General features: G+C 39.3%; 5 protein-coding genes and 2 long non-coding RNA genes across 26 annotated transcripts; 3 read left to right on the forward strand and 4 right to left on the reverse strand.

Annotated features, from left to right (window-relative positions):
• Positions 1-731: 731 nt before the first annotated feature.
• On the forward strand, positions 732-337,028 carry C17H8orf34 (chromosome 17 C8orf34 homolog). Its single transcript, XM_073794504.1, is given in 16 exon segments — positions 732-881; positions 883-951; positions 953-1,087; positions 51,487-51,634; positions 57,551-57,682; positions 73,237-73,365; positions 87,366-87,394; positions 104,273-104,445; positions 113,052-113,218; positions 188,606-188,732; positions 255,935-256,020; positions 261,395-261,471; positions 307,119-307,166; positions 318,071-318,164; positions 330,708-330,767; positions 336,748-337,028. Coding segments are annotated over 16 exon segments (1,875 nt in total). The 5' UTR covers positions 732-746; the 3' UTR covers positions 337,014-337,028.
• A 93,125-nt stretch (positions 337,029-430,153) lies between these two features.
• On the reverse strand, positions 430,154-819,266 carry LOC109548344 (uncharacterized). Of its 4 annotated transcripts, none has more exons than XR_012327209.1 (13): positions 818,969-819,266; positions 817,920-818,036; positions 659,868-660,047; positions 492,329-492,511; positions 488,778-488,893; positions 478,619-478,695; positions 466,949-469,130; positions 465,639-465,754; positions 464,719-464,782; positions 439,467-439,590; positions 434,744-434,855; positions 434,483-434,665; positions 430,154-430,927 (listed from the first exon to the last, which is right to left on the reverse strand). It is a non-coding gene; the product is annotated as an uncharacterized lncRNA (long non-coding RNA). The 4 variants fall into 4 exon arrangements; XR_012327210.1 differs by having other exon boundaries at positions 438,252-439,590; XR_002174431.3 differs by having other exon boundaries at positions 434,744-439,590.
• LOC141276893 (uncharacterized) lies at positions 449,932-457,027 on the forward strand. The gene is made up of 3 exons (XR_012327212.1): positions 449,932-450,063; positions 451,159-451,236; positions 455,544-457,027. It is a non-coding gene; the product is annotated as an uncharacterized lncRNA (long non-coding RNA).
• On the forward strand, positions 793,703-955,542 carry SULF1 (sulfatase 1). Of its 16 annotated transcripts, none has more exons than XM_073794497.1 (23): positions 819,353-819,692; positions 829,769-829,863; positions 878,050-878,199; positions 880,219-880,291; positions 880,597-880,826; positions 894,914-895,153; positions 903,995-904,146; positions 906,562-906,731; positions 917,980-918,130; positions 919,072-919,247; positions 920,973-921,101; positions 921,355-921,411; positions 922,194-922,323; positions 933,761-933,977; positions 936,204-936,456; positions 937,985-938,081; positions 938,514-938,608; positions 938,921-938,986; positions 939,942-940,114; positions 941,754-941,896; positions 941,991-942,114; positions 943,952-943,985; positions 946,231-953,217. In XM_073794497.1, the coding sequence occupies exons 5-23, from the start codon at positions 880,655-880,657 to the stop codon at positions 946,307-946,309; spliced, it is 2,658 nt and encodes an 885-aa protein (XP_073650598.1). In that variant the 5' UTR covers positions 819,353-819,692; positions 829,769-829,863; positions 878,050-878,199; positions 880,219-880,291; positions 880,597-880,654; the 3' UTR covers positions 946,310-953,217. The 16 variants fall into 16 exon arrangements, 15 of the variants coding, with proteins under 15 accessions (XP_073650590.1, XP_073650595.1, XP_073650600.1 ...); XM_073794498.1 differs by lacking the exon at positions 946,231-953,217 and adding an exon at positions 945,914-946,181 and having other exon boundaries at positions 819,354-819,692; XM_019925205.3 differs by lacking the exon at positions 946,231-953,217 and adding an exon at positions 953,224-953,390 and having other exon boundaries at positions 819,366-819,692.
• On the reverse strand, positions 803,539-804,350 carry LOC117308638 (small ribosomal subunit protein eS6). The gene has a single exon (XM_033842828.2). It carries the CDS (start codon positions 804,320-804,322, stop codon positions 803,573-803,575), a length of 750 nt encoding a protein of 249 aa, XP_033698719.1. The 5' UTR covers positions 804,323-804,350; the 3' UTR covers positions 803,539-803,572.
• Positions 955,543-959,449: 3,907 nt separating the features above from the next.
• Positions 959,450-1,089,808, reverse strand: SLCO5A1 (solute carrier organic anion transporter family member 5A1). 2 transcript variants are annotated; one of them, XM_033842945.2, is made up of 10 exons: positions 1,089,621-1,089,807; positions 1,086,570-1,087,974; positions 1,042,665-1,042,797; positions 1,037,678-1,037,895; positions 1,020,784-1,020,948; positions 991,911-992,109; positions 976,711-976,870; positions 974,129-974,370; positions 971,994-972,058; positions 959,450-968,673 (listed from the first exon to the last, which is right to left on the reverse strand). In XM_033842945.2, exons 2-10 carry the CDS (start codon positions 1,087,465-1,087,467, stop codon positions 968,216-968,218), a joined length of 2,538 nt encoding a protein of 845 aa, XP_033698836.1. In that variant the 5' UTR covers positions 1,087,468-1,087,974; positions 1,089,621-1,089,807; the 3' UTR covers positions 959,450-968,215. The 2 variants fall into 2 exon arrangements, with proteins under 2 accessions (XP_033698836.1, XP_033698837.1); XM_033842946.2 differs by lacking the exons at positions 959,450-968,673; positions 971,994-972,058 and adding an exon at positions 972,067-973,885 and having other exon boundaries at positions 1,089,621-1,089,808.
• Positions 1,009,483-1,010,047, reverse strand: LOC117308674 (glycine cleavage system H protein, mitochondrial). The gene has a single exon (XM_033842947.2). It carries the CDS (start codon positions 1,010,037-1,010,039, stop codon positions 1,009,518-1,009,520), a length of 522 nt encoding a protein of 173 aa, XP_033698838.1. The 5' UTR covers positions 1,010,040-1,010,047; the 3' UTR covers positions 1,009,483-1,009,517.
• Positions 1,089,809-1,153,433: the final 63,625 nt, after the last annotated feature.

The raw sequence follows: 1,153,433 nt of genomic DNA on the forward strand, positions 1-1,153,433 counted from the left end.
CACATAATTATACGAGGATTAGGAAGGCAAACTGGGAGGGAGGGCTGGCTCGCTTCCATCTCTTCTTCCTGTCAAAAGCTAAAGGTTTGCCCCAGCCTCTGGGCGTCTGCACCTTGGGAGTTTCCAGCTGAATTCTCCTCCCGTCGACTTGCTCCAAGCCAAGCCAGACCACCTGAAGGAAGGCAACTTCATGTTCGTGGCAGACCCTCAGACTCAAGCACCTTCTCACAACTCTCCCCATCTCGGCCCCTGAGCTAGCGGGGGCAGCGCAGCAGGTGCGAGGAGAGGCTCAGAAGGGGCGGTGGGGACGACCCCCTTTCGAACTGCCTTTGTAGCTGCCAAGGAGTAGCCAACAAGCGCCAGATTTATGTGCACTTTGAAAGAAGCACCTTCACCATTGGCTTTCGGAGCGGCGCTGTCGCTAGGGAGCAGCGGGCAGGGCGAGCAGAGACTGGGGAGAAGCCCGGGCGGGTGTTCCCGTAACCTGGGAGAGCGGGCACCCACCGTCGGCGCGGACACGCACGCACACGCACGCTCCCCGCGAGTTCGAGCCCCGCGGCCCCGGCCCGCCCGAGGGCGCCCCCCTGCGCCGTTCTAGGCAGAGCCGCGCCTCCCGGCTCGCCTCCCGCCCCCTGATTCCCGCCGCTGCTGCCCAGAGAGACAGGAACCTGGAACCTCTGCTCCAGGTGCCCCCGCGCGGGCGCGGCGGAGAGCCGTGGGGCTCGGGGAGGAGGAGAGCGCGATGAATGAGTGCTCCCTTCGCCTCCGAGTTGTCTGAGTTGGCGGCGCCGCGCCCCGGCTTCCGGCTCTCGGCGCCCCACGCGCTCGCGGCTCCAGCGGCTGCAGCCCACGTCCGCGCCGGGAGCCGAGCTCGCCGCGCCGCGCCGCGCCGCGCCGGGGGAGCCCGGGCTCCCGAGCTCCTGTCCCGGCCCCGGTCCAGGGGAAACCAGGGGTGTCCCCGGGCAGAGGCGCACGGCCGCGCGGTCTCCCGCACTCTCCGCGGCCCATCGGTCTCTCCATGGCCTCTCATCAGCAATCCCGGATCCAGGCTTACCTGGAGAAGAACAAGATCGGTCCCCTGTTTGAGGTAAGGCGCTGCAGGTGCGGGCGGTCCCGTTTGTCTTTGGGGGGTTCAGGACACCCCGGAGGGAAGGAGGGAGACAGAAGAGATGCGCGGGAGGGACGCCCCTGTGGCCCCAGTTCTCTCTCTCTGTCCGGGCCAGGTGTCCTGGAACGCGGCCGCGCGGGCGGTTCTTCGGTTACTTGGGCGCGGACAGGTAAGCTCTGGAGGGACAAGCCTTATCCTGGCATGGCAAGTTTGAGGTGTCTGACTGTCTTGCACCTTGCAACCACATGCACGGGGCCCGGACAGGCTGAGACAGACGGATGCACACACTCAGCCTTACACACGCTCACTTTCTTCCTGGAATTCACACTGTCTTGCGCGTTTTTCCCCAAACGTAGGCAGTAGTAGAACCCGTAAAAGGTGGAGGAAGTGCTTAGCAATGGGATGGAATAAGGTTACCTGGGAGAAAACTGAACTGGTAGGAAGTAGGCTTCTGTAGGTGCGGGCGTGTGGAATGAAATTGCCAAGCTGAGGCGCTGACATGGGTCTCTGGATGAAAGGAGAATCCTTTGCCTTGCGGCCCCCCTACCTGTGTTAGGGGGAGAGAGGGGGCAGAGAAAGGTTCGGGAAAAGCACACGCGTATTTATGGGAAGGAGACAGCTCTGAGCTGTTTTCTCTCGCCATCAAAGAATTGATGACAAAAATACAGTAGGAGAATGGAAAAGTGGGAGAACAGGAGAAAATGAGAACGGGGGACTGAAACCAGGCACCGGCAAAGCGTCCCTCCGGTTGCCAGGGCGCTGGGTAGCTGCAGAGGCCAGCGGGGAGGGACGCCCACGGTCCCCTCCTTTCCCGTCCAACCGTCCAGCTGGGCACGGACCCGCTGCGAGAGGACGTGGGAGGGTCGAGATCCCCGCCCCCCCGCCAAAAAAATCCGTTGTGGTCATACTTGGGCGTTTACATGACCGCGGTGTCTTAAGGCTGAAACGAGGCAGGAGGAAAGAGATAGCAGAGGATGGAACACTTCTCCAGGACTGAAGAGAGGAGAATGATAACTGCAGAGAAAATAAGACTGCGAATTAATGTCCCAGCACAAAAAAGGAGCGGACAAGGGTGTGATCATAACGGGTTTCACATAACCAAGATTTGCAAAATCCCTTGTTTTTCTGACCAACTTTTAAGTTAACCATGTACTGTCTTGGGAGATATGACCATTATCTCAACTGAGAATCACTGTTGTATAGTCATAAAGTCCTACAATATATGTCTTGATTCTTGTTTTTGCGAAAAGTGTTAGCAAAGGAAGTGCATATACAAAAGCGGAGTAGAATTGCTGGAGCTACTAGAATTCCTTTCTTTGCCTTTAGTGTAAAGATTAGAGACTATACACTGTATTTAAAGGAGAAATATAATAACCCTCTGTGGCACAGTGTGTTAATTGTATCAAAAGAAACATAAAATAAATACATTTAGAGGGTTTCTTCTCTAGAATATAAGTACATTTTCCTAGGGAGAATAAATGAATTGTTTTTAATAGATGCTATTCTCATTTGCTGACTTTTATAATTCCCAAGATTCTCTCCAAGTGACAGTAATAGAGTTTGGAATGTATGTAAACTTTCTATATACATAATTAGGAAATAAATCCAACTTGGTTTTAAATGCTCACTTTTTCAGTTCCACTGCTGAATCTTAAGGGATGGCAGAATTGTTTCGTAAAATCATTAGACCTCCTCACTAAAAAACAAACAAGGACAAAAGTATATGCTTTGTATTTTATTCATTTTTTTGGTAACATATTACATACATGCCCATTAGCTTGGATTGCAGTGATGAGTAGTTAATTTTTAAGGGTTGATGTGCACTTTAAATAATTAAAGGGAGAAAATGGATAAGTTCTCTTCTACTGAAATCAAGTCCTTATGCAACAGTTTTGATCATGAGAGAGCATCGTTTTGAGAGTAGAATTACATGTACTTTACAAAACTGGAAAGTTTCCTCATACTTGAAAACCAGTGGAACTAGTGTAAAATGGACATATTGATCTATCATTCTCCTCAAAGCTCCCAGGCCTTTGGTTAATAGTTCTCATAAAAATTGCTTCAAGAGATCAGAAGAGGAGCCTAGGAACCTGAATTTAGTAAGAAGTAGCACAAATGATGGTCACATATTTAATTCCTGGGCCACATTGTAAGAAACAGTGACATAAGCTAAAATCTCCATTTACCAGTTACAAATTGAAATAGGTGGTACCAAGTTTTATTATCTGTGCTTTGTGGTGATTTTTTTTTCGTGCTGAGGCACTGGCATTAGTGACATAGCTTTACTTTAGTTTTGAAAATATATAAGACCTGACAATATGTTCCCTTTACAGATTTTGTTAGCTAGGTCTGTTTTAAGAAAACTCACTGAAGCGAGGCACTTTAAAGAGAGCACGTGAATGTTATTTAAAACAGTAGCAAAGGGCTTCCCTGGTGGCGCAGTGGTTGAGAGTCCACCTGCCGATGCAGGGGACATGGGTTCGTGCCCCGGTCCAAACAGTAGCAAAGGTAACATATACTGGTATTGAGGATACTTACATCTCATTTGTTTTTAAACCTGTACAGTTTACTTAGTTTAGTTTATTTCTTACTTAGTTTATTTATTTCTAACATTTTATCATTTGAGAAGCTTATCAAAATGCTGCACACAATATGGTGTTTCAAAAACTACTTTAGAGTGAAATTAATCTTGTTTCCAGGTGATTTAGAAGTATACATTTATACTACCTTTAACTATGTTTGAAGATATTTTGAGGCATTACAAAACCATGCCTAGAAATCGTTGCATTAGAGTCTTGGGTAATGATATTTTAATTAAATAGTATGAAGCTATAAGGTGAAAATGGCAATAATGACTTAGATTCCACAAACTCTTCGAAATGTTTGTAAGATATAATACTTTTAGTGCTCTCATTGGCTTGCTCAGGGCAGGCAAGTAGTTAGCAGTCTGGCATCAATCTATAACGAATGCTTGATGTTGCTACAATAAGTTAGAACTATAATCTTAATATAGATTTCACACATAGCTCCTCACTTAACTGGCAAGATGTGAAATGGTTTGGCTGCCACCAAAGTAGAATATTTTTGCAACATACGTAGGTAAGATACATGGGGCAAACGTAAGACTGATCTCAAAGCCTAGGGCTAGGCACCTAACAGTCAAACAACTTGGTGATCAGAAATTCTGTTGCTTATTAGGATCAAGCCATCTACTTTGTTTATATTGTAAGCAGTTTAACTTAATTCTCAAGAGGTTATATGATGTGAAACGTTGCAATAAATTCATTATTTTTAATACCAAGAAGTATACAATTTTCAGTTTCTCTCATCTTGTTAAATAGGATAATTATTTGAAAATTATGGGTTAGAATGGTGCTCAGGGCGGCCATATGTCTTGGTTCCGGCCTAGTCACACTCACAAGAGTGGGAAATCCTGCACCATATGATGTCACTTATATGTGGAATCTAAAAACTGATACAAATGAACTTATTTACAAAACAGAAACAGACCCACAGACATAGAAAACAAATTTATGGTTACCAAAGGGGAAAGGGGGAGAGGGAGGAATAAGTTAGGAGTTTGGGATTAACAGATACACACCACTATATAGAAAATAGATAAACAACAAGTTATACCACAGGGAACTATACTTAATATCTTATAATAACCCATAATGGAAAAGAATCTGAAAAAGATTATATCTTGATAAATATATATGAATCACTTTGCTATATACCTGAAACTAATACAACATTATAAATCAACTATACTACAATTTTTAAAAAGCAGAATAATGCGGTCTTCATACAATCTCCATGGAATTTTTAAATCTCTGTCTATTGAAGATGTGGCAAACTAAGTTCACTGCATTTTCCCAAATGTGGTCTGACCCACTCCAAGTAGAATGGAATCACTCTACAACCTTCTGTGTTTAGTACCTCTACTCACATAGTCTAAATTTGTGTTAACTGATTTGGCATATATGTTATGAGGTGGACTCATCAACTGGTCAACCGTAGCAACCAGATTTGTGTTCTAAATGATATTCCCCATTAAGTGGAACCAGGTATCCTTGGAGAAATGGTTAATTAACGGCTTGGCACTGGGAAATACAAGATGAACCTGGAACATCTTATTACGCTAAAAAGTAAGGAAGTGGTCAAAGAATGATAGGAACATGTCCAAAGGACGTAGAAGCCAGCTTGAAGAGGCTCCTATTAACTAAATCTGGGACAATTTAAGAAGCAAAATAAAGAATGATAGTAACATTATCTTACTGTATAAAATAGGAATATTTTATTCCACACATTCATGGGATACATGAATGTGTTCAATTTATGGGGAGAAGAGAAAGCTTTACCTTATCATAAGTACAATGCCAATTAATAAAACTGGAAGGGATGATGGAATTAGAAAATCACTACTTGGCAACCATCTTAATAATAATTCGGGCAAGAAACATTAATCAATGCTAAAACTAATGGGTGAAAGTTGGATGAGGAATGAGATGTTACATAATCTCTAGTATCTTTCCACAAAATAGACGTTAATTATAAAAGGGAAAAAAGTAACTCTGTAGTGAAGAAACCTGGCAGACGCTACTTTACTCAAGTGTTGTGCCCCCTCTTAGGATGCATTTAAAACAACATGGCATCGCTTCTGTAATATTCCTGCCCATCATGCATGACTTGAATTGAATAATGGGAAAATATCTGATAAGCTTGATGGGGAAATTCTGCTTATCTGGAGTCTTAAAAAATGTTAAGATCATGAAAGTCAAGGGAGGTCTCAGACTGAAGAGATGTGACAAGTAAGTGCAAAATATGTTTCTAGAGTTGATAATTTTGCTATGAAGGACATTTTTGGAAAAGTTAGCGAAACTTGAATGGGGTCTCTAGGTGAAGGGTATATGGAGTCCTTTGTGTTGTTCACATACTTTTTCTGTAAGTTTAAAATTATTTCAAAATTTTTAAAAATATTAAAAATAGAAAAGGACATCTAGGAAATGAGCATTTACAAAATAATTCATCCATTGGGTTTCTTTAAACATTAAATTATGTGAGTGTAGTTAAGAATTGTTATCAATGATTTATACATGGCAACCAATGAATAATAAACTAAAATTCTGAGTAAAGAAAATTTACAATTCTGGTTAATTAAGCATATGCATTTTCCTCTACTCCCTCTCAAAATTTTATTGAAATATCAGCAAAAATATTAAAAAAATAAATGCATAAGAGTGCTGGAACACAAGAAAGGGTGCTGAGGCGGAGATACTGTTTCTGTTTGTTTATGAGTGGTGGCATCTCCTTTGCACCTACATAAGATCGAGTGTCATAGAGTCAATGATATGTAGTGAAAATGTTTGCAATTTCCTGGAAGGTACCTAAAATACATGGACTCAGCTGGGACATCTCATATGCCTGTCCTCCTTCCTGCTGTCTGGAATACCTCTTTGTAATACCTCCCTCCTACCTTTCTTTACTTCTTCCACATCCCCAGGCAACCACTGATCTCCTTTTTGTCACTAAGGTTGTTTTTCCATTTCTAGAGTTTTGTATAAATAGAATCATACTCTATGCTCCTTTTTTGGGGGAAGGTGTATATCATTTTGTACTTGACATCATTATTTTGCAATTCGCCCATGTTGCATCCTGTATCAGTAGTTTACTTCTTTTTATTGCTGAATTAGTATTTTGTATGGATTTATACTTTTGTTTCTCTTGGGGACCTGGAATAGGTTGGATGGATCATATTGTAGGTGTATGTTTAACTTTTTAAGACATTAGCCACTAGTTTTGAATCTTGTACAGTTTTACGTTCCTACCAACTGTGTGTGAGAGTTTCAGTTCACTATTCTCACCCAAACTTGATATCATCTGTCTTTTTAATAACAGCCATTCTAACTGGTTTGTGTGGTATCTCATTGTGGTTTTAATTTGATTTTACATTGTTGCCTCACTCTTACCCCCGATCTGAGGCCAATGTCAGTGGAGACCATGTAGGGAGGCTGGCCTCCTCCCACTCCTGACAGTAATAAGGCATTCCTCTCCCTCCCCATTGGGGTTGTGTCAGAAGAGGCCTAGAGAAGACTCAGGACTTGTGGTCCAGTGGTAACAAGGCCACCCCTGCCATGAAATCCGTGCCAAGACACATCGAAATTAAATTTCTGGGGAAGAAAGACAAGAAAAATCTTGAAAGCAGCCAGAGAAACGCAACATTCTACCTATAGAGGAAAAAGCAATTAGAATGACACCAGATTTCTCATCAGCCCATGGAGGTCCAAGGGAAGTGGCACAATATTTTTCAAGTGCTGAAAAAAAAGAACCTAGGATTCCATTAGAGAAAATATCCTTCACAAATGAAAGGGGAATCAAGAGAATTTGTCACCAGCAGGCCTTCCCTAAAAGTATGGCTAAAGGAAGTTCTCTAAACAGAAAGGAAATGATGAAAGAATAAGGAAGTTTAGAACATCAGGAAGGAAGAAAGAACATGGAGAGTGCAAAAATATGAGTAAATATAATACGTTTTCCTTCTCCTCTTGAATTTTCTAAATTATGTCATGATTGAAGCACAATTATAACAATGTCAGGTGAGGTTCTAAAAGTATGTAGAGGAAGTACTTAAGAAAATTGTATTATAATCAAGGAAGGGTTAAGAGGTGCAAAGAAGGTAAGGTTTCTCTACTTCACTTGAACTGATAAAATGACAATACCTGTTGACTAATTGTATATGTATAATGTAATACCTAGAGCAAGCACTAAAAAACTATAAAAAAGATGCCCTCAAAAACGGTAGATAAATAAAAATGGAATTTAAAAAAATGTTCAAGTAACCTCCAGGAATAGGAAAAAGAAAAAAATAAAGCAGAGAGAACAAACAGAAAAAAAATAAATAACATGACAGACTTTAGCCCTAATATGTCGCTAATTCAATTAAATGCAATGGTCTAAGTATACCAGTTAAAAGAGATTGTCAGAGTGGATTAAAAAACATGACCCGACTAAGAAACTCACTTCAAATACAAAGATACAGGCAGGATAAAAGTAAAAGAATGGAAAAAATATTATGCAAACATCAAAGGAAAGCAGGAGTGGTTATGTAAATGTCAGATAAAGTAGACTTTAGAGGATAGAAAATTATCAGAGACAGGAATTGTCATTTTGTAATAATAGAAGGGTCAACCCACCAAGAAAAAGAGCAATCCTGAGTGTGTATACACTGAGCAGCAGAGCTGCAGACTGTGTGAAGCAGAAACTGATAGAACTAAGAAGAGAAATAGACAAATCTGTAATTATAGTTCAAGACTTCAAAACCCCTCTCTTGACAATTGAGAGAACAACTAGGCAGAAATTCAGAAACACCATAGAAGAACTCAACAGCACATCAGACAACAGGGTCTAGTTGACATTTGTAGACCACTCCATGCAACAGTATCAGAATGCACATTCCTTTCAAGTGGCATGGAATGCATACAGAGATAGACCATTCCCTGAACCACGAAACAATCCTCAATAGAAAACATACAAGGTGTTTTCTCCATCACAGTGGGATGAAACTAGAAATCAGTAATAGAAGGAACACAGGAAGATTCCCAAAACACTGGGAAACGGTGCAACACGCTTCTACATAATCTACTTGCCAAAGAAGAAATCGCAAGGAAATAAAAACCCATCTAACAATGAAAAGGAAGGTATGTCAAAATTTATGAGACACAGCTCAAGCAGTGCGGAGAGGGAATTTTAGAGCACTAAAATGCATAGGTTAAAAAAGTGGACTGGGACTTCCCTGGTGATCCAGTAGTTAAGTCTCTGTGCTTCCAATGCAGGAGACACAGGTTCGATCCCTGGTCGGGGAAATAAGATGCCACATGCCGTGCAGTCAAAAAAAAAAAAAAAAAAAAAACTTAAAAACGTGGACTGATGTGTGTGACTGGTCTGAATAGGGCCTCTGCTTTCTATACCATTTTTGTGTGCACTCCCAGTAGTACAGGACAGTCTATCCAGAGGGAGAGAGGACCGTTCCACAGTGAAGGATGTGTGTGCATCAGTAATCTGCAGACAATAGGTGTCAGTTCATATATTATGTCATGTCTTGTATCTAGAAGTAGATATTAAATTTTTATTTATTTATTTATTTAGGCTGCATTGGGTCTTCTCCACTGCGCATGTTTCTCTAGTTGCGGTGAGGGGGGGCTACTCTTTGTTGCAGTGGGAGGGCTTCTCAGTGTGGCGGCTTCTCTTACTGTAGAGCACGGGCTCTAGGCCCACAGGCTTCAGTATTTGTGGCTCACGGGCTCTAGAGCGCAGGCTCAGTAGTTGTGACACACGGGCTTAGTTGCACCGAGGCATGTGGGATCCTCCCGGACCAGGGCTTGAACCTGTGTCCCCTGCATTGGCAGGCGGATTCTTAACCACTGAACCACCAGGGAAGTCCCCAGCATTACTTTAGCTGTCAATCCCAAACCCAGTCCATTCCTGGTGGCAAGAATCAGACTGTCTATTATTTATTTATTTATTTATGGCTACGTTGGGTCTTCGTTGCTGCACGCGGGCTTTCTCTAGTTGCAGGGAGCCGGGGCTACTCTTTGTTGCAGTGCGCCGGCTTCCATTGCAGTGGCTTCTCTTGTTGCAGAGCACGGGCTCTAGGTGCGTGGGCTTCCAGGCTTCCGTAGTTGTGGCTCGTGGGTTCTAGAGTGCAGATGCAGTAGTTGTGGCACACTGGCTTATTTGCTCCGCGGCATGTGGGATCTTCCTGGACCAGGGCTCAAACCCGTGTCCCCCACATTGGCAGGTGGATTCTTAACCACTGTGCCACCAGGGAAGCCCCTGACCATTTTTTGATTGGATTGTTTGTTTTTTAGTATTGAGCTGCATAAGCTGTTTATATATATTGGAGACTAATCCTTTGTCCGTTGATTCATTTGCAAATATTTTCTCCCAGTCTGAGGGTTGTCTTTTCATCTTGTTTATAGTTTCCTTTGCTTTGCAAAAGCTTTTAAGTTTCATTAGGTCCCATTTGTTTATTTTTGTTTTTGTTTCCATTACTCTAGGAGGTGGATCAAAAAAGATCTTGCTGTGATTTATGTCAAAGAGTGTTCTTCCTATGTTTTCCTCTAAGAGTTTTATAGTGTCCAGTCTTACATTTAGGTCTCTAATCCACTTTGAGTTTATTTTTCGTGAATGATGTTAGGGATTGTTCTAATTTCATTCTTTTACATGTAGCTGTCCAGTTTTCCCAGCACCACTTATTGAAGAGGCTGTCTTTTCTCCATTGTATATTCTTGCCTCCTTTATCAAAAATAAGGTGACCATATGTGCATGGGTTTATCTCTGGGCTTTCTATCCTGTTCCATTGATCTATATTTCTGTTTTTGTGCCAGTACCATACTGTCTTGATTACTGTAGCTTTGTAGTATAATCTGAAATCTGGGAGCCTGATTTGTCCAGCTCCGTTTTTCTTTCTCAAGATTGCTTTGGCTATTCGGGGTCTTTTGTGTTTCCATACAAACTGTGAAATTTTTTGTTCTAGTTCTGTGAAAAATGCCATTAGTGGTTTGATAGGGATTGCATTGAATCTGTAGATTGCTTTAGGTAGTATAGTCATTTTCACAATGTTGATTCTTCCAATCCAAGAACATGTTATATCTCTCCATCTGTTTGTATCATCTTTAATTTCTTTCATCATTGTCTTATAGTTTTCTGCATACAGGTCTTTTGTCTCCTTAAGTAGGTTTATTCCTAGGTATTTTATTCTTTTTGTTGCAATGGTAAATGGGAGTGTTTCCTTAATTTCTCTTTCAGATTTTTCATCATTAGTGTATAGGAATGCAAGAGATTTCTGTGCATTAATTTTGTATCCTGCTACTTTATCAAATTCATTGATTAGCTCTAGTAGTTTTCTGGTGGCATTTTTAGGAGTCTCTATGTATAATATCATGTAATCTGCAAACAGTGACAGTTTTACTTCTTCTTTTCCAATTTGTATTCCTTTTATTTCTTTTTCTTCTCTGATTTCCATGGCCAGGACTTCCAAAACTATGTTGAATAATAGTGGTGAGAGTGGACATCCTTGTCTTCTTCCTGATCTTAGAGGAAATGCTTTCAGCTTTTCACCATTGAGAATGATATTTGCTGTGGGTTTGTCATATATGGCCTTTATTATGTTGAGGTAGGTTCCCTCTATGCCCACTTTCTGGAGAGTTTTTATCATAAATTGGTGTTGAATTTTGTGAAAAGCTTCTTTTGCATCTAATCAGATGATCATATTGTTTTTATTCTTCAATTTCTTAATATGGTGTATCACATTGATTGGTTTGTGTATATTGAAGAATCCTTGCATCCCTGGGATAAGTCCCACTTGATCATGGTGTATGATCCTTTTAATGTGTTGTTGGATTCTGTTTGCTAGTATTTTGTTGAGGATTTTTGCATCTATATTCATCAGTGATAATGGTCTGTAACTTTCTTTTTTTGTGACATCTTTGCCTGGTTTTGGTGTCAGGGTGGTAGTGGCCTCGTAGAATGAGTTTGGGAGTGTTCCTTCCTCTGCAGTTTTTTGGAAGAGTTTGAGAAGGATGGATGTTAGCTCTTCTCTAAATGTTTGATAGAATTCACCTGTGAAACCATCTGGTCCTGGACTTTTGTTTGTTGGAAGATTATTTTTTATTTTTATTTTTATTTGTGGTACGCAGGGCTCTCACTGTTCTGGCCTCTCCCATTGTGGAGCACAGGCTCCAGACGTGCAGGCTCCGTGGCCATGGCTTACGGGCCCAGCTGCTCTGCGGCACGTGGGATCTTCCCAGTCCGGGGCATGAACCCATGTCCCCTGCATTGGCAGGCGGACTCTCAACCACTGTGCCACCAGGGAAGCCCTGTTGGAAGATTTTTAATCACAGTTTCAATTTCATTACTTGTGATTGGTCTGTTCATATTTTCTATTTCTTCCTGGTTCAGTCTTGGAAGGTTACACCTTTCTAAGAATTTGTCCATTTCTTCCAGGTTGTCCATTTTATTGGCATAGTGTTGCCTATAGTAGTCTCCTAGGATGCTTTGTATTTCTGCAGTGTCTGTTGTAACTTATCCTTTTTCATTTCTAATTTTATTGATTTGAGTCCTCTCCCTCTTTTTCTTGATGAGTCTGGCTAATGGTTTATCAATTTTGTTTATCTTCTCAAAGAAATAGCTTTTAGTTTTATTAATCTTTGCTATCATTTTCTTTGTTTCTATTTCATTTATTTCTGCTCTGATCTTTATGATTTCTTTCCTTCTACTAACTTTGGGTTTTGTTTGTTCTTCTTTCTCTAGTTCCTTTAGGTGTAAGGTTAGATTGTTTATTTGAGATTTTTCTTGTTTCTTGAGGTAGGATTGTATTGCTATAAACTTCCCTCTTAGAACTGCTTTTGCTGCATCCCATAGGTTTTGGATTGTCGTGTTTTCATTGTCATTTGTCTCTAGGTATATTTTGATTTCTTCTTTGATTTCTTCAGTGATCTCTTGGTTATTTAGTAACGTATTGTTTAGCCTCCATATTTTTGTGTTTTTTACATTTTTTTCCCTGTAATTGATTTCTAATCTCATAGCATTGTGGTCAGAAAAGATGCTTGATATGATTTCAGTTTTCCTAAATTTACTGAGGCTTGATTTGTGACCAAAGATGTGATCTATCCTGGAGAATTTCTGTTTGCACTTGAGAAGAAAGTGTAATCTGCTGTTTTTGGATGGAATATCCTATAAATATCAATTAAATCTTTCTGGCCTATAGTGTTTTTTAAAGCTTGTGTTTCCTTATTAATTTTCTGTTTAGATGATCTGTCCCTTTGTGTAAGTGAGGTGTTAAAGTCCCCTGCTATTACTGTGTTACTGTTGATTTCCTCTTTTATAAGTGTTAGCAGTTGCCTTATGTATTGAGGTGCTCCTATGTTGGGTGCCTATATATTGATAATTGTTATATCTTCTTCTTGTACTGATCCTTTGATCATTATGTAGTGTCCTTCCTTGTCTCTTGTACCATTCTTTATTTTATAGTCTATTTTATCTGACATGAGTATTGCTACTCCAGCTTTCTTTTGATTTCCATTTGCATGGAATATATTTTTCCATCCCCTCACTTCCAGTCTGTACGTGTCCCTAGGTCTGAAGTGGGTCTCTTGTAGACAGCATATATATGGGTCATGTTTTTGTATCCATTCTGCGAGCCTGTGTCTTTTGGTTGGAGCATTTAATCCATTCACATTTAAGGTAATTATTGATATGTATGTTCCTATTACCATTTTCTTAATTGTTTTGGGTTTGTTTTTGTAGGTCCTTTTCTTCTCTTGTGTTTCCTACTTAGAGAAGTTCCTCTAGCATTTGTTGTAGAGCTGGTTTGGTGGTGCTGAATTCTCTTAGCTTTTGCTTGTCTGTAAAGCTTTTGATTTCTCTGTTGAATCTGAATCAGATCCATGCTGGGTAGTGTAATATTGGTTGTAGGTTCTTCCCTGTCATCACTTTAAATATATCATGCCACTCCCTTCTGACTTATAGAGTTTCTGCCGAGAAATCAGCTGTTAACCTTACGGGAGTTCCCTTGTATGTTATTGTTGTTTTTCCCTTGTTGCTTTCAGTAGTTTTTCTTTGTCTTTAATTTTCGTCAATTTGATTACTATGTGTTTTGGTGTGTTTGTCCTTGGTTTTATCCTGCCTGGGACTCTGCGTGCTTCCTGGACTTGGATGGCTATTTCCTTTCCCATGTTAGGGAAGTTTTCGACTATAATCCCTTCAACTATTCTCTCGGATTCTTTCTCTCTCTCTTCTCCTTCTGGGACCCCTATGATGCGAATGTTGTTGCATTTAATGTTGTTCCAGAGGTCTCTTAGGCTGTTTTCATTTCTTTTCATTCTTTTTTCTTTATTCTGTTCCATGGCAGTGAATTCCACCATTTTGTCTTCCAGGTCACTTATCCGTTCTTCTGCCTCAGTTATTCTGCTATTGATTCCTTCTAGTGTAGTTTTTTTTTGTTTTTTGTTTTTTTTTTTGCGGTGTGCGGGCCTCTCACTGCAGTGGCCTCTCCCGTTGCAGAGCACAGGCTCTGGACACGCAGGCTCAGTGGCCATGGCTCACGGGCCCAGCTGTTCCACGGCATTTGGGATCTGCCCAGACCAGGGCACGAACCTGTGTCTCCTGCATCGGCAGGCAGACTCCCAACCACTGCGCCACCAGGGAAGCCTGATTTCTTCTCGTGTAGTTTTCATTTCAGTTATTGTATTGTTTATCTCTGTTTGTTTGTTCTTTAATTCTTCTAGGTCTTTGTTGAACATTTCTTGCATCTTCTCGATTTTTGCCTCCATTCTTTTCCCAAGGTTCTAGATCATCTTCACTATCATTATTCTGAAATCTTTTTCTGGAAGATTGCCTATCTCCACTTCATTTAGTTGTTTTTCTGGGGTTTTATCTTGTTCCCTCATCTGGTACATAGACGTCTGCCTTTTCATCTTGTCTATCTTTCTGTGAATGTGGTTTTTGTTCCACAGGCTGCAGGATTGTAGTTCTTCTTGCTTCTGCTGTCTGCCCTCTGGTGGATGAGACTCTCCAAGTTCATCTATTTTCTTTCCTTCCATTGCTTCCATGGCTTGGACCTTCCCTTCATTTCTCTTTGCAGCATTATCTGATTCTCTCCACATGTCACTGGTTCCTGTTTAAACAAAGAAACACATATTAAAAATCCAAAAAAAAAAAAAAAACTGACCAGTGTAGGCCACTTTCTAGAAACTAAGAAAAAGCAAATTACTGTCTTAGATACAGCTGTGCCAGGGTACCTTCTGATCCTCATGGGTGCATATGTCTACACCTCACCCTTTGTCTTGTTGTATATTAATCCGAGGCTCTATGGTTAGAGAAAATACCTTCAGGGCCTTTGAGATTTTAAAATATGGTCCAATATGCCTTTAAATTTACTTGATAAATTTAAAAAATATTAGCTGCATTTTTCCCTGACAGGAACAAGATGTACTTGAAAGAGAAATTGAGTTTCAGTTCAGAAAAATAAGTTGTAGAGAATGAAAGAAACATGAAGAGAAATCTAGCATTTAATTATGTTTAATTGTCACTGTGGAAATTTCTGTTTACAGTATTGGCATTTAAAAAAGATATTTTCAGAAGTGACATTTTGATTAGGATAATCTTCTGCTTCCAACATAGTGTGTTTTTATCTTTATTTGGCTCCGTGGCTGTCAAGGCAGCAAAACTGTTAATAAGCTTTTTTAGATTGGATGAATGCAGGTCCCAGATGTCTTGGTTCTAACTGGGGCTTGTTGTATGCATTGCTATTTCATTGACATAAAAAACCACTTTATGCCACACTAACTGAATTTAGTTGTACAACTTGGTGGATAGATATACTTAAGACATTGGTGAGCTCAGCAAATATTTTATATGTGTGACAATTTGGAAGGAAACTCAGGATTGAAACCCAGGCTCAGAAGAATTCAATTCAAAGCAATCAAAATTTACAACACATGCACTTGCTTCAGCAGATGTTTTTGGGAAAAATCTTTGACTCCTTTTTGAGTGTCAAATTATGCCTTGAGGCTAAATTCCACCTGAGGGTCAATATTAATAAATTAGGTCAAAAGTGTACGCAAAAAGATGGAAGCTAGTAAGATAAGTTATCCTAGCGAAAAGAAGGCTTTGAGGTGATGGAATTACAGTTAAGAATGGTAGAAGAAACTATCATGAACTAAAGTATGAAGGATTTCAGTTATTTAGTACAAGTATAGGTTAATGAAAGAATACTTCAGCATTTTTTCAGCATAATAAGAAATGCAACAAAAAGCTTGACTACCTTGGCTAGTTTAATTGTCGCATTATCTGAAGGAGGAAGATTAGGCTATGATTCTCTCCAAAGGAAAAACAATAAACTTCATGAATCTGTATTCAAAAGTCCCGCTCTAAGTTTAAATCTTCCAGAGGGCCTTTGTGGGTTAACTAACCAGGCTCTAATTAACCCACCAAATCCCTGCATTTCATGTGTAGTCAGTACTGTATTATGTTGTTTTATGCTTTTAACAACGCTATTGTTTTATCATGCCTGTTTCCCATGTGAAGAATCTTAGCTCTCTAGAGTTGACATAACTTTCCCCAAATATACAGAGCATAAGTGGGGGAGATGACGTGAACCTGGGATATGTCTGAGTCCAAAGCTTAGACTTTTACATTTTTTAATTTTTAGAATATTTTCAGCTTTTTTGAGATATAACTGACATATAATACTGTGTAAGTTTAAGGTACACAAAGTGTTGGTTTTCCCTTCTGGTAGCCACCATTCTACTCTCTGTTTCTATGAGTTTGGCTTTTTTAGATGCCACATATAAGTGATATCATACAGTATTTGTCTTTCTCTGACTTATTTCACTTAGCATCATGCCTTCAGGGTGCATCCACGTTGTTGCAAATGGCATGATTTCCTTTTCTCATGGCTGAATAATGTCCTTGTGTGTGTGTCTATGTGTGTGTATGTGTGTGTACATGTGTGTGTACACCGCATCTTCTTTATCCATTCATCCATTGACAGATATTTAGGTTGTTTCCATATCTCGGCTATTGTGAATGATGCTGCAGTGAACAGGGGAGTGCAGATATCTCTTTGAGATCCTGTTTTCATTTCTTTGGGATATATACTCAGAAGTGGGATTACTGGATTGTATGGTAGTTCTACTTTTAATATTTTGAGGAATGTCCATACTGTTTCCATACTGGCTGTACCAGTTTACATTCCCACCGACAGTGTACAAGCGTTCCCTTTTCACATCCTCACCAACACTTGTGATCTCGTCTTTTTGATGATCAAAGCTCATACTTTTAGCTACTAGGCTAGTTTGCCCGCTATCTGCTTAGACTCTCCACACTGTCCAATACAGCAGCCACTAGCCACATGTGACTGTTTAAACTAAATGAAATGAAATTAAAGATTCAGTCCTCATTCTCACTAGCCATATTTTAAGAGCTCAGTAGTAACATGTGGCTGCTGAATTGACCACAGCAGACATAGATTATTGCCATTATTGCAGAATATGTAATTGGACAGCATTGCCTTAGCTTCAGAGGTATCTCCTTTTCCCATTCTCCCTGGCCTTCCAACTATTCCACGCAGTGAGATGCTGTTTTCCCTGGGCTCCTGTAACACCATCCTCTCCTAGTTCTCCTTCTTCCTCTTTAAGCCATTTCTTCTCTGTCTCCTTTGGGAACTCTTCCACCTCCACCTCCTCTTTAAATGTTGAATATTCTCAGGGCTTAGTCCTAGAGCTCATCCACTTCTATGGATTCAAATTTCGATTTGCTGACAATTCTGAATTTTCGACTTTCACTTCATATCATGTCTTCTGATATGTCTCCATCCTTGCCATTTGGATTTGTTTCCAGTTCCACCTTCCTGGGAAAGAAGGCCTCATTAGACAAGAATTAGAAAATGAGAGGATGACTCTAGTGATTAGAAGAAGAGTATTATCTTTCCCTTTGGACCAGACATTGGGTCTGGATATCTATGAAGCTATTCAGTGCAGCAGAGGTTAAGGACGGCATTGGGCCAAGAACTAGGAAATGCAAAAGACAGGCAAGATGTAGCTGTCATCCTTGGTCCAGTGCACACTTGAAAGTAAAATTATCTGAGATCATTATCATGACTGTATTCATGGTTTTCTTACTTCATAATCTTTAGTAAAAATGTTACTGAACATTCTGAACCTATTTCAACAGTACTGTATGGAACATATTAAGGAGAGAAACTTTTGCCTAAATTTGGGTAAGAGTTAACCATGAAATTATGTCTTCCATCCCTCCATCCTTTCATTCCCTACTTCACACCCATGTGGCAGTGACTGTGATTATCATGAGTTGCTCCAGAGGTCTATGTCTTGCTTTTGTGGTTCAGACCTTTCCCCATCATGAAACTTTCCTTCCAGTGTTAATATTGAAGTTTATAGTTTTCAATATTACTAAAAATGCACATTCCTCTTAAGCTGCATACTGAGAGGAAATATATTTGTGTCTGGAAGATTTCTTCACGGTTTTAGATCTAATATATACATCTACACCTGCGATATGAGGATGATGAAGATTCTAAGTTATCACATTAAATTTGTGCTTCAAGTTGTAGAGTGTGCAGCAGAGCACCTTTCTGGGAAGAAATTAGGAAAAAACTCCCTCACCTCTCCTCCCCTTGCCTCCACCGAGCCTATCCTGATTCTTTCTATGGTCATATCCTTTCTATGGCCACCGGCATCTCCATAAATACTTTGCAGCAGTGTGCCCAAGAGAATTTTCTGGCAGTAACTATATGCTGGAAGACTACTGAATGAAGGAATCCAGGTTTATATCATTAGGCAGTCTAAATGAAGCCGTGTAGCTTTTCCAGTAGGGTGGCCGGTGTATTTCTGTTTTACTAAAAGCAACATACTAGACTTTGGGATCGATATGGGTGTATTTTAAGCAGTCTGCCATTCGGATGTGTGTCCTACTTATAAGGAGACACTTAACCACAGTGCCCTTTCTCAGCAGATACAATAGGATGGGAGGTTTTACCCATTTTTATAACTTGAACTAAAGCTAAATCTTTACAGACAGAAATTGTTCAAATTCTGCTTTCTGAAACTATTAATTTAAAATTTTGTTTGCATCTCAAGTCAACATCAATTTAGACTTCTCAGCCCACTTCTTTGAAGTTTTAATGGGTTCCTTAATTCCAGAGGGAACAGATATCAGCAAAAGCAATGGATCAGAAGAACGTGTATTCAATGACTTTTGCCAGTTTAGTATTCTGCATCCAAATGTATTGCTGTTTGTGTCAATTCTAGGAGATTTGCTGAGTGGCCCCAACATCATGTTTGGAATGAATGTGTACTATGTGGAGCTGGCCTCTGCTTCTGGCTCTGTGCTTTTGTTGCCAGTGTATCACTTTACTTGTTAAATGAAAGAAGAGAAGATTAATTGGTTAATATTAAAATTCTAAGATTTATGGTTAAGCGTGGTATAATAAACAACACTGAGTACTAAGGAAGAGAAACAATGCTCAGTGGACGCCAGTATGAGTTTACTGTGTGCAATTTACCCTTTGCTGTTGCTGGTCACTATTAGATTAATTGGCTAAAATTGGTTGCTGAAATACAGAAAAATACTTCGACAAGGAAATTGATTCAGTTACTATGTGTAGACATCACTGTTATTTCCACCTAGCCAAAGGTGTTGTTCTCTCTCTCTCTGCATATATTTTGAAAGATTGGAAGCATAGGTTCTAATAATGTCATGATGGAACAGAGCTCATGGTGGGAGCAGATGGTGAGATTTTAGCAGATGACATGGAAAAAGTGGAATAATTCTACCTTTATTTTGCTGATATATTTTCTATCAAAAATGATTATCTTTAAAAAACTACAAAATAGGATGTTCTTGATTAAGAGGAAGCTGAAGATCTAGAAATGAGAAAAAATAATGCACTATACTTTTAATCAGTTAAAGGTTTCTTGTTCCAGAGCACTTATATCCTTCTGAATTTAAAGAACTTGGATTGAGGTCATAATAAGCTGACATCTAACCACAATTACTATGTGTCAGTCACTATTCTAAGCACCAGGATATATCTTATTTGATTCTCACAACAATCCTATGTGGAAATTTTGTTAGCTCCATTTTAATGATAAGGGTATTGAAGCAAAGAGAGGTTAACTTGCTTAAGGTCATACATCGATCACATAGAGGAGCTAGGATGCAAACCCAGGTATTTTTATATCAATATCCCTGCTCTTCATCCCCATGCCAGACTTGCCAAGCTGGAACATAAGAGTGCCAAAGTATGGGAGGCAGGAAAAGGATTTTTAATTTTCAAGGTAGTAGGCTAGGTATATTCAGCAGAAGACAAGAATAATTGTTCTATAGTAAAATCAGAGAATTTATGATGAAATGTTGATGAATAAAATCTGTGTGCTTAGAGTGGGAAATCTGTGCCACTGAAGCCACTATGAGTTTATTGAAAACAAATCATTTCACTCTAGCTCAATCTTCCTTTCTGATATAGGATAACTAGGCTCACTGATACGATCCATTTAGGAGACATAGCCTGAGATTTTTTTCCCAGGCAATTGGAAAAGTCTTCCATATGCGTAAGATGGTTATATATAAGGTAGAGAAATGTGGATTGAGTGATAGTACAGTCACTTGGAGCTTGTTGGACCACCCTATCCAGGAGGATGCACTGGTGACTGATGTGAGGCCTGGAGGGCAGTACTCAGTGACTTGCTGGTGCCAGAAATGTCCTGGTCAATATTTTTACCAATGACTTAGGTGATGAAAGGCAAGCTATATTTTAAAAATTCATGGATGATATAATCAGAATTTTGAAAAACAGAGCCTGGAACTTAAGATGAACAATATGACCCTTCATAGGAATAAAGATGAAGTTCAACATTTAATTGGAAATAATCTAAATGCAATTGTCATTGCCATAATGGCTAGGATAATGAGAAATGTTTGAAATATTTAGAAATACTAAATTTAAGAAATAAAACTTAAGGGGAACATGACCTATGTCTTCAAATACATGAAAGATTATTGTATGGAACATATATTTTTGTCTGTATATGTTCAGGAGACAAAACTGGAATCAATGGGTAAAAACAGCATGACAACTTCCTGATGATATTAACTGTTTAAACATTGAACGGTTTATTTTTTCCTTCTATAAGCTCCTAAGGGTTTATGACATAAGAGATTGGTTTTAGGTAACTGCCATTTCTACTTGGATCTCTGTTATGATTTGAGAAGTGTTAAGGGATTCCCTTCACCTCTTTCCAGAATGCCTTTTACCGCTCGAACTTCCGTAAACCTTTAAGCTTCCATCTTATTTATGGCATTAGGGCACGGTTTCTCAGCCTCAGCACTGTTGACATTTTGGACCAGATAATTCTTTGCTGTGGGGGAATGTGTTGTAGGACATTTAGCAACTCTACCCACTAGATGCTAGTAACACTTCTCCCAGTCGTGGCAATCAAAAATGACTGTTGACATTACCAAATATGCCCTGAGGGACAAAATCACCACAGATTGATAACCGTTGCTTGAGGGAAAGGCATTAAACGTCTTTGCAAAATGCAAATGTTCGTAGGAGGTATATAAACCAATTACCAGTCAAGAATACAAGATGAATGGGACTTCCCTGGTGGTCCAGTGGTTAATACTTCACCTTCCAACACGGGGGTGTGGGTTCGATCCCTGGTCGGGGAGCTAAGATCCCACATGCCTCACGGCCAAAAAACCAAAACATATAACAGAAGCAATATTGTAACAAATTCAATAAAGACTTTAAAAATGGTCCACATCAAAAATCTTAAAAAAAAAAAGAATACAAGATGAAGGAAACATGATTTTTGGTTTTTTTCTCTAGCAGAATAAGCTGCCTCTTTCTCTAGCCTGAAGGCTCTTGCTTTGTACTTTCAATAGGTCTTCGGAAAGTGTTCTTTGTATTACTGCTAATTAAGTTTTCTCTTACCCTCTAATTCAATTAGAAGTTTATTGAGGGCAGAAGTTGTTCACTTGGTCACACTGCCCTCCCCTTCCTGCTCTACCTCAGCATCTCCCTGTGTCTTGTCCAGTAGATGCTCGAAAAAAAGTAGCTGTTGAGTGAGCACAGGAATGAATAAGTGAATGAAGTTACATTTGGGATGAATCTTGAGTTAGAAGAAGAGTTTTCAGCACAGTAAGAGATTTGGGAGGTGACGGAGGCATTCCAGGTCAAAGGATGGCATGATCCAAAGATGGGCTGCTGAGACTGGAATGTTTTCTTGGAGGAGCAGTTCAGTGTAGTTGGCTCACAGTACACGTGTATAAGGATGGTGGACGATGGTGATGGGACAATAGACTGGTCCCAGACATGGATCAACTTTAATGTCAGGCAGGAAGTAAGTACTTAAGTAAGTTACCAACTATTTAAGTTGGTATTAAGACTAGCTAATATTTGGACTAAGTATTAAGTTAGTTAATATTTAAGTTGGTATTAAGACCAGCTAATATTTGGACTAACTATTAAGACTAGCTAATATTTGGACATGGTCGTGCGCATCAAATTGCTGCTTTAGGAAGATACATCTTATAGTGGTGTGTGGGGTGACTGGGATGTAGAGAGCACTAGTTGGTGTCAATTACCAAGGGAAAGATGACGATGACCCAAACTAGGGTGATGGTAGGTGCAACTGGAAAGAGAGGCAGCAGGTGGGGGCTATTAAACAGGACATGCAATTGAATAGTTGTAGAGTATGTGAGGGTTGGGTAGGAAGTTATGGAGTATGTGAGGGTTGATCAGGATCAAATGTGAATTAATGTGGATTAAAAAGGTAATGTTAGTAATACAAATAGAGAACCTGGGCGGGGGGTGGGTGGGGGGTGGGGGTGGTGGTGACGCTCAGTGCTGGTGGTGGAGAGGATGATGAAAAAGGTCCTGAAGAGAAACACAGTTCCTACAGAAGAAGACACTGAATTAGATGGAGATTTTCCACAGACTAAGAGAATTCGATTTGTGGTACTGTGTGTCTATACTCCATGTGATTTTTTCTAAAGAAAAAAATCATATAGAAAGCCACTCTTAATGATTGGGCAGAAATAAAAACAATAAAAAGTAGCTCTTTCTTTGAGATACATACTTCATTGTTTACTGAAGTCTAAAATAAACGCAAAACAGGCAATGGAGCATGAGTGTGACATTTCTAGTGAGTGTTTCCTTTTTCTTTTTAGCTCTAGTGTGTGTATTATATGTTATTTCCCCTCACTCAGTGTTTGGGTATTTAGCTTCAGTTAGTAAAAGCCGCTTCATTGCCCACAAACTTGAACTTTCTATGATAGTTGTAGGACTTCTTTGACATTTAGGGAGCTACTTTCTGACTTGCACCAACTACATATCCTGGTAGCGAGTTCATGGAATACTTAATTGCTTTCTACTGTTGATGGTTATTTTCCACTGATCATTTCCAATAATGAGTTCCATGAAGATTGCCTCTAGTTTTTATCCCCAAGACCAATTTTGAGGGTTTTTTTTTTCAGATAAAACAGACAATTTATGTTTCTCCCCCCCCTTTACTTATTATTCCATGGAGAAAATTCTTCACAAAGCTTGTAACAAGAGTTTGGGGATAAAATGCAATTGCATATGTATTTTATTTAGCAGCTCCATCCTTTAAGCTTGCTTAACCTCATTGTATTTTGCTCCAGAGCCTCAGTGGAGTTGAACACAGTTGTCCTTCCTTATAGCGGTCATAAGAAGTCTCATCTGATCTCCTCAGCTGTTCAGCCAGCTGGAAACAACTCCTCCTCTGAGGTATAAAGTGTCTGTAACCACTTACCACCCATGTCACTATCGTATGCATTTTGATATAAGTATTTTTTTTCTCTTCTATCAAATTTTAAGTTCCTTGGGAGTAGAGACCTGTTTTCCTCCTCCCCCACCATTCCCCACCTGCCCCCCCAACACATCGTTTAGCAGACTGAGGCAATATGGTGTTGTGATACTGAATCTACGAAGAAATGAACAAATGGGTATACATACAGTTATTTTTAAAGTTATTCTTTCTGGATACAGGTCAATGCCTTGATGCCAAAACACAGTGCAGGCAAAGGGATGCTACAGAGGACCAGTAACGTGGCCTGTGCTTTAGACTATTTTGAGGAGTAGAAGGACGTCATAGCCTTCAAACCATCTTCCGTGGATATTGTCTTGCTAAACTGGCAGTTCTCAAAACTTGAGCGTGTATCAAAGTCATCTGGAGGGTTTGTTAAAGCACAGATTCTCGGTCCCGTTCTCAGAGCTTTTGGTTTAGTGGCTGTGAAGTGGGACCTGCTTGGGAACCACGTCTGGTTCCCAAGCATGTGGGTGCTGCTGGTCCAGGGATCCCACTTTGAGAACCACTGTTCTAAACTGAGCTTGAATGAGTGTCATCAGTTTCATGTTAGCCATTTCTGATGAGGAACTGTACCGTAACCCTTCTGCATAGTCTATTGAGAAAGTGTGCATGTAAATGAGCAATTACAGAGTGTGCTGCCCACCAGAAATTCAGTGAATTGAAGCTTTATCACTGCTAATAATATCTGGCATCCAGATTTTAGTATGCATTCATTATATAGGGGTTTATTAAATCCTCTCTCTCTGCTAGAAAATGCAGATAGGCTAGTGAGCAAAATATTGTCTTCAGGGAACCTGTAATGTATCAAGGTAAAAGAATAGTAGGTAGGCAGTTATCAAATTTGAAGATACAATTTCCATCTCAGTGACCCAGCATGATCTATGATCTAGGATCACAGTTTCCACATCTGTGATGGTGATGATACTTGCATAACGTCCATGAATTAAATAAGGTATCATAAGGTGCTTGTATACTGTCAAGTGCTACGTAGAGGTGAGGCACAAACTGTAAAAAATAAGAATACTCCTAGTACAGGTAGGAGAGACCATGGTAGATAGAAGGAAAGATGACTGGACAGCATTGTGGTGGTGACTTATAGGCAAATTTTGAGCACATCCAACACCTAAGTCTACGTGTGATCCACGTTGCTGTTCATGGCACACAGGCCTCCCTCTTTAAAGGTATGAACTTATTTTGTAATTATTATATTGTAAAAGGCATGGGTGACAATATCTTTTTAAATTGTTGCTTAGGAACTCAGAACTTATCAGGCACTTGGAGATTTATTTATCCAAAGGGTTATATATTAAAAATCGAAGGTGAGACCAAATTAAAGAAATACAGTAATCTTTTGATACATAGAAGAGATGATCTGACAATTTCTCTTCTATTTTTTAAAAGTCTTGGTGAACTTATGTGGATAGAAATATATTTACTTTTCACATAAGAAGAATATCTGGTTCAAGGACGGTGTCTTTAGATGGAAATTATTTTTAGGCTTACGCAATCCTAATGATGACCACTTGTCCTTGAACCTCTGTCCTAAGGTGCTTATGTATTAAGGCATGTGAGTAAGCATTTTGGTGACCTAGTTACTCTTGAAGTTATCCCCACAGCTATTAGTGAAAAGGTGATTCCACCATTACCCCAGATTTGTGCAACTTGTTTCAAAGTTGAATGTGTTTTCCCTTTTCCCTTGCTGTTGTATCTTTCCTTTTGCCATGAAAGGAATGAGGAGGAAGCAAGATTCAAGGAGAATATACTCGATTGGAGGTGAGTCATGGGTTCTGCTTCTGAGTCTGCTAGTCTGTCTCCTGGACCAGTGTCCTAAAATTTTAATACCTTGGATTCCATGTCCATGAGTTAAGGACCATGAACTGAGTTTCTTCTCCTTGGAAAAGAAAAGGCTGAGAGGTAGCCAGATTTCACTGATTACGTCTATGAAGTTTTTTGACCTAAAAGCTGGTGTCTGTTGCTTTCTACGTAAACCACAAATGGGTCAAGAAGAAATAGCTAGCATTAAGATAATGTGTACAAAGCAAATGCCCTGGTTGTGGAAGTTAGTACAAATCAGAAGGGATCATGAACGGAGGCTGTATCACATAGAATTCTTTAAAAGTGGGACAGATTCTTGCTTTTCATCCCTGTCTATTTCTTTTTTTCCTTTTTGTCTTGCGCTATGGGAATTTTAGCCAGTGTTAAAAACCCAGCTTGGGTATCTCCCCCAGGCCACGGGCTTTGGAATCATGGCGTCCGAATTGAATTAAATTCTACTGCTTATCAGTTTAGTTGTTGTTGTTCGTCTTTTATCTGTAAAATGGAGAGAAAGGTTACCTGTGAATGTGGTTGTAGTCTGTATCAGTCAGGGTGCTCCAGAGAAAACAGATCGTTTAGAGATTTATTTTGAGGAATTGACTCATGCAGTTGTAGAGGCTGGCAAGTCTGAGATCTGTGGGGCAGGCTGGCAACTCAGGCAGGAGTTGGCGCTGCAGTCTAGAGACAGATTTCTCCTTCAGGAAACCTCAGTTTTTGTTCTTAAGGCTTCAGCTCATTAGATTAGATTGTACGCGTTAACCACGTATGCAAAGCATCTTTACATGATACAGCCACTGTGGAGAACGGTATGGAGGTTCCTCAAAAAACCAAAAACAGAACTACCATACGACCCAGCATTCCCCCTACTGGGCATATACCCTGAGAGAACCATAATTCAGAAAGACACATGCACCCCAATGTTCATTGCAGCTCTAGTTACAATAGCCAGGACATGGAAGCAACCTAAGTGTCCATCGACAGAGGACTGGATAAAAAGATGTGGTACATATATACAATGGAATATTACTCAGCCATAAAAAGGAATGAAATTGGGTCATTTGTAGAGATGTGGATGGACTTGGAGGCTGTCATACAGAGTGAAGTGAGTCAGAAAGAGAAAAACAAATATCGTATATTAACGTATGTATGTGGAATCTAGAAAAATGGTACAGATGAGCCTAGTTCCAGGGCAGAAATAGAGACATAGATGTAGAGAACAGATGTGTGGACACAGTGGGGGAAGGGGAGGGTGGGATGGACTGGGAGATTAGGTTTGACATAAATACACTATCATGTCTAAGATAGCCAGTGGGAGCCTGCTCTATAGCACAGGGAGCTCAGCTCGGTGCTCTGTGATGACCTAGATGGGTGGGATGGGGTGGGGTGGGAGGGAGGTCCAAGAGGGAGGGGATGTATGTATACATAGAGCTGATTCACTTCGTTGTGCAGCAGAAACTAACACAACTTGTAAAGCAATTATACTCCCACTAAAAAAAAATATTGGTAACTGACAGTAAAAAAAAAAGTACCTTTACAGCAACACCTAGATTAGTGTTAGATTAAATAATTGAGTACTGCGGACTAGCCAGGTTGACACATAAAACTAACCATCACACAGTTGTCATGTTAATGATAGTTAGCATATGGTTACTATGTGAGCTACGTGTTCACATGGATTAGTTCATTTAGTTCTGATAAAAACCACAGGAGGAGCTATTATTATGATCTTAGGATAAAACTTGTCATTTTCCCACAGTAACTTACACAAGCATGGGAGCCAGGCCATGCATGGATCAACCAGAGTCCTGTCCCCCAAATTTTCAAATTTAAACTGGAAAAGATAATGTTTTCCTTTACCATCTCAAAGCTCAAAGCTGAACCGATGTGCTGATGGCCATGAAAGAGGCTGGTTTAAGAGCGTGAGGCCAGCATGCTTAGAGAAGATGACAAGAGTCAGAGAAAAGTAACCATGAATGTTTCAAGAGGTCATTCCTGTTCTACGACGTGACCTGGTTAACTAGTTGTTGCTTTTCTTCCCTTAAACAACTTTGAGTTGGGTTTCTGTCACTTGCTATCAGAGTCCAGCATGATCTGGCCATATTGCTATCCAAGTGATGGATAACAAACAACCATAAGATCTCAGTAGCTTAAAGCACAAAAGTTTATTTCTTACAGTCAGTGACCATCTTGGGTCAGTGGTGAGTTCTGGTTTTTACCATCTTCACTCGAGAGCCTCCACTTTCTGAAATATGACTGGCCTCCGCGGCAGAGGGATGAGAGCATTGAAGATCGTGCACTGGCTCTTAAGGCTTCTGCCCAGAGTGACATAATCACCTCTCACATTTCATTGTCCAAAGTAAATCACATGGCCACCCAGAACTGGGAAAGTGTAATCCTACCACATGCCCAGAAGGGAAAAACCAGAAACATTGATGACTATCGCTAATACATACTGAATAGTTCATACAACTTGTCACTCATGTAAAACACATTGGATAGTTTTGTTGGTAAAGGGTAACTGATTTGAAGAGAATATAAATTCTGATTTCAAAATTATTAATTTCTTCATTTTTTTGCCATGATTTTTGTTTCTTATCTATAAAATATTTTCCTTTTCTGAGGTTATAAAGATTTTTTTCTTATATTTTCTTCTAATAGTTTTTTTTGCCCCATTTAAGCTTTTAATAAATCTGGAGTTTATTTTTATATGGGATTTGAATTAGGAATCTGATTTTATTTTTTTATGTATAGAAAGCAAATTGTCCCAATACCCTTTTTTAAATTGTCCATTTTTCTCCTCTGATATATAAGGCCATCTCTAAAATATATTAAGTTCCCATCTTTACTTGGGTGCATAGGAGATTTTGATTTTTCTTTGCAATGTTCTACTTATTTTATAGTAAAAAGAAAAAACTGGAAACAAAAATAATGAATGTTACTTTGGTTTTGAGTACAGATGTTTGCTGGATTAATCTTTGTAAATTTTTGTATATTTTCCCCAAATATAAAAAGTCATTTTCTGCCAAAACTGTTATTTTGCTTTTTAAAGTCAAAGATATTATAGATAAACTTCCATTACAGGGAATTCCCTGGTGGCTCAGTGGTTAAGAATCCACCTGCCAATGCAGGGGACCTGGGTTCCAGCCCTGGTCCGGGAAGATCCCACATGCCCCAGAGCAGCTGAGCCCGTGCGCCACAACTACTGAGCCTGCGCTCTAGAGCCCGTGCGCCACAACTACTGAAGCCTGCACACCTAGAGCCCATCTCTACAACAAGAGAAGCCACCTCAATGAGAAGCCCGCACACTGCAACAAAGAGTAGCCCCTGCTCGCCACAACTAGAGGAAACCCACGCACAGCAACGAAGACCCAATGCAGCCAAAAATAAATAAATTAGGGCTTCCCTGGTGGCGCAGTGGTTGAGAGTCCGCCTGCCGATTCAAGGGACACGGGTTCATGCCCCGGTCTGGGAAGATCCCACATGTCGCGGAGCGACTGGGCCCGTGAGCCATGGCCGCTGGGCCTGCGTGTCCGGAGCCTGTGCTCCGCAATGGGAGAGGCCACAACAGTGAGAGGCCCGCGTACCGCAAAAAAATAAATAAATAAAAATTAATTAATTAATGAATTAATCAAAAAAGAAGATCCCAAATGCCAGCGAAGATCTCACACTCAGCAATGAAAATCCTGCGTGCTGCAACTAAGCCCCGGTGCAGGCAAATAAATAAATAAATAAATATTTAAAAAAATTTCCATTACAAATAATTTTGCTTACCAAGTACTTTTTATCCCCAATTGTACATTACTTTAAAAAATAATACAAGTATTCCAATTAAATATATAAAAAATGGGTAGCCTCTGAGAATCCATTTTAAAGGAGATTGACCCTAGTTCATCCTCAGTCCATTCTTGGTTTGAAGAATATGCCTGTTAGGGACTACGGTCCTATTTTCTTTCATAGGTTATTATGATTTTGAAAAGAGATAACATCATGTTCTTGGCTTCAGGAAATAAAGACTAAGCTTTGGAAAAAGCCCGAGGATTGACTGTCGACCTTGGAAATGTTTCCTAAGGGAATATATTAGAGAAACACATTACTTTCTTAATTTTGTTCAATCCACTAGCCAAAATTTCATTTCATTTGTAAAACAATGCTGTAGTTCTCACTTATGCTTTAACCTAATTATTTGGGGCTGATGAAAGATGGAAATGCTGAAAACAGAAATGGTATATATCCATGTACTGATATTTAGTGAATTTCCTACAACTTAACAGCCTTTTTGTGAGTAACATGAGTTGAATTCAGGTATTAGTGACGGTTGCTCAAGTCTAGTCCTTCTGAAACCCAGGGAGAGTTTCAATCTCGTTCTGTATATTACAAGGAATGTTGGCTATATTAATAGGATCTGATTAAATATAAAAATGTGGAGAATTGACACATTCCTCTAGGCAGAGTTGTTCATTGTTGATGAAATAAATGGAGGATATCCTGAGGCAAAATAAAATTCACTAATAATCTCACATTTTTTGTAGAACAAGGTGTGTGAGCAGATCAGTGAAAAGTGAGGCATTTTGCAGTGAACCTTCCTTCCCACCATTATGCAACAGTACTAGGTTGCAGTGACAAATCAGAAGTTATATCACAGCCTAAAAGTCAAGTTTCAGCATGACCTTTTCCCTCCCTTGGCATCCTAAGAATGGTGTAGGGAAGGAAAATGAACATTGTGGCAAAAAATAGAGAAAGGACGCCTTTAGAAGATTTACCAAAGGAAAGAAAATATTTCAGTGCAGAGTTTGAGAAAGAAGTGGCAGGAGATGAAATTAGAGAATTCAGCAGGAATCAGTTCACGCAGGTCCCCACAACAATCTGTGGGAGATTTCACTTGATTCTGAAAGTGATAGCAAGCCATTGAAGGGCTTTGAATAGGAGAGTGAAATAATTAGATGAGAGCAGTACAAACATGCCCTTGCTTCAGTTTGAAAAAATGGATTAGAGGGGAACAAGGCTGAAGGTGGCGATACCTGTTAGGAGAGCATTACAGTGACCTAGGGGAGAGATGATGGTGGCCAGGACTAGGGGGTGGCATCTGGATTGGAGAAGATTGATTAGATTCGAGATCTAATTATGAGGTTCTATCAGTCAGACTTAGCATTTGACTACCTGGGGGTGCAGGTAAAGGAGAAATCAAGAATAATGCCATAGTTGAGAAATCAAGTGGGTAGTCATGCTATTTCTGAGAGAGGAAACATGCGTCCCTTAGCAATTATTCCATGGATTTAAGTGCCAACTATTGTACAAAGTAATTTTGTTTCTAAATTTATAACATTTCCTACAATTTTAATGAGGAATTCCATCTTGTTTTGGACTTACATGCTTTACAGTAAACTCATAATTTCTCGTTTTAAGTAAAGGCAGTTATCGCAATAATTTAGTTCTGAAAATAATGGCATGTCTGCTGTTACCATCTAGTGGCCACCGTTAGTTATGGTACCTTTCATTTAATTTTGTGCTCAAGAGATCATTTTTCCTCTGAGGGAGAAGTAAATATTAACTATTAGAGGACCAGCATCTTTGAAAATGCAGTAGGTCTCCCTGTAGTTGAATGAATTATACCATGTATGATGTTGAGTGTTAGTGATATGAAGATACTGTTAAATTTTTTAGCTTAAATTCTACAGTTTTTCTAGAGTAGGACTTGAAACAACTTATTTTAACAGCTTTAGGGAGAATTTAGCAAAACATTCAGCAATAATTTGAATTCTTCCATATCATGTCAAGTAAGAGGATATACCTCAATGGCAAATATGTGGAAAAGGTACAAAGGGATTTTTATAACTATCAGTGTACAAATACCTAGTGAACAACTTTTGTGTGCCCAGGGATTAACACTGTCGTACTCTGAGGGACAAAAAGAGCAGAGCCTGGGATTTTCCCTGGACATATAACTTTACAGGGGGAAGGTATTAAAATATATTATGTTTGTTCCACTCCTCTCTGAATCTAACTACTACACGCACACCTTCATATTCTCTCCTTCTCTCTGTCTCTCTCCCTCCCTCCAGCCAATAATTCAAGATTCTGAACATCTGGAACGGGACCTCCTGTTCCTGTTTAGATTCATTGGTCAAATACTAATTGTAAACTCCTCGATGTCAAGGAATGTGTTCTCTTTTATACTTCTTATGTTTGCCTCACCGTGTCAAACAAACAAACAAAAAATTAAAATAAAAATTAACAGTCCTACTTAATCAATACAAATCACGGCTATGTACTAGGAGAAATTTAGAAATATATATGAGCCCAAATCCTTGTGGTTTAGGAATTTATGGTGTATTAAGGGACAGCCCTGTGGACAACTATTATATTAGAACTATATTATTAGGACAATTACATGATAGAGGGGTATTGGAAGGGCCAATTAGGAAACAAGTCATCTTCAAGTATCTATGCTGGAGGTTGATGCTGTGGGGTAGAAAACTAACATCCACATTTTGTCCAACGTGTTCAGTGCTATGAAAACTTACAGATTCTGAAGGCAGAGAAATAGAAAGTGTGCTGGGTACTTTTCATGGTACATGTTATAAAGCCACACACTTTTTCAATATCTGTTCCTAAGTAGACAGTTCATATTTAAAGATTTCTTTCAACGTGGACCATTTTTAAAGTCTTTATTGAATTTGTTACAATATTGCTTCTGTTTTATGTTTTGATTTTTTGGCCATGAGGCATGTGGGATCTTAACTCCCTGACCAGGGATTGAACCTACATCCCTTGCATTGGAGAGTGAAGTCTTAACCACTGGACCACCAGGGAAGTCCTGGCAGTTCACATCTAACTGCAGCAACTTTGTTTTTGTTTTTGTTTTTTTTGTGGTACGCGGGCCTCTCACCGTTGTGGCCTCTCCCGTTGCGGAGCACAGGCTCCGGACGCGCAGGCTCAGCGGCCATGGCTCACGGGCCCAGCCGCTCCGCGGCATGTGGGATCCTCCCGGACCGGGGCATGAACCCGTGTCCCCTGCATCGGCAGGCGGACTCTCAACCACTGCGCCACCAGGGAAGCCCCCAGTTCACTGGATTCTTATCTTAAAACCCATAAACGAACACTGAGTGGTGTTTTCATTTAGCAATTTAACCTGTAGAAAGATCCATATGAGTACATATAAACTGCCTTATTTTGCTTAATAATTGTAAAATATTCCAAAGTATAGTGTATAATTATTTCTTTAGCCAAAATCTTATCAAAAGACTTATAGTAGTGCTCAGTAAATATCCATGTGTATTTCTGATTTTTGAATTGCTAGATTGGGATTCACATTTTTACTTTTGAAATGCTCTGCTAAATTGTGTTGCAGTGTGTAAGAGCCATTCCTTTTGTCCTGTGAATTGTCTCTGCATATTTTTTATTGGATGTTTTTAGTCAATTTTTTTCTTTTATTCCTGGTGTATCTTCTAAAGAAAAGCAAAATAGGGCTTCCCTGGTGGCGCAGTGGTTGAGAGTCCGCCTGCCGATGCAGGGGACACGGGTTCGTGCCCCGGTCCGGGAAGATCCCACATGCTGCGGAGCGGCTGGGCCCGTGAGTCATGACCGCTGAACCTGCGCGTCCGCAGCCTGTGCTCCGCAACGGGAGAGGCCACAACAGTGAGAGGCCCGCGTACCGCAAAAAAAAAAAAAAAAAAAAGAATAGCAAAATAAAGAAATTTACAGCCCTGAAACATAGATTATAGAAATAAAGGTACTAAAATATAGCCTATGATTTTTTTGCAGCTACTTTAACTATTAGAAGGCTACAGGGCCTCTTAATTAATTTAAAAGCCCAATGGGTATGCTTAAACAAAGCTAATTAAAATTCCCTTGCAAATGAACGAGTGATTAATATCTCTGACCACTATCCTATTTATTTTAAATATATGCTCACAGGTTCATTAGCATAGCCTGAAAGGAATGTGTAATCAAACACTTATCAGGAGCAAAGCACAGTATACTGAAATAATATTTTGAAAATCCAGTGGTGTTATCACAAAATAGAGTTATTGTTTTGGCACAGGAGAATTTACTTACATGCTCTAACATCCCTATCAAAGAAATGATTTTTTAGCAGTTTGAAAAAGTTTCAAGTACTTGAGATGTTCATGCTGTATTTGAATTGTTTTGCTGAATATGCACTTTTAGCATTGGGGAAATTTACTGAAAAAGCAGTTTATAGCACAGCAGCGTCTGACTCAGCAACTCTTTACATTCCTGTAGCCAGGGCTGGCTTCATGGGCATGTGCCCTGTGCAGTCACACAGGGCCCTACATTCAGAGGTCCTCACTCTTGGTTTAATGCTCTGCTCTCACTGACTTGAAATTCTTAATAATTTTTGAATAAAGGGCTCCACATTTTTGTTTTGTACTGGACCCCACAAATGTTACAGCCAGTCCTATCCTTAGTATATTTTTCAGGACGAAACTGTTTATTCGCATGTATCCTTGAATCAGTATTCATCCTAATTACAGTGAAAACTTTAGAACGAAATCTGTATGACTGCATCTGTTCTATTGGAAACCAATGGCCAACGCATGATGATGGCAAATGAAGTCCTCATCTCTACAGGGTCTGTGGGAGTAACCCCTGCCACCCCAGCCCTGTCTGTCTCCCCTTCCTGGTTACTGAGAAGCATCAGGCATTGGAAACACCTTGATGAGGTTCCCTGCTACTCCAGGAGTTTCAAATCTATGCAGTTCAGTGTCTCCAAGTGCCAAATTACTTCTTGAAGACCCTCACTCAACCGGGAGCAGACATCAGTAAGGAGCTTTGTGATGTTATCTTTGCAGAAGAGGAGGTCACACCTCTTCTGTGATGTACTTTTATGCCCCCGCGGGAAGCTGTAGGGAGACAGGAGTGCCTGAATCACAGGGTGTGGTTCCCGGGGCCACCTGGTCATGTTCCATCCCTTGCTGGCTTGCTCGTTCTCACCACTGGCTGCTCTTGCGCTTAACTTTCTGGGGTTTCCTTTTTCTCCCCCTTTTTTGGAAGCCTCAGAGTTACTACATATTGAGTGAGTCAATTTCTCTTTTGACTCTGCACATTCTTTTTTTTTTTTTTTTTTTTTTTGCCGTATGCAGGCCTCTCACTGCTGTGGCCTCTCCTGTTGCGGAGCACAGGCTCCGGACGCACAGACTCAGCGGCCATGGCTCACGGGCCCAGCCGCTCCGCGGCACGTGGGATCTTCCCGGACCGGGGCACGAACCCGCGTCCCCTGCATCGGCAGGCGGACTCTCAACCACTGCGCCACCAGGGAAGCCCTCTTCACATTCTTAAGGTGATTTGAGGATCATCTGTCATTTGGGGCCTGTCATCAAAGTTAGCTTAGACTGGGCTGATTTTGACATAGAGATCTTATGTTGGATCTTCACAAGGAGCAAAGAAATACGGGTCTCTTAGGACACTTCAATCTTGAGAGCTTGGGAATACTTTCAACCTAAGAATATGGTTTATTCTAGGATCACTGGGTCCACCCAGGTCCTAAAATAAAATATTGTAAGTCTGTTACCTAACCTGATTTCCCTAAGATATTGTAAGTTCAAAGGTGTAGGCAGTCTGAGTCATGGCTTTTAAGGACAGTTCTCATAGACTTGCCGTGAGAACTTGACGGTGGATTCAGCTCTGGACTGGCAGAGAACATACAGCTGGCTGATTGGTTATGTGATGGGTTACAGTTCATACATCATCTAAGGTGTTTTCCAGAGAGGGTCATTCACCTCTGACAGTATTCCAGTCTATAACCACCTGCGTCACATACACAGAGGAACAGCAAGACAAACACATAGGACAAAATCTGGTTATTTACCACTACTGAAAACTAACCCAGAAGAAAATAAACATTCAATTTTTGTTTCCAGTTTAACTTCTTCCCGTAATTCCTTGAAAAATTAAAATAAAGGCAAATCAACTACTTTTAAAAAATCACAAAGCAAATAAAATAAACTCTCTCTTGCTTTCCTGCTATAATGAAACCATTAGAGAATTCTTATTGTTGGATTTCCACTTTCAGATTTCCTGAATTTGTCTGACTTCTTTGGCCATGAAAAATACCAAAAAGGGCACAAAAATGTTGGCTTTTGGAGCAAGGAATCAAAAGTATGGGGACAGAAAAACCATGTTACCAAGGAACAGGCACAGAATAAGATTGACAGAAAGTATTTCATTTACAGGCTGGAGAGTTGAGTGTTAAGAGGAAGGGAGTGAGGTTCTGAAACGTAAAGCAGGAGTTGGTGCTGGGGACCCAACCATGAGCTAAACGCCTGCGTGGACACAGAGAGGAAACAAGTGGGAGGAATAACATGGACTATTTGATCTGCTGGTCTGCTGGTGGCTTTAGTTTCAGTAAATTTAAACATGGTTTCCATCCTTCTTTCAGTGTACCGTCATAGAACGTGGTGGAAGGGTCTGGAATCATAGAGAGGGGGTGAAGATAGGTTAGATTTGTGAATTTACAGAAGACTATGGGTATGACAGTCTGGGTGCTAAACTGGGAGGCTTGTGTTTCTGTTGATGACACAGTTGGGAGAGGTGAGGCATGATGGTACCTCCTGAGAGCCTTGTGGGTGAAGGAAGGTCATCCAGTTACACTGGACCTTCTTGGGCAACATTGTTCTTTCTGCAGATCCCAGTGGTGATGTCTTGGAAGACGGCTTCTTTGGGTGGACTGGAGTGTAAGGGGCTGTGGGAGCATCTTCTTTGGGTGGAGCTGTGGTGTGGGCCCCTCAGGGAGAGGAAAGCCAACCGGCCCCAGAAGTAGGACACCGTGGAGGCTAAGCACGAGGTGTGGGGCTGCAGAGTCATGTAGAGTGACTATACCCATAAAAACGGAAAAGTAATCACTTTTACTAAAATATTATTACCTGAAGAACTTACTAAAGGTCAAATTCTACATTAAAAAATTCTTTCTATCATTTCACCATATTTCTGAATACCTGGCTGCCTTTGGTTTTTATATTCATGTTATACTTTTACTTAGATTCCTTTTCTATCATTGTAGAGCATCTCTTTAACTTTTTTTTTTCATGGAGGGAGGAAATAAACTCTCTGAATTTCATGTCTGAAAATATCCTTATTCTTTCCCACACATTTGATTTATATCCTGACCCGTTCATACAATTCTAAGGTCATGTCCCCCACTCACCCCAGGTGAGCATCTTAAAGTTTACAGCCCTTTTGTTTTTTAACATTGAGTTTTACTGATGAGAAGTTTCATATCACTCAGATTCTTTTTCTTTTATAAGGCAGCACTTCTCCCCTCTGACATCTTTTATTATTTTATTTTTGTCTGTGAACTCATAACATGTCATCAGGGTATTTTTAGTTAAGGGTCTTTTGATTAATTCTGAGCTCTTTCAGTCTGATGCTTTGGGTATATCTCTTTAGCTTAGGGAATTTTATTGTATTTTTCTTTGTTTTCTTATCTGCATTGTCAGTGTATTCTTCTGAAATGTTTCTTAACAGAGTGGTGGGCCTTCCATATCTTGACTTCCATACCTCTTAATGTATATTTCCCGATTTTTGTATTTTTATTTCATTTCTCATTAGATTTATTCAACTTTAGTTTTTAGATCACTACATTGCCTTGAACTTATTTAGTCCTTCCATTTATATTTTGATTTTCGCAATTCCATTTTAATCCTCATCGACGCTATATAATATTTTCCTTAGATTTCTTATTTTTCATGGCAGCAAGTTCTTGTTTTATAAATGTAACACTCTTTCCAGTAGTTTCCTGAAATTGCTCTATTTCTTCTTGTCTCTGTTGTCTTGCTTATACACTTGCACAATTTTTCCTAAAATTTCTGGTGATTTCTGGTTGTCGATTCATCTGTATGAATGAAAGATAAGATTTCTTATTATAGGTAGCTTGTGTGGGTTCCTCTGTACTTGAGTAGATTCCCCATCTGACCTCTTCCTTGACTGGGAAAGCTGGGTGAATGGGCTTAGAGAGCTTAACAATCAGACTTCCTTGTACAATATGCGAGTGGAAATCCAGCGTCCCCAAGAAAGAAGGGCCCTGCTCTGGGGGTAGAAAGCTTTCCTGTAGTTCACTCACCGGACTCTGTCCTCACCTTCCATGAGATGTGGAGCCCAGGGTTACCTCAAGTTGTACTCTGCTGCTTCTTGGAGTCTACGGCTATTCCTAGAGTCCATTCTTAGACAGATGGCTTTGGCAAAGAGTTCTCTGGGGACTTCCCTGGTTGCACAGTGGTTAAGAACCTGCCTGCCAATGCAGGGGACACGGGTTCGAGCCCTGGTCTGGGAAGATCCCACATGCTGCGGAGCAACTAAGCCAATGCACCACAACTACTGAGCCTGAGCTCTAGAGCCCGCGAGCCACAACTACTGAGCCCACGTGCCACAACTATTGAAGCCTGTGTGCCTAGAGCCTGTGCTCTGCAACAAGAGAAGCCACCGCAATCAGAAGCCCTCACACCACAATGAAGAGTAGCCCCCGCTCTTCACAGCTAGAGAAAGCCCGCGCACAGCAACGAAGACCCAATGCAGCCAAAAATAAATTAATAAATTAAAAAAAAAAAAAGAGTTCTCTGACCTCACTCTGTGTAAAAGCCCCAGCTGCCAACAGCATCCCTTAGAAGAGGGAGATGGGTCTCAACAAGCCCAGCTGCTCCGAATGTAGTTCTTTGATGCGTTACGCTGATGGCTTCTCCTGGCCTATGGTTGGTGCTTTAGCTGGAATGGTCTCTCTGGCTCTCTTGGGAAGAAGAGAACTTCCTTCTGGTGTCTTGGGCTGTAGTGTCTCGGCTGTTCTAATGTAACCATTAGCCTTACCCCATCTGCTTAGTTCTTCATGCTTTAGAGTTTCTCAAAATTTCCAGTCCACTGATGGCACTCTTTCTTGCTTTCCCGTGCTATTGTGCTTTCATTTTTTACATAACATCCTTTCTGTTATTCTAATAGGACCTTGGGGCATGAGGCTAGTCATTGTGTAGCTTTGTAAGGTCATTCCACTGTATTATACAAGAAACCAACTTGTATTTAACCTGTTAAACATTACAGAGCCACTGCTTCCAAATAGTGTTTGTGGTCTAGGTTCAGTGTTGAGGGAAAATGTTTTTGGTCAAATAAAAATATATAAGCATACACCGCATACTTCATATGTAAGACCATCTTGACAACAGCTGGCAGATTATTCATTGCCTCAGCAGAAAATGGATTTTATTGAGTGATTGTGAATCTTTCTAAATCACCTTGTGATTTACCAGCTGCAGTGAGCCTAGTGGAACTCAGTGAGGGTTTATTGAAACTGATTGCTGTTTATTGTTCATTAAGGAATTTAGTCTTAAGCACATGATGTCTGTTTTTATCAAAACATATATAACTCTATAAAGCCTACGCAGAGTGTGTATATATATATATACAATCTCTCTCTCTCTCTCTAGATATCTAGATATAGATATAGATATATATCGAGAGGGAGAGAGAGAGAGATTTTAGCGCATACCTTCTGTGAATGGGGTATTAGGTGTCTGTAAAATAGAAATTTATTACCAGCAATTACTAATGATGTCAATTTGCTCTTTTACTTTCCATAAACAGGAGAGAATATTTGATGCCAGCATGCTGCTAAATTAATTTATGTAAGAATTTCTGTCTATGCTTAATGCCATGACTTTTACTTTAATGTTGGTTTGGGACTAAATGCCTTATCAGTTAACTTTTTTTTTTGTACATTGACTTGGTGTTCTGCATATTAGCTATAATTTTTCTTTGAAAACGAATATATAAATTTGTATATTCACCTAATGTTTTATAATCTTGGATTTTAATAATAAATAGTATGGTTTTTTTCCTAGCTGAAAAAAATTTTTTTAACTTTTTAGTTTATATCAGAGTGTAGCCGATTAACAACGTTGTGATAGTTTCAGGTGCACAGCAAAGCGACTCAGCCATACATATACGTGTATCCATTCTCCCCCCAAATTGTTTTTGCTGATGAAATATTTCTAATAAAGAGGAAACATTTGTACTTAAATGTTCTAGACTTACTAGATTTAAGGAAAAATTTAAAAATAGACCTATCTTTCAACTGTGTCATCAGATTATATTGCCTACCACCTCAGTTGTAACTTTTATAGACCCCTGGGTGGCTCCCCTATATTCCTCAATAGTCTTAACTCTATAGACGTCTGGGTCGTTTCCCTGTATTTCTCAGTAGCTTTAACTCAATATATCGCCATTCTTTCTAATACTACTGTGTTCATTCTTGCAATCTTTGTATACATGTAAATGACCTTTCCGTCACACTGACCTCTTTGTTGAACTCCTCTCACCCAGTGATCTATTTTTCACCTTATTTCCTGTCTTAGCCACTCCTGTTGTTGTTACTCAATAACTGCAGTTCTGCAGAGTCTCACTTTCAAGCATCCTTCTCTCCAGCCATCTTCTCCTCTTTATCTAGCTCACTGCCTCTAGTATCCCAACCCCAACTTTTCCTTGACCCCACCTGGCTGTCCAATCCATTGATCCTACCACATTTTCATTTTCCCTTCCCTCTTTGATGTCCTTGCTCAGCTTAAATTCTGGGGCCAGTGGCCAGTCGTCATAATTGCTCCATTGCATGTACTCCCAAGTATTGCTACCTTGCCCCTCTCTCAGCTCATCCTACTCAATTAGTTACACCATAAACCTGCCTAAATACAAATTTTTGCCTCTTTCGTGCCTACACCTATGCAGCTGAACAGGGCTGGGGGAAAAACACGCTACCACACAAACTTGTCTTACTTTAAATTTGTGACACCAAATCTCAAGTGGCCAGGTAATCCTACACTCCTGGGTCACTATCTTTCATTTGTTTCCCTTTTCTCAAAACTCCCAGTCTTCATCTCCCATTCTGTTTCTGCTGTTGACACTTGTTTCCTACTTCCAGACGATTTGAGGAGGAAACCCACAGACCAACAACTGCAGAGCAGGGATACCATTCTGTTTCGTTCACTGACCATCTGCAATGCACAGTGTCTAGTTTATAGTGAGCGCTCAATAAATATCTGATACACAAATAAAAGAGAATGATTGTCATTCTAAGTAAGCATTTAAAAATATTAATTGAAAAATTGCTGTGAACACTATCTGTCTCTTCTCTCTGGCTAGTTCACAGCTCCTTTCCCATGTTCATGTTGGAATGCTTGGTCTTCCATCACTGAAGCATCCCTTTTTCATTGCTTCGTATTACAGCGAATGGCACTGACATCAGCTCAGTCGTTCAAACCCAACACCTGGGTGATTCATCTTTTTTTTTTTTTTGCGGTACGCGGGCCTCTCACTGTTGTGGCCTCTCCTGTTGCGGAGCACAGGCTCCGGACGCGCAGGCTCAGCGGCCACGGCCCACGGGCCCAGCCGCTCCGCGGCATGTGGGATCTTCCCGGACTGGGGCACGAACCCGTGTCCCCTGCATCGGCAGGCAGACTCTCAACCACTGCGCCACCAGGGAAGCCCTGGCTGATTCATTCTTTAGGCTGATTTGACCCACTCCTCGCCGGGTCAGGTCTACTTTTAGGAATTTATGTATAAAGTCAGGCCATTGCTTTGCACCCTCACTTAAAACACCACTATATAGTTCAGTAGTCTCTGAACAGTTTCGGCACATCTTTTCAAAGGGTAAATCAATTTCATTTCCTTAATTAGCATCATTCACTAGCTTTGCATTCCGTTTAAAGTAATATTCAGTCTGTATGTCAACCGACAAAGCCCTGCAAATTCTGGCGTCTGCCTACCTCTTCAACTCACTATTCCCTGCTGGCGTTTGACAGCTGTTTAGAATACACCAAGCTCCACAATGCCCAGGACTCTTTGCGTTTATTCTTCTCTCTGCCTGAACTGCTAGATTTTTGAAGGTCTGGTTCTAGTTTTACCCTCAGGTCTCAGATCAAATATCATTTCCTCAGAGAGGCTTTCTTGATCACTCCCTGTAATATATCTTACCCCCATTTATCTAATATATTCTCTGCCTTTTTTCCATAGAACTTTCCAGAATCTATATTTATTTTACTTATTGATTTTATTATTTGTTTATTGTCTTACTCTTCCAAAGAATGTAAGCTCCTTAATCCCTGGGCCATGCCAGTCTTGTTTATTCTGAGATGAGAGCCTACTATAAATATGTGATATGAAAATGAAAGATGTATCAAGGGAACGTTTTCTCTCTGTAGAATCTAGAGCATCTTATCATAAGAGATGAAACCACAGGTTGGGGACCATGTTTAGGTAGTTTTGAATGCTATGAATGGAGGTATGTGGGGTTTGTTTGTTTTTTTTGTGGGGATTTTTTTTCAGGTAATAATGCAGCTACAGAAGAGTTTTAGTAAAGTTATTGACATGATTTATTCATTTATTCATTTTTTCTTTTAGCACATGTGCCAGGAACTGTTCTTTGATCTTGGGAAACAAAGATGTCTAAGACATGTTTCCTGACCTCAAGAACTCTTCAGAGAGCTGAACTGGTAAACACATGATTTAATACAGTGGCGTGAGTGTTGTGTACAATTGTATTTGTAATATTATTCAAACACTTACTATGCCTAACTAACTCTGCTTGGAGCTGATCAGAGCCTTTTTTTTTTTTTTTTAATTCCATGTGGTTCCTATTATGCTGGTGACTTCTTTGAAGCTATATTGAGTAGGCATCTGTGTCATCATTTGCCCACAATTCCTTCTTCTTTTAATAAATGCCATTTTTAACATTCAGATGGCAATTAAAAAGGCTATAATTTTCTTCATGTCCTTACGACTCTAGCCTCAGTGGGATAGCTCCAGGTGGGCACCTGATCAATACGTCCACTCTCTCTCTGCTGGCAATATTTGTATTTAAGACCCAGAGACTCAAAGTTCACTTCTGTCTGTTGATCTAAGATGTAGGAGCTAAGTATGTTGGCTGTGTGTGACTGTGTAGCACTGCAGTCCTGGAAGACCAGGAATCATGTTTCCTAGCAGGTGGAGAAAGCCAGATGCAAAGAAAGATAAAGGATGTGGCGAGATGAGAGATGGAGAGAGACACGTGGCAGGTTTCAGGTGCTTGCCTCCACTTGTTCCTGAGACCCAGCATCATCACTGCACTTCCTGTAGATTGGCTGTCCAACCCATTCCGGAATCCATAAGCCAAAATATTCACCTATTCATCCAAGCTAGAGATTTGACTGAGCCATACTCTTTTTCCAATATTATCATTGCTCTCAGTTTTATTGTGATTTAATTGACGTACAGCACTGTGTAAGTTTAAGGTGTACAGCATAGTGCCTTCACGTACATATATTGCAAAATGATTACCACAGTAATTTTAGTTAACATCCATCATCTCATATAGTTACAAAACAAGAGAAAACCTTTTTAAAATCCCTAGAAAAAGCTAGATTTTTAAGAAAGAAATATGGTTGAATTCTCAAAAGGAATAATGGGAAAAAAATGGAAAGTAATCCTAATATATAGATACAGTGAAATTATCTTCAAGTTCAAAAAGCAAAAAACAGACATTTCTGTGCAAACCAAAACACACAGAATTTGTCACCACTAAAAGAAAGGTATTCCTGGGCTTCCCTGGTGGTGTGGTGGTTGAGAGTCTGCCTGCCGATGCAAGAGACACGGGTTCGTGTCCCGGTCCGAGAAGATCCCACATGCCGCGGAGCGGCTGGGCCCGTGAGCCATGGCTGCTGGGCCTGCGCGTCCGGAGCCTGTGCTCCGCAATGGGAGAGGCCACAACAGTGAGAGGCCCGTGTACCAAAAAAAAAAAAAAAAAAAAAAAAAAAAAAGTATTCCTTATGCTGCTGAGAATAATCCCAGATGGATGGTTAGAGATGAATAGATATAAAAACAATAAAAATGGTAACTATGTGGGTACATATAAATGTATGCTAATGGCATAAAATAAAAAATGCCTTGTGGGGTTTATGTGTATATATTTCATATATAATATAATATTATATATGTATATATATTACATATGTAATTATAGTACACAACAATAAAAATAAAAGCCAGGGGTGATAAGTGGTATCAAAGTATTCTAAATTCCTTGCAAAATCTGAGATGAGGGAAAAATACCAATTAATACTTAATGTAGATAAGTATTAATTTTATAATCTCTGGGTAACCACTAAAAGAATCTTAAAAGTGTGTATAACTTTCAGACTAACAGAGGGAAAAGTAGAATAAATTTCAATCAACCCAAAGAAAGTAAGAGAAAAATGAACATAATCTTGGCAGAATAACTAGAAAGGTGATAGAAACAAAATAGGATGATTTTTTCCACAAGACATTAGAGTTATTGTATAGCTCTAGTCATTAAGATATTGCAATGACGGTATAAGATTGACAAATAGATTAATGAAATAAAATGTAGTTCTAGAAATAGGCCCATACGTATATGGTCCCTTTGATTTATGACTCTTTAAGGATGGAATCAGAGTAAGGCTTACTAAGTAGTAGTGTTCACCTAGGAAGGTCCAATGTATCCATAACCAACTTGAAGATATCCTTGCCATAGAGACAGAGATGTGGACATCCTTTCCTTAGATCATCAGTTCCAAAAGGAAGTACCAGGTGTGCACTATGAAATTTCTTCATTATCCTGTCATGCTGAGCACCCTGTTTTAGTTACACATTATTTATAAATGGCAAAAGGCTAAAATAAAGTAATTCTTACTCAACTGAGGGGCAGCCTCCTTACTCAACTTCTACGTACATCTACTACTTCCACCATGGATCGATTTAGTTATTTTCTTTGAGTTATGAAGTGCTTGCCTATTTCTGCTGAGTTTCACCTCTATTGTACTCCTACAGACATATTTTCAAGACCGTGGAAAGTCCTACCTAACGTCAAAATAGTTGCGTTGATAGACTATATATTGAACAATATAAATTCCTTAACTAAAAGTATTTCCATATAGTATGCTAATATTTCTCTGGAGACCTTGATGTTTGTGTGGAAATTTAACTACAAGCTTGTACGTTTATATGAAAACTGTTTCAAAGTGGATACTAAATATTCAATAATTAGATTAAATACTAAATCTACTTTAGCATCTCTAATATAGAGATGTCAGAGGAGGAGGGATTAATAGGTATTAGGCAAAATATTCTGTCACTTGTCATCTGCTGGTTAGATTTATTATTTGTCTATATTATTAAAAGCAGAGAGAATTTAGTATCCAAAATTCAGCTCTAGAACTTAGAATGATTATTTTTTAATTGTGGAATTTTCATTATTCTTAATCTTCATTATAAAACTACTCATTTTTTTTTTTACTTTCCCTAACTGGATTATATTCTATAATATATAACGAGGTAAATTAGTTGCCTTTGACTGTGTATTACAAATGAGTATCATAACCTAATTTTATATTACATGATATTTAAGAAGGGCCAAAGAGTCTTTCAAACCAGGGGTGAGAATTTCTTATTCCCTGGGCCTGTATGGTTGTGTTTGGATGCGTGGCTAAGATTGTTTGCATCGGTGGGTTGTTGGTGAGGGGCAGGTGACCTGAAATAAGCAGGGAGTTAGCACACACCTTTGTAAAAGTGCATATATCCTAGTTGGGTTGTGCATCTTGTATGCAGTCCTTTAATGTATAGTGAGTGGTTAAATCTATGGAATATACTTGACACTTGTGCATATCAAACTCAGTAAATAACTGATACTTTGAATTATTGCTATCTTTCCTGTTGAGCTCAGCCTTCCAGTGAAATCTCAGTTCTGATTGGGAATGAGAGAACGTTTAGGGTGGGCCTGGGCATGGTCCTGAGGTGGAGGAAGGTAACCAGAGGACAGTTTGAGTTCTGTGAATGGAAGAGTCTGACCGGAAAACATCAAACAGATGTCTGTCCCCTTCTCACTTGTGCATGGAAACCTAGATGCTGCATTGGAACCTATTTGTTGCCAAAGCCAAAACTCCTAACAGAGGCTAGAGGTGCAGTGAAGCAGAAAAAAAAATTTCCTCCATTCTACTTCTATTTAGAAAAATGGAATGAATGAAAAGGCAAGGGTTCTGGTGGGGGTGGAAACCAAGTGGGATTCTATCAGTTGGGAATGCTGACATCAATTTAAAATAAGGCTGTTTCAGAAAAATAAGCTACTTTGGAGACAACTGATTTTCAAGTTGATAGTCTCTCATTTGTTGACAATTCAATGCCCATTAACTACCTATTTATGAAAAACAGGTGGTGGTGGAAAGGGTGAGTGATTGGAAGGTTGTGATCTCATGCAAATTTTTAATAAGACCTAGTTAAAAAGAGAAAATTGAAACATGCAGATTTAGAATGAATTAATTCAGCCGTCAGATCTTAATGCCAGCTTTGAACTAAAATATTCTACAGATGGTAATGTGCCACATGCCAATTAATATTTAAGATAATTATGGTGTTGAGTAAAAAATATATCTGATTGACACCACCTCCATTATTACTATAGTGTAATATCCTGTATATTTATTGATTTAACAAAAACACTATATGATGAGAAAGTCCTGAGATTTTGGAAATGGTTTTAATTTTGTTTCCTGATAACTTTCTACTGAGGCTAGTACTTACCTCTCAGGAAATGAAGTAAGAAGTAACTTACTCCCAAGTAAGAAGTTAAGTAAGTAAGTAAATTTTTAGGCAGAATGCCATGCTGTCTGTTTGCTGTGTGACCTGAAGCAAGGATTCTTAACCTGGGGTCAATGAAACCTTAGAGGGTTAGCCCATGGATGGGTAAACACCCAGGAATATTATGTAAGATTTGATGTTTGTGTGTATACATGTACTTTTTGGTTTTTTAACCAAGAGATTCCATAGCTTTCATCAGATGAAAAGAATCTATTAAAATGTTTTCTACTGTTGCCTGATTACTCATTCCCTTAACTACTCACACCTTATTTAATAATAAATGACTGTGATGAGCTACCAACTCACTCATGGTTTCGCTTTTATCTAGTGGACATTAAAATTAAAATGTATTTTGTGACAGTCATTATTGCTATTTAGTTAGCATTCATTCTCCAACTTATTAATTATGGCCATGCTCTATATAGTACAAGGTTATAATAGGCCTAACTTCCATGTATTCACATGATGTATAATACAAATTTGCAGTCAGTAATTAATGCTTTATGTTCCCTAGATTGTTTTTCAAAATTTTAAAAAATAATGTTATCTTCCTATATATTTGTGTTTTAAAAATAAATATATTTGAATTGGTAACAAAATTATAATTAACAAAAAAGGAAACATATCAATGCAGGGGCTGTCTCAATATTCATGAAGTTAAAGACTGCAGTTTATAATAAACTGTATTAAGAGAGCATTAATTAGTTTTATAATCAGAAAAAGTAAAGCCAATAAAAAGATGCAATGTACATAGTCTATCAAAAACATATGCTATAAAAATATCTGATAAAAATGGTAATAACCGTAGTGGTAATAATAAACATATAAATATATAAAAATAATATAGAAATATATAAAAGCAATAATAAACTTGAAAATAGTAGCTAACACCACCTTTGGGTAGATCATTAAGGGGGGTTTAGTCAGGAAAACAGAAGCAACTCCGTATCTGGGTCATATAGGGTTTAATACAAATAAGTTTGCATGATGGAGAGTTAGAAGGTCGGGGCGCAGAGGCCAGAGAAATGCTGTCTGTCACCAAAGGTGGAGGAGCCCACCCTGAAAATCACCACCTGGATATCCAAAGCAAGTGGTTTTCAATTCCTTGCCTGGAAGCTGCTGCAGTTCTCCAGTACTTTTGTACCATTCCCACAGCTATCCCAGTCTGCAGTGGAGGTTTCCACAAATTTGCTGGGAAGCTGATGTGAATCCCTCATCTGCCGTCACATCTGCTTGCAATCAACTCCAGAGAATAATTTCTTCTGCTTCTCTTACTTTCTAAGTCTTCTATGAATTCCTCACATTGGGATACTGTACTCTAACCCAGATCATATAAAGAAGATTCTGGGAAACAGTTCCCAGCCTTAGAAGAAAATGTTAGGCCTCCTATCACAATAGGCTACATATATCCCAAGCACTTTATGAATGCTTTACGATCATTATCTTATTTAATCCTCCTGGCAACCATATCATGTAGGTACTATTATCATCCACATTTAGTAGATGAAGTATTGAATGTTAAAGTGAGTTTTTGAGTTTCTTGCCCAAAGTCATACAGCTACTAAGTAGAAGACGGGTGATTTGAAAAAGTGTCCATAAGATTTCATTCAAAGCTTCTGTGTCTAATCGCTGCCTTATCCTGTTTCTTCTATTGCATCTCGCTTACGTCGGTAATATTATTGATATCAATTAACTATGAGTTAAATCCTCTGTTGAGGACAGCTGCTAACATATTTTGTTTGCAACTTGAATGCCCCATCTTTAACTAGCCGTTGAGTGCAAACAGGGTCACATTAAAATTAATACCTTTATTTTATCAATTCCCAAGCCCTTGGCCTAAAATTTCCACGAAGTTTTTGTTCCAGAACAGGAGAGCTATTGCCATTTCCATGTTTCAAGTTATTCATGCCCACAGCCAAAACCTCCTAGGGCTCCTCCGCTAAAGGAAAGCTTGAAGACCACCGAAGGAGCAAAGGAGGAGGCGGCCCATACTACAGGCCTGATTCCTGGTTGACAGGCAAGGGTATTTGTAGAAGCTGCTCAGGCGGGGACCCTCCAAACCTTCTGGCCAAAGTTCAGGGCAGCCTCTGAGCCTAAGACCTGAGCTCTGGGGAGGGCTCTCGTCAAGGAACCGTCAGGCGGGGACCGGGCTCTGGTCCTCCGAGCTGGGAAGCATCCTCATTGGGTCCGAGGCTTTAGTCTCTGGTGTGGGCAAGGCAGGAGGGTGGGGTTTCTGGCTCCAGACACGATTCAGTACATACAGGGATACCTTGGCACACTGCAGCCAATTCCCGGGGCGCTGGGGTCGCCATCCAGACCGTGGCAGGGTTCCCGGGCTCTGCAGAGGGCGTCCCGGGACAGGCTTGGGGCAGCGGCCCAAAAGCCACGTTGGTGTATCTCCCTCGGGACAGCTGCGGGGGCGACTGCATTCCGGGGCAGGAAGAGGATGACACCCCAGGGACCCTTGCTGGGGAGCCTGCTCTCAGGCGCTCGGGCACCGCTAGGGCTCGGGACTGGCGGGCGAGATTCCCCGGACCCGCCTCTGCGCCCGAGTCCGCGCCCCAGAGTGCGCCTGCGCGGGGCCGCCGTCCGGCAGAGCGGGCGGCGTCGGCCGAGCGCGTCGTTGCCGCGCCGGCTGGCGTCCGCGCGGGCGACTGGTGGCCCAGTAGGGGAAGGCCGGATGCAGCGTCGCTCTGCTGGTCAGGCTCTGACACCCAGGAGTTCCATGGCACAACTCTTACGCTCAGGGTAAGAATAGTAAATGAGCCCCGCTCTCCCTCCCCGGAAGCACGGAACATTCCCTAACGGCGTTCGGCCTCCATCCCCGACACTGGCCCGCGCTTCTGGAATACTCTTTTCCTTATGGTGGCCGGTCCCTGACCACCTTCTGCGGTCGGGTGTCTCTCTTCCACCTGACCTTCAAGATGCGCGGCTCCTTTCTCATCTCCTCAATCTGTCGGCCCCTCGGTTCTATCTCTGTGTGTCTCAGTCCTAGTGGGGAAACCAGTCTTTTTATTGCCGGTAGCATCTTTGCAAATCTAAGGATTTAAAGTGTTCACGTCTGGGAAAGAGTTTAAGTCCTCAGAATCATTAAAGTCCGAATGCCAGTGGATATACATGGATTGAGTGAGAGGCAGGGTAATTCCTCTTATAAATGCAATAATCTAGAACTAGACTCTTGATCAACCAAGATACCCAATACACCTTATTGCAAACATTAGCTCTTTTCATTTTGTTTGCGACGGTTTTTGTCCTGTGTCTTTAGTCTCGTATATTCATTCATGGAATATAAGGGTATCCAAAACTAGCTACTAGACGGATGCTATTTAAAAAAAATTAACAGTGACTACTTGGTCTATTGTGACTGTATGGTCCATCTCCTAAAGACAATGTAGGGACACTTCAGTTTATTTTAAAAGGAAAAAAACCCAGAAACTTTCCATCTAACTTGAAAGTTAAAAAAAAAAAAGTGCATGAGATCTTCAGAGATTTCAGGGTAGAAATTGCTTTAGCTTTAAAGCCTTGTTATCTGACCTAATTTTGCTTTATCGGAGTGCCCAGGCCTTCTGTGACAAGAGTAATCTAGTTGGTCCTTCTATTTATTTTTCTCTCTATTTTCTCATAGCTTTTGTAATGTACAGTTAATTTAAATAGAATATAATGCATCTTTTCTACAGTAGCAAAATCTAAAATGTTTTTAATTATGTTCCACTTCTGTGTAAGTTTTTAATTGAACCTTGCATTGCTCTACCATGTAGAGGAATGACCTCTTAAGTTATAACCATAATAATTGAGACTTTAAATAACAGAAGTAAAGAAGACCTTTTCCAACTGGTTGTTTGCTCACCTATGTTTTAGAATATAAAAACATCTTACGTTTGTCTGACAAATATTTTGCTTCACAGTGTGTTCATAGTAGAAATCGTTTCCTCTTTTTAGTTCCAACTTTATGTTCAGTCTGCACATTTTTGAAATACCTTGAATTACTTTATCCATGTCTCTGAGATCAACTTGGAATCTTGTCATCTATAAAATCCATTTAGCCTGTACTCAGATAAATCCATGTGTTTCTAGACTATTATAAATGTCAACAAATATCCCTGAGATATGACAGCAGTTTCTTGTGTAGGAGTTCAGAAGAGTGTGTTTTGCCGGGCTAAGAAATTTATGGATACTTTAATTATTGTTTATTAGGACAGTAAGGGATTTTAATTTCTAATATTTACCTGGGGTCAGTAAACCAAATGTTCATTCGTTCATTGAACACCACCTATGAACTAGGTAGAATCTAGACCCTTAGGAGAGAGTAGAGATCAAACCAGGCCAGTTCTTGGTCTTAGTGCTGTAGTAGCAGGGGAGAAGAGTCAGGCACAAACTGATGAGCAAATATTAAATGAGATGATTCTGGAGAGTTGCTAAATACTGCGAAGAAGATAAAGAAGTGATAAAAGCTTATGAAGATTCATTAGGGTAAGCTTTTTTCAGAAGATATCATTAGAGACTGAATGATGACAAGCCAGCCATCTGAACATCCCGGAAAAGAGCATTCAAGGCAAAGGAAATAGGCCACCAACAAAGAAAGACAAGGGGATGGGGAATTTCCAGTATCCCTTCCATTAGCAGTCCTAATACCTGATACCCAGTGTATCACTAGAACCACCGCCTCTCACAGAATCTGAACTTAGAATGACAATTGACAGACTAGAATTCTGGGCTAAACCCAACATGATGAATTGTGACTAATATGAATCTAAAGTGGTGCATGCAAGTTCGCAAACCCAGTTGCACAGCACGAAGTGATGTTCAGTCGGCTGGGCAGCCGTGCATCGGAGAACAGTCTGGAGATTCTAATGGACCATAAGTTGGCACTTGCTCTTGCTGTTCCTGACTGGCAAAACCAGTGTGTAGAGATTACCCTTAAGCAGATTTCTCCCCAATTTAAAGCATCCTTAGGGCTGTCTAAAAATGGGACTCTCCATCGCTTCACTCATTAAAAAAAAAGAAAGAAAGAACAAGAACAAGAAAGAATGAATACCCATCAGGGCTTTTGGAAAAAGGAATTTCTGATGGAGAACCAGTTGAAGACATTTTTTTGGTTGCTGTGAAGCTGTGACTTGTTACTTTCATTCCAACAACATTTTCTTCATTTAGGGATATTTATATATAGTTAAGAAAGAACAATGATATTGGTATATAAGGCATATGGTGAGGTTTATTGAAAAGTTAATATATAATGGCATCTCTCAAAATAGTAATCTGAGATTGAAAATTCTTTTTAGAATAAATTCCTAGTACGTTTTTGGACAAATATAATAATAAAAATAAATATATCTTGGCTTTGCCATGTATTAGCTGTGTAACACAGTTTACTTCTCTGCACTTTAGTTTCCTCAAGATTTGGGCAATAACTTGTGCCTGCCTGAAAAGATTATTATGAGGATTAAATTAGTTATAGTGCTTGGCAGTAATAAGTTATATATACGTGTTTGCTATTATTATTAGATGTAAACATATGCTTTACTTTGCCTTCAGGAATTAATGACCAAGTTAATTACTGAGACACCTGACCAGCCAATCCCATTTCTCATTGACCATCTCCAGTCTAAACAAGAAAACCGTGGACACCTTCAGAGAACTTTATCTGGATCTGCAGCTCTCTGGGCAGAAAGTGAAACATTAGGTAAATGAAAAATATATTTTACAGTTAATGTTAATGCATTTAAACTAAAATTTACGGAAGTCTTTCTCTTTATAATGAGTAAATCTAGGTGGTTACCTAGGGTTTCACGTATTCATCGGAGACTTCATCTGTATGCTAAAATTTGTCAAAAAATATTCTTGAATTTGAATATATTGTTATGTATTAGCTTCACAATATGGGCATCTTTGTATTCAGTCTGAATAGAAATAAGATTCAGATTTGCATGAAAAGCTTTCATTTCATATGAATGAAAACTAATTATTTTAAACTTATCTTTTTTTTTTTAAACTTCTTATCTTTTTATGAAGAATTTGAATTAAGTGCTTATGGAGCTCGTCTGTGTAGAAAGGTAAACAGTAGATTTCTACAGAGTTACCTGTTTTGTAGCCCAGATGGATAATTACTCTCTGTTTGGCTTCTCCTGTTGCGGAGCACAGGCTCTGGACGCACAGGCTCAGTGGCCATGGCTCACGGGCCCAGCCGCTCCACGGCATGTGGGGTCTTCCCGGAGCGGGGCACGAACCCGCGTCCCCTGCATCAGCAGGCAGACTCTCAACCACTGCACCACCAGGGAAGCCCCCCTGAGTTCTAATTTTACCTTATATAGTAAGTTCAACCTGAGGAAGCTTTATTCACTCTATTGGGGAACCAGCCTTACCAAGTATGCAATAGGCTTACCTCCCCAATAAGCACTAGTGATATAATTGGGTAGACGTGACTTTGATTTTTATTTATAAAATGTGTGTCCGACAGCTTATTTCTTCTACACCCTGGTCTGTTCGTTTGGTATTAGTATTTACTTCCAAACCCAAATCCCCACTCCCCCCAGACCTGTTGCTTGGGTAGCTGACTCCTCACCTGACTCCCATGGTATCTGACTGACAGGATTCCAGATGCTCCTGGGGATAACACCATCGCTTCTCTTCTCTTCATGCTCTATGGGATCCCGTGAAAGGATTTTGGTTTTCTTTGGCTGTATTCTCACATTGGTGCCTAAAGTGGGTAGGGGATAGGGTATCCTCTGAAGAATGTAGACAACTCTGGTGTTAGTTATCCATACAGAAGTTCTCTGCTGCATACAGGAAACTAGAATATGGGCTTCTGGCGTACAAAACAGGGGACTCTTGGTTTTTCTTGGCCTCACTGTCTTATCGTTAGATTCCTAGTAGGGTAGCTCTTAGGCATAGGCTCTGGTTTGTAGCTGCAAAGAAGGCACCATTCTTCTGAAGGTGGACCAGATAAACATCTATGAGCTCATTGAAGCTGATAGGAGCCCATATTTATAAATTATATCTGGAGAGGCAGTAGTGTATTAAATTCTGTAGCTTTAATCAGCAGACATTTAATATCTCACATTTTTCACAGGTCAGAAGTCTGTGCAGGGTTTAACTAAATCTTCTGTTTAATCAGCAAAGCTGCACATCAAGGTGTTGGAGGCTGGAATAGAATCTGCTTCCAAGCTCATTCAGGTGGTCGGCAGAATTAATTTCCTCGCAACTGTATGACTGAGGTCCCTGTTCTCTTGCTGGATCTCAGCCAGGGGCTGCTTTCAGCAAATAGGTACAACCCACAGTTCTTTGCCACATGACTCTTGCATCATGGCAGCTTATTTCTTTAACAAGTAAGGGAATTTCTTTCATACAAGTTTACTAAAATGGAATCTTATATAATACGATGTAATCACGGCATTGACATCCCATTACCTTTGCCATATTCTGTTGGTTTGATGCAGGTCAAAGGTCCTGTCTACACTCAAAGGGAGGGAATTATTTAGGGCATAACATCAAGGGACAGATATCAGGGGGGATCACTTTAGAATTCTGACTAGCACAAGTACTTCATGACTCATTGCTTGGAGAGGGAAGGAGATTATTATAACTTCCAGTTTACTAGGGTAATGGCATAAGTGCTTGTTTAATAAAGCAAGATGGGAACACAGGACTAAATTTATGAAGACCCATAATAAGTCCAGGTCCTTTGGATGAATTTGAATTTCTTGTGGGGTATCTTAGTAGGTAATTCCAGCAGGCTGTTGGATATGAGTCTAAAACTCTGGGAATGGCTTAAGGCAGGAGTCGCAGGTATGGCATTCAGGATTGTGCACAATAAAACCATGTGAGTGGGAGAATGGGAGACGTTGTGGTCATATTTAGAATAGGAGATGGACTAGGGGAAGGCAAGGGTCTTTTGCCTTAAATTCTGCCTGTTTATTAGGAAGTGAGGTTGTTTGCTGAGGGCAAGAGGTTTGGGGATTGAATAGGGGAGATTGAAGTGAATGATATTAATTGTGAAAAGTCACCATGGGGAAGAAAAGAAGAGTTAGCAAAGGAAAATAAAAAAGACTAAAGCAGTTCTGGGGCTTCTCTGAAGTTCAAGACATGAATTAATCATGGAAACCATGGGCAAGATTGTGATTTTTCCCCACAGTGCCCAGAAGTGCTGGGAGGAGGGACAGAAAAGCCTTATGAGAGACTGATGAGAACTGTAGTCGTGCCCTAGTGAGGACGGAGGGTGGAAGAGCAGTTCTGCAAAGGAGCTGAGGGTATTTGTGGGTGAATTGTGCAAGTGATCAAAGCACATGGTCTGGTATGAGCGGGTAGGGAACAAGGAAACGGTGTAGACATATGAGCGGGTAGGGAACAAGGAAACGGTGTAGACATATGAGCGGGTAGGGAACAAGGAAACGGTGTAGACATAAAAAGCTAGTCAGAGAGCTAAAATCCTTTGAGAGGCCTGTGTAAGGGGAGGTGTGGTGAAAACATGAAAGATTGAGAAGGACAGGGAAATTGTGATATTTGGGATCAAGGCTTTTGAGGTGGAATGATTCCAGATGATGGGAACATCCTGTGGGTGACCTGAGTTTGGGGGTGTCTGATGTCCAGGGAAGGGAAGCTCTTTAGAGTTGAGGAGGACAGTGAAGTATGAGGTTCAGTGCATGGTTTGTTTAAGGATTAAGAGGTCACCAGGGTTTCATTCTCGCTGTTAAAAGGTCAAGGGTGACGGTGCCAGTGTCTCGAGTAGGGCTGCGGCAGGAATGAGGATGCAGTAATGAAGAGGGGTGAGCTGTAGAGACAGGCAGCGCTTACCGCAAGAGAGGAGAGACTTTCAGCTTAACGTGGACGGACCAGAAAAACGCAGTCTGTGGCAGGTGACACGTGGGGGAATGAACACCCTCCATTCCAGGAAACTGCAGAGGAGGGAGTGCCCTTGTGGAAAGAATGAGTGGCTCTCCTGACTTGAAGGAGGGGATTTGAAGGTAGAGGGCTGTTTGTTTACCGTGGAACGTGTGCCCCAGAAGGTGAAGAGGAAAGATTTTAGAGGGAAGGGTATGGCAGGAGGGAGAAGGAAAGCATAGACTAATTCTTGGATGTGAATATTAACTGATGAAGTTATAATTCAGGTGACAGTAAATAATGCCAGTTTAAACTGTAACTGTAATTTTGAATTATTTCTTTTGGTGCTTTTTCTAATTAGTTAGAAAATGTCTCAATCGTCAAAATATATAGGTCAGTACTTTTTGAAAGTATCTGAAGGTGCCCTCTTTTTGCTTTTAAATGTATCCAGTATCTTGGGACATAACATCTTCTCAGAAGTCTGTCATTTAATGTCTAGGAGAAAATTGAAAGCAACCTTGTTTTTACTCATTTTTCGATATTCTGTTATTAAATACTTATGGGATTTGTTTTTTCTTTATTTCTGATATTCCAAAGTTTTACTGGGACTACATCTAGATGTTTTGTCTTTTTTCTTTAATTTTTCATTTTATTCAGTGAATCCTTTCAATTAGCAAACCCAGGTCTTCAGCCTAGAACAGTTTTCTTCTTATGTCCTTAGTTAGTGTTTCTGTGGTGTTTGTTTTGATTTCTTCTTCAAGAAAATCAACTATGTATAAATTGAGTTTTCTTTACTTCATTGGAACTTCTAGGGAGGTTTGTCAAGCATGTTCTCTGTGTCACTGATTCAGTTTTTTGTAGTATTGTTTTTCTCTTTCTGGCTTTGTACACAAATTTAAATGTTGGTACGTATTGCATTTTAGCTTCCTGTCAGTGTTTCCTTATCTTCTTTAATTTCTCTTAGCAATTATATTTTTATAGTTTTATCTCTTTTCTCATTTCTTTTTGCTTCACAGAGTCTATTTTCTTTTTCTTAAGAAGATAAAATAGCCACATTCTAAAATTTGAAGGTTTTTTCATAGTAAATCTTTCCCCAAACTGTGAATTTCCTCTGTATTTTGAATGATGTATTTTTGTTTTTTATATTAAATCTTCCTTCTTAAAATGATATTTATTTTGTTTGTTTGAATTTAAATGAGGAGTGTTCTGTCTAGTTTAAGGTTTGTCAATAAATAATGGAGGTAGACTCTTCTTTTCTGTTCGCTCACCATATAGCTTGGAACCGTTTCATTTTCAAAAATTTGGGGGAGACAGGTGAAATCATGGTTGCTACTAAACTTTCCAGTATCAGTCAAATCCTGTAGGTCTCTGCTAGACTGACAAGTGACTTTCTGTCTCTCATCTCTTTTTAACTGACTAAATAAGAAAAATATCATTGCTGGAATATTTAAATTAATGTGGATTTTTTTTTTCTTTCCAATAGTGGAGAATTTAAAAAGCCACAAAATCCAATATATCATTGTTTCTGGCTCCTTTTAGTTTTTCTTTGTATCATGAGATGCTATGTTTTGTGTCCATGATTCTTTATTCTTTTAGCTATGTTGCACTAGAAGAAAGTACGGTTCTAGTTTGTATGTAAAACGACAAATTCGGATAGATTGTGAAACAATATAAGGCGATGAATCTGAGCTAGGGGCAAGCATTGTGGATGTCTAGAAATTTTTCAGTCTCTTTCTGATATGCCGATCTTTTGTCTTAATTCTATGTATGGAAATACTTCCTGGGTTCTGGCAGAATATAGACCAATATTTCTGTTCCTAGTGTTTTAGAATATTTATGCCTCTTTTGATATTTAATGGGATGTTGGAAGTAAAAAAATTGGATAACAGCTCATTAAGTACAAACTTAACATGAAAATTTGAGGAATCCCTATAATATTTCATGATGTCTACTTGGTATTTATAAGTGGGTAGTCAGAGAAAGATTTATGAGTCATCCATAGAGCTGGGATGATTTGAGGCTGTTTAAATTTAAACAAGAAGGCAGAAGGAAGCTAAGGAATGTCATACAGATGAAAGATAAGGAAGCATGAGTAAGACAGAGAAGGAACAGTTAGATAGGTGATATGGGGATGAGGAGAATGTAATGCCCTGAGAATAAGAGAAGAAAAAATTCCACAATATAAGTCTGTCTAAAAATATGGAATGCAAAGAAGTTAAGAGAGATGAACTCCTGGAAAGATCATTTCATTTGGAAGTTGGTATGACACTGACCACCTTTGAAGGGGAACTACAGCTTTCAGTAAAGGTGGTTGAACTACTCTTTCTTGAACAGAACAGTGGAAAAAAATGAGGGATACTATGGAGGAAGTGTAGGTGAGCACCAGTGGTTTTATGTGCCACAGTGAATACAGGTAAGGTAGCATCAAATGAGTAAAATTTAACATTTAGCTGTTTTTATTTACAACAGAATACAAGGCTTTATTCCATGACACCCATGTATACAGTGTTATTTTAAGTAATCTGTGCCTTAAAAAGACTTTTGAATAATTTCCCAGTTTAGCATGATCTTAACCATATTAATATATAAGCTAATTCATATCAAATTCAAAACTCAAATTTACAGGAGAAATAAAGCAAGTAATACTTTGGGACATTTGCATTATTTTGATATGAGGTGACATAGCTTTTGCCAGGTATATCTAATTACTTCATGGATTTAGTTTTTGGCCAATCATGAAATCACTACTGTTTTTATATGTATTTTTTTTTTGTTTTAACAGAACATAAAGGAACAAGAAAAGAATTCAGAAACTATGATAAACCCTGGCAGTTAAATGCAAAGAAGCCTAAAAAGTCAAAAAGCGACCTTGCCGTGTCTAGTCTTTCTCCACCATCACCAGAATCAAAATCATGTAAGGAAGTTTGTCATTCAGATATTACTTAATGTATGTAAGTGTGTGTTAGTAAAATGAAGAAAAGGTAAGAATTGAAGCCACGTTTTTTATCTGATATTCTGGCTATTCTAATGAATTTGACATTTGTTTCAGCATTAACATGGGGCTTTACTTATATATAGCTACTCATTCTCAAGCATATGTAAGTGATTTAGATCTTTTTGAGTATAATATTCTTTTAAGAATGTAAACTGCGTGGAGCAGGTCCCTTGCCTCATGAATAGTTGCAGTGTTTTATCACATTCAGAGCAATACCAACCCTACATTTAATAAAGGACATAAAAGCACATTAAATATCTTAGAGAGAAAGCAAAGAAGATTTCTGTTCAAAACATTTAACAAAATTAAAAAAAAAATCCTTCACCCAGGATCTCTCTGAAGCCCTATCCATTTATTACTGGAGCTTGTATATTTACTCTCTCCCACGATGATAAGTACCCCTTCTCTCTCAATGCCTCTCCTTCTTTCCCACTGCCTTTCTAGCCACTAAGTTTTTCCAGTGCTCTGTTACCACCACGTATGCCTAAACATGTCATGTAGCTTAGGATCTTGTAGCAAGTCAGTTATTCTTGGAAGACAAGAGAGCTTGAAAGCTGTTCTTACACATCAGTTTCTTGTGGTTGTTACAGAGTGAGATGTTTGATTTTAATTTAAACAGGAAAAGGAATAGGTAGAAAATGTTTATTTTTGTTTGAAAATTTTGAAAAATCATTATGTGCTAACTGGAATCTGAATTTGGGTCATTTGTGAAAATGACTGAAATTAACTCCTTGAGTTTCTTTATTTATATAGTGGTACTCATAAAAAGTATTGTATCAACCACAAAGTTCTTGTGAGAATTATGTGAAGTACTACAAACTACAAATGTTCTTTTAAAATTATGATTGTAGCTAAGTTATCCTGCTTCACCAGTTTGGTTTATAAAATTTGGTCCCAACATTTAAAAAAATATGCAAGTTTAAAATTTAAATGTGTTGTTCACAACCATATTCCCAGTAATGTCCAGTATAGTTCCTGGCTCAATTAATAAGTGTTAAATGAAAAAAATGTAAAGGAATAAATGAAAAATGAAATCAGTCAGTTCTCAGTCTCACATTTCCCTTTCTGTCCTTGGAAATGTCTTTCTGTCTGTCTCTCTCCCCCTCTCCCAGTGATAAATCCATAACCCTGGGGGCTTATTTTAAAGGGCTGAGTCCTGGATCGCATCACCTTGAGGGTAGAATGCTGTAAGGTCTTTCATTTTGTAGAGCCTTTGCTATTTATGGGATGCTATGTAGCCACAAAATGTTACTGGTGGACTGGCATCTGGTATCTTTTTCTGTTCAGGTGACCTGCTCTCAACTTCTGGTTCCATCGGACTGTTAGCTCTTTAAAGGAAATTAATAACAAAGTATCATGAATATTTAATAATATATGTAGAGATATTTATACATGACAATAAGATTATAGGATTCAGAGTTATTGACTGGAAATGTATTGTTGAAACATAAATTATTCCTGAAGTAATAGAATATCTTTTGAACATAGACCATGGTAAGTTAAAGCTGTATATTGTAATATGTAGAGCACCACTAAAAAGCACAAAAAAGCATAAATAAAAAGTTAATAAATTTATTAAAATAGGATGCCCCCAATTTTTTGATTTATTCTCCCAAAACAAAGGCAAGAAAAGAGGAACAGAAATAAATAACAATCTCCTATTGAAATAAGTACAATCCCTATCCAAAATCTAGCAGGTATTTGACCCATAGAAATTGACAGTATTATTTTAAATTGATTTGGAAAGGGAAAGAACCATGATTATCTAAAGCAATCTTGAAAAACATGAAGTAGTTTGGAGAATTTACCCTACCTGACTTCAAGTCTTATAGAACTACAGTTATCAAGACAGTGTGATTTTGGTGAAAGGATGGACAAATAGATCAATTGAATTTAATAAAGAGTCTAAAAATAGACCTACGTATGCGGTCAAATGATTTTCCACAAGGACATCTAAGCAATACAGTAGGAAAAGAAAAATCCCTTCAACATTGAACATTCATACGGAAAATACACACAAGTTGATCCCTACCTTAATTCATACTGAAAATCAATCTGAGATGGGTCATAGACTTAAAGATGGAAACAAAAACAATGAAACTTCTAAAACAAAACATACAAGTATAACTTTGTGACCTTGGAGAGGCAAAAAAGTTTTAGAGATGTTCTAGTTACCATGGCTTCATAACAAATCACTCTAAAATGCTTTTTTTTAGGTTAAATTAGCATAACAAAAATTAACCATTTTAAAATGTACAATTCAGTGGCATTTAGTACATTCAAAATACTGTGCTACCCTAACCTCTTTCTAGTTCCAAAACATTTCATCATCACAAAAGGAAACTCTGTAACAAACAGTCACTCAGCATTTCTACCTCCCACCAGCCCCTGGGAACTTGCTTTCTGTTTCTGTGAATTTACCTGTTTTAGTTATTTCATATTAATAGAATCATATAATGTGTAATCTTTTTCACGGTTCATTCCCATTGCAGCAGGTATCAGAACTTCATTCCTTTTTTGTGGCTGAATAACATTCCATTGTATAGATATACCACATTTTGTTTATCCGTCCATCTATTGTAGGGTATTTTGGTTGTTTCTACATTTTGCTATCATGAATCGTGCTGCTATAAACATTCATGCTCAAGTAACTGTTTGAACACTCATTATGCATTATTTTGAGTATATACCTTGAAGTAGAATTGCTGGGTCATGTTGTATGTTCAAACTTTTGGGAGAACTGCCAGTTGTTTTTTATGAAGGCTGTACTCTTTTACATTCCCACCAGCAATGTAAGAGGTTTTCAGTTTCCTCACATTCTCACCAACATTTGTTTTTTTCTATTTATAACAAAAGTATTATACCATCCAAATGGGTGTGAAGTGGTATCTCACTGTCGTTTTGATTAGCATTTCTGTGATAACTAATGATGTTGAGCATCCTTTCATGTTCTTCTTGGCCATATGTGTATCTTCTTTGGAGAAATATCTATTCAGGTCCTTGGTTTATTTTTTAAAGTAAGTTGTTACTCTTTTTTTCCTTGAGTTTCAAGAGTTCTTTATATATTCTGATCCTACACCCTTATCAGATATATGATTTACAGATATTTTCTCTCATTCTGTAGATTGTCTTTTCACTTTCTTGATAGTATTCTTTGATATGCATGTTATTAATTCTGATGAAGCCCAATTTATCTATTTCTCGCTCTCTTTTTTTTTTTTTCTTGTGCTTTTGGTGTCAACCCTTGCCTAATCCAAGACCATAAAGATTTACCCCTATGTTTTCTTCTAAGAGTTTCATAGTTTTAGTTCTTAAATTTAGGTCTTCGATTCATTTTGAGTTAGTTTCTGTTTATGATGTAAGGTAGGGGGTCTAAATTCATTCTTTTATATGTGGATATTGAGTTGTCCATTTGTTGGACAGCGTCATTTATTGAAAATACTAGTTTTTACTCATTAAATGATGGTCTTGGCACCCTTGTTGAAAAGCAGTTGGCAATGAATGTATTTATTTCTAGACTCTCAGTTCTATTTCACTATTCTATATGCCTATCCTTATATAAGTACCACACTGTTTTTATTACAGAAGCTTTATAATGAGTTTTAAAATTGGAAAGTGTGAGTACTTGACCTTTGCTTTTCTTTCTCAACATTATTTAGGCTATCCAGGGTCCTTTGCAATTCCATATGATTTTTAGGATCAGCTTTTCCATTTCTGCTAAAAAAGGTCATCAAGATTTTAATAGGAAATACATTCTCTTAATAGATCATTTTGGGATTATTGTGATCTCAACATTGTTAAGGATTCCAATTCATGAACATGGGATGCCTTTACATTTATTTGTCTTCTTTAATTTCTTTGAACAGTGTTTTGTACTTCTCAGTACCTTCTTGGTTAAGTTTATACCTAAGTATTTTATTCTTTTGTATGCTATTGTAAATGGAATTGTTTCTTATTTTCTTTTTCCAATTGTTCATTGGTAGTGTTTAGAAATACAACCGATTTTCAAGTATTGATCTTATATCCTGCAACTTTGCTGAGCTTGTTATTAGCTGCAACCATGTTTTTGTGGATTCTTTAGGCTGTTCTACATATAAGTTCATGCCATCTGCAAGTAGAGATAGTTTTCCTTTTCCTTTTCCTTTTCCAATTTGAATGCTGTTTATTTCTTTTTCTTGCCTACTTGGTCTGGATAGAAATTTTAATAGTATTGAATAGATGTGATGAAAACAGGCATCCTTTCTTGCTCCTCATCTTAAGGGGAAATTTTTATTATTTTACTGATCTACATGATATTAGCTGTGAGGTTTTCGTAAATGTCTTCTTTCATATTGAAGACATTCCCTTCTACTCTTAGTTTATTGGGAACTTTTATTATGACAGAATGTTGAATTTTGTCAAAAGCCTTTTTCTCCATCAATCAAAATAATCATTCATTTTAAAATTGATTATATTAACATAATTATTATACCGATTATTTTCTTATGTTAAATAACTTTTGCATTCATGGATAAATCCCACTTGGTCATGATGTTTAATCCTTTTTTTTAATGAGTTCACTTATTAGTTTTAGTTTTTATTGCATGGGAACAGCTTATAAGTACTCTTTTAAATTTGATTTTTATTTTATATAGGGTATAGTTGATTTACAGTGTTGTGTTAGTTTCAGGTGTACAGCAAAGTGATTCAGTTATATATATACATATATCCATTCGTTTTCAGATTCTTTTCCCGTATAGGTTATCAGAAAATATTGAGTAGAGTTCCCTGTGCTATACAGTAGGTCCTTGTTGATTATCTATTTTATATATAGTAGTGTGTATATGTTAATCCCAAACTCCTAATTATCCCTCCCCCCACCTTTCCCCTTTGGTAACCATAAGTTTGTTTTCCAAGTCTGTGAGTCTGTTTCTGTTTTGTAAATAGTTCATTTGTATCATCTTCTTAGATTCCACATATAAGTGATATCATATGATATTTGTCTTTCTCTGTCTGACTTACTCCATTTAGTATGATCATCTCTAGGTCCATCCACGTTACTGCAAATGGCATTATTCCATTCTTTTTTATGGCTGAGTAATATTCCATTGTATATATGTACCACATCTTCTTTATCCTTTTCTCTGTCTATGGACACTTAGGTTGCTTCCATGTCTTGGCTATTGTAAATAGTGCTGCAATGAACATTGGGGTACATGTATCTTTTCGAATTATGGTTTTCTGTGGATATATGCCCAGGAGTGGGAATGCTGGATCATATGGTAGCTCTATTTTTTTTTTTTTTTTTTTTTTTTTTTTCTTATCAATCTTTATTTTTTTTATTTTTTTATTTTTTTTAACATCTTTATTGGGGTATAATTACTTTACAATGGTGTGTTAGTTTCTGCTTTATAACAAAGTGAATCAGTTATACATATACATATGTTCCCATATCTCTTCCCTCTTGCGTCTCCCTCCCTCCCACCCTCCCTATCCCACCCCTCCAGGCTGTCACAGAGCACCGAGCCAATATCCCTGTGCCATGCGGCTGCTTCCCACTAGCTATCTACCTTACTACGTTTGTTAGTGTGTATATGTCCATGACTCTCTCTCGCCCCGTCACAGCTCACCCTTCCCCCTCCCCATAACCTCAAGTCCGTTCTCTAGGAGGTCTGCGTCTCTATTCCTGCCTTACCCCTAGGTTCTTCATGACATTTTTTTTTTTTCTTAAATTCCATATATATGTGTTAGCATACTGTATTTGTCTTTTTCTTTCTGACTTACTTCACTGTGTATGACAGACTCTAGGTCTATCCACCTCATTACAAATAGCTCAATTTCGTTTCTTTTTATGGCTGAGTAATATTCCATTGTATATATGTGCCACATCTTCTTTATCCATTCATCCGATGATGGGCACTTAGGTTGTTTCCATCTCCGGGCTATTGTAAATAGAGCTGCGATGAACATTTTGGTACATGACTCTTTTTGAATTTCGGTTTTCTCAGGGTATATGCCCAGTAGTGGGATTGCTGGGTCATATGGTAGTTCTATTTGTAGTTTTTTAAGGAACCTCCATACTGTTCTCCATAGTGGCTGAACCAATTCACATTCCCACCAGCAGTGCAAGAGGGTTCCCTTTTCTCCACACCCTCTCCAGCATTTATTGTTTCTAGATTTATTGATGATGGCCATTCTGACTGGTGTGAGATGATATCTCATTGTAGTTTTGATTTGCATTTCTCTAATGATTAATGATGTTGAGCATTCTTTCATGTGTTTGTTGGCAGTCTGTATATCTTCTTTGGAGAAATGTCTATTTAGGTCTTCTGCCCATTTTTGGATTGGGTTGTTTGTTTTTTTGTTGTTGAGCTGCATGAGCTGCTTGTAAATTTTGGAGATTAATCCTTTGTCAGTTGCTTCATTTGCAAAAATTTTCTCCCATTCTGAGGGTTGTCTTTTGGTCTTGTTTATGGTTTCCTTTGCTGTGCAAAAGCTTTGAAGTTTCATTAGGTCCCATTTGTTTATTTTTGTTTTTATTTCCATTACTCTAGGGGGTGGGTCAGAAAGAATCTTGCTGTGATTTATGTCATAGAGTGTTCTGCCTATGTTTTCCTCTAAGAGTTTGATAGTTTCTGGCCTTATATTTAGGTCTTTAATCCATTTTGAGCTTATTTTTGTGTATGGTGTTAGGGAGTGTTCTAATTTCATTCTTTTACATGTACCTGTCCAGTTTTCCCAGCACCATTTATTGAAGAGGCTGTCCTTTTTCCACTGTACATTCCTGCCACCTTTATCAAAGATAAGGTGTCCATATGTGCATGGGTTTATCTCTGGGCTTTCTATCCTGTTCCATTGATCTATCTTTCTGTTTTTGTGCCAGTACCATACCGTCTTGATAACTGTAGCTTTGTAGTATAGTCTGAAGTCAGGGAGCCTGATTCCTCCAGTTCCTTTTTTTGTTCTCAAGATTGCTTTGGCTACTCGGGGTCTTTTGTGTTTCCATACAAATTGCGAAATTTTTTGTTCTAGTTCTGTGAAAAATGCCAATGGTAGTTTGATAGGGATTGCATTGAATCTATAGATTGCTTTGGGTAGTAGAGTCATTTTCACAATGTTGATTCTTCCAATCCAAGAACATGGTATATGTCTCCATCTATTTGTATCATCTTTAATTTCTTTCATCAGTGTCTTATAGTTTTCTGCATACAGGTCTTTTGTCTCCTTAGGTAGGTTTATTCCTAGATATTTTATTCTTTTTGTTGCAATGGTAAATGGGAGTGTTTTCTTGATTTCACTTTCAGATTTTTCATCATTAGTATATAGGAATGCCAGAGATTTCTGTGCATTAATTTTGTATCCTGCTACTTTACCAAATTCATTGATTAGCTCTAGTAGTTTTCTGGTAGCATCTTTAGGATTCTCTATGTATAGGATCATGTCATCTGCAAACAGTGACAGCTTTACTTCTTCTTTTCCGATTTGGATTCCTTTTATTTCCTTCTCTTCTCTGATTGCTGTGGCTAAAACTTCCAAAACTATGTTGAATAAGAGTGGTGAGAGTGGGCACCCTTGTCTTGTTCCTGATCTTAGTGGAAATGCTTTCAGTTTTTCACCATTGAGGATGATGTTTGCTGTGGGCTTGTCGTATATGGCCTTTATTATGTTGAGGAAAGTTCCCTCTATGCCTACTTTCTGCAGGGTTTTTATCATAAATGGGTGTTGAATTTTGTCAAAAGATTTTTAGTTTTTTAAGGAACATCCATACTGTTCTGCATAATGGTTGTACCAATTTATGTTCCCACCAACAGCGTAGGAGGGTTCCCTTTTCTCTTCACCTTCTCCAGCATTTATTGTTTGTACACTTTTTGTTGATGGCCATTCTGGCCAGCGTGAGGTGATACCTCATTGTAGTTTTGATTTGCATTTCTCTAATAATTAGTGATGTTGAGCATCTTTTCATGGGCTTTTTGGCCACCTGTATGTCTTCTTTGGTAAAATGTTTATTTAGATCTTCTTCCCATTTTTTGATTGGGTTGTTTGTTTTTTTGATGTTGAACTGCATGAGCTGTTTGTATATTTTGGAGATTAATCCCTCGTCGGTAGCTCTGTTTGCAAATATATTCTCCCATTCTGTGGGTTGTCTTTTTGTTTTCTTTATGGTTTCCTTTGCTGTGCAAAAGCTTTTACGTTTCATTAGGTCCCATTTGTTTATTTTTGTTTTTATTTTCATTACTCTAGGAGGTGGATCCAAAAAGATATTGCTGCGATTTATGTCAAAGAGTATTCTTCCTATGTTTTCCTCTAAGAGTTTTATAGTATCCAGCCTCACATTTAGGTCTTTAATCCATTTTGAGTTTATTTGTGTTTTATAGAATATTCTAATTTCATTCATTTACATGTAGCTTTCCAGTGTTCCCAGCACACTTATTAAAGAGACTGTCTTTCTCCACTGTATGTTCTTGCCTCCTTTGTTGTAGATTAATTGACCATAGGTGCGTGGGTTTATTTCTGGGCTTTCTGTCCTGTTGCATTGATCTATATTTCTGTTTCTGTGCCAGTACCATACTGTGTTGATTACTGTAGCTTTGTAGTATAGTCCGAAGTCCTGGAGCCTGATTCCTCCAGCTCCATTTTCTTCCTCAGGATTGCTTTGCCTATTCAGGTCTTTCGTGTTTCCATAATCCTTTTAATATGCTGCTGAATTTGATTTGCTACTATTTTGTTGAGGATTTTTTCATCTGTATTCAGAAGAGATATTGGTATGTAGTTTTCTTTTCATATCTTTGTCTTTTGTGTCAGGGCAGTGCTGGCTTTATAGAATGAGTTTAGCTGTATTCCCTCCTTTTCTGTTTTTTTGGAAGTGTTTGAGAAGAATTGGTGTCAGTTCTTCTTTAAATGTTTGGTAGAATTCACCAATGAAGCCACCTTGTCCTGTGCTTGACTTTGTTTGTTGTGAGGTTGTTGATCATTGATTCCGTGTCTTTACTTATTATAAATCTTTTGTTTATTCTTGAGTAGCTTTTGGTAGTTTGTTTGTTTCTAGGAATTTTTCCATTTCATCTAGGTTGTCCAGTTTATTGGCATTAAATATTCATAATATTCTCTTATAATCCCTTTTAAAAACATTTCTGTAAAGTTTGTAGGTTACAGACTTGATTACATTTCTGATTTTAGTAATTTGAGTCTTTTCCCTTTTTTCTTAATCTAGCTAAAGGCTTGTTAATTTTTAAAATCTTTCTTAAGAATCAACTTTTGGTTTTGTTGATTTTCTCTGTTACATTTGTATCTTCGATTTCACTTATCTCTGTTCTAATATTTATGATTTACTTCCTTCTGCTGGGTTGAGTTTAGTTTGCTCTTCTTTTTCTACTTCTTTAAGGTATAAAGATCAGTTATTGGTATAAGATGTTTCTTGCTTTTTAATGTGGGCTTTACAATTATAAATTCCCATCTGAGCACCACTTTTGCTGTGTCCTATAAATTTTGGTATGTTGTGTCTTCATTTTCATTTGTCTCAAGATATTTTCTAATTTCCTTTGGGATTTCTCCTTTCACCCATTGGTTGTTTAAGGGTGTGTTGTTTAATTTTCTCATGTTTGTGAATTTTCTGCTTTTTCTTTTTTTTTCTTTCCAATTCATTCCATTGTGGCCAGAGAAGATACTGTTATGATTTAAATATTTTAAAACTTATTGAGACTTATTTTGTGGCCTGACATATGGTCTATACTAGAGATTGTGCCATGTGACTTGGAAGAAGACTATGTATGGCTGTTATTCTGTGTATTTTTCTCTATATGTCTATTAGATCTAATTGGTTTATAGTGTTGTTCAAGTACTCTGTTTTCTTATTGATCTGTTTAGTTGTTCTATCCATTATTGACAGTGAAGTATTAAGAGTCTCCAACTATTGTTGTAGAGCTCTATAACCTCAGTTACGTCAATGTTTGATTCATGTATTTGGAGTCTCTGTTGTTAGGTGTGTATATGTTAAATAATTGTTAAACCTTCTTGACTGATTGACCCTTTTATCAATATATGATATTCTTTGTTTTGTAACAAGTTTTGTCTTAAAGTCTGTTTTGTCTGATACTAGTATAGCCACACCTGCTCTCTTTGGTTTCTGTTTTCATGGAATGTCTTTCAATCATTATTTCTTCAAATATTCTTTCTTCTCCTTTTTGGGACTACCATTAGGTGTATGTTGGTACATTATACAAACTGATAAAGTAAGAAAAGTCATATGACATCTCAAATAATACTTGAATGGTATTTGATAAAGTTTTACATCAATTTCTTATTTTAAAACAAAACTAAATAAAAGGACTTTTAGAATAAAAGGATATCTTCTTAACTGAATTATTGTCTGGCAGAAACATTTATATAATATGTATAAAAAGTTTTCTAAGTGATTGTTCTCAAAAGGAAAAAAAGACAATAATGTTAAGTCATTAACTTTCATATGGGGTAAATATCATTAACATTCATTAAAAACATCTCTACTGCTAAAGCTTACTTAAAAATAGATACTATATATTAATTAGGCCAGTGAAGAACAAAATAACCTGTTAGCCTATCCAATAGATTGTGAGCTCCTGTAGAATGTCATCCCCATGAGGGCAGGGAATTTTGTTACATTTATTCCCACTGGTTTACTCCCAGAACCTAGGACAGTGCTTTGTGCTATATACCAATGAGAGAATAAATGAGTAAATGAGAATTTAAGGATTAATTAGTGCTAAAATGTTTAGAAGCTGTGCATTTTCAGATAACAAAAAAGCACCTTACACCGTGCAAACTGGTATAGGTACAAAGATCTGCAAGATAATATTATGTTTTTAATTTTCAATTTTGATTTGTCATAGAGGAAAAATAATGACACATAGGGTTCGATGAAGCTTTTTCCTTTGTGGTTCAAGCATTTCTACTATTTATCTGGTGGAGTGGTGGTTCTGCTGGAGTGGTTGAGGATGATGAGTAGGGTCTTGGCAGAAAGAACCAGCAGAACATGTGTCTGTCAGGCCCTTGTGCATGATAGTGTGCACGGATTCTTTTAGAGCTATTTCAGATTTGTGATCCAGATGAGAAAATTGAGGTAAGTACGTTAGCTTCAGTTAAAACCAAAAGCTAAAACCAGTCCTCGGGAATTTTATTTATGCACATTTAGAACAGCATATACAAAGAGGAATAGCTGTATATTTGCTAAAATTTTAGGAAAGAAATGAAAAGACCATGCATGTGTATAGAAAACACAAGTTACATAGATACGAGAGAATGAAGATGGAAAAACAATGTCTGAAAAGTCATAATATGGAAATGCAGAAGGCAGGAGACACGAAGTACTACATTCACTGTTATCAATTTTAGGTATATCTGTAGTACTGGGGAACCTCCCGGCATATTTAAATGAAAGAATGGGAGAAACTTTCAGGAAAGACTATTAGCATTTATTAAATTTTAGAAAACAGAGTTGAAAGATCTAAATAATTGAAATTATTTTGGTTCCAAAGAAATAGATAGATAGTATCTCAAAAGTTATTTGGAGGAAATGGTAAATTTATTATTTAACCCACAGATGGAAATTATTGGTGGAGGTATCAGTGAGTCAGCATTTGATTAATATAATAAAGAATTGTTCAAAATAGGCCCTGTTCAATATACAATAGGCTGTTTTGTGAAGTAGTGACCTCTTTATGAATGAATGGAGCATGCCCATCTGCACGGTGCTGTGGATGGGCTCCTGCTTTGGGGGTGAGTTTTGTCTCAGTGATGTTATGGGTTGTACCTAATCTCAGATTCTTTCACCTCTTATGGGTCATATTATGTTGTTTATATTGTTCTGCTGTTTTCCATATCTCCTGAGGATATTTTTTAGAATATGTATTTAAACTGTAGCCCTGAGTTTTAATACTAAGTATGACCTAAGCAAGGTTTTTTGTTTTGTTTAATATTTATTTATTTATATTTATTTTGGCTGTGCTGGGTCTTAGTTGTGGCATGCAGGATCTTCGCTGCGGCGTGCAAACTTCTTAGTTGCGGCATGCGTGTGGGATCTAGTTCCTCGCCCCGGGATCGAGCCCAAGCCCCCTGCGCTGGGAGCGTAGAGTCTTACCCACTGGACTACCAGGGAAGTCCCTCAAGGTTTTTAATCCATCAGAAACCTTTAGAGATTCTCATCTGGAGACTGTATACTGGGCTGATGACTTCCCAAATCACCTTCCATTATTTACTGAAACATCTTTTGAAATTATCCAGTGTAGTTGATTAGACCATGATTATACTGTGGCCTTCCTTGTCCTAGATTTGGATCCTATGATAAATTGGGTATCACATGTGTAGCAAATTGTCACAAGCTACAAAAATATAAAAAAAAATTTGTCTTAGTTTCTCTCAAAAGTTGCTGAGGGAAAGAGCTTGGGTGTCGTTTCATTTCTCTGTAGTGCTGCATATGACCTCCCCTAAACTCAGTAGGTTAAAACAACAATTTATAATTTCTCATGGTTCAGTGAATGGGCTGGGCAGTTCTGCTGGTCTCACCTGGGCTTGCCCACGTGGATACATTCAGGTGGAGTTCTGCAAAGGCTGCTAGGGTGGGCAGCGGGGCATGTCACATGATTATCTGGGGAGGTTGATTGGAACTGATTTTTTTAAAAACCTATGTTCTTATTTTTTTTAATTGATGAGATCTTAATAGGATATGGTAATTTCCAGGAAAATTAGATAATGTAATGATGCAGATTAGAGAAATTATTCAAAAAAAAGTTAACAAAAGTGCCAGTAAATGTTTTGAAGGATCTGGTTCAAATACAGTTTTCTCTGTCTCCTCTTCTGATCTCTTCCCTGTGCCTGGGCTTGTCCCCCCCGGGAACTCCTGGGTAATGACCTGTGGCGTAATAGCAATATGCCTGGAAGTGTTTTCTAAAACCATTGATCACAATCACTGCTTCCACTGTCCACACTTGAACACTGGTGTGTTGATGTTAGCTGACATTTCCTTCCCAGAGTCCCTTAAACAAAGAAACATGGAGGAAGCAGCTGCATGTTTTTAGTATAGATTTATTTAAATTATAGAAGTAATATTTACTTATTTTGACAATGAAAAAAATAGAGACATGTGGAAAGATAGTCTCTCTCCCTTTAGCCCTCTCAAAGTCTACTCCCTCGGAAATAGTTTGCATCCTTTTACATCCTTTTCTTTGTATAAACTAACATAAGATGTGTGAGTTGAATTGCTTTATAAAATTGGCTTTAAACTGTACAGTACACATTCTTAAGCAACTTGTTTCTATTATTTTAAAATGTATTACGGACATATCTCCATGCAAATAAATTCAGATCTATGTTATACTTTTCCGTAAGTGCATACCTGTACCATAGTGTGAATATGCTATAATTTACCTATTCCCCTGTTGAAGTACAGTTACATTATTTCCAGAGTTTTGCCACCACAAACTTTTTGGTGAAATAAACAAATATCATGCACTTTCCGATAAAATAAACAACCTTGTACATATATACATAAGTATGAGCGTTTTCATTTATTTATGATAATTTACCAGACAGAATAAGATTGCTGAGTCAGAGGATCACTATATGTTTTATTATAATAAATATTTCTGAATTACTTTTAAAAAGGTAGCAGAAAAAAAATTTCAGTAGGTTGAGACTGTCTTTCTTATAGCCTTACCATATAAACTTCAAAAAATTATTTTATTTTTATCAAAACAAAAATATATATGGTTTAAAAAGCAAATTAGTACCACAAGGCAACGGTGTCCTTCTTTTTCTCCTGTTCTGCTTTTAATGTGGAACTACTTTTAACTCTTAGATGTTTCCTTTGGTACACAGATCTACATATGTAAATATACAAGATACTTATATAGTTCTCTTTCAGTTTTTAAATTTGAGGTATTATCTCTTGACTTCCTTTTAAGACATTGTGCTTTACACCCAGGGCCCATCACATTCTCATAGTACAGGCAGGCAACTATTTCAGATGTTGGTTAATGTATACTTTGCATTGATTTTTTTCATGATTATGTTAATTAGCCTTTTTCACAGTAGAGCCATAAAATAGCCAACTGTTAATTTGTTTCCAGAATTAATAATTGGCTTGTTTTTCTGTTTGCTTTGCTCTCTCTGTACCCATCACTAATGCTTCACCAAACTCTGCCTTAAAGTATATATTAAACACTCTCAATATGCTTAAATACATCGTGGTCTTCTGTCTTAGTTTTTATTTTATACTTTATTTCATTTAAGAGGTTTTAGAGACTTCTCTCCTGTAGTCCTTTGTCCTCTTGCTCCAGTCTTTACTCCTTAGTTTCCAGACTTTTTCTCAGCTCTCTGCTGAGACCATCCTTTCTTTACTGTCATCCCAAGACTTACCTTTGCCTTTTTCTTATGGAGGATTATCTGTTTCCTGAATCTCAGGTCTTTCCAGTTTTGGGTTTACTTATTTATTTTGGTGGAGCACCTCCATTAGGAGCTTTCTGTAAAAGAGCGCTTGCCAGATATAGTTCTGAGTCCTTACAAGTATCTTGATTGATTCTTTCATTGGATATAAAACTCAAAGTTAGAAGTGATCTTCAGTTGGAATTTTGAAGGAATTTCTCCTGTGTCTTCTGGGGCCAAGCATTGCTATGGAGAAGTCGGATGACAATTTGATTTGCTGTTTTTGTCCCTGAAAGCTTTTAAAGATGTTCTCTTTATTACCACTGTTGTAAAATGTTGTGATGATATGCCTTACATTATGCTGTGGGCATTTTATGGATCCTTCCATAAAGGAAGGCAATTATGTTTTTATATCCTTATTATTTTGGCATTGGTCCTCCTTGATTGATGCTTTCATGTTTAAATGGCATGAAATGTCCACTTTTTGGGGCATCTCTCTTCAGGGACTAGGTTTCAGTATTCTCTACCTTGCTAAATCCAGTTACCACTCAGTTCATTTTGCATCTTCCAAAAACAATTGTGTAGCTATTTCTTGCCTAGTGATGTCTTCTCTCTTTATTCAACCAGTTCTTTGATAAAAGAAAAATACCATAATGTAATTTTAGTGGGAATTTGAGGCAAAGTGAAGGTAAATAGAAGTATTCAGTCTTCTTTGTTTTATCAGAAGACAGCAAGAATGTCTTAAAAACATTTAACTAATTGCTCATGAAGAAGGTAGCAATTATTTTTTAAGCTGCTAAAACATAATAGAAAATATACTTTGCTTGTGTTTTTCCATGATTTATATAAATTATTAGTTTTACATCAGCACCTGCATTTTCTTTGTTCTATAAACACTGTCACACTTCCTTACTTGTTCAGTCAAAACATGTCTTAAAACCCAGCTTCATAACTTCCCCTCTGTTTGCTCACAAGAAAACCATTTCCAAACATTTTTATTCTGTACACTGATCTTGATACAGTCTTTCACGTAATGATGAATAGTAAGTTTTTATCATTATGTAGCATGCTTATGAAGTAATCATTTTTTTTAAACATAGTGCCAAGGTCAGTAGATCATCCTAAGTGGAACTGGAGGACTAAACCAGAAAGCCGTGATTTTGATGAATTGAACCACATCCTTCAAGAGAGCAAGAAACTGGGAAAAGCCCTTGAGAATCTCTCTCGAAGTAAGTTTATTTACTTCATTATAATTGGAATTCCTAACCAATATTAAAGTAGAAACATTCATTACTATTACCAGTAACATATTTCCAACATCCTCATTATAACTCCATGAGGGATTGAGGAGTTCTAAGAGCGTGAGATGGGAAATGAGGACTGATCTTGCATGTTACAGGGATTCGTGGGAAGACTAGTTTATATAGAGTAGGAGGGGCTATAGACCCCCTCCCCACAATGGCTATTTGATTCCAGTCTCTCTACAGTGTCTTTGTGCATTACCCAGGTGAGCTGGACACCTAATGGTACCTTACTCATTCTTCTCTTTTGAACCCTGTTGTTTTGTGTCATCCCAGTTAATGCATGTACCTGTTTCTTCCATGACTTTCTGATGTCTCTAAACTTCTTAAGGATAGTGACTGGGCCAGATTCTTCTTCGAATCCTCTCAGAACCTAGCAACATACCTTTTTGTAAAAGCAATGATCTGTAATCCTAGGGCCTGGGTCAGAAGTTTTGCTCTGCCACCTGTGAGGTGAATAACATTACGTAAATCATTAAACCTGTACGAGTCTTGGTCCTCTCATCTCCAGATCAGGAAGACATGATTCTGTGTCCCTCTTCTGATAGGTGAGAAGGTTTGAAATGATACGTTTCAAGTAAAAACTTTTAAACGTTATTGTTGTGAGCGTAGACAAACAAATATTTTGATTTGATAAATGCATTGTGTATGTAGAAATACATATGTACTTTATGGTTTTAGTAGTGAGTTCAAGGTACTTCTATCTTTCTCTGGTTCTAAGTAGCTCTTAGTTTTAAAAATTAGGCACCTTTAGATGCGTATTAATGCTATAGCCTCACTAAAATTTTCTTCTGGTATTGTGGAATATTAAAGATTCTTAAATGGAAAACAGAACACTAGCAAATTGTAGTAGATTATATTTGAGGATCAGTATGTTTTGTAAAATAGCATTGTGTTACTAGTTTCATGATACTTTTTTTTTAAATTAATTAATTAATTAATTTATGGCTGTGTTGGGTCTTCGTTTCTGTGCGAGGGTTTTCTCTAGTTGTGGCAAAGCGGGGGCCACTCTTCATCGCGGTGCGCGGGCCTCTCACTATCATGGCCTCTCTTGTTGCAGAGCACTGGCTCCAGACGCGCAGGCTCAGTAATTGTGGGTCACGGGCCCAGTTGCTCCGCGGCATGTGGGATCTTCCTAGACCAGGCCTCAAACCCGTGTCCCCTGCATTGGCAGGCAGATTCTCAACCACTGAGCCACCAGGGAAGCCCCCATGATATTTTTTAAAGTTAGAAATTTCCCTTGGTATATATTTTGGGAGAAGTTTCTATATATATGTATATATATGTGTGTGTGTGTGTGTGTGTTTATATATTGTATTATACTGTAATTATATATTTATATACTATATTTTATTGTATTACAATTTTATGTAGAGAGAGAGATTTCGTTTTTTCATACTTCTTAATTTATAATTTACTAGAGCCTTTTTTATTAGACTTTTGTGCAGTGAACCTGTCTCAGAAGTTAACTTGACTTACGATAGGGTCTCGTAATTTTGCCATTAGTAGAAACTCTTTGGTTGGGGTACGAGAAAATCCTGCTTTTGTCTAGATTTACTATTGGAGCAAATAATGATAAAGTGAGTTTTCAGCTAATTATTACGTTCATGAAAAGAACCTTACCTATTAACACGTCAAAGGCTGTATGTGTGCATATGTATGTATGTCTTACCCCTTCGGTCAGAGTCTGTGGCTCTTTATAGACTCTCAATTTATCTATAAACGTGAGTTTAAAAAAAGATTGAAGAAAAAGCCCAATTATTACACATCTTCACTTATAGTATTAGTCAAGTTTTGTCCTTTAAAACATGACAACTACCTTTTAAACACTTGTTATATCATTGTTAATTTGTAAGAAAGCATTTGACCACTAACTAAAACTTTTAAATAAAGGAGTTTGACGCAGTTGCCCAGATCTGTAGCAGACGTGTCAAGGTTCACGCTGCGGTCCGTCCCAGGAAAACCTAGCCTTAGATGGGGGCTCGCAACTGAATCGTCTGAGCAGAAGCGAGTGGGAGCTATGACAGGGGTTCATTTAACGCAGGCAGGGAAGTCTGGAGAAATAAAACGGCTGGGGTAGCGGTTGATTAGGAGAGTAGAAGAGATGCAGGTTCGGGACATTACTCTTGGGACAGAGTCAGGGCCGGAGAAGTTGTTGGGTGAGTCCGTAGCTTGGCCAGGATACAGTGTCACATTCAGCGTCTGTGTATGTGATGTGTATGACGGAGAGTTGTTTTCGGCTTCACTGATCGTTTTAAGGGGGCTCTTTTTTTTGTGGCAGTAGTGGTGGTGTTTATGTGGCATAAGGGAGCAGTTGGTCACACAGGGAGGGGTTGCTCATTTCTCTGTATATGTTTTTTGAGTCTCTTTTAGAACAAGATGCTACTTTCTTGGATGACTTGAGTTTCTGTGACTTTCGCTGAGATTTAATATTAACGTCTTGTCTTAGGCCCAGCATGTATCTAACTACTCAGTTATCAGTTCACCTGAGATGGTGATGTTTATGTACTGATCTCACTGCCCAGAATTGAGCTATTTAATCTCAAACTGTTCTTCCATCTTCCTGAAGGAGGATGCTGTTCATTCTTGTTTGATCTTGTTTGACTCTTACGATGTGGCTTGGTAACTCTTTCTCTAATCTAATGATAACTTTATTAACCATTGTTTTATTTACTAGGAAGACTTAGGGAATGGAGTCTTTTCTCCAGTTATAGTCAAAAGGAATGTTCATTGTCTTGTTATTGTGGACCTTCGTCTCCTGTGTCACAGGAAAGGTTGAAAGTTTTTAGTGATCTCCTAAGTTTCATACAGTCTCTGATAGAATTCTCTCTGGCAAGGTTGGTCTTTGCTTTATCTTAGTTTTACTTTCTGAAAGATGTTACATGCTTTTAAAGTATTTGTTATTTAGTTGGGATTGACAGCAAAAAATCGTTTATATCCCTCAAAATGGTAGAATTATCTCATCTCTACAGCTGTCAGCTTATGCAGACTGTACCATGCTGTCTTTCTGGCTTTTTGCAAACCTCTCGATGTAACGCTTTATCTTAACAAAGTCAGTCATGAACTGTGACACTCCTCATGCTGTGATTCTCTCCTCAAGGTATACGTGTTAGAATAACTTCGGTGGCTTGGAATAATGCCAGTTATTAGTTTTGTGACCTTGGGAATCTTTCTTAACCTCTCTGTGTTTGTGTCACCTTTACTGTAAAATTGCAATAATCATGGTACTATTTCTAAAGGTTTTGTGACTGTCACATGAGATGCTGTATCTAAAGTGCTTGGTATGGTACCTGGTATGAAATAGTTGCTAATTAAATGTTAGATATAATATTCAGTTTCTATTATTGTGTAACAAATTACCACAAACTTAGCAGCTTTAAAGAGTACAGATTTATTATTTTACGATTTCTGTGCCTCAGGAGTACGGGTGCAGGTTAGCTGCGTCCTCTGCTCAGGGTCTGGGCAGGCTGAAATTAAGGTACCGGTTGGGGCTGTGATCTCACCTGGGCTTGGGGTCTTCTAAGCTCATTCTTGTCGTTGGTCAAATTCAGTGCTTGCTCTTGCAGCACTACGATCCCTGTTTTCTCACTGGCTGTTGGCCAGGGGCTGTTCTGAGACCATTCTCAGGTCCTTGCCTCGTGGCCTCCTCCTCTCGAAACAACAGTGCACTGTTTCTTCTTTGAAGCCACTGGGGCGCATCTCTCTGAAGCTTTGCCTTCTTTTAAAGGGCTCATCTGATTAGGTCAGGGCCACCAGGATCATCTTCCTTCTGGTTGACTTAGTCAGCTGTTTAGTAACTAAATCAAGAGAGTGATACCCTTTCATCTTCAGTGGTCCCACCATGCAGACTCAAAGGGAAAGGACGGCACAGGTATGTGTCTTGGGAGTCGTCCTAGAATTCTGCCCGCCACAGATATTATTAGCGTTATTACTGTTTATCCCTAACAGCCTGTAACATGCCTCAGCTGAGTGCTGCCCAACAGAAATGTAATATGAGCCACGTGTGTGCTTTTATATGTTCAAATAGGCACATTTCAAAAAAGGAAAAAGAATTTAAAATTAATTTTAATAAAATATGAACCCAGTGTGTCTAAATTATTTTCAGTTTAATTTGTATTCCATGTAAAAATTATTATTGAGGTATTTGATGTTCTTTTCCTGTCATACCGAGGCTTCAACAATCCGGTGTGAATTTTATTCTACAGCACACCTCAGCATGGACGAGCCATGCTTCAGATGTTCCTTAGCCACGTGCGGCTCCCACATTGAGCACCAGAGCTCTACCTAATGTTAAAACAAACACACGCAAAAGCCCTTCTCAGGGCTTCCCTGGTGGCGCAGTGGTTGAGAGTCCGCCTGCCGATGCAGGGGACACGGGTTCGTGCCCTGGTCCGGGAAGATCCCACATGCCGCGGAGCGGCTGGGCCCGTGAGCCATGGCCGCTGAGCCTGTGCGTCCGCAGTCTGTGCTCCACAACGGGAGAGGCCGCAACAGGGAGAGGCCCGCGTACCGCGAGAAAAAAAAAAAAAAGGCCCTTCTCTTGAGGTTGAGTTACCTCACACAGAGGTACGACAGAATTCCTTCTTCCTCTTCCATCCAAAGTTTCAAAAAGAACAGTTAACACGCATGGTCTCCACCTGCTCATCTTGCCCTCACTCCTCAGTGCGGTTACATACTGCAGCCATCATTCTACTCAGACCTTTCTCACTGTGGTCACCAATTGAATCCAAGTTGTCAAACTGAATGAACACTCTTCCTCACCTTACAGAATTGCTCTGGTAGTTTTAACACTGTTGATTACTTTGTCTGCCTTCAAACTCTCCGATCTCTGAGTTTCTGGGACTTGGCCCTCATTTGATCGTTTCTGGATCTCTCCACATCATATCTTGTAGGTTTCATTCTGACACTTCTCTTTCTTTCCTGCCGCTATGAATGCTCTTCCCACAGTTCATTCTCTGCCTCTGTTCTTTCAAATGCTCTCTGTGTCCAGCCTTATCCTCCCTCAGAGATTTAATTATCACCCCTACACAACTAACTCCGATAAGTGTATTTCCCATCCAGACTGTGTATGCTTTTATACAAGATGGTGGATATCCCACTGCCATGCTAAATTCAGTATATCTAAGTAGATCATACCTCCTTCTTTACTGTGACCTTTCTTCTTCATGCGTTGTCTCAGCTGTTGGCATCATCAGTTACTGGTTCAGCCAGCCTGGAGCCCTTCTAGACTCGTCTTTCTCCCTAACTGTTAATAATTAATTTCCAAGTCTTGATATTTTCCCACTATCTTGGGTATGATTTTCTTCTCTGCCGCATTAGCACCCTCTAATTCACACTCAGCACCACTGACCAGACCATTGGTTTATCCATTTAACATGTTCCATTTTGTTTCATGTCATTCCTGCCCCGTGACAGAGAAAACAGGTGCAGTCCCTGCTCATACTGAGCTTGTGGCTGGAGGGATTACCATGACCCTAAGTTAGGGGAGTCTTATGGCCAAAATCTCTGTGGCTTAATACAGTGTAAGTATTTAGTCACTCCATGTAGTGTTCCAGGGTTGCAGACAGTTCTATCCTGTTATTCTCCTATCTTTAGCACCTGATCCAAGGGTCCTGAAAGCAGAAGGAGACAATAGAGGATTATGGGGGTGGTTTCTCATGCCTAGAGGTGGAAGTGCTCACATTACATCACCCACCTTCTACAACTGACTGCAAGGGAGGCTGGGGAATGTAGTCTAGCTTGTGAGCCCAGGAGAAATACGGAAATAGTTTGAAGCATGAATAACCATTCCCGTCCACACTCTTGTTTCTCTGTATCTCCAAACAGCCCTCACTGCAATCAGTGGGATGGATCTAGAGTGAAGACTTGGCACCACTTGTTGCAGACGTTCAAGGGCTCCTTAAAACCTCATAGAAGGTGCTCCATGCTCTGACCCTCAGTCATGTGTCCAGTATCATCTCTCATGACTCATCATCAGGCCACTTGTGCACCGGTAGCAGGGAAGTTTTTCACACTCAGTGATGTTTCTGCATTTCATGTATTTGCTTACGCTGAAATCACACCCCCACTTGCCCCAAGCTCATTTCTGCTCCTCTCTTTAGCCTCAGCTCAGATGCCACTTGATGGTTTAGTGCTGCTGTCTTCCTGTGGAATGGATCTGGTACCCCTCTTTCTGTGCTTCCGTACTTTGCTCTGTACACGCTGAAATGCTGTGATCTGCTTTCACAGCTCTCTGAGCTCTGAGCTGCGGGGAGTCCAGGGGCACCTGGACTCCCCAGCATGCAGCACAGTGATCAGTGCATAATTCAGTCCCAATTCGCTGGGCGAGTGCCACCTCTGCTTCCGTTTCTTCCTGGTCCATCTTCTCCGTGACCCCTCCCTTACTCTTTCTTCACTGCACATCTACCTTCTGCTTCTCTAAGTGTGGGCCTTTGATGTCATATCACATAGGTTTTGGTTTTGATATATTTGATTTGTTTGCTGAGACCTTTGGCTTTAACTGTGGGCTGTCTATTAAATTAAACAGATAGGTAAGCAGGTGGGAGCCCAAGGCTTTTCTGAGCCTAAGGCCTTTGCTGCCTTTGGCAGTTTTCTGCGAAGGAAGGCTATGATAGGATGAGTATCTTTAGCCCATTTAGACATTGGTCTACAGATTGTAGTTCATGTGAAACACTGGCTGGAGCTTTTCCAAGGAAAAAAGCCCAGCTGTTGGGAGAACAGAGGACAGATATTTATGCTCTGTGACTGATAATAGCCATCTGGACTCAGCCAGGAAAAAAATAACAGAGGACTTTTTTAGTTCAGCAATCGTGAACATCCCCCAAAAGTCTCTTCTGACAAACAGCCTGAGGAGTTAGGGAATAATAGCCTGTGAGTGAAAATGGAAGCAGATGATGTGGTCATTGTTTGTTCATTGCATGCAGACCTCAAGTTTACCTTTTAGTAGGAGAGACAGTTGTGAAAAGCAGAATTTCAAAGCCTTGTAAGGAGACGTGTGGGAGCCTTCAACAGGGAGGTGTAGGGCCAACGTGGTGAAGAATATATCTGAGTAGAGTCCGTAAGGATAAAAAGGTAAAGCTAAGGTAAAAGGAGAGTGAAGATGTGTCATGAAGTGGGAGGTTCCTGACAGAAAAGCATGTGTGTAAAAAGAAGGAAGAAAATTCACAGAAAACTTTCAGAGAAAGAAGAAAATTTTGTACTGTTGATGCGTTAAGGGTGAAGTGAGTAATAAAGTCAACGAAGGTGGAGGTCTAGGTGGCAGGGGCGTCGGGGGTGAAGATGATCCTGTGTTTCCGAACGATCACTCTGGTGCCACGTGGAAGATGGAATTGATATGGTTCATGTCTCAGGGCGAAAACCAGATGAAGAGAGCCTGAAATAGAGCGGTAGCTGCGGGATAGAAAAGAGGGAATGGTTTAAGACAGGTATTGGTACTGGTCAGCTGCGTGTTAGCAGCCAGGCCGCACGGCAGGAGGTGAGCGGTGGGCAAGCGAGCAAAACCTCATCACCTGCTCCCCGTCACTCGCATCACCGCCTGGACCATCCCCGCCCTCCCCCCGCATCCGTGGACAAATTCTTCCATGCGACCAGTCCCTGGTGCAAAAAGATTGGGGACCGCTGGTTTAAGAAGTGTAGAAGATTATATGGTTAAGACTCACTGATATGAAAGAGGTGTGAGGATAAAGAGAGAATGATGTGCTTAGATTGTTTTATTTTTTTGGTTTTGTTTATAATCAAGGTGACTGGGTGCTGCCTCTGCCTCAGATGGGAATTCAAGAGGGTCTGAGGGTGGAGGAGGAATGTTGTTTCGAACACCTTTGGTACATCCAACTGGTGTGGATAGCCCTCCTCTGTTCCCAGCAGTCAAGTGTGTGTGTGTGTGTGTGTGTGTGTGTGCGCGCGCGCGTGCACGTGTGTGTAAATTGCTATTTGGAGAATAAATTTGATTAGGGATATAGGTACAGGAATCTTTAGCATATAGGGAAAAAGAGCCCTCCCCCAAACACATACCATCAGCATTTGAGATACAGGTAGAAAAGTGATCTAGTTGACACTGAAAAGGAATTTTCGGACAGGTAGGTTGAAAACCAAGGTAGAATGCTTTCAAAAAATCAGGGAGAGAAAATATTTCAGAAAATCTAGCTGTCCGAAGTGGCAGATAACTTGGTAAAAAAAAAAAGATGGCAAACACATTCATCGTGTGTGCAGCCGTCGCCAAGCTGTGCTTCCACTGTTTCCTGCAATAACAGGAAAAGCTGGAAATTAAGTATCTTTTATTAGAGAAAGAAAAATGGATAAAGAAATCATGGTACATTCACACAATGGTATACTTTATAGTCATTAAAAATGATACTGTAGAAAATAGTTACTAATATAAAAATAGAGTTTTATACAAAAAGCAGATAACAAAATAGTATGTTTGCCTTTAATTTTGTTTTATATATGCATATAGAGGCATACCGCATTTGTATGTATGCCTTTATATGCTCAAAAAATTCTTTGGAAGAATTCACAAGAAACTGTTATCCTTATTTATGAGTGGAGACTTGTTTTCCTTTTCCCTTTATTATATTTTTTATTTTGTTCTGTGATAAATATGTATCGGTTTGACCAAATGAAATCAAATAGGCTTTTTGCAAAAGGCAGAATCGGGGTAATCTGTCTTTACAATTCTGATATCATTGGGATTTTTTCCAATAGGGAGTCAGACTTTGGAAAATAGCTACTTCCAGTTTATACCATATGAATTTTCTGATCTACTCTCATGAAATGAATTACATTGACTAAGCTGTAAAGAATCGTGAAAATTTGCTGCTTTCATTTGTCTTAGCTGCCACCTGATTCTAACTCTAGGGCTAACCTGATGCCTGGGAAAATGGAAACCTTGGTGGAGCAGGTGGCCCCTGTTTACTTGATCTAGCGCAGCTTGGAATGTGAGAACTGTTTTGGAAGAAATTCCTGATACCACTGAGACCTCTCTGAGGGTTGGAATAAATGGAAAGGCCCATAAGTTGAAGGACACAAATGAAAGTATCCAGATAGGTTTGCAGTACAGCAGAATCAGGAACCAACCTCCGATATGCCTGTGGGAGCCCTTGCCTCTTTATCTAGAAGAGAAGCTTAGTTTCTGAAGGAACTCGTTTCCCCCCATTCATTTCCAAGAAGCCCACTTCTATCTGGGACACCATTGCTGCCCTAAGCCTCTTTGGCTACTCTGAAAGGACAGTGTCTCCTGTAAGATCTCACTTGGGCTTTTAGGAAGACCATGTGATCCAGTATGCATCAAGAGTCCCATAATCAAATCCTGGGCCTTCTTTCCTTACAACATATTGTGGCAACCCACTGTATTTTCTCTCGCAAATTCTGTTCCCCACTGCCCCTCAGTTTCTATAAAATTTAAAAATATACCTTAAAATATGATGGATTTTGAGAGTTAATGAAGTGCCTAAAAGTTGTGAATCTCATCTCAGGGAACAGCTGTGAATGTTCTGCTTGGCACTGGGAGAACTATCCTGGCTACTCAGTATGAATGGTTCTCATTAGAGCTTCCTGCTTCTGTAAAGAAGCGTGTCTTTAATATTCTTTCAATGGCTTTTAGTCAGGTTAAGCTTTGATTAAAATTGAAATACAAAATGAATAATATCCTAGGCAATTTGACATGGATAATAGAGAGCCTAAAGAATTATACAATGTATAGTATTTATTTAGATAAATTCTTAGGTAAAAATCATCAAAATATTTAAATGTTAAGAAAATATAATAATAGGTATCTGAAAAAATATGTAAGACCAGACATTTAGAACGATTAGAGGCATCATTTCTTCCCCAAACCAAGTTCCCCATTTAGTTAGTTTGAGCTTTATTCTGGGACTCATCACTGCTTATACTTTAATATGTCTTCATAGCAACCTTTGTCTTCATCTTAATTTTCCATTGGTAAAATTTCTTGGCCCTGCAAAACAGCTTCTGATACTTGCTAAAATGGACAGTGAACAGAGGATGTAGGGAGCTAGTTCACAAGTGAGGTGCAAGTTCTGTGTGACATGCATTTTGACCGTTCAAGGTCGTTAAGGCCTTTTGACTAACTTACCTGCAAGTTCTTGGCTACACTCTAGATAGGTGAAGTATTGCTGCTATCTTTATGAATAATGGATTCATAAGTCTGAGGTGTAAAAGAAATTTAAAGACCAACTGATAACTTTCTAAAAACTGAGTGAGGAAACTCTTTTTGCAGGGCCAAGGGCATTAATGCAGAAAGTTAAAAATAATCAAGGGAGTTTCAGAAATCTCAGACAATTGGGTAATGGGTTATTTAATTCCAGATATCTAATTTTTATGATTTTGGATGAGAAAGAAAATTTTGTTTTATGTATCTACTCTCCCTTTCTGTCTTTTAAAATAGATTAAGTCTTTTAAACATTTATTTTTAAACAATATATTCAGTTCTAATCTTGAAATCATACTGGAAAGGAACATTTTTGTAATAATTGTATCAATGTAAATATAAGCATTTGAAATATATATTTGGCTTCTATAAACTGGACTAATATGTTTACATAAACCATTTGGTACTGTATAAAATTCCTACATTATCTTGAAATCTGAGTTATTCCAGGTGAGCCTGAATAATTTCATATATTTTTTAAACCCAAATATTCATAAGTGTGTGATATGCTAGACCTCTAGACATGTTTATCATTGCTCAGAAAGCTGTGGGATCTGCCTGTCTCACAGGTCCTCCCTACTGTACACTCATTAGAATATCTGTAGACTCATTAGAATATCTACTGTAGACTCATTAGAATATCTCAGAGTTCTTCCCCACATTCACTCAGTAGTGATGCTGCCCCGCTGCAATGCTCCCTTCATGAAGCGTTCTCTCCCTGAATTGTTGAAGCAGGTACCTTCATAATACAGCAAGTTCCTGAATAATTGTTAAGCTTAGGTCACCCCGAACCCCCAAAGTCATGGCCGGACTCTGTTTTAGTGTAGTGACACGTAAAAATTCTTAATTACCAACAGTTTTTGCCAAAGAAGAATTTTATAGAATACTGTTATGAAGAATTCATCTTGAATACACCTGTGTTTCTGGTTTTATCTACAAGGGGAAGAATGATGCCATTTGTTGAGATGAAGTAGGGCATAGTATTTTTTCTGCTTTGTGTGTGATTAATTTACTAGTTTAGTGGACTGAGATGATAGAGCAACTGGTAAAGTGTCCTCCACAGACACTCCGTACCTAAGCAGAGAGGGGATCTTTACTCAGGTTCATTTTCTTGAGACTACTTTCAGATTTTCTCTTCCAACCCAGTTCATTCTTTCTTGTGCTTTGGAGTCTGCTGAACGCTGGCTTCAGTCTGTTCTTATTTTCTGTGTTTCCTTGGACTTCAGAATTTTCCTTGTCTCTTGGCCCAGGAAGGTGACTGTCATCATGACAGCAGAGCTAGAGACTGACACCTTGGTAAAGAAAAACAGACAGAGACAGGAGAGAGCAAAAGAGCTGCTGAGAATGAAAGATAGATGCAGACAAAGATTGAAGTGGAAAAGAATCTTTTCAGTCCTACTTTCTGTTCAATTTACATTGATTTTATGAACATCCAGGAGCCTGAGGTTTGGAATTATTATGTGGAGGTCCATAGAAAAGCCAACCCCCAAATAAGGGCTAGGACTAGATTTGTCTGCAAAGGTTTAAATGAACCAGAAATCAGAAAGTATGCTAACCGCTGCCATCTCAGGGTTTCTCATCACTAGTCACTCCTAGTCACTCCTTTAGGAATAATAAAAATCATTTCAGTTAGAGGTGGAATTGTGCCATCAGTCTGTTGTTATTACTCTACAAGGAAGTAACAGAAACTGTTGAAGCATATCCTAAGGAATGAGGCTTGGTTTGAATATTCAGCAAACATTTACTGGGTTATGATCATGTGCTTGGATATGAACTGTAATGGGAGCAACGGAGATAAAAAAACGATAGCTGCCTTCAAATAACTTGATGGTCATAACTCTAAATCCTTAAGTCCTGTATTATGTCTTCTGGCATATAAACCAGGCTTATACTGGAAGAAACTCCATGATGAAACCAAATTATGAAAGAAACCCATAACCCTTTCCTTCCAAATCCCCTCACAAACTTCATTTCCCTGTATTTCAAGAGCTCATTAAACAAAACAGAAATCAAGAAAAGCCTCATGCACTCCCTTCAACTAAGTTGAAGGAATTTAGTAATGATTAACTATAGATGGAGAAAACTAGCTTGGACCACCAGAAGATCCCACTACAGTTCTTTGGTGAATTGGACAAAAGACAAAGTAGCTCAAATTCCTTCCCTCTTCACCCCGCCAACCCACATTCTCACTGTCTTCATTACGGTCAATAGGAAATGGTTTCTCTACAGGGTGTTCAACCATGTGAATTGTGAAGTAGAGGGAACACTCTTTTGGACACATTTTCTTTCTAATAACTTCTTCAACACCATCTCAGAGACAAGAAAACAAACTTTTGCCATTAAAAAAACCTTTATTTCATTTATTTATTTTTTACAAAGAATACCTCCCACCTGGGGTGAAAAATATATCTGGTAAGTACAAAATATAGTTTTTGTCATACAAAAAGATATACAATTAAAAAGCAACAAAAAAATGAAACCACCTTCAGCCCACATACTTTCTCAGGAAAGGGAAGATAGAGCTCAGTGCTCTGACACAGGACCGTGAACAAAGTGCTGAAGCTGAGAGAGACTGAGCCAGTGCTAGAGGCTGCAGTGAGAGAAGGGCTGTCAACATCCCTGTCTCCTAACACTGGGCAGGAAGGGAGCCTTCACGGCTTTTGTGAAGACCTGCCCTCTAGTTTCTCATGGCAACATAAAAAAAAAACCAAAAAACAACAACACTAGGGTTTGACACCAGCTTCCCTCTGTCCCATGTCCTAAACCTGAGGGCTGGCCACACCTGCTCCAGTGCCTGGCCACAGTGCCTGTGTGCAACCATAGGCACAGCATCCTTCAAACAGAAGGGGAAGTGAGACAATGGGAGGAGGATGTCTTTAGCCTGACGCGTTACGACTGAAATGCCCACGGGGATTCAGCAACTGGCTCGGAAGAAAGACTGTGCTGGTGATAAAGATTTGCTGGTCATCACCATATAGAGGAATAAAAATGTCAGTGGTATGGGTTAGGTTACCAAGGGAAGTGTACCCTTGGCATTTCAGGCAAGGACTCCCTACCCCCAGAGAAGAGTATTCCTGTGAAGGAGACAAAGGAGAATAGAAAAGGTAGGGTAGCATTTCAAGAAAGAGAGTGGGGTTAACAGAGTCTCTCTCATCACAGAGAAATAAATTAAGGACTAAAACTTTTTACATTACTAACTTAGAACAATTTTGGAAGAATGGTAAAGACAGAAATTGGACTGATGTACATTGAGGAGTGTGTAGATGGGAGAAGGGGAGCTTGTGAGGATAGGGGAATTAAAATACATGACCTACAACCACCTTTCTGCCTTAATGTTTTATCACTCTAGGAATCTGAATCAGTTCTTAAAAGAGAACAAAATTGTAACAGGCTAAGTTGCACTTGATTGTCATTATCACATAAAGACAACATCTCTACAGTTGTCTTTGCAAGTTAGCTCTGCATTTAATAGCCTACAAACTGGTAGGCTTGTAGGTGCCTGTTTTGTTTGGTATTTGTTTTGTTTTTGTTGCATCATTTGCATTGTTCCAGCAGTTCACGCTGTTATAGTGACTTAAATTTCTAATTTGTTTTCATCAGTAGAAAGGATGGTACCACATTATTTTGAAGCACTCTTAAAAAGAAAAAATAGCATGGAAAATGCACTAGTTCTACAAATTGGAACTTTCGTTTTTGTTTTTAAGATTGGGTTATTAAGGATTGCTTCTAAAACTTTTTTATTTCTCTCTCTCTTGAATCCCAGGTATTGCAATTTCAGAGGAACTCGATAAGGTACGTTGAAGCATCTAATGAAAATAAAATATAGAACTTACATTTTAATCCATTGTCTAAATGAAAGAGTTTCTGAAACATAAAGTGTTCAAATGTAATTTATTTGGTGCTAACATTTTAAAACTTTCAAAGTTATATGCTTTAAGAAAGTTATTGCATGAAATATATAATATCACCTGTTCTTTTGAGTTGAGAGTTTTAGAATTTGGTTAGAGAAAGCTGAATCACTGTAATCACTGAATCACTATATTAAAAATGAAAACTAATATGAACTATTTGGATTCTGCCTGTATCTAGATGATGATGATGATCATGGTGATATGGAAGACACTTGTACTTTTCTATAGCTACCCATTAGAAACCTTACTCAGTCAGATTTTTTTTTTTAATTCCAAGATGCCAAGGGAATATCATGGTGCCTTGGACTGGGGTGATAGTTGTGAAGGTGGTGAGAAGTGATATGATTAGGAATATATTTTAACAGTAATGTCAGTGGAACTTGCTAATAGATCAGTTGTAGAAGAAATCAGTCAGTGATGATTCCTAGGTTTGGGAGATGAGCAAGTAGGTGAATTGTGGTGCCACTTGACAGCATTGGAGAACCTGGGGAAACAGCACATTTGGCAGGTTGGGGTGGCGTCAAGATTTCTCTTTTGAATTGTTTAGTTTGAGTTGTCTATGAAACATATTTATATGAGTTCTTGCTCATGAGTGAGATTTGATTTAGAGTTATACATCTAGGAGTCATTGAAATAGAAGTTCTCATTTTTTTTGGTCTTAGGACCCCTTTATACTCCTAAAAATTATGTAGAGGACCCCAAAAGCTTTAATTTATATATAGGTTTTATATAGGTTTCATTTATCAATATTTGCCATGTTAGAATTTAAAACTGATAAAAATTTTACATGTTTATTCATTTTAAAAATAGCACTGATAAAACCATTTCACAAAAATAACATTTTTATGAAAAATACTTTATTTTCCAAAACAAGATATTTGTGAGAAAGTGGCATTGTTTATACATTTTTGAAAATAATCTTTTTACTGTCTGGTTTAATTGAAAATTTTAGATTTTCATATCTGCTTCTGCATTCAGTCTGTTGTGGCTGAAAAAAAATCTGACATCGTATTGGAAAAAAGAGAAGCACCTAGAAATAGCCATCAGTATTTGGTGAACATTGGTCCAGATGTCTCTCTAAAGAGAAAACATATTGAAATTTGGCTTGGTGCCTAGATATATAGGTAGAAAGAAAGTGATATATAGGTAGAAAGAAAGTGCAAAAAATGGGATTATATAAGTCATGACATTTTAAAATAATAAACTATAAGGTAATAATTATAATTTACAAAAGCAATAAAGTTAGTATCCTTCTATTCCAAATAGGACTATACCTTTTGAGTTTCATACCCAAAAATACATTTCTGATTCACTAAATAAATGAAATTTATGAATGTACTTTTAAATATGAATTGATAGGGCTTCCCTGGTGGCACAGTGGTTGAGAGTCCGCCTGCTGATGCAGGGGACACGGGTTCGTGCCCTGATCCGGGGAGATCCCACATGCCGCGGAGCGGCTGGGCCCGTGAGCCATGGCTGCTGAGCCTGTGCGTCCGGAGCCTGTGCTCCGCAACGGGAGAGGCCATGACAGTGAGAGGCCTGCGTACCGAAAAAAAAAAAAAAAAAAAAAGAATTGATAAACCATCCTAATATTTTAAAATTATTTAAATTTCAATCTGTACTATGTGCAAAACCAGATTCTGACTATATACCATAGCAAGTAGAATAAGTGGCAGGTGAGGTCTTCCAGCTTTGTCCTGCTCTTCTAGTCCTCTGCTGTCCATCACTGTCTTTGCCCCAGCTCGTCTCCTCCTTGTACCGTGACTTTCCTTATAATTTGCAGAAATTTAATAATCCCTGTCTTGTATTTATTTTTTGTGTTCATTCTAAGTGCAAAGACATAATTATCACTATTTCTGGGTTCATTTTTTTGCTCCTTCCAGTATATTCTGCAAAGCCCTGCCTGCCTGAGCCATAAATTAGCTTGTGAGACTGCTTGGCCCTTGTCCTTCCCTTTTTTTCCTGGGCTCTGACTTGCAGCCTGGTTAGTATCTACGTCAGCCTTTTTTTTTTGGTGAGCTAAAGGACATACTAATTGTTCTTTGAACTGAAAATGGATTTCACCTTCATTGGATAAAAATGTGGAAGCCTTGACACTTGGTTAAATATCATCCTTAGGATACGTCCTCCCCCTTCTCACCTCCTCTCTTCTAAGCACTAGCTCAGGGGAGTTTCCATTTAACTAAGTTGCATAAACTGCAGATTTTCACTACTTACCTAATGTTCCCATTTTTGAAGACTCTGTGGAAATTGCTGAAATTTATTACATATTTATTATTTTTCAATAGGAAGATGCCAACTATTGTCATAAATAAGCTTTTATTGAAAAAAATTATGTCAGTGCAAAAAGATTGTTCCCACTCTCACATCTGATATTCAGGAGTGCAAAGTTATACAGAGGACACACAGGCTTCCAGAGCCAAAGCACCATCCTTTGCCTGCCCCTTGGGGGAGAGGGAGAGCCTGCCCCATGGCGCCCTCTGCTGACCATGAAGCTCACAGTCTTGCATTTTTCTCGCTAAGAAAATGTGAATCTCAGGCTGGTACTAAAACTGTAGTCAAAAAGAATGATTTAAAAACTCTTAGAGGAAAACATAGGAAGATCACTCTCTGACATAAATCACAGCAAGAACTTTTTTGACCCACCTCCTAGAGTAATGGAAATAAAAACAAAATTAAACAAATGGGACCTAAGGAAACTTCAGAGCTTTTGCACAGCAAAGGAAACTATAAACAAGATGAAAAGACAACCCTCAGAATGGGAGAAAAAATTTGCAAACGAATCAGCGGATAAAGGATTAATCTCCAAAATATATAAACAGCTCATGCAACTCAATATTAAAAAAACAAACAGCCCAATCAAAAAATGGGCAGAAGACCTAAATAGACATTTCTCCAAAGAAGACATACAGATGGCCAAGAAGCACATGAAAAGCTGCTCAGCAGCACTAATCATTAGAGAAATGCAAATCAAAACTACAGTGAGGTATCACCTTGCCCCAGTTAGAATGGGCATCATCAGAAAATCTACAAACAACAAATGCTGGAGAGGATGTGGAGAGAAGGGAACCCTCTCGCACTGTTGGTGGGCATGTAAATTGATACAGCCACTATGGAGAACAATATGGAGGTTCCTTAAAAAACTAAAAATAGAATTACCATATGACCCAGCAATTCCACTACTGGGCATATACTCAGAGAAAACCATAATTTAAAAAGACAGATGCACCCCAATGTTCACTGCAGCACTATTGACAATAGTCAGGTCATGGAAGCAAACTAAATGCCCATCGACAGATGAATGGATAAAGAAGATGTGGTACATATATACAATGGAATATTACTCAGCCATAAAAAGGAACGGAATTGGGTCATTTGTAGAGACGTGGATGGACCTAGGGACTGTCATACAGAGTGAAGTAAGTCAGAAAGAGAAAATCAAATATCGTATATTAACACATATATGTGGAACCTAGAAAAATGGTACGGATGAACCAGTTTGCAGAGCAGAAATAGAGACACAGATGTAGGGAACAAACGTATGGACACAAAGCGGGGAAAGCGGCAGGGGGTGGGACTGGGAGTGTGATGAACTGTGTGATTGGGATTGACATGTATACACTGATGTGTATAAAATGGATGAGTAATAAGAACCTGCTGTATAAAAAAATTAAATTTATTTTAAAAAAAATGATTTAAATGGGTGTTGAGCTGACGCCTGTGTCTTTAATATAGTAATAAAAATCAATGCAGCTTCTTCCTTTTAATCTTCCATTAACAATTTTGGGGGCTCACTAAAGATCTACTTTTCTTAACCTTTATAAAATACTGATCTTTAACTGTCATATTCTAATTCACTTATTATTTCACTGAAGTTATTTTTTCTGTGACTTTTAAAGTTAGTTTATGAATTCTGATAAAGGTAATAAGAATTATTAATTCTACTTAAGATGGAAAAATAAAACAGAAGCTAATGTTATTTTTAAGGCTCTTTTAAAAATTGTGAGACTTCAATAAATGTCTTATTCATTAGTCTTTTCCTTTCCCTTTTCTTAGCCATCGTATTGTTTTCTACTGCTGTTGTAACAAATTGAAACAGCACCAATTTATTATCATACAGTTCTGTAGTTTAGAAGTTAAACCATGCGCCTTCCTGGGTTAAAATCAGGTGTAATAGGGCTTCATTCCTTCCTGAAGTTCTAGGAGAAAGGTGTTACCTTGCCTTTTCCACTTTCTAAAGGCTGCTGCATTCCTGGTGCATGGTCCCTTTTCTGCATCTTCAAAACTAGCAGCAGTGTCTCATTTCTCTCTAAGTGCATCCCGGAAAAGCTGTCCACTTGTATGAAATCCCGTGATTAGTTTGGGGCCACCCAGCTAATCTGGATAATCTCATCTTAGCATCTTTAACCTTAATCATGCAAAGCCCCTTTTGCCATGTAATGTAACATATTTAGAGGTTTGGGGATTGGGATGTGGACATCTTTGGGAAGAGCCATTATTTTACCTACACAGCCACTATCCAAGCTCAGATGGGATTACCTTTCATATCTTTATCTAATTCTTCAGGCTCCTGCCATTCTGATTCACCCTTCAAAATGCCATATAGTAAGCCTGGCTGGTTCCTGCTCGGTTACCCTTCAGTAGGGCAGTGCGACCCATCCTTCAACTCCTGTGAATATTGGGTGCTTATAGACTCACCCTTCTCCAGAGGATGGTTTCAACTCAGTGGGAGCCATCCTGCCCAGAGATGCCTGGGTTCCCCATCAACCAATGACTGACTAAAATAAGACTGAGTTGTAGTTTACGTTACAGAGCTCCTTATGGGATAGGCTGAGAGTAGACTTTAGCTGAACCCATATCTTTGCCTAGCTTCTTCCCGTCTTCTCCTGCTTCCTTTAGTCTCTTGCAGGTTTCACTTAAAGAGACCCCCATCAGTAAACCACTTGGTTAGCCTTGGGTTTTAGGGAACCCTACCTAGGGAATTCTGCTAAAAAATTTTCCATGACTCCCTGTTACTTCACAAATTAAGTCCAAATTTCTAAGACTAGAATTAACAGTTTCCATTTTGTCTTTCAAATCTATATCTTATGCTTCATTTTCCTCTTTTTCTCTACTCAGAGTCTGTGCTGTCCTGACAAAAGGAGTACTGTAAGGCAGCCAGACTACAGTACTTCCAAGTCATATTTTTAATTTATTTCCACATTTTTGCTCATTGTCAGTCCCTCCCCTTTCTCCAACTCTTTTCCATCCTTCAAGCTCCAGGCTTTCAATGTCTTCATATATAAAAAATTATATGTGCAGTTATTCTTTGATCAGATGATCCTACTTCTATGAGTCTATTCCAAGGACACACTGGCAAAACTATAAAAAGACCAATGTGGGTGACTATACATTGTTGTGCTACTTTAATAGGAAAAGAGTTGAAATAACTACATGTTCATTGAAAGAAGAATAACAGATTAATTATAGTACTTCCACTATAGAGTACCATACAGCTATAAAAATGAAAGAATATCTCTGATATCTCTGTAGATACTATAGAGCGATCCCCAGGATATATTGTTGAATAAAAAAGGCAAAGAAAAGAAGTGTGTTTATAGTGTGCTATCATTTATCTAAGTAAGTGTAATGAAAATATAGATGCGTATTTGCTTATATTAAAGCCAAAACAACAATGGCAGAACCTGCCATACTGTAAAACACACACACAATTACTTTTTAAACGTTACCTATGGGAGAAGGGAAGGAATAGAGAGTAGGAGTGAGGAAGGTGTAGAGAGGATAGGAATATAGAATCTTGACTTCCTAGAATTTTATGTGAGACTTTGGAATCATTTAAATATTTTATATAATTTTTAAAAAACAAGGTTAAATCTTAAAACAGTGATTTCTAAGAAGCAAAAGCAAATGAAACAAATGAGAACAACGGTATTTCAGGTTGATGGCAAAACACACTGAGGTGAATTACTCCAAGTCATTATAAACACAGTTATTTGATTGTTCTCTAGTGGGATATACCCAAAGGCCCAAGGGAACAGCATCAGCTCTTAAACTGTTTTTAGTAATTGTATCGTTAATGATAGTGTTGATATTATTATAAAGAGACTTTTGTGTATGCTTTGTGTGATATAGCAAAGAAGTAATTATATTGATATCCTAAGAACCAGAATTTTTGGCATAGGGGAAAGGAAATACAGATATAAGATTATAAGTTTAAGTAACAATCCTATATCCTGTTTTGAATTGAAAGTATCATTCAGAACTCATAATATTTTTTTATTTTAAAAACAAAAATATACTATCTACAGGCAGTAAACTCAACTAGAGCCCAGATATTGTTTTCTGAATATTTTTCTCTATTAAAAGGAACCAGGTCTCTTTGGAAAAATGTCTGAATCTAGATTCAGCAGCTGAGAAAGTACAACTTGAGTCTGGATATCATTTAGCACCAGCAGGTAAAGATGAAATCAAAGAATGATGGAACATGTCAGAAGGACACAGGAACCTCCTTGCAGGAGCTCCTACCAGGAACATTAAAGCCTGAAAATAATGATAGTAATGTGTTATAGTCTATTGAATGAAGTAAAATCCATAAGTCCATAGTGATATACCTATGTACATACATATACCTACCTACATACCTACATAAGCGGAGGTGAGGGAGAAGCTCTTTCTCATAGTAGAGTACCAACAAATACATTCAGACCGAATGGTGAAATTAGAAAATCACAAATTGGCAACGTTCATAGTAATTGATGAAGACAAAGGTCAGCAAAGAATGTTAAAATTAGCTGATGAAATTTTGATGAATTACAGGATATCTACATAGTCTCACAGTTACTACTTAGAAGATACTTAATAATTGACAAGAGAAAAGTAGCAACTTTACAATGGAGAAACATGGAAGACACCCCCTTCACCAAGCGATCAGGGTTGTCGTCATTAGTCCTGGGACAAATCAGCATCATGTGCCGTTTGATATGAAAGGAATACATCACTTCTGTGTTATTCGTGCCAAAAATGTATAACTTGAATATAATCATGTGGAAAAATTTGAAAAACAAATTGAAGGACCGACTAAAAAATAACTGGTCCTTGTTTTTAAAAACCATGAAGGTCATAAATGTCAGAGAAAGACTGAAAACTGTTCCACATTAAAGGAGATAAACACATGACAATTGAATGCCATACATGATCCAGGATTTCTTTTGTGGTGTGCAACGTTATTTGAATAATTGGGGAAATTTAAACAACGTTAGTCTGTTAGTATTATATCACTATTAATTACTGGTTTTGGTAATTATACTGTGGCCATATAGGAAAATGCCCTTCTTTGTAGGAAGTACACCCTGAAGTATTTATGGGTAAAAGAGTATTCATATCTACAAATTACCTTCAGATGGTTCTGGGGAAATTATGAGTGTGTGTGTGTATAAATATGTATGATAAAGCAAAATGTCAACTAACAACGTTGACCTTACCCCATTAACAATATTTTGGCAGTCTGAGTGAAGGGTATATAGGAATTCTTTTTTTTTTTCTCAACTTTTCTGTAAGCCTGAATTATTTCAGTTTAAAACATAAGTATTTCTTAGACCTGTCCACTATTACCAACCCCAAAACAGTGAGTACCCCGAGTGTTCAGATTCTAGTCTTAAAATATATTTCCAACTAAAAAGAATCATAATCCCTTGAAATAATGGTTGCTTCCAGGTCAGGAGCAGACAGTGTACAAAATGAGCCTAAAATACCTTCTCATGCCAGAGGTAAGAACTACGGGAGACCACTAGGATTGTGTCAGGAGAGCTCGGGAGCCGGCTCGAGTAGTTCTGCTGGAGAGAGTTAAGAAAATTTGAACATGAATAAGAACAATAACTGCAATGCAGTGAATTAAACCTAATATGTTAAAATCCATATGTTCATCCAAAGAATTATTAATCTTCAGCAGGTGCTAGGGGACCAAAGTTACCATTTTAAAAAACTGGTAAAAGTAAAGGGAAAGAATGAAACTTTTAATCTTCCTTTCCCATATAAATCGTACTTCAGAGTAACCAAATATTTGATGACAGGAAGTTTCTCTTTCCAGAAGTATTCCAGCAAATAAGTGAATATGGAATTATAAAATTAGACAATTACCATTTATCAATTCCTAGTGAATTAATGGATCTAAGCAGTAATATCAATGCTGCCAAAATCACTAAAGAAGAGTCAAGGGGATGGTCTGTGCCTCCAGATGAAACTCACCATTCTCTCTGAAGCAGTATTGGCAAAAAACAAAAACTACAACAAAAAAACTTTATCCTGGGGCTTCCCTGATGGCGCAGTGGCTGAGAGTCCGCCTGCCGATGCAGGGGACGTGGGTTCGTGCCCCGGTCCGGGAAGATCCCACATGCCGCGGAGCGGCTGGGCCCGTGAGCCATGGCCGCTGAGCCTGCGCGTCCGGAGCCTGTGCTCCGCAACGGGAGAGGCCACAACAGTGAGAGGCCCGCGTACTGCAAAACAAACAAACAAACAAAACTTTATCCTAACTAACTACTAATTTACAGAAAGTACAAAGAGCAGAGGAACATTTTAAGCCACATCACAGGGATGCAAAGGGAAAAACCAGACTCTGGAAAACTCACAGGACAAACAACTCGAGTTTTCTGAACAACAGCAACAGCAAAATTACAAGACAGGAAATGAGACAGAGGAAGAGAATACATAGCTTAAAAGAGGCATAAAAGACTGTTGATCAGTCATAACCTACCAAGTCTTGCTTAGAGTCTGATGTGTGCCAACTGAGATAATTCCCTGATATAATCAGGTAAATTTGATAACTAGTTAGATATTTGATATCAGAAGTATTCTTACTTTATATTTAGGTATGGTAATGGTGCTGTATGTGTTTACAAAAAAAGCACTCTTACCTTTTAGAGATTACAAACTGGATTATTTACAAATGGTACGATATATAGTGAATGGGATTTACTTCAGAATGATCTGAGCAGAGAGAGGGGTGATGTGGGTGGAGATAAGGGTGAAGTGAGTCTATCCATGAGTTGTTAATTGAGGAAAATGTGTGTGGGTACAGAGGGGCTTGCTTTACTCTTCCTTCTACTTTTGTATTAGTGTGAAAATTTCCATAATAAAGAGTAAAAATTTTAGATCATGGGTAGGAGGGTGCATAAGATAGTGAAGGAAAGGAGGAGAGATAGTATTGAACACCTATTAGGGTTAGCAGATATGCTAGGTGTTTTTTAATTTTTATTTATTTATTTTTTTGCGGCACGAGGGCCTCTCACTGTTGTGGCCCCTCCCGTGGCGGAGCACAGGCTCCGGACGCGCAGGCTCAAGGGCCATGGCTCACGGGCCCAGCTGCTACGCGGCATGCAGGATCTTCCCGGACCGGGGCACGAAACCGTGTCCCCTGCATCGGCAGGCAGAATCCCAACCACTGCGCCACCAGGGAAGCCCTATGCTAGGTGTTTTTGATATGTTATTGAATTTAGTTCTTGTACCAGTCCAATGAAGTGGTTATGCTTTTCCTGTTTTACAAATAAGAAAACTGAAGCTAGAATGATTAAGTGATTTGCTGAAAGTCTCAGAATTAGTGGAGATGGAATAAATAAATACTCCCCTGCTAGCTTCTGATTCTTTATCTGCCTGATTCCAAATCCATGCTTTTCCCTAGCACTGTGTACTGTGTACTCCACCATAAAAGGGGAAAATCTGAAAATGAGTTGTTAAAATATATTATTTTAACAACTTTATTGAGATAAAATTCACATAATAAAATCTACCCTTTTATACAGTTTAGTGGGTTTTAGTATATTCAGAGAGTTGTGTAACCACTACTTCAACCTAAATTTAGAACATTCTCATCATCCCCAAAAGAAACCTCATGTCTACCCCCAATTCCTCCTAACCCCTTAGCCTAAGACAACCACTAATTTACTTTCTGTCTCTTTAGATTTGCCTATACTGGAAATTTCATATAAATGCAGTCATAAAGATATGTGGTCTTTTGTGACTGTCTTCTTTCACTTAGCATAATGTTTTCAAGGTTCATTAACGTTGTAGCATATATCAGTACGTCATTTCCTTTTATTGCTGAATAATATTCTATTGTATGGATATACCACACTTTGTTTATTCATTCATCAATTTGTGGACATTGGAGTTGTTTCCACTTTTCAGCTATTAAGAATAATGTTTCTATGAACATTCATGTATAAGTTTTTGTGTGAACATGTTTTTTAAATTTCTCTTGGGCATATATGTAGGGAATGAAAATGCTAGAACATATGCTAACTCTATATTTAACTTTTTGAGGAACTGTCAAACTATTTTGCACGGTGACAGCACCATTATACATTCCAACCAGCAAGTATGAGGGTTCAAATATGTCCATATCCTTGTTAACACTTGTTGTTGTCTGTCTTAAATTATAGCCATCCTCCTGGGTGTAAAGTAGTATTTTACTGCGGTTTTGGTTTACATTGCCCTAATGACTAGTAATGTTGGTAATACATATTGAAACATTGAATCATACATTATCTTAATTTTGTCATTCTTTTATTCACTCTACAAATGTTTATAAAGTACTTTCTATATGTCAGACCTTGGAAAAGAAATGACAGTTCAACTTTTGTAAGTGTAGGCAACAGTGCTAGTAGCTGGTGGGTTTGGTGGTGAGAAAAGGAACAAATTCTCGGCCAATTGCTTTCATTTCTCACTGAGATAAGCACCATGATCAGCTGAGAATCAGGAGGAGACAGGAGCTGTTGTAACTAACTAAGGAGGGAAAATATATCTGAACTAAAAGAGAAAAACACAACTAATTGAACTTCAGTTAATCTAGCAATATGGCATATGCATTTTTAACTTTTACTAGATACCGCAGAATTTCTCTCAAAGGAAGTTGTGTTAATTTATACTCCCAGCAGCAGTTTATAATAATATATATCACTCCTGGTCCTTGCTAACACTCACTGTCATCAGGTATTTTAATCAAAACTGGTTTCTCGGGCTTCCCTGGTGGCGCAGTGGTTGAGAGTCCGCCTGCCGATGCAGGGGACGCAGGTTCGTGCCCCGGTCCGGGAAGATCCCACATGCCACGGAGTGGCTAGGCCCATGAGCCATGGCCGCTGAGCCTGCACGTCCGGAGCCTGTGCTCCGCAACGGGAGAGGCCACAACAGTGAGAGGCCCGCGTACCGAAAAAAAAAAAAAAAAAAGGTTTCTCATGGATTCAATTAACAATTGTATAATTTTTTAATAGGATTGAATGCCCACTTGTCTCTTTTGCTCATGTTTATTGCCCAGTTCTTTTTCTTTTCTTTAGATTTGTGTGAGTTTATTATACATTCTGGATGTCAGCTCTTGTTGTGCGTCTCAAATCTATTCTTAAATATTGAGGCTTGTCATCACTTTTTAAATAGTGCCTTCTATTAACAGAACATTTTAACATTAACTTGTAATGTTTTAAGAAATTCTTTTCTACTTGATATCCTGAAAACATTACTGTTTATTTTCTATGAAAAATTCTGTTTTTTATCTTTAATCTACTTGAAAATTTTTTTTAATATGGCAAAAAGTTGGAACATATGCATTTCCTATAACTATTTATTGAAAAGTTCATCATTTGTCCATAAATGTGCATGCTTCTGTCACTTATCTTGTTTCTAGGCCTTCTGTTTTCTTCTTTTGGTCCGTTTGCTTGTTTCTGTTACTCCATTGGGTTTGGAATTGCTTTGTATTTTAGATTTATAGGAGAGAATTGACATCTTTACATTTCTGAGTCATTCTATCAATGAACGAAGAATGTTTCCATTTAATTAAATATTATAGTGTTTTATGATAACGTCATATAGTTACATTCAAAAAGAGCATGCAGATTTTTATTAAATTGATTCCTAGGTACATTTTCTTTTGGGCTATTATTGTCAATGGTATCTGTTTTATAAGTTACATTTTAAAACTTATTGGCATATAGGAATGAATGTTATTTTTCTAATTTTATCTTAAATTCAGTAAGCTTGCTGAACTCATATTAATTTGTAACTTGTTTCTGAGTTCTCTTGGTTTGTCTATATAAAAAATATATGTGAATGATGATAGTTTTGTTTCATCTTTTCCGTTAAGTGATGAGACTGATGTGGGATAACCACATTAAATATTCCTGTTAGAGAAGGGAAATAATGAGAGGTTTATAGAAATTACTGGTTCATAGCAGTTCTTAAATCTTGCTGGGCAAATGTCATCAGGTCTTCCTGTCCAAGGGGTTGGGAGGTGTTCCTTAATTAAGCCCCAGTTCTGTTCCCTGGGAGTCCCCATCTATTGTTTTCCACAGCTTCTGGTTTCTTTCTTTTTTGTTAACCTTTTGGCCACTTCTGAAGAAGGCATTGGAAAAGATGCCTCTGGGCAACTTCCTCAGTTCTCTTCCTTTGTGTAGAAAAATGGGTCCCCGAGAGCTGTTCACTTCTTGAATAGTCTCAGTCCCTTTTACTTCAGGCTGTTGCCTTTGCCAATTCAACTATCCCAAATGATGTTTGGGTTTCCTGTGTATATGATTCCTGTCTTCTTCTGGTGCCAAAAACCACATCCACAGTTCTTTTCAAGACATGCCTCTCTCTCTAGATTTAACTGCTGGTCTTTTAGATGTTGCGAAACAACATTCTTAATAGACCCCATCTTAGTTTTTTTCAGAGGTCTTAATGAAGGGTCTTATGGCAGCATCCTTGATTTTTTCTTTACCCTGCTGTATAGCACAGGGAACTATACTCAATATCTTGTAATAACCTATAATGGAAGAGAATGTAAAAAAAGAATATACATATATATATATATATATATATATATCTGAATCAGTTTGCTGTACCCCTGAAACTAACACAATGTTGTAAATCAACTATATATCAATAAAATTTTTAAAAAAAATTTTTAAAAAGAGAGTTAAAAAAATTGTTAATCAGCGTTGTCCATCAATTTTTATATGATTTTTAGACATAAAGATACTTCATAATTCACCGTTTTTTATTCTTTGAATTATGTTTAATTCAATCAGGACAGATTTTTGTGCTTACTTTATTAAATCATTGTGCTAGTTATTATGGAGGAGAAAGGAATTTAAGACATGATTCCAGCCTTCCATGAACAGCTCGTTTTATTAAGACGAGAAAACATTCGAATAACGTGGAGTATAATCAAATGTTGTGCTGACAACCAGTGGTCAGAGCTGTTGAACTCACTGTGAGTTAGCCAGAGGGAGTAGGCTGCTTGGAGAGAGTAGGCTTCCTCTAAGGTAACTACTTCTTGGATAGGATAGCTTCCTATTAATAGGAAATATTAAGCAAATCTGTGACCTTTGGAGAATGTTTGACTACTAATGCTTTTCTTATGATTTAAGCATACTTGTTTAAGAATCTGAACATTTAGGGACCTCTAGCCTTAGGAGGGCAAAGGAATATGTATTTATACATTTCTAAGGAATCATTAGCATTTACATTGTTTAGCACTAAAATTTTAAATATTTTATTTATCCACGTACGTCAAATATTTTCCAGAACTTGTATTCAGTGTGAAGTTTTAAAATTTCTTTTGCCATGTACTGATATTTGTGGAACCGCTTTCTCCACTGAAATCCTTTCATAATGATTTATGGAGAGATTTTTACTTAGCTTAATCAAATATAAGTAATAGAACCAAAGAAAAATCTGCTGTTTTGCTCTGTTACAAGTAAATGGACTATATTCAAGAATTTTTAGAGATATAACATTCTCATAAAGCAGTAAATATAAGAATAGCTTTGTGCATTCTGAAAAATAAAAATAGTAGAGTCCCACTTTTCACCTGTAAAATATTCGCTCCCTAACTCCTCTGACCCTCTTTGCAGCTCTTTGTATTGCTTTGCTCATCAGCTATTTCTCACTAAATTTCTGCTGCCAGCTGGAGTTAAACAGGCTGCATATCAAACTATTTATCCTTCTCTCTGTGCTCTACTTTCCAATAGCAGTGGCATCTATCATTTAATTTCCCAGTAATCAACCAAAAAGTTATTTCTGATTCTCTGCAGTTCTCAACTTTAAGATCATTCTCAACTCTATGATCATTCTCAACTCTAAATCCTGTTTCATTTTTTTCATTTATAATGCCTAAACTCACCCATTTCTGTTGTGGTCAGTGGTCAGTTTCTTTGTCCCAATTCTTATTAAGCCCAGTTCTGTCCCATTATGTAGAGATTGATAATGCTAAATTAATTATCCAATCTTTTTAATATACTCTCTGTAAAATAAAACTTTATAGAATGAAAACCTGTATTATCAATTCCCTGTTCTGTTACTCTGCCCATATTGACAACCAAGCATCTGTTCTCACCTAACTCACCCATTCCTGCTGTTCTGTACCATTTTTTCCCAGTTACGTCATATATTTAGAAGTAGTTTAAATACAGCCCACATCCTTAAGTAATTGTGTCTAGCATATGTACAGAATTCTGTGGTTTAACTATGCTTCTTACTATTTCATTTGATACAGTAGGTTTTATAATTTCTATCATGACCATTTTATAGTTGGAGAAAACAAAATTCAGAGAATAAGTAACATTTCAAAGTCACACAGGCCAAAACTGATTCTGAAGCTGTAAATATGTTTATAGATTTTTTTCTCTAGAACAGGTCTTTTCCTTAATCTGCTCTTAAATGCAAATATACGTTTAAAATTTAACAGTATTGCTGTTAATTTTAATTCTTGTGCTTCAAATGATATTAAATTGTGGCAGATGAATATGCCTTTCCAGCAATTGCAAAACATTAATTTGATTGCATGATTTCACAGCTGCAAGCTTTGGGAATATAAATACAGAAGGATTTCATATTAGTTGCTACATTATACAAACACGAAAATTTATCTACTACATTTTCCTGTAGGCTGGGGAATCAATATTGAGATATCCAGCTACTTTCTATCACTTATAATCACTTGGATAAATGTTCATCAGATATGTCTTAGTCATATTTCACATGTTGCTTTTGGTGTGTATTTGTATATTAATTAATGCTACATTGTATATATTATAATATAGTATTTGTATAATATTGACTTTTTATTTTTTTGCGGTACGCGGGCCTCTCACTGTTGTGGCCTCTCCCGTTGCGGAGCACAGGCTCCGGACGTGCAGGCTCAGCGGCCATGGCTCACGGGCCCAGCCGCTCCGCGGCATGTGGGATCTTCCCGGACCGGGGCACGAACCTGTGTCCCCTGCATCGGCAGGCGGACTTTCAACCACTGTGCCACCAGGGAAGCCCCGTATTTGTATAATATTGAGGAGAATTGTACAGATTCAGAAAATCAGATCTAAATTTTTAAGGAATTGTTCAAGACTCTTGTAATATTACAAATTAAAAGCCTGTGTTTCTCAGATCAAGATATTTTAAAAATACGTTTTTTCTCATTTTAAGACAAGTACATATTTCTCATAGAATATTGAAAAGACATGGAAATGCCAAAAGAAGAATTAAAATTACCTGTAGTCCCTCCATTCAGATAAAACCATTACATTTTGGTGTTACCGTTGTTTTCCCAATAAATCAAGCAGTATCTGGCATATAGTAGGTCATAATAAGTATAAAAGAATGAATAAATGAATGGATTAGTCTATGAATGCTGGATTGATAGATTGTAGTATAAACCCTGACAGTTTTTGTTTGTTTGTTATTTTTATAATGCAAGTGCCTGACTTAAGCTTTGATTGCTGAGGCATCCACTTCAAAGATGACTATCTCGGATAAACTACTGCAGAGATCCAGGTCACTTCCCCATACTGCGTGCGGCACCTTTGTTTTAGAGTTCTTAATTGATTATTTTATTTTATTTTTCACGGGCCTCTCACTGCTGTGGCCTCTCCCGTTGCGGAGCAGGATGCGCAGGCTCAGCGGCCATGGCTCACGGGCCCAGCCGCTCCATGGCATGCGGGATCTTCCCAGACCAGGACACGAACCCGTGTCCCCTGCATCGGCAGGCGGACTCTCAACCACTGCGCCACCAGGGAAGCCCATATGAATTTTTTAAACAAAAATTAGATCATACAATACGTATTGCTTTTTAATCTGCTTTTTTCCCATGTACCGAGATACCCGTAGCAGTTGCACGTGTTCAGTATTCGTTTTAAATTATTAAATGATTTAAATATTTAAAATACCGTTTTAAGAGCCACATCACATCCAAGTCTATGAAAAGAGTTTAGCATTGTTTTGAATTGTCATAGCATGCCCATCATCGATAGTGCTCTGCTTCCAACCTCTACTGGATTTCTAGAAGTCCAGAGTGCTTTGCAATTGGAGGCAATGCATCCTTCCAGCCCTGTCTCTTCTTGACTTTGTTCCCTGACTCCACCTCAGTTTCCTCCGTATTTGAGAGCTTATGTATCATTTTCTAGCAGCACCAAGCTCTTCCGCTGTGTGGGCCTTCGCACACACTCCTCCCTCTGGCACAAATGCTAATCCTGCCCCGCCATCCTGAGAACAAACATGCAGCTGTCCAAACCAGAGATTTCACTTCTGGATCCTTTCTCACGGTGGCCTTCACGAGTCAGCACAAATCATAGAGAGTAAGCCATCTAGTAGAGACGGAGAGAACTGAAATTTTAAGTCAATTCAGAAAGAAAAAAAGGAACATTTTGATTTGAGGGAGCAGTTTAAAATCTGCACAAGATTATTTCCCTGTTGTCCTATTAATGGGAATATGTAATCTAAGGCACAGAAATTCTTCTTTTCTCCTCAGGAAACAGTGGCGTTTAATTCTTCTCTTCTGAGACCCCGTGTAATTGGAGAGTGGATTGGTCGAGAAGAGAATGACGCTGATCCACTGGCTGCTGAAATGCTACAGCCCCCAATTCCAAGAAGTAAAAATGAACAATGGGAAAATGAAGATAATAGCTCTAGCCCTGCAGGAAGGTGAGATGAGATGTCGTCTAAGATTCTGAATATTTTAATCATTTAAGGCAAAGGGGAAATCAAGTGCACGATTTTGATGAAATAACTTGGCAATTTTATATAGAAAATTATGTTACATATAAGATAAGAATTAATTTATCTGTTTTAAAATTAGAGTTTTATTAGATTTGCTTTTATTATGGATTTGGTTTTGATTTTTTTTTTCTTTACATCTAAGAAGAGTATCATCTCTTTGTTACTAAAACCAAACAGAAAAATAATTTCAGGACATAAACTGTCAGTTGAGACCTACTATAATATTGGACGGGACCTACTATATTATTGGGCTGACTGTTAAGATTGGAGAGGGAGGAATTCTGATGTACCATAAAGATCTAGTTGTTCAACAAGAAGAAAACTATTAAATGTATGATAGACTACACAAGGTGGAGTTAGATGGAATATAGAGAGAAACCTTTAGTTTAGAGTTGATAACTATGATTGAATGTAATTATTACATTCTCTATGTTTAATTTTTGAAATTATTCTTGAAACTATTGTGAGTTGTGAATTTGAAAGTCCCTAATTCATTTTACTCAGCCCTATGATGCTCAAAATGGTGTCAGAAGATTTGCCTCAAGTTTCCATATGCTGGTAGAAGTGGGGTAATTTTGAAAAGTCTAGATCATATTTTTTAGAAAAAGTATCAGTATATTCAGTGTAGCCATTTCTTGTAATACTAACTGAAGTGAGTAAAATTCGAAACAAAAATGAAAACTTCTACAAGGAAGTTGGAGTGAAAAAGCATTATCGAGGCATGGCTCACACGATATTGAGAAAAAATACTCATGAATTAAAATGTGACAGGAGCTTAAACTTTCTGTGAGTGTTACTAGCTGACCACCACAGAAGAGTTTTTCCCATATACAGCATAGCCACAGTAACTTTGTATTTCCTACATTAAATTTAGCAGCAACCAATAATTATTCTTTCTCAAGAAGAAAATTGTATTTTCTACAACGTAATATGGCTTTCAGGGTTTTTTTTACTTTGACTTATCACTTGGCTGGAGGGAAGGAAATTCAGAATACTCGTTAATGCGCTTCAGGCATATAGAAAATTGATTCTATTTCCATGAGAAATAACCTTTAAATTATTTAAATAGTTGAAGTGTACTGTATAAGGAGAAGAAAAGCATTTCTAAAAATCCATTTACCTTCTTTTGTGAAATGTCAGATCAATTTCACCTGTCAATGAGGGTAATTTTATTTCTAACACTAGACTAATGAAACCCACTAGACCTTTATCTTTATTCATTGCTAGATCTTTAGTTCTTAAATATAAAATAGAGAAATGTTGACTTTCATTTTGCTTTCATTTAGTCATAATAATAAATAGGAGCTGTTTATTGCAAACGTTAGTGCTTCTGTTTCCTTCCTAGCTTCAGTGAGCTCTTATTCCCTCTTGAATATCCAATAAAGGAGAATCTTTCCTGCAATCCTGGTCAGATCCGTTACCCAGAAAACTTAATCTATGAAGATCTCACTCAAATATCTGTTTTGAAAAGGTGTTTTCAGTTTTATTTTTCTCTATCTTTAAATTATGAGTTGATATATTACCTATGAAATGAAGAAAGTGGTGAAATCCTGCCCAGATGCCCCATTAGAGGAAAAAAAAAAGAATGCATGCTTTCTGAACTAACTGTAAAGAGTAGCAATTAAGTACAGGTTAGGAACTATATCCCATCCTCTAATATAAAGCCAGGATTTCTGAATTTATACCAGGAACTCACATAGCATTAGATTTGATTTGAATGAATAAAAACAGATTGGGGAACAATTTTTTAATGACTCTAGTGTCTATAACTAGAGATTAGCTTTTGCCCTTAAATAGTAATGATCTTGTCATTTATAATTTAACAGTCTTAAACATTAACAGACTAAATGATATTCTAGACTCTTGAAAGAGAAGACTTAATTTTCAAGGATGACTTCTTCCGTTTTTCTCTCCCCTACTGGGCCTGGCACATTGCCATTGTCAGTAGGCATCTGTTATGTGAGTGAAGGAGGCACATAGAAGGCCGTGAGTAGACGTCTGATTAATAAAACTTATTTATAAGAAGGGTTGTTTATAGTCTATCTTAACTTTTTATCCCTTTTCCTATTATGGATTTCCCTCTCGTTAACTGCTCAAGTCTTATTTGAATGGCTGTTATTACAACACTCCATCTTTAGTACATAACCAACTTTCCCGTTCATTCAGAACAATACATACATGATTGGCTGGACTTTCACCATTAGATTAGAGAAGATTAAATAAACGGTGTAGTGAACTTTGAGATTCTTATGGGTAGACTTTGAGCCACGATTTTTTCAAGGAACTTTTTTTTTTTAATGATATACCTTACCTGAACTTTTTCCTTAGGTCCTACAAATACAACATTGTGTGAAGAGGGTCAGCAACTTTAGTATACATAGCTGTCACCTGAAAGGTTAAGTGCTGGTTAAGACGAAGGCAATTATGAGGGCAATATGGAGAAACTAATAAAATAAGACAAGAGCTACTAACATGGGGTTCATGACCCCTACATGATCTCTGGAAGGACTCAAGAGATCTACGAGTCTCTTGAAATTATGTGCAAAATGCCCCGTGTGTGCAAATGGACATTTTCCTGCCACATCTTTCTTAGATTCTCCAAGAGCTTCTAGATTAAGAGAGTTTAAGAAAAAAATTAAAGCATCTGAGCAAGAAAAGGAAGAAGGATTCATAAGGGAGAGGTGAATGCGTTAGGGAATGATTGCTGGCTTCCTGTGACCATCACGCACTACCAGTTGGCAACGGTTGCCATGGTTTGTCCAGCCATCTAGTGGGAAAGCATATATATTCCTTGTACATTTATGGTTACTGAAATAATCACACATTGATAATATAAATGTAAATAAAAATTGAGTTAATAAACCTATATACTTCTATTTGGAGCCATCTTAATTCGACTTTGCAATAGCTGATAATAGATTTCCTAAAATTACTTGCTAAATTATAATGTGAATTTTTAAATAGGCGTACCAAGCCTTGAAAGCCTTAAGCTGAACCACTTTATTAAAATAAGAAAGATATCAATAAATATTATAGATCTTGTGAATTGGCTTTGTTCATTAAGTGAGCATTGTTATTAGCTGGTAGATATGCCATGAAATGAATAGAAAATCTTACAACTTAGAAATATATATTAAATATTAGAAGCTAAATTCACTTCCCATTAAGAAGTGTTCCTTTTCATTAAAGCTCATAATTGCTTCTGATATATCTGTTAACAAACCCTAGAAATGTTCCCCTCCTCTTAGAGCTCCTCTCTTGGCAGCAAGAGACAAACAATAAACAAGCAAATATACAAATTTATGACATAAATTCAAGTAGTGATAAGTGGTATGATGGGAAATAAACCAGAACAAGAAGGAAGAAAATGGATGGAGGGCACTCTTTAACGTAAGAAGTCAAGAATAAAGAAGTAACCTTAATATTGTCTAAGTTTGGCTATTGTGGACATGTTAGAAAATATACAACACATGTGGCAGAGACTAAAACAGGCTTGGTAATTTAGGAATATTCTCACATGCAAATTTTAAGCACACAGAATATTAATTAATCAAACATGATTTTGCTAAAGTAATCAAAGAACAGAAACCTTAAGAATATCTAAAACATACAGAAATTGTATCTTACGACTCACAAATTTATCTTTAAAACCAAAAGAAGTATTGATATGTAGCTAAATCATGTGTTTCAGAATATTGATGAGGTCATTTTAATATATTCAAAATTTGTTCTCATTTATTTAGGAATTCATTTATTTAGGAAATACATATAGTAATTCAAATAATTATTTTATGAAACACATTGCTAGTCATCTTTGGACTCATAGACTCATAGATGGACTCTTACTATTAGACAGGCAACATTTTGGATTCAGTCAGTGTCTAGTTCTTATAGCCCAGCACTATCATCATGACCAAACCATGTATTTTGTTTTATTTTATTTATTTTTTATTTTTTTTATTTTTTTGCGGTACGCGGGCCTCTCACTGCTGTGGCCTCCCCCGTTGCGGAGCACAGGCTCCGGACGCGCAGGCTCAGCGGCCATGGCTCACGGGCCCAGCCGCTCTGCGGCACATGGGATCCCCCCAAACCGGGGCACGAACCCACATCCCCTGCATTGGCAGGCGGACTCCCAGCCACTGTGCCACCAGGGAAGCCCTCCAAACTGTGTATTTTAATAAAAACACTTGCTTCAACCTTCATGAAATGGTCTTGGTCATTGTCAGCTGGTGACTGGGAGTTACAAATTTATTATCTACCATTTGTTCCTCATTATTCACATTCCAATCTGTTTTTCCTTCTTTTATTTCACTACCAACCTTTCCATTTCCCTGGATTTTCACATCTCTCAAGTTGGAGGACTCAGATTACATCTACTTAAATTAATTCTTATTTTATTTAGTGTGTTAGAAAAAATGAGGTTCAAAAAGAAAGAGTGAATTTGTTAAATACTTATTGAGCATTAACACAAGGTGATGTGCTTGGTACTGGGTGAGACCAATATGAAAACAAAAATCCTAGATTCAAAGTACTTGCTTTAAAGTGAGGAGAATGACAAGGACATGTGTCTTATTTCTGCAGCTCAGTGCCCACAATGCCTGGTATGTAGCAAACACTTAATAAATGTCTGCTAAATAAATTATAAAACATCACATTTAGACGTGAAGAAAAAAAGACAGAGCTCTTTTGCATAAATCAAAATGAAGCTATTAAGTGTGAAACTTTTTGTTATCTCTTCAACAGCCTGGGCCTTAATAAAAGAGAACCCTTTAATTTCTGATTAGAGTCAAGAGAAAGGGCACAGATTTCTCTATTAGACTGCAATGGTGAACTAAACAAGCTTAGGAGATAGTTCAAGAGGGGAATCATCCAGTTTTCCACCAAAGAGAGCACATGTGGCCAGATAAAATTAATCCTTACCAACCTGTGTTCAGAGTCAGAGTGTGAAACAAAATGGAGCGAGGTCAGGCCCCCTGGAAGAGTGCGGCCAGGAGGAAGAGAGCAGATGGTAGGAGGCAGGCCATCCAGTGGGAAGAAGTGGAGGGCGTGGCCACTTTAAACTGTCCTTTTCCAGCTGATCCTGGTTTAGAACTTAACCTTTTAGACCAAAGCAAAATGGAGTCCTAGAGTGTATTGACACCACATTGAAATGTAGCTGCTATTCTTTTTCATAAAGACACTTTTTTTTTTTTAAGAATTGGCTTTTTATTCTTTTTTATTTTATTTATTTAGTTTTGGCTGTGTTGGGTCTTCGTTGCTGTGAGCGGGGGCTACTCTTCGTTGCAGTGCGCAGGCTTCTCATTGCAGTGGCTTCTCTTGTTGCGGAGCACAGGCTCTAGGGGCGCGGGCTTCAGTAGTTGTGGCACAGGGGCTCAGTAGTTGTGGCTCGTGGGCTCTAGGGCACAGGCTCAGTAGTTGTCGCACATGGGCCTAGTTGCTCTGTGACATGTGGGATCCTCCTGGACCAGGGGTGGAACCCATGTCCCCTGCACCTGCAGGTGGATTCTTAACCAGTGCATCACCAGGGAAGTCCCAAGATATTTTTTTATTTCCTTTCTCTGTTTGTTGGGATGTGGGATGTTATGGCTCAAGAAAAGACATGTAAATATCTAGGATGCTGCCCATTGTGTTCTTTGAATATATAGTGATATTAATTACCAATTAGTAGACTGCTGTATGTGCTCTACATATCTTAACCCATTTCATCCTCTTGAGAACATTACTATAACCCCTATTTTAGGAACAAGGAAACTATGTCCCAGCATGGTTACATCACTGTCCCAAGATTGGATAGTTATTAAGTGACTGAGCCAGGCTATCTTGCTCCAAATTCCATATGCTTAAATGCTTTGCTATACAGCCTTTCTTCAGGAAGGTATTCTAAGAATCCTGTTATTAAGATTCACGTCCAAAGTATAAATAAGGGGACCCAGAAATCTGAGTGCTTTGAGAAAGACTCCAAACCCCACCTCTTCCCACTTACTCACCACTTGTGTGCATTAAGACCCCTACTTCCCAGTAGCAGGACTCTCTTTTCTCTCTAATGATGCAGTTTTCACTTGTGCAATCCACAGGAGAAGAGGGAGGTGTGAACCTTGCATCTCATTCCTGCTTACAGACCTCACTGTCTGTCTTCCCCCTGAAATTATCACCAGTTCTGAGTCTCATGTTTTCACACTGTGGTAATCTTCCACCTCTTCTTGTATCAATAATTTACCAAATCCTATGTCATCTCCTTTTCCATGAATATTCAAGCATCTGTCTATAGCTATTTAGTGGGAAGGCATATATATTCATGACACATTTAGAGATATTAAAATAATCACACATTGATAATGTAAATGTAAAAAAAAAAAACCTAAGCTAAACATGAAACTACCATATAACCTAGCATTTGTACTCTTGGGCATTTATCTCAGAGAAATGGAAACTTTCACACAAAAACATGTACATGAATGTTCATAGCAGCTCCATCTTAATAGCCAAGAAGCTTAAAACAGCCAGATGTCCTTCAATGGGTGAATGGTTAGATAAACAGGAGTATATCCATGCCATGGAATACTACACACAAAGAATAGGAATGGACTTCTGATATACACAACTACATGAATGAATCTCCAGGGAATTAATTGTACTGCATGAAAAAAGCCAATCCTAAAAGATTACGTACTGTATGATTTCACTTACATAACGTTTCTTAAAATCGCAGTATTATAGGAATGGGGAACAGACAGGTGGTTGCCAGGAATGAGGGAAGGGGAAGGAGAGTTATAGAGGGAGGTGGGAATGGTTAGGAAAGGACAACACAAGGAAATCTTGTAGTGTTTGACCTGGTCTGTACCTTGACTGTGGGGGTGGATACATGATGCACAAACCCACAAAAATACTAAAATAGTCTAGAACTAAATACATAGAGAGGCACACACAAAAGTGAGTCCAATTAAAATGGGAACATGAATAAGATTGGAGAATTGTATCATTGTTAGTGTCCTGGCCGTGATATTGTGCTATAATTTTACAAGATGTTACCATTGAGGGACGCTGTATCAATGGTGCACAGGATCTCTCTGTATTATTTCTTACAACTTCATGTAAATCTATAATTGTTTCAAAGCAAAAAAATTCAAGTAGAAACATAAATAATCTGTTGGAAACCACCTTGAGATTTTTGGCAGTCCTTCTCCCCCAACAATCTGTCAGCAAAGGGCATTAGCATCCCTTGATGATCCTTGCCTGAGCAGTTACTGTGTTGGTGGTTAAAATGGTGGTTTTCTGATTCCATCATTCCTTGTGCATTTATTAAATGGCCTTAACTTGGGGGAGAGAACAAGCCTTCTCTCCACCCGTTTCCCTTGGTCTTCTCTGTTGTGTTCCGCCTGACTTTGAAGTGAACAGTGAGGTGGAGCTGACTGGTCTTTGCCCACTGATGACATACGATGCCATTTTGCCGTTTCCAGCCTTCTCTTAGACAGTGTGGAACCTGGCCCTTCTCTTAAGACCGCTTGAAATGTTTTGATCCATGCCCTGAAACTTACCTGGTTGGTTTTTTTTTTTTTTTTTTTTTAAGCAAGTGCATGTAGCCTCCTTTGCTCATTTGCCTTCTCTCCTGGACCTTCTCTCTGAGCACCTGTAGAAAGGGTTCTCTCTCCTTCCTGCTTAAGAGAGACCTCCTCCTTTTCATCATGTCTTTTTCCTTCATGAGGTGACATTTGCCGTTTTCTTCCTTTGGGCAATTATATGGAAAGAAATCAGATTATAGGAAAGAGGAGAACCTTGGGACAATTTTTAAAACTATAAATGGTTGCCACGTGGACATGTAAGTTTTCCCATCAGACACTGTCTTGGGAAGTTGGGGGAGAGAGCCATGAAACACTGGCTCCTTTACCCAAAGGAGTCTGGCTTTATCACAGGAAGCTCTTCCAAATTTGCAAAGACTCCTTTAGACTGGAGGGCACTGAGAGTCATTTAAATGCCAATTCTGGTTCCATCCCTCCTTCTACACTGTCCTACCCCCAGACCTAGGCAACATGAGAGGACTAGTGAAGACATTTATTTTAATGATGTAAATTAAAGTTTGCATTAAAAAAATGTTATTATAGTGTGTTAAAATAGTTATCCCATTACATGTGTTTTGCTTGACATGCATTTGTTTTGTAAATCAGGGAATTTTATATAATGATCTGAACTTCCTACCTCCTCTAAAAAATTAGAAATCCATTAATAGTGGGCTTTAATTCCCACATGGCAACAATTGTTAGGAGCCAATTAGCACCTCCTCCCTTAAATGGGGCAGGGGTTGTCGTATTCTTCATGTATTCCAATCTAGGAAATTGTTAATGAGGTACCGAAGGATGTCTTAGAAAGAAGACAGTGTATATTTCCATTATCCTTGGGGAAAATTTTACTAATATGTGCATAGATTTGCAAAGCAAAATAATTGAGTGAAAATTTGTTTGTAGATTTTCTTTAGTTACCACAGCTAATTGATGATGTTATCATCATTGAAAATTAACATTTAACTGTTTCTTCAGCTTAAAGGTGGAGCCCAAGACTAAAGGATTAAAACAGCAGCAACAGCAGCATAAGAAACTTCTGGCAGCAATGCTCTCTCAAGATTCTTTTGAGTCTGTCCATAGCCCCACCCCATCGGTAACAGAAGAAGATATTGATAATGAAGATGATGCAATGGAATTGCTGGGTAATTTTAAAAATTAATAATTTCTCTTTTTCTTCTCTGGCATTGTAAAAGTGCGTAGTGGTTAAGAGATTTTCAAAGTTTTGAGTAGTTTTGTCTTAGGGGAAAGAAACCATTTAGCACACACTTGCGTTAGACTTTCATGGAGTTGCATGCAAGAGTTAAGCTGAAATCACCTGAGCATGTGAAGTATTTATTAGACTGTATTTTGTGCTTTGTATATGCAGCACTTGCCTTCTGACTACTTAATCAAGATTCATTGTCTGTGCACTTGTGATACTAATTCAAGTTTGTCTGCTTTATCCTCCTATTGTGATTGCCTTGATCACATCTTTTGTCTAAAATGTATCCAGAGTACATATTTCAACCCGCATTCCAAGATGTCTCCTTGTTGTTTCAAGGATGTTTTAGAAAAAGCAAGTTAAATTTAAAAGGGCAGATAGTAAATTAATGTTTTATGTCTTTCATAAATGACAGGAAAGTTGGCAGAGATTGCAGTGTTTTTACAGGCTCATACTTTCATGAAAGTTTTATACACAGGAAATCTTTTATATCTTTTAATGAAGTAAGTGTATATTTTTGTTTCATCAGAAATCTATGCATAATAGTTTTTTTAAATTGAACTTCCTTTTGTAAAACCATTTTTTCAAAAGAAGGAAATTAAATTTTATTTCAGAGCGAATTATCCACATATAAAACATTGAGTTTTTAATTCAGTGATATTAGCTATTCTATTCTAAATAATTAGAACAATTTTCAAATACTTTGTAACAATATACTAGAAAGTGAGTAAATAATAAAATCATTTGAATGCTTCAGATAAATTTAACATATAGAAAAAGGAGCTCCAGAAGTATACAGATTTTTTTTTAATTATTTTTTTCTAAACTAGCTTCCTTGGTTTTAAGTGTTTATGGTACTAAAATACTATCATTATAATAAATGATATAGGTCTCCATGCATAGGCCTACAAGGTGTTATTAATTAGTGGTGGCAGGTTCACTGATACTTTCTGATGTTATAATAACTACATTCATTCCAGCATTGAGGAGGCTATGTCATGGCATTTTCACTTCATGCTGTCCATCTTTTTTTTAAGAACTGTTAAATCTGGGTGTTTTTTAAGGAATCTCATCTCCCTGCCTCCAAATCGGTAATGTGGCAGATGTGGCAGATGTGGCAGATGTGGTAGATGTGGTGGTGCCGCCTTCATTCAGCTTCCATTCAGCGAGCGTTTACTGAATGCTAGGCCCTAGACTCGGTCCTGGGGACGTAAAAATAAAATAATCATGGTTTCTGTTTGCAGGAACTTCACATTCTAGTGTTCAAGATGAAGATGTAAATATCACTCTAATATTTTTTGCTACAGTTGCTAACGTGATTAAGCGCAGTGTTGTACATAGGAATAACATCTAATGCAAAAGTAGCGGCCGGTTATCAGGGAATGTTTCCTAGAGAGTCTGATTCCTCTGGTAAGTCCCAGAGGACAAGTAGATGTCGTTCAGCAGGCAGTGTGGTCATTACCCCTGCAGGTTTGCTGTTGTAAGGATGGATTCTTGCAGTTGTGCTCCATGACTGTGCCTGTACATTGTTCCTCTGCTTCAGTCAGTAACAGTGAAGGGGGCAAGTCTGGAACCGTTAATGGGTGTTGCCTATGTAACATCAGTGTTGGTGTGTTGGTACATTGACATTGGGTTTGCAGGTATCCTTCTGTCCCCCTCATTTCCTACAACAGCTCATGGTCAGTTGATACCCACATGAAGGCGGTTATGCTCTATGTTGCAAAGAGAACCTTTTGAAGAAATCCAAGCATTCTCCAAATCACTTTGGGATTCCTGATAGCCTCAGGAATGTCTAGTCAGAGTGGAGGAACTCATATAACCTCAGTAATATCAAGAGATTCTTTAAGGAGACTGAGGTGTCCAGTCAGTGCTGGTATCCCTAGATCTCAGCTCCTCTGTTCTGAGGTTTCTAGTCTCCCGAGATGAAGACCAAAGGATTGGGTTTTGGAGATTACCTAATGTGAGCAATTAACAGCTGGTCCTCACTAATTTTGTTTCATTTGACATTTTAGCCTCTGGTCTGAGCAAATTTAAGAATGAGAGATAGCTGGAGGTTTGGACTTTCGCCATGTCGGTCCACATGTCAGCACAGGCAGCTGATGGTGTAGTAATTCTGGTCTATAGGTTATGAGATTTCCCTGCAATAATATGGAATGTTCCAAGTCCACTGGGCTGTCCCCTAAAATAATGCCATATTTAACCCTCTTGCCTAGTTGTCTCAGTGAACAAAGGTCATATAACAGAAAATTCTATCCACAAATTGTTTTGCCCATAAAGTTCATCAATTAAAGTAAAATGTTATTTAGCTATGAAATATATTTGTCTTTAAGGCCCTAATACTCCTACCCATGAATATTATTCTATTATTTTAGAAATATATGTTTAAAATATAGACTCAGAGTTTTCTTCAGAAGTAGAGTATATAAGTTCATGACTTATAATGTTATGTATGCCTTTAACTAAGGTAATGAATGGCTCATGTCTTACATGAAATCAGACAGATGTACATGAATATTTTCAGTTAATGCAGGAGCTGAGAATTTTTCAGTCATGATAATAGTAATGGATAAATATGTGAAGTATAGGTATGAAATAAAATGGTTGTTAAGTTATTCAGTTTTAAAACCTTCATCTTCAATAGGCATGTATATCTCTATTAATATTCCATTGGATATCAAGTCCTACACTAATAATTGAAGCAATACTCCTAAATCAATATAGAAACTATATAATATCTGTCTTCCCAGTCCTTTTAATATTAGATTTACGTCATTTTGTTTATTATTAAAGAATTTTAAGATAATAGTTTTGAAACTCTGATTCCAGAGAAACGTAAGTGATTGTACATATGTGAGGGAAAATACAAATGCTAAGTTCTTGAAAACATATTTGAAATAAAATTTTAGTGCATGAAATAATTGTAAAATGCAAGAGACATCTGGTATATAAAATATCCTTTTGAATCCACAACATTGTTTAGAATGAATTTGCAATAGCTTATATGTTTTAAGGGTTTAACTTGTCATTGTTACCTATACCAGGTATAACTGACTGAAAATTTTATTTATTATGCATGGGAAGCAGTCTATATGCTTTGTGCACTGTTAAATAAGTAAAAAGTATAATTATTAGTTAACGTTAATATAACAAAGGATTATTCCTAAATAAAACTGGTTGATTTGAAGGGGAAAAAAACTTTTAGTTTAGTAGTAAAACTATTGACCCTTGTTTTGTTTGTTAAGGAATCTAGCATTGTTAATACATACTGATTAACATTTAATTTTTCGCAGTTGTTTAATTGTATATTTGTGAATTTCTTTTCTAAGTGTACTGGGCATGTGAAAATACTATAATACAACATCTATGACTTTTAAGTAGATTAAATATTTTCTGTAATTGCTTTAAATACTACTTATAAATTCATAGTACAAAAGTAGCTTAGTATGGAATTAATATATACCAGAGAATAAAATTTCCAAATTTGTGGAATTTTAAGATATAACAATTTTAAGCACCTCTGAAATTGGTGCTTTAATTACAGAAGTTGAATAAGATATCTGCCAATTCATCTCAAACTAAGTAGGTCTCAACTTCAAATATAAGATATTCTCAAATATTTTGGTAATTATGCTGGAAATTGATCACAATGAATAAAACTATGAAGAATCTGCATATTATTTTTAAAAGTTATTAAAGTCAGTAATCTTTCAAAAGCAGAAAAACAAGTTACAATGGAGCAGTAAGAGATTTAAAAAAAATCTCTATATATTTTACTCCATTAACTTTCACAGAAGATTTGAGGAACTTCATTAGTTTAAGAGATATTTCAGCTTGTAAATGTGAGTCCATTTTCATTATATTACATGGACTTTTCATTTTATTTTTGATGAAATGCTGATTGCAATTATGTGTTTGATTTTTCTCCATATATTTTACACTCATTAAAAAATGTCATCAGGATTATTTAAAAACTACTTTTCTTACACATTTTAGTATATTACTTTAAAAAGTTGTTTTTAGATTTTCTCAGAATTGATGATGAGACAAATATCTAAAAATCACATTCCAGAGATGCTAAAAAAGAAAAATAGCATTAGTCATGCTTTATACTACCTGGTCTTAGCTTTTTTCTAATCATATAAAAATTAAAACTGTGTTGGCAAAAATAAACAAGGTGATTGCAGATACATTTTATTTATTTTAAATTTAATAATCAGGAGCAAGTATAATCATACTGGTATTCTTTGAAGAATACAGTAATTGAGTTTCTAAAACCCCAGTATCTTGCCAAATTATGTAAAATATAAACTTAATTTTCTAGAGGGACTCATTACATTAAGGTGATCCTTCGGCAAATTCTTTTTTTTTTTTTTTTTAAGTTGCATGCTTCTTAAAGCAGAAATCACTCATGTTTGCAAAATAAGAACATGCATTTCACCTAGTGAGAAATGGATTCTGTCACTCGATGTTAAAAAAAAAAGAAAGGGAGAGGGCCTTTAAATGTTTAAAAGAAAAAAATCTACCTACCTATCTCTACACCTGTATTTTAGTGATCTAAAGTATGTGAAATGGTCTAAAGCACAGGGGAACATTCATACAAACTTTATTTCTTTTGAGTATTGATTATTGGGAGCATCAGGATGACAGGTAACTTGTCACTTTAAAATATTCTTTGTAAAATGATTCTTTTAAAAAGTCTGAGGACTTCCAAAAATTAAATTTATGGATCCTTTAATATTATCTGTAAGATTGCTTTAAATACTGCTTAGAAATTCCTTCAGCATATACCAATGTAATTTAATATGGAATTAGTACATATTTGAGATTAAAATATCCAAATTTGTGGGTGTTAAGAGAACAATTTTGAGTACCAATGAAGTTAGTACTCTAAATCTAGAACATACTGAATAAAATATCTTCCAAATCACCTCAGTGTAAGTAGCTCTCATTTTTAAATATTAGATATTCTCAAAAATTAGTTATTAAACTGACAATTGATGACCACAGTTAACCAAAATAGAAAATCTGCACATACATTTTTAAACGTTCACTAAATTAATTAGCATAATTGAAAAGCTAGGATATATGTACACAGATGTGCGAAAATATTTTTCACACGCTAAATAATAAATATTTCCTCCTGTTAAGCCACGTGATATATTGTTAAAGAAATTCTGTGAAATACTTCTGCTATAGAGTTTGTCCTATATTTCTGAATTCTGACTTTCTTGCTTTAGTGCCATCATTGCCTGCACAAATGCCAAGTGAGCTTGGGTTGAAGTGTAGCCTGAGTGGAGTTGAATAGCACAGTGCTTGTCTCTCTGAATTACAGTAAAAACATTTGAGAAAATCCACTGAAACACATTTTCATTCAGCAAGTATCATGCACCTGCCATGTGGATAGTACTAGTACATGTTAATATATAGCACTAAGAATATTGTGCCCTTTGTTTTTCTAATTATCTTGACCTCTTTAGGCTCTGAGAGAACAATGAATCTAGTGAGTGTTGGCATCTATGTAGAACTAAACATTTTGTAGGTCTTTAGTTCAGCTCTCAATTAGTCCATTAATTCATTCATAGATTTATTAATTTCTCCACTTACAAAGTGACTCTGCATATTCCTGGGAGTTCAAATTTGCACAAATACAGACATGTTTCACGAACTGTTAACTATTCAGGGATGATTCTCAGGATTTGGTTTGCTTAAGAATCATTTGAGAAGCTTATTTAAATGCCAATTCCAGTGGCCTTTACCCCCAATTTTTGTTTCATTAGATTTGGATACAGCCCATGAATCAACATTTTTCAACACGACTGCCCTTCCTCCTGTCCTCCAAGAGATTCTGTTGCAGGTGTTGTGTAGAACATACAGTGAGGAATTCTAATCTTAGTCTGGGTATGGTCAGTGCACTTTATGTTTGATGTGATATATCCTGAAGCAAGAGGAATAAAATATTAGAAAGTCTAATTTTTACAACAGAGAGAGCATGGAATAGAGGTTTCTGAGTTAACCAGGCTCTATTGAATTGTCTCCTGGAAATAAGGAAAAGTCTTGCTAAGAAGCTGTGGGTAATGCAATTTGTATTACCTTATTGTCTCTGTCTTCCTTCCTGATATCATATTTACAGGTGTGCTTGAAAAATGAACTGCTTAGAGTAGGAAAATTACATATTAGGAAATGATTCTAGCATAGACCTGAGGACATGGTTCCGATGAGCTTCTGTTTTACATTAAATCTTTATTTAGGATTCTTACTTTGCTTTCATTAGATGTGACTCATAGCCTCCTTCATTGCTTTCTGGACGCACTCGTTTCATGTTTGGAATTGTATTTATGCTTCATTCTCTTCATTCTTTTTTTGTGTTTCTTTTCAAAAAATATCAGAACATTTGCAGATGATAACTAGGGTTTGTGTGTAGAGATTGCATTTTAAATAAATATAAACTTGCATGCCACCAAAAATAGATATCATGCTACATGATTTACTTCTATGGTATTTGATAAGAAATGTTGCTTTTTTCCTTTAAAAAATTTTCTACACTGCTATATTTAAAACAGATAACCAACAAGGACATACTGCATAGCACAGGGAATGCTACTCAATATTCTGTAATAACCTAAATGGGAAAAGAAGTTGAAAAATAATAGATACATGTATACATATAAATGAAAATAAAAAGCTGAGCAATAAAAACAAAACAAGAAATGATCTACTTTCCACGCATAAGCAGCTTAGAGGAAAATGGCAGCTCACCAAGGAACAAAAAATAATAGTGAATTGTTGAGATTTTTTTATATGTATAAAGGGATGAATAAACTATTTGAAATAATGAGTAAAAAAATTTTTTTTCCAATGGTAAAAGCAGATCAGCATAACAGAGTGAAGTCAGCAGTTTGAAAATAAAATCTAAATCCATAAACAAATTATTGACAATTGTCCTTCATCTCATTTGTATACCTGTGTGACAATTCCTTTATTTGAGAGAGAGCTGTTCTTAGTATATTCGTGGGTAGGTTGTTTAATACATATTTCTCGCTTTGAAGTAAGTTAGAAATTTTTGACATGTAACAATGTAAGTTAATGTGCTTTTTCATACTTAGGCCATAGCTTTTCACTGATTATTTTGCAAAGGTATGAGCCACACTGTGAGATGTTTTGTGTGGTCTGTGGTCAAAGCACTGGGCTAGAACTCTAAGACCGGCTCCAGCCCTCATGCTGCCTCTTGTTAGTTTTGTCACCTGAGCTACAAGTAATTCCTTGTAAAATGCAGATAAAAATATTCCTATCACATAGAGATGCTGTGGGAATAAAAATGAAGTATTCTCTGAAAGTGCTATAATTTTTTTTTTTTTGCCTTGCCTAACAAGAATATCTGAAAAAAGACACTGGAATTTATATACAAAACTTTCCTTCCAAGTAAATTCATATCTTCTAACTTACATACATGTTGTCTAGTTATAAGCAATGAAAACAAAAAGCTTTCTTTAGCATTGAGAAATTGCCTATTAACAGTAAAAATAGAAGTTTCCCACAAGACAGTAAAATCAAAAGGTTGAAGACAAAGAATGTAAAACTACAAATGTATTTGCAAGCCAAAGCATTTGCTGTATCACTACAAAATATTACATTTATTTTTAACATGGATATTTAAGCAACAGCAAACATTAATGTTATTTGGTTAAAGATATAGAGCGAATTATTCTACTGTCTTCAATTTTCTTCCATATAAATGGTTTTTAGGAAGAAAAGAAAAATGATTTGTGCATACACATGAATGTCCACTAGCGAAAGTTGGGCTGGGAACAGGAATAGGAGGGAGAGAGACAAGGAGGAGAAATATTAAGAACTAGAAATCTGTACTTATGTTTACATACTTCTGTGTAAGTAAAGTCATAAATGTATTGAGAAATCTATGAGCTTTAAAAACTCTTAATTATATTGATAAGTATGAAAATATTTGAAACAGCACAATTTTGATGGTTTTACATTAATTCATTGTATAAACGAATCACAACCAAATTGAAAATCACTGTTAAATATTTTTAGGGTTTTGTTGCTTTTGAAATAAACTTGTCCATTTCAAATACTTAATAAAATGGTGATGTTATACTTCAAGATGAATTGTTTAGCTGTGGTAATGATTTTCATATAATTTGACTGAATTTGAATTAATTTTGCACTCCATGTAAGAGCCATTTGAAAGTGGTACAAAATCATGGCTTTATTGTGGTTTTTTTTTCTTGGTTGAAAATGTGCAAAGAGATGCAATTAATTCAGCAGTTATTTGCATTTTAACATCAAAAACAATAGATATTAAAGAGGCATTAAAACTCTTCTCTGAATTCCTTAAAACTTCTTATATAACTATAGTAATCTGTTTAGATTTTCATATGTTATAATACCACTGATACCTTATTTAATCATCTCTAAATAGAAACCTTAAAATTATTGAAGTTGAACACTGAATATACATTAACAGAAGAGTGCTCACAAAATTTCCCAGTTTTCAATATCTGAAAACAGTAGTTTTGTGAAATAAAGTTTCATTCAAAATTTTTAAAGTTATTTAATAAACATGTTTTTCAAAATTTGAAATATTTAAACTGGTCCTGTATATGAATTTCTTTTGGAATGGAAATATAATTTTCTTTTTTAATAGTCTCATGTTCAGTAATTTCAGAAAGGAAATATTCTTAAGAATAATGAATGTATTTTTTGAAAATTATTCTAAAGCTTTTAAATAGAAGAGTGCTAAAGTACATAATGGAAAAAAATATGACAGTGTTCTAATGGAGGTTAATTAGATTTAGTGACTTAGATTTTACTTTTCACTTTTTTAGTTGCTTTCTGCAAGAGATGAATGAGTGCCTTATATTGGTATAGGATGAATTTGCTTGTGTCAGAATATAAACTTAAAATTCCGTATAAAGTTTTAATTTCTTTAAAACTCAGTTTTTCAAGAATTGTCAGAAGGGGGTTCATGAGGCCAGCTATTTTTCATCTCTTAAGTGCTGTCATATTTACTTATTAATTACTGACATTTGTTTTGGGATTCTGTAGTTCAAGAATTTAATGTAGAGTGTTGCTAATATCATAAAACAAAATTGAAATTAACCTTCTGAAACTGATTTTTGGAAGGTAATTTAGCATAGTGTTAGGAATAACAGCGGCATGCATGAGCTTTGTATTCAGATAGCCCTATTTGCAGGTTTCCCCATTGCCCGTTACTAATTCTATGATTTGAGAACAGTAACGTCCTTCTCCCAAATATCAGATTCGTCATCAGAAAAATGGGAATTATAACAATACTTATATCACACGGTTTTGTGAAGATTAAGTAAAATAATTTCCGTAAAGTGCTCAGTGTAGCTGATAAAGGATTAGACCTAGAAAAAAAGGGTATGTTATTGTAATTCATATCATTTTTATATCAGTTTCTTTCCTGTCTTCAACTAGCCCAAGAGGTTTAGTACATGTGAAAAAGAAAGTGAGACCATAGGATTTTGGCCTTAGAGGTTTATTGTCTTTTGTAATAAATGTTTCATCTAAATATGCTCCACATGTTTAGATATCATTTCAACAAGTACTCTCTACTTGATATTTAAGTCCTACGAATTATTTTATCTTCTCACAATTTTAGAGAATTCATATCCAATAATAAAAGCAAAAATATCAAGAAAGAAACAGGTGGGGGGATTTTTTTCTTCCTTATTTTTCCCCAGGCTAAAATCTGATGTTCTTATCTTCTTTTTTATGGACTTCGCACATTTACGATCTGAAATTCTCAAATAACATTGTTAATATCTGATACCATCGGATTTCTAACATCTCGGTGGCTGAGTTAAGGACATCTTTTGTAGAAAGCAGTTTAAGATAGGAAACATCTCTGTTCATAGACAGTTTAAACACAAAAGGGACAAACAAGCTCCAAGTAGCTCCATTTTGTTAAGGAAAATTATGAATGTGAAAGAAGTTATTCTCTGATATAAAAGCTTTTAACTGAAAGAAAGAAAATCCTAAGAACACACATTTTAAAAAAAATCACAGACACAGCATTCCTTTTACAATAGAGTTCAGATTCTTTGCTCATAAAGCGATTCCTTTTTCCACAAAGCAACAATCATAGTTGTTTCCTTAGAAATCCTATGTTTGTTTAAAACACACTTTCCAACCATAATGCTGTCATAATATACACATTTATAAATTTACTTTTTAAATTGTATCATTGCTTTCCCTAGTAATCAGGAGTTTAAATAATTCTCAGTTAAAAAAAAATAGCAAGAAAAGTGATATGTGCTCATTACTGGCCTTTTAATGGCTTCAAGATCTTAGCATCTCTGTGCTACTGACTGTTTAAATGTGTATACTGTCAACGTGATTACATTGCTTATTATCTTCCTGACAAGCAAAAAATTTTAGAAATTTGAACAAAGAACGATTCTTTTGGGGAAAACTATTGCCACTTATAAGTCACCATAGGCTAATTTTAGGGACTTGTTATATCAGATCTTCTAGGAGTCAAATTTTCTTTAAAATAATATTTTTTTGATTATTAAAAGACAGATACTCAATTTAAAGAGCATGGCATTACGGAGGTCAAAATAAGTAAATAAAAAGTGTTACCCAGAAATAATTACTTTTAATGTTCAGTGATGTACTTTCTAGGTATTTTTATACATAACAAACATAGAATAGTATTAACATTTATGTGCATTACAATATGCAATGCACTGCACCTAAATGCTTTGTGTACATTACTTAATTACAAAAATACCATGGGATAGACAATATAATTATTCTTACACCATAGAAAAGGACACAGATCCTTGTGAAACAAAATTTTCTTAGATTACATGGTTGGTACTCAAGAGTTAGATTCCTAAGCTTTAAGAATCAAACGCTAAACTGTGGAATACATACACATTAAAATACGCATTTTTGTTAATATTGTATAGACTTACTTGCCTATATATGCAGTTTCCACACAGGCAACAAAGTTTTAAAATTTAATGTCAGGGGCTTCTGCTTCTGCTCATGATGGAGTAGCTGGTATTAGCCTTACTCCTTCATATTAAGTAATTATAAAACTAGACAAAGTATATGCCAACCTTACAGGCACAGGACAAAAAAGGTAGCATGGGACTGCGGTTCTTGAGAGGAGGGAAACGAGAGGTGAGCCATGTGTTTCATGCTGGCTTTCTTCATGGTGACACTTTCCCTGGCCAACTTGTATGGAGGTGGAGTTCAAGTGGAGTGAAGAGTGGCGATCTCACTGATCTGAGGAGGAAATGGCTAGAATTTGTGGGACAGTGTGCCAAGAAAAGGCAGCAGAGGGAGAGGACAGAAGTCTATACGTGTATTTTCTTGGATTCTTTACTGAGGACTGTGCTGTTCTTGCACAGGGCAAGACTACTTTAGACCTGAGAGAGTGATTATTATGAGTCTGGGAACTGAATAGAGAAAGAGAGGTCAGGCAGAGCTGGGACACTTCAGAGTTACAGCCCAGCCAAAGAGAATAAACCTTCCTGAGTTCCTTGAGCATTCAGAAGAGACCTTGGAAAAATCAAACATTAAGAGTTATAACCACACACTGAATTGAGAGCCACTTATAAGAAAGAGGGAAAAATTGAAATAGACCCAGCCTAACAAAGCATACTTTGTTAATGCTTATGAAGGTGAGGTAGATCTGCCAATAATTTAATTCCTGACATAGAACTCAGTATCCTTTAGAGAAGACAACATAAACCAGCCTTCCTACAAAGAATCAACTATAGTATCCACCATATTATAAAAAATTACTAGTCATGTAAAAAAGCAGGAAAATTGTGACCCCAAATCAAGACAAAAGAGCATTCAACAGAAACAGACCTTATTATACTCAGATACTGGAATTAGCTGACTTAAAACAATTATACATATTTTGTGGACTTAAAGGAAAGGAACACAAGGAATAAACAGATGAGACATCTCGGTTGAAATACTGAAACTAGAAAAAGAACCAAAGGACAGCCTAGAACTGAAAATACAATATGTGAAGTTTTAAAACTCACCAGATAGAAATAACAGCTGATTTGAACAGTGCAGAAAGAAAGGTCAGTGAACTTGAACACAGGTCAACAGAAATAATCCACACTGGAGATCAGAGATTTTTAAAATGAAGAATAAAATGAAAAGGGCTTCAGTGACCAGTGGGACAATAGAAAATGATAAAACATTTAATCAGAATTCTAGAAAGGGGAGAAAGAATGGGAAAGAAAAAAAGATTTTAAGAAATAATGTCCAACTTTTTTTTAAATTTGGTGAAAAATATGAGCCTACAATACAAGTTCATAGAATGTCAGGCTGATAAGATAAAACAGTTTCAGGTAAACAGAAGCTGATAGAATATGTTATCAGCAGACCTGCACTATAAGAAGTGTTAGAGTCTCTGAGGCTGAAGGGAAATTGTATCAGATAGAAAATTAGATTTGTAGGAAGGAATGAGAACACCAGAAGTATTTAATACATGAGTAAATATATAAGGCTATCTTCCTTTTGTTAATTTTTAGAAAGACAGCTGACTGTTTGAAGCAAAAATACAAACAATGTAGTGTAGGGTTTATAACATACAAAGAATTAAAATCATAGGAAAAATAGCACAAAGGATGAGAGTAAATGGAATCACTTTTTATAAGAAGTGATACAATACTAATTGTAAATAGACTATAATAAGCTAGGGAGGCATGGCTTTAATCCCAAAGGCAATCACTAAAAATAAATAAATAGAGAGCTTTAGCTAAAAAGCTAACAGAAAACATAACATCAAATACTAAAATACGTTTGACTAAGGAGGAACAATGGACTCCAAGGCAGTTGGGGCAAATAGAATACAAATAGTGTGATGTTCAACTTAAACCTAAACATATTAATAATTACATTAAGTATAAATGGACTACACTCACCAATTAAAAGGCAGAGATTGTTAGCCTGGATAAATAAGCAAGACTCATATGCTGACTATAAGATTCATAGTTTAAAGATCAGGTAGGTGAAATTAAAAGGATAGAAAAGACATTACATGCCAAAAGCAGGCAAAAGAATGTCGCTGTAGCACAGTGATGAAAAGTACATTCATCAGGAAGACATAGCAGTTGTAAATGTGTATGCACTTAAAAATATTTTCAAAATATGTGAAGTAAAATTAGAAAAATTAGAGAGATGGCTAGTCACAGTAGGATATTTAATACATTTCTCTCAATAATTGATAGAAAATGTAGACAAAAATCCCTAGGGATATGGAAGACTTGAACAATACTATCAACATTTATTGTAGGTTGAAATTTACAGTATACCCAACAATGCAGAAAACACATTATTTTCAAGTGCAGATGGAATATTCATCAAAATAGACTGTATGGGGACTTCCCTGGTGGTGCAGTGGTTAAGAATCCGCCTGCCAATGCAGGGGAACACGGGTTCGAGCCCTGGTGCGGGAAGATCTCACATGCTGCGGAGCAACTAAGCCCATGCGCCACAGCTGAGCCTGTGCTCTAGAGCCCGTGAGCCACAACTACTGAGCCCACATGCCTAGAGCCTGTGCTCTGCAACAAGAGAGACCACCGCAATGAGAAAAGCCTGCACACGGCAACGAAGAGTAGCCCCCGCTCACCACAACTAGAGAAAGTCCTCACACAGCAACCAAGACCCAACGCAGCCAAAAATAAAAAAATAAATTTAAAATTAAAAAAAAAAAGACTGTATGCTGAGCCAACTTTCTGTACTCTGATCACAACAGGATTAAATTAGATATCAACATAAGACAAGTAGGAAGATTCCAAAATATGGAAATTAATTCTTCATAACACATAGATGAAAGAAAAACCAAAAGGGAACTTAGAAAATAATTCAAACTAAGAGAATGAAAATACAGCATACAATATTTGGGGGGATGTAGCCAAAGCACTGCTTAAAGGAAACTCAGAACCTTAAACAAAAGAATTTTAAATTATTGATATAAATTTCTCCCTCGAAAATCCAGAAAATAAATACAGATTGAATCCAGATAAGTTGAAAGAAGGAAATAATACAGATAAGGATAGGAATCGATGAAATAGAAAAAAAGGCTAACACAATATTAGCAATGTTGAAACTAATAAATTCCTAGTAATACTGACAAAAAGGTAGAGAAACACAAATTACCAATATTACAAAGGAGAGACATGGCCAAATTTCACTACTAGATTTTATATAGACACAAAAGATAACAAAAGAATATTGCAAGTAACTTTATGCCAACATAGTTGACAACTTAGATACAATGGGAAAAAATCCCAGCAAAACACATCATACCAGAGATAAAACAAGAAGAAGCAGTGCATCTGAATAGTTCTACATATGTTAAAGGAATTGAATTTGCAAGCAAAATCCTTCCCCAAAAGAAAACTTCAGGTTCAAGTTTTCAGTGGTGAACTCTATCAACAATTTAGGGAAGAAATAATGCCAAATGTAACAAACTCTTTCACAAAATAGAGAAGAGGGAAAATTTCTCAGATTGTTTTGAGACAAGCATTATTCTGATATCAAAACCTAACAAAGACTTTAAAACAAAAAAAATTACAGATGCATCTCCCTTATGAACATAGATACATGTGTTCTTAACAAAATATTATTAAATTAGATCTGTATGATCCAGTACAATTGAATTAAACTCCTAATGGGCTTTAAAAAAAAGAAATTGATGAACTGATTCTAAAATTTATATGGAAATCATGACCTTGAGTGGCCAAAGTCATCTGGGAAAAGAACAGTATCTGTGGAATTACAGTATCTGATTTCAAGATTTACCATAAGGCTATAGTAAGATAGTGCGGTATTGACATGACTAGACAAACAGATCAATGGAATGGATTAAAGTCCAGAAATATATCTGGTCAGTTAGTTTTCAACAAAAGCTTCAGGGCAATTTGATATAGAAAGGAAAATATTTTCAAGTATTAGTGCTGGAACAATTGGATATATATACAGAAAAAGAATGAACTTTGACCTTCTACTTCATACCATGACAGAAATTATTTTGAAATGAATTACAAGCACAAACATAAGAGCATAGATTCTGAAACTTCTAGAAGGAAATGTAGAATATATTCACAACCTTGGGGCAGGCAAAGATTTTTCTAGAGATAAAAAAAAATCACTAAGGGTAAACGAAAAATTTGATAAACTGGACCTCATTAAAATTACAAATTTCTTCATAGAAAATGAAAGTAAGAGGAAAATAAACAAAATGTAAAGGCATGCCACTGACCGGGAGAAAATATATGCAGTATATCTGACAAAGGACTCTTATCTACAATGTATACAGAGCCCCTGCGAATCAGTTTTTCAACAGCACAAATAACCTAATAAAGATAGGCAAAAGATTTCAATATACAGTTCACAAAAGGAGGTAAACAAATGGTAAATAAGCACATGAAAAGCTTTTAACATTGTTAGCCATCAAAGAAATGTAAATTAAAACAACATTGAAATATCTCTTCCCACCAACTAGAATGACTAAAATGAAAGACTTTAAACACCAAATGTTGTCAAGAATGTGGAGTAGCTGGAATTCTCAAACAGTTGCTCTTGGGAATAAAATTTTATAATCACTCTGGAGAAAATGTCTGGCAGTTTCTTATAAAGTTTAATATGTACCTATCCTGTGGTCTAGCAGTTCCTAGATGTTTTCCCAAGGGAAATAAAACATGTATTCACAAATATTTGTACATGAAAGCAGTTTTATTCAAAGTAACCCACACAGAAAACAATCAAAATTACATTCACTGCAAATTGTATATTCACACAATGGAATACTATTCAATAAAAATGAACTAAGTACTGATACATGTAACAATATGATGAATCTCACTGCTATGGACTGAATCGTTTCCCCCTCTCCCACCAAAGTCATATGTTGATACTATAACTCCCAATGTGATAGATTGTATTTGGAGATAGGGCTTTTATGAGGTACTTAAGGCTACATGACATAAGGGTGGGTTCCTAATCCAGTAGGACTGGTGGCCTTGTATGAAGAGGAAGAGCTCTCTCTGCCCCCCTCTCCCTCTCCCCACATGCATGAACTGAAGAAAGGCCATGTGAGGACACAGTGAGAAGGTGGCCATCTGCAACCCAAGGAGAGAGCTCTCACCTGTCAGACCTGCTGGCATCTTGATCTTGGACTTTCCAGCCTCCATGACTGTGAAAGAGTAAATTTCTGTTGTTGAAGTTACCCAGGCTAACATACTTTATTATGGCAGCCTAAGCTGAATAAGAAACTCATAAACATCGTATTGAACAAACGAAACGAGACAGAAATGATTACATACCATACTAATTTAATCACAAGAAATTGAACAACAGGCAAAACTAATTTATGGTGATAGAAATCAGAACGTAGCAGGGGCAGTGAGGGATTGGCATGAGGAAACTTCCTAGGGTGATAGAAATATTTTATACCTTCACTGGGGTGTTCATTATATAGGTGTATACATTTATCAGAACTCACTACATTTATCAAAACTCATTTGCATTTCATTGTAAATTTGAATTAAAAAATAAAACAACAATTTTAATATATAAAAATCATGGCTACATAATGTTGCATCATAGAATACTCAAGGAGTCAAAATTAAACTTGACATTTGTTATTGTTTCTGAAATGAAATGATTAAATTTATGTAAAAGACACATGAGGTATGAAAAGTAATTCAAGACACTCATGGGCACTTGCTATGGAAATATCTCATAACCGTGACCTCTGATAAGTTTTCAAAAAGTCTGTGCTTATTGTAAGCGTGATGTTTGAATAATCCTGAGCAGAAACAGAAATTGTCATTTTGATTTCATGGTAGCACATCGAAAAGCAGAATTTGATCTTTGTTGATGAATTTCCTAGTTTTGAATATATATACTCTTCCAATATGGTCACACTATCTTTTATTTGATATACTAACAGTTCCTTTCTCATCAATTTGTCTGTGATATAAGGAGCTAAATATGTGGAAATTTGACCTGAAAATGTCCTTACTATTAACTGCAAATGTGTAGTATTAAAACGGGAATCTGCTCATATTCTTTTTTTAAACATCTTTACTGACATATACACATGACATGAAACTCACCCATTTAAAGTGTACGGTTCAGTGGGCTTTTACTATATTCACAGAGTTGTGCAACCATCCCAGAATCTAATTCAGAGCAGTCTCATCACTCCAAAGAAACCCAATTAGCAGTCACTTCTTGTCCCTAGCACCACCCACTCCCACACCTCTAGGCAATCAGTAATTTTTTTCAGGCTTACAGTTTTGCCTGTTTTGAGCATTCTACGTAAATTAAATCATACATGTAATATATGTGGTCTTTGGTGAAGGGCTTCTTTTGCTTAGCATGATGTTTACAAGGTTTATCAATGTTATAGCATGTATTCATTCTTTATTCCTTTTCTAAAAAATATAGACTTTAGGTTTTACAGCATTTTTAGGTTCACCGGAAAACTGAGCTGAAGGTACAGTTGTTTCCCACATACCATCCTGTCCCACATTGGTACAACCTTTCCTACTGTCAACGCTGTACACCAGAGTGAAATGGTATAATAAATGAACATACATTGACACCTTATTATCACCCAAAGTTCATACTTTAACCATTGTTCATTTTCGGTGTTGTTCATTCTTTTGGAAATGAAAAATGTTTAATGACTTGTATCCATCATTATAGTTTCATACAGAGTAGTTTCACTGCCCATAAATCCTCTGTGCTGTATCCATTCATGCCTCTAACAGCCCCTAACTGTCATTGACCCTTTTTAACTGTCTCCATAGTTCTTTCTTCTCCAGAGTATTGAAAAGTTGGGATCATACTGTATGTAGACTTTTGAGACTGGCTTCTTTCACTTAGTAATGTGCGTTTAAGTTTCCTCGAGGTCTTCTTATGGTTTGATAGCTCATTTCTGTTTAACACCAAATAATATTTCATTGTCTCCATGTACCACAGTTTCTTTTCCATTCTTCTACTGAAGAATTACATCTTGGTTGCTTCCAAGTTTTGGCAGTCATGAATAATGCTGCTAAAAACATCTGTGTGCAGGTGTTTCTGTGGACTTAAGTTTTCAATTCATTTGGATAAATACCATGGAACCTGATTGCTGGGTTGTTTAGTAAGAATATATTTAGTTTTGTAAGAAACTGACAAACTCTTTTCCAAAGTGGCTGTACTATTTTGCATTCCCACCACCAAGGAATGAGAGTTTCTGTTATTCCACATCCTTACACAGCATTTGGTGTTGCAAGGTTTTAGGATTTTAGCAGTTCTAATAGGTGTGCAGTGGTATCTCATTTTATTTGCAATTTCCTAATATGATGTTGATGTTGAGCAACCTTTTCATATGCTTATTTACCATCTATATATCTTCTTTGGTGAGGTGCCTGCTCATATCTTTGGCCCATTTTTTAATTGGCTTGTTTGTTTTCTTATTGTTAAATATTAAGAGCTGTTTTTTTTTCTTTTGACCACTTCACCCTGTTTGTATATGTTCCATGTATTTTGGAAAATAGTTCTATATTGGGTGTATCATTTGGAAATATTTTCTCCCAGTCTGTGGTTGTCTTCTCATTCTCTTGACATTGTTTTTCACAGAGCAAGTTTTTAATTTTAGTGAAGTCCAGCTTGTCAATTACTTCTTCATGGATTGTGACTTTGTGTCATATCCAAAAAGACATCTCCTTACCCAACGACATCTAGGTTTTCTTCTTATCTTCTAGGAGTTTTATACTTTTGCAATTTATACTTAAGTCTTTGATCCATTCTGAGTTAATTTTTGTGGAGGGTGTAAGGTGTGTGTCTAGATTCATTTCTTCTGCATGTGGATGTCTAGTTGTTCCAGTACCGAACTGTCTTTTCTTCATTGTATTGCCTTTGATCACTTGTCAAATCAGTTAACTATATTTATGTGGGTCTATTTCTAGGCTTCCTATTCTGTTCATTGATCTGTTTGTCTGTTTCACCAGTGACACCATCTTGATTACTTTAGATTTATGGGAAGACTTGAAGTCAGGTATGTCAGTCCTCCACCTTGGCTCTTCTGCTTCAGTACTGTGTGAGCTACTCTGGATTTTTTGCCTCTCCATATAAACTTTAAAATCAGTTTGTTGATATCCACAAAATAGCTTGCTGGGATTTTTATTGGAACTGTGCTCAATCCATAGATCAAGATGGGAGGAACTACATCTTGATGATATTGAGTCTTTCTATCCATGAACATAGAATATCTCTCCACTTATTTAGTTCTTTTTTATTTCATCAGAGTTTTATAGTTTTTGTCTTGTAGATCTTGTACATATTTTGTTAGATTTATACCTAAGTATTTCATTTTGGGAGGTGCTAATACAAATGGTACTATGTTTTAAATTTCAAATTTCACTTGTTCATTGTTGGTATTTAGGAAAGCAATTGACATTTGTATACTAACCTCTATCCTGCAACCTTGCAACAATTGCTTATTAGTTCCAGGAGTTTTTTTCAGTTGTTTTGAATATTGTACGTGGACAATCACGTCATCTGCAAACACAATTTATTTCTTCTTTCTTAATCTATATACCTTTTACCTCTTTTTCTTGTCTTACTACAACAAAGTAAGAAGTTGAAATGCAGTGTTGAAAAGGACTGATGATAGAAAAAACATCCTTGCCTTGTACTTGACCTTAGTGGAAAAGCTTTGAATTTCTCACTTTTAAATATGATTTTAGCTGTAGGTTTTTGTAGGTATTTTTTCTCAATTTGAGTATGTTCCCCTCATTCTTAGTTTATCATGAGAGTTTTTATCATGAATGGGTGTTAGATTTTGTCATATGCTTTTCTGAATCCATTGATACGATCATGTGATTTTTTTTTTAGTCTGTTGGTGTGATGAATTACATTAATTGATTTTTTTTTTTGTGGTACACGGGCCTCTCACTGTTGTGGCCTCTCCCGTTGCGGAGCACAGGCTCCGGCCTTCAGGCTCAGCGGCCATGGCTCACGGCCCCAGCCACTCCGTGGCATGTGGGATCTTCCTGGACCGGGACACGAACCCGTGTCCCCTGCATCGGCAGGCAGACTCTCAACCACTGCGCCACCAGGGAAGCCCACATTAATTGATTTTTAAATGTTGAACCAACCTTGCATGCCTGAGATAAATCTCCCCTGGTTATGGTTTATAATTTTTTATACAGTGTTGGATTCGATATACTAATATTTTGTTGAGGATTTTTGCATCTGTGGTCATGAGAGCTGTTGGTCTGTAGTTTTCTTTTCTTGTATTGTCTTTGTCTTTTTATTAGGGTAATACTGGCCTTTAAAAATGAGTTAGGAAATATTCTCTCTGCTTCTATCTTCTGGAAGAGATTGTAGAGAACTGGTATAATTTTTGCCTTAAATGTTTGGTAGAGTTCACAGGTGGACTCAGGTGGGCCTGGTGCTTGTTTTTAGAAGATTATTAATTATTGATTCAATTTCTTTAATAGATACAGGCTTATTCGGATTGTCTATTTCTTATTTTTTCTTATGTGGGTTTTGGAAATACGCATATTTCAAGGAATTGATGTCCCCTCTTTTCTGATTTTAGCAATTTGTGTCTTCTCTGTTTTTTATTTAGATTGGTTAGAGGCTTATCAATTTTATTCAGCTTTTCAAATATCCAGCTTTTCTTTTTATTTTCTTTATTAATTTCCTGAATCAACTTCATTGATTTCTGCTCTGATTATTATTTCTTTTCTGCTTCTTACTTTGAATTTAATTTGCTCTTCTTTTTCTAGTTTCTTAAGGTGGAAGCTTAGATTATTGATTTTAGATCTTTCTTCTTTTCTAATGTACATAGTCAGTGCTATACATTTTCCTCTAAGTACTGTTTTACTGTATCCACAGATTTTGGTAAGATTTGGTTTGCTTTCATTTTCATTTAGTTCAACATATTTTTTAAAATTTTCTTGAGATTTCTTCTTTGACTCATTTTGAAATGTGTTGTTTAATCTCCAATTATTTTGTGGTTTTCCATTTTCTTTCTGTTACTGATTTAGTCTTATTGTGGTCTGAAAGTAGACATTTCATGATTTTTATTCTTTTAAATTTATTAAGTTGTGTTTTATGGCTCTGAATATTGTATATCTTGAAGCCTGTTCCATATGAGCTTGATAAGAATGTGTATTCTGCTGTTGTTGGATATAGTAGTCAGTAGATGTCAATTATATACAGCTCACGGATGGTGCTGTTGAGTTCAACTATGTCCTTACTGATTTTTTGTCTGCTGGATCTGTCCATTTCTGATGGAGGGGTGGTGAAGTCTCCAACTATAACAATGAATCCATCTATTTCTCCTTGCAGTTCTTTCTGGTTTTGCCTCATGTGTTTTGAGGCATACCTGTATATGTACATTAGGCATATACATATTAGGAATTACTATGTCCTAGGAGAATTGACCCTTTTATCATGCTGTAATGCTCTTCTTTATCCCTGATAACTTTCCTTGCTCTGAAGTCTACTCTATCAAAAATGAATTTAGCTACTCCCAGTTTCTTTTGATTATTGTTATCCTGGTATATTTCTCCATCCATTTACTTTTGGTCTATATGTATCTTTGTATTTAAAGTATGTTTCTTATAGACAAATATATCTAAATCTTGTTTTTTAGTTCACTCTGACAATATTTGTCTTCTAATTGGTGTATTTAGACCATTGATGTTTAAAGTGTGATTGATATAGTCAGATTAATATCTACCATATTTGTTATTGTTTTTTATTCATTGCCTGTTCTTTGTTTCTGTATTTGTCTTCCACTTTTTTTCTGCCCTTTTCAGTTTTAATTGAGCATTTCATGTTGTTCTATATTCTCTCCTTAGCATGTCAGTTAATATATATAATATATTTTAACATCTTTATTAGAGTATAATTGCTTTACAATGGTGTGTTAGTTTCTGCTTTATAGTCAGTTATATATTTTTTTTAAATCTTTTTGGTGGTTGCCATGGAATCAGCAGTATACATTTATGACTTATCTAAGTCCACTTTCAAATAACAGTTCACCTTTTCACAGGTAGTACAAGTACATTATAATAACAAAATAATCATAATTCCTCTGTTCCCTCCCTTGTATCATTGCTGTCATTCATTTTACTTATACATAGGCATACATAAGCCTATATATATAATACTATGTATTTGTATATACATAATCAAGTGCATTGTTGCTATTATTACTTTGAACAAACTGTTACCTGTTAGGTCAATTAAGAGAAAAGAAAATAAAATGTTTTATTTACCTTCACTTATTCCTTCTCTGATGCTCTTCCTTTATGCAGATCCAGGTTTCTTAACTACATAATTTTCTTTCTCTCTGAAGAACTTCTTTTAATCTTTCTTACAAAACAGATCTAGTGGCCATAAATTCCAGTTTTTGTTTGTTCAAGAAAGTCTTCATTTTTACTTTACTTTTGAAGGATAACTTCACAGGGTTCAGTATTCTAGGTCTGTGAGATTTTTCTCTTGATGCTGAATGTTTCACTTTTTTCTTGCTTGTGTGGTCTCTGAGAAGTCAGAGGTAATTTATACCTTTGCTCTTCTATGTAGGTTAGGCTTTTTTTCTTTAATCTTTGATTTTGTGCAGTTTGTATATGATATGCTTAAGTGTAGGGTTTTTTGGTTATTTATCCTGCTTCCTGGATGTTCTCTGAGCTTCCTGGATCCATGGTTTGTTGGCTGACATTTATTCGGCGGAAATTCTCAGTTACTACTGCTTCAGATATTTCTTCTGTTTCTTCCTCTCTTTCTTCTCCTTCTTTTATGTATACGTTATACCTTTTGTGGTTGTCCCACAGTTCTTGGGTATTCTGTTCTGGAGTTTTTTTCCTCTTTGCTTTTCTGTTTTGGAAGTGTCTATTGACGTATTCTCAAGCTCAGAGATTGTTTCCTCAGCCATGTCTAGTCTACTAATGAGCCCATCAGACACTGTTCGTTTTTGTTACAGTTTTTGATCTCTAGCACTTCTTTTGGATTCTTTCTTAGAATTTCATCTCTGCTTAAATTGCCCCTCTGCTCTTGCTTGCTGTCTTCTTTATCCTTTAGAGCCCTTAGCATATTAATCATGGTTGCTTTAATTTTCCAGTGTGATAGTTCCAACATCCTAACCATATCTGTCTTTATCTTATTTTGTTATACTTTATCCAGCATTACTGTATTTGGAATGGCAGAGAGCCTTTTGTGACATTCAGTTAGTCATATTGGTGGAAACTTACATTGTCTAATTTGAATGAAATCCAAATAATAGTAAAAAAAAAAGAAACAAATATATAGGGAAATACACAAGAAATAATTAGCTTTTAAAAACAAGTAGCAAATATGTATTTCATCTAGTTATTGAAAAAAATGTGGTCAAAAACTGTATAAATTTATATGAGCTATAAATATGTAAATATTTAAGTATCTATTTTTATCTCTCTCTATATTAAACCAAACTACTATCCATGGTTAGCTTAGGGGAGTAGAATTAATGTGCTAGAGATCTTTAATTTTTCTAGCTTATATATTTCCTTATTGTTTGATTTTGTACATAGGCATTTTAAATAAGAAAAAGATGCTAAAACAGCTAATTATTTTAAGGTGAAGTGATCTGTAATTTCCCTGATTAATATTTTGATAGTTACTAACAGTGAAAACCCTATACACCTAAAAGGCAGATTGGGAATTTGTTTCATAGGCTGAGGTGTTAATGGCTAAGTTGGGAGGTGCAGTCAGCCTCACAGTGGACCCCAGGATCCGAGTGCTGGAGCAGGTGGGGGAAATGACCGAGAGTAGACCCAGTCTTGGACACCTGCTGGAGAGAAGGATGGTGCGAATCAGACCATGACAGTTACCACCCACAGTGGAAGTCAGTAATCGGCCTGTGTCCTTCCTGTTGTGTCAGCCTTATGGCATTTTGAGTTTGTTAGAGAGGGCCACAAAGTTCTTGTGGATTTTAAAACATTTCTGGTAATGTAGGTTGTAGGCATGATAGATACTATCCACAAATGGCATTTAAAGGTCAATTGAATTTCCCTGTCAGGTCCCACACTGACTTCAATTCTGATAGCCATATACCACCTTTTAAAATGTTTCATTCTTATTCAACCTTCCACAAAGCCACATTTGATTCATCATAAGACAAGAATGCTTACAATAAATTTTCTCGAACCCAAGTTTCTTAATTTTGATTCGACTTATAGATCCCTTCTACCATACATACAACCTATGTTATTCATATCAACAAAGACAAAATGTGTGTTTTATTGCATTTCAGTACATTAGTAGAACCAGGGAAAAACCGCTGCTCTCTCTACATACTGATCGAACAGTACTTCAGGCTACATTGTGTCCCTGCAGGGCAAAATAAAGTTTGTTAGCTTCTGTGTTTTGTAATTAACTCATTACACATTTATATTTGGCATCTTCCTCTGCACTTAGTTCTAGGCAAATAATCTTACACTGAAAAATCCATTAACCACCTCTGTGGGAGAATCATTTTCTTGTAAATTAAATTTGCCTAATTAGCTGATCCTTTGGAAACTGATTCTAGGCTTGATCCCCAAAAGCTTAACCAAAATGTTTCTCCTTTGAAAATAAGCTACTTACCCACTACTTCATAAAGATAGCAGATTTAAATTACTCTTAGACCAGCAATGAGGCCACTTATCCTAGGAATTAAGTGACTCAGGATAAAACTGTTATTATATTTAGCTGGTATTTATTTGCTGTATGTCCATCTAGATCTTGCAAGTGCATAGAAAACCCTCACCTCGCGTGTGGGCTCTCAGAGTGTGCTTCGCTTTCCTTACAAACTGCCTTGCCATAGAACAGCCTGTAACAAAACGTGTGGCTTTATTAAATCAGCTTCCTACATCAGCCAGCAACAAATATGCTTCCAAAAGAGTGATTGAGAAGCATTGTTATTCAGGGAATATTGTGACTTTCATTATGGCTCCTACTTAATATTCAATTTGTAATAACAGGGATGTTTTCCTATGTGCAGTTTTATTCTAACAGACATGAGTGGTGGAGCCTTTGCACACCAGGTGCGCATAGCATAAACATCAGAACAATGGGCAGCGTGGCTGCTGGCAGTCAGAAACGAGAGGCGAAGGATGAACAGATGTGAGTTAGTAATGAAATGTTTTAGAATGTTCTCTGCCTTGATTTTTTGGCCACTTGAATGAGATGCCCTTATAACTGGAGAAAGGAAAAGTGGACATTTTGCACTTAAAATGTGAACAGATGCTAAAAAGCCTGTTGTTCAGAAGGTGCTTCTTCATGAATCTGGTTCTCATCTACTGGTATTCATTTCTTAATTCTAAAATTTTTATAATGGTGAAAGTTAGACTAGATGAAGATCATACATGATACTCTAAGCATTTGCTTTCTGAATCAACAGCAAAATAAAGCTGTCCATTGTTCAGCAAACATAGCTGTGTAGACACCTAATTTAAGAGGAAAGTTAAAAACTACATTTCTGTCACTTCATTTTGGGCTTTGAGACTAATTTTGATGACTAACCTGAAATACAAGAATTTTTAAAAATTGCCAGTTAAAAACATTTGGAAAGCAAATGTTTGTTGCTGTTAGGTTTTTTAATTAATAAAATGTACCTCTCTTACAATAAATTAAATTGTTTTCAACAAACAGAAGAGAAAATTCCTGACCATGTAGTTTCTTTTTTTCCTCCTCATAGAATGTAATAATATGGAGAATTTAACTCTTTGAAAAATGTTCATAATTTTTAGGAATATGCCGGTAGGAGGAGGAGGAGGGAGAGGGATATATCATAGGGACACAGGAAATCATTTTTTGTCTTCCAGCAAAAAAAAAAGTTAGACATAAAAATAGGCTAATTTTCTTTATGATTGTAGCTGGATAACAAGACCAGTAGAGTTTTATTTTTCTATGTATAATTAGCTGTTTAGGTCACTGATTATGCCGTGCCCTGTGCTAGGTACTGAAAATACAGAGTCAAATGAAGTACAGTCTCTACCCAGATGCAACAGACAAGAAAAATACAAAGCAAAACAAAAGAGTAGCTACAAACCCATGTGATATATATACACTATCAGAGGTATGTACAAGATAAGGTGCGATTCACGGGAGTGGATGATTGACTCTTTTAGTGGGAGAATCAGGGAAATCATTTCAAGAATCCAGGTGAGAGATGATAATTACACTAGGGAGGTTAGGGAGATACAGCAGAGTATAAAGTCATTTCCACGTGTCTGGCCTGGGTACATGTTGGTGTCACCAACCTAGAGAAGGAATGCAGGAAAAGTTGTTAATTTTTAGTCTTAAAGGTGTTTTTGATATATTCTATAAATTATAAGGCGTGTGGGTAAGTCTGTAAGTTGGGAGTGGGGTTGATGAAGGAGATAGGATAGGGAGTTTAGTTTTGCAGATTAAAACTGCTTCGAGAGAATGTTAAAGTAAAGATAGAAGGGACACTAACGGGGACTTGAGAAATGGCAACAGTCATGGCAAAGAGTCATTTTTCTTTGGGTTTTATAAGTGCCTGTCTTAATGCAGAAGAATGAAAAGATCATCTGGATTTGTTTTTATTCATACATGTCCTCAACTACCTCACCTTAAAAGTTAAAACCCAACATGATTTAGGTATAAAATTAAACATATAGCCAAGAACTTCAGATTTAAGAAAGTAGTAGGTTAGGTGAACAGTTAAATACCAAGAGATACATGCTAAGAATAGCAAGAATGTGATACTGTGGGAACATATGGATGGGCTCCACACGAATGGAAGAAGGTGGAGATTGAAGGGAAACTGATGATGGCACTGAATCCCTGAAAGTCAAGTAGGTACAGAGAGGGAAATTAGGTTTTAGATGAGGGCAACAGAGAACATGGAAATACTCATCCTTGGTGGGTCACAGGCAGGAGGCAATCATTGAAAGTGATGAAGCAGACAAATTGGCTGAGGTCAGATAATGGAGGGCTTTGTGTTTCACATTAAATGTTTTGGGTTTTCTCCTGAAGTGAGTGGAAAATTATGGACGGGTATAAGTAATAGAGTCATGTGATTATATATATATATATATACATATACTATACATATATACTATATAAATATAATATATATTATATATATATGTATGTATTTTTCTTCATGAAACATTGCCCTAGTGACAGCCTGGAATACGTATTGGAAAGCATTATGGCCACATGTAGGGAGAAACACGTACGTTTATGTGTACAGAACCGCACATAACAGTTTGGGAAAGAAACAGAAACTTTCATTGCTGCCCTTGTGTTTGCTTATTAGTTTAATATTAAAAATAGTATTAAATTGTATAGTCACACCTTCTGAACATTTTACTTCTAAGGATTTGCCTTTCACTGTCTTACGCTGTTTCCCAGTCTGCCCTGAAACCAGGACCTAAATTAACAACAACAGATGTACCTTCATCTAAGTATTTGGTAGGGTGAGAGCATGATACTAAAATGAATCTGATACTTGGGAAACCCATTTTCTTTTGTGACTTTTCATCATGTTTAGCTGCTCTTTTAAGTCAATAAAGGGATTTATTTTCATTCAACATTCAGTAAATCATTTCTGCATTCTTAGCTCTGTGGCAGATACTGTGCTAGGCACCATTTATCAACCTCTGCCTCTCTGATTATGTGGAAGTTGGAAGGAAAATGTATGCAGTTGCAACACTCATAGTTATTTAAAGCAGTAGTGGGAGAACAGGGGAGACTGTGAGGGAAAAATAGCATGATTTATCCCAAAGCTACTAGGGATACATTGTGTCCAGTGTCTTTTAAAAGGCTTTGTTGCATGGAGGTGGGGGAAGGAGGAGGGAAAGCACAGGCAAACTATTTTGATGCATAACTATATTGTGTAACTTATTTATTCATGTGTATCAGTATGTGTCTCCCATCAGATTGAGAATTAACACTTAGAGTGAATACTTGATCTTTGCTGTTTTTATACCCAGTAATTTAGCATGCCATCTGAAACGTTGTTGGTTTTCCTAATACCTGTCAAAAGTTGACACATTAATATTTCCTTAAGGAAATATTTATATCCTAGGATATAAATTTATATTTATATCCTAACCTTGGTAGTTAGGCATAATTGCTGGACTTGTATCCCAAAACTACATTTTATAGCATATCACTGTAATTTTTAAAAAATAATTTCCTGAATGGCACAGTTCATTTTGGTTTCAGGTTACTATATTAACAAAGTGATGCCTTTCAAAGGTGTGTAAATCTGTTGTTTGGGGGAGCCATTAGCCTATACAACATGTCTCAGTCTACCTGGACTGTCTGACCCATTATAACACCATTAAACCCCCCCCGCCCAATGCTACTAACATTGCCACATCCTCAGTACTGCTACTAATTAACAGGGGTTCAGAGAAATTGTCTAACCTAGTTAGACAGCTAGGAAAATGGTTAAAAAACAGGAAACTTAATTAGAATACTGATTTTCTCTTCAAGGTGAAGAGGTATGTAAACACACATGAACGGAGTTCTAAGGCCGTAGCTTCCTGTATTTTGAAAAGCTGTTCTCTCAGCTTTTACACTTGTGGCATCTCTAAGTATTCCCAGCTCTATTTAGAGACGAGGGGTTGAAATTGAGTCAAGAAAATAAAAGTGTTTTTTTGAAGTGTTTTAAAAATGCTATGTGTACTGGAGCCATAATAAGAAGCAGTCCTATCCGTGACCTTAACAAAAGTCTGGGGAAGTTTAAAATAAAAACACAACTTTTAAAGGGTTCTTATAAAATGTTTTCTTTTTTGTCACATCGGGTGACCTGCAGATCCCAGTGCCACAAAGAGAGAAGGAGATCTCAAATGAAAGCCAACTAGGAGATTTGGGGGGGGGGCTTGTGTTTCCGGTTTGGGATTATCTGCTTGAGAGAGCTACATTTTTTAAAAAAATGGGTGGGGGGCATATTAACTCCATCAACACTCAATACGTGTGTCGTGTTATATTGCATTGATACTTAAGTAAGTATAAAGTTTCTATCCTTAAAACTTTTGCAGATTAGTGAGGAAATGGATATGTAATTGAATAATTTACATTGCCTGGTAAGTGATGTAACAGATTCGTGTGCAAACTTCTAGGGGGAATTCAGAATGGAGCAAATTACATTGTCTAAAACAAAATCAAACAGACATATAGAGGAAAGGGGAATTACTGAACGCGATTTAGCTTCAGAAAACTGCCAGGAGCTATCACATAATATTTAGTAAAGACTAGATAATGTGATAGGATATCTGAAAAGTAAATGCCTGTATCTTATTTAAATTTCAAAATAAAAATTGCTATGATATGTAACTGCAGAGTCTACATTATCCTTAACTAGATGAGTTTGCTGTTTATTTCTTAGTAAGGAAATACCTTGATGCCCTACATTTTGTTAGTGTGATAAAAATGCCAGGCATGTATATTTTTATTTCTGAAGTTTTCTATTTTACAAATGAACAAAACTGCAGTTTTCATGAACTTTGCAAACTGGCACTTGCAGACAATATATTTCTCTTTAAAAAGAGACTATGTTATTTTAAAAGAACAAAAATGAAATAAAGTATAGTTGACCATTGTTACATCATTCTCTTGAAAAGATGATAATTTTGATTACATATTTTGTCATCTTTTCTCTTTGGAATGCTACATTTGAATTAGAAGAGGTTCCAAAAGGAGACTTAGAACCTGCTGACTGAGGATTCCCCCTGGGAAGTGTCACATGGTTATAAAGTAAAAAACCTTCTGCTTTTACGTATTTTGCAGGTTAGTCCCAGTTGTGGAAATGAGCCTAGACTGAAAATAGAGTATTTGGACAGGGATACCTAAGCCTGGAGCCATTGGGCTGATTGACAGCTCTGCCCTTGTCTTGGGTCTCCTTGACCTTGGACTAGTCATCTCATCCTGTGGGCTCTGGTTTCTTACTCTGTAAAGTGAGGGAATGGGAGTAGGGGCCCCTAAGGTTCTTCCATCATAGATGAGGATATTGTTATCTGAGAAAAATTGGTACCAGAAAAAGATCACTTAAAATGGTGTGCACAATTTCATACTTAATACTGGAGAAAAGTATGACTAGAATGTTTCCTAAAAAATAAAGTTATTTTTTTAATTATATTTTACCTACAAAGTTTAGGTTGCTCTTCTACTATGTACTCACTCTTAAAAATAATGAATGTGTTGTGTGGACTTTTTCGGCATGGTCAGTGTAGGATAATAGTCACTGTAGCCTAGTATCACAGCCTTTATCCACATTTAATTTTTCAGCAGTTTCCTAGAAATGGCCAGTTTTGCAAAATTATTTGAAGGCTTCAATAATGTTTCCAGGGTTCTCTCTCAAGCCCTTGATATGCAAATACTCCTCTTCTGAAGCCCCTGTGATCTCCTCATTGCTCTTTTCTTTTTCAGTTGTTAACTGCTCCAAACTCAACCCAGCCCCCATTTCTCAATAGCTAAGCACAGAACTCCAAGTGGTCTCTAGTCTGCTTTCATGTTCATGTTCTCAGCACTTCTTGTTATCCTTTTATCTGTTTCAAGGTTTTCAGTTTGCGTTTTTTCACTGTATTGCCAGGTTCCAGCAAGAATGCCTATGGTTAAAGAGTGGAGAATAAGGCTAAGAGGGGTTTGAGAGTGACGGTTGATTTGTATGCGTAGTTAACTCATTGACAAGTATTTTTAGTGACTTAGTATTTGTTTCTCTCTTCAGCCCTGAGATGGGGGGACTGGTGTAATGAAGAGCTGGAGAGTGCGTCCTTCTTCTCTGGCCTTACTTTGATCCTGGTCTTTGTATGGCTAGAGGTGCAGGAGCCTTATCCTGGACCAGGCTGCTGCTTTTCAGACTATCTTTAAAAGCAGGCACAGGTCCCGGGTGGCAGCTCCTTCCAGCCCCCTCACTTGCCCGTCCTCCTGAGCTCTGTATCTCTCATTGGTCTACACTGCTGGTGTATGATCTGTGGCCACAGGACAAACAGCAGAGAGGGTGGGAGAAAGGCAATATTAGGTGAAGCAAAGCAAAAGAACACAGAGAGCTTTGTAGGTGGAAGTCAGTTCCAGGGCTGCTTTATATGATGTCTAACCCCTTTTTGCCTTGTCCTTGTCAGTCCGTGTTGGCCTCATTGCTTCTATCGTTTTTGGTTACCTTTAGCACTGTAGTTACAGTGTTTTCAGAATTGGATCTTTGCTTTCTTAAAGAATGGGCTTTTTATGATATAGATCTTTCTTAGATCCAACTTGGTTAACTTATTCTCCCTACATTTTAGGAAGCAAATCAATCCCCCCAAATATAAAGCTGTTAGCCAATGGCTTGAGGTCGGGTGAAGCCAAAACAAATTAGTGCCGTCATTCCCCAAATAGCCTCTGAACATCCCCGGCAAAGCAGGACTTTCTTCAACTGTCTTTCCAAGGGTGAGAGGAAAGGAGAAAGCAGAGTGGTGAGGGAAAAGGAGAGAGGGAGTGAGCCTTTAAAGGAATACATAGAAACACAGGGTACATTTCAAAAGCTAAAATAACACTCATTGCAGAATGGGTCTATCTTTTGTATAACAAAGCCGAGGGCTCTGCAACTTCATTGAAGAGCAGTGATAGACTGTACAAAATTTCTCATAACATGCTTAAACTCTTACGTTATGTGGCAGCATAGACTAAGATTTGCTCAGGTTTTATCTTACCTTTAAACAGAATGTTTAAATAGGATTTAGGGAGTTTGTTATGAGATGATTTTTTTTAATGAAACATAGCTATATAGTTTTCAAGGAGTTTTAAAAAATTGTTAGTGTATCCAAATTGAACAATCATGTAAGAAAGAGGAAGAAGGTACATATTATACATGAACAGCTAAGGAGAAATTGGCTAATAAGAGTTTTATTCCAAATGTTGTTGTTAAACATTATAGCATCGTTTTTTAATCTGTATTAATTATATTTTTATTTTATCTGTTAAGCATTTCAAAGACATTTATAATTTCATATCTGTGGTTACTTATTTGTAATTTTTTTAAGTTTGCATATAATTATATCAAAATACTATTTATTTCTGTTTTGTGAAGTAGTAGTTTACTGAACTTTAGCAGTAAGAATCTACTGAATATTTAATATAAATATTGCTAGAGAGACTTAAAGGTCAAGGATTAGAATAGGATTTGAGTTTTAATGTTGACACCGTCACTCTAGTTATGTGATACTAAGAAATTTTATAGGCTCTTTAAGCTATTGATTATTAATCTGTAAAATGTATTACTATACGGAGCAACTGAAACAATGTATTTATATTTCACAGTGTTTACAAAGTAGACGACTAATGTATGGTAATTTACACAATAACTAGATCAGTAGATTTTATGAAGGCCCACATTTTTCATAATCCTTTGTTGGAAGATCTTTAGATGAAAAATTCTAACAGTATAAAGCTTCATAAAATAGAAACTGATAATACTTTAATATGGAACCCGATAAACAGGATTTTGTCTCTAAGGTTGAGAATAAGTATTAGAAAACTTTTTCTGTAAAGGGCCACATAATAAATCTTTTAGGCTTCTTAGGCCAGGAAGTCTCTCTCACACTGTGCAACTCTGCTGTCATATGGCGAAATCAGTCATAAGTAGTCAGTAAACAAATGGGCATGGTTGTGACCCAGTAAAACTTTATTTACAAAAACAGGCATTGGGTCAGATTTGGCCTGTGGCCTTTCATTTGTCCACCCCTGTTGTAGTTTGTCTTCTTTCCCTTCCCTCCACCCACTTATCTTTCCCCCAAGAATAACCACTTGGTTTACTGACTTTTAGAAATAGGGTACAGATTTCTATGCCTAGAATTTCAGTCTTCACCTGCTGTTCCTGACTAAGAAAAGATAATTTGGAACTAACCCTGCATCACTTAGAGTGTGCTCAGAGGAACAAAAATGCTAAGATACAGAGTAAGGGATTTACTTAAGATTTGACCACATGCGTGGTGGGAGTGGGTTACATATCTGTGTGAAGATGTTGCTTCTGTGTCTGGTGTTGGGCTCAAGTCAGCTGAGCAGCATGTGAAAGAGAAAAGATGGGCATGAAGTAGCAGAGAGCAGAGACAAACCAGAACCCACAAGGACCAGCTGGGGCCCACGGCAGCCCCACCCTGCCTCTTGGCTTCCAACTTCACTGATGGAGGTGACTCCCAGCAGAAGTAGCACATGCTTCTGGCCTGGAGGTCACAGACCCCCAAGGTAGACATCCAGCTGGAGCTGGAGTGGCTGCAGGCCCCCTGCTGCACCCCAGACAACCTAGCCAAAGTCTGCCTGACCTTCCTAGCCTCAACATGGCTACTTCTTCACTTCCTCTTTCCACCTCCCCTGCAGAGTTCTTAGCCCTGAGCTCTGCAGGACAGGATACGACAGACCCTGCAACCTAATTTGAGTATCATCTGCCAGGAACTCAGAGGAGGTCAGTCAGTGTCATTAAAGTTTAAACATGCTACCCTTGCCTCTGCTTTTAAAATAGTCTTGCGGGCAAATACTGCTGACTTTGGCATTTTAGAAACTGCCTCAGAAGAGCACCTACGTTCCCTCCATGCTTAGAGCCTATCTATCTGAATAATTTAATAAACTTCAGGTCACCAATTAAGCTACTGGCACCAAAGCTTCTGTACAGGGTGCCCTTGAATTTCAGTCTTCCCTAGACTGAGTCTCTTCTCATTGCTCATTCCCTCCTGTTCTGTTCTCTCATACAGTATTTTCTATTATCCTCAAAATACCTGGCTGGAAGCCCACGTTTTTCTGTATTGAAGACCATTTTGTCTCTTCAAAGTGTGATAACCATTACCAGAGGGCAGACCTGAGCATGTCTTGAGCATAGAGTCACTGTGCAGTTGAATCTGGCTTAAGAACATTTAAACAAATTCTGGAACGATCTTCTTGATTTTCCTTAGTTTTATTTATATTTTTTCTGCATTTACTGTCTCCTGCTCATCTTTAGAAACCTTCCCATCTCATGCGTGTTTCCTGTGTTGTCATGAATCTAGTCAGTGTCCAAACTCATGGGAACAATAATAGGAGACCCATCTCCCACCTGCACAGAGCAACGCAGAGAAGTCAGTATTCGGCAACAGTGTTAATATGCTCCTGTGGTGAGGAGGGCAATCCGCATGCTGATGAAGAAATGCAAGCCAACCTCACTGTGAATGTCTGTGGAGCATCCAATATTGATTGCAGTTCCCCTGCCTAATTTTAAAGCATCCAATATTGATTGCAGTTCCCCTACCTAATTTTAATACACAGCTTGAAATATACCTTTGACTACTGTCAGGGGCCCAGATTTTCACCTGCTGAATATAAGCCCTGTGAAATCAATCATTCACCCCTTGCTACCCAACAGATGCTCTGAACCAGCAGCATAGGCGTCGCCTGAGAATTTGCAAACCTGTGGAATCTCAGTACCAAACTCAGAGCTGCTCTATTGTAATCTACATTTTAACAAGATCCCTTGTCATATACATACAACTTAAGGTATGAGATGCACTGACTTAACTCTTGGAGTCTTCTCATTCAATTAGAAATCATAATATAATACACAAATGGTCAAAAGGATTATATGAGATGCTTTAATGCTGAGTGTCTGGCACAGAAGCCTGGGACAAAAGGAGCTTCCTCTACGGAAGAGAAGGGAATGGGTACTTTTGTTAGTCTCTGACTGATCATGAAAACTGATAGAAGAGGCATTGACTGTAAGGGAATTGTTGGGAAATGGCACTATGCCGCAGAGGAGAGCAGGGCCTTGCAGGAAGGAACTTGCCCACCCTTGGGAATTAAGCACTGAGAATATGTATGTGGTCGAGCTCTGTGATCTCAAGAAAGCCATTCCAGTGAGACCCCTCCTCCCTGCAGAGGGAGTGCTCTGAGCCTCTGGCTAGACCAAGATTCGTTTAGTCACAAGACCACATTAATTTGTTGTTGTGTCTCCTTCCCACATAATGAGGCATTTATTAAAAATTCTGCTTATTTTTTCATAAGTAAATCTCCAGAAGGGAATTACCCTTTGGGACCTTTGTAATTAGGGTAGACAGTAGTCAGTCTTCTAGCCCTGAACTTGAAGACAGTGGATACAGTGGCAGTGGACACAATGGCAGTCCATCAGGAACTATCATCTAAAAAAAGGTATGGAGCGCCCATAGCTTGTAGATACTTTAAAAGTTATTCTTAATCCTACTGTGCTTATTGTGCTGGTGGTCGAGCTTAGTGTAGGCAAATAGTGTGTGCCTGTGAATAGTATAAAAAAGAGATAAGGAAAACCGCTTTCTGTGTGCAGGCTTAATCTCTTATGGCTGATAAATAGCCCTTATATCACAGTAGGGAAAAGCATAGAGAAATTGCAAACTAGCCTTCTTTTCATATTTTAATGCCAAGGAGAGCTAGGTGTTCACTTACATCACTCACATGGATTTCAGTATATGAACATATTGACTGAGTCTTCTATCTGCTATGAAAAGCAAACATGTAGATTTTTTAATACTAACAATAATGGTAAATATAAAATTATATATATATGTACATAGATATATTTGTTAAATAATACTTTTCAATGATTTGGTCATTGGTCTTCCCAAATGAGATTATTTGTCTACTTTACTGTTTTCTACTTGAAGATATCATTAAAACTCTATACTTGCTATGTATCTTGCACTACCCATCTGACGCTTTCCCACTATAAATACATAAAGAATTTTGGAACGGTGTTGCGGTATTATTATAATCACAATTTCAAGAATATGTTTAAATATATTTCCAAAATATATATTTAATATAGTTTATAATATAATTTCTGGTATATATATGATTTTTAAATAGTATATGTGCATATATACGTGTGTATGTGTATATATACGTGTATGTAAATATACGTATGTATGAAACACTGATGATCCAGAAAAAGAAATCCATTTCGTTTATCTACATCTTTAATTGGTATGTATGGTGTTTTTGTTCCTTATCAGGTTATAGAAATATTGCTCTGCTTGAAACTATACTTAGGGGTACTCTTAAATGTATTTTACTCCTATTTTCCCAGATTTGGTTATTACACTTTAGTGCACCATAAACAGCACGTTTGGGTTTTATGGCTGCTGTCTGTTCTTGAAAGTGCTAAGCTTATTAGCAGGATTGTGCTGTGATGATCATTGCTTTGAATCTGACAGATGTTATGTGTTTCAAAACAGCATGGATAATGATAGTGCATGACCTGTTTTTTTATATAGGGCTGGAATTCGCCTTTCTATTATTTCGGTCTCCTGATGCAACCCTGAATAATTCTTTCGTACTCAGCTGTTAGCTGAGTAGAGGCATCATGGATGTGCCAGCTCATCTTTTCTTCTGCTGACCATCTCGTTTTCTTCAGCTTCTCCATAATATACTCGCTTTTAGGGATTTTTCCACTCTAGGCTGCTCTTCATGATCTTCTCTAGTTAAAGGTGGTTTAGTGTTGCATTTGGCTTTTCCTGTTCTCATATTGCAAACCTATTCTTGGCTCATTCTTGGCTATGATAGATCTCCTTGTCTTTTACTCATTTAGTTGACCTTTTTTAATGTAATCTAAATACGTAATTTTATATTGATCCCTCTTAAATTTCAGTTTAGTCATTTGGCCATTTGTATTAGACCATCAAAAGTGCATCTCGTGAAATATTAGTCCTATGCACAGATGTAGAGAACAAACGTATGGACACCAAAGGGGGGAAATTTATTAAATTTAATAATAATATTATTATTGAATTTAATAATTAATAATATTTAATAATGTTAATTTTTATTAAATTTAATAAAATTAGTGATGAACTGGGAGACTGGGATTGACATGTATACACTAATATGTATAAAATAGATAACTAACAAGAACCTGCTGTATAAAAAAATTAAATTAAAAAGAATTCCTTAAGGAAAAAAACCTATGGTCAAGTAAAATTGTAAAAATTATTTATACTATATTCCTGTCTTTCAGATTTTCAATGACCATTAGATAATCAAAAGTTCTGAGAATTTCTACAGTTATATAAATAACTTAAACTTTATTTACCCAGTGTTTTACAAATTTATTTGACCACTGAATTGTTTTTCAAGTAATACTAATGACATACTATAAAGCCAGTTTTTCTGCTTAATATAGTCCATTGTATCTGTTTAATTTTGATTTGTTTTTCCAATAACATTAGCTGCTATTTCAATATCTGTATAAAAATGTAAGCATTTGATAGGTGTGATATTTATCTTCATCCAAGATCCTGAGAAAAATGGTGAAAACTTAATGTTATGACAAGTTAATAGAGATTTTATCTAAGCTTATTATCTGTCCCCTGATTATGTGATACTCTTTGAACATCATTGTTCAAGTAGAAATTATTCATCTACTTGAGATACCATTCTATCCTGCACTACTTCTTCTTGTTCACAAAATTAGAAAAGGAATATTATCCAGTGTCTTAAAATCAGGTTATTTCTCCAGTTTTTTTTAAAAAAAATTAACGTATAGCAAAGGTTATCTCTGTTTTACCTCTTTGTGCTTTAAAGTTTTTGGAACTGCAGAATAGACAGTACTTCTTATAGATCATATAGAATGAATTATGCAGGATCTAACCTAAAATAGAGACCAGAGTAACAGAGAACTGGTTATATTTTTGTCTTACGTGTAATAATGTACTGCACGCATTTGTCTCATTTCATATAAACTCAAAATGCATGCATAAGGAGCTACTATTCTACCTGATGTAAGATCTTATTTGAAATTCTACTAGTTTTATAGTTTATTTGTCAAAAATCTGACAGCAGTGGTAATTTCTTCAGAAGTAGAAGATAGTCCAAATCCGTCCATATTGGAAGATTTTCTGTGCTTGCTAGGACTTCCACAGTGAAATATTTCTTCTTCTTCTACTTAAAAAAAAAAAAAAAGAAATAGATCTTATTTTAATAAGGAATTCCTTATTTTCATATATAAATTTAAATAAATATTAACCTCACAGCTTGAAGCTTTTCTAAGTAAAACAATAAGTTTTAATAAAATTTAAACAGTAAGTGACATTCCTATGTTAATTATACTGTGTCTGCAAAGAAAGAAATACAAACCATTGAAAGTTGGAAATGTCATTAGGAGAAAGGCACAAGAGTATCATAAGTTTATAATTTTTCACTTGTAAATATGCCTTGTACTTAGCTGTGATGCATCACATTCTTGGTGAATTATATTAAAATGCTAATAAAATGGCTGTACATCTAAGTCAGTGTAAATTAAATGTATAAAGCTAAAAGTAATTTATAACAGCTACTTCCTAATCACTTTTGTCTTTCAGTTTATATTGCTACTTTTGCCATTATAAACAGTGCTGTTTCCCAATCCTTCATACTGTCACTTCCTAAAGTCCTTGTATTATATTACTGCTTACTGATATTTTCAATCCCTTGTATGTTACGCTCTGCAGTGGTACACTGGACAAGAGTTTGAACTGGCATTAGAGATCAATACTCCTTTTTCATCTCATGAAATAATTGAAGTATGAAAAAAGATACTTTGTCAGAAGAGAGGTGTATCATCTCTGGAGCTCACACACAGTGAGAACATTCTAAATCTGTCTCGAGACTGAAGTACCCAGCCGCTACCATGGGCACTGACCACCCAACAATGGGTGCTCTTTTAATGGAGGCCTATGTTAAGAGTGAACAGAGGCAATATGATGAGTCTTCCATATACTCTGTGTCCTAAAGGGCCTACATACATTAGAGAGCTGTAGTTACTGTCTTCAGGAGCATATCATTTTTACTGGGACTTAAGTGTTATCAATGGCTCCCAGAGACAAGGTAAGTTATTTACCGTTCTAAACTTTGATTTCCTAATTTGGACAAGTTGGATGATAATATATGCTTATTTACATGCTTATATATGCTTTGAGGGTTTTTCCCCTTTTCTATTTATTTTTTAATAAAATTACGTTATTTGCATATCAAAACTGACTGTCATTCCCAAAGTTTCCTAGGACCTGAACAATAACTTTTTTCCCCTATCCGAAGATTCAAGGTATTAGGTCATTTGCTTATCACCAGTTAAATGTTCTTTTATTACACATGCACACACACACACGTCATTCTGTATGTTATCTATCTGCCTTTCTAGAAATAAAGATGATTAGAATAATATTTTAAGTATATGGAAATATTAAAAAAAATAATAACCTTTCCCTGAGGATTTAAAGCCTCAAATGCTTTGTGGTAAAGGGTAAAACACAAACAGTAAAGTGTTCAGCTAACATTCAAGTAGTATTTTCGATCTTCTAAATACGGCACTAAATTAGGGATGGAAAGTTAGTGAAACCAAGAGTCTTTAAAATAGCTGTTTACTGTTATAGGTGATAGGCAGTGTCCCTTAGCAGAAGGAAGCACAACTAATTAGTTACTTTTTCCTAGCCACAATCTTTTCAATATAATTGTCTACAAAATCATTATTGTAATTGATGGAACGAAATAATAATAGCTAAAATATAAAGAGTTCTTATTATGTGCCAAACAACTGCATTGTTCCTTTGATATTTGGTGCTGATAAAAGTTCGAGGGTCAAATTCATTCTTCTAAGTGAGTTTTGGCTTAAGCAAATATTTCTGTGAAAGTCTGATAGGTAAGAACATTTAAAAGGAAAATATATATCAAAACAGCCTTTTGTTTTGCACATTTGCACATCAAAAAGCATAGAAGAAAACTATAAATGCAACTTGGGAATTTTCTGTGAATTTATTAATATAAGATAGCATATTAAAATGCACACAAATCAATTAGTTCATAAAAGTATTCCTCTTTCTAAAGTGCAGTTATCTCCCAAAGAATTGTATCTTTATTACTTAGCCAGACATGTAAAATATATATAAATATTTTTAAATGGCTTTATACAAAAAGTTTAAATATTTTTCCTGCCTAATTACCACTCAAAGTGTGCGGCTTGGACCAGCAGCCTCAGTGTCTTCAGGGAGCTTGTTAGAAATACAGTTTCCACACAAACCTATGGAATCAAAATTTACGTTTTATCAAAACCTCAGCTGATTCATACACACATTTGATGTTATATCTACTTTCTAAAAATAAATTTAAGTGCTTTAAAAATATTCTGTCATTATCATAAGGTCAGAGAAAAAAATATCACAGAGTATTTATATAAATATGTAACAAAGTATTAAATTTCTCTTTAAGTCAGTAATACTACTTTTAACATTTTTGATTGATTTATGCTGGGCATTTGCACTTTGAAATGACCAGAATGTATTTAAAATTACAAGTTACATGTAAGAGATTGTAAAATATTTTATGCATTATTAAAAACAAGATAAATGAGAGGACAGTTGAAGCAAGTTTGAAGATACCACTCCTTTGCACTTAAAATTTGTTATACCACAAGGGGGCGCTAATGCCTTTGATTTGCAATTTCAAAGATTTACATGTGCTTGAAATTATTTTCACACAAAAAAAGAATGAATATATGTAGTATATAAGTAAAACTCACACAGGACAAAATGTGTAGAAACCATTTGTTTCCATTTTAAATGGAAACCTGCGTTGTAAATTACATGTGTTGTACAAGATTCTTTTATGTAAAAATAATTTTTAAAACTTCCTTTATATTTCTACCTTTTTGAACTTTCTGCAAAGTTTAAAGAAAAATATTTAACATAAAAACATTGAAGAAAATATGCTAAAAGGTGAATAGTGGCTACCTCATGAGACAGGCATTATAGGAGAGTATTTTCCATTTAATTTTCTACATGGTCATGGGAGATTACATTTATAACCAGCAAAAAAAATGAAAAAAAAAAAAATTGAAGGAGAGAAGGTAGGAGATTAAGAGGAAAGAAAGAAAGAGAGAAATTCATTTAGCACTCATTTGCAAAGATATCTGATGGTTAAAACTCAAATTTTGCTTGAGATTTGCAAATTATTTAAACATATTTAGGACACAAAAAACAAAGCAACTGAAATCTTATGAATATGATTCCATAATATGTACGATACCAGGATGGGCCTGAACTTTCTTGTCTTCATGTGGTCCATATGGAGGTTACAGAGGAAAGTAACACAGCTTCATTTTTAGTTCCTGCATAAATTAGTGCAACATTACACAGTCTTTCAATGGAAACTTCTTACTGAGTGAGACTAAGCTTAAACTAGTACTAATGTGTTCCTCTGGCAGGATATACTAATTCTTTTAAATCAGGAGGGTACCACTGATGTGGTTCCTATGAAATCTAGAACGGACTTGGTGGCCAAAAGAGGCACGTTACTTAAGAGGCTTCATTAATGTGCTGATAAGTAATTTAGGCCCAGGAGAAAGAAGAAGTATGGTAAAATATTTAGTGAAAGATATTTGTAGTTCATTGTAGATTAAATATGATATGCAAATATATATATATATTCTCCGATACTGACCTACAGCCTGAAGAAGAATTTAACTGTTTAGCAGGTTTTATCTTGGTTTGCTGTTATTTTGTCATTAGTATATAAAACAATTGATTGTCACTAATGTATTTGCATTTCATGCTGTTGCATTTCTAATCAAAAGTTTATCTATTGCTTTTCTAATTTTGGCAGAAGATCTTACTTAGAAGAAAAAAAATACTATATTGTTTAAAAATTAAAAGCAAACACCTGATCAAAATTACTAAACATGCTACTTTTACTTTCCTGTGTGGAGTATTTGCCAGTTATTTAACTTGTAAAGTAATCAAACCTATTTCTTTGTGAAGCAGTAGAGCTCTTTAGATGCTCATAAAGCATAAGTCTCCCTCATTAAAAGAACACAGCACAAGTCTTCCAAAACTGTGAAGAAAATGTATATTTTTTAATGTCCGAATGAGAATTAAGGAGTAACACCTATATAGATGGTTCACGTTCCAGACTCTGCCCCTCTGAGTTCTTGTCGCCTTCAGGCTCTGAGACTTTACTTCTTATAATCACAACTGTGTACATTGACCCACTGCTCCCATTTACAGAAAACTGCTTTGCCTTGGTTCATCTTGACATGAGTGAGAGAATTCCTAAATCAGTTTTAGCAAATTCTGTGTGAACACAAAATAGAAATAATTGATGAAAACACAATTTAAAATTTTCACTTTTCCAAAGCATCTCTATTCTTAAAAATGTAAATGGAAATATTGAACAGGTATTGATTAATTCTTCGTATCATGATATAAAGACACGTTAGTTCCAAAGGACCTAGTACTTCTTTAAATTCATTCTCCTTCTCAGACAGTACCTACTTCTCAGCCAGGTAAACTCTGACTACTATCTTGTTCTTTATTGCCTTCAAGAACTAGTCTGATGGTTTATCTTACTCTTCTAAAGGAAAATTGTGAAGTAAACTTTCTTTTTTTATTAAATGAAGCTTCTTCTACCTTGCTATTCCAAGTGTCTGTAGGTGAGCAGCATCAGTGTCCCCTGGGAGCTTGTTAGGAAGGCACACCTGTGTCCCCTTACCATTTGTGATCTGAAGGTTATGCCTAGCTGAGAGCTTATCCTAAGGGCAGAGATGACTGAACTAATGAATTTTAGTTGAAGGGTGGCAAATGTGTGGCACCTGTGCTATGACTTTCTTCTACACCAACTGATGGTAATAACAGTCATCACTAAAAGAACATGCCACTCTTTTCCCGTGATCCCAGACTTTGCCTGAGATAAATTCTCAGCCTAGCACTCCAAGTAGCCCCTAGGATAGATTCACATAACCTCTATTCATTATACTTTATCTAAGCCTTCAGGTCTCACTCAGATTGTCAACTTTATTCACCCTTAGAGAAATCTAAGACATAGAATTTACTTTATAAACAGCTGCTTATAAGAGTATTACAATATAAATTCATAGTAAGTAAAGAATCTAGAAAAATATATATTATGAATGAGTAACAAGGGTTGACATAAACATAGTAAGTGAGAGAGGATTATTCATTCCCAGACTGTAAAGAATATCTTGGACAAAAATCTCTGTAAACCAAGACCTTTTTTTTTTTCCTAAATAGAGAAAGAGAATATCAGAGCATTAAGGGATATGAGAAATCACCCAAGCCCTCCCTTTTAAATTTATAAAAAATAAAGAAGAGGAAGAGAAAGAGGAAAAGGAGAGAAAAGGATAGGAGGAAGGAGATCTAAAGTGCTTATTTGACTTGCTAATATATTCATTTATATTATATTACATTAATGTATAATATTTGACTTGAGATTTTTACTTATTTAATTAGAAGTTTAAAAACCCAGGCAATTTTACAGTAAATGCTGTCAATACAAGTATAACAATGTACTTATGGCTCCAATCAGGTTGATTCAAATTCAAGGTGTGTTCTGACTTTAACAATTAGATTGCAGAAGAGGACAGAGGTTATGGGTAGAAAATTTGAGTTACTAACTTACGTCTACCAGTATAATCAGTGCCTAATACTAATAAATCATAAGCAGATAGGCTTAATTACATCTCAGAAAAGGAGAAATTAAAGAATGTGTACCAAAGTTATTAATTTTATATAAAATATAATATTTTCCAGGCATTCTCTTGTGAATAATGAAAAGATATTGATTTTTCTGATGATGGAGTTGCCTCCTCCACAGACTTTGACGTTGTCGAGATTTGAAAGAAAATCTTTTTCCACTCTATATTTCCAGTGTCTAGAACATGCTTAGAACCTGTTGTGGTCCGAACGACACCAAATGTTGTGGTCCGAACGTGGGTTGGAAAAGAATTTCTAGACACCAGGCAGAATGTAAAGAAGGTAGAATTTATTAGAGGGAAGGGTCGCTGCCAGAACAGCGGGCCGACTTCCTAGTAGTTGGGAGAGTAGAGCCCAAACATGTGCTATTGATCAGTTTTTATAGCCAGGAAACAAAGGAATGGTCCGAGGTGAAAATTTCGTTTACTGATTGGTCAAGGCACATATACCTTCCTTCTCTAGGGTGGGAGTGGGACAGGGCGGATGCTTTTCCTTATTTGCGACAGTTCCCTTCGCCCAGGTGGGCTCAGGAATTTCATGACCATAGCAACATGGTGCGGAGGGTGATTACGAGTCCGCCCGGTAGGGGGTGTAACGCTGACACTTTTTCAGGCAAGGTTGTCCTTTGTCCTTGGAGCACCACAGAACCTAGTCAAGGCTCAGTGCAGAAAACCCTCTAGCTGTTTCAAGTGATGAGTGATTTAGTACAGGGGTTAGGTGCTAACAAAATTATTGGGATAGATGGAGAAGCGAAAGGCAGGGTTTCAGGTTTTCAGATTTTCACTTCTGTCACTTCCATTTCAGTTTGCATTCTTGGGAGGTAAAGGTGAAATGGACATCCTGCTCTATAACACATTATTTTTAAATAAATCCCACATTCACTGTAAGTGATTTTATTGATGATGATGAATCTTAAATTATTTTACTTAATCACAAAATTTGTTTTAAAATTGTGTATATCTATAGGAGTATGTCATCTGTGTGAATATGGTCAGTCATGTAAAGGTGATATTTTTATCGTGGAAGAAAAAATAGTTGAAAATTGCTGATGTAGAATATTGAGAATGACTTTTCTCTAGCTGTGGATTCATAGGTAATCACTTGGTGCATTAATTCTTTTTATTATTCAACAAATATTTATCATGTGCCTACTGTTTGTAATGCATTGCATAGGAAGAATTAGAAATCTGCTCCTAATTCTAAAGTGGTACCTTCAGGCAGATAAGATCTCTCCATTTAGCCCCTAAAACCCACTTGAGATTGTTGCAAAAAGCCCTCCATCCTGGTAGAATTCTCTAGAAGAAAAAGAAGTTGGATGGAACCTGATCAAATAATAAATGCAAACAAGAGATTAGCAAAACAGAGTATTCATATGGGTATCCATTTTCCTCAGTAGGGGAACCTTTTTGTCCCACCAACTGAGATGTATATATCTTTCTATGGAAATCTACTTATATGCATATAAATATACATGTCCGTATCTTCAATGTCCGATCTCTTAGGCACCAAATGGACAGAAAGAACACATGCAACACAAAGAGAACAGCTGGGAATCATTAGGCACAAGCATAGCCAGGATCAAGGTAAAAAACCCTGCAGGTGGAGTGTTCCCACTGACAAAGTAGTCATCTCGAGAGAGAAACTTTGTTTAAAACACAGGTTTTAAAATAAATCATAACTGTAACTTCTGTCAGTCTTGATTTTCTTTCTTTTCTTTTTTTTTTTAAACCTGGTTCTTACTGCTTGAAAGTGGAATATTTGACATGATAAAAATAATAAACATGAATTCAGTTGTGATGGGACTTAAAGGATTCCACAAAGAGCAGAGAAGTAGGTAGAACCACTTTTCCTCTGTTTCTGCAGTTTATTAACTGTCATACCAACATCATTTTTTGTTTTAAAGTGGTGATGTGGAAATAGGACTAGATGGAGAAATATCAATAGAATTCCTGAATCTAATGCAGACCTGTCATTATGTACTGTTGAGGAGGTTGTTTATTCTCTCTAGACCTCAAATATTAAGACTTCTGTACTCATTTTAATTATAAAGTTCTGTCTTTGAGCCTGATGCTCAGCATTGGGCTATAGGCAGAAACTTAAAAGCTTAAGATGTAAACTGAGATTACCCTTAGGATGCTTACAATTCAATGTAATGAGCAAAATGGGGAGAAAATAGCAGTGTGGTGAGTAGATCTGTAGAACAGAGAGAAAAAAAAAAAACTAATGTTTAGTGTAGCTTCTTAGAAGTCATGGAACAGTGAAAAAGGCTTAAAAAGGTAGAAAGGAAATCTATGGGGTAATTTATGGATTTAGTTTGATCAAGAATGGGTAAAAGACATTTTCAAACAAAAAAACTGGATTCTCATGTTGGATAAAAGGTATATTAGGTAAAATATTAAGAAATTATATAGTAGTTTGTGTTTCATTTTGCCGTGTTAGAATACTATATTAGTAATCTATCACTGCATAACAAATTATCCTAAAACCTGATGGCTTGAAACAGCAAATATTTATTATCTCACAGTTTCAATGGGTCAAGAACTTGGGATCCGATTTGCTCAGGGTCTCCTACGAGGTTATAGTCAGGATGTCAGCCAGGTTTGATGGAGGCTGCGCTAAGAAGGCTCACTTACATGGCTGTTGGCAGGGGGCCTCAGTTCCTCGCTACATGGACCACTTCATAAAACTGCTGAAGTTTCCTCATGATACGGTAGATAACTACTCCCAGAGAGAGCAGTCTAGGAAGGGAGAGAAAGGAAGATGAGAAAGAGAGGCAGACAGACAGACAGAAGAGAAGACACATGTCTTTTATGAGCTAGCCTCAGAAGGATCACACCATCTCTTCTGCCATATGATATTAGTCACCCAGTTCAACCCTGATGCAGTGTGACAGGGGATGGAGTGTGATACTAGGAGATGGGATCACTGGGGAGCATTTTGGGGACTGGCTGCCACAAATACTAAAACAAAATACCATACTAAGTACTGAAGACAGATGAGATTTTGATTCTAAGTATATAGTATACATAAAAAGGAGAGGAAAGATTTTACAGAGGAAGATTATTTCACACGTCCTTCATTGTGACTTTTATTATTTGCTGAGAAGAATGCAAAATATTACCAAGTCAAGCTGATTGATAATAAACCTTAAACAGATCATTGAAATGGACTACCTACTCAGATATACTATGTATTTTTACTGGTTTGTGCATGGATCTGAAAATTAAGTGCTTTAAACACTGAAAGATATAAAATATTTCTCAAATACCATAGAAGTCTTTCTGACCAAGAAGCCTTAAAGTTTCTGTCTTTCTACTATCTTACATTAATGTTTGCTATCATAGAATCTAGGTTGTTGTAACACATCTGCTACCCTAAGGAACTTGTATATTTTTATTTCCAAAAGCTTTAATGATGATATATAGGGCTTAACTGCAATGTAGTTTAGGTTTCTATATGAACAACAAATGTAAGATGTCCCTATCCACCTTGAAGTCAGTGGACTCCCATGATTTTGCATAGTGGTCTCGATATTCCCAGGAGTAATTTCTTACTATATAAGTAATCCTCTGTTGCTTGTCTCTTTGCCATTCTCTAATTTAGGATTAGAGAATGGAAATTATTGGGCTCAGGTGGTATTGTTGCATTAATTTCAACATTCAGTATACATTATGAAGTGCATACTCTGTTCCAGGCACCGTGCTAGGCACTGGGTGTGTAACTGTGGTCCCTGCCCTGAAGCACCATTAGATTCTAGTAGAGCAATGGTCTCCAGCTGCTTTTGATGATGCCCCTCTCTATATTAAAGGGGGGGGGGGAAAAAGAGCATCAGTGCATGTATATATAATTATTTACAAATTGTCTACAGGTCCTCTATCATCAGTAATATTTCAGTGAAAACTATGCACTTACGTAGAAAATCTGCACTTGTTGTCAGATGTGATTAGATGATTATTTTTTTACCTCCAATGTGTCTGACAAAGATCTTGTACTATATGAAGGAGAAGAGGCAGTGCTACAATTTTCTTGTAAATTGCTTATGTTCTCATTATTGGTGTTATCTTTAATAGGTAGCTTCTCTTCAGAAAGCTTTTAAGCTATCGATTTTGTGAGGGCTAATTAGTTAAAACTGGATAATAAAATCTATTAATAATCAGGCCAGGTATAAATGGTATACCTTTCAAGTCACCAAGAGCAGATAAAATCTAGACTGTGTTTTTTTTTAATTTTGCAGTTTTCTGGGACGATTCTGTAACATAGAAACTCTGTTGGTTCCATTGAAGTTTGGTTGAACCACCTGTGAAATTATCTTTGTTTTCACTTGGGTGAAGAGAGATTTTTTAAATATTATTTTAAAAATTTCTTTAGTCTTTTATAATTTTCTTTAGTATTTCTTATTAGCCTAGTAGAAGTATTTTTCTTCTAACCGTTTTGTTTTTAGAAATGTTTCACTTATAAAATCTCAGTTATTTCTATACTGTCCTGTTTACCTTTTGAATTTTGTTCGTTTGCAACTTTTCTCTCATTTTTTTCTTCTTCCATCTTGCCAAAGATTTCTCTATCTTAATAGTCTTTTCAAAGAAGTATGTTTTAGCTTATTACTCATCTCCTTTTTGTTGTTTATTTGTTTTCTATTTTGTTGATTTCGTATCTAATCTCTATCATTTTATCCTTCTAGTGTCCTCAGGTTTATTATTTTGTAGTGTTATGAGTTTCAATTCTTTCTGTTTTCTAATAAACATGTTCAACTCTCTCATATTCCTTAAGTGCTGATTTAGTTGTGTCTCACAAATTTTGACATATAATGTCTTCATTTTAATTTAGACTTAACTATTGTTTAATTTCCTCAAAATGTTCTTTCTAAGCTAAGGGTTATTTAATGGTGATTCATTTGAATTACAGACAAGAGGTTTTTTTGTTCCTTTAGGTATTCTTTTTGGGGGCATAGTTTCAAAATTCGTTCATTGGTATTTATTGAATGTCATGTGCCATGAAGGACTTTTCAGAATGTTTAAAATGTGCTTATTCTCTGCTTGGGAGTGTGATGTCCTCTGCATCTGTACGTTGATTCTGGTGAATATGCTCTCAAATATTCTGCTTTTTCTGTCCTCTTGATCCTTCTGTATACACATTTGTCTTTTCTTACATTCTGTCAAAGAGTTGCTTTACATCTTTAAAGATAATGTTAGACCAACATATGGAGATGATGATTATGTCTTCTTGATCTATTGTTCTCTTCACTTAAATATGATTTCCCTTTTCCTGTTAAGATGTTTCTCTACGTTAAATTCTCTTTTATCTAAAGGTATCAAAATGGGTACTCTAGAATCCATTGTTTATGTCTTCATGGTTCATTGGTTTTATATCTTTATGTTCTACCTTCCTGCACTTTTTTGTTTTATATTTATAGTTTTTGGCCATTATAATTCTGAATCTTTTAAAAATTCAACCTGAGAGTCTTGGGCTTTTGATCAGAGAACTTAACACATGTACCTTCATGGGAATTATTCTTCTGTCAGGGAATAGTTCTGCCATCTTGTTTTAAATTTATTATTCATCATGATTTTTTTCATCTTTCATAACTTCAACAGGATAGATCGATTTTACTCCTGCTGCTCATTCAGTATCCACAGGTGACATAACAAGGCCAGGTGACACCTATGCATCGTGTACAGGAAATTAACCCCAAACTTAGGCAACTCTTGTCTTCTACAATGGGCTGCAAGCAAACCTGCCTAACTTTTATCCTGGAGGGAGATATCATCTCTAAACAATTCTTTCTTCTGCACCTTAGCGATATATTCTCTGTGTTCCAAGCCTGTTCACTATAAAACATTCTTGAAAAGATAGTACAGAACAAAAGGCAGTCAAGGCATGTAGAAACACAGTTGTTTCTGAACATAGATGGGTAAACTATTCTAATAATCAATTCAAAGAATTTCCCAAATTATGTATAGTAATGGATCCTCAATGTATATATAGTTGCTATGAATAGTACATATAGTTGCTATGAATCATTTAAGCCTTTGAAATACTTTCTACTTTAGAGCTGAGTGTTGAAATCTGATTTATTTATCTTTAATTAAAATAATGTTTTGCCGTCATGTTGCCCCCTGGAAACATGCAAACTTTCAAAACCACATTTCACAAGGAGGTGGAAAGTTTATGGTTTTGCTAAGAATTCTTAACTAGACCACCATCCTCCTCAAAAACAAACTATATGCCTATAGAGTAAAACTCTGAAAAAGTAAGTCGTCGTTTTAAAAGCCAAAGATGAAGGAAATCTGAATCATTTCAAACAGGATTTTGCTTTTCCAAAAGCGCAAAAATACAAATGAAACTCAGAGGGAAGCTCTCAAATTAGAATTCTGATCTCAGAGCATCAGAGATATTAGAAGATTTTCCTGACAGAATCTTCGGTGAACCTACTCTCATGAGCATGCTGCTGAGGTCAGATACCCCCATGGAACAAGGGGTGAGGGAGGGTGACACAAAGAGAAGCATTGTGTCAGCCCAGTGGCAGGCATCCGGTGTCTCAAACGTGAGGGGGTCACATGCACATTCATGTGGCCTACAGATTGGCTTTCTGACTCTATTCTAATGACTAGAGTTTTTTTATTATTTTTATATATGTATGAAATAAGAGGATATTTATTTTAAAATGATTTTACAGGGAATGCCTTTATCTTTTAAACAAAGGATCCATGTGCTTTGGAAGAACGGTTGAATTATAAGGGCATGAACTTTGCATTGAAAACTCCTCTGTCTATTTTTCTAAGTACAAATCTTGGGAAATCAGAGGAACTTTAATAGATTCAACTTGCAGTTCAGAAGTTCAGATAATACATATGTCAAATTAGTGTGTGTGTATGTGCGTATGTGTGTGTACTGGTAAAGGAAATTTAAATGGATTCTTTCCCTCATTATTTTGGCATCCAAGGAAGAACCCCAAAGGGACTCTCTTTGCTAGAAAATTGATATGGTAAGAGCAATTTTTCTCATGTTTCAGATAATACCTTTAAACCCACTTTAAACCTTAAAGTAATATAACTACTAGGAAAGAGTAACTTTATTCCTGTTTCTTGTCACACTCTGACAGCCAGTAGCGCATATGTCTTAGTTCTAACTTTGTTTATACTATCAAAAAACTGAAGGTGGTGAATACTTTATTTTAAAACCAGAAAGTTTTTTTCTTCCCACAACTAGTTAGATTTAAGCCCTTTTGAATTATGACCTTCCCTTTTTTCCTTACCTACATTCAAGAAAATTAACATTTTGACACAATTGTGATAAGGTAATTTACAAATTCAAAATAATGTTATTCATTGTTTTTACAAATTCGAAAGTAATGTTAAGCTAAGGTGACCACTTGAACAAATTTAAGCTACTCCCGCTTTTCTCATTCTCTCCCATATCAATCAAAATAAACAGTGCGTTACTACTGACAACCAAGGAAAAGGGCCACCTATTTCCGTAATCCTTGAAGTGTTTCTCCTAGAAATAATGCAGCAGAGATCAAAATAAAGACTCCACAGAACAGCTTCAATGCCCCTCCCTAGACAGTTAATACACTGTTCCATTAAATCCCCCAAATACCATTTGGGATTACTTTTGCTACAGGAGGTCAGAAACAATGGGTACCAGTGCTTCTTGGGGTCCAAGGTTTATTGGAGTTATCCCTGGTGTGGTGAGGTTAACTCCTTAAATAGCAAAAAAAAAAAAAACCAAAAACAAAAACGGAAGAACCTATGGCACAGCTAAGCATGCTGGCATGGGTATAGAAATCTGGAGCATGGCTTTAGGGTATCAACAAACAAAACAGAAACTAGAAACCAGATGAAGGCATTCCTCTCTTATGACTACCTATGGCTCCCGTTTCCTCCCAATTTTAAGCTTGTTGGTTCATTGACTATATTATAGAAATTTTTATCTGTCAGGTTTTTCTTTTCAGATGTGAAAAGAAGATTCTAATAGTAATTAAGTGGAGAATGAAAGAATCCAATGAGAACCTATAATTCTCATTCAGGGAAAATATCAGATCCGAATAGAAAGCCTCATAAAATTAACTAAAAGAAAAGTGAAAATGTTCTAGATCATAAAATAAATAGAAGAATCTAGTATACAGGTGAAGAGGATTTTCTGTTGATAAGCTGACAAGATTTGCTATATAAGAGAGAGATAGGTAAAATTCAGACATTTGTTTTGTACTCTTAACATTGAGAAAATATGGAGTTTATGAAACAAGAGATAAAAGAATATTAAAAGACAACATGGTGAAATTTAAATGGAGCTGGAGGAGAGAAAGGAAAACTAAAATGAAAATGAAATGAGGTTAGGTCAATACACAAAAATCAACCTTATTTTTACATACTAGCAGCAGAAAAATAAAGATAATCAAAAAACAAAATCCACATAAAAATAGCATTACTAACATAAAATACTTAGAAATAAATTAAACAAAATTGTAAGAGTATACACTAAATGCTAAGCATGCATTTCTGGGAAATATTAAAGAGGACTCAAATAAATGGAAGTTACATTATGTTCGTGGATTTGATGAGTCAGTCTTGTTAAGATGTCATTATAGTTTTAATGAAATCCCAATGAAAATCCCAACAGGCTTTTTTTGTAGAAATTGACAAGTGATTTGTAAAATTTGAATTTGTAAAATTTGAAAAGTCCTAGAGAGTCAGAAAACAATCTTGTAAAAGAAGAACAAAGTGGAGAACTCTTACTACCTGATTTAATATTTACAAACTGCAGCAATAAATACAGTGTGGTACTAGAATAATATAGAGAAATAGGTCAGTGGAAAAGGAAATAGAGTCTGGAAATGGAGCTTTGTGAATATAGTCTGAAAGGAGTTTTTTAAATGAATTATTCTTGGTAAAAATGAAGATTGACTCCTTTTTCACACAATATACAAAAATGAATTCAAGCGTACTATAGCACTAAACATAAAAGCTAAAACTATAAAAATTCTAGGATAATATATTCACGGCCTTGTGGGAAACAAAGATTTCTTAGAGAGGACATGGAACACACCAGTCACTAAAAGAAAAGTGATAGGGGCTTCCCTGGCAGCGCAGTCGTTGAGAGTCCGCCTGCCGATGCAGGGGACACGGGTTCATGCCCCGGTCTGGGAAGATCCCACATGCCGCAGAGCAGCTGGGCCTGTGAGCCATGGCCGCTGAGCCTGCGGGTCCGGAGCCTGTGCTCCACAACGGGAGAGGCCACAACAGTGAGAGGCCCGTGTACCACAAAAAAAAAAATAAAATAAAATAATAAAAAAGTGATAAATTGAACATCATCAAAATTTAAAAGCTCTGTTATCAAAAGTCATCTTTAAGAAAATGAAAAGGCCAAAGGGGAATATATATATATACACACACATACATATATGTCAAAAGAACTTTTATATATCTAAAGAACTTTAATAACAAAAACATAACCCACAAAAATGAGGAAAACGCAGACATTTTACAAGATACATTGATGGCCAGTAAGGACATGAAAATATGGTCGATGTAATTAGGTGGTATTACAATTTTTGTTTCAACTATCAAATATGATTTTTAAAACTCATGGCAAAGATAGCCTATTATATTTAAATATCCTAATGTTCTTCTTTCCTTTCTGAAGTTCGAATTCTTCTTTTATTATCATTTCCTTTCTGTTTAGAGAGCTTCTTGTAACCATTCTTTAAGGATAGCAACACAGTCTCTTAATATTTCTTCATCTGAGAATGACATTATTTCTCATTTATTCCCAAAGTATATTTTGACAGATGAAGATTTTCAGTTGATAGTTTTTTACTTTCATCACTTGAAAATGTTGTGTCACTTTCTTCTGGTGTCCATGGTTTCAGATGAGAAATCCAGTCATAAGGGAAAAAATGAAATAAGATTAGGAAAAAAAAATTTAAACTAAAAAGTAAAACTACAAAATTAAAATTTGCATTGGAAATAAAGGCAGAAAAACACCATGGAAATTCAAATTATTATATGGAAGGCACTGTTTGGGTATTTTGAACCTAAATTTGACTGTTTCTACGTTAAAAAGCTTATTGAAAGCAAAAATTTAAACTAGAAGAGATTAAGATTTATCTCTTAATCTCAAATTTAAGGTTATTATTTGTTTAGTTTTGTTTTGCTTTCCCTATTACTCAAAAGGATGGAAGTTCAGATCACTTATAGAAAATAAAGATGTTCCATTTTTTAGCCATCTTAATTGTAGTTGGTTTTGGAGCCAGTCTGCTTGTGTTTTGGAGGCTATGAATAAACCAAGCCTCCTAAGGTGGAGTGTTTGTGTTAGGAAATAGTGATCCATAGAGTTAGAAAAATATAAGTAGTTATCTGGATGTGGGAACACCAGTATATTGAAGTTGGATCTGAAAATATGTTCAGTATGTTTTATATGAAAAAGTGCTCTAATTTCAGAAGTTCCAGAAGATGAACCCCAGAAGAAATATTGGATGAGTTTTTCTCTGGCTCTTGCTTTATCTAAGCCATGGGTATAGTCCATCTGGGAGATTCTGAGCTAGGACCGTGTGGAACATAATAGGTCATGTGGTGCTTTAGTTACTCCAGCAGTATGTGTGTGTAAGTGTGCCTGTATGCATGTAAGTGTGTGTGTCCATGTGTGCATAAGTGTGTATTTGTGCATGTCTTCTATGGAAAGCTGCTACAGGCTGACTTCCGTTTTTTGGTCAGAATGTGTTCATGAAAACCACATACTGGATCTGAGACTCACAAAGTGGATCATATTTTTCCTACCCAAATGATGTTGTAATTTTGGTCTGAATTTAAGACACAGCATCAAATAAATCATAGCTGTAATCAAAACTATAACTACAAAGGGAAAAATTCAGTTACTACAGCCTTTATAAATTATATCATAAAGTTATGAACTGTGGATATAAGTATTATATAAAATGATTATAGGTGGGACTCCAACATACAATAAACTGTATATAATGTACTCTACAACTTAGCTTTATCATATATTTGGTCAAATGTTAAATTATGATAACTATTAATCTTTAATTCATAATTTTACTTGCCATTTTGAAACTGGGAAAACACTTTAAGGAATAATTTGTATGACCAGGTCTTTTAAAATAAGGTGGTCTGAAATTTTAACTGTCTTTTGTATATTTTGATAAGTCTCAACTGATCTTCAACTAGGGTTATTTAATGTAAAACTACCTACGAAAATAATTCTTTAAGACTTCATTAAGAACTTTATTCTAAATAATTTAGAGAAAAGAAAAATTGTTTGCATGTTGCATTTGTTGTCTATAGCTTTATAACAGGTTACCATGCACTTAACATATTGAAACAATACACGTTTATCACCTCAATTTCTTTGGGTCGGGAATCTAGGCACGGCTCAACTGTGTCCTCTACTTCAGGGTTTCTCATAAGGCTATAATCAAGGTGTCAGTCAGGGCTCCTGGGGTCTCTTCTGAAGCTCAACTGGGGAAGAATCTCCCTCCTACTGCTTGTTGATAGAATTCAGTTCCTCAAGGGTGTTGGACTGAGGGCCTCAGTTCCTAATTGGCAATTGGCCAGAGGCCATCCTGAGTTTTTTGTTGTGTGGGCCTCCAAAACACGGCAACTTGTTTCATCAAAGTGGGCAAGCCAAAAAAGCAATAAAGTGTGCTAACAAGATGGAAGCCACAGTTTTTCATAACCCAACCACGGAAGTGATGTGCAGTCAACTTAGCTGCATTCTACTAGTTAGAAGCTGAGATGCTATGTTTAGCCAATTTTCGATGCGAGAGGATTATATAAGGCCTTGAGTACCAGAAAGCAGGGATCAAGGACCATCTTAGAGTCATCCTGACACGGATGTGTTCAGCATGTTGATCTTTACTTATCTCTTTTTCTTGTTTTCTTTCTCATGTACAGTGCTCTTGAAGGGAAAAAACTCACAGTATCGTGAGTGGAAAAGGGACCAGAACATATGTGCTTTTTGTATTGCTTATAGAGCAAAGTGGTAGGTTGATGGTATGGTTATAACCTTGATGCTTTCATGATACTAAGAGGCATTGTAATAAATGGTCATGGCAGAAAGTATTTCCTAGGGAAGATGAATCTCAAGGCAGTATCTTTGTTTTACTAATCATGGCGTTGAGTGGGGATGCAAACTGAACAGTGAGTTCAGTTGTTACTTCAGAAGGACTGCAGATGAAACTATAGTTAAGAAAGGTGGGGGAATCAAAGAAGAACATATTTTACGTATGGAACAACTGTAGAGAGCAAAAACTGATGAGATGTCTAAGATGTTTAAAGGTGATTTGGGGAGGGTTTTGCTGTGCAAAGTTCAGTTTAACTCTCTCTTCTGTAGACTCATGAAATTCCCAGTAAAAATCTCCATCAGTTAGACATCATTTGAAATGCAGTGAGTGAGCGATGAGATACTGAGATTGGTGTTAAGGCAAAGGCAGAGCAGCCCTTGCTGACTAGAGTTCTGTAACATAGACTTAATTGGGAATATAGTGTGAACAGGGTATTATGCTGTGGTTGTGAAAACACGGCCTTAGTGTTCAAGTCCAGGCTGTACCACATACTAGCTGTGTGACCTAATCCAACTAAACTCTCACTCAAATGTCAGAACCCATAGGCTGAACGTGGCTTACACTGTTTGGCTTATACTTTAAATGCCTTCAAAACTGCCCAATCTCCAGCCAATACTCTATTTTTCATACCTACCTCTTTTATTCCTATATGGCACCTGCCTGTAATGCAGGTAAATAAAATAAGCCTTAGTGCAGCGATTCTCAACCTCAGCACTGTGGACATTTTTTTTTTTTTAAATATCCTTATTGGAGTATAATTGCTTTACAATGGTGTGTTAGTTTCTGCTGTATAACAAAGTGAATCAGCTATACGTATACATATATCCCATATCTCCTCCCTCTTGTGTCTCCCTCCCTCCATCCCTATCCCACCCCCCTAGGTGGTCACAAACCACCAAGCTGATTTCCCTGTGCTATGCGGCTGCTTCCCACTAGCTATCTGTTTTACATTTGGTAGTGTATATATGTCAATGCCACTCTCTCACTTCGTCCCAGCTTATCCTTCCTCCCCGTATCAAGTCCATTCTCTGCATCTGCATCTTTATTCCTGTCCTGCCCCTAGGTTCTTCAGAACCACTTTTGTTTTTTGTTTTAGATTCCATATATAAGTGTTAGCATATGGTATCTGTTTTTCTCTGTCTGACTTACTTCACTCTGTATGACAGTCTCTAGGACCATCCAACTCACTACAAATAACTCAATTTCATTTCTTTTTATGGTGGAGTAATATTCCATTGTATATATGTGCCACATCTTCTTTATCCATTCATCTGTCGATGGACACTTAGGTTGCTTCCCTGTCCTGGCTATTGTAACTAGAGCTGCAATGAACATTGTGGTACATGAGCCTTTGAATTATGGTTTTCTCAGGGTATGTGCCCAGTAATGGGATTGCTGGCTTGTATGGTAGTTCTATTTTTAGTTTTTTAAGGAATCTCCATACTGTTCTCCATAGTGGCTGTATCAATTTACATTGCCACCAACAATGCAAAGACAGTTCCCTTTTCTCCACACCCTCTCCAGCATTTACTGTTTGTAGATTTTTAGATGATGGCCATTCTGACTGGTGTGAGGTGATACCTCATTGTACTTTTGATTTGCATTTCTCTAATGATTAGCGATGTTGAGTATCCTTTCATGTGTTTGTTGGCAATCTGTGTATCTTCTTTGGAGAAATGTCGACTTAGGTCTTCTGCCCTTTTTTAGATTGGGTTGTTTGTTTTTTTTGGTATTGAGCTGCATGAGCTGCTTGTAAATTTTGGAGGTTAATCCTTTGTCAGTTGCTTCGTTTGCAAATATTTTATCCCATTCTGAGGGTTGTCTTTTCGTCTTATTTATGGTGTCCTTTGCGGTGCAAAAGCTTTTAAGTTTCATAAGTCCCATTTGTTTATTTTTGTTTGTATTTCCTTTTCTCTACGAGATGGGTCAAAAGGGATCTTGCTGTATTTATGTCATAGAGCATTCTACCTATGTTTTCCTCTAAGAGTTTTATAGTATCTGGCCTTACATTTAGGCCTTTAATCCATTTTGACTTTATTTTTGTGTACGGTGTTAGAGAGTGTTCTAATTTCATTCTTTTACATGTAGCTGTCCAGTTTTCCCAGCACCACTTATTGAAGAGACTGTCCTCTCTACATTGTATATTCTTGCCTTCTTTATCAATGATAAGATGACCATATGTGCATGGGTTTATCTCTGGGCTTTCTATCCTGTTCCATTGATCTATATTTCTGTTTTTGTGCCAGTACCATACTGTCTTGATTACTATAGCTTTGTAGTATAGTCTGAAGTCAGGGAGCCTGATTCCTCCAGCTCCATTATTTTCCCCTCAAGATTCTTTGATGATTCGGGGTCTTTTGTATTTCCATACAAATTGTGAAATTTTTGGTTCCAGTTCTGTGAAAAATGCCATTGGTAGTTTGATAGGGATTGCATTGAATCTGTAGATTGCTTTGGGTAGTAGAGTCATTTTCACAATGTTGATTCTTCCAATCCAAGAACACGGTATATCTGGCCATCTGTTTGTATCATCTTTAATTTCTTTCATCAGTATCTTATAGCTTTCTGCATATAGGTCTTCTGTTTCCTTAGGTAGGTTTATTCCTAGGTATTTTATTCTTTTTGTTGCAGTGGTAAATGGGAGTGTTTCCTTAATTTCTCTTTCAGATTTTTCATCATTAGTGTATAGGAATGCAAGAGATTTCTGTGCATTAATTCTGTGTCCTACTACTCTACCAAATTCATTGATTAGCTCTAGTAGTTTTCTGGTAGCATCTTTAGGATTCTCTCTGTATAGTATCATGTCATCTGCAAACAGTGTCAGTTTTACTTTTTTGTTCCAATCTGGATTCTTTTTATTTCTTTTTCTACTCTGATTGCTATGGCTAAAACTTCCATGACTATGTTGAATAATAGTGGTGAGAATGGGCAACCTTGTCTTGTTCCTGATCTTAGTGGAAATGGTCTCAGTTTTTCACCATTGAGGATGATGTTGGCTGTGGGTTTGTCACATATGGCCTTTATTATGTTGAGGTAAGTTCCCTCTATGCCTAATTTCTGAAGGGTTTTTATCATAAATGCGTGTTGAATTTTGTTGAAAGCTTTTTCTGCATCTGTTGAGATGATCATATGGTTTTTCTCCTTCAGTTTTTTAATATGGTGTATCACATTGATTGATTTGCATATACTGAAGAATTGTTGCATTCCTGGGATAAACCCCACTAGATCATGGTGTATGATCCTTTTAGTGCTATTGGATTCTGCTTGCTAGTATTATGTTGAGGATTTTTGCATTTATGTTCATTAGTGATATTGGCCTGTAGTTTTCTTTTTTTTGTGACATCTTTGTCTGGTTTTGGTATCAGGGTGATGGTGGCCTCATAGAATGAGTTTGAGAGTTTTCCTCTCTCTGAGTTTGGGAGTGTTCCTCCCTCCTGTAGGAAGAGTTTGAGAAGGATAGGTGTTAGCTCTTCTCTAAATGTTTGATAGAATTCGCCTGTGATGCCATCTGGTCCTGGGCTTTGATTTGTTGGAAGATTTTTGATCAGTTTCAATTGCAGTGCTTGTGATTGGTCTGTTTATATTTTCTATTTCTTCCTGATTCAGTCTCCAAATGTTGTGCTTTTCTAAGGTTTTGTCCATTTCTTCCAGGTTGTCCATTTTATTGGCAAGTAGTTGCTTGTAGTAATCTCTCATGATCCTTTGTATTTCTGCAGTGTCAGTTGTCACTTCACTTTTTGCATTTCTAATTCTATTTATTTGAGTCTTCCCCCTTTTTTTCTTGATGAGTCCGGCTAATGGTTTATCAATTTTGTTTATCTTCTCAAAGAACCAGCTTTTAGTTTTATTGATCTTTGCTATTGTTTCTTTCATTTCTTTTTCATTTATTTCTGATATGATCTTTATGATTTCTTTCCTTCTGCTAACTTTGGATTTTTTTTGTTCTTCTTTCTCTAATTGCTTTAGGTGTAAGGTTAGGTTGTTTATTTGGGATTTTTCTTGTTTCTTGAAGTAAGATTGTATTGCTATAATCTTTCCTCTTAGAACTGCTTTTGCTGCATCCCATAGGTTTTGGGTCATTGTGATTTCATTGTCATTTGTTTCTAGGTATTTTTTGATTTCCTCTTTGATTTCTTCAATGAGTTCTTGGTTATTTAGTAGTGTATTGTTTAGCCTCCATATGTTTGTATTTTTTACAGATTTTTTCCTGTTATTGTTATCGAATCTCATAGCATTGTTGTCAGAAAATATACTTGATATGATTTCAATTTTCTTAAATTTACCAAAGCTTGATTTGTGACCCAAGATATGATCTATCCTGGAGAATGTTCCATGAGCACTTGAGAAGAAAGTGTATTCTGTTGTTTTTGCATGGAATGTCCTGTAAATATCAATTAAGTCCATCTTGTTTAATGTATCGTTTAAGGCTTGTGTTTCCTTATTTATTTACATTTTGGATGGCCTGTCCATTGGTGAAAGTGGGGTGTTAAAGTCCCCTACCATGATTGTGTTACTGTGTATTTCCCCTTTTAGGGCTGTTAGCATTTGCCTTATGAATTGCAGTGCTCCTATGTTGGGTACATAAATATTTACAGTTGTTATATCTTCTTCTTGGATTGATCCCTTGATCATTATGTAGTGTCCTTCTTTGTCTCTTGTAATAGTCTTTATTTTAAAGTCTATTTTGTCTGATATGAGAATTGCTACTCCAGCTTTCTTTTGATTTCCATTTGCATGGACTATCTTTTTCCATCCCCTCACTTTCAGTCTGTATGTGTCCCTAGGTCTGACGTGGGTCTCTTGTAGACAGCATATATACAGGTTTTATTTTTGTGTCCTTTCTGCCAGTCCATGTCTTTTGGTTGGGATATTTAATGTATTTACATTTAAGGTAGTTATTGATATGTATGTTCCTATTATCATTTTTTTAATTGTTTTGGGTTTGTTATTGTAGGTCTTTTCCTTCTCTTGTGTTTCCTGTCTAGAGAAGTTCCTTTAGCATTTGTTGTAAAGCTGGTTTGGTGGTGAGGAATTCTCTTTCCTTTTGCTTGTCTGTATGGTTTTAATTTCTCTGTCAATTCTGAATGTGATCCTTGCTGGGTAGAGTAATCTCGGTTGTAGGTATTTTCCCTTTCATGACTTTAAATATGTCTTGCCACTCCCTTCTGGCTTGCAGAGTTTCTGCTGAAAGATCAGTGGTTAACCTTATGGGGATTCCCTTGTATGTTATTTGTTGCTTTTCCCTTGCTGCTTTTCATATGTTTTCTTTGTATTTAATTTTTGATAGTTTGAATAATATGTGTCTTGGCATGTTTCTCCTTGGATTTATCCTGTATGGGACTCTCTGTGCTTTCTGGACTTGATTGACTATTTCCTCTCCCATATTAGGGAAGTTTCAACTATAATCTCTTCAACTATTATCTCAGTCCCTTTTTTTTTTCTCTTCTTCTGGGACCTCTGTAATTCAAATGTTGGTGCATTTAATGTTGTCCCAGAGGTCTCTGAAACTGTCCTCAATTCCTCTCATTCTTTTTTCTTTATTCTGCTCTGCAATAGTTATTTCCACTATTTTATCTTCCAGGTCACTTATCTGTTCTTCTGCCCCAGTTATTCTGCTACTGATTCTTTCTAGAGAATTTTTAATTTCATTTATTGTGTTGTTCATCATTGTTTGTTCGCTCTTTAGTTCTTCTAGATCCTTGTTAAATGTTTCTTGTATATCCTCCATTCTATTTCCAAGGTTTTGCATCATTTTACTCTCATTACTCTGAATTCTTTTTCAAGTAGACTGCCTATTTCCTCTTCATTTGTTTGGTCTGGTGGATTTTTACCTTGCTCCTTCATCTGTTATGTATTTCTCTGTCTTCTCATTTTGCTTAACTTACTGTGTTTGGGGTCTCCTTTTTGCAGGCTGCAGGTTGATAGTTCCCGTTGTTTTTGGTGTCTGCCCCCAGTGGGTAAGATTGTTTCAGTGGGTAATGTAGGATTCCTGGTGGAGGGGACTGGTGCCTGTTTTCTGGTGGATGAAGCTGGATCTTTTCTTTCTGGTGGGCAGGACCGAGTCCAGTGGTGTGTTTTGGGATGTCTGTAAACTTACTGTGATTTTAGGCAGCCTCTCTGCTAATGCGTGGGCTTGTATTCCTGTCTTACTAGTTGTTTAGCATAGGGTGTCCAGCACTGTAGCTTGCTGGTCGTCGAGTGGAGCTTGGTCTTAGCATTGAGATGGAGATCTCTGGGAGGTCTTTCGCTGTTTGATATTATGTGGGGCTGGGAGGTCTCTGGTGGAGCAACGTCCTGAACTCGGCTCTCCCACCTCAGAGGCTCAGGCCTGACACCTGGCCGGAGCACCAAGACCCTGTCAGCCACATGACTCCGAAGAAATGGGAGAAAAAGAAAGAAAGAAAATAAAGTTATTATAAAAAAATTATTAAAATTAAAAAGTAAAAAAAACAAATGAAAGAAAAAGAGAAGAGAGCAACCAAACCAAAACACAACACCACCACTGATAACAAGTGCTAAAAACTTAAAAAAAAACCCGAAAACTGACAGTCAGAACCCTAGGACAAATGGTAAAAGCAAACCTATACAGACACAATCGCAAAAAGAAGCATACACATACACACTCACAAAAAGAGAAAAAGGAAAAAAATATATATATATACAAAATTAAAAAGACAGCAACCAAATCAATAAACAAATCTACCAATGATAATTAGCTCTAAATACTAAACTAAGATAAACATAAAACCAGAAACAAATTAGATGCAGAAAGCAAACCCCAAGTCTGTAGTTGCTCCCCAAATCCACCACCTGAATTTGGTATGATTCGTTGTCCATTCATGTATTCCACAGATGCAGGTACATCAAGTTGATTGTGGAGATTTAATCTGCTGCTCCTGAGGCTGCTGGGAGAGATTTCCCTTTCTCTTCTTTGTTCGCACAGCTCCCAGGGTTCAGCTTTGGATTTGGCCCCGCCTCTGCATGTAGGTCGCCTGAGGGCGTCTGTTGTTCGCTCAGACAGGACGGGGTTAAAGGAGCCGCTGATTTTGGGGCTCTGGCTCACTCAGGCGGGGGTGGTGGGAGGGGCACGGAGTGCGGGGCGAGCCTGTGGCAGCAGATGCCAACATGACATGGCAACAGCCTGAGGCGCGCCGTGCGTTCTCCCAGGGAAGTTGTCCCTGGGTCACGGGACCCTGGCCGTGGCGGGCTGCACAGGCTCCCAGGAGGGGAGGTGTGGAGAGTGACCTGTGCTCGCACACAGGCCTCTTGGTGGCGGCAGCAGCAGCCTTAGCGTCTCATGCCCGTCTCTGGGGTCCGTGCCGATAGCCACGGCTCACGCCCATCTCTGGAGCTCGTTTAGGCGGTGCTCTGAATCCCCTCTCCTTGTGCACCCCGAAACAATGGTCTCCGGCCTCTTCGGCAGGTCTAGAGTTTTTCCCGGACTCCCTACCGGCTAGCTGTGGCGCACTAGCCCCCTTCAGGCTGTGTTCACACAGCCAACCCCAGTCCTCTCCCTGGGGTCTTCCCTCCAAAGCCCAAGCCTCAGCTCCCAGCCCCTGCCCGCCCCAGCGGGTGAGCAGACAAGCCTCTCGGGCTGGTGAGTGCTGGTCGGCACTGATCCTCTGTGCGGGAATCTCTCCACTTTGCCCTCTGCAGCCCTGTTGCTGCGCTCTCCTCTGTGGCTCCAAAGCCTCCCCCCCTGCCCCCACCCCCCCGTCTCCACCAGAGAAGGGGCTTCCTAGTGTGTGGAAACTTTTCCTCCTTCACAGCTCCCTCCCAGAGGGGCTGGTCCCATCCCTATTCTTTTGTCTCTGTTTTTTCTTTTTTGTTTTGCCCTACCCACGTACATGGGGAGTTTCTTGCCTTTTGGGAAGTCTGAGGTCTTTTGCCAGTGTTGAGTAGGTGTTTTGTAGGAGTTATTCCACATGTAGATGTATTTTTGATGTATTTGTGTGGAAGAAGGTGATCTCCATGTCTTACTCGTCCGCCATCTTGAAGTTCCCCCAGCTCAATTGCCATTTGGGGCTGGATAATTCTTTGTTGTGAAGGACTGTTCTGTACCCACTAGGTTCCAGTGGCGTCAGCCCCCCACCCTCCTTTAAGTTATGACAACCAAAAATGTCTTCAGGTGGTGTCCTGTGTCTGCTTGTACTGGAGGGAGGAATAAATCACCCATGATTGAGAACCACTGCCTTAGAGGGTTGTTTTGTGGAGCAAAATGAAGTGTGACATCTCAAAGCACCTGAAAGGGTACTTAAAGTGTAATAGGGACTCAACAAATGATGGTTTTCCTCTAAAATTTGGCATTGGAGAATAGTATCTTATACATGGAGTTAACTCAGTGTAAGTCTGCTGAAACATGGAAGGCAAATAGTCCTGTGTTAATAATAATTTATGTAGCTACTAATTTGAGAAATCATTTGTTACAGGTATTTGTGTGTATACATAAAAGGTGACCCTCACCTCTAAAGCCAGACCAATCAGACTTCAATTGCTGTCTGTTCCAATTAATACTGTGTGCTCTGGGGAAGTCCTTCACACTTCCTGAGGGACTTTATCTGTAAAATACCTTATTAATAAAATGGAGTAACAGTGACATGGATATCATGGTGTTGGATGATTCAGTCACTCATTCATTCAATGTATACATTGAATGAATGAGTGACTGAATAGTCACTCAGACTATATAGTCTGAATAGTCATTCAGAGATAGTCTCTGCCATGTTGAGAATTCGTTAGTGAGGAATCAAATGATGAACAAATAAATTAAAAATGTAATAATTCCAGGATGTAACAGTTGTTCTGAAGATAAACAGAGATAACAAGGATAAAGAATAATAGAAGATGCTCTCTTAGACAGAGTAGTCAAGGGAATCCCCTCTTATAAGGCAGTATTTGAGCAGAGACTTGAATGAAGGGAGAGAAAGGCAGTATGGTCATATCTGGGGCAAGGGCACCCGAGGGAGAAAACACAGCAAGTGCAGAGACCTGAAGATATTAATGATCTTAGATTGTTCATGGCACAGGAAGAGGCTAGGGTTGCTATAGGGAGTATATTGCATAGTCAGTTCATTCACTTTTAGATTTTTATGTTTTTTTTTTCTTATCACCAAATACTCTTCTTTAGGAAACTCAAAAATTTATATAATGTAGGAAGTGAGATGAGGTTCTTAGGTGGTATCATCCTGCATGACATGCTATTAAAGAACAGTTCCATGGAGGCAACTGTCCAAGAAAATGGAACAAGATGAAAATAATCTTGTAGAATTTAATGTGTGGTGGCAACGTTTTGTGGCTTGAAGTGTAAGGGATGAGAACAGCATGTGAATTCCAAGAAAGCATCACAGAATGGAAAGTGGATTTACAATGTGTCAGACAGGGTGGCAACATCTTGTGGCATGTGGCTCGTATCTCGGTGATGGGAAAGGTATGTCCTGTGACTGCTTCTCGCCTGTGGCACACCACAAGGGAGAAGGAGTTGGCAGCCGTACCCAAAATACATCAGCAGCAAGTTTAGCATATGACCAGCCACGATCTTCTTTTTTTATTTTTCCTAAAATGTGATTCTTTTTTTACTTATCCCAAAGGGCTCTACATAAAACAGAAATGAAGGAAGATTGAAGGAGAGAGGATAGGAGGCAGTTATGAGACTTAACATCTTTTTTAGACTAACCATATTGGATTTAGGGTCCCAACACATGTGACAAGCATACTAAAATACTTTTTTATATTTTAGTTTTACTTTTTAACATGCGTTTAGTTGGTTAAAATTTGCTTCATTGAGAATATTGCATGGTGGGTTGAAACTCTCAGTATCGACAAGCGCAAAGTTCAGAGGAGGGTCGCCAAGTACAAAGGAAATAAAACGGAGGACGGTTGAAGTGAAGGAAGTCTACTCGGCTGAGGCTTTAGTGAAGGAAGGGTACTATCAAAACTGGAGACTTAAGCAAAAAGAACTTCAGAATACAAGAGAAGAAAGAGGAAAGGAGGGTGATGGCGGGAGGTGTTCACCACCAAGACCTGTTACACTTGAAATCCAAGAAAAAGGTAAACTAACAACAAATTCTGAGTTTAATCACTAACCTCGTAGCAATCTAGTTTTATGTGTTTGTGTCAGGTATGTGAGGTCAACTGACTTCAGGCAGAATCACCTTTACCAAAGACAAGTTTAGAGCATGGATACTGAACTGTATAGTATTGGGACTATAGCAATTAGGGTATGAATGGATCATACTCTCTCCAAAGGGCTTATTTCGAGTTAGCAAATTATGTAAATAATGCAGAAACACTTATCAAAATGAACTCAGTTGATACTTGTGGTCTGGATCAAGAATAAAAATATCATCCAGGGCTTCCCTGGTGGTGCAGTGGTTGGGAGTCCGCCTACTGATGCAGGGGACACGGGTTCGTGCCCCGGTCCGGGAAGATCCCACATGCCGCGGAGCGGCTGGGCCCGTGAGCCATGGCCGCTGAGCCTGCGCGTCCGGAGCCTGTGCTCCGCAACGGGAGAGGCCACAACAGTGAGAGGCCCGCGTACTGCAAAAAAAAAAAAAAAAAATGCTTGAAAATATTATCCAGTATGGTATAGGGTGTAATTATTAGGTTTATGGTCAAAAGTTCATTAGCAAGCAACAAATTGATACAGTGCACATAGGAACTTCCCAACATAAGACCTTATTTATTTAATACAGAGCCTGTGGGAACATAAAAATTATATTAAATAGCCTTCATAAGTCGTTTAGAAACAAACAAAAAAATAAGTGTTAGTGTGATGTATCGCCTGTAATGGCTGAAATAATGCTTACTGTAACATAATGGTACCTAATAGGGTAAGTAATCATCCCATAACTAAACCATTGGGATGAGAAATGCTTTCTCACTATTGAGAGAGATAAATGATACGAGTGCTTTAGCCAGAGACATGTCCCAGGGGAATTAAAATTAAATACACTTTTAAATGGTGGTTAAAATGATGAGCTCTGCAAGATTTTGTATGATTCTCATTAAAAAATTAAATATTTTACCCATCATGCTACAAATATTAATAATCTGTCTAATCCCAGCCTTTTAGATTAACCAGCCTTCCTTGCCTTGCTCTTGTCTACACTGTGAACCCTGTGCTTGGTTTGCCTCCTTTCTGTTTCCCAGTTCTATTCCTGAACACCTCTACTTAGCTCTGCCAACCTCCCATCTGTGGCCTCCCCCTCCTACCCCTCAAGTCTGGTCCTTGGTGCACCTCCTCTGGCTGTCTCTAGATTTCTGTGTTGGTCGCGAGGTGTCCTCACTTCAATTAGGGCTGTAACCAAGCTTTCAGTCATACCAGACAGTCTGCTTATCGAACTCCACCTGAAATGAGTCCACATGCCTGGAATTTCAGTTATTTTTAAAATAAAGAGACTTGTTCACAACGTCTGTCTGTCAAACCTTTAGGGGGTGACAAAAGTTTCAGGAGGAAGTCAGTTTTTTTGTGTATACAATATAATCTTTTGAATTTGTGGTAGGTGCAAATTGAGGAAAATATAGATGTACTCTGATGCAGAAATCAGACTTTGAGTAATGTTTGGGTTGAAATTTGTTAGAAGCACTAGTATTTTCTTACGGAATGGAAGGAGAAAACCACTCCCAGATGTCTTAATTTTTCTGACTAACAGAGAAGGCTTCACAATTTATGTAATGATGGGTTCAATGAACACAAGTCTTGGGATTCATTTGCAATCTAAGCAAACAAGTTCCAGCCCATAAGTTTTTACAAATGTTTGTGATCATCATGTATTTGGCTGTTGATGGTCAAAGAAATTAAACAGGAACTGGTAGCTAACAAAAAATATCTCAGGAAGTTTTTTGGTCTTTTCAGTTAACACTAGAAGACAGAGAACGAATGTAAATTTAAGTTTACATAAACATTTTCCCTAACCCACTGGCCAAATCACTTTCTTTGTTTATTGATCTCATGTGGTCAAGGAAAGTAAATATTCTGTAACCTACTCTCTCTCATTAAAAAGGGAAACTTCAACTCAGCTTTTAAATTCCACCAAACTTTTTAAAATGCAATGCTAACTTAAATTTTTTAAACTAAGTTTATTCTAAAAAATTCCAGCCTGTAATTTCTCATGTCTACCATTTTGTTCTTATCAATTATGAATCTAGTTAAGCCATACTACACTGATATACTGAGAAAGAAAACCGAACTCATATTGGAGGCATGATTGTAGAAATAGAGAAGCAATAGAAGCATGGCCTTGACATCCTTCTTCCACCTTTCAACCAGAATTTATCCCAGCAAAGTGAATTATGTTTTGCTCTCAATTCTTTCTTTCCCTTTTTTAAGGAAATAGTTTAGCTGTCTCACATAACAAAAAAGTATTCATAAATATTTTATTAAAACCTGTCTCATTTCTTATATGTTTTCTTAACATTTGTTTTATTTTTTTAATAATTCACTCAGCATATATAACATCTGTTTAAAATATTTGACCAAATCAGCTCTATCGACGTAAATCAACCAAACAGTTGCAATACAGGGAAAAACTGCCGTATAATTCTTGTGTAACCCATCACTGAATCACTGTGAAGGGACTTATGTTTGGAAAGCTTTTAATTTTTGTTCCTAGAAACAGATGTGAAAATTCACTCATATCCCACATTGTCTAGTTCAAGCAGCTGTAAATTATTTCATGGATTACACTTGAATGAAATGAAAGTCCTGGGATTATTTCATCTAGGCAGCAGTTATTTCCTTAAATTAAATGAAAACAATTCTTTGCTTGATTAATTCTTGGTTATTTGGATTGCGTGAAGTGCTCATGTCTTTAGTCATAAATTCGTTCATTTTTCTCTGTAGTAACCCTGTGATTCAAAAGGTGCATCACAAGTTTATCGGCTACCTTTAAAAATAAATTACTGCTTTGGGCTTTCTATTGTGAAAAAGAATAAATATGGTACTCTTCTTTTAAATATAATATTCATATAATGCACACATTTCACTTGTAAAGAAAGTTAGACATAAGAAGTGTCACTGCTTGCTTTTAACTGCTGGGCTGATAATTCTATCAGCTTTTCTCAACCATATGGTCTATAGCTTCATTCCACACTCCATTACTCCAGACTTGCCCTTCTAACTGCCTACCAAATATCCATATGGATATCTTGACGATAGCTCCATCTAAGCATGTGTGAAACCAAAGATGTTATCTCTTCCTATATTCCCTGAAAGTGGTAATATGGAGAAACCTGCAAGGATTTCACATGCAATCATTCACGACAACCTGTTGAATCTTCCTCTGAAATTACCTTCTGATGCATTTCTCTCTCTTGCTACTGTTACTTCCTTACCCCAGGCCCTCAGCAGCTGGTACATCCATTATGGAGGATACAGGCTTCTTCCCGCCTCAACTCCTTGTTTCCGGTTTTCACTTTGCCAAATGGCTGTAGGCAAGTGCAACACATGTATTCCTTCAAAAACCAATTTTCCAAAAGCCAATTCCACATAAAGATCAACTTGTCAAATAGTTAATTAACCAAGTTTATCAAATTATACAAAAATCTTCTCTTGAGACAGGTGTCTGATAAGTGCTCCGAGTGACATCTCAGGGGAGCTCAGGCCTATCATTTGCAGAAAAAAAAGTCTTGTAGTCAGCAAATATCAGTGAATGCCTACCCTGTGCTAGACACACTTCTAAGACAGTGAGATTACAATAGTATAAGTGAGAAAAACTTATTTCCTATCTCTAGTTATCAGAAAAGCAATTTTGTAAATTTAGAAAATTGTTTATTTCAATAAGTACATCTATAATGATCTCTATAAAACACAGATTCAATGACTCTATCTCCCTTCATCATCTGAGACTAAACCCTTTTCCAGTATTACATTCTTCTATCCCTATACATCTCAAGTTATGGTCATATAGCTGTATAACTTTCCCTGATATACTATGTCCCTTCAAATCTCTGCTTTTTCAAGTTCCTACACCCCTCTCAAGAGTCCTTTACCACCTGGTCTGGCTTGTATACTTTTACTCAACTGTTACCTAATTATTCCTTCCTAATAATTCCTTTATCATTTAGGTTTCAGTTAGGAAACTGAAACTAACCTACATGATTAAAATAGAATATTGTCAAGTGCTGACAGATAATACTTGGCCGTTTCATGGGTTTGTTTTTAACTTCAGTTAGTTGATTTTTCATATGTTTTCCATAACATACAAAACATTTATTTTTGTTTTTTTTCTGGGATAGAGCTGATCACATTACCTTATAGTTATATCTAACTTCTTAACTAGACATTAACAGTCACTACAGAGTTTGACCTCAAAGTATCGAAATAGAACAAGTATATTTTAAAAAATTCCCATGAGGTTATTTTTACATAATCTTTCTCTACCACTGTTACCTTAAGAATCGTGAGATTCCTTGATGAAACAAGTATTACTGCTTGCTTCAAAGAAATTTCTAGTTGGCTAGAGTCTCTCCTTAATGTTGCTGACTTTGGGAACTCTGATATCCCTTCCGTGTGACAGACCTTTAGATATTTGAAGTTGGCCATTTGTGGAGATATGCATTTAGCTTGGGGAGCATATTTGGCTTTCTCTGCTTGGTTCTGAGTTGGGCCAAAGGAGGGGACGTGGCCTCTATGAACCAGGTCCTGAGTGCTTTGGGCCAACTGCTGCAGATGTTGTGATTTGGCTTCACTGATCGTTTCCATCAGAGGTTGTGGGTCTCTGTTCTAATGTCATATATGATCTTTCCATTGTCTTTTTGTACGTTCAGTCTCTCACTCTTCTCTTTTAGTCATTCTCTCCCTGGCAGGAAGTTGGCCGAAAGACAAGACTCAAGATTCAGATCTTCACTGCTTCATGATTGTCGACTTGTCTCTATAGTCAGTTTTATCACAAGAGCTTCTTAATCTTTTTGGTGTTGTATTAAAATGGTGATATCTGATGAGAGAGGGGCTGCATAAAAGCATATAAGACTCTGGATAGAGTTCAGTGGACGGGCATCATGACCACTATGACAAAAACAAGAGTAATGAAAAGCGTGTTTAAGATGTTTCAGAACCAAGAACCCAAATTATCCAACCAAGGCTAAGAGAACAATCCCACAAGTCATAAAGATCAGCCTTGGTGAGCCAAGTAGCTTTTTCCTTCAGGTGATAGGTAGCCTTTTCTACCTTACCTGTTTCATTGAGCCAAGTATAGCAAGAACTGTTAGCAATTGCACAGGTACTGTCGTGACTAGTGAACAGGAAATCTAGATTGTCCATCACTGCTCTTGCCAAGGAATTGAGACTGATCTGTATTCCGTCTAAGGTAGAGGTGATATTATTTTTAACTTCTGCCAGAATTAAAATGATCTATGTCTCATAGCCTTTTGTTTGTATGATTCTTATTATTGGAAGCACTGCTTTGATTGTTTGCATAAACAATGAATCAGTAACATCCCCAGGTAAAGTGCCTAAATAATTGAGGGTAACCTCATTTTGGAGCGCACATCTGAATTTCCTGCTTTCATGACTTTAGAATTAAGGTGTCTGTGCGCAGATAAGTTTTGGAATACTGTTTCTAAAGTGCATGCAATATTAATTTGAGACAAGCAAAACTAGCCATCCTGGTTGCAGAGGAAGTAGTATCTGGTAGGAATACATGGATATCCAGGAAAAAAGAAATTATTCATGGCATGAAGTTGAAACCAAGACCTTACATTAGCCTGTTTGCACATTTGTATCTATATTAGTCTCTTCCAGATACTAAGTAATTGGCCCATCATTTTAGGAAATTCTGAATTCAAATTTAGAATTACCTAGGGTCTAATTGATAGATCGTAATAATTTTTTCTTTTTCTGTGAGAGGGCATTGCTAGGAAAGTAGCAAATGACCTTGTTTAAGGTCATTTGTCCACATAAGTGCAAGTGAAATGCCATTGGCTGTAATTCTCTTTGATCTCATTTGTTGAGACTGGAAATAGCCCTAGGTTTTTACCATGGAGGTCTGGTGAGGAATGGCATATCCAGCAATCAGTAAGCTTGAAGGGTACTATTTGGGAAATCTAAGATTGGTGTTAGAATAATTATGCTCTGATCTAACAATTTTAGTAAGAAGGGAATAAAAGGAGAAGGGCCATTATGGGTGAGTGATAACCAAGGGTCTATAGAAATTAGAAGAATGTAAATAAGCAGATAAAAAACAAAATAGTAATTAGGCAAGGGTTTTGGTCCACTATCTTGTGCAGAAGCTGTCCACTATCTGAGGTCATCAGGTTGTTCTGAGGATCTTGGGTCATCTGTCTACTTTGAAGATCAGCTGCTTCTATAGAATCTTCATTTTGAGGTCCCCTATTAGAGCAGGCTTCCAATTTTGTTGGTTCTGGATTGTTTCTTTAGTTATGAAATGTGAGCCCAAGGATTCACTCCAGGGAGCTTTCCTTCTGTATTTGTTGTTAACAATATCTGATAGAATCCCTGCCAGTGAGGTTCAAGAGCAACTTTTCTCTGTTGTATCTCCCAGCAGATGAAATCTTATAGTTGAATGTCATGAAGAGGCTGTTTAAGATGTTTGAATGCAACATTAACCTGTCAGTGATAGGACTGAGTGTAGTCCGTGGGTCTCTTGCAACATTTTGCGATGTCTACATGCATCAGGGCAGAGTATAGTATTGTAGGTAAAATCCTGATGCACTTGGGCCTTCCAGTAACTAGTTCACAGGGAAATAAAGAATGTGTTCTCTAGGAGTGGACCATATTGGCATAAGGATGGGTGGGAGTACCTTTGACCAAGGGAGCTCAAGGACTTCTGAAAGTTTTGTTAATTTCATTTCAAGATGTCATTGATTCTTTTCACCTTTCAGAAGTTTGTAGGTGATAAGAGCAGTGTGGTTTCTGAGTAAAGGGTAATACTTTACAGAGCTTTTTTTTTTTTTTATAATATTTCTTGTGAAGTGTGTGTCTTGGTCACTTGATATGAAAGTTTATATTCCCAAGATTGGAATCACAAAATCGACCAGCTTTTTAGCAACTGTAAAGATTATAGCTTTTTGGCAAAGAGATGTTTAAACTCACTCTGAAATTATATAGACATTCGATAACTAAAATATATTCAAACCTCATGAAAAGTGGAAGCTATATAAAATACATCATGAGGTGTTCAAAGGGCCTTCGAAGCTTTGGTTCCTGGTCATTTCCCACATTCACAGGTTCTCTAGAGTTATGCTGTTGACAAGTCCATGTGACTTAAAATTGACCTCAGCTGTCTTTTTAAAGTTTCCCCAGCCGTGTTGATTTAAGATAGTAACCAATTTATCTGTACCATGATGAGTAGTTTCATGGAGAAATTTAGCTAATATCTATTTGACACCATATAGTGCCACTACGCAGCTGTCTTGGGAGCACCAGAGATGATCTGAGTGAAGCTAGAACCACTTTTTTTTTCCATTTTTCTTTTCAAAATGAGGAGCTAAATATTGATATTTTATAATGGTTTCTTTGAATTCCTTTAAGGATTCATCCTTTAAGAGTTTAGATAGGATCAAAACCGTTGCTAAGGCTGCTTGTTTGGCAAAATGATCTGCTGGAGTATTTCTTTTAGCTTCCATGTTATTTCTTTTTCACAGCAGCTACCTCTTTATGAAGTAAGAGGGCATCTAAAAGTGTGTTAAACATCTTGTCCATTTTTGATGGGGGTTCCAGCAGAGATGACCCTTTCTTTCCAAAGCATCCCAAAGTCATGGTTTTTCTAAAAAAACATGCCTGATATATATTTACTCTGTGGTCTTTGGCTATAGTAGACAAGCTCAAGGAAGTGCAGTGGCTTTGCCCTTTGGGCTGATTTTTCCCTCGGGTAGAGGACTGCATTCTACAGGCAAGCTTAAATTGGTGTTAGCGTGTTCTGCTCCAGTTTCAAGTTTTGAGGTATGATCTGTCAACAAATAACATTAGGTCAGAGTTTTCAATGGGAGTCCTTAAAAACACTGAATGAGGTATAGCAAGTTCCTAACTGAGCTAAGAAAATGTTAAGGTTCCCTTCCCCTGGTGCAGGGAGGAGGGTGGGCAAGTCAAGGTGTCTCAGTGGTGAATAGTAGTGTGATGGGGAGAGTCTAACAGAATCTCATGGGAGGCTAATTAACTAAAGTGTTGTGTGTTCTCAGGCAGTAGTACTGTCTGTGCCGCATGACATGAGGAACCATGAGAAGAGAGGGGCACTTATAACTAGTTAAGCAGAAGCAGCGGGTTTTAAGGGGCTACCCCACAACAAGGGGACTGTACGTTTACAACCAGGTCAAGGTGATGAGTTGTTTTTGACTCTCATAAAGTTTAAGTTGAACCTCTAAGGACACACCCAGATTGCTCATATGCAAGTAGATGAAGGGATTTCATTTGGGGTTGCCTGTGGAGGTAGTGTGTTGACTAATCTTCTTCAGATAACAGAAGGTCTGTTTATGACTTAGACTAGTCACAATCTCAGGAAAATTTGGCACTTGTTTGCCATATTCGGTTGTTAGAAACAAAGTTCAGCTGAGTAGATGATTCATGAATCAGGCAGCCTCCGATCTAGCAGGAAGAAAGGAGCTCCAAGGAGCTGTACAAAACTGAAGACTTTTATAGACAGAAGGCAGTGGATGCAGGATGCTATACTAGCAAACAACAGGTTGGTCGTGGCAAGGTCACTTTCCTTTAGGGGACAGCAGGGGTCTATCAGGCAAGTTAACTCACTAGTGCTGACCAGGTGATGCCTGATTGTTTAGGATTCCGTTGCTGAGAGAGCTTAAACTGTGATTAAATTAAGTATCCGTTTGGTAACGTGGGCTTAGCATAAGCAACTTTGTTATGGGCCTGTTGTCCTATTTCTAACAGTTAGAAATCCTCTCGATCGTTTTGTGAGAGGCCTAAGATGTTTGGATTGTCTACTGCCTTATCAGGAAAGAGCGATTTCCCTTCTTATATAGGTAGTAACCTCAATCGTGGATTATGTCTTGGCAAAATTATAATTGATCTTTTGAAACTTTATGTCCCTCTTTCGCCAAGGCTGAGAGCAAGTAAATAGAATCCTTTTTACAAGACTCCCTATCCTCTGAATAAAGCAGGAGATCATGTACAAGTTGTATCAGGACTAAATTACAAGAGAAATAGACGTTTTAAGTGTTGATTGAGGGCCTGGAAAAAATAGGAGGCTTCAGTGAACACCTGGGGTGTGACTCTCCCGGTATACTACTGTCCTCCCAAGGTGCAGACAAAAAGGAACGGTTTAGAATGGAAAAAGAGAAGGCTTCAGGTATATTCTGATTGGAGGGTGTTGGATGGGGAGGCTCAAGGCAGGCACATTAGAAATGAATGACCTTGTGTAATTGGTTTGGGAGCATAATTTGTCTTCCTCTGGATTGTTCTTAGTTGGAAGGGGGCAGTCACTGACTAACTCCTGACCATTTGGGGCCAATTGCTGTAGAGATTATGTGGGTGGTCACAGCAGAAGTTGTGGATCCACGTCCCACAGTCATGTATGGTCTGCCCATCGTGCAGACAGATTCATCTCTCACCATTTTGCTCCTGTAAATCTTCTCATATAATTTTCTCCAACTACATCTAGAAATAATTGGAAAACGAATTGATGCATGAGGGAAGATTTTTGCAAAGTGGAAATGTAATGTTTTGCTAACGAACTACTGGGAGATATCTGAAAACCTGGACTTTTCTTCTTCATTCTATTAGAGTTAATTTTTTTCTCTGCAATTGTTTATGTTGTTACAGAGGATCTTGATGATTTAAGAATGGAGGGAGTAACTACCCTGGTACCTTCTGGGAACAGATTTAACCAAGGTCGAGCTACTCACTCTGCTGAACCTCAGGCCAAAGTCACACTGAACATCTGTTCAAGGTGTGCCAGGTAAAGCAAATAATAGGTATATCTTTGTATAAACATGATGTTGAATTTTTTAAATCTAAGCTTTTGATGCAATGCGTGTACTCTTCTGTGCTGACATTGACAAGGGAGTTAGTTGTACAGTTTATCCCTGTGCCCAATGCCACTCAGACCGACAATGAATCAAAGAGTTTAGATTGTCTTTACTTCACAGCCGGAGACTATTTTAAGACTTTCTGTCTCTGAATTTCATTTGCTGTCTGCCCTTCTGTTCCTTTTCAAAAGAAGATTCAAGGGGCTCTGAAAGTTCAAAGCCACTCTAAAGCACCTGCATAAAGGCCAGTTTGCCCAGGTACAATTTTAGATCTGATATTATTGGCCTCTTAACATGCCCCACATCCTATTCACGTCCTGGAAAGAATTTAATCAGCTTGATGCCTTTCAGTTTTGGCAGCTGAAAGCAATCCTTGCATACACTGTATGTGGCCAAAGAAGTAGCTTAAGTTACTGCCAAGTCAGCTCCCAGTGCTGGTCTAGCAGAAACTCACCAAATAGCTAGAATTCATTCTTTTGTAGGAACAAAATCTCATTTGCAAAGAGGCTTTTAAGCCTGTTTAAACGATAAAACAAGCCTTCTAACCCTTATGTAAATGGCGCAGATTAGCAAGAACAATGCACTGGCTGGCCAGTTTTATCTCCTTTTCTTTATGTCGCTGCTGTTCTATTGTACAGTTTGAGAGGGGATTAGTGGCTTGGAACTGGGTGGGGGGGAAGTGTAGGAAAATCAAATCAGATTTTTGTAGCTTTTCCTTGCCTTTACCCCTTTGGAATTTTAATTTTAATTGTCATAGGCTTAGAAGAATAAAAAGAAATAGAAATAAAAATAAATAGAAAATCAGGGGATATTATTTGAGACCATTAAGGGAAATGGCATAGCACAGTGAAAACACCAATGGAAACGTTGCTTCAGACAAGTAATATTTGCGTGGATTGATTTTTCGATGAGGGCTGTGACCAAACCGGCTAACATTTATGTGATGATATTTAGGCATCGTGAGTGTGCAAGGTCATCTATGGAAGAGTTGTTTGGCAGTTTAAAGGAACTTTGTAGTATATTTGTACATTTACAGTTTGACTGGAGAGGGGTTGGTGCTTGGTCCTTGGTCCTTCATATTATTGGTAGAAGACTGGGATATGAGGTGTTTTCTTTTTGAAAGGAAATCCTATGCAAACGGTATGTTTTAATGAAGTATTGAGGACTTGAATTGGCAAAGGGCCAAACCCATTCATAGCCCGAAATTATTTACATTTAGTTTCCCAGTGATAAGTTAGATTATAAATTATAGGCCACCTGCATTTAAGGTAAACTCCTACTGAAAGTTTTGAATATTCAACTGAATAATAATCAATTACATTTATTGTATTCTTTCTATGTTACCCAAGTACACAGCTAGTGAGTGGCAAACATAGTTTCAAACCCAAGCAATATAGCTTGACAGTCTGCCTGCTTAGTCGTTTTATTTTTTTGCTAAACACCAAGCTATTGTGTGAAGTTGAAGAAGGAAGCCTAAAATAGATAGAAATGATGAGCTACAAAGAGGTTTAGGTGTCTGAAATGCTTTGAGTTCATGATTGCCTTGATGGAGAATAAAGCAATACTGTACTTTCAAAAGCAAGATTGATTCAGGGAAATCAATGGGAGAAGTATGGTGGAAGACACTAGGCTGTTGCGTTTAGAGTAGCTGCTGTAGCCAGAGTTTAGAGTGGAAGAAAACCTAAGATCAGTTTGTCAAAAACTATGAGGAACCTGAAAATTTACTCTATTTGCAACCTAATACTGTTTTATGATGCTGGCAAAAGACATGAAACTCCTGGGTCAGAGACCAAGGACTTACTACTCATGACAGTAACGACTGTCAGAGTATTAGCATTTTCATTGGTTCCCTGAGCTACAAATCTCATGGGATGACACACAGAGGACAGCAGGTTACAGTATATGAGAGGAACACTGAGTTTAGGAAACCTGAATATTTTATATGAAGTTAGCACTACTCTAGAGAGAGACCCCGTATCTGTCTTCCAAGGCTGTTTGCTATACAAACATCCCCAAACAGATGGTTGGAAAGAAAGGCTGTCAGTGTCTCTGCTCATAAGATATGCAGACACGTGAGAGATTCACGGAGAATTGTCTACCAGTACTGTTTAGAGTGGACTGCCTCTGTGATGCACTGATGTAGTTATCAGAGTTTTCTGCAGTTAGTTGTCAAACATCAATTTGTGTTGCTGGCTCACCTCTTCTAGTTACAAGTAAGGCTTTTAGGACTGTGAGAATTAGACTTTTTAAGCCAGGACTGAGCTGTTATCTGAGGCAGAAGTCAGAAACTGGAGGACTGTGGGTAGTGTCCAGTTTTGTATCCACATAATATTTTAAAAATACCACTGGAGGGAACCTTCAAGATGGCGGAGGAGTAAGACGTGGAGATCACCTTCCTCCCCACAAATACATCAGAAATACATCTACATGTGGAACAACTCCTACAGAACACCTACTGAACGCAGGCAGAAGACCTCAGACTTCCCCAAAGGCAAGAAACTCCCCACATACCTGGGTAGGGCAAAAGACAAAAGAAAAAACAGAGGCAAAAGAATAGGGACGGGACCTGCACCAGTGGGAGGGAGCTGTGAAGGAGGAAAGGTTTCCACACACTAGAAGCCCCTTCGCGGGCGAAGACTGCGGGTGTCAGAGGGGGAAAGCTTCAGAGCCGTGGAGGAGAGCACAGCAACAAGGGTGCAGAGGGCAAAGCGGAGAGATTCCCGCACAGAGGATCGGTGCCGACTGGCACGCACCAGCCCGAGAGGCTTGTCTGCTCACCCGCCGGAGCGGGCGGGGCTGGGAGCTGAGGCTCGGGCTTTGGTCGGAGCGCCAGGAGACGACTGGGGTTGGCGGCGAGAACACAGCCTTTAGGGGGTTAGTGCGCCACGGCTGGTCGGGAGGGAGTCCGGGAAAATGGTGTGGAGCTGCCGAAGAGGCAAGAGACTTTTCCTTCCCTCTTTGTTTCCTGGTGCACGAGGAGAGGGGATTAAGAACGCTGCTTAAAGGAACTCCAGAGACGGGCGCGAGCCGCGGCTAAAATCGCGGACCCCACAGACGGGCGGGAGACGCTAAGGCTGCTGCTGCCGCCACCAAGAAGCCTGTGTGCGAGCACAGGTCACTCTCCACACCTCCCCTCCTGGGAGCCTGTGCAGCCCGCCACTGCCAGGGTCCCGTGATCCAGGGACAACTTCCCCGGGAGAACACACGGCGCGCCTCAGGCTGGTGCAATGTCACGCCAGCCTCTGCCGCCGCAGGCCCGCCCCGCACTCTGTGCCCCTCCCTCCCCACTAATCAGCTGCTCCTTTAACCCCATCTTGTCTGGGCCAAGAACAAACACCAGAAGGTGACCTACATGCAGAGGTGGGGCCAAATCCAAAGCTGAACCCCGGGCGCTGTGCGAATAAAGAGAAAGGGAAATCTCTCCCAGCAGCCTCAGGAGCAGCAGATTAAACCTCCTCAGTCAACTTGATGTACCTGCATCTGTGGAATACCTGAATAGACAACGAATCATACCAAAATTCAGGTGGTGGACTTTGGGAGCAACTGTGGACTTTGGGTTTGCTTTCTGCATCTAATTTGTTTCTGGTTTTATGTTTATCTTAGTTTAGTATTTAGAGCTAATTATCATTGGCAGATTTGTTTATTGATTTGGTTGCTGTCTTCCTTTATATATATATATATTTTTTTTCTTTTTTCCTTTTTCTCTTTTTGTGAGTGTGTATGTGTATGCTTCTTTGTGTGATTTTGTCTGTATAGTTTTGATTTTACCATTTCTCCTAGGGTTCTGTCTGTCCGTTTTTTTGTTTTTTGTTTTTAGTATAGTTTTTAGCGCTTGTATTCATTGGGTGATTTGTTTATTGGTTTGGTGGCTCTCTTCTTTTTTTTATTACTTTTTTATTTTAATTATTTTTATTTTAATAAATTTTATTTTATTTTATTTTTTTGTTTCTTTTTTATCCCTCCCTTTTCTTGTGAGCCATGTGGCTGACATGGTCTTTGTGCTTTGGCCGGGTATCAGGCCTGAGCCTCTGAGGTGGGAGAGCTGAGTTCAGGACATTGCTCCACCAGAGACCTCCCAAGCAATGTAATATCAATCGGTGAGAGCTGTCCCAGAGATCTCCATCTCAACACTAAGACCCAGCTCCACTCAACCACCAGCTAGCTACAGTGCTGGATACCCTATGCCAAACAACTAGCAAGACAGGAACACAACCCCACCCATTAGCAGAAAGCCTGCCTAAAATCATATTAAGTTCACAGACATCCCAAAACACACCACCAGACGCGATCCTACCCACCAGAAAGACAATATCCAAACTCCTCCACCAGAACACAGGTACCGGTCCCTTCCACCAGGAAGCCTACACAACCCACTGAAACAACCTTACCCAATGGGGGCAGACACCCAAAACAACGGGGACTATGAACCTGCAGCCTGCAAAAAGGAGACCCCAAACACAGTTAAGCAAAATGAGAAGATACACAGCAGATGAAGGAGCAAGGTAAAAACCCACCAGACCAAACAAATGAAGAGGAAAGAGGCAGTCTACCTGAAAAAGAATTCAAAGTAATGATAGTAAAGATGATCCAAAATCTTGGAAATAGAATGGAGAAAATACAAGAAATGTTTAACAAGGACCTAGAAGAACTAAAGAGGAAACAAACAATGATGAACAACACCACAATAAATGAAATTAAAAATTCTCAAGAAGGAATCAATAGCAGAATAACTGAGGCAGAAGAACGGATAAGTGACCTGGAAGATAAAATAGTGGAAATAACTACCACAGAGCAGAATAAAGAAAAAAGAATGAAAAGAATTGAGGACAGTCTCAGAGACCTCTGGGACAACATTAAATGCACCAACATTTGAATTATAGGGGTCCCAGAAGAAGAAGAGAAAAAGAAAGGGACTGAGAAAATATTGGAAGAGATTATAGTTGAAAACTTCCCTAATATGGGAAAGGAAACAGTCAATCAAGTCCAGGAAGCACAGAGTCCCATACAGGATAAATCCAAGGAGAAACATGCCAAGACACATATTAATCAAACTATAAAAATTAAATAGAAAGAAAAAATATTAAAAGCAGCAAGGGAAAAGCAACAAATAACATACAAGGGAATCCCCATAAGGTTAAACACTGATCTTTCAGCAGAAGCTCTGCAAGCCAGAAGGGAGTGGCAGGACATATATAAAGTCATGCAAGGGTAAAAACCTACAACCAAGATTACTCTACCCAGCAAGGGTCTCATTCAGACTCGACAGAGAAATTAAAACCTTAACAGACAAGCAAAAGCTGAGAGAATTCAGCATCACCAAACCAGCTTTACAACAAATGCTAAAGGAACTTCTCTAGACAGGAAACACAAGAGAATGAAAAGACCTACAATAACAAACTCAAAACAATTAAGAAAATGGTAGTAGGAACATACATATTGATATACCTTAAATGTAAATAGAGTAAATGCTCCAACCAAAAGACACGGACTGGTTGAATGGATACAAAAACAAGACCTGAATATATACTGTCTACAAGAGACCCACTTCAGACCTATGGACACATACAGACTGAAAGTGAGGGGATTGGAAAAAGATATTCCATGCAAATGGAAATCAAAAGAAAACTGGCATAGCAATTCTCATATCAGACAAAATAGACTTTAAAATAAAGGCTATTACAAGAGACAAAGAAGGACACTACATAATGATCAAGGAATCAGTCCAAGAAGAAGATGTAACAATTGTAAATATTTATGCACCCAACATAGGAGCACCTCAATACATAAGGCAAATACTAACAGCCATAAAAGGGGAAATCGATAGTAACACATTCATAGTAGGGGACTTTAACACCCCACTTTCACCAATGGACAGATCGCCCCAAATGAAAATAAATAAGGAAACACAAGCTTTAAATGATACATTAAACAAGATGGACTTAATTCATATTTATAGGACACTCCTTCCAAAAACAACAGAATACATTTTCTTCTCAAGTGCTCATGGAACATTCTCCAGGATAGATCATATCTTGGGTCACAAATCAAGCCTTGGTAAACTTAAGAAAACTGAAATCGTATCAAGTATCTTTTCTGACTACAACGCTATGAGACTAAATATCAATTACAGGAAAACAACTGTAAAAAATACAAACACACGGAGGTTAAGCAATGCACTACTAAATAACCAAGAAACAGTAGAACTACCATATGATCCAGCAATCCCACTACTGGGCATATACCCTGAGAAAACCATAATTCAAAGAGTTACGTACCACAATGTTCATTGCAGCTCTATTTACAACAGCCCGGAGATGGAAACAATCTAAGTGCCCATCATCGGATGAATGGATAAAGAAGATGTGGCACATATATACAATGGAATATTACTCAGCCATAAAAAGAAACGAAATTGAGTTATTTATAGTGAGGTGGATGGACCTAGAGACTGTCATACAGATTGAAGAAGTCAGCAAAACAAATACCGTTTGTTCACTCATATATATGGAATCTAAAAAAAAAAAAAAAAATGGTTCTGAAAAACTTAGGGGCAGGAGAGGAGTAAAGATGCAGACAAAGAGAATGGACTTAAGGACACGGGGAGGGGGAAGGGTAAACTGGGATGAAGTGAGAGAATGGTATGGACATATATACTCTACCAAATGTAAAATAGATAGCTAGTGGGAAGCAGCCACATAGCACAGGGAGATCAGCTCGGTGCTTTGTGACCACCTAGAGGGGTGGGATAGGGAGGGTGGGAGGGCGACGCAAGAGGGAGGAGATATGGGGATAAAAGTATACGTATAGCTGATTCACTTTGTTATACAGCAGAAACTAACACAACATTGTACAGCAATTATACTTCAATAAAGTTGTTTAAAAATAAATAAAAATACCCCTGGATTAATTACTCATTTACATGAAAGTTGGGGTTTCTGTCTTCTCTTCAGAATGCACACACGTGACAACACTGGGCCCACATTCTCTAATGGTTTTCCAGCTGCAGCTTCCCTCTCGAGTCCCTTAACCCCAGTTGTGCTTTAGTTCACCTCTGGTTATCTTTCCCGCTTCCCTCATTTACTCCACCTATCTGAAGTCTGTAGGTCTTTGTTTGTAACCTCTGATTTGTAGAAACCCTAGAACTCCAAAGATAAGCAGGGAATCAGTACTGGAGGGTGCAGGTTGAGGTACATGGCCAGGCCACTGGGAGAGGAATCTGGAGCCTAGAAGGGGCAGATCGTAGTCTCTCAGGGTTTCAAGTTAAGGGGTAGGGTATCAGGTTATGGGGTAGTCGGGCTGTAGTCTTACAGTGACCAGGTAATCCTTCAGAAGTCAGATGGAGTGAGCTGGTCAGAAGCCTAGCACTGGGGACTAGACCAACATGGAGAAAATGATTGCATCATTTAGAGAACTGTGCCCATTCCCACTGCTCTCTTTGTGGGCACTGGTACCCAGCCTGGAAGATAATGAGAGATTATATGGGATTCATAGAGGGAGCCCAGACATTGGATTTGGGGCCTTGGACCAAGATTTAAGTCCAGATCTCCCTGGATTGGAGACAGTATGGTGCTAATGGATAAACTGGATAATTAATGTTAAGTTATGTCAGATACTTACCAACACCTTTCAAGAATTTACAACAAAGGTAGAATAGAAAGACCACCTACTTTCAAGTCTGACAAAGGGATCTAACATTCATACTCTAAATTGTCTAGTGTGTCATCTTGGGGATAATTATGCAAAGATTAAAAAAATCTGACCCCTTGTCTGTGAAATAGAGTTCGCCTGTTCCCGGAGATAACCTCTAGGGATGACTGAGAGTACTGAGCAGGATAATGTATGCAAAGGCGGCCAGCAAAGTGTTCCAGTGCATGGCTCTCAAGGAACTGGGGGTTTCTCATCTCTTTCTCCCCACGCATTGGGATAATTACCATGTACATACTTAAGCAGTTTAAAATACTTCAAGTTTTTTTCCCATCTTTTAGAAAGGCCCACGTTAAAGTACTCAGGTATTGAAAGAAAAAGCCTCATTTTCCTGACATTCAGGAATTTTCTCCTGTGTTAGGCTTGTGACTGACCCGGGGAGAAAACTGTTGTCCATTGTCGAGGACAATAAGACAGTGTAGGGTGGCAGTGTTTTTGTTGGTTTGTTTCTTAGAGTTTCGTGGTCAAGAAATCATTTTTCCCATAGAACTGGAGGAGTAAAATATAAGTAAGTTTAATAGATGTGTTGTGATCTTGAAATACTACCGTAGCCCCAAGATACCCAGGAGTCACTGAGACTCAAGTGATGTTCAGAGTTTCTGCAAAGAACCCATCAACGATCAAGTTAGTGAAAAGAGGTGCAGTCTACTCTTTAAATTGTCATTTTCCTCAATCTCTTTTTTTCAAATACTGCACCGCTCGTGAGCTACTTACAGGGTCACAGTATGCAGAAGTGAGTTTGCATATATGTCCAGAACATTATTGCTCTTATCCAGCTGAGGGCGTACAGCCAAAGGCCACAGAGCCCTTCTCATTCAGAACCTGACTGGAATACAATGATCTGTAATGAGACTAATACATTCTGCTGGGAACGATTGAGGGATGTAAGATATACATGACCATTGGAAGGACTTCCGCTTTCCAAGAGATCAGAAAAAGAGGAATTCAGCCCACATTAAATTGCTGTGTAAAGTTTTATGTGCAACAAAGTGACTAAAATATCAAGAATGTCAAAAAGTTTATTGATTAGCATGGTTACAAGAAATAAAAAGATTACAATTTTTTTTTTCGTAAATATTTCACACACGGTTAGAAAAGTGCAGATGGAAGAAAGCTTGTTTTCAAGCTGGAAAATTATTCCAGGGTAATATTACTCCCATACCTCTTAGCGACCTTAATCTGATGTGGACATTGCTGCAATCTGTGTGATTTAAACAAAGAGATGACATCATTTGGCAAGTGGAGATACGCATAGTTAATAGATGTCTGACCACCAAGATGTATGAAGATGCTAACCCAGAATATCTCAATTCTCCCTTCAGATCATAAGGGAAAGAAGCCATTACAAAACAACAATTTTAAGTAAACAAAGAATTTTCTCTGTAGGATAGAGTAGTGTCCTTCTAATTGTTGAGTTTTTACATTACAAGGTAGATTTTTAATATATTCAGCAAGTGTCTTGGCTTGACTTTTAGAAGCTTCTATTCCTGTGGCTAAAAATCCTTGAATAGCATGGACAAGATAAGTTTAATTTGTTGCCTAGGGGTCACACTAAGTCATATCAACTGAAAAGTAAAATGTCAGTAGGTCATTAATGCAAATTATCAGTAATTATCAGAAGAACTTTTGTGGTTTTAAAAACTAGTGGTTTGCAAAACTGTGAGTTTCAAATTGAATTTCTCTATTAAATATCCCGAATTTTCTTTTTAAGATAACAGTTAAGATACCAATAACAAGCAGACAAATGCTGATACCAAGGCACGAATTACTATTTCAGTGAAGTTTATAAGCCATTTTTCTGGAAAGACCACCCATTAATTCTGTCCACGCACTGCCATTCTGAGGAGTTAAATCTTGTTTTTGTGGACTCCTGCCAGGGCATTCCGGGTGGTAAGATGCTATTTGTTTTTGATTGTGCAAGTGTTTGCATTCATTCATGCCTAATATCAATAGTGCACAAAAAAGGAACGGAAAGCCATTTTAAAAGAAATTGGATTATAGAGAACATACAGTGATACTGGCTCAGAAACTACAGCAGGAGACTGTTAGGAGAAACTTGTTTCCAGACAGCCTGCTGATTTTTCACCGATTTGCTTCATGTCATTGTACCAAAAATTGTTCGTCATTTCTCCTAAACACCATCTGCTTCTGCTTTATCAAATAAACATAAAACTAAACTCAGTAGAATTGGTGATAGGATGCTGAAGAAAAGAAGAATGTCAGAGCTTGTAAATGTGAACGAATTTCAAACTATACGTTTAGGATTACTAGTTGACTTGAGAAAACCTACGTAATTAATCATACATTATATTTTGTTTCACTTCCCCATGCATTTTTTCTTTTTTTTTCCAACTATTTTTATAAGGTTTATTTTCAGCAAGTTCCCATTGGAAAAAAGGGTGAGCAAAACTGACATAAACGAAAACGGATAAGGACAAAAAGTACTGCTATCATTTGTTTAAGGTTAAAAGTTTTCCATAAAATTGACTTCTACACCTAGAGGATTAAAGGTCCCATTTGAGTGCTGAATACAGTGCACCACCTACTGCCATGTTTTAAGTGACAAAAATGTTTAATTTGAACCGAAATGAATTTATGGAAGACTCGCTCTGTGTCAAGTGCTGTGATAAACTCTGGAAATAAAAATTAGTACCGCTGACCACTAGGAACTTATATTCTAGCTGGAAACAGACTTGGAAAAAATAAGTGCAACCCAAAATGTCAGATGGTGATAGAAAAAATAAATCATGGTAAAATGGCTTAGCTATGCAGCTGTGATTGATTGTTATTTTATAGGGGCTTTTGCTTTGGGAAAATCAATACCCTTGGAGAGATTGATATATGGTTTTCATTGTTCATTCTGTGTGAGAGAAGAAATGAGACCAACACACACCAGCCAGAAACTGGGGACCACTTCATCTCAGTTCTAAACACATTAACGTCACAGTTTTTCTTTGATTTATAAATTGATCCAAGATCCTCCCCACCTTCACTTCTTGTAGTGGTTGCTTTGTGATCCGTAGGGGAGGGAGGGCCTTGGACGCAAGCACTTGGGTGCATATGCACACAAACACACACATAATCTAAAAAGCCATTTTCCTGTTATGTGACAAAGAGCTGCAGCTTTAAAGCAATAGAGGCTAGGGTTGGAATCTCAGCTTGCCCACTGAACAACTTTGGGAAATCACTTAACATCTCTAAACCTCAATTTCTCATTTATAACATGGGGGTAATAATTTCTGCCCGTGGGATCATAGCGGACTAGAGTGGTTAGCTCAGTTTGAAGCATAGAGTCTACTCTGGGAAAAAAGTATTTCAAGATAAAAATAATTATATACATTTCAAAAAAAGTTAAATATGCATTTGAAATTCAGGGAAGTCACATTATGTGCTGAGAAAAACAAAAGGAGCATCAAGTTCAAGGTCTATAAAAATGTTCAACGGTTTAGGGAGTAGAATATTACGGGTAATATTGGCTGATTTTGCACTAAATACATAGAAGTGTTTTGATTATAGAGACTTTTTCTCATCATTTTCCTCATAATTCCTCTCTGTGCCTGTACCAGTCTACATATTTATTTTATCTATCTATTCATCCATCCTATAAACCCTTTCCAAGACCATGATGTAAGAGACACTTGAAGGAAATGGATAGCAGGAGAGGCAGGGAAAGATGATCTTCTAGTCATCTTTGCTAAGCAGCAGCAGCCTTGAATGACAGCCAAAAACTGTGAACCCCACAGTCTGTATTAGTACACTGGTTTTCAAGTTCATACCAGAACACCTGAGGTTATTATTTCGGCATCTCCATTTAGTTTGTCAAGCCTGCTGTGGTCTTCAATCAGGGTAACCTCTTTTTCCTTTATAGACTTTTTGGGCCTTTCATATCATCTGTGCTTTATAGAAGAGTCCTTTTGGGGAAAGCCGCCCAGAGAATAAGCATCTTAGCATTAGGGAATGGGAACAGCATATTGCCTGGAGAAAGTCAATGTTCTCAGTTTGCAGGTGGGAGAAGATTCCTAACTTTCCAATGGGACGTTAAGTAGCACCCATGGACTGGCTTCCCCACATCCTAACAGGTACAGTAGGGCAGCACACACAGTAAGAAGTAACTGTGTTAGAAAATTTAGGAACAAATAAAGTATCAATATTTGTTCTTGTCGATGCACCCTGCCTCCTTTACCCAGTGTGTCCCTGAAAAGGGTGCCTGAACCAGCTGAAGGAGGTGGACCAGCACACTTCATTCCTGTTCTTTTATCAGCAGATGGACATTGGGTTGTTTCCACTCCTGGACTATTATGAACAGTGTTGCTATGAATATTTCAGTACAAGTTTTAATGTGAACATACTTTTTCATTTCTCTTGAGTATATATCTAGGAGTGGAATTATTGTGGCATATGGTAATTCTGTATTTACTTTAAAGGAACTGCCAAACTGATTTCTGAAGTGGTTGCACTGTTTCACAATCCCACCATTAATGTATGAGAGTTCCAATTTTTCAGCATCCTCACCAACCTTTGTTACTGTTTCTTTTCATTTTGTTTTGTTTTGTTTTGTTTTTTTAAATATTAGTGATCCTACTGGGAGTAAAGTATTATTCCATTGTGATTTTGACTTTCGTTTCCCTAATGATGTGATGTGGAGAGACTTTTCATGTGCTTATTGGCCATGTGTATATCTTCTTTGGAGAAATGTTTATTTCAATTCCTTATTCATTTTTAATCGGATTATTTGTCTTTTTATCATTTAGTTGTAGGAGTTATTTATATATTCTGGATACTAGACCCTTATCAGATACATAGTTTGCAAATAATTTCTCCCATTCTGAGGGATGTATTTTCACTTTTTTAATGGTATACTTTGAAGCACAAATGTTTTCAATTTTGATCAAGTCCAACTTATCTATTTTTTCTATTGCCATGTATGCATTTAGTGTCATATCTAAGAAACAATTGCCTAATTTAAGGTTATGAAGATTTATACCTGTTTTCTTCTAAGAGATTTATTTATTTATATAATGTATGGATACTTTATGTATCCATAAAGTACCTTTTTAAAAGAATTTAATTAATTTATTTATTCATTTTGGCCACGCTGGGTCTTAGTTGCTGCACGTGGGATCTTCTTTGCACCATGCGGGATCTTTTTTAGTTGCAGCATGTGAACTTTTAGTTGTGGGATCTAGTTCCCTGACCAGGGATCGAACCCAGGCCCCCTGCATTTTGGGAGCATGGAGTCTTACCCACTGGATCACCAGGGAAGTCCCTCTTCTAAGAGATTTATAATTTTAGCTCCTATAGTTAGATTTATCATGCATTTTGAGTTAATTTTTATATATGGTATGAGGTAGAAATCTAATTTCATTCTTTTGCATGTGGATGTCGTTATCCCAGCACCATTTGTTGAAAAGACTATTTCTTCCACATTGAATTATTGTGACACCCTTTTCAAAGCCAAGTTAACTGTAAAAACTTCCTTGCTTTCGGATGTAATATCTTCAGGTTTATCTTATGCCTTCTAGCATCAGACTTCGGATCAGCCATTTCTCCAAGGATCCTTGTTTCCTTTCAGCAGAACATTTGTAGTAGAGAATAGATTCTGCTCACTAGGGTGCATTATGGGAGTGGCATTGCTTTTTGGCCATTTTACTGAAAAAGATTAGGACAGAAATGTACTTTATTAAATAAAAATGTCTATAAGACAGGAATTCACATTGATATTTCCAATCCAATTATAGCAGTATAGTGTTCCTACTTAAATTCTTGATTCTAAAATTGAAACTTCTTTTATTGAAAAATCTTTACTTACAACAAACTATACAATTATTTATTTGCTGTACTAAAAACTCAAGAAAATAGATCACAGATAAAATATAGGGTGCGCCAAAATTCTTAGTGCAGTTCTAAATTGTTACAGATTAAAACTGCACTAAGACCTTTGGAATAACCTGTACAGAGTTATGCAAACAATAAAACTACTGAATTAGTTTTGGAAATTCTATGTGGTTTCTTTTTCTTTTAGATTATATTGATTACAACCAAAGATTTGCAGTAAAGTTACTTGTTTTAGAGACTACAATGTCACTAATTATGCCTTATTCTGTGTGGCAAGATAATAATCAATAGTCAGTGAATAGTTGGTTCCATTGTTTCAGTTCTAATACCCTAAAAGACTTCTGCTTTTAGCTACTAATCTTTTCTTGATGGAGATTGTCAACCACTGGAGGAAGGGTCCAGCTTTAAATAGAGAATTGGAAAAATACTCTAAAATTATGTAACATGGTTTTATTTGGCCACCATCAGGTCCATCCACAATGTTTTAATACATAACTATACATTCAAGATTCATATATATTATTTTTGCCTGAATAAAACAATTCTGTTTCATATTATTAAACTTCTAGGAATTTAGAAATAATAATTTAATTTTGAGCAATTTAGAATTACTATACCTTCATTCATTCAGTACTTTTTAACTTTACTAAATCCTGATGTATTATACAAAATTTATAATTTTACTTCTTTTTCTGATCCACAAATACATCTTTTATTATAATCAAACATATCAATTTATATATACATATAATATAAAAATCCAAATGATTCTTCCAATTTTTTTTCTCAGTGCACATCAAAGGCTCCTATTTTTCCACAGGAATATGAGGAAATACCATGATTTCTATATGATTTCTGTAGTTTTATATGAGTAGCAAACAACAATACAGATAAATGTGTTGATGCACTTCAAGTTTTGCCTAAAATTCTTTTGATTCACGGGTTAGAAATCACAATTTACTTTGTAAAGTAAATAAAATTTCAAGCATCTTAATGCTAATTAAGAATGTTAGTAATATAAATTTTTTTTTTTTTTTTTTGCGGTATGGGGGCCTCTCACTGTTGTGGCTTCTCCTGTTGCGGAGCACAGGCTCCGAACACGCAGGCTCAGCGGCCATGGCTCACGGGCCCAGCCGCTCCGCGGCATGTGGGATCTTCCCGGACCGGGGCACGAACCCGTGTCCCCTGCATCGGCAGGCGGACTCTCAACCACTGCGCCACCAGGGAAGCCCTGTAATATAAATGTTATGTAGCCAGAGTATATAAACTAGAATCCAACTGATATTTAAAAGATAATTGGAAAATGTGTCAGCTATGATGCCTGTGGAGTCTACCTCAAAAGTTTTCATGGAAAATTTTCTAAATAATCAACTTCCAGGTTATCTGGATTTTCTAGAAGCATTTAGAGGCAAATGGTGTTTGCATTTATTACACATTTCAATTACAGTATGTTTCATTGAAATCTCATATTTTATATTTACATAAAGCTTTAGCTTTATATTCAATTTCAGTGTAGAAATTTAAACTCTTATATGAAATCAAATGACATTCTCCAAATTCCCAGTATTATATTCAGCAATAACCATACCAATTACAACAAAGTAAGACACATAGAGCCATCCCTCAGTATCCCGGAAGGTTTGTACCAGGACCTCAGCAAGATACCAAAATTTGCAGGTGCTTAAGTCCCGTATGTAAAATGGCGTAGTACAGCCGGCCCTCCGTATCTGCAGATTCCGCGTCCATGGATTCAGCCTTTGAAATTAAAGTAAACCCATACATCACCCAGTTTCATTACAAGATAACTTTTTTCCTGTTGCCAATTAAAAGGCATTTTAATACAATTTTCTTGATTTTGACAATATGGAGGAGGGAGGGAACTCTACAGCAACAACAGCAACAAAATTTAAAACTCAGTTTTTATCTGATAAGAGGGAGAACGTTTTTTATCCTACCTCCGTTTTATAGAATCTCTGCTTTGGCAGATTAGACCCCTAAGCTTGAGACCCAAGCCACTTATTAATTCCTTTGCCTGTGACTTTTTCCTTGTTAACCTGAAATTAAATTGGTCTCTTGGAGTTTAAAACTGCTAAGGGAAAAATATAATTATTGCTTGAAAAATTTAACTCAGATAGGATCATCTTCCTCAGATGCCCCAGGCACCGCTGCTCAGGCACTGCAGATCGCGCCTGAGAAACCACAGAACTACACCTGTATTAGATCCTAAAGAGGGCCTCTCACAATCCACATGCATTTCTAGAAATCTGCAAAGACTGGGACCCATTGGTAAGGGCTTCTGGACAACTGTGAGAGCAACTTAGAGAGATCCATGTTGGGCACACTCCACAATGGAGCTCCTTCTCTGCAAACAGCACCCAAGATAAGTGCACAAAAACTAAATACTCTCCTGGACCTACTTCTTCCTACTCTCAACATCCCAATGCCTGAAGTGTGTAGAATTTGACCAGTGGTATCAAGAGCTGATAAGGAGGAGAAGATGGAAAGTGTTGAAGTGACAAAAAATGTCTTGAAGAACTGTGTCTATGATGGCCATTCTGACTGGTGTGAGGTGGTACCTCACTGTAGTTTTGATTTGCGTATATGGAGAGCTGATTCACTTTGTTATACAGCAGAAACTAACACACCATTGTAAAGCAATTCTCCTCCAATAAAGATGGTTAAAAAAAAAGAACTGTGTCTAAAAAATATAAATTTAAGACCGTTAGCCTTTTGGCAAGAACAGTTCCTCAAAATGTTGACACATTGGGATCAACTCCATAGTCAATTAAATAAGTCAAATGATTTCACCCGGTTTTCCCCAGCTCTTGATGCATTTACAGATGTCACTGTGGCTGTTCAGTTGTTTATTCATGGAGTCAATGCCAGGTTTAAAGGAGATATGGGGATGTATGTATACATATAGCTGACTCACTTTGTTATACAGCAGAAACTAACACACCACTGTAAAGCAATTACACCCCAATAAAGATGTTAAAAAAATAAAATAAAATAAAGTGACTGCAGAATTAACCTCTGTGAATACTCTGCTTGGACCAACTACAGGTACTTTAAGGAAAATATGTGAATCTATCACATGTTATTGAACCAGCAGCATCAGCGATGAATTTCACTTGCTTTTTTGGACTTAACCATCATCAATTATGTGAATTTTTGTCAGAAATAAAAGCTGAGTATTCTGACTTTCCCTGCTACGTAGCAGTTTGATGGCTTATCAGTGGTAAAGTTTTCTTGCAATTTTTTGAGCTGAGGGCTGAGATTGAAATTTTTCTGAATGAGAAGCATCATCCTCAACCATTATTATTGAACACTGAGTGGCTTTGGAAATTAGCTTCTGCTTCCGACTTGATAATGTTACCTAATGAATTCAACCTAAAATTAAAAGGCAAAACAGCACTTATACGAAAATCTTATATTGTGTGAAGTCATTTTGATGACAACTAATGTAGTTTGAATCACATCATGCCAAGCTATTTTATATGCTTGTGAATTAATATTAGCATTTGATAGTACCTAGTCGTGTGAAAATACATTTCAAAGATGAACTATGTAAGGTCTCATTACAGAATCAGCATTAACAGATGAAAATTTGCTATCATTTTTGATGAAAGGGAACCTCAATTTTGAGAAATATCTTCTCCCCCCCCAAATTTATTGTCATTACTAGACCTGTATTGTAGATTGTAATCAATTATTATATTTTGAATTTAATCACTAAAAACTTGTGGAAAAAGTGAATTCACATCATTTTATTCACAAACACAGGTACTCACCCTGTCCATGTCCAAAACAAAATCAACATCTGTCTTCAAACACGCTTTTAAAATTCAAACTCATCGGATTTCCTGGTTATTACCATACATATTTTGGATGTTTGAGGTCACCTTTCCAAACAGATAATCCTTGAAACCCTGAGATCCCTGAAGTTGTTTTTAATAAAACAGCCTTATGATTAATCTGTGATGTAGGCATTAGTCCCTCTAAGATATGAGGGGGTGGTCTTCTACTCTGTGGCCTTTTAGTTTTCCTGAGAAGGATTGTACTCAAAGTTTTCTATTGCTTCTCTTTTGAAGTCCTTAATGAGTTTCTGTGACTTCTACTGGGTATTGGTGAGGGAGGCAAGTAAAGAGTTTTGTTTTTCTTTTGAAAGGTTTCTCTTCCTACAGATAGCATGGCTTCATCTGTCTGAGATGGAAGGTGGATATTTCAGGACATCTTGGTCCTGAATTAAACCAATGGAATCTAGTAGATTAGGGATGCATAAAGAAAGAGGAGGGCTGGGATGCTCTCCTGACACGAGAATTGAGAAATGCACTTAGAAACCTGATGTAGTGTAGGGACCAAAAAAAAAGTAGATCCATGGTTTTTTGTTTGCTTGTTTGGTTTTTGTTTTTTTTGGTTGTTTGCTTGTTTTTCCCTGGTAAGAGAAATAGCACAGGTAATAGACAGCCACAGATGCCCACTGGTTCTGTTTATGATGCCTACCTGAAAGAAGGAAGTCTTTTGGATATGAAACCTGCTCAGGTATGAATCATAGGCAACCCTTCCCTGGAAGTGGAGGAAAATAAGGAAGAAAACATAAAAATAAGAACTTGTCCGTGTCCTGTAGGCTGCGTCTGCTATCCTCAGGGTCTGCATTGCTTGAATCCTACCTGGGTATGCCACCTTTGTTGTAGAAAAGAGAGCATGGACTCAGTATCTTGAAATACGGTTTATGTCATTTCTTCAAGATCTGCCCACAGGAAGAATTGAAGTGAGGTATTCACCCAGCTTCTGGTGTGAAGATCTTGAGAAACAACAAAACTTATGTCTAGTCTTAGACCAAGGTGATAACAGTAGAGATGGCGAGAAATTGTCAGATTTAGAAATCTTCGAAGGTAGAGCTGACAGGATTTGCTGATAGACTTCAGTGTCATATATGAGATAAAGAGGATCACAGATGATTTCAAGGTATTGGCCAGAGTAACTAGAATATGGGATAGCATTTGGTGATAGAGAAGATAGGGAGAAACTTGTTGAGGAATCAGGGGTGTTTGCATATTAAATTCGGGTTGCCCGTTAGATGTATGTGGTCAAAATCTCTCCCTCAGCAACAGAACTGACAGTTCATAGAGTGAGAGGTTGTATTCTCTTCTAGCAACAGTGTGAAAGAAGGGAAAAACTTCGTCATGTCTTTCCAGAACAGGCTTTGTGACTGTCACCGGCATTGGGGTTAATAGGCTACATGTATCAGAAGTCACCTCACACCTCGTAACTCTTCACCTCTCCTGGCATGCTTGGCTCACGATCTACCATAATCTGCTTGACTTGAATTTCTTTTATAAATTGTTTATCATTCCTTCACTCTCATTAAAATATTAACTCTATGAGAACTGACACCAAGTCTGTCTTGGATCGCTGATACATCCTCAGTACCTTAAATAACCCGTGACCCACATGAAGTAGTCACTGAATACTTGGATGAATGAAAGATTGGAGGAGTAGCAACTGGAGTTTCTTTCTTCCTCTCTTTCTGTCTCCCTTTCTCTCCATTTGCGTCTCCATCTCTGTCTCCAAACTCAACTTTCTTTCTGTCTATCTACATCTCTATTTTTACCTCCAGATTCTCCTTTCTGTTGGGCTGCTCCATGTAGTAGGAAAGATGGCCCTGGCACCTGGGTACTCCAGCATTATAAGTATCCTTAGAACTTGGGCCCTTTTCTCATCCAGAGTTCATGTGATAATCTTTAAAAGACTCTGCTAACCTCTCCTCAAGTATTTGCTACCAGAGATCAAGCACTGCATAGGGATGATGAGATCTCTAATTTATCTTTAGTCATATAGGCTTACCCCTATGTTAGGGGAAGAGGCACCCATTGGTTGGAAATTTCATCAGAAGTCGAGGAGAAGCATTTATCAAAAGAAAGAGATTCAGTGCAGACAGAATAATAGCATGACCATCCCAACAAAATAAAATTAATAAGATACTCAATTCACAGAGAGCTTAAAATTGTATGAAGTACTTTAACAAATACTAATTCATTTAAAACCAGTCCTCCTAATTTTTACATCAACTGTACGGATGGTAAAACTTGACCCAGGAAGTTGAAATAACTTCTACACACAGCTAATAAGGTCTTTGGTGGGCATAAACCCGGGGCTTCTGAATCAAAACCTAGTATTCCTTCAGCTATAGTACACGGCTTCTGTAAGTCATTCTGAAACTCAGTGCCATTCCTAACCTCCCATTTTCTAACTTGAGATTAAAAGTCCTGTATGATGTCCTTTCCACTAACACTGTGTCACCTTTAAGCCTGGTGACAGGTTCCAGTCTCGCATCCGACAAACGCTTCAGTTGCTCTCCGCAGCTACCTTGGGGACACTTTCCTTCTCCCTCTTTCAATGCCCTGTCTCTCTATTTTACCCCGGTTCCTTTCCTTTCCTAGATCCAGTTTCCTCTCTAAGTAGTTTTCTCATTTTACAATGTAGGAATTCATATAGTGTGATTCTAGATTCTTTTAGTACTAAGTCAGCATGGTAACATGGTTAGGAGTTAAGTCCTGAAAAGTGGTATCTTCTTCTTACTTTTGATGATAAGGGTAAAAAGTGGGTATGGGAGAACAGCTTGAGAACGTGCGTATATTTTTGTCTTTACATCTTTTTATTTTTCATTTTATTGCCTGAGCCCCAACTAAACTGGGCTTCTCTCTTTTCCCCATAAAGATTCTGTGAGTGTCCCCCATCTGCCCCATATTCTCCCTTCCCAGGTGAGCGGACCTCAATCTGCATGGAAGGACTTGTTCCTTCCCTACAACCTATGGACACATTCAAATACTCGTTCTTCTCCAAGCACAGCTCAGATTTGCTTCCTTTCCTCTAAGGTTCTCTCAGTGCTTCTAAACTGAAAGCCATTAAAGGTGTCCCTCAGTATCCGTGGGTGTGGAACACACAGATAAGGAGAGCTGACTGTCTAGGCCATTTCATATCAGGGACTTGGACATCCACAGATTTCGGTGTCCCTGGACTTTGTACGTCTTTTGTCCTCCTGGTTCATTTAAAAAATCTGCCCCCTTGGGAAGTCCCTGGAGGTCCAGTGGTTAGGATTCCTCACTTCCACTGTAGGGGGCACGGGTTCCATCCTGTAAGCCATGTGCCGCAGCAGAAAAAAAAAAAAAATCTGCCCCTCTTGAATTTCTCACTAATTGTTACATACTGACTTTCTCTCCTCTTCTAGAGAAAAAGGAAGCTACATATGTATTGATTCATTTTGTATCCAATTCAGAGCTCCAACAGTTTACAGGGAATATGTTTGAAATCTGACTGGAATGGCTGTCATTCCCATCACATTGCCTACATATTTAATGAAGGGGAGAGGGTTAGTGCCAAGATTAAGAGCCCTTTTTTTTGTTGTTTTTTTTTAAATTTGTGATGAAGTCTGAAAGTTGGACACTTTTCCTTGCTGCGTGGCCTAGGAAGTACACATTTGTAGTCTGATGGTTTGAAATTATCTTTATAGGGTTCCAAGATTTTATTCATTTGTTGATTTTATTCACCTGTTTCCAGCAATTTTCTCCCTCGTGAGCAGTCCTGGCATTTTGACCATGTTTTTTAACTGACCCCATCCTTCCCACCCCACTCATATACATTTTTTTCCATAATAACAGGATCAAAGCACTTTTCATTGGATCTCAGTAAGTTAGGAATTTTACCATTACAAAAAAATCACTACTTAATACCCACGTTTTTCTTAAAATTTACTTTTCTTCTTGCTGTCATAAGCCATTTAACACCTTTTTTTTCAGGTGCTCTCTAGGTAGTAGAGAGTACCAAAACACTTTTAGTTTTTGTGTGTCTGAAAATGTCTGGAATTCTCTCTCCCCTGTGAGTCGCAGGCTCCCCTGTGAGTGATAGTGAATCTAGTCACTACCACTAGACAGTGATTAGTGTTCCAGTGCACTTGTAGATGTTATGCCACTGTTTTTTCTATCAGTGTTGCTGATGAGATCTCTAATGTCTATATAACTGTCATTCCTTTGTAGGTGATCTTTCTTTTCTCTGTGGAAACTCTTAAGTTCCTCTCTTTTTGCATAAAATTCAACTCTTAAACTTCCACTTTGGGTAAGACTAGCAAAATGAGCATTCTCCACCTGAGATTCATGGCTCCCCTACTCTAGTCAGGTTCTCAGACTCTCTCCCTTTGAATAGTTATTCTCCTCTATTCCTTCTTTTCTCTCCTTCAGGCACCCACCTAGTTAAATGTTAGAGCTTCTCAGTCTATTCTCCACACCTTCTCTTTGAAATTTTTCAATTTTCTTTTTTTTTTTTTTAGCATCTTTATTGGAGTATAATTGCTTTACAATGGTGTGTTAGTTTCTGCTTTATAACAAAGTGAATCAGTTATACATATACATATGTTCCCATATCTCTTCCCTCTTTCGTCTCCCTCCCTCCCACCCTCCCTATCCCACCCTTCTAGGTGGTCACAGACCACCGAGCTGATCTCCCTGTGCTATGCGGCTGCTTCCCACTAGCTATCTATTTTACGTTTGGTAGTGTATATATGTCCATGCCTCTCTCTCGCTTTGTCACAGCTTACCCTTCCCCCTCCCCGTATCCTCAAGTCCATTCTCTAGTAGGTCTGTGTCTTTATTCCTGTCTTACCCCTAGGTTCCTAATGACCTTTTTTTTTTTCTTAGATTCCATATATATGTGTTAGCATACAGTATTTGTTTTTCTCTGTCTGACTTACTTCACTCTGTATGACAGACTCTAGGTCCATCCACCTCACTACAAATAACTCAATTTCGTTTCTTTTTATGGCTGAGTAATATCCCATAGTATATATGTGCCACATCTTCTTTATCCATTCATCTGTTGATGGACACTTAGGTTGCTTCCGTGTCCTGGCTATTGTAAATAGAGCTGCAATGAACATTGTAGTACATGACTCTTTTTGAATTATGGTTTTTTCAGGGTATATGCCCAGTAGTGGGATTGCTGGGTCGTATGGTAATTCTATTTTTAGTTTTTTAAGGAACCTCCATACTATTCTCCATAGTGGCTGTATCAATTTTCATTCCCACCAGCAGTGCAAGAGTGTTCCCTTTTCTCCACACCCTCTCCAGCATTTATTGTTTCTAGATTTTTTGATGATGGCCATTCTAACTGGTGTGAGATGATATCTCATTGTAGTTTTGATTTGCATTTCACTAATGACTAATGATGTAGAGCATGCTTTCATGCATGTGTTTGTTGGCAATCTGTATATCTTCTTTGGACAAATGTCTATTTAGGTCTTCTGCCCATTTTTGGATTGGGTTGTTTGTTTTTTTGTTATTGAGTTGCATAAGCTGCTTGTAAATTTTGGAGATTAATCCTTTGTCACTTGCTTCATTTGCAAATATTTTCTTCCATTCTGAGTGTTGTCTTTCGGTCTTGTTTATGGTTTCCTTTGCGGTGCAAAAGCTTTGAAGTTTCATTAGGTCCCATTTGTTTATTTTTGTTTTTATTTCCATTTCTCTAGGAGGTGGGTCAAAAAGGATCTTGCTGTGATTTATGTCATAGAGTGTTCTGCCTATGTTTTCCTCTAAGAGTTTTATAGTGTCTGGCATTGCATTTAGGGCTTTAATCCATTTTGAGTTTATTTTTGTGTATAGTGTTAGTGAGTGTTCTAATTTCATACTTTTACAAGTACTTGTCCAGTTTTCCCAGCACCACTTATTGAAGAGGCTGTCTTTTCTCCACTGTATATTCTTGCCTCCTTTATCAAAGATAAGGTGTCCATATGTGTGGGGGTTTATCTCTGGGCTTTCTATCCTGTTCCATTGATCTGTATTTCTGTTTTTGTGCCAGTACCATACTGTCTTGATTACTATAGCTTTGTAGTATAGTCTGAAGTCAGGGAGCCTTATTCCTCCAGCTCCATTTTTCGTTCTCAAGATTGCTTTGGCTACTCGGGGTCTTTTGTGTTTCCATACAAATTGTGAAATTTTTTCTTCTAGTTCTGTGAAAAATGCCATTAGTAGTTTGATAGGGATTGCATTGAATCTGTAGATTGCTTTGGGTAGTATAGTCATTGTCACAATGTTGATTCTTCCAATCCAAGAACATGGTATATCTCTCCATCTATTTGTATCATCTTTAATGTCTTTCAGCACTGTCATAATTTTCTGCATACAGGTCTTTTGTCTCCTTAGGTAGGTTTATTCCTAAGTATTTTATTCTTTTTGTTGCAATGGTAAATGGGAGTGTTTTCTTGATTTCACTTTCAGATTTTTCATCATTAGTGTATAGGAATGCCAGAGATTTCTGTGCATTAATTTTGTGTCCTGCTACTTTACCAAATTCATTGATTAGCTCTAGTAGGTTTCTGGTAGCATCTTAAGGATTCTCTATGTATAGTATCCTATCATCTGCAAACAGTGACAGCTTTACTTCTTCTTTTCCAATTTGGATTCCTTTTATTTCTTTTTCTTCTCTGATTGCTGTGGCTAAAACTTCCAAAACTATGTTGAATAAGAGTGGTGAGAGTGAGCAACCTTGTCTTGTTCCTGATCCTAGTGGAAATGGTTTCAGTTTTTCACCATTGAGGATGATGTTGGCTGTGGGTTTGTCATATATGGCCTTTATTATGTTGAGGAAATTTCCCTCTATGCCTACTTTCTGCAGGGTTTTATCATAAATGGGTGTTGAATTTTGTCAACAGCTTTCTCTGCATCTATTGAGATGATCATATGGTTTTTCTCCTTCAATTTGTTAATATGGTGTATCACGCTGATTGATTTTCGTATATTGAAGAATCCTTGCATTCCTGGAATAAACCCCACTTGATCATGGTTTATGATCCTTTTAATGTGCTGTTGGATTCTGTTTGCTAGTATTTTGTTGCAGATTTTTGCATTTGTGTTCATCAGTGATATTGGCCTGTAGTTTTCTTTTTTGGTGACATCTTTGTCTGGTTTTGGTATCAGGGTGATGGTGGCTTTGTAGAATGAGTTGGGGAGTGTTCCTCCCTCTGCTATATTTTGGAAGAGCTTGAGAGGGATAGATGTTAGCTGTTCTCTAAATGTTTGATGGAGTTCGCCTGTGATGCCATCAGGTCCTGGGCTTTTGTTTGTTGGAAGATTTTTAATCACAGTTTCAATATCAGTGCTTGTGATTGGTCTGTTCATATTTTCTATTTCTTCCTGGTTCAGTCTTGGCAGGTTGTGCATTTCTAAGAATTTTTCCATTTCTTCCAGATTGTCCATTTTATTGGCATAGAGTTGCTTGTAGTAATCTCTCATGATCCTTTGTATTTCTGCAGTGTCGGTTGTTACTTCTCCTTTTTCTTTTTTTTTTTTTTTTTTTTGTGGTACACGGGCCTCTCACTGTTTTGGCCTCTCCCGTTGCGGAGCACAGGCTCTGGACATGCAGGCTCAGCAGCCGTGGCTTATGGGCCCAGCTGCTCCGCGGCACGTGGGATCCTTCTGGACTGGGGCACGAACCTATGTCCCCTGCATTGGCAGGTGGACTCTCAACCACTGCGCCACCAGGGAAGCCCTACTTTTTCATTTCTAATTCTATTGATTTGAGTCTTTTCCCTTTTTTTCTTGATGAGTCTGGCTAATGGTTTATCAATTTTGTTTATCTTCTCAGAGAACCAGCTTTTAATTTTATTGATCTTTGCTATCATTTCCTTCATTACTCTTTCATTTATTTCTGATCTGATCTTTATGATTTCTTTCCTTCTGCTAACTTTGGGGTTTTTTTGTTCTTCTTTCTCTAATTGCTTTAGGTGCAAGGTTAGGTTGTTTGAGATGTTTCCTGTTTCTTAAGGTAGGATTGTATTGCTATAAACTTTCCCCTTAGAACTGCTTTTGCTGCATCCTATAGGTTTTGGGTCATTGTGTTTTCATTGTCATTTGTTTCTAGGTATTTTTTGATTTCTTCAGTGATCTCTTGGTTATTAATAGTGTATTGTTTAGCCTCCATGTGTTTGTATTTTTTATAGATCTTTTCCTGTAATTGATATCTAGTCTCATAGCGTTGTGGTCAGAAAAGATACTTGATACGATTTCAATTTTCTTAAATTTACCAAGGCTTGATTTGTGACCCAAGATATGATCTATCCTGGAGAGTGTTCCATGAGTACTTGAGAAAAATGTGTATTCTGTTGTTTTTGGATGGAATGTCCTATAAATATCAATTAAGTCCATCTTGTTTAATGTGTCATTTAAAGCTTGTGTTTCCTTATTTATTTTCATTTTGGATGATCTGTCCATTGGTGAAAGTGGGATGTTAAAGTCCCCTACTATGAATGTGTTACTATCGATTTCCCCTTTTATGGCTGTTAGTATTTGCCTTATGTATTGAGGTGCTCCTATGTTGGGTGCATAAATATTTACAATTGTTATATCTTCTTCTTGGATCAATCCCTTGATCATTATGTAGTGTCCTTCTTTGTGTCTTGTAATAGCCTTTATTTTAAAGTCTATTTTGTCTGATATGAGAATTGCTACTCCAGCTTTCTTTTGATTTCCATTTGCATGGAATATCTTTTTCCATCCCCTCACTTTCAGTCTGTATGTGTCCCTACGTCTGAAGTGGGTCTCTTGTAGTGGGTCTCTTGTAGACAGCGTATATACAGGTCTTGTTTTTATATCCATTCAGCCAGTCTGTCTTTTGGTGGGAGCATTTATTCCATTTACATTTAAGGTAATTATTGATATGTATGTTCCTATTACCATTTTCTTAATTGTTTGGGGCTTATTATTGTAGGTCTTTTCCTTCTCTTGTGTTTCTTGCCTAAAGAAGTTCCTTTAGCATTTGTTGTAAAGCTGGTTTGGTGGTGCTGAACTCTCTCAGCTTTTACTTGTCTGTAAAGATTTTAATTTCTCCGTCAAATCTGAATGAGATCCTTGCTGGGTAGAGTAATCTTGGTTGTAGGTTCTTCTCCTTCATCACTTTAAATATGTCCTGCCAGTCCCTTCTGGCTTGCAGAGTTTCTGCTGAAAGATGAGCTGTTAGCCTTATGGGGATTCCCTTGTGTGTTATTTGTTGTTTTTCCCTTGCTGCTTTTAATATGTTTTCTTTGTATTTAATTTTTGATAGTTTGATTAGTATGTGTCTTGGCTTGTTTCTCCTTGGATTTATCCTGTATGGGACTCTCTGTGCTTCCTGGACTTGATTAACTATTTCCTTTCCCATATTAGGGAAGTTTTCAACTATAATCTCTTCAAATATTTTCTCAGTCTCTTTCTTTTTCTCTTCTTCTTCTGGGACCCCTATAATGTTGGTGCGTTTAATATTGTCCCAGAGGTCTCTGAGACTGTCTCAGTTCTTTTCATCCTTTTTTCTTTATTCTGCTATGCAGTAGTTATTTCCACTATTTTATCTTCCAGGTCACTTATCCGTTCTTCTGACTCAGTTATTCTGCTATTGATCCCTTCTAGAGTATACTTAATTTCATTTATCGTGTTGTTCATCATTGCTTGTTTCCTCTTTAGTTCTTCTAGGTCCTTGTTAAATGTTTCTTGCATTTTCTCTATTCTATTTCCAAGGTTTTGTATCATGTTTGCTATCATTACTCTGAATTTTTAAGGTAGGCTGCCTATCTCCTCTTCATTTGTTAGGTCTGGTGGGTTTTTATCTTGCTCCTTCATCTGCTGTGTGTATTTCTGTCTTCTCATTTTGCTTATCTTACTGTGTTTGGGGTCTCATTTTCACAGGCTGCAGGTTCATAGTTCCTGTTGTTTTTGGTGTCTGTCCCCAGTGGCTAAGGTTGGTTCAGTGGGTTGTGTAGGTTTCCTGGTGGAGGGGACTAGTGCCTGTGTTCTTGTGGGTGAGGCTGGATCTTGTCTTTCTGGTGGGCAGGTCCACATCTGGTGGTGTGTTTTGGGGTGTCTTTGGCCTTATTATGATTTTAGGCAGCCTCTCTGCTAATGGGTGGGCTTGTGTTCCTGTCTTGCTAGTTTTTTGGCATAGGTTGTCCAGCACTGTAGCTTGCTGATCGTTGAGTGAAGCTGGGTCTTGGTGTTGAGATGGAGATCTCTGGGAGATTTTCGCCATTTGATATTACGTGGAGCTGGGAGGTCTCTTTTGGACCAGTGTCCTGAAGTTGGCTCTCCCTTTTCAGAGGCACAGCACCGACTCCTGGCTGGAGCACCAAGACTCTGTCAGACACACGGCTCAGAATAAAAGTGAGAAAAAATAGAAAGCAAGCAAGAAAGAGGATAAAGTAGAATAAAATCAAATAAAGTAGGATAAAATATAATAAAGTTATTAAAATAAAAATAATTATTAAGAAATAAAATTCTTTAAAAAGTAAAGAAAAAAATGGACAGAAGAACCCTAGGACAAATGGTGAAAGCAAAGCTTTACAGAGAAAATCTCACACAGAAGCATACACACACACACAAAAAGAAGAAAATTGGAAAAAATAATATATCTTGCTCTCAAAGTCCACCTCCTCAATTTGGGATGATTCGTTGTCTGTTCAGTTATTCCGCAGTTGCAGGTACATCAAGTTGACTGTGTAGATTTAGTCCGCTGCTCCTGAGGCTGTTGGGGGAGGTTTCCCTTTCTCTACTTTGTTTGCACAGCTCCTGGGGTTCAGCTTTGGATTTGGCCCCGCCTCTGCACGTAGGTCGCTGGAGGGCATCTGTTTTTTGCTCAGACAGGACAGGGTAAAAGGAGCAGCTGATGTGGGGGCTCTGGCTCACTCAGGCCGGGGGTTGGGGAGAGGGAGGGGCACGGAGTGTGGGGCGGGCCTGCGGCGGCAGAGGCCAGCATGACGTTGCACCAGCCTGAGGCGTGCCGTGCGTCCTCCCGGGGAAGTTGTCCCTGGATCACGGGACCCTGGCCGTGGCGGGCTGCACAGGCTCCCCGGAAGGGAGGTGTGGAGAGTGACCTGTGCTCACACACAGGCTTCTTGGTGGCGGCAGCAGCAGCCTTAGCGTCCCATGCCCGTCTCTGGGGTCCGCGCTGGTAGCTGTGGATCGCGCCCGTCTCTGGAGCTCCTTTAAGTGATGCTCTTAATCCCCTCTCCTAGCGCACCGGGAAACAAAGAGGCAAGAAGTCTCTTGCCTCTTCGGCAGGTCCAGACTTTTTCCTGGACTCCCTCCTGGCTAGCCGTGGCACACTAACCCCTGCAGGCTGTGTTCACGCCGCCAGTCCTCTCCCTGGGGTCTGACCTCTGAAGCCCGAGCCTCAGCTCCCAGACCCGCCCACCCCGGCGGGTGAGCAGACTAGCCTCTCGGGCTGGTGAGTGCCGGTCGGCATCGATCCCCTGTGCGGGAATCTCTCCGCTTTGCCCTCTGCACCCCTGTGGCTGTGCTCTCTTCCGCGGCTCCGAAGCTTCCCCTCTCCGCCACCCGCAGTCTCTGCCCGAGAAGGGGCTTCCTAATGTGTGGAAACTTTCTTCCTTCACAGCTCCCTCCCACTGGTGCAGGTCCCGTCCCTATTCTTTCGTCTCTGTTTATTCTTTTTTCTTTTACCCTACCCAGGTATGGGGGGAGTTTCTTGCCTTTTGGGAGGTCTGAGGTCTTCTGCCAGCGTTCAGTGGGTTAGGAGCAGTTCCACGTGTAGATGTATTTCTGATGTATCTGTGGGGAGGAAGGTGATCTCCATTTCTTACTCTTCTGCCATCTTCTCCTGGTCCCCCCTCAATTTCCTTATTTGTCTTAACCCAGTTCTTTCAGTTTCTTGATTTACTTTCAAGTAGCCAAATTATCTCCTTATGTCCAATTTAGCTGAAATATCTCTTAAGTTTTTAAATCATGTAAACTCTTTTTTCCCCTTGTAGTAAATGTTTTCAAATATCTTTGTTTTTCTCTTTCTTTGAGATGCTTAAACGTACTCATTTCAAGTCTTGGGTGGTTGTTGTTTTATGCTGAATGTATTCTTACCATTTTATTTTCAGTTGTTTGGCAATTTTTCATGGCATATATTTTTGTCATGCACTTTAAAGTTTTGTAAACCCATCTGGAGGGGGGAATCCTTCTCTCCCTCTCTCTTTCCTTTTCTTAACCCTTGTCTGTCTTCTGGCTTTTCAGTTTCCTTCACCACTCCTCTCTGTGGTGTCCAGTATAATACTGGTCTGATGTAATATTAGATCTTATATTGGAGCCTCAGGGCTCCCAGCCAGCAGATGACTTGGTTGGGTTTCTTACTGATGGCTGTTTCTGCATCCTTGAGCCATCTTTAAGTCTACAGACCTACAGTGGTTTTATGCATTTCCAGCCTTTGCTCATCACTGGGGTATCTCATTCAGCCTCATCTCATACAGCAAACCTGGTTTCAATATAGGGTATTTTGCATCCTTTTGCAGCCTTCTACCTCTTTCTCATGCTGGGAGCACAGTAGGCTATGGTGATTTTAGCCTCCTCTTTGTCAATCTATTTTGCTTCTATTTCAGTCTATTATCGTGTTTTATCTTGTATTGAGCATGGTTCTATCTTTTAAAATATGTTTTAAAATGTATTTTGTCTCTTTCCACTCTGTGTGTGTGTGTATGTGTGTGTGCAGGCAGCAGATTTTTATATAAATTTATTTCATTGATTAAATACTTCAGTATCCATATACACAGGTATGAATATGCTGAGAATTAAAACTAAGGTTTTCTGGGAGGAAGCAGTCATAGGAGTAGGAGGGAAGCAACTCAGGGTATCTTTAATATGACCTCATATATAATTAATTTCCTATTACATTTTTAAGAAAAATATTTTTTGAGCTATGCTAGTCATAGACTTTCATGTTATAAGAATCAGAAACTTTAGTGGAATTTACTTTGGGATTTCCCAGCTTATCTAGAAGTTGAGCAAACAGTGCTTAGGACCCAACAGGCCACCATGGTCCTCTCTTAGCTCCTCCATATCTGCTTCTCTCTCAAGATGCTTTGTCAACAAATAACTGCTTTCAACTTTTTGCAGTCTGCTGGATTTTAATGCCTCATGGAATCTGGTTATGCTCTTTTCTTTGTGCCTCTCTAGTTCTACTGTTATAGATTGAATATTTGTGTCCGTCCCCCCTCCCCCAATTTATATTTTGAAGACTTAAACCTCCAATGTGATGATGTTTGGAGGTGGAGCCTTTGGGAGATAATTAGGTTTAGGTGAGGTCATGTGGGTGGTGTCCTCATGATGGGATTTGTGCCTTTATAAGAAGAGCAGGAAGAGACAGGAGAGCTGTCTGTCTGCATGCACACAAAGAGGTCATGTGAGCACAAATGAGATGGTGGTCATCTGCCAGTCAGGAAGGGAGCCCTCACCAGGAACTGAATCTGCCAGCACCTTGATCTTAGACTTTATAGCCTCCAAAACTGTGAGAAATAGATGTTGTTTAACCCACTCAATCTAAGATATTTTGTTGTAGCAGCCTGAGCTATGACATCTATCTTTACAATCATATTTTTCACTAAATTTTATATACAAATTCCCAGAGAGGGAATCTGATGGAGTCCACCAGTTACTATTCAGTATTGTGTCTGAACTTGAGGAGCAGAGTTCTTATTCTACACCATCTTGATATCAGTGCCTCAACTTTGAGGGATCCCTGGTATAATCTTCTGGAACCATGGGCGTCAAGGCCACTTTGTACAAAACAAGGGTACTTAGGTTTCAGTAGCCTTATGAGTACCTTGCCCAGAGCAGAAATTTAGAGTTTTAAATTTAGTATCCTAGACTGTTTAGACTTTTTTTTTTATTCAACAGAAATAAAGTATCACATTATTGCTAGTTAGTAATCTGCCATTCATTTGTAACAAGATTAATCAGATGCCCCTTCCTTCTTCTTGTGCTTGAATGAGTTAGAGTGCCCTAGTCCATTCTCAGAGAAAGCACCAGGAAATCCACAAGATGGCATATCCTGCTGCATTCAGGAGGGGATGTGCTGGTGGCGCAGTAGCTGCTGCCTGGGAAATTCATATTTCAATATGATTCACAATGCCCATTAGCCATTAAAAGTATTATATGATGGGGTACAATTCACATTTTAAATCATGCAATTAGAGAATTTCTGATATAGATCTTAGAATATCCCATATGTTTTTACAATGGAGAGAATACCTAAAACTTAGAGAGATTTATAAAAACATCATCCAATAAAATAATACTCAGGGAACAGCCTCTACTGCCAGAGTTTCAGCCAAGAAAATATGGGCTCAATTTAGTGATGTCATAAGGTCGGGAGAAAAGTCATTGTCAAGATGAAATTCACATTTGTGTAATGAATAGTCCACTCCTTCACGTGAGTTAATATAGAGATATTTGTGGTATGTCTTAGTAGATCAATTTTGATTTAAAATACAGATGAAAATAAGAAAGGCAACTTTAAATTGTGTATGCAGGCAATGTGCAGCAGTGAGTTTGCCCAATTACTTGGATATTTTAGGAAAGTACCTATTTTGGGGGAGAAGGAGGATTGTCCTTTAGAGCCAATCACCCCATTTTATTACCTTTCCTAAAAGGAATTTATGAGATAACTGCTTGACTCTCTATTCAGAGTTCTTTAGCTTTCACAGAAGCAGGCAGAAAAGGGTAAAACATTCCTCTCCACACAGCTGCCTTTCCCCCAGCTGCAGCTTTCCTTCATTGTTACACAAAGGCAGCTGGGTGATACGTACTGCATCCAGGTTTTTCTTCTTACATTTGCTAGAAGCACTAAATCCTTCTTAACTGTCCACAGAGCACCAGTGCTTCCTGGCTTCTTCTCTCAGAACATTTGCACTATTCTCCACTTGCTCTTGAACAGCAATCATGCTGGCCTTCTGGCTGTTTCTCTAACAGGTCAAGTGCATGCCGAGCTTGCTTTTTTGACACTTCCTATTTCCCCTGATGGATGACTTTTGCATGGCTTACTTCTTCATTTCAAAAGTCACTTAATCAGAGAAGCCTTTCCTGATCCCAACCTCATCCCTCTCTCTCTCTCCTTACCTGACTTTTTTCTCAAAGGTTCATTACTTATTGTTTATTTCACTACATGCTCCCTTTGTCTCTTCCTGCATGAGGTCAGGAACCTTGTCTGTTTTGTTCACTGCTATAATTCCAGCACCAGGAACAATGCTTGGAACACATATAATTATTGAATGGTTGAATAAATTAATGGCAAGTGCATGAGGCACATTACTTATTAAAATTAGGAGTAATAGCTAATTTTTGTTGAATGTGTTTCATGTCAGGTATTTTTCTATGTATTTGTATATGTATTAATTCATTTAATCCTGACAGCATCACAGAGGTTGGGCAATTTACCAAATGTTACACAACCTGTAAGTAACAGAGTAGGGAATTTAAGCAGCAGGTTTGCTCGGAGAAGGCACTCTTTCCCCCTGTGCTGCCAACAATAATAATGGGGGGATGTAGGTTTAGGAGGAGGCCATGGAAAGGAGGGAACGATATGGCTGTGTGGCAAGTAGCTGTCATAATTAGTTGGATTTTTAATAATGAGTTATGTCATCACTTCCTCATCAGCATGATGAACAATCAATAAGAATAAATTTACTGATGTTGTTATGCCTGCCCTTGTGGTATACAATCTAACCAATATTGCTGTTTAAAGTAGAATGAAAGGATACACAGAATTATCAAAAAGTCTGAAATGCTTCCAACCAAGTAACTTCACTGTAATTCATTAGAAAAGAATGTGTATCTATAAAAAATTTTTGGACCTTCAGATTCACTATGATAGACAGTGTGTAGGTGGCATAGATTTATAAGGTACTGAATCTGCCACTCATGGGTTAACCAGAAAATCATAACAAATAGACCTGAATGGCATTTGACATGTAGATTTGCAATAAAATTTGCTTGCACATATTCTTCTTGTTTAGGTGTATCCCAAATTATATTTTGACTTACATACAAATAGAAACAGATTTAGAAACAATAAATTGATTAGTGTTTCTTTTGGCTTTAATATGATTGTTGCCTTGTCAAAGTGACTTAAATTGTGGTCAAGGAAAATGCCATTTTCATTCTCAATGTTATTTTTATCATCTTACCATGATAAAAATAAAATCAGCCTCTAGCCAGGCTAAGAAAAAAGGAAAGTCGACACAAATTACTAATATCAGAAATGAAAGAAGGGACATTATTACAGATCTTATGGACACTGAAAGAATAATAAAGAAATGCTGTGAACAATTCTGTGCCCACACATTTGATAATCTAGATGAAATGGACCAATTCCTTGAAAGATACAATTTGTCAAAACTCATAAGAAGGAATGGATAATATGAATAGGCCTGTCTTTATTAAAGATTGAATCAATAATTAATAAGCTTCCAAAATAGAAAGCACCAGACTCAGAGAGGATCACTGGTGAATTCTACCAAACATTTAAGGAAGAAATTATACCAATTCTCTACAATCTCTTTCAGAGAATAAAAACATAGGGAATACTTTTTAACTTGTTCCATGAGGCCAGCATCACCCTAGTACCAAAACCAGACAAAGATATTACAAGAAAAGAGAAATACAGACCAATATCCCTCATGAATGTAGATACAGAAATCTTCAACAAAATATTAGCATATCGAACCCAACAATATATGAAAAGAATTATAAACCATGACCAGATGAGATTTATCCCAAACATGCAAGGCTGATTCAACATTTAAAAATCAATTAATGGGCTTCCTGGTGATGCAGTGGTTAAGAATACACCTGCCAATGCAGGGGACACAGGTTCGAGCCCTGGGCCAGGAAGATCCCACATGCTGTGGGGCAACTAAGCCAGTGCGCCACAACTACTGAGCCTGCACTCTAGAGCCCGTGAGCCACAGCTACTGAGCCCGCAAGCCAGAACTACTGAAGGCCGCACGCCTAGAGCTCCTGCTCTGCAACAAGAGAAGCCACTGCAATGAGAAGCCCATGCACTGCAACAAAGAGTAGCCCCCACTCTCTGCAACTAGAGAAAGCTGCCCGTGTGCAGCAATGAAGACCCAACACAGCCAAAAAAAAAAAAAAAAAAGAATCAATTAATGTAATTCATCACATCAACAAACTAAAAAAGAAAATTTACATGATTATTTCAGTAAATGAAGAAAAGCATTTGACAGAATCCAACACCCATTCATGATAAAAACTCTTGGTAAACTAGGAATAGAGGGGAACTTCCTCAACCTGAGAAAGAATATCTACAAAAAGTCATACCTAATGGTGAGAAACATGAAGATTTCCCACTTCAAGGTACAAGGCATGGATGTTCTCTATCACCAGTCCTTTTCAACATTGTATCAATACTTCAACTTCTAGCTAATGCAATAAGACAAGGAAAGGAAATAAAAGTGTATAGATTGGGAAAGAAAAACTAAAATATTCTTTGTTCACAGATGACATGATTGTCCATATACAATATTAAAACAATTTACAAAAAACTCCTGGAATGAATAAGAAATTATAGCAAGGTCACAAGATAGAGGTTAGTATACAAATATGAATTGCTTTCCTAAATACCAGCAACGTACAGTTGGAATTTGAAATTAAAACACAGTACCATGTACATTAGCACTACCCCAGAATGAAATACTTAGGTATAAATCTAAACAAAATGTGTACAACATCTATATGAGGAAAACTACAAACTTGATGAATGAAATAAACAAAAGAACTAAATAAATGGAGAGGTATTCCATATTCATGGATAGGAAGACTCAATATTATCAAGATGTCAATTCTTCCCAAGTTAATCTATAGACTGAGTGCAGTCCCAGTCAAAATCCCAGCAAGTTATTTTGTGGATATTGACAAACTGATTCTAGATTTATATGGAAAGGCAAAAAAACCCACAGTAGCCCACAAAATATTGAAGCAGAAGAACAAAGTTGGAGGACTGACAGTACCCAAGGTCAAGACTTACCATGAATCTAAAGTAATCAAGACAGTGTAGTGTTGGTGAAAGAATAGACAAAAAGATCAATGGACAGAATAGAGAGCCTAGAAATAGGCCCACATATAGTTAACTGATTTTTGACAAAGTATCAAAGACAATAAAATGGAGAAAAGTAGTTCTTTCCACAGATGGTACTGGAACAACTGGACATTTCATGCAGAAAAATGAGGCTAGACATAGACCGTATGCCCTTCACAAAATTAACTCAAAATGGATCACAGACCTAAATGTAAAATGCAAAATGATAAGACTCCTAGAAGATAACATAGTAGGAAACCTAGATGACCTTGGGTAAGGTGATGCCTTTTTAGATACAACACCAAAGACATGATCCATGAAAAAAATAATTTATAAGCAGAACTTCATTAAAATTAAAGACTTCTGCTCTGAGAAAGATGTCAAGGAAATGAGAAGACAAACAACAAACTGGGAGAAAATATTTGCCAAGACGTATTTGATAAAGGACTGTTATCCAAAAATACACAAATAACTCTTAAATCTCAACAATAAAAACACTAACAGCTCAGTTAAAAAATGGGGCAAAGACCTGAACAGACACATCACTGGAAGAAGATATACAGATGACAACTAAGCATATGAAAAGATGCTCCACATCATGTGTCATCAGGGAAATGCAAATTAAAACAAAAATGATATGCCACTACACACCTATTAAAATGGCCAAAATCTGGAACTCTGAACACCAAATGCTGATGAGAATGTGGAGCAACAAGAACTCTCGTTCATTGCTGTTGGGAATGCAAAATGGAACAGCCAGTTTAAAGATAGTTTGTTACTTTCTTACAAAACTAAACAGACTCTTACCATAGGATCCAGTAACCACCCAAATGAGTTGAAAATTACACCCATATGTAAACCTGCACATGGGTGTTTATTGTAGCTTTATTCATAATTGCTAAAATTTGGAAGCCACCAATATATTCTTCAGTAGGTGTTGGATAAATAAACTGTGGTACATCCAGACAATGGACTATTATTCGGTGTTAAAAAAGAAGTGAGCTATCAAGCCTTAAAAAGGCACAGATGAAACTTAAATGCTTATTACTAAGGTAAAGAAGCCAATCTGAAAAGGCTAAACACCATATGATTCCAATTATGTGACATTCTGGAAAACACAAAACTATGGAGACAATAAAAAAGATTAATGGTTGCCAGAGGTAGGGTGGGTTGGAAGAGATGAACAGATAAAGCACAGAGGATGTTAATGCACTGCAAATACTCAGTGTGATGCCATATGATAAATACATGTCATTATTCATCTGTCCGAACCCTAAAGAATGAACACCACCAAGAGCGAACCCTAATGCACACTATGGACTTTGGGTGATTGTAATGTATCAATGCTGGTTCATTAGTTGTAACAAATGTACGACTCTGGTGGAGATGTTGACAATGGGGGAGGCTACACATTTGTGGAGGCAACGAGGTCATGGGAAATCTCTGTACCTTCCTTTCAATTTTGCTGTGAACCTTAAACTGTTCTAAAAAATTGTTTTAGTAAGTTTTTAAAACACATTAAAACAAAATGCATCCATTATTTATGGGATGGTTTACTATATCACTTGTAAATTACGTTAACTTATTGCTTATTTGTTTAAAGATTTGTTTTTGCTTGCAGAAAGGATCATTTAACAGCAAAAGAAGAGAACTCACAGAACTCATAGTGATAGTTATCACAGGATAAAAAAAGCCTTTCAGAGCCAACATATGATTGATTTTCTTTGCAAATAATAAAACAAAAGCACACCTCCCTGTTTGTTTAAAGTCTTGTGGGCTTATTTAAGTATATACATAATAAATAACAAACTCAAAAACTTATATCCCTTTGGTCCATCAAAATATAAATATTTCTTAATGATTACCAAATGACTTTATGCCTTAAAAGTAAAAACTTCATGGAAATATTTTACTTTCTCTTTTTAAAATGAATCAAATCAAACAAGAACCAAAGCTGTGCAAATTAGACATTTCTTCCCTGATTTCCAAACCCTTAATTTCAGTTTTAGGAAATGACTTGTTAAACAGAAAATTAATGTCAACAGTTCAGTTTTTAATCTCAGTGGTTAGAGATTTTTTTCTTTTCTATACCAAATTTTCCTGCTGAGTTAAGTCTAGTAGCAGCTGTTGTTGTACAGCAAATTGATCAAATTCAGTCAATATTTTTTGAATGTCTACCTTATGCAAGGAACCATGGAACTAACTACAGGAAAAATAAGACCTTATCTAGGGGTTTTCCTGGTTGTGCAGTGGTTAAGACTCTGTCTTTCCACTGCAAGGGGTATGGGTTCGATCCCTGGTCAGGGAACTAGGATACCACGGGGCTCAGCCCCCCCCAAAACAAACAAACAAACAGAAGACCTTATCTAGCCTGTAGTCTCATAGGCTAGATGTGATAAATACTCCAATGACTATAATTCAGAAATTGACATAATCATCAGTGTTCTGGATCCACTTAACTCATTTTTAGTAATGAAAAACATTTTACACTAATATTTTTGTCAATTATCCTAACAAGTGAATAGGTGCTTATATTTAAGCCAATTTTCTAGTCACTAGAGCATTAATAGATAACTAAAAAGAAAACTGTCCAGGTAAATGTTTCTGCTTAGGATGAAGGAACCTGAATTCTCTGTCAAAACTAACCAGCACACTTTGAAAGAGACTTCACAAAAATATGAAAACAAATCACGTTATGACAGCTTTAATTCAGCTAAATAAAATCAGAGGAGAAAATAAAATGCCCCTCTGACACATTTAGCAATGCAAAGCGGAAATTTTAGGTGGTAGTTACATAGTAATTTAGAAATAATTGAGAGCTCAGAAATTCTAGAAAACAATAATACAGATATTAAATAGATAATCAAGGAAGATCCTTTTAATTTAATCAAGGAAGATCCTTTTAATTTAAAGTATAAAGGTATATAAAAGACATCAATTTTTTCTATATGTCAAAATATAGCTACTATATTTAGTCTTAAAGACACATTTTTTTTTGAAACTCCATTAAAAATTGTCTTTGGGTCTAACTACCAAGTTGTCCAACACAGGAGAAACATAAAATTTTCCTCAGCTCAATGGTTCAAGAAAATAGGAGGATTTAGGGAGTTTATATTGGAAAAGAATAAATGGGGCTATGCATTTTTGAAGGACAATCCCATGGAAGAAAAAATATACTTTTTTTTTTTGCTCCAAAAGGCAGTACTGGCATTAAACTGAAGGACACAGGCTTTCCTTCAACACAAGAAAGGACAGTGGGACACTGGAGTGGGAGAAAATGGACCAATCTGACTCTCAGCAAGTGTGAGTGCTCTATTGCTTGAATTATACAAGCAGATACTATCTGATGGAGGGTCTGTGCAGAGTAAGAAATAGGGCAAGATGACCTAGTAGGCAGACCTTCCAGAACTGGGAGAAATTCCTGTTGTTTGTAAGCCACCCAGTCAGGTATTTCGTCATAGCAGCCTGAATGGACTAAGACAGTGTTGTATCCATCTTTTTGAGCTACGAAGAGCTCTGAACTTGAGCTTGAATTCATACATCTATCACTTGCTGGCCCAGTTCTTCCAGTCCAAACCGTTGGGTTCCTTAGTATATCAGTAGGTCTTGTAGAGTTCCAAGGCAGAGATGCAGGCAGCTCATTGGAATGATGGAGCATTATGTCAGAGTAAATTCTCATCTCAGAGCACTGTCACTTCAGGGCTCCTTTTCTCAACTCTGGGATGGGTTTCTGGTTTTCCAAAGATTGAGAAAGCTGCTTTTCATTGTTGAGGACAGGTAACAAGAGCTTAATAACCTGCCAGACCACTGTTTACTCAGCAGCCATGCCTCCCAGATACAGGGTTAGAGCTGACTGCTTTGGCAACATTCAGGATGATGGAGCTTCTGTATGGAAAGCAGACTGCTGTCCTCCCTGGTCAGCAGCTCTCCCTTCTGTATTGTCTCTACAGTTTCCTGGTGTTAAATAATAAAATTCAACCGAGTAAATTTTAAAGATCTAATCGGCTTTATTGAACAATTTGCGAATTAAACATCCATCAAGTAGAAAAGAGTTTTGAGGAGCAGTACAAAGTGGAAGGCTCTTATAGGTGGGAGGGGGAAGGGAAGAGGAGAGAGCAGATTACCTCTTCTTCCTTTAAGGGACAGGGAGGGCCTATGTGGCAGGTTACCTCATTGGTGCCAACCCGAAAATTCCAGCCTGACTGGTTAAGATTACATTCCTAGGGGAGGTTGAAACTGCAATTAAGTTAGGTATTAAGTTTTGGTTTGGTGTCTTATGCTTTAGCACAAGAGACTCTGTTTGGAGCTTGTTGTTTCCTTTTTAATAATTTCCCTCTTTTGATCAAAATCTCAGCTTAACTAAGAGATGTGATTAAAATTTTAGGGCATTAGTGCCACTCTGAGCTCTGTAGTTCTCTCGACTTTTGTCAAACCTTTGTATGGTATTCATAGGTCATGATGTTTTTTGCTTAGTCCCTGTGTATTCACAAGTTACAGCTTCAGGTTCCCAATGTCTAAGTCTGTCAATCTATTAGTTCCTTTTCTGATGTTCCAGTCTTAGGGAGATCATTTGCGTGATGGTTAGTGGGTGTGAACAAGCATTTAACGCTTTTGAGAGAATACAACACACCAGGGAGATTTCAACGATTATAATACGCAAGATAATTCCCAGTGTTTGGCATGCACTTTGGAGACATGGTTCCCAAGACCCAAACCCATCAGAATCAAGTAAGTCAAAGAAAGACTGCTGAAGGAATCACCAAGCCAAGTGGCTTGCTCAGTGATCTTGTGTAACTGAGGTTCAACTTCTCCAGAAGTGTTGCTCCAGGTCCAGCAGGTGGTGTTGGTTACAGATACCTCCTTGCTCAGCTAAAAGATAATCAAGGGCTATCCTGTTATCAAGAACAACTTTGGTCAGAGAGTCTAGGGGTCTTTGTTGGGCAGCTATTTTCTTAGCAATGGATTCTGCAATATAACCAGGGAAGTAGGGCCCTGTCAAAAAGAAGTGAATCCAGAATCCTGAATGCCTCCTGGTAAATTTGAATCTGTGGCTCAGAAATGGAAAGTGACAGCTATGGAGGCCAGTAAATTCTAAGGGTCTGTGGACCACACAGGCAGTTTTATTCTGGCTAATCTTGCCTCGTGTCCCTTTCTTTGCAAAGAGCATAAATGCAAATTTCCCTAAGTTTGGGATGTTAACTGCAGACAAGGAAATGGACCAAGGGGTCTCTAGCATCATGGACAGATCAGAGATTCTGATGACAAATCCAGCACCCTGAAAGGTTACCCCCATTAGCAATGGCCTGGGAGATACAGATGAGGGCATTATCTTTCCAGGTCAATGCCACAGTAAAGGAAAGAAAAAGGAGAAAGAGTTTCATGTTGAGTATGAAGTCTTGATCTGGCGTCTGAGGCAGAAACAGTCTACTCTGATGACAACTACTTCTCTTCCTAGTCTGTTTGATTTGGAGGTCCCCAGCATTTGCAAAGGACCAGATGTCAAGTGGAGACTTTTTCATCTGTGAGATGTGTATCCAAGGCACAAGACCCTGCAGTTTGGCTACAATCTGGGTAGTGAGCAGGAACTGGTATTGTCTCTTCCAAGGAGATTCAAGGGCAGTCTTTGTTCTTAGAGGCTGAAATGTTAGTTTGAAGATTTGTAGCCAGATATTTGAGGCAACTAGAAAAATTTAGGATCCAGTCCAGTTTACAGATACATAACAAAACCTCAAAAACAACAGGATTAGAATATAATACAGGCGAAGGTGCAAACATAATTTTTTCCTCTACTCTTGCCTCCATTTTCATCAAAGATAATCACACTAAAACTGATTTATTTGCATTAAAACTTGGCCTGCTTATTTACATAAGTGCAGCAAGAATACTGATTGACCACATAAACTCTTTTTAAGACTGCTTTACTGGAACCTTTTATAATGAATCTCAGATTGAGCTCTAAAATCTTTTTTTTTTTTTTTTCTGTACACGGGCCTCTCACTGTTGCAGCCTCTCCCGTTGCGGAGCACAGGCTCCGGACGCGCAGGCTCAGCGGCCATGGCTTACGGGCCCAGCCGCTCCGCGGCATGTGGGATCTTCCCAGACTGGGGCACGAACCCGTGTCCCCTGCATCGGCAGGCGGACTCCCAACCACTGCGCCACCAGGGAAGCCCTCTAAAAGCCTTTTGAGGCCAGGAAGCCAAGCCAAAGTCTGTCTAAGCAGTTTCTTAAAGCTGTCTGGTCATATCTGGGTCTATGCATCTCTGTCTCAAATATGATATTCCAGCCAAAGCCTCAGTAATACAGACAACGTTTCTAATTGTCCTGTTATAAGGAGAACAGATTTTTATTGAACTTATGTAAATAACTAACTATATTGCCTTCCAAATTTTAGAGGGATCAGGTAGGGAGAAAAAGTAAATGTTTCATCTTCGTTCACAAAGGTATATTTTACCAAATTGCTGTAAGTCATAGATAGGTTAAGAGAAAAGGTTTCCTTAAGTCTGGAAACTCAAAACATTAAGGAACTAACAAACATCACCTCCTCATTTCATTCAGTTCTATGTTATAAATTCCTGTTCTTCTTGAATCCAGTTTTTTCATTAGTTCTGGAAATTGTTGCCCATTCAGTTTTATAATCTTAAAGTTGTCAGAAACCTGTATTTATCAAAAGTCCTTTCCATGACTTGAAGATGAAGCACTTTTGTAGGAAAACTTTTACAAAAGTATCTCAGTGAAACAATAACTGTAAATGACAAGAGACTTAAAATAGCCATGGAAGCAACCCAAGTGTCCATTGACAGATGAAGGGATAAAGAAGATGTGGCATATATATACAGTGGAATATTACTCAGCCATAAAAAGAAATGAAACTAAGTTATTTGTAGTGAAGTGGATGGACCTAGAGACTGTCACACAGAGTGAAGTAAGTCAGAAAGAGAAAAACAAATGCTGTATGCTAACACATGTATATGGTATCTAAAAAAAAAAAGTGGTTCTGATGGACCTAGGGGCAAGACAGGAATAAAGACGCAGATGTAGAGAATGGACTTGAGGACATGGGGAGGGGGAAGGGTAAGCTGGGACGAAGTAAGAGAGTGGCACTGACATATATACACTACCCAATGTAAAATAGATAGCTATTGGGAAGCAGCTGCATAGCACAGGGAGATCAGCTCAGCTTTGTGACCACCTAGAGGGGTGGGCTAGGGAGGGTGGGAGGGAGACACAACAGGGAGGGGATATGGGGATCTATGTATACATATAACTGATTCACTTTGTTATACAACAGAAACTAACACAACAGTGTAAAGCAATTATACTCCAATAAAGATGTTAAAAAAAAAAATAGCCATGGTTAAAGATGTGATGAGAGTTCATTATAATGCAATTGACAAGGAAATTTGCTAATTTCTATGACTTACATTTTAAGGTAATAAATAGATTTATGACTGATAATATTATACCGGAACATATATTTCTGGGAAGTTCATAGAATTTTTTTTCATATAACGTATACCTCTATAGGCACAACATAAAGAAGGATTAGTATTCTTATTTGACAATGCTTCCCATGTCAGTTAATATATCAAATAAGTCTAATTAGGTTAATATCTCCCTTTTTAGAAGGAGAGAGAACAAATCTTTTGGTATGTCCTCGGAGCCCTCTGGAAAACTTTAAAGTTAGTTCAAGGTAAAAAAAATTCATTTAGAATTTGATTTTGGGAAGTTTGTCAAACATATCAAAAGGTTATAAAACACTTGGTCAAATAGGATCAGAGGTCACTATGAAACAATAGTTATCTGCTTAACCATGGTGACAATTAGAGACCGCAGATAAATACAGAAAGTGTAATACTTTTACATCAAACTTAGCTCTTTTTAATAGAGGAGACTCAGTTTTCATAAGTAATCAAAGGCCTGATAAAAACAACATGGAGGGCTTCCCTGGTGGCGCAGTGGTTGAGAGTCTGCCTGCCGATGCAGGGGACATGGGTTCGTGCCCCAGTCCGGCAAGATCCCACATGCCGTGGAGCTGCTGGGCCCGTGAGCCATGGCTGCTGAGCCTGTGCGTCCGGAGCCTCTGCTCCGCGATGGGAGAGGCCACGGCAGTGAGAGGCCCGCATACCGCAAAAAAAAAAAAAAACAAAAAAAAAAACCATAAAAACATGGAACATAGGTGATTATTTTGACTAGACACACCCTCTTTGTTTTGTCTAGGCAGATTCATAGTTTATTATGAAGAACAGACCAATAGTTCAAAAGGACTTGTCCTTTAAAAAGATGGAAAACCAAATTCTAATTTTGTACCAGCTTACTTTTGATATTTAAACTTATTTTTTAACTCAAATAAATTTATTTAATCTTAGTTAACTTGAACACACATAAAATTCTTTTCCCAAGACTTCTTTTTTATAGACCTTTTACAACCTTTTTCTGGCATTTGGAGATATTTTCCTTATTATTTCTAGTGGCTTTAATTACATACATTAGAATTTTAGCTCTTTAAAATCTTATGTTTTGGGACTTCCCTGGTGGCTCAGTGGTTAAGAATCCGCCTGCCAATGCAGGAGACACGGGTTCGAGCCCTGGTCCAGGAAGATCCCACATGCCGCGGAGCAACTAAGCCCGTGCGCCACAACTACTGAGCCTGCACTCTAGAGCCCACGAACCACAACTACTGAGCCTCTGTGCCACAGCTACTGAAGCCTACATGCCTAGAGCCCATGCTCCGCAACAAGAGAAGCCACTGCAGTGAGAAGCCCACGTACCACAATGAAGAGTAGCCCCCGCTCACCACAACTACAGAAAGCCTGCGTGCAGCAAGGAAGACCCAATGCAGCCAAAAATAAATATAAAAAAATAAATAAATGAATTTATAAAATCTTACATTTTAATGAAAATAAAGGATTAAACAATTATAAACCATTTTTGATATTAGCATTCTGTGGCTTGGTAAATCTGTAAATACCTTTTATAACTTCTAGAAACATGTGCTTTCTCATAAAAAATTTCTCAACATGGCATAAAAGATGTTTACTAATAGATGCAAGTATTTTTAGTTCTGTAAAAGAAAACCAAAAGTGGATAAACTTGTGTTTAGTAATTAGTGTTTCAGTGTTTTATCTTATTTGGAAATTATTTGGCTATTCAATGAATTTAACTTAACTCATCATTTAACTGAACTTAGTAAAATTTTGAAGTTCCAGGTTACCAAAAGATTTGGGGAAACTATTTTAAAAGGTCACCCAAGAACTTTTTGTCCTACTTACATCTATTCCATTTACTTATGTTTAACAACTCTATTTAGATTACCCACAAAAACTTTGTAAGACATTAAACAAAGTCAGCCGTCATCTCAAGCTAATTTTTCTTGCTGACAAATTTAGTAAGAGATAATGTGAGCTCATTTGATTAATAAACCCAGGTGAAATAAGAGTTATTCGTCTGCATTATGTTCATTGTTGAAAACTCGAAAGACATGTCTATTTTAATTAAATCAACACAGTTAAACTAGCTTTAATACTGAATATTTTCCCAGATCACATGAACCTGAAAAGCATTTGGGTTAATTCTCTATTATATTTCTGGGAATTTTATAAATAATTCATGTAAGTGCTTGATTTTCTTTAAGCCAATTAAATAGAACTCTTTTACAAATTAATATAAGTAATACCATCCAGAGGTAAAAAAAATTTACCACACATCTAACACATAACTAGACACACATACACACACAAACACAGAGACTTTATAGTTTCATTTAAAAATGTCTAACATGAATCAGGCCCAATGATACAAAACTCACTATTATAAAAGGACAGTTGGAATAAGTTAAGTTTATCTGTTCAGATGGCTAAGGCTTTTTGTTTTTCTCTTTTTTTACAAATATTTGTGAAGATACATGATTTTTTTTTTTTTTTTTTTTTTTTGCGGTACACGGGCCTCTCACTGTTGTGGCCTCTCCCGTTGTGGAGCACACGCTCCGGACGCGCAGGCTCAGCGGCCGTGGCTCACGGGCCCAGCCGCTCCGCGGCATGTGGGATCCTCTAGGACCTGGGCATGAACCCGTGTCCCCTGCATTGGCAGGCGGACTCTCAACCACTGCACCACCAGGGAAGCCCGATACATGATTTTTTATTTGGTTAAATTTCAAATGACCTTTTCCCCTTTTATGCCCCTTTTGATAAAAATTATCTCCCTAAACTTGTAGAATATTCACATCTCAAAAGCACAAGGAAGGAATGCAAGTAACAGGCCTTTTAAGATAAATAGGTTTGGTTTGGGGATTGGTAGGATTAGGTGAACTTTGAATCACTTCTAGAGCTGCATTTCTGGCTTTGCAAATACTTGTAAGGTAGAGTCATTTGCTTTTAATTCCTCAAAGAACTGAGTTGTATCCTGGATGGTGAAGGACTGACACATCCATCCACCTATGTTGGAATGTTTTCCTTTCCCTGTGGGTACATTTAGCATAAAGGAGAAGGCCTAAAAGAAAATTTCTATCAGGCTCTGTATGTTAGCTTCTAATTTGGCGAAATTTCTGATTATAGAGTTATTAAATCCTTTCAAATATCTTGTCAGGTTTCAGCCTAGACAAATAGTAAATATTTCTGACAGTATTAAATAACTCCGTGGACTAAGAGGCATCCTCAAAGAGACGCAAAGGTTACTACCTTCCCAAAATCCAGAGTCACTCCCAAAGACAGACACAAGAAGGAACCTACATGTTGCAGGCAGGCAGAAACCCAAACCAAACTCTTAGGACACAGAATGAGACAAATTAGAAGGCAATAGCTATCCCTTGGAGAGGAAGTATCAAAAACCAATGGGTCAGACTTGAAAAGGAAGGGACAGTGTGAAATTTTATTTTCCTCTCTCAATTATTTGCTACAGAGAAAGTTGGGAGAGCTGATTCTGGTCAGAATTTCCACCTTATACTGGCTTCTGCCCAATGCTTCAGGATCCCATCTGCAGGTACGGAGTGGGGTTTAAAGTGGAGAGTGTAGCTCTGATATTACTAGAATTTGTCAAGGTGCTTTGTTAATTTTAATTTTAGTCTCCCCTTGGTTGTTTAAGGGAATAATGTAGCAGTTTGTCATTAACAAGCAATTGTTGAATTAAATCAATTTGCACCAAAGTATTAATTTGGAAATTAAAAAAAATTAAATTCAGAGCATAGACATATTCACAGTATTTTCTAGCTAAAGAAATTTTTTCTTTTTTTGGCCATGCCACATGTGGGATCTCAGTTCCCTGACCAGAGATAGAACTGTTGCCCCCTGCAGTGGAAGCAGAGTGCTAACCATTGGACCACCAGGGAATTCCCAAGAAATTTTATAATAGCTCCATGAAATTCTTTTTTAAATCTTGTTTATTTTTTCCAAATTAAAAAGCAAACCATTATATTTCCATTGAGTTTTCAGAAGGAAAAAATATTTTGTGCAGCTGTACTTGGAAAGACACTCCTAGCAATCCCACATCTTATAGACTCATTGTAGCCAAGTGCCAGCATGGCAGACTGACTGCCAAACATAGCTATTGAGATTTAACACTGATTTTGGACCCAAGGAAGCTTTTCAGTACAATCGTATTGAATGGAAACAAACAAGATGATTTATAGTTGATTTTGACAATAGTGAGAGACTCTGGAGTCTCAGATCCTGGACTACAGGCTCACTTAGTTGATGGTTTTCAAATGTTGCTGCATAAGTCATATGGAATGTTGTTTGGGGAACTCAGATTTTACTTAACAGGATATTCATAAGATTTAAACAAAATTATGGCTTGGAATTAATGTGTGAGTATCAGTTCCGCTCACTGTTGAAGTTTCAGAAATGGAGTATGGCTCCATTAGATGGTCAGGATCTTAAAATTGATTCTTATGAAAAGGAACAAAGATCCCATCATGACCTAGCAGGGAGTACTGATCTGTTTCTCTACTACCTATTGCTCAAGTGCTTAGAGAAAGGGTGATATGAAGGGCTGTAACTCTATTTTGCTTTGCCCCTCTTGATACCAGAAAGAAAGAGAAATAAATAAACAAGAAAAGAACTGTGCTGTGTACAAATTTAAAACATGAGTAGAAATCAAAATGGCAAATTTAATCATCCTGGAAAGAAGTCTCAATTTGAGAAAGAAAGTGTTAGGTTGGAAACCCAAACAAACTTTTTGGCCAACCCAATATATATCCCAACAGCTTTTAAATATTTATTGTAGTGAAAAATCAGAATCTAATTATACGTAGTCTTTCCAACAATTGTAAGAAACAAAATAGGTGGTAGTTAGATAACAATAAAAAAGATGTTACATGGGAATTCCCTGGTGGTCCAGTGGTTAGGACTATACACTTCCACTTCAGGGGGCAAGGGTTCCATCCGTTGGTTGGGGAACTAAGATCCTGCAAGCCGCGTGGTGTGGTCAGGAAAAAAAAAAAAGTTACATTTATTATTTTTGATACCTGGCTTTGGGGAAATTTTTCACATTCAAATTATGGACGTAAACATAAGAATTAGAAGTGGGCAGACCCCGTTGTACAAGCCAGCATCCAGCTGGCTGCATCTGCATTCATTGTAGCCCCAGATGGTAAAGGCAGACAAGGGCTGCACTGTGCTTACCTTCAGAAGTGTTTTAGAGACTGGCTAATGTTTTCAAATTGACTTTTAAAATTAAAAAAACCTATAAAATCAGAAAGCATTATATGTAACATCCAAAGGAGGGTAAGTTTGCCCTTCTGTTTCTTTCATTTTCTTTATTTCATTTGTTCCACTTCCCTTTTCCTTCACCATTTGAATGAAGTCCCATGTGACCAACTGAACCTTGTTTATTTTAAAACATTCAATGAACTTATAAAAACTACAGAGTGTGATGGGGCTTTCTTCTGAGAATCAGTGTGTGACATCGTTGGCCAAGGTTATGTCTGCTTCATGGCAAAAATAAAATACAAGATCATCATTCCAGAAGAGACAGAGAATTGGAAAGGACCTAAATACTTTGTGTGTAAAGTAGCTACACATCACAGAGAGAAAATCTTTAACAGAAATAAAGTATTAGGATTTAGGAGGCGGTTTGCATAGATATTGGGATCGCAAAAAGTTTGAGTTGTAAGAAATATTCATAAATTCTGTAGAGGAGCATATTACTCTGGATAGGAGACAGTTACGCCATTTAGATAACTTAGCAAGCCATTCTCCTTCCTCCAAAGTCATGAATTGTTATTACCTCTTTCTAAACTTGTCTGATTTTAGATTTGAACAGATATAACTGATTCTGACTGATTGTCTAACTTGTCTCTGACATTATGTGTGATTTCTGAGAATGATTTAATAATTAACATAATATTTAGCCTTTAATGTTCAAAACCAATAGTGATAAGAATCATGCTAATAGATGTGTAAATCAAGTTTATTTCTTTAAAATGCTCATCTAATGTTATTTAGCTTTCTAGAAGAATTTTAGAAAAAAAATTATAGCCCATTTGTAAAAAACAAAAAATTAAAAATTTTGTATGGGGCTTCCCTGGTGGCGCAGTGGTTGAGAGTCTGCCTGCCAATGCAGGGGACACGGGTTCGTGCCCCGGTCCGGGAAGATCCCACATGCCGCGGAGCAGCTGCGCCCGTGAGCTACGGCCGCTGAGCCTGCGCGTCCGGAGCCTGTTGCCCCGCAACGGGAGAGGCCACAACAGTGAGAGGCCCGAGTACCGCAAAAAAAAAAAAAAAAAAAAAAAAAAAAAAAAAAATTTTGTATGATGAAAGGAAAATGGCGTTATGTTGAATTTAGTAAAATAAATGATAATAATTTAGAATAATTAGTTTTGTTATATCATGTATTTATTAATATATTAATTATATTTTATTAATATACGATAGATAAAATGAGAATATGGTCATTACGCAAATTTCAATTATCCTGTTTTAGTAAATCTCAAAAAATCAGAAATTTGTACCAGTTGTTTTATCATTATAATAATTATAATTATAATAATTAATTATAATAATTATAATACTTCGAAACTAAGGCACTATATTAGCAACATAGTAGACACTTTTCTGGAAGAAAATGGTCTTTGATAATGGAAGTGATAAGAGAATCCTTAAATGAATATAATGTATGTTTAATGCATGAACTTCCTATTATCACAAACTTTCCTCTTTATCCCTTTTTTTTTGAAAACCAGAGCTCCTCTTCATTATCACTAGTATCAGTTAACACAGAGAGTTCAGACACATAAAGAGTTCAGATTCAATTCTATAGCCTGTTAAATTCTCAAAGCGAAATGGTCAGAAAAAAGTTGGGGAGGGGGAGATAATGGTGATTCCGAGCCAGAATTGACATTTATTGAACAACTAAGGCTCAAAAATCATGTCTGTAAAGTGTTAAAATCAATGATCAATTCATTTAAAATTCTCAGTGAATGAATTCAGCCAAACTGATCAATTTGATGGCCTTATATGTAATATTGAAATTCATATGTACATTGAGGCATGGATTTGGCTATTACTTTCAAAAGTACATTGACAGCGTCCCTTGTTCCGTGGCATTTTGAAGCTATCGTTGTTCAGAAGCACCAGGTGTGTACCAAACTTCACATTAGGTGTTTAGAAACATTATCTCTAATACAGACAACTCTTGCAAGTGGATGCATTTAAGATTCATTTTGCAAGTGAGAAATGAAGTTCAAGGAGACTAAGTAAACTGCTTAAGGGCAAAAGACTAGTAAGTGGCACAGGTAGAATTTGAACCTTGCTCAATCTGACTTGAAAGCTCCAATTCTTGCTTCTATATGATGCTGCTTCCTGGTTTTAAAGCAAATGGTTGCTTCTATTTTGGAATTAGGCACATTTTTCAAATTTATTGCACTGTCTAATCCATTTTAGGATAAAAGGCTGTTGGGGGGGCATCAGGCATGGTATTTAAAAGAAATTTAAAAAAAAACTGTTAGGCAACAAAAATTCAAATAATGAAAGCAGATAAATTTTTGCCTATATTATTGGGATGAAAAAATTACCCTATTTTTATAGGTTATGAACTTTGTAATTTAGATATTACACTAGAAATTTGGAACCAATGTAGTAAAGAATAACTTCAGAGTGAGAATTTGATTATTTAAATATCCTTTTTCCAGCTGTGCTTTAAGATAAAATTATATTGTTGTTATTTGAAATGAAAACACAACACAAGCATTATGAATTTTATAGGTATCTTGATTCTGGTTATTTCTGTGCTTCATATAAGGGGAGGAAAGCCTTGTTTGTAATTCTTAATGGGTTTACTTAAAGTTCAAATTCCATTTAGGTTTCTTCGCATAAACATTAACTTGTCAAAAAATATTTAGTTGCTATGATGGAATGTTCGTGTCTCCCCAGAATTCATGTGTTGGATCCTAAACCCCAGGGTGATGGTATTAGGAGGTGGGGAGGCCTTTAGGAAGTGATTAAATCATGAGGATGGAGCTCTTATTTTCAGACTGAATAGCTATGATTTGTTAGTTGATCCAGTAAGATGATGTTTCCATCTCACCAGCTGAGCACATGAAAACAAGTACAGCATGATGTTTAAATCCTTAAATTTCAGCATCTAACAGTATCCCAGTTTCGCTGAGCATCCTTGGGCAAGATGTTTAATTCCCCAGTGACTGGCACATAAAAGTACTGGACATGTTGCAGCTCCTATGCAAATCAGGAAGGGGCACCACAAGAAGTGGAAGAATGTTACAATGTACATACTGCTGTATTTTTGTTCAAATTAATAATCTCCCTCAGGGATTTCCCTGACAGTCCAGTGGTTAAGACTTTGCCTTCCAATGCAGGGGCTCTGGGTTTGATCCCTGGTTGGGGAGCTAAGATCCCACATGTCTCAGGGCCAAAGAACCAAAACATAAAACAGAAGCAATACTGTAACAAATTCAATAAAAGACTTTAAAAATGGTCCATATCAAAAAATCTTTAAAAAAACATAGAATATCAGTCATTATGTGAAAATAATTTTGAAAATATTCTAGTATTCATTCTTGCTTAAATACCCTTTCTAATAATGTAATAGCAAGAGCACTATTGGACTTTATTTTGTTGTCATAATATATGAAGATTAATTTAAATGTCTCTTCCTATTTTTTTCATTTTTATTTTCATTTCCCTACTGGAATTAAGATGAGGTATCTTATGTGAGAAATAGGAACAAATAGTGAAAACTTGTATTTCACTTTTTTATCCATATCTGGAAACTTATTATTCACTTGCTTGACATGCTGGACCTCCCAGGTACCCTTTGTAGTAAAATTAAAATCGCAATTACTTTCAATTACACGTTATGGTAATTACCCTTATAATTGGATCACAGTTCCTAAATGGTCTGCATAAGCCAAATCCAACATATAATTATATTTATTTTATTTCTATGTATGTTTTCTGTTAACTCTCTTCATAATCACTGAACAGTTATTAGCCTCACTAATATAAAATAAATATTTTAGAATCAAACCAGACTGGATATAGTACTGCTATAAAAGAAAGAATACTAAGTGTCATTAAATTTTGAATTTTTTAATAACGTTTCAGAATAAGAATCAAAATTCACAGAATATGTATTTATTTTCAATTATAAACGTTAGTGCTCAAAACGGAGTATGAAATACCTAAAAAGAAAAGCAAATAACTTTGTATCAGTGCCATCATGCATTATGTTTCAATAAATCTGTGTTTTCAGGAAAGAGCATTTAAGTTTTAAAATTAATAATTTTTCAGAATTTTAAATATAATAATCTATTTTCTCGCTTAAAACCAGAAATTCTATAACAGCTAAATCATGCCATATAAAAGCCAGAAAAATAAATGAAATCTTGGAAAGAATACCTTATGACTTGAAATATGATAATTATATAACAATAAATTAGATTAAGAACTAGTTAAGACCCCTTGGAAAGTCTTATTTACAAGCTAACTCTGGTTACCAATGCAAACTATTTTTCGTTTCCCTAAGCAGAAGGCAGAGAGAAAGAAGTTTCACTATAAACAAATTCTATGATCATTTTAAGAGATCGATTGAGGTATACATCAGAAAAAATAAATTCTAGACTAAGGTAGTTAAACTTTAACAAAGTAGTGTTTATATTCCCTGGTAAGTCACTAAATGTATTTCTTCCCGACTGTTAATTAAGCCAAAAGATGCATCATCCTAACATCTTTACGCCTTATTGGCTTTTCCAGTTGTGCAGACATTTGTATTCAGTGTTGTCCTTCTTAAGGATTTTCAGAGCATTGTTAAAAGAATAAAAGAAGGCCTTTATCTTGTCTATTATAATCTCTTCAAGGACTCCACACACGATATTTTCTAAACCAATCTTGTTTTCCAGGGCATCAAATTGCTTACAGCAAATTTCAGCCTATGCCGTCCAAATCCTAATAAAAAAGGCACTTTAACGTTGAGTCATTCAAAAACCATTTATTATCCAAATTTGTATTTATTACACAAGGTTACGTTAAAAACAAACTTAAACGAACCAAGCTCCTGCCCTAGAACAAACTTAAAACCTAGAAGTATATCAAGCTTACGGGTAGTGCTAATGTAAGATTTATTCAATTAGGAACCGTTTGTCACCTGTTATGGGCGCATAAGTGAAGCATGGAGCAGAGGAGACCAAATTATGTCGGTATGCTTACACGTCTTACGTTCTACTGTGTTCTATTGGAATATAGAGAGTGTTCCTCTTATGGAGAAGTAGGGTCATAAAATCCCCACTTCGGGAGCCTTTCTCTTTGATGTGGAAGCAAGCTGGCTCACCTTGCTGAGGCTGCAACCTCAGAACACAGTGGTTTCGGATTTCTAAGGGAATCGTGTCAGATTTTCCCTGTGCTCTACCTCCCATCCCTCCTAATTAGATGGAACTTGGTGGGGTTTTCTGGGACTCCTCTATTTACTCCTCAGAACAATGTACAACTTTCTCAAGAAGGATTGCTGTGAGGCTGCCCATGGTTCATTCCCTCATGCTAGTTCCATATCAAGTAACAATTTCTCAGAGTTTGTGATAATGCATATATATCATTGGCAACATTCTCTCAATTGCCATCTGTAGACAGATAGAACTCTGCTAAAATCTTACCTCTCTCTGGTACAAAGTAATATTACTTGTAATTTGGGAAATCAGTATGCCTCATAATTCTGCTAGTCATCACAACGTGCTTTCAATTACTTCAGATGTTATGAAATGGAAATCGCAAAGAAAGGAACATAAACCATCTGACTAAGGCAGCACGACATATTGTCACTTCCAGGGCTGTAGCATGGAAAAATCTGACAGTGTTGAGTTTGCCTTCAACTGCTTCAGAGAGGGAGAGGGATTGACTATATACATAAGAACTCAGCAATCTAACAGATGTTTCCAGGGCATATACGAAAGAGGGGGTGGTCTTCCATCAGGTACACAAGTGAGGCAGCTTTCAGTTTCAGTACCATGAGTAAAGGGTCTCTGATTAAAGGAAGGAATGGCTAAGGAAGGAACAAAAGTTTGGGCCGTTTTTCAAAAGGGTGCTTTGGCTCCCCACACAATCCCATTTTTCAGCCTGTTAGAAATCAGGGCTTTAAGAAGACTTCTTACAGCTGCTGCTATGCTAGATGCCTGCTGACCAGGCAGATTGGCTCAGCGATGCTCTGATTTAGGCTACGTATGCAGTATCCTCAGCTCAAGTGCAGTCTGACTCTGAGATTTCTAACTTCAGTAAGATGGAATCGTACATACCTGGGAATAAAATTTAGTGTTCAGCTAAAGTCAACACCCAGCTAGTTGGAGGAAGAGAAATACCAACATCCTCTGGTAGAGTCTTCTCTATTTTTGGCATCCCAGGCATGGTATACTATGACTACACAGTGAGGATGGCTGGGGAACTCCATCCCTTCCAGAGCTATAAAGAGGAGGCAATATGGAGGGCTGTCCCCCAGCCTGCAGTGTGGGCATCACCTGAGAACTTGGTAGAAAGACAATTCCTGGGCCACGCTCCAGACCTGACTCAGGAGCTCTTTGGGTGGAGCCCAGCAAGCTGTGTTTTAAGAAGTCCTCTAGGTGATTCCAATGCACCCTAAAAGTTGAGAACATTGCTCTACACTGTCAAATAAGGACCTTAACTGCCTATTTCTATGTAGATAGATTTTAAAAAGGGTCCTCTCTAGGGATGATGGCAGGCTGAGAGCATACCCACACTTCACCAGATCATTTTATAGATATGAAATCCAGTTTAAAATGTGGATGAATGGTCGTGTTGAAGGAGGCTTGAGGATTCCAATGCCCAGAGCTGCCTCTAGCTCAGCATTCCGTGTTTGGCTGCTTTCTCTAGGAGTTTTCTTAGCTCCGGAGCTGTCTGGCAATTTGAATGTAATCCTTTTTCATGACTGCCTTGGATTTCAGGAAGGTTGGAATGTCCCCAGGGTCATCCTTTGTGCGAGTAATAATCTGACCAAGGTGTGTGTCGGTGGCCCACAGATTGGTCACATCTGCCTGGAAAATCGAGTTTAGTAGTCCCAAGGCGTAAGAATCAGCCCTGCTCCGTGCGGGATCTTCTCTTCCTAACTTTGTGTTGACATTTTTACGTTTGAGTTGAGGTAAAGCAGAAGAGACCGAAAACAAAGGACATCTATTCTCCATGTGTGCTTCCCTTAGATTTGGTTTTAGAATTCTTAAACTTCTGCCAGGAGAGTAATTAGCAGCCCAGATAAGAGGCCACCCAATGGCAGCTACACGTCCGCAATCAGGTATGCCTGAGAGAACTACAAATTTGATTAGAGAGTTACCGATATTTTGTAGGCCCATATCTTACTTTCAGGAGGTAGGAAATTCAAAGGAAAATTTAAGAGGAAAGAGCATGGTTTTTATCTCTATGTCACCATCCATCATTATACTTTAGAGCTTTATGTTCAAAGATTCTTGTGAACAAGGGAGAGAATTTAAAAAGCAGAATATAAAGAAAGCCCTCTGGTGAAAGAGAATGTTATTCTGTTCCATTCCACTGTCAGGAAAAAGGGGCTTCATCTTGATGCGTTGCTCACATGGCATAGCAAGAGAAAAGGAAAGGCAGAGTGCCTACAGATGAATGCTGGAAGGAAGAGTTTTTAAGTGAATATCCTAGAATAAGGAGGGAAGTGTAGGTACTGTTGGAAATTTTCTCTTGGCGGGGGATTCACTGGGGCCAAAGTATTTGTCAGAGGTTCTGGAGTGGGAAGTAGAGCTGCGTCTGGGGCACAGACAGCGCGGCTGAGGGGCTGAGAGATGGTATCAAAGGGCCAGACCGCCCACCAAAGGGTCAACTGGAATGACCAGGGGTAAAGGAGACCCCCGAGGTGGAGTCAGTGGGCTTGGAAAACAGAGTGGGAGGAAGAACATCCAGGTAGTTCTCTGAAGAACTGGGACTTGGTAGGGACTTGGGTGGAGGGCGGCAAAGTTCCAGAAGACAGCAGCGCCATTTTTCTAGAGTAGAGAAGGAACTCTTACAGGTGTTTAGCGACTTCGGATAGATGCCATTTAAATTAGGTAGTTATTCTGGTGAGGGGGCACAAGTGTAAATTACTCTGCTAAGCCCTGATGGTGTGGTGGCTATCAGACTTGGTCTCTGACTTCAGGAAGCTTGCCGAGTAATTAGAGAGATCATGAAAATACACGCAGGTCTCGCGCCAGATTGCAGGCTCGTTGCTCAATGGAGGGCTTTGCCTCTGAAGATCCCCGATAAATGTTTGATGCTGATGACAATATGGCTTTTCTAAGACTTCAAAATGGAGTAAATGGGCTTCCTTGGTGGTGCAGTGGTTAAGAATCTGCCTGCCAATGCAGGGGACACGGGTTCGAGCCCTGGTCCAGGAAGATCCCACATGCCGCAGGGCAACTAACCCCGGGCACCACAACTACTGAGCCTGCGTGTGCTCTAGAGCGTATGAGCCGCAACTACTGAGCCTGCGTGCCACAACTACTGAGCCCACGTGCCACAACTATTGAGCCTGTGCTCTGGAGCCCGTGAGCCACAACTACTGAGCCCACACACCACAACTACTGAAGCCCATGCGCCTAGAGCCCGTGCTCCACTACGAGAAGCCACCGCAATAAGAAGCTGTGCACCGCAATGAAGAGTAGCCCCCGCTCGCCGCAACTAGAGAAAGCCCACACGCAGCAACAAAGACCCAATGTGGCCAAAAATAAATAATAAAATAAAATAAATAAATTTATTTAAAAAAATGAGTGAGAATAAGTTGCTAAAATTTCCATCAAAAATAATTCTGGAGAAACGTACTGGAATCCTAAAATGGAAAATTAACATTTAGAAAGAGACTTAGAAATAACTCTCTGACTGATGTTATGAAAGAGGATTTGTGAATTAAAAGACTTTAGAGGGGGGCTTCCCTGGTGGCACAGTGGTTGAGAGTCCGCCTGCCGATGCAGGGGACACGGGTTCGTGCCCCGGTCCGGGAGGATCCCACGTGCTGCAGAGCGGCTGGGCTCGTGAGCCATGGCCGCTGAGCCTGGAGGCCCGCGTACCGCAAAAAAAAAAAAAGACTTTAGAGGGGAAGGATAAGTTAATTTTCTAACCCTTTGAAGAAAACGGTTCAAAATTTCTTAAAACCTAAACTGTTTATTGTGGTTCCCCTGGTCTAATCGGCACTTATCATGGTATACTATTTACTTTCCAGTGAAACAGAATTACCCATCCTTCAAAATAGCTCAATTAAGCAGTAGTATATCATATTCTGAAGTTCTCTGTAGAGATTTTAGAGCCCAGAGAGGCCAAACCTAGTGCACAACTCATTCTGTTCAGCATCTCCCCACAGATATCCAAATGCCTCTCTGCACCTCTCCACCAGCACGTCTAAAATGCACTTGAAACATACCATGTCCCCAGCTAAAGTCCACTTATCCCCACCAAATTTGCTTTTCCCTCAGTTTTCCTGACCTCAGCAAATGGCAGCATGATCATTTCAGTTGCCTAGGACAGAAAAATGGTGACATTGTTTATTCCTCTTTTTCTCTCACAACCTCCAAGTCTCACATATCAGATGGACTGTGGGCTCCAGCTGCAGAATTTACCCAGAATCAGTCCGCTTCTTATCACCTCCACCACTGCCGCCCTTGGGCAAGCCATGCTCACCGCTCAACAAAGTTGGCGGGATAACCTCCTAAGGAATCTCCCTGCAGCCACGCTTGCTGCCCACAGTGAATTCTCCACACAGCAGGCAGAGTGATCCTTCTTAAAGCAAAGTCTGATCATGTCCCTTCTCTGCGTCAAACCCCCCCACCACCAACAGGCTTCCCATTTTCCTGGGGAAGAAGACTACATATTCTAGCATCGAATTTCTAGATGATGTTGTAGGGGAGCAAAATTTGCCACCCCAGAAGATCTCTTTGGCATGAGGATTAAGCTGGGCAGGTTATTTTTAAGAAACAGAAGTCTCCTGTCAGCTTAATTCTTAGACCAGCCAAAAGAACCTGGAAGGGTGGAGGGAAATTTCTTCCTCCCCAGCACTGTAGAATGTCCTACCTGGTCTAGCCTCAGCTTCCTCTCGGACAGCATATCCTGCTATGTACCCCTCGTTCACTCCACACCAGTCATTGGCTTCAATTTGCTCTTCCCTCTCCTTGTAATGCTCTTTCTCAGGCATCTATTTGTTTAGTCCCTCATTGCTTCAAGTTTTGGCTCAAATATTGTCCACTGATGAAGCTGTCCCTGGACACACTATGTAAAATTGCATACTACCCTTTCTCTGGAGTCTTCCTATATAGGCTCTTCCTTCCTGGCTCTACTTTCCATCCTTGATTTTTTTTTTTTTTTTCGCGGTACACGGGCCTCTCACTGTTGTGGCCTCTCCCGTTGTGGAGCACAGGGTCTGGACATGCAGGCCCAGCGGCCATGGCTCACGGGCCTAGCCGCTCCGCGGCATGTGGGATCCTCCCAGACCAGGGTACGAACCCGTGTCCCCTGCATCGGCAGGCAGACTCTCAACCACTGCGCCACCAGGGAAGCCCTCCTCCATCCTTGATTTTTAACCAGCTTTCTTATTAACACCGATTCTATGTATTTTAGTTGTTCGTTTGTTCGTCATCTTTGGTCGGTAGGATGAAAGCTCCATTGAGGATGGGAATTTGGTTCATCGTGTCCACAGCCCCCAACTGCAACCCCCCAAACTGGAACAATGCTTGGGCCATTGTAGGCACTTGCCTAGACCTGGTCACTCCATGCTTTTGATCTTCTATTTCTGGTTTATTGCGAGAGCTTCCCAAATGGCCTTACAAGATGCCTCAATGAATATTATTTTCTTGGTGCAGCTTTTATTGTATTAGACAATAATTTAAAACTTTCAAAGTTTCCCGCTACATTAAGTCTAATTCTTGTTTAGTTTGCAAGCTCCCTTCTGAATACATCTTATAATCTAGATGTGTTTGTGGCTTTCAATACACTACTTTCACTGAAGCTCTTAGTCAGTTTTTTGTTATACTTGGTGTTCCTTTTTCCTCTCTCTCTCTCTCTTTCTCTCTTTCTCTCTCTTTCTTCTTTTCTTTTTTTACCTTTTTCCCCCGAACGGCTTCTTTTTCCAAAGTAAATGTACTCTATTATTTCACTGCTCTTTCCTTGGAACACCCTTCCTCTTTTTCTTCATCTAATCAAACTTTAGCATTTTCAAAGCTCAGTGCAAGTACCACGTACTCCATTAACATTTGTTGAATTAATCCAGATTCTATTCATCATTTCCTCTGAACTAGATATGTTAGAAATGTTAGCTTGGCATTTAATTTCATGCATGCCATAATGTATTCAATTTGTTTCAAAAAAAACATTTGATGAGTGTCTACTCTTTAGTTAGATACTATTTTCTTCCAGAAAGTGTTCAGGGAAGATTAAAATATGTCATATATAGTGTGATAACATAAAAACAGAAAGATGGCTGCTCGTGAATCTGAATGTCTTCCAGGCCAGTGTGAAAAGTTAAGAATGCACTTATTTGAGTCTTCTCTCATCACATCATGTGTCAACTGAATTGACAATACCAGAGGTTTTTTAAAAAAATGTTTTCTTACTGAATGTCTTGGATTTTTTTTTAAAAAGTATAGAAAAGAAGTAGCGCTCATAACTTTCTCTATCCTCCCACCGCTTACACTATTCAAAACTCCCTCCTCAAAATGTGTACGGCTGGTGGTGATGTGTTTTACTGACCATTTTGGACTAGGACTGGGCTGCTACTTAGCTCTGGTTTTGGTTTCCTTGCATCTTCTTACAGAGCGAGACATTGGAACCAGCTGGATCTCAAAACATTACCAAGCAAGCAAAATTTGAACCACTGCTATGGCCACAAAACTCCTGAATGAGCTTCAACATCTTTTCTCTTTACTGGTCCATCTTCCTGAAGGCTATTTTCTAAGACGTAGGGACTTTTCAGCAGCATTTACTTAACAAATGTCTATTGATCACATACATGTGCCTGGTACTATGATAGGCTGTGATAGGCACTACAGTAGTCTCTGAGGATGCTATCTTTCATTGGCTTATTCACTATTGAGACTGAGTCAATGGAAGGTGACTGTTGACTCACAAACTTGGATGTATAATTTACTGACATTTATAACAGCATTTCCTCTAGCCAGGTCGCACTGGTCAGTATTAAATGAAATCTGATTCGTTTATTTGAAACCCAAACTCATTTGCCATCTTTGTCACCTCTGCTTGCACCTCACTTCAAATACCCCAACTTTAATTAGCAACTATTTTGGCACATGTTTCTAGCTGTGCCAACCAGCTTTGTGCAGGTGCAACCTTTAGCATCTCATTTATAAGCCTAGATATATGTAGGATAATTTTCACCCCTTTTCAAGAGAATGTAATTGTAAATACACTAAAGTATTCTGTAGAAAATTCCTTATACATAGGCTGGGTCTGCTTTTCCTTTCCTTATCTCCAAGGTGAGCTACTCACTAAAAAATACCTTAAGAAATCTCTTTTAGAGCTTACAGTGTACCAAGCTCAACCTAAGCTAGGCTTTAGGGACATAAAAATATGAAAAATAAAATTCTTATCTTTAAGACACTTGGTTTGTGTTGATAGACATGAAAACAAGCAATTAAATATGGTAAAGATTTGCAAAGGTGCAAAGACTTCTGGAAGAAAAGCTTCTGAAAAAAAGGAGAATCTGTAATTAAAACCTAGGATTAAGCTGAATAGTAAAAGAGGGGAACGTAAATTCTGCCAGAGATAATTATATAATGGCACAGAGGCTTAATAAAATATCTGCACAGAAATAAAAGCAGTTTGGAGTTTATGGAGTATAAATTCCATGGGGAAATATCCAAGAAGGTGAAGTTGCAGACACAGGTAGGGGTTGTGCAACAGAGAGACTTGAATGACTTGGTAAGGAAACCGTAACTCATTTTGCAGGTGATGAGAAGCCAGTAAAAATGGCAGCTGTTAAACTCCTTTGAGGCAAGGATTGTTTTGAGAATCTGGTTGAAGTTACTGTCTCCCTGTCCAAGAAAGAGCAATCCACCAAAAATTTTTATTCCATTTATTGTGAATTACAGTGAGTCCCCTGAAACCTGTCTGTGGGCGTGTCTAAGCATACTCATGTTAAAATCTCTTGCACTAAAATATTTAAAGCATGAGAATAATAAAGCATGAGGATTTATTTTGAACTTTCTGGTAGCCATATGGAAAAAATGGATTTTTGAAGGACAAGTTTCTCTGTATGAATATCATCAAGGAAACTAATAATCCAAGCAAGTAAAGATGAACAGCACAATTATAGTAGTAGCATAAAGAAGAAGTGATAGAGTCAGGAAATCTCTTTAGGAAGAATAATTAACGAGGCTGGGATTGATTAGCTATGTGTAATATGAGGCAGGGTATGATGAAGATGAGTTTGCTTTGGACAAGTTCCCTTTGAGATGCTTATGGTTAATCCAATTAAAATGTCCTGCAAGAATCTGGGTACACCAATCTTGAGCTGAGAACTCAAGATTTGAAAAAACTCACTGTAAATGTAGTTAAAATCATAAGAGTGGATGAGCTGATTCAGGGAGATGGTGCAGAGTGGGAAAAGAGTGTTCATACAAAGTACAGCTGAAAGTAAAATAAAAACAATATCAGAAAGTTTTCAACCGTATGTGGCAATTAGAAGGTCAGGTAGTCTTAGTATAACCAGTCATCTCAGAATGGTAGGAGCACAAAGCAAATTAAAATAAGTTGAGGGAATGAAATTAGAACACTCCCTAACACCATATACAAAAATAAACTCAAAATAGATTAAAGACCTAAATGTAAGGCCAGACACTATAAAACTCTTAGAGGAAAACATAAGCAGAACACTCTATGACATAAATCACAGCAAGATCCTTTTTGACCCACCTCCTAGAGTAATGGAAATAAAACCAAAAATAAACAAATGGGACCTAATGAAACTTCAAAGCTTTTGCACAGCAAAGGAAACCATCAACAAGACCAAAAGACAAGCCTCAGAATGGGAGAAAATATTTGCAAATGAAGCAACTGACAAAGGATTAATCTCCAAAATTTACAAGCAACTCATGCAGCTCAATACCAAAAACACAAACAACCCAATCCAAAAATGGGCAGAAGACCTAAATAAACATTTTTTCCAAAGAAGATAAACAGATTGCCAACAAACACATGAAAGGATGCTCAAGATCACTAATCATTAGAGAAATGCAAATCAAAACTACAATGAAGTATCACCTCACACCAGTCAGAATGGCCATCATCAAAAAAATCTAGAAACAATAAATGCTGGAGAGGGTGTGGAGAAAAGGAAGCCCTCCTGCACTGTTGGTGGGAATGTAAATTGATACGGCCACTATGGAGAACAGTATGGAGGTTCCTTAAAAAACTAAAAATAGAACTACCATATGACCCAGCAATCCCACTACTGGACATATACCCTGAGAAAACCATAATTCAAAAAGAGTCATGTACCACAATGTTCATTGCAGCTCTATTTACAATAGCCAGGACATGGAAGCAACTTAAGTGTCCATCGACAGATGAATGGATAAAGAAGATGTGGCACATATATACTATGGGATATTACTCAGCCATAAAAAGAAACAAAATTGAGTTATTTGTAGTGAGGTGGATGGACCTAGAGACTGTCATACAGAGTGAAGTAAGTCAGAAAGAGAAAAACAAATACCATATGCTAACACATATATATGGAATCTAGGGGAAAAAAAAAGGTTCTGAAGAACCTAGGGGCAGGACAGGAATAAAAACGCAGACGTAGAGAATGGTCTTGAGGACATGGGGAGGAGGAAGGGTAAGCTGGGACGAAGTGAGAGAGTGGCATGGACATGTATACACTACCAAATGTAAAATAGATAGCTAGTGGGAAGGAGCCGCATAGCACAGGGAGATCAGCTCAGTGCTTTGTGACTGACTAGAGGGGTGGGATAGGGAGGGTGGGAGGGAGATGCAAGAGGGAGGAGGTATGGGGATATATGTATATGTATAGCTGATTCACTTTATTATAAAGCAGAAACTAACACAGCATTGTAAAGCAATTATACTCAAATAAAGATGTAAAAAATAAAATAAATTAAATAAGTTGAAGGGTGAATTAAAACTGTGGAAGTAAAGGCATTGGTGGAGAGTTAGTATCAAACATATAAAGAGCTTGTACAACTCAAAATCAAAAAAACAAACAACCGGATTTAAAAAGTGGGGAGAGGACCTGAATAGACTTTTTTTTCTTCAAAGAAGGCATGTAGATGGCCAACAGGCACATGAAAAGATGCTGAACATCACTAATTGTCAGGGAAATGCAAATCAAAACCCAATGAGACTTTACTTCACACCTGTCAGAATGGCTATTATCAGAAAGACAAAAAATAACAAGGGTTTGCAAGGATGTGAAGAAAAGGGAATCCTCATGCACTGTTGGTAGGAATTAAGTTGGTGTAGCTACCATGGAAAACAGTATGGGGGTTCCTCAAAAAATTAAAAATAAAGCTACCATATGATCCAGCAATTCCACTTCTGAGTATTTGTCTGAAAACAAAACAAAAACAAAAAGACTAACTCAAAAAACTATATGCAACCATATGTTCATTGCAGCATTATTTACAATAGCCAAGATATGGAAACAACCCAAGTGTCCATATGTGGAATCTAAAACACAAAGCAAAGGAACAAATAAAACAAAACAGAAACAGACTCATAGATACAGAGATCAAACTGGTGGTTGCTAGAGGGGAGGGGGGGTGAGGGGCAGCCGAAATAGGTGAAAGAGATTAAGAGGCACCAACTTCCAGTTATAAAATAAGTAAGTCATGGGGGTGTAATGTGCAGCATAAGGAATATGGTCAATAATATTGTAATAACTTTGCATGGTGACAGATGGTAACTAAACTTCTGGTGACCATTTCAGAATGTATACATAAATCACTGTGATGCACACCTGAAACTAATAGGATATTTTATGTTATACTTCAATTTTTTAAAAAGGCATTCAGGGATTTTTGGAATGTTTAGGGAGTTTGGCTCAAAGAAGAATAGACTAGAAAAAGCAACAGGTAGATCTTTTAGATAATTATGGGAGGCATTTGTTTTGTTTTGTTTTTTTAAGGCTGCAGCAGAAGTGAACTTGTTTCTATGCTGTGGGAAATGAGCAGTAGAGATAAACAGGATGAGTGGTGGTGAGTAAAAGAAATTAGGTCCAAGAGGCAGATGAGATGATGGGACCCAAATCACCAGCCTGATGGATGGTCTAAGCCTTAGTCAGGGGAGAGGTCTCTCATCCTCTGTGAATTGGAAAGGTGGTGAATACACAGGTCAGGGTGAAGATAATTCTGTTGATGCTGTGTGACGGGGAGTGGGAAGTCCTTATTCCTGATTAGATAATTTTTCTGGATGACACAGGAGAGAGGTAATATTTTTGAAAAGACTTTGTAAGGAATGGAAGAAAGAAAAACAACCGAGAAGCCAAAGTTTAAAGTTGGAGACTATTGATTTATACTCATCAGTCCTAGAGTGTCCTGATTTTCACCAGTAGTTTTCAGCTGCACATGTGAATGAAAATGATGAGTTAACACAGGGTTCGGGTCTGGTTGGCAGTAATGACTTAAAGGACATGGGTGCATGGGAATTGAGGGGGCAGTAAGTCCCAGCTGAGGAGGGCAGGAAGGAAATCAGGAAAGGTGTGAAACCGGGAGAAAACCAAGGGAAAATGAAGATCTATGTTTGATTAAAGAGAAAGTGAGTTTGTGAAAGAGCCTACAGGAGGCGAGTTTGTTGTCAGAGAACAGGATATTGGATTTAAAGACTTCTGACAGAGCAATTGAGGTATCTGTCCTTGGGTTAGGGAAGGTGAAATGGAAGGGAAGCTCTCCAGATTTGAGATGGAGGGACTTTGAAATTAGCAGGTAGATACACATGAACACAAAGATCATTCACGATAATAGTGACACTTGAGTTGAAGAAGAAAATATTGAACCTGATGGAAGTCTTCACAGGCAGAAAGAGAACAGGTTAATATTTATAATCCTGTGTTAGCTGAGGTTGAGGGCTTAGACAGCCTCCTTTGGAGAGGAGGTACTATAATATTCTTAGAGGAAAAAGGGATGTCATATTCTTAGACGAGAAACGGGCTTCAGTTATGACAAGGAAGAGCAAAAAACACTGTGTTTAGCAGCTGAGAATATAGAAGAGTGTTTAATATGGAAGGGGAGTTTTAGAAAGCAAAGTGAAAATGTTTGAAAGTATGAGTATAACTCTTGAGGTGTAAAAAAAAAAAAAAGATTTAACTTTTATTCAGACCGTATTTCCCAGACTTGCCCACACAACTCTTGTTTACATAGTACCTATTAACCTCTTACAAAAGTAATGCTATGTGGATTACAGCTTGGGAAACATTGGCAGAGTGCTCAAGGATAGCAGGGCTGAGAAGCATTCCTCAATGGAGTTGCTGCCAAGTCACGGTGAATTCAACTCTTAAGGTATCTGGAGGGCACTGTTCGGACAAAGATGAGCCGGCTTCAGGGCCACCCAATTTGTTGGTTGTTTTCATGGCCATTTGTCTTTTCAACTCAGCTAAATTGAGAACTCTGTGAAATCAAGGGCAGTAGCAATTTCTTCACATCTCCACAACATTTGGGTTATTATTGAGCATATTGATAAATACCAAGTAAGTATCTCTTTTTATTGAAGCTTGCAATGAGCAAAAAAAAAAAATTACAGCTTACTTCTGATTTCTTGTTTCATTCTGCCTTTGTTGGAGATTTATTTTCTGTTTAGGTTTTTAACCTAATGTTAAATACCCAAAGGTGTTGGAGCTCATTGTTAATTTTTAATGATAATTTTTACTTACATGTTTCACTATCTTGTGTACCTACATACTTTCTTTCTTTGATAATTTTGATGAAAAAAGAATATTTCCCAATTATTAGAAGTAAACAAAATAAAAAGAAATAGTTGGGCAGATTTGGGAAGTATGTAGCTAAATCAGTCTCTTAAAAGTGATGCTGTTTTTTTAGAGTAAAAATTTAAAACTTAACTAAAAGTGTAAGATTTTTGACCCAAGAGTTTTATATGACTATCAGCAAGCTACTCTTGAGAATTATTTAATTAGCTTGTATAATACAGTAAATATGGTTTGTGTACAGAAGGTAATATGTAAGTATAAATGTATAATATATACAGAAATGGACAATACTTAATATTGTAGGAATAAAAATATAATGTACAATATTTATAATTATACAAAAGGTAAAGAGAGAGTCATGCGTATATGTTATTGGATTCCACTACAGTGATATAGTTGAAAATTTTGACTGTTGAGCCTGGTACAGTTATGAATTGTATTTGAGTTTGTATTTTTGAAAATATTAATGGCATATGTCATGTTTTTATTAATACTCCCATGAGAGCACTTACCTCATGGGAGTTAAATGCAAGAAAAAAGTAAGGGCACTGGTAGAAATTTCCAGTCTCTGGATTATTTGATATAGTGTCCTCCAACATTAGCAGAGCTTATTCTGCTGCTCTTAGGTCAGAGTTCCAACATTTATTGATGAGCTCTACCTCCTTTGATACAGTGGTTTCACAGTATAATGTAAACCCAGACTAGTCTCTCTCTAGAGGTAAGGATATAGAAACTCAGAAATCTATTGTCCTAAAAGTTCCCATGTAATCTGCCTCTCCTGAAGAAGACGCAGTGTCTATGAGAACCCTGGGCAGCCACACGTATCGAGAATCTTCACACCCCCTGTTGAGACGAATCTTGACCTGCAGGCCTTTAAGCGCAGGTTTGGTTGATTTGGAGAATTGTATTTGATAAACCTCTGTGCAGCCATGGGAACCCTGTCATGCCCCTCAACCCAGAAGTCAGGCAAGCACACTGTGTTGGATGCTTGCTTTTCTTCCAATCACTTCCCCATTGTAGTTTCCGTGAAAACATTTGTCTATAAACCTTCTTCAGTGAGGCTAAGAAGAAAAGTAGATTCTATCTAGACTAATCTTCCCATGTATACAGGAGAAAAGAAGAAGGACTTTTCCTTAAAGGTTAGAAAAGCAAAAACACTGTATTACAAAGGTTTTGGTAAGGCTGTATTTCTACTTGGAAGAAGCATGTCTGATTTTAGAGTTTAGAAGTTCATAGTCATGTTCTCAGTAGTATGTAGTTCACATTTCACTATTCAACCTTATTAGAGTTTCAATGACCACTGTTAATCATTTAGGCTTCAAGGAGACAACCTGGTGGAAAGGACAGAAGAGACCTCGCAAACACTTCATTCTCCAGATGAAATAATCCCAGATTTTTTGGGTAAGTTTTAAATCCAACAATAGATATTGTAATTTTAGCGGCACTTAAAGGTTTTTTACAAAAGAAAACTAAACCAAACATCTTCCCCTGTGCCAAATCACCGTAGCTGCCAATCACACATCCACCACTTCTGCAGGCTGTGTGTCAGGAGGTTAAGGGCAAAGGAGAAGATGAAGCAAGAAGTGTGGGTCCTGAGGAGCAGCCTCTTAACGCCAGTGCCTGTTTAAGGTACAAACATGTCAACGCTACGTTGGCTGCCCCCAAAGTTTGTCACCAATTCCAACTTGGTTTTGGAGCTTACATTGCCTACTCACATTCGCACATCATGGACCCCTTCAGTCTTTGGGGCAGAAATGTCAATATCAAACTTGATTTTCCTTCCTCTCTCTCAGCCCTTTGTTAAATTGGTCTCAAATCATGTCACTGTCACCAAGCCAGTCTCATCTTCATTTTCCCTGAGACTGCCTAGTCTATGCCCTTGTCCTCTTTCTCTAGCTAGTGTAAGAGCTCTGTAAATAGATTCTCCTTGTACTAACTCACCCGTTTGGGTTCATTATCTTTATAAAAATAAAGCTGCTATTTCTTTCCCATTTTCTATAGGACAGAATTCAAACTCCTTGGCGTAGCATATTAAGTTCATGCCAGGGCACTTCAAAATGTTTGCAGAATAAATAAATAAGTACATGTAATGCCACTACAGTGACATCTAAGGTATATCACTGCTTCATCATTCAGTGTTCTAGCAGGGAGCAGTCGGTACATCCAGTTGGAATAATTAGAAGAGAAACCATAGGAAAACATTTTCCTTACATCTGGATAGAAAAGGACATCTTAAACAAGATGCAAACGTTCCTAAACATTAAAAAATATTCAACTATAGAGTGTTGAGAATTCTTGTTCATCAAAAGATGCCAGAAAAAAGTGAGTTGACAAGCTACAAAATAGGAAACTATATTTGAATATATTTGTCACTGATCAAAGATTAATATTCAGAATATATAAACTACATCTATAATTTAATAAAGAAACGATCAGCAAACCAATAGAAAAATAAGCAACAGATATGAATAGACATTTCACGGAAGAGGAAACACAAATGGCCAATGAGCATATGAAAAATGTTTAGTAATCAAGGAAAAGCAAGTTAAGGCTACAGAGAGATGCTCTTTTACAACCTTTTATTTGACATTAATTAAGAAATCTGGCAAAATCAAGTGCTGGTGAAGATAGAGACAAAAAGAAACTCATACTCTACAGATGGGGCATAAACAATTTTGGAACTAGTCTTCCATTATCCTAAAATCTGAGTAAAGCTCAGAATCTCCACTTCTGGATAAATATGTTAGAGAAGCAAGTCTCGTGAACCATGAAATGTATGCAAATTTGTTAGTATGCTGGTGGACACTAAGATGGATAGATTATAAAATTGTTACACTGTAGGAAGCTGAATGCATTTCAGCTGCACACATAGGATGGATGAAATCAGTGATGTGCTGGTAAATGTGAACAACTGTTTCTTTGAAAAAGAAGGCCCTGGTTTGTAGAGATTGACGGCTTCCATAATCTAAATATAACATAATATAAATGCTGATTTCAAGCAACTGATCCGAAATGGCAGTTGGGTCTTCCAATCTGGTATGAGTAGGTTGCAGCTCACAACTGAATGAGTCTCAAAAGCATAATATTTGTAAAAAAAAAAAAGTTGTAAAAATATGTATCTCAATAAAATAAAATGTCTTTATAAAAAAAAGCATAATGTTGATTGAACAAAAGCAAGTCACAGAATGTCATTTTTTTAAAGCTCAAAACTAGCAAATCTAAATAGTATATTCTTTAGGAAAACATACATTAAGTGATACAATTATATTGAAAAAAGGGAATGAAAGACTTGAAATGGTGGTTATTCTCAGGGGGTAGGGGAAGCAAGGAGATGGGATTAGGAAGGAGCTCACAGGTATATGAAGGTTATTGGAAATGTTCTAATTCTTAAGTTAGGTGGTGGGTTTGGGGTGTTTATTTTATCATTGTGCTTTGTAACTTAAATGTGCTATTTTTTTGTTATACGTGTATATTTTATATGTACTTTTTTATATATCAAATATTAAGAACATTATAAATAAAAGTTAAAAAATAAAGTGTTGTGGGAACATAAACCAATGCCAGTGTAGCACAATACTAAACAAAGGTAATAGTTTCAATATACTGAAATCTCTCATAGTACTGATGAGATGAAACACTCTCAGGACAAACCTTTAACCCTGCCAGTGAAAGGTGAGCAGTGTGTCATAATTCCCCGACCGGAGATAGAACCCACTCCCCCTGTATTGGAAGGCAGAGTCTTAACCACTGGACCACTGGGGAAGTCCCCAACCCCTAATTGTTTTTGAATTACTCCTTGTGTGTTTATTCTTCTTACCTCAGTTGGATTATATGCTTCTTGAGGGTTTCTTGTGTTCTCCACCATGCTCAATATAAAACTAGATACAAAAAATAAATAAAATAAAATTCAAAAAAAAAGGAGATACAAAACAGGTATTAACTACTGGCCCATTATATATATACTTCTTAATTCTATCAAAACCACTCCAATCCACCGATCTACAGATAATATATCCTTCAACAATCATGTTTACATAATAACTGAGTATTGTTAGGATTTAAATTTTTAGAAAATTAAACAAGGCATCAGTAATGTGTTGATTATACTTACTTGCATTCACTGGGAGAAAAGGTATTCATTAAGTTTAAGCTCCTTTCTTGAACTTCTTATATCCTGCATTCTTCACATTCAGATATTAGAGACCTAATCAACGAATTCCAAAATACGCTTTCTGATTCAGTACATTCTTTTCTACTGAAGTTAGTCAAATCACTAGATCCAAAGAGTGCTAATGTGATTTTTATGTTAAATATGCATCCACATTGAGCTTGGCTTAATAAACGTAAATATTTCTATGAACAGGTATAATCTTGTGCTTAACAAAAACCTGTTATGACACAAACAGCAAAAGTGCAAATAATGACAGGAAGACATTAAGTGAAGTTAAACAGCGACAAACCCTACAGGTCTCCGGGTTCTCAACAGCACACCCAGTCAACCACAGGGGCTAAGTTTTTAGTCCAAGTGCTGCCAGAAACTTAGATTTTGACAAAAGTACTTTATCTTTCGATGCTTCAGTTTCTTCTCTCAAATGAGGAGATAAACTCTCTAACATTTGACAAATTTAGAGACTCATTTTCCCCTCCATGTTATTAAAGAAAGCTCAAAGAATTCATTGCTTGCATTTTGAAAATCATTTATACTTAGAAGAAATTGCTCTGGAATGGACAGGACAAAATAGTTTATGCATATGCACCCACCAGTAGTTGGTAATAAGCAAAGTACTCAGAACACTTAAAAAAAATGGAGTGTACCCCTCCCAGCCTTAAACACTAAGGTTTTATTTCGTGATGTTTATTGTCCCTACTAACTTGTTAGATTAATATTCTATCACTAGATTTGGGTTATTTAAGGGTCCTTTCAACTTAACTTTTAATACAGTCAGGTATGTAAATTCACAAATATTCTGGTGCACTTCACAGTTGTCCCTTTTCACTGTAGATCTCACTGGATATGGCACCAATAACCAGGAAGACTCCAACCAAAACAAGAACAGAACAAAATGTAAAACCATATAAAGTTACCAATACCTTCCCTTTATAAATGTTAATTTTTATTAAAAAAATCAATACTGTAAAGGTGTTCAAATAAATTCCAAGAGAGAAAGAGTCATAGAAAATTTTCTCACTCAACTTGTTTTGAAAGCACCTAGCTGAGAGCCTGGCATATAGTTTTTTTTAATAAATGAATATACAAATATACAAATAAATGGATGAATGAATTGATTAATGTACATATGCATAAAAAACAAATGCAATGACAATATCTCTTTAAAACCATTAACTGCTCACCGAGAGGAACTTGAAAACTCACTTATTATATAGTATTTCTAACTAAAAAACCTAGCAAATCCACGAGAGTGCGTTTTCTTCTGTAAATGAAATAATTTGCTTTATAATGTAGAATAGAACATTTTAATATTACTTATGTCAATATTCTACACAAATAAAAATTTCAGCACAGAAATAAAATAGAAAAAATACTAAGTGAATGCTGAAATTACAGGAATATTTGCTCACAGTTCTGCAGAATATAATTCAGTCCTGGAGGACTTGAATTATGCTAACTTATACATTCTAATGTAAAGAATCTATCTAGTGTCATATTTACAATGGGGTTTTAATAGATAGGGGTTCAAGCTTCCTTCATTAATAGATTAATATTTTTAACTTGATATAATTCTCATTTATCCTGATTTTATTTTTCTTTTTGAATATAAAATTCTAAATTATCTGAGATAGAGAGAGCTCCATGATTCAAAAGCTATGCTTATGGATTTGTGCTAAGCTTTCCATTGTCTCTCTGGTCTTGAGTGGCCATCAAGGGCTTGGAGGATTTAATGCTCTGATTTTCTTCCCAGAGCACACATTTTATGCAACAGGAAAAAAATCTGTCTCCATATGTATGTGAATCTGAAGAAAGTCTTCTTTAGGGAGGCATATGGCTCTTTAAAATTAATAAATATAAGAAATCAATTCTTAAAGTTTTCAGTGGTTTAGAATACCTTCCTCTTAACTGATGTTTTTATTTGAATGGAAGGTATTAAAATGCAGACTGTTTCTAGATGCTCCATGTATCTGTCTTTATTGAAGAATTCTTTATAGCCTGTAGAAATCTTTGTTATAATTAATTTAATTCAGCAGACATATGGAAAGTGTTGCCATCATTTTATTCACATATTTGAAAGTTGCTACCCACCCACTCATCAATCTAGTCAAGTGAATAATTACAACTTTTTGCTTGATACATTAAATGTAAAAGCCTACCACCATTTAATAATATGTACTTTTCTCCAAACTTTTCAGAATTTTTCATCCCATTTAAAAGAGAGAACACAAATTGATACCTAAATAGTGTAGCAAAAAAAAAGTTGATGGATAAAACAAATACAAAATTACAAGACAGAAAAAGGACATTAACGTTCCAACAATTAGCTAACTAATATGCCAAAAGGAGTGTTGCTCTGAGATGACTGCAGCTCTTGCACCTTCCTCACTGCACTGTGCCCTTTTAAATTAGAAATACAAAACGTTTTTCATACAGTGTCTTTAAGCTAAATAAATAACATTCTACACCCTATTTTAAATCGCAAACACTATGATTTTTCAAAAACTGGTTCAGTCACTTTAATATCCTAATCGTAATAGGTTTGTATATCAGAGAGTTAGTAAGCAACATGTGACTCTAGTTTATTCATTCTTTTTGTGAAAATAGATTCTTTAGCTGGAACTGAAGAAGCACTGATGGAAGAGGGTGAAGAATTTGAGAAAGCATCTAGATTAACAGGACCTGTAAGTATATTCATTTACTTATTTTTATCTCTAGAACTAATGTATATCACTAATAGGAACATCTAAAGGGAATAGGAAACAATATTATTCAAACTAAAGAGTATTTTAAAACATGCATCCAGTATATTCTACAGAGTCATGCAGTTCCTTGTATGAGTAGGTGGCCAGCTTGATTACAGGTACCCAGCAAAACTGGACTGAGCTCTTTCAGCAATTGAGGAATAAGATTTGAAGGAGATGGGAAAATCTAATTTCTGGTATTATTAACTTTTTGCTTGTGCACATGAACATTCTAAAAGATTATGAGCTGCCATCTTAAACTTCACTAAGTGTATATACAGCTTGATAGAAAAATAACTGTCTTGCATATCCTGAAAGTTTACATATAACTTAAGCATGGTATTATTAGTTGTGAAGTCCTTGTGATATTTTGCTTAAACTATATCTCTTCCATAGAGTATGTTGGGAGGAAACCATTAGGTTTAAGATTTTTCAATGCAATTTAATGTTAAAAGGATAAACACAGAAAAAACTGAAATCTACATTTAAATTCTAAATATAAAGTTTGTAAAAGATTCTGAGTTGCTCTAAAAATGGCTATGCAATCATGCATTATCCTAGACTTAATATTTAGACTGGGTTAATATACTACAATATTCTCTGCATTCATTTGTTAGGGCTGCTGTAACACCACACAGACTGGGTGGCTTAGACAGCAGAAATGTATTGTCTCACTGTCCTGGAGGCAAGTGTCAGCAGGGTTGGTTTCTTCTGAGGCCTTTCTCCTTGGCTTACAGACAGCGCCTTCTCTCTGTGTCTCTGTCTTCGCATGTTCTTCCCTCTGTAAAACGTCTGTGTCCTAATCTCCTCTCCTTATAAATACACCAGTCGTTTTGTATTGGGACCCATCCCAATGATCTCATTTAACTTAATTACCTCCTTAAAAATCCTATTTCCTATTAGTACACGTTCTGAAGTGCAGAATGTGTACTAGTCCTATTTAGTACACATTCTGAAGTACTAAAGGTTAGAACTTCAACATGAATTTTGGGGGAACACAATTTAGTCCATGACATTCTCTGATGAGATTACATTATTTGGAACATTATTTGGATCACAGGATTTGGTTGAGGGTACCACATTTTTCAATGGATTTCATAATAAAATTAATTTTACAATTACTGATGAAATTAATGTATCTTTGTTCATTTGTCTGCTTCTCATTGACGCTTCCAGGCCTTATTTAAAATTTCTAATTTCTCTATTTTTCTATGTAGCACTTCTCAGCTTCTACTATACTATATGATTTACTTATTTATTGTCTGTCTCCTCCCACATAATATAAGGTCTATGAGGACAAGCATTTTTTGTGCACTTTTTTCGCTTCAGTATTCGTAGAAGAGTGCCTATATATAGTAGGCACTATATACCTATTATACAACAGAATAGTTATATGTTGAATAAGAGAAATTATTTAGCAATAATTTCTTACCATGAGATGAAAAATATCTTACTTTCACTTATTATAAAATAATAGAAACTTAGAAATAGGAAGAAGCATGGTGGTCATCTAGTTCGGGATTTCTTCTCCCTTACCTCAGTATTCTGGCCTCCTATGCCACTTTCACCCAATGCAAGAACATCCATTTTATAGATAAGGAAATGGAAAGTCAGAGAAGTTTAGTAACTGGACCAAGATCCCAAAGCTAAAAAAAGCAGTGAGGTCAGACTCTACTCAATGCTCTGTGACGAACTAAATGGAAAGGAAATCTAAAAAGAGAAGGGTTATATGTATACAAATAGCTGATTCACTTTGCTGTACAGCAGAAACTAATATAACATTGTAAAGCAGCTATACTCCCATTAAAATTAATTTTTTTTCAAAAAAGCAGTGAGGTCACGGGCTTCCCTGGTGGCGCAGTGGTTGAGAGTCCGCCTGCCGATGCAGGGGACACGGGTTCATGCCCCGGTCCGGGAGGATCCCACGTGCCGCGAGGCGGCTGGGCCCGTGAGCCATGGCCGCTGAGCCTGTGCGTCCGGAGCCTGTGCTCCGCAACGGGAGAGGCCACAACAGTGAGAGGCCCGCATACCGCAAAAAAAAAATTTTTTTTTAATTAAATAAATAAATAAAACAGTGAGGTCAGGAGTTGAGCACTAGTCTCCCTTCTACTGCACATTCTTGACAGTTCTAGTGCCTTCCTGTTTCTTTTATAAACAGATTATTCCTATTTGTTAGACATTTTCTTATATTTCTCACAATCACGTGTAACCATTGGTCTTAGTTCTACTCCTGAGGTAATAGTCCTTCTTCCACTGAACCGACCTCCAGATAGTAGAAGCTGTTAGAATGTCCCATCTGACACTTTTTCTCAGCCAAAACACAATCTGTTCTTTCAACCAATTCTGATATTGTGTAGTTTTCAAAGATTTCATTTTCCTCTGGATGCTTTCTCTGAACAGATTCTTGCTTGCCAAGTCCCCTGTAAAGTGTGGGTTATGCCACAACCAAACGCAGGGTTTCAAATAATGTTCCCACATCATAGAGTGTAACTGAGTGTGCATTGATACGAATATTATATTCGGATTGTAATCTGGGTCTTTGTTCACTTTTTTTGAGGAACTTTCTGACATTTATAAACTTCAGTATGTCTTCATAATCTCATGATGATACAAGCATGTCATCCTTCAGTTTGGGATAATCTGTCATTCATCACTTTTTGCAAAGATTTTTTTCATCATCTGTGAATTCCACCAAAGCCTTATTCATATCTCAAAAGATACCATTAAATTCTTTTTCTAATAATGTTCTAAAATCAAGATTTATCCTGTCCATAGTATTTAGCTTACTTAATAATACCTAGTAACCCAAAGAGAAAATAGTTTTTTTGGTCAAACTCCTGAGTGATTTCAAACTGACCTTTGGAAAGTTGCTTTCTTTTCACAGTGCTCACATAGTGTTTTTCTAATGCAGAAATTTGTCCTAAGCCAATTTAACTTTTCATTTATCACATTCATTAGATTTTGAATTCTTAAAAATTCTGTAATTCCATTTAAAGTCAAATGTAAATTTAAACATTTAATTTAGGGGTAAGTATGTGGAATATAAACAATAAGTGGATAAATAAATTAATATCAGGACCTTGACCATAGTTTCTAGATGGTAGCTGCTTTTATTATGAAGAAAGCATGGATTTAAAAAATTATGTCAGATTGATGATATTTTAGATGGAAATTCCCTAAATAATATTTCTTACAATTGTATTTTTGGTAAATCAAGAAGAAAATTGTGGCTTTATCTAAATATTAATGGAGAATTAGAGCAAAGCAGAACTTTTTTTTTCCTTTATTACCATAAGAAGTACAAAATACTTCAAAGCAAATTTTGAGTCATTTCCTGCAAAAATATAAACATGCCACAAATGTTGAAAACCATTTAGAGTAGTTTCAACACATGCTGTCTCTATTTGCTAACTTTCCATGTTGGGTATTGGATATTAATAAGTGGGTAACAGACTCTTGGAAACGTTTTTTCCCCAGTGGCTTAAGCGGTGTTTAAAATATTTTGTGAATATTTGAGTGAGGTAAAAGCAATATTTAGATTTACATTTTTATCCTCCCCCAAATAAGCAAATCATTCTTTTGGAATTTCCCTCTCTCCCTCCTCCTTTTCTGTTCTGGAATGTCTCAGCATTATCTACACCTTGTGAAGATTAAAGCTGGATTTGTCAGATAAATCTATTCACTAAAAATGAAACAACAAAAAGGAAGTCTTAGGAAGAAAATACAGAGCAGCAGATATTGATTATGACCTTTTAGTTCATAAATAGACTACATAAACTTTTTTAGATCAATGATCCATAAAGACCTACTATCAATGATTCTTAAAATTTCACAGTTCCTCTAGTTTCTTAATCTTGGAAATTCTATTTTGTTTTGAAAGTATTAAACAAGTATGTGAGCATAATGGGAAGATGAAAAGATAATTAAGAAAGATACTTAGCATTCAATATCTTACTGTTTTTCTTTTTCCTTTGTAAGTCTTATTTATTTTATTCATTGGTCAATACTGACCAGCCCATCATAAGCTGACTCCTATAAGACTTTATGTAACTGGCCATCATTTCTTAGTTAAAGCAGAAGGAAAATTAAAAGAAGGACTCTTGTAGGGAAAGATTTCCTAAAATTCCTAGGAGTTACTAAAAGTTATATTTTTAGTACATTTTCCTTCTGAAGAGTCTTATCTGTTTGAGAAGATGGGTAAAACTAACTAGAATGATGGTAGTAGTAATGATAATGATATCACATATGTGTATAGCACTTTTTAATTGTTAAGCATTTTCACATACTCAATATCAGTCGTCTCTGAATTTTGCAAGTCCTATGACTTATCACTTAGATTTGACAACCCTTCTGTGATATATTCATATTTCCCAGTGTGCCCAAACTCTCACAGAACTTGTCAGGGTCCATACAATTATTAAGGCACTGGAGCCACTATTAAACAGCAGATGTAATGTAGAAAGAATAAAGTTAGGCCACTATCAGTAGCCAATATTAAAGATAGGATTATGTGTTAGATTAAGTTGATAGTGAAAAAGTGAAGTTTGAGGGACTAAATCATGAGACAGGTAAATTTTTATGAGAGCAAGTGATCATTAAATCTGGAGCATAAAAGACTACTAATCTTGCTTGTGTCCTTGACAATAGGAGTATGAGAAACCAGAGCAACATGACGAGAAGGGGATCTTAAAATTCAGAGGGTACTCAGAAGGAAAGGAAACAGGAAAATAATACATGTCTCAGAAAAGATTCCTTCGGCAAACTTGATGCAAAAGTTAGACTCAGGTGATTACAGAATCATCTTAGTAAAGTAGACGTCTACTTAGCTGGATTAGGGGTAAACTTTGATTACTTTTAAGCTTGACTTGGCAATATTAATTGTGCTTTCTGAATTAGTAAATAAACAAACCATGTTTTAAATTGATGTTCTAGGGACAAGTGATAGCTTTTTTTTTTTTCCCCACTCTTCAGTGATTCTTTCTATTTCTGCTCACAAATTAGCAAGGTGTGGACCTAATTGTCTGGAGTTGGAATTTCCCACACATACTGGATTTTCTCAAGATCCCATGGATATAAACTTAAAAAAGAGTAAATTTGGGTTAGATATAATATTCTTTTGATAACAACTGTAATTGAAAGACATGAAGATAAAGAAACACTTATGTGCATAATTCCAGTAATATACAACTGATGTAGAAATTCAGGAAAGAGTTTTGATAAGAAAGGCATTGTTTATAAGTGAATTTCTTTTTATTGGGTAGAATTAGGTAAATTGATTTTGCTAATTTAAAAATTTTATTCAGCCAGTGAAATAGGTCAGCAAAGAGTTCCACCTGTATTTCTGTTCCCTGTCGGATTGTTAATTAGTACAGTGGAATCCTCTAATAACAAATCCGGGGTGCTCTTGGGAATTGTGTTAGAAGAAGAATTCCACTACACTCAATGATCACTTATTGCTGAGACTAAAGGAAAATTTTGAAATCTGCTGAAATCATATGACTTTTACAATAGGTAGGTTGCACAAATGCCTTGTATTTCCTTGGAGATTCACTATTTTCTACCACTTCTTCTTTCCCAGATTGTTACCTCTTCTCTCATAAGGCATGCCATAAAAAGATTACATTTAAAAAAATTAAAATTACCTATGTATAAAAAAAATAAGGTACAAGGATATATTGTACAGCACAGGGAATATAGTCAATATTTTATCATAACTTTAAATGGAGTATAACCTGTAAAAATATTAAATCACTGTGTTGTACACTTGAAACTGAGGTAATATTGTAAATCAACTATACTTTAATAAAAATAAGATATAAAAAAATAAGATATAAAATTACAAAATTATCACTTAGACTTGACAAGCATTAAAACAATTGTCCCCATGGCTTTCCAGTATAAAATATGGGTATGAATTTTTAGTGGACTTTTAGACTATTTCTTTAACTATGAATTTTGATACTTCTACTTTCCACCTTGTTTCTTACTGATAGTGTTCCTCCCTACAAAAAACCCCTGCCATGAAAATTATGTCTGTTTCATCATCTTCACAACTTGACATTTTAAATGTTTTCAGTAAAACATCTTCAAAATTCTTTTTCATACTCAAGTATAATTTTATGATGAGTAAATTGTTGTACATATTTTATACAGTTTGTACTTCTATGTAAATTGATTTAAGTAGCTGGCCAGTGGAAGAAATGTTGAATGTACAGGTTAATGAACAAGCTGCAATTTTTTCTTGCATTATATACCTAGCATGGAAAATAGGATCACAGCTAGCATTTATGGAATTAAGACTAAACATATCTCAATTTGTACTCTTGCAAAATAAAAAAAGAAAGAAATTAATGTTCATTATCATCTCACCAAGTAGAAATAATAAATTATGGTGGATTTCATCCCTTGAAATACAATGTTGACAAATTGCTGGCAGCTAATTGTAGTAATGGATTATCTGCTAAAGAATAGCAATTGGTACACATTTTGCTCAACCCTAAAGGTTTTTACTGTTTCATTTTCCTTCTATCCTGTAGAATTTTGCTTGGCTTTTGTCACTCACAGATCTAGGATGCCAATAAATTGCTTAAAACCAAGTACTATAGTCGGCAAGTTATCTAACCAAATTTTGGAATCTACTGGGATTTTTCCGTTTGACATTTCAGGTCTGTTGATTTCTAACACACTGATGGTGGAAATATTTGCCTAAACCTATGCAAATATTATTTTTTAAAACTTCTATGAATTTTAAAAATGTAAGTTCTAAATGTCACATTTGCACCCAAAAAATGGCCTGAGATGATAAAGCATGATGTAATGAGTGGTAAAACATTGACTATGGCTTTTGTAATTAATCAGTCTCTCTACATAATTTCACTGTTTCTCCATTAGTAAAATTATGAAATCATTTCTTGGGATCAGTTAAATTCTGAATTTTATTTTTAAGATAGTTGGGGAAGAAAGAGTGGCCTAATATGCACTAATGTAGATGCAATTGATTTATAAGCCAATAATGCCCAAGAAGATGTATGTCAACATGCTATTTATGTCCTGAGGATTCCAACTCAGGACGAATCCATTAATTCTTATAAACATGATGGGCAAAAAAGAAAATGCATTTTGACATTTTCAGTATTTTCAAGTTATTGCTAATTCTTTATTAAAATGATTGCCCGCTACTGCAAATTTCATTTGTTTGGTATATAAATATACTGAAGCAGATGGAAAGCAATATGGATTTTTGTGTAGTGAGGTAAAAACCTTATTCATACTCTGATTATGAACTGTGCAGCATGCGTGCTGAAATGGTCTCTTTGTGTGTGGAGCACAGGAAGTTAACATTCTGTCCCTTAGTGGGGATGGGAAAACATTAAGATCCTCACAGAAAGGTTTTCTCTTACATGTTCATCTTCTTCAGCTATAAAAACTACATAGATTACATTAAAACGATTGGATACAACGTGCTTTCCTAGAGAAAATTAAACATTGGTGGGCTTCCTTGCCCTCTCAACCACATTAATCTAATCAAGATCATTTTTTTGCCCTGTGATAAGAAGGGGCCCCATATAAAGTCTGAGTCTCAGGAGTGTGCGGACTCAAACTGAAAAAATATGATATATTCCTGCTATTATGTTGACATAATGATGTATATTAGAAGAACATTAGGGAAAAAGATCATTTTAGAAACTGTGCTTGAAAGGGTCATATTGAATGTCCATCCTTTTTTAAGATATTGAACTCTTTTTTCCTCTTTTCTGTGTATTGTACATTTCTAGAGAGATTTCCCAAAGTTAATAAAATATCAATATCAACATTAGATTTGCACAATATTTCAAAAATGAAATTTGGTATAACTTCCTATTATCTATGTTACAGTCTTCTTTATTTCAAATTTGTTTATTTTTTAATTATAAATATAATAGTATATATTATAAAATGTTTGGAAAATTCAGTAAAGAGTGTAGTTTAAAATCCAAAACCACAACATAAAAGATGAATTTTCACATTGTTTTATTTTTCCAGTATTTTTATGCATGTGTATCTGTAAATATCTCATATCATAATTTGAACTTTGGAAAATAGTCCGTTAGCAACTTTGCATCCTGCGTTTCCTTCCTTTACATAATTATAATAGTCTGACATAAAATTCTTTATAAACCTAGTTTTAATACCCACATATTTTTGCAGCCTTATCTGTTTTAGTATCTGTTAGACCAAATATCCTCATACCTTTTTAAAGTTTAAGACTTTTATTTTAGTGTCAAACCATAATACAGAGTTGTTATATTTGAATTAATGCTAGAGTTTTTGGTTGGATATTCCCAGTTAGTTTGTCCAAGGCTAATGGTGGTTGTGAAATGGATGGTCATGAGTTGTTGACAGATGTGTTGGGATCCAGGCATTCCAGCCCTCCTCTTAAATGCTTTGAGTCACATTCTGGTGCAAATAGTCGATTCCAGGTCCTGCTGTGTGTTGTACAAATATTATTTTGTATGTTTGTTTTTATGTGAAAAGGTATGGGAAACACTGAGATTTGGGGCTTAGAAGTAATGCTTGGAGATAACTGTGCACTAAATCATCATTAGTTTTCCTTAGGCTGGATTCCTAAAAGGGTCAAAGAATATGAACCATTTAAAAGTTCTTGACACATACCCCGAAAAAGTCCATTTGCCCCTTTAACCAGGAATCTCCTAAACCCTTCCTAGAATTAAATATTCTCTTAAAATGTATAAGTGAATAACAAAAGATTCACAAAATTAATTTATCATACTGATAAATGTAATATGAAATATTTTTAGCCCATAAAGTTTGGTTTCTTTGTTTACTAGTAAATTTCTTTGATTACAAATTAACAAATTTTATGTATACTTATTAGACTCATGTATTTCTATTTTTTATGAATTGTTTTTTCTTGCCATCAGCCATATTTCTTTTGGGGTGTTTGTTTTCCTGTTGACTTGTATTTGTTATGCATAATGACTTGTTCTATTTTAGAGATGTAGTAAGTATTTTTAGTAATTTTTCTTTTGCTTTTTAATGTTTTTCATGATAGTTTTTCAATTTATTTATTTATTTATTTTTGGCTGCGTTGGGTCTTCATTGCTGCATGCGGGCTTTCTCCAGTTGTGGCGAGCAGGGGATACTCTTTGTTGTGGTGCATGTGCTTCTTATTGCAGTGGCTTCTCTTGTTGCAGAGTATGGGCTCTAGCATGCAGGCTTCAGTAGTTGTTGCACGAGGGCTCAGTAGTTGTGGCTCATGAGCTCTAGAGCACAGGCTCAGTAGTTGTGGCGCATGGGCTTAGCTGCTCCGCAGCATGTGGGATCTTCCTGGACCAGGGCTTGAACCCATATCCCCTGCACTGGCAGGCAGATTCTTAACCACTGTACCACCAGGGAAGTCCATGATAGTTTTTTTTTATTATACTTAAACTATTACTTTTCTCTTTCTGATTTCTTTCATTTTTTTAGACATAGCTTTCCCTCCCCAATATTAGGTATTTACCTAAAAGTTCTTTACATTTTCCCCTTAAATTCTTTAATCAATTTTGAATTTATTTTAGTGTTATTGTGAAGCAAGGATCTAACAATATGTTCTCAAATAACATGTGTAGTGTCATTTGTTTTTGAGAACCCATCCCTTTCTTATTTTGAATTTTTCCTTTTTATCTTAATTTACTAGGTATAACAATATCATAACTAATATTTATTTAATACTAAATTTTTGCCTGTTACTTTACACGTGTTATTCCTTATTGTTTGCCAACAGGTCTTAATTATATACCCAACTTATAGATGGGGAGACTTAGAGTTAGGGAGATATGATAACTTGCCTTGGGTACCTCAGTTGGTAAGCCAAGGAGCCAAGACAGCACCCATGCCAGGTGGCCCAAATCCAGGGTCTGCCCACTTAACCACTCTATCATCTGGACAGTGGAGAGTTAGCTTCTGTTGACATGTGCACTATTTTTGTTTTAGTTATTGTAGCTCTACCTTTTTAGTACAAAGTAGATAAATCCCTCTTTTTCATTCTTCTTTTGCAAAATCAAAGAATTTAACCATCATACAATAACTAGCTGTTCTTTATCACAGTCCTGAAATGTGACTTCTTGTGTGATTTTTTTTTTAATATAGGTTTAGGATTTGGTTTTTCAAGAGAAGTTTGGTGTATCATTTGCCAGAGTACAGGAATCTACTCACCAGCCTCTGCAGATTATTTAGTTTGCTTATATAAAAAGCATTTTATCTAGTGATTTTTGCAGCATTTTTGAAACAAAGCTTAAATAGTTTTCATGAGAATGTTCTAAATTAGAGACGTAATAGCTATCCTCACTTCCAGTTATTTTGTTCAGTACATTGGGACATTTGATTCAGAAATAACACAACCTTCTTGGGAAAAAGGAAGCTGAGTAATTTGTAAGTAAATATCTCTCTATGATGTCACAACTGTAAAAAGTTATTCATATTTCTTAAGAATCATAAATCAGATGCCTGTGTTTATTTTATTTAAATATGAATTTCGGGAACTTGTCATTTCCTTTTTAAGTTTCACTGATTTTTTTTAATGTTTATTAAGAAAGTATTTGCATTCCAATAGTAAGAAAGCAGACATGTTGTAAAAGGCAATTTCTAGAAGAATCACTCAATCAAAGAAGAAACATAAAGAGTTTATTGCTTAAGGAGACAAACCTCAAATGATGTCAAGAAAAAAATAATTAAAAATTAGCAGACATTATACCTGGAGGCCACAAAAGTTGAGAAATATCCATGTAGAGTCTATTCTTCAAGAAGAGACAAAACTATCCCAGCTTGGAGAACCTGCCGCCCTAGGACAATAAAATGAGAGCAGTCAGTACTCAGATCTTGGATGTGCAGATCATTTATCTCTTTCAGGGATACCATTTCCTTACACTTGTCTCTTCCCTGTGGTCCCACCCCTTGAGACCATTAGTGATCAACTTGGGGGAAATCAGTAATGCTTTGGTAGATTAGCCTCACTGCATTGCCTTCCTGGTGGATCACAGAATGAAAGAACGCTCCCTGACTCTAATACTTGTAGTCCTTTCCATGCCCAACGTGTCTTTCACCTCAAAATCTCTTCTCTTTTCATCTCTTTCTTCTGGCCACCACCCCTACCCTCAGCAGAAACTTCTTCCTACAGAATACCACCACTGTTTCTCCCAGTCTACTAATCTAGGAAGCTGGGAACTATCCTAGATCCCTCTGTCTGCTTCAACCCTGGATCAGGGCAGCCACACTCACTATCTTAACATCCCTGCACCACGCTGCTTGAATTTCTTTGCCCGCATGAAAGTCCAACCCAGGAATTCTCATCTGGAGGATAGTGGACTACAAATCCTCAAGGGGTCCAGGCCTTCCTGCTTGAGATTCACTACTATCAATGTTAATAAACATATGGAAGGGGAAATGAGAATGGCTAGCAACTCTCAGACTGTATCCTCTTGAGAGCAGGGACTCTGGCTGTAACCATATGAAATGCTTTAGCTTTACCTACATTAACTTATTTAAAATTGTATGAGCCCTCTGTGAGGTAAGTTTATCTCCATTTTTAGATGGAGAAACTAAGCCTTACTAAAGTAAGTAACTACAACTAATGGTGGAAATGTGATTGGAACATGCTATAGACTGAATGTTTGTGTCGCCTCAAAATTCATATGTTGAAACCTATTCCTCTAACCCCCAAAGTGATGGTATTTGGAGGTGGGGCCTTTGGGAGGTGATTAGGTCATAAGGGTGGGGTCCTCTTGAATGGGATTAGTACCCTTATAAAAGAGACTCTGCAGGCAACTTGATCTTGGACTTACCAGCCTCCCAAACTGTGAGAAATAAATTTCTGTTATATATAAGCCACTCAATCTATGATATTTTGTTAAAGCAACCTGAACAGCCTAAGACAGAACCCAAGTCTGTCATACTTCAAAGCCACAGTCACCCACTCTGTGGCACTACGGGGATTCAAGTAATCACTTTTCCCTCTGTTTTTGGAGGCTGAGGAGCATGTACTGTGCTATAGGGAGCACTGTTCTGGGCTCTGCTCCCCTTCAACTAGAAAAGTTCCAGTGTGACCGCCCTAATAGATAAGGTTTGGGTGTAAGATTGTTTCAGAAATAAGAATTACCCTGCTATAAATGAACTTTGAAAATTACTGTTCAGATTATTCAGAAATTGGAGTATTTACTCTATTTCCTTATAGAGCACTCACATTAACATATAGCTCTCTGTTCCTTTTGCATCATGTTTTGTCTTTTTTCTTAAGTACTTTTAGGGCTCAAGGATTGAAAGAATTATAAAAGCTGTTTTTCTTACAAGGAAATTTATAAGAGATTTTGAATGCCTTTAAGGTCCTAGAAAATCATGTTTTGTTTGGTCAAGTAGCAAACACATTCAGTTATATTAAGCAAAATGCTATTAACCTTTTCAAGACTGATAAAATTAGACAGGAAGCTGCAGTTACAATTTCTTATTCTTTAAATCATTTGCAAGAATATCTGATTAATTCAGTCCATACAGATTTAATTAAATATTTGACTGCATCTTTGAATTGCTCCTCAACTTGAGAGAAAAGAAATAAAACCCCATAATATGTCATTAATAACTTAAAATTGTTGAAAATTCATGAGGAAGTGTTTTATACTCAAGGGCTGACCCAAGCCAATCTTATCACTTTCACTTTTAACAGACATTAAATTTTAACTATATTACTCCTAATCCAAATTTGTAAAACACCAAATTTCCACTTCTCTCTCTTTTTGTGAGACTGCTTAACTATTTAAATTCTGTCCTGGGAGGTGGATTCTACAGAATGAAGTTAGTTCATGAACTTTGATTCAACAACACCTCTTTCACATGTAGGAAAACCTCCTTATTCCACCGTTGACTGTTTTTCTGCTAGACAAGAGAAGACTGATGTTCTCTATTTCTTAGATGAGTGATTTTTTTTCATACAGCTGTTGACATAAAAGGAAAGCAAAGAAACTTAATAAATCATCTTTTGTATATTGGAAATTCAAGTGTAACATACTCATTTTATCTGTGGTTTTTCAGTCTTTGCTCAGCCATCATGTTCAAATGTCAAATAAATAGTCAACTTTTGATGTGTTTTCACACAGTCAGTGAAAGAGACTGTAACAAGGCAAACTTTGTCTTTATACATCTCTGTGGCTGGGTTTCAGAAATCAAGAGCTAACATTCATATGTGCATTTCAGTTTATAAAACACTCTTACATTATTCCAACAATCCTGGAAGTAAGTACTGTTGTTATCCCCATTTTAAAGATGTGAAAAGAAGCTCAGAGAGAATAAGTTGCCCCAAATCACATAGAATTAGAATTTCTTTAGGTATGTTCTGAATGTCCTGTAGAATTTTAGCAAATAGATGGCAGTGTGGCTTGCAAAATCATCAATCAAATTATTTTAACTGTGTTTTGATATCAGTTCGGAGATTTCTATGGTATGGTTTCTGTGATTATCAACATTGAGATATTTTTTACCAATAATATAATAAAGGAGAAAATAGAATTTCTATCATAATGAGTCATATTCATCTCAAGATATTCAGCACCTAGCACAGTGCCAAGAGGAGGAGATGCTCAGTTAATGCTTGTTGGATTGAATTGAAGGAGGAAAAAAATCACTCTGGAATATTTGGGTGTGCTTTCATTCATTAGCCACCTTTTCCAATCGGCTATTATCCTAAATAGAATATCGTGGAGTACTTCAAACATAACATCACAACTCTTTTAACTGCATTTAAAGCTGCAGCTCTTCTGTCTTGGGTACCTCCCAATTTGCTGGAGCCTATGGCCTTGGCTGATGTGGGTCTGAATAATTTCCATTTTGTGACCTTTAATCTCTTTTGAAGTTTCTCCTTTTATCTAATTAAATAATGATACTTCCTAATCAGATGTTTGAGTATGATGTGATATTATTATTACTATTGTTGTAGCTATTATGTCAGTATAAATATAAGTAATGGAGTCATGATCAGGTTGGCAATGGAAACCAGGAGGTCCCAATACCTCCAAGACATGTCCTTTATTCTAAAACAGGCTTGGAAAGCATTCCCTGACACAGAATGCCCTTAAAACTATCTAATTTGGGGGCTTCCCTGGTGGCGCAGTGGTTGAGAGTCCGCCTGCCGATGCAGGGGACACGGGTTCGTGCCCTGGTCCGGGAAGATCCCACATGCCATGGAGCGGCTGGGCCCGTGAGCCATGGCCGCTGAGCCTGCGTGTCCGGAGCCTGTGCTCCACAGCGGGAGAGGTCACAACAGTGAGAGGCCCGTGTACCGCAAAAAAAAAAAAAAAAAAAAACTATCTAATTTTGAATTCTTATGAAAAATAAAATGATCTGTATTTGCAACCCTTTTACCTATTGCTGCCTTCTTTCTGTCCTTAGTGGAAACCTAATACTCTCCCAGACATTTCTTCACCATTTCTTCTCATCCTTTCATGCAAATACTCATTGTTTTCTCATGTCAGTTATAAGAGGCAATACTGTGTTTATCCTGGTTCTCCATTGCAACTTACTGACCATTCATTTTCAACTCCAGATAAAAATTCTTCTTCCTCTGAGGTTCCTATTATTTGATACAATGTCAACTTAGTCATTGAGTACTTTGACACTTGGCATAACCAATCTATCCAATATGCTATCTTCAAAATGTCTTTACATTCTATTCTTCAGTAGCGTCCATCCAATATCTCACACCTATGGTCACACCCGGACCTTACCAGAGCTAGTTCTGTTCTATCTCTGGACTCAAATTCCAGAGTATTAGTCTCTACTGATAATACCTTCCTTTCAGTTTTCTCACTCCGTTAGTCCCACTGCTCCCCTTCTTTGACTTCCTTAAGAACTCCAAGCCCTGGCATTGGCTCCTTATAGCTGCTCTGTTTAGCTGAGACCTCAGTGATGCACAACATAAATCCCTTTCCCATTTAGGCTTCCTTTGCTACTCACGTCCAGCCTTGGGTCCATGCAACCTAGTCACACTATATTTTTACACAGAGGCTGGTGAGCCCTGCACAAAGGAATCACGTGGTTATGGAGATTGTTGCAATGCAGTAGTAACGCCTTCTAGCTTTATTTCTCAGTTCACCTTGGCAGTCCATAATCAGCTGTCCTTAATCAGCTTCCAGTCTCATTTTCCGTATCAGCTATCCCAAACCTATTCCTAGCTCCCTACTTCTCAAGACAACAAAACCAACAACAAACAAAGCTGAACAAATAAACAACACTTAGGTCCATCAAGTGTGAAGTCTCTTAAGATCCCATAAACCTATTCTCTCTTGTATATGAGCAGCCCCTCACCTTTATTTTTCATCCAGTCTCACAAGAAGAGGTTTGGATTATCATCTTTCAGAACTGCTTTTGAGAAAAATCATTCTGTTCCTTCTATCTAAAAACATGTTTTCTCTTTCTTTCATTCTATTTTCAACCCATCCTTTCTTATTTTTTCTTCAAGCTATGGACGTCCTCAAGCATCTCCCAATAGCAAACAAATATGTGAATTATTTCATGTTTCACTGTTAGTTATTACTACCCCTTCCTGTTAGGCCCTTTACATCAAAATCCTGGAGAGACTCAGCTTCTTTTCCATTCATTAGTTCTCTAATTTACTGCCAAAGTGAATGTTTATTTCTTCATATCCTAATCCAATGAATTATCATGAGCCTTCATTTTATTTATCTTTTTGTGGAAATTGGCGTAGTTGACTACCACTTCCTTATTCTTGAAGCTCCTGCTTCTTTTGTTTTCAGGGACAATCATTCTCCTCTGATTATCTAGCTCTCTGTCTACCTTAGTCCTCTTTACTAGGTCTCTTCCTCTGTCTACCCCTAAAATTTTGGTGTTTAGATACTACTTCTTGTCTCTCTTGTTTTTTCTTCTCATCTTGTATACTCCCTCTCGGTAGTGTCATTCACGCTCATGACCTCTGTTGGCTTTAAGTCCAGTTCTCTCTTCTGGATCTCTCCCTGAGGTTCAGAATTTTATATACCAAACCAAACCAAACCAAAAATCACTACTATCACGAAGAAGAAGAAAAATAACAACATAGAACCTAGTCACTGGCTGTCCTATTGGCATTTCAGTTTTGAAATGTCAAAGCTGAAATCCTCAAATGTACCTTGTTTTTGCCTTAATTCAAAATTCTTACCATGTCTGACCCAAGCTATTTTGAAAATTTTATTTATCCCTTCAGTGTTATACTCTATCAATCCATCTACTCAAAACTAAGGACGTTTTTCTAAAATAAAAATCTGATCATGTTACAGTTTCTGGTAGGATAAGATTCAAACTAGTTGTTGGCTTGGCATACATTACTCTCAATAATCTGACCCAACCATCTCTCCACCTTGTAGCCTGCTCCTGTAGCCATTGTGAATGGCTTGCCACCCTTGGAACCACAGATGTCAGTTTCAAGCTTTTGTACTTAGATATTTCACTTCATGGAAAACTCTCCTAACCTCTTTTTCACTTCTTGAATCACCAGGACAGCCCCCATGTTCTATTAATGTGAAGCTTTCCAAATCCTTTCTCTTTATGTCTTTCCTTTTTGCCCCATTTGCTGCTGCATTCCTGTGCCCACCTCAGTCTTATGTGCTATGATACTTTAAGGAATTTCGTTTCTAGTCTATCTCAGCCTATTAGATTCTAACCCCCTGAGGTTAGAAACTGGTCTTATTTATTTTTACGCCAGGGCAAATTATGCAGACAAAGGAATGAACACACGAATGATTCAGCCCAGGGCCTCTGGAAAGTAAAATTGGTTGTTTTTCTGTTTGCTGGTGATGTGACACATTGTGTTGCTTCCTTTTGCAGTTGCTCTTTGACTGTTGTGTCTAAGTAGAGACAAGCTCAAGAGGATAGACATTCAGGCAGAACCAGGAAAAAAACCAACAATTTCATTATACCCATAGATGCAGAAACTATTTGCCCTTCAGTATGTTAATTAATGAATGAATCAATCAAGAGTTCAGTCAATAAATAGTTGGCTAGTCATTGTGCCAAGTGCTGTTGAGAACACAAAGACATATTGGGTATAATTTCTATTTTCAGAATGTATCATCTAGTCATAAGAATAAAGGCATTCACTAGAAATCAATTAGATTAAAATTTAATATAGAAAAATAATAGAAGTTGTGATAAGAACTGACATTTACTGATTCTTTCAATGATCCAGTTGCTGTGCTAAGTGTTCTCATGCATGATATATACTTTTCACAGTGAATCAATGGCAAATTATCTTCATTTTATTAATGAGTAAATTAATTAAAGGTTAATTAGACTTTCTCAAGGACACAATTTATAAATTGTCCAGTGATGATTCCAACCCAGGAAATCTGGTTTCCAAGCTCTCTAGAGCCCAATACCATCTATTTAAGGGTAAAAAGGAAGGATTAAGACAAATATGACGACAGAACACTGAAGTAGGCTTAAAAGCATAATAAACGACTCTTGAAGGAAATGAAATGAAGGAAATCTTAAATGTTGGGAAAGTTTTCTACATCCTATGAGAAGAAGTAAAACACACTAGATGAGAAAGAGACGTGTAAGGAAGTCTTGGAGTTTAGAATAAGTGGTATTATTGCAAGGGCCATAGAAACCTGCAGTGTTGTAGCAGATGATTTGTTATTGAGTTGTAGACATTGTGGTAGATTGTGGATCCTGCATGCTAGGTTGAGGGCCATAGAGATCTCTGGATACCACTGAGCATGTTCTATTAATTTTGGAATATTTGAAGAAATAACCTGATGGCTACTTGATCTGGTTAGCTTTGAATGGAGAACAATTATAGAAATGGCAAGGACACGAATTAGGAGTCTTTGTGATCCTTTAGTAGGGTGATAAATTTATTACGCCAGAGTAGCAATGGATGACAAGGAGGAATAGCAAGTTTTTTACCTTGAATTTTCCTGTATGCGACTGTTTTTACTTTACTGAGACATAATTTATGTATCAGAAAATTCACCTATTTCGAATTCAGTGATTTTTGGTAAATATCATTAGTGTACAACCATCATCATAATCCAGTTTTAAGATATTATTATCATCCCAGTAAGCTACCTCATGTCCTATTTACAGTTAATCTTTATTACTATGCCCAGTCCCAGACAACCACTAATCTACTTTCTGTCTCTATAGATTTGCCTATTGTGGACATTTAATATATATGCAGTTACATAGCATGTGGTCTTTTGGGTTTGGCTTCTTACTTAACATAATGTTTTTCAGGTTCATCCATGTTGTAATATGATCAGTAGTTCATTCTCTTTTGTTGGTAAATATAATATTTCATTGCTGGATACACCACATTTTGTTTATGAGTTCATGAGTTTATGGACAATTTGGTTGTTTCCAATATTGAACTATTATGAAAAATGCTGCCGTGAAGATTCACATGCAGATCTTTCTGCAGATACACGTTTTCATTTCTCATGGGTGATTCTTAGGAGTGGAATTGCTGGGTCGTATGGTAAATCTATATTTAACTTTTAAGATTTCTCTTATCAATTTTTAATGGCATAAAATTAAAGCTGTGAAACATAGAATTACCACGTGGCCCCCAAATTCCACTTCTAGGTATGTACCCAAAATAATTGAAAATAGGTGCTGAGAGAAAAAACTTCTTTATGACTGTTTGTGGTAGCACTGTTCATAGTAGCCAAAAGGTGGAAACGACCCAATGCCCATCAACTAATGAATGGATAAACAAGATGTAGTACAAAATTCTATACAATAGAATATTATTCAGCCATAAAATAGCAAAGTTCTGATACATGCTACGTGGAAGAACATGGAAAATATTATGCCAAGTGTAAGAAGCCAGACACAAAAGGTCACATAATGTATGATTCCGTTTATATGAAATATCCAGAGTAGTCGAATTCATAGAGACAGAAAGCAGATTAGGGATTGCCAAGGGCTGAAGGGAGGGGGAAAGTGAAGTCATTGTCTAAGCATTTGGGCTTTTCCTTTGGAGAGATGAAAACTTTCTGTAATTACATAGCGGTGACGGCTTCAAAACATTGTGAATACACTTAATTTCATTGACTTGTATACTTTGAAATGGTTAATATTGTAAATGTTATGTTTATTTTACCACAATAAAACACTAAAACTTTGTATGATCCACAGACTGAAAATTCTAAAATCCACATGAATAGAGTGGACTGATTTGCTTTGGTCCACTGCTCCTGGAAAGTCAGAGCGTCCAGGGAAATGAGCTCTTCTTAGAATCAATTACCCATCCTCATTATCATCATAGCTCACTAATTCAGTGTCTACTCAATTCTTAACGGTGGTCTAAGGGCTTCACAGACGCTATCTCTATTTTCATAGTATTCCAGCTAGGCAGAAATCATTATGCCCAATTTTCGAGATTAAGAAATAGAAGCTCTAAAATGTTAGTATATCCATAGTTGCAGAGTTAGTATATGTTGGAACGGGAATTCAAGAGACATTCTCTTTTATTCTAAAGCCTATGGATTCCATACTATATTTTGTTCTTCTAAAATTGTTTGAGGACATACTAGCTGGCAGGCACCGTGCACAAAAGAATAGGAGACCAAAGCATTATTATTGGAGAAGGCAGAAGAACCTGGAAAAGGGACTCTTTTATGGGAAACCTCAGTATTTTAGGAAATTCACATTGTGCTTAGTGCTAGTTGACCCCTGGGTAAACTGGAACAATGACCATAATTTATCCCATATTGTAACATGGCAGTTCCTAGCTCAGTATATGCATGCTGTAAGCTGAGTTCAAATACTCTGGCTTAGTTCCAGGAAGAACACAGAGCTTGTAATTTCAATTACATGGCATTTCAAGTAGAACCATGTCCTAGTATTGGTTGCAAGGATTAGAGCTAACTGCCAGGACAGCAACAAGGTTCAGAAGAGGATTATTATTTTTAGTTCACTTTAAGGACCAAGTGGACCAGCTTACTGCTGTGCTTGAAAACATCCCAAAGGCTAAAGGACTTAGCACTTGGTGAGCCTTAATAGAAAAATGTAGGTTTTGTGAAGTGGTGTATACAGGGTCTCAAAAGAGAGTTAAGACTCTTCCACTTTACACTTACTGAAAGGTTAGAAGACTGAATTACAACTAGTCTCCTAAACTGTGGGTTAGGATTTGTGGGATTTAAAGGTTTAACAATAGTTGTTAGAAAAATATGAAATTACTCTGAGAAATATTTGGCTAGACTAAAGGAAACAAACAAAACATCTCCAAGCTTGAAAAGATAAACTATAGGGGTTAGAAGGAATGTATGAATTATTTTATTATGACATTACTTCCAGAAATTATAAGCAAAATTTACATTGGTTGACATTAAAAAATATAAAATATTTATTCTATTTTGTTAATTTAAAATTTAATCATATTACAAACAGTTTCTCAAAATCTCTTGTATAAATTTAGATATAGTCCACAATGTCAAATCACAAGATTCATTCTGTTGGAGTTTAACTGCAGTCTCAGCTTCACAGGCTCAAAGTATATAGAGAACCCTGACAGTAATTCCATTCTCAACCATCTCTTTTGAGATCTTCCAACTTTTCTCAACTTCTCCAGGTTAAAGGAAACTAGGACCTCGAGATGAAGAGCAAATCTCTGTTAAGCTTGTTAGAGAGCTCTTCCTTATTTAAAGTGATCAAAATTTGGTACTTTTACCTTCCACAGATTGTGTTGGTGTCTTATTAAATTCAGTTTACCTCCCTTTGAATTCTATGAATGAACAACTCCTTGAAACCTTTTTAACAATTTCTCTGGCAAGACGGCTAACTGTGAGTTCATTCGTTATCATCTAGGATGTTCTCCTCCTTTGACCAGATTGTCAGAAGTAGCGTTTTGAGCTGTGCTGGAGCTGGCGCACGGTGGCTTCCTGGAGGTGGTGATGCCATCTTTCCCAACTCTGTGTACGGTGACATCACGTTGGTAACTTGAAATCAGTGCTGTGGGACTATTTAAACTACAGAAATCAGCAAATAATAAGAGCCTTAATTTTCCCCCTAGAGAACTGGTTGTTAAACTTTTACCAGCACACCACTGATATTAAGAATCCAGGCTAGAAATACAGAGATGATGCTTTAGAAACTGACAGGTCACTTCTTTTGGGGGATCACTGGCAAACATTATTGTGGATGTACAGCTGGGGCTCCTGAGTCTGCCACCCAGGAACCTGTATCCTTATAAAGAATCCACAGAGTTGTATATGATGTGTGATTAGGATTTTCCAAATTGAAGGTGGAGGAATTTTCTCCCATTCTTACATAAAACATCAGTGAGATGCCGTATTCTGTGGATCAGAGACTGACCGGCTGACGGGAAAATGCTTCTTAATTTTAACATTATGTGGTACGTTTAGGCTAGCATTTCTTTTTCGCTAGCTCTTGAATTGTGGAGTTATTTTTAATATCAGGAAACTCCCCATAAATTTGTAGGTAGATTTTTTTTTTCTGAGAATAGTATGGTTTCAATTGCCTAGCAATCCACCAAGAATGTTGATTTTTAAAACATGATAAGTGGTATCTTATAAAGTTCTGTACTGCTGCACATTATTTTGTTCTTCAAGGAATGCTTAAAAGAAAATGACAGATAGCATATTTTTGGTCATAACACTGGAATATTGAAAACATGTTGTCTTAGATCAAGTGATCGCTATTTTATAAAAACAATGAGCACTCTTGGATCATATAGATGTGCTTGTGAACACCGAATATAAAATTTTGTATGCTATTAGAGCATGAGACTTATTTAGTAAGTTATTAATATGGCCCCTTTCACCACATTCTTTGAATAAAGCCTCGTAGAAGACAAGTGGAAAGTGATATGGTTTTTAGCCCTAAAGACATTCTGGTCTCTTAGGAAGATTAACTGTATACCAAGATGAAAACCGCTGAGTAAATTGTATGATACAGACTGTATACCTAATTTTGGTTTAAAGACAGGAGAGCCTTCCATAGGTTGAAGAGTTCGATAAGGTTTCAAGGGAGAATTGAACTTGATCTTTGTGCCACAGAAGTCATTTTTGATCATTTGTTTTACTACTTGACATAGTATCTCTTTCTATCCCTGCAAAGTAAAAGCATAAAGACGATAGAAAACTAGGAGCCTCAGGTCCATTAGATATGACCCTGCTTTAGAAATTTGAGGATGTAGTTTACATATGACTCAGATAGGCCATGTCTGACAAATTATACTTTCAAAATCTTTTTTGTTTGTTTTTTGGACTGTGGTTTCTAACACGATAAAGAGGATTGTGATGTGTGAATAACATGCTCCGTATTGTTGAAATTGACTAATGGCTTTGATCTGTCGTGCATGGCCCCTACGTGATATTTCTTGGTGTGTATTCTGTTCCTGGTGAGGAACAGAGTCACGGTCAGTGGTGCCAAGCCTTCCTGTGGCTGCTGGAAGGGTCAAGCCATGCTCTAGTCAGGAGCAGGAAGCTCTGACAATAAGCCTTCCACGGTCTGTACAAGTTCTCACGTCTGTGGTTGATTTCTAGCATATGGTTACCATGTTCTTTCAAGCAATTCTGTGCATGTATTAACTTTAAAAAAATTACTTCCAAAAACCAAAAAATGCCAGGAGTAATTTGGTGAAACAAAGTGATTAAAAAATATAGAGCTACCTGGAGCTTATTATGCTATGAGAAAACCCAAACTGATATCATACTGTAAACTAATAACACAGACTGTTGACCTTAGAAAGGGAAAAGTATATCCTGAAAGTGTTACTTTCACTTTTTTTTTTTTTTACTAAAGCTCTGTTAAATTGCTACCTTAGTTCAAAGTGGGGAAAAGAAGCCAAAACTTGCTACCGGGAGTAGAGTTGACAAGTATGTTCTGTCATGATTATTTTGTATTAAGGCAAAAATTCCTGTTAGATGTAAACAGGGCTTTTTAAGAATCTGGAAAGGAATGTTAAACAGCAGGTGAAGGCTGGAACCTTGAGGCCAAAGAAGACGTTAAGTAACCTTAACCCACCCAAACTACCTTGAAACTTGAATAAGTCTAGAGGTTGGGAAAGAATACCTAAGTCTCTCCTGGTCACAGAGAATTAATGTTTGAGTTAACTGAAACTGTACTATTTGCATGGAGAACTTCTGGGAGTTTTAAGAAGACAGAAATGCAAAGACAACTCTAATAGGCTCTATCTTTGAAATTCTTCTTTTGAAACTTTTAAGAAGATATGAATATCATGGCCTACCAATCATGAAAGAAGTATATATTGAAATGTTTACATAAAATGTCTACTTTTACAAGAAAGCCAAGGTAGAACAGATTTCTCAGGGCAACTGTACTACATATGTAACTTGGCTAGCCGTGGGATAGATACATCAAAACACTTTTTAATGGTTACTGAACCTTTAGTTAACAAATAGTACTTAATATTTTTTTGTGTGTTCAAAATCTTCTTGGAGATATTTAAGCTTGTAAGAAATTCCTGAACCTATAAAACGGAAAACCCTATAGCACAACTAGAATGAACTTTTGTTGTTGTTGCTTATTCTGATGAAACAATGCGTGCTATATCATTATAAATATTCACGTTGTCTCGAATGTCTTTCTTCCAACTTGCAGCCAATATTTCTCACCATGCATGTGTAAGGGATATTTCTAGAAAATAACAGGATCAGTCAGGGTCACTGGCTTCATTTGTGGCTTAAAACTAAGAGTGACTGTCCCCAGTGTAAACAGACAGTGCATGTGAGAGCTGCCAGCAGCCCTGAGTTCAACCCTGGAAGAAGGTCATGATTTCACTGTCAAGGGAAATTTGTATCCCAGATTAGTGAGGTCTCCTGTTGAGTCTTCCTGACATTGAAAATATTAAATCTTCCGTAACTCCCTATGGACTGTTGACAAAAGAATCAGCATTAATGGCAGTGTCAGTCATAACAGTAATAGAATAATAAGCCAGTGTCATAATGACGGTTGCCTTTACATATTGAAAATATCATTCTCTAGTCCTATGCTATGTTCTTCACAGATATTATCTTATAAAATCATCATATGCGATAGGCATTGTTATGCCAGTGTCGACTGAAAAAATGCACAACCTAAAAGTTGAGAATTCGGTTTTATTCTGTGGCCTTACTGAGGACTGTAGCCTGGGATGGCAGCCTCTCAGATAGCTCTGAGGGACTGTTCCAAAGAGGTGAGGGAGGAGCCGGGATATATAAGAGTTTTTGCTAAAAACAAACAAACAAACAAACAAAAAACCATGTAGTCAAACATCAAACGATTGCTGCTAATCACAAAAACCCGACATCTCAAGTTAATGATGTTAGTGCTTTTCTGTGTATGGGAAAATGCAAGAGTCTGGGCTTATTGAAATCATGCCTTAGGTATGCATCTTAAGTATCTAAGGCCAGTATCCTGTTTTTCTCCATCCTGAATTCCTCTCAGGGCACACTGTCAGGGACAGCTGCAGTGGCTGATGGCTTTATGACCACAACATCCTTTGTTTACTGAAAAGGCAGGTGACATTCTTTGTCCACACCAGTTTCACGGCTGTAGAAACTGCTATCAGGAGGCTCAGCAGTCTTTCAGGATTACAGTGGAGCAGCAGAGCGGCTTTGACACAGCTCTGCATGGCTGTGCAGCCTGCACTCTTCATTCTAGTACAGTGCTGCCTTTCTCTGTATGTCCAAACACCTGCAATCGCCCAAGCCACCTGGGTACCCAAGGGGGAGTCATATCCTTGGTTTCGTAAGAAGTCACTGCCCGCACAAGTACATTTGTGGCTTAAAACTAAGGGTGACTGTCCCCAGTGTAAACAGACGGTGCATGTGAGAGCTGCCAGCAGCCCTGTATTTTCCATCAGACCATCTGATGTCCCCTGTGTCAGGTACGGTACCCTGACCAGAGAGCGTGCTTGATTGAAGGAATGAGACAAACTGGGAGACTTTATTTTTCCTTCATTTGTGGCCTGAAAGAGATACAAGTACTCAGGTGCTGTAAACCACTTACACAGAATTAATTCCATTAGGAACTACTTTATTCTATTTTGAAAAGTGTAATTCTACTAAATTCCTAGCCTGCTGTTCATGATAAATGTAGAAAATATACTCTTAGTTTTCTTTTTAAAACATTAGAATTGACACTAATTCACACATTATCATTCATAAATCGTTGATATATTCATATCCATATTTATAGCAATATTCCCCAAATATTTGATAAGCACTTTTTCTGGCATTCTTCCAAGTGTGCAGTGCTGAGGTGAGGGCTGTGGATGGAAGGACAATCTTGATTCTAAATTGAGTCTTGAAGTGTGAAGAGAAGTTAACTATGCTTCATACAAAAGAATTTTATAAAGGTAGGAAAATTTAAGTAACATCTCATTTAAGTACCGTGTATTTTGAGGGGTTTTGTTTGTTTTTTAAGTTCACAGATGTGTTAATTGGAAGGATATTAAGGAATGTTCATCTAAACTTGGGAGTGACTCTGCACACCACAGTGCTCCAGACATTCTATCTGTAAATAAATACCCTCATCAAAATCTTGAATAACTCAAATGGTGTTGATGGATATAATTTTGAACAGGACTAGCTTGTTTCTCTGTGAAAATCTGGAGACTTCACCTATGGATATTTCTTCCTATAGATGAAAGAGAACTCTTCGTTAAACACAGTTGACAGAAGGCTTAATAGATGATTTACACATAGGGTGATCAGATGCATACCAAGTATACCGTTCACGAAATGAAACAATTCTTCCACCATAACTTAAAAAGTGGGCCTCTTATCCGTGCGCTGCATTTCACAGTCAAAATGTGATTGATGCCATTTTAGTCTTGCTGTGCAACTGATAAATAGCAAAACTTTTCATTACTTATTTATTATCTATGTTTACAGTTTTCTTACAATCAAGGTCTTTCAAGACAGCTGGTAAAATGAAGATTAAACCCTGTACCACTGATAGGAAAGTTCTGCAACTTCTGTGTCCCTCCCTCCACTCTGTCTACAGTTGAGTTCTGGAGGCAGTGGGGCAGGGCTGCAACTTAACCAGCTCGCGTTAACAAATCTGCTAGGTTAAAAAGAAAAGTGTTGCCTGCGCTCAATATTATGCTGAGTCTGTGCAGAGCGTTCCCAAAATTTAAATTTAGACCAAACCAAATCTTATACCTGTTCTGAGAAGTAAAGACAATGTACAGTGGATAGAACACGGCTTCTGGAGTTCTGCAGACCCAAGGTCGCATCTGGCTTTAGGGGTTTTTAGCGCTAAGATTCTGGGCAAGTAATGTGGTCTCTCTGAACTCAGTATTTTCACTCATAAAGCCAAATTTATACAGATGCAGGAAGGATGAACTGAGATCATTTATATGTCAAGTGCTAAAAATGGTAGCTACTGAACTTGTTCACAGTTGCTCCAGATTGCCCTAGGTTCTTGGACTGAAATAGTCCAACAGAGTACCATTGAGTCAGTCAGCAAATATTTACAAGGTGTCTGCTGGAAGCCAAGCACTGTGATAGCACTAGGGACATCTGGGATGAGTCTCAGCCATTGTCCTTCAGGGGCTTCCGGTCTGTGTGCAGAGATCGCAAAATGATGAGCTCTTAGGCCAGCACGCTGTGATGGCAGTAGGGAAAGTCACAACGGCAAGGGTTTCGTATAAACAACAAAACCGGCTCACTTTTTCCCCCCATGTGGACTTGTCTGGTTTTCTTCTGTTGGCTCAGGAATTTCTGGTAACCCCAACCTTTGTATTAGAGCAGCAAATTCCCGAGCTAACCTAGAGTCAGGACAGTAACGCAGAGTGGGCTCTTTTACGATGTTGAATTCAAGCCATACTCCTTAGTCAGCAGTTGATATGCTGGGACTGTCAGGCTGGAATATCCTCTCCTGAAACAAGGGGTATATGAACATATTTACGATAGTTCTGCAAATTCAGGGAGTATAGCATCATTATTAAGAACTGTCTATCTTTAATTGAGCTTTTCAAGTCTGCTGACTTTATTCCAAGTTATAAGGGATTGTGGCAGCTTGCTGTCTGCGTGGGAACCTGGGGGCCTTTCAGAGCCACACTTCTTTGCACTCCAAGCAGAGATAATGTAGAACATGCAAATTATGCCTAGGCTTATTTTCTTGTACTGCTCTTATAGGCTCACCCACTTAAGTATTGGATTATATCTGATAGGTGCGCTTCGTTAACAAATGGTCATGACTTTGCTCAAAGGTGGAAAGTTGTTCTGAACTCAGCAGTAAAGGCTATCGAACTTATACTTACTTTTCCTGTGATTATTGGCAACACTGGCACAGCTGTCACTTTGCTGTTATTCCATACAATAATGGTAAAAATGAAAAGTAATTATTTTAGCTTTAACTATTTGCATTTCCAAGAAGAATGCCAGAGCTTTTGAAGAAGGCATGATTTTAAAAATTCTATATAGACATACACATATATACATGTACATATTACACAGACTCTTAACCGTTCTCTTAACCATTCTAACCAAATATTTGCATATGTGTAACCAAATTCATATTTTTTTACCCATTATATACACATCCATTTTACTTAAGGGAGGAAAAACATTAAATTATTAGAGTAATTTAAAATTAACATCTACTAACTTTACAGGAAAATACTTCACCCTCACTTAGGTAAATACAACCAAGGAGGGTCTAGCCTTCCTTTGTATGGAAGGAATGAAAAGTAGAAAAACGTAATTTGGAGTTTCCTTGTTCGCCTCACGTGCACCACTACCCCCACTGTCTTGACTTCTCGCAGTGTGGAACTTTAGTAGCTAGTCAGCCAGAAGTGAGAGCTCCCCCAACATTAAACTCTCAAAAGACTCCTCGGTTGTCATAGAATTACAGAGTACGGATGAGCACCTGTTCATATGTATTGTGTCTATTGAATATACATATATATGTGGGAATAAATAAGTGGTATCTTTTTTTTCCTTTTTTTTGCGATACGCGGGCCTCTCACTGCTGTGGCCTCTCCCGTTGTGGAGCACAGGCTTCGGACACGCAGGCTCAGCGGCCATGGCTTATGGGCCCAGCTGCTCCGTGGCATGTGGGATCTTCCCGGACTGGGGCACAAACCCATGTCCACTGCACTGGCAGGCAGACTCTCAACCACTGCGCCACCAGGGTAGCCCCTGAGTGGTATCTTTATTTGACTATTCCTGGAAAATACGGAGAAACTTATCTTTTATTGTTCTGAATCCCATTCAGGTTATCTTGTTGGTATCGTCTGAATATTTGTGTCCCTCCAGAATTCAAATGTTGAAATTTAAATCTAGTACCCAGTGTGATAGTATTAGGAGGTGGGGCCTTTAGGAGTGCTTAGGTTATAAGGGTGGGACCCTCCTGAATGGGATTAATGCCCTTATAAACAGACCCAAGAACTCTGTTGCCCCTTCGACCACATAAGGGTACAATAAGAAGAGGGCCCTCACCTGAACATGCTGGTACCCTAATCTTTAGCCTCCAGAACTGTGAGAAATGAGTATCTGTTATTTATAAGACACCCAATCTATGGCATTTTGTCGTAGCAGCATGAATGAACCAAGATGCTTATAAGTGCACATTTGTTCTAAACTGTTGAATTCTTAAGTAAGATATTGAGAGGATTGACAGATAAAAAAACCGTCAGAAAATGACTTGGTATAGCATTGGAACAATATGCTATACTGACCTTCTAGGATTAGTGCATTCATTCATTCAACACACATTTATTAAGTATCTTCCATTGAAAAGCTCTCCGTGAGGTACTCAGAATCTGGAAATGAAGGATATACCTCTTGCCATTAGAGAGTTTGAAGTATGATGGGAAAGGAAGTTGGATGACCAGATGTTTGTAAGAGCACAGAAATGCTCTGACATATGCATACACAGCATGCACGTGAGAGGGGGAGGTATCTGATGTAGCCTGCAGGGTGAATAGTGATCAATGACAAGCTTCCAGCAGAAGGCGGCCTCTGGGTTGATGGCTAACTGCGCTACAGTAAGTCCCCTACATACGAATGAGTTCCATTCTGAGAGCACGTTGGTAAGTCCAATTTGTTCATAAGCCCAACAAAGTTAGCCTAGGTACCCAACTAGCACAATTGGCTATATAGTACTGTACTGGAATAGGTTTATAATACTTTTCACACAAATAATACATAAAAAACGAGCAAACACAAAAAATAAAAATATTTTAAATCTTACAGTACAATGCCTTGAAAAGTACAGCAGTACAGTACAACAGCTGGCATCCAGGGGCTGGCATCAAGTGAACAGGCAAGAAGAGTTACTGACTGGAGGAGGGAGAGGAGGTGGGAGATGGTAGTGCTGCAGGATCACCAGCAATAGGAGATGGAGGTCAAGCAGCAATTTCACTCACGCCTGACGTTGACGGCACAGGTTCTGGTTCCTTGTTGGATTCAATTCTATCTGCCCTCTTGGAAAAATGATCCAAGGATGTCTGGGTAGTAGTTCTTTTTTTCTCATCATAGATGACTCAGTAGCACTGGATTGCATTCTGCACAGCTGCTGCAACCTTCGTGTACCGTTCTACATTAGGGTCCTGTGCCTCAAAAACTAACAGTGCCTCCTCAAATAAAGAAAATCCCCTTGCCATTTCCTGTGTCATGAATCTCTTCAGTTCTTCAGTTACTTCTTCTTCCCCTTGTCTCTCTTTGCCCTTTCTCTGGGCCTCCAACTCCATCAGGTGTTCATTAGTAAGCTCCTCATGTTGCACAGTAAGGAGTGCAATGAAGTCGTCCTCTTGCAGATCTAGCTTGAAATAAAGATACTGTACTACTGTACTCTATGCAGTACTGTACAGTAAAGTACACAAAAGCACAAGCACTTGCAGAGGATGCACGCATGTGACAATGTATGCCAGACAGCTGAACTAACTTACGTGATTGGACATGTGAATGCATGTTCGCATCTTCGAAAGTTTACGACTTGAAGGTTTGTATGTAGGGGACTTAGCACTAGGAAAAAGGAGAGAGCAGTTGGCTTGGGAGCCCACATGCAGTTCAGCACACCTGGAGAATTAGATGAGGGAAGGGTGTGGGTAGGGTGAAAGCCATGATGTTGGAGTCCCAGGTTGTAATCAAAGTAGGAATGATTTATTGAGTGCCTAGCACTGTACTTTATAGATATTACCCCAATCTTTCAATTGAAAACATTTTTAATTTTTTATTCTCTCTTCACAACTAAAGAAAGAGAAACCTGGGGACTCTAGGTGACTTGACCCAAAGTCCTCGTGCCTGGTGTGTGACTCACACACAAAAAAATAATTCAGATCCAATCTTGTCTCCAAAGCCAATACTCTTTCTACTGATTTGGGGGCTTGGTTCCCAGGAGTGTTGAGTGGCATGTTTATATCCTGAAAGCCTTGAAGAGACACTAAATGATTCCAACACTTGCCCTTGCCTACTTCTCCTGGCAGAAATGAACTAATTTCTCTGGGCATGGAGGTTTTGCAATATTATTTACTTGAATGGGTTCACTGTCCATACTAATAATTACACTCAGGTTTAGTGCAAATAATCTATTGGGCTCGCCCTGGACTAGCAAAACCAAGAAGTAGAAAATATCGGCATAACATAATTGAAAGAGAACTGGATTAGGAATCCAAGTGGGAGCTTAAATCAACCTCTGTCACGTTTAAGCATTTAATTTGACTAAAGCAATGGTTGATTTCATTCTCTGTCTTCTAGCAAGATCATAGGCTTCAAGAATATAGGATTCAAGACCCAGGTCTACTTTGGAATTTTCTTAGTCTGTTTCTTCATCTGTAAAAGAAAGATAATTGTTTCACAGGAATATTGTGAGGATTGAGCACAGACATATATGTGCTTGGTCTATAGCAGCTGTTAGACAAAGGCCATCTTCCTTTTCTTTATTCAGACAACACTGTCAAAAGCAAAACTGACTATTAAAGACTTTACTACCTCATTGTCCTGAATTAAATGCAACATGGTTATAACTGTTGGAAACAAAAGTCGTTCTAATTCTATCTCCTTAGTACCAATCTGCCTCAGTTTAGATGCCCAACTTTGGAACTTTAGGAGGCGATCAAGTTTCCTAAGGGTAGGAAATGCAACAGAAGTTCAATATAAGAAGACTGTAAGGCAACTTTTTCCTCACTGAGGAATTCCTTCTATAGCCCACGGCCTGATCTTGCCCCCAAGATTTCAGGCAACAGCTCTTCCCTGAAACCCCCTGCTCCAGCCCATATTTCATTACTGCTCTAGAAGAAGGTCTCCTCATTTTGAGAGAAAATCTGTCTCCATGAAACTTTCATCTATATGCCCCAATTTTGCTCTCTGAAACAGGAAAGAACTCTAATTTCCTCTCCATCTTTTGAATCTTCAGTGAGTTAAATATCTCAATCAGTCTTTAAGTCTTCCATCCTTCTGATGAAAATTAAACAACTTCTTCAACCATGACTTACGTGACCTTTTTTCTAGACCAATATCCATTCTAATCGCTTTTCCTTCCAACGCAGCAAACTTGATCACAATACTCTCAGTTGATCACAGTGTACAATTCAACTATTAACAGCCTGGAAGAGTTGACTGTGCTTTCATTAATGATGCTTACTATTGAAATAGCTTTTCCAGTAGCTTCCACTGAATTGCTGGTACACGCTAAAGTTGTTGTTACCTCAAATTCTCATCTTTTTTTATATGAACTGCTATCTGGCAATGTTTCTATAATTCTATATTTACATGTTTTTTAAATTGTAGTAGAGTATTTTACCATTATTTTCATTGGGTTAGTTTCAGCTTCTGGAATATTTGAAGATGTATTGCGTGCATTGTTTTAACTCGTTTGCCCTTAAAGCTCTTTCTCCCCTACAAAGGTGGCCAACATTTGCTTCCACTCGCCTCCTTGGCTGGGACACATTCTGCTTGATTGTACGTGGCGGTCAGCCCCGCGTCTGGTGTTCTGCCAGATGGGCGATTAAAGAGTCTCCCAGTATTCTAAGGCAAAACTCTGTGTGGCAGGTGCCTTGATTAGCTTGATTTGTGTCGTCTCTGAGCTTCAAAGGACATTCTACAAGAATCAAGAGAACTGTTCCCCAGGAGACATGTGATCTTTAAAAATACTGAGGCTGCTTTTCCGTGACTTGGCTTTATTAAACTGATATATTTAACTAACTGGCAGGGACCAAAAGATGAGTTACATTTAACTTCTCACCTGCAATATTGCTGTGGGTTTGAGACAGGGCTACATAGTTTGGCTCTGAAGTTCATTGTCAAAGCGTATCCAGGATTTCAAGTGTTTATCTCAATTAACATTGAGAGTGTATAAAATTAGGCTACACATGTTATAAGAATTATGTTTTTCTCTTGAAATTTCTGGCTTTTAGATTCCCAGACCTGGCAGGAAATCTTTCTGGCTCCTCTGCTTCTGATCCTGGCTGTTTTCATAAAATGCAAACACATGCAAAAACATTGTAAAAAACCTCAATGTTCAGTCATGTTCAGTAAGACTTCAAAAGATGTTTGCTTTGAACTTGGTTCTAAAGATGGGCATACCTTCATGAGAATGGAAGATATCTTCTTACTCTCTATGATGTGGTTTGGCCCTTTTCAGGGCCCCAAAGTTAGCTTTGTTCTGTAAGGCACATTAAATTCACTTTTTTGGACTAGGAATGAACATGGATATTTCTTCCTATAGAACATCTTGGGGCTCTAGTTCCCAAAGGGGCAACGGTTTTAGACCGTAAAGGGAAAACTGTACTGCATCAAAGGGACTTGGGACAGCATCACGAGCTCCACACTCTGTGCCTGGTCTTAGATCTAATGAAGCATTTGAATTGTGGTTCCTTAGGGTTTTGGATGTTAGGTGATCCATACAAACTCTGGTACCATTCCGTAGTTTACAGAAATGGGAGACTAGGCTGATGGGGTGTAGTACACCTGTAGTTAGCAGAGTGCGATTGCAGAGATACCTTCTGTAGACAGGTTTTCCACATCTTTTCCTACTTTGTTTTCTTTCCAGGTTTTATCCAACTTCCCTGGTAATCACACTGCAGAACACCCTGTCCTAGAGAGAACCTTTGCCATTGATCTCTCCTCAGATAGATAGTTGTAGCTGATGGGACTGAGGTCTCTTTTTGGTAGGCAATTTCATTGAATCTCACTCCTTTATCATTATTCTTATATTCTATCTTTATTTTTGTTTATTTCTGTTTTGGGGCCATTATCCAACTCAAAACAAACACAGTCAATTTTTTTTTTTTTGCAGTATGCGTGCCTCTCACTGTTGTGGCCTCTCCCGTTGCGGAGCACAGGCTCCAGGCGCACAGGCTCAGTGGCCATGGCTCACGGGCCCAGCCGCTCTGCGGCATGTGGGATCTTCCCGGACCGGGGCACGAACCCGCGTCCCCTGCATCGGCAGGCAGACTCTCAACCACTGTGCCACCAGGGAAGCCCCAACATAGTCAATTTTTAAAATGTCTTTCTCTAGTCCATATTTGTACTTTATTTTCCGTGGATCCTAAATAGATCTAAAATGTGACCTTTCCCCCATCTCTTGCTATGAGAATCTCCCTGATTCTGTCATTTCTGAAATATTCAAAACTTTTACACAAAGTCTTTGTCTGTCTATGCTTCTTACCACATCTTCTACTATCTTTTGATTATTTAGCACTTTGAATTAGAAATGTATGCCTTTTGTAATAATGCTTATTCATTCTATAAATATTTGGGAGTGATTTTGAGATGCCAAACCCTGCACTAAATATTATAGACAGTAAAGAGTTAGGTGTGTTTACTGTCAGACAGTCTCAGTGCTGTCTTAGACAAGCCCAGGGCTGTGCCCCTCTGCATGGAGTAAGGAGCTTATGGGGTCACGGTAACATGTCCACCTGGAGTCTGACCATGTGCTAAGTACCAGGATCCTGGAATCTGCTGCCCAAAGTATCCCAAACCCACTTCCTGGACTCGCATGGTCCCCTTTCCCTAGTTCATCCTTCACGAGAGCTTAGTTCTAGGCCTGAGGAGTGGACGAGAGACAGACATTTTGGGAGGGTGTAAACAAGCTTGGAGATGCAGGCAGGGGTAGCCTCACGTGTGCTCACAAAGACCTTTGTGTTGCAGTGGGGCAAACGGGGAGAAAAGGGGCCAAAGGGTATAGGATCGGGGTCACTGCTGCCTTCCTGCTTTCCCCTTTTTTGCCAAGTTAAGGTGCAGAACTTGAAGGAATACAAGATTTCTGAATTTGAAGCTGGCTTGCCAAGCCTGATTGAAAGTCAGAATATAATTATGAAATAGTTTGTTGGCAGCGTGGACCTGTTTGACCTCTTGCTTCAGGCCCTGAAAATGTGAAGGGTGGGTCTGTGGAGCTGACAACGTAAGAGAGACTACTTCAGGCCAAGGCAGTCAGTGTGGCAAACTGTCTAATTGTAGAGGTCATGGGAACACACAGCAGCCGGGATGGGGGCAACACGAACACGCGGGTCAGGGGAGTCCTCCTGGAACTGTGGCACTGAACTTAGACTTGCCACGAGTAGAATCTTCCTGGGTGGCATCAAGAAGAGGGCACAAAGGGCTGCACACAAGGATGGCAGAGGAGGGAAGGAAGGACAGGAGGAAGGGAGGGAAGGAGCTGGAGAGACAGAGAGAGAGAGACACTGACTGTTGGAGGTCCTGGACGTTTTTCAGGATGACTGCAGTATTGGGAGGTCGGGAGCAAAGTGGTGTTAAGGATGCTGTCTCACTCCCTTTTCTCAACAATTCATTTCTCTTGACTTGTGTTACTTGCTTCTTTCTCCTTCTGGTGTCCAAGGTTTTTTAAAGTCCCTTTTATCTCACCGTCAGTCAACCTTCCATTTACCCTTGAATTGACTGCTGAGAATGTATTTCTACATGAAGCCATTCAGTAATTACCTGTCTTGCACAAAGTGCAAGTGAAAAGAAAGTGCAAGATTCTTTTCATGAAAGTGACACAAAAACAGGAATAGATTAAAAGTAGCATCTGATTTCCTCATAGTCAGGTTCCCTTCTCAGCTATATTCTTAAAGAATTAAGCATATTCCTAATTTTCCTACCTCACATAGTATAAGGTTGGTTTTCTCTGTCTTCCATTTACTAAAAACCTCCTAAAACTAGTACTAATACTTATTATCCTCATTAATAATGATGACAGCCAGAGTTTTATTCTTGTCTTCTATGCCTTACAGACATTAGTTCATTTAAGCCTCACAATCACCCATGAGGTGCCCAGGGTGTTATCACCATTTACAGATGCAGAAATTGGGACCCAGGAGAGTTATGTAACTTGCCCGATGCACATGAGCATAAATGGCAGAACGGAATTATGAACCCTTATTTGCTTGACTCCAAAACCTGCACTCTCGCCTCTTTAGGATGTCGCCACCGTTTGCCACTTCTGACAAACACATGGAATCAAGGCCAAGTCTTAGCCCAGTGACCAGCCCACACTAAGCCCGTATTAAGCAGAAGAAATACTGTAGTACATTAAACACGGGTGGTGAGTTGGGACACACTTGTGAGAATTGCCTTTTCAAATTATCCTAGAGACTATAGGTAAACCTGCAGAATTAGTATTGTGCTACTTTGAATCAGTTAACAGCCTCCTTTATCTTCCCCTCCAAGTCACTCCTCTTATTTATTTGGAGGTCACCTCTTTTTCTTGGAAAATTGATTACGAGTCTACACATTTCCCCCAAGCCTGTCACAACTCTCCTAGTGACACTGTCTATGACATGAGCTGCCAGGGTTTTGACAGGCTAGATAATGTAAACTCGTGCATTTCATTTATTTGGTTTGAACCTTAATGCTGTGGATGTCATTCTCTTTGGACCACTTAAGGAATCCATTAAAAAATTAGCCCTTTTCAAATAAATGTGTTAAGGATTAAAAATACACTTTTAAATGTACTTCTGCATTATTACTACCTGCATTTATTTACAAGTCAGCGAAAAAGACTTTTTCTTACAAAGTTTAAATTATTCTGTAGCCCTTTAATGTGTATTTAAAAATGCAAAGGTGTCTGAAATGTGAAACTGGCCTTCTTTGTTGTTGAATTAAAAAATCAGAGACATATGTTAAAAGAAACCAGCACAAAATTATTTGTGTCCATGCATCTGTTAGAGAAACATGTTTCCCTCAATGTAGAGAAATGCTGAGGATTGTTACTTATCTGAAGCACTGATCATTTTTTTTAAATTAAGGAAACGTGGACGGAGAACAAGAGAGACATAAAAAGTCTTGGTATTTCATGAGCCTTGGGTATCGGTTTTCTTGCAGGCTCCCGTCGGTTTTCCCAACTTTGAGTCACAGTACAGGAAGTTGGTCACCTTAGCCATTTAGGCATTTTGCAAAGACACTGGTTAATTTAATTTTAAAAGAATACATTGTATGTTTAGTTTAAATTATGAGGCTGACATTCATTTTTCACCGACCTTGGAGAATTTATACAGGTACTTTATAGATTCTCAAGTGACATCTATTGATTTTTTAAAAAGCTTAATGGAACAGAATTTAAAGGCTTAATTGTTTCAAACGGTAAAAATCAAAATTGCCAACTGATTTTTATTAGGTCAGTGTTATAATTAGATTAGCTTAAGATTGAATTAGGGGCTTCCCTGGTGGCGCAGTAGTTGACAGTCCGCCTGCCGATGCAGGGGACACGGGTTCGTGCCCCGGTCTGGGAGGATCCCGCATGCCGCGGAGCGGCTGGGCCCGTGAGCCATGGCCGCAAAAAAAAAAAAAAAAAAAAAGATTGAATCAGAATGGTAAGAGTGTCCTTTAACTACTTTTCTAGATATATAACCAAAAATTACCTCTTTACATAGACCAAAAGATTTAGATCGATGGGGGATTGGATATGTGACCATGTAGATATAGCCAACAATAAATAGAGCATTATAACATTTCACTCCAATTTTTTAAAAGTTTCATTTGGATCTTACAGTTATGCCTGTAACACTATAGTTTAATATTAGAAATGGCTATCCGTTTATTTTTAAATGTCTTTTTATTACAAAACACAAATATAGAAAATCACCCAAATCAAATGTATGGCTTACTTTTATAATGAGAGTATTACTCAGGTCAAGAAATAAAACTTTGCCAGACAACGGAGATGGCCTTTCAGTATGCCCTTTCCCAATCACAACCTCTGCCTCTCCCCACAAATAAAAATTATTCTTTTATAATAATCAACTTGCACTTTAAAAATAGCTTTACCACCTAAATATGCATCTCTTGACACTATTGTTAACCTTGCCAACTTTCAAAAATCAGATATGTCTTTAAGTCTCTTTTAAACTCCACTTCTTACATTTTCTTTTAAACTCCACTTCTTGCATTTTCTTACAATTTATCTGTTAAAGAACCCTGGCCATTTGACCTGCCAAGTTTTCTGCAGTCAGAGTTTTGCTAACTTCATATTCTTGATTCAACATGTTCTTCAGTTCTCTGTTTTCTCCTGAAATGTATCCAGAAACTGGATAAAGCTCCTCTTTGGCATGACTATAGGAGACACATAATATATGGTTGTTTCCCATGCTTGTCATCTTAGCATCTTAGCAGCCATAGATGCTCAATGCCAATATTTATGTATACATTGGTAGTTGAAAAGCGGTGATATTTTAATTTCATCATTTCTTTTGTATTTATTTGTTGGAATACTTTTGCTGAGAGACCCTTTCTCTCAGTTACTATTTGATTGGCCAGTAATACAGTTCTCTTAAGAAGGGCAGGATACGTGCTTGATTTCTCTCCTTTATTTGCTAGTTTTCAAGGTAATGTGTAGGATACCTAATATCTTCTGAAGATAAACAATACTTTCTTTAAACTTATTTGGTAAGTTTCAATGCATGGCAATTATTATCATTGCTAAAGCTCAAACTGGTCCATCTTTGGCATGAGGACTTCTTCACGTTTGTTTATGGGTCATTCCGTCATGCCCCCGGTAGTCTCCGATAGCTTGCTTGCTCTTGGGTAGCGCAAGATGTTCCAAGCTAATGTTGTGTGTATCCTGTCCCTAATATGGAATCAGTCCTTTTTTTGTTTTTTTTTTTGAAAAGCCCTAGTTTCTTATAGTGAGAAATGGTCTTTCAAGACCACAGTCTGGACACCACTGATACTCATTACTACTGGATTGATCATTATTTCCAGCCCCTTTGGGTGGACAGTTAGTTCACATTGATACTTTCAATTCAAATTAGAGACTACCAAGACTTAAATTTAACCCATTTTCTTACATCTTTGTCTCCTTTTTTCCATACCGACAATTCTGATTCTCAATGATAAAGGCAACGTTGGAATTAAAATATTCCATAATAACTCATTTGTCTTATTCCATATTCTATACAGGGGTCTCAGGATAAAAATATCAATCCATCTACCAACACAAATTCTGATAAAATGCACATGCTTGCTCTATTCTCATCCAACTTGTTAATAGTTGTGCCAAATCCGCATTGTCAGAGTATACAGCCAACGCATAACATATTCTCTGCTTTTCAACTCTCATGTGGTCTTAGGACAGGTAACTCCATAGTTAATGCTCGCCATCTGTTCTCAGATCTCGGCATTTTAGTTTTCTGAAGTTCGTTCTCCATTAGATTACTGGGCTCACATTTTCTTTCCTTCAGTATTTTAAATATATTACTTCATTTTTCTACTGTTCTAAATCACTGCTGTTAAACTCTACTGATAATATAAATATTTTCCCTGTATAAATCATACAGTATGTTTTTCTAGATGCCCAAAGGACGTTTTTTCTTTAAAATACGATGAATTTGGGTTTCCCTGGTGGCGCAGTGGTTGAGAGTCTGCCTGCCGATGCAGGGGACGCGGGTTCGTGCCCCGGTCCGGGAGGATCCCACATGCCGTGGAGCGGCTGGGCCTGTGAGCCATGGCCGCTGGGCCTGCGCGTCCGGAGCCTGTGCTCCGCAACGGCAGAGGCCACAGCGGTGAGAGGCCTGCATACCGCAAAAAAAAAAAAAAAAAAAATACGATGAATTTGCTAGAGTATATCAGTCTGGCTCACTATTGCCAGGTATGCAGTGCAATATGTAATTTCTTTTATTATTATTTCAGGGAAGTTTTCTTGAATTATAACTTTTTGTATCGATTCTGTTCCCTTTCTTTTGTTTTCTGCCTTAGGGTCTCCTATTTTCTGTGTATTTCGTCTTCTCTGCTTCTCTTCAATATTTATCACTTTCCCTAAAATCCTTAAAAAAAAATCTTTCTGAATTTCTTTTTGATTTAAAAAATTTCTCTTATTCACCTTCTAGTTCTTTTATGACATTATCTGTTGCGTTTGTTTATTCCTTTGTCTGTCCTATTTTAGTCTTTATTTCTGAAAGTTTTTTTAAAGAAAACTCTTTCCTAAACTCTGTATCTCATTAGATTTTTAAAAGACCAATTTTATATATTTCCATTTTTCAGTATTATGAAAATAATTATCCATAGCACTAGTTTAACAAAATAGTAAAAGTATACTTATGAATACATAGTTTTCATATTTCAAGGCGAAAGTTCTATTCAGTAATTACTTACAAATCCTAAGTAATCAGCACTTTCTTCAGTGTCATTTTTTACTTTTTTTTTTTTTTTTTTTGCGGTACGTGGGCCTCTCACTGTTATGGCCTCTCCCGTTGCGGAGCACAGGCTCTGGACACGCAGGCTCAGCAGCCATGGCTCACGGGCCCAGCCGCTCTGCGGCATGTGGGATCCTCCTGGACCGGGACACGAAGCCATGTCCCCTGCATCGGCAGGCGGACTCTCAACCACTGCGCCACCAGGGAAGCTCTCTTCAGTGTCTTTATTGCACATTCAATAATACTATCTACTTAATGATTTTAAAAGTGAGTTCTCTGTTTTATCTTATTATTTATAAGCTTTATGATTTTATAGTCTCTGTGTAGATACAGAGCCAGCTAAGACCTACAAATTGTTTGTTTGCTCATTCATTCTTCAAATATTTAGTTTTCATCTATATTGCCCAGCCCTGTAGCAGGACTTGGGAAGCAAAAATGAATAAAAACAATTTTTGCCCTTCAACAACTTAGAGTTAAATGAGAAAGACAGAGAAAGTAGCCAGTGGTTGTAATGGGGTGTGATATGTGTTTTGGTAAAGATATGCATACAAAGGACCATGTGAAGATTTAAGTGATGGGGCCAGGGGAGAAGACAGGAAAACTAACAGGTGAGTGGATCAGTGAAGATATACACATTTACAGAATAATAACCCTGCACTTTACAGTTGTATAACTCTGAAGCTTTCAGCACTCTTTCACATTCACTATCCAATGTGAAGCAACCCTGTGGTTCCGAAACAACCTTATATATGAGGAAACCCACCTTCAGAAGACACGTTGTGACTTTCCAAGATCTTATGGCTGACAATTTGCTGTTATTGGTACAGTGAATAGTTCAAGGTCATATGGATTTTTTAAAAGTCAATTGACCAATAATATATATCTCAGTCTATTTTATGTCATTGCAATTAAAAATGATTAACACTACCCATCCATCCTACAGCTCTACCCTCTCATCTTGTCCCTTCTCCTATTCAATATCCATTCATAAAAATTACCACTCTCCTAAATAGGGAGCCTGTCATTACTGGCATTGCACTCCCATATTTTTTACGTGGGAAGAAAAGAAAAGAATAAAATGCTTTTTTTTTTTTTTGGCAACTGAATAGCCACTTTTCAGAAAATAACAAGGAACGCTAAAACGCCTTAAAATTTGACATTAATAGTAATAGTCATTAGTTCCATAATTGCTCCTGCCTTTTTAAATTGTTTTAAGGTAAGTCTCTAAGGCAAGGGCATTATCACTAAAGGAACTATTTAGCTTAACATGAAAACATTGGAAGAAAAATGTAGATTGTTCTCATTTTAATTTAAAAGTTGGTTATGTGCATAGAGATTGAGTGTTATTTGTCCCTTCTGAGAGGGCAAATTTGGCTTCTGACCACACCTTAGGTTGCTGATTCCTGGTACAGATGTAACCCACAGCAGCTGTGGAACTTAAAGGTAGAGTAAGATCATAACATCTTCTCTTAAAATGCTACTGTCTTGTAGCCCTTAGCAATGCTAAAGCAGTCTACTGGATAAAGGTGTCATTTTCAGAGAAAGATGGTCTGCACTGGTGCTCTAATTGTTCGTGAGATTGTGAGCAAAATTTCAGAAAAGAGATTTTCAACAGTGTGAAAAGACTTTGAGACCAATTAGAAACAGCATCTGTTTATATATGTAAGTGTGAAAACTCAAGTGTAACTATTAATTTATTGACTACATCAATGATCTAGAAGACCTCTGAACTTTCCAAAACAATTTTGATTTTCTAAACTATAGCACCCAGTTTTTTACTAATTGGAAATAGATCACTGCTTATTCTCTTGGACATCAGTAGTAGTTGCCACCTATAAAGTTTGCTGGAGTTTGGAAAGCTGAACTTCAATCTATCTGTCATCTGTCACAAATTCAGTAACCCTGTGTAATAATGCACTTAGAAAACACAACAGTATTTGTTTTTCTCTTTGGGATATGCGGATATGTGTATGTATACGGCTGATTCACTTTGTTGTACAACAGAAACTAACACAGCATTGTGAAGCAATTATACTCCAATAAAGATGTATATAAATAGATAAATTAATAATAATAGAAAAAAAGAAAATACAACAAGGAATTCCCTGGTGGTCCAGTGGTTAGTACTCTACGCTTCTACTTAAGGGGGCCTGGGTTCTATCCTTGGTCAGGGAACTAAGATCCCACAAGCCTCATGGCATGGCAAAAAACCCCAAAAATGTGTAACCATTATATTAGCAGCTGTATTACAGGAAATTATAGTATAAAATTAGGAAATGACACGATGTTAATATCTCTATATCTCAAAATGCAATACACATTTCAGTGCATAGTATATTGGTGGTTTTCATAGTAATACTTGTGGTTTCATGTATTTGCTCTGTTGGGTCTGGACCCTTGCACAGAATTTTCCTTCTGCCTGGTATGAGTTCTCCTCCTTATTCAGCTCCTTCATCTGGCTAATTGACTGTCTTTAGGACTAAGCTTAAAAATAATTTCTGCAAGTTTTAATCCTTCTACTTTGACTCCTTCATCATCTGTATCCAATGCTTATAACAGTTCCCAGCACATAGAATTTCTCAAAACATGCCTGTTAAATAAATGAAAGAGTAGGTGCCTTTTCCTCCTATTTTTTCCTGTGGCACCTTGGGCTTACCTGTGTCAATTAACTTTTGCTCTGTATTCTAATAACTTGTAGATCTGTTTTCTCAAGGTAAACTTTTTATGGTAGGAATCAGTTCTTATTCACTTCTTTGTTCCCAAGCCTAGTTAATTATGTGGCACACAATAGGTGCTTAATAAATACTTGCGGAATAAATAACGGGATAAAGTGTTATGGGTCCCTTAGGTTCAGAAATGCTCTGGCCATTCATATGGAGCTTCCATTCTTCTGTGGGTTCTAAGTACCACAGTTACTTCTTAAGAGAGTGTTGTCTGTATCAGGATTATTGTTTAGTTTCATTTGAAAAAAAAGTGGGAAGAAAGAAGATTCTGGTGGAAGTAGGGTTCTCATGGAACTTTCTTTGAAGGAAATGAATACCAGAGGTCTTAGACATAAAATGTTAGTGAATAAATGTACCCTATATGCAAGTGCAAGTCTGTACGCATTTTGTCTAAAGATTAGTAAGAGATGAACAGGAAATACTGGTTGAAACAAGAGCAGCCTGGTATGGTGGAAAATGGTGATGGATTCAGGAAAGTGTGGGTCTAGTCCTAGCTCAGTCTCTAGAATATGCCATCTCACTGAGAATGTTTCCTTAACTGGAAAAGAACTAGGGGAGTGACGATAGCCTGCGTCTCTGACAGTTGTGATCCCACGTCATATGTTAAGCAGTAATCATATCAGCCTCTTTTTCTTTCTTTCTCTGAGTTTATATTTTGTAATTCACATTCAAAACATTTTTATCTCAACTGTTGGTTATATTAAGATTCATGATAAGTGAAACCACATTTCAGGAAATTCCTTTTCTTCTTTTTTTTTTTTTTAAGGCATAGTTTCCATGTATTCTGCCCTTTCCCTCCTTCACACGCCCCTGTCTGCCACCCTTCTATCCCCTTTCTTCTCTTTGTTTTTCAAGGGAAATTGCATTTGGGTATTTTTGATTCATTTCCAGATGATTAACAAAATATTATATTGTTAGAATGACTTGATATTTAAAATGCCAGTTCTTTAAAGCTAAGAAAAGGATGACTGAAGTTGATAGCTTTGTGCTTTGGAAGGGATTTTATTTCATTAGCACCACCAGTGGGGGAAGGAGGGAAAATCAGCATTTCAGCAGTGCCATGTTAGAAATGGGGAACCTGGGGCAGCCATGTTGAATCAAGCCTCTTGGCTGGGGCCACCTCTTCTGACCCCAAGGCTCAGAGATCCTGATGTCTTGTTCTTTTCTTTGTTCCCTTGGCTCTGTGCCACATTTGTAATTCTCTCTGCAAAAGGTCCATTTCCTCTGTATTTTCCTCCTGGAGTCGTTTACTTTGTGTTCCTCATTCATCAGTGCCACCCATGTCAGTGATTTATGAAAGGTGGTCACAGCCAGACTCCAAGCTGTGTGGCCTTTGAAACAAATAGCGTTGTGTAGGTTGCTCCTTTTCTATGGTGTAGATATTGAGAAGGACCTGGCACTGTGGGAAAAAGAAAGCCTGTCGAGAAGCCCTGTAGTACACACAGTGCTTCAGTTATATCTGGTCATCAAGAAACCCCTCAGTCATCACCAGGTCTTGGCATAAGACTACAAGTATGCAGACAATTTGGGAAAACCACTGCACTCCGGAGCGAAGGAAACAAATAGGTGTCTTCAGCAAGCACCCAGGGACTAGTCTGCAGCATCTCACCATTGGCCCTCAGATGCTGGCCCTTCCAGAAAGCAGATCTGTTACTCCAAGCAGTTTGCCACTCATTCTCTTGCCCCTAGCAGCCCAGGCGAAGGGGATTATTGGCACAAATGGACTAGTTCTGTCACACCGAAGAGCCAAATTGGAAGAACCCACAGCATTCTTTGTGGACCAGTTGTCCAAATGAGGGCTGATAGCGTCGTTAGTTCAACTATAAAAAGCAGTTTATTTGAAGTAAGTTTCCAGCCCTGTCTGCATGCTTTGAGTTAAATTCCTCATAGTTTGGAGGATTTATATGGATTTGATATTTTCTAATAGTTTATGTTTCAGTTTAAGTAAATATAACTATCCTATCTCTTTCACTATCTTATCCGTTGAAAAAATCCCACAAGATTGGAAGCATTTGGAAACATTTAAACTATAGCATATTAATCTTTTTGCTAGTGGAAACCATGATTTGTGAAAAAATATGACCACATCTGTGATTTCTAAGGAATCCCAGAACTTTATTCCTAGCTTAATTTTTGTTTTGAAGAAAAAGCATGCTTTTTTTTTTTTTTTTAACCCTCTGAAAGTGCTTTGGAGTACACATCACAATTTTTTTTAAAAAAACTAAAGTAAATTTAATTTTTTGTTTTAGAATTTTCATTGCAGCAAGGTAGAAGAGTGTCAGGGTTGAATCCAGTCCCAGCAATGCCTTTTTTGGTTCCTGGGCTTTAAGCACTTCAATCAGCAGCTCTGCCTTCAATTTCTTTATGGATCGAATTGACCTGAGGATGCCTTACCCTCAAATTGTAGTGAAAAACCAATCAAATAAGATCATGTCTATGAGAGCCTTGAGAAGTTAAAAAGGAGGGTCTTTGAAAAGTTATAGAAACAAATGTAAGCTTTATTCACACTTATTTAGTTATCTTTTAAACACATATGGTGTCCTAGAATTTACCATTTCATATCTCAGAATTTATTTCCAAACATTTCTGGCCATGAATTATAAAAATATATCTTTTTCTAACGGAATCACTTTGCTTTTATATATATATAACCTTTCCAAACTGACAAGCTGTTTGACAATTTTGACCACCAATGTTTAGATGAGTTTGCAATATCTGTTTAATTTGATGTTTTAAATTTCAGTGATTTAAAATCTCAGTGATTACTAGTGTTCAATGAAAGGCTGGTAGAAGGCACAAATAACGGAGAATTTACTAATAACACACAAGTAAGGTGAGGAAGACTGGATATAAACATTTGGAAAAGGGCAGGCTAATGAGCTGTACTCTTTTCCATTAGTACTTTTAAGTCCCTGTGCCAGGTCTTCACACAGATTTATCAAAGACAGAATTGTGACTGTTTTCTTAATCTAGTTTTAGGTGCATATTTATAAAGTTAATAACAGAAAACCTTATACTGCACGTTTAGCATTCTGTCCACCTAGCTCCACTAGGTGGTTGTTTGTTTATGTGACCTAAAATCCGCCTAAAAGATACATTGTTGCCTTGAAACAATTATTATCTCCTCCAGAGTAAGAATTTGCCAAGCTGATAATCCCCTAAGTACGAACTGAGATGGTGGAGGGCAGTAAAGATTTGATGTTGCTCCCAGGTTTCACTGCTCTTCATGACTCATCTTCTTTCCTATTTTCTCTTTCCTTCTCTTGACTTTTTCAACCTCTCTTCCTCTTTGCCTCTAGGGAGAAGCCTCCAGTGGAGGACAGTCATTGAAAAACTACATGGAAGAAGTGAGTTTTAAGGTAGTCTTGTAACATGGTCTGAAATCAGTCTATCATATAGGGTGAGACACTCACTTGGGCTTTCTCCATCTGCCTGTAGGGTTTCCAGTCATGCCCTCAAAAACAAGACGGTAAATAATATGTTATCAAAATGGTGTTTTGTTCCTCCTTGGTTGGGAGATCCTATAAATATTAGTTTATCTTGAAAATGAAGGTAAAACTGTATAAACCTAAGGCTATCATATATTTTCACTCATAAACATTTGTTGCTATCCTAATAAATGAGAAACACATGTTTTATATTGGCCATGCACAAAAAAATAAGATATGATCATTGCTCTTATGGAGAGAATAATCTGTACCAAATTGGGATTCATTCATGTGATAAATGCTCATCAAGGATGTTATTCATACAAGCCATTAAGCAAAGTGCTATCTTGACAATAAAAATGTCTGGCAGATTTTTGTTGCAAAACCATTTAGACTCCTGGTTTTATTTTGGAGATATCCAGGGGTGCTCTGTGTCTCAGGATGTGTCTTTGGGCTGTCTGCAAACTGCATTTGGGAACTCTCAGATAAGCCAGTGGACAGACTCCATAAAACTTGGTCTGAAGCCAAACCATAATGGTCACTGAATTAGCCATCTGAATCTGTTTCGGGTGAAGGAAACCGGAAAACAGTTTGGCGATGATATCATAGAAGTAGCAAATATTTGGTTTGACTATTGCTTCTCAGCAAGACAGAATCTGTTTCTCTAAGTATTTTATTCTTTCATGCATGAATCCATTCAAAGACCATTTTGAGTGGCCTACTGAGTGTAGGAGGTAGTCCGTACATTTATTCAAAACAGTGTACCCATACTTAAACTCACTCTTGCTTCCAAATATCACTTGGAGAGGAAAATCAGAGTGCATAGCACCCTCTTGCTTCCAAATATCACTTGGAGAGGAAAATCAGAGTGCATAGCACCCTTTGAGCACCAGAGTCTCAAATCTCTGGTTTGCAGGCTTGTTTGGAGATGGTTGAAGTTTTACCAAAAGCACAATGGAGAAAGGGTAACAAAAGGAAAGAAAGGAAATAACTACGTAGATGGTCTCAGTTCGAGTTAGAAAATCAAAATATATGGGGCAAAAAATTGGAGGGTTGGTGCACCAATTTTAAATTTCAGTGTAATGGATTTGATGCCGAAATTGAGAAAAATACAGTCAAGAAGTTAAAGCTGCCCAAGGAGAGAAAGATACTATTTTCAATATGTACACCAATAGAACCTCCCTTTAGGATTCTGTAGTTGCCCAGGCCCTTGGCTAGCATTTCCCATTAGGGACTAGAGGTGGTAGGTCACCTCCACAAAAAGGGTACCTAATGCCTTTTGTCGTGTGTCCTGTATGGGTCTAGTACTTTGGAAGAAGAGGTGCTGGTACAGGGTATGGGCTGCATACGTGATAGAACTCTAAAAATGAGTCATTCTAATTTGGGTTCTTATCCAAGGAAAAGATCCTTATTTTCTCCATCATTATACATGTGCAGTCTAAACATGCACGTTGTAAGCAATTGTAAATACTCAATGTGACAAGGTTGGGCATTTGTGCCTTTTCACTAGAAGTGCTGGCAGGGCATCTCTCCTCAATGTGGTCCTCTGACTAGGTAAGAAATGGGGGCTTGTAAGAAATGCCAAACCTCAGCATTCACACCAGATCCAAAGAATCAAAACTTGCATTTCTAACAAAATCCCTGTGTTATTCATAAACACCCTAAGGTCTGAGAAGCTCTACCCTGAAGTGTTCTTTCCAATGCTATTTCTAGAAAGTAACTGCATACTTCATGGGAAATCCCCAATTTTATAAATATAACATGGGTAAAAGGGAAATTCTTATTAATAGATTTATGAGTTTTATTTATTCATTTATTCTCAAAAATAATATTTTGGGTTGATTGGGGTATGTAATCTCTCCAGCTTCTGAGATTCATTACTGACTTTCAGTTTGAATTTATGACTATGTTTGAGCTGCCCAAGGTAAGCCTTTCCTTTCTAGGGGTTCAGTATCACATAGTATTTTTTTTTCTAATATTGATTGATATTTAGATTTTAGCTCTTTTTAAAAGCAGTAAACAATTATCCTTTACAGAAAAACTAAGCATGATCTTAATGAATGAACTATTAATTTATCAATAGTTGGTTTCTTTTTGCAGACATTAATACATTTGGTCTTTAGGAAATATGTGTTCTAACTCTTTCCACTGGCAGTCCAAATATGTTAAGAATGTGAGCCATAAAAAGATAGTTTTATTTTTTCTCATTTATACTCTTATTTCACTTTTGCCTTCCTTCTTCTTGTTAATAGAATCAGCAAACAATGGGGAACAGTATTTATAAATGTTAGAAGCATTGAAGTTAGAAGTTAAAAGTGAACTAGCAAACATTTGCTTTTATTTAGTACACACTAAAACTCACATAAACCATAGAGTTTGCATTTTTATTATATTTAACATTTCTTGCTAAAGTTTGAACAGCTCTTTGCACATCAAAGTCCCTGTTTTTTTTTTTTAAATTTAGTCTTATAATTAGACAGAATCATAACCACATGATGTTAGGCAATTCTGTTTAGACCTAAGTCAAAACTAAGGAGATGATATGGTCTCCGCAAAAAGTAAAGCTAAAATGAAATTTCTATTTATATTTTCTATATATTTAATGTATTATTTTTTTCAGATAGGATTTGTATTTTTGACCAAATAAAAATGAGATATTTTATAATAGTTTATTTCGGTTAATCCTCAAAATGGTTCTAACAATTTTTTTTTAAATTATGTGTTCTTTACATGTAAGGCACTTGCTAACTCAAGGTAGGAATAAAAACTTCACATCGCAAAAATTTTAGCTGTTAGAATTATAATATTAATATTCACTCAAAAATATATATATAATTAAAAACAACTTATCAAAATCAAGTACTTACAAAGCTTACTATACATTTTATAGAGAAGCTAATCCATTTAAACTATCACATTTCCCAAAGGAATAACTGGAGAAATAGCATAGCACACTGGTTAAAAATCCAGTAATTAATAGAGAAATGTATTAATTTGCATATGTATTCCACAAGTAAGTATTGTCAGTTTAAATGATTGAGGAACTATAAAGAGCTAAAGACTGAAGTTAATGAGTTTTAAAACTTTTTCAAGAGCAGTTTAGAGCCATTCCTCACAACTTCAGGAAGTTAGCTGAAGGCCAAGGCAACACACAGAGGAGTGTGAACTAACTCAAGGTGTCAAGCGGCAGCTTCACAATCTCTGAGGGTGTCAGACAGGAAAAGAAGCACATTGAGCAGGCAGGCCTTTCCAAATCTGTTGAGGCTGATTTTGCCAGCTGTACCATCTGAACTGGAAAGGGGATCAATTCTATGTAACAAAATATCTTAGAATCGTTCTTCACGCCAGTTTTGGCCTGTCTTTTCCTCCTGTGGTATATTTTGTGATTGTTAGTGTAATGAAGTTCCAACTATACTTTTGAAAGAGAGTGCATGACATTATTCTCCTATAAAAATAAGAGATAATTTGCTTTTTATCATGCACAGGGATTTACTTGTTAAAAGTGGAAATAACTATTATTCAGCATTATAGTTTTATTCCACTTAGGAAACTAGAAAACAAGAGTTTTTGCAGGGAAACCCCATTTGGTCACCGATATTCATTAAGAATTCATACATGTTGTTAAAGGATAGCAATTTTTAAAAAACTTATCATGATGGCTTTCATACAGATGTAAAATGAACACATGTCAAGGTTTGTTTAAGTCATTAATGAATGAGGAAACCAGTAAGATGTTATAGCCAGTTCAAAGGAGAATTCTAACCCTCACGTGTAGTCAAATAAAGAATGCTGAAATGAAGTTATAAACAGATGTAAAAAATGGCCAAACTGATCAACGTCCGTAATAACCAATTACATTAAAATAGATGCAATTTGCATTTATATGGACAAGAATTATTTGCACTACTATACATTTCTATAAGTTACAAAGTTGTAAAATAGCTCAAAGTCAGTGAAAGACTCGGAGCCTTTATAAAATCAGATAAACAGGGCTTCCCTGGTGGCGCAGTGGTTGAGAGTCCGCCTGCCGATTCAGGGGACACGGGTTTGTGCCCCGGTCCGGGAGTATCCCACATGCCGCGGAGCGGCTGGGCCCGTGACCCATGGCCCGTGAGCCATGGCTGTTGAGCCTGCACGTCCAGAGCCTGTGCTCCGCAACGGGAAAGGCCACAACAGTGAGAGGCCCGTGTACCACAAAAAAAAAAAAAAAAAAAAAAAAAAAATCAGATAAACAAAAGGGCTTGCTAGAAAAATGACTTATTTTTCATTGACTACACCCAATAATCTTTTGCTAGTTTCAAAGTCTTTTACAACTTCATCCTACAATTTCCTTGTGTAGAAAAACCACAAAATAGAATGAATTAAGAAAGAAGATGAAAAAAATTTTTTTTAAATTTAAAAAAATAAAAAGAAAGAAGATGAAGGTGTCATGAAAATAATCAATAAACAATCAATAAGAAAGACTAGAAAAGAGTTTTCTTTGAGCCAAACTGAGGACTAGCCCAGAAGACTCTGCTTGTGGGGAGCAGAGTTTTCAGCACAGTTTTATATCTTGTCAGAACAAAGAACCTTAAACAAGTCAGGGTTATATTCTTCAAGGTTTCAAACAAAAGAACAGTCCAGCAAGTACACAGCAAGTCAGCTTGGCCTTGACACCTGGGCGGGGAGTCTTATCATCAAAGGAGGACCAGCATTGGCGTCCCAAGAAGAGACGCATTTAATCTTTATTTTTAACATGGACATTCTTTGCTTTTGGTCAATGCATCCTTTTCTCTAAGAATTAAAGCAGATGTGCAATGTATGTTTAATAGCAAACAGGCTATTTTAGTTAGCATAAAATTCAAGTTAACTCATGTATAAGCCAGAATGACTTTCCTATATCTCAATATGTGAAAATTTCTTTTATCAGAGGGCAAGCCCAATGTGTAAAGTAGTTGTAGTGTAGTGTAGCAAATATGTCAGGTAAAATTTTTTAGCAACTTGTGTTTATTTTGTAATATTTTCCACAATCTACCATATTTTTGTACTGATAACTTGGTTATTGCTCCCTTTCTTTTCTTTTCCCAGATCCTATTCGTTCCAACTTATATTTTCTCAAATGTATTACTTCCCTGTTCTTATGTTTTAATTGCCCTTTGATGTTATGCAAAAGAAATAAACTATAGAAGTATAATTCACTAAAAAGTTACAGAGTTCAGCCTGATAATACTAGCCATTTCATTAACAAAGTTATTTCCAAACTTTATTAATTTAAGAATGTAAATTATATATGGAGAACTTTATTTTAACAGAAGTATAGGCTTAATTCTTTGTCGGTATTGCAGTCTATTAAATGTATGTAAAGTGGGGTGTAATTTTATTTTGCCTTATTTGCAACATGCTTCAGGGATACTTACTGTATATAGATCTCATGGTTATAGAAGGGAAATGAAAATGATTAATCCTTTTTGAAAGATGGAAACTGATGTTTGGTGTGTTATTTTCATTCTTAACCAAAGGGAAAGAAATATTTAGTTGCCTCAGAGTTAAATTATCCAATGGTGAAAGTCTGAGCAAAGGAGCATTTTTTTTTCTCTAAATAACCTGAATAACCTATGGCCACACATGACATAAATCACTGATTGATTGCATTTAGAGAATCCAAAAATAAACTACCCACGTGGAATAACAATACCGCTAAAGTTTATAAAGCACTTACTCTGTTAGCAGATAAAATGATATGTTGATACAGGGCGAGAGACTGTTTTCCATATGATACATGTCACTATTTCCCACCACTCCTGGTCCCTGGACATTTACATACTTATGGGGAAAGTGTTTTAGAAAAAGGATGAATGTCATTTCTTCTGAAAGCAATCCAAAGAACTTGCTCTTGGGAATATGAAACAGTTTGCACTGTGCTCATACAGAGTTTAATATTCCTGTAGAAAATTTTTTGAATAAGTTGGCAAAGAGGAACATGTCAACTCTTGTTTTTAAAAATGTTCACGATTTTAGCTCCTTGACCCCATCAAAAATAATTATAAGAAGTCTGATGGGCTGAACTTTGGACATACATAGTACTGCCTGCTGGTATTGATGAAGCAAACAGGTGCATTATATTACTAACTGTATTCAAGGGAAAACCAAAGTAAAACATTCAAATGATCTATTAATAGCAATATTTGTACTGTCTCTATGATTCTGATTCCAACATCTCAACATTTTAAAGTTTTTCCCAAACTAGATATTTTGCTGAGCTCATGTTTCATTTGTATTTTATATGATTTGCAATAAACAAAGAATGGTTGCAATAAACAAAGAATAACTTGCCTGTTCAGTAGTAAAGCCATTAAGACCAGAAACCAATCAGTAGTATTACTTAATATTCTGAACTATTATGGGAAAAAGGAACACCATTGACTTCTTAGTCATATCTTTTCTTACGAAAACAGATTTTAGGATTTGGGCCAAAAAGCTAAATAATCAAAATACTTTTTCAATTAAAAACATTTTTTCGTGATCACTTTAAACTTTTTTCTGTTTTAAACAAAGAATTTTTGCCATTCGATTTTACCTTATAAAACCAAAAAGATCATTTTTCATATTTCCTCTTTAAACACCAGAGACTCCATGTTCTATTTTTGAAAAACTGCAGGAATGTGATTATCCCTCTCTGTTACATGAAAATTTTTTTAATTTTACTTCTGCTGTTCTTTATACTGTTATGGAATTTTAAAGCTAAGATTTTTCACGTTTCTGCTGCTTCTGTAGTATAGCCCTATAAGACCAAATCCAATACTTGATAAATTAAAAAAAAAAAAAAGTTAAATCCTAAAAATAAACACTGATTTATACCTAAATTGTATATTCCAAGATGGAATATCTTTAACGTTTGCTGACTTTTCCTACAATAGTTCATTTAGTTCCTCTCACATTCTACTGAGAGTCTAAAGGAATCTAGGTATAGAAATTTACTAATTGTAAAGTCCTAGAGATGATCTAACCCAGCACCTTCACAGCTTCATTCTATCCCAAGAGGGGAACTGACATGCCCTAGATTAACCGGGATAAAAAGCTGTGATTCCTGACCCCTGGGGCAAGGACTTTTCATTGCAAAGACCATCTGTCATTTGGTAGGAATTTAAATTTTAATTCGATTAACAGACTATTTTCAAGAGCTGCTGATGCTAAAAGAGTTTTTAATGAATCATTAAATTTTTTTTTATTATTTCAATTTTTTAAATAAACTTTTTTATGTTAAAACAGTTTTAGATTTACAGAATTATTGTGAAGGTAATACAGAGCGTTCCTATATACCTCCCCTGCAGTTTCAACTATTATTATTGCTTTACATTAGTATGGTACATTTGTCACAATTAATGAATATTAATACATTATTAGTTACTAAATCCATGCTTCATTCGAGTTTGTTGTCCCAAGATGCCACGTAAAATGTCACATTACATTTCTTTTTTTTAAATTAATTTTTTATTGAAGTTTAGTTGCTTTACAATGTCACATTTCGTCTCATACTTACATCTCCTTAGGCCATTCTGGGTTGTGACCATTCCTCGGGCTTTCCGTGTGTTTGATGACTATATGTATTTCCTTGTGTTTGAAGAGTACTGGTCACATATTTTGTTGATTGTCCCTCAATTGAGGTTTGTATGATATTTTTCTCATGGTTGGACTTGAATAATGTGTTTTAAGGAGGAATACCATAGAGATAAAATTCCATTTTTATCCCATCCTATCAAGGCTACATACTATCAATAGGAATTATTGCTGTTGATGTTAACCTTAATCACCTGGTTTCAGGTAGTATTTGTCAGTTTTCCCCACTGTAAATTTACTCTTTTTGCTTTCTCTTTCCATATTGTACTCTTTGGAAGAAAGTCGCTATACACAGCCCACCCTAAAGATGTGGGAAGTTATTTTCTGCTTCCTTCCTTAAGTATTTACATAAATTATTTGAAATCCTTCTGCATGGCATATTTGTCTATTCTCACCCACTTGTTGATTTAGTCAATCATTTGTTTTCATCAGAATGGATTGATAGACATTTGTTTTGTATGTTGGGTAGTAACCCAATGCTACTTTATTTCGTTGCTTAAATTGTTCTAGCTTTGGCCACAGAGAGATTTTTCAGTTGGCTCCTTTAGCCCTTTGATATACCCCGGCATTTTGTGTGTGTGTGTGTATGTGTGTATGTGTATGTGTGTTAGCACTTTTTTTGCTTTCTGGCACAAGATGCTCCAGGCTTATCTTGTATCTTGTATATTTCTTGCCTTGGTCTAAGAGTCAGTCCTTTGTCCAAGAGTCTTGATTCTTTCATTGAAAAGGGTATTAGAGGGCATCCCTGGTGGCGCAGTGGTTGAGAGTCCACCTGCCGGTGCAGGGGACGTGGAGCGGGTGGTTGTTGTTTTCATTGCTATTGGGGTGTCATTGTGTCTAAATCCTCTAAGCTGCCATAGCAGCAAGATATATGTATGATTAGTAACCATTTATATATATATATATATATATATACACACACACATATTTATATGTGTAGCCATCTGTATGTATAGTAAGCTAAACATGAGTTCACTGATGTCTCCAACTCTAATATCAATACATTATACATGGAACATTCTATCCTTGCTTATCTGTAAACTCCTCTCCAAGAGTGAAAAACTTGGCTTCCAACATCTGCCATCCATTTACTTTGTTCAATTCCAGAATATATATACACACACACACACACACACACACACACACACACACACATATATTCAGAATTTTTAACCTATAAGCCCGTAACTTTATCCACTATAATGCAGTGCTTATGTACATTTGCTTTTGCTTCTGATCTTACAGGCTCCATGCATTTTCAGAGTTACTTAGGTCAGCACCTTATTCCCCAACCCACTTCAGTGAGGTTCTTTTACATTTGTAATTCATTTAGATTCTTTTTTTTAGTATCTTGCCTTCCATCCTGGGACATCCCACCTTCCTAATTGATTTTTTCATTTGCATACATTAAGGTTTACTCTGTGGCCTGAAGTTCTACAGGTTTTGACAAGTGCTTAATGTCTTGTATTTACCATTAGTACATCACACAGAATAGATCACTTCCCTAAAAGATCCCCTGTGCTTCACCTATTCAACTCCTTAATCCCCTTTGTAACTCCTGGAAAACTGTACTTTTTTGAAACTCTAGATTGGGACTAAACATATCCAGAGGTAATCATCACAGTCAAGGGATAGCTGATATGTTGTTTCTCTTATACAGCACTTATTTTAAACAAAGTGGACATTTAATGTTTGGTGTATCATGTTTCTTAGAGATCGGGGTCGTGAGCCTTTATTTTTATCTTGTTAGTATTTTTCTGAACAAAATAAAGCAAAATATCTCAAGTTGGAGGAAAAGATCTTTCTTTCAAAGAGGGGGAAGATGATGAATGAATTGAGAGGTCAAAAGAGTAAATGGACAGGTAATATTGATTTTATGTTTTTAATTTTCAAAGTTATGTTTGAAAAGATTTTATTGAATGATGACTCAATAAATTTAAAATTGTTATTTATATTTTATTGTCAAAGGGACCCGTCCTTCCTTCCTCCTTCCTTTCTACCCTTCATCCTCTCCTTTTTTTCTCTTTCCTACTTCCTCATATACAAATGTTTACTGTGTACCTGTTAGTGAGTACCTATTTTTCCCCAGACATTATAATGGATACTGGAAATTAATAGGTAAAAAAAGTTATCCATGGCATAAAGGACTTTCCACGTTATTTTTGAGACCAGAAGATATGAAAGGACAATTACTATATAGTGTTTGTTATATTGATACAATAGGCACACAAAGGAGTAAATCTGTCTTGGAGCATCAGGGAAGGCAACAGAGATGATACCTGAGCCTTGGGAAGAGTGTTAATGTCTGAGACAGATAAATATACTGCATTCTAGGCAGGAAGTATAACATATGAAAACATCTAGGTAGATTAGAGAGAGTGACAAAATTAAGGTGCTACCAGTTAATTAAGCTGGAGTGGAAGTGTCAGTCGAGGTGGGATGGAGATGGAAGTGGTGGTAGAACAGAGGCTAGACAAGTATAGCTCATGGAGGGCCTTGAGTTGAGATTTTATGCTGGAAACTATGAGAAGACTACTCAAGGGTTTATGAACAAGGTAATGAATACATCATGTGACATTTTAAAAAGCTCTACTTGGCAAGGAACTGGTGGAGAGAATTAGGAAGGGTATGAATCTTAATCCTAGAAAACTTTGTAGATGATTATAACTACAGTCAGGATCGGAGATGATGAGAGTCTGCTTTAGGGCAATGACAGAGGCATGGAACAACAAGGAAGTATTTGAGAAATATATTAATAAAAATAGGAAGTAATATGAGGAAGGAGGCAATGAAGTAATACTGAAGGGTAAAGTTGAGAATGTTCTCTAAATCCTACTAATCTTTAATCTCATTTAAGGGAATTGGAACCTTGATGGCAAACAGGCACATTTTGTGCAATTTTATATTGAATATTTCATTATTATATTTCCAAGAATGGGTGCTAAGAATTCCATAAAAATATTAATTCAGGAAGGACCATAGTCTAGATATTTCTTCTTATTAAGACATTAAATCTTATTTAAAGGAGAATGTAAAAAAAATGAGTTCAGAGTTTGTGACGTGTCCATGAAATGAAAATGAATTTAAGCTTAAAATTCTTCTCTGTTGTGAGGAAATTCTTGTTATGGTTCTTTGACATGTAATTCATAGAAACTGAAGTGTTCACCCATATTGGTATTCACAGTATCATTCTAGAGGTTAATCCAAATAAACTTTTTCTTTGGCAGGATGACTCTTTAAAGCAATTGCAGGTGGTTCATCAACCGTGGATCCTGCCAAGTGACACAGAAAGTGAAGGAGTGGAAGCAGAACAAGAGAAACGTGAGTAGACACTGCTGTTTATTGACAAATTGCTTTTAACCAAAGGACATCCATGATGATGGTATATGCCTTTCCCAGTATCAAACGATGTCTGCAAAAAATTCAGACTTATTTAGGGAGAACATGTAAAGATAAGCTATACTTTTGGTCTAAAAATCTTGATTCACTGATCTCTTAATTGTGGTGCAGAGGCTCATAGACTTAACTTTCTGAAAAGCAGTGTAGTACGTTAAAAGAAGGAATTATTATTTCTGAAGACCAACATAAAATATCCATTTGGAATGTGAATCGTCTACTAATGCTGTAGATTTATATCATATAAATCTCTATTTATATCATATATCATATCATATATACAGTGATAACTTGTGATTATTAAAAAGTTTCAAAGTATGTTAGGATTGGCTCGTTATTATTTTTGAAAGTATCATTATTGGTTATATGGATACATTTATGTATGTAGAACTGTTCTAAATTCACAAAACAGATTAATTTTATAATAGTAGCTAAGACAAAGAGAATATACAGCTCCTGATTTAAGTCACTGGATTATAATCATAACAAGAATGAATTACTATAATTTGGCATGACTCAGTGCATGCTCTCCAGGGGTTACTGACATTGTCAGACAGATGGGTTCAGCATGAAGGTGAGAAGTTAGTGTCTGGATCATAGAGGAAAAACATCAATTTTTAAAATAATAAGATATCAGAATCTTACTTTTTTTTCTTTACCAGTGGTAGCCTGCAGAGACAAATAAAACTTGTAAGTAGTAATGTAGCACTCATGATAATTGGAGTGAAGCAATTAATTAACTATTCCCCTGAGCTGTAGTCATCAGAGACACCTGATATATTACACAGGTAGCATCATGACTCTGTACCCAGCGAGATCCAGGAAATTACTTTTCCAGGTTAAAAGGCATTTATAAAGATCCTTATCCCACTTCCATAACTGCAGGCTTATGTGGCCAGAGGGAGCACAGCCAGGAGAGGGACCTAAGAGGCAGGTGCTCAGGTGAGAGGAGGAGACAGCCCCAGTGTCACTCAGCCGACACATTCGAAATGCAGTGAATAAATTAGTGACATTGTACAGATTCTAATGGAGGGAAACACCTTCTATAGAAAACAACTGATGAAGACTCAGAAAGTAGACTGTACTTCAAGCATGTATTATAGAGTAGTTTGGAAGATCTTTAATGCAAGTGGTCCTAAGTAAAATAGTCTAGGAAAGGAGCAGCATAGGGTACAAAGAAGAGCATCCCCTAAATCTGAAAGAATTACGAGTGGCCCGGAACTTTTATGAAAACAAACGCAAGCACATTTATACCTCCTACTCCCCACACAATTAAACATACATAAGCTCTCATTCTAGAGTTTGGATTTAATAATTTTCATCAAATTCTTTTGAGGTCTTCATAAATTTTGCATTAAATAAATCCTTCAAGCGAATGTGTGTGTATATGTGTGTGCGTGCGTGCACGCATGTGTGTATTGTATAAAGACAATATATACAATTGGGCTAGCTGTACTCTCTCAGATTCAACATCCAGGATGCACAGTGTATTACTTCTATGAACGTGCTATAACTTTTAATGAACTAAAAACTAAAATCAAGAAAATAATCAATCAGAAGTATATTTAATCCAAGTCCAAATTCAGACTTACTTACTTTCCCTGAAATCCATATGTCTCCATCAGTATTAAGTCTGGAAAACAGCTTACTAATTTAAAGGAGATTGAAAACCCCCAGAACTTTCTTCAACCCTTGTCCTGTAATCATATTGCCTTTCTGCCATATACTTTCACAAGATTTTGTTGATAAGTTGTAATCATCTTCTCTTCTATTAGGGTGCAAATTCTTTGAGGGAAGGAATCTGTTTTCTTCATCTTATTTAGCTACATAATAAGACCTCAATAAATATCTGAAAATTTAACAGATGAATGAATGTATAGGTTTCTTGGGTACTTTCTAACTTGTTTATCAGGACAGTTATAAATATGAAACAGATAAAATGAATAATAATTGTGACTGAATAATTGTCCTGAAAATTATAGTTTTATTAAAATTTTAATATTGGATTTATAGTTTAGCCATAGATTTTGCCATATGGTCTATCAGTCACTCTGAAGAAGGTCATTCTTAAACTCTCCTAACCATAGACCTAGAACCAAAAATATTTGATTTCAGTAATGTCATACTTGGAGGTGACCCTTGACAATGGTAAACTGTTTGAAATAAAATCAGGGTTTAAAAATAATTAGGTGGTAATAGGAGCCATCAGGAAATGGAATGCTGGCTGGCAGTGCAGCCAGACTCATAGTACAGAGATGCAAATACTCTTCAAGAGCGGCATCTAACATTCAAGTACTAGAACAAGTGCAAGATGGAGCCACTGAGGTTCCGATACTTGTATTCAATGTATGAGTTTTGTGGAACAGCTGGCAAGATATGTATAGATCATCTACCTCTTTATTTTCTCAGTGAAAGAAAATAAATGACATAAGTCTATGTGAACCCAGCATCTGATTTATAGTGTAGAGGCTCATATATTAGAAATTTATGAGTGAGGAAAAGGACAAGATTCATCATTCCAATGGTAACACCTGTTTGTTGACTCAGCTTTCTATAAATTATATGTAGGTTTTATGGAATTTTATGGAATTTTCAGATTTCTCCTGAGACAAAATTATCATGGTGGAAAGTTTCCAGATAATGTTAGGATCTTTGTAGTTATGCATATTTCTTATTGTTTCATTTTAAAATAAAACTTAGTACAAGTAAGTTTTATAAAAGCACCATTTAGGAAAAGACGTCTTGAATAATTCAATGGGAAGCTTTAAACAGTTTTATTATAAACAAACTGTTTGTTTAAGATAAACTGTTTAAGATAAACAGAACCCTTAAATAGACTTTTTGTCTACTCTGATTTTAGTATAAAAGTCTACATCACAAATTTTAAAAACTCACGTCAGGAGTGTGGTTTTTGTTTTTGTTTTTGTTTTTTTAACATCTTTATTGGAGTATTAATTGCTTTACAATGGTGCGTTAGTTTCTGCTTTATAACAAAGTGAATCAGTTATACATGTACATATGTTCCCATATCTCTTCCCTCTTGCGTCTCCCTCCCTCCCATCCTCCCTGTCCCACCCCTCCAGGCGGTCACAAAGCACCGAGCTGATCTCCCTGTGCTATGCGGCTGCTTCCCACTAGCTATCTACCTTACGTTTGTTAGTGTGTATATGTCCATGACTCTCTCTCGCTTTGTCACAGCTCACCCTTCCCCCTCCCCATATCCTCAAGTCCGTTCTCTAGTAGGTCTGTGTCTTTATTCCTGTCTTACCCCTAGGTTCTTCATGACATTTTTTTTTCTTAAATTCCATATATATGTGTTAGCATACGGTATTTGTCTTTCTCTTTCTGACTTACTTCACTCTGTATGACAGACTCTAGGTCTATCCACCTCATTACAAATAGCTCAATTTCGTTTCTTTTTATGGCTGAGTAATATTCAGTAACATTGTATTTGGTATGCTTGCTGGTGTCCCACAGGGCCTCTGAGGAACTGTTCATTTTTCTTTCCTGTCTCTCTGTGTGTGTGTGTGTGTGTGTGTGTGTGTGTTCCTCAGGCTGGATTTGGACTGACCTATCTTAATCTCTTTGACTTTTTCTTATGCCAGCTCAAATCTGTTGATGAGCCCCTCTAGGGAATTTTTCATTTTAATTCCAGAATTTCTATTTTTTTCCTTTTATAATTTGTATCTCTTTGTCGTAGTCTTCATTTGGTGAGAGCTTATTCCTATACTTTAATCTATTTTACATGATTTCCTTTAGTTCTTTGACTATATTTCTAGTAGTTGATTAAAAGTCTTTGTCTAGAGATTCCATCGTCTGAGCTTCCTCAGGGAGAATTTCTTTTGACTGCCTTTCCCCCCCCCCCATTTATGGGCCATACTTTCGCGTTTATTGTGATATCATGATTTATACATCATGTCATTTTGTTGTTGTTGTTGCAAACTGTACATTGAATATAATAGAATGTGGCCACTCTGGAGATTGGCCCATCCCCACCCTCCAGGGTTTGTTGTTGCTGCTGTTTTTTCTTATTGTTATTGCTACTTTTTGTTTACTAACTTTCCTAAACTAATTCTGTAAAGTCTATATAATTTGTTGTACACAGATACTGAAGTCTTTGCTCAGTAGCTTAGTTGTTAGCTAATGGCTGGACAAAGTATTGAGGCATGCCATGAGCACTCCAGAAGTTTACAACTCTGCTTAAACAGACCTTCTAAGTCAATCAGAGGTGAGAGGTAGATCCGTATCGGGTCTTTCCTGAGCAGGTGCAAAGCACTGCACGTCTGTGTGGCATTTCTAAATCTACACGCCTATGTCCGAGCTTTTGAAAGCCTCCTATGGACGTATCACTTACTGTATGTTTTTAAAAAATTTTTTGGTAAGCCTTTTGTTTGCCTCAGGAAGCTTCTGTATAAAACTACAGTCCCTGATTGTTTTTGGCAAATGTTATATGGACAGGATGTCTCACTGAGTGAGCTCTAATTCAGGTCAAACCAACAAACAAACAGAAAACATTCAAGGGAGGCATTTCCAGGCAGCTTCCATATAGGTCAAATAGTGACAACTCTCTAGATATTCGGGGAAACTCTAAACCTGTTCTGCCCCCTCTAGTGGATCATAGGCTGTTTGTTTCACAGCTACCATCATTGTGAGAACGCTGATTTTCAAGGCTCCCGCAGAGCAGGAGAGAAGGATATTACTACTGGGTAAAATAAAACCCTACATAGTTATTGTTTCTATTGAGATTCAGCTGCTTTTCTTTACTAAATGTTCTATGGATTGTTGCAAGCCTTCGATCAATTTCCCGAGTTCGGAAAAAGTTGATTTCAGTGATTCTTGCTCATGTTGTATTCTCATTGCATTTATAGAGGAGCACATTTTTCGAGATCTCTATACCTGCATTCCACAAGTGCTTCTCCTCCACTATTTTTCTTGATTTTATCAGCGTAGTTTTCTCTTTGTTTGAGGAACGGGAGTATGCTATCTTCATAATAGGTTATAAAATTGGACAATATCTGCTTCCTAAAGTCCTGTCTCATGAGAAGCTATTAAAAACAAATTTGTGGGGCTTCCCTGGTGGCGCAGTGGTTGAGAGTCCGCCTGCCGATGCAGGGGGCACGGGTTCGTGCCCCAGTCCGGGAAGATCCCACATGCCGCGGAGCGGCTGGGCCCATGAGCCATGGCCGCTGAGCCTGCGCGTCTGGAGCCTGTGCTCCGCAACAGGAGAGGCCACAACAGGGAGAGGCCCGTGTACCGCAAAAAAAAAAAAAAAGACTTTGTGGTAAAATAAGTTTTGAGAAATTCTACATATCATTGTATTTGAGAGGCTCTCAATTGTAAGACATACCATTGACATCCCTTTGCAAGAGGAACAAGGCAGCTCTGTAATTTTAAGTGAACAGATCAAGTGTAATCAGCATCCTGGCTTCAAATGGGGGAAAATATTGTTCATTGTTGACTTGAAAAACCACTATAGAGTCTCTTCCAAAATATTTACATAGTAAAGTCACTGGGTAGCCCGACAGCAACAAGATCTGCTTGACCTGTGTTTATCCCAGGTATTTTTTTCATATTTACTTAAGTCCTTTTCACAGAATGCCCATTAATGCCTATCTTCTACAATGCCTATAATTTGCAGAGTGCCTATTAACTGCTGGAAGGACAAGTATTCTGGGATTTTAGGAAGTGCTAAACTAATCTAATCCTCTCAACCTCAACTCTTTCAATTTAGTGAAGAAGAAATTGATGCTCTAAGAGATGGTGGGCTTGCCATGTCACCCAGTTAGTAGCAGAGGCGGGAGTAGAACCGAGAGCTCTTCTTTGGATCCAGCGGTGTTTACCTCCGTTGCCTCCTCTTTCACTGATACCTCCCTTCATTTCCCTTTCCAGGGGGTGACGCAGTTTATGCTGTGACTCTTGAGAACCAAAGTGCTTAGAGCAGTAAGTGGGGCCGTGGGATTCTGCTGTCCACCTAGGATTTGGCCAGGCTTTTCACCTTGAAGAAAAACCTTTGTTCTCCTTAACCAAACATCAGGTCATTTCTTTCCAGGCAGTCTCCCAATATTTGTATGTGCACAGTGCTTGAGGCAGTGGTGTGAGGGTACCACAGCTGATTATTTACCAGTCCCAAGATAAGGACTAACACCCTATCAAGTGAAGTAGAAGAGGTGGGTAGAGGAGCAGCGGACTGTAGATAACAGAAGGACCAAAGTGAGTTAATAGACGACGATGTCAAAGTGTCAGGCTACATTATACGTGGAATTCCCAAGATTTTAATGGTATTGGGTTGTGGCATCAGAAATACCGACTAGAATGAAACATTTTTAGATTATTGCATTTTGTTTTCATAGAGTGAGAAAATATTAATATTATATTAATACTTATATTAATATAAACATAGTGCCAGATACATAGTATATGCTTGGTAAATATTAGTTAATTCTAAGTCTTTACTTTTAGGCTAAGCATATATCATATGAAATGGTTGCTATCTATTTTTTAAAAATTAATGACAATATTAATGTATCTTCTGTCCCACAATGACTTTTGTCTCTCACTTACTGTTAGATTCTATTTACCATTACTGATGTTATTATTGATGAGGTTGTTCTTACTCCTGCACGGAATTTCTTCCTAGCACTTGCTAGGTTCTCACTTCAATTTACTAATGGACTCATTTTTTTTATTGTGAACACACACTTAATATTCACTTAACATTCTCAGTGGGAGTCTAATTTCCTCTTTTTAGATGCTGTGATGGAGTGGGAAAAAAACTAGGAGTCAGGAGATGCATTTAAGGTCCTATTTCTTCCCTGTGGTCCCCAGGCTAGTAAATTGCAGAGAAAGGGCTGACACTCAGGTGCATCTATAATTGTTCAATTCTCAGATTTTAACTCTCAGAGATACATTAACTACATGGGAATAAAGGAGAATGCTCTCCTCCAAGGTTCTCTGCCAAATACTTTTTGCCTTTTACTTACTAACCAGGAATGATTTATCTTTTCACTTGTGAAGCTACAACTCATTTTTCTGTTTTTCTTAATTATTCTGTGTCTTTTACATTCAACTTGTTGCCTTTAATATGCCTTGACATTGCAGAAGAGAGAAGGATTTTATAACCCTAATTTGGGGCAAAAAGAGTGACCACGCCCTTGGGTGGGCTCATGGGTGGTATGACTGTCTTATGCAATGCTCTTACATATTACCCCAGGCTGTAAGAGGTCATCTCATATCTACTAATTGGGATACCTGCAGCCATGTGATCTTTGATCTCAACCTACCTTAGTATTTCATTCTTCTTTTTCTTGCTACTTCAGACTTGTGCTTACTTTTCTCAAACTAAATTTTAAAAAACCAATGAATGAACTATTCCTTCCAGAAGATGCTATATTTCCATTGTCTCCGCTAGGCTGAAAGTTTACTGGCATAATTTCTGAGGAGGTAGTGAAATATTTGTTGTTAGGATCTGGCAAGAAATCCTAGCCTGAAAATAGACACTGTAGCTTAAGAAACTATTGGGGTAGGCATAATAAGGAGGGTATATGAAGATAGACTAGGAGTTCTAAGCACAGAATTTCAAAAATGGGGCATAATAAATCTTTTTCACTGAGAGACTTAGCATATATTCTAATATATATATATATATAATTTAATAATAAATTGGGAAATTTGACACATAGCCTAACATAAATAAAACTACAAAGTCTATTTGGGGGATATATTTAGAATTACAGCATTCAGTTTCTCCTTAAAGCCTACTATGAATAATTGACATTTTAAGGCTTATATAGAAACATATGTATCTCTAAAAAAGGAGAGAATGGAAGAGGACTGACATTTATTACATTTTTGTTGTTATGTGCTATGTAGTATCTCCTTTAATTCTTGTGTCAACTTGATGTGTAGGTGGTATTACTGATTTTACAAACTCAGATTTGTTAAAAACCTCTTCCCAAGGATATATAATTAGTTAGTGCAATTTAATTCTAGCTTAATCCAAAGCCATATGTTCTACTCTGAAATGTCATTGCATTTCTAAAAGCTTAAAAAAGGAGGGAGGGGGTGGGAATGTGTGTATATATAGTATCAAGAAAGGAATTATTTCACTGAGCACTGAAAGAATTTGTATCATAAAGAAAACACTATAAAACATGAAAATAAGAAAAAGTGACATATAAAGAAACAAGCAGTAATACATTTGGGTAGGAAATCTGCTTTTAATATAAACTTCAATTTGATTTACTTATCTTTACACTGTGCTCCAAATTATTCTCTATAGGCAAAGTCATCCAGAAAATTAAAGGCGGCATATATGATAAACATAAAAATTAAAATTTTGACAGAATAAAATAAATAACATTTAGTAATTACATTAAGCATGTTTTCAATCCCATAGTATGCTATTAAAAATAGAACAACTGTTCAAAGCATGCTGCCAGATTTCTTCAAAATGACTTGTTTTGAAATGTTGACTAAATATCCCGAAACTGTATATCAACTTTAGTATAATTAAACATTCTTCAGACCAAAAACATAGCTTTTTCTATATTCATAAGCATAAATTATACATGACTCCCCTTCATATTAGTACATAAAGATTTATCCACTTGTTAACATTTAAAATGATGTTCTGAAAGTTTCTGCTAGTTATATAAGGCTTTATAATTTATAAATTGCTTCCACATATTTAATTCCCAAAAATTAAGCTGTTAGGGAAAATTTAGTCTTACTATTCTTATTGTACACTGTAAGTGTTCAACACATATTTACTTAACAAATATTTATACATTCAGTATTTACTTAATAAATATTTACTAAATGAATTGAACGAATGAATGAATGAATGAATGTAGTTCAAACTGGGTAAGTGACTCGAAGATTACTTGAGCAGCGGCCAAGCCTCAGTCTCCTCTTCTGATTATTCAGAGCCCATAATGTCTCTCAAACACAGACAAATGTGTGCAACAAATGATTTATTGGTATACACAGCAAAACACGATACATTCAATGACGTTGAATACGTTCAGTGTGTTGTTCCTCTGTAGTAACGATGGTTCCATCAGAGTTAAAGTGAACATGGTGCATTCACACAGCATTTACATCAGTCCCTGCACATGCATGTGTGATGCACTGCCTCAGGCATTTGTGTTGCCGTTTTGCACTGAATAAACCACTCAGGAAGAAAGAAGAGGGTTCTAATCCGTAAACAAAACTCTTATCTTTATTAAGATCTTATTTATCTAGACTTTATGGCTACTCTCTCGTTGCTTGTTCTTTCCCCCACCAAAGCTGCTTCATTTCTTACGTTCCCACAATTATGGGGAATAATGGGCTACCCCCTGTACGGGCAGTCCTGCTTCACTAAGGCTGGACACCTAAGTCAGTTGCCATACAAGAAGGTTATGCCAAAGTTCAGTTCAGAAACTTGAGGTCGGTTACTTCTGTCTCTTATTCCTGTTGTCCTTGGCTACTCTGCCTTGCCGCACTGCCTCTATCAAAATAAAATCTTCTCATGTATTTGTATTCTTAACCGCTGTTGACATATTTCCCAGATCTTTCCACTGTGGCCTATGGAACAGGAATTTGATTTGCAAACTGATCATTCTTCAGTGCTACTCAAAGAACACTCTCCATGCCTTTTTTGCCTTATTTGAAATGGTTCCTAGAAGACATTGCTTCCCTTTTAGCCTTCACCAGGGAAAGCTGCTCTTTTCAGTTGCCACGTGTCAAGCACCATGAGATAACATTAATATTCTACCTGAAATTCTCCTTCTTTTTAGGCTTATGCCATTTGTCCTGTTGTCCTGTGTCTTTCCTTGTCACTATAATCTCATCAGTCACTGCTGTTTTTTCATGTGGGGTGCTGACATTTGGTTCATTGGTTTCCTCTCTACCACACTCTTAGCATTAGGAAATTTTAACTTTCATCTGGGTTATTTATCCAATGTCCTACCATTAAAATTCCTTGGCCCTCTCAAGTCTAGTGCTCTTCTAAGGAAGTGTAATTTTTTTCCTCATCAAATGTGAAGTAGCATCCTACTCTAAGATCTTAGATTACTATAATCTACAATCTACCCAAACCTTCTACCTTTCAGATTCTCTATTTCCCACTAAACTCACACTTCAGTCTTCCTTTGGTACCCAGACACTTCACTACTCCTTTTTCTTCAAGTATGCCAGACCACAGCTGGCTTCATGCTTCAACCTAAAGTCCGTGCTACGTAGAACAGTGATGTTCATCTCTTGGGAACTTGTAAGAAATGCAGTTTCCTTGGCCCCATCCGACATCTACTCAGTCAGAAACTCTAATAGTGGACTCCAGCAATCTGTGCTAATTCTTTTTGTTTTTCATAAATTTATTTATTTTTTGCTGTGTCAGGTCTTCCCTGCTGCACACGGGCTTTCTCTAGTTATGGCGAGCAGGCGCTATTCTTCGATGCGGTGCACGAGCTTCTCATTGTGGTGGCTTCTCTTGTTGCAGAGCACAGGCTCTAGGCGCATGGGCTTCAGTAGCTGTGGCTCATGGGCTCAGTAGTTGCGGCTTACTGGCTTTAGAGCACAGGCTCAGTAGTTGTGTCGCACGGGCTTAGTTACTCCACGGCATGTGGGATCTTCCCGGACCAGGGATCAAACCCGTGTCCCCTGCATAGGCAGGCGGATTCTTAACCACTGTGCCACCAGGGAAGTAACAATTTGTTTTAAAAGCCCTCCAGGTGATTCTGATACCCTTAAAATTTAAGTGAACCACTAATATAGAGCATTAATTCAACTGCTTTCTTGCCAGAACCTCTAATATCTTTGGGTGGTAAAGGACATTCAAATGTGAATACATCATTATTTTACTCAAAGCCCCTCTATGTGAAGATTTCTAAAATTTTACCAAGTTCTCCAACTTCATTCAGCATCTACTTTACATATAAAATCACCACCTTGAATCCAAATGTTTTTGTAGTTCTTATTCATCTAAATTTGAATTTTCTAAAACTGTCAAATACCAAATGCTTAATGATACTTCCAAGGGTGTTTCCCTTTATAACTCTCCTCTGTGGAGGACGCTGAGCGATGCTAACTTGCTCAAGGTCATGTGTATGAGAAGGGGTTGAGCCAGAATTTGAACTCAGGTCAGTTGGAGTACAAAACCCATGCTTTTATCTCCTGCCTCTAAATTTGGTGAAACAGACATTGCATTGCCATGCCTCTTCACTCTAGCTGAAGCAGTGTTTACCATTGTAGAATTTTTTAAAGTGAGTTATATAAAAATCTCTTATCAAATAACTTTGATAAAGATCAGGTAAAGAAGGTCTCTTTATTATAAGACTTCTGAGAGCCCTTAATATGCTGGTGTGTATTTTGATCCTCCAATAGGCCGATGGTATATTGCTGTTGATCAAGGAACCGTTTGTTTGTGGATCATCTATATTAACAGCTTGTAGGACTAGTGTTCCAAGATCTGCTTTGGAAAACTTGGGCTTAATCTATTTCCTTTCTCTTCAAGAAATGTGAAGGTTTAGCTCCCTTGATGCCCTTATTTCACTTTCTTTGATCTTCTGTTTTATTTCCCCGCTCTTTTTAACTAGAATACTCATGTCCCCTTGTCCTACTACGCACTGCTCTTCTGCCTCAGGGATGCATTCAGAGGAATTACATTTAGTGTTTAATATTATGCACCAAGCATTAAAAATATAGGGTAGGGGCTTCCCTGGTGGCGCGGTGGTTGAGAGTCCGCCTGCCGATGCAGGGGACATGGGTTCGTGCCCCGGTCCGGGAAGATCCCACATACCACGGAGCGGCTGGGCCCGTGAGCCATGGCCGCTGAGCCTGCACGTCCGGAACCTGTGCTCCACAACGGGAGGGGCCACAACAGTGAGAGGCCCGCGTACCACACACACACACACACACACACACACACACACAAAAATATGTGTGTATATATATATGTGTGTATATATATATATATATATATATATAGTATACATGTAAATATGCACTACTTCATGCAAATCTCGTAATAATTTTGTGACAATTACGTTAAATTACAAATGTTATAGCATCACAATATGTGACATGTATGTATCCAATCCTGAATATTCTGTGTTGTGGTAGCAGTCTGTAGAGCATGACTTTCCTGCCAAACCCATGCTGGACGTAAAAATTATGACTGTGATTTAGATGGGATCTTCCTGCAATCCACGTATATATTCATAACACTATCTGGAGGGGCATTTTGCCCTAGTTTTTATTTAAGATCAGAAAAAGTTTAAATTGAAATGACTGAATTATGAAATGAGAACATACACACTATTAAACAGTTAACTGGTGTGTCACTGCAGTCACTATATACTCTGAATGTAGCTTCGATATTAATTTCAGTTAATCCTCATTAGAAATTGGTCAAACCGCAAGGGAATTGTGTTTGATGGACTTTTTTTCCTGGTCCAGCACATGACCTCTTTTCCTTTCATTGTGCAGGTTCTGCTGATCTTCTTCTTTGTGTTCCATGCTCTTCTTGTCCTGCACTCGTCTACTCTGGTATGTTTGCTCAGGGCACTTAATGTCAATGTCAGGTAATGACGGACACCACTTGCAACTACTTGAAGTTCAGATTTTTTTTTAAATACATAGTCCTCGTGACCTATAATGAGAAAAGGATTTTCCTCCAGCTGCTCTGCATGATGTTTTCTCTTTGTTTTTGTGATTTTCATGGATCTCAGGCCCCTCACTGAGCCTGTAGTCTTTTGTGCTGAGGAAGTGGGAAGAGGATTTCAATCCCCTTCTTCCTATAGCAGGAAAATTACTTTTAGATACATGTGAGATGAGAACATATACCCCCCTTTGTGCAGACCATGGACTCTAGGACACCATTAAATATATCTTAGAGATACAGCATCTCAAAACAATTCCACATCCGTGGACATGAGGTTACTCTATGGGCTGGATATATAAAGATGAACAGTTCTCAGTATCTTCTCTCAAGCATGTTACAGAGGGAAGTAAAGGGTCGAGTGTGCCCTTAGCACTCATAGACCCATAAGATATCAAAATAAGAAAGAGTTTGAGAACCATCTACGTCTCTTCCCATCTCACGCTCGTCTCACGCCCATCTCACGCTCTGCAATATCCCCACCAAACAGTTCACTAGCTTCTGTACGGGCACCTTGAGTAACGCAGTACACCACCGCCTGTGCTCTGCTCTAGTCGCTCAGTGAGCCAATCGTTTTGTATTAAGAAGTCACCTAAAGAAATAATTTCCTCAATGCTGTGTAGTTATCAGAATATCATTATGCTCACTGCACATGTTTTATAATAAAACTTGGAAACTGATTTATAATAAAACTTGGGAAATGTAAAAAATGGAAACAACCTAATGGCCAACAAAAGAGGACTGATTTTAAAAAATTACAGCAATCTATATAATGGAATAATGTGCACCTGTTATAAAGAATGAGATATATATTAACTCGATATATACATAGATTTGTACTGATATTAACTGAATCCATCTATCTATATTGATATATACTTTGATGTGGAAACAGTTTTTACAATATTGTTACATAAAAAAGTGAGTCACAAGACAGTATACTAGATACAATTCTTTTTGTTATATATAATGCATAGACACATACACAATCATATACAGATGATTCTTGAACAAAGTGGGAGTTAGGGCAACAATTGTCTACGTGAAAATCCGCATATAACTTCACAGTCAACCCTCCGTATCTGAGGTTTCACATGTGTGGAGTCAATCAACCGTGGATCGTGTAATGCTGTAGTGTGTATTTATGGCAAAAAATCTACATGTAAGTGGACCTGCGCAGTTCAAACCCATCTTGTTCAAGGGTCAACTGTATTTACATCTGCAGAATACTGTCTGGATGGCTAAAAAAAATGTCTTGAAAAGCTATCTGCACCCCCATGTTCATTGCAGCATTATTTACAATAGCCAAGATACAGAAAAACCTAAGTGTCCATCAATGGATGAATAAATAAATAAAATGTGGTACACACACACACACACACACACACACACACACACAATGGAATATTATTTAACCATAAAAAATAATGAAATCTTGCCATTTGCAACAATATGGACAGAACTTGAAGGCATTATACCAAGTTAAACTACTCAGACAGAAAAACAAATACCATATGATCTCATTTACACATGGAATCTAAACAAAACACCAAGCTCATAGATACAGAGAACTGATTGGTGGTTTCCAGAGGCAGGAGGTGGGCAAAATGGATGAAGGTGGTCAAAAGGTACAAACTTCCAGTTGTAAAATAAATACGTCCTGGGGACGTAATGTACAGCCTGGTGACCAAAAACAAACAAACAAAAAACACGTGAATTTCTGATGTTGTACAAAATGTTTAAAAGCTACTTTAAAAGAAATTACTCTCCTATTTTGCTCCAAAATCTGAATCCTCATAGCTTCCTTCTTTCTAGTTCTGTTTTTTTTGTATCACAAGCAAAAATTGTATCCCTCTTCTACGTAATAACGGTACCATTGCAGGAGCGCAAAGATCATGCGGTTCTCTTTCTTAGTCCTTCAAATGTTCTTTGCGTGACATACAGGCATATTGCCCTTCAGACTAAGAGATCAAAATGAGTAAATCATTCATGTGGTTTATATTAAATAAAGGCCTCCAGTGAGTCAGGAACTATGCCAGAGAAGGACACATCACTGTCACAGGTGACAGAAGCTACTAGATGATGAAGTCACACTATAAATATTACTTACATGCAATAATGATGATTATCATTATATAAGCATTAGGTTGAGATAAGTGCATGCAGCAGGGGGATCCTAGCTTGACTACTGGGCACAGGGCCCTGAGAAAGTGATATTTAAGACCTGAAGGAGTAAGTGAGAGAGAGGAGTTGGCAGGGTTGGCTGTGCTCTCCTCCGCGGCTCCGAAGCTTCCCCCCCACCTACCCTCCCGTCTCTGCCAGTGAAGTTTCCTAGTGTGTGGAAACCTTCCTCCTTCACAGCTCCCTCCCACTGGTGCAGGTCCCGTCCCTATCCTTTTGTCTCTGTTTTTTCTTTTTTCTCTTGCCCTACCCAGGTACGTGGGGAGTTTCTTGCCTTTTGGGAGTTCTGAGGTCTTCTGCCAGCGTTCAGTAGGTGTTCCGTAGGAGTTGTTCCACGTGTAGATGTATTTCTGATGTATTTGTGGGGAGGAAGGTGATCTCCGCGTCTTACTCCTCCGCCATCTTGAAGCTCCACATAACGTATTCTTGAAGTGTGGACATATCCCCCTGCCATCCTAGTCATATTTTTCTAGGAAAAAAGAAATTCTTTCTAATCAAGCTGTATGGACAAGTAGTTCCAGTGCCGAAGTAGGACACATGCAGCCTGACCCACCTTATGCTGCTCTAGTTTTCTCAATTCAGTTTCATAATTCCTTCCAGGACAGTAATTGTGTACATACCTTGCAGGTATTTCTCATTGGCCATATTTGGAGACAAGCCAATCTATTTTAACAGCCCAAGATATTTTTGTGCATTATATATGCAAAAATTCTTTTATACAGATACCAGAAGTTGATATAATGGCAGTAAAATATGGTATATAGAGGTAATACTCTAAGATCAGTGTCACTGTAAAGGTTCAGATGGAGTATAGGAAAGCATTAAAATTCCAGTCTTTCTTTTGAACATGCTGTGCTATAGATCCATCATTAAGCACATCTTCGTCTGTTTTCTTTCTGCCTTACAGGTCTGTGAAGCAGGCAGGAGAAGTTGCAAGTGGTCCTTAAAGAAATGGCATTATTCAAATCCTTATGTATAGTTCTAATTTTATTTACTACGTGTAATCATTTAGAGAATGGTTATTTTTATAATATCAATAATAAACAAGTACTCTTGTAACCAGGGGTGCCTAAGTGTGTAATCAGAGAACACTAACTCTGGCAAAGCATTCTGGGGAGGTCAGGCTGCCAACTGCCTTTCGACATGGTTAGTGTCCTGGGTTTAGATTACTTTATACCTAGTTATTAAGATTACTATTTGATACTTTAAAAATTGCCTGATTCAAATAACTTTGCTTAAATTTTTTCTGTATTTTAACTTGTCTAGGGTTTTCTACTTCTTATATTTTTATAATATTTTCTCGTTTTTTAGATTAGTAAACATTGTACTTACCCACACGTGCCAAGACAAGCCATTTAGGTCTCTCCAGGAGTTAGCTGTTGGTGTCGTCACCTGCCATATGTGTTTCTGTGCAGCAGCGAGAGGCGTGTTCTCCACCACTGCTGCTTCTTCCTCTGACTATCTTCCCTGTTCTTATCAAAATAAATAATTGATATGTTAATTCAATAAAGCAGATCCTTAAGGAATGAAATGCATGGCCCAAAGCATATGCAATGAAAACTGTTTGACCATTTATCCGATTATTGAACCCAATTAAGGTTATCCATTTTAAATTTGATATATGCTCGCTTTTGGAATGTGTTATGCATTGATGCTAAATGAATGGAACTAAGTAAATTTGTTGAGTATCTTACTGTCTATTTTATCTTATTTGTCTTAATCTAAGTTTACTTTCTGGACCTTTAAGGCATATGGTTAAATTATAAAACTGCGTGTGTAACTGTCAAAGAGACAAACATTAAAGGCCAGAACATGGCTAAAGAATAAACAAAGAAATTCTGATTGTATGAATGAAGTCATAGTCCTAAATGAAGTAATATAATAAATTTTCTTAGTTAACATTTTTGTGTGCATGAGAACTCATGAGACTAATTTTCATCAAAGTTATTGTTTTTTATGGGTAGAAACAAATTAAAGGCTTAGAAAACAGTATATTTTTAAGCAGAAAAGAGAAAAGTCATGAGAATAAGTTAATGAGACCACAACACGCCTGTATTTAAACATCCTTACCACGAAGAATATCTTCAAAAAAGTTCTGAGAATCCAAATGTTCTCCCTGTTGGAATAGTCTTTCTTTAAAACATGTCACCCCAATGCCTTCATCTGAGCGTTACTTTCCTCCATCACATCCAACCATCACTTGGTCAGTTTTTGTCCTCCTCTTGTCCACAGACCATTTCTTGGAGACAGTCACCCTACTAACTGCCACATCGACCTCGGGAATCAGATCCACCAGGATGTCAGAGTGTATATTGCTGAAAATGCTACCACTGGACACGAATTAGGGTGGACAGATTTTAATCAGTGATGAACTGTTGCAATAGAGAAGAGTTCAGCATGAACTGAACTCAACTTCGATTTGTACAGAGGTGACTGGATGTTTTAAAGGGAGTGAGGGAGTAGGTATGAGGGATTGCCACTACTTGAGCCAGGTCCAGGGAATGGAAATTTGTAAAAAGCAGGAAGCGGGGTTGATCCATGTGAAAGTCCTCTGGGTTTGCTAACTGGCACTTATGGAAGTTTGACTTCTATCCTCCCTCAGAGACTGGACAACAGGGACTCTATCTTCAAGTGTCAGCTGGAACAAACAGTAAATTCTTTTGACAACCTTGTGCTTTCCCAGATAGGAATTTAGGAGGTCATTCTCTGGATGCTGCCTTGACTTAGAAACTAGGTTTGTGTTTGTTCAAGTCTTTTAATGTGGGGGTAGGATGAGGTGGATAAAATCAGTTGTACTGAGAGTCTGCAGTTTTTATCGGCCCAGGTTGAGGCCTGGTCAAGAAGAGTGCTCAATAAAAGAGAACGAAATAATGCCATTTGCAACAACATGGATGCAACTAGAGATTATCATACTAAGTGATAAGCACCATGTGATACTAAGACAAGCACCATATGACACCACTTATATGTGGAATCTAAAATACGACACAAATGAACCCATCTATGAAACAGAAACAGAATCACTGACATGGAGAACAGACTGGTGGTTGCCAAGGGGCAGGGATTTGGGGCAGGGATGGACTGGGAGGCTGGGGTGAGCAGATGTGAGCTTTTCTATATGGAATGGATAAACAACAAGGTCCTACTGTCTAGCACAGGGAACCCTATACAATATCCTATGATAAACCATCATGGGAAAGAATATAAAAAAAGAATATATGTATAACTGAATCATTTTGCCGTACAGCAGTAGTTAACACAACATTGTAAATCAACTATTCTTCAATTTAAAAAATTAGAAAAATAAAGAAGAGGTCTCAGGGGAGCCAGGCTAGATATATGCTCACTTTCAGAAGGAGAGACTCTTCATCGATGTCAACCGGCAGGTCTCTCTCTCACGCGCGCGCGCGCACACACACACACACACACACACACCACAATCTTTGCCCTCTTTTTTTTTTGTTTGTTTTTCTGCCCTCTCTTCTTTGTCAACTCCAATAACCATTTTCAGAGGCCAAGGGCCAGTAAACAGCTGGAGCCCAGCACAGGAAATTTCTCCAGGTTGCTTTCCTATCTCCTCTTTCAAATGTCACACATGAAATCTGAATCTCTTGGCACTCATCCTGGCTCCCGTTACTCATTTTGTCTCTTTTGTGTTTCTTTTTTTTTTTTTTTTTTTTTTTGCAGTATGCGGGCCTCTCACCTTGTGGCCTCTCCCGTTGCGGAGCACAGGCTCAGCGGCCATGGCTCACGGGCCCAGCCGCTCCGCGGTATGTGGGATCTTCCCGGACCGGGGCACGAACCCGTGTCCCCTGCATCGGCAGGCGGACTCTCAACCACTGCACCACCAGGGAAGCCCCCTTTTGTGTTTCGTAACAAACTCCAGAGTTATTGGCAGAGGTAGGCTTGAAAACCCCACACAAAAAGGGCTTCTAGAAATATGTTTAGAATGAGGGGAAGATGTTGAGTTCCGTTGGGGACATGTCGAACTCAGACTGGGGACGTAGCCAAGACTTTGAGTGTCATCAACATAAAGATAATCTGAGGTTTCAGAGGTCGGGGCAGTAGATGGTGTCACCCAGTGAGAGTGTGTGCTGCGAGAACAGGGCCTCAGGAACATACACACCCGCACTGAAGGGACTGAAAAAGTGATTTCAAGAGTAAGGATTTTATGTACGCTGGACAGAGTGGGTGGCCCACACACTGCTTCTAGGAAGGAGAAGGTCAAAAGCAATGCACTTTAAGGCCCCGGGTTCCTGTAAGCACAGCTGGATTTCAGGGGAGAGACAAGCATGGGCTCATTTGTGGAACAACCTTTAGTGGTCTCGTTTAAGATTGTAGAAACTTCCTGTGGGTAGCTGGAATAAAAAGCAGCTGTATGGGGGGTGGTGTGTAAGAAACTAGTATCCCTTATTTAGGAAGAAAAACTAAGGCATTACCAATTTGAGGTGTTTTTAGTTAGGGTGTGGAGACATCTACCTTGCAAATTCCTTCTTCTTTGGTTAACAACTAAGGCCTTCGGAAAAGACTTAAGAATGAGCCCTGCTACAACATTTTGATCTTCCTTTTTTTTTTTTTTTTTTTTGGCGGTACGCGGGCCTCTCACTGTTGCGGCCTCTCCCTTTGCGGAGCACAGGCTCCGGACGCGCATGCCCAGCGGCCATGGCTCACGGGCCCAGCCGCTCCACGGCATGTGGGATCTTCCCGGACCGGGGCACGAATCCGTGTCCCCTGCATCGGCAGGCGGACTCTCAACCACTGCGCCACCAGGGAAGGCCTGATCTTCCTTTTTTTCTTCAAAGTAATTAAACGTAAGTTTTTAATTGGTTATAAGGAAAATAACCGTCGCCTGAAGCTGCTGAACCCGGAGTCTTATAAGGCATTCTTATGAGGCATTCTTTGGGGGTGGGGCGGTGGAGGAGAGCCTCAATCATTTTCCTCGGTCCTAGGGACAGAGTTGTTCCTTTGCTATAAATCATGTATAAATATTTGTTGGTTTTTCAACTTGCTTTTGGCTCTCTTACCACTATTTTTTTGTCTGTTTGATGGCTTCTTGTCTCTTTTGAGTCTTTGGTGTTTATAGAACCGATCTCCACAAAGCCAGCCTAAGTGGATTTGGGTGTGGGCAGAAGCTATGATTTGACAACTCTTCTCACCATTTTCATCATTTAAGATGTGTCTGAAGATGCCCGAGTGCTCCGTGCAAAATAACAATAGTAGTGTGCCCCAGTATCTGAAAACTCCAGCCGATACACAGCGATTTTCTCTCCCAAACTGCCTCGCCGTGGCAAGGGCTGTGAATGACTTTGCAGTGTATATTGCTTCTTGGGGAAAATGGCCGCGCGATGGCTTAAAATGGAGGCTCTGAAAGAGCTTGCAGCTGCCCTGGTGGACCTGCAGTTTCCAGCACAGAGCATTACAGCTGTGCCTCGGGGCCCTTTACAAACCACAGGCGTTTGACTGAATGACGGGCCTAAGGTTTTCCACCTGGCTCCGGAGTGAAAGAGGAACTACTGTGCTGGTGGAAATTCTATTACCCTATTTTGCAAAACTTTTTAGGTAAAGAGCGTGGGCATGTACAGGAAAAAGTCCTCAGAGCGTAATCAGGATTGTATTATCAGTGGCTTAAATGGAGCTGTGTGGTTCATTGTGGAAAACAAACATGGATGTATCTGTAGTACATTATGAGCCAGGTTTTAGCATCTTCCGCATACTTGCTGTTTGAACTTGCTGTGAGATATCTTTCTTTGGGTCTGTGATAGAGGTTAGTATTGCTTACCCGGTCTGGCTCTCTCCTTTCCTGCCTGGGCATGTGGGAAGATTTCCCAGCCCCTGCAGTTAGGCAGGGTAGTGTGCCTAATTCTGACCAATGGGCCAGCAGTGAAAGTGAATGCAGCATTTCCAGCCCAAGGCATTTAGTAGAGGTGTGAGTTAGCCACACTCTCTCTCTCTGTCTCTTTTTTTCTGCTTCAGTGAGTCTGGATGTTATAAATTGAAACAGCAGAGAACTAAAGGTGTTTGGGTTCCTGACTATGTGCAGAGTTCCTGCTGACCTGTATGAACAGGTAATATGAGTGAAAACTAAATCTTTATCCAGCCAGGGACGTTAGGGATTTATTTGTTACTACAGCATAGTTTGCCTTATTTTGAATAATGCTAGATCAAATTCTCTCCTTGCAGAAGCTGATGGCTTCAAAATACGCAGTTCTAGGTCATACTAACTTAGGCTCGGTAGACATTCCTGAACTTAGAGCAAGTATGACTGATTATGACCCTTTTAAAGAAACTATACCAGTTAGCTGTACTTTGAGAAAAGTTGATTGTACCTAGATGCATTCATAATCTAGATTGAAATGTCCATCTAGAATAAGCTTACCTTGACATATTCTAATACATTTTTTAATGATCTCAAAGAATTTAGCACTTGTATATATCCGTATTCGCAAGACAATCATGTCGTTTCATTTAGGATTATATCTCATAAACCCTTCTGTGATCTGGGGTTTAAATGACTTTAGAATGTCAAGATAGGATCAGATTTCACATGGAAAATAAGGGAGTTGGCATCCCAAGGCTGTGAGGTTTTTCAAGTAAAGAGGATATTACGTTTCCATAGGTAGATCCAAGCCATAGAACACCGAGTTTGATGGAACTGATCTCGTAATTCCATATGTATTACTGATATGTTTTTAACACCTTACGTTCTATCTTTGGTTTGTTGTATTTGAAAGACAGAATTGTATGCTTTGAAAAATGCTTTTGATACTGACAGATATAATAGTCATCAGAAAATTAAGTTTACGTAGGGGATCTTTGCCAATGATAGCCAGATTTAAACATAGCCTTCATAGTATCATAGAAGGAACATTATTATGCCAAAACAGGTATCTGTTGAAGGGAAAAGGCGAGGATAGTGTATTACAGTAATAAGGTCATGTGGTTTGTTGTTCAGAAATGCGTGTTTGAACAGGTACTGCGCTCTCTGAAGCCACGTAGATTTAGCTGATGGAACTAACCTCTCTGAGTGTCAGCACAATAACAATATTGTTTCTGCTGCTGCTGTGGCTACGATGCTAAGCAGGGTGCTCTGCTGTGCCTTGCGTGCCTCATCTCATTTAATCCTCCCCACAGTTCAGTGAGGCTTAGAGAAGTTTAAGACCACGCCTCTGCTATGGCATCAGTGTGGAACAGAGGATCAGTCCCAGTGTGTCTTATTAATCACTAGATGATGTCCTAATTTAGTGAGAGGTACTGTCTTTGTCAGTTAGGGCTGCCATACAAAATGCCATAGACTGAGTGGCTTAAACAACAGAAATGTATCTTCTCACAGTTCTAGAGGCTGGAAATCCAAGAGCAGTGTGCCAGCCTAGTCTGATTCTGGTGAGGGCTCTTTTCCTGGCTTGTAGATGACCACCTTTTCACTGTCCTGTGAAAGAGAGAGAGAGAGAGTGCTTTCCTCTCTTTGTCTAATTACAACGACACTAAGTCCATCATGGGGACCCCACCCTCATGACCACATCAAAATCTAATAACCTGCCAAAGTCCCCACCTCCAAATACTATCACATTGGAAGGTAAGGCTTCGTTTGACATGTGAATTTGGGGAGCACATAAAATTTCAGTCTACATTTAAGAAAGGGCTAAACAAATAGTAGCTATTACCATTTTTCATAGTAATGGTATTACTATTATTCATCTTCTTAAGAAATGACCGTAGAAATGTAGTCATCAGGTTTCTGGATCTTCAGACCTCTGAGGGTCTAACAGTTGGACATGAGCATTTTAACATATATCAGAAAATTAGAATTCAGTCTCAGTGCCACATTTTTCAAAATAACCTATTTGACTGTGAATCCCCATTGTCATCCGTAGCAGCTAAACTACGGAAACACCCTAAGATGGCAGCCTGGATGTCCAATTGAACTCAGTAAGGGTCAAGTTGTACTTACTCTTCTGACCCAAGTCATTCTCAAAATTAACTGTACTAGCTAATCACTTGGAAAGATTTTTTTTAAAACACTCAGGGTTGGGATCCAATCCCAAAGCTATTAACCAGAATATGTAGGGGTGAAGTCCAGGCACGAGTGTTTGTGAATCTCCTCTGCTGATTCGCCCAGTCTGGAAAAGCACCACTACCAGAAGCGCCGTTAGCAGTGATGTAGCTTATTAAAGAGAGTGGAAGACTCTGTTTGCTTTTCAAGCAAAAGTTAACCATACCTGTAATCTTCATGAAACAGATTTGTAGTTACACATTTTAAGATGATCTCTTGTTAAATTACTACTTTTATTAGGAAGGTGTGTTGAGGGCTTGTCATTCTATCGTTTATCTCGTCTAATCTTCAGAGCATCCCTAAGCTCTTGCACTGTGATTGGCCCCATTTTATAGATAAGACAACTGAGCCACCGGGAAATGTGAGTTAACTCATCTGGGATGACGCGGGAGGTTCCAGGGCAGGTCTATGAGCCTTGGGACTGGGCTCCGCCAGGATGGGAGTGTAAGCCTTCCAGGCTTCGTTACCACTTAATGAAGTTTAGTCATGGAAAGATTGATGGTGGCGATTCTGAAAAATAACCTGAGGATACGCCATGCTGCTCACGGGGGTAACATTTCCAGCACATCCCCCTCCCTTGAATCACGGACAGCCACGAGCAGACACTCTCAGCCATCTTGAAACCGAATCCCCCCGAAACCAAATCCTCCTCTACCGAGTTTGTGATTAACATCTCTATCCAAAACGTTATTCCCTTTCTTGTCCAACACCTGTGCCCTCAAGATTGAGGAGTATCAAAAAGGGGGGATTGAAACCAAGCAAGACTCTGTGGGGCTTTCCCAAGTACAGAAGCCCCGCTGTGTCCCCCGTTTCTTGTTTGTAGGAAAAAGGTTTCCGTCTCCCAGACCTTCCCTGAGTTCCAAAGGGCAGATTCAACCAGTTACGAACTAGGGGAGTGAAGGAAGGCAGGGAGAACGAGTAGTGTAGAGACGGGGCCCAGGCCTGGCTCCTCCTGGGGGATCTGACACACATCTCAGAGTTCTCAGGCCCCCACCCAGGGGGAGGATGGTAACCTCAGGCTGAGCATGAACCTGTGGACCCCAGACGGGCTGGAAGCAGAGGCTGATGATTGAGACTCCTAGAACACCACCCTGTCACGGCACTACCAAACAATCAGAGGAAGGCCACACACCCTGAAGCCCTCCGCCCATACTTTACCTATAAAAACTCTTTCCTGGGAATTCCCTGGCGGTCCAGTGGTTAAGACTCCACTCTTTCATTGCCAAGGGCCCGGGTTCAATCCCCGGTCGGGGAATTAAGATCCCACAGGTTGCACGGCGTGCTCAAAAAAAAGAAAGAAAGAAAAGAAAAGAAAAAAAGGAAAAACTATTTCCTGAACCCATCGGGGAGCTTGGGTCTTTCGAGCGTGAGCCGCCTGTTCTCTCTGCGCGGCCCTGCAATAAACCTTCCTCTGCTCCGAACTCCGACCTTGTGGTTTGTTTGGTCTCACGGTGCACCTGGCACATGAACATGGGTTCGGCAACCATTTGGCTCTGAGAAGCTTCTCTAGGGGTGATTCTAACTCATGATTGTGTCCCCGGGGGTAACCCTGTGTTTGCATGTAGGAGACCCCCTAAAAACTAAATACATGTACAGGAAAAAGAGCCTTGGGTATTTTCCTAAGCTTGGCTCTCCCTTGGGAAAACAATCAAGAAAGAGTTTCACCTCCCTGGAAAGGAAGTCACCTCATCGTCCCACCTTGAAACCCAGCAGCAAGGCTCCTCCAGGCCATACCCTGACTGCTTGTATCGGAAGGACAGATGACAAGAGCAAACAAAAGAATATTCATAATAAGATTAATACTCTGGTTGTTAGTTCAGAATCAACAGCATTAAACCAGAGAGCCATAACTACAAGGTATAAAGCTGTTTGTCAATGGGGTGAGGTCTCAAATGCCGCACCAAGAAGAGAAGCAGGTTGTGATGTTAAGAAAACTGCTCCAATGGCCATGAACAGATCAGGCCAGCCTGGCACCCTGAACCCTGGGCTTCTGGTGACTGTAAATATTGTAGCTGAAGGCATTTTGCTTTGTAACATATGCTGGAGGGGCTTAAGGTTTTTTTTGATGTGTTCAGTAATAAGAAGAGTACCCATATTTAGTACTTACCGTGAGACAAACTTTGTATCGAGTGTCTTCCATGCACTGACCCACTTACTTCCTCAAAGCAAATCAATCAGTTAATATCTTCCTCACTTGATGGATGAGGGATTGGAGACTTAATGCTCTAAGTAATCTCTCAAGCCAAGACGTGGTGGAGCCAGGATTTGAACCCCGATTGTCTGATGTGACGATTATATTATCTCCTCTTCCTGAGCACACGGAAGGGCATCGGCGTGGCTACAAAGAGCAAGTGATTGGATGTATGGCGGACCACGGTGTGCCCCCGGTTTTCCCGTCCCCCCTGGGAAGAGCCTCCTCTCCCACTTTTCCCTTTGTTGGATGAGGCTGAGTAGTATGGGATTCAAAGTAAATATTCACAATTGTTCTCTGGTCTTTAGAGAGAGATTTTCTAATTCTCTTCAGTTCTTTAGTTGAGACTTTTGCACAGACTTCACATTTGTGTACCATTCCAGGCAGGCCGAGGTTGTACAGGTATTCAAAAGCAGGCTGTGGATGGAAGGTGTGGTTGGTACCTCCCTGGAAGCCAGCAGGCCAAACTCTTTGCCGCGCAATGAAAGCAAAGGGTTTCCCGTGTGGAGCCAGAGCCAGGCAGCTTTGAGCTCTGGTCAGTCTAGAGAAAGAGAGGACGGCTAGTGCTGGCACACCTCCCAGCTTGGTACCTCATTCCCTGACAGTCCTGCCTGCCTCTGACCAATCACATCTCATTGTTTTCCCTTGAAAATCATGGTAAAATACTTAAGAGTTTTTGTTTCCGTGTAGACGTTAGTGATGCATTAAAAAGGACGTTTAACTGGGAGAGAGGGGGAATGACTTCCGGAGCGGATACCTGCCATTTCGCTTAGTCCCCTGCTCCGGTTGAGCGTCTTTGGCAAAGGCAGAATGAACTCTTAGAATTGCCCCTTGATTCTTTTCTAAAATTGCATTTCAATAGAGCAGATCATCTTTAGGGAGGAAAAAAAAAAAAAAAAAAACCCTTGTATGTTCTGATCACAGATGCATGGGAAACACACCAAATTTGCTTTCACTACAAGTTGAAGGTCTTCATCTGCCAAGTCGATTGGTTCCAAAAGCAGGTTCACTGTCGCCTGCCAGCGTTCCTCATATGAGCTGGCAGAAGCCAAGCAACACATTTATGGCATCGGCTCCGCATCTCTGCATTGGAATCTCGTTTAGTGGAGTGTGAGGGGATGAAAAGGAACAGGGGAGCTTAAGTTGGTCTGAACTACACGACAACACTCGCCATGAAAATCAAACCAGATCCTCGCTGGGGGTCGCCCGTCAAATTCCCTTCCTGTTTTCCTTTTCATGCTCTTTGTTTTGTTTCCCTGATCCTTTGACCGCGTGGCTCTCATGGAATCGGAAGTCAGGCAACACCACAGAAGAAAGCGAACCGAGCTTGTGGTGTCCCTGACTGAGCCAGACCCCAGAAACGGTGGAAATACACAGACCAGCGAGGTTTCGAGTGATGTGCGGGCCTCCTCGCCAGGAGCCTTTGCAAGGTTTATGTTTATTATTTCACTCATCTGTCAGCGACATTGATTTTGAGGGTTAACCTTTCTTTTTTCAGAGCCATTAAGTAAACACACTTCCAATAATGCACAAGATCTAGCTTTACAGGGTGTGAAATATTAGACTAATACTTTCCCCTCTAACAGACATTAAAGTTCAGTCATAACCAGTCTGCATTTGAGATTCTTCGTTTGTGAAAGACCCTTAGACTGATGAAGGTCATCGTCAGTGGTGTGGAGGTTAATAGTAATCAGCCTGATCTCCCCTAATAAAAGGCTCTGATTTATAGTATATGCCTGTCACGTAGCGTCCTCTCTCTATGGCTCATTTCAAGCACCAGTGTGTCATCACTGACCGCACAGTTGGGAAGAGATGCATGAATAGCTCTCGCCAGGTGCCGTGAGCCACCTTCAGCTCGCCTCTCCGGCTTTGTCTGGAGAGCTGCTGCATGGAGACGCTGGTGCCCTTGGGCCTCTTGATGGGCAAATTGGGAGAAGGGGAAACTGATGACTCCGTGCCACCTACCTACGGAATTGTCTGTGAGATCCCTTACACCTTCTGTGCTTTCTGGGTTAACGCTTGTAGCTGCAGGAAAATTAAAGGAAAATGAAGATGTGTGTCTCTCTTTGCATGACTATTGAAAAAACTAAGAAGAGGTTTCCAATCTGGGGCAGTGAGAGTTGAGCATTTGAAGTTCAACTGGGACTGATTTCACACGTGCTCCCTAGCTCTTAGATGAGGAAGTAATTCTATGGTCACAAGTGTGCTGTGTGCTCCCAATTCAGGCCAAACCATGCCCAGCGAAGCATTTGTCTGTATTATATAAGGTAAACTTATTAAGCTCTGACCTAATATCTCAGTCCTATTAGCCATGAGCCGGCGACCTTTCTCACTACCATCTGAGGTAGCTCCGAGTAGGAGAAAGAATTCCCCAACCCGTCTCTCACTATCAGTTCTGTATCTGACCTCCTAGGCTAGGCAACGTTCCACGCTTTTAATGGACGTTATCTCTCAACCTCTTTCAACCACGTAAGGTAAAGATTCTCTGCATTTTATAAATGAAACTAACTGCACCCAGTGAAATTAAGTTGCCAAAGTTTACACTGATCATTAGAGCAGGGCTGGGATTCAGAGCCCATTCTCTCTGAAGTCAAAGCCTTTCCGTCTCTTTCTAAGAAGGTATTGTCTCTTGTGTATATTGATTTGTATAAAGTGCTTCTTTAAGCCAAATTCTGAGCCAGGAATAGAAATGCCAGTCCTTGCGATGGATCTGCCAGCCTTTTTCAAAATAATCAAGTCCAGAGGAGAGGAATTCCAAGGAGTACAGAGGGAGTGGAGGCTGTTCACTAGGGGCTCTGGCCTACGGATGCTCTGAGCTCCAGGACCTCTCCCCCAGGGCTGGAAGGTGGCTCCTGCGACGGACATTCTCCCTGGCCTGGGGCCCATTGTCACAGTCAGTGGTAGGAGAAGAATACTGCACATTCCATCTGGGGTCAGGTTCTATGTCTGAAAGTGTAGTGATGCAGGCCTCAGAAATGATGAGTGATCATGTATGGGAAGGGAAGGGCAGGCCTCGAGTCCTCAGCTCCAGGGGAACCGCACAGGTTCTTTTTGTGTCTCTGAATCTTGATGAGCTAACACTGCCTCAAGTGGTAACTCAATGGCGTGATCTAAAGGCAAGCGATGATAACTTCGGCCACATCATTTATTCAACTACCATTTACTAGAGATCCGTCCACCTGGAGTGGGGGAAAGGGCTTACTGTTGTAGTTGGCATTATTTGAGGGGTAGCTAGAGAAACCCTGGTTCTACTGAACATAACTTAGTAAATGTGGATGGAAAAATGTCAGAACAAGGAGTCGACTTTAAAGCATAGACTTAATGCTGTTGCTGACTTGTGTTATTTTGGAAAAGTTACATAGTTTCTCTGAGTTTTCATTTCATCTTTAAAATGTGATTAGTATTACCTAACAAGGTACTATAATAAGACTCAAATTAGTTATTATACATGCAAATGCTTGAAAAATTATTGAGAGTTATGAAACAAATGAAAGTTGGCATATATGCATTGAATACATGCTAGGTGCCTGTAGAACGTGAAGAGATATGTCATAGTCTCTGACACCAAGCCCCTTACAATTTAGTTACAAAGAAAGGGTACAAACACTTAAAAAGTTAAACAACACGAGGGATGAATAATATACAAACTCTAGAAATGCCATGCAGCAGTTCATGATTAATTTCCAAATGAATGCCTCTGTCAGTTGTCCTAGGAGCTTAGGGGAAGACAAAACAATTGATGAGTGTGATATGTAAAGTGTGTTGGAAGAGGAATTTTTTTTTTTTTTTTTTTTTTTTTTTTTGCGGTACACGGGCCTCTCACTGTTGTGGCCTCTCCTGCTGTGGAGCGCAGGCTCCTGACGCGCAGGCTCAGTGGCCATGGCTCACGGGCCCAGCCGCTCCGCGGCATGTGGGATCTTCCTGGACCGGGGCATGAACCCATGTCCCCTGCATCGGCAGGCGGACTCTCAACCACTGTGCCACCAGGGAAGCCTGAAGAGGAATAATTTGACAGGGGGAGAGAGAGAGGGAGAGGGGGAGAGAGAGAAATTGATAAGTCAAGGACAACCCAGAATGCATATTGAATATACAGGTGTACAGGACTGATCTTTGTTTCCCCAAAATTTGTAGGTTGAAGCCTTAACCCTACATGTGACTATGTGGGAGATTAGGGCCTTTAAGGAGGTGACTGAGGTTAAATGAGATCATAAAGGTGGCACCCTGATTCAATAAAACTGGTGTCCTTATAAAAGAGGAAGAAATACCAGAGATGGCTTTCTCTTGTCACTCTCTGTCTCCCTCTCTTTGTCAGGAGGACACAGTGAGAAGGCAGCCATCTGCAGGTCAAGAAGAGAGCCCTCACCAACAACCAAACCCTGCCAGAACCTTCATCTTAGACTTTCTATTTTACTGTCCAGAACTACAAGAAAAAAATGTCTGCTGTTTAAGTTATCCAGTCTGTGGTGTTGTGTTACGGCAGCCTGAGTGGATGAAGACAACAGAAACTGTGTAAATAAAAAAGAGAGGAAGGAAGGGATACACAGTACTCTTTAAAAGTTGCTTTTGTGTTGTTTTTTTTTTTTTTTTTTTAAATTAACATTTTGGCCAGTAAGTAGATAACCTTGGAGTTTAATGTTTGGAAAACGATAGACTGAAAAAGACATAGAATAAATCAGGGTCAAGTTGAAAGTGACTTTGAATGCCACTAAGAAGTTCACATTTTATCCTGTAGCAAATGTGAGCACACCTCAAATTTTAAGAGCGGACAATATGCTCGGTAGTAAAGCAGCACTTTAGCAAGAATAATCCTGTGAGAGTAAGAAGGCTGAATTTTGAAGAGCAGATACACAAGGCAAAAGGTTGTTGTAATAATTCTTTTAGAGTTTAATGCTAAGTAAAAGATCATCTTGAATCTATATCAAAAGTGAGCTTGGTAACTCACCACATTCCTGTATTTCTGCCAAGAAACTCAGCAAATGCAGCAGTTAGTTCCATCTTCTCATTTATTTGTTTCTCTTACTTTATTACATGGATTATCTATTTTTTAATACATGTTTCCCCACTATCAGAATAAATATAGAGCGTTCCTATGGAAATTTTTGTAAGCTGAAATGGTGTGAAGTGAATAAGCAATTACCTTAGGACGCACCTTGCAAATCAATGCGCAAAAGAAATGAAGATAGAGCACAGACGCTCACAGACACAGTTCAGTTTCTGGTGGCTGGATGCTGAGATGCTGAGTGTATCCTGGGGAAGGGGCTTGGCGGGGCCCCTCTCACGGCTCGGGGTGCCGCCTCTATAAAGCCTCACTGCAAAGTAAATGCGGAGCGGTTTTCACTTTTCACCTTTTCTCGTAAAAGCAAAGATTCTCTTCAGATTTCTCTTGTTTAGCGAAGACAGGCACTAATGTAGGTCTTTCGTAAAAGTGAAGTGGCTAAAAAGAAGCTTCAAAAAGTGAAAGATACCTGTAGCTCTATTTATTAATTCAACAAATATGTATCAAAACCTACCAAATGTCAAGCTCTGTTCTAGGCGAATGAAGATTCCCTGCTCTTATGAGCACATTTTCTAAGAAAGAGAGACACACAATAAACATAATAAACCGGAAGTCATATATATTAGAAGTCATATAGTATGTAGTATATAACTATTATATACCTCAAGGATATACTGAAGAGCTTTTACATACCCTCTATGAAGACAAAAAGAAAAACTAGAGCAAGAAAAGTGAATTTAGATAGTGTCAGGGGAGAACAGATGGCAGTTTTAAATATGATGGTCAGGGTAAGCCTTACCGAAAAGGTGACCTCTAAGCAAAGACTTGTACCTGCATCTCATATTGTAAGTCAATATGAACATTCTTTTTAAAGAAGGAGGGTTTTAAGTAATACACAAAAAGAAAATTTCAGTAGTTAATCATGCAGTGATAGAGGCTTAGGCCAGTGTTTTAGTGGTGGGGAAAAGAGATCAATGTAAGAGAAATTGTTAAAAATAACTGATAGTTAAATGACTAACTCACCCTTCTCGTCTGTTCTCCATATTTAGAAAGGGGAGTGAGGTTTCAGACTTTAATGAATGGAAGACTTACAGCTTCATTCATGGAGGTAGGGCTTTCAGTGAATGACGGTCATGCACTTGTGAAATCTATGACCCTTGCTGAAACCAAACCAAAAGAACAACAAAAGAAGAAAAAAATATAAAAGGAAATTTTATTTGCAGTGAAAATGGAAAACAGCTACTTCCCTAAACCACAGTCTTTGAAGAATGTCAGCCAAACATTCTGAAATTCAGATGAATCGAGGACGGTTGCTGAAAGCCAAAACAAATGAATATCTTCACATCTTGAATGAGGTATAGAGTTCTCTAAAAGTCCATGAGACTCCTCACGGAGCGTGGGTGGGCTGCAGTAATAAACATCCCTGTGGGATGTAGGTCTCTTTGAAATCTGGGCTCCTAAATGGCAGAAGTCATCTGGATGTGAAGTGAACTCAAGAAGAAACAGAAAATACTAGCTCCTGATTAAAGCCAATGGGACATACATTAAATACATTGAATAACCTATCAAACAATGAACAAGATGCTTAATTTTGAGCTACACAAACCTGTCTGGATCACCTGAGGAGACATGTGCCACAAAGACATAGGATGAAAAATATACACGGATGTTGTGTGTAAGATAACACATCTCATTTCAAATTGCCAGTGGCCCCGGATTACTTCTGCTACTCTGTAAATTATTCTTGAATGAATAGGAGAAACAGAACTATACTCATTCAGAAATGAGTCATAGGACTTGCACTTCTGTCTAATGTGGCTAACAGGGGCCAGACTTCCCCTTCACCAAAATACATGACACATGGGTTTTGAGCTGTTAGATACCAGGCAATGAAAGATAATGTTCATGTAGAGTCAAGAAGCAAACGAGGCCGGCTGTGACCGCCGTGGAGGCACTGCTGAGCTGGGTCGCTTCCCAGAGCAGGAGACTTGGAAGGGTTTCCAGTGCTGGCTGGGGCCGCCTGGCCGGTGGGGCAGGGCAGAAACTGCTTTAGAGGGGCCAGCTGGCTGCGTGGATTGGGCAGGGAAATTCCTCAGTGGAGCCCTGGGGAGGGGCACACGGGGTGAGCTAGGTGGTAGAGAGTGACAGAAATGGTGGCTGCCAGTGCCAGGCCAGCGAGGTCAGAGTATAGTGAAAAAACAAACGGTGCCCACCAGCACCTGCTTCCCCAGAGAAAGATCTACCAGATCCCTGTCCCTCCAGCACATGCCCTAAAATTAGTCACTGTATCTCCATTTCATAAGAGGCACGTGCTTTTCAGGCTGCTGCCTCTGGGCTGGGAATCAGAGTGAGTGAATTTGCACTCAAGCCCCTCGAGACCAGAGTCTCAGTTTCCATAGCCCTAAGGTTCTCCCAGACAGAAGCCCCGCTGGTTTTCAAAGGCAAACGTGATGAGAGCTTATCTTCCCAGTGCAGGATCCTCCAGGCTGAGGGTCCTGACATGGGGCTCAGACTCCCCGCTCCTCGGGAGGACCTCCATTGCTGTGATGTCCCTCCTGCTATGGTCACTGCTCCAGGGGCGTGGGTTCTACCTAGACCGCACCTCTGTCCCCTCCTACCCGTCTCGATGTGGCCTTTACTTTACATCCTTAGTTGTAGAAAATCTGTTCTGTTAGTCTTCGTGTTATTCTCAGAGAGAGTTGTTCTATATGTAGTTGTAGTTCTGGTGTGTCCGTGAGAGGAGGCGAGCTCAGGATCTCCCTACTCCACCATCTTGATTTGATCCCTGGGTAACTGTACATTTTTCTTAGCTACATCTCTTTAAAAGATAATCAATTGTTAAAGGCAAAAACATTTTTTAATGTATTTTGGGGTTTATAATGTACATAGAATTGAATGTATGAAAATGAAAGCACAAATTCCAAATTAAAATAATGACAGACCACTACTTACCCATTATAACAGTTAAAAAATTTTTTTTAAAAAACTGACAATAACAAATGCTGATGAGGATAAAGAGCAAAGGGAACGCTAGTCGTTGCTGGAGGAAATGCAAAATGGTACAACCACTTTGGAAGACAGTTTGGCAGTATCTTAGAAAGCTAGACTGTAGTCTTAGCATATAATTTAGCAATTCTGCTCCTAGATATTACCTAATTGATTTAAAAACTATGTTCACACAAAAACCTTCACACTGTTCATAGCAGCTTTATGTGCAAATCAAAACTACAATGAGCTATCACCTCACACCAGTCAGAATGGCCATCGTTAACAAGTCTACAAACAATAAATGCTGGAGAGGGTGTGGAGAAAAGGGAACCCTCCTACACTGTTGGTGGGAATGTAAATTGGTGAAGCTACTATGGAGAACAGTATGGAGGTTCCTTAAGAAACTAAAAATAGAACTGCCTTATGATCCAGCAATCTCACTCCTGGGCATATATCCGGAGAAAACTCTAATTTGAAAAAATACATGCAACCCAATGTTCACTGCAGCACTGTGTACAATAGCCAAGACATGGAAGCAACATAAATGTCCATCGACAGAAGAATGGATAAAGAAGTGGTACATATATACAGTGGAATATTACTCAGCCATTAAAAGCAATGAGATAATGCCATTTGCAGCAACATGGATGGAACTGGAGATTATCATACTAAGTGAAGTAAGTCAGACAGAGAAAGACGAAAATCATATGCTATCACATACAGAATCTTAAAAATATATATATAAATGAACTTATTTACAAAACAGAAACAGACTCACAGACTTAAAGAATGAACTTATGGTTACCAGAGGGGAAGGGTAGAGGGAAGGGATAGATTTGGAGTTTCAGATTGGCATGTACACACTGCTATATTTAAAATAGATAACCAACAAGGACGAACTGTACAGCACAGGGAACTCTGCTCAATACTCTGTAATAACCTAAATGAGAAAAGAATTTGAAAAAGAATAGATACATGTATAACTGAAGCACTTCGCTGTACACCTGAAACTAACAAAACATTGTTAATTAACTATGCTCCAAAATAAAATAAAGATTTAAAAAAAACAAAAAAGGGCAAAAAATATTTTAAGCTCCGAAGCATTGAATAAAATTTCTGAGATGTGATTTGTGAGGAAAAATAAATAAATAAATGAAAACTGTGGTCACATAAAAATTTTCATGCAAATGTTCATAGCAGCTTTATTCATAATCATCAAAAACGGGAAGCAGTCAAGATGTTCTTCAATTGATGAATGGATACATGAACTGTGGTGCTTTCATACAACAGAATATTATTCAGTAATAAAAAGAAATGAGCTATCAAGCCATGTAAAGATCTGAAGAAAACTTAAATGTATCTTGCTAAGTGAAAGAAGCCAGGATGAAAAGGCTACATATTGTATGATTCCAATTATGTGATATGCTGGAAAACACAAAACTACAGAAACAATAAAGTGATCATTGGCTGCTAGGAGTTTGGGGAGAAGACGGAAGGAAGAATAAGTGAAGCTTAGGAGATTTTTAGGGCTGTAATACTGTTTTATATGATACCATCATGGTGGACACAGTCCATTATTTATTTTTCCAGACCCATAGACGTGTACTAGATTTTTATACATGCCATTTAAAAGTATCTTTTAGGAGGCTGAGGGATTTGAGGAAGGAATGCAGACTACGCCAATGAAATCTGTTTTACAAATGTATGAAACAACCTCGCTGAAGTAGATGCATGGAATAGGTGCTGATCTCAGTATCTCTGGAAGTGTGTAGAGCCTGTAAGACTAAAGGCAAAAGGAACTACAAATAATTACTGCACTCTTGTTGATAAAGTTGTTTCCTATGGGACTATGGTTGACAATTTTGATGCTGTTATACTTGTGTACGGGAATGGGAACATACAATAAATATATGCTAGAAGCCAGGTTTCTCCCAGTTGGAGTGGGAAATTACAGGTTAGGAAAGGAAGAGGTTGAATGATCCATGTGGCAATGGATTAGAATTGGAGACATCAGTATAAATTTACATTTAGCTTAATATAGATACGTTACATATAGAAATATTTATAGATATGTGTATATACACAGATTCATATAAACGCAGAGCATACTTTTTTTCTCTGTCAGCTGAGAAGGGCTAAAAGGGATGACAACAAGCACATCCAGCCCGAGATCTTGTTTTCTAGTACATTCTCTAATAAAAGGAACAAGCGCTTCATGGAGAAATGACTGATTCTAGAACTGGGCAGAAAATATCCATGATGAACGTAGAGCATCTTGTAGTGCCAGAGAGTAAGGAAATGCTTTAAAAAAAACCCACAGACAAAACCCTCACACATTGATGGGGTAGGCCAGAGGAGCTGAGGCGACAATTAAAAGAGCTCCCAGTGGCCCAAACTGGAACAATTTGAGCAAAAAATTAAGTAAAGCAGTGTTGGATTATAGCCCAAAGTATAAAATAAATATCCATCAGTCCATAATAATACAAATAAAATGAATTGGATCAAATGATAAGTGGGGGAGAAGAGACAAATGTCCCATGCAGAAGAATTCCAAATAATTTATGTAGCTGCACTGTCCTCAAGGACATAGCACCCCACGCGTTAGGTGTGGGCCGCACATAGTTTCTTCCATTCAAAGTGTACAGTGTAGAAAGCGGAAAAAACAGGGTAACTTTGTGTAAATAAACCTGACCACCACTACCTCAGCCAGATGATCAAGGCCAACACAATAGTCACAAATGATGTTGATAATACGTACACTTGATATGATGAAAATGGCACTTTACCTCCCAATAACCCATAACCCCAGCCATAAGAAAAGCATTAGACAAATCACAACAGTGGGGCATTCTTCAAAATGCCTGACTGCTACTCCTCAAAACTTCCAAGGTCATCAAAAACAAGGAAAATCTGGGCTTCCCTGCTGGCGCAGTGGTTGAGAGTCCGCCTGCCGATGCAGGGGACGCGGGTTCGTGCCCCGGTCTGGGAAGATCCCACATGCCACGGAGCGGCTGGGCCCGTGAGCCATGGCCGCTGAGCCTGCGCGTCCGGAGCCTGTGCTCCGCAACGGGAGAGGCCACAGCAGTGAGAGGCCCGCGTACTGCAAAAAAAAAAAAAAAACCAACAAGGAAAACCTGAGAAAGCCTAAGAAGACATGACAACTCACTCAGCTCTCTGCCTCCTGCTGGTCCTGGTGAGGAAGGAACGGAAAGGATACCCAATGCCCAAGCTGGGAATTATTGCTCGATCAGCCTGCCCCATGTGAGAAATAGCTGTGGCTATTGCTCAGTTTCTAGGTTACAGCACTTCACACCATGGGCAGCAGGAAAGAGTGGGGCAAGGATCCCAGAGCGTTTAGGGAACACTGACCTCATGGGAACCAAAACTGCCTGGACAGCAATAATAACTGCTGACACTTATTGATAACTTACTATGGGGAAGCCACTCTTCTCTGTGATTTATATAGATTTACCTCTTTGACACTTATTTTTTAAAAACCCATTAGGTACATATATTATGAAATCCATTTTACAGATGGGGAGACATACTAGGAAGTTACAAATGGTTCCTGAACAGAGTTGGAAGTGGAGCTATTGAAGAGAATCCAGGAGTCTGTTTTCATGGCAAATTGAATGTTATGAATTCGCTCACATAGTCATGGAAACCAAATCATCAAAATAAGAGTATCTGATTAAGGGCAAGCAGCAGTTTGAAAGTAGCATAAGATTTTATTTTTGAGAATATCTTATTGTTTTTAATATTTTTTTGCCTTTCTTCTCCAAGAAAAGAATTAACTTATAAGTATAAAATTTCTCTAATTTCGTTTCTGTTGTCAAATCCATGAGTAATTTGTGCAGAAACTGGGAGCCCTTTGGGGGGTGGGCATCTATACTCACTTTTGTGTTCCCAGTGTCTAGAATATACTTAATCATGTTTTTGAAGTGTTAATATTTTCTAAGAAAATAAGAGCATCTTATGGGGTTAATTTTCATAGGAAGCCCCAGAAATAATTGTTTTCACTAATGAGTCTAATCCAAGTACTGTATACTTAAGACTTGAGCTTGAATCAATGCTAAGGCCCTTCTCTTATAGTTAATTGAATAAAATGTCTGAAGCTTCAGACTTGTCTAAACTTCAATTCCCTTTACTGCTCTAGCTTTACTGCTTCTAGAACAACTATCTCTATGTGTTCTCCCACTGGGAGTGCTCTCACATAATTTAGTTCTCCCTTCCCAGAATTACAAATGCTAAAAACTGGAAATGATCTTGTCTGGGGCATGTGAATATATGTGCTCATGAGAAATCAACCCAGCTGGGAATATCCACTCAGGCCATAACTTTAAATCCACTGTGTGCTAAGGCTCCATGGTAGGGTGAAGGCTGCATATGCTAACAGAGCCATTGTTTCCCCAAATTTCTGATTCTTATCCAAGCAAACCCACTGTGTTCTAATCTATTATGTTGTCATAAGAAACGTGCAACATTACAGTCTGGTACATCTCTAAGTGTCTTTAGGGGATTCTTTGTTTCTGTCAGTTTCTTGGCTTTTTCCTATAAGTCAGATGGATATAACTACCTAAAGCAGAACTCCTGGGGAAATCTCTACATGATCAGGCTTGTGGGAAAGTTCAGGACCAGGTGGTATTAAAGAAATTATGATAATTTTCCTCAGATGCCCTTTAAACAAGCCAGCCTCCTGGAATACGAGAGAAATGGGATTTGTGTCCTAGCCCTCTTAAAGCCATGTCTGTAACTCTAGGCAGTGTGTGTGTGTGTGTGTGTTTCTTGTACTTCAGTAAGCAAAATTACTTCAACATAGGGCCTTTCCTCTTAGGTTCTACCTGCTGTCATCCAATGAAACTTTACATATTTACAGTTTTGTCTGTGATTATATAGCTTATCATTACATAGCTTATCATTGTGATTATATAGCTTGTCATTCAGTTATATACTGAACCGAACTTGAGTCCACTCGCTTGCCACACAGCAAAGCCAATTTACTGACATTAGCTTGTGGTGAAGGAAAGTACAGCATTTATTTGCAGGGAACCAAGGAAGGAGAATGGGCAGCTCATGCTTAAAAAACTCAAACTCCCTGATGGCTTTCAGGGAAGGGTTTTTAAAGGCAATATTTGGGGATGAGGGCTGCAGGAGGCATGACTTTCTTCTGATTGGTTGGTGGTGAGGTAACAGGGTGGTGTTTCAGGAATCTTAATCATCAACATTCTGGTTCCAACAGTCTGGCGTCTAGTGCTTGTGGTCAGCACGTAGTCACCATCCTCCTCGTTGGTGGCGGGCAGAGGGAAGGGGGGTGGGTGTCTAGTTTCTGCAGAACAACTCAAAGATATGTGTCAGATTGTATGCATGTCCCTTGAGGAAGAATTAGGACTCTTCTGTCACTGAACTATTGTCATTACTTTTCTTGTTTAACTACTTTTCCTTTGTTTCTGCATTCCCTTACGTCCCTAATTAGTAACTGCTTGTACAGGGGCTCTTTGGAACTCAGGGAAGACATAGGAGGCTAAAGCCTTCTTCTACAAGCAAGAAATGGGGAGAGGGGTAGCATGGAGGGGCTTTTGTACTCAGGAGTGCCCTGCAGAGTCCTGCTCGTTTTTTTAAGGTCTCATGTTGTGTTTCTAAAAGTTCAGTTATGTGGGGATTTAGAAGAAACTTTTATGTGACATCCATTTGCTGCAATGCCGTATCAGAGATTTCTTTTTAGGCAGATAAATTTAAGTATTGCTTGGCTTTGCACCCTCACATTCACTTCTTCCACCACAGCAATAACATTATAAGAAGCTTTATCTCAAGTAGGAAAATGGAAAGTTTTTTTTTTTTTTACAAGAACTTAATCGTGGAAGACTTATTCACAGATGCACATGAATCAGAATATGCCTTCTGATCATGCAAAGAAGTTCATCTCATCTCCCTTGGCATCTTAAAAGCTTATGTGAGTCCCAAGTTAAAAGAAAAGACAAATTCTACTGCTGGCCTGGTCTTTTACAAATCTACCCAAACAGATTAGAAAAAAGATCTATCAGTAATCCAAGAAGCCTGGAATTTGGAAATTCTCAGATGACTGCAACTGTGAGTTTTTGCCAACTCTTGTAGCTTAGCAGCGAACTGATTCCACCAGGGAAACATCTAAGTACCTGACTCTTATCCCCTGCACCCAATTGGTCAGAAAGTTCAAATTAACTCTTTAACGTAGGTTTTACCCTTCCATCCAAACTACCATCACCTCAGTCCATGCCTTCCCATCTCTTTTCTGGGCTTTTCCATGGTCTGCTTCTATCAATGCTGATCCAAGTCTTGTTTTCATGGAGTTGCCAGTAACTTTCCTCAGAAGATAAATACAAATGTTACTGAACACAATCATGTGACTGATGCACAGTGAGGCCAAACAAGCCAAAACGTTGGAGTTTAGAGCAGAGAAAGGTTTACTGTAGGGCCAAGCAAGGAGAACTGGTGGGCCATGCCTCAGATAACCCCAGACTCCCCGAAGGCTTTCAGCAAACCATCTTCAAAGGGCAGGTTCAAAGGGCGGAGTGGGGGGGGGGGGTGTCACAGGGCGTGTAATCAGCTCATACACAAGTCTCTGATTGGTTTATGTTGAGGTCACAGGGCATCATTATTCCTTAGGTGCCAGTAGGTCTGGGGGCTCATGATCATCAAGTAGTTAATTTCTTCCCTTTTGGTGGTGGTTTCAGCATCTGTAAAACAACCCAGGACGTGTGCACCAGATATATTATCTAGGTACTTCAGAGAGGAGGTACAGCAGAGGATAAGGGGGAAGGGTCCATCCCGGAAAGACCCCATAGGGTCCTGCTCAGTTACACAAAAAACAAAAGCTAACCATGTTACTTCTCTAAGAAACACTCTTAGCAACCTGTTATCAATGCCTGTCATGCCTCTCAATTTGAGGATCTTGTGTGTCTCCAGAGACAAAGTGGATGTACTTTGTGACTCAGAGCCTGGGACACTTTTCTGGAATGTCCATTCAGCCAAAATTCAGAACCAACATATTGCCTGCCTCTTGGGCATCAGGCATAGTAAATTGTCCTCAATAAATTATAATTTCACATATTATCAAATTAAAAACCATAACAAAAAATGAAAGCCGATGAAACAGATGGTTGCAGGTAAATTTGACTTTTTCACCGGGAAGCCTTAGGCTACAGTCTCAGGCTCCCTCGAGCATGGAAGTGCCCTTCCTCTACTGTTAGCAGGACTTTGGAAAATTATAAAGACAAATTTCTCCACTGGGACCTCAAAGTTCTTCAAAATCGACTCAGATTACATTTCCATTGTCGTCTATCAGCTTTCCACTGTTTTACAGATATAAAACAGAGCCTTGCACAAAGTTCAGACTCACATTCATTCTTCAATATTCATTTCACGTGTCACTTCCATGGGAACTTATTTTAATTCCCTCAATCCAATTAGTTGCTTGCTTTTTGTCTCACAGAAGAAACTTGATCACAATTTTTTTGCAGTTTTGTGTCAGGAAGAATTGTGACAGACCTGAGGGCAGTTGGGGCAGAGATTTGCTCATATCCTTTATAGTGAACTCTTCTAGGTTGTCTGTGCTTTTCACACCTCTGAGCTGTTTAAGACTTTTAATAGTGCAAATGATTCTTTTCAGGAAATACAAACAAATTGGGTCCTTGTGGAGTGTATTCAATAGTTGACTATGGTCCTGTGGATAGACCAGTGTTACATGGACTTATAGATGTGTTTTTGTTTGTTTGTTTGTTTTTTGCGGTACGCGGGCCTCTCACTGTTGTGGCCTCTCCCGTGGTGGAGCACAGACTCCGGACGCGCAGGCTCAGCGGCCATGGCTCACGGGCCCAGCCGCTTCACGGCATGTGGGATCTTCCCGGACCGGGGCACGAACCCGTGTCCCCTGCATCGGCAAGCGGACTCTCAACCACTGCGCCACCAGGGAAACCCTGAAGATAGTTTTAAGATGATGACTTTGCACACTTGGGCAGGTTACTGTTTTCCTGGGTCTCTCTCATGTTGTATAGGAGATATACATGTTATTAAACTTCGGTTTTCTCCTGCTCATCTGTCTTATGTCAGTTTGATGATGAGACCAGCCAAGGAACTTAGAAGGGAATTTTTTCCTCTCCAACACAGTGCATGTAATTTTAGTGATTTAATGGTATTTCCAAGTTCATTCAGGCCCCACCCGCCTGTTAAAAGCAGCTTTAAACGCTGTGAGTTGTTTAAGCTTTTTGTGAAGTGAGCCACGTCGGAGCTCCGTAGCCTCAGTTTTATCGCTTCAGCTAAGAAAAACAGTTCAGCAAAACAAAACGGCAGATCCTGTCTCACTTTATAATCACTGTGTTATAATAGTCATAACAGCAAACATTCTTGAGTTTATGGCAGAGAAGCTTTTAAATATTCCTGTTCTGAGCCAGTTCCTCCACAATTGCTTAAGAACAAATGACTAACTATAATTCAAATACATGGATAAAGATGATACATGCAGAATATGGATGCCGTAAAAAAATACAAAGAGCTACAGCTTTTGGAAAGAAATCAAATACCCAGTTAGAAAAAGGACCAGGGACATTTGCCTTCTCAAGATGTTTTATTTTTGTGAGAAACATGTTAGGAGTTGATGAAATAAAATTCATATTTGGAGGCAAGACAAGAGAAAATTAAATAAAAATTTGTTCACTGCCTGTTTGGGCCTCCCCTCTCCCCTCGGGTGTACATCGTGCATCTGCTTTACGTCTTAACCAGACCTCCCCAGTGGCAGAAATACCTGCTCAGCCATAAAGACCCATTTTTCTTCTTCTGGCCCCAGCCATGTAACTCCTTAGAAGATGGCGTTACTTACATATGACCTTATGAATAGTACTAGCTTTATTACTTGTACTCTGCCTATTTGATAAGATTATTGTTTCTTGTGTGAGATGAAATTCATATTTTATGGCAAGACAAGAAAAATTGAAACATAAAAATATTTCTCTGCCCTTTGGCCTCCTCTCTCCCCCCACCTCCTATGCACTGTGTGTCTGCACTAGGCATCTACCAAACCTCCCCCACTGGCAGAAATACCTGCTCAACCATAAAGAACAACATTCTCCCAACATCAACAAGGCAGCTCCTTAAAAGATAACATTCCTTCTTGATCTTATAAGGGGCCACAGGAAGCTTAGCTCTGGGCGGTGTCAAATGTCAATAATACGTCATTTAACGTACTGCCCTCTGTCTCCAAAAACTTATATAACTGCGCCTTGACTTCTAACAGGTGGAACAATTCTCGGTGCTTTCTGAGATGCTCTTCCCAGGTTATAATCCTCAAATTTACCTCAAGTAAAGTTTTCCATTTCTTTCTTAGATCGACTGATTAACCTTTTGTTGACACTTGTAGTACCAAATGTGTGACTGAGCTCCAATAAAAGTAGTGACAACTAGGCAACTTGAAGGGACTGATCAAATGTATGGTCCTATAAGATCAATGATGGTAATAGTGTAACTCTGGATATGGGAAGAAGCAACAAGGGGGAACCCTTTCCAGGACCATTACAGGCTAGTAAGACAGGCGGCCCAGAGGCTTTTGCCTACTATTGACATGGCCAAGTCCAATAACAGCACACTGAGTGGCCCATCAATGAAATCCTTGCCTGACCTGGGAATAAGCATTCCTAGCACCATGGGACAAACTGGTCATGAAATACCTCCCAAATCTTGGTAGAAATTAAGACCAAAAGGGAGGGGATTATAAAGTAAAGAATGTTGCCCACCACCCAGTTCTACAAGAATCAAGTCATTAGCCATGGCCGTCGCTGACCTATAGCACACGCTGAAAGGGATTCAGGCTGAAAATCAGGATGAGGCCCTCTGTGCTCTAGGAAAACTGGCAGAACTGGCCCTCGGATAGATGCATATTTTCAGGAGAAAATTTTATGAGCCCAGTTTTTCCTATCTTCCCATACTTAGAAAAGCACTAAAGCCATTAACTAAGATATCTGTTCTTCGAGACTCATAATAACCTTCTATCAAAATGTGTGCCTCATTGCACACACCCCTTCACCAAAATCACATATATACTGGCTTCTCCCTCTAGTCTCTGGAAGCCCTCAGAGCTTTCTGAAAGACTGTTACCTGGGTGAAAATCCTCAGATTGGGGCTTCCCTGGTGGTGTAGTGGTTAAGAATCCGCCTGCCAATGCAGGGGACACAGGTTCGAACCCTGGTCCGGGAAGATCCCACATGCCGTGGAGCAACTAAGCCCGTGCGCCACAACTACTGAGCCTGCGCTCTAGAGGCCCGCGAGCTACAACTACTGAGCCCGTGTGCCGCAGCTACTGAAGCCCGCGTGCCTAGAGCCTGTGCTCCGCAACAAGAGAAGCCACCGCACCGCAACGAAGAGTAGCCCCCTCTCGCCGCAACTAGAGAAAGCCCACGTGCAGCAACAAAGACCCAATGCAGCCAAAAAAATTAAAAAAAAAAAAATCCTCAGATTGGCTTGAATAAAATTTTCCATTTCTTTCTTAGACCTATTGATTAATTTTTTTTTTATGGACAGGATTCTATGTATACTGTTCTGGGAAGTTACATTATCTGGTGAAGAAGAAGATAAAAGCCAAGTCTCCCAGCTAACTTAGAAATATAGGCTCTGCTCACTATTATTACCTCAACATGATATTCTTGTTTGTAAAAATGAATATTTCACATCCTAGGGAGACTCTTAACCAATATAATTGGATAGTAACCCAAAGCTTAGTTAATCATTCTCCTTATTTTCAAAGAGAATGCTTAGTTATAGTGGAATAGATAAGATTCATTCCTTTTTGTTGGAAAGGAATTGTTAACTATTGTTAAATCTATATTGTTATAGATTTAACTATTGTTTAACTATTGTTAACTATTTAACTATTGTTAAATCTATATTGCTATGATTGTTAAATCTATATTGTTAACTTTATGCATTATTTATATGGTGTTCTTACTTTTTACTTCCTTTGACTAAAATAAGATGAATAAATATATACTGAACTTCATTCTGAGCATGGCAATTTGATGTCATTTTCTGTTCTTGAATTAACCTTCGTGGTATCTGTGGAGCTGACTAGCAACAGTTCAAGGGAATGCAGCAGCCCTGCTTGCAGAAAAATCATGCCCAGAAAGCAAACACCATTTTAAGACATTTTGGAAGTAATATCGTCCATTGAAAGTGGTTTCATGTACTCACTGCTATGATCCAATTACAGTTGTCTTTAGAAAAATCTATAGCTTTAGCGCTTATTAAATCATGTATGTTAGTAAAGCCTATTTTGAAATTTTGATGCATTTTTCTTAATCGAGTTAGGATCTGTCAGGTCGCTTATTGAGTTCTGATTTAAATTGCTATGGTCATTTCAAGGACTATATTCAATGACAGAATATAGAATTAGATACTATTTATCCTCAGTGCCTTCTAATACTTGGTGAGCCAATGAAAGGATCCTCCTTCCTAGATAGTTTGCTAAGCATTTATAAGAATAGAAAAAAGTTAGTAGTACTTCTATTTATATACATAATCAGCCTATTAACATTTTATTTCTATTTCCTCCTCTCTCCTGAAGAGTTCAAGGAAAATCAGTGAGAGATTTTTCTCAGCCTGGGGAGAGGGTGAGGAGGGTGTTCCTTTTTTTTTTTTAGATGCCTAGGATAGCAGAGATATTCAGATAGGCAATCGGCTGATCCTCCAAGTGTGGGTCAGAGGACACTTTTCAATAAAAGGCCTCATGAAACAGATATTCTCATGGATATTCATTCTTTGTTCTTTTTCGGCCCAGACCCATTATTCTTTTTCTTCGTCTTCTTCCCCTTTTTGGGGAAGTTGCCTTCCAGATTAGCCTCTTCTCTCAACACTTAGGTAATTGTTGCAATAGTTACAGTGATATGTTCTCGTTAGGTGAGTAACCAACTGACTAATTACATGAACGATTTGTGGTATTCGGATAGTTGAGCATTTTATTGTCCCCTTCTTGCCCCTTTGATTTTCAAGTATTCTTAGATTTCTAATTGCTGGCTGTGTGTAATTTTGTTATGTGAGTTTTCCAAGTTCTATATTAACAGCTCTTATCTATGCTCCCTTTTATACCTCTTCCCTTAAGAACTGCCTCCAAACTCATGTTTTCAATTAATATGTTATATTTAGGTGGTTCTCAAAACTGCAGTGTTATGGACTGAATTGTGTCCGCCCCAAATTTATGTGTTGATTTCCCAAATCCCAGAACCTGAGAATATAACCACATCGAGAGATAAGGTCTTTAAAGAGGTGATTAAGTTAAAATAAGGCTGTGAGGGTCAGGGTCTAATCCAGTAGGACTGGTCCTTATAAGAAGAGGAGGAAACACCAGAGTGTACGGTACAGAAAAAAGGCCACGTGAGGACACAGCTAGAAGGCGACCACCTGCAAGTCAAAGAAAACCCCTTGGAAGAAACCAATGCTATGCTATCATTTGAACATGTACCCCCCCCCCCACAATTCCCACGTGAGATCCTAATCCCCAAGGTGATAATATTAGGAGGCAGGGCATTTGGGAGGTGATTAGGTCATGAAAGGGATGAATGGGATTGGTGTCCTTAAACAAGAGAACTCGGAGAACTTACTTGCCCCTTGCACCATGTGAGGACAGAGGAAGAAGTCAGTCTGCAACCCAGAAGAGGGGGTTCACCAGAACCCAACTGTGCTGGCACCCTGATCTTGGACTTGCAGCCTCCAGAACTGTGTAGTTATAGTGATAGCAGCCTGAAGGGACGAAGACAGCTGCTGATACCTTGATCTAGTACCGCGCATCTCTAGTACTGTGAAAACACAAGTTTCTGTGGTTTAAGCCACACAGTCTGTGGTATTTTGTCCTGGGAACTAATACCAATAGTAAGGTGCAGCTTTACATTTCTAGAAGTCTTCCGAATATCTTCAACACCTCCCAGTTCAATTCCAGATGATTTCAAATATTTGGTATGGTCTTTAACATTATCTTTTTCCCAATGAGGCTTGCAATTCCCGAGCACCTCTTCTGACTGGTATCCTGAAATACAATTCTGACACTAACCACTTGGTTTAACCCGTGTCACATTCCACAGGTTAAAGGGCATGGTCCCCAACAGAGCTATCCTCACTTCAAACACCAGCCACACTTTAGGGTCTCCAGGTTCCCCAAACTTCTGTCCAATTGGATACAACTCAGGGGTTCTTAGGATTCCCTCAGGTTCAGTAATTTGCTAGAAAGACTCAGAGAACTCAGGAAAGTGTTATGATTACAGCATTATTATAAATAATTCAGAACCAGCCAAGTGAAGAGACACATTGGGCAAAGTCTAGAAGGGTTCCTGACGCAGAGCTCTGTGCCCTCTCTCTATGGAGTTAGTGTTCATCACTTTCCAACAGTGGCTTCACCAACCAGGAAGCTCCAGGGAGCTTCGGCATCCAGTTTTTATTGGGATTTCACTGTGCAGGCATGGTCGATTGAATCATTGGCCACATGACTGAGCTCAGTCTACAGTCCCAACTTTCTACTCAGCTGTGCTGTTCTTTCTGGTGATCAGCCCAAAACCTGAGTCACCTCATTTCTTAGCATAAATTCAGGTGTGATCCCACAGGCTCATGAATAGTAAAGATACTCCTATTACTTGGAAAATTCCAAGGATGCAGAGTCTTCCTTCCAGGAAACAGGGATAAATGCCATTCAGGTTCTTTATTTTACAACTGCAATCTTTGACTTTATTCTTATTTTGTGACACAATACTCAATTAGTTACCATATTGAACAGTTTCTTAAATAATCCAGTAATTCTCAGACACTGTTTCTTATTCCCAAGCTACTTCAGACTCTATTATGCCTTGCTTAGACTACTGCAGTGGCTTCCAAAATAGTTATTTCTCTTTCAGTTTGCCACTGTCCCTATTATAAACACCACAGTCAAATTAATTTTCAAGGCAAATTTTCAATTGTTTTGCTACATTTCCAAAAACTCTCTGCTTTTCAAAAATAAATCCTATTTTTTCAATCAAAGTTTTCTATCTGACCTTGCCACACAGTTACAGCCTTAACTTGAAAATGAACTACTACTTAATTTTTACAGACACATTATAATTACCTACAGGCAGCATAGTATAGTGTTTACTGGAGTGAATTTAGAATCAGATAGATCTTGATTCAGTAAGAAAGATTGAATTTATTTACTAGCTGTTTCACCTTACTCAAGTAACTTAACCTCTCTGTGCCTTGGCTCTCTATTTTATTAAATGGATATAATGCTTACGTCGCAGGAATACTTTAGAGATTAAATGATGTGAGATATTTATTGGAGTGTCTGGCACTAAGAAAAATATCAACCACCAGCAGCTACTTTTATTTTTATTTTCTTCCTCTAGAATGCCTTTTCTCCATCCCCACAGGGAGGTTTCCTATCCATCTTGCTATATCCAATTCAGAGATTTCCTCCTTTCTGAAGTTCTTCTTAATTCCCCCTACCCCCACAAACCAACAAGATGTGAGTTCTTCCTTTGAAACTGCATAGCACTCTCAGTTCCTTGCAGGTAATTTTCATGATGTTTTGTTTATAATGTCAATGTTATAGTGTCCTTATTCTGCCCCCTCACAACGTTGGGTTATATGGCCGTTGAAGGCAAGGGTTATCCTATGCATCTTAAATTTCCCATGGCTCTAGGCACAGTCCTCACACTTGATGGTCATTGTTGGATTGAGTCGTCTGTAATTTAAAATTTGTGAAAGACTTTTTCATATGAAATGCATTAACTTAGATGTTAGAACTAAAAAATCCAGGAGTATCTTATTCTCTTATAGTAATAAAGATTTTTTCTTTCCCTTTTTTTCCTGTAATAGTATAATGTCACAATTTTTCTGTGAATTTTTTGCTTTAAATACATACATACCCATAAACAAAAGAGCTATTTATTTTTTAAAATCTACTAGATACATGGCTTTATTTCTAATTTTCAGAATAAATTTTTAATTGTGAGGATAGTATGCACCCTTACAGATGCAAAAATAAGATTTTGAGAAGTTAAGTGAACTTTCCTAGGTGACACAGCCAGATCGCAAATGCAGGTCCATCTGACCCTAAAACCCATCCCATTTCCAACATTGACTATATTGCCTCTTGGCAAAATTCCTGCATACTGCTGTATAACACATGTAAAGGAAACAGCCTCTAGGCTAAAGGCTCAGTTAAACCTTTCAAAATAAACAAGTCAGGGGAGTGAGTGACAAAATAAAAACAGAAATGTGGTAATGCTTCCCAGGGCTCGCAGTGATATTGTGTGGACATGAAGTGATTAAATACCTGCACCCTATAAGAAAGGCTGAATTCACTCTGGGAGCACAGGACTCATGTCTTGGGCATAGCCTTGGCTGAGAGCCAAACTGGAGGAACTCTAACACAATGGAGATATTGATTGAAAACCATCTCTGAGTTGGAAGCACTGAGTTCAGTTAGAACACATAGGAAGGAGACTGGCTTTCTTCGGATGGTAATTTGGTAAATATAATTAATACTGATGACATTTTATGCAAGGTAGCTGAAGCTTGTGAATTGCTGGGCCAGTTACAGCACCTATGTCTATCTCTCTGGTTATAAGCATGTTGAGTCTATGTCCCAAAACATCTAAAATTCTTTTTGAGCAGTGTTAGAGATCCAATGGGATAGGGCATGTCTACTTCCCAGTCAAGTCATTGGGAATCTTATTTATGGCTAGATATGCATGAATGAATACTAGAGCAATGAAGTAAAGATACACTTGTGATTGGCGCACTCAGACAGCGGAAGATAACCCTTGTCTATGAAGGTTATGGACTCCAGGGGGTGCCATGAGGCAGGCTCATCTGCTTAAGTGCATTTAAAAGTCCATCCCAGGAGCTGCCCATTTGGGACTTCCTAGGCGACTGAGACTGAACTCCTGAGATAGCAACAGTCACCCCGTAGACATTTAGGCTTTCCCTGACCAGCAAATAAAACTCATGTCCAATGCTGGAGGTCCTAGTTTCAATCCAAGTAAACCCAAGGGTATTTTCTCCTGGGGTTGCATGAGTGTGAAGAGGTTCTCATGCAAAAGACAAACCCATTAGAAACTGCCTCTTCCACTTAACTCAAAATGAAAAGTTTGCATAGTTAGACAAGTAGTACAGACTCTACCTCTTGACTGGATGTCAAGCTATCCAGTGACTGTGTATTCAACTAATTCTTCCTAGTGAGCAAACAGAAGTGTGTTTGTATAAGGAACGATGCAGGTGAAGCTAAAACAAACCATTCTTATTTCACTTCACAAATATTATCTTTGTCTCGCAATATTTTCTTGCAACATTATTATATACTAATACTACTTGAACGACACGATTTAAATTTATGTCCTAAAAATAGTCTGTAAGTACTGAGTTATTTTATACTACGCTTAGACCACTCAACTTATTCTTTTCTCTCTTGTACAGGCTTTTATTCTATCTAAATTCCTACTTAAAATCCTTGGTTAACTCTATTGACTAGGGGAAAATCTCCTTCTCTTTTAAAATATATTTGTTTTTGGAGGGTCATAAAATTCTTGTTGGACTTCCAGTTTTGACAATGCGACACAGAGACAGTTCTACATTTGAATATCTCTTGAAGATTACTCCCAACACCAAGAGAAACACACATACACACAACATAGACAAAATTAAAGACATTTGTAGAGAGTTGGGGAAATAGTATAAATAAAATTAATTCCTCACTTAACAGCCAAGAGTCAACCCTTTGTTTTAAAAGCCGATAAATCAGGTAATGAAACTGTGTTTTTTTAATGTCGTAAAGCTAAATACTGTGAGAACCAAGAAAGTAACATGATCAACTATTACATACGCAGTGGCCAAAAGAAAGAAAAGGAAGGCGACAGAAAGCAAGTAGGAGATGCTCATTTCTTGTGGCCTCACACTGGATAGTCATTTGATACCTATCAAAATAAATAAAAGATTAAATATATTATATTAAATTATAGTTAGAGAAGTAACTGCTAAGAGTTACTTGGTGATTTATGTTCTGAATTCCTTTTAGGGTGCGTTGTTCGTCAGTGACTACAGTGGCTAATGATTTAATCCTTGTAGAACCAAACAGTGAACAGCATTCTTTGTTTTACATACATATACACACACAGAGTGGGAAGACCTCTAAACATGTGACCTAAAAAGCAGAAGGCATAAGACCAATGAATTTGGTCCTAAAATGAAAAATAAGAACACAAGCAACGGGTTCAGAAAAAAATATCTACTACACATATAATAACAAAATGACCACTTTTCATTGTATAAAAACGCTCCATAAATCCATGTTTTATTTATTTATTTTGGGGGTCGCCCCACACTGCTTGTGGGATCTTAGTTTCCCGACCAGGGATTGAATCCAGGCCACGGCAGTGAAAGCGCTGAGTCCTAACCCCTGGACCACTAGGGAATTCCCACATAAATCCATATTTTAAAATCTAACAGCTGAATCAAGAAAAATGATAAAGAACAAGAGAAGGTAATGGGGAGATGAGTAGATAACATTTACTGCATATTAAATAGCCAATTATATAGTGTATAGTATATGACAGGATATCACGAATATCATGATTTATAGCATAGTGTATAGTAAATGACATGATATCACGAATATCATATAATTTATAGCACTATGAATGAAAGAAAGTCAGGTGAGGGGGATTGAGAGACGTGACTATCTGAGGGGAAGTTGCAGTATTACATAGATAACCAGGGGGGCTTCACCGAAGAGGTAAAGTCTGAGCAAAGACTTGAGGAGGGTGAGGTTAGCCAAGCAGATGGCTGGCTAGGAGAGGCAGAGCTGCCAGGGCAAACTTCCTAAAGCGTGATCTCTCCTGGCATGGGTTCAAGCTGAGAAGGGGCCGGAGGGACAGTGGGGGAGAGAGCAAGGAAAGGAGCAGCTGAAGCTGAGGCCAGAGGTGTAAGGGTGCAGGTGGGCGCCTTTCGGGGGCATCTGGGAGTCACTGCAGGAAGGCAGCTTAACTCAGTGGAAGGGACGATGGATTTAGGTGTTCAGCTCTGGCTGTGGGATTTAAAAGTGACAGTAGGGAAGCGAATGTAGAGACAAAAAATACAAATGACTCTAAAAGTCAAATGAAGAGAAATACAAATTTAAATAATGGTAATAAACCATTGTCCTTCATCAAATTGGCAAAGATTAAAACAAACCCAACACAATAAATGACTATGGCCAAGGAGTAGAGAAGCAGGCACTCTTTCACTTTTCTGGTGCAAGTTAAATTGGTTTGAGAGCAACTAGCAAAATAAAAAATGCACCACCACTTTGATTCTACAATTCCATTTCTATCACACCCTATTGGTTTAGCAAAAAAATGTCCTAATGGTGTGTGTATATAATTATACACACATACACACACACATATAAACAAGGACATTAACTCTGTCAGGAAATGTTGGAATTATTCCAAAAGTGTATGAGATTGGTAAAGTAAGTTACAAAAATATATACAATGGAATATCATACTTTTAAGGAGTTATGATTACTCTGATATACTTGGATTTCTTTTTGCTAGTTTTGTTGTGTGTGTGTGCATGCATCTTATTTCCACACTTTTCCTTTGCTTCTCTTCATCCTCTTTTCCTTTTCTCTATTAAGTTAATATAGTTTTCTTTATTACTCCCCAACCAACCATGAGTTTGGAAATTATCCACTCTATTTCTGTGCTTTTAGTGGTTCCCCTTAAAATCTCCATTAGTCTAAAATGGTCTCTACTCTGCTCCAACGTACAAGTATTTGAGAACACATGACAGTAATCATCACTTCTTTCCCTTCTTCCTTTTAGTCTGTCATACTTATAAACATACTTATGGTATAAATCAGATTGTTCTTACTGCCAGGTTTTGGATCGCCAATTCTACTTTGCTGTATGTGCTGATTCGACCTCATGCTTTCTCACGTGGCTGTGGATTTAAGATTGCGAATTAATCTTCTGCAGGGGCTGTTTGTGTGCTCTGGGCTCTGACTGTGTTCTCAGAAGGCAGTTCTGCTTTGGATTCTGCCAGTACCTCTGGGTTTCACGTGTCTCATACAGATTCTATGTTAATGTTTGGCCTTAGGGTGCTAGCTCCACACAGGCTGAACATATATGAGCCACTCTATCCCATATGGAAACGGCTGGCTTTCCATGCCATGCTGGTGCCCTTTTCTTTTGTCACCGGTGGTCCCAGGTGGATGGCAAGATTCCCTGGTTGCTGTACTGGGCTGATGTATGGACTGGATTTTTTCCTAGCTCTTTTTGAAACAAAACCAAGCATGCCTTTTGAGGAATTCTGCCTATACACAGAATCCCCTGCATCAATTCTCTTTCCCAAATCGGCCAGTCAGTGATGATAAATCACTAACTCCAGGCCGTAACAGGTAACTCCTTCCAAAACTGCTGTAGACTATATCATAATCTCACAAGCACACACACACACACACACACACACACACCCTGGATAGTAGTCCTTTGTCTTGGCTTTTCAGAAGCCTCAAGTACTGATATTTTGTCAGAAGTTCCTTTTTAACAGTTATAACGTGCCAACTGCTCCATTCTTTTTCCCAACTTTGCAGTTCAAATTTTCCTATTTGTTACCTGTGTTGTCTTTTTTCAATGATGGTACATTTCCTTCTATGGTCAATCATTTATTTTATCTTATTTTTTAATTTTTATTGGAGTATAGTTGCTTTACAATGTTGTGTTAGTTTCTACTGTACAGAAAAGTGAATCATATACACATATCGCCTTTTTTTGGATTTCCTTCCCATTTAGGTCAGCGCCAAGCACTGAGTAGAGTTCCCTGTGCTATACAGTAGGTTCTCATTAGTTATCTATTTTATACATAGTATCAATAGTGTATATATGTCAATCCCCATCTCCCAATTCATCCCACCCGCCTCCTTTCGCCCTTAGTATCCATACGTTTGCTCTCTACATTTGTGTCTCTAGTTCTGCTTTGTAAATAAGATAATCTATACCAATTTTTTCAGATTCCACATATATGTGTTAATATATGATGTTTGTTTTTCTCTTCCTGACTTACTTCACTCTGTGTGACTCCTTAACACCATACACAAAGATTAACTCAAAATGGATTAAAGACCTAAATGGAAGGCCAGACACTATAAGACTCTTAGAGGAAGACATAGGCAGAACACTCTTTGACATACATTGCAGCAAAATCTTTTTGACCCGCCTCCTAGAGTAATGAGAATAAAAACAAAAATAAACAAATGGGACCTAATGATACGTAAAAGCTTTTGCACAGCAAAGGAAACCATAAACAAGATGAAAAGGCAACCCTCAGAATGGGAGACAATATTTGCCAACGAAACAACTGATAAAGGATTAACCTCCAAAATATATAAACAGCACATGCAGCTCAATATCAAAAAAACAAACAACACAATCAAAAAATGAGCAGAAGACCTAAATAGACATTTCTCCAAAGAAGACATACAGATGACCAACAAACACATGAAAGGATGCTCAACGTCACTAATCATTAGAGATATGGTCAATCATTTATTTTAAATGTAAGCCCATCTTTGGTGAAATTTACTTATGTGCAACTGCTGTGAATTCTGAGTTGCTGAAGCATTTCTACATACTTCCTGAGCCCAAGATCTACACCAGTTATTATGTTACTTCCTCCGTGTGAGTTTCCCAAACCACAGTATAGTACAAATTCACACCTCGCTCCTGTACATATTAAATAGGCTGGGGTTTTTAATTTCCCCTCTGCGCCTCCCAGCAGTCCCTGAAAATATCAAATTCCTTAGATAGTAGGTAGAATTTTCTAGTTCCAGTTTCACGGAAGGTGCCTTCCCTCAAGACTTCTGGGTTTATTCAGGGCCCTCTGTGATTTATCCTGTCCCCTCTCCCACAATCCCCAGACTGTGTGTCCTGACTCAGCTTAGGTCCTAAAACCCCACTCCTCAAAGGCCTTTATCCAGATGCATAGCTATAGCCTTAGGTTTGCATTCAATATTCGCTTATGCATTGAAGAAATTTTTTTTTCTTTCCTTCTTTTGAACTTGACTACATAGTTAAAATTAATTTCTTAGTCTCTTTTATTCAACATTTCTATTAGTTTGGAAGGGGTGCCAACTGTGTGATTTCTACCTTCCACAGTGCCTAGAAATAAATGAAAGAGATGAGATCTTCCCAGATCTGAAAGTGATAACACCCAATCTTAAGACAAAAATCTTAGTATGTTTACCTGAAATCTAATTTTTAACCTAAAAAACAGAAAAAAATGAAGAGAAAAGAACAAAGTAATAAACATCTTATAAACTGAGGTAACCAATGACTTCTTGCTTAGGTTATTGTACAAGGTGGAATATGAAATCATTTGTGAATCTCGGCTGGGAAAATTTATTTAGCTCTTACTATGTGCCAGGCCCTGTATTAATCCCACTAGGCTCAGAATATTTAAGCAACTTGATAAATATCATACATTCAATTAAATATTTGTGCTGACATTCAACACCAGATATAACTAAAGTGTACTTTTCCCATTTTAATGTTTATTTGCAAGCCTGGGAGTCCACAGACACATTCTGAGAATCCAACAATGTGTAAGTTATAAATATCAACCACAGCAGTAATTCACAATAGAAAGTCATTTTTGTGGAGTACCCTTTTCTTCAGTCCACCGTTCTATAACTAGGTCTGAGGAGCCTTGACAGTAGTGAGACAGGAAGGGGGCAGGGCACAACCTTTAAAAGAATGACAGCCACGGAAGACCCGACATTAAACTGGTTAGAACCAACTAGGTCCAAGATGGCGGGTGAGTCGACTTCCACTAGACCTTAAGCCTCATTATGTGCTCGTTGTACTATATTAGCATATGCTAAACGACACACACACAGGGGCCACGACAGTTACAAGGCTGACCATAAAAGGCCAAAAAGTGAGCGGTGGCTCAATTCCTGGAAATCCCTGCTCCTTCCCCAAAATAGTTGGAATAGTCCTACAAGTCATTAGCCTCTGAAATTACCCACCCTTATAAAAACTGACAACCTCATACCTCGGTGCCTCTACCTTCTGAGATGGCCCACACTCTGTCTGTGGAGCGTATATCTCCCTGAATAAACCTTCTTTCACTTTACTATGACTCGCTTTTGAATTCTTTACTGCACAAAACCAAGAACCCACACTGGTGGCCCATCCCAGGGACTCGCCTGAAACCTGGGACATGACCATCCTCTCTGGCCCCCATTTTCTTTCCTGCAACTGGAGGACAAAATGTCCTAGGGTACTCTGAGGGATGGGAGAGAAATATTGTCCCTGAAAATGAGCCTGTACTTCGTTCAAGTTTTAGAAACACACGCACTGCCTCTCATACTTGTTCCATGATGAGGTGAGTTTGACAAGACTTTACCAGCTTTTCTGTTTTGTTTTCCCTGAGATTTTTTTTTTTTTCTTAAATCGCAATCTTGACGGTGCTGCAGTAGGTTGAAAATGGATTTTCTCACATCTCTTTTGGGGTAGGGAGGGAGATCCGTTTCCCCCGTGGCTGGCTGGCTTGTTTACAAAAGCTCTCAGGGGGAAGGTCCCGCGTGGGAAGCCTCCACGTGCAGGGCTGTGGGGACCGGGAGAGGGGGCGCAGCCCAGAACCTTTCCCCCCTCAGCTACTTCCTCAAAGCTGAGGTTCCGCCTCACACAAAGTTCAACCCTTGGGCGGCCCTGCCTTTCCCACTGCAATCCAGAATACAGATTTCCTGAGGCCCATAGACAAGTTTGTCAATACTGAAGTATTTAATCTAATCTCGTATCTAAACTGATTTTTTTCCTTTCCGGTCTTTCCTTCTGTGTCTGGTTTCCTTTTCATGTCATTGTCATTATCGCTGTAGCCTGCCTCCCTGCCCTCCCTTTCTTGACCATAGAGATATTGATAAGATTGGGAGGAGATGTTTACAAGGAAATAACTCAGATAACTGAGGGCATGGACTTATTTATGTGGGAAAACTGAGACCAGAAGGAGTCCTGTCCTTTAAGACTCTCAAAACCCCTCTACTCTCCAGGGGGATTTAAGAAATTTTAAAAAGCCATTTTATGGCTGTAGCAATTGTTGTTGAGGATTTTTATGGATTTTCAGACAGAGATCAGATGTCCGTGATTTTTGCAATGCTTCTAAAATACATTTGCAGTTCTTTTGTTTCTTTATTAGTTTTTTTTTTTTTTTAAACATGAGCTTTTCTGATCTATGGAAGAAACAGGCTGTTTTGCGACATCTGGGACGCTGTTGTGTCGCAATAAGTTTATGGGAATGAGCATCTCTGTGGACTGCAGCCAGGTACGATGGACACACAGCTTTGAAGACCTCCTAACTGACCATTTTAGTCTGTGGGTCGACCCAACCGCAGCTTCCCCAACCTTTTTGGAGAGAAGACAGAAAACATGGCCCTACACCCAGATCCCACTGGCTTATCCAAAAGACAATCAGAACCACTCTGCCACGTAAAACTTGCAGCTTATAAAAGTCCAAATACAGTTTCATTTAATGAACACAGATTATGTCATGTAGACTTTCCTCTGTCACATCGACTCTCCTCCAAAAAGAGGACACTAAAACATCAAGAGACATTTGCCCTAGGTCACTATCTAAATATGTAACAAAACTGAAACCAAAGTCAGGTCTTCTAAATCCAAGTTCAACTTTTCACAGCAAAGAAAAAGAAAAATGCTGATTTTCCTCTGACTAGAAATTCAGGCTGCTGAATCCAGTTGTACAGTATGTGCACTGCACAAAGCCCCCTGCTGAGGAGAGGAATCTGGCTAAAATTGTGCCCTGTGCTCTCCTGTCCAAGCCTGGTGCCAACGGGCACAGAGGACTGCATCTACCAGAGAAAAGGGTGACTATTTCTTCTTAAAATGTGCCCTCTGCTCTCCCAGCTATGTGCCCAGAGGCTTCTTTTACCTAAAGGGGTTGTATTTTTTCTCGTCAAGGGAGCTTCATAGACTAGAATAAACCCTGGTTAGAACTCTCTAGAGAGGTGTCATTTGAGTGGGAACTTTGAGGGTGGGTGTGGGGCAGCTGGTAGACAGCACAAGTCATTTTCGGTCGGTGATGTAATCATCCTACAGACTGAACTAATGGAACACATTCAATGCATTTGTTTTCTTTTTCAGTATAGGGGTTTTTTTTTTTTTTTTTTAATCTCTTGAGGTTGAAGCTGCTTCTAGACAAATGCTCCCAGATAATGGCTGGCCCACCATCCCGTTTTGCCCTTCTCTGTTCTTTCCCAGTCTTACAAGCCTTCATGGAGCTGCTCGGCTGTTTGAATTTGCCCACTGGTTAGGAATACATAATCTGGATTTTTTGTTTTGTTTTGTTTTGTTTCGTGGTACTCGGGCCTCTCACTGTCGCGGCCTCTCCCATTGCAGAGCACAGGCTCTGGACACGCAGGCTCAGCGGCCATGGCTCAGGGGCCCAGCTGCTCCGCAGCATGTGGGATCTTCCCAGACCGGGGCATGAACCCGTGTCCCCTGCATCGGCAGGCAGACTCTCAACCACTGCGCCACCAGGGAAGCCCCATAATCTGGATTTTCACTCCCTTCTGGGTAAGCCAAGGTCTATATATCCCTATGTACCAAGATCTAGCTTCCCAACAAATAAATCTATGTTAAAAATCTGACAGATAATAATCAAGTAAGATGTAATCATTCCCATAGCGGAATCATTTTGGATAGCGCCAATTTTGAAGTGCCAATTCTTTTTTATTTTAAATAAATAAATTTATTTATTTATTTATTTTTCGCTGCGTTACATCTTCATTGCTGCGCGCGGGCTTTCTCTAGTTGCAGCAAGCCGAGGCTACTCTTCGCTGCGGTGTGCGGGCTTCTCATTGCAGTGGCTACTCTTATTGTGGAGCACGGGCTCTAGGTACGCGGACTTCAGTAGTTGTGACACGCAGGCTCAGTAGTTGTGGCACACGAGCTTAGTTGCTCCGCAACATGTGGGATCTTCCTGGACGAGGGCTCGAACCCGTGTCCCCTGCATTAGCAGGCAGATTCTTAACCACTGCGCCACCAGGGAAGCCCTGAAGTGCCAATTCTTAAAAGTTAAGAGTTAAGCAAAGAAAATGAATCTCTGATGCTGGCAATGTGGGCATTGTCCTATGTGGGTGTGGTAGGCAGCCCTCTATAATGGATCCCAATGAACCCTGCCTTTGGTATTTTCACCATTGTGTAATCTTCTCCCCTTGAGTGTGGACTGGACCTAGAGATTTCCTTCTAATAAATAGAATGCAGCAGAACTGATGGGCTGTCACTTGTGAGTTAGCTTATAAAAACTGTGGCATTGTCTCTCAGCCTCAGCTTGTGTACTTGCCTTGATGGAAGGAACCACGTGGCAAGGAGATGAAGGTTGCCTCTGGCCAACTGTCAGTGAGGAACTCAACCCCTCAGTCCAACATCTTACAAGGAACTGAATCCAACCAACGCCTCATGAGTGAACTTGGAAACTGATCCTTCCCCTGTCAAGCCTTGAGATCAACTACAGACCCGTCCAAGAACTTGACTGCAGCCTCGTGAGGGATCATAAAGCAGAAGACTCAGCTAAGCCTGGATTCCTGTCCTGAGGAATTGTGGGATAATAAATACTTATTGCTGCTAAGTTTCAGGGTAATTTGTTACACAGCAGTAGATAACTAATACAGCAGGTATGTAGGGAATATTTAGGTAAGTGGAGTTCTTTCTGACATCCTATTATTTAGGAAGACGCTACCTGGGGGTGGGGACAGGGGGCAAAGCCTTGGTTCAAATTAGGAAATTTGAGATAGGTATTCTGAGGCACATTAGATATTAGAATCTAAACTAAGGCATATTCTCAGTGATTTTATCAAGATTAGTTGAAATAAGACTGTTAGTTTAGAACTACATGTGAAAGTTCAGATTATTGTTCACGGAAGGAAGATAAAATTTTCAGAAAAAAGCAAAGAACTAATCGGGTGATCATGGAAAAATTACTTAACCTTTTAGAAACTCAATTGTCTTAGTTGCAAAATGGGGCAATCAGACTAGAAGATTCCTAAGGCCCCTCTGCGTTTAAATTTTATGGATGAAACATAGCTTCTTCTAGAGTCACCAAAAAAAAAAAAAGCTTTACACCAAAGATCTAATTTACTGTTCAACATCCCCTGTGTACCATTTATTACCCTTGGGAATTCTGAGGCTCTCCTGGAATTATGAGATGCAAATTTCAAAATCCATAAATTGAACAAATGAGATACTAGATGACCAAAACTAGACCACTCTCAAAAGGTGGTTACTTCTAACAAGACTTAGGAGATAAATAAATGCACACAAGAGAAAATCCTTGTGTCCTTAGAGAGAGCCAAGATGCTTAGGCAGCACAAATGCTTAAGAAGCAGTACGTAAGAAGCATGAATCATAAAACAAAATATTGACAATACATATTTCTGGTAAAGAACTGACAGGTAGAATATATGGACAACTCTTAGAATTCAGTCATAAGAGTAACAACCCAATGAAAACATTAGTAAAAGATTTCAATACCTCTCAAAATGTAACGATTAGTAAAAGACTTCAATACTTCTCAAGATGTGCTAATGGCAAACAAGCACATGGAAACATGAAAAGATGCTGAACTACATATAGTCATTGGGGAAATGTACATTATAACCAGATGAAAACTTACACACCGATAATGGAAGTGTAAGATTACACAGCCATTTTGGGAATGTCTTTGACAGATTTTCCAAAAGAAAAACGTCCATTCATCCTATGAACCAGCAATCCCACTTTATGTATTTAACCAGGAAGAATAAACGTCTGCACAAAACTAGATTTCTAAGAGTCGAAAGCTAGAACCAACTCAAAAGTTCATCAATAAGGGAATGGATAAACAAAATGCAGTATGTTCACACAATAGGCTATTAATTAGCCATATAAAAGAGCAAAGTGTGGACATATGCAAAACATTAAGTGAATCTAAAATCTTTAAGTGAAGGAAGTCAAGAACAAAAATTACATGTTGCATGATTCCATTAATATGAAGTACTGAAAATGCAAACTAATCTAATGTGACAAAAGCTAATCAGTGCTTGCCCAGGGCCAGAGTCAGCAAAAGGAATGGATAGCAAAGGGACAGGGGAAAATAAATATCTTGTATTTCGATTGTGGCATCTGTCAAAGCGCTTTGGATTATACATTTTAAATGGATGTCACTTATTGCTTGTAAATTATACTTCAATAAAGTTAGTTTTAGAAATGACCTAGAGGTACGACAAAAGGGAAACAATCATAAGCAGACAATTCAGTGATTGAGTGGGGTTTCAAATGAAAGACCTTATTTAACAGGAAGTAAGATTGAAATGGATTTGGTTTTGAGCTTTGGAAAATGCTACTCAGCTTCCAGATGTAAGCCAGAGGTCTTTCTTTACCTGTCAAATGTCTTTATGTGTAATTGTATCCCACAGTCCTGTTCTCACACCTAAACAAATCGAGGTTATTTATTCTACCTTTGTTCACTGATTTACTTTCTACGTAACAGCCTACTCCTGAAGGACTTCAGACTGTTCCAGATCTGTAAATGATTGTAGTCTTGGGCTTACTATTTTCAATGTTGACAGTGAGAGACATAAAGTCACCAGGAAAGACAGGTGATTTTCCAAGTACTTATGCTTTATGGTGGAGACAAAGAAGATAAATGACCAACATATCATAAAGGGGAGACTAAGAGAAACAAGATATTAATGTCATGTCCCAGGGGAAGGCTTTTGAAACTTCTCCAGAGGATTGGACTGATAAGTATACAGCACTCACCATTGGCCAAGCAGAGCTGGGCTCTGGAAATCTGGAGATGGTCCAGACTTAGACCATGAGCTAAAAGAAGTCCTGTTTGTATCTTTATTACATGAAAAAACATCAGCTTGCCTCTCAGGAATTCACCTTATACCAAGCACCATAAGAACTGAACATTTTGAACAGACTCAGCCTTTAAACCTTAGCGTGGAGGGGGGTGGGGAGGCACTGTGAATATTTTAGTACCAGTTTCTGCTTCATCATTTCACTGCCCTTCTTCCTTCTAACATGTCTGGCTTCTTGGAAAATCTGACTGATTTAAAACCTAGTTCTATGTGAATGGTATTTAGACAGGAATAGCCAATTTCAAAATAACAGCTTTAGTACAAATAGAGCAATAGGGACAGGTAATATTTTATCACTGCTTCTAGTTCACACTCAGTTCATAAAACTACTTGCTCTGAGAGCCAGCGTCTTAAGTCATTCGGATTCAATAGTGCTACTCACTGGGAGATCTTGAAAGGGTAGGGTTGAATTAATTAGGCAATGGAAAACCTTACTGGGAATAATGGGGTTCTTATGTGCATTTGGATAGCTTTGATAGGCAGCCCTTAGCAGAGAACAGGAGCTCCAATGTAAGCTAAGAGGGCCTGGGAGGCCTGGCTATACAAAGCAAGCAGGGTTGTTGCTTTTCTAACCTGGGACTTTGTAACTTTTAATCAGTTAGTGGTTTAATGAGATCTGAGTATGTTTTTAGTGCTGAGTTAGATGTTGATGCAGATTACAAAAGAATTATATAATATGTTTCCTGCTATTAATGATCGTATGTCACTTGAATAATGTGCAAGAAACATAGTATAATCTAAAATATATTTTAAACCATAAATATAAATATAAGGGCCTTCATAGGTGCCTCGTGAGTGTTATGCATGAGTCTGTTGAAGTATTGTGAGAGCTGAGTGAAGGCTGCAATCATTTAGATCTTCCAATTGATCTGATTCTACTCGAGGTTTGGGGGCCACTAAGAGGTATTTATTTCACCCTCTCGCCTTTAGACAGAAAAAGGTCTCCCTAGACCTTTGGCGTATTTACCTCCAAGTCATAAATGCTCCCTGGTTAGTTATAAAAAGTGTTAGTTATAAAAACTGATTGTTTTTCCAACTAAAAAAGGTAAAATATAGAATACTTGGCACACATAGATGTAGTGTGAGGCTGATCTCTTGGGAAAGAAAATATGTAATGAATAGTTTTTGTGTTTGATAGAAGTGTTCATGTCATTTGTAAATAATTTTGACCCATGATACTTATGGAATTTGAAATTTTGAGGACTTTCATGCTAATATTTTCTTCAATATTCTTGCCATTATGTTATCCCTTGGTTTTAACTCAGAAAATCTGGATTTTGAAATGTGAGAAGCATTTTTTTTCCTTAGGAAATGCCGGTGTCACTTGTAGACCTTTTAGGTGTCACTTGTAGACCTTTTAGATGAGTTTCTCTGTTGCCAAGGTGGGAGGTGGCCCATGGCAAGGACCTGAAAGTGGCCTCTAGAAGCTGAGAGTGGTACCAGGCTGACAGCTAGCAAGACAATGGGCACCTCAGTCCTACAACCACAATGAAATGAATTCTGCTAACAGCCAGTGAGCTTGGAAGCAGGTTCTTCCCGAGAGTTACAGGATAGGAATGCAGTCTAGCCAACACTCTGATCTCACTCAGTGAGGTCCTGAGCAGGGACCTCAGCCACACCATGCCCAGACCTCTGACTTATAGGACAGTGATCTGATAAAAGGGTCTTGTTTAAACCAATAAGCTTGTGGTGATTTGTTATATGGCAATAGGAGACTAATACACATCCTGAGTTGGAGTCTCAGTCACACCACTTACTAGATGTGTGACCTTAAGTGAGCTACTTTCCTCTTCTGAATCATAGTTCCTGTTTCTGTAAAATGAGTGTGGTGCTACCTCAGTTCTCACAGGAATTTTGTGCAGACTCGGTGAGATAACCTATCCTTTCTTTGTATAGTAGTTGACGTGGTAAGCACTAAATTTTATTATGAAACAGCAAATTTGTCTGTGGTCCATAAGCAGATGAAGTCCATTTCTTCATTTGGAGAAAATATATTTATAAGTATATATCGTATTTTTATACTCAGTAGGTATATAAAGTTTCTATAATATAACTAAGTATGAAATCTTTGCCTTCCTGGATTGCCATTAGAACACTATTCAGTGAGTACTTTGAAGCAAAGGGTATCACTTAATATTAATGCCTATGTAAGGACTCTGAAATTATATAATTTGAGGTTATGGTTCAACTGCCTTCAGAAATGGAGTTACAGTGACCAAGTGTCCCTTGTGGTATTTTATATACTCCAGGGCAGTTTTTGTTTTGTCTGTTGCTGTTTTGGGGGAATAGAGTTTTTTTAAGAGAAAGGAGGACTAAAAGTATATAGGGCAAAAGAGAGACTGTGGCAGACTAGAGCTTTGGGAACCATGGAAAGGGCTGGAACTCCTGAGATAATCATGCAGCAGGACCAATATGCTACCAGTATAATAGACTCCTGGGGCATCTGTTTTCTATGAAGATGTTTAGTGGTGTATAAGTTCCTCTAAACTGATGCACAATCTTGGATATTGACACACACCCCGGATGTATCCTAGTGTGGCTAGCACAATGGATCAGTAATTGTTCATATTCTCTGAATGTCATATTCTGTCATGGCACTCTTTGAGAATATTTTAATATCCCCACAATGACAAGCATAGTGCTTTGCTCATTGAACAGTTGTTGAATGGAATGGGCCATCAATAGCGAAAAGAAATCCTCATGAGTCTGTCCCACATGTTTTTCTTTTAAGTGACCCTCTAACTCAGGAAGTTTTACACTTTTATGCCATGGACCCCTTTGCCAGGCTGGTGAAAAACACAAGCTTCTCTTCAGAATAAGTTGCTAAATACCCCAAATAAAATACCTAGGACTACAAAAAAAAAAAATCCCTGGAAATCCATCTCATTATTCAAGATCTTGAAAATAATATAAGTAAAAAGAAATATAGATGACCACTAAACTATAAAAAATCCCTACCATTATAATCACAGGGATTTTTAAAGTAGTTCTCTAATGATAGTTATACTTTCAAGACCCAAGAAACAAGCTAAAAAATTATGTGCTTGGATGTAGAATTTTTCATAAAAGGACTATTTTAAAGTTGTACTAAAAACTGGCTGTGATATTTCAAATAACTGGAGACTATCCAGAGAGACTTTTAGATAATCTTTTAAGTCATAAAAAGATTTTTGAAGTAGAATCATGTTAAGAAATTACTCAGCTGATTGGCAAACAGGTAAAGTACTTCTATACTTACTTCTATCTCAAGAGGGAAAAAAGGAATATTTCAAAGTTTGTATATTTATTTTCATGGAAATCTGAAGTTTACACACTGTTGCTTAATTCCAAAATATACTGGTATGTAAAAATGCTTCTGATATTTTATCTTCCGAAAGGGGACACTCATGTAATGCTGAAGTCATTCGTAATTTCTTTAAAGATAGAGATCATAAACACATTTAATTTGTACATTATAGAGACTGCCTTAATGGGAGTAAATGGGATGGCTTATCAACAACCACTCCCCCTTCTGGTAACAGGACACCAAACACCATTCCCGAGTCTTTGAATCCAAACTCTTTCTTGTGCAATACTTGCCTTTGGTTAAAAAAAATAAAAAGTTGCCCATCCCTTATCATATCATTCCTACATCTATTCACTTATTAAATAATATTTTTCTTACCAACTCCAATAGAAAAACACCCATAGTTACAGCCATTTCTCTTGCCTATTTTCTCCATTAAATCAAGACAATTAGACAAAATTTACCTTCACGAGCAGAGACCTTATTGAGAAGAACAGAGGTGAATAAGAGATAAACAGCAAAGTGGTATTTTGTTATAAAACTTATTCTATTTAGTCACCAGACAAATGATAGTTTCAACAGTAGGAGAAAACACACATTTGTAGATGTAGAGTAACTTGTCACTTTTAATCAAAATAATATTGTTAGTTGTCTACTTTAATAAGAGCTCTATGCCTTAATAATACCCTTCTGTGAAGGGAGGTATCGTCTAAGCTTAATAGCCTGGTGAGAAGTCACCATTTAGGAAACCAAACTACTTATTTCACGGATTAACTGTGACCAGGTGTGTTTTCTTTACAAAGCCTTCCAGACAGGGAGCTGTGTGACCTATGCACAACACATGAATATCTTCTTTGGTTTTTGCTGCATTGTTAGAGGCATTTGTAGGGGATCATTCTGGATGATTCAGAGCAGAATCACACAACGCCCCTCAGTTTTAGTCTCTAGAACTTTCTCATTTTCTGCAATACGACGTTGAGCATTAAAACAGATTTGGCAGTATCAAATTGTTTGTATTTCTTTCTGTAAGTGTGTGAAGCATTACAAAGACAAAGATATGTGCGTCTTATGGGTACAATGGAGAGACATGTATGTACTATGACCACTAATGAGTACAAGTGGAAATCTATGTGTAGTGTGTTTTCAATTATTGTAATTATTGTAAAGGGTGTTAGAATGTTTTCTTTTTTGAATGCGAAGTGGGAAAACATGATGGAATTTCAGTTTGTAGTCTGTCTACAAACACTATAAATCTTAACTGTTAGTGGCAGAAACGTCTGTTTTACTTACAGTATTTGTTTTTCTTTGAAAACATAGTGCGTGCAAAAGTATTCGGATTGGGTTTTACAGAGTGGAAAAACAAATGAAACAAGAAAAAGAGCTGGTGGTGGTGAATGTTGCAGTGTGTAAATTAAATTCCTTATGACATAATTTGGTGAATTTCTTCTTTTGCAACAAGTAAGCTTGCATGGAGTTTTATTCCCGTGGAAACCTGGCACATTCAGCAATCGGCTCATTTTATTTTACCTTCCAATATCTGAGTAAATACAAGCACTTAGACTTCAGTTCCTATTATATGAATGTGTATTTGCAAGTAAATCTAGCTAATAGCAGCTGCTGCTGAAACTTGGCTACAAAGAGGTTTTTTTTTTTTTTTTAAAAAAGAAATATATACTCATTCAGAGTTCTTGATAACAATTTCTCCTTTTTTGTTTTGTACATAACTACACCTCTTAGTTTTGTTTTTTTTTTATAAAGACCTCCAACTCTCCTAATCTTCTTTTGGATCGTGTTCCGAATTATGGCTCTCTGTGCGTCAGGGATACAATGGAATCATCCAGGCTGCCATTTTTCTTGGAAGACAGTGGCATTCTCTACTGATTTATTTAATAGACAATCATATTTCCAGGTCTAAAATAAATCCACATCATCAAAGGTTAAGATGACCAACTGAATGATTTTACTCATATATCTTCTTTGATATGAACGCTTAAGGATTTTAAAGTAGGAAGCTTCAACTGCTCTGTAACTAAAAAGGAAATTTCAAAATTTTTCTCGTTCTTCAAAATCCAGGTTGAGGCATTTCATAAGAACTTTGTAAATGCCAGTGAACTATGTTATCCATGCCTTTTCTGTTTTATTTAGAGAAAAATGAAGTATCCAAAACCTATACTTTCTGGACTGAAGTACAACTATTCTCCCTATTGTCCATCAAACACTCACAGAGCTCCATACCCTTGGTTTGTTGTCAATTAGAACACTGGATAGCAGATTCCATGTTTAAAGTTTGATCACCCATAGACCTTTACGTTTCCTTCATTCTGTTCTGTGGTCTCCAACTGTCCCATAACTCAGGCACGTTACTTGGCAGATGTGTCAAGAGAGAGCGCTAAACATTTTCGATGTTTCAGCTGAGTAGTACCACCACTGCCAGAAGAAATAAATGGAGTATGTGTCTACTGATGGATCAGTGAATAACTTTTGCTTCACTTATAAGGCTGATACAGCCTGCACATATTTATTGATATATCACATTTTGCCATTCAAAAATTATTTGAGGCAGTTATACTAAACTTACAGATTTAATAAACTCTAATATACAGCAAAGATTAATTAACTTTTCCTTCTTCCCACTAATAGAAAAAATTATTAAAAGAACTATGGCAATTATATATAAAACTTAATTGTAGACTTCCTGTGAGCTAAGGTAAAAGATGAAACTCACAATGTTGCAAGGACTTCAGTGTATAACAAAAATTAGAATGAATTTAATTAATGTTTCTTTAACTGGTACCATCAACTCATCAATAGTTTGAAAAAACTGTAGGCAGAAAAACGTAATACATATGAAAATATATTCATAAATAAAATGGCATTCCTTACTTTATTTTTTATGCGAATTTAAAAATCTCATCCCATAAAGCTATTCTTAAGGATATCATGCTGAGGCACACAGGCTCTTCTTGGGTAGAGTATCTACTTTTATGTATATATATATAATATATATATATATTATAGTGTCTACTTTTAGGTAGATATATATATAGTCTACTCTAAGAGTGATCTTTTAGTCTACCACTGAAAACTTTTTACAAAAGCTGTAGAGATTTCAGAGGTCATAGACAATTTAGTTAACTGCCCATTTTGAATACAACATGCTTTGAAAAGTTTTTTTTTATGGTGCCTAATTCTTTATGGTGTCCTTTGAATGCTTCACTTGTCTCTGATATCACTTCAAAAATAGCATAGATTGCTATAATAAATGATTATTTGTGCTTGTATATATATGTATAAAATATATACATATATATATATATATTTCATAAAACTACCTGACACCTTGACTTTATATATATGGAATATTTTATATAGGATATTAGAATAGCTTTGTTGTCATTTAAAATATCACCTACTTCAAAAATATGATGCATTCCTAATTATAAACTTGGAACAAATGATAATTTTAATAAAAATAAAATTGGATATAATAATAAAAGTGCCTGTGATATGCCACTTATATATATTTATCAATTTCACCTTCACAAAATGCTATGCAGTATTACTGTTTCTGATTTATTTTTATTTATTTTAAATTTTTTCTAAATAGGTGAGAAAACCTGAAACTCAGAATGATTCAATAAATTATTCAAGGTCACATAACTAGTGGATCTAGAATTTGAATCCAAGTATGTAGGATTCTAAGACTCAAGTTCTTCCCACTGTGCTTTCCTGTCTCTCACTATTCTTCTAGGGTAGTGGGAGGGAAACAATGCAACCATTCTTTCACACTTGACTCCTTGACCTGCAGTGCAAATTTGCTGACACTCATACACTTTTCCAACCTGTGAATGCATTTGACTTGAATCTGTAAGCTGATAATTTGGCTCTAACTTTGTCAACTCTTTCTGAATTTGTTATGAAAAGAAACATGCATTCTGTACCTGCTAGATGAAAAGAGCTGCTGTCACCATGGAAGTATGATTTTTAAAACTTTCTGAAGTGGAAACTTCAAAGATGCTTTAGTTTTCACTGAAATTTTTATTTTGCCCTAGAATGTCGCTCCCAACTCAACAGAGTGGATGAGCAAGTAAGGCAACTTCACAAACAGTAGATTCTCCCCAGACCCTCTCCTATAATAAGTGGGCTAAAACCACCTACCACCTGAGAGCTGGACCAGGCACTATGGTGACGACATTGTTAAGATGTGTGGCATCTCTTCTCAGAAAGCCTTTCTCTGTAACTAGATGGAGTTCTGACGTCCAATGATGTCTTGCCTAATTCTTATTCTTTGATATCTACTCTCTGGTCACGTAATGTACTATGCTGTATTTCTTTTATAACATGTAGATATCTTAATTTTATGCGAAGTTGCTAAAGCTTAGCCCACGTCAACTATGGGAGCCTTAAGTGGGCATCAAAGAATTAGTGCGTAAGTTATTCTGCATTTGTTGTCCCATTTGAAGGCACAATGGGTGACTCACAGATCCCTTAGTGGCCCATTTACTCTAGACTCCAACTCACAAGTTTTCAAAACTGCACCCAAAGTCAATTCAGCAATGAAATAAAACCCTACAGATTTTATTGAGTTGTGATGAAACGCCACAAGTTAATTTTATTGTATTTCATTATAGAGATTTAGTCTAAATCATACTTGAACTAATGTATTAGGAATAAAATGTTTGATGTTTCTCAAAGAACTTTGTTAATAGTTATTAACTCTTTTTTCTCATTAGGCTATTGCATATTATTATAAAATAATTGATTATGCAGTCATCCTTTTAGTCTTGGCATTTCTAAATATTTTCAATTATCTCTAGAAATAACGTCCACATCTACTTTTCTCAACCGTGGATTCCAGGCAAGATCCCAATTATCTCTTAATGGTCATTCTTATAAAAATACATATAAATACCTAATCTGACAGCTAACTTGAAGAATATTATCTACAGTCCCAAGTAGATTTGGAATATAAAAATACCATTAAATATTTCTGTTTCTACTTAGTCTATATTATATATCCATGGAGCTTAAAAACAGTCACCCTTTCCTGGAGTGCAGACTTTGTTCTTTGTAAGTATTATGACTGAAGTGTTGGAAACATAAACCAGCATTCTCACTGGGTTGCTTTTGCTCAATTGTGACATTATTCTAAGATTTGCCAAAGAAAAAAGTTTAGGAACTCCAGGAAAATTGAGAAAGATTGTCTGGTTCCCAGCTATCTAGGGTAAATCTCAGGATGTCTGTGAGACTGCATCTGTATCAAACCATTTTTCTGCCTGGACCCTCAACTTCTAGCCAGACTGTGCTCCTGATAGGAACAAGAGACCCAATTATCCTGTATGTCCATATGGCTACATTTAGGATTGGTTCCTGCCTCCTGTGCATTTGTTCATCCTATAAGAAAGGTTTGAGAAAGTTCCGTTTGGAAACTGGGATATCATTTGGATGGTAACATAACTCTTACCTCCACCTACATTGGTCACCCTATACTGGCATCTTCATCTCTTCATCACCAACACAACACAATGTTTTCAGTTTTTATACACTCAGCGAACTGTGTGTTGTGTAAATGCGGAAGGTTATCTTGAGCGGAGGAGGAATCCAGTCATTATGTTCAATCTTTCATTTAAAAGCATTTCTTGCGTACTTTCTATGGGACAGGCTCTGCACCAGGCACAGGGCATACTGTAGGGGATAAAAGAAATATGATAATGTCCCTCATGTTGCTTAGAGTGACCAACAATTAATGGCTTTCCCAAAAGGGCCCCGAAGAGTCCTATCAAAATTAGGAGTCCCCCTTTGATTTCCAAGGCCAACCAGAAAGTCATCCTTACTTTCAGTGTGGCTGTGGATTGCCCTCTCCCCATTGCTCAGACTGAAACGTAATCCAGACGTGGTTTGGGTCCCTTGTTGACATTACTAAAATACACAGATAGATCACATAAAAGTAATCCTTGCTGGTGAGAAATCGCTTGTAAGGGCTAGGACTCTGAGGCAATAGTCTCTAGCATGGTGGGACAGGCTACTTGGGGCTCTCGTTTTCCAAAAGTTCTTGCCTTTTCTGACTCACAAGGGTTTTTTTCTTCCCGAACTGGTTTTCCAGCTTACTCTTTCCTAACTTATTGTTATATTTTTCAGTGATGGAGAATTGGGATTAAACAAAGCAGGTAGCTGAGAAAGGAAAAAGAAATGGCATCCTAAGAGAGAAAAAAAATTGCTATAAACGGTGGTAAATAGTAATTTGAAAAGTCTAACTAGTCGCCAGTAATCAATTCACCATGTTTTTGTGTCTGTTCTATTCACAGTGACTTGAGAAAATTCTAATTGAAAGTATCTAAGGTAGCTATGTATGGTGATAGATGTTAACTAGACTTACTGTGGTAATCATTCCTCAATATATGTAAATATTGAATCATTATGTTGTACAGCTGAAACATCTAAATTAAAAACCTTGCTCTTCAAAAGAAACAATTAAGAAAAGGAAAAGTCAAGACATATACTTGGATAAAATATTTGTAAATCACATGTCTGATAAGGGACTTGTATCCAGAATGTAAAAGAACTCTTACAACTCAATGATAAGAAGAAAAACAATTAAAAATTGTCGAAATATTTTAATAGCCATTTCACCAAAGAATATATGTGAAAGGCTAATTACCACCCGAGAAAATGCTTAATATCATTAGTCACTGGAGAAATGCACATTAAAACCACAGTCAGATACCACTTTACACCCAATAGAATGGCTGTATCTCACTTGGTGGTGAGAATGTGGAGAAATTAGAAACTTCATACTCCCTCGGGTGGGAATGCAAAATGGTATAACCACTTTGGAAAACACTTTGACATCTTCATAAACGTTGAACATGTTCTTACCGTGCACTCCAGCAATTCCCTTCCTAGTTGTTTACCTGAGAAGAATGAGAACCCAGGTCAACCCAAAGGCATGTACATGGATATTCCTAACAACGGCATTTATTTAAAGCTGCTGAAACCTGAAACCAAGCTTGATACCTATCAACTAGTAAATGAGTACACAGAATGTGGTATAGTGATACAATGAAATACTATTTACTATTAAAGGGGAACGGACTACTGATACATAGAACAATGTGGATGAACCTAAAAACTTTCTGCTGAGGGAAAGAAACCAGACGGAGAAGAAACCATATTCTATTCATGTGGTATGAAATTTCTAGAAAAGGTACATTTATAAAGACGTAGCAGATCAGCAGTTGACTGGGGCTGGTAGTGGGTACAGGACTGACTACAAATGGGCAGGAGGGAACCCTTTGGCGTGGTGGAAATGTTCTAAAATTGTGTTATGATAGTGGTTGCACATTGTATAAATTTAATAAAAATCACCAACTGTTATACATATAATTGGTGAACTTCATGGTGCATAAATTATACTTAATAAAGATATTAAATTAAAAGTATGTGGAAGGCTGGTCTCTACTAACATAACTATTTTATCATACTCTTAAGAATAAACAAGCATTAAACCTATTAGGAATTTAGTGTTTATAGAAAAGGATGAGTGATTTACTGCTACCTGGAAAAATTATTTCAAAGTCTAAGGTTGTCATTGTTTCCTAACAGATGGCAAGTGAGCCTCAGTGGACTATTTTCACATAAACTGAATCTAAGGAACATTGTCCTTACCTTGGTTTCTCTGTAAATTCACATAGTAAATCCAGCAACTTAAGAAATTAATGAGTTTTCCTTCTCTTCTTAGTATCCTGGACCAAGAATTGTTTGTATCTGTCAAGAACCGTTATTGAAGTGCTCTTTGCAAATTGCCTGTACATCGATTGCTGAAAAATCTTGAATAAAGACTAGAAAGGACCAAGCAACATAAATTCATTTTAGAAATGAAATGAAATAAGATAAAATCTTAATAAAGATTGAACACAGAGATAACTTTTTCTCCTTAGTTTCTGCATTCTCTTTTTGACTCATTCCAATGGAGGAGCTATCAAAGCAGATGCAAAGAAGGGAAGGAGAGAGGTGGAGGGAGGGGAGAGATTTTGGATAATGTTGAATACAAGGAATGCAACTTATTTTAAGATCCTTCATTATTGATTTCTTGATGTGCTGCTTTACCTAGTTGTCTTAATTCAGTAAAACAAACTACATCCATTTTCAAATATCAGGCAATTGTTTTGTCAAACCCATCATCAAATGATCCTTTCTCTGTCTTTTATTTGGTTTTAACTAGCCATGGTCTATTGAAATTCAGTTCAACTCAGTGTTAGTGGAGATTAAAAGAGCGTTTGAGAGGAGAAGACACCATATGTTATTCTATGTTTAATGTATATCCTGCTCTGGTTAAGAAAAAAGTATCCTAGCACCAGGAGGGCTTTTGCCAGCACAGAATCCATAAAAAGAGAAATGACGTAGCTTTCTCATGAAAATGTTTCAGTTTTGAGATACAACCTGCTGGAAAAGATAGGGATGGATTGAACTAAGGGAACTTCAGTCCCAAAGTCTATGGCTAAAAGTTCATAGTAGGGAATGTTCACAATTGAGAGCTATGTTCTAAATTAGCAGCACCATTCAGAGCAATATACAGGACTTTGCCACAGATTCAGTTCCCTGGAAGAAACTGGGTATTGCTTCAGTGGGAATGTGTATACGCTGAGGTTGACAGCTAAGATATGTACGTCTCGGATAAACTTATTGAGTAGTTAAATCCAGTCTCTGTTAATAATGATTTGATCATTTAAATTCCATATTTCTTCAGAGCCTTCTTAGACTCCTTAAATGAGTTCCCTATATTCTAATTTCTCAGGTAGCTAAAAAACACAGAATGTGAACTTAGAGTTTTCCCAGTTTCAAAGACTTATCTGTGCCTCCCCTCTCCATTTTTTTTTCTAAACCAGTAATTGACTTTTATTCTCTTAACGTATGAGGAATTATATTAAGCATAAAGTTTGAGAAAAACTTTGCCTAGTATTCATAATTTAAACTAATCTGTTCTGGAAGTTTTCCTACTGCCTTCTTCTGTCTGCTTCTTGTAAATCAGCCTGCAGAAAGAACATACAACATATTTACTTGCACATTAAAAACTTCAAAGTTACAATTGGGGCAGTCCATGTTTACAGAAGCAATTTGAAACACAGTTAAGAGAACGTTTTCATTCCTGCCCAAACTGCTGCATAACACTCAATATCAGATTCAAACGTGACTTCCAGGCTTAGAAATCAGTGTCTGCCAGTTCACAATGGCAGGAGAAGGGAGGACTCAAGAAGCATGAACACAACTTCAGGAAATTTATTTTTTAGGAAAATATTGTCTCATTTATTTATTTATTTTTATTTTTTTGCGGGACGCGGGCCTCTCACTGCTATGGCCTCTCCCATTGCGGAGCACAGGCTCTGGATGTGCAGCTCAGCGGCCATGGCTCACAGGCCCAGCCGCTCCGCGGCATGTGGGATCCTCCCAGACTGGGGCACGAACCCGTGTCCCCTGCATCGGCAGGCGGACTCTCAACCCCTGCGCCGCCAGGGAAGCCCTGTTCCTTTTATTTTAAAAAAAAAACAGGATATTGTGGTTTATGAGGTGAAGATGCAATAATTGTAATCAAAGTATAGAGTTTGTACTGGAATTACATTTTTAAAGCTGGCTTCTGAACAATAAACATATTCTCACAGGAAACACGGAAGGGAAAATTCTGAAAATTTCGAAGTTGAATTTTACTCCTCAGCAGTTGGGAAGGCATTCAGTGAAAGGGAAAGGCAACAGAATATAGGAGATCATACAGGTTTTCTAAGCTTTCTCTTCGGCTTCTAAAACATTAACCATTATAGATCTGGCTGAGGCTATGCTGGGTGTTCTCCTTAAACGTTTTATTACTTTCTCTAAGCTGACAGCAAAATACTTTGGCAGTTCATTCAACGTTCGACTCTCATGGTCTTAAGTCTGAGGGAAGTTGGTAATTGCTTTGCCAATATCAAAGATAGAAATGGCATTTTTTAAAGTCTAGGTTTTATTCTTTCTTGTTTGTTATGTATTTTTCCCAGAGGTAGACTTTTTAAGAATTATGGGAGTTGTATTTTGTAATTTTGCCAGGAATGTATTTGTGAACATAAATTGAAAGAGATGGGATGATAGGACATTGTTTGTATTTCAGGAGAGAATAAAATGACAGTATATGATGTCTGTTTTCTTCAGGGTACAATGCTTCACCTAGTGAAAAATGTTTAAATATGTTTTGCAATCTATCATCCTCACCCTCCTAGAGTTGCTTATATCCCAGTGACATTTTAAACTCATAAATTCACAAAGGATACTGTCTTCTTGGATGTGAAGCAGGCAGATGTTGTTAATGAAAAGGAATTAGAATAAAAGGATGGGAGAGGCAGGCATTAGAATTGAAAGGAAGGTGTTTTATTTAGGTGTTGTATCTAGTCAGGATGGACTCGATTATGCTTCAGGAATTAAAAAAAACACCCCCAAATTTTAGCGCAACAGAAGTTCGTTTCTCATACACAGTACCCATCTAATGTGGGCCAGCAGGAAGTTCCACTCATCTTGGTCACTCGAAGACCTAGAATGACAAAGGCTTCATCCCGACACAACTCCACTAATCTCACCGAAAGTGAGGTCTGGCTGCTCACCAGTTTGAAAGCAAACTCCCCCATCACAATCAGCGGGCAAGGGTTTTTGAAGGGGAGTTTCATAGGCGGAGGGACAGAGCTGCATGCAGTCAGCTCCGACAGTCATCTTGCAATTGGTCATGCGGTGGTCTGATCCATGTCATCTTGATTGTTTTGAGTACAGTTAATCTTTAGTTCCAGGGTCGATTTTTTCCCATTTCTTTGAGGCCAGTTCTCAGAATTGTGCCAGCTGATGTCATGGCTACAGTCTGGTCATTATGTTAACTTTTTCCACCTGGTGAGAGTTTCAGTATCTGTAAGACAGCTCACAGGATATGGCTCAGAATATTATCTATAGCCTTTGAGGAGGAACTAAGGGTCCTTGACTTTGCTTAATGACTAAACTATTATTATTCTGTCCTGTGTGACTGCCTTCCTTTGCTTCTGCATTTTTCTCTCTTCTCTGATTGAACTGATTCTTTGGCTAAAGTTTTTCTACAGGCAAAAGGCAGGCAGAGGACACGGGAAGTGGGGTTCTGTCCTAGGAAGACCCCATGGGGTCCTGCTCCGTTTTACTACCACGGTGGGATGAGGGATGTGGCAAACCTCAACCTGGCTCTTAAAAAATAAAAAAATTTTAAAAAAAGAGTAACTCCTAAAACTTGAAGAAAAAAAAAGTGGGCTTGGATTTCATTGGCCAAAGCAAGTTACTTGGCCAAGTCCAACTTCACAGACAATAGAGAAGCTCAGTTCTACCCAGTGCTTCAAAAGAGAGAGCCAGAAATATGTGATAAAGAGCACCGATGGATTAAACAGTATATAAATGATATTTGAGGAATGGTTTGTTGGAGACCTAACGGATCACATCTTAGAGAGACAATCAGTTTTACTCCCAAAGATTTATTTCAGTTTCTTCAGTTAGTCTGTTTATTGGAAAAAGAAACTCTATTATGAACTGCAAAGTCCTCTGTGGTATATACCATTTCCATTTAGTCTTATCATCAGGAGTTTCTTTGATTTTGAATTTAAGAGAAGAAACTGATTCGCAATGAGATGGGTCTTGCCCGAAATAATAGCTTCATAAAATTCTCTGAAGTAGCCCTGAGGCACATAGTTTAGTAGGTGTAAGAAGGCTCTCGAGCATTTTTCCTCACGCAGATAACTCTTATGAATTATAAACTAACTATTCTCATTTATGTTAGGAGTGGTGCCTTGTGGCCAGGTCTTGGTCCTGAAAACTAAATTACAACTAAGATAACAATTATACTCTGCCGGTTGTATCTGTTTGTTAAATATCACATCATATCCCAATTATGGGCCATTGAACACTGCCTATAAGGTGTTATTGCTCCACAGTCACACACCCAACTTGAGCTCCAAAATATGGTCACAACAGGTCAAGGTGGTGATGGTACGAATATTTTAACACTTAACTAAAGTTACCACATTTTTCACTCCAATTGTTAGAATACTTGGTTATAAAAAATGCTTTTTGTGCCACTTCTATGCATAAGACATAGCCTACAAAATATAATTTGGATGCTAAGAACACAGTAGGTCCTCGATAGAGATTTGGAAATGAATGTAAGAAGAGTTAATCTTCTGAAATATTTTCTTTACTCAAATAATGCAGTATTTGAAAGTATGTGATGATCTCTGAAAGTACATGACCAATGCATGTTATGACATCCATCTGTAAGCATTCCTTGCAAAGTAAAATGCACTTAATACATCTTTTTGCTAATAGGTCAGTATTCGAAAAATATCTGAGGCCAATTTTTTCCATACCCTCTCTCAGTACTGCCATATCATTGAGATAGAACATCCCAATTGACCACTGGTTACTTTAATGTAGGAAGTACTCTTTAAAAACTTACAGAAATTGAAAAGAAAGAAAATCTGAAAGAAGTTGTTTTTTTTTTTAAATCAGAGTTTTAAAAAAGTCTAGTCATGAATGAATAGAACATCATTTAGTGATGTGGGATGGCAGGGTAATTCAATGTTTTTATAGTAGAGATTTTTTAAAATCCAAAAGCCCCATATATTGAAGCAGAAACTGAACAGGAAACACATTTTCTTTTGATTTGAGGTCAAAGGCGTCCTGAGGCTGAGATTTTAAACTCCCCAATAGGCTTTTGGTTTTACAGTGGTTGGCAAAGTTGTTTGCATACACCCACTGAACTAATGGTGGGATGTTTTACTTGAAAAATAGAGAAAAATAAACATATTAGAAAGTATAAATCACTCATAGCCTTTTAAAATTTATGTAGGCTCTGAAGTGAAAGTCCCCTTGTCTTCTTTAATCCCAATCTTTTTTTCTCTGTGCTTATGCAAACACAGGCACAGAAGTATATATCTTTTAAAAATGGGAAGGCCATGCTATACACATTTGAAAGTTTCTTTTTAAATGTGCTGTATCGTGTACACCTTCTAGCTCCATACACCTAAAGTTATATTGTTGAGATAACTAGTACTTAGTATATCACTGCACAGATGTGCCCTAACTTACTTACTTGTTCTCTAATTGATGGACATTTTTGTGGTTTCTACTTTTATATGATGACAAGTAAAGCTGAAGTAATTATCTTTTTAAATACTGTGAATATTTTTAAATGTCAATTATAAGAATCAAGATAACAACGATAAGAAAATGTATTAATTACAAGAATTATGGGACCAATAAGAAGAAAATAGAGTGGGACAGGAGGTGGATAAGAAGAAATCTCTGTTGGTTAACAAGAAGCTGGAGAAGTCATTGCATATTGCCTCTCTATGGGGTAATTTTCAGAATATTTTATATATGATTCTATTAAGGCATAGGGTAATACATCCTAGCATCTGACCTTTGACCCTTTAAGGGCCTAAATACGTGTCCTCGTACAAGTTTCAGTGGGCACTTTCAAGTATCACGTGGCTTGGGAATGGATATAACAGTGAGAGATGCTAATTAGGTGGACGATACTAACAGCAGACAGTCAGGGGTACTAGTTCTCAATGTAAGATTTCTGTTTGGTTTTAAACCCAATGAAGAAAAATATGTAGTGTCCAAATGTTCCTTGAGAAAATGTAAACTTTAAATTTTAATGTCCAACATGAAAACTCCGATGATTTGCACTTTACTATTGATTCACCAAGGTTTATCTTGAAGAGACTCAGTCTATTTACATGGCATGATTGTTTTCCATGAGGGTTTTTTTCCCCAGTAATTTGCAAAGCAAAACAAAACAAAAGGCACAAAACTCAAAACAAAACTTTACTGCAGAATGGAGATAACTCTTCATAAATTTAGATGAATTTCATGATCAAATCTGAAAAAGATTGGAGGTTATTTTAAAAAATGTTGTGTGGACTTCGGCTTTGCCAAAATTCGCATTTCCTTTTAAATAGGCTCTGGAACATTTTAAATCTACCTCAAGCTCACCTAATGTTATTCAGAGTGACTGTGATGTGTGTGATACCTCTGACTTTTCAATTGATTGTTTAGTTTTACATGTTTCTTCTACTGTTCATTTTTTTGTTTAGATCAGACTTCAGGTGGTTGTGATATTTCCCAAAATACTTAGCGACTTTACATTGGGAAAATGAGAGACTGGTTTATTTTTAGTCTGCTTTCAAGGTCATAGTTGAATCCCTTGTATATTATCCTCATGTAGAAACCATAGGGTAGAGAAAGAATTTATTAGCTTCTTAGCCATCAGCTTCATAGACAAGGAATTCTACAAAAGGTTAACTTCAGAATATTTAATCTTAGTTCATGGAAATATATGCATTTTATTAATCTTTTAATTTTTATAATTTTGGTTTTAATTTTGTGGTTAGAGAATACCATTAAGCGAATCCATAGACTATTTATAGACTTTTAGCAGCTCTACACTCTAGTTATATTTTTGTTTCTTCTGGAGGGAATACAAGTCCATAGGGCCCCATCTGATATAAGATCTCCTAATTTAGGAGCATAAAAAAACTAATGCAAATAGTCATAATAAGTAATGTTGGCCAGTATTCACAACCTTTCAATTTAATAGTGCAGACATGTTAATAAAATTCAAAGTTCTAAGTTACCACAAATCATGTGATTTAATGATTATGCATTACAGACTTATACTTGAAATTCTATCCCTGTTTCAAAGACCTGATTTCTCTGGAGAATATTTCCTAGCCATCTTGCACAAAATAATTGCAATTGTCCGTCTTTAGATTGACCGTATGCCCTCCTGTTTGCCACTGTTTATTTTTTAACCTAGTCTATCTCATTTGTTCTTCTTACCTGTGTGGCCCTTGTAAGTCTTTTGAGTCTGTGATTCACATCTTAAATAATCCTATTTTGTTTCATATAGTATCATCCAAGGAAAACTGTCTGCTAATTAACTTAATGCTATAGTATTTCCAGTCAGTTTCAAGTGGGCATTATAGTTAAAGTTATTAGTTTAGGCCACCCCATGTCTGAAGTCCCTTACGTTTGGGGAATGCCCCACCCTGTGATCTTTGTGGAAGGGAGAAATTGAAAAAGTCAGATACTAATTAATTGTCCAAGAACCCCTTGCAGCTGAGGTTCAAGCACATGAAGTAAGTTTCCTTAGTCAGATCCGCCTGTCTCAGAGACTTTCTGGCCATGGCAGCTGTCATGGTGCCCTGAGTCCTGGGACAGAAGCAGTGAAGTTAGGTTTGGGCTCCAGTGGCCAGTGCTCATGGTATTGGTGGGACATGCCACAGCATTTAATGCTTAGCAGTGGCAATAGCAGTAGTTAGTTCTACAACATGATTTTAGACCTTGTTCCTGGAGTGGGAGTACAGATCAGCTCTCCACCTTCCCTGATGAAACTGTAAGCTACTCAATAGCCATTAACAAATTTTTTTTTCTGTTTAAATCAGCTAGAAACTTGACTAACTGCTCTCAGCTTTTATAAAACATGTGGAGTTACCTTTACTCCAGGGGGTCAGCCAACTTTTCTGTAAAGAGCCCAATGGTAAATATTTTTGGTTTTACAGGCTATATGACTTCTATAACAGCTATTCAACTCTGCCATTGCAGTGGGAAAGCAGTTTACAATAATAAACAAATGAGCGTGGTTATGTTCTAATAAAATTTTATTTACAAAGACGGGCAGTGGACTGGGTTTGGTCTGCAGGTTGTAGTTTGTCCATGCTGGCTCTGCTACTTAATGCCAGAGCTTGGAGGGGATGGGACCCGTTGAATCTGTTGGTTGAAACCATGCCATCCAATGCATCCATCCCTGTCTTTTCCTTATTCAACATTTTCTAACTCTCACAACTTTATGAGTTCTAATATCTTTCTGAGACTTAGTTTCACTTTGACACTATTAACTGCACATAGCCTACTCTTAAGTCTCAAAATAAGTGTTTAGCTAATGAATTTATAAAAATCAATTTATCTTCTATAATAGAAACACAATTTTTAAAATCCTTCTTAAATTGTAATTCATCTTTGTATAGTGAAATATAAGTGCCAATACATTCTTAGTCAAAAAGGCTGTTTTGAATTTGCTTCAGATGAGATTCTTTACTTTGGATATTGCAGACTCTGTTTTAATTTGGAAAGAAGGCAAATTAGGATAACACTGTAGGACATTCTCTTCTGGTGCTCTTTCATATATGTCAGTATCCTTGTCCACCTACCTTAAGTAAAAACATTTAAATGAGTAACAACTAAATCAACAAGAGAAGTTTATTATTGTTAGGAGACAATTCTCCATGAATCTCTCACATTTCTACACTTCTTACAAACACTCTGGCGAACAGTACATGACTGCATTGTTCTCAGTCATGTTTTCAAGGATGTCTACACAGCAAACAGCCTCGGAACACTGAGAAAAGGGCAGGTGTATTTACTGTTCACTATATTATAATAAAGAAAATGTGTCCCTCAAGGCAAAGGTCAGATATGCTTACTGCCCATTATAAAAGATCTGGGCTTCCTAAGCTCAGGGTTCCCCTCCTGTAATGCGACCTACAGTATGCACTGGTATCACCTGGCCTTCTTTGATTATCTTGTGGAATTGTGGCTCAAGGAAAGAGCACAAATGTTTATACTCTGGAAACTGCAATTGCTGTAAGTCAAAAACCCATCTTTTGTATCTGTTCCTGCAGTCTCATGCCTTCTTCCAGCATCCAAGAAACTGTGGCAGGCTATCTTGTTAGCTTGCAAATAGAGTAAAAACATCACAGATTCTACATATCTTATACAGAGATATACTATATATCTATAAGTATATACAGATATATGTATATATATATATATATGGGGGGTAAATTATACTATTTATAATATATAAATTATATATATACCAGAGTACCAAAGCCATATATCCAACTGCTTGCCAGACATCTCCATGGAGATGTCTTACTGGTATCTCAAACTTGAAATGTGCTAAAATAAATTATTGCCTCCAAACCTGCTTCTACATTTCTATCTCAAAGAATGTGTTTGCTGAGGCCGTCATAATCTCACATATGGGGATCTTAATAGCTGCTAATGAGTATCTGTCTTATCTCAAGCTTCTTTGTCTGTAATCCATAGTCCAGTTGGCTCCTATTCATTCATACAAGAAATACTAAAAGAGTACCTACTATGTGTTGAGCACGATTTTAGGCACTGGGCATGCCTCAGTGGCTCAGTGTAAACATTAGAAAGTCATAAGTGAATAGGTGTTAGGTAAAGTCACAGCCAAGATTAAGACTGCCTACAGAGAGGCCAACTGAGAAGAAAATCAGCTGAGAATGCATTCCTTTAAAACAAAAACTAAAAGGCAGGCAGGAAAAGAACCTGAGAATAAGGAAGGAGAGAGGTAGAGAACGAGGAGAAAAAGTAACCAGGATTGATGAGTAATTGTTTCCTTTTCAGGAATGTATACTTTATATAAGGCAGAAGATGTCTGAATAGGTAATCTTTCGATTCCAAGGGAAAACCTTCCAGAAATATTTTTGTGGTTTAGCCTGATTTGGAAGTGAAAAAGAAGGAATGACTTTGTCTTGGATCCTGGGAGAACATGTGATCTGGTCATGCTGCGTTAGAGTCCAGACAACCAAATTCTCACCTGAGAAACTTGACTTCCTCTGAGTCAAATTGACAGTGAAGCAATCGCTTCATGTATCTATTTAAAACTTGAATTATTCTCTTTCAATGTATTTATAAAATTCTATTCTAGTGTTTACTGTGAAATTCTTAAATACCAAAATGTAAAAACCATTCTTTTAGCTTCATATTCAGAATAGCTTGATCTTGAGAGCGTCAGGTCACTCAAGGTAGAAGGACTAAGGAAACGAAAAGAGACACAGTGAAGAGGGAGCAGAAATGTTTCGGGTAAGTTAGTCAGGTTCAGGGACTAGATTAAAGGATCTAAGGTCTGACTATATCCAGAACTCAGGCAAGACTCTTCCTGAAGACCCAGTGGGAATCCACTCCCATCGAGATTGATATTTGGATACTGTCCTTTAGGAAACCTCACGAAAGTTTCCTGGTGAACAGAAAAATGTCTTACTTGTAAAGTCCCTTCTTATCAAAGTTGACCCATCTATTTTCCTGCTGGCTTTGCCTTGTACCTTCACATTTTATTAATATACCATTTACCAATTTGGGGTCTGAATTTTGTTAAAATTCAATTACTTTTGTTCAGGTTTTTTCAGTCTCTCCATCTCCCTCACATTTTTGTCTATAATATCTCTTCATTGGCAGTCATCTAAGATTAGACCTCCATTGAGGTAATTCTGGCGTTTTTCAAAGACAACTCTACATAAAAAGCAGTAGAGAAGTAAAATTATTGTTGGCTGTTTGCCTGAGAAAAATATACAGAGCTGTCCACAAATACCAACTCAGATCTTATAATATTTCTGTCAAGTGAAGTGTGAAGTAGTTACAGATATACATCAACTAACAGAGAGAGACTTTGGCTATTTTATTTTACCAGAAACATTAGATTACTTGTGGTCTAAATCATGAAACTGAACGTTTGAGTCCATGTATTAATGAAGTCCTTTTTACAAATTGCAGGAGACATTTCAGGGTTAAAAAGGGATCTGGGTTACTAATAAAGTACTAACAACACAGTAACATTTTTACAATTAGAATATAATGTTTATAATTTTAAGTGTTTTAGAAAATAGGAATTGAAAATCTTCCCAATCGTCCTATTTTTGAATATACGTATTGTACTAAATCATCTTTTATAAAGCCTACACAAGGCAACGTTTTTCTTTTTTTCTTTTCCCCCCAACTTTATTGCAATATAATTGACAAATAAAATTGCATATATTTAAAGTGTACAACATGATGATTTGATATATGTGTACATATATCAAATGGGAAATGATTACTACGATCAAGTTAATTAATTAACACACCTATCACCTCACATAGTTACTGCGTGTGTGTGTGTGTGTGTGTGTGTGTGTGTGGTGAGAATGCTTAAGATCTACTCTCTTAGTAAATTTCATATATATGATACGGTATTATTAACTATAATCACGATGCTGTACAATAAATCCTCAGAACTTATTCATCTTATAACTAAAGGCTTGTACTTTCTGACCAGCATCTCCCCATTTCCCCCACTCCCCAGCCCTTGGTAACTACCATTCTATTCTGTTTCTATGAGTTTGACTTAAAAATTTTTTTTCTTTTTTAGATTCCACAAATAAGTGAGATCATACAGCATTTGTCTTTGTCTGGCTTATTTCACTGAGCATAATGTACTCCAGCTTCATCCATGTTGTCACAAAGGGCAGGATATCATTTCTTATGGCTGAATATTATTGTATATATATCATATCTTCTTTAGCCATTCATCTGTCGATGGACACTTAGGGGTTTTTCCATATATTAGTTATTGTAAAATACACTATTTTGAATTGGAAAATTTTAAATAACTTCAGAAGTGTGTCATTGAATTTTTTTTAAATTTCTGCTGTACTCTCATTTTCTCTCCCTAATGTTTGTGTACTTGTCTATAGAGGACTTATTATTATTATTATTATCATCATCATCATTATTATTATTATCATTATTGATGGGTATTTGTGTTTGAATGGTTTTCTTTTTTCTGATTGGAGATTCTTCCAAAGTAAAATTTTAGTGTATCCTGGCCCTCTACCATTGATATAATTCATTTTAATTATTGTACCAACATAATACCTTGGCATATAATGCCTTAAAATTGTTTATTTTTATCATCTGATGACTCTAATTTTTAATTATACTCTGGGATGTTGACTCTGAATGCCCTGGAGTTTTCTCTTGTGTTAGTTTAATAAAGAACCGAGCATGAGGATTCTTAGAAGATTCCTAGAGACTGGGGCAGCTCTGGAAATGAGTCATTCTGGGCTGCTGAATGTTTTTTAACAGCTTCTACAAAAAGTTCAGGTAGGTAGGATAAAGCTCTAAACAGCCATCGTGATTCTTCAAGTTCCTGCAGAGGCCCTAAAACCAAGGCAATGGAATAGGGACTTTCAGCCCCCTCAAAGTTTGCCCTCAGGGCTCATGGTAACCGCTGGATGGTCAAAAACTCAGCCTCAGTTGTTAGCTGTAGACTTCCCTTAGGCAGTTTGGATCTCAATGGCCTCCCTCTTCCTTCCAAATTTCTACTTTTAGACCATTTTAAAATCCATTTCAAATGTCATTTTCCTAGAAAACAAGAAGAAAAAATATTTATTAACATTGTCAAGGTTTTAGTTAATTTATACATCAAGTTCACCAAAATTTCAGAATATTATTTGCATAGTTTTTAATGACATCATATTAGATTGGAGAGATCTATCTGAAATATTTAAATAGGTGTTATGAATATAAATTTCCTGTGTGACTTTTAATCCTACTTGATATATTTCCCAATATCTGTCACATATTGGCCCTGATTATATTTGTTGAATGAATGAAACGTTGACTGCTTACCTGAGTAACGCAATGAACAAATTGTTTAACTATGATAGTAGGCAAAACTGTGAACTTTATTTTTTAAATGCAGTTAATTTTATGTTATACATTGGCAATTGAAATTTTGAGGAATATTTCTTAGAACTTCATTGTTTCTGACGAGTCACTGAATCAACTGTGAGAATGACAGTGCTTGCCTCAACACTGAGGAAAATATGATAAATTTTTCAATATTCTATTTTTATTTAGGTGTTGCTTTTTGCCAAAGGCAATAAAGACTGAGATTGAGAAATCACAACATCTAATATGTCATATTGTCTTTTTTTTCATTCAAAATTCCCCAAAACAGTAATTTTAATTTTTTTTACTGTTTTTTTATTTAATAAACAATAACAAAGTTTATCTGGTCAAAGTGAAAACTGAACATGAGAGAGCAATACTAAACAAATGTGAATATAATGATTAACTCCATAAGCACTGACTGAGTGATGAATAGCTTCAGATTATTTTAAGTGCCACAAATTGACGACTATTTTAGGGGCAACATCCAACTAAAGTGCTATTCCTGTACTTCTGCTACATTTTGAAAGGAGAAATGAGTGGAATACAAATATCCAAATACAGAATCTACAGGGTATTTGATACTAAGCCCAGGGACTGCTGAAGTTAGAGTTCAGGCTACTGGCCTTTGAGTAAAGATTATCAAAATTTAGCAAAGAGACTTGAAGTCTGTGGATCTGAAACAAATGACCCTAAAAATTCACACATGGACTAATTTAAGCAAAGGTTTGTTTGTTTTGTGTTTAGAGACAGAAATCTGAGAAGAGAGGAAGTTTTAGGTCAAATGGTAGGAACACTTGGGAGTTTCAGAACTCCAGGATATATTGACAAATATACAGAGCTTCTCAGAGGGGTCCTGTTGGGGCTCAGGAAGTAGAAGTGAGGGTTGACGTGATGGTGATAACAACTGCACAAATGTACAAAGCAATTTTTGAACCTGAGATGGTTGGTTAGGAAGAAATGCAATCTAATGTTGAAATCTAAACTTCAGCCCATTGGGTGTGATTGTCAAGTTACATCTAAAGGTACTTGAAGAATGATCAGTTTTTGTAGAATGAATTAAATCTTTGCAATGAATTTCAGTTTCAGGAGAGACCTAGTATAAACCTAGAGTACAAACTCCATTAAGCTATTTGCAGTGAAGGTAAATACAACTTGCAGTACCGTGTACGTGTATGTACTGATGAAAATCAGGATATACTCCGAGAGAAAGATGGTGAAACTCAGGTGCGTTTGGTCTGAGACACTGAAGTCTTGTGAATTCCTGAAAGGAATAGCCCTGAGTTTTCCACCTCCCTATGATTAGGAGAGGTGTTTGAGACAAGGCAGCTGAGTGTCCTAACTGCCTACACTTGACCCATTTCAGTATCTTCTGAAGAGCTCAAGTGCAGACTCTGCTTCTGGGACTTGACTAGGAGGAAAAAAAAATTAATTCCTTCAAATGGAATTTTTGGCTTTCTTCCTGTTCCTCCAACCAACTTATTTACAGCTAAGAAAATTTTTCTTAAATACATATTATGTGATGGAGGATAAAGGATTGTACCCTTAAAAAATCAGAAGGAAAAGGAATAAATGCTGCATACAAAAGAAATTACTGATGATCACTGAACGTGGGGACAATGGTCTCATTCCAGTTTCAAAAGCTAGAATGGTGCCCTAAAGCCTGACAAATAAGCAATAGTAAGATGCAAAAAAATAATTAGAAAGTGATGAATTTTGTGTGTCTATTACTTTTGTTTTTAGTCTATAATTTATTTACTTGTAAGTTTTTTGATACACAAAAAGTTGTACGTAATTAATGTACAACAGTTTGATGCATTTGTAGATAAGTGTGTATCTGTGAAACCGTCATCTCAGTCTATGCCGTAAACCTATCTCCACAACCTCTAGAAATTTCCTCTTTCCTTCATTTTTTATTACAACACCATTATTATTATTATTATTCTGTGGTAAGAACACAGCATAAGATCTACCCTAAGCAAAATTTTAATATTTGCAAGTTTTTAATTTAATTTTGTAATGGCTGTGTTTAAAAACCAGCTTGCAAAGTTCCTAAAAGTTGAGAAATTAGTTCCCTGGAGCCAGTAAGCACCAGCTCCAGTACCTCCCGACTTCTACTTCCCCCTGATGCAGATAAGAAAGGAAGTGGAGCAGGGAACTATATTCAATTTTTTTAAATAAACTATAAGGGAAAAGAATCTGAAAAAGAATATATATATATATTTTTATATATAATATATATGTTTAACTGAATCACTTTGCTGTACACCTGAAACAAACACAATATTGTAAATCAACTGTACTTCAATTTAAAAATTAATTATTTAAAAAAAAAGAAAGGAGGTGGAGCTTGACAGGTCAAGTTCTGAGATTGTGTAAGAATCAAGATTCTGTCCTGAGCCTCAGTTTTGAAGGAGAACAAAACACCATCATTGCTTCTGATTGTTCTGAGTTTTGTTAGAACTGTAAGCAAGAGGCGGCTCATAAGAACCACGCTGAAGGAGTAATGTTTTTACAACATTATGTGAATTGTGGAAACAATACATATGGTTTCCTAAGTTGGTTTGAATTCACTAGAACAAATTATTGAAATGAAGAAGTGCTTTCATTTGTGGCAGAAATTATGTTTTAAAATGACAAGTCCTTGACAGCTGTCATATGCTGTACTTCAGTCTGAAAGTGAATTCCTATATAGAGCTGAAATCTGAGAGAATAGAGTCAATTTCGGAGTGTTTGCGTTGTATCTGTTATACTTATCTTTGTGTGTTTCCCTATAACCTTTCAGTGTCTAGACATGTTTATTTCAGTAAATTAGAATATAAATTGACCTCTGTTTGTGAAACGTATGAAATGATGGGAACTGGACAAAAAACATGTTATCAATTAAAATTTCATTCATGAAATTCTATACATGTTCATGACATAAATAACTGCTTGTTCTAATTTTCTCAAGCTAACCTAAGTTAAAATGAACCCCAATGAAACTGAAGCTGTAAGACATTTTATCATGTATTTTATGTCGATAGTGGGTTCGTTAAAGTATGAATAGAATAGCACACCTGGTTCTTACTCTAAATATTTCTCGGGCAGCATCTGTTACACAGATATTTATAAAGATTTGGCATTAATTTTGTGTACAGTATAACTTTAGAGGAAGTTCTTTGATGCTCTCAATGTTAACTCTTGTAAGCCCAGTTGCCCTTTTCCGTCTTTGTTTATCTCCAGTTAACAGACTTCTCTCTCCTCTTTTTCCTTCAGTTTACTTACTGTGCTTTCCATAGCATCCAAGATAGACTCAGAGATTTTTTAATAACACCATGTAAGAGTCAGTCTTTTCAGATATCATATGTGATTTGCTTTGCAGTTGATTTCAGTAAAAGTATATTTTCTTTGAGGAAGAAAAAATTTGGTCAATGATCAGCAGTCATTTGGCACAGATCAATAGAGATACAAAGACTCGGTTTCCGGGCAGAAAGTGCTAGCTTCGTGAGGCAGGTGATGTGTGTATTTGAGCCGATATCCCACTTTAAGCTGTGTCCTCACAGAGGGCATTCACAGAGGAAGGTGAAGACTACTTCTGAAGATGAATCGACCTTGAAGGTCCAAATGAGTCAGCTATGATGGTGGAGTGATAGGCAGTGGGCTTCTACCTTGGTAATGGGCCCTCATAGCCAATCAAATGAACAACATTGAGAGTCACCTACTCTTCCTACAAATGAGGTCACATTGGACTGAAAAGCAACTCTTTGACCACTGAACTGAATTTACTAGAACATAGTCAGGGGTGGTGTGAGGGAACGATGTAAGAGCATATTAGCAGAGGTTGCTCTGTCCTTTTGCATAATCTTGTGAAATTGCTCTTTCCGGGTCATGAAATGAGTATTTCCAAATCATTTTTCATTAATTATTTATCTACTTTTTAAATGATCTATGTTGCAATGACTAGGCATAGAGTTGATGTGTGTGTGTGTGTGTGTGTGTGTGTGTGTGTGTGTTCTCATGGCTGGTATTAAAATACAGCTCTGGGAGGTGACCTGGAGAGAGAGCATTGCTGAGATCTGACTGGTTGAATTCACATGCGGTCCGCTTCCTCCAGGTGATAATCAGTGATGCATATGCACAAGAATGTATGTTGTGGTCACTGCTCTTACAGTGAAGTATTTTGCATGTAAATTGTTATATTTTATATAGTACCTAAGTGTTTATTATCTGTCAAGTTCAAAAGATTCTGCAGATATCTTCCAAATAGCATTCCCCATGAAGACCAAGGGTTGTTGCAGAAGGAACATATTAAACTGCAGTAATTAACTATATCTAATGCTCCCATGTAGCTAGGGAGGATTTTTACAGCCATTAATGAGCCTCCTGCATGAATGAGAAGCAGTTCATGCCCCCAGAGCGATGCGTGGATCATTGCTCTTCTGAAACAGGTGATGTTGGGATGTTTGATTGAATTCTAAAAAGTGGAAGAGTGGTTCTCCAAGTGTCACCCCCCAACCAGCGGCAGCATCATCACCTAATAGCAAGTTAGAAATATGAACTCCCTGGGTCCCACCCCAAACCTCTGGGGCCAAGAGCCTGCCATCTGTGGTCTAACAAGGCCTCCGTGTGATTCTAATATACATCAAAGTTTGAGAACGACTGCCCTAGAGTATCTCTTTCTATCAAGAAAATGATAAAAGGCAGTTAATTTGCAGCGGAGTATGTGTGAGGTATGGGGGTGATCAGACAACATCGACTTAATGCACGTTTAGACTTCAGCTTGAAAGACACCTTTGATGGCTCGGACCTGATGTTCCTTCATTCTCTATGGTTGTCTCATAAACTGAGAATTTACTGGAGCTTAGGTTTTACCATGGTTTCGTAGGGTCCAAGCCTTGATTTGACCCCCCAGTTCCTGCCATTTTGTCCAGCTCTGATCCTTGCTTGCAGACATTCTTGCCTTGTACCAATTCTGCTGAAATCTCAGTAAGCTAATCTTTAGACTTGATCCCTTTATATTTTCTCCCTGGTCTATTACCACAAATGCACCATTATCTCTGGATAATGGTAACTAGGCAACACCGGGCTGGAGGATCTAGGAAGGCAAGAACCTTTTCAATTTTACTTATCCCTCTATCCAGTGATATGCCAGTGAACATTTGATAACTGATTGAAAACACAAGCCCTGATATGTAGGGTTGCTGATTGCTGCGCTATAAATACTCCCATTTTAGCCAATTTCAAGTTACCAATGTGACGACACCAAACACAGAGTTGGGAAGAGATGTGCACACTGGGATCTCCCAAGTCTATAGGAGCTTGGTTCCAGGACAATGCAGCCTCTACGTCCAGTTCCCTCCCAGATACCTGGTAAACAGTAGGTGATCAATAAATAAGTATTTAAGAAATGAATGAAGATGGAGAGATCAGTGTTGATCCTTTCAGCACAACTGGAAAAGCAAGTCAATGTGCACGTGCCATTGGTGAGGAAACACGGCATCTATATATGTGGGTAGCACATTTTGGGTTTTATACTCTTATGCAGCCTTGAAGAATGAACAGTTGACATCAAATTGCATAAACATTTGTCGCGTAATCAAAAACAGCTATGTTCTTTTAAATTGGTATAACTCAGCAATTCTTACTCATCCCCAAATAATTCCACACATGCACATTAATAGGAGTATATAATTTCAAAGCAGAAACAGTCCATATTTTAACATGTTTAAGTGAACTTGTCAGTGAAGTGGGATAACTAAATCGGTGAAACTAGCATTTGTAGACATGACTTTTTTTTTCCCTCTTAGCTCTTATTAAGCATACGTAAGGTATGTGAAACTTACTATTTAATAAAGCCCTCGTTTACTTCACTTCACATTAGTAAGTGCTACGTGCAAAGAAGTCATGTTTAACATTTCAGTAATATCTGTGGATAAGGATTTTCCCCTGAACTATTTATTGAAGCGAACAGTATTTGTCAAATGTTTTCAGGATAAACGTCTATTCTCTAGTACAATTTTATAACCCTATTTGGAAAGAAAAGCTATACCCCCCCCCTTTTTTCTTTGTAGGGGCAGAGCTGATTTTTGTGACTTCAAAACATGTATTTTGACTACAAGGCTTTTGTTAACGTCTCCGCAATTAGATAATAGAAATCACCGCTGTTCCTCTCCCTGCTCTGTTCTCCACGTTTTAAATGCTCCCTGTGGGTGTTCATGTTCACTGGTATTTTCTTTCAACAATTCCTGTAAGTTAGCCTTTCTTTGTGGATAAGTAAGAGTTTGCAAAACTTTACACCCTTATTCTTCAATTAAATGCTGACACGGAGCCACAGAGTGGAGCATATGCAAATCAGCGGGACCTCCCTGTGGGAATCGGGCCTGGAAGACTGGTTCACATTGAAAGCAGACAGCGCTGTTGACACTGGCTGTCAAAAAGGCCTCACGTCTTTGAAAGAAAATCTTAATCTTCTTTATTCATGTGTGAACAGGTCCAGGCCCCCATCCCGGGACTCAGATGCATTGGCTGTTTAAACTCCAGGTTGCTAGGTTTTGGGGGAGAGTCTGTTTGCTGTGTCTAGTTCCCCCGAATGGATGAGGACTGAAAATTAAAATCTGTCTGACCCAGACCATGGCTTTTCTGTCTCTGTTTGAAGAGACATGGCAACCTAGGGTGAAATGAAAAGGAATTTTATTGAGCGCAAAACCACTCAATGTTGAAATGCTGGATGGGGAATCGAATGGTGATTTGGGGCAACCGGTAGATTGTTTATAGACAGTGGGATGGATGTCAATCAAGGGACAATGGCAAAATTTGTGTCAGGAAAAAAAAGTGCTTTTCTAGTGGCTGAACTCCCGTTTCCTGTTGAAATGCTCAACTCCACGAATGAAAAGCTTTTTTTTTTTCTTGAAGTTTCCAAGCACAAAAATTTCTGAATTAGAGATGCTGTTACTGTTAAACATTGTTTGATCTCGGTGGCATGGTGCTTATTAACAGTTTAAAGCTGTTATACTCTGAAGATCTTCTATACAGTTTGTCCGTTGCATTTGAAATTTCTTCCTCTTGGTTTTATCTCTTCTTTCCACATTTTTCACTAATAGAAAACAGAAGAAACAAAGATGTAACCACCAATTGGAGATCATCAAAGATATTAGGGAACAATATGTACTGGAACATTTTTAAAGCCTAATACAAAAAAGATCTTAAGCATATGATTGATTTTATTTTGAAAATCCATTTCTTTCTAGGAGTCTGAAACTTTCTTGAGTGCTCTCTTAGATCATTTATAAAACATTTTAATTGCTGGTAGTATTTGAAAAAATATATATCTATATATATAGTAGAAAAAAAACTACCATTTAGCAATACAAACTAGATTTTCAAAATAATTTCTGACTCTATGTCCCCAGCGAAGTCTTAGAGCATGCAAGTAATATATATTACATTAACCTACTTTGTTAGTCAAATGAGTTTCTTATTAAAAAACAAAGATTTGAGATCTTATTAGATAATAATAGACTCCAATAGAGCCTCTAATTCTCTGAGTATTTCTTACACTTCTATGAATCTATAGTAAGTTTCTTCTACATATACGGAGACAGTAGCACTCAATCGTCAGTAAGGAGATACACATCCCTTGGTGTTTTTCTAGGAAGATATTAAATTTGCCCTGCTGGGTCTATGAAAATTCAACCCAGCTCACTTTTGGATTCATGTCATGTATTTGTAAAATGACTAACCGGGGATATGGTTTGGTCCTTGAGAAGGGAAAGGAACAGACCTAAAGCAAAAAGGCCAGCATAAACATTCTATTGTCATTTTTGGTTCGGGAGAATGCTAATTAATCATCCTTCTTATTCCCTACCAGCTCTGAACAGTTTGAGAAATAGTCATAGGACTATTTCTGGGATTAAAAATTTGCAAAACTGAAATGGAAAACGTGGTTTATTCCCAAGCCTGAATCAAACTTTTCACCACTTCCCTTGACAAAAGCTTTTTCCTAGCACTTCCCCTGAGTAGATTTCAATGGTGGTGAAATGTTGTACTTTCCAGCTCTGAGTAGGCGTATCAGGTGAGTAAAATAAGAGTTCTCTAATAACTAGAGGAATTTTATGAGACAAAGCCGAGCACAGGGAGGAAGAGGAGATAGCACGTTCTAGGAATATTCTGATTGTCTTGAGCCGCCATCAAAATTCCTGGAAAAGTAAATGGAGATTTATCCAGTCGGTCATTTTCACCCATCATAAAAATAGCAGTAGGAGAGCTGAAGCTATACGCCTGCAGCATCACAGGCCCCCCTTTGGAGATGATCACAACCCATGTTCCCTGAGTCCTGCCTGCCACCCTTCCCACCGCTTCAAGTGTCTCTGTCTGCTGTCGGGTGGGCAGAGGTGAGAACACGCCCAATCCCACCGTAAAGCAGAGAAGTTGGTTCCACTATTCTAGAAGTTCACTGAGACTCTGGAAGTGAAGGTAGATTTCTGTACATGGTCTTAATGCTGCTAAGAGCTGCAAGATGGGGCCTACAGATATTGCTAGAATTAGAACCACAGAAGACCGAAGCATCCTTGCAATTTTCCATAGCCCCTCCAAACTTCAAGAGGAGAGAAAATTGAAATATGCTTACATAGTCCCTCAGGAACGAGGAACAGCTGGGTTACCATGTCCTCATGTTGCTATTTTAGATTATTAGCTTTGGCTAATTTAAAGTTACTAAATCACCTTGAGCTACATGGAGAGCAAGAAAAAAATATCATGCATGTAAATAATGTTAATGCAGTAATAATAATGTGGACGCCCTGGTGATTAGGAGGAAATATTTGAAATTCCACAAAACAAAAAGTTTTGAAACATACACTTCTCTTTAGGGTGAGGGGCAGGGAGGGGGTGTTGTTTGACCACACTGTCTTGGACCAGTCAATTTCCTTGTTAATAACACTGTCACATGCTTCAGGTGCCTTAGCTGCTACCACTCATTACTCCCCTGAAATTATAATTCACTGCGTTATTACAAAGGACAGACGGGGAGACACTTAAAGTCTTGGACAGGAAAAACACTCATCTCTTGTCTGAAACTGTTATATCTGCCATTTCTGGGCCCATGTTATCTTCCTTCACCCTCAAGGAAATGGAAAATTTTTGAGTGATGTGATGACCCTAACTTCCTGGGCTTCTCCAGATTTCAGCCTTTCCTTATAAATCAACCTTAAAAAAATTAACCCAGCACTTGAAGTTGTCTATGGCATTACTATTGATTCCATCCCATTTACAAAGGTTAGCTTTCCCTGATTCTAGACATTCTAAAGGCCTTCAGGAACTGAAATGAAAATCAAAATAAACTACCCCTAATGGCACACGCTAGAAGAGAGAAAATTATATTAGGTTTTCCATGTTTCAAATCAAATGCAATATTTGTCTTAAAAACAGAAATTAGGCGTAAACTTCTGTATATTTCAAAATTGTAGAACATGAGTCCGATAATTTTTTAAACAGAATGATAATATCATTGAACGAAGCACATGTATCTCTGGGGGAGTAATCCTGACTCCGCTTCTAGGGCATTTTGTCTTTGACCGACCATCACATTGATTTATTTAGTTGGTTGCTTATTTATCTTTGACCCTTGGTACCTGCTGTCACAGTCTCCATCAGTGCTTTCCCCAGTGCCCTAAGGCTGCTTTTTTTCTGGCTTCCAATGTCTCTATTCTCACCAGGGAATTTCCTTAAAGTTTTATCCAATAATACACTGATTTTGATGCAGCCAAACACCAGGTCCTAATACGGCCGGGTTTTGCTTGCTTTGATGAGAAAACACCACCGTGTCTCAGCTTCTGTAGACATCTAGTTGGTTCTTAAAAAAGTCCTGTTGGATACTGGAATGAGGGCAGACTTTCTTGCTCCGTGTTCAACGGAAAAATAAATGAATAAGTAACTCTGCTCTAAGAGCTAACATCCTAGTGGTCACGTTCTCCCATAGGTGAAGTTTCAGAGAGGTCCTTGGCTTTTCTGGTTCCTTTCAGTCACCTGAACAGTCTCATTTCAGTGATTAGAAGAGTCATCTTACTATTAGCATTTCAATTTTGTTCTAAAGGAAAGCAGCTGCTATTGGTTTAGAGTTGATGGGGCAGGTGAGTAAGAGGTTAGTTGAAATTCAGGGTGCTGGCTCTTACCCCCTGGGCCATTCTCCTGGGTGCATTGGCAATTCATGTGGGAAACTCTAGCAGCTCTCTCGTCCGAGCAGTGCCTCCTCAGGCCATTTCCTTGGTCTGTTAGTATCTAGACTTCTAGTCATTCACACTCACTCAGACGCAAGAGTTCATAGCCTCCAAGGTGGGGTCTGGACTTTGAGGTGTTTTATAAGCTCCTTAGGTGTTTCTGACCTGTAGTCATACTTGCGATCTATGGATTTATACCCAGGAAACATTTCTTATCCCCACCCTCTACACTCTACCCCTGCACCCCAGAAAGCAAAATGTTACTCAATGAAATGATTTCCTTTCAACCACATACAATAATTTTTGCTACCAAAGAGAACAGTAAACTACTCATGCTAAAACATCTGCATTTAGGTTAATAGCTATCCCTTCTCCCCTCCAGAAAAGATGTACTTAAAAAAAAATTGTGTATTTAAATATTTAACACGTTGGTTTGGGTAACTTTCTCAAAACAAATGAATGGTTACCTTTAGGGAAAACAAATTGCTGGAAAATTTTAACCCCTCTTCCAGCTTTGATTGTTCTAACACCTGTTAATAAAGTTTTAAAAAATTATGAGGCCTGACCCTCATGAGGGCATCCCAAAACTAAACAACTTGTGGCTGAGTACTGCAAAAACACCATGGCTCTCCTGTCAATTAAGAAAAGATGAAACTGTGTCAGTTTTGGGTTCTGTAAAGCAAACAAGGCCAAAGAGAAATCATCAGTTTAACCATAAGTCACAGAAACTACGTGTTCTATCAAGAAGCAATATCTACATCATTGCCTAATGAAAATGAACATCAGATGAGCTATGATTCATTTAAACCAGATATTTGTATAGATGATCTCCTTAACTGGTAAAGGTAATTAAGATTAATTGACTAAGGATGTCAAGGGAACCTCACAACTGTACAATAACCTTTCTGGAAATGCCAAATGAGCATAAACCTCGTTTCATTTAATAGAGTGCCCTTTGAGATACTTTTACTGTGAGAGTAAGTGCTGTGTCCAAGACAGCATCAATACTGTTTATTTTCCCAAATGTGGGTTTGCAGTGAGCATTTAAAGTACCTTAAACAAAGGCAAAAGATAAAATATTCCCTTATACACACATAGCTCTTTCCATATGGTTCTAGGCTAAACATGATTTTAAAAGCATATAAATTGCTGGCAGGCTTTATAGTAGGTTGATCATAACTTTGTAGACAGCTGAACTGAACTGTTCCAACACTCTCTCTTTGGTCAAAACTTCAAATGCGAATTCATGATTTGTCAAATCGGGGTAATCCTGGAAAAGAAAGTACAATAAGAGATCCACCGAGTTCAAAAACAAAATGGAAACTGTGGTTCCTGGCAGGGACGACTGCAGCCGGATACATTTTATAAAGCAAATCAAGATCTGGCTTCTGGTTAGGATGACATCAACATAAAAAGAATGACTATAGGTCATGGGATGTCTGGGCAGGAGACGTCAAAGGAATGCAGGCCACAGAACCATGGCCATTTGCTGCATTAAAAGCAGTTAAGTAATATTTCATCTCTTTCCCAAACTTCCCTTCCTCTTCTGTCTTCTCATAACACCCCCTTCTTCACCCATAAACATCTGTTTTGGTGCAAGAATAAAACTTGGCTTTTTTTCAGAGGTGATTGGGTTTAAACAGAAAGCCATTCCAAGATTGACCCAGGATGTACTTCCTTAGCTGGAAGAGAAGTTTTTCTTGGGCGGAGCAGATAACCCACTAATACACAAAGAAGACGACCCTCAAACGCTTCACAACATTTTAAAAAAATGCTATACATGACCAGGTACTTTTACAGCAATAAGGACCTAAACACTGAACTAATCCCTCTGAAACCATAACCTTTGGAACCAGCTTAATCCCTGGTGGCAACCTGTACCTTTCAGACAAAGGTTGATTGTTCGTCCTTTGTGATGGGTGTATGTCTTGCCAACTGATACGGTGATATTGTTTGACAGCTATCTGTTTTATTTCTCTAACTGCATACCCTGGAGCTGCATACTTCTGAAAATGAAGAGAGTTGAATTGTCTCTGATGCCCAACCCCAGTTTCAAGAATGAGGAAGAATTGGGTGAATTCCTCTGTACAGGGCTCAGGGTGAATGTGTCTTCCTGAATCTCCTTTTCAGGCTGTTGCATTGTTGAGCCTAATTTTTCGTGGCTTTTCACAAATGCAGCATTCAGTTCTTCCAGCGACACACAAAGCACTGATGAGTAAGAAATCACCTCCCTGTTAAGCAGTCAGAGGAAAAATTACTTTAAGGAAATGAGAAATTATTTTTAATTGAGAACTGCAGATATTAAATAAAGAATAATGCCATGTATTGGCACTTACTTGGGATCCTCCCGGACCGTGGCACGAACCCGTGTCCCCTGCATTGGCAGGAGGACTCTCAACCACTGCGCCACCAGGGAAGCCCCTACATATTATTATTTATTATGGAATCACTAATACAGAGAGTTCTACAGGTACAAGCTTTAGATTATTCTTAGGATTGGGGGGGAAAGTATAGCTGTCACAGAGGTTAGTTTTGAGAATCAAATAAGATAAAGCACAGCTACTGGCTTAATAAAAATGGCTATCAGCATTTTAGAAGAAATAGACAATCATCCCCACAAAGGGTAACAGCGACATTCTCATCTAGGTCAGTGTTCTTGGAAAGCTTCAGTTCTTCATTTATTTGAAGATGCATGGCTCCATGGAGACTGTTAGCTCTGCAAAGACGAATGAGACATACTTTAAGGAGGAGGATGGAGAAGGGAAAACTAACAAAAGCATGCATTTAATTACAAATTATGAAGTGGTAGGAAAGACAGGAATTGGCTGAGGTGAGCTTTCTAGAGCTTCTGTGAGAAGCCTTCTTTCTCAGAGCACAGGGCACCCTCTGCAGGTCCAGCTAGTGTAACCTGGGCCCATTATCTTCACGGGTTCCCTTGCAGTGCTTGCTACAAAAGATAGTGATTACAACAAAGGACAAATCATGTTATTCTATTTTCCTCATTACCTAATGTGGTTAGGGACCTCATCATTTGATCTTTCTGTACAAACTAGAATCAACTTGTGAAACCTGCTTAACGTTCTCCTTCTGACAGTCGTACAATTTAAATTCTTCTCCTCTCTCTAATTGTCATTGATGGTTCAGAGATCTTAATCTGTATCAGAAGAAGTTGGAAATTTGCATTTTGAAGCCAAGGGTTTATTTGGACGTCCATTAAAACTTAAAGGTTTTGAATCCATTTATCCTCCTGATGATTCATGGAGGGTTTCTTTTAGGTTTTCTGATGAATCTTGCCTGAACCGGAAAATTAACCATGTATGGTAACATATACACTGATCTTCAAGGCGTTTATAGTACTTTTATCATTAAACTTAGAAATTAAATGTAGTAATGTAATAGATGGTTCCCAGATTCTAATAAACATAGCAAATACACGTAAAATTCCTGCACCAGACTTTCTAATGAAAAAAAAGAAAAAGAAATGGTAGCTTCTTTTTTGTTTGTTTGTTTCTGTTTTTGTTTTTTTTGCGGTATGTGGGCCTCTCACTGTTGTGGCCTCTCCCGTTGCGGAGCACAGGCTCCGGACGCGCAGGCTCAGCGGCCATGGCTCACGGGCCCAGCCGCTCCGTGGCATGTGGGATCTTCCCGGACCGGGGCACAAACCTGTGTCCCCTGCATTGGCAGGCGGACTCTCAACCACTGCGCCACCAGGGAAGCCCCAAGAAATGGTAGCTTCTGAAAAATTACTTCCTCATTGTTTTGTTTTGTTTTTTTCAAGCACTCCTCGTTGAGATAGAGCAAGTTGATTTGATGCTGTAGGAATAAGTTTTAAATGAGCCAGTAATTGGTATCCAATAGAAGACTTAATTTTATCCTGTATCAAAACGTTTTACTCCCTAAGATACAGGCTCAATGCCAAATCAATGGTTGTTTTACAAATTCTATGACAGTTGAAAGGGGGTTGCACAGGGACAGCAGTTGGATGGCAGGGGATCTTGGGACCTTTCTTGAAGCAGTGTTAACAACCACACCATTTTAAAGTATATATTTGTCAGGGTAGATGGGACAATGGAGACATGATGACAGCATTTACTGTCCAGCCCAAATCACTTCGCAATGCTGTAATTCTCAAAGGTCCAATGTGTGGCTGAAACCATAGATGAGAGGTTGCAAAGGATGTAATCACACCCCTCTGATGCTGTTATGCTAAGTCAATATCTGCTTTTGTATGGAGTAGCGCCAGGGCTATGTGAAGAAAAATGCTGCCAACTCTAGGAAGTTTGTGAAGATAGAATAAAAAAATCTGGACAGAGCTGAAGTCTTGCCAGAAGGATTGAAGCTGATTTTCCTTGACCTTGCCAGGTCCTGCCCAGTATAGTGTATCACCATTGTTCAGTAACAGACGTTTATTTTCCTTTTTTTAGATGAGTTATGAGTTTTCTGTACTTATCCATAGAAAAGCAAAATGTACATTACTACGTATATCCATGATCATACAACTGGGTTTTTGTTGAAAATGATGCTGGTGAGAATAAGACTATGCAAATCCCTTGCACAAAATTGTATGATGTCACAGTCTCTGGCTGAATCTGTGATTTAGCAGAGCTCATCTCTACTGCCAGTTCTGTCTAGTTTCCCATTGGGCTGTCACCTTGGACATTCTGATGCTCTTGGGAAAGTTGTTTAATCTTCTCAAACTTATTTTACTCATCAGTTAAATAGGGTTAATAATATCCAGTGATGGCGCCAATTCACACTGACACTTCAGAGTGTGTGTTCGATTTTCAGGAATTTTGTGATCTGGTTGGTGTCACTATGGCAGCTCTCAGTGGACCATGGGAGGAAGAGTCACACCATAGAAATTGGCAGTGCTCAGATCAGAGCTTCCTTCCCTCTCCTCCCAGCCCCACAAGAGTCGGTTATTACCAGCTGCACAGCACTGGTAATATCAATCCCATGGGACTGTTGAGGGAATTGATCAATAAATGTATGTAAGGCAGTGTCGGATCATAGGAAGTTCTCCAACAATGACAGACCTTCTATTGATATTAACATTATTATTCAACATAAAGGGTATTACGGGCTTTTTTCCCCCTAGTTTCCTTTGTTTGTTATCCATTCCTACAGTTTTAGTTTTCTGGGGCTGCCATAACAAAGTACCACAAATTGGGTGGCTTAAAACAACAGAATTTTATTGTCTAACAGTTACGGAAGCAATCGGTCCAAAGTCAAGGTGTTGGCAGGGACATGCTCCTTCTGAAATGTGTAGAGGCATCTTTCCTTCCGGTGGTTTTGCAGACAGTTGTTGACATTCCTTTGCTTTCAGCTCTATCACTCTCCTCTCTGCCATTATCTTCACCTGGCTTCCTCCATTTGTGTCTCCATCTCTGCCTTCTGATAAGGGCATCAGTCACATTGGACTAGGGCCCCACCCTACTCCCTATGACCTCATCTTAACTAACTGCATCTGCAACAACATTCTTTCTGAATAAGATTACATTCTGAGGCCCTGGGTTTAGGACTTCAACATATCTTTTTTGAGGCGACACTTCCACCCATAACATCTATCTAGAGTGATTTGAAGTTGTCTTTCCATCTGCCTTTATAGCCCTGCTCAGCTCATCTCTGCTTGTAGTCAGTCTGTTTCAACTTGCTCTGAGTGTTTATCTGTCACCCGATAAAGTGAAGTTATAAACAACATTGCTTTAGGTCACTACTACTGGGGTGGTTTACCTGAATAAACAAAATACACTTATAAAGCATTAGACGTTAGCCATTGTCCTATATGTATAAATTATAGAGATACATAGAAGATAGATTAGCCCTCGAGGTGCTGAGTAGGGGAAATGGACTTGCAAACAAACACATCCATTTGCATGCACATGGGGCCTTAGAAGCATATCAGATGTGGGGCCTACGGATACCCGGGATAAGTGGGGTGCGGGGGTGGCCAGAAAAGCTTCACTGAGATGGTTTAATCTGGGCCAGAAGAGGGAGGAGCGAAGTTTAGGATATTCAAGTTCCTTAGCTTCTGGAAGATAAACTGATATTTCATTTTTAATTTTTATTTTAAAAATATTTTCAAAACCATTTTCTACTGCTTGACTATGTAAACCTTTGGCAGTCACGCTACCCGAGAAGTAGGCACAGGTGGCAATTTTCATCTTTTAAACCAGTGAAAATCTTAGATGGTCCAGCTTCTTAATGCAGGCTGTTAGTCTGAGCCATTGGGTTAATTGGGTTGTTCTCTAAGGATTTTTTTTAGGACTTTCCATTTATTTATCCAATGCATAGACTATTATTGTTGGCTCCTTTATACCACTGCAAGATCTTTAGTGATTTTCTTAATGTATCAAGTTAAATTGCTAAGAATGTCATAAGAGTTAACAGCCAGCTTGTAGGAAACCTGTCTCCAAGTCTATGAATGGGAAAAATAAATTGGATAGTAGCACTCACAATAGGCAATCATGAAAGAGTCAGTAATAACATAGTGAAAAGAGAAGACGCTTTGGAGGCAGAGATCAGAGGTTAAATTCTGGCTCTGTGTTTTATGAGCTTTATGACCTTTTAGTAATGTTATGTTTTATATGATTGTTGTAAAAATCAAATTAAACGACAGAGAGAGACAGACTGGGCCTTAGAATAAGAGGAAAGCTCGGATTTCATTGGTTAAGTTAGGTTTCTATTTCAACAAACTGAAGATAAAGTAATCTATATCGTAGAGAAATAGGTATGAATTGATATAATCTATTCTCACACGACAAGCTGTTCTTGGTCATAGGGTTTTTATCACAACTACTCAACCCTGCTGTTGTAGCAAGAAAGCACCACAGAAAATATGTAAATAACACGTGCCTACCTAAAAGTGTCCCTGTTCCACAAAAACTTTATAGCTCTAAAATGTAATATCACATAAATCTCATGTGTCATAAAATATTATTTTTCTTTTCTTTTCAACCATTTAAAAATGTAAAAACCTTTCTTACCCATAGTTTGCCAAGCCATAACCTATACCATTATGGGCCAACCCTAGGATCTATGGATACCACGTTTGATTGGGGCTGATAATGGCTGCTTGCTCTTGGGTCTTTTGTTTGTGTGTAATATTCCAAGTTTTATATCCTGTGATAATACCTACATTGTCTTATTTCACGTTCCCAAGAACACTAGGACATAAGCACTTCTTTCTCTCAGCTGATGAATTAATTAAGGTTGTAATGACTGAGTAAATATTTATTCCCTACTATATTTCAGGAAATTCTCAGTAGAGTGGAAGAGTTGGCCATATAAGTAGGGTTACTGCCCTCAGAAGATGTACATTCTGGGGAAGGTAGAAACATAATGAACAAGTGAAAAAATCAAACCATAAGATCCTTATGGATTATGACAAATTTTTGAAGGAAATAGAAAAGTAGTTAAAATAGAGAAAACTAAATCATCTGAATAAATACTTTAGATGGAGTGTTCAAGAAAGGTCTCTGCAATGGTGACATTAGAACAGAGATCCAAAGTCTAAGAATGATCCAGCCAAAGAAAGAGTCAGGGCGAGTCCCAAAGAATGGCATGGATATGACAACAACAAGTCAGTGTGACAAGAATAAGACACAGAAAGAGAGTGAGGACAGATGAAGTCTGAGAGGTAAGCAGGGCAATTCATGTAGGGCCAATAAGCCACACCAATGGATTTGCTTATTACAAATACAGTGGGAAGTCATTAACGTGGTTTTAGAAGGACAGTGGTGGCTTTGCAGTGAGTGGTCTGCACAGAGTCAAATTTGGGAATCAGGAGTCCAGTGAGGAGGATATTGCAGTGGTCCTGGAGGGAGATAATGGTGGTTGGGACAGCAGGGTAACAGCGGAAGCAGAGAGGAGTAGGTGGACTTAAGATAGAGTTTGGACATAAGACTGATAGGATTTGCTGACAGAGTGAACTTTGGGAAATGGGGAAAAAGAAGGAATCAAGGATGAGCTATGGGCTTCTGGTTTATACACTTGGCTAGATTGTGGTATGATTTATTGATATATCAATGGACCAAATTGGGGTGGAAAGTCAAGACTTTTATTTTGACAGGGTAATAAAGATGCCAATTATATATTCATGTGGATATTCCAAGACAGCTGTTGACTATATAATTCTAAAATTAAAAGAGCAGTTAGAACTAGAGATATAAATTTGGAAGTCATCAGCTGATGGATAGTAGTTGAAGACTTGGGATCACATGATATCATGTAGGGAAAATATAGATGAAAGCCCAGGGAAAAGCCCAGGAAAAGGACATTTCAAATCAAACATTTGATTTGGGTACTGAGGATTAGTCAATGTGGTAGAAGCACGTGGTATCCCAGAATTCATGTGCAGAAAGTGTTTCAAAGAGTTAGTCAGTTAGTTAGTTAGTTAGTTAGTTAGTTCTGGAGAGAAACATATCCAACATAGGTATTAGTAAGAGGAAGAAACAGAGCTTGAAATTACGTTCTCTGCACTCCACATGCTAAGGACTTCATATAGTTTGTTGTTTCTGGATTAACCAACAAATTTCCCAACTCACTCATGTATTCAAGTTCTGTAATTCAAATTCTGGTACTCTTCTTAAAGCCTACAGTTGCCTCTCAATAAAGTTGATAATGTTTTATTTTAATTAGATTCTAAGTTACACAGATATTATTGATTTTAGGTCACCTCACTGCCTTTGAATTTGGGGCCGACTTATTCATGCTCAAATATTAACGGATTATCTGAAATCATTCACACTCAACTATTTCTCTAGTTTTTGTTAAATTTTAAAAGAGAACAAAAATATTTTTATGTACCCTTTCCAACTTCATAGTCTCATTCTACTTGGATATTTAAAACAAGAAATATAGAATTTTCTTATTCTTTTGTTAAAAGGAATAAAATCAAAAGTAAGTATAAATGTTCTAGGAATACAAGAAAAAAAGAATTCTGGTATTGTCCTTTAAGACTAAAGAATGTATTATATAGTACTCACCCGTAATTAAGAATTGTGTATCTTGGTTTTGTAATTAAATTGGCACTGTAAAATATTACTTGTGATTCTGTGAATTATGTGAGTTAAATATTGCCATTCAATATAAAGGTTATATACTCATAAAATCGATTCATAATTGGAAAGTAAAGCTAATGGTATATAAGACAAATGGGAAAGAAGAAAACTGTGAGATTCTGTAATAATGATTTTACAGGCTATTGTAAATCTAGTGGGATAACGACATAACATGATGCTCCAGCTTTAAAATGCCATTAGAGATTCTAGCAATCCAACCAGTGAGCAAAGTAGATTTAAACTACCAGTAAATTACTATTTAGTTCAAAATGATCTAAAACATATATTAAAATGTTTGCAGTTAAGGATTTAGAAAATTCACAATAAATGCATGAAATAACTGGGTTAAAAGCTTAATGTTTTAAAAAAGAATGTGTAAAAATATCACATACAGTCACACATTCACACATAACCACCCCCCGCCAAACACACACCCGCTACTCACAAAAGCCCCCTGTAAAAGTTCCTGGATACAAGTTTAGTATTTGTTTAAATCACTAACATTGATCAACTAGGAAAAAACTTATGAACTCAAACTCCCCTCCCCAGCCCACTGTGTGTGTGGTGTGAGGGTGTATTGTGTATCTTTGCAAGTAGCTCAAGAAAAAATTTTTTCCATTAAAGATTTAAGTTGTACCTTACAAAAAAGAGGTTTCAAGTTAATTGTTTGTACCTCTATTCCTTATACCTCTATTGTTTACACCTCTATTTTCTGCTTTTCTATTTGATGTTCCATATAAGGGCTACTTTTTAAATAGTTAACCAACTTTACTTTCCTAAAGCTGTTTTCAAAAAAATTATTTTCATCCTATGATTTTTCTTTCAGCCTTTCAAAGTATCTCAGACACCGGTAGGGTTTTAAAGGGCTAAATTCCAGTAGTAAATAGGATTTGTATCATTTAATTCCTGCACTTTAAATATATTTGCAAAAGAGGTAAACTTTATTTAAGGGAGAACAAATTTATTGACTTTCAACTGTGTGTATAGCTATCTCATCCTTGGCATAGAGTTTACACAATCCCTGCATACCACTGAGACCCATGAAAGAGCCGAAGGACACATTTACTGAGCAATAAATTAAAAATGTAAGCTAACATTGTAGCTGAGAATCTGAGTCCATATGTGCTGAGAAACATCAAGCAGAAGAATGATGAGAGACAGCTGATGAAGGTATCCAGTGAAACTTTTTGCCCCATATTTCTCTATATATTAAATTACTAATAAACAACACTGGGAATTTTCTGTCTTACATGCATGTGTAACACTGGAATGATATGTCTTTGCTGTTAAATTTGCTACATCTTAATTTATGTAAAATTATTATTAATTAAGTAGCCTGGTTAGCTTTTCCCTCAAAGATTGCTTGTAACTTTATTTATTTTATTTTTTAAATTGCAGCATAGTTGATCTACAAAGTTTCAGGTATACAACAAGGTGATTCAATGTCTGTGAGTCTATTTCTGGTTTGTAAATAAGTTCATTTGTACCATTTTTTTTTTTTAGATTCCACATGTAAGTGATATCATGTGATATCTGTCTTTCTCTGTCATAGTATGATAATCTCTAGGTCCATCCATGTTGCTGCAAATGGCATTATTTCATTGTTTTTTTATGGTTAATAGGTCACCATATATATATATATATATATATATATATATATATATATACCACATCTTCTTTTTTTTTTTTTTTTTTTTTTTTGCGGTATGCGGGCCTCTCACTGCTGCGTTGCAGAGCACAGGCTCGGGACGCACAGGCTTAGCGGCCATGGCTCATGGGCCCAGCCGCTCCGCAGCACATGGGGTCCTCCCGGACCGGGGCACGAACCTGTGTCCCCTGCGTTGGCAGGCGGACTCTCAACCACTGCGCCACCAGGGAAGCCCCACCAAGCCCCACTACATCTTCTTTATTCACTAATCTGTTGATGGACACTTAGGTTGCTTCCATGTCTTGGCGATTATAAATAGTGGTGCTATTGAGGTGCATGTATATTTTTGAATTAGAGTTTTTGTCTTTTCCAGATATATGCCCAGTAGTGGGATTGCTGGATCATATGGTAGCTCTATTTTTAGTTTTTTAAGGACCCTCCATACTGTTCTCCATAGTGGCTGCACCAATTTACATTCCCACCAACAGTGTCTGAGGGTTCCATATTCTCCACACCTTCTCCAGCATTTATTATTTATAGACTTTTTGATGATGACCATTCTGACTGGTGTGAGGTCATACCACATTGTAGTTTTGACTCACGTTTCTCTAATAATTAGTGATGTTGAGCATCTTTTCATGTGCCTTTTGGCCATCTATATGTCTTCTTTGGAGAAGTGCCTGTTTAGATCTTCTGCCCATTTTTTGATTGGGTTGTTTGATTTTTTGGTATTGAGCTGTATAAACTGTTTGTATATTTTGGAAATTAATCCCTTGTCAGTTGCATCATTTGCAAATATTTTCTCCCATTCCATAGGTTGCTTTCTCATTTTGTTTATGGTTTCCTTTGCTGTGCAAAAGCTTTTAAGTTTTAGTTAGGTCCCATTTGTTTATTTTTCCTTTTATTTCTTTTGCCTTGGGAGACTGATCTAAGAAAATATTTCTACAATTTATGTCAAAGAGTGTTTTGCAAAGAGTATGTACTCTTCTAGGAGTTTTATGGTGTCATGGCATACATTTAGGTCATTAAACCATTTTGAGCTTATTTTTGTATATGGTGTGAAGGAATGTTCTAATTTCATTAATTTACATGTAGCTCTCCAGCTTTCCCAATATCACTTGTTGAAGAGACAATATTTTCTCCATTGTATAGTCTTGCCTCCTTTGTTGTACATCAATTAACCATAGGTTCATGGGTTTATTTCTGGGCTCTCTATTCTGTTCCATTGATCTATGTGTCTGTTTTTGTGCCAATACCATGCTGTTTTTATTACTGTAGTTTGGTACTATAGTCTAAAACATGGAAGGGTTATGCCTCTAGCTTTTTTCTTTTTTCTCAGCCTGCTTTGGCAATTCTGGGTCTTTCGTGATTCCATATAAATTTTAGGATTATTTGTTCTAGTTCTGTGTAAAATGTCATGTGTATTTTAATAGGGATTGCATTAAATCTGTAGATTGCTTTGAGTTGTGTGGCCATTTTACCAATAGTAATTCTTCCAATCCAAGAGCCGTGGATATCTTTCCATGTCTTTGAATCATGTTCAACTTCCCTTATTAATAATTTTATAAGGGAAATAGTTTTCAGCATATATTGACCTGCACTTTTTAATGTCTATAGACACAACTTTTCTAGAGCTGTAGCACATTCTCCTTTAGAAATGATAAAATATCCAGGAGTAAATTGACCCATACACACCAAGATGAACAATTGGTAGTAACTCATTATCCCATTTAAGAGTCACTGAGGAAAGAAAGAATAAAAACACATTAAAGGGGCTCTAAATAGAAATATGATTTACATCTGATATGTTTGGAGGACCTCTAAAACCACAATAGGATGTCTCTTCCTCTGATCAACTTCTGGTACTGATCTTCCCAACATTTAATTACTCAGAGACTTAAATTCTCTTGACAAAGGCACAGTGACTTAGAGCCTCTCTGTGTGACTCATTGCCACCATTTTAAGTATTTCTAAAAATGCCAGAATTTAAAGAAGCATTTGCTAGTATAAATTCTGTATATAATATGCATTGAATAAGTGGAGTGCCAGTCCTTAGGGTCCATAGGACAAAACTTGGCATTCACTTAATTAGACTGTAGGAAAATAGATAAGTATAGTGTTTACAGTTAGGCTTTGGATCAGGTAGTCAATAGCTGTACTGTCTCAAATGTGTATCTTAAACTCTTTAAGCCTCAATTTACTTAGCTGTAAAATGGGAAAAATATTACCCAACTCTTAAAGGTTATTGTGAAGCTAAATGAGAATATATTTTTAGGTTGATTAGCACAAAGCCTGAGACAGACTCAGTACTCAATGAAAGTTACTTGTTTTATTATTATTATTAATTTGTAGATATACAACTAGCTATTTCCAGGCTCAAGAATGTATATTGCAAATTAAACAGGAGAAAAATTCCATTTAAAGGAAAAATTTTAATCTGAAAGAGAGGTTCAGAAATGCTTCTATCATTTAGTTTAGCGATGTAACTTCTAGAATTGCATAGTATTCTGAAAGCTCGCAACAAAATGCTTATTTGGGGGATACTGCAGTACAGGCAAGAGAACTCATAAAATGTTCTGAATATGAGAGTATTTTGAGTATAGAATGGCATTGACTATAACATGCAAATAATCGAAAATATGCCTCTGATGATAATTTCTCCACACCTATAGAGTACGTAACACATTCTTCCATATTATAAGGAAAATTTAGTTGGTGTTTCTCCACCTAGTGTTAACTGGACACTTACACATACTTAATTAACTGCCCAAGTGTTCATCCTGGATTCTTAGAAGGAAACATCTCCTCTAAAATCATATTTTCTGGATGGTTCCCAGATTCACAAAGCAGGGGAAGGACGTTTTCTCTATGGAATATTTACTGCCTGATATTTCCACACCACTGAGTGTGGGAGTTTGGAGATGTCTCTCCCACCACCACCTAACCTACTGGATTTCTAACCCAGACTGAGAGAATTTCTCTCTGGTTGGAGGGTGAAAAGAGACAGATGTAACTCAGGTGATCAATATCAACAAGAGAAAGGGTTGCAGTGCTTCATTCTGAGGAGGGAACTGGAGTGTCAGTATTTCTTCATTCCATCCTCCTAGGATCTGAAACCACAAACCCCCCTCTCCATCCTCCCTCTCTCCTCACTTCTACTCTCCCACCAGTTCCCTCCTCCCCAGGTGAAGTCTGGTCAGAATTGGTTAACTGACAGCCAGAACAGGAGTCCCAAAGAAAGAATAGGCAAACAGGACGAGTAGGGGAAGGTAAAGTGATACATGGACTAGCAGGTCTTTAGAGGAGAAGAAAAAAAAGATGGTGATACACTAGGAGGGAAGAACTTTCTGGTACCAACCTGAGATAGACCCAATGTGCCCTGAGAGATGAGTTGAGGGAAAACAAAGAAAATTTTACATTGTTAAGATTTCTTGCATGTTCTTAATTTTCTTTATGAACATCGGTTTCATTTTCTTATCTTTGCAATTATTAAGAACATAACTAAGGACCAATTATTAAGAACATAACTAAGGACTTTCACTTGTGTTATTCAGCTTGGGCTGCTAGAATTGGGTGACTTAAGGACAAACATTAATTTCTACTGGCACCTTGACCTTGGGAAGTCCAAGGTCAAGGTGCCAGTAGGTTCAGTTCTTAGTGAGGGCCCTTTTCCTGGTTTGTGGATGGCCAGTCTTCCCATTATGTTCTCACATAACACAGAGAGAGAGGGAGCTCTGAGTCCTCCAATCCCCTTATATGGGCACCAATCCCATCAGGGGCTCCACTTCCATGATGTCATCTGTACTCAAAAGCTCTACCTCCAAATACCATCCTAATGGGGCTTAGAGATTCAACATATGCCTTTGGGAGGGACACAAAAATTCAGTCCATAGCAGTAAGGCTGTGACTGGCTCAGGAAAAATGAGAACTAAAGGAAGGAGACATGGTTTGCCACTAGGGTGTTGTATATAGACATTAGGAGTGTTGACCTTTCTACTCCCCATCTTTGGTTTCCAGTTTTTCTACTGTTTTTATATAGTGATGTCATTTAGTGTATCCAAGCAATATATTTAATAGTAAAACATTAAACATTATTTCTGCAATAGAGAAGTAACAGGGAGGGATATTTTATTAATGTCTCATCTTTCCTATTTTCCTTACAGAACGTAATACTTGTGTTGTCACATTTATGAAGATCTTTAGTGTACTTTTTCTTTTCTTTCCATTTCAGAAATACAATGACCTCAGATGCATTGTGTATGTTGCATGATGGAGTGTTCAAAAGTATGGACAGACCCAGGTTCAAATACTAGCTCTGTCTCTTACTAAGTTGGTTTGACTGCAGGCCAGTTAAATAAACTTTCTCTGAATCATTTGCTCATTTGTAAAATTGGTAAAATTACAGAGTTGGGAAAATTGAGTAAGAGAATTTAGCACAGTGCTTGACATATATTGTGTATGAATTAAATGGCATACAATAAACTCTGACAGTTTTGTTAGTATTTTCTGTTTTCCCATATCTGGAAAGATCTGGTAAATTAAGATTATGCCATTTTGTTAAGTAGCCAAAATTATAGATTTTCTTTACTGAGATTAAAGTAGTTTAAGTTGAGCAAATTTGCAGACTCCTCTGAAAAAGCACCCAGATTCATATCAACACGTAAGAGCACAACCAGCATGATCTGTAAATGTAAAGGTTACTTCTGCCCAGTTGAGATGCTCTATGGCCATTTCTAGAAGTTCACTTCTGAATTCTTTCTTATCTTGTTGGCTGTGGCCATATTTTCTAGGAATTGTCATTCTTCCTCTCTTTTTCTCATCCTCTCACAATCAGGCATCAAATCTTTTAAATTGTATCCTCGAATTATCTTGGAAACCCATCGTCTCTTCTCTTTACCCACTGCCATCGTGTCATTGCTTATCACAGTGGCCTCTTAACCAATTTTGGTTCGTTTTTCCCCTTACAACTCTCGAATCCATCCTTTGCACCATGGCATTTCCAAAGAACAAATCTGATTGTGTTTCACCCTCCTGAAAGCTGCCTGTTCTGTATGCGTTATGGAATTCATTCTAAGATTCTTTGGTTGGTCTGCCAGACACCACTGGTTGTCTTCAAATTATCCATTCTCTCCTTTTCTTTAATAATAGAGCGCCCCCCGCCCCCGCCTTTTGTAGGAGGCACATGGCTTCCCACACTGAAGGCTAAATTCCAGAGCTTCCTTTGCAGTTCACTGTGACCGTAAGCCTCAGTTGTGGCCAATGGAATGGAAGCAAGAGTGTCAAGTACCACTTCTGCTAAGCATCCTTAAAGGGAGGTAGCATGTCCTTCCTTTATCCCTTTGTGTTTCCTGATAACTGGATTGTAGATATGAGGGTTGGAGCCAGACTAGCTCTTTGAACTTGTGAGGTGAGATTCTACAGACAGTGGAGCAACTGGAGAGAACTCGAATTGATAATGATCAGAGCTTCCAAGCTTGCCTTAGACTGGCTTCCTCAGGGAATAACTTATGTGTGAGAGAAATAAACTTCTTTCCTATATAAGCTAATATTATTTTGAACACCTAAGACATTTAGGCAAGCTAAATCTGATATGTATAACATCTGTTATCTTTCAAAATCCTGTCTACTATTCTATTGTCTTTCCTATTGGACTTTTCTCAACAACAGTTCTGAACTAGATATAGGGCTCAGATCTTCGAATGATTTCAGTCTTACTGCTTTTGTTCATGTTGTTCCCTTTGCCTAATATCGCATACCCCACAGGTCTGGTCTTCTTCATTTGAATTTTAGAATTATTACTTAATTTTAAATACCCTGTTTAAACATCGTCACTTTTAAAATGCAATCACTGACAACATTGGCCAGGATGATCACATGACCACTTGTAGCTGAAAGGGAGGCTAGGAAATTTAATTTTGCACCTGGCTACATACTGCCTCAATCAAAATCAGGTGACATCACCACAGGTGAAGGGGAGAACAGACACTGAGTGGGCAAGCAAAAGTGTCACAGGGAACAGAAGTTTGAGTGAACAATATAAACATTGTTCAACATGATGCAATTTTTTTTTTTTTTACTTTCCCAAGGAACAAACGTATTTGCTCATTATTTGCTGCCAGGGCAAATGTTATGCTTCATTGTTTATATTTAATAGTCAGGTGACTGTATTTGGAAACAGTCTGTACCCTAGATTTGAAACAAAAATAGAAATGCTATGTTTTGACAACAGGTACACCTGGACCAGATCTATCTGCAATATAGATTAGCGTTTTTGCCAAATTATCTCATAGTCAATGTAGTTAGTGAGTATTTTCACAAAAATCAGTTTTGTATACAATATTCCAAATGGCTTGTATTCATTTTAAAAAGCTGCTAAATGGCTCTAGTGTACTTCTATGATGAGGTCTTTCCAAAAGCCCTCATAACTAAAATATAGCACTTATAATTAATCCCTTTAAAATGAATTATACATGTGCATATTTGCATTAAACGTAATTAGCTAACCACAGCCCACAGCATGTGTCTGTACAGCTTGCGTAATCTGTTTATAGAACTGAGCAGATGACATAATGTAGATTTTGGCTAGCAATCACATTCTCCTTCCACAAACAACATCTGGAATGATAAAGACAACATACAGATGAATAGCTCCCAATAGGTAAAATCATTATAACCCACCTTTGCCAACACAACTTTAATCCCATTTTGTTGGTCAAATATTTTGAGAGGGAGGTATATGATTCTAGCACATGGCTCAGTGTCACACTTTGACGGGAGAGTAACTCAGACGTCAAGAATGTGGGACTAGGAAACACTGCAGTGGGAAGGCTGTGCTCTGGGGTGAGCCACACGCCCGGGGTTACAGTTGCTGAAAACTCCAAGGCCATGAGCCTACACACAGCCTTCATGCCTGCTTCCTTATGCTTCCAAGCAGAATTCCAATAACAGGTACTCCCCATGCCCCTGCAGGAAAAAAAACAAAAAAGTTATCATCTAAATATGTCTTTTTCTCCCTTCTGCTTTGCTTAGCACATAACATTATGGAAATCCCTATCATATGTCCAGCACGGAAGGGCAGATCTTTTCCTTAGTTTTATTCAAAATGATGAATCTGTTGCCATTAATTTCTGATTTTTCAATTTCTCCTTCCAGGATCCCAGCTACTCTTAACTGGATTCCCAGTTACCTTGTCATAAATAAAGTTTTCCATTTCCTGAAGCATTTCTTTAAATATACACATGTGTTCCTGATTATAAAATACTTCTTATTCACTGTAAGTTATTTTGAACATTTAGAAAGGTAATGAGAAAGAAATTTAAAATTATCTAAAATTAAGAGACAAGTATTAGCATTTTTATATTTATATCCTTTTAAATATATATATATTTATTTTATTTAACAAGGAGATAAATATAAAAATGTTAACAATTGTCTCTCTCTGTGTATATGTATGTGTATATATATATATACATATATATGTATATATATGTATATATATATATATACACACACACACACACTCAGGCCTTATCCTCTACGTACAACTGAAAATTGTGAAAATATTATAATCTATTTTCCAATTAAATATTCTTTGGAATATTCAGAGTATCTTTAATGTTCGTATCATGTCATAGTTACACTAATTGGATTGCTATTGTTTCCATTTTTGACATGATAGTCAACATGGCAATCTTTATACAAAAATTATATCTGTGTTTCTAATTATTTCCTTAAGTTTGATATATCAGTTGGGATGTTTTCAGTCCATAGTAAAAGAAGACCAAACTCTAAGTAGATGAAAAGAAAGAGATCTACTATCTCACTTAACAAAAAGTCTTAACTATTAAAGGGTAGCATGTAAAACATTTGTTTTAAGTCCTGACTTCAGGCAAGTTTTCTGTGCAGAAAGAATGTGTCTTAAATCTGGTGAATAAATGATTATATAGCTCTTCAACTGTTCCTCACGAGCACCCCAGAAAAAGACTGTAACGCCAGGAGGTCCACTTCTTTCGGTGCCTGCAGGTAATTTTCCACACTCTAATATCCCCTGTCAAAGAGAGGTTGAGATCCCATCTTGAACTATCAGTTGATTGTGCATCGTATTTCATTTTCCTAATCATTTCAAAGTTCCTAGCATGGTCTCTTGAAGAGAAGTTAATGATTTTATGTCTCTCAGGCCTTCCACCATCCTTGAGGTTAAAAAATTTAACCTGATTGAGGTCTTACTATATTTCAGGTGATAACCTAGCTCAGACTCTCAACTCTCAGACTCTCTGAGGTATTTAGAAATAATCCCCCTTTTTAATTAAAAGCAAACTCAGACATCCAAATAGGTTGTATGCGTGAATTGCATATACACTCAACCTTCCCCCTGGACCCACACTTTCGGGTTCATGGTCCCATGTGGTAACATTCTGTGCTTTTATTTTCCTGAGGCTTCAGTGAATTTGGATTGGGGAACCAGGAAATGGACAGTTTCAACAACCTCTAAGATGATTTCTACTTGTGGGCCATCCTTGGAGAAACACAACTTGGAGTGATCTGCCTACTTTACTTCCGGCTGTTTTTATTTCCTTGTGCTGGCTAAGTTTAGATGGAGCAGAAGTATCTTTTTCAAAGCATGTTAATGTCTTCAGTTTCCAAAATGGTCAGTGTATCTAATTAATTCCAGAGCTACTGAAAGAATTCATATTTTCTGGGGTTTCTGTTTGTTTGTTTTTGGGTTGGATCGGGTCTGTCCCTTATTCTACAAAAGAGAGTTTGTGAGAAGTAAGCTGTTATCAATACGGAAGACGGATGATAAACATAAATTGGTGTGTATGCCCAATTGGAAAATAAATTTCAAAGCTTTCCTTTGTATTTGGCAAGAGTAACCAGTCTAATATTTATCACCAAATTTTTGCTCATGTCCAGACCCTAACATTGTTTTTTTAAGATAGGCTATTCATATGGGACCTTTAAAGAAGTGTTTCTTTTCCGTAACATCTTAGAACAAAGCAGTGATTTCCTTAGCATACCATATGTTCTTCAACTGGCCCCTGCTTGATTTTCTGGAAGTGGTTTTTAAATATAATAACTTTGGAACAAGGGTCATCTAAAGAACAAATAGTTGCATTCTTATTACTATATAAAGATTATAACAATGCTTCTTCTTCTATAGTCATTTAGAAAAAGTGAAAAATTTGGATCAAATCTCTAAGACTTGATCCAGATCTTCGAGAAGGACTCTCCAAAGTTTATATTAAGAACTAACACAATTATATAGCCTGCACTACTAGCCAACTTGTATGTTTTCTTCAGATTCTGAAAATCTTACTGTAAGATTAATCATTACAATAAACTGCTACGCTAGAAAGCATCTTTTATTTAGTATTCTTTTTCTGTTATTATTCCTGCCTAATTCTTGGGCTGCAGTCAATATCTGTAAAAAAAAAATTATCTATTATATCCTAATTCCCAACACAGTCTTTTGGATTAGGTACAAGAAAAAATGATGACAGACAAATATCTCCATATACCAAAACATTTCACTCTGTTAACAAGGATGATTCTTTCTAACCTAAGTTTTTATAATATTTTTAGATGATACCTAGTATGAACACTCTCAATACCACTTTATTCAGGTTATCCTGTAAAAACTTTGAAGCAGAATGCTTCTCCACTTTGAAATGAGGCCTGGGGTCAGATGCAGAGCCAGGAAGAAGACCCCTAAATCTTAAACCCACATTTACTATAAGATAACCAATTGCTATATATTACTTCATTATTTAGATGAAGAAAGAGGGGATACCATTAGGATAAGAACCTTGCCTAAAGTTACACTACGGCTAATTAGAGCATGTCAAGAATAAAACAACAACTAAGGTGTGTCCTACTCCTTAATGTACCTTGTCATGATTTCAGAGAACCATAATATGTATATATCTCAAAATAATACCAAATAAGCATTCCTGCCCGTAGAACGCTGTGACTGAGCGTGAGAGCTGTGCTGAGGGCTTACGTGTATTGGCCTTCCTGACTCTGTGTTAGTGATGCTGCTTGAGTAGTGCAGTGGTGAGGGGCTTGGTTCAAACCCCACACCTACCACTTCCTTGTTGCATGACCTTGGACAGGTTGCTTAACTTTTCTAAACCTCAGTTTGCTCGTATGTAAAATGGAGCAAGTATTAGAAGCAACCCATAGAGTATTTGTGAAAATAAAACAACAATAATATAATGTTCTAGACCCAGAGATCTGGCACAGAGTGAGCTTCAATAAAAGTCACTTGGCTACTTTTTCTTGTGACCCGAAATATGAGTGTTATTATGTTTAGTTGACAGAAGACGAAACTCAGGAGCATCAATTAAGGCACCAAACCAGCCCAGCTAAAACCATGTAGCTCAGAAGTGATGAAGCTGGGATTGAAACCCAGACCATATGACTCCAGGTAAATAGGATGCTTAATCCTTAACCACTGCTAGACGGTCAAGAGGCAACTGCATTCAGATTCCTCTATCTGACATGCATTTCCCAGCCCACCTCTCCTTCAGGAAATTCGACTTTCTCTGGGACTCTAAGATGGCATGAAATGGACACGCCAGATGACCTTCCACAGCGAAACGGGAGGATAATCGGAAGGGTTCCTGCCAGCTCCCAAGTGCGGCTGGGCCTTCAGGTGTTGTCGAGCTGAGGGCCATTGCCTCTGCCTGGTTCTTTGAGGTTCTGGAAAACAGATTTATATTAGAAATGATGACACCCATCTTCCCCTACCTCCAGGGCTCTTCCTGTATCTATTCTTACTTCGAACACAAAAACAGGGAAGGTGATACTTCCCAGAACACAGCATTCCACCATCTCCATCAGCCTCCTCCGTTCCTCTTTCCGCCTTGAACCTTTTCTGGGGTTGCAGCCTCTGAGTGGGTAGAGGAGGAAAAGCTTAAGGAAGTAAACAGTGGCACTCTGGCTACTTCCAAAAACAGCTCCTATGCAAAAGTGAAATACCTGCTTGATTTTCTACAGGGCCCTGAGTTGGGGAATCTGATTTGGAGAAAAGCTAGGAGAGAGAAAGGATTTTTGGAACTTCTTTCTGTTGGATAAGGTACTCTTGTTTCAGGAGAGAAAAACATGGGTGGGCCACACATTATTGCCTCCAGACAGGGTCCATGGCTGTAGGCAGGCCGATGGACAAGGCTGGGGAGTAGATTCAGGGGCTCCCTGGCCACTGAGAACACAGAGTTAGGTGTTTGTCTCTAACGAGGGACAGGCAACTGAGTGAACAATGACAGTCCAGCGTGATGAGTGCCGTAATAAAGATAATACGTGAAACTTAGGAGACACATAAGAGAAATAGGTGATAATCCCCTGTGTAGATGGCATTTGCTTGGAGGAAAAAAAAAAAGCAAAACATGTCACTGGAAGGTAGCTGGTATGCCAATATTGCAGGCATTTATACAAGCTCTAAGTTAGGTCATGAATACGATCCCAAGAAGGAAAACAGAACAATGCTCCAGTGTGAAGTCTTTTGTGGAGAGTAAAGAAAAATGAACTTGGGCGATGCATGAAGAAGGAAGATGGGAAAGTAAATTTTAATTCAAAGCACATGGAAATATGAGCACCCAGTTGAGAGTAACATGATTTAGATTTTTTTCCCGGTTATCTCACTATTCAGCGTAAAAGGCGAGTTAAATCCCATCTCTGGACCTCATTCCTCAGCCATAAAGAAGATGGTAGACAAGATGGACTCTGAAGACCATTCCAGCTCTAGCATTCTCTGGCTCTGTCTTAGTCGTGGAGAGAGCAATAACGCTCAGCAGCTCCAGTGAAATAGTTCCAGTTAGAGAAGACGCCAGAAGTAAGGAAGCAGCCTCAGACAATGACAGCGCACCGAGGAAGCATAACCAGGGGGCATGTTACAGACATTGGAGGTTTAGAATGTTGAGTATATTCAGCTGTGAAGTCTCAGCCTCACACCATACCAAAAAAATAAACTTAATTTTTCCTGAATTAAAAAAAAGGCTTAATCCCAGAAAGGAAAAGAATGAATTTGAAAATAAAATGAAACTCAGAAGAATAAAATGAACAGGACTGATAGCTCTGAGCAGTCACATGTTTGCAAGTCCGCTGTTTACAATAACCTTACTTTAGATGGATTATTTTATTGAGCCGGCTAGTCTTTTGAAAATGGTTACATCAAATAGTTTGAAAATGAATCCAGGTATAGTTGCTCCTTTGACATTATTGGGACTGCATGAGCAAATGGAAGATAGATCATTTGACTAAAAATCACTAAAAACTCATTTTCTATTTGAAATATGTGAAACAGTTTTAGTGTTAAAGGCACAATGTGTAAATTTAAAAGACAATGAGCCAATCTGTAAAAGTGGAGGGAATACATTGACATTATCGCTCATTACTGAAGCTTAGTGTATTTATGTGATAACTCATCTTTGCAGAGTTAATTGGTTACTTCTTTCTTCTAAAAGAAAGGGGAAATGGGTGAAACTGTCAGAAGTGGCTCTCTCTCATAAGGATGTTACAGTAGCTCTTTGTTTACAGAAGCAAAAAGATTATGGGACTTTACAGTAATTGGAGAGAGCATTTATTTAATGATAGATATCTTCACTATAATTTTAGAGGAAATACCACACAATTACATAAACACTGAATAGAATATCTTTTAAATTTACATAGTGTGTGGTTAGATCTATACTCTAAAATAAAGCAGAGCCATAATTACGTAGACTTTTGAAGTTAATACCTAATCTACTCACCAAGTACAAGTGTCTATTATTTTATTTGTAAATATGTTAACATATCAGCACTTTTTAGCCCCTAATATATGGTGATTTCTTGAGAATAATTCTTTATATTTTCTTACCCTTTTGAAAATATTTACATAATTTCATCTGGTTAATATTTTCGAAGAATGTAGTTGGCAACATTTTAAAAAACTCCATGTTTTAAAATTGTATTTAAAGGTCTATGTAGGATACACTGCTTACGATTTGCAATCTATAAGGCCTTATTTCAAGAATTTTTCTTTCCACTTTGAACCCTAATTGATATGCTTATGCTATTTGATAATTTTACGCACACTAAAGTGGTTTTCTGGTTCAGTGTAGGTTGCTAATACAATTTTATAGGATTTTCTGTAATGCACAGTTTTTTAACTGCTGGATCAAAGAATTGATTTAACTTGTCTGAATCTTCCACAGTATAGAGTGGATTGTCAGAAAAAAAACGATGTATTTCTTTTTAGCTTAAGTAAAAGAGTTTCTGGGGATTATAGTGCATTTTGTTTTTAAAAACTTAATTCTCTTCATAAATTTTCATTGATCATCTACTACGATCCAGGCATAGGAATTCACAGATGAACTGGCATGAACTCTGCCTCCAGAGAGTTTACAAACTCTGAGGGGAGATAGGACACGTGCACCACCAGGAAAACAAGACGAAAAGTCAAAAGTTTTATAAGAGAGGAATGAAAAAACTCCGAAAAGATGAAACTGCAAAAACATTGAGAGATAGACAAGAAATAAAGTGGTTTAGTCCTCTGACACCTTCTCACTAACCCTCACTCTCAGCAAAGTACAACCTGGCTTCCGTCTTCACTGAGAAAATTGAAGCAATCAGAGGAGAACTCCCATGAAATACCACCACCACTTCTACTTACCTCCCTACACCCCTGCCCTAAATGCCACCTTATTACAGGTTATCACTGGTGACCTCTATATTTAGCCAAGGTCAAGTCCCCATTTTCTCGCTAGATCCCATTCCTTCTTTTTATAAATGGACATTTAGGGGGCAGTTATCCCCTCCACCTCCTGCATCATTAAGTTTTCTCTCTCTCTGGATCATACTGATCCCCATACAAACATTCTCTTATTTCTTTCATTTAAAAAGTAAACCTCTTGACCTCATTTTCCTCTCCAGGTGATGACATATTCCTTTTCTTCACTCTATAAAACTCCTTGAAAGAATTGCCCCTCCTTTTCATAGCCAAAAGAATTCTGAACACACTCTTAGTCAGATTCTTCCCTTCACAGCCCAGCCAAAACTGTTTTTGTCATTAGGATCCCATTCAGGATCTCTTCTTTCATCCATCTCTTCCCAGCTCTCTCCTTCAGCATCCTTCACCTATTAGCAGCAGTAGACAGAGCTGATCACTCCCACCTGAAACGCTTGCTTTATTTTGCCTTCTATTATACCCCATTCACCTGGTTACCCTCCTAACTTTCTGTCTTCTCCTTCTTAGTATCCTTTACTATTTCTTTATCACCTGACCTCTACACCGAGTGCCAAGACTCACTCCTTGGATCAATTTGCATTGCAGTCTGAGCTCACTTCTTCGATGATCTCATCCGATCGCATGGTTTAAAGATGGTGTTTAGGTTGACCTCTCATTATCCAACTGCCCACTTGATGGGACGACCAAATTTGTCAAATAAAAATATAGGACATCCAGTAAAATTAGAATTTCCGACAAACAATGAATAGCTTTTTTTAGTAGAAGTGTGTGCCATGAAGTATTTGCTTTGTATTCATCTGAAATTCCAGGTTACCTGGGTGTCCTGCATTTTATTGGACCCCCTACCATCTAACACCTCCACATCTCCATTTGGATGTGCAAGAGGCATCTCAAGTATAAAATATCAGAGCTCTGGACATTCCTTCCTACACCAGTTCATCTTGAGACGCCCTCACCTCCTTAAAAGGCAACTGCATTCTTCTAATTGCTCAAACCAAAAACATCATGGTCATCTTGATGCACGTCTTTTTCTCACATCACAGCTAATTTATCATTACATTCTGTTGGGTCTAACCTGGAATACTACATATTCAGAATTTGATCCTTTCTCATGGTCCTGCTGCCGCCCCACCTCTTGCCTCCTAATTGGTCTCCCGGCTTCTGCCTATTTCCCCCTTCAGTCTGTTCGCAAAACAATAACCAGAATAAATAAATGGATGGATGAGAATTGTGTCTCTAAAAAGCAGGCAATCGTTTTAAAAGATGGCACGAAACTTGGATGAAAAACTTCTAGGATTAAAGAAATATAAACAGATTTCGTCTAGATAGTTTTAAATAACTACTTTACAAGTAAAGCTATGCTATCCAATAAAGATATTTCCTCCAAGATTGATAAGAGGGTAATCCACTATTTTGTAGCCCATATTTGCATCCTTGAAGTTATGACATATTGCAGGGAAAATACCAAAAAGTCCTGACAACATAGCCAAAGGCTAAACTCTCAAAAAGGTTTGAGAAATTTAAAAGAACAACAATTCAATAGCTATTAAATGGTTAACTGGTTGTTTTGCTTCCTCCTGTTTTCTGCAATATAATAATAGATAACATTCACTGACAATTTACTGACTGCCAGATCCGGTTCTCAGGATTTTGCGTGAGTCATACTACTCTACTCCCATTGACATGTGAAGAACAGAAAGGTTAAGTGACTCGGGCTTCCCTGGTGGCGCAGTGGTTGAGAGTCCGCCTGCCGATGCAGGGGACACGGGTTCATACCCCGGTCCGGGAAGATCCCACATGCCGCGGAGTGGCTGGGCCCGTGAGCCGTGGCCGCTGAGCCTGCGCGTCTGGAGCCTGTGCTCCACAATGGGAGAGTCCACAACAGTGAGAGGCCTGCATACTGCAAAAAAAAAAAAAAAAAGGTTAAGTGACTCTCCTGGGGGCCAGCAGCACTGCTCTGGAGTCCAGTGCACTACATAGAGCTCAGGCAGATCAGGGGCGCCTCACCTGGCTTATTCAGAATCCGTTTTTTCTTCTGGAAACTAGAGGCACAAGTGAATATGTCCATGTTATTATTTTAGTTGCTTGGAGCTCTTATTTCCCTTAAAAATTCTCCCTTGCAAGAGTTTACTTCTGCCCTTACGTCATCAGAGAAAAAGATACCAATAAGCCCGGAAATACAGATGGGTGATTGAAATTCACATACCTATACCCACACAGATGCCCAGAGTTGGAAAAGTCTATTATGCTGACATTGACAGTCCCAGCCTGCTGAGATATGTTTGGAAGATTAGAACTTAGTAATTATGCTTCTCTGTGACTCCTTGAAATTATGTTGGTTAAACAATGCCACTGTATTTTAAAGCCCAACACTTATTACTGATGAGTTAAATACCGTGGTTTAGTATTATTGGCGGGGGGTGGGGGGGTCTCTCATGTGGTGCTTAAGAGGATTATGCAGCTGTCCTGTGTCTCGTTTGGAATCCCACAACCCCAAGAAGGTTGGCAGAAACCCATGATGGAATCCACCCACTGAGGAGCCCCGCATTCCTCACATATTTTACTGGCCACACAGGAAAGACTTTTCCAACCTGAACAAAGGCATTAAGTGAAAATTCGAATCCGCAATGATGAATCAGCAGTTCTGGAGTCTGATCCCCACTGTGTTCCTCATCTGGCCATCAGAAAGGTAAATCTTCACTGAGGGCCCCTGGATTTCTCAGCAAGAGTAGCTCACAGCTATTTATAGATCAAGTCACATGGTGACAACAGAATACAGTAGCAGTGGTCATGTGGGCATTTGGCCTCACTCTCAGGCAGGCTTTGTTTATTTTTAATAAAAGAAACTAGATTAAATAAAGCCAGTTCACTTGGATATCATTTCACTCAAGAGGGCTAAGAGAGAAAGTGTTACATGTTTGATGTCAAAACATCACCTTGGTTCCCGTAAAAGACAGCAATGGCCAAATTAATTTCTTGTTCTTCATATAGCAAAACAACTGATTAGAAGACTGTTTTTTTTAACTTTTCAATTGATCGAGCAACATTCTTTCGGGGGAGAAAGCAGAGGATGACTATCATATTGACTAGACTTAATTGTCTTTTACTTTTTAACTAAACGGAACGCATCCCTTATTTTTTTTTCACCTTTGGGCCAAACCAGTAGTTGGTAAATGAAATCACCAAAAATTGGAGAGTGATTATCAACATTTTTGTTTCTAGTAAAAAACATTTTGGCAGTATCCATGAGGAGATTAAAAACTCAGAATGATCCTAAACAAGTCGGGCTTCCCTGGTGGCGCAGTGGTTGAGAGTCCGCCTGCCGATGCAGGGGACACGGGTTCGTGACCTGGTCCGGGAAGATCCCACATGCCGTGGAGCGGCTGGGCCGGTGAGCCATGGCTGCTGAGCCTGCGCCTCCGGAGCCTGTGCTCCGCAACGGGAGAGGACGCAACAGTGAGAGGCCCGCATACCGCAAAAAAAAAAAAAACACTAAAAACAAGTCAGCGTATTTAGACAGACATCATGGACACATCATAACACTGCCTACGGTTATTGCACTTGTCACTTGCTTACCATTCAGTACTGTTGGTGTTTAGAAAGAAATGTTTGCTGACCTGACTACACTCACTAAAGAACTCATAAGGCAAAATCCTTGCAAAAGTTACATGGAATATTTATTGAATATTTCCTGTAGTAAAAAGAACCCCACTCTAGAACAAAGCAAATATTTCACTCAGTTCAGCATTTATGTTGATAGACACTACTAGAAGAATTTATACTCAGTTATAGCAAAATGTTTATGTGTAATGAGAAGAAAAATGCATTCTAGCATGAGAATTATTATTCAAAAGTATGATTGCAGGGCTTCCCTGGTGGCGCAGTGGTTGAGAGTCCGCCGGCTGATGCAGGGGACACGGGTTCGTGCCCCGGTCCGGGAAGATCCCACATGCTGCGGAGCGGCTGGGCCCGTGAGCCATGGCCGCTGTGCCTGCGCGTCCGGAGCCTGTGCTCCGCAACGGGAGAGGCCACAACAGTGAGAGACCCGCGAACTGCCAAAAGAAAGTATGATTGCATTAAAACATGTCCACAAATTCTTTGATACTTCTCCCTTCAAGCAGTGGAACTCAATCCCCCTTCCCTAGACATAGGGCTGTAAGTATTGACTTGCTCCTGACAAAGAGAATTTTGCAAAAGTGTTGGTGTGGAACTTCCAAGAACAGGGCATAAATGGCACTGAGGCTTCCTCTCTAGAATTACCTACTTCGTGGAAATTGGATGCCATTCTGTGAGACCATTCCAGTTGCCCTACAGAGAAGTCCATGTTGTGAGGACTGAAGCCTCCGGCCACCTGAATCCGAAGAACTGAGGCCTTCTGCCAGCAGCCATGTGAGGGAGCCATCTTGGAAGGACATCCTCCATCCTCAGTCAAGCCTTCAGATGACTGTAGCCTTGGATGCTGTCTTGATAGAAACCTCACGAGCCAGACCCACCCAGGTAACCTGCTCCTCAATTCCTGACCCACAGAAACGATGAGATAATGTTTCTTGTTTTAAGCTGCTAGTTTTGGAGAGTAATTTGTTACATAGTAATAGATAACAGATACAAGTAGGAAATAGTCTTTGTTCAAGAAAATACATGAAAAAACACTTGGAGTGGGAATTCCCTGGTGGTCCAGTGGTTAGGACTCTGAGCTCTCACTGCTGAGGGCCCAGGTTCCATCCCTGGTTGAGTAACTAAGAAAAGTCCTGAAGGCATGGATTGGTGTCAGAGCCCAGGAAGCCCATAGTGATTGTTGATTTACTCTAAATGGAACAAGTAAAGGGAGTATGTATGAGAGAGGAGAAGAGGAGGGAAGAACGGGAGTAGCCAGTCAAGTACCTAGAGGCTGTACAACCTACGGGGAAGGGCCAATGAGAAACCTCCAGAGTTTGGGAGTAGAAAGGACTTTTAAGAACTGGAATGCCTGATATAATTTTTTTTTTTTTTTTTTTTTTTTTTTTTGCGGTACTTGGGCCTCTCACTGTCGTGGCCTCTCCGGTTGTGGAGCACAGGCTCCGTACGCGCAGGCTCAGCGGCCATGGCTCACGGGCCCAGCCGCTCCGCGGCATGTGGGATCTTCCCGGACCGGGGCATGAACCCGTGTCCCCTGCATCGGCAGGCGGACTCTCAACCACTGCGCCACCAGGGAGCCGCTGATATAATTTTAAGCTTTGGTGTGTGTAAGTGTGTGTGTCTGTGTATGTGCATATTTGTGTGTGTACTTGGAAATCAAGGAAATTCAACATTAGGAATGAGCAAAGATAAACGTGGAACTAAATGCCCCCATTTGCTTATTTAAACCTCAGGGAGCTATCTGGGCTTCCACAGCATACTTTGCTTAAATCTCAAGGCCATAGGGGTCTTTAATTATAAAAACATTTGACAAAAGTTAATGACCCTCCTACAAATGATTTTCCCTAGACTGAGACATATCAACTGAAACCAGGGCAATAAGTACGTCATAATATTTCAAAGGTCAATATTTTTCTTATTAATGTCATTCCATGATGCCAGAGGAGTAAAACGTAAATTGACAGGTTAGTGGATTGGACTAAGTCTGTTCTCCTTCTATCTACCTGTCTCTCCTTTCATTCACTCTCTCTCTAACCCTCTTCATCTCCAAATAATTTTCACCAAAAATGTCTATTCTGCATCTCACTGAAACAGAGTGTGTGGTTTTATTCTAGAAATACCATGAACTTGGAGTCAGACACATCTTGGTTCAAATCTTAATTCAAAATTTCACCTGAAAGCTGCTCTAGCATCTTAAACAAAAATTTTTAACTCCCTTTCAGCCTCACTTCTCCTTCATGTAATATGTGATTTATAATTACTTCCTATGGTCCTTGTAAATATTAAGTGAAATAATATATATAAAAACTTTACTCAGGGCTTAGCCACAACTGGGAATTTGTAGACTGAAGAAATGGTTGTTCTTGTTATTATGATTTTAACTTGAGACTTGCTTTTAGCTGTCTGCCCCTACTAAAATGTAAGCTGATAAAGGTATAAGTTACTACCTTTCTATAGTATAACTGAAGAGAGACAAGCAGAATTGTCTGAGGAATTATCCTGGAACCTCAGGTTGCCTGGCAATGAGTCCCCTGAAATTTGGAGTTCTGTTGCTATTAGGTCGGGAGAGAGGGGTTTCCACTCTCTTAACGGGATAGCCTGTCTCTGAACTCAACCACTGAACTCAACTTTGCATGGGAATGACAGAAGCAGGCTTCCTTTCTGCCATTCAGCACGTACCTTCAACACGTAGCCTCTGCTCATGAGATCACCAGGCACTAACACCGGCTGCTATCAGGCAGCTAACTGCCTCTACTCAGGCTTCTTGGTGCCACGGTCCTGACTGTTGACTAATAGACATACACAAGGCTGTTATCACTATAAAAGACATGACCAGGGACCAGGCTTCATCCTGTGGAGTGCAGCCCCGTGGTGTGTCCGATATCTTGAATGTTTCTCTGGGAGATAATGAGAGAATGGGGATCATGTGCCTCCTCTTAATGATTTTTTGGCTTTTGTGTTTCCCCAGTAAAGTCTGACTTTTACATCCAGACCGCGTTACACTGTAATATTTGCCAGTACATATCTTGCCCATATTGAACAAAACAGGTAAAAATCCTTGCCCTTGGAGTGTATATTCCATTGGGAAAAAGAAAAACAAAAAATAAAGGAAATGAATAAGAAAATGCTCTATACGTCTATGTAAAGTATGTAAAAGCTATATGTGTGTGTGAAAATATGTATTAGATGAAGTTAAATGTTGTGAAGAAAAATTAAGCAAACAATGGAGAATGCTGGGAAGACATACGTACTTTATAAGCTGGTAATTTACTTATAGGTATATATACCTATGCTCAGCAAATGCCCTAGATGATATACACAGTGATGCTTGTTACAGTAATGTTTAAAGTAGGGGAAAAAAAAAAAAAAAAGGAAAGCTCTAAATGGCCATCAAAGAGATATCACCTGGTAGTACTCTTTTTTTTTTGGTCACACCACGCGACTTGCGAGATCTTGGTCCCCCAACCAGGGATTGAACCCCAGGTCCTCGGCAGTGAAAGTGTGGAGTCCTCACCACTGGACCACCAGGGAATTCCCTGGTGGTGATCTTCCTAAGGAAAGATCTCTGTAGTCAATTATGGGCGATGGATGGAAGAGAGAGAAGATTGGCCCCAGGGAGATTTGGTGGAAGAACACTGAGGTAGTTTAGAAAAAAATAAGGACAGGTGATACTTTGGGGTGCTTACCATGTGCTGGATGGTGTTCTAAGAATTTAATATAATATTTAATCCTCACAACTCTATATAATAGACATTATTTTCATCTCTTTTACAGGTGAGAAAACAGAGAAAGAAAGAGGTTAAGGGACCTTCCCAAGACCACACCTTAGTGAAGACAGGCCTCAAACCAGACAGTCTGAGTTCAGAATCACTGTTTTAACTATGATTAACTATGCTACATGCCATAGGTTCTCAGTAATCATAAGATCAGACAAAGCATAAAGAATTTTGACTGGAGAATTTTCCTGTGTGAAATTCTATTTTCTTCTATCTAGTTACCCTCATTTATGTTCTGGGATTCCTGAGAAAAGGTGCTGTGGGAAGAATAATTTACATGAAAGGAATTCCAGGAATAATTTTTATGAAGGTAGTGTTTTACCGTCCCGCATTCACTTGACAAAGTTCTATCTTCATTAATAACTGCTTAGAGTAATTTGCTCTTCTAATTAGGTTTAAAAATATTTGGAGAAAAAGTACAAGAGTTTTACATAAATCATAAAAATGTAATTGTCTCCTGTCTGCTCTAAGAGAGACATTTCATTAAGTGCTGAATTATGAAACTTAAAATGACAGCAGAGGCATTTTTTCCTTTATGTTTTCTCATGTACATGTTTTCACATTGTTGTCACTAGTGCTTGATTTAAGGTAGATTATAGTACTTTTTTAGTTATTCCATTATCATCTTGAGTATGTATCGTAAACCTAACATTTTAATGAGATGGCAATAGTTTAAGATCAGGCACTACATGTTCCAAATTATAATGGGTCTGGATTTTTTTTTTTTGCAACCATCCTTTTTCCATCAATTGTGAAATCAAGTGTGTACTATCTAGTAGGGTTATAAGCTCCAAGACACATCAAACGACCATCCCTATACCAAAAATATCAGAAATCATTTTATATAATGTCTACAGCCAGGCCATTGATAATTTTGGACACAGTGAGCCTTCTCTTAGTTTCTCCCTAAAAATGTTATTATCTGCTTTTAATACATTTGTCTTTAGATAGAGTTCATTGCATTGCTTGGCTGTAAAAAGAAAATAAAAGAACCTTTTAGATAGATTATTGGATTTATTGGTCTAAGTAAATCCACTTTGGAATAATAAAAACCTTACTGAGTCATTAAAGACTGAAATATGGTATATTTGTTTTTACAATTTTACCTCGTGTGCTTCACGCTACATGGAAATTTTTAGAACTTCATAAACTTTCTCACCTTGAAATAACTACACTTTCAGCTATAAAACGGTTTGACTTCTAACCAGAATGTCTCAAGCATGTCAACAATCTTAAACTCCTGTGACATTTCTCTTTTTGTAAGCAGGAAGTAATCACAACTCAAATACATTCTCAATCCAACTTAATCATTGGGGGAATTGAGAAACGTATTCTTCTCTGAGAAATAAATGCCAAAATGTCCATGAACTGTGGAAAACCACTAAAACTAGTTTCTATTGCTTCTATGTAGTCATTTGGAAGGAAGACCTGGGTTCAAGTTTCATTTCTGCCCCTTATCCTGTGATCTTATAAAAGTCATGTTTTTCTTTTTTAACTTTTTTAGGTTCAATTTCTTTCCCTGCATTAGTAAATTTGGGGTTAAAGTAGTACCTACCTTGGAGAGTTGTAATGAGGATTAAATAAAGTGTTTAGCGTGGTGCCTAGGATATACTAACAGCCCATCATGGCAGATATCATTAATATTTCTACTCCATTATTTTATCTTACCCTTCATGGTATTCAGTTTTTCATGCATACATAATAAGATGGAGAGGAATATTGTCGCTCCGAATGAAAGCACTTTACTTGAAGGTATCAGAAAGCCAGGCGCTAAGCAAAGAACATGTAAGTTCTTGATTTCTAGGCACTGTCACTCTATAAGACATCAATATAACACACGATTCAATATGCAGACATTGCACCAAGTGGATTTCAGCATATGTCACATTATAAATTAACCCTGCTCACAGAAATAAAAGGGTCATAAGAAAATACTGTGAACATTTATATGCCAACCAATTAGATAATCTAGATGAAATGGACAAATTTCTAGAAACATGAATTATCAAAACTGGCCAAGAAGAAGTAGAAGATCTAAGTAAATCTATAACCAGTAATGAGATTGACTCAGTAATCAAAAACCACCAAACAAAGAAAAGTCCAGGACTAAATTGTTTCACTGGTAAACTCTATCAAGCATTTAAAGAAGAATTAACACCAACCTGTCTCAACCAATCCTAAAAACAGAAGAGAACAATACTCAACTTATTTTTTGAAGCCAGTAGTACCCTGATACAAAAGCCAGAAAAAGATACCACAAGAAAAGAAAACTGAAAGCCAATAACCCTTATGTATATAGATGTAAAAATGCTATAGAAAATACTAGTAAACTGAATCCAGTAGCATATTAAAGGGATTATACACCATATCCAAGTGAAATTTATCCCAGGAATGCAAGGGTGGTTCAAAATTCAAAAATTAATCAGTGTAATACAGCACAGAATACTACATCAATAGAATGAGGGGGAAAACCACATGATCATCTCCACTGATGCAGAAAAGCATTTGACAAAATGCAACACCTTTTCATGATTAAAAACACTTAGCAAACTAGGAATAGAAGGGAGCTTTATCAACATAATACAGGACATTTATGAAAAAAACCTACAGCTAACATCATATTTGTCATGGACTGAACTGTGTCCCCTCAAAATTCATATGTTGAAGCCTTAATTCCCAATGTGAGTGTATTTGGAGCGAGGGCCTATAAAGAAATAATTAAGATTAAATGATATTTTTTGGGAAAAGGAGAACAAAGTTGGAGAGTTCACACTTACCAATTTTGAAACTTACTACCAAGCTATGGTAATCAAATCATTGTAGAACTAGTATCAGAATAAAAATACAGGAATACAGACCAGTGGAATAGACTTGAAAACCCATAAATACACCCATGCTTCCATGGCCAGTTGATTTTAGACAAACATGACCAAACCTATCAATGAGGAAAAAGTAATTTTTTCAGCAAGTAGTGCTGGAGTAACTGGATAGCCACATGCAAAAGTCTGAAGTTGGACATCTACTTCATGCCATATACAAAAATTAGCTCAAAATGGAACAAAATCTAAACATAAGAGCTAAAACGCTGAAACTCTTAGAGGAACCCATAGGAATAAGTCTTCCTGACCTTGGATTTGGCAAAGGATTCTTAGATATGACACTAAAGACATGACTAACATAACAAAAACCAGATACATTGGATTTTATCAAAATTTAAAACTTTTGTGCAGCAAAGGATATTATCAAGAGAGTGAAAAGAGAACCTACATGATGGGAAAAAATATTTGCAAATCTGATAAGGGTCCAGTATAGAGAATATATAATGAACTCTTACAATGTAACAATAAAAAGACAAACAACCCAACTAAAAAATGGGTGAAGGATGTGAATAGGTGTTTCTCCAAAGAGGATATACAAATGGCCAACAAGCACAAGAAAACACGCTCAGCATCATTAGTCATCAGGGAAATGCAAATCAAAACCACAATGAGATTTCACTTCACAGCCATTAGGATAGACATAATTTTTTTAAAAAGAGGAATATAAGTGATGGCGAGGATGTGAAGAAATTGGAACCCTCAGACTCTGCCAGTAGAATGTAGAATGACGCAGCCACTGTAGAAAAGTTTGATGATTTCTCAAAAAGTCTAACACAGAATTAATATATGACCCAGCAAATCCACTCTAGGGTATATAGCCAGCATACTGAAAACAGGTGTTCAGACAAAAATTTGTACACAGATGTTCATAGCAGCACTATTCATAATAGCTAAAGTGTGGAAACCACCCAAATGTCCATCAATGGATGAACAAATAAAAAAACTGTGGTATACACATACGAAGAAATCTTAGCTTTTCTCCTGGGGAGCTCTGCCCACAAAAAAAACAAGTATTCCTCAAAGTCCTGGATGAATTTTGATGAGCGGTGCCAACTTACAAAATACATTATCGAAACCTGACTTACATGCCAGCTGTTTAGAATCCAGAAAGCACTTCCCAGAGAAATAGTGCTTTAATTATTGATATAATCATGGTCCAGCCCTAAAATTCTATTTAAACCATGTAGACACATAATAACTATTAGTTGTCTATTGCGACACAACAAACCACCCCAAGAAACATAGTGAGTAAGAACAAACATTTTATTATTTCTCTCAATTCTATGAGCTTACTGGGTTTTCTGCTTCAAGTGATGTGCTGTTATCTAGAGGCTGGATGGGCGGAAATGGCCAAAATGGGCACTCACATCTTTGGCGGGATGCTGGCTCGTGACATTCAGCTGGCAAACAGCCAAGGCAGTTACACATGGCCTCTCATTACACTTCAGCTTCTCATAGCATGGCTGTTGGTCCCAAGAGGGAGTATCCCAAGAGACAGAAAGGAGACGGTATAAGGCCATTGAGGGCTACACCCAAAAGTGGCAAAACGTCACTTCAGCTGTATACTATTAGGGAAAGCAGTCACAGAGCCCACTAAGATTCAAGGGAGTAGAGAAATAAACTCTATCCGTTGGGAGAATGACAAAGTCACATTTCAAAAGAGAATGTGGGATGGAAGTCCCTTGTGTAGCCATCTTTGGAAAATACAATCTGCCACTCCAACTATCTACTAATACCTCCATAAATTTACCATCGCATAAGCATAGCCACGATGCATTGTACTAAGATCAGGAACCTTAAGGCTTTACACCCAGCTCTGCTTAATCTCTCTAAATTTTAGTAACCTCTGGTAAAACATGGGATGTTATAAAAATATAAAAACTGCTTGTTTAACAACTACCATGTGCCAGATTCTTTTGAAGTGATTTAGGCCCATTTATATATTTAATCCTAATGACAGGTCTATGAGGTAAATTCTTTTATTATTCCTATTTTAGGTATAGGAAACTGAAATTAAAAGGAATCAAAGAACGTTCCCAAGGTTACATAATCAATAAGTGACAAAGCTGGAATTTTTCAGTGTGCTCACAAGGACTAAATCAGGTAATGTATATAACTATAGGATGAAAGGTCAAGTCATCCTCATTATTTATAACTATCTAATTCATAACGCTCTTTCAAAATTAAACACATTTTCATTGTGTGATATTGCCAACATGCAGAAGAGTTAGGAAACCATACGACATAGTTACATAAAGAACTAGCGTATACATCTTGTTTAGTAATTGTCTGACGTGTTAGGAGCTCACTGTTATTATTATAAATAGTCTCCTGTTTATACAAAAATGATAGTCCTTGCTACATCATGACGTTTGAATTAATCATTTTGAGATTACATATAAAAATTCCCTCACAATCTGGACACCTTTCTCTGCCACTTCACAGCCCAGGAGAATGTAAAGTGTAGAAGGAACTGCCCAATTTTAAACTTTGAGAGGTGTGCTTTGCCCATAATCATACTAGTGTCTACCTTTTAAATATTTAGTATTGGAACTAATTTGGGGAGTACGGTGAAGAAAATAATCCCTTAGGCAGTTCTAAGAAAAAAGAAACTAAAGAGAAACCCAGATCTGAGTGGGTACATGGGAGACAAAGAAATTATGTTAAAGAAATAAACTATCCTCACGTCAAGACCAAGTGTTTTTAAAAGGGGTGATTTGCCAAGTTACAGGAGATAAACTTTTACACAACAAGGGGCCTTTTTGTAGTCTCTATATTTAGGAGAAGCTAGTGTACATCCCAGTACATTCCTCGGTCCCTATGACCCAGGAAGAGTCCTAGTTATCCTTGAGTGATTATTAATAGCACCCCTTTTCACTGAAAAGTGCCCCAATTTGGACAATAAATTACATGGTCACTGTACCTAGCTTTAGTTAATGGAATTACCATCCTTTCAGTCATCCAGAAACCTGTTTTACTTTATGATCTCTTTGGCTTTCATTCATTCATTCAGCAAGCATCTACTCACAGCCTAGGATGTATCATTCTTTGTCCTTGGGACTAAGGATACTAAGATAAATGTAACATAGTTTCTGTTCTCAACAAGCTTATACTTGCTGGAGAAACAGTCATGTAAATATATTATTAAAAATAATGTATTGTCAGTGAAACAATAGAAATACATGTATTATATTGTAGGGGAATAAATGAGGACATATCAAGGAAATCTCAGAAGAGGGGAATCTTGAATTGAGCCTTAAAGGATCACCGAACCAGGTGAGCAGAGGAAAGCCTTGGGATATCAGCAACAGAGAGAGTGACACAGGCAAAGACACGGAGATGGTATTAATTTTCTATTGCCTCACAGCAAATTACCACACGCCTAGTCGCCTTAAATGTTGTACATTAATTATATCACAGTTTCTGTAGGTGGCAAGTCTGGGCACAGCTGGTTGGATTCTTTGCCCAGGGGCTGAAATCAAGGTGTCAGTCAAGGCTACAGTTCTGTCTGAGACTTGGGTTCTTCTTCCAAGTTCACTGGTTGTTGGCAGAATTCACCTCCTTACAGCTGTGAGACTGGGTCCACGTTTCCTTCTAGCTATTGGCTGGAGACCACTCTCAGCAACTAGAGGCCACCCTTAATTTCTTGCCACATGGGTACGTCACAGCCAGAATGTTGCTTTCTTCCAGTCTAGAAAGTGTCTCTCTCTAACTTCTTAGTTTGTGATCTACTGGAGAAAATTCCTTGCTTTGAAAGGGCTCATGTGATTAAATCAAACTTACTAGATAACCTTCCTATTTTAAGGGCAACAGATTTGAGACCTTAACTACACCACAAAATCTCTTCATAGCAGGAACTAGATTAGTGTTTGATTAAAGACCTAGGAGAAGGTATGTGTATACCAGGGGGCGGGGATCAGGGTGGAGGTGGAGAGTTAGAATTCTGGGTACCGCAGAGAAGTAGCATGGCCTGTTTGTGAGGAGAAATCCCAAAGAGCTTAGCATTGTGGGACGCATTTCAGACTTTACCAGTGTTTGTCAAACCGTGGACTATAGCCCTCTTGCTTAAGACTCACCTGTTGTGCTTGTTGAAAACACAGATTAGAATCTTAAACATATACTTATCTATATAATAAAGATTCAAGGTCACAGAATTGAGTTGATTATAATCCTCAGTCCCTGGCATGCTATCATTTGTAATCTACAAGGCCCCTCTTTTGTTTTATATTGATTCTTCCTCTTCATCCCCATTCTCATTCCTATTCCCAAGTCCCGCAAATATGGTGACCCTAGTATACTTGATATTGTCCTGCTAATCTGCCTTCTGTGTGGTCCTTAAGTATATGCGCCTCCTTGAAAAATAAACAATGTCGTTGTGTATGTGTGTGTTTTATTAGGTTTTTCATGTATGACATTGTGCTGTAAATCTCCTTCGAGTCCTTTTTATTCCAGTAGTCACGTTTACTTAGTGACTGCCACAAAATGTTCTGTCCTATTCAGAATCACAATTTGCTCATCGACTCCTCGGGATGGAGATCTGGACTGTTTCCAATTTCTTGTCTACACATCTTTCGTCCTCTTAGGGAGCTTTGTGAGAATTTCTCAGGGCTACACATCCAGGAATGCAATTGCTGTATTATTGGGTTAACATATACTTAATTTCCTTAAGTGCTATCAGATATGTCTCCAGAAATCTTGGTCTAATTCAGCCTCCCATCAAAAATGCTTGAAGGGGGCTTCCCGGGGGCTTCCCTGGTGGCGCAGTAGTTGAGAGTCCGCCTGCCGATGCAGGGGACGCGGGTTCGTGCCCCGGTCCGGGAGGATCCCACATGCCGCGGCGCGGCTGGGCCCGTGAGCCATGGCCGCTGAGCCTGCGCGTCCGGAGCCTGTGCTCCGCAACGGGAGAGGCCACAACAGTGAGAGGCCCGCGTACCGGTAAAAAAAAAAAAAAAAAAAAAAAGCTTGAAGCCTTTCGTTTCCCTATATATTTCCCTATAGTAGGTGCTTTCAAAAATCCTTTTTTTTTTTCTTTTTTTTTTTTGCCATTGTAGTGGGATTAAAAAGTTATCTTGTTAGTTGAAGTACATTTATCTGATTCCTACTGAGGCTGAATATTTCTTCATGTTCTTTTTTCAGTATTTTGGGTACTTTTCTTTTCTTGCTCTTTGACAAGAAATGATTGTATATTCTAGCTTTTAAATCATGGCCAGTTTTAGAGATTGCAAATACCTTATTCAGTCACCTATCTGTTAATTCTGGTTTTGATATTCTTTTTTGAATAGCATCTATACTTTTGATATTATCAAATCCCTTATCTTTAACATTATGTTTACTTATGGTCCAAGAATTATAATACACTTAACTTCCTCTGCTCTTATATTTCACATTTAGCCCTACAATTCATTTGAAGTAATATAGGGTATGAGATAGGAATCTGACTTTATCTGTGTCCCATACTGTGAACTAATTATTCCTTATCATTTACTGAATCATTTCTCATTTCTGAAACTTCTATAACATCATCTTTATCACGTTGGCATATATAAAAAGCTTGACTCTGAGCTCTGTTTTGTTCAGTGGGTCTATCTGACAGTTGCTGGGCTAAAACCAGTTTTGTTTTTTTTTTTTAAGTATGATAGTTTCGTAGCACGTCAATAACAGATAAAGAAAGCTTCCTTCTTTGCTGTTTTTTTTTTCAAAAATTGCCTTGGAATTTTATTCATATGCATCTTAGAATTGGTTTGTAAGTTTCAAAAACAAACATACAAATCCTGCTAACATTTGATTGTATTGCTTATATGCAGTAATTAAGGAAATGCTTTATTAGAGATATTTTAATTTTATAATACAGGGCTTGTGAATTTTTAGGTTTATTCCTAGACATTTTTGGTCATTGTTCCTTTAAGTTTTAGTTTCTTGCTCCTGTGACTTGCATCTTGTTTCCTACTGTGAATTTCTGATGTAAATAAATGCTAATGATTTTTCTTTGCTTATCCAGTAACATTGCTGAACTCCTTTATACTCTCGTTGTAAAAATTCATATGTTTAGAAGAGCAATTAAGGGCTATTTCAGAAAATTAACGCCTAAGGAGAGAAAATGTACTGAGCTAGTTACACAATGACCTGGATAACAGATGCCTTTGATAGGAAAAAGAGAAAATGTATCTGATTACAAAACGGTTTGCCAAAACTTGCCACACAAATATCATTTTTTCAATATTATTATTTTAGATGCCATTATAAAATAAAATTAATATGTTGCTATAACACAAGATTCTATAACACATTGTGTATTTACTTTGTATGCTGTTACTTTTTTAGAAAAAATATGTAATACCATATATACTTCTGCTTTTTCATTTATAATGTGAACATTTTCACTTTATTGATTTTTTTAAAAATATGGTTTTTAGGGGTTTAACCATTTTCTTTTTAAAATGAAAACATGCTATTAAAACAATTCTCTCAATTTGGGTTAGGAGAAAAGGATTTTAGGTTAGTAACTGGGTTCCATGTCTTCCTTTGTGTGTAACTCACTTAAGGAAAATGTTTAAGCGTATCATTTCCAATTCAAAAAGGAGTGGTGGACAACCCCTTGTCTATTCCTTATTCTATATTTAATCTAATACTAAGGACAGTTGCTGTCTATTAAAGCTGATGAAACTTAGGTGATTTTTACTGCCTTGAAATCTGAGAATTACTAGAAAGACTGAGCAGTAAGTTATGCGATGCTAGATATCTGTATCATATCATATCATATCTTGTGGTTGGGGTAATTTGACTTTACATCCAAGTCAATATCCAAGTTATATAATTCCACCTTAAAGGACCTTTAAAGAAATATTGTTTTTTGTAAGCAATTTTAGTTAAAAACTATTTATTCTCTGTAAAATAAAATTCAAGTAATATCCAGTAAAGAAGAAAGAAGAAAGTCAAAAATTTCCAAAATACCTCTTTGCATATATGAGAAATAATGACCAGTAATGTGTTGGCTGATGAGCATTCTTCCTCACCTGTCTATTGTCTATGTATTCTCTCATCCATTTATACAGACACACACACACACACACACACACACACACACACACACACAAAGTCAGTTAAAGTTACAATGAAAAAGAAGATGATATTTAAAATAGTAACTCTAAAGGTCTACCTTTATGATTACTATTTTAAATACCACCTTCTTTCTGATTGCATTGTTTAATATCTCCAATGTCATGTGGGTTTTCCTGTTTTTTTATCCCTGTTTTCAGTAGGAATAGGCCTAGTGTTTCCAAATTATATAAAATGCTAGGTTGGGGGATGAAATATATATATTATAAAGTCAAGGAAGGAATATCTTTGAATGCTTTCTCACTATTTAAACATTTGAAGTGTGATTTTCTTCCATAGAACTATTAATATGGTGATCGAACCAATGGATTTCCTAATATTAAATCATACTTACAATCTTGAAGTAAAGGTAACTCTTTTTTTTAATGTGCTGTTGGATTCTGTTTGCTAATTTTTATCTCAGAATTTTTGCATTGCTATTCAGAAAATTAACCCATAGTTGTTCATTTTGTGCACTTTAATTTCAGTTTTAGGACCAACAAATAAGAAGTTATTGGTTTAAATGGAAAATTGCCTAATATGTGAAAATAAATGAGAAAATGGCCAACGATAATGATATTCAATACTGGCATAGATGGCAGAGTGAAACTGAGACGATTTTTCCGAGATTCCTTCAAAAATAAGATATTCATCTATCAAAAATAATGTGTAAACTCTTTCATCAAGATTGGACCCTCACTGAGAATTCTTTCCATGGATTATTTTTTATCTAATGTAAACTTCCATCTTTTGCCTATGACATATTTTATAGTCATAAGCTATTAAGTCAAGTTGTATCCCTGTTTTTTTTTATATAAAAAAAATGCTACATCTACAAGTACATTTGCAGGCCACAGAATTAGTAAAACAACCAGAACACTTAAACCCTTCATGATTCTCCTTGTTACTCCTGAAGCTCGACATAAAAGTTAGCTCTCATTTTGCTTGGCTCTAATATTAACATTATCATTGTATTGAATTCCATTGTGTGTTGCAAAGCTGAACCTCAAGATGTAGGAATAAATGGCCATAAATTAGAATTATTTGACACGTGTCAATAAAATAACGTGGCCAAATACTAAAACACTTTGGCTTCATGCCAAGTCTGAGGTCAGGATTTGTAAGAATGACAGTCCTTTTTCTGGCCTGCTTCTTGCGGTGGCCCTGAGGCTGCAGTAACCAGATGTCTGGTACATTGCATTTAAAGGTCTCAGAGTTTTAGCAGATAAAGCCCCACTTTTTTCTTCTTTAACTCAAAGTCCGACTGTTTCCATTAAAATACACACTTCTTTTTATTAATCGAATTTTTTCTTTTGCCATAATCTATCTTAACAATGAAAAGTAAAAAAATTGTAACTTATTGTATGTTTGAATTAGCCTGTTTAACTAAAGAATCAAAAAATAAATATATTTAATTTTCCCTTATGCTGCTTAGATTGTGTGGTATAAATCAGGAACTGTTTGAAACTTAATTTCCCCATGTAGTATCAGTAATTTGATGGCAAGCTCTTTATCTCCATCATCTCTGAATCTCCAGCCCACTATACACTTAAGGAATGTGCAATAAATATGCTGAAAGAATAAATAAATGGATGAATCTGGAATTAACATCATTTGCAACCGAGACTCTTAAGAGTTCCTCCACGTGGTGATTTAAAAGCAAAACGAAACCCCCCAAAATTGGCCTGCACTAGTTTGTTGAAAGATTGTTGGCTAAATCTCTATAGGGGGATTTACAGTTGGACCCACTGTCATAGCTAAAGAGAACTGAATCTCATAGGTATTCAGCTATACCTTTAATGGTATGTATGGGGAGATGAGGATCCAAAATGTACCCTTAGTACCATAGCAACTTTATCACTAAGTTCCCTTTATTAAATTTTAAAATTAAATTTTATCATGGTTATTATGACTTTATCTGAATAACTGGGCTTTATCTGAATAACTCAAAGACTATAGGGGCTCTGTTGCATCTACAATCATCTTTACTTCAGAGAAAAATAAAACAATGTCCTTTATAAAGTATAGGAAGAAGCTCAAAATACTATCTAAAGGGCAGTTGAATCCCATAATAGTACTATAAAAATGCAGTCAGAAGACAGAAGCCATAAAAGGTCCAGGGCTTCTTAGAGACTTGACTGATTTCGGGTCAGGCACAAGGGATATACAGATGAACCTGGGGCATTGTGTTGTGTCAGATATCAAGAAATCTATTAAACTTTACTGAAGGGTATATCGAAAGGACTCAGGAATCAATTTGAAAAGGCGCCCACTGGCTAAAGATGGGATCATTTGAGCACCCATAACAGGAAGTGCAGTGTATTGAAACACTTAATATGTTTATTACCATGACATCACTCTCTCTCTCACACACACACACACACACACACACACATACACACACACACATCCATCATTACCTTCGCTGGGGTCCTTCAGAAGATATTGAGTAAACCATCTCAGTATTTTGAAAACTGGTAATGAAGGAAAATAAAGATTTATCCTGCCTTCCCCATATAAACTGTACCTCAACGTAACCCAATAGTGGATAAAAAGAAGTTTCTCAATATAGAAATTTCCCAGCTAATAAATGAAGAAGGAATGATAGAATTAGACCATTTTATCTTGCCATCACCTATGAACTAATAAATCTAAGAAATAATGACTAAATGGCAATAAACACCACAAAAGATGAGATAACCAGACACTCATGTCTGCTGGTGGAAGTATACAACACTACCTAGGAAGCCGTCTTGCAAAAAATTAATTCTGAGTCTGATCAAGACATTAGATGGGCTACCAACCTGTCAATTCAAAAAATATATAGACAGGAGGCAAAAGAGCATCTTAACTGACATTTTGGGGATGCAGTGAATAGCACCCTGACAATGGTGCTTCTCAAAATGTGGTCCCTAGAGCCCCTAAAGTTCTGGGAACTGTTTTACTTGTCCATGATGAGATAAGGAGCTTGTGTCAGAATGTAAGTTAATTACATCACTAAGCACACTCTGTAGTTCAGCTGAAGGAAGTTGTACGTAATTGTCATTCTGGGGCAATCTCCTTATTTTATGTAGACCAGTACATTGACTAGGACAGCACTACCATACAAATGACCTTTTGAAATTTGTATAAAATAGAGGAAATGAAAAAGATTAAAAGAGATTTCATAGAAATATCAACTAATTACAATACATTAAGTATATTTTATGCTGATTTAAGTAAACTAATGAAAAGGTGTAAGAAAATTTGGGCATTGAGTATTTAATAATATTAATGGATTGTTAGATTTGTAGACAAGATAAGGGCATTGTGGTTATATTTAATGTTCAGAGACACATTTTGGAATATTATGGATAAAATATATCATTTCATCATGTCTAGGATTTGCTTCAAAATAATATGGAAGGGTGTGGAAAGTGGGTAAGAGGTGTGAAAGTAACAGGATTAGACATATGTTAAAGTTGTTTAAGCTGGAGGATAGAAACATGTACTTTCATTACATCATCTTCTCTACTTTTGTATATGTTAAAATATTCCAAAATTAAAGGTTAAAAACTAAAACAAAAACCAAACCAACACATGAACTTCACCACTGTAAGAATAAATAATAAAGAGAGAAGTCACAGAAAGTGAGAACTAGAATTAGGACCAAAATAACACTGAGTAATTTTTAAATTGGCAGAAATAGTTTGTCCACACACCTTATTCTGGATGCACACTTAAGTTTTCTTTGCCCCAAACTTTGTTTTTCTAACATTGAAATCCAGCTGTTGTATAAGGACATATGCAAATGTTCCTATAAGCCATGATTATGGGTTGAATTGTGACCCTCAAAAACACGATAAAGTCCTTCCCTGGTACCTGTTTAAATGTGACCTTATTTGGAAAAAAGAGTCTTTGAAGATGTATTCAAGTTAAGATCAGGCCATTAGGTTGGGCTCTAATCCAAGATGGCTGGTGTCCTAAGAAGAGGGAAATTTGGACACAGAGAAACACAGGGAGAGTGTCATGTGGAGGATGAAGACAGAGATTGGAGAGACGCTTCTACAAGAAGAGGGACACCAGGAGCTGGGAAGAGACGTGGAACAGATTCTCCCTCCCAGCCCTCCGAAGGAACCAACCCTGTTGACACCTTGATTTCAGACTTCTATCCGCCCAAACTGTGAGATAATGTTTCCATTGTTTTAAGCCACTTAATTTCTAGCACTTTGTTACAGCCAACCTGAGACACTAGTACACTCGCTGAGCTTAATAAGATTGGTGTCTACATATCTGTACGTTGCGAGAAGCAAGCGAGACAGAAGGTGGTTCGTTGTGGTTTTACATAGTCCTTTGTATCAAAAATCATGTTGTCATTTAAAGTTGCCTGAGTTGTTAACTGTTTTGTTTTCCAAATGACAGCTTTGTGTTTCCTTTTTAATCACAGAGCTTCAGAATAGACAGCTACAGTACTTATCACGAAGCAGAAAGAAAAAAACATCCAAAACTTTGACCAAGCAAACGAGCATTTTTCCTGCAAGATAAACCATGACTATCCCCAAAAAACCACCAAAGTCATTTGGATGAAAACCTAGTTACTTGGTGAATTTTTTAAAAATGTTGTTAACTAATTATGTGCGTATCATCTGGGCCACTGTTTCCCAGTCCTATGTTCTACTAGGTACTTCTAAATGGCCAACTTTTGAAACACACTTTATAATGAAATTTGATTTTGTTTGTGCACACAGATCCATGGAACAGGAGACTTTTTAAAACTATATTCTTTACTACAATTGTGAGGACAATGGAAGAAAAAGAGGAGAAAGTGGGAAAAGGCATCCAACCAAAAAAAAAAAAAAGAAAGAAAAATTAAAAGAGAAAAGTTTAGAATGGGTGGCAGATAACTGATTCTCTGCTTGGTCTCATCTACCATTAATACAGGTTTGCTTTTGGGGGAATAGATTTGATGTCTTACTATGCCTGCAGTACATTCTCCAGAATGACTGATGAGTTATTTCTGTGAGCCAGCTAGGACCTAAGTATTGGTCCAATAAAACAGATCTTTTTCTTTTACAAAATGATAGTACAAGAGAAGGAGCATGAAGCCATCAGTCCCGAGGAACTGAAGACTCAAGTTTTCCTAGAAAAGAATGCCAGGGAATTAAACTCAACCCCAAATAAGTTTATCCGCTGTTCACAGTCTTAAGTTTTGTTGGCAGTTCCTAACTCTTGGCACCATTCAAAGTTTCATCAGTGGTGAGACAACTCATTGCTACCCTCTCAACGCCTTCTTCTGAGTGCAATGTATGGTACTTTCCTGCTGCCTTCTAGCAGCTGCTGTCATGTTCCCCATGAAGTCTTCTAAGTTCTTCAGAGCTGCACCAGGGAACTAGACCTAGGTATGGAAAAACATTGTCATCTCCAGGATGCTCCTGAGCGCTTTAATGCCAGAAGCCTGATGTTTAACCGAACAACTTTCTGAAATATCCTAAGGCTATAGAGTATCCACAGTCATTCATTCAAGGACAGGTGGGGAGTGAGAGGTGTGTATACTTAAGAAAACATGTGAATTGGAACATGCTGGTACTTATCTCTTTTTTCTTTCTTTTTTTTGGTGCTATCAACAGTTTTAGTCACCATAAAACTACAGGTCAAGCCATGGTTCAGCATACTCTCTTGGAAATAAAAAACAAGACAACTCTAGTGGCTAATACAATTTTTCAAGTATGTCTATGATCTATAATTTTTTTAACTTTTTATTTTACATTGGAGTATAGCTGATTAACAATGTTGTGTTAGTTTCAGGTGTACAGCAAAGTGATTCAGTCATACATATACACGTCTCTATTCTTTTTCAAATTCTTCTCCCAACTAGGTTGTTATAGAATATTGAGCAGAGTTCCCTGTGCTATACAGTAGGTCCTTGTTGGTTATCTACTTTAAATATAGCAGTGTGTACATGTCAAGCCCATGTGAATTGGAACATGCTGTTATTTCTTAAAGAAATAGAAAATATTTCGGCTCAAACACTCTCCAAAAGAAGATCAGGGATAATAAAGTTTGACTCAAAAATATGATGCGTGTGTCTATCTTCAGTTTCATGTTTTTTTCAAGTTAGTGTTGGAGAAGAGATGAGATGGGATGAGAAGGAAAGGGAAAGCATTGAATGACCAAGAAAGATAAAGGAGAGTGGAGAGAAAGAAATCAAGAGAGGGTACAGAAAAGGGGAGAAATGGAGAACAAAGGAAGAAAGGATCGGCTCAGTACGTTTTGAGGTGCTACTTGATTTATTTGGGTTACAGAGAGTTATCTGATCTTCTGCAATGTTAATTAACTGATTCGTCATTGCCCACAACTTTTACTTCTTAACCTTAAAACCGAGGTTCTCAGTTCTGAGTACACATTGCAACCACATGGAATTTTAAAAAATACCCATGTCTGGATCTCACCCCAGAGATTCTTTTTTATTTGATCCTGGTACAGCCTGCAATTGTGGTTTTTAAAAGCTCCCCCAGACAAATCCAATGTGTAGCCAAGGTTGAAGTTACTGCCACGAAGCTCCCATGACTGACAAAATCAGAGTACTCTCCTCCAAAATAAGGAACAAACAGCACCCAGAACTGTGGGATCCAGTCATACTTTAGATCAGTGATTCTCAAAACAAGATGTGCAGCAACGTCCCTGTGAAACTTTTCATGAATATCGATTTCTGACCCCCATATCAGTGATTCCGATTCAGTAGGTTTGAGGTTTTGCCTGAGTATGTGTGTTTTGAAAAACCTTCACAGGTAACTTTGAGTAAAACAAGTATATGAAATCACTGACTTAAATATGTAAACTTCAATTCATTCAGACGTTGAGATTCAGGAAAGTATTAGAAAAAGAGATGATCAGACAGACAAGTTTGCTAAGGCTGCCTTAATAAAGTACTACAACTTAAACAACAGAGACGTTATTTCACAGTTCTGGAGGCTTGGGCGTCCAAGATCACGGTGTCAGTCTGATTGGTTCCTTTTGAGGGTGGTGAGGGGCAATCTGTCCCGCGCCTCTCTCCTAGATTTTCATGGTTTGCTGGCAACTTTGGGCATTCCTTGGCTTGTAGATGTCTGCCTTTATCATCTCATAGTGTTTTCCTTGTGTACATGTCTTTGTCCAAATTTCCTCTTTTCATAAGAACACCAGTTATATGGGATTAGGGCCTCTCTCAAATCTAATTCCATAAAGTTCCTATCTCTAAATAAGGTCATGTTCTGAGGCACTGTGGGTTAGGATTTCAACATGAATTTTGAAAGGATACAATTCAACCGGTAACGTCAGATGTCTGTTGTTTTTCTCCAAAAATACATTGGCATTGGTCATATCTGCATTGTCAATTCTCAAGGCATTAGGATTCAATAAAATATAAGTAATGTAAATTATCCTGAACCTAACATAAATCCTATTTAAAATCTTAAAGACTTTAGAAATCGGATTCTGTAGTTCATGCATTGACCATTCTAGTCAGATAAAAGTGCATTTAAGACATTTTACAATTGCTTCTCTGTTTGCAAAACATCCATGAGGAATCGATAGCACACTAAATTTTAAGAAAGCACTGGCTTAGGGACATTTTAAAACTAAGATGATGGTGAGAGAATAGTGTCATCTTATGCTAAAAATATCAAGTTTTCCCCAATGAAAAGATTTCTATTGCCCATGACTTCTTGTCCAGCCTTGAGACAAATTTTGTAGAGAAATCCGTCATTCTGAGGGTAAGGTATTCTTTGTGATTCTTCAGTTATCAAGCTCATTGGGGCTCATATTTTCTTTATTGTTTCTCTTTTTTTTGACAGCTGAATGTCAGGTCCTTGGGCATATATGGTCATTTGAGACAGTGAGATTCGACCTCAATATTCAGCAAACCACCTAGTTGACTAAATTGATCCTTTTAAAATAATATAGAACGTTCTCTTTTTCATGCTACAATTTCTAACTAGAATTTTTATCTTTTGCAAAAAAAATTGAGAACCTGTCAACTTGTCTAACTAGCATAAAGTCTGAATAAAGTTATTCAAAACTGTTTCAGCATACCAGTGTTCCATGATTTTTCACTGGAAAATTAGAAAATAACATCACTTTATCAGCACAGAGGAGAATCTAGTTCTAGCATGTTCAAATGTAGACAAATCAGTTGAATCTGAGAATTCAACAAATGAAGAAACACTGAAAGTGCTTCTACTTTATCACGGCTGTGGGAGAGCAGGAGAGCTAAGGGAGAAATAACAGCTGAAATTACGGTAAGAACCAGTTTCATGGAAGTTTCACCAAGAACGGTCATCATTTGCTCATGTGGGAAATGCTGTTAGAACAAAAGGCCTTAGAAAAGAAGAAATGAACACACAAGCCGAAACACTAAACAGTGGGATTTGGTTTTGTTCTGTTTTTTTGTTGTTCGTTTTTTTACAATTTCTCTTTGGGGACTTTGCTTTAAGGTAGAGTTCTGTGTTAAGTATTTTGCCTCCCTAAACTGATTCCATATTTTGTAAGATAGGGAAAAAGGTGTGTGTGTGTGTGTGTGTGTGTGTGTGTGTCTCTGTGTGTGTCTGTGTGTGTGTGTGTGTGATTGTTGGACTGTGTGAATATTGCCTTTCTCTGATCTACAAAGGCAGCATAGTTTATATGCACATATTTTCCACCTAGAGAGAAGCGAAGCCAGAACTGAGGGAAAATTTTGGCTGACAAGCTCAGTAGGAATGTGGCAAGCAAACAGAATAAGGTTAGTTGAAGGTTAAGCTGCGTTGTATTGATGTAGTAATGTTGTCTTTAGAACAAATTAGCTCCCTGGGACTTGGTGACACAGTGGAGTGTTAAACCCTTCTTTACGAAAAGAACATGTGCAGGTTGTTTCTGGCTTGAAAAGTGCCAGTGAAAAATTACACAAAGATCAAGCTTGAAAAATGTTTACTTTGCAGAAAATCGTTTAAAAATGGAATCTCAATTTTGTTGGCAGCTCAGTTTTTTAAAAGGGCTATTTATTCTAGAGTCCTGCTGCACATGGTTTATGGCCATTTATAAGGTGTATTGAAACTGCATGAACTCGAGCACCTTAGGGAATGTTGTTTTTATTTTTTTTAAAGTGGTTGGACTGAGATTCAGTATGAATCACATAAGAGAGATTTAGAAGCACGTGAAGATAAATGTTTCCCGTGTGACACTGAACAGCACATCTGGAAGGTGATCTTATATAAATACCTGAAAAGACCATAGTTTTAACAGATATCAATAAAGAATAGGGTTGCGTTTCCCTCTTAATTTGAGAAGAAAATATGGTTTTTATATTTTAAAAAAATAGTATCTTCTCATGCAAATTTCTGGAAGCTCCATTTGTGTAGAAATAGTCCTACAATTTATTCTTTCACTCAGTAATTCACTTACTCAATTGCCCAACAAACATTACTGAATATCTATCTGTTATAGTTGCTAATCTGCCACTCTATAGATAAAAAAGGAGTAAGACACACTACTGGCCATAAAATATTTCTTACGTTAGTCATTAATAAGCTTTTTTAAACATGTGACTTTCATGCACATCAACTGATTTATATGTATTAAGATCCTACTATAACATAAAGAATTATCTCCAACCCCTACCCTGTCTGGTGAAGAATTTCTCTTTCGCATTATTTACAAAAATTTTACACTTACTTTCTCCCTGTTGCCAGGAGCATTTCAATATCACTTGGTAATCCTTAAAATGTAGTTTTTACTCCTGTTAAAAAAAAGAAAATATCCATCAAGTGAAATATAGTTTCAAGTTTAAACCAAAGAATCTTCCCGTTTGTTCCTTCCTAATTTTTTTCTTTTAAAGATTATTTTTAGAGCAGTCTTAGTTCACGACAAAATTGAGAGGAAGGTATAAAGAATTGCCCATATACCCCCTGCCCTACACATACACAGCCTCCCCCATTGTCAACATCACTCAGCAGAACAGTACATTTGTGACCAAGGATACACCTATATTGACACATCATAATCAACCTGAGTCAATAGTTCACCTTAAAGTTCACTCTTGGCATTGTACCTTCTATGGGCTTGGACAAATGTATAAGGACATATTTCCATCATTATAATATTATGCAGAGTTTTGTTTTGTTTTGTTTTTTGCGGTATGTGGGCCTCTCACTGTTGTGGCCTCTCCCATTGCGGAGCACAGGTTCCGGACGCGCAGGCTCAGCGGCCACGGCTCACGGGCCCAGCCGCTCCGCGGCATGTGGGATCTTCCCGGACCGGGGCACGAACCTGTGTCCCCTGCATCAGCAGGCAGACTCTCAACCACTGCGCCACCAGGGAAGCCCTATGCAGAGTTTTTTCACTGCCCCCCAAATCCTCTGTGTTTCTCCCATTCGTCCCTCCCTGCAATCCCACCCCTGGCAACCACTGATTCTCTTAGTGTCTCTATGTATCAAAGGAAAGGGCTTCTGTGCTGGTGAGTTAAATATTATCTTTATTTACTCTTAACCTCAACCCTTCAAGGTAGTTTTATTAGCCAAGATAGGCTGGATGCAGTTCCTAGCCCACCCAATATCCCAGAGGTTTAATGTAATGCGAGTTTTCTTCTCATTTACCTCACAGTCCAATATAGATCAACCAGGAAACTCTACACTGCTCAGATGTTTAAGGAACCAGGCATTTTCTCGGGCTCTGTACTCTCCTAGGGCTTCAGGGTCTTCACATTGATTCTCTGCTTCCAGGGAGCAAACAGTGAAGAGAGGGTCAGAGTAAAGAAAAGGGTGGGATTCAAATTCAGCATCAAGATTAAAACAGCAACTGTAGGACTCTACAACCTTGCTCTTTCTTAAGCTATGCTATCTATTCCTCTCTGCATCTTACCATTTTACTTAAAGCATTTGTTTATTGAATTATTCATTCAACAAATAGTTCCTTATTGGTTCTCACAATATGTTAGTTGAATGAATTAAATATTAAATTTACTAACATAGGTAGCCACTGCTTACCTATAGATATTACTCAGAAAAATAAGAATCTAAAACAGGTTCTCTGTTTATTGGCAACCTCCTCCATGTCAGTTTTACTCTATTGTTCTATAAATTTAGTGTCACAGCACAATTTAATTATGCTAAGATTTATTTACTACTTGAAATTAACATTACTTTATTTCCAATGAAACTGGAAAAAAAGACCAAAATAATGTGTTATTCTTTATTTTGTGCTTTTCTAATGAAGCAAAGAAGAGAAAGCTGGCCTTCATTTAGATTTAAACTTAAAAAACAAATTATCGCTGATCACATTTCTCTTTCGCCACCTAGAAAAGATTTAAATGGCAAGATTTCTGTTCCATAACAGTAACTATGAAATCCAGAAAACTTATTTTTTAAAAAGAGTGGAGCTGTAGAACAGGACGTTAGATATAAGGTACAGGAGAAGGATTGAACTGAAGATGAAAATTTGAGATTATAAATTTATGTAGTATTTATAAAACTAAGAAATCAGTCTCAGCCTACAAGTAGGTTTAGAATAGAAAGCATAGCCAGAACCCCAAAGAACATTTACTTATGTTTATTGTGTAGATAAATGTCCTCTGGATTAATCCTACTTTAAATGAATTCCAACATGTTATGAATATTTAGAGTTCCTGGTTCTCTTATCTATAGGGCTTAATGTCCTAAAATTTCTAGCTAAAAAATTTGCTTAGACACTGCTTCTGCTGCATTTTTCAATTATCAAAGCAAAGTTGTGAGATCTCCAAAATTTCATTCTTTCTCACTTATTTACAAAAGCTTATTAGAAAACCAAAGGTAGTTTTATGTTTACATGACTAATAGTCTGCTTTTCAAATTCTTAATATTTTATTGATTTTGAATTGTTCTAAATGATCTGCAAAACACCTCCAAAACTTGGGCAGATGTATACCCACCTGGGACAGCGTTGGATAGAAGAATGAATGACCTTCCTGAGGCCAGTTCTGCTTCTGAGAATGAATTCCCATACAGAATGTGTTTCACTGAATTCAACGAACAAAGTAGAGAATTATACAAAGTAGTAGACAGGAGAGTTTACTTACCAAAGTAAACTTGAAAATTCTAAAATCACTGAGCTGAAGAAGAAAACGATAAGCAGAATAGCAAGTTTTATGCATTCAATCATTTAGTTTTTAGTTACAGTTAGTCACGAACATTTCAAATTATGCACATAAATGTACGTACACATTTGCACATTTAATGCTATCTTTTACTTAGGTGCTGTTTTGCAAAACACAAAGCTGGTTCAAAAAGGACTCGGCAGAGTATTTGTCATAGAGGAAGGACAGATAATATTCTTTGTTGTTGTTTGTGAAGCTCTTTGCTTGCATTGTCTCATTTAAACACTCACCAGCCTATGAGTAGATGCTATTACTGCTACTATTTTAGAGGAAGGAAACGAACAATAAAAAAAGCTAAGCAATGTTTTCTTTACCCATACACTTCTTCTAGTGCTGGGAATTCCTTTCAAGTCTTGTGACTCCAGGTGTTTCTTCTTTAACTTATCTCTACCTATCATAATTTTCATGTGACTCTCTTTGCCCATGTACGGACATGGTCCATTTTTCAGCAAAATTGATTCCTGGGCAAAGGATACAATTTAAAGAGCAGGCATGGTTGTTTACGGATCATGGTATGTATCTGTTTCAGACATGATTACGTCTTCACAGAAAATTAGAAAATGTACCGGTAATGTGTGAAATAATTAAAGTACAGGGTTTTTATTAGCATCCAATAAGTAGAAGGCTCAAAATGCAAATAGAGGTTGCTTAGATTCTAACACAGTCTTCTTGAGAGATAACATGTCCCAGGTTTTAACAGTCATTCAGATTAAAGTTAGACCCTCCTATAATCTTATTTCAGGTAATGATATATGAAGTCACTTCCTGTTACAGCAGCCATTTGCATAAATGCCAATATTTATGTTTCCAGTATAAAAAAGCACCCCCTTTTAGTTTCAAATTTAGCACGAGGTTGCCTGATGAAACCCTGAAATAGCACCTGGCCACCTACCTTAATTTGAAGACCACTAAAATCTAGAGCCTTAAAAATGCCATCACCTTGTTTGACTTGGTGAAACCTGGGAGAATGTAGTAACCAGAGCGGGCTGCTAAGATGAAGTCATCTTGCTAAAGGGACAATTTGTAATGGGGCACTGTGCTGACAGGTCTGCAAGCCTATAGTCTACAGTCAGTGTGCACATTTGAGCTCAAAATAGACACTGTGTATGACAAAAACAGCATTATTCTCAACTGTTGAGGGAAACTGATGGATGTTGCTTCTCCAAACTCTGGAAAATTAAAATTGAGGCCCTATGGAAAGGTCTATTCATGTAGCATGTTCTGTTTTCTTAAAGAAATGATGGCGTAGATAGAAAGAATGGTCTACGTATGCTTGCTGAACATGAAGAACTAGCTCTGTCTTTATTTTCCAAATGAAAAAAACCAACTACAGAATATACTAACATAGTTTGGGTGTTTTTTTAAATTATTATTATTATGTTTGCCTCCTGATCGTTAACAAGGTTTATCTCAGTTTAAACTCTAAACCATATTTAATAATATACTGCTTTTGGTAAAAAGATTAAAATTAAATTAAGTAGTATTTTTCCCCACCCCCAAATCTGGGTGGAATTGTTTATCTAGAACCTGATATACTGTTGACAGAAAGAGCAGAGAATATTGAGTATTTGCAGGAGGCATGAAAGTCTCTTCTTTTTGAAATGCATACTTTAGGCTCTTGTGTGTATTCTGTATGATCAACATAAGTTCAGTTTTCACTTTAATTTTCTTAAGTATCAAGCAGAAAAGATGGACACGCGAAAAAAGGAAATCCCTCTTTTTCAAGGATTTGTCTATTCTAGATTTCTAGATGCCTCAAAAATCAGACATGCTTCACGTTCATGTTAATTTATAGATCAGATAATTCTTCCCTCTTAGTAACAGCAGAATTCATTTTCCTCGGGAAGGATTTGCTCTGAGATTCTTCGGGGGCCATCTTGGGTGGCTGAGAATGAGAAAATGAGAACTGTCGTCCTTGCTCTGCCAACTTGGTTCCTCCTCTGGATCAGCTTCCCATCTGGAAGATGAAGAGCTTGAAGTCAATAGTGATAGTTAATATTTTACTGAGAACATGTTATGTGCCAGCCATGATAGCTCTACAAGGTAACTCCTAACATTAGCCCTATTTATGGATGAGGAAAATTAAGACACGTAAGATTAAATAACTTGTCTAAAACCCTCACAGATAATAAGGAGTGATTCAAAATTTTTATAGATTATAGTTCATTTAAGTTATTATAAAATATTGGCTATATTCCCTGTGCTGTACACTATATCCTTGTGGTTTGTATCTCTTAATCCCCTACCCCTGATCTTGCCCCTCCCCCTTTCTCTCTCCCCACTGGTAACCAATATGTTTGGTAAAGAAAACAATTTTCAAAGGAGCAAATTTACTTTCTTTTGGACATCTAACTTCCACATGGCAGAAACCAGGTAGCTTCAAAATCATGTTTGCTTTATTCCAAAGTCAATTACCCTTCAGTAAAATAACTGAGTGTTTTTAGTTATTGTATTAACTGTCATCTTTAGTTAAAGACAAATGAAATGCAAGAAACTTCCATAATTCATATCTTGAAGAATTAGAGAAAGACCTTTCTTGACTCCCTTCTCTTTAAATACCCATGTTCCCCCCACCATTTTATTTCAGTGTCCTTTAGCATGGGCCCCATACACAGTGTTTCTTTTGCAGAATAATGGGCAATGCCATTGTTTTAACAAAAGAAAAATAAATAGTAGTCTTGACTTTCTCGTTCCCAGATAGTCAGCTGCTCCATGGAGGAAGTTAGACTGGAGGGCGTTAGGAATTAATGAACTGTGGAGATGGCATCTTCTTTGTAGACAAAGCAAGACTGAGAGAGAAGAGATTAAGGCCTCTGGTTAAATGGAGTGGTGACCTTATCAGAAATACAGAAAATAACATCACATCATGGAAATCAGAGCACACAGAGTTAATTCTAGGCTCTAAAGAAAGAAGAGATTATTTAATAAGGATAGTGGCATAGCTTGTTAACTATTTTCATAAAACAAAATACTACATGATGGCTTCACCTGTATTACACACACAAACTCCACATGGATTAAAGAATTAAATGTAAAACGTAAACCAAAAGAAACAAATTTAAAATAATAAAATGAAAAAATATTCATAAAAAATTTATTGGATTGCAGAATGGTCAAAAAATACATTAGTTCAAAACAATGGAAGAATTCGTAAAGGATAACTATTACAGACATTTTCCCATAGAATGTTTTAAAATTTATGTGGCTGAAAAAAACAACAGAAATAAAATTAATAGTCAAATAAAAAATTTCAGAAAATATTTGCTCATATAGGACAAAAGAGTTAATAACCTTAATGTATAAGTCTCCTCAAAACAACTTAACCAAGTGTCATTTTGGAAGAAAAAAATACACAAAGCAGTACTTAAATAATAAGAATGAGGCCATACCAGGCCTGGGATGGCTTCTGCTTTGGAGAAGCTGAATTAGACACACATTTCCCTATTCTACCACCTAAGTTCCACAACAAATCCTGGATATTATACATAATTTTTTTTTTTTTTTTTTGGCGGTACGTGGGCCTCTCACTGTTGTGGCCTCTCCCGTTGCAGAGCACAGACTCTGGACGCGCAGGCTCAGCGGCCATGGCTCACGGGTCCAGCCGCTCCGTGGCAGATACACAATTTTTTTAAATGAAGAAGAAGAAGAGGAGGAGGAGGAAGTAGAAGGGGAAGAAGAAGAAGACAGTTGAAATGTGGAGCAAAGGCAGCCCAGAGAATAATATGGTGGTGAGTTTCATGGGCTTTCTTATTCTCTCATACCATCCCAGACTTGGAGCTGAAAAGCCAGCAACTCAGAGATAAAAATGAGGATAGAAAAAGGCCCCCAAAAAGATCACTCTCTCTAACAAAGGACCAGGAAAGGAGCAGACTAACAAGACAGAAAACTTTTAGACCATAATCACCTTATTCCAGCCAAAAGTCAGAGTAAAACCTGTGACCCCATCAGCACCCCTGCCAGCAAAGACCAGGTGTAGAGCGTAAACTTCCTCCCTCACAAGACTAGAAGGTGGTGTTCTCATGCCCCTGCAGGGATGGTATCTGAGGGTGCCAAGTAGGGACCTGGGACTTTTATCCCCTCTAGCCAGTAACAATATCCCTTTGCAGTGTAAATGGAGACCATATGGGGAGCCTGGACTTCCGTGACTTCTCATTCCCCAGTGGAATGGCCTTAGAGAAGGCTTAGTGAAGAGTGAGGACCTTCACCATCTCTCAATAATAATGAGGCCACCCCCACCATGGTGTCAATGACAACACAAACATCCATGCCCGGCAGCGGTGAAGAACCTCCCCTAATCGGGTCAGGTGTCAACGGAGGCGAAGTGGGGAATCTAAACTTCTATCTCCACTTGACAGTATTGAGACAGCTTTTCCTCTTCCAGAGAAGTGTCAAACAAAGCCAGTGAAAAGAGAAGGTTTAAATAAGATCCAAAGACTCAGAACATATAATGAAATTATGCAGGTTTCAATCAGAAATCACTCATCATACCAAGAACAAGGAAGATCTCAAAAGGGAATAAAAAGAATACATTCACTATATGTCAACACTGAGATGCCAGAGATGTGAGAATAATCTGACAAATCCTTTAAAGCAACCATGGTAAAAATGCTTCAATGAGCAATTAAAAACATGCTTGAAGCAAATTTTTTAAAATTAAAAAATAAAACAGAAAGCCTCAGCAAAGAGATAGAAATCTCAGCAAAGATATAGAAGATGTCAGAACCAAGTAGAAATTTTAGAACTGAAATATACAATAACTGAAATCAAAGCTGAGTGGATGAAATCAACTCCAGAATAGAGGGACATAGGAAAGAATCAGTAAACTAAAAGACAGAACAAGAGAAATCATCCAAATGAACCATCACAGAGGAAAGAGAAAAGAACAGGTGTCATCAGAAACTTGGAAGGAGAAGAGAAAAAGAATGGGTCTAAAAATGTACCCCAAGAAATAATGTCCGAAAAATTTTAAATTGATGAGACATAAACCAACAGATTAAAGTAAGTGGAACTCAAGCAGGATAAACATAAAGAAATTCACACTAAGGCACATCAATAGTTAAACATCTGAAAACTAAAGAGAGGAAAAGTCTTAAAAGCACCCATAGAAAAATGACACTACCAATAGGAGAAAAACAACTAAAGAGCAGATTTCTCATCAGAAACTGCAGAAGCCAGGCTGAAAGAAAAAATTGTCAACCCAGATTGAGATGGACACATATATGCTATTGATACTATGTATAAAACAGATAACTAATGAGAACATACTGTATAGCACAGGGAACTCTACTCAATGCTCTGTGGTGACCTAAATGTGAAGGAAATCCAAAAAGAGGGGATATGTGTATACGTATAGCTGATTCACTTTGCTGTACAGTAGGAACTAACACAACATTGTAAAGCAACTATACTCCAATAAAAATTTTAAAATAAAAGAATGAAAGGGAAATCAAGACATTCTCAGTAGAAGGAAAACTAAGATAATTTGTTGCTTGCAGACTTGTCCCAAAAATAGAGCTAAAGGAAGTTCTCTAAACAGAAAAGAAACAATAAAAGAAGGAACTTTGGAACATCAGGAAAGAAGAATACAGTATTTTAAAAAATGAGTAACTAAAATAGACTTTCCTTCTTTTGAGTTTTCTAAAATGTTTGATGGTTTTGAAATTATACCACTAATATGATTCTAAATATATGTAGAGGAGATATTCAAGAATATTATATTATAAACGGGTCAGTAAGGGGGCATAAAGGGAGGTAAGGATTCTATATTTGGTCTTCTTTGTCTTAGTCCTAACCCACCCTCTTCATCTTCCATGAAGACAATCTTCCATAATTAAAACCAGCCATCCTCATGTTTTACAAGACAGTGTGTCCTTTACTTAGGAACAATTCTACCTCTACTTATTAAATCAGCATTTTTTCTTTCTCTCCAGTATGTGTACATATTTTTAAGGGAAATTATCTGGAAGAGTCTACCACAATATTTTAACATTATCCTTTTCTGGGCATCAAGAGTCTTTATTTTATTTTCATATCCATATTTTGTATTCTTTTATACATATTTCCTCCTTTAGTAATAATTTTTAATTGTAAGTTTATAAGGAAAAAACAATTAGGATACTTCAGGTTTAAATGGTGGTATTTCTTTCACTTCTGTTTAAATTATATAACAACATTCAAGAGGACACAAATTAGCAGTAGTTTCAAAAAACAGAAGCAAGGTTATAATTGATCAGAATCTCAAAGGAATTATTCTTTACCATCAGTGCAAATAAATTAAGAAATAAGTTTGTGATCTAAAATAATAAAAGCACCCTGGTCAAGTACAAATTAGTAAGAAAAATTAAAGTATTTTGAATACTTGTCTAGCTCTGAAAAATCAGGAACTGTACCAAGTACAAACCATGCAATACATGCCTCTGTCTACTACCTTGCTTCACATAAACTTCAAGAATTTTTTGAAGATGATGATAAGTCTCTTTCTTCCATCAACACTTCCATATTGTATGTCTCTTTAATCCATTTTGGGACTAAACTTAAATGGAAAAATAATAGAGAACAGGAGATCAAAAATTAAATATAAAAGCAATTCTGTTCATAATGAAGAGAAAATGAAACAAAATAATCAGAAATATGTTTAAAAACTGTTTTTGAGCTTAAAAATGTATTCTACAATGTTTCAGCAAAAAAATAATTATGAGGGTAACAAATGGACTCTTCCTGGAATTATCAATAGATGCCAGACAAAAAGGAAACATTGTTCACAGAGATTTGAAGAGAAACATCTTATAATCCAAGAGTCCTGAATTCAGAGGTTATTACTCATGTGGAAAAATCTCAGTGACACAAGCGCTTAGAAATATAAAACACATTTAAACTTCCTTTTAAAAAAATATATGCAAAGTGTACTCCAGCTAATTAAAAGATTAATCCAAGTAAACACTCAGAAGTAGGGAAAAATAATATGAAATGGCTGATTGCTACAATTGAGAGCAAAGAAACATATAGAGTTATTGGAATAATGAGTAAAGAATTCAGACATAAATTTGAATATAAATTTGAAAATAAAACTATCCACAAAAAATTAATTAGGGAAAAATGTTATCCTTATCACTGTCTTCCTCTTCATCAAAGTGTAAACATCAAGTTAAATTAGCATATATGGGAAGGTAGAAATATAAAAGGATAGAGGAAATAAAGAAAGTTAGGCAAAATTATTTTCCTTACATAGAGCAGATTACAAATACAGGTATTTTAAAAAACAATTTTTAAATTATTACAGTAACATATGTATAGCTAAGGGTCCAGGAAATCTAATTGATTTGTATATATTTTTAATATGGTGTATATATGATACACCATATTAACAAAATGAAAAATAAAATTCATATGATTATCTCAGTAGAAGTAGAAAAAGCATTTGACAAAATTCAACATCTTTTCATGATAAAAACTCAACAAAGTGAGTATAGAGGGAATGTACCTCAACATAATAAAGGCCATATATGACAAGCCCACAGCAAACATTATACTCAGGAACAAGACAAGGATCCCCATTCTAAACACTTTTATTCAACACTGTACTGGAAGTGCTAGCCAGAGCAATTACACAAGAAAAGAAATAAATGGCATCCAAATCAGAAAGAAAGAAGTAAAACTGTTTCTCTCTGCAGATGACATGATATCATATATAGAAAAATCTTTAAAATTCCAGCAAAAACTATTAGAACTAATTAATAAATTCAGTAAGGTTGCAGGATCCAAAATCAACATACAAAAATTCTGTACACCAACAATGAAGTATCAGAAAGAGAAATTTAAAACTAATCCCATTTACAATTACATCAAAAAAGAGTAAAATACTTAGGAATAAATTTAACCAAGGAGGTGAAATATTTGTATACTAAAAACTATAAGATATCAATAAAAGAAAATGAAGAAAACACAAATAACAAATAAATGGAAAGATATTCCATGTTCATGGATTAGAAAAATTAATACTCTTAAAATACCCATACCACTCAAAGCAATCTCAGATTCAATGCAATCCCCATTAAAATTCCAATAGTATTTCTCACAGAAATAGAACAATCCTAAAATTTGTATGAAACCCCAAAAGACCTCAAGTACAATCTTGAGAAAGAAGAACAAAGCTAGAGGCATCATGCGTTCTGATTTTAAACTATATTACAAAGCTATAGTAATCAAAATGGTATTGGCATAAAAACAGACACATAGATCAATGAAAGGAGAGTTTCTTTGATAAATGGTGTTGTGAAAACTGGATAGTCACATTTGAAAGAAGAAACTAGACCCCTTACATCACACACAAAAAACAACATAAAATGGATTAAAGATGAAAATGTAAGACCTGAAACCATAAAACTCCTAGAAAAAAATATAGGGGTTAAACTCCTTGACATTGGTCTTGTCAATGGTTTTTTGGATTTGACACCAAAAGCAAAGACATCAAAAGCAAAAGTACACCAGTAGGACTACTTCAAACAAAAAGCTTCTGCACAGCAAAGGAAACATCAACAAAATGAAAAGACAATCTATGGAATGGGAGAAAATATTTGCAAATTACATGTTGGATAAGGGGATTAATATCCAAAATACATATAGAACTCACACAACTCAATAGCAAAAGACCTCCAAACAAACCAGTTTCAAATGGGCAGAGGAACTGAATAGACAACAGGTACATGAAAATGTGCTCTACATCACTAATCGTCAGGGAAATGTAAATCAAAACCACAGTGAGATATCACCTCACACCTTTTAGAATGAACTGTCATCAAAAAGATGAGTGATAGCAGGAGTTTTCAAGGATGCAGAGAAAAGGGAACCCCTGTGCACTGTTGATGGGAATGTGAATTTGTACAGCCACTATAAAAAACCGTATGGTGGTTCCTCAAAAAATTAAAAATAGAGCTACCATATGATTTGGCAAATCCACTTCTAGGAATATATCCAAAGGAAATGAAATCACTATCTGTAGAGAAATCTGTACCCCCATGTTCACTGCAGCATTATTTACAATATCCAAGATGTGGAAACAACCTAATTGTTCATCAACAGACATATATACACAACACATTTTCTTTATCCATTCGTATATATACACATAAATAATGGAATACTATTTGATCATGAGAAAGAAGGAAATCCTGACTTTTGCTACAACATGGGTAAAGCTTGAGGGCATTATGCTCAGTGAAATAAGACAGAAAAACAAATACTGTAGGATGTTACTTTTATGTGAAATCTAAAAAGGTGGAACTCAAAAACAGAGCACAGATTGGTGGTCACCAGAGGTGGGGAGTAAGGGGTGCGGTAAATGGTGAAGCTGGTCAAAAGGTACAAGCTTCCACTTATAAGTTCTGGATGTAATGTACAGCATGCTGACTACACTTTACAGTGCTGTATTGTTTATTTGAAAGTTGCTAAGAGAGTATACCTTAAAAGTTCTCATCAAAGAAAAAAATGTAACTATGTGGGGCGATGAATGTTAAGTTATGGTGGTGATCAATTCGCAATATATACATGTATCAAATCATTGGGTTGTACAGCTTAAATAATATCATGTTATATATCAATTATATCTCAGAAAAACTGGGGAAAAAATAAAATGCCAAAACCATTAATTAACCTAGGAAAAGAAAGAGTGTGAGTAAACTGAAAACATAGATTACAGTAAATCACTGAGACTAAAGTTCATCAAAGAAAATAAAGGATCAAAGGAAAAGTGCATATGAGAGAAACAGGATATATTATAAAGGATCCAACAATATTTGCAGCTGCAGTTCTAGAAGGAGAGCAGGAATGGAGTACAAGAAACATTTAGTGATGAGGATGAGAATTCCCATTACCAATGGGGAAATCAACTCTGAGCTTAAAATACATATTCTAACAAGACTTTTTTTGTTTAATGAGGAACAATAGCACACCAAATCATAATGGAGTACACAAAAGTGAAAACAGGAGACAAGAAAAAACCTGACAGCAGCCTGAGATGGACAGCACAGTATTCGCAAAGGAGGAACAATAATATAAACAGCTGAAAATCGAAAAAATAGAAATTAGAGGATAAGAAAACAGTATCTTCAAAATGCTGAAAGAAAATAACTTGCAACTGAGAATTTTATAGCCTGTGAAACTGTACCTCAAAAATGAAGGTGAAATAAAAATATTTTTAGACAAACCAAAACAGAGAATTCATTAGCACAAATCCACTGGAAAGGAAATACTGAAGAGTGTTCTTTAGTCAAGAGAAAAATGATTCCATCTGGATTTATCAGTAATGAAGGCATCATTAGAGTTATATTATAAACCACTATACGGTGATTTTATGACTTTCTTCTTCCATCTCACAATTTTTCTTTATAAGTTTTAATGCCACATCATTCAGAGCATAAAGACACATGGCTGCTAGATCTTCTTGACAAATTCCATCTTTTAATACTGTAAGTTATCACACTTAGTCCAATTGAATGCTTTTTCACTTAGAATTATATTTAATTAGTTATTAGTATCACCACTCCAGGTATTAATATAGCTTATTTTTGTCCATTCTTTTTTGGGTAATTTTTCTGTGATGTGTATCTAGTAATAAAAAAATGTAGCTGATTTTTTTACATTGGATTTTTAAAACTGTGCCTTTTTATGTGAAGATTTAACTCATTCAGTTTATTATGTTTACTGATATGTTTGGCTCTTGTCTGCCATTTCTCTGTATGTTTTCTATTTACTATGCACAGCTTTCATTTTCCTTTGGGTAGTGATAGGAACAAATTGATTTGTTAGTACTAGGTAGTGAATCAACATATTGATTGGTCAATTTGTTTTATTCCTTTTGTCTTCTCAAGGATTGAAAAAAACTATATATATATATATATATATATATATGTCTTCAACCATAGACTGCTAGAATTCAGCCCTCCTATTAAATTTTGGCTATCATATTTTAATACCTAAGAAATATTTCACAGTTGACAATTACTCTTTTTCATAGCAGTCTGTTCATATGTTATGTATATACAATCCTTTGTTTTTTTCTGATAGTAAGTATAAACTAGATTTTTTTATTTTTTGCAATGATTTGGAAGCCTGGGCAAATTATTTATTATTTGAGGTCTTGTGCTGTTGATCACTGAGTAACAGGAAGTCTAGATTTAATAGAAAGTACCAGCAAGGAATCACTTGTCAGGGACATCCATCTCGTGACCAACTCATGCACCCTCTTGTTAAGTTACCTAATAGCCATTATAGCTATTAATGGCTATAATAGCCTCCTCTGTGAGCAGAATTAAGTGATGGGAGTGATGCTGCCACAAGCCCAGGCTGGTCAGGAAGGCAACATGGTTCACAGTTTCAATGTGTAGCCTTCTTTGAAGGAAGCAGCGGGACAGAGTTTCAGGTACTAGCGCCTTGCCACGAATTACCAACCATGCAGCAATGGTTCCGCATTCAAGCCTGCAGCATTTCAGCTTCTTATTGTTTGCTCCTACTTAGCGACTTTTCACCTAAAAGAAAGAAAATCATGATTTCTCTTAAAGAAATGTAATGCTACATCCGTGGTTTGAAATGCTGTAAGATTATCAATCATGAATTAACATTTTTTTAAGTACAGTAGTCTCTAAACCCCTGTTGTGATATTTAACTTTATGTGTTATTTCCACCTGAGCATTAGTCATTTGTCCTGAGATTTCCCACAATATTTTCTATGACCTTCCGTTAGCATTTATGTTACACTCTTCTAGCTGTTTAGTTTCTTGTCTTCCCCCCTAGTACTTTGTGTAAGGAAATTTCTCACAGTAGATGATATATACTCTAGCTTTGCAAAGAACCTGTACTTGGTACATGTGTGCTGAAGAACTAAACAAATATTTGCAGGATTTTTTTTTCCTTTTAGTTTGGCTTTTTTTTTTTCTTTTTGGTCTTAAAGAAGAGATAGCATGATTTAAGGATTTATATTTGGAAAGTATATCTGGAACTTTACAGTAAACTAGCAACTATCAAAAATTTCACACCATAGAAAACTTATCTTCATTATTTCAATGTTTCACTGTATTTCACTACTTTATTGTTTAAAGAGAACAGACCAAAAAAAAAAAAAAATGCCACTGCGTTATTTGCTTTTAGCCTTTCTTTGAGCTTAATCAAAAAGCAATCTTTTGCCATACTAACGACTGGCCCTTTTATGCTGGCAAAAATACAAATTAAGATTGAGTGAAAAATAGAACCATAAAAGGCCCTAATGATTTTATTATTCAGTGTCAGTATTGCAAGTGATTAAAAATGAGGGAAAGGGGCTTCCCTGGTGGCGCAGTGGTTGAGAGTCCGCCTGCCGATGCAGGGGACGCGGGTTCGTGCCCCGGTCCGGGAAGATCCCACATGCCACGGAGGGGCTGGGCCCGTGAGCCATGGCCGCTGAGCCTGCGCGTCCGGATCCTGTGCTCCGCAACGGGAGAGGCCACAACAGTGAGAGGCCCGCGTACTGCAAAAAAAAAAACCATAAACAAAAACCAAGGAAGGAGACTGATCGATTCATGGCCTTTTATATTTTTTTCAATAAGTTTACAAAACCTCATCACTGCAACAAAATATTGTTCTCAGGATTTCTGTCCTGTCTTTAATGCTTTTCTTCCTTGCAGTACCTGAAAGGGCTTCATAGGTTATACTTTTCAATTTCATCTGGGGCAGGAAGCTCCTCTCTCTGTATTTCTTGTGCTCTTCATTTCCATTTGCTAAAAAGATCTCTTTGGACAGCAACAGCAAAAAACAAGCACCACCAACAAAACAGCACTTATGTGCTAAAATGCATCTAATTTCATATATATCGAAGTCCAGAGAGCACATCTTGGTTTGCTGTGCCTCCAGTTAAATGAATCAATACCTGGGTTCAACAGAGAGGCAGATGTGTTGTCTGCTTGTACTGCCGTAGGAACACAACTTTTAAAATTATTGGTCAATGATGCTTCATTCAGTACAACATGCAAGACAGTTAGGCTCTGAATAGGAAGAACTTCGCAACAGTTAGTGCTGTACAACAATGAGATGGATTGCCTCGGTGAGTCATAAAATCTATGTCTCCAGGGTGTTCAACAACCTTTTACTGGGAAAATTTTAGCATTAAACAAGATGATCATTAAGTGTCCTCCAACTGTTATTTCTATAACACATTCACCATGCCTGCAGTGGGAGACAGAGAAGATAGGGATATGAAATAAACACTTCACAGTCTCACGTCAGGAACTCAAGGAATTTACTCTCTTGCTTGGTAGACAAGACAAAGAGAACAATAGTTTCAATGCTACTATCAGAGGTGGCCAAACCTGAGAAGTGAAGCAATCTGGTTAGAATTTAAGTAGAAGCTAGAACCTTAGCTGGTGTCACAAAAATGATACCATTTTTGGATTAGTTGGGAAGAACTGAAGAAAACATATTCCAGGTAGAGTAACGCAAAAAAACAAGTAAAAAGAAGAGAATGAACATTGTGTTCAAGAAAATCTTGTTGAGGTATATTGAGAAGACAGATCCTATGAATTATTTTTACTCTTATTCATCCCATTCTAGTACCAGAGGTAGGAAAATTGCCTGAAGCAATTTCTGAAACATCCAAATTTGGGGGCTTTCCAAAAAATTTGCCTTAGGGCTAACATCCCTCTTTAATCTACTTTTACCCTTGCCTCCCCAGGGGTCATGTTGTAAAGGACAGAGCTACTGTTGTTCATAAAAGTTAATTGATCTCTAAGTAGAATTTGTTAAGAAGATTCTTATACCGGTTTGTCTTCTCATTTTTATTTCATAATCACGTACAAAATTGTTGACAACATGATTGCTCACGAATAAAGCAAAAACAATAAATGATTGTTGAATGGGTGAATAAAAGATGTGATTTTATTGTGCTTACGAAAGGACGTCTTTGTTTCCAAAGCTTCAAATCCTCCCAACTAAATATAATCAAAACACAATAGCCATCATCTGCTATGATTCCTTGTTCTTTGAAAGATGAATTAGCTATAAAACGGTACATTTATATTTTAAGTACAGGAAAAATGCTGCACATCCGATTATGGTTTGCGGTGCTCTTTTTCAGCTTAAAAAATAGCTTGTTTTTCTTAAAGGAACTGGCCTTTGAAATCATATTTTGCCGGCCACAAATTGGTGTTAGTTACATAGAAGCCAGATGTCCAGTGCTGACTTCAGAGGTTAACTATTGAGGGGTGAACCAATAGAAGCTTGCGTATAAGAACGCTCTAATAAAAGCAAGTCACAGAGATCAGATTCTCATTAGGAAAACCTCGGTCTCTTTATAATTTCTCTGAAACATTGTTTGGAGTAACCTTTGAAATCCTGTTGGGGAAAAAGCAAATCAGGCTTTGGCAGATATTCACAGAATAATCGGATCCTTAATCACAACTGGAGTGGGTATAATGAGTGGGTGTTTTAGGGTAGACAATGGAGGGGGTTCTTCATGTCTGTTTTACGTCAGCTAATGTTGGCAGGTAATGCCCCTATTGTTGCCACTGTTTTGTTAAGAAGGAAGAATGTGGTGTAAATCCCCGTAAAATTAAAAATGAGGAACGAACCCTCACCCCCCAACATGAGTTCATTCCACTAAAATGATTTCTTTTAGAAGAGTTAAGGAAGGTTTCAGACCTACACCTTTCTCCACCCAATTACTGGAAGTCTTTTCTTTTTTTTTTCCTCTGTGGGCTTCATGGTGACAGCCCTAGAGTGGAATGTGAATGCCTTTTCTATAACCCAAGTAACGAATCATACCAGATTTGTGAATAATGCCTGGGCTCAATATGAGACAGGCAAACAAGTCAGGGAAACCAGTGTGAAGAGAACTTTGATTCTTGACTGAATCAGACAAGTTTATTTACCAACAGCATTTGAATCAAAGGCAGCCAAAAATCCAAGCTGAAAACACACTGTCCCTAAACATTACAGTTAGACACTGAACCCGAAGCAATTCCTTGTATTTCTAAATCAATGTAGTTGTTATGCTCCCTATTTGATTTTTGCAAGTGTTTGGCTAGTCCCAATTAGAAGACCATAAGTTCTCGCTGAAAATGCGAGAGATGATAATCAACAGCTTTTGGAATGAAAAAGTGAAATCCTCTATACAGCAAGCTGCGGTTCTAAAGCCACCTCTGAAGAATTCCAAGGACACAATCAAAAATGTCAATTGCCTTTCAAAACAAATGCAGTAAGTTTCATCCAACTGATTTTAAAGGGCTAAGAAAGCCCAATACAATCTCTGAAGTAACTCAAACTTTACAAACCTTAGGCAAGAATATTTTGATGCTAAAGTAAATGGTTAATTGCCTTTAAAATTTTATACAACAAAACCAGGGATACGTGCATTTTTATCTTCATTTGACATGTAGTCTTAAAAAGGCAACTATGATGTTACCTACTTAGCACACAACTCTCTGTTATGATCATAAAATTAGAACGTAAATGCATGGAGGTCATCGCTAATTTATTTCTGGTTTCCAGTTTTTGTTTTTTCCAGACTTTGATGGATTGATAAATTATCAAGCTTTCATCATTCTATGTACTGTAAAGAACACGCAGAAATTGTCAAAAAGTCAAAGAAAGAATATTAACCATTCCCTCTATGTCTTGCTCTCTGTTTGGGAAGCATTTTTATTATCCTGATGGGGATGTTTGTGGGTTTAGTTTGTCTCACTTAGGCCATCTCACTTATTAGGATAGGAAGTCCTTTAGAACAACCATCAGTAAGAACGACTACCATTTACTGGGTCCTTAATATATTCAAGGCAAAATATGAACAGTTCACATATGTGGTTGCATTTATTTTTCAGATGGGATCCTATTATTACCTGCAGTTGATGATAAGGAAACAGAATTAGAAATCCTAAGTAAATTATCAAAGAAAATAAAACAAGGTGACAAAGTAAAGGATAAAGCAAGATTTCAAACCCAGGCCCATCTGATTTGAGGGTCCACGGTTTTAACTACCACAATGTATTATCTGTATACTGTTACAGTATTTAGTTGCTTGGGGTGAGCAAATAAAGTGACCTACGTGAAGGGAGTATACCCTAGACACAGGATATATCTGAGGAGATAAAGATAATCCAATTTGACTAGAGTGAAAGTAATAGATAGTAATAGACAAATAAAAGAGAAAGGGCTTCCCTGGTGGCGCAGTGGTTGAGAATCTGCCTGCTAATGCAGGGGACACGGGTTCGAGCCCTGGTCTGGGAGGATCCCACATGCCGTGGAGCAACTAGGCCCGTGAGCCACAACTACTGAGACTGCATGTCTGGAGCCTGTGCTCTACAACAAGAGAGGCCCACGCACTGCGATGAAGAGTGGCCCCCGCTTGCCACAAGTAGAGAAAGCCCTTGCACAGAAACGAAGACCCAACACAGCAAAAATAAATAAAATAAATTAATTTTAAAAAAAATTTAAAAATAAAAAAAAATAAAAGAGAAAAAACAAAAACGGTATCTAAACAATGAACTTAATGCATAGGGCTGGTCATAAATCATCTGTCCATTTGTTTCCAACCCCAAATATCTGAGTGTTTATTAACTATTCTAAGTCACCAAAGAGGACATAAGGATGAGACCAACAGGGTCACTGCCTGACCTGCCAGCGCCAGGCTACAGGGGATAATTTGCTAATGCCTTTAGAGGGGAGCAAGAAAACTGACAGCGAGAAACCACTTCTTTTTTTTGGTTTATTTTTGGGTTTTTTTTGTATTTTTTTGCTTTTTTAAAAACATTTATTTATTTATTCATTTATTTATTTTTGGCTGCATTGGGTCTTCGTTGCTGCGCGCGGGCTTTCTCTAGTTGCAGCAAGTGGGGGCTACTCTTTGTTGCGGTGCGCAGGTTTCTCATTGCGGTGGCTTCTCTTGTTGCGCTTGTTGTGGAGCACCGGCTCTACGTGAGTGGGCTTCAGTAGTTGTGGCATGCAGGCTCAGTAGTTGTGGCGCACAGGCTTAGCTGCTCCGTGGCATGTGGAATCTTCCCGGACCAGGGCTCGAACCTATGTCCCCTGCATTGGCAGGCAGATTCTTAACCACTGCGCCACCAGGGAAGTCTGATATAGTACTTTTTTTTTTCTAAAATAATGAGTTTATTGAGATGTAATTCACATACCATAAAATTCACATTTAAAGTGTACAATTTGGTGGTTTATAGTACATTCACAAAGCTGTGCAATCATTACGACTGTCTAATTCCAGAATATTTTCATTGTGCCAAAAAGAAACCCTGTACCCACTAGCAGTCATTCCCCATCTTCCCCTTCCCCTCGCCTCTGGCAACCAGTGATTTACTCTCTGTCTCTGTAGATTTTCCTATTCTGGACTATGTTTAACTTTTTGAAGTGTAAAAAAGAATTTTTTTTACCACCCCACCCCCCCAGCCGCTTACCCTCCTTGGTGTCCATACGTTTGTCCTCTGCATCTGTGTCTCTATTTCTGCCCTGCAAACCAGCTCTTCTGTACCATTTTTCTAGGTTCCACATATATGCGTTCATATTTGTTAATATTTATTTGTTTTTCTCTTTCTGACTTACTTCACTCTGTATGACAGTCTCTAGATTCATCCATGCCTCTACAAATGACCCAGTTATGTTCCTTTATATGGCTGAGTAATATTCCATTGTATGTATGTAGCACAACCTCTTTATCCATCCGTCTGTCAATGGGCATTTAGGTTGCTTCCACGTCCTGGCTATTGTAAATAGTGCTGCAATTAGCATTGTGGTACATGACTCTTTTTGAATTATGGTTTTCTCTGGGTATATGCCCAGTAGTGGGATTGCTGGCTCATATGGTAATTTTATTTTTAGTTTTTTAAGGAACCTCCATACTGTTCTCCATAGTGGCTGTATCAATTTACATTCCCACCGACAGTGCAAGAGGGTTCCCTTTTCTCCACACCCTCTCCAGCATTTGTTGTTTGTAGATTTTCTAATGACGCCCATTCTAACTGGTGTGAGGTGATACCTCATTGTAGTTTTGATTTGCATTTCTCTAATAATTAGTGATGTTGAGCAGCTTTTCATGTGCTTCTTGGCCATCTGTAAGTCTTCTTTGGAGAAATGTCTATTTAGGTCTTCTGCCCATATTTGGATTGGGTTGTTTGTTTTGTTAACATTGAGCTGCATGAACTGTTTATATATTTTGGAGATTAATCCTTTGTCCGTTGATTCACTTACAAATATTTTCTCCCATTCTGAGGGTTGTCTTTTCATCTTGTTTATGGTTTCCCTTGCTGTGCAAAAGCTTTTAAGTTTCATTAGGTCCCATTTGTTTATTTTTGTTTTTATTTCCATTAATCTAGGAGGTGGATCAAAAAAGATCTTGCTGTAATTTATGTCAAAGAGTGTTCTTCCTATGTTTTCCTCTAAGAGTTTTATAGTGTCTGGTCTTATATTTAGGTCTCTAATCCATTTTGAGTTTATTTTTGTGTATGGTGTTAGGGAGTGTCCTAATTTCATTCTTTTACATGTAGCTGTCCAGTTTTCCCAGCACCACTTATTGAAGAGACTGTCTTTTCTCCATTGTATATCCTTGCCTCCTTTGTCATAGATTAGTTGACCATAGGTGTGTGGGTTTACCTCTGGGCTTTCTATCTTGTTCCATTGATCTATGTTTCTGTTTTTGTGCCAGTACCATATTGTCTTGATTACTGTAGCTTTGTAGTATAGTCTGAAGTAAGGGAGTCTGATTCATCCAGCTCCATTTTTTTCCCTCAAGACTGCTTTTGCTATTTGGGGTCTTCTGTGTCTCCATACAAATTTTAAGATTTTTTGTTCTAGTTCTGTAAAAAATGCCATTGGTAATTTGATAGGGATTGCATTGAATCTGTAGATTGCTTTGGATAGTATAGTCATTTTCACAATATTGATTCTTCCAATCCAAGAACATGGTATATCTCTCCATCTGTTGGTGTCATCTTTACTTTCTTTCATCAGTGTCTTATAGTTTTCTGCATACAGGTCTTTTGTCTCCCTAGGTAGGTTTATTCCTAGGTATTTTGTTCTTTTTGTTGCAATGGTAAATGGGAGTGTTTCCTTAATTTCTCTTTCAGATTTTTCATCATTAGTGTATAGGAATGCAAGAAATTTCTGTGCATTAATTTTGTATCCTGCAACTTTACCAAATTCATTGTTTAGCTCCAGTAGTTTTCTGGTGGCATCTTTAGGATTCTCTATGTATAGTATCATGTCATCTGCAAACAGTGACAGTTTCACTTCTTCTTTTCCAATTTGTATTCCTATTATTCCTTTTTCTTCTCTGATTGCCGTGGCTAGGACTTCCAAAACTTTGTTGAATAATAGTGGTGAGAGTGGACATCCTTGTCTTGTTCCTGATCTTAGAGGAAATGCTTTCAGTTTTTCACCATTGAGAATGATGTTCTCTGTGGGTTTGTAGTATATGGCCTTTATTATTATGTTGAGATAGGTTCCCTCTATGCCCACTTTCTGGAGAATTTTTATCATAAATCGGTGTTGAATTTTGTGAAAAGCTTTTTCTGCATCTATTGAGATGATCATATGGTTTTTACTCTTCAATTTGTTAATATGGTTTATCACATTGATTGATTTGCATATATTGAAGAATCCTTGCATCCCTGGGATAAATCCCACTTGATCATGGTGTATGATCCTTTTAATGTGTTGTTGGATTCTGTTTGCTAGTATTTTGTTGAGGATTTTTGCATCTATATTCATTGCTGATATTGGTCTGTAATTTTCTTTTTTTGTAGTATCTTTGTCTGGTTTTGGTATCAGGGTGATGGAGGTCTCATAGAATGAGTTTGGGAGTGTTCCTTCCTCCACAATTTTTTGGAAGAGTTTGAGAAGGATGGGTGTTATCTCTTCTATAAATGTTTGATAGAATTCACCTGTGAAGCCATCTGGTCCTGGACTTTTGTTTGTTGGAAGATTTTTAATCACAGTTTCAATTTCATTACTTGTGATTGGTCTGTTCATATTTTCTATTTCTTCCTGGTTCAGTCTTGGAAGTTTATATCTTTCTAAGAATTTGTCCATTTCTTCCAGGTTGTCCATTTTATTGGCATAGAGTTGCTTTTAGTAGTCTCTTAAGATGCTTTGTATTTCTGTGGTGTCTGTTGTAACTTCTTTTTCATTTCTAATTTTATTGATTTGAGTCCTCTCCCTCTTTTTCGTGATGAGTCTGGCTAATGGTTTATCAATTTTGTTTATCTTCTCAAAGAACCAGCTTTTAGTTTTATTGATCTTTGTTATTGTTTTTTTTGTTTCTATTTCATTTATTTCTGCTCTGATCTTGATGATTTCTTTCCTTCTGCTAACTTTGGGTTTTGTTTGTTCTTCTTTCTCTAGTTCCTTTAGGTGTAAGGTTAGATTGCTTATTTGAGATTTTTCTTGTTTCTTGAGGTAGGCTTGTAGAGCTATAAAATTCCCTCTTAGAACTGCTTTTGCTGCATCCCATAGGTTTTGGATCGTCGTGTTTTCATTGTCATGTGTCTCTAGGTATTTTTTGATTTCCTCTTTGGTTTCTTCAGTGTAAATGTGTGCAATTTTTGTATATCAGTTATATCTCAATAAAGTTTTAAGAAATCAAATCATCTTCTGGATTTTTGTGAAGATTTTAGTGTAACCACAGAAAACATAAAACAATATTCATTGATATCTTGTCTAAATATAAACTAAACTTTGCTCACTTATATGCAATTTGACAATTTTCATTTAGTATATAAAGCTTTTATTCAAGAAAAAGATCTTATCTGCACATTCCTGCATACTTGGTATACAATGTTGCTAAATATGGGTGTGATTTGCTTATTGGTGGTTTTGAAGTTGACATAAAGTTTGGGGTCACTGTTAGTTTCTTCAAAATGTACAATTAATATAATTTTGACTTTCTAGAAATGGAAGAAGATAGCCTCCCTAGACATATGTTTTCAAGAAGGGCATCACTGTTGCTTGACATATAAAGATGTTTAAATGTAAGCCTGCTGTAATATTTATTTTCAGTATATGAGACGAGAAGAATATCATCTAATTTGGAAACATTTTGAGGATGAGGATGCAGAAAAAGGTAATAGTAAAACATAAATTTATATGCTGTATTTCCAAAATTGTTTGCTGACCTGTGAAGAGGGCATAAGAAGCCTAGAAAAAAATGAACAGATTGAACTTGAGTAGTTCATTATTATCTGTATTTTGTTAAGCTCATGCAGTAAAAAATGACTTGTTTTGAGAATAAAGACTGCTTCAGAACTCAAAAAACATCAGCAGCAAAGGGTAGTCAAAATAAACAGGACTTTCTTAATTTCTTTACTAAGACTCCATCTTTAATTTCACAAGTTTAAATTATCTACATAATAATTTAAAAAAAAAACATTTTCCCTGAGAAAGAAAGTTATAACTTAGGATGACATTCAATGTGCCTCCCAGGATTTAAAAATGATGGCCATTTTAGACACAGAGAGCCTGTGTGATATATTTGTAGACCCAAAGGACCTGATTGACAAACAGCTGGTCTATCAAAACAGGATATAGATAACAAGTGCACATTTTTTGAGATCCAAAAATTAATTTTATGTTAGTCTAAACTTACCTTCTGCTGCTATGAAGTCAAATCCTAAGTATTTCATGCTCAGATGCTTTTGTGGAGAGGCTTAATAGCTTGATGTCATCACATTGGAAGGATACCAGGAATCAGTGTAATCTGGGCTTGATAAGAATAGAGATGCAAGTCAACACACATTTTATTTTTGACTGCATTCAATTTACCACCACGTTAAAGAGAAGAAGATTTCCTAAAGGTTTCAGGCAGTTCAGAGAAGTATTTTTGGTGGAGGGAATAGAAATAATAGAAATATCCTACTGTATCACGGGTATAAAAAAATATTAAATTATTGTTATTTGCTCACACATATCATTTTTAATAAGTCCTACTACTAATTAATTACTACTAGTTGCCACTGTTAACTAGTCTTATTGTTGCTTTGCTTCAATAATGGCACTTATAAAAAAACCAATAATAAGAAACATTATATAATTTCAAATAACACCAATTTTAATAACACATATGTGCCTGATTATTAACTATATGTTATATTGTTATGTTCTTTATTGTTTGGTATGGCTGTATCCCAGATTGGCTCTCTAACAAGTTGATTACCCTATATCCAAGGCCGAATTCTGTTTCAGCCTTTTACTAGCAATGTAGCCTTGGGCAAATCACTTAACATTCCTGGGCTAAACACTCCTCATTTTGTAAAATAATTATAAATGATAATAGTTCTTTAGAGGTTGTCAAGATGATTAAAGATGGTGGAATGTCCTATCATAAGTAATCAATAAATATTAGCTCTTCTTTCCATATAATTGTCCCTTCTGAAACTGTAAATCCAGCGTGAGATCTTCCATGGCTGTTTTGTTTTCCGTTACGACGTTCTTGGCTCTGTGGTTTCCTGGCTCTCAGCTTGCTTGTTCAAGTTCTTCTCCTTCAAGGTCCCGTAAGGTCTCTGAGTGTGGAATTTTAGTTTAGGCAAAGTCGTTTCTGATTCATTCTCTGACCTGTTCTGGAGTCTGTTCTCACAGTTAAATTGTCCTAATCAATGTACTTGTACTTCTTTTTTAACATTTCTGAGTGCTTTCCATTCGCATCAGTTCTTTTCAGGAAAAACCCTATCATCTACTTCTGATTCCACCACTTTGGATAGAGTAGGTTTGCTCCATATTCTCAACCAAAGCTGGATGTAAGAAATACTTAAGCATCATGGACAGGAAAGCACTGAAGGCTGGAATTACTGAATGGCTTCTCTTCAGGAAACGTGGTGATTTGAGGGAACAGTTTTTTTAAGCATGGCCTTTTGTTTCTTAACCTAAGTGTGCTAGTAAGAATCAGTTCTAAGTGGAGAAACAGGAAAGCATCAGAAAGGTTGTCAATTTGTTTCCTAAACGGATAATTTTCTGGTGGCATTGTGCCAGAAAGCTGGTCTTTCCCAGAGTCCTTTCCCATCCCTCAAACACAGTTACAGACTGTGTGTAGTGTCAATGCAAACTGTGTCATCAGTCAGAGAAGCCAAACTGGAGAGAAATGTGAGATTTGGTTTGTGGTTAGTGTGACCAAGAGGCCAGACTGCATGGTGGTGCCAGGAGTTCAGTGTGGTGTAATCAGAGGGAGACAAGGATGTGACCAATGTGACCATTTGCTTTATGACTCTCAGGCCAATATGAGGTCTTGAAAGGATGAGGTGGCCTGAAACCTCTCTTAAGGGAGGATGTGGACAAATGTCTTTTTTTTTTTAAGTAAACTTTGGAGAGAGCAGATAGAGTACACTGCACAATAATAGAATCTCATCGAAAGAAGAACAAATAAGTATAATGTGAAAATAGCTAGAAAGAAAAAAGTACCATGTGAATTACTGACCCACGTCCTCTTCCAAAACAAATCTATGGGAAATTCCAAGATACAGGCATGGGAGGTCCTTACAATGTTGTCACTGTCATTAAGAGAAGGCAGGTTCTTCCAGAAGTCTTGGCATAAGGACTCACAGGGTCACTGAGGGTACCCTCCCCCGGGGTGGGAGGCAGCTGTCACTAGTCTCATTGACCAGGGAATGAATATATATTAGATTCTGGTTTTGAGGACTTAAATTCTTAAGCCTTAGAATCTGAATTTTGGGGGATGGAAAACAAGATAGAGAATTTGAGTTTATGAGAGACCAGATGTTACTCTGAGAGCCAGCAGCTGCCTCTGGCATTTGGTTGGTGGTGGTGGAGGAGAGGGTGAGCATAACGAGATATGTATGCAACCTAAAAGAGCTGAGATTTAAGGAATTCAAGCATGGGCTCCTTTGTTTAAATTTAGTCTTGAGAGAGAGGAATTATACTTGATTTTGCAGAGAGAAAGAGAGAGAGAGAGAATGAGATCTTGCCATGGGAGTATCAAACCAGGATGGGCTACTGTTGTCAGACAGTGGAGGGCCAGTTTCTAAAGGTGACGCCACGTGGCAGCAAGAGGTAGATGCAGCAATAGGCAGACTGCAGCGCTGGCTGGAATTGAATGTGGAAGCCAGTTCACAGTCCCATGTTCCATTTTAGGGCTGTATAAGACCCTTGGGTTCATGGAGAATCCAGCCTGAGGAGAAGATGCTAGAATTCTCACTATCAAGGAAGGTACTGAATCAAGCAATTCAATAAAAGTCATAGAGGTTAAGACTAAATTTTTTCACCCCCAAGCAGTAAAGCACATATTCAGTCTGCACCAAGTAAGAATTACGTTAAGAGGAATCTACATCTTTAACAACCTGCGTCTTAAATATATCACTAGAATCTCCTAGTCCTTCATTAGAATATAAGTTCCATGAAGGTAAAGAATTCAGTGCTGTCAATAAGTACTCATAGAAATGAATTTTAAAAATCTATTCAGTATAATATTTTGAGTTTGCAAATACTAATTAAATATATAGGCCATTAAAATAGAGAGAAAACACAGATACATTATTTGCATATCAGGGATAATCAAATATTTTAAATTTATCTAGGCCTAAGAAGAAAATAAAACAGAATTCAATTAAATTTATATGTGGTTATTGGAATGTTTATATTATGCCAGACACTGTACTGAAATTTAAGTAAAAGAGGAAGTCCCTGTTTTTAAGCAATCTAGTGAAGGAGAGACATAAGCCAAAGAGAAGACTGCAGGAATTGATCTAAAGCTGAAACGAAGGAGCTTAAGACAGACTCTATGGAAGTGTCAATTCAACTGACCCTTAAACAATGGGACAAAGGTTAGCCAGCAAGGAGCGGGAAAAAGATCTAGGCACAAAGTGTATGCAAACTGTGGATAAGACAGAACACCGAGTATTTTAGGACAGCTAGAATTAGTTTGATATGACAAAGAAAGTATGCAAGAAAAAAAGTACGGAAGGAAGGGTATGTCAATTACAAGCAGAACATTAGGAGAGAGATAGATACGTAGATAGACAGAGTGATAGATAAAGTTTATTACAGTGATTTGACCTTGTGCAGGAATGGACTGATTAAGCAGTTTCCGTAATACAGTGGTCTTTACAGGCAAAGGTTTCCTACTTCTTCGCCACTGGCATCCCACTGTTCCATCATACTTGCTGGCCTTTGTGACCAGGTGGGTTGTACCTCATTCAGCTATGGCCACTCTTTCCTCTTCCTCTGCTGCTGTCATCATTTGTCCCATCTCTCTTCTTCCCAGACCCTCCTCCTGCTCGTCAACTTTTGCAGCCTAGGATGCCACTTCCTTGAGTTCTCTGCTGTGCTCTTTATTAACAGCCACAGTGGTTCCTAAGGAACTTGGGATGTATTCTGCATGGAACAAAACATGAAGAAAGACTCAAAAGCATTTATCCCCACCGGTAATCACTAGTGCAGTGATAGAGGCATAGGTGTTTCCAGTCTGACAGACAAATAGAGAGAATATCCTTCTTCGTTAGACCAAGTGTCGCCCCATGTAACACCCAACCCCCCCCCTCCTGCCAACTCCACTGATGTCGGAGTGGCCACCTATTCCTTTGCTTGTGAGTCTTAGTTCCACTGTCAAAAGCCTCTGATTTACTCCCCCAAATTCCTTAATCCACATTTACTCCAAAATTCAATGAGTTTTTCTGAAGCAAGTAGGTATGCAGATTACCCATGTCTCATACCACCAGGAGGCATTCAATATACATGTATTTCCAGGAGCCCCCTAAATCTTTATTCCACTAACCAGAGCCCCAATATTAAAATAAAAATTACTCTTTTATATAACATCTAAGTTTCAAAACTTTTGTTTTGTGCTTTTAGAATTTCAATAAAATAGCTCTATTTACCCTCTTCTTCCATTTAGCTTGTTTGTCTTCAAATGTTGGCCATTCAAGATTAACTTTGCCCAGCAACAACCCAGCCAATGAGAGACTGTCCCAACTCAGCCAATGAAAAGCCATTACACTTCAAACTCCCTCTTTCCTCCAATGGACTGTTTGTTTATAACAGCTGCTCCCAACTTCCCCTTTTCCTCAATAAAAGATAGTTTCTCTCCTTTGTTTCTCCAGATTTGCCTATGATTTTGCTATAGCTTGCTTGTCCCAAAGTGAAATTCTCTGCTATTCCCAAATAAACCCATTTTACTGGTTAAAAAAAAAAAAATTAACTTTTAAAAAACAAATTAAATTTCCTACTGTTGCTCAGTTTAGTTGCTGTGGGTTTTTCTTATTATATTATTATATTGTGTTATTGTAATAAATACTACTTTCTGGTATTTTTTGTTACAAATGTAATCTAATCAGGAAACACAGTCAGGTTTGAGAAATGTATTTCAATATCCAGATAATGTTAACAAACTGTTGTACCAATCTTCTTGTGCAGATTCTTCCCATACAGTCTTTTTTTGTACAGGAAATGTAACTATTTCCCATAGTCCTTTAGAAGAGTATATAAACTAACAGTTGAAAAACTCTAAAACTGCTAACACACACTGCAATTTTCTTGTTAGGAGATTTTTAAAAATGGTGTTATTTTGAGGGTAGAATCAAGATGTGAAGACAAACTAAAACAATCACAAAAAGACAGTTTTATAAAAAAAGAGTAATGTCATAAAATTTTAAAATTGAAGGAAATTTCAATCTAGTTCAACAATTTTTGAAGAATTCCCTCCTCAGCATATAAGATGCTCAATTAACATTTTGAATGAAAGGGCTGTGTTGAATATAATCTGAATTAATTGATTTATTTTTATGAAGCCCAGTTGTTTTGTCCCATGTTATTTTATTCCCTGAACAATTCTGCTGGGTCTTATAATAAGTCAATGTGACAAAATACATGCACATACACACACACACAAACACACACACACACACACACACACACTACTAGACCTGTGTGTAATAGATAAAATGTGCCTCTTTTTTAATCCAATAAGTAAGGTTAAATAAAAGCTAGACTGATTTTTCTATAAAAGTAAATATAACCCCTGACTTTAAAAATAGTTCAGATTATAAAAAAATAAAAGATTTATATTGTTTAAAGAGAACTAGAGTCTTTTCATTTCTTCGAGCATAGCATTTCAACTGGATCAAAGCCAGGTTTTTACCACCAAGAAAAAGTATCCAATGTATAAAACAAATAATTTTTATATATTCATAGCCATTTTAACAATTTTCCTTTCAACTTTTCAATATACCACTCTTCTGAAATGTGTAGTCTGAAACTCCAAGCCATTTTGATATAGATCCAGGAGGTATTGTATATTCTAGACTAAAATGGAGTCAAAAGCCTTTGATACATCATCAAAGTATTTCAGAATCTTACACCTCTTCTGTGAACACATTTCAAACTTAAAGTAGTATGAAAATAGCTCTCTTTTTCTCAGTATAACCTCAAAGTCAACTGCCAACAGAAGACGTATTAAAGAAAATTTGAGAAATAATTTTGGTTTTTATATTTGGATTTACCTCATTTCTGTTTCACTTCTCTAAGTGCAGCTCTTATACCCCTGCCAGACATCAGTCTCAGCAGATTGCTGTATCAGAATTGCGAGAACCTTGAGAAATTAAGTATAACTACTTATCATTCTCAGTAATTAATAAGATATTAGGTATACCAAAAGTTTCTCAGAAAGAACTGAAATTATAGGTTTAATTTACTTACTTCCCATTTTTTGACAGCTGGAACCAAAAATATTGGGTGTTTCGCTTCAGCTGCTTTTCAAACCATACAAGCAAAAAAATAAAGGACAAGGAAAGTTTAACCCCATAAGCAGTTTGCATTTCGATTGCTATTTTAAACTTATTTAGTGACAATATACATAGAATTCACACCAACTGGGCCTTCAGGGTTGTGTAATTTATTTTGCGTGCTGGCTTCATTTTTTGATATTTTAATTTCTGATTCTGCCAGAACGTGCCGTGTTATCTGTGTACAAAAGTAAGTTTGGGTCCTCGTATATTACCAGACAGTATTTTGGGAAAGTTTAATTCAATTTTTTTCATTTGGGGCAGCTCATTGGGACAAATATTGTCACAGTGAAAACTTAGGTGAACTTTGATTTTGTGTTGAATCATAATATGGCATAGATCTAATCTTTCCTTAATTTAGCTCCTCTAATCTGCTTAGAGGTAGAGAAAGATGACAATATGTTCTTTAAAGTGTTTTTATTTAACACAATAATTCCACTTCTAAGATTTTATCTTAAGGAAAAGAATACGAATAAGGATGTTTTCAAGTCGTCTATCATAATATTATTAATTATAAAGAAAATTATTCTTAACACAAATATTCAGCAAAAGAGAAATAGTTCCATAACTTAGAGTACTTCCATTAGATAGAATAGACTGCAACCATTAAAAAATCATGTTTTGAAACATATTTTGTGACATTAAAATTATATACATTTAACTATAATCATTAGGCTAAGAAGGTATGACATGCAGCATGGTCCTGAAATGTGCCTGGAATTTGGCCAATAAAGGTTTGTATAATTCAAGTATTTTATCTTAAAGGACTCCTCCCTTGCACACACGCAGATGTAATGGTATTTTAAGGTAATCAGTGGAAACAGTATGAGCAGGAGTTGGCTCAGAACTTGGTAAATGTCAGTGGTTGGCACATATTGGGACACATAACAGGAAATCTTCAGCAACGAGAATCATGGGAAACAGAAGGCAAGTGGACCTCAGAGACAGATGCCCACATATTCACAGTCTATCTGAGTCAGGAGAAAAACCCCAGGAAACCATTGGTGAATAAAGCTACTTTTCTCACTAAAAATTCTCTATTGTTCGTGGGGAGAAAACAACATAAGGAAATAAGGATCTAAGGAGGAGAATCCAAATGAGGCCATAAAGAGATTGTCTGTCTCCCTTTCTCAGGAAGAAATATTTCTAACACCTTCCTCCAACATAAAGAAGAGAAGTTAGGCTTCCCTGGTGGCGCGGTGGTTGAGAGTCTGCCTGCCGATGCAGGGAACACGGGTTCGTGCCCCAGTCTGGGAAGATCCCACATGCCGCAGAGCGGCTGGACCTGTGAGCCATGGCCGCTGAGCCTGCGCGTCCGGAGCTTGTACTCCGCAACGGGAGAGGCCACAACAGTGAGAGGCCCGCGTACCAAGAGAAGTTATTCCCTTAATAGTTTGAATATAAGTGGTATGAATGTTCTCTCCACCTCAGAAAGAAGCCAAACATCATTTTGCTAACCATCTGTGTTAGAGTTCTCAAGAGAAACAGAACCAATAGGATAGATAGGTAGGTAGATAGGTAGGTAGATAGATAGATAGATAGATAGACAGGTAAAGAGGAGATTTATTACAGGAATTGGCTCATGTGTCTATGGAGCCCAAGAAGTCTCACAATCTGCCGTCTATAAGCTGGAGAACCAATGGTGTAATTCCCAACCCCAGGCTGCAGGCTACTAGTGTGAGTCCCAGAGTCCTGAAGACATAAGAATCAGAAGCTCTGATGTCCAGGTGTAGGAGAGGAACAAACAGAAGCTCAAGCAGAGAGAGCAAGTTTGCCTTTCCTCTGCCTTTTCATTCTCTTCAGGCCCTCAACAGATTGGGTGAAACGCCCCAGCCCTACACTGCTGAAGGTGAATCTTCTCCACCCAGTCTGCTGATTCAAATGTTAACCTCGTCAAGAAACACCCTCACAGACAGACCCAGAAATAATGTTTTACCAGCTCTCCGAGCATCCCTTAGCCCAGTCAGGTGGACACACAATTAACCATCACGTCAACCTTCATTATGATTTTATCTGTCCTTCCTCCTACCTCTCAGTTTTTACTTTTCCAACTCATGACAGAATCTATCTACCTCAGACTTAACCTTTCTGTATTTTCTACATCAAGATAGAGGGAAGAAAAAACTTGCTTGCTGGATGTCCGTCGGACTCAACAGCAGAAGGGATTGTTGCTGTTGTTTGTTTGTTCTATCCAAAGTCTTCATGACAACGATTGCAGGCATGACCTCCTTCTGCAACTTTTTGTCCTAGGAACGCTCTGCCGTCATGAAGCCTCTGTTGACGGACCCATTGCTGCATGAACAAGATACGCATTTAAGGCTTTGGAGACACAAACTTTCAGAGTCACAGTTTAAGAATTTCTGATGTGGGTGCTTTTGTTTCTTTGAGAACAGGTGATTTTCCCTAAAATGCTTGCTTTCCTCCTCCCTGTCAATGTCAGGCTGATAAGAGGCATGGCTTGGGGTCATGAAAGGAGAAAAAAAACCTCTGACCACAACTTGTCATCAACCCAAACTTCCAGAATTCAAAAAGACTTACTTGAGATGGTAAGGTTGGCCAAAAGATCAATTTTTAAATAGAATTACGGGAAGAGGGAATTCCGCACATTTTGGTTTTGTACTTAGGCATGAGTGGGTACATTTAAAGATTGTTCATGTTGAAGACACTCAGACCTAAAAAGAGTTGATATAAAGCCGATAAGAACCAGTACTCCTAGCCCAGTTGTGAATGTCAAGCACTGCTTTAATGAGTTGGTGTCTGAGTCACTGTGTGAGGTTTTGAAGGTTACCTTTGCATATAAATAAAATCCAAATCATGTTTAAGGATGCAGTTTAGCTAAGTTTTTTTTATGGGATTTCTCTGAAGCAACGTTATGCCTTTTTTTTGTCTCAAAATATTGTTAGTTAGATTTATTACACATATATTTCACTATTTTCACTTGACAACTTGATAGTTTTAAAGCTATTTGGCTTCGTGCTTCACAATGTAGAAACAGCCTTGCTCAGAAACCCTTATTTTAATTGTGTATTATTTGACAGAGTGGAAGAAATAAGGGTTTAATTACCAATTCACCCTTAATAAGTTTTGCTTTTCTTAAAGGCATTTTAGTTTATTTGCTCCATTCTGAGGTCAGTAGCGATCATTATTTTGAGAAACTATTTGACCTTTTGTACCTCATAATACTGTGGTTGCTATGAAGACATAAATTTGCTGCCTAATCTTATTTTTTAAACGGCTTTTATAAAGTATAATCTACACATATTGTAAAGCAATCTCTCTCTCCTCTCTCTCTCACACACACACAATAATACTTAATTGTATAAAATACAAAGTAAAATCCCCCATTTTTCAGGCCATAATATTCCCTAAAGGAAATCACTGAAGGATACTGAAGTAATATAATGCTTATCAAAAAAATACGCAACTAAGATTGCTTAATTGATGAATACTGCTTAATTACTCATCAAAAAGTTGAACCAATTTATATTCTTACCAACACTAGATATTATCAATATTTTTTACCAGTCTCGTGCATAAGGTATAATATCTTCTAATTTAAAGTGCTTTTTAAAAATTATAAGTCGGATTGGATAGCTTTTAATTTTTCTCTATTAGAGTTTGCTCAGTTTTCAACTGGGTTGTTGTACTTTTCCTTAAAGCTTGAAAACCTCGGAAGAGAATGTGTCAATAATCTCTTCATTTGATGTATTTATTATATTTTTTCCCTCAGTTTAGTGTGTATCTATTGACACTAATGTGCCAATAATTAATGTGCCATTTTTTCCACGTAGAAGATTTAATTTTGATGTAGTCAAAATTTTTGACTACAAAAATCAAAAGTCAAAAAAGTCAAAAGTCAAAAAATCAACAATTTTTTTCTATGGCTTTGGTTTAGAATCATGCGTAGAGTGTGTTCTCTGTTTAGTAAGGACAGCTAACGTTACTGACCACTAAAATACACGCCAGCCGCTTGACCTGAATTTGCAGGGGTGCACTGGTGACTTTACACATATCCACACAGGCCAAAGCTTGAAGCACACTTTATCTTAGTCTGGGCAGGAATCCCTGTAATCCTCTTGGAATACAAGAGGATGCGAGGCTTACGAGAATCTGCTACGGGGCCATCTCCTCCTCACTCCCCTCTCTGCCGTGGGAGGTTGTCATGAAACAATGTCTCATGGCCTCCCAGGTCCTGAAAGTCCGGCTGTTTTTCTCCACCCTCGCCTCCCTCAGAGTGTAGTGTAGACCCTAACACCTCTGAGCTGCCCTGGAGCATCAGCTCAACAACAGAGTATCTCACGACTTGTGTTGCACTCATCTGGCCTGTTTCGTTTTGGTGTCATTCATTTTGGGGTGGGAGACAAGGGCCAGGGAGCTGACACTTTTGGGCACTCTTCCATTTGCTATGTAGGTAATAACCTGTCCATATCTCAAAGTGCCTCATTGAATCTTTACCAGCTGGATCCATCAGGTCTTGGACTAGGCTTTACCTTTATCTTGTGTGCTTGACATGTTAACATTTAATCCACAAAATAACTTTATGAGGTAAGTGCTCTTTATACAGATGAGTAAACTAAGTGCAATGTGCTGAATGTTTGTGTCCCCCCACCTCAAAATTCATCTGTTGAAGCCTAACTGCCAGTGTTAGGAGGTAAGCTTTTTGGGAGGTAATTAGGTTTAGATGAGGTCATTAGGGTGGAGCCCTCACAATGGGATTAGTGTCCTTATAAGAACTAGAAGAGAGGACAGACTGCTCTCACTCTCTCTCTTTCTCTCTTTTTCTCTTTCTCTCTTTCTGTATATGAACAAAGAAAATGTTATATGAGCATACAGTGAGGGACCTTACCAAGAACCATATCTGCCAGTACCTTGATCTTGAACTTCCCAGGCTCCAAAACTATGAGAAATACACGTGTGTCATCTAAGCTACCCAATCTATGGTATTTTGTTATAGCAGCCTAAGCAGACTAAGCCACTTGGAGACAAAGGTAACATAGGTCATCCTGGCAGGTGGCAGAATTCCAATTAAACCAAGATGGTCTTGCCATGGAGACTGTCCTTGTAACCACTGCACTAAGCTGCCTCTTTAAAAAAAGAAAGAAATCCAATCTACTAGAATGGCTGTGGTCAAAGATATGGGTAATAATAACCATTGGTGAGGATATGAAGAACTTAGAAACCTCATGTACTACTGGTAGGAATTTAAAATGGTGCAGCCACTCTGTAAAACAGTCAGGCAGTTATCCAAAAGGACCCAACAATTCCACTCCTATGTAAATATCCAAGAGAAATAAAAACATAAGTTCTTACGAAAATTTTATATAAATATTCATAGCATCATTACTCACAATAGCCTAAAAAGTGGAAATAACCCAAATATTCATCATCTGGTGGATAGATAAATAAATTGTGGCATATCCATACAATAGAATATTATCCAGCCATAAAAAATGAACTACTATACATGCGGCAACATAAATAAACCTTGAAAACATTATGCTAAGTGAAAAAAGCCAGTTGCAAAGGACCAAATATCTTATGATTCCATTAATATGAAATAGGCAAATCTATAGAGACAAAAAACAGAGTTTGCCTAGGACTTGGGGGAGGGGGTGTTGGAGAAAAGGGGAAGTGACTGCTAAAGGTGATGGGATTTCTTCTGAAGTGATGTCAGTGTTCTGAAATTGATTGTGATAATGGTTGCACACTCTAGGAATAAACTAAAAATTATTAAATTTTACACTTTAAATGGGTAAATTGTATGACATGTGAATTATATCTCATAAAGCTATTAGAATAATTTGGTATTTTTATTAAGTTCACACTTAGTTAAGAGAATTAACAGACCATACGAAATTTTTTACACTAATTTTATTAATTCAAGTCTTTATTTATGTCCCTTAGTGGAGTTTTTATATTAAATTTAATACTACATATTTTAATTTAAATAGTTAAAAGAAGTTTCTTACTAAATTTGTTGTTATTGCTGATGCTTTGGTGTATGATATATTTTCTTCCCTTAGTCTGTTTCTGTTTTGTATGAGATAAAGCTATCTGACTGGGTATTTTAATTTTATAAACAATCACTGAACTGAATTTTATACCTGTTTCTGGTTTTAGTTGGTTCTTTTAGCTACATAGTCAAACCCCCTGGAAATAATGGTGTTTCGAGTTATTCCTTTCCAGTATTTGTGCTCACGTTTTTTTTCTTTTGTCTATTTCCATTGGCTAGCAGTTTGGTTTCTTTTTAATGTATTATCCTTGTCTTATCCCTGACATTAATAGAAGTTTTTTAGTGCTATGTTATTCTTACTTCTACTTTTGGCATGAGGCCTACAATTTTTAAATTATACTAAGGAAACATTTATCTTTTCCTATTTTGCTATATCACTATTGGGATAGGTGGGGGGAAAGTTATCTTTAAACTACAGTTGAAACATATTTATATTTGTTTTTTATTTTTGTTAACATTTATAGTGACATTTGTAATTTTCTCTCATTGAGAAAATTTTGTATAGGTCTGACTGTAAAATAATTCTAACTTATTCCTTCCCTTATTCTTTCAGCATGAATAATTTTAGCATCTAATATATACAGAGCTTTATTAAAGGTGCTGAGGATATAAACAGTGCTTAATAAGGTTATGTCCTCTCTAGTGGTCGAAACAGACAACAAATAATCAAACGTATGTGTATACATATGTATGTAGGTGTGTGTGTACGGATGTGTATTTTAAATATATATGTCATATATTAGGTGTGTATATATTTATACATATGTATGTATGAATAGGTATATTAGGTGTATATACCATATATATTTATGATAAATACTATGAACAAAAATAAAATAAGGTTAAAGAAAAGAGTTGTGGGAAAGATATTGTTTGGGTAGGGACATGAAAGTCCTCTATGAAGAGGCAATATTTGAACCACTAAAGAAAAAATTATTCATATATCTAGACAAAAAGCATTCTGGACCTGGAGGGGAGAGGGGACAACAAGTGTAGATTCTGTGACATGAGAATGTTCTTGGTATAGTTCAATAATGAAGTCAGGGTCATTGGAGCTAGGCAAGGAAGGGAATAATAAGGAATCCCTAAATTCAGGGATACAGTCCAAGGCACAGGGTAACCAACTGTCCCAATTTGCCAGGCTACTCCTGGTTTTGGCACTGAAAGTACTGTGTGTCAGGAAACCTCGCTGTCCTGGAGAAACCACGAGGGTTGGTCACCCTAGCATGTGGGGGACCTTGTAAGCCATGGTAAGAAATTTGAATGGTGTCATAAATACAGTAGGAAGCAATTAGGGAGTTTTGAACTGCAGTTTAAATTCTTGAATAATTTAAATTGAAATCGTCCTGTTCATGAGGTTGTTTGAGTGTGGCACTTTTGAAGAACACTGGGTAGAAGCAAAGTATGGATAGGTTTCTTACAGTTTTCTCAATTTCCTACATGAGTATTGATCTGTTTTCGTTTTCTCTGTGTTCTGTAGTCAATTTTAGGATATATTATTAGTACAGATAGCCCAGGTTTTCAAATTTATTTGCATGGATTTTATGAAATACATGCTAATAGTTTTAAATTACTCTGAATTTACATTTTTTCTCCTACTTCACTTTTAAATGTGATATTTCTCCTTGTTCCCTTCTTTATTGATTGTACTAGCAAATATTTTATCAATATTATTAAACTGTTTTTGATGAAATTAACATCTGCTTTAATATTTATTAATTTATTTTTCTACTTCTTTTTGGCTTCTTTTCTTTTTCTAGGTTCTTGAATCAAATTAATTAATTTTCTTTCTTACTTACTAACATAAACATTTAAGACTGAATTGAATGGGCATGATGCTAGCCTTTCCCAGAGAATCTGAGCACAGTGTTTGAAACCTTATTTTCTAGATATTCTGCAATTACATTTTGAGCTCTTGTTTGATCTGAGGGTTGTTTTGACATACGGATTTTAATTTTGAAATGGTTATTTTTTTATTTTGATATATTATTTTTAATTCCAGTTTTATTGTACTATGGTCAGAAAATGCTCTCCAGTTTCATCCATGTTGTCACAAATGACAGGATTTCCTTCCTTTTTTAAGGCTGAATAATATTCCACTGTGTGTGTGTGTGTGTGTGTGTGTGTGTGTGTGTGTGTACGCATATATATTACATCTTCTTTATCTATTCATCCATGGACAGACACTTAGGTTGTTTCCATACTTGGCTATTGTAAATAAGGCTGCCATGAACATGGGGGTGCAGGTATCCTTTTGAGATAATGGTTCATTTTAGTTTTTATTTTGGCCCCCAATCTACTTGTTATTATCTATTTTCAGAGTCTGCAAATAGTTGCTTTACATATTCTGCCCTGGGTTTTTTTGTTTTTTGTTTTTTGTTTTGCGGTACGCAGGCCTCTCACTATTGTGGCCTCTCCCGTTGCGGAGCACAGGCTCCGGACGCACAGGCTCTGGACGTGCAGGCTCAGCGGCCATGGCTCACGGGCCCAGCCACTCCACGGCTTGTGGGATCCTCCCGGACCGGGGCATGAACCTGTGTCCCCTGCATCAGCAGGCGGACTCTCAACCACTGCACCACCAGGCAAGCCCTGCCCTAGGTTTTTTATCATAATTAGAGGTATAGGCCGAGTGGAGTATATTCACTCCATCTTAGCCAGAACTGAAACGGCACTTGGACAGTTCCCACATCCCAAGGTGGGAGGGGAGGTACACATCCCCAGTCTTTATAATATATAAAATAACCTTTATAATAACTCCCTAAAGTTTATTTTATAACAAGAGAGTAGGGCAATGTTTTGCAGTTTTGTTTCCGTTATACCTAGTAGAGGGCCATACGCAAAAGGCCACTTTGTAACGGCATTTTAATAAGAATCAGATAATGATCCTCTATTAGGAAAGATTTCTCACTAGTTTTAGCCTCTTCCCATTTTTTGTGTGACCATGAATGAAATGCTTTCTAGTCTTCTACTTCCTCTATAGGTCAACAAAGAAATAGCAGTGTGGAAAAAGATCGGTAATACCAAATAAAGAAGAAAATAATAATAGTAACTCAATTTAAACACTTTTAAATTCTAAGTTCTAATATATTACCTGTAGGTAAGTTGGACATTTTTAATGGTAGCCAGACTTACAAAGGCAAAGCTAAAATACGTGACTCTCATAGAGAACAGTGAAAAACCATTTCCACTACATCTATGATGTCTTTGTAAACAGGATATCATTTTTGAATACATCTCTTCTGAATGGATCTATTGCAATATGTATGTATTAGTTAATGTGAGAGTTTCAGCTTTTAAGCCTGAGGACAAGAAAAAGATCTCAGATGAACCACAGAAATGAACAACCCTAACTTTGACGTGGAAAGCAAAGAATAATGAATGAATCAGAGGGGAGAGAGAGAAATCATTTTTCTCTAGAGGCTGAAAAATTCAGGAAGACACCAGGAAAATTCGATAAGACTAGCCATGTACAAGAGCCAGAGATGGGAAATGAGAAATCACACTTAGCGACTGCTTCCTTGAGACCCAGTGGAAATGAGTCAAAATTTATCATTGTATCGCAGGCAGAATCAGGTGGTTTTAGGAAACAGAGGCTTCCTGGGAATCTTTGGAAAGAAAGACAGATGGCTGGAAAAGAGTGGATTTAGGAAAATAAGCTGGTAATTTGAGGCAAGTAAACACTTGTCTGTTCCTCTAAAACTCTGCCTGGCTAGCACACAACAATGTTTTCTGCATTAAAATAAGTGACCTAAGATGGTGCTTCTAGTCCAAACATACAGTGGCATGTGTCAGGATGGGTAAGGGCTGGGGAAGGAAGTTGCGTTACAGCTTCCAGCAAGCAAGCATTCAAAGGGTGGTGGCTACGAAGGAACAGGAAATGCAGGGACCCTGGATCTCTTGTACCTGAACACCTTCCTTCACAGTGTTTATGAATAATGAATGAAAGAGTAGTGGGAGATTCTATAAATAAGGTCTACTTTCATCTTGATTTCAATGTGCTGCCTCTTGTTTTCAAATGAAAACTCTTGAGCATTAACTGGGATGATTAAAGCAACTCCGTGCAATTTTGGTTCTGGCTCTGTTCATACCACAATGTTTTCCAAATCATATGTTACAAGAAATGATGGCAAATAGGCTATAGGTAATCTTCTATATATATAACACTTCATTGACCCTTAGAGGAATGCTTTCCACTTTGTAATAACGTCAGTCAATATTAAGAACTTGAGGGCTTCCTAAAAGATTTTTCTAAAAAGAAAGGCTTTTAGAGATAAATCCGTAGCCACAAACTAAAGCAAAGAATGTGATGTAACAGCCACATCATGGGAAATTCGCTATAAATTATCCATATGAAACGGTGCAACTAGGGGGATGCGTTATCTTTTACTATCAAAAATATGCTTTGTTCGGCATTGCAACACAGAGTATCTTATTGGCAGGAAAATAAAAGGCTCTTGGGTTTGTCCCAGCTATGTACTTAACAAGGTCCCACAGCTGCTTTTTTAGCTCTTTTGTGGTAAACCATTTAGAAAGAAAGAGAGAGTGTTTTATCATAAACATCCTCATCCATGTTCGCCTTGATTCTTTCTCCACCTCAGACTTCTTTCAAAGTGCAGATCTTGGCCCATTATCAGAAAGTAAAGAAACCAGTGTTTTGCAACTCTAATTTAAATAAATAGTTGGACTTTTAAATCTATCGGTGAACCAGAAACCAGTGACCAAGGGACCAGAGGAGGGACCTGAACATTCTTCCTCCTGGACCCCAGCCCAGCCCAGTTGGAAGCTTGGCTCCCTCGACAGTAGTGGTAACTCTTAGAGTGGCCACAAGGACCCACCCTCCTAGCAGTGACATCCGCTCTAATCATTGTACATCTGCCCAGATGGGTCAAAAGAGCCTAGTCACAGGTCAGTGGGAATGGACCGAGCAGCTCCTGCCACATTCCTATACTCTTGGCTACCAGCGATATCTCAGCTCTTCAAAATTTTCGACCACGTAATAGCCAAAGAAAAGAACACAATACTCTATTCAAAACTTTGTTGGGGAAATCCACAGAAATTTTGGACAATTCCCTTTTCCCTGAAACTAGCATCACTATATAGCTTTGAGTACAGAGCAAAAACAAGTACTATCCCAGAATATTCAATATGGTCCCAGCAGCATCTTTCTTTTGCTCCCACAAGAGAGACTGCAGGCTTCCTGCAGCTGTTGTCTTTGGTTCCTTGATTAAACTGTGAAATGTGAGCTCTGTGATTTATGGCTCATGCTACTCATTTCATGCTTTTCAATTAACAATAATAATTCCCTGACCCCTTCCTCTTTCATTCTCATTCATTCTTCTCAAACCAGACAGCGGAGTGAGGGTCAGTAAAATGAAGGCTATGGCAATCCTGGATCTTAATCTACCCCCAGAAGACTATAAGCTACCAGCTTTTGTGAAGTATTGCAGGAGTTTGGTTTCTGTTTTTTTACAAACAACTTTGCTGATTATTTCCTGGGTTTCAATCTGTTCTATTGGAAAATGTGATTAAGATAAACTATTGCCTTAAATTCATGGTAGGCGGTACATTCTTCCAAGAATCTAGAAACATAGGTGACCAGATCAGGGAGGTTGCAAGTAAACCGAATTGTTTTTTACTGCATACTGGTAGCTTCCTTCTGGGCTACATAGCACCGTATGCCACCTCTAGTTGCCTATATTCCAGATCATGGAGCGAGGTGTAACAAATCACATCACCTCTCTTTCTACTGAGCAGGCAATTCTGTCAGTGAGAGTGTGGAAAGAAAATGGAAAGTAATAGCTAATAACTTCTGCCCCTCACATCCTTGATGATCAAGATTTGGTCTCACGGTATTTCTCGTTAATCCCCACAGCAAGTGTAGAATGGCTCACAGCAGATTTAAAACCGTTTCTTATATGGAGGAACAGAAATTAACTAACTCAGATATCCTACTCTCAGTACTATCAAAATATTAATACTATTCTAAATACTCAGCATGTGTATATTGGGATCTTATCCATGAAGTGACACCATAGCCAATGACACAGATAAGTGACAAAAATATATGGCTGAACTTTTCAAAAATGAGGTTTATAAAAATACAATATTACTTAATTCTTTATTCAGTTTGATTTTTTTCTGAACATCTGCTTTTATGAGGAAAGTTTAAGTGTGTTGCCTACTTATCTGTGAAGCTATGGAAGCCAAATAAAATTTTCTAAATTATTTACCGATCTGAAATCCATTCTTTATCTTCCTGAATATTTTTGTTTTGAACAGTTTTCTGCTTGCTTTGTAAAACTAACCTTTACATAAATTTTAAATTGTGGATCTACTCTAGTAATATGAGAGGGGACACCAATGACTTATACAACTGATTGACTTTTTTTTTTTTTTCGGTACGCGGGCCTCTCACTGCTGTGGCCCCTCCCGTCGCGGAGCACAGGCTCCAGACGCGCAGGCTCAGCGACCATGGCTCACGGGCCCAGCCGCTCCGCGGCATGTGGGATCTTCCCGGACCAGGGCATGAACCCGTGTCCCCTGCATCGGCAGGCGGACTCTCAACCACTGCGCCACCAGGGAAGCCCGATTATTTTACTCATAATTTATATAACATTATGTATCCAGAATTTCAGGAAATCATGGATAAATCAGGTACACGTTCTTACTTCAAGAAGCTAAGAGGCTGGTAAAGAAGACATTTGTATAAATAACTATGGTACATAGTTGAAGAAATAAATGACTAGAAGAATGGTACACTTACTGTTATATTTATGAAGGGTTTTTGCTATTGGTACAAGTGAGTGATAACTTGTGGAAAAGGCTATTTTAACTTAGAATTATACAATTGGGAAAGGAGAGCTACTTATGTTCACTCTGTAGGGAGGTAACTTGAAAGATTAGGTTTTTTAAAATCATATAAAGAACTTCCATAATGGAATCCATCTAAACATTTTAAAAAACCCACAATTTTTATTTCATAAATCCTTCTAAAATTCATAAATAAAATTCCACAAAAAAGGAGCTCCAATAAAATATATCTTAGCTGTCTGCAAAAGAAATTCTTACTAATTTTGAGAAATAAATATTACAAGAGGGAAGGGTTCTTTGCAAAACTCTGAGTGTAAAGAAAGATTTCATGTAGGAAGTATAATTTGAGTAGGTGGTGACAAACATATAAACTCTAAGCATTAAAAAATAGAGGAAAGATCCTCTGGGGGAGACAGCATAGAGAGCAAAGACTGGAGCAGGGAAGTGTGGGTGTGTGTGGACGCTCGGTAGTCTCGTTAGGACCTGAAGGGGAGCTACAGTAGATTCAACAGGAAGGTAGGGATCACCATGTAAAAGGACTGAATTCTGGGCTGTGTGGTATGGCTATTCCTGGGATGACAGAAGCCATCAAAGTGTCTGAAGAGATGAGTAGATGCTATTCAAGTCATTCGGACTAAACTAACTGCGGTATTTTGAATACCCTAGAGTGAGGAAACTTATCAAAACGTTACTATAATATTCCAGGTGAAGACTGGTGGTTAAATATTGAGCGACAGTGAGTAACTGAATAAAAGTAATAAACATTAAGAATAGAAAGAAGCCCACAATTGCAAAATGTTATCCTAGTGACATAATGAATCATACCTTAGACGATGTGAAAAACTCTATCCCATCCACTTGGTTTCCCTTGCAATATGAAAAGCACCCTTGCTTTGGAAGACTATTGCATAAACCCACTGAACAGCCTCCAATCATGGAACAAGTGAATCTTGAAAACAGCTATACTAGAACACCACATCAGTTTGAATTTCTTCTGTTCTTGCATAAAAAGTTCAAAGCCATATACTCAGAGTACTTTTAACAGGACCTCGCAAGTGTTGAGTTGACTGAAAGCACGTATTTCCATCTGATGTCAAACACACTGCCAAACTTTAACTTTACAACGAAGCTACAGTATATATGCCAAGTAGAAAATCAGAGAACTGCGTTTCCTCTGAATTCCAACATAGCAGCGGACCTGCGGACGCATATTGTCCTAGTTTGGGAACCAAAGAGGTGTCTCACTGAGATCATTTGGCTCACAGGGTGAAGGAGCCCGTGTATGTGATCTGATATTTTTATGTCAGTGATATACTCGACTGTCTCTTCAAATTAACCTTCAACTCCCCTACCTTCCTTTATGTCAGTCGTTCTTGCTGAAGTCTAAATAAAGGAAATTTAATCCAATCAAACTATAGACTGAAAATAAACACCAAAGGGGAAAAGTAAGCAGCCCGTGTTATTGAAATTCCAAGAGCTCTTTTAGTTTGGCCAACACTTCTCCTATTGGGGAGCCTCCGGTGGGACCCTTGGTAAGTGAATAAACAAAAGCCAAGTACTATCAAGTAATTGTCTGGCAATATCAGAAAATTTCCATCTTATTTAAGAAGAAAGCACCCATTGGTGTCAGCAAGCGTAACATAACATCGAGGAAATCCACATTGGCATGCAATCGCTTCTCCCCAGTAAGCCAGAAAGGGCAAGCTGAGTGACGGCCATGCTTTGCCAAACAAGCTTCAGCTGAAGCCAGGGAAGTGGAAAATGCCTGGGTGTTTCATTGTTTAATGGAGAACACAAGATATGTCGAGACACAGCAAGAGGCAGCAATCCATTGACTGACAAACAGGCTCGAGTGGAAATAGGGAACCAGAGCGCCAGCCATAGAATAGTTTTCCTGTAATAGTTTGCAACTGAAAGTTCCTGGAAAAGACCACCCTCCCAGAGAATGGAGAACTACTCATGTGTGCGTGGCACAGGCAATCCAAATGGCCCCAAATTTCAAACCAGACAATTTAGGAAATTACATGGCTGGAATTTTAAAACCTGCATTTCTACTTCGTATATCACAAATCACTGTATTTCTTATCCTGTAATCTTTTAAGCATGAAAATCCACAAGAGAAACTTTTAATGAAAGCTCTTCTTTTCCAACCTTTGAAATCCTTTCTTATTAATTTGAAGAAACTTGGAAAAGTGTGAATTATTGAACAGACTGCATCATAGAATGTTTCTAAAGCATTGTTGTGTTGACGGAGAGATGAAAGGGGATAGAGAGACAGAGTGAGAGAGAGAATCCCTCACTTGAGGAAAGGGAAACGAACTAATTTACCAATCCTTTGCATATGTAATTACTTTACTTCTCAGAGTAGTCCACTGAGGTAGGTCTTTTGAACCCCATTTTGTAGATGAGGAAAGAGAGACTAAGAGAGATTAACTAAGTTGTCCAAGGTCACACAGGAAAAACTCTAAGGTGAGATCTTTTCACTAGAAACCAATGTCTAGAAACCATATGTCCTGTACACCTGGTACTCCCCACTACATGCTCAGCATCCCAAGAGTTGATAAGGACAGATTCTTGAGAATTAGCTTAATGACTAGATGAGATTTTTTTATTATTCCAAAGGCTTGTATTCAAGTGAACGATTTTAAAGTACTTAAAAATAGTATGTTTCACAATTCACCATAGTATTCTGGGATGAAGACATCTTTCCCAGTTCTTCCACAACATTGCTGTGTGACCTTAGGCAACTTACTTAACTTCTCTGAGCCTCACTTTCTTCATGTGTAAAATGGAGACAGTAAAACCAAATGTATAGGTAATTATATTAAATGACATAATTCATGTAAACATTTAGCACAGTGCCTGGCATATAGTGATGATCAGTTAAAGTTAGTGATGATAACCAGATAGATTATGCCACCTTAACAACCAACCACCAAAAAGGTTGGTGGTGTTAAGTGACAAAGTTAACTTGTCTTTCACTTAAATGTCAATCATTGGTCAGCTAAACTCTAAATTAGGCTCACTTAAGTTTCCACAATGAGGAAATCTTCATTTCAATGTGGCACACAACAATAACATGAGTCACTATTTTCACTTCTCACTGAAGTGACCTAAGAAGTTGGCACTCCACTTCCCAACTCTACTGGTGTCATCAGTGAGAGCTGAACTTCTAACCCAACTCTGCAGCAACAAAGTGATGAAGCTAAACATGAACATCTACCAGGCTTTCACACAACACATCAACCCGGTGGCTGCCTAAAAACAAACTAACTAAATTAAATAGAATACAGAGACTCATAATATCTAAAATGTTCCAAAGACAAATTAAAAAATCAACTGGAATGAGAAAAGACATTCAACATGCAACAATACCCGGATGAATCAGATGTTGGAATTAAGAAACAGGGAGTTTAAAGCAGTCAGCATAAACATACTTCACTAAACAATTATGAATTCTCTTAACACAATTAAAAAAGAGAAAAATCTAAGCAGAGAAGTAACAGTTACACAAAGAATGGATGACTCTAGTTGATAGCACTGTATTGAATAATTGAAATTTGCTAACAGAGCAGAACTTAAATGTTCTCATGAAAAAATTAAAAAGAAGGTAGGGCTTCCCTGGTGGCGCAGTGGTTGAGAGTCCGCCTGCCGATGCAGGGGACACGGGTTCGTGCCCCGGTCAGAGAGGATCCCACATGCCACGGAGCGGCTGGGCCTGTGAGCCATGGCCACTGAGCCTGCGCATCCAGAGCCTGTGCTCCGCAGCGGGAGAGGCCACAGCAGTGAGAGGCCCAGGTACTGCAACTGTAACAACAAAAAAATTTACGTCTGAAAAGGTCAAGGGGTGAGGATGGAGGAATAGTAGTTTGGGGTGTGGAGGTGTGATTTAAGGAAAAAAAAAACCTTTTCCATTATTTCTTTGTCTGAATATTCAAAGTCTGGAACACATCAAAAGCAGTTAAAAATAAAGTGGATTGTTTTACTTCTCTGTCATCCCAATGTAGTTTCATATTATTTAAAATAGCAAGCTATCTTTGGGCGATATTAGCCTTAGTGATGTGAACTGCAGTTTTCTTTATGATGTCAGAGCTTAGTTATTTAGTAAGTGGGGGGGAAACTACCTAACAGAATATACCTTAATAGGAAGAAAATCAGCTGAACTGAATAAACTAGAGTTTACCTTCCCTTAGTCTCTATTTTTCATCGAATATTACCCCATGCCAAGTATTGAATTTTATTCTTTCTGGCCCTATGATTTCCCTTCAGTAAGAAATGTTCAGGCTAAGACACATTAATAAATGCAAATAAATTTAGCTAGTATTTGCTTGTCTGATTCTCTAAGAGGATCAAGAAAGGAAATGGAGAACACCAATGATAAACTATTCAAAGTAGCATTTTGAAATTGGCAAAGTTGCAGGAATGGTATTTTATGGTGGTTCAGATATATAATATGTTTTATAGAATGCTCAGACAAGAGAAAATGATAAAACCATAGCCTTTTAGGCATAGATGGTGTGGCAAGGGCTTTATTTGATATATAGTAAATATTTGAAAATGATTTCAATTTATGTCAAGTACTGTGCAGGATAAGATTTATTGAAGAAGAGATCTTTATAAAGCACACAGAGGTATTTGGAGTTAGATTAGATTTCATTTGTGATGTAAGGGAAAAACACTCAATATTTCTTTTATGCGTTATGGAGCTAACTATCAGGAGATAGATGGTAGCTCTAGCCTCTCATAATCACCAAACTAGTATTAAGCATGGCGATTATATGTGTTTTATTAAGTAACTTGTTAGTATTACTCACCCCCCAAAACAGACTTGTGGTGAGAAATGAGTGCCACTAAAAGGAGACTGGATGACACCAGTCCTGAAATCCTGTTGCTCATTAGCTCAGCATGGGATTGCTTTACAATAAAGTCACAAAGAAAAAGGGACACATTCAAACTCAATATTTATCAGTGTGGAAAAAATAAAATACAAGTCTGAATATAAAATGCATTTAGAGGAGGGAGGTTTTAGAATGACAAGTGGTTTTGTTGTCATTTATTAATTTTATACCGCTTTCTCATTTTATTTTGCTTTGAATTACTTCCTTAGTTCTTCTTCCAGTCACAATACTCAGTCTTAAAGAAGCTAACTGACATGATTTCCAGTTTGCCCAAAGAGGAAAAATAATGGGATGCTTACTGAATTTGATTAGTGTAGTTGATTTTCCGTATCAAGTAACTCAGTCACAACTCAAGGAAATTTCACAAACATGAACCACTAGAATTTTAGAGGAAGTGGATGCAGTGAACCACCAAATCTCAAGGGTTTGTTTTAACGTCAGAGGTAATTCTATCTTTATAGTTAATCAGTGACACAGCAAAGAATTCAAGAGAAAATATCCTATTTTGCCAAGATTGTCTGTAGATATTTAAATTCAAATAAACAAGAAAAGCAAATGACCCCAAGATAGTATAGTCTTCAAGAGTTTCTCTGGAATTCATAACAGTCCTTCCTTTAAATAGTGCTGTTTTGAGACAAGCTGTATCACCTTGGAATTTAGGTTAATAAATAAATGCTCATTTTAAGTGTTCTCCTGATTTAGCTGAGGCCTTTGGAGTTGATGAACTAGAGGGAACCAATACGAGGTGATATTGGACCTGAAAGTTTTCTCTTGTCTGGCTGATGTAACACAACAGGCTTTCAGGGAGAATGGCCTTGGGTTTAAATAGTCTATGTGCAGGTCAAGCGTTCCCACCTATTTGCGTCATGACTTTACGAGTTCTTTAACCTCTCTGACCTCATCAACAAAAGGAGGTCTGCAACACTTTCTCTGTTTACTTCACGTGTTTGTCATGAGATTGTGGTGAACGAATAGATAGGAAACTGCTTTATATAAAGTCAATTATTATACAAGGAAAATATATTCTGTTTTCTTTTCAGAACATAAAAGTGAACTAAATTAAAACCATCCTAGTTATCCAAATGGGTTAAACATGGCCAAGCAGTGATATCTGGTCATTGCTCACACCTACAAACGAAAAGCTCCTTCTTCATATATCAATATCACGACGGAATCAATGGCTTTGAGGTCTCAGAAAAAAATTACAGACTCCAGATTGGCTTGCCTTGGGGGTTTAAATAATGCGCTCTGTGGAATTAATAATTGTATAAGAAAAATTTGCTGAATGAAGTAATGAATGAACAAGTCTTGACCACAGATATAAATCCAACCCTATGGATTTCAGAGTTGCAGGAAAGCTACTCACCTAAACAGTCATTCATTGCCTTTTTTACATAAAATGTTATTTAAAAGAGCCTTGAATTTATATTATTAGAGAATTTATAAGTTAAGGCATTATCTCTTTAAGATCCTATGAAAAGACATATTTGAGATAATAGACTTGGTTTAATCCTGATGTACACTTACTGCTTTTAATGTTGCAAACAAACAAAGAAATTTAATAAAATATTGTAAGGGGTCAATCATTTTGATGCCTGGATATTGATAACCGAAACAGATTGTACGTCCAAGTGGATTTCTGAATGTCATACGGGAAGAATGTTACACTGGACTCTCGCTTCTCTTAAAACAACCATTTTTCTCCATAGAAAATAAGCAGTGTAAAATGCTTATTCATATATCAGTCAAGACTTGTGTACAAAGAATTCAAAGTGAAGGTAATTTTGCTCTGATCTTAACGTTCTTACTAATGGAATACTAAGGAAATCTGTTAAGTAAGAAGATTTAGTAGAAGATTCCAAAGTACAATAATTACAGCAAAGTTGCCTTTTTAAATGTGAATAAACTATTCCATGAGATGATGGAAAACAAGTAGAGAAGCCTTAGTACTCTCCTTTCTGCAAGCTTGGCAAAATACCATACCATTCTTGCTTGGAGTCTAAAAGCATCTTGGTCATTCTCAAAGAATATAAACTTGGGAGAAGTTTCTAAATGTAGAAATTTAGTAAAATTCAGTTCAAAATACTAACATACTATATTTATCTATATCTAGCCTCAAAGCTTGGTCTTGAAGCTTATAGTCAATGTGACAGTAATCTGTTTGGAAGAGTCTTGAGAACATTTTTGCTGCTGTCTTACTTTTTTCCTCTATATTACCAACTTTCATTATGTCTCAAAATAGTCTAAGTTCAGGGCTTCCCTGGCGGCGCAGTGGTTGAGAGTCCGCCTGCCGATGCAGGGGACACGGGTTCGTGCCCCGGTCCGGGAAGATCCCACATGCCACGGAGCGGCTGGGCCCGTGAGCCATGGCCGCTGAGCCTGCGCGTCCGGAGCCTGTGCTCCGCAACGGGAGAGGCCACAACAGTGAGGGGCCCGCGTAACGCAAAAAAAAAAAAGACTAAGTTCAGAATATAAAGGCAGTAATCAATTTTGTGATGCCCTTTAATTAGAAATATTTGGGACAGTCCATATCCCTTATAATACAGCTTCAGGATCTGAGGTCACAGTAAGTATCATCCTGGCAATTGTCATGATGCCCTATGAACGAGAACTCTTGGCTGGAAAGAATCCAGGCTTCCAATCTCTTTGTGACATAAGTTTTTACTTTTCTATCTGCCCCTGTGCTATGGGCTTTTTCTTTACCAGTCTCCATTTGAGACCATCTCTATCACTATGAATGGCTTCTACTGCTATGTTGATCTGACTAGCCATCTTGGTTGAGAATAGAACAAACTCTTCTCAACTTGCTTGGAAGTGTCAAGAGGTTCTTTATGAGAAAATAAAAGAAAATATGACACCTCTTCTTATATAATCTCTTGTCTTTGCCCAAAATGTTTTTCTTCTTTTCCTATCAGCAGATCTTGCTGTTCATTTCAAAGTGGACACGTCACCCAAGATAGAAAAGCCATTATTGCAGCCTCAGCAATTGGTGCAGAAAGAGGCACAGAACTCAAGCTAGACTACACAAATATTTCCTAGGATTTTGTATGTAAAGCCTGTGAGAATGAACACTTTCATCTCTGGGGATGGGAATTCTGGGCTGTGAAGCTAGTGCTGCAGCGTGGTCATGGTCTCCACTCGATATGATAAAGCAGGGAGGAAAATCCATCAGTAGAAAAAGAGTACAAAGCCAAACAGCAAAATGTGGAGAGAGAGAGAGAGAGAGGATTCTGATTTTGTTTGAGGCCCAAGGCCAGCTCTTCCACCACCCTTTGGTGAGCCAATAAATTCCTCCTTTAGACTTGTTTGAGATGATTTCACTTGCAACCAAGCGTATTGACCAATAACCATGTACTGCCCAAAGTGACAGAAAACCATTGAAATAGGAAGACTACAGAACACAGTTACTTTATGTCTAAATAAAGATTTGCATACCTATTAGCTTGGAAACTATATTTACCAGATTCACAAGTTATTGGTTTTTTGTTTTTAATCTTTCTAATTTTTTGCAGTACGCAGGCCTCTCACTGTTGTGTCCTCTCCCGTTGTGGAGCACAGGCTCCGGACGCGCAGGCTCAGCGGCCATGGCTCACGGGCCCAGCCGCTCCGCAGCATGTGGGATCTTCCCGGACTGGGGGACGAACCCGTGTCCCCTGCATCGGCAGGCGGACTCTCAACCACTGCACCACCAGGGAAGCCCGTAGACTTGGGTATGTTATCAGACCACTCAGTATTTGGTCCTACACTAATTTAGGTTGCCACTTGCAGTAACTATACAGAAAAATTCCAAGTACTTAGTAGATCTTTTCATTCATTCATCCTTCCACTTATTCAATAAACATTGATTGACAGTTCTACTATATCATGATCAATGTTCTAGACCCTACAGTTGCAAATAAGAGAAGAACCCCCTCTAGAAGCGTACAGTATAGTAAAGGAATTACACCATGAAGGGTCATGAGGAGTCAAAGGAGGACCCTGCTAGTACTCTGGAAGGGTGGGGAAGTCCAGAGAGGCTTTACATAAGGGGTAACATTTGAGCTATGTCACAAGGAAGGAGTGGAAATTTTCCTACAGTGCATTTCCCCTGTTGTCAGTTTCTCACCTTTGTCATATCTGAATTTGAAAATGGAGACACATAGAACATTAAAAGGTGGCTTCGGTGCCAGTAATTGAACTTAAAATTTTGACCTGAAGCATACATGAACAGGTGGGAAAGACTATAATTCTCAAAAACTGATTTTATGCTATAAAAATTGGAAGCAGATAAAACAATATGAAAAGCAAGATGAATAGAAGAGAGGTCTGTTTTGTATTTCTTGAATTTGAATTTTTTTGTTCCAGGACTACTTTTTAAACATTATTAATAATTCTGAAGGCCTTCCATAGGTCCAGGAACATTGCCAGCATTTCAGGGCATGAAACTATGAATCTCTTCACCATGGTTTTCTAATCATTTCAGTTCTGAAATTAACTTTCCACAGACTGTTCATATTAGTGACTAGTAAGTCATATTAGTTGATCAAGAAAGGCAGGTTTTCAGATGATGGTATTGTTCTCAAGTGCTAGCTTTTCCAAAGGAAATAATCACTCACGTGCTATCAAAACTGAACTAGTAATCAAAATAATACACTAATTGTTAGGAGTTTCAGAATTTGTATTTTGATTGTTTCTTTTAAACCCAGAAAAAAATATATACACATTTTAAGTGAATGGTCTTACCTTTAATTTTGTTTATTGAATTCCATTTTATTTAAACTGAATTTCAATAATTTCATTTGAGTACACGTAGTACTTCTTAGGACTGCATCTTTACAAAACAAAGTTTAAAGTGACTTGGGTATATGCTGATTATTAAAATTGTTCATATACTTCAAGATTTTATTAATTGTCAAATATAGAATAGTTACTGTGGCTTGTTGCATGAGCTCCAGGAGAAACTCTTTATGTACAAATTTGTATGACCTCATTCCCATTAAGAACAGGAAGGAAGTGGTTAGAATGGAACTGGATATTTTTCAGACACACCAAAGAGGTGGAGGGAACATGGCAGAAGGGTGGCAGAAAAGAAGTAAGTGGGCAAAATAAATAACAGAAGAATGGGAACACGTTTGTATTTGTGTACAAAAAGCATAAGTAAAACCTAAGCCCTAGTAGTTGGTATGTTTTTATGGAGAAAGGAAGCAACATAAGTCCAGAGATTATAGTCAGCTACTTCTAAAATAGAAACACTTTACAACCGCTAACCGATCAACTTATCTTGTGACACACACCTGTATTTTAGTAAAGCATTCTGATATAGTACAGATTTTGTCTGAAACTCACTGAAGTCATCTTTTCATATACTGTAAATCACAAAAATATAGCAAAGAAACTTGAGGTGGTCAGCGTAGATTCTTTCACAATCATTTCTCACCCAGTCTAACATTATCTCTCTTCTCAATGCTAACCACTTCTTTTCTGGAACACCCAGTTCATTGTTAAGTGTTACATAAGGTCAACAGCTCTGCCAGTAAGTCATTAAGGCCCAAGTGACCTTGCCCTTTATCTTCTATCACAGGATTACATGGCATGTTTGGCAGGTTGTTAAACTAAATAATGTGACATATGCATATTTTTGTCTACTGTCTGCAGACAAATTACTGAAAATTTGATTTATTGGGTAATCTTCCATCAAGATTAAACTGAAACACTCTTAGTAAAATGTTATCGCCAACTGTGGTTCTGGTAAATCTACCAGTGTTTGCCTCTGTCTGACGTTTAATAAAACCATGATTTTTCTTTTTCAGATAATCTTTTTTTTTTTTTTTAAGTTTAACAGCCTCGGGACCTAATCTCTTCATATTTTTCAGGGTAAAAACAACTTCAAATATTTTAACATAGACTATACCTACATATAGTTCTAATATGAATAAAAATAATGATTTGGAATATATTTGAACCTCCACTTTCTACCTTTGCTTATTGTTGAGGTTTGAATATTTAAACGTAGGCACACAAAATTCAGGCTTCATTAAAACTTTTCATAGCGTTAGTAAATGAGGATGTGGTAGCTTAGTATCAATGAACTTTCAATATATTCTTGTGCGAATTAAAAACAAAAAAACTATCCCTCAAGAATACTCACTTTTTCCAGAGAACGTGAAAATATAATTATGCAAGTAAATTAGTCAGAAGATGAAAAGGACAAGAGCAAATGAATTTTTGAAAGTTCTGATTGCTTTGGAGATTCTGAAGATAGCTGAGAATTTTCACTTGGGATTTTTCTACAGGGGTTCCTTAAATTATCACAAGATTATCAGCTCCACATGTATGGCTAGTATTTCTGAAATAATATTTTAAGGTGCTTGAAAGAGACTCATTTATGAAAACAATAGTGATTCTGAGTTAATGAAAGGCTTTAAGGGTCAGACTTCAGGAAATTATCACTCTTCTCTCCAGCTCTGCTGTTGACCTGATATGTAAGTTTCAGGAAGTTAATTTATCCTTTTTCTCTCTTTACTGGTAAAACCAATTGCTTTCAAAGTATTGTAAAACTAAATATTGGTTGGATATTGCTAAATAAAAGCAAAATCAGATTTGCTGTTCAAAACACCATGTTCTTATAAGCAATTCTTTATAATCACTATAGTCCCGTGAAAATAGTTTAGATGTTGCTTCTGGCAGTAGTCACCGGTGAAGTCATCTCCCGTTTTCTTCAGAAGTTTATCTAGAAGTGCTGGAATATCAGTTCTCCAGAAAGTAGACAAGTCGTGCCATCAGGCCAACCAAAACTAACGTTATTGGGAAGCATGGGGATTTCCATACTTCTTTCTTTAAAGTGCTCTTTAGCTACCTTGGTATCCAAGATGTTCTGCACGATGAAAATGAATGTCCCATCATTGGACTTAGCACCTCCTCTCTCAACAGCAGTAATGTTGTTGCTCTTGACTGCCACAAAGTGGCAGTGTGCCCACTAACTTCTTCACTAGTAAACCCAACGTTGGCCTTAAGAATGAGCCACGGCAGGAGAACTACACCTCAGGATGAGGTTTGCCAGATAAAATACAGGAAACCTGATTAAAGTTAAATTTCAGATAAACAACAGCATACGTTTATACTAAAAAATTAGTTGGGGTTTATCTGAAGTTCAAATTTAACTGAATGTCTTGTATTTTTATTTGCTAAATCTGGTAACTCTACTCCATAGACTTGACTCTTGCAATCCTGTAACCATTTTAAGTTGAAATATATGTATACCTATTGGTTTATTTTGTTATCTCTATGTATTGAATTACAGAAATTCTTTAGTTAGAGGAATTTATATTTCCCCCTCCTACTTGACTTCCATTTACCACATAGTACTAGATTCATATTTTTAGTCTCATAAAAATCAATGTGTTCGAAGGTATGTTTGTAGTCTATTTTGAATGCTGGTTGCATCATCGCTAGTAAACTAACAGGTATTTATTGATCAGATAATAAATACTTTGTTACAAGGCCTTATGTGCCAAAGAACTAGAAAAAGCTCTAAAGAAGGGGAAGAAACTGACCTTAATCTTGGGGAAAAAAAGAATTAAATGGTCAGAGTGGAGATACAAGACTTTTTAGATGGGTGGGCAGGTATTTTCTATAGCAAAATAAGTGTTTTATGACAACCTGAAAGGTTTAGTACAAGGAACTAATTAGAATATTAGACCATTAACATGATTTATTCATTCATTCTAGGGCCCCAAAGTCTTGGCGTGTATCATAGGCACTCAGTCATGAATTCATTGAATTATTTCAAAAAATCAGAATGGCACTAGGCTAGATCAAGCTATTTTTTTTCCATTTTTAATTCACTTGAAATTTTCTCCTCAGTGTTTAAAGAAATCACTCCAAGCTTTATCAGATTTCAGCAAAACGCAAGCCCGACTTTTATTACATAAATCTTATGTAATTTTTTTCTATATAAGGTTATGTATATTAGTAGTTTAATATACTGGATTAAAAATAGAATTTCTTCTTTCTCTAATGTATTCAAAAGTCAGTTTAAATGTGAAACTTTCTAATTTAATGCAAAACGTTTCATAACACTTTTCACATCAAAGATATGGTTTCTGAGTTTTCCTTTCCATTTTTCAGAGAGTTAAAATTTATACCCGAGATCTGAACTCCTATAAGATTGCGGTCATCTATGCTTCTAATTCTCATCAAGCATCTTCTCCGTAGAAGGGCTACATATTTTTTATAATCTAGAGGGTAAATAAATCATCTATATATTATTAAAAGGAGAAGATTGTGAGAAAACCTGTAATGGCTGTGTTTTGAATAGTGAATCAGTCATTAAATATGTTTTGAGCTACAGACATTGTCTAACACAACTTAACTAGAAACAAACACTTTATACATCATTTATGTCATAGCTGAAAAGTGTGTACTGTAGCTATTTAATGATTTTATTACTTGTTGGAAAATTATGCCATATTTTACCACTTAACAATCTTCTATATTTAGGTAAGATTTGCTTCCTTGAGAAAAGCATTATAGAGAGGCGTTTAAAGAATTATTGTCAGCATCTCACTTTTTGAGTATTAATGTACAAAAATGTATTTTACATGTCACTTCTTTATAAAAGATTCTGAAGTAGCTTGTAAATATAAAGTTAAAAAGGTTGCGGTTATTCATATAGTTACAGTTATATTCTTATGAGCTGAAGATCTCCAATAGTTGCTGAAGGGAATTATCTCATGGGGTTCAAAACTCTCCAGGGAAGAAAGCAACACAAGAAACCTAGCGGTTATAGAAATGGCAGAGAGTTGGAATTACATTCTCTAGTAGGCAAACAGATTTATAAATATTTCAAGTTGCGAATTGATGGCAAGTTTATATACATATATTTGATGATACACAGAATAAGAGATGGGAATAACCTTTTCTTATGGAAATCAAGTATCCTTACTAGTAACTGAGTAAATGACAAATCCACGTTGGCATGAAGAGGGACCAGGAAAGAAGACATGGGGATGATGATACCTCATCTCACCATGAACACTGTATTAGAAGGACAGGAAGTTTTAATAGTGCAGCAAATGGAGAGAGCTTTCAAGAAGCAAAGAATATTTAAATCCAAATGAGACTGTCTGAGTAATGAAGGGAAGGACTGTGACATGGTGTTGAAGAGCATGTCAGAAAAAAAAAAAAGACCTAATTTCCTTAATATATAAATGTTCCTATAAACCAATGAGAATGAGACCAAAACCTAATTCAAAAGTTGGCAAAGGATATGGACAAACAGTACATGGAAAGAGAAGCACAAATAACTTAGGCATCTAATAAATCGTCTACCTCACAAATTAAAACTACAATGAGGTACCATTTTTCATCATCAAATTGCTAGGAGTACAGCAGTTACTAAGACAATAGAGATAAGAGATACAGAGGAAGCGGGATAAAATGGCAGTGACAGTGGAGCAGGGGATGGCTGTTTTGGATGGCGTGGACCATTCTAGTAGAGTAGTTGAGGGCAGGGCAGTGATGAGAAAGCAGGAAGTGGGTAAAAGGAAACAATAAGGACAGAAGACTTTTTTTTTTTTTTTTTTGCGGTACGCGGCCCTCTCACTGCTGTGGCCTCTACCGTTGCGGAGCACAGGCTCCGGACGCGCAGGCTCAGCGGCCATGGCTCAGGGGCCCAGCCGCTCCGCAGCATGTGGGATCTTCCCGGACCGGGGCACGAACCCACGTCCCCTGCATCGGCAGGCGGACTCTCAACCACTGCGCCACCAGGGAAGCCCCAGAAGACTTTTTTGCTATAAAAGAGACAAGAGAAATAGGACAGTACCTGGAGGAGAGCAAGGAGTAAAAAGAGTTGTTTATTGTGAAATGAAAGAGAAATATATACAATGTCTATAATATGCTACCATTTAAGTGTTTTGATTTTTAATAGATGGATGTGAGAGACAGAGAGAGACAGAGAGAGAGAGAGAGAGAGAGAGATGAATGGATACTTGTATATGCAAGTATGTAAAGAATATTTCTGGAAGGATTCACAAGATACTGATTACAATATTTGCTTCTAAAGAAGGAAATTAGATGATTGGAAGATGAGAGGTAGAATACAAATTCCTTTTTTGTTTTTCAACTTTGTACCATATTCATACCAATCACCCATGCAGAAATAAACTATCGATTATTTAAAGTACCATATAAATTGTGCTCAACCCTGTACAGGATTTAACTGTTCTCCATTCAAGTTATCATATCCTTACAAGTTAACTTAAAAATCATTTGACCTTTAACATTGTATATTTCCTTAAAACTAGTTTAACTACATTAAGAAAACTACAATCAGAAAAAGATTTCATAGTCATGTAACATTTGCATGCATGTTTTTGGATATAAATTCTGCAGTCTTCATGGAACCATGATGCAATGCTGTCACAATGAACAAAGCCTAAAGACTTACATACACAACTATATATACCATCTCTGTTGTGGAGAGGCAAAATATCAATAGAAAGGCAGGCAGACAGATGATTGCTTAGAACGCTTTTTAAAAATGTTATCACACTGTAACAAGAGCAAAGATAACAATGCAAATAAAGCTCTTTCTCAGTGGAAAAAAAAAACAAAAAACAAAAACAAAAAAGGAAAAGATTTCATGAACCTTAGAGTGGTATGTGGACTTTATTAGGTAATAAATATCTTCCTTATCATAAACTATCAGCATGAATCGAAATGTATTTTCACAATTGTCACGGGTTGAATAGTGTCCCGCAAAAAGATATGTTCAAGTCCTAACTCCCTCATAGGGTGAAAATTACTTTACTTGTAAATAATGACTTTGCAGATGTCATCTAGTTAATATGAGGTCATACTGAATTAGGGTGGGTCCGAGTCTATGACTGGTGTCTTTATAACAGAAGGGAATTTTGAAGACAGAGATACACAGAGAGAATGCCATATGACAATGGAAACCAAGGATGGAGGGATGCAGCTGCAAGTCAAAGATGAGAAGGACTGAGAGCAACCACCGGAAGCTGGAAGAGGCAAGGAAGGGTTCTTCCCAAGAGTCTTTATTGGGAGCATGGCTCTGCTGACACCTTGATTTTGGACTTCCAGCCTCAGAACTGTAAGAAAATAAATTTCTGCTGTTTTAAACCATCCAGCTGGAGGTATTTTGCTCCAGCAGTCCCCAAACGAATACAATAGTAAAGTGATATTTCATGAATGATGTAGGAAAATGTTTCTTGGAAAAGTAGTTGAGATTTCAGGAATATGGGATTATATGCATTCATAGAAAACAGAGATTAGAGCAGTACAGAATATCTTTTAAAGGAACGAGATAAATTATGCTGAATCCATCGAAACTCTTTGAATAGGAAAGATAAAGAGAATTGGTATAGGTCAGGTCTCTACATAAAAGTGAAATGGATATAAATGTGAATAATTCATTTCTCACTTGACGAAGATGCTAAATAGATGGAAAAAAAGACTTTTTCATAGACATATGACTTTGTGATTAAGACTGACTATTCTGAGAGTTTGCCAACCAACCTGGCTTTACTCATGTAGAGTGTATTCACAATGGGAAAGGTGTTGCAAACAATATACTGAATACTTCTGAATCTTAAAAAACTTTGCAAGGGTGATTATTCAGGGTTTTACCCAGAGCAGTGAGTAATTGCTGTTCTTGTGTTTATTTTTAGATAAAAGATCTGCAGCTATAGAACCCTTCTCCAAGACATTTCCACAGAACACACTATTTAAGATTTACATTATTTCATCACTCAAGGTAATTTATTTCTTAAGAGTACCATAAAATCTATTTAAGTCATTTCCTGTCTCCCAATGAAATGAAAGGCAACTCTAAAGGGATTTCAATGTATCCTTTTGAGTGTGTGTGTTTTATATTTTTGCATTTTCCCAGGAAGAAATGGAGACAGTGACTCAATTAATACCTTATGTTTATCCTCTCATTATTCCGTTCTCGGTTTTGGTGATCATTTGAAATAAATGGAGGTTGTTTGCTCAACTCTCTCGGGCTGGTGCTCATTAAAACACAGCCCTCATCTGCCCTGTGTTGTTTTTACAGTTCGGTCATGAATAAACGGGATGCCCGTTCTCACCAGTCGAAGTAACCTTTGGAAACTAATTTTGCCTTCTTTCCTATTTATTTCTGCTAACATTTAAAAAGAGAGAGAGACACTTTTGACACTGATAAAAAGTTAAAGTTCATGCAATCTTAATATACTGATAAAGAGAGAGAGGGAAGAGATACGGGAACATATGTATATGTATAACTGATTCACTTTGTTATAAAGCAGAAACGAACACACCATTGTAAAGCAATTATACTCCAATAAAGATGTTAAAAGAAAAAAGATCCTCAAATATTTAAAGATGAAAAACTGTCAACTCATCAGAAACACTGGATATGATGAGTTACGTGACTCCCTGACTGAATCTCATTAAGCATTCTTGACTAAGATACTAAAAAAAATCTAGGTATGAATACTCATGTTTTTCTTTGTTAAGGTAATTGTAGATTTACACCCAGTTGTGAAAAAATAAAACACAGAGATCATTTATATCCTTTCCCCAGTTTCCTCCAATGGTGTCACTGAACAATGCTGTAGTATATCACAACCAGTGTATTTACATTAATACAATCCATTGATCTTATTAACATTTCTCCAGTTTTACTGGTAATTGTGTGTGCACGCATCTCTATGTAAGTAGTTGTATACAATTTTATCACATAAGTTCATGTATCTACCATCACAGTCAAGATGCTGGACAATTCTATCACCAGAAGTGTCCCTCCCTCATGCTGCTCTTTTCAAACAAAACCCACCTCTCTTCTGCACCCCTGCATAGCTACTCCCTGACCCCTGTCCCTAATCCCTGACACCACAGACCTGTTCTCCATTTTGACAGTTTTGTCATTTCAAAATCTTGCATTAATGAAATCATACACTATGTAAACTTTTTTTGAGATTGGAGACTCAGACAAGTTTTTACCTGTAGCAAGAGTTTGTTCCCTTTCTTTGCTATGCTATGGGTGTACCATAGTTTCTTTAACCATCACCTGTTGAAGAGCACCTGCACTGTTTCCAGGTTGGGGCTATGCAAACATGTTTTTGTTTCTCTGGGATAAACATCCAGGAGTGCAATTGCTGGATAATCGATACCAGCCTATTTAATTTTGTAAGAAAATTCTAAACCTTTATCCACTTTAATCTTCCATTTTACATTCCCATCAGCAACATATAAGAGTTCTAATGTCTTATGATTGCCCGCATTTGGTGTTGTCACCGTTTTTTATTTCAGTCACTCTGCTAGGTTTGTAGTGCTATCTATTTGTGGTCTTAATTTGCATGTACTTGATAGTAGTGAGATTGGCATCTTTTCGTGTGCTTATTTGCCATCTGTGTATCCTCTTTAATGAAATGTCTGTTTGTGTCTTGCCAATTTTCTATTTGGATTGTTTGTTTTCCTTACTGTTGACTTTTGAGAGTTCTTTGTATTATCTAGCTACTAGTCCTTAGTTGAATACGTGGTTTTCAAATATTTTCTCCCAGTCTGTAGTTTTGTCTTTTCATCTGATTTATTAGGCTTGATTCATCATTTTTCTTTTTATGAATTCAGTCTAGAAATTCAACCTAGTTTTTATCTCAAATATTTTTTACATTTTTTTCTAAAAATTTTCTAGTTTTACATTTTATATTTCAGCCCATGATCCATTTTGAGTTAATTCTTGTAAAAATGTGAGCTTATTTGATGAAAAGGCTATCCTGCCTCATTGAATTGCTTTTGCATCTTTGTCAAAAATCAGAGGAGCATATATGTGTGTGGGTTGATTGCTGATTCTATTCTGTTCCATGGCTTTATGTGTTTATCTTGTAGTACCATACTGTCTTTACTGCAGCTACATAGTAAGCCTTCATATCAGGTAGAGTGATACTTCAAAATTTATTTGAAGTATCTTTATTTGTTTAGTTTTTTTTTAGCTATTCTAGAGTCTGTGCCTTTTTATATAACTTTTGGAATGAGCATATCTATATCAACAAAAAAACTTGCTGGGATTTTGATAGGAAATGCATTACATCTACACATCAATTTGGGCTGAATTGACATCATTAGTATACAGTGTCTTCCAGTCCATGAACATGGATGTCTCTCCTTTTATTTTGATCTTAATTTATTTCATCAGCATTTAGTAATTTTTGGCTTAGAGATTCCACACACATTTATTATACTTAAACCTAAGTATTTCTTTTTCACTAGAGCAATTATAAGTGGTATAGTGTTTTTAATTTCAGATTCTGCATGTTCATTGTTAGTATTCAGAAAAGCAACTGATTTTGTTGCTTTTGATCTTGTATTATCCTGTGACCTTGCTGAGCTTACTTAATAGTTCTAGGATTTTTTTTTTTTTTTGCGGTACGCGGGCCTCTCACTGTTGTGGCCTCTCCCGTTGCGGAGCACAGACTCCGGACGCACACGGACGCACAGGCTCAGCGGCCATAGCTCACGGGCCTAACCACTCCGTGGCATGTGGGATCTTCCCGGACCGGGGCACGAACGTGTGTCCCCTGAATCGGCAGGCAGACTCTCAACCACTGCGCCACCAGGGAAGCCCTCTAGGAATTTTTGTTTTTGTAGATTCCTGGGCATTTTCTATGCAAACAATCAGGTCACCTACAGAGACAAGTTTACCTCTTCATTTCCAATCTGTATGTCTTTTACTGATTTTCTTGCCTTATTGCTGGAACTTCCAGTGTTATGCTAAGAGTGATGAGAGCTCACATCTTTGCCTTGATCCTAATCATAGGGGAAAACATCCAGTCTTTCACCATTACATTTACTGTTAGTTGTAGGTTTTTTTGTAGATGTACTTTATCAAGTTGAGATAATTCCCCTCTATTTGTGCTTGTTGAGAGTTTTTAGTATGAATAGACATTGGATTTTTCAAGTGATTTTCCTGTGTCAACTGATATGATCAAATGATTTTTCTTCTTGTCCTCATTGATATGGTGATCATACTGATTTATTTTCAAATGTTGAACCAGCCCTTCAAAGGTGCAATAAATCCCACCTGGTCATGATAAAATTACTTTTATACACTGTTGCATTTGATTTGTCTGTATTTTGTTAAGGAAGTTTACATCTAAGTTCATGAGAGTTAGTTACTGTGGTTTTCTTTTTTGTACTGTCTTGTCTGGTATCAGGGTAACACTGACCTCATAAAATTAGTTAGAAAATGTTCCCTCCACTCCTAATTTCTGAAAGAGACTATGTAAAATTGGTGTTAAATGTTTGGGAGTATTCTTCAGTAAAACCATCTGGGCATAGAGATTCGTTTTTTGGGAGATTTTTAAATTCTAAATGCAATTTCTTTAATGCAGGTGTCCCCAACCCGGGCCACGGACCGGTACCAGTCCATGGTTTGTTGGGAACTGGGCCAAATAGCAAGAGGTAAGTGGCGACAAGTAAACAAAGCTACATCTGTATTTACAGCAGCTCCCAATCGCTTGCATTACTGCCTGAGCTCCGCCTCCTGTTAGCATTATGGTGAGTTGTATAATTATTTTGTTATATATTACAATGTAATAATAATAGAAATAAATAATAGAAATAAAGTGCACAATAAATGTAATGTGCTTGAATCATCCCAAACCATCCCCCCTCGCCCCAGTCCGTGGAAAAACTGTCTTCCACAAAACAGGTCCCTAGTGCCAAAAATGTTGGAGACTGCTTTAAAGCTTGTAGGACTATTTATAATATCAATTTCATCTTGGTTGAGTTTGACAGTTTGTGATTTCCAAAGGATTGGTCCATTTTATCTAAGATGTTGAATATATGAATGTAAAGTTGTTCTTAGTATGCTCCTATTATCTTTTTAATGTTTGCAGGATCTGTAATGATATCTTTTATTTTTCTTTTAGCCAATCTTTCTAAAGAAATAAAATCTGTCAGTTTTCTTCACTTTAGAAATAATCAGCTTTTATTTTATTAACTTCCTATTTTTCCTGTTATCAATTATATTTTTCTTTTCTCTTTATTATTTTCTTTCCTCTGCTTGCTCTTCTTTTTCTATTTTCCTGAAATAGAAACTTAGGTTTTTGACTGAGAACTTTACTCAGTCAAAACTTTATTTGTATTGTAAGCATTTTAATGCAATACATTTTCCTCTGAGTACTACTTGAGCTGCATCCCACATATTTTGATAAGTTGTATTTCCATTTTCATTAAATTCTATGTACTTTTAAATTTTCTAGAGACTTCCTTTTTGACCCATAGATTTTTCAGAAGTGTGTTATTTAAGTTCCATGCATATAGAGATGCTGTTCTTGTCTTTCTTCTATCAATTTCTAGTTTGATTCAATTATGGTCAAAGGATTCACTCTGTTTGGTTTTAAGTCTTGTAAATTTGTTGAGGTTTCTTTTATGGCCCAGGATATAACCTATTTTGATAACTTTTCCATGGGATTAGGAAAAGCATGTATTCTGCTATTTTGGGGTACTTTGTTCTAAATATGTCAACTAGATTCATTTGAGTGATTCTCTATCCCAGGTTATTTTCTGATTAGTAGTTCTACCAATCGCTGAGAGTAGAACATTGAAGTCCTCAACTAACTTGTGGATTTGTCTCTTCCTCTGTCAACCCTATCAGTTTCTGCTTCATGTATTTTGAGTCTCCCTTATTTTGTGCATACATTTAAGACCATTATATCTTCCAGTGCATTGATCCTTCTATCATTAGGTAATGCTTCTCTTTGTCGTTAGTAATTTTCTTTACTCTGATGTCTACTTTATCTGATATTAATATTACAACTCCTGCTTTGTTATGCTTGAATGGTATGTCTTCTTCTATCCTTATATTGTACTTTCAACCTACTATGCTGTAAAATTTGAAGTCAATTTCTTGTAAATAGCATATTGTCATCCACTCTACCAATTTCCATCTTTTCATTAGTTTATTTGTATTTTGATTGGTATATATAAGTATGTCATTTTGTTTGTTTTCTCTGTTTCTCATTTCTTTATTACTCTTTTTTTTTCTTTACAATGCATTATTTCAACATTTGAAGGATTCCATCTTGATTTTTTATAGTATTTTTGAGTGTTTTCCTTGTATAATTTTCACAGTGGTTGCACACATGTGTGACTTTTCACTCTTCTGTATCAACATTTTACCACTTCCATTTGAGAATAAATTTAAATTCCATTAAAGTTAGTTAAGAATAATGACTGAATGTGTACATGAATGATGTATTTGAAAGGAAAAAAAAATGTAGAATATACAGCAGATTCTACTAAACCCTCTCACCAAAGAACTGGTGACAAACTTGAGTTCCTGCTGAAAGTTTGGTCTCTTGCACTTTCTCTGTCCTTTACTTTGTTCCAATCATTATTGTTCTTTCATTAGGCATTGTCGGAAGTCCGTGTTCCTTTTCAGAACCCTTATTACTAATCACAAAGGGTATTGACAAATCAATTTGCTGAAAATTTTAAACAATTTATTTCCTCTCCAAATTTTCTTTCCATTCAATACACATAGTTCACTTCTGACTGCCTGCTTGATTTCTTAACACAGAAGGCATTTATTCATTTATTAGACAAATATTATTGAGACTCTATTATGTGCCAGGCAATGTTTTGTGCGTTTCTCTCTCTCTACATTGCATGCTCTATACTGTGCTTCCTGGCAACCGTGTTCACTCCGTGGGGTCAATATTCCCTGAAGGATCAGTATTTTCCACATGCTCTATTGATGGAAGGCCTTTCAAGAGGGGGAAAAGATCATTTCCAGCCCAGAGTATATGATGAAAATAGAATGCCCCATTTTCCAGAAACATTAACAGCCTGACACTTCCTGTGTACGCCATTAAATAAACTCACGGAAACATCGAGTGATGTACATTATTGTTTCTTCATATCCAAGAGACATCTGTTATAGTACTGTTAGGTTTGTTTAAGAAGAAAAATAAAATTAAATACGCCAAACATTAGGAATGACAGGTTTGAAAATAATGAGAATTAAATAGTGGAGAAAACATTGTTTATGTAGAAGTAAATTTGGAAAAGAGACAAAAATTAAAACAGGAGCCTTTACACAAGGGCTGTCTCAATCCTCCATCAGACATCCTAGATCATCTGAGTTCTGTTTTCCTAGTGAGGTATCCTTCAGGCTACCAAGCTGCCACTGGCCTGCTGATACTGTAAAAATTTAACTATGCCTACAAAGCAACTTCTGAAGATAGACATTTTCTCTTAGAGGGTAAACAAGGACTATATTAAATTGTAACTGGTATTCAACTCCACCAACTGGTTGGTTGGTAACCAGTACATTGCAATTAATTTAACTTTATATGATCAAGATGTTGTATTATGCAAGGCTCTCTCTTAGCCTCCTGCAGCAATAAAAGCTTTTCCCTCTGTTGTCCATATGCTTGAGTTCAGGTTTAAGTCTGTGGATGGATGCACTATAGGATGCTGGAGTGGTTCCTTACATCTTCAGCTCAGGGAGCAAGCTATTGGTGTTTATTTTATATGACTTGATTCAGAGCAAATTTACTTCCCACCCCAAGTATAAATGGATTACATGACTTATGAATGAACAGTAACAATAGAATACACCCTAAATTTCATGTAAATAGAGTAAGACTCACAGATAAAATAAATTCATTCATTCATTCATTCATTCATTTATCTAAAATTAAAATATTATTTGAGTGACTGCTCTATACCCGTCTAGAGTCTGGAGGTTCAGCAGAGATGAGATAAAGTCCCCAGCTTCCTAAAGCATACACGCTAGAGTCATCCGATCATAAACAAAGAAATCAGTATATAAGATACTCATAGACTGTGATGAATGCCATAAATAAAATAAGGAAAAGGTGGAGATACAGAGTGATCAGAGGAGGATATTTTTTCTTGAATGACCAGAGACCTCTCCAGTGGCACTTGCACAGCACCTCAACAAATAGTCTTCCAACACCTGTGAGAACAGGTCAAGATCCTGAGCAACCTATCTGTCCCAAAACAACACTTTCTATTTTTAAACAGCTCTGCCATTTAACTTATCTCATCTTTAATTAAATGTGATTGTGCGATAAGTATCAAAGATTATCTTTTCATTGTTAATAGCCAGATTTTTCTGTGCCATTTAAAAATAAAGTATCCCTTCCTTATTGATTTGCAATGCTTTCTTCATCATAACATTACATATTTTAGGTTTTTAAGGGACAATGATATTTAACTCTTTAATTATCTGGGATATATATTGGTGTAAGGTAGAGTATATAATTGTCCCCCTTCGGCTACACACCTCTCAGTACTGTTTGTTGATGCCACCTTTGTCATGTCTCAGACCCTTATGAATAATATTCTCATTTCTATGTCAATAATTCTTATTTGTATACTTATAAATAAAGTTGTCTACTTTACTGTTATGGGTTACCCTTCCCCAGTTTTGGTGTCGGGGTTCTACCAACTTCATAAAATGAATAGAAGCAATTTCTTTATTCTTCTAAATATTGGAACAATTTTCATAATAGAGAAAACTTTTTGATTTCAATCGCTTCCTTGACATTTAAAAAATAAGCTGATAGTAGTCTAATGAGAGGCCTCTTGGAATGAAATTATTTTATACACATTTGCTCTCTTTCTTCTGTGATTATCAGTTAATTCAGACCTCTAACTATTCTGGAGTCAGCTTTGGTAATTTCCCCTGTAAAATGTTCTATTTCTTCAGGATTTCAAATATCTTACCATAGAATTATATGCACTATAATCACATTTTCTCTCTTTTGTTAATCTCATTAAAATGTTTCTCAATTTGTATTGAATTTTTGTCCTCTTTAAAAACATTGCCAGAAGTTTGCCTTATCTGATTGTTTTAAATAAATGACAAGTTTCTGAACATATCTGTAGTAATTTTTTGTTGCTGCTGTAACAGATTATCACGAAGTTGATGACTTAACCATTTTACAGGTTTTCTTGGTTTTGTTTTTGGTTTTACATTTTACAGTTCTGTAAGGTCAGAAATGACACAGATCTTCCTGGACCAAAATCAAGGTGTTGGCAGGACTGCCCTCCTTCCCGAAGCCTCCAGGGGTGATTCCATTTCCTTTCCTTTTCTGTCTTCAAGAGTTGACCTCCATTCTTTGTGGAGGTAAACTTGTGGCTTCCTTTCTCCTCCTTCAAAGCCAGAGCAGTGGGTGGAATTCTTCTCACACTGCATTACTCTGACCTTCTGTACTCACATCTCCCACTGATTCTGTCTCCTCTTCCGTCTTCCTCTGTCACTTTAAGGACCCTCATGATTACATTGGGTCCATCCAGGTTATACACGATAACCTCTTGATTTTAAAATCAGCTAATTAGCAACTTCAATCCTCTCTGCTACCTTAATCCCCCTTTGCTGTGTAACCTATCAATTCACAGTTTTCAGGGATTAGGCTATGGACATCCAGGAGGGATGGGGAAACACATTATTCTGTCTACCAAAACACCAATTAAACTTTTGATGTTTTACCTCATTTTTTTCTGCTTTTATTTTTATTCTTTCTCCCTGCTTCCTTGATGTAATTTTATTGCCATTTAAAAAGTTTTAGTCGAGGACTTACTCAGTTCTCCTGGGTCTGTCCCACGTATACAAGTCGTTAAACTTTGTGTGATTTTCTCCTGTTAATGTCTTAAGCCCATTTAATTCTTACACCAGCCAGAAGAACCTAGAAGGGTAGAGGGAAATTTCTTCCTCGCCGACAGTTGGCAGCAAAGATGGAATACAACTTTACTGGCTAGACACTCCCGGCTCCAAGGCTACTGCAGTTAAGAGATCCTGAGACACCTGACAAAAGTCGCTAGGAGGTACGAATCCTTACCAAGTCAGCCAGCCTCCTGGGTCTCTGCCTGCATGGTCTGTTGGAGGCATGAGTGGTACATTTTCTCTTTTCCTAAAATTAGATTAGCAGGAGAAAACACTTATAGGGCTGGATCCCTGGACTTGGCAACTCTTGGGGAGCTTTGCTAGAGTACTCTTGGTTTGTTGACCCTTTTCCTCCCATAGATGGTCACAGTCTTTTTTTTTTTCTGTCTCTGTGTGTCTTTGGTCATAAGAAGGAAACCATTGGTCTGATAAGGGTTTCCTTTCATCTTGAGAGCTTGGTTTGTTGAGCAGTGAGAAAATCCTCTCTGGTCTCAGCCATCTGAAATTGCACATATTGGTGGACATTCGGCAGACCACTAGTGGACTAGACTGGGATTCCGAGCAGTCCCTTCATCCCGTCACACCAGCTCTCAGGGGAGTTTGTCAATAAGGGGTCTCGGTCCATAAAAGGCCCTTGTCATCTCAACCTTCATTGCCTTATTAGTGATGCAACAAAGGCCTTTACTTTCTTAGACTATGATTGGGAGGGAATTATCTGGATCTTGTGAGGGCTGCATCCCTTGCACCCTCTTGTGGGAATGCCTCGTGTCTTATTGGTTTGAGATGCTATTAAGATCCTACTTGTCAATGGCCAGATGATGGCTCCTTTGAATTGGAAAAACTTCTAAACTGATAAACTTTTAGAGAGCTCTTATCCTAAACAATTATACCTACTTTAATTGGTATGCATAAGCCCCCAAAGTCTTCAAAATTCCAAAAGAGTTTCACTGAAGGATTGGTTGTAAAAGGCTAATGAAAGATTAAAAATATAAAAGATAACTAAATCAAAAGACTATAAAACTGTTATAACTACTGCTCCCCTCTATCCTCCTTTATTTGAAGACTGATTCCAGTACTCCTCTTTAGTATCCTATTTTAGATGCTGGCCAATGCAGAAATGGTCTCATGGAGCTTATATTCCTGTGGAACAAGGCAGAAAATAAACATGAAAATCAATGTAAGTGGGGCTTCCCTGGTGGCGCAGTGGTTGAGAGTCCGCCTGCCGATGCAGGGGACACGGGTTCGTGCTCCGGTCCGGGAAGATCCCACGTGCCGCAGAGCGGCTGGGACCGTGAGCCATGGCCGCTGAGCCTGCGCGTCCGGAGCCTGTGCTCCGCAACGGGAGAGGCCACAACAGTGAGAGGCCCACGTACCGCCAAAAAAAAAAAAAAAAAAATCAATGTAAGTTAGTGATAAGGTCTACGAAGAAAATAAAATAGGGCTATGCCAGTGGTGGGAGAGCCAGGGAGGCTACTGTTGCTGGAATATTCAGGAAAAGACTAAGTAAGTATGTGACACAAAAGGTGAGAGCAAACCAAAGAGAAGAAAATAGCCACATGAAAATCAGGAAAAATGTTACCTAGGCAGCATAAAAAGCAAAAGACTATGTCCTAAGACACAAATAAGCTTTCCTTTTTGAAGACCAGAAAGGACAGGAAAGTTAGTATGTACTCATGAAAGACAAGAGTGGTGAGACAGAAAACTACCAGAGTAGGAAATGAGAATGAGCCTGGGAAGCCCAAGGAGAGAAAGAAAGAGAACTTGACTGAAGCATGGTGATAAAGAGGGAGGCTGGTAGAGGAACTGAGTCTCTTCCGAGTACTGAGTTATTCTACTAATACGTGCTAGATAGTCTACTGAGTATTTTACCTGCATTATCTCATTTAATTCTCACCCATGGGGTTTATCATACAACTGAATGGCTAAGGAATTGGAAATTCCAAGAGTTTAACAATTTGGCGAAGATTCAACAAATCATGTGTGGCAAAGTTAATGTTTGACCATCCTGCCTGACCCCAAAGTCTGTGCCCTTAATCACTGTCCTGTACAAAGTGACACTCAGACAGACAGATTTGTTCACAGTCATTGGAGTAAAATACACATGAGAAGTACTATACGATTTGAATTCTTCTTTGCCTCTTTAGAAATATGTGTTCTTCCTGACGTCACACATTAGTTCTTCAGTCTCTCTAATGGCACACAGTATAAAAATTCTATTTCTATAGTCCTTTCATCCTCCATTCAAGCAAGGCCACTTTCTTTTTTTATATAAATTTATTTATTTTATTTATTTACTTTTGGCTGCGTTGGGTCTTCGTTGCTGTGCGCGGGCTTTCTCTAGTTGCGGCGAGTGGGAGCTACTCTTTGCTGTAGGTGCAGGCGCTTCTCGTTGCTGTGGCTTCTCTTGTTGCAGAGCACGGGCTCTAGGCGTGCGGGCTCAGTAGTTGTGGCATGCGGGCTCAGTAGTTGTGGCTTGCAGGCTCTAGAGTGTAGGCTCAGTAGTTGTGGCATGGGCTTAGTTGCTCCGCAGCATGTGGGATCTTCCCGGACCAGGGCTAGAACCTGTGTCCCCTGCATTGGCAGGCGGATTCTCAACCATTGTGCCACCCAAGCAAGACCACTTTCTACTTAGCTGGTGACTGAATGCCTCCAGCAGGAAGCTGTATATGGCACAACTCCGTAAGTGTAAGCCCAAGCTCTAGCGACTCCCTGTAGAGCGGCCACGGTACATCAGTGTTTGCTGTCTCTGTCCATATCATCTCTTCCAAACATGTGGGAATGCTACTTGGTAGCTTTGCTTATCTTTTTAGGTTTTAGCAAGAAGTATTAATTTGTTCACAGGTACTGGAAAGATCTTCCCAACCAATCAACATAACCACCCAGGATACACGCAAAGAGGACCAATGAGCCATATTTCCCTTTACTTCTTTCCAATTCTTTTGTTCTATGTGTTTGTCGCCAGAATGCCTCCTATTCTATAGCTAACACACAATTTTCTTTGGGGTTGGTTTGCCTAGTGGTGACTAAGTGAGGTGGTTGATCATACTGAGGAGTGAGGAGAGAGAATATCTCCCCTCCTTCAGGCTTCAGCTGTGAAGTAATGTTACTTGTTCATAAAAAATATTCTGAGGAAATAAAGTTAATAACCTCTTATTTAAGTGAAAATAACCTTAAGTATCAGTGTAATTATTTATTATATCCTCATCACTATGTTTTTTTATTGTGCATTGGAATATTATATATTTTGACTTTTGTTATTAAAAAGGAAAGACTAGATTTCTCAAGGCTTGTCATTTGAATGAAACAGATTCCTCATTTTGTTACAGTATATAAGAAAAAAAATCAGTGAATTGATCATGAAAACCCCATCTCCAAAACAAACATAAATCAGTCCAGTTTGTGCTCTGTCCATGAAATAGCATACAAACTAGTTTTGCTTTAATATAACCCCATGGATCAATCTGTAAGTTTCACTTAGGGAATGCTGTCAATATCGCTGACTTTTTTTTTTTTACATCTTTATTGGAGTATAATTGCTTTACAATGGTGTGTTGGTTTCTGCTTTATAACAAAGTGAATCAGTTATACATATACATATGTTCCCATATCTCTTCCCTCTAGCGTCTCCCTCCCTCCCACCCTCTCTATGCCACCCCTCCAGGCGGTCACAAAGCACCGAGCTGATCTCCCTGTGCTATGAATATCGCTGACTTTTTACCAGTGATGTTGTTTCTGCTGAATCCCCCTGAACCTGAAAATAGCCCAAGAATGATGGAATGATGGGAAAGAGGGGACAAGGAGGAAAACAGTTCTCATTAAGGCTCTAAAGACACTCATCTGTAATGTCATTCATACTCATAATCCCTTGTCTTACTATTTACTTTCCACACCGGTATTCTAACAGACCATGTGTTCCCACTTAAAGTGGCATGTTAGCACTTAATTTCCAGTTGCCGCTTGCTCTTCATTTTTAATAGCTTATACATTTCACTCAGTATATCATTTTTGGAAGAATTTGAAAGAAACTATAGGCATGCCTTAATTGGTACCATTAATTTCAATAGACTGATTAGGTATGGGGACCCTATTACTCATATTTCTGATGTGGTTCATGTTTTGATGATACTTTACAGAAAAAAATCTCTTTTTGGCCATGATGACAGTATCAAGGGACACAGAGCCCTGCTCGTTGCAACACAGTCTGACCAATGATTCTACTGTGACGGGAAAATATAAAAGTAGGACATGTTTATGTATTTCCTGGTTATTTTAGATATGTGGAAAATTTTACTTAAACATGAGGTTGTTCTATCTTATTTGTAAGAACCTGAATGAAGAACTTAGTGCAGTGCTTTTCTTCACAATGAAATCATAGAGGTAAGTCCTGATCAAATCAGGATTTTTATGGTTTGAATGGTAGTGGAGACTCTGAAATCCAACTTCCTCAGCCTCTCTCTCACCACTTCATCTCAACTCTAGAATTCAGTAAACTAGAGACAAACATTGATGTAGCAGTACTTCCGTGAGTAGGCCCATTTGAGAACATCAGGTAGAAATAAAAGGTAAGTGGACCTGAATCACCAACTACATCACTCTGGGTGGGGGACTCAGAAGTGTCTCCTCTGCTACTCTCAAGGTCATCATGAGTCTGTGTGGATGACCTCAATGACTTTCTGGTTCATATCACTCTGATGAATTCATGGAGATAACATCAAAATAGGAATCTCCATTTCTTTACCTGGACTAGACTTGCAGTTAGTACTTGGAGACAGTAGTTTCAAAGCAGAAAATCAAGGACAGGAAATAAAACCACTTGTGGCTCTGACGTAGGAACATCTTGGTTGCTTTGTTCTCCCTGGGACTCCCCTCTCCAACTCTTCCCCCATTGCTCTCCAAAAGTGCTGCTTGGAAGGACCAGTGGAACCGCTTCGGTTGTGTTAACGGGTTGGTAAGTATTTATTAACAAGTAATGCCATTTTTCTTACATAAATACTCAGAATTGAAGGGGATGTGGAAATTCTTGAAGACAGAAGCCTGAAGAATTTTATGTGTGGGATAACTGTCAGAATCTCTCTCCAGGATCCCTAGAACCTATCCCATGAATGAGGGTCTATAAAAGTTCTATGGGTTAAGGAGATACGGACTTTGCCTTGGGTTGGTCTTTTGAAATGTACACAGATAATAAGTCATCAGGAATGCCCTCTTCAATTAGGAGAGGCAGCAATGCATGTGTAAGCAAGTGAAAACAGACACCGGCCCAGCCCTCAGGGGATTTTAGATTTCCCTTAGTATATTTATAAGATGGATTCAATGTAATTTTCCCATAAAATGAATATATGGGAAGTGATTTTTTTCAAGAACACACAGTGAGACAGTAGACAAGGAGTCTAAGAACCAGACCAGATGTCATAAAACATGAAATCTGTTCTCAACCCTTTCACTAACTCACTGATGTGGCTTAGATTAATTGACTCAATTTCTAATCCCTTTATAAAAACAATACTTCCTGTTTAATTTTAGAATCATCCACTCAAAGACTTTAGCTGTTTTTCTTGTCCACTGTGAGTTACACCACAAGAAAATTTAGAACTTTATTTCAGACGATCATGATTTCCATTTAACACAGAGGGAAGAATAACCATCAAACTGAGGTTACTATCGTACCAGATCAAACACCAGCACACAGCATGGGTGTCAAATGCATGCTCTCCTACCCGATTTTTAGAGGCACTGACTGGGACACAAGGACAGTAAATCTTCATCTATCAGAGGGCAGCTACCAATAGTAAGTACCTACGTGAACCAGGGCAAATTTCAGGCTGGTGCTTTGTGGATGTCTTTGCTAATGGCTCTGAGTTCACAGTAGCTTAGGTCTGGGTGCACACCCCTGACCATTGTCTATGAAGAAACCAGAACTCTCTGGGTGTAGATACCTACACTGAAGATAGCTTCCGATACATTTATTCTCAGCCGACTTTCAATCTAGTGATAAGGGAAGGCCTTGTCAATTTTAGATCAGTTGCTTTTCTAGGAGATTCTGAGTTGACAAAAGGGAGGAACGTTAGCAGCCCTGGGATTTCTTAGTCATGATTTCCCTAATCATTACCTTGAGGTTATGGTGTCTTCCGATAATGTTGATACTTCACCTAACTGAGCAGTGTCAAGGGTGTCGTGGAGCTAGACACCCAAGGCTGAACTCATCGGCGCTGTCCTGGGGGCAGAGTAATGCCCCAAGATTAAACCAGAGTTAAATTTAAAAGCAGTGAGCTCTAAAACATGGTAGTAAGCAAGACAGGAAGCCTAGAAACATAGGACACTTAATTTTCAGGTCAAAGCCATGTGTCCGTTAAGAAATAGATAAAGATGAAGAAAGGCAGGTCCTACAAACAACTACAGAATCCCCTTCCTGCGGCCACTTGCAGCCTCACCCAAGGCCCAGGGAATGACCCAGAGCGGGGTCATAAAAAATAAGTTGTCTTGATTGTATAACTGTAGTTTTGCTAACATTAGCAAGCACACTACTTATCATAATACTCTTCCCCTGTTTCACATGACCAATATTAACACATTCAGACAACATCATCGATATTATTACTTCCACATGATGTTTATACTCGCTTATCAGCGTCAGATTCAGAGACGCAGTAGGGTCCATTGTGGTCTTTCTGGGGAATTCTCTAGTTTGGGGAAAGAAAATTTAAGATCTAAAATGAGGAAAAGGATGAAAATTGCAGTGGCTGGAAGCAATATTCAAAAGTTGCTCGTAAAGAAGAGAAAACCCGCACACACAGATATAAAGGGGCAAGGGATTTGTAATCACAGGTCATTAAAATAAGAAAAGCATGTTTATGATACAACAAACAGCAATCGCACAAATCCTCTGAATTTTAGTCGGAACAATGTATGATTTTAAAAATCGAAATATTTGAGAACCTGTTACCAGACGTCTATATTTTAGAAACCATTTGGATTTATTTTTATTGTTTCTGCTTTTGGGGGCTGTTCCTCATATTTTGAAACAAAGCAAAACAAAACAAAAATAACCAAAAACCCACCTGAATTGATTAAAAGAAATTGTCCAGATCTGCTAGTTAGAAATTAAACTCATCAGAGAATAGGAATGATTTGTAATGTCCTTTATTTTCACATCATTCTCAGACTGTTAGAACTTAGCATTAATTACTAGCTACCAACTTTTTAGTCACATTTTGTATTCATTATTTGAAATATTTTTCTCACTGAACTGGCACATTTTGGGAGCTAAATAGAATAAACATGTTTACTGGGTTGAGAGTAAATAAAATTGAACATCTGATTAACAGATGGATCATTTTTTTAGGTGCTGGAAGGTTGATATTTTCTCATGGTAGGTCTAGGAAAGATAAAGAGGCAATGTAAGATCTCAATTTCATTTATTATAATAGATATGGTACAGAGATATTTAACATTGTATAATATAAAATATTATTCAGATTAAAATAACCTTTTTCATATACATTTGAAAATAAAATCATGTAGATTTCAAACATAAGAGAACTTGATCTTGAATATATGTGGTTGTCCACAAAATCTTTATTAATTATTCCATTTCCTAAAGATAGAGTGAAGGAAAGATTTCAGAAGGCTACCTGTTTAGTGTAATACAATACTCACTCTGCTAAGTACATTATGAAATAAAAAGCCAAAGAATGTGTTTGTCCAAGTGATCCTCCATTTTTCAATTCTCCATTGTCATTTCAGGATTCAGCAACTCTCAGAAGAATTTCTGGGTTTTTTTTCCGGTATACTTAATGAAACCCTGGTACTTACTCTTTGTTGACTTGGGATGGAATTCTAGCCAAAAGCAAGGTTTTAAATGTATCTAACAATTGAAACCAAATATTGAAATTTTCTCATAGCTCACCCATTATTGATCAAATTCTCGTAAAATTTCATCCACATCACATCACGTCTCAGTCTGGGTTCCTTGAAAATAGGCTCCAATGCACGGACTTGTATGCAAAAGGTTTATTGGGAGAGCGTTCTCAGGAAATTTATTGTTAAGTGAGTGACGAAGCAGAACTGGGAAAGGGCAAAGCCAACTCACAATGTGGTTGCAACTGAAGCCTCCCCCAATCAGTCCTACAGGGAGTCCTGGACCTAAGAAGGTCCACAGAGTTTTCCCTTGTCACTTACTATCAGCAGAACCCTGGGGGATGAGATGACGGGACATAAACTTGGGTGAGGCAGGTCCTAGCAGACAAGGGTGATTCCCAGTGAGGGCAGAGCTGGAAGCTTTTGGGAGTTGGTATTCCTGGATGCTGGAAGACAGTGCATAGGCCCTGAAAAGGACTGGGCCAGGCTCCAAACATTTTTTAGTTAAAAACCTGTTCCATAGACTGAATCATTCAAGTAGGAAGTGGGAAATAGGTTAGCACAATAATAAGAATACTATATTAATCTTTTAAAATCAGGATGATGTCTACATTTGTCTATCTACGAAATAACCCTTTTTGTTTTCTCCATAGGGTGTTCAGGCATCACTCACACCTTTCTAGTAAAGGTAGGGCTCATTAGGACCTGGGACATGCTCAGATTACCTGAGGAAATAGGGTCATTAATCATCCTGTTCTACCCCAAATCTGCTCTTTCTTCTTCCAAGGCATATAGCTGCCCAGCAAGAGACAAAAATTTCCCAGCCTCCCTTGTGAATAGGTGTGGTCATGTGACTAAGTTTTCACCATTGAGATGTGGATAGAATTGATTGAGGGAAACTTCCAGATCTCTGGGGGAAAAATGCTTTTCCAGAACTCGTTCTTTCCTTTCCTTTCTCCTAGCTGGAATGGAAATTACTAGAACAACTCTGGAAGTCTCAAGTTAAAGTCAGCAAAGGTGTCTCTACTCTGTGGAGTAAAGCCCATCTGTCTGCTCTGACCTGTCTGCAACATAGAAAAGTCTATCTCTTGTAAGCTATTTTACCTTTTAATCTATTTGTTAGAAGCATTTAGCTTTTTACCTAATTTAAAAAACAGATTATGTTAAGAAGACACAGAAAATAAGGGATATAGGAATAGCCATGTTTTATGATCAAGAATGGGACGGTCATTCACGATACAAACAGCTCTAGAAACCAGATTTTTTTTTTTTTAATTTATTTTTGGCTCTGTTGGGTCTTCGTTGCTGCGCGTGGGCTTTTCTCTAGTTGCAGTGAGCGGGGGCTATTCTTCGTTGCAGTGCGCGGGCTTCTCATTGCGGTGGCTTCTCTTGTTCTGGAGCACGGGCTCCAGGCACGCGGGCTTCGGTAGTTGTGTCACGTGGGCTCAGTAGTTGTGGCTCGTGGGCTCTAGAGCACAGGCTCAGTAGTTGTGGAACGTGGGCTTATTTGCTCCGTGGCATGTGGGATCTTCCTGGACCAGGGCTTGAACCTGTGTCCCCTGCATTGGCAGGCGGATTCTTAACCACTGCGCCACCAGGGAAGCCCAGAAACCAGATTATCTTGTTTTTCCTCAGTATAAGTTTTCCAATAGTCCTTCCTTTAGTTTTGTGCTCATGGTGATCAAAGGAATCTTTGTCTTCACTGGTACCTACTAACTTCTAAGTCCTATTTCATGCCTTCTGCGTAGGCGCACCTCCTATCTTGTGGTCTTTGTTGATTGCCTTCTCTTGGTGTGCTTTTTGGCTTATAGAACCTCACATAAACTACTGACTCCATATGAATCACGTTTCTACTTTCTAAGAGGAAAGGTCTGATTGGTGTCCATTGTAATTACTATCCCTGTCGGGCAAAGCACTCATCCCAGAAGACCTTATGGGCTTCTGGTGAGCCTGCAGTTGGGTGGCCCTTGGGGCAAGTACCGTAGGGGATTTTATCAATTTCCACTGCCCTGCATCCAACCCCCTTCAATTTGTTTAAAAGTTCTATTGTGTGTGTTTTTAGTAGTAGTTACAGGGAGTCAGAAATTCCGTCTCCTTGTTCCTTGGCTTAAAGAATGGACACATAACCTAGACTCAGAAAACCAGGTGCTTCCCCCTGGGAGTCAAATCAGGAGGAAGCAACATAAATCCCCGGGCCAGTTAGAGATTATTTGCAATGGCGGCAGAATGGCCAAAAGTGCAGTAGCCTGAGCAGTGGTATCTTAAGTAAACTCTACATGACACATCCTCCTGGCAATGTCCCCTGTTGCCCTTGCACGCCTGTTTTCTACAAATGATTTTTCAAACTTCTTATAAGTTCTATGAGCTTCCCAATATCTATCCCCCGCAAAAATCTTTTCTGATAAGTTAGCAATTGATATTGCTTGCACCCAAGAGCCCAGTTGTGGTGGATATTGGCACCCACCTGTGATTCAGTCAGCTGTGGCCAGGTCGGCAGGGCCATGCTCAATTTGTGAGGGCTTTCCTCACACATGGCTCTATGAGTGGTGCAGGTAACCTGAGGATTTTAGGGTACGTTAATTCAAAACAATACAAGGTAATAGAATAAGGGAGAAAAGTGACTTTTTCCATGCACAAGTTTACTCCTTGTAAACAAAAAACAAAGGTGCAATAACTTTGAAAAGATGGTGAATTTACTGAATTACCGAAGGCTTTCTCTTAGTGGAGTCTGAAGTCCGAGATGTGGAAGAAAGGCCCACACCTAGTCTTCTGCCTGTGCTCAGCCACTCTCCCCACTAGTCACTGGTGACTCCACCGAGGCAAGCACAGCTACAGCTGAACTCTAGCCCTGGCTTAGATCCTAAAGCAATCTGGAAAAGCCACATGTATGTACTTCGGTATTATTCTCTGCAATTCTCATAATCTACACCAAGTCTTCTTATATACTGTCTCAGTTAGAAGCACTAAATCTATTCTGTGGAAAATAAACATAGGTATTAAAACAAAATACTCTGGATTTTAAAATAAGCATAATGGCCATTGCAAAACACCCTTCTTCCTGAGATTCCTGAGAATCAGTGCTATAAACCTGCATTGCTCTAATGATGGATGGAGCTCTTTTGAAATGTTTTAGATGAATGACACGGAGTCTATAAGGAATTTTAATGACTGCGTTTTCTGAGTCTTAATATTGTACAAGGTAATTGAACGAATATCACACAGATCAATCAAGATTTTCCTTTTCTTTCCCCTTTATAAGTCCTTTATTTTTCTCTTTTAAGGTTTATACCACTACTTCACTAAGCAATGAAAAATACATACCTATTCATGATAATGCCAGAACTATTGACTTTCAGTTTTCAGAATCAACCTATTCATAAAACACACAGGAGATTTGCTTATTTTTCCAAAACTGAATATAAGAGTCTTTGTATTAAAGTACAACAGGCAGAATTTGAGAAACGGACATGGAGTGAGAGAAGGGATAGAGGTAAAGGTGATGCAATAATAAACCGTATTTACCCAGTGGAAGTGAAAGGATACTGAAGAAAGTGGATGAACAAAATGCAGAGGTTTAAGTTTATCAAAGTTACAGAACTCACCAAAGAAGGGACAAAACAGTAGTGGGGGAAGGGAGAGTAAACCATTACAAGTAAACGAAATTCTCCTATTTTACTGACAGATAAGTAATAGGCGATATCCAGAGTAGGTAAATCTAAATTTGATTGTACCTTTCATTTAACATAGCTTGGTAATAAAGATTAAAATGTAGATATTTTACTAATCGTGCCTATAATATGCTTTTGTGCTCTGCTGCACTACGCCTACGTTGAAATACTACAAGTTGGCATTCTACTGTTTACAGTACTTCCTTTCACAATTTTTTGGTTTTTTTAAAAAAAAAAAATCCTGTTTTACTGCTTCTTGTACCTCCAGTAAGCATACTGATAAGAAATGAATGATACTTCCCTTGGGCCTGAAGATGGCTGAGGGCCTCAGGGGCTACGGAGGTCCTTGCAGGTTGTTTTTGTTTGTTTTTCTTGTCCATCTCATTGCCCTTCCCTTCCCATTCCTATGATGATGACTTCAGGGACAATGAAGCCACTTTTTCACAGCCATCATCACTTCCAAATGCAGAGATTATTTCTATCTTCTACCTTTGTTACTGGCTATCCTCTCTGTGAATACTGTGACTTATTCTCCCATTGCCATCTCTAAAAGTTTTCACTGCTGTACCTTACATTCTTCTATTTGTTATTCCTCTTCTTTCTTTTTTCCCTCCTGACTCTCCTCTTGCTTTTCTCAGTTTCTTGTAGAAAGGCTTATGATATATATGTATGTGTGTACACCTATGTATACACACACATATACGGATACATACATAAACACATGTATCAGTACATATGTACATGTTGCCCATAATCTTTCATATACAGTAAATACAAGGTGTGTCTTTCCATATCGTTCCCAATCTTGTCATTTTCAGCTTTGTAATAGTACTGCTGGATTATTAGTTAGCAGCCTCACAGACAGAGACTTTGGACTGAAGTTTTAGAAATTATTGCCAGTTTTTGAACATCCGTGAATATTTGAGAGTGCTAGGATGCCGGTTCAAAAAAATACATATCCCCAAAGTGAGGCTCACCATTTTCTCTTCCAAAGAAAACACTGAGTATGTTTACCATGTAATGCAAACATTCTTGGGTAATCTACCAATAAAGCCTTTTATACTTGCTAACTAAAGATTGTTATTCTTCAACAAGGATAGAGACATTATAAATATATGTATATATACTTAAGAAAGATAGGGTTGTAGATCTATGATAAAAAGTGAGATCAGTACAGAAATACGTAAGCTGATACATCTGGCAGAGAAAAGCTGTGGATCTAGCTATTTTATGAAAGGGAGAAACTTGGCAAAATATTCAAAATGGGCTTTAATGTAATCATTTGACGAAATGTGTTGAGTGGTTCTGATGTCAGTTTTCAATGAGGTATACAGCTCTGGATACCACATTGCAGAACAGTGCTTTTGCTGGTAATGTGTAATAGTGGAAAATACACGGTAATATCATAGCGAGGAGCTAATGGTCACCTGAATGATTTCGGTGATGGTTTTAAGTTGTATGCTCCTAGAAGGAAGAATTTGTTTAACTCACTCTGGGACGCTTAGCATTGTGACTGTGTGTGGCTTCAGTCCCTTACTGACGTTTTTAAATAACAATCATATCTAATATTAGAAATGCCACCTTTAAGATGGTAGCAGGAAGTCCACCAGAACACTTCTGTGGGAGAAGAATGTCACCTGCCTATCAGTAAACAAAGGATGTTGCGGCCATCAAGCCAACAGCACTGCAGTCACCCCCAACTGTGCACCCTGAGGAGTTTCGGGATGGAGAAACAGGATACTGGCCCCAGATAGTTAAGGTGCATATCAAAGGAATGATTTCCATGAGCCCAGATGCTTACATCTTCCCCATATATAGAAAAGCACTAAATTCCTTAACCTGAGATGTCTGGTTTTCTTTAATTAACAGTAATCTTTTGATGTTCGAACTACCGGGTTTTTGTCGCAAAAACTCCTATATATCGTGGATCCCCCTTTGCCTCTTTGGATCAGTCCCTCAGAGCTATCTGAGAGGCTGCCTCCCAGACTTGAGTCCTTGGAAGGTCTTCCAAATAAAACAGAATTCTCAACTTTTAGGTTGTGCTTTTTTTTTTTTTTTTAATTGACACTTCCTTAGGAAAGGATGCACAGTCATTTCTCACTGTGGCTTTAAGGGTCTTCAAAGCGAGGCAGTGCTGCTGCAATCAACTGAAGAAAACTAACAAGGACAGGCAAAGAAATAACTGGAGGAAATGTTTTGAGAGAAAAAGAGCAAATCTAGCAATTACTAGCAAATACTGAACGCTTAATCAGTGTAAAAAGAGAGCAAAAAAAAAATGGTTTTTTTAATCTTGTCTCTTTTTTAGAATCCAAGGACAGAGTTTTGGCCTATCACGACGGGAGACGGTGGCCAAGCGGTCGCCAGGGCCTCATCAGGCAGTCTCTCTGTGCAAACTTGGCAAATGTGTTTGAAGTTTTCACATCACCACTTCCTCATTTAAACCCAGGGAGACACTTTATCTTCCTCTGCGGGAATTTTGGTTGTTAGTTGATTTCCATAGAATGGCTGTATTCTAGGTCTTCATCTCCCCTCTAACTACTTCCTTAACGCCATCTCTTAATCCTTCCCCCTCATAACAATTATCTGCATTCTCCACTTCTTTCAAGCAATAACTCACCATTTATTTACCTCCTGAAAACTTTCCTACCAAGCTCCATCACAAAGCGAGTCATATCATCAAAATGTGAGAATGATGAATTATACCAGATTAGTCCATGTTTGCTTCCATGTTGTCTTGGAATAGTCTATCATTTTTCATGTAAGTGCATCCTGCTTCCCCAGCTAGACAAGAGGGCTCTTGAATGGAAGCACACTACATTTTATAAATATTCTTGAGCTACTACGGTTCTTTAAATGCTGGGCATTCTACAGGCACTACTGTAGATGCTCAGCAAATTAACATGTTATGTGGCAGCCTGAGTGGGAGGGGAGTCCGGGGGAGAATGGATACGTGTATATGTGTGGCTGAGTCACTTTGCCGTGCGTCTGAAACTATCAAAACGTTGTTAATCGACTATACTCCAATACAAAATAAAAAGTTAAAAAATATGTATATAAAAAAACATGATCTCATAGATTTATTTGGTCCATTTGTATTGTCTGATATGTGTCTTTGAGCATATCCAACGCCTAGAACTGGGCTCAACACCTAGAACGGTTCCTGGCACATTGTAAGTGATCAATACATATTTGTTGAAAGAAGAAATTAATTTGATTTATTATTTTAAGAAAGATTCCATTTTAACAGGACATTCTCTTTTTCTTTTGCCTGCTCACTGTATCTTTTCTAGACAGACTTTAAGGATCTTTCTAAAATATAGCATAGGAAACAAACTTACGGTTACCAAAGGGGAAGTGGGGGGGGAGGGATAAATTAGGAGGATAGGATTACCATATACACACTACTATATATAAAATAAACAAGTATCTGAAAAAAGAATATTTATACATAACTGAATCTCTGTGCTGTACGTCTGAAACTAACACGACATTGTAAATCAACTATACTTCAATTCAAAAAATAAAATAAAATGTAGTTCATTCTACATTTTACCTGTTAGAGCCAGACTTTTTTTTTTTAGCTCTCAATTAAGATTTAATCTTTGTGCTGAAATGTGGACATGATTCTTGTCACTTGCCCTAAGGACTTTAGCCCTCTGGACCAAAGCACATGACAATAATAGGTGAGGTTTCTTTTTTTCCGTTGAAAGTATCTGAAACCATTTCTTTGTGTATGTGGCTCACAAGCCTTTGCTATGAAACACATAGCATTCCTTCTTACACATAAAATTTTTCAGACCCCCCTCATGAGAGCTTAGAAGGGGTATAATAGCAAATCAGAGTTGACACAACCTTGGGGTTTCCCTAGATTTCTAGAATCACTAGAAATCACTAGATTCTAAAACTTTAACAAGCTTAAAAAATATCTGATATCTCAAAACTCCCTCTGACTTGAAGACAGTATCAGTGGGAAAACAATTTATACTAAAAACACGAATAAATTCATTGTCCTTTACTTTGTATTAGAACATCTAACTGGGTTGTATAATTTATAAAGTTGTGGTTTGGTTGGGTGACCCCCTTCCATCTTACTGGTTGTTAGCCTGGGATATCCATTTACCCCTCTGGATCCTACGTAAGTATTTTGGTGGTACACCGGAGACTGTTTACAGTGCATTTAGCCTGGTACCTATCGTGAAGCCATAAAGTTAAACCCACTTTGCAGCAATTATGAAATTTCAGTGATTAATTTCTGCTGTTGGGTTGGAAAGATTTGTTCAAATAAGATGTAAATTGTGCAGAACTAATAGTCTTCAGACAGACCAGGTTTATGTGGCAATCCAATCGTCCAAAGGAGAAAGTGATGAAATAAATCAATAAATCCTGTAGTATTCACTAAGTCTTGGATTCACACACCCAACCAATGCTGGAAAAATGCATCAGAGATTTTAAGGAGATAGAAAACTAGCTAATCCCAACAGCATCCAAGGCCCACAAGAAAAAGTGGTTTGCAAACCAAGGTCACAAGGTAGAGAATGGCCGAGCCCGTGAAGACCAACATTCCCAGTTTCCAGGGCAGTGTTCTTTCACCGCCACAAAGTGCAGCCTCCTAGAGGGAAAGCAAATTGTTCATTTCCATGCTACTGACAGCCTAGGATTCCAAATGTGTCTTCATCCTCATCATCACCTCCATCCCATCAACAGAGTATGCCTTGCCCTCCTCTCTGGCTGTATAGCCAGACATGCTCTCATGAAAATCTACCACACTCCCAGGGCCAGGAGAATTCAGCCACGGCCGTCGGCCTCTTACCCTTTGGTGACCATTAGCAGGATTCCCACACTGAGACTTAAGGTTAATTATATTCAGGAAGCCACTGCTAAAACATTCCCAAATGGGATGAAAGAAAAGTGGGATAACTTTGACATGAGAATTTGCCTGGTCTTCTTTGGAGAAACAATGTTACCTTCGATATATATATATTTTTTTAACATCTTTATCGGGGTATAATTGCTTTACAATGGTGTGTTGGTTTCTGCTTTATAACAAAGTGAATCAGTTATACATATACATATGTTCCCATATCTCTTCCCTCTTGCGTCTCCCTCCCTCCCACCCTCCCTATCCCACCCCTCCAGGCGGTCACAAAGCACCGAGCTGATCTCCCTGTGCTATGCGGCTGCTTCCCACTAGCTATCTACCTTACGTTTGTTAGTGTATATATGTCCATGCCTCTCTCTTGCCCTGTCACAGCTTACCCTTCCCCCTCCCCATATCCTCAAGTCCGTTCTCTAGTAGGTCTGTGTCTTTATTCCTGTCTTACCCCTAGGTTCTTCATGACATTTTTTTTCTTAAATTCCATATATATGTGTTAGCATACGGTATTTGTCTTTCTCTTTCTGACTTACTTCACTCTGTATGACAGACTCTAGGTCTATCCACCTCATTACAAATAGCTCAATTTCGTTTCTTTTTACGGCTGAGTAATATTCCATTGTATATTTTTAATTCAATAAGTACCCACTGAAAATTTAATGTATGACAGATCCTAGCCTGGTGAAACCCAGCTATTCTAGGGCTCTACCAGCCTGTGACCACAACTGAGGACAGGCTTCCGTAGTAGCTCAAACACTGCACTGGGCAGCTGTAGGACGTCTCCTCGATTCCTGATGCCCCAGCCTCTTTACTCTGTGTGGGAATCCCCGGGCGCCAGGCCGTAGCCTCAGTACCATCCACTCTGCTACTCCATGCAGTATTGCCATGTCCCTCCTCTATCAACCACATCACCGTACCACCCCCTTCAGAGACCCTACAGCAACTCCCCGTCGCATTTAGAAGAGGATGCTCAAGTCTTTGGTCTGGCCCCGCCTTCCCACCTGACATCTCCCCCCAGGCCCCCTTGCCTGTTCAGCTCCAACCACGGTGGCCTGCTTGCCTCCGCTCGCAAGGGGTACACCAATCAGTGTCCCAGGCTCCCTGCATTAGTGATGCCATCTTCCCAGTACATTTCCCCCAGGACTTCCTCTATCAGATAAATTCCTCTAATCTCAGCCCACTAGCACAATCTAAATTAGCAGCCTGGTGGTATAGTGGTGGGGCTTCAGCCCTCTCAGTCAGTCTGTGGCCTGGCTTCCATTCCCTGGGTCACGTGTCAGTCACCCGGAAGTGGCCGTATGCTGTCCCCTCTCAGGTTCAGTCTCACTCTGACACACGGGGTAGCATGCGCACTACAAAAAGAAGCGCCACGAAGCCTTTGCCCTCAGTTAGATTCCAGTTGAGAGGTGACAGACACATACATAAATTACGGTAATGCATAAAGGCCCAGGGAGAGAGAGGAAAAAAGTGGCCCCAGAAAACACGCCTACTGGCAGCGTGGTCCAGCGGGAAGCCCACGGAGGTCAGGATTATATAGAACTCGATTCAAATCCTACCCCCAGGGCTGGGTAACTCAGTGACCAAGGGCAAGTTATTCTCTCAACCGCTCTTCATCTGTCAAGATGAAGTTTACTGTTGGGAAAGTTCTCTTCTCTTCTCCTGACTCCCTGGTCATTCTCAGCTCCCCTGAATTAAGAATGTGCAGGCCGGTTCTCAAGAATAAAGCACGGACTATTCTCTCCCTGTGCCCTCAGAAACAGCTCAGAGAAGGATGTTTTTACAGGTGTTGCCTTTAAATACCTCCCCATAAAGGAAAGATATTTTGGTGAGGTTTCTATGGGGGGTTCTTTGTTTATAATCTGGAAGAGTTCTGAAAAACAAACCATCTATGTGGTTTGAAAATGATTTACTCAGCAGCTGATTTAATAGCAGAAAAGGTATATTTGCACTACGCGAGAGAAATTTCACGTTTGTAAGAATATGAAAATGTAAAATAAACAGTTTCTTCATGTTTTATCTTTTGCACTCTTAGCAAAAAAGCAGTTTCAGTCCAAAGAGTTATCTGCCTGGCTAAGCCATGCTATCATTGGGAGGAGTGATAAGTTTGTCCTCTGTCAAGAAAGTGAAGTTATTAGTTTAAAATAAAAACTAAACTAACACAAAAACCAACACGGGAACAATAAAAGAAACACACTTGTGTTTCCAAAGGTACCTAAACTGACAGAGATCTCTTAAACTTTGTGAACACAGCCCTCAAGTGGACCCTTAGAGCCACCAGAAGTACTGCTTTGTGACCCTACTCAATTCACTCCCCTCTTCAAGCCAACTATTTCATATTTTCTTGTTATGGGTTGAATTGTGTCCTAAAAAAGATATGCCGAAGGCCTGACCCCAATATCTCAAAATGTGACTTTATTCAGAAATAGGGTCATTGTAGATGTAATTAACTAAGATGAGCTCATAGTGCTGTACAGTGGGCCCCTAATCCACACAGTGTGACTGGTGTTCTTATAATAAAAAGGGAGAGACACACAAAGGAAAGACGTCATGTGACGTCAGAGGATTGGAGAGAAGAACCTGCCCACTAAAAACTCGCACCTTGCCATCTGCCTCTACAAGGATTAAATCGTGAGCCGCTGCCCTTCAACACCCCCCGAAAGGAGTTCAGGGTGGAGATCAGGAATGCGGCACTCTGTGCCCTGGGAAAAACTGGCAGAACAGGCCTTTAGATAGTTGGATATTTTCAGGAGAAGATTTTATGAGCCCAATTCTTGCATCTCCTCATATCGAGCAAAACACTAAAATCATTAACAGTGACGTCTCTCGTGACTAGCAGCAAGTCTCCACCAACGTGTGTGCTTGACTGCACGTGCCCCCATTCACTAAAATCCTATACAACACTGACCTTCCCCTCTGCCTCTTTGGAGCAGCTCCTCAGAGCTATCTGTAATGCTGTCTCCCGGGTTATAGTCTCCCGTTGCAGAGCACAGGCTCCGGACGCGCAGGCTCAGCAGCCATGGCTCACGCGCCCCGCCGCTCCGCGGCATGTGGGATCTTCCTGGACCGGGGCACGAACCCGTGTCCCCTGCATCGACAGGCGGACTCTCAACCACTGCGCCACCAGGGAAGCCCTACTTTTTTTTTTCAGTCGACAAATCTATTCACCAAAAAACACCAAGCCTTGTCAGCAAACCACCAAAAGCTAGGAAGAGGCAAGGAAGGATTCCCCTACAGGTTTCCAAGGGAGTTTGGTCCTGCCGACACCTTGATTTCAGACTTCTAGCCTCCAGGACTAGGGGACCATAAGTTACTGTTGTTTTAAGCCACCTAGTTTGTGGTACTTGGTTATGGCAGCCCCAGGAAACGAATACACTTCCCTTCGTTCTTCAAACATCCATCATCCCCTCAACTTCTCACCACCCATAAAAATCAGCTGATGCGTTTCAGTGAGAAAATAAAAGTAATCATAAAAGCTATCCACATCACCCCTCCTACCCCAAATTACATGGGTGCTTTCCCTCCTGCTTCAAGAAATGTATTTTCCCTGCAACAGGCTAAGGCTGGCCTCCTCCCACCTGCTCTGCACACTGACCATCACTCTCTCACCTACTCAGGGACTTTGGCAGTTATATCCACCTGCTCCTACATCATCAAAATTTTCCTCCCCAATGCATAATTCTATCAGCAACAGACATGTTTTCAATTACCCAAACGTGAAAGGAAGAAAGAAAGAAAAAAAGAAGGAAAGAAGGAAGAGAGGGAGGGAGGGAGGGAGGAGGGAGGGAGAAAAGAAAGCAGGAAAGATCTTCTCGATCCCACTTTTTCTCCCAATAATCACCCTCACTGTCATTCCTTACTCTCTTTTCTAGAAAAACACTCAGAATGGTTGTGTATCTTCACAGACTCTACCTCCTTAGCACCCATTATCCACTGCTATAATTCCTTACAGGGTTAGAGAAGACCTCCACTTTGGGTCCCCAGACCTCAACCTACTTGATCTCTCAAGTATTTGCCATAGCTGATCACTGGTTTTCTTCAGACATTCTTGTCCCTTGGCTTCTAGGGACACCACATTCTTTTGGTGTCTCTCCTCCCTCACGGGCCATTTCTTCTCAGTGTCCGTTATTGGTTCCTCATTGTTGAGTTCTCAGGCTTCATACCTTACGATATTTCATCTAATACCACGCTTTAAATTCCATATTTAGTACTGAGTAAGAATGGGAGTCAGTGAAAGGTTTTACTTTCACGAAATGCGTAATATCTAGTGTTGAAATCATCAGTGGCTTTCTCAACCTTCCTAGAAATCTCACTGCTGGCAATGGGATTTTGAAGCCACAATGATCATTTTATTAGGCTTACATGACTGTCTCACTCTGCTGGAAGGCGTCCATAGGAATTGCCTGTTCTCAAGCCCAATTCCCTGTAATTGATTATGGTCCAGCCGTTGAAGTTTGGTCCTCAGTGAGGTTTGAAAAACAGCATCATTTAGTAGAAAGTGCTCTGACCTTAGAGCCATACTGAAGTCTCTGCTCGGCCATTTACAGCTAAAGCTCAGTTATTTCATCTAGAAAAAAGACAATGATCCTAACTTAAAGACACATTGAAAATATTTGAAAGACCATATGTAAAGCCTCCAGAATGTACTCAATAAAGGAAAGTCGTTAGCTATTGTTCTCCATCATTTTCCAACTGCACAAGTGAAGGCAAGCGCATTTCTGCTCTATCTGTAGTGGTTCTGGTGTTGTTTCTGAGGCAATTGGAGCAGATAGATGAATTAGGCACTTGAAGCTTGTGGATGTAGTCGTAGCTCCTGAACCATCATGTTTAAAGGCTCCGTCACCATTTTAGTGATGGTGATGATGACACAAAATGTAATAGATTGCCTGGTCAAATGTCAAACCACTGTACCTGGGTACTGTGGCATTTTCTAAACCAGATTTCTCAGAAATATTTTTCCAGAAGCACAATGAGGAAGGACTATGTCACCTTGCCCTCATGGACATATTGACAATAATGCTAAATTCCACAAAAACACCTATGGAACTCCAAATCCTTCTGTCCTACCCAAAAAGGCAGATCACAGTGCCATTGAGACAATGGATCATAGTGTAAGGATAGTGTTTAATTTTTTTAAAAATACGCCATCTGCGAAACTTACTCCCACATTATTCATTAAAAAATCACCTTTGTCTATCACTTATGGTCATTGGATTGTGGCCACATATCTATGGAGAACTGCTGCTATAAACCAGCAGAGAACCTGGTAGCAGAAGAACCAGAACCCTGGAGGTGAATGGATAAGCAATAATGTATGAAATATATCAAGAAAAAAGAGATAGACTACGAGTGTTTAAGCACCAGTAATCTGATCTGAGGGCTATGTGCAGATGTCCTTCATAACACAAATTAATGGCTTCATGAACTGGCATCCAAGAACAGTCTTGATGCAAATAATTTATGCCAAGAGAAAAAAATCACCACTTACTCATAAATTCACCATAACTGTCATCCTGACGAACAGCCATAACCACCACACACACTCACTCACATGCACACACACACACACACACACACACACACACACGCACAGCATTTTGAAGCTGCTGAACCCAGATAACTGGATGGAATCAGACATTTTTCCCTGTTTCTTTCAGATACTACAGTTCATTGGGTGAATTTGGCAACGCAAGAAATGATTAGCACTTTGATTATACAACCTAAATATTGGCTGGCAAAAGAAAACAAAAGTAATAGTATTTATGTGATTGTCAAAGACGTATGCCTTGCTGTTACAGAAAGAAAAGAATTCAAAACAATTTTCTGTGTCTCTATGGTCATTTTCTACATGACATCATCAAGTAAAACTGAGAATCAGAGATATGAACACGCAGAAAATCCTAGCCTTAAGCTATCTGATTTGAATCTTTGCTTGCTTTCAATTTTAACCTAATCCAAACCCTAAGGGATCAGTTCTTATCTCATAAGGATGACTGTTTAGCGTATTATTTGTCACCACCCTCTGTACACATAACGCCCTATTTCATTTAAAGATACCAGGTGCAATGTTACCGTGGATCCAAATTGGAAATCAGACTCCCAAATGGGATATATTTTCCTTAATGCTGGTGCAAGATTCCCATTACGCTAATGGTACCTAGGGTGCACTTTAGGAAAGAATACGACCCTAAATGTTCACTTATGAAAGCTTTCTTTTCTGAATAGGAGAGGTTATTTTAATGATATGCATTTTTTGTACATAGAAAGCATTAAACATTATCATCATCGGTAACTGTTCCATCATTCTGGCAGTCTGGATTAAATAAAACTGTCATTATTGCAATGATACTGCCCTGTTGGCTGCACAGTGTTTGTATGCTCATTCCTTAGGGATTTGTAAAGAATTTCTGATATATTTGAACATTCGAAACATTTGGGATGCATAGTACTTTTTAAAAAATTTGTTTCAACTTCATGTCTTGCCCTTTTCTTGTCTCAACTCACGTCTTTCTAAAATCAGAAATGTATTTATTTGATGAAATGAGCCCTAAACATGTTTTAATAATTTTCGATAACTCCATAAGGGTAACATCTGGCTGTTTACTTCAAACAGCAAAATCTGGTATTCATAAGAGTTTATAAATAATATATATTTTAGATCAGATGAATTCTCTGTCTGTGAAGTTTTCACTCTGCCACCTACAGTGAATATATCAACGTGAAAAGTTATTTAACATTCTCTAACCATGAGTAAGTAAATTCTTACTATTTAATGCCAGAATGTAGGTTTCCAAATTCATTTCCACTTTGCATTGCAATTCTCTGGAATTCCACCTCTATTATACTAATGAGTATATTTTTGTACTAAATGGGGTCCCCTCATAACTAAAATTACATCCCGGGGTTAAGTACGAATATAACCCACAAAAACACGGAATCATTGGTTAGTGGTCTAAAACAATTACTTCATCTTCTAAACATCACTACCTTATTTCTGGGAGTGTTTTACCCCTCTTGGAGAAGAAGTTCAACAGGTGTTAATCAAACTCATTTGGATCAATGCTTTCTATCCTTTTCCCTCTAAGTCTATTTGTGTTGAACATCTTTTATGGACATTCCATTGTGCAGGTATATTCATTAAAGCCAGGTGGTAAATGGGTATGTATTTACATCTTTTCAGTAATTGCAAGAGTGAAAAGTCTGACTCAGACCCTTCTAACTGAAACCACTGAAGGCTTCCTACAATGATGGATGCCACGTGAGTTACACGAAACCCCCCACCATGGCGCTCTGACCAGCCTCGTCCCCACCATTGTCGTCTTCCCTCTCATTCCTGGAACGTGCTTTACCTCCATTTGGCTGCTCTCACTCAGGCAGAAGGAAGAAAATCTATTACACCAATTTCTCTAATGTGAGCACAGCGTATCCCTCCCCCGAAACCTGTTTCCCAGAGATAGAATGCGATCAACAAATATTTGTTGAATGTGCAAACGGGGGTAATACTATCAATCTCACAAGCTGTTGTGTGTATTACACAAGGTACTACGTTTGAAGCATTTAGACTAGTGTCTGGTACACATTGAACACTTTCTACATGATACCGATTATTAGTATCATCATGGTCAGTAGACCTTTGGGGGCTAATGTGCCCAATGAGTGCATGTCTCGCTCCTTAGCAGAGATACAAACTTTGGAAAGGAGTGGATTACACTCTAAAGTGGAACCACTTGCTCTTCTGAAAAGCTGACCATTCTCCATTTGGTCTTTGACAGGTGCAAGCACAGGTGCCCGGAGAACATAGACTCTCCCATGCTGGAGATGGGAGGAGAGAGAAGACTGCAGAGACCCAGGGTAAGAATGGGAGCAACTTAGCAACACGTTCTCACTTGTGCTCTGAACTCCTTGCACTTATTTCTCAATAGTTTTTTTTTTAATGAAATATAATTGATATATAATGTCATGTTAGTTTTAGGTGAATTATATAGTCAGTTGACATTTGCATACATTATGACATGATCATCACAATAAGTCTAGTAACCATCTGTCCCCCTACAAAAGTTATTATGACATTATTGACCATATTCCTTATCCTTATTGACCATATCCTTATCCTTATTCTTTTTAGAACTGGAGATCTGTATCTCTTAATCCCCTTCACTTATTTCCCCTCCCACCCACCTCCCCTCTGGGAACCACCCATTTGTTCTTTCTATGAGTCTGTTGTCACTTCATTTTGTTTGCATGGTTTTTAAGATTCCACACGTAAGTGAGTCATAAGGTATTTGTGGACAACATGGATGGATCTAGAGAGCAATATGCTAAGTGAGATAAGTCAGAAAGAGAGTCAATAGTTCCTAACGCTTTCTTCCTCTCTTCCAGAATCAAATGCTGCAGAACTTCAGAGTTCAGTCTCTTGCCCTCCACTGACCCCCAGATATCGACGGTAACCGTGGATTTAAATGTCATTGTCATGCTTGTGATCCCCAAATGTATGTCTCCAGCACTGATAGCTATTATCTGAGCTCCGAACAAGCATATCCAGCTATCTATTTTGTGTCTGTGCTTGACTTTCTCACAGAAATTTTAAAATTAATGTGTCCAAATGGAGTTTTAAATTTTTCCTCAAGTGTATCTTGCCCTTAAGTCTTTCTCATTACAGGAAATGAAGCTATCACCCATTCAAGTCCTCAAGCCAGAAACCTGGAAGCTATCATGGATGCTTCTGTAATCATTACCCACATCTCATCTTTCAGCAAATCCCGGCAACTCCACCACCAAAACATATCTTGAATCAACTTTCTTCATTCGGTCCTCACTGTAATCATCTGAGTTCCCATCATCGCCTCTCACCAGGGTTACTATATAGGCTTCCTCTCTAGCTCTCTCTAATCCACTCTCCAAACAGTAGCAAAATTCATCTACCTAGTAAATTGCAGAAGTTTGGTCCCAGCATTCAATTTCGTTGACTGAGCGAAAATAAAAACCAGGGAATAAAATTATTCTACAGTCTTCTCCTATTGTTTCTGATAACTGGGACCCATCTTCCCGCTGACGGTCCAGTCTAGCAGTGGTACCAGTTTGGAGTCAGAGTCAAAAAGACCTTGGAGAAGGCTATAGGATGGCTCTGACAAATAGCTCAAATTGTGACCTGCATAGATACCTGCCCATTACACTGTCCAAAGTATAATGACGTATGTCTAGACTATTTACTGAAAGAGGCAGAATTTAATCCCATCCACGTACTAGACTTTCACTGGGGTCAAACGTGCTCAGCCGTCAGGAACACTCTTGTGCTGGATGATCGTGTGCTTTAGGTAACCCAGAGCTGGGAAACATGCTTCAAGTGTCTCTGTGCACAGCCCAGGGGGACAGGATTAAATGAAGAGGTCACACCACAGCCATGCAAACCAAACGTAAAGTATAGACCCTCCCTGAATCTCCCTCACACACACAGCAATGCTTTGCCCGGAGAAATCAAGTGATACCACGGGGCCCGGGGGGCGGTCCTGACATGCTTCTATAACCGCACCTGTGCTTCCGTTCATAGATATGCTTGTTGCAGAATTCACCTTTGAGCCTTTTTATTCCCAGAGGTAATGGGACAGAACTTTAATTGCAATTTTGATGTCAAACCTTCTGGACACGCCCTAAATGAAATGATGCACACGTAAAAGTCATTTTCATCGGCTTCTAAAAGCAGGATGCAAAGTGTCACTAACTTTTGCACTGCAAACTAAACTATCTGTTTTAGGGGAAATTTCTGACCCATTTCTGAATGGCCATCAAACCAATGGGTAGAGTAGTATAGAGGTTGAATACTCAGCTTCCTGCACATCTGGTGACACAGGACAGGGGAGCTCTGCCTGGGATTCAGGCCAATGCCAGAGCAGTAGAATATGCATGTCTTACCTATGAGGCTTTTGCTCAGTTTTGGTTACTCCCCTTCACGGAATAACCCTTCCCTATAGCCTTACTCTTCCTGAAAATGCTTTGTCAGCTCTACCTTTGCTGCACTCCAGAGAAACTCAAGGGACCTCTCATCCATTTCCTAAATCATTAAGAAGGCTGAAGACAAGTCTCAGCTCCTTGCTTGGGGAAGGAACAGGGAATGCTTGAGCACCTAAAGAAGAATCAGAAAGAGAGAGGGATGGCAGGACCATGCAGTCCATCTATTTTACATATTTATTCTGTTTTATTTATTCAGTAAAACACAAATATTTTCCCCCATTATTATTATGAACTAAATGTTTGTGTATCTCCCAAATTCATACGTTGAAGCCCTAACCCCCGGTGTGATGGTATTTGGAGGTAGGGTCTCTGAGAGGTACTTAGGTTTAAATGAAGTCATGAAGGTGGGGTCCTCATGATGGTATTATTGTCCTTATAAGAAGAGGACACCAGAGCCCATTGTCTCTATCTCTCTTACTATCTCTGTCTCTGTCTCTCTCTTTCTGTCTCCATCAGGTGAGGACATAGAAGGATGGAGGCCATCTGCAAAGCAGGAAGAAGGCCCACACCAAGAATCAAATCTGCCAGCCCTGTGATCTTGGACTTCCAGCCTCCAGAACTGTGAGAAATAAGCATCTATCTTTTAAACCACCCAGCTTGTTATAACAGCCCAAGCTTAGACAGTATGTTACAAGATTTATCACGTAGTATGACTGATTCACTTTGTTATAAAGCAGAAACTAACACACCATTGTAAAGCAATTATACCCCAATAAAGATGTTAAAAAAAAAAAGATGTTAAAAAAAAGATTTATCACGTAATTATTAAAAGCATTTTAAAATTCTGCTGAGAATATGACTGCATTGTGCTTTTTACTTAATCATTTTTCTTTGAGGGAATACATATGCCATTTCTAATTTCTCACAAGTATAAGTAACTCGTGATGGTCACTCTTGTTCATAAAGCCCTTCCCATTTTTAGTAATGTTTCCTTTGAATTCATTCCCAGAATCTGAATTTCTAGATCAAGATGTGAGACCTTTAAATCATATTGCCACATATATACAATGGAATATTACTCAGCCATAAAAAGGAATGAAATTGAGTTATTTGTAATGAGGTGGATGGACCTAGAGTCTGTCATACAGAGTGAAGTAAGTCAGAATGAGAAAAATACAGTATGCTAATGCACATATATGGAATCTAAAAAAATGGTACCGATGAACCCAGTGGCAGGGCAGGAATAAAGACGCAGACTTAGAGAACGGACTTGACACAAGTTGGGGAAAGGGAAGCTGGGACAAAGTGAAAGAATAGCATTGACATATATATACTACAAACTGTAAAATGGATGGCTAGTGGGAAGCAGCTGCATAGCACAGGGAGATCAACTCGTGATGCTTTGCAATGACCTAGAGGGGTGGGATAGGGAGGATGGGAGGGAGGCTTAAGAGGGAGGGGATATGGGGATATATGTATACTTATAGCTGATTCACTTTATTGTACAACAGAAATTAACACAACAATGTAAAGCAATTATACTCCAGTGAAGGTATTAAAAAATAAATTAAAAAATAAAAACCATCAATTGATCAACAAATAAATAAATAATAAATCATATGCCAAATTGTTTCCCAAAAGTTGCAAGAATGAATCCTTTCATCAGCAATGTAACAAATGGTCTTTCCATCCACCACCCTTCCAATTATTGCCTTCATATTTTTAAAAGTAATATGATAGATGAAAAGTGTTACTTAACTTTAATGAATATTTCCTTAATTATCAGTAAACATGAACTTTCTTTGGAGTTTAATTTACAATAACCTAAAAGTAAATCCCACAGCTGTATTTTTACGAGCATTTGTTAGGAAAAAAAAAAATCAATGCACAATCTAATCAATACAATAAAAGTGTATTCACTCAGAATTATGGAAACACTACTCCAGGGTACAGGGAAGCCTTCTTGGAAGAGGATACACTTGAGGGGTTAGGAGTTAGGCAGATGAAAAGAGTCAGGGTGTAGCAGGAGGAGTATGGCCATTCTGGTCACAGGGAAAGGAACAGGTTAAGACACAGAAGCTATAAATGGGGTAGCTGTGGGTGAGAAACTGCAAGTGATCAGTATTGCTGGAGCAGAGGGAGAAAAGGCTAGAGAGCCTGGCAAAGGCTGGATCAGGGAAAGACAGGTTAAAAATTTTTAATTTTACATGATTTTCCTCCCAGTGGTGCTTTGCTTTTCCATCTGCCTGGACTGCACTTCCAAGCTTTATTCTCCTAACAAAGTCTTCTTCCTCCCCTCATGCCCAACTCACATCTCCTCCTGGGTGAAGTGCATCCTAACCTTCTGTTCAGCACTTGCCTGATTCTATCAGGCACTTAGTCAACTCCCCTTCTGGGCTCTTGGGACACACATGGCATTATAATACACACTGAAATTATCTGTTTAAATTTCCAAAATATACACCTCATAAAAATTAATTAATATAAGCTTACTGGTTCAAAAGAAATCTGAAATACAGTGCATTGGAAGATATTTTTTACTTTAAAGGCAACGCCTTCAGAAGAAATTAAACCAAGACATTTATTTAAAGAATATAGTAGTCTTTGGCTTCCTCCAAGAAATTATCAATAACTAGTAATGCATCATTTGATTTGGTCATTCTCTGATACACTATGATAACACTAGGTTTTACCTTAGTTTCATTGGCTTAATGTAATATATAAATATTGGAAGACAGAAACTGTATTTGGGTTTAGAACACAGCTGAGGGAAGACTGTCTTTGTATTTATTACATCCTAAATTTTTTGAAAATTAATACTAGTAACTTTAGAGTGGCTCTGTCCAATAGGAATTTCTGCAATGGTAGGAACTGTCTGTATCTGTGCTACCCATCACAGTAGTGATGTGCCTATTGAACACTTGAAATGTGGAACCGAATTTTTTTTTTTTTTTTTTTTTTTTTTGCAGTACATGGACCTCTCACTGTTGTGGCCTCTCCCGTTGCGGAGCACAGGCTCCGGACGCGCAGGCTCAGCGGCCATGGCTCACGGGCCCAGCCGCTCCGCAGCATCTGGGATCCTCCCGGACCGGGGCACGAACCCGTGTCCCCTGCATCGGCAGGCGGACTCTCAACCACTGCGCCTGGAACCAAATTTTTAAACGTGGACACCTGTAATATCCTTTAATTAAATGAATTTTCATCCTTTAAATGAATATTTATTGAGTACCTACTACATATAAAGCTGTATGCTAGGTTGCAAAGATAAATGGATTTGTTAACAAGAGCTTAACAATCTGATCGGAGGTTATTTAGATTATATCTAATAATCACGTGTATGGTTAGCCCATGTAGCATTAGCTGAGAGAGAAGAACGTACAACTCTCCCCAGAGTGATACGCTAAGGCTGCATGGAGGAAGTAGCATCAGGGCTGGGCCTGGAAAGAGAAGCAGGAGTTCAGCCAGCACTGATAAACTCATTACGTTCAGATGCATGAGCGTTACTAGGCCAAAAGTTGACTTGTTCAGAGACCACCTGTGTTCCGGACCAATAGTGGAAGATAAATACTAACAGAAGTTGGGAACAGATTAGAGGCTATTGAAGGACAATTCAGTGTTAGGTCCTCATTTTGGTAGAAAATGAGGAAATCTGATAGCTTTTGATCAGAGTGATGACATTACCACATTTGGTCTTTGGAGAGATTCATGTTGGCAATGTTGTGAGGTTGAACTTGGTGGGTGGGGGAGGGCACTGAAGTGACCAGCATTAAAACATGTACACAGTTGGGCTTCCCTGGTGGCACAGTGGTTGAGAATCTGCCTGCTAATGCAGGGGATATGGGTTCAAACCCTGGTCTGGGAGGATCCCTCATGCCGCGGAGCAACTAGGCCCGTGCGCCACAACTACTGAGCCTGCGCGTCTGGAGCCTGTGCTCCGCAACAAGAGAGGCCACGACAGTGAGATGCCCGTGCACCGCGATGAAGAGTGGCCCCTGCTTGCCACAACTAGAGAAAGCCCTCGCACAGAAACGAAGACCCAACACAGCCAAAGATAAAAATAAATTAATTAAAAGAAGGCTCAACATTAAAAAAAAAAAAAGTACACAGTAATCTAGGCATACAATAATGAGGCTCAAGTGTAACAAAGGGATTGAAAATTAGTTCATAGGTTAAAAAAAAAACCTCTAAGAAAGCCATTAAGGAACTTTGCTATATAACTTGTAAATCACTACTATTATCATTCTTTCCTGTGATACTTTTTCCTCCCTCAGTTCTCTAATCATGTGATCATACAGTCTTAGATTATGCCAGAAGCTTTCAACTAATGCCAGAAAATGACCCATTTCTCATTAGAATCCTAAGAGGAGAACTATGAAGCCATTCAGTTTCCTCCCAATGGGTTTGTTCTCATCCTAAAGTTGTCCCAAGATACCAGTTAAAGAGTAGTCTCAGGAAAAAATAGATCAAAACACATTTGGTTATTTTATTATATTTGCAAGCCATTGCATTTTAAAAGTGTAGGTTAGATTATACTAAGAAGACTTTTGCATCTGCAAAAAAAAAAAGAAGTCTCCACCAGTTCACTGCCTGATGAGAAGAGATCTTTCCAGAAGCTTGTGCTTCCATCTGGAGCCCTTTGAATGAACTTCAATGAAACCAATTTTTTTTCTAACTTACTCCCCAAGGTATACAACAGAGGATTTTTTTAAAGTGAAGTATGATATGCATACATAAAAATGTACGTATCACAACCATACAGCTTGCTGAAGTTTTCTAAGCTGAACACACGTGCGTCACAGCACCCAGATCAAGAAACAGAGCGTGACCATACGGCCAAACCCTCCTCGTGCTTTCATACAGTCCCCACCTTCCCCTCCAAGGAAAACTACCCTCTTGACCATGTTAGTTTTACCCATCTTTGCACAGTCAATGGAATCAAACAATATGGAATTTTAAATAAGACTTCTTTCACTCTATAGTTTGTGAAATTCACCCATTTTGCTACCTAGAGTTATAGGTCACTTATTCTCATTGCTGTATAGTATCTCATTGGGCAAATATGCCATAATTTTATTAGTTCATTGACGTATAGTGGACGTTAGCAAACCATGGCCCTCTGGCCAGCTGCCTATTTTTGTAAATAAAGCTTTATTAGATCACAGCCTTGTCCATTCATGTACATATCGTCTACGGCTGCTTTCGTCCTACAATGGCAGAGTTCAAGGAGTTGCAACAGGAACTCCTAAACTTAAAATACGGCCCATAAACCTAAAATATTTACCATCTGGCTCTTTACAGAAAAAGTCTACCAGCCCCTACTTAGAGTGTTCTATTGTGTGACTATGCCACATTCTTTCAGTATTTCCGGTTTTGAACTATTACAAATACTGCATCTATGAAGATTCTAGCTCGTGGCTTTTGGCGGGCATGTGTAGAGTGGAATTACGGTGTCACAGGGTACGCATGTGTTTGGCTTTAGCAGACACGACACTGCCAAACAGCTTTCCAAAGGCTTTTACCAATTTACCCACTCGCTAGTAATACAGAAGTTCCAGTTTCTCCCATTCTAGGTCCACCCACTGGCAACATATAAGTTCCAGTGTCTTTGCCTATACCTTGCATCTTCCATCTTCTTAATTTTAGCCATCGAGTCGGTGTGCAGTGATATCTCATTGTGTGCTTAATTTACATTTCACTGGTTACTAATGAAGTTCAGCTTCTTTTCTAATGTTTATTGGCTATTAGGATATCCTCCTTTGTGAAATTTATATTTAAATTGTGATCATGTTTTTGACGGCCTGACCACCCTTTTTCTCACTTATTTGGAGGCATTCTTTTTACATCCTAGATATGAATCCTTTGTTGGACACATGCGTTGTGAAGACCTCTCCCACTCTATGGTTTGCCTTTCACTCTCTTAATGGTATATTAGTGTTTCTCATGTTTAAGAAGTATTTTCCTATTCTAAAGGCAAGAAGGTGTTTTCCTCTGCAAAGCCTGATAGTTTATTACCCACATTTGTACTTTTAATCCACCTGGAACTGATTCCATGTGTGTGACATGAGGTAGAGACCCGGATACATTTTTTTCCATATGAATATCCAGTTACTCAGCAAAATAAAATCTACTTGTCAATTTGTATACGCACACACACACATACAAATCTACCAACATTTCAACTAGGAATACATTGAATTACAGATAAATTTGAGGAGGGCAGATATCTTTATAATTACAGAGAGCATGTTAAGCTACTTTGACTAAAACCAAGGAAGCCTGTATTTATTCAATTTTTATTCACTCAGAAAATATTTATACAGTATCTGTTAGTTACATGGCAAGTTGGAAGTTTCAGAGGTTTGAGAAAAACTAAGAAAATTGAGAATAATCACAATAGAACACCTAGGAGAAATTAGTAGGGAAGCTGAGAATTTTCTTGAGACACCAATAGAAGTAGGACACCATGTGACTACAGAGATCAAAACCTAAATAGTGTATCTTTGGTGCTCAGTTACGAAGATAGGCTCATCCTGGGTAGGAGTTTTGCCAGCAAAATGCTACCATACACAATAGAGTAAGGGATTGGAGGATACTGGCTAAAAAGTGGTTGAAATTATAGACCATGAAGTCCAACCTGGATGGGAAATGAAGGCATGAGCGATAGACATAGAGGCAGTAGGGTGCAGGAGGTCTTGAGCCTGAGAACAGGCACCGTGAGTGGGTGCAGCTAAAGGAAATAGCCGGAGTGGCCTGAGAAAGGGATTTTGAAATTGATTTCCATGGTGTGCAGTTCCCGGAAATGGCGCATCCCAAAGTATGGAAATGGAGTTAAAGCAAAGGTAACTGAAGATGAACAGGCCAAGGGTAGGAGAAGCTAGGAGATGGAGGCGGCAGTGACTCAAAACGCTGCAAAGACCCAGGGCAGGGCGCAAGATGGTGAGCCAGATGCCAACACATTAGACAAATAGAGGAAGTGACCTACAGATTGATAGATGGCAGTGGGGCATAAGGAAGGGCGGGGCTCAGAGCAGTGGTTTCCCAGGAGGGTTGAGGAGTGAGAATCTGCTGGAGAATGGGGAGGTGAGGGGCCCCTGGCACCCCCTTGACACTGCCACATGTAGGACAAGCAGCCCTGAGCGGGGGGGGGGGGGGAGGGGGGGGGGGGGGGCGGGGTACTCCCTGCAGGAGTGAACCAAGGCTCAGCTATGGGAAAGAGAAAACAAGAGCATGAAGAGAAAAGTTTGAGGATGTGAGGGACTGTGTTCCCCACTGGAAAAACGTTCCAGGGGACGCGGTAGAAAGACTGTTGAGGAAGACGGGAAGAGGCTAGTGCATGACCAGAACCACCCATGGCCTTGAACAGAAAAAGCCCGAGCTCATCACTTTGCCCTAATATTCCGGTTAGAATTGGTTCTGAAGCTGTTCTGCTGCCATTCACATCTGCTTCACAGTCTGCAACGGGAACCCACTTTATTTTATTTGAACCTCTAAATAAGACATAAGCGTATAACCCAGACAGAACATTTTTGAAATACCATAAATCGCATTTTTCAATATTTGCACCTTGTAAAAAAGAACCAGTTTACAGGCGATGTTTATGATACCCATGTAAACAGAAGTCATTATTACCTTGGGACTCTCTCAATTCTCATGCACCTGCTTTTTTCTGCTATACATAAGCCATTTGTTTTTTCACAGCTATATTTTAAAGAAAATCCATAAATTGGTGTGTCTACTTAAAAGTAGTTTTGCCAGTAATGATCCTAACTGCTGGGTTTCGTTAGACGTCCTTAAGGAGTGCCAAGTCTCTGAGAAGTCATTCAGAGACCTGTTGTTACTTTGAACCACACATTTAAAATAATTGAAGAAGTAGGAATTAGGACTTTTCAGAGTCCTTTATATATTAAGGATTAGATTTTCCCTGAGAAAATTAAAAGAAACTAAAACTATCTTGCATAGAAGAATAAGTTTGACGGTGACTCAGAAAGGAAGTAGAGTTAAACAAATCAAATTTTGTCGACCATGAGAAAGATCTGTAACAGCCTCATGTGTATCTTTGTGCTTGCTTTTTCTTGTTACAGGGCTAACCCTTCCCTTTTCCTTAATATACCGTAAGAATAATAATAGTGTTTAGAAGGCTTTCTTTCTTCCTAAAAATGGAGAGAGAAAACTCAGAGTTCACAATGAGAGATTTCCAGGCTTATCACTACTATCTTCATTAAAAAATCAATCAATCAATACATTTGAAACATACATTCTTTGGTATGGTCCTGGGTTTTCTATATTATGAAACAGAACAAGTGCAAAAAGTTTTTATTTTCTTTTGGTTTTCAACATTGGCTATAAAGTCAGGAAAAGCAACACAAGCATCTATTATGTGAGGCACAATTATCTGTGCCACATATTAGCTTTGTATTTTTTTTCCCTTCACTGAAAAAAATAACAAATTCTGCATGCTGGTGGGTGTGCCCACCACGCTCGAGTGGGAGGAGGGGCCGCGAGGGGGAGAATGAGCTTTCATTAGTCACCCTCTTTTTTGTTTTCCTACAGGCTGGTCTTGACTATTACTTCTTTCTTTGTGCCTTATCTGTGGGCGAAATAATCCTCTGGAAAAAATGAAGGGTAGCTTGACCTCTCATTTGTCTCTGTCCGGAGTCCACTGTCACCAGACTGATGAAATGTACGGAGAAGGGTCCATCAGCACAGCCCCGTTGATTCTAAGTTCGCTGTCTGACTTGTTTCATTTGGGGAGTATAGACTTTCTTTCTGTTAAGTGAACAAATTATTTTCTTTCGGTCCAGCTCAGGCTATGGAATGATTAGTGCCCCTGAAGAGTAAATTAGACTCTGATGACTGTGGTAACACAGAAGTTTGAAAGTCAACGGAGCTGTTAAAATTAGACTTTCTTTCCAAATGTCATTTTGTGTGCCAGAGCAAACTGCTCATGACAGCTCTGAGAAACAGAACTGGATTGATAAGTCTCCAATTAGATCTATCCAGATCGAGGGGAAAAGCTAGCTCTGACACGGACAGACCAGACAGCTAGGGCACGGAGACAATCAAAGCTGGCCTTTTGAATTTTTTCTGACGTCCGCTTTGCTTTTCTCCAAAGGCATTTTGTGTGTTGATAACCTACATCATTTCCCAATATTTTCCTTCCCCTTAGACTGTAAACCATGAACAGCTGTGAGCTCACACAGACAATAGAGGAAATTAAACATGCAAAAGTATTTGTTGTCTCAGAATACGTTCATCAGAACTTTCTTTCTTAGGCGACATTTGATAACAGTGGAGATTGTGCTGAAATGGTTAACGGAAGCATCTAGCAGTTGGTGGTGATCTTACCTTGATAGCTTATGGGGGTAAGAGGTGAGGAAAAAATATAAGTACAGTCCAAAATGACATGAACAAGCTCTAATAATTGAAGTGAGAAAAAACTGAACAATTGAAATGAGAAAAATAATACACACAATATGTTATTCTTTACAAAGGTGAAAGAGTCCATAAAAAGATATGATCTTAATTTGGGTTATACGTATATACTTCTGTTAGGTAAGCATTGACTGAAACTGCCTGCCCTCACCAGGCACAATAATGACTGCTTGCACAAGTTACCTCACAACAGGAGGTCCCGATAAGGAACATGGAACTAACAAGCTGTCGCCAGCTGGAAGAATTCACGAGGGGCCAAAAGGAGGGAGGAGACGCCAGCCCATAATATGTCCTGCCAACCTCCCAGAAACTTTCTCACTTGAATCCGTCTTGGCTAAGAGATGCACACACCACCAGGAAGGACCCTGAGTCAGACCAAATATGGGCACAAGCAAAATGATTGGCCAGAAACAACCCAGAAACTAACCCCATTACCATAAACCCTGAGACTGCGAGCCACGTGGCAGAGCAGTTCTCCTGGGTTCCCTTACCCTGCTGCTCTCTACCTGGGTGCCCTTTCCCAATAAAGCCTTTTGCTTTGTCAGTACATGTGTCTCCTCGGACAATTAATTTCTGAGTGTTAGGCAAGAGTCCGCTCTCGGGCCCTGGAAGGGGTCTCCCTTCCTACAACATGTCCACACCAAATGACAACAGTGGCTAGATAATGGTAGATTTTTAATTTTTATGTATTTTTCAATTTTACAACACAGTTAACAACATAACCAGCACCAATTACTTTGTAGCTTATGATTGGGGAGGGGCCAGTCACCACATACTGAAATTGAACAGGACCCTGTGGGGCTCCCGGGTACAAATCCTTTCTGTGTCCCTGTTTCTTGTTTGTAGGAAATAGGCTTCATTCTGCCTCCTAGACCTTCCTGAATAGCAAAGAGCAGATTCAAACAGTTACTAGTCAGGGAAGGGAGGGAATGCAGAAACAAAGGAGGAGCAGTCATGGAACAATAGTGCAGCAATTAGAGCAGGATCCTGGGTCCTCCTCAAGGGATATACATAACAATATCTTTGAGTTCTTGTGCAGGAACTAAGGCCTCCACCCAGGACTGCAACTTCAGGCTGAGCACAACATTCCAGGAGCACCACCCTGCTACCTCGCCACCAACCTATCAGAAGAAACCCACACACCCTGCAGCACTCACCGCAAATTTTGCCTAAAAAAACTTCTTCCTGAAAACCATCAGGGAGTTCCAGGTTTTGAGCATTAGCTACCTGTTCTCCTTGCTTGGCCCTGCAATAAACCTGGCTCTGCTCTAAACTACAATGCTTCAGTTTGTTTGGCCTCACTGTTGTGTTTGGTTATACCTTTTCACCTGCAAAATAGAGAAAGAAATATTTCATTGAACTGTGAAGACTGAGTGAGGTTAAGTGTGTTCATGAGATAAATAGCTATTCAGCAGTATTTTAGGGAGTCTTGGGGGAGCAGATGGAAGTGGAAAAGGGATGAGCTGAGAGAGAAGGACAAAGTGCCAGAGAAGAGAAGGATATAGCTTGAAATCTGATTAAAGTAAGCGTGGGACATGGGAAAGTTAGATGGGAGAAGGGCTGGAGAGTTTCCTCCAGGTGATGTTGCCATATCTCCTGCTGCCACATTCCCTGAGGACCACAGAACTCCTAATTTCTTACTACAGGGGCCAGTGAATTCAGTGGCTGCCCACAGTCACATCTTTCAGCATGCCCACTGGTCACTAAAGTCCACCCATCCATTACCCATCCAATGACAAGCTCAGGAAAGTCAGAGAGCACCCCAGCCCTTGCCTTGCCCCTCCCCTGTGTCCCTCATTCTTTCATCATCTGTAGATTTCTATATTTGTGCCTTCAACCTCAATCTGCCCATCCATGGACATAGACATGCCTCCCTTCATCTGTCTCCTTTCTTTTTTTTTTGCGGTACGCAGGCCTCTCACTGTTGTGGCCTCTCCCTTTGCGGAGCACAGGCTCCGGACGCGCAGGCCCAGCGGCCATGGTTCACGGGCCCAGCTGCTCTGCGGCATGTGGGATCTTCCCGGACCGGGGCACAAACCCGTGTCCCCTGCATCGGCAGGCGGACTCTCAACCACTGCGCCATCAGGGAAGCCCTCATCTGTCTTCTTGAGTAAGGATTCTCCACATCCTATTCATGGCATGTCACCCTGGGCAGTGCCATCACTCATATCCCCTCCAACAAACCAGAGTGACATCTGGGCAACACTGGCTTAAATGACACTCTAGCACTTGAAACAGATTAAAATTCCCACTTGTCTGTTACTTTAAAATATGAAGGTTTTCTCTACATTGCATCTCCTTGTTTTGATAGAGTACTTAGATACAGCCAGAGTTGTTATTAAAAGTCTTACAGAAGCAGTTTAATAATTACTATTTTGGGTAGCATGTGAAAGAAAAGGAAAATGAGACATGAAAGATAAAATCCATACAAATACATTTGCTCTATAATTTACTTTCCCTGAATTATTACTAGCTAAGATGTCTCTTACCTAAGTTCTTTCACAAACGCATTTATGAATAATAACAGACAATTTTAATATTCTGAATACATGTTTGTTCATGCCCTCATCTTCTTGAAGCTATATTTTTTATTTTGGTTTTAGTATGCATTTATGACAGTATGTATGACAGTGACTCTATTGCCAAGTACAAGATTTACAATAACTCTAAATTTAAAAATATCTTAAAAGTGTACTGATTGTTTTCAAATGTGGAAAGACATTTTTACATTAACTTGAGGAAAATAAATTTAGTTGATTTAAAACTTTAAAATGAGAATAAAAACAAAAATCAGTAGCAGTTTATGTCTTTAAAACACAGTCCTATGAGTCTGCATTTCCAGGAAACAATTTTCTCTTTGGTCACCACTGCGAAAGAATAAAAAATTCTGTCATAAAAATATTGTACTTTGTGTGTTCCTTGGGCAATTAGTTGAGTCATTGCCTAAAAGAGGAGAAGACCAGAATTCTCTTAAAAGTTCAGGGTTGGCTCACTAAATGTTTATGGTTGGGCCATTCTCCTGTGTACTTTTCGTAAGAAAAGAGAAACTCTTATACTCATCTCATTCATTTCTACTTTCTCAAAACTCAGTCATTATGACATCTTCAAAGGTAAAAAAAAATGTATCTCTAAAACCATGGTGATATAATACCCATTTTTAAATATAAGGGTTTTTTTAATAACTTTTTGGGTTTGTCTATGTTTTCCAAGTCCTAGTTCTACATATTTTCTCCAGTCTTCGTGTCCAAAACCATCAATAAGGTCAATTTTCCATCAATGCGTTTGTAAGAATCACCGAATGAATTGTCTTTCTTTTTTCTTTTAATGGTACATTCATCTTCTTACTGTTAAACTAAAAAAGTTAAACTTCAAGGAGAGGATATATTTAGTTGAATTAGACGTGAGACAGCACATATGTGGTTGCAAACAAAGGTAAATATTTCCTTTCTGAAATTTCTTATTAATGGTAATTCAGTATTAATTTTATTTTTAAAGTTCCACACTTATTTATAATAAGAGGATATACTTTGCATCTTTCTGCTCAACCCTGGCTTTATCTTATCTGAGAAAGATCTACCCATCAGCAGCCACCTGAGTGCTGGCTGGCTGTGGGTCCTGCTGTGTGTGTGTGTGTGTGTGTGTGTGTGTGTAAGCACCAGAGAGATGCCATAGAATATTCAACATGGTCTCTGAACCCAAGGAAGTTCAAAACTAACTGGAGGAGGGGGAAGTAATATCCATTAAATTAATTAAAGAACAGCACACTAAACCATATGTAACTTTAGGAGAAAGCACAGTCCATGTAACTTGAAGCTATATTTCTCAAAGCATGTTCTAGCATGGTCAAGTAAGTTCAGAAAATGTCTTTACTTTGATGGTTTACTATGCTAATATGCCTTATGAATCTAAGAAAATGGAATATGGCATCAACCCATCTATTCAAAAAATGTTTATAGGGCGCCCAGCATGTGTCAGGCACTGGGAATTCAGTAGTTAAGAGAAAGAAGACTGTCTTTCATATGGAGCTTTTATGCGGGATCGGCAGGTAAGTCCTCACCAGTAACATTCTGGCAGAGGCCTGAGCAAAGTGAGAGAGCAAGCCGGGTGGTTATGTGGGGGAAGGGTCTTCGGGGCAGAAGAAACAGCAAGAGGCCAAGGCAGGAGCACGCGTGGCAGGTTTCAGGGATGGCAAGGAGGTCCTGGGGCTAGAACAAAGGTCAGGAGAAGCATCACTAACCTACCAAAAGGATGTCAATATTCCACACGTCCTGGACCACTGCACCCTCGCCTCTTTTCTAGAGAGACTCTAGGCAGAGCAGGACAATATGTCCACTATGGCCAAGAAAAATTAGGAGAGCAGAGACTGGAGGTGCTCTAGGCATTGGAACGTGGGCTGGCATTTGTGGTTGACCATGTTGAGAAAGGACATTCCAGGAAGCAGGGACAGTAGGAGCAAAGGCCATTAAGAAGGAGGCAAAGAAGAGCAGGAAGTGGGACAGGAAGGCTGGCCTGAGACCCGAGACAGGTAGTTATTGGGTCTAGTTTATTTATTCAGACTAAATGTCGGGAACATGGAGGGAATTACTTGTATATTTCAAGCTGAAAATAGTTTTTGCCAAATTTAATGTGTGGCTTGAATTGGCCAGAAACTTGTTTCATTTCTCCTTCTGACTTTGAATGAATAAGTGTCATTTTCATTGAATAGGGGCGATTTTGAGTCATGATGTCTGTGTCTTGGGAAAGCCATGCCAGATATTGTTCACAATGATTTATAGGAAATTATTTAACTAATTCCACAAGTCTCTCATTCATTCATTTAATCACTTAGTCAGCGACTGAGTGAAGATTTATTAAACACCTACTGTTGAGGAAACACTTTGTCAAGGGCTGGGTGGGTTACAAAACAGTTGGAGATTCAGCCACTGCCCTCAAAGAGCATAGGATTTTCCACAGAGTATAATAAGGCTGACGTTTGCTTTTCGGGAAAAATCAATGTATCACTACAGAAGCTAATACCAGGCTGGCTATCATTCTAGAATTCTCGAGGAAACCTGTGCAAATGAAAAATCCAGATTTTTAAGCAACTCATAATGCATATTAAATGACTGCCCTGGGATGAATGTAAGATGAACTTGAAGAAACTGAAGACTTGATGGTGAGCTGGGATTTGTCTACTAAGGTCTCGTAATAACATCTGATTTGATGAAAAGAAAAAACGGGGAAATTATGAACATTTGACATTGACAAAAGTTGGAAAATAAACTTGTTTGTGCGCTTGGCAACACATACTCTGCAATTCTGCTGTCAGGTCTTGCTCGTTCAGGATGGCTTGCTTTTAAAAATACAAATTGCTAAAGTCAAAGCCACTGATGAGGCAGCTTCAATTCATTCTTTCCACATTTTCCACAATTAAAAACATAGAAACACGTGAAATTTGCCCATTTCACTGTTGGTGTGGGCTGTTCCTCTTTCCTTTTTAACATCTTCCCTCCATTTCCAGAACTTTCCGTTGCATTGTGCTTTTATAACATTGTCTCTGATATAAGCAATCTTCAATTCCCCTTACCATAACACTCTCTTAAAAAAAAAGATGGAAGGGGGTTTATGGATCTTGTCCAAAAAAAAATTTGCCAGCCCCTTCTCCTTACCACCATAATCTTTTACATTAAGTGCACCAAGAAGGAGAACCTGATAGTAACAAATGGGTTCAATACTTTTTCTGCTCTCCTGACATGTCAGAGTTCTATATTCTTCTAGAGCTGATACATGTAGGAACGTCACAGGGCTAATGTTTTAGGAAGAGAATTTAGTAATATAATAATTTCTATGTAAACTACATCCTTCTACGATCACTATCAATATTGCTCATTTAACATGAAATATTTACTGCTAATGGTTTTAAAAATTTAGTTAGCATTCATAGGTCTCCTCAACTATCTTGTGATAATTTTGAGGGGCTATAGCTACAAACATAAACCTGGGTATGGAGAGAGAGAGAGAGGGAGAGGGAGAGAGGGAGAGCAAAAGAGAGTCTAGCTCAGTGCTTTGAATACATTAGATGCTCGTTTCCTATCTAGGGATTGGTTGCTGATTACAGAGGAGCAACATACTACTTGGGGTGTACCTGTGACATTGGCCAAAGAGGCACAGAACTTAAGCTCTTTCCCCAGCTCTACATTTAATTAAATGACAGCTCTTGGGGAAGTGAATTCACAGCTCTTGCCTTGGTTTGCTCATTTATAAAAATTTTTTTAGAAGACTATATTGACGTTAATATCTCTTCCATAATGGTCGAAATTCTATAATTTTATACTGACTCTATAATTCCACAATAGTTCAAAATAAGAACAATTAGCACATTGATTTGGTTTTCCACTGACAAAGAGAGTGCTTAGCACAGTGACAAATTTCTCTACTTAACTAACTGGGTCTTTTTTGAAATAATTTTAGGCTTACAAAAGAATTATAGAGATAATACAGGAAGTTCCTACCCCTCATCCAGCTTCCCCTAATGTTAATGTCATGCAGGATCACAGTAGCATTATCAAACTCAAGAAATTAACACGGGTACAAAAACTACTAACTAAATTACAGAATTTACTCAGCTTTCACCAGTTTTTCCACTACTGTCCTTTTTCTGTTCCAGGATCCAATCCAGGATTCCACATTACATTTGGTTGTCATTTTCCCCTGGTCCTCTTCCTAATTAGGTCTTTTGGCTGTTTGCAAGGGAGATGTAGATTATGCTAGTTCTGAAACAATTCCATTGCTACACATGAAGAAAGCCCTCATCTGGATGCTTTTCCTCTTAGCAATGCTATTATTTTTACCTTTTAGTTCTTTGTCTTCTCACAAAGGGTCAGTCTTGAATCTCATCTCTCTTTTTCAATATTTTAGAAAGTGAACCTGAATCTGCAAAATGGAATTTTTCATTTTTTTTCTTTTCTCCTTAAAATCATCCCTGCCTAGGAAACCGTCCACGTGGTAACTGAAGGAGGTCTTTGTCGAGAACTGCTACGTGTATTGTGAACCAGTGCCAGGAAAGACTTTCAGTAGGTTTAGTAAGTGAAATGAATGGAAGTGGGTCCTGAGAAAGCAATCCTTATCTGCAGGAAACATGGACCTAAGGCACAATACACTTTTCATTCTTCCATCATCGGTAGAGACATGTTAAGAACTTTGGCTCATTACCCAGCATGGACTCACTTCACAGGGGATTTTTTCACCTTGAACTTTAGCAGGATTATCATCTCAGAAGTTGATGTGCACAAAAGTTATGTCTGGGGTACACTGTTGGTGGGAATGTAAGTTGGTATAGCCATTATGGAAAACAGTATGGAGGTTCCTCAGAAAAGTAAAAACAGAGCTACCATATGATCCAGCAATCCCACTCCTGGGCATATGTCTAGACAAAACTATAATTCAAAAACATACCCCTATGTTCATAGCAGCACTATTCACAATAGCCAAGACATGGAAACAACCTAAAGGTCAATCAACAGATAAATGGATAAAGAAGTGGTATACATATACAACGGAATACTACTCAACCATGAAAAAGACTGAAATAATGCCATTTGCAGCAACATGGATGCAACTGAAGATTATCATACTAAGCGAAGTAAGTCAGAAAGAGAAAGACAAATACCGTATGATATCACTTATATGTGGAATCTAAAATATGGCACAAATGAACCTATCTACGAAATGGAAACAGATTCACAGACATAGAGAACAGACTTGTGGTTGCCAAGAAGGAGAGGGGTAGGGGAGGGATGGACGGGGAGTTTGGGGTTAGTAGATGCAAACTATTACATTTACAATGGATTAACAAACAGGATCCTACTGTATAGCACAGGGAACTGTATTGAATATCCTGGGATAAACCGGAATGGAAAAGAATATGAAAAAATGTATATATGTGTATAACTGAGTCACTTTGCTGTACAGCAGACATTAACACAACACTGTAAATCAACTATACTTCAATAAAAAAATAAATTAAAAAAATTTAGGTCTGGGGACGCATACTGACATACCAGCAAGGGTGGCCAGACTGCACACCTGAAGCTTCGTGGTTGGCTCCTGTTCTAACAATTGGCCACTCCAAGGTCAACAGTAATTGTGAAGCACACCTCTGCTCTCCTGTGTACCAGGTTTCCCTGGCTAACAGCTGAGCAGGTGTCTCGAGCGATGCAGCCTGGATAGTAATTGAGAACTGCTGAAAGCCTCCTCCTTCAGGGGAAATTTTGGAAGACGTGTCTTTCCCTCCTACTGTTTAAGCATTGCAGCTTGTCAAATTATACATGGCAGATGGATTACAGTTTGTCCTTTTAGTGACAGGAAAAGCTGTTTCTCTTCCCTGGCAAAGGCATCCACTTACATCAAGATATGACCCTATTGCTTCTCAGCTATATCTGGGAAAAATTTTTTTTGGTCTGTTTTAACAAGTGACTATAAAAACTTTTTATTATATTATGCTATAATTAAATAACTGGCTTTCATTAATATATTGTACTAGAAACGCGATCGGCAGCCTATAAAATACATGTAAGACTTGGCTAGTGTTAGCTCAACTGTGTTGTCTTTGCAGTGTGTAGGAAAATTTCAAGATACATAAAACGTGTGTTGTGAGTCATCTTGGCATTATTGGGAAAATGTTCTATTTATTTAAGAGCAAGAAGCAAATGTAGCTTTTTTCCCCTTGTTGGAACCATTAGAGAAACTCAGTGCCTATTCTTTTAGTTTCCCATGCCTTGTTTTTTCTTAAGTTTTTATAGCTTCATGTCTCCCTTGCTTTTTTCCCCTTGCCTTTTGTATTTTCTGTATCTTTGATCTTTCTATAAATGCCATTGATTTCTTCTCCAGCAGTAATTCTTCAGGGAGTCTTTTGACCTGGCTTCAGTTTTGACAGATAAATGTTAAAAAAATGATTGCCATTAAACTTTGTCATCTGTTGAATGAATAAATGAAAGAGAATAGAACCAAATAGAAAAGCATGTTTCATAACTTTGAATGAAGCCCTTCAATGTTCTCATCTCCTGCTTAATTTCTCCTTTATAATCTATTCTATCCTAGAAAAAAATATTTCCTGGATGAGAAGGAAAGTCTTAAAATTTCACCTACTCCTCCCTTCCTGGCCCACTGTTTAATCTCCTACTATCCTTCAGGAATTTCCTATTGTATTTCTGCTGTTTTCCTCAAATGCAAAACATCCAAGACAAACCGGTCTTTCGCCCTCATATCTCGATCTATTCATCTTACCTTCTCTTCAGATATGAGTGATGTAGTCATAGCCTCAGGAATCCAAGATCCAAATTTCTGACTAATCCTTTACTCGTCCATCACCTCTGTGTCATGGGAAAAAGCTACTGAATCCTGCCAATCTTCCATTGAATTACGGGGTCCACTCCTTCTTTTCCTTCATTTCTATCATTGCCAAGTCCATGCTCATCTCCAGACATCTAGCCTCTTGTGACAGCTGCTTAATTGTTCTACCTGCTCCTGATCTTCTTTTATGCCTCATTCCTCCACCTGAACTGTCATCTTAAATTCCTGCTTTCGGGGCTTCCCTGGTGGCGCAGTGGTTGAGAGTCCGCCTGCCGAGGCAGGGGACACGGGTTCGTGCCCCGGTTTGGGAGGATCCCACATGCCGCGGAGCGGCTGGGCCCGTGAGCCATGGCCGCTGAGCCTGCGCGTCCGGAGCCTGTGCTCCGCAACGGGAGAGGCCACAATAGTGAGAGGCCCGCGTACCGCCACAACAACAACAACAAAATTCCTGCTTTCATCGTGATACTTGCCTGCTCAAAAGCTTTCATTACTCTCCAAACCTTACTTCAACTTTCATTTGCAGACACAATTGTCATAGAATGCAGGGAATCTCCTGCCACTTAAGAGGCTCATTTCTCTGACCTATACCAGCTCCAGTCTCCCTCCCAAATTCAGCCTGCTTTCCACCACAGATCAGAGCTTCTACTACTTATTCATGTTCCTGTGTCCCATCCCATCATCCACCAGGTATTACCGAGACGTAAGTTGTGATCTCGTCAGAGCTCTTTAAACTTGGCGTCCCACAAAGATGAATCAAAACTATTCTTTTTCAAAGTTGAACCTACTGCCTTCATGGAAAAATAATGAGTAATAAAATTAGAATCAGGTATGAGTATCTAGCATCATTTTAGAGAATTCTTGATGTTTCTCCTCATGTCTCAATCCTCCCAGAGGCAGACACTGTAGCTTTTCCACTATGGTGTAACAGTGGTCACAAACAAGGAGCCTTTAAGAGCTCCCATACTTTAGAGGGTCACATCTCAGGGAAATTCCAGATAAGAGTCTTCAATTTTAATGCCACCCTTTTCCTCCTGGCTATTTTGCATAGGAAAGTCACTTTTGGTCATTCACTAACAATACTTCAAATTAGTTTTTTAGAGCATGCCTACTAATAATCCAAATGCATACTTTCTTTCTAGCTCCGCTAATCCCCTCATAGCCCCAACTACTACGATGCTCACTACCACCTTCATTTTTGCTTCTTTCTAGGAATGCGCTCATGTCTCCTTTCTACCAAGCTAATTTTTTTTTTTTTTTTTTGTGGTATGCGGGCCTCTCACTGTTGTGGCCTCTCCCGTTGCGGAGCACAGGCTCCGGACGCGCAGACTCAGCGGCCATGGCTCACGGGCCCAGCCGCTCCGCGGCATGTGGGATCTTCCCGGACCGGGGCACGAACCCGTGTTCTCTGCATCAGCAGGCGGACTCTCAACCACTGCACCACCAGGGAAGCCCCTCTACCAAGCTAATCTTTATTCATGTTTCAAGCCTCAGTTCCTGTCCCAATCTCGTCTATAAAATCTTCTCATCCAAGCCAGCCCATGACGGCCTCCTTGTAAATCCTACCACCCTTATTGTTTATACCACTTATTTGCTGCCTGAGTCACTATACTATGCCATTTATGTGTATCAATAGATTCCTTTTATCTATATCTTATTGCCCAAATATGCCATAAAATCCTAAAGGGCTGATTATCTAAGCCAATGTTTTTAAACTATTGGTCTTAGTCACAGTCACTTTTGAGGAGGAATGCGATGGGGAATTCCAAATTTTTGCAGAGTCCAAGAATCTGCAAAAATAACAAAAGTTCCCTGAAGACTAAATAGCTTGTATATGGCCTAAAAATATGCGTATTGATATTTTATACACAGATGGATGATATTATTATACATATTTATGGATGGCATGACAATTTAAAGCAATTTATTTGAGGTACTGTTGAATTTATTCCAGTCGTTAGCCATTTTTCAACCATTATATACTAAATATAAAGCTGCCATGAAGGAATCTTCAAACGCTTTTTACATTAAATTATGACTATCATACCTGGAAGTCTGTCATAGGCAATCAACCATATACACACACAAGCCATCATAAAATATACTCTTTCTCCGATTACTTCAACTTCAGCCTAGTTTCTACAACTTAGTGGGGAACTCTCTTTTTGAAGCTAAAATGTTTCGCCAAATTTGGGTATTCCCAACAGTGTCACTCACTTGATGGGTGGGGCCAGTTTGTTGAATAAATTACCCACGAGCTGCTCACAGTAGGAGGCAAACCCCTTAAGATTAGAAAGTAGACGTGCGTATGGGGGAAAGGGAACGTAGCCCCACTACTGTAGAAACACAGAAGAAATGGCAACAGGATCCTTCTCTCTACAACCCTCGTTTCAGCCGTCATCACTTTTTTGAGTATTCCTGAGCTTCTTGGTAATCTATTCTCAGAGAACTGGTATCTCTAAAAACTGGAAACTTAGTTGCATTCACAAAATATCCTAGGCAATGGAGTATTTTTTCTTTTCTTTTCAAATCATTTTATAATTAAATATTTTAAAATAATATTGTCTTGTATTCATGCATCAGTGATCCTTCTAGATAATTTGGTTACCAAATCTAGTTTCATATATCAGGGAATTTGTGAATGAAACTGGACATGATTCTTTTTTTTTTAATATTTCTTTTCTAAATTAATTAATTAATTAATTAATTTATTTTTGGCTGCTTTGGGTCTCCGTTGCTGTGTGCAGGCTTTCTCTAGTTATAGTGAGCGGGGGCTACTCTTCGTTGCAGCACACGGGCTTCTCACTGTGGTGGCTTCTCTTGTTGTGGAGCATGGGCTCTAGGCGTGCGGGCTTCAGTAGTTGTGGCACGCAGGCTCAGTAGTCGTGGCTCGCGGGCTCTAGAGTGCAGGCTCAGTAGTTGTGGAGCAGGGGCTTAGTTGCTCGGCGACATGTGGGATCTTCCCGGGCCAGGGCTCTTAACCACTGTGCCACCAGAGAAGTCCCATGATTCTTGATAAGAAAAAAGTAAATACAATAAAGTAACTTTTTTTTTAACGTCTTTATTGAGTATAATTGCTTTACAATGTTTTGTTAGTTTCTGCTGTATAACAAAGTGAATCAGTTATATGTATACATATATCCCCATATCCCCTCCCTCCTGAGGCTCCCTCCCACCCTCCCTATCCCACCCCTCTAGGAGGTCACAAAGCAGCGAGCTGATCTCCCTGTGCTATGCAGCTGCTTCCCACTAGCTATCTATTTTACATTTGGTAGTGTATATATGTCAATGCTACACTTTCACTTTGTCCCAGCTTACCCTTCCCCCTCCCCATGTCCCCAAGTCCATTCTCTATCTCTGCGTCTTTATTCCTGTCCTATCCCTAGGTTCATCAGAACCTTTTTTTTTTTTTAGATTCCATATATATGTGTTAGCATATGGTATTTGTTTTTCTCTTTCTGAATAAAGTAATTTTGAGTTACATGAATAATACATTCCATGCCACATTCCAACAAAAATGGACTCTTCTTGAATAAGTAGAAAATATGGAATATTTGAAAGTTATCATCCACTGCTTATTCGATGTTAGGAACTATTCTAAATGCACAAGTAGTCTCATTTAATATTCACAAAATTTTGTGAAGAACATTCTGTTATTAAGGCAACGGAGTATAATTGCCCTAACAGTTTATTCAGTTTGCCAAAGGCCCATGGACACTCCATAAGTAACATGATAACACTTTGAAAATTATAAAGTTAGCAAACGAAGAGTGAACCATGCTAAAAATGCAAAACAGGAATATATCAAGTGTTCAAATTTAGAAATGCTCCTTGATCTATGTGTCTGTTAATGAGACCCTTCTTCTGCTCTCCTGCTTGTGTTGGGTAACTCGTGCTCAACATCAGAGTGCCCGTCCATCTTCCTCTAAGAATGATTCTGCACTTGTCATAAAGCAGAGATATTAGCCATTAGAGATCAGTGTTTCTCCATTAAGAATAAAAATGTGTTAGGACTATGACTGCATTAACTATCATTGAATTAACAAAACATTTCCATTGCTAACATCTTAATTAGCTCATTAATTATATTTTAATTACCCATTGTCCATAAACTACAACTGTCAGAATTTTCAGTCATTGACATTAATTAGGAATTCTGGAATGACTCTGAAATCAAAGTTTGGAGCACCGGGTACAAATTAGCCAGTTTAACAAGCCAGTGTCATATTGGTTACAACCAATTCACCTTCATGAAGATGATTGTAGTGGTTCCAACTTACAGGCTTAGGGTAATTTCTCCAGTGGGTAATTTAGAAGGTGGACTTTAGTTAAACTTAGCATTGATTCTTCTTTCACCCAATCTTTAATTATGAGAATCCTACAACTGAAATTTTTTCCATCAGAAACTTTGACTGTAGGTATCTCATCATTAAAAAGAAAAATCTTTTAAAAAGTAACGTATCTCCCACTTTAAGTGGAATCTCTGACAACCAAAATATAATTAAAGATGACACTGCCAAATGCTCACAGAGCTATCCTGGCCCCCCATGTGTGTGATCTGAGAAGGTACAGGAACCCTCCTTCTAAAAATATCTGTAAAAGTGGCAGTCTGTTCCAATTACCTGGACCTTATTTCTAAGCTGATACGTGAGAACCATCTGACAAAGAATTTTTTGATTTGCTTATGTGTATATGACAAGACTTGCAAAAGTAATAAAATTAAATTACACTTGGAAGAGCTTTTAATGAGTCCTTTTTATTGCAAACCCTCCTAATATTTGGGCCAAGCTAGAAAATGTAGGACATGCAGATTTTAGATATGTTTTCAATTTCTGCATTAGAGTCTTATTTCTTAGAGCTTTGAAGGCATTGAAATCCTTAAGAGGTTCCAATAAGATGCAAATCCCCCCAGGATCAATAATACCTTTAGCATTTATCAACGAACACCTTAGTGAAAAATAGCCCATAGCAAGTGAGAATGCATGAGAACTTTCCAGAATGTCAGCATGAGGAAATGCCAAAGCTACCTCACCAATTTCCCTCTTTTCTCTGGAGCTAAGAAATGAAGGGAAGAAATCAGAAAGACAAATAACACCAAATGCTTAAATGGTGCTTTATAAAACTCACACGTATATATGTAAATAAACATATATATGCACAGACATACTCTCTTAATCGAATAAAAACCTACCACCTCTCAATGGTTTCTAACCAGTCTTTACATTTCTAACTTGCCAAGACAACTATATGACTGTTATATAGTAACTATTCAAATCCATTGCCTTCCTCAATTATTTTAAGCCCCATCTTCTGACAGCATGGTTCTAGATCTGAAAATGTTTAGACCAAGTCAGTAAATATGTTCATCTATGAAAGAGTAAAAGAGAAATTCTTAACAATCAGAGCACATGAATTTGATAAAGAGAATGCAACTGATAAAATGCAAGTCGCTGACTTGTCAAAAAAATGAACTGAAGAGAAAATATTATATATAAAAAGATAGGTACAAAATATGTTTGGGATTTATAAATTTCCTTCTCTCCCAACTCCTTTACTAAAGTAGATGCCTTCTGTTTCCCCTTTGATGGAGAATTCTAAAGGCTAGAAGCATATTCCAATATTGATAGTTTCTTCTTTTCTCAAATTTTGTTCTGCTTCTTATAAGCTACTAACCTCTGAGGTTCAATATTCCTTAATTTTTGGTAACTTGCAGTTTTGGTGATGAAGGAGTTAGATGGTAGAATGCCAAAAGTGTGTGATGCACCATTCTCCGGAAAATATTGCACAGCTTGTAGGGCCCTTATCTGAAAAGGCAATATAGACCTGAAACCATCATCAAAACCTCCGCATGTACAGCCCTTTATCTTGTCAGATGATGCACCTGTGACACCTCCCAGGCTGAACCATTTTCCCAATGTTCTGAATATGATAAATATTGGAGCTTGGGCTGAAACAGAAGTCTCTTGCTTCCTAGGGAAACTCTCATGCACTCTGGTTGCCCCCTTTGAATTGTAAAGAATCCTTACTTTTTCAAGTTTTAGAAATTTGTTTTTAGTTTTCTTGTTGTTGTAGTTGTTTTGTTTTACCCACTGAACTTCCTGTGTCAGTACATCCACGATTGATTCATCTTGTAATGAGCCTTATATGGATGCAGAGTTAATTATCAATAAATCAGAGCTTTCAGGTTTTGGGATCAAGTCTTCTTCTAAATGTCTACCTTTTTTTTTTTTTTTCTTTTTTTTTTTTGCGGTACGTGGGCCTCTCACTGTTGTGGCCTCTCCCGTTGCGGAGCACAGGCTCCGGATGCGCAGGCTCAGTGGCCATGGCTCACGGGCCCAGGATCTTCCCGGACCAGGGCACGACCCCGCGTCCCCTGCATCGGCAGGCGGACTCTCAACCACTGCGCCACCAGGGAAGCCCCTGTCTATCTTTTTTTTTGGCTGTAACAAAAATTATGCTCATGACTTCTTGAGTAAATACATAATTACAAGTCATTTTATTTTATTATATTCATCTATAAATGAAGTTAGATTAATTTTGATTATTCGGTGACTGGATAATTGTCCACTGGAAGCAAGAAATTTAAGAAGGAAAAATAGAGCTCAGAGGGCATACTGCGGAGCTACCCCATAGTTTTGTCATGGAGAAAAGTCATTTTATTATAACATTATATGTCCAAAAGCTACAGGGGAGACAATTGTACCTGCAGTCTACCTTTTCCAACAGCCCAAAAGAACGTAGGCAGTTAAACAGACAAACTCAATAATCAGTGCTTGCTGAGAAATCGCTCGCAGATTTGGAGCTCTTATTTCCTGGCACCAAATCTGCACCATCATTATTCAACCACGCATATTAGGCTCTCTTCCTCTCCTCTCACCTTATCAAGTTAGCACAAACAGGATAAGCAGGTGGTACTTGTCAGACTCTGGGACTATTTAAATACACACACTTCAGTCATTCAACCTTGGCTCATAACATTTTCCTGGACTGTACCTAGTAAAACGTAACGACATATGCCAGAGATACTGCTCTCCCCTTGCTCTGTACTACCCCTGAATAACATATGATTCCAGCTGGATTAGATGGTGCTTTGATGCTCAGCCAGTGAAAGCGCTTTTTGCCTTAAGCTGCTCCTCCAAAATTATTTGATGATTATTAGAAAGATATTTGTACCTGATAAATTTAAGTTTTTCAGTTTGGCCAGATATGATCTTGTGATGCAGGCCATTTACATAAGCAAGTAAACCAATTCCAGAACATCCTGATAAAATGTGTCTCAGTTATTATAATCTGCCTATATGAACTTCATCCTGGCATCTTCTTGAATTTAGTAGTTTCACTTTGCCTTCTTCATAGGACAGTGTGATAAGCAATGAAAGCTGCAAATGTAAATAAAATTAATTTTAAGAACAGAGATGGGTTTTGTATTTCCTTATGTCCCCAAGGGATCCTCAAGAATATGATATTTGAAAGAGAAACCAAGCATTATAGTAGCTTTTCAAAATCTGTTAAGCATTAATTATTAATTCCAAACATCAGAAGCCCAATACTAAATTTACTTAGATGGACTTAGTCTGATACATCTTTGCAACACACACAAAATTGTATTACCTCCTAGCTTCACATATGGAAATACTATAACCCCTGCTCTGCTCTGTAATCTTGAATTAGAATTAGACACTTCGTTCTGCTAAATCTTTCCACTAAAGGAATAATTTTTTTAATTGGTTAAAAACTCTTGGTATGTTAGAAGAATTCTGAAACTGAGTGATGATTTGGCCAGAATGCTGTTGCTGAGCTGATGAATGGAAAGTGCTTACTCACCACCTGTTGGAAAATGTTAGTGTTGGTGTTCAATCCTGTGCCTAATTTAGTGTGTAATTGGAAATGTAGCACTCGCAAGGCAGGCAAATCTTTTTGAAGATATAGCTGTTTATACTGAGCGTATTAATTACACTGAAATAGAGGAAAACACAAAGCTATCAGGAGAACAGAGACTACTTTCAAAGCAACTGCTCAACAGGACGCACTGGTTACTTAGAGAGATAAAAGCACTGTGTTGTCTGTTAGTGTGAAATACTTCAGGGCCGCCATATTATCACCATCACAAATGGTCAACAGATGTTCCTTCTCTTCAACTCAAATGGGCACTGGTTTTTACCACTGTTAAAAAAAAACATATACCAATGGCTTTTAAAGTCCTTGTGTCTCTTTTCTTCCCCATGGTAACATTAAAATATTCCTTCTGGGTTTATTTATAGACATGATTTGAAATACTATGATACACAACAGGCACATTGCAACTTTCCCAGTGTTCTTCAATTTTCCACTGAAGCCAAACATTCAACAGGATGGTCCTAAGAACTTTCCTGAGTGAAACTTTTAGTTAGTGCAATCTGTTTGCCCAGCATCATCATGAAGAGGATTAGGGACCGTCTTGCATATGTTTGAAGAATTTTGTCCATGTTAAGGAGAGGATGGGACTTAAAGGTAAGTCACATTTAAGATCCTAAAATGCAGTCAGTCCAGCTCCAATGCAGTGAGGAGAAGAATGCATTAGGGGGAAACTGGGAGCTAAGAGGGTTCCTTAGCAGCTATTCCATGCTGGAGTAAAAGCAGTGTAGGAGAGAATTAGATCGGGAAAGGCAGCAGAAGTGCTCAGTGATCTCCTGAACAATGTGTACGAGAAAGGATAGTTGGTCGGTTATTCTAAAATATTTCCTCATGCTGCAGCAGAAGTGTAGAAACCCATGGTAAACCTGGGCATCCCAAGAAAACCAAGCATTCTTGTCGTCACATTTGCTCATGACACAGACACACTAAAGCAACCGCAAACATGACTCCAAAAGCTTTGAATAGTAATGTCAATCTTTTGTGAGAAAAGATGCCCTTAAGGTGGGGGGGGGGGAAATGGGGAAGAGGCAAAACTTTTTAAAGACTCTTCTTTCCCGATTCTCTTTACTGTCCCAAATTTTTCGTCCCTGACTTTTTAAAACTCCAGCCTATAATGGACCACCCATAGGCCTTTGTCTCATCTGTCTCATGCTTTTAGAATACGCTTTTTGGGGGAGAATAAGCTCTAAGTCCTATCCTATACAAATTTAGCCTCCCTCAGCATCTTCCATTTTTGGTCTCTGCCCAGCATCCTCAGTAAACTCCTAAGACACAAGAAATAAAGTAAGAGAACAGGAAAGATCATGAACATTTACCCCCGACAATTTTGCCTTGTTGTACCTGTATTCGATATAGTTATCTTATTTATATGAACATGTATGCTTTAGTTATCTTTATAATCTCACAGTTTCTTTGAACATAAATAATAGGTTAAAATTTTCTCAAAACAATGAGTTAGAGAAAATATATATAAAGAAGGCTGGTGGGACTCCAGAGAATAATAATGGAAAATGAAAGGAAATATATTGGAAGAGGTTCACCTCATCTTACTACTCTATGTTGGTGATGGTGATGGGCACTTGGGGCTCTGCAGTACCAAATAATTTGATGCAAAGTAGCTAAATGTGAAGAAACCAGGACTTGGAAAGTGACAATGTTATAAAGCTACAGAACTGAGAAAGTTAATGCACGAGGGGTTCCTTCTCCCCAAAAGTATTATTGTGTTTTAAAATTGCTTTTTGAAAATCAATATTATTATAGGGTTATTATATTTAACAGTATTCGCAAATGCCTACTATAGGCCAGAGACTATTTGAAGTGCTAGGGATACATCAGTGAATAGAACAGGTGAAATTATCTCTGTGCTCATAGACTTTACATTTTAGTGGTTTCTAGAATTAAGTGAGATAATACATATAAAGAGTTTAAAAATACTGTTTGGTACAAAATGAGAATTCAATAAATATCATCTATCGTTATTCTTTCATTAGTGCTGTCTCTTAAACCATCTAGTTTATACTAATGTAATATGAACAAAGAATACTTCAGAAAAAAGTATCATAACTTTTTCAACCTACTGGGTCCCATCTCCTAGTTCTTCGTTTTTTATGATAAAATTCACTTCAATCTTAATATTTCTGAATTGCCCTTTAGTTCATGAAAATCTAACAATCATGTTTGTTGTTTTGTTGTTAAATAATATTCCTCTCCTTTGTAAAATTTATCAGTGAATAACACAAAACTGAAATTATTCCCTTTATGTACTAATGAAGTGTGTTAAAAGGTTTTAGACTACTTTTAACTGACTGCTAAAAATTCAAATTTTTAAAAGTTAACTCTCCTATTATTTTATCTTTTTTATATCTATGAAGCCCTTTCACTTTATTCCTGATTGATGTGGATAGGAATATACCACCCAGAAAAGTAGATCAGTCGAAGGGCAGAATTGCTTTTCAGATACAGAAGAGTCCTATCTATAAACGATTGGGCTGAAGGATTTCACTCTGTGGATGTTAGGTGGAATTATCCATTGTTTTAACATTACACGAATTTAATTAGTCACTACCTGCAAAAGATGTTTTGAGCTTTCTTAAGATGCTTTATTTTTTCCTTTTAGATAAACATCTTTCCCCTAATTTATGGTGTCTGAGAGATGCTGTTACTTGTTGGATATAGATGATGTAGAATTGGAAATAACTAAATGTCTTCCCTCTGGCATGTAACAGTTGAGCATGCCAGTGTCAAAATGACTTAGGAGACGTGGGGGCATTTCAGTACACTCTGGAGGAAACTCATTTACCTCCTGCCTCCACTTGTGGAATCCCAGGAGTTTGAGATTGATTAGGTAATTAACACTACCTCAGTAGGTGGTTTCTAGAGCACTAGGTGTATTCCTAAAAATTAGCTTGGTTTTGGAAAATTAATGCGATGAGCCTGTTATGATTACCTCAGGAGACCTCTTCTTTACTGTTCACGTCAAGAAAGAATAAGCAGTCATATACATGGATGCAGAGACAGATGTTAAAGAAACTTAAAAGGTAATATTAGATATACATATGCATTTCTATAGACTCGAAAGATGGAGAATTTTAAGAATCTAAAGTCAGTTTTTGATTACAAACATGAAATTTAAAATTGGTTGGAATAAGAAGGAAAAGAATTCTGCTTCATCATCCACAATTGCAACCTCAAAGATAGATTAATAAGAAAGACCATTTTCTCATTAAAACTCTGGAAACATCAATTTTTTAAATTAATAAAGTATGGTTATTTTTTAACATCTTTACTGGAGAATAATTGCTTTACAATGTTGTGTTAGTTTCTGCTGTACAACAAAGTGAATCAGCTATAATTATATCCCCATATCCCCTCCCTCTTGAGTCTCCCTCCCACCCTCCCTATCGCACCTCTCTAGTTCATCACAAAGCATCGAGTTGATCTCCCTGTGCTGTGCAGCTGCTTCCCACTAGCTATCCATTTTACATTTGGTAGTGTATATATGTCAATGCTACTCTCACTTCCCCTTCCCCTCCTGTGTCCTCAAGTCCATTCTCTACGTCTGCATCTTTATTCCTGCACTGTCACTAGGTTCATCAGTACCGTTTTTTTAGATTCCACATATATGCGTTAGCATACGGTATTTGTTTTTCTCTTTCTGACTTACTTCACTCTGTACGACAGCCTGTAGGTCTATTCACCTCACTACAAATAACTCAATTTCGTTCCTTTTTATGGCTGAGTAATATTCCATTGTGTGTGTGTGTGTGTGTGTGTGTGTGTGTGTGTGTATATAATTTCACATCTTCTTTATCCATTCATCTGTCCATGGACATTTAGGTTGCTTCCATGTCCTGACTATTGTAAATAGTGCTTTGGTGAACATTGTGGTACATGTATCTTTTTGAATAATGGTTTTCTCATGGTATATGCCCAGTAGTGGGATTGCTGGGTCATATGGTAGTTCTATTTTTAGTTTTTTAAGGAACCTCCCTACTGTTCTCCATAGTGGCTGTATCAATTTACATTCCCACTAACAGTGCAAGAGGGTTCCCCTTTCTCCACACCCTCTCCAGCATTTACTGTTTCTAAATTTTTTGATGATGGCCATTCTGATGGGTGTGAGGTGATACCTCATTGTGGTTTTGATTTGCATTTCTCTAATGGTTAGTGATGTTGAGCATCTGAAGTATAGTTGATTTATGACATTGTGTTAATTTCTGCTGTATAGCAAAGTGATTCAGTTATACATCTATGTACATTCTTTTTTTAATATTCTTTGCCATTATGGTTTATCATAGGATACTGTATATAGTTCCCTGTGCTATACAGTAGGACCTTGTTGTTTGTCCATCCTATACATAAAAGTTTACATCTGCTCACCCCAACCTCCCACTCCACCCTCTCCCAACCCCCTCCCCCGGTGGAAACATCAGTCTGTGGAAACATCAACTTCTTTCTATCCTAAATTTTGGCCACCATCAACTCTCCCCATATTATGTCAGTAGCCTTCCAACTGTCCTCCATGCCTTGTCCACGGTCTTGGCCACCTTATATCTGCTCTCTACTATTAAAGAACAAATCAAGTTCATTCAGTTAATTATTACCATATCACAGACCTGATCATAGTACTCTGCTGCCATGGCTTTCCATTACTTAATAAAGTTCGGGTGCCTCGCCAGAGCCCTTCATGAGCAGGCTTTTGCCTACCTTTCCATCCTATCTCTTATCCACTGCTTTAGTCTCCTTTCCTAATCTAGGCTATATGCAATCTCGGGGAACTTATGTCCAGACTCTTATAAATGCTATTCTTTCTCCCTGAAACATCTTTTCCCAAATTTGCCAAGCTAACTCCTATCCTCCCATCAGGAATCAGCTAAAAAAAGAATCTCCAGAAGAAACTCCCCTTACTCGTGGCCCACTTCCCCTACCCTGAGACTTGATTTAAAAGTCTCTTCAATATGCTAAAACTACAACACCTAAATATCCCTATCACGTGTTCATTTGAAATATTTAAAAAATTTTTTATTTTATATTTGAGGATAGTTGATTTACAATGTTGTGTTAGTTTCAGGTGTACAGCAAAGTGATTCAGTTTTACATATAATTATAGAAATCTTTTTTTAATTACCTGTAAAATTTTCTTCCTCACCTATTGGCTTATAAGTTCCCAGGTCAGGATCTGAATCTTGTTCTCCATCCTGTATCATTGAGTGGAACACTGTGATTTCTCAGTACACATTTATTGAAAAAAAAGGTTTGTCAACAGTGCACAAGGCATGCTGCTGGGTCCTGCCAGTACTCATGAACTTTTCTGCCTGTGGTGAAATAGTGTAGTAATGATGTAAGAGAATTGAATTCAGGTTAAAGAGACTGGAGAATTCCTCCTGTGATGGGCTGTCTTAGGCATCAATTTGAGTGGGACATAGTGTGCCCAAATATTTGGTTAAATATTATTCTGGATTTGTCTGTGAGAACGTTTCTGGAAGAGATTAGCATTTGAATCAGTGGACCCAGTAAAGCTGCTGGCCCTCCCCAGTGTGGGTGGGCCTCATCTAATCTGTTGGAGGCCTGATTAGAACAAGAGGCAGATAAAGGAGAATTCACCCCTTCCGCCTGACTGCTTTCAAACTGGGACATTGGTCTTCTCCTGCACTTGGACTAGAACTTATAGCATCCACCTTCCTGGTTCTCAGGTCTTAAGACTCAGAGAGGAACTACGTCACCAGCTCTCAGGGTCCCCAGCTCCCAGCTTGCAGATAGCAGATCCTGAGACTTCTCAGCCTCCATAATCACTAGAGCTAATTCTTTATAATGAAACTCTTTATATATATATATGTATAACAGAATCCTATCGATTCTGTTTCTCTGGAGAACACTAATACACTTCCTCTGCAAAAGTTAAATTTGTTTCTAACCAGAATCAAGCAAGGTAGAACTTTTCTCCCCCCAAATGATGTAATGGTTAAAAAGAGAAAAGGAAGCTCGATATCATTCCCTAAATTCAACGATAAGTGGAATTCTCAGCAAGTTATTTTTTCTTCAGATGCTAAGCCTGGTGAAATACGTAAATTGCTTTAATGGAGATGAAGACCATACAGTGAGGCCAGCAAAATTTTTTCTGTTAAGGTCAGTGAGCAAATAGGTTAGGCTTTGCCGGCCATATGGCCTTTGTCACTACTACTCCACTAGGCATTTATGATGTGATGTGAAAGCAGCCATTGACAATATATACATAAAGAGGCATGATAGTATTCCAGTAAAACTTTATTTGTAAAAATAGGTAGCAGGTCTGTTTTTGCCTATGGTCCATAGCTTGCTGACCCCCGGTATAGGGGTTTAGATAGAGAGGGAATAGTAAGTCAGACAGCCTGGGTTTGAGCTCTAGCTTCACCCACAATCTGCTCTGCAACCACGTGCGGCTCACTTAAACTCTATTAAGGAAGTACCCACTCTTTAGGTTTGCTGTGGGTATTGAATGAACCATGTGCCTCTGGTGCTCAAAGAAGCAGTTGAAATATAGTAAGTGCTCTACTGAAGGTCAGTTATTATTATTCTTTTCAGCTTCTTTTCTTCGGCACTGACGGTTTGGGGTTTTGTATACACCACCAATTTTCAAAAAAGAATGTAAAGTAGCCTGAAACGAAGTTACAGTGAATTTTGTAGAAGAGACCTTTCAGTGCCATTGTGGACGCAATCTGGAGCTTTGGAAAGTGTTCCTGCAAATATTATTTAGTAATCTCACTCTGCTAATGTATCCTCTTTAGCAACAAAGAACATCTTGTTGCAGTGAAGCCAGAGAAGCTGTCCTGAGGAAAAAACAGTTTAGATAAGACTTGGGAGGGAAATGAAATTTTAACCACTTCAACAGTTCAGCTTTCTTGTACAGCTTCTCCAGGTTTTGACATTTAGTTTCCCTCAATGACCCAATTTTGTCTTTTCTAATGCAGAATCTTCCAGTGGTTTAAACTGATAGGAAATAACCCAGTAAAGACATGGCCATATTTACTTCTCGTTAAGGTCAGTCATAAATATCTCACCCCAAATTATCTTTACTATTTACCACTTTGATCATTTTACCCTCATCATGAAAAACCCTGAAGTAGCTTTTAATTCTCCTTTATACATTGTGACCAAACGCTTCCTGTGGAGTTTGCAGCTCCATGCGGGTTTCTCAGGACCCTCCCACACTATCCCTGACTCCCCCAAGCCCCCAGTCCCCTCCAGCCACATAGGGAAGCAACCCTTTCATGTGTGCATTCCCAGGACCTGAGCTATGTCTGGAATGCTTTCTCCCTCCTGTCTTGATGGGGTCCCTCCCTTCTATCATTTATGGAGCTTATCAGATCACACTTGCTTCTCAACCTTCCCCAAATAACTGAAAATGCAGAAGAAAGTCCCTGCCCGCCCCACTCCGCCATTGCCATGCCTTTGGAAGAACAGAAAATTCTGCCTACAAAGGCAAGAGGGCATGTCCCACACATTTTACACTTTTTTGTGTGTGTTGCTCTAATCTTTGCATTTTATATGATTTGAATGCTGTTCCTTAAGGCAGTGCTCTCCGTTACTGATTCCTAATTCCAATAAGATACGTGGGGAATCTTGTGTCCTCTGGGAACCGGGTCTTCTAGACTCACAGAGATACAAGGACAGGAAGCACAGTCCTCCAAGGTTACCAGAAGTGAGAGTAAGTGCCGGTGTGTGGTCAGCGAAACGGTCCCCAGAGATGTCTGTGTCTTAATCCCTGAAACTTTTGAATATGATGTTACACAACAAAAGACACTTAACAGAGGTAATTAAAGTTCTAGTTAAAATAGGGAGATTGCCGTGGATTATTTGGATGGGCTTATTCTGTGATTACATGAACGCTTAAAGACAGAAAACCTGTTCTGACTTGAGTAGACGGATAGAGCAGCGGGAGAAATCAGAGAAGTTCAAACTATGAAAGGGACTCGACCGACCGCTGCTGGAAGAGAGCCACTTGAACAGCTGAGAAGGAACAGAGGCTGCCTCTAGGAGGAAAGATCTGCCCCCAGGTACCAGCTTGCAAAGAAACAGGGGCTTCAGTCCTAGGTCTGAAGACCTGAATTCTCAAGGAACTGAATTCAGCTGACGCTACATGAGCTTGAAAGTGCATTCTCCCCTGGCGCCTCTAGGCAGATGTACGGGCCTGCCAGTACCTTGACTTTGGCTTTGGGACACTCTAAGCAGAGACCAAGCCTACAGAACTGGGAGATAATCAATGGGTCTTGGTTTAAGTTACTTTGTTTTTCATCATTTGTTAGAGCAGTAATAGAAAACTTAGACAAGAGGCCACTCCTACTTTAAACATTTGGTGTCCCAACTTGTGTGTTCTCCCTATTGTAAAGAGTGCATCATAAAATGGTTCATGCTTTAAGGCAGGGGTCCCCAAACCCCGGGCCACAGACCAGTCCCTGTCCGAGGCAGGGCAGGAGGTGCGCGCCGGGCCAGTGAGCGAAGCTTCATCTGCCTCTCCCCATCGCTCACATCACCACCTGGACCATCCCCCACCCCCATCCTCGTCCATGGAAAAATTGTCTTCCACGAAACCGGTCCATGGTGACAAAGAGGTTGGGGACCGCTGCTTTAAGGTGTACACTGTATCCTAGAAGATGGTTCCCAACCCTCCCCAAATTTCATCACCAAACTAGTTCCTCACTGTGCTTCCAGCAGGCCGTCCCAATACTCCATCAGACTGGCAGTGTCTGGGAGTGCAGCATATGACAAAACCAAGGGATCTCATATTCACGCGGCCACTCTCTCACTATAAGCCTTCAGATAGCAGAGCTGGCTAAGATCCTATGAGAAAGAAAGGGAAACACACACCCAGACTATTTATCAATTATAATTAATTAGGATAAATTACAGCCCCTTCCACAGTGGAGGAGGTCCAGTGTAATCAACTTGCCAGCATGTGTGTGGCTGGTGGCTGTTTTTCAAGGGGTGGCGCTGCATTAGGGGCTCAGTGTTTTTTCTGCGTTGCTATGCAGGATATCAGCTTCGTGGGTGGGCCCATGCTGGTGGGCCCATGCATGTATAGTGTTCATCCTTGCCACCTTAGCTATGTTATAGATTAACTCATTGTACCAGCCCTAAAGTGGCTAAGGACAAAAGTTACATATGTCAACTGGCTGGTTATTCTGTCTCCCTGGTTACTTAGTGCTTTTCCTTGGTAGATAATCTTCTGTGAATGTTAACATGTAACACAAAAAAATAGGTAACACATATTCTCGCTTTGCAGAAGGCATGGACCTCCCCACAACCTAGAGGACTAAATCTTAATGATCCTATTAAACTTGCCATAAAGTCCACCTGGCATCTTTTCCCACCACAGATACGTCTAATAGCTTAGAGTCTACTGGTCATCTAGCCCAAGTGGCAGAGCTATCACTGCCTACACCTTGGACAAAGCCTTTTTCTGCTATGGTCCCCACCCAAGGCGCGTGGCCTTTCTTGTCATTTGGAGAATGTATTAAAGTAGTGTTCTCAAGTGTGGAATATGCTGCTTCCAGAACCCCCAAAGGCCCTACAAGGCATTGTACTCCCTTAGTTGTGGGACGGGTGAGATGCAATAATTTGGCCTTTAGTTTGAAGGAAATTTCTTGGCCAAACGATTGAACTCCTAAAAACGTTACTGCTGCAGTTGACCCTGGATATTCACAGACTTTGTCTTCAGTCTTCTGGAGTGTGTACCTCACCAAGGGCTTCAATGTACTTGCTATTCTTGTTCAGCTATTGCCATTAACATAATGTCATCATTGTAGTGGACCATTGTCACGTTCTGCTGAATGTCCAGACAGTGCAGGTCCCTTTGGACTCTATAGTGACAAATGGGAAAGTTAACATAGCCCTGGGGCAAGACGACAAACACCTACTGTGGTAGAGATCTGCTAAACAGGGATTGTAGTTACATTGAAGATTCCAAGCCCTTGGAAACTTCTAGCACCTTTCCTTTCAACTATTTCTGCCCTACGTGAAAACATCAGCCCACAGGGAGAATGTTGCAAAAGATAATTTGAGGCTGTTGTAATTAGTGGGTAAAGCTAAGAAATGATAAGTCCTGGGGGGTTCCCACACCTCAAGGAGATACTACTGTCTTGTATTTGGATCTTGGCCTTTGTAAGTCCAGATTGGTCTCTAGGAAACCAAACTATGCTAAAAGAAACTCCCCACAGACTGGTTTATGCCACTGTACTTAATTCCCAGACCACTTCCTAAGAGCAGGGTATCAGAGAATGCTACTAGAAATCACAAAGATGCTTGGCACCATGAAAAAGTAAAGACAGCATTCTGTTTGGGGGTTCATTTATCTGGGTATAGCAAAGCTGAAAGAATTTTCCAGTAGTACTTGTAGACTTATACCAACCAGTGAGTCCATTTAATGCTTAGTAGTAGTGGCTAACCAACACTGGCAAATCGTTCACTAATCAGCTCCCCTTTCCAATATTCTTTATCAGACATCAAAACCTTCTGCCAAGGGAGATCAGCTCAGTGCTTTGTGACCACCTAGAGGGGTGGGATAGGGAGGGTGGGAGGGAGGGAGACGCAAGAGGGAGGAGATATGGGGATATATGTATGTGTATAGCTGGTTCACTTTGTTACACAGCAGAAACTAACACACCATTGTAAAGCAATTATACTCCAATAAAAATGTTAAAAAATAAAATAATAAATACATCAAAAACCTTCTGCCATTATATTACCTCATGTTATAATTTCCAGTATTACAGTTTATCTTGCAATACATTTGGAATCAGCTTCTTATTGAGATTGTTCAGGAGAGATGGTGTCCATGATTGCAACAACAGCTAAATATTATATCTTATCTTTTTTTTTTTTTTTTTTTTTTTTTTTGCGGTACGCGGGCCTCTCACTGTTGTGGCCTCTCCCGTTGCGGACCACAGGCTCCGGACGCGCAGGCTCAGCGGCCATGGCTCACGGGCCCAGCCGCTCCACGGCATGTGGGATCCTCCCAGACCGGGGCACGAACCCGTGTCCCCTGCATCGGCAGGCGGACTCTCGACCGCTGCGCCACCAGGGAAGCCCTAAATATTATATCTTAAACTGGTTTGCTACTCTTTGCAAGATTTTGCAAAAGATTTCCCAGAAGATTTCTGCAAATGGTGAATTCTTTCTACTTTCTATTGTGAAATAGACACTTGTGGAGATTATCTCTAAATGTATGCGTATAGGATCGGGTTCAGAGGTAGACGTGTATTTTTCTATCTTGAGCTTTATTCTTTGACGTCCTTCTTATCTAATGTGTCATGGGTATGAGGAGTAGGACCCTACTGCCACAACTGTACCCCAAGATCTTCTCTGGGATACGGTCTGCATAAGAAGGATGGGAAGCAAGGAAATGATTTCTTCTTCAAACAGAAGTAGAGGACTTCACCTCAAGGCTGGAAGGAAGCAGCAAAAGAACCTAAATGGGGATGAATACCTACACACACACACACACACACACACACACACACACACACAAATCGTAGTTTACACTTACTGAGTGCTTATTATTTGCCAAGGACTTAAAAAGTGTTTTCCTTGCATCATCTCATTGAATCTTCACAATGCTGTAAGATATGTTCTATAATCACTTCCATTTTAGCAAATGAAGAAACTGAAGCAAAATACCTGACATGTTTGTACTACACAAGGTAACACAGCCAGTAAATATAGGAAAACCTGGATTCTACAGAGGTTGGCTAAGACTATGGTCTGTACGAGGCTAGCACATACATAGCTAAAGCTCCCTCACCCCCCAAAATATTGTTCCTTGTCACCAAATAAGACATAAAAAGGAAAACTTATTACTTTATATATAAAGCAGTGTTGTACGTATTGATAAATTTGAATAGCGTATTCAGGTCTGTCCCTTTTCTACCCCGTTATCTACTTGATTAAATATAAACTGCTCAATCTAAACTTCAAGTCCCTGCACAATGTGTCTCCAACCTGCCTGCATAAACCATGTCTTTTATTTTCTGTATCGTGTTGCTTTGACATCTGAGGCTTGCTGACACTGGAGAGACTGCCCCTCCCTGGATTCCTAGAAAGAGTAAACAACTCAACTTCAAGTGTGATTTTCAAATGCAGATTAACCAGTCCAAAGCCTACACATCCAACCACCTCCTTTATTGAGGTCTCCCACTCCAGGCCACTATCTCCCTCCCCTAATCACCCCAGGATCAGGTGTCAGCTAACTAAGAGCACTGTATGCCCCATAGCCCACTGAATTAGTCAAACCAACCAATCTAAAAGCCTACTTACCTACCTCGCCCATTCTTTCCACAGAAATCACAGCCAAGGCTCTTGTCCACATATTTCTCCTGCTCCTCCTGCCTCCTGATCCACCCTGGTGCTTCTCCCTGTGGTCTTCCTCCTACATCGTGTGCCATGCCTCCTGTTTCTAGGTGCTCTTCCTGACTTACTTCTTTTCCTTGTTTATGGAAACATCCTTCCCGGTTTCCTTCATCTGTATCTTTGTTCATGCTGTTCTTCTGTGCCAATCACACGTGCACTTCCCTTACCACAATTCTACACCTCCTCCCCTAGGCACACTCATCTCTATCTTTTATACCTGTCTTTAGTGAACTGGAAATTAATTAAGATCCTTTCTCCATTGAACGAGGAAGTAAGATTTTATGGTATGTCTTATACTCTGCCTTACAATGTACAATGCCTTCCTATTATTGACAGGGCAGGGAGTATATCTCATTTATTTTGTAATCTACTAAAGCACTTATCCCAGTTTACTCACTTATCCATTCTTCAAGTAACGTTTATTGATGACCTACTATGTGTCGGACAGTATAGAGAATGAGTAAAGAAGACAAGATTCCCTGAAAGGATTTCAGAAAAACCACATAAACTAGAATTCGTAAGGATGAGTGAGAGTACTCCAGAGAAGGAAGTGAGATGGAAATTATGAAGTTAAACAATGTAAACAGCATGAACAAAATATACGGAAGCATGACAGCTCGTGAGGGCGTTTCAGGACTGCAGTAAGTCTGGTGTGCCTGGATCAGTAGTTCATAGTCATGAATGCTCATTAGATGTAGCTATGAAATGTTTTCAAAATATTCACGTCCAGGTCCCAACACTAGGAATCCTACTTTAGTAGGTACATCAATCAGGAGCCCCACAGAAAAGAGCTGGCAGAATAAAAATGGGTAATTTAAAGAGAAATTAATGTAGGTGCGCTTTACCATGGCATGGGCTAAACCAACAAAGAAGGAATAATACAGTACTCCAGCATTTTAGAACTACAAACAAGAGGGGAGTGAGGACCCTAAAAGGGAAAGAGAGGAGTTGTTACCAGAACCAGATTGGTTAGCTTTACAGAGGGACTGCCCAGTAACCCTCAGCAGAGGGCTTTAGCCAACGCAGGGAGAGAGGCTGGAGAATAATGACCTAGTCTCGCTCTCTTCCTGGTCTTTTCCAGCCATCCATTGAGAAAATCTAGCAAAACGCTAGGGGGTCAGGAAGTCTGTTGTTGTAGCTCATAAAGATCAGCTTCCCTGGGCATAGAGCATCGTGGAGAAGATGGACAGTGGATCTGAATGGGCAAAAGGAAGATCTCTAGCACATGTGCCGGAGGGAGCCTGGGCATACGTGTTTTGAGATAAACCTCAGGTGGTTGTCCCTTTTTATGGCTCCAAGGCCAATTGACTCTGTGTCATTCATTTATTCATTCATTTAAGAAATATCATTTGCGCACCCACTATTTGTATGACCCAACGCTGGTTGCTGGGAAAATAGGGTTGAGAAAAACAGAAAAAATTCTTTTTTTCAACCATGTCACAATCCCCTGGGTGAAGCTATAGCGATTGCATAGTCCCAGGACGGCATAGCTTTTTTCCTGTTATTCCACCTGCATAGCTGATATTTGACTCCAGGCTGCCACGACCCACAGTACCATCCTGTTTCGGGCCACATTCTTCTATAGGGGTCACTGTCACCAATGATGCTACTGCTACGGTCCTAACACTGTCCCTGAAACTACCACTGACCCTGTGGCTGAATCTAGCTTTTCATGCCAATCCTTCTTCCTTCAGGTTAGATTTTCTCCCAGGTGCCAAATATTCTTTTTCTTCTTCCTGGAGAGAATCTAAACATAATTTAGTTGATGCAAATAGATGCAGAAAGATGTAGAGAGAGGCCACCCAATTTCCTTGGGCTCAGCAAGGACACCAGGTACACCATACTCACTAAATTAGACTTTAAAGTTTAAATTATGGAAGTAACCATACCTGTTGATTCTCTTCTAGTAAGTACTAAACTGGAGTAGAGTGCCAGGCCTTAATGGGGTCAGTGGGACATTTACGCAGGATTTACCCTGGGAGCACACAAGAGTCTGGTGGTGGGGCGGGGGGCGTTGGGAGGAAATCTTTGAAACAAGCATTATCAAGCAACAGGTTTAAGAAGCAGAAATTAGGTTTAAACAATAGGACAAACAATGGTAGGTTAAAATGATAAAGTCTTTTGAATATTAGGAGATTACTTTGCTTCGGGTTTGCGTTTATGAGTTCTGTGCCACACATCTTGCCAAATCTTGTTATTTCACGCCATTGGCGGGCCTTTGACTTGAACCTAGCATGGCAGTCCTAAGGCATCACTTGCAGTTGTGATCACACAGCCTTCTCCTAACCTTAAAATGCACATCTTCTTCATGTACATCTGATGTTCACACCATATTATTCACTCAAGTCTCAGTTCATCCTTTTAGAATTCTAGGGTCTCTATCCTCTTATGTCCTTTTACATCAAAGACCCCCTCAGAAAGCAGGCGCCATGTGCTATACCTAGTCTACTGACATAGCAATTAGGAATTCAATAAGTGGATTGTGATGGAAGATGAACACGGTGGTCCCAAAGCCATCCAATTACCTATTTTGGAGATCCCTCCATGCCCAAGACCTAAAGCAATGTCAGCTCTTTGTCTATATCAACTCGTTTGTATCTAGTCCATACTGGATGTCTCCACAGTACCATAATCAGTACCTTTTTCTGTTCATTTTCAGATTAGTTTAACACATATTCCAGTCCCCACAATACTCGTATATAAAATTCTAATAAGTATTTTATGATCCTAAGGTTTTTAGAGATCTTTTCTTTCTTTCAATAATATTGATGTAACATTAATGTTTAAAGTCATTAGTTTTTATCTTTTGCAGCTTGGTAATTCTCAGAGTCCATTAACTAAGCCTATGAGATTAGAGTGTTTTTCTAACAAGATAGCAAGGAAATAAATCAAGATTCTTTTTTCTGCTGAGATGACAACCAGCACCATTTTCAAAGAATTTAATCCACGAATGTCTCCTGCCCTTTGGTTTAGATGAGAAGTTAAACGAACAATTATTGATCATCATATCTCAATTTGCAAGGATGATAAACTTTTCACAAACCCTGTTATTTATCAGTGCTTTCATTAGCAGCATTTAAAATATTCTGCAACTGAAATTTTATCAAACAAGTTTAACAACAAAGGCAAAAGATTTAACAACTGAGGTTTAGTTTACTTGAAAACCAAGCACAACGCTGCTCCTAAGTTCGGTTTTCCATTCTTCCCCCACAACTTTCAAAAATTTTTATTTTGTTCCTTGCCCGTGGCTCATAATAACATCTTTGTCTGGCTTCTGAATTCTTCCTTGTCATTTAATGCCAGCTGGAGTCCTAAGGAGCCCTGGCTTCACTTCTAGCTTTTAACTTCTCCAGACTATAGGCCATTAATTGTTTAGTAAAAGAGCTGAAGATCAGATAAAGTTGCTTAACCCCTCCCAGGCCAATGGCCTTTGTAGCCTGAGATCTCTTTGCAAGTCATTCTGCTTCCCTCAGAGCTATTGTGCTATCTGCTCTGCAGGGTTTCAACAGTATCTTTTTGTTGAACTCTGTCTACCTTCTTCTCTAAGGCACTGAAAGGGTTAAGTAACATTAAAATCAAAATTTATTTGACCTTTACCCTTTCCATCAGTTGTGCTCTGGTTTGGATATACATGGTCTTTCTCCTTCCTTGGTTTCCCTCCCAGAGCTTCACATTTACGGTTAATGAAACTATTAAAGAAGAAGGTGTCACATACTTAGGCTGTAATTTAATATAGCTCTTCTGTTTACTTAATTAATTAACCCATAACTGCCTCTACACCCAAATTGTTCATGGTGGCTTATAAGAGTACATGCTACAGAAAATAGGGGTGGGGAGAATGTATACACACGCACACACACATATATATACATCTATATTATATAAATATAGTAGATATGTAATATTCACTACAGAAAAAAGTACAAATATATAATGCAATAGGAGACAGAAATATATACACATATATTTATATATGGAACTATATGTAATTAATTAACATATTGATAATATTAATATATATTATTAATTATATAATATATAACATTACATAAAATATATATTGAATATATATAAGTAAGGACATGTTAAATAGGGATAGAATGTAAGAAAGCATAATAAAACATGTACAAACCAATTCTCACATGAGAAATTGAAAATCAAGAATTTGTTCTATCTAAACTAAATTTTGAAACTTGCATTAGAGTTCTTTTTTTGAACAAAATACTTAGGAAAACCTTACAGGGCAATGCAAAATGACAGACATTCAAAGCTGTCAGATTCTTTGCACCAGCTCCCCCTCACCTACTCATGTTTAATTTCCTTAACAGTTCTACTTTTTTTTTAAGTGAAAGGATTTGGTAAAGATAAGGGTACATTAGAGCCCATTAACACCATTAGGGCAAATGTCTTAAAGAAAATCTGTTGAATATAATAAAAATGCTGAATTTCTACTCTCTTAGGTATTTTTTTTTTTCTTTTGGCTCCTAGGACTACAGCCAGGTGGGATATGTTTCAAAGCACCTTAATAACATTTATATTTTACTTGTGGGATATCATGACCACAGATAAACCTTGGGAAGACAGAACTGTTCAGTTAAACCTTGTATCGGGCCACGTGACATAAACTGCACACAGACAGTTTCCAGCTGGGCAAACACTTCAGTTCCATTTATGGCTCTAAACTGTGATCCTGTCTTTGAAAGGTCTCACCAGACCCTCAGTCCCATGCTTGATGGGTTACCTGGATGAAGACGACAGGAGACTACACCTTCACTTCCCCTTCTAGAAAACTGCATGGAGTCTTGACAAGTTTATTGTAGAGTCACAAGACTACAGTCACAAGGTTTTAAATTTAATACAATTAAAGAAGAAAAATACAGTTACATAAAGAGAACAATTGTAGTTAGACTCTTACTTCTGTTTACTGCCACTTCCCTCCTCGACTTTCTCATGTCTATGAGGATTTGATGTTCAAGAGTAAGAAAGGAAATTTTCAGAAAGACAAAGGAGAATTTCAAAGTCCATTGCCAGAAAAAAAATAGCTCATGTGAGTTTGTTGCTCCCTGAATAAATAAGAACTTGCCCAGATTTATTTCAACCTTCAACACCTAGTATCGTATCTTTTGTTGTTTGGTTATGTGGCTCTTGGATTCTCACTTTTTTTATCTGTTATTCTTTCAGCTATAAACTTCTGATTAACTATCCATAACACTTACAGTTTACAGTAGTTGTTCACAACCATTTCCCAGAGGTCACTAATGAAAGATGAGATATTTTTGCAGGAAAAATTTCCATGTAACCATAATAGACTCCTAAATATAACATGACTCCTTGTGTGCCCCTCAAAAAAAATACCATGTACAAATCATACGAAAGGAAAAAGAGATAACTTTGAAAACAACCTGCTGTTTTTATTGTAAATCATTAATAAAGTTTATTTCTTTCACTTATAAGATATGCCCAAGGGGAGTAAAACAAACCCGCTATATCATGACAGTGCCAATGAAGAGTACAGACTAGTGTCAGGCTGTGCTAGGTGTGAGAGACACCTGTGCCCTTTCCTAGATTTGGGACCTTGGGTAAATTACTTGACTTCTCCTGTTTTTTCAGTCTGTAAATGGGAACCAGAATAGCACATACAAGAAAATATTCGTGAGACAACCAAAGGAGTGCCTGACACATACTCTAAATATGCTGTATTAAGATCCCCTGGTTTAAAACCCACCAGACCAAACAAATGAAGAGGAAATAGGCAGTCTACCTGAAAAAGAATTCAGAGTAATGATAGTGAAGTTGATCCAAAATCTTGGAAATAGAATGGAGAAAATACAAAAAACGTTTAACAAGGACCTAGAAAAACAAAAGAGCAAACAAACAATGATGAACAACACAGTAAACGAAATTAAAAAATTCTCTAGAAGGAATCAATAGCAGAATAACTGAGGCAGAAGAACAGATGAGTGACCTGGAAGATAAAATACTGGAAATAACTACTGCAGAGTAGAATAAAGAAAAAAGAATGAAAAGAATTGAGGACAGTCTCAGAGACTTCTGGGACAACATAAAATGCATCAACATTCGAATTACAGGGGTCCCAGAAGAAGAAGAGAAAAAGAAAGGGTCTGAGAAAATATTTGAAGAGATTATAGTTGAAAACTTCCCTAATATGGGAAAGGAAATAGTCAATCGAGTCCAGGAAGCACACAGAGTCCCATACAGGATAAATCCAAGGAGAAACATGCCAAGACACATACTAATGAAACTATCAAAAATGAAATACAAGGAAAAAATATTAAAAGCAGCAATGGAAAAGCAACAAATAACATACAAGGGACTCCCCATAAGGTTGACAGCTGATCTTTCAGCAGAAACTGAAAACCAGAAGGGAGTGGCGGGACATATTTAAAGTAATGAAAGGGAAATACCTACAACCAAGATTACTCTACCCAGCAAGGATCTCATTCAGACTCGACCGAGAAATTAAAATCTTTACAGACAAGAAAAAGCTAAAAGAATTCAGCACCACCAAACCAGCTTTACAACAAATGCTAAAGGAACTTCTCTAGGCAGGAAACAAAAGAGAAGGAAAATACCTACCATAACAAATGCAAAACAATTAAGAAAATAGTAATAGGAACATCCATATGGATAATTACCTTAAATGTAAATGGATTAAATGCTCCAACCAAAATACATAGACTAGCTGAATGGATACAAACACAAGACCCATATACATGCTTTCCACAAGAGACACACTTCAAACATAGGGACACACACACACTGAAAGTAAGGGGATAGAAAAAGATATTCCATGCAAATGGAAATCAAAAGAAAGCTGGTGTAGCAATTCTCATATCAGACAAAATTGACTTTAAAATAAAGACTATTACAAGAGACAAAGAAGGACATGTCATAATGATCAAGGGATCAATCCAGGAAGATATAACAATTGTAAACATTTATGCACCCAACATAGGAGCACCTCATTATATAAGGCAAGTGCTAAGAGCCATAAAAGGGGAAATCAACAGTAACACAATCATAGTAGGAGACTTTAACACCACACTTTCACCAATGGACAGATCATCCAAAATGAAAATAAAAAAGGAAACACAAGCTTAAATGATACATTAAACAAGGTGGACTTCATTGATATTTATAGGACATTCCATCCAAAAACAACTGAATACACTTTCTTCTCAAGTGCTCATGGAACATTCTCCAGGATAAATCATATCTTGGGTCACATATCAAGCATTAGTAAATTTAAAAAAATTGAAATCATATCAAGTAACTTTTCCAACCACAATGCTATGAGACTAGATTTAAATTACAGGAAAAAAACTGTAAAAAATACAAACACATGGAGGCTAAACAATACACTACTAAATAACCAAGAGATAGCTGAAGAAATCAAAGAGGAAATCAGAAAATACCTAGAAACAAATGGCAATGAACACACGATGACCCCAAACCTGTGGGATGCAACAAAAGCAGTTCTAAGAGGGAAGTTTATATCAATACAATCCTACCTCAAGAACCAAGAAAAATCTCAAATAAAAAAGCTAACCTTACAACTAAAGCAATTAGAGAAAGAAGAACAAAAAACCCCAAAGTTACCAGAAGGAAAGAAATCATAAATTTCAGATCAGAAATAAATGAAAACGACATGAAGGAAACAATAGCAAAAATCAATAAAACGAAAAGCTGGTTCTTTGAGGAGATAAACAAAATTGATAAACCACTAGCCAGACTCATCAAGAAAAAAAAAGGAAAAGACTCAAATCAACAGAATTAGAAATGAAAAAGGAGAAGTAAAAACTGACCCTGCAGAAATACAAAGGATCATGAGAGATTACTACAAGAAACTATATGCCAATAAAATGGACAACCTGGAAGAAATAGACAAATTCTTAGAAAAGTACAACCTTCCGAGATGGAGCTAGAAAAAAATAGAAAATATAAACAGACCAATCACAAGCCCTTAAATTGAAACTATGAAAAAAACTCTTCCAACAAACAAAAGCCCAGGACCAGATGGCTTCATAGGCGAATTCTAGCAAACATTTAGAGAAGAGCTAACACCTATCCTTCTCAAACTCTTCCAAAATATAGCAGAGGGAGGAACACTCCAAAACTCATTCTACAAGGCCACCATCACCCTGATACCAAAACCAGACAAAGATGTCACAAAGAAAGAAAACTACAGGCCAATATCACTGATGAACATAGATGTAAAAATCCTCAACAAAATACTAGCAAACACACATTATAAGGCTCATACAGCATGATCAAGTGGGGTTTATTCCACGAATGCAAGGATTCTTCAATATACGCAAGTCAATCAATGTGATACACCTATTAACAAATTGAAGAATAAAAACCATACAATTACCTCAATAGATGCAGAAAAAGCTTTCGACAAAATTCAACACCATTTATGATAAAAATCCTCCAGAAAGTAGGCATAGAGGGAACTTTCCTCAACATAATAAAGGCCATATATGACAAACCCACAGCCAACATTATTCTCAATGGTGAAAAACTGAAACCATTTCCTCTAAGATCAGGAACAAGACAAGGTTGTCCACTCTCACCACTATTATTCAACATAGTTTTGGAAGTTTTAGTCACAGCAATCAGAGAAGAAAAAGAAATAAAAGGAATACAAATCAGAAAAGAAGAAGTAAAACTGTCACTGTTTGCAGATGACATGATACTATACATAGAGAATCCTAAAGATGCTACCAGAAAACTACTAGAGCTAATCAATGAATTTGGTAAAGTTGCAGGATACAAAATTAATGCACAGAAATCTCTTGCATTCCTATACACTAATGATGAGAAATATGAAAGAGAAATTAAGGAAACACTTCCATTTACCACTGCAACAAAAAGAATAAAATACCTAGGAGTAAACCTACCTAAGGAGACAAAAGACCTGTATGCAGAAAACCATAAGACACTGATGAAAGAAATTAAAGATGATACAAACAGATGGAGAGATATACGATGTTCTTGGATTGGAAGAATCAACATTGTGAAAATGACTATACTACCCAAAGCAATCTACAGATTCAATGCAATCCCTATCAAACTACCACTGGCATTTTTCACAGAGCTAGAACAAAAAAATTCACAATTTGTATGGAAACACAAAAGACCCCGAATAGCCAAAGCAATCTTAAGAAAGGAAAAGGAGCTGGAGGAATCAGGCTCCCTGACTTCAGACTGTACTACAAAGCTACAGTAATCCAGACAGTATGGTACTGACACAAAAACAGAAATACAGATCAATGGAACAAGATAGAAAGCCCAGAGATAAACCCAGGCACATATGGTCACCTTATCTTTGATAAAGGAGGCAAGAATATACAATGGAGAAAAGACAGCCTCTTTAATAAGTGGTGCTGGGAAAACTGGATAGCTAGATGTAAAAGAATGAAATTAGAACACTCCCTAACACCATACACAAAAATAAACTCAAAATGGATTAAAGACCTAAATGTAAGGCCAGACACTAACCAACTCTTAGAGGAAAACATAGGCAAAACACTCTATGACATAAATCACAGCAAGATCCTTTTTGACCCACATCCTAGAGAAATGGAAATAAAACCAAAAATAAACAAATGGGACCTAATAAAACTTAAAAGCTTTTACACAGCAAAGTAAACCATAAACAAGACAAAAAGACAACCCTCAGAATGGGAGAAAATATTTGCAAATGAAGCAACTGACAAAGGATTAATCTCCAAAATTTACAAGCAGGTGATGCAGCTCAATATCAACAAAACAAACAACTCAATCCAAAACTGGGCAGAAGACCTAAATAGACATTTCTCCAAAGAAGATATACAGATTGCGAACAAACACATGAAAGGATGCTCCACATCACTAATCATTAGAGAAATGCAAATCAAAACTACAATAAGGTATCACCTCACACTTGTCAGAATGTCCATCATCAAAAAATCTACAAGCATTAAATGCTGGAGAGGGTGTGGAGAAAAGGGAACCCTGTTGCACTGTTGGTGGGAATGTAAATTGATACAGCCACTATGGAGAACAGTATGGAGGTTCCTTAAAAAGCTAAAAATAGAACTACCATACAACCCAGCAATCCCACTACTGGGCATATACCCTGACAAAACCATAATTCAAAAAGAGTCATGTACCACAATGCTAATTGCAGCACTATTTACAATAGCCAGGACGTGGAAGCTACCTAAGTGTCCGTCGACAGATGAATGGACAAAGAAGATATGGCACATATATACAATGGAATATTCCTCAGCCATAAAAAGAAATGAAATTGAGTTGTTATAGTGAGGTGGATGGACCTAGAATCTGTCATACAGAGTGAAGTAAGTCAGAAAGAGAAAAATAAATACCTAAAATATGCTAACATATATATACGGAATCTAAAAAAAAAAAGTGGTTCTGAAGAACCTAGGAGCAGGACAGGAATAAAGACACAGATGTAGAGAATGGACTTGAGGACACAGGGAGGGGGAAGGATAAGCTGGGATGAAGTGAGAGAGTGACATTGACATATATACACTACCAAATGTAAAATAGATAGCTAGTGGGAAACAGCTGCAGAGCACAGGGAGATCAGCTCGGTGCTTTGCAACCACCTAGAGGGGTGGGATAGGGAGGGTGGGAGGGAGACTCAAGAGGGAAGAGGGAGGGGGTATGGGGATATATGTATATGTATAGCTGACTCACTTTGTTTTACAGCAGAAACTAACACAACATTGTAAAGCAATTATACTCCAATAAAGATGTTAAATATATATATATAATTTTTAAAAAAAGATCCCCTAGTTTAAGGAAATTCTGGCATTAAAAACCTTTGTTCAGAAACGAAGACATTGAAAACCTTCTGTTCCCACTCATGAGGGAGAAACAGATCTGGACACATCTTTCTACCATAACCAAGTTTAAGACTGGACAAATATATTAAACACTTATTCTCACATATTGGACAGTAGGCAGCACAGGACTGTGATCTTTGAGGGAGGGGAAACAAATGAAATGACTCCTATGATTGCCCCAGCTTTTTACCCAGAGAGATTTTCCAAGATTTTAGCACAAGTAGGGAAGCTAAGCAAAGAATGCTGAGTGGAGAAGACAGAGTTTGGAGTTGTGTCAAAGTGGCTGGAATTTATGGGTCATATTACTTGAGAGGAGGGAGCTATTCTAAGAAATAGCCCCAGAATTCTCCATGGTGTTCACTTGACTCCTTGGCTGATTGCCAATCTGTGCATGTTTAGAGCAAAATTCTATCATGCTGGACAAAAAACAACATCTGGTGAAAGAATATTACCAAAAATCTGTAAACCAAACAAATCCCAGAGCTCACACAAGCACAGAAACTGTTCAAGTTTTCACCATCCAGATTGGAGAGACCACATAGAATATGTAAAACCATCTGTAGAGACTCCCAACCAAATCAAACCACAGTAGTGGGACAGGACAAGACCTAGAGTAACATCAACCCTAGACCTGACCTAGCCTCAAAATGATCAAGATGATCTATGAGTAACTTAACTGCCTGCCAAACACATTAAAAAAAAAATTTAAAGCTATTCAAGGAAATCTAGTACTCACAAATGTACAATTATAATGTTCAGCATCCAATCAAAAATAAGTATCTGAAATAGCGAAAAATGTGACTCATAAAGAAGGAGAAAATTAAGAAAATAGAAATAGATGTAGAAATCTTAGAGATTATGGAATTAGGAGACACAGATGTTATAAATGCTATTATAGATATGCTCAAGGATTAAAATAAAAAGATGAGCTTAATGAGAACAGAACCTAGTGGAACAAATGGAACTTTTAAAAATGAAAAATAGAATATCTGCAATAAAAATTTCATTGGCTGAAATTTATAGCAAATTAGGTACTTCAAAAGAAAAGATCACTAACCTTGTAAATACAGCAATAAAACTACCCAAAATAAAGCACAGTGAGGAAAAAAATGACTTAACAACAATAACCAAAAAAGACCCAAACAAATAGAATCCTAGCGACTTTGGGACAATATCAAACAATCTAACATTTGTGCAATTGGAGTCCTAATAGATAAGGAGAGTGGGGAGACAAAAAAAAAAAAGAGGAAGTCATGGTTGAAATGTTCATAATTTGATTAAAGTTACAATCCTACAGTTGAAATAAGCTAAACTGGTTAAAGCAAACAACAAATAAACAAAAACACATCAAAGTATATCATAATCTAATTATTTAAAACCATTCATAAAGAGAAATTCTTAAAGGCAACCATAGTAGGGAAGAGGCATATGACATACAAATATAAGCAATACAGCAGATATCCTATTAGAAACAAAATCCAGAAGATAATGAGACACCTTTAAAGTGTTGAAAGAAAAAAAAATGTGAATCTAGAAATCTTTCAAATATGAAGCCAAAATGAAGTTTCTTTTTCAGAGAAAGAAAAAAGAAATTTTATCACTAGCAGACCCATATTACAAGAAGAATGAAAAGAGGTTTTTTAGACAGAAAGAAAATGATACCAGGAGGATACTTGGATCAACACAAAGGAATGTGGAGTGACAGAAATGATAAATGTTTTAAATTTTTCCTAATTTTTAACTTATTGAAAAGATAACTGCTTAAAAATAAAATCAATATATGGTAGGTTTTATGATCTGTGTAGGAGTAATATATATGATAACCATAGCACAAAAGATGGTAGGGGTGAAATGGAAGTATATTATTGCAAGATTCTTGGGACTTTCCTAGTGGTCCAGTGGTAAAGAATCCACCTTCTAATGCAGGGGACACAGGTTCGATCCCTGGTAGGGGAACTAAGATCCCACATGCCACAGGGCAACTAAGCCCACGTGCCACAACTACAGAGCCCGTGTGCCATAACTACAGATCCCATGCACCCTGGAGCCCGCGCACCACAACTAGAGAGAAAAAGCTTACATGCCACAACAAAGACCCGATGCAGCCAAAAAAAAAATAAATTGATTAAATAAATAAATATTTTTAAAAGATTCTTATGGTATATGTGAAGTAGTATAATGTTATTTTAAAAATCATTGCAATAATTATTGCAATAATAATTTTACCTGTAATGACTTAAAGCACAATTAAAAGAAAAAAATTAGATACGACAAAAGAGCAAATTTCAACACAAACTATCATGAGAAACTCATTTTATATGTAAAGACACAATTAGGCTAAAAATTGAAAAATGGAAAAATATATGCTATGTAGCAAATGCTAATTATTAGAAAGCTAGAATGTCAATATTAATATCTAAAAAAGGAAACTTCAAAACAAGAAAAGTTACCAAAGGTAAAGATGAACATTTCATAAAGATAAAGGGTAATTCATCAAGAAGACAAAAACAATCTTGAATGCGTATGCACCTAATAATGGAACTTCAAAATTGTTACAGTAAAAACTAAAAGAACTGACACAAATACAGTTAGATATTTCAACATTCTTTTCTCAATAACTGAAAGAAAGAAAACATACAGAAAATCAAAATGGCTGTAGACGACTTAACCAACACCATCACCCAATTTGACCTAAATGACATTTGACAGAACAATCTACCCCAAAGCTGAATTATAGAGAATCTAGGTAGAACATTCACTATGATTGAACATAGGCTGGGCCATGACTATAAGATGTTTATATTAGAAAAGAAAAGATTCAATAGCAGTGATCTATATTTCAACTTTAGAAATCTATAAATTTAAGTAGAAAGAAGACAGTAATAAAAAAGTGAAACAAAGAAACAGAAAACAGACAGACAATACAGAAAATTAATAAAAGCAAAAGCTGATTCTTTGAAATAAAAATGACCAGAAATTATCAATATGAGAAATAAAGAGGAGATATCACTACAGACTGTAGCGGTATTAAAGGATAGTAATAGAGTATTATGAACCACTTTATGTCAATATATGACAAATTATATGAAATAGACAAATATCTTGAAAGATACAAATTACTAAAACTTAATTTAAAATCTGAAAAATTCTATATTTGTTAAAGAAAATTAATTTGTATTAAAAACCTTTCCCCCAAATAAAATTCAACACCTAGATGGCTTTACTGGTGAATTATAACAAATTTTAAGGGAAAGATTAAAATGTTACAAGAATTATGATATGAATTATTAAGTTCATAGGATACAAAATCAATTTATAAAAATCAATTGTATTTCTATATACAGGCAATGAATAATGCAATATTTCAACAAAAATACCATTTACAACAATGTCCAAAACCACAAAAATTTAAGGATATATTTAACCAAAAAAGTTGTGCAGGAGCCTATACACTGAAAACTATAAAACATTGCTGACAAAAATTAAAGAAGACCTATATGAATGGACAGTTATACCATATTCATGGATCTGAACACTGAATATTTTTCCCAAATTGATCTAGATTAACATAATCCTAATCAAAATCCAAGCCAGTTTTTTTAACTAAAATTGACAAAATTATTTTAAAATTTTTATTTAAATAAAAAGGATTTTCAAAAATAGCCAATGTATCATGAAAGAGAAACAGAAAGTTGGAGAACTTAAAACACTTGATTTGAAGATTTACTATAGAATTACAGTAACCAAGACATTGGTGTATTGTCATAAGGACACGTAGATTAATGAAACAGTATAAAGAGATCCAGGCATATATGGTCAATTTTTTCCAAGGGAGCCAAGGTAAAATAATAGTCTTATCAAAAAAATATGTTGAAACAACTAGATATTTATATGAAAAAAAATAAAATTTACTCTTACCTTACACCTTATATATAAATTAATTTGAAATTGATTATATACCAAACAAAAAAGACAAATTTATAAATCCTGTAGAAGAAAACTTAGGAGAAATTTTTGAGAGCTTGGGGTAGGTAAAGATTACTTAGATAGAGTGCAAAAAGCACAGAATATAAAAGAAAAAAACAATAAAATAGATCTCAGAATTAAAACCTTCTGCTCTTTGAAAACAACAAAGAAAATGTTCACAGTATATTTTTCTGACATATGGCTTGTATCAAAAATGTTAATGCAAAGAACCCAACAAAAGGAAGGTCCAAAGATTTGAATAGACACTCAAAAAAGGAATATCCGGATGGCCAATAAACACATTAGAAAATGGTCAAAATCATTAACTGTTAAAGAAACGGAAAATAAAAGCAAAAATGAGATACCACTACACATCTACTGAAGGGCTAACAATAAAGCAACTGACATTACCAGATGTTGGTAAGAATGTGGACTAACTGGAAATCCTATACATTTTGGTAGGAATTTAAAATGGTAAAACCACTCTCAAAAATAGCTTGGCAGGTTATTAAAAAATTAAATATGCTCTTACCACTTATCCCAGCATTTCCACTCTTGGTGTTTATCCAAAAGAAACAAAAACGTATGTCCACCCAAAATCTTGTACATAAGCATTCATAGCAAACTGATTCACAATAGCCATGTGGAGGGTGGACTTAAGGGCGGCCGGTGTTCATGCCCTGGAGTAATTCTTTCCTCTTGAGTGTAGGTGGACCTGGAACTTGCTTCTAACCAATGAAACATGGCAAAGTATTGCCATATCACTCCCGTGGTTACATTACATTATATATGATTTCACCTTGACAGCAGACTCTCTATACAGAAAGTGTCACTTTCCATTTCTGGCTTCCAAGGAGCAAGCCATCATGTCTTCTACAGCTGCTAGGAAATGAATTGTGCCCCAAACCTGACTGAGTTTGGAAAACAGTCCTTCCCCAGTCAAGAGTTCAGATGAGAACCCAGTCCTGGCAGATACATTGTTTACAGCCTTGCAGAGAGCCCTGTTGAGCTGTGCCTAGACTCCTGATTCAGGAGTCTGTAAGATAATGAATATGTGCATTGTTTGAAGCTGCTGAGTTTGCAGTAATGTGCCACACAGCAACAGAAAACAAAAGCCCAAACCCGGCAACAACCTAAATATCTGACAAGTACATGGACATGTGATATATCTACACTATATAAAAGAAAACAATACTAATGTACATAACAACAAGGACAAATCTCAAAAACGTTATGCTGAGCGAACGCAGCGAGAAACTAATTGCATGCTGCATCATCCCATTTATATGACATTAATCAAAGAAGACAAATCTTATCTATAGTAACAGAAAGCAGATCAAAGCTCATCAAACTGTACCCATAAATTATACCTCAATAAATGTGATTTTGAAAAACTTTAGGAACTCAAAAATGGTATGTTTATTTCTAAATATTTAAGCTAATAAAAAGGGAAATCGTTTATGTGTTGTAAATATAGTATATCTGGCTACAAATAACATTTTTAAGACTGGAAATCTTGCTCCTGATCTAGAGCAAGTACTGAATAAATAATCATCATAAAGGAATTTTAGGAGCCTAGATAAAACTCTGTATTGACTCTATACAATAGCAAAGGCCTAGCAAACTCAGGCTAAATAAGGGCTTTCACTTAATTTCATTGACTAATAGTGTATAGATACGATTTTTTGCCCCTGATTGTCTATCACGTGCAAGGCACACCAGATCATTTGGACCATGAAAAAGATGTAAACTATGTACTCCAGAAGCAAAATGTATTAAGGAGACAAAAGACAGTACAGCAAGTCACTGTAAGGCCAACTAGAAAATGAGGGTACAGGTAAAATTCTAGATAGATTCACCGGAAGTGATACTTGCTTTGGGAAGGGAGCTCATGCTAGATAAATGTAGAAGTGGAGGTCGGAGCTGGTTTTTGAAGGATGTACAGAATCTGGATGTTTAGAGAAAGAAAGAAATCAAATGGAAGAATGTTTTTGTTTAAATGTAAGAATACTGAGAAAAGGAAAAAGTTTCATTTTAAGGATCATGGTATAAATAGTGGGAAATAATGCGGATTGCACAGGCATTTGAATGATTCCACTCTAAATATCATGACACTAAATAATACAGGTATGCCAACTATTCCAAATCCTATCTGTATTTGTCCTCTTCACTAATCTCCAAATTTGATATCTAATTGCCTCCTTGAAGCTGACTTCAATGGCTAATAGTAATCACAACCTCAATATGGTAAAAAAGAGATTTTGATTCCGTCTACTCCCGAAACCTGTGCTCTCAATCTTTTCCTTCTTAGTAAATGGTATAATTGTCTATCTACACGTCAGGTCCCAAAACCCTGGAGTTCCCTTTGATTCCTTTCTTTCCCTCATCTTTATTTCAATTACACTGAAAATTCCTGCCCACTTGTTTCTGAAAATAAATTCTGAATCTCTCTCTCCAATGCTACCAGCCTAGTCCAAGCAGACCTAATCTCTTGCCTGAAGTACTGCCTTGGAAGCAACTGCTCTCCCAGCTTCCATTCTTCCCCTCTGCAATCTCCTTCCACACAGAAATCAGAATAAGCTTTCTGAAGTTAAATTAGACTGTGGAACACCCATTAAAACCTTCCATCATCTTTACATTGCAGTTGAAATAAAATCTGACTTCCTTATAACGTCTGCAAAGCCCTATGTGTCCGGGCCATTGGCTATCTCCCTACCTCATTTCTCCCCACTCTGCACCTCACTTATTCAGCTTCAGACACACTGGTTCAACCTCAGTTCTGCTCAGGACTTTTGCCTTTGCTATTTCCTCTGCCTGGAAAATTCTGGCTCCATGTCTTCAAATGGCTACTCTATCATGTCACTGTGTTCTCTCTTGGTAAGGCTCTTCCTGATTGACACATCTAATTGGTCCCCTACCTAGGCTTGACTCCAAAATATAAAGAGTATGAGAGGCCCTCTTTAGTGACAGTGGAATGAGACAGCATGTTAACTAACTGGGTAAAACATCTTACTTTGATAAATATGACCATGTGGACACCACGTGGCTCCCCAAGACTTGTGAAAGGGTCTTTGCAATTGAGGGACCCTTTGGCTTTAGCTTTATTAGTTCCACGGTCAACCTGCCTCTAGTTCCGCCTTGCCAATCTCCATTCTACACTGTTTCCTTTTCTTCATAGCACTTATTGCTTTCCAAAATTAACTTGCCATTTATTTGTCTACTTTTTAAAGATCTAGTCCTGCTTTCCCTATTAGAATGTAAACTCCGTGAATATTTGTTGAATGAGTGAATATTAAAGAATCTGAACTTAAATCTGTAGGAAAAGATGTATAAAATAAAGCAGGGAAAACGGAAAATGATATCACTAAGAGGGCTATTGTTATTATTTGCTGTGACTTTTAAGGAGAGAAAATGAGAACATGAATTCAAGTTATGCAAATAGAAATGATGAGGAAAAGAACAATATGAAAGATATGATACCAGTAGAATATGCAGGGTTTGCAGTTTAAATGGGAGTAGCAAGCAGAGGAAGTAAAATACAGCTGTAGTAATTTAACCCTAGACAATGAGAGGATGATGATACCATTAAAAGGAACAATGAAAACAGCAGTTTATTTGAGGAAAATCCAAAGGTTAGTGCCCAAGACTGAATCAGAGATGGACTGAAATATTGCCCATAAATATGTGAATCTTTCTTAAAAATCCTTTTTTTCTTGTTGATTTTCTTTTGCAATATTGGTATTGTTTACTCTTAGAAAATGTTTTGGCCCCCAATCTTAATAAAAATCATATTTATTAGTACTGCAAGTCAAAATTATATCAGTATAGGGAAAGTTTAATTTTCTGAAGTCATCGGTGATATTATGAGTAAGTTAAAATATTATTGTAAAGAAATCTGATGTATTTTCATCTTTGACCTAATTTAACTTTCAAGGAAAGCTTGACCAGACTGAGCAAAATGAAATGAATATGATAGAATCAGTCAATGTCTATTTAATCATCTTGTAAAGCAGGATAACATACGGCTCTCCCTGGCTGCCCAAATGTTAGTTCCTGACACCTCTGTGCTACCTACAGGCTTTTAGAAGCTGAAGAAAGGGCCAGGGTTCAAATATGGAGCTGTGGAGTGGTCTCAACAGGAAACACGTTTAATGAAACACTTAGTTGGGTGGACCTAAAATTTTGTGAGGTAAAAATTCAAATAACATCTTTGCAATCTGTCTCCTGGTTTAAAGTTTATCACTATGCAGTGTGCCAAGTTCTAACTTTTCTCCTTTTCCTGATTGAAACCTCGTCCAACCTACAACCAGAAAGAGGAGGCAGCATTTGCACAAACATAAAACCAATGATTCTGGTTCAATAAAGAAAAATTCTATATTGACAAGAGATAAGAGATTAAAAACCTGAGATGGGATTTCAACAGGTTCTCACACAATTCGTCCTTTACCAGTGAAATTTGAAATGTGTTCCATCTTATCCTCAGCTCGTCATCTCACCCGTACGATTATGAGTATGCAGACTCTAGAAAAGAGTCACTGAAATCTGTCCCTGCCTTACAGACCCCACTTCCACAGCAGAGCTTTCAAACGGAAGCCGTTTCTTTCTCCATTATATCTCACCCCATAGGGCTATGAATCCAGCTGTTTATATTTCCTCATAGGTCTCCCTTTTCCTTTCCAGGCCATGATGCTTCCACCCTGATGCAAGCCCCTCCTCCTTTCAGAGGCATTTCATCTGGGTATAAAGAACCCACCAAACTCCCTCTCCCATCTCTTCCCCCCCCCCACACCCCTAATGAACCCAACTATGACTTTGGCATTTATCTTATGCTCCAGCAAGTTCCAAGTTTCATCATGAATAACCTCTGAATTCTTATATACAACTCACTCAACTCCCTGGTCACAAAACTTCTCGTTCTTCTGGAAGACAATGAATTTCATGTTCATTTCACTTCAGCAACCCATTCCCTTGACCTGGGATTTCAGCCAGAGTTTCAGGTTCTCTGACCATAACTCTCATCCTTTCCACCTTTTCACTCCTTAATTTGCAGGGCAGGCATAGTCACAAGACATATAACAAAGGACTAATACCCCACAAACTAATAAGAAAAAGTCAGGCTACCAGGAGAAAATGGGCAAATGATGAGAGCAGGCAACTTAGAAAAGAGGACCTCAGAAGACCTACGGTTATTTGACTCTTTTTCTTCTAGACTCTCATCCTCACCCTGTAATTTAAATCCTTCCCTTTCTCTTATTTGCATCTTCAAAACGCTCACCTCCATCTACTCTACCAATCACCACATCTCCTATTAAACCATCTGTCATTTTTCCAGTTCACCACTTCTTGCCGATGGCTGCTGGGTACCACTATAAACCCTTGTGGTTTGGTGCCTACAAACTTAAGGCTTATAACCTCAGATGGGGCCTTGGGTCTCACAGAAGCCATTCTAAGCTTTTGTCACCATAAAAATGGTATTTATTTGCAGTCAACAGATTATATTTCTTGTTGTCTCACAGAAAAATATTGCAACTATCAGGTGGAAACGCCCTCCATCTCCTTGTCCTAAATCAGCATTTGATATGCATTCAACAAGACAAAGCAAAGTTTTTCTTAAAGAACCCCACACGTTCATATCCTCTGCCTCAGAGAAAACCACTTTTTCTGGCTTGTGCCTTGAGACCATTTTTTGTGCATTTTCATATATATATATATATATTTGAACTATATTTTATGTGCTAATATTTACATAATTAGTATTTGCCTTAGTCCATTTGGGCTGCTATAACAAAATATTGTACCACAGACTGGTGGCTTACAAACAACCGAAATCTCTCACAGGTCTGGATCTGGAAATCCAAGGGCAGGGTGCAGCACGGTCAGGTTAGAGTGAGGGCCCTCTTCCAGGTTGTAGATTTCTCTCTGTAACCTCCCTTGGCAGAAGGGGGTGAGGACTCTCCCTGGAGCCCTTATCACCTAATCACCTCCCAATGGCCTCACCTCCTAATACCATCTTAGGGGTCAGATTTCAACATATGAATTTGGGGGGACACAAACATTCAGACAAAAGCAGTGTTCTATAGCTGTTGCCCTGATATTTTCCTTTGTTTTACTCACCAATATACTATGAAGATTTCGCCATTTCAGTGTTTTGTAGCTTCTGCCTTCTATTTCAACATATAAATATATCATAGTTAATTTAGCCATCATTCCATCCACGAACACGTAGGTTGTTTCTAATTTCTTACTATTGCAGACGATGCTATTATGAATATTCTTTTATATACCTCTCTATGCCCATTTGAAATAGTTTCTCTCTGGAAAATATCTAGAAGTGAAAATGGTTGGCATAGGTTATGTGCCGTTTTAAAAAATGTATTTGCAATTGCCCACCTGCCCTCTAGGGCGCTGGACTATTTCACCCCTATAATCAAATAAATGAGAGTTATTTTTCCCACACGTTCAACAGCACTTGATACTTTGTACTTTTTTTTTTTTTTTTTTTTTTTTTTGCGTTACGCAGGCCTCTCACTGTTGCGGCCTCTCCCGTTGCGGAGCACAGGCTCCGGACGCGCAGGCCCAGCGGCCATGGCTCACGGGCCCAGCCGCTCCGCGGCATGTGGGATCTTCCCGGACCGGGGCACGAACCCGTGTCCACTGCATCTGCAGGCGGACTCTCAACCACTGTGCCACCAGGAAAGCCCGATAATTTGTCCTTTTGCTAGCCTGATAGGTGAAAAATGATATTTCAGTATTTTAATTTGCATTTTCCTGACGACTAGTGTTCTGACTTCAACTGTTAATTGAACGTTTATATTTCCTCTCCTGTGAAAAGCCAGTTTCTATCCTTTACCCATTTTTCTTTTGGAATGCGTTTTTCTTACTGATTTTTTGTAAATGTATAACGGATACATATCTTTTGAGTGTTTCAAATATTATAAAATCTTTCTTCCAGTTTGTCCATTTTCTTCCACTCTGTCCAGTGACAGATGTTTAACTTTGTTTATTACACTGATGGTTATATGAAGTTTAAAATTTTAAATTTTGATATAGGCTATTATAGCAATCTTTCCCTATAGGGCTCTGTTTACTATTTGAGTAAGAAGCATAAACCTATATATTTTCTTCTAATTCTCTATATGCACACACACACATACATGGGCTACACATACTGGGTAGGTCTTTACCCAAGTTAAAATTTACTTAATTAATAGTATGGGGCAGATATCTGACTTTGTTATTTTTACCAAATTGTCACAACACTACTTATTGAAAAATCCATCCATTCCACAGTGAGTGTATCCTATTCTAAGTTCAATTTTACAAGAGTCTATTGCAAGGCTCTACGCTATTCCTCTGATTTTGTTTTATTTTTACACGACTTCAATAACATTTGAATTACTCTATCTTTATTGCAATTTTTGTAATCTTATTTCTCAAAGTTTTGTTAGATAATTTTGTTCATTTTTTTTCAGATAAATTTTGAAATTTCCTTATCACATTCCTTTAAGAAATCCTGTAGAGTTTTCATCTGGACTACACTGAATTTCTAGATTATTCTAGTGAATTTGGAACTATTTCGGTATTTTGTCTTCCCATCCAGGAACAAAATATCTTTCTCCATTTAGGCTTTCTTTTGATTCCTCAGCTTAATACTTTTCTTGTGCATCGTTTTTTCCCCCAGATATTTTCCAGTTGTGCTGGCTTATGAATGAATTTGCTAGTTCCTGCAGGCTCCTAAGAATCAGAGTATCATCACCACACAGTGTCTGAGCCATTCCCTGGGCACACTGGTTCCCCCAGAGTTTCTCTTCCTCTGGGCGTGGAGGACACATGGCTACTGCTGTGTTGCTGGGCACAGAGTGCTCCAACCCTTCCGTGCAATCTCAGAACTGCAGTGTGACCTTGGAACTCCCCCGCTTGGAATCCTCCAGTGATGTCTCATCATCTACAGGATTATGTCAGAAATAGGGCACACGACAAAACCTTCCACATTCTGGCTGCCGTCTTCTCTCTACCTTTATCCCCACCTTTGTCCTACGTGTCAGGTATGGTGTGAGGCACCGGGCGCAAGAAGCTCCTTGCACACCCCTGATGACGTCATGCTCTTTGACGTTCCTTTATCTTGGCACGTGGTCTTCCTTCTTTTTGAAATGTCCTCCTCAGCTTAGGTCACCTACCTTAATCCTGCTCATCTGAAGTCCATCTCCTCCGAGAAGCTTCTGTTTTTCTAGGGATTTCCCTGGCTTCTCTCCACCTTTCCTGCCCCACTGTACCTGGTCTGTACTGCTATTTAAGCACCTGTCTCCATTCTTGCAAACGTCTGTGTACATATTCCACCCGTACTAGATTATGCCTCTGTGTCTAGCGTGGTGCCTGACAAATAGACAAAGAATTACCTGTTGAATAACGTTATGAGTTTGCCCTTTTTATAGTACATTATTGTTTGTAAAATGCTCCCATATATAAAATTAATATGGTCCAAGCTCTTTCTACTACTAAGTGAAAACAGATCATAGTTATAATAATACCCCTAAATTTTAGCATTTTTATCAAAGTATTGTTGATGTACAATATTATGAAAGTTATAGGTGTACAATATAGTGATTAACAATTTGTAAACGTTATACACCATTTATAGTTATTATAAAATATTGCCTATATTCTCTGTGTTCTACAAAGGAAATAAAAGTAAAAATAAACAACTGGGACCTAATTAAATTTAAAAGCTTTTGCACAGCAAAGGAAACCATGGACAAAACAAAAGACAACCTACTAAATGGGAGAAAATATTTGCAAATAAAATGACTGATAAGGGGTTAATATCCAAAATATATAAACAGCTCCTACAACTCAACACCAAAAACTAATTTTTAAAATTTAATTTATTTAAAAATGGCTCACTCACAAGTTACGTTTTTCTTGAGATATTTTTTTTCTGTCAGTCTGAGAAACTTCCAGGGGTGTGAACATCCCTGGGCCATAACAGGTTATTGGTTCTAGGGAAGGACTCTTCCACAGGCAGAGTTCCTTGGTCGATGGGGAGAAAAGGTACATTGTCTCACATGTTAACAGAGTCCCTGCCTGCAGTTTCCAGATCCTTCCACTCATAGACCGCAGACCACATTGCCCTGCACCAGAGGTGGGTCCACACCATTTCCACTGCAGGAGGCTCTGAACTCCAAACTCTGCTGTTCATCTCGTCACTCACCCAAGAAAAGATTTCTACCTTGCAAACAGCTGTTTCATAGTTTCCTCAAGAGGACTATTTGGACCACCAGTGACATTGTCTTTTTTCTGTAGCACAGACAATTTTCTCCCAAACCACATGTGCATTCCAGGGACGGGGTAGGGTGGAAGAGAGCGATATTGGTGTCATGACTGAACACAGACATCTTCCTATACCTCCCTCCTCACATGCACAGTCTGACCCACTCAATGACGACACTTCTTCCTTCTTGGTGAGTTTCTCTTAGGAGTCTTCTTCCAGGGTACCTTTCCAGTCTATCCTATAGATCTGCATATATGTGAATCTTAGTTAGAGACAAAGCTCAAAGTCTCTGTCACAGAGTTTCTGGGCCCCATGACAGCTATTTTATTTTATTTTATTTTATGGGGGAGTTCTTTTTATTTTTTTAATTTTTAATACAATTTTTTTTTTTTTTTTTTTTTTTTGCCGTACACGGGCCTCTCACTGTTGCAGCCTCTCCCGTTGCAGAGCACAGGCTCCAGACGCGTAGGCTCAGCAGCCATGGCTCATGGGCCCAGCCGCTCCACGGCATGTGGGATCTTCCCGGACCTGGGCACGAACCCGCGTCCCCTGCATCGGCAGGCGGACTCTCAACCACTGCGCCACCAGGGGAGCCCTTTAATACAATTTTTAAAGGTTACTTTTCAGTTACAGTTATTACAAAATATTGGGATACATTTCCCTTGTACAATACATCCTTGAGCCTGTCTTACACCCAATGGTTTGTACCTCCCCTCCCCCATCCCTATACTGCCGCTCCGCCCTACACCCCACTCTGGTAACCACTAGTGTGTTCTCTATATCTGTGAGTCTACTTCATTTTTGTTGTATTCACTAGTTTGCTGTATTTTTTAGATTCCACATATAAGTGATATCATACAGTATTTGTCCTTCTCAGTCTGACTTATTTTACTTAGCATAATGCCCTCCAAGTCCATTCATATTGCTGCAAAGGGCATAATTTTGTTCATTTTTATGAATAAGTAGTATTCCATTGTATATATACCACATCTTCTTTATCCATTCATCTGTTGAGGGACAATTAGGTTGCTTCCATATCTTAGCAATTGTAAATAATGCTGCTATGAACATTGGGATGCATGTATCTTTTCAAACTAGTGTTTTTGGTTTTTTTGGGTATATACCCAGGAGTGGAATAGCTGGGTCATATGGTAGTTCTATTTTTAGTTTTTTGAGAAACCTCCATACTGTTTTCCACAGTGGCTGCACCAATTTACATTCCCACCAACAGTGTAGGAGGGTTCCCTTTTCTTCACAACCTCACCAACATTTGTTATTTGTGTTCTTTTTGATGATAGCCATTCTGACAGGTGTGAGGTGATATCTTTTGTGGTTTTGATTTGCATTTCCCTGATGATTAGCGAAGTTGAGCATCTTTTCATGTGCCTGTTGGCCACCTGAATTTAATCTTTGGAAAAACGCATGACAGCCTTTTTTAAATGCACTGGACTTCCCTGAACAGATCAAATATCCTAAACACAATATAACAGGGAAATAACCTGCACAGAATGTGGGGGACCTCTGAGGCAGAGTGTCCCCCACCTCCACAAACCCACCCAAATGACCCAGCTAAGCTATGCTGCTACAGGTGGACTTTTAAATTTTGACCCTCATGACAATTATGATGGATATAACTGATATTCACAGAGCTTAAACGATTTGCTCCAAGACAAACAGTCAGTGAGAGACAAAGGAGGATTGAGAACCAGACAATTAAGCCTTATAAGCATTATAAGTTTAAAAGAATGGGCTTTGTAAGCAGATTGGCATGTACTCAAGTTCCAGATGCGCCAGTTACTACTGAGGTGATTCTGAGCAGGACTTACTTTCCATATCCACCAAAGGGCGGACCTATATAGGGGAGCTGTTTTCATAAAATAGTAAGCAGAGAATGGAGCCCAAAGTGCGTCACAAAATATGTATCCAACAAATATTAACTATTCATATTCTTCAAATTTTAAAACTCATCCCTTGATTTTACAACATCATGAGCTCTGTTCCTTTAAATTTAAGGAGCCAGTGAATACTTATTGACATATAATTTTAAATGGACTCCTACTGAAAACCTTCAGCATAGTTTTGGGTTCAAGAGATAGAGTGGTAGAAGCACATTTCATAGAGTCAAGTTGTTGACCCACTGGGCAGTGCATTGGTCAAACTGGGTTAATCAACAATAATTATTAAGTATCTGCTGTGACAAGATACTCAGCTGTGTACTATTGCCCTCGAGAAGCTTTCTTTCGCAGGTTATACTTGAATTTACAAATTCTTTACTCCAAAACAAAGAAATCTTTTGGAAAAGATTGGGCTTTGAAAACCCTTAATAATATAATCCGATATCTGAAAATACAAAAATTGTTTTACATATAAATTCCTAAATGTGTAAATAATAATAATAATACATTAATTTGCTCAAATTAGAATTTACTAAGTACCTACATGCCACAAAACACATATCAGTTCTAGTTTAATAAGCAATTAATTCATTGGAAAAATGTTATCGTTCTCTAACTTACCTATTTGAAGTTATGAGCTTTATCATATAGAAAATAATGATTACACTTTAAATCCAATATTTTGGATTTTTTTCTATTTATATAAACTCAGATTGAGGCATTGGGCTTGAATATTGGGTTTCAATTCTAGTTTTGCTAATAACTTGCTCTGTGGTCTCAGGACAAGTATTGCTCCTTCTAAAACCCCACTGCTTCTTTTAATCTACAACACGGAAAAGGCGTGTTAGTGAGACTCAACCTCATCAGGTTTAGTGAGGGTCGGATGAGACGTTGTGTTACACTATGGCTGGTTGATAGCAGATACTCAATAAATGTTAATTTTCTTGTCTGTTTTTATAGTACTGTTGTCCTTAGTGAGACGAGACATTTGGGACAGGCAAGAAAATTCCCTTGAGGTTTAATTTTTAAAGATTCTCTAATGATGTTTTTAAAGACCTCAAATTCCAAAATCACTTGTGTTCTGAACATATTTTCAAGTCAAATATGTGGTAACTTCAAGGAAGCAATGATAGGCCAGACTTTATCTATTGTCTGTATTCTTTGGAGGATATACATCGAATAACCCCTGCACACACACTATCCCACAATCACAAGGACCTCCGCTAATTTATGAAATACGATATTGAATTAGTCAAACCAATATTTTAAAATATGCAAAAAATTTAGTTGTGACTAGAGAAGCAATTCAGTGGTTTGAAATAAATCTTAAAATGAGATTTTATTGAAACATGAGATGACTATCATCAAAAAATTGTATGAATTGAAAATAACAAGCATTTATTTAGTCCCTACTTATGGCAGGCACTTCACATACAATATGTCTTTGGATTTTCATAACTGTCTTATGGGGTATACAGAATCACTACATTGCACAACTCAAAGGCTGCCATTTACACCATGGACCATGTGTGGACACCCATGGAATCATCTGCTGTATAGTGTGTTGGCCATAGATAATGTCTCTGGGTTTGTAAAACAAGAAAATTCCTGGAAGCTTAGTGATAAACAATATTTCAGTGAAACAAATTCGATTTTACTACTATTTTATAAAATAAGAAACCTTTTTATTTTTAGAAAAGTCACTAGCATTAGGAAATAACATCATAGTTACAAGGATGACAAATATTTTTAATTTTCCCAAGCTAAATGTTATACCTTTAATTAAAATTGTATATGTTTGTTATGATAAAAAGAACTAAGACCCTTGGAAATGAAAAATCTGGTCAGTCCTTCTGACCTACCTAAACATTTCTCCTATTCCTTCTCTGTTTAGGATGTAGAAGTTTGCAAAAGGTCATCATTCCCACCTTAATAATGAAAAAATCACAGAATAAACTACAAAATAATATTTTATTTTTCTTTATAGCTATTGAAATGCTTGGATGCAAATGAGTCAAAGTAAACTAAATTCCAAAGAGGGATTAGCCCTTCCTAACTAAGCAGAAACCACTGCTCACTTTTATTTCTAGGGGCACTAGCCTATTCTAGGAGACAGACAAGGAAAGTCATGAGCCTGGTAAAGACTGGGAACTTTGCTGTGACAAGGAAAATTTATTCAAACTCTCAATGGCCTTATCTTTGTTGACAAGGTGGATCGAAGTATAAAAAACAAACACTTAGTATTCCCTGCCATCTATAAATCCTTCCCCATGGGACTTTTTCTGAGTAAGTGGCATCATGGAAAGTGAGGGTGGAGCTGAAAAACAGAGGTGACACAGTCTCGCAGTCCTTAGACTCAAAACCCTGCTGGAGAGAGGAACTAATTTCACCCTGCAAATACTTAAAATTAGAGGTGAACTGAAACAAACTAAAGTAGCGACCCAGATCTACAACAGCTCAGTTCCTCATTATATTGAAGGAAACCATCCATCACGCTAGGTTCCTCACAGAAGAAAGGGAAATTATTTTCTGGGGTGAAATTAGTGTCTTGGTTTCTACCATATTTTATACACAATATCTGGTATACAGTCAAAAATGTGAAGAAGCGAGAAAATGTGATCTCCCTTGCCAGTGAAAAGTAGCCAATCAAAGCATATTTGGTGATCACTCAAAAGTTAAAATTAGCACACAAGGACTTTCACTGTTATGAAAATGAAAATAGTTTAGAAAAAAATAGACAAAATGATTTTTAATGGAGAATCTCTGCAGAAAGAAATTGAAACTCTAAAAAAAGGACATTTAGAATTTAAAAGTACAATAAATGAAATAAAAAATTCAATGGATAATCTCAGTATCAGACTGGATACTGTAGAGAAAATGATCAGTGAAATTAAAGAGAAATCAATAAATATTATCCAAACTGAGCCACAAAGAATAAAAAGAAGAAGAAGAGTTTTAAAAACCAGAAGTGTATCAGACATTTGTAGACCATTATCTGTCTACAGATATCCATAAGTGGAGTCTCGAAAGAAAAGTGAAAATGGATGTGGTAATACTTGAAGAGATAAAGTCTAAGATTTTCCATAACTGAGAAAGAACATCAGCCCACAGATTCAAGAATCTCAGTAAATCCCAAACACGTTGAATACAAAGAAAACCAAATGTAGTCATCTCATATTCAAACTGTTAAGAATCAAAGACGAAGGGAACGACTTAAAAAGCAGGAAGAGGAAAAGTACACATTATATTCAAGGAAACAACATTAATAATGATGGCTAGATTCTTATGAAAAATAATGAAAGCCAAAAAACATCTTTAACATGCTGAAAGAAAAAAAGTCTGTCAACCTAGAATTCTATAACCAATAAAAACATCCTTCACAAATGAAAGTAAAATTGAAACACCTTAGACAAATAAAAGCTAAAGAATTTGTCACCCAAAGAAAACAAATAGCAAGATGATAGATTTAAGCCTAACCATAAAAATAACTGCATTATAAATAAGTAGATCAATTAATCTCTTTTTGAAAGATTAGATAAAAAACAAGACCCAATTATATGATATTATTAGAGATACATTTTAAATATAAGGAATCCAAGATGGAGGAGTAGAAGGACGTGCTCTCACTCCCTCTTGCAAGAACACCAGAATCACTAGCTGCTGGACAATCATCAACAGGAAGACACTGGAACTCACCAAAAAAGATACCCCGCATCCAAAGACAAAGGAGAAGCCACAGTGAGACGGTAGGAGGGGCACAATCACAGTAAAATCAAATCCCATAACTGCTGGGTGGGTGACTCACAGACTGGAGAACACTTATACCACAGAAGTCCACCCACTGGAGTGAAGGTTCTGAGCCCCACGTCAGGTTCCCAACCTGGGGGTCCGGCAATGGGAGGAGGAATTCCTAGAGAATCAGACTTTGAAGGCTAGTGGGATTTGACTGCAGGACTTCGACAGGACTGGGGGAAACAGAGACTCCACTCTTGGAGGGCACACACAAAGTAGTGTGTGCATTGGGACCCAGAAGAAGCAGTGACCCCAGGAGAGACTGAACCAGACCTACCTGCTAGTGTTGGAGGGTCTCCTGCAGAGGCAGGAGGTGACTGTGTCTCACCGTGGGGACAAGGACACTGGCAGCAGAAGTTCTGGGAAGTAATCCTTGGCCTGAGCCCTCGCAGAGTCCGCCATTAGCCCTACCAAAGAGCCCAGGTAGGCTCCAGTGTTGGGTTGCCTCAGGCCACACAACCTACAGGGAGGGAACCCAGCCCCACCCATCAGCAGTCAAGCAGATTAAACTTTTACTGACCTCTCCCCACCAGAGCAACAGTCAGCTCTACCCACCACCAGTCCCTCCCAACAGGAAACTTGCACAAGCCTCTTGAATAGCCTAATCCACCAGAGGGCAGACAGCAGAAGCAAGAAGAACTACAATCCTGCAGCCTGTGGAACAAAAACTACATTCACAGAAAGACAGACAAGATGAAAAGGCAGAGGACTATTTACCAGATGAAGAAACAAGACAAAACCCCAGAAAAACAACTAAATGAAGTGAAGATAGGCAACCTTCCAGAAAAAGAGTTCAGAATAATGATAGTGAAGATGATCCAGGACCTTGGAAAAAAAAAATGGAGGCAAAGATTGAGAAGATGCAAGAAATATTTAACAAAGACCTACAAGAATTAAAGAACAAACAAACAGAAATGAACAATACAATAACTGAAATGAAAAGTACACTAGAAGGAATCAATCACAGAATAACTGAGGCAGAAGAACGGATAAGTGACCTGGAAGACAGAATGGTGGAATTCACTGCCACAAAACAGAGTAAAGAAAAAAATGAAAAGAAATGAAGACAGCCTAAGAGACCTCTGGGACAACATTAAACGCAACAACATTCACATTATTCACAACATTCACATTCACATTAGGGGTCCCAGAAGGAGAAGAGAGAGAGAAAGGACCAGAGAAAATATTTGAAGAGATTATAGTCAAAAAATGCCCCACCATGGGAAAGGAAATAGCCACCCATGTCCAGGAAGCACAGAGGGTCCCATACAGGATAAACCCAAGGAGAAACACACCGAGACACATAGTAATCAAATTGGCAAAAATTAAAGACAAAGAAAAAGTATTGAAAGCAGCAAGGGAAAAATGACAAATAACATACAAGGGAACTCCCATAAGGTTAACAGCTGATTTCTCAGCAGAAACTCTACAAGCCAGAAGGGAGTGGCATGATATACTTAAAGTGATGAAAGGGAAGAACCTACAACCAAGATTACTCTACCCAGCAAGGATCTCATTCAGATTTGATGGAGAAATCAAAAGCTTTACAGACAAGCAAAAACTAAGAGAATTCAGCACCACCCAACCAGCTCTACAACAAATGCTAAAGGAACTTCTCTAAGTGGGAAACACAAGAGAAGAAAAGGACCTACAAAAACAAACCCAAAACACTTAAGAAAATAGTAATAGGAACATACATATCAATAATTACCTTAAACATGAATGGATTAAATGCTCCAACCAAAAGACACAGGCTCGCTGAATGGATGCAAAAACAAGACCCATCTATACACTGTGTACAAGAGACCCACTTCAGACCGAGGGGCGAGGGTGGGTGTGTGATGAAATGGGTGATTGAGATTGACATGTATACACTGATGTGTATAAAATTGATGACTAATAAGGACCTGCTGTATAAAAATATAAATTAAATTCAAAAAAAAAATTGGATTAAGTCAATGTCAAGATAAATTCAACACCTCCGTTAAGTCCACAAAATTAAGAAGAGGTAAAAAAAAAAACAAAAAAACCCCACAAAATACTGAGTATAGTTCCCTGTGCTATACAGTAGGTCCTTGTTGGGTACCTATTTTATATATAGCATTGTTGAACTAGATAATATGGTATCTAATCTTAATGGAATATGTGGTGAATTTACAACAAAAGGTAACATTTAAATTAATGTAATTAAATCCACAACTTATGACAAAAAAATATGTATCAAATCATGTTGTACACCTTAAATATACACAATGTTCTATGCCAATTATATCACAATAAAGCTGGGGGAAAATAAGATATTCAAATTTTTTAAAAGTTAAAAAAAAAACAGATATGTACTGTTTGGCATTAATGATACGCAAATTGATTTATAGTTTATTTCTTAAGTTCGTAAATGTCTTACTATTTATTTTAACAATACCTTATTGTTCTAGAGGTAGATTGCACTTTACGCAGGAAAGTACTGTATTTTTATGTGTTTGTGAAAATGCGAATTATCACCAATCTTTGTCTGCGGAGGGCATGGTTTTATACTTGCGGTGGGATGTAGAGTTCACAAAAATGGAGCTTGCTGAAAGCAGACTTAAAACTAGAACCTTTAGGCTCTGAAAGAAAGTTGAGTGGCTTATACTATAAGTAAACGGAATATGCAGTAGTTGTGTCTGTAACATGGAATATATTCAAGAAAAAATTATCTTCACTGAGGATATTGAATTATACACTTCCTCCATCTTTGAAATCAGAATTTGACTGTAACAGTGAAGTAATATCTATCACGAACAATTAACTTGTTTAAAATAAAACAATGCAAAATAAATAAATAAATAAATACAAGGACTGAGAAAGACTGAAACTAAATGGATGGAAAAGAATATAATCTACCAAAACTAACATAAGAAAGCTAATGTTTATTTTATTATACACTTTATTAACATGAGACAAAGTCAATTGTAAGAAAGACATACTATCACAGATAAATTCAGATATTTAGAATAACAAAATATTCAATATATCAGGAAGAAAAACCAATCATAAACTGGTGTGCACCTCATAAAATAACTTCAAATTGTATAAGGCAAAAATTGATGAACTGAATGAAGGAGCAGAAACATTACAATCATGGAGATTTTAACATACCTGTCTCGGTAATTGATGGAAAAATACACAAATTAATCAGTAAGAACATAGAATATTGGATAACACTATTAACCAATTAAACTAATCAACATTTGTACTACACATCACCCAACAACTAAAGAAAACCCATATTTTCAAAGTAGATATGGAACATTCACTAAAATGTACCACATATTAGTCGTAAAACTAATATAAATTAGTTTTTATATATAAACTCAATAAATTTTTAAAAACTGGAATTATAGAGAATATTTATGACCACAATGGAATTAAGCTAGAAATCAATAACAGAAAGAAATTTTTTTTTTTAATTCTCAATATTGGAAATAAAGCAACACATCTAAATAACTTATATGTCACTTAGGAAATCACAATGGAAATAAAATATTTTAAATTGAATAATAATGAAAATACAACATTAAAATTTGTGGGATACAGCCAAAACAGTGTATAGAGGGAAATATTCAATATATAAATGTTTATATTAAATAAAAGTAAAGGTTTATGATCAATAATCAAAGTTTCCTGCGCATGAAGCTAGAAAAAGAAGAGAAAATTAAATAAAGTCCGCATGCCACAACTACTGAGCCCATGTGCCACAACTGCTAAGGCCCGCACACCTAGAGCCCGTGCTCCGCAACAAGAGAAGCCACTGCAATGAGAAGCCTGCGCACTGCAACGAAGAGTAGCCCACGCTCGCCACAAGTAGAGAAAGCCCACGCCTAGCAATGAAGACCCAAAGCAGCCAAAAATAAATAAAATTAAATCTTTAAAAAAAAGAAGGAAAAGAAACACTACTTTCAGGAAAACCTAATCAAAGTATCTTCACTTCTAGACTGCCAACTCAAGAATCATCTATGCATTCTTTTTTTTTTAACTTTTCCCCCCTTTCATGACCAAATTTATACTTTTCATACACTTAACATTTTCTTTTGAATAATTCTATTGTTTTCCCAAGTTATAATGTTTAATTTGCTACTTACTGTATACCAGCATAACATTAAGCATTTTACATATATTAATCACTTATCCTCATAAATGCGTTTGGGTACTACATTTACAAATGAGGAAGCTAAGATTCAGCGTTCACTAACTTGCCCAAAGTCGCAAGAACTCAAACTCCTCCTGTCTATGGGATTGCAAAGCCCATATTTCATCCAATACACCATCTTCACAATAACAGGCAATGATTAATGAATCATTTTCAATCACCCTGTCAAGGAGGAGTGCCACATAAGTTCTGTATTTGGTAGTGTTTTAATTATTAATTAAACCAGAAAAAAAAAAGAATTTCAGAGGGAATATTTATTCAGCTGCTTTTATTCTTGTGAACCAATCTGCTGTGCTTTAAACTACAGGACTTGTCAGATGGTAAATAAATTCTACTTACTTTATCATTTGTAATCTTTCAGGAGTGTCTGAGTGAGGATATTCTAGTCCTTTCTGTTTTTATGTAAAATATTGGGTTAATTTAAAACAGGAGTGAGAAACTTGCCTCCTAAAATGGTATGACTTCCACCATGGAGCCTCTGCTGACTGCCTACTCCAAACCATCCGTACCACCACTCTGGGCTTAATAGTCTTACTATTATCTCCTCCACCACCTTGTAATTACCCTTTTAGAAGCATTTATAACACCACGGTCAACAGAAAACTCCTTGAAGACAAAGACCAAGGTCTTCTTCGCTACCGTATGTACTCAGTATGCCCAATATCTAGCACATAGGACGTACTCAATAAATATTAGCTGTATGAATAAACAAGTAAGATATTTTAATCTCTAATTATGTTATTAACAACCTGTATCCTGCCTTTAAATTTTCTGTTTTGTCAAATTTGTTTTTATTGTCTATTATTATAATTAAGAAAATTTTGAAATTCTAGGCAAGTTTGGTTTAACAAACAAATATCTTTTGAGTATCTATAGTTTTCTGGATCTTGAAGAAAAAAACAATTTCTATGCTAGAACAGCACCATCCAACAGAAATATAATGCAAGAAATGCATTGCATAATGCAATGCATTGCATTAAATTGCATACAGAAATTTTAAGTTGCATACAGAAATGCAATTTAAAATTTTCTAGTATCCACATTTAAAAAATTGTTAAATTGTAACATAAATTTAGCATTCATAATATACTTTAACCAAATATATACAAAATATCACTTCACCATGTTATTAGTATTAAAAGTTATTGAGATGTTTTACATCGTTTTGTTCACACTAAGTCTTCAAAAGCATATTTTACACTCACAGAGCATGTCAGTTCAGACTAGCCACATTTCATACACTCTGTTTTGAACAACAGAGTTAGAATTTATTAATAAGACAATTTTATGTAGGCAGGAATGAGATTTCCTAAATAAATAAATAAATAAATGGCAGTCAGATGTAGAGAGGCAGAAACTACTTACTTCTTATTGGAAAAAAACATTCGCACTGAAAGGAAAACAAGGAACGTGACTTTTTCTCTCTTCTACCTTGTGCCAGGTAGCATGAGTAAGAAAAACCCTCTAAAGAGATGCGCACAGAAACATCTCTGAAGAATTAATTCCAAAGTTAAAGGAAAATCTGACGTTACAATTTGAGACAGGGTGAATGTTGTGAATATTCTAATTCTCTTAAAGAATTGGTGAGTAATTACCAGGAAGAAAAAAGACAGAGAACTTCATGCCTTTATCAGAAAGGAATGGAGACACCAGTGCCTGTCCCTGTTCAATTACATGAAGTGAAAAATCAACCATACCCCCAAAGTTCATAGTTATGTTGAGACTGTGACTAATTCATGTCAACTGATGTTTTTCTGAACTCTGGAAAATCGATTGCAGATTGTTGGGAATTTGTCACATACATGCCATGAATAAAACTGACAGAATAAAACGTCTTATTACCTGGAAAAGACCTTTAACCCTCAATCCATAGGTAGCTGTCTTTTGAATAAAATGGGGCACATCCTAGCACCTCACAGTGTGTCTTATTTCCTAGCACAGCTCTGATCAAATCCTGGGTTTAGAAATTCATACCATAAAAATCTAAATTACCATAGAGGATTCCACTTTGAGCAAATTACCCACAATTAAAGACAGAAGGCTTTTATGTAGCTGCAGTACAAAGAAGGTAATACTTCAAGATCCACTGATTCTCACAGGCCACCAGCCTATCCAGATCTTCAGGATGAGAGGTTTGTCAGGACATGGGAGCTGAACTGGATCTCCCAGGTTCAGGCAAGCCCTGGTCGAATGTCATCTCACCAAATTACATCTAGATTCCAATCCACCGTATCTGGAGTCCACGCACACGAACAAATCAGCGAAGAAAGATTTCCAAGAACCTTACTATTTGGTCCCTGAATTCTTCTAAATGTCACTATCTGAAGTCAATGGGATGCTTTAATGAACATTTGAGAGCCACATTTCCCCTCCTTCTACTGAATTGAAATAACAAATTGCTGTAGAAATTTAATAATTTTAATGTACAACATGATGACTGTAGTTAACACTGCCATATGATACGTATGAAAGATGTTAAGAGACTAGATTCGAAGAGTTTTCATCACAAGGAAAAAAAAACTGTTTTGCATTTTCTTTTAATTCCACCATATTAGATGGTGGATGATAATTAAAATTATCACAGTAACCATTTCACAATATATGTAAGTCATAGCATTCTGCTGCATACGTTAAACTTATATAGTGACGTACGTCAATTACATCTCAATTAAGTTGGGAAAAAAATCATTAAAAAAGAAGTTAACATTTAGACAAGCAATCTCTTTACTCAGACCAGCAGTCATCGAAGTATCCTTCTGAACCATCTGTCCTGGAACAATTAACTGTCTTTTAAAATGAGGCATATATACCAATATTACATCGAAAGGGATGTCCAAGAAAAACGCTGCCATCTCTGAGAGAAGCATTGCCGTGTGAAACGTTTAAAAGTTAAGCTTCCCTAGTGAGCTTTCAGGCGTTTCAAAACCACCCAATGATTATGAAATGTGTCTCTAATTTAAAAGCCAGCTCCAATTCAAATTTTTAAATTTTCTCAGAACAAATTAATCTACTCTGCTTTTTCTCAGATTTCTTGACTTGGTTTAAAAGTTAGGAGACTCTTTGCTTGGCTTCAGCACACAGACTTCTAGTACTGTGATGTTTTTCAAAAATATGGTTTCCCTTACACTGGTGTCCGTTGCCATAAAGGTCAGTTTGTTAACTGTGGTGACAGCCTGCCCCTCGTGGCACAGGTTCAATAAATGTCAGGAAGTGAACAAAGAGAAGAGATACTAGAACATTCTTAGCCTTAATAGGCTGAGAGGGTAGTAGTGAACTGAAAGTAAAATTCATTCAGAACAAAGAGGCCTTTAGAGTCTTTTCTTCTGGTTGAGAGATCAGAGCAAATGAATCTAAAACTTAAAGTAGAAGTTATTTTATTCTCACGGGTTCTGACATTATAGTGGTGAGCTGCAAGTTATAAAAACCGCTACTAAAATCCAAATTGTTAGCACCATATGGAAAGAGATCCTGCAATATGTCTTTTATCATTATAATATATATGTGTAGAAAGTCATTGCACTTGAAAGATTTCAGAATGTTTTTTTTTAAAATAAGCACAACGGCAGGAGAGTTGAAATACTGAGAGGCCATATACACAATAAAGGGAGGGCTGCAGACCTCAGGCTTGCATTGAATGTTTCAGCAGCTGCATCCCTGATACTTAGTGAAGTTGGTGAGTTTTCATCTCTTAATCAAATATCTCATGGTCGATTTGTGGCAGGTTACTTACAAAGAATTTAAGGAATTTGAGCCTTTATTTAAACCATCATCAGTTGGAACTGGAATTAGATAAACGGCTTCTGCCAAAATGAGCTTAGTATTTTCTCACCAAATATAAATTATTTTGAAAACTGAATATATATTCTCTCTGCCTTCCCTTAGTAACGCAATAAATAAGGAATAGACTTTTGAGACCTGGAAATGCAACTGCGTTTTAAGATGATCAGGAAAATGATGCGCAGAGTAGAACTACAGAAAGCAGATACAGGTAGCAGGAGTAAGTGTGTATGGTCAGAAATCCCACTGGATGCTTCTTCTCTTTCAAAAGTAATAGCATCTCATTCTTGTATAGGTGTAGGTAGGGTACAGGGTCTTAAAACACTCTGGGGATACCTCCTCCTACCTTAGCGTATGCTTTGGGCTAGATTCTAAGCCATCAGTATTTTTTAATGGTAACAATATCTAGAAGTTATTGAGAAGTTGCTAGATGTAGTGGTAGCTGATGAGGGAATAAGTTCAGAGTTTCCAGGGAATCCCTGCCTTGGCCACACGTTGGAATCACTGGGGAGCTTTTAAAATACCGATATCTGAGTGTCAACTCAGAATTATATCAAAAGCTCTGGGAGTGGAACTTAAGCAACAGTATTTTTTAAAAGCTATCCAGTTGATTCCACATTGCAGCTCAGATTGAGACACTTTGGGTTAAACTAAATCATCAAGCTAGTAAGTAATCCAGGAATAAGCCCGAGCTTTGCCCCAAGGATTTCCCACAAAACCTCCTTGGGTACCCTGAAGACTAGAGGCAACATCCTCACACACATGTAGGGCCATCCACGTCGGTCAGCTACCGGCCCTGGGGAAAATTATAATGCCGTGATTCTCCCCCATCAATTTCTTCATCCATAACACAGTAAGACAATTTATGGGCCAATATAGGGCAACATACACCATACTTCCCAGAGCTATTTTCACAAGATATGAGGTCATTGGAAATTGCTTTGTACTCTAAGATTCTACTATCTATCTCATACATGTGATTCCTTCCTACCAAAACATTTGTTTATCATTTTGCAGATATCGCCAGCGGGATTCTGTGGAGTGACTAAGTGCTTCTAACTTAAAAGTTTATTATTCAGGAGTGTCATATAGCTACCGTGGGACAATGCTGAGAATGGAAAAGCTGTGGCGCTTTTATGTAACCAGCATAAAACTTTCCATATGATGGAAATTCAAAATCGGGCAGGCAAATCACTAACGGGTGCAAACAATAAATCTAATTAACTTTTTTAAAGAAACAAGCTATACCATTTCTAGCAACAGTTCACTTTGAAATATTTATCCTAAAGTTATATTTCTGAAGTTAAAGTGTGTTGGGTCCTACAGTGTGCAGATGCTCACGAAATATCCTCGAAAGAGTTTCCTGAGAGTTAGAATTAGAGATGTTTATTTTCTTTCTTATACTTTTCTACAATTTAAAAGTTTTTGCTATGAGCATAAGTCCATTATAAAATATGATACAGATAAAAAACACTTTTAAACCATAGATATATTGATAGATTTTTCTCTTGGTAACACCCTAACTAAGGAGTCAGAACGAAAATGACCAATTACATATTTCACCATTAGTTAAATCATTCCTCGAGAATAACTATTTTTGGCTTCCTTTGCCTCACAATTCATACTTGATGTGAAATTGAAAGGAAATATTTCTTCCCTAAAGAGTCAAAAAGCCTCTACTATTGCACACACTTCCCACCCCACTGTCACGAAACTCAACCGTTGAGAATACCCCTAAAAGACCAACCTAACTGATCTTTGTCTCCAAGGCGTTCGCATCCAACTCACTCCTATCTGTCTGGCAGGACCGAAAAACACTATCAGAATACATATGACCCGAGTCCCCCATATCATCAGAGGGGTCGGGTCACCGTCACTGAGGCCAGCACCCGATGCCAACTGCAGTGGCGCAATCTGACAAGCTCTCCCCCTAAACAAGAGCTCTCTTCATTTGTGGAGAGTTGGAACTTTATCTGGAGACTTGCTGGATATTTTCAAAAATACACAGAAGGATTTCCTAGCGGGAGGAGTTATCCACGTGCTCCCGGGACAGCAGGGCAGGTTCCAGCACCCACTGATGGATTTCCTGGTTGTAAGTCAGACACAGAAAGACAAATATCATATGATATCACTTATATGTGGAATCTAAAAAAAAAGGGTACAAATGAACTTATTTACAAAACAGAAGCAGAGTAGCAGATGTAGAAAACAAACTTATGGTTACCAGGGGATAAAGTGGGGTAGGGATAAATTGGGATATTGGGATTGACATATACACACTACTATTTATAAAATAGATGACTAATAAGAACCTGCTGTATAGCACAGGGAACTCTGCTCATTACTCTGTAATGGCCTATATGGGAAAAGAGTCTAAAAAAAAAAGTGGATATAAGTATATGTATAACTGATTCACTTTGCTGTATACCTGAAACTAGGACAGCATTATAAATAACTATACTCCAATAAAAAAATTGATACAAAAACAATTCACAGAAGGAGAGGTAAAAAACAGACTTTCTACCATCTTTATTTGTTAGTTTACTGACTGATGGATGGATTCATAGATTGAACTCTTGTCTGGCAAGAATTACAACTCTATGCATGTGTAAATTTTAATAACTGATTTCTGAAAAGAAAACATTTGGGATTTGCTCAATAACGGATAAGAAATATGGATTATCTCAGCCTCATCTAAGTGAATTTAAGATAGTTCACCTTTTAAAGAACTATTTTCTGTTTTCAAATGTATTTCATTGAAGTATAGTTGATTTATAATGTTGTGTTAATTTCCACTGTACAACAAAGTGATTCAGTTATATGTATATATACATTCTTTTTCATATTCTTTTCCATTATGGCTTATTACAGGATATCGAATTCAGTTCTCTGTGCTATACAGTAGGATCTTCTTGTTTACCCATCCTATATATAATAGTTTGCATCTGCTAATCTCAAACTCCCAATCCATCCCTCCCTCATTCCTTCCCCCTTGGCAACCACAAGTCTGTAAAGAACTATTTTCTTAATGCTCCTTAAGCATGCATACTAGTAGCCCTGAAATTTAAACTTGTCACCTCTTATTATCCAAGTGTTCAGTGTATTTATACTAACTTCCTAAAGAGATTCCAACTTCTCAAAGGTAAACAGGAATTCTTTGGTGTCCACCATCCTCCCACTTCATGCAGTGTGGTAGCAGCCACAGTGCAGTGTTACCTGCCCCTATATATTTTCCTCAAATGAATGCCACCTGTCAGGAAATTTCCACTACTCTTTATTTGTTCATTTAGCCAGTCATCTGTGAAATATTTATTGAATACCAAGTATGTGTCAGGTACTATTGAACAAACTGGTGATACCAAGATGAATAAGACATGATGAAGCCTTGATCTCTGTCTCCGTCGCATTCACATCCAACTCACTCCTTTCTGTTTGGCAGGACTATCAGAATACATATGCTCATTCATTCAGCATATGTTATTGGACACCATGAGCAAAGTTCAGTATAATCTTCTTTTACGCTCAACCCATCCTAGGTCCGTTCCAATTGTTTTGGACACACACACATCAACATTCACAGACGTTTGTCTCCCTTCCTATAGCCAATTACAGAAATTCTAGCTAGTCCTTCTCCTGAGATTTTTTCAGTGAGTCTAATCTGCCTGGGCTTGAGATCAGTATGAAGGAGTTAAGAGCATACTGTTGATAATGGTGTAAAATTGGGTAAAATACATTGAGTAAGCTGAGTAAGCTAAACTCCACCTTGTGAGGCCTTCTAGACCAGGCATCAGTGGGCCAGGAAAAGCCCACCAACCCAAGTACACATCACCACCTAGGCTGGAAGTTTGAGCCCATCCCGTTTCTTTATCTGTGATCACAACCCTCCAGTTATTTTATGGAACAAGGATTACCCAAAGCACAATCTTAAAACCACTCTACTAATTATCCAGCTATTGTTTTGGAAAGCTAAAAGCAAGATTTCAGAGTAGGTGGATCACTGAAATTCTTTGAAGGGGAGGCACTTAATGGAAAGATAAGTTGACAAAGTTAACCAAAAAATGTATCTACCTCAAAATGTCTCTTGATCCTGGGTTATAAGAGGTTTTAAATAATTTGGAAAGCATTTTTTCCTAACCATGTGCCACTGAATGATTCTAGTGAAATAAAAATATATGGTCTTTCATTTAAAACATACTGAAATACACAGATATACACACATACACACTCACACACGTTAATATTTAATTGCATAAAAATGTATTCACTAAAGTCCAAAACTGGCTAATGTTTATCTATGTTTTCAGAAATCAATACGTTATACCTATACTGACAGTTCCATCATACAACTGATTTGCTGTTCATTTTACTGAAAACTATTATCATTTTCATATGAGTGGTAGATGTTATCCCTCAATATCTGTTCTTTTTTTTCACCCATAGTCTTAAAAATAATTCTAGAGCTAGCAATTATGCAGTGCTTACTATATTCCAGGCTCTGTTCTAAGAACTTGATATATGTTAACTCATTTAGCTAATAGTAGTGGAGGTTTACCATAAGACATTTGGTCTACTACAAAAGGTCCTTGAAATTGATCCTAGCCAAAATGTCCATAAGCATATTTGGTCCATGCCAGATGGTTTTGGACAAGACCAAATACCAAGGATCTTTTGGTGTGGACCAAATGTCTCCATGAACATTTTGGACAGAACCAAATATGACCAAATATCAAGGACCTCTTAACATGGATCAAACATCTTAAGCACTTTTTGGATAGGACCAAATGGTCCTGCAAATATCAAGGACTTTTGGCATGGACAGAGTGTATTATGGATGTTTTAGATATGACCAAATGTCTGTTAATGATCTTAACATATAGATACCAGGCTAAAACTATATTTTCCAGCCTCCCTTGTAGCAAAGTGGGGCAATATGACTAAACTTTGGTCAATAGGATGTGTGCAGAAATGATGTATGCCACGCTTGCAGTATTCTCATTTAATGCATGGGCACACACCTTCCATCTGCACCCTTTACACAAAGGAATGTGGACATGATGGTGAGAGACAACCAACCATTTTAGGCCCCATAGTAGATGCTGCATGTGGAGGATCTCAGAGCAATAAGACCAGTGCAGTGTAGACTTTAGTAGGCACTGTATACAGCACTTCTAGGGGACCATTATAATGTTTTCATTTAAATTTCTTTTAAACCAAAATAAAAATTCAATACAATAACAACGAATATATAATCAGTCCAGCCTGTATTATATTCATCTTTATGTCAATGCAATTGTAAAATATGGTCTTTAATATTTTTTATGGAAGAAGAGACCCACAAAAGCAAAAGTGCCTAGGACCCCCAAAATCATCATGTAGTCCTGAAAAAGATAGATGACCCTGGAACAAAGCCATCCTACCATTCCTAGAACATCTACCTAGGGACAGTTATTCCAGAAAATATATACATTTATGTATTTTCTAGTCTCTTAGCTTACTTTTTATCCTTATAGAAAAGATTCTCATCATTAAAAATATACTAAAATTAACTGAGTCAAAATTGATGTATTACTTCATGTTTTTCAAAGTGCTTTCATAAACATTATCTCACTATATCCTCACGATAATCTTGTGTGACTGGCCGGGCAGCCATCATTTTACCCCAGTTGTATTAGTTTGCTGGGGCTGCCATAACAAAACACCACAGACTGGGTGGCTCAAATAACAAATTTATTTTCTCACAGTTCTGGAGGCTGGAAGTTCAAGATCAAGGGGCCAACCGGACTGGTTTCCTCTGAGGCCTCTTTCCTCGGCTTGCACATGGTCAGCCTCCTGCTGCCTCTTCACACGGTCGTACCTCTGAGCACTAGTGTACCTGGTGTCTCTGTGTGTGTCCTTATCTCCACTTTATGTAAAGGCACTGGTCAGGTTGGATTAAGGCCCACCCTAACAGCCTCATTTTCATTTAATTATCTCTTTAGAGTCCTAGTCTTCAAATACAGTTGCATTCTGAGATCCTGGGGGTTAGAGTTCAACGTATGAATTAGGGAGGGGGGACAATTCGATCTATAGCACCCATTTTACAGATGAGACCATCAAGGTTCAGAAAAGGCAAATTTCTTATGCAAGGTCAAACAGTAAACGAGAGGCAGAATCTTGACGTATGAAAAGGGGACCAAATCAAATTGAATTTTAATCTGAAAGTGTCTGTGTTTGCATCTAAAATATTAACTCAGGATTTCTCAAATTCGGCACTATTAACATTTTGGACCAGATAATTCCTTGTCGTGGGGGCCTTCCAGGTCGTTGTGGGATATTCAGCACATCCTTGGCCTCTACCCACTAGATGCCAGGAGAACTCCCTATACCATTTGACAACCAAAAAAGTCTCTAGATGTTGCCAAATGTCCCTTGGTGGGGGAGGATAAAATCGTCCCCAGTTGAAAACTACTGTAATAGCTACAGAGTAACAGAATATAGAAGGAGAAATTTTAGGGTTGGAGCTATCAGCAACTTTAACAATATAACACAACATCCAAGAAAGGTAGTATGGTATTAGGCTAATGCTAAAAGTATGATGTGTGTTATAATAGGTGAGACTGCTGTTTCTCATTGGTGAAATAATGGGCAGACTATTATGTAAAGTAGTTGATGCTACCTTATAAAGGCATAAAGACTATTTAGTGTGCATTCAGAGAAACACTGAAATAGTAAGGATCTCTAAAAACCCTCCAGAAGATGGCTAAATAAATAAGTTCTTACAAGAAAAGACTCAGAGAGACATGCAAAATCTCTTCAGGGATAAAGATTGGAATTTTTTTGCAATGTCAAGAGGTAGAAAGAGAATCAGTAATTGGGAATTTACAGTCAGATGTGTTTATAAAAGATGCCCAGGGAGAGAATGGGATTCTTCAAAGATACAGCTTGTTACCTGGTTGAAATGACCTGGGGCCAGGGTCATGAAGAAGCCAAATCATTTATTGAAGGCATCTGAGAATTCTCTTTTCTATGAATCAGGACTCAAATCTAAGTCCTCTTAAACAATGGCTACTTATATCTAGTTCCATTACTGCACTAAGAAAAACAGTGCTGCTGCCACAGGGCTAACGAGTATATGTGGCTGATGAGCCAATTCCACCCAACCACGGGTTACAAAACAATTCATTCTGTTAGTACCAGAAGTGACAGCAAAAGCAAAGGATGTCAATTTGCTTTCTGATGATCATCAAAAAGGAATTTAACTGTAATCTTCACAGGTAATGGAGACCCATCAGTGTTTTGAAGTAGACAGCAGTTTTCTCCTATAAAAGGGCTCCAGAAAATAAACTAACTCTAGGATAAGGAGTATATTCTTAAGAAGTATATGAAGTATATTATGAGGTATCACACCTCACACTGGTCAGAATGGCCATCACCAAAAAATCTACAAACAATAAATGCTGGAGAGGGTGTGGAGAAAAGGGAACCCTCTTGCACTGTTGGTGGGAATGTGAATTGGTACAGCCACTATGGAGAACAGTACGGAGGGTCCTTAAAAACCTAAAAATAGAACTACCGTACGATCCAGCAATCCCACTACTGGACATATACCCTGAGAAAACCATAATTCAAAAAGAGTCATGTACCACAGTGTTCATTGCAGCTCTATTTACATTAGCCAGGACATGGAAGCAACCTAAATGTCCATCGATGGAAAAATGGATAAAGAAGATGTGGTGTGTATATATATATATATATATATATATATATATATATACACATACACACACACACAATGGAATATTACTCAGCCTTAAAAAAGAACAAAATAATGCCACTTGAAGCAACATGAATGGACCTAGAGATTATCATACTAAGTGAAGTAAGTCAGACAGAGAAAGACAAATATCACAAGATATCCCTTATATGTGGAATCTAAAAAAATGGTGCAAATGAACCTATTTACAAAACAGAAATAGAGTCACAGATGTAGAAAATAAGCTTATAGTTACCAAGAGGAAAAGGGGGGAGGGATAAACTGGGAGATTGGGATTGACATATACACATTACTATATATGAAACAGATGACTAATAATAACCTGCTGCATACCACAGGGAACTCTACTCAATACTCTGTAATAACCTATATGGAATAGAATCTAAAAAAGAGTGGATATGTGTGTATGCATAACTGATTCACTTTGCTGTACAGCAGAAACTAACACAACATTGTAAATCGACTATACTCCAAGAAAAATTACTTTTAATACAAAGGAAAATAATGCAACTCTAAGTTAAGAAGTATATTCTTATCTTAATTTCTCTTAAAGGAGCCAAATTTTTAAATCACGTCCTACCCATCACTGACTCATCCAACCATTGGTACTTTTGACTTGGTGGTGCACCGCTCCTTCAATATTTTAAGTAAACCTTGCCTCACAGAACACACTGTTCAACCAATTAGTAACTCTAGAATGAGACAGAATGCTGAAAAATCAACATCACTTATTCTATATCTGCTACAGTAATAAGATTCAAAGAAAGCCTCACGTCTTTGGTACTCATGAAATCACAATTAATCACGTAATCATTCTTAAAAATAATTGCTTTTCCTTAATTTCTTTTTCTGTAACTATTTAAATTTCAAATTATCACTCCATCAGGATGGTAAAACATAAATAATTCCTGTCAATCTTCCCCACTTCCTAATCCAGGATTCTGTCTGAATGCTGAATTTTATCTTCGGGTTATCTACGAAAAAAGTTTGCTAAGGAAAACACGGAGCCCATCCTACTTAAAACTTGATACGCTAATCTAAATTCATTTGTTTATCCATGAAGATGATTTTTGAAAGACCATAGTCTTTCTTTAATTCTTTGATAATTCTAATTCTTTGCAATTCTAACAACTACATTTTCTCAGAAGAAAAAAAACAGCTATATTCATTTGTTTAATGTATTAATGTTGTAATCAAGCATTTCAGTAATTTTCAGCTACTGTGTTTTGAACCAGTGGGTTTTATTGTAACAGCTACCATCATGATTATGCCATGCCGCAGCGATAACCCCACAAATGAGCGCGTGTGAAGTGCACTCCCAGATCATAAATGTTATGCTGTTGTTTCAGTAGCCCCACCAAAGTCCTCACAGATTTCAAGCACTTCAAGTACATATAAAGAGAACTTACAAATGAATAAGGAAAAGAAGAATAGCCCCTGTATTTTTTAAAAAATGGGCCAATTCACATAGAAAATAAATGTCCAGCTTCACAAGTAATGAAAGGGATGCAAAGTAAATTAAAATGTAATACTATGTATTTTTTGCATAAGAAAGATGCGTTTTTTCAAACGATTACACACAGTGTTTACAAGGATGCAGGGGAAAGGGAACTCTCTGACATTAGGGGGTTATCAATAGATAGAGACCTACTTAGGAGAATTTAGTAAAAGATTCCAAAAGTTTAATGTCTTTTAGTCTAAAAATTCCACTCCTTGAAATTTATGCCTTAAGACAGACTCTTAAGTGTGGGGAAACAGACTTTAAGGCAAATTTATGGTAGCATTAATTACAGTGTCAACTTGAAAATGAGTTAAGTGCCCAACCAAAGGAAATTTATTAATTTCATCCATTTAATCAACAAATTGTGCCAGTCGCTGCTTTTTGGTCACTTTCTTTGCCACCCCTTCTGTGTTGTTTCTCATGACACAGTGATGGGTTCCCATATGATAGTGATGGTTGGTATAACCTGTGTGAAGTCAATTCAATATCCACCGTACCTCTTACAACCCACAGCTTCTAGGCTGACTCCATTATGAGAGGAGTGGGCTAAATAAACGGTGTAGCTGCAGAACAATTTCTTCATTATAAAACTGTCCTCTTGATGGAGAGCTTGCAACTCAATCATATAAAGATAATCAAGACGTTCAGATGACTCCGCTTCGATTGCTGCAGTTAATTAGGTCGTTCGGCTTTCTTTCTGAAAAACGTCCCCTACTTCTCCTTTCTCCTCCTGGGACTGTCTTGTACATCTTGTGCTTAAAATAGTTTATTGAAGCATTTGTGGCATGTAGCTGGATTGATGGGAAATCAGGGAGCTTTCCCGGGCCCGATCTGTGAACCTTCCTTGCTCTCCGTTCTCCCTTACATAGTCTTTACCGTTTGATTTGTCCCAGGCTTCTGGCTATTACTCTGTTTTTCCATGTGCACTGACAAATTTTACAGGGTACTAGCTACATAATTGCCCTCCACTTTTATGAGCTCAGTCATAGCATTGTTGGGGCCAGGTGCTTTTCCCAGCTAACTTTTTTTTTTTCTGTGGGTTTTAGATGTGGTTTCAATTTCTTCCCTAAGGCTTCAGAGGCAGAGTTTCTTTCGGTTTATTTAACTGCCTCATTATTGATCATTTTCCCTGGAATATTTAATATCCTTTTCTAATGTCAATGGGTTTGAACCATTCTTTAAGGTGTTTTCTTTTTTAAATATGAGCATCCCTTTGCCTTCAGACACAGAATTAAAATTTATAGAGTCTAACACTCTTCATGTCTCAGAAATGACGCCCATCCGTTCCCAGATGTTCTTTCCTGGAGTCTCATCTGTAACCGGAGAAGCAAATCTAATGAGGATATTTGGACGAAACTGGAAATATCTTTTTATTACACCTCAGTGGTTACATTGTTTTATAATTGGTACATATAAGTATACAGACCTTCCACACCGGATGTGACTTGAAAAAAAGAAAAGAAGTTTTGCTTGGATAATGACTCCTATTGAGGATGAAATATTAAAGAACACCTTAATCTCTTTTGAGTCAACCATTTTTTCAATCTTCCTTGCTGGACCATAAAGAAGGACAGAAACTGTGCTGAATACTGGAAATTTGCTGAGTAGATTTCACGTGCTCTGATCACACACACAAAATGGTAACTGTGTAAGAAGATACGTTAATTAGCTTGATTATAGTAATCATTTCACAATGCATATGTGTATAAATCATCATAAACATATACACTTTTTTAAAATAAAATTAAGTAAATAAATAAGAAGGATAGGAAAATGCTTCTGTGGATTTCAGAATTGAGGACTCATTGATGGTTTCAACATGCAATAGTAGGAACAGAAACAGAGTAGTTGCTCAAATTAAAACACAAAATGAATTTCAAAAGTTTAGTCCTGTAGAAATAAAACTTATTATACAACTTTTTGAGAAATAGAAAATTTAAAACGAAAACTTATGACATTATAGATTCTCTCACCTTACCAAATAGCCCTCTGGAATTTTTTTTTTTAACATCTTTATTGGAGTGTAATTGCTTTACAATGGGGTGTTCGTTTCTGCTTTATAACAGAGTGAATCAGCTATTTGTTTTCAACTTGAAACTTTATATCTTAGCATGTATGTAATATTCCTTTACCTTATTCACTTACTGTTTCCTAATTTATAGATTTAATTATTTCTCTGCATCTTTGATTTTGTGTGTGTGAGTGTGAGGATGTTTATGCATGAGGAGAAGATGCCAGTAATATTTTATTTAAAATTTCATAAAGTTACTTACATGTTTCCACAGGAAAGCTTATTTTAAAATAAATACTTTGAAACTGTGGGAAAAAAAATGTTGGTCATGTACAGAGATCTTGTTTAAAGACAATAAGCAATAGATGGTAGAAAAGAGCAGTTCTTTGGGTGAAAAGTGTTCACAACCAGGTCTCCTAAAGACAGATTTGGGGACTTTTCTCAATTATCATGTTTCTAAATGATTTTGAGGAAGAAATGTATAGTGAGATCTACAAGTTTGGGGAATAACACTAGGGTCTCCTAGACCAAAGAAAGCTATCTTGTTAAAATGCAGGTTGGATGCAGTGGGTCTGGGATGGGGTCTAAGATTCTACATTTCTAACCATTTCCCAGTTGATGCAGAGGCCGATTAGCCCCAGACTATACAATGAGGAATAAGACATCTAGAGCAATTGTTCTCAACCCTGCCTGCATATCAGAAGCACTTGGGGAGATTTTTTTAAATTCCAGTGTTCAAGCCACACCCCAGAACAATTGAATCGAATTTTCTGGGGATGGGATCCAGACATAAGTATTTAAAAAAAAATTTAAGGTGATTCCAATGTATAATCACAATAGAGACTCAAAGTTCTAAATAGCGAAGGAGGAAAGGCAACTCAAAAGACCTAGAAAGAGGTACAAATCGTCCAAGGAAATTTCAGTGCAGAAAAGTGTAAAGTAATGCGTTTAGGGATGTATGTTCCCAATCACATTGACAAGATGACAGATTCTAGTCTATCAATTTTGACTTAGGAAAAGGGCGTGTACACCCTGTGCTTGTGTTTACTATAACATTTATACTGCATCATAATTACATGGTCATTTGTCTCTCCCACTAAGCTCTAGCCCTCTGAGAGGGCAGGAACTAGATCTTGGTGACCACTGAATCCTAGCTCTCAACAGAGTACCTGGTACAGGGTAGACAAGTCATTGAAGAATTGTTAAGTTCATGAATGAAGAGTTAATGGGTGCCTATCTGATGCCAGGCACTGTGGTAGGCAGGTTGGCTACAGTAACATGTCAGACAAGATTCCACTCTGGTAGGATAAGGGGGAAAGAGACAGTATACCACTAAGTAAATAAACAAGAAGTTATCAGGTATTAAGAAGCACTGGGTGGAGAATCCAGATCTGATGATGAGATAGAAAGTAACTGTGTGTCTACTTTGAATTGACTGAGATCATACTTGAACTGAGAACCAAATGACAAGAAAGAGCCACACATAGGAAGATGCTGAAGACTTAGTAACAATGCTCATAGGCAGGAAGAAGCTTAGTGTTCAATGAATAAAAATCAATGGCCTAGAGAGTAATAACAAGAGAAATACGGTAGAAAATGAGGTCAAAGATGTAAGCAGAGAGAGATCACATTCTGTAGGGTTTTAGAGGCAAAGGTAAAAGTCTGAATTTTATTGTAAACACAATAGAGAACATTCATTGGAAGATTTTACCCTGGGGAAGAACATCATTGATTTATGGTTTTGAGAGATCTCCTTAGCTGTTGGGGGAGAAATGGACTGAAGAGGAATCATTATTGGAAGTAGGAGACCAGTTAGGAGGCTACAGCTGCTGTCCAGATGAGAACGGGTGTGTCATTTTCTGAGATGGGAAAACTGGAAGGATAAACCATGTGGGAGAAGGTGAAAAATCAAGAATCCTGCTTTAAGTCCAAGAAGCCTGTTAAGCAGAAATACCAAGGAGGGAGTGTCATATACCAGTCTGGTGACCAGGAGAGAGATCAAAGCTAAAGAAAAGTATTTGCGAGAAATTGGCACATATAGGCATTTTATACTGTGGGGCTGGGTGACAGTACATAAGGAAACTATACAAACCAAGAAGAGAAGGGATCCTAGTGTGATTCTGCTATGATTATCTGTTGGGCAGAAACAGGAAAGCCATCAAAGGATGAAGGATAACCAGGAGAGGAGATTTCATTACAAGCAAAAATTAGCTAAATACTGGAGAAGAAATATAGTATACTAGACAACTTGGAGCATTTTGCCAAATTAGAAGTATTTCTTATGTGTTCATCACATAATATTGTTATTTCATCCCTTATTCAAGGTGCCTTTTCATTTATATATAGTTGATACTTTAAATTTTGTGAAAGAAAATAAATTCCTTTTGAAACCCATTCCCTAAAAATTGTGTACGTTTTTAAACAATTCATATAATTAAACGCAAGAAAAAAAGGAAGCATTTCTAAGAAGAAAAGTGAATATTTTCCTCCTCTCTTTTGCATATGAAGTGAGAATTCAATTGTATTCTGCACCAAGCGTAAGGCAAGCATTCTCCCCTGGGTTAGGGGATGAGTGAGGCAGACAGCGTCTCCCCTCTGGAAGCATCTCCAGATCACTTAGGGAGCAAATTTCTCCTTGATATGCTTCCCCTACAGGAGACTCAGACACTTCACATCTCCCTGGCTCACTTGTGAATCGTTGAAGCCACTGTTACTCATTGGAGCATGCCATGTCCATTAAGTGGGTTAAGGTGGAAAATAGTTGATAAACCACTGCCTTTAGGCATTAAAAAATAACGAAGCCTACTTTGGTACCTATTTTTAAATGTACAGAGAAACATTAGGAAAAATGGATTTAATTTTTTTTTATAAGAATAACAAAGTTTGGGCTTCCCGGTGGCGCAGTGGTTGAGAGTCCGCCTGCCGATGCAGGGGACACGGGTTCGTGCCCCGGTCCGGGAAGATCCCACATGCCGCGGAGCGGCTGGGCCCGTGAGCCATGGCCGCTGAGCCTGCGCGTCCGCAGCCTGTGCTCCGCAACGGGAGAGGCCACAGCAGTGGGAGGCCCGCGTACCGCAAAAAAAAAAAAAAAGATTACAGGAGTGAATATACATAAAACAGTTAGAAAAATGTTAGGCCCTTTGTAAAGTTTATATAAACTTTTATTATACTCATTATGAATATGTAAAAGACCTACCATAGAACCTGATCCACAGATGGCATTCAATGAACAGTTGTTTCCTTTCCACAGTTACCGTTTACTAACCATTGTTAATTTTAAGACATGGTAGCCTTTATAAGATAATAGGTGGGTTTTTCTTATATCAGATAAATCTGGTAAAAGACAAAAGTCTTTTGTCTCAGATGAGTCTTTTGCAAATTTTTTAAAAAATTTTCTTTGCAAATGTTGAATCCTGAGTTTATTTGTAGAGACTGCTTCAAGCCCACCCTTTACTCCCCAGTTGCTCAGTACAAGGACATAGAATGTAAGCTTACTCAGCTACTAGAGAAAGAAAGCTTTAATTACACAGATCACTTTTCAGCCCTATAACCACCTCCAAATAATATTCATTTAATCATTTAAATCCGTAGAAGCCCGGAAATCTGTGCTTTGAATTCTGAGTTCCCGATCCTTCAGTGTAGACATCAGAAAGTTGACAGGGTTCTTAATCTGTATGAATGCTGACTTGATGTGACCACGTATTAAGAGCTCTGTGATTTCTTTAAAAATTAAGTACCTTTTGATACATTTCAGAAAGTAATTTCATGTTACACGTAATATCAACTACTAGTACATTAATTTTATTTACGTGCACTATTTCACGTCCCTAAAATTCATTCAACATACATTCATTCAGAAAGCATTTATTGAATTCTTTTGTACAGATCACTGGAGAGGAAAAAGGAAATAGAGAAACGTAAGAAACTAATATACAATACAAGGAAGAATATAACAGGAAAATACATGAGCCATCAATTCCTCTTGGGGCATTCAATGAAGGCTTCACTGTGGATGGAACTCTTGGAGGATATGGAGTTTAAAAACCTAAATTTTCCTTTTAACTCTTCTGGTTTCATAATAATTCCCCTGCCTTCTAAGAACTACACTAAAAATGAAAACATTGATAATCCAAAAGAGATGAAGATTTGCCCGTGGTACATCTAAAACATTTGTTAGAATCCTGTGGAGAGCATTTGACTTCAGAGCACAAAAGCAAAACCTGTTCCTTAAAAGACCAAGTTCCTGAGAATAAAAGATGGTGGGGTAGAGGGCGGTGAAGGAGAGGGGAACATACCTGCATGTGTCTGTGACACTGAGGTGACCACATAATAGTCTTCAGACATGTCTTCCCATACCCCCCGGACAAGTTATAAGATCCAAAGAAATGGGAAAGTTCATCATTCCTTTAATTCTAGCAGTGTTTGAAAACTTGAGGTGAAAGACACCATTTTAGTACAGTCTTCCTTTGAAAGTTTGGCAAAACAAACCCATCAGAGAGATACTGGATTTGTTTTCTTTGGCAAAGAGGCACACTCTAAACTTCTTTCAACTGAAACTTGTTACCATCTTTAGAGGGAGAGCAGCTGAGATCATGGAGGACATGTGCATTTCTCCAAGGGACCCAAAAGGAAGCTGGAACCATCCCTGAAAATATTGATGTGCAGCAGGAAACTCCAAGAGCCATTACCAAAAAGAGAGAGAGAGAAAGGAAAAAGTATACAAAAATATACATTCAGAGGTACTGGTATATTGATAAAGAGGCTTTTTAGTTTGCAACATTAGTCATCTAAAAATACCCAGTGTAGAGTATAAATGGTGCTACCGAGAGCCACTAACCAATACCAACAGGTGCTTAAATTATGAACTCACAGCTAAGCACAATCCCCTCAAGGGAAGCAGATGATGCTTTCACAGACCCTACATTTTACACTGGCACGGCTAAGTAATGACTTAAGATGATAGTACAGATAATCAAACAAAAACCTAGCCAAAGAGTCTTGTAATCTGAAAAGCCCACTTGTCTACCTATATTTATCTAGATACTGACTTTTTTGTTTGATTTTCTATTTCACTTTGAGTTTAGGTTAGATAGGAAGCCTTAGACAAAAAAGGTCCTAGGAGAACACAGGCTCTGGTGTCAAATGCAGGCTCAGCTCCTTACTGACCTTGGAACCCTGGTGGAGGGTCTCTGAGCCTCAATTTTCTTGTCTATAGAATGGAGTAAATGCAAGTGCTGGTGAGGGGGAAAGTGCACTGCCTGGCGTAATATGTGAAAGCCCTTATTAGCACCGCAGGCTCCAGTAGCTTTTCAGCTTCTTGATTTAAGTACCGCTCAATTCAAGTTGAAATTAATGTCATTTTCTTGTGCCTGAGCTGACTTAAATGGGAAACAAAAGAAGGTGTTTCAGCCACTTGTCGAACAACCACCTAAAAACCTTGGAAAAGCCTCTCCGTTTTAGGCTTGAAGAAAGACATTTTTTTTTTTTTTTAATCATAGATATGACATGAAAGGCTATCCCCTTCACACAGTCTCACAGGCTTTTGCAGACGCTTATGATCCCGGGAATGAACACAAACTAACACCAGGACTTTAGCATTTAGATCCAGACACCGTCCATCGCTAGCCACAAAGGCTGGGAAGAAATGTGTAAGGTTACGGTAAGATATACATGAGTGCCTCTCAGCTGCAGTATTTCCTTTGGATGGGACATTAAAAGTTGGTGTTTAGCATTCTACTCATTGGGAGAGGTTGGAATGCTTCCACAGGTGAAGAATTTAAATAACTGTCTATACAAATTTTTGACAAGAAAGTTAGGCACAGATCTTTTTGGACTGGTTTGAATAAAGGTCCCTGAAAAGATCCAGTAAGGACTGGGTTACTACTTAGTGTCCCTTCCAGTACATCACCCCATAAAGGTTATTCGTGACATCTTTCTTGGGCTGATGGTATTGCCTTAGATCCCATCCAAACTGTCCTTTTTCCAGGCCTTTTCTAGGGACGGCTAGGGTGTACATGACTGTCCAATCTTCTGTGGTATCCTTTGATTTAAAAAAAAAACAGTGGGACAGAGACCAACAGAGTGGGCTAGAGTAATGCCAACCACCTCAGAGATCATTATAAATATTAATTTATGACATGTTGGTGTTTAGCATTCTACTCATTGGGAGAGGCTGGAATGCTTCCAATCTTGCAGAAAGTATCAGTGCCTTTAAAATTCCACATCACCCAGTTATAGGGTTATGGAGTAAGTTATAGGATTAGAATCGTTGGGCAAAATATTGGCCAGCAGATACGGCTCATGCACTGAAAGAGCAGTGACCCAACCGTGCCTATCTCTGCAAGACCAGAGCATGCTCTTTGGTGTCACTGGTACAAGGCTTGGCTCTAATGACGCAATTCTTCATGCGCCATTGTGACGAATCGGGGAAAAAAATGTGAAAATGCTAGCTTCCCCACCACTATGAAAGTCAGACCAAATGATTCCGAGTATTCGTGTTGCAATGGAAAAATACTTTTAAAAGTAGGACAATTTCTAATCGGTATGGATTCTGACCTACATAGTTAGACAACTCTAGATTTGGTTAAGAACAGTACTGTTTTCCATTCTACTGTGAAACAAAAGGCACTTTTGCTCACAAAAATAACATTTATCAAGTCTTCTTTAATAAGGTTTTATATTCTTACCTCTAAAACCTCTCAGTAAACAAAACAAATAGAAAACAGAATTAGTGATTCCACTGGCTTTCCTCCCAGGCTTAAGTACTCACAGCAAAAGAGATTTTTATATTTCTAAACATCTGCATTTCATTCACATCTTCTCCCAAGTAGAGAATTTGAGACAGGATAAAGGAGCAGCTCTTCATCTACAGAACAAGGGTACCCTGGCTTCGATGGGCCAAATGTCTTAGAAAGAGTCCATCCACCGAGAGGAAAATTGTACACCACACCTCACACACTTGTATATAGCCCTGTGTTTCCTCCTACTCAACAGATTGTCCAGGGGAACTGCTTAAATTCTTTCAATTTGGTAATAAACAGTTGCCATTTTGACCATTTCCTTTTGCAGACCCACACACACTACTGAATAAATGAGTAGCTCCCCTCCTTTGATAGCCATGCCCAAGGGCTGTTCTAGCACCCCATAAATCCTGTAGTTGTACAGGATCATTTGGCAGTGTGTGGATTTTTCTGCTAAATCACAGTGAGAAGAAGATAAGGAGGAAACTTGAAAAATTAAGCATTATAGGGGCATTAGAAGATTTACAGTGGGAGCAAATAGCACCGGCACCAGCCAGGGCTTCATTACTGGTAAGGAGAAAGCACGGTTAAGCATTAAGCATCTTCCGTATTAGCTGAGAGTAAAACTTAGAGCCACATCCAATTCTGTTTTTCCCCTACACATTGTGGGTGTCAGTGAAGGTGTGATGAAATTCCAAATTAGGCTTAGCTGTCAAGGATATGGACTGAGTAAGTGTATGTTCTTTCCTATGGATGTCCTGTAAACAGACTCATTACATGGTAGTGGGAAAAAAGGCATAGGAAGCAGAGAGCACTTAACCATTTGTGCATATGTTGTTTTTGTTTTGTGTATCTGTGCGTTTTCTCCGGGCGGTCTCTGTCAAATGAACGTGTGTAAAGCATTGTAGCATTCTGCCAACTTTTTATAAACTGCATTGTCGTGTCTCAACAAGAAATCAGTGTGGGATTAAGATGGTTGGGGTCTACTAAGCTGTACCACACCAGTTCTTGGGGGGTACTGACAGTGGTTTGGAAATCCAAGTTATACCTTGTTTAATCAAATGTGTGCTACTCCCTGGATAAGAAACTTCAGTTGCTGTGTTTACAAACGCTTCGAGAACAGGAAAGTGTAAAAAGACATATAAAGCATTTCCCCTAATGGTATCCAATTGAAATGTTTTCTAGCAAGTTGAAACCAGTATAAAGCTTCAGTAATTACCAGATTAAGATCTCTTGAGAGACTCTTCACATCAGAAATTAAAAGGAAAATTACAGGTCTCTTAAGAAGTTAAGGCTTCTCATAAAGCAATGGCAAGGAATAACTGCACATCTTAATGGAATTTTTTTTTGGCGAAATAAGCACTTCTAAATTATATGGAACATATAATTCTTTTGAACTCTCTGAGACTGGGAACCCTATAAAATAGAAGCTTCAGGTTTTGTAAAGAGATCGCTAATACGAAAAGAAACGTATTGGAAATAACTGATAATAAGTGTTGCCCGCATTGGAACTTATCCAGGGCTTAGTCCCAGGACACTCTTCTCTCTGTCTGCACTCTTCCCCAAGGTGATCTCAAACACCCCCAGTCCTCAAAGATCACGTATGTGCTAGTGAATCCCAAACTGAATATCCCACCTCTGAGCCCTTATGAGTTCCAAACGTGGGTGTCCAGTTGCCAACCAACATCTCTAATGCCTAATTTATCACGTAGCTCAAGGTTAACTTGTCCAGAGCAAAACTCTTGATTTTCAACTTCACTACATGCACATGCACACACACAAATAAAATACAATACAATAAAATAAAATACAATAATATAAAATAAAAATAAAGCTATTTCTGTCTTGGTTTTCCCCATCTCACCTTCCTCCCAGTTGCCCAGATCCAAATCTAGGAATGCGCCATACTTATTCTCTTTCTCTCACCTCCCACATACAATCCTTTCAGCAAGTCCTGTTGACCCTCCCTCTATAGCATATACCAAATTTCCCCAGTTCTCTTCCTTCTCACTGTTATGACCCTATTCCAAAGCATTGTTATCTCTCCTTGGCTCCATAGAGGATCTCCTGCTTCTGTTCTTGTACTCAGTGCAAGGAAAAGGACTTGGACAGTATTCTATAAGATGTGGAAAAAAGGGAACCCTCCTACACTGTTGGTGGCAATGTAAGTTGGTGCAGCCACTATAGAAAACAGTATGGAGGTTCCTCAAAAAACTAAAAATAGAGCTGCCATATGATTCAGCAATCCCACTCCTGGGCATATATCCAGACAAAACTATAATTCAAAAAGACACATGCACCCCTATGTTCATAGCAACACTATTCACAATAGCCAAGACATGGAAACAACCTAAGTGTCCACTGACAGAGGAATGGATAAAGATGTGTTACATATATAGAATGGAATACTACTCAGCCATAAAAAAAATGAAACAATGCCATTTGCAGCATTATGGATGGACCTAGAGATCATCATACTAAGTGAAGTAAGTCAGAAAGAGAAAGACAAATACCATATGATATCACTTACATGCGGAATCTATAATATGACACAAATGAACTTATCTACGAAAGAGACTCATAGACATAGGGAACAGACTTGCGGTTGCCAAGGGGCAGGGGGGATGGGGTGGGAGGGATTGGGAGTTTGGGATTAGCAGATGCAAACTATTATATATAGGATGGATAAATAACAATGATAAACCATAATGGAAAAGATTATGAAAAAGAATATATATATATGAAAAACTGAGTCACTTTGCTGTACAGCAGAAATTAACACAACATTGTAAATCAACTGTACTTCAATAAAATAAATTATTTAAAAAAATAAAATTTTTAGATTATCAGTTGGTAAAGTGAATTAGCAGAACGAGAGATCCCACTGTGATACAGGACAATTAAGAAGGCGCAAGGAGAAGATGGGCGATTGGTAATTCAATCACTGCTAACACAGCAGAACGACTTCACTAAAATAAGAGGAGTCAACCAAACGGAGACAGTCACAGACATTAAGGCACCTCCCTAACCCTGATCCAGTCTGTCATGTTGCTACTGATTAATGGGCAGGCATTGCAAACCCCACTGGAATACTGTTCATCAACGCATTCATTGATATAGACAGTTAAACTGTCAGTCAACCAATGCTTACTGAGCAAGCCTACATCCAGGCACCACGGTCTACCCTAGGAGTACAGAGATGGAACTGCAGAGGACCCTTTGGAAGCTCCCAGCCTAGAAGCCAGAAATGCAAGTCAGTAATTACAATTCCTTGTGACAAGCGCCATGATAGTGGTGGGGACAAGAATCAGCAGTGAGAACATCCCAGAAGACTTCATTGCACAAGTGACATTTGACTTGGGACGTGAAGGTTGAAGGGGTGGCCAAGGAGGAGAGGAACACCATAAGCAGAGGGGACAACGTGTGAAAAGGTAAAAGTCAGAGTCTTGCAAAATTGGCCACGACTTAGTGGTCAAAAGAAGAGATTCTTAAAATTTTTTCTTTTTTAGTGGTAAGGGTACTTTCTGCTTTGGGTTTCAGGGAAAAATCAGTCTCTTTTTGAGTGCTCTGAAACTTTTTATATCTCGCAGCCCAGGAGCATTGCAATGTAATAGCTCCACAGCCAATCATATACAGTATTGCATATTGATTGTACCTACCATGTACAAGGCACAGAGCAAGGGGATACAAAGACGCATGACAGAACCACTGTCTTCAGTCAAGTGGCAATTTAAATAAGCCATCCACAGCCATGAGGCAGATTAGAAAGAAATCGCCCTTCTCTATCAGAAGTAAAACTATCACCAAGTTTTACAGTGGACTGGTTAATTTGTTAATTAAAAATGTATAGCATTGGGCTTCCCTGGTGGCGCAGTGGTTGAGAGTTCGCCTGCCGATGGAGGGGATACGGGTTCGTGCCCCGGTCTGGGAAGATCCCACGTGCCGCGGAGCCTGCGCGTCCGGAGCCTGTGCTCCACAACGGGAGAGGCCACGACAGTGAGAAGCCCGCGTACGGCAAAAAAAAAAAAAAAAAAAAATGTTCAGCATCATGAGTTAGTAAGAAAAACTGACAGATATTAACATTTTTGCCCCCAAAAGAAAAGCACTATGTTTTTACAGCGGATAAGGGAACAAGATGTCAATTTTGAAGCTCCAACCCTCTGCTTGCTGTCGTGCATTGCCAGAGGAGACCCCGCCTACTTAGACGCGCAGGGCTGCAGAGAGCACCTAGGGAAGGTTGGTGCAGGGTGATGGGGCCCTGGAGTCCACAGACTACCTTTTCCTCCAGGTTCGCATAGCAGAAGCAGACACTCAAGCCCTCAAAAGTCCAGGTAATCTTACCTGGACTGAAAGTCTGAAAATGAACTTATCAGTGGTGATCAGCACGGACTAATAACACAAGACCAAATGGTTGCGGGGTCTTACCAAGCTGCGGTATTGTTCTAAGCAGTTGACTGGCTTATTTATCCTCATTACCCTACGGGGTAAGCACTAATATCATCCTTGCACTCAACATGAGGAATAAATTGACATAGAGAAGGTAATTGACTTGCCCAGTAACCCCACCGTGTTCGTTTTCCATGCCTGCTGTAACAAATTACCATAAGCTTGGAGGCTTAAAACAACAGAAATCTATTCTCTCAAAGTTCTGAAAATCAGAAGTATGAAATCAAGGTGTTGGCAGGGCCGTACTCCCTCTGAAGGCTCTACCAAAGAATCCTGCTTTGCTTCTTCCAGTTCCTGGGGGCTCCAAAGTTTCCTTGACATATGGCTGCACCGTTCCAGAATCTGCTTTCCAGTATCCAGTATGGCCTTCTCCTCTGTCTGTGTCCTCCCCTCTTTTTCTAAGGAAACTGTCATTGAATTTAGGGACAGGATGTTCTCATCCCAAGATCCTTCACCGAATGATACTTGTAAAGATCCTTTTTTCCAAGTAAGGTCACACTCACAGGGTTGGAGTGTTAGGACACAGACATATCGTTTTGGTGGTCACCATTCAACCCGCTAAGGCTATTATCAAGTAATGGGGTTGAAGTTCAAGGTCTTTGCTCTCCAAACCAGCCCAATACAGGAAGTCCCCTACATATGAACAAGTTCCATTCGGAGTGCACATTCGTAAGTCCAATTTGTTCATAAATCCAACAAAGTTAGCCTAGGTACCCAACTAAAACAATCGGCTATATATAGTACTCTACTATAGGTTTACTATAGGTTTATAATACTTTTCACACAAATAATACATAAAAAAACAAAAAATAATCATGAGTTAGCTACCATCACTTTCTAAATAAAATATGATAAACAGGGGTGGGGGGAAAAGGCCATTAAAATCATGTAGCGAATGGAGAACTGAGTTTAAAAGGCTGGTTTTCTGTATACTTCAAAAATAATAATTTATAGCTTACCTGGTGGCGCAGTGGTTGAGAGTCTGCCTGCCGATGCAGGGGACACGGGTTTGTGCCCCGGTCCGCGAGGATCTTACATGCCGCAGAGCAGCTGGGCCCGTGAGCCACGGCCGCTGGGCCTGTGTGTCCGGAGCCTGTGCTTCGCAGCGGGAGAGACTGCAGCAGTGAGAGGCCCGCGTACTGCCAAAAAAAACACACACACACACACACAAAAATAATAATAATTTATAAAAAAATATATAAATGCCCCCTCTTTTTCCTTGTATTAGACCTAGATTCTCCTTAGAATAATGACACTGTAGGAACATCTATTCCTAATATCATCTGAATATTCTGCAGAAGTTTTATTGTAAGTACAAATTGACCCTTAAACAGTTTGGGAATTCAGGACGCCTACACACACACACACACACACACACACACACAAAACCTAAAAAAAACAAAAAACAAAAAATGAACATTTTTAATCTTACAGTACAGTACCTTGAAAAGTACAGTAGTACAGTACAACAGCTGGCACACAGGGGCTGGCATCGAGTGATGGAGCAAGAAGAATTACTGAGTGGAGGGGGGAGAGGAGGTGGGAGACGGTAGAGCTGAAGGATTGTGAGCAGTAGGAGACAAGGGCAAGCTGCAATTTCACTCACACCTGACGCTGATGGAATGCACGTTCGCATCTTTGCAAGTTCACAATTTGAAGGTTCATATGTAGGGGACTTACTGTATAGGGCTTCTCAAAGACCAAGGAGGGGGAGGGCAAGTGAGGGTGGAGGGTTGCAAATTAAGGGAACTTCCATACGTTCCAAATTAAGGGAACTTTCAGCTTAGGATGGTTGAAACCTTCACTTGACCCTGACTGCTGGGGAAGTATCCCAGTAATGACTGATATTTAATTTCTTGCCAGCCCAAGAGGATGGGGGCTTGTAACAAATTAAATTTGATTTATTTAAAGGTAAGATGACATATCTTTTACCCACTATCATGGAATAAAATTTATACGCACAACTACAGAGGACTAATGTAGAAGGCTAGCTCACTTTTTATTCTTTCCCAGGGAAACCTGGTGTTTAAAGATTAAAGTTCACACCATGTTTCACAGGTGCTCCAAGCAGCTAAATACTTTTGCCAGCCTTAGTAAAAGAGCTACTCTGGGGTGACGGGAAAACAGAGCCTTTCAAGTCGGGAAGAATTCTCAATTTTCTGAGGAACATGGAGGCTTAAATTAATCAACTGAAAGACCTCTAGTCTGGGAATTGAGGTCCCTAGTTATCCAGGAACTTTGCTACATGATCCGGGTTAAATTTCTTAGCCTTGGGACCTCAAAGTTTCTTCATCTGTAAGGTAAGATGATTAGAGTAAATAACTCTAAGAGTTTACAATTTGCTTAAAATTTTTACTCAGAAAAGTTTTTATGGCTTGCCAGTTTCACTAAGCAATAAGATCTTGGTGAAAAACTATTATCTTTAAATATTCATTTTTCATTGCATTATATCATATTCTACTTCATTTTTATGAATAAACTTCAAAAAGAAATTTTCTCTAGAAATGCTCCAAAAACTTGAAAGTGATTTTGGTTACATCAATTTTACTCTGCTACTAAATGAATTAAAAGAATTAAAATTATTTTAATATCTTTTGGGAAGCTTCAATCCTAATTTATCTCCTAAAATCACAGGAAAATTGGTAATGCTACAATTCATCCCAATAAATCATTTTCAGGGATAGGAACTCCCACTTCTGGGAAGTCTGACTACATCATTCATGATTCAGTTGTAACTTACTAAAGTATTTGCATAAGAAATGGCAGAGGATTTCTGAATTTCTATTGTAATGCATTCAAATGCCGTCATGTTTTGCCCAAGTCGCTTATAAATATCTTTTGAGGAGAGAAGATACCTTGAATGGATCAGTATTCATTAATATCAACTTCTCATATTTGAGACTATAAATCATGATTTCACTGAAGCCAGGTCACTAATTTCAGAAACGGTTCCTATTCCTTCTCAACACCACTGGAAAGAAGTACTTAGCTGAGTGGTCATGTTTCACCCATGAACACTACACCCACCATCACACTGTAGGCACTTACAAGATAGGGATTTAATAAAAGTGATCGCTAGGACAGAAAATACATAAACATTTAATCAGCAGGTAACATTTTGTGAATAAAAACTCCACCTCCTCATTTTCTCTGGATGCATTCAGAACTTCAAAACTCAGTCTGAGGGAAGTGAAAAAGAATGGGACAGCAAGAACAGGGAGGGCTTCCCTACAGGGAGGGCTTCCCTGATGGCGCAGTGGTTGAGAGTCTGCCTGTCGTTGCAGGGGACACGGGTTCGTGCCCTGGTCCGGGAAGATCCCACATGCCGCGGAGTGGCTGGGCCCGTGAGCCAGGACCGCTGAGCCTGCGCGTCTGGAGCCTGTGCTCCGCAACGGGAGAGGCCGCAGCAGTGAGAAGCCCGCGTACCGCAAAGAACAGGGAATATTTTTAATCCTAGGAACCACTTCGAACAAGTGCCTTCATTACAAATGTGAGGGGCGTCACCAGCTCAGACTGCAAACACTCGGGGTCCCCAGCAATAAAGAAAATTAACAAGGAAAAATAACTTCTTATTTCCTAGTAACCAATTTTTTCTACTTATCTCACAGGTGACATTTATAATTTTACCACCATCTTTTTAAATCTTAATCTACTACTTTGTTCAGTGTCTACCTTGATTATCCTATGAACTTCCTTCAAATTAACCTCCTACAAACCCCTCACCACCCTTTAGGCTCCACTTCCCCCACAAGAGGAAAGAGGTGAAGTTTTCACTCCCGGTTCATTTCCTTACCAGTTTTGTTGTCTAGCTATACAATTCCTACTTACGTCTGCAAGGCAAAAAAAAAAAAAAAGTTATCATAATCTACGGGTTGGATGCATGATAAAACCTCTGCAGACTGATTCTTCTTTCCTTTACAGAATATACATCCCCTGGGGTAAGATTCACCTTTTTATATCTAAAGCAACATCACAAGGATAGGAAGTTAGAAATCATGCCATAACTCATAGCTTTGTTCAGATATACTTTGAAACGTAATCCTCTGCCTTTGACAACTTACAATCTCCCTGTGGGAGACAGCATGCCTCCATCCAAAGTAGATGTGCAGGAGTGTGTCTGATACAGGAAATGAAGGTGAGGGAGGAAGCAGAGAGTGTTGGCACGGTTAGAGAATGCTTCATGCAGAACACAGGCTCACAGTGACTCAGGAAGAATAAGTGAGACTCAGATATGGTCTTGAGAGATCTCTCTCTCTCTCATGAGACTGGCCAGTAGTAGGATTTAGTAGGAACAATGTAGGCTGTCACCCAGACCTAAATTCTAAGATACCCTCTGCCACTCTCTGTGTGACTTTTGCCAAATCACCATATCATTTTGAGCATCAACTTCATCTGTTAAGTGTAAACTACTACAATGGAATACTATTCAGCCATAAAAAATAATGCCATTTGCTGCAACATGGATGCAACTAGAGATGATCATACTAAGTGAAGTAAGTCAGAAAGAGAAAGACAAATACCATACGATATCACTTATATGTGGAATCTAAAATATGACACAAATGAACCTATCTATAAATCAGAAACAGACTCACAGACACAGAGATCAGACTTGTGGTTGCCAAGGGGGAATGGGGGAGGGAGAGGGATGGAGTGGGAATTTGGAGTTGGTAGATGCAAACTACTACATTTAGAATGGATAAATGATGAGGTCCTATGGTATAGCACAGGGAACTCTATCCAATCTCCTGGGATAAATCATTATGGAAAAGAATATTTTGAAAAGAATGTTTAAAACATAAATAAGTAAAATAAAATCCAGGTGATGCACTTCACTCCCAGTATTACTTGGTCTTTCTGTGACTTTTGACATTGTTATACCAAAAAGACGAATCTCCTGCTTGGAATATTCTTTACTGTTGGTTTTTGAGATACTGCTGATTTCTCAATTTCTTTCTGGTTCTTAGATGGTGTCTTCTCTTTCCCTTAAAGATCAGAGTTTTCCAAAATTCTTCTTGTAACTCCTTTTTTTTTTAAATTCCCAGCGTAATCTCATCCTTACCCACGGATTTAAATAGCATCTCTAGTTATGGTCCCCAGATTCCTAGCCCTGATTTAGTCCTCTCTCCTCCATCCACATTTATATATAATTCTTACTGGGCATTTCCACCTGCATGTTCCTCAAGCACTTTAACTCAACGTATTCAAAATAAAACTCATCTTTTACTCCAAATCTTCTTCTCCTCATGTATTCCCTAGCTCCATAAATGGTGCCACGATTTACTCAATTGATTACTTGTTTTCAGAGGTCCCAAGGACCACCCTCAGCTTCAGTGATTCGAGAGAGAGGCTCATAGAAGTTGGAAAAGCTGTTATGCTCACTGTTTATTGTAGTTTAAAGTAGTGAAAGAATATGGATGAAAATCCTCGAAGGTAAAAGACACACAGAGCAGAGACCAGGAGAGACCAGGCATGAGCTTCCAACTGGTCTTTACCAGGGAAGTGTTAACACACAGCACTTAATTCTCTTGGTGATGTTGTGTGACAACACACATAAGGTATTACCCACCAGGGAGGCTCCCGAGCATTTCTGTCCACGATTTTTGTAGGCTGGTCACATAGGCTGAGTGCCCACATAGCTGATCTTAGTTACTTAGCGTCTGTTCCCTCCAGAGCTCAAGCTGATGTACTACACACCCCAAGGCTCCCACCATAAATCAGGCTGTTACCATAAACTATCTAGCATGGCCCAAAGCTTCAGGTAAACAAAGATGTTCTTAACAGTCAAGATAGTCCGAGGGCTTAGAGGTTATCTCCCAGGGGATAGGCAAGGGCCAAACTTTTCTTTAGAACACGCAGAGTTTGAACAATTCAGATCTGGTGAATTCATCCTTTACTGCACACTATTCCAGCCCAACACTTACTGGGTCAATAATCCCTCCCTGCCCCTCGGCATCCGTATCCAACTGGCCTCTAAGTTCTGCTGATTCTGCCCATATTTACCCATATCTCCACACCTTTATCTTCATCCCCAGTGATTTCTACCCCAAGCCCGAACTAATTAGCTGTCAAAACATATTCATTTTTTGTGTAAAGGTCACCCAATTTCATCATTTTTTGCGTAAAGGTCACCCAATTTCATCATTTTTTTTCTTTCTCTCCTCTTCTGCCTTAGCTTTGAACTTCATCACGTCTTATATTGCCCCTGCTCTGCATCCCCCCAATCATCTTCCATATTACTTTCGGAATGATTCCTATAAAATAGAAATTTGGCTGGGTCGTTCTGCTACTCAAAGCCTATAAAGTGAGTATTCGTAGCTCCATTTTGTCCACATTCCTTAGCACAGCCCTGGATGATATGACTGCCAATCACCTCTCCAGACCCACTGCCTACTGTGTTCTGGACTGACTACTACAATGCTTCTTTCTCTGCATACCTTTGCATATTCTGTTCTCTCGAATCTGAATTTGCTTTTCCTCCTACAGTCGCCTCAACATCCACTCAAATTATTTGCCAGGAGAAATTCCACTTTTCTAGGTGAATCAACTCAGGTGACAGTTGCTTTTTGAATGTCTTACCTGCCTTTAAAGTTGGGTCAGGTATCTTTTCTCTGGGCCTTGGAAGCATTCTGTTCATGCCTCAGTCATTCCACATCTCACCTTGTTTCACTCATCTATCTACTTCTCTATCTCCCTCACTGGACTGGGAGACCTTCAGTGGCATTGACTGATGTGTGTTTCTAATTGGCCTCCCTGAAACTCAGTGGATGGCCCTCACAATGCATGAAGGAGACAGATTTCTGAAGAGTTGGCATAACTCAAAACTACCATAATAACCAAAGTAATCTTAACAAAGAATGACAGGTATCTTTGTTTCCAGACAAGGTGTCAGTAGCATAAATACATTTTACCAACCCCTTAACTTTTGTAAATATACAATATTTTGAAGAATTTTTAATTTGGGAGAACTTGCATCATTTCAATTTTGCATAAAGTGGAAATTTAATATGTATATCATATCATTTCAAATTTACGTCATTTAAATTCACAGTAAATGCAATGCCCACATCCAGCACCTTATTTATAATATGTTCTTGGTGTTTATTTCCTTCCCAACCAGTCCTCCTCCTATCTATCATTATATTTTGTTTACTTTCTTAATCATTTCCTTATTTATCACCATAGTCATCACCAGTATTATTCCCTGAGATTATATGAAAATGAAAGATATATCCAATTTTTCCAAAAAACATAATGGCAGGAATACAGGCAAAAACATTCCATATTTCACACTTTTAAGAAACTGGCTATTCGTCTCTCACTTATTCTGGATGGTTTAGTTTGCAATAATCATCAGAGACTATGCTTTTAAATTCCATAACGAGCCATGTGTATCTGATACCATAGAGAATATGAAATATAATCTCAGTCAGATCCCATGGTTACGTAATCTAATCCAGAAAAAAAGCCATATCTAAAAAGTGGGTTTAAAGAGCTTTGAGATTCCTAGCACTTTTGCATTATTTTTACTGGTTGTGGTGTCTAGAGCTGTTGCAATGTATTGTAGCGATGTTTGTAATTTAAAAAATAACAATAACTTTTTATCATCGAGAACCTAGAAATGTAAAGATCTCTTCCCTGAAGCCTGAAAACTTTCATTTGCATTATAGCCTCTTAAAAAAAGGAAGGATTCTGTTTTATCTTTATTGGCTGTCTGGCAGAGCAGCAGTAATAAAAACTGGAACAAAGAAAAAAGGCTTTTTTTTTTTTTTTTACTTTTTAGCATATAGATTAGTATTAATTACCATGTAATGAGCTGAAAATTCCTGCCAAGAAGCTGAGGTTTGTGGTTCCTTTAATGAGTATTTTCTTCCCACTGGATGAAGTAAAATTTTTTAAGTGTTAGGGATTTGCACTTGGAAAACATCTCTAAGCTATTTATATAAGCAAGTCAATAGGAAAGGCACATTTTCCATTTATAGCCTTTGTAATGCATTCATGGGCCTGACGTTTCTGGCAGTGTGTTGCTTTGAGTGGTGGCTCTGAGTCGTGGCACCCGGCGGACTTCAATGCAGCAAGAGTGAGACCAGCAGCCTCCACCACCCAGACTCAAGCTTCCCCAAGCCAGCCTGGGCTGGCTGTGGCCTCACCGATGTTGAATTCTCAGATCTCATTTATTTTCCAAACTGAGAGAAATCACAAAAGTGTGCTTTGTTACTCTCCCCTCTGAAATGGATTTAGCCTATGACAGGTACCGCAACCATTGAGGGACGCTAGAAAAAAGATGTCACCGATGACATCGTTTTTGGTTTTGTCCTAATTAAAATGCTTTTGGACAGTTTGCCACCATGGCTATCTCTGAGAATATTTTTGAGGCAGAGGAGTCTACACAGAAACAGACATAAACAAAATTTGTTTTTTGGCCAAGAAAATGCACCTCAGCCAGTTCTGCTGTGGGACATGTGATGACGAATGCCCAGTTTCTGTGCTCTGAATCCATCCACAATTGCACTCACTGCTCCAAGCCAAAGACCGGGACACCCTGCAGATCCCTGCCTGGGAGATGCAGGGCACCTCAAATGGGCAGCTTTGTCCTGGCCAAAACCTGCCCTGCAGACTGAGATTCTGGCTGTACCCTACCCTCCACCCCGCTTCTTCCCTCTCTTTCCGGTGCTCTCCTCACCACCCCTGGCTCCCTCCCCTTTTGTTCCTTCACTGACCTTCCGCCCCAATAACTCTCTTACATGTCCAATCCTGTCTTGATGTCTGCTTCTATGAGAGCTCAGATTCGTATAGCTCTTGTTATCAATTGGGACTATATCACCTTAAGTATATTAGAAAACCCAAAAGAGCACTGTCTCAAAGATCATCAGATTTTATTTCTCTCAAGTCCAGTGGTAGAAAGTCCTGGTATAACCAAGGAGTCATCATTTTGCTTCACCATCCTAATTAATGCTGGCTTTCATCCACAAGGTCACCTCATGGAACAAAACGGCTGCTAGAGCTCCAATCATCTCATCTGCTCCAGGCAGCAGGAAAAAGAAATGGCAGAAGGACCAAAATGGTATGCCTCCTAATGATCCAGTTCTCTTTAAGAGCCTTCTTAGAAGTTCCACACACTTCCCTTTTTTATTTCATTGGCTAGAACATAATCATACGTAGCTGCAAGGGAGGCTACAAATACTAAAATGCATTTTACATCCAGAACAGCACTGAATGTTCTATTACATTGGATGTAATAGAACTGGATGTTCTATTACTGGATGTTCTATTACTAAAGAAAAATGAAAGCATGGATATTTGTGGCAATTCTCAGTCTCCTCCACCCTACTCTCCTTCTTCATTTCATGTAGATGTTGAGAGACAGGATGATGTCTGGATCTCTGAGGAGTCCTGACCATGAACCTTATGCATCTTTGCCCAAGAGGTAGGACAATGACCCTGTAATCCCTTTCTTCCTTAATTCTTCACAGACCTAGACTCAGGATTTTAGGGCATAAGTGAGCCTTTAATCATCCTAACTGAAGATAAATATACATTCTATGTGTCTTCAAAATTACAACATAGTGGTTTAAAATGAATGAACTTGGATGTCAGATATAATTAGAACCAAATCCCAGCTCTTTTGTTGACTAATGGTGTGAACTAATGACCAAGAAATTAAGCCTTTCTGACACATACTTAGTGCTCAATAAACGAGAGTGAGCTATTGGCTTGATATTTTCACATGAGGTAAGGACTGAACACTTAAAAAATGGGGTAGGGTGTAAAAAATAATAATAATCTAAATCTCTTTGGTTTTTAACTTAACTCATCCTAAACTTCACACCCTAAAACATCAAACTTGTCTCTCTTTTAAGTTACAGGCACCCTTCCTAACACTTCTGTTTTAAATATTTCCAGTCTTAGTCTCTTCAATAGGTGGTGCTGGGAAAACTGGATAGTTACACGTAAAAGAACGAAATCTAACACCATACACAAAAATAAACCCAAAATGGATTAAAGACCTACTCTAAAACTCTTAGAAGCAAACATAGGCGGAACACTCTTCGACATAAATCGCAGCAATGTCTTTTTGGATCCACCTCCTAGAGTAATGAAAATAAAAACAAAAATAAACAAATGGGACCTAATTAAACTTAAAAGCTTTGGCAGGGCTTCCCTGGTGGCACAGTGGTTGAGAGTCCGCCTGCCGATGCAAGGGACACGGGTTCGTGCCTTGGTCCGGGAGGATCCCACATGTCGTGGAGCGGCTAGGCCCGTGAGCCATGGCCTCTGAGCCTGCGCATCCGGAGCCTGTGCTCCGCAACGGGAGAGGCCACAGCAGTGAGAGGCCCGCGTAACGCAAAAAAAAAAAAAAAAAAGCTTCGGCACAGCAAAGGAAACCATAAACAAAATGAAAAGACAACCCACATAGTGGGAGAAAATATTTGCAACTAAGCGACCGACAAGGGATTAACCACCAAAATACACAAACAGGTCATGTCAAAAAACAACCTATATCAAAAAAACAACCTAATCAAAAAATGGGCAGAAGATCTAAATAGACATTTCTCCAAAGAAGACATACAGATGGCCAAAAAGTACAGGAAAATATGCTCAACATTGCTAATTATTAGAGAACTGTAAATCAAAGCTATAATGAGGTATCACCTCACACCAGTCAGAATGGCCATCATCAAAAAGTCAACAAACATTAAATGCTGGAGAGGGTGTTGAGAAAAGGGAACCGTCTTGCACTGTTGGTGGGAATGTAAATTGATACAGACACAATGTAGAACAGTATGGAGGTTTAGTTTAAAAAACTAAAAATAGAACTACCCTATGATCCAGCAATCCCATTCCTGGGCATATATCCAGAGAAAACCATAATCCGAAAGCATACATGCACCCCAATGTTCACTGCAGCACTATTTACATTAGCCAAGACATGGAAGCAACCTAAATGTCCATCAACAGAAGAATGGATAAAGAAGATGTGGCACATATATACAACGGAATATTACCCAGCCATAAAAAAGAATGAAATAATGCCACTTGCAGCAACATGGATGGACCTAGAAATTATCATACTAAGTGAAGTAAGTCAGACAGAGAAAGACCAATATTATATGATATCACTTATATGTGGAATCTAAAAAAAAATAATACAAATGAACCTATTTACAAAACAGAAACAGACTCACAAACTTCAAAACAAACTTATGGTTGTCAAAGAGGAAATGGCGGGGGAGGCATAAATTGGGAGTTGGGGATTAACATATACACATTACTATATGTAGAATAGATAATCAACAAGGACTACTGTATAGCACAGGGAACTCTATTCAATATTCTGTAGTTACCTATATGGGAAAAGGATCTGAAAAAGAATGGATATATGTAAAATTGAATCACTTTGCTGTACACCTGAAACTAACACAACATTGTAGATCAACTAGACTCCAATATAAAATAAAAATTAAATAAAAAAAATTTCCAGTGTTCTTTTTATCTTTTTTCTAGGTTTGTTCTATCAGTCTCTCCCTGAGTTTTGGTTTTTTCTGAGCCTTTTTTCCTGCCTTTTTTTTTTCTCTTTTTCTAGGTTCCCTGACCTTCTAGGATGTTCACCATGTACCCTTTCGAACCTCCACTAACACTGCCGTGCGTTCTTTTTTTTTTAATTAATTAATGAATTAGTTTTGTCTGCCTTGGGTCTTCGTTGCTGCACACCGGCTTTCTCTGGTTGCAGTGAGCGGGGCTACTCTTCGTTGCGGTGCGCAGGCTTCTCATTGTGGTGGCGTCTCTTGTTGCGGAACACGGGCCCTAGGCACGTGGGCGTCAGTAGTTGCAGCATACGAGCTCAGTAGTTGTGGCGCACAAGCTCTAGGGTGTGCGGGCTTCAGTAGTTGTGGCTCGAGGGCTCTAGAGTGCCATACATTCTTGAATTCCTCCTGGCACCTCACCCCAGTGCCCTAATGTGGTACCACATGTTCACTCAGTTTCCAGACCTTCCTGCAACCTGCAGCTTTAGAACCACCAGCAAATGGCATTTAGTAAGCATCTAATCCCAGCATATTTTTAATCATTTCAACACACTGAGACTAGAAACACAACTTCAGCCAACTAATTCAGATGATGTAAACCCACAGAGTCCTTAGCTAATTTGAACTTAATTATAGATTAGTTAATGAAGAGATTAGAAAATCTCCTCAGTCATCTAAGCAGCAGAAGTTTCTTTCAAAATCATATAAAATAATCTTAATAACGTCTAGGCTTGTAGGTGGAATGTGTACAACATTGCATACGTTAATGAAATAAGATAACTCAAAATACTATGCTAATTTAGACACCTATGGCTAAAATATTTTTTTAATTTCTTATTTATAAGTATGTATTTCCTCTTTTGCTACCGCTAAACCCTGCTGATCATCACTTGCGAACATGTTGGATCAATTCGAAAGGTTTCTCCTAATCTTTTTTCTCCTAATCCCCTCATGAAGAAATTATATCAGAAATAAACAGTACAGTATTATAGTTTTTGCCTCCCTATAAAGTTGAAATAATTTTTCATCCCGAGATAGCTCTCTAGGTTCCTATACTTATTACCTGTGTGGCGTAGGACAAGTTGTTTGACTTTCTAGCACTTAATCACCTCACTTGTCAAGAGGAGTTAACTACCTGTTAGGATTGTGGTAAGGATCAGAGACAATTGATATGAAACACTAAGCCCAGGGCCTCCCACATAACAGGCACTCAATAAAAAACAGCTGTGATGGTGATGGTGATGGTGATGGTGATGGTGATGGTGATGGAGATGATGGCCATTAGGAGACTGAGGAGATGAAGGGAATTGAGAAGAGGATGTACAGTCGAGCCTTGAACAACACGGGGTTGAACTGCTCAGGTCCACTTATACGCAGATTTTTTTCAGTAAATATGTACTACACAATGCAAGGTTGGTTGAATCTCTGGACATGGAACCTCAGATATGGAGGACCAACTATAAGCTATATGTGGACTGCACGGGGGTCCATGCCCCTAACCTCTACATTGCTCAAGGGTCAGCTGTATTCATTTTCTGTTGCTACAGTAGCAAATTGCCACAGACTTAGTGGTCAGAAGTTTGTGGGCTCAGATGTCAGCAGAGCTGTGCTCCTTCTGGAAGTGTTAGGGGAAAATCTGTTTCCTTGCCTTTTCTGGCTTCTCAAGGCCACCTGCATACCTTGGCTCATGGATTCCCCCCAATCTTCAGAGCCACCAACAGTATCCTTCTGGGGCTTCAAATGTCACTTTCCACTTCTTCCATCTCATCTCTGACTTACTGTTCTGCCCTCCTCTTCCACTTTTAAAGGCCCTTCCAATTATATTGGAGGCACCAGGTTATCCCTGTATCTTAAGGTCCTTAACTTTCATTCCATCTGCAAGGTTCCTACTGCCATGTAAGGCAACATACTTACAGATTCTAAGGATTAGGGTGTGGACATCTTTGGGCGGCCATTGTTCTGTCTACACAGGTAAAGAAAAATATCAGTCATAATAGAAATAATTTCTAAATTTAGACACTACATTCCAAAGGATCCAGCCTATCTCAGTGCTTAAAGAGAAATAAAAGTTTACATGACCTAGTCAACTTGATGTAATAGAAAGAGCACTGACATCAGTGTCATCTCTACAACCCTGTATCAGTTATTAAATCATTTTAGATTTCTGGTTGCTCATCAAACAAGAAAGTGAGTTTAATGATATAAAAAGTTGATTTATCCAGTTAGAATAAATTTAGCAGGCAAGAAAGAATCTCCTGAATCTTTCCATAAATTACAATGACACTGTCTCACCAAGACTAAAGATGAATATGGGATTGTACCTGTGGTCTATGGCCCACGTGGAGAATTATAATGAGGATGAAGCCCTGGTTTATTTTTAATGGAACAGAATTCCACTGAAAGACAAGCACGTGTTGTCAGCTTCTTAGCATCAAATTCTCCTGCTGTGAGCAGTCTTCCTTTTGAAAGAGCAGGAAAGCCAAGCAAAGCAGAGTACAGAGCTAAACCTGAGAAGACAAGAGCCATTATCTGCACTAATCTATTACTCCTGGGTATAGGAACACATTAACATCTGTAAAAATATGATTGCAGTCCCTCTTAGGTAATTTCTGAGTATAAAACTATCCTGTGTGGAGGGTGGGTTTTTAGAATTTTGTCCAGTCTCTCCTAATTCTCCATTTCTCTTTTTTGTAGCTTTTCCAAAATTGATGTTTTCTGTAGCCACTGTTTTAGATAGGAGTCACCAATAGTAAATGCAGTACAAAATGTTGGTTTATTTATGACGGGGCAACTACTATTTTTCAATCAGCTAGCTTCTGAATGGTGTTTTTAAACAAGAGTATTTATCATCAACTAATTCAAAGTGATCTCTTCCTATTTATGTGCCCTTTGTAATCATGAGAATTTAATCCATCTTGAAAATTGCCAGGTAATATAAAATAGTCTCATTCACTACCTTAATGAGACATGCCTTTACTTAAGATTTCACCAATATTCATTGATCATCTTATCTATATTCTTCATTAGGTTAAAGATTAGAAATATAAAGATGACTAGTACATAGATTTTGATTTCAAGAATCCTAGAGTCTATTAGGAGAAAAGACAAGTAAAATAATAATAACAATAATCATTATTGTTACTGTTATTATTATGCAAGAGATAGCTGCCATCATAATAACATCTACACAACGCAAAGATAGCTCATGAATAGAGTAGGGAAGTAGAAGGGCGTGAGAGAAGCTTCAAAGAAGTGGTCATATATAAGTGAGTTTTACACAAAATTAACACTGTGTGCACAAAGAAGAGAAAGAACATGCATGTGTTTAAAAATTCCTTCTTTGTAAAATACCAGAGTACATTAATTTACTTCTTCACATTTTTTTGACATTCACCAGAAGTTATGTTCCCATATATGTAAATTGCTAGAATTGCAAGTTACTTCTACTGGTGATAATTCCAAAAAGAGAACTGAAGTTTGGAAAATGATAAATTATATGGTGGAGGAATAGACATTTTACATGAAAACCTTAGGATGCATAAAAGAAAATAAGAAAAAAATCTTGCACTTAAGTCCAATGTTTTATATGGGGTGAGGTGGTAGCTGTGTAGAAGGAAGCTGACAGAGGCAATGCCCATGGAGACTGAAAGTGGTATAAGGAAGGAAAGAAGGATGGGTGATGGGGAGAGATATGAATACTCCGGAATCATAAAGTCTGAAAACTATTCAACATTTAGATAGAGGACTAGACTCAGGGAAAAGAATACATCTTAATATGTACATTATTCACAAAAGAAAAATTTATAAGCAACTCATTAAAGCTGTTAAGACAGGAATTTTGTAAAACACTCACTTCCTATCCAATTTTTAACTATAAAGCATAATTTTATCCAAGCTTATTTTTATAAACAAAAATAGGCGCAGAAAAGCATTCTGAACTAAATTAATTTATAAATGTAAACCCTACAATATATTAAACATATTTAATCAACCAAGTTGAAATCATTCTAAGAGGAAAAGATACAGTATCTGGCTTTGATAGTCAACAGATGGCAGGATATTTTTATGATACTGTTTTCATAAAGCCCAAGTATGAATTACTAATCTATTTGTCTTGGAGGGAAATAGATGAATAGTTGAGTATGTTATAAGAGTTGACAGGGCTCTGGTCTAAGCATACTTATCATGTAAAGACCAAGATGGAAATAATTCTACATTGGAAGATCTGCTTTGTGTTGGGTAGTTACATGAATTCCTTCTCTGCTTTGTATATCAGCTTCTTAATTACCATGCTGAATTCCTGGCAACCCAAGCTATTTTGTCTTTTTTATATTACCTAGAACAAGAATTATATGGTGAACTTTTTCATTTTTAAATTACACCTTAGTGTAATTTAACAAAATTAACCTGACCAGTCCTATTTTTCCTACAATGTTCCATCATTTTATTGACATCCTTCTTTTCACTAATCAAGATTTTTTTTCAAGTTTAAAGTCCATCTTTCTAAGAGGTAAACGATTAAGCCACTTTAGTGACATACATACACACACACACACACACACACACATACACACACACACACACATAAACAAACACGCAACTTCCTTATTTTTTTTATCCAGAAAGATTTCATTTTCTTAATTGGATCAATGCTTATAACATAAAATCTGCTCTAGTAATGAGGAAAAGAAGAAACAGATTAAGAGCATTATATCAATTTAGACTAAGAAAAGAGATACTTATGTCACAATGTGGTGCCCAAACTCAAAACTTCATAGCTTTATTTAGTTATAGGATGAGTATCAAATGGGTAAAACGTACAGTCTCCTCTGAGGGGAAAAAAATCAGGATCTCTCTAAGATTATTTTTTGGTTTAGAAAATTATAGAAAATGACAGCTTCAAGGAGAAGAACAACCTAATAAAATCAGTGTTGCCACTAGACCCAAGCAAGAGAAGTAGGAGTATTTTAGAGGGCTCTGTATATCCCAAACTTACGCACAGAATAAATTTATTAACGGGCACATGCACATCTCTGTCACTCACAAACCAGTGCTCAGAGCACCCATAACCAGTGCTGTATGATGTTTAAGAACCAGCTCACGGTGGTAGGGGGAACCTGATTTGTAGTATGTGCTGATCTTCAAGGTGTAAATACTCCCACCCATCGTGGGTTTCAGACTCCCAATGTGACGTCATTGACCCCAGAACTGGGAAGGATGCCGTTAATGGATTCTCTCAAGCCCATGTGAGCTGGCTCCAGCCCAGCATCGTCTGTGCCTCTGACCATACCCTCCTGTGACTAATACTGCCAAGCTTATCTCTATATCTCTTGCCCTCTGTCTACTAAACAAAAGATGACTCTGTCCAAATGCCATGAAGTTTTCTATGTTGGGTTTCTGATGGTGTCAGAGATAACCTTGACTTAGAGTGTGGGCAAGATTTGAGAGGTAGAAACTTTTAGGTAAGAAAAAGGACAAATTAATTAATTTGTCAAATTCTTCCTCTCTGATAACTCAAATGCAATAGATTCTTGCATAAGGAAATTTCGTAGTTTGAGCAAAAATAACATAAATCAGTGATTTTGCTCAGAAATGAATTATGCATTAAGTTTTAATAATTTTTGAATTGTGTATGTTTTTATTTGATCACTTATCCAACTACCACTAGCCCATCAACAGAACATTTAGTCAAGTACAAGAATAAATTGTCATCATTTTGCCAAATTTCATATTAATCATGTAACATCACACATATATTTTATTTTGTTATATTAAGTCCTATTTGTTAAGGTAGAAAGCTAGAATATACTTTACTTAACAGATTAACAACTTGATTTATAACTTTAAATATTTGGACATTGCTAATTAATTAGCTATGGTATTTATGAAATTGTTTTTCAATATTGTCACATTCAATATTACATTTGCTATACAAAAGGACCACACGTTAATCCTTATCAAGTATTGTGGAAATATGGATTAAAAATTTGGATTTGAATTTTTAAAGCAAGTTTTTCCCCTCACAATAATTAAGCCTAGTTATTGACTATAAATGCAGTCATTTAAGCATTTGCATGGACAATGTTTAGATGTCTGGAACCAGATTAAAGATTTTGAAAGCAGTAAGCAGTATTTTATTTCCTTCAAAGGTTTTCTGAAAGCCCAACTCTTCTCTCTTGAAACATCGTTTTGTCCAAAGATTATGGATTTTCTTAATTGAACCTAAGTCATTCATGAGTGTGCCATAAAACTCAAATTGAATAATTGAACCTCACTCAGTCTTAAATATCTTATTTCAAATAAGAATTAAGGACAGCACATACATATCATACTTATGTTGTAGTTTTTTGGTGTTTTGCAAGACGACACACTGCAGCATATAACACAAGCTGGACCTTCACTAAATGTTTCTTGCCTTCCCCTCTGTAGAATATAGTTTCTACGGCAATCATTTAGAACATTTTTATAGTCTCATGTTACTGTTTAATTAGATTTTGATCCACGGAAGACAGAGACTATGCCTCATTCATTTTTCAATCTCTAACCCTAAACTTGGGGCCAAGTACATTTCCCAGTGTTGGCCAATGTCAACTCCTTAAACGTAAAGGTTACACCATATGTTTTGTGTTGTGAAATGTCAAATCTCAACCTATGTGTAGGCAGAGTAAGTGTTTACCTATGTGATGTGATGTGAAGCAATCCAGTTTTTTAAAAATCCCAATTCCACAATGTCTCACATTCCATCAGTAGAATTTAATCACTTTGAGATTTCCTTGCTTTGGTCTTCTTTTATTACACGGTAATCCTAAGATCTTAAAAAAAAAAAATTTGTTCTCTTTGGGGATCTCAGGGCATAGTGCCAGAGGCTGGTAGAGAACTAAAACTGAGGCAAAGAAGAGATTTTGCTAACATTTTGGGAGAACTAGCTCTAGGGTATTTACACATAATGATTGCAAAGAGTCTGTCCTACAGAACTTGCATAGCTGGTAGTATTGAAATTAAAAAAAAAAAAAAAGATATTACATTTTGGAAGTATTTACCAGTACCTCAAGCCAAAACGACCCTTTCATACTCTTTATTTTTGTTCCCACACTATGACCACTATATGCTACTCCTTCCTTCCAGAGTCATGAAAAGAAGTTAAAGAAAATAACTTCATCCTCACTCATCACACTCACTCTCATCCTGTATCGAGATGCAAATCAAACAGGAAGATGACAAATACAAGCTTTAGAATACCTGCCAGGATCTGGAAAATCACAAAAGTTAAGTGGAAAATGATCAAAATAAATGAAGTTAATGCAAAGCTTCTTTGTCTTGGTGAGGAAGCGGTGGGCGGAGCAGAAAGCTTCGGAAGGGGTGGAGTGGGGGAGGAGATATCCATTAGACACACACGTTACAGGAAAGGCCAACATGTTTAAAATCAGTTAATTTAAGCTCATATATTAAACTGTGCTTGCTTCTTCGTTTTTTAAGTCGTTGATATTGTTTTTCAAGCTATTTAAGGCAGTCATTAAAGACGATCTCTGGTTTACTCTACACAACAAGCCCAAGTTTTAGCAAGGAATTGACACATTAATGTCGTCGAGAGTGGAGTGCCTTCTAACAGGACCACGCTGAGTCCTCTGAATGGAGCTCATCTGGAATGAAAACATGATGCTCGCCATCTAGATTGTGGCTGTCCTGTACACACAGCCTATTTATCAGTTTAGTGTCTGCCCAGGGAACTGTTCTCTTTGTTTTGCTTCCTTGTTAAAGCCTAGTTTTTAGAGATTGTTTCAAGCCCCTAGGCACAGAAAACTTTTAAAAAGCTCCTCTCTGGGGATAACCAGGAGCAGAGATGTAGAACTTGGTGGGATACTTACTCTCAACTTCCTTGCTTGCCTCATAAAAGTAGGTAATCTAGAAGGGCCACTAGGGAATCCTCAGAGGTGGTGGTGTCATTACTTAGTGTAGAATGTTAGATAAAGTGATAAGTATGGATGTAGTGCCTATGTGATTCTCAATGCACTTCCACATACATTGCCTTATTCAGTCCTCACAACAACCCTGTGAGGTATCAAGGCTCTATGTCGCAGAGAAGAAAATAGAGATTTGAAGAAGGGATCTAGCTAAAGCAGTACAACTAATAGGATTCAAGCCTAGCTTCTGCGTTTCCCAGTCTGCACACTTTCTGCCATATTGTGATACCACATGTAGAAAACCCAAGTCATCCTCTAACTTGGGAGCTCCCAGCATCTTTGGCTCCTGGCTTTCTTTTGCATTTTAAAATCAACTTTAAAACCTCTCTTTTATAAATGAACTTATCTACTAAACAGAAACAGACTCACAGACATAGAGAACAGACTTGTGGTTGCCAAGAGGGAATGGAGGTGGGGGAGGGATGGATTGGGAGTTTGGGATTAGCAGATGCAAACTATTATATACAGGATGGATAAACAACAAGGGCCTACTGTATAGCACAGGGAACTATATTCAATATCCTGTGATAAACCATAATGGAAAAGAATATGTAAAAAGAATGTATATATACATGTATAACTGAATCACTTTGCTGTAGAGCAGAAATTAGTATAACATTGAAAATCAACTGTACTTCAATTTAAAAAAAAATTTTTTTTAACCTCTGTTTTGGGTTGGCACAGTGGTTGAGAATCCACCTGCCAACACAGGGGTCACAAGTTCGAGACCTGGTCCAGGAAGATGCCACATGCCGCGGAGCAACGAAGCCTGTGTGCTACAACTACTGAGCCTGCACTCTAGAGCCCACGAGCCACAACTACTGAAGCCCATGCACCTAGAGCCCATGCTCTGCAACAAGAGAAGCCACCACAATGAGAAGCCCGCGCACCGCAACGAAGAGTAGCCACCGCTCACCGCAACTAGAGAAAACCCACGCACAGCAACGAAGACCCAACGCAGCCAAAAGTAAATAAATAAATTTATTTTAAAAATAAAAACCTCTGTTTTATTATTCCATTAGTTGTTCATCTTTTCACTTCCCTGTTTTCATGCCTCTTTCATATTCTTCATCTGAAAAAGTTGTCACCGTATCGAAGAATTCTCTTTGGAAACTAGATTAGTAAACTGAGAAGAGGCATGCAATTATAAATGATCTTTCCATAGTTTATTCTTTGATTTTTCTTTCATTAACAAACTCATGGAACTAAAGAACAGGAGCACTTTTGACCCTTTTCATTGCCTGAGGGGCCCAGAAAGCAGTGGTCCTTCTGTGCAGCCCACAGGTACAGAGAGAAGCGTGGCTGCGCTTTGCACAGGGCAGTCCTGGGTCTGTGCAATTAGTAATAGTGTTCCCTCGCTCTGAAAACTGTGTCAATTTGAACAATAAATTGTTCCCTCAGGACCAAGCATAGCAAACCACCTCGTGGATAGACATTCCTTCTCCTTTACAAAATCCCTCAAAGAACTTGCCGTTGGTAGGGTTCGCTCAGCCTCCTGGTAACACAGATACCTGCTCCTTGGTCTGAAGCTACATTACTATTTCTACTGGAATATGCTTCTTTCAATTTGATTAATTGCAACCATGAAGGGCAGGAGCGCCCATATTATAGAATGGCATGTTTTCCAAAGGTCATTTATATTTGACTTTGGAGGATAGCTATTTTTGCACTGTTTTCTTTAGCAAGAGTATCCAGATTCTATTCCACAAAAGCCCAGAGTCCAATAATATATTAATAGTCTTTGAAAGTTGTTTCTTTATTAAGCTTGGGAAACCCCAAGTTAAACCAGTTTTTTAAATAAATATTTATAAAAGCATTTAATATTTTAATGTGCATTGCACATCTTCGGGGCTGGAGAGGTAGGTTATAGAGGATGTTTACCAGTTGACTTGACCATGGAAGACAGTTGGGAAACCATGGAGTAGGCTTAGGTTAGGACAACGTGAAAATTGTTTTAATAGTGCTTGGCACAGATGTAGAGAACAAATGTATGGACACCAAGGGGGGAAAGTGGCAGGGGAGTGGGTGGTGTGATGAATTGGGAGATTGGGACTGACATGTATACACTGATATGTATAAAATGGATGATTAATAAGAATGTGCTGTATAAAAAATAAATAAAATAAACTTCAAAAAAATAGTGCTTGGCATATTATAATAATTAATAAACAGTTTAATTGATTTTAATTTCCCAACCACACACTAGCTTAGTGATGAGGAATAACAACAAATTAGGTTGAGGAACAGTGTTTTCAACTAAAGTAGAAAACCTGCCCTGTGAATTCCAGCTAGAAAATCTTAGGAAATACTAAGAAATCTTCCCAGAGAGAGAAGTCATCTGTAATCACCACATAAAGAATTAATTGCTTAGCTTTGTATTTAAAAAGATGCTCCTCACAAATTATTCTGCTAATATTAACAGCTATATGTAGGACAGTAATTGACTGAAAGTACTGAGATGTGAAATTCTTTCTTACCTGAAATTCGCAAAGGAAGTCAGAGTCAGAACCTATATAATTTATTGTACGTATATGCACTTGTGTGTCTGTGTGTGTATGTGTGTGTGCATGTGTGTGACAGCTGCCTGTAACTGCTTCAGTTTTGTAGCACTTACCACACTGATTGTTCCTATTTTGCTGTTGTTTCCAACAACTCTAAAATTGATTATTTTTTTTCATCTTGGCATTCCCCAGAACCTCCAACAGTGTCTTCTGCAAAAGCACGTACAGTTGTTTCTCTGTATCCATGAGGAATTGGTTCCAGGATCCCCACAGACACCAAAATCTGAAGATGCGCAAGTCCCTTATATAAAATCGCTAGTATTTCCATATAGCCTAGCACATCGTCCCTTATACTTTAAATCATCTCTAGATTACTTCTAATACCTGATACAATGTAAATGATATGTATATAGTTGTAAATACAATGTATTTTTTTTTTAGTTTTTTAAAAAATTGCTGTGCTGCAAGCCGGATCGTACGTCCCCCACCAGGGATAAGAACCTGTGCCTCCTGCAGTGGAAGCATGGAGTCTTAACCACTGGACCACCAGGGAAGTCCTGTAAGTGCGACGCAAACGCAATGTAAATAGTTGCCAGCATGTGACAAATTCAGATTTTGCTCTTTGGAACTTTCTGGAATTTTTTTCCAATATTTTCCAACTGAGATTGGTTGAATCCACAGATTTGGAACGCTCGGGTACAGAGGGCCAACTGTACCTTAGGTCAGCATGCCAAGAATCTCACAAACATTTTTAAGGCACATAAGGTCCCTCATCCTTGTTGGTCGGTTGTTTTTTAAAAATAGTACCATCTGGTCACAGTTAAAGATGACAAAGAATCTTTACTAAGTGTACAACTAAGTTCTCCTTCTTGTTAGATCTGTTTTTATTCATCTGGTAAGGAAAACTTGTTTATCAGAAATATTTATCACATTGATATCTCAGTTATCTGAGGGTCTTTGCTGTTGTATAGTTTATAGCGAGGTATTTTGCTAAATTTCCTTGGTTCCCAGGAAAATTGTGTCTTGTTCCAAATTAAACTTTACAGCTACAAAGTTAAGAGAACTTTGTTAACATAGATCCTTCTTCAGATTTTAAGTTTTGCTTTTCCATAGAGTAATTCAACATATCATCCTAAGTGAATTAGAACTCTTCGTGTTTAGATATCTAATATATAGTTTCCCTATCCTAGCCTTTTTTTGTCGCAACATCTTATTTCTATTTCCAATGGTTAAGTTTAACTAGCCAAATTTTAATCTTCTAATTACTACCTCACATTATTTTTAGAATGAGGCTAGACATAAATAGGTATATAAATAAACAAAAGAACAGGTAAATATTCTTAAATATTTTTCTTATTAAAACATTCTCCAACCAATTATGCAACTACCCTTGTTTCTCTATCCCAGATATATGATGCATCTTTTCAAATGTTCTCTAGAAATTCACAAAAGTATAATGACAACTATAATAAGGAATCTAAATGTGAAACATTTACTCACGTGTGACCGTTCCAGATATAAGAAAAAACAAAACTATTGTGTCCAGTGTCTGTTCAGTTTAGCTTGAAGAGATTGTTTTGAGCTTTGACTCTCTGGGTTTTATAATGTTCCTAATTAATTTTCTGCTTACTTAAGATCATAACAATAACAGTCATGAGAGTAGCACTAGAGTGGTACTTTTTTATGCCAACTGCATACATGTATTCTCTCAATTCTCAAAACAAGCCAATGAGATAGATGCTATTTTTTTTAATTTTATATACAAGGAAAATGAGGCCATGAGAATTTAAGTACATTCCCCTACGTCACCCACCTTGAAACTTATGGCGCCAGGATTTGAATCTCTGACTCCAAAGCATATAATAATAACCTTAACCAGTAATATTTTTATACAGATTCAAGTACCAACGGTTATACTTTTAAGATAATGTTTTAAAGAAGAATTTGTTAAGTTTAATTTTTATTGTCTCAAAAATAGGATTCTCGTCTCCTAAAAAAATAAATAAAACCATTTAATATCTACAAGTTTGAGGGAAATGTTTGTTTTAATTAGCAAGATTCTTTTACTAAACAGAGAAATCAAAGTCAAATTTCTCTTCCCAAATAAAAAAGTAACTAAATTGAAAAATTATCCTTCCATGAAAAATTAAGACGAAATGGCTCCTAAGAACTTATTAATGCATTGTTAAACTGGCTGCTAACAAAATTTTTTTTCATTTAGCTGAGAACAATTTCATTTTTCCATGAAACACTATTTTAGCTACGTTTGAGTTTCTTTTCTTTGGTAAGGGAATTGGATTAATGTGTTAGAGCCCTAGCGTTTGGAAGTAGGTAGATTCAATATCATGTTTACACACTAGGCCCTTGAATTTCATTTTGAAAAAGGGAAAAAAACCCAAGGCACTTAGATCTGGAAAACTCCCGCATACAGAGATAGTCCAGCAAAATCAAATCCATTCATATGAAAATGAAATCCTCTATAGTCAAAAGAGATATTATTTTAAGTTCTCAAAGGTACTATTATGTCAAAGTGCCTGCCACCTATGACTTTCTGCTATATCTCCAAGTGGACAGTACCCTGTATGTAGAAAACATGGTTTCCTTATTTATTTTTGCATTTGGAATGTTACGTCTGCCCATCTGTGACTTATGCACTTTAAACTTGGGAAGGAGATGAGAGAAGCAAAATTTGCCAGACTATAAAACTTAATTATTTCATTAAATTCTGATGGAGCATCCCATATTATTTGTTATGAAGTTACTTTTAGTGACACGATCATCAGTGTTTCTTTTGTGTACTCGAATTTTGAAGTGGGGTGGCAAAGGCAAGGGTGTGGGGAGGGGATGGATGGAATGTCTGTATATGACAATTTTAACCAATATGTTATTCTTGAAACTCTCCCACACTTTCTAACTGGGAACATCAAATCTTCATGCCCTAAAAGAACTAAAGTTCATCATGTCCAACTCCATGGACTTAGAAGAAAACTTCCTACTGATAGCCTAAGAGAACTGCCCAAAGTCAAGCAATTAGGAAATGGCAGAATCAGGAGTAACTCAAAATCCAATCTTCTTTTCACTATGCTGTTTTCCTCTGATTACTCTGCTTCTTTTTCCACTGTTGGCTTCTCTTCAACTTTCTATCACTTAACTGAGGCTGGCCAGAAAATTCTGTTTCTAAGTCTTCAAAGATGATTAGATAAGTCTGGGTGTTTTCACTCACTCCAAATCTATATTTCTCATGCCTCTTTTGCACCTGTGTCACACTTCAAATGAATGGTATATACCAATATACGGAGCCTAGCATGTGGAAAACTCAGAACATTATTTTACTTCCCTAGTCAGCATTCCTTCCCACCACTTTTTACTGCTATTTTTATCACTTAAATTCATAACTTGGAGATCTTGAAAACTGATGCCTGATGGCCAAGAAGCACATGAAAAGATGTTCAACATCACCAGTCATCAGGAAAATGAAAATCAAAACCACATGAGATATCAATTCAAACCAGTCAGAATGGCTATCATCAAAAGGAGCGCAAAAAAAAAAAAAAAGGAGCGCAAAGAACAAATGTTGGTGAGGACGTACAGAAAAGGGAACTCTCATACACTGTTGGTGGGAATGTAAACTGGTGCAGTCACTGTGGAAAACAGTATGGAGGGGGTCTCAAAAATCTAAAAATAGAACTGTCATATGACCCAGAAATTCCACTCCTGGGTATATATCTGAAAAAAAAAAACGAAAACGCTATTTCAAAAAGATACATGCACCCCAATGTTCACGGCAGCATTATTTACAATTGCCAAGATATGGAAGCAACCTAAGTGTCCATCAACAGATGAATGGATAAAGAAGATGTGGTGTACATACAATGGAACATTACTCAGCTGTAAAAAAGAATGAGATTTCTGCCATTTGCAACAACATGGATGGGCCTGGAGGATATTACGCTAAGTGCAATTAGTCAGGCAGAGAAAGACAAATACTGTATGTTATCACTTATATGTGGAATCTAAAAAAAATACAACAAACTAGTGAATACAACAAAAAAGAAGCAGACTCACGGATATAGAGAACAAACCAGTGGTTACCAGTGGGAAGAGGGGAGGGGGAGGGGCAATATAAGGGTAGTGAGGAAAAAAAGGGTTATTATGGGATTACTGTATATGAAGTCATGTGTGTGAAACTTTCAAAGATTGTAAAGCACTATAAAATTTAAGGAATGTTTCATTCAATTAAAAAAAGAAAAAAGTGGTATTATTTGGGGAATCTTAGTACAATTTAATTGTTAAAGAGCAGCAAAAGTTTAGTCTCTAAAATACTATGTTATAGATAATAGTGTCACAATAAAATTGAAAATGTTTCCCACATACTTCGAAATAATTCTGTAATAAAGTCTTTACAAACGTTTTTCCATAAGGTCTCTCAAATTCAACCAAAGTGTTGAGTTTTCCACTCTCACAGTCATTTCCCTTGCCTTTTCAGATTTTCAGGCCTAGCTTATGAAAAAAAGTTAGCTGTTTTCCTCTCCCTTAGAGCAGTACCTAACTGGTGAGATGATTATCCTTAAAATCTTGCATTTCATCACTTTTTTTTTTTTTTTTTGCCGTATGCAGGACTCTCACTGTTGTGGCCTCTCCCGTTGCGGAGCACAGGCTCCGGACACGCAGGCTCAGCGACCATGGCTCACGGGCCCAGCCGCTCCACGGCACGTGGGCTCTTCCCGGACCGGAACACGAACCCGTGTCCCCTGCAACAGCAGGCGGACTCTCAACCACTGCGCCATCAGGGAAGCCCCACAATTTTTAAAGGTTATGCTCTATTTATAGTTATTATAAAGTATTGGCTATATTCCCCATATTGTACAATATAGCCTTGTAGCTTATTTTATACCTAATAGTTTGTACCTCTTAATCCCCTCAACTGGTTTTTAATGGTTTTAAATTGTCTTTTGCTAGAAGCCAGTAAAAATTTCTAAGGAAACTTTGTTGATTTCAAGAGGCTGAACATTTTCAAAACCCTTCACAATGTGACAAAGTACCGGCTACCCTAGTCATAGTCACAGGCTGGGAGAGTGTCGGGCGTCCTGTTCTATGGCATCCTTGAGCTGTGGCACTGTCACAGAGGTGGCCTGCGGAGTAGGACCACCAGGCAGGAATCAGTCACACCAGGGCGAGGGGGCGATCAAGGCTGCAGAAGGTAGGGCAAATTGATCTCTCCAGAGGGTCAAGACAGAGGATAAAGTTATGTCTAGTGGTCAGCAGGCCTAAGCATGAGAATCAGGCCAGGCAAGGGGGACAGGGGGACCTACACTGGAGGAGCCAAAGCCCCAGTCACAGCAGTGGGAACCTGGGGCCAAGGCCAGGGCTGTTGACTGTGTCATCTTCCACGCTTGCTGCCCGGACAGGCACAGGTATGGGGGAGAAGGTAACCTGGATTCAGGATTCAGCTGGGAAGAAGTTAACACTTATAAGAGTTTGAGGACAGTATCGGTTGGTAAACCCAGATATCTCAGGAGAAGAGAGGAGGCTGAGACTATGGACAGATCAGTTCTAATAGATAATTTGTAGGTTTGAAAGTAGAGGCAATGTACCATTATATACACTATATTGTGCTTGTTTGTAAAAACTTGCAGGTGACCCAAGGGGAAAGGAGGTTGGGGAGAGGGATAAATTAGGAGTTTGGGATTAACAGATACATACTACTGTTTATAAGACAGATAAGCAACAAGGACCTACTGTATGGCACAGGGAACTATATTCAATATCTTGTAATAACCTATAATGGAAAAGAATCTGAAAAAGTTATATATATATAAACTGAATCACTTTGCTGTACACCTGAAACTAACACAACATTGTAAATCAACTATACTTCAATTTTAAAAAATTGCAGGTGAATTATTTTCTCTCTTTTTTTCCAATGGACCACATCTAGTAGCAGTTCTGTGCTACTCTAATTAAGCATGACCTTTCATTGATAGAGGCCCCCTGGGGTGCAATTTATGGTAGCTAGGAGCAATTTAAAATATGTTTACTCACACTTTGCAGCATGAAAGGCACATTAGGATAGAATCCCCTGAGTTACAAGAGGAGCTATGTGATTTTCCTCTTCAAAGAGAGTTCTAGCTGGTCCATGGGTCAGGTGTGGTCCTGGGGGGCAGGGTACCCAGTTTTCCTTCTTGCTCCAAAAATGATACGCACATAATATATTCTCTGGAGACAATTTGCATAATATCTGCTCCGTTCACTTTTTTCTATCCTTCTGGAGACTATCTACCCAAGAAGAGAACATAAAGAATTAAAGCAAGAGTGTTTATGTTGACCATTCAAGCCCCCAAGGAATTACTTTTCTCTCAGTTTTCAAGAGACTCCAGGTGAAAATTGAAACCTACAGATAACTACCTCGATTTAACACTTCCTCTTCACATATGAGAAATCAAAAAGTACAAAAGGAAGCCCTCCGCAAAACCAGGTTTTCTTACAGGAAGGTCACATCAGTATTTGTAAAAGGATGACATGTCTGTAAATGGACGTGAAAACTAAATAGTAGTTTTTATGGTGAAAAGTTAAGCCTTGGGTCTGGAATGTTTCCTAATGAACACGGGCATTCTCTATTTTCTGATTCTAGGCTGTATTCATTTCCTATTACCGCAGTAACAAATTACTACAAACTTAGTGACCTAACACAACACAAATTTATTATTTAACAGTTGTGTGGGTAAGAAGTCAAAAACTGCTTTCACTGGACTAAAATCAACATGTCAGCCAGGCTGCATTCGTTCTGAAGGACCTGGGGGAGAATCCATTTCCTTGCCCTTCCCAGCTTCTAGAGGCATTTGTGGCCCCTTCCTCCATCTTCAAAGCCAGCAACCGTGAGTGCAGTCCTTATGTGGAACCTTATATGGGAACTTCTTCCATTGTCACATCTTCTGACTCTGTTTTCTCTTCTCCTCCATCTTTTACTTTTAGAGACCCTTATGGGGCCCACCCAGATAACCCAGGAACATCTCCCCATTTAAGATCAGCCAAATAGCAACCTTAATTCCATCTGCAACTCTAACTCCCCTGTGCCATGTAACCTACCATATTTACAGGTTCTGGGATGAGGGCATGGATATCTTTGGGGAAGTGGAATAGTGGGCATTATTCTCCTACTACTCTTTCTAAAAGAGCAACTAAAATACCTTCTTTTCCTCTGAGTGTGTCCCCACAAAGGAAACCAGTACAGCGTAAAAGAAAAGCAAGATCAACGACACCTCCTAATCACAGATCTAGTTGTGGAGGAAGACCAGGATCCCTACTTCAAGGAAGAGTAAAGGGTTACAGGTTCCATTTCATTAGTATGGGGTTGAGCGGAAGGCATCACCCCCCTCATTCCTGAAACATTCCTGGGTCCACTTGTTGTTCAAGGGATTGGTAGAAATATTCCCTGTGAGTACAAGCAGGACTGACACACTGCATGGATTAGAGGCCGGTCTTGTTATCAGGCTTTTCATCTGAGCCACAGGCTCGATGTTGATGGCAGGGTCCTCAGAGCTACTTGAGAGTGACCAGGAAAGAGGGATGGGTTGCTGGTTCACCAGCCGCTACTAAGCCTTTGAAATTACACACTTGAAAATCAGTCACACCATTGCATATCAAAAAATGCATTCAAGTATGAATTTATATTTAATATAACCCATTCTTCTTATGGCCTAGTGGCTTCAGATATTTTAGGAAGCAGTTTGATGGCAAATGAAAAATATTTCTGTTATAAAATATTTATTTGGAGAGCATTACTTCAAAGGGGAATTGTTTGGACCTTTTCAAAATGCCTGTCAAGTGAAAAACCTCATAACCTGAATCAAAGGAAGTAATCAGACACATCCTTTAATTTTACGTATATCTCTTATAATCAAATATAACTGAAAAATTTTAAAACACATTCTGAATCTTAGGTAATTTAACCCATTTATGCTCATTGTAATGACTAATTTGTTTAGTTACAAATGTGTCTTATTTTTTATGCTTTTTGTTTTTATTCTCATTTATCCTTACCTTTATTTCCTGTACCTTACTATAACTTGGTTCTTTATTTAATTTTCTTTAGTGAAATAGTATGTTTTAAATTTTGCTTGCTATCAACTTTTGATTTTAGAATCCACATATTAACTATATTTCTCTCTTTTATATGTTAATGCCAGATGGCAGGTACAAGAGAGAATAAGACAAAGTTCTACCCTATGAGACTTGCCTTTGAGGAAGGAATATACATGAACATGTACTAAACAGGTGAAAAAGTGAACAAGATGCTTACTGTGCTAAGTGCTACAGGAAGCAAACAAAGTAATGAGCTAGAAAGGAAGTAAATAGGGGAAGCTACGTTATACGGCACTCATAAGGAAGTCTCTGAGAAGCTGACTTTTGCACTGGGAACTAAAGTATGAGAAGAGCTGGGGGAAGAACATTGCATGCAGAATAAAAAAGACCCAGAAGAGAGAAGTCTCAGCGTCTTCAGGAGAAATTAAGACAGCAAAGGTAAAAGGTAAGGCAAAAGTGGTATAGGATGAGGCTGGAAAGGAAAGCCAGATCAGTAGAGTGACCATATACTTTATCATCCAAACAGGGACACTTCTGAGAATGAAAAGGGGGAGCTGCTGATAATTATGCCGGGTGACTGTAGGATGAACCAGGATTAAATCAGGCCACTAGGATGCAGGTCACCTCACTCACAAACCAACGTAAGTAGTCTGGATCTTCCTAGGTATGATAGAAAGGCACCGAAGTGTTTTAAGTAAAGATAACATCATCGAATTTCTATTTTAAAAGGTTATTCTTATGCAGTGGGAAGAGGCAAGAGTGAAAGAGGAAAACCAGATCTGAGACTTTCAAGTTATCAGTTAAGTGATGATAGTGGCTTTGATTAAAATGGTGACAGTGAAAATGGAAAGAAAGGGGAGGGTTTTCAAAACGACAAATGAGAGGAAAAAGAAAGATGAAAGCAAGGTTTGTGGCCTGGTGCCATTATTTATTGTGGAATCCACTGGAAGAGGGAGAGGTAAAGGCGGGGATGGAATGCAGAGCTCTGCACCGAACATATTACCGTGACACGCCCACGCGACACGCAAGTGTACTTATCCATTGTCAGTCAGATATCAGGGATGAAGCCCACACTGTAGGTATAAAACTTGGGAATCATCAGCCTTTAGATGCCATTCAAAGCCCTCGTACTATCTGAAATCATCCAGAGAGATGAAACTGAAAGGAAAAGAAAGGAGAAGGGAGGAGAGCAGGGGGAAAGGAGGGAACATAAGAGGGATCGAGACCAGATGTCGAGGGGCCTTAAACTTTAAAGGTTGGTGAAGGTGGAAAAGCCATCAAAGGAAACTGATGAGGATGCTGGGTCAAGAGAGCACTTGCTTTGTTTTGATTTTGTGTCTGCTTTCTTTTTCTTCTTCTTTTTTTTTTTTTTTTTGCGGTACGCGGGCCTCTCACTGTTGTGGCCTCTCGCACTGCGGAGCACAGGCTCCGGACGCGCACGCTCAGTGGCCACGGCTCACGGGCCCAGCCGCTCCGTGGCATGTGGGATCTTCCCAGACCGGGGCACGAACCCGTGTCCCCTGCATCGGCAGGAAGACTCTCAACCACTGCGCCACCAGGGAAGCCCTGTGTCTGCTTTCTGAATGGAGGCACTAGAATGCACATGCCTGCTGAGGGAAATTATCCGGTAGAAAGAACACACTTGATAGCTTAGGAGAGAGGGAAATAAAGTAACATACTTAGAAAGGCAAGAAGGTATGGATCTAGAGCGAAAGAGGTAATAAAATTCTCTGTTTATCTGAATCAAGGTTGAAAAAAAAATCTTTGATAGTCCTCATACAAGAAGAAAAGTGTTAGAACCTTTTCTTAACCTACTCCTTCCATTAGCTTCGAAATCTCTGTTAATATGATATATGACTTTAAACTTAATATTGCATCACTTAACATTATCTGTATTTGCTTTTAAGGGAGACTTTTTCTATTTTCATTCATTTTTATCGATTAGACCCAAGCCCAAATTAACATGGTTTAAGTTATCACCAATTTTGTATAGACGCTGAAGGAAGCATTTTACATTTACTGCATCATTGAATGCTTAATATTAACAAAGCAATACGTGCATGTGTGTGTATCTTAATCAGAACAATGGAAGTGCAGGAAAAAATTAACTCAGCTGTTTTTATTTCACTCTTTGATTCATGCACATTCAACTAACACTCTCTCCCTTTGGCTTACCGATGAGTGAAAAAGAACTTAAAGGAAAAGGAACTATGAGTTGCTTTATCTTTCCCTTTCCTCTATATCATCATTTTCAGCATAAGTGACTGGCAAATACAGGGAAGTAACATGGTGAGTATATCTGTTTGCTCAGGCTGCCATAACAAAGTACTGAAGACTGGGTGGCTTAAACAGCTTATACTTTTCTCACAGTTCTGGAGCCAGAAGTCTAAGATCAAGATGTCAGAGTTGGGCTTCCCTGGTGGGGCAGTGGTTGAGAGTCCGCCTGCCGATGCAGGGGACACGGGTTTGTGCCCCAGTCCGGGAGAATCCCACATGCCGCGGAGTGGCTGGGCCCGTGAGCCATGGCCACTGAGCCTGCGCGTCCGGAGCCTCTGCTCCGCAACGGGAGAGGCCACAACAGTGAGAGGCCCGCATAACGCAAAAAAAAAAAAAAAAAAAAAATACACAATCTACAAACTATGTTAAGAGCAGCCCATATTACAGCTTCTGCATAAAATACTATATGTTACATATTATAATTATATCTTCTACACTTATAAGTATCAGACAAAATAAAACAATATGCTGCATGGCAATGAATGTAAATCATATTATGATGAAATGGTCTTAATTTTTTAAACGGGCATTTTGATATCTCATCTTTATTCCATGGGCAGAAAGCGCATATGGACTGTCAGCTTCCAAGCTGGACACCTGGCTACCCTAACCTTTTCCTGTCTCACCCTGCTGTTCTATTTCAGCAATTTCAAAGTATGTGTCAGCCACTAATGGTTTGTCAATTCAGCCCCATCTGTGTTGTGGTTCCTGAAATTCTCCCCAGTGTGTGGCAATTCATTATTTGATATTCCTAGTGTCCAGCGTTGCTGGAACTCTACGTCAGTTTTTATGCTTCCAGGAGTATTCAGTGGGGGTGGCAGGAAGGGCACATCAGCTAGATGCCTTCGGAGCCAATAAATCCACCTGCTGTACTGTCACTTAGAAACAAAGAAAGAGTCATAGATTCTCTGGCATCAAATAAAGCACCTGCTGCATACTACCTTATATATCGGTTTGGAACACACACACACACACAAATTAGCTGTCACTCATGTGGGAGACCTGACTCAAGGATATATCCAGGACTGTACTCAATTCGCCAAACTCACCCACTGCTGTTGTGTGTTGGTTCTGCTTTAGGAGCTAAAGACCCTGATCTAAGGGGACAAGACGTAAATATATAGAAATGTAACATGTCATGAGTTGAAAGTGTTATAAAAAATTAAACAGGGATGGGAGTTAGAGGGGACTCTGGGCGGTGGGGTGCTACGTTAGGCAGAGTCACCATGCACATCCACTCTGATGGGGTGACATTTGAGAAGAGACCAGAAGGAAAAGAAGTAGCCACACAGACATCTAGGGGGGTGAGCTCAGAGGAAACAAGAGCACAGGCTCTGAAGCAGGAGCTTCATGTGTCTGAGGAGGAACGAGGACGCCAGTGGCCCTACAGAACAGATGGAGGAGACGAGGTTTGAGATTTAATTGTGATTAAGGTAAGAATCCAATGGAGTATTCACAGCAAGGAGTGGTATGATCTATCCACCCAGGAGCAATAGCTCTAGGAGGCCAAGGGCTGAGGCAGGGCTGCCCCTAGGAGAAGGCTGCTACAATAGCCCAGGAGAACGATGATGGCGGCCTGCACCATGGTGAGTTGTGGTCAGATTTGGGATGTAATATGATGGATTCTCTAATGAATTAGATTTGAGGTATGGGTGAAAGAGAACTGTCAAGGATGATTCCAAGTTTTTAACCCAAAGAGCTAGAAGAATAGAATCGCCAACTACTGTAATTCTACAACTTTTCCTCCTTTATAAAGAAATGACATTGAGGGCTTCCCTGGTGGCGCAGTGGTTGAGAGTCCACCTGCCGATGCAGGGGACGCGGGTTCGTGTCCCAGTCTGGGAAAATCCCACATGCCGTGGAGCGGCTGGGCCCGTGAGCCATGGCCGCTAAGCCTGCGTGTCCAGAACCTGTGCTCCGCAACAGGAGAGGCCACAACAGCAAGGGGCCCGCGTACGGCACAAAAAAGAAATGACATTGTAAAGCAAGTGAGCATTTTCTAGGATGATAGTGGAGAACCTGTAGTTAATTCTAATTTATAAAATAAAATAATATTTTAAAGTTTTTATTTCTTGACCACTAAACAATAAAGTACATGTAACATTCCTCACAATTGATAGTTGTGATCCCAATGTACATAACACCACATTTAGATTTTTCTGCAAGTACTTTATTTGGAGACCTAAAGAATAAATGAGCCCTCTGTGTTCCCCAAATGCAAGCTTATTTTAAGCTATTGTTTTAACTGGAAACTACTTTGGAGAACTCGGAGTATGTTTTTGTAAAGACGCATAATCAGCCACGATTTATAAACCGAGGGATCATACAATTCATCATCCAAACTAAGACATTTTTGTTCTTTTTGTTGTTTTGTTTTGTTTTGTTTTTGCGGTACGCGGGCCTCTCACTGCTGTGGCCTCTCCCATTGCGGAGCACAGGCCGCGGACGCGCAGGCTCAGCGGCCTTGGCTCACGGGCCCAGCCGCTCCTTGGCAGGTGGGATTTTCCCGGACCCAGGCACGAACCCGTGTCCCCTGCATCGGCAGGCGGACTCTCAACCACTGCGCCACCAGGGAAGCCCCAAACTAAGACATTTTTAAGGGGGTATTCTAATAATGATGCTGTAATAATGGATGGTCCAGGCAGTCTGATTGTGGAGCGTGATAAGAATAGACACAGAAACTAACAAAGTGGTAAGTAGGTTCCAGAAGGGTGATCTGTGGCAGAGGGCTGAGGAGTGTGACAAATCAGGCTTGATCCTGGCTGGTTTTGCAGCACAAGACGGTCTACCTTAAAGGTGGGGCAAAAGAGTTTCTAAGTAGAGTTAGCTATGAAGATGGGATGGCAGGAGAGCCATCTGTGTTGGTGCAATACAGTGCAGAGCAGAGAGAACAGACATTGCAACACCAGGGTCTGGCCAAGAAAGCTGGATTCAGGACAGGCTGCCATCCCAGCAGCAGTCAGGGAACCAGAGAGGAAGTGCAGTCCCAGTCACTGGACACCCAAGTGTCACAGTCCCATGAGGAACCCTCATACAGCTTAAGACAGTCAAACTATCCCAAACCTCAGCTAGTTATGGGAAGCAGTGCGATTCTTAGCGCCCTATTTGCCGGGTCTAAATGAGCCTCGTTCTCGAGCTGAAGGCTCAAAAATGAAGAATGCCTGAAAGAGACTCACAGTCTGTATCATTTTGCACCCACAGAAATAACAAGACGTGGTTACATCCTATACGATGTCAAAGGCTACCAACATAGGGCAGTTAAAATTGGTATTATGAACGATTTTCAAACAAACAACAAATCATAGAGAAAAAATAACACCAATCAGTTTTGCCAAATATACAGAGATATATTTAGCAATATTTGTTTTAAACCTCTTATTTGTTTTTGTGAAGTAAAACACTAGGGAATGCAGCTAAATTCCACTGTTTATCCACCCCTAACCCATCACATTTCTCTTCCTCCCTCCCCAGATGTAACCACTACCCAGAATTGGACGTTTCCATTCCCATGCACATTTTTTATGGTTTTGCTAAATATCGGTTATACGTTAAAATACACTATTGTTATAAATGTTTTAAAACTCTATATAAAGGGTGTCATATTATTTGTAGTACTCTGCAACTTGTTTTTTCTTACCACATTATGTTTTTGAGCTCTATCCATTGTGCTAATGTAACTCTATTATTTCAAAATGTGAAATTTCATTATATGAGTATACCAAAACTACACACACACACACACACACACACACATAGATGAGAGATAGATGATAGATAAAGATAGATGATAGAAAGATAGACGATAGATAGATAGGGAGATAGATAAACTATTGTTATGTCAATCGATGTTTAGATTGTTTCCAATTATTTGCTATTACTAAGAATGCATTAATAGCAACGAAAATGCCTTCACGTTTCTCCCTGCGTCCACATAAGAGGTTTCCTTGAGCAGTAGTTTCCAGTGGGGCAGGATCACCCCTTAGGAAACAATTCAGCATTTTGTCGGGGACAGTTTGGTTGTCACAATGATTGGGTGGCACTCCTGGCATTTCCTGTGCTGAAGTCAAGAGCACAAAGACCTGTCATGTATCCTACAGTAAGAGTTTTGTGTAAATGAAAAACCTGTCTATAAGTAATCCAAGCCTAGAACCTTATTCCTTCTTATACGTATGAACACAAACTATTGTTCATGTATCCTGGATGTTCAATATAACTACTATGTAAATTGAGGCAAGATTATATTTTGTTCAGAGCTTCATTAGTAGTCGTTTGCGGGGCTTCCCTGATGGCGCAGTGGTTGAGAGTCCGCCTGCCGATGCAGGCGACGCGGGTTCGCGCCCCAGTCCGGGAAGATCCCAAATGCTGTGGAGCGACTGGGCCCGTGAGTCATGGCCGCTGAGCCTGAGCGTCCGGAGCCCGTGCTCCGCAACGGGAGAGACCACAACAGTGAGAGGCCCGCGTACCGAAAAAAAAAAAAAAAAAAAAGAAGTCGTTTGCCATTTTGGAAAATTTCATCACCAATAGTAACGGAACTTTTGAGTGGCCAAAACAAACCGGTACTTTAAAAAATCCCATCACGTGATCTATGCAGGCATGTACTTCCTCATTATTCCCAAGCACATACATATTGAAATACATATTTTATGATGTTATTTCTCCTTTATATTTAGGTAATGGCATTATACTGACTTCTGTCCGGAATCAAAAAGACGGTGATGTTGTTATAAAAAGAGAGTGTTGGGCTTCCCTGGTGGCGCAGTGGTTGAGAGTCTGCCTGCCGGTGCAGGGGACGCGGGTTCGTGCCCCGGTCCAGGGAGAACCCACATACCGTGAAGTGGCTGGGCCCGTGGGCCGTGGCCGCTGAGCCTGCGCGTCCGGAGCCTGTGCTCCGCAACGGGAGAGGCCACGGCAGTGAGAGGCTCGCGTACCGCAAAAAAAAAAAAAAAAAAAAGAGAGAGTGTGAGAGTGTTGGATGTGTCAGACAGAGAATCATTACCCTTAGTGTGTGTGTGTGTGTGTGTGTGTGTGTGTGTGTGTGTGTGTACTATATACATATGACAACCAGCAAGTACACCCTTAACATTACTATCTTTACCAATTTTCCTTCTAGAGTAGTTATGCTAGTTTGTTTTTTTTTTTTTTTTTTGCCTCTTTATTCCCCCTGGTTGTATTGAGATACAGCTGACATACAGTACTGCATAAGTTTAATGAATAAGCATGATGAAGTTTAATGAAGATTCATCTTCTCATACAGATACAAAATAGAAGAAAATGCTTTTTCCTTGTGATGAGAACTCTTAGGATTTACTCTCAGCAATTTTCATATATAACATGCAGCAGTGTTCATTGTATTAATCATGTTGTACATTACTTCCCTGTACTTATTTATCTTACAACTGAAAATTTGTACCTTTTGACTACCTTCATCCAATTTCTCTTCCCCCTACACCCTTCCTCTGATGACCGCAAATCTGATCTCTTTTTCTATGAATTTTGTCTGTTGTTTGCTGAGGTATAGTTGACCTACAACCCTATTTTAGTTCCTGTTGCCTAACATAGTGATTCGCCATTTCTATACATTACAAAACAATCACCACCATTAGTTGTGCTCGTTTATAATCCCACCAGCAGTGCTTGAGAACTTTGTCCCACGTGCTTGCCAACTCCTGAATTGTCACTTTTTAAAACCTGACTGCCTATCTAATGGGTATGACATGAACTCTGATTGCTGTTTAATTGCCATTTCCCTGATACTAGCAAGACTGGGAATCAATTTCATATGTTTGTGGGCCTCTCAGGGTCCTTCTTCTGGAGAATTTCTGGTTCACATCATTCACCCACTTTTATCCAATGGTTTTTATAGATTCCAGACCTAACCGTTTTTTCATTCTACGCTTTACTAATGTCCACCACTCCCTGTAATGTCTTTTTACTTTGATTCTGATGTCTTTCATTCTATGAGAGTTTTTCATATTAATGCAAACAGATTCATCAAAGTACTCCTTTTTCTTTCTTATTTTCAAAATCTTTCTTAACTTCAAGTTTCAATTTCTACCACGATCATTAACATTTTGCTTTTTACATATATGTCTTTACGTGACCTGGAGTTGATTTTTGTGATTAGGATAAGGTAGGAATCTAATTTTTTTCTGATGAAATAACTAATTCTCCCCAGCATTATATGGTGAATCCTCCAACCTTTCCCTGTTTGTAATGCTTCCTCTACCAAATAGACACAGATCTGTTCCTGAACGTTCTCTTCTGCTGATGTGTTTGTTTTTCTAGACCAGAAACAATACCACTATCTTAATTCGTTCAGCTTTATAACAAGTATCGACATTTGGTAGGACAAATTCCCCCGTTAATTCTAGTACCCATTTTCAAAACTGTATAGGCTATTCTTAATCCTTTGTTTTTCCATATGAATTTTAAGGTCAGCTGGTCACATTCCATGAGAAATCTGCATGAATTTTAATTGGAAGTGCATGATATTAATGGATAAACTTGCAGAAAAGTGGCATCTTTATAATATTAAGCCCTATGCATTTGTAAATTTCCTTTCAATCAAGTCTTCATTTATGTTGTAGCAGATTCTGCTACTTGCCTTCCCAGCAAACGTCTATCTTTTCTTCCTTGATAACAAAATACAAATATTTTTTAGAGATGGCAACAAGTCTAGCCTCAGGTGATGAACCTGCGGTAGATAGTCAGCAAATGGCATCTACTTACTATCATCACCCCGTGGTCCACCATTCAGCAACCAAAGCAAAATGAAGCTCTATGCGGGAGTTGGCAAATTACAGCCCACAGGCCAGATCTGTCCACTTCCTGTTTATGTAGAGAAGCTTTTCTTGGAACACAGCCACGCCCATTTACTTACATGTTGTCTATATCTACTCGCACACTAGAGCAGCAAACATGACTCGTTGCATCAAGTGTCTGACCAGAGAGATGGCCACTGAATTATACCTAGCTTTTTTACAAAAAATGTCTACCAGCCCCTGGCTTCGGCAGTATTTGTAGCCAGATATCAGCTTGGCTGTTTCTATCCTGTTTTCCAGATGCTGTCTGTCCCATTCATTTTGCAACTTAAAGTATCCATGGGGTCCAGAGTTAGCTGAACTCTTCTGGAAAGACTTTTAACTTCCTGATAAAGGCAATGACTATAATAGAAAAGCTTGCTGTCACCAACTCTTCCATCTTTTTTCTGCCTCAGCTGCAGACTTGATGCCTGGACTTTTGAAAGCAGTCTGGCAATTATGGGACAACTCTTACAGGGGGGAAGATGGAGGGCAAGCACTAAGCTGAGGATGGCAGACAAAGCCAGCTACATAATTTGCAGGGCCCAATACAAAACTGAAAACACAGGGCCCCTTGTCCAAAAAGCAGCGATAAAGCGCTGTTAAAGGTACTACTCTCTCTTGCTTTGCCATGGTATTTTTTTATTTGCAGTTTAATAGAGTTCTCAGTAAAGAAAAATTAAAACCTCAAGTGGTTAGCATGAATTTTACCATTTTCTCTATATCATGCAATGCCAGTTTTAAATGCAAATATAAGAGTATTCAATTCATTTGCAGAAACCCGAAATTACATAATTTGTATTTCATAGCTTGGACATGCATACATATTTCATTCTTACCAGAACAGTAGAAATTCTGCACAAGACTAACTCAGTTGTCTTTATTTCATGTCTCTATTTGCACACATTCAACCAACACTCTCTACCTTGGACTTACTGATAAGTAAGGAAGGACTGAAAGGAAAAGATACAATGGGTTGCCCTATCTTTCGCTTTTCTCCTATGTCATCTTTTTCAGTATAAATGAAATGGCTAATATACAGGGAAGTGACGGAAGTAAGAGAGGATATGATAGAGACCTGTGTCTCTCAGAATGTCACTGCTTCCTTTCTGTATCTGAAGCAAGTTCTGGTTTGAATGGAAAAGTATAGCCTCCCTGGGCTGTAATCTCCCTGCTTCAGTCAGATGGAACACGGCTAACTGGTCCTCACTTCGAGTCTCACCGAATTCCCATGCATTGTGGGTCCACTGGAATTCTGTGCTTGCGGGATATCACAGAGATGATGCAAGGAGTGAGACACGCAAGTTACACATACTCCTCTGCTCACACACTTGTGCCACTGTCCCACTGGATGTCATTTACGAAACACAAATTCAAATATAAAATTATCAAGACTTTCCAAACAGCAGAGCACTAAACCAAGCACAGAGACCTTCTGAGTGTGGACCCCTGTTTGATTTGACAGATCTCATGCCCACAAAGCCAGCCCTGATGGCCGAGCAAAACCAGCGCAAAGGACCCAGAACACGGCCAACGGCGTTGAGCTGCCAGAGCATACGTTCAGACATTTTCTTCACTAAACAATAAATGTCCTCATGATTTAGATACGATTTTCTTTTTCTCGCAGCTGAAACCACTCCATGTCTTTTGTTAGATTTATTCCTAGGCCCATCAGAGTTTTTATTGCTATTATAAAAAAGAACATTATAAATTATATTTTCTGTTTATTTGTGGCTCTGGTATGTTAATATAAATGATTTTTGTATACTGGTGTTTTATTCAGAATCTTTGTCAAATTTGCTTATTAGTTCTAATAAGATTCTCTCTGATCCTCTTGGGTTTTAATCACCAATATGTAAATATAGTGTGTAAATGTTGGAAGTGCTGGTTTGTTTTTTCAACCTTCATGCCTTTTTTTCCTGGTTTTACTACAACTAGCTTATACCTCCAGTACAATGATGAGCGAGGTCGCCGCTCTTCTTACTGACTTCAAAGGAAATTCTTCTGTTCATCATTAAGTATGCTACAGAATTTTGATGAATACTTTTTATCAAGTAAAAGAAATTCACTGCTATTTCTACTTTGCAGAGAGTTTTTATAATGAAAGGAAGCAGAGTTTTATCAGATGATTTTTCTGCATCCACTGAGATAATCCATTGTTTAGTGTCTTTGAGTATTTAACGTAGAAAATTACATCAATAAATTCTTTCATTTTAAGCCTTCTTTATATTCCCAGACTAAACCCAACTTGATTATGAAGCATTATATTATACACACATACTCAGATACACATCCATACACAAACATATATATATGAATCTAATATGAACATCTATTTCATAAATGGTATTAGATCGTAATTTTCCTTTCTTGCTCTGTTCTTGTCTGGTTTTGTTATCGAGATTATATCAGCCTCAAAAAAAGAGATGGGATGCATTCCCTCTTTGCTTATTCTCTTTATTTATCCACTAATGAATATATATAACAAATACTTATAACATGCTGCAAAATATAGGAGTTATCTGTTCCTGAAATGTTTGGGAAAATGTGCCTATAAATGGCCTGGATCTTGCATGGTTGTTTTTCTTTGTTTTTCTTGTTGTTATATTTTTAACTGCTGATACAATATGGTTTGTTTCTTCTTGATTCAATAATAGTATGTTATATTTTTTTCCTAGAAATTTTCCATTCCACTTGGGTTTTTTTTTAATTTAATTTTATTTTTTTAAATACAGCAGGTTCTTATTAGTTATCCATTTTATACACATCAATGTATACATGTCAATCTCAATCTCCCAGTTCATCCCACCACCCCCCCACCGCTTTCCCCCTTTGGTGTCCGTACGTTTGTTCTCTACATCTGTGTCTCTATTTCTGCCTTGCAAACTGGTTCATCTGTACCATTTTTCTAGATTCCACATATATGCGTTAATATACAGCATTGGTTTTTCTCTTTCTGACTTACTTCACTCTGTATGACAGTCTCTAGATCCATCCACATCTCTACAAATGACCCAAGTTCATTCCTTTTTATGGCTGAGAAATATTCCATTGTATATATGTACCACATCTTTATCCATTTGTCTGTCAATGGGCATTTAGGTTGCTTCCATGACCTGGCTATTGTAAATAGTGCTGCAATGAACTTTGGAGTGCGTGTGTCTTTTTGAATTATGGTTTTCTCTGGGTGTATGCCCAGTTCCACTTAAGTTTTCAGCTGTGTAAAATTCCTCGTAACTCCATCACAACAATGGTTATATTTCATACCTTTATCAGTTTATAAATTCATATTCCCACTAGATTATAAACGCTCTCAGGCCTGGCACTAGATCTATTCTCTTCTCTATGCCTGGAATCTAGTACATGAGAGATACTCATGTACCACTTGTTGAGTGAGAAAATGAATGAAGGAATGTCTACTTAAAGAAAACTCCGGGAAGCCTTTTTAATCTCCAATTCACATGCTGTTCTGCTATACTTTTCTATTTCTATTATTAACTATGTTGTATGACAATGCAGGGATTAAAGCACCTTAGTTGAGTAGCAGATTTAGGAAGATTTTGGTGCATTTCAAGAATAATTCAAACTCATGTTAAACAACCATTTTATCGCTTTATGTAATTTTTAATATCTTTAATAACAACTCAATTCTCCCAAACTACATTTCACTGCAACAAGTTCTGAAAGTTTTCTTCCTTTCATGAAAATTAAACCTTTCCAACCAAGTAACAGTTGCTAAGGGATTTGGAATGGAGATTAGCATAGATTTGGGTAGCACAAATGATCTTTTGTGCATGGTAAACAGTCTACTTTTCATTTAAAAAATTAATATCCTTGCCTGTGATGCTCACTAAGATTAGTCTAAAAATAAGCTAAATGTAATCCTCTTCTCTTTAATTTCCATGAGGCCAGCACCACTTGATCTGATTATGTAATGCCCCAAACTCAAGTTTACTGTCTAAGTGCATAGGGCCTCCATGTCCTGATGCTGACAGAGTCTTAGGCAATAATTCAACTTCTATCTCTTTAAGGAGGTTCTGAAAATATGCTTAGGGACAGGCAGCCCAAAAGAGAGAGACATTTTAATTTTGTTACTTCAGAATTTTGGAAATTACTCACATATAGATGGATAGATAGATATCATATATATATATATATATATGTGTGTGTGTTATATATATATTTGGCCTATCATTTTGTTTGATAGATTCCCACACTTCCTACAAATTTCCTTCACTTTATTTTTAACATCTTTATTGGAGTATAACTGCTTTACAATGGTGTGCTCGTTTCTGCTGCATAACAAAGTGAATCAGCTTTAGATCCTTATCACCTTTTCCCAGAGAAGTGTCTTTGCTATCCTTACTCTCACCAGCTACAAGTCTACTGAAACAGGCCCAGGTGCAGGAGCGGGGAGTCCTACCTGGCTGCTTCCACTCTAGGTCTTCCCAACAAAGGGGTCAGCTTCAGGACAAGGTCACCTGTGGTCCATGGCCCATGACCTCTCCCTGGGACAACATTCCTAATGTTCATTGTATACATCTGATTCTCCTCCTCTGCTGGAGATCTCCAAGCTCATCACAAATATCCAAATAAAGAACTAGATTTTACCAATAAGACCTTTAAAAATACTCCTCAAAGATGACTTTACCATGACCACAAAGGACAGGAGGTGAGCCATGGAATGAAGTGTCAATAAGAGATAATATAGCTACTTCAAGATACAGAGTGAGATCTAAGAACGCACAGCAAAAGCAGTAGTCAAGATGAGTTGGTGATCAGATAGCAGTTAGTTTATCACTGGAATGCACAATGTGTGAGAAGAGTAACCTTAAATATTAAAAAACTCGATCTTTGCAAACTTGGTGATTAATGAATTCAGCAATATTTCTGGAGCATCTGCTATATGGTTGGCATGCTAGTAACTCTTGGGAGGGGGACAAAAATCATGCCTTTACAGAGTTTATAATGTATTGAGAGTGATAGGATATCTCCTATAACCATATTAAAAATTATAAACTGAATTACTTTGAATTCTACAATTTATCTTTCTTTCAGAAAAGCAATTATACCCATATGTTTCTAGACCCTTCACAGCTCCTAGATTTCTAGGTGTCTTCTAGGGTGGAAAAATTTACATTCCTGTAAAGTAAACCATAAACAACTGAAGTACAACAAAACACTATAGCACTGGAGACCAAGTAGAAGGGGAAGAGAACTTTATACAGTGTAAGGTAAGGATTAGGTCCTAAATGGATTCTCAGACTTGACTATACATTGGCAGGACTGGCTACATAATTTGTGGAGCCCAATGCAAACTAAAATGTAGGGCTCGTTGTTCAAACATAGGAAAAAGGGCACTAAAGCACTGAGGTTTTTATCCACATTCTCTCTCTTGACCGGTAAAGGTGCTTTTTATTTGGTATTTAACGATGTTCTAAGTAAAGAAAATTTTAAATCTCAAATTACTATACCATTTTGTCATTTTCTTTATATTGTACAATGCTAGGCTTAAAAGCAAATATAAGAGCATTCAGCTCATACGGAGAATCACCAAAAGTACACAATTTGTATTTCATAGCACATATTTGATTTTTATTAGAACAGTGGAAATGCTGCACAAAACTAATCAATTGTCTTTATTTCACTTTTTGATTCACACACATTCTACCAACACTCTCTATCTCCTGATGAATAAGGAAGGTCTAAAAAGAAAAGGTTTGCCTTATCATTCCCTTTCCTTCCAAGTAAGAGAAAGTTGCAGTGTAAATGAGATGGCTAATATAGGGAAGTGATGTAAGTAAGAGATGGTGTGATAGGGTTCCTTGTAGTTCTTAAGAAATCATTATTCTCCTCTGCATTTGAAGCAAGTTCTGGTTCGATTGGAAAGAGAAGCTTCTCTGGGCTGTCATCTCCCCCACTTACTCAGGAGTAGATGTAACACACTTACAGGTTACACGCTTAACCTGTACTCACTTTGTATCTCACACGTCACTGAATTCCCATACCTCGTGGGTCCACCAGAGTTCAGTGCTCATGGAGCATCAGGGAGGTTATACATGAATGGCATGCTCCCTGGTCCCATCAAACTTAACATAAAAAACACAGTGTCAAAGATAAAATTATTATGAATTTCAAGACAGTGACAGCAGAGCCTTGAATCAAGCCTGGGCGCCTTCTGAGCACTGGGCCATGAAGCCAGCTACGCACGTTGGACTCATTTGAGGAGCTCTGAAACATACTGATGCCTGGTAGTTGGCTCTAGAGGTTGTGATTTAATTGTAGCCTTGGCCTGAACATCAGAAATTTTACAAATCCTCTAAGAGATTCAATGTGAAAGGAAGGTTGAGAACCCCTGGGATTAAAAGGTTCCAGCATTCAAATGCAAACTATTGTATGTAGAATGGATAAACAACAAGATCCTACTGTATAGCACAGGGAACTATATTCAATATCCTGTGATAAACCATAATGGAAAAGAAAATAAAAAGGAATGTATATATACATGTAACTGAATCACTTTGCTGAACAGCAGAAATTAACACATTGTAAATCAACTATATTTCAATTTTTTTTAAAGTGGGAAAAAAAAGGGTTCAAAGTGAATCAAAGAACTCACTAATATTCAAAGAAGTATATATTGGGACCATGAGTTACCACTTTTCACCGTACCATTAAAAGGATTTTTTTTTCCATTAAAACCATCCAGTGTATTGTTACGTCAGCGTGTTGAGAATGCACCTTCTTAGAGGTTTTGCTGCAATGAAAACTGGTTCCTGTTTAAAGGACATATTGATAGACTTAACAAACTTCTAAATGTAAATTAAAGCAACATTGTTTGTAAAAAAGAAGAGGAGGTATATAGGAAAAGAATCTAAAAAAGAGTGAATATAGGTATATGTATATCTGATTCACTTTGCTGTGCACTTGAAACTAACACAACATTGTAAATCAACTATACACCAATAAAAATTTTTTAAAAATATATTCTTAGAAAACAAAAAGAAGAGGAGTAGAAGAGAAGGAAAAAAAAAGAGAAAACAACTTAAATGTCCAAAATAAGAAAATGATTAAATAAATAATGGTACAACCGTGTAATGAATTATCAGGCACCCATTAAAAAAAAAAAAAAGGCAAAAAGATGTAGACCTAGATGTGCTGACACAGAAGAAAAAAAAAAAAGTCCATGATATATTGTCAAGATAAAAAGTTTCAGAACTGCATAGGAGCTCATTTTTATAAAATGTAAGGAAATAAACCATCCATATATCTGTGTATATATATATATATATATATATATATATATATATATATATATATAGACTAAGAAAAATATTGGGGAAGATATCAGTTAAAGAGACAACAGTTGCTAACTCTGGGTAGTGGAATTTGTGTAACTTTCACTTTTTACTTTATACATTTTTATTTAATTCAACTGTGTTATAGTTATGTATTAGCAAAGAATAAGAAAAGAAAAAATGTTCATGGGAATGCAAAAAGAAAAGTCATTAAATTTGGATTCCAGAAACATTATATATATCCTCACATTCATTTTCCACAGATTATGAAAAACATCACGTCCGTTGTTTATGTTTTAGTTTCTCCATTTGAAAAAATAGGAATGTTGGTTCATATCTCTTCTCAGATATAACTGAAAGCATTATGTATTGTCCAGAGACTAAATATGAATTCAAGCGATTATCATTACAAATACTGAGTATACATCTCAGCTTTAAAATAATATACTAATATTTGAAATATTATAAATCATACCAAACTCAGATGGATTTCCTGATTTTGTCATGAGACAAAATCAAGTCAGACTACTTGGGCAAAGGCCACCATCCAAGACCTCATGATTTATTATTGAAAGAAGCAGGGGTTTGATATTTTAAGATAGTTAACATGGAACAGTCTCACTCAAGCCTTGCTATTGTTCCCAAAGATGTCCTTATTCCTTCAGAAAAAGATAAATGGTCCCTATTAAGATGGAGAATAATCAAAAGGAAAGCACTCCCTCACTAATTCCCATCTCCATAGAAACCACTTAGCTCCCCAAGCCTCTTGTCTACAGACATCAGTCCACAGTTTTCTGATATTAGGCAGTCTGAACCCAAAGTCTGCGTTCTCTCACATTGTGATAACTTGAAGGGCGAGTTGAAAGAACAGAAAGACTTGGGCCAAATTTTTAAAGACCCCACTGCATCACATTTAAATCCTTCCTGTGATTTTCAAGTTTCTAGGAAACTGTCCTGAACACAAGTTAAAAAGGCCCGTGTAAGAATGTGCCTTTTATCAGAGTACCCTTAATCCTGGATATCCCTTCTGTTATTTACACTCAAATGGTGCATTGATAAGAAGTTCCTCTCTTCCCTGACTTTTTTTTTTTTTAACATGTATATCCTCAGAAGAGGGAGCAGGCTGTGGGAATTTTTACCTGCTGTGTGAATGAGTCACTTCAATGTGGCAGTGATAGATGAGTGGTGTTCACTTCCCAGGGCCCTTTGTTCCTATTCAGATCTCAGGTTGGGGGATGTTATGGTAAATAGCCTAAAGCTGATTGAAAATAATTTAACTCAGTGGCTAATTGGATTTAATAATTACACCAGAGCCTTAAATGCATTGAAGTCCATTGACCTGAAAAAGATTATCAAACTAGAATTCTGGGGTGAGTTCGATTGATAGAATTTTAGAGATCGCTTAAGTCAGGATTCTAACCCTAGCTAATTGCTGGCGTAAACTGCGGGACTTTGAAAAAACAAAAAACATAATCAGAGATCCCCCTCCCTGCATCCCATATCCACTGAGAATCTGCACGTGTTGGGCCCCAACATTTGTACTTTTATCAAGATGTTCCATTATTTCTATCATCAACTAAATTTGGAAACTCCTTTACTAGCATCACTTGTCACCCTCCTCACTGCCCATTTTACAAACAGTAATGTTGATACGTGATGTCTAATTCAGCTATCTCAGTGCCTTTCAAATACAGATAATGAATGAAAGGGATGGGCCAGGATAAGAGTAGAGAGTGGTGAGGACAGTGGCCACCAAGACGGCACAAAGCTCAAAGGGATGGTACTACTCAGCTCTGGTCAAGTGTCACAGAAAATGAGACCCAAGATCAACTGATTATCACCCACACACACACACACACACATTTTTTTTTTCCCAACAGAAACTGGATATCCAGATTTTTAGGAGGAAATGCTGTAGGAAAACCAAAACATGTGTTTGCACTGAATCTTGGCTTTTCACTACCAGTTTACCACCCCTTATAGAAAAAAGTGACTTGTCTGACATCATGCAAACAGAAGTGCGACACAGAGAATAACTGAGGTTTTGGGGTTTCTAAGCAAAATTCTTGCCTTTACCCTGTGCTCTCATTTCTTCAAGTGAGAGCAACTTGTAAAAGTCAGAGGGAGGATGACCTTAAGTTGCCTCCCAACACCAGATCCTATGATTTTATCCTAGTCAACATCTCGAGGTCTTTTTTTTCTTTTCTTTTCTTTTTTTTTGCGGTACGCGGGCCTCTCACTGTTGTGGCCTCTCCCGTTGCGGAGCACAGGCTTCGGACGCACAGGCCCAGCAGCCATGGCTCATGGGCCCAGCCGCTCCGTGGCATGTGGGATCTTCCCGGACCGGGGCGCGAACCCGTGTCGCCTGCATAGGCAGGCGGACTCTCAACCACTGCGCCACCAGGGAAGCCCTCGAGGTCTTTTTACAATGATTTTGCATCCCTCTTTTAAGAGACTTGCTTGGCATTGAAAAAGGCATAGTTTACACTCCAGTTAAAATAAAAACTCATGGCTCACTGAGAACGTATGACCATTCCCCTATGTCTTCTGCTCCACAGCAGTAATCAGAAGCTGACTGTCCAGTGGCTTTGTTTTCATTAAACCTAAAAATTTAGTGAATTTTCATTAAACATAAAAATTTAGTGAATTTTCACTAAAACTTTAACAGTGAATTTTTAAAGTGTGTATTGACAGCCTTAAAAATGGACTTCAGGGTAAGTCATACCAAGAAAGACAAATATCCTATAATATTGCTTGTATGTGGAATCTTAAAAAAAAAAATGATACAAATGAACTTATTTACAAAACAGAAATAGAGTCACAGAGGTAGAAAACAAAGTTATGGTTACCAGGGCTGAAGAGGGTAGGAGGATAAATTGGGAGACTGGGATGGACATATACCCATTACTATATATAAAATAGATAACTAATAAGGACCTACTGTATAGCACAGGGAACTCTACTCAATACCCTGTAATGACCTATATGGGAAAAGAATCTAAAAGAGTGTTTATATGTATATGTATAACCGATGCACTTGGTTGTACGACAGAAACTAACACAACATTGTAAATCAACTATACTCCAATAACCATTTTTAAAAGATGGGCTTCAGGGAATATTATTTATAACTGTAGACGAAATGCTTAGATGCCAACATCGAGCTGATTTAAGCGCTGCATGCCTCACTGTGTGCTACCATTTTTTACCACGTGTCTGTAACCATCTGCTGCCAGGTCTTGCCCCACCAGCTCCAGCAGCACTATTTCCTCCGGTCCCTTCCGTTTCCCCGGATGACAGAAAACCTGGTGGCAACAACCCATGGCTGAGAAGTGCCTGAACTGAGAAGACTTCCAAGGCTAACGTTGCTTCCCTCCAGAGGCATGAAATTTCACACTTCACCTGCTCACACCCCTTGAAATTCTATCCCTCAGAAATGTATTTTGGTTAACTTGCTGACCTCTTTTCAAATGTGAAACCCCCTGGGAGGGCTGCACCCTAGCATGGATTTGCTTAGCAGTTTGCTTTAGATGAGCGCTCCTGGAAAGCCACTGGTCTGTAAAGCTGTAATGCGGAGAAAAGGAGACTTGTGGGCCTGGGTCACTTCAGAGGCTCACAGACCGGTTGAGACCAGGGGAGGATGGCGAGACCAACAGCAAAAATACCTGGACACTGGGATGTGAAGGAAAGGATAAGAAAGGGAACTGGACATAGTCCCAATGCAAACTGAATCTTACCCCTAAACTTAGTTATATCTTGTGAAGGAGTCAGGAAGTCAGACTAGACCCAGCTGACCACCATATTAAGGAAGCTTCAAAGCCTCCAAATCGTGTTTTTTTCTTCTATCTATTTCCCTCCCCTCCTACCATTTCTTTTTTCTGTCTTGGGTTGGTAATTACTTCTTAGTCATTTATGTTGAAATTTTATGACACCTGACTAGGATTTATTTCCAATTCTTATTATGACCAGTTATAATTTTTCTAGGAAGACCCAAACCAAGAAAAATCCTTGCATTGATTACATAGGCACATGTAATTCATTTTAAAATTAGTTAATAATTTTTCCTTAGGAATACCTCTGTATTATTGATATGTACTAGAAGAAAGAAAAGGTTGACCCCTTTGTTGTCTTAATACCAAAAAATATTGAAATTACAATTGTTAAAAGTAGTTGAGAGATTCCTCTTGCCTGGAGGGCCAGCTCAGCTCAGAATGGCACTTTGGAGTAATGTGTTCCAAGTGCCTACGGCCTTTTCCTTTTTTAACTTAAAAAACTATGGGTTTGCCTGTTACGGTAAAAATGAATTAAACAATAATAACTTTAACTCTTTCTTTCTTTCCTCCTTTCCTTTCTTTAAAAATAATTTACCGAATGCCAAAGACATGTCAGGCATTGTCCTAGCCTCTTGGGATGCAAAGATGAATAAAACACTATTCTTATTCTTAAGAAAATGTATATGATGATAAAAACCCAAGGCCATCTGTTTGTTCCAGAATGAAGGCATTGACAAATTGCTAGATCAGAGGAGAGAAGGATGAACTCACTCCCCACTGAGTAGTCAGGAAAGTCGGCAGAAAATACACGAGAGCGTAACCCTAAATGATGAGGGGGGTTTGCTACGTAAAAAAGGAAAAGGACATTTAAGTAGGAGGAATAGTCTGTGCAAAGGCAAAGCGTGCTGGAGGAAATGTGTGTTGGTTCCATGGGATTAGAAATTAGTTAGAATGCACCCAAATGTTCATTGCAGCATTATTTACAATAGCCAGGACATAGAAGCAACCTAAGTGTCCATCCACGGAGGAATGGATAAAGAAGATGTGGTACATATATACAATGGAATATTACTCAGCCATGAAAAAGAATGAAATAATGCCGTTTGCAGTGACATGGATGGACCTAGAGATTATCATACTGCGTGAATTCAGGCAGAGAAAGACAAATATCATATGATATCGCTTATATGTGGAATCTAAAGAAATAGTACAAATGAACCTACTTACAAAACAGAAATTGAATCACAGATGTAGTAAAAAACTTGTGTTACCAGGGAGGAAAGCGGGGGGGGGGGCGGTAAATTGGGAGATTGGGGCTGACATATACACGCTACTATATATAGAATAGATAACTAATAAAAGAAACTGCTGAATAGCACAGGGAACTCTATTCAATACTCTGCAATGACCTATATGGGAACAGAATCTAAAAAAGAGTGGATATATGTGTATGTAAAACTGACTCACTTTGCTGTACAGCAAAAACTAACACAACATTGTAAATGAACTATACTCCAATTTTAAAAATCAATTAAAAAGAAAAAAAAGAAATTAGTTAGAGATAATAGAAAGGTGGGTTGGAATAGCAGTGGTAGCCTAAGCAAGAGACTGGGGTGCACAGCTTAGCACACCATGCTCATAAATACGGACTTAATTCTGGAGGAAGTTGGGAGTCCTGACAAATGTTCAGTGAGACCAAAATTGTGTTGTACAACATTCTTTCTAGATGCTGAGGGATGGGCAGTAGAGGTAGACGAAAGGCAACTGTTTTCACACTCATCTATTTTAATCCACTAGAGGACCCTGAAGTAGGCATGACTCCCTTGTCTTCTCTGTACAGATATGGCCTCAGGCTGAAAAAGTTTAAATTACTTGCCCAAGGCCAAGTGGTAAACCAAGGACTCTAACCAGATCTTCTGATTCTCATTCCAGTGAGAATCCACTGGCCCCTACTGGCTTCTGCTTCTCGTGATGACAGCAACAGCTGCTCTTTGAAGGACACCTACAGTTGGCCTGGTGTTGTACCACACACTTTGCCTTCAGTGGCTCTTCTGAATCCCAGTCAAATCTGTGAAATATAAATTATGATCCCCCTTTTGTAAATGAGGAAACTGAGGCCTGGAGAGAGGAGGCAAATACACAAGGACGCATTAGTCACAAAGCGGGGACTATCTGAGTCCAGAGACCTGCTCATAGCTCGTCAGCTATAGTCCTTTCTGACATGTAAGAAGAAAACCAACCACGCGCCATCAGTCGGCCATGTGAGGCATTCACAAAGGTTGAATAAATGTAGAATGAAAGTATGAGTCCAGTGGCAAGTGAGTGGCAGAGCTAGACTTAGAAAGAAAGCAGGTCTTTCCACCAACATTCTTCCCATGACCACACTTGGCAAAAATCTACTCTGGACCTAATTTAGACAGACGACGTTGTCTAACTCACATGGAGAAAAGTTACAGAATGTCTGACGCTGGGTTGAAATCTCTGGCCTCTGAGATAAATCTTTCAAAACCTCATCCTCTTTCCAGTATGTGACCAGCCCAGTGGGGTGGCTCAGGCAGGAGCTGACCTTTTAAATGGTCTAATGATCAGACCTGGAAAAGTCCAACAGTAGCCTCGGGAAGCTGGATTGAGAATAAGGACCTGTGGCCTTCAAATAAAGATCCTTAACCAATTTTTAATTTTTCACATAAAATGAGCTTAGCTAAATAATAGATGATGAAAACACTTTGCAAATAGAGCTCTCATTTCATGCCAGACTTCGAACGTTACCTAAAACCCACTTTCTCATCCAAACAATCTAGAAAAATGTGATTACACCAGAAAGAAAATGAAGGTAGATACTGCGGAGACATTTGTCTTTTAGTCATTTAACTATGAAATAATTAAATTCAATGGAGTGTGTAATTATACAAAAACGAAACCCGATCTCCCTAGAAATTTCCCCTCTATTACCTCAGGGGAATGAGCTAGACCCTGTTTTTTCTTGTTTGAATTTTCTGTATTAATCTTGTCATGATTAGTTTAAAAAAAAAAAAATCCCGGTATTAACTTGAGGTAGGTTTCACATTTTCTGGAGTTCCCACATAGGGAAAGGGTCTGTCCTGCCATTTCCACATGGAGCTTCTGGGTACCTGGCGGCAAGCAAAAGTGGCTGGAAGCACAGCATCCTTGGCTGTGGCCTGTCTCTGCGCCTGAGACCGTGGGTTTTCGTAGAACAAAGGCCTTTCTCATCACAGGTGCAGAACTGATAAGCGTGGCCTTTTTTTTTTTTAACTATAAAATTCAGATAAATCTCTTTAAAGTGCTCATGGGCTAAACTCTTTAACTGACACAGAATATGTCTTCTGAAAAGTATATTTTGAGATAACCATGTTTTATTAACATTTAGGGGCTTATTAAAACTGTAAGGAGATAAGGGGAGAATGCATTTTTCAGATTCCAGTTGGATTTTTCACCCTTCTGTAAACTATGTGACCCACATATATTTAGTTACTGCTTAAAATTTTTCAAATTGAAATATAGTTGTCGTACAAGATTACGTTAGTTTCAGGTGTACTACCTAGTGATTGATATTTGCAGACATTATGAAATGATCAGTCTAGTAACCATCTGTCTCCACATGAAGTTATTATGATGATCATTGACCATATTCTTTATGCTGTATATTACCTCCCCGTGACATTTATTATATACTGGAGGTTTGTACCTCTTAATCTCCGTCACCTATTTCACTCACCCATCCCCACTCCTCCACATACATTGAAATTCTTTTAAAAGTAAAACTTGGTCTGCTTTTTCCTTCATATTTTCATCAGTACTTTGAGAAAGAGACTTGGTCAGTATATCAACAATTTTCCTGAAGCTAGCTGTTTTGAGTTAGCTTACTACTTAGGACTTAATAATTAGGCTAATTCTTTTTCCAGCTCAGTATTCAGTCATCATGGGAGGAAGTGTGCAGCCTCTGATAAATCAGCATTTCTCTACCAGCCATTCTTGGTTGTACGACAGCAACAGGTTTACAAAGAAGAGACAGCTCCACATACCGTCTTCTCTCTACCAGTATCTTTGCCCATCCTTTTTCCTCGCCTTTTTAGGGAACTTCGAGCAAAGAGAACTACTAATTACAACTCTAGCTGCAATAGATCAAAACACTCAGGTACCACTTTTCTTACCTTGAGTCCTTTGTCAGATTAAAAGACTGTTGATACAGTAAAAGAGACATCACCATAACTTAATGAATCTATTTTTCTGGTTTTCTTGCTGAAAAATATTACTGCACTTTTGGGATTCTAGAGGCTGCTGCTCTCAAACGCTGAGTCCTCACAGAGATTTTTTCCCCTCTTCTCCAGAAATTTCCTCAGCTGTCAGGGCACCATTTGCTTTTCAAGACCCTAACTGGGCCATGACCACCCTGAATCGGATGTTGTAAATTCAGAAAAGCATGAAAAACTCTCCATTTTCTCTCCCTCCCTGAAAGAAACACCATCACAGGGCAATGCTATAGGTCCCAGCCAGCTGCTTCAAGCGTGTATCAATCCCACGAGAAACTGATTTTTTTTTTTAAGTTTTTTGATATACATACTTTAAAGCAAGAACTGGGAGTTCTCTGGAGTGCATTTTCTTGTGGATGTTTTAAACCCACTAGGAACGTTGATTGACGTGTACCATGTGTGAATATATTCCTATAATTAACACCTAAATCAAACTCCTGCCTTTCTCCAGCCTGTGCGGAGTTTACAGATTAATCCCGTTGCAGAGTTAGAACCTCTACTGTGATCCTCTTTAGGGAAATTAAAAAGGCAGGGGCCCTGGCTTAGACTCTCCAAGTGGGAACAATAGGTCTTAATAACGCTCTGCTTTCTTGAATGATTCCTTTTTATTTCAATGCAGGACGGTTTCATGAAGGATAAGGAAAAAGATTCCTTGTCTGTTTTGTGTATAAGCACGTGTATTTAATGATGGTGGGTCAAACTATAGCACAACAGCTTGGTCTTTGAGGAAAGGGCTAGATTTCCATCTAAAGAAGATGGTTAAGAGATTCGGAGGTAGCCCAACTGTGTCATTCTGCTCAGTTTTAGGTCCTTTAATACACAATCTCTCCTCAAGAGGTTGTGCCCACCATCTTTGCAGGCTGAGAGCATGAACTGTCCTCTGAGCTTCTAGCATGGAAAAAAGGGCAATTTGTTTTCTTCTTTTCTTTTCGCTGCTCTTCTTATTTTTGCTTTTTTGGATAAATAGTGAAAACAACAAGTAAAGTTTCAAGTATACAGTAGCTGCTGCACAGATATCAACTGACATTCTTCTGACTACAGGATGTCTGTGGGCTCCAAGCAATTGAAACTTCTCTTACTTACTGCATATTCCCTCCATTACAATGTCTACATTGACCAGACCTGAACAGAGCATTCCTTTTGCTACTTTATGGTTTTCATACCTATAAATGTATATATTAACTATTTTTCATTCATGAGCATCTCTGGCTGGAAACAAAATTTTTGCACAGAGTTCGATGAAGCTACACATGAAATTTAAATGATTTGAAATGAGATGATCAAAATCAGTAATAAGTTAATTTTAAACATTTCTGGACACTCTTCTAAACATAAACATTTTTTTTCTCAATGTTTTCAGATTCCCAAACTACAACATTTTATTTTCTTTTTTCCATGATTACATTTACAAATGGTGAAACTTACGGTCAAAAAATGAGCATCTGATTCTTTTAACCTTAAAAATAAATCAGTTGTAGATTTTCAATAGGAAGTATTCACATAGAAAAGAGTAATAATAACTCTTTTTTTTTTTAATGCTGATAGGTTGAACAGGCTTTTTTTAAAGGCTGATATAAGCCTCATCTGTTTGGTGTAACTTTACAATTTTTTTGATGTTAGGAAGACACTGATTTTAAGGATTAGAAATGTGTCATACGGGCAAGGACTTCCGCTTACCCCCATCGTCCTCCACAGAGCCCTGGGTGTCTGTTTGTTCCTCTCCCTTGCTCCTAACATACGCTATTGTCTTTCCCTCTCCAAGCCTGTGGTCATATCAATGGACGGAAATATAACATTTGTGGAGATTTTGTGTGGACTTCACACTATCTGAGTCACTTTGTACACACCATCCGATTTAACTTTCAGAACAACCCCCAGACGTAGGAATCTCTATTTTACAAATAAAGAAAGTAAGGCTGTCAACAAAATACTAACAAACAGAATCCAACAGCACATTAAAAGGATCATACACTATGATCAAGTGGGGTTTATCCCAGGAATGCAAGGATTCTCCAATATACGCCAATCAATCAATGTGATAAACCATATTAACAAATTGAAGGAGAAAAACCATATGATCATCTCAATAGATGTGGAGAAAGCTTTTGACAAAATTCAACACACATCTATGATAAAAACCCTCCAGAAAGCAGACATAGAGGGAACTTTCCTCAACATAATAAAGGCCATATATGACAAACCCACAGCCAACATTGTCCTCAATGGTGAAAAACTGAAACCATTTCCACTGAGATCAGGAACAAGACAAGGTTGCCCACTCTCACCACTATTATTCAACATAGTTTTGGAAGTTTTACCCACAGCAATCAGAGAAGAAAAAGAAATAAAAGGATTCCAAATTGGAAAAGAAGAAGTAAAGCTGTCACTGTTTGCAGATGACATGATACTATACATAGAGAATCCTAAAGATGCTACCAGAAAACTACTAGAGCTAATCAATGAATCTCGTAAAGTAGCAGGATACAAAATTAATGCACAGAAATCTCTTGCATTCCTACACACTAATGATGAAAAATCTGAAAGAGAAATTAAGAAAACATTCCCATTTACCACTGCAACAAAAAGAATAAAATGCCTAGGAATAAACCTACGTAAGGAGACAAAAGACCTGTATGCAGAAAACCATAAGACACTGATGAAAGAAATTAAAGATGATACAAATAGATGGAGAGATATACCATGTTTTTGGATTGGAAGAATCAACATTGTGAAAATGGACTCTACTACCCAAAGCAATCTACAGATTCAATGCAATCCCTATCAAACTACCAAACTACTTTGGCATTTTTCACAAAACTAGAACAAAAAGTTTCACAATTTGTATGGAAACACAAAAGACCATGAATAGCCAAAGCAATCTTGAGAAAGAAAAACAGAGCTGGAAGAATCAGGCTCCCTGACTTCAGACTATACTACAAAGCTACTGTAATCAAGATAGTACTGGCACAAAAACAGAAATATAGATCAATGGAACAGGATAGAAAGCCCAGAGATAAACCCACGCACATTTGGTCACCTTATCTTTGATAAAGGAGGCAAGAATATACAGTGGAGAAAAGACAGCCTCTTCAATAAGTGGTGCTGGCAAAACTGGACAGCTACATGTAAAAGAATGAAATTAGAACACTCCCTAACACCATACACAAAAATAAACTCAAAATGGATTAAAGACCTAAATGTAAGGCAAGATACCATCAAACTCTTAGAGGAAAACATAGGCAGAACACTCTATGACATAAATCACAGCAAGATCCTTTTTGACCCACCTCCTAGAGAAAGGGAAATAAAAACAAAAATAAACAAATGGGACCTAATGAAACTTAAAAGCTTTTGCACAGCAAAGGCAACCATAAACAAGATGAAAAGACAACCCTCAGAATGGGAGAAAATATTTGCAAATGAAGCAACTGACAAAGGATTAATCTCAAAAACATACAAGCAACTCATGCAGCTCAATATCAAGAAAACAAACAACCCAATCCAAAAATGGGCAGAAGACCTAAATAGACATTTCTCCAAAGAAGATATACAGATTGCCAACAAATACATGAAAGAATGCTCAACATCATTAATCAGTAGAGAAATGCAAATCAAAACTACAATGAGATATCATCTCATACTGGTCAGAATGACATGATCAAAAAATCTACAAACAATAAATGCTGGAGAGGGTGTGGAGAAAAGGGAACCCTGTTGCACTCTTAGTGGGAATGTAAACTGATACAGCCACTATGGAGAACAGTATGGAGGTTCCTTAAAAAACTACAAATAGAACTACCATATGACCCAGCAATCCCACTACTGGGCATATACCCTGAGAAAACCATAATTCAAAAAGAGCCATGTACCAAAATGTTCATTGCAGCTCTATTTACAATAGCCAGGACATGGAAGCAACGTAAGTGTCCATCGACAGATGAATGGATAAAGAAGATGTGGCACATATATACAATGGAATTACTCAGCCATAAAAAGGAACAAAACTGAGTTATCTGTAGTGAGGTGGATGGACCTAGAGACTGTCATACAGAGTGAAGTAAGTCAGAAAGAGAAAAATAAATACCGTATACTAACACATATATATGGAATCTAAAAAAAAAGAAAAAAAAAAGAAAATGGTCAGAAGAACCTAGGGGCAAGATGGGAATAAAGATGCAGACCTACTAGAGTATGGACTTGAGGATACAGGGAGGGGGAAGGGTAAGCTGGGACAAAATGAGGGAGAGGCATGGACATATATACACTACCAAACGTAAAATAGATAGCTAGTGAGAAGCAGCCGCATAGCACAGGGAGATCAGCTCGGTGCTCTGTGACCACCTAGAGGGGTGGGATAGGGAGGGTTGGAGGGAGGGAGATGCAAGAGGGAAGAGATATGGAGACATATATATATGTATAACTGATTCACTTTGTTATAAAGCAGAAACTGACACACCATTGTAAAGCAATTATACTCTAATAAAGTTAAAAAATAAATAAAAAATTTAAAAAGAAACTAAGGCTGAAAGGTATGGTTACTTGCTCAAAGTGACAGAGCAAAGAAGTAACAGAATGACAAGTTTTTGAAATGCTACAAAGTGTTGTAGCTGATGTGCATACACTGCATGGTGAGAATGCAAGGGGGTGGGAAGGAGTCCCTTCTTCCCTGTGGGAGGAAGAGGGAGGGAAGTGTTAATAAAGACTTCATAGAGCAGATCCACAGATACAAGCTAGTGGTTACCAGTAGGGGCGTGGGGGGGAATACAGGGGTGGCAGAGTGAGAGGTACAAACTATCCAGCATAAGATAGGCTACAAAGATGTAACATGGGGAATATAGCCAATATTTTGTAATAACTGTAAATGGAAGGTAACCTTTAAAAATTGTGTAAAAAGCACAACTATGTATAAAACAGATAACTAATGGGAACCTACTATAGAGCACAGGGAACCCTACTCAGTGTTCTGTGGTGGCCTAAATGGGAAGGAAATCCGAAAGAGGGTATATATATATATATATGGCTGATTCCCTTTGCTGTACAGCAGAAACTAATACAACATTGTAAAGCAACTATACGCCAACAAAAATTAATTTTAAAAAATTGTATAAAAACTTTTAAAATTGTTTTTTAAAAATTTTAAAGTCTTCATAAAGAGATGAACTCTGAAAATGAGGAGAAAAACCAGTTTTCTGAATCCAAAGTCAAAGCTGTTTGCACCATTCACTGTCATAAATTCCTCATCCTCTCCGTCTATCCAAAATGTTACCTGTCCTTCAGCACGAAGCTGATTCCTCCACCTTCATAAAAACTTGACATATATACATTTATATGTATAAAATAGATACTAATAAGAACCTGCTGTATAAAAAAAAATTATTTAAAAAAAAAAAACTTGCTGACCACCTCTATCCTCTGAACTCCTGCAGTAATTATTTATTAGGCAATTTAACTGATGAATAATAATGCATTGCCTTATGAGATCCCTTTGTCATTGAAATGTTTATGTTATAAATTCTTAAGCATTTGTCTATATTTGTGGCTTATCACATCAAGTACCCAGCAAGCTTTCTTTATTACACTGTTTACTGTTTTTCCTATATTGCCTTGTACATTGCCTCAAAAGTATTAGGTGCTTAATAGATCTCTCATATAATTCCAAGTCTTTTTTATGGCCTCAATTAAAACTGACAGTTACTGAAGTCCTAACTGCACATCCCCCACTAATATACCAGTATTGTAAAAATATTAACAATTTAAAACAATGGAGGGAGAAGAGAAAGTGAATCTAATAACTAAGACATTTAAATTATAAAATATTTTAGATAAATGAAATCCTTTATACTGTAATTCAGACTAAGCAAGTGTGAACAGCTGTCCACTTGGAAGTCCACATGTGGCTTTCTTGACTCTCCTCATCATTCCCTTCTTTTACCAGAACTGCACCCTCTAGCCCCAGTCTGTAAGCCTTTACTGCATATGCATGTTTGTCTGCATGGTGGGCTTCCTGCATTAGACTCCATTGCTTTGGGAGCAGAGAATCTGACCTATTAGTTTCATGTCTCCAGCACCACACTGAGACCTGTTAGATACATAGTAGATGCTTAATGTTGAGTCAATCAATCAAGGAATGGGACATGCAACTAAATATAATCCCAGGTGGGAGCTGCTCTAAGAAAGGACTTCATATGGGACTCCCTGGTGGTGCAGTGGTTAAGAATCCACCTGCCAATGCAGGCGACACAGCTTCGAGCACTAGTCCAGGAAGATCCCACACGCCACGGAGCAACTAAGCCCGTGCACCACAACTACTGAGCCTGCGCTCTAGAGCCCGCGAGCCACAACTACTGAGCCGGCGTGCCATAACTACTAAAGCCCGCGCGCCTAGAGCCCGTGCTCCGCAACAGGAGAAGCCACCGCAATGAGAAGCCCGCACACCACAACGAAGAGTAGCCCCTGCTCGCTGCAACTAGAGAAAGCCCACACGCAGCAACGGAGAACGAATGCAGCCAAAAATAAATAAATAAATTTATTAAAAAAAAAAAAAGAAAGGGCTTCATAGAGAGCTATGAGGACCCATGGGACGTCATCTGGAACAGAGACGATTCAATTTAATATGATGCTTGAACTTTGTCATAAATGATCAATAATAAATGATTATTGATAATAATAATGATCAATCAATAAATGATTACCTACTTGGAGTTTACCAAGTAGGTAAGGAGGAGAAGACGTTCTAAGTAGAAGGGCCATGTGCAAAGACATAGAAGGTGACAAAGTCAGGTGTATTCAGGGAACATCAAACAGTCAAAATAGCTCCAGGAGCTCTTCAGGAAAGATTCACCCCACCCCTACTGGGGCTTCAGCACTCAGACACCACCCTTAACAACCTTCCTTCCCAGGACTTCAAAAGATTGCAGCTTTTGTTCTTAAGAGAGTTCTAAGATCTTTGTCTCCCTTTTCAGACATAACCTGCTTACCTACTAAAAAGAGGAAGCGTATAGCGTCTACAGGTGCCCTGTGTAGAAGTCCATCTTACTTTACAAAGTGTGCTTATTTATGCTTTTTTTTTGGGGGGGGTGGGGTGGGGTACGCGGGCCTCCCACTGTTGTGGCCTCTCCCGTTGCGGAGCAACAGGCTCCGGACGCGCAGGCTCAGCGGCCATGGCTCACGGCACAGCTGCTCCGCGGCACGTGGGATCTTCCCGGACCGGGGCACGAACCCATGTCCCCTGCATCGGCAGGCGGACTCTCAACCACTGCGCCACCAGGGAAGCCCTATTTACGCTTTTTTTAAAATAGAAGTAGCTGAAACAATTTTGAAAAAGAACAGAGTTGGAGAGTTTACAATACCTGATTCCAAGTTTTACTATAAAATTACAATAATCAAGACAATCTGATAGTGGAAAAAATAAGCAAACAAACAAAATGTATATAAATCAATGGAACAGAATGGAGTACAGATATAGACCCACATATATGGCCAATTGATTTCTTGACAAAAGTGTCATAGTAATTCAATGGAGAAAAGATAGTCATTTCAACAAATGATGTTAGACTCATTAGATACACATATTAAAACAAATAAACTAGCTTGCCTAACATCATATACAAAATTTAATTCAAAATGAATCACAAACCTAACAGTTAAATCTAAAACTATAAAGTTTCTAGAAGAGAACAGGAAAAAATACTTATGACCTGGGCTTAGACAAAGATTTCTTAATAAGACAAAAAAAAAACGCATAAACCTATAAAAGAAAAAAAAAATGACAAATTGGACTTGATCAAAATTTAAAACTTCTGCTCATCAAAATTTACTCTTAAGAAAATGAAAATACATTCCACAAACCAGGATAAAATGTTTGCAATCATAGATATAACACAGGACTTGTGCCCAGAATATATAAAGAACTCTCAAAATCTAAGAGGAGAAAACAAACAACCCAATTGCAAATAAATAAATAAACAAAATGAAAACCATGATTTTGAATGGATACTTTACTATTGAAAATATGCAAATATAAACTATATACATGAAAAGATGCGCAACATCATTAGTCATTAGGAAAATGCAAATCAAAATGACAGTGAGATACCACTAAACACCTACTGGAACGGATAATTTTTTTAAAAAACTCTCTTTATTAAGTACTGGCAAGGAAGCAGAACAATTTCTCGTGAAAATACAAAATGGTATAGTTATTTTGGGAAAAGACTGAGAGTTTCTTAAAAAGTTGAATATCAGTTACCATGCAACTCAGCAATCTCATTTCTATCAATAGATATTTAGCCACAGGGGATATGAAAACACATGCCCAGATAAAGATCTGCAAACCAATGTTTACAGTAGCTTTATTCAGAACTGCCGAAAACTGGGAACAACACAAATGTACATCAATCAGTGAAGGAATAAACAAATTGCACATCCATACAACGGCCTACATCTCAGCAATATAAAGGAGCAAATTACTGATACATATAACATGGACAAATCTCAAAAGTATTATGCTAAGTGAAAGAGGACGGACATAAAAGGCTTTCTACTGTATGATTCTATTTATATGACATTCTAGAAGAAGCGATATATAGGGACAGAAATCGATCCGTGGTTGCCAGGAATGGAGGTCATGGAATTTTCTATATCTTGATTCCGGGGTTGGTTACGTAAAAACTGTATATGTTTGTCAAAACTCATCAAACTGTACACCTAAAACAGGTAAACTGTACTGTATGTAAATTATATCTTTAAAAAAGAGAGAGAAACCTGCCTCAGCATCCCAAAATAAGATGAGAGTAGGGATTAGATTATACTACAGTTACTCAATGGCTGTCTTGGAAAAAGTATAAAAGAGATCTGAGACCCTTCCCTTGGCATTGTTCCTCGGTCATGTTGAGCTAACAGCAACCCTCTGTTGTTCACCGTCATCTCTGAGTCCGAAACAGCTTGAATGACTGAAGACGTCACTCCAAGCAGAGGACATAGTTTTAGATACCTTAACTCTGAAAGACTATAATAACAACAAAAACAAACAGGATCTGATTCAGCCCCCACGTCTTTTGGTTGTAGACACTACACGGATTTAGGGCTGTGATCTATGTAGTATACACAACTGTAACTCAATACTTTGCATTGTTGTTACCAGACTAAATCATTACTACTTGTAAGTTTCCAATGAGACTGCCTTCTTGCCGCTGTGATTGTCCTTTATTATCTGTGCCACTTGTCTATATCGTGTGGATCAGAGAAAATTGTCATGACCAGCAGTCCATCTGCATCCAGGCCAATCGGATCACATTGTTACCACATTGTCAATTGTCCTTTGTTCATTAAAAAGGTATAATCCAAAAGTGGGAAATCATTAAACAATTCTTTTAGACCATTGCTCCTGCTTGGATGCCTCTGGTATTTGGACTCTGGAATAAATTATTTTGTATCATGGGTCACACCAAGAGAGTGAATCAGATTGCCTAAAACAAATACATTGAGAAACAAGAGCAGAATAAAATCCTCCAAAACATCAATAAACATAAATGGTCGCATGCACAAGACTAGAAGTGAATGATCTGAGAGGTAAGCAAAGAACCAGGTAGGGTCGGAGAAGCCAGTGAAGTAGCATTTCAAGGGCTTATTGGCCTGTAGTGTCAAAACCCACCAGTGAGGTAAGGATTAAGAAGTGACCATGTTGTGCGTGGTCAAGGCAACACATACAGAAACCATTCTTTGTTGAATGGTAGAGTCAGATGCAGGACAGCTGGGGTAGGAGAAAGGATTGGAGACAATTCTTGCAAGAAACATGCCTAGGAAGGGAGGAAAAGAGACTGGACTACAGCTAGAGTGGACGCAGAAAAGAGAGTCCATTTTTAGATGATAAAGACAAGCTGACAGACCTGGGGTAAGATGCTAGTAAAGTGTGAGAGGTTAAAGACATAGAAGGGCTGCGGGGGTGTTAATTTATGCAACAAAATCCTTGGAGGAGATAAATGGATTAGTACTGGATCAAAAGCAGAGGTTACAAAGGGAACCCTCCTACACTGTTGGTGGGAATGTAAATTGGTACAGTCACTATAAAGAACAGTATGGAGGTTTCTTGAAAAACTAAAAGTAGAGCTACCATATGATCCAATAATCTCACTCCTGGGCATATATCTGGAGAAAACTCTAATTGGAAAAGATACATGCTCCTCAGTGTTCAGAGCAGCATTGTTTACAGATGCCAAGACATGGAAGCAAAATAATGTCCATTGGCAGACGCATGGATAAAGAAGATGTGGTACATATACACAATGAAATATTACTCAGCCATGAAAAGGAATGAAATAATGCCATTTGCAGCAACATGGATGGACCTAGAAATTATCGTACTAAGTGAAGTAGGTCAGACAGAGAAAGACAAATATCATATGATATCACTTATATGTGGAATCTAAAAAAAAAATACAAATGAACTTATTTACAAAACAGTAACAGACTCACAGACATAGGAAACAAACTTACAGTCACCAAAGAGGAAGGGGGAAGTGGAATTAAGGGTTTGGGATTAGCAGATACAAACTACTCTATATAAAATAGAAAACAACAAGGACCTACTATATAACACAGGGAACTATAGTCAATATCTTGTAATAAGTTAAATGGAAAAGAATCTGAATATATTCAGTTATATATATCAATATATGTACATATATATTTGTGTGTATGTATATATATGTATATATATATATAACTGAATCACTTTGCTGTACACCAGAAACTACCACAACATTGTATATCAATTATACTTTAATTTTTTAAAAAATCGGAGGTTACATGTTTTCACATATACCCCTCCCATTAGATTGTAAACTCCTCTATGTTAGATTCTTACATAAACTATATTTTTGCACTTCCACAGAACTTAACCAAGTAGGAATTTAATGAACAAATGGAGGTTAATTAAATGAATCATTCTTACCTAAGATGATAACATCTTCCATTTCTTTTGGTTTAAAATCAGCGAGTTTGAAATGAATCCAAATCTAAATGGTCTTTATGTCTACCATTTTTTAAATATTTGCTATAAACACTATCAGTTCTGACTTCGTATTAGCCTTAACGATAAACCGAAGGGGATGTCCAACACTTGGACCTGTGGACAGGAAGTCTTACCTTCTGATGCAGTTTTTAAGTGAGCTTTGTATGTGGAGGGTATTTTATTTATTGTGAAAACCTACATCTTGCTTGGATTTTCAAAAGCCTTTATAAAAACCAAGAGTATTTTCTAAGAATCAGAGCAACACCACACAGGCCCAAATTAAGAATTAACAGTGGGGCTTCCCTGGTGGCGCAGTGGTTGAGAGTCCGCCTGCTGATGCAGGGGACACGGGTTCCTGCCCCAGTCCGGGAAGATCCCACATGCCGCGGAGCGGCTGGGCCCGTGAGCCACAGCCGCTGAGCCTGTGCGTCCGGAGCCTGTGCTCCTCAACGGGAGAGGCCACAACGGTGAGAGGCCCGCGTACTGCAAAAAAAAAAAGGAGCCTGAAGAGAAAACCTAGTTCCTCCTGATGTCAAACGAGGGACAGGCAAGGTGTTTCCTGAGCAGCTGCGGAGCACCAGGCACTTTCTGGCGTTCACATATGTGATCTCATTTCATCCTTACCATACTCCCATCCAGCAAGATATTATTACCTCTCACTTACTTAAGAGGAAGCAAACTCAGAGAGGTTAAGTAACAAGTCAAAGTCACCTTGTTAGCATCAGAGCTGATTCTTGAATCTTCATGACCCTTCACTCGGAGCGCTGCACCGTCAACCTGGCTCCAGTTTTTCCCTCCTCAAATCTATCCTCTCTTCAAGCTGGAAGAGAATTGTGTCTAAAACACAAATCTGACTATATCATTTAAGACTCCTTAGCTTCAAGGGGCAAAATCCCAAACCAACCTGGTTTAGACCAAGATGGAGTTTACTGGTTCGCAGAAATCACTCCCCAGAGTTTGGGGCTAGATGCGAGGATTCAAATATCAACAATTATGTTCCTTCTCTCTCTGTCTCTCTCTCTCATCTCCACTTTCCTCTGTGTTGACCTCACTCTCTGTAAATCCTTGTATTCATTTAGCCCACAAATGCTTCTACTGGACACTGGATGTAAGATGATGAGCATGGGTTTTTTCTGGAGTAATGAAAGGGATTGTATACAAAACCATGAGCTGGTTCCTCAATTTGGAGTCAACTTCCAAAAGTAAGGGATGGGTGGATGTGGTTACTATAATGAACACCTGAGTCAAAGCGGCAGTCAGAATTGTCTGACTCCTACAGACCTATGGTGTTCCTAAAAGTGAAATAGACAGGAAGCTTACTAAATTCTTACTTGATCTGTATAAACATAAAATGTCAAGAGTAAGTGAAAAAAATCTAACTTGATTCATAAAAACAAAGAGTCAACAGCTCCTCCGTCAATTCCCAGACGTGAGCCAGTTTACAGACCCAGAACCCGTTGAATCGAGAAGGCTGGGTCCCCTTGAGGAAGGACCCCAGTATACTACCCAGAGTTTACAATGTTAATCTTTCTCCTAGTTTTCCCCAAAGAGACCTGCAGCCTTTTGCCACGGTACTTTGGGAAAATGAAAATAATCAGACCTTTATTGGATTACTGGACACTGGCTCTGAATCGACACTTATTCCAGGAGACTCAAAACATTACGGTAGCTCTTCAGTCGGAGTAGGGGCTTACGGAGGTCAGGTGATCAATGGAGTTCATTCAGGTCCGTCTCACAGTGGGTCCAGTGGTCCCTAAGCCCGTCCTGTGGCTATTTCCCCAGCTCCAGGATGTGTAATTGGAACAGACATACTTAGCTGCTGGCAGAATCCCCACATTGGTTTCCTGACCTGTGTAGTACGGGCTATTAGAGTGGGAAATGCCAAGTGGAAGCCACTGGACCTGCCTTTACCTAGGAAATAGCAAATCAAAAGCAATTCTGCATCCCTGGAGTGATGGCAGACATTTGAAAGATGCAGACCACTTCTCCCCATACTTGTAGAAAAGGCCACCAGAAGCAGTTTGCTCTCAGCTGACAAGGCCAAAAATACCTGTTCACTGTCCCACCTCAGGGACATATCAACTCTCCTGCCCTGCGGCAAAACTGAGATCACAGCGCTCTCGATCGCCTTTCCCTTCCACAAGATGTCACGGTGCTTCATTATACCGATGGCATGGTGCTGATTGGGCCCAGGGAGCGAGAAGCAGCGAGTACTCTAGACTTACTGGTAAAACGTTTGTGTGTCAGAGGGTGAGAAACAAATCAAGCTAAAATTCAGAGGCCTTCTACCTCGGTGAAATTTCTAGGGGTCCAACGGTGTGGGATTTGTCAAGGTGGTCTTTTTACAGTAAACGATCAGCTTTTGCCTCTGGTCCCTCCTACAGCCAAGGAAGAGGAACACCTAGGGGGCCTCTTGGGATTTGCGGAGGGAACATATTCCTCATTCGATGTGTTGCCCTGACCCATTGACCGAGTGACCCCAAAGTTGCTAGTTTTGAGTGGAGTCCAGAGCAAGAGAGGGCTCTGCAACAGGTCCTGGCTGGTGTTCCAGCCACCCTGCCACTCGGGCCACGTGACCCAGCAGACCCAGTGGGGCTTGAAGGGGCAGTGGCAGAGAGGAAAGCTACATGGAGGTGTTGACAAGCCCCTAGTGGTGAACCACAGCGCAGACCTTTAGGATTTCGGAGCAAAGCCCTGACATCTTCTGCAGATAGCTGAACAGGCATACAAGCCCCTGTGCCCTGTCCTTTGAAGTAGAAGGCTTTTGCTTTCATCTCCCAGGCCTCCCTGGAGTCTCCAAAGGCTGGCTCAAGAGTTAATGATTAGGAAATGTGAAGATATAGAAACAACTAGCTGTTGGGCCGGGAGACTGGTAACAATTTAGACTATAAACCACCCAAGCACGCAGCAGAGTCCCCAAACTCCCAGTTCCCTGAAGGATATAGATAAAGGTCTGACCCGCATTCCTAAGTTGTTTTTACAGGAAGCCGACCCACCAGATGAAAACTGCCAACCGCAAGCACGGAGACAAACCAGAAGACTGGTGACACTCAAAACTTCACCTTGATGCCAACCAATCTGGGACTTGTGCACAAGCTGATCACACACCCTGCAGCCCCCTCCCTCCTGCTGCCTTTAACCGTCACATCTCTGTAGCCTCCTAGTCCTACAGCTTCAGGTTCAGGCAAATTTTTTAAAGGAAGACCCTTACATGTGTTTGAGGCAGGCCCACTCCCATGAGTTTGGCTTTGTTTCTTAAACTCCACCAGATTATGGAAGATTTCACTCTATCTTTTGGAAGCCCTTTGCCAAGTTCCTGGCCTCTTGTGTGTATCCCCATGCATTTGGGACTCTAAATTTCCAGTCTGTCGTATCGATGAGATGTAAAAGCTGAAATGCCTCTTCTTACCCTTTGTAGCATTCTCCTACATGAACCTAGAACTAGCAAATGTCTCCAGGAAAGAAAATGCCCGGCCATCTTCAGCCAATTGCAGTGGGACCCCTCCCTCAGGAATGCCAATTCATCCATTACCTGTTGCTTCTTCATCTCTCTGCTGTCTTTGAAACTGTTTTTATATTTGTTTGATTCCTCTAGTTGTAGGAGAAACTGCAGTAAACAACTATCTTCTACCCAAAAGCATTTGAGAGTGATCTTTTTGGTCTACAAATCTGAACATATCATTCTCCTACTTAAATCCTTTAATGATTTTCCATTTGTCTCAAGATAAAATCTAGAATCTTTAAAAGAGCTTATGAGACCTTTGCTGATAAGACCCTTGTTTGAATGTGCCCTGCTCTCTGATACGCCTGGACATTTGCATCACTGGCTGCCCCTACTGGAAGGGACTTCCTTCATGGTCCCTTCTTCATCTAATTCTTATTTGCTCTTCAGAACCCAGGTCAGCCCATCCTTCTAGAGAAAGACTACTTAGAACATCCAGGGCTGATTTAGAGGCTCCTGCCGAAATTCTCTTTCCAGCCACATGGTAGTTATCTGTTTACGTCTCCTCTCCTCTGGTTGTTGGGAATGTGTCATATTCATCATCAGAGGTGCCTCTGAGAGTGGAGTTTTTCATCCTGGGTTCAGCAGCCGAACTGCCTGGGTTCAAATGTTAGCTCTGCCCCTTCTGAGCTGTATGAGCTTGGACAAGGCTTTGCATCCTAGATTCTCCATTTTAAATGGAGATAACAGAAGTGCTTATCTAGTAGGGTTGGGTTGGACAAAAAGAAAGTAAACCCTGTGAAACAGAGTGTCCTACGCAATAGCAGAGTCTCATAGAAAAACAACCATAACAGACAAATACAATGAACACACAAAAAAAGGGGAGCACAGGAATTATTGACCCATGACATCCTCCCACATTTTAGATAGACACAAGTCAGTAGAAAACCCATGAGGCAAGGATGGGAATCCTTGTAATCTCATTCCAAACAGGATTTCATCCCCACCATTCTACCTAAATTGTTCTTGTCATTTCACCACTCCCTCGGCACTGGGAAATCCAGCGGCCAATGCTCAGTATTCACCTTAGAGACATATCAGCAACATCTGACCCAGATCATCACTCCTTCTTTCTCTCTCCACTTGGCTTTCAGGACACCGTATTCTCTAGGCTTTCCTCTGAGGTCACTATTTTCTCTGCTGTGTGTCTCCTTAGCTAGTTTCCCCTCCTCTCCCTGCCTCTAATGTCTAGCTCCCAGGGCTCAGTCCTTGTTTTTCTCTACTGTCTTTATGCTCAATCCCATGATGATCTCATGTGATTTCTTCACTTTAAATACCATCTAAATGTCAAAGACTCTCAAAAATATCCCCGGCCTCGCCCAGACCTCTCTCTTGAACTCCATCCAGGCTTATATATCAAATTGCCTACTTGCTATATCCACCCGGATCTCAATATACATCTCTAACTCAACGTGTCCAAAACTGAACTGATGCTTCTCCAAACCTCCATCCACAGCCTTCAGTTCCTAAGGCATTTCAGCTGATAACATATCTATCCCTGCAGTAGCCCTGACCCAAATCCACACGGTTTTCCTTGGTTCTCTCTTTCTCACACCTGACAACGAATCTGTTAGCACATCCTGTTGGCTCTATTCTTACAGGCAGCTGTAAGAAAGCCATCTTTTAAAAATAATTTCCCAGAGGACACACAAAATAACTTCTATTTACATCTCACTGTATGACACTTAGTCACATGTCCATGCCTAGCTCCAAGGGGAGACCAGGAAATGCAGGCTACATGGTTACCTGAAAACAAGTCAGGCTTTTTCACTCTGGAGGAGAACAAGTCCTTGGAGTCAACCCCATCACAGATTCTAAATGATGAACCTCTATAGAATGATGGGTAGGCTGATATTTTCTAGAAAACTAGCATTAAAATCCATTTTCTGAATACCAGATGTAAGCCTACGTTAATACTATTGTATATCCAGGACACTGTAGGAAGTTGATTTCCCTACGTCAGCCAGCCAAACTTCCCACCTATTTCAGAGAACAGAATCTATTCTAGCTAGTTTATTAAAGGCTTACTGAAAGGTTGATTAATGGTTATTTAATGGTTTATGGAATTTCTGGAAAGGCTAAAGAAACATGGGTCTAGACAGACAGATGTTCCTCAGAATCACACCACAAAGGGAGAAGCTGTTCTCTACGATCAAGAAGGCATGTGAAAGACTGGAAAACTCTAGAATCACGCCACTACTGCCACAATCGTAAAGCTGCCACAGATCAATGTCATTCAAGGTCAACTAAGGGAAAATAGCAGAAGCAGGGGACATATAGGTGTTGCCTTGCTTCTAACTTAAGGGCATCTGATTGATAAACCTAAATGCCATCCAGAATCCTAGCTGAAGAGCATCCGGAAGGCGGTTGGACTATATAAAATGAGAAATCCTATGTAAAAGATATGACTTGCAAATTGACATCGATCACAAAAGAATCTCATTTATTTGTGTGGAGAGCTCAAACAAGGTGGCATGGATAACTGAAGTCTGTAGGTAATTGGGGGAAAATATTGTAACTAGAACTTACCTCCTTTCTTTGATCATTTTAGCGGAGATGGTATTCAATAACTGGCAAAGTGTTTTGAGTTTCATTTTTGTTTCTGCATGCCTCTGCCCATAGTGCCCTAATAAGTAGTAAAAGAGCTGAAAGGAAGACAGCTTTCAGGGAGAAAAACAAAACACTTAGTCACTCATTTATTGGATAACCAGCCAGGGAAAAACTGAGCATTGGCTGACGGTTTCCGTACTGTGATGTTTCCATCAACAATAAAATAGTTAAGAAAATGGAAAAAGACGCCCAAAGCATAAAAAATGTTGAGGCTTTTGAGTAAAATAGTTTAAAATAGATTTCTCAATAGACATTTTAAAGCATAAAGAAAAAAAGAGGGACAAAGGGCCATGAAGGGATATTTGAATCTGAGTCACAACATTGGGTCAAAAATGCTTGCAGTGGAACTAATTGGAGTTCCAGCTCGAAGCATACGCCAACTGGGATCTAGCCTAGCTCTGCTTTTCTGGGAGTCCTGACTGGCTTTGTTTTTTGTGGGGTTTTTCCTGGCCATACCGCATGTGGGATCTTAGTTCCCTGACCAGGGATAGAATCTAAGCCCCCTGCACTGGAAGCGTGAAGTCTTAACCACTGGACCACCAGGGAAGTCCCTTGACTGGTCATTTCGACCAGAGTATAAATATGGCAGGTGTTAGGCCTCCTGCTAGTTGAGCCCCCAGGTTCTTTCCTTAGACGAGTCTTGGCCCTCTCTTCTTATTCCCATTGATCTCCCGATTCAGCTGCTTCCCTTCACCTGTCAGTTTAGGCACTAGCTACACTTTTTCTTTAAGTTCTCTCCTCCCCTGAGACTGGCACATAATGGCACCCAAATGTTTGTTGATGAATGAACGAATGAGTAGAACACTCTCCCCAACCTGACATTTCCTTGCCATCCCCAAAACTAGACAAACTAATCTTTCAAAGATTAGTGCCCCTTATCATTAGAGCAAGAGAAAAATGACAATTTTCTAGGTTCTTAATAAGTTTGCTTCAGCATTGTCTCTATTTGCTAATACCTGAAACTTCATTTATTAGCTGCTACCCAGTAGCCCCTCTCAGCTAGAACCTTCTCTCCATGGAGGCTGGATCTGGGGCTGAGTTGCTTAGACTCATCTCCAGCCCGGAGCATAGAAGGGTAATGTTAAGACCGGCAATGATAACCTGGAAAAAGAAAGTACTCTCTTTCCTCACTCCAAAGATTCTTCCCTTGTGCTTCAGACCTTTCCAGACCAACTTTAGAGACTCCTGTCTCACGCCTCCCTAGCACTTGGAATTATGACCATTGTTATTCTCCAACAACGGCTGCAGCAATACTTCCTATCCTACACGTTCTTCTTACAATACGAGTCTGACTCTTGTGCCAGGAGGGGTCTGTGATCCGTTCCCTTGAATTTGTGATTATGGTAGAAGTAATGTCATGTGACTTCGGGGGCTAGGTCATAAGAGGCGATAGAGCTTTGCTTGGGTGTTTGGGTTCCATGCTCTTAGGAGCCATGCCATAGGGCAGCCCAAAGTGGCCCCCTTGGACAGATCACCTGGAGAGGCCAGATGGAACGTTCCAGTGGACAGCCCCAGGTGAGGTCCCAGCCAACAGCCATTTCTAGATATGTAAGTGAAAACACTTTCAGATGATTCCAGGCTCTTCATCTTGATCTACCCAGCCTTTGATGAGCCATCCCCACTGCGGCCTGTCCAGATTGGTAATCCTCACAACCCAGAAATGTAATAAAATGATTGCTTTATACCCCTGAGTTTTAGGGGCATTCATAAAGTAACAATAGTCACTAAAACAACCATTCATCCATTTTTGTTTTAAACTTATTGATTTCCTATTACGTGCTTAACGTACATTTTCAGTCCCTACCCAGGTCTACTGGACCTTTCCTATGGAAACCTGAAATATTCTCTTCCTGGTCTTCAGAGGGTTTGTAGCTGCCTCCTCTACACCTGCTATAAGCCAACTTGGCTTCAGTCCTCAGAAAGCCTTGGCCCAGTTCTCTCTGTATAACGTGTTGTTTGTCTGCAGCACAATAGCTATGCAGTTCCTAAGGCTGGGTCCACCCTTCAGCAACGCTGGGATTCTTCACCTATTATTCTGAGTTAATGTCTAAGCTTCCTGCTTGCCATTTGGTCCAGATGGGGAAACTCTCTTCCCAGTATTTTATTTGTCCAACATGTTGCCTCCACAGCAGTTCCCATCTTACTGCCCGTCTTTGGCTATATTGGGGGGATAATTACAACTACACTATAGGATTATTTTGTGGGGTCAGTAGGACACATATATCACCTATAATATTCGATCTGAATAATTTTTTTTTTAACCTGGGTGGGAGGGTCTTCAGACATTATTTTCAGGAGCCCAAAGTTTGCCAAAGTTTTAAATATTGCATTTTCAGGGTTATGATAATCTTATAAATAAAATTCTTTTGCAGTGTTAATGCAAAATTCAGAACTATTTTCATAAAGTTGATTTTACTTTCTTCAAATGACATTTCTCCTATAGGGTCTCGAAGGAATTATTGCTGTTGTTTTAAAATGAACCGTAACTATTTAAATATAATTTTAAAACAATAGGTTCAAATCTATATTCACTAACCCCTGAGGAAGTCAAGGAAGGGGAGTTCCTGAATCTACAGGTCCCTCAAATTCTTAGATTGAATAAATGACATATTGCAAACAATATTGCATACTGTTCATATGTATGTATATGCTATTATATGCATATGTATGTACATACAATTATAATTATCAATTTATTTTATACACTACTGAATTCATTCATATTATTTTTAGCAAAATTTACTTTCTCAATCAATGGCTCTTAAAAGTATAATAACTGTAATATGGGAATACAGAAAACATTCTCCATGTTAAAAGGGTCCTTCTGCTTAAAAAAAGTCAAGTGTCACTTCTACCCATCTTCTCCTTCTGGTATTGAGGGTAATGGATTCAGACGACCACCCCAGGGAACTAAAGGAGATTTTAGAATTACAGCTTCTAATATGAAGTTGCTTAACTATACATAATAGTCATAATTTTCACCAAGGGAAAATACAAGTTATTTCATAACCTAGGTCACATTATAAAGCAGCAATCCACCTGGTGTGTGTGTGTGTGTGTGTGTGTGTGTGTGTGTGTGTGCGTCTGCGTGTGTTTCATAGAGGACAATAGCTGTGTCTTTGCACAGATTTTTGACATAACGATATATGATATGATGGTGAAATGACTGGGGCACATCAATCAGTCTGTGAACGCCAACCCAACCCTGAGTGAAGACATTCTTTACAGAAAATATTCATTTCCGAAAGGAAAAGTATTACTGTTAGAACAAGCCCAAGTTTCAAGTAGTTTTTATTTTCCCACACTTACATGACAAAGAATAATTTAGCTCATCTTTTTCTATGATATTTCTGGCTTATTTCTTAAACAGAAGGATTCCTGTTTCAAGAAAATCTATAAATGTTCACTTCTCTTTCGAAAACCTGGGTGACCTCTAATATGATTTCAATTTCACAGGGGGCAGAGGGAGGGGCGGGCGGCGGGAATCCCATAAAAGTTTTTGGTTCACTGCCGTTATAATGAAAACCATGTGTACGGAGAAATTTACAGCCATAAATCTCTCAGTGCACATGACCTCTAATTAAAACCTCATAACAATCTTTTCCAAATAATGAACACAATTTTGAGATCTAGTTTTATTTCATTATCTCAGAAATAGATGTGATAAATGTGTGTCTGGGGATGCATTGCTAGCGTACTCTCACAGAGATACCAGAAGAGAACATCATAGTCACCATCTCTCAAAAAACTGTGGGAGGAGGGAAGTTGTTGACTTTAAAAATAGTATTTACTATGCAGAATTAACATCCAGTGGGTCTCTGTCCTATTCTGTTAGGAAGGCATTGAATTTAGATAAACTAGTCTCTCCAGGAAGTGAACACGTATACCCTAGACAGAATTCATATTATGTTGAATAAGAACGATCTGAGCTATGCCTAGAACATAGCTCACTGTATATGCTGTTTTGTTGGTCCAGGGGCTGGAGTGTATGTGCTGAGGAAACCATGATGCCGTTCTTTAAATCTTTACATTTCACATAGCCCAGTTTGCCTCTTGCCAACTCCTACTGGCCCATCCAAATAAGTGTTAACAAATTCCAGGGAGGACAAGTGTTTTCCCAGAAGAAGACAGATTGCATTGAAGGGCCTACAATAAAAAGTCAATGATTCCAGCTTCAGCCAGATTTCAAAAACATTCCATGAACGATAAAGAAAACATTCCCTTTCAGTTAGAATCCTAAAGAGAACAAAAATTGGGCCCTTAAAATAGTATGTTAACTGTCTTCTTTATTGAGAATTGTTTCTTGTCTCAGCTGGACAATATTGATAATGGTAATAAACACGGTTAATCTATTAGTTTAAATGGAGCACTTATTCTGCCCTAAGGAGCCCTCTTTGAACTCCTTTTCCTTCTCCTGCAAGTTATGGTTAATCGACAACCATAAATCACTATTAAAGTACAGTAAATTTAATGGCTATATTACTTGCCTCTTAACATCAAGATAATTCATCCACTATTCATATACCGTAATGATAGTTGATAGAAATTATAATGGTATTTTATGGAAGCGAAATAGCATTTAACTATAGGTAATACAGGTGATAAACTTCCAGCACCAGCTCCACTAGAAAACATACACAATTGCCTCTGTGCCAACTCAGAGTTTTATTAAATGCACCTGATTTAAAGCTCCCTTCCAGTTTTCCCTTTCAATAGCTTAATAAGAACCAGTGATAGTCTAGCCAGCTTGTGCATATGTGCTTAAAATTCAGAATTCGACATCAGACAAGCTTATCAACTTATAGAAACTATCAGAAGCAGCATAACATGGATTTAATGTTAAAAAAAAAACAAAACAAAACTCTTTTTAAATTAACCTGGCCTTTTGTTGTAAATTATTTGCACAATCTGCTTAGAACATCTAAAGCCCAGCCTACCAAAGGTTTCCCAAGACCATTCAGGCCTGGCCTTTATGTTAAAAGAACTCAAGCTGCTGGCTGCTACAAGGACTGCAGGATTATGACTGAAGGAGGTTACCTAAGAGTGATCATTCTTCACAAACATCTGCAGCCATTGATGGTGACCGGCTCGAAGGACTGGGAAGCAGGCCATTAGGGCCTGGCCTCTGTATCATGTCAGCTGCCTCTGTGCACGAGTGCCAGGTGCAGCAGCCTTGCTCAAGAGGAGAGATTCGAGGGTAATGGTCACAGCGATTACGAACTGATAGTTATTTCCTCCCTATTTTGTTTCAACTAACTGGTTGCTGCGTTGATTATTTTCCCTTTATTACTGAAAATGGTATCCTATGGCGAGGGGCTGATTATATCTTTCTGCCAAGACTCTGATTTCAAAATGATGTAGCCCGTAGTTTGTGAGACTGTACCTATTAGCCACAAAGCTCTAAAAACCACCCTATGGAATATTTCATAGTGGAAAGTTGGAGGGTTAATGCAAAATATTATCCTCTTGATACTTCTTTTTTTTTTAACCATAACTCCATAGGTGGTCCACTTGATTTTTTTTTTCTAGTCTGTATTCATTGAGCAAGTTCTCAATTTCTCTTTGTCGCATTTTCCTCATTTTCACTGACATAGACTTAAGAAGCCATACTAAAGCATGGCACTGGGCTTGCATTCACAAATGTGGCACAAATTTTATATGATACAATAAAATAAGTATTTTTATAGTCATGTGCTATATGGCCAAACACTAATTAAAAACAGGATGGAGCTTTTATTTCCCCCATTAGTGGTATGAGGGCCAAAGAGTTTTAGTTGAACAATGGTTTTCATTGCTATGCAACACAGTTATTAAAGGCTGTCTGAACACAACAGTTTCAAAGGAATATTGTGTAAGCAACAGGGGCTACTCAGTGATGTTAGCCTAAGCGACTACCTGCCAAAACTGAGTGCTGTAAAAGAACGAAATTTGGAGTTAGATGTTTAAAACTTAAATAATTGAAACAATTATAAAATAGGCACAATGCTCTCACACAAGTGAATGTAAATCCTTTCATCCTTACCAGCCTGCCAAGTTTTCATTAGCGTAGGAAAATTCCAACTCTAATAGATAATCGCAACTAACATCAGTGACATCTTAAAGAGAGATATACCATTTCTGGAAAGTTTGAAGCCATGAGGGGAAAAAAATTGTTTTCCATCTTTTTGTTCTTTCCTCAAAAGGTAAAAGAATAAAAGAAGCCTAGTGGGAATATTACAATCATGCAAACAGTCAAGCAGATTTTCTTAGATCTAAGATAACTGTGCTACCTTATGAATATTACCTATATTATGTAAAAATTGGTTTGCTCACAAAATTATCATATTTATTATATTTTAAAATAAACCTTATCAGGTAATGTAAAAGTTATTTCTGGCATTCCTTTTTTTTTTTTCTTTGATAAATAGAAGCTCATGCCATTGAACTTTATGGAATACAACACTTCTTTCTTACTTAACTTTTTCTAGGAAATGAGAAGCAGGCCAAGATTATAAAGGAGAAGAATCAATTTTTGGGGGGGGGGGGCGGCGTACGTGGGCCTCTCACTGTTGTGGCCTCTCCTGTTGCGGAGCACAGGCTCCGGACGCGCAGGCTCAGTGGCCATGGCTCACGGGCCCAGCCGCTCCGCGGCATGTGGGATCCTCCCGGACCGGGGCACGAACCCGTGTCCCCTGCATCAGCAGGCGGACTCTCAACCACTGCGCCACCAGAGAAGCCCCAGAATCAATATTTTTAAATGTAGCCCATAGTGTCAAATGGATTCAGAAAGCACTTTCTTTTTAAGAAATGGATTTGAGAAGAAAAAGGGAAGACATACAAACTTGATTGACTATTACTTTTGCTATATGAAATGTTATCTAGTAACCTCCATAGGAACTGTATATCCCATATGACATTATTCTGAAATCTCATTCTTCCTCTTTTGTGGTGTGGAAATGTTTCCATATGTGAGAAGTTGGTGTCACCATTTCACTGAGGGAAATAATTAAAACAAACAGAATTTTGCGGCCAACTTGAATATAAACGCCAAGAAACCAACATCAGGTTCAGATCCAGCACTGGTGACCCCTCGGACTTAACTGTCCTCAGCTCTCCACCTCTCCGGGCTCTGTCTCGGTTAACACTGGCTTGTGAATTTTCCATACGTCACCAGATTATTAGGGATTCCACTAGGATTTATATGTAACTTGTAAAAATACCTAGTATTGAATCTAACACCTATACTGTGAGTGTCTAATTCAGACATTGTCTCCACTATGATTCTGATATTTAGGTATCTTCACACACCTATCACTCTAAAGTTGAGAGGTATTATGGAATTTGCCAAAAGTTTTCTTCTTTATTCTTTTTTAAATTAAAAACATGGTACATTTCGCAAATACCAGGTTACCGGGCAAGGGTAGCAAGTTCCAACTGATTTTAATACTTGCTTTTATTTTTTTAATTTCTTTGCCCTGGTCATTTTCAGCAAACAAAGCAACATGTTTTTTAAATTCTGATATCTGCAAGAACATATGCTTGTCATATTTCTGGCTCTAGACTCAAGATCACAGCATTTATAAGTGCAATGAATTCTTGCATCTTCCTTTTACAGAGCGATATGAGTGTCACCTCTAAGAAGAAATACTTTGGCTCTGGGAACCCACTGTTGATCTGCTCTAGTTAATATTCACTGCATGTAATATTTAATGACGTGAAGCCATAGGTTATTCTATGAAAGTGGCTTCCTAATGCATGCCTTTTGGACATATTTGTTCTTTTCTTGCACTCTTTTATTCCCTTATTCTCTCATTGGGAACAAAACTGGGGATAATAACATTGAATCTATTCACTTTGTCAAGAGTTGTTTAAAACAGCACAAATAGTTACCCTAGTACATCCAAGCGCCTGGCATGAGATTCTGGAACCAGACAAACTGTAGCAAACCAGGCCAGCTGAATCTTACACTCAACATCATCTACTTAGACTGAGCAATTTTGGCTCCTTCTGCTACCCACAACTCCACTCCCTCATAATTGGACAATTACCCTTAACTACTTTTTGAAAGTAGTATATGCCATCTGTCACATTATGAGGCATGATTTTTGCTTCTTGCTATCATCTGGGGAACGCCAGAGGTAGGGGATGCCAAACACTGTAAAGCATGGAAACGTTTCAGAGGGAAAGTCTATTTTCCCTTGTTTGTTGTGGACATGTTCACTGGTTAAGAATGTTAATAATATGGAAAGAGTTCCCAGAAGTTTTTGGTAAAGTTCCAGGTATATAGGGGTTAAAGATATTCAGTTGTAGAAGTCAAGTACAGTTCAAAAGCAACTATCGCGGCTGTGGATTTGAGTTAGCTGGTCTTTACAGGGACAGTGTTAAGTGGGAACTCTTCAGTTTAACCTCTCTTAACCTCTTTGCTGTGTGTGACCTACAATTTTCTTACTCCTAATGATGTCACAGTCTATTTTTGCTCTGAATTATCAGACCTGGATGCATAATTAAACTACACTGCTTCTCTCTCCACCCTGGAAGCGCCCAAACAATACCTCATTTACGAAAAACAGAATCATTATTTTGCTTACTTTTTATCTTAACTTGATTTTTATATTTTCCCTGGAAATTCTATGAGTTATTCAGATTCTCCAAATTTTTATTTTTCTGAAAAAGGATGTGTTAATAAGGTACTTGTTTTATAAAATCTTGAATTGTATTCTATGTTTCTTGGTGATCAAAATTAGAAATAAACCTTGAGACTCTGGTGTTGCAGACATCCACATCACTGTCTGGCCAGCACTGCACTTCTTCTGGAACTGAGCCTTCCCCGATTCTAAGCATGAGCAAGGTGATTCTTAAAGGATTCTACTCACTCCCCTCAAATACAGGGCCGCAGTTGATTGGTCCAGAAGTGGGCCCCTGACCCAAAATGGCCAATCACATTCCTTCCCTAACTTCCCCAGCTCCAACCATGAGCAGTGGTGATCTTACACAATTCTACCTACTCGCCTCAAACACAGGACCACAGCTGATTGGTCCAGAAGTGGACACCTGACCCAAAATGGCCAATCACATTCCTTCCTCAGGCCTTTTGAATTGAATTCAATGTAGAGAGTTGGTCTATCTCTAGCAGTGGAAGCCACACAATGAGGAACAGTTTTGTTTTTCTGGGGTTTTTTGCAGTACGCAGGCCTCTCACTGTTGTGGCCTCTCCCGTTGCGGAGCACAGGCTCCAGACGCGCAGGCTCAGCGGCCATGGCTCACGGGCCCAGCCACTCCGCGGCACGTGGGATCTTCCCGGACCGGGGCACGAACCCGTGTCCCCTGCATCGGCAGGCGGACTCTCAACCACTGCGCCACCAGGGAAGCCCAGAAACCGTTATTTTTAATGATCATGTTCCCTACCCCAGAGAGGATCAGCCATTAGAGGGGATGAAACTAACAACAGAGAAATCAAAAAGGGAGGAAATGAAAGGCAACTGTCAGCATTCATGCCTCAAGTTCCAGGTGTCCCTGACACCCAGTCATATCTCTACCCTTCTTGTGTTTTATCTCTTCACCCTTCCCTTCAGTAAATCTCTCTGCCTGACTAAGCTCCTTCAAAAGATGGCTTTCTGTCACTTACAACTAAAACAAACATAATTAATACACTTGTGCTAAATCCTAAGTAACAGAGATTTTGAAAATAAGAGAACTCTGCTTAAAGTGGAAACAAATTCTTTGACATTAGTGTTTATTTTCATTTACTCTTAGGCACAATACTAACAAAGGAAAAGGCTGTGAACGAATCCCAGCATTTCCAAGGAGTCCAGCCGTTTTTCCCTTGCCTCCAAAATCCTGGATCACATGTAGTGAGAATCAATGAATCAGCAATTATTTGGTATCTTCTTTTTCTCAACACTGGCAGGAATATAAGAGATTTTATTACATGTGCCTTCTATTACTTGCTTAGTAAGGAGTTACTGCCTTAATAATTTGGCTAAGTTCACATGGGTAGTAAATTTAAATTTGCACCAAGATTTAAATACAGGAATTACTTCAGAGTCTAGTTTTTTTTAATCACTAACTGTGCATTATCTCTTTCTAAACAAGAATATTTCTTTCCTCTCCACCTCCACATTTTATTTTGACAAATTTTCAACCTAAAGAGAAGTTGAAAGAATAGGACAACAAAAAATTGGTACACCCTTCATCTGGATTTACCAATTTTGATATATTTGATCATTTTCATGATAGATAGATAGATAAATGCTAAGCCATTTGAAAGTAAGTTGCAGGAATCCCACTCCTGGGCATATATCCTGAGAAAACTATAATTGAAAAAGATACATGAACCCCAAGGTTCATAACAGCACTATTTACAATAGCCAAGACATGAAAACAACCTACATGTCCATCGACAAATGGATAAAGAAGGTGTGGTACATATATACAGTGGAATATTACTCAGGCATAAAAAAGAATGAAATAATGCCATTTGCAGCAACATGGATGGACCTACAGATTATCATATTAAGTTAAGTAAGTCAGAAAGAGAAAGACAAATGCCATATGATATCACTTATATGTGGAATCTAAAATATGACACAAGTGAATTTATGAAAGAGAAACAGACTCACAGACACAGAGAACAGACTGGTGGTTGCCAAGCGGGGGTGGGAGGGAAGGATTGGGAGTTTGGGATTAGCAGATGCACACTATTATATATAGGATGGATAAACAACAAAGTCCTACTGCATAGCACTGGGAACTATAGTCGATATCCTATGATAAACCACAATGAAAGAGAACATGAAAAAGAATATATATATGTATAACTGAATCACTTTGCTGTACAGGAGAAATTAACACAACATTGTAAATCAACTATACTTCAATAAAATAAATTTTTTTAAAAGATAAGAAAGAAAAAAAAAGAAAGTTGCCAGTGTCATAACGCTTCACCCCCGGATACTTCAGTATCTCTGAAGAATCTAGGCAGAACAGATTCCCTCTATCTGTTTTGCCTTCTTAGCATTAACACCTTTGAAAGTTCCAGGATAGTGGTCTTGGAAAGTGTCTGGATTTGTCTATCATTTCCTCATGATTAGACTCAGAGTAAACTTTTCAGCAAGAATACAGCATAGGTGATATTACATGCTTTCCCCTCTATTACGTCAGGAGGCATATAATTCCACTTGTTCGATAGTGGTGATACTAAATTTGATCACTTGGTTAATGTAGTTTCTGTCAGCGCTCCTACTAAAAGGTACATTTATTGCTTTATAATTAATAAGGAATTTTAGCGTTAATTGCTAATCCTTGCCTGAATCAATTATTATACTGATAATTTGCATAATTATCAGTATAATTGATTGCATAATCAAGCAATTCTTTTACTATTGTAAAATAGTAATTTTTCTAATTTTATTAGCTAGAATTTTTCTGCAGAGAAAAGGTTTTTGTCCCTGCTTCCTCACCTTTTCTTTAATATCATAATGGATTCATGGACGAATGTTTATTGAATGTGTTATGATCCCTTACCACTATTACTCATGCTGATGCTTGAATTATTCCAAATTTGGTCAGTGAAAGCTCTCCATTAAGCCAATTCCTGTGACCTTTGGACATGATTCCCATTTTTTGAGCACTTTCTTTTTAAACCACAAAATGTTCTAGGCACACCTTGCACTTCCTTATCCCAGACCTGGAATCAGCCATCTTTCCTTGAAGCCTTGATCCCCTTGCTGGGGAATGGTATTAGAGACCAAGATGTAAGTGATATCTATGTTCATTGCTTCTTGAATGTCATTGCTTTAGTTTCTTTCAAAGAACGGAGCTGTGAAATACATTTTGTTCAAATGAGTTGATACTTAAACATCTCCAATTCAAATCCTGCACCACAGGATTTTTCCTTTTTCCATTGCTTACCTGTATATCCTTCCAAACCCAGGTTCCCAATAATATCAACATTATTTACTCATTCACTGTTTTCTACAATACATATAAAATGAGTTAATTTCAATGCCAACAACAAACCTGCTTAAGTTCAAGTGTTCTCTGCAGTTCTTGTCTTAGAACACACACTACTAATGGTACGGAACTAGAATACTGCGTATCCTGGGCGGTCATGTTCTCATTTTGAGATGCTACTGGGTTCATGTGTCCATCACAGTTCTTTTACATCGTAACTTATTCTTGAATTCTGAACTTTCATCTTTCTTTGTTTTGGCTAAATTATGTTTGTAAGTAACTTTTTCAGAGTGATACATATTTTCTGAAACCTTGCCATATCTCTGATTTTTCTTCTTCTGTCTTTATGCATGAGTGAAAGTTTGCATCTCCTTGTCCATTTATTAAGTTTATTCCAGTTATAAATTTGATGCTATTGTTAAGTGGAATTTTATCCTGCTGTGTTTCTGATTATAATAATGGATATTGGTGTATCCATTTTGAAAAAGGCCACATTGTTCAAATCATCACATAGCTCAAATAGTTTTAATTGACTTTTTTTTGCTTTCCTGAAAGATAAATGCATCATCTAAAAGTTCAGGAGCTCCTCTACGTGAGAACAGGTTCACTTCCAAATAGTTGTTCACTAGCCCAAATGTTTGCTAGTCCAAAACGACAGCCATGAACAACTGTTAACAGCATCCAATGGTGGCAAGAGGAATTGGTGTACTTTTGCTCAGATGTATTAACTTCATATAACATATACAATGCTAACTTTAAAAACATGTTATACCTGCAGAAATAAAATCAAATGCAAATGCTAGTAATAAACCTTGAAAGGAATGCAAGATAAAATTAGATTAATTATTTAGTAGCGATTGCCTGTGTCTTTAATAAATTAAACATTGCTAAACTACTGGAGGTAGGAAGAGGATAGCAAAGTAAAAGCAAGCTAAATAAGTTTCCAAACATTACAGATATTTTCTTGGCCTTGGTTATTAAAGAAATGCAGGGTTAAGATTCTTTAATTTTCAGATCACTGCCAAATGCCAAGGTAATGTGTGTTTGCTATCCTATTTGAAAATATTCAACTCTGCTATAGAAAACATGCAAAATAAATGGGATGAATAAAACCCTTAGAATGGTTAAGCATAGACATTAAGCAAGCGGTTTCTGAGACATAGATGAAACTCATAGGATGTATTAATTGTTGATAGTGAGTAAGCAGGAAGCTTGAGAGACATGGGTGGCATAGACAAGATTTATTAAATATAGAGTAAGTTAGTAACCTCTAAGACAAGTTAAAGATATATAAAATAAATAGAACATATGATGGAACATACAAGAATGATACTTACATATAGAAAGGGATGGAAAGACCAAGGAATAATTATAGATCATGTCACATCTATGCTGACAGCCATGCTATCTATAAATTGGCCACCCATTGGTAACACCCAACATGGCCTCATTCTGGCTTTGCTTTGCTCAAGAAATTCAGATAAAACGCAGAGTTTGGGAGGCTAACTGGCAAATCACAGCAGGGATCAGGCACATTTACCTGCTTCTCTTGGATACAGCAGGTGAGTGAGTTGGCTCTGGGTATGTTTCAATTGTTGGGCTTATTCAGAACCACACCATCAGCTGGGAGGACTTACGACTCTGGGAGAAAGGGTCAGGAATCAGGCAGTGCGGCCCTTCCACCCTGCTCGTACCCTGTTCTGTGTTAATCTCTCCCTTCTTTTTCTCCTTACTTCTCCTATGTGTTTTTAAATGATTTAATAAACCACGTAATTTGAACATTTTAATTTGGCCTGTGAGCTTCTCTGTTCCGTGACCATTGGGATAGTTTGAATTTGCCTGGTTAATATATTTTGAGGTATTGTCACACAAGGGTAATTTCCCGTGTGACTGTAAAATGAAGAACAAAAATATTAATCCCTGTAATTATTATAAATCATTTAAAAAGCAAAGTCTCAACTAAGTTCTATTTTTAAAAATCTAGTTATTCCCTTTATAAGATAAACAAATTACCATAGAAAATTAGAAAAGACACATGCACCCCAATGTTCATAGCGGCACTGTTTACAATAGCCAAGACATGGAAGCAACCTAAGTGTCCATGGACAGATGAATGGATAAAGAAGATTTTACACAACGAAATACTACTCAGCTATAAAAAAGAATGAAATAATGCCATTAGCAGCAACATGGATGGACCTAGAGATTATCATACTAAGTGAAGTAAGTCAGAAGGAGAAAGACAAATGTCGTGATATCACTTATATGTGGACTCTAAAAAATTATATATATGAACTTATTTACAAAACACAAACAGACTCACAGACATAGAAAACAAACTTATGGTTACCAAAGGGGAAAGGAGATAAATTAAGAGTTTGGGATTAGCCGATACAAACTACTATATATAAAACAGATAAACAACAAGGTCCTACTGTATAGCACAGGAAACTATCTTCAATATCTTGTAATAAACTATAATGGAAAAGAACCTGAAAAAGAATATATAACTGAAATCACTTTGCTCTACACAAGAAACGAACACAACATTGTAAATCAACTATACTTCAATTTAAAAAAAATAAATATTCGGTCAAACAAATCAAGCAAATGTCAACCAAAGAAAGCATGTTTATAACATGGATGATACATCTGGGTACTAGCAAACTGACTTCAAGAGTTTAGCAGTTCCCAAATCCTTTTCCAGATTCTTTTCCCTCATAGATTATTACAAAATATTGAGTATAGTTCCCTGTGCTATACAGTAGGTCCTTGCTGGTTATCTATTTTATTTAGAGTAGTGTGTGTATGTTCATCCCAAGCCCCTGATTTATCCCTCTCCCCTATGTTTCCACTTTGGTAAGCCTAAGTTGTTTTCAATATCTGTAAATACGTTCATTTGTATCTTTTTTTAAACTTAGATTCCACATATAAGCGATATCATATATTTGTCTTTGTCTGGCTTACTTCACTTAGTATGATAATCTCTAGGTCCAACGCAAATGGCATTATTTCATTCTTTTTTATGGCTGAGTAATATTCCATTGTATATGTGTACCACATCTTCTTTATCCATTCATCTGTCGATGGACATTTAAGTTGCTCCCATGTCTTGACTCTTGTAAATAGTGCTGCAATGAACACTGGGGTGCATGTGTGTGTGTGTGTGTGTGTGTGTATATATATATATATATATATATATATACACATTTATATATATATATATAACTGAATCACTTTGCTGTACACCTAAAACTAACACCACACTGTAAACCAATTATACTTCAATTAAAAAAATAAAATAAAATCACACACACAAAAGAAAAGAAGAAAAGTGGCATGAATACCAGCATTTGAACAAGAACCGCTACAACTGAGCTCAGACAAGCCCCACCACTACCACCTTTACTAAAAAGTGGCAAAATCCACCCAACCACAATCAAACATCACAAGCCCATCTCTCCCTACCCCTCCACACCCACCCCAGCCAATCTAAGGCAAGAACTAGGACAGAGAAAAGGATCATTTGGGTCATCAGCCTCATGAAGTTGCAAAGTTCCTAAAATGAGACTGTCTTTCCCCAGAGGGAGGCAGGGCACTGGAGGAAATCTCTGGTACAGGCTGAAATGCCTATAAAAGGGAACACTGGCATCTGCTCCCACCCGGACGCTCACTAAGCCTTAGAACCTGACCCTTTTTTTGCTTCTCACCTTAGCATTTCTGGAAACAAGAGGCTTGCTGGACAACTCACTGCTGCAGGACAAGAAGAGATGGGTAGGGTGTCCGGGAAGAAGGTGGTCTGACCTCCCACCTGCTCTTGGGTCTCTGTGCCCTTGAAAGATGGGTTCCATGGCTTCACAGGAGAAGCACAGGTGGTGGAGAAGATGCAGCACATTAGCTGAGGCCTCTAGCGGCAGGTAGACCTGACCCAGCCGTAGTGAGGCCGGGGAATTCTCCCTTCCACTGAGATGGTACCCTGCTCATAGTGGGTGCCCTCTATTTCTTAATCAGTGAATGACCAAGCTGTCAAATCACTTTTTGATACATCTTTTATGGGACTTATATTCCAAGATACTTTTGAATTTTGTGTCTATTTCATATCTGTCCTCCTACTTTATAATTTTCTTGAGACTGAAGACCAGATTTTAACCTATGACTGTATCCCTGATAAGCATCTTAAATTAGTTCTTTGAACAGAGATAGTAAAGAAGTGTTTCTGAATGAGTAAATGGGTGAATAAATAAACGTATATCAAATAGCCAACACACTTGCCTGAATCAACTTCTACCAAACGCTGGTCCTACATTCCCAACTCAGAACTTGATACTGCAATTACTACTTTTGATTTTACCTGATAATATTAGGATAAATTCCAGATAAAACAACACAATTTCCAATTGGCAATAAAGCCCCTCTCAAACCTCTCGTGGTCCCATAGCTCCACTAAGATACTGCCCTATTTCTCACCATCCTTGTACTGTCAATTTCTCAAAAAGCGTTTTCTACGCTTGGATGAAGTGGTGACATCTACTGTGATAGGAACAAAAAAACAGAGAAAAAGTCAGAGAAAAAGTAAGTTGAAGTGAGAGTAAAGAGAGTAGACAGGGCTTCCCAGGTGGCGCAGTGGTTGAGAGTCCGCCTGCCGATGCAGGGAACATGGGTTCGTGCCCTGGTCCGGGAAGATCCCACATGCTGTGGAGCGGCTGGGCCCGTGAGCCATGGCCGCTGAGCCTGCGCGTCCGGAGCCTGTGCTCCCCAACGGGAGAGGCCGCGACAGTGAGAGGCCTGCGTACCGCAAAAAAAAAAAAAAAAAAAAAAGAGTAGACAGTAGGCACCAGATCATACACTCATTTGAGGGGTGGGCTATGTGATCTTCCTATTCTCCACTTCTTCACTTATTCTTCTCACTACAGCCACCAGTGTGGGTTTATCTCTATCCTACTCCTATTTTCACTTGCCTTTCTACATAATAGACATCAAACAAATGTTTGCTGAATCAGATCAATTAATTTAATTGGCCATATTATCCCCTCTTCTAGTATTATTTTCTTCCTTTTGTTTGTTATTTTCTGCTTTCCTGCCTTCTTTCCTTTTTTTCCCTTTCTTCCTCCTTCAACATATATTTATTTGAGCACCTATTACACACCAGAGACCACGCTGAGCCTCAAGAGTATAGTTTTTAGCAGGTAATTTTCCTCTTCTCTTGGAACTTACAATATAGAGTAGAGACTGGCACTGATTAAATACGCCCATAAATAACATTAATGATGAACAGTGCTGATAAGTGCTGTGGAGCAGAAGCCCACATTGTGTTGTACTGGACATGGATAATGTAACTTAGCCTGGGTGCGGGGTGAAGGGAAAGTTCCCTGATGGCACGGGCTGAGAGATGAAGGAGCATTGACGTGAACTTGGGGCCCAAGGGCAAGAACCAGGAGGAGGCTGGGTGGAGGACCAGGGGTTGGGGGTAAAAGCACATGGTGTTCAGAGCACAGAAGGATGGGTGTGAGGGGGACACAGAGGATGAGGAAAGAGTCTTTGCTGTGCTTTTTCTTTTTTTTTTTTGGCGGTATGCGGGCCTCTCACTGTTGTGGCCTCTCCTGTTCCAGAGCACAGGCTCCGGACGCGCAGGCTCAGCGGCCATGGCTCACGGGCCCAGCTGCTCCGCGGCATGTGGGATCTTCCCGGACCGGGGCACGAACCCGCGACCCCTGCATCGGCAGGCGGACTCTCAACCACTGCGCCACCAGGGAAGCCCAAGGAGAATATGTTTTATTTTATTAAATGTGCTTCTTCTAATGGATGCCAATGAAATAGTCTTCCTGCTCTCATTTTTACTGAGATTTCAGGAAGTCACACTGATTTGGCAATATTTGATCTCATCATATATACATATTTTAAATATTAGCCTTTTTTAGTGGCTTATTCATTTGGCAGGCTATAAAACTCCGCATTTTTTTTTTTTTGGTCAAAATTAAATCTGTGAAATAAGTGTTGTTATCCCATGCAGGGTGTGTGCAGTAAGAGCACTTCTGACCTGTATAAATCTGGTGACTCTGAAGGTAAGTTAAAAGAATGGAAAAGTTGAAAAATATCATATAATCATCGTTTACACTGATTTACCAATAAGTGGCTGTTTTGTATGTAAACACAAGCAGCCACTAATGTGGCAGCTTGAAACACACACACACCATGAATGCTTTGTTGCAGGCTCACATCAATGGAAACCCTGGGTCAGGAAAGTAGTGAAGCACAATGAAAACAATAGCGCTGCCCCCCAGCCAGTACATCCGTATTACCAGACTTCAAAGCTCATTATAGATGCTGGGGTATTTGATCATTCCACCTCTATATGGTAAGGCTATAATTCCCAACCAGAAACTGAGGAAGAGGGATTAAGTGATTTGTTCAGACTTTAGGGAGCCAAGCTAAATCCCGGAGGTTTTGTAGTAAGAAAAGAATTTTCTTTGCATACTTTCCACGAAAGAGATTTAGGACTTAATTAAAATTATACACATCTTGAAATACATGAAATTCTAAATGCCAATCAAGGCTGACCTCGACCTTGGTGGCTTGAATACTTGCAGCATAAATCAATTCTATGGGTTATTGTTGTAAGTTTTTCAAGATTTTCCAGATGCTTCTTCCCTTAAAAAATCTAAGAGGTTATTTTCATTTACTTATGTGTATATGCAATTGATTGAGGAAACCTGTAAATGTCATTTTCACTGATTGCTTGAGTATGGGTGTACATGCATGCATGTATTAAAATATACAAGATAAATTGTGGTAAGAAAATGAGAAGATAAGGTTATGTGCCCAGCAGGTGTGCTTTTTCTTTCAATGATGTCTCCTATGTGTACTTGAACTCTTTGGGAAATAAAGTAGATTAGAATAGTTTCCCAACTTTCTTGATAAATGAATTCCTGTTGTAATACATAATCTCACAGACCTCCTTTATGAATGTTTATAATCATTTTACCATTTTATGAGGTTTATAAAGAAACTATTTCATGTAAAAATTATATCATCACATTATTGAAATTATATGTATAAAATTTATTTAATAGGCTATTTGATACTATTCATAAAATAGAGGTAAATTTCAAAATTTCTCAATTTATCAAGTGACCCATGTTATTTAATTTAAATATGAAAGAAAAAGAATGATTTGTCAATAAACATAATGTGACATAATAAAAATTCTGCACAATCACCCCAGTATACTATCCATCAGACCCATATAATTTTCAAAAATTTAAAAAAAAATTAATATATGCAAGTGTGGTATTTGCAAGCACCTATCCAAAATTATATACTGTGCACAATATCATTTTTATTACAGTAAATGTAAAGTCAATTTAGATATATTAATCACTATATTTGCTCTTTTTATCCTCGTTCTGAAGTACCAGAGGCAACTTGGCATAAAAAAAGTTGCTTAGATGAATGCATTGTAAGGGTCTGATGAATAGTATATTGGGGTGATTGTGCAGAGTTTTTATTATTTTTATGGTCTTCAGTAAGGTTCTATATTTGAACACGTGTTCCTTACAGTTCTTATATTAATTCCCTAGTCCATTATGGATATAAATTGAACTATATATGCCATGAACCAAAACAATAAAAACTTGCATCATCATCAAAACTCCTTGGTAGATAATGGCGCACAGGTGGGTGGTAAATCAAAAGAGAGACTAAAACATAAGCAGGTTTTAAAATTTCCCTTCACTAATTCACTGTGCATTCTCACTCAGTATGTAGTGGATACTCTTAAATCGTTCCTCCTTAAGGTAGAAATTATTTAAATATTTTTAATGTCATTTCAGTTTTTAAGAATATAAGTCCCCTTGAACTCTTTGCCAAGTTCCAATGTTTCTCACATCTTCACTTAGAGTACACATCTAAATCTTGGGAAGGTGATTAAATGCACTGATCTTAGCTTGGTTATTCAATATTTGAGCTATTTAAAAATAAAAGTTAAATTAAATAGCAAAGACAAAAACACACAAGGAAAGGAAAATCAAAAGAGAAAAAGGTAAAGAGAAAGCTAACCAATTAAATAAAAATGCACAGCAGGGCTTCCCTGGGGGCGCAGTGGTTAAGAGTCCGCCTGCCGATGCAGGGGACACGGGTTCGTGCCCCGGTCCGGGAGGATTCCACATGCCGCGGAGCGGCCGGGCCCGTGAGCCATGGCCACTGAGCCTGCGCTTCCGGAGCCTGTGCTCTGCAACGGGAGAGGCCACAGCAGTGAGAGGCCCGCGTACCGCAAAAAAAAAAACCCAACATATTCTTCTTTTCCTTTCTTTCTCAATTTCATTTCAGAATGATGTAAAGGCTTATGTTCCAAACTGAAGCCAAGAAACATCTCCCCATCAAGACCACACTTCTGGCAGAAAGGACAAAAGATACGTCTTACAGATAAATCAACTATCTTATCTTCATTGCCTCATTTAGCAATAAAGGAGGTTGGAAAATGTGTTGTTTTATCTGGATGTTTTGCTGCCTCAAATCAACTCATGATTCTGTTACTAAGAATGAAAAATGAAATGGCTATTAGTACAATAGAAATCTCTGCCTCAGCATAAGAGCCTCAGGGAAGTTAAAAGACTTGAATGAGGTCACACAACTGGTAAGGGGAGTGAGTCGAGATGTGAATATGGTTGTAGAATTCCAAAACTCATGTGGCTAACCACTATAATATATTTCTTCCTCAAACAGACACATGAGCCACAGAGTATAAAGAAATGGCACAAAAAAAATTCACTTCTGGGTTAAAAATAAGACTCTACTGTAGAGTTATACCTTATTGTGTATATAATTTACTGACATCATAAAATAAAATCTATAGCAAAATCAATCTAATTTAATGATAGAATTATTGATAAGTTGTCTTTTGTTAATAAATGCTATGCCTCGTGAGCACTTTCAATTAAACAGTACTACGTTCACAAGTTTTACCATAATCATTTTAAATCCTCAATCTATTTAGCCTCTGCAGAAGTATCTTATTTATTCTATATCCCCAGCTAATAGAGTGGCATGAATTAGCTTCTATAGTCAAATGATATATAAACATTATTAAAATGTATTTCAATTGTAGCAGAGGAGGAAAGGATTGGGGATCAGGCAAACGCTGTCTGGATTAAAAGAACACAGGGTCCAGGTTCTAATCCCGTCTTTACCACTGACTCACTCTCTGATCCTTATCAAGACATCTCATCTTTCTGGGCCTGGATTTCCTCATTTGTTAGAAGACTGGTAAGTTGCTTTCATTATAAAATTCCCAAATCATCATGTTCAGTGACCGTTAAGATCTACATCTTAGATTGTTGGACAGGAAAGGAGCAGGCAGAGAAGACCCAAAGTGGAAAACCAGAGATTAAAATGTTTAATCCAAGGTCCTACACTGTCCTAATTATGTTTTAACAGAATCCCTGGAGAGAGACAATTTGGGTCCTCTGTGTGTTCTAGTATGAATCCTTAACCCGGGCATTTCTTGGTGTGCATAAGGAGAAAAGGGCCCTTCTGCAAAACTCTGTTTCAGAGTTCTGAATTTTACAGTGTTGGTGGTTTTAAACAGAATTTTCTCACCAAATTTTATGTATTTTTTCACCTTTAGCTAGAATTTAAGGAACCAATTCTATCTTACAATTGGATACTAGGCAGTCATAAAAAATAAATAAGGTAGTTCTATAAAACTAATAAAGAGGTCCAACACACATTATTAAGTAAAATGAAATTCAGGTGCAGGGCTTCCCTGGTGGCGCAGTGGTTGAGAGTCTGCCTGCCAATGCATGGGACACGGGTTCGAGCCCTAGTCTGGGAAGATCCCACATGCCGTGGAGCAACTAGGCCCGTGAGCCACAACTACTGAGCCTGCGCATCTGGAGCCTGTGCTCTGCAGCAAGAGAGGCCGCGATGGTGAGAGGCCCGCGCATCGCAATGAAGAGTGGCCCCCACTTGCCACAACTAGGGAAAGCCCTTGCACAGAAACGAGGACCCAACACAGCCAAAAATAAATAATTTTTTAAAAATTCAGGTGCAGAACAGTGCATATAGTCTGATTCCATTGCTGAAAAAAATTATATTTATATATCATCTATATATATATATTACACATAATTTGAGAAAACTCAAAGCAATTATCTTTTCAAATATTGTTTCCGACCCTTCTAGAGTCAGACATTTTCACCATATTTTAATGTTTCTTCTGCTCTTTTCTGTATTTACATTCTTTATTCTTTATAATGTGGATATTTGGATATTTTCTTCTGATCTATCTTATAGTTCATTTATTCTCCATTCATCGTTGTTTAATCTGCTGTGAAATCCATTGATACAGTTCTTTATTTCATTTATTATATTTTTTACTTCTAGACTTTCTGCTTGTTTCTTTTTTATAGTTCCTAAGTCCATGCCAAATTTTCAATTTCAGTATGTAGTTTCTTAAACATAAACATAGATATTTTAAATTTGGTTTCTGATATGTACATTATCTGGATCTCCTGTAAATCTGTTTCTACTATCTGTTCCTTCTCTTGGTTTTCAGTCACATGATCTTATCTCTTCATATGCTTTTTTTTTTAATGCTGGAGGTTATACATGAAAAATTATAGCAATAATATGAGGCTTTGGAGAATGCTGTCTTCTTCCTGAAATGATAATTTGCTTCAGACAGGCAGGTACGCTAGAGTCACTAGCAATCCCAGATCAACTATCCAGTCATGAATTGGGATGATTCAAACCTGGGTCTCCTCCATGTGAGGACTGATTTCCATTTATCATTACTTATGGAACGTAGTCATTCTGAATCCCAGTCCAAAGCTTGAGTGGGTTAATTCTCCTTAGTGGAACCTGACCTTGTTTTCGTCCCTTTAGCCCATGTATCTACTTTCAGAACTGATGGCGCTTCTAGGGACTAAAGTAGCCCCAAATGCCACGTTCAACTCTTCGAAATCCTTCTTCTCCAGAGTCTTGGCTGCGCAATCCCTCACCATTTTGGTAGCTCTCCAGTGCCTTTAAAGAGAGTTTTCAAAATTTGTCCAACTTCTGTAGGTCTTCAGAATGGGAGGGTTTGTCCAAACTACCTAGTTTGCAATTGCCAGAAGCAGAAGCCCCAGGTATATTTTTTATAATGCATAGCAATCTCTAGGAAGATATACAAGAAAATATAAATGCAATTATCTCTTGGATGAGGAATAGAAATTCGGGTATAAAGACTTCACTTTTAGCATACGTCTCTTCATATATTGTTGGAATTTCTTTTCCTACGAGTGTGCATTACTTTCATTTTCAAAGTCTAGTTCATAAAATTATTAAATGAAAGTTTTAAAAAGAAAACTAGAAATCAAATAATGGCAGCTCTGTAATTTATTTAATGTTCAACAAGTCAAAATGCTATCTGACTGCCTACCTAAACTATACATCAGAAATAATGTATGTTAATTTGATGCATGATCCATGTTACATAGCTTAAAAAAATACATTTCTGCAAAGGAAGAAGGTACATGAAAAAAATAGTTGAAGAGGGCAAAAGAAATCAGCAACGTTAATCATTACATTTGAGATCTTAAAGTTCATTACCATTTATGTGGCCTATTACTATTCACAATAAATATAATTATCATCGATTTGTTAGATACTTTGTATAGGCAGTGTAGGCTTTCTAATCACTAAGCTAATATTTATAAAAGAAGAATGACTGTCTCAGAGCAAAGTACAAAGTATGGAGACTTTCTAAAATTGGCAAGTGACTAGGAAAAAATTGCAGTTCTCCCTACCAATAATTATGTTGTTTGTGCCTCAAATATGTACTTAGAATTATTTGGTAGTCCTGGTAGATCTAATCATTTGGTCCTTTGGTAAAACCAACAAAAACTATGGCTTAAATGGTTAGTGATTGTGAGGACCATTGTTCTTTAATTTCCACAATTGTTGAGATCTGAAACACACCATTGGTCAGACCCTCGTGCAACAAATACCTCAGAAGGAAACTCAAAAAAAAAAAAAAGTAGAAACATAACATTTAAACCTGAGCTAAAGGCACACTTTCATTGTGAGCTATGGTTCATATCTCAATCAATGAAAGTATAACTTTGCAAATATTTGTTGTCTGTTAACAAGCTTGGACTTGAAATTGATTTTAAAATGAAGAAACACAGGAGTACAGAAAATGTCTAGTTACACAGTCGTACTCAGGTGCATCTATAAAAGCTATATGAACTATTCACATTTTGCTTCCATGAACTGTATTACTGTATTTTGTTTTTCAAATTTATGGGAGAACAACTAGTTCTTTAAACAAAATTTTAAAAGATTAAAACTGAACATCAGAAGAAATCTTTCTTCCAAATCTCGACTTCCATTCTATTCCTGTTATACTACCCCATCTTGATACCTGGAAACCCTAACTGCCAAATAAACCAGCTCACATTTAACCCCACATAAAGTAGAAAGGAAAGTGAAAGAGGGAAACACACACACACACACACACACACACACACACATATACCAAATCAAGGCAGAAAATGTAACGCTGTAGCTTCACATCTTCAAATAGTCATGAGGATATAGCTGATACTTTATAATTTTATAAATCTTTCCTCCACTGTTCATTCCATGTTCTTTTTCTGTTTCTTGTTCAGAGTCAATGTTAAGTGATTCATCAAAGTGTCTTACTCATTTGGTGTCTTATTCACCAAGACAGTGAATAAGATAAGCAGTGACTTTAAAGTCAGGTATAGCAAGCAGGGAAAACAAGTGTATATCGAAAATAAGCACTTATTCCATTGAATACAGTTCGACCAAACAGAACAGACCTAACATAATCCACCTTCTGCTAGAACATGATGCCCTATTGGGGACTTAGCTTGCATATTTGCAATAGACCAATTGAGCATTAGTTAGCAGTAGTTTGATCCACCTTCAGGAGGAGGAATCCAGATTCTAAGGTTTCTGTCCCTGCTGCCTAAGCCCCCTTGTTCATATGCCCATTGATAGCCTTGAGATGACCAAGAAAGAGGCTACCACCCACAGAGCAGGAAATTTTGTGCACTAGATTTTTCAGAACCTCTTCAACAGGGAACACTTATGATGAATATTCATTTGGGGCACTAATATCCACCCAGTCTAAGAGGTCAATTTACATACCTGTTCCCCAAACTTTCTTTTCACCAGTCTTCCAATTGTGGTCTCCCCAAGTCCCTGACCATTTGATCAAACCACTAATCACTACCCAAGAATCAGTGGAACTTCAAATCAAAAGCAAAATTTCCTTCCAGGAAAGTGGAGAAGTGGATGAAACTCTCTCAGTGTCCTTTACTTGGAGGATTTGGCTTTGACAACATCCCTCAGAGCCAGGATGGGCACTGCAATTCTGCAGCAGCCGTGTTCCAGCTAGCGTTGGCCCATCATGTACCACTAGTCAACTGGCCTTAGGGAAAACCTCATGAGGAATGGGTATAGATTGGAAGATGGCAAAGGAGCCAGTGCCCTGGCACTGTGGCCCACCTGTTTTTAGAATAAATTTGTGTCTTCAGGACCTGCTCTAGCCACTTGATGATGGAATGTTACCATGTAGACTCAAGTGACAACAAGTTTACATTGTATTTTTTACCCAAACCAAAAGACCTCACATGTCCCGTCCTTATTCTTTTGTGTCTCTTTTTTCTTTTGCCCTACCCAGGTATGTGGGGAGTTTCTTGCCTTTTGGGAAGTCTGAGGTCTTCTGCTAGCGTTCAGTAGGTGTTCTGTAGGAGCTGTTCCTCATGTAGATGTATTTTTGGTGTATCTGTGGGGAGGAAGGTGATCTCCACATCTTACTCCTCGGCCATCTTGAAGGTCCCCCCAGAGTTGGTTTTGAGTTAAGTATCTTCATCAATATTGATTTGCTTTTAGCGATTCAGCTTCTTAAACAGCACTTCCAGATTGTGTGAAAAAGCACTGCATCTTTTGAAAAGTACTTTACACACAGATTTCAGTGTAGATTCACAACAAATCTAGGAGGTGAGGTAAGCAGGGAAGGTATTCATTTTTTCTTTCGCTAATTTAAAATTTTTAACTTACTTTATTAATTGATCATTTTTAGAGCAGTTTTGGGTTTACAGAAAAATTAAGCAGCGAGTTCCCATGCCCTCACTCTCCCACATACACAGTGTCCCCTATTATTAACATCTTGCATTAATGTGGTACATGTGTTACGGCTGACGAATCAATATCAATACATTGTTATCAACTAAAGTCTATAGCTTACATCAAGGCTCACTTTACGTGTTGTTCAATTCTATGCATTTTGACAAACTCATAATGTTTTGTGTCTGTCTGCTCAGGCTTTCATAAAAAAATACCATAGAGTGTGTGGTTAAACAACAGAAATTTATTTTCTCATAGTCTGGAGGCTGAAAGTCCAAGATCAGGGTACCAGCAGGTCAGTTTCTACTGACGTTCCCTTCCAGGTTGCAAATAGCTACCTTCCTGCTGTGTCCTCACATGGTGGAGAGAAAGAGAGAGCTTTCAGAACGCTCTGGTGTCTCTTCTTAGAAGGGGACTAATCTTACCAGATCAGGGCCCCAGCTTACAACCCCATTTAACCTTAATTACTTCCTTATAAACTCCATCTCCAAATACAGTCACATTAGGGATTATGATTTCAACATATGAATTTTGGATGGGCACAAATATTCTGTCCATAACATAATGTATCCACTATTACAGTATCAAACAGAATCGTTTCTCCAGTTTAAAATCACCTGTGCCCTAATTATTCATCCCTTCCTCTCTACTAACCCCTGAAAACCACTGATCTTACTACTGTCTCCATAATTTTTCCTTTTCCAGAGTGTCATACATTTGGAATCATACAATATGTAGCCTTTTCAGACTTGTTTCTTTCACTTAGTAAGATGCATTTAAGTTTCCTCCAAGTTTTTCCATGGTTTGGTGGCTCACTTCCTTTTAGCACGGAATAATGCTGCATAGCCTAGACGTACCACAGTTTATTCATACATTCACCTACTGGAGGACAGTATAAAGATACTATAAATACTTGTGTGTCAGTTTTTGTGTGGAAGTAAGTTGTCAATTTATGTGAGTAAATACCTAAAAGCTTAATTGCTGGATCAAATGGTAAGACTATGTTAAGCTTTGTGAAAAATTGGCCATATCATTTTGCATTCTGACCAGCAGTGAATGACAGTCCTGTTGCTAAAAATCTTCATCAACATCTGGTATTGTAAATTAAAAAAAATTTTTTTGCCATTCTATTAGTTGTGTAGTGGTATCTCACTGTTTTAATTTGCAATCCTCTAATGACATATGATGTTGAACACCTTTTCCTATGCTTGACTGACATCTGTATATCTTCTTTAGTGAGGTGTATATTCAGATCTTATGTCCATATTTTAATTTAGATGTTTATCTTCTTATTGTTGAGTTTTAAGAGTTCTTTGGATAAAAGTCTTCTATCAGATATGTGTTTTGCAAATATTTTCTCCTAATCTATGACTTGTCTTTTCATTCTCTTAAATGTCCTTTATTTTTAAAGAGACTATTATGCATCAGGCTTTATAACTAGACACCAATACTACAAAAATAGATAAGATACAGAACCTGCTCTTAAGGGGTCTATGATCAAGTTGGGGAACAGACATTACTAACTATTACCTACATTGAAATCACACGGTGCTTTAAAAACTTGTATACAATGTATTTTTAACATAGAAAACAAATGACTAATGAGGCATCGATAATTCTTCACAGAGAAGGTAAAATTGTTTAAAGAATAAGTCAGCTTATCTTAAGTAGAAAAGGGAAAAGAGCATTTTAGCAAAGAAAAGAGTGTGTGCTAAGGCATGGAAACATGAAAGAGAATGGGGTGTTCAAGGTATCGCAGAGAGTTTTACAGTCCTAGAAGGTAAGGATAACCCATATTGGGAAAGGTCTTGAGAGCATTTAAAAGGATCTCAGAGTTATCTTATATTTGACCAAGAGTCCTAGAAATGTGAACTTGTCATAGAGGAAGAAGGATATGGTCAGATTTGTGATCACGTGAAAGACAGGACCATCAAACTGAACTAACAGAGGGGCCATTTAGTCATGGGGATGGTGAGGAAGAGTATATTTTTAGAATAATTATGAGATAAGATTGATAACATTTAAAAGCCAATTGAATGTGAAGGCAAAGAAGGATGAACATTTGAAGATGACACAAGGTTTTAAGTTGGAATGATTGATGGATAGTGTTGCCTCTAACGAAGGAAAAAAATACTCTTCAGTTGAATTGAGATAATAATCAGAATTTTCCAACTATTGAACTTGGGATGTCTTTGGAGATTTGTCTAGAACTGTTTCAGTCAGGGTCCCAACACAAAATATATGGTGTACTCGAAAAAAGCATTTGAATAGACTTCATGAAGAAACTATTTAAAAAGTTGTGAGTAGTGTAGAAAAAATCAGTAAGAAATGATGAAGCACCCCAGGACTAGCAATCAAAACTAGGCTCTACCACATCCAGGCTTGAAGGGATAAGCAAAGGGAGGAGTTACCAACCCAAGGAGACCTTAAGCTCTAGCTATAATCAAGAGCTATGGCCATCAGTACAGGATCACAGTCACTAACAACCCATTGGCTGAGAGGAAGGGCACCAAGGGATGAATATGCTCACCTCTCTTTCTGCTGCCCCACAATCCTTTGCCATTGGTTTTCATTAACCAAACACAGATGGAAGTCAGAGGGCAAGGGAGCCTGTGTCCACAAAGGTAGACCTCCTGGGGCCTGTGACAGGGTAGGGATAGGGGAAGGTGAATCTGGAGATCCAGAGAGCAAGGGAATATCCTCCAAAGAGAATATTCTAGAATATTCTATGTCAGAAAGAGATCTGATCTAGAGATTAAGTTTGGAGATTCGTCACCATGTAGGTTACAAATGAAACAATGAAACAGAGATGAGGCCCATTTCACAGATTGGAAAACTTAATTCAAAAATAATTAAGCACAATTTAAAAGTTATAAATTATAATCATTCATAATATATAATAATTATAATATATAATTATAAATATAATTCATATAGTTATTTGTCTAAAAACCATCAGCTAATAAACAAAGACTCTGATCTTCTGAATCCTAGTGCACTCTCTGTACTTTTATGCTAGTAATCTTGATCAATGATAAAAGGGACTGACCATCAAACTCACTGATGCAGTCTTCTGTACTATGCATTGGAATTTTTTTTTCTCTTCTATCCCAATCTTCATGGTTCGAAAGGAACTGAGCCTATGTCCTAGCTTCAGAGATGAGCACCTGTTCCAGACTTGGTCAATTAGAATATTCCCTTTCTCTGGACATGGTGATTAATTCAGGGATTGTCCTATGTTCCAAATCATATGAATCAGAATAAATGGCTAGAAATGTTGGCAAAGAGGATTTCTCCTGAGACTGCTAAGGTTTTAAGACATGAGCGCAGAGTGGCTGATGGCCTTTTCTGCCACCACTGGGAAAAGTCTAAGATTAAAACCAATACACATAACAAAAAAAAAGAAGAAAAAGTAGAAGAAAGAAAGTTTCTATAGCTTGCAATATATGAAGCCAATATATGGACCTCTGGACTTCATAGTTCTGAAAAGAAAGAAGTGCACTTCTTTTCCATACTAATGTCAGTTTCAGTTTGTTTCTATCACTTGCAACTGAAAGAATGCAGGCTAATACATCTAAGTTGACTTTCATTAAAATTTACAAAATTGGTTTCAAAATTTTATTTGAACTTGACTTTTGAAGATCTTCTGTCAATGCAAAGGTATGTAAGTTGAAATTTTTAAAGAAATTGTCACTAATTAGGGAGTCCTACAATTATAACCCACAAGGGGAAGTCCACATAAAAGTCTGAACCCGAGTGACCTACCCCTAAACATCTGGGCCCTTTCACTGAGGCAGATTTTGTAATAAAAAAGAAAAAGGGGAAAGAAAAAAAATGATCTTTATAGGAAATATACATTTTTAAATATTTGGATAAATCTCTCTCTTTTATTTTTACACTTTTGTTTTGTTTTGGCAAACTACAACTAAGAACCCCAAAGCCTAAGTAATATAAAGCAAAAATGGGGTAATACAAGTTCAATATCATTAAATATTACTTATAGAATATTTAAAAATTCAAATAAAATGATAGCTCTCTGTTTTCCATGTGCTTTTACGTTGATCAAAATGCAAATGGAACCAAGTCTTTGATACATCATATTTTATAATTTATGAGTTTATATATAGAAATATTGCATGATATCAAAATTGAAATATAATCCTTATATAGCAGTTTGATTCACAGTGCAAGATTATTTGAACATTATAAAAACAGAGTTCAATTGAATTTGGGTAGGATTATTTCCAACATACTTATGAGATGACTTCAAGATTTGGGAGCAAGGGGGTAAAACAAAAGTTCCTTCAAAGATACTTTCCTTCCAGACCTAATAGTGACAACATGAAGCCTGCCCTCTGCGAACTGTGTCATCTGGTCCTCCCCAAAAGAGGCCGCTTACTATGTGGCTGTCATTGGTCCAAGGCAGGGCTGGCCTTCTCCCCTTCAGACCAATTTTCTGGTCTGAACGCCCGTGCTCTGAGGCGTATAAACAGCTTTACTTCCCTTATTAAGACATTGACATAAGTGTCCCTGGAGTAGTAAAGAAAGACTTCCAAATTAAGATTAACCACCCTTGGGGTTTAGTGTTCTTGTCCTGTAGAGTTTCTTCTTTTCTTTCTTTTCTTTCTCCTGTTCTTTTCTCCTTTCTTTTTCTTTTAATAAAGACTATAACAGCGGGGAATATGCAGACCCTGAAATCACTAGAAAATGAAATGTTTCCGCAGCACTGAGATGCATTTAGTGCTAAGACAGATATTTAGGTCCCTCTATTGTTCTTTTGTAAGAAGGAGTTTTTTAAAAAAAAAACACAAATGAAATAGAAATAATTTCAGGGTAATGGGAGAGACCCATGCTTCAAGACCTGCTGCTCTCTTATTTTCAGGGTGTTTGATGATAAAAGTGAAGAAAAAGGGAAAATTTCCTAATCAGAATTCTATCAACAGAGTGGATACACTGGAGAAAATGAAAATGGTTGGTTTTGTACTCATTAAAGTGACTTTTCAAAATGAGAGACTTCAGAATCAGTGACACTGAGCGCTTACTGCTGAATTCATTGTTGATTTTTACTTGGACCTTTTTGTTTTATGCACTTTTCTCTATTTCTTCTTAAGTGGCATGGCTTCATAATATATACTTACATATGTAAACATACATACATACATAGTTGTGCCTTTCTTTTATTTCACTCTTTAAATTCAGACTGCTGATGTTTCATTGTCCTCGAAAACCTCATTCAAAAGAAATTTAGAGGTTTTTAGTTTTTAAAAAGCAATAAATAGGTCAATAAATATATACATTTTTCATTTAAAAATTTAAAAAGAATAAGCTATGCTCTTTATATATATATTGTTTTTATTCTTAAACAGTTCTTTATTTGATAGTTGTCAGATGATAATGGTATTATATAATTGTTGTAACCAATTAAATAATACAATAAATATGTATAAATGCAAAAATAATCATTTCCCATACACTCCTATCCCTCACCTCATCCACCTACCACCATCTTATCCCATTGAGTTAACCAATACAACACTTTTGGATATATCCATTCATGCTGCTAAGTCCATTTATCTTATATGGGCATATATACAGAGATTAGAGAGTGATTTCTTTTAATAAAAAATAATTTTATTTTATTTTTTCTTGCAAATTGTTCTTTTAGTTTTGAAAATTAATCACATAAATTAGAAATGAAAAAGGAGAAGTTACAACAGATACCGCAGAAATACAAAGCATCCTAAGAGACTACTACAAGCAACTCTATGCCAATAAAATGGACAACCTGGAAGAAATAGACAAATTCTTAGAAAGGTATAGTCTTCCAAGACTGAAGCAGGAAAAAAACAGAAAATATGAACAGACAAATCACAAGTAATGAAATTGAAACTGTGATTAAAAATCTTCCAACAAACAAAAGTTCAGGACCAGATGGCTTTACAGGTGAATTCTATCAAACATTTAGAGAAGAGGTAACACCCATCCTTCTCAAACTCTTCCAAAAAATTGCAGAGGAAGGAACACTCCCAAACTCATTCTACAAGGCCACCATCACCCTTATACCAAACCAGACAAAGATGTCACCAAAAAAGAAAGCTACAGGCCAATATCAGTGATGAATATAGATGCAAAATTCCTCAACAAAATACTAGCAAACAGAATCCAACAACACATTAAAAGGATCATAAACCATGAACAAGTGGGATTTATCCGAGGGATGCAAGGATTCTTCAATACATGCAAATCAATCAGTGTGATACAGCATATTAACAAATTAAAGGATAAAAACCATATGATCATCTCAATAGATACAGAAAAAGCTTTCAAGAAAATTCAACACCCACTTATGATAAAAACTCTCCAGAAAGTGGGCAAAGAGGGAAACTACCTCAACGTAATAAAGGCCATGACAGACCCACAGCAAACATCATTCTCAATGGTGAAGAACTGAAAGCATTTCCTCTAAGATCAGGAACAAGACAAGGATGTCCACTCTCACCACTCTTATTCACAAAATCCAAATCAGAAAAGAAGAAGTAAAACTGTCACTATTTGCAGATGACATGATACTACATGATAATACTAAAGATGCCACCAGGAAACTACTAGAGCTAATCAATGAATTTGGTAAAGTTACAGGGCACAAAATTAATGCACAGAAAGCTCTTGCATTCCTATACACTAACAATGAAAGATCAGAAAGAGAAATTAAGGAAACAATCCCATTTGTCACTGCAACAAAATGAATAAAATACCTAGGAATAAACCTACCTAAGGAGGTAAAATACCTGTACTCAGAAAACTATAAGACATCAATGAAAGAAATCAAAGATGACACAAACAGATGGAGAGATATACCATGATCTTGGATTCAAAGAATCAATATTGTGAAAATGACTATACTACCCAAAGCAATCTACAGAGTCAAAGCAATCCCTATCAAATTACCAATGGCATCTTTCACAGAACTAGAACAAAAAATCTTAAAATCTGTAGGGAGACACAAAAGACCCCGAATAGCAAAAGCAATCTTGAGGGAAAAAAATGGAGCTGGAGGAATCAGACTCCCTGACTTCAGACTATACTACAAAGCTACAGTAATCAAGATAATATGGTACTGACACAAAACCAAAAATATAGATCAATGGAACAGGACAGAAAGCCCAGATATAAACCCATGCACATATGGTCAACCAATCTATGATAAAGAGGAAAGGATATACAATAGAGAAAAGACAGTCTCTTCAATAAGTGGTGCTGGGAAAACTGGACAGCTACATGTAAAAGAATGAAATTAGAACACTCCCTAACACCATACACAAAAATAAACTCAAAATGGATTAAAGACCTAAATGTAATGCCAGATACTATAAAACTCTTGGAGGAAAACATAAGCAGAACACTCTATGACATAAATCACAGCAAGATCTTTTTTGACCCAACTCCTAGAGTAATGGAAATAAAAACAAAAATAAACAAATGGGACCTAATGAAACTTAAAAGCTTTTGCATCAAAGGAAACTATAAACAAGAAGAAAAGACAATCCTCAGAATGGGAGAAAATATTGGCAAACAATATTTATGGACAAAGGATTAATCTCCAAAATATATAAACAGCTCATAAAGCTCAATATTAAAAAAAAATCCACCTAATCAAAAAATGGGCAGAAGACCTAAATTGACATTTCTCCAAAGAAGACATATAGATGGCCAAGAGGCACATGAAAAGCAGCTCAACATCACTAACTGTTAGAGAAATGCAAATCAAAACTACAGTGAGGTATCACCTCACACCAGTTAGAATGGGCATCATCAGAAAATCTATAAACAGCAAATGTTGGAGAGGGTGTGGAGAAAAGGGAACCCTCTTGCACTGTTGGTGGGAATGTAAACTGATACAGCCACTATGGAGAACAGTATGGAGCTTCCTTAAAAAACTAAAAATAGAACTACCATATGACCCAGCAATCCCACTACTGGGCATATACGCAGAGAAAACCATAATGCAAAAAGACACTTGCACCCCAATGTTCATCGCAGCACTATTTACAATAGTCAGGTCATGGAAGCAACCTAAATGCCCATCGACAGATGAATGGATAAAGATGTGGTATATATATATAATGGAATATTACTCAGCCATAAAAAGGAACGAAATTGGGTCATTTGTAGAGACATGTATGGACCTAGAAACTGTCATACAGAGTGAAGTCAGTCAGAAAAAGAAACAGAAATATCGTATATTAACGCATATATGTGGAATGTAGATAAATGGTACAGATGAACCGGTTTGCAAGGCAGAAATAGAGACACAGATGTAGAGAACAAACATACGAACACCAAGCGGGGAAAGCGGGGCGGGGGGATGAATTGGGAGACTGGGATTGACATGTATACACTAATATGTATAAAATAGGTAACTAATAAGAACCTGCTGTATTAAAAAAAAAAGAACTTAGGTAAGTTACTTTACTAACGTGTGCCCCAGTTTCTTCATCTATAAAATAGAAATAATAATAGCACTTTTCTCATAGAGCTTTGTAAGGCTTATATACGTTAACAAATGTGCAGGGCTTAGATGAGTATATGGCATATAATAAATATTAAGTAAATGTTACCTGGTGTTGTTAATTTAAACATGCTCTTCACACATTCCTACTACTGGGCTTTCTCTTCCAATGTTAGAATTCTTAATGTTGAAAGTTTCTATTTTTATCACAAACACCTCAGTTCTTTCTCAGTCAACCTTAAATTCATATATATTTGTGCAGGGATTTTTGTCATAGAATGGTCAAGATATGCTTTGATATCAAAGCCAGATAAGGATATTACAAAAAATAAAAAGTATAGGTCAATATCCCTGATGCACATAAATGTAAAAATCTTCAACAACAAATATTAACACTCTGAATTCAATAGTATATTTAAAAGCAAATATGTAGTTAAATTCAGACCACTCTGGTGTTATAATGGTGGTGGGTAAATCACTTATACAACAATACGCTAAAAAGATCGTACGTTATGATCAAGAGGGATTTAATGTATGATCCAGGGATGGAAGCATGGCTCAATAATCATAAATCAATATGATACATCATAATAACAAAATGAAGGATAAAAGTCATATAATTATCTCAATGGATGCAGAAAAAGCATTTAATATTCATTCATGATGAAACTCTCAGCAAACTGGGTATAGAGAGGATGTACTTCAACATAATAAAAGCCATACATGGGAAGCTTAAAGTTAATATCATACTCAGTGGTGAAAGGTTGAAAACTTTTCCTCTAAGGTCTGGCACAAGACAAAGATGCCCACTATTGCCACTTTTATTTGACACAGTACTGGAAGTCCTAGCCAGAGAAACTAGGCAAGAAGAAGAAATAAAAGGCATCCAAATATGAAAGGAAGCAGTAAAATTGCCTCTATTTGCAGATGACATGATTTTATATAGAGAAAACCCTAAAGACTCCACAAAAACTGTACTATTCTGACACCAATTCCAAAGTGTGGTTCTTTCCCCACACCATCAAGCAGTTAATTCTAACACTATCTACCTGGAGATATAGCATCAGATCATAGTTTATGGTCTGTCCTATAAGATGTCCTCCCCCATTCCTCTTCAGATGCCAGTGGCAAGTCCAGGTTGTTAATTATGCTTCTAACCGACCAGCTATAGATCAGAGGTTCCAACAACCCTCTTTTGGGTTTCAATTAATTTGCTAGAGCAGCTCACAGACTCAGAGAAACATGTTACTTACTAGATTACTAGTTTATTATAAAAGAACATAACTAAGGAACACTCAGATGGAACAGATGCATAGGGCAAGGTACATAGAAAGGAGTATGGCGCTTCCGTGCTTTCTGAGAACACAACTCTCCCCAAATCACCAACCAAGAAGCTCTCCAAACCCTGTCTTTGTTTTTTGAATAGAGGCTTCCTTACATAGGTATGATTGACTAAATCATTGACTGTTGGCAATTGATTCTACCTCCAGCCCCTCTCCCCTCCCTGGAGGTGGGGGGTTGGGGGTGGAAGGGGGGAACTGAAAGTTTCAATCCTCCAATCACATGTTTGGTTCCCCAGGCAACCACCTCCATCCTTAGGTGCTGTTCAAAAGACATATTATAATACACTAAGGTGTGGTTGAAAGGGGTTTGTTATGGATATCAAAGACACCTTTACCACTCTCATAACTTAGAAAATTCCAAGGGTTTTAAGAGCTCTGTGTCAGGAATGGGAATGAAGAGCAAATATATATTTTTTATTATGAATCACAAGATATTTTATAATTATTTAATATATTCATTGTAAATCACACAGTTGTGACAACTGTTAGAACTAATAAATGAATTCAGTAAAGTTATAGGATACAAAGTCAATATGCAGAAAACAGTTGTTGTTTTTTGTTGTTGTTGTTGTTTTTGGCCCATGCCCCCTGCAGTGGAAGCGTGGAGTCTTAACCACTGCACCACCAGAGAAGTCCCCCAGTTGCATTTTTATACATTAGCAACAAACTATCAGGAAGAGAAATCAATAAAACAATCCCATTTACAATAGCATCAAAAACAATAAAGTGCTTAGGAATAAATTTAGCCCAGGAAATGGAAAATCTGTACAGCAAAAACTATAAAACATTAATGAAAAAATTTGAAAAAGACACAAATAAATGGAAAGCTATTCCATGCTCATGGACTGGAAGAATTAGTATTGTTAAAATGTTAATACTATCCAAAGCAGTCTACAAATTCAATATAATTCCTATCCAAATTTCAAAGGCATTCTTCACAGAAATAGAAAAAACTATCCTAAAATTTGTATGGAAGCACAGAAGACCCCAAATTGCCAAAGCAATCCTGAGAAAGAGGAACAAAGCTGGAGGCATAACACTTCCTGATTACACAGCTAGAGTAATCAGAACAGTATGGTTTGCATATAAACACACACATGTAGATCAATGGAGCAGAATAGAAAGCCCAGAAATAAACCCATGCATATATGCTTAATTATGCAAAGAACGAAACATGGACCCCTTTTTTACACCATACACAAAAGTTAACTTAAAATGGATTAAAGACTTGAATGTAAGACCTGAAACTATCAAACCTCCAGAAGAAAACAAAGGGAGTAAGCTCCTTGACATTGGTCTTAGCAACGATTTTTTTGGACTTGACACCAAAAGGAAGGGCAACAAAAGAAAAATAAACGTGGGACTACTTCAAACTAAAAATCTTCTGCACTGCAAAGGAAACAATTAACAATGAACAATAAAAAGGCAAGCTACAGAATATAAGAGAATCCTATAGGAGAAAATATTTGCAAACCACATATAAAATAAGGAATTAATATCTGAAATATACAAGGAACACATACAACTCAATAGCAAAAACAAACAAACTGCCCCAAAAACAATAAAACCCAAAAACCCAATTTAAAAATGAGCAAATGACCTGAATAGACATTTTCCAAAGAAGACATACAAATGACCAACAGGTACATGAAAACGTGCTCAACATCGGTAATCATCAGGGAAACGCAAATTGAAAGCACAATGAGACACCACCTCACATCTGCTAGGATGTCTATTATCAAAAAGGCAAGAGATAACAAACGCTGTCAAGGATGTGGAGAAAGGAAAACTCTTGAATATGCTGGCAGGAATGTAAGTTAGTACAGCCACTAAGGAAAACAGTATGGAGGTTTCTCAAAAAATTTAAAATAGAACTACCATACGATTCAGCAATGCCACTTCTGAGTATATTTCCAAAGGAAACAAAATCACTATCTTGAGGACATATCTGTACTCCCCTGTTCATTGCAGCATTATTCCCAATAGTTAAGGTATGGAAACAACCAAAGTGTTCATCAGCGGATAAATGAATAAAGAAAATACGGTGTACATATATGTCCAATAAAATATTCTTCAGCCTTAAAAAAGAAGGAAACTCTGCCATTTGCAACAACATGGATGAAACTGGAGGGCATTATGCTAAGTGAAATAAGCCAGACAGAGAAAGATAAATACTGCATGGTATCATTTATATGTAGCATCTGGAACAAAATGGGCTAACTCATAGAAACAGAGGTAGAATGGCGGTTGCCAGGGGCTGAGGGATGGAGGAAGTAGAGAAAGACCGGTACAAGGCATACATATTTTCAGTTGTCAGATGAATACCGTTTAATGATCTAATGCGTAACACAGTGATTATAGTTGATAATACTTTATTATTTTCTCCAATTTTATTGAGATACAATTGACATATAACATGTATCAGTTTAAGATGTACAACATGATTTGATATACGGGTATATTGCAGAGTCATTTCTACAGTAAGTTTAGTTAACACCCATCACTGCACATAGTTACAGTATTTTTCCTTGTGATGAGAACTTTCAGATCTACCCTCTTAGCGGATTTCAAATCTACAATATAGTATTGTTAACTATAGTCACTATGCTGTACGTTACATCCCAAGAACATATTTATCTTATAACCAGAAGTTTTTTTTTTTTGACCCCTTTCACCCATTTTGCTCACCCCACCCCCACTCACCGCCTCTGGCGACCACCTCTCTGTTCTCTGTAACTGTGAGTTCAGTTTTTTTTAGATTCCACATATAAGTGAGATGATGCAGTATTTGTCTTTCTCAGATAATACTGTATTCTATAATTGAAATTTGCTAAAAGAGTAGAACTTAAGTGTTATTAGAAAAAAAGAAGTAAATATGTCAGGCGATGGATGTATTGATTAACTCAATGGCAACAGTCCTTTCACAACATATACACATATCAAATCATCATGTATGCTTTACTACAATTTCATTTGTCAATTATATATCAATAAAGGAGAAAAATGCATTCCTGTAGGCAGCAAACAAAAAATTACAATGGAGCAGTTCCTTCAAACTTCTGAAGGAAAAGTTTTCCCTACTTGGAACTCGACATTTATGCTGTCATGATAATATAAACTTTGACTATTGACGGCATCAAAACCGTGATACAACAATGTTGAGAGGATGAAGAGCACATGTGTAGGGGGAGGGGAGGAAGCTGAAAGGGAACTAAATACCATCCATAGGGGAAGATGGACCATACCTTAGCTAAAAGTCAGAAAGAGCAAGAAAATGGTAGAATTTAGAGATATGGAGTTCAATATAAAAATCAGCTTAGGGCTTCCCTGGTGGCACAGTGGTTGAGAGTCCGCCTGCCGATGCAGGGGACATGGGATCGTGTCCCGGTCCGGGAAGATCCCACATGCCGCGGAGCAGCTGGGCCCGTGAGCCATGGCCGCTGAGCCTGCGCGTCCGGAGCCTGTGATCCGCAACGGGAGAGGCCACAACAGTGAGAGGCCCGCGTACCGCCAAAAAAAAAAATCAGCTTAAAAGAAAGTGTTTGCCTCTGGGAAGAGAACTCTGGAGCAAGGCAGAGAGAATTGCTATTGTTCATAACATAAATTGTAAAACTATCAAGTTCTTTCAACTATAGGTATACACAGTGGTGCTAAAAGTATGAGAAACTAAAAATCATTTTTATGAAAATAGGATTACTAAACTACATTTTAAAATTATAAATTCCCAAATGACATAATGGACACATCTCCAAAGCTTACTTCCATCATTTACTTCATTATCAAATCCTTTTATTATTGATGGAGCCTGTCCTATTTCATAAAAGAAAAATTAGAATTAGTAGAATTCATCCACTTATTTATGCAATCAGTGAACATCTATTAAGGTGTCTCTGTCTTCAAGGACCTCACAATTCCTCGGGAGAACATTAAACCAAAAATCTTTGGCTGCTGTAGAAAAATTGCATAAACAGGGCTATCAGAGTACAGGACAGGGCTAGATCCACCTAGGACTGTCTCAGAAAACTTCCCAGAGGTATTTTAGCTAGGTCTGAAAGGGTTTCAATTTATTTTGTAGGTTTTCTAAGTAATTCAATATAGTGAGTGTTATGGTATACATCTTTGTGTGAATCACTCTATGGGGGCTATAGGAACTATGAAGGTGAGTAAGGACAATGTCTTTATACCCAGGAGGCACAAAATATAAGAACTAGGGTTACCACTGATAGGAAAGTTCAGAGAGTTGTTCCAGATGATGGATCTGGAGTTTGGGGAAAGTGGCTTTCAGGGGATGGGTCCTGCTTCAATGTCTATCTGTCCCATTGAATTCCAGGAGAAGAATGTTATTCTTTGATTCATTCAACTACCATTTATGGAGCACTGTCTTCTATACACCTGACATCGGGCTAAGTACTGAGCACACAAGGTGTCCCTGAGCATAGGTGAGGGAACAGATCACCAAACAGCTTCAAAGAAAGGAGACAAGCCCAACCAGGTAACTGTATAGGAGGGAGATGGGTAGGGAACCAGCAGGGAACGGAGGAGACGTAACACAGGAAAGTGAGTCCAAAAATTAGGAAAGGAAGGCTAGGCTGTTTGGTAATTCTACCCTTCTTGATTTATTTTCCCGATTCTCTCTAACCCTTAAATTACTCACTGCCAGTTTTAAGGCATTTTTAAAGCACTTCAAAGAAACAATTCAAGTTCTTAAAATGAACCTGTGCAGAAGTAAGGTTGCTTCTCTGTTTTACAGCAGGAGCATCTGACATCCTGAAGGGTGCTGATGACCTCATTGGAGCCCTAGGATAGAGAAACCCTTCCCAGAGCCTGGTCTCTGGACCCTTGTGTGATAGTCTGCCACTCCCCTGCTGAGGCCTTCATTCTTTCTAAGGACAGAAATGGTAAGTTCAGTATTTCAAGTTCATCTGTGTTGTAGCATGTATCGGTCCTCTGTTCCTTTTCATGGCTGAATAATATTCCACTGTGTGGCTATATCACGTTTTGCCAATTCACTCATCTGTTGAGGGATGCTCGGTTTGTTTTTACATTTTAGCTACTGTGGATAGTGCTAGGAACATTCATGTACAAGTTTCCCTAGAGACAGAATCAGATGAGTGGTTGCCAGGGGCTGGAGAGTGGGGAGCCACTGCTTAAGGCATTCCTTTGGGATGATGACAAATATCTGAGACTAACACTGCGATTCTACAACACTGTAAATATACTTAATGCCACTGAATTGTGCACCTAAAACAGTACAAGTTATAGGATGTGTATTTTACAGTAAAGTGAAGGAGCAGGTCACTTTTTCTTGTCTCTGGCAACTTCTCCCTCCCACCACTTCTCACTCGCCCAGGCAACTTCCTCTTCCCACCTTTACTCAGGCAAAGCTTTGACTCTGGGGAGTACTGGGCCTTTGCTTGAAACTGTAGGAAGAAAATGCCCAAAGCAGCGTATTTTATAGCAGAGCTTACCGGGCCTGGATAGTCGAAAGGAAATGGCCTTGGAAAATCCACTCAATCCCATCTCCATCTGATCCTATTCTCCTCTTGTCACTTTGCTGAAATCTTTAATGGTTTCTATTAAAATTGCCCCTCAAGTGTGGACAACGGCAATCCCACTCCAGTTCAGTCTCTGACTTTGAGTCCAAGCGCGTGCACGCGCACACACACACACACACACACACACGCACACCCTGCACTTGGAGCCCCTCGTGCATCTTGCTTTGGGAAGAGGAAATGATCTACATGGGTCTGTGTGCTCCTGGGCTCACACACCTTCATCAGGATGAGCAGCGAGGCAGAAAGTCCAGTGGCAAGACTCCTAAGGATGAGTGATTTCTTATTTGCTGCCAGCAGAAGTGGAAGAAAGAAGAAGCTTTCCTCAATTATTAGGAGTTAATAGTACATCCGAGCTGGCAACCAGGCGTGGAACTCCCCACTGATCCCCACCTCTAGTTTTCTTAAGTAACATGACAGAAAAACTACCCTGTGACTCTCTATTTCTGTTTGCTTTTATATGCGGATTGGGTGAGACCTATTTTGCTTCTGAGGTTTTGTGGGGGGTTTTCTTAACCACCGTGCATAAGATTTTTCACGGTGCCTAATAATGAGAACTAAACTAGTGATAAGAATTACAGAAGGGGGCTTCCCTGGTGGCACAGTGGTTGAGAGTCCGCCTGCCGATGCAGGGGACACGGGTTCGTGCCCCAGTCCGGGAAGATCCCACATGCCGCGGAGCGGCTGGGCCCGTAAGCCATAGCCGCTGAGCCTGCGCGTCCGGAGCCTGTGCTCCACACAGCAGAGGCCACAGCAGTGAGAGGCCCGCGTACCACAAAAAAAAGAAAAAAGAATTACAGAAGGATCTTTAGGAACTTAACATTAATGAACAGAGAGATGATTTGCAGTTACCTGCTACACACAAATAGATAACATCAGGTTAAAATGAGCATCTAGAGCAAGTCTGCAAGACAAAAAATATATTCTAACACAGAAGTCAGATGTCCCAGCATTAGGCAAGGGAGGGAGAAGGTGACTAACCATTGCCTTATGAGCTCATGGATTACTCGATTGGTCCTATTGGTTAGAATTTTATCTTTAGGAATTACAATAAAGTATTCTGAAAATTTAAATCGAGTGAAGAGCAAATGGAAATGATCAGAATCCTCAAACCAGATTTATTTTCATTTATCTCTAGGGAAAACCTAACACAATACAGATTTGTTTGGCTATTCACCTTAATTTTTAGAGTGAGTTTCAATTTGCCACCTACCCTATTACAAAATGCAGATACTGAATCTCTGTTTCAGTTTTGTCTCCATTCCCTCTGAAATGATTCCTTCTGTCCTGAAGAGAAGACACCAAGATGTATTCCTGACTCAATGATGGCTTACCGACATTTTTAGACAAGCTTGTTTTGTATCACAGGAAGCTCCTTAGAAACTACCTGGAAGAGGAAGGAGTCACTATTTTGTCCTCTGTACCTTTTTCAAATACAATATTTTCAAATAACAGCTTTATTGAGATATAATCCGTACACTTTACAATTCACCCATTTAAAATCTATACTTTGGGACATTGAGTGATAGTGATGTGTCACGTAGGCTCACCAACTGTAACAAACATCCCACTCTGCTGGGGGATGTTGATAACGGGGGATCTAGGCATGTGGGGGGAGGGTTATATGGGGTACTGAAGGGGGTACCTTCTGTTCAAGTTGCTAGGAACCTAAAACTGCTTTTAAAAATAAAGTCTGTTAGTTTAAAAATTTTAGTTAGAAAATAAATTAAATGTACACTTTAAAGACCTTTAGTCTATCGGCCGAGTGGGGCAACCATCATCACGATGACTTTAGAACATGATCATCACCCCCAAAAGAAACATCATTCCTATGAGCAGTCACTCCCCACTGCTGGCAACCACTAATGTACTTTCTGTCTCTATAGATTTGCCTATTCTGGACATTTTGTTAAATGGAATCACGCACTATGTGGTCTTTTGTGACTGGCTTCTTTCACTTAGCAAACTGTTTTCAAGGTTCAACCATCTTGTAGCGTGTATCAGTACTGCGTTCCTCTCTATAGCCAAATAATATTGATTACGTGCATATACCATATTTGATTCATCCATTCATTGGTTCATGGACGGTTGGATTGTTTCCACCTTTGGTTATTACACATAAGGCTGCTCTGAACGTTTGTATCCAAGTGTTTGTGTGGACATATGTTTTCATTGCTCTTGGGTTCACATATAAATTTTGACTTGAGGTAGACTGGACTTGCTTTTGAATTACCTGGGTAGGTACTCTGAGTAGGTGGGTGGGTGGGTGCCTGAGAAGTGTGAGGAGAGGGAATCAAAGAAAAACAGTAAAGAGTAAGTGGATGGGACTTAGTTCACAGATTTCCCAATTTCCAAATCCCTCTAAAGTAATACCACCTAATATCATAACATCTTAGAATCATAACATTATGTGGGAAACGGAGAGCCCAGTAAAGTTAAATAACTTGCTCAACGATGGTTAAAGACCAAGCAGGACCCAGGGCCTATGGTTTACAGTTCTTCGGACACTGCTTTTTGTGCCCCCTGCATCATGTCAGCATACTCCATGATCCAGGAGGGGTCTAATTCAAAAAATTTACCAAGGACCCTATTGAAAAAACAGTTTAGAGTTGACTAGGATTGTCTTCATTTTACTGACAAGAGACATTCAATCTCTCTGTTAATCAAAGATAACGCTTATAGAGGGCTTATCAGGTACCAACTTAAGTGCTATGCCTGAGCTACCATATTATATTTTGAAAACAGCTCCATTTTACAAATGAGGGAACTAAAGCTTAAAGATAAGAATTTAAACAATGTGATACATGATGAACAAGAAAGTTGAAGCCAGAAGCATCTCACTCTACAAGACTCGGTCCTTAAGTGCACTGCTGTGCATCTCTCTCTACAACACTTGGTTCTTAAGTGCACTGCTGCGCTGATAGAAATCAGGAAAACACGCTCTGCCTCCCTTCCGAGTCCTCCCACACTCCCAGCTGCTGTTTCATAGGTTATGGGTCTTAAACAACCTACGAACGGAACATTTGTAAATTGGGAACGTCTTGTCCATAAATTTATAACTGCACTTAAGCAAAAATATGAAATCATTCCATTTCTAAATAAAATCACATATACGCTTCTCCAAAATTATCAACAGACGTGAAATGTTCTTCCTCTAAAGCCAGATAGGCAAATGCTTTTTGAACTCAAGTGCAGACTTTAGCTAAATGTTAGTGACGTCTGGAATGTTGTGTTCAGTATTCCACAGATTACTGTGAAGCCTTGATCAGATTCGGAAGAAGACTGCAGCGATCTGTTTACGAACTTCTACTGGTGTGGGAATGGGGCACGAAAGACATGTTTTTGCCTTTCCTGGGTGTTTAAAAAATTCTCACATCAAATTACAGACAGTAGAATGTGTTTGTATGTGTTCCTTCTAAATGTTAGTTTTCCATAGGTATGCCAGCTTGTTTGTTTTTTCACTTTAAAAAATGTCTATTCGTGTTTTATTTAGGGTATATTGTAGTTAAATAAAGAACAAGAAAATCAAGGGTAAATAAATATTATTGTAAGGGTAAATGTTAAATTAAAATGCCTGCATAGAATAGTTGGATAACTTCTATGATGATAAGAGTAACAACATCACTTTAGAGGAACATCTCTTTGGGCAAGTTGGGTAGCCAAAGAGAGTCTATGAACTAGTATAGTGACTATATTTTCTAAACCTAAATCAGAACAAACAATTCCATACTGTTGTTTTAAATGAATGACTACATTTAATGGTATAAAGATATTTTGAAAAGACATTAAAATTAAATTACATTTAAGGATGTGTTCAATAAATCACATTTATATTAAAAGTGATATTTAAAAGATATACAAATACGTTATATTTGGGAATGGCCTTGAAAAGTGCAGGACTGTTGATTTAAACAGAAGGGAAAAAAATTCTGGAGCTGCTGCTCTCTGATTGCTTCAAATAAAAGTCCTTCCACCATGCCAGACACATCACCTCCCTGAAATTCATTCACCTCCTTTAGCTTCTGCCTGAAATCCATAAGTAGGAGATCAACTCTTCTGGTCAGCTAGAAACATACATTTCTCTCCAGAATGAGCTAATATTCTTAACAGCAAACTCAGGTTCTGAGAGTTCAGTTTCTAGAGATATAAGGATGCCACTTCCTATATTAGTTGTAATTTCAGGGTCATTCACATCAAAGTTCGAGGTTCCCACCCTTTCATACTCCTGAAATCTCCCCCTTCTAATCATTTGCTCACTCTCTAGGGGTGGCTTTCTTTTAGCTTTGGTTTTCATTTTCATTTTCGTTTTTCCTGGTGACCAGGCAATCTGTTACTTTCATGAATGGTCTTGGAATTCTTCAGTAGAGTATGAATTCCTCCAAATCCCAGCTCTATTGTCCTTGCTCATGACCTTTAGCCCCAGTTGAAGACTTTTTCCGTAGTCATCTGCATTTAGCTTCAGGACACTGTGCCAAACGCAACAGGACAAAGTCTTTTAACTTCGGCATCACTTGTCAGACCTACCCTGAATGACCATTTTTCTCTTTTTCCCACAATAAATATAAAAAGTGGGTGCTAGTACATTAACTAAGGTGAACCTCAAGGTAAACCAACTACCCTATTGAATGCCCACGAATAATGTTTCATTTTATCATGTTTTCTTGCCTCTTCCTACCCTGTTAGATGTTTGTGCTTAAAGGTTAAATCAAGCTTCTCCACTCCTGGATTTTTTTCCTCCTATTCTTTGATACTACATTGAAATCATAATGCTGGATTTGTGACGTCACTCTCAATCATTTCCAGATGGTTTCTCAGGCTGACCAGAAACAACGTGAGACCAATATATGTTAGTAAAAAAGTAGACCTTCAAACAGGGAGACGGATCAGAAAAAATAAAGAGTATAATAATAATGTTGAGATTGCAAAACAACTATAGGTAAATTGCCTTTTATCTGTATCTTAAAGTCTTTGATCAATTGTGCCAATGTATGAAAATTTGAACTCTAAAGAAGCTGGGCAGCCTTTTTAAACCCAAACATCAAAAGCTTTGCTTTCGTTAGAAAATTTTACATCCATGATACTCTGAATGGATTTGAAATTCTCTAAAATGAGCTCTAATAATAATCTTTACAAGCAGAAAGGAAAAGAACAGTAGGTTATGTGGCTTCATGCTACCATTTTCTCTGGTACATTAGTTTTCCAAAGATGGCATTTTGGCTTGTACCAAATAAAAGGACAAAGGTTACCAAATGCAAGCCTGGGGAAGCCAGAAGAGAGAACAGCTATTACAATGGAGGGGGAAATCCAAGCTGTCAGCTCTGAATGGATAGAAATAGCATGTGTGAAATCGACAAGCAGCAGCAGCATGGCGCCTTATGAAGGGCCAGGAAATGAATTCTACCAGCATTCCTATTTACTATATTAGAGCTGCAGTTCTGTGGTAGTTTATTTAAGATTCGTAAAGAGAAATGTCCGGGTCTTTGATAACTTTGGTAATATTTGGTGGTTGTTTAGAAAGGAATTTAAACAAATAAATATCCGGGTGAGAATGGTAGAAAAATGATACAGAAGAAAAAATAAAGAACAAAAATCACCCATCATCCAACCTCTCAAGAGGCATTGTTTTTGTTTTTTTATCTTTAAAGTCCAGTGTTTATTTTTGTCTTACTGCAGCTCCATGGGGTTCTTTTTCTTTTATAACATCTTTATTGGAGTATAATTGCTTTACAATGATGTGTTAGTATCTGCTTATAACAAAGTGAATCAGCTATACGTATACATGTATCCCCATACCTCCTCCCTCTCGCGTCTCCCTCCAACCCTCCCTACCCCACCCCTCTGGGTGGACACAAAGCACCGAGCTGATCTCCCCGTGTTATGTGGCTACTTCCCACTGCTATTTTACATTTGGTAGTGTGTTTATGTCACTGCTGCTCTCTCACTTCGCCCCAGCTTACCCTTACCCTTCCCTGTGTCCTCAAGTCCATTCTCTGCATCTGTGTCTTTATTCCTGTCCTGCCCCTAGGTTCTTCAGAAACTTTTTTTTTTTAAGATTCCATATATCTGTGTTAGCCTATGGTATTTGTTTTTCTCTTTCTGACTTACTTTCACTCTGTATGACAGTCTCTAGGTCCATCCACCTCACTACAAATAACTCAATTTCATTTATTTTTGTGGCCAAGTAATATTCCATTGTATACATATGTGCCACATCTTCTTTATCCATTCATCTATCGATGGACACTTACGTTGCTTCCATGTCCTGGCTATTGTAACTAGAGCTGCAATGAACATTTTGGTACATGGCTCTTTTTGAATTATGGTTTTCTCAGGGTATATGCCCAGTAGTGGGATTGCTGGGTTGTATGCTGGGTTTTCCTACTCCAATATATTTTCCACTGGACAACTAAGAGTAAGCGTTTAGAAAGTCAAAGTTGATCTTGTTACTCTTTTTTTAAATCATTCAACAATTTATCATTGCTCATAGAAAAGATCACTATCCTTAGCAGGCTCTTGGGGGTACGTTCTTGCTTGTACATCACTCTCACCTGGGGACTTCACAATGTAGAATCTCTACCTCTTCCCAGAACTACTGAATCAGAATCTGCATTTTTACAAGATCTTGAGTGATTCCTATGCATATTAGGATTGGGAAGCGTTGGTCTTCATGATCTGGCTCTCCTGTCACTGCACTAGCCTCAGTGGGACCAGGCTCCCCAGGGCTCCCAGTGATCCAGCAGCAGAGATGTACCCTCAGTGCCTAACTCACCATGCCCTTTCCCCCATAGAGCCTTTGTGGGTGATACAGAGTGAAGGTTTGTGTGCCCCAAGATTTATATGTTGAAGCCCTAAACCCCCCACCTCTGTGTGATGATATTTGGAGACGGGGCCTTTGGGAGATAATTAGGTGTAGATGAAGTCTTGAGGTTGGAACCCTCATGACAGGATTAGTGCTTTTATAAGAAGAGATAACAGAGAGCGTTCTTTCTCTCTCTCTCTCTCTCTCTCTCTCTCTCTCTCTCTCTCTCTCCCTCTCTCTCAGAAAACACAAAGAGAAGGAGGCCTTCTGGAAGCTAGGAAGAGAGCTCTCACCAGCACTTGACCATGCTGGCACTCTGATCTCAAAGTTCCAGCCCTCCAACACTATGAGAAAATATATTTCTGTTGTTTAAGCCACCCAGTCTATGGTATCAGTCTGTGGCAGCCTGAGCAGACTAAGACAACAGGTATACACTGTGCTCTCTGCCCAGAAACATCTTCTCATGACTCTTTACCAAAATAACTCCTTTCAGAGCCCAGTTAAAAGGCAAGGGGGCGAGGGGCAGGTCTAATATCCTGAATATATAAAGAACTCTTATAAATCAACAACAAAAAATAAAACAAATCAATTTTAAAATGAGCAAAGGACATGAACAGACATTTCTCCAAAGAAGATATACAGTTGTCCGACAAATATATGGAAAGATGCTCAATGTCATTAGTTATCGAGAAAATGCAAATCAAAACCACAATGACACACCACTTCACACCCACTAGGGTGGCTAGAATGAATAGATAGATAGATAGATGTCAATATATAAATAGATAGATAGATACCAAGCATTGGTGAGAACGTAGAGAAATTGGAACGCTCATACTTTGCTGGCAAGAATATAAAATGGTGCGGCCACAGCAGAAAACCAGTTTGGTGGTTCTTCAATAAATTAAACACTGAATTGCCATACAACCCACTCCCCAATTCCACTCCTAAGAGAAATAAAGACTTATGTCCACACAAAAACCCGTACACAAAAATTCAGGGCAGCATGATGCATAATAACCTGAAGGTGGAAACAATACAAAGGTCCACCAATATATGAACAGATAACTGTGGTATATCCATACAATGCAATTTTAATTGGCCGTAAAAAGGAATATAGTACTGATACAGACTATCAGTACTATGATGAATCTTGAGAACATCATGTTAAGTAAAATAAGCCAAATATGAAAGACTGCTTACTTTATGATTCCATTTATGTGAAATATCCAGGGTAAGCAAATCCTTAGAGATAAGAAAGCAGATTAGAGATTGCTAGGGGCTGTGGAGAGGGGGCCATGGAGAGCGACTGCTTCATGGTATCTTGCTTCATGGGTGTGGGGTTACCATTTGGGGTGATAAAAATGGTCCAGACCTAGATGGTGATGATGGCTGCAGAACATTATGAATGTAGTTAATGCCACTGAATTGTACAATTTATGATGGTTAAAATGAATTTTGTTATGAATAGTATACCAAAGTAAATTTTTAAAGAAGAAAATAGGGAGAAGCAGAAGGAAAAGAAAAGAAACAAGCTGGGAGATAAATAAAAACAAAGAGCTCAAGAAAAAGAGACCCAGATAAAAGAGGATTCCTTTAAAAAGATTGCTTATTTACTGTGAAAACCAACCATCCTCTTTTTTTTGATGATATTTAATATTTGATACTATTGGTAATCGGGTCTTCTTAAAATTTTCCTGGATTCTCCCATGTCAAACAGAAGTGCTTCTTCCAAACTTAGTCCCTGGGCACAGATCTGCTGTTTATATCCTTTCTCCCTCCCAAGCTTCAACTTTCCAGATGCGATGATCCAGCTGGTATTTTTAGTCCTCACTTCTCTCCTGAGCTCAGGGACGGGTATTTCCAGCTCTCAAACCATCATCTCATACTTAACATATTCATAATTCCACCCTGAATACATCCGCCGTCTCCTGCTTTTCTCCTGTACCATTTTGTACATTTTTCTCCTGTACCCAATCCTCTGAATTTATAGAATCCAAAATCAAAGAGAAGTGAGTGAGTCACGACTCTGAAAGGTTACAGTCTTCTCTCACTCAGAATTTTCCTTCATCCGGGATCTCCCATTAGTCAGGAAGTTGTGTTGACCTTTCCTTCAAATGGTCTTTGTATCCACCTGCACCCTTCCATCCCCACTGCCAATCCCCAGATTCAGCTTTTCAGTACCTCTCGCCTCAATCCTGTGGTGACCTCCCGGTAGGTCTCTGCAAACCCATCCTGCACAGCAGCTTAGGGAGCATGCCTGAATCCACAGAAAGTTTGCACAGAAAGGTTTTTGGAGATCATCAGATCTGTTGCACTAAGCAGGGAGAATGTGTGAGCTAGTATGAACCTCCAGGTCTTGTCTAGGTCCATGAAGAAAGCAATATAGGATGAACTTTAAGATAACCATGTCCCCCCACCCCCCGCCAGACTGTCAGCAGGGCCGGTCTTGTGCATGAAGGGACCAAACAGGGGTAGATGCTCTTACACTCTCTCCACAGGGAGCAGAAGCACAACACTGTGTGGGGTTTGAAGAAATGCACAACCCAGGTGCTGTCCTTCCTCCTCAGACCCGCTAGGTCTGCAACATCAGAACAGAGGAAATATGGGATTTGGCCAAAAGTGAAGGGTCCCAGGATTAATTTTTTTAAAATATATTTTTACTTATTTATCTTTGGCTGCATTGGGTCTTCGTTGCTGCGCGCGGGTTTTCTCTAGTTGCGGCAAGCGGGGGCTACACTTCCTTGCAGTGTGCAGGCTTCTCATTGCGGTGGCTTCTCTTGTTGCGGAGCAACACAGGCTCTAGGCACACGGGCTTCAGTAGTTGTGGCACGTGGGCTCAGTAGTTGTGGCGCATGGGCTTAGTTGTTCCGCGGCATGTGGGATCTTCCCAGACTAGGGCTCGAACCCGTGTCCCCTGCATTAGCAGGTGGATTCTTAACCACTGCGTCACCAGGGAAGTCCTGGGTCCCAGGATTATTTTGAGGGAACTTGGGAGCCACATTTTGATGGTATGTGGCTGCCTAGAGCAGGGTCCTGGAGGGCCACAGGGGTAACAGAAGACTTTAAGGTGGACCTTGGAGCCTTCCAACATCCCCATTTCACGGATGGGAGAACCGAATCCCAAGAGTGCACAGCAACCCATCCATGATGCTCAAACAATGGGGAGCAGAGCCAACGTGGAACCAAGATGATCTGCCTCCCAAATTAGCACTCACTTTCTCTCCTTTATGCCTGACATCAACCTCCCCTAAACAGGGTAGTACTCCTAATAGGGTAACGTTTGAAAACTATCAAAGCAGCAACATTATTCACAGTTTTCTGCCTTCCACAAACTCCGCTCCTGCCAATCCCAAGGGTGAGACAGCTGGGGGCTGCCACACTTTTAATCTTATGATCCTCAGAGGGTGGGTACCATGGGCTTCAACTGCCAACCGCACCGAAATGCCCGGACATGTAAGATCCATCCTGAGCTCACTGTCTTAGTAAAGGAGACCACGATGTCCGGAGATCATTACATTAGTGCCTCCTTAAGCACGACCACAGAGGTACAAATGAAGCGGGAAAGCAGGAAAAAGAAAGGCCTGATTGTCTCTGTCTGTGAGGGTAGAAAATATTTGCAGAAGTGACACCTGAGCAGGACTTTCCAGGATAAACAGAAGCTGTGCAGATAGATGACAGGAAAGTGTGTATGTTCTGGATACACACCAGCATTTTGGCTTTGGACCTCACTCCCAGCTGCTGGAGGCGGGCTTACTGGAGAACAGCGTTTGTTACTCTCGTCACAAGATCCTGTCCAGGAACACTGCTTCAGTCTGTACAAAAATTTCCAACCCTCTTATTCCTGATCTGCTATTTCTAGGTGAGTGTTTCAAATCAGGGAAGAGAGAAGAAAGTCTCTGGCTTGGCAACTATCGCATATTAATTAGGCAAATGTACACACCTCTTCCAGATTCTGCAATGGTTTTCTGTTCTCCTGGTCTGAAACTTTTTTTCTATCCATCGTCACGAACTCCTAAATCCAATCCAAGCCTCTGCACTATGACTGCATTCCCTCTGCCTAGCTCGGACCTCACCTTCTCCAATTAGTGGTACTTCAAACTCTGATCTCTCTCTCTCTCTCCCCTTCCCTTTCCCTTCCTGTTTCTGCATCATGACCCCACTCACTAAGCCTTCCTCCCCATCTTGACTCTTCCCATACGTCCTTTTCCTTGACTGCACGTGGCCTTGGTCTGCACTTAGCATCCACAAAGAGACCCCAAGTCAGACTTTTGATAGTATCTCCAAATTTGATTACATTTATAGACCCAGAAGTACTCTAAAAGGATTGAAGAAAGATGTTTGTCATTCAACTTAAATGCGTGTCCTATTTCCAGCCCATGCTCTCCGTTCTGTACTAGGAATTACTAGTTTTGATATATCTTATAATCACAGTATGAAGGGCACAATTATATTGCATTATATATTTGTGGGTTACAAGCATAAAGTTTCAAATATAAATGTATACCACACTTAATATATACCACAAGGCTGTACTAAGTTATAGCAGAATCACTTTTTTTTTTTAAATATGCTAGAAACTTCCCTCCAGCCTTATACTCTCCTAGACAACATCATCTCTAGCAAGGGTCTGCAGAATTTGGTCCCCCAAAGCCACTGCAGAGGTGAGGGTGAAAGAAGGGAGATGGGAGGGTACATTACTTTCCAAAGGTATATAGGAATTTGGGGGCTGTCTGGATGCTTACAAAATAAGTTTATTGCTAACACTAGCTTTAGATTAATTTTCATTTCTAAACTTCCTATAAATAATACAGAAAACACAGTGTCCAACTCACTTTGGATTCCTGGTGTCTGGAAACCTAAGAAACCATTTTTCCTGATGACACGATGCTATAAATATGGTTATCTTTGAGGCAAGGAGCAGAAGCCTAATTGATCTGCAGTTCGACTAAATCATGCAGTATGGAGGAATCTCACTCCCTGGTTTAGCGAAAGGTCAATCCTAGGCACAGATGTTATTTGACGTCCTCCCACCCCTCTTTCTGTCTTCTCTGCCATCCTTCCCACATCACCCTCCCATGCAAAGTCCAATAACCTCATCATGAGTTGGCAAATTTCTTCTCTGAAGAATGAAGGGCAGATGGTTTTTGTTTTTAAAACTACACCTATTAAACCAGATAAATCCCCATCAGAGGAATTTCAGATATGAGAGAGATCAACAGGGTTAAGAGTTTTCTGTGAGCATCAGTTTCCCTAAACTTCCACTTTGTAGCTCTCAGGATACGTATAATTCCAAGGTTTTTGCAGTGATTCTCGTGGCTATGTGAGTTGGGAGACTTTCAGGGTTAGAAGAAGCATCGGCTCCGTTTTAGACCCCCAATGTTCCTATGTTAAAGATTGTGTAAGCAATCCTCTTCCCATCTCCCAGAAGACTGGGCTTCTGTGTTGAGTTTGATATTATACTGAGTTCGTTTTAATGAGGCTCAAAACAGCCAAGATAGAGCCCTGATGAGTTTCCGTCCTTCCTTCCTTCCTTCCTCCCTTTCTTTCTTTCTTTCTCTCCGTCTTTCTTTCTCCCTTCCTTCCTTCCTTCCTTCGTTTGTTTGTTTGTTTCTTTCTTTCTTTCTCTCTTTCTCTTTCTTTCCCTTGCAACCATTGCAACCATGAGGAAAGTATCCTTACAATTTGGACTTGGTGTCTAACACTCACGATCACATAACACCATGACTATCAGAGAACAGTAGCATTGAAGGCAACAATAAAACACTTTAAATTGGCCCTTTTAAAGGCTTCACTTTCCAGGGTAACAAAATACAAATGCTTGATTGCCACTTCTGTTCTGAAAGATGATCAGAAAACAAGGCTTTGGAACCCTTCCCTCTGCTACTCTCCATGGGTGTGACATATGGAATGTTCTGCCAGTTGATAGGGGCATTTCTCTAAAAACAAATTGCCTTTGAATTCAGGTCTTCCCATTTATTTAACTTTAAATCACCTCCTCAAAAAGTGCCTTGAATTTATTCAAGTGACTCTTTCCAGAAAATGTCTTATTAATGACTTTATCATCAAAGGTTAAGAAGTACCTTCCTAAACCTATTGACATACTTTGAAAATCAAGGCCCTGATATATTTTCTCTAGGAAAAACTTATTTTTTTATTTAGTCAATAAAGGAGCCTGAGATACATGAAGTATTTTACTCAGGAGATCTTTATAACCAATAAGAAAGTTTAATCAATTTCCTAGGCAACTTAGCCAGCAAGGTAATAAAAGTAGAAGATACCATATAATATCAAATTTTCTTTTTTAACGTATTTTGACAAACCATTTAAAAAATATCTCTGGGGGATTAAAAGCCATAGTCTTTTTTAAAAATGCTAGAACCCTTTACGTTTACCCCTTGGCTACTTCAAAATCTAATTTCTAATCCCATAATTGAGCTCACAGTGGTTTAAACTGTTATCAAACATCTTTAGGGGATTAGGACTCACTTCTGGTCCAAACGAAGCATCAGAAAAGCATGCTTGGGGTTCTCCTGAGAAAGTAATGCCTATCAATTAAAATTCCCCTAGGATTAATTAAAAGAATTGGAAATGATGGATTAAGAATGGTATTTAATGACTGCCCTGGGGCAGTCATATTTTTTAAAAAAATCAAATGCATGTGGCTATTAAGCCCTGCAAAAGATGTAGAGGCTTACAAAAATGAAAGGCGACCAAGGATCTGATATAGAGAATGCAGGTGTAAATAGGTGCACGTCCTGCCTCACTGCTACTTAATATCACCTCAAATAGCACCTTCTGCGTCCTAAGTGCCCTGGTGTCCTGGCATTGGCTAGGTGCGCGAATGAGATCCTGCCCATCAAATGTCAGAGACAGATCACGCATTGTAGGAAAACCCTTCCTTAGGTGCTAAAAAACAAAATCCAACTGAGTACATTTTCAAGATCTTATTGGCTCTATTCAAGAATTCATGATTGGGCAGCATCCCATCTAGCAGATAAAAAGGAGCTCCAAGGAGCTGTACAAAATGAAAGACTTATAGGCAAAAGGCAGCAGGAACAAGGAAGTTATATTAGAGAGAAAAAGAAGGCTGTTATTGCGAGGTCACTTTCCTTTAGGGCATGGCAGGGGTCTGTCAGGCAAAGCACCTCACTAGTGCTCATCAGGCGATTCCTGATTGGTTTAAGATTCCATTTCTGGGAGAGTCGAAACTAATTATGTCTTGGTTTGGTGATGTGGGGCTTGGCATAAGTGACTCCATTTTGGGCCTGTTGTCTGGTTTCTAACAGGGTTCACTTGTGTCTCTCATTTCAGAGCAAAAGTGGGGAGTTATTTCTCCAAGTTGTTGAAACCTTTCCTTCTGGAAGGTATTCTTATACTTCCTAAACACATATATAAACGTGAGTACAACTGGGCTTTAGCAAAGTGACAGACATTCTTGAGGAATGACCCTACCACCATCAAAGTCTCATAAATGGAAGTTAGAGAGTTGAAACAAGAACAAATTCATTAGTGACATACACCCTGAAGGTTGGAGTTCAAATCCAGGCTTTGCTTCTTACTGGATGTTTGACCTCAAGTGGAGCACTTTCTATTCCTAAACTTCAATACTCTTGTCTGTAAAATACAGATGATAATACGATCTTCCTCATCGGAGTATTGTGATGGTTAATTAAATAGCCTGGGTGAATATATTAAAAAGCTTCGCTGATAGTGAGTGTCCCAAGACTATTAGGTGTTATGTGATTATGATGATAGAATTTAGAAGAAGAAACAGTCCTTTTCATGGGATAGGTCAGGGGGAAAAAAGGCCGGGCTAAAGAGTAATATCTTTAAATGAAGAGCTTTATCAATGCTGGCAAGGTTTACTTTAGCAGGAGAAAATTAAATAAATTTTAAAAATAAAATTCAGAGAATAGACTTTCAAAAAATTAATTATGTTTGTTTTAAAAATAAATTAAGAATCATGGTAATGAACCTCTAAAAGCGCACTATTTTATAGCTTCTGGCTTGAATATTGTCATTGATGACATTAGAGGCAACTAAACCATTGACTAGAAATCTTCACCAATGCAAAGCATAGAGGAAAGAAACTTACTTCATCTTTAGCTTCGGACATATTCACACTTGAAATCAAAGCTTTTGTTGACTTAGACCAGAAAGAGCTATTTAGCATAAGTAAGAGTTGACACTGGCTTAGGGATGTCCTATTTTTAAAAAAGAGGTCTGTTGGAAAATACTTGATAAATCTGCCTTTAAAATCAGCATAAATATTGTGACTGCTCTTTTGACAGCCTTCCTAGGAAGCAACTGATGCGAAAGAAATTGTGATTGTCAAAATAATAAGCAAACTACAACTAGCAAGAGAAAAAGAAGCAGAGTTTTCTATTTTATACAGTTGCGTTTTTTTGCGTATCCTGGTGTGTGATGACTAAGAAAGACCACCAAAAGGATAGGCTAATAATGTCAATCTGTCAAATATCTTTCTAAAAGAATCTAACAAAATCCAAGATTTTATTTAGCTTGCAGAAATTCCATTGGCCTATTAAGTAAGCAACTGAAGACGGCTGCTCATTTAACAAACTCTATATTTTATGGAAATGAACTTTTTTTTATTAACATCTGTTAGCTTTGGTTTCTTGACAAAGACTGTAACAGTAACAAGTGTGAGTCTGCAGCTGTGACTCAGAAACTTTTACACAGGTACTTACTTCCCAGTACTGTTGAGTACTAGAACCATATTACCTTCCTGAAAATGAGAAAGAAAAATATGTCAAGGGACTATATTCTGCTTTTGAAGAGCTATGTATTCAGCAGGTTGGCTATAGACTCAGAAGTCAGGGCCTTCAAACTAACTACTTAATCTCCCCCCAGAAACTGAGCTAGGTCATTCAAGAAGCAGCATTTGTAAATTCAGCCAAGATAAGCAACCCTCAGCACTGGAAACTTATACTGAAAATCTGTTTTGTAAATGCACTGTACTAAATGCTAAAGAGAAGAGATGCAAAGATAAGACAGTTTTTGCTCTTGAAGAATTTGTGATTTTAAAATGGATTGGCTTGTGAGCCCAAGAGAAGGAAACTCTCCCTCTTTTTTCTTTGTTTACTGACAAGTTATTTATTTATTTTATGGAATACTTCTGCCGTAGGTATCCATTCTTCTGTGGTGTCCTGTTGTGGCATTCAGTGATTATTGTTTTTGTCACTAAATGTTTTATATCTTCCACTTGCCTAAGGCCCAGCCCTATATTTTAAATTTTTCAAATAAATGTCAGAAAAGCAGTGAACTCTGCTTTTAAAAACATGATTCTGGTTGGTATATCGGGCACTATACCTTTGTTAATTTTCCAGGCATTAGGCAAACAACCGGGACATATTCCTGCCCTATTTCCCAATTCTTATGGCCCCAGCAAGGAAAAATTTCAGTTCAGGATCTGATATCCATTTCTCCCTAAATCAATATAGCATTAATCTTATTGAGATATCCTCAAATCTCTAATCCTGTATATTGAAAAAAATACATGAAAGTAAGAAAGGTTGATGATGTGTCCCCTGGGATCTATCCCACTTTTTGCAATAAAGGATAGCCACAAGAAAAATCATTTTACCCAATGATTACTAACGAAAGCTCTGTGGCCTTTAGGATTACACCTGCTACCAAATCCCATGGCTTTCAGCACTCTAATGACTTAAAGAAGAAATACTGCAGAACTAAAGGTATTTCGTGCATCTGAATTCCCTGTAATTTCTCAAATTATTTAACACCAATAATCATACTTATTCCAGTTTAAGAGAATTTTTGCAGTTTTGAATTTTCTTTCTAATAAAAGTGCATGATGCTGTTGAGAGCAAAAGAGGTGAGCTAATAGATTGAACCCTCAGGTTTATTCCACGTCCCACCAATGACTTTGCTGGTTGGCCTCACTTTTCTTATCTCTAAAATACAGGGATTCAATTCTATCTACTAACTCTTTCAAAGGCAAAATTCTGGTCTATTCTCTGGACATGAGTGATGCCCATCCCTGCATCCAGTTTTCTCCCTTCATTCACACTATTTACCTTAACTGGGAAATACACATAATACAAATGAAAGACAATCATGTGACTCTTTAGGTCTCGGATATACACCCCACCTCAAATATCCCAATCCTACCTCCAAGTGAATCCAATAAAACCTCAAGTTCTTACAGCCAAAATTCATATTTTTCTCTTACCTGATATCTATACTTTCTAATATAATGTCTCATAAATTTAACTATCTGCTCAAACGAGGACTACTATCCAATGCCTCAAACACTGATTTCCACAAATATGGATTTCAAATAGGTTTTTAAATTTTTTATTAGCCTATTTGCCATATTCTATTGAATCCAGTGTCTTTTATTAAATTACCCCATTTGTGGGTCACTGTTTTGTCCTAAGTGGTTCAGCACCCTCCCCTTTATCCTCCCCAAATTATTTACAGTGCACAGCTACCTACCCCTTTTCAGGAAACTTAGGCTTGTGCTTCCTGGAGGAAACTTCACTTCAGTGATAAAACCATCCATCTGACATGAAAGTCATCACTGGCTCCAGTGTCACCTCCCCTATAGCTCTGCAGTCATTGACAACACGAACAAACCTAATGCTTGTTGCGTACCATGTGACTTAACATTTAACCGGCAATAATTTCCCCTCTCTTTCTGAGAATGATTTGGTTCAATGCGAATAAAGACAGTAAAGTTTAGCTGAAGGAGTGTAAGTGAATGTCTGTGTAGCCCTGAGTAATTTAGAAGTGCAGGATGTTCCAAATTATAAGATATATTGGGCATATACAGACACTTTACATGATATGAATAGCAATGGGCTAATTATTACACGTATTTCTAGCATCATGGTACTTTAGAAGACATTTGCCATTTGTTTTAAAAGAAAAAACCTAAAGGGATGTTACCATGAAAGAAAAAAATTCACCTGGATAAGGAGCGCCCCAGATTCCCATATCCTATCAGATAAAACATTGGTGATCAGAACTTTTTTCTTTTCTAATACGTAGATTAAGATGACCTCAGAGCCAACCTCAGAAACTTGTTTTGAGTAAAACATTTCAGCAGCAGAATTGGGGGAACCTGGATCTTAGTTATGTCAAAACAGGTATTGGAAAAGCAGTGGTAGCCGAGGTTATACGGAGAGGAGAAATCTAAGGCTACCATTTTGACTTACTCTTATCAAGATTAAACACAGCCCTAATGAAAGCACTGGCTTCCAAGCTGTTGGTATCATCTCAATTCTTATAGGGAATGGTTTACCTCAAAATAACACTAATTTAAAATTGAGTTGTGGGACTTCCCTGGTGGACCAGTAGTTAAGACCCTGTGCTTCCACTGCGTGGGGCAGGGGTTCGATCCCTGGCCAGGAAACTAACATCCCACATGCCGCGCAGCGTGGCCAAAAAAATAACAATAAAATAGAGTTGTGTCCAAAGAAGTAAAGTCAGCACAAATTATTAGAGCCCTTGTCTTGCTAAGTTCTCACAGTTTCAAGCTTTTGCTGACGGTCCTCCCCCACTTTCCATGGGACTCTTCTGTAGTCACACTAACATTCAGGCACCCCAGCAGCATCACCTGCCCGTGGCCCTGGGGCACAGCGCCGCCTGTGACAGCCAGGATGCTGCAGAGCCTTGTTCCCTCCCTCCCCACCAGGAGTCCGGAGCGGCAGGCTCACTCACCCTCCCCGATTATTTGTTTACTGAGCCCAAGTTGGGATTCTTGGCCAACTGGCAGCACAAGGGGCAAAGAACTATGGTGTCTTAAGTGCATTAAATCTTTATATTAGCTCCCTGGCTTGGTAAACCTTTCTGCTGGCTTTGTTCTCTTTTTCCCAAGCATGACAAACAAGTGGTTTTTCTTTTTCACGTTAATGATTCTTTAGACAAAAAGGAGTCGTTCAGGGCTTTCTCTGAGGCTGATAGGTGTTTCTGTTTAATGAGGTTTTTATTATACTGTATTGGCTTCCCTGAAAAGAAATTACAAGCAGCAAACAGCTGATAATAGAACAAGGCTGGAAGAAACAATAACCAAGAGGGGGAAAAATTAGTGTGGCAGCAGATGCACGCGTTGTAGCTCAGGGATGAAATGCCGCTTCCATTCTCCCTTGGCCACCATTGTACTAGTAATAATGTGGATGTGGGCACTTATGTGCCTGTTACATGTGTGCAAAAGATATGGGTATAGATATAGACCCAGCTAAACTGCCATCTGTGGAGGAAGAAGGGTGGTGAGCTCAGTCTAGACAAAGATGAGCCAAGCTCAAGCAGGGGTTTACAAGGGCTGGCCGGTTACCATGGAAACTAATTGGCGCTAATAAGTAAAGGGACATTTTAACTGTGGGAACAGAATAGGAAGGGCTATTTTTCAATATCACCGTTACCTACAATTAATCTTTCATTTTAGGAGTGCCCCTACTTAATTCCTGTGATGAAGCCATACCCTCTGCACACAACCTCACCCTGATCAACATGACATTCAAAAGCTGAATATCATCTTTTAGAACGTGTCATATTTTAGGTTTCGATCTTTCAAGATAGAATCAATTTCACTTTTTTTTTTTTTCCTTAAAAAATAAACTGTTTGCAGATGGCAAGGGGAAGGGAAGAGAGGTAATGGAAAATTCTTAACTTCTAAACTGACACTGCTGAGCACTGGAGCTGGTTACAGAGAGAAGGGGAGCCCGGATCTTATCCTGCAGCACCAGCTTCAGGTCTTTGTTTGAGTTGATTTTCCTTAACAAAAGCATGGCAGAGCATCAACCCCAAAATGTGTCATTGTGGACTCATTTCAGAATACTTGTGAAAGGTAATGTTTACAGGCACTGCACAGGACAAGAATTAAGATCACAGCGAACAGGCAAGATCTGTTGCTCCACTTGTATTTTTAATTTTAGAGCAAGTTTTAGGTAGCATAATAACTGAAGTTATCAATAAAAGAGAAGTAGTGACTGAGATTTTAGGAAAAGATTTACAATTGAGAAGAGAAGAGAAACGTTTCTGCTAAAAAGCTCTTTCCACAATCGTGTGGATCAGAGCCAGGAGCACTGGGGAAATGTCTCACAGAAGGTGTGTTACCAGCACAGGGTTGATAAAACGGGATGCAACACCCTTACAGTTTCTTAGGTTTTACTTTTGTTACTCAATTTACAGTTTAAGAGAAGGCAAACTACCTTAATAACGTCTCCAGGGTCTTCAAAATCTATGCAGTTGAGGTAATCCAGATTTCCCGACATGGGTCTGGTTGGATTAGCCAAAAGAAAAAAAAAATTTTAATGAAAAAATTGCTTTGCAATAATTGGCACTATTAAAAAGTTTATGGTGCCCAAGGGAAGTTTTAGCCCCATGGGACCACTTGCCATTGTTGAATGTTCCAGTGTTGATTATGTATCTGGATTTAGCTGATTAGGAGTAATGGTTTAGGGAATCTACTAGATATTGTGAAACAGAAACCTCATAATCACTTCTGGGAAGAAACTGAGCAAATGATTCAGGACTCCAACTTCCAATACTGTTTTTTATTCCTTCTTCCCTACAGCCCAGTTATAGGAAAAATTAATTGTCTGAAAATAATGGTTCTCTAATCCTGTGCTTCAGAAAATGGTACCAGAAGTCATTTTTAAGTATCTTAATATAATATCACACAAAAATTCCTGAAAAAAAAAGTTAGTCAATTTTGCTAGATATTGAAATAATTCCCTCTGTGATATGGGCATTCTGAGTATTCGATATCTATTTGTAGTCTAGATTTTCATGCTTTAGGCAAGTTTAAAGGGTCCCCCCCCCCAGGTGATCCCCCTCCAAGTCCAAAGAAATTCAAAAAGTGCAATATTTAAAATGTTGGCTTCCCACAGATGGTCAGGGAGTTGTTAATATTTCAAATTCCTGTTTTCTATTTCAGGTTATCAAAATTCCTTAGAAGTCTGATGGAGTTTTTTTTAAGTGGTAAGATTTGAGGCAATTAATTTATTTCCAGATAGCTCTTTAAAAGTACCGTAACAAGTATAGCCATTTTCTCATTCAAATTGCTATCAAAGTAATTACTTCTATAAAACAGTTCAGACAACTCAAAAAAAAAAAAAAAAAAGAAAGAAAGAAATGCACAGAAGAAGGAGGTATTGAAATGGCCCCAAACTGAAAACATTTCAAAGGAAAATTGTTAATGAGCTGTTTGAGCTATATGGACATTATAAGTGCAATTAACTAGAAGCCAATAAAAATAATCAATGACAGAGTGCAGCCCTCTGGTACCCAGTGCTTTTTACAAAGAGATGTCTGTGAAGGCAGCGAGTGATTCAAAAAGCCGCCTTTATCTATGGGAGCGAGTGCTATTTTACACGAGTAGAAACGAAAATGATTTTCATTGACTGTTTCTGAAGTTCAGCCCCTGACAAACCGTGAAGAGCTGTCTGTGAGAAGAGAGAAGTTTCTGCTCTTAACTGCACTCCCCACCCGCTTCCTCCCAGGAATGCTGGAGACAGCCGCAATCTCATCACAGGAAGGTAGGAGTGTAGATTTCAAAATGTAGATGTCACATTTCAGTGCAAACAACTCCCACATGAACACTTTATCAGTATGTCAAGATGAATTTTTTATCTCCCGGGCGGGGCGGGGGGGGGGGAATGGGTGCTCGCTGAGTAGATTGCGCTCCCTAGATTGGCAGGAAAATTTTTTAGTGTTTCTGTGCATCCTACGAAGGGTCCCCACGGTCCCCCGGGGGCGCACAAGGAGTTGTGAAAAGTACCGCACAACTGGCCACCGGCATAATTAATTCCCTCCACCTTCTCTTTAGCACCTCCCACGTCTTCTCTTTTTATAGCAGTTCTTTCTCTCGGAAAATCTCAGGTTACTTGACTGGGAGTTCTCAGACCTCCAGTTTCAGCCCTGCCCTCAGCCTCCAGTCGGTGAGAGACACCCAGCCCCAGCAAATGGATTGGGCAGCCCGTCTTGACACACCACTGTGCTGAGTGCTCGAGGACGTGTTTCACCAGATGGTTGGGGTTAGTGTGTGTCATCACATTGGAGTGGGGATTAGGTTCAGGAAGGCTGCCTCGCTGGAGCTGTGTGGTCTTCTCCAAGCGGGAGCTGCAGGCAAGAGAACTACTTGCTTGGGGAAGAAGAGGAGGAATTCGTTTTCTGCAGCCACAAGAAAAGCAGCTTTTTCAGGTAAAGTGAAAGATATTGAATGCGCCTGTCTCCCTCCCTCCTTCTCTCCCTCTCTCTCTCCCTCTCTCTCTCTCTCTCTCTCTCTCCCTCTCTCTCTCTCTCTCTCTCAACATACTTTTGAATGGAATGCTGGCACAGCACACTTGTCAAACCCAGTTGTTGCTCTCCTATCAATGCTACTATTGTACGGCTGACAGATAACAGTGAACATAGCTTGGTGCTTGGCTGTCTTTATAGAACTAACACTCCTCAAGCCTTGCTCTGGAAGGTGTAGCTCAGAAAATGTCTTTGGAAGCGGTGTTGGTCCCCACCCTTTCATATCCTCATTGCATACTCAAAACAAGAGCTCTAAATTGTTCATAAAGGATGGGTAAGTCCAAGAATGCATGTATCTTAGCTTTCAAAATTAAAAGTCTCTTTCAAACTGTTGCATTTTACTACCCAATTGATCAAGATTCTTTGAAGAGTCTATTACTGAGTTGCTGGCAGAGATGGAAAAGCTTTCTTCCCCGATTTTTGCAATGTAGGTCCTGTCTGATTTGTGATGGACCAAAGTGTTTCGAAAACAATTTGGAGATGGACTCTAACCTTGGAAACTCCTTAAGAGAAGGGGCTGCCTTCGGAGCAGCTGAGAGAGCGTCTTTAAAACAAAAATGCTTAGAGCTAGAAGAAAAGCAGAAAAGGAAGAAGTAGGAAAGTGCTTTTTAACACGGCCCTTTTGCAGCTGCAGGGGAGCAGATGGAGGTAATTCATTTGCAGATCTGTTTGTGAAAGTTTTACAAGTCACTGAAAAGTAAAGGAGCATCTCTGTAATGGATCGTTAAAGTCCCTACATTTATGTGTTTTTAAACAGGCTCTCTGAAGTGTTAATTAAATGTAAATAGATTTTCTGGCTTGGTTCTAAACAAACGTTAAAGAAAAAAAAAGGTTTTAATTACAAATTAGTCACTGGAAATGAATGGTCATCCAGTAACACAAAATGAGTTGTCATCGTATCTGTGAGTAGCCATTAATTTAACCACTCTGACAAAAGCACCATGAAAATTAGATTGAACTGAACGTAGCAATGGGGTTTATATCTGATGCTTAATTTGTGGTATAACAAAGGCCTTTCAAGTTGATGCCCTATTTTTACAGGGATCAAAGACATAAAATTTTCATTTTTCAAGTTTGTGATCCAGCAAGGTGAGTCCATGAGTTACTTCTTTTGCACCCTGACAGACTTGCGCTCCCACGTCAGCGTTCAGATACCTGTGGTGCTTAAAAATTCCTGTTCCTACTGGACTTCCACACTGCATAGAGAAACCCAACACTGTCCTTACCCTTGGCAGGTGAGAGAGTCTGTGAATAATACTGTATATAAGCTATTCTGAAATAGGAGCTGTTTTGTAGGTTGAATAACAAGAATTTATGGCTAATGCCCTGTGATTTTTGTATTCAGCTGCAAAAAGATGCGTGAAAAATTATGTTCCAAGTTGCATTACCTATATTTTTGGCCACAAGAGAGTTGATTTTTTTAATCCTCTTTTTAAAAATGTATTTATTTTTTCTTTTCCATTATTGTTTATTAATCCTCTTTTTAAAAAAGTAAGACTCCAAGAATTTGTTATATAGTATCTAGCTGTTATTCAGAGTGTTCTCTGAAATAGTCTCAGAAGTCTTCTTCAATGAGAAGATATCTTCATAAATGACCAGGCGGTTATTACAACTGAGTAAGATCCGATTCCCAATATTACATAACCCAAACAGGACTAAGTTCATAAGCTGCAGTCTTTTGGAATTCCAGTCATTCCAGTTTAGCTTTACAATGGAACTGGGGTTTAAAAAAATAAAGACAGAAAGGCAAACTAATATCTGGCATCGTGTCAGGATTAGGATTATAAGCACAGGCTGGAAGCAGGTACAGTGCTGGCTACCAATGTCCTTTTTCACCACAGCAGAGATATTACAGGAGAAAGTCAAGTCCCTCCTCACCAATGGGCTCTTCCTCCAGGACATCTGGCGTGATGGCATCTAACAAAGGCAGGTCCCTGTTTAGCCATGGGAGCCCAATCCCAAGCATATGTTGCTAATGTTACAGACTGACCACCGGGCTGCCCGCCCAGGATTTTGGCAATACGGAAGAATCCCCTCCACCCCCACCCCCACCCCCGAAAAGTCAACTGTCCGCAGGATTTAGGCAGGATGAAAACAAGAAAGGAAGTGTTGAGAAATTATAAATTCACACCTTGAGAAGGCAACGTTGTGTGTTACTCGCCCTAACAAGGCTTAGGTGACAGTGAAGTTACTTAACGAACCCAAAGGGTCTGTTTCAAGACACTGCCCGCAGGGCAATCCCAGTTTCTTGTCAAAATCTAAAGCCACTGTTCCAGATGGGAAACATTCAGAGGCATATTTACGGTGACTTCTACATACCTCAGTTTGACATTTGGTTTCTTCCTGACAGCACTTGTGCTGGTAACACACATGAAGTTCCCATCAGTATTCTAACAGCTGTGAAAGTGTTTGAGCGCCCTGGGTATCCCTCCCAGAGAGGTGAAAAAATCACTGGGGGGTGGGGCTGAGGGAGATCTCGACTTGCCCTGTGGCTGCATCCTGTGATCTAGGCACGCAGTAAGGTGACAAATCTCAGAGGCGAAAAGCGATCTGAAAGCTTGATCCATTAACTTACAAAACCCACTTTGACAGTGGCGTGGAAAACTAAAATACATGAATGCAGATAAGATGAACTCGTGGTAGATGACAAGCAGGAACCTTCATCAGAGAACTGAAAGGGCTCTACTCTTTCCTTCTAAGGAAATTTATGTGACTTCAAGCAGATTGCTGTGGTCATTTCCATTGTAATAGCAGAGACGAGTGGCACGTGCGACACTTTGCATTTACTGTCTTAATTATATACCCATGTGGGAAAGGATAGGGGCTTGGTTCTTTTGTGTTTTAGATTTAAATGGTTTATCCTTTAGGAATCCAGAAAGCAGGATTTCTAATACTGAGTACTGTGATTTCACCAACCGTTGCCAGGTGGATGAGGCCAACCAATGGGTCAGGTCAGGACATCTGGTTCTTTTTTCCCTCTGCAATATTTTTTGTGGGGAGAGCATGGAGTAAATTTAAGGGGATTAAAATGTTTAAGGAGCTGACTCTAAATAGATTTTTATTTTTAATCATCATTATTGACTTTGAAGAAAAGGAGGCTCATGTATGACATTAAGTCTATGGTCATATGGTGAATTTACCTTTCCTTTATGTTAGATCCATGGGCGGAAAAAGATATTTGAAGGAAGATATTTTATGAGAAAAGTTTGTCCTGAAATATGTTTCCTATTTAAAATATTTTCAATTCAAACTCAATATGCTGGGGAGGAGGGGTATTAGCCTGTTAGCTTTTTTTTCTCCCTAATATTCCCCTCATCCCCATAGCCAATCTGTCATCAAATTCTGTGAGTCCTCCCTTTAAAGCGTCACCCACATCTGGCCCACAGCTACCGCTCCAGTGCAATGATCCAATCACATGGGGGTCATTACAGCAACCTCCTAACGGGTCCTCTCGCCTCCACTTCCCTCCTGTCCACCAGTTGTGGGCTGAGCTTCCTAAAACACGGCTTCCATCAAAGCATTTCTCAGCTGAGAATTACCACATGGACCCTCACTGTCCACAGGATAAAGTTTGAATTTCTCAGTCCGACATGTTGCCCCTGTGTTATTCAGCCCCAACTTTCCAACTGTATCTCCCACCAAATCCCTACAGCAGCAGAAGTCTACCCTTCCCTGTGGCTCAAGTGGCCAGCTCAATGTCCCCCACTTCTGGTCTCTTCTCTTACCCCTAATCACTCTAGTTTTCCATCTTGTTGTCTGCAAAATGAGAGTTTATCATCATGTGAGATATTCCTCCTAGTTCTACGTTTATAAGCCTGTGTGTAGGACATCCTCATCACCTCTGTATACTCATTCTTCAAAGCTTCTGCTTAAGTTCCACCTCCTCCAGGAAGCCTCCCCTGACTACATCTCCCAGTGATGTTTTCTTTCCATTGAGGTTATTGGTTATCTGTGGGTTGCAGTTAGCACAATTACCTTGTGTTTTTTTTAGCCCTACTTTCTACTTTGCCTTTTTATCACTTGACTCCTCAGGTACAGTGAAGACTCCTAAGACAGGAACTGGCCTGGTCCACTTTTATGCCTTACTAATAAATGGGTGTTGGCTAGCTCACAGGGACATTCAGACATCCAAGGCACTTTCCCCTCTAGTTACCCCACTTTAGAGCCATATACTGGCTCTAATAGTCTCCTCTCCATTCATAAGAGAAACGGAAGAAAAAAAAACCGATAAAACTTGATTGGTTGTATTTGGGGGCAACTTAGGAAAAATGCCACTTGGGCAGAACGTGTGAAATGATTGTCCAAAATTAAGCTTGAGTATTTTCTGAAAACTCCCCTCCTATTTCAGCTTTCTATAACCGTGGTAGGAATTACATCTATTAGCTGCCCCGCTATGGTGTGAAATTTCAAACATGATTTTGAAAGCAGGAGAGTACAGTTTTCGGGTTCAGACAGACTTGTGTTCGAATCCAGGTACCCCCTCTGACTAGCTGCATGGCCTTGGACAGGTGACTTAACCATTCAGCTCCCTCCTCTGTAAAATAAAGATAGGAATACTTTCTTTGGGGATGTTATGAAGAGAGAGAAAACCACAAAGCACCTAGCTCAGCACATGTGCAAGAAATGGGGGAGAGAGAAGGTGGGTAGATGCATATGCAGATATAGATCTAGGATGCATGACTGTGTTCATCTCGGTCATGTCAATCATTCATTCTATCTGTTTATTTAAAGTGTGTCTTCTTTTAGCTGTTTTCTCTGCCACCAAAGGCAGGGGTTGGGGAAGGGAGCAGGGGTAGAGAGAGGTCCAGAGGAGCTGCTTTTGGCATTTAGGGATTTGGAGCAACTGAGTTAATGGACCCGTAGGGACAATGGTGACAGCTGAATACCCTTTGCAGGGAGGAGGGAGTCCTGGGTCCTGCCTTAAAAGATAATAAAGAGCAGTTCCCATAGGGCTGGGGGAACAAAGGGCCCGAACAGTGGACCCCAGCAGGGGGTTGAATTCACCAAAGGGTCATGTGCTTCTCTTCCTTCCTCCTGGCCCACTGTTCAGAAAGAAATCATAACTTGGCGAAACATTGTAGAGAGTCAGGTCAAACTTCCAAAAGTAATTGGTACAGCAAGATACCATTTAGACAAAACAAGGGGCTTGGACCTTTGCTGTCCTTCACCCTTAAACCAAAGTGAACAAAAAGCTGAAAGCAATCAGCGTGAGCTCTGGCCTGTTCCCAGACTCTGCACCCACCATCAAACACTGAGCTGTCTCTCTGTACCCTCTCCCCAGAAGGGCAGCTGACCGAGAAATGATCTCACAAAGCACTAAATGCTACCTAGCAAGTACATCCTTGGACACTGGTCATTCAGCTTCAGTTTTCAGGATCTTGGGACAGATCAAAGCATATTCTTTCCAATCCTGATCATCTGGTCTGCACCTGCCCCAGACCAGGGAGAGGAAAGAGACTGGAACTCCTCTAAACGAAGGGCAAGGCAATATATCTGGAGATGCCTCTCTCTTCCTAGCGAACATGACTATAGAACTTCCAAAGCGAAGCATTAACAGTTACGTGGCTTGACCTCATCTTTAGCTGTAGCAGATAAACTAGCTGCTCAAAATATGGGATACACGTTCAACTGCACCATAGTGTGTTAAACCTTTGTTAATCAAAAAAAAAAATGTAGCTCTCCTCTTGACCTTCAAAGGTAAAACCTTTTCTTATATGCTGATCTCCTTTTTCACTACACAGCTAGAAATCTGTAAGAAACTATTCCTGCATATTTGAAATTGTGACTCTAAGAAACCTGGCCACGCCACTGTTCATTAACTGTCGCGGGTGAGGTTGGTATTGAATGGCCGTGCTGAATAAATGAGCAGACATGTGTTTCTTGGTGAAAAGGTAGAGTCTCCCCAAATTAATCTACACATTTCAGAAAATAATAAACCAATTCTCACACAAGAGAGTTCGATGGCTGACAGTGGGAGCAGTGTTTGGGAACAGGCAAGAGCCCAGATGGCTCTGGCTGAACGTAAAATAAAGATTCGAAAGTTTACGTGGATGATAAACTCATGAGTAAGACAGGACACTTGTGTAAGAGAAGAACCATAGTAAGAAGGGGACTTGTTTTATCCCATATCCAATCATGTTATAAAACTACATTAATTGGGGCTTCCCTGGTGGCCCAGTGGTTGAGAGTCCACCTGCCGATGCAGGGGACACGGGTTCGTGCCCCGGTCTGGGAAGATCCCACATGCCGCGGAGCGGCTGGGCCTGTGAGCCATGGCCGCTGAGCCTGCGCGTCCGGAGCCTGTGCTCCGCAACGGGAGAGGCCACAACAGTGAGAGGCCCATGTACCAGAAAAAAAAAAAAAAAACTACAATAATTGAATTTTCTGTTTCAAAACAATTGACTCTGAAGTAGATGTTCATCTACCTTCACATATTTTTGCTTTTGTTTTATTCTCCTCTGTTTTTTTTTTTTAATTCTCCTCAGTTTTCATCTCTATTCTGTTGTTGGCTTTGTCCAAATCTTCAGCTCAGCCACAAACTGTGGTTGCTAGAAAGAAGGTCTGTTGCTACAATTAACTGAAACCCTGAACTCGTTTTTTTATTACTTTTTCTATGTTTTTTCCCTCATCTGCAAATAAAGCTACTAATATATGCAGCTTTTCCACTTCATGGAATACATAATGGGCCTGAAACAAGTTTATTTCAAGAACTCGGGAAAATCCTCCTGTATTCATTCCCTGGATGGAGGCCCCAAATACACCAATCTAAGCATTTTCCCATCTTTCTGAGCAATAAGACTTTTTTTTTTTTTTTTTTTTTTTTTGCGGTACGCGGGCCTCTCACTGTTGTGGCCTCTCCCATTGCGGAGCAGAGGCTCCGGACGCGCAGGCTCAGCGGCCATGGCTCACGCGCTCAGCCGCTCCGCGGCATGTGGGATCTTCCTGGACCGGGGCACGAACCCACGTCCCCTGCATCGGCGGGCGGACTCTCAACCACTGCGCCACCAGGGAAGCCCGAGCACATTCTTAATAAACAAAATGGAAATCTGAATTACAGGGGGTTCTGTTTATTGTCCAGTTTTGTGGCATGGTGTTATAACTCACGGGCAACACCTGCTGTATTAAAATAAAACTGAAGGTTAGCCTATTTTGAGATATTAGCTATACCAGGGTCATGGGGGGAACAGATGAAATGCATAGAGTGTGCATTTATTGATAAGTTAATTTAGAAGCGTGCACCTGTGGATATTAGCCTCAAACTCCCATCACTAATATGGCTTAGCATCAAAATCACCTTTCTATAACACGTCCTCTGAATAGACTTCCTGCCAGTTTAAAGCCTCCCCCTTAACCTTCACCTGCCAATAATCAATCTTCCCCTGAGTAGAACGTCCTAGTACACAGATGTGCTTGGCGTTGCATCCAGAAATTCTAGAAACTTCAGCTTTTAACTTTCATCTATACGAAGTGCATCCCCCGCAAAAAGAGGCCCCTACAAATCACATGTTCCTTTTTTTTCCTCTTGAGAGCTTCACGCTGGCAAGAAAAAAGAAAATGTTCTGGATATAGCAAATGAATAAAAGCATGGGGTATGTAATATTTTTTTATTTGAGACACCTAGAGGATTCACATGTGTCATCCCATTCTTTTCATATATGACATCTAAATTTAGTAAAAGAGATTTGAGGGATAGGCTCAATATCGAACAGTTTAAATTACTTTTTGGCATTTGATCTGATGTCTAAGGAAGAGCCATAGGCGCCTTCTAAATGGAGTCAAAAGGAAGAGGCTTAAGAAAGCTGTGTCGATGTGCTAATTCATTTAGTCCGTGTGTACTCAAGAACTTCCTGTGTATGTATCTCTATCCTAGTGCTGAGAGGAGTACAAAATAATATAGGACACCATCCTTGCCCTGCAGGAATCTCTAGTTTAGCTGTGAGCGGAAAATGCGCCCCCTACAAAAAAAAATTTCTAGTAGCAATGGAAAAAATTTTGTGGTTAAGTATTAATTATTAATACTAATTAAAAGGGATGTCCACAGAGCCCCTACTGGAGGAGCTGGAACCGGAGCCGGGGAAGACTTTTCTCCATATCGTGAAGCAGATGAATCAGAGCTGTGATTCATCTCCATTCTTGACAAACTCCATGGGGACAATTCATTTACCCTCTTTTACTCAGTTTCCTTCTCTATAAAATGGGGATACGGTGATCACAAAGTGTGGTTTCCAAGGTTCAATGAGATAATAAAGTTAAGCGCCTAGAACTTAGTCAGGATTCAAACAGCTGTATTCTTTTTCCAAGATGGCAGAAGGAACCACTTGAGTTAAGCCCTGGAGTTAAACTGTGTATGTCATTTTCAAGCCAAGACATAGTATTTTTGAGTCAGAGGATTTGTGAATACAGTGAAGAGAGGCACTCGGCAGAGGAGAGGGTGGAAAGGAAGGGGAAGAGGGAGGGAAGAGGGGTTATGGAGGAAGAGAGAGAAGATGAGAAAGGAGAAGGAGAAAGATGGGTTTCCCTAGTGGCGCAGTGGTTGAGAGTCTGCCTGCCGATGCAGGGGACATGGGTTCGTGCCCCGGTCCGGGAAGATCCCACATGCCGCGGAGCGGCTGGGCCCGTGAGCCATGGCCGCTGAGCCTGCGCGTCCGGAGCCTGTGCTCCGCAACGGGAGAGGCCACAACAGTGAGAGACCCGCGTACCGCAAAAAAAAAAAAAAAAAAAAAAAGAGTATGGTCCTTGGTCGCCTCTCCTCTGTACTCTTTTCTATTTTAAGCATGTCATGTCAGCTAAATTAGGCCAGACTCTAGAGTGTGGTGACACATCAGGACATCAGGTAGAGAGGTTGGATTTCATAGTTGAAATAGATGCCTTAGGAAGTTTAAGCAGTAGATTTTTCAGGAATGGGGAGAGAGACAGACAGAGAGAGAGAACACACAACTGGGAGAGTACCAGGAGCCCAAAAAAAGAGAAAAAGAGTTGCCTGTTCTCATCAGAGACATTGGGAATGAGGAAAGGATGGGTGTAAGAAACATTGTGAAGAACTAAATGACCATATAAACAACTTGGTAATTGGTCAAATAGAGGACAAAGGAAAGACAAGTGACAGAGAAGACACTGAGGCTTCAAGCCCAGGTAGCCAGGGAATGGTGACACCACCTAAGGAAAATGGGGATGCTGGAAGTGGAATTTCATTTTGCAACACCATAAATATCCCAAGCTATGGTTGGGATAACTTTATAATGCAAACAGGTACATATATGTGCATATAAATGTTCAGTAATATAATTTTAAACAGATAAAATCTAACTTTCTGATCATCAATGGACATAAGACATACACAACTGATGTTTTTTATGACATATTCCTCCTTAGATAAAAAGAATCTCTTCTCAGATTAAGAAAATAGTTGACCCAATAACTATTCTAGTGTTTTTTTTTTTGGTTTTTTTTTTTTTTTTTTTTTGATGTCTGATCTTATTTATTTGTTACTCTAAAAACATCTCATTTTTGACTGGACTCAGACTTAGAAGTAGAAGCTCTCAGAGAGGACAGCCTCCGTCTCTTGGCAATCTGTTCCTGGCGTTTTTCTTTGGCCTCCTTCATTCTCTTGGCCAAAAGTTTAGCATATTCTGCAGCCTCTTCCTTATTTTTCTTAGTACGCTGTTTCTTCAGAGCAATTCGCCGACGTTTGTGTTGCAGAACACGTGGAGTAACAAGACGCTGAATCTTGGGTGCTTTGGTCCTAGGTTTCTTACCTTCTTTGTTTAGGGGCTTTCTCACAACATACTGGCGGACATCATCTTCTTTAGAGAGATTGAAAAGTTTGCGGATTCTGCTAGCTCTTTTGGGCCCCAGGCGACGAGGCACAGTAGTATCAGTGAGTCCAGGAATATCCTTCTCCCCTTTTTTTACAATGACCAAATTGAGAACGCTCAGATTGGCATCCACAATGCAGCCCCGTACAGATTTGCGCTTTCTTTCTCCAGTCCTCCTTGGTCTGTAACAGGAATGCCCCTTACTCAGTAGCAGGCGGACTCGCCCATGGGTCAAGACACCCTGCTTCATGGGGAAACCCTGTTTGTCGTTCCCACCACTGATTCGGACCACATAACCCTTCCATTCTTCACCCAGAGCGTCAGCAGCAACTTCTGTGGCCATACGCTTCTCATAAAAGGTTCGAAGTTTTCGTTCATCGTCCACTTCAATGAGTTTCTGGCAGCCAGTGGCCGGGAAAGAGATGTTCAGCTTCATTCTGAAGCTGCTGACCGCCTCCGAGGCGCCACGAAAAAGAGCTAGTGTTTTTAAACTTTAGGGTAGTAAGGGACTTTTCAAGTCAAGAACAACAAACTACTTCTGCAAAATACCTATAATTCTCTTCTTTCAACTAAGAAAATGTTGCTGAAGAGGGACATTTAATTTAAAGGGTCTAGAGGCAAGAAGAGATGAAATATTTAAGTTGCTTCTGCTCAGAACTTTCAGCTTCTACCTTGGTTGACATCCTTTTGCAGAATGTATGAATGACATTTTACAAGTGATACTGACACTCCCTTTTTCACTAACTACAAAGACAAATCATTTTTAATTTTAAGGTTTTCCCACCCCACCCCCTGCTTTGCTTTCTATCTCCTCTTGTACCACCCTTTTATTTTGTTTCAGCCACAGTTCGTTTTAAGCTTCTCTCCAAAACAGGAGAGCCATTCTTGATATTAAATCAATGAATAGTTTTCAGGATTAGGTATAATTTTATTAGAGGTAGACGATTATATTTGCCATTTCACACTCTTGCACTAGATGTTGGGAGCAGCACGATTAAAGAATACACAGCTTGAGTCCGCCAGATTTGGAATTTAAAATGTAATCCTCTTGCTAGAAATTTGTGGGAATAAAATGGACCTGTGGAGACCTGACAGCATTTTGGTTCCTCAAAAGAGACTTGGGTTCTGTTCAAGTATCTAATGAAGACTTTGGCCCACTTTATTTTACTCAACTGAGTTTTCTGAACCATGTTCCCTGGTTCCTATGGGAGAAATGCCAGCCTAAGTATTAGCACTTGTAAATCTCGTTCTCATTTAGGGTTGCATGGGGGTTGAATTGGCATGAGTCAGTATACACTCAGAAACTATTAATGGCTAATGACTGAATTGGTCATTCTTGAGACATCCAGTGCAAAGAACCAAGGGATAAAGATAGAATACACAGCGCCATCATTAGAGCAATAAACATCATATGCAGCGAACACAAAAGCTGGATTTAGCTGTCAAGTTTAACACTAGGTCTCTTCAGCCGGTGTCCACGTAGGTCAATGGGCTCAAGTGCGTATTTGGAGATGAAGGTATGGCATGTGGACTGATATTCCTAACCTCCTTCATCTCAGACTGTCTAAATTCAGATTTCAATTCAGGATTCTACTCCTACATGTTAGCTTGTCGACCTGTCTCAGGGGTACAAAGACTTCTTCAATGGGAGAAGCGTGGTCCTTGTAAGAAAAGAAAAATGAATAAATGGAGAGGAAGGGGGAAAAAAATACCAGTCAAAACATGTTCTGTCCTAGAGCCATGTTTTTTGACACAAAAATAAGGACAGAAAACAGAGAGGAAATAAGCTTTATGAAACACTTCATGCATAGCGATTGTTATTCTCAGTTGTTTTGCTCTAAAATCAGAGACCCACTGAGCCACCATTCCGGTCAACCACTACAGTTATCTCAGAAGTGGAATTGGAGACATTTTTCCAATTGCTTCTGCCACTGTTCTAACCCCTTTGGAAGCTTAGAAAACCCCACTGGACTGCCTCATTGGCTTCAGGTAAATCACATTTCATGCTGGGCAAGTAGTAAATTAAAATGTGACTAGCAATGAAATAAAATTTGCTAAATAGTGGCAGTAGTGTTATAGCTGGGAAAAAGAAGCAGGGTGGTAAAGTGGAAAAACATTGGAAACCTGGATTCTAGAACTTGGCTACCATTAATAGTGAGATATTGAGCAAATTAACCTTTCAGGAGCATGCCACCCACTACCTTTTAACCTTTATTCTGCCATTCTCTCCATCTAGATTACATTATTCTCCTTAACTGGAAAACTCTGCTCTTCCCTTAAGACCAGTCTAAATAAATAAAACATTCCCCTTAAAACTAAAAACGATGGTGGGAGAACAGGGAAGGACTTTAATCCAGTTCTGCATCACCTCTTGCTTCTAAACGGAGCTTACACTTTATCTTTCTTCTTCCCATTCATCTTACATATCACTGTTAAACTCATCTTCCTTTAGCACTGTTTTCATCCTGCCCTTCCATTACTCTAAAACAGCCATCTTCCAGTTTCCTACAGCATCCAGCCTAAATGAAACACCAGCCTTTAAGGACCCACATCATCTTTTCCACTACAATCATCCCCTTTCCCCAATGTGCTTTCTGCTCTTCCTAAGCTGGTCCAGCATCTCCTAAATTTACATCGCTTACTTCTGCTACTAAGGATTTGCTCATACTGTTTTCTGGGCTCGGACTGCCCTCCCATTATGGTTGTGAATGTCCACATCTCACCCGTCCTTGAAGAAAAATTACCCCCTTACTTCCACGGAACTTTCTTTTCCTAGCTACACCAACTGTTAATAATTTCCTTCTCATAGGTGATCTCTTACCACTTAAAACGTTGCCGTATAATTTTAGCTCTTAATTAGGTCCAATTTTGCATTTCTTGCTATTCTTCATAGATTTTTAATATTGCTCCCTCTCTTTACTGTTAGAAACAATAAGGTAGAAGTTTTAAACCTCTGCATCTATCAAGCATAGCTTCAAGATGGTATATCTGATATATAGGTCTTCATTATATAGTCAGAGCCAGAATAATCAAGGATAATTGGGATAGAAAATTGCATTTTAGTCGCTGAGAAATTTCAGGAAACTAATCAAAAGTAAATTCACAGCTACACCAGGCAATTCTCTTGACAATGTGGAAAGCACTGTCTCATGCACCAGTTTTCTGGCTTAATTTTTTTCCTTCTTCTGCCCACATCACTGTCCCAGGGCTACATTTGAGCCAGCTGGATTCCATCCAGAAACAGATTCAAATAGACAATAGGCCAACTAGAATTCCCATCTTCCTTGATTAGATGCGAAATTGTAGAGCTGGGTGTCACTCACACGCCAGCCATGCAGGAGTCTATGCTATCAATTAATTTCTCTTGAGAGCTGAACTGAGGTGATTGTGACAATTCCATTTTTAAGGACATGTAAAACTACGGCAAGACCAGAATTTTAAGGACAGTGCTAGATAGACCCGTCCCACCTGAATGGAAGTGTCCACTATCTGCTGCATATCATAAATTAAAATGCCCTGTAAACTCCACAGTAAATCATACTGTTTTTTGGGGTTTTTTTTGTTTGTTTTTTGTCGTGGGATTTGACTGTAAAAATTCATTGGCTCAAAATCACATTCTCATTTGTAGGACAATTTGCCAGTGAGATGAGAGGCTTTAAATCACTTAGAAGAAAGAGGAAATTATCACACATTCTGTCAAAGCTACCAGATATTATGTCGTGTAGTTTTCTTAAATAATCAGAATTAAGGCTAGATTTCCCAGGAAAGGCACGGAAAATATCATAGAAGTACAGAATATTAGAGATATACCTTAGAGATCATCTACGTAAAATCCCTCATTTTACATCTGAGGAAACTGAAGCCTGCCTAAGAATCCTAAAACTCATTCTTACCAGAGATAGTTCTATAGGCCAGGCTTTATCAAAAATACAAGGCAGTAAAATTCTACCAGGATTAACCAGAGTTCATGCGTCAGTTGTACACTAGAACTAAGGAGAACATGGAGCTATGAACCCAGCTCTCCCATGGCCCCTCTTGCTAGTGCCATGATGAAAAATCAGGGACTGCAGAGAATTCTTGGGACTGGAACAAATACCAGCACAAGCATTTACTGTTTAAATGTATTCTTTGCGGAAAATCCATTCTACCAGAAATACCCAAGCACTGATTCAAAAGTTTGTAGCTTTGTTATCAAGAGCCTTGTTTGTAAAGGCACTTTTTAACCTTTGCCGAAAGAATGCTACCCAGGCAATGATGACAGTATTTACCATCACTCCCTCAAAACATTTTCCCTTGAGTTAAATCATTGGAACTTGCAATCTTTGGGTAAGCAAAGCAAATACGGCATTTCTGCACACCAGAAAACTGAATCTGAGATAGGATTCTAGAGAGCTAGTGAGTGGAGTAATCAGTGTTAGAACTCATGGCTTCTAGCTCCTACTTCACTGCTTCACGCTTCAAGTGATTACAAATATATTACATTAGGGAAACCTGTTGCCTTACATCAGTTGGGCTGTCCCTCAGTGATGTCACCTCATTGAGAAATAAACATTTAAATACGTCCCCAGGTACTGGACTTTTCCCAAGAGAAGTATAAGGGCCATATTCTTCACAGCTTTATAAATTATGTGAGTGTATATACCATTATATACCTACATAATTTATGTCTAAAACTGATCTATTTGTAAAGGAAGTAAAATTAATCATTGTTGGATTATAAATGTCCTTCATAACCATTAACTTACATTTTTCATCTTGCACTATTGAGAATAACAATTTAATAATTCAAAATAAAAGATTAACTTAGAATCCTTAAGTGTGGTTTTGATTTTTTTGAAAAAATAGTTTTGTTTTCAAAACATGTCCTAGATTTCTTTTTGTTGTTATAAGTACCTAAAGAAAGCCATTATAATTTTCAGAGCAATGAAAGAAATATGCCACAGGAAAAAGAGTATTTGCATTCATATTGTTAAGTTATTGGCTATATTTCAGTTCACTGGAGGGTGTGACTGGAAACCTGGTTATTATTATAAAGAAATCAGGCTTACCAGTATTACATCTGCTGATGAAAGGGAGAATTCTATTGTCAAGGTAGAGGTAATATGGCAGAATAATTACCTGTTTTTCATATAGCTAAACCTTAATCACAGCGAGTGCTGGAAACGGATTCTATGAAAAATTATGTCTTTGGTCCTTAAGAATACTTTGTTCATACTATTTTCAACTAAGCCTATACATTGACCACTTCTATAAAACATGCTTTCCTATTTCTTATTTGTATCTCAACTGTTGTTTATAATGAAAATAAAGCAGGTCATTTTCACTACTCAAAGGGAGGACCAGTAGAAATAAAGCTGAACTCTTCCCAAACTCTTTACAGCTCTTTTGTTCTGCCTCTGAGCAGCAACTGCCCTTGAGTTTCGATGATTTTTTCTCAAACATGATCACGATCTCCACCAAAGAGACCACATAAAATGGCAAACTGTTAAAAATAAAAAAACAACACAAAAAAAGGACGCAGGTCCTTCCAGAAGTAATATAACTCGAGAGCATCTTTCTCGTTTCCCTCACTCATCACAGAGACTCCTAAGTTTGCTCAATCTTTAGCTTCTTATACACATTGAAAATGGACTTCCTTAGTTTGTCCTTCCTTAGTAATTCCTCTGATGTTTTATGAAATTTGATTTTTCCCAATTTATGAAACTTTTAATTTTATATAACAATTTATACTTTCCAAAGTGCTTTCCAACATTTCATTTGATTTTTACCACCCTGTGGAGCACGTCACCCAACTAAGTACCTCTGTCACTGAAAGATATTTAGGGTTATAAGACCATGAGGTATGCAACTTTCATTGAATTCAAGGAAGAACAAACAAAATATATACATGCAAACATACATAAATACATAGAAAGAGAAAGTGAGTGACCAATTGATAAAAAGACTGGGGCAAACTATTAGCAATATATGGATCTGAGTAAATGGTATACAAGTGTTTTTTCTATTATTTGTGCAACTTTTCTGTAAGTTAGATCAATTCTCCAAACCTTAGATTTTTTCTTTATAATTATTTTCAAATACAGACTTTTTTATAGAAGATATAGAGATACGGGAGTTAAATAATTTGCATATGCTAATAGAGCTGATTAGAATTCAGGTCTCTAGTTCGCCACACTTCCTCCAAACCTATAATCTATTCCTGTATAAACTGAAAAGTAATTTCCACTTAAAATATTTATAAACCACAATTACATTTTTTGCCAGTCAGTCATCAGTACCATAGCTCAGGGGAAACTCATAATTATTATTTAGCTGTAACTTTTATTTATATATCATATTACCCATTTCAAATCATTTTTACAATCCTATTTTATTTGATCCTCATAACTCTTTGGATGAAGTAGATAGCACAGGCATTACTGGACCCATTTTACAGATTAAGAAACAGGCTGTGGAGGTTACTTATATCATTATTGTTCATAGCTATTAACTGGCAGTCATATTCTGCAGAGAGATACTCAGGTCCTAAAATTCCAGAACCAGTACTCTTTCCAATTTATGCCCTTGACATTCCAATGCCTTTTATACTCCTAATGACCATATCTGAAAATTCTAGGGCTCATGCTTTATTTAGTAATAGAAAAAAATAACATTCTCTTAAAGAACAAAACTAAATGACTGAAAAAGATGCCTGTGTTTTATTTACTAATATTATACATAATAACAGCTAAGGTTTATTGAATACGTACCTGCTGTGTGCAAGTAAGTGCTTTATATACATTATCTAATTTAATTTGTTCAACATCTCTATGACATGCAGTTCTCATGGTCCCCATCATACAAACAAGGAAACATGTCTGAGAGTCTGACTAACTTGACTGATGTGTAGAACTACAGGGGTTAAGGCAGGACCTGGACCACTCTGAACTCCTACCATTAATTAAACTGTCCTATTCCACATTTTCCCTTTTTTCCTTTAAGCTCAGTTGATATTTTAGCCAATTTCTTTTCCATATATTCAGTGATCTTTCACTTCTGCAATCGAGAGAATTCTTTCCAGGAACACAGTTTGTATGGAAAAGCATATGTTTGAAAAAGCAGGTACCACATCCTATTTGTATCAGCAGCAACCCCTGGCACACATTAAGCATTCAGTAAATGTTTGTTAAATGAATAAATGATGTTTGGAGTTCTCTATTAAAAAGCTTCTAAGACGTCATGATCTAAATACTTAAATACAAGACCTAAAAATTGAGTTGGTTCAATTTGCCAAACCTCAGCTTTAAAGCAAAACACAGTTTCAAAGCCAGGAAAAAAAAAATGTAAAGAAGAAACCAAATTTCACTTTAAAAAACTTTTAAGCCAGCTTTTGGAAACTTGAACTGCTCTGTCAATAATCTGACAGATTTCGACTGTCTGGATAACCTTTTTTGGATAACCTCCTGTCTCTGTGACAAAAGTCATACTCAGTCTTACTGCTGGGAGTCCATGATTTTTCCCTTTGCTATAACCAGTCAGGATAAAAGGTGAACACAGCTGACTTACTATGTAAGGTGCCCTCGCAGGTACCGGCTGACGATGCAGGAAGGGACCAGTCAGGGAAGACGGTGAGGTCAAGGGAAGTGGCAGGATACAAGGGATATACTTTTCCACCTCCTTTCTTCCAGCCCACGATTCCAGCTGTCCCTTTTGTGGTTTCTTCCCACACCAGTTTCCAATAATATTCACTTGTATCCATTTTTCTTCAAACAAGAGTTAGGTGAGCCAAGAGGACAACATTCTCCCGCCTCCTTCCTGCTTTAGTAATATGACCTTTGTCCTCCCCCGTGCCCCGCCCCCCAGCACACAGACACCTTAAGTGCACAGCTTAACTTGACTGCAATGTCAGGGAATTTCAGGGTAAAAAGTGCATTCGTGGAAGTCAATCACACATCGGGTCTCAGGTTTCTCCACTTGGCACCGGTTTATAGCATTAAAGCCGTTCCTTTCAGGCGTTGCCCATTATCACTCCTCCTGCTGTCCATCACCCTTGCCTCAGGCTTGGGCTCTTAATCTCTGGTTCTTCTTACTAATGCACTTGCCAGCCCCAGACACGGGTACTTGCAGATTCTGCAAAACGAGGCTTTTTCCTGTCTTGGGCTCAGCACATCCTCTATCAGCAACCCTCAGAGACTTCAGCCCCGCGGTCAGCTATGTACCCCACGCCTCTGCTTTCTCCTCATCTTCTCTGCCCAGTCTGTGCTCCTGTGCTCTGCCCAGCCCCTGCTCTCTAGTATATATGTTTTTGCATTTGCCTTTTTTTTTTTTTTTTTTTTTTTTTTTGCGGTACGCGGGCCTCTCACTGTTGTGGCCTCTCCCGTTGCGGAGCACAGGCTCCGGACGCACAGGCTCAGCGGCCATGGCTCACGGGCCCAGCCGCTCCGCGGCATGGGGGACCTTCCCGGACCGGGGCACGAACCCGTGTCCCCTGCATCGGCAGGCGGACTCTCAACCACTTCGCCACCAGGGAAGCCCTGCATTTGCCATTTTTTCCTCCGCCTGCTCACAAAAAGACTGGAGGGGGCAAACTGGATTCGGCATCAAAGAAAGAAAAAGCTTTCTTTGGATTTCTTACACCAACCCTAACAGCTTGAGTTGACCAGATGCCCTGAATAACTGTTTGTCTCCAGGGCTGAAGTCACAACAATAACATTCAGGTTATTATTAATAATTATCAGTCATTGTCTTTTTAAAGAGACCCTTACTGTTATCTCTTTATATCATTTAATATTTATATTTAAATACAGGAACCTAAGCAGCTATTGCCAGGGTCACCGCTTAGTTCGTGCTCACTGAAGAAAGGAATGTTTTTTACTGACTCAGGGCAAATAATACTGAACTAGTGATTAGGACACGAACACCCTAAAAGAGCCAGAAAAGGAGGGAGAAACTGAATGATACTGAGTACCGACCACGTGCTATCCACTGCTGTTCACTTTCTGACTTCATTATTCCTGTACTAGTCATTCTAGTTAGAAGACTAAAAATTAAAAAAAAAAATTACACACCTGTAGAGCTAGGATTTGGACCCATGTCAGTTTGTCTTCAGAAATCAACGCCGATTTTTTTTTCTCAAAAGAAAGTTCTACATAAATGCTAAACAGTAAAACCTCATCATTAATTACATGAGGGAGTTTACATTTGCCCACAATTTACACCCTTTTTTTTTCAGACTCATTCAACTGCCAATGCCAGTAAAGTGCTTCTTCCCACAATTTACTAGGCTTTTTGGTAAAGAGCTAAATGAAGGTTTGCTATCAAGCTAGCGAGGCAGAGAAGACTGAGATTCCAATAAAGACTTGCTAACTGGTGTGCAACACCACGCCCATTAAGAGTGGGACAGTTCCTACAGAATACAGACTGGTCTCTACATCGTTCATGAAGGGCTGGCTTAGACTTGTTCCGTTGGGTTAATGCCCAAGCTGGCCCTGAGAGGGTTGAAACAAACCCCCATGGAAAACACTATGGGTTATTTAGAATCTAGGGCATCAAGATGAACACGCTGTTTGGTGTTTTCCATGAGGCATTATTACCGTTGTTCCAAATTAGCAAGACATACGTGCGCTTACTTAATGCATTTTCTCTTGATTTACATGCCCTTGCTTCTTAAATCATTTCCAGAAATCCTTAGGAAATATGAAGGGAGTTTATCAAACGAACGTGTTATCTTTTCCTCCAGCAGAATGTCAGACCACTTCTTGAAAGATCCTCTCCAAATTCTTCAGCTCAAACCAATTTTAACAAACTTGAATATACACACCATAATTAGGAAGCCAATTTATTCAGTTCATTTGCATCCGTCTAAATAATTTTTCCTGACAGATGACTTCCGTTCTAAGTACCAAGTACTTTTTAATCCTCGGCAGGTTATTGCTGAGGATAAATGATTTCACATTTCTCATAAAGATGCCAGTCATTAAGAATATTAACACGAATTCCTTCCCCTTGAATAGAAAGGAGATGTCATTTTAGCAATGTTGCTGTGTCAGCCTTTCTATTGTCAAACACAACAAATGATGAGAAAATCAATTTACTCTTTAGAATTAGTCAAGTGAGGAATTCTTTGAAGTGACCGCGCAGGGTTTTGCCTGGGCCCCGTAATCACATAAAAGCGAGTACTGTATATATGTGGGTAAAATGTTGTGAAATTTAATGAGGACTGTTTGCTGCCATAGACCTTCCAGACATAATGTATCTCTGAAAAAGAATTCCCCACTCCTAAAATAGAGGTTTGATGAGCACCAGATGTGGTTCAAATGAACCCTTGTCCAACGGAACTAAGAATATATTTTGATCTGTATGAGGCACAGTCCAGAGACAGGGGACGTGATTCCAGCACAGCCTGTGTTGAGGTTGGTGGTGGAGTTTGAATGTATTTATTTACTCCATAAAGCTTCTCTCGTAAGGCAAAATGCAAATGAGCTTTTAATGAATACTTTCTAATAACTGGAGAATGTCATACTTGCTGCTTCTGAGACAATTTACAATTTTATTTTGTAATCTAAGATGTGTGGAAGAAAAGCATTTCCACGGGTAGCCACAAACTTTAGAATGATCTGTGTCCTGGCGATGATTTGCAAGTTTCACAACTCAGTTTCTCCACCCATAAAGGGAAGATTAGATCATTGTTCAAAAATGACAGGCATTTAATACTTGGAAATGACTAAATAATGAAGTGCATGGATTCTACAGAAATGCTGAGGAGAAAAGAAGATTAATTTCAAGCCAAAACCTAGTACAAACACGACCTTCCTATTGTAAATCTCATGAACAGGGAAAGAAATTACATCGAAGGCTTTGTTTCTAGGGCTGAGAATATTGTACATTAATATTGGGATGTTTCAGATGGAAAAAAAATCTGTTTATTATAATCTCTTGTCTGTAGAGATGCGAAAAATTCTTTCTGCTACATTGTTCTGAAAGAATGCTGTTAGTAAAGATTTAAATGACAGGCATGGCAGGGTCATCTTCTGATTCCTTTGCCTTTGGGCAGGACTACAGTTAAGCCGTCTCAGGAAAGAGAACGATGCTGTTGCTTGCAAAAATCTCCAGGTGAGAATGGTAAAAATTAAAAAGGGCAGATGGGAAAGCTCAGGGGCCTTGAAATTAATAAAGGTCAGTTTATTAGGTCAGTTCCGGCTAATTTCAGTTAAAAGTCATTTCTATTTGCCAATAGCCTAATGCTTAGCAAAACTCCAAAGGATGTGATATTTGGCACTAGTTCTCTGAAAATTCCATTTCGTATTAGCATTAACGTCTGGTCATTGTTTTGTTCGCCTCCTCTTCACCCCGTGGGGGAGGGAGGGACTCCTGCCCTAGGGTTCTGGGATGACCAAACATAGGACATCTGACTTGGGACACAGGGGATCAAGAACAGTTTATACTAGTCACATACACTAATGACCCAGGGGAAGCAGACACTTCGTGCCACATGGGGCAACACAGAGGCACATTTGGGAACAGAGGGAACAAGAAGGAGCTGGGGGGCTCTATTTACAATAGCCAGGACATGGAAGCAACTTAAATGTCCACCTACAGAGGAATGGATAAAGAAGATGTGGCACATATATACAATGGAATATTACTCAGCCATAAAAAGGAACGAAATAGTGCCACTTGCAGAGACGTGGATGGACCTAGACATTGTCATACAGAGTGAAGTTAAGTCTAAAAGAGAAAAACAAATATCGTGTAATATCGCCTATATGTGGAATCTGGAAAGATGGTAGAGATGAACTTATCTGCAAAGCAGAAATGGAGTCACAGATGTAGAGAACAAACATGGTTACCAAGCACGGGGGTGGGTTGAATTGGGAGATTGGGACTGACATATATACACTACTATGTATAAAATAGATAACTAATGAGAACCTACTATATAGCACAGGGAACTCTACTCAATGATCTGTGGTGACCTAAATGGAAAGGAAACACAAAAAAGAGGGGATATGTATAAGTATGACTGATTCACTTTGCTGTACAGCAAGAAACTGACACAATATTGTAAAGCAACTCTACTCCAATAAAAATTAGTTTTAAAAAAAGAAGGAGCTCTGGGGAGCAGGCTCTGTAGTAACAAGATGGTAAGTGGTACCCTGGTTCCCAGGGACGATGTGATTGGCCTGTTGCAATGACTGTGTGGGCTGGCAGGGGAGTGAAACCTATTAGGATGAGGCCCAGGTGGAGTGATGATGCCCAGCTATCGGGGACCTAACCACTGGGGGAGCCTTTCCCACTTCGGTGGGAGCACTGCAGATAAAAGCAGGGGAACTCACAGCCCTTCGGGGCCCCGTGAGGCTCAAAGATGTCAAAGCAGCATGTGAAATCTTAGACTTTACAAGCCGTGCAAGCTATGTGGACTCACAGGAGACTCACTTCCCCTTGGCTATACGGACCCCCTTAAGAGTCATGTCTTCGCCACACCTATGAGTAATGTCTTCGCCACACCTATGGTGTCTCCTGTGAAAAGAGTCACTTTTGATTGGACTGATAACCATGGGGGCATAAGCAGTTTTCTAGCAGGAGTACTCTCAGGCCAAGGCTATGTCAGCTAGATGATTCACGCGGAAGTATCCTCTGCTACTTGCTTTGATTTGAATGAAAAGAGGACGAGAGCCCTAAATCATCCAGACAGATTACATATTTACTCCTCATTTGATCTTCATTTGCCACGAGGTGAATGTTGACTAATCTAGACTCCGAGCTAAAGAGACAGAAAATGGTCTATCAAGCCAAAGTCAAGAGTATGCCTGCCTTCAGTTTTCAAGAATACTGTCAGGAAACACAGTCAGGTCAGACTTTCTCTCACTCTCCCTGCAATTTAACCACTGGGGAGATAAAGGACTCAGGGAGACCTGGGGTTCCAGGCAAAGCTTGGACATCTGAAGTTAATGCTGGGCCAGTTATAAAATCTTGGGCAAGGCATTTAATCTCTCTGAACCTCAAGCTGTATACCTTTTTAATGAAGAATTTAAACGAGTTCTAGAGTTTCAAAATAATTTTTTTTTTTAGTAGCAAAGCCCTTGTTTTAAACAAAGTCTAAAGTCACTCTATAAAACAGACGAAAATGAAGCTTCTTTGTTTGAATCCAGTGAATGGCACCCAAGCCCAGGTGACTTGGTCTCCTCCTCACATTTGCTCCCTCCCTATCCCCCCCCCCCCGCCCCCGCCAACCCCAAATTCCTGAAGCACTTCCTTGGAAGTCTACTGCTCCTCGGAACCCAGACTGAAAACTAGCAGATGAGATTCTCAGGTTTCTTCCAGCTTTCAGCAGAATGGAAAAATCACAGACAGACTTAGATTCAAATACTAGTTCTGTCACTTCCTAAGCTGTATGACCAGTTTTCCCATCTGAGAAATGAAGATTTTTTTTTTTTTAAACAGCTCTATTTTAGGACAATCGCTATGTTAAGAATGCGTGTAAAACATCTAGCCAGTGCCTGACACCTAGCCGGGACTCACACATGGTAGCAATAACAATGGTTATGGCTCAGACTTGAGCAGAACAAAAAGACAGATCTTACATGTGAACAACGGAATTGCAATGAGACCGCTGTCCTTTCTGAAGCCCAGACCTCAAGAACTGGAGGCCAAAATTCCTCTTCAGAACCTGAATCCGTTTTTATTGTTCCAAATTAGTGGAAGCAGGAAACTTCTTCTAATTCACTGAACATTCTGTGTGCATGGGAGAGCATGTCGACACACCCCAAGTCTCTTAAAGGGCATCACGGTCCACCCAACCACCACAGGTGGTATCGACAGCACACGGCTTTCACCAGGGACTAACGGGAACGTCCCGAAGAACGCTTGAACGCTTAGCCACAGAAATTCAACACCTGACAGCTCGCGTTCTGTACTTCACCCCATATCGTAAGTCACCAGAGAGCTATTGTTCTCATGTGGAGCTGCTGTTGTGATAGTCTCTGTTCTTTCCACAGTGGAGAAGTTCTCTCACAAAACACATCCCAGAAGTCTGTGGTTTCTGAAAAACTCACCTTTCGGGAACTCTTCTGGCCTTCTAGGAAGTAAGCTCCACTTCAGAGGTCTCCTGATGTGCAGTAGCAGGAACTCAGTAGAGGCCACAGTTCCTGGTACCCTCATGAACACATGTCCTAAAGGAATATGACTCAAGGTTAGACATTCCTCTCCACTTTTTGTAAAGCTTTCTTTCTTTTCTTTTTTTTTTAATTTATGAAAATTTCCAATACCCCAAAGTTATGCCTATCACAAACCCTCCTGGGCCCACCGCACAGCTTCAAGAGCCCATCAACACGGGCTTTCACCTGAGCCCGCGGAGGTTACATGCGGCCCCCCCCCACTCTAAGACTGATGGCCCAGGTGACACCACGTCGGCTGTCAGCTGAATTTCTTCAACACTCACGAAGTGCCTGTCCTAGGCCACCCCGGAGAACCACACAAGACCCCAGACTTACGAAACCAGACGCACATGAAGAATTACGTGCCGGGTCAATGGAGAGAAAAGAAGGGAAATTGGGGAAATCTTGTGGGGAAGATGGGATCTGAACTGTGCTTTGAAGGAAAGGGGAGTGAGGACATTCCAGGCTGAGGGAGAGGATGTGAGGAAGGGCGGTAGGGGAAGGAACGGAAAGGCCTTCTTTAGAGAATGATTCATATTCTCATGAGCTGGAGTAGGTGAGGGGCAGTAGGATGGGAAGCGGGTAATTAGTGGGGTGACACGTGGAAGCCACGAACGCCAGGAGGATGAAGCTCCTCACATGTTGGGCAGCGGGGCCAGGAACAGGGCAGGAAAATAATCTAAGAAAACTGGAGGTAGCAGGATGGGGGAAGGAGGGTCGCAGGGAGGATGGGTGCTCAGAGTGAACCAGAACTTTCTCAGACCCAAGCTCTGGCCTAAAGAACAGTCTGGCTGGGTGTCTTGCTCCCACAGAGAAAAAAAGCGGGGGCCCACGGAGATTGAAAATAGAGGATGCACATAGAGGGTTCGGCCCCAGCCCAGGGAACTCCCCGAAAACCATCATTAGGAAAACAAGAGACCAGGACGAAAGCAAAGCAACACAAGCACCTGGTCTGAGTCTAGGAAACATCCGTGTTTACTAAGCACTTGGTCTCTGGAACGTCTGCCTTTCCAAATACCACATCTTCCTCATCCACTCCATCCCGCCACGGGCGGCTACTGTGCCGGGTGCCGGGGAAGGGGGAGCCGGGACCGCAGCCTGGAAGCCCTGCCTACCCCCCTCTACTGCCCCTCCCTCCGAGGAGCCTCCCCGCGTGGCCGGCCAGCCAGCTGCAGCTCAGTTTGTTTGCCGAGGTTTGCATACACGTATTGAGTTGCCTTTTTTTCCAGCCAGTTCAGCAGTGTCCCGAAATTCACCCCCAGTGTAACTTCTGCCTCTGCCCCTCCCCTTCTTGGAACTGCCTTTTGTTTGTCTGGCAGCCTTGGTTCTATGGGGGTGTGTTATGATAATAATACGCGGGCTTATATAACCCTCTGCATCTCGCAAGCACTTCACAGACTGGCCTTAATGCATCCCCGGGCCCGTGTCGGGCTGGGCGGCTGGAGCGGCTAATAGGAAACCCCGACCCGAGGCGCCGAGACCAGGAGGGAGGGCAGAGGGGGTCAGAGGCCGGGCCTTCCCGGCCCCTTGCGCCCGGAGGTCAGGGAGATAAGAAACAATGACTCTCGCCCCCAGGAGGAAGGAAGCCCCGCTCCCACCTTATCTCTGCTCCTCCGCAAGCTCCCAGTTCCCAGAGCTTGTTCTCCAGAGAAGATTTTAAAGGCGACTTTTGTAAGTATGATGCTCTGCTTTTTCTTTCCAAAGGAGGAAAACAAAGTTTCCTTACTGCTCTTGTCCATTTCATCGTATTTATTCGCGAGAATGGGTTCCCGCACTCAGACGCTGCCATGATGGGAAATGTGTTTCTGGCTAAAGTCCTCCACCCAGATTGGGCCCCTCCTAAAAGTAATAGGAAGGGAAAGAGGTTTCTGTTGATAATTCACTTATTAACAAAATAGCACCAAGAGGAAGTGCTGAAATTGCCCCTTTCCCCGTGTCCCGGTCCTAGTGCTGGCTGACTGTTCTCCACTCACACACACATCTTGCCCTGCAAAGGAGTCTTGGTTATTCACCTGGCTTGTGAGGCATCCAGAAACGATGCAGCTACTTCCAGCTTCAATTTCTCTGCTTTCAGTGCTCACAGTTTCGGGCAAATATAGTTGCTGGAATTTTCTTTTCACACTATGAAATAAATCCCATTTTTTGGCGTAGGCTTGAAACTTGCAGTGGCTTGTGTAAACCCTGCAAAACACTGTAACTAGAGTGGACATGTGAATTCTTCCTAAGTTTATCACTGCATAGCTGAAGGGTCTAAATATTAAAGGAACATGGGCACAAACTTCTAAAGCACTGGCAAACCCCCAAGCTCTGTTATTGAACTATGTGTCTGTAAGGGATGCTGAATTAACAAGAGTGTTTTTCTCAGGGGTGATGCTCATGGCTTTGAGAAATTGTCTCTCAACAAAAGATGAATTTAAAACTCTAGGGTAACACTAAGAGAGATACAATTTCTGAACATTTAGAAAGTATGATTCACTAAATGAATAAGCCGAGAAAATAAAGTTCTATTTTGGGTAGTTGTTCAATTTGCATTTATAAAACCGTGATTATAAGTTGGTGTACTATGAGATATAGAAAATTAGTCTTTATTTCAGGTAAGAAAACTAAGAAATATAAATTGACAGTAATGTAGAAAAGCAAGGCCTCTCACTTTTAGTGTCGTTAAGTGCTATGATGAATCCATTGAGTTTGATTGCCTTTATCTTTAGATGAATAGCTATGAAAACCACACGTAATGTGTGTATACCAGTGTGTGTGTGTGTGTGTGTGTGTGTGTATAAAAGAGTTCAGGATACCCAAATGTATGTATATATTTAATTAAATATACATATATATATATTTAATCATCCGAAACTCACATTTGTTGTAACTCTCCAGTGTTCAGTATCTTACATGATGGTGTAATACCCAAAATAGACCAAGTGGAAAGATTTCATATCAAATTTCAGAATGCAATAGAGCTATTTATTCATTATTTATTCAACAAACATGGGAACCATTATAAAAGTGGGTCTATTTTTAAGATTCCCTTTAAATGAGATTTCCACTTAAAATTCTCTGTGGCTTCCAAGAAATTCTAAGGCATAATTAAAGTTGGAAATAAGACTGGATTCTACTTGGTTTTCCCCCTAAATTTAAAAGCGAGCTGTCAATACTAAAATTCTATAATCTAGCTAATTTTGTTACAAAGATAAGCCACGTAATCTCAACGTTAGCCTCCAAAGCCTACTCAGTCATGGCAGAAAGAACGCAGACTGTGACGGGATCTGGATCGGAGGCTTGGTTTTGCCATTACGTGGTTATGCGACCAGCAGCAAGATCTTGCAGATTTTCAACCTCAGGTTTCACCTCTACAAAAGGAGACCAATACTACTTACCCCAAGGAGAGGATTGTTGAAAGGACTAAAAGGAAATAATATATGTAAAGTACCTAGCACAGTGTCTGAAAATAGCAGTTTCTTTCAATTTTAGGGCTTTTCCATTTACTCCCTTTTTTCATCTTTGATTCAGTGCCTTGGATTTTTGAGCATTTACCGTGTATTGCATGCTGTGCTGAACACTAGTGATACCAAAATGAAGAAGGTTAATATCCTGCTGCCCTGGAAGAGTTCCTAGTCCAAGGAAACAGACCAAAACAACAGATTAATTTTCTTAACAGTATATAACACCTGCAAAAAACAGAAGTGTGTTGTGATTAAGTGACAGAATTGAGGCCCAAGTAATTTTCCCCAGTGAAAGTCAAAGGAACTTTTACAAAGATGATGTTGATTGGTGTGACTTTTAAAGAATCAGCAGGGGGCTTCTCTGGTGGCACAGTGGTTGAGAGTCCGCCTGCCGATGCAGGGGACACGGGTTCGTGCCCCGGTCCGGGAAGATCCCACATGCCGCGGAGCGGCTGGGCCCGTGAGCCATGGCCGCTGAGCTTGCGCGTCCGGAGCCTGTGCTCCGCAATGGGAGAGGCCACAACAGTGAGAGGCCCACGCACCGAAAAAAAAAAAAAAAAAAAAAAAAAAGAGCAGGAGGTGTGGAAGGACATTGCAGAAGGGAAGAACACTGGAGAGCAGACTATGTGAGAGCCAGGGGACGGGGAACTGGTTTCGGTTGGTGCTGGAATGTTGAATCCAGGGAATCTGCAGATTTAGTCAGGGGTCCGATCATGGGTATTGTGGTGCTTCATGCTGAGGTGTTTGGACCCATTACTCTAGTAAAACTCAAACTCATGCTCATGAGTCTTTTTAGACCAGCTCATGCTCCCAAAAAATTTGTTTTATAGGTTCACATCCATATAAAAAGCTTGGGCTGAAATATGTCACCTACGTCACTAAGACATTATTTGGTTCAATAGACTACTTTGTTTATTTGGTTTATTTTGTTTGTAGCAAAGCCATCTCAATGATGGAAGCGTTGCAGCACAAGCTCCTTACCTCCCCAGACCTGGCACTTTCAAGATTACTCTTGAGCCAATGGAGAGACAAGGAAGGACTCTGCTTGGGGTTGAGAAGGCGGAGACTAGATGTGATTTATGTTTTAGGAAGATTTTTATATAGATCATCTACTCTCCAGTGTGGAATGTAGGTTAAGCAAAGGCCTAGGGGGTGATAATGCTATAAACTAGGAGACCGATTAAAAGACTACTGTCGTAAACAAGTGAGAAATGCTGAGGGTCTGAGCAGTGTAGGTGGACAACAGGGCACAGATTCCAGAGAGATTTAGAAGGTGGAACATTCTCAACTTGAGGACTGAATGAAGACAAAGGAAATGTCTATAATAATATAATGTCTATAATATTAGTTTTAAGCTTGGTCAACTGGGTAGCTATAATAGAATACCATAAAACAAGAAGAGGTACAAGTTCGTAGAAGGAAATTGAGTTAATTGGGGTAATGTTGGCTTGAGAGGTTAAACTACAACATCAAGTAAAATAAAAAGTCAGTTTGGGGGACTTCCCTGGCAGTCCCGTGGTTAAGACTCTGGGCTTCCAATGCAGGGGGCGTGGGTTCTGATCCCTGGTTGGGGAACTAAGATCCCACGTGCCGCGTGGCGTAGCCAAAAAATAAAAAAAAAATAAAAGTTGGTTTTCATTTAATCTTTTGTTTACATAAGTGGTATTGCTTTTGTTCGTTTGTTTACTTGTTTTACCATGTTGAGTTAGTTTCAGGTGTACAGCAAAGTGATTCATATATATATATATATTCTTTTTCAGATTCTTTGCCATTATAGGTTATTACAAGATACTGAGTATAGTTCCCTGCACTAGTAGGTCCCTGTTGGTTATCTATTTTATATATAGTAGTGTGTATATGTTAATCCCAAACTCCTAATTTATCCCTCTTCCGCCCCTTTCCCCTTTGGTAACCATAAATTTGTTTTCTATGTCTGTGAGTCTGCTTCTGTTTTGTAAATAATTTCATTTGTATCGTTGTTTTTAGATTTCACATGATATCGCTTATATGTGGAATCTAAAAAAATGATACAAATGATATTGCTTATATGTAAAAAGTGGTTTTTAAAAAGTATAAAATTGCCAGATTTATCTTAGAAGTTTAGAGAAGAAACATAAAAACCGGGCTGTACCCATCATGCTCAGTTCCCCCAAGAAATGTCAGTCTCTGGGCTCATGGGGCTCTGAGCTTTCATCTCGTATCCCCGCTGTTGAGTGGATTGTTTCCCATTCACTTTTCATCAGGGAGGCCATGTCCAGAGCAGTCTTGCCAATAACTTTGTATACCCTCAAAAAGAGAAATATGTACACCTCTGAGCCTTGAGAAATGAGCGGAGACTGGGAAAGAGATCCGTGGGCAAGTGGAATACTTATTCATAAAGAACACGTACTCATGAAGAATTCGTACTTATTCATCAAGAAGCAGCTCTTTCTTTAGCAGGGTTTTTTCACTTCCCTTGAATTGGGGTCCCACTCAGAGACTAGAGTAAAAGAGGAAACTTCTAAGACTAAAGCAAAGGAGATGATTTCTTACCTGGGCACGATGTACCCCACAAACATTTCCTTCTTCTTTAGGCTGAGCAGGAAATTCTTCCCATTGGCTTGAATGGTGGGTAACTGGAAAGGAGAGGTATGTCACGTTTGTGAGTTTTTTAAAGATAACAACGGGAAGAACTTTCACATTTAGAATGAATAGAAAACAATCTAATTAGCAGACAGGAAGCTGAGGTCTGATTACCTGATAACCTTAGTTTTCTTATACCCTTTCACATCTTCTGTGGCAAAGCCTCTATCAGATTTCCTGGATTTCAGAGCTCTCAACCCCACCTGAACACTTCAGAGCAAATACCATTTATTACGAAAGGGGCTGAGCCCCAGGCTTCATGGCTGGTCTCACAAAGTCGTATAATATTTCCTCCTGGTAGGTAAACTGTATCAACACATTTAAAAGCAGATTTAAGAAGCTCTTGTCACCTCTAAATAGAAAGAGTTTTATCACTCATCAGAAAGATCGTATTTGATGGTAATCTGAATTCCATCCGGCTTCTGATAGCTCACTTCAAATTCCCCAAACTTCAGAGATTATCTTTGGTTTTGGAGATGATGAAGAGGTTTCTATTTTTGCTAAAAATGCTTCCACAATAAAAAAAAAAGAAAGAAAGAAGAGACCCAGAAAAGAACTGTTACTATCTCAGTTATACAAAATAATCAGCAAATATATACTTTAGAATAGGATGAGCTTGTATCATGGGAAAGTTTATTCTTTAAAGAAGGAGTAAGATATATTGGAGGGAATTTCCATTAGCATGATTGAAAGGGTGAGGAACATACTGATACATTGTTGACGTGAGGATTACCAGTGTTTGATCGCCAGTGATCGCCGGGGTTTCTTGGCCTTCTTATTCTTCCATACATGGTGCTGGCCATTCTACTTTTAGGTTACTCAAGCCGTTTAAAGTCTTGTCATCCTAAGCAAGGGCTACAACTTCACAATCTTTGGGGGTTTGCCGGCATAATGACTGAGTCCAGGCTGGGTGCTGCCTGAGCCACTGTACTCTCCTATGCAGTGTTTGAAGAGGGCTGGGGTGCAGCTGTTCTGTCCCCCAGACACCTGAGTCCAGAACATTGCTGAATTTTGCTTCATTTCTGTGCTCTCTGGAAAGCTGGAAGCTCCCCAACTCTCTCGGGTTTGGCTTCCTGTTCACATGTTTTCTGGTCTCATGTCATTGTGCATGAAGTAATAGCCCCACATGCGTGCACCATGCACAATGGCAAGATTGGTGTGGCTTGGTGTAAGCTTTCTAATGAGGACATTTTGGACCTTCCGGCAACTCCTTAGGGAAAGCAGTTTGGAACCGGTTATTACTTTCCAAGGTGAAGGGAGCAGAGACAGGATGCATTTCTGCAACAGGGCTAAAGCCACTTTTAGGAGACAATTAAAGGACAGCTGCTTAAGAAACAAACAAACATCTCTTCTACACATCTATCTAAACGCATGCGTGCGTACAGTCTAAAGAAAGGCCTCCAATCCATAGTTTTAAATACCAGTTACTGTTTCAGCATTTCACTAACTATGAATGGTGCTAGTGTTTCCCACCGGGGACTGTTATTTTAATGACATTTCTCTGCAGCAAAATCTGATGAGTTCACAAAGTCTCAGAGCCAGGAAATGCGGCTCAGTTTCTGAACAACTGAGAAAGCCAGGAGAGCTCAGTTCAATCATCTACTTGCTTTCCAGCACGGATCCCTAAGTGCTAAGAGCAATAACACTAATACAGAGAGAGAAGCCAGGCCAAACTTTCAAAAGTACAGCTCTTAAACCATCAAACTGAACTTCCCGACATATTATCAGCAGGTGAAATTCTGGCGCACACCCACACTTATCTGTGGATGTCAATGTCAAGTGAATGGGCACATGTGCCAACATTTTATAGAATTTTAGAGCAGGAAGTGATTTTGGAGGTCTTGCAATCTTACCTTTTATTTTACGAACAGAGACATTGAGACTCATGTGAGTTCACTCCAGACACACACACACATATACACATCGGAGTCTTAGGCCGAGTCATTGCCTGCAGAAAATATGATAGGTCTGGCTTAAGAAAAAGGAAGGACAAAATGACCCAAAGCTGGGCCAGTGGTTCCCTGTTCCGTTCAGGTTTGTGTGGCCCAGCTTTAGGGCTGCGGGCCGCTCGTTTATTCCTCCTGCAGGAGCCGTTCAGGGTCTCGGATTAGATACACTTGACCAAAACTTGAATAAACTCCCAGATAACCCAAGTGTCCATGAGTGACTCAGATCCTGACTACACTGCGATGCTCGTCAGTGCAAGGTGTTCTGGGGCCACACTGTGATCAGAGCATAGAATGGAGACAGAGCCCCAAGTACAACTCTCACACTTCAGAGTCTGAAAACCTGACCAGAGAGACGAGACCTTCCCCCGTCTAGGCAGCAGTGGAGACCCTCTCACTAGATGCTACATCGTGTAGCCCAGATTCTAAATGTTGTAAGTGTTCTGGGGAGAGAGATAAATGAAAATTGAGGGGGTCAGCTGATCCCAGAGGGTTGCTTAGAATTTTCATATGTGGAGGGAATAAAGGTAAACTCTTCTAGCAGAAATGAAAGCATGGAGAGGGTCTCGCGGCTCGGATCCCAGGGAAGCCAGGCTGATGGGTGCTCTCCAGCAGCACTTGTCAACCTGAGCTATGGACTTGAGCCCTGGTACTGATTTCCATCCTTATCCACTAAACTGTTACTGAAATAAGCAGCCCCCGCTTAAGTCACTTTAATTACATTTATATAACTATAAATCCACAATAATATAATTACACTTACATCATTGAAAATCCAAAACAGATTGCTAATTAAATATAAACAAAACCATAAACCAATAATATTCTGTTGGTTGGAATCAAATTAATTGGTTAACGTTAGTAATATTGGTTTTATTTGTCAAATGATGCTGTTTCGCTGAAACTAAAGAATAAATTTGTTTTAACCCGTGTTCATTAATGAAATTGTAAAAGAAAAAGAGAGAAATATTTTCATTAAAATTTTCCATTGCACATTTCGTACTCTGTTTATAGTGAATTATTACAAGTTGGCACATATAAAGGCAGAAAGGATCCAGGCAATCCGTCTGCTGGTGTCGAGATTATGGAACTAAAAACCGTGGTGGTTCAGTCATCCTATCTCCTTACTCTCTCTTGGCAAATGAAACTTCATTCAGCACAGCAGGAGTATTTGACTCTCACAGGCGTACACTTATCAAGCAGGTATAAATACTTGCCTCTGTTCTTTCTTTAATAGGCTATAGCTCTAAATTATTACACTATTCTCCTGCACATTATAATTTTAATGATGACAAAGCAAAGTCTCCATTTATAAAATGGATGAAAACCCTGGTCTCATTCCATGAAAATGTCTTTTGATTGCAAACTACTACTGCAAGGGAAGTTGTATCTTTATTACTGGCTTAAAAACAAAATTCAGTGCCAGTAATAATGATCGCCAGTGTTTCCTGGCCACTTATTCTTCTAAATTTCTTACGTGGATGTTTGCATGTAATCCTCACGTCAACCCTATGGAATAGATAACGATTTTTAATCCTCATTTTTCAGAGGAGGATACTGAGGCATAGAGAAATGAAGTAATTCGGTCAAGGTCAAAATAGCCAATGGATTCTGTAGCCTGGAATTCCTGCTGCTCCCAGTGGGAGATTGCGAATAACAGAGAAAGGACGCTGTTGTTTGACGATAGGCTATAATCCAGCATGACCACAGCCAGATACTTGTAGCCTCACATTCAAATGTAAAATTTTACTTTGGAAGATCACAGGGTGCCGTGCATAATTATAAATGTAAACATTTATATGTCTTCCTGGAACATACATAAAAAGTGGAGATCTGGGCTTCCCTGGTGGCGCAGTGGTTGAGAGTCCGCCTGCCGATGCAGGGGACATGGGTTCGTGCCCCGGTCCGGGAAGATCCCACATGCCGCGGAGCGGCTGGGCCCGTGAGCAATGGCCGCTGAGCCTGCGCGTCAGGAGCCTGTGCTCCGCAACGGGAGAGGCCGCAACAGTGAGAGGCCCGCGTACCGCAAAAAAAAAAAAAAAAAAAGTGGAGATCTGCGTGATGCTTATAATAATTTATAATGTTATCAGAGAATAGAAAAGTTCTTCTAGAACTCACCAACTTCCAGGATGAGAAGCACAGGGGCGTGGTCAAAAGCTGACCGGGTTGGGTGTGTCAGATGACAGGGGGTGGCGGAAATGGGCGGAAGAGTTGATCGGCCGGGAACAGAAAGAGACGTGATAAGGATAAGGGTGGCATGGGAGAAAGAGTCCTGCAGCAGGCGGCCAGCTGCAGGGAGGTCCTACCACAACAGTCTCCCTAAGAGTGAAGCTTCCAGAACAGAGCAGAGGACCTGGGACTGTCCACATTTAACCTGAATCACCAGGGCCAGTTCAGAACAAGAAGAGATTCCAGGTCTGTTGTATTGAAATAATCTACACCCATTACCTCTGAGAATATTCACTAGTGAAGAGGTAAGAGGGCTCCACATGAAATGTCTTAGTATTACACAGGCAAGAGAAATACTTTTTAAATGTAAAGGAAATTTGGGGTTGTGAAATAGTGTGTGTTGTTTTCCTATTCTTCTAGCTTATGTCTTATAACTTGTATATCCTTATAAGATATAGCTACTATATATCTTTCCTCTTCTAATTTATATATCATATCTGCATTTATATATAGCATGCATATGTTAAATGTGCTCTTCATGTCAGCAAGATTGCTTCATCAAATACTTAATGCATTAAAATGGGTGTTTCCTCGTATTCAAAGTATCGAAGTTGATTTTAGTCACTTACATATCTCAACTGTCATAAATGCAGAATAGAAACAAATTTAACCACTTGAAAATGCTTACTTTGCTACTCATCAAATAGTAGCTTGCAGTCACTTTAGAAGATTTCATGATTCTGCATGTTTTCCTTTAAAATAGGTCTTAGAACCTGAAATTAGACGTCATTCAACTTTTTTTTTTTTTTGTGGTACGCAGGCCTCTCACTGCTGTGGCCTCTCCCGCTGCGGAGCACAGGCTCCGGACGCGCAGGCCCAGCGGCCATGGCTCACGGGCCCAGCCGCTCCGCGGCACGTGGGATCCTCCCGGACCGGGGCACGAACCCGTGTCCCCTGCATCGGCAGGCGGACTCTCAACCACTGCGCCACCAGGGAAGCCCCTCAACTTTTAAACTTGGAACATTTTGTAAACCTTTAAAAAGAAAGACTTCTTTATTGGCTTTACAAAATCCAGTTAGAGAATAATATGAAATGAATCTAATGGAAAGTCTCTCCCTTGATGAAAAGAAAGTCAAATGGAAACTTCTATAAAAGGATTGAATGAGCCACAGTACTTCAAAGTCTCTTGGAGTGATTTTAAGAATCACCTTCAGTCTGGGGACTTCCCTGGCAGTGCAGGGGTTAAGACTTCGCCTTCCAGTGCAGGGGGTGCAGGTTCAATCCCTGGTCAGGGAGCTAAGATCCCACATGCTTCACGGCCAAAAAACCAAAACATAAAACAGAAGCAATATTGTAACAAATTCAGTAAAGACTTTAAAAATGGTCCACATAAAAAAAATTTTTTTTAAAGAACAAACTTAAAAAAAAAGAGAAACTCAGTCTGGAAGAAATTTGAAGAATGCTATTCCTAATGATGTCCTCCTTTGAAGGTGTGAAAGGGCAACATCTGAAAGGTAAATCACTGATGAAATGCAACTGATGGGATTTTTGCTTTCTTCCATCATAGGTGCTGACGGCCAGCCATCATCATCTGAGGAAGGTGAATTTGGCAAATGACATGCAGGTTCTCCAAGACAGAATAATTGCAGAAAATCTTCAAAGGTACTCATATCAAATACTGGTCTCGATTAATTAAACCAAGGCACTCATTAAACCCGGGTACTCCATGTGCCTTGAAGAGGGGAATGTGTCACAGGTGGGGAATTATCAGAAACGCAGGAGTCAATGGTCCTGCCCCTTCCTGTAAGCGTTCTCCTCCTTCTTGGCGGAAAGAGCTGAAAGGCAGAGCCATTTCTTGAAATTCGTCTCCAGGAATGGCAAAAGAAGCATCTGAAGAATCATGTAACTTTATTAACATGTCATGAGATACTCAGGAAGCTCAGGGGAATTAGAGGGGTCGTTAATGGTAGGCCAGCTATGCACAGTCATCCAAAGTTTCAGGCATGAAAACTACAGATGTCACCTGTCTTGTTCACAGCTTGACCTCACAGTTTCTTGCCTTGGCCACATACACCGGTGCCAAGAGTGTCGTGGGACGCAGGGCAGGCCACGGAGACCCATCTCAGCAACACAACCTTGGCTGCAAAAACATCCCTAGGGGTGTTGGTTCATATGAATTTATACCCCACACCATGAGTCTTTGCTCAGATGTCAACTTTGAAAGTTGTTTCCACCCTCATTGAAAACTAGCACCATGGAAACTGTTGAGTTCCTCTTGGTTTTTGCAGCCCTTCAGAATCGTTGCCCTTTGCTTGATTTTCATTGTAAGTCTTGTGTTAGCCCAGGCTGACTTGGAATAAGTCCTTTAATCACCAGAAAGCTCGTGAACCTCACACAGACAGAACAAAACAAAACAAAATCTTCAAGTCTGACCTGAATTTCAGGTTTGTCTTTTGAGGGTTGATTTCTCCAGCTTCTCTTTCTAATACTTATGGGATTAAACATTTTGTCCTCATACTACAAATGGCAAGTGAAGAAGGGAAACGGCTGGAAATGGCTGGGAGCTTGGGGTTCATTCCTTGACATAAAATCATGAACACTGGCAGATTTTCTCTAATTCTCAGAGCTTTGTTGGCAGGTGGTCTGGGATCTCACCAGCAAGGTATTGGATGCTGGTTATTCCAGAGCTAAATCAACAGTAAGAGAAGACAAGTTGAAGTTTAGGTCTCCTTACTTCGAAACTCCAAATGGGAGAGGAAAATATTCCAAAACAAACTGAAAAAGATATCTGCTTAGGAAGAAGTTCAATCAACAGTAGAACTGTGACTTCTTAAGACTGCTTCACCGTCTTGAGTCCATTTGCCAAACCTTTTCCTTGTGAACCTTTAGTCCAGTGCATCAAGTTTTCTGTAAGAAAGAAACAGGTTGTCCTTGGGTATCATGTCATTCAAAATTAACTATAGAAGAGGCTGGAAACCCCATATCTTCCCAAGAGGTCACTGAAGACCTCTCCCGATGCTTTGATTTCTCAAAGCATCTGTCTTAGTTTCTCTTGTGCTTTGAAGAGACCACTTTTCTGGGATGCCATGTTGTTTATTATCTGGTTACTAATCTTTCATGTCACACTTTTCTCCCTCTAATGAGTCATTTCACCACTTTAAGTATCAATATTATATCCTTTCAATTCTCAGCCTATCCTTATTACGAGAAAATAGAAATGCATTTACTGTAATACTGGATGAAATCAGAATCACTTGCTCAAATTTAACATACATGACATTTATTTCCTAAAAATCTGTGGAACCGGGCTTCCCCGGTGGTGCAGTGGTTGAGAGTCCGCCTGCCGATGCAGGGGACATGGGTTCGTGCCCCGGTCCGGGAAGATCCCACATGCTGCGGAGCGGCTGGGCCTGTGAGCCATGGCCGCTGGGCCTGTGCGTCCGGAGCCTATGCTCCACAACGGGAGAGGCCACAACTGTGAAAAGCCCGCATACCACAAAAAAAAAAAAAAAAAAAAATCTGCGGAACCCCTGTTAGAGCTGGCTCCGATCTGCTTTTTTTGTCTTTGGACTGGAAAATTCAAATTCAATGTCTGACCAGCTGCCAGTTTCAGAGATCTCTGCCCTTCCTCATCCATCATTTGAGCTGGACTAGATAGCTGGCTGAGCCCCTTCCCACCACTACACCTGTATTCACATAGCCACAGTCCTCCCAGCTGGCAAATTTTGTAGAAAGAAACGGGTCCTCTCTGTGTGTGCTCAGACAGGCAGGTTTAGAAAATAGGACCATTTTAATGAGTCTTGGGGTTTCAAAATGCTGCCCTGTGCATTTTTGATTGCCTCTCTGCTCGTGTCATTGGGGTATAAAGTCCTTTCACTTAATATTTTTCCAGCTTTAAGAACTGCTTACCTGCAGTTCAGTGAACTTGGCATCACCTCCAAAATACATAACGCAAGGAACAGAACCAGGAGATGTTATACGCAAATCTCAGAAGCTGCCCAAGCGTCTCCTGGCTGTTCGATTGCCGGAAGATTCTCTCTTGTTCCAAGGAGAGATAGGTTGTATTCACGTATAATGACACCAAAAGGACAATTAAACTTCACAGCTTGGGGGAGGTTTTGAGAGCTCTTGTCAAAAATGTTCGCACCTGTGGAACAGACCGTTATGTTTTGTGGAGCTTGGTTTTCAGCTTGAAATACACCTGCCAAAATCTGAATGGCCGCTATTGTACCTTCGGGACTCAAAATCCGCACTGTCAGACAAGGTTTGGTGCACACAGATGGGATAACTTAGAACAGTGACTATGTTGTTTGTAAGGCAATTAAGACCTTTCCTAGCCCTGCTGATGCTTTTTGGAGATGGAAAATGTTATAAGCATGCCTTAACTGTGCCTCCCTGGGACTTTATTTATATTACTTTAATTATTTAAGTTATACTCAATACCTTAATTTGAATTTAAATATTTTTTAAAAATTGTCCATAGACTGTAATAGTAAGCAACATCTTTTCAAAGAATCAATTTCAGATGTGAACCCTAAAAACCACTAGCATTATCCTCGTCTTGGTATCCAAGGACATGTAAAACTTGGTGCAGTGTATAAAGAGCTGAATTGGGGCGTGCTAAGAAGCAGACTCTTGTGACCACTCTTAACATTTCTCATCAAAGAAGGCAATTTATTACACAGAATCCCAATGTCTGTTAAAATCATGTATTTGTTGTTAAAAACAATATAATCGCTACCTAATAGAAACTTCTTTTAAAGTTAAAAAAACACACACCCTTAACCCAAGCCCATAAATCTTTTCTATATGAAAATTTGCTAGGTGGAATCTTAGAAAATTACTCCTATTTGACTCTTTTTGACCTAAAAGGCAGTAATTTTATATGGTACTACCTAATAGTTTACATATTTGGGACCTTGGAGAACAGACAATTTTATTTGGATTTTTTTTCACCTACCTTTCTATCAAAACGGTTTCCAGTTTCTGCATTGTCTTCATCGTTCATAGTTTAAATTCGTGTATCATCTTCCATTACATGGATGTGGGATATAAGTTGATTTTGCTTTTTCCTTATAAGAGCAAATACTCAAAACACCACAGTCAGTGCCTTCCTTCGCACAGCAATTTGACTTGGTTGCATTCTCATGCCGGTTTTTAAACTAGGGTCTTCTACATCCTCTTTCCATCCGTCTGAAATGAAATACTTTCACATGTGAGTCTTGCAGTATGAATCTAAGTGATAAAGCAAGTGTTGGTTCATACAAGTATACAAATGTGCACACGTGGTATGTACATGGTTAAATGCATCTGTTTAGACAATACATCCTCCAAGCCAATGCGTTTGTGTGTAAAGAAAATCCAACTCCAGTGGGATGAGAAACATTGTGCCCGTCAGGCGGGCCGTCTTCAACTGGCTGCTCTCCATTCCCAGCTGACTGAGACCCGTCCCAGCAAATGACCCTCTCAGTCTGCTCTGGCTGCCCTTAGAATAATGCTTTGTCTCATGTAGCCAAGAAGCAAACTCCAGCAGTGTTGACGGACCAGAGGAAAAGCCTTTGCTCTTGCCCTAATGAAACATTCAGGCAGGAAGTTCAGGAGAAAATAGCAATGCCCGTGGGGATGAGAAATAGGGAATGGGAGGGGGGAAGCAGTTTAATTATGATGAGCGCAGGGGGGACAGTCACAAGTGGAGATCAAGAAAAAGAATGTGATGATGTCATTCTTTACCGGGACATTCACTGAAATGAAATCAGGTCACACACAATGGTCTTGTTCTCTGCCCAGACCCGTGTGTTACAAGAGGTTACTTTGTGGTCATGCTTCTTAGGAGGGGTCTAAGGACCCTGCTCACATTAAGATATCTCCCAAGACATCTTGAAGACAGATAAGGGCAGAATCGTTTCATCCAGTGCTGAAAAATGGCCCACACTAGGTTCACAACATGTTTTAAGATCACTGAGCCACAGTTTAGGACAGAGTGTTCGGATTCTTACAACACTGAATTTTAAGAAGCAGAGTGTAAGTACGCAACTTGGTGTCAGGCCAGATACCTTAAACTGGTGCCTTTTTGGTCGGGTGATTTTCAAGGGTGTTCTGAAGTTAAGACAGAATCTATTTCTCAGTAGAAAGTTAGCACTTCCTGAAAAGAAATACTGCCTTGTACCACGTTAAGACATTTTTAGGACTGATTAATTCTGCTTACAGAGGAAGCATTTGATCTGTGTCGATCTCAAGTGCCTAGTACCACTGGTGGCAGATACATTCAATTTTAGATTCCTTCTCTCAGTGGTGTCCTGATTTAACCTCATTCATCTGCTTAGATTTCACAAGAGGGCATCACAATTACAAATGAAGGTTAGCTTTTCTAAGAAGTTATCCCTGGAATAATTACGTGGTAGGGTCAGATCCTGTTAATAATATTCTGTTGTATTGCATTAGTAGGGCTTAAAACAAATAAGTCATTGACTGAGGCCCTTTTTTTAGGATATTTTTGCTGCATATTTATAATAGAGCTGAAACATTGCAGCCTTTTTACACTGGCATCTGTGGTTTAGAGAATTTGTAAAACTAAATGATTAATTTTGGTAAACCACTGGTCTTCGGGTTCATATATGTATTTAGGGACAAGGCCTTTCTCTCTCTTGTAGAATATACAAAGATGTAACAGTAAAATTGGATTGCAGTGGGAATTCATATTTGTCTTATGTTTTTGCTCTGATGACTAGAGAATCTTGTGTGGTGAGGGTGTAGGGAGGTGGTGATGTATACGCCACAAAAGTGTTTTGAAGCTGCTGTGGACTGTGGGTATCAAAATGGAAAGAGGCACATTTTGAAGGAGTCCTAATTTGGGCAGATTCTAACATGAACTGCAGTGATTTCTGCTTCCCTTCTTTTTAAGCGGAAGGTAGTTAGGCTATAGGACCTTTGAGAAAGAATAATTATTTAAAAATTTTAAAATAACCAAAATATTTCCGAACAAATGGTCAGCACCATCAGAAGTTCCCAAGTTTTCAGGACAGTGTTTAATTTTCTTTTCTTTTTATTTTCTAGTAGTCTTTAAAAGAAATCTTGAGTCTATTCTTGATAGCCAGTTGACAATGGCAGCTAAAATACAAGTGTTTAAGCAAATCCACTATTTACTAAGCAAGTAGGTCAGGCACGGCTTCTTACAGTGGATTTACCATAAAATTAATTTTAAAATTATTTGCTTTTACAGCTTTACCAAGAAAACGTTGGATGCATTTTCTACATTAAAATGTATTGGGTTATTATGTGAAGGACGAATGCTCCAGCAGGTTAAATCCATCCTACAATATTCATAGGAGTCTGGTCTGGCCGGACATGATGATACCCAGCAATGGACAGTGGTCATGAGGGAACTAGCAGCCTTTCAGCACATCAGTGCTGTGCTGCACGGGATATAGATATTCAGAATACCCCTCCCGATGATAAGTATATCAAAATATAAGTAGTCACAAAATTCTGCTGTCCAAAGAACCCTGCATTGAGAGTTGATTCTAATTAGAGGTATTTTGTTTACTATGTAATTTTCTACACAATTAGCATATATTCATCCCCCTTCCCTCCCTGGGCTGTTGTAAATACAAGATAAAGGATGTAAAAGTACCTTTGGAGGGAGCAGGTGTTTAGAGCTGCTCAAACACAACCTATTGTTATTATAATATTAAAAGGCTAAGGTATTGCCTGGTAATCATTAGTTCCCATCAGACTGTGCTATTCCCAGCACCTTATTTCTCCCTCATTATTCTTTTAGTTTTATATCTCTGCCAGTAAACTAATCCCAATGTGTATTTTTGATAGCTGGCAAAAATTCAAAAATGCTTGGCAAAGATGGAAGGCTGTAGAATCACTTGGATTATAACTATGTAGTCAGTGCATTTTTTAAGAAAAGCTTCAAAATGAAATACCTTTACTGGTTGAAGCACTAAAAATAAGGGTGAAGGGCTTCCCTGGTGGCGCAGTGGTTGAGAGTCCGCCTGCCGATGCAGGGGACACCGGTTCATGTCCCGGTCCGGGAAGATCCCACATGCCGCGGAGCGGCTGGGCCTGTGAGCCACGGCCGCTGAGCCTGCACGTCCGGAGCCTGTGCACCGCAACGGGAGAGGCCACAACAGTGAGAGGCCCGCGTACCACAAAAAATAAATAAAAAAAAAATGAGTGAAAAAAAATAGCTCCTACTGTATTATATGCTTGTAGTTGTTGGAATTCAGGTTAAAGATTGATTCCAAGTAATCTTTATGATTAGGAAAAAGATGTGTACGATCAGCTCACCGGGGAGAGGGGCTGTTGCTTTCAAGATCTTGTTGATTGGCTCCTGTTGGCGCTCAAATGGATCAAGAAATTGCCACCACCTGCATATCCCCCAGAGGCCAGAGAGGAAAAAGGACATCCTCCTGCCCTCTGTCAGTGCTTGTCACAAGATTGCCTTTCTCTTGGGGAAATATTTAATTGTCTGGTTGTTTTCTCCACCCCTAAGCATAGATTTATAGAGGAATTTCTTTCAAATGTCAGATACAATAGCAGCTTCGTAGTTTGTAAGGGCTAAAACGTCGCTTCTGGGTGAAAGGAGAGGAGTGTAATTTACATTTCTGGTTTGGAAGTCCGTCTTAGTGTAAAGAACTTTCTCTCTAGCTATGGAAATATTAAGACAGAGTTTGTGTGCTATGACTGGTATATGTATGTATGAATAACTGTTCCAGTGACAACCAACTCCTAAATGTGACAGACAATATTTCGGACTATCGAAACATGGATTTTTTTTTTTCTTCCGGGCTCCTGTTGAGACTGTAAGACCATGCAACCATCTACCTGGTAATCACTAGGCTGAGCTATTGGCCTTCGTGGGTGTCTGAAAATGTACACAGTGATGTGTGTTAGGGTCACGTGAAAAGAGCCTTTGGGAGAAGTTCGAGTGTTGTCACCAGCAAAGGTGATCTTCTCTTCTTAAAATAGAAAACTCTCTTTTTCTAAGTTATAGTGGTGCAAGAGAGAAGTGTAGAGTAGTGGTTAGAAGCACAGATTTGGGAGCCAGACTGTTGGGTTCGAATCTCTGCTATGCCGTTGGTTAACTGTGTAGCTTAATTTCTTTGTGTCTCAGTGTCCTTATCTGAAAAATGGGGGCCAGTAGTAATACTGACTTTGTTTTGCTGTTTAGAGAATTAGATGACTCCATACGCATAAAGGGTTTAGAACAATGCCTCACACTCAGTGAAGTGCTTTGTGCAAGTTAACTATTACTATTACTTGTGAAAATTTTTTAAATCCAGAAATGCACAAAGTAGGTAAGTTCCTGTAACGTTAGTCTGCTCATAACTCCATACACTTAAATACACACCACACACACACACACACACACACAGGCAATATATAGAAACCAGTCATGGGGTTTCACCATGAGGCACTTACAAGGTAGGTCGATGGATGGGGCAAAATGAACATAAGGACCATTGATGGAAGAAGCCTAGTGAGAGAGTTGAGGATATGAGAACCTGGGGGCTTTAAACAGTGAGTACTGGGGTAAATTAATTGTAAGGCATGAATAGAAAATAAGAGAAGAAAATATGTAGTGAATAAGAAGCCAGTGGGGAACAAAGAGGGAATAGAAAAGAATTTCTCTATGTTTTCATTCTACGCTTTCATTGTCTACTTCTGCTTCCACGCCTTCTCATCACCACATACTCCAACCATCTTGACACTTGGCAAGAGGATAGTGGAGAAGTTGATGAATACTCCAACTGGATGTGCAGAAGGAAGGAGAAAAATATATGCAGAAATTGATCAAGGAAAATTATGTATTTGAAATTTATCATAGGCTTACATTTGTGTATTTCTGTTGTGGTATTCATCACATTGTATTTATCATGCTTTTGATTAGTTCAGCTTTTTGGATCTGTGGGTTTACATTTTTTAACACATTTGGAAATTTTTCCAATATTTCTTCATGTACAAACGTCCCCCTCTTTGTACCATAGTCCAGAAAAGTGTCTCTGGAGGGACATACTTCACTTGTGTCCCTTCTCTCACAGATCACAGCCTATCGTCCAGTGTCTGAGACGGTTGCTTCGTATACTTTGTTTTCGGGCTGTTTACAGCAGAAGGATGAGTGTGATACCAGTTGCTCCATCTTGCCTGGAAATAGGAGTCCCACCATATTTGTATTCAGACTTTGTTTTTTTTTCTTTTCTCCTTACTAGTCAATAAGACCTTTCAAGGCAGTAAGAGGGTCTCATTCAATGCCTAACATGGAGTTAGCACATAGCGGGCGCAGTAAATACTATTGAAGGAAAGAATGAATGGCTATTGTTAAACTGATCCACAATATTTAGGGTCTCTGTATTTAGTTGAGACATTGGTGTAAATATATAAGTGCTTCTGTAACATGTGCTTTTTTAAGCAATAGAGAAAAATCTATCAAACTGAGTTCATATAAACTAGAGATCAATGCTAGGGTAAGCTAGTCTTACATTAAGATTACTTAAGGTTCCTTATAGCTGTGACACACCAGTATCCAGAAATAGGAATCACACGTTTTCAGGTACCTGTAGGACACTCGTGACAAGTTATTCTAGAATTCAAATTAGTGGTGGCTGTTTTTAACATTCATGAAGTTGGCAAATGCAGTTATGTACCTTCAGGGATTTCTGCCGCTAAGTATATACCAGGATTATAAACATCCAGACTATAGTTTCACTTACCTTAGTCTCCGATGGCCACGGACTGTGATGGCTTTTCATTTACACAGCAGGATACATTGAGTTGGTCTTTCAGATGTCTATCTAGCTTTCTCTCTGTGGTCAAAAATAGACTTATAAATTAAGAATTACGGTCAACTGCACAAATTGGGCAGAAAAGAAGCCCTGCATTTTTTTGTTAAAGATTTCTCTCTGAAACCTTAATACAACACCTGTACGAGCGGTTGTATATAAGAAATACCTGTATCTGGAAGAATATAGGATTTGTGGAAGTCTTTTAAAAGTCTGTGATGCTTAAAATCTCTGGACATGGGATATTTCCTATAATTAGAATACTTTTACCTAACTATTTAAAGGGTCCCTAAAATTCAGAATTATTCCAGTCCTAAACACACACACACACACACACACACCACACACCACACACACTCGTGTGTACAAACCACATTACTGATAAGTTATTCCTGTTCTATAGGTCAACTCAGGGTTCCTACAATATTGCTGTTATCAAAACCACAGCCTTTTAATACTTAATCACATTTGATCCACGGGATTCTTAAAATTTCCTTTTGTTCCTTTTTGTCTATATCTCTGGTTCCCTTCAATGACAGGCAGCAGTTTTGTAGGCCCAGGAACTCAGCTGTGAATGCGACCTTGGTTCATTCTTCCAGTTACCTTTGGCAACTCACCTTTTCATCTTGATGCTTTGATTACACAACATACCAGATGGAAATAATAATTTGATCTCCACATGAGTGTGAGGGAGCCCTGAAATTCTAATATAAGATAACAAAAGCTGGTTCGTTGTTGAGGGACATTTTTTCAAAATAATGACCGTACTTGTTTAAAGCCTGAGTGAGATGACGTTTACAGAGCAGTGATTTACATTTGTGGTTCCAGAACTGTTCAGAACTGAAGGTTTTCTTTCAGTTTGTTTTTCTCCAACGTTCCCTCCCCCCTTGATTTACATTCCCCAGTTAAGAATTTAAAGTGAACCTTTGCCAAAGCCTCAGGTTCCACCTGGTTTGGGGTTGAAACCACATAAAGCCACTGAATTTTGCATAGTTTCCATTTGAAATGATGTATCAACTTAGTTTCTCTTTCCCTGTGAGCCAGGCTTACAGGAAACTTGGCCAGGCTTTCGATGAACCTGCTCTGAGTTTTGATTTTATATCAGACCCTAAAATGAGGCCACTCACCTAGTTCTGTCTTCCAAAAAGCTCTTATTATAATGTCCCCAGAGTGTGTCCTAGCAGCTGAGGCACAGTTCTACCTTGTTTTAGTATAAGGTGAGGGAGAATTTCTCAGCTACTTGGAACCCATTCTAATTGAGAAACCAGTCCGACTCCATAACAGAGGCTCTTACTGTCAGGCATAACACTTCAAGGAAAGAATTTCTTTTGAAGTCCCAGCAAAAGGGTTTTCAAATAAATAGCTCAGTGAGACCAGGTTAATTCACTTTTTCTTTTGTTCCTTCCTTCACTTAAGCATCATTTAATTCTCGGTGAGCGAAGTATTGAGAGCCTGACATTTGTGGATCTTACATTTTAGTGGCAGAAGACAGAAAATAAAACAAAACATAATACATAGGTCAAATATATATAGTATATTAGAAAGTAGTGAGTACTATGAAATAAAAGAGAAGTCGAGCAAAAATTAGCAATCAGTGTAGGTTGCAATGTTAAGGAGGGTTCACAAGGAAAGTGTCATTGAGATGTAAGATTGGAACAAGACTTGAAAGTAGCGAGACACACCATTGTAAAGCAATTATACTCCAATAAAGATGTAAAAAAAAAAAGTAGCAACCGGATATCTTGAGGAATTCCAGACAGAGAGAAGAGCTACAGCAAAGTCCCAAGATCCGTACGCATTAGAGGAACCACAGTGAGACCATGATGATGGAAATAGAGTGAGGAGACGGAAGAGTGGTAGAAAATGAGATCAAATCAGTCACGATAGACCAGCACCTGACCTGTGAACCATGAGAAGGCTTTTGGTTATCTCCCTGGATGAAACGGAAGCCATTGCAGGATTTTGTACAAAAGGATAGTACATTCTCATTTCTATTTTAAAAGCCTCTCTCTATCTGTCATGTTGAAGTAGACCACAGATGGCAAAGGTGAGGAGATACTGATTACAAGCCTACTGAAAGAGAGAAGAGTGCTTCTGATTTGGTGGAAGTAGTAAAAAGTAGTCAGCTAGCTATCTTGGAAGCCAGAGTTAACAGTATTGCCTGACTTACTGAATGTGGTATTGGGAGGGGTGGGGAAGAAAAGAATCAAGGATGCTTCAAAAGTTTTGGCCTGGGCTTCCCTGGTGGCGCAGTGGTTGAGAGTCCGCCTGTCGATGCAGCGGACACGGGTTCGGGCCCCGGTCCGGGAAGATCCCACATGCCGCGGAGCGGCTGGGCCCATGAGCCATGGCTGCTGAGCCTGCGCATCCGGAGCCTGTGCTCCGCAACAGGAGAGGCCACAGCAGTGAGAGGCCCGCGTACAGCAAAAAAAAAAAGTTTTGGCCAAAGCCACTGAAAGGATAGAGTTGTCATTAATTGAAATCAGAAAGGCTACAGTTGGAAGAGTTCTGGGGATGAAGAGTTCAGTTTTGGAAATCAAGTTCAAAGTGTCTGTTAGACCTCCACGTGGAGGTATCATTGAGTCAGCAGGTGGTTGGGTTTATGAGTTTGTATTTGGGAAGAGGTTTGCACTTGGAAGTCATTAGCATCATATCAACAAAGATGTGAGTACAGACAGAGGAAAGAAGAAAAGACGAGCCTCTGCCTCTGTGGTACTCCAACATTAAGAGGTCAAAGAGAAGAGGACAGATTAACAGAAGATAATGAGGAGGAACCCAGTGAAATGGGAAAAGAAGAAGGGTAGAGGGGTTTCTGGTTTCCTAGAAACTGAATGAAGACAGTGTTTCCGGGAGGAGAGTGAGTAACTATGTATGGCAGGTCCAGCATGATGAGCATTGAGAACTGATCGTTGGATTGATCTCCTTGGCGGTCATTGGTGCCAAGTCTGAGAGCAACTTTGGTGAAGTAGAGGGAGAGAGAGCCTGATTGTAGTAGGCGTAAGAGAGAGTGGGAGAAGCAAAACTAAGACAGAAGTATGGCAACACTCCCAAGGGCTTTGCTGCAACCGGAGCAAAGGAATGTGGAGCAGCAGTTGATGAGAGACAAGAAGGTTTCTAAAAGATGGAAGAAATAACAGCATGTTTTTATGCTTATGGGAAAGTTGTAATTTGGGGAGGAAGAATGATGATCTGAACAAAAGAGGGTAGCGTTGCTGGCGCTAAGATTTTTTGAAGAGGAGAGAAGAAGAAGTAGAACCTAGTACGCAGGTGTAGAACTGGCTTCAGACAATGAGAGCACAGATAATTCATCGACTCGAATAGATGAGAAAGCAGGATATTGGGGTGCAGAGGCTGGTAGGTGAGCAACTCAGGGACTGGGGTGGGGGGAAGCCTGTGGAAGTTCTTTTCCAGTTGCTCCCATTTCTTGAGTGAAGTCCGAACCGAAGTGATCTGCTCGAGTGAAGGAGGAGTGCTGAGGGTGTGAGGAGAGGGGAGGTGACTGGAAGGGCATCTCAGAGAATGGAAGAGCACCTGGACGAGGGAGAGCAAGTGTGGTTGCGTGGCTGCACTTGGGACTCTTCCGGGCGACACGTTTTTTTCCTAGGCATGTTTACTTGCACAGGTACAAATGAGGAGCAGGCAGGGAGCTGGATTTCACTAGGGTTTTGGTGCGCCAAGCAAGGATGGTGAAGTGATGGAGAAGGAAGTGGGTGGAGAGTATTTGCAAAGACTCATTACAATGACTGTGTAAAATGACCTTGACCTAGTTAGGAGGGGTTGAGGATGTCAAGGGAGGAAGGGCTGGTCAAAGAGTGGTTGGATCAAAGGACTGGAAAGCCCCTCTGCGTCGAGAATTGCTGGGGTTGGCATCGTGGAAAGACAAGACACGTCCGAGGGCAGGAGGCATGAAACTGAGATGACAGGAAGGTGACAGTACCAGCCCGGTACTGCTAAGGGCTGGGGATTGACTAGATCGGCCCCGGGAGTAGCTAGGGTAGAGGAGAGGTGGTCCAGAAAGGTAGAGGCTATGGAGCTGGTAAGCTCACATCACGAACTTTGAAATTTCCAAGAATTCAGACAGTGTCATAGCGAGGAGGGTGAGAGTGAAGCAGAAGCTAAAATCACTTGGAAATCAGGAGGAATGTCCTGGGGTCCATCTATGGAAGTAGTAGACTATGTAATCTAATAACACGAGCTGAAATACGATGAGAAATAAGAACACACAAATTGAAGGAGGAAGAGGGGGAGAGAGGTGCAGGCAAGCCGGCAGGTGAGCCGGCAGACTTTAAGGAAGATTTTAACATAACCGTCAGAAGATACACCCAAATTTGCATTCAGTTTTCCAGAATTATATTATTCAAAGACAGCGTGGTTACCCGTGAACCTGGATACATCATTACATTTCATAGAAAGCGACATTTTGCCACAATGAATTTTTTCCCTTTCCCCTGCCAGAAGCCGTCAAGATGCCCCATAACTTGCTGCTTCTTGATTTACAGGGAAATAAACAAGAAAGTCCTTAGAAAGGTGCCAAACGATAGAAGCACAGAAGAAGGAATCCAGTTTAAGCATCGATGGTCTAGGCTTGCTTTCTGGCAATAATAAACCAAGTATCTTTGCTGGGAGAAAGAGCTGAAGTCTCTGAAGGGCAGTGAATAGTGCTTTATATGTATAGCGTTGACTTTATTACCCCTTTTTATGGTTTTCCATCTTCTCCCTACTTTAACAACAGATCATTCAGATGTGAATTTATTTTGATGACATCTATACGATTTTATGCCTGTAAAAGTAATAGTGTTTATCCTGGTGATGGCTCAGGGGAGATGATCAAATTTTTATATTTTCATCATTAAGCCATATTCCATTCTTGATGCCATAGGCATATTTGAAAAAAAAATTTCCTGGAAGTCAGGACTGGCACCTTGGTCGGATTCTGTACAAATCTGAGCCCACAGATACTCAGAAAGTGCTCAGCGAGACTAAGTCACTGGACTGTTAATCCCGTTGCAAGTTTCATGTTGTAGTGGAAACAAATCCTGTTTTTTATTGGAGTGGAATCAAGAAAGATGGCCAGGTAGAAGGTCCCCTTTTTGTGTTTATGAGTCATGTCTTTACCTGTGGTGAGTCAGGGCAAGGATGACACCAGGTGACTTGTTTTAAAAATCAGTAAAGCAGAAGAAACCTTCCTTGCACTCTTCTAGGAAATCAGGGAGGGAGAAAGAAATATTCATATGGGGAAAGAACGTTAAGTAGAGGGTTTTTAATAAATTAGGATCTTGCTTATACTTGACTGTAAATAGCAATTATAAATTACAGTGAGTTTCCCAGGCGGCTGATACTATGTGAAGAGGATTTTGTGGACTTCCCTTGAAATGGCAAATCTCAATTATTCATTCCATTTGATAAATGTCAATGCATACCTTCCATGTGCAGGATATTGTGAGGATGTGATGTTGGGTGTGACCCATGGGCTCTGTTCTCAGAAGCTTACATTCTAAGATGACCCTAAGACTGCCTGGTGTGAGCTGAAGCTCCCTGCCAGTGTGATTGCGAGAAACTGCATCTTTACAGGGGTCATGAGTGGTCTTTAGCTCTTGGTACATATATCTCAAAACTCGTAAGTGGCTGATAACTCCAGCTCTATTGTTTGTTAGAATATATTTCAGAAAAATGATCAGAAGTTAATAATGTAAACAAGGTTGTACTGTAGAGAACAGGGAACTACATTCGATATCCTGTGATAAACCATAATGGAAAAGAATATGAAAAAGAGTATATGTATATAAAACTGAATCACTTTGCTGTACAGAAGAAATTAATACGATGTAAATTATCTATACTTCAATAAAATAAATTTTAAAAAAGGAAGTTAAGGGCTTCCCTGGTGGCGCAGTGGCTGAGAGTCCGCCTGCCGAGGCAGGGGACACAGGTTCGTGCCCCGGTCTGGGAAGATCCCACATGCCGCGGAGCGGCTGGGCCTGTGAGCCATGGCCGCTGAGCCTGCATGTCCGGAGCCTGTGCTCCACAATGGGAGAGGCCACAGCAGTGAGAGGCCTGCGTATCACAAAAAAAAAAAAAAAAAAGGAAGTTAATAATGAAAATTGGCCAGATCTTCCCAAGAACTGTAAAGTTCGTAAGTACAAATTGCTAACACAACCAAATGCCAGACTTCTGCTGACACTCGCCAGCTTAAGGACGCTCAGGACCGTGGCACGAAATATTTCCCAGTAACTTTTTCATCAACTAGGTGTTCTGAGTGCAACAAAATCCCTCTTCTCATATTCTAAGTGTGGTTAACATCCAGGCAGAGAGCCCTCCTTCAATAGCCTTGAAACAGAAAGGGCGTCCTCCCTGAGCTATTGGCTGTGTTTTCATGCCAAGAAGAATTTAAACTTATGGACTTTTGTTCCCAAAGATCAACCTGTCTTTTCTTAAATTTTATTTTATTAGTCAGTCTGTTAAAATGATTTTTTTATTAGTCAATATTTTTAAATGTTTCTGTTTCAAAATACTTGTTTGCTGAAGCTTATAGAGTGAGGTTTTGTGAGTTCCACTCAAGTTATGGGATTTGCTTCATAAGAAAGATAGAAAAAAAAAATCAAAATAACCACCTCTTGTAAGTGTCTGAAAGATGGGAATAATCCAAAAGTACTTTAAACAAAACTCTAGAGATACAAACAATAAAATGTCAGTGTGAATGGTTCTTGTTTGGCTTCAGCTGGCAGCTTGAGTGAGGATGGTCTTGAGAGTTCCCGTCGAGTTTGCAAACAGGGGAAACAACCCGCTAGCCAGCATATTGTTCCATAGAAGGCCTTGCAGTAGGAACCAAAATACTACAAAAACCTTACAATAGCCATGTCACTGGGGGCAAGTGAAAAGACAAGGCGAATGACCAGCAGAGCAAGAGGAAAGAACCGGAGGTCAGAAGGACAAAGGGCTCTGCGGAAAGGGCCAAAGGTGTCATTCCAGATGCCCCAAGCCAGAGGATGGCCAGTGTCAGCAGGAGATTCCTGGGCAGCTTAGGGACTAGGCAGGCACAGCGTTTTGGTTTACTTAAAATACCAGTTACGCAGAAACCAGAATTGCAGGTGTCTCCAAAGGATGTATTTTTCCACATGTCCCTAAGTGAATAGAGGATAGACAGAAAGCTGGATAGATAGATTAAATGAAAAATAAACAACCATTATCCATACAGATTTAAAGGCTTAAAAATGAATGAGATTCTCAGCGTGTGGTTCCTATCCATATAGTGTGGACACGTGTGTGTGCGTGCACGTGTGTGTGCGTGTGCGTGTGAGTATTTCTCTAGAACTGCAGGGAAAATGCATGATGAAAATGATGCTTGGATAATAAAATCCGTATGTGTTTCACTGGGGTGGAGCAGAGAGAGACAAAGATGAGGGAGATGAGAAAGCGGGAATGTGTAAATAGTTTGATTTCCTACACCCTCCCCCCGCCCCCAGGATAATGCACTAAACTAAAAGAAGGCTAGTTTTGCTAAATAATTTAAGCCAAACAATAAAATGTGATCTAGTCACCAGTTTCTTGCTTTCCCAGTAACTCTTTTTATGTCCAAGCCCACAGTCTCTATCTTCTTCTAATCCCTTTCAGTCTTCTTGCCCTTTGCCCCACGTGACCTTTGGCACATTACCTCCTAACCTTAAAAATGAGGAGTTCAGAGTTTCCTGGAGATTTTGATGAAACTACCTGCTGTTCTCCTCTACTCTTTCTCCCACCACTGAATTCAAATAGAATTGGCAGACTGTATAAATATGCTAATTTTATGAGCCACCCTAAATCCCCAGTTCAACAATTCCTGTGAGATGGGACAGTTGTCATGATTGGTTGGATTTCATAATTCTCCCACCACCACTCCAATAGGAAAAAGAATGAAAAATCTTATAGACAAGAGCAAATTCTAATTTCTTCTCTCATACAGAAAGTCAGTGAAAAAGTTAGATCTGATTCTCAAAAGATGGGTCAGTTTAGGATTGTGCTTTGAGATTGAGGCAACTCTTGATGGTTTTTTCTTGCGATACTTGGTTTTCTTTAATTATATACTGGTAAACTCTGCCTAGAAAACTGGAGTATTTGGTTACCTAAAATTTTCTTTGAAAAATCCAACTTTCAGATATACAACTCTTAGAAGACAGAGTCATATCAATGTCACCTGAGATCTGGGGGTAGGGATGAAATGAGATCACCACACATGGCTTTGGGATATCAGTACTGGTGAGACGTACTTTCGCTGGGGAAGGCAGGGATCATGGTAAAAAGAAGTAGAAACTATGAGAGGGGAAATATGTTTAAGTTGTGAAAATAAACTGGTATTTATTACCATAAAATTTATTTATGGTAATTTTATTACCATGGTAATGGTAAATGGTAAATTTATTACCATTTATTACCATAAAAATGGTAACTTACAGGGAGCTTACTGTGTACTAGCTATGGTCCTAAGAACTCCACATATATTAGGTTATTTAACCCTCACAATATCCATGAGGTGGGTACTATTACATCATCTGTATTGAAGAGGAAGCTTCATTCCAGAAAGTCTTAACTTGTGCAAGTTCTCTTAGCTAGCACACGGCAGACCCCAAATCAAAACCCAGCTTGCCAGTCCCCAAACTCATGCTTATTATAAACCACTGTGATAGATGAGAAAAGAGTGCGTGTACCTAAGAAAGGGGAAAAGAAGTAAGGATCTTATGAGAAAGCCATTAGAAAATCCCTTTGAGCCATCACTGATAGAGCTGCTAAACTTTCAGGACACCTGTGCTCCTCATTCCCATGCATTATTAACAGTTAACACTAACTCTCACTACGAAACTGAAAGGTGACTTCAGTCACTCATGAAATCAATCTTCTTTAGAATCCTATTATATTAGTTATCTATTGTTGCATTAAAAATGACCCTGAATGTTTGTTGCTTAAAAGAACAATCGCCATTTATTATCTCCTATAATTTCTGGGGGTTTAGGAACTTGTGGGAGGTTCTGGTTCAGAGTCATGCATGACATTGCAGTCCGAGACCTTACCCAGGCCTGCGGTCATCTGAGGCATTGACTGGGGTCAGAGGGTCCTCTTCTAAGCTGGCTCACTTACATGGCTGGCACATGGGTGCTGGCCGTTAACAGGAGGTTTCAGTTCCTTGCCAAGTGGACCTCTCTCCGCGGAGCTGCTTGAGTGCCCTCACAACACTGCGGCCTGCTTTCCCCAGAGCAGGTGATCTAAGACAAGGAGGTAGAGCAGCAATGATTTCTGTGGCCTCCATCACATCTGCAATATGCTGTTAGTTACCTGGGTCACCCTACTAAGCGACACAAAGGCGACTACCGGGGGTGAGAATCATGGGGGCCCGTGCTGGAGGCTGGCTGCCACACGTGATCAGGTTGTTAATGATACCGTTTGGTGTTCATGTTTTCGGCTTCAGGGCGAGACCAACAGAGAGATGAAATAAAAGCAGTAAATACATTCAAAGAGTTATGAATGCAGCGGGCAATCTGCCCTCCATCTGTCCCAGGAAAACTAGAGTTTGAGGAATCTTGCTGGACTAGCAACTGGTCATCCTCTTGCCTTACTGCTGACGTCAAGTGTAGGACTGTGTCGGAACATAAGGCTCATCGAGACACTCGGCCATCAAGCACTTTGAGCAACAGAAGAAGTAGGCATGTTTAGGACTACTCTCCGTATGCATTCGTTTATGTGACAAATATTTATTGGATACCTATCAATGGCCAGGACTACAGTCTGTGCAGAATCTGAGACATAGTGAACCACTGGGAAGGCTCAGTCTGTTATTCTTAGAGATTCTTTGCCAAAATGAGCCTTAGAGATAATTCAATATCTCCACCACCCCTTATTACAAATGAGAAAATTGAAGTCTCCAGAAAACCAGAACTTGCTTATTATCATCACATGGTTATGCCTATTCCGCCCTGACTTCTCATTCATGAAATCACAGTCAAAACAACCATGATTCATCTGGTTGCTTGAGTAGAGGAAAAACTATGAAATCCATGGAGAACCTCTCAAAACAACTGCCTAAACTGTTTTTCATTTTTTATTTCATCATTTAGGAAATCTCTCTGTTGGTCTTGCCCTGAAGCAGAAAAACAAACCCACATCACCCAACAGTACCGTTAATAAACGGGTAGTGTGCAGCAGCCGTTCTTCAACACAGGCCTGCAACTGTCTGTACTCCTTTCTAGGGTTCAGTCAAGGGTCATAGGTTGTTTATGGACATGTAGTCTGGTTCCTTTATTTTAGAAAGAGGAAAATCTAACTAACCCTCAATACTGGCATTGACCCACACCTAAGTTAACACTTTCTATGCCTTTTGACCAACATATCAAATCAGACAACTGTCCTTTCCAAAGTGGTTGGAGCTATTGGTATCCTGCATAAGGAAGTTCTGAGAAGGGGTGGAGTGAGAAAAACGGAAAGGACACGTTGAGGGCCTCCTGTGTGCCGGGAGGATGCTAGCATTTCTGCGCTCTTGCCAGCTCTTTAATCCCCACAAGAACGGTAGGAGGTGATAGGCGTGATTCTTATTCCACTTTACAAAAGGGAAAAGTAAGAAAAGGTAAGTAATCTGCCCACAGAAGCTCAGGGAGCAAGAAGCAGATTTGGGACTTAAATTCAAAGGTTTTACTCACCACACGGTCCAAGTACCACTTGAAACTAACTTCTCGACGACCAGGCCTAGCTCACTTCCATGCTCTCCTTAGACTGTCCATGTTGCTTTATAAGTGTTGATATTTAAAAGGCTTTTTTTTTTTTTTTTTTTTTGCGGCACGCAGGCCTCTCACTATTGTGGCCTCTCCCATTGCGGAGCACAGGCTCCGGACGCGCAGGCTCAGCGGCCATGGCTCACGGGCCCAGCCGCTCCGCAGCATGTGGGATCTTCCCAGACCGGGGCACGAACCTGTGTCCCCTGCCTCGGCAGGCGGACTCTCAACCACTGCACCACCAGGGAAGCCCAAGGCTATTTTATCTTCAGGTTTGCATATATGTATGAATGAAGAGCTTCCAAAAATATAGGTATCTCCTTAATAATAGCATTCCTTTTTAATTTCCCTTTTCCCACCAGTAGGGCACTCTGCCCACAGTAAACTCCCAAGGTAGTTTTTGTTCTCACGGCAAATTTTCAGCCAAGCCGCCACCAGCCTCCTCTGTCTCCATCCCAGGCCACTGAGTGTTCCCTTCTACTGGTGGAGAAAAAGGTGATTTCTCCTTTTTTAAGATCATGTTATTTTCCCCCAAAACTTGTGTAGATTATAACCCCTAAGAAAGTCTTTCTTAGTCAATACATTTGGCTGCTTTGGAGTTGTGATTACAGTAATTAATATGGAAGCTGAAAAGTCAATTGTATTGTGACTGAGAGAGGTCCCTACTGGGACTCTAGATCTTAACATCATCTTAGAAGTATTTTCTATCCTGGAATCATTTTTTTCAATGTAGACACTTTGTAATACTTTTTATTTCTTTTTCTCTTTCTTTGTAATTCCCAAGAAGGCTTTTTCCTTTGTTTCTGCTTATGCGTTGGCTCCACAGCTTAGGGTCACCATAAGCAAGAGAGGCTAAGCTGATTAAATACACCACCACCCTCTTTGGAGGGAATGCTTTACTACCAAGTTCAGGAATTCACATCCTTAATGGCAGTCTCAGCTGAAGACCTGAGACTCACTTGCCCGCTGATGACGTACAGTAGGATAATTTTTAGCTTTACTGACGCTCCAAGAGGAACACAAGTTAGGGGATAGGAAGCAAGGGTATTAATGCAGTCACCACTCTCCATTCAGGAACATTGAGACACAAGCCCTTAGATGAAGCAACATATCTACTTAGATGACGAAATTGTTCTTCAGGTCATCATAGAACCTCAAACTTTATATCTTTTATTTAAAAGTCTTTTTTTTTTTTTTTTTTGCCCAAGGGTCTTGCAAGGAAACGAGTCATTCTATGTCTTAATATAAGTGTTTCAAAACAGACCCATGAGAAAGCTTTAAGCTTCATTGAACCTTAAAGGAATTTTCAATTTTTAGGGAGAAAAAAATCTTCAAGTTTTTTTTTGAGTTTATTTTATTTTTTTTACATCTTTATTGGAGTATAATTGCTTTACAATGGTGTGTTAGTTTCTGCTTTATAACAAAGTGAATCATCTATACATATATCCCCATATCTCCTCCCTCTTGTGTCTGCCTCCCACCCTCCCTATCCCACCCCTCCAGGCGGTCACAAAGCACCGAGCTGACCTCCCTGTGCTATGCGGCTGCTTCCCACTAGCTATCTACCTTACGTTTGGTAGTGTGTATATGTCCATGCCTCTCTCTCGCTTTGTCACAGCTTACCCTTCCCCCTCCCCATATCCTCAAGCCCATTCTCTAGTAGATCTGTGTCTTTATTCCTGTCTTACCCCTAGGTTCTTCATGACATTTTTTTTTTTCTTAAATTCCATATATATGTGTTAGCATACGGTATTTGTCTTTCTCTTTCTGACTTACTTCACTCTGTATGACAGACTCTGGGTCCATCCACCTCATTACAAATAGCTCAATTTCGTTTCGTTTTATGGCTGAGTAATATTCCATTATATATGTGTACCACATCTTCTTTATCCATTCATCCGATGATGGACACATAGGTTGTTTCCATCTCCGAGCTATTGTAAATAGAGCTGCAATGAACATTTTGGTACATGACTCTTTGAATTATGGTTTTCTCAGGGTATATGCCCAGTAGTGGGATTGCTGGGTCATATGGTAGTTCCATTTGTAGAAAATCTTCTATTTTTAAAGAACAAAACAAAACCAAAACACTGGACAGCAATATGAATAGAACAGATTCATTAACATTGTGAAAAACAGGTCACTAGCTCCTTTTTTATCCAAAACAACAGCAGATACTTCGCCGCCACTATTAACTGTTAGAAAAGTCAGCTCATACACAGAAAGGAACTAGTGCTTTCACTAACCTCTGAAAGAAGAGAATGCATTGTATGGTCTTTAAATGCATTCTACAGTAAGAAAATGGAAAAAGAATGCAAGAGGAAAGTGGGCGACTACCCGCTTGACCCTTAGATATCATAGATTTATTACTAATCAGAATAATTGTGAATACAAATAAAATTTCGATGTGAATATTGATTAATCTGAATGTACTAATATAAGAACATCACAGATTAGAACCTTGACTGACCAAGTGATTAAGAACAATTATTTGACTCTCACTGTTTCTAATAGAGTCTTCTATGTGCTTGCTTTTATGAAAAAGCTATTAAAAAAACCTGATCACAGATACCTACAATCCCAGCGAGGCCAGGGTCGTATTGGGCTGTGGAGAGTGGTAAAACCTAACTCTAAAAGCCCGTGAGCCATTTGTTCCAAAACCAAACAAGTTGGAAAGAATGTGGTTATTTTTACCCCTAATCTGGCACTATTGTGATATTAAAATCAAAGGCTGGTTGTGAATAACTGAAAACTCCATAAACAAAGTTGAAAGGCAAACAACGGACCGAGAGAAATATTTGCAAGGTTCAATTGCAAAGTCGACTATTTTCCCCAGCTTAAGGGGGTTTTATTCTTAGTGGTTATGATAATGACAAAAACCATGACATGGAATGGAAATGATAAGGAAGCTCTCAGTGGTTTAGGAAGATCTTCTGTTAATGACTTCAGTGAGAGCTACATGATCCAAGTTCACCTTGAGACTGAATATACTTGCTAATGTACGTTTCACATTATTGAACCCTTTGGTTCACTTACTTTGCAGTTCATGCAGGAAGTAGCTACTAATTAAATAGGCAATCTCCAAGGGCCAAATGAAAATTGAAAAATTCAGGAAGCAGTAACACATGCTTTGTTTAAATATCTGTAATATCATATTACATCTTTAGAGCCAAACGGATCTTTGAGAAACTCCTAAATTAAGAGATACACAATGGCTTTTTGCTAAATCGTGCATCGTCAATTTTCGAGCTAACTCGTGCATGGTCAACAGTAAGTAACATGGGTGACTTACTGTTAACTCAGTTTTTAAGGGAATTCTTTGTATGCCGTAAGAAACAAGGATCTAGTGCACTTGGAGATACCAGCTGTGAAGAATAGGGGTATATTTCTAGAAGCATCACCAGTCATTTGAGGTTTTATAATACATAAGAACAATTGCCAGAAAAGCAGGAATATTACATTCCTTTTACTTATATCTGTTTTATTACCAGTTCAACCTTCAACTTTGATGAAATCAGCTTGATCTTCCGTATGTCATGGACTGCATTTCCTTGACAAATGAATGGATTCTAAGACTTTATTTCCCCACTCTTTTGAGACTTCAGAGAAATGAGACAAGATAGTAGTACTCACAGGCAATTTGAGGAGGTTGGCGAGATTGCAAATTTCCCAGTCCTGTGAAATGAATGGTACATTGATACAATCAATGTCATACATATTTAACAAGAACTGTATCTTTAAATTGTCCTAAACACAAAAGTCACCATTCATAATTAATTCTTAAGCGAAAAAATCTTAAATAATTCAGATAGGAATGGGCTGATTGGAAATGAAATAATAGTAGGATTCATAAGGGTTGTTTGAATCATAAAAGCAAGCTGTTTTTTAAAAGTTTTACATTGTGTGTGTGTGTGTGTGTGTGTGTGTGTGTGTGTGTATGTAATTTAGAATACTTCAGGTTGAAATAGAAAAAGAATCAGCTCAAATTGGTTTAGGCAACAAGGGTGTTTTGGCTTACAAATGATAATTCCGGGGACCACTGCTCACCGCAGCTGGAGCTGTACTGGAGCTCAGTTAAAGTCTCCTACTCTTTTTCCTTCCATGCCTCTCTTGGCTCTGCCTGCTGCAGAGAGCTCTGTGTTTAGACATGTGTGTGCCCTCATGTTCACAATGTGGCTGCTGCCGCTCCAACTTTTCATCCTCACAGTCTTAAGTCAGTGGATGACAGTGCTCAGCTCCAACAACATAGCTTCTGAAGTGAGTCTCACCAGCTCTGAATGACTTGGCTTTGGCCAACGCTTAGTCTTTGAAACAATCACTCTTGCTGAGGAGAGGGAAAAAGAATGCATTCCATAATGGGGGAGGGGCAGGAGGTGTGAATATTCCTAAAAGTCCATGGGTTACCAAGGGGGGGAGAAATGATTCCCCCAAAGCCAAAAATCAGAGCCATTTACAAAAATAGAAGGCAGTTGCTGGATACGAAAAAGGCAAATAGCCCCTCTGGTGCCATGACATATGAAGTAAAGCTCTAGCCTTATATACTTCTAATATAAAATCCGTGAAACTGGCTTAGATAAGATGAAGGTTCCAATTGGTAAACCACATGCCAACTGGCAGAGAACAACGTAACCACCCTTGTCCAAGGGGAAACCACGAGAGCCCTGTCTGCCATCACTAGCACCCCACACTTGGTGGTGAAAATCACCTAGATGCTGGAAACCTCCATCGATTGGACTTGATCATGACTTTTTATACTATTTATGCCCAGGTGTTTTGCACACATCATCTCTCCTCCATCTAATCCTTCTGGTTTTGTTTGGTGTTGAGCACAAGCGCCTTGTTTGTGGGAGCCACGAAGCCCCACGCCTGTGCTTACATGCATAAATTCATCTTGCAGCTCATAAGAAGGCATCATCTAGTTCCGATTCAAACAGTGTTTAGAGGATCAGAAAGTGAATGTTGTTCCCTTTCATCAGATGTGCTACAGAAATTCATTTTTTCCATACTTTGTATAAACTCCATGATCCTGAGTGTCACTTGCAATTTAAATTAAAAGTAGTGGATGTCTGGAAACAAGCTAAATGCCCATTTACGGGTAAGTGGATAAAGAAGACGTGATACATGTATAAATGGAATATTATTCAGCCATGAAAAAAGAATAAAATAATGCCATTTGCAGCAACATGGGTGGACCTAGAGATTATCATACTAAGTGAAGTAAGTCAGACAGAGAAAGACAAATACCATATGATATCGCTTACATGTGGGAATCTAAAATATGACACAAATGAACTTATCTATGAAACAGAAACAGACTGACAGACGTAGAGAACAGACTTGTGGTTGCCAAGGGAGAGGAGAGTGGGGGAGGGAAGGATTGGGAGTTTGGGATGAGCAGATGCAAACTAGTATACATAGGATGGATAAACAGCAAGGTCCTACTGCATAGCACAGGGAAATATATTCAATGTCCTGTGATAAACCATAATGGAAAAGAATATGAAAAAGAACGTATATACATGGATAACTGAATGACTTTGCTGTACAGCAGAAATTAACACATTATAAATCAACTATACTTCAATAAAGTAAATTTTTTAAAAAACAGCTGATGTCCTACCATCACTACGACGTATCAGAGGACGTTCAGACTCTCTTTGCAGCCTGCTATTTATGTTTATAAATGTCTGTGGTAAGCAGGACACCCCACTACTCAGCACATTTGGCTGGGGGCAGTGGCAGACGGGAACCCGTTAGCCACATTCTCCAGGCTAAAGTGGGTTGCATTTTAAGATAATCATTTGGCAAACAAAATTACTAAGGATGGAGCCCCAGATCCCAGACAGTGGAAGATATTTCCTTCTCCTAGGGGTGCTTGGTATGTTGATTCGCTAGATAAGAGTCTATTCATTTAGAGCAGTGTGGCAGTTGTATTGTACAATTTTTAGGCCAGTATTTCAGAAGAATAAGCTACAGAAACACGACACAGAGTGGAAAGTGCCAGGAAGTCTGGTGAGATGGTAGAAAACCATGTTCCTGCCCAACGTGGCTCTCCCGACTAGCCGTGTAACGTTGGAAAATCTGTTTAACCTGTCCGTACCTCAGTTCCTTCAGCTGAAATGGAGAAAATAGTCCTGCTTCCTCAGTTTTATGTGCTGTTACTGCACTGTTCTTGGCACCGACCGTGGGCTCCATCAACGTGAGCTTTTATTCTTAGCATCTCTGACTCACATTGGGCACATCCGTAAGAGCATCTGTGCCCTTGGGAGAGAGCGAAGCTGAGCTGGAACTTTCAGAGCATCCTCTCCTTTTCTCTCTGCAGGTGGAAGGAGATTAGCTCATGAACCAGGTGCAAATACCCAGATTTCTGGGCATCCCCGACAGCACATGGTACGCAGGGGGGTGCTTTGGAGGTCTGTTGAATGAATGCTGGGACCCTGGCTGCAAATTCCTTCTCAGCCCCTTATCAATCACTTAGTAGTTTCATACATTTCTTCTTAATAACCTCCACCCATGTCCTGTTTGTGGATTTCTGTTGCCAGAAACTATGATTAAGTATGTATAATTCTGTTAAGAGATTTTCTTGATCCAGCTTCTGGTCTCCAAGGGTATACCATATTATAGAGATATAAAAACTCTTAGCTCTGCTCTCAGCATGGGTGTGGGCATCTTAGGGGTACCTCAGCAACGTGACTCATTCAAGAAGAGCCTTCCTCATACTAAACTGCTCCGTGACAGTCAAATCATGTGCTTCCCATTTTTCCCATAAAGGGCAAAGCGGCTTCCAGAAATGCTTCATGCCTGCCATGATGTCAGAGGCATGGAGGCTAACCTCTGACGTTTGAAATGAGAGTCTGTGACGTGTAGTGCTTTGTGCAATATAAGATGACAACTTTTGACTTTCAACTTCTCGCTTCTTTAGTTGGTTTTCAGATTCCTGGGAGGCTGTGTCCTTTCTGGGCTCTTTTAACCGTGCATCTGGAATGGAAATACTATACAACCTGAGAAAATGACTTTTGGCGGGGGGCAGGAGGGGAGAAGTAATCAGCCTGCTTTTTGCTTTGTTTGCATATTGATTTCTTAGTTTGTTTTGCCTTTTTTTTTTTTTTTCTGAGCAATTGAACTCTTTCCAGGCACATGCTTCTCACCCCTGATCTCCTACACAAGCCCTAGAAACTAAGTAACTTCAGGTCCCACACCCATTTGCTGTGTTTAGTGTCTAGAAATTTGGTTTGAGATTTCTAGGCTTATGCACTAAGGCCAGAACCCCTTTCTCGAATATTCAGGAGTCTGCCCCAAGTAGGCGGGAAGTTTAGTGAGTTTTGGAAGCACTTTTCTAGAAGATGAGGGAGGAATAGTTAGTAATGGTTTCTGTGGAAAGTTGGAAACAAAGCACTGAGCAAAAATGAGGCAATGAGAAAAAACAGACGGTCCTGTCATGCCTGAACCTTCCCACGCTGTAATCTTCTTTCTGTTTGCAACCTGCAGTGTATTTCCAAAACAAAGTGAGATAAGCCAGGACTGAGCCCTGCAGCTGTATACCGGCTAGTGTTCAGGGCTGTCTTTGAAAAGAACAGGGGCACGTGTGTCCGAGAATCCCTCCCTCTGCTCTCACACTCACCTTGCTATCACCTCATTTGCCAAAAGGCTGATGGGAAGGCTTCGGAATCCAAATACCTGAGCCTTTGTTCTCGGAAAGGACAACTTAACAACTAAGCGATGGCTTTCAAACTGATTGGGAGTAAAGTCAGGCGTTCACAGCTTTTCATTCTTTTTTTGAGTCTACTGAATGAAAATGATCCTTTAGAGAAAGATTGCAGCTCACTGAAAAAGGAAAGGCTTTTAGAGATGAAAGATCACGTGCTATTTGAAAAAGGCGTGCCCTCATTTTTCTTCTATGATACTATGATATGCAGATATGAAAAGATCTTGTCCCAGGCAATTGCTAATCAGATACTTAGGTAGGCTTGAAAATACCAGGGAGTGGGGCAGCCAATTCCTTTTTTAAGATATTTTACATTTGGGTTGAAGAAGCACTCGTAAAGGAGTACATTACCATCTAGACATCCATTCTTTTATTCCACAAACATTTACCAAGCCCCTGTGGTGTGCTAAATTCTGGGTGGGCTCTAGAGGGACAGTGGTAGAATTCCTGGTGTGTGAGTGGCAAGGCGAGGTCAAGGAAGGCCTCACTGATGTCTGAATTTTCTTAGTGAATAAACAAGAGATCAACCATTTTGGTGGGAGTGGAGTTGGTTGGGCACATACCATGCTGGTGCTTGAATCTAGAAGGCCTTTTTAACACTAAAGCCATGTTTGGGAAGACGTTGAGTTTTGAGCAGAGAAGAGACGTGGTTAGGCTAGCATCTAAGAAGATTGCTCTGGTTCCCCAGGGGAGTTGAAGATGAATTTAAGAGGAAGCAGGTAGGAGACAGACCATTAGAAGCTGTTAGTGATCTGGAAAAAAGAAGGTGGCATAAACTATGGTAGTGAAGAAAGAAATAGAGAAAGGGGAACAGAACTGAGAAACGTTTAGAGAACAAAATCGACAGGTTGAGTGACTGATCTGATGAGGGGGGAAGGTGCCGGAATAGATGGAGAAATGGGATCCATGTGGGCTCCGGATCCATTTATCACTCATGGAATGATAGCTGGGCCGTGAAGACAGAGACACTGATAAGACCCTAAGCCACTTTTCCCCCTGACACAATGACATAGATTATTTTCTGTAAATAGAGACCAAAATATTAGAGTACCTAATATTTACAAGTCATTTCGTGTTTATCAAGTACTCCATGAATTTTCAGTCATTTGGAAGACAGGCAGAGCTATTACATTTTAGAAACGAGAAACTACTGATTCAGAGAGGATGTTGACTTCTCCAGAATCACACGACTAGTAAATGAGACAGCAGAACTTCCAAATCTGTCTGTCCTTCTGCTCTGGCAGGCCTACTTCTGTTTCAAGGAGCTGTCTCCGTGCCAGGACAGAGGCATAGGCTGTTTGGCTTGGGGATGGTGTTTCCCACCCAGGTTTCTGTGCCTGCTTGTGTGTGTTGCTGAGACCATGGTTAGGAGTGCATGTTCTTGCTACAGGATGACATTCGAGAGCTCCACTCTAGATAAATATTTATTATGCCTTCTTTTTCCTTTTGCTAGATAGAATCCACAAGTGAAAGACCGATGGAAAGTTTCCAGGGAAATATACCCGATGTGTACCCTCCCATACCTTCTTCAGGGGCATAACTTCTCCTGGGCGTCACCACTTTAAAACCCTGAAGAAAGTGGGAGAGGGTTTCGCAAATTTTAGGGATGTGGGTGGGGTAGGGGTGATGGCATTTCTTCATGCTACAAATGCAATTTATTCATTTGAGCAACTCCCTTAAGACAGAACTGGCCACAGTGAAAATATTCATGGAACGCGAAGGAAACTGCCTTAACTTAGCTGTGCATTAAGTGCAACGGATAGCTCACATGTGATCATGATGGAAGGTTCTATAATGTAGTAGGAGAGTACAAGGTGAGGGGTTCCTTCTCTGCCTTGAGAAACAGCCATTTGGGGTCAGTCACTTAGCCTCTCTGAATCTGGTTCCACCCCTACAAAAATAGGGAGTACTGCCAAGGGTTACTGGGAGATTCCAATTAGAAAAGGTATGCGAAATCTTTGTACAGTATACATTTGGTTACTCAAGGTATCTTTGATTACTCGAGACCTCCATTTCCTCAGTTCTAAAAGAAGTTAAGTAAGATGATTTGTAAAGTCCATCCTTGATTTTATGAGTCTGTGACTTCTATGAGTCTGTGCTTCTGTGAAGTGGACATTTAGGTTGGCTGTCCAACTGATTCTTCTTATTGGTCAAATCAGACTACTTTTTTTTTTTTAACTCTAAAAACACCACGGTACATAATACATACAAATATAGAAATTAAGGCTCTGATTTTTTTAATAGTCTATTTTCAATATCTCTACATAATATTTTTTGGACAGATAGCAACATCAGTTTAAAATCCTCATAGCCCAATTCAATTCTCTAGAACCCAACATCATATTTTTCCTCCTAAACTTTGCTAGTTTATTAATGGCAACGTCGGAGTAACCATTAGTAATTGTTATGGAGTCAATCTCACCAGTCTAAGAATAGTGTGTCACTTATGTATTACTTTGAGTTTCTAAAATCCTAATTTGAGGTATATAACTGACACGCAACTGAGACATATATGAAGAACAAACCCTTTTTCTTTATTCCTGTCGTGCCCCTAGAGAATGGACTTGAGGACACGGGGAGGGGAAAGGGTAAGCTGGGACGAAGTGAGAGTGGCATGGATATATATACACTACCAAATGTAAAATAGATAGCTAGTGGGAAGCAGCCGCATAGCGCAGGGAGACCAGCTTGGTGATCTGTGACCACGTAGAGGGGTGGGATAGGGAGGGTGGGAGGGAGATGCAAGACGGAGGAGATATGGGGATATATGTATATGTATAGCTGATTCACTTTGTCATAAAGCAGAAACCTAACACACCATTGTAAAGCAATTATACTCCAATAAAGGTGTTTAAAACAAAAAACAAGAACAAACCCTTTTTAAAAATTCCTTTAAAGCATAGAGACCTTGGGTTTCAGGAGGTTTTTTTTAGAAAATCCTTGCTATTCAAGTTAAGGCAGAAACTGTATTTTCAACCAAAAACAGAAGTCTCATTTGCAAGAGTGAGAAGGAAAAAAGGGAAAAGGTCCGCAGGTGAAGAGAGGTAATTAAGTTTTTCTCATGAATAAACATGTCTCAGCATTCCTTCAGAGGAGTTGTTTTGTTACCATCTTTTTATCCAATAAAATTCTGCAATTAGGTAAGACAATAATAAACTATCTTAAGCAAATTTTTTTTAAAGTATGAAAATTCCTCCTTTGGATGTGAAATATGAAAATTTATCATTGTGGGGGTTACAATTTAACCTCTTTTAAGAAAACTCAGGTAGAGTACTGGTTATTGTCTACAAAAAGACTTCAGGCTTTTTGTAAGATGCTAAAGTGCAATTCACACCATAATGAAATCCACTTGAAGCCCGGGAAACTACCAAAAGATAGAGGAATCCATTTCTGCTTTTCATTTCCATAGCTAATGAGCAATTTCTAACATTCTTTAATTGACCCAGAAACCTTAAACTGCCTTAAATATTAGTTAATTATTAGTTGGAGCTTAAAGCCTGCTGAGAGAATTTCGTGTTCCCACTTGCCCCTATGGATTTCATAGCATTTACCATAACTTGTAATTGCACGTTTATTTGTGTAGTTCCTTATGTCTTCAAATCTCTCATTAACCACAGGTTTTGTTTTTTTCTATTTTGAACATAAATCAAACTCTTCTGGTTTGCTTTAAAAACCCATGTTTTCCTAACATTTTAAATATAGGATGGTGGTAGAATGAGGGAAAAAAATAGTAGTGTTAGTTAGAAGATGTCATTAGGGATTTTGACTACACATAGCAGGAATCATAATAGTGCCTTAGCCACAAAAGGTTTTGTTCTTTCAAGTAAAAGAAATCCAGAGTCTGGTTGTCAGGGCTGGGATAATAGTCACTAGGGACCTAGGCTTTTTTCCCTCTCTGCTCCACCATGGAACATTCCATCAATGAGAGTATCTTATGGTTCGAGATGACTGCTGAACTATTTACAGTAGCCAAGACATGGAAGCAACCTAAATGTCCATCAACAGATGAATGGATACAGAAGGTATGGCAAACACACACACACATATACACACAATGGAATATTAGTCATAAAAAAGGATGAAATAATGCCATTTGCAGCAACATGGATGGGCCTAGAGATGATCATACTAAGTGAAGTAAGTCAGAGAAAGACAAATATCGTATGATGTCACTTGTATGTGGAATCTAAAAAAATGATACAAATGAACTTATTTACAAAACAGAAATAAACTCACGGACATAAAAAAACAAACGTATGGTTACCAAAGGGGAAAGAGGGGGAGGGATGAATTAGGAATATCTTGTAATAACCTATAATGGAAAAGAATCTGAAAAAGAATGTGACTGTATGTATGTATGTATGTGTATATATATATATATGTATATATACACATATTCAGATATAGATATATAAAACGGAATCACTTTGCTGTACACCTGAAACATTGTAAATCAACTGTACTTCAATTTTTTTAAAAAAAAAAAGATGACTGCTGAAGCTCCATCCATGTTATACGACAAATGGCCACTCACCCTTTTTTATGCAACTAACCCAGAAGTCCCACATAACCCTTGCATTACATCTCGCTGGAAAGGATTCAGTCATGTGGGCACATGGAGCTGTAAGGAGAACTGGGAGATGTCACCTAAAGCTGGGCACGTAACCACTGCACATGAAATCAGGATCTTGTTATGAATGAAGATGGTAATGAATGAGGAGGTGGGCAATGAACAGTCCCTGCCGTATAATTTAAAACCATTCGCGTCAGTCAAAACTCTGTTCTCCTTCCAAAAAATGGTGACAAATTGTATGAGCTCAGAATTTATCTGGAGAAAAATAGGGTATCACCATCAGACAAAATAAAGTTGTGCCTTATCATTGGATGGAATATTATTTTGGGCTCTCCATTCATCCCCATGGTCAGGCAAAGCAATGACTCAAGATGAGGTGAATTTCTAGGAATAACCGGTAGGTCCTACTGCCCTCTCCCTGTGACTCCTACCTAGACAACTACAAGTTTTCTGGCCGCTGTCCACTGAGAAGGTGCAGACTTCCTACAAAGCTGTCTTTTCCTGTTCAACTGAGTTTAACTGAGTTTCATGTCACCTACAAATGTATTTTCAGCGGTGTAATCAACCTAACTTTCTAGTCTGCTTTTGTTAAAATGTTAAAATCAACATATCTTCAAGGCTTTCCTCAAGTTATTAATCCTCAACTTATTTAATCCAAATTATCTCATAGACATATTTTTACCAAAAAGTTGTTTTTCCCGTACGTTTTTTAACCTAAGATTCTATTAAGGATATTCCGATCAACGTAATAGTTCTGCTAAAATTATTAGAGAGCAGCCCTAGCACTTTAACTCACTCTATTCCATTACTAAGGACATTATTACTTCTTTGTATTTTCATTGGTTGTGGGTTTGTGCAGAAAGAATAAGTAAACCTAAAAACCAATATTCTGTTTCCTTGAGTTGCAATGAAAAGTTGCAATGAAAAGTTTGAAACTCATACAAATGCATTTTTTCTTTGCAAGTTTGTGCATTACATTAGTTTGTATGTTTTTAACATTTGTGTCCAGGGATGATCAAGTTGGCAATTATTCACAAAATAATGGGGTAAATTGGAAAAGAACTGATTTATTAGGGGAAAAAGCCACCAGGTTCAGAGTCAGAAGACATGATCGTGAGTTTCAGCTTCAGCTTTCTGAACCTCCTGTAGGGGATGGCGGTGGATTGGAGAAGGAAAAATAATGCTTGCTCTAGCTTCCTATAGAAGCTGTTGTAAAGAACAAATACTAATAATTCACGCCAAAGTCTTTCCTGAATTGTGATGCATTGTGAACATAGGAGGAGTTATTTTATCCACAAAACAACAAAGATACTAATGGGATTTGAGATACAAGAAAACACCTAAGCGTATGAAAAATCTTGTTCACAGTTCAGTTACTATCAATGTAAGGTCAGGCTTTCAGAAGAAAACTAAATGTATATCAGAGAAAAGTACCAGCTAAGAAATAGTTGTCCACTAACCAAGTTGGAAATATTTGACTTTCATCTACCCTGACAGGCTAATATGCTCTTTGGAGTTTGTTTTCATTGGAAAAAAAATGAACATCTGATTCCACTATGGTATTCAGGGTGATATCAACCTAAAGCAAATATCGTGCACATTCTAGGGAGTCCTGGGGCCTTTTTTAAAATTTTTTATTGAAGTATAGTTGATTTGCAATGTCTCAAGTGTAGAGCAAAGGAACTCAGTTATATATATGTGTATATATATTCTTTTTCAGATTCTTTTCCACTATAGGTTATGACAGGATATTGAGTATAGTTCCCTGTGCTGTACAGTAGGTCCTTGTTGTTTATCTATTTTATATATCGTAGTGTGTTATCTCCTAATCCCAAATTCCCAATTTATCCTTCCCCCACCTTTCCCCTTTGGTAAGCATAAGTTTGTTTTCTATGTCTGTGAGTTTATTTCTGTTTGTAAATACATTCATTTTTATCATATTTTAGATTCCACATGTAAGCAGTATCATATGATATTTGTCTTTCTCTGTCTGATTTACTTCCCTTAGTATGATAATCTCTAGGTTCATCCACGTTGCTGCAAATGGCATTATTTCATTCTTTTTTATGGCTGAGTAATATTCCATTGTATATATGGACCACATCTTCTTTATCCACTCCTCTGTCAATGGACATTAGGTTGCTTCCATGTCTTGACTTATTGCAAATAGTGCTGCTGTGAACATTGGGATGCATGTATCTTTTCGAAATAGAGTTTTTGTCTTTTCTGAATATTAGCTGGGGGCTATCAAGTGTGATATCTGTCCAACCTTTAGAAAGTTGGCAGTCACCAGCACGTTCTGGATCTGTATTATACCTGGCACTGGATATAACTCTCCATTTGAAAGCAGGGCTCTTCTCTCATTCACCCATTATCTCCAATCATGCTTTATCCAGGAGCTCTACAAGACTACTGAATTAAGTATGTGTGGTGATTAAAGTAAACAGAATTGAGCAAGAAATGACAGGTAGTTTTAGTGCTTAGTCAACTGTCTAGGAAAGAATATGGAAAATGGCAAAGCAGGGGTGCTCCTGTGGAACTCAACTCCAAACCCAGTCTTCCCTGACTTTGCTTATCTGACACCTCAACCAGCCAGACATACAAGAACAAGAAGGAATCTAATAAGTCTATGAAGCGCCCATACCCAGACGTTTGTCCCAAACGTCTGTGCGCCAAACCCACCCACGTACTGCGCTTGAGGGAGACTCTCATGTCTTCACTCTTACTTTAAACGTGCATTTAACAAGCCATCTCTTCAGCATCTCCCTAGTGTGTTAGCAGAGGGCAGGTGGAGTTGTGAGAGGTAAATACCCTTATAATAACTAGAAGTGATAATGGATAGCGATGGAGGTAAAACAACACCGTGAAAAATATTCCTAAGGAATTCCAAACAGTATCAGTCCCGTGTCACTTATGTGTTATGCAGACAGCTTTCCATATCCCAGTATCCCACAGAAAAAGTCTGAATTATAGCTAAAAGCAGTATTTATGTTAACGATGATGACCCAGAGCCATAAAACAAAACAGTGGCATCATTCCCAGTATTTTTTGAAGACTAGGAAATATGTGATTTTTTTTTTTTTTAGTATTCCTATCTTTTTTTAAAATTTATTTATTTTATTTATTTATTTTTGGCTGTGTTGGGTCTTCGTTGATGTGCACGGACTTTCTCTAGTTGCGGCGAGCGGGGGCTACTCTTCGTCGCGGTGCGCGGGCTTCTCATTGCGGTGGCTTCTCTTGTTGCGGAGCACGGGCTCTAGGAGTGTGGGCTTCAGGAGTTGTGGCTCGTGGGCTCTAAAGCGCAGGCTCAGTAGTTGTGGTGCACGGGCTTAGTTGCTCCGCGGCATGTGGGATCTTCCCGGACCAGAGCTCGAACCCGTGTCCCCTGCATCGGCAGGCGGATTCTTAACCACTGCGCCACCAGGGAAGCCCCCTGTGATTAATTTTTGAAAGTGCACGCCAATCGTGATCCCAATCATTGCCATCCCTCCCCCACCAGAGAAGTGACCAGAGTTCAGCGTCCCCGCCCACTGCCCAGGACTTGTAGAGCCTCCCAGGGAGCAAAACCTACTCCCACCCCACCCGGGGCTCCACTGCATATATTGCTTTGGCCAAAGGCAGGTAAGCAGGTGCGCCAGATGCCGTGTGGAAGCAGATGGCTTTGAGCGGCATTCCAGATTTCCACCAGCTCTCCCGCGCCTGGTGTCTGCCACGAGAATGGCGTGTCTCGCATCAGGGCTGCTGCCTCGGCCTGCGGGCTGGAGTGGGAACCCTTAGAGAGCCACCACCACTGCAGCCTCCGTGTGACACAGGGAGACATACCCCTTCCTTTGTTGTTACAAGCCTCTGAGTTTTGGGAGGTTTTTTTTTGCAAACTCAGTGTGCTTTAAAATGGTTCCTGTTTGTTTGTTTGAAGCTCCTGCCCTTAAATAATTAAAATAAGGTTTCATGGAAATTTACGTATTTGGAAACCCTTCCCCGAACTGTGATGGATAACTGAGGTATTACTATGAATGACCTCAGTTAAAATTGCACTTGAGGAGATGGTGGAAAAACGGCCATAAGCAGCCATGTGCAATATATGAACGAGATTGTCCCCTCCTCCACGTGGCAAGTTGGGGAGGGCTTCTGTGGGCCGGGGAACAAGGCCCGCGGAGGAGATGGTGGTCTCAGTGGGTGGAGTCTCCATGGACTGGTGATATTGAGGATGATGTCATGAGGGTTAAGGACAGCTGGCAGCCACCTGCCTTCCTTTTAGAAAATTTCAGGGCTTGTGGGTGTGGATCTCTGGGATCACAGGCACAAAGCAGAAAGTCAAGTCCAATCTTTCCATCTCGGGAAAGTAAAGCCCTCCGGCGCTCACTCGGAGCCTGAGAATGACCAACTTCATGACTACGCACAAATTATTTCACCTTCTGCCTCGGCACCCAGGATTAATTAATCATTGCAAGTTGTCTCGCAACTACACAATGCTACATACAAATGGAGGAGACCCCCGAATTCATGGAGCTGTGACTCGTGGTCTTGAATATTCATGTTCAACCACGCCAGTCCACTCTCTCGCCCAGCAACAACTCTTTGTTTTACTGAGCTCTGAGGGGTCCCCTTCTGTTTGGAAGGTGAAAGGGGACCTGTACGTGGTGTGTGGCTACAATACCAATGCCCTGTCGCGTGCTCCTGGGGGAGATGCTCTGAGGCTCATTGACAGCTGCCTGGAAACATCAGCAACACCTGACACCCATTTTTGCCCCCAAATTCTCCCTGTTGATTTGACAGGTTCAGAATTCACTAGGCCTCCAAGATCTTTTCAAGTGAAAATGCACTTCAGGAGAAAATACTACAAAAACAGAACAGTTAGGAACAAAGTTTCTGGTGGGAGGTAGCCCCAGTTCTACCCCTTGCTGTGTAATCTTGGACAGATTCCTTAACTTCTCTGAATCTCAGTTTCCTCATTTAAAAAAAAAAAAGGAATAGTAGTGCCTGCTTCATTGGTACATGGTGGGGCTAAAGGGAGCTGATGACAAGTTTGGTGTATGGGACGTGTTCAACGCATATTAGCAAAAATTGTTATTTCTGGTTAAAAGGTGAAGTCTGATCCACATGTTGGAAATTGTAGAAGGTTGGAGACTCAGGAAAGCAAAAGGAAAGAGGGAGTGGTGAAGAACTTTAGGTGGTCAAGGAGCATATGTGGGTAGTAGAATGGCAGGAATGAAGGAGAAATCAACAATAAAATGAAAGGGCGAGGGGGAAGGCCACAAATTCAAGATATGCCACTCCTGAGAAGCGCCTGGGTCCGCACAGCCAGCACATGGTGCTGGACTATACGTCCTGAAATCGGGCAGCTGGAAAACCCGGACTCCAGAATCCCTGCCCCTTCTCGACCAGGATGACTCAGTCTTCTGAGAAGCGTCTGCTACAAGAATCAAAGATGCACACAGTAGGTTGGAAGGTTGCAAACTTGACCTTTGCTCTGTTTACACCCACTGTCCTAGTTCTGGGAAGTTCAGTCCTACTTTTTCAGTTGACTTTTCTGTGGTTTCATCTCTTTCCTTCCTCTCGCTCAGTGGGAGGAGAATTCAGCTCGGGGTTTCCCAGAGCACCTAATGTGCGTCACGCATCGTGGTGGGTTGAGATCTCCCGGGATCATACTGCGTCATTTAGTCGGTTTGTTGTTTCATTACATCTGTATTTGTCTGCCAGTGTGTCAAAGAGGAGGTGATGGATGAGGGTAAAAGACCCAGAGTGGGCGATTGGCAGAGACAGCTGGACAGAATTAGCAAACTGAGGATGGGCTTCCTCCAAACAAAAGCAGTAACTCACTCTGCTGCCCTCATCTCTAGTAATAATTTACCTAAAGGTGGAAAACAAATTTTGGTGGTGGCAAACCTACCTTAGTACATGACAGTTGTTTAATAAATGTAACAAAGTTCGGCATTGCATGGGGCCGCTGTCAGACTTTGCTAGTTCGTGTATTCAAGGATTTGTGGAACCTAGTTTCTTCAGACATTGATAGAGAATATATAGAAAGGGATATTAGAGGGTCATTTGAAAGCTACTCTGAAGAACACTTCTGGATATGTGCTGTCCAGTAGAAAACTCTTTCAGTTCCTAGTGAGTGTGTTGGAATGCTTGCCTTTTCGGCAACTCTGCAGAAGATGATCTTACGGAACGGTCCTACCAGCTATGAAATAAGTGGCAATCTCAAGTGTCCCATTTTGGAATTATCAGCTGTCTCTGCCAATGCAAAGGCCTGAGAGATCAACCTTCATGAAAAGACTTGGAGCACCTCCCCCAGGCTTGGTTCCATCTACCGTTCCTTTTGCCAATGCTGGTCGGTTGATGGCTCTACCCTGGACCAGTACTAAAAGCAGCAGCATCCCCTAGGAATTTGTTAGAACTGCAATTTCTTAGGCCCTACCCCTGAAGCAGGAACTCTGGAATAATTAACGAGACCTCCAGCGATTATAATGAACCACTGCTCTACCTTAGGATTTAAGTACTTGAGCTTGGGGCCTTTGTTTAATAGCAAAATGGTTGTTCTTCTCTTGCATGGCTCTTTTAAAGTATCCAGGGACTTCCCTGGTGGTCCAGTGGTTAAGAATCCATCTCGCAGTGCAGGGTACGCCGGTTCGATCCCTGGTCAGAGAACTAAGATCCCGCATGCCACAGGGCAAATAAGCCCACACGACGCAACTACTGAACCCGTGCACTCTGGATCCCACGCGCCACAGCTAGAGAGAAGCCTGCACACTGCAAAGAAGAGACCGCACACCACAACTAAAGATCCCACGTGCCGCAACTAAGAACTGATGCACCCCCAAAAATAAATAAATAAATATTTTTAAAATAATAATAAAATAAAAAAATAAAGTATCCAGTATTCTGAAACTGGGAACCAAATGTGTTAAAGAAAATGTTTCCTCTTAGAAGGAAAGCTTCCTCAAAATCTAGAGAGAAATCAATGACTAAATTGTAAAGGAATGAAAAATATCTAGTCCTTGGATTAGGACTCAGCCTGCATCTTCATCTTCTTGTCTGGCTTTATTCTCCAATAAAACTGATTAACAAGTTACTTATGCATATTTTGGAAGATATTTGAGTTGAATTTAGTCCAAACACGAAAGTAGTGTTATATAAGGAAATTTTTCGTAGGGAGCTTGGAAAGCATTGATTAGTAGCCTAGTAGTCAGAATTCCTTTGAGCCAGATGGACATTAAATATACTGCCTTCCTATCTGTGTAACTACAGCTTTGTGGGATCTATTGATCCACTACTTAACAAGCCGGTGGCCCAATTCAAAATAACCACTTCCACTGCTCTCCCACAATGTACCACATAAGCATATTTTTTAAGAGGAAAAGATTCAGGGGTTAGATGGAAACAATCTTCAAATATTTAAGTCATTTGTTATTGAGAAGAAAATAGAATTATTTTGTGTGGCTCAGTAGAATAGAGCATGATTAAACACTTAGAAGAGGACAGATTTTTGTTCAATAAAATGGAGAATTTCTGGGCTTCCCTGGTGGCGTAGTGGTTGAGCGTCCACCTGCCGATGCAGGGGACACGGGTTCGTGCCCTGGTCCAGGAGGATCCCACATGCCGCGGAGCAACTGGGCCCGTGAGCCATGGCCGCTGGGCCTGCGCGTCCGGAGCCTGTGTTCTGCAATGGGAGAGGCCACAACAGTGAGAGGCCCGCGTACCGGAAAAAAAAAAAAAAAAAGAATTTTTTAACCTGTTTAGCTACCCAAAACTAAACAGGTTTCCTAACAAGGTCTGTGTTACCTAGACAGGGGCATTTTCATTGATGGTCTAGAGAAGGTTTCTTCATTAGTTAAAAGTTAATCTAGGTGAACTTTAAGATCCCTCATCTTAGTGCATTCAGGCTGCTGTAACAAAAACACCATAGACTGGGCGGCTTAAATAGCAAACGTTTATTTCTCATTGTTCTGAAAGCTGGAAGTCCAAGATGAAGGTGCTAGTGGATTGGGTATCTGGCAAGAGCCCACTACCTGGTTCATAGATGTCCATCTTCTCCATGTCCTCATATGGTAGAAGGTGGGTGGGAGAGCTCTCTGTGGCCCCTTTTATGAGGGTACTAATCCCATTCATGAGGGTTCCACCCTCGTGACCTAATCCCCTCCCAAAGACCCCACCTCCTAATACCATCACACTGGGGGTTAGGATTGCAACATATGAATGGGGAAGGAGGGGGACATAAACATTTACCCCATAACACCTTCAAACTCAAAGATGCTATAACGTATTTTCAAGTCTCCTTCACATTAGCTCTCTAGAGTAGAGGTTGCTTCTCTCCTTTTTCACATATGATCTGTTCTGCGAAGCCCTGTTCCAATGAGGAACAGCAGATATTCTGTGGCAGGGCGTTGCCGTTTGCTCATTTTGCAAACCTGTTCATGATCATGTACATGTTTCCTTTGTTTGCGTTTCAAGGATACAAAGCTGTAGGTAGGAGATCCTGCAATGGAGGGACCAGAAGCATATCAAATCTAATCCTTTGTATTTTCATCCACAATTGAAACTAAATACAATCAAGACATAGAAAAAGGATCAGGAAAAATAAACAAATCCTCCAGAGATCCGCCAGGACTGGAGGTCTTGGTAAGCTTCATAGGCAGTCAGACTTACCTAATAATCCAGTTCTACTAATGACGGCAACTGGTATTTTGAAGCTATCATGCCGTTATATGACACATTTTGATAATGTTTCACCAGAGCGAGCCAAAAGAATGATATACTGGAGATTCACAACTTTATAAGGAATTGTCTAAACAATCTAAGCTCCTCACTCTTTAGAGTTATAAATACATGCTGTGCTTTGCTAATCTGTCCATCAGTGAAAACTGTTTTAGCGTCTCCTCCACTTTTATTTGCAAATTCTGTACACTGATACAAGCCCAGTTCAGCTAACAGGGGAGCCTTCTTTATTTTTTTCCTTAATTAAGTAAACATCATGTACCTTTGTACGGGTAATGTTTTAGTAAGCTTACAAATAAAATCAAAAATTGCTTTCTTCTTGAAGACTCAGGTATTAAAATCAGCCCAACTGTGTTGCATTATAATCTCTAATATCACATCAGATTTTAATAAGCCTCTTTTTTTACAGCACACATGTGCTTAAGACTTCATGGAAACCAAATCTGTGGAGAGAAGGGATTACTTTAGATTACTTTGAAATGGCCTCTGGTGACCAGCTTTCGTGAATGGCTGGTTTTACTTGTGGGACACATCATCTGGTTTAATTATATTAGCTCCTTTGTGTGACAAGTGCTGGTCTTGTGTGTGCTGAGAAATGAAGGTTTCAAACAAAGTCGAGGAGTTAGAAAATAAATTCTGGACATGGAGCACCATTGGGTGTTTGTAGTATAGATGGTTAGATGAGATTTAAGGACTTGGCCAGCTGTAAACATCTATTTATAAAGATACTCTGGTGACAATAAACATACATTTGCCTCAAATGTCCATAGACATAGATTATAATCTGAGCCTTTTCAAGAAGATTATTTTACAGATATGACAGATAATTGTTTATGGTGATAATATAGCTCTTAAAATGTTCCTTCTATAAATTCTTCGGCTTAAAACTTCATAAACTTCACTCTTTTGTAACAGTAGAGTAAAATTTGAGTTTTCGTTAGCTAAAATATTTCCCAGCTTCTGTCCAGACAAAAAGCTAAGACAGAAGTCATATTTTAAGTTTCGAGTTACTACAGGCCTTTTATGCAAGTACTGTGATTTGAATCAGTGAATTTATGGTTTTAAAAATGTCCTACTGTGTCTCTTCAGGTGCTATTCACCTGAAGACTGTGATAAATATCTCTGTGTCCAAATACTGTTTTGAGGGTAAACTGATGAATTTGATTGGACAGGAATGTCATACATCAGATGGATGTCAATAAAAATGGGTAGACAATTTATCTTTGCTGTATGCTTTGTGGCTAAAATTAGTAAGTTAATTTTCCTAGCGAGGCCTGCTAGCTACTCAGTTTGTTCTACTATAATGATATTTTCCACGATTGCAGGCCTGAATTTCACTTGAAAGTTAAGTAGAGTTGCGCTTTTTTTTTTTTTTTTGCGGTACGCGGGCCTCTCACCACTGTGGCCTCTCCCGTTGCGGAGCACAGGCTCCGGACGCGCAGGCTCAGCAGCCATGGCTCACGGGCCCAGCCGCTCCGCGGCATGTGGGATCTTCCCGGACCGGGGCACGAACCCGCGACCCCTGCATCGGCAGGCGGACTCTCAACCACTGCGCCACCAGGGAAACCCTAGAGTTGGTTTTTTTTACTTGATAAATGTGCATCTATGCTTGGTAATCACTGGGAGTTAAGTATACAGCTGAAGGAAAGGTGACAATCTGAAGACAGTAGACGGATTTAGGTACATATAAAGCACATGTTGAAGATGATTTTGTCATTAAAAGGCTTGGAATGATATATTTAGCCGATAACACAAAAAAACCTCAAACCAGCATTTCCCAGTACAACTTGTGAAGGGAGTATTTTTGAAATAATACATGAACTAATCTGAATTTTAGGGTTTCCTTGAAAATGGGTCTCTGAGCAAAGGAGTTGACTTAAATATGGACATTTGATTTTCTTTAAAGGTTCTCCTGTAAATAATACATTTTGGAAGAAAAAAATTGAAGAACAGAGCTATTCCCCATAATTTGTCCCTAAATCTTGAGCTAAGAACTAGAATTTGTTGTCTTTTGAAATGCACATTTGTTTTTCGCACTGTGTGTTCCCAGACCTCCCTTTCTTGGTCGTGACTCCGTGTGAGGCCAGCAGGATCCCTCAGAAGGAACTTGTGTCTCCATTCTTCTGTTTAAACCCTTAGAAAATGTTAAAGAGCATTATATTGGTAGCAAGCTTTATAGTGGCCAGTGGGAACTCTCTTGACTGTGGCTTAATTTTTAAAGCTAAGTCAGGTGTTCTTCTTTCCTCACATAGATGTTATCTACAAGAAAATATTTTGAGAAGTGCTTTTGAAATCTAAATGTAGCACCTACCTGTATTTTTTAAAATATTTTCTTCAACTTAAATGTATCACAAGAACTGTGGAACTTTAAAATAAATTCATACTGTGCCAGATTATGTACATCAGGGAAACAAACGAAAATGAAACATGTCCCCCAAATTCCCAAAGCTGTTAAAAGGTGCATTTTTTGTACCTAGGAACGGTAGAACTTTAAGCTACGAAGATTATGTTTCTTCATTACTTAAGTATGTATCTGCATGTATGAATATATTTATACATGTATCTTAAGTATGTGCATGTGCGTGCATGCACATGTGCGTGTGCAGGCATCTAGGGAGGAAAAAAGATAAATACGTAGGGTACTGATGAAACGTGATGCTTGTGGTAGACAGTAGTGTTCAGCACGCTTCAGCTGTACCATCAATTTCCAGCCCTCTTGCAGGTGGATGGGGTCATGTGACTAGTTACAGCCAATGAAATATTCGAAGTGATCTGAGTCACTTCCAGGTTGAAGCCATGAAAAGTTCTCCTGCAAGATTCTTCAGTTTTTTTCTTCCTCTGCTTCTTGGTCCAACTATTGAAGCAACACATCAACTGTGCTCCCATCAGCCCGCATCCATGCATGAGCGGGCAGAGCAAAGCTCCCGTCACTCTGTGTGTGACTTGTAGTGTGTGTTAAGTCATTGATATTTGGGGTTTTTTTCTTGTTGTTATTGCAACAAACTATATCTGCAATATGCAATACCTCCAGATACTTCAATACAGATAAGCTATAAATATATGAAACCAAAGGCAAATTTAATGTAATAAATCATATACCATAAGGAGTAGCTAAGATGCCTAAGACCACATTTGGGGTTCTTTTTATCAATATGCTATTCTTGCACTAGACCCAAACTGAAGTTTCCAATGCCCCGCTTTTTAAAGTTCAACAGTCTTGTTCTCATTATCTTGGAGCTCATTGCCACCATCAAAACTTGTGACCATTATCAGACCCTTTGGACACTCTGTAGCATCTGCTTCAGGAATAGCAGGTCCTTCTGGGGTTTTTTTTCATAATTTTTAGGTCACTTTGGTTTTCTTTGTTTTGCTAATTTCAATTTGAAAGAAGCTGGACAAATCTCTGTCTTGGACCCTTTGCATTCTCCAGAATGCTCTTGGTGAGCTTGTCGTTATGTGGTTTTATTTCCTACCTTTGTGGGTTAACTCTCAAAAGTACATTTCTTGCTGTAACCTCTCACTTCATTCTTATCACTGCTTACGTCTTTCTATCTATTCTGTTCCTCCATGAGAAAACAGAGGGAAAGCCTAGGAAATTTACTTAGTTCTATTTTTATCATGCAAAGATCATGGGAAAAAAATCCAACTTAAACATAAAAAAAAATAAAATCTGTCCCTCTCCCTCATCGTACCCCGGGGTAACCAACGCTAACAATTTTGTGAATAGATGACTTTTCAAGGTTCCTTCCAATGTCAGGATTTACAGTGTTGGGGGGAGAAAACAGAAAGGGAAAAAAGGGAAGAAAAGCAAACATTGTTCAAGGAGGATCTCATCACTTAGCCAAGGATTTCCCCAAAGGTGCTCCAGGTCAGAGATGTACACTTTTCAGCTGTCGCTGGTGATTGGAAGAGATTTATTATTCGAGGGGTATAAAAATGTTACCGCACCAGAAGGAGACTGTTGTCTATCTTCTTTGCTTGGAGTTGTAATAAATTAGATCGGGAAGCAGGCTTTCTTGGGATTAACAGTAGATGAACTTTGCCAGCTATGGGGTTTTTAAAAGAAAAAATTAGCTCCTTCATGGTTTCACATATATCATAAAGAAGCTAGCACATCCTGAAGGCTTCCTCTAAAAAAAAAAAGTGATATATGGCAAACTTGAAAGTCAAAATTAAAGGAAAAGGGCCATGTAAACTGACCCTAGGAAATGTGGGAACTATGTCGATTGGCGTTGGGGGGGGGTGGGATGGGGGAGGGTAGATACCACCTTCTTGCTGGTATAATCCTATTTTGCTTCACTCTAACGATAAACTAAGTGTGTTCTGGTTAAATTCAGCTTTCAATAATTGCATGCTGCTGGCCTAATCTCCCCCGCTGCTGTGACTGGTTATGGTGTCCTTTTTTTTTTCTCTGTCTTCACTCTGGAGTGGCATTGCTTTGTACTAGAAACAATTCCATTGCCCCATCCCTGAGAGGTTGATTTCCATGCTGAGTGGGTTGTTCTGGGCCTGTCTCTCACATACTTTAGATTTGTGGGCATTTATTTATAAAGTTCTGTGTTATCCTCAGATTAAAACACACACACACAGAATGTCATCACAGCATGTCATCACTCATTAGATTTGCAGGCATTTAGAACTTAGGACAGTTTCAAGGCTTTAAGGGGAAAAAAAATGAATTACGTTTGTGACTAGGGCCAAATCTGTAGCCTTAGAGGTGAAAGGCCGGGCTTGACTATGGAACCAAATATACTCTAGGCCAGTAATTCTCAAATTCTTTGGGCTTGGAATCCCTTTATATTATTAAAATTGTGTTTTTATCCTTTTATATTATTAAGCTTGTGTTTATGGGGATTTTAGCTATTGATACTTAGAAATTCAAACTGAGAATTTTTAAAAGTATTAATTAGGGGCTTCCCTGGTGGCGCAGTGGTTAGGAATCTGCCTGCCAAGGCAGGGGACGTGGGTTCGAGCCCTGGTCTGGGAGGATCCCACATGCCGCGGAGCACCTAAGCCCGTGCGCCACAACTACTGAGCCTGCGCTCTAGAGCCTGTGAGACCCAACACAGCCAAAAATAAATAAATAAATAAATAAAATTTGTAATGATAATTAAAAAAAGAAAGCCATTGTTTAAAAAAAGTATTAAGAAACAATAAATCCATATGTTAAATGATATATACTATTTTATGAAAAATAACTATATTTTCCAAACCAAAAAAATATTGGTGACTAAAGTGGCATGTTTTACATTTTTGCAAATCTAATATTTATCTGAATAAAAGAGAACTGGATTCTTATATCTGCTTCTGCATTCAATCTGTTGACATATATTGTTTTGGTTGAGGTATAGGAATAAAGTTCAGCCTCACATGGATAAATAGTTGGAAAAGAAGTATTTCAAGAGCTTTTTTCAGATACTTGTAGATCTTCTTTGATACTATACCAAAATTTGACACGTGGTGATTCCTAAAGGTTAGGTGTAGTAAGAAATCTGAAACCATATCAATGAGCTTTTCCTACTCTGTTACATTAAAATCCAGTGGTCATCTTGCACTTTGAATGAATTTTTTTTACACGTGTATGATTTTGTAACATTGTATTTGGTCATTTGGGAAACATTGGTTCATTGAATTATGCAAATAGTCGAAGTGTTGACACATTTCATTTTACAGTACCATAAAATGACATTCGTTAATACCAACATCAGTGTCATCAGAAAGGTTTTACATATTGGAAAGCTGCTAAGCTCACAGTGGCAGATACAAGTTTTCCAAAGTTCTGCTTTTGACTTGAAAGCTAGATTTCTGTCATTGGCAACAAACACGACAAATACCGTCAGTTGCTTTCCTTGAAATGACAGTCTGATTTCATTCACGACTTGAGAAAATGTCTGCCAAAAATCCAAGTCCAAGTAATTCTTTCAACTAAAAATAGCGTTTGAGCAAAAACAGAGAAAAAGGATGTGTCTAGTTCACCTGGCAACTCAGTCCCACGAGTGCTTTCCCTCAACGAGCATCACACCTCCATAGGCTGCAAAGGGTTTTATGTGTCCCTTCTCTCTCATAAAACAGAAAACTTAAAAGAAAAGATGTGCATTCAAGGGTCAAGGTTTAATCAAATTAATCATTTTACTGTTTCATCTTGAGTGAAACTGTTCTGTTTTTTTTTTAACCGTATGTGATGCTCCCTTCATTCATACAAAAGCAGCTGTACCCACCATTGCTCTTAGATCATCAGTGCAAATGTCAACGAAGTGAAAAAGGGAAATATAGTGTTAGTATTTTTCAAAATCGTTCTGGTCTTGTGGACTCCACCCACAAGGATCTCAGGGTCCCCCCAAAGTCCCAGATTACACTTTGACAACCACAGTGGTGGACAAGCATATGGCCACCATCCCCTTTACCTCGGCACCAGCTGCCCAGACAAAGGGAGGCTTATTGAAGACAGAGACCCCCCCCTTAAACCTACTGGGGCAACGAGGGCTTTGATTTAGTGTGGGGTTTTGCTGGACAAGCATATGTGAACTAGACTTTCTGTCCAGTTGGCTTGAAGGCTTCCCAGTCTTTTCTTTCTTTTATATGTGACTTGAAACTTTTAATGTCACATTTATAGTTGGCTTGACTGCCCCAAACAAAGTGTTGTAAACTTTCCCCACCAATTGGCCATAGCTACAATTGGTGTTTTCACTTTAGAGCTTGAAGAATAGGCATCTTGTGTTCTGGTCCTGATTCGTGAATACAGCAACCGTTCCTCAAGCTCACTTTCCATGTGTGAGAAAAACCTCTTTTGACATTTCTCCCATTTTCAACTATTTCTCAAGACAAGCTGTTAGTCTCTAAGGACACTTGTTGTCTGCCACAAAGTATCCAATTCAAACATTGCATCGTTGTCTCCTTTGTTGAGGTCTGCATTTTGTCTGTCAGGTTTTTTTTTCTTCTTTTCCTTCTGGAGCTGGAAACCAGGCAGTGAGAGGATGACAGGTTCTAAAAGGTCATATTTGAATAAAGAATTGTCTGTGTGCACTTTTCTTCAGAGTTGTGTGTTTTGTGTGTTTTAGTAAAGGGAGCGCTCCTGCTGGCCAGACCTGTCTGAAAGTTCCATTTTCTTTACCACTCAATTTCTCGGCTTTTACATATGAATCCCCTGAATCGATAATAAATTGTGGCAGAAAAAAATAAACGTAGGTCTCTTCTGCACCTTTAACTGTCCAGAGAGAAAAGTTCCTTTATAGGTAAAACGTGCATCTTCTCTGCTGTCCCTTTTCTTTATTAGGAAATGATTTTCAATGTAGTTTATACAAGGTACCACTAAGGCTAATTTTCTTTTTCCTAAAGGAAGAAGTAAAGTAAATAACGAGAAAGAAAAGAATAACCCAGAACACTGATTGGGTTCCAGGGAATGTTACCAGCATCTTGATAGTCAAGAATTTTCAGTTGCGTGTGTGACTGATTATTCAAACCAAGCGCTGCTGTTCGCTCCATACGGTGAGTCTGACTGTATTTTCTGGGTCACCATTGTCAGCAGAGGTTAGTTTAAACCATAGCGGATGCAAGAAACCCTGCAGACTCTCTCTTCACACAACGTCACCGGCTTTGAGAGGTGGGCAAAGTTTTGCTGCTTCAAGGACCAACACCCCCTAAGAAATTTCTGTATTTAACTCTTAGGTTAACACACGCTCTGTGGGAGAAGGCCATTGTTTCACTCATTTCTTTTGCTTTCCCATCCTTTCATGCTTGTATCAGTTTTCTCATGATTTAAAACAAATGCCCAGAAACCCAACAGTCAAGGCAGAACAATTGCGGGCTTTCAGCGTTCAGAAGGCACCGCGATCGCTGAAATAACGCCAAATTATTACCAAACAAAAAACAAAACCACACGCCAAACCATACATATTGACTTTCTCAAGCCACAGGATCAGTCGGAGGTGGCTTGCTTTTTGCTCTGCAGATCACGTGGTCAGGACTGCCTCGCTGCAGATGCTGGATTTTTGTTTTAAAATCTAGTTCTTACTGAGTCCTTCTCTCTCTCTCTCTCCCCCTCCCTTCTTCCCTCCCAAAGAGTAATTACAGGCTGCAAAGTAAAAAGCATTAGAACTGTTTACAAAACAGCTCAAAAAGTTTAAAATAATAGGGGCGTGTGTGTTTGTGTAAAACACAATAATGTGGATGGCAGGGGGAAACGGTACACAGTCTTTCTTCATTCTTCTTTCCTGCCCCACGTCACCCTCCAGAATTTAAGGCGCGGAAGGAAGCGATGGAGTCCCTTTCCTTCTGCTTTGCAGTCCTCACACTTCATCCGTGATGCTTACTTATCTGATACCCGTTTATTGTTGAGCATCAAAATACAGACCCTCAGGTGTGTGGCGACAGAGTGGCTGCTGGAGCGGGCTGCTCTCTGATTAATTTTAGGGCAGTCAAAATTCCCATACAGATGCTCCCTCATGACATTCAAGAGAAAGATGGTGTTTTTTGGGGTTTTTTTAATGAGCCCTTTGCTATCTTTCGGAAGTCCAAGAGACCAGCTTTCAGCAGGTTAGCGTTCTAAAGTGAAAGGGGCATTTTTCCAACCCTTTCCAAAGTCTCCTGTGCAGATTTGCAAAGATTTCACAGTGTTCCCCTCCAGATTTGATTTGATTTGGTTTTTTTTTAAGGTGGAAAGGTCGCCTCTAACCTCCAGCCTCAGAGCCCATCAGTCATGTTGCTTTGCAGGTTGAGATCTGCTGCGGCAAAGCCAAACCTCGGTGCTAGCGGCGCTGCACCGGCTCTGAACAGTAGTGAAGCTGGTGCTCACAGTCGAGGAGGGCTGTGTCCCCTTAGGCGCCGATGCGCTGGGGATGAGGGCTGGGCTGAGGGACCAGCCCAGCTGGGAGGAAGCATCCCTTCCCCCGGTGATTGATGAAGCACAGTTAGGAGCTTTTTGGAGGCTGGGAAAGGTTGTCCTCCCAGCCCCTCACTATGAAGTCTTTGTCAGCAAAAAGAGCTCTCCTGGGCAGTGAGTGACTTCATGCAGATGACATATGACAGCTTTGCGTTTCATTCTGCTTGATAAGTACTCAATATCGTACGCAGGTGAGTTAACGCTCCCCAGATGCAAACACTCCAGTGCACTGTGGTTTCACAGGCACTGCTGGTTCTTCCTTATCAGTCATTTGTTTTCTTGGGGATGTTTAAAGTACTATTAAAGTGTGAGCAGGGATGATACCCAGATCACCATATTTATGATTATGAAATGAAGATAGTATTCATGTCATTGGTTAGCAGTTCTGAATGTTGTTTCCTTCTGTCTCTCCCTTTTGGAGTACAGATTTTAAAAATTATATCAATATATTTGTATAGATATGATTTATATATTACATTTCTATTTATTATACGTATATATAAATATAATATATAAATCATATCTATACATATATATTTATGCTGTTTCAAGAGACTCTTTCAGACCAAAACTCTGTCAAAATCCTTGACTGACGTTTCCTTTCGTATTTTTTCTCCCCCTTCCAGGACCCCATCTGCAGATGTCCTGAATACCTCTGAGTACAGCAGTTGATTATTCAACCAGGATACCTAATTCAAGGTATTAGCTCTTGTCAGAAAGCTTTTACATCTGAGCTGTGTTGGAAATTCTATTTTGGCAATGAATTTTGAAATCGGAAAGGTTGGAATGAGAATAAAGGACAAAAGTGAATTTGCAAAATAATCAAGCACTTAAAAAAACGACCTGATGCCTGGTAGGGTTTGCCGCTTCTGACTCATGGGCAGCCCTTTCTCTGCCAGTTTTTGTGCCAGTTCTCGCTGAGTTGTAGTCCTTTTTCTGCAACTGTGTCTGGGGTTTGGATTTCATTTTCATCTCTCGCTCTCCCTTTCTCTCTGACTGCCCAGAGCTGCAGGAACCAGAAGACAGACGTTTTGTCAGTTTTGCGACATTGGACCAAGCACAATGAAGTATTCTTGCTGTGCTCTGGTTTTGGCTGTGCTGGGCACACAGCTACTGGGGAGCCTCGGTTCAACCATCAGATCCCCGAGGTTCAGAGGCCGGATACAGCAGGAGCGGAAAAACATCCGACCCAACATCATCCTCGTGCTCACTGATGATCAAGACGTGGAGTTGGGTGAGCACTGGGTTTGTCGCTTGTTGGTCTCTTTCGCTCAGATGATTTGCTGGTTTGCATTATCAGTAAGAGTCAGTTAACTTTTGGGGGTTTGACACATAACGGTAGTACCTGAACCAACACCCTAGGTTATAAAATGTACTCGTATTAAATGAGAAAGCATTTGGTTTGTGTTTCAACTTGACTCTTCTGATCTTAAGGTTTTGAAGCTGGGTGTGGGCTGGGAGGATGGGAAGATGGCAGGCGAGAGGAAGCACGAAACTGTAGAAGTCAAGGGTTGGATCGTGCGCCTTGGAAAACTCTTGGTCCAGAACTTTTCAAAATATTTGGGCAAATTTGTTTCAAAGAGTATGAGATTATGACTGTAATTCTCTGCCCCGCATATGAGCATAGGTGGATACAAAAAGAACTTGTCGGGGCTTCCCTGGTGGCACAGTGGTTGAGAGTCCGCCTGCCGATGCAGGGGACACGGGTTCGTGCCCCAGTCCGGGAAAATCCCACATGCCGCGGAGCGGCTGGGCCCGTGAGCCATGGCCGCTGAGCCTGCGCGTCCGAAGCCTTAAAAAAAAAAAAAAAAACTTGTCGATGGTCATTATTATTAAGGTGATTCCTTTATTCACAGCTTGTGATTGTTAGGGAATTGAAAGTTACAGTATTCTGCACATCCTCCCAGTAGTAATTCACTGCTACCACCCTAGACAGGATGCTTTTCGGAAGAATTCGCTCACCTGGGTTAATTCTAGAGCACTTAGAAAGCCTGCCAACATTTGGCGTTGCAGCTGAGCTTCTGTATCACCTGATTTGGTTTCTCACCTTCTCACTTTCTTTAATGGCCCAGCCCTATGGTCTTGCCCATAAGCTTAGGGTCAAGTTCTTCTAGGGTACCTAGGACAAATGAAAAGCTTGCCCTTACAGGTTGTCACCACCACTCATCTCCATTCCTGGACGCAATTCCTTGCTCTTGAGAAATCGCTCAGCTAGGCTTATCCATCATGCTGAACTTGACCGTCGCTAGTAGCTTTTAGACTTCCAGCTACCAGAGCACCCTGGGCTTCTTTCCAGAGCTCCTCTGGCTAGGATCTTTGAGGATAAACCCCTCCAGGCTGGAATTTGATCCACAGGGATAGGGACTTTGATTTCCAACTGGAAACCAAACCCTGGAATCCCAAAAATCAACTCTTTGGGTTCAGCTGAAAACAAAGGCACTAAAAGCCAGCAGAGGTAATGATTATTGGAGGTGACTTGCAGAGTCTGTTGTCTCTCACTTAACTGCTTATTTTTAAATTTTTATTATTTGGTTACGCCAGGTCTTAGTTGCAGCTGGCGGGCTCCTTAGTTGTGGCACGTGAACTCTTAGTTGCGGCATGCATGTGGGATCTAGTTCCCTGAGCAGGGATTGAACCCTGGCCCCCTGTATTGGGAGCACAGAGTCTCAACCACTGCGCCACCAGGGAAGTCCCTCTCACTTAATTGCAAGAATTTTCAGGCATCATACCAAAATGAAAAGTCTTGCAGGTATGACTTTAGTATGTATGTGGCTGGTGGTTTAAGTTTTCATTCACCTACAGGGCAAGTAAAGTGAAGACCTTTGAATTCACTTCCCTTAACATCTCTCATATCCATCCTTTTCAATGAAGCCATTCTCTTCTCTCCCAGTTTTTCCCTAACTGGCTGGTCATGTGACCTGTGCCCTCTAGTCTTGGCCCCTCCTACCTATTCTTCATTTCCTGCAAGTATCTGATCAGGTCTCTGCTGCTTAAAACCCTCCACCGGGTTCCTTTACCAAGACGGTGAAGCCCCTCCCCTCTGCAGGCTGATGAGTGCCGGGCATCTGTCCCTACCTATTTCTGTAAGGCTATTTCCCTTTCCCTCACTTTTGCTCTGTGCTCCATGGAAACAACTTACACTTCCCTGAAGGTGTCTGGTGGTTTCATCTCCCTCACCTATATTTCATGCCTTTGTACATCTCATCCCCTCTGCCCTTTCCCCATTATTCCACCTGGCGAAGCCCTACCTATTCTTCGTGACCCAGTCCAGATGCCTTCCCCTCGGGGGGTCTTCCTTTACCAAAACGATCCTGCTGTCCAGCAGGGTGGAGGGAACTTTCCTTTGCACCACCTTGGACCTGCCTCCAGCGTATGACCCTAAATCCACCGTGTGCTTCCATACCTGTCTCTTCCACTTAACTGAGAGCAACTAGAGGGGAGGGTAGTGTTCTATTTATGTTGTAGTCCTGATGCTGGGACTGTGCTGGGAATCTAGTAGGTGCTCAGTAAACTGGAAATGGACCCACAGCGGCCTGAAAAGGCTAACACAATTCCCAGAAATGAATGCAAGTATCCGTCATGATCTACCTCTTCAATATACAACCCTTGTCTTTAAAATAAATTAAGGAGGGCTTCCCTGGTGGCGCAGTGGTTGAGAGTCCGCCTGCCGATGCAGGGGACACGGGTTCGTGCCCGGGTTCGGGAGGATCCCACGTGCCGCGGAGTGGCTGGGCCCGTGAGCCATGGCCGCTGAGCCTGCGCGTCCGGAGCCTGTGCTCCGCAACGGGAGAGGCCACAGCAGTGAGAGGCCCGCATACCGCAAAAAAAAATATAAATTAATTAATTAATTAATTAAGGAATTGTTTGATCAGTGTATTTTTAAGAGTTCAAAATTTCATCCTTATCCTATAGTTAATGAATTCATTCAGTAGATATTTATTAAGCAGTTATTAAACACTGGCTTCTAGTGGAAGCCCATGGATATAATGGTGAAGAGTCGTCGGCCAGGTTCAATCAACCCAGCTCTTTCCTACATGTTTGCCTTGCCTTTACTTCCTTCCTTGATTTCCTACCCAGATACCAGGCTAAGCATTCACTCATTTAATCATCACAGTCGCTCTATGAAGTGGTTACTATTACTCTCTTCAGTTTATACTTAAGATAAATGAGGCTTAGAGAAGTTGCATAGGCTGTGATGAGCTAGGAAATGGTAAACTCAGGACCTGTATTAGATCTGGGTCTCCACAGCTACACATTTAACCATGATTCCTTCCCTCAATCCGTCCTTCAACAAATATTTATTGAGCCCTTCCTAAAACAACCTGTAAGTACATGGTCACGCGCTAGGTTCTGAGATAACAGCTAAGATGGGTCTTGTTATCCTACTGGCAGAACAAGTTAATGATGAACCACTGTGAACCATGGATACAAATTTAGAGAAGACTTCTTTTCTCAGCAGAAAAATTCTGTTCTTGGTAGTGGGTACAGTTTGATGGAGACTTTCGCCTGGCCGATTGTAACGCTCTCATAATCTTTCTTGACACTTAACTGCTCTAGACTTTAGTTGGCTTTTGTGTTTTTTTAATCATCTTAACCAATTTTTTTTCTTTTGGCTGCATTCCATCTTCGTTGCTGCGCGCGGGCTTTCTGTAGTTGTGGCGAGTGGGGGCTACTCTTTGTTACAGTGGGCGGGCTTCTCATCGCGGTGGCTTCTCTTGTTGCGGAGCACGGGCTCTAGGCGCACGGGCTTCAGTAGTTGCAACACGCAGGCTCAGTAGTTGTGGCACACGGGCTTAGTTGCTCTGCGGCATGTGGGGTCTTCCTGGACCAGGGATCGAACTCGTTTCCTCTGCATTGGCAGGCAGACTCTTAACCACTGTGCTACCAGGGAAGTCCTCCTCTTAACCATTTTCAAGTGTACAATTCAATAGTGTTAAGTACATTCACATTGTTGTGCAACCAATCTCCAAAACTCTTTTCATTCTATAAAATTAAAACTCTATACCTATTAAACAGTAACTCCCTAAACCCCCAGCCCTTGGCAACCACCATTCTACTTTCTGTCTCTATGAACTTGACTGCTCTGCGTACTTCATATAAGTGGAATCATACAGTATTTGTCTTTTTGTGATTGGCTTATTTCCCTTAGCATAATGTCCTTCCTCACTGTTCATCTGTGTTGTAGCATGTCTCAGAATTTCCTTCCTTTTGAAGGTTAAATAATATTCCATTATATGTATATCCACCCTATGTCTATCCATTGATCTCTTGTTAGACATTAGTGTTGCTTCTGCTTTTTGATTATTGTGAATAATGCTACTATGAACATAGGTGTATAAATGTCTCTTTGAGATGCTGCTTTCAATTCTTTGGGGGTATATACCCAGAAATGGAGTTGCTAGATCAATAGGTAATTCTATTTTTAATTTTTTGAGGAACTGCAATACTGTTTTCATAGCGACTGCACCATGGTCCATTCCCACCAACGGTACATAAGGGTTCCAGTTTCTCCACATTCTTGACAATATTTGCTGTTGACTGGTTTTTTGATAATAGCCATCCTAATGGGTGTGAGATGTTCTCTAATTGTGGTTTTGACATGGTTTGTTTTGGTTTGATTTTTTACTTACATGTGATTATGTTTGCCAAATATTGAATAAATCTTCACCTAAGCAGAACTTTTGCACCTGTAACACTGCAGGCGTTTTGGCTTCTGTGCCTCCAGAAGGGTATAACAGACTGAGAAAAGGCTTAGGAAAACAGCTACAAAAATTGTAATAGAATACTTTTCCTTTTGGAAAAGAATAAAATAATTGTATCTCTTTGTCTGGAAAGACAAAGGCTAAGAAGGATTGTAATCCAAGTTTATGAAACAAGCTGGGAAGGAAAGCTCTTATTAAGTAGGACTGGGACCCCTCCCTCAACTTTGAGGACAAATAAAGTAAACTAGTCCTTTGTGAAAGGAGTGAAACACATGAGGCATTTACTAATAAAAGTGCTAGAACCTCATATATGGATAACACTTTATCTTTTTCCAAAGAACATTTATTCTCATTATTGCATTTTACTGTCATTCCACCCAAGTTGGGTGGGTAGGACAGAGATCATTATCCCAGGAGGACACTTGATCCATGGAAAGATTAAGTAATTTAACCAGCGGTCCCTGTACTTCTGGATTTGCTTTTTCCACAACTTGAGAAGTGGTTCAGGTTATGCCTCTACCCGTAAATAGTTCAGGTTTTTAGGCGAAGTGAATGGGTGGAGATTTACACCTTTTTTAAAAAAATTGAAGCATAGTTAGTTTACAATATTCTGTTAGTTTCAGCTGTACAGCAAAATGATTCAGTTATACATACATATATATCTATTTTTTTCAGATTCTTTTCCCTTATAGGTTATTACAAAATATTGAGTATAGTTCCCTGTGCTATACAGTAGGTCCTTGTTAGCTATCTTTTTTTTTTTTTTTTTTTGCGGTACACGGGCCTCTCACTGTTGTGGGCTCTCCGGTTGCAGAACACAGGCTCCGGACGCGCAGGCTCAGCGGCCACGGCTCACGGGCCCAGCTGCTCTGCGGCACGTGGGATCCTCCCGGACCGGGGCACGAACACATGTCCCCTGCATCAGCAGGTGGACTCTCAACCACTGTGCCACCAGGGAAGCCCCTATCTATTTTATATATAGTAGTGTGTATATGTTAATCCCAAACTCCTAATTTATCCCTCCCCCTCCTTTCCTCTTTGGTAACCATGTTTGTTTTCTATGTCTGTGAGTCCATTTCTGTTTTGTAAATAAGATCATTTGTATCATATTTGAGATTACACGTATAAGTGATATCATGATATTTGTCTTTCTCTGTCTGACTTACTTCACTTAGTATGATAATCTCTAGGTCCATCCATGTTGCTGCAAATGGCATTATTTCATTCTTTCTTATGACTGAGAATATTCCATTGTATATATATGTACCACATCTTCCTTTTTAAAAATAATGTATGATTGATTTTATTTTTTGTTTTTGGCCACGCCACACGGCTCGTGGGATCTTAGTTCCCCAACCAGGGACTGAACCTGCGCCCTTCGCAGTGAAAGCATGGAGTCCTAACCACTGGACTGCCAGGGAATTCCCAGTACCACATCTTCTTAATTCAGTTGTCTGTTGATGGGCACTTAGGTTGCTTCCATGTCTTGGCTATTGTAAATAATGCTGCTATGAACATTGGGGTACGTGTATATTTTCGAATTATGGGGTTTTTTTAAGCTAGAAAAACACAAATGGACATGATTAACATGAAGTTTGGGATGATGGCTACCATCTGGGGAAGGAGTGGTAACCAAGTACATCAGCAGTATTCATATTTCATTTTAAAATTGAAAATATGTATCTGAAGAAACTGTGATCAAATGCTAAGCTTTGACACAGCTAGGAGACATGTCATTTATTCTGTGTTTCCCTGCACTTGAAAATATTTTACAAATCAAAAAGAAGAAAATCAGAAATGCTCGTGGGACTCCCCTAACTTTCTGAGACTAGAGTCAAAGAGATCAGGCTCTAAATCTTTCCCAAATGGTCCCTGGGTGCCACTCTGCGAAACAAAATAATGAGCTGATTAGAACATTGATCTGGCTCAATGTGGCATTTCTTAAATTCTTAGGAAATTGGACTGGTGCTAACATCTCAGGAACGCTGACCCAATGCTTCTCTTAGATCATAAGGAGAATTAAGAAATCTTAAATGCATGGAAACACTTTGTCTAAAGCAGAGGTCACAAATGGGATCTACAGTCCAGAGCTAGCCCACAGATGTGTTTTGCTTGACCAGCACACTTTTTAAAACCAAGGCAACATTTTAAAAGATCAGGTGATTTGACATGAAAAGAAAAGAAATCCAGATTCCGACTTTTCTTGAAAGTTCAGAAGAATGAGGGCTTACATTCCCATGAGGCAGCCATCAGTTAAATGCTTGAAGGGGAGTCAAAGCTGCCCCCATTAGGTGGGGCGTGTCCTCCCGAGACCCTCACGGTCCCCACCACTCTCCACTGCTCCCCAACACTTAGGCCAAGGATCACTTGTTATTTGCCATCATGCCCATCCTGCCGATTTTCTTATAGTCAGGGGAAAGTTCTGTATACTCACATCTCTATCAAACGTAGAAAACTGGAAAGACGAAAGCTCTGTGATTTTTCTTGTACCTGCCTACCTTCTCTGTCTAGCCTGTAGGCGTTTTTACTTCCATTCCCCTAAAAAACTAGTCCCCACTTTTAATGGCCTTTAGCTCTTTAGGGGAAAAAATAATGAGTCCTAGTGACCTAGAAACATGCCAGACAGATTTATTATCTGCTTCTTGGTCCCTTCTTCCCCCAGCTTGTTTTCCCTCCTCTGGTTTTAGCTGAAACATCTGTTTTTTCTTTCCTACCAACTTCACAGTTTTGGTAGAAAAAGGTATACTGTGTGATCATGTTATCTTTTTAATGCTTTCAGAATTAAAATTTTCAATAGACCAATAAAGCCATTTTTAATATGGGAACTATCACTGTTTAAGGTTCCACACTTAACTGTTGGCACAGGAAAATAGCAGGGGTGTGCTTCAGCACAGGTCATTTACATATTTAAATCATTAACCTTACCCCATCATAAAACAATGGCGTCCAGAAACAACCCTGCACAGTTAATGAGTTGTGTTTGCTTGTCGTTGTCATTCATCAAACCGTGAATTGTTGCGATTCACACGGAGGTGTGTCGCTCTGTGAAGCCAGGTGTGCGTGAATGCCGCATATCTGGGACTTCCTTAAAGGATGACGATGACAACATTTATTATTGAATTTCTGGTTTTGTGAGTTTTTCTGGACATGATGAACAGCCTCGATGAAAATGTTAACGCTTGATAGTATGAAATATTGAATAATCAAACGCTAAGATATTTGAATCAGGAAAGGCAAAGCTTTGTTGTAAAGTTTAACATGTTCGTGAAGTAATCCAGGCTCTCTGTGTGGTTTTGGTAAAGTCATTCCAATTAGTGGGACATTTTCTCCCTTGTGACCTTTTTTCACACACGTGATTTGGGAATACATGAGTTGAAGCCTGTAGAATGATTTAAATTCCTGGCTATGGCTCTGTCTACTCCCAGGAACCTAGCACATACCCCCTCAAAGGACCATTCGTGGAGCCTTGATTTTTAACTCCACCAGAATTGCAAACCTGGCGGATCTTGCCGGATTCCCAAAGAGTGCCACTTCTCCTGACACCGAGCAGTGTCTCGGTCACCGCTGAGCTGTCCGAGCATCCCCACCCCTGCAAGAGCGAATGGCAGAAGTCTCCAGTTCCAGCCTGGAGCTCTGGTGCTGGGACAGCTTTTCTTGGCAGCCCCAAGATTCAGCTGTGGCCTGGACCTTCCCTGTCCTCAAGCCAGCCCAGTCAGCAGTGCCCCCGTGCCAGCTACTGGACTTAATTACGGTCACTTCATAACATCCCTGTCAGGCTTCCACCTCCCAGGACAATTTTAAATGATAATGAAGTCAGGCTTCTTGCTTAAGAGGGGCATGGGGAACAGTGTGTGATGGGTGGAGGGGAACGGATGTGTGATGGGTGGAGGGGAACTGATGTCTCTAAGCCAGCATTAACATTTTATGTCTTGAAGCGTTGACAAAGCAGTTGACCTCTGTCTCAGTCCGTGACGACTGCTCTAACCAAATACCATAGACTGGGTGGCTTAGTGACTTCTAAACAACAGATGTTTATCAGGTAATTACTTCTCACAGCTCTGGAAGCTGAAAAGTCCAAGATCGAGGCTCCAGGAGATTCGGTGTGTGGTGAGGACCCACTTCCTGGTTCATAGGTGGCTGTCTTGTCACTGTGTCCTCACATGGAGAAAGGGGCAAGGGAACCCTCTGTGGCCCCTTTTATGAGGGGCTGATCCCATTCATGAGGGCTCCACCCTCATGACCTAATCACCTCCCAAAGCCCCACCTCCTAATACCATCACCTTGGGTGTTAGGTTTCAACCTATACATTTTGGAAGGACACGAAAGTTCAGTCTATCGCAACCTCTGTATTCTTACCTTAGCTTTGGAATTCAGATGTGATTACAGATAGGGAGATGGAAAATGCAAGAGTAAAGGAAACACATTGGGGCTGAGGTGATCACAAATTAAAATCGTCGCTCATGCCATTTGCTCGACAGCCCTGCTAACTAGTCCAAGGAGCTATTATTAGCTGCATTTTACATCTGAGAAAAAAGAGGGTAAAGGGCTTGTTCAAGTTCAAGCTCATCTGTGACAAACACCCAGGTGTTTCCCCCCAAGTCCACATCCAGGGCTCTTTCTCTTCTCGTGCTCACCCTCCTAAGCCCCGCTGTGGGAATCTTGGTATGATTCTCTAGCCTTAAGCTTCATGTCATGCCTATGAACTAATTGTTCCGATAACTAAGAATCAACACGATTTGCATTTTAGGCACCAAAGGCCTGAAACCCAAAGAAGTGGGGAGCTTCAGCTTAAAACAAAACTGAGTCCTTCCAGCGATAGGACAAGACATGGTCCCAGCCACTGCTCTCCAGCTGGAGATGCAGAATTATGAGTTGCTTTTTGCAGAATAGTGTTTGGTAGTTTCCCAATGAAATATCAATGGTGCAATCGTACTGGTTGTAGAAGCAGGATGAGGCAGTGTTGTTGGCTAACATGAATCACTGCACAGCCATAAAAGAGAAGAAGGAGTTTTCGCTTACCTTGTTGGAGTGCAGCGACGCGGCAGAGGGAAGAGGTATATGATTCCTGTGCTCCATCATCTGTGTCTACGCAGGGAATCCGAGATCAGAGGCAGCAGTGAACACCAGTGTGACTGTCGGCTTCTGAAGACAGACACGCCTGCAGCCCACTCACCTCGACCTGGGCTCGGGCTACTTTAATCACTTCAGCCCCTAAGAGGGCAGGAGACAGGCTTCAGTGTCTGTTAGCATCTCCCCTAAGAGGCCGGATGAAGCGAGATATGAGATTACAGAAAATGAGACATAGCCTGACTCCAAGCAGACATCATTTCTGTGTCTCAGTCTTGAGAACGTCAGGGTCACAGCCGGGACTCAGCCTAGACGCAGCTTAAGAGCGTGGTCCCTGAGCAGACTGCCCGCCTTTGCATCCGGGCTCTACTGCTTAGGGTCTGTGTGGCCCTAAGCACGTTGTTTAACCCTTCTGCTCCTCAGCTTTATCATCCTTGATGTGAGAATAATAAATAGAAACACCTGCTATGGAAGGCTATTGTCCGGGTTCGATGAGTTGCTACACGGGAAGCACTTAGAAGTGGGCGTAAAGTAGAAAATCCGTGAGAGTAAAAGTATGAAATTGGTGTTTCCTCTTCCTCTCTGCCCACCTTACAGCCTCGGAAGCGGTCTGAGCCACTTAGATCACTTAAAATGAAGCACCCACTAAAGTCTCTTCCAGCTCGAGGCTTCGCTGGTTCCGTGTCTGGCCTCGAATAGGTCTCCAGGAGTGGGGGAGGGGCCGCGCCAGCATCCTCAGGGAGCTTGTTAGAAATGCAAATTCTCTGGTCCTTCCCGGGTCTTACTGATTAAATCAGCATCTCAGGGTGGACCCAGAAGTCTAGGATTTAACATGGGCTCCAGGTGATTTTTAACGTTGGAGAAGCCTTGTCTCAGAACCTTCTCCTTACTGAGAAACGTGAAGCCACATTCAGGAACCTCACATCCGGGAACCCCGCCGGTGGTGCTACCGTGGTCACAGTACCTGCAGGGACCAAATGTCTTCATTGTTCCCTTTGACGTGTGGGCCGGTTGGAAGCAGAGCATTTGGAGGGATTTTTTAGTTCCTTGGTACAACCAGCTCAGTCAATGAAGAAAAGAGAGATATTTAGAATGAGAGGAGAGTCCTGGCTGGGGCAATTGTGATGCAAGGGGCTGAGTTTTAGTCCCCAGTTTGTAGATTATTTGACCTTAGATCAGATTTTCACCTCCCATCCTGTGCTGCGGTCCAAATAAGTCTGTAAACTGGAGGTTGCAGCTTTGTGATTCGGGACCTTGGAGGATGGCCTCCAGCTGCATTTTTTTTTTTTTTTTTTAATTTGAGTCCAGCTAGGCTCATAAGGGAACTCTGAGAAGTCATTCTTTGACATAAAAAGACTATTAGGCAATAAAAATTGATCAACAGTGTGTGCTGAGTTTTCCCAAAATTCAAGCTATTACCGTAAGTAATCACTGCAGTTTTCTAAAGAGGAAAGAGTAATAAGGGAGTGGACTTTGGCATCAACCTCGAACTCTCTCCCCACTCCTGCGTCTCATTTCATGTATTTTCTCCAGGCTCTTTCCCCCTGTGTGATCAACAACACAAATATAAAACACAACATTTCTAAAATGCACTTCTTTGATCTTCTGTAGGACATATTTCTTGTTAGTTACTTCTTGAGTAACAGTGAAACCATTACTTTTCCAGCTTTCTTCCCGGGCTGAAAACTGTGAGTCAACTCACAGCCTTCTGATGCATTGCAACATCTCCTGGGTCTGCATCTTAAGAGTCCTTCTATTTTAAAGGCACAGCCCAGTTCAGGTTCTTACCACCCCATGGCCGGGTGGGTTCAGCAGCCTTTTGGCCGTACCCTTGATGGACCAAGCCTATTCCCCACCTACCCCACAATGCACATACTTCCATTGCCATGGCAACACCTCTCAAAGACTTCTTTCTTATCATGTCCTTCATGCCTTTGACAAAGAACTTGCTCTGCCGTCATTTTGTCTATTCTGTCAAATCCAAATATCTCTGCCCAGCCTCCAAGCTATTGGCTAAATCTGCCACCCATTTCATCAAGAGAAGTCTTCATATTCGATTTCATTCCAGAAAATCCACGTGCCATTTTCATCACTCCACTTACTTCTTCCCACCTCCAGTGCACCGTGCATACCACCTTCCCCGTGCTACCCACAGTACACTTCGCCCATCCCATGTTTTTCTTCCTCCTTTCCTCCCATTTGTCCTCATCTCCTGTGGCAGAGCTCTTATTAAACATTGCCTCTGGTCCCCGCTGTCTTTATAGGTCCTGCTACTGCTATATCCACACTCACGTCTACCTTGCTTTGCAGATATCCCTAAGCAATTTTCATATGTAAATTCTCATCTGGTTAGTTTACTGCTGAAGATCAGAGGCAGCAGAGAATTTTCCATTTCTTTTGTTAATGCTACACTTTGGGGGATCAGTCCAGAGAGCTGAGGTCAATAGAATGAATGCTCAGCATGAAGTGGGTGCTCACTACATGTTATCCACTGATGGCAAAAAGGTTGCTTGATCCTCTGAATACAACCAGGGGAGAAAAAGCAGTTAGGAATCCTCCTAACTGAAGCATATTTCAGGGAGCTCTAAGGAGACCCAATTAGAAACCATCTTTTCTGTTTTCATGTGAATGGTAAGAGCTCGTATGTGAAAAAAAACTGTGGTTTTTGGATGGCTGCACGCTTCTCTTCTGCTCTGAGTGCTTGCCTGGTTTGCATTACGATTTCCTTCCTTGTTGGAAAGCTACATAGACTTTCTCCCTTTCTTTGGAAGAAGTAGGACCTGTTGGAAATGTGAGGCTCCAGGATTGAAATGCAATGGCCTTGGCTGTAGTGCTCTGTAGTGCATTTCTTGACAGGTCCTGAAAAGACGACTGAATTCTGGCCTGAGCTTTTTTTTTCCTGCAGTATTTGGATGGGTTTCAGCTTCCATGTTTGGCTGGATAATCGAAATAGGTTTTTTTTTCCTTCCTCAGCAATCGTATGTACAATTTCATCCTTTACAGTTCAAATGGCACGCTTCACTACTACGCAGATGCTTTTGAATGTGACAGAATCATAGCTCTTTCACAAACAACCCATCTTTTAAAATGACGTGGAAACAGGTGAAAATATAAACTGGTCGTACTATCCTGGTAGAAAAACTGGCAGGTATGTGGTGAGTTTGCTAGAGGATACGAACTTACATTGAAGATCTTTTTTTAATTAAACACAGGCATTTTGCAAACCAAAACTACAATGAGGTGTCACCTCACACCGGTCAGAATGGTCGTCATCAAAAAATCTACAAACAATAAATGCTAGAGAGGGTGTGGAGAATAGGGAACCCTCTTGCACTGTCGGTGGGAATGTAAATTGATACAGCCACTATGGAGAAGAGTATGAAGGTTCCTTAAAAAACTACAAATAGAACTACCATATGACCCAGCAATCCCACTCCTGGGCACATACCCTGAGAAAACCATAATTCAAAAAGACACATGCACCCCAATGTTCATTGCAGCAGTATTTACGATAGCCAGGACATGGAAGCAACCTAAATGTCCATCGACAGATGAATGGATAAAGAAGATGTGGCACATATATACCATGGAGTATTATTCAGCCATAAAAAGGAACGAGACTGGGTCATTTGTAGAGACGTGGAGGGACCTAGAGTCTGTCATACAGAGTGAAGTTAGTCAAAAAGAGAAAAACAAATATCGTATATTAACGCATATATGTGGAATCTAGAAAAATGGTGCACATGAACCAATTTTCAGCACAGGAACAGAGACACAGACAGAAAACAGACGTGTGGACACAGGGGAGGAAGGGGGGGTGGGATGAACTGGGAGATTCGGATCCACATATATACACTACCATGTGTCAAATCGATAGCTAGTGGGAACCTGCTGTACAGCACAGGGAACTCTACTCAATGATCCGTGGTGACCTAAATGGGTGGGATGGGGGGGGTGGGAGGGAGGTCAAGAGGGAGGGGATACATGTAGACATATAGTTGATTCACTTCGTTGTACAGCAGAAACTAACACAGCATTGTAAAGCAACTTTACCCCAGTTTAAAAAAAAACAGGCATTTTGGAAGGACTTTTACTTAATTGGAAAACTTCTCCCCTCTTTTATTTCATACGATGAAAACATTCTATCTCGTCATCTCTGCAATGTCTGTGGCATGGTGCGAGTGTGGTGGGCTAGGAGTTTTGATGCTCTGTTTTGATGCTCTCTGATAATCTTCAAAGGGCTGCTGGCCTTGGAATCTGCTCCGTCTCTAAAATTCTTGCTTTAGTGATCAGATAAACCTGCTTTTCTTTTTCCTTTGTGATCAAGGAGGGGAGAAGCTGAAATGTGTTTTTATTCTGCAAAATATTTGAGATGGCAGAATCCCAAACGTTGCATTTTGTTCTAGAAACGAGAGCTCGTCAAATGATAGACTCCTTCAGGCTAAGGCAGAGAAATCAACAAGGCAGGGGGAACAGAGCCCCTGAGTGACGTGACATCGGTGGGTGATCGCGCGGTGCTGTCTGCTAACAACGCTGGCATTGTGCCTTCCAGGGTCCCTGCAAGTCATGAACAAAACCAGAAAGATTATGGAGCGCGAGGGGGCCACCTTCACCAACGCCTTCGTGACGACGCCCATGTGCTGCCCGTCCCGCTCGTCTATGCTCACGGGCAAGTACGTGCACAACCACAACACCTACACCAACAATGAGAACTGCTCCTCGCCCCCCTGGCAGGCAGTGCACGAACCGCGGACTTTTGCTGTCTATCTGAACAGCACCGGCTACAGAACAGGTAAAGGGGGAGCTTTCCAGCCCGTGAACCTCTGGTAGCGCACCTCTGGAAGATGCACTGTATGGTGAAATATATGAAGTTCCAATCGGTCCCTAAGCGGAAGGAGCCGAGGCTTGTGTCTCTCAGCATCCTCTACTTTTCCCTCTGGTTAACATCCCAGAGAGAGGTCCCTTAGAGAAAAGTCAGTGATTCTCAGCAGACACGTTAAGAGAGTGTTGTCCCCATCAGAGCAACCGGCAATTGGAATTTTCCAGGAGAACCTGCAACAGAAGAGTTTTCATCCCATGAACGTGCTTACCTCAACCCTCCAAACCTCCAGGCATCCCAGCGCAGCTTGAGGCTTGTCTTAAATGTTGGCAAATTCTTGCCCATTGGGTGAGAAATCATCAAGCGCTTTGAAATTGCTTAGCACGTACCCCAGGATCTGGGACACGATAGATTATCAAAATTGTTTACTGAATTCGGACGTAACTGAAAGAAATCATCCAGTGAGGTGTACCTTATTCATTCATCTATTTATTTACTCATAATTAATAGGATTGGGAGTTTCTTTAGCTTAGTTTTGGTGACTTTTAGATCTCAAGTGTTCGCCCCCATCTCCCAGGAAAGGAGGGCATCCCAATTGCTACATCTTCTATCATTGTTTAACCTACATAGATGAGCAGTTTGGTTAGTTGGTCTTTTGCAAACTGGGGACCTCCTTCCAGAGAGGTTATGAACATCATACCAGTGTAAGAAAGAAGCAAGGCTCCTTCCTGTCAGGTTGCCCCCAAAACCTTTATTCTCCTAGCGTTTATATGCTCTCCTTGGGTTTTCTGAGCATTTCTTTATGAAAAGAAGCAAAGATATTGATTGAAGGGCTGTGATGAAAAATAATTTTTTCAGAACCAACTAGACGTATTCATAAGAATTAAGGGTGTCATAATTAAAACTTGTTGAAAAAGATTTTCAGGTCTGCAGATTCTCTATTCTGAAGATTTAAAAGGAAAGGATATCAGATCAATGTATTCTCTCAAATCTCTTTTAAAAATGAAATTAACCTTTTCCACTGGACTCAGGAAATACGTGGCCATTTGCTTCTTTGCAGAGCGCCTTGTGCGCACTTAATACTTGTTCTTTATGGATGAAAATATTGATTGTGGGTGTGATAGCACTGTCATCCACAGGCATTCAAGAGCTCCGCTCACAGAAGAAACTCCTCCCATGAGCCTCAAGGGTGTTTGCTTACGCTTCAGAAAGAAACTAGGTTACTCCAAGTGCCCTATCCTGCGTGTGTTTTCCCACATAAGTGATTTAAGATTATAGCACCTTTCACCTGCGAGCTCTAAAGCAATTTGCAGATCTATCAAACATCCCTGTAGGGTTCATAAACAGCAAATGTACTTAGCTCCATTTTATAACTGATGTGGGAATTTCAAATACTGTGTGATGACCAGCTCAGAAGCAAAATCAGAAATGGTCCCCTGATGCCTGATTCCTGATTTTGACCACCAAATTGTGTTTCGTTTGCGGGAAGCATTGTACGAAATCAGTGCCTTTCAACTCCCAGGCTCCCTTATAATTTAATTCCTAGTAGCAGACATAGAGAGACGGAGAGAGTTGGAACTTAGAGTTGGAATTAGAACCCTCACTGTATCCAGACCGGTGTGGACGGTGTCCATCCTAGAAATGGAGATGCTGGTGACACAGAGAAACCTGCCCAGAACTTAGAACTGTCAATTAGGACCTGCTAATTCATTTCAGGGCTAAATCAAGAAAGGGCAAAAAGAAGATAATAAGTTCTGGAGAGATAGTGAACAGCAGTGTGGCTATAGTTGACAGTATTATATTGTGTACTTGAAATTTGCTAAAAGGCTAGATCTTGGATGTTCTCACCACAAAGAAAAAACTGGAAACTAGCAAAGATGTGAAGTGATGGATATGTGGATTGGCTTGGCAGTGGTTACTATTTCACAATGTCTATGTATAGCGGACCATCAGGCTGTAAACCTTACAATTTTTTTTTAAGATTTATTTATTTATTTTTGGCCACATCGGGTCTTAGCTGCGGCTCGCAGGCTTCTCTCTAGTTGTGACGCGCAGGTTCCAGGGTGCGTGGGCTCTGTAGTTGTGGCGCCCGGCTTCCAGAGCACGACGGCTCTGTAGTTTGCGGCATTCAGACTCTCTGGTTGAGGCACCCGAGCTCAGTAGTTGTGGTGCACGGGCTTAGATGCTCCGCGGCATGTGGGATCTTAGTTCCCCGACCAGGGATCGAACCCGCGTCCCCTGCATTGGAAAGCGGATTCTTTGCCACTGGACCACCAGGGAAGTCCCATCTTACAAATTTTTTTTAAGTTAACATCTTTATTGGAGTATAATTGCTTACAAGTTTTGATTGTCAATTATATCTCAGTAAAGCTGGGCAGTGGGGAAGAAAGGGGAAAAAAGGGAAATTGATATTTGATGCTTGCTTCCTCTGTACCAGGCACTTTAGCTAAGTTTTCTCACCTAATTCTTCCGGAAACTTTGAAAGGATTTGCCCATATTGCCAGTGAAGAAACCGAAACTCAGGAGGGTTTATCTGAGGTCACAAGCTAGTCAGTGACAGACTGAATCCAGCACACCTGACTCCAACATCTTTCCTCTTTCTTTATTTCTTTACATATATTTCTATCATGCTTCATTCCGGAGTGCCTGGCAGAGACACATAAAACATAAGATACAGAGCAGTAAGGACACTGTCGAATGGAAACGAAGGGTAGAGCCAGTTAAAATCAAGGCAAAGGTTAATATGCAAACTGCAGGCATACCACGGAGTTGTAGAGAAAGGCTGCATATTTGGAGCTAACTTCCAGATGGCAAAAGCAAAAATGGAAATGCCATCCATTACACAGCTCACTGGGTCACCAAGAAAAAACAAATCTTGCTTCTAAGAAGTGGAGTGTACTCTGGTACTTGTTTCAATTATCCTATGCTGCGTCCACCCTACAAGAGCTTGAATAAAACTCAGAGGTAATTTAGTTTTTCAGTTCCTTTGTTCTCAGACGAACAAATTTAGACCTACAAGATTAAGGTGACTTGCAGAAGTGACACATCTGATGTTCTAACAGGAAGAGTGGGCAACAGGACTTTGGTCTTCAGGCCTCTTTCCAGTATGCTACCCTAACCTAATGGGTTAGGTCTAGGATGAAGCTGCAGACCATCAGGCTTTCCCGGGGACAACTGTCAGTCCTTTGGTGCAGCCCCGTAGCCTGCTTCAATCAGTTGTCTTCTTCAGGGAGAGGAGATTTGCTCCTGGAAACTAACTCAGATTCTGAAGCCAACCTTCTTCCCAGGGGTCTAGACACTTAGGTAATAATGGAATTTATAGTGAGTCATCCTGTAAAGTAAAAGGAATTCTTTAAGGGAAACGGGACTTTTCCAAACACTTAGGGCTCGTCCAAACACTTAGCTATGAATAGAAAACGGATGATATACACTCAGGAAAATAAATTTTGATGTGCCCATTAGTAAATCAGAAAAATTAAAAATTGGAAGACTAAAATGGCAGTGATAATGAGCTACGTAATTTAAATTCATCTTTGATGGGAAATACTGACACGTCTCAGACAATTAGGAAGTAGAGATGTCTCTGTGACAATAATTATCGATCCAACCAGGGACAGAGACCCATTTGAAAATCCACAAATAAGCACATCAGGATGACAGACATCTTAGGAAGTTAAGAGAATTGGTGAGTAGGTATTAAACCAGCATATTTATGAGCCACTAAACTAGTTGGGGAGGTGGGAGGAGCCAATATCTAACGATTTTAATGTTTTCCTAATAATGCATACGTTATTTGGAACATTTAGCTGAGAACCTAAGAAAAATAATGACGGAAACTGAACTATGTATTATACATGAATACCCATCTAGAGAAAAGCACAAAGCAGCAATCAGTTTTATGAAGAGCAACTCAGAGAAGACAAATTACTAAGAGGCTTATTTTGGGAGGCATCCAGAATACATGGATTGAAATGAATTGAATTGATCCAATATTGTATTTACCATTGTGTGACATGATTTTTCTTTTTCAGAACCAAGGCGTATTTTTGGACTGGCTGTAACTTAAATTTTTCTAACTTTACTCATGGAAAATATGAGTCTACAACAGCTTAAGTGTTTAAGAAGGGAAAATACAGTAACGTGTCTATTGCATTTTATGTTCTAAGTATAGTGGGAATGATACTGGATTATCTGTCATAAAAAGGAAAATTCTGCCTATCTGCTCAAAAAAGTTTTAGTTTACATTTCTTGTGAGGGTATAGACATGAATGTAAAACCTGGCATAAATGTTAAGGTAAGAGTAATAACCCATGGGTTTTTTTTAACACCTTTATTGGAGTATAATTGCTTTACAAGGGTGTGTTAGTTTCTGCTGTATAACAAAGTGAATCAGCTATACATATACATGTATCCCCGTATCTCCTCCCTCTTGCATCTCCCTCCCACCCTCCCTATCCCACCCCTCTAGGTGGACACAGAGCACCGAGCTGATCTCCCTGTGCTCTGCGGCTGCTTCCCACTCGCTATCCGTTTTACATTTGGTAGTGTATAATAATCCGTATTGGAGAGGTAGCATCAAGTGTTAGAAAAAAACCCTGAACCGAATGGTGGAGAATTGGAGTCACATCCTTACTCTGCCTTAAACTTGTTTTGAGAACTTGTCCAGCCCAGTTTTCCAACCTATATAATGCAGAGATTTTTTTCCTGTCCATTTTTGCTATCACTGTAATCATATTAATTCCTTTAAAAATGGTAGTGTTCAAATTATAATCATAATACAGGATACGTAAAATCACAGGTGAATGAAATTTTAGTCCTACTAATTCTTCTTCATATCACTGGAGTGAAAGGGCCAATATTTAATAGAGACCCGCAATAAAAATTTTTGGAGAGAATTCTTTTTGTAGTAAAACAATGTAGACAAGTTAGTCAATTTTCTAGTTTCGTGTCTTTTTACATTACAGAATTTATTTATGTTACTTATAGCAAGTATATTTATTTATTCTCTGAGATGTTTTAAAATGTAGAGTTCACTGAAAGTAAGACAAAGTAATATTCTTATCTTTATGAATTATGGCATTATTGATTTTTGTTAAGTACACAAACGTAAGATAGAGCATACCATAGTATGCTATTTATTGAGCCACACTATGCTTAGAACTATACTAGACATTGGTGTATGAAGAGCTGTAAAGTGAGATTCCTGTCTTTGCTACACTTACAATCTAGTTGGGGAAGCCAGACTCACGTGCACGAGGTCACCTAAGAGTATATCATAATTTTAACTTGGTTCAAAATTATGTAAATTTTTAGTTACTACCAGTGAAGTCCTGCCACCCCAAATCTAATAATACATGGAATAAAAGCTCATTTAGTATATCATTTGTTATATTCGATAAGATTTGACTTCCCTACAGCATCAGAAATCTTTTGTCTATGTGCGTACTATCGCCGACATAAAAATAAATGTTTTTGCCTGAAATGGCTCAAGGGAATTTTTCTAAGTATTATGTAACAGGTAGTCCCGGACAGAAGTTGCATGGCCTAAAGTCAACAATCATTATAATCAGGTCTTCCTGATCATTCTCCCTGTCACCCAACGACCCCCTGCCACCTTCTTAAACAGCTGTGAAGGGAAGTGTTTAATGGCCCAGAGAAAAGAATGATACAGAAGGAGGGGTAGGTGGTGTGTTAGTGACATATTCAGACAGTTAGTTAAGTTGGGTTGAATTGCCAGTGGCAAAGGATACAAAAACTTCAAACCACACCCAATATAATGGCAATATGGGTGAGAAAATGTAGTTCATCTTAGGGAGGGAGAAAGATTTAATACATCTGGAGGAAAATAATTAGAAGCCCAGATAATCAGTTGCAGAGCACTGCCGGGAAGCGTAATGTTGAAAGAGGCCAGGGGTGATTACAAATGAGCCTCGGTCTTAGGAGGCAACCAGAAAGGCCGAGTAACTTGAAGCTGACAACGCTGGGTGCTGCCTCCATGACGCACGAGGTCCCCGGTCTCTCTTGGAACCAGTGTGATGGGTGAGGCAACATCTGGAATACTGAATACATTTTTTACACCCCATTAACACAAAGACACCGAAAACCTGGAGGGAGTTCTAAAGCACATAACAAGGCCTATTAAGAGACTTCAAGGAATAGTTTATAAGGGGAGGATTAAGAGAAAGGGCAATAGCCATGGCAATGGGTAGAAAACAGTCCTAAATAATCTAACGGGTAAAACAATGAGGGAAGGGCAGGAATGACTTGTTATGGCTTCCCTGAGAGGAAAAAAAAAGAACAGAGAGAGAACAGAACTAAAAGTAGCAGGAAAAGAAAAAATCGAAAAACTAATTAAGCACGAAAATGTCAGCCAGTTGGGGGAGAAATTTGTTGCCACAAAGTAAATCAGGTTGGGGAAGAAAACTGTGTGACCTCTCCAGCAATGTTTTCAGATGCACAAGTGCAGAACTCTAGAACAGGATTTCCTTGCATTGCAGGAGGGTAAATTATTTAAAATCAGAGCACAGATCATTGAAAGGCTAATGATCATAGCCATGGTCATCATAATACTGGCAGTGGCAGCATTTAATAAGCCCTCGTTATGTGCCAGGTACTGTTTTCAGTGCTTTACATATGTATTCATTCTTTTTAGTCCTCACAACGATCCTACCACTATTACTGTTATCATCTTCATGTTTTTCCAGAAGGGGAATTGGAGGTAGACGGAGGTTAAGTAACTTGCCTCCGGCAGGATAGCTGACAAATAACAGAGCCGGGATTTGAACCCAGGCAAGCTGGCTCCAGGTTTTATGTTGCAAACCACTATGATCTTTTACAAAAAGAGAGAAAAGTGGGGGAAAAAACCCTGGGGAGAGGAGCAGGCCAGGGGAAAGAGCTGGGCTTGAGGTTATTAAGTGAAAGTCTTCTGGAAACAGTCCCGTTCTGAAGTCATGCTGGTGGGGTGTGGCTTTGGTCCGCCGCCTGTGACTCTTAAATCACGTTGCCTTTTGTCGGAAAGGAAAATCATCTTGTGGTTCGATGTGAAAAGGTGGTTAGTCTCTGAAGACGCAACCCCTCATTAGAAGAATTTCTACTGCTCAGAGCCAGCTCAGAGGGAAACCCTGAGTCATAGCTGACATGAGACCCTCTGACATTTTGTCCCACACCCGTCCATCTGCTCAGGGACCCTGGCAGAATCCTCAAGCAGTAGGTGTTTGGCTAATTGACCACCTGATTGATTTACTCATTTGCAGATTCAACATATAAATATTCATTCAACAAATAAACATTGCTGTGTTTCTCAGACTTGAGTCAGCCCTTCAAAGAAAGTAAATCCAATGGGAAGTGTCAATTTTTCTAACTCTGAAGCTCTCCTCTATGAAAATATTTAGACCAAATCAACTTTTTTTTAAAAAAAATCATAGCTCAATTGAAAACACAACATTTAACAAGTCCAGAACTGGTACCATCCCCAGAAGACATGGGGCTCCATGAAGCCCAGTTCAAGAAACAAAAATTCATGCAGCCCCTAGACTACATGCAAGGATGAGGGAAGGGAGGTCCACAGATGAGGTCGAGGCAGTGTTTGCCCTCAAAACCCTTACAGTTTAAGGGAGATTAAGTTTCTACGTGAACATAACTATACCACCAGGAAGAGAGGGAAGACAGCTTCAGAGCCACAGAAGTAAAGTGCTGTGGGATCGGGGCGAAGACTGGAATTGAAATGGCTTCTGCTCTGGGCTGATTCATACAGAGGGTGGCAGAGAATAGCACAGACAAAGGTGGAGAGGTGGAAACCAGAACAAGTAAAGGCAACACGTTGACTGGAGAGAGGGACGATTCACAGAGACGTGCAAGATGGGGTCGGAGGCAAGGAAGGGCTTGGATGGCAAGGTGTCAAACTCAATGTGATTCTGCAGGCGAGGGGGGGCCATCCAAGATCATGAGAAGGTGATGTGACCCGAGCTGGTCTTCAGGAAGCTGGCAGTGAGAATGGAAAGACCCTGGAGCCTGCATAGGAAAGCCGGTCAGGAGACAGTGGGCCTCCATGAGGGGTGTCAAGTAATCAGGAAACAGGGACAGATCCCAGAGCTCCGACCCCACTGTTGCACAGCGGCCTTTCTTGGGTGTGACCATGCCAAAGTTACAAATGTGAAGGCCTTCCAGTGGCCTTTTCAACGAGCAGTGGAGTTTTTGTAGCACATATACCTCTATTTTACTATAATTCTATGAAAGTTAGTCGTCTAGGTTGTGACTCCATGTTGCTAGAATTTTTGATTATCAGTAATAAACACATTTGCAAAATACATATAATGCAAACACCGAGGACATAAAATACATGTGACGTAAAAACCCTGACCGCGTCCCATGATAAACGGAGTTTACTACGGTTCCCTGGCTGGGAAAATGTGTACTGTCCTGACAGGCAAAAACAAAGACAAGTTTTTCAATAGCGTTTTTGAAATTCTCAGCTCTCCAACAGTTAGAAGACTTATTTTATCACAAAGACAACTTTCAGTATTCCAAATTTCATACTGGCTACTTCTCTGATTGTTATATCAACTTAACAAAGAGGTACATTCTGCTTTTATAATCCGTGTACTTGGGCACTACTTTTATTTATTCAAAAGGAAAATGTGTATGTGTCACTTTGCGAAAGGATCAGAGTATTACATGCATGTTATTCTGGCCTCCACGGTTACCAGGTTAACTTTTGCCTCACTGCCTTTTTTTTCAAGTCATAATTTCACGTTGATGCATTTAGTTACGCTTAATCATTTCACGTGAGAAAATAATCCTTTTTTCCCATTGCAGCCTTTTTTGGAAAATACCTCAATGAATATAATGGCAGCTACATCCCTCCCGGGTGGCGAGAATGGCTTGGATTAATCAAGAATTCTCGTTTCTATAATTACACTGTTTGTCGCAATGGCATCAAAGAAAAGCATGGATTTGATTATGCGAAGGTAATTTTCGGGCACTTCTACACTGCATCAATTTACTTTGTGCATAATGGGGGAAAGCCATTTTCAGTGTGTTAGCCCATACACTAGATTGGCTTTCTACATTCTCACAGAATTAGAATGAGAAATTTTAAGGTAATTTTAAACTCCAGGCAAGAAAAAGGTTCTCAAGGAGCACTGACTTTGAATAGCGATTTTTTCCCCCATTAGGATGAAAGGCAATCAGCCTTTGATGAAAGTATTATCAGAAAAATCATAGATGCCTCCACTCTGTCTTGGGATAATTTTGGGGTTTTCCTCCTCTAGAGGACTTATCCACATAATCATATGTTCATCTCATGCTGTTTTGCTTTTCACTGGGGTGAAAGTATATTCTGTCTGTGGCTTCCAATGTAGATGTAAGAATAACAGCAGACAAGTGCACTAATCAAAAGTTGAGAAACCACATTCTTTGCTTTTACTCCTGTCTGATCGCACTTTGATATTGACAAGGACACCTGCCCCATGGCAGCTAGAGTCCGCAAAAGTCTGTTAAGGCTGTCAGTCCTAGGATTTCCAAATCAGTTCATAGAAACTGGAAGGGACATGCCCCACGATTCAATCCTAGGATTTCCAAATCAGGTCATAGAAAATGAAACGGACATGTCCCATGGTTCTCTAACAAATGGATCCCAGATTAGAGTTTGTAAAAGTCACACAGGTTTTGTGATTGCCAACTTAAAACTATTTCCAGATCGCAAGAGTGGAGGGGAAAGCATCTTTGAATTTAGCCTGCTAATTAGCCTAAAATGCCTTCTGCCCTCCTAGCCATATCCATCTCTTCCTCATTTATCTCAAAGAAGCCGAGAATCTGCTCTATCTAGCACAGGTCACTACGAAACAGCTCTTGGTAGAAGTCAGAGAGAGGAGACTCGATCGAACTTTGGCACATTGCTGTCTTTCCACTTGGCCTGATTTGAGCACAGGGGACTTGGGGTGAGGGTGTATGTCTCACTCTTTCATACCCTTCAGAAAACAACGCATGCAAATGAATGCGTATTAGCAATTCACAAACATTGCTAATAGGTTTCCAAACTCATCAAAGTTGAGAGCTGGCAGGGACCTTGGAGGCAGATTTGAGCACTGTCCTACCAAGTGCAGTAATTGTCACTGCTCATTTTTTATCTTGTGGGGATGCTTGTCATGCTTCTGTTCAAGCTATTAACCCTTCTTTCCCTGTTGTCCTAAGGAGAGCAAAGTAATCAAGATTCCTTCCAAAGACCAAATCAGCGTAACTTGCCCGTTATCACAGCTGATTAAGTGTCAAAGACAACTGTGTCAAAAAGAATATGTATCTTTTTTTAGGGAGGAAAGGAATGAAACAGACACTCCCATGGACGAAGGTGTTAGCCTGTGGACTTGTCCTAACAATGACACAGATTTGGTCCCTTGGGCACTGCTTTTGCAGCTGTTCTGGTCCTTGAATCTACATGTGATTAGTCATGCCTAGAAGCCTCTGACGGTGCACATTGCCTAGGCACTTTCTGAATAAACTTTATACCGGAGTTCCAGGCCAGTGATACACACTTAGAGGAAGCAGGTGTTTTAAGTTTTCATTTTTTCTTTTCTATTCCATTTCTTCCCCCTCTTCCCCTTATTGCTTTTGCATCAGCCCCTGGGACTGCCGGTTTAAGTTATTTTATTAACAAGTCAGGCTCTAATCCCAACAGCTGGGTAATTTTAGTTGTGCAATTAAGAGTATAATCTGCTGGAGATCAACTGCTCCCCATACTGAGTGTTTCAAATAAACTAATTGATAAAATGTTGCCACTTTTCCCTGGGCGCCCAGATTTTGGCCACGCCTTTCATTAGCATTTATTATGTAATGCTCACAGGTGAATTTTTAATTTAAGGAAAAGATCTTTTCTTTTGTTTGTGCATTTATGCGTGTGTGTGTATGCCTGTGTGTGTCTGTGTGTGTGTGTGTTCTGCAACTGTGAATTTGTAGTGGGCGTGGGTGTTTCCTGCCCTTGAAGTAATTAAATTTTTTTTGTCAAAGAATTACATCAGCGAAACCTGAGAATGAAATATGTATCCGGTGTTTCATGTGCTGGAGCATTTGTATTGCCAGATCTGATCATTATCTTGGGCAAACGGGGACTTGACCCTTTTTTTTTTTTTGGCTAATTCCTAAATTGCACATTATTTTTTTAAAAAGGTTTGTGCACGTTACCCCTTTAGCAAACCCAGAAGGTAACTGCCAGCTGATGTCCTCTGTCTCCGGAAGATGTTTTGCCCCTTTGGGAAGTAGTTTCCCTTCCTGCTTAAGATCTTACCTCCTCGTTCAGTGCGTTGCTTCTGAGGGAAAGCAGTATTCAAATGTGATCTGATGAATGTCACCTTTTGTAATTTTTGTTTTGTGTCAAATATATGTTTCAGGACTACTTCACAGACTTAATCACTAACGAGAGCATTAATTACTTCAAAATGTCTAAGAGAATGTATCCCCATAGGCCCATTATGATGGTCATCAGCCACGCGGCGCCCCACGGCCCCGAGGACTCAGCCCCACAGTTTTCAAAACTGTACCCCAATGCTTCCCAACACATGTGAGTAACAACCTCAGCTCCGGGACCTGCCGAACGCGGGCCCCGCCTTTGCTCCCCATCTCGCTCCTCCCCTGCACCCCGTTTCCTTCCACGCGGCACCTCCACGAGACGGGAACACCGGCTTCTGCCCCGAGACCGCGGAACAGGAAGACCCTGAACTCAAGGGCTTGTCGAGGTGCTTTGATTAGGAATCACATCCACATTTGTAAGCGGCTAAACGAAAAGAGAGAGAAGCATGCGGGGTGAATGGGGGGCGATTTTGATCAAGGGTTTCCTTCAGTTGTCTTAAATAATATTCACAAATGTGATCTAATCATAATAGTGATCAAGCAGTGTGTTTCTCATAGCAGCTGGGTGGCAACCCCTGGTCTGGTTATAAAAACCCGGGTGGATTCCCTGGGCATGGACTGTTGCAGCTTTGCCGCAGATGTGCAATTAGCATTGCTACAGAGGCAGCTGGAGTGGGCTTGCCCGAGAGGCCTTCTCAGGTCAGGCTTTCAAATAACCTGATGTTTCTTTTTAAGAGGAGGGGGTGGGGAGGCACAGAGTAGAGGGCTGATGGCATACAGGGACAGGACAGAGAGCAGAGAGCTGTAATGTGCCTATCGTTCTCACTAGCCAAAGTCGATGCTTAGGCAGCAGAGGACGTGATTTTGATTTTCACTCTGTCCGCACACTTTCTTCTTATCCATTGCAATAATGCACAGTCTTCTACGCAGAGCAGCTGGCTCTGTATCTGCTGAAAGTTTGACCGCCAGAGAGGTAGGGAACAGGGTACTGGTGTGTTTCCTTCGTCACTAAACCTCCGGAATACATTCTTCATCTGTTTGTGCTTAAATATCATCCCTTTTCATCCACGCTGATTTTCTATCTGTGATCCCAGACAGAACAAAAAAAAAAAGATTAAATGTACTTCCTTACGGAAAGAGGTAAGTAACTACGGAAGGCATTCTAGTTGCTGGTCAAGACATATCCCTGGAAAACTTTTTCTTTTTATTCTTATTTTTTATCTTATTATAACTAATAAACTGCTGGCTCCTGGTCAGTGGTACTTAGATCCTCTCTATCGTATCAAGTGACTTAGAAAGAAAGAAAGACAAGAACTGACAATACGTACGAAGCCAGGGTGGGTGTCCTACTGAGCATGCCCAGGAACTTGGAGGGTGAAAGTGTTTTGATGCATGAAATATTGTCGACAAAGAAGGTTGCCCCAGCATCTGGGGAATACGGTCTGGATGAGCCATTGTGCTTTGGAATCAACCCTGTGGATGGATATACAAGCCTCTGAAAACCTACCCTACATATAGCTATGCAACTGAATTCATGAATGAAGCCCATGAGTGGTGAGTGGCTCTCCATTACCAATCACTTGCAGATTTAGTAACCAGCTGGTTCAGTGAGAGAAAAAGGTTTTTGCAGGCTTCTTCCATGCCCTGGGACCCACCTTTCTCTTTTCTTTTGAGTCAGAAATCGCTCCCTTTGTTGCGTTAACAGAATCTCAGCCTAAGGTGATTTTCCACAACTGTAAACTTCACTGATGTTTTCCCAAGTTTGAGGACAAGAGGTTGACAAAATGTGTTTTACGGCTCCTTAGAAGTCAGCCTGCCTTTGCAGCTTCAGGGCAAGGTCCTGAGCCTACAGGAAAATCAGCCACAGGTCAAGAGGTTCTGACAGCTCAGCGGCATGCACAGACAGCAGTGCAGGACCAGAGGAATCTGCAAAGTTCTCGGGGCCTCAACAATAGCTTTTTTTAAAAAAAAAAAAAAAAAAAAGCATCTCTGATTGCAGCAATTTAAAATTCTAATAGTTCCACAAATATTTATGGAGCGCCACCTGTGACGTTGTACAACACAGCAGGGATATAGGCACAAGGAAGACACAATTGCTAACCCTGGAGACCCAATGAACTAGGACAGAGGTTGGCACAGAGGGGCCAAATCCAGCTTGCCACCAGTTTTTATAAATAAAGTTTTATTGAAACACAGCCATGCTCATACAGTTAGGTATTGTCTATGGCTGCTTTTGCAACACAACCGTGGAGTTGCGTAGTTGCCGCAGATACCGTATGGCCTACAGTGCGTAAACTATTTACTGTATGATTCTTTACAGATAAGTTTGTCCTGGTCCCCTGCTCTAGGGGGTAGTGTCCAAATAGTCTTATCAGCAGCAGGCCCAGCAGTAAGTACTAGAGCAGGGATCCCAGGGGCTGTGGAAGTTTGGAGGAGGAAGCATGCACATCTTTTAGAGGAACAAGGAAAACTTCAGGGCCCAGAAGGCATTCAAAGTGGGCCGCAAAGGATGGGCAAAATTTCTGCAGCTGATATGCAGAGATTGGGTAGATGATTTCAGGAAGAGAATGTGGCGTAGAAAAGTGGTCACCGTGTAAATGAGGCCATCTAAGATGTGACCTAGGAAAGCAATAAGGGATAAAGCTAGAAAGAGAAATTCACAGAATATTGAGAATTTGTGTAATTTGTATGTAAGCATAAGCAGAGAGTCACTGGAGGCCACGTAGTAAAGGTAGAATGACGTCATATGTGAGTTGATCATCTTCTCATGCAAAGTTTCCATTATTCCTCTTTAATGCAAATGAACCCCCTGTGTGCCTTAGTAGTGATGCTACTAAGGGAAATCTGCACATGGCAGAGTGAAAAGTTCTCAGGCCTTGGAGCCGACAAGCGTGGGTTCCTATCTCAGCTGTCCTCACTGAGCCTGTGGGCCGTTTCTTTAAGCTCTGAGAACCTGCATTGTCTCATCTGTAAAATGGGAGTAATAACTAGCACCTTGACGTGGTGTCATGAGTGACAATTAAAAGGGGCCCCACCTTGGGCCTGGGACACAGAAGCCACTTCATAGGTGCTAATTCTCATGGATCCTTTCTGTTAAGACAAACCATAAAAAACTGTTCTTTCCGGATTGGATCTCTCTTGACCTACAAAAAGTGCTGCTTCGTTTGGTTCAACTTAATGTTCGGGGAAAGCAGCTAGAGAAAGGACGAGTTGATACTTGTCCGTGGTGCCTTGACAAGTCTGTTGACTAGCTAAGACCCGCATTGATGAGGCTGTCACACCTGGCTATTCTAAAAACACAGACAGAAGCAGCAGCCCGGGCTGTGTTATCTTTGCCAGGTGCAAGATGTGCTATAGGCAAGTGCCAGTTTGGAGAACACTCTTGGCCACAGAAGATGAAAATTCACACCGTGGGATGAGCGATTCAGCTTCTGTTTGCTGCTGAGCTTGGGGCTTTGTGTACCTAGAATGGGGAGATCCGCTGTGTCTCCTGCACACCTTAGAAGCCTTGAATTCAGGGCATCTTTGTTGTAAAAGTCTCCCCGGCTGCCGCTGGAGGAAAGGGCTGGAGAGAGTCCGTGTGCGTCTCTTGTCACTGTGAGTGACTGCCCAGGTTCACAGTTCAGTCCGCACACAAAAGGAGTGAGACAAATTGAAGGCAAGCTTTCCATTGTGGCGCTCGGAGCTCCTGAATGGCTGGTTTCCTTAGCGAGAACAACAGCAAGGCATTCAAGCAAAGGATGCAAGAAGTTAAGTGCTTTGCAGAGATATTCGGCAGGCCCTAGGAAAGCGGAACGAGAAGCTGCAGGCTCTCCCCTTTCGGCGGGGGGATGCAAGCCATGTGAGCGCTCTCCTTGAGGTCACCTTCCTTGGTGGTCAAGCATTTTCCAGATGCCTTTCATCCGCCTTGGGTTAGAGCTATCTGACCCCCTCAGCCTGCAGCGAATGTATCAGGTTTCCATGGTGTTCGCCGTTCCAACAAAGGAAGGAAGCCAGTCCAATATTGCAGCTAGAGGTTATGCCAGCCGGCTAAGAATGAGAACAGATTACAGACGGACGGAAGACACTGTTTGATCAGACAGTGGCTCAGCCACTCCTGGCCTCTGAGAGTTCTGAGGGAGCCTCCGTCATGATAATCACCTATAATCACCGTTACCATAGAGCCCTTCACTATGGCTGCGACCCTACTACACTTCCCAGTAAATTCTCTCCCCCGTATCCTCACAGTAATGCTCTAGCCTCATCCTCACTTGGCATCGCTTTTCTCTCCTGGCCTCAGTGATGTGATAATATGCACCTGTGGACAAAAGCCTTTATGAGAAAGGAGATTCCATGTATCTTCCCGATGATTCTATGAAGGGCTCAGACTTCCTGAATACTTTCCTACCAACTATGCATGTATGAACTTAAAAATTTTTTTTGTTCCAATTCAACAGTTCTTTCTTTCCATCCCTGGAAATGTGTATGACTGTACACACACACACACACACGCACACGCACACGCACACACACACACACACAGAGGTTCATGTGAAATCTAAACTTTCGGTAGAACAGTCCACATCCACTAAGTTGCAGGATTTGTTCTGACAGTGGAGTTTGGGATGGACACGGCACGTCAAAGGGAAAACTACGTCTGTGTAAGCCTCAGAACAGTTTTCGAAACACCTTTGTTACCTAAAGTTGGAAAGAAATGTCTTGCCTTAAAAAGAATGTGCACGTTCTCCCTCATTTCTTCCACAAATACATAAAAGGATATGCTTTCGAAGATGAGAGAGTTTTAAATCCCCCATAAACATTTGTGATTGGGGCAGAATTCATTGCTCCCTTTCCTCTATTCCCACTCTCTTCTTCTCTCTATGTTTACTACATATCCCATTGCACTGGCTGTTTACCCAGATCCCCGAAGTGCAATCGCACAGGTCCAGGGGGCCGTATTCGCACTCAGTATCACGTGAATGGTGCCCTGCTGCTAGGCAAGGTCGCTCTTTCCCAAAGGCAGGACCCAGCGGTCCATCTCTACCTCTCGTTGTCTGGTGAGCACAGCTCCTGTTGCTCTAGTTGTACAATACGTTTTTGTTTAGCAAATGAGTAAACATATTAACCCCACCAACTAGCTGACATTAAGACACTATTTTAACTAGTATGAAAATAGTTGAACAATCAGTTTTATAAATTAAATGAGTACCTAGAGATAGTATAATTTCATAAATTTTTAGATTAAAAAAATGAATACGCAAAGTTTATTTTTTTTAAAAAAAAAGACCCAAATAGCTTTGCCCAGGTCACATAAGTAGATAGGGACAAAACTGGAGCCCAAACTCGACTCTCTTGGGCCCTAGATCTTTCCACTACACCGGGCTTGTTCAGTACCCATCACAGTCACAATTAATAGGAGAAGAGTTCCCTACGTATGTCTTTGCACAATTAGAATTGGAGTTTGCAGCATCATTGGAAGACTCTTTAAATTAGTTTTATGATATGCCTTTTTATTTTAAAGTTTTATGATTTATCTATAATCAAGATCATTTGGTATTATCCTGCATGTGTTCAAATATTACCCACCTAAAGACATTTGAACTCAAATGGGGAAGATCTCCAAGAAGTCAATTAAATTAAATAAGTTTAATTTTAGTGAAAGCTGAGATGGTGTGGCCTGGGAGATTAAGTCTAGAATTTCCAGTATAATGCTTTGAGTGTGTGCGTCTTAAATCTATACAACTAACTTATTCTGGGAATCGAGACCTATTTCTCAGTGAGTGATTATCCTGCTACAAATAAGGGTATTAAGAGTTAGGATTTTTGTTGTCGTATGAGACTAAATAGCAAATGAAGAAAACATGTTCAAATACAAAACGCTCAAAATATATTTAATTTCTGTGGGGTGACAGCAAAGACCATCAGTGGTACAAATGAACTGCTAAGTTCTTTGCATTTTGCCGCGAATGGGTTTAATATATGACACGTGCATTTCTTGAAACTATTTCTGTGCTAGTAAGAATTATTCTCCCTAAACAACCACCCATCAAATAGAAAGGGGACATGATTGATTTTCAGAATTCTTATCCCTGTTATGTCAATAAGCAATACGAGCAAGAAAACCAAAGCCCAGGGAGAATTGGCATTGATGGCAAAGGTTGAACGTACAAGGCCAGTAGTCTGAGCGATCTGCGAGCTCATACACTGAGCAATAACTCCAGACAAACAATGACTAGAGAAAAGCAATGTGCAGGGAAGCCTTGCTGGGCAAAGCTCACGTTTTTAAGTATTGGAATAATCTGTTGAGGGTTACAGGTACCTTCCTGAAAGTTAGGAGGTCTGGAGAGCATAGTTCTGGGCCAAACATGCATCTGAACAAACAGCAGACCAGGCACATGTGACTGTAACTCTGACAGATTTTCGTTTTTTGAGGGTTTTTTAAAAGAAAGCAACAGAAACTCAAAAACAACAAGTTGGTCCTTTGTCCTCTCCATTTTCAAGCAAACAGCCAGTGTTATCTACCTTCTGGAGGATGCCTCCAGTGTGCCCTGGAGGATCAGACTTGATTCTGTATTTGCAACAAACATAGACACATAGCAGCTGGTGGGAGGCGTCTGAATGGGAAACAGAAGCAGCTAATATTTTATTTTATTTATTTTTTATTTTATTTATTTTTTATTTATTTATTTTTGGCTGCGTTGAGTCTTCATTGCTGCCCGTGGGCTTTCTCTAGTTGCGGCGAGCGGGGCCTACTCTTTGTTGCGGTGCGCAGGTTACTCATCGTGGTGGCTTCTCTTGTTGTGGAGCACGGGCTCTAGGCGTGTGGGCTTCAGTAGTTGTAGCACACGGGCTCAGTAGTTGTAGCTCGCGGGCGCTAGAGCACAGGCTCAGTAGTCGTGGTGCACGGGCTTAGTTGCTCCGTGGCACGTGGGATCTTCTCGGACCAGCACTCGAACCCGTGTCCCCTGCATTGGCAGGCGGATTCTTAACCACTGCGCCACCAGGGAAGCCCGCAGCTAATATTTTAAATCAGAATGAAGGCTAATGATTTCAGGACTTACTTTTTATAGAAAGAAATGTATGGATCAGTGCTTTTTTTTTTTTTGCGGTACGCGGGCCTCTCACTATTGTGGCCTCTCCCGTTGCGGAGCACAGGCTCCGGACGTGCAGGCTCAGCGGCCATGGCTCACGGGCCTATCTGCTCCGCGGCATGTGGAATCTTCCCGGACCGGGGCACAAACCCATGTCCCCTGCATCGGCAGGCGGACTCTCAACCACTGCGCCACCAGGGAAGCCCTGGATCTGTGCTTTTAATGATGGGGATTTTGAGGTGCTTTTTGGGGACGGCAGTTCAGTGTGACATCATGGAGGGAGCAGGGGTCCCAGCACGTTCTTTCAGGACCACCTCCATACACTTTACTATGTCATTTGTAAAGTGGGAGTAAGATGCCCTGCCTTCTCCGGGCTGCTACAGCAAGCAGGTGACCTGTGATGTGATAAGCTCTCTCCCAGCTACCTGTAAGTGTGGGTGTGATGTGGTCACAGCATTTGTCCTCTGGAGTCACTGACACCTCTTTGAAGCCTCACGAGAACTCTTTGAAATCCTTGCTCCCGTTATAGAGATGAGGAAACAGAGGCCTAGAGAAACAAGTTGCTCTAGATCACACACTAGTAAATAACAGGACTGGGATGAGAATTCAGGTCTGATTCCAAAACATTCTGGAACAATTGGATATGTGGTTTTCCACTGTTCCCTAAAACAGTTACTTGCTTCTCTGTGGCTCGTGGGCCAGCCAACAGCTCCAGGCTCTGTCTGAATAATTGTAAGTCAATTCTTAGGACGGCAAGCCTTCATTATCCCTGGGGGACAGAAGGCTGCATCTTCCAGGAATTTGGCAAACCCCAGCAGGAGGCAACCACAGGTCTTTGGCAAAAGATCACTTTTCAACAACACTGTCAGTTCCAGCGACCCCCAACCTTCCACCTGCAGGTCCCTGGACAGCTGCTGTTCTGTGGGAAGCAGTGGCAGCCTGTCTTCCTTTAAAAGGCAAATGCTTATCCCCCCTCCCCCCCTGCTGAGATCCCACCTGGGATCTCATCCCCAGAGCAGGTGTGTGTGTGGGGGGGGGTCATCTCCCACATCCAGAAATTAAGAAAAACGGGATGGGGGAAGGACAGCTTTGACAGCGGACCTGAACTCTCCCTTTTAATATAAGCCAGATTGAACATATGTCATTCTGTAAATCCGGGAGTCCAATTTGCTGCAACCTTCCCTGTTCCTCAAAGCGAGGTGGATGGAACCCTGCCAAGCACTTGAAGGTACACGATGGAGGACATGATTGGCCCACTGTAAGCCTGCCTTTCGGTTCCCTATTGTAATTTTTAATTGTGTTGAGTTTTTGTGGTTTAAAAAAAATCGACTAGATTTATTTTAAAATTAAGGCAAACCAACATCAAAGGCAGTAAGAGGAGAGGGTGAGGTATTATGAAGAAACCCCATGTAATCTTTTATAGCCGTATTGTTTTTCAGGGCACGTATCAGTAAGTGGTGAGGGACCTTTTGTGACCAACTTGCTCTATTTCTCTGACCTCAAACTACCCCCATGGGTGAAAATCTCTTTCCGCCAGGATTTAGATGGCCCCTCTCTCCACCTCCTCTTCTGTCTCTTAATCTAATCCTGTTTGTAAGGCGACACGCTGTGTGAAGAATAAGAAACATGGGCTTAAGTCCCTTCCTACTGCCCAGGCCCCTGAGATACAAGAGTCAGATTTGGCCCGTGGTGCAATTTTAGATATGAAGAACGCTTTCAGGCCAAAAGTGGGACCATTTGGTTCATGAGGTGTCTACTTGGTAAGGAGACGAAAGTTAATGTTGAAAGTTTCTCTTACAGAGAATGGCAAGTGATATCTGAAAGTTTGTTTTTTAATGCCATGAGATTTTTTTCAACCCATATCCTTTAATAAAAAGAATACATTTTTTTATTGGCTCATGTAGGAAACTCAGGTATGTCTTCTGTTCTGGGCACTTTAAAGTGATAGATAGATAGATAGAGATAGAGAGATAAATATAGATAGAGGGGATAGAGATAGATGACAGATAGATATAGATAGATAATAGAGAGAGAGAGAGAGAGAGATAAATATAGATAGAGGGGATAGAGATAGATGACAGATAGATATAGATAGATAATAGACAGACAGATATAGATAGATAATAGATAGATAGACAGACAGATTCGTTGTTCCTCAAAACAACTTTTTATTAGAGATGCTCTTATCCCCATTTACAGATGAGCAAATCGAGCTGCAGGTGCTTTTCCCACCCTACAAATCTGTCTCCTTAAAGGGGAGTTAACTTACACTTCTGAGTGTAACTTGTACACTTCTAGTGACAGTGTCTCCTGTGCTCTGTGTTATATTGGCATTTGAGCTGTGGCATTTCTGCTGGTTAACCCGCATCCTTACAGATCATCAGGGTAACTTTTTACACCAGGAAGACCAATGGTACCAAAACAGCATTTTCAAATATTAAAAGAGAGGTGCTGCAAATCCACTGGCAGAAGAAAATGTATAGTCACAGGTGACATTTATAGAGCCCTGTGTTCATGGAAACACCCCTGTGTACAGTCATGCATCTCAGAAACTCCAAGTTCCCCCATGCGAAATTCCCTCCCTGACGGAACCACTGGAACACGGTCGAGGCTCCTGGACTCACCAGGCTCACAGCGACTGATTGTTTCTCTAGTTTTATAATAAATGATGCCACAGGGTCACCTTCAGTCATCATTATCCACCATCTTTCACTGATAGGATCCTCCCCAGAACAGAGACTGGTAATGAAATTTCTCGATCAACATAGACTGTTGCTTATTCTGTGAGACTGGCTCTTTGCACAGTTGTGGTCATATGAAGAGCAATCTCAGATGCAGGAAACTCCCCTCATTCTACTTTCTTTTCATTTTTTTAAAGTGAATGGGCTTTGGAACCAAGTCCTCGTTCTATTACCCGCTAATTTTATTAACCTGAGAAAGTTATTTATCTTTGCTAAGCCTTAGTTTTCTCGGCTGTAAAGTAGGAATGATAAACCTATATCCCAGAAGAGCTGAGCTAATTAAATGAATTGATGTGAATAAAACACTTAGCACGATACCTGACACGTGGTAAATACTCGCTAAGTTTTTAATATTTATTAAATGTTTAATAAAACATTTATTAAATGTTTAATAAAACGAAATATTTATTTAATGTTTAATATTAAACAACGCTTATATGCTTATCAGCTAAGGAAAAGGTTCAAGTACATTATAGTGTGGCGGAGAGGTCAAATGAAAAACAAACATTTCTCACTGTGAGAATTGTTCTAGCATAGATATGTTCTTTGGGAGTGTGAGGTAGCAGCATCTAATGGTCCAGGGAGTTGGGGAATACTTCAGAGAGAAGGTGACGTGCTTTGTGTGGCCCCAAAGGAAAGTATGGACACCTCTTGGATCTCTGCAATAGATTAAATATAGGCTTGAACCACCTGTCCTAGAACAACAGAACCCACTTCCCTATAGTTAACAAAAAATTATGCCCTGCACCTATATTGATTTGTCTATAATGAATAGCTCTATTGGTAAGCATGTATATTGCCGTAGACTTGGTTATAATTCCAGAAAATCCAATTAAATTAATGGTATCTTGGGCTTCCCTGGTGGCGCAGTGGTTGAGAGTCCACCTGCCGATGCAGGGGACGCGGGTTCGTGCCCCGGTCCGGGAAGATCCCACGTGCCGCGGAGTGCCTAGGCCTGTGAGCCATGGCCGCTGAGCCTGCGCGTCCGGAGCCTGTGCTCTGCAACGGGAGAGGCCACAACAGTGAGAGGCCCGCGTACCACACAAAAAATAATAATAATAAATAAAAATTAATTAATTAATGGTATCTATATACAAGGTTAGGAATGAGAAAAATTCATAGAGACTAGATATGTAGGTAATCCATAAAATACCCTAGTAAACTCAAGAGAAGAAAATGTATTGAAATTTTGATTCCTCATCATTGCACATAATGTATTAGTGACTATATTTCATAGCCTAATTAGCAATACAATTTTTCGAGTTAATATCACCATGAGAACATTCTCTTCTACATTACTGAGTTTTATCTGTAGATTTGTAACATGACCACAATCATGTTGACGTGTTTTTACACATTTTAGTCAAAGGACCCAAAGGAACTTGCACTAATTAGATTTTTAGCTGCCAGTCTTGGTCTTCTAAGTTTGAATCCATATAGGTTTTCAGAGGGCTTGTGCTGTTTGGGGTGGTGCGGACTTCAGATCTCTATATAAACACAGAGAGATGTATGGGAGAAAAAAATCCTTTAGCAGTGTCTAAATTATCTTTCCTAAATTGTTATTGTTATTTCACAGCCTTTAACTTGAGATATGTCTCTAAATGGCTAAAAAGCGTATATAGTAAGACTCCTTTCTGGATATTTGCAGAACTCCTAGTTATAATTATGCACCAAATATGGACAAACACTGGATAATGCAGTACACGGGACCCATGCTGCCCATCCACATGGAATTCACAAACGTTCTACATCGCAAACGGCTTCAGACTTTGATGTCAGTGGATGACTCTGTGGAAAGGGTAAGCACACGAACTTGCCTCAGTGACAGGTTTTGGTCCAGCTCCCCTTACGTAGACCCATTCTTGCCCATCCTGTTTTTGTAGTTGTCGTTTTTCATTTTAAGAGAGAGAGTGTGTGTGTATTCAGCTAATTCATCATTGCTCCCTTATCTTGTCCCCTTTCTATTACCTCTCCATGCTTGGCTCTTGTGGAGCCAGTAGCAGAGAGGAGACACAAATCAAGACATCATAGATCAAGGGCTATAGCCGCAAGTACCTTCAGGAATTAAGCAAATAATGTAAGTAGCTAAATCAGATCCAGTATAAGGCAATAGGGAATGGTGGGGCTTGTGGTGAACTTGAAACTAAATGCCCCCATCTAAAGCAGGGAGCAACTACTCAACTTCAACTAATTCTATTGTGTAAGAATGTGGATACAGTATCAAGTCCTCTGACTTCTAAAAGAAGCCAGAAATACAAATATTTTCTTTGAAATTTCCTGAATTTTAAAACATACGCCAAACAAGACATGCCTGAAGGCTGGATCTAGCTGGATCAGGCTCAGAAATAGCCTGTTTTTAACCCTTGATAACTAGATATGAGTGATGATAGTCAAATTTGCTTTTAAATGGATTTTTCAAAGTAAAACCTTAAAGTTTGGTGGTGGAGGTTGTTTTGTGGGGTTTTTTTTTTTCCAAATAGGCAAACAAAACCTTTAAATAAAACGTACCAGACTCACAAAAGTTACATATTATACAAAATCAACTGTGTTATTAGACTTTTTCCCTCCAGGATTGCAGGCAACTGGAAAATGTGGGTAATGTACATGTTTGTCGGCCTTATTAAAGCAACTCTTGCCTCCTAAAAATAATGGGAAAAAGGTTTGGGTGAAATCATGGCAGCACTGTTGTCATCTTACGCCATCACAATTGCTTCTGACTGGTGTCTGTGCTGTGTTTCAGCTGTATAATATGCTTGTGGAAACGGGGGAGCTGGAGAACACTTACATCATCTACACTGCCGACCACGGTTACCATATCGGGCAGTTTGGACTGGTCAAGGGGAAATCCATGCCATATGACTTTGATATCCGTGTGCCTTTCTTTATTCGTGGTCCAAGTGTAGAACCAGGATCGATGTACGTATTTCTCTGTTTCCAACATTCAGCTGTCATAGCTCGTGTACGTCTGAGATAATTCAATTACCAATCGCAGGCTCTGGTTTCCTTTCATCCAAACGAAAAGGGTGCATGTAGGTTGGTAATTCAGAAGACAAAAACCTCCTCCCTGCTCCACCCCTCCCCCACTTCTGCCACATGTTAAATTAACTAAAGTATACTCTTTCAAGAGAAGGGAAAAATAACTGTATCAGTGATTCATTCTCTCAAATTTACCAGAATGCATGAGGCTGTGTGCACAGACACAGAATGTGATCTTTAGGAACATTATCCTTACCTTCTTTGAATCTTTTTTTAAAAATAACCAGTCCTTCCTCTTGTTTTGTTGTGTTTTTTTTTTTTGCGGTATGCAGGCCTCTCACTGCTGTGGCCTCTCCCGTTGCGGAGCACAGGCTCCGGACGCGCAGGCTCAGCGGCCATGGCTCACGGGCCCAGCCGCTCCGCGGCATGTGGGATCTTCCCGGACTGGGGCACGAACCCGCGTCCCCTACATCGGCAGGCGGACTCTAAACCACTGCGCCACCAGGGAAGCCCTTGTTTTTTATTTTTTAATTATTACTAAAGAATTTTTTAAAGAAAATTAAATTTTAAGAACTTTAAATAAAGTTTAAATAAATTTAAATAAATTTTAAGAAAAGAAGCCTGAAGGACTGGAATTCCATTTCTGTCACCTTAAGCAAGTCTCTGCATCCCTCTGTATCTAGATATTCCCATCGTAAAATGGGTTTCATTTGCCCTACCGATCAAAATGTTTCGTGTAACTGTTAGTAGAGATATAGCAGGTGCTGCCCGTTAAAAAGCATCTGTGAAAAACTTCTGATATTATTATGGAAGCAATAGGCAATATTCAAATGGAGGCAACTCAACCACTTAAATAAATGTGTTTTTAATCATTAAAAAAATGTTTTGTGTAAAATGAGATCATGTACATGAAACAATTATGGAAAGAGTGAAAGAAAAGAGTGCAAGTAGAATTCAAAAGCTGGAATGATCCTTAAAGACCATCCAGCCTGGACCCCTGATTTCACAATGAAGACACTCCACAGACAGGGTACGTGCCTCTCTCAGAGTCCCCGATCGTGGAGGTGGCAGCCTTGGGGCCCAGATCCCAGATATTCTGAGTCCCATCTACGAGTCTCGTCCGCAGCTGCATTCCACTGCATCCTGGGGACGAGGGGATGGCAGTAAGAAGGACTCCTTTGGAGAATGTTATCCTGTCTCTCCAGATCATTGGAAACCCCTGGGGAAGTGTCAGATCTAGAGTGACAAGGCTTTATGTTTGCAAGACTAGGAAGCATGGATTGAATTCAAGTATAAAAACCTTGTGTCCTTTTTCAGAAGGTTGATTTCGGAGCCCTAGTTCAGCAGAGGAGTGGTGGACTATTGGGTTTCAGAAGAAAATACACAGCTTACAAAAACCAAATATCAGGCCACAATTTGTCGGTCAGTGTGGCCAGAGTTCCGGGGTGCAGGCATCTCTCCAGCCCTGTGACAGCCAGTTCATCTTTCTCTTGGCCCTGGTTGCTGACCACTCAGGCACCTCCCAGATGCAGCCACCGTCCCTTGGGGACCAGATGAGAGGCTGAGAAGCAGTGAAGGCCAGGGAGTCCTGGGATGGAGAAAACAGCCCTGGTGGCACCCTCCACTGGTGCTGGGTCTGGGGCGTGACCATCTGTCCCTTTGCAGAGTCCCACAGATTGTTCTAAACATTGACCTGGCCCCTACCATCCTGGACATTGCTGGGCTCGACGCACCTCCTGACATAGACGGCAAGTCTGTCCTCAAACTCCTGGACCAGGAAAAGCCAGGTAACAGGTGCGTCAGTTTTCTTCCCCTGAGCCAGCCCTGAGCACACTGGCCCCCAGAGCTGGGCGGCAGCTGGCAGAAGTAGAGGGAAAATACCCTTTGCACCTGAGGATCACCCTTGTGAATAGCGTATTAATGGAGATGCAGTCCTGGTGTCCTGGTCTGGGGAAGTGAGAGGTGTTGCTTTAAATAAACTGTTAGCACAGATCCGTTTGGAAAAACGTCCAAATGCCAACAGTAAATATTATTATTTTGCTTTCAGGTTTCGAACAAACAAGAAGGCCAAAATTTGGCGTGATACATTCCTCGTGGAAAGAGGGTAATTATTGGTTCCTAGGGTGCTTCTGGGCACCAGTCCTAGTGGGCAGCTCTCCCTGCTGGGAATGTTTTTCCCCTTATTTTGGTTTACTAAGCGTGCAGATTTCGTAAACTTAGTCATAAGACTGAACATTTGCGACTCATCCCTCCCTGGCCAGCAGAGTAAGGATTGTTGCATCAGAATTGCAAAGATGGGACCACAGCCCTTACGTGGCTCTGGATTGACAGTTGCATTTCTCCACCGCGCTTCCTAATTGGACCAGTCAATTGACTTTCTCAACCTTCTTTCCCATCTTCTGCCTGACACCCTTTTCCTTCTTTTCCTTATGTGCCTTTACTAGTTTTGACTAGACAAATCTATGAGATTGTAACTGTTCCTGAGTCACTTCTGGGTTTGCCCTTTTGATTTATAACGCCCAGGGTCTTTGTTTTCCTCCATACTTACACTGAGAGGGAGGAAAGCATTTCTATCATTGCTTTTTAACAAGAAAAGAACTTTGAGCCTGGAAAGCTAAACGTTTCTGCCCATAGTTTTGAAATGAATGATTTTGGAGGAAATGACTCTTCCTCCCCTGACCTCTCGTCCTCATAGTTCCCAGCTGGTAATTTTTTGCAAAGGACTCATGAAATGTGGGGTTCCTGTGGTTTTACCCTTGATACCAATTTCTTGCTGCCTGGAGAATGTGGAGTCATGTGACAGGGAAGGAAAAAGAACAGGCAGGTCTCAGCGAAGGTCATTTCAGATCCCTTCTCACAGAAGAAGCTTTTCCCTTTCTGTCAAAGGAAATTGCTACGTAAGAAGGAAGACTCCAACAAGAATATCCAACAGTCCAATCACTTGCCCAAATATGAGAGGGTCAAGGAACTGTGCCAGCAGGCCAGGTACCAGACAGCCTGTGAACAACCTGGGCAGGTGAGTGACACAGCTTTTCTGCACCATGACTCACGTGCTTCTCTAATTCTAACGTAAAATATTTTCAACATGTCCAATAATGTACATTTATGTATAAAGAATTTCTCCATAGCCGTCATGGAGTGCCCACTGTGACATCTTTCCCGTGACTGAGCAGTGTCTAACTGGCCCAAGCTGGGCCTTCTCATCACTGCTTGGGCTTCCTCCAACTAAAACAGATGGTGCTGGGCTTCCCTGGTGGCGCAGTGGTTGAGAGTCCGCCTGCCGATGCAGGGGACCGAGGGTTCGCGTCCCGGTCCGGGAAGATCCCACATGCCGTGGAGCGGCTGGGCCCGTGAGCCATGGCCGCTGAGCCTGCGCGTCCGGAGCCTGTGTTCCGCAGTGGGAGAGGCCACAGCAGTGAGAGGCCCGCGTACCGCAAAAAAAAAAAAAAAAAAAAAGACGGTGCTCTCAGAGACTTCCAAATATCAGCCCAATTAGCCAGCATCCGTTCGAGATATCAGACATATGAAATGGATAGTCAGGTTAGAAAGATCAGAGACTGGTTCCATCTGAGGAAAAAGCTCCATCCCTGGGGCCCCTCCTAACTGGCCATCAGGAGGGGTCGAGTGGCAGCTTAATCAAGATCTTGGGTAGATGACTATGTATAAAATAGCTAACGAGTGAGAGCCTACTGTAGAGCACAGGGAACTCTAAATACTCTGTGGTGACCTAAATGGGAAGGAAATCCGAAAAAGAGGGGATATATGTATACGTATAGCTGATTCACTTTGCCAAAATCTAACACAACATTGCAAAGCAACTATATTCCAATAAAAATTAATTAAAAAAAAGAGATCTTGGGTAGATGCTGAGCCTCTGGACAGTGAATCACCCCAAGAGATTGGGTCTCCCCGTGCTGACTAAGACCAGATGTCATCTAACCCAGAGAGGCGGACAGAGTCTGCGACCAAGGTTGAAGAATGAATAGGGAAGCCATATTCTGTTTGATTATTGTTTCTACCTGTGCTCACAAAATTTCTGACATCAAATATTTCATTAGAATAAATCCTCTTCGTTAATAGAAATATTACCAGGGAGTTCAGGGCTACCCAGAACACCAACTATTACCAATAAGAACTAAAGAATGACCGTGTGATGAATCAACACAGATCTGTTTTTAAGGAAAGTGAGAACATAGGAACACAAGTTACTCTAAGCACTCTTGATGGAAATCTATGCTAGCTGGGAGAAATACACTATGTCATGATGAGAGGGACTGAATTTCTGCCTAAGTCATTGCAATTTAGAACAAAATTGGAGGAAAGAGAAACATAACATTTATCGAGCATTTGTCTTATGCAAGACACCGCACCCAGAGTTTTATACACATTAGCTCAATTTAATCTTCACATCCGTTGAGTGAAGAAGGCGTAGACATCCTCATTTTACAACCTGGGGACCCGTAAGTTTTCTGATTAAAACTCTGGTCTCTTGTTGCTTTCCAAGGTAAATTTCATCAATAAGGTGAAGAGAAGTTCAATTCTTCTGTGAGTCTTTTTTTTTTTTTTTAATTTATCTGACCTCTAAATAACCACACAACTACCCAACATCAATCCAAGGTATCAGACACAGGAAATAAAGAGCCCTGTTATTATGAAAATGGCCTCACTCATTATACTCTATTTATACGGCATCTAGCGTATTGAATAGATGTTCATAATGAACTACCTGACCCTCATATGCTCTGAATTTCCTCATGCCTTTTCATACACAGGAATCCCTTTGAAGTGGAAAGAGGTGAGGAGGGAGGTCTCTTGAAGGAAGGGATAAAACCAGGCCTTCATGGCACTCTGGTAAGTCAGTTTTCAAGTGCTTAGTGGAGAAGCTTAGACCTATTCATTATACTCCAATTTGAAGTCTTCAAATCCTTCTTATGGAAGCTCTAAGTATTATTATGATTAAACTCTCAGAATTGTTTTGGAGCTCTAAAATGATTTTTATGAGCCAGCCTCAATAGACTAACTTTACTTCTATTCAGGAGTTGGAAATATTCAGTGTTAAATATATCTCATGCACATAGGTGATCTTACTATTTCAGCCCTTTAAGTGGCGAGACTTATAACCCTTTGAGAATAAGATACATGGCCTACCTTTCAGTATACAGTTTTACAAACCTATCCATATGGCTTGCGCTGAAATTTTCATATATGTCCTCAAGGGCAAATGCAGGATAAACTAGATTATTGGCACAAGCTCTTCACTCATGTACTGAATGCCAACTATGTTAAACACTTCACTTTGCTTTCTTATATTAATAGTTTTCTAAACTCGCTTTGCCCCCATGAAATACTTTAACATTTGGCTCCCTGGAATTTTCCTCTGCTGCTTTATTTCTATGTTAATCAGTCTGAATTTGGATTCTATCTCATAAATATATGAGAACTTCTCAAAGAGCAATCTCTTTGAGGAGTGCCTGAATTAATGGAGCAAAGAATTAGACTCTTCCCAATGGTGATTTCTTTCTATAGGTGGCGCTCAAACCGTAGCTTTAGAATCTGAGAACTGAGAAAATTTTGAGCCTCTTCAAGGCAGTTATTAAATCTGTCGGTCTAACCTGACATAGCTGTATTCTGTAAATCTTTATATTTGGCCTTTTGCTCTTTTATCTGGCTCCACTTTGAAGATTATCTTTTTAGTTACAATATCACTGACTTTTAGAAGAAAAGAAAAAAAGTCCAGAGTAATGAGATTGTTCAGGAACAAGGCGACAGCTAAGACTAGAGCTAACCTGCTTGGGTTTCCTTCCCTTGACATGGGTTTCACACATGGCTTGAGCCCTGCTTCCCTTCCTCTAACCAAAGTGAACGGCCTTCCTTCACAGGCAGCACCATCATTTTTTGGTTTGACCCTCTATGTGGTGCAGAGGAAAAATCAGCACCATTAGCCCCATTCCCTTCACTCCTCCTCCCCAAAGAAACAGTGCACCTCCCCTCACCAGACCCCCGTGCCTGGTCACCAAAGGATGGTTTGGGGTCAACGTGGTTGCGGGAAGTGGAGTAAATAGGAAAGAAGAATGTGAAGTTCAAAGGTTTGGCTTAGAATATGGACATCCACTACCTTTTGGTTGCGTGTTCTTGGACAAAAAGCTTAATTTCTCCTGAGTCTTGGGTTTTCTAGCTCAAGGAAGAAACTTGATCTCTGTCTTTGGAGAAGGAAGTGATATTATATATGTAAAGCGCTAGATGAGCTCCAAAGCATGTGCAAGTATTGGATGTTGGGTGTTACTATTGTTCCAGGCCATCTTACCTGTTGTTTTCATTCCTGTGAAGCCAACAGGCAGTTAAAATGGGCCAGGATCCCAGACAGTTGGCATCACTTCACCACGTGAACAAAGCAACCAGCAGGGACTAATTAAGACAGCAGGGACATATGCGTTTGCATTATTTCCATGTTACTGAATTAATACGAGGCTGAACGTGAATTCCCACCACCCTCTCAGCTGGCGTTGCACCCCCAAGCGTATTTACGTACACACTATGCACACACACACACACACACACACGCATGTATGCACACATGCACCCACTCATGTACAAACTCAACTTCTGTCTGAAGACTTTGGCTCAACAGAGAACAGAGATCAGTGACGCTCAGTTCTGTCTGCACATTAGAATCACCTGGGGAGCTTTCGCAAACACTGACGTACAGCCTCGCTGCAGACCAGTCAGATGAACATGTCTGCAGGTGAGGCCAAGGCATCTGTATTTTTTAACAAAGTTACAAACCACAGACCTGGAATCTGAGAATGTCAAAGTTGGAAGGAGGCTTAGAAGTCTTCTAGTCGAATGATATTCTTTTCCTAATAAGGAAATTTAGATCCAGAAAACTTAAGCCACAAACCCAGTGTCAAAACCTGCATCTCTTCACTTCATGTTCAATCTTTTCTTCCCCAGAACATGCTGCCTCTGCAAAAATAGAAGACAGTAGATTTTTCTCTTTGAAATTGTGAATGGCATTTGCTACCCTGAAGCCCCCACAGCATCTTGGGTAGCAGTTCTCAACCATGACCTCACATTAGAATCACTTAGGCGGCTTTGGAAATGCCCATGTTCGAATCCCAACCCAGACACATTAGATCAGAATCTCTGAGGATGGGACCCAGGTGGCAGTGGTTTTTTTTTCAAGCTCTCGGATGATTCCTATGAGCAGGCAAGATGGAGAACCATTCATGTTGGGTGAGCATGATTGGGTTGTCTTTCCTCTTCCAGGTACAGATATTGACTCCTTAAATTGGAGTTACATAAATGAGAAATTCCTGGGCATTCCATTTTGAAGTACATTTTATATACTCTCTGTCATTTAAGAGGAAAAAGCAACTTGTTTTCTTTTTATAAAGCAAATGTCATATCCTTTTGTAAAGTTGTTGAATTCCAGCATCTTTGTCATTTAGTTTGCCTTTCTACTATGGTATCCGTACAGAATAAAAAATCTGTTGAAATTCTGAAAGGACCCCAGCATCAAGCAAAGTAAGTTAGAATGTGGCACATTGAGTGTAAGCTGGTTTAGCTCCAGGATCTCTGTCGTCATCCTGAAATTACCCCTCTGACCAGGGATCCCTGAGACCCTTTGTGACCAGCTACAGAGCAGGAATAAAAAGACATTTGCCGGTAAGTTCTGGCTAGAATTGTTAGTGTGCCAGAAACGGGCTGCCTGTTTCCAGAAACCCACTGAGCCCTAGTTAAGATCACAGGATGGCTTGTAACCATCCACTGACCCACCTCCCCCTGCCCTGGCTCTTCTGGTTCCAGAGAAGCTGGCCAGAAAGATTGAGCCCCCAGTGCCTTGCTCTGGCTGAACTCTCATTTGCACAGGAGCCCAGCGTGGAAGGCAAGCCTCCTCCTATCTTCAGCCTGCACTGAAGGATGAGTCTGAACAGTTGGGCATCTACCTAGATGTTCGGCTTGTTTGCATTTTTCAAAATACAAATCACAGGGTTAAACATCAAACCGTATTTAATAATGTTCCAAACAAGTCAGAAACAGACAAACGTTAAGGACAGACACTTTCTCCATCAACTACATAATGTGGCCCCACCTTATTTAATTTTTACTCTCATTTCCCAATACGCCCGCCCTGTCTCGTAAACGTAACATTCTCACCTGCATGTAGGTTGTCACCTCTGTCTTCCCAGGTGCCATTCCCTCAACCGAGGCCCACCTGCAGCCTCACACTCTGCCCCAAACCACTCTCCTTTCGTGTTGGTGTCCTCATCCATTGGGATTGCATCCTGGGTCCACTGCTTGCTTGGTATGTGACCGTGGGCAAGTTGCTTAACCTAACTCTGCCTCAGTTTCTTCATCTGTAAAATGGGCGTAATAATAGTACCTGCCTCTGGGAGTTACTGTAAAGATTATAGGAGTTAAATATATCAAGCAGCTGGAGTAGTCCTTGGCACATAGCAAGCGCTCAGCAAATACTAGCTATTGATGGTTAGCCAAGGTCAGTTCACCAGTTTTACTTTCCCTCATTCGCAAGAACCATACTTCTTCCAGCATTCCAACACTGACTTTTACAAATGGTTATTCACATTAAAATCTAAAGGAGGAAACATTTTCTCTCTCTTCTGCTTTTCCCTCTCCCCTTTCCCCTCCCCAGTCCCATCTTACCCCATCTCAGAGAAAGCAGGAGATAAATCTCAGCACAAGCAACTTTATTTCATATTTGTGAGAAAGTTTGACAATAGCTTGAGTTAGTCGTGATTTCAACAAGGATGCTTCTGTGGTCTTATATTCCCCAGCGTTGAGATGAAAATTCTTTGTTTTAATTGAAGCATAATTGACATATAACATTATATTAGTTTCAGGTGTACAACTTAATGATTCGATATTTGCATATATTGTGACGTGATTGCCACCCTAAATCTAGTTACCATCCATCACCGCACAGTTAAAATTTTTTTTTAATTTTTTTTATTGTGGTAAAAATCACATAATATAAAACGTACTATTTTAACCATATTTAACTGTACAGTTCAGTGGCACTAAGTACATTCACATTGTTGTGCAACTCTCACCATCATCCACCTTCCTAAACGGAAACTCTGTCCCCATGAAACACTAACTCCCCCTCCCCCTCCCCACCCGCCCCCCACCCCTGGTATCTACCAATGTACTTTCTGACTATGAATTTGACTATTCTAGGTACCTCGTATAAGTGGAATCAAACAGTATTTGTCTGCACCTAATGTATATTGGAATGCATTTTTAAAAATTTATTTTTGGCTGCATTGGGTCTTCGTTGCTGTGCACGGGCTTTCTCTAGTTGCAGCGAGCGGGGGCTACTCTTCGTTGCGGTGCGCGGGCTTCTCATTGTGGTGGCTTCTCTTGTTGCAGAGCACGGGCTCTAGGCCCGCGGGCTTCAGTAGTTGTGGCTCGCGGGCTCTAGAGCACAGGCTCAGTAGTTGTGGCGCACGGGCCTAGTTGCTCCGCGGCATGTGGGATCTTCCCGGACCAGGGCTGCATTGGCAGGGGGATTCTTAACCACTATGCCACCAGGGAAGTCCCTGGAATGCATTTGTAAGGTTAACTTAATATATGTCCTGCAAACAGATGGTACCTTCTTTTTTCCTCCCCCTGTGCTATACAGTAGGCCCTCACCAGCCATCTACTTCATACACAGTAGCGTACATAGGTCAATCCCAAATATTTTTTCCTTGTAGTGAGAACTTTTAAGGTTTATTCTCTTAGCAACTTTTAAATGTGCAATAGAGTGTTATGAACTGTAGTCACCATGCTGTACATTACACTCCCGGGGATTTATTTATTTTATTACTGGAAATTTGTACCTTTTGACCCCCTTCGCCCATTTTGCCCACCCTCACCCTAGATGAAAATTCTAAACACATGCAGGTAACTGCTTTCCATGATGCTGGCACTGGCTTAAAGGATAATCAGGTTATCAGAAAACTACTGTATTGTGGTTGCATCTCAGAGACTATGATTTGACCCGAATTAGGACCAAATCCATGTAGTAAGACGTATAATAATAGAAAACTAATGTGCATGTGTGCCTGTGTGTAAAATTAAGCTTTCATTGCAGTGTATCTTCGAACAAGTTGTAGCCAAAGTTTTTTTCTTCCTCATGAAAATGGGTATAAGTAGGTCTAAATAAGAATACAGAACATTCCTAATCAATCTGAGAAATATATACAGTTCAAAACGTAGAAACTGGGCTTCGCTGGTGGCGCAGTGGTTGAGAGTCCGCCTGCCGATGCAGGGGACACGGGTTCGTGCCCCGGTCCGGGAAGGTCCCCCATGCCGCGGAGCGGCTGGGCCCGTGAGCCATGGCCGCTGAGCCTGCACGTCCGGAGCCTATGCTCCGCAATGAGAGAGGCCACAACAGTGAGAGGCCCGCGTACCGCAAAAAAGAAAAAAAAAAAAAAAACGTAGAAACTATAATGATGCCGTAGTGGTCACTTCAGGAAAGGGAAGTAACCAAAGTTCTATCACCATCTCCTACTATGCTGAGCATTTTACATGGAGCATTTTACACCTGAAAACTCTTCTAAAAAATAGATATTATGCCCATTGTAAACATGAGTTTCAGACAGGAAAGTAACTTGACCGAAGTCGCACAGTTAGGAGGGTGACGCTCGCAGTCTCCCCACTAAATCCTAATTACTGTATTTAAGACAGTTCACAGCCAGGGAACCGTACTTGCCCAAGGATTGGGTAGCCTTATTAAAGGCCAATTCTAATAGTTGTCCTCTGGATTCGTGGAGTGCCTCTTCTCCTCAGAACTCTGAAAACACTCAGCAATTTATTCTCATGACATATCCTTAAAGCCAGGAGGAGCAAGTATTATTTTACCAGATGTGGAATCTGGAAGAACAAAGAGATTCTGCAGTGTGCTCAAGGCCATAGAGTTAGCAGCAAAGGAAGATTAAAACTGAGGTCTTCAGATCCCTAACCCAATACTTATCTCCACTAAAAATGGCTGCCTCTCATCAAGTTTACATTAGATCAAATTCTTTAAGTAATAAACTGTGTGTAACAATCATAAGAATAAGAATAATAGCAGCTACCTTTGTTGATGGCCTGCCGTGTGCTAGGTTCTTCCTGTGTGTTATCTCTAGTGCTCAAATGACCCTGCAGAGACTTAGATTGTGTAGCTGAGTTGCCCCAGGCCCCACAGCAATGTGACAGAGCTGAGAATTCAAATCCAGGCTTCTCTGGCTTGAAAGTCCAGACCTTCCCACTAAGCGACATCAATATGGGTATGAAATGCCCGTCCCAAGTCCCAGGCAGAATATAGGTGATATTCGCTACTACAAAACCCTACTCCAATAAATGAATTATGGTAGCACTTTGGGTTATTGTGAACATTAAATGAATAAATCTTTACATAAAGCACTCTACACCAGTACCTTCTATCGAGTAAGAGTTTAATAGGTGATGATAATGTGACATTTCTCATTAGGTTGGCTTCCACCCAAGCAGCTGCACACATGATTCCTTGAACCAAAATAGCCAACCTTCTCTTCCTCATCCGGTGTGATTTACCTTAAGTTACATATAATCCGTCAAAAACACTAAGACATAATTGTTCAATGGAGCGATTCAGCGCTGAGCTAACTCCAGGGAACGGTTCAGGAGTAAGAGACTTGGTCCTTGCCCTTCATCCCAAGTTTCAGTGTAGGTGGAAAGGCTAAAATGGAATCATAATAACTCTGGAATGATTGAAATAGTTTTATCGAGCGCCTCGCCCACAGTAGATGTACAGAAATATTTGTGGAATAAATGTGCGCTAAATTATCAGCACAGACTCAGACGTCAGAGAGGCAGGAGGAGGATTGAGATGGTGTCCCAGAGATCAGAAAAGGAATTTGCAGGAGCGAGTGGTTGGAGAAGATGGGCAAAACTGGATCTGACCATTAACTGATTTACCGAGAAAGTCCAAAAACATAGACGAAAGCGAGGCAGCGTGCCGTCTGTATTTCGGGAGGGCGCTGACTGAACGAAGCTCGTTTCTGAGGCTGATTCCACGTCGCATTAGCCTCGCCTGAGCTCCGGCTCTATCTGACTCTGGCAACTCTTCTGCGATGCAAAGTCATCTCATTATTTAGAGCCTGTAAATGGCTTGCCACGTGTTTCAGAGCAATTCTTTTTTTTTTTTTTTAACATCTTTATTGGGGTATAATTGCTTTACAATGGTGTGTTAGTTTCTGCTTTATAACAAAGTGAATCAGTTATACATATGCATATGTTCCCATATCTCTTCCCTCTGGCGTCTCCCTCCCTCCCACCCTCCCTGTCCCACCCCTCTAGGTGGTCACAAAGCATGGAGCTGATCTCCCTGTGCTATGCGGCTGCTTCCCACTAGCTATCTGCCTTACGCTTGGTAGTGTGTATATATCCATGCAATTCTTTTAAAAGTTCTCTTTCTCCGCCTCCCTCTGTAAACTCTCTAAGTAAGATGACCGTTTAGTTGCCACTATTTCCAGGTTTGATTGCTCAGCCATAAAAACTGTCATGATATCGGACACTAAGATGACTGTGGCCAGTGTGTGGTAATTATATTTCATTAAAATTCCTAGTATGCTTGCCGGTGAGAAGGTTTTCAAAGCCTCTAGATAATTACTCTATCTAATAGGGCCTATGCCTTGTTCAGAGAGTCCGTGGTACAGAAAATAATTGGCTTTTTTGTCAGTGACTCCTGTTTCATACAAGAATGTGTGCAGGTACATGTATGTATGCGGTGTTTGTGGGTATATGTGTGTGTGCATGTGTGTACATGTGCATGCATATATGTATGTCTATTTGAGTTTGTATGATACATCCTCCATGCCAAGGACCATGCCAGACCTTACGTGTGGTTAAATTCAACTCTTCAGGAAAGAAACACACTTTCTCTTCATCTCTATCCCATAGGAAATCAACAAGGAATTTGGCTAATGGGAAAAATGCAGGTTGTAATCCAAATACGCTAAGTCACTAAAAATTTTGCCTATATTTTTGTGTTCTACAGGAATCTACTTGTCCCTTCAGCTCTTACAGGGCAAAAAAAGAAAAGAAAAAAGAAAACTCTTAATGCATTGTGGTTATAAAACTAAGGAAGGTTTTCTGGGCTTCCCTGGTGGCGCAGTGGTTGAGGGTCCACCTGCCGATGCAGGGGACACGGGTTCGTGCCCCGGTCCGGGAAGATCCCACATGCTGCAGAGCGGCTGGGCCCGTGAGCCATGGCCGCTGAGTCTGCGCGTCCAGAGCCTGTGCTCCGCAACGGGAGAGGCCACAACAGTGAGAGGCCCGTGTACCGCAAAAAAAAAAAAAAAAGAAAGAAAATACATAACTGGCACAACAAATGCATAATTTTACAAATATTATTGCTTTGGCCACAGTTTAGAAATGTGTCTGTTTAAAGAAAAGTATCAATAAAAATTTTACACAGGTGACACTCATACACGGAAGGGAAAAAAAGACACAAGTTTGATAATACCACACTGTAGCATGTTGTAACAAACACGATCAATTTAAAATAAAAGGCATCGTTCTTCCTATTTGCCAGATTAACATTTTAGGGAGGGAGAAAGGGGAAAATGAAAAGTAAAAGGAAGGTTATTAGATCTTTAAGTCAGTTATAGAGGATCACATGAAATCACCCCCAGGCAAAGCGCTGTTATTGCAGCCAGGTTTGATACTCACGAAACAGGGTGGGGGGCACTGAGACCCGATCCTGGGGCATACTCATCCGGAATTTAGCCTGCAAGCTCTATGGCTGTCTTGAGACAAAGCTTGAACTAGAAAACCCAGGCCCAGATCCTCACGCGTGTCTCCGGGGAGGTGAACCTTTGCCTCTTTAGGGAGCGGCTTGTTCTGCTGGCTGTGCGCTGTTTGTAGAAGGATAAGAAAAAGCACAGAGAAAGCCTGGCACATCTGCTCATGTCTGGGCTGTCTGAGCTTCACCTTGCCCCGTGATGGACTCAGATTAAACTCACCTCTGTCTTCCTCATGTGCCACTCTTCCCGGGCTCGCATTAGAAAATTCAAGGACAGAGAACAAAGCAGCCACGTTTGTTTTTCCAGAAAAAGAAGGGTCTGGTGAAAACAGCCCTGACAGCTGTGCTCTGTGGCTTGGTGAGTTAAGTAAGGGCTTTTACGTGTTTCATTCAAGACTCTGTTTAGACTGGGTGCTGAGGATTTATATATCAATTTTTGGGCTCTGGTGTCATTGAGGTAGCTCTGATTTCCCATGACTTTGTGGTCATCTGTATTTGCCTGCAGTGAAGGAAATACCTAAGAGAACAGGAGTCAACGTAGTCCAGGGTCACTGAAAAGCTGGCCTTTTGTCCTTGGCTCTTTTTAAGGGTGCCGCCAGGGTTCTGAAAACAAAAGCAGCAGTCTTTAATCAGGAACACCTGACTCGGGATGGGTAACTTGCTCTCACGTTGGCTTTTGCAGAAGTGGCGGTGTGTCGAGGACGCGTCGGGCAAGCTTCGGATTCACAAGTGCAAAGGGTCTGGTGACCTGCTTGCCGTCCGGCACAGCACGAGGCCCCTCTTCTCTCGCAGCTTCCACGACAATGACAAAGAGTGCAATTGTGGAGATGCCGGTTATCGGGCCAGCAGAAGCCAGAGAAAGAGTCAGAGGCAGTACCTAAGGAACCAGGGGACCCCGAGTAAGCCATTCGCCGTGACTCTCTCAATGGCAGCCCAAGGCCTTTGGGAATGGATGTTAGGGAGACAAAAACATCTTGATCCATCTACATGTTAGATATTATCAATGCACAGGTTTGGGGCTAAAAGCAAATAATAGCTCTGTTTACAATATGAAAGCCGAGGTCATTTGAAATTTTGCTTTGTGAATATTAAGCTTAGGATGAAAATATATTCAGTAAAAGCAGCAGACACAAAATGTGCACACTTAAAAAAGAAAGAAAAGAAAAATCCGAGGTTTCAGTGCTTGTGCATTTAACTAATAGGAGAAGCATGAATGCTTTTTTAAACGGCATATCTGTTTTAGGATGATATGTGTTTCTAATTCCTCTTATTGACTGGCGGGGTCAAACTAGCCGAATTCAGCATGAGAAGCAGTGCCTAGCATCTTCATAAAAACTCTTCTCAGGCAGCTATCAGATTCCTATGAAACGGCACCTTCCGTAAAAGAGTGAGAGTCTAGTGCCATCTAGTGGCGTAATGTGAAAAGTGACTTATTTCTATGATAACGCCTTTCTGAACTGGTTTTGGAAAGCAGGATACATTAAATTAAATTCCATGCCCAAAACCGGGGAATCAAGTCATTCACTAGAGTGCAATGGAAGCTCTTAGAACAGGCTTTTTTATCCTGGGCTTCACAGGTGAACTTTATAGGATCATGAGCCTCTAGCATTTTATCCAAAATTTTAAGTATATTCTATGTGTATATATGCACATGTTTCTGGATGTCCGTAACTTTCAACAAAATAGTAAAGGAATCAATAACCCCAGAGGCTGAAAATCATTGACTTTGGAGATTTTCCTCCTGAGAGAAAATGCCAGGTTTAATAATTGACACAAAGATTTCAAATGGGAAAACGACAAGGGACAGGACCCCTGACCCTCTCCCTTAACAGAAGCCAACTACAGTGTCCAGCTTGGAGGTGGGGGAAGCCTCTTGTCTCTCAAGAAGTTCAGTTGTCGCTCCCCAGGCACTGACCATAAAACACACTGACTTTTCCGTGTGGAGCACAAGCGCAAGAAGTCTGGGGCCACTTTTTCAAGCCACGTGGAGTATTGTGTGTTCGAGAACGGGAGTGAATGCTCTTCTTTTGCGTCATGATGGAATTCGTGAGCGCTCTCAGTGATCCAATGCACAGGGGCGTTTCCTCTGAGAGCTGCATCCTGCAGAGAATGAAATGATTCTGATCTCACAGCCCATGTGCTCCCTTTCTTCCTGCTTTCGCAGCGGGCTGGACACACAAGGCCACTGAGTGCCCCCCCCCACCGGCCACCCCGCAGAGCCTGAGTGCATCTGATCGGCGGGGAGCAGTGTGTGCATGTCAAAGCTCTTATCTAGCCCACAATGAGCCTTGACAGTGGTCTCTGGTGACCAGAGAGCACACTCATCTCCCCCTGGCGTTACTGTCCATCGGCCAGGCATTTAGTCAGTTGGCTGATGAAAGCATTTGCAAAATTTAATTTTTCTTAGAGCGATCTTCTACTATTTGTGCAAATAGAAGGTGTCTGGAGCCTTGACCATTTTGAGAAAGCAGCCCAGTGTCGTGGGGAGACTGTAATCTTTAGAATCTGATAGGTTGTAGTCTGAGATCCCACAACTATTGGCTGCGTCACCTGGCAAAAGTACGTAACATTCAAAGCTTCAGTTTTCTCATCGTAATATAAAGGTGGTAACAAATTCATGAGCCTGTTTTGACACTCTGATAGATTTTTTAATGTGAGGATTTATTGTCATAATTCCTGTCTTTCATGATTGTGCATTAGAGGTAAGGACGATGGGAATAATATATAGCAAAAGCTAATTATAGTCATTACTATTACTAATAGCTTTATCCGAACTGCTTTGTAGTTCACTTTGAAAACTTGATGTAGAAGTTCACAGCCTGCCCTAAGGGGAAAGGGTCTTAGAGATCACCTGGATCTACCCCCTCACTTGAGGGATGAAAGGCCTGAGACCCAGAGAAACACACCATCCAGCACACTGCTCTGCACTTGCAAAGCCAGGACCATAGCCTGCCTCTCCCGGTGTGGATTCCCCTGGGCCGGCCACTGCACCATGATGTGCCCCTCAGCAATGCAGTGTGTGCTGCTTGCCCCGTCCCAAAATGCTCACCAAGCCTGGCGATCATCTTCTTCCCTCCTAAACTACACCTGGCCATCCGTGTTAACCTGTCTTCCCTCATTTCCAGAGTACAAGCCCAGATTTGTCCATACCCGGCAGACACGCTCCTTGTCAGTCGAATTTGAAGGCGAAATATATGACATAAACCTGGAAGAAGAAGAACTGCAAGTCCTGCGACCACGAAACATTGCCAAGCGTCACGATGAAGGTCGCCAAGGGCCCAGAGGCCGCCAGGCCACCAGCGGCGGTGATGGGGACGCGATGCTGGCCGACAGCGGCAATGCCGTGGGCCTGCCCGCCACCGTCCGAGTGACGCACAAGTAGGAAGGCTTTGTGTTCGCGGGGATTGAGTTCAAAGTCATCCCTCCGTATCATACGATTTTGCCCCTTTACAAAAAGCGATATCACTCAGCAGCACGGTGTTCCCAGAGCTGGCCGATGTGATACATACCTGGGGGTTCAAGAAGCAACAAGGGGTCCAAACAGTCATAGATTTGGACGTTTGCTTTGGGTCCGTTTCACATGAAGGCTGATCAGCTGGGCGTTTAGCCAGCGTGATGCCGTCACATCTTGACTCAGCAGGAGTGGAGTTCTGCCCTGAAGCACTTACCTTTGTGGAGTCTAGAAAACACATGGAAAACATTACCGGGGCTGAAAAGGCTCTCGGTGCTGCATGGGCACTGCAGCTCAGAGCAGTTACAGTGTGAGGCTCTCAGAAATGAAACACAGCCCAAGGGAGGACTCTGGGTCCCGGAGAAGCTTCCAGAAAGATGGCGTGGGTTGAGGATGGATATGAGATGCAGAAACACCTGACCTCTCCAGATCCCAGAGAGGCACAGAGATGGGGAGGGAGGAGATTCCCCTCGGCTTTAACCGACTGCCCTGGGTCTTCAGTTCCTTCCAAAATCTGTGTGCTCTCTTGATAGAGAAATCTTTTCTTTCTGAATTTATTAGCTAGATCTTTGTTTTCTCTTTCATTTCATCACTTTAGGGAGGTGGGGTGCTGTGAGCCCTGCCAGCATCTTTATCTCTGGGACGGGTCTCCTGGTGCCCGCAGTGGTTATGGTTCCAGAGGCTAAAAGATTGAGACCCGGATTTGTTTCTCATTCAGTGTTGATTTGCTCCCCCATCCCACCTGCTGTCCATTCCTGGGGCTGCAGGCTTCTTTGCTTCAAACTTAATGGGACACCTCAGGCAGGCTCTTTGTAACAAAATGAGTGGGATGAATAACCACCTTCTATCTCTGTATTTCTTCACATCAACCATTTCCGTTACAACTGTGAGAACATTTTTTTTCCTACAGTATTTGGTGGGGCTTTCAAAAATGGAGGTTTTTTGGGGGGGGTGATATTTGTTCATGGGGGCGTGAATATTGAATGTTGCCTTGATCTCTGTGATGAATGACGTCTCTCTGATACCATCCTCTGTCCTCACCAGTAGCCAGGAAACATTGCCACTTATCCTTGTCTGTAGCTCAGCTCTAGGTAACTGCTTGCATCCAGATTAAACAGTTAGAGCAGCGGTCCCCAACCTTTCTGGCACCAGGAACCGGTTTCATGGAAGACAATTTTTCTACATGGGCGGGGAGGGAGCAGGGGATGGTCTAGGCGGTGTTGCGAGCGATGGGAAGAGATGGGGAGAGGCAGATGAAGCTTCACTCTCTTGCTCACCATGCACCTCCTGCTGTGCCACCCAGATCCTGACAGGCCGCGGACCACTACTGGTCCATGGCCTGGGGGTTGGGGACCTCTGGTATAGAGGATAATGAAGTTCCCTTGGCTATTTTTAATTGCTTTTTAATATTAGAATAGAAACCTGTTTCTAATGTTGTTTGCTTGGTTTTTGCAGATGCTTTATTCTTCCAAATGATACAATCCATTGTGAGAGAGAACTTTATCAATCAGCCAGAGCCTGGAAGGACCACAAGGCGTACATTGATAAAGAGGTGAGCCATGGCCGTGTACTTGGAAGGTATATTCCAAAAGCGCACTCCACTTGCCAGCCCTGCTGTGTACACTCATCTTTTTTATAATTATGTGAAGAGTAGAAGAACAAGCTGCTTCTGCTTCTCCAGCGATACCGTGATATTCCTGACTGAAAACAAAATAGAAGGTGAAAAAAGCGTGACCTCTTGAAATCTCTGTGAGCAAAATGATTCAATTATAAAAGAGGCAGCTGTTAATGTTTATTATAACACATCGGTTGGAATATAGAGGTAGACATATTCTATGCCCAGCTTGTTTCCAAATTAATTATCACCTCAGATGAAGAGCTGTAATTGTGTAGCTGTAAACACGGAAAATAGGGTGGAAAGAAAGAGGCTTTGTATAGAAAATGTTGATCTTAAAATGCTGCGGTTGACATGCGTGTTTTCCAGATTGAGGTTTTGCAAGATAAAATTAAGAATTTAAGAGAGGTGAGAGGACATCTAAAGAGAAGGAAACCTGAGGAGTGTGGCTGCAATAAACAGAGGTGTGTGTGTGTCCATCCATGGTCTCATTTTCACACAAGCTGCAGTGATGCACAGTAGGCTCGTTTCTCTCTTTTACCAATAGAAAGCTTAATAAATTGATATCATATATTGTAATGATCTAAACCATTTATGTCAAATTAAACACGTCATAAACCTAAGCAGAAGCTTTTTTAAAAAGTCCCATTTACTTAAAAGATTGTTACGTACAACAAAATAACTGCCTACCTTGTATTTTTCTTCCATTTTATAAATCAACTGTTTGATCAAATGCACAATTATGAAGACTCACTTTTCAACCTTCTTGCCTGCAGCTATTACAACAAAGAGAAAGGTGTGAAAAAGCAAGAGAAATTAAAGAGCCACCTTCACCCATTCAAGTAAGTAACTGTTTTTGCCACATTTGCTGGGAGTGGAGGACGTTTTGCAGGGCCTTTCTGAAAGGCTGCTGGGGCTCCTGCGTTCCAAGTGGTGCTGCTTAAGAAAAGTAGATGCAACTGGGAGGGCATTAGCTCAAGAAGTTGAAAACAAGCCCACGTCTTGCCAAGGGACCATGGCAATCGATGTTTTTGGAATCCCAGGAGGGGGCATCATTTGAAGTTCTGCTCTAATTGCGGGTGTGCTCTCTGCTGGTGTATCGGCTGGTATCTAGATTGTACTCCATGCACTGCTTTCTGTGGACAGTGATTAGGAGATGTGGACTCGCTGAATTAGGTCTGTGTGTTCTGCAGAGCAGCATGCAATTGCGTTGAATTCTATAAGTTGGAAGAAAAAGACATCTTTTTAAAATAATCGTAAAATGTGCGTGTAAAGGGAATTTAATATTTGAGCCTCAACAAAATTTGAGCCCTTCATGGAAAGATCAAGATAATAAAAAAAATTTTTTTTTAATTCTTTCCAAACCTATTTTGTACGATTTGTCAAGAGAATTTTAGAAACCTAATTCAAGTCATCTAATCCGACCAATCATTGACTTCATGGCTGATAGATACCGGGCCACCAGGAAGTTAAGCCACTTGCCCAAAGGGCATGGCCAACAGGATCTACTGATTCACATTGACATTTATTTCCATCAATGTTTGCATGTCAATAGGAGGAAAATGTCAATCCTGTTAAGATTCAGTAAAATTCTAAGAGCGTTGCCACTTCATGAGTTTGTCTTCAATATTGCCGCTTATATTTTGTGTTTCGAGGCCCTCTGAAAAAGTAAGGCCGTCTATTATTGTGTGTCTACTATCTTGTGCCTAAATATGTGTGTGCGGTTCATAGCAACAATCCTATTTTGACTTGAGAAAGTGCTTTCTGATCATTAAAAAGTCCCTTATATTGGAATAGAGAAGCCGCTCAAGAAGTAGACAGCAAACTGCAGCTTTTCAAGGAGAACCGCAGGAGGAAGAAAGAGAGGAAGGAGAAGAAACGGCAGCGGAAGGGTGAGGAGTGCAGCCTTCCTGGCCTCACCTGCTTCACGCATGACAACAACCACTGGCAGACGGCGCCGTTCTGGAACCGTGAGTTGCCCCATCTAACTGCCGCTTCCTGCCACCATCCCGACAGCCAGCAGCTCGTGCCCAGTCACTTAGACTAGGAATTCAGCAGCTTGAAACCAGGAATCTAGAAAGATTCTAGATGAAAGCATCATATCATTGTCTATACTGACAACTAGAATCATTTTGCCCAAAGTTACGTTTTTCTTTAGAAATTTTTATTTTGACGTTTTGTTTGAAAATGCCCAGCTCTCCGTGGGTTTTTCTCCTGACGATATTTCACAGAGTACCCAGCCCCTGACAGACTTCCGGCCCAGCAAGACTGCTTTGCCAGTAAGTAACTAAATCAATGGATGAACGATTTTGTCCCAAATATATTTCATTTCTGCTTTATTTCAAGTGCATGGAGACTTGCACTTGAAGTCCAGGTCAGTGTTTCTCAAACTGGGATTTGGAGACTCCCAGGAAACCAGAGACCGTCCTTGGGGAGACCTAGGGCCTCTTTGTGATCATTTTTGTTTCTCTTTCCGTTTTGGTGTATCTTGATTTCAGGGTCTATGTTTGCAGTTATGTTTACATAATGTTTACATACTCGAGGCTGAGTGAACTCTTAAAGGCCTAGCTTTAACTTTGAACGTGGGGATCTGAGGGTCACAGAGCTTGCTGGCGATCTGTTCTCCATCAGGCTCTGGGCCGAGCACGGCAGACACACGATGAGCGAGACACACCTCCTTCTCTGCCCTCAAGACACTTATATTCCAAGAGCGGTAAAGAAAGAAAGTAAATGAAATCAATAAAATAATTACAAGTTGTAATAATGCTGTGAAGGAAACAGTGATCAAAGTTTTTAAAAGGGTCCCTTTTAAAGAGGGTAGGGATAAAGGGCCTTTCTGAAGAGGTGAAATTGAAGCTGAAACCTGAGGCGTGGAGAGAAGGAATCATGTGAACAGGGGTTGGGGGTGCAGCACCCCAGGCAGAGGGAGTAGCAGAAGCTTTCATTGGACCTCTCTTTCCCGTACTTTCTACAAGTTAACCAGTGGACCTCTGCGTGGTACAAAAGATGTTCATGGTAACAGTCCATCTCATGTTCAAGTGTTGTAGAGAGTCTGCAAGGTCACAAATTTTGACCTCCTTAAATCCACTGAGCTGCGCTCAAGCCTCCTCCAAACCCATCCACGCTGCAGAATCCCCTCTCTTTCCAGGCACCATTTGTGACACGCGAGCATCTGACATTCAGAGCAAGCTAAGGCACTGGGTCCCTCTTTTTATTAAGTAACCATTTTTTCCCTCTTTAAAAAAAATTAAAACAACCATCAGTAGGAGTTCCGACACTTTCCTTCCCATTCTCTACTCAGTCACCCTGTTTTGGAGACAGTGCCCCACGGAGCTAAGGGGACAGCAAACGAAAGAGCCTGAAACTTCACCTTCGCCTTCAGCCTATCATCACCCTCCTAGGTTGCCATTGTTGTTTTGCATCTTCACCTAATCTCACAGCAAATTTGTATAGCGAGGGGGAGAAATGTAGTTGTTTTTAACGTCTACACGCACAGTATGTGCAAGAAAGAAAATGTGAACTTCGAAATGTAAAGATAGGGAACGCTGGCATGGCTGGGCTCCTGGGTTTTCTCATTCTTTTCGTTTTGTTTTTCTTTCTTACCGACAGTGGGCTCTTTCTGTGCTTGCACGAGTTCTAACAATAACACCTACTGGTGTTTGCGGACAGTTAACGACACGCATAATTTTCTCTTCTGTGAGTTCGCCACTGGCTTTTTGGAGTATTTTGATATGAATACTGATCCTTATCAGGTAAGTCAATAGGTTTTCATTTTATGAAGCTTATTGAAAATGGAATAAGCAGAACGTGAGCTTAAAGATACTGTCCTGGCCGCTTCATCCACAGCTCACAAATACCGTGCACACAATAGAACGGGGCGTTTTGAATCAGCTACACATGCAGCTGATGGAGCTCAGGAGCTGTCAAGGGTATAAGCAGTGCAACCCAAGACCTAAGGGCCTAGAAGTTGGTAAGGAAAAACAATTTTTTGTTGTCCCATAGTACCTGGAAAATTCTTTCTGTTGTCAAGTTTTCTGCCTTTGAAACATGTAGTTGGGGATAGAAGACATAGAAACGTCTAGTTTGGGATCCTTACAGGGGAAACTTGCCAGGCAATTCCAAACATATTTTGTTCTCTAATTTAGCTCTGGTGCACTAATGAAAAATTTAATACCCCCGAAGATTTGGGGAGTGTTTCATTCCATCTCTCCCAAAGATCCGTTCTCTTAGTAAACCTCAATTCCTGATGGAAGCATCCGCTGGAAAACGGGATGAAAGTATTGGGGGGTTCTTTGTTATGGATGTCAACAGTCATAAGATCACTCTAGGTCAACCAGGATATCCTATTTTTTTTTAAGAGAATTGGGATGGAAACACACAATGCCCTATTTCTGCTTCTCAGAGTTTGGAACTCCCCCAGTTGGATCCCTGCCCACGACACACTGAATTAGATTTCTTCTGCAAGTATTTCCCATCTGAAACTAGAGATGTTTGAGCACAACGTGGTCCTGAGATCTGAAAGTATAAGAGGGCCTGTATGGAATCAGCCAGATGTTCCCTCCCTGGTCTGCAATGTTAAACTCATTTCTCCTTTGGCTCATGGAGATGCAGTTCTTTTCAGGGTCCGTCCCAGCTCTTTCCTGGTTAATGAGAATACTTATTTTCTCATAATTCCTGTGGAAATGTCAATGTCAGCTGTCCATAGGAGGAAGGAGAAAGAGCTGAGGCTGGCCAAGGGCACAGCATGCCAACCCCAAAAGGGTGAAGAGCTAGACCCAAAGGCAGTGGGGAGCAATTTGCAAAAGCCCTCTGTTGGGCAGCTGAGTTTTCTCAGTGCCCTTAAGGGCCTGTGTCTCTGTGGGTCCCCTGCAGAACCAGCAATAAAGGTAAGCAGCTCCCCAGGCCATGAGCCTTGATGGGGGACCCGGCGGGGGGGGCAGTGGCGCATCCTGAAATGATCAACATCGTCACCTGTCATTTCCACCATTATAGGGTCCTCACGGCATTCAAGCTGTGAACCCCAGAGGAAAGTCTAAATCCTGTGGGCGGTCCCATCACAGCTGTCAGTCACCACCCCTCAGTTAAAACCTTATTGGAATTCATTGCCAGCCAGAAGAGTCCAGCCAGGTCTTTTGGTCACTGACTCCACTCAGCTTAAATCTTTTCAGATATCCTGCTTATCTGTTGACCTTTTCCTCAAATTTTACCCCCCAAAAAGCCACCTAAGGCCTGGAAATTGAAACAAGTATTAGAGGCACTAGAAATATTACACCCCGATATTTCTCCCCTGAAGAACATAGCACTCCTACTGGTGATGACATAGCAGCTCCACTTAGTGAAACCTGATAGAGTCTCTAAGTGGTGAACGACACGCCAGGCGGAGCCTCTTGTTACCGTTACGCTTCAAGTAGTCCTGTCCGCCTTCTAGACGCTTCCTGAGGGAGATGATTATTGGCCCTTTTTTCCAAGTGTTTTGTCTAAAATAACCAAAAGTTAACTATTCCTGAGACTTACATGGACTTTGGGAAGTACCGTTTTATTGCTTTGAAATGGGCTTTCCTATCTCACCCTCACCCATTTTTCATGTGAAGTCTGATACGTTTTATCTTAAACCATTTTATTTATAGCTTTCCATCCTCATTTTGAACCTGTCTAATAGAAAAGCTCTGTTGGACTCCGGCACTGCCTGTATTTCACACGATATATTTCTTTCTAGGGTTTAGATGTTGTGCGTGGAACATGACACAGTGGGTGGTTTTATGAGTTGTAAAGCTAACATAAATTACTCTTATATTTTCCTATATCAGGAAATAAAGATGGAGGAAGCTATGACCTGCACAGGTATTCACACTTTTTTATTCTCCCCGGCAGCTTCTTTCCCAGTCATTGCATGATTCAGCCACTTTAACTCATTTCTGTTTCTCACCTTGTCGCACAGAGCGTAGCTTGGGGTGCATGCATGTTCTAACAGCTTTCTCCACCGTCTTGTGTCACTGGGGACAGATCTGTCATTTCGCTTTTAAATCAACTCATTGTCACAACAAGATGTCTCTCAGAGCATTCGCTCAGTCCCGTGCTTGATGGTGCTTTTAAGCACGGAATGATGTGAAGAGGGAGAAAACAGAATGACCTTCGGGAGCCCTGGGAGTAAGGGGGGAGAATGACTTTCCTGGTGGTGCTTACACGTTGATTTGGTGAAGAGGCTTCACAGAAATGAGGTAGAGATTTTATGAACTATGAAGTCAAAATCACGAAAGGCGTCACGGGAATTTTAAGAGCACGCTAGAGCCGAAGTTGGAGCAAAGAGAAGGCGTTTCCTTGTTCACAGTCTTTAATTAACTTTGGTGGTGAAAGCAGCGGTGATGGGGCTCAGAAGCTTTGCCGGGTGGTGGTGAGTGAATAGGAAGCGTGGGAGTCGGGGTCAGGGTATCTGGAATCAAGTCTCGCAGAAAGGCCCCAGCACAGCCTGGAGACAATAGTGCCTGACACATGAAAGCTTGACGAACGGCCCTCAGCCCAGCCCTCTTATCCCCTCCAGCCCCCCATCCATCACGCTTACCTCCCTGTGCTCCGGGGTCGGGGAGGGGGACCCAGAACGCCTGGCGGCCGTGGCAGCCCTTGCATAGAAACTTCTACTCCAAGCTTAGACTTCAGGCAGGTCTGTCAGAAACATGCCGTGTGGGGCAGGAGGGGTCTGTCCTTACCACTTTACTGAGGGGAAACTGAGGCACGGATGTGTCACTGCTTTAGTTCACGAGTCCTCTTGGGAGAAACACTTTCATCAAAGGAACATGGACCTCACTGGTGTCACCCATCTTGATACTGTCTCAAAGAAATAGAATACTATCGCCTGTCCGGGGCACCCTGGTGGCCCCCCTGCCCCTCCTCCAGCCTCCTGAGCTGTGGTCTCAGGTTCCTCCTTTCAGAGGGCAGTTCATTGGTCCCATGAGAAGCTGAATGATGGCGGGGAAGGTGTAAGCAAACAAGACAGAGAAAGCTGGACTTTTGAGGATCCTTGATAACGGTCTCTCTAGCTCTTCTTTTTCTCTCCCCTCTTGTCTTTCTCCTTTCCTTTCCTCACTCTGCCTCCGCACCCACCCTGCGTACCCCACACCAGCACACGTAAGACAGAGCAGGACAGCCCCCTCTTACGCGGGTCTCCCCCAGGCTGTGGGCTGATGAGGTAACATCTCACACCCCAGGACTGATCTGCCTGCTTCCCGGGGGTCCCGTTAAGACATTTCTGAAGTGGGGCATTTTCAGTGGACCTCACACTAGATACTGACTTAACAGTTATTTTATGATGCACTCAGTTCTACAGCTGCGGGATTTTCCGTCTGGCCCTCTTTTATTTCTGTCATGACAGAGGGAAAAGGGTATTAACAGGTTACTTAAGACACAAGTCTGGTCAGAGCTGAGGAAGAGAGTTCTTCCTCACCGAGCCATCCTTGGACAGCTTTGAGATGAAGAATGGCTCACTGCACTCCAGTCATGAGTAAAGGGCAGGATCTGGGACTCCCCCTACCCTGATCCCTGTCGCCACCATCACTAAAGGGGGCCAAATGCATCATTTCTGGGGTCGTTTGGACAAACCCTTGGTAGCTTTAGTTGTTGAGGGCATGGCGTCCCTTCCCTGGTAACGTGGCCAGTGAACGTGTGTGTGCAGGGTAACCTCGTGTTACCTGTTTTGGTTTGTTTTTTCTTCTAAATTCCTTACCAATGGACAAATCTAAGGATCCTTTTTAACTCAGAATGACTGGCGTTTTCAGACTCCACCACTTCATAATCCATGAGGCAAACTACCTTTCAGCTGCCATCCACATCGTAGGCAGGAAATGACGAAACAGGAGGGCATCGACCTGTCAGACCTGGGCTCTCACTGGACACCCAAAGGCAGTGCTTGATGTGCTCCCCCCGTCCACTGCATCCTGTTGGATTGAAAGGCAACAGATGTGGAAAGGCCGAAAAAACTGCCGTCCCAGTTTACCAGCCCGCAGCCCTCCCGTGACGGCACTGCTAATGGGTTTTTGGAAGCTTCGATTCTTTAAGATTTTTATTTATTTATTTATTTATTTATTTATTTTAGGAAACTAATTAAAATGCATTTTGAATCATGCAATTTGATTACAAAAGCCTTTGAGAAAAACGAGAACAATCACACCTGAAGAATTTGGAATTTGAAAATTCAAGAATATTTTAGAAAATGTACTTTGTACGAGACTGACTACAGAAGACTTTGTAAACTGCCTTCAGTTTTGTGAATTTTCGAAAATTAATCCTTAGGCTTATTTAGAAGGTCTTTTAAAAGCCAGTCTGTTCCCTGTTCAATTTCCTTTTTTTTTTTTTTTTTTTTTGGCGTGGGAGGTCCATGAGGCAGGGCAGCTGAAATGCTTTGCTTATTCCCACTGGTCACTTTCCCGGTTAGGACAAGCTCAGAGTAGGGACACAGCTCAGTAAAGTGGCCCCCATTCTACTCAGGAAATAATTGCTGGCTTGAGTTGAAAGTAATAAGTTCTGTGTTGCAAAATAGAATCAGATCCACAGGTTGATGGGGCGTTTATTTTTCCCATTGCCTGTGAGAGCAGATGCCGCTACCCTTTGATGAGCTGCTGGCGGTCACGGTCACTTCTTGGCCGCCTAAGGCTGGCATGGCTGCTTCCTGCCCCTTTTGTCCCACGCCCTGCAGGGCAGCAGGCCACGCCGTGCCCACCCTCAGCGACCATGCTTCTGTCCACATTGCTTTTGCTTGTTTGTTTTTTCCAAATGTAAAGTCGACTTTTTCTTTTTATTGAAGTATAGTTGGTTTACGATGCTGTGTTAGTTTCTGGTGTACAGCAAAGTGTTTCAGTTTTATGCATGTATATACATATATTCTTTTTCAGATTCTTTTCCCATATAGGTTATTACAGAATATTAAGTAGAGTCCCCTGTGCTACACAGTAGGCCCTGTTGATTATCTATTTTATATATAGTAGTGTGTTTCTGTTAATTCCATACTCCTAATTTATCCCTCCCCTCCGTCTTTCCCGTTTGGTAACCATAAGTTTGTTTTCTACGTCTGTGAGTCTGTTTCTGTTTTGTAAACAAGTTCATTTGTATCTTTTTTAGATTTCACATATAAGTGATATCTTATGGTATTTGACTTTCTCTGTCTGACTTACTTCACTTAGTATGATAATCTCTAGGTCCATCCATGTTGCTGCAAATGGCATTATTTCATTCCTTTTTGTGGCTGAATAGTATTCCATTGTATATATGTACCGTATCTTCTTTATCCATTCCTCTGTCGATGGACATTTAGGTTGCTTCCATGTCTTGGCTATTGTAAATAGTGTTGCTATGAACATGGGCGTGCATGTATTTTTTCAAATTAGAGTTTTCTCCAAATATATGCCCAGGAATGGGATCACTGGGTCCTTTAGCTTTTAAGGAACCGCTTTTGGTTGTTTTGACTAATTTGCCCCTGTGGCCACAGTGCGTTCCTTGTAGACAGTTACGGGTGGCATAGCTGTGTGTTAGAGGCTGCAAAGTACTGTGGTTAGAGCACAGACACTGAAGCCACCCTGCCTTGGGTTCAAATCCCAGCCTCACTAGTCAGAAGCTGAGAACAGAGCCTAACATATAGCAAGCCCCAATGATGATGGGTATTCTTAGTCAGGTATACTATGGGGGCCCAAAACATTCACATGAAGAAAGCGGTATGTGAAAGGGGGTAATGAGTGATAAAAGAATGCTACTGTATTTTATAAGAAACACAAAAAGATATTCATCAACACCAACACCATCTCCATCATCACTCATTGGCAGCCCAGAGTCCAGCACACGAATGCATTTTCTGAACCATCCAAACCTCTTGAGATCAGAAAGGAAAAACACAGCCTTCACTGCCCTGCTCTGTGTTGTCCTGAGGAAGCTGCCCCCGGGGTCTCTTCTCTCAGTCACATCTCAGGGCTCCGTTTTCTTTTCAAGCTGCCTTGCTAGCACTGTTGGACTTTTCTGTTTAAGACACTAGACCAAGAGATGGGTCAAAGCCAGGGTTTGGAGTTCAAGGGGCTGGAGGTGAGGTCGGCTTCCTAAGACGAAGAGGGGACCTGTGTCAGGGCTGTTAAAGGTGTGGGTCAGGACCAGGAGCCCTGGGTGCTGCTGTGCAGTTTGTACCCTGAAAAGAAGTGTGCCGCGGAGGGACAGCTAGGCACTGAAATCCAGTTTCCATTATCCCCAGTGGATTAAGTCATTTGTTAAATGCTGCCGGTACACAGAGAGCAATTTCAGAATTGCTAAATCACACTACTGCAAAAACAAACCTGCTGTCTGGAGTTCAGTGTGTTTTTCAATTGTTTCTCTTTTGATTAACAAAAAACAGTGCTACGTTCAAAGTTATCTGGGCTTGTTCTGTGCCCCGCCCTCTTTGATTATGGTTATGTTATTCATTTGAAATAAAGTAAGGTTTGTTTATTTGTTTGTATCCCATTTTAGGTTCTTTTTATCTTCATCATTATTCATTTGATTTTGGTTTTTAGTATGTAATGCCTTCACCTAGCTCCAAAGTCAAAACTGCAAAAAGCATAATTTATTCAACTGCTCTTTTATGTATTATTCAGTTATTTTCATATTTTACAATTACAAATAGTACTGCAATAAAGGGCCTTGTGCAAGTGTAATTTCATGTTGTTGAGAATATCTTCAGAGTAAATTCCTAGTCATGAATTGGTGGGGTTACTGTATCAACAGGTAAATGCATATGTGGATGTATTAAATATTGCCAAATTCTCTTCCATAAGGGTTACATTCCCATCATCAATGTATGACAGTGTTTACTTTTGACAGCTGTCAGGCTTTTTAATTTTTTTCCAATCAAATAAGAAAGAAAGGGTATGTCAGTATGGTTTTAATTTGTATTGCTCTTATTATGAGCAGAGTTGCACATATTTTTGAAAGTTCAAAGGACACTTTACATATTTTGTATATTATCTGGTTATGTCTTTGACCATTTTTCTGTCTGATTTCTGAAAAAATTATCAGGAAGAATTCTTTATTTTTTATTGAAGTATAGTTGATATACAATATCATGTAAGTTACAGGCATACATTATAGTGATTCACAGTTTTTAAAGGTTATACTCCATTTATAGTTATTATAAAGTATTAGCTATTGGGAAGAATTTATATCTTTATGATGCTGAGTCTTCTGTCCAAGAGCAAAGGACATCTTTCCATCTGGCTAAGTATACTTATGGGTCTTTCAGGAGCTTTTAAAAGTATTTTCTTAAAGGTTTTGCACATTCTTATTAAGTTTATTTATAAGTACTTTATCTTCTTTGTTACTATTGTAAACAGGGTTTTCCTCCATCCTTAAAACCTCTACTTGATTATTGTTTGTGTATATGAGGGCTGTTGGTTTCCATATATTAACTTTACATCCTGCTACCTTTAAAATTTTTTTTTTTTGAGTTAACTTTGTCATGGATTTTCTTGGATCTTCCAGATACACTACCATACATTTGCAAGTACAGATAGCTTTGCTTCTTTTCCCACTTGTGTGTCTTTGATTGATTTATCTAATTGGATAAACTAATGCTTTCAGGACAATGTGACCTTGTCCCTGTTCTTAATGAAAAGACTTTCAGGATTTTCCCATGAAGTGAGAAGCATGTTTAGGACTAAGATATTTACATTTTTATGACGTTAGGGAAATAGCCATCCATTCTTTTTTTAGTGTTTTTATCAATAATGAGTGTTGAATTTGTCAAAAGCCTTTTCAGCATCTATGGAGACATGCAGATCATTTTTCTCTTTAGATCTACTAATATGGTATATTGTATTAATAGACTTGCTAAGGATGAACCAACTTTCCATTGCAGTAGGTCATCATGTGTTATTTTCTTAATATAATATTGAATTCTCTTCACTATTATTTAGGGTTTTTGCATCATCTTAATAAAGGATTTCAGTCTGAAATTGTCTTTCTGTTTATGCTAACATTCTCTTTTTAGGTATTGTACTGGTTTCCTATTACTCTTATAACTAATTACCCCAGTGCCTTAAAGCAACACAGATTTATTCTCTGACTTTTCTAGAAGTCAGAAGTCTGAAATGGGTTTTACTGGGCTAAAATCAAGGTATCAGCTGGTCTACGTTCCTTCTGGGGGCTCTAGGGAAGAATCCATTTCCTTGCTTTTTCCAGCTTCTAGAAGCTGCCTGCACTCCTTGTTCATGGCCCTTTCCTCCATCTTCAAAGCTGAAAATGTAGCGTCTTCAAATCTCGATACCTACCTCTACCCCACCCCCACCAACATACACACCCCTTTGCTTCCGAGGTCACATTTTCTCTGACTCTCCTGCCTCCCTTTTTTCTAAAAAGGACCTTTGGGATTACATCGGCCCCACCTGGCTGCTCCAGGATAACCCACCCCCCCAATCTCAAAATCCATAACTTAATTCGCATCTGCAAAGTCCATTTTGCCATGTAAGGCAACATACCCAGTTTCCAGGGATTAGGAATGTGGACATCTTTGGGGGGTGAGTCCACTATTCTGCCTACCACAGCTAACAATGTTATACTTTCTTCGTTAAAAAGTTTGAAAGTGTTCTTCGATCTTCTATGCTCTGGAACAGATTGTAGAGCATTGAGATTCTCTTTTCCTTGAGGGTTTAGTAAAATTCTCCTGTGAAATCATAGAGACCTGGTGCTTCTTTGTAGTGTAATTCTTACAAGACTGATAGAAATTTCCTATAGTAGTTCTTATAAACTTATATAAAGGTTATAAACCTTTCTTTTCCTTCTTTGGAAATTGTTCTGTGTAAGCTCTCTATCTCTATTGGGTCAATTTCAATAAACTGTATTTTCCTAGACAATTATGTGTTTCATCTAGGTTTTCCAATCTGTTCACTTTAATGTCTGCAACATAGTTGCTTGTGTTTTAAGTTTTGTGTATTTCAATGATTATTTCTCCCTTGTTATTTTCTATTTTGTATATTTGAAATTTCTCCCCTTTTTCTTAATTAGGTAAGCTAATGACTATCTGTTTTGATCCTTTTTTTTAAAGAACCAGGATTTTGATTTATTAATTAGATATGTCATTTTTTTTCTGTTCTCTACCTCATTAATTTTGGTTTACTCCTGGATCTGATAAATGTGTTAAATGCTCACCATCAATCCTTTTGCTGGAGTTTCCCCAGTGATTTCTTGGTTGAATGAAACTCATCCTCTAGGAGACTGCTCAAGATGAACTGATGTGTGCAGTATTCTCTGCACCCTTACATGTTTGAATCTGTCTTTCTGTAGCCTTGATAGTTGAAGGAGAGCTTGACTGAATATATGATCCTTGCTTCCTACTTTAATTTCTGATTTAAGGTGACTTTTACATCCTTGGATGCTTGATTGAGAAGATTCAATTTACTTAGCAGTGTTACGCTGTGGTTGTCTTCACATTTATTTTGGCAGGGGCATTTTCATAAGATGGTAGACTTTTTATTCTTATTTTCTATTTTCTCTTCAAATAATATTGTTTATATTTAGACTGCTTCTATTAATTTCATGGACTTCCAGTATTTACAAGATGTCTAGTTTAAGAAGATCCTTTTCTGTGTAACCAAGTATACTTTCTTTTTACTTTTTTATTTTCTTATTATTGGGGGATGGGATTGTAAGAGGTTGTGTGTCCTCGAATTTCTTTGTTTCTCTCTTTTTCTTGCAGGACCTGAAATTTCCCCCCTTTGGCTTCCTTTTTCCTTTATCGCCAGTTTCCAAAGGCTGTTTCTCTCTTCCTTTGTCTCCTTTTCTCCCTGAAATGATGCCTTTCAAGACTGCCACCTCGATTCATGTGCCCTTCTAGGTCTTTTCCTCATTGTCAGTACTGCGATTTACCAAGACTCTACAGTGTTTTATACTTCAGGTTAACATTCTTTCCAGCAATGGTTTCAAATCCATTTTTGACTTCATTCTCTCTTTCTTCTTTTCTCTTGTATGCAGTCTTCCCAGGGCTGGTGCCCAAAGTGTGACATACAGCTCTACTGGGATTTGGTATTAACTTTTTTTTCACTTACAGGTGATTTGAAGATTCTAGAATTCTCTATCTTCTGGTTATACTAAGGGTGTGGGTTTTGTATAGTTTTACTCACTCTTCCTGCTAATCTGTATTGCTTTGTGGGTAGTTCATTGCATTCTTGGGCGCACCTAGAGAAAAGCTGTTGTTTTCTGCAGAACTATAGTCATCTTAGTGATGTAGAAAAATCCGAGAGAGAGAAAGCTGGTGTATTCTTTGCATGCTGTGAAAAACCACTCAATGATTGATTTATCTAAAGGATAGAACTTTTAGAGCAAAAAAGCAATCAAAGAAATAGATCCATTTACTATGAAGAGTTTAATTGCATTCAAATGTGTTTTTATACTGTCAGGGAATATAAAATAAAAATATCTTACTAAGCGTTGCCTATTACATTAAATTACTTTGACTTTTTTTGTTTTTGTTTTTTTGCGGTACGCGGGCCTCCCACTGTTGTGGCCTCTCCCGTTGCGGAGCACAGGCTCCGGACGCGCAGGCTCAGTGGCCTTGGCTCACGGGCCTAGCCGCTCCGCGGCATGTAGGATCTTCCCGGACCGGGGCACGAACCCGTGACCCCTGCATCGGCAGGTGGATTCCCAATCACTGCGCCACCAGGGCGTTCATCCAGCAGCCCTATAAGTAGTAAAGGTTTTATCACACAACTATTCCCACATGTGGCAGATGAGGGACCAAGACTCAGAGAGACTCATTCACTTGACTTCCTGATTGCACAGGAGACTTGAGTAGAGCCAGGAGTAAAACGTAAGCCCCCCAACCGGTAATACCAGTGTATTCCCAGTACCAGCCAAGCCTGGTCATAGAAGTTCTCACTCATTCGATCTTCTTTCCAAATTTCATTATCATTCAGTCACTTTTGTAACCTTAGGCCCCTCCTTGACAACAAATTACTAGGGAAACATACTTTTTAGTGTTTTACTTCAAATTGACTTGTACCGCAAAAACAATGTAAGTTATTTAGCCAATAAGTAGGAAATCTTTTCTCCACTAAGGATCCACCTTCCTCTCTTTTCACAGAGGACAGTTATGGGACGGATGGGAAGGTTAGTCAGCCCAGTCTCACTGCAGACGTCAACTGGCAAGGCCTGGAGGATCTATACAGTGTGAATGGAAGCATCTACGAGGACAGACCAAACTATAGACTTAGTCTGGTTGACTGGACTAATTACTTGAAGGCTGCAGATAGAGTATTTGCACTGTTGAACAGTCACCATGAGCAAAATAAAGCAAATAAGACTAAAAGTGCTCGAAGTGATGGGTTCCTGGCTGTGTCCGCTGAGCTCTCGGCACCAGCAGAGTCAGATGAAGACCCGAGGCATAGCGTTGGGGAAGCACCTCCTTTGACCTTGCCGGCTGACCTTCCCACCCTGCATTCCAACCGACCAACATTCAGCCCAGAGAGTAAACTTGAATGGAATAACGACATGCCCGAAGTTAATCGTTTGAATTCTGAACACTGGAGAAATCATAAAACTGACAAGCGGTTGGAGCAGGAAGGGATCAATCTTCTTGAAACTGATTTCAGCGGCGACGGCACGACGACGGAGCTGGTGCAGCCCGGGCCCAGGCACCAGAAGGGACTTCCCCAGGATGGTCCTCCAAGAGAAGATGCTTCTGAAGTTCGGCTGCATCTTACCGCGCATCCTGATGTTGACTCCATTCATCGGGATCAAAGCGTCCATCAGTAGGAGCAGCCTATTTCCTCCTGCAGCCAAGACGGGATGTCAGACCAGGTGGAGAAGAGTCACAGGAGGCGGGACTTACAGAGCCCGGAAGGCGGTGCCTCCTTTCCAGTCTCCTCTGATTAGATGCCATGTTACCTTACCCTAAACACAGTATTTTTTTTTTAACTTTTTCTTAGTAAACTAATAAAGGCAATCATGACAACCGACATTCCAAACTCCCCCGGGTCCTCCCCCGGGTACACCCGTGCAGCGGAAGTCAAGTGCGCATGCGAGCGGTACGCGCCCAGGGACTCTGTCCTAAGTCGCTATTCGTCCAGAGTAGAAAGACAGGTGGATTTGTAGGGTTTTGATTGTTTGGGGGGTACTAAAACAGTATTATCTTTTGAAAGTTGTAGGGACATGAGTATATAAATGTTATCCAACCAAGATGGCTAGAATTGTGCCTTTCTGAGTTTCTGAAACTTGACATCATCGGTGAAATCTCAATCCATTTTCCACGGCCTGCAAAGTGTGGTTTTGATTCATTTTTAACCACTGGAATTTTTCAAGGCCCTCGTTTTTAGCTCAGTGATTTTGCACTTTGAGATCGGAATGCCATGTCTATTTGGTTAGTCTTATTTTTTTTCCAGACGTGTCAGTCTCACTGCTTGCTCTCAGTGTGACAAAGGAAAATGGACCCCCAAGGGTGACACACAGTATGGACCACATATTGTTCAACATACGCTTTTGCCAGAAAATAATGCATGTGTTTTACCTCTACTTGCTAAAACTGATTAACAGAAAGGCATGGCTAAGGATGTTGGCAGTAAAAATAAATGAACAAAACAAAGATTGCCTGCTTACTCTGTGCCTAGCCTCAAAGTGTTCATCATATGCTTAAAATTGCTAAATTTTTATTATTTTCTTAACAGCATAAAAGGACTGAAGACTTTTTTTTCATCTTTGTTTTGTTTTCTTGACTTGGCTAATAAGCTTAAGTGTTAAGAAAATATATCTAGTTATGAATTTATATAAGGAACTCTTTCAGTAAAACAAACTCATGAATGTTTCATAATTTAAATGCACCGTATGTGTTGTATGATTATTGTTGAGGCCTTCACTAGGTTCTGATTTTTTTAAAGCATAATTCAAAACTGCTTTTGAAATTCTGTGTTCTTGAAAATATTCTTGTCATGTATTAGATGTTTAAATACCAGCAAAACGATTATTACCTCATTGAAAGTTACCAGTATCCTAGCCAACTTCCCAAGAAGTTTTTGTTTTTAGCTTAACAGTAATTTTTGTTTTATTTTTAGATGATTCAAATGCATAGGTAAATTATGTTTCCTTTACGTGTTTAAGGTGAACTCTTTTAAAGAAATTTAATATGTTATAGTTGAATCTTTTGATAACTTTAATTCTTTATCATAGACTCTGTACATATGTTAAAATTAACTAGCTCTTTATCAGATGTGTGTGTCACCGGCTGAATGACAGATGAAACATATTTATGGTCATGAATGATGTGCTTTGTAAAAAGGTTTCAAGTTATTAGGAAGCATACTGTGTTTTTTAATCTTGTGTAATATTCTGTGATACTTTTATAGAACAATTCTGGCTTCAGGAAAGTCTAGAAGCACTATTTCTTGAAATAAAAGGTGTTTAAACTTTACCTGTTTCAGCGAAATGAACTTAACCAAGTTTTTTTTTTTTTTTTTTGCGTTACACGGGCCTCTCACTGTTGTAGCCTCTCCCGTTGCGGGGCACAGGCTCCCGACGCGCAGGCTCAGTGGCCATGGCTCACGGGCCCAGCCGCTCCGCGGCATGTGGGATCTCCCCGGACCGGGGCACGAACCCGTGTCCCCTGCATCAGCAGGCGGACTCTCAACCACTGCGCCACCAGGGAAGCCCCCAACCCAGTTTTTTGGTATACTCATTCCTTGCAAGTAAACTGGAGTCCTGATCTCAATGTACCAATACGTGATTAAACATTAGCCTTACTTGTAAAATTGATCCAAAGTCAGTGTGTTATAGAACACTCTCAGATTAATGATTTCCACATGGATTTGCCTCATTGCTGTCCGGTGGTATGTGGCAGAGGCAACCTGAGGGCCGCTTCCCGGGCAGGCATGTGGGCAGCTGGCACAGGGCCAGCGCTGGGTTAATTTCTCTACTGCTGCCGTCTTGAAATACTCCATCGTTTTCGAACAAGGGACTCCATGTTTCCATTTTTCACTGAACCTGCAAATCATGTCGCCAGTCCTGGGCAGCAAAAATGTAGTTTTTCAAAAGCAAGAGGACAGGACCCCCCCAGCCCCCTCCGAAGGAAGTTTGGGTTCTTTGGGGACCATGAATTTTGGTGGAGACCTCACCACCTTCCAAAACCTCAAGTGTTCTGATTGACAAATTCCATGCACTTCCTTCTGCTCCAGATCGCCTGAGGAGCTTTGTCCCCTTCAGATAGAGACGCTAACAGTCTGTGACATGTCCAGAGCTCAGAAGGTTAATAATAAAGAAAAAAAGCAAAGGACTTTGGGATCGCCAGTTCCATCCTTGGATCATTAAGGAAACCATCTGTATTAGTTTGGTAGGGCTGCCATAACAGAATACCACAGGCTGGGTGGCTTAAACAACAGAAATTTATTTTCTCACAGTTCTGGAGGCCAGAAGTCCAAGGCCAAGCTCTCAGCAGGTTTGGTTTCTCGAGACGCCTCTCTCCTTGGCCGGCAGAGGGCCACTTTCTCCTGTGTCCTCACATGGCCTTTTTCTCTGTGCATACCCATCTTGGGGGTCTCTTCTGATAAAAACACTAGTCATATAGGTCGGATCAGGGCTCTACCCTTAGGACCTCGTTTAACTTTACCTCTTTAAAGGTCCTCTCTCCAGATGTAGTCACACAGGGGATTAGGGCTTCAATATATGAATTTTGAGGGGACACAGTTCAGTCCATAACACCACAGTTTCATCGAGAGCAGAATCCCAGATAATAGTGTTGTCCGAAGACACATCAGTGTGCCTCCCTCCTTGTTCCTTTCCTATAAAATGTGAATAGGCCAAATGCTGCTATCCTGGAGGGAATTCCATCGTAGCTGAATAACTATTCCTGGAGTAGCTACTCTGTGTAAAGGGTACGAGAGAGACTATTTCAGATCTCGAAGGGCCCTTAGAGATTGGCTGGCCACTGGGTCTCATTTGATCCCTGAGGAAGCTGATGCCCAGAAGGGCAGAGCTGATTCCCATCTGTGCATTCCCCACAGATTTAGAAGAGAAAGAGATTTAGCAGAAGTGAGGGCCAGTCCTCTCCACTTTCTCCATTCCAAGACCCATGGGCGCACGTGTGCACGCACACACACACACCCCCCAAATTAGTGAAAAGAGAGGCCACAGTGGGACCGCATTTGGTAACAAATAGTGGAAAGAACAACGGACATGAAATTAGACAAGACTAACTTCACTGCACACTCTACTTTTTCCTATCTGTGTGAGCTTGGAAAAGTTACATAACCTCTCAAACACAGCTTCTTTGACTATAAAATAAGAGGTTTGAATCAAGGATGGCAAATGCATAGCATATGTGCTGCTTTTCCCAAAATGTGCCCAGGGAAGACAGTGCTAATTCTTCGGGACAATTCTCCATTAAGCCAGAGCATTTGTATCCTTAGAATCCTCAATGCAGCCAGCTACTATCAACACTGCTGAACTGGCGTTGGCATGCAAGACAAAACCTATTTGCCATATGCAAATGAGATCATCTCTGAGGCTCCTCCCAGCCTTCTTTTTTAAAAACAATCCTGGAAATTCCCTGGCAGTCCAGTGGTTAGGACTCAATGCTCTCACTGCTGTGGCTCAGATTCAATCCCTGGTTGGGGAACTAAGATACCACCACCAAAAAAATTCTTGTGATGGTAGCATCTGCAGGGAATTTTGGTTAAGAGAGAAGGAATGAATACTTCACACTTTCACACTCCCACCCCAAGCCAGACATACCTACACATGTTGACCTTCTAAAAAAGATTTTTAAATGCTTCTTTTCTAGGATTTGCTTTAGAGCTGATTTGATCTCAGATATAAGAAGGTCCTCAATTCCCCTAAATTAGTCCAGTTCTGCTTGAGATTTTCAAAATTTAATAGAAAAGAAAGATTTTTGATGGATAATTAAAATACCTAAGGAAGTTAATACCTCAGTATGGTCCACCACCCTGGTTCATTAAGGCCTCATGACTTCCTTTTTTCTTGTTTTTAATCAACTCAAATGAAAAATTTATTTTTTCTTAGAATAAAAAAATTATTTTTTTACAAAAATAAAAAATTATTTTAAAAATTGTTTGTAAATGTTACAAAGTTAACACACAGGGTTGAATTTTCTAATCTTCAAATCCTCCGGTATTTTATCATCTTCACAAAAGTGGCTTTCAGTGTTCCTTTCCCTTATATTAACAACAGCGACCTGTTCTGGCAGGAATTCTTCTTTGGGTTTGTGCCCTCCCTTGAAGGGGCAGGGTGGGTAATGTTAGAAAAAGCCTCTTCCCTGTCTTTCCTCCTCTCCCCCTCCCTGCTGCCCTGTTTCCCCTCCCTTCCCTACTTCTTCGCCACTTTTCTTTCTGTTTAACCCCATGCCTCCCTCCCTCACTCCCTCCCTCCTTTCTACCCTAGTGTGTATCAGGCCTCTGTGACTTCCTATAGAGGCTGCAGCAAAAGCTGTAAGAGCTGCCTAAGCCCCTTTCCCACCTCCTGCCCCTCCGTCTCTAACACATCCATACTCACTGCCATGGCTCAGATCTTAGCCTTCTGCTCAGAAATCTCCAGTGATTTTTGTCCCCTCCAGAAGCTTCCTCCTTCCATCCACCCACTTGTTCCGCTCTCCACCAACCTCTCACTACCAGCTTCCCCCGGATAAGTAGCACCTTCCCAGGTCTAAATGTTTCTCTAACTTTTCATCTACCCTCCTGGGCCATAACCCCATTCTCCACCTTAATCTCATCCATCTTTCATTCCCCTGCCTTTTCAAATTTTACCTTTTCCTTCCATGTAAACTTTCCTGGACATAATATCTTGTGCATTTTACGCTTTCCCCCAGGTAAGAAAACACTGCTGTTGTACCAAGTCTGGGGCCAAGGGAGTGAGAAGAATTGGCTACATTTATACCTTGCTCTTTCCCACATTTCTTTTTTTAATAAATTTTTCAACTTTTAATAAATTTTTCAATTTTTTAAGATAAAATTATTTATTTTATTTATTTATTTTTGGTTGCATTGGGTCTTCGTTGCTGCGCGCGGGCTTTCTCTAGTTGCGGCAAGCGGGGGCTACTCTTCACTGCGGTGCGCGGGCTTCTCATTGCGGTGGCTTCTCTTGTTGCAGAGCACAGGCTCTAGGCGCGCGGGCTTCAGTAGTTATGGCGCACGGGCTCAGTAGTTGCGGCGTGTGGGCTCTAGAGCGCAGACTCAGTAGCTGTGGCACACGGGCTTAGTTGCTCCACGGCACGTGGGATCTTCCCGGACCAGGGCTCGAACCCGAGTCCCCTGCATTGGCAGGCGGATTCTTAACCACTGCACCACCAGGGAAGTCCCTTTAATAAATTTTACTAGAGTATAGTTGATTTGCAGTGTTGTGTTAGTTTCAGTGGTACAGTTTCAGTGGTATACTCCAGTAATAAATTTTACTGGAGTATAGTTGATTTGCAGTGTTGTGTTAGTTTCAGTGGTACAGTGAATCAGTTACGCTTATACATGTATCCACTCTTTTTTAGATTCTTTTCCCATATAGGTTCCTTCCCCCATTTCTGACCAAGAAACTTACCTAATGTGGACAGTAGAACAGTAATTCATGCTGGTCTAGACAACTCACCTTCCTCTAAGTTGTGTGGTGGACTTTGGGGACGTCCCCAGCCTAATACTTTGGGCTGATAGTGCGCCTGTTGCTGTACGAAGTAAGCAGAGAGAATGACTTTCAAAAATTAGACTGCTCCTGCTGGGACTAGGGTGTCCCTGCTCCCTGGTGTTAGGGAAAGCACTGCAGAAGGTTGGGGGACAAGGAAACGACAAATGTTGAGGGTTTTTTGCGCTCAGCGTCGCTTCATTTTTCTGCTGGCAAAAGGAAGTGGTGAGTGAAGGTATCTACCTTCTGTTCTGAGTTTCTAGCCCCCCGCACAGGTGGGCATCCCAGGACTCCAGAATCTGCATCCTCCCCGCCGCAAACCTCTTCCCCCACGTTACCTCGCCTCCTAGCTCAACAGCACAGGTGACCCAGAGCTAGAGTGGACACAACCACTAAAAGGCTTCATCCAAAGAGGAGATGTCATCCACCGTACAACCCTGATATGTATCCGGTCACTAGGAGCTCCTCAATCAAACCCAGGAGCTGAAAGGGCCGAGATTACAGCCTGTGTTTTCCATAATGACCATTAGGTGTCACTCTAGTGCAACTAAAGACCTCTTTGCTGGGCGCCAGGACCTGGGCCCTTGGCAAAGCTGCCATTTACATTGCTTTCTAAAGTAGCAGCACTATCATTTCGACAAGAAAACATCTAGAACTTGATCCGTGGCAAGTTTTCGCGCTTTCTTCAGCGCCTAGGATCTTAGCCATTCCAGCGAGCCAAAGAACAGTTTAGCTTTCCACTGATTTATATTGGTATTATGAGTTGGAATTGCATCAAACTTTGACGTTTAAATTCAAGAGTGAGCACCGAATATTGATCTCCTTGATTTCCAATGACTCCGTGCAATTAAAAATGTTTTCTGGCTCCCCTACACTGAAGCAACAGAGGCCATCTCTGCCTCGCTGACAACTTTAAAAAGAAGAAAGGCACTGGATGTTTTTTAACAGCTCTTAAAATTGCTGAGGTTTTACCAAGGCTGGGGCTAAAGCAGGGAAGATGAGTGGCCACCTTCATAACCTTTCTGCTCTCTTCCTTTCTTAAAGAGAAACCGTTTTCTCATGTGTCCATTTCAAATGGCACAAATTCCAGAAAGGCTCTGCCTCTCCCTTGAAAGTGTGCGATACTGAAGAGATTCAAGAGAATCCTTTGGCTTAAATTGCACACATAACTGAAGAGAAGATGGTAGACTTGGGCAGGGATTACTATCTGCTTTTTACATAAACGGCTCCCTTGTTACATGCACGAAGCCACGGAGGAAAAGAAAGCTTTACCCAGAAGTCAGCACAGAAGCGCACACTCCCTCCAATTAATCCATGTATCTCGGGCCACTGTGACCTTTTGGTTTAGGTGTGCAAGGGAGTGATGGAGGGAGAAATGGAAATCAATCGCCCTGCTTTCCGCCTATAGAGTGCTCGAAGCTGGTTCTAAATATAACCACTTTGCACTTCAGTCCATGAGTCATGCTGTTATTTCCATGGCTCCTTCAGCTCCTTCCGCCTCTCACTCAAAAGTTTTAGATGCCAGTGTACTTAGAAAACTCTGCTGGCCGTCAGACAAGACCTCAAAATCCAGCGCTTTTTCTCCTTGGTTGGGGTCTGACCACAAGTTCTTCCTCCAGTCACAGGCCAGCTCCTGGGCCCCTTGAGCAATGACTAGCTTGCTATTCAGTAGAGACTGGGGAAAGGGAGCCTTTAACTGCTTTGTTGATCAAGTTTTGATATTCACTCCTTTGGAAATCATTCTTTTTTAGGCTTGAGACTTTCCCTTGGGTTACCAATTTTATCCTTAACTTATCACGATCAACAGCGTGGCAAAGAAGAATACCCATCAAATGCCCACCATCTGCTCCCCGACACTCCCAGGATCCCAGCAGTTAGGCAGGAACATGGCACTAGTTCAGACTAATGCGGTTTGACATGTGTCACTTCCGGGCTGAGAAAGAGAAAAGGACTTTTGCTTTTCCCTGGGCTCTTTGCCTCAGCAACCAAAACCAACCCTGAATGGGGCAACTTCCAAGATGGGGAAGTCTCATCAGTCTGGGTCCCTGAGGGACTCTGTGGAACAGACCCACACAGAAATTGTCCCGTAAATGAGAAATAAACTTTTGTGCTATGAGGCCACTGAGATTTGGGGGTTGGCATGTTATTTAAGCATAACTTAGCCTATCCTGACTAACACGAACCATATTCAAGGCATATAGTTCTGTAACCCCAAATTCTGTTTGAATTTACATAGGTAAGTGGTGAAATATTATTATTCTCTTTGCTAACTCAATGGAAAATGTGCTACTGCAGACTTCTGAAACTATAGTCTTATCCCACGTGGGACACTTGGCTTCAAGGCAGTTATCAGTTACATAAGGAGTGCATGACTGCCATTTTCCAGAGTAAGCTGAGGCCCATTTAATCCCAGTAAACCCCTGTGTCTTTATAGTGGGAGAAAACACTCACATCATTACTTCTTCATCTCTTCAAACAACAAAAATCCTAAGAGACAAACTAATTTCAATCCAACACACTTTATTCTTTTTTTTTTTACTTTTTTTCTGAACTCTCAATGATCAAGTATTCAAGATGTTATAAACCAAGGTTTATTAGTACATTGACAATAGATTTCATTAAACACAGGAATTATATATCTTTCTCATTACCCTAAGAGGTCTCCAAATAAATATTCATTTTAAAAATCACAAAATCAAACTCCTTTACGCAACAACTCAAAACAGCCTTTCATCACAAGCACAGCCCTACACACAAAAACACACACGCTGAACACACACTCCACTAGGATCCTAATGCCAGTTTATTTGACACAGTATTACATTTCCTTTAACTAAAGAGTTAGAGGCTGACCTGCCTGTTTCATGTTTCTAAATTAATATTTGGGGTAGAGGTATGTATTTTAAGAAAAATGCCCACTATAATACCTTACCAATTATCCTTAGTTTTCATTTCTACACACAAACTTTAAACTTGTTTTGTTCACCCCTTTGGTTTAAAATGTCCCTGCAATTACTTTAGTTTTCAATAATATCTTCTCCTTCAATTTTACTATGTAACAGTATACCAGCAAAAGACAACACCTTCAAAACCTCAATATTAAAAACACCTTACATGGGCGTAAGGTTTTTTTTTGGAGAAGAAATAGGAAAAGATTATCTGAAATATATTTTCCCCTCTCTCTGAAATTCTTTGTAGCATCTGATTATTCTTGCTTAAATAAATATCAAAAGCGCTGAGTTTTCTGTAGAAAAGTATTCACCCTTACACTCCATTTTTGCAGTGTAAAGTTCATGGATTAACTGTAGTAACGAGAGTAATAAGCGTTTGTTTTCTGAGTACTTCTTCAGATTTCCAAAAGCAAAGCACATGCCGCCCCTTATCAGTGAAATACTGTGAATTCAGTGGTGCATTGTTGCGGTGAGCATGCATCGTCAAATACTTTTACCACCGAGGCATTTATTTTTTAATGTTGCAAAAGCAAATACCCAGGGAGGGTTTTCGTCATATCTGACCCTTCCTAGGGCTGAGTAAAAACGAAGTGCTTAAAATAACCTCTTCAAACATACACAGATCTGACTCCTATGTGGCAAGAAGTCTGGGACAGATCCCAGCAGCATCCTGGAAGGTAAGGAAAGGAGAGAAGACAGAAAAGATAAAGTGCGCGAGGCCACGAACTTCGCCTTACCAGCCATGGCACTCCCTTCCGTTCCGTGAAAGAGGAAATGCCAATATGTGTGTGTAAAGGATATCTACCAGTCTGTATTAACAGAATTAGCAAAACTGCAGTCTAGGCAATTCTGGAATTATGCAGTATTTTGATATCTATCTGCTACTTAGACTACTCAGTATGCACCTATATATCAATAGTTACGTTCCTATTTCTGTGCCACTTAGGATGTTTGAAGTGCACACGACGTCACAGAGTATAACTGGCTACCACTCCAGGCTTGGCCTCTCCTGCTGCTCCCGGGCACAACTAGAGAATCTCTGCAAATGCTTCAGGTCCATTCAAACTATGAAGCTTCTCTTCCCTTTGGTGCACTTGTAGTTGATACAAAACAGGCTCCAAAAAGAAACAGGCTCCAAGTCCACCAAACAATGCAAGCTGGAAATGCAGTCTAAGGGAGAAGTGTCTTGGTGGTTGGTAAAAAGGTAGGACTGCCATTACCTTCTGCAGGTAAGCTGACATTTCTAGGCACAGATTCCTGTTTTTTCCTGCAGCTACTAATGGTACCAGTCAGGAACAATGGGATTGTGGTTTGGTTTATAACATACAACACTTATCTGTTCACTGAACATGCAACACTTTGTATGTGTCCATTTAAAACTTTTATTAAGAAACTTAAAAGCTATAGTCACTTAAAAAAACTAATATAAATGTTAACATTCTGAAAGAGGGGGGGGCGGAAAAAGCATACACTTGAAATCCCCCAAACTCAGATTCAACAAATCTGAACTACCTTTCCTCATTAAGATTCATTTCAGAAACTCTACTGAGACTAAATGTTAACATTAAAATTGGATTTGTTCTATATTAAATAGGAACTCTAAATAAATACTTGAGGTATGTTAGGACGAACAATTGTGAATATAAGACTTCGGTAAATAAATGTAAATTTACCTTGAAAATCAAAACATTAAATTTTGATGTTTCCTACAGATTTTTTTTTGTTTTACACAAGGAAATAATAATTACTCTTCAGAAATAGTAACACATCAAAAAATGAAATGCTTCACCTCACTATCTTATAGTCACATCTTACCTATGTTAACCAAAACTACTGTCCGGCATTATGTAGTGTAAGAAGTGCACAATAGAGAAACATGTGTCTGAACCCTGACTTGGCCACTATGTACAATCCTAAACAAATCACACTAACTCTCTGAGCCTCAGTTTTCATGATCTGTTTTAAAAAAAGAAAAACAATAAAAATAGTTATCTTGCAAAGTTATTAAGAGGATTTAAATGCATGATGTATATTAAGCGCTTGACAAAAACACTCTGCCAATAGTCAACATTCCACAGATGCTAATTTGTTTCCTCTCTGCTGCTCCTTTCTTTCCCCTACCCTAGTTCTGAATGACTTTTGACTGTTTTCAAGAGTTACATCCACCTACAAAGGATATGGATTTCAAGCTACAGAAGATAACCAGAATAATGTGTACTAACCGTCCACTCCACCCCCTGGGGTTTCTAAATTAATAGGCTAGACTCAGGATATTATATTTGCGTATTAAAGTCAAATAATACATTCGTCTATAGAGTTTTTAAAAGAAGAAGGTGACCTTTCCAAAAAAATAAGTAAATAGAAGCCTAAGCTAACGGAGAGTGGCAATTAAACTTTTAACAGGAGTGGTGACTCTAAAGTAACACGACCAATTTATTATCAAGCATATAAGGACCTCATATATATATACAATTAAATGGTGTCATCTATCAAGTAGTCACTTCAGTTGACTATGTAATAGTCCAATGATGCCACCAGAACCCAAAGCATTTTGGGGACAGCTCTTATTTGGTACATATTCCAAAATGTCAGTCCCCCAAGATTTTTACCACTTATTCTACATTCACCAACAACACAGTAATGATATACCTGCTATTCATAAGTACCAGATACTTGAGGAAGTACAATATTAACATTGTGGTGTACAGTTCAGGCCAATTTCTTTGAATCATGGCCTAATCAACCCAAAGGATTTCATAGATTGGCAGGTGGTAATTGGGTAAAATGGTGCCTGATAGGGAAATGGTGCTCGGTCAGCGATGGCTGAACTGGATGACTGTTCATGGTAGAGAAGGGGGAGGGGGGGTCTCTAATTATACCTGATGAGTCCATCGTTTCAGGTTGTAGATTTCTAAGAGGAGCTCCTTTTCAAAATGTGCTACTAAGAAGAGAGAAATTCTAAGAGTGTTGAAACACACAATCTTAGTTACAAAAAAAAAAAAAAAAGGGCCAATCCCACTAAAATTCTCTCAATGCAGTTTCTTAACCATCAGAGGAAAATTAAGAAAACACCTATTCCCAATCTACATATCTTTAGCTCCAACACAAAAGGAAACTTCCTCTTCTAAAGGATTAAAGATCTCCCACAAAGGGTAACGGGGATCACTAAGCCCCCAGAGTAGACAAGAAGACATCAGCAAAATTCTCTGAAGACCTTCAAACTACACCAAGTTGACCAGTTTGACAGACACAGTGTAATTACAGGCAACGATGCTCCTCGTGACTTAGCCGAACAAGTCTGCCCCGAGGGAAGTCCTTGTCACCTGGGACCACTGACTCCACCCCTTGTGGACATTATTTAGTCTAACAATGAGAACCCTCTCCATAAACTGCATGCAACCAAGAGAACCATTTGACCCATGACATTCCTAGGTAGAGAAGGAGACAACCTTGAACCCAGGAATATTCACACAACTCCACCTATGCAGCCATGGATGGAGGGCAAAAAGCCAGAATCATGGGTCAGTCTCATCCCTTCTGTGGAAGACTGTAAATCTGCCAAGGAAACCATTTCCCAAATTAGTCTTACAGAAGCACAGGCTCATTGGCAGACACCGTCCACAATCGTATTGATATTTGTACGTGATAGTCCCTCCTAAGTCTGAGTTGTCATGATTCTTTTTCTGAGCAGCCAGATTCCATGAGTTAACTTGCTATCAGTCCACAGTGCCGTCAGGAGGCATCTACCTGAAGGACCATATAGAAAACATTCTGTGTGGCATCTAAATCAAAGTGATGTGCTGGGAGATACTGAAAAGGATGATGGATGTTGAACACCAAGGGCATTTGGGAACAGAAAAATCCTCTCTCAGAGTCACTTCAAGAAGGTTACAGTAGAAAGGAATTAAATGGAGGTATAAAATGATTCAGATAAGGTAGGATTCAGTACGACAGACCAGTTTATTTTACATAATTTTTAACCATTACTTGGGATCATAACCTAAATCCAGCTCACAGATCTCCCTCCTCCTGTGTTCAAGGTGATCTTCCTGATTAAACGACATCATTTCAGAGTGACTGCAGCAATTTTCTGCACATAAAAAAGAAAGCTACACATGGGCTAGTGCTTCCAGGTATATAACTAAAATGGTCAGGTGAGACTCAATCTTACTTCTGTGGGATTTCTTTTTCCAACTATTTTGAGTGTCAAGGTTACAATCCTCAACAACCCTTATGTGGGCCCTTAAAAGCTAAAAGAGGGCTTCCCTGGTGGCGCAGTGGTTGAGAATCCGCCTGCCAATGCAGGGGACACAGGAGCCCTGGTCTGGGAAGATCCCACATGCCGCGGAGCAACTAAGCCCGTGCGCCACAACTACTGAGCCTGCGCTCTAGAGCCCGCGAGCCACAACTACTGAGCCTGTGAGCCACAACTACTGAAGCCCGTGCGCCTAGAGCCCATGCTCCTCAACAAGAGAAGCCACCGCAGTGAGAAGCCCGCACACCGCAACCAAGAGTAGCCCCCGCTCATTGCCAACTAGAGAGAGCCCGCGTGCAGCAACGAAGACCCAATGCAGCCGAAAATATAAATAAATTTATACTAAAAAAAAAAAAAAAAACCAAAAAACTAAAAGAATTTCTGCAGCAATTTTCTTTGGATGAGAAAGCCATCAGTTTCTTTCCTTATTATGCATCTCAAATGACAGTTTCTAGCCATATTGTTTAGCACACGAGTGTTAAAACCCCTTATGAAAGAATCCTGAAGTTGATATTCAAGCTCTCCGGTTCATGATTCAGCAGCTTCTTTAACTCCTTTACGGTGGGGCAGATAGACTAAAAGAGAAGGTGTCTTATGAAACGAAGTAGCTGTTCCCTTTTTCACGCTACGCTTAAGGTTCCTTTGAAGCATCTGAAAAGTTCTACCTGATTTTTAGCTCTGCTATGGCTTACAATGCTATTAGCAGTACTTTAGGGAAAGTTTCGCTTCCTAATTTCAGAACCGTATCTCCTTTAGTCTCTGACACCGAAAGTAACAGGCTGCACTTACAGTTTCCCAATCAAATTGCATAGTTGAGGCAAATTCATTTGTGCTTTGTAGCAGGACTCACAGTAGGTGTTCACATCTAAACCCTTTGCGTTGTCAACGCAAAATCATGGTCAAGCTCACCCTTGTTCAGAGCGCACGCTAATGATAGGCACCGCCATCACACTTCCCATGATTCTGTTAGTCGTGCACCCAGCCTTATACCATATTGGAGCATTAGCGTCAAAATTAACTCAGAAATGGTAACAAATCTATCTAAACTCCTTCTTCTTGGAGAGAAGGGGGGGAAAGGCTCAGTCTTGTTGAGGTATCCAGCCCTCAATCAACAGTGGCTGTGTATACTGAGTTTTGTTGGTTTGAGGATTGTGTCTTTAGAGGTTAAAAAAAGAAAGAAAGAAAAGAAGGCACGGGTGTTTCTTGAGTCACCATATTCAACTCAACCAACAAAAGTCTTCCATTTTCAAGCTTCAGAAGGGAGGCTACATGGCAGCAGGGCTTTCTTCCAGCCCCTGGTCTGGGGAGGAACTTATTGCTTCTAGGAAGGGCCCCGGATAGGTCTGTGCTGTGTACTGGATCCCTTTTTGCAGACCAGTCTCTTCGTGGAATTCTCCCTGGGTGCTGAAAGCTGGGCAGGATCTAGTCCGGACAGACTTATCGGCACTGTCGGTGTGGCCCACCGTCTCACTCACAGTGCTCAGTGGGAATTCCCTCCACCTCTGCCTCTGTAGCTCTTCCTCCTTGTATTTAATGGAGTACCAGGCCAAAAAAATAAAAATGAAGCCAACAAGTTTGAGGCCAGCTGCCAAACCAAAATAGACAAAACGAAATGATGTGACATTGTACTCCCAGCAAGAGCCCTGCACGCCACACTCCTGTTGCCACAGCATGCAGGTGGTGTCAATAACTGCTCCAAAGTAAATTGGAGTAGGAATGTATGCTAGAGTTGTCAGAGAAAAAGAAAAAGGAAAAGAGTTAGCACATCTTATAAGAGGAAACAGATCTGTAAATTAACAGGATGCTTGTTCGCTCTAAAAACCAGTGGAAGGGAGTGGTTTTCTCGTGTTACTTGATTTTTTGTAAATATGTACCACATCTTGTCATAATATTCTTATCGTAGAAACGCTCACTAAATTGTAAATACTTTAAATCTTCTAGTTTGCAACTCAGTCAGAATGTGTTTTGGTTTTTAGGCATTTTATGATATTTATTTTAAAATGTATTATTATTTATTATAGTTGACATATTATGATATAAAATGTCTAAAAAGCATTAACACATCTTTAGACATAAAAATTTCTATTGATAAAAATGCAATGAGGGAGGGGAGCTCCCTGGCGTTCCAGTGGTTAGGACTCGGTGCTTTCACTGCCGTAGCCCCAGGGTTCAATCCCTGGTGTGGGACCTAAGATCCCACAGCCTCTCTGCCCAGCCGAGAAAAAAAAGAAATGCAATTAGGGAATCCTTTTCAACTTAAAAAATCCGATTTTGTTATGAAGTACACAACTGGCCATATTAGAACCCTTTATGATCCACAAACATTCAGTACGCTTAGATCTTGTGGGTTGGGTTCTAGCCTTGGATGCAGGAAGAGTATCAGGCAAGCACTGTGCCCTGTAAGTCGGAAACCACATCAGATGGCTCCTGGAGTATGGAAATAAATAAGGCATAATATTCATCTTCACAGCTTATGCAGCACCTGTGAGGAGTAGCAGCTTCATTGTTTGGGCTACGATGTAGACATTTCTTTACTCCCATAAGGAAAAATGTCTACCCAAGTAGACCTCCTTCATTACATGCTACCCCCTTTGCTGAAATGTGTCCCCATTCCCAACTTGTTCACCTTGCAAATATCTACTCCCCCTTTAAATTCCTGACTCATTCAGATGCTACCATATTACCATTGCATTTTGTGTACACCTCCATTTTGTCCACTATCACCCAGTATTTAAACTATTTGTAAGTCTGTCGCCCATAAGCTCCTCGATGGCGGGGACCATGCCTTTTATTCTTCGCATCCCAAGGACCTATCAGGACATCCCATGGATCCTCAATAAGGGTTTATAAAAGGAAGTGATGAATGGAAGGAAAGGAAGAAGAAAAGAGAGAAGGGAGGAAGGGATGGAGGAGGGGAAGAAGGGAGAGAGGACAGGTGGGTTAATAGCCCAGGAGGCTGCGAGTGGTACATTTTTATCTTTTGTCTGCACCACACGGCATGTGGGATCTTAATTCCCTGACCAGGGATCGAACCCGACCCCTCTGCATTGGCAGCACGGAGTCTTAACCACTGGACCGCCAGGGAAGTCCCCCAAGTGATACCTTTTTAAATACGCCGTATTCATTTGAAAGGAGATATGGTCACTACAACTGAAATGTAACATTATTGGGCTGGGCAAATAGATGAAGTGGATTAAGAGGTACAAAACTTAAATCATAAATAAGTCACAGGGACGTAATACACAGCATAAGGACTACGGTCAATAATATTGTAATAATGTTGTATGGGGATAGATGGTTACTGGACTTACATCGTGATCATGTCGTAACGTTTGCAAATGTCAAATTGTTATGTAGTACACTGGAAACTAACATAATATTGCACATCAACTATGTTTCACTTTTCAAAAATTTAACATCATTGAAATACCTGAAACTCTCTGTTTGCTTTGGCACTTGGGGAAATGGAAAGTGGCTGGTTGGCCTAACTATATTTTTTCATAATCAGTGGAACTTAAGGTAAGGTTGAATTAAATAATAAATGCCTGATATGTTTGTTCTCCCTCCACTAATTCCTTACGCTGTGGTGTGCATCTCTTGACTTATTCCACATCCCTATGAAATCACCCAAGCCCCTGGCATCAGAGACAGGCCAAGCAAAAAGGAGGAACTACTTTTTTCTTTTCTTATTCAACTACCCCTTTGCTAAACACATTTCCTTCTTTGAAAATAACTTTTTTGTTTTCAGTGAGAAGTATAAGGCAAACTTCTTAACTAAATCAAAGAATGTCAGTCGTTCCTTGAACCAGCGTTCTTTGGAAAACGGTGCTTTCATGTTACCAAAAAATTAAGCCGGCCAGGGAGTTCTCTGGCGGTCCAGTGGTTAGGACTTGGTGCTTTCAATGCCATGGCGGGGGTTCAATCCCTGGTCGGGGAACTAAGATACCAGAAGCCGTGTGGCACGGCGCCCCCTCCGCAAAATAAGTAAAATTAAAATCTGATATTTAAAAACAAAAAATAAGTCACCTAATTCAAAGCAACCAGAAGCCTTTGATGCCCACTGACAAGTCCTCACTCTAAGTCTGGGCCGTCGAGCACAACATGAGACAAAATGAGAATTTCAGAGCACATTCATGTTGTCAAGGGCCAGATGATTTTTAAGGGTTTAAAATGTTTCATCCTTCAAGATTGAAATGAGCAGCTTGAATCAAAGAAGTAATTTTTTGTGCTGTGGACAATGATACTGATTACTGGGGAAAATAACAGCTGAAGAAGATGACAGACTGCCACTTAAGATAGAAAAAATATGCCTGACGATGAGGAAGTCATATAAAAATACATTGAAATCCATCAAGGGAATGGGCCACTTCACACGCTGTTTCCCAGTCACTGTCCCAAGACATCACAAGTGATACAGTGTTTGTAAAAATCAGAAGGCTATTCTTCATGTCCAAATAAACTCTGGGACCTACCCCATTGACATAGCGCTAACGAGCTTCTTTTGTTAATAAGCAAAACCTAGTCCTTATGTATCAGTTTGGAAAACTTTCTTTTTTTTTTGTAGAATTTTTAATCTCTTTTCCTCAGGAAACTTGATTGGTATACTCTTTACCCAGCCCAATAAAATGACTGGAAAGAAGTAAGGAATTGAAGTTTTCACACACACAAAAAAATGAACACCAATTCCCATCACTTTCATGTAACAAAGGCACAAAAGGGACCAAAAAAACAGGATCATAAGCCCGTAACAATTTCTTGGTTCAAGATTTCTTACTCTACAAAACTCTGGGGAATTTAGCCCAAGTTTACGTTCACAGTGAAAGAGAAACGGATCTAAAGTCAGTTTTGTTTTCTTTCATCAGTGACAGAATTGGTCAGCTTTTAGTCCAAGTCAGGAAATGAGGAAGTTGTGCCTCGCCACTAACCTGTGAAATCCTAGCTACTATGAATGGTAACAAATGACTTGCCATTTTTAAAGGACAGTGGAAATTTGCCATCTACAAAGAGGAACAGAGAGGCACTCTTGGAAATACAGGAACATACCAAGTGTTCGCAATAAAACAAACTGCATTCCCAGGGCAAAAGGTCTCTCTTCATCTTCTACGGACCTACGAAGAAGGTAAAGAAAGAAATGTTTTAGAATAATGGTCTGAGGAAAATGAATGTCAAATCAAGCTTGCTTAGCGGCAGAGCCAGGGACCAAACATGCTGGGCCAAAATACTGAATTCGCTAGAATTTACTAAAAATAGCAGAACAAGACCGATTATGGCTAAATCACCGAATAACGGTCTCCCCAGTGAGACTGCAGAGAAACTCCGATTAACTCTATTTTTTGTGTAAATAACGGTGGAAGGACAAAGGTTCAGAGCTGAAGGTATAGAAGGTGAAGGTACAGAAGTGGCTCTAACTGAGTTTGCTGAAGGTACAGAAGTGGCTCTGAGTTTGCGAAATCAATTCTGTTAAAAAAATTATATACATATATATATATATATATATAGTATTTTATCCTAACTATTGCATTCTTTTTCTCTGTTTGCCTGCACTTCCCAGAATGGTAGGTGTGTACACTGAACATGACTCCTGTAATTTCTCAAGTATAGAGAAAACAGGTTTTTTTAAAAAATGGTCCCAAAATGTGTAGGAAACAAGTCAAAAGTTAGAAAAAGAATGAACCCTCCCCAGTGACCTCACAGTCTCTTCTTTTCCTAAAACTTATGCTCCAAGTAATTCCCACATGGCAGGAAGATTGGAGTCTATTGATTTTGTAATTAGTAAAGATTAAAGGGCTCCTTTGCTCAAGTTTTGGGTTAGAGGCCAACTGGTGACCTGCCATGTTTGAACATTATGAAATGGGCAGCCCTTATCTGGGTTATTTAACATCTCTTGTAGAATTAAAGTTCAAAGTGTTACATTATTAATGATTCACATTTTTTCATGGCGAAGTACTTTATCCTTTCTATCCCATACACATAGTGTTCTCAGCATATAATGTAAAATTCCCAAGGACCAGCATGTCTGTCCTCTTTTCCGCTAATTTCTTTATTTTCTCACAGCAATTTCCCCAGTGTGGAACACATGTTTGTTACTCCGTAAGTATCTGCTGATGGAGGAACTGAGTGAGTCAACCATTGGGACCAATGGGACTTTTGTGTGCTGTTATCTATCAAGGAATGCATCGGCTGAACATCGTCTAACTCAGCGTCCCACAGAAGGGAAGTCAGAACATGCAGAAAAAGCATGGGAGCAGCCCAACTGCCCTGCTAAGAACGACGTCTCAGCAGATGCATCCCACCAGGTGCCCAGCATTGTGGGGTACTGAGGAACCAGGGAGGACATAAAAGGGAGAATAGAGACTGACACCCCTCACTCCCTCATCACCCTGCATCCCAGCCCCCGTAAGGCTGCTGTGGGCGTGCTTTTGTTTCTTCACCACGCTGCCCCCTTCCTTCCTTGGTCCACTGCAGTCTTTACTGCGAATACCAAAACTCTGATCCGAATGTGCTGGTGTCAGCATTTTAAATAGGGCTTCCATTCAGGTAACTTTCACATTCTCTCTTAGAAGCCAAACAACACGAACAGGATATGTAACACAGCAAAGAAAGCACAGCATGAACAACTTAATAAATACGTTTCCGGGTCTGCCCTTTCCTTGATTCGATGTCAAAATTTTATGACAGTGGAATTTATTAAAGCAGCATTTGGAACTGCAAGACCAGCAGCAATGGCACGGATCCTGGAGTATTAAACATCTACAAGGTTGGAGATAATATTCTTTGCTATGTGCACAATTTAGCAACTTCCCCAAATGACTTGCCGCCTCCTCTAGGGCCAGGTTTCTTGTAGCTACAACGGTCACGGCTTTCAGTTCCTGAACTTGAACCTTTTAGGGTAGAGACTTCAGGGACCAAAGGCACCCAAAATAAGTTTCCCTGACCTAGAGGGAGAGAACGCATCTGAATAAAGAAAGTTCGGAAGTATGAAATGTTACCCTCTTCCTTTCCTTTCCTGACATGGGAAAACTCCCTTCTCTTAAGTTCACCAGGGAAATGTCTGCACTTTCCTGCACAATCTCACGTTGCTTTCCTCTCTGTGTTACCACATCAGCCCCCAGTCTGGACCAGGAATCCTGGCAGCTCTGAGTGTATAACCCACCCTAGACGTTGAATGCTGTCCTCACCTGAGAGTTACTATGATGGCTGATGGCTGGGCACATGCTGTGATGAAGGTCACTATGAACAGAAAAACTAAGAACGGGATGAGGGTGTTACAGCTCCGTTTACACTTCCCCGACACAGCATAGCCGTTCTCATTGAGATACGTTTTGACAATAACCACGCGGACCTGGCTGCGCTGCCCCACTGTGGGAGGCGTGATCACTTGGCGGCTTTGGACACAGGTGCACTCTGTGTAATTCCGTATCTAAGCGATAACAAAGATCAGTTGGACGCTAAGCGAAATTCAGCATAGGAATAGTCAAAGTTAAAATGCTCTAAAATCACTCTAGTATTTAAAAAGATGCAGAATATTTCATTGAAAGTATCTTCTGGGAGTTCCCTGGTGGCCTCGTGGTTAGGATTCCAGGCTTTCACTGCCATGGCCCGGGTTCAATCCCTGGTTGGGGAGCTGAGATCCCACAAGCCTCACAGAGTGGCCAAAAAGAAAAAGAAAGAAAAGGAAATATCTTCCTCGTTTTAACAGTCAGGATCCAAAGAGTGCATCTAACAACATCAAAATCTGCTGGTCAAGATGGTTTAAACCTAAACTTTGGTAAGAAGCTTTCAGCATTCAATTCTATACCATTCACATTCCATATGCTCATTCGGGGTCACAGTCATATGCTGTTTCCATGGCTGTTTAATTCTTGGGCTCTCCAATTAAAGAAGTCCTTCAAAAACAGGGACTAAGCCTTACTTTTATCTGTGCTCACCAGAGTGCCTAGCATAACCCTGAACACAGTGTAGGACCTAAAGTAAACATCTGTTAAATAAACACAGAGAATTCATAACGCAACCGTGATGACTTCAGCGTCTGTAATAGTGAACATATCATTGGCTGTTTCATTTGAAACCAGCTAATGCAAGGGACTAAAAACGTGTTTCAAACAAAACAGCCAATTAACCTTTCCTGCCTATTATGCTTTCACTGCTTTCACTGAATGGACATCAGATGAATTCACTGTCATTGTGACCTGTTGACCCCCTAGAGAAGCAGGAGGAACAAATGGGCCACTGTTTGACTGCCTGTGCTCCAAGGACTGTGGGCCTCTTTGTAAGAATGATGGCTGACCCGGGGATACGATCCCCAAGGAGCCCATGTTTTCCCCACTCCCCTGAAGAGAGTTTTGCAGCCTCAGGTTATTGTTTATCTTGGCAAATGACCAGATGTCTGGACCACAGTAAGGTCCAGAAAGCCTGATGTTATCTCCTTCCACCCCCTTCTTTTTGCACTCCCAGGAAAGATAGTCCAGAAATGGAACTAGATTCCATAAAATAGGACATGTGGTCATCTGTGTGCATGACCTCCTTAGGCATACTTACGTCCACATTTATTGCCAAGGGTAAGGTTGGTCAAAGTTGCTATCGAGTTTTAATTATGCAATGCTCTTGGTTTTCTTTATGAATTGAGTTTTTCGTGTGTTGTTTGGTTAACCCTACAATGTGTAGCAAGACATCTTTGCATATTTCTGATTTATCCTTTCCAATAACTAGACTAGAAGACAAGTTGTACACATGGCTGCTTAAATAGGAATAATCCATGCCTCTGTTGTTAGAAAAGTATGTATCAATTTTTCAAATTGTGATAAGACAGAGACGCTTATGTGCTACTTATATGCTTGTGTTGTCGATTTTCAGCATGATATCAAGTGAGTGTAATAAAGTTATTTTTAAAGTTAAAACAAAATAAGCACACTGTACCAGAGGACACACTCACTCCCAGGGAAGAACTTAGCCACTGAGAATAGATCTCATTGTCCCTTTCAATTCAGTCACACCCTGGAGCTCACCAATTACATAACGGGGGGCCAGCAAAAGGAATCTCAATTTATCACTAGAGTTTAAAACTCAGAAATCAAATATGACATCCCCAAAACAGGCAGTCAACAGTATAATCCCATATCGCCTGCACAGAACAAGCAAATGCACTTTAACCTTTTAATGAAAGCAGCCTCCTACAATCTGTTCTTACGTAAAGCATGAAACAAGGCTCAATAAAGAACTGAGTAGAATATGAAAACCTTCTCCCACAGTATTACAGACTATTTATAATTCACGGGGAAGGGAATTCTCAAAATAGCCTATTCTTGAACTGACAGAAATATCTTTACTCTGAAAGTTTTAAAAAAAAGTCTGAACTGATAGTCTATGAAAAATGACCATTGCCCGTCTACAGGCTCTGATCAGGGGAGTGCTCTCCTATTCTCTTCTATCAGCACCAAATGTGGTCGTCTTGACCTTCAAGTCCATCACAAGGGCCCTGTCAGGGTAACAAAGGAGAAAGCTAGCACTCAACCTTATAAAATTTCACTGGGTTGGCACAGAATGTAAGCAGGGCAGTGCTGATGTGGAATCAGATCACTATACACAAATGCTCCGATCATCCCTGGAAAAAAAAATGATATAGTATTGCATAATTTTCTTTCCTCTGGGTGTTTGACAGAAGGTATTTTGTAGATTATTTGAAGTTTCTTGAAAAGGGAGACTGAAGCCTTGTGTTTGCATATGAAATCTAACAGTACAGGAACTTGTGAAATGTACTCACCCCAGTGCTCATGTTACCACTATTAACACAGCCAGCCAGACAAGGGTTAAAGTATGTAATTCCATCCGATCCACAGACTGGCTCATACTCGTGTATTTTACAACCACAATTCACATTGCAGCTTCCTGTCAGATTCCTATGAGGCATGGTCAGAGAAGGTCTAAGAGAAAAAAATAGATCGTGAGCAAAATTTGCTAAAATAAAACTCATAGGACAGTTCTTCATGTTCAGTCTTGTGTCCATTTTAGAGAAGATAGTCCCATGAAATCAAAGCCATGGTACCTTGACGTAGCACCCTAGATAATTATTTTTATGACTTTAAAACAAAACATGAAGAAAAATGTTTCAATTTTCTGGTCCTACAGATTCAGTACAATGTTCGTATCAAATTATTTATCATACCTCGATTCTATCCTCCATCTTGGTGATACGGATCTGAGCTCAGAAGTTCTAACCTTCATATAACTAAACTACTCACTTACTATAGACACTTGGCTCTATGTCTTAACAAATTGGACCCTCGATTTCTTTAACTGTAAAATGGAAGAAATACTCTTCTGTGCCAAACTAATAATATCATGATGAGGACATTAACGTGGAATCCATCAATCAGAGTTATCAACATAAGGTCCTTTGACCAAAACCTTTAATTATTCTGGAATCAATTATCAAAGAAAGACATGGGACTCTAGAAAATCAAAAGGAGGTGATTTTTCAAAGACCGTCAGGAATCACATCACTGGTTTGATTCAGATGACCAGAGAAGAACCATTAAACTCTCCTTCCCTCAAGAATGCCCAGATGTGGGTTTACAGGCAGACGTGATGGGTTCCGTTTTTTCATGAGATCATGGTGTCTGATTCAAAGAAGTGATACAATATTTTAAACTCTAATAAAATCAGTTCAGGCAAGAAATATAAAAGGGGGAAAAGGGACTTCCCTGGCAGTCCAGTGGTTAGGACTCTGCACTTCTAATGCAGGGGGTGCGGGTTTGATCCCTGGTTGGGGAACTAAGATCCCACATGCCTCGTGGCCAAAAGACCAAAACATAAAACAGAAGCAGTATTGTACCAAATTCAATAGAGACTTTAAAAATGGTCCACATCCAAAAAATCTAAAAAAGGGGGGGAGGGCAGGCAAGTAAGGATATAGGGCCTGAGAGAGAGATGTAAGGAAATGGCTATGGAAAGACAGAGGCAGGCAGGTACCCGGAGGGAATCATGGAAGGATGAAAGGGGCTCTGAATGCGCACATCCAATGACCTCCTTCCTTTGCTTTCATGACCATCATTTTTAGGTGTCACTGATGACGTACCCTTCCTAAAGCCTCATGAACTGGCAATAGCAGATCCTTCATTCACCTGTCCAACTACCATCCTCCCTCCATTCAGCAGATATTTTGGAATGTCTGTTATGTTCCAGGACTTACCTTTAATGACTATGTTGAGTAACCGCTCACCCAGTAGCCTAGTCCATCCCAACCATATGTATTAAATCCATAAACATAAAGTGTTGTTTGTTCAAAGGCTTTTCTCCTGTGTCCTCTGTCACACGTTGATAACTGAGTCATCGAATTTTAATGGAAGGAACAAGTTCACAGCAATATTTAAACCTTACCAAGAAAGACTTCCAAAGAGGCAAAAGGAAAATCAACTCTATTCTTCATTCATATCCCTCCACAGAAGAAACTGTCACAAGACTCTCATAATTATTATATTCACCAACTCTTAGAATCATACCATTTGATAGTTAGAGAAAGCCTGCGCACAGCAACGAAGACCCAATGCAGCCAAATAAATAAATAAATTGAATATACCTTTAAAATGTGATTCGGGACCGGTAGTTCTCACAGGGGCAGCAATTTCTGCAATGTCAGGAGACATTTTTGTTTGTCACAACTAAAGGGATGCTACTGGCATCTAGTGGGTAGAGGCCAGGGCTGCTTCTAAAAGTCCAACAGTACACGGAACAGCCCCTCCCCAGGATAAGGAATTAACTGACCCAAATCTCGATATACTGAGTCTGAGAAACCCTGTTCTAGACCTATTTCCACATTCCAAGGATGATGAAATGGACGTCTAAGGAAGCCAAATGATTCATTAGGAGGCTGACTGGTGCTATTTTTACAAAACATTTATTTATTAATTAATTAATTTTTTTTTGGCTGCGTTGGGTCTTAGTTGCAGCCTGTGGGCTCTTTAGTTGTGGCGCGGGGGCTTAGTGGCCCCGCGGCAAGCGGGATCTTTGTTCCCCAACCAAGGATCGAACCCGCAAACCCTGCATTGGAAGGCAGATTCTCAACCACTGGACCACCAGGGAAGTCCCGATTAGTGCTATTTTAATTGATATCACATGAAGAGTATTCTGTGTGAATTACTATTATCTTCAATAGTTCTGCAAAAACCAAACTGCAAGCCATGACCAAATAAAAGGGACTTATATGCCTGCGTGCTTAGTCACTAAAACTGACATGCTTCAAATCCATACAATAGGGTTTTTACTATGCATATTTAATAGTTACACGGAATTTCCTATTAACAGCATGCTTCATATTCATTTATGACGGCCACATACTTCAAATACCTCTCCTTTATGGGTATGTCCACTCAAGAGAAAGGAATCTAAAGAGAATGTCAACAGATGCTCAGAACACACATCAATGACAGGAAGGCAAAAGTTTTCCTGAGTTCTGGAAACAAAGGTACAGTCCCAGGTCACCCTTGGGTATGCTCGCTTTTCTCATGAGATCATGGTGTCTGATACAAAGAAATGATACCATATGGAAAGCTCTAAGAAAATCAAAACAAGCAACAAATATAAATAGCAGTGAAAAGAAAGAGGCATTTATGGAAAATGTCATTCGGGAAAAAGGCCATAGTTGCACAAAAAAAGGAAAGATGCTGATACGGTTAATCCTTTACATTGCGCTGATTTAAAAAAAAATTATTGTTAAGAATAATAACGTCTTGTTTGACTATCACTCACGCTCCAGAAGACAGAGTGGATTAGAATAATAGTGCGAGTGTTTAAATCTCAGTCACTCCAAGCAACCTCTCATTAGCCTGAGCTAAGACCATCATGGGAGTACAAAATTTACAAGGACTGTAGTACACCACACTCATCCTTGTGCAAAGGGACAGTACATCACCCTTCTAATAAATGAAAACATTACTGACAAGTTAGCCTTGCAAACAAGAGGCTCATGTTAACTCAGTGTCCATGTAGGTGTTCTTTCCACGACAGGAACAATGACTCACTAACAAATGCCTTGTAACTACATGGTCCAAGCTGTAAACCTAGGTCACACATGACATGTTACTATAAATACCATGGAATTATAGAATTAGAGTGACGGGAGGAGTCTCTGAGGTTAACTAGTACAGCTTACTGATTTTCAAGCCTAGGAAACTATGAAAGGTGTAATGACATGCCCCACAATCATTGAGGCTTTAAGGAAACCAGCCATGGGGAGACCAAAATGAACAGAAAAGGGAAGAGAGCGAGCTTGCTGCCTAATCTTCATTAAATCAATTGCTTAATAAGATCAATGTTTATTTAAAGTAACATACAACAATAAAACAGATTGAGGTTTAACATAAGGAAAAATCTCTACCATGGAGCAATTACAGCTGGGTATGTAAGGATACAGTTGCTCTCAAATCACACACATATTCTCGCACACACACACACACACACACACAATTGTGTCACATCACCCCACCCCAAAACCTAAAGAACGCTTGGACTTCCCCAACTGACACACTTCTACTGGTTTCCACAAATCAAAGAGGAGCCCCTTAACCTTCTTTCTGCCTCCTGTTAATTTTCTCCTTACTAAGAGATATGACAAATAGGGGTCCATACGTCTTATATTCAAGCCACATGGATTAAAAGACTATGACCCACGCAACAAAAACCTTTCAGGCAAAATATACTAATCAACTAAAAAAAATGGTATCTTTCTCATAATTTCTTAAATTTTTATCAATCTATCTCAGTCTTTAAGGAGACTTCAATTAGAATGTTTCTTTTAATTCCGCTTAAATCCTTGGCTTTATATTAAAGCCCTTCCTTGGCCAGATATAGCTGTGCAACTTCAGGTTTATAAATAATACTACTATCATCATCATCATTATCATTTAGGACTAACATTTACATAGTCCTAATTTTACTCCAGGACTTGTGCACTGAGATCTCTATAGAAGTTACCTCATGTATTCCTCATGAGAATTAAAATTATTATGACTGTGTCTCCAACTTTCAGATAATGAAACTGAATATCTGAGAGGTTAAGATAGGTACTGTTGAAGTTCACAGAACTAGTAAGAATCAGGGATTTAAACCCAGTTATCTCTGTCTCCACAGTGTGTCCCCTTAAACGCCTACGGCAGCGCACCCGCTTTGTGTAATTGGCCATGGTTTCCCTTGAGTCTTCTGTGTGCTCTCCCTCCTCCTTTTTCTTCCTCTAATGCAGCTTTCCTGGCACTCACCTCTCACTGTGCTGAGCATTAGAGTCAGAGAGAGCGGGTTCAGGGAATTTCCTGGTGGTCCAGTGTTTAGGACTCTGGGCTTTCACGGCTGAGGGCCCAGGTTCAATCCCTGGTCGGGGAACTAAGATTCCGCAAGCTGCTCAGCACGGCCACAAATAAAAAAATAAAATAATAAATAAAAAGAGTGGGTTCAATTCCATGTCTACAATTCACCAGTGCCATGAACAAATCTAGAGAGACTTCACTTGGGTTGTAAAACAGAGACCAGAATATCTATATCGCAGTGTTGATGGGAGGATTAGATAAGTAAATGGATACCCAGCGCCCAGCGAGTTCCTTGCACATAAAAGGCACGAAGATACTGATGTGTTTTCTTTATCTACACAGGGCAGAAGCAGGAAGGAATAAAAGTAACACAGTCACAATCACAAAGAGCACAAAAGGCCTTCATGATGATTTTCTTTTCAAAAAGGAAGATGTCATTTTCTTATTTACTCATATAGAGAACAGTCAGAAAACTAGATGAGGGTCCAGTTGCAGGCCTACCATTTAGAAGCTGTATGACCTTAACAGCCTAATAGTTAACGGCTGTCAACGCCCCTCCTGCCTACATGAGCGGAGATAAGCATGATCAACACAGGGGAGTATGTAATAACTCATGGGATAGCTTAGGGTTCCCCAGGACTATACTCATGAAAGTTACGGTTACTGCATCCAATCATTCTTTTTACTGTTAAAGCTTCCTTTAGCTTTGTAGTCAACAAATTCAAACCAGATATAACTTGAAATTTACATATAATAACCTACAACTAATACAAACCGTCTCTTTAAATCCAGAATCATTTTTAATAAAATGACGTGTCCCTTGAACGTCTTGAAATGCCTTTATTTTTAAAGTAATACATATTCATTGTAGAAAATTTGGAAAATACCAAAGGACTAAAAAGTCAAATTAAACTCACACAGTAATGCTACAATCCAGGAATAACCACCATTATGCTTTTGGTATATTTACTTCCCTTTGCTCTTTTTTCAATATGCATATAAATTAACGTTAATAACATATTGTTATCAAGATTTCACAGTGTTCTAAATTCTATTTTTCCTGCTAACATTATATGATGAACATTTTCTATTGACTATGTTAATATGAATGGCAAATTTGGCCCCGAGTTTAATAATATAGGTTCAAGGCTTACTGTGTTTAAACAGATATTATATAGTTTTACAGAGTTCCTGTAATTTGTTTAGATCTCAGTTACAAAACTTAAAACTCACTGGAAAGAAAATTTGCTTATATTTTATACCCCCTCGATACTCCTAAAAAGGAAGTAAAGCAAATTTTGTTTGTATCTCCCAAATAGAGCCAAAAATAGATCAAATCATATACTTACAGCTAGAAATGAACTGTAAGCCTATTAATAAAAGTAGCCAAGATAATCCAGAAACACACATAACTAAGATCCTTTAAGTAAACTACTTTTTCTCTACTTTTCAGGAATTGCCTTTAAAATTAGTAATACCTATAATAAATAAAAGATCTTGAATGTCACCAAAGAAATTAAACAGGAAAAAAAAAAAACGTTCAGAAGGTTAAGTTGTCTGTGAAACACAGAAGACAGGAATGGTTTAATTAGAGAAATTAGGAATGATCTGGCTAGAAATGCTAGTCACTCAAGGGCTGGTACTAGAATACTATCTAAATACTGGCAGGATGGCAAGTTCAGGAGCGGTGACAAAGATGATGAAATGTACCTTTGTGAGTTGCAGCAAAGGTCTGAATTAACAGACAATATTTATGTCTTAGTGCCTTGGGACAATAAAACTATATTGAGAGAAGTAACTTGAGAAGAATACCCCAAGCCCTGAGATTTTGGACGGGTGGACGGGTGGATCACAGTCATTGCCGAAAATGCTCTCAGAAAACTGAGCAAATGCATCTTCGTCATGTCATAGCTCAGGAAATCATCCCTGGAAAAGTTCTGACCCAGTAACTCAAGTCTCCAAATCAGAAGATGATATAATAGATTTTAGTTTAAGTTCAAAGAGATGACACTTGATGAATGAAAGATAATAAAGCTAGAATTATTAAATGATTTATCAAGACAGTACTGTTGAAAACTTCTGTACATGGACATCAGATTTAACCCCATTTGAAAAAATTATTTGAAGGTAAAGAGCAAACAACTCACATTATACAATGTGTTTATATAAAGTATTGCTTAAGCTACAGTTTTCACCGGCTCCTTTGTCGACAACATGATTAGGAAACACCTGTGTGAAATACAGTTCGGCAGACACAGAGGGGAAGCAAAACACATTTCTTAATTAAAACTGCAGGGAAATTGTGGGTGCTGGGAGAATCAAATCTGAATTTTTTTCCTTTAATTTTGTCATATTGCGGTTAGAACACTTAACACGAGATCTACTCTCTTAACAAAATTTCAAGTGTACAGTACAGTATTGTTGACTACAGGCACAAAGTTGTACAGCAGATGTCTAGCGCTTAGTCACCTTTTTTGTTGTTATTGTTTTATTTTGTTTTAGAAAAATAAAGATTTATTTTGAAGGGAAGTGAATAAATCTTTAATGTAATCTATACTGAGTGACCAAACCAAGTTACTATTACTGTTTCAATTGCCAGCACCTACCCTAAGGATCAAAGTTGGGCACAATCTTCAATGTTTGCCTACCTCACAAAGACACCTCCCTCTAAATTCAGAAGCTAAAGGAAACTGGAGATCTGACATATTGTGGGGTGGGGAGGGCTGTCCAAGGCCATTTCGTGAAATGGACACGCCTCCTTTGGGCATCATCAACATTAAAGCTTGTTCATCTTACTTTATTAAAACGTTGTTTCCATTGATTAGTCACTCCATGTTTCCCCCTTCCCTCAGACCCTGGCAACCACCATTCTGCTCTTTGATTCTATGAATTTAACTATTTTAGATACTTCATATAAGAGGAATCATACAGTATTTGTCTTTCTGTGACTATTTTCTTTCACTTAGCATAATGTCTTCAACGTTCCTCCATCTTGTTGCATATTACATAATTTCTTTCTAAGGCTGAATCTTATTCCATTGTATGTATATATGACATTTTCTTTATCCATTCAGCCGCTGATGGACCTTTAGGTTGTCTCCACATCTTGGCCATCAAATCTGAATTTTCTAAGGGAACCACTAATAACACATCAGGTTCATTCTACAAAAAAAAACTGTGACTCCATTTTGGCTCAATAGGAAAAGGTCACCTTTCTAAAACATCCCAACCCCATCCCAGGCACTTAGGTGTCTCTTGAGCCCTCGATGCTAATTCAGAGACAGGCTAGTCATTAACTCCTTGAATGTCAGAAAATTCACCATGCTGGGGAACCTGGAGTTTCTCACACACACTTTCGTAAATGGAATTGGCTTATATATTGTGCTTTCTTCTTTGTGTTTCTTTTCTTCTTTCAGGACAGTTTAATAATTTAAAACATTACTTTCAAAGTCAGAGAAACCTGGGTTCCAGTCCTAGCTCTATCATTTTCTAGCTGTGTGACTTTAAGCAAGTTATTTGATCCCTCTGAATTTCTTTCTCCTCATATTTAAAATGAGAAAAATAACATTAAATAGTTATTTAACAATTGCTTATTACTGTGGGTTTTATTCCATTTTATCCTCTCTATAATTCTAAGAGATCGAGACTATTATTAGCCCATCTTAATGATGAGGAAATTGAGGCACAGAGAGGTTAAGGAATTTGCCAAGTACCTTATTCAATCTTCACAGCAATTCAACATGATCAATACTATCAGTATCCTTACCCTAAAGATGTAGAAACCAAGCACAGAAAGATTAACTAATTTGCCCATACTCACACAGCTAGAAACTGGCAAGACCAAATATTAGTGCACTATTGAAAGAAAGGGATGCATTCTCTATAGCTTTCTGAGTAAGGAGGTGGTGTGTGCACTTAGATGTGTGCTTATATAAAATACAAAATGTATAACAGCACCTCAGTGTAGTACTCAGAAAGGATACAAACTCTAAAATAGATAATCTGGGTTTCATTCAGTTCCACTCGTTATTAACTGATGACTTGGGGCAAATCATTTACTCTCTAACCTCAGTTTCTTTAACTGAACTATGTGGTTAATAACACACACAGTGGAGTGATGTTGTAAGCAGTGTATATAAAAGATATACATGAGTGCCAATCACCATACCTGAGCCAAACAGGTGTCTGACAAAGGCTCCTTTCTTCACTGCCACTCCCTTCATCTCTCTCTTTATCAGCTTTAAAGGAGAAAAATCCTACATGCAAGGATCAAAATCATGCAGAGCTACCATTTTTATGAGGCAGGCCAACCATGTACTGACGAACAGGTTGTGCACTGCACAAGAGCACCCAGCCAAGGGAGCAAGGAGAGGCTGAAATGTAGTCCATACCCTGCTTGGAGAAAGGGCCCCATTATTCTTCACACAAAGGTAACTGCTACTCTAAAAGTGTCAAACCTGTGCAGCTGTACCACCCAAAAGTGTTTATACTAATTCAATTTTAACTCTCTTCCTAGAAGTATTTGGGGAGCTAGAGGAATTCTCCAAGGAAACTGGGTTTTTCTTTTGCTAGTTTATAAACTTCGATGAAGTCAGGCCGCAAATATTAGAATGAATGAATCCTTGCAGCAGTCTCTGGCACTCCTAATCAACTTTTCTTTGTTGAATACAATTAACTGAGAAGAAATGTACCATAAGTCATGGATTTAGATAACTACAATGTTTATTTACGTCAAGTTCTTACTAGTTTCAGCATCACTATGTAAGTAATGTCCCAGTGCAGAGGTGGATACCAGACATTCATTAATCTTTTAAAAAGGAAAAAAGAGTCACTTTGCATGATCTAGAAAGGGAGTAAAGCCAAGAAACTAACTTTTTTCAACATATACTAAGTGTTAGACTCTGTGCTGGGAAATATCAAAAACCTTCCCTTACATAATCCTCAAAATCAAAGCTACAAATATTTGTTTATAATATTTAAACGCTTCAAACTGGAGATTGAGGATGGAGGAAGGAGACACTGACTTTTCATTTCCTACCCTTCTGCATTATTTTAATTCTTTCAACCGCATGTGTTTTACTTTAATTATAGTTGTAACCAGGTATGATTCACATTATTGTCATTTTATATACGAGGAAACCAAGAGTTTACAATATTAGATAATTTTTTACAAGGTCACATCGCTAGAAAATGATGGCGCTATTACTTGCCTTTGAAAATAATACTATCTTTGAGGGGAGAGGGAAGAAAAATTCAAGGAATTCTTACTTGGGACCTCTTTTTTCTCAGTAATAAGGAACACGAGGTTGTCCGACAAGAGAAAACAAGCTACGGTAAGACAAAAAAAACTTGAAGAAAGGATTTTTTTTTAATGGACCAATATGAGGCATAGGAAAGGAAGCTGACTAGGGCCAAGTAAATGGATTGCTCAGCAAAGACGAGGGCCTGCTAAGATTGGAACTCATCAATTTGTAATGGAGCAAATCAGCACAATTATATAATTTTTTCCCAGTAGTGCTAGGGAGTTCAGAATCAGTTGATTCAGGATTGGCAAGACCGATGTGGTGTTAAGCAAAAGCTTTAGAAGTCTTGAGGGGACTTGCAGTTTAAAAGCAGGTAAGACATGGAGTCTGCATTCCACCCCTTCTGAGAAGGCACTTGAAATAAAAGTGAGTATAATGAAAATGAATCGAGCTGGCAAAGAGAAATGGAAAGAGCGACACCAGACTCCATGAAAATAAAAGTGGACAGGCAAAGGTGCATGTGAAATGAGCAGATGCCACCTTGGAGAAGAGCCAGCCTGCCCCATGGAACCTCTACACGACTCTGAATCCAAATCCAGCAGGTGCAACAGGGAGCAAAAGTGACTGAGAAGCTGAAAACAATGCGACTCACTGGAGACCTAAGGGAGAGAAGACTGTATCAGTGGGCCCTTCCACTCTCATACCCACCCCCTCCATCCCCAATTCAGAGCCCCGAAATTCATCAGAAAGCTCTCCTAAAGAATTCAGAACAAAATGTAAAAGCTAAGCTTCTACCTTAGATGTTGACAAATAAGGATAAAACTCCCTCGTTCTTGTGTGTGGTGGGGGGTGAGTGGGGGAGAGGGACACATAACCTGACAGATGCTAAACTGAGTCTTGTCAACCTGTAAAACCCAGAGTAAATGAACAGAAAAATTGACATTTCAACTAAAATGACAAAATGTAAGACATAGAAACAAAGTAAAAAAAAAACAAAACTGAATTATATGCGCAGAGAGATCTGAGAAGATATTACTCCTGTTCAAACAACAGCAGGACGTTATGAAAAGGGAACACTCGGAATGCCGAAGAAAAAATTATTTTCAAAATTTAAAATTTAGATAAAGAATAAAAAAGCAAGTTTGGAAAAATGTCTCATAGCAAAGAAAATATGAGAAAACAAGTTAAACATACAGGTAACGAGTCTGTAAGTTCCAACATCTGAAAAACAGGCATCCTGGAGAACATAGGGAAAATGAAGACGAGAACGAGTAAAGATACAGTAGAAGAAAATCTCCCTGAGGTTAAAAGAAAAAAAAGGACATATGTGTTAGATTAAAAGTGCCTAATGCAATGAATGAACAAAGCCCTGGGCCAAGACATTCATGCGTCTGTCCATTCATTCAACAACAAACTTTGTTGTAGATGGCGGGGCTGCAACTATTATGTAGGCAGCTATAGTAACTGTTCTCAAGGAGCTCATATTTTAGAGACAAAAGACAAGAGCAAAGCAAGTAAGCAAGACAATTTCAGATAGTGGCACGTGCTACAAGGAAACTGAAGAGGTGATGTAATAAAGAATGAGGGGAGAGTGGGCTCCCTTATATTGGGCAGAAAGGGAAAGTCTCTCCGAGAAAGTGACACTGGAGGAGTCCAGCCAAGACAAAATCGGAGGGTAGAGCATTCCTTATGGAATTTCAGAACACTTTGAATAAAAAATATCCTCAAAACTTCCAAATAAAGTTGGTAACGGAGAAATGAGAACTCAGATTGAAATTAGATTTCATTTAAGTATCTGCAACATTAAACGCTAGATGACAAAGCAATGGTTTCCAAGTTCTCAGAAGAACAAATGTTTAACCTATAATTCTATACCCACTCCAACTATCATTTAAATGTGAAAGAAGAATAAAGACATTTTAATACACTTACGGTTTCAGACAGCTTCTCTTTCCATGAACCCTTCCCTAGGAAGTTATCCAAGGATTTTTTTCTGGCAAAATGAGGAGTTAACAAATAAATAACTACACAGACAAAACCTAGTGGATACAACTGAGATCTATGAAAGGAAGTTCCAGGATATAAGTTATGCAAAAGAGCAACCAATCCAATTGAAGCAAAATTATGGAGAGTTTCAGAAAAAAAGAATTCAATAAAACAAAGTATAATGAGAACTTAAATATATATATGGACAAGATAAACGCCAGTAGTAGGAGAAAGAACAGGCCTTTGGAACTCAAGGACAAACACCACAAGAAAGTCATGGTCCAAATATGATACAATTTTAAGCAGGTTCCCTTCCCCATCCTACTTAGTAGATGACCACTTCTTCTTCCACCCCCTCTATCTTCTGGAGAAAATGAACCAAAGGCTCTGGACTTAAGAGCACCACATAAAAGAGACCTTTGGCAAGATGCCAGGATGATGACAGAGGAATTTGGTAAAAGTTTGCAAAATGAACAGTAGCTCCCTAGCCTCTTCCACCCACCACCCTACTCCCAGCTCTAGAATGTCAGCAGCTAGGCTTACAACCCTGAACCCACCACAACACAGCCCAAGCCAGGAGATAGGAGCATCCTTCTCTTGGGGAACTGAAGCACCTCAAAGGTAAGACCTCAGGTTCTGACACTGAGCACCCCAATGAAAATGCCAGCTGTCCCCCTGCAATTACCCTACAGTGAGATCCACTAAATGACAAGCCATAATGAGATATAAAATAGTTTATAAAGAATAAGAAAAGTAGAGAATCAATGAAGGAGATAGGAGAAAAAAAACTGTGGAGAGAAAATAACGACAATTACATTTTTTAAAAAAGTTAAAATGGAAACAAAAGACATGGTCTCCAGACATTAAAAGTCCATCAAGTGCTCAGAGGAAAAAAAAAGTGTATTGTGGTGAAATTTGGGAATAGTGGGAATAAATGGAAACTCCCAGGAAGGAAAAGTAGGGCACATACAAAGGATTGGGAAAAAGAAAGACCAGAATTCCCACAAGAGCATTAGAAATCAGACAAAAATGGAGTGAAAACTTTAAATTTTTTAGTGAAAATGATTCATCCAGTCCAAAGTTCTTAACCCAGCCAATTTGGCAATCAAATGTAATTGTTAAAAAAAAAAAAAAAAAAGAGGCTATTTCATGAAAAATCTCCAAAAAAAAAAGGTAACAGCCTTGACAGCCTTCCTGTAGCTACTGGAGGATGTGCTCTAGCAAAATGGGGGAGGAAGCCAAAAAAGAGGCATCCACAGAACCTAGAAAACAAAGGATCAGCACAGAGAGAAGCAAGTGAGATTCCTGGGGCAACAGTGGGGCAGCAGGCCCAGAGGGCTCCCATACAGATGACTCCAAGGGGTGGGGAAATGGAATCCTGAGTTCATCGGACAGGTGAAAAGTCATATTGAGATTTCTTGAGCCCTTAGAGGATAAGGGAAGGCAGAAGCAGACTCAAAGAAAACAAAGGAAATGAAAACAAGGTAGTGATTTAATTCCAGGAAAATCACTGCTGTACAAAGGAGGAAATCTAATCACGATACAGTACTTGTGCCTCAGCTGCTAACAATACTGTCATAACCATACCATGGAAATATCAGAAAAGGATTTGATCACAACTTGTGAAGCAAATGCTAGACTCCTCATTTACTAAGACAGGAAGTCATAAATAATGTCTTCATTTGGTTAATTTATACAGTATGCTTTAAAAATACAGAGGTAAATACCAGAAGAGATAGCTAAAAAGAATTTTAAATTATTGCCCCTGGGAAGCAGGGTCAGGAGACTGCTGGTTTTTCTTACTAATTTTTAATATTCTATTTATGTTTTCCAATTGTAGTAAAAATAATTTGATAGAAATTGTTCTTAATGGATTAGTGATGACTAATAACAATAGCTAACTATCACTGAGCACTTGCTGTGTGCCAGGAGAGCTGAGAGCTTTACACATGTTTCTTGTGTAATCCTTGCCCGTGATCTCTAGGTCAATAGACTAAATGTTTGGGTCCATGAAAAATTCACATGTTGAAAGCTAACCCCAAACGTGATGGTACTTGGAGTTTGGGGCCTTTGGGAGGTGACTGGGTCATGAAGGTGAAGCCCTTATGAATGGGATTAGTGCCCTTACAGAAAGGATCCTAGGGAGATGCCTCAACCCCACCATGTGAGGACACAGCCAGAGACAGCCATTTATGATCCAAAGAGCAGGGCCTCACAAGACACCGAATCTGCTAGCACCTTGATCTTGGACTTCCCAGCCTCCGGAATTGTGAGAAATAAACTTCTGTTGTTTCTAAGCCATCTAGTCTATGGTGTTCGCTTACAGCAGCCTGAACGGATTTATATACTGATACGTGTCAGCCATACCTCAGTTTTGCCCTCTGTAAAATCAGAATAGTACCTACCTGATTAGGCCTGTTATGAGGATTAATGAGTTAATATATGTAAAGCATTTAGAAGAATGCTTGGCATGCACTAGTGTTAATATAAGGGTTAGCTACATTTTGAACATCACCATCATTATTATTATTGTGACAGAAAGTTTCCAACCCAGATCGTTACATAAAAAAAAAAAAAAGCTCAGAAAAGAATGTATAGGGACTTCCCTGGTGGTGCAGTGGTTAAGAATCCACCTGCCATTGCAGGGGACACGGGTTTGAGCCCTGGTCCGGGAAGATCCCACATGCCGCGGAGCAGCTAAGCCCGCGAGCCACAACTACTGAGCCCACGAGCCACAACTACTGAAGCCTGCGTGCCTAGAGCCCATGCTCCACAACAAGAGAAGCCACCGCAATGAGAAGCGCGCGCACCGCAACGAAGAGTAACCCCCGCTCGCCGCCACTAGAGAAAGCCCGTGCGCAGCAACGAAGACCCAACACAGTCATAAATAAATAAATAGATAAATAAATAAATAAAAAAGAAAAGAATGTATAGAATGCTACCTTTTGGATATAAAACAGAAAACACTGAAAATACACATTCATAGTTTCTTGTATAAGGAACATCCTTGGAAGGGTACACAAGAGATGAATTAAAGTGGTTCCCTGGTTTGTCTTTGGGGAGAAGTGGGGTGGAGGCCTTGGGACACACTGTATTTTCATTGAACTTTGTTTTGAAACTGTGTGAATGTACTACCTATTCAAAACATTACATTAAAAAAAAAAAGAACAGTTTCCATTAAGCCAACTAGCATTTCCTCCTCACGTACTGTAACCCAAATGCCATGGGAGACGTTGCGAGGTCAAAAGGGACACAGACAACGGAGAGACGGAGGCCACTGCCCAAGAGGGTGCAGCTCTACCAGGACAGAAACGCAGGCGTAGTGAGCCCCGCATTGAGGGTGGGGCACAAGCCGAACCGTGGGATCCAAACACCGCAGAGCTCCGCACTTCAATCATGACCAGGATGAGATGAGACGCCTCTTCCAAGATACTTACCCTGTTGTATACGGGATGTTTATGCCACCTAGATTGATACTTTCACATCCAACAATAAACAGGGTTGAAAAGCACAGTAAAGACACACCACTGCAGATCATCGCTAGTTTTGCAGATTCCCTTGCACCAAGTTTCAATTTTTTTATGATGTAGCCTCCAAGGACAATCCCAACACCGGCACTGGGGACGATGATGACGCCTGGAGAGAAGAAGGGAAGGACAGGATTAATTTGAAGGAATGTATACTATTATTTATTGTCTAATTATCCTGCTTCTACTTACTTATTAGTGCGAAGGGAAAGAATTTTAAAAACACTGTAATCAATAAATCTTTAATGTTCGTGATTTTATAGTATAGCTTATTTTCAACACATACGGCCAACAAAGAACTCATATCCAGAATGTGCAAGAACTTTCAAAGCCATAAAATAAAGACAAGCAACCCATGAGAGAGTGAGCAGAACTTAAATGGGGCTTCACTTAGGAGGAAATTCAGCTGACCCATTAACTCAGAAACGTGCTTAGCCTCCTTACTAAGAGAGAAACACCAATTAAAGCCACAGTGAAATACTACTCCATGCCAACCATGTCAGTAAAAGTGGAAAAGTCTGACAATACCACATATTGGCAAAGATACAGAGCAATGGGCACCCTCTACAAGGCTGGTGGGATGTAAATTGCGACAGACACTTTGAAAGACAGTTTAGCATTATCTGGTAGAGTTGAAGATATATACACCCTGTGACAGGCAGTTCCATTCCTGGATCTATACCCTGAGGAAATTCATGCACATGGGGACCAAAAGAAGTGTATAAGATATCTGAAGCACCATAATAGCCCCAAACTGGAAATAAACCAAACATCCATTAATAGATACATTACATGCAGTAAATTCATGTAATGAAATGCTGCGATACAATAATAAAAATGAGGACACATAATCACATACAAACACAATGTTGAATAAAGGAAGTAAAACACAACAGAAAACATGATCTGACTGTATAAAGGTCAAAAACAGGTAAAACTAAATGATTTGTTTAGAAATGAATACATAGGTAGTGCAACTATGAAGAAAAGATAGTAGGGGGATGGGTGGGATCTGGAAAGGATACAGGGGGCTCCTGGAGGACTGAAAATACTCCTTTTCATGACCTGGGCAGTAGTTACACAAATGTTCACTTTATGATTATTCATTATCCCTAAGTTTTTTTTTTTTGAAGTCTAGTTGATTTACAATGTTGTGTTAGTTTCAGGTGTACAACAAAGTGATTCAGTTATATACATATGTATATATATTCTTTTTCATATTCTCTTCCGTTTTTGTTTATTACAGGATTTTTAATATAGTTCCCTGTGCTATACAATAGGACCTTGTTGTTTATCTACTTTATATATAGCAGTGTTTATATGTTAATCCCAAATTCCTAATTTATCCCTTCCCCGCCCTTTCCCCTTTGGTAACCATATGTTTCTTTTCTATGTCTGTAAGTCTGTTTCTGTTTTGTACATTAAGTTCATTTGTATTATATATATACACACACACACATATATATATATATATTGGCCATGCCACGTGGCATGTGGGATCTTAGTTCCCTGACCAGCAATCGAACCCATGCTCCCTGCAATGAGAGTGCGGAGTCCTAACCACTGGACCACCAGTGAATTCCTTGTATTATATTTTAGGTTCTACATATAAGTGATCTAAGTTTTGATTAATGCACTTCTGTGTGCATTATATTTCACAGTAAAAAAAAAAAGCTAAAAAATTAGTCATATCGCCTGCCCCACGAACCTTACAATCTAAAAGAGAAATAAACAAAACAAATTAAAGTATGATAAGAAAATTATACAAAGGGCAGGGAGAATACAGGAAAAGAAGTACCTGAGTCTTCCCTGGGATAAATCAGGGAGGACATCACAGAAGTGGCAGTATTTGAGCTGACATTCGACAGATGAGACAGAATCTGTCCAATGTGCCAGCACAGAGAAAATATCCTGCACAAAGGAAATATATGCAAAGGGGCAAAAGATAACGGAATTGAAGATTCAGAGGAGTCCAAGCTATGGGAGTGTGGAATGCAAGCTACTGGGGCGTGGCGGGACATGGGCAAGAGATGTAAAGCGAGCGAGACCATGAAGGATCACGGAGAGGAGCTCGGGTTGTACCTCTGGGCAATGGGAGGCCACCAAGGAATTTGAAGCCAGGGTCAGAGAGGATGGGAGGTGTGTGTGACAAAGATTATTGCTGGCGGTGAGATGCAGTCAACACTAGAATCAGAGACATGGCTGGGAGAGCACTGCAAAGGTCCAGGTGAGTCACAGTCAGGCTCCACACCGACAGCACAGCCAACAAGCTGAGGAGGGGACGGGGACACCCGAAAGGTGGCAGGGGTCCAGAAAATGAGGAGGAAAGGACCGGGGGAGAGCAGCTCTCGAACCCCACGGTAGACACACCACGTGTGAAGGGCCCGGGAGATACGCCTCACGCAGTGATCCCTGCCCCACGAGCCCAGGAAGAGCTGGTCTGGGACATTCCTAACAGGTGGCAGAATTTATGGCATAGAAGGGATGTTCCAACAAGACTGAGCAAAGTCAGAAGAGCAGAGGAAGACGAAGCCTGAAAGGAGATCTTGGCAAGAGCAATTTTAAGGGTGTTGTGAAGGTGGAAGCCAGGCTGCAATGGGTTAAACGGTCAGTCGTGGAGATTTGGAGGCTGAAACTCAGACTCTTTCTAGAACTCAGACTATATATAAAAGGAAAAGGGGGTACAGGTCTAGAGTTAGAGGGGAGCCAAGGCGGAGCTGGAGCCTGGGGAGTTTTGCTTGTTTGCTGATATATGGAGGGGACTTAAGCGTATTTTTATTTTGGCCGCACCATGTGGCTTGTGGGATCTTAGTTCCCCGACCAGGGACTGAACCTGGCCCCTGGCAGTGAAAGCACCGAGTCCTAACCACTGGACCTCCAGGGAATTCCTTTAAGCATACTTATATGCTCGCAAAGAGACCAAAAAGGAATGGGAGATTGAGTGGGGAGAAAAAGGGTTATCTAATGCCAAGGCAAGATCCTTGAGAAGTCAGAAGAATATAGAATTAATAGCACAGATGATCAGATTAGCCCCGGAGAGGGAGCGCGAGAACCCTGCATCTGGGCCGGGAATCAGATTTGGGAGCAGGGGGTGGGAGGATAAATCAGTGGGTAGGTGGTAGCTCCTCGAATGGTAGTTTTTCTGTTTTGTTGTTGTTGTTATTTTGGAAACATCATGCAATACATGATGGACTAGAACACTTGAAAAGCACAGAGAAATATGAAGGACCAAAACCCACAACTTACATTCTGGCATATTTCACTCCAGTCTTTTTTCTATGCTTTTTTCCCCCCCTTAAGAACTGATAACATGTGTAGATTCTTTATATGTATATATATATATATATATATATATATATATATATATATATATATATATACACATATAGCTTCAGTTTGGGAAGAGATATGGAGAACTTTAAATATAGCCAAAGGTTGGAATAACCATTGTAGGAAAGTAAAGAGCGGGCTAAGTTAGAACAGGTACACGGCTTTGCAAATGGAGAGGACGGTGGGTCCAGGTGCTATGAGATTCCAGAAGCCTGCAGCTGCATCAGTGCGCATGCCTGGATGGCTCGCTCCTCCTGTGTGTCCCACAGCCCACGTAAAGGAGCAAAGAGGGAGGATTAGATTAATCTAAAGTCTGAGCTTTGCCTGGGTTGACAGGGAAAAAAAAATAGTGTTTATCTTGTAATCCTCACCATGGTCCTGACTTTATTAAACCAGTAATGGCTCTTTTGCAGATGAGGAAGTGACCAGCCCAGTAATGCACACAGGGCAGGGAGAGCGAGAATGAAAACTGAGGTCTCTGGCTCCCAGCCCAGGGCACCTCCACAGCACCACAGCTGCCTCTTAGAACCAGCGGGTACTGGAAGCTTTGGGGGAAGTTGACCAGAGCTCTGGGCTTAGATGAGCTGGTTATTACATTATCCTCCTCATTAGAGAATAGTCCACATTCTATCTACATGACTAAATAGGCAAAGCTTTACCTTCAGAGTGAAATGATCCATTAATAAAATTCCTATTTCAATTGAGCGATTTATATATCGATATTATAGTTATAGATACCGTGCTAGACCCTGGGATAGCAACGAAACAAATCCCCACGCTCACAGCTGAGTCCTAATTTAAAAGCAGTATAATTTATCTGACTATGCATCCTAGCTAGTATTCAACTCTTAAAAACAAAAAATGTGTCATTAGCATGAGGTCTCGTCAGAGTGAAGATCTATTAAAATTTCCTACTGATGTCCCCCGTCCTCTAAATCTCACTGCACTACCAAAACGGAAAGACTGACTATGCCTTCAGGGGAATCTGTACAACGCTCAGATCTCCAGTTTGAGCAGGACACCCAAATGTCTTGGTGTTGTTGCAGTTTTAGGGGAATGGAATGAGTAGGTAAGATCTGGTGCCGAGTGTGTGGTGGGGTGACGCAGGGGGAGACAATACATCTCACCGGCTGCTGCTCTCCTGCCCTTCCCCGTGTCCCCAGACCCCCAGCGCCCCTCCTTCTGTCTCCCTCCTCTCAGCCTCTGCTCCGGAACCAGCCCCTTCCCAGCCGCTGCCGGACACCTGTTACCCTCGAGTTTCTGCTCCTCGCGCCCTCTAGTGGCCAAGACGCGGGGAGGGCGGGGTCAAGAGGGTGGGGAAAAGGCATCAACTGGGGCCCACAGACGCCTGTAGAACGAGCAGAGGAAGGAGGACAGAACAGCGGGGAGAGATGGGAGTGACTGGACCAAGCCCAGGGGCCCAGCCTAGGGCACAGGCGGGAGAGGATGGAGGCCAATGCGACTGCAGATGTCTGAGACAATTCCAGGTAAGAGTGTGGGCCATGAAGATTCCAAGTTCGAATCTCAGCTCTGCCACCTACAAGCTGTCTGTCCTCAGGCAAGTTTCTGACATTCCGGGCCTTAGATTTTTCTGTAAAATATGGATAAGAGTAGTTTCTTCCTCATAGATTGTTAGGATTAAACGGGTTAAGATACAGGAAGTGCTTGAAACAGTGCCTAGCCCATAGCATATACCCAATAAATGTTGGCAATTGACACAAGTATCCGCCTGCTATTAATGAGTTTAACATTTGAACAAATAAATATATTGGAATTATAATTAGGCAAATTTTAGTATGCCATTTAATCTATAGAACTGAATTTAAAATACTACTCGTGGGGCTTCCCTGGTGGTGCAGTGGTTGGGAGTCCGCCTGCCAATGCAAGGGACACGGGTTCGAGCCCTGGTCCGGGAGGATCCCACGTGCCGCGGAGCAACTAAGCCCGTGCGCCACAACTACTGAGCCTGCGCTCTAGAGCCCGTGCTCCGCAACAAGAGAAGCCACCGCAATGAGAAGCCCGCACACTGCAAGGAAGAGTAGCCCCTGCTCGCCGCAACTAGAGAAAGCCCGTGCGCAGCAATGATGACCCAATGCAGCCAAAAGAGTAATAATAAACAAAATAAATTTTTAAAAAGAAAAGCATTAAAAAATATATCTTACTGTATGTTATATGGCAAAATTTTAAAAAATAAAATAAAATATTATTCATAATTGTCCAACATAAACCTGTATGTGTTCTTCAATATATAAACCTTTGTTTGATATTTAGCTACTATGTCCTCTCAAACACATAAACCTCTGTTAGCTTTTGAGCTACTGTGTGTATATATCTGAATCTAAAGAAGTCATTGCTGCATAAGTATTGACCAGAGGACCCTGCTTCGTTCATAAAAGGTCTGAGCACACCCTACTGCTTTCCAGTAGGAAATCTTTTATCTATTTACTTAACCAAGCAGATTGACATGTTAATTGTCCTACTTCCTTTCTTTCCCTTATTTCAAGCATGATCCCCTTAGCATTCAATGTTGAAGTTTTTGCTCTGGGTCACAATATTGCTTACCCTTACAAAGTGTGGCTGGATGGAGTCAAAAGGTCTTTATGAAAAATGATATTTGGTGAATTACCAAATATTGAAGCTACTGATGCAATGTTTCCTCTTCACTCCAATTTTTGTCAATAGGCAGACATTATCTATTTTGCAAATAGACACATAAAATATGCCTAAACCTAATGCATCACTTGGAACACAGGAAAACCTTGAACTGGAAGACAGGAGGACAAAATTAGGTGACCCACTCATCAAGAATGTTTCAGGTTCGGGGAACTGCAATCGTGTTGCTATTGCTATTGTGAAGAATCACAACCTGCTTTCACGGGACCCAGTGCTTGCCCCCATCATAAGACCTGCCACCATCTACCGGGTTTACTTTTCTCTTTCCTGCTAGACTGGAAGGTTCCTGTGCATGGTAGGGACTATATCTTTATTATCTTCAGACCTTTCTAGCACTTACCAAGGCCTGGATGAATAATTTTGTTATTTAGAATTTATTACATAAAATCCTCAAATGACATTCATTTTTGTTTTCAATTATTCCTTGAAATAGGCCATATCTTGTTTTACAAATAGGAGATCTAAGATCTCATTTGGAGTTAAAATAACTTGCTAAAATCAGTTTAAAACTGGCACGCACGAAATATCTAGACTGACGCCTAAAAAATCTCACTGTTATCAAAATTGACTTGGGCGTTATTAGCAGAAGCTTAACTGCCAAGCCACCACAGGTGACAAAGCGTGGAATGCCAGTAGCCCTCTGATACCTCTTTTCTATGGTGAGATCACAATGGTGCAGACTGTCCTACTGTGGTGAATTAAGTTAGTATAGACAGATCCTCAGAATCTTAGATGTCCTCATGCTCTTTTCTCTAAATTCTCTGACCCTTTCTGTGTATTCCACGTCCAAAGTTTTCTTTAGGTAAGTTGAAAAGTCAATGGTTTGCAAACCTAAGACTATGAATCAATACAGACTATCATTGTAAGCCATTATGGCTTCCAGGTTCTGCCGTTGTCTTTGGGGAAGGCAGCCGGGACGGAAGGGGAGGAGAAAGCGGGGTGAGCACCTAGAAAAGAAGGAAGTACAATTGGTTCTCATGCCCATTCTCTCTCTCTCTTTCCGTCTCTCCCACCTTTCTCTTTCTTTCTGTACACACACACACACACACACATACACACACACACTGATGTTAGCTATATGCCACAAACTGTGATAACTGCTGTACGGATAGTATCTCATCTAATTCTCAAAACTGTACGCGTTTTGAATTGCTCTGAAATCAGAATGTGTCTGACAATCAATAGGATCTCTATCTTGTGTCATTGTCTAATTAGAAGCATTTTTCTTTCATAGTAACTCAAAATCATGGGGCATCTTACAATGAATGGTGTCTTAGGTTGGAAAGAATACAGAAGTTTCTTTCCACATCTCAGGTGAGGAAACATCTAGTGAGTGATAGAGCAGGGTAATAAACTCAAATTTATTTAACTTTTCCAAATACTATGTTTCTAATCTTATGATACAAAATCAATGTTTTCCTGTCACCCAAGCCTAAATATTTTACCCCTTTAAGCTTCCACTTTCCCTTGCAAATATTTTCTTACAGGAAATAAATAACAATTATTGTCAGAGGGGAATAGAAGAAGAGAATATTTTTCAAGTCCGCACCTTGAAGCTAGCAAATTTTAAATGGTCTGAGAATACATAGCACAGTAAGTATACATTTTCACAAACTGCTCATAAATCCACAAAGTATCACAAAATCACAATATTTCATATTTCTTTCTCTTTCATATATCTCACTATCACCCTTGTAAGAAAATCTCAGAAATCCCTTCACCAACTATGAACGAGGTCCATCATTAGAATTAATTTATAGTGCCATTTTTATAATTTGGTGACTGTTTTAAGACAGAGACCAGACTATTTCTTTTGATCCATAATATTTCATAGCATAACATCAAGTCAAATTGTAAAGGATGCCCTGTTCGATTGGAATTAGGAGGGGCAGCCCGTGTATGTTGACCTGAACAGCGTGTGTCGGGCACCTGGAGAGAAGCCTATAGGTTGAGTGGCAGGATTTATAGGGGTTCTTTTTTTTAATTTTTTTTTTTTTTTGGCCATGCCACGTGGCATGTGGGATCTTAGTTCCCAGACCAGGGATCGAACCCACGCCCCCTGCAGTGGAAGCATGACATCTTAGCCACTGGACTGTCAGGGAGATCCCAATATCAGCGTTCTTTTAGCAATTCTCCTGAGGCAGATAGGCTGTCAGGGTGGCCAGTCTCACACAGGGCTGCTGCAGACGGCCTGTCTGCCTCCACCACTTCAGTGAAGGACACAGCGCCAGAAGCAGACCTTTCCAGCCACAGCTTCCTCTGTTGAGAACCCCGTGATGAACACAGTGGGGCTCAGATGGGACCCCCTGCAGCTCAGCAACAGAGCCTGCTCTCAAACATCTTGCGTGACCTTGCTGAAATGATTACTAAAGGCTTTCCAAGGAATTACACACCTCTGAAAACCTAGCCTCCATCACTTCAGCCTGGAGATATCAAAATCAAGCTCACACTGAACCTCCACCAGGGTAAATGGGTCTCACTCAACCACAGTAACACTCTCTGCAACTCTGCCAACACAGGGAAATGCCGTGCAGCACGAGAGAAATATGAGAACCCCAGTCTCAGGGATTCAAGTTCTTGGGAGCACTGAGGGAAAGGTAATAAAAAGGTACATTCAACAGAGAAAACAAGCCCACTTTTCATTTCAGGGTTCTGCAGAGCTCTGGCTGAAATCATACATAAAATCAAATGCCAAGCTGGGTCGTGAAAGGGATTCAAAAATCAAATCCAGTGAATATTTCATCCTGTATGGCTTAAAAACCTAAAAGAGTTTTCTGTATTCAGGCAATAGAACCACAAAGGGCAAAAATAACTTGAAATGATGAAATGCAAAATATCAAAGTGTTTACTTCTGTCTTTCACTGGCTCTGGGAAACTTCAGGTGAAACAGCAAAAGCTTTAAACAAATTATTGCAAGAGAAGGGGGGGGATTTTGTAGAGGCAATTTTACAGAAGACGAGCAGGGTCTTATTAACCTTTGCAGTTATCAAAAGAAGCCTCAAAGGAAGACCTTAGTGTTAAGTTACTAGACTCAGTTTCCGTTCAGAGAAGCAAAGCCTACAGATGTGGGCCAGTGCCAAAGACAAAGCCCTCTTTGGAGGCCCTGTGGGGGAGATCCATTTTCCCTCAGCACTTTGCAACGTCTCCCCTTTCCATTGTTGTCCAAATCCAGCAGCTCTTGAGCCTTCGCATCGAGAGAGTTGATGGTCATTATGCCCAAGAATAGCTGAGCTACAAAATCTGGTAAAGCTATCCTTCCCCTGGGAGAAGTAAGCAGATTTTTCTTTCTTTCTTTTCTTCTTAGCTGAGTTGGGTCTTCGTTGCTGCACGCGGGCTTTCTCTAGTTGCGGCGTGCGGGGGCTACTCTTGGTTGCGGTGCGCAGGCTTCTCATTGCGGTGGCTTCTCTCGTTGCGGAGCACGGGCTCTAGAGCGCAGGCTCAGTAGTTGTGGCGTGCAGGCTTAGCTGCTCCACGGCATGTGGGATCTTCCCGGACCAGGGATCGAACCCTTGTCCCCTGCATTGGCAGGCAGATTCTTAACCTCTGCGCCACCAGGGACATCCAAGCAGATTTTTTTTTTTTTTTTTTTTTGCGATACGCAGGCCTCTCCTGTCGCGGAGCACAGGCTCTGGACGTGCAGGCTCAGCGGCCATGGCTCACGGGCCCAGCCGCTCCGCGGCATGTGGGATCTTCCCGGACCGGGGCACGAACCCGTGGCCCCTGCATCGGCAGGCGGACTCTCAACCACTGCGCCACCAGGGAAGCCCCAAGCAGATTTTTAAAACTCTATTTATCCAAAAAAATGTTTGAGACAAACTTCTACACACCTAACCTTACTTGTTAGCGTGCTGTTGCCCCACTATGGCCAAGCGAAAACTTGGCTCATTAAAAACCATGTTAATTCTGCCAAATGAATAAGGAGGACCAGAGCGGCCATTTAATAAAGATCGTCAGCTCACTAAGCGCTCTGTTTATTCTTTCTTTCTTTTTTTTATTGACAGCTTCGTTGAGCTATAAGTCACATACCATACAATTCACCTACTTGAATAAGTGTACCATTCAATGTTTTTTAGTATATTCACAGAGATATGCAACCATCACCACCATCAGTTTCAGAATATTTTCACGACCCTAGAAAGAAACCCTGTACCCATTAGCTATCAAGCTCATTTCTTCCTACGCCCCTTCCTCAGCCCTAGACAACCACTAATTTACTTTCAGTCTCTACAGATTTGCCTATTCTAGATGTTTCAGATAAATGGAGTCGTAAAATATGTCCGGCTTCTATCACTTAGCATCATGTTTTCAACACTCATCCACGCTGTGGCACGTGTCAGTACTTCATTCCTATCTATGGCCAAACAATAAGCCATTGTACTAACAAGACTACACCTGACTTATCCATTCATCAGTTGATGGACATTTGAGTTGTTTCTGTTTCTGGCTATTAGAATAATGTTGCTATGAACATTCATGTACAAGTTTCTATATGGACATATGTTTTCATTTCTCTTGGACATATGCCTAGAGATGGAATTTCTGGATCATACAGTAATTCTACGCTTGAGGAAATGCCAAACTGCTTTCCAATACAGCTGCATCATTTGACGTTCCTACTGCCAGTGTGTGAGGTTCCAACTGCTCCACATCTTCACCAGCATTTGTTATTTCCACAAATAATATTTGATTACAGACATCCAAGCGGGTGTAAAGTGGTATCTCATTATGATTTTGATTTGTATTTCCCTGATAACTAATAAGACTGAGCATCTGTTCATGTGGCCACTTGTACACCTTCTTTGGAGAAATATCAATTCAGATCCTTTGCCCATTTTTTTAAATTGGGTTATTTTTCTTTTTATTCTTGAATTTTAAGAATTCTTCATGTAAGGTACAGATAGGACCCAAATTCCACGTCTCCTACCTCTGTTGCATTGAGGCCTCTCCGTCAGCTTCACCTACAGCTTCTGCGGAGGTTTGCAACAAGCAGCTGATGGGAAGGAGAAAACCCCAGGCCTGGTCCATAGACGGGTAGACTCAATGTATTTGTGCAAGTTGAAAATGGACCTTTACACTACAGCCCATTCAGGGGTGGCTCCAAGAGAAAGGGGGGAACAGAACGGAGAAATATGAATATTTTCAAATCGTGAATTTATACTCATATTACTAATTCAAGTTAACATTATAGGAGTTTTACTTAACTCCTTTGACTTCTTAATACTAACTGTACATATGCATAATTTACATGCGATAAAATTCACTTGTTTTAGGTATACAACTGTGTAACATCCAACACCCTAAGATGTTCCCTCATTCTCCTCTGCAACTGGTCCCATCTCTTGACCCTTAACCTCTGGCAACTACTGACCTGCTTTCTGTCACTTTAGTTTTGCCTTTTGTGGAATTTTATATAAATCGTATATGATATATAGTCTTTTTTGTTTGACCTCTTAGCATAATGCTTTTGAGATTCATCCATATTTTTGCATATATTAATATTACATTCATTTTTACTGCTGAATTAGTATGGACATACCACAATTTGTTTGTCCACTCACCAGTTGATGGACATACGGATTGTTTTCAGTTTGGGGCTATTGTGAATAAAGCAGCTATAAACATTCCAAAAAAAGAATTCCTCACGTAGAATATAAATTCTATGTAAGGGATACAAGTCCCTTATCAGATATGTGTTTTGCAAATATCTTCTCCCATCCTGTGGGTTGTTTTTTAACTTTTTTGGTGGTGTCCTTTGATGTATAAAAGTTTTTACTTTTGATAAGATCCAATTTATCTATTCTTTCTTTGGTTGCATTATCTAATTCAAGGTCACAAAGATTTAGGCTTGTTTACTTCTAAGAGTGTTATAATTTTAGGTCTTCCATGAAGACCTTTACTCCATTTTGAGTTCATTTTTATATATATGGTGTGAGGTAGAGGTCCAACTACATTCTTTTGCATGTGGCTATCCAGTTACCCCCGTACCATTTTTTGAAAAGATTATTCTCTCCTCATTGAATGGTCTTGACATCCTTGTTGAAAATTGGTTGACTATAGATGTATGGGTTTATTTCCGGACTCTCAATTCTTTTCCATCGATGTTTATGTCTACTTTAAGTAGGTACCATACTGTCTTGATTACTGTTGCTTTTTATTAAGTCTTGAAATCAAGAAGTCTAGGTGCTCCAACTTTGGTCTTTGTCAGGATTGTTTTTGCTATTCTAGGTCACTTGCATTTCTAAATGAATTTTAGGATCAGCTTGTCAATTTCTTCAAAGAAGCCAGCTGGAATTTTGACAGGGATTTGTTGAATCTATCTGGTGAGTACGGCCATCTTAGTAACATTGTGTTCCAATTCAAGTACATGAGATGTCTTTCTATTTATTTAGGTCTTCTTTAATTTTTAAACAATATTTTGTGGGTTTCAGAATATAAGTTTTGCACTTCTTTTGTTAAATCTATTTCTAAGTATTTCATTCTTTCATGCTGGTGTAAATGCAATTGTTTCCTTAATTTCTTTTTTGTTCATTGTTAGTGTATAGAAATACAGTTGATGTTTGCGTACAGGCATACCTTGTTTTATTGCACTTTGCAAATATTGCATTTTTTACAAATTGAAGGTTTGTGGCAATCCTGAGTCAAGTAAGTTTACCAGTGCCATTTTTCCAACAGTATGTGCTCACTTTCTGTCTCTCTGTATCACATTTTGGTAATTCTTGCAACATTTCAAGCCCTCCCCCAGCAAAAAGATTATGACTCGCTGAAAGCTCAGATGATGGTTAGCATTTTTTAGCAATAAAATATTTTTAATTAAGGTATGTACATTGTTTTTTAGACTTAATCCTATTGTACACTTAATAGACTCCAGTAAACATAACTTTTATATGCACTGAGAAACAAAAAAAAAATTGTGTGGCTTGTTTTATTGCAATATTTGCTTAATTGCAGAACCTAACCCACAATATCTCCAAGGTATTTCTGTATTAATCTTGTATCTTGCAATCTCACTAAACTCATTTACTAGTTCAAATAATTTTTTAGTGCACTCCTTAGGATTTTCTTTATACAAGGATGCATAATCTATGAATAGAGATAGTTTTACATCTTTCTTTCCAATCTGGATGTCTTTTATTTCATTCTCCTGCCCTACTTTCCTGGCTAGAATCTCCAGTGCAATGATGAATAGAAGTGCCAAGAGCAGACATCCTTGTCTTGTTCCTGATCTTAAGAGGAAAGCATCCAGTCTTTCATCACTAAGTATGATGTGGATTTTTTGTAGATGCCCTTTATTGCATTGTTTTTAAATCTCCAATCATTTAAATAGTAGGCGAGCTAAAATTCATTTTTGTGTTATTTACAAATATGTTAGGTATAACTTTCAGAAAGCTCAGAAAAATATATAATTTTTAAAACATATATTTAATTTAACAAAAGACATTTACTGAGTATCTACTATGTCTTGGCTCTGTTCCAGACTCTGAAGGTACTTAGTGAATAAAGCTGACAAAAAACCCTGCCCTCACTGAGTTTACAATCTACTGTGGGGAAAAGAGACAATAAACAATAAACCAATAACTAAGCAAACTGTACTGGACGTTAGAAGGTAAAGAAGCACCACAGAGAAAAATGTTCAGCCTAGCAAGGAAAATCAGGAGTTCTGGGAGAGGTGTCGCGTTTTTAAATGGGGTATACTGGGTAGGGTCTCATTGACAAGGGACCATTGGAGCAAAAACTTGGAGGAAAGGAAGTACAGCGTGCATAGAAATTAAATGATCCCCCAATTACACACTGTTTTCATCTATCCATTAAAATAAGTTTCCTGAGAGCCAAGATTATTAAAGGTCAGAACATTTTATAACGAGAAGAAAATTCAAAAATTAAACTAACTTGCTTGCTGAATGAGATAGCTTAAGTCAGAAAAACTAAGAACTTTGGACAAAGCAGGCACAGTTGAGATGGAAATCTTAACCAGTCTGCTACACATACTGCACTTTTTAAATAAAGATGTTTTGTTTCAAATGACATGCGTAATTCCACAGGTAATGAAATCCACAAAATAAGTTTTATGAACGGAAACATAATCTAGTAATCTAATGGTCTGAGTATCTTTGGAGAACACCAAACCTACTGTTTACGAGAACTTAGGTTTCAGAAATCCATTAATTAATCACTTTATAAAAGTACCATTGGGTTGAAAGCAATAGAAAAGAAACAGATGACATGGTTCTTGTTTGCCTTCCTAATGCAATAACAAGCCCCATCAACCAATGTGTCTCGAAATCTCTCCGCAAAATAGACTCTTTCCCTCATTGTTCAGACCTTATCTACTCTTAGTGTTGAAGAATAAAATCACACATTTTCAAATAAAACTTCTCTTTGGAAAGCAACAATAGATCTTCAAAAGCTAAAAGAACAAGAAAATGCAATAAATATTTTAAATTTCACCCCAAATGATACAAGTGAACCAGCAAATGAAAAAAAATACAGAGTAGCAACAATCAATGCAATGTACCTCCCAACTAATAGCCACTGGCTCCTCTCTCCCAGTATCATGATCACTGGCTCACTTTCAAGCCCAGATATTACACTAGGGGCCGCTCCACCAAGTTCAAAGGTAGCCCTGTATCTTTTCACATTTTTCTTTTCACCAAAATGAAGGATATGCAAGGCACATGCCAAATGCAGTGTTTTTTTACTCAAAGCTGGAGAGGAGTAGCTGACATCTCACACAACTGGGTTGGAACTGAAAGCAAGCATTAAAGACGGGGAAGTGGACAGAACAGAAAAAAGAAGGCAATTGAACAGGTGTGACTCAAGTTTCAGCCTGTTAGAGCAGGAAAGAACGCTGTGTTTTAGTATTTACTAGTATTTACTAGCATGTGTTTTAGAGCAGCGGTCCCCAACCTTTCTGGCACCAGGGACCAGTTTCGTGGAAGATAATTTTTCCACAGATGAGGGGTGGTGGGGGGATGTTTTCAGGACAATTCAAGTGCATTACATTTATTGTGCACTTTATTTCTATTATTATTACATTGTAACACATAATGAAGTAATTGTACAACTCACCATAATGCTGACAGGAGGCAGAGCTCAGGCGGTAATGCAAGTGATGGGGAGCGGCTGTAAATACAGATGAAACTACGCTCGCTCGCCCGCAGCTCACCTTCTACTGTACGGTCTGGTTCCTAACAGGTCACAGACTGGTACCGGTCCATGGCCTGGGGGTTGGGGACCCCTGTTTTAGAGTTTACTAACATTTTCACAGTTATTCCCACATAATATGAAATTAATTGTTTGGGGTTTTTATTTGTCTGTTATCATAGAACCACAGAATTTGGGAGTTTACTCCAGAGATGACTACCTATCCCCTGATGATGACCCTTCTTTCTCGAAGGTTAGGACCCTAAGATGGGCTGGGAGCACATACCATTGGGCAAAATTCTACCTGGAAGATATTTTATATTAACACAAAATTTCTACTGACACCTTATGATGAGATTCTTGGGACTCTGATCTAAAAACAAGTAAAGACTTATCTACTATTAACTGTCAGCTCTAAAACTGCACCTGATGCTTTTACAATACTTGAGGCAACTGGAAGTTTGTTTCCTTAATTATCTTAAACATGCTCCCTAAAAGTCTTCAATTAACGTGTAGAATGCTTTGCCCAGCAAAGTTAATGCCAATGACTCTGTTCAAATAAATAAAAGTATAAATTGACAGTTTGATGATATATATACTATATATATATGTCTTGTAACTACAACTATCAACCTATTGATTACATGAATAACTATCTCTGAGAACAAGGCTGAAATAAGAACAATAACAAAAAACTTGTAATGTCACAAATACAGACGTGCTATGGGAAAATCTTATCAAAGGATATGGACAATTACACAGCTACTCCAGGTCTGAATGATTCCACCAAGTTCAACTGCATTTCCAAAAGGGTTTGGTATTTACATAGAATATATTTCAAACAAATTTAAGGAAGATATGGCAAAATAATATTGAACTATTCTATACAAAACAATTATACACAAATCGTTCCCTGCACAGGTAAGAGAAGTATGCACCTATAATGTTTTTAAATATCTGCTTTAATCAAAAAACCAACAGAAATTATTTTCATCTTTATTGCAAATAGAAACATAAGAAAAATTTCAATACGATGACTTTTTTTTGGACCACGCCACGCGGCTTACGGGGTCTTAGTTCCCTGGACCAGGGATTGAACCCGGGCCCACGGCAGTGAAAGGGCCGGGTCCTAACCACTGAACTGCCAGGGAACTCTCTCAATACGATGACTTGAAAAAAAATTAACCGTTAGCCTGAAATCTGATCAGTCGAACAGTAACAAATGCAAATAACCCCATATTCTACCTTCTAGCCAATGGAAAGATGCCACAATGAGAAGTTGAACCTGACAGCAAAGCAGATTTTCTGTGGTCCATCATGAGGTGGTTCAGGTTACAAGAGGACATCACTTCAACTTCTAATAATGTCTAAGCACATGTTTCATTATTTAGTTGAAAAGAATAAGGTATTTCCTGCCTGTGTGGTGTAACTATACCGTGGCCATACTTGAGAGCCAAGATATTCATTAGGTCTGGACATGATTTCTACGAGTTAACAGCATCTCTGAGGAAATGAGAAATGGTGACATGAGCTGGGAGTCAGAACAGTTTGTCTCCAGCCCCAGTTTGCCACTACCTGTGAGGCCGTGAATCCTTCAGTTAGTGCCTAGACCTTTATTTACCTATCAACAAAATGGACAATATTATACTCCAGCCCCTACTTTCCTCTCTTTCTCAGCTCTTTCAATAATAATCCTGGTTCTCCTGTCCTATTATGGAGAATGGAATATTTGATAAATAGAGATGAAAGCCAGGGTCATTCTCATGAATAATTAATACTTGTGTTGCTCTTTACACTTAATAAGTCATTTTTAAACTTTTTTTTTTTTTTTAAGAAGTTGAATATTTTATTATTAAACTGTTTCTTATTTTCCTGCAAGGCTGTTGCTTCACTGTATAAAAATAGCACCAGCAAACACAGTATATTGCAAAATTAAGATAGTAATGTTCTTCACTGGACACTATACAACTAACAAACTTTTCTCCACTGTCATTTATTTCCAATGGCAAGTTCATTGAGTATTTTGACCCAAATCCAGGGATGGCTGTAAGCAAGTTACAATATTATGTAAGGTTAAGATAACAATGTTATCCTTGAATTACATAATTTTTATAACTAGTTTTACCACAGATAATTTCAGGAATTCTGAGTATTATAACTGGAGACTAGCCTAAAAATCACAGGCTGTTGTGAAAAAGATGCATAGTGTTTATGTGAAATCATTAGGAAGTTAAGGGGTATTTTCTTCAGGCAACATTGTTGAAAGTAGTTTCTTTTGCTAAAAGTTGCTTTTTAAAAATCTATCCACCACTAATTTAAGACAACTATACTAGATTAAGTTGTTTCAAACTAGTTTATTTAGGGGTTCCATTTTCACTCCTCAATAGATTTTATGTATTTCTCATATGCTTCTTCACTCATTAGTTCATCTAGTTCTGAAGGGTTACTGAGTGTCATCTTGATCAGCCAACCATCTTCATAACAAGATTTGTTGACAAGTCCTGGATTTTCTGCTAGAGCTTCATTAATTTCAGTTACTTCTCCTGATAGAGGAGAATAGAGTTCACTAGCAGCTTTCACACTTTCCAAAGCACCAAATTCCTCTTGTTTGTTCAATTTTGTCCCAACTTCAGGCAGACTACAGTAAACAACATCTCCCAAAGCTTCCTGTGCAAAATTGCTGATTCCCACTGTTCCAACACCGTTTTCTGTTGTTACCCATTCATGTTTGTCTGTGAATTTACGACCCGACAGCAGAACGGGACCGGTGCGCAGCGCCCGGACGGCGCCCGCCCGCAGTCCCCAGGGCCGCGGCGGGCAGGGCGCGTTGGGCGCAGAGATGGCGCGCAGGCTGCAGACCGCGGCCCGCACGCTCCGCGCCACTTGCAGCGCCATGTTCGCAGGGGTGCCATTTTTAAACTTTTTAAAACTTCAACAGCCCTGTAAAATGGCTATGATTATACCATTTCACAACTAGTAAGACGGAGACCAGAGAAATTAGTTAACTCACCCAAGGAGGCAAATAAATGGGCAGAGGTTGAACCCAGACCTGATGACTCCAAAATTCATCACCTTTCTCTTATAAGATGCTGAGTCACTACAAAGCAGATAGGGATCACCTCACTTTAGTAGGGTAGGAACCTGCTAAGACAGGACCACGCTCAATAAAAAGTTCCTGAGTTCTTAAAAGGAGAGACTGAATCATCAAGCTACCTTACTCTTGGATAGTCCCTCCAAACAGAGCAAAAAGTGTGGCAGTTCAAACTCAGTTCCATCACACGCACCAAAGGAGAAAAAAATCAATATGTCTGTAAAAGAAATTTAAAGTGCCAGGGAAAGGTATTACATATATCCAGAGTAAGATGGTAAGACACTAACTAACTTGAATGCCTAGAAAAAGAAGTTGCTCACAAAAATCAGAGGATTTTGTGAGGTTGGGGGTGGGGTAGGGGAGACAGTGGGAGGTCTGTTAGTTGAGCTTTGGTGAAAGCTTGTCTAATTCAATCCCTCGTTCCCAAGATGAGATTAAGGGCCAGAGAGGTTAATGTTTACCTTCAGTCATTCATCAGATCCACTGGGTGTATCTTGGATGTGATTTAACCGAGGACGTGACGCACTTGTTAGCAGAAATGCTTTTACGTTTGCTCCTGACACTTCATTCTTTCCCCTGGGTTTTCAGTCCTTTAGAAAAGCTCCCTAATCTTTCTCAGTTCAACTTTTATACAAAAATGAATCCTGCTCTGTGAACAGAATATAGTATTTTTTGATAACTAAAGCCCCTAAGGGAGCTCTGGGCCATTCTGAACCTCACTGATCATCAGGGGGCGATGAACGTAGATGTAGAAATCTGGAGAAAACTGATCTGAATGTCCTCTCAGCCCAGAAAATCCCTTATAAGTGATGTTTGTCTTTATATGTGTGTGTGTTTGCGCACGCGTGCATGCACGCGTGCGCGGGCACACGGAAAAGAAACCCCAGACGTAAGGACTCTGCTATTAATCATCAAAGATAGGTGAAACGAAAACATTTCATCTAACTGAGAGATCTGATCAACTGACGTTTCACTGCACTGTGCTTAAACATGAAAATTAAAACACTTAAAATGTATTTCTCCCTCCTAAGAGTAGCGAAAAATAGACTTATTTGAGGTTGAAAAATAAAGGAGAATAAATAAATCAGAGATATAAAGATTTATCCCTAGCTCAACACTGATTCGACTGAAATCAGTTTCACATACAATGTGTTTCACTCTTAAAGCAATTACACTGTTATCATTTATATTACATCTCCAAGCCTCCATCAGTTCAGATGAAATAATCCTTCAGCCTTCATGTTGATATCAGGCCTCTTGTCTTCTCTTTCATTTTTCCCACTACCTTTAGCCCTTTTTCTCTCTTCTTACTCTTCGAATCAATTTCTCCCAGGTAATCTTTCCAATGAATGTTTCCACATATCCTAAGTCCTAGCTTCATTCTTTTGCCTTAGATTCATTTTCATGAGAGTATCTCGTAAAGTGAGTACTGCAGTTATTACTAGAAGCTACTTTCCAGGCACTGTGCTAAGCACACCATCTACATCCCCTCATTTAATCATCACAACCTCTTTCCTAAAAGTTAAGGAACTTGTCCAAGGACACAGGCAACCCACTGGGGTCACTACACTGCAAGGTCCTTGAGGATGGGATCCCTCTGTGTTCTCATCGTGGTTTTTCCAGCACCTGGCACAGTGCCAGGCCCATAGAGGAAGCTTTATAAATATTTGTGCATGGATGGATGGATGAAGAGAAAGAGCAGGAATTTCAACAAGATCTGCCTCCCTGCAAACCTATACTATATGTCTTACCCAATACATTAAAAGTTGGAGGGGAAAGCATTAGTGCAATAAAAATTCTAAACTATAAGCAGCTTCTCTGTGGACCAGCTCAATCTATACATTGTGGACCTGTATTAACGGGCTGCTTCGGTGTATAGCTTACAAAAATTGCTCTGTACACCTTGGTTTTAGCTACTCTGTGCTGGAGAGAGTAAGCGCCTCCACTGCAGTACTGTGGGGAGGACTGAAAATGATGCACAGACAGCCCCTCTCTATCCCTGTGCCCAGCTAAGAGTGGGATCTAACAAATGTCCCAGGCTTCTACCATCACAGCACAGGCCCATACTGAAGGAAAGACTCCAAGTTTATTTAGATTCCCAAAAGCTATCCAGATTTGTCAAAGTTTTTCAGAAAGATTCTCTCTGTTGATCTTTGTAACAATCTGCTAAACCTTGGCAGGGGTAGGGGGTAAGGACTGAGTATTATATGACAAATATAGTCATGAGCTCTCAGTCTCCCTCGCCTGGCTGGAATGAGCTTCTTTGCCAGGATAAAGGCAAACGGAGAGAACTGTGTGCCTGTGAAAGACATGAGCAGGGCCTCTGATGCTGCTACAGTGCGGGCCAGAGTGTAGAGTATGCCAACTTTGGGGTAAGAGAAGGGGAAATACTAATATAAAATACTGATGCATATTTATTTATTGCATACATAATACTCATAGTTACTTACATATTCAAACAGAAACAAAAGAGGGAGGAACAAAGAAAATGCTACCTGTAGAGGAAGAGAGAGAATTGGAGCAAACCAGGATGGAAGCAAGGCTTCTCTGAATGTCGTTTGTTTAATGGTTTTGACTTTCAAATCATATAAATGTCTTACATAATTTTAAAAAAAAAATTTAACTTAAACATAGAAAAATAAAGTAATCCCTAAAAACTGAAAACAAATTAAAGCAAATAAATCTCCACAGCATATTGGGTTGTGGGCATAACCAAACAGAGAAGAATTCTTTCAAATAACTAGGTCACAGTATTTTGCAAATCCCTAAGAGATAGCCTATGGACAGAAAGAACCACAAAGATGTCTAAAACTGCATTTCATATTTCATAGTTAGTAATAACACTGATAGTTGGTTTGAAACCATTACACATACACACACATACACACATACTTGGATACAGTAATTATGTAAAAGTTATTAGGAAGAAAGATTTTCAGTATTAGAGTAAAGAGATACAATATCAAAGAAGTTAAGTAATAACCTGTAATCTTACATTTGAAGTGGAAATATCAATATAACTTCATGATTCGTTTTCCTCTTTTTATTAAAAACAAAAAGGCCTAGAAACAATGACAGTCTTGTAGCAACGAGCACACCCAGTGCCCAGATGGTGATCTCCAAAGATCACTTTCCTCTAAAAGGAGCCAAGACTCCTTGGAGAAGTGTGACTGATCCCAGGTCTAGGGCAGGAAACCATAAAAACTGCTGAGGTCATTCCAAATGTTACAGATGCTAGCTTGAAGGGGCTCCCAGTGGCCAAAGACTGAACAACTGGAGCATCAAAAAGAATAATGATTGCAGTAGATTAAAGTACATCAAACATATAAAAAGCCATGTGTTCATCATATTTTTTTAAATTTACTGGTCATTGTACCAATTTGCTAGAACAAAATTTTTTACTCTGATAATTGGTAAATAAAGAGAAAGAATCATAAAAGAAATAATGGTTTGGAGAACTGGCCAAACAGGAGGCTGGTCATCTGAGAAACTGACTTAGAGCAATTCAAAGAGAGAGAGAGATTGGGAGACAGAGAGAGACAGAGAGAGATTGATTGATGATGCACTATGTGTGAAGTTTCCTTCCCAACACCTCCTGCCTATCTGCTGCCCTAGAAGATTTCTGCCACTTTACTCCTATGATTGGGACTAAAATAGTCACTCCTGACAATTTCATTTGAATGTATTACTTCTCTTAACAGGTGAGATTTAGCAAAATGCCTTCGAATACCACTCTAAATTAGACTAATACAATGTTCTAAATCAGAAAAACTAACAAAACTCTTTAATGGGGATTTAAATTTAACACAGTCTTACAACATGAAACGGGGGAAACCAATTTGTATTGAGCACCTATGACTATATACCAAATGTTTTAAGGTACCTCATTTAACTTTTGTCAGTTGCCCTAGGAGAGGATCATTCACATTTTACAAATGAGAAACTGAGAGAGAGTGGTTAAGGGACTTGGCTCAAATCATGCATTTAGTTAAGTGACAGAGCTGGGATTCAAAGAGAAATCCATGACTACATCACACTTCGCATCTAAAAGAAAAAGAGATCACATGCATGCTGGACATGGTCAAAGTCTGTGGCGATGCACCATTAGTAAAAATACCGCAGTGATGAATTGCTCATTAACTATTTCCCTTGTAAGAAAATCATGTAACTCTACAGGGAGATGTAAGAATAGGTTTATTTGGTACTTGTGGCCTTGGGAAAATGATTTAATCTAAGATTTTTCAAGCAGGCAGAAGTCATAGAGTTCATTCTAGTCCAAATTATTGTTTTCTAGATTAGAAAACAGACCTGGAGAAAAACAGTGATAAGCCTAAAACCAAACAATGGGTTAGTGGCGTGAGGGCAAAGACACTCTCCACCTTAGGTACCACTGTAGCCCTCGGGGAGCTCTGAGAGGTAACGCAGAAGGCCTGAGCCGTCCTACGGAATTAAGAGAGTGTGTGTGCAGGTCAAGGTGTGAAACGCATAAATATTGTCACTTTGTAACCGTGGATCCAGGGAGTTTGGGGATGGTTTGTCCCAGCTCATCAGCACCATTTATTTTATTTTAATTAATTTATTTATTTTTGGCTGCATTGGGTCTTCGTTTCTTTGCATGGGCTTTCTCTAGTTGCAGCGAGCGGGGGCTACTCTTCATTGCGGTGTGTGGGCTTCCATTGCGGTGGCTTCTCTTGTTGTGGAGCACGGGCTCTAGGCGCACGGGCTTCAGTAGTTGTGGCATGCGGGCTCAGTAGTTGTGGCTTGCGGGTTCTAGAGCGCAGGCTCAGTAGTTGTGGTGCATGGGCTTAGTTGCTCCGCGGCATGTGGGGTCTTCCTGGAATAGGGCTCGAACCCGTGTCCCCTGCATTGGCAGGAGGATTCTTAACCACTGCGCCACCAGGGAAGCCCCCAGCATCCTTTACTGATGACAGTGAGCATGATGGTTCTGTACATGATGGTGCTAAGACCCCCTGGAGAGTTCTACTGTTGAGACTGTACAGAGCAAGAACCTATGTGACCAGCAAAATATAGAAGAAATATAAGAAGTATTTTAAAATATAAAAAGTATTTCAAAAATATAAAAAGCTCCAGCTGAGACTCCATGTGGAATCTGCTTCCTGGGTGTTCCCTACACATGTCACTGGTGCCTGAGATAAGAGAGAAAGTGGGTCCTGCTGCGCCCTTCAGAGATGGCCTGTGGATGTAAAGTCCATTCTTACTTTGTTTGTTTGTTTGTTTGTTTCGGGCTTGCGGAATCTTAGTTCCCCGGCCAGGGATCAAACCCGTGACCCCTGCAGTGGAAGCGTGGAGTCCTAACCACTAGACCACCAGGGAAGTCCCAGTCCATTCTTACTTTAATGCTGTAGTTGCGTAGTATCCATGTGTAGCAGTTGTCATTTTGGGTCCCCTGAGCCTTCTTAAGCAACTCAACCCTGCCTAACCGCCACCACGAGTGCATTGGCTAAGAACTGGCCACACGGTAAGCACTCAAACATGTCTTAAATTAACTGGTTAATGAACAAACAGAATCTGAGTATCCTGACATACTGTCCACTACAATCTTCTACCAAAGTTCTAATTGGCATTGAAGAAAAACTAATGTAATTAGTTTTTGGAAATGGCCAGTGATGCTACAGTGCATCCACACCTAATACAGTCTATCTGCATTTAAAAGGTTAATTTTAACGTTAAAAAAATCTTTGTATACATTTATAAAATTAGTACAAAATGAACTTTAAAAACTATCTCATAGGGGCTTCCCTGGTGGTGCAGTGGTTGAGAGTCCGCCTGCCAATGCAGGGGATACAGGTTCGTGCCCCGGTCTGGGAAGATCCCACATGCTGCGGAGCGGCTGGGCCTGTGAGCCATGGCCACTGAGCCTGCGCGTCCGGAGCCTGTGCTCTGCAACGGAAGAGGCCACTACAGTGAGAGGAAAAAAAAACAACTATCTCATAGAAGAACGGCTCTAGAAAAGCTGTTAATGCTCTCAGAAGAATGAAACCAATCAAAGCATGTTCACGCTTCACTTGCATCTAAAGACGCAACAAATCTGAGGCTGCAATTTGAGTTCAGGGGCACTGCCTTGACTCTCATCAATGACTCGAAATCAGTGGTTGAAGATAGGTGACAAATATTTGGTTAATTAGAAAGCAATAAAAATTACAGTCTATTTTTAAAAATCACACCCCAACCTAATCTCCTTATCTTTTCAAGACACAGAAAAAAAAGTATTGGGTTGGCCAAAAATTCATTCAACCCAAACAAACTTTTTGGTCAACCCAGTATCTTGATTATTCTCCAATGAAAAACAAAATAGAGTTTTCCAAGGCGATTTCCGTTGTAAAGACAAACAAATGGCTAACTCTTCATAATTCTGCACACAAAGGGTGGGATCCCAGGAAAGCCAAGGTGATGCTGAGAGGCCACAGTGCTCTAAAAACAAATGTTGTTGACCATGGTTTGGTGGCAAAGTAGAATCTTAGACTATCATTTCTCCAGAAATAGTTAAAAACAAAAACCAAAAAAAACCCCACAAACTCACTGGAAATTATGACAATAGAATATGCCTATTATAGTATTTCAATAAAAATCATATATGCACATTTATATGCTCCAAGGAGTACAAGACTCCAGCCTCCTGCCTCTTACTGTTTGCACGTCTTCAAGCAAGTTATTTAAACCTCTCTGGACCTCTGTTTCCTCATCTGAAAAATGGGCATAATCAATAATACCTACTGCATAGGCATTAGTTACATGGATTAAATGATGTTTTACATATAAAAATACTTAGCATCTTCTACTTAGCAAACACTCAACAAATATTATCAGTCATTTTATTACCATCACTATTATTACAGAGGTTTCATTCTCAGACCTGTTCAAGATGCAGGACTTCAAATGTAAGGTGCTGTCATCATCATCATAAATAATTTTATTTCCTAGAATACATGATTAAGTTATATTTTTCAATTTATACTGCTGTATCTATTGAAGTTAGGTAAGCTCTGGAACAAATCATTATTTACTACTTCATTTGATCCTGACAACAACACTGACACAGAGAGAGGGGAGATATTATCCTCATCAGACAGATAAAGTTCAGTTTTAGCTGAAGTTCAGGGAGTTAAGTGACCTGCCCAAAGTCACAGAGTTGGTGACCAGCAGGGCAGGGTTCATGACCGCTCCGTCTAACTCCTCCTGCAGGGCTTTTCCCGCTATTTCAGGCTTTTCCAAAATATCAATTTCATTTCATTCAATAAATGTGACCCTAAGGGAGTCAGCAGAAAGACCATAAACAGGGAGGGTGCAGCGTGACCACATATCCACTGTTGCACAGGAACGAACACCAGTGGGCTGAAGTGTTTTAGTGACACACTCATGAGTGTCACCACCTCCTCTCAGGGCACAGGGGCCCCCAATGTGATGATGAGATGAGCCCAGTGGTGCTGAAGTTGCCCCCCCCCCCAGCAACACCTGAAAGCATTCACCTCTCCACCGCCGCTCAGCCCACCTCCCACCTGCTTGCCTTTAGAGCCCTCTCATGTCTGTCCGAGGAAAGCTTTTCTGGGGCCGGGGGTGCTGGCTGGAGCCAGAACAAGCCTCAGCCTTCCCTGCTCTTTGCCTTTGTTCAAGTTGGTCCTGCACAGAGAGCAAACGCCTTTCCTCCAGACTCCAAACGGTCCAATTCTACTTCTCCTTAAAAGCCTGGTTAAAAGCCATTTCCGCCATGATGCAGCTCAACACCGCCACGCCGCCGGCCAAAATAATCTCTGTAGCGCACAGCTTCCATTCATTTATTTAAACAGCTTTTTCTAAACTTATTTTGTAAGCTCTCTCCTCTTAGATCTGTAAGCACCTTAAGGTCCAGGTTTGAGCCTTTATATCTGCCCCGCCCCGTGTCCACCTGCGTACATACACACACACACAAACACACACACACAACACACACAACACTCAACACACACACAATACACACAACACACACACCACACAGGCAACACACAACACACACACACGACACACACACACCACACACACACGGCACAGCGCCATGCCCGGAGTCGGTATTCAATGGCTATGAGAGAGGGCGAGTGAGCAAAGGCCCATCTTTGATACATGTACGGAGCTTCATCTCTACCACATACCACAACACAAGCAAACTGCTATGGAGGGTCAGGTAATTTTTTTAAATGAAGAAAGAACTTTAACTCGAAAACTTTGTCAGAGGAGAAATTTAAACTATTTTTAAATTCATCTTCAGATACACTTCTTAATTCTCCATGTCACTTATGTGCATGGAACGGGGTTTAAATACAAAAAATTAAATTAAATAAGTCCTTAAAAAATACAAATCTCTGCTTAGAGAGTAAGAAGGATTCAATTGATACAAATTCAAAAAATCGAGTTAAGTTTTAAAAAGAAGCGTCATCCCTGTTTAATTTTACCGCAATATGACAGGCCACTCTCTATTCTTAATCAGTCTGAGTATCTCTTGACTATTACTATTTGTTATCTGTCTGGAAAGGAAGGAAAAAGTACGTGAGCTGGAAATGAAAGGCCTTTTCATCAAAACACCAAAGACTACCAAACATTGTATAAATTGCATTGGCAATGATCAAAAACAAAAAAAGCTGCTGATGACAAAACCAGAATGGCTTTGGCACTGTGTGATACTGCTTCTTTTTAACCCGGATGTTGGAACGTGGGATGAACAAATTCCGTGATTTCGTTTTATTCAATCGTTTACCCTCTTCACCAAGAAGGCCACACTCAGGGACCACTGCCTTGAGCACTTCACTGTGGAACTCTGCAGCCAAAGACCCCAGGTCCACAGAAAGTTGTCTATCTAGCCTCTGCCTCAACCAGTAATTAAGAGATGGCCTTGGTCAATATGGGTTCAATACGCATCCATTCCTACCCAGCTCAGCACTGGACCACAGCCTGGTAACTCTCGAGGTCCAAGTGGTGCATCTGGAGGGAAATGGGATGATCCAGAAGGATCTCCTCCCTAGCCTGGCTGGAACAGGAACACACAGGCTGGACTGATGTGTGTCCTGAAGAACACTATTCATGAGAAAGAATGCCTTAAAGAAATCAGATTTCATGGTCAAATAAATTTCGGAGAGACTGTACTTCGAACTTTCCTTTGGGAGTTTCACAATGCCCATTGGTATATTAAGGGTTATGAAAAGTCCAGCAGCAAAGGACTCTGTACTATTTTGTTTAACTCAGCAAGCCCCTAATTTATTTGACTATGAACCTTCTTTCCAGTAACACCTCTAATATTGAAACTTATTGTGGGAAATACTGAGACCACATCTGACAGTTACATGGCTTCAGATCTAACAACAAGACAACTCGTGGTTTCCCTGTCCAAGAATTGTTGCTCAACAAAGGTTAGTGTAAGAATTAAACAAAAAATAGGATGTTCAGGATTTCTGACAACCAAATTATAATGTAATTAATTAATTACATTATTAATTAATTACATTAATTAATAATTAATGTAATTATAATCTGTAAATTTTACCTTAATATAAGCAAAACATATATTATTTAAAACCGACAGAAAAAAACAGATTTATAGGTGACAATTAAAATGTCCATAGCAGTATACTCTTTATAAAAAGATTTGCTATCATGGACCCACAACCCAGTATGTATGTATTTTTATGGGCAAAATGAAATAGAGAACAAAATGATTACCCAAATAGTTCGACTTCTCTTTCTATACAATAATATAATTTTGTCCGCTAATTTTCAGATAATCCAAGCTTGCTGGGTTTGAATGTGGAAGTGAAGGAGAAAAGTGGGAGCCGGCCATTGCAAAAGCTCTTGTAATTCTCCACTTAACCGCTTAAATATACTTTATTAATAAATTGAGCCTTAGGTAGATAGTCATTTGACCATCTTTGAAATCTCTAAGGAAACATCCAGGATATTACATGATATAATACACTGAAAATCCCAATATCTGAGAATTCATGTTCCCACATTTCTGAGCACCCAATTTACCATGGAAAAATAAGATTTGAGCACAAAGTATTATGGGTCTATGTACCAACATAAAACATCATCGAAAACAAAATTCATAGATTGCCTTTCTAACTTCAAGCACCTCCAGTAATGCAGTTAAAACGTGTTCACATTTATGAATGGAAAATCCATGAAAATGATCTATATTTCAGACCATCAATTTTTTAAAATTTAACACTTTCAGACTCATGTCAGACCATGAAAAGATTTATTCAGATTTAAGTTTGCCCATTTCATTCTTTTGAACTGAGAACCGTAAAAACACAAATATGCAAAGTTCTCCCTTTTCCAAAACACAGTTGGTGAAAATGTTACACTTCAGTACAATCTGAATCGAAGAGAAAACATTCAAAGACTTCCTCCTCCTAAAATCTGAGGTGGGGGAAGGCTGCTGTTCATGAATTTGAATTTAACACCTTGATGTTAGAACGAACTTTCTCTTTACTCATTGCATTTTAGTTTAGTGGTCAAAAATGATCATGGTTTCAAGGAGTTCTAACGGCAGTGCCTTACCAGTGTAGATGCTGGCATTGGAAGCTGGAATACCAAACTGTGACTCGATGAACTTGGGAATGAAGGTAATGAAAGCAGTTACAATGGCACTCTCAGCTGTGTATGACAAACTCACAAAAAGGAATGTCATGTTGCTTAAGATCCTGACAGCTGCTCTTGGTAGGTCTATAAAATGACAAAAATGACAAATGAATGTTATAAACAAGGGATGGAGAAGAAAAGAAAATTGAATTGCTTTTGAAATGAACTGGAAATAGCCATTCAGCAATATAGGAAAAATTGATGACTGATTAGAACTCATCCCCTTTATTAAATAGATTTGGGATTTTTTTTAGTTTTTCAACTAGGATAAGGAAATTTAATAAAGAATCTAAAAACATACCCACACACAAATATCCTTGTAAGAAATACCCCAAACCTATGACTCCTGTTTCAAAAACTGCTTAAAATAAATGATTTGCATTTTTTATTGACTGAAATAATGGTATTCTTTGTTAAGACCCTGAAGTCTACTAAATGTATAAAGTACATGCAATATAGTCCTAAATTACAGTTTCCACTTCACCCAACTAACACTTCCCTGAGTAGGCGCACTTCTGAGATGCCAGCTCTCTGGCCTGACACCCACAGCAGAGGAATTGGTACATGATATGGGACATCTGTTCTTCCAGCCTCATTACGAAACAGGAAATAATACAGCTAAAAAGGCATAAGGGATAAGGCCACCAGGTCAGACACTCCCAGGGACTTTGGTTTGGGGAAAAAACAGAAATGATCTCCAAAGGAGCCCGACAGCCCAGAGGTACAGGCTCCGTACCTATCCAGCCACCTCTCAAGGAAGAGAGAAAAGTCCCATTTTTGAATCTAGGCATTTATTCCACAGAACTTGCCATGTATATGCTTCAAGATGTATGTGCATTTTCATTACAGCGTTATTTATAAGAGCAAAAATTTAGGGGGAAAAAATAGATGTCCATCAATGGGAAACGTTTATATAAATTATGCCACAGCCTTGTAATGAAATACTATGTAGTAGTTAAAAATGAAACGGAGCTTTAGGTACTCGCATGAAAGGAACTCCAAGAAATATTTTTGTTAATGAATAAAGCAAGCTGCTGCAGAAATATATATATGCCTGTGTGCATAAATATATATATAATATTTAGGCAAAAAACAAGCTAAAACAATGGATTTATATATGGTAGAAGGTATACACTTCAATATATATAATGCCAAGAAATGCTGTGAATGGGAGTAAGATTGGGAAAGAGAAATAAAAAAAGATTCTTGTGTATATACTTTTGTATAGTTTGCATTTTGTAATGTGAATTAACTCACGTGTGTGATCTTTACATATCTTCATGGAAAAGGTAAGCTGCATTACTTCTGACACGTACAGTCTCTCAGGTATCAGAACAGTTACGCCCTTATGCTACAACAGGGTCTTTCTTAACTCTGTGCTATTAACTGTATTCCCCACAAATCCGATCGGCAAATGTCAAGCTCATCCACTGAGTGTCGAGATGAATCCCCTCCTGGAGGAAGCTGTCACAGCCCCTCCAGACAGATGGCAGTGTTCCTTCTCTGTGCTCCCACCACACGCTGTTCCTGTCCATCTATGCTCATCAGTTCTTTTGTAGCTGCACATGTTTTCCCATCTGCTTCTTTCAAGAGAATGTAAATGCCATGAAGGCAGGACCTTGGTACATCTTTGTATGCCCAGCTCCTGGCACAGATCTGACATTCAGTGGGCACTCAAAAAATATTCCTGGAATGTATTTATTTATTAACATTTTTTAATTTGTACTAAAACAATACCCATATACTTATGTGAAAATGAAGTCTGTTCCAAGGATGCCTGATTTCCTCCTGGGGAGAGACTTAGGTATTAAGGAAGCATATGTCATAAAATTCAGGGTAGTCCATGTGGTGGTGGACTTACCAAAAGCACAGAAAAATGTGAAGGACCAAATAGATCATCTTTTTTAAAGTGGGGCTCTTTAAAGCTAAAGAATCCTAAAGGGATGTAGATAAGATTATAAACTAAAAATCCCATTAAAAGAAAAATTTAAATGTGAACAAAAGAACAAGGAGGAGATATACAATACTGGCTTTATGCAGCCTATCTGGAAGAGAAATAGTTTGCATGCTTGAATTTTTCAGATAACTGGGCCATTGCCTTTTTAAGCGATAGAGCTTTGAATATTTCCTATGTATTAACTGATATTACTGGAAATCCATAGCATAATTTGACATGTTCTTCAAGATTCAAACTCATAATTATGAATAGTATCTATATGCTAATTTGTTTTAGCATATGTATATATTTTTTATACAGCAGGTTCTTATTAGTCATCAATTTTATACACATCAGTGTATACATGTCAATCCCAATCTCCCAATTCATCACACCACCACCACCTCCCTCCGCCGCTTTCCCCCCTTGGTGTCCATACATTTGTTCTCTACATCTATGTCTCAATTTATGCCCTGCAAACCAGTTCATCTGTACGATTTTTCTAGATTCCACATATATGAGTTAATATACGATATTTGTTTTTCTCTTTCTGATTTACTTCACTCTGTATGACAGTCTCTAGATCCATCCACATCTCAACAAATGACCCAATTTTGTTGCTTTTTATGGCTGAGTAATATTCCATTGTATATATGTACCACATCTTCTTTATCCATTCGTCTGTCAACAGGCATTTAGGTTGCTTCCATGACCTGGCTATTGTAAAGACTGCTGCAATTGGGGTGCAGCACTCTTTACATTGGGGTGCATGTGTCTTTTTGAATTATGGTTTTCTCTGGGTATAAGCCCAGTGGTGGGATTGCTGGACCATATGGTAATTCTATTTTTAGTTTTTTAAGGAACCTCTATATTGTTCTCCATAGTGGCTGTATCAATTTACATTCCCACCAACAGTGGAAGAGGGTTCCCTTTTCTCCACACCCTCTCCAGCATTTGTTGTTTGTAGATTTTCTGATGATGCCCATTCTAACTGGTGTGAGGTGATACCTCATTGTAGTTTTCATTTGCATTTCTCTAATAATTAGTGATCTTCAGCAGATTTTCATGTGCTTCTTGGCCATCTGTATGTCTTCTTTGGAGAAATGTCTATTTAGGTCTTCTGCCCATTTTTCGATTGGGTTGTTTGCTTTTTTAATATTGAGCTGCATGAGCTGTTTATATATTTTGGAGATTAATCCTTTGTCCGTTGATTCGTCTGCAAATATTTTCTCCCATTCTGAGGGTTGTCTTTTCATCTTGTTTATGGTTTCCTTTGCTGTGCAAAACATTTAAGTTTCATTAGGTCCCATTTGTTTGTCTTTGTTTTTATTTCCATTACTCTAGGAGGTGGATCAAAAAGATCTTGCTGTGATTTATGTCAAAGAGTGTTCTTCCTATGTTTTCCTCTAAGAGTTTTATAGTGTCCGGTCTTACCTTTAGGTCTCTAACCCATTTTGGGTTTATTTTCGTGTATGGTGTTAGGGAGTGTTCTAATTTCATTCTTTTACATGTAGCTGTCCAGTTTTCCCAGCACCACTTATTGAAGAGACTGTCTTTTCTCCATTGTATATCCTTGCCTCCTTTGTCATAGATTAGTTGACCATAGGTGCGTGAGTTTATCTCTGGGGTTTCTATATTGTTCCATTGATCTATGTTTCTGTTTTTGTGCCAGTACCATATTGTCTTGATTACTGTAGCTTTATAGTATAGTCTGAAGTCAGGGAGTCTGATTCCTCCAGCTCCGTTTTTTTTCCCTCAAGACTGCTTTGGCTATTCGGGGTCCTTTGTGTCTCCATACACATTTTAAGATTTTTTTGTTCTAATTCCATAAAAAATGCCATTGGTAATTTGATAGGGATTGCATTGAATCTGTAGATTGCTTTGGGTAGTATAGTCATTTTCACAATATTGATTCTTCCAATCCAAGAACATGGTATATCTCTCCATCTGTTGGTATCATCTTTAATTTCTTCCATCAGTGTCTTATAGTTTTCTGCATACAGGTCTTTTGTCTCCCTAGGTAGGTTTATTCCTAGGTATTTTATTCTTTTTGTTGCAATGGTAAATGGGAGTGTTTCCTTAATTTCTCTTTCAGATTTTTCATCATTAGTGTATAGGAATGCAAGAGACCTTTGTGCTTTAATTTTGTATCCTGCAACTTTACCAAATTCATTAATTAGCTCTAGTAGTTTTCTGGTGGCATCGTTAGGATTCTCTATGTACATAGTATCATGTCATCTGCAAACAGTGACAGTTTTACTTCTTCTTTTCCAATTTGTGTTCCTTTTATTTCTTTTTCTTCTCTGATTGCCGTGGCTAGGACTTCCAAAACTATGTTGAATAATACTGGCGAGAGTGGATATCCTTGTCTTGTTCCTGATCTTAGAGGAAATGCTTTCAGTTTTTCACCATTGAGAATGATGTTTGCTGTGGGTTTGTCCTATATGGCCTTTATTATGTTGAGGTAGGCTCCCTCTATGCCCACTTTCTGGAGAGTTTTTATCATAAATGGGTGTTGAATTTTGTCAAAAGCTTTTTCTGCATTTGTTGAGATGATCATATGGTTTTTCTTCTTCAATTTGTCAATATGGTGTATCACATTGATTGATTTGCGTACATTGAAGAATCCTTACATCCCTGGGATAAATCCCACTTGGTCATGGTGTATGATCCTTTTAATGTGTTGTTGGATTCTGTTTGCTAGTATTTTGTTGAGGATTTTTGCATCTATATTCATCAGTGATATTGGTCTGTAATTTTCTTTTTTTGTAGTGTCTTTGTCTGGTTTTGGTATCAGGGTGATGGTGGCTTCATAGAATGAGTTTGGGAGTGTTCCTTCCTCTGCAATTTTTGGAAGAGTTTGAGAAGGATGGGTGTTAGCTCTCCTCTAAATGTTTGATAGAATTCACCTGTGAAGCCATCTGGTCCTGGACTTTTGTTTGTTGGAAGATTTTTAATCACAGTTTCAATTTCATTGCTTGTGATTGGTCTGTTCATATTTTCTATTTCTTCCTGGTTCAATCTTGGAAGTTATACTTTCTAAGAATTTGTCCATTTCTTCCAGGTTGTCCATTTTATTGGCATAGAGTTGCTTGTAGCAGTCTCTTAAGATGCTTTGTGTTTCTGTGGTGTCTGTTGTAACTTCTCCTTTTTCATTTCTAATTTTATTGATTTGAGTCCTCTCCCTCTTTTTCTTGATGAGTCTGGTTTAGCAATTTTGTTTATCTTCTGAAAGAACCACCTTTTAGTTTTATTGATCTTTGCTATTGTTTTCTTTGTTCCTTTTTCATTTATTTCTGCTCTGATCTTTATGATTTCTTTCCTTCTGCTAACTTTGGGTTTTGTTTGTTCTTCTTTCTCTAGTTCCTTTAGGTGTAAGGTTAATCGTTTATTTGCGATTTTTCTTGTTTCTTGAGGTAGGCTTGTATAGCTATAAACTTCCCGTCTTAGAACTGCTTTTGCTGCATCCCATAGGTTTTGGATAGTCGTGTTTCATTGTCATTTGTCTCTAGGCATTTTTTGATTTCCTCTTTGATTTCTTCAGTGATCTCTTGGTTATTTAATAACGTATTGTTTAGCCTCCATGTGTTTGTATTTTTTACGGTTTTTTCCCTGTAATTCATTTCTAATCTCATAGTGTTTTGCTCAGAAAAGATGTTTGATATGATTTCAATTTTCTTAAATTTACTGACGCTTGATTTGTGACCCAAGATGTAATCTATCCTGGAGAATATTCTGTGTGCACTTGAGAAGAAAGTGTAATCCACTGTGTTTGGATGGAATGTTCTATAAATATCAATTAAATCTATCTGGTCTATTGTGTCATTTAAAGCTTCTGTTTCCTTATTTTCATTTTGGATGATATGTCCACTGGTGTAAGTGAGGTGTTAAAGTCCCCCACTATTATTGTGTTACTGTCGATTTCCTATTTTATAGCTGTTAGCAGTTGCCTTATGTATTGAGGTGCTCCTATGTTGGGTGCATATATATTTAAAATTGTTATATCTTCCTCTTGGATTGATCCCCTGATCATTATGTAGTGTCCTTCTTTGTCTCTTACAACATTCTTTATTTTAAAATCTATTTTATCTGATATGAGTATTGCTACTCCAGCTTTCGTTTGATTTCCATTTGCATGGAATATCTTTTTCCATCCCCTCACTTTCAGTCTGAATGTGTCCCTAGGTCTGAAGTGGGTCTCTTGTAGACAGCATATATATGGGTCTTGTTTTTGTATCCATTCAGCAAGCCTGTGTCTTTTGGTTGGAGCATTTAATCCATTCACGTTTAGGGTAATTATTGATATGTATGTTCCTATTATCATTTTCTTAATTGTTTTGGGTTTGTTTTTGTAGGTCCTTTTCTTCTCTTGTGTTTCCCACTTAGAGAAGTTCCTTTAGCATTTGTTGTAGAGATGGTTTGGTGGTGCTGAATTCTCTTAGCTTTTGCTTGTCTGTAAAGCTTTTGATTTCTCCATCAAATCTGAATGAGATCCTTGCTGGGTAGAGTAATCTTGCTTGTAGGTTCTTCCCTTTCATCACTTCAAGTATATCATGCCACTCCCCTCAGGCTTGTAGAGTTTCTGCTGAGAAATCAGCTGTTAACCTTATGGGAGTTCCCTTGGTCGTTATTTGTTGTTTTTCCCTTGCTGCTTTTAATAATTTTTCTTTGTCTTTAATTTTTGCCAATTTGATTACTATGTGTCTCAGCATGTTTCTCCTTGGGTTTATCCTGTATGGGACTCTCTGCACTTCCTGGACTTGAGTGGCTATTTCCTTTCCCATGTTAGGGAAGTTTTTAACTATAATCTCTTCAAATATTTTCTTGGGTCCTGTCTCTCTCTCTTCTCCTTCTGGGACCCCTATAATGCAAATGTTGCTGCATTTAATGTTGTCCCAGAGGTCTCTTAGGCTGTCTTCATTTCTTTTCATTCTTTCTTCTTTATTCTGTTCTGCCACAGTGAATTCCATCATTCTGTCTTCCAGGTCACTTATCCGTTCTTCTTCCTAAGTTATTCTGCTACTGATTCCTTCCAGTGTAGTTTTCATTTCAGTTATTGTACTGTTCATCTCTGTTTGTTTGTTCTTTAATTCTTCTAGGTCTTTGTTAAACATTTCTTGCATCTTCTCGATCTTTGCCTCCATTCTTTTTCTGAGGTCCTGGATCATCTTCACTATCATTATTCTGAATTCTTTTTCTGGAAGGTTGCCTATCTCCACTTCATTTAGTTGTTTTTCTGGGGTTTTATCTTGTTCCTTCATCTGGTACATAGCCCTCTGCCTTTTCATCTTGTCTATCTTTCTGTGAATGTGGTTTTTGTTCCACAGGCTGCAGGATTGTAGTTCTTCTTGCTTCTGCTCTGGCATATTTTTTAACTTTCCATTTATTTTCTGATATTTTTCTGGTTGCAAGAAAATTCCTTCCCCGCGATATGTTGTTTGTATTTGTTTTTACCTGCTGATATCTTATTTCCACATCCACTTTAAGTTCTTCTACAGAGCCCTTTTAAAGTAGACATAAGCTTTCAATCTTGTTCTTTTGTCATCCATTTTTTAATTTTTTTTATTTATCTTAAATTTTTAAATTTATTTTTGGCCATGTTGGGTCTTCGTTGCTGCATGCAGGCTTTCTCTAGTTGTGGCGAGCAGAGGCTACTCTTCCGTGTGGTGCGCGGGCTTCTCACTGTGGTGGCTTCTCTTATTGTAGAGCACGGGCTCTATGGGTGCGGGCTTCAGTAGTTGCATCACGCAGGCTCAGTAGTTGCGGTACACGGGCTGAGTTGCTCCGTGGCATGTGGGGTCTTCCCAGACCAGGGATTGAACCCATGTCCCCTGCACTGGCAGGCAGATTCTTAACCACTGCGCCACCAGGGAAGTCCCAGTCATCCATTTTTAAAAATTAAATTAGCAATTAATAAAATTAACTTTTCTGTTCATGTATGGTTCTATGGATTTGGGGAGGTGGTGGTTACTTTTATTTACTTTTTTAAAATTCTTATTGGAGTATAGCATGTTTTTAATTTAAACTGAGAGTGGGATGAGGGGTAGTGTTTGGTTTATTATTATACAAAGCAGATGAATTATTATTACTATAAAGCTGTTGACTAGATTTTATTACCTGGAAACTTACATTTATACCCAGGTATAAATTATAAACATTAAGTACCAACCAAACATACTGACCCATATTAATACTTTTTATAATTTTCCTGACACAGATATTTTTGGAAATAATATCTCTTCTTGTGGGGAAAAAAAAAAGGATTTATCTGAAGTTTAGTGCCCATTCAGTTTATTTTCCTTCTGTTTAAATTAGAATAAACACCTTTTTAAAAATAATTTTTTGAGGTGAAGTTCACATAACATAAATTTAACTATTTTAAAGTCAACAATTCAGTGATATTTAGTACATTCACAATGGTATGCAATCACCACCTCTGTCCAGTTTCAAAATATACTTTTTTATTATAAAAAAATTTAATCATTTATGTTCAGGGATGAGGTTGGAATTCACCTTTATTTTATTTTTTATATTTTTAAATACTTTCTAAATTTTCAACCATGAACATGCATTGCTTTTATATTCCACCCCCCCCAAAAAAAAAAAACTTCTAATTTAAAAGGATGCAGCAATATGTCATCCTCCTAGAGAAGTCTTCCCTGACTCAGGCCACTAACTTAGGAATTCCTTCTTCCTTTTTCTTCAACTTCCTCAGAAGGTATATACCTCCATTTTAAGACTTACATTTTATTATGCCTATTTTCCTTTCTAGCTCCCTTTGAGGCAAGGACTGTAACTTTTCATATATGTATCCTGAATTCTTCATCCTGTAGTAGTTGCTTAATAAAGATATTTGTGAAAGAGGAAAAGAAGCAAAGAAAGAGAAATTTTCTTAAGATAGACATTGCCAGCCACCTATCTCAATAAGTAGAATGATACTTGGGAACCAGTCTAGTCCTTTCCTGAAAGTCTTAGGTAATGCCAATTTCTTAAATCAAAATAAAATTTGAGGGAAATATCAACAGAACAAGCAAAGAAAGGTGGCTTAAGTGAACTAAGTCAAACCAGGCACAGAATTCCCATTGGGCAAAGACAAGGAGACCATGGGTAAAAATGGAAGCACCAGAGTGGGGGGTCATTGTTATGTAGAATGTGGAGATCTTTATAAAATAACATGATGCCAAAATACAGGGCTGAACCCAAGCCTCAGCCTCAAGGGCTTGGGAAAGGCCCTCCAGAGGATGGGGAGAGGGAAAGTGGTGGAAAGAAAGGCAGTGGGAGCTCCATATAATAATTATAGTGGAATCGGGCCAGGTAAGAGTGTACCTCTGGCTGTAATACAGAAGCTTCTTTTTTCCCCATCAGCTTTCTATTAATCACTTTTTCCCTGTATTTTATAATGTTTTGACATCTTAAAAAGCTTGCTGGCTGGAGAGAGACTGGACTACCAGTGCTTAGCTATAGCAAGGGCTCAGCTGGGAGCACATCTTTCATACGGAAACCAACCAATCCTGAGTTTATATGATCAGCCACCTTGTTATCTAACTCTGACACTCCAAGCCAGTATTTTCCCTGCCCTAAGCCACCCAGACAACTAGAAAGCAGCCCTATGGCCCAGAGTCGGCTGGAATCACTCAGACTAGCCAGTGGTAAGCTGTTTGCTCTGTCCTGCCTTGTCTTTCCCATGGAAACCCCAATAAGGGCTCTGCCCTGGGCTTTCCCCTCACTCCTGTCTTTCGTTTCCTGACCAGAACCTGGTGCTTCCCCTGTGGCCCCATATGGCATGGTGTGCCCCCTTCTCTTGGGAAATGTTAAGTCATAAATTCTTCTTTCAATGGCATTGACCTCTCCATACCATCACTCAGTCACCTCCGTAAATTAAAATCCTGGAATCACTTTCTTTAACATCTCTCCACGAAGTTTCCTTTACCTCCAATCTTTTAGTTCTTATTATTTATATACTTTTAAGCCTTCAGATGCATCAAAAAGCTGGTGGAAACATACCATCACCATGCAGTGAAAACCTCAATAACCTCCTTTATGGCCTGTAAATCTTGCACCCTCCTGTATATTTCGTGGACATATAGCAGATACAACTTTACCATGCCTATTACAAAGGAGCATCAAACTATTTTTAGTCACGTCTTCCTGTAAAAGCAAAACCAAAGTTGCTCTTCGTATGTAACACGGACAACACAGGACCCCAAGTGCCCCCATTTCCTGCCCATTTTCTTTGGAATTAATGATGTCCCTGGGCTCCCCCATCACAAGTCCCCATTAAAGTATTCCAGTTTCTTCCCCCACCCCACAGCATACTGACAAATGGCATTCCCTGTTTGCCAATAAAAGAGCAGAAGGAACTGGATGACCCTGGCACACCACAGTCACCTCTGGGTGAGCACACAGAGCTCCTGAACCACTTACCTGCCGACAGTGGACAGAAACGGCGGCCACTGGGCCCAGAATACATTATTAGTGGTTACTGGCCACAGTACAATCCTGCTTGTTTAAATCTAATGAGTATTTACATATATTTCTAAGTAGATACTACTCTGATGAGTAGTAGTCCCACAGTTAATTTGCACTGAGTATTTGAAAAGTGTTTTCTTTTTTAGCAATTCTTTGCCATGCCTGTTACCATCTACATTTTGCCTCTTAAGCTGAAGGTACAACAAAATAAATGTAAAAGAGAAATGAAACAAAGAAATAGATATAGAGAAGATGAGATGAATGGATAAAGAAGATGTGGCATATGTTTACAATGGAACATTACTCAGCCATGAAAAAGAATGAGATTCTGCCATTTGCAACAACACGGATGGACCTAGAGGGTATTCTTAGTAAAATAAGTCAGACGGAGAAAAGCAAATACTCTGTAATCACTTATATGTGGAATCTAAAGAGTAAAACAAAAAAATGCATATAGCAAAACAGAAACAGACTCGCAGATACAGAGGACAAACCACTGGTTACCAGTGGGAATAGGAAAGGGGGCAGGGGCAAAGTAGGTATATGGGATGAAGAGATACAAACTACTGTGTATAAAATAAATAAGCAACAAGGATATATTATGCAGCACAGGGAAATATAGCTATTATTTGGTAATAACTTTAAATGGAGTATAATCTATAAAGATATTGAATCACTATATTGCACACACAAAACTAATGTAATATTGTAAATCAACTATATCAATACTTCAATTAAAAAAAGAAAAAGAAATTCATCATATTTCCTTGAAAAGAAAGACATAGAGAAGATGTAAATAGAGCAGAACATCAAAGCCAGAGAAAAGAATTAAATATTTCTATGAGATTCTTCCTGGGCTTCAAATTTGACCCTCAGTTTCCTGGCCACCAAAGCAGAAAGTTGTATAATCATCGCTAGCAGAAACATGCTAATTTCCTTGTGGGAAACAATGCTTTTCTTAACTATGTCCTAGAGCAGTGATTCTCACAGTGCTGTCCTTGCACCACCAGCATCAGTCTCACCTGGGAACTTGTTAAAATGCATATTCTCAGGCCACACCTCAGGCTTCCTGAATCAGACACTCTGGGCTGGGGTCCAGCACTCTGGGTTTTCAGAAGCCCCCGTGGTGCTTCCTAGGTAGGCTAAGTGTGAGCACTCTGTTCTCAAGAAATAGGGTTTTATATAAAGGACACTGAGCAATGCTCTTATGGCAAATATGGGGAATTCAAGCAACAGCTTCCAATATAGGCTGCAAACCTAAAGCTAAAGTGCAATTCAGCAAAAGAGCAAAGGCAAAACACAAGAGGCTAAGATGGCATGTCCCAGGCACGCGGCTTTTGGTGATCACTCTTTGCTGAGTCAAGTATTGCCTCTAACGTATTCCATGCTATACTAGTTTTTAAAACACCTAGCAAAGAACCACATGCAATGGTTCTTTGTTCTTAGGCAACTCAAATTCAGAATTTATTCCCCCTGCCCCTCTATTCCGCTCTCCATCATCTGAGGTTGAAACCCTGAAACCGACTTTGGTACCTCCCTCCCCATCATTCCCATAGCAGTTTCCACATTCTATAAACACAACCTCTTCCTTCCCGCCTCATCATTCAATAATTCATTCTTCAAATATTTACTGAGTATCTACTAGATGGTGGGGATTTATCAGGGAACGTGACGGACAAAAATTCCTTGCCTTCATGGAGCTTACTTTCTCATTACTGAGCCTATAAATAAGATAAGTAAAATACATAGTATACTACAAAGTGATGAGTGCTAAGGAGAAAAATAAAGGAGAGAAAGAGATAAGCTTTGGAGAGGAAGGTAGCAATTTTTAAATATGGTGGCCAAGCAAGGCCTCTTTGAAAAGGGACCATTTGAAAAATACCCTGAAGGAAGCGAGAGGATGTGGGAGAGAGCATTCACCACACGGGAATGGCAAGTGCAAAGGCCCTGAGGTGAGAGTGTGCTGGCAGATTTGAGGACCAGTGATGAGCCCAATGTGGTTGAAGTAGAATGAACAAATGGGATTGCAAGAAGGATATGGGGGCAGGCAGGTAACCAGGGGTTAGACTGGGAGACCACAGAAGCTTTAAGCAGAGGAGTGGCATTTCAACAGGATCCTTCTGGCTGGAGAGTTGAAAGCAACTGAAAGGGGACAAGGAGGGAATTCCCTGGCGGTCCAGTGGTTAGGGCTCTGTGTTTCCACTGCAGGGGGCATGGGTTAGATCCTGGTCAGGGAGCTAAGATCCCATCCCGGCGTGGCCAAAACAAAAACCAATTTAGCATGCTACTGTCCTTTCCATCTGTACTAAGCAAAACCATCATCACCTCTCTCGGGCTCTGTCGGTAGCTTTCTAGCTGGGCAACCTCCTTCCATTCCACTCCCTTCCCTCCCTAATCTACCTAACAGAGTGCTTGCCAAAGGCTGCTCAAACCTCCCCACTGCCCATTTGGGCCAAACTCAGTTAAGGTTAGAACTCTCTTTGCACAATATGGTCCCACCTTACCCTCCCAACCTTACGTCCCAGGCTTCCACCATGCACATCCAACACACCAACCACAATACACTCGCTCAGCATTTTCAAATACATCACCCCAGTCTGACCTTCTTGCCTTTGCTCTCTCTGACTGGAATACCCACACCATCCCACCTCCACCTACTGACATTCTCCCAGTCTTCCAAGGTCCATCACAAATCCCACCTCCTCCATGAAACCTTTCCTGATCCCTCAACTAGATGTTCCCTCGCCTGCCTCTGGCTCTCACACCATCTTCCTTTTTGGCCATTAGCATATTTCCATCTGTACTTGTCCTGTCTCCCTCAATGGACTATAAGCTCTCTGAGGGCAAACCATGGCTCACTCATCTTCTGATCTGCCACAGCTTGGAGTACAGCAGCTTCTACAGAGTGAACAGTCATTGAATTAAATGATGACATCACCCTCTAGTGATCAATCCTCTATAACTTCCAATAGCCTCTTTAAATCAGTGCATCACCTCAGAGTAGCTATTTTACTTAGGATGATAAATATATTCTACTTGAACACAAACAAAAGTCTAGCAGAGAAAGTCTGTTGTACTTTATGTTAATGAATAATGCCAAGAAATGAAGCTTAAAAGATTAAAAGTGGACACAAAAATAAACATCTTCTTACGATTAACTGCTACCAAAAGCTTTCTATTTAGGAAAATGTCCAGGTAAAGTCAGAAGACTTTTAAAATGCTGGACCTCAAACCTCAGGAAAATTGATCCACTTAAATATTTTAGCTGTTTATTTTTATGGGTAAGATGTTGAAGCAATCAGTGCTATTCTCTTTATGGGATGGTGATGCAGACACACTAAAAATTCTACTTTCTCCTTTGTGGTGTTTTAAAAGTCTTATTCCTGCATAATTTATAATAAGAATCTAGAAACACTGAGTCAGATTTTCCCAATGTCTATCATTAAAATGTGCAGGCAGAGGGTAGAAAGTGTCGTGTATTTTCTTCTTGCGTTCTCTGCGGTAAAACTTCTCAAGGAGCACCATTCTGTATGGCCTAAATCATTTTTGTTTTTAGGAACTAAAAAAATACTAACTTGGCCACCTTTCCACCTTCTCTTTGAAGAAGCTAATATTGATGTACAGATTTCAAATATAAAATAAAGACTAAAAGGAGCCTTACTCCAAAAAACAGGACAAGGAAAAAGAAGATCTGCGAATCAAACTCAGATTTAACTCAAAATGAAATCTTAGCAACCACTCTTTCATTCAAGACCTAAATAATGAATCTCAGCTTTGGAATACAAATTATGTCAGCAATGGAATGATTTCCAGAGATTTAACTGATCTTTTTGAAAATCAGATTAAATATTAGACTGCCATTTCCTATAGGTGAAGGTATTAGAAACCAAAATGTGCAAGATATATATGAATTAATTTTAAATATTGTATTTGAACATTATTCCAATGTCATCAATATCACTTGAATAATTTTTAGCAAAACATTTTCACTTTATATTCCCATTTGAACAGGATTCCTTTCTAACAAAAGAAAGTGTCTCTGGAAGTTCCAGGTCTAGATACAATTAGAGAATCCAGTGCAAGAAGAAGTAATAAAATAAACCAGCTCTGCGTCCTAATCAGGAAGGTTGACTGCCGAAGTAAGATCCGTCATCATAATTAAGGCATAGAGTGAAAAGGTTGAGAATGTATCAGAAATACTGACGAGAAAACCAGAATGAAAATGGATTTTATAAACCAACTACCCATCACTGTCAAAAGACTCCTCTTATTCTTTCCTCTAAAAGAAAATATCCTGAACCATCAAATTGAACATAGAAAAGCTGGAGAAGCACAATTCTTAGCAGTACAAGAAGACATCCAATAAAACAGTCCATAGGTTCAATTCTGAAAAATAATTTTCAAATCCCATGATGGCTTTTACCACTTTTGAACCTGCCTGCCTAAGTGAGCTTTCCCCCAAAAGCAGGAGTTGAGTTAAGGATTCAAAGCCAAACAGTTGATTTGGGCGATTCAGGAAACACTGGATGGGAGTGCGGACATGATGCACAGGAAGAAAGGGTGGCTTACAAAGGATGTAGAAACATACCTCAGGATTGTCTCACCCATGAGGGGGTGGAGCTGGGATGTTGATCGGCCATTGGTTAAGATAGCTTTAGGGGTGGGAGGCCAGGATGTTAATTCTTTGGCACTTGAAGCGTGCAGGAGTCAAGCACTTTCCCAGACTACAGAGAAGACCTTCAGGCCAAAGAAGACCCACAGGCCTTCAGGAGGTCCTCCACCTTGACAACGGGAAGGTCCCACAGTACAGATAGGGCACTGAAATCATTGTCTACACTGGCTCCTCCAAGGACTTCATTCCCATCAACGGTTGTGTCCGCTGCTGGTATTTCATATCAGTCTTGCTCTCCCTTTTCTCTACTATCCAACAGAGCATATATTCCACATTCGAGCCATCTACCTCTAAGCTATAAAATATACCATTTTAGCTTAGCCTTTATTTCCCCCCTTGAGTCTACTTTATATTCTCTGTAAAGTAAAACTCTTAGTCTACTCCTATGTTGTGAATTTTTTAACATCAACTTTGCTCTCAACTGGGTTGTTTAAAAAAAACAAGTCACTCCCTTGGTAGTATTATGGTCCATCATGCATCCACGAAAAATGATGGACTGGTCCACAGGGCAAGAGCTACCATCCAGAGAATCTTTTATGTTATGAGAGCAGAAGAGGTAATTTTGGCAGTTCCAAAAGCACACATTGTCCCAAAATAATGAGGAGGGAGCGGGAAAGGCAAATCTAAAACTTAACTGGGAAGAAGCATTTCCAATGAAATGTCACTTCACTGCTTTGAACAAATATAGTCTTTAAAAATAGTCCAATCTAACCATTCTTAGGCTGCAGGGACAGTTCCATAATATATTAGTAACTTCCTTCTAGGCCTGAAAGGTTCCTCTTCGTCTTTACTGTGTACATAGTCAAAGTGAGATGATAATGTGCCTAGGTAAATTTACCCTAAAACAACCTTAACTGATGTAAGCACTTGATAAATATTATGCTTCATAAGTTAGAAAAATCAATTCAGAGGATTCAAGAAATAGGCAGGAACTCATGGGAATGTAGTGTTATAGGTTTCTTGGAATAAAGGGATTTATTGCCATTCAACAGAGGTATTGAATATGGAACAAAAGTGGCTTGGTTAAGATTAAGTTGTTTAGATTTGAGATTGCCTAATCTGGCTCTAATAAAGTCATTATTTTTAAGAGAGATAAGAATGAAAAAACAGACCAGTACACATCACTGAAACCCTCTGGACGTTTTTATGCTGGGTTTGGAGACCCATCCCCTGGTTGCCCTTCTCCATGGCCACTTTCAAGCTTTGACAGAGCCACTGTTGAACAAGATCCTTTCCTAGGGGTAAGTTTTATATTTATGTAAGGATCAGGCCACACTATCAAACCCACGGTTCCCTGAGACAAACCATCCATTGTATAATGCAATAATTATTTTAAAAATCAGACGTCTCTAATTACAGTATGAAGGCTTCACCTTTAGATTCTAAATCAGTGCTTCTCAAGCTATCTGTGACGAAGGACTATTTTTTAATGATTATTTCTAGTCTATCGTTACTGATACTTTTGCAAGATACATTAAAGAGGAATTACTAGAAAATGAAAAATTTAAAACATACAAAATTGAAGCCCAATTTATTATTGTTGTTATTAGATTCGACAGACCCATAATTACTCTGTCAAAAATTTTTTTTAAGCTTCTCAACATTTACTCTCAATTTCAGCCCATATTCCGTCACAGACCAGTAACTGCTGGTGGGCAGCAGTGGCCGGGGACCAGACTTTGAGTAGCACTGATCTGAAATGCCATGCACGTACTTATTCAAAAGATATACCTTACCTCTGGCATCCTTTCCAAATCCTATAGAAGAAACTTTTTTGTCCACTTCTTCACAATTGTTTGTTTTCTCCTTCATAACGTCATCGTCACCCGCAACATCAGCAGAGTATTTTTTCTTTCTCTTTTTCTTGTGTCGAGGAGGAAGCTTTTTTGGAAAAGTAAACATTGGGAATATCACAAGAAACATTGCAATGGCACAAAGGAGGAATCCACTCCACCTAAAAAATTGGGAAATGTGAATAGCATTTATGGCTTTGGTATTATGAGTGTGAACAAATTAGCAAAGTAGAAGTTTGTGGTGATAAATTTCTCCAGAGAAAACTTTTTACCTTCATCGGGTGTACAGCAGTAAGAAGTTAGACAACTTAAGAAAATATACTACGGAATCCTCCCTTTCTGTGGTATAAATGAGAAATCTACCCAGTAATTATACTAGTATTATAATGACCATTACATTCAGCAGCCTGACTAGAATTTCATTCAATTCAAGTATTTTTGAGCACATATATGTTAGTTCTGCTAATTAACATTGTTAGTCCTACGACAGTGTGCATCTTATAATAAATCAGTAGCCCATAATTTGAAGAGAAGAATAATATAGAGTCTATAGCATGCTTTCTGGACCAATACGGACACTTTTTTCTCAGATGAAAACCATTAATATCTGGTATGAAGTGTATTTCAAATTGCTGATGGCATTCAAACATTTTCCTGCAAGCACTTCAAGAACTTACAATCTGCTTGTAAGCGAGCTAAAGATATAAGAAATGATTCCAAGCAATTCCAAGAAATGCAAGAATGTACACAGTTGTTAGATCATGTGGTATAGAAGATGAATGTTATAAAAATTCAGAAGGGAAATCAATGTGTCAGACACAAAATTCCTCTGTCAAAATTTTTTTTTAAGTTTCTCAACATTTACTCTCAATTTCAGCCCATGTTCTGTCACAGACCAGTAACTGCTGGTGGGCAGCAGTGGGGACCACACTTTGAGTAGCACTGATCTGGAACTTGAGAAGTGGAACTTGAGCTCTGCAGAATCGAGATTCTGTCTTTAGACACATCTGAGGTTGCCATGCCGAGGGAACTAGGAAGTAAATACAGAGTAGATCTCTCATTCTAGTCCTGTATTAGAACATGTGTTAAGGCCTTGGGCTTTCTTGCCTGCATAATTCCCCAAGGGCAATTTTTCAGTCCCCTTTCAACCTTTTCTTAGCAAATAGAGGTCCCTGGTCCTGCCTAACAGGGTCACTAACTTTGCAACTAGGATTCCTCAACTCCAAACTCTGTCCTCAAAGTTTCCAAGTTCATAAACGCTCAGATTCTGGCCTCTGTATCAATACTTTCCCATCCATTGTTATCAGAACGCAAACAGCATTCTAAGAATTCATGTTGAATATAATGCAGTAAGAACACAGACCATCCAGTGTGCTATTTTCAAAGATACTTAACGTTATATCCAATTAAGATATTAAAGCAATCAGAAAAAGGTTTTATTTTTAGAAGACTGCTCAGGGCAGACTTCCAGCCATCTCAAGGATTCAGTATTTAATCACGAACCCAGTGCCTAACACAGGTTAGGTACTCAAAACATTTCCTAAATAAATAAATTGAATGAGATAGGTGTTTTAAAAACAGAGCCATCTGTCGGCAGGGACATAGCTGTGATAACATCTGGCCCTTTTTGTACTTGGCCACATACGAGGACTTTACTAACCCAGTCCTGCCATTATCTTTCTTGAATTTCTTTCTGCAACCTCTGCATTCAAGTCCCCTGAACCCCTTAGTTTCCCGGACCTCTCATGCTCTCTCCAGAGGAGGGCAGGCAGCAGACTATAAGGGGCAATTCTTGAGTTGTGGCTTCAGACTGACCTGGGTTTTTATACTGTCTTTCCCACTTACTAGCTCTAAGATCCTGGGGAAATTAGTTTGCTTTTCTGAACAGACTTTCTCGTCTGAAAGGGAAGTAATAATAACTTTTTTTGGGGGGGTCATCAAAATTAATAAGACAATGTATAAGACCTAATAAAATGCCTGCCCCCAAAGCAACAATAAATCCATGGTAGCTAGTTTTGTTTTTTACGTAGATCTGCACTCAGGGCTCCCACCTCCACCCAGAGCCATTGACTTAAAATTATATGCAAACATTAAAGATACACTCAGAGTACCCCAAAGGGAGAAAATAACAGAAGAAGGGAAAGAATTATAGTGAATAGACAAAAAGATTAAAAAAATGTTTAGGGACATTTCTAAGCAGAGCAAATCGGTCTCCAGTAACATCGAAGTTAACACATGATATAATGGTGGTGCTAAAGAGGACGTTGAGAAAAGCTAAGTAAGGCAAGGAAGTGTGCATTACATGTTGGAAAAGGATGCATCAGGAAGAGCTAAAATTGAAAAGCCAGGGCTCCTGACTCCCTTTCATGAACCATTACTCAGAGACTATTCATGAAGGGAGGACAGTTAAGTACATTGACTAAAACCTCCACCCTGGACTCAATTTTTTGTCCAGCTCCCACTGACTCTGAGACTTTGGGCAAGGTGTTCAAGTCGCTGACCATCAATATCGTCATCTGCAAAATGGGCACACACTTAGTGACTACATGTGGTTGTCATAAGGCTTCAATGAAAATGTTGGTAAAGCTCTTAGAATAACGCTTGACACACAGCACCCAATCAATATTAGCATTATTCACTCATTCCCTCCTTCGCTCTTCCAGCATATAGTTCCCAAAAAACCTATCATTGCCACTAGGCACCATAGAAACTAACATTGTATCAAATAACTGTCTCTGTTCAAGGTAGAAGTCTGTTACAAACAGAGCTACTCAAGAAACAAAATTCATTTTCAAAGAGACTCCCTAGTATACATTTCTATACTGACAATTTTTATCATTTGTGGAATACTGAGCCATTAAAAGGAATAAAACTACTTGAACATTGATTAAATTCAAAGGACTGAATAATAGGTAACATACATTATGTAGGAAGAACTGCTTAGAGCTCCACATACATAGACTCATTTATTCCTCACAACAACCCTATCAAGTAGGTACTGCCACTATTTCCATTTTATGGATTTAAAAACCCCCCGAGGCCCAGGGAAGTTAAGTTACTTCCCCAAGGTCACACAGTTACTAGGTGGCAGACTGGGATTTAAAACCAGGGGAGTGTGGCTTCAGGGTCTGCACTCAATTGTTCTACTTTGCTACCAACTGGGTTGACGTCTACTAGAAAACTTTTAGAAAACAGCATAAAGCACTTGTAATCTTAAAGCTCCTGCTTCCTTGCCTTCTCCTTGCCCCTGAGCTGTCCTCCTTGCCTTCTCCTTCCAGACGTTCCCTTATTGCAATCTCTTCTCATGGAAATCTATACAGAACACAGATTATACATGGGATGTTCACAGATACATTTTAATAATCTAGTTTTCTGAGAACTTTTTAAAAAATCTTTACTCTGAATTATTTCAGAACTGCAAAGCAAACAGCAGAGGCCAAAAATTTCACTATTGATCAAGAACTTAAAATTCCTGTGTCATTCCCCTACTGCTGACAAGGGAACGCTCCCTTTTGCATGATTTGAAAATTCTACCAGGCTAGGCTCATCTAGATCTTAGCACTTCCACCTTCAAAGAGTATTTACTTATAAAAATAACACGTGTTCTATCATGTAATTAATATTTATTAACTGCTTAGAAAATAGTGTTAAACATTATTCTCACACAGCTCAAGTTATGAGGTTATTAAATTATAATGAAACACAGAGAGAACACAAGTAGTCTAAGAAACTCTTTAGAAAGTAATTACTTGACACTAGTTTCTAATTAATGAAATTCTCTGTTCTAAAATGAAAATTTCTTATCAATGTATGCCTATTACCAATCCATGTTTAATGAATTTGAGATGCCGATACTTCGAGCGAGTGTTTGCAATCATGAAGAAATAACTCCTTATGTTCAAGTTGAGAATTGGGAAGAATTCAAATGCAGCCCTTGGAGACAGGGATAAGTAACCTATCACCCAAAGTTGGAGTTCTCATTCTAAATCCTAAACTTACTTATTTAGCAAGACAATTAAAGGCCAGCAAGTGAGAGAGTGGCTACATCCCCAGCACACCCAGGGGAAGGAACTATCACCGAGTGAAAAGATTCACTAAGAGTGGGACAGTGGAAACGCAGGGCTAGAGTCGTGGGCAGTGGAGAAGGACAAAGCAGAAACACAAATACAATAAGGAAGTGGCAGAAAATATTTTTTTAAAGGCACAGAAAAGAAAATGAAAGCTACGATTAAAGTACACAGGAAAGTTCCGACGTAGCCGCGTTCCCCTTTTCCTTCACTCTGCTATGAAGAAACCAGCCAACCCAAACCTAAAGAATATGGGTTAAACGGATGTTCCCAACTCCTCTGTGTTAGCTTCCTATTGCTGTGGTACCAAATCACCACAGGCGGCATGGCTTAAGACAACACAAATGTATCATCTTAGAGTTCTGGGGGTCAGAAGTAAAAACTGGGCTGGCAGGACTGCATTCCTTCTGGAGGCTCTGGGGGAAAAGCTTCTGCAATCCACCTGCATTCCTTAGCTCATGGTCTCTTCCTCCATCTTTGAGGCACATCACTCCAACCTCTGCTCCAATCATCAAATCTCCCTCTCTTACTCTGACCCTCCTGCCTCTCTCTTTCCCTTATAAGGACCCTTGTAATTACACTGGACCCACTCGGATCATCCAGGATAATCTCCCCATCCCAAGAGCCTAAACTTATTCACATCAGCAAAACCCCTTCTGCCATGTGAAGGTAACACATTCATAGGTTCTGGGAATTAGGACAAGGATATCTTTGGGGATTATTATCCTGCCTGCCAACCCCTCCTAGGTGACGTTTAGCTATTTTTCATCTTCCCATTGGGGAAATTCTTATTTTAACTACAAGGGGACTATTACTCTATAACAATACCAAGTGAAATGAAAGATTTAATAAACGATTCTTACCAGTTTCCAATGAAACGAGGGTCATCCTGATTAAGGTGAATGGGACTTCTGGGATCAACGTAAAAACCAATAAGAAGTCCACCTAATAAATATCCCACTGCAGGACCAAGTGCTCCCATGACATACATGATGGCTGAGGAGACAGAAGGGGAAATGTGAAATGTAACATCGTGTCATTTGTTTCAGTAGTTATCTAATTTCAGTCATACCATGCATATGTCACAGTTAAATCCAGTTAACAACTTCCAAAAACAGAGAACTTTAGAGATCCTGTCTATGTTGACATTTGGGTTTCAAACCATGTCCTTTATTTAACTGTTCCCTGTTGTCCTCTTAGAACATCAGAACTTCTTTGGTTACTTCTGAAAGCACAGACCGGGGCTAGTTATTAAGGCAGTCACTGGATAACCAAGAGGGGCTAACAGGTAGTCTCAAGATAAGAAAAGAGAAAGAAGTAGATGTCCCTCATCCCAGCTAGAAGATTCTAACGGGCTGAGGGAACTCGAGGCCAGTTTTGCCATGAAGTTGGATTCAGCACCCTCAAAGCACTAATATCTTCAAATCACCACTTGAGAATCAAAGAAGACCTCACAATGTGTTTGGTTTATTGTTAAATGAGGAATATTACTTAAAGGTTAATAAATCTCCTTAAATGGCATGAGTGAGACAGTTCAAATGGAAAGCACTAACGCACAGCTGAATTTGAAAAAATTGTAAAGCACATGTCCAAAGGGTTACTGTCAGTAGATCAGAAAGGTTGTCATTCTGTCCAAAAAAATGCGGCCATCAAAATGGGCTTATAGGAAAAATAACAACAGATGCACTGTCATTTGTTTATATTGCTTTCACTCCTGTGATTGAAATTTATTTAATTTATTAAATAAATTTTAAGTTATTTAATTAAATTATTAATTGCTATTTATTTTTAAAATAAATAACATATCGCCAATTTGTAAATTTTGAGGTAGAATAGGAAATTCCTTGAAAGTCATAGAAAAATCTAGCTGCACTCCAAACACATGTTTCCCCCTGTTGAAACTCAGTTATTTGGGGACAAATCAATAAACACTGTTAAGATACCCCTGTGTGCAAGGCATGATAAACTCAGGTGATACACGCTTCTCATTTCTGTTGCTTTCGTGCATTTTAACCAAAGAATAAGTGATTTGTCATATCCTTTAAATAGTACCTATTTACCAGAAAGCAAATTTGGACTAGTCAGAATCCCTTCGCCTGACTTTATCAGCTGCACCTAAATAAACACTGAATAACCTTATACTTCCTGTAACTTATAACTGCAGACAGTAATTTAACACCTGCTCGCACTTTCCTCACCATTTCAGAAGAGAAAAGCACAGTGTTTATTTATCTTACAGAATCATATGATTGTAATAAGACATTAGGTTCTTCGACTTCTCCATCTGTGTTTGGAAATGAAGAACCGAGGCATAGCAGCAAGTAATTGGCATTCTGTTGGACGCACGCTTTTAATAAAATAAAATTTGAATTTTGATAAATATCTTGTTAACCTCTCTGTTTATAGCCTGAAACAGAACTCAAGAATAGAAAGTATTTTTTCAGTTTCAGGTATTCCCATGAGCACATGAAGATAAAATAGATGTTTACACCTCCAGGCAAACCAGCGCCATTTACAACTCAAAACTGTAATGAGGCCAAAATGTGACACAAATCATCTCCCCAAAATTGTTCTTCTGGAGTGAAAAAGACTGTCTTACAAACACAGACGGAGGAAAAGGTATTTCCGCCATACTCTTTATGCCTGGGGCACTTGCGTGCAGCATCTTGAAGTGCTAAGAAGCCGTGTGCAGGATGTGTGCTGGCAGGACCACTCAGTCAGCCGGCAAATGGAAAACCAAGGCTATAACGTGCACCAAGAAACCCTAACTGCTTTAGGAACTATGGATCAAGCTTTTTAAAGTTCACCTATAGAATCAGAAAAATTCATTTTTATTATATAGCAAACAATGTTAGGTCCAATGGAATCACTCTCCTTAACAGAAATACATATATGTACATCTACATATGTACATCTATATAACTATACTACAGGTTATACTATATAATATAGTATAATAACTATGCTGAATACATAAATATATGTTTATATATTTATAAATATATATCATACATATATGTATATATAACTTACAACTATAGTCCCATTTAGTAAATAAATCACTCTAGCCACTGAGTTAACATTTGTTAATTCATTAACTAATGGCACTTATTCAGAGCTTTTTAGAGGAGCAAATTGTTAAAGCAAACCACTAACTCCCTCAGTCAAAAATCCCCAATCAGGACTTGAGGACATAGGGAGGGGGAAGGGTAAGCTGGGACGAAATGAGAGAGTGGCATGGACATATATACACTACCAAATGTAAAATATAGCTAGTGGGAAGCAGCCGCATAGCACAGGGAGATCAGCTCGGTGCTTTGTGACCACCTAGAGGGGTGGGATAGGGAGGGTGGGAGGGAGGGAGACACAAGAGGGAGAAGATATGGGAACATGTGCATATGTATAGCTGATTCACTTTGTGATACAGCAGAAACTAACACACCATTGTAAAGTAATTATATTATACTCCACGAAAGATGTTAAAAAAAAAAAAAAATCTGGGCTTCCCTGGTGGCGCAGTGGTTGAGAGTCCGCCTGCCGATGCCGGGGATGCAGGTTCGTGCCCCGGTCCGGGAAGATCCCACATGCCGCGGAGCGGCTGGGCCCGTGAGCCATGGCCGCTGAGCCTGTGCGTCCGGTGCCTGACTCTACTTGTAGTTCAAGGGTGGGACGAGTTGGCCTGCTACCATTTCAATCCTAAAACCTCCTGCCTGTGCTCGGGCTCCACGCAGACTGATTCAGAACAGGCCTGGGCAGAGTCAGCTCCCTTCCTTTGTGGCTCCCAGGGTGCGCCCCAGGCCTTTCTAACCCCCTGAATCCCACCCATTCTTCAAGGCCCAACCACGTCCAGCACTGAGCATCCTCCCCTGACTGATCTCTCTCCTCAAAATCCCTGTAGACAATACATGGTCTCTCCCAGTGGCCTCCACCATTTTTCTCACACATCCCTACCAGTAAGAGGTTTGAAGCATGTACCCCCAGTGTACTTTTCAGTAAAATACTGTGTATGTACCATTAGTCTCTGTCTCACAGCTCGGATCTATATTGGTAAATCCTGTTGGTTCTACCATCAAATCAGGTCCAATATGCCGCTCCGTACCTCCACCCTGGTCCAAGCCACCATCATCGCTCACCTGGAAAATTGCTCGAGGCCTTACAGCTGGTCTCTGTCCTCCTTCCCTCCAAAGGATTTTCAACACAGCAACCTTACTGATCCTCTAGCAACACGAGCCAGATCACATCGCTTCTTTGCTCACGCCCACCAGTGTCTTCCCATTCCACTCCCAGGAAAAAAGCCCAAGTCCTTTCACGTGCCTGCAAGGACCTGGCCACACCCTCGCCCCACCCCTTGGTCTCCATCCGCCAGCTATTCACTGGGCTCCAGGTCCACCGACCTCATCTTCTTCAACCTTCCAGAACACGTTCCCACATTAGGGTGTTAGTACTTGCTCTTTGCGTGGTGGGTAGGGGTGTCTTGCCCAGAGACAGCCACATGGTTCATTCCCTTCGTTCCACCAGGTAATTACTCTGTCCCTTCTCACCGAGACCTCACTCGGCCATGTTATCTAAAAAGTTACAACTCTCTCCCCCATTCTTCCCGTCGTTTCTCTGATCCATGTTTCTCCTCAGCATGTATCACCACCTAACACACTTTATCTTTCCTTGGTTCATCTTGTTGATCCCCTGTTCTCCCCGACCAGACCGTAAGCTCCACGAGATCAGGGACGCCTGACAGAGGGGTTCACTGCTGTGTCCCCCGTACCCAGCAGTATAGGAGGCATCACCCATACTCACTCCCATTATTCATTGCTTCCATCACCACCACAGAGTCTGCACCGTCTACGGCCATTAACAACAGATGTCAGTGACGAACTCTTCCTCAGTGTCTATCATCTCTTGAGACACTAGGTAATGACATAGATGTCGATCCATATTTCATATAGTGAACTTGGTAATTTCATGGTTTTTGACTGTGTCTCATCAGATGTGATTATACTATCATTCGTTTTTTTTTTTCTCATGATGAGGAAAGGAGCTTGTACTGAGAAGACAGGCTATTCGATGAGCTAACAATAGAAACATAAATACAAGTTCCAGTCTTTTCTTCCTGCCCTCTCCGCGGGTGGTCTCACACACCTCCCCTTTGAGAGAACCTGGACCATTCCATTCTTTTTTTTTTTTAACATCTTTATTGGAGTATAATTGCTTTACAATGGTGTGTTAGTTTCTGCTTTATAACAAAGTGAATCAGCTATACATATGCATATATCCCATACCTTCTTTTGAGATTAAATATGCCCTGCTCTTTACTTATACTTATCTCTTCGAATATTTATATTTTGCCTTTTGAAGTAGCTCTTCAACCTGGACAGCGGGAACTATATCATATATAATATTAGGTAGTAGTTAAAACACAGACTCCAACCTCCTGGGTTCAAATCCCTGCTTCAATTCTTCCTCGTTATGTGACGTTAGCAAGTTGCTCAACCTCTCTGAGCCTCAGTTGCCTCATCTCTAAAATTGAGATGGTAAACGTACTTCCCCGTAGGGTTGTTACAGGCATTAAATGGGTTCATTCTTGTAAAGCGTGTGGACTGTTGGCACATGGTGAGGGCTACAGAAGACTATGCTAGTTTTGTTGTTATTATTATTTCATACTAGCTCATGCACACAGTTTAGTGTTTGGGCATGGGAGGCATTCAGTAAATATTTATAGGTTGGTTACATATCTGTGTTAACCATGTCTTTCATTTTCTGTATTCTTATGCTTTGACATCTGAGGATTTGCAAAGCCTGGAGGGACAGCCCCTCCCGAGGTTTAGCCAACCCCTAGAGATGGTGAGCAACTCAAAGTGAGAGTTCACTTTTCAAATGCAAACCAACCAAGATGGAGCCCACACCTCAAACACCTCTTTTGTTGAGCTCCACACTCCAGGCCGCCATCCACCTGCCCTACTCATCCCAGAGCCGGGTACCAGACAACTAGGGACAGGCAGCACCTACACCCCAGGGCCCTCTGAAGTTACTCAGAAGAGCCAATCCTACACCTGATTACCCTGCCTCACTCGTTCCTTCCTGGGGAAACCACAATACAGGCTCTCGCTCACAGTTCCTCCCTCTCTACCTCCAACTGACCCTGTCACTGTGCACCCCCCTTCTTGGCACCTGCGAGAAGCAAGCTATCATTTCAATGGTAATCATCTCCTAATCTACTGGCCTCACGAAACCTCAAATTTCCCCTTAATACACTGTATTTTAGAACAGTACCATGGCCAGTGAATGACTATGTCCCGTAATCCCTACCCTGTGCCTCTGGCTTCTCCTTTGTCTGGACCTGCTGGCCCCTTTTCTCACCAAGACATACAGTTTCCCCATTACTTGCTCATTAGTAACGGACTTAGATACAGAACCATCTGAAGTCGTCTCACTCTTCCTCTCTTCTCTTGCCGTCACTCCACTTCTCATCTACCAGCTCTGTCTTCACTTGACCCCTAGCCTGTCTCCTGTAGTTCAGATGTTATTTCTCTCCTGACTATGCCTTCGTCTCCTCTTGCCCAGTTGTATGTTGATGTCTTCCAGTAGCATCCCCTGTGGCTTGATTTGTCCCCAGAGTCTCTGCTTTCTATGTGCTGGCTGCATGGTCACTCCCTATTCCTCTTCTCCAGAACACGGTATTTATTGCTTGACCTATAGCTCTATGGTCTTCATGTGCTACACTCCCCATCCTTCAAAGCCCGGCTCCTTCACGAGGCCCCCTCTGACCTCTGGAGGCCACAGGAATGTCTCTCCTTGAATGTCACATCAAGTACCATCTGCGCTGCCTACTGGAACAGGTGTGTTTTGCTGCTGCACATCACCTCTTTATCTTTCCAAGTAGCTTGGACGCTCCTTGAGGGAGACAGCATGAGCTACACGTTTCTAAATCTCCTCGAAGACCTCAAACACAAAACTACTCACCCAGGAAGCACTGATGTCAGTACAGTACAGGGAACATGACCCTGGAGTCAAACTGTCTCAGGTTAGACTCCCACTCCCCTGCTTCTGTGCAAATTATAAATAACAGCAAGTTATTTACCCTCTCTTTTCTCAAAAAGTGGACATTAAGTAAGAATATGCACATAAAGTGCATAGCATATAACAAACACTGAAGAAACATTAAGTTGTGTTTTTGTGTGCTGAAAGATTACCTAGTCATTCTCTAATAAATATTATTAAATATTAATTTTGTATAGATCAAACATACATTATTTAACAGAAGGCATCCTTAACAGGTTTATAGGACCTTAAAAAAATGACCTCTTCTAGAATCACTATTTTTGATAATGGGCCGGGCAGATGAGAGTGGGGAGAGAGAATATCTAGACCTTTCTTTCCTCACAGAAGTGCAGCAAAGAGCATCTTTCTGAAGCTAAGCATATGCCTGTATCCGTTCTTCTTCAATAACCTTTAGGGGTTTTTTTAATGATACAAAATATAACGTGGATTCCCTGAATCCATGAGAAAACTTTCAAGAGCACAAAGAATAATTATTTTTTAAAAATCATCCACAATTCCTACCATCCAGATAATAACGGTAATAAATATGTTGTACTATTCATATACTGTATCAACTTTTTAAGTTACTGGAATTATACAGTACTTGTTGTATAACTGTTTTTAATATGTTTAATATTATAGTACTTGTCTATAATATGTTTTTTACATAATATCTTGGACATTTCCTATGTCGATACATATTTTTCTAGAACATTTGTCAAGGCTAAATGGTGCGTCACCATGTGGCTACGATACGTCAATACTTCACTTAATAATCCTTTCCTGATGCCAGCTTTAAGCTGTCACAAACGTCTGACTGAGGTTATTCCTCTGAAGATTGTATGACTAACTTGGAGCTTTGTTACTGCGTGTGTTGCATAGAACCAGACCTTCATGGCCCGAGGATTATAACTCCTGCCCCAAACCAAGCTGAGTCACTTACTTTCGTAGAGTTAAGAAGCCACACTTGGGGACTTCTCCGGTGGCGCAGTGGTTAAGAATCCGCCTGCCAATGCAGGGGACACGGGTTCGAGCTCCGGTCCGGGAAGATCCCACATGCCGCAGAGCAGCTAAGCCTATGCGCCACAACTACTGAGCCGGTGCTCTAGAGCCCGTGCTCCGCAACCAGAGAAGCCACCGCAATGAGAAGCCCGTGCACCGCAACCGAGAGTAGCCCCTGCTCGCCACAGCTAGAAAAAGCCTGAGTACAGCAACGAAGACGCAACGCAGCCAAAAAATAAAATAAAATAAAATATTTCTTAAAAAAAAAAAAAAAAAAGAAGCCACACTTGATGGGAAAGGGTCCCCTTCAGTGGGGGGAACCAGCTCTTCACCTTGGCCTTGGACATCATATCAGGTTCGTCAGAGACCACTCTTGGGGAAGACTGACCCAGCTACAACTTAAGGACTGTCCCCTCACCTGCTTCCAGCCCATGTTTCCTTCACTTATCTTTCCACAAGCTTTGTTACCTTCAGACCCTTCATTTTAATCTCCTTCTTAAATTATTCTTTACCCTATTCCGTGACCACTTATGCTTTCTACGTTAAAGCCCATTAACTTCTATTTTTAATCCCATTTACCTTCACATTTTTAATGTTTCTACTGTAGACTTAACCTTTATATAATCTTCAGAATTTTTTATTGAAATTGTCAACGTATTGAATCAAAAAGTTGAAATGGATAATATTTGTTAACATCTTTATTGGAGTATAATTGCTTTACAAGGGTGTGTTAGTTTCTGCTTTATAACAAAGTGAATCAGCTATACATATACATATATCCCCATATCCCCTCCCTCTTGTGTCTCCCTCGCACCCTCCCTATCCCACCCCTCTAGGTGGTCACAAAGCACTGAGCTGATCTCCCTGTGCTATGCGGCTGCTTCCCACTAGCTATATTTTACATTTGGTAGTGTATATATGTCCATGTCACTCTCTCACTTCGTCCCAGCTTACTCTTCCCCCTCCCTGTGTCCTCAAGTCCATTCTCTATGTCTGTGTATTTATTCCTGTCCTGCCCCTAGGTTCTTCAGAACCATTTTTGTTTGTTTGTTTTGCATTGTATCTTTTTAAAAACACTTTTCATCCGGGTTTTATTTTTTAATTAACTTTCAAGTTTTTCTTTTAAATCATTGATTACCTTCTAGTTCTCATACCTTAAGTAAGTTTACTTACTTTTTTAGCCTTATTTTTATTAGGCTAATTTTTTTATTTTTAAAAATTTGTTTGATTTCAAACCTTAAATCTTGTTAAACTCCTGAATTTGAACTTGTGTTTTTGTATTTGGCGGTTTCTCTTTCTTTTCTTTATCCTTCTGACAAGATCTTCTTTGAACAGTCTTTGTTTAGCTTAGTCTTCTCTTACATTTTGCTTATTTTGTGATCAGTTTTAGCAGTGGCTTGTTAGAAGCTGGGCTGGGCCTCGTATCACATCTGGACCCATCTCCCCACTGTCTCTGTGGTCCTGTCCCCGCTGCCCTGCATGCCTCCCCCCGCCAGTTAGGGATGGCAGCCTGAGCGACTCAGGGTTAATTCTGCCCTGGGCTCAAGGCTCGCTTTGCACACGGCTTATTTGATTAGCTGGACCCTATGATTGTTGTCTCGAATTATCCAGTAATGAGAACATTCAAGTTCTAAATCCAAGGTCTGCGATGAATAAGCACTAACAGTAAGACAAGCCAGGCCCGCAGAGTGAAACAAACAAGCCAGAGGGCACCTCGTTCAGTTCCGCCTGCCCTGGGGAGGGTCCTACAGGTTGATCAACCTTCCCAGTGGCTCCCCGAGAGAAGAAGCACAATGCACCCTGCGATGCCAGCCTGCACGGGTTCCACCCCTGCAGTCGGACACCTCCGTTTCTCCATTTCTGGCAGAGTTGAAAGGCCCTCCTTCCTCATCACAAAAGCCCAACTTGGCTACAAAATTATCTCGAATAAGGTTGTTCCGTGAGATCAGCTGCGACCCAGGCAGCAGCTCTCTGAAGTCTATGGAATCTGTGTTGGGCGACTCAACCTGCCCCTCGTCGGAGAGCGGTCAATTTTCTCTGTCCTTCTAGGTTCTTCTGGCTGGTCTAAGAATTCAACTGACATGAATCAGATTAACAGGAGAAAAATCACACAGAAGTTTAATAACATGTATACATGGGAGAGACTCAGGAAAATTCAACTCACCAAAATGGCCAAAGCCATCATACCAAGGCCAAAGCCTTAAACACCAAGTTCAGCTAAAGACAAAAGAGGATGTTGGGGGTAGTGGTTCGGGACCTCAAAGGGGAGTAAGGCAATTTCACATGGAGATGGAAAAGCAAAGATTTGGTAAATGAATGCTTGCTGGGCCAGGCAGAGACTCCGGGACACAGAGAGGGATTGTAACAAACAGATTTTGCTAGGTTCCCCCCTGTCCACACACCTAGTTCCTCCATAGTTATCTACAGTGATAGCCCCCTTCCCGGAACAGGTCCTCTATCTAGACTTTTATGCACTTAGGGGGAAGGTCAAATGTTCTTCCCAAGTCTTTTGAGCCTTGATTATTTTCAGCTTGAAATAATCCCATGGCAAAGAGCTATTTGGGGTGGTAAGTTTTCCTCGCCTACACCCTAAATCCCAAGAAACGACTCCAGAACCCCTCACAGTGGTCAGTCAGGCAGCCATGAGCCTCACTGGACCGGGGAAACCGAGGGGCCCAATCAAAACCAGCAAAGATCCCAGTACCGCAGAGGGCTTCGCAGTCACCTCCTTCCTGGCCTCATACCCCACATAATTGAGCAGCGCTCCACATCGCGGGGTCACAGGTCTCTCACTCAGACATGCACTCTGTGATGCCAGGCCCTGGGACAAGGAGGGGGCATTGCAAAGGTGAATAAGAGGGGTGTGTGGTCCCCCAGAAAGAAACATGTAAAACCAACTATGATTCAAAGCTCAGTGATTAAATACAACCAACACCAACGACGCGCTGTGGACCACAGGGGAAGAATGATGCATTGTAACAGTTGAGGAGAGAGGACAGAGAGAGCTTCATGGAAAAGAGGGCTCCTGGCCTAAGCCTGCAAGGATAGGAGAAAGGACACCAGCGGCTGAGGGGTTCGCGTGGCACAGGCGTGGGGATTTGGAAGCGCCCAACGTGTTCAGGGAAACGCAGGTGATCTTACACCTGGGGGCGGGGGTAGGTAGAGAAGAGGGACAACCACCGCCGCCATCCCCGGCCCATCCGGGGGCCTTGGTACCCAGCTGTGTGCAGGCTGCCAGCCCCTCTGCTCTGAGACAGTGCTGGTGGACAGCAGCATCTCACTGACTTCCCCTACCATTCAGCATCCTTAAGAAGTGATTTTTCTGCTGTTGAGGAACAAGTTACTTCCACTGTGCAGTGGAGGGCCGGCCTTCTAGGAAGGGAAACCAGGGCCCTGGTCCTGGTCCTCCTGAGCACTTGTTTCTGTCTTCCCCTCCCCTCCCCTCCCTCTCTCCCTCCGACACCAGTCATTGCAACTCAGGCGGGACGGAGTCCAGGTACCATGTCATGGCCAGAGGCCTCTCCTGCCACCTCATCCCTGCTGGCCCCAGCTCTTGGGAGTGAAAACAATTCTCCTTCTCACGCATTCTCATTTATGGGCAGAATTCAGTGAAAGAACCACTACCCTCAACTGGGGCGGGAAGGGGGACATCTTTTCTTTCCACCTGTTCAGTTTCCAGGCTCCCTTCTTTCAAGAAAAGCCATTCCGCTTTCCTTTGGGACCATCCATCTCCTCACCGCACAGTCCTGACGGCCTGTCAGACATGGAGCCCTGTCCTTGGTGGTTCATCTGTGGACAGGGGATGAACCCAGGCCAATCGATCAGATGCTCTTCTTCTCCTTGTAATATTTTCCCCCGTATCCCCATGTGGCTCACTCCCTACTTCTTCCTGATCACTGCTCAAATATCACCCCTTAGAGTAGCCAACGCTCACCCCATGTCTAACAGGACACCCCGTTCCCCACCCTCGGCACGTCTGACCGCCTTACCCTGCTGGAGAGCTCACCGTGGCACACATCACCACACAACGTGACGTTTGGGGGCGGGGGGAGCTGCTTAATGTCTGTCTCTCCCACTGGAATGTCAGTTCCGCGGGAACAAGGACTTTTTTCAGGGATGCCTTATCAATCCCTACGCACTGCTGACCAACGGCACTAATAAATGTCGTCGAACAGAGACGCCAGGCAGGCATGGCCTTCCGCCCTTGAGTGAACTAACAGAAGCCGTCCAAGTGGATTCATCCTTGCAACACTGCGCTCCATCCACGGCTCGCGCTCCCTGGATCCCTGGGGCTGCCCTGTCCTGTGTGCCATCTCTATCCCCCTTTCCCATGAAGTGCTGGGTTTGACAGACGTGGTTCCTGGGCTTTACAGTCACAGAGCACTGACCCTCACCCCACCCCACTCCAGGACTGACCCTTACCTCTGCCAGGCCCTCCATGGGCCACCACCCTCCCCTGCTGGGCTTCCCAAATCCTCAGAGCCTCTTTGTAACTGGCCTGGATTTGCCATACCCTCATTTGAACTTGACCTTTAATGGACCAGCCCCTGCATCCGTGTTGCTCTCCACCACCCACTACTCATCCCTCTCTATCTACCACTTCCCAATGTCCTCTCTGGGGCAGGACCTACTTTCTCAGTGACCCACGTGGCTGTGCACGCCGCTAGGAACTGATGCTGACAGGGGTTTAGGTTACAAGTAAAATTCAGGCTCAGTCTCAGGACCTGGGCTCACACCCAGGATGCTCCCACAGAGAAACGTTCTGCATACCTGCCAAATGACCACCAAAGCCATCTGGGACATAGTGATAGGAGGTCGCCTTCTTGAATATATTTGGTAGCACAGCTACTATACACAACAAGAGGACATGAAAAGCAAGCCACACTTCACTGCAACACAGCAGCAGTGACACCAACTGACACTCAATTGGCACAGCTTCTTGAAAATTAGCCAAGGTACTTCCTAGCACCAGAGCGCCAGGTTGAAGGAAAACATTCCCTCACTCATGCCTTCCACTCACAAGCACAGGCAGATAAGAGACCTCTGATCTCAGTTATTTTGAGCAGCAACTTTTCTTTCTTTTAAGTGATTCAGTTATTTTGACACAGGCCTGACGGCAAAAGAAGAGCTGCCACAGCAGTCAGGGAAGAGTCTACCACTTTGCCAAAACATTCAGAGAGCATCTTAGGTCGCAAATGAGAAGATGAGGGAGATGCCTTTAAGTAGATTCCGAGTGTATTTTGCTGTCCACCAGAGCAAACAGTAGTTGGTTGACACTCACCATCTTTCTTTAGAAATACTTTCAAAGTCATTTGTAGTCTAAAAGGAAACACACAAGTACATATGGAAACAGCCAGTTGCACTTAATTCATACCTGGGGCATGGTGGGGGGAGGGTAATGTGCTGTGGCTTTAAAACATCAAATTGGCCACCTGTGAGTGACCACTGGCTATAAATTTAATCTAGTCCTCAGGAAGGACCACAGGATAGCTACCGTGAAAGCATGAAAAAAGATTAAGTCAAAAATGTTTTAATTGGGCTTCCCTGGTGGCGCAGTTGGTTGAGAGTCTGCCTGCCAATGCAGGGGACACTGGTTCGTGCCCCGGTCCGGGAAGATCCCACATGCTGTGGAGCGGCTGGGACCGTGAGCCATGGCCGCTGAGCCTGCGCGTCCGGAGCCTGTGCTCCGCAACGGGAGAGGCCACAGCGGTGAGAGGCCCGCGTACTGCAAAAAAAAAAAAAAAAAAAAAATGTTTTAATTGTAATTTGGGGGCAAAAAGAAAGTTTTATTAGAAATAAGACTCACAGACATAGAAATTAAACTTATGGTTACCAAATGGGAGGGGGGGAGAGATAAATTAGGAGTTTGGGATTAACATATACACACTACTATATGTAAAAGAGATAACCAACAAGGACCTACTATATAGCACAGGAACTATATTCAATATCTTGTAATAACCTACAATGAAAGAGAGTGTAAAATATATATATATTTATTTATATATATTTATATATAGATGTATAACTGGGACTTCCCTGGTGGTGCAGTGGTTAAGAATCCACCTGCCAATGCAGGGCACGTGGGTTCGAGCCCTGGTCCGGGAAAATCCCACATGCTGCAGAGAAACTAAGCCCACGCGCCACAACTACTGAGCCTGCACTCTAGAGCCCACAAGCCACAACTACTGAGCCCACATGCCACAACTACTGAAGCCTGACACCTAGAGCCCGTGCTCTGCAACAAGAGAAGCCACCACAATGAGAAGTCCACGCACTGCAATGAAAAGTAGACCCCGCTCGCCACAACTGGAGAAAGCCCATGCGCAGCAACAAATATCCAATGCAGCCAAAAATTAATTAATTAATTAATAATAATAATAAATTAATAACTTTTAAAAAAGATACTGTAATCAAGACAACGTAGTATTGGCTTAAAGATAGACAAACAGATCAATGGAATAGAAAAGAAAGTCCAGAAACAGACCCACACATATATATGGACAACAGGCCTTTGACAAAGAAGTAAAGATAATTCCATTGAAACAGGATATTCTTTTCAACAAATGGAAACCATTAGATATCCATATAAAAAAAGGAACTGAAAATAGATCACTGACCTAAATGTAAAACCTAAAACTATAAAACTTCTATAAAACTATAAAACTTGTAAAACAGTTGGGGAAAATATTTTTCAATAGACAGTTTTACCAAAGAATATCTGTGGATGGCAAATAAAAACATGCAAGATGTTCAGTATCATTAGTCATTAGGGAAGTGCAAATTAAAACCACAATGAGGGGAAAGGGGGGAAGTAAATTAGGAGTTTGGGATTAACATATACGCACTACTATATATAAAATAGATAACCAACAAGGACCTACTGTATAGCACAGGGAACTCTACTCAATATTTTGTAATAACCTATAAGGGAAATGAATCTGAAAAAATATATATATATATATATATATATTTATATATCTGAATCACTCTGCTGTACACCTGAAACACAACATTGTAAATCAACTACACTTCAATTTAAAAAAAAACACAATGAGATACGATACCACTAAACTCCTATTCAAATGGTTAAAATTTAAAAGATAATTCTACCAAGTACTGGTGAGGATCTCAAGCAATTAGAACTCTCATGCCCTACAGAGGTGAAACATAAAATGTTACAGACACTTTGGAAAACAGTTTGGTAGTGTCTTAAGGAGTTAGACATATAACTACCCTATGATTCCAGCATTTCACTCCTAGGTATTTTCACAAGACGTATGAAAACGTGTGTCCATACGAAGGGTTACATACAAATATTCAGAGCAGCTCTATCTGTAGGAGCCAAGAACCAGAAACAACAAAAACGTCCATCAAGAGGTGAGCGGATAAGCTAACTGTAGTATATTCATACAATGGAATACTATTTAGCAGTACAAAGAAATGAATTATTGATACACACTAAAACATGGATAAATCTCAAAATAATTACGCTCAGTGAAAGAAGGTAGACATAAAAAAGTCCATACTGTACAATTCAACTTATAAAATTCTAGAAAATGCAAACTAATCTAAAGTAATTAAAAAAACCAGTCTGTGGTGATGGGGTGGGAGGTGGCCAAGCAGGAGGGAGGGATTACAGAGAAACTCAAGGAAGTTTTTGTCAATGTTGCACAGTCCTGCAGTCATGATTGTGGTGACGGTTTCGCGGGTACATATATATATCAAAGCTTATCAAATTATATATTTTAATTACGTGCAGCTTATTTCAGCTTCACCTCAGGGGAAAAAAAGACATTTTTCTAAAAGTGGGTTCTGGTGATGGTTGCGCAATTCTATAAATTTACTATAAACAGTGAGAGGCCTGTGTACCGCAAAAAAAAAAAAAAAAAAGAAATTCATTTGTAAAGTCCATCTTTCCAAAGTTGGCGATTTCTCAAAGATTTAATTTCTAAGAGTGTAAACCCCACATACTATTTTAGTTGAAGTAGAATAACTACCTTCCAGAAACTACACTAGGCACTTTACATCTTCTGTGCCACTCAACACTAACAACTTCGTGGAGGAAAAAAATATATTTTCGTTCTCAATTTACAGATGAGAAAGCTGAGTCCCTGAGCAGTTAAGATCAGCAATTAGTAAGTAAGAGAGGCAAAATCAGAACCTGGCTCTATCTGAAACCAAAGCCTATCTTCTCTCCATTTGTGGACACATGTCTCCAAAATACAAAAAAAGCAAGAGTTTAATTATAAGAAGTATACAGGGGAATTCCCTGGCAATCCAGTGGTTAGGACTCCATGCTTTCACTGCCAAGGGCGTAGGTTCAATCCCTGGTTAGGGAACTAGGATCCCGTAAGCCATATGGTGTGGCCAAAAAAAAAGAGAGAGAACTGTATAGGTCTCTACTGCCAAGGAAATTAAACATATTAGAGCTGAAAATCCCAAAATATTTTTGGAACTGTTAGTAGCAGGAGTTTTAGAAGCACTCTAAATAAAAAGAAGCTCGCTATTTAGATTTCCGTCTCGTTTCATCCCTAATTGGCTGCCATAAGGATGGCAGAGAAACCTACATTATCTGAAAAATACATTCCAAATATGTTGTATGACATTTACTTCAATATTATGGTGAAGACTCAGAAGAGCACACCAACTGTTAACAGCAGATTAAATTTACCTCCTGGGAAGGATGTCACTGCCAAGAAACACCTTCCAGGTAAACAGCCATAGGTATGACACAACTCCTGTTTGCTTTCCAGGCACTCAAAGAAGCATGATTCTCCCAGGAAAGATCCAAGTCTAGAGCAACGCTTAGACATTAAGAGAATAATCTCATGTGCAAATGTCCCTGCAGTCACTGGCATCATCGCGGCCATCCACTGGATTTTATAGACATTCGAGTGATATAAACGTTCCAGGACAGCATTAATGTTACCCTCCCACCACCCCATCAATCCACAGAAATTAATTCTATCACAGTAGGTGCTTCCAGTAGGGCTCACTATAAAACTTACTCTTGTATTTAGAGAAGCGTTCATACTCAAAGTCTACAGTCACTGACGGGAGAACTATTACCAAAAGATAACACTGGGCACTTATTATATGTAAGATACTGTGCCAAACGCCTTTATATGTATTTTCTCACTTCAACTTCACAGCAGCCTTATGAAGCATGTACTATTGTCCTAATTTAAGGCATTCTCCTTTGTAATCACCTCATTGATGAAGGGATAGAATAAATTCAACCCAATTAAAAACAGATAATCCCTGACTCTTTGTTATCTAACAATAATGAAGATAATTTATCAATACAAGCACTTTCACTACGTTACTATACTCGCCACCAGATTTGTCCTCATCTCTTCCCTACTAATGTGGCCAGACTCCCACAGAGACACCTGAAGCGTGAAATCAGAAGAGCCTTAAGTCACTTCAATCCATGGCATCTAGCACTACGACACATCAACCTCTTCTTAGGAAGAGTAACTTTATTCTTTCTAACTTCCGATACATTTCTGATCAATCGAAATTCCGACCTATACATGCCCTAAATTGACATACCTTTTTTCCCCCATTGGAAGTTGCGACGGTTAATTTTATGTGTCAACTTGACTGGGTAAGGGACGCCCAGACAACTGGTAAAACTATTTCTGGGTGCATCTGTGAGGGTGTTTTTAGAAGATTAGCATTTGCGTCAATAGACTGAGTAAAGAGATCCACCCTCACCAAAGTGTGTGGGCATCATCCGTTCCTATGAGGGCCCAGATAGGACAAAAAGGTGGGGGCAGGGCAAATTCTCTCTCTTCTTGAGCTGGGATGCCCACCTTCCCTTGTCCTCAGACATCGGAGCTTTCAATTCTCACGCCTTCAGACTCCGGAACTCACACCAGCAGCCCCTCAATTCTCAGGCTTTTGGGCTTGAACTGAAGGTCACCCCCAGCTTTCCTAGTTCTCCAGTTTGCAGATGGCAGACTGTGGGACTTCTCAGCCTCTAGAGCCACATGAGCCAATTCCTACAGAAATCTCCTCGTATAAATATATAACTCCTATTCTGTTTCTCTGGAGAAGCCTAACATAGATTTGCTTCAAATAGCTAACTTTTTCTTTATGTCATATGATTATCATAATTAAGCGGTACCCAGCCACTGACCTGAAAGAAGCCATTAGCTTCGCAGGCAGACCTAGTCATCCGCATCTGCATCTGCTTTCGCACGACTGTAATTAATCAAGGTTGTCTTCGTTAGCTAATAACACGAACTCAGGTCCAGGACCCCTCAGCGCAAACCCTTGAGGCTGGATGTGCCTTGGAATGTAGACTTTTTCACATTTTACAAAAGTAAAGGGTGAGTGATGCTGTATATTACGCAGCTCTTAAGGCAGCTTTGCTTCTTTTAGTGAATTTCTGTATGATCATCCCATAATTCTGAAATTTGTGTTTATTCTATCACTAGTAGGAAAAACACAGTTTAAAAAAATAAAAGGCAGGGCTTCCCTGGTGGCGCAGGGGTTGAGAGTCCGCCTGCCGATGCAGAGAACACGGGTTCGTGCCCCGGTCCGGGAAGATCCCACATGCGGCGGAGCGGCTGGGCCCGTGAGCCATGGCCGCTGAGCCTGTGCGTCCGGAGCCTGTGCTCCGCAACGGGAGAGGCCACAACAGTGAGAGGCCCGCGTACCGCAAATAAATAAATAAATAAATAAATAAATAAATAAATAAAAATAAAAGGCAGTGAAAAAGCTCAACGTGTTCATATTGAATTGGAGAGTAATTTGCTGAGTTCAAAACTAGCATACAGACACCAGGGCAAATCTCATTACCTGTCCTAGGTCATGGTCACAATAAGCAGCTTAAGTGATCCAGTCTTCCTCACTGTCTACTCCACATTTACCCTAGTAATTTGGATTAGTCCTCATCCAAACCCTGCCAGCTCAGCTTGAAAAATGCTGGCCTACATTATATCTTTTGGGATTTTTTATAAACGTGATACTCAAAAGAGTCACAAACATTGTAATGTATGAGACTACAGTGAGGGTGGTAGTAATCCCTTATACCTCCCATGACCAGTTCACGCTAACAACCCTGGTATAAAATGATTACATGTGTAATTACCATTTTTAACGTGCATTTAGTTCAAACAATGAATCAGACACTATAACAATATAATGTATGACCATCTTATTCCTTAAATAAGATGCTTTCCTACTGTGCATCTTAATTACAGAACAGGGGAAGCATTCCAACTAAAATCATAGTGTTAGTATGATCTAAAATTATCTCCCCACAAATATGAAAGTTTTTGCTGTAGCAAATATCTTAGCTTGGATTCCCCCAGAAGCAGAGCCTAAGACGAGGATCTGAGTCCAAGTAGTTTAGCATGATTCTGGAACACATAGATACTGAGTTTAGGGAAACCACACACAGTGCTGACTCATCTAAATACCATCTGACTCTGAAAAACCCTCAAACGTATATATTAATTTGTACACACCTAATAATCGATTTTATTTCTCTGTGTGTGTGTGTTCCAGCCCCCAAGAAACACATTTTGTTTTCAAGCAGTAGAAACTGGCTGTGCCTCTCAGCCAATAACTGGGGTGAAGATGTCTGCACAGTTCTTGGCTTCCTTTTTGGCCATTTATTTGTGAACCATTTTGACCCCTGTTGTCCAAAAAAAAATATACAAGTAATCGTGCTGGACACGTGAGCCAAACAAACCTAGGAGGGGAATAAGCCTGGAGGCGAAAGAGCAAGTACCTGTAAGTTTGATGTTCGCTGAGAGTCATCAAGGACATGGTTAAGGACACAGAGGGTGAAGGTCAGAGGCAGGTGGCATCGGTGAAGGAAGCCCTCTGATATTCTGAGGGCATCATGAACAGAACTGCAGCCCAGGAAGATGCATCCACAACTGAGAGAGGTGAACTGGGAAGAATAAGGCTAGAGGCAGTCACGACTCCAGGGGACTTGAAGGGAACTGAAAGCCATTGCCAAGACTGCCATTACGTGACATACATTCCTTTCAAATGTTACTCACATCTTTCCAAAAAAAAAGGAAAAAGAGCAAAAGGTTGGGATTTCCCTGTTGCACTGGCATCAGATGGTCCAGAGCTGGGGCTTCCTATTCTTGCCTCATGTGCAGTCTCCACACTCCAGAGGTTCTGTGATCACAGTCGAATGCTCTCTCATTCCTTGCTTGCTAGGAAGAGCCAGCCTTGGGTGTTCTGGGGTAAGTTTCAAGGAAGCACAAACTGGAGGCAAGGACGTGCATATAGCCAGCCAGCATTATCACTCTGCAGGAAGGGAAATGTAAGATCTCTGCAAAACCCGGATGGCAGCAGTCACCATAAAACGGGCAGGTGCTGTAAATCCAATATATGGATGTACTGAGTCAGGAGATATATTAGTCCGCTCAGGCTGCTGTTGCAAAATACCAGACTGGGTGGCTTAAACAACAGACATTTTCTCATAGTTATGGAGACTAGAAGTCCAAGTTCAAGGTGCTGGCGAAGTTGGTTTCTGGTGAGACCTCTCTTCCTGGCTTGCAGACGGCCACTCTCTCACTATGTCTTCACATGGCCTTTCCACCATGCATGTGCGGGGAGAGAGAGCTCTGGTATCGCTTCCTCTTCTTATAAGGACACCAGTCTTACTGAATTAGGGCTCCAGCCATCGACCTCATTAACCTTAATTATTCCTGTAAAGTCCCCATCTCCAAATACAGTCACTGGGGACTAGGACTTCAACATAAATTTTGGGGGATACACATTTCAGCCCATAAAAGGAAGTGAGAGACTTTTTTAAAAAATCATTATATGGGTATTTTTAATAAATTTTATTTATTTATTTTGGCTGCCTTGGGTCTTCGTTGCTGCGTGCAGGCTTTCTCTAGTTGAGGCGAGCAGGGGCTACTCTTCCTTGAAGTGCACGGGCTTCTCATTGTGGTAGCTTCTCTTTGTTGCGGAGCATGGGCTCTAGGTCCACAGGCTTCAGTAGTTGTGGTGCACAGGCTTCAGTAGTTGTGGCTCGCAGGCTCAGTAGTTGTGGTGCACAGGCTCAGTTGCTCCACGGCATGTGGGAATCCTCCCAGACCAGGACTCGAACCCGTGTACCCTGCATTGGCAAGTGGATTCTTAACCACTGTGCCACCAGGGAAGTCCCCATTATATTTTTAAATTACAGTCATTAAAAATTGTGCTGTTTGTTCACCAGAAGAAAAATATTAAAGTCATGACAAAGATTCAATACATTAAAAAATATCTGCGATGTAATTTTCCCCTCCTTCCTAGTCTGCACTGCTGCTCTGCGGCCACTCATCGGGCACACGTTCAGTGTTCACTACATGCCAGGTACTTGGCCTCACGGAAGATGATGGAAACAATAACCTCCCCCAAGAAAGCAAACAACCCAATCAAAAAATGGGCAGAAGATCTAAACAGATATTTCTCCAAAGAAGACATACTGATGGCCAAAAAGCGTATGAAAAGATACTCAACATCACTAATTATCAGAGAAATGTAAATAAAAACTATAATGAGGTATCACCTCACACCGGTCAGAATGGCCATCATCAAAAAGTCTACAAACAATAAATGCTGGAGAGGGTGTGGAATGTACCGTTGGTGGGAATGTAAATTGGTACAACCACTGTGGAGAACAGTATGCGGGTTCCTTAAAAAACTAAAAACAGAACTACCGTGTGATCCAACAATCCCACTCCTGGGCATATACCCTGAGAAAACCATAATTTGAAAAGATACATGCACCCCAATGCTCATTGCAGCACTATTTACAATAGCCAAGACATGGAAACAGCCCAAATGACCATTGACAGAGGAATGGATAAAGAAGATGTGGTACATATATACAATGGAATATTACTTAGCCATAAAAAAGAACAAAATAATGCCATTTGCAGCAACATAGATGGACCTAGAGATTGTCATACTGAGTGAAGTAAGTCAGACAGAGAAAGACAAACATCACATGATATCATTCATATGTAGAATCTAGTTTTTAAAAATGATACAAATGAACTTATTTACAAAACAGAAACAGACTCACAGACATAGAAAACAAACTTATGGTTACCAAAGAGGAAATGTGAGGGGGAGGGATAAATCAGGAGCTTGGGATGAACATATACACACTACTATATATAAAATAGATAATCAACAAGGACCTACTGTAGAGCACAGGGAACTCTACTCAGTGCTCTGTGGTGACCTAAATGGAAAGGAAATCCAAGGAATAGGGGATATATGTATACATGTGGCTGATTCACTTTGCTGTACAGCAGAAACTAACACAACATTGTAAAGCAACTATACTCCAGTAAAAAAAGACAAACGCATAAAAAATTATAAATCTATGTTAAAGGGTATATAATAAATAAATATGTAACTTGATACATCAGTGAAATAATGTTGGGGGCAGAGCTAAAAAATATCAATTTAATGGCTTTCTCTAATAAGTGAATTAGAGAAGGCTCACTTTGGGAAATAATCAAGCAAATATTGATCTGACCATCAAAAGAAGCTCAGACTATCAGGATAAAAAGCATTATAAATAGTAAAGTAAAAAATAAAGTGAAATTCTGTCTTCTTTTTTTTTAAAAAAAAAGGAAGCCTTTTTATTCTTACATCTTTTTTTATCAAATATTAAAAATATATGAATTCATCAATCAATATCCCATAGATCACCCATCTTCTGCAGGACACTGGTGCTAAAAATGTAAACACCCTCAGAAACACTACAATTTATTTAGAGAAAGGAGGGAAGCGCATGAAATGTTAAAAGGCATACACACTAATACCTTTTCAATACAAGAAAAGCACAAGCCAGTGATTAACCGCCAAATGAACAGAGATACTGCAGTTTACAAAAGCAAAAACGTGAACATTTTGGACAGGGATATATTTAAGCAAGATATTCAAGGATGAGTAAAATTTGGACATCAAGGGGGCAGGAGAGCAAAGGCATTCATGTACAAAAATATGGTAGGAAAAGTCCATAAATAAGGTTAACGAGTGGAATATTTGGGAGAGCAGAGAAAAAGCAAATGTGGAGAGCCTTCAATATCAAGCGAGGAAATTGGATTTTATCCTCAGTGATGGGGAATCTGAGGAGCCCCTGAAAGTTGCAGCAAAGGATGATACATTCAAAGTGGTATATTAAGAACATTAGTCTAGCGTGGATGGACCTAGAGAGTGTCCTACAGAGTGAAGTAGGTCAGAAAGAGAAAAACAAATATCGTATATTAACACATATAGGCAGAATCTAGAAAAATGGCATAGATGACCTTAATTGCCAAGCAGAAATAGTGACACAGACGTAGAGAACAAATTATGGATATCAAGGGGGAAGGGGTGGTGGTGGAAGGAATTGGGAGTTTGGGATTGACATGTATATACTATTGATACTATATATAAAATAGACAACTGATAGGAACATACTGTAGAGCACAGGGAACTCTATTTAATGTACTGTGGTGTCCTAAATGGAGGGAATATACGTATATGTGATTCATTTGGCTGGGCAGTAGAAGTTAACACAACATTGTAAAGCAACTATACTCCAGTAAAAATTAATTTAAAAAAAAAAGAACATTAGTCTAGTGTCACTATATAGGGATTGAAAGAAACCTGCAGGCAAGAAAACCCAATAGTCCAGGCATGAAGTGGTAAGGATTTGAACAAAGCTGGGCAATGGACAGTAGTGTGAGAGGGATTTAGGAGAAAGAGAATTTATAAGACTTGGAAAGAGAATTTATAAGACTTGGAAAGTTATAAGAAACAAAGAGATTCACTGGTTTCCACAACATATGGCCAAGAGATGGAAAGAATCATTAACAAAATTAAAAAATCAAGGTGGAAAGCTGCTTTCAGAGCAGATAAAACCCAACAGAAATATTGAACAGATCACCAGATGGTGAGGCAAAAACAGCAATCATAGGATTTAGTGTGGATACTGGCATATATTCTTTTGGAAAATAATCACGGTAAATACTCTATTTTTAAATAGCTTCTTTTTCTGATTATAAGGCAACTCAAGTTCAGAACAAACACACTTGATACCCAAAAAAAGAACCCCCAAAATAAAAATCAATCAGAATCCTGCTACCTAGAGATGACTACTCTAACACTGTGTCTATCCTTTCAGTATTTTTTTAATGTCAATAATGATAACAAGAGGGAAAGAGAAGAGGCGGAGAGGGGAAAAAAGTGGCTAAGATTTATTGACTGTCAAAGCACTAGCCAAACTCTTGACATACATTAAAGAACTTATTCTTCACAACAGCCCTATAAGAAACTATTATTATCCCTTTATGCAGATGGAGAAACTGGAGCCCGGAGCATTTAAGGAAACGGCTCAAAGTAACACAGAGTCGGGCTCCGAACCCAGGTAACCCAGCCCGACCAGGGATCTTAACCACCATGTATACTGCCTCTTGCACGATGTGCTTATATAACGTATATCAGTTTGAACACATAACAGAACCTATGCTCATTCATTCATTCTTTAACCAAGTGTGTAAACTTTGCTGTTCATAGGAACAGCAGAATTCCTTAGGCAAACTCCATTGGGGGTGAGGGGGGGCTGCCAACTGACATCTTCTCTTAAAATAATTCTGTTCCCAATAGCTGGTCTTCCTTCAGTCTCTTGAGATTTCCCCAGTTCACTGAATCCAATAGTCAGGATGGGCTATGTGATGTTGCTGTAACAAGCATCCCAACCACAAAAGTTTATTCCTTGCACACAATTCATGATCTAACAAGGGTCATCAGGGAGATCTGCTCCATGACTTCTTATTCCAGAACCCAAGTTGACGGCACCATAATGTTGCCACTCTGGTGACAGAGGAAAAGAAGGCTCTGCAGGGTCTTGCTCTGGCCTGGAAGTAGCACTTGTCACTACACACAACTCATTGGCCAGAACTTGTCACATGACCTCAACATACCACAGGGGTCCAGGAGGTACGCTCTGCCCATGGGCCCAGAATGGGGAAGGACACCTCTGACTTCACATTACCACACGTAATTCACATCCCGAGTCCCTGGAGCTCTCAGGTTCAACCCGCACCTTGACAAAGATCGTATTGCTAATACAGACAAAAACAGTCAAATATAGATTGAATTAGCAGAGCTGTAAAGGTGACTTTATGGCATCAGCGTAAATTAATAGAGTCTTTAAGGAACATTTGGGTTCATTCCACAGATGAAGAAAATGAAGCCCAGAGAACACCAGTCCAAAGTAACCCCAGCTAGTAACAGATTAAAATCTGAGAGTTTTATTTTTTATGATTCCCTCAATAATCCCTCACAAAGCACGCAAGAAAAAGGCACGTTTTACCTGTTGGGAGATTTACCATTTGTATTCCAATCAAATATGAATTTCATTAAAATTAAAATCTGTGTTAAAATATTTCTCAGGAAAGTACATTACCATAGATCTTAGTCTTTTTATATACATTTCTTATTTTCCTTACCAACGTTTTATGATGTAGAGTTGTACATTCTCCGACAGATTTTATTTTAGTTACTAATCTGGCAAGTGTATTCATTTGCAAGCAAAAAAGAATCTAAATGGTGGTATTTGATGAATATATGTATATGTGTCTCCCAATATTTTTATTTTGCCTTACTTAGCTGAGACAAACTCAGAAGTGGAAAAAAAAAGAAAAAAAAAAACAAGATGAAACCAAGAGCCATTCCCCCAAAATGACTTCAGAGTCATTAGAAAACAGATAGTGCAGCCCCCTCATTTTATTTTATTTCTAAATATTTATTTGTTTATTTGTTGTTTGTGCTGGGTCTTAGTTGCAGCTCGCCAGCCCCTTAGTTGTGGCACACAAACTCTTAGTTGCAGCATGCATGTGGGATCTAGTTCCTTGACTAGGGATTGAAACCAGGTCCTCTGCATTGGGAGCGCGGAGTCTTAACCACTGCACCACCAGGGAAGTCCCAGCCCCCCCATTTTAAGAGAGGAAACTAAGACCCACAGAATTTGGGTGATGTGCCCAGGCCCCCCACTAACAATGTGCTAGAGTCAAGTCTCATATCCAGGGTTCCCCTCCAAGCTCCTTTCCAGCACCCCATGTTGCCCCAAGCTTCATGATTTTGGATAAGTCATTTCATTTCTCTGGTCCTTGGTTTCCTTAGCTGGAAAATGAGGGAGACAGATTCACTAGAACAAGATTTCCCAAATGGGTTTCAAAGAAGACCAGCCTCTGAGATGACTGTGGAGTTAAAAGTTTTCTTGGTCATCCAAGTTTGAGAGAGACTAGATGCCTCAGTCCTCTCCTGGAGATTTCTAATGGATATCAGCAGAGTGAAGGCTTTAAGAAATTCTTCAATAAAGAAAAACGTTGGGCTTCCCTGGTGGCGCAGTGCTTGAGAGTCTGCCTGCCGATGCAGGGGACGCGGGTTCGTGCCCCGGTCCGGGAAGATCCCACATGCCGCGGAGCAGTGGAGCCTGTGCTCCGCAAGTATTTTGTGAGTTTATTTTCCTGTTGTTCCCAGGATTTGTGGAAGCCTTTTACGAGCTGCAGCCTCTTTCAGTATGCCCAAAAAAACAAAGGAAGTGGGTTGTCTGTTCCATAGTTATCAGCACATCAAACAGCAGGCCACCCAGCCCACCCCTATACCTTGGGATGAGTGTGGAAATGATGCAGAAACGAAAGTGAGACATCCCTGGGGGAAGGTAAGCAGACACGTCAGAGTCCTACTGGTAAGTTACTCACCCCACCTGAAGGTCCTCCTACCAGAGAAACCTTGAAGTTTGTGAGTTCTCCTTCATTAAAGGAGAGGGTTAGCCCTGACAGTCACACAGGGCTTTATAAAGATAAATCCACTTAGAGACCATGTGTTAACTCCTCACCAAAGAATGACCGTCATTATTCAGGCTGGGTGGTCCTAAAGGCAGCAATCACCGGGCACAAAATATGACTTGAGTTCCTACTCCCAGACTACTAGGCATCGCTGCTCAGGACAAGCTGTGTCCTAAAAGATTATTTGTCATTTGTCACACCAAATGAGCCCCTAAACTCCTGGACTGCAAGCAACCAATCTTTTAAAAATATAGCTTGGACCACAGGGGGATTTCTGAAATAAACAAATTTTTGAAAAAGCCTCTCATGGGTAAATCCCAGTGGCAGCTCTATGTTCTCAAATAAACTGCTACTGGTTTTCCTGAAAATCCCCAGAGACAGAAAAAAAGAGGAAGGAGCTCCTGGTTCCTTTTCCCCAAGACTCAAATTGAGCTTTGCTAGACCTCAGGATCCCAGCATAAAAGCTAGTACTAGTTCCATATTTAAAACCACTCAATTATACACACACACATATATATATATATTTATATATGTTATCTTAAAACTAGGCAGAGGGGGAAAGTACAGTGAATTTTGCTGGGAGGGAATCTCAACCTTTACTTTCATGGAATTCCCAGTATGTTTCCCATAGGTATAAAGTTACAAAAAGCATTCAGATTTCCAAAACAACCCACAACAATCTACTCAACATACTACATTATGCATCAGAATTCCAATACATGCACAGAAGCAGACCTCCCTCCCCAATAGCATTCAGAGGTTCCCCCCAAATAACACACGTGCTGGGAAATGGGCACCAGCTCCGAAACAGTGTTGGGGAGGTCCATGGCCCAATATCACAGAAGTTTCAGAAATGAAGATTGAGGTAAGAAGCTACATATGGCAGATGGCCAGCAAGATACAAGAAGACCAAGCCACAGTCATTCCTTTGAAAGACAATCAGTTCTGTCTAGAGTTTCTCCGGGAGAATAGTTTCCAACCCTGACAGACCAACAGGATCATCTGGGAAATTTTTAAAAGGAACAGATTCTAGGGTCTGACCAGAGTTCTATTAAATCGGTGCTTTCACTGCTGGGGCATAGGTTCAATCCCTGGTCAGGGAACTAAGATCCCACAAGCCTTGTGGCGAGTAAAAAAAAAAAATTAGACCCTGAGAGATGGGTCTAGGAATCTGCATTGTTAAGGATGCTTCTCTGATAATAACGATGTTCAGACATGTTTAAGAATCCTATTCTGGGGTTTTGATACTAGAATGATGGACTGATGTCACATTTTACATGTCAGTTTTCAAATATCCTTTAAGCCTTAGTTTCCTCTTACGGATTTTGATTTCTATTTAAGTACCTCCTCAGCAAATGCAATGCCCTGTGGTTTCCTCTATTTTTAGCACTTACCATGATTTTTAATTACTTTTTGGTTACTTGTTTATTGTTTGTCTTCTCCCCTAGACTAAGCCCTGTGAAAGCAGTGCTGTTCCAGCATCTAGCACAAAGTAGGCGACTATAAAACTTTGCTGAGTGAAAGGACACGATATTCACTTATTTCATTTCATCTTATTGCCCAATGTGTAATGTCCATGGGGTAGAGTTATCTCTTTAGAAACCCTCCTACACTGTTGATGGGAATGTAGCCACTACGGAGAGTGTTCCTTAAAAAACTAAAAATATCAATAGAATTACCATGTGATCCAGCAATCCCACTCCTGGGCATATATCCAGAAAAGATGAAAACTCTAAGTTGAAAAGGTACATGCACCCCAGTGTTCACAGCAGCACTATTTGTAATAGCCAAGACATGGAAGCAACCTAAATATCCACCAGCAGATGAATGGATCAAGAAGATGTAATATTCTTATGTAATATATATATAATGGGATATTACTCAGCCATACAAAAGAATGAAATAATGTCATCTGCAGCAACGTGGATGGACCTAAAGATTATCATACTAAGTGAAGTGAGTCAGACAAAGACAAATATCGTACAATATAACTTACATGTGGAATCTAAAAAAATGATACAAATGAACTTACTTACTAAAACAGAAATAGACTCACAGACATAGGAAACAAACATGGTTACCAAAGGGGAAAGGGCAGGGAGGGATAAATTTGGAATTTGGGATTAACAGATACACACTATGATATATAAAACAGATAAACAGCAAGGACCTACTGTATAGTGCAGGGAACTATATTCAATATCTTGTAATAACCTATAGTGGAAAAGAATCTGCAAAACAATATATACCTACAGATATATATATATGAAACTGAATCACCTTGCTGAACACCTGAAACACTGTAAAACAACTATACTTGAATTTTTTTAAAAAAAAAAGAATTATCTCTAGATCTGTTGAGAATTATCACTTTCTTATTCCCAAGTCAATGAGATGGACCAGAGCAGCTGGGTGGCCCAAGATCACATGGTGGTTACGTGGCAGGACCAAGTCTCGCACAAAAACTCAGGTTCCACTTTCACTCCCTTTCCACGCTCCCACGCTGCCTCCCTCAGTGAATATTACAACTGGATTCCAAATTATTAATATCAAACTTGCGAAGAGATGGCCCCTGGGTCTCAAAGTCTCATGTTTCTTGGCATGACAGGCAATTGTGCAACTCAGAAGCATAAGCCACTGGGGACTTATGTAGAAACCCTGAACTCCCTCTATTCATTTAACAGAGAAACAATATACATGATGTAAGGTGGGAAAAAGAAAGTTCACTCGAAAACTCTGGCATGATAAATTCTAGCTCTCGTAAAAAGAAAAATGCATGTTATAAGAGGAAGATTATTTAGCTACCAAAAAAAAAATCCTCACAAAACTGTTAGTAAAAGAACCCTTTGCAGGAAAGAAAGAAAAGCACATTTAATGGAAACTTGAATACGGAGGGGAGATTAATGAATAAAATATCATGAGTTCTAAACTAAATAATTTATAGGAAACCAAAAGGAATATCTAGGAAGAAGAAATTCTGGAAATTAAATGGATAAAAATACAATAATAATGTCGAAATGACTAAACTGGTCATTTAAAATCTGATTTGAACAATAATGAATTTAGAAACCCATCCATTTGGGACTAGTAATACTTTGTTAACACAGACTTTGACCTATTTGTCCTATACCTGGAGAAGTGACATTTAATCCCAACAGCAGGTTTAGACTATATGGAGTCATAAGGGAAATCAGTTACTGAGCCTGTTAACACAATGGCAATTTAAAAAAAAAAGTGAATTTTTCAAATTATATTTACACAAAGTATTTCAGCAAACATCTCTCATAAGAGAAGAATACAAAGAGAGAGCAAATCATAGCAAATTAGGTAATAAAATCAGCGATAAAATATCTGGCCCTTTTAGAAAGAGAACAGTGCATTATGGAACACAGTAATGGTATCTGACTCACACCGTAACTTATATTCACAAACCTCGTTAACATTGGTCTATGCCTACCCAGTGAGTTCAGCACCTACAGACATGAGATAACCCTTCCCAAGGGTTATAGCCTTGTACAGTGGAACACCCGTTTGTGGCTTAAATGGCGGAATTCCACACCAGGATAAGGGAGTTCAGTGCCCCAGACCCCAGTGGAGGTTTTGAGAGCTGGAGTAGGCACTCTGTACAGAGTGGAACGGGCCAAGCCGCAGTAGACAGCCAAGAGAGCGAAAGCTCAGCATCCTGGTGGAGTCATGATGAAGATCCAAGGAAATGGTCCACTGAAATCCACAGGGGCCAAGCAGAGTGAAAGAAACAAGGGGCCAGGCAATGGGCATAAATGGAGGCACCCGGGCAAAGCGGGCTGGTTGACAATTCAGGGTAGGAAGTGAAGCCTGCAGAGATTTTCTGAGACACTTGCCAGGTGTTATTGTAGCCAAAAGCCTTCAAAGTGGATAGAGAAGGAACTGATGCCAGTTCCTAAAGACAGAAGAAACCCAAATAATAACAAATACTGATAACGCGACCGTTATCTGCGTGAGTCACATGGCTCGTTGATGTGAATCCAAACTTTACTCCGGACATCACCCCTTTCCAACTTTTTAGGTAAAATCTTTTGTAAGTGTAATTAAATACAGAAAAATCAATTCATTAGGCCTTTGCTTCCTTTCTTTGTGCAAGCAAACTCTGAATGTGGCGCCCCAGGCAATAAACTCACTAGGGCGAGAGAGAAGGAAGAGGTTTTGATAATAATCTATAAACTATCGTTTGATCATGAAAAAAGACAGAGTAGAAGAAATGCAAACATTCCTACTCTAGCAACAGCAAGGTAAGGTCATATTTCTGGGAGACAGTATAAAGCAACTCCTGTGTTTTTTCTTCTACACCTCCAAGTCTAATACACACACACACACACACACACACACACACACACACACACACTTTCACGTGCCCATAGATTGCCCTCCATGAGAGGAGGTGAGCAAACAGGCCCATTTCTGTACTTCCCAGGCATCATCTCTCTGCACTTTTACACAATCCATCCCACCTTCCCGTCTATAATAAACCACGTGAGCCGAGACATGAGGAAGGGTCCTGAGGAAGCCAAGACCCAGGAGGGTCACTGGGTAGTGGCAGTAGGCCCACTCCAGGAACCACAAAAGGCTCTGGAGTTACCAGAACTTGCTGGCTGGAGACCTGATCAGAGATTTTAAAGTCTAGAATAGGACAGAAAAAAGCACAAAGACAGCCCATGAGCATGTGTGTTTCGGGCTCCCTCCCTGTGCTCCTTAGCAATTACACTTGATTATAGCCAACAGCTCACATCATAATTATCTGAAGCCCATAGCAAGAGCATCTCGTCTAGAAGCTATTAATAACCTGAAAGCTTTGTCTTCTTTCTCCCTGTGGTCACTCTTTACATCGTAGGGGAGATGACCCTCCAGACCCAGTGAAGCACAGAGTCCAGGCATCACTATGGGGCTTGGGAGAGGAGATGCACGCCCCCAGGAGAGGTGCCGCCTAGCCAAGAACAACCCTGATGTCACGGAACTACATACCTCTTCCCACCAGCTCAGGGCCAGCCTAACACACGGTGACCTGAGCAGGAGCAGTGAGTGCAGGCAACCGGTTCAGAAAAGCCACAGGAGAAGCTGTGCCCTGCCAGTGACGATGAAAACGAACACCACTCTCTTCCCAAACAGGATGAAATTTGTTTTTAATAATGACAGCCCACTTGGAGTGTTTAACCATGTGCCAGGCCAGGTCCTGTTTTAACTGCATCACACGCATTAACTCACAACTAGCTCACAATGATCCAAGTGTTAAGAGAGGTGGGATCGAGCAGAGAGAGGCCACAGAACCTGCCCCAGGTTACACCCTGGCAGAGCTGGGATTCGAATCCAGGCAGCCTGGCGCCAGCGGCCACACTCTTAACCACAAGACTGAACTGCCTTGAATATGCTAACTTCCGGATCTACGCCACAGTAGGCCCAGAAGAAATCAGAAAGTAGAGTCCAGGAAGACCCTTCGAGATGCTCTAATTCAATTCCATCCAAATTCGAAAACTGAAACCCAGAGGTGTCAAGTGACTTACTAGAGGTCACACAGCTCACAGATCATCTTCAATCGTCCAGAACAGATGGTGCTAAACAAATAGTCAAACTAGACTGTAAGTTCCTTGAGGCCCACGAGTCCCTTTTTAGGGTTATTTTTAGAAATACAGTAGATAGTGACTCTCCTCTTCCAGTGTTCCAATCCCCAATTAAGCTTTTTTGTTTTGTTTTGTTTTGTTTTGTTTTGTTTTGTTTTGTTAGCGGTACGCAGGCCTCTCACTGTTGTGGCCTCTCCCGCTGCAGAGCACAGGCTCTGGACGCGCAGGCTCAGCGGCCATGGCTCACGGGCCCAGCCGCTCCGCGGCATGTGGGATCTTCCCGGACCGGGGCACGAACCCGTATCCCCTGCATTGGCAGGCGGACTCTCAACCACTGCGCCACCAGGGAATCCCCCCAATTAAGCTTTTAAAAAAATTTTAAAAAGTCATCATAGATTAGATTAGAAGTCTTCTGGTGTGGTCAAACTGGATTATTTTGCAGAAAAAGAAACTGAGGTCCTGAAAGGTTATGTAACTTAGTCAAAATTATATCAGTAATTACAGATGAATTTGTGTCAAATTACAAATTGGTCCCTATATGTGGTTTACCATTTCTACAAGACTGGATGACCTGGAAGGTTTAAGTCCTAAATTAGTCATTCCCAAAGTGGTATGAGATGTCATATAAGTGAATAAATAAGTGTCCAGTAAGAACCCATGTGAGGGTCCCCCAGCCTCTCCCTAACAACAATGGCTCTAGGACCTAAAATGAAAGAAAGAATGTATAAAGGAGAACACTGCACACCCAAGAAACTGAATCCAGCAACTGGAAGGCAGCACATCCATCTCTCTTCCGTTCTTGCATTTAGCTATCACTGCCTTCCATCAATCCTAATTAAAGAAATGAAAACTAATTTCTTTTGAAAGTTTCACAAGGATGAAATAACTAGAGACATCTTAAATACCAGCAAAACTAAATTTCAGAATTATTATTCCGAGATATATTTTTTAGTCAAGTCTTTCTCGTAGGAAACTTTTGAGATTTATCTCAGGAAGATTTTTGCATCTTGTTAAAGGTTGCTGCTGCCCTCCACCTAAAGGAAAACCATGAAAATGCAGTTCAAATCAGGAAAGGTTTACCTTCCAGCTGAAATTAAACACCAGGGACATAAGCATATTTCTAGACAAAATACCAGCAAATATATTTCACCCAATAATATAAAGACACTTTGCAAACCAGGATTGTTGGTCCATCTTTATACATTGATCAGAAGCTGATTTACAACCAGAATGCTAGGCCTAGAATTCACTACACAATCTTGTTCACTTAAATTTCTCCCCTCTTCTCACTAAAAAAAAAAAAGCATCTTTTTTTTTACTGAAATATAGTTGATTTACAATGTTGTACCAATCTCTGCCGTACAGCAGTGACTCAGTTATACACACATAGACATTCTTTTTAAAAAAAAGCCTCTTAAAACTTCTATGTCCTTCATAAGAACTCAAGGCCAAAAACTTAGGAAAACACCTAATAAGACCAAATCACCAAATAAGACCTATCATCATCATAATTATTATTATTATTGAAGTATTATAGCTAAGAACTCTCAGATGCTAGAAACTCAGGAACTGCACAACTCAGTTTCAGACACTTGCAAATTATGTAATTTCATCCTTCTGAAAATATTAATTACATGACTATGGTTTTTACTTTTAAGCAAGAGTAACCTGCACCTGCCTTTCTAGGTTATATCAGGTAACAGGGGTTAGCATTTTTGCAGGGTGACAGTTTCAAAAGCCATCATAACTCCCAGGACGGGAAGAAGAGTCTGAATTTACCGTCAGGTAATACACAGCTGCCTGGAAAAGGAGTAAAAGGAATGTCTGACTCCCTGGGGACAACTGTCACATGGCGACATCACTCAAGCCACCAGGGTGTGGAGGAAGTGCCAAGAGACTCACTTCCGATGGCTCAAGGAGAACAGAACAGGCTACGACTCCTCTCCAGACCTGAGTCCCAAGTTCCAGAACAAGATCATATCCAGCCAGGATGAACAAGGCACAGAACTAAAGAACTGAAGGGATGACAGGAATCTAAGAAACCGCTAACCTTGCCGCCTCCTCTCCTTCACACGTAACAAAATTAAGAAACTGAGCCAGAGTCACAACAGAAATTTATAAACGTTTTCCTCCCCCCCCTCCCCTCCCCTCCCCCTCCCCTCCCCTCCCCTCCCCCTCCCCTCCCCTCCCCTCCCCTCCCCTCCCCTCCCCTCCCCTCCCCTCCCCTCCCCTCCCCTCCCCCTCCCCTCCCCCTCCCCCTCCCCTCCCCCTCCCCTCCCCTCCCCCTAATGTCAACAGAGCTCAGGCCTTGAACACTGACCTTGAGTGCTGGTTTTGCCACCTTTCAGATGAACTTGAGCACATTACTTAACCTTGATTTTCTCATCTATAAAATGTGAAAAATGAAAGTAGCTGCTGATTTTCAACCAGGAAGCCAAGACTACACAATGGGAAAAGGATAGCCTCTTCAGCAAATGATTTGGGAAACTGGATATCCACATGCAGAAGAGTGAAGTTGGACCCTTACCTTACACGGTACACAAAAATTAACCCAAATTGCATTAAAGACCTAAACGTCAGGCCTAAAACTACCGAGATGAAAACATAGGGGAAAAACTTCAAGACACTGGATTCGGCAATGATTTCTTGGATATGACACCGAAAGCAGACAACAAAATAAAAAATAGACAAATGAGACTACACCAAACTTAAAAACTTCTGCACGTTAAAAGAAACAATCAACAGAGTGAGAAGGCAGTCTACAGAATGGGAGAAAAATAATTGCAAATCATATATCTGATGAGTCTGATATCCAGAATAAATGAAGACTTTCTACAGGCCAACAATAACAAAAAGTAATCTGATTAAAAAATGGCACTGGGGCTTCCCTGGTGGCACAGTGGTTGAGAGTCCGCCTACCGATGCAGGGGACATGGGTTCGTGCCCCGGTCCGGGAAGATCCCACATGCTGCGGAGCGGCTGGGCCCGTGAGCCATGGCCGCTGAGCCTGCGCGTCCGGAGCCTGTGCTCTGCAACGGGAGAGGCCACAACAGTGAGAGGCCCGCGTACCACTAAAAAAAAAAAAAAAAAAAAAGGCACTGGACTTAAATAGACATTTCTCCAAAGATATACAAACGGCCAAAAAGCACATGCAAAGATGTTCAACATCACTAATCATTAGGGAAATGCAGATCAAGACTACAATGAGGTATCAACTCACACCCATCAGGATGGCCACTATCAAAAGAACAGAAAATAACAAGTGTTGGTGAGGATGCAGAGAAGTTCAAACCCTTATACACTATTGGTGGGAATGTAAAATGGTGTAGCCACTATGGAAAACAGTAGGGATGTGCCTCAAGAAATGAAAAATAGAGCCACCAGATGATCCAGCAATCCTATTTCTGGGTATATATCCAGAAGTATTTAAATCAGGATCTCAGCGAGATATCTGCACACCCACGTTCATAGCAGCATTATTCACAATAGCCAAGAAGTGGAAGCAGCCCAAGTGTCCATCCACAGATGAATGGATTTTAAAATATGGTATAAACATACTGTGTAATATTATGCAGGAACTCTGTCACATGCTTCAACACAGATGAACCTCAAGGACATTATGCTGAGTGAACTAAGCCAGTCACAAAGGGACAAATACTGTGTAATTCCACTCATGTAAGTATCTAAAGTAGTCAAAACCACAGAAACAGAAAGTAGAAAGGTGGTTGCCAAGGGCTGAGGAGAGGGGAAATTAGTGTTTAGTGGGTATAAAGTGTCAGTGCTGTAAGATGAAAAACAAATTAGAGATCTAGTGCACAACAGTGGGAATACACTGAACACTACTAAACTGTACAGTTAAAATGGTTGAGAGTAATTTTAATGTTATGTGTTTTTTACCACAATAAAAAAAGGGGGAAAAAATGTACCTGTCACATAAGAGTGAGGATAAAATAAGATGATAAAGCATTCAGCACAATGCCTGCCATACATTAAACATTCAAAAATATTTGCTGTTAAAAATAGCCCTTGTTGGGCTTGCCTGGTGGTGCAGTGGTTGAGAGTCCGCCTGCCGATGCAGGGGACACGGGTTCGTGCCCCGGTCCGGGAAGATCCCACATGCCGCAGAGCGGCTGGGACCCTGAGCCATGACCACTGACCCTGCGCGTCCGGAGCCTGTGCTCCGCAACGGGAGAGGCCACAACAGTGAGAGGCCCGTGTACCGCAAAAAAAAAAAAAAAAAAAAAATAGCCCTTGTTAGACCCCATGTATGAAACCAAAGGCTTTTTCTTTTGATTTAATTAAGCTCTCATTTATTTTTAAGAGAAATTCTAGGTCTTAAATGCCTTATTAAATCTACCCTACGTCTCCTCTTGAGGTCCAATTATTTAGCTGGTGAGTTCTGCTTTAAAATGCTGATTAATTGCTTTATAGTTTGCCAGAATTCCTCATCTTGATGTTTTCTTTTACCATCGCCACTGAAACAGAGCTCAGATAAAGGGGGAAATGACATACCACTCCCCTTAGTACATACATGTCACGCACACATACACACATCATTCCTCTTCAAGGGTTACAATAGTCTCAACTCCAAAAATATGTCTAGAAAATCTCTATGGTTAAAAAGTTTTAGGGAATTCCCTGGCAGTCCAGTGGTTACAACTCCACGCTTTCACTGCCAAGAGCCTGGGTTCCATCTCTGTCTGGGGAACTAAGATCCCACAAGCCGCGTGGTGTAGCCAAAAAAAAAAGACTTTTAAGCTGATGGGAAGTGAAGTCACAGTAAAAACCATGAAACCCTTCATATCTTTACACCCACTAAAAATAATCTACCATGGCACACTACAGTATCTCCCATCATCTACTAAGAAAATAATATCGTATAGATACTATGCTGTCTACTGGGTAATATGTAGCAATGAGTAATGAACTGTTTATCTCTATTTCCTATCTCTTGTTTGCTAGAAGGCTTTCCTATTTACAAAGACAGGTTCTTCCTGGGTCTTCTCCATCCAAGTGTTCAATGCTTTCTAATTCTGTGACCTAGAGATTTCTACTTCCAGTCCCAAGATATAAGAAACACAAAATAGGGCATTCCCTGGTGGTCCAGTGGTTAGGGCTCCGCGCTTCCACTACAGGGGGCACAGGTTCGATCCCTGGTCTGGGAACTAAGATCACGCATGCCGCAGGGCACTGCCAAAAAAAGAAACACAAAATAACATAGTAACTTGAATGCTTAAGATGAAAAAAGTTGAAAGCATCACTAGTGACAGTTTTTTGTAGAGTAATTCCTTGTTGTGGGATCTGTCCTGTGCAATGTACGATGTTTAGCAGAAACATAGGCCAAGATATCACTAAATGCCACGAGGTCCCCTTCGAATTTTGACAATCAAAGTTGACTCCAGGCATTAACAAGTGTGTCCACTGCGAGTGGAGGGAATTACCTCTAGTTGAAAACCACCATTTTAGAATGACCCGTAACCTATGCTGTTTACCACTGGGAGCTGAGGTTCAGAACATACAGAGCCTGGATACTGAGAATGGTCTTGGACGAGGAGGACCACCCAGGAGATAGGGTGGAATCCCTGTCTCTTTTCTCTAGATCAGGGAGACGGAAAACACAGGGTGAGAGCACCAGCTCTGGCAGAAGTACCCAACACAGCAGAACACATTGGCACGGACACACGGTCTCTATTTCCGAATATTTCCCCCAAAAGACACAAGAGAACCATCCAAACACCCAGGTATGTTTCTTCACCTTCACTTCTCTCTGAAGCCTTCATTCCTAGAATGCCTACTCTAACATCCATTTTGCCTCCATTTTTCTTTTCCAAAATCTCTATTCCTTCTTTTTAAAATGATGCCCAAGGGCTTCCCTAGTGGTGCAGTGGTTAAGAATCCACCTGCCAATGCAGGGGACACCGGTTCGAGCCCTGGTCCGAGAAGATCCCACATGCCGTGGAGCAGCTAAGACCGTGCGCCACAACTACTGAGCCTGTGCTCTAGAGCCCACGAGCCACAACTACTGAGCCCACGTGCCACAATTACTGAAGCCCGTGTGCCTAGAGCCTGTGCTCCGCAACAAGAGAAGCCACCGCAATGAGAAGCCCACGCACCACAATGAAGAGCAGCCCCCGCTCGCCACAACTAGAGAAAGCCTACGCGCAGCAACAGACCCAACACAACCGAAAATAAATAAATAAATAAATTTATTAAAAAAAAAGCAGAGCCAAGTGTGTGGGTTTGTTTGCTTTCCCCCACCAAAGGGCCTTATAAGGTGAGCTCAGAGCTCACCTGGGTTTGCAGAGGTCACAGATTTACCTCTAACGTGTAGAGTTCCACCAACAGAGAGAAACCCATCAGCCCAGAGCCTCCAGGGTGGTGAGAACAAAAAGAAAGTGGTGCTTCCTTTGGTTAATAGCAAAATGAACATCTTTTGTCCCAAGCCACTCTCTCGGTGGACTCAACAGCGATCACGATGGAATTCAGAAAAGTTGCCACAGCTTATGATACACCCAAAACTGACATCTTGCTTTTGCAAATGCAGTAAATGACGGAAGGGTTCTTCCTGATGAGATAGAAGCTCAATCAGCAGCTGGTTTGCCAACAGTGGATCCAACCCCAAGCCCAGAGGGAAACTCTCCACCGATCAGAAAAGTCAAAGGTCTATGGTCTTTAGACCCTTGTTGCTCAAAACATGACCCTTTGACCAGCAGCTCTGGCCTCACCTGGGAGCACATTAGAAATGCAGGATCCCAGGCCCCGCCCCAGACTTCCAGAAGCAGAATTGGCATTTTGAAAAGACACCCTGGTGATTCTCACACACACCTTAAAGCTTCAGAAGGACCGAACCACATAGATAACAGAATCCATAGCAATGTTAAAGATGTATCATAACATAACAGCTCACCTGTTATTTGCAGGTGAGCTGAATACATCACTGTCCGTCCACTGCCTTTTCCTCAGTGATGCAGGAAGCCCTTCTGCTTTTCAGCTAGAATCTGAAGTTGGTTTATCTGTCAGCATCTTAGACTGACTAGTTTGTCTTAGAGGCCAAAGGTGACCAACCAGGGAGCTGATATAAATTCAGGACTTGTCAAGGGTACAGAAGATGTACTCATTTGGACACAGATGAACTGTCCCAGGTATATGTGAAACTCACCAACATCCTAGCAAGGAGCGGCCGAGCCACCAACACCCAGCTCTCCTCACTCTGCACTGCATCCATCCCAATAATTCCTCCACACGCCCTGGATCATGGCCTCAAATCCCTTAACGGTCACTCTCCCTGGTATTAGTTTCCAGCGGAGATTTTTTTTTTTTATTTATTCATGATTTGTACAGAACCTACTTCCCAAAAGGGACTGTATGTGGCTTACAAAGATGAATACCTTGTAAACAAGATGAGCAAAATTAAAGCAGAATAAATACCCAGTTTGCAGTCTCAGAAGAGAGTATATTCACATGATCTTTCCTCTCTTGGCCCACCTCACGCCCCCATCACTGCTCCTCCCCGGGAAAGCAGAAGGGGGTTAACGTGACAAATGAATCTGAAAATAAACTGGGATGCTCAGCTCATTTCCTCCTCTTTGCCTCTGGGAGGTGAGTGTGCACACGGGGCGTAAAACTTTTCCCCTGCTCCTTTTCAGCACAAGTCTTGCACACACACCCCTCGACCACAGGTCACGTGGGGAGACCCAGGGCTGCCACCCTGTTGAGGTCCAGCATTGCCGGCGGCTGGATGGGTAAGTCTATTTAATAGTGCGATTATGGGGCTTCCCTGATGGCACAGTGGTTAAAACTCCGCCTGCCAATGCAGGGGACACAGGTTCAAGACCAGGTCTGGGAGGATCCCACATGCCACGGAGCAACTGGGCCCGTGCGCCACAACTACTGAGCCTGCACGTCTGGAGCCCATGCTCCGCAACAAGAGAGGCCGCGATAGTGAGAGGCCCACGCACCGCGATGAAGAGTGGCCCCCGCTTGCCACAACTAGAGAAAGCCCTCGCACAGAAACGAAGACCCAGCACAGCAAAAACAAATTAATTAATTAATAAACTCCTACCCCCAACATCTTCTAAAAAAAAAAAACATTGTCCTGTACAATGTCTAAGGAGTGATTTCCCATACAAAGTTTTAATTTCCTACATAATGCTTCTTTCCTTTTTCCCAGTTGTAAAGAGATATGTTTAAAGGTTTTGGTGCTCAGATGGAGTAGAATATCTTCCACTCTTCACTCTGCCCACTCTCCAGGATGAGTCTGAATTCGCTTCTAACAGCAAAGTGCTGCTGCTTCCAGTTGGCCCGGTGCTTACCCACATGTAATCCCATTTGCTCCTCAAAATATTACCGTGCGGGAAACAAATGTAACAATCCCCAGGTGGAGACGGAGGCTGGGAGAAGTTAAGGGATTTGTCTACGATCAGATCTGTCTCCTGACCAGTCACTGGTAGAGCCAGACGAAAATACAGATCGGCCTCGTCCGTGCTCTTTCTAAGGCACTGTCCCGACTCCGACAGGGGACACACCAGGGAGGTGGGGTGGCTGTCCCCACACTTGGCCAACGGCTGGCCCATTGCCAATCCTCACCTATCCTGAAAATCACCCCATCGGAGTTGTGGCTTTCTATTCTAGAAAAGCATCCTTTTTCTTCCTTTTCCCACCTGGTTAGCCATTCTCTCTTGCTTCCCTGTTTGGTTCATGAATTTCTTGCCCTGCAAAAGGTCACACTTTCTCTCTCTCTCCTTGAGATACAATTACAAACCATGATGCACTTGCTAACCTTACTTCTTCATAACTACAAAGCTTTCTCTATGCTCCGGGTCAACGCTGAGCCTCTCTCCTTGCAGAAGGAGTTAGGGCATTGAATGGGTGCAAAGACCGCTGGATCTCATCTACGACCACATCTCTTCTACGCTGAAAGCTGCCAGAATGTTAACACCGGAACTTTCAAAAGATTAAGTTATACATTTACATTCCATTTCAATGGTTTCTACTTTAATTCAGATATTTGTTCCTGCCTGCAATTATTAATCTGCTACCTGCTTTTTTTCCCCCTTCTTCTTCTGTGGTTGTCATCAGTTAGAAAGACTGACCAAAAACTTAAGAAAAGGGTGGGGAGTGGACAAGGTAATATAGAAGAGCAGTTTTGCAGAAAATAACAAAGATATATAACAGTTATTTATTAGGAAAAATTCCATGTGGTAATGGGTTAACACTGCTCATGTTCTAAGAATATAGTAGTCTCCCTGATTTGAATTTGTATGGAGGTAACCTGTAAAAGCTGCTTTAAAAGGTCTAAAGAATGGTCTCGTTTTGATCATGTTTTGATGCCTTTAGGCCAGTTCTGCATCCTTCTGCACCATATTCAGAACTCTACTGAACGTGGCCCGTCTTTTGGTTTCAGTTGACTTTCAGATCCTCTTGCCGAAAAGCATGCGGCGTGGAGGGAAGTTCAAGGTCTCTGGGGTCAGACAGGCGTGGGTTTGACACCCATCAGCAAGCCACTTAAATTCTCTGAGCCTTTGTTTCCTCATTCATAAAACAGGGAAAACAATTCCCATCTCATAAGGCCATTAAGAACATTAAATCAAAGAATACAGGTAAGATTCCTGGTACTCAAACCACTGGAGCTTTTACTGAGAGCCATGTAATAAACAGAGCCATGTAACAAGCAGAATTCTCATGAGTTTCCCAAAGAATGTGTCCTAAGGCATTCATCAAAATGTTTTCCAGAAGAGCCAATTATTAGTCAATATCTAAAGGAGAGGAGGAGGTGGTAGGTGGAGGAGGGGGGCGGGAGCAAATCCCATCTGTAGAACTTTCTTCCCCTTTCACATGTCACTTCGCTTGTTACCTTAAACTGGAAATATTTCTTCATTACATTGAAAGCACCTCAGTTGCTGGGATTGTGTCTCATTTTCGGTCTTCCCATAAGGAGTACAGTGCTCAGCACAGAATACGTACTTGCTCTTTTCATTCTTGATGGGCAACCACTACCAGAAAAGTTAAATCTCAGGGCTCTTACTAGTGGATGTTCTCTCTTTGCGTGGGGCTCTGCCTGTGTTTTTCATGAAGCAGATTTGTGTCAGTGGTACCTAGAAGCGGGATGGAAGGGAGACCGGAGTTTTCAAAGTAAATGGAGGAAAAGATCAGTAAGAATAAAGAAAACAATTGGGATATTTACAGGGTCAAGGTGTCACTCTAAAGATTGCTGATTATTTTCAAAGAGAGAAACGTGTGTTTGCAATGGAACGACCTGGCAATCACCCACGCAACTAAGTGATTAAACTCATCAACACTAATGAATGGCCAGATGGATCTAATCGAAAACACGGAGTATCACCTGTGAAGTAGTCTGGCCGAAAACGCTTCACCTAAATCGAATTACACCTTTGAACTCCCGGTTTACAAGAAATATAGGGAATGGAGGAACAAGGTAAGTGACACCACGAGGAAATAATCAGATTAATCTAGAATGTGGAACATTCCACAAATCAACTAGCCTTGTCACTTCAAAAAGTCTATGTGGTAGAGAAAGAAAAAAGTTGAGGCACTGTTCTAGTTTAGCAAATGCTAAGAAGGCAAACAGCCAAATGCAATGTATAAATGAATCTCAACTGGCTCCTGGTTTGAAAATGTATGTAGCAGACTTCCCTGGTGGCACAGTGGTTAAGAATCCGCCTGCCAATGCAGGGGACACAGGGTAGATCCCTGGTCCGGGAAGATCCCACATGCAGCGGAGCAACTAAGCCCGTGCGCCACAACTACAGAGCCTGTGCTCTAGAGCCCGCGAGCCACAACTACTGAGCCCATGTGCCACAACTACTGAAGCCCACGCACCTAGAGCCCATGCTCAGCAACTAGAGAAGTCACCGCAGTGAGAAGCCCGTGCACCACAACGAAGAGTAGCCCCTGCTTACCGCAACTAGAGAAAGCCCGCAACGAAGACCCAACGCAGCCAATAAATAAATTAATTAATTAATTAAAATTACTTAAAAAAATAAATATCAGTAATAAATTTTTTTAAAAAAGAAAATGTATATAGCTAAAAAAGACTGAGTGGGCAATTAAGGAAATTTGAATATGGACTGGAATTTGATGACCATATGGAATGGTTATTAGCTTTCTTAGGAAGTTTAAGCTCCTGAGTTATGTAAAAGAATGTCCTTATTTTCAGAAGATATGTGCTGAAGCCTAAAGGTGTCTATAATTACTTTCAAAGGGCTTAACCTCCCATCCAAAAATATATATATTTCTATACACACACACAAACTGATAAAGTAAATATGATAAAGTGAACAATTATTGAGTCTAGGTGGTGGATACACTGACGTTCATTGAACTGTTGTTTCAACTTTCCTGGATGTTTGAAAATTTGTCACAACAAATGTTAGAAAACATGGAGGCAAAGTAACAAGCAAGCTATTCCTCTCTGCCTGAATAGAAATTTCTTTCTCTTACATTTAATAATAAAAACAAATTATAAAACTCTTGTCCTGATGCATTTGGGCCAGTTACTGGGGACTATAAATGGCTCAGACACCCTCTGTAACCGATTCTGGGGACAGCATACTGAGCAAAACGCATAGCCCTCTTCATTGAGTATCACTTTCACTGCCCTTTCACTGTCCAAGAGTACTGCTTTTCAGAAAATAGTAATGATGTTTCCCCCAATATCCTGTAACTGAGGGTCTTCAAACCAACAACAAAAATCGTTTTGGATAAACTTTACAACCTGTGATGTTGCTTCTGTATAAAGATAATCTAGTCATTCGATATCATTCAAGTTTTTTTTAAATAGCGACGCAGATGATACGTAATGAATACAGATATGAAGTCAATAAAGTGTGTTTCATGTAGTCTGGGTTCTCCACTAACTCTGCTCTTGGGGGCAGGAATGAGAAGCAGCTGTGGATGAAAGTAGTAAATAACCTTATTCCACACACAGCAGTTACTTCTATTCCTTCCTGACCCTTCTAGAAGGACAGCTTTGAGAAGATAAGCTTGATAAATTCGAGCTTTTCCAAAGATAGGCAGCAACAGAGAGAAGCACCACCCCACAGTTAAAAGTTTGTATTACTTGGGAAAAGACAAGTGTGAGTCTGAAAATTAGTTCAAAGAACGCTCAACTATTTGATTCTTTCCCAAACAGAAAACACACCACACTAAGGCCAAAAAAAAAAGAAAAAGAAGATAAACTGAAGCTTAATGCATATATATGATATAATGCCATATATTATACACAATATACAACATCCAGTAAAATGTGAAAGTGCTTCCTTTTGATTTTTGAGTGCAAGCTTATCTGAGAGGAAAGTCTTACCTAGGTACAAGGATGCATTTTCTTTCTTGACATTGTCGTCTAAGTAGGTTGGTCCCAGGGTATAAATAGGTGTGGAGCCCATTCCAATGAGAATCTGCGCGCAAACGAATAAAGCCACATAGACCCAGTGACTGTTTCCCCCCGAGTCCTTGAGGCAGGTGGGAGGCTCCGTCGTGGCCGAGGAGTTGCCATTCTGACACAGGCCGTAGTTGGCCGCCGAGGCGTTCAGCTCTTGGATCTGGTAGGGGGGCGAGATGAAGTGAGGTAAAGCGAAAAGGGCGGCCCCCAGGGCAATGAGGAGTCCCCCCACGGCCAGCCACAGGGGCCGCCGCCCCCGGCCGCCGAAGTAGCTGACGAACACTACCACCACCAGGCTCCCGATGTCAAAGCAGCTGACCAGCAGCCCTGACTCGGAACTCTTCAGACTGTAGCGCCTTTCGATGGTGGTGATGACACTGCTCAGGTACCCGGAGACCATTAACGCCTGGATGAAGGTCAGAAAGCACATGCAAACCAGGAAACAGCGGGAATCGGTGAGGACCACATAGAAGCACCTTCTGCCCTGGAGCATGGCCAAAGTGGAGGACACCGATATGGGTTTGCCGATTTCCACCCTGTGGTGACTTTCCACCAGCCCTGCCATCTCTGCCGAAGTAGACGGGACGGAGGGGCTGGGGGCCCGCGGGCCAGGGCCTGGCTTCAACTCCTGATGGCCAGAGGCGGGCTTGGAGTCTTCTCCGGCAGGATTCAGGTCTGGCCTGCAGGAGGCGCTGTTCAGGGCGGGTAAACTCTTGGACCTAAAGGTCTCGGGTTCGCACTTCTCTTGGACCGCTCCTACTCTGGCGCTGGCCTCCAGCTGCTCTCCCGCCTGGGGCTGCAGCCCAGTGCCTCCTTCCATGGCTCGTAGAATTCAGATTCGATAGCCGGTCGCACTCAAGGACTCCGGCCCTTTTCATCCACCGGCAGGAGGGGCCGAAGCCGGGCCCAGGCAGTCGTGCCCACCAGGGACCGGGGCTGGGGATGCGGAGCCACGCAGTAGGGCATCCTCACCAGCAGGGAGGTGCCCAGAGCATCCTGACCGCAGACGCGGCCCCGAGGCTCCTCAGCCGCGTGCCCCGGAGGGCAGGGGTCCGCGCGGTCCTGCGATGAGCCCTTAGGGTCCACCTCGGGTTGGCAGCTCGCGGCAGGAGCCTTGCGCGTCCCGGGCGCATCCCCTCCGCCGCCGCCGCCGCCGCCGCCGCCGCCGCCGCCGCTCCGCCTGCAGCCCGGAGCGCGTACGCCCAGTGCCCAGCGTGGGGGCGGTTAGCGCTGCAGCCCGCGCCGCATCCCGCCCGGCTGGCTGGGCCAGAGGCGCTCGGTCCTCAACGCCTCGGCTCGCGACACCCTCGGGCGCAAAGCTGCCAACCTGCAAAGCAGAGAGAGGGCGGTCAGCGAAGGGCGGCTGCGGCTGGGACTGGCGTCCCGGCGCCCCGGGGGACAGCGCTGGGGCACTCGGAAGGTCCCAAGTGAGACCGAGGGATGAAAGAGGAGCGAAGCCCTAGAGGAGGAGGCGGCTACAGGCTGCAGCCTCTAGTGCCGGAACAATAAGCAGCAGGCGGTCGGCAGAGACCCTCCCTCATTGTCTACCGTGGACCTGCCCCCGCCCCGCCCCTTTTGCCTTAAACAGCGCATCTGCTTTTATACGTTAATAATTATCAAACTGGCAGCTCTGACTCAGAGACAGTGTCTTTTATTCTAGTGAACTAATTGCAACCTTTTGGCACTCCTACTCCATTACTCAAAATGGAAAAGGCCCAAAAGAACAAAGGAAAGTTTTTTGGTTTTGGTTTTGGTTTACAAACACTGTGCACTCCCACTCCCGATTTTTAAAAATAAAAGAAAGGGGGAAAGCTAGGTGTGTAGAAATGTGTGTACACAATTGTGCGCAGGCACGTGTGCGCGACTGGATGTGAATCCGTCTTCTCCATCAGAGACACGTATTCAAAGCCCAAGGCAACAGCAAAAAGGTCAGAGTGCTTGCCTCTTTATTCCCAACACTAAAAATAACACCCCTGCCCCCAGCCGCCGGGGAGAACTATTCAATTACAAATACCAGGAGCGTTCGAGGCTGCGGCCCACACGAAGTCCCAGCGCGCTGTGTCAAGCGAAACAGAAAATCAATTTGCATTGCGGAGAGGTGGGGAAGCCACAACCAAACAAAGAGATGCCGGCGCGTTGTCACAGCGCGCTGGGAGCCCACGGATCCGGCTTGGCACTCGCAGGCGGCCAGGGAGGTATGCTATTTACATCCCGCGCAGACCGCGAGCGTGGGCTCCGGGTGCGCGCACGCGCGCTCACACACACACACACACACACACACACACACACACACACACACCGGCGTGTCTGTGTCGGAACCCCCTCGCGCGATCCGGCACCCTGCTTGAATTCAACGCGAGCCGAAAACAGGTGTGTCCCCGGGGTAAACCTGCGCCCCAAATCTCGGGGACTCCCACTCCATTCCTCCGGCCCGGGGGGATGTGCACCAGGTGGGAGAAAAGAGCCGGACTTCGCTGCATTGGGTTTCACTCTGCCGCGCGCTTTTGTGATGCTGCTGAGAAAAGAAAGGAGGAAGGGTAAGGGAGAAAGGCGGAGAGCTTGGGATCCAGGGGCGGCCGCTCCGGCGTCTCCCTCGGCTCTGCTGTGCCAGCCCCGCTCCCAGATTCCCGGCCCGCCAGCCACTCACAGCCGGGGCTTCCCCGCCGCCTCCTTGCCCAGGCGCCTTCCCGGGGAACCCCACCGGCTGCCGCGCACCGAGCCGGGGAATCCCGGCAAACTCGCTCCCCGCGCCGGGGACGCCCGAGCCCCTGCGGAGCGGGCACCCGCACCGCAGCGCAGCCTCGGAAGGGCACACGGACCCCGGCCGGCGGCTCTCGGGGCCGGCGTGGCGCCCTGGGGAACACCTCCTGCGCGCGCGCGCGCACACACACAGACACACACCACCCGCAGGAGGACAGGCCCGCCAGGGACAGCTCGCCGCGCTGCCGGGGCGCACGAGCCGCCGCTACTCACTCGTGAGTCAGCCGGTCCGTCTGTTCGGCTGAGAGTGGAACGGCGGGAGGTGGGGACCTTGGAGGTGCGAGAGTAGTTGGGAGTCCCCTCAGGAGGCAGCCTCGGTCCAGCCGCCGAGAATCAGTGAATGAAGTCTGTGACTCAGGCTGAACTCTTCCCCCCACCCCTCGCCTGTCTCCCTAGCCTCTCCGAACCCTCGCACACAGACGCGCCCCGAGAGGAGCAGCAGAGGGCGCAGGCGCGCGGCCAACCGCCCAGCCCAGCCCAGCCCAGCCCAGCCCGAAGGCAGCGAGCCACCCGGCTGCCCATCACCTGAGAGGCGGGGGAACCCGAGGAGCCAGAGGGAGCAGGTCTCCAGAAAAGTCAGCTGCTGAGGTAGAGAGCCCACCCGGAATAAGGAAATTGTTTCTGTTCGTTTATTCTGTGCCGTGGACACCCACCATGTCTCAGAAACCATAGTAGGTTCTGGGGACGAAAGATGAACAGGACAGATCCCTGGACGGAGGAAACCTCTGTCTTGTGGAAGACATACCCCTGTAAGTAGCCTAGAACAACGTGGTAAATTCTATACAGGGTAACACTGGAGAACCTAATATCCATTATTAACCAATTAGGTCTTCATTTCCAGGCAGAAAGAAAGGCATGTGCAAAGGCACCGGGGCACGGTGCTGAAGGGAAATAGGTAGGTGAGTCGCAGGGTGATTGCAGGGGTGGGGCAGAGGGTTCACGGCAAGAGTGGCAGAGTAGGAAAGATCAGCAACGGCTTCATAAGTCGTGTGCTGTGAGCTCTGAAGGGCCAGTGCCATTCTGACTTGGTCACCAGAAAGCTGGTTCTGGCAGTGGTGGGTGAATCTAAGCCACTCGGAGGGCATGAGACAAGTTAGGAAGCCACCTCAGTGGTGGGAGCATGGAGAGGAAGGAACTGCTTGAAGACACTGACAAGGTAGAAGTGGCCAGACTTGAAAGCTGATGTCATCTGGAGACTGAGAAAATGGGCCAATATAGGATGTCTCTCAAGCTTCACACTTGGGTGACTGGGTGGATGAGGTCCCAGAAAAACATAGGAGGATAAACATGATCTTAGGGTAAAGATGCTTCTCCTTTAGGTGCATTGACTTCGAAATGCCTTTGGGACATCCGAGTGTACATGTCCCATAAGCCAGTGGACATATAACACACAGGCATCCCAGATTAGGGAAGTGGATTAGGAGGCGTTAGCCTGAGACAGCATGAGGTGAAGAAGGAAAATGGTGCAGGAGATCTGAGGAGAGGTAGGCTAAGGGCAGGGCCCTGGGGACACCGTGATCTGAGAGCCGGAGAGGGGAACATCTAAGAAGGGAGATTAGAAGCAAGGGTCAGAGAGATCTGTGAAGAGTCAGAAAAGAGGGACTGTCTTAGAAGCCAGGGGAGCAGAAAACTTTAAGAAGGGCGTGCTCAGACGCAGGAAAGGCTGAAGAGAAGCCAAATAGGATGATAACCGAAAAGAGCCCATTAGCTGTAGCGTGTGGGAGGAGACTGAAGAACTTTGACAAAGGAAGATGGTGATCTAGCTAGGGGAGGGGCTGTTCTACCGGTGACTGCACTGACCACTGCTGCCGTGCCAAAGTCACTTCAGTGGCCCCGGCCTTCAGTGAGAGCGCTGGGTCAACTTTACAGCGTGATGAGGGAAGTGGAGAGAGATGAAGTAACTTGGTAAAGGCACATAGCTAGTCTCGGGATGATTAAAAAGTCCATGCTCCATAATACTTCATTCCCTAGGGAAGGCTAAAATAAGCTTGCAATCTGCTTTAAGAATCATTTTACTCCAAGATAGATTTTTTTTTTAATTTTTGGATAGAGAAATAAGCTTCCACTAACTGTTTCTTATAGTGTTTTACGTGACAATTTTAAAGGCCCAAAGATAATAGATTATTTATTCTCTTAGCAGAGCCCATTTAATACTGGAAAGCATCACGGGATAGTGAAAAGAGTATAGAATCAACGTGAATTTTCATCCCAGCTCAATTATGGCCACGAACAATTTATTCAATGGTTATTTATCTTGATTTCCTCATCTGTAAAATGAGGACACAATTACCTACTTGAAAGTACCAAGAGGGTAGAATGAAATGACATAGGTGAGACATTCAGCCTGTGCCTTAATGCACAGTACAGCCAATAAATGTTCGTGCCCTTCTCAGACAGCCCTGGACATGAGATGTGCATACTTTGAAAATGTGCTCTGTCACATCAATCCTTCTTTTGCTAAAAAAAAAAAAAAAAAGTCCATGCTCTGACCTCTGAGCCTACACTCTCTCCCTTTTAATCATATAGCAGCTTGACTTTTCAATGCATCTTGTATCTGTTCATTATCTCACTTTAGCCCAACATCCACCATATGTACAGCTGATCCTTAGAGGACAAAATAAGTCAGCTGACACCAAAGAACAGTCGGTGTGTGCCCCAAATCCACGTCGAGATAGCGCTGATCCGGCAAGTACCAAACGGACCGATCAGACAGGGCAAAGACGTTCATTCCTCATCCCCTGCCCCGTCCCCTCTTCTTGAGATGCCATCAAGCCCACTGTCACTTTCCCATAAACAGGAAATATGTCTCCAGCTGCCACCCTGGCCCAGATCTCAGCTACTATGCGGCACTTGCTGTACCTGATTACTCCTCTGAGCTTATTCTGGATCCAAACAGAATCAATCTTCCTCCTGTTACATCCTTGCAAGCTCTGTGGCCCATTCTCTCATTTCAGGCTCAGCCACAGACATCAGTGTTCTACAGCAAATTCAATCTGTCGCAGCAGAGGGCTCCCTCGCTGAAAGTCAAATAATCGTGTCCCTGCTACGTGCTGTTTATTCATGGTCAATTACCACAGTTACACCAGAACACAATTCTAAGAACCTATAGGTTTTTTTATTACTACTAATGGAAAGATCACGATGTACAGACAGGATACAAAAGGTCCAATTAGCTACTCATACAGGAAACAAGAAGAAAACATTTAGCGACAGACATTCTTGAGCTTTCCCTTTCATAGTTAGACTTTGGAAAAGGCCAGGTGTACCTCCATCAGCCCTAATCTTCAGATTCAGAGAAAAAAAAGATGGACTTACTTCATGGGATTCTGCTACCCCCATGGCTTATTTCACACGACATGAAAGAGTACAGTTGCCGAGACCAGAATACCTGCCTTGTTAGGTATGTTGGGAGAGGAAGCACATGATTATAAACTCTTCAAATTTCCAGGCATGCTGATGCTTCTTCTAAGTCACTAATCAGTCTAATTTACACATAAATTGTCTTTCCCAATCTTCATATAATAAGATGTAGCTTTTGGAATTACCTAGGCCATTCTATGGGCTTAAAATCCAGCTGCCCTGGAGAATGGGGCAGGGAAAGCAGAAGGGACCCCTTCCTCCACTCCCATCCCTTTTTCCTTAAGAAGTTTCCATTCAGAGGTCTCCCAGACAAAAGAAGAAGAACTGGGTTTGGGTCTAGAATATTTTCTGGGCTTAAAATATAATACATAGTTGCCAGTACTCTAATTGAATTAGGTATTGGTTCTTGAAGAGAGGATAAGTTGTATTTTAAAGATAACATTTCATACGTACATATAAATTCAGTTCAATGTATTTCAATATATATAATTGAAATACAGCTTTATTTTCACAGACCCTGAAGTATACAGATTACTAACCTCTGTGACATAATTAAATTGCATCTCTATTCTTTTAATTTAATTTTTTTTTTTTTTTTGGAGATTCTATGGGGCTTGCAAGATCTTAGTTCCCCCACCAGGGATTGAACCCATGCCCTTGACAGTGAAAGCGCAGAGTCCTAACCACTGGACTACCAGGGAATTCCCGACATCTCTCTCTTTTTTTTTTTTTGGCTGCGTTGGGTCTTTGTTGCTGTGCACGGGCTTTCTCTAGTTGCGGTGAGCAGGGGCTACCCTTCGTTGCAGTGCACGGGCCTCTCATTGCGGTGGCTTCTCTTGTTGCGGAGCACGGGCTCTAGGCGCGCGGGCTTCAGTAGCTGTGGCACGCGGGCTCATTAGTTGTGGCGCACGGGATTAGTTGCTCCGCGGCATGTGGGATCTTCCCGGACCAGGGCTCGAACCCGTGCCCCCTGCATTGGCAGGCAGATTCTTAACCACTGCACCACCAGGGAAGCCCCTGTATTAGTTTTAGATGTACAATATACTGATTTGATATAGTATGTATATATTGCAAAATGATCACCACAGTAAATCTATATTTGGTTACAATTTTTTTTTCTTGTGGTGAGGATGTTTAAGATCTACTCTCTTAGCAACTTTCAAACATCCAACATGGTATTACTGATTATAAGGTACCCGCTTAACAGAACTTGGCATTTATTCCCTTACTGAGAAGTAAATTTCAATCTGGGTAAAGCAGAAGAGGGCCAGCTCTGGCCCTGGGGTGCAGTGGATTGAGTATGGTGACCACCACGTCAGTTTTAGCACTGCAAGTCCCCAGCCCAAGAAACCACAGTCTGATGAACACTCGGATACTTGGTCACCCTCTCTAAAGGAGCCAAGAAATCAGGCAGTGTCTCTGGGAAGCAGTCAGGACAAGATGCCAAGACTCTATCAACCAGGACCTCCTAGAAACTGCTACCTCCCTTAATAAAAATATGCCAGAGGGACTTCCCTGGTGGTCCAGTGGTTAAGACTCCGCGCTTCCACTGCAGGGGGCATGGTTCGATCCCTGGTCGGGGAAGTTCCGCGTGCCGCGTCGTGCAGCCAAGAAAATAAAAAACAAAACAAAACAGAATGCCAGATACTCCAAGGCTAGCAATGAGGAAAAAATTCCCTGTGAAGAAGAGACATTTGTCCCCAGAGATTTGCATTCCCTTGAAAGATTTTCGTAATTACCTCTGCTGCCACCAGGGCCTGGGGAAGGCACGAGAGAGGAGAGGCCATCTGCCACGGCCCTCAGCATCTCCGCCCATTCTTTGTGGGTATGTCGAAAATGCAAGGCCCTCACCACTCTTCACCCAGGCCAGTTCTCAGGGCTGTGTTTGCAGCTGGCAACCTTGAGGGGTGAGGTAACCTTTCCAACCTGGCCAGAGAACAGGCTTGGTTCTGCGTACTTCAGGGAAGCCCCCCAGGCTCAACGCTCCTCCCCTGTAATGCGTGTGCAGGCGTCCACAATGGACTCTGCACCACTCCTAGGACTTGGGGGCACGGGGGCTGGAACACACATCAGCCTGACACTCGGCCTGCTGCTTTTGCGTGAGGAACAACGTACGTTGTCTCTGATTCTGCAGCCTCGCCTCCCCAGGATCCATGAAACGGTAGCAGGCTAACTTGTTAGCTTAGAGGAATGGTGAAATCCTAGACCTCACATAGTTCTTGAGGCACCACCCGATTTTAACATTCTGACCCAACTACTAGCTTCCCTCTCACTCTACAGGGCAGCAGATGGGCCAAGGCCTGAATTCTTAAACAGATCTTTCCTTAAGCCTAAAGGCCAATAAAAGAAAACAAATACATGGGATAACGTGAAACGAACTGTGTCAGATATGGTTGATGGGCACTCGCCATGCAGCCCCGACATTTCTGTTTTTTCTTGAATGTCAGAGTCTGCAAAACAAAACAAACAACAAAAAAAAAAACAACCTACATTTCGCAGACTCCTTGGCAGATCAGGTTCTGGATAAGAACAGATACACGCTTGTGAGTTTTGGAAGGTGGAAAAAAAGCACAGGTTACACCCATTATGACTCTTACGCCAGCAAGCAGGTCATGGAGATGTGGTATATTTCTGCTTCAGCCTTCATTGGTCCGAACTCCAGCTTCTGGAGGTTGAGAGACAGTTACAGCATTGGATCTCTGGATCCAGCCACACAGGGAGTCCTGAAATCAGTAGACCAGTGAAGACCTTTGATTCCCACCCTCCAGATTGTGGCAGGTGGACCAGCTTCCCTGGCAGGACAGATCTGCAGTTCTAAGAGTCATTCCTGATCACCCATCCTAAAGACCAGCCCTTCCAGAGAGTTTGTAAGCTCATAACTTCCTATAGAGAATCCCTTTCTGCCTAATAGCCCAGAGTGATTTCTCTGGGCAAAAAGCAATACCTGAGATAGTCAGCTTGTAAATTAGGGCTACTCCTCCACAGTTTGGGGTCCCTCTGTAGCAGAAGTCCCTTTTGGGATCTACCTCAAGGATGATCTTGAACTCTCTGGAGACATCTCAAAGTCTGGATCCAGTGAGTAAAGCCAAGAGAAAGCTGGAATTTCTCTCACCTTCCTACCTTCTAGATTTCTGTTTCCTAACCAGGAACATGCTTCTTCCCTAGATGACTGGAAAGATTCACATTTTCAGAGGTGACCTGAAGGAGGTGATTTTATTCCAGGGTGGAGAAGAATAATTAACACGAGATAATAGAAACCAACACAATCACTGCAGTGACCCACTGTTGAGGACACCCGCAAAGCAAATGGGAAGGCAGCAGGCTTCATTTCGTTACATTTATCTCAAAGACCTGATGCTCAGACAGTTATAAATACTCTGTGATATAGTCCTGCTGGTGGAAAGGCAGACTGACTGGCGGACAGCAGAATCATTCTCACTTCCCCGCCCCTCTTTCCAAGGTCTGTGCCCGCTGTGGGATAGATAGAGCAGAGGGGGTCAGAACAAGGCCTCCACGACAAACTAACACTGTTTCCTCTTTGTGGTGAGTGCACTCATACGTATTTCATCGCAAGAAGCTGCCCCAATTCTAAGATACACCATTATTTTACATATCACCGGGAAGGGGAAAATGCTGCCTGTTAGACTATGACACATCTTAGTGTGTAATTTAATCTTAATGACTAACGAGAGACAAGAGAACTCTGTTGCCAAACTACCTAAATTTCAACTCTGGCTCTGCTGTTTATGGCGGTATAGACTCGGACAACTTATTAAACCTCTCTGCCTCCGTTTCCAAGTCGGGATTAATCGCAGTATCTATCTCAGGGTCGTTGTAAGCAGAAAATGAGAGAATTTTGCAAAATGCTTACAGCAGGGCCTGGACCAAGGTTGGGGCTAGTAAATGTTAGCCATTGTTTTAATTATGCATTGCTGCCTTTTGTATTCATCTTATTCATATTTTCTCCTCCCTGATGGTTGGAGGGCAGGGGATCTGGAATCTTCTATTTCACGCAGACCACACACTCATCTAGGATTAGCTCCTATCTTGGAAATTATGTTTAGACCGATAAAACATCATACATCCTTTAGGAGGCTTCTGTTTGTCTTGTTTTGTTTTCCATTTTTCAACCATACGAACTGCTTCCTCATCAGGACCCCACCACCATGCAAAGATTTACGAAAGTTAAACAATAATTATCCTCTCATTTATCATATTAGGACTGACTACGTATCTTACAGACATTATTTCATCTTCCCTCTTGGATATATATTACCAATCCCTTTTACGGAGGAGGGAGCTGAGAATCTGAGTTGATCATCAACGTGTCCTACATCATTCAGCTTAGAAAGCGTGGAAAGTGATCCAAACCCAGGTCATTCCAAAATCTACACTCCTAGACACCTTGCTGTCTTTTCTCCCATCTGGGCTGGGATCCCAATGACTGGGATTCAGGTTTCTACAGAGCTGCCTACCATTTCTGTCACTAGTGGTGGTTTCTTTCCCAGGGGTGACTCCTCCCCAGCCTTCCCTGCATTCCTTTCCTTTACTGGGGAACCTGAGCATCACAGAACAAGCTGCCCAGGAAGCCCACCCCTCAGAAAACTGCTGCCCACCTGCCACCCCAGTCCATCATAAGGCTGAGGATGACTGGTCAGCCTCGCCTCATTCCCTCAGAGCCAGTCTTGTAGAGAGAGACGAAATCAACCCTGGCGTCCTGAGATCCCAAATCACAAACATCACACAGTAGAATTCTTTTCATAAAAAAACCCAGAAATGGACTTCCCTGGTGGCACAGTGGTTAAGAATCTCCTGCCAATGCAGGGAACACGGGTTCGAGCCTGGTCCGGGAAGGTCCCACATGCCACGGAGCAACTAAGCCCGTGCGCCACAACTACCGAGCCCGTGCTCTAGAGCCCGTGAGCCACAACTACTGAGCCCACGCGCCACAACTACTGAAGCCCGCGCACCTACAGCCCGAGCTCCGCAACAAGAGAAGCCACCGCAATGAGAAGCCCGAGCATCACAACGAAGAGTAGCCCCCGCTCGCCGCAACTAGAGAAAGCCCGCGCGCAGCAAGGACGACCCAACACAGCTAAAAATAAATAGTAAATAAATAATTTTATTTATTTATATATATTAAAAAAACACAGAAATGTAGGGTACCGTGTAGAATGATCAGGAGCTCAGAGCTGCCTGTCTTTTCAAACATTCTTTCCTTAATATAAAGACACTGGAAAAGAGCTCTTTACACAGTTTGCTCAAATCCCCTTCTCTCCTCTCTATCCTCTTTTGTTGATGACGTTTTTGATAATTATCTGACTGCAGAAAAACTCCCAAAATCCAGGTTGAAGTGCTATATTATTTTTAACTATTATTGCTATTGGTTTGGGCACGTGTGTGCAGGTTCCTGTATCTCTGGCCTGACTTTTATGCTCCGTTCTCTTTGGATGTCACTGATACCCTGACAATTGTTCTATTTCCTTTGTTGTAAGTGTTGAATACCAAGTGACCCAATACAAGTAGAATGTACCACTTGGACCATCAGGGAAGTGATTTTAAAGGATTTAGTGTTCCATTTGGGTGCTGCATAACCTGTCGTCAAGGAATGGGATTTAAATGACAAATGAATTGTCTTATGTCATTCCCTCTGTGAAAATTGGAGCTGTTAGTTTGCCCCAACTGAGGAATGACCAGGCAAATAGGCATGTAAACAATGGAAATATAACATCGAAACATCACGATCTTTTGTCCTTCCTTTAGCTGGTTTTGTTTGCGAAATTTCACACCAGACGAAAAGCGTGATTTTTCAAACAGAAAAGAACTGTTGTGACAGTTTGCACACTTCAGTTTCTCCTCTGGAGTTTAAAATGTCCCTTTCTCTTACTCCACACAAGGAGACCACTGGTTTTTCTGCCCTCTGGTACTTCTTCCATTAGAGCTTTTCAAGGAAAATAAGATTGTTTCTCCTCCACTCTCAGGAATGTCGACATGCTTTTAGAATCAAAACTGTTGTACAAGTCACAGTGTACCCTGTGGCTCTTAAACTGTTATTTAAATGCTGTCGTGCATGGAGAACAGACTAGCGGTTGCCAAGGGGGAGGGTGTTGGGGGAGAGCTGGAGTGGGAGGCTGGGGTGAGCAGATGTAAGCTTTTATATATAGAATGGATAAACAACAAGGTCCTAATGTAAAGCACAGGGAACTATGTGCAATATCCTATGATAAACCATAACGGAAAAGAATATTTTTAAAAAAGAAGGAATGCATGTATATGTGTAACTGAATCACTTTGCTGTACAGCAGAAATAACACGATATTGTAAATCAACTATACTTCCATTTTAAATAAATAATTAATTAATTAATTTTTAAAAATAAATGCTGTCATGGGCTAAATTGTGGCATCTCCAAAATTCATATGTTGAAGCCATAACTTCCGTACCTCATCCTGTGACTGTATTTGGTAACAGGATCTCTAAAGAGGTAATGCAGTTAAAATGAGGTCATTAGGGGCTTCCCTGGTGGTGCAGTGGTTGAGGGTCCGCCTGCCGATGCAGGGGACACAGGTTCGTGCCCCGGTCCGGGAAGATCCCACATGGCACGGAGCGGCTGGGCCCGTGAGCCATGGCCGCTGAGCCTGCACATCCGGAGCCTGTGCTCCACAACGGGAGAGGCCACAATAGTGAGAAGCCCGCGTACCGCAAAAAAAAAAAAAAAAATCACATTACCATTTTCCCCTTTGGTTGAACTGGCCTCTTTTTAAGATTCTAATGACCTAAAATCAAGTTTTAATTTATACATTCCATTGCGTATTCTTAGACAGTATTTAGAGCTCATGTAATTTTGCTCTGCCAATACAAAATGATGGGCAAGATCCAAACCCTTCCTTAGAGTTCAGACTTAGTTCTTCTTTCAGGCAATGGAATTCTCTTTGCAGATGCACAGGTAAGTGATTTTACTTTTTACCCTTGGTGTGCACACGTTCATTCTCACAGGTACCCATCTGATTTATACTGGGGGAAAATTAGAAGGAATGAGAACTCTTCAAATCACACTACCTTAAATGATTTAGGAACCATTTTGCAAATGTGAATTGATTTGTAAATGACAGTGCATGTTCTCCACCAGGTGGTGTCACATCACAGCCAGGACCAAGATGGACGAGAACAAGGAGTAACAACTCAAGACTGGCTACTTTGTGGGCTCATCCCAGTCATTTCATTTGTCTCTCAATAACACAAGACTGTTTCATCTTTTTAAACTTTTCCAGTTTCACTTAGCACATCCTGGCGGTGTTACTCTGTACCTAAAATGCCCCTACCCATTGTAGATTCTCAATATATTCAGGGTACAAGAAGCCTAAAGAAAAGACAGGCCTCAGTCAGGTGTGCTGTACATCTAATGTAGTTAAGCCTCAGGGCCTCTCACTTGCACGACTAACAATACCCTGGGAGGGTCCCTCTACATATGTTCACACATGCCTGTGTTTTTATAAAGTTTGCAAAGGTAAGATGTTTTCACTGTAATCCATGAAGATTTTGGTCCCTCTCCAGTGCAACTTCCTCTCCTATCTGTTAGCACTGGAATTGCCATGGGCATTTGTGGGATCCACGTAATGTGAGATAAGGCTGGGGAGTCCTTTTGTTCGTATAGCTTTCTGATTCACAGTTAGATTGAGACTGGCTGTCCCAGAGTAGGGATGGCATCCAGGAATACACATAAGCACACAGTAACTACTCACTAAAAATCAAGACTTGAAGTTGTAGTGCTCAAGGTCACACTGTGACATTGTGCCTGCCGGCTTACAAAGAGTGGTAAGAAATAAGGTTTGGAGTATACTGTATTAATCGTCAGGGCTCTCCAGAGAAACACAAGTGGGCGGGGTGGGTGGGGAGAGAGAGAGAGAGATGATAGGTAGGTAGGTCGGTAGATAGATAGATAGATAGATAGATAGATATAGGTAGATAGGTAAGATATTGATTTATTATAAGGAAGTATGGAGGCTGAGAAGCCTCAAATCTATAGTCAGCAAACTAGAGACCCAGGAGAGCAGTTGGGATAAGTTCTCGTCTGAAAGCCAGCAAGCTCGAGACCCAAGAAAAGCTGATTTTTCAGTTCAATCCAAAGGCAGGGGCTTCCCTGGTGGCTCAGTGGTTGAGAGTCTGCCTGCCGATGCAGGGGACACGGGTTCGTGCCCCGGTCCGGGAAGATCCCACATGCCGCGGAGCGGCTGGGCCCATGAGCCATGACCACTGAGCCTGCGCGTCCGGAGCCTGTGCTCCGCCACGGGAGAGGCCACAACAGTGAGAGGCCCGCGTACCGCAAAAACAAAAACAAAGGCAGGAAAAGACCCATGTCCCAGCTCAAATAGTCAGGCAGAAAGAGTCCCCTCTTACCCAGTCTTTTTGTTCTGTTCAGATCTTCAATTGATTGGATGAGGTCAACCACATTAGAGAGAACTGTCTGCTTTACTCAGCCTACTAAATAATTCAAAAGTTAATCTTACTCAGAAACAGCCTCACAGACACACCCAGAATAATGTTTAGCCAAATGTCTGAGCACCCCGGGACACAGTCAAGTTGACACCTAAAATTAAACATCACATGTACCAAACCGGAAACTCCTGCCAAATCTTACAGCTCACATGTGATGGATTCTTACCGGAGATTTTCCCAAATTTGACAACAATCCTAAAACTTGCATAATATTACCAATAATGAATTGTGAAGCTGAAACAAACTTCTCTAAACTATCCATAATAAAATAAATTGATCAGTCACGAAAGAAAAACCTAAGCTTTCTTTTTATTCTCTCTATAGAAAATATTATAAAACTATGGTCAAATGAAGAAACAATCAAAGAGAACTTAGAAGAGGGAGTTCCCTAGTGGTCTAGTGGTTAGGATTCAGTGCTTTCACTGCCCTGGCCCAGATTTAACCCCTGGTCAGGACTCAGACCCCTGCAAGCTGCCTGGCATGGCCAAAATTTAAAAAAAAAAAAAACTTCAGAAGAAAAAAGTATCAAAGATGTATGCCTGGCAGTTAATTAATAAAAACTATTATGTTACTAACACAACATTGTAAATTAACTATATTTCAATTTATAGTTGAAACAAACAAAAATATTATGTTATTTTTCTGGATTATTTTTATGTCTGTGGTGTTTGTTAGCTCTTTAAAATTTATAATTTGTTGGGATTTCTTTTTCAGTCTGAGTAAATGTCTTCTTTCACATCTAATTTTGTATTCTTTTTATTAAAGGTGGTCTCTGACGTTGCTTAAGACCCAGGAAACATGTCCCTTGGCTGGTCTGCAGCATTTCATAGAATAAAAATTTTCAAGCTATTAAAGCCCTTAGAGATCTTTCTGGTCAAGTTACCTCAACTCCAGGTGCACATTTTTTTTTTTTTTTTTTTTTTTTTTGGCCACACCATGTGGCTTGCAGGATCTAGTTCCCTGACCAGGGATTGAACCCAGGCCATGGCATTGAAAGCACCAAGTCCTAACCACTGGACCACCAGGGAATTTCTCATGCCATCTTAAAATAAAGTGTGACACATAAATCTTAGATGACCTGAGTGGAGAAGCTGGGTGTGGAGGGAGGAGAGAGACCTGAGGTAATTTTTCAGATTAACATCAAAAACTTCCCAAGTCAGGATGGACCATAAAAGTACAGCAGTGGGGCTTCCCTGGTGGTGCAGTGGTTGGGAGTCCGCCTGCCGATGCAGGGGACATGGGTTCGTGCCCCAGTCCGGGAAGATCCCACATGCCGCGGAGCGGCTGGGCCCGTGAGCCATGGCCGCTGAGCCTGCGCGTCCGGAGCCTGTGCTCTGCAACGGGAGAGGCCACAACAGCGAGAGGCCCGCGTACCGCAAAAAAAAAAAAAAAAAAAAAAAAAAGTACAGCAGTGATGGGAAACAGTGGTTGCTAGAACTAGGGTGGCTACCCCTAGCCAGTAGCCGAATGAAGCTGGTTGATACGGAAGTAATAGGAACTCAGTAAAGCCAAAGTGAAATCAGTATATAGGCCTGATGTTGGCTGAAGCCAAGTTAGCAAATTAAGTTCTGGGAGAAGCAAGATGGGAAAAAGAGGTCTGCAGGGACCAGGTAGACAGAAGAAGGCCTGGACATTACACATCTAAGATGTAGGGACCAAGGCCACCCTCTTGGTACTGGCATACAGAGGCTACCTGCCAACATGGTGAGGCAATCTTGGCCCTCAAAAGAGGAAGGCCCTGAGAAATGAGATTCAATGACAGGAAAAACTAAGTTGAGAAGAGAATAGAGCCATGGAATAGAGCCAGGAAAGATCAGAATGGGGTACCACACTCTATGGCCAGGTCAACCAGGAGGCAGCATGGAGGTCCCGGATGAGATGAAGGTGAGCCCTGCCTGAATCAGGGAGGTACACAGAGTGGGGGACACAGGCAAGCAGCTTCGATTGTCATAGATAGTTTCCGAATCTATGGCAACCGATCCCATTGTCCAAACTCCTGCAGAAAAGCAAGGAGATTAAGGCACCCCGGGGATTTTCAACCATTAGAAGGTGTTGATCAAGGAGACATGGATAAAGGAGATGCTATAGCAGCCAGAAGGAGAAAATGGAAATTAGTTGATTACCAAGTCCTAACAGACCACAAAGGAGAGGAGGAAGCTTCACCATATTTGTAAACGTGAGGGGACAAGGGAATCAATGGAAACGCAGGACAATATCCTTTGAAGCTGACAGTTAGGAGTGAGGGCGGGGAGACAAAAGAGATTAAACTCAACTTCATTCATCGTGCCCAGTCTGGTGAGCAGGGCTCATAGGAGATTTGATGAAGGAAAAGGCTGAAACTGGTGGCTAAAATGGACCCTGGGGGATTATCAGTTAACATTCACTAGCATGGAAAAGCAAGAGCTGGTTCTACAGCACAGTAAGTGATGGAGTCATGAAGAGTCTCAAAATCATTTTCTGGTGGCAGGTGGACTGTTCAGGCAGCTGTGAGTATCAGTTTTTTTAATTGAGTGAGGAGAAAATGTCACAAGCTCACAGTAATGATAGAGCAACAAAAGAAAACGATCTCTCTCGGCTGTTTTCAAAGGGCTAACAGTGCCCTTTGGCTTTGTCTGGTTCCAGGAATTATACACTCATGATAACTGCAAAGCAGCCCCACACAAAGAAGCCCTATTTTCCATTCTTCATCTACTCTTACTCCAATCTGCAGAGGCAAAAATAGAATGCTGTTATAATGCTGGTCATAACAGGGGAGAGAATGCCTCAGGCAAGAACATAAATGGAAAAAAATATATTACATTTGGATTATAAAAATCACACTCAGTGGTTTATACAGCATAGACAGAAAGAAAATCATAGTTTAACACACTGGCAAGTGGGACTGACTATTTTTAAAACAAAGCTTTTTAATGATACAAATGAATGAATGTTCATTAAGAGAGAAATATCCCACATGATTCACTCTTCATTTTAATTAAGAACACTGTAAGCAGTTTTCACTTATTTTTCAGAATAATGATTTTGGTTAGTGGACTACCATAGTAATCTCCCAATTAACACTTTACACAGTGAAAAGCAAAATGATGGAAAGATTTTACAAATTCATAGGTCCACGTGTAAAATGGTTCATAGATATTTAGACGTATGAATAAATGGTAAGAATCGCAAAGCCAACACATACTGTTCTGCTGTCTATTTTCTTTACTGCCCGCAAATACAGAAATATGTCAAGAAGATTTCGAGTGGTTTAAAGTTTTCATATATGGCCCACTAATATTTGGCAAGGGAACCAAGAATACTCAATGGAGAAAAGATAGTCTCTTCAATAAATGGTGACGGGAAAACTCGATATTCACATGCAAAAGAATGAAGCTGGACCGCTATCTTACACCACTCACAAAAATTAACTCAAAATGGATTAAGGACTTAAATGTAAGACCTGAAGCTTTAAAACTCCTAGAAGAAAACATAAGAAAAAAAGTCCCTTGACATTGGTCCTGGAAATGATTTTTTGGCTGTGACACCAAACACACAAGCAACAGAATTTTGGGTCTATATCAAACTAAAAATGTTCTGCATAGCAAAAGAAACAATCAACAAAACGAAAAGGCAACTTACAGAATGGGAGAAAGTATTTGTAAACCATATATCTGATAAGGGGTTAATATCCATAATACATAAGAAATTTATATAACTCAATAGCAAAAAATAAATAAATAAATTTGATTTTTAAATGGGCAAAAGACTTAAGTAAACGTGTCTCCAAAAGAAGACATACAATTTGCCAACAGGTATATAAAAAGATACTCAACATCATTGATCATCAGAGCGATACAAATCAAAACCACAATAAAATACCACCTCACGCTTGTTAGAAGGGCTATAATAAAAAAGACAAAAGATGTGGTGATTGATGTTAACTATAGTTATTGTGGTGAATATTTCACAATATATACACATATTGAATTATGTAGTATACCTGAAACCAATATAATGTTATATAGAAATTATATCTCAATTTTTTAAATGAAGGGGAAAAAAAGACAAGAGATAACAAGTGCTGGTAAAATGTGAGAAAAGGAAACCCTTGTGCCCTGTTGGTGGGAATGTAAGTTGGTACAGCCACTATGGAGAACAGTATGGAGGTTCCTCAAAAACTTAAGAATAAAACTACCATATGATCCAGCAATCACACTTCTGGGTGTATATCCAAAGGAAATTAAATCACAATCTCAAATAGATATCTGCACTCCCTTGTTCATTGCTGCATTATTTACAATACCGAAGATGTGGAAACAACCTAAGTGTCCATCGACAAATGAATGGATAAAGAAAATGTTGCCTATACAATGGAATATTATTCAGTCATAAAAAAGAAGGAAATCCTGACATTTGTGACAACACGGATGGACCTTAAGAGCATTATGCTATGTGAAATAAGTCAGCTAGAGAAAGACGAATGCTGTATGTTATTGCTTATATGCGGAATCTAAAAAAAAACAACAACCAAGAGTAGATTGGTTGGTTGGCAGGGGCATGGATGCGAGGGCGGGTGGCCAAAGAATACAAACTTCCAGCTATAGAATGAACATGTTCTGGGGTCCTAATATGCAACATGATGGCCATAGTTAACAATATTTTATTGGATACTTGAAAGTTGCTAAGAGAGTACATCTTAAAAGTTCTCATCACAGGGCTTCCCTGGTGGCGCAGTGGTTGGGAGTCCGCCTGCCGATGCAGGGGACGTGGGTTCATGCCCCGGTCCGGGAAGATCCCACATGCCGCGGAGCGGCTGGGCCCGTGAGCCATGGCCACTGAGCCTGCGCGTCCGGAGCCTGTGCTCCGCAACGGGAGAGGCCACAACAGTGAGAGGCCCGCGTACCGCAAAAAAAAAAAAAAAAGTTCTCATCACAGAAAAAAAATGGTAACTATGTGAGGTGAGGGATGTGTTAACTAATCTTACTGTGGTAATCATTTCTCACTATACATATATATCAAATCATCACACTGTACACCTTAAACTTACCTAATGTTATATGTCAGTTATATCTCAAAAAAGCTGGAAAAAAATTTTAAATAAAGTTTCACAAAGACTTTGGACAAGTCTTTAGGGTTCCAAAAAAATTACCAAATTCTGATAACTATTATCAGAGGAATAACTGGCCAGAGTCCAACAAGCTAATATATGCAGAAACATTTGCAAACATACAAGACCCCACTGTTTTGATTTGTTTGTTTGGGTTTGTTTTTTTTTTTTGGTGTGTGTCAATATATATTTTATTCATTTAAAAAATTCTTTTCCAGTGTAATGGAACTATAATAACAAATAAAAAGTGTATAGATTTAAGGCATACAACATGATGGTTTGACATAAGGCCCCACTGTTGCTAGTATCATGGCTTTGAAAATTCCTCTGGGGACTTCCTTGGTGGTCCAGTGGTTAAGACTCCATGCTCCCAATCAGGGGACCCAGGTTTGATCCCTGGTTGGGGAACTAGATACCACAAGATGCAACTGAAGATCCCACACACCACAACAAAAATCCCACTAAGGATTGGGTCCATGTTGCATAGGGTCTTAGTTGCAGTCTTGCTGCAACTAAGACTCAACGCAACCAAAGAAATAAATAATTTTTTAATAAAATAAAATAAATAAAAATTCTTCTGAAATACTGGAATTAAAGATGAAATAGAGACCCCAGGAAAATAGGTGTATCCTGTATTGTCATGTTTCAATAACTAGCCTCTTCCCAAAAATATATTCTCCCATTTAACAAGGAAGAAAAATAGAACAAGAGAAATGCACTCAAACTAAGATGTAAATAGACTCATTATGTAACTATCTGTCTAAAAATAAGAAATAAAAATAAGCTCGTATCTTCTACAGATTATTTAGATGCCCAAGATGTTTGTTATATTAAAAAGAGCTTTAAGCTTTTAAAAAAATGATTAAATTGTGTATTTATTTGGAATTCTGAATCTGGTCACCTCGCACTTGCCAAAGAAAAATATATAAAAAAAGATTGAGGACTTCCCTGGTGGCACAGTGGTTAAGAATCCGCCTGCCAATGCAGGGACACGGGTTCAAGCCCTGGTCCGGGAAGATCCCACATGCCGCGGAGCAGCTAAGCCCCTGCGCCACAACTACTGAGCCTGCGCTCTAGAGCCCGTGAGCCACAATTACTGAACCCGCATGCCACAACTACTGAAGTCCGCGTTCCTAGAGCCCATGCTCCGCAACAAGAGAAGCCACCACAATGAGAAGCCCACGCACCACAACGAAGAGTAACCCCAGCTCGCCACAACTAGAGAAAGCCCACGTGCAGGAACGAAGACCCAACGCAGCCAAAAATAAATAAACAAATTTATAGGAAAGAAAAAAAAGAAAGAAAGATTGGGTGTGGGGAGAGCCCTAACCTTCTCCACTCCCAAGAGAAATATTCTATAAGACATATTTAGACATGGAGTAAAATTATCTCCACACTGTTAACGGGAGACATGATGTTGAGTATAAAAGGCCATGACTAAGCGAGGAGAGGAAGAAGAGGAAGAGGAGAGAGAGAGAAGAGAGGAGAAAAATGGCTGCGTGCAGGTTGGATGCACCATCATATTGAAATGAGGCCAGGAGGCAGCAGACAGAGTTTTCCGAGCGCTGGCATCGTGGGTGGTGGTTGAGGACAGACATAAAAGCTGCAGAATTAACTAGTCTCAAGATGACACATGGAACTCTGGCATACAGTTGTTGGCCTGAGAACTGACTCAGCCTTCCAGGTGCTGGGGAGGATTTGATTCTTGCCTGCAAACAACTTCCAGTGACCTTGGGAGGTCCAGAAGTGAGTGAGGACTTCAGGTGCTGGCGCAGGCTGATGCCTTTTTAAGAAATTACCAAATCGGTCAGAATTTGACCCATCCAAGCAGTTTATCCCCCAATTTTAAGTGACAAAAGATGTGACCAGTAATTAGAATTGATTATATCTAAACATGAATATGAACATATCTAGGAGGGAATTTGCAAAATAAAAAGTTATGTTGAAGCCATACAGGACATTTTTCTTCGAAAAGGTTGCTACATTATTTTTGCCATTTCAAAAGCAATTACACACACAAAAAAGAAAGAAAAGCAATTATGGGACTTCCCTGGTGGTCCAGCGGGTAAGATTCTGCACTCCCATCCAGGGGGCCCCAGGTTCGATCCCTGGTCAGGGAACTAGATCCTGCATGTTGCAACTAAGAGTTCACATGCCACAACTAAGACGTCCGCATGCCGCAACGAAGATCCTGCATGCCGCAACGAAGATCCTGCATGCCACAACTAAGTCCCGGCCTAGGCAAAATTTAAAAATAAGTAAATAATAAATAAATATTTTTTTAAAAAGCAATTACAAGGAAAAGTCAAAAAAACAAATGATGATCTGTGAGAAAATATTTACAACTTAAATCACAAAGAACTAATATGCGAAAAGTTCTTAAATTTTGAGAAACAAAGACAAAAATCTCTATAGAAAAATAAAGCTTAGAAAACAGTTTTCAGAAAAAAGGAAGTTCATTTGCTTGTTAACATGTAAGAAAAGATGCTTAACCTTCACTCAAAGAAGGGAAAGGTAAATGTAAACTGCACTGAGGGGCTTCCCTGGTGTGCAGTGGTTAAGAACCCACCTGCCAATGCAGGGGACACGGGTTCAAGCCCTGGTCCGGGAAGATCCCACATGCCGCGGAGCAACTAAGCCCGTGCGCCACAACTACTGAGCCTGCGCTCTAGAGCCCACACGCCGCAACTACCAAAGCCTGCGTGCCTAGAGCCCGTGCACCGCACCGAAGAGTAGCCCCTGCTCGTCACAACTAGAGAAAGCCTGCACGCAGCAATGAACACCCAATGCAACCAAAAAAAAAAAAAAAAACCTGCACTGAGTTATAATTTCTCACATATCAGATGGGCAAAAATCCAAAAGCTTGACAATACACGCTCCTGGTGACGCTGTGAGGAAACCAGCAGGCTCATACATTGCTGGTGAGAGGTAATTACAGATGCACTTCACGTTAGACCCAGCAGTCTCACTACTAGGAACCTACCCTATAGATGGATTAATACCGAACAACAGATTCACAGGGTAAATCATTACAGAATTGTTTGTAATAGCAAAAGATTGGAAACTCCCAAATGTTCACAGTAAGGAACTGATTGAATAAACTACCCACACAATAAAGTATATACAGTCACAGTGGTTTCCAGTATACATTAAGGGAAAGAAATGCACTACCGTATATATCAAATGCTACCTTTTATGTAAAAAAAGATCAAGTAAGAAATATATATCTATATATACGTATGCTCATACATATGTATGTATATTTTTAAATTGAGTTTATTTTTCCAAAAACTCTGGGACGATAAACCAGGAATGAATACTAATAAGAGTCAGCAAGTTAGCACAGGGAGGTAGAGAGTGAAGAACAGGGAGAAAGATGGAAGCCAGACTTTTCTGAACCTTTTTGTATAGTGTTGATTTTTGACCTATGTAAATATTTTGAATGTTCAAAGAATATATTAGACTAAATCAAAAAGGAAAGCAACCCTAACGTTGAGAAGAAACAGAAACAAACATTTCTGTATCAACTAACACAAAGCGAAAATTCATTCCAAGTGACTTTTAGAGCGTACATTTGGACTATACATTTCTTAGTGGGTTATAGTCCAAAGACTAAAAGAATTACCAAAAAAGTCCTCAAAATTCACTTAGTGTTTTTATTGTTGTAATGATGCAATAAGACAGATATTATAATTTTGAAGCCCGTTTATAAGTCTACTAGGATCAAGCAAATAATACATTAATTTTTTAAATTTTCTAGTAAAAGAGAAAAGAAATTTAAATATAAAACCAATAAGTTAAGAAAACCTCATAATGTTACAATTTTCTACAATAGCTTTGTTGAACTATAATTCACATACCATAAAATTAACCTTTATTTAAAGTGTAAAATTCAGGACAGTTGACCCTTGAACAGCTCAGAGGTAAGGGGCACTAACCCTCCACAGTCAAAAATCCAAGTATATAGAAGAAAAAAGAAAAATCCTAGTATAATTTATGGTCGGCCCTCCATACACAGTTCCTCCCTATTCATGGTTCTGCACCTGCAGATTCAACCAACCTTGGATCATGTAGTATTGCTGTATTTATTATCGAAAAAAATCCGTGTATAAGTGGACCTGCACAGTTTAAACTCATGTTGTTCAAGGATCAACTGCAGTTTTTAAGCATATGCACAGAACTGTGTAACAATCACCACTATCGAATTTCAGAACATTTTCGTCAACCCCAAACGAAACCCCACATCCATTAGCAGTCACTCCTGTTCCCCCATCCCTACCACTCGGCAACCACCAATCTATTTTCTGTCTTTATAGATTTGTCTGTTCTGGACATTTCATATAAGTGGAATGACACGGGACTTCCCTGGTCGTCCAGTGGTTAAGAATCTGCCTTCCAATGCAGAGGATGTGGCTTCGATCCCTGGTCAGGGAACTAAAATTCCACTTGCCACAGGGCAACTAAGCCCATGCGCCGCAACTACTGAGTCCACACGCTCTGGGAGCCTGCATGCCATAACTAGAGAAGCACGCGCCACAACAAAAAAGATCCGGCATGCCGCAACTGAGACCCGATGCAGCCAAATAAAATGAATAAATAAATATTTTTAAAAATAAAGTAAAATAAATGGACCGACACAGTATATGGCCATTTGTAACTGACTACTCTGACTTAGCAAAATGTACCAAAATCTATACTATGTTCCTGCGGCCACTGTAACAACCAACTACAAACTGGATAACTTAAAACAACAGGATTTTATTCTTTCACCATTCTCAGGGCCAGAAGTCCAAAATCAAGGTATCAGTAAGGACGAGATCCCTCCTAAGGTTCTGGGGGACCCTATGTTCCTTCTCTCTTCCAGCTTCTGGTGGGTCCAGGCATTCCTTGACTGGTGGCCACATCACTCCAATCTCCACCACCATGGTCACGTTGCCTGCCGTTTCTCTGTCTTCTGTGTGTCTCTTATAAGGACACTTGTCATTGGATTTAGGGCCAACTTGAATAATCCAGGATGATCTCATTTCAAGGTCCTAACATAATCACATATTCAAAGAGCTTTTTTCCAAGTAAAGTAACATTCACAGGCTCCAGGGATTAGGACATGGACATATCTTTGTGGAGGTTAATTCAACCCACTATAGTCTGTCGTCAAATGCCCCCAAATTCACAACCACCCCACATGCAAAATACATTCACTCCATCCCAGCAACCCCAAAAGTCTCAGCCCATTGTAGCATCAACTTTGAGTCCAAAATCCCAACTAAATGTCGTCAATTCAAAAGTCCCAAATCCTATCACCTAAATCGTCTAAATCAGGTATGGGAGAGACTCTGGGTATGAGCCATCCTTGGGAAAAATTCTCCATCTGTAGATCTGTGAGATGTAAAAACAAGTTATCTGCTTCCAAAAAACTGTGGAAATCCAGCAGGGCAAATTCTGTTAGGTTTTAAAGCCTAAGTGTAATTCTCCATGTCCTGTGTCTTGTTGCTCCATAGGACTCAGTACCAATGACTCCACTGCCCTCTGCCTCTGTACATGCGGCTCCACTCTCAGGGCCCAAGGCTGAGACTCTGAGAGTTATTCTTCCTTTTTCTTGAGAGTAGCACAGGTTTGCAGCTGAGTAGCTCTGTCAGCCATTTCCTGCCTGTAGAATGTTGGAAGTTCAACAGCCTTCTTTCATTTAGTCCAGCCTCTGTCCCTTTCAGTCCAAGCTAGCTATGTTCCTGCTGATATAACATTCTCAAAACTTTGTGAGTCTCCTATGTAAGTCATGGTACACCACAACATTAGACAAGAGCCTTCCTCGATTATCTCATCTCTACTCCTGACTTCTTGATTGGATTCATGAGTCATACACTTAATATTTTCAGCAAGAATTTGTCCAGCCAACCACACTCTTGCCTTCTCTCCAGAGCATGATTTTGTAATAGTGAATTTCCTAAGTTTAGCATATTTTGCAATCTGGATAGGCTGAGAAGTTCATAAATCATCAAGTACTAGTCCTCTTTGCCTAACAGTTTATTCCTCAATGTATTGCTTTCCTACGGCATTTTAACGTAAGCTGCAAGAAGAAAGTAAGCCACACCTTCAACACTTTGCTTGGAAATCTCCTCAGCTAAATACCCCAGTTCCAATCAAAATTGTATAGAAATTGACAAAGCAATTCTAAAATTCATATAGAAAGGCAAAGTACACAGAATAGCCAAACACCTGTATATTGTGTGCTGTAGTATGCTACCTAATATCAAGACTAATTAAGGCAGAGTCGCATTGGCACAACAAACAGATCAATGGAACAGAGTAAAGGGCCCAGAAATAGACTCATACATGTATGAAAAAATGGCTTTTCAGGGGTGGGGGTGGTGGTGGTGTGATACATTGGGAGATTGGGATTGACATATATACACTAATATGTATAAAATGGATAACGAATAAGAACCTGCTGTATAAAAAATAAATTAAATAAAATTCAAAAAAAAAAAAGCATAGTATCTGTGGAGGACAATAAAGTGAAATGCAATTTTAAAAAATGACTTTTCAACAAAGATGTAAAAGCAATTCAGTGGAGAAAGGATAGTCCTTTTTTTATATAGCTTTTTAAATAATTGTCCATGTATTTACCTTTATTGGGCTCTTAATGTCTCCATATGGCTTTTTTCTTTAATTTTACTTATTTTTGGCTGTGTTGGGTCTTCGTTGTTGCACGCAGGCTTTCTCTACTTGCGGCGAGTGAGGGCTACCCTTCATTGCGGCGCGCAGCCTTCTCATTGCGGCGGCTTCTCTTGTTGCAGAGCACGGGCTCTAGGCACGCAGGCTTCGGTAGTTGTGGCACGCGGACTCAGTAGTTGTGGCTTGTGGGCTCTAGAGTTCAGGCTCAGTAGTTGTAGCCCATGGGCTTAGTTGCTCGGCGACATGTGGGATCTTCCAGGACCAGGGCTCGAACCCGTGTCCCCTGCATTGGCAGGCGGATTCTTAGCCACTGTGCTACCAGGGAAATCCCAGAATAGTCTTTTTTTAACCAATTTTTTTTTAATTTTTAAAAGAATATTTAGGGGTTAGGCTTAAATGGTAAATTTTATTTTATGTATATCTTACCACAAATAATTTTTAAATTGAAATAAATAGATATAAATCAAATATAAAATGCTAGCAATTATTGAAGATAGTGGATATATGAGTCCTTATTATACTTTCTCAACGTTTTTGCATATTAGAAAATTCCCATAATACATGTTTTGAATTTTTAAGAAAAGCAAAAATACTGACTATGAGGGAAAAAGGGAGATGGAAGGAGAAAGGATTAAATCAAGAAAGAGGAGGAAGGGAGTTCCCTGGTGCTCTAGTGGTTAGGATTTGGCGCTTTCACTGCTGAGGCCCCGGTTCAGTCCCTGGTTGGGGAACTGAGATCCCGCAAGTCATGCGTCAAAAGGGGAGGAAAGAGAGAAAGAGAAGAAGAAGAAGAAGAACATTCCCTCTGTTTTCGATACTAATCACTGGGAGACTAAGATTCCTGCTACGAAGGTTGCCTTTATGCTCACTGGGGAGCAGGTGCTCCTCAGCTGCCACGTGTGGAAGCTGTGCACACGTCCAGGCAAGAGCTTCTCCCGCAGGATCACAGCAGAAGGCTGTGCAGGTTTTGCACTGCACAAGGGCACCACATAATAGACGTTGAGGATTTGTATACTTATTATTACAATTTTCCAAAAAAGAGAAACTTGGAGCTCACAGGGGTCCTGTAAATTAGGTTGAAATTAAGAGAAAAAGAAGTGAACAAATATTCAGGTCCTAAAGGATTAAAGCTTAGACTAGAATATTATATAGCATTGTTTTGGTTAACCAAGCTGCTTTGTGCTTAATCAGAAAAAAGGAATTTCCTATGGAGACATTTTATATGATTTAATATTACTTTTTAAAAATATATTTATTTATTTATTTTTGGCTGCATTGGGTCTTTGTTGCTGTGCGGGCTTTCTCTAGTTGCGGCGAACGGGGGCTACTCTTTGTTGCGGTGCTCAGGCTCTAGGCGTATGGGCTTCAGTAGTTGTGGCTCACGGGCCCTAGAGCGCAGGCTCAGTAGTTGCAGTGCACGGGCTTAGTTGCTCCGCTGCATGTGGGATCTTCCCGGACCAGGGCTCGAACCTGTGTCCCCTGCATTGGCAGGCGGATTCTTAACCACTGCACCACCAAGGAAGCCCCTGATTTCATATTACTTTTATTCCTGTTTGTTAAGAAAATAAAAAGCATTTCTAAAGAGCTCTGTTTAATAAATAATTAAGGTTCTTCACATCACCTCTAATGTTTAAAATTACAGGTCCAGACGAATCATGTTTAAAATTTTTTTAATGTCCTAATATGCTGGACTTTCAAAAAGCATTAGCGATTTTAAAGAACACATGATGCCTCAGGATTAATTTTATCAGCTGTAAAAATGACGCTGACTCATTATGGGCTTATAGGAGTTGATTACACTTTCTCTTCCCAACTCCCACGTCTCTAATCTGGGAGCTGACCTGATTTATGGTAGAAACATGTCAGAAGGCAATGTAAAACAAAAGCAAGAGAAAAAAAAGCAATGGAAAAATCACTAAAAACCTGCATTACTGATAAAACTAGAGCAGCAGCCATAAAGTGACATGGGACTACAAAGTGCCTAAAAGTATTATATGCATTTAATCCAAGTAAACCTCATAAACAATAAATGATATCCCAAAATATTTCACTGGCTTAAGGGATTTTTCATGAGAGAAAACATCCTAGCTTTCTCTAGGATGATTAAACCTATGAATAAACCACAAATTAGACAAAAATTCTTCTTCACTTGAAAGAGCCTCCTCCCCTTGAATACCTCTTGTTATCAGTTTAGAATTAAATGAATCAACTTAGAAAAGGATAAAGGCCCCAACCCACTCACCATACATTTGAGCCTGAGGGCTTTTGGCAAAAGATAGCCAGAAAACTGTTCAGCTGACCCAGAGACTAACCCATTTATAAATGCATCCAGCCGCCACTGAGTATGATGGGGTTTTATCCATTTAATGAATACTGGTCTAATGTAAAGCTGTATGTAGTTAAAAATAGAGGACCCCATTTAATCCTACTCAGCACTTGTTATTTTGCTTCTTAGTAGAGTACTGCTATGGATATGTCAATGCTACTTCCAGAATGATAGATTCCTACCGAGTAATTCAAACATCCTAATGATGATAGCAGGACAAAGAACTCCAAGTACTTTGCTCCGACCCCATTCATTAGAACTCTTAAGGTTAAAAAAAAAAAAAAAAAAGAAATGAGGAAATTCCCTGGCGGTCCAGTAGTTAGGACTTGGCACTTTCACTTCTGGGGGTTCTATCCCTGGTCAGGGAACTAAGATCCGGCAAGCCATGTGGCATGGCCAAAAAAAAAAAAAAAAAAAAAAGAAGAGAAAGATGCAGTCTGCATGCACAATTGACAGTGGTTAAATACATATGGTTCTGGGCTTCCCTGGTGGCGCAGTGGTTGAGAGTCCGCCTGCCGATGCAGGGGTCACGGGTTCGTGCCCCAGTCCGGGAGGATCCCACATGCCGTGGAGCGGCTGGGCCCGCGAGCCGCAACTACGCGCCTAGAGCCCGAGTTCCGCAACAAGAGAAGCCACCGCAATGAGAAGCCCGCGCACCGCAACGAAGAGTAGCCCCCGCTCGCTGCAACTAGAGAAAGGCCTGCGCGCAGCAGCGAAGACCCAACGCAGCCAAAAATAAATTAATTAAATTGATTAATTTTTTTTAAAAAAAGTCTTCCAGGGCCACCCCTCCCCCACCCCAGGGCCTTTTATCAACATGCAGGTTTTGTTTTCTTTGACACATATTTATAGTTAAAGTTGCCTTGTCTGTTTGTTCACATGTTTATTGCCTGTCTGGCCTTCTAGAAGGAAAGCTCCCCAAGGGCAGCCACATCTGCCTGCTCACTTCTGTGCTCCCAGCTAAGGGCACAGCAACCGGCAGTTGAATGAATGAATGAAAACCTTTCAGCTCTAAGATTCCAGGACCCGTTTCCTCTCCCAAAATATCTTTCTATGAACAAACACACTTAAAGAAAGCTTTAAGTGTGTTTATTAAAGAAAAAAAAAAGCTATTGTAATCTCTGGCTCTGATCCAAATCAAAATATAATTTGTAGTGATGTTTCTGTTTTGTGGTATTTTGTTTCACAGTGAGAGAGGGATAGCAGTAGCTTTTGCCTCTTGAGAAGTGAAAGTAATGCTCCAACAGAAGGAAAACATAAAATCCTGATGTCTCAGAATATACTCAGAGATGGACCGAGAAATGATGGCAATAATGATAATACTTATAACACTAGCTAGCACTTAGATTATTCAGTTCCAGGCCGTCTGTCTGTTAACTTGCTTAATCCTCACCACGACCCTACAAGGAAGATAATATCATTATTCTCATTTTATAGGTGGGAAAAACTGACCAATTTAGCTTCAGGTCATCTACAGAAAAAAAAACAGCCAAGACGCTCACATGTTTCTTGCACTCATTACCTTTCACTGGTTGATTTAATGCTCATTCCGATTTCTTTTCCTCTCTCTAGCATCTCTCAGCATGATTTAGAAAGTGGAGACTGGAGAAATCTTTATTCCTTTCTCATGCAAAGATTAATTCCAGTAACACATATAATCTGTCGTGTCCTATCATTTTCCATAATGGGATAACAATCTGTAACTTTGGTGAGACAAATTATGCAAATAAGCACAGCCAAAGAGAATGCACAAAACAGGGTGAGAGCAACGGGAAAATGGAACGAGGATGGCCCTTCTACTTTCCCTTACTGCTGCAATGTGCTGGAAGGCAGCCTCTTGGATGGGCAGAGGGTCAGGGTTTTGTCAGCAAGAACTGCACAGCTGCTCCCGGCTCCAAGTGCCTACTCCCCGGCGAGAGGCCAAGATCTTCCTGTAATTGACTCTCTCCTGCCCCCATTCATTAACATATGGCCCTCAAACATGGCAGTTTGGAAAAGTGCCTCTCCACTCAGAAGGAAAGCCCTGAGAGTCCCGCCTGATACTTAGTAGGTGGTAGTGAGCGGCAATATGGCGGGCTGGTGCCTCCATTCACAGTGCCGCTGACATATGTCTACATGCAATTAAAAAAAAAGATATCCCCAGATTAACTGGCTCATCGGGTGACACCTGAAGCAAGATGAGAAGGGGGCAGGAGATACATATTCAGGAGATGTGAAAGACTTATTTCTCCATTTATCTAAACAACAGTAGCAGAATCTCATCCAAAAAATGAAAAGCACTGGGCCTTGGACAATTCCACAAGGAAGGCCACAGCTACCGAGCTGACGTGTGCTATGGTCCTAACAGTCACAAGGCCACAGCTTAACTCTGAGCTCAGGCTGAATCTGAGAGTTTAAGAACCAAGTTTCAGATCAATTTCTAAATGGTCAGATATAACGTATTGGCATTTAGAGCCAAGAAACACATTCCTTTTATAGAACTCGTTTGTGTTCCAGAAAGACGCTATGCACATCAGCTTCAGATTACTGACCGGCTTTTGTTTCCCAAGGATTCAACATACCATTTTAAGCTGATTTCTGTCTTTTAAAAGACAAACTGTAACTTTATTTTAAAAAGTAAATGGTCAAGGACTTCCCTGGTGGCCCAGTGGTTAAGAATCTGTCTTCCAGAAACTCTCTTGCACTGTTGATGGGAATGTAAATTGATACAGCCACTATGGGGAACAGTATGGAGGTTCCTTAAAAAACTAATAATAGAACTACCATACGACCCAGCAATCCCACCACTGGGCATATACCCTGAGAAAACCATAACTCAAAAAGAGTCATGTACCGCAATGATCATTGCAGCACTATTTACAATAGCCAGGACATGGAAGCAACCTAAGTGTCCATGGACAGATGAATGGATAAAGAAGATGTGGCACATATATACAATGGAATATTACTCAGCCATGAAAAGGAACGAAATTGAGTTATTTGTAGTGAGGTGGATGGACCTAGAGACTGTCATACAGAGTGAAGTAAGTCAGAAAGAGAAAAACAAATACCGTATGCTAACACATATATATGGAATCTAAAAAAAAATGGTTCTGATGAACCTAGGGGTGGGAGAGGAATAAAGACACAGAGGTAGAGAATGGACTTGAGGACAAGGGGAGGGGGAAGGGTAAGCTGGGATGAAGTGAGAGAGTGGCATGGACATATATACACTACCAAATGCAAAATAGCTAGCTAGTGGGAAGCAGCTGCATAGCACAGGGAGATCAGCTCGGTGTTTTGCAACCACCTAGAGGGCTGGCATGAGGAGGGTGGGAGGGAGACGCAAGAGGGAGGGGTTATGGGGATATACATATGCATATAGTTGATTCACTTTGTTATACGGCAGAAACTAACAAAACATTGTAAAGCAATTATACTCCAATAAAGATGTCAAAAAAAAAAAAAAAAGAATCTGTCTTCCAATGCAGGGGATGCAGGTTCGATCCCTGGTCAGGGAACTAGGATCCCACATGCCTCAGGGTAACTAAGTCCACAGGCCACAACTACTGAGCACAGGAGCCACAACTGTTGAGGTGCAGGTTCCCGTGCACCTCAACAAAAGATCCCACATGCCGCAACGAAGATGCCACATGCTGCAACTAAGATCCAATGCAGCCAAAAATAAAATAATAAAAATTTTACTTGAAAGAAAATTTTTTAAAAATTTTACTTGAAAGAAAAAGTAAGTGGAGACATATTTGAAAGTTTCATCTTCAATGATAAGGTAAGGAGACAATAATGCTGACAACGGTAATTTTACATCCATATATTTCCATTTTATTTTTTATTTTATTTTTTTAACATCTTTATTGGAGTATAATTGCTTTATATATTTCCATTTTAAATGACAAAAGAGCAAACAAGGAAAAGAGTTAATAAAACAAATTTGAAATGTCTTGTTTTCAGGCATAATGTCCACATGGGAAACCACAATTTTTCATTAGCACAAAGTGGAGGCATTTTTGGACTGCAGGTTGGACTCAAAACACTGACTAGATCTAAAAGTCTTTGAGGAATTTTAACAAATCAAAAACCAAATCTCTTAAAATTCTGATTATTTTAGTTCTCAAAAATGATAAGAAACACTGTGTATCTATTAAATTCTGAATCATTTTACAAACATTCCTTAAAAGCTGTCAGATTTACTTGGCATCATCAATGGAACAGAACACAGTCTAGAAATAAACCCAAATTCATTCAGGAATTCATACTGTAAAGATTGACTTCCAAATAAGCAAGGAAAAGAAAGATTAACCAACAAATAATACTGTGATAAATGAGTAGTCATCGGAAAAAAAAGTGCAAAGTAAGTCATCCCTACCTTACTTATATACCAAACTGAATTCTAAATGAATCAAATATTTCAATGTAAACACACACACACACACACACACACACACACACACACACACACTCACTCACACTCACAAAAGAATGAGAAGAAAACATGGAAGATTTTGTAAAATAATCTCAGAATTGGGGAAGCTTTAGTAAGATACAGCTGTGAAAGAATATATCAATGAAATCAAAAGAAAGGAAAAATATGAAAAAAATATTTGCAACAAATATCACAGACAATAAACAAGTAATTTATTAATATACAGAGTGCCTAAAATCATAAGAAAAAGACCAATCACCAAAAATAGGTAAAAGGATAAATAAACAGTTTATACAAAAGAAATACAAAGTTCTTTTATACATATAAAAGCATGCTCAATTTGACTTATAAGAAAAATGATAATTACAACTACAATGAGATACCATTATGACTTTCATATTAGGAGACAGCAAAAATTTGATGGCACATGACACACTGTGTTGGGGAGAAAATGAGCAAACTAGCACCTGCTTATCTTGTTGGTGGAAATGTAAATTTATACGACTTCTTTGGAGGAGCTATCTGGAAATATTTATCAAAATGTTTAATGCATATTCTCTTTGGCCTGGCAATTCCAGATTTAGAAAGTGATCCAACAGTTATGCTCACACTTATAACAAATGCTGTTTGTACAAGAATTTTCACTGGAAAAACAAAATGTCTAGCTAAAGAACTGCTTAGGTAAATAGAATACTATTAGGTAGCTCTGTCTGTAATATATCCCATATGTGTAACTCAAAAAGCAAAGTGCATGTACAAGGCATCCTTCGAGTGTGTGTGTAACTTTTAAAGGGATACAAAATACACACACACACACACACACACACACACACACACACACCCTTAAATGTGCTGTAGAATTCTCTGAAAAGGTACAGCGTATCATTTCCAGTGCTTCTGTGAACAGGAAATGAACAGCTGAGGGAATAAGAGGAAAGCTTCCTTTTTAACCATAAACCCTCAGACTCTTGAATTTTGTACCATCAACATTACACACACCCCTAAAATTTATTTTAAAGGAAAAGCCAACCAATATAAATGTCTAACCTACCAACACCGATTAATTAGCTCCAGATTTAATGGTTGAATTGATATTTTCAGTAAAGAAACTGAAACACAACTCCTACCCCTGATAATGTAGGATAAAATCGATGAAAACTCCGTTTCTTTAAGAGGAGTCATGAAAACGACTTTTTTTTAAGAGCAAAGACAATAAGTATAATTAAACTCTTCTTTTGTCAAGCGTCTCAAATACTCCAAGATTTTACAAAGCCCTTGGAGCAGGAAGACAAAATGGTAATAATCCACATTTAGGAAATGAAAACCCTTCAAAGTATTTTCAGATCGAAGTGGTACATCATTAGGTTTAAAAGACAGCTCTCAGGTTGTCTTCCCCACCAATGCCTGAGCTGTCACCCCAAAATATATATGTACAAGCATCATTCTAATCCCATGCATGCACCATTATCAATAATCAGAATTTATGTGGTTAGGCAGGCAGTGGGGTAAGTAGCTAACAACCCTTCCAATTGGGCCATTAGGATATTAGTTTTGCTTTATCGTTTCCAGGAAGTGTTTTCTCCTACGGCCAGCCTGCCGCTCCTGACCAAAGTAACAGAAGGCTGGAGCCCAGACCTCTGTGCTGTGTTCTAGGAAAGGGAGACCCAGGCAGGTCCCCCGGGAGGGACTGCTGCAGAGCCAAGCGCTGCTGGGGCCGGCTGCATCCCCTCCACGTCATCTATGGGCCACGGGATAGTGGAACAGGCAGCAAGGAGACGGGAAGGAATTTCATCCTTGAAAGAGCAACGGAAAGCACTTGACGTGGTTCAGGCCCAAAGATAAAAACTCTTGGAGAAAAGAATTTTAATTCTCCAGAATGCTTTCAGGAGATTAGCATGCTATAATTATCCATAATTCACTGCTGTTAAGTCTATCTAGATTCCTTTTTGTGGACAGACATGACATACTGGTATACACAGTGGAAATAAAACAACACAAGACCTTTGGTTACAGGACCATCACCCCACCTACCCTTCCGGCCTTCCCACTCACTCTTCTCCTATAGGAACTCTGCATTTCCCCACCTCCTCACCTTGCTTATCCTGTCCCTCCTCCATGAGATGCTCCCTTTCCATTCTATTGAAGCATTTTATTGAAACGCTTCCCATCCTTCAAGGCCCATACCAAATCCCAGTCCCTTCCCCAAACCTCCTCGAGTCTCATATGATAGCTCTGAATTTTAAGACATTTAATATTTTATATTAAATATATATACATACAGGGCTTCCCTGGTGGCGCAGTGGTTGAGAGTCCGCCTGCCGATGTAGGGGACGCGGGTTCGCGTCCCGGTCTGGGAAGATCCCACATGCCGCGGAGCGGCTGGGCCCGTGAGCCATGGCTGCTGAGCCTGCGCGTCGGAGCCTGTGCTCCGCAACGGGAGAGGCCACAACAGTGAGAGGCCCGCGTACCGCAAAAAAATAATAAAATAAATAAATAAATATATACATACACATATATATATATACATATACACATATGTATGTATATATCATTTCAAAAGGCAATTAAATATAACAATTAACCATAACAGGCAACTGAACATAACAGTTAAGATGGCCTGAGGTCCTGGGGTTGGGATCCCCATGCTATCTTTCCTGTGTGACCCTGAAGAATTCACTTAACCTCTCCAAGCCACGGTGGTAAGACCCAAGTTTAAGAACTACTACTCATCAGGGGAATTCCCTGGCGAGCACCCTCACTGCCAAGGGCCAGGGTTCAATCGCTGGTCGGGGAATTAAAATCCCACAAGCTGCAAGGCACAGCCAAAAAATAAAAAGAACTACTACTCATCACTGTGTTAATCATGTATTTGCTAAAAGTCAATTACGTGCCACGTCCTGGAGAACAAGATGAACAAGATCTCACCTCCATAAGAATCTAATGTACAAACACGATCAGTGAAATCTAGATACAGTCTAAGTGGAGTCTCACTCATCATAAAATAGCCCACAAATAACCAATGAACAATTCCAATGGGAAATGACTTCAGTGGTTTTCCAGAACACTTTTTAATGATGTTATCCAGCACATGATAAAGCTGTGATTATGAAGAATAGTTTGTGAATGCAATTGTTCAAATTTCTAGTGACATGAGCACACATCCTAGATGCCTAGTTTATTTTTTTAATTTTTATTTCTTTAAATGTGGCAAACAATTTATTTTAACATAAACATTTCCCCCTAAGCATCATATAATGTTTTTATATTAATAACATATATATATATTCAACTTTCTTCTGTAGCTAAGGATATTGCCAGGCCTCAGCCATAGTTCTATAACATATATATGCTACATCTAAAAGGCTACACCTGAAATAAGAAATACAGAAATAAGAAACTGAGCTGAATGTGTACCCACCTCAGGGTATCCTTAAGATTGTTTGAATTTATTTTTAATAAACTTAATCTGACTTTTTTAAAGAGTGACTTGTTTTACTAAGTTAACACTCAGCAAATATTTGAGTATTCATTAAACAATGTTCTAAGTGCTAAAAGGCAGAACAGGAGATGGGACGAATTTGAAGATTTCAGACAACTGGTTCCTAATTAATAAAAGCTTGTCCTAATTAAATCACCAACAATACAAACAATAAAAAATTGACTGTCTCTTCTATCTTTAGGACAATGATGTAAAAATTATTTCCTCTTATTAGTAGGGCAGCCTGCCTGCCGTTTTCTTGCTTTGTAAAACTCTCCCAGGTTGCAGCTATGCAGGATCCTTCCCTACCTAGCAACTGATAAACAACAACAACAAAAAAAAAAGAAACAGAAAAAAAAAAAACCTTTGTCATTGGCCAGATCTCTTTTTGGAAACAGGCATAAATTCACTAGTCCTAATTTTAGCTACTGGAATGCATCTTAGCAGAGGGAGAAGAAAAGAATGGAGCTTTTTTTAAGCTCTATTTTTTCACTGAAGTATAGTTGACTTACAATATTATATTACTTTCATTATAACATAGTGACTCGATGTTTTTACAGATTATACACCATACAAAGTTATTATACTGTTATTGACTATGTTCTCTGTGCTGTACATTACACCCCTGTGACTTATTTATTTTATAACTGGTAGATTGTAACTTTTTTTTAATGTTTGTTGTATTTATTTTTTCAATTTATTTTATTGAAGTAGAGTTGATTTACACTGTTGTGTTAATTTCTGCTGTACAGCAAAGTGATTTAGATATATATATAGATATATATATATACTTTCTTTTTCATATTCTTTTCCATTATAGTTTATCACAGGAATGTAACTTTCAGTGCACTTGAGCCTCTAACTTGTGTGAATGCCCCAGAAGAGAGCCCAGAAGAAAGCGTCACAGTCTGTAAATGAAGAGGAAGAAAAAGAACTTAATGACACATTTAACTCTTTAGTTAACAAGACCATCTGCTATTGTCCTAGTTCATGTAGCTCATGGTGGGACCGGGGATAATAGACATGAAAAAGCAAGGACACTTTTGGTGTAGTGTTTTGTTTAAAAACAATGACGTGCGCTCATGGAAAATCTTGCAGAGACGGCCCCCAGGTGTGTCTCCTGCCGTCCTGTGCTGCCCAGGCTCAGAGTGAGAGAAAACCAACACCAACGCTTTCAATCTTCTTTTCTAGGGTTTTTGAAGTATTGATAGTTTTACTCATCTCACATTCATCTTGCCAACAACCCTATGTCAAGGCTAGTATGATCCACACAAGTGATCTGGCCATAGAAGGATTCCCAAGGTTATAGTGAGTTTTCAACAAGTCCAGGAATCAAGTCCAGGTTTCCAGTCTCTGCTGGCTGATCCCCCTTCCATGTTGGAAAACATTTCTTTCCCTCACCCCATCTCTCACCCTCTTCTATTCTGAGACAGTGTTGATGCCCATGCTGAAAATAGAGCCCCACACCACTGCCTAAAGATCCTCCCTTCCCTGCCCACCAGAGGGGGAGTCAGAACATGACAATGACCCAGCAGGCTTATCTCCCGAGGTCCCCCCAGTTAGGCTGCCAGGTTTAGCAAAACAATAATGTAAGGCACCCAGTTAGATTTGAATTTCAAACGATGAATGATTGTTTAGTACCAGTATGGCCCATGCAAAATTTGGGACAGACTTATACTAAACATATATTTGTTATTTATCTGAAATTCAAATTTAACTGGACATCCTGGCAACCCTATACCCACTTGTCTGCACTTCTACCCTTGTGCCCACACACAGGAACACAACAAGGGCAGGAAACTCACCCAGGATATGGGGAACAACACACAGATGTTTGGGAAGGTTGTTTTCAACTCAATTATGCAAAATTGTTCTCTAATCCAAACCTCAGATAATCAGGCTCATAGGTATTTTATAATAAGCTTTAAAAAAAAAAAAATGCAGCGACTTTCCTGGCAGTCTAGTGGTTAAGACACCGCACTTACATTGCAGGGGGCATGGGTTTGATCCCTGGTCGGGGAACTAGGGTCCGGCATGCTGCACGGTGCGACCAAAGAAAATTAAAATAAATTTAAATTTTTAAAAAATGTAGTAATATTGATGGAGTTTTTTCCCTAATTGCAAAAGTAAGATGCGTGCATTTTCCAAAGATGGTTGCAATATCTCCCATCTCACTTTTCTCCAATGTGACCAACAGATTGTGTCTATGTCCCTTCCTCCTTAAATATGAATGAGCTTGTAACTCATACTCAGTAGAGGCAGCAGAGTGAGACCACACAACTTCCAAGGCCAAATCAGAAAAGGCAGTGCAACGTCTGCATTGCTCACTGTACTGGTCACGCTGAAGCCCTCGGCTACACTGAGGCCGCCATGCTGGGAGGGAGCCCAGACACACAGAGAGACCCTATGTAGGCGCTCCAGCAGATAGGTCAGTCTTCAAAGCATCCCAGGGGTCAGACATGTGAGCGAAGGAGCCTTCAGGTTGTTCCAGCCCCCAGCTGTTGAGTCCCCCCCAGACTTCAAGTCTTCCCAGCTGAGGTGTGAGATGTGATGAGGAAAAGCCAAGCTGTCCCTGCTCTGACCTGTCCAAGTTCTCGACCCATAAAACCTGTAAACATAGTAAAACGACTGTTGCTTTATGCCAGAAGTTCACCATGGTCTGTAATACCGCAGTAGCAACTAAACCACAAGACACGCTCGTTGCAGAAAAATCAAAAACCCTGTAATTCTCCATGCGAAGGCAGCTGCTTTCAAATTTTGAGCTATGTGCTTCCAGTATTCTTCTATGGCCATATGCACAATTTTCTTCTTTGGTAAACATAACATGGGTCTGATGTTTTGGCTTCAACAGTATTTCTTGAAAAAACTCCATCTCACTGAACAATTCTGTCTTTGATAATAATAACTGTAATAGCTATTACTGCACATTGAGGTTGTTTCTAATTTTTTATTAGTATATATACAGCTGTACAAACATCCCTGTACATACAAAGCTTTCCATTCTTCTACTTTTTGCCTTAAGATATTCCTCGTAGTATTGAGAATTCTTAGGTCCAAAGGTTTATGTATTTTTTAAAGGTTTTGATACATACAAACGTTCCTCCAGAAACAGCTATTCTTTTCATTAATGGGTTGTATCGTTTTCTGCCGCCAACAGTAATTTATGATTGCTCATTTTTCACATTCTCACCAGCAACAGATACTCTGATTATTTAAAATTTGGGGACTTCCCTGGTGGCACAGTAGTGAAGACTTCGAGCTCCCGATGCAGGGGGCCTGGGTTTGATCCCCGGTCAAGGAACTAGATCGTGCATGCATGCCGCAACGAAGACCCGGCGCAGCCACATAAATTAACTAAATAAATAAATATTTTTTAAAAAACAATAATAAAAATAAAATAAAAAGGGAAATGGCTAAGAGCACAGGCCTTAATAATAAAAATCATTAGTAGTATAGCAATATCCAACGTGTACTCACTTTCCTTAGTACTTTGCATACTCTTCTTCATATAATTATCACAATTACCATTTAGAGAGGTACTATTACTATTTCTAACTTATAATTGAGGAAATGGGGCTTAGCAAGGGTCAAATGACCGGTAAATGCTATACTCTGAGGCCTGGCCTCTGCCTCAGCCTGAGTATCAAACGCCAACTAAATATTACCATTTCCCTTCATCTACTGGCTTAAGCTCTCCAAACTTCAACTTCCATACGTGGTCTTTTGAAGATTAAATGACATCACATATATACGGTGCTTAGCATAGTGCCTGGCACACAAGGTGTCCTCAATAAAAGGCCTGTCATAAAAGACAAGTGTTGGTGATGATGTAGAGACATTGGAACCCTTGTGCACTGTTGGAGGGAAAGCAAAATGGTGCAGGCATTATGGAAACCAGTATGGAGGATCCTCAAAAAATTAAAATAGAATTACCATATGATCCAGCAATCCCACCTCTGGGTATTTATATAAAAGAAATGAAATTAGAGTCTCGAAGAGATATTAGCCCTCCCAAGTTCACAGCAACACTATTTGCAATGGCCAACACGTGGAAACAACCCAAACATCCAATGATGGACGAATGAATAAAGACACTGTGCTATAACCAGTGTTCATTGCAGCACTGTTTACAGTAGCCAAGACAAGGAAACAACCTAAATGTCCATCGACAGATGAATGGATAAAGAAGATGTGGTACATATATACAGTGGAATATTACTCAGCCATTAAAAAGAACGAAATAATGCCATTTGCAGCAACATGGATGGACCTGGAGATTATCACACTAAGTGAAGTTAAGTCAGAGAAAGACAAATATCATATGATATCGCTTATATGCAGAATATAAAAAAAATGATACAAATGAACTTATTTACAAATGATATCGCTTATATGCAGAATATAAAAAAAATGATACAAATGAACTTATTTACAAAACAGAAGCAGACTCATAGACTTAGAGAACAAATTTATGGTTACTGGGGGCAAGTTGCAGGGATAGATTGGGAGTTTGGGATTGGCATGTACACACTGCTATGATTAAAATAGATCATCAACAAGGACCTACTGTATAGCACAGGGAACGCGCTCAATATTCTGTTATAACTTAAATGGGAAAAGAATTTGAAAAAGAATAGATACATGTATATGTATAACTGAATCTCTTTGCTGTACACCTGAAACTAACACAACACTGTTAATCAACTATGCTCCAATATAAAATAAAAATTTTTAAAAAACCTTTGCTCTATACATACAATGGAATATTATTCAGCCTTGAAGAAGAAGGACATCCTATCACGGGCTACAGCATGGATGAACCTTGAGGACGTTATGCTCAGTGAAAGCAAGCCAGTCACAGAAAGACAAATACACTGCATGATTCCACTTATACGAGGTTTCTAAAATAGTCAAATTCATAGAATCAAAGAGTGGCACGGTGATTGCTGGAGGGAAGGGGAAAAGGGGACTCACTAACCAACAGGCAGAAAGTTTCAGTTGAGCAAGATGAATACGCTCTAGAGCTCTGCTGTACAACAGTGTACCTGTAGTCAACACTGCTGTATTATGCATTTAAAATTTCGATAAGAGGGTATATCTCCTACTAAGTGTTCTTATCACAATCAAATAAAATTAAATCAATAAAAGGTAACCTTTAGAGTTTTAAAAAAGAAGCATTTGTCGGGGCTTCCCTGGTGGTGCAGTGGTTGAGAGTCCGCCTGCCGATGCAGGGGACGCGGGTTCATGCCCCGGTCCGGGAGGATCCCACATGCCGCGGAGCGGCTGGGCCCGTGAGCCATGGCCGCTGAGCCTGCGCATCCGGAGCCTGTGCTCCGCAACGGGAAGGGCCACAGCAGTGAGAGGTCTGCGTATCGCAAAAAAAAATAAGCATTTGTCATCCTTCTTATCATCACGTGGCCATCTGTCACACCAGGAGAGCTGCACCAGCATATAAATACAACTTTCTACACCAATAGACGTTTTTTTCCTAATCGTGCCCCACCATGAAACTTTAATACTACAAACCAAGGTACGATCTATTGAAATAGCACAGATATTTTTGTCCTCATGACTCCCTCAAGAATCAATTATCAACCCCCTTGGTTTTGGGGTTTGTTTTTGTTTTTTTTTTTCTTTTTTGGCCTTGTCGCGCGGCTTGCGGGATATTAGTTCCCAGACCAGGGATTGAACCCGGGCCCCGGCAGTGAAAGCACAGAGTCCTAACCACTGGACCAGGGAACTGCCTGTTATCAGCCCCTTGGAGTGATATTATCCCCACCATCCTTCCAAGCCTCCCTCTTTGAGAATGCCTGGTCTGTGTTAACCAGAAAAGCCTCTGATGGGCATGTCCTGCCTATCCTTCGACACCCGTATCCTGACATGGTTCATCTGAATAACGCTGCTGTGCAAACCTCAGCAGATGCAGGACAGTCCACTTAAAACCCAGCCCGAGTTCTGACATTTAGAACTTTGTAAAAAAATATATATAAATAAAGGCAAAAATATTGATCACCTATTTTTTTCTACCACTTATAAAGAGGAAAGAATTGTCACTGATAATTTTTGCAAAGATGAGCCTGGACAAATGATCCTGCCTGAACTAAGTCGGTATGACCATCCGTGTGTTTTACCCACCGTTCTATGACGTATAATTGCTCAAAAGATGAAAACTGACAGAGAAGTGATGCCACCCAATAGCTGGGAGTTATTAAATCACCGGCTAACGAGTCGTCTGCAATGCACTGCAGATCGCAAATTCTCTCCACCTTCTATTTAAATTTTGATTTAAATAATCTAATGTTCTGCTCAAGGTCAGAAAGATTCTGGGTTCATTGACTGTGGTGAGGTGGGATTTTTGCTGAGTATTAGGAAATAATCATGATCATTTAACAGCTAGGAAACAGGATAATCCACTGCTGAAAATAGCATCCACGCCAGCTTGGAAAGTGTTCTGTGGAAGAAAATGTACTCAGGCAAATGCCAGCGACTTGTCACTTTGCCAGAATGTTCTTCTTCCTGGTGTGTGTTTTGGACCAACTTCTTCTTACATACCAAACGCAGCCCCATCCCATCCTCAAACTGCCTCTAACGAACTGTGCTTTGGTAGCGAGTCCTCAGTCTGGCAGAAATAACCATGCAGCACTCATATTTACTGTGAGAATGTTGGTGAGAATACTGTTGACTACATAAGCCGATGTTCTCTCCAAGACAGTAGAAATTATTCTTTGGTTTCAGCCCCAGGAATGGTCAGTTACCAGTTTATTTTTAGATACAAACCATGCACAGGAGACCCTTGACATTTGCAGATTTGATCTTTGTATTTCCAACTGTTCAAAAGACTCTAGTCCTATGGGCTTCAAGTTTAACTCGCAGCCACTGCAGAGCTGGGGGGTGGTACGAAACTCTTGCTAACAAGTGGGTCTGACACCCCCGATGTGCAGGTGTTAGCACAGCTCCGCTGTGGGCTGATTCGCATCCTTCTCTACCACACTGTCCTGTCCCTTCATACTTCCCTCCCCCTGGGGGCTGCCAGGAAACTCGGAGCCTTCTAAAGTGAATTAGAATTCACAGCATCAGTTCTGGGTTTAATGACTTCAGAGTTTCCAGGTCCCCTTCCGAAGGGCCGAGGGGTCTGCACTGTGTCATTTCACCCTGAACGGAGTCAGACCTCTGCTCTGCGGGACCCTGAGCTGGGTTCTGCGACAGGGAAGAGTAGAGCAGGAGGGGCGCAGGACCACACCACAACCGGAAGTGCTCGCTTCCAGGAAGGAGTTCCGTCCCGGCAGAAGAAAGGGATGAGGGAAAACAAAACAGAAGGGGAAATGCTCATATTTCCCCCAGATGAAGGGGGGAAAAGGTCCTCTCTCCCAGCAAATGAGAGAGAAAGTGCCGTTTCCGGCAGTTTTGAGAATCACTTCTGGGTATTTCCAGCAGAGGGCGCTCGGGTATAGGAAGAAAGGACAGCAAGGCGCGCTACCTCTTAGGGAAATCCCGAGAAGCCCAGACAGGTTGCCCACCCAGCTCCGGAGTTTCTATGTAGAAGGCACTTGGGGTTACAATCTGGGTGGAAGCCGGGAGGGCTTCAAAAGTGTGTTTACACAGAAGGAGGAGGTGGAGTGGAATTGCCTCTAGAAGTCCTTGGGGCTTCAGCAGCCCTTAGAACAGTCACCGAAAATAGGTGAAGCAGTCCCAGGAATGAAGACCTACTGTATTACTAATAATTTTCCCTGGTATGTCTTATCATAGTAGCTTTCTGTACTTTGGCCTTTCACTTAATGAGTTCATTAAGTGAACTCATTCAGGCACTCATTAATGGTGCCTTCCATGGGCAAGCAAGATGTCACGTGCTGTCACATGCTGTGGAGACTTGCAACATGTAAATCCAGTCTCTGTCCACAATTAGACTTTTATAGTCTAAAAGTGGAGATTAAGCAAAAACCCAAGTCATTGTATTCTGCAAGTCAGAATAGGGCCAACACCATCAGAAAGACACAAGTAGGTGACAGTAGGAAAGGAAAGTTCATGGGAAGCTGGGGAGAATAATGAGAAAACCATTTGAGGACGGCAGCTCACACATCATTCCTTGCTTGCCCAGCTGTTATTCTAGGGCAATCTCCAGGGACTTACAAAGGTCCTGTTGTCTGGACATCAAAATGCCCTCTGAGGCAAGGACTGATAAAAACCATCACAGTTCGCCTTGGAGAACTTGATAATAGACCTCGTGTGTCTTTAATCCTATGACAATCATATAAGATTATTATTATTATACATTATTATTCTCAGATGAAGAAATTGAGCATGTGGTCACCCGTTAAATGTCCTCACGGTCAGGATCTGAATCCGAGTCTGTCCAAGTCAAAAGCCTGTGTTGTTATTCTCGTTTCTCCATTCTGCCTCTCTGGTGTAACTAACTCTCTTAGTAATTGTATTTTACTAAAAGACAATGTTTTGAAGGAAAAAGTATTTAAGAGCCAAAGGAGAAAAGCCTTGGCAACCTGTGGGCCTTTGAGGAAGACGGGAGGGATTTTTAAGATGGTCCTGACGACATACCCCAGAGGCACACAGCTTCTCCATTACTCCTAAGTATACCTTTTCCCTCTGCAAAACCACTGCTTAGCAACCTTTTTTGAATATTAATAATAATTTTCAAGTGACCTGAAATGAAAACCTTTGTCCTGAAAGCCAGGGGTCCTAATAGGAAAATGTTGCGTCTCTTTTCCACAAATCCTGTAGGTGGCGCCCATGCACTGGTTTCCACTGAAGGAAACCAGCGCTACCTTTCAGGAACCCTGATAGGCACACAGCATTCACCAAACAGAGTAACTCCTTTCATTCAAAGTGAGAAAGAAATAATAAGTATAGCCTTGCTCCCTGTAACTTCACCTAAAAAGTCTCCCTTTTAACAAGGCTTATGTTCACCTGGAGAGGATACAACGGAGAAGTGTCAGCTTCCAGACGCCTGAGCCTGACGGAACATATGACCTTGAGCAGACACCCAACCCACAAGAAGGGTTGGGTGTCTTGGGTTGGCGGTCTGATCTAGGCAGTCTCTAAAGTCCCTTCTAACTCATAAATATTTTGTTGACCCATCCCCGCCCCGCCAAAAAGAATCGTGAAGAGTCCCTAAAGGGAAAAAAGAGGCATTTGTAAAATCAGACTTGAAAGGGACTGTGAGGGTGATCCAGCCATTCATTCTTGGAAATCCTCTGCCATATCTCCCTCCAGAGGTTGTCGCCGTCCAGGAATCATCAGTCCAGTACTTCACAGGACAGCCTGTATGACCACTGGAAAGTTCTTAACACAGTTTCCATGCTGGCCCTAACCCTCCATTCCCTGGTAAGTCTCACCCCACCGGCCAGCTCTCCATTGACCCAGAAGCAGCAACCATGCCCCCTACTTTTTCTTTTTTTTTAATTTTTATTTATTTTTGGCTGCGTTGGGTCTTCGTTGCTGCGCTCAGGCTTTCTCTAGTTGCATCGAGCGGGGGCTACTCTTCACTGCGGTGCACGGGCTTCTCATTGCGGTGGCTTCTCTTGTTGCGGAGCTCGGGCTTTAGGTGTGCAGGCTTCAGTAGTTGTGGCACGCGGACTCAGTAGTTGTGGCTCACAAGCTCTAGAGCGTAGGCTCAGTAGTTATGGCGCACGGGCTTAGTTGCTCTGCAGCATGTGGGATCTTCCCAGACCAGGGATCGAACCTGTGTCCCCTGCATTGGCAGGCGGATTCTTATCCACTGCGCCACCAGGTAAGTCCCTGAGTCCTTCTAACTTCAACTCACTGGTCTTATTTCTGCCTTCTGAATAAACCCAGTTCTTCTTCAACATGCCCATATATATATATCAGGGCAGTAAGTGACCCTCTGAATTCTTTTCATACCCAGACGATCCCTAGTACTGTACTTTAGTCATTCTTCTTTGACATGGTTTTGAACACTTCACCATCCCAGGTGCCCTGGTCTGACACACTCTAGTGAGCCATCAACGTCCCTCATAAGGTGCAGTACCCAGTACTAAGCACAGTACCCCTGCAGTGTATCACCTCCCTCCCTCCTGACCTATACTTCCTCTAACATAGAGGAATGATTTGAGGCACTCACATTAGACTGTTGACTGTTGACTGTTGAACCTGTAATGCATGCAAATGCATAGATGATCTTATGCAATGCTATCCACTGCGTGTGTACCCCCTGCATCTATGCCAGACAACGCTGATCAGTGTGGCCCGCTGTTCCCTGGGATCCAGAAGCGTCCTCAGATTCCCTCTTAACACGATCTCCGGTCAGCCACTGAGAGCTGACACAGGTGCAGCTATTTGGTGCCCGAATGCCACGTTAAATCTCCCCCACCCTGTACCTCTGTGGCTGATTTTTATCTGACAAATCAAAGGCCTTTACATTTATCCTTCACTGAATTTATTGATATTAGATGTGGCTGACCAAGTCCATTTTCATCATCTGTATAGCACAGTGCTTAACCGAATATCTACAACTCCATCCAAAAATTTCCTCCGTCCTATTTTTCTTTTAGTATTGCTCCCTAATGGTTACTGGAAATTGTCTATTTTATGATCTGAGGTATTTATGGAATGCACTTCTATGTTCTCTCTTTAGTTTCACAGCATCTCCATTTCATATTAAATTAGCTGCTTTGTAAAATTCATGGGGCACTGCACTATTTCAATTGCAAGCTTTTACTGGGAATCCGTGGGGTGCAAGCAGCAGCCATCAGTGTGATCCAGACCATGTGCAGTGCTCACAGCTCTTTAGCCTGATCCTTAATTCATCGCAATAATTTCTTCCCAGCATCGGTAGGCTCCGTGATCATCAACTAATAGTTTCCTGTCTCATTCTCGTTGTCACAGAAGCCATCAGGGCGGAAGACCTGAATCCTTTAAGAGCAGAAACTGGTACCAAGCTTTACTTTTCCTCTGCTCGGTCTCCCCCAGGACCCTGCAGCTGGAAGAGCGTGGAAATGGAATGTTCTGGTTTTGAACTTTTGTATGACATGCAACACACACAGCAGAGGTAGACAAAGACTCATAACCGGAATCATCCCCTTCCCACAAGATAGACTATAGAGGTTCAATGTTAAGTAATAGAAGGTTCTTAGGAACAAACCAGATCTTCCGGGGGGGGGGGGTGGGCTGTATCTCAGATCACAAGTCTTGGGTCCCTGAAGCAGTATCGCCATCAGATGATGTCCTCGTGGCTAAGAATGTAGACTTTGCACACCTAGCGTAACCACATATTACAGAACTCTGTATCACAGAAGGTCAGAATACGTTAAGTAGGTGTTGAGTTGTTGCCCAGTCTCGCTTACCCATAGACAAGCAAACCAGATATTCTAGGAGACAGAATATGATTCACGTAATTCCTTTTCCTCTCCCTGTCCTTTGGCCAGCCACCATATTACTGGGGACGTGATACTCTGCTAGACAATCTCTACTCTAATTGAAATTACCCAAAGACAACAGTGTGATGAAGTGGTTTGAGCATAGAAGCTGCAAAGAGAGATCCATTTTCCAATCCAACTAGGAGGTTAATGATTATATGTCACTTTGGAAAATCATCACCTCTTTGCTGAAATGAAAACTAAATCCAAACGCATGTTGCTTTGTGTTGGGTCAGACCCTCTAACCTTTAGGGGGAGAGGTCAAGGCCTCCTTCCCACCCTTATAAAGGAGCTCTGAGAAAGGACAAAATAGTGTCTCCAAGATGCATAATTTAGAAACATTACTAGATCTTTCTGTGGGAGGAAAAACAGAGCTCAAAAGCCCCTGCATCCAGCAACAAGCGTAGGCAAGAGGGACTCCGGGGCCCCTCTGGCTTGTGGGGCCTGGGAGGACGCCGCTGGGGTCCAGGTTAAAGGAAGCAAACCCAGAGTAGGTAGATTCCAGCTGGCTCTTTCCTGCGCCTTAGGACGAGAGGAAGAAAGAAATTCTGAGATTCTCGTAATATCCTCCTCAGCTTGTCAACAGGAGAGATGTGATAGGAATTTGGGGCAACCTTGTAGGAGGAATAAAAATACATATATATTTGCCTGCATGGCCCCTCTACCCCAGGAAACAAGCAACTCAGTAGGGGGTGGGAAGGGACTTATGGAAACATGTCTTCCAAAATGATGGGCATTCTGGAAGCAGGCGGCACTGTGAGAGAGTGAAGAGCAGAAGCCTGGAGTCAGGTGAGCTGGGTTTCCATCTTGGCTCAGCCTTGGATCACCTGTATGACCTTGAGCCTCAGCTCCCACCTCTGTTAAATGGGGCTAAGAATAGAACCCACCTCAGAGGGGTGAGACTGGAAAGGTCTGAAGCACATAAAGAGATTATCGGGGGCTTCCCTGGTGGCGCAGTGGTTAAGAATCTGCCTGCCAATGCAGGGGACACGGGTTCGAGCCCTGGTCTGGGAAGATCCCACATGCTGCGGAGCAACTAAGCCCGTGCACCACAGCTACTGAGCCCGTGTGCCACAACTACTGAAGCCAGCGTGCCACAACTACTGAAGCCTGCGCACCTATAGACCGTGTTACGCATCGAGAGAAGCCATCGCAATGAGAAGACCGCGTGCAGCCACGAAGACCCAACTCAGCCAAAAATAAATAAATAAAATAAATAAATGTGTTTTAAAAAAAGAGAGAGATTATCGGGAGTGAGTGCAAAATAAGCGCTCCATAAATATTAGCCATTGTGATGATAACAAAGCTTGTCAAGCTAAGGTTAGAACACACTGATTTGGCGGCAGCATAATCAGAGCCCTTAATTCATATTATAAACACCCACATGGAGCCTCAGAAAGGTGAGCGATAGAAGACCAACTCCCTCAGGCAGCCCCCAGAGAGGATATCTCATAATGGAGGCCGCTTCTGGGTAAGTTTCATTATTAATCACATCAATTTCTACCCCTACCCGCAGCAGCAGGAGCAGCTCAGAACCTGGAAACAACTAAATACTGAGTGGTGACAATAGAAAAGTGGAAAATTTGTACAAAATCCCTGACCTCGTGGTGCTTCTGTTCTGGTGCAGGGAGAGAGACAACAAATAAATAAACCAATACAAATCAGATATAATGGTGTAAAGTATCATGAAGAAAAACAGAGCGAGGGAAGGGAATAGAGGGTGCTGGGGGTGGGACTTTGGATGTAGAGGGCAAGAAGGTCTTCTCAGAGGAGATGGCATCTGAGCAGAGAACTGACTGAAGGGAGGAGCAAACTGGGCATATGCAAAAGGAGCATGACACAGAAGAGCATGTGCAAAGGTCCTGAGGCAGAGCCTTGGTAGTCAGTGCTTGGGCAGGCCTGATGGCAGGAGACAGGCAGTTGGGGGCTTGATTAAAAAGGCAACTCACCACCACACACCTCCACTGGGTGCTCCTTTTTCTTTTTTCATAGTGTTCATCCCCTTCTAACAAGCTACAGGTTAGTGATGTAGTGTGTTTATTTTGTACGACCTCCCCTTGCCAGAATGCAAGCTCCCACAGCACAGGGATCTCGTCTGTTCATTTCATTGTTCCATCCCAAGCATCTAAAACTGGCCCTGCACAGAGCATAGAACACACAATTACTTGGTGAATGAAGGAATGACATGCTGGCCAAGATGAAGATGGAGTTTGTTCTAAGGACAATGGGACTTTGGGTAGATTTTGAGCAGGAAAACGACATGATCAAATTTACGTTTTGATTGCTTTAGCTACTGTGAGAAAAAAGACTAATATTGAATAGATGGTTGAATGGTTGGATAGATAATTGAATGAATCCCAGGATCCGTAGCTCCTGCTTTTGCAGGGGAGGATTTTTCAGATGCAGTTCAAGCGGGACGCTGCTCTGCTAACGTTGGAGTTGAGCATTATCCTCGCTACATCCTGCCCCTTCCCTGTGGCTCTGAGGGACGCGGGGAGAGAACAGAGCAGAGAACTGCAGTGCAGTGCAGCGGGGAGACCCTCCCAGGAAGGCGCAGGGGGCTTCCAAAAGCTAGCAAGCCTCAACCCTTCAGAGCTCTGAGCAAGCACAGAGAGACTATATCTATGGCTGGTGTTGGCGCAAATCTCGGGAAGCTGCAGAGGGGGAGCGGGAAAAGCGCCAGGGCAGCCAAAGGGAGCCGGGCTCAACCGACAGAGACATTTGCTTCCTGAGACACGCCCCACTGAGGGTACCGCCAGCTTCCTCGTGAGGAATTGGAGGTTAAAGCCAGAGCCATGCTGTAAGGTATCTGTAGTAAAGAAACTCATGTTTAAGCCAATGGTTTCAGAAATCACAGGTCTCAACTATGTGGCCCAGTCATTCTCAATTAACCTCTTTGATGTGACGGTGTAAGGTCCTGAACTAAAGAATTTCTTCAGGTGTTGATAAAGTTAACAATACCATGGGGTGAAGAGTACTGAAAATTTCTGTCGTCTGATGTCCAGAGTAGAGCGCCCCCTACAGGATGGCCCCTCAAGACCATCTGGGGTGCCACCTTGTCCCACACACGTTCCTTTCTATGTCAGATTATTTTTATTGAACAACTTTACTGACTTACAGTGTGTGTGATAAAGCAAAGACTCTGTGTATATCCCATATGAGGCCAGATTCACTGTTTTCCACATTTAATTTTCAAGTGCACAGAATGACTGTTCACCTCGTCCCATATCAACATTTGCTCTAATCAGATGAGCAATTCATCTGCAGAAAGACGAGGCATCCATGTTCACTTATACAGGAAAGAGCTGGTAAAGTCTTCCCTCTTAGAACTCCACCTAGAGTCTTTCTTTTCCTCCTCGCTTTTGGTTTCCTCTTGTGGCTTCTATAATCCTATACAAGTGATATTTTACATTTCCTAAAACCTTTCAAAAGCTTGAAGTTTGGAAGATTAGACAGTATCGTCTTTCTCCTTTGGAAGAAGAAATTGCCGTCTTGTCCGTTTACCTAAATCATTTTATGGGCCATTAACTGAATAGATAATGTTTCTCAGCAAAGGCTGAAGGGTAATTTACCATTTTCAACTTGACAACCACCCGTGATCACAAGAGAGCAATACAGAGAGAGGTGACACGGAGCTTTTATGAAGAGCACAGACCTGGTTGGAATTGGAAAGCTGCACGTGTTAGTCTCTTTTTCTGCACTTACACAGGAGATGAATGAGATGACTACCAATTTCTTCACTGTAATGAATCTCTGTTTTAATTGGAAATTCTGAATATCAAAAAGTCTGCCAATATGATGCTTTGGTTTCAGAAAACCAGAGGATATGTTTTGTTCTTTGTGATTCAAGAAATGGCTGGATGCAAGGCCAAAGATCTCATCCCAAATACCCACCCCTTGTGCCCTTGACTGTCGCCATCTTTCTGTTAGAGGCACGGGGGGGGGGGGGGGGGGGGGGGCGCGGGGGGGGCGGGGGGGGCATTGAACTGCTTTGCTAGCCAGGGTCAGAACAGAGCTTAAGTCTCTCGGAAAACAGCTCTGCAGTGATTAGATAACTAGAATCAGAGAAGTGATAGTGCCTTTCCTTTTTTTTTTCTTTTTAATTGAAGTATAGTTAATTTACAATGTTGTGTTAGTCTCAGGTATACAGCAAAGTGATTCAGTTAGGTAGGTAGGTAGATAGATATACTTTTTCATTATGGTTATTACAAGGTACTGAATATAGTTCCCTGTGCTATACAGTAGGTCCTTGTTTATCTATGACTTTCCTTTGAAAAGATGTCAAACAAACAGAAAAAAAGGAGTTTCTGTCAAAATGCTGAGTTCTCGGGATAAAATACAGCTCTGTATCAAGTCACCCTGCAGCACCGCTTCCCCCCAGCCCCCATAACCTCTGACAGTCTGACAAGACCGCGCTTCACTGCACCAAACGAGTCATTAAGGGCAGAGGGCTTCAACCACCACTGGCAAGGTCAGTTTCTTCCATCACAGGAGAACCAGCATAGCCTTTTTTTGTTTAACTGCGGTAGAATATACATAACTTAAAATTTATCAATTTAACCTTTTTTTTTTTTTTTTTTTGGCTGCACCACACAGTACGTGGGATCTTAGTTCCCTGATCAGGGATCAAACTCGTGTCCCCTGCAGTGGAAGCACAGAGTCCTAACCACTGGACCACCAGGGAAGTCCCATCTTAACCATTTTTAAGTGTACATTTCAGGGACACTAAGTACATTCCCGTTGCTGTGCAACTATCCCCACCATCCATCGCCAGAACTTTTCCATCTTCCCAAATTCAAACTCTGTACCCATTAAACACCACCTCCCCATTCTCGCGTCCCCCGCCCCTGGCAGCCAACATTCCACTCGTGTCTCGAAGAATCTGTCTAATCTAGGGAACTCATATAAGAGGAATCATACACAATATTTTTCCTTTTGTGACTGGCTTATTTCACTTAGCATGATGTCTCCAAGGTTCATCCATGTTGTAGCACATGTCAGAATTGCCTTCCTTTTGAAGGTGACTAATACTCCATTGAATGCATAGACCACCTTTTGTTTATTCATTCATTCATCAATGGACATTTGGGTTATTTCTGCCTTTGGCTACTGTGAATAAGGCTGCTATGAGCGTGGGTGTACAAATTTCTGAGTCCTATTTTCACTTCTTTTGGGTGTATACCCAGACGTGGAATTACTGCATCATATAGTAATTCTGTTTAATTTTTTGAGGAGCCCCCAGACTGTTTTCCAGAGCAGCTGCACAATTTTACGTTCCCATCAGCAATAACATCCCCTTGTTGCCGATTCATCAATCTATCACCAACGTCTTTGGCTCCAAATATCACCATTTTTCAATTACACCTTGTTATCTGTCATGTTAGAGTTCAAGGACACAGAGATAAGAAATGGCCCTGTAAATGGACCTGTGAAATTTTCCCCACAGGAGGGTATGCTCAGCAATCAGCACATTGTTGGCTCAGGTGATGAGAAGACTTTAGTCTCGTGTTACACAAGCTCAGAAGGAAGAGGAATCCTTCAGGTTGCAGCATAAAGCCTGTGGGACACCCATTCTCTCCACCCAGCTTCATCTCCTTCAAGACGTTGGCAAGGGCGCTGATACAAAGTCATGAACGGAGCTCCCCAGAATAAAGTAGGGGGTGGAGAGCTTTACTGGAAGAGGGAATGAGATGATGCAGGACCTGAACTAGCCTGAGACGCTTCCCTTCCCACCAGGGAAGTGAGCACTTCTCATCAGAGCCTGGGGCGGGGTCTTGGGGAAAGTTCCTATCAATGCTTAAAGAATGAGGATTAAAGGTGGTTCTTTAAGGTTTGATATCCAGGGCAAAAGCCCCAGCCAGACTTTAAGAATTTACACTTGCTTCAACTGATCTGTGTTTTCTCTTAGGAATTTTAAACCCGGTGGTAGAGACTGAGGATAAAACCCATTAGATTCTGTATATACGCGTTAATATATGATATTTGTTTTTCTCCTTCTGACTTACTTCACTCTGTATGACAGTCTCTAGGTCCATCCATGTCTCTACAAATGACCCAATTTCGTTCCTTTTTATGGCTGAGTAATATTCCATTGTATACAATGGAATACATTATTTATACAATGGGTAAAGGAGATGTACCACATCTTCTTTATCCATTCATCTGTTGATGGACACTTAGGTTACTTCCATGTCCAGGCTATTGTAAATAGAGCTGCAATGAACATTGTGGTACCTGACTCTTTTTGAATTATGGTTTTCTCTGGGTATATGCCCAGTAGTGGGATTTCTGGGTCGTATGGTAGTTCTATTTTTAGTTTTTTAAGGAACCTCCATACTGTTCTCCATAGTGGCTGTATCAATTTACATTCCCACCAACAGTGCAAGAGGGTTCCCTTTTCTCCACACCCTCTCCAGCATTTACTGTTTGTAGATTTTCTGATGGTGCCCATTCTAACTGCTGTGAGGTGATACCTCATTGTAATTTTGATTTGCATTTCTCTAATAATTAGTGATGTATATTAATATGCGTTGGTTACGTATATTAACGCATATATGTGGAATCTAGAAAAATGTCACAGAAGAACCGGTTTGCAAGGCAGAAATAGAGACACAGATGTCGAGAACAAACATATGGACTCCAAACGTGGGAAAGTTGGGGGGTGTGGTGGGATGAACTGGGAGATTGGGATTGACATGTATACACTAATATGTATAAAACAGATAACTAATAAGAACCTGCTGTATATAAAATAAATTAAAAAAGGAGAACTTTTCAAAATTGAAAAAAAATACAATTTAAAGCCTTAACATAAAAAAAGAAATGTATATTACTATCGTGTCTGTTGTATTACTATTAGTTTCTTGCACAGTCTTAGATGTAAAAACAAAAAAATCTAAAATAAAAACCCATTAGAGAAGGGAGAGTCTTGAAGGCTGATAAGGGTTGAGTTGTGTCATCTAAAAAGATATCTCAAAGACTAACCTTCCCTCACCTGTGAACCTTATTTGGAAATAGTCTTTGTAGATGTAATCAAGTTAAGATAAGGTCATTAGAGCAGTCCCTAATCCATTGGAGGGGAGCTGGTCATGTGAAGATAGGCGCAAAGAAGGAAATTACACTAAGGAAAGCCTTTCCCTAGAGGTTTCAGAGAGAGCATATCTCTGCCGACATCTCGATTTCAGACTCGTGGGCTCCACAACTCTGAGAGAATAAATTTCTGCTGTTTTAAGCCACTTAGATTGTGGGACTTCGTTCTAGCAGCCCTAGGAAACTAACACAGAGCCCAATACCTAGAAACCACACCCTACACACACGTTCACATCACTATTGTTTCCGTACTTATTATGAGAGCTGTTGGGTTACGGAGGCTTTTTGAGGAAATGATCTCCTGTCATAATTTCAGATTTCCCTAAGTGTTTATGGACTTTAAAATCATAACCTGAGTTGATGAATTTGTCTCCTGCTGGAAGGTTTTCTTGGTGGTACGTAGACATTCCTTTTCTTTTCTTTTTACTGTTAACATTTTAGTTTATTTTTTTATTATTTTTTAATTATATAAAAAATAATTTTAAAATGTGTGTGGAATGGGGAACAGGAGAGATGGGAATAGGGAAAAGAACAAGACTTCTCAAACTATACCTTTTTATAGATCCTCTTCTATTTTTTTTAAATGAAGTTCATATATATTAACATATTTTAAAAATAATTTCTTTCAAAAAAGTAAAACTCGGGCTTCCCTGGTGGTGCAATGGTTGAGAGTCCACCTGCCGATGCAGGGAACACGGGTTCGTGCCCCGGTCTGGGAGGATCCCACATGCCGCGGAGCGGCTGGGCCCGTGAGCCATGGTCGCTGAGCCTGCGCGTCCGGAGCCTGTGCTCCGCAACGGGAGAGGCCACAACAGTGAGAGGCCCGCGTACCGCAAAAAAAAAGTCAGGGAAAGAGTCAAATGCAGAAGCTTCTTGCCTGGCCAGGCATCATTAATCAGTAAAAAACATTCAGATTGGGATTTGCATGACAGAAATTTCTGCATCCTTCTTCAATTTACAGACCTACGAGTTGTTGGATGTCACTTCCTGTAACTTACATTTTTTTGTTTTAATAAATATTAAAATAAAAATATTAGCAAGAAAAAATGTTAACGAGTGTTTTGACTGGGTCATGATCCTACCATATTAAAAAAAAAAAAAAAAACCCTTAGGAGTACAGGAAGAGGATATTAGTCAGTAGTCTTAAAAAAAAATAGTCTAAGAGGATAATTAAGGAGCTCATGAAAGGTAGGATACATAACATAGAATTGCAAGAAGGTTCTTAATTGTTAAGTGCTGTCCAGCTAATATATTTCCTTTTGGATGAATATTGGGGAAATATTTGAGAAGTGAGACAAGACAGACATTTCAGATGTTGGCTAATAACTTTTATGCATTCTCGATAAAAATGCTATAATATTGCACAGTACTTCTCATGCTGTCTGCCAAGTGACTCATTTTTTTTTTTTTTAATGAGGGTGGGGTGAGCGCCCTCTGTCCAAACTCTTGGTTTCAGGAATGGCTCCCTCCAAGTTGATGCAGGGACCTAACCTTGACCTGGTCATAGCTGATTAGCCCCACTGGGAACCTGGCTCAAATTGTGGCAGTTAATCCTCTTCTCCTTGGGAACCCCTGTGCACTGTTGGTGGGCCTGTAAATTGGTACGGCCACGATAAAAAAGATATGAAGTTCCCCCCCCAAATTAAATATAGAACTACCACATGATTCAGCAGTAACCTAAAGGGCTACCAGCAGATGAATGGATAAAGAAAATGTGATGTACATATAATGGAATACTATTCAGCCATAAAAAAGAAGGAAATCCTATTATTTGTGACAACATGGATGGAACTTGAGAGCATTATGCTAAGTGAAATAAGTCAGACAGAGAAAGACAAATACTGCATGATCTCCCTTATATTAGACTCTAAAAACAAAACAAAAATTTCATAGAAAAAGAGATCATATTTGTGGCTACCGGAGGCAGGGGATGGGGAGTGGGGAGTTGGATAAAGGAGGTCAAAAGGTACAAACTTCCAGTTATAAGATAAATACTGGGGATGCAATACACGGCATGGTGACTATAGTTAACACTGCTGCATGGTGTATTTAAAAGTTGTTAAGAGAATAGATCCTAAAAATTCTCTTCACAAGGAAAAAATCTTTGGTACGCGGGCCTCTCACGTTGTGGAGCACAGGCTCCGGATGCGCAGGCTCAGCGGCCATGGCTCGCGTGCCCAGCCGCTCCGCGGCATGTGGGATCTTCCTGGACCGGGGCACGAACCCGTGTCCCCTGCATCAGCAGGCGGACTCTCAACCACTGCGCCACCAGGGAAGCCCGTGTGTAGTCTTAAATAGAGCCAATAGAGCCAAAAGCCACGGGACTGGCTCTCTCTTCTACTTCTTCCCTTCCTATGACTTATACCTTTTATTAATTCAAGAACATTATTTGAGAAACATTTATTGAATGGCTACATGTACAAGACTTCCATAGTGTGATTAAAAACTAATGACATCATTGATATTTGGCAATAAAATGTGAGAATTTCAAGAAAACATTCTCATTCACTTGAAAGAAAACCATTTCAAAGGTTTAAAAAAATGATAAAATATAAAATATGCATTACATATTACTTACTATTATATATGCTATATGTTGTGTGTGTAGATAAATATTAGATAGATATAAAATCTTCTTCAATTACCTTTTTAAAAAAATAACACTGTTTGAAGTGAAAGGACTCATTTATCTTTGCTTTCAGCCCATGTAAATATTTAAATAATACAGTATTAACATTTTTGTGCTGCTTCCCATTAGCTTGTAGATTGAGCCGTACTCTGGCTGCCTCTCTACCTTCCTGGGGGCAGTTCTTTAACTTCAAGAACAGTGATTTAAAAAAAAAAAAAAAAAAAAAAGGAAAAACAAGATAATCTATCCTTACTTACAAGCGTAACAGATTGTATTTAACTTTACCACATATGGTAGAGGTATATATGCTGTAAAATTAGGGAAAGGAACTTTCTAGTAAACTGATGATTTGTGGGAAAAAAATAACATGAGTATGGAAAATCCAGTGTTCCAATCTGGAGCTGTTTCTGGTAATAGCTTCATGGTAGAAAGAATCTAATCAATGTCATTCATATGCACCAGACTTCCCCGGACTGTTTGGCAAGCACAGAGTAATAGTTATTACCTCCTCTCTGCCCCTGATGGGAAGTTAACTCCCAAAGCTCTCCTTCTCTATCCCATCACCTGGGGTAAAATAAAGCCGTATCAGACAGTGTTTATGAATTAAGTTAGTTCCATGTAAGAACTTTTCTCCAAATCTTGGCCAGTTTTCTAATTCTCAATTCATGTTTCTCCAAGTTTTACAATAGTAGTTTTGAAAAACACAGTTTAGAATTGTTTTCTGTATGGTCTACTAAATAGATCAGCCTAAGTTCAATGTACTGTTTGTTCTAGAATCAACAAGTCATAAGGATGCCCATAGCCATGGTTAGACATCTTTGTCTTATGATTGCATCTTACTGGTCACCAGGAGAAAGGACAGAATATAAGTATTAATAAATTTATTAATTTATGACATTTGTTGAGGACTTTCTACATGCTAATATGTTGGTTAAGGATATATAACAATAATAACAATACCATCATTATCTCATTTTAATCTTCATAGCAATCTTATGAAGCAGATGTTATCTCCATTTTACAGAAGAGAAAACTGAGCCAACTTTTGCCTAAAGTCACAGAGTTAATAAACCCACTGTGTCTCTGCCCAAAACCATGTTTTCTCCACTTTGCTCCAATGCCTTCTTGGTTTTAAGAAGTTCAAACTAATAGAAAACTAAGGAAACTGTGGATAAAAATACAATGGGATAAGTACATAGCAAGGGAGTTGCACAGTGCTTTGGGTACCACACAGAAAGGTTAGATTTTTACACTGAACATGGAGAGTGGAGAGAAGCCAGCAGGACATACAAAATTAGTCTTCAGGGAAATGAATTCTCCAAGTCAGTGGGACCAGGAGATAAAGGAGTGTATAATATTACAACCTGTGAAAATGACATGAGCATATACACAGAAGCTTGCAGTAGCCCAGATCATTCCATAAACCTCAAATCAGTGAGTTCACCTGGGGTGATGGGTACTCGGCATTGAAGGTGGGCAGTGGGTAGAGACCAGACCATAAAGAGTCCTGTAAGCCTCAGGAAAGAGGGTGCAATGTATTCTGAGAGCAGCGGGGGATCTGGAAGGAAAACTGAAAGCAAAGGAGAGACTTGATCAGAGTGTTTCTTGGAAAATCATTCATGACACTCTGAATTAAGGGAATGACCATTAGATGGACGAGGGAAAGTTTGAGAGATAGTTTGTAGTTGGAGTGGAGTAGGACCTGGAGACCAATTGGATGTGGAGGACAAAGGAAAAAGGAGTCCAGGGTCCTGGGTGACTCCCAAGTTTCTGGTGGTGCCATTAAGTGATAACAGAAAATCCAGGAGAGACAGTTAGTTAGGAAAGGAGTTCAATTTGAGATATAAAAAGTATGTATTTGGAAGTAACAGGTTTGGGTTTTAGGAAAAAGACCTGGCCAGAACTACAGAATCACCAGTGGTAGTAGAAGGCACAGAAGGAGAAATTCACTCAAAAATGGCATACAGGGACTTCCCTGGTGGTGCAGTGGTTAAGAATCCACCTGCCAATGCAGGGGACATGGGTTTGAGCCCCGGTCCGGGAAGATCCCACATGCTGCACAGCGGCTGGGCCCGTGAGTCATGGCCGCTGAGCCTGCGCGTCCGCGTCCGGAGCCTGTGCTCTGCAACGGGAGAGGCCACAACAGTGAGAGGCCCGCGTACCGCAAAAAAAAAAAAAAAAAAGACATAAGTAGAGGGAATTCCCTGGTGGTCCAGTGGTTAGGACTTGGAGCTTTCACTACCATGGACCCCAGGTTCAATCCTTGGTTGGGGAACTAAGATCCTGCAAGCCACAGGGCATGGCCAAAAAAAAAATGATGTAAGTAGAAAGAAGACTTCTTGAAATTTTCTCTTGTAAATTTAGGATATTATTTGATGTTTATCTTGCCTCTTTATATAAAGTAACAAAAAAGATAAATTGTGACTGATTAGACTATATCTGGCACACTGTAATTATACTCAGGAGACAAAAAATGGTGGATAGTATTAACATTATTAGAAGAATAAATTATCTAAATGTTTCACTTAACTCAGTTTATTTGCTCCCAATCAAATCTACAAATGGTACAATTCTGTGTTTCACGGTGCTATTTTTTTAATTTAGATTTACCCTCACTTTTTAAAATTGAGGTATTTTTTTAGTTGATGTACAATACCATATATTTCAGGTGTCCCACATAGTGATCCAGTTTTTAAAGGTTATACTCCATTTATAGTTATTATAAAATATTGGTTATATTCCCTGTGTTGTACAATATAGCCTTATAGCTTTTTTATTTTATACAAAGAAGTTTGTACCTTTTAATTCCCTACCCCTGTCTTGCCCCTCCCCCTTCCCTTTCCCCGCTGGTAATCACTAGTTCTCTACATCTGTGAATCTGTTTCTTTTTTTGTTATATCCACTAGCTTGTTTCACAGTGCTATTTTAACTAAAGAATATATTGCAAAAAAAAAAAAGAATATATTGCAACTCGTAATAAATAAACATTTACAAACCCACATAATTTCTATTTTTTTCTCAGTTGCTTTACTACTTGAATGACTACTAATGTAGCTTAAAGATTTTTTAATTGCTTCTTTTTCTTGCATATTTATTTGCATTCCTAAATTTACTTAACAAAAGGTTTTCTTATTTGCATAGATCAATCTTGAATGCAAAGCCTATAGAATATACTTGCAAGCAGACAATAGCTCTGCAGGGTTAAGGTATTAGAGCGTGACTACCTTTGATTGTTTAAAAGATGGGCTAAGTGCTTCTTTTTAACCTAAATAGAGACCCCACGAGCACAAAGAACCAAAGTCAGTCATGGGTCCCTGCAACACCTTTACACAATTAAATGAAAAACTCTGAAAACTCCTAAAAGGCTTTTAAAACTTGCCAAAAAAAGGAAAAAAAAATCATCTGTGTCACTCATTGCTACTAACCTCATTGCAACCACTGCAATTATTTTAACACACACTAATTAGATTTATTAGGTCATGGTGTTTGGGCTGGGTCTTTGCTAAAAGGAGCACGCAGTCCAATCTGTAGATTATTAACGAAGAGGGTCTATATGCCATAAAGTCCATTCTGACCTTTTTATTTTTTCATGAGACATTCATCAATGAATGGATTAATAGGACCACAAAGGAAAAGTGAAGCGTTTGTGCGCCATAATTCATCCTCTAAAAGAATGATTAACTGACAGATTCTATTGAATGCCAAAACCTAACATCAAATTTTATTCTTCAACTGATGCAGCTTAGGAAAGTAGTTATAAAATAAACATTTTTATAAGTCCACAGAGAGAAAGCCTGGGAAAGCATGCCAGGTACTCGAGTCAGTGGTTATGATTCCCAATAAATTCTCCAGGAAATTTAGTGAACTTAGTCTTTTATTCATAATCTACCCTAGTTTTCTGGTTAAAATGGGAATGCTAGGGACCTCCCTGGTGGTCCAGTTGTTGGGACTCCTCACTCCCAATGCAGGGGGCGTGGGTTCCGTCCCTGGTCAGGGAGCTAAGATCCCACATGCCACACGGTGCAACCAAAAGGAAAAAAAATTAAAATAAATAAAGTTAAAATGGGAATGCTAGTGCTTAGTGGATTAAAAAAATATTGGGGGGGGGAATATTTCACACATACTTTTGTAATATTTGAGTTTTATATGATGAGCGCACAGTACTTTTGTAATTATACAAAACAAGAATTTTTTAAATTAAAAAAATTTTGGACAAAATGTTGACCTTCACCATTTTTTTCAAGAAAGAAAATGGAATGCATGCAGGATGCAGGCTCTCTTTCAAAGCATCTAGTCTACGAAATTTGTAGTTACTACTTACCCCTTTCAAAATTTCTCTGAAGTACACCTTCCCAGGTATCTGATTATTCAACAGCTCCCCTCCATGTTACTCCAAATGTAGTGCCAGACAGAAGCATCCTTTCTGATTTTTTTTTCCTGCACAACATACAAAGCTGAATCTTACACTCTCATCCCTCCTCAATGGATAAAAACCAAGTCTGTAAAACTTGAAAGAAGGCATAAAGGAGAAGCAGTTTTGAAAACAGAAGTTTGATTTGATTATATTCTTTTTTCTTTAATTCTGATTGCCTTTGTCTAGTTACTTGTGAGTTTAATTTACATCTAATTTCCTGTTTGACTATTCACTATATTTGCACCATATTTACACAAAGGCTTTAGAAAGTATGGAAAACATCGTTCAATGTGTGCCGTAGATTAAGATGAAACTACAATACTTATTTTCCCGGTTCTGCAATGAATTTGAAAGTTTCTGCCTGAAGATAAGATCCTGAAAAGAACACTTGTCTTTTCCTTTCGGTTAAACTTTTCTCTTCATGTTACATCTGCACACTTTACACCGTGAAAAAATAATTAACATTTTCACGAACGCTCCTTCCTTTCTCTGACCCGCCAACCTGAGTTGTGCGTTCTAACCTTGCTCGTGAGTCTGTGGAAACAAATGGAAATGTTTATCTATAAACTCGTCCTAGGTTCCCACCCATTCTCATGCTGACGGTTATATGCCAAGAAGCCAGACATAGAAAGTAGCGTCATCGTCATAATACACTGAAACTATAGGATTCCATAAATAAATTGCTGATAAATGTTAGTAACCAGTTTTTTTCACTCTGCATTTCTCTCTCTGATGTTTTTTTAGTTGCTCACACGCACACACACGCACACACACACTACTATACTAGAGCAAATTAGCTTTTTGTCCCTTGCCAGAAGGAAGCTAAGACGCTAAGAGGTAATGAGTTTTATTAACTCTCAGAATGTCTGCAAAGTAGCCCAGCATCAAAGGATCCGATCCCTTTTTAGTCACTCCCCAAAGACCTACTTACAGGAGCAAGCGCATCGGTGCCTAATTGATCAGCAAAATGCCGGCTGAGGCATCTGCTTCCAGTCGCTCGCTGTTCCTATACCATCTCCACCGCCTGTAACGAACTTAACGAGACACACACTGCGCTGTACAGGAATCAACGAGACCTGTTCCCCAAGTGTGCGGCAAGCTCATTTGTCTGGAACTGGGATAGTTTTTTTCCATGTTACAATCGTTGTGAGGTTCTTTGGCTGGGACACGAAAACTCCCTAAGTCATTCTGATACTTTGTGATGAAAAAAATAATTGAAAGCAAAAGTGAAATTAAACAAAGCTTTGCAAACCTAGACTAAGAAATTGGTTTATTTTTCGCTAACTCCGGGGCTTGAGAGAAGCAGAATTAGAGACTTCCCGTGGCCTCAGGTCTGCAGGTGTGCGTGTGGGCTCTGTTTGCTTCCTAGTGAGTGACCTCCAGGTAGTACGTTTAAGGAGGAGCCTGGTTCCCCTCTTTGGCACAGGTGTGCCCTATCCTTAGCCTATCAATCGAGACAAGTAATCCCTTCACCTGTAGTGAACACACTTTCAAAAGGAGCCCCTAGACTAGAATCAGAGTTTGTCAGGGTGGGGTTCCTAGACCTGCAGCTTCTCGGATCTGGTTAGAAATGCAGATGATCAGGCCACACCGCAGATTTTCTGAAACTGGAACTCTGGCGGCGGGGGAGCCCAACCATCTGTGCTTTAGCAAACCCTCCGAGCGATTCTGAGGCAGGCTCAAGTTTGATAAGCACTGGATTCGCTTTGTGTTTCCCGAACTATCGTGGTAATTAAAAAAACAAATCATCCGGGACCTTGATTAAAACTAAGCATTTCTGGAACCCTTCCCTGCAGATTCATTCCGTGGAGCTGCTCTGGGGCCCGAGAATTTATTTTAACCAGCAGCCAGGGTGCCTCTTCTCCTCCTAGGGCTCAATCCAAGGGAAGCCCTGGATTGAGCTCTGTCTCTAAGACTACCTTCCAGGCCTGGCTTTTTCTTTGTTGCTTTTTTTTTTTTTTTTTTTTTTTTTTTTTTTTTTGCGGTACGCGGGCCTCTCATTGTTGTGGCCTCTCCCGTTGCGGAGCACAGGCTCCGGACGCGCAGGCTCAGCGGCCATGGCTCACGGGCCCAGCCGCTCCGCGGCATGTGGGATCTTCCTGGACCGGGGCATGAACCCGCGTCCCCTGCATCGGCAGGCGGACCCTCAACCACTGCGCCACCAGGGAAGCCCCCTTTGTCGCTTTTGAATAGAGCAGTATTTTGAAATAGGGACAGAGAACAAAAGAGAGGTGAAAGGGTGAGGATCAGAGTCTGAAATGGAGGATGAAGTCTGAGGGAGGTGAGGAGATTGTGTTTCCATCAGTGAGGAAACCCTTGCCAGGGGAAGAATGTCCAGCTGGGTGAAGGTCCCCGTGTGAGGGTCCCTGTGTGAGGAACTAAAGGAAACATGGAAATCAGACTTTGGTTAGACTTTAGCTATGCAGTTAAATGTCTTCCAGGCAAGAAGGAGACAAGGAAAGTAGTGTGTAATTGACCATTCGCCTCAGTAGGACATTCTTAAATCAGGGTCCATAATTTAGGGGATGGGGGGCACGCAGCGTTGACATTTCAGTTGTACTTTCGCTCTGCGTGTCTACATTAGACTGTTTGCCACATGGACACTGGGAACGGTGCCAATGAGCACAGGCGAAAAAGCCAGCCCTGGGAATTCCCTGGTTGTCCAATGGTTAGGACTCAGCGCTTCCACTCTGGGGGCACGGGTTCCATCCCTGGTCACAGAACTGAGATTTCACAAGCCTCGCGACCAAAAGAAATAAAAAAGAAATCTAGCCCTGAAGCACCCCACCAGCCCTCTGCTGACAGTTACACCTCTCAAATTTCTTTCAGTAGCTTTTTAGACTTGAATCCCTTAAATATGAAAGAATTAAGTCTTATTTATCTCAAGAATTCTGCTCCTTCATAAATCAGTTTAGGGCATGGACAGGACCTAGGGCTGATGCCCAAGTAGCAGAATGCCTATATTTCAGGTGGTTTAAGGGAGCCCTTAGGGCTGTCTTGTTTGTTTAAATTGGATAGGGAACCAGGTTAGAGGGTATGAAGATAAATAATAAATGAGTGACAGCTCAAGACCACACTTAGGCTAAGGTTAATAAGCCTCAATCCCAGTGGGTAAAGAATCTCCCTTTGGAAGGAGTCACTACGTAAATGTATATCACTGATGTACTTGTTGGTATTTCTTTCATTAAAAAAAATTTTTTTCTAGGGGGGAGGGACAAATTAGGGGTATTGGATTAACAGATAAAAAATACTGTATATAAAATAGATAAGCAACAATATAGCACAGGGAATTATACCCATTATCTTGTAATAACCTATAGTAGAGTATAATCTGCAAAAATACTGAATCACTGTGCTGTACACCTGAAACTAACACAATATTGTAAATCAAATATACTTCAACAATCCTACCTTTTTTTTTTTTTTTTTGGCCACACCACTGGCGTGTGGGATCTTAGTTCCCCAACCAGGGATCAGACCTGTACCCCCTGCAGTGGAAGCGTGGAGTCTTAACCACTGGACCGCCAGGGAAGTCCCCAAATATACTTCAATAAAAATAAAATAATCAATTTAAAATTTTCTAAATCAAAATAAAATCAGAAGAGTATACTCTTGGGAGCAGTAGGTGAGCTTTTTGTCTCTTCTGTGACAGATTATCGTGTTGGATTGGCAGTTCTTTTACAGTTAAATTTATTTCTAATTTTTATTCCACACAATAAGCCAGTGTAACATAAGATAGTATGCCAGAATGTGTGTGAAGTTTTTAACCTGACTTTGCCACAAAAGTATTATGTTGACACATTCACCCTGAGCGTCCCTCCTCTGTCCTTATCCATAAACCTCTATAGCTGAAAGGGAGTGAGGAAGACTATTTAAAAGCAAATGCTGGGCTTCCCTGGTGGCGCAGTGATTGAGAGTCCGCCTGCCGATGCACGGGACACGGGTTCGTGCCCCGGTCCGGGAAGATCCCACATGCCGCGGAGCAACTAAACCTGTGCGCCACAACTACTGAGCCTGCGAGCCACAGTTACTGAAGCCCACGCACTTAGAGCCCATGCTCCGCAACAAGAGAGGCCACCGCAATGAGACGCCTGAGCCTCACAACGAAGAGCAGCCCCTGCTCTCCGCAACTAGAGAAAGCCAGCGCACAGCGACGAAGACCCAACACAGCCAAAAAAAAAAAAAAAACTAAAATATAAAGCTTTTTCCTTTAAAAATACCTATTACATATAAAATGTAATAAGAGTAATAGTGATACATGAGTAAAAGCAAATTTAAAATTGCAAAAAAAAAGTATTTTTGGTTATAATTTATAGGCACGATAAATAATAATACCTTATTAATGTGATATTTTGATCGATCGTAAGATTTTTCTGGCTCACTTTTCTGAAAGTAAGTAAAGGCTGATTTCAAAATTTGTACTCTTTCAACTTCATTTTCAGTTGGTATAACTGAAAGTCACACTTGGCATATGCAAGATCACAAATAATTTTTGATAATTTTTCTTTTTAGAAGGACTCTTCTACTGATGTAACTGTTACCGGCATTGTTAAAAGTATTTTTTTAGGCTGTGGCAACATTGGGATAAACGTCTGGTAAATTATTTCCGAATATAAATTTTAGCACATGGGTAACTGATGATTCTTATGGAAATTTTTTTCTAAAAATA

This window comes from Tursiops truncatus, chromosome 17 (assembly GCF_011762595.2).
Source record: "Tursiops truncatus isolate mTurTru1 chromosome 17, mTurTru1.mat.Y, whole genome shotgun sequence".
NCBI classification, from domain to species: Eukaryota; Metazoa; Chordata; class Mammalia; order Artiodactyla; family Delphinidae; genus Tursiops; species Tursiops truncatus.

Coding starts and splice junctions, on each gene's coding strand:
- SULF1 (XM_073794503.1), top strand. CDS start 880,655: ATGAAGTATTCTTGCTGTGCTCTGGTTTTGGCTGTGCTGGGCACACAG. Junction 904,147..906,561: donor ATGGATTTGATTATGCGAAG/GTAATTTTCGGG, acceptor TATATGTTTCAG/GACTACTTCACAGACTTAAT. Junction 938,987..939,941: donor AGCCACCTTCACCCATTCAA/GTAAGTAACTGT, acceptor ATATTGGAATAG/AGAAGCCGCTCAAGAAGTAG.
- LOC117308638 (XM_033842828.2), bottom strand. CDS start 804,322: ATGAAGCTGAACATCTCTTTCCCGGCCACTGGCTGCCAGAAACTCATT.
- SLCO5A1 (XM_033842945.2), bottom strand. CDS start 1,087,467: ATGGAAGGAGGCACTGGGCTGCAGCCCCAGGCGGGAGAGCAGCTGGAG. Junction 1,037,896..1,042,664: donor CCTCGTTTCATTGGAAACTG/GTAAGAATCGTT, acceptor CCAATTTTTTAG/GTGGAGTGGATTCCTCCTTT. Junction 1,020,949..1,037,677: donor ATTTGGAAAGGATGCCAGAG/GTAAGGTATATC, acceptor GTCATTTTATAG/ACCTACCAAGAGCAGCTGTC.
- LOC117308674 (XM_033842947.2), bottom strand. CDS start 1,010,039: ATGGCGCTGCAAGTGGCGCGGAGCGTGCGGGCCGCGGTCTGCAGCCTG.